The sequence below is a fragment of the Eublepharis macularius genome, chromosome 1, assembly GCF_028583425.1.
Source record: "Eublepharis macularius isolate TG4126 chromosome 1, MPM_Emac_v1.0, whole genome shotgun sequence".
Classification (NCBI taxonomy): Eukaryota; Metazoa; Chordata; class Lepidosauria; order Squamata; family Eublepharidae; genus Eublepharis; species Eublepharis macularius.
Window position 1 is genome coordinate 111,428,593 of NC_072790.1, and position 1,023,804 is coordinate 112,452,396.

Genomic DNA, 1,023,804 nt, shown 5'->3' on the forward strand with positions numbered 1-1,023,804 from the left:
CTGAAAAACACCAGGCTAACAAAACACTCTATACCCGACAATAGCCCTGCAGAGAAGGTTAGCACATCAAGCACCAATCCATATGCAAAAGAACCTCCTCAGAATACAGTGAAGCCTCCCGCCATTAGCATTCCACACCCTGGGAAACTCTTACAGGATGACTCAGCTCAACCCCACCCCTCCTGAGTAGATACAAATGACCTGACAACATTTTTTCCACACTGTGACACTGAGAGATCTCTGTCTTTTGGTGCTACACCTCTGAAGATGCCAGCCACAGCTGCTGGCGAAACGTCAGGAACTACAATGCCAAGACCACGGCAATACAGCCCGGAAAACCCACAACAACCATCGTTCTCTGGCCGTGAAAGCCTTTGACAATACGACAATACAACCAATGGAGTGACTGCAAAATGGGAGTGAGAGGCATGCTTCGTCTAGCTCCTGAGAGTAAATGAGCTGCAGAATTCTGTACCAGCTGGAGTCTCCAAGTCAACTGTGAGGGGAGACACATGTAGAGTGCATTATAGTAGTCTAATATTGATGTTACTGTGGCATGAATCCAGGCAGCCAGATCATCCATATCAAGGTAGGGGGTCATCTTCCAGGCTAGTCTGAGTTGTGAGAAGGTCTTTTTAGCAGCTGCATTTACTTGTTTCTTTAGCAATAGTGCTGGGTCTAGTATAACCCTAAGCTCTTAACTGAATGAGCCAGGGTCAACTGAACCCCATCAAATGTCAGAAGTATCATGTATTTCAAGATCTCTAGTTTACCAACTGCCATCACTTCCACCTTGTCTGGGCTCATTTTCAATCTGTTTGCTTTCAGCCAATTGACAACAGCTGTCAAGCAGCAATTCAGTATCTCTACTGCATCACCAAGGGATTTGAAATGATGTGATATTATGAATTGTCACTCAGTTGGTCTAATTGGTTTGGACCATCAGAAATCAATTTTCAAATAATGGTTGTAACTGGTCTACATTTCTTTAAAAGTCAGATCATGAAAATTCTTAGTCAAACAGCATATAAAGCCACTTGAAGGAATTAAAATGCAATTAGAAGACATTGTGAACAAACTTCATATGCAAGGTATGGTGAATTACAAAGGCAGAAGTCAATGCAGTAACAGCATTGCATTTGCAGTGGACTACTATCCTATTTCATTATAAATTGCTCTCTTAAACGGTTTCATTTTACTACAGTATAAAAATGTCCTATTGAACATTTCTGTTTTGCACATTCTGCAGAATGATACAAGTGCATGAGCCTTCCTGGCCTCCTCAAGCAGGCCATTCCCCAAGATGGGAGCTATCTCAGAGAATGCATGTGAACAGGCAAGCCTATGTTCAGGCAAGCCTATCTTACCCATTTGCAGGCTTTGCTCAGAGGCTGTTGTGACATACTTTACAGGGCTTCAGGGCAACTGAACTGAAGAGTCATTATCCCTACCTATGGATAATCACCTGAAAAAATCAGTAAGAAATTTGAAACTATCAAGCTTGCCTAATATTGTTACAGATGGGGAACCTTGGGTGGAGATAGGCCAAGATTTCCCAGTGAATCTTCTCGACTAGCTGCTCAATTCCACTTGTCTGTGTTTTAGTTACTACACAAATCTTCTTGTTCAGAAGCAGAATATCGCTGCATGCTGGTTGCTAGGAGACAATACTAGGAGACTTTAGCTTTTCTGAGGCCTGCAGCATTTGCTGCCACTCAGACTAGCATTGCCAGCTCCAAGTTGGGAAATTGCTGGAGAGTGGGGGGGTGGAGGCTGGAGAGAACAGAGTTTGGGGATGGGAGGGACCTCACCAAGCTTCCATGCCATAGAGTTAGGAATCTCAGACCCCCAGTGGGGGTGGGGGATCTCCCACCCCTGCTCCTCACCCCCCTGAGCAGTGGGGGGCACTCACCTTCCTTGCGTGCTCTCCTGCGGCACGGTGCGCTCCTGTGCGCCGCAGCCACCAGGATTGGGCTCATTTTGGCCTGGATCAGGGCCACTGTGGAGCGCAGGAGCGCTCCTGTGCTCTGCAGCGCTCAAACTGGGCCCAATCCACGGCAAAACGGGCCCATTTTCAGCAGCTGCTGAGCGCAGGAATGCTCCTGCGCTCCGTAGCACCACAAAATGGGCCCATTTCGGTGTGGATTGGGCCCATTTTGAGGCGCTCCGCAGTACCCCAAATGGACCCATTCTGCCACGGATTGGGCCCATTTTGAGGTGCTGCAGAGCACAGGAACGCTCCTGCCCTCCACAGCACCTCAAAAATGGGCCGATCCATGTCAGAACGGCCCGTTTCCAGCGCTGCAGAGCGCAGAAGCGCTCCACAGCACCTGAAAATGGGCCTGCCCAGGGGCCGCATGATGACGTCACTCCTGAAGTGATGTCATCATACCTGTGGGGGCACGTGTGCACTCTACGCGTGCTCACCCCCCTCTGTCCAAAGGTAAGTGCCAGGCCCGTCCCCCACTGGGAGGTTGAGGGGGCCTGGCAACCCTACGTAGAGTTCACCCTCCAAAGCAGCCATTTTCTCCTGAATAGCAGTTGTAATTCCAAGTACTTGTAATTGTAAGTTGGCAACCTTAAGTCAGAATAGACATTACAGAGCTAAATGTGTGGATGGTCTGACAGCATAAGGCAGCTTCCTTTTCTCATAAATGTACATTATTGCCCTTCTTATTTAAGTACTGTTTAAGTTCTGCTTTCTTAACTGTATGCCTTTCGGCCATCCTCAGAAAGGATAGTTTCTAGATGAGTTCTACTGTTGCAACATTGGGCACCTATCCAGTATAATCAGGACCATGCCTGTTACATTTTAGCAGATTTTTTAAATGGCTCAGCTACATGGTCTGCTCTTTATTTCCCAATACTGACCCTTGTCTGTGACAAAAAGGCTGTTTGGGAAGCGCAGCTGCACTGTGCAAGTTGTATGATAGAAGCACTGAGTTTTCTCTCCCAGGACAGTAATCATAACATTTATATCCCTTTATAAAGAAGACTTTGTTCTTCCCATATATAGTAATGCTGAGAAAGAACAGGAGCACAAGAACGTTAATTCCAATGGCAGGTTTATGTAGTGAAGGCAGAAGGTAAGTCTCAGAGCAGTGAAGGAAAGGAACAAAGGGCAATGACTTCAGCACTTGAGTGGCTTGCCTGAAGCTGGCAAAAATAGGCATTCAGATCTCTTCTTTTGAAATCCACTTGATCTATGATCGGCCTGGAAGCACAGCAACAAAACTGAATGAATAGAGGGGCAGCCGTGTGCATTTCAAGCTTGAATTCTACACACGATCTGTGTTGGGTGGAATATTATGGGCCCAAAACAGATACAATTAATCAGGACTAAATCCCATTTAAGTCAGAGAAACTTGCAATTAAGTCATAAGTGACTGATTTGTTCCATTTATATCAATGGAGCTAAAATCACGATCTGTTGTACCTGGCCTGGCCTGTGTGACAACTCAGCCAGCCACAGCTTCTCAATAATGATAAAGCAATGAACATCTTATACCACAGTCTGAGGTAAGCAGTGTATGCTCAGTTGATCTTGAGCTGAGTACAGGAAATTTTAATGAAACCTAATTGTGGGAACAATTTGAACTTATTTATCATCTAGAAGCATTGTTAGATAATTAACATCTCTCTTGAGAGATGTCAAAACATACCTTTGTTTTTTACAGTGTACCAAGTCGGTGTTAAATTCAATACAACAGTAAAAACAAATAGTTCTTATAGTACCACCCCACCCTTCCTCTTGTCTATAGTACTTGGCAGTTAATCCAACCATGGATTCAAAAGTGTGTATAAAAAGTCAACTTCTATGTTTGGGTCATCTTTGGTGCGTATCAGTACATACTGGATGCCCCTATTGTGTCCCTTTCTCATAGTTACCCAACACACATGCTGTTGTGAGAAGGTCACTAAAGCGTCATTGAGAACTGCTCCTGTGGCAGGCCATGAAACCTGGACAGGAAGGGGGGGGCATCCAAGATGAATTGCTGCAACGTGACACAAGAACATTCCCTCCTTGCTCCAGAAAGTCTGTTTCCCTTTAGATCAACCAGCTGAAAAAAGGCAGGCCTGATACAAAAGTGATATGATGTGAAGCTGGAGCCTGTGTTAAATCACATGGAGACAAGGGAAAGTATAAGCTGGCTTTGTGGCACAGATTTCTGAATTCTGTACACAGTCTGAACCTTTGGTATTTAAGCTTTTTCTGAGGAAAATGTCATTCTGAGGAAAATGTCATTAAATTACGATACTAAAAACTTGTCTATGCACAAAGTTTATGCCACTTGAACATTTTCTTAAAGACAATCAGCTTTTATGCTGGGGGGGCAGGGGGGAGAAAATGTAGAACCAAGAAATGGTGGGAGGGGTAAAGGTAGGTGTTTCAGCTCTTAAACTAGTCCCTATAGCTGTCCCTTTAATATCAGTTTGAACTGCAAGCAAACAGGAGGTAATGTTTTTAAACTTCATGCCATGAAAGACTTCAGCTAACCATTTCCACTCATTAAACCTGTATTAATAAAGGAACAGGGTGGTTCTTTCCCAGCCAACTGGCAACCAAATCTTCCCAAATAGTTCCCCTCCTCCAATTCAAAATACATGTTTTGAATGCCAAAGGAGGAGCTGTGGGTTGGAATGAGTTAATCAGAGCTGCTTGTGTACTTCATACTATCCATTACTGCCTCATGTAATTATGACATCATGCCTCCTAAATGTTCCAAATACTGTTAAAATGCCTCACTAGCAGAGAGAGGGGCATATCTCTGTAATGAGAGAGTATGTTTTTATGACAAGGCCTTCTTGCACTATAATCTTAAGCATGCTCACTTCCTTCCAAGTATATGGAAACAAGACTGTGAACAATACCAATGTGTTTAGTGTCTGTTATCTTTGCTGTATGTATTATCCTACTCTCTCTTCATTGTTTTCTACTCATGTAACAAGGTGTTGTCATTATGTAACTATATCATGCTAATACTTTATACTTTGTTTTAGATATCTGCAATCAAACCCTCCTACATTGCTTATTAGATATCTGATTCTGTTGCTTGTATTGAGTATCAGTAACAAGGTGAAATAAAGTAAAATAAGAAATATATGTGCTTAGGTTGATTCCTAACCAAAGCAAGATGTATAGGCAGAGAATTTCAACATTCCATGTTGCTCACTTCTTGTGTAGTACTCAGCCACAGGACACTGGGAACAAGATCTGTGGCACACAAGACTAAATGGCTTGGAAGCCTTCCATGGGTAGTAGTTTATGATGCAACTTCCCCCAGTTTCTTCATGTGCTTTTGTCCTAGGAGCATTCCACTTGGGAGCTGCTAGGAGAAGAACTTGGATTTGGACCAAGAAACAGCATAGGTCTACTTGGAGGGCAGAGTCCCCTGAACATGTGTATGATATGTAGTGACCCAAACTTTATTTGGGGTGCAGCTTTTAAATTATCTTGAATATTTGTGGTTTGTTTTGCAAATAGGAAATTAAAAATAAAGAACTGGGAACCAACTTAAGCCTTCTGGTAACTGGGGGCCAAGCTACAAGTGATGAATGACACTTGAACGGCAAGTATATTTCTCCCTGTTCACTTGCCGTCCACTCAATCCACTTGCCATTCAAGTGTCATTCGTCATTTGTAGCTTGGCCCTGAGTTGACTTGTAACAGGCATTATGCTTGTCTTTTCATTTAGCTGTGTAAAACTGTTCCAGAATCCAGACAGTTATTTCTGTCATCTTCCTCTTGTAGAAAGCAAGGAGTGGTGAGTATTCCCATTTTAAAAGAAACACGCATGTGTGAGAGAGGTTTGGAGTCCTCCCTTCTACTGAGGCTTATCTGCCCACAGTTCCCCTTGCTGATTTTTCTCTGTTAGGCTTTAATACTAGAAATTTAAAAATATCTAAACCAAACCTTAAACAGTATTTAAAAGACGAGTAATCAGGATTTATGTCAGATTTGTAATAGAGTGCTTTAAAAGTTTTCATTTGATAATAGTTTTTACTGCTTTATACAGCCTCTGAAGTCCTGTTTTTACTGAAATTAACAGTGCAATCCTAAGAATACTTTCATAAGAGCAAGCCCTACACTTGAGTAAGATTTTGAGTAGAGCTTCTTAGAATGACACTGCAAAAATTCATTGATGTACCATGTAACCTAGCTTCAATTCAAGCTTTTTTTAAAAAAACTCAGTTGACTTAAAAACCTATTTCTGAAATCTTCCTTTTAGTGCCTACAGTAAACAGATGCTGTATAAAACAAAATGAAAAATATTGCTATAAAATTCATACATTTAGTGAGAAAATCTCATTTTTTCCACCTTTTACCTGCCCTGTAGAGAAACCCACTCCACTTTGGGCCATATCACATTATTGAGAGTTTTGGGCCTACAAAACCTCTACATTCATTTTAAGAAATATCTCTGCTGGATAAGGACAAGAAACATAAGAGGGGTTAAATGGTCTCAAGCAGCACCATTCCATTGATGGCTCTTACCAAGCACTTTAATGCTTGATTATGCAAATACTTTTAGCTAGCACAGAACAAACAAAGAGCATCTCACTCCCTGGCTGGCATGTGATACCTAGAAGGCAACATAGACTTGGGGATGCCAAATGCTAGATTGTATCTCTTCTGGGAAGGACATGAAGAGAAGGGCTGACCTGGGGGGAGGGGGTGTAGGCAAACAGATGAGTTAAATTCCTTGGACACAAGGGGAACATGGACCATTTTTGCAGGTTCCTTGTGCAAGGTCCATCTTGGCTACATCCACTACATCCATCTTGATGGCCACCATTACTACATGGAGCTAACAAAGGGCAGCCAGCCCAGACAAAGACTCATGATAATAGATGACTGATAGAAAGCTGTAACTTTAAAACCCTGGGATACCCTGGAATGTTAAAGAAGGGACAGAGGATTGCACCTTTACTTTGTAATGTTGCTCAATCCATTGCTATGCAAAGTATGTGTGTGGACATTTTCTTTTTAATAAATTTCTTATTACTTTAAATGCTGGAAGTTTGTTCTCTGTAACCAGAATAAGCCTCACTCAAACACTTTACTAAAAGGGTACCAGGGGAAGGGAGGTGGTTGGTCAATAGATTGCTACATCCCAAGAGCTCACAAGTGCAGTAAGTGATCTCTGCAAAGGCTAATTGAAGTGAAAGCAGGAGATGCAGACAATAAGCAGGGCCTGCAAATAGCAACACCAATGGGGTGCTAGAAGTGCCTCCTCTAATACTCTACTTGACTGGCTGGTGGCAGTTTAAATACCCAGAGAGAATGACAAAACCCTCTAGGAGTCGGGTGAGCTAGAGAGAGCCGTGTTCCACTGTCAGAAGACCCGGGAGGCTGTTGAGTTTCTCAGCCCCTTGGAGGGTCCAAAGAGGAGCAGGGCTCATGAGTTAGTGGGGCATTCTGGAAAATCACCATTTCAAAATGCCCCATTTTGCAATGTTCTCCAAAATGGGATCATTTGAGATTTTCAGTATGCCTTTTTTGAAGTACTTTTCAGAGGCAGAATAACCAAGATCTCTGGCATGGCTCACATTTAAAAGCATGACCCAGGATATTCTTGATTCAAACCTTACACAGTGATAAAATTGCTGTGTAACATTATCTATCATTATCTGTCATTATCTATCACATGGAATCTGATTTATGGTTTATTAATTATAGATAGATACACACAAATACAAACATATATATTTCAGTCTGTGATTGTCTTTCTTTTTAATTTAAATGTTCAGCCAACATAGATTAGGACACTGAGAGCGGAACTACAAGTGACAAAAGGCACAGGTTGGACACTTGTCAGCTTCCCTCAAGTTTTGATGGGAAATGTAGGCAGCTTGGCGGAATGTTGGACAAGTTGAAAAGTCCATTGGACAGCAGTCAGAGAGCCAAGCTGCAAGACTAGGATGCCTACATTTCCCATCAAAACTTGAGGGAAGCTGACAAGTGTCCAACCTGTGCCTTTTGTCACTTGTAGTTCTTCTCTAAGATGCTTTTTATAAAGTTATTGCTAAGTGGCATTTAACATCATTACTAGTTGTAGAATAATGCCATATCAAGTACAATTTCATAGAAATAGAGTTGATTACTATTGTCGAAGGCTTTCACGGCCGGAGAACGATGGTTGTTGGGGGTTTTCCGGGCTGTATTGCCGTGGTCTTGGCATTGTAGTTCCTGACGTTTCGCCAGCAGCTGTGGCTGGCATCTTCAGAGGTGTAGCACCAAAAGACAGAGATCTCTCAGTGTCTCTCATAATGATTAGAGACACTGAGAGATCTCTGTCTTTTGGTGCTACACCTCTGAAGATGCCAGCCACAGCTGCTGGCGAAACGTCAGGAACTACAATGCCAAGACCACGGCAATACAGCCCGGAAAACCCCCAACAACCAGAGTTGATTACCTTTGAATATTAGTTAAATCATAAGAATTTAAGAAAAAAACTCAGTTCTATTTGCATAATACTGATGCAGTAGACACAAAGAATTGGTACCGATAGCAATTTGACAAAAATTATTTCATTTGCATAAGTAGTCTGTGCTGTTATTTTGCAGCCTTTCAGCAGGGGATAGCACAGGCTATAGTAGGGTCTTGGCCTTAAGTGAAAGGACAACACATAAATAGGGTTGTCAACTTCCTGGATGGAAGAATGTCAAGACCCTTAATATAAGCTTAATGGGATGTTATTTACCAGGTGATGTTATTTGCCTGTATGCCATGAAAAGTTGCAGCTGCGCATATCTATGTCTTAAGCTTCCCTTAAAGGACTTCTCTCTGGACCTGTGGGCAATCCTACAAACAAAGAATATTTCCGGAAGGGCAAGAGAAAAATAGGAAACAAAATTTATATTCCATGATCATTCTCTATACTGCCCTCACCTTGTATTAAGTGACCTATGTCACAGAAATAGGGTTGCCAGGCCCCCTCAACCTCCGGGCGGGGGATAGGGGCCTGGCACTTACCTTGGGGGGGGGGAGGGGGTGTGCGCATGCAAAGCGTGCACGTGCCCCTCCCACAGGCACGATGACGTCACTTCAAAAGTGACATCATTGCGCAGCCTCTGGAAGCATGTCCAGGCTCCACAGAGGCTCAAAACAGGCCCAATCCGTGCTGAAACAGGCCTGTTTTTGAGGTGCTGCAGAGTGCAGGAGCACTTCTGCATTCTGCAGCGCCTGAAAATGGGCCTGTTCTGCTGCGGATTGGGCCCATTTTGAGGGGCTGTGGAGTGCTCCTGCTCTCCGCAGCGCCTCAAAATGGGTCAGTTTCAGCGCAGATCAGGCCTGTTTTTGAGGTGCTGCGGAGCGCTAGAGTGCTCATGCGCTCCGCAGTGCTTCAAAACAGGCCTGATCCATGGCAGAACGGGCCCATTTTTGGGTGCTGCAGAGAGCAGGAGCACTCCTGCGCACCGCAGCACCTCAAAACAGGCCCAATTCGCGCCAAAATGGGCCTGTTTGGGGGCTCTGCGGAGTGCAGGAGCTCTCCTGTGCTCTGCAGTGCCCGAAAACAAGCCTGTTTTGCCACAGATGTTTTCAGGTGCTGCAAAGTGCAGGAGCACTCCCATGCTCTGCAGTGGCCCTGATCCAGGCCAAAATGGGCCCGATCCTACTGGCTGCTGTTCATGGGAGCAAGCAGCGCTGCGGGGGAGCCCACAGGGAAGGTGCACACACCCCTGCCAGTTAGGTAAGTGGGGGCGGGGTGGGGGAATGGGGGCGGGGAATCCCCCACCCCCACTGGAGGCCTGGGATCCCTACACAGAAATGACTTAGCATAGCACCACATTGGCAAATATAACTTCCTAAAATCAAGTTTGTTAAAATAGTGCAAATACAAAGGCAGAAGATATATGTAGGGGAGAATAAGCAGGCAAGACTTGGAGAGGTGCTTGGCCCTTTTGTATTAGCAAATTTTGTCCTGAAAATGCCTTCCTCGGCTGTTTTTTCACCAGTCAAGCATATTTCTGGTCTCAGATCTTTTCCCACACAGGAGGCAGGTTTTTTTTAAACTGCTTCTATTTACAGGGAAGAATAAGTGAATAGGGGAAATGTTGAGCACATCTCCAACAATTCTCCCCTGCAAATACCTTCCCTACATCAGCCTTGAAAGGTAAACACAGGACTGAGAATATGGAAGTTTGCCGTTACTCGACAAAGCATTCCCTTTTACCATGCAACTTGCAAATTACAAGCAGCGGTTCTGCACTATTCAAGTAGACAAATGTTCCACCCATGTGAATTGTGGAGATTCCTAGCATCAGTTCAGAGGTATAAAAGTGCTCTTAAATCAATGAATGGGATTAAAACAAAAGGTTTTAGGTGGATGAAATAGCACACAAATAGCCTCTGAATCCCTCCTCTGTTGTATCTTCTCTTTTCCCAAGGTGATGCCTATTTTTATATATTTAACACACAACCCCAATATCACTTTACAAAACCTCATACTTCAGAATAGGCCTTTCTGCCAAGGTCACTCTCTTTATACAACCTAAATGTCAATGGCTGGTTGCCGTAAATACACTTATTTATATAGCACTCTCAGTAGGGAGGCTGCAGTCTTATTGGCCAAGCTCTGTGAAGAAAAGTCAGCATAACCTTCAAAGAAGCAGCCAGCTCAAGACAAGCTTCTCTGCATTCCCAGCAACTTCAAAGAAGGCTGTCAAAGGCCCTTTTCCTATTTCCCCAGGAGGCTGGAGCTGTTATGTTGTGTCCCTGTGTATGGCCTTGATTTAGTTCTAATCATGCTTTCTTGCATGCAACACACTGCAGTAGCTGGAAATGGGTGCCCTGCCCACATTCATGTCATGCACTGTGATGCACATGGAGATCCATATCAATGGCATGCACCTCCTTTTCTGGGTTGTCACAGTTGTCTATTTGAGGACTACAGAACTGATACAGGAAACTGCCTTTTAAAAGAAGAGGGAAAATACTTGAATAAATGTCTCATGATCAATGAGTATGCTTCATGCACCATAAATAACACATTACTGCAATGAGTAAAAAGAGTTGGCTTGGCTCCGCTCCATCTTCTGTTTTGTATGAAAACTACTGAAAGAACATGTCAATAGAAGATGAATAACTCATATTCTTTTGTAATTAGAACACTGTATCTGGCCTCATATGGATGGGTGGTCCATATGAAGCCATTACTTCATCAGTTGATGGTCGAATTTATATTTAATAAACTAAAGCTGATTTATTTATTGAAGCAAAAGATGTTTACATGAGTCAAGTAAATCACATTATTTCACATCACGAACATGTCAGAATTTGGAAGTCAGAGCTAATATCTCTGACTTCCAATGGCCTCCTATTACAGAATACACTGCCACAAACCAGTGGCCAACTATAGCCCCTTATGGTCCATTGGTTCTTCACAGATGAAAGGAAAATAATGAACCCATTCCTCTTATCTTTGATGGCTACAGACTACACAAACACTGTTTTTGCATCCACTTATGTAGTATGTTGGTTCAGCCCATATGCGTAATAATAAAAAGGTATCATAAGAACTGGTTATAGGAACATCTGAGAGCTGATCCAGGCAATAGGACTACTGTGTGAATCGCTCTTTTTTATCTGGCCTTTTCTCAACAGCAAATAGGTAATTATGGAGCACAGTAGGAAACCTGGTTGGATTGATAGATGCATAATGATTAGAGATGGGCATGAACCACAAAAAAACCCAAACCATGAGGTTCATGGTCTGTGGGTTTTCACAAACCAGGAACCACAAACTGGCATGAACCAGTTCGTGGTTCATGGGGTTTAAATACCCCTTTCCAGATGCTTAGCAGTGGCAGCAGTGTCCACATGCTATGCATTTTCGGTGAGAAATGCCAGTCAGAAACTGCTTTGAGTAGCCTACACAGTCAGTGGTAAAACCTGAATATCTCAAGTTGTCAATAGTAAAACAAAAAAACAGCCCAGGCTGCTCTGACACACCATCTTGATTTGAAATGTTCAGGAAGCAAAGCTTTTCATGACATGATCCCAAAAACCACTTCCTAAAGATCCAAACTTGTTAAAGGCCAAGCTACAGAGGTCTGCTCAATTGCTGGCAACTTCATTGAGATCTTTGACAACCAAGACCACACAGCTTCTCTTCATTCCCTACATTGTGTTTACATGTGTGCATGTACTAGAAAAAGCAGCTGCCTCATTAGGTGATAGCATGTGTGCACAGTAGTTTATTTACTATCCGTTTATAGGGAGTCATGTTTTTATTTTTAATGTAGCACTGTAACCTAACTTGCTTTTTAAACATTGCTGACATAGTTAAGGAAAGACCTACGAGCTTGGGATGGCCCGCGAGGTGAGTCAATTTTAAGAACTAATAACCTTGGCAGCACAGCTATTAAGTAAACAAGGTTATTTTGAGCCAATAAAATGTGCTAATTAAGAGGAACTACAGGCTTTATGATTAACAAGAAAAGTTCCACTTTTCTTTGACCTTTATAATTAAAGCTTAACCTTTTCCTGCTGTCACACTTAAAACATTTATTTCAGCCGCATTTCACACACAATGCACTCCTATTATACTGAACGTTTTAAGGAACTTCATCTAACAGTCAATGTGATGACCGAAAAAATCCACTTTAGCAGCAGAAGAAAATAACACTTCTGTTTTCCTTGTAAAGGCTGTTAGCAGGTGCAGAAAAATAACAGATGATGTTGTTGAATCATAGGGAGACAATCCCATATTAGCATGTAGCAGCAAAACAAAACATGCATCCAGTGGCACCTTAAAGATTAACAACATTTATTCCAGCATGAGCTTCCATGACTCAGAGTTCAGACAGATGAAGTGTTCATCCGTTAGGCATCTGCATCCACACTAAGAGCTGTCCTTCTATAAATGTTTCTGCCTAATAAATGAACTCTTCATGCATCTGTTGAAGTGAGCTCTTGAAAGCTTATGCTGAAATCAATTTGACCTGGGACGTTCTGCATGCAAAGATTCTTGATGCAATAAACGAACTAGTTAGGGTTAGTGGGTAGAAAGTTAGTCTAATGTTAGTTCAAAAACCTCAGCCATGAAGCAACTTGGATGACCTTGGAACAGTTACCATCTTTCAGCCTGATCTACTGCACAGGGTAGGACCTGCAAAGGGAAGGACCGTGCATGATGCCCCAAATTCCTAGGGGGAACATCAGGATAATAAGAAGATATAAAAACAATAAAACTTGTATTCTACAAGTGAGCCACACCCCTATTGTCCTTGACCCTAAAGAATCGAAGAGAATTGTTGCAGGGTTCAGTGTTTAGAATCCACAAAATCTGAGTGAGCACCTGGTACGCTTTAATTCTGGGCAGTGTCTGATAGATAGCTGCCTGGGCTAAAATAAAGGCTAATTGGGGGGGGGGGGTATATTTTGTGTGTGCAGCCCTATTAACTTCTGTTGTGAACATTTGGAGCTTGCATGAAAACAACACTGTATGTTGCAGCTGCTGCATGAAGTAAACCACATATTCTAAATCGTAAGCAGGGCTTTTTTTCTGGGGAAAGAGGTGGTGGAACTCAGTGGGTTGCCAGCACAGGGGACAACTCTTGGCGAGAGGTGGTACCCCTGGTACCACATGTGCGTGCGCAAAGTGCACACATGCTCGTAGGGCCAATGACGTCACTTTGGGTCAGCTGGAACAGGGGGGGAGTTTTTAAAAGTTTAAATTGCCCTTGGTGAAAATGGTCACATGGCTGGTGGCCCTGCCCCCAGATCTCCAGACACAGGGGAGTTTAGATTGCCCTCCCCTCTGTCTGGAGATCAGGGGGCGGGGCCACCAGCCATGTGATCCTTTCCAAGAGGTTCCGGAACTCGGTTCCAACGCGTTCCCACTGAAAAAAAGCCCTGATCGTAAGGAATAACTAACAGTTAAATTTATGAATGTATTTGAAGTTCTCACTTCCACACACTGCAAATATGCCACAGTACCATGGCAAGGGCAGGAGCCCATTGGCCTGATGCCGTTTAGTATTTGTTCCATGGAGTGTAGATCAGCAGACATTTACTCAGGGTATCGTCAACTGTCTGAGCTCAAGGACTCTGAAATGTTTTGAATGCCATTAGCAATGTATCTGCATTTCTTTGATAGCCATTAATAAAAAGTGTCAGACAGTAGTTATAGGAAACAGTCCTGATAAAAGCGTCTTAACAGAATAAGAAAATATTTTTTCATTCTATTATATATACAAGTAAGATCTCTTACATGGACCCAATCTCTCCTTTTCTTCCTGATATGACAGGAGGACCAAAGATTTACAGTGGAATGAGCTTAGAAGGGTGTAACTGTTAAGGAGACTGCCCTGTTGATCCAGTAATTTCAGAGCATGATCCAGCCAAATTAAAATGACTTCTAAGTGCCATTGATTTATGTTTGAGACAGTAAAGCGCATGTTTATTTCTTCAACTTGGTGCTTAGTTTTGGCTGGAACATACACTTGGCTTGCATTTTTGTCCTCATGCTCTCATACTCCACCCCCATCACTAATAATAACTTTAAATCCTATTATCCTCATTCCATTTTGCAATGCTGTAAACCAAGGTTTTATTGCAAACTGAACGATTCTAATGTAGTACCATGGGAAATTATTGCTGCAGTCTTCAAATCATGGAGTACTGAAACAACATGGCATTTTGTCTTCTTTAATTTCTACCACATTATACAAAAAGTTTTGTCTTTTCAGGGCCAGGAGGCAAAGAACAATCATACAGTTTTACTGGAACTATTTTGCTTATAATGAAAACAGCATTGTCAAATGAAGGGAAGTCATCTTTTCTAACAAATGTATCAAATTTAATAGCAGATTTCTGGAACAATGCTAAAACATAATCCACTTTTACTTTTTTGCATTAGAAATATATTGTACAATGCAATCCTATGCATGTTGACTGAGAAACAAGCCCATTGAGTTCAATAGGACTCTCCAGTAAAAATGCATAGGAGCTAGTTTTTTGTAATATAGTTTTTTCCTAGATCTGAGTTTAACTATCATTTTATCTGCCACGTAATTGTTAGCAGCATTCTAAAGCAAAACTATTTACTTACTTAATTTATACCCCACTTTTCTCCCTAATGAGAACCCTGAATAATTTACAACATTCTTCCTTTCTTCATTTTATCTTCACAATAGCCTTGTGAGGTAGGTTAGGCTAAGTGTGTGTGACTGGCCTAAGGCCACTCAGCAAGCTTCCATGATAGAGTGGGCATTTGAACCTGGGTCTCCCAGATCCTAATCCAACAATGTGACCACTATACCATACTGGCTTTACTTATACATACTAATTAAACTGCCAATATGAAGTCAGAACTTTATGACTCCGGTTCCAACCTGAACCACGTCCAGGCTTTAATATCCAAAATGCTCTAAATCAGAACAGAATTATTTCAGACATCTGTCAGTGGCTGGAAACCTTCCAACCTTATCATTGTTCTCATGCTTCAGTATCTGATTTCAGTTTCCAGGCAGTGAGTAATGAGTGACTTAGCAGATATTTGTATGTGGGACTCTCTCTCTCTCTCTCTCTGTTTGGTGATGGTATGCACCAGTATTGAACAGCTTTTTTCTGGGCTCTCCCAAATCCTGAGGGGGGGAATTAGTAGAAATGGGCAGAACATTTTTAAAAACTAAAAAGCACCTTTTTAAAAAACAAAAAAGCATTGTTTTTGTTAAAGAGACCATATTCATCCACAATAGTTGTTTTCACTAAATGGGATCGCCTTTGTTGGGAATATATATTTGGTTTGGCTTAGTTTAGTAACATAGCAGAGTAACGTAGCAGAGTTATTTCGGCAGAAGCATTTAAACCCCTAAAACGTGCATTAATTAATCTTCAGACAAAATCATAGTAAGATACAACTTACAGTTTTATTATAGCAGATTTCTTCCATACCAATACCTTGTAGTAAAAGGGGAAAGATCCTAATCTAAAGAGTTACATTCCTATTCTGCGACCAAGGCCTGAAAAGTAGGCAGCAAGACTGGAAGTGTGGGTCTGTGGACAAAAGAAGGGCTCCATGTGGAATGTCAAGGATTTACAATTACATCCTTCTTGGAAAGTCACGAGGGAAGAGGGATTTCTCAAAAGGCACAGAGGTAAGAAGGAGGAGTCAGGAGGCATTCCCACCATAGACAAAAGAGTGGCAGATTGCTAGACTTATACGTTACATTCAGAGAGACATGCAGTGCCCCCCAGTGTCCAAGGGCGTGCTGAGTCGCCTATTCCAACAGCCTTGACTAGTGTTTCTCTTCATATTGTTTCTACTTCCCTTGCACAATTTCAAGCTTTGGGAAGTCTTTCTGATTCTCTGTAAGCCTGATGCTGTTTCCATGGGTTATTTGTGTAATTTGGGCCTGTAATTGCTGGCAGCAGGTAAAGACTTTGCTTATACTTGCTGGCAGGCAAGTAGGTCTACATAATTGAAGGAGAACAGAAGCAGAGGCTTTCCTCACCCAGTATGCAGTTCACTTGTTTTGCAGACTGGGTGGGGGCAGTAAAAGTACAGACTCTCTCCGTATGTATGTTTGTTTGTATATATGTATGTATATATAGAGACATGGGAGAATGGCAGAGTAGCTGAAGGGGAATTGAGCAGGTGGGGGTGAAGACAGAGTCAAGACATGATATATACCTTTTCCTGTTATTAACAGTGGGGATGACAGTATGCATGGAGGGGACAGAAATCAAGATGCTACTGGCTCTTTTTCCAGCAGGTAGGACCAGCATGCAGCCGATGTAAGTCTCAGACAAGAGCTTCTCCCTGCACAGAAAGGGAGGGCCAAACAGGAGAGTGCAGTACATGAAAGTTAGGGTTACAAGATACATGTCCCTTGGTGGGGGCAAGAGATCCCCCATTCCCATCCTCTGCCCTCCCACCTCTCACCTGGCCAGTGGGAGGGCATGGGAATGGGCCTGGGAGCCCCACAGCATGCTCTCATGCTCTCTGGAGCACTTCAGTGTCGCACCAGGAATGGTATCATTCCCAGCACAATGCAGAAGTGATGGGTCATGTGGGGCTGATTTGATAAACATCACCCCCCCCCCAATTTAGTGTTTTGGGCCAATTTTTATCAAATCTGCTCCACACGTGACCTGTTGCTTCCATGGTGCACCAGGAATGTTGTCGCACTGGGAATGACGACACAGAAGTGTTCTGGAGAGCCTTGACTAGTCTTACATCATTGTGCGCGTGACATAAGGCCTCCCAGTGCCCCCCCCATCTCCTGCTTTCTAGACTGAGGAACCTGACAAACCTACATGAAGAAGGATCTTAGCATGACAGTGGGGTCAGTGATGAAGATCAGATTTCTGTGAACTCATTCCTGACATCTCATTAATTTCATGCAAGTCCATTAAAGTAAGAAGCGGCATCACTTCCCTATTCAGTGTCTCCCTACTGCTATTATTACGAGGGAGAGAGGCAAGTTCCCATTCACATAACACCACATGCACACCACTTACCTTGGAAATACAGCAATGCTGTAATGCCTTCCCATGTTGTAATTTCTCCCATTTTTCTGCAATTTGTTGGGGAAGATTCCTTCCTAAAAATTTGATACTAATTGGATAGTTGAGGGAAAGATACACCCAGAAATATGTTTATAAATGAAACTAGTGGATGTTGTACTTGTGAAGTGATACAACTTGCTTCAAAAGAGATTTTTAAGGAACCCAATGACAACAAAACAACAAATGAATTCTGAACACAAATATTTGTTGCACACCCTTAATCTGCATCGCTACATTTCTCACCATTCTGAATATCTGCATGATCCGTTCATCTACCCTGATATCCCTAAGATTGCAAGTTCAGGGCCAGCTGCAGGCTTAGTTCATAACAGGGATAAAAAGAAAACTCTTGGACATCTGCCCTGGAACTCCTGGGTATTATCTCATACATTCTGATCTAAAGGAACTCTAGGCAGCATGTATATTTCTCCTTTCCTGTTAGCTTTCTGAAGATTGCCAAACTTCATATGAAATAACAGGCTTAAAAACGACAGCTCTGCATCCCTTAGTTTTTTTCAATAGTTCAGTCAACTTATGGAATGCAAAAGTAAGAAACCTGGCTCAGGTGGTCTCTCTGCAGGCTCATTTACACAGACAACTTATAAGTGTTGTGCTTGCATGATCAGTGTACCATTACAAAAGAATGTCCATAACAGTATCCATGGCACCTTCAGTTGTACACGTCTATGTGCATCAGTATGTATATCCCATAGAATCTGTAATAATAAAAGAATCCATCCGGCCATCTGTGGCATGCATTCCTCAGAAAATGAATCTGCAAGGTTCAATATTTGGCCTGACTTCTGGATGGTCATGGGAGTTGCAGTGCAAGACATGAAGGGAATTCAAACATCCTTGTCCATGTAAACGCCAGAAACCCCCACCCACCTCATTTTGCCTTGGAAGACATTGTTGTCTGTGGAAGGCATAATTCATCAGAAAATAAAGCTAGGTGTATGAAAATTGGACTCCCAGTTCAAGATGATGATAGGAGTTGCAGTGCCAAAAATGAAGGGAACTGGGACATCCTGGCCCAGGTAAACTGCAGAAGCACCCCAGTGCTATTTGCAAAAGAAGCTAAAAATGACTGTGGCAGGCATAACTCATCGGAAAATAAAGTTGGGGGCCTCAAAATTGATGATCAAGGGATTTGGGAGAGGCAAAAATCAGGGCTGGATTTAGGGGGGGCGGTGTGTGTGTGCTTGCACCGGGTGCTACCAAAGAGAGGGCACTGGGCGTGGCTACTGGCTGGGAGTGTGTGGAGCTGGCGGCGGCAGTGCAGGCAGCCACCAGGCACAGCAACACTCCACGTGGAGGCCAGGCCAGGCAGGAGGCAGTGCGGCCCCACAGTGCTTCCCAGCCCTCCCCACCACGGCCCCAGCACAGGCGCCAGCAGAGCCAGGCAGGGAGAACCTTATGCACAAGTGTGGCCCAGGCAGGACACTCCGCATTTGACAAAGAGAACTGTGGTTCTCGAGAGCTTATGCTGCAGTAAAGTTGGTTAGTCTTAAAGGTGCTACTGGACTCATTTCTATTTTGCTACTACAGACTAACATGGCTAACTCCTCTGAGTCTTTTGGGAGGGGCTTAAGGAAACAAGGCTCTGGGGCAGTTATTTTTGCTCTTAACCAAAAGATGCATTGGCCATTAGTCCCCCTCCCTCTAAACCATCAGTCCATCAAGTTTTTTCCTCAGTTAACAGTACACACACACAAACAACAGATCCTGAAAAAGGTAACTGTCAGGTACACACTATGGTGGGAAACTGGCTGGCAAAGCAGAAGCGGGGTAGGGGGCAGTGAAGTGGTACCTGAACTGAAGAGCGCTCCATCCAGTGCAGTGCAGCACCATTTAAAAAAATCCTGCTTCTTGTTCATTTTTTCTTTTTCAATAGTGACACTAAATGATTACCTTTGCATCCTCTGCTTGTTGCTGACATATTTCCTTGTGCTTTGCAATTTTGTTCCCACTATGAAGGGCAAATCCAAATCCTTCCATTTGACACTTAGCATTCCACTGCAAGATGAGGTGTTCTCATATTAATCACCATCAACCTTCTCCATCGGCCCACTTATATGCACCAAACTGAATGTATAGAAGAGTTAAAACGACTGACTATGTGATGAGTTATATAGAAATACTATAAAAAGAAGAAATGATTAATATATAGAGAACAAATCAAATTGTTTGATTTAAATGTGGGAATTTTTATGGTTTATGACATACAGAAATATTCAAAACTGGAAAATGGGATAAATTGTTTATCTAAAGAAGTATAGTTTGGATGTATAGTAAGTAAAAGAGTTAAAGATGTACTGCTTAATATAATGGAGAATATATATTTGTTTTAGATAGAGGAAATTAATAGAAGTAAGGGAAAAGGGACAGAGGGTGGGAAAGCTGTTGGAAGTCAACAAAAGGGGGGGAAAGGGAGGGGGTTAGAAACAAAAAATTAGGGGAAAATTGAATGTAATGTAATGTAAAAATATTAATGTTCTAACCCAATAAAAAAATTTTTTTTAAAAAAAAACCTTCTCCATCGGCCCAAGTGCAGGCAAGCAGAATGATTGAATTCCCCCTCCCAAAGAGATCTATATTTATTTCCATAATTTTTTCTTTTGCTATGGGGGAAGACAGGATTGTTTTTGAAAGGGTGGAGTAGGCAAATGGCTTGCAGGGGCTTGAATTAAGCTTGATATGGAGAATTTTTTTAAAAATAAACTATCTGGATGATGATAGGAGTTGCAGTATCAAAAATGAAGGTAATCATATCATCTACTACACATTCCTCTTATATTTTCAATGGACACAAAGGTTTATTCATTAGAAGCCAGCAATCAGCAGACAGGGAAGGGGAAATATTCCTTCTCTGACAAAATGGAGTTTTTATTATTTCTCTGACCTATTAAAGGCCTTGTGGTGTAGTGGTTAGAATGTCAGTCTAGGATTAAGGAAATCCAGGTTCAAATCACTGTTCTGCTGTAGAAAGCTGCTGGCTGAGTCACATCTCTCAGCCAGACCTACCTTATAGGGTTGTTGTTGTAAGGATGAAATGGTTGCCAGGTAAGCGATATAAACCACTTTGGGTGCCTAAAGGGGATAAAGGTGGAGTATGACATTTATTATAAAGTCTGTGGTAGCCCCCACTTTATGTAATGACCTGCCTGAGGAGGTCAGGAAAGCTCCTACTCTCCTGGTTTTCCACAAGCTGTGCAAAACTGAATTATTCAGAAGGGCTTCTACCCAGATTATAGGGATGTGTTGAAAGAAGCAACTCAGAGAGTTGCCTTGGTAGGAACTATGTGCTACTCTGTTGGGTACTGTCTGCTGATGTAGACATGCACCTTCTAGGTAGCTTCCATGCTGCTAAACCTACCATGTAAATTAGTCTTGCTTTATTTCAGAAAGATTTAATCTGTGTGCTTGGCTTTATGCTTGTTTTTCAGATTTCTGCTATCATAATTGTGTTTTATCTCTTTCACTGAATCTCCTAACAGAATGCCCTAGCTGTTGATTATAGTGTCACTTACACTGTGTAATCCACCTTGTATCTAAGTGAGAAAAGTGGACTATAAACAAATAAAATAAATTTAGACTACAGAACACCAACAAAAGATTATCACTCTTGCCTTTGCATTATCTAGAACTGCTTCAGCTCTTTTGGCACAAGGCAAAACTGCTCATCAGTATTCAGATTGTTGGAATAGAGGTGACTCAGCATGCCTGGACTCTGAAGGCACTATCTTCCCCTTTTGCGCTAGAACCAGAATATGTTAATGTGTGAGCTAGAAGCTTCTTTTTAACTCTTCTTTCTCTTTCTGTGTCCTTGTTCTCTCTCTCCTTGTAGTCTTCCAAGAAGCAAGATGCTTCTGTAGAGTTCTCCTGAGCAAGCATGCCAGAGACACACCCATGCTTTCATACTCCCAATCACATGACCACTTATAATAGAAATAGTGTTATTTAGGTTAGATTTCTATTTTTCTTCTGTTAGTATAAAAATGCAAGTGAATGTGACTTACCTTCAATAAAAGTATGTTTTATCTGTTGCAATATACTGTCTTGAAGAGTGTTTCACCACATCTGATTCCACACATTCCTGACTGTGAAAATTTCCTACATTAACCATCAAATATTCTCAATACAAACTACCATTAAATAGCACAACTGCAATAAGCTACACGGCTGGCAAATGGAACAAGCAGGGGCAGAGCCCTTAGTACAGAATATACTTCATTTCCAAGGTGTGTAGGAAGAGACAAGTTCAAAATCCCACTGGTATTTTAAAAGGCCTGGTCTCTCTCTCTCCTATCGTCTTGACAGGAAGAGGCCAGGCCTTCCTCACAGCATGAACTTAACCAGCAACAACAAATATACCCAACAAATCTACAACAAATCTACATGAACTTAACCAGCAACAACAAATCTACCGTCTCATCAATCATGGAAAAATTTGTTCTTGGAGAGTTTTCCTACACTGGCTGCAGTTTAGAGCCTCGTTTGGTAGGTGTGCTTTGAGAAAGAAATTTGAGAATTGCTAGAATAACACACATTAGGTTGGAGCCTATGACTCCATTCCACTGAGGACTCTTATTCTGGAGAACTTAGATTTCTTGCTTGGAGAAGATTGGGATCTCTGGGTTCAAGCCATGACTTTTCATGCATTTTCACAGCTCTTCTATGAGCAAGTTTTCCATCTCATTCAGTAAAGTCAATAGGAAAATCCATGTTGGGACAATGGAGATTAGAGCTCTGTAAGTGCCCTGAATCCTTTGTGTTCACAAATCACTGCATCAGACCAAAAATGTATAGGTAAATAATCACAAGCCATATATCGTTTAGGCAGGTTGATAGAAAGTATCTGCACATAAGTACATGAGGGTTTTCTTTTCCTAAAAGTGCAACAGAACTCTGTCTACTCAGAATTTATTGGACAAACTGGCATGTACTTCTTATTTTTGTCCTAATTTGGCACTGCACTCATCTGTTCGTGACTCTGTTGAATTTTCCTTCTAGTGATCCAACACTGGGGACCACCCTTTAACTCCATATGGGATATGTCTGGCATCTGCAGGAAACAAAACACCAAGTGGAATATGTTTTTTGGGGGCGGCAGCTGAAACTGTGTCTGTGCTTTTGGCAGCCTTCCTGTGTGATCTTTTACTTATTCCGCTGCTGGATGCTGTGGGCTGGTGCCTGTGATTCCATCTACGGGTTATTCCATGCCTGAGAAACTCTACTCTCCTGACTTCATAAAAACTAACAATAATTCTGTCAGCAACAAAGGTTTTGCTGTTAGGCAAGAGATCAATGGCCATCCAATATACATTTTAACATTGTGACTACCAATGGGAACCAGCCAAGATCCAAACTGTTAAAAGAACATTCTATATTGTATTTAGAAGAATTCATCTTCAAATGATGTTCTTATGAGAAAAATTCAGTGGCATTCCAGATAGCCAAGAATGAAAACATATCCCTATCTTATTTTTTTATTTATCCTGAAAATAATTATATATATTAAAGGGTTTTTTTTTTAGAAACTTGGCATTCTTTCTGTTAGATGTCCTTGTGATCCAATAACTAACTACTATGCCTGGCCTTGTAATATGAAAAGTAACCAAGGGAACCCAACATTTCCTCTCCAGTCATATATAGAACAAGAGATACAATTTGTATTCTATTTCATCATGTTACTCATTAAGAATAATATTTTTCTAAATAATTCATTTATACTCCCACCTGACCTGCAATATTTTTTTAAAGTATTATGGAGTTTTAATGAGTAGAAATGTCACAAACCAACATAATTGGAAACATGTGGTCATAATTTCTTTCAGTGAGGCTACAAGAAGACAGCACTTTAGGGATGCAAGTGCCACACTCATACATCTTAACTACACTGAAGGCCGTTTTGTTGGGAAAACATAAAGACTGCCAAATAACTACAGACAGTTTGATAAACTGATTAACAGTGGTGTGAATGAGCAAAATAATGTTAGGAACTGAACAGTGTGCTATTAAAGTAACAAAGAATGTCTGAGAGGTAAGCGTTTGAGTCTGGGAGTGAAAATGACTTGAGATTGCTCCCATTTCTGAGTGTATCAAGCTATACGTGTAGGTTTTTAAAAGAGTTGACCCAACGCAGGTTCCCTGAGGCCACACAGGAGGTGTGAGGATTGGCTGTTAAAAAATAAAGAACCCAAATGGCTGCAGAATGAGGGGCTCCCTTTCCTCCCTCAAGCCATTTCCGTATCAGAATAGCACAGGAGGGAGTCCCCCCCCCCCTGTTGTTTTTGTTCCACATGGAGTATTTTGTGCACATAGAACAGTAAAAACAAGGGGGGGGGACTTCCCTTGTGCTACTTTGACAGGGGGGAACACCTTGAGGAGGGAGAGAGGAGCCCCTCCTTCCGCTGTGGAGACATTCTAAGGCGATTTGGGTTCTCTTTGTTTTTTAACAGCCATCTCAACAGCCGCTGTGTGGCTCCAGAGAACCTGAGTTATGCCTAGGGAACCCAGACCCATTTAAAAACCAGCATGTATAGCTTGACCCATCTGAGAGTTTGATGTATTTTTTTCTTAAGTCTTCTTATATAAAATAGGCTAAATCACGCTTCTCTGTTACAGTGGTGCTGAAAAGTAGGATTTTTCTTTTGTTAATTATTCTGATGCTAGTATGTTCAGTTTTAGTCATGAGAGGTTTTGACACCATATAGATAACATTGTGAAAAGACTTTCACTCATGAGCAAACTTTTCCGCAGCTGATTAAACTTACTAAGAATTACAAAAGAATTAAAAGTAGGGAATTGGGTTTTTAACACTTGCTAGCAAAAGCAGGCTGTTTATTTTGCCTTGCTAGTAGGATTGCCAAAGGCCTAAAGAAAAAATGTCCTGTACCTTTAATAGAGACTTAATGTGTGGAAATGGGCAGCTAAAGCTTTTCTTGGCATGGTGGTAAATAACATCTCATTAAGCCTCTATTAAAGGGACAGCACATTTTTTTCTCCAGGCCAGTTGGTGACATTACTTGCTAGAAACATGTAATACAGGCGTATGTACTCATTAAAATAAACACTGGTTTTATATCACCTGGCCTCCTCAAAGAATTCTGGGAATTCAAGTGCATAGGTGAAGTAGATGGCTTCCAGAGATGAGTGAAAATGGGAGTGATCAGAGTCAGGCTTTTTCAGTGGTAGCGGTTCACCTTTGGAATGTTTTCCCACTTGACTTTTGCCTAGCACCTACCTTAGTCTTTTCTGTTCATGTCTTTCTACCCTGACTTTTAACGAAGGGGTTCCATTTTTTATGATCTACTTCTAGTCTGTGGATCATTATATGGTTTTTATTTTTAGACTGAATATTGTTTTATGGTTTGTTTTTAGGCTTTGTTTTATTATTGAAAAACTTCATGTTGCTGTTGTATGATCTTGTTGCTGTTTTTACTTTGTGAACTGGTTCATTCAGCTCTCTAGAGAGGCAGCATATATATTTTCTATTTATTTAGAGACTAGTTTGATATGTAAAATTATATTTAGAGATATAGCCTCATAACAATTCTCAGGGTTTTCTGAGGAGAAATGAATGGTTAATAATCCATTTAAAGATATATCCCTTTGTTATGACCCTTACTTTCTCTTGGGTAGATTTTTTTTTAATCTTTCCCTTAACACCCTCTGGGTAGTTTGCTGCCACCAGGAATATTATATTCCAATATATTTTATTTAAGTTTTCCCTTTGGTAACATTCCTAAGCATCCAGCTCCTTCGTGGTTCTATGGGGCCCTGAGGATAGGAATGGGATATAGCAATGGCAGCTACTCTGGGATATAACAAAACGAAATAAACTTTTATTTAGTCAAGAAGCGTATCGGTTTCATAAACGTAGTTCTTGGTTCTTAAAGTTACTTCCTATAAACTCATTCACACAGATCTCTTCTAAGGCTTCACACACAGTTAGCCTCTTTCTCTAACTCAATATTTCTCTCACAGAAATGCTTAAAACTCCTCAGGCAGCACACAGCCAGCCTCTCTGACTCTCAGGGCCAAGCTACAAGTGACGAATGACACTTGAACAGCAAGTGTATTTCTCCCTGTTCACTTGCCCTCCACTCAATCCACTTGCCGTTCAAGTGTCATTCGTCATGTGTAGCTTGGCCCTGAGTGTTCTTTCACAAACATGCTCAGTTCAGGTTCCACACAGGTTATATTTCTTTCATAAATACTTCAATATACTCAGACAGCACACAGCTAGCCTGCTTTCTTCTGACTGAAACTTTTGCTCTCCACTCTCAGTCTAAACTGCATTCACTCCACCCACACTCTCAGTCATAAGCCAATCATATCACTCACTCATCCCTCTCTTTCACCCCCACTCTTCACCTATCTCACCAAGCATTTAAAGATACATGCACACATTTACTTGAAATCATTACACCCCTTGTCGACAACTATTACATATTCACATATACCTCTAGCCTCTTTAAGGATGATCTCTCTTGCCATAACAACTCCTATATCCTGGTCCCTCACATTCCAGGAAAAAACCTGCTTTGACTAATCATGAAGAAAAAGCACAAGAGAGAAACTGGTATACAAAATAGAAAGAGAAGAAAATAGAGGAAGCTGCTGTTCTCAGTTTGCTGGCTTCCATTTTTCTCCCTTTTCTCCCTTTCACCCTATATGTCTGCTATATTGGTTTCTAAAAATTGATAGTCCCTCCCCGCAAATTGATAGCCATCTGACAGAGAAGAAGTATACAAAATACTTAAGTTGCAGAAACAGGGGAGGTTCCACATACACATGGTTCCAACCCATCCCATTCCAATTAGAGTGCTTAAGCTAAAATTGCTTCTTTAATGCTAATCTGGATAGCAAAGACCATGTTTGCAGGGTCATCTATCCTGGATCTTGTACAGGGTGAGTAGGCCAAAGGACACTGGGAATGTTTCTGGTTTATTTTTTTTTAAAAAAAGATATTAGCCATCTCTCTGTTTAAACAATACTAAAAATGTTCATTGTGCCCTAAAAACATAAAATAAAACCAGGTGAATAAAAACAGCAATTAAAGCAGCACTAAAACAGTAACAGCAAGCTAAAAAGGACAAGGACACAAAACTCTAAACAAAATCCCATGGCAAATAAAAACAAGAAGCAAGGGGCACAAAAAGTTCTAAACATCCCCTTACCAGCCATGCCTTTGTTATATAGCCTTAAATTAGTCTCTAATATGCCATGACTGTGCAAAGCTGGCAGATTCCAGTAAAAAGAAAAGCTTATCACTGCTTATGTTTTGAGAGTCCAGTTTATTTCTCTACCTTTTCAAAGAAGAGCTTAGGTCCTTACAGGAATATGCATTTAAGACTTGATCACAGCTAAGGAACTGCATGGGAAAGCTTTTAAAAGCATTGCAGAACAGACACTGTAAATAGAGTCTTATACAAAACAGGAAGTTGGCTAATGTAATGAGTTCCAGTGACATCAGTGACTTCAACATGTATGACACAGAATATCTATTTACATTTAGAATTAGTTGTCTTCCTAATAGTACTGTAGTTAGGATTCAATTGAAATTAGTGGGACTTCCAAGCAAATACAGTTAGGAACAGGCAGTGGCTTTCATTTATTAGGAATAGGGGTGGGCACGGACCGTAAAATGGACCAAAATTTTACATGGACTGTGTGGGACAGTGGGGCAGTGAGCCGGTTCAGCATTTGTGAGCCGGCAGGTCATGGGGCGCACCTTTTTCATGGATGCGACAAACTTTGGCCAGTCCATCGGTCTGTTGGTCTGTGAAACCAGACATCCCGGTGCTGAGCAATCAGTTCCCTAGGCAATGTAGGAACCACCTGCAGACCTTCTGCTGCCCTCAAAACACACCAGTCTTAGCCTGAAAACCTTGATAGGCAGCTCTGGCTGCCAACTAGAGAGCTCCCATGATTCTCAATGTGAGCGTTTAGTATATAAGACAAAGCGCAGAGCTGTGGTTTCACTTTCCAGCCCGCACTTACCAAGTTAAGAACTGCTTACTGGGGAGGGGGGGGTTGCATTACGTATCGTAAGAGGGAGGCTTGGGGCTTGTGCTGCAGCAAGGCTCTGGGTGAGAGCAAGCATATTGGGTTTGCTTGGCTGAGGGCTCATTCTTGTTTCTTCTTTTTTTCTTTCCATTATTTGCTTGTGGGGCAGTGGGCTAGCCTAGGGCTGTGCCCCAACCCAGTCTCAGAGCTGCAGTCAGGCTCTGGGTGCAAGCTTATTGGGCTCTTTGAGAGCTCACTCTTCTATCTCCTTTTTTTCTTTCAATTCTTATTGGTTTGTGGGGTGGTGGGCAATGGAGACCTGCCGATGCCTGGCTGTCCACATCTGCCTCCTCTCAATTTTGGTCTGTCCCCCACAAAATCTTGACTTTCATCCTCCTTTCCATGTGCATCCTTTCAAGAAGTCTGCCCCCTAAGAACCCTCCTGTCTGTTAGTCTCCCCGTGCCCAAGTCTGCCTCCTCATGATGATTGTTCTCCCTCCCAGAGTTGGCGCTTCCAGCCTCCCCACAGTCAGCTTGATGGGGAGATTTCTATTCCCCCAAGGAGACTCTCCTTCCCCCTAGGATCACCTCTGTCCTGTCCTGTACAGGGATATTCTTGTCTCCCCAAAGATATCCACTCCGTCCAAATTTTCACGGACCTCATCTCATAGATTTCATGGACAATCTCATAGATTGTCTTTCCTCATGTCCTTTAAAAGAATATTCCTGCTGTCTCCCCAAAAACATCTCCCTGACTGTCCCTCAAAGAGTACTTCTCTCCTTCCCCATTCCAGCCTCAGAACAGGTTTTCTGCTTGCAGGAATTGTCATTCCACTCTGGGAGCCATCATTCTGTACTCAGCAGAAGATTCTCCAACTCCATCCCACATTTTCATTCCAACTTTTTGGTACTGCAAGCCAATGCAAGTTGTGGCTCTTATTCTATGTACTGGAAGTTTCCTGGGGGCAGCTGCTTTGGGGGTCTGTAACTTGGACATCCAAACTGCAATCTTGGGCAAACTTGGAGGGTGCCTGGAGGAGAGCCTGCTGAAGACTCGCTGTGAGGTTGGCATCTGTGAGGGAGAGGCCCCATGACCCCCAGAAGTGATGGACCACAGACCGATGAACTGGTCCATGAACTGGGGCAGGTCCATCAATGGTTCATGGTCTGTGAAAATCAACGAACCATGGACCAATTGTCTGTGGGGTTTTCCTGATCTGTGCCCACCTCTAATTAGGAGTATAGTATCAGATGTTGCAACTACCATGTTTTAGTCCCTCTTTCAGCAGTAATGTTTTATAGTAGAATGCTTCATTCCAGCATGGCTACACATAAGTTGTTTTCCTGCTATTTTCAGCATGTAGAGTCAGTGTATATCATCAGGCTTCCAGACAAGAATTATTTGCTGATGCTTATTATTGACAGAGGAATCTAACCTAGTTCCAAAGAATAGCTGAGACAGAAAGACCTTCTGAGTGTTTTGTACCAAATGTATGAGTTTTGTCTTGGACCCTTCCAGAGAGTTACTCCTTCAATCTCACTGAAGCTATTACATCTGCATATAGTCTAAGTGATGGGCTTGAATATAATCAGACAGTAGACAACTGTGAAGCAAACCCACATTTGTCTTTTATTGAGTTGGTGAACTGATTGTAGAACATATGTGGGAGCTTACAGCTCTGTTTTTGATGATTGTCTGGAGATGTTATCAAAGCTCAGAAACTTCTTTTTTTTTTTACAGAAAGGGTGTGCAACTGTAACCACTGAACAGAAGCTAAAGAGACTGCTTTGTAAAAATATGTCCTGAGAGCACAGGATGCTGTTTTGGAATAGTGAGTCAGTCTGCTTCCACAAGAGGCATTTTCCTCTCATGTAGACAGCTAGATGCCCCCAGATTTGGGGGGAAGCTTCCTCATGCTGCCTTGCTTCAAGCAGAACTCATCGGGCTCTCAAGGCTTTATGCCAAATGAAAGGAACACCTCCTTTGATCCAGCTCAAAAGAGAAACTGTGAGGTTGCTGTTGGCAGATCTGGAAGTGGACACTCCATGTGGACCTCCACTTGCAGCAATGTGGGGAGAGGGCAGAGTTGAGTGCAATCCTCAGAATTGCACAACAGAGCTCTATATTATCCCATCTTCTTATAACTGTTTCCCCATTCACAGCTGAGCTATGGTGACCTCTTAACTATGAATGGGAAAAGGGGGAGTGGCTGGTCTACAACAACAGAACTGCCAGTGCACAAGAGTGCCTTGGGGTGGTGGTTATTGCTGCTTCCACAGCAGGGTTGCCTTTTCCCACCCCAGTGTCATTTTGAGTCACCCATCAAAAGTTCAATTCACAAATATTTGCTGTGTGAGTGAGAGCTACTTCCTAGGAGATGAGAGTTTTAAAGGTATGCATGCAATACAAAAGTGAATGTATTTCACAAATAGTGCAGCACAAAAGTATTTGTAATCTGAGACTTCATCCAAGAACAAAAACAGTCCTGCATGAACAGGTCTTTTTACCACCTCTGCACTTCATTAGCTGCAACACATTGTAATCTCACTGCCCTTCCTGTTTCATGGACTGTTAATCCTGCCAGGTACTATGTTACTTGGAATATATTTCCCTTTCTTGCTGTACTTTCCTTTGCTGCATAGATCTTTGCTGACTGTACCTCCTTCCTTCCTCCTCTCCTGCTGAAGCTAAAAAAGTGGAAAGAGGACATCCTCCCCCTTCTCTAACCAATCAGAGTTTCCCTTCTCGGCTGCCTCCCTCCCCTCCTTTCCTCCATCAATCAGAGAGAAGGAAGGGAATTCAGAGTTGGTTCCTAGCATGGGATCAAATTGCCAAATGGTTTAATTCTAAAGATACTGAATAACTGATGTAATCTGCTTGTTAGATGAACTTTAAAAACAAAATCGAAAAGCTAAATGGCTTGGAAAGAGACTTACTGTAAGGAAAGCATCTTTCACTGCTGCCAGGCTTAAAAGGGCAGAGTAACAGGACTGCCCAGGAGCTGATAATGCACTCAGTAAGGGCTCGAATAAATCAGAGGAAGGGTGAAAGCAGTTAACTGCCTAACATCTGAACTCTCATACCGGATAGTTCTTTGTGTTGCCATTGAAGTGATAGGGCAAACACATGGTATACATACACACACACCACAAATGCTTCACAGTATGAGTCGCTGATATTTTCTGACTTTCAGCTATGTCTTTACTTTACACTACTCCCATCAACACATGCAACACCTTCCAGTCTAAAGCAACTCAGGGTATAACTAGTGTTGGTGCATAATTAGTAGTGGTGACAGGATCTAATCCAGATTCTCTAGATATCATATCAAGTGGTTGGACGGGGGAACAGAACTCCTAGGTTTTCTGTGCTTCTTTCTACCCAATAGACCATTTCTGAGCTATCATTTCTCCTCTGATGGGTCATGAGACAATCATGCTATTTCAAGAAGAGGATAAAGAAGGCAGCATGGGCCAGCTCAAGCAGTGGGAAGAGGAATGCAAGATCCACTCATGTCACTGTGGCCTGCTTCCGAGAGAGCATGCACTCCCACTGCAAGGGGCAGTATGGCACATGTGGGGAAGGAACACTGTAGCACAGTGGTTAAGTGGGTGAGTTGCCAATCAGCAGTCTGCTGATTTGAATCTCCTACTGCCATGAGCTCAGCTGGTGGTCTTGGATAAGTCACTCATCTCAGCCTCAGCTCCCCAGTTGCATTGTGGGGATAATAATAACACTGACTATGGGCCAAGCTACAAGTGACGAATGGCACTTGAATGGCAAGTGGATTGAGTGGAGAGCAAGTGGAGGACAAGTGAACAGGGAGGAATACACTTGCCATTCAAGTGTCATTCATCACTTGTAGTTTGTCCCTAAGTTCACCATTCTGAGTGGGCACTAATCTGTCTAGAAGAGTGGTATATAAGCATACTGTTGTTGTTGTTGTTATCCCTCCCCACTCATGCCCCCTTTGGGGGAAAAGTGGGGCATAAATGAATAAAATTAAAACAGATGTTTTAAATAAGTAAGTACAAACTTGTCAACTACCCTTTTCAGGACAGGTCAATCAATTTGCTTAGTCAACCCATAACTCCTTAGTTTTCCATTGGGTTGGGAAAGGGAATCAATACATGCACACAACACAGCAATAGGCTCTGATCCACCCATGGCTGCTGAGCTGTCATTTAAAATCTCTTCCATGTGGCTGACTAAAAGTGGAAATGCTGGAGGAAAACAGTAAAATAAATATACCAGTGAGCAATTGATGTGGAGAGAAGCATGTTGGATCACTGTATTCTTTTTTGCTAGTATATCACACAGCAGAGATCAACTATTTTCATTACATCAGTGGGTTTCTCCTGGGGTTACTTGAGTATGTCTCCTATCTAAAAATGGAAGTCTAGACCAAACCAACCAAAAAGAAATCTACTCCACTCATATGCAACAATCAAGCTTATCTCCTAGGAACAAGAAATTCAAATGCCTGGTTTTTAAATGGGTAATATGGAACAATAGACAGGCTTCTGTCAATCATAATGCTTATTGTTGTCAGTATTAGAGGATTTAAATGTTTTCTTTATACAATAAGAAGACCTCACATATTTCTCAAAACTTTTGAAAAGATTGCAGGCTTACAAGCTGATGGAAGTGGGAAAACCTCCTGTCTGGGAAAACTTGCCCACTAGGGATGATGGAGTGGAAATTTGTCAGCTCATCAGTGGGCATCAAGCAGACATTGGGAATAAGTGTTTAATAATGTTCCCATATCTACAGGAGGCAAACAGAGATCAAGGAAAAATTCTTCCACCGGTCCTCCTTTCCCTCCCTCTTGCTCAGCCCCCTAGTCTCCAGTCACTATCTCCTTTCTCCAGTTCTCCTGCTGTCACCATCTGTTTTCTGACTCTAAAGGAAAGCTCTATGATCCTTTTGACCATCCTAATCCATGGATAGAAGACCATTATCCTAGTAAAGGCCTCCAGAAAGAGGGAGTTTCAGGTGAGTAGCCAAGGTGGTCTGCAGTAGAAGAGCAAGATTTTAGTCCAGTAGCAACTTAAATATGAAGTAGTTTTCCAGAGTATAAGCTTTTGAGAATAAAGCTCCCTGTCAGATATGAGTAGGAAAGGAGATCTCTGAGCCTACGTATCCCCAGAAAGAGGGAGGTATTGAAGAGGAAACAGATGCCACAGGCTAACCTGATGGTCAGAGAAGGGAAGGCTGTTACAGATATAGGGACTAGGTTAACAAAAGGTACAGAAATGCATAGCAAGACCAGAGAGAATGAAGAGTAAATGAGTTTGATTTTTTGTCTCTGTTTTATTCAGGGCAGGATCTGTGTGAACTCTGCTTGTTCTCTTTCCCTCCTGCCCTCTCCCTCAATTCTTAATTGTAGTAAAAGCATACAGCTAATTCCATTTCTTAGCTTATAGTTACTCTTGGAAAAGCACTTTCCCACTCTCCTTTCACTCAAGGATGCTTGGTATGTGGGTAGCTCCTAAGTAAGCTAACCTGAAGGAGCCATCTTCATCCCAATTGTTGACACATTCCCTGTCCAAATTTCAAGTCACTCTTCCAAAATACAAATGTGCTAGAACATTTCACCAAAGCAAACAGAAAAAAATTAAGTGTGGGCAAAATAACAACAACACTTGATTTATATAAATAATAATAACAGCAATAACAACAATAACATTTGATTTATATAAAATAATGCTTCCTTGCCACACCTCTTAGAAAAAGAGAAAATCAAAAAGCAGCACCGCCTTAAATGTCTTTTTTGCCATTTTCCACAGGCAGCCTCAGGGGATTTTTCCCATGCAAAATTAATTAGCTTTCATCCTTCAGGGTTTTATTGTTTTTGTCTTTTGCTATTTGTCTTGGCCATGAAAATGAGCAGTTATATCTGTGAAACATTGCTTCAGAGGAGGAAATGTTAAAAATATTTGGTGAAATAGTCATAGAACAATCTATAGCTGGCCATGTGTGTAAAAATATTTCAGGTCTACCTCTAATTCTAAAAACACAGACTTAAAACAAAGCTAGAAGTAGTAATAAAAATCAGGAGTAAACAACAGGTGCACAATCATAGAAGAACACACAGGACCCATGGGATAGGCAACCCCTGGCACACATGCCAACAGTGGCATGCCAGGCCGTTTTGCTTGGCAAAAAAGGCCTGATATCTGCCCACACAACCAGAAGGTGGTAAGCATGGCTTATCGCTGTCATCTACTCTCAAACCTGACCAGTCACCACCTGAATCCAAGGTGACTCCTGGAGATGCTGGCAGTGCTGCTGAGGCTTGGCTTGCTTCCAAGCATGTTTCCCTAGGCCCAAGAAGACTTCACATTTTTTTTCCAGCTTATCCCTGCTCTATGTGGAGAGATGAGCCAGAAATGTAAATAAATTCTGGTTGTGAGAAAAAAAGGTTACTGGCTTCATTACTACTACTACTACTACTACTACTACTACTACTACTACTACTACTACTACTACTACTACTACTACTACTACTACTACTGTTTATAAACCACCCATCCTCAGGGGCTCTGGGTGGTGAACATCAGTTAAAATCAATAAAAACAAAAAAAATAATTCTAAAATCAACATACAATAAACAATAATAAAATAAATTAACCAAATACATTAAGGCGCAATGGTGGGGAGAACCCCGCCCACCCCAAAGATGGGAGGCCGACATGGCACTGCCTCCTTCAACCACTGAATGCCTGGTGGAACAGCTCTGTCTTACTGGCCCCTGCGGAATGATATGTTCCACTGGGCCTGGATCTCCATTGACAGAGTGTTCCACCAGGCTGGGGCCAAGACTGAAAAGGCCCTGGCCCTGGTAGGGCTTCCTTAGGGCCGGGGACCACCAGTAAACATTTATCCACTGATCAAAGCGGTCTCCGGGGAACATACAGGGAGAGGCAATCCCGAAGATATGCTGGTCCCAACCCGCTCAGGGATTTAAAGGTAAGAACCAATACCTTGAACCTGATTCAGAATTCAACCGGAAGCCAGTGCAGTTGGCGCAGGACAGGTGTGATATGTGACTGGTAAGATATACCAGTCAGGACCCACGCCACCACATTCTGGACCAGTTGTAGTTTCCGGATCAGGCCCAGGGGTAGCCCAGCATAGAGTGAGTTACAGTAATCTAGCCTGGAGGTGACCGTTGCATGAGTCACTGTAGCCAGTTCCTGGGACATCAGGTAAGGGGCAAGTTGCCTGATCTGACAGAGATGGAAAAATGCAGACTTGGCAACCGCTGTGACCTGGGCCTCCATCGACAGGGAGGCATCCAGGAGCACACCCAGACTCTTCACCACTGGCAAAGTTGCCAATGGTGTCCGATCCAGGGTAGGGAGCTGGATCCCAACATCTGGCAGCCTCCGTCCCAGCTGCAGGACATCTGTCTTCACCGGGTTCAGTTTCAGCCTGCTCTGTTTCAACCATGCCATCACAGCCTACAGAGCTCTGGCCAGATTGTCTGGGGCCGTGTCTGGCCGGTCATCAACAGAAAAAGCTGGGTGTCATCCGCGTATTGATGACAACCCAGCCCAAACCTCCGCACCAACTGGGCGAGGGGGCGTATGTAGATGTTAAATAACATTGGGGAGAGTATCGCCCCTTGCGGAACCCCTCATACCAAGGGGTGACGGGGTGATAGATCTCCCCCAAGCGCCACCCTCTGTCCCCGACTCTGGAGAAAGGAGACCAGCCACTGTAAGGCTGTCCCCCTAATCCCCATGTCGGCGAGCTGGCTGGCCAACAAGTTATAGTCAATCGTGTCAAAAGCTGCTGTGAGATCGAGTAACACAAGCAGTGCCGACCTGCCTTGATCCAGATGCCTGTGAAGGTCATCTGTGAGGGCAACCAAGGCTGTCTCCATCCCATGGCCAGGATGGAAGCTGGACTGGAATGGGTCCAGGACTACAGCATCATTCAGGAATTCTTGCAGTTGTACAGTCACCGCCCGCTCAATCACCTTGCCCAGGAACGGGAGGTTCGACACTGGGCAGTAACTGGATGGGTCGGTGGGGCCCAAAGATGGTTTTTTCAGAAGGGGCCGTACCACCTGATTCATCACATCTGAATCATAGCCTCCTTTGCCCTGTCCCCTAAATGGCACCCTGTCCTGATAAGAAATATTTCTTGTGATGACTGCTAATAAGTTTGTACCATAAAATGGAGGAGCTGATTTTGCATAATCCTGACATGAGTTTAATAGTTGGATAAATGGTAAATGGTTCCTTTACACCCGGGGAGATGGCATATGTTGATGGTTAGACAATCTACTTTGTATTCACGCAGGTTTGTAAACCATGTTGGACTTGTTTCAATGGCAATGCAAAATATAACAGCACAGTTCAAAACCAAGGCAGCCTGGAAAAGCTCCAATATACCTTGTGGGGCTGAATAAAAACACATACATACAAACTGAGATATAGTTAGAAGAATGGGAAGGGGTGCAAATTTTGTCAGGAAGGTCTGAAGCAAAAGAAAGCCACTGAGAAAATATGTAGGACTCATGAATAGAGATGGGCACGATCCGCATTACGATAAAAAAATCGTGAATCGGCGGATCGTGCTCGTCCATGGCCAATGATGCAGCGGCCGGGAGGGGCCCAGATCGGGGCTTGATTGGGGTGATCATGCTCGGATCAGGAAGCCAGACACTCCGGCGCCTGCAATCTATTCCCCTGGCAACGGAGCCAGGGGAATGCCTGAGCTGTGTTTGCCCTCCTTCTGTCGTCCTGGAAACCCGAATGGAATCCCAGCTTTCCTTGATCAGCAGGGCTTCCTTCCAACCACTGAGCAGCAAAGCAGACACCAGTTGGGAGAAGCCACCCAAGGGAGGGAGGGGGAAGGGAGTGTTCTGTAGCCATGGGCATTCCAATCTCATCCCTGCAAATCCTGATAGGCAGCTCTGATGGCCAAACACAGACGAACGGCCAGACCCCCCCGCCCCCTGAGGGGAGGCAGCTCGTCGGCGTCTCCCCGTGCCCACCGTGCCCGGCGGCCACCACCACCACGCACCTTCCCACATCTCTAGGAATAGCAGTGCGGCCCGCTTTGGCCTCCACGATCCATGATCTATGGATCGGACACAGGAGATGATCGGTGTGGATCGTTAATTCGGTATCGTCGCCAGCGTCAATCCACGATCAGCTGGATCAGTAATTTTTTGGGGATCGTGCCCACCTCTACTCATGAATATACATGAACTTAGTGCCTGCCTACTTTATAAAATACATATGTATAGCCAGGGCTTTTTTTCTGGGAAAAGAGGTGGTGGATCTCTCTATTATCACATATGTGCATGGCAAAGCACATGCTGCCGGAAACACACAATGACGTCACTTCTGGGAAGTGACATCGTTTCCAGACATCACTTCCGGAAGTGACCTCGTTTCCTGGAAGTGACCTCGATTCTAAGTGAGGTCATCACACAGGGTGCAGCCCCCCCCCCTGGAGCTTTCCCTCAATTCAGGCCCACTCGCCTCCCTGCCCCTTACAATGTTCCCTCTAAGCGATGCAGTGTTGTGAGCCAGAAATATACTTTGTGAGCAGCAAATTGCCTTTTCCAAAACCAGAATCCATTTGATTAAAAGACTTTTGAATTAGATTGTCTGAGGTATTGGTATTGGGTGCCATTCATATTTTGATGACACCCACTTGTGCACGTGGTTCTCAAAAGCTTATGCCTCAATACAGTTGATTAGTCTTAAAGGTGCTACTGGATTCTACTATTTTGCAACTACAGACTAACACAGCTAACTCTGGATATTAAAGAGTGCATCTGTAATATATGGAGTTCACTGCCACATGAAGTGGCAACTGCTAGAGGGTATTAAGGATTACAGAAATGTGTGGATGAAAGATCTATTCACAGTTATTTTAGCATAAGAGTTGACTGGGGCAGTATAGCCAGGCTAGCTTGATCTTAGATCTTGGAAGCTAAGTAGGTTTTGCTTGTGATTGCTTTTACTGTGCTGCAGTTTTGCTGGTACATAAACGAGAGTGATAATTAAAGTATTGCAAGCTACCCTGCCTTTGGGATGGGGTGGGATAGAGGTCCAATAAGGGAATAAATAAAGACAAAGCTATGGTGCTTTGTATTATTGCACTTTTTAAAAGTAAAATAATAATGCTTTGCATTTCGATAGCAATTTCATTGTTCAGAGAGCATTGCAGATATTACCGGTAACCCTTACAATGGCCCTGTAAGGTAGGCCAGTGTTGTCCTCATATTGCAGATGGATGGTTGAGAGTACCTAAGGCCACCGTGTGAGCTCCTGGCAGAAGTGAGATTTGAACCAGAGGCCTCCTGGATCACAGCCCATAGCCATTATGTTACTTCATCTTAATAGGAAACCCTAGAGCAACGATATCTCTTGGTTTAGATTGGCTTGTCCAGATACCATAAAGGATATAGCCACCCATCACTAGTTTATGACTTTCCACCTAAATCTGACAGAAAGCAGTGGCATTAAACAGTCTTAAATCCAGATTATTCTATTTTCCTAGGTTGTGGGACTAGGTCATGTCCAATTTATTTACTTATTTATGTTATTTATGGTCTGCTTTTCTCACTGAGACTCAAGGCGGATTACAGTGTAAGTCAATATGATCTATGGCTGGGACATTCAATAATACAATAGGGTATGGACTGCATAAATTTGAAAACAAGCAGAAAGCTGATACACAGCCAAAACAAAACAGAAGCAATTTAACATGACCTACTGTTAAGTCTCTTGACCGTTTAAAGTCATGCTATGCAAAAGACTGCAGAATCAGCAGAATGCAAAAAAAAAAATAAGAAAAGGCTGGGAATTACAGATCCCTTATAAGCATCTCCTTCCCGTTTCCCCATTGGCTGAACACAGACTCCACTCGACCAATGAAGCTCCCCACTTAGAGTGGTTGACACCAGCTCATGAACTGATCTCTGCTGAAACATTTCATCCTTTTACATTCCAGGTTTCTGAGTGTTTTCACTTTTAATGTCTCATTCATGACCGTTAGTTCTCTTACATCCTCTCTCCTGAAGACCCCCGACCCCAGGGGGGGGGGACTCATAGAACAACCCCCTCTACCAGGAAGAGGGGGGCTCATAGATCTCTTCAGAAGGGGGGCTTATAGAACAACCCCCTTTCCCCTGTGAGACCGGCTGGATGGACAAACAAGAGCCGGCCACAAGCTGTAGCGCTGTGGCTCACCACCAGCGTCCATGGGTGAGTCTTCGCTCCATGCTGCCACTCGCAGCTCTCTCCTAAAGAGCCCCCACCCCAAGACTGGGGCTCATAGAACAACTCCCTCTACCAGGAAGAGGGGGGCTCATAGATCTCTTTGGAAGAAGGGGGCTCATAGAACAACCCTTTTATTCCCGTGGGACCAGCTGGCTGGACAAACAAGAGCCAGCCATGAGCTGCAGCACCATGGCTCACCACTGGCCTCTGTAGGGGAGACTTCTGAGAGGTTCCTTTGCTCCCAAAGACCGGGGCAGGGAGGGGGAGAGAAGTGGCTACCTGCCCCGTTAACCCCACCAAGGGCCGGCCCAGGTGGCTGCCGTAGAGAAGAAGACCCAAGACTCACCTTCACCCCTGCTTCGCTCCATATGGCTGCTCTCAGCTTGCTGCCGCTGGGTGCTGCCACCTTGCCTGCTATGGCTCCTGCTGCTGGGCTCTTCACCTGGCTCCGCCGGGGGTAGCAGTGGCAGTTGTCCTTCTCTGGGTGCTTCTCCTTCTCTCCCTCAGTGGACGCCTCCACCAGCACCACCATGAAGTTGGTAGGCAGGACAGGGGCCCTTTCCCTGTGAGGCGTCTGAGGGGGAAGCGCCCCACCAAGATGCTCCTTTGCTGCCACCTCCAGCCAGCCACACACCTCCTTCCTTCTCTTGCCCCTTGCTTGGTGCGGCAGCAGCAGCGGGAAGAGTAACAGGAGAGCGGCTTTCTCTTCCTTTCTTTTCCCTCCCAGCCTGCCTCTCACCCAACCACGTGGTGGCAGCGCCTCAGGAAGGAAGGTAAAGAAAGGGAAGGAGAAAAGATATTGAAAGAGAAAGGGAGGGAAGGAAAGAAAGAAGGAAGCAAGGACAAAAGGAAAGGGAGGGAGGGAAATGCCAGGGAAGAGGCCGGGGAAGCAGGTGGCCTGAGAGAAACTCCACCAGGGGACAGCCCACAGGTCTTTGGGCGCTGGGGGCGGGGCCATCAGTCATGTGATCTTTTTTAGAGGTGCCAGATCTCAGATCCGGGGAAATGCCGCTGAAAAAAAGCCCTGTTTATAGCACTGCAAGTGTCATATATGCCTCCTGCATATCTGTCATGAATGCATATTGGCTCTGCCTCTGGTCTCTGAGAGTATGGGAAGTTCTTTATTGCTGTATGTCCAGCACGTTATCTCACAAATGTTTACTTTCTCGTTCTCGCTTCGCTGAGCCAGTGTCCTTGACTGCCAGCTGAAACTGGCTCAAAATGTATCCTTCTTGAGAACCAAAGGTAAGTTCATCTTTCTCACTGTCTACTCTAAAACAATGTCTCACCCAACCCCCTTAATGGTCCTCTTTCCCAAAGGCGGGAATATTCCCTATAACTAACATTGCTAGCCCCACATACGTCACTTCTGCCAATTCCACTGTCTGAGCACCTTGTACTGAATGGATCTCTAATAAAGTTACTTCAACTGGAACACCTGTGTGTTAACTGTGGAGAACTTGGGGATCTAACTGCCAGGGACTGACAGGAAGCTTAAATTAACTGTTTTGCTAGATTTTCAAGAGGAGAGAAAACCCTGAACTAGGATATCAAAGCATCTTCTGGCTCACTTCATCAGCTAACATGAAATCTTATGCTGTAATAAAATTAAGAATTTAAGATGCCTTGATATCTCTTTGTTATTTTGGCTGCTGTGGACTAACATGACTACTCCTCTGGAATACACCTTTATGGCCTGTATCACAAGCTATCATTTCACACAGTGTTTCCCATCCTGTGTGTCATGCCCCAGAAGTGGCTCTCAAAGCCTGTGAAAATAGGTCCTGGGCGTTTGTACATTTACTGATTTGAGCATGTGCTTAACCAGTTTGATATACTGGTTAAGAGCAGCGGGACTCTAATCTGGAGAACTGAGTTTGATTCCCCAATCCTCCACTTGAAGCCAGCTGGGTGACCTTGGGTCAGTCACAGGTATAGTTTTCCAAATAAGGTTTAGCATCTATCACACAAGCAACAATACATCCTACTGTCAGGTATTCTATCTGTAAACACATTTTCATTAATAACTACTAACCAAATAACTGGACTTATGGAAGTGTTTTACACAGAAACCAATTATTGATCCATCCATTCCAGTATGGCAGCTACTATGTCTGACAGTGACACTCCAGAGCCTCAGACAAAAGCCTTATTTCATCTTGATCCAGCAACTGAACCTGGGACCCTTCTGCATACAAAACATGTATTTGGGTAATAATCTTTGGTACTTCTATCACTATGCAGCGTGGGACTACAGAGGGCTGAATTACATCTACAAATTGTTTAAATATTATTTTAGTATTCTTCCTGATCTTCTAGACGTGTTCCTGTACCAGTAAAAGATTGCTGAGTGTGGAGTTTGACATATAGAGGATACAACCAGGAAGCCAGAGATAACCAGATGGATAACACTGGTTCTACTCTCTACTCTTTCTGATCAAATGAATGCCTACAGCTATTTTTGTTACATTGCTACAGTAAGCTGTAATCAAACAAAATTTGAGAGTAAAGTATAATGGAATAGAATTTTCTGCCCAGAGCTGTGAGTATTCTGCAACTGCACCATGTGACTGCAGAATGATTGCAAGATCAACATCCTACGAATCTTAGCTGTCATGGAAGGGGGACCTTTTAGGTTTCTGGCTCTTAAACTGCAACAGTAGCAAAAAGGCAGTGCTGGATAAAATATTGAAGTAGGAGCTTAGGGAAGGATACATGGGCAAAGCAACTCTTTGTTCCTTCCCATGACGAATAGAAGCAGACTACAATATGCAAATTAACTTAATTCACATTTTATACATATTGCAGAATTCAGCTTTCATTGGCACAGATGTGGGTTACTGTGGCACAGAATTTTTATATATGTATATATTAGCACAGTATATACACAGACCTATTCCCTGGCTCCTTTCATGACAAGACAGGGGTAATATAATTACTACCTAAATCAACTCAACCATTTTCCCAAGAGTGTTACAATCACCTTACAAGACGACAAAAGGCTAACTCTCATTTTGCAATTTTATGAAATGTGCATTAGACAAGTATGTTAAAGAATATATTGGAAGCTGGCTTATAATGCTTGCAAACATGTCACCTGTCCTAAAATGCAGTAGGCAGAGAAAAGTAGGAACACAATTGCCTCTTTGTTCCTTGAGAGCCAGGTGGTTCACTAGTTTCCCAGCACAGTGTGAAAAGGGATGAAAATTCAGAAAGAGGAAGGTGACATTCTTCAAGACACTTGAAAGAGAATCCTTGGCAGGAGCTACATTTCATTCGGACTGTTGGAAAAGGGAAATAAACCTGGCAACACACATAGCATACTAACAGCCGACAACACAGAGACAGACGATGGCACATACATATTTCTAATGCCATCAGTCTAGGATTTCTGGCACCACTGCAATCCTATCTTGATGCAATATTTATGTACTGTATGTCAAGCTTGTGCCAGAATGCAAGCAAACCTCATAACTGAGAGGTACTTGAATCATTTATGGGAGCAGAATGCATGCCTTGGCCATCTAAAATCTAGTCATGGGTTAAAGAAGTACAGATTAGCTGCAGACTCCTATATTTTAATGGTTGCTTATTTCTGCTTTCATGGAAAAGAAACTTGCCAGATCCCAACCCTTATCTTTGGTTTATGGTTTTTCACAGGTATAAAACTGGACCAAACCCAAACAGTTTAGGTCAAGTTCTGACACCTGGCAAGTCCTAACATTAACTCTGTATGATTTAGCTATACCGCTGGAATACAGTATTTTTAGAGAAAAAATGCTTAAGGGTAGAAGTGACATTAGAAGAAATATGGAGCCAAAATGGTCATGTTGTCCCATCCCCTCAGAGCCATGAGGTTCATCTTCCCTCATGTCCTGAAATCCTGATGCTGTACATTCCCCCATCCCACTTCATTTGTCAGCTGCCACTCACAATGACATGAGAATCCATTATCGTAATGATGTCAGGACACAAGGTACATAGTGCTAGAAGTTCTGTTCTTCTTTTAATCGTTAATTCTACCCTAGGGCGTTATGTGGCTTTGCTTTTTTCTCTCTGTACAATTCGTATTTCTGGTTAAATAAAGCATGTAGAATTCAGTCTCTGAGCTATGTTACAGTGAATAGCAGGCCCTAGCATTTTAAGACAGACGACCATTTTTAGGAATGTCTGTGTGCTGAAAAAGGCTAATACAGTTATAAATAGTAGAGCACTTTAATTCAGAAAAAAATGTCCATGGTGACCTTGCATTGTAAAGGTTAGACAAGTAAAGAAGGAAAAGAGTAGCATCCAGCATGGCTGAGGGATCAATTCATTGAGCTAATCTGTATCAGGTACACGTTGTACAATTGCCTTTTTGCTGCTATCATAGTTACAAAAAATGTGTCTGTTAGTTTTTGTATATCAAATACCAGACCTGTGAAACCTGTAAGGATATACAAAAGAGACTATATATTTTAAAATAAGTGTGTATGTGTGTGTATAGGCATGTACTTTGTAATTACACTGTCAGTACTGGTATTGAGTTTGTCTCTTCTAAATACAGACCAGTATACTTCCTAATCCAACACATGCACCTACAAACACATGATCATGCATACAGCATTTTTCCTGCTGTTTGTGGGGAAAGTCAGAATATACAGAACTTTACATTATTTAAATTTAAAAAAAGTCATAGGATAGATGAATATCAGTGGATATCATTCAAAGGAAAAGTTACTATGAGCTATAAAAATATATATGCATACAAGATGGACATTGTTATCTAATCAATAAAAACACTGAAGACTGTAAGGATGATCTAAGAATCAAAACCACTTCTCCAGCAAGTCAAGAGATGGGTAACTATTGACCAACGGATGACTGTACAGAACTGGTTGCGGTCAGGAACATGGAAAACAGAGTCCAAAAGGGCATGGAGCTTTCACAACAGCAACAAATCCATTCTTGAGCTTACACCACTTAAGACCATTTGACAAAGGTCAAGAGCATTAATTCAGAGCTGTCCCCCTCACGGCAGGTGGTGCTGACGGTGACCTGGAGGCCCACCTGGAAGGTAAGCGCCTGTTTGCTGGTCGTGCTGGCCGAGAGAAGCCTTTCCCAGTGGACTGTTTAACTGGCACAGATACCTACAATACAAACAAGACTATTAAGAAGTCAGAACAGGGAGGAGGGAGGGAGGAGTCAGCCCTGAAATGCTAAGAGAATGCTATGATGTACATTGGACAATCTTACAACAGGTGGCCTCAGTTTATTAAAAGGCACAGAGAATGAAGTATTTACCATTTACATAGTAATGTAAAGATGTAATAGCAGAGGAACTCTTGCATGTGTTCAAGAAATATGTAGAGTACAAGAAAGGCACAAAATACTTGAGAGTTGAGTCACATGACCACTGGCATACAGCCAAAGGTGGACTAAATCAATACTTATGAACAGGCTACAGCATGTGGGTTTTTTGATGGCTCCATTACTCATTCAAGTCACTTGTCAGTATGAAGTCAGATATGAAACACTTTAAACAGACTCCACTGTGTGTTAATTGCAAACTGAGTGACAAACTGATCAAATGGTGATGTATGGCCAGTAAATAACAGCAGATTTAGCCCACACTGTTAAAGATAGGTGAAAGGCCTTCAATTTCAGTTTCAGATCTGCTTAAACCTAATTTGAATGAGATCTCCTGAACATATGAAATTAATTTTCATATGTTCAGTAGGTCTCATCCCTTTAGAACTGTGAGGCATTTAGGTCCCATCATATTCCTAATAACATCAAGAACATGACTGGGCATAGAGAACTCCCTGCAACCTGTGACTACTTAAAGCCCTGTTTATCCACTCCTGTTTCTTAACATATCATGGTGGGGGACAGTGTTACCTGCTCTGAGAAACCACTAAAGTAATGTTTCAGTATTCAAAACTGTGACAGGGTTACCCCCAAATTATGATTTGATTATTTTTATTTTAAAATTTATGTTATTTAGTCTGCCTTTCTCACTAAGACTCAAGGTGGATTACACAATGATCAACAGCTGGACAATTCCTTGATATCCAGTCTACAGAGATCAGGACCCATTCCACATTGCACACTTCAAGCCAGCTATGCTGAGCTGATCTTATAATAATAATAACATTCATTTTATATACTGCCCTTCAGGATGACTTAATGCCCACTCAGAGTGGTTTACAAAGTATGCTATTATTATCCCCACAACAAAACACCCTGTGAGGTGGGTGGGGCTGAGAGAGCTCCTAGAAGCTGTGACTGGCCCAAGGTGACCCAGCTGGCATGAAGTGGAGGAGCGGGGAATCAAACCCAGTTCTCCAGATTACAGTCCCGCACTCTTAACCACTACACCAAACTGATCTTGGGGTCCATCATTCTGCACTGCACAACCTCGAGGTGATTTGGTGTCTGCTGATGAGTTAAGATACGTCTGTTTGGAGCCACATATTGTGGGAGCCACACTGGAGCCACATATTGTGGGAGCTGGAGCTGACATCATTTTTTAAATTATTTTTTCACATGCGTGGTAACATTGCAATGTTGGGACCCATCCCCCCCATATCTGCTGAATGGGCTGTCCCACTGATGAGGCAATTGGTGGTGGAGTTCTGGGGGAAAGCATCCTTTTCATGCTTGTGCCATTCTACTTTTTTTTTTTTTAAAGCCAAGCCAGGAAACCGTTAAAATGCTGCTGCTTCACAGCTTTGCTTTGCAACTTACAACTCATTCCTGTCTTTGGGAAAAAATGAGAATGTATGCATACCCCTGAGGAAGGGAACAGCAGCCCCTTTTCTGGCTTTTAAAGCCAGCAAGGAATAAGCAGCAACGTTAGGAATAATTCCTAGCTTTGAAAGAAAAAAAAAGTGTGTGCATACCTGGGAGGAAGGAAGTGAATGGAGAAACAACCTTATCTCGCTTTACTGATAAAAATGGTGGGAAAGGAGTTCAGAGAAGGGTGGGCATGGTTACCGGCAGACAGACCAATCAGCTCCCGGTGAAAGGAGGGTGGGGGGAGAGAACCAGAACGGGAGTTTTTGATTCTTCATGGACAGAATGCATGCCAGCAGTGACTGGGAAGCAGCTTAAAATCGTGGAATGTGCGCAGGGGAAAAAATGGGGAAAAGATGGACAAACATCATTTCTGCTTCCCATGACTCCCTTGCAGATGCAGAACTTGGGAGAACATGGGAAGCAGAATAGATTCTGAAATGTTGTAAAGTCAGCATGTTGAAAATACCCAGTTTCCCTGGAGGAATCAGCAACTTTGGAAGAGCCAGTTTGGTGTGGTGGTTAAGAATGTCAGGACTCTAATCTGGAGAACTGGGTTTGATTCCCCACTCCTCCATTTGAAGCCAGCTGGGTGACCTTGGGTCAGTCACAGCTCTTCCAGAGCTCTTTCAGCCCCACCCACCTCACAGGGTGATTGTCATGAGGATAATGACACACTTTGAAAACTGCTCTGAGTGAACCTTAAGTTCTTCTGAAGGGCAGTGTATAAATTGAATGGTTATTGTTGTTGTTGTTAACTTCTGTGGCATTACACATCCACTAAGCTTCCCTCCCTCCTCAAATTCTGCTTTCTCCAGACACTGCTTGAGGAAGGGCAGCCCCCCCCCTTTCCTTGTTGCTGCTTCACATACCAGCAGGAAATGAAGTGGGCTTCTCAATGTCACATCACTTCTAGAGAATCTGGAAGTGACATCATTGCTTCAGCCCATCACTACAGGATTCATCTAAAACTTTTATGATGTAACTATATGGTTCTGCAAATCTTAGTGTCACCCCAACACAATCACATCACATCCAATTTTGCACCAAAAGTGATGTTAAGCACCAGTGTGACACCAAAGAAACAATCTCCTTCCCCCATGCTCTTGCTTGCCTGCCATCTATGACTGATAGCCCTACACTTCTCCAAACTTCCAGGAATTTGCCATGTCAGATTTGGCAACTGTAATCTTGGAAGCTGCTGTGATCATGGCTAAGAACACTTCAAACTACATTTCCCAGAGCTCCTAATCACAACCTTGCTGCAGAATTCAGGACTTGAAGTCTGAGGTCATTATACCATAGCATTTCTCAGGAGCTCCTCCCACCAGAGCAGGGAGGATCCTAAGAACATCTGTGTATTGAATGTACACATGGAAGACCATTGTATGGCAAAGAGGCAATAGTGAATCTTCACCAATGCCATGTTTGCCCTTTATTTATCTTTTTTTTTTTACTCTGTGACAGGCTGCAGCAGGCCAAGGCCAATTCCCAGTTAGCTATGCCTAGTATTGTGATGCATTGCTGAGCTCAGATAAGGAGTGGCATAGGCAGGCAGACTGCCTGGGCAAGACAGCTCCTCCAGACAGGGGCCTGACTCCCTGTTTCATAGGTATTAGCCTGTATAGAATCCTTGAACCTCTGCCCGCTTAGCCCATCAGACTCTGCTGATGGATCTGGATGTGTGGAGAGACGTCTCAGCACACATATCTGGAGCTAGGCTTACCATCCACTCACTGACAGTGTGGATCCCCTGTTGCCAGCAAGTGTTTCCCACCACTGCTCAGCTGGCTAGGAGGGGAGAAAATAATAGGAAATGGGGGGGGGGTGTCAGCAGTATCCCAATGTGCTGACATCACTTCCCATGCCCCCAGAAGTGACATCAATGTGTCACCAGGGGATGCTCAGGTATTTGGGCAAACTCAATAGTTAAACCATAGAATGATGTCAGCCAGCAAGTACCCCCCTGAACCAATAACCAATGAACCAACCCTGCCAGTTGCCAGGAGACCTGGCAACCTTACCCAGAGCACATTTGCCTCTGTTAGGAGTCTCTGGAGAGCTGAATGGATGCTGTAACGCCTTTCTTTGATTTTGCCGTATTTTGTAACAATCATCTAGCCTGTAGCATCTAAGTAATCTTTAAAAAACACCATCAGCAGCACACTCCATGAACTGAAATGTATCCATTTTGGAGAAGTCTGAGTCTAATTTGAAATAGATCCAAGAATGAAGACTACAAAAATCCAGTGTTTTGAACCTTCTCTTTTTGGTCGTCTTCATCCCTATTCATAGTGTCAATAAGCCCACAAAGCTGAACATGTGAAGTGCATAACCAAAATTATGTGTACTATTTCCTTTACCATTCACTTGAGATTCATTTGAGTGATCCTGTTGCAGTGCTCTAATTGATATGTGGACCTGCTATTTGCTAAATTTAACACCACTTGCATAAATAGCTTTACTTATAAAAATGGACTGCCAATATTAATAAAGATTCAGTTAAATATACCTAGGCCTTGCCCAATTGCATGTTACACTAATGCACAGGATGGAAGACCCACCTTCCACTGTTTATTTGAGTAGGCACTTAAGGAAGGTTCTTTGGGCTCTCAAGCTACCACTGCATACCTTTGCACACCATGTGCAATTTGCTGTTCACTTCTCTTCTTCACTTGTGGCCTGTGGATTTAATGGGCAAGAGTGTGCTTCACAATAGCAAACATTCATTGTCGTAGCATTTTACTGTAGAGTAATGTTGGTGCAACTTAGAGGTGGTAGGTGGGAAGCTTATGCTGGAGAGAAACAGAGCTTTTGCATGCATTTTTGTGCTATCTTTTTAGAATACACAGAGGGTCAAACTACACAGTACATATTTTTCAGGTGTTAATTGAAGTTTGTTTTCCTCTACAAAGGTGTTACTGAGCAGCCCCCCCTCCCGCCAGAGGCCAGCCACAAACTGGGGTCTGAGTTCTATACTAAAAGATTGCCGTGCATGTGTGCCTCTAATACACGTGTCAGTTTCATATCTGATGCTGCAACAGACTGACAGTTCCCGGACAATTGCTCTCAGAACCCTTACGTGGCACTGCCCTGCTCAAGCTTATATCTGGACTCTCCTGTGTGATGCTGCCCTGTTGCCAACCACGGACTGTGTCTTAAACGTTGCTCCCTTGCCTGCCATGAGAGCTTGCCTTACCCTGGGCTCCAGCCACGCTGCCAGCAGCCAGATGCCAGCCAGGGGAAACCTTCCGCGAGAATGCTCCTGCCGGGAGCCTCCCGTGGGCTGGTTGCCCTCACTGCCAGACAGTCTGCTGGTAAGCCCTAGCCGTGCCCAGATGACAGCCATGTTCTCAGAACAGCCAAGAAGCCGAGGGGAACAGCCTGCTTTGGGAAGCCATTTCGAAGAAGCGAGCGGACCACGTACGCAGCGAGAGAATCCCGCTCTCCTCTGCATTTCTTAACACCTATCCAGAATGGAGATTGATCATCAGTCAGCCAGGGCAATCAACAAGCGCACATCAAAGCAACCTTCGCACTCCAGACTTGAAGACACCAGGATGACCCTGGGAACGAGCAAACGGCCCAGTTCCCCTTCCTCCTCCCCATCCCCTCTCCCAAAAGGGTGTCATTACAGATCAATCAGATTTCAAACATTGTCCAAACAAGGCTGTTCCGATGGCCCCAAATCCTTTTGATTTAAGTCGTGAGAACCACTGACAGGGGCGCCAACCCTGGGTGCTTTGAAGGTATATAAGCTAGCCCCTCGAATCCGAGGGGGCGCCCGTCATTCTTATCCTAACTTCCGTGTTACCCCTCTACCCGAGGTCTTGGTGCAGGCACTGGACCCCCTCTTCGCTGCAGAGATCTCTATTCCACTCCAGGAAGGTGAGCATGTCCCAATTCATCGTGATATCTGGCTCATGCATAAGTCTCTAATTGTCCTACTCTGTATTTCTTAGCTCTTGTATGCAATCTTGTATGTGTGTGTAAGTTCAGGCATATGCCACACTATTAGAAAATACACATTATTGATTGAATAATTGTAGTCTGCCTCTTTGTCACAGAGATTTCTGGAGGGCAGGACCTTGGTAGACATTGGCTAGATCCGCGCTGTTTTAGTTCTGGACTGCTAAGCTAACTCCCCATCCTATTAACAGAGCAGTTCCAGTAACAAAGGTAGCTGCTGAACTTGCTTTTTCAAGGGTGGCATGAGGAGAGGGGACCTTGAAACCTTTCCTTTCCTTTTCTTACTAAAAAAGCCACCGTGTGAAGCTGTTTCTATTCTCTCTGAGAAAAACAAATGGGTACCAACATAGATGAAAACAACTTTGAGGAGGAAAGCAGCAGGGGAGAAAAAATTTAACCCCCCCTTTTTTTTCTCCCACACAGCTTCATTTCTAAAAGAAAGCAAATGTAGCGTAAAATGAGCATGAAAAAAGTACCAGATGGATTTACTTGCAGAAGGCCCATAAGCTCAAGAGTCAAACTTCTAGGCAACCCATCTACTGATGGGTGATGCGTTAAGTCTACCTATTGAAGAAAGCAGAGCAGCTGGTGCCTTCTATCCTACACCACCAATCTACTTGTCACACAAGTTGTATGTCTTGTCTCCAAGAACAGCTGATGAAGGGTATAACTCTTCTTAGGATTGCAATGCAATGCAAGTTAGAAGTCACACTGAAATCAACAGGCCTCACTTCAGAATCTACATGCATAGAACTGGACTTTCCAGACTTTACTGCCTGGGCTAAGATGACTGATACAACTTTAGACCACCACCACCCTGCCCCTCCCAAATATATATATATTCTGAACATGGACCCTGAAGGCAGATATTAAAAATCCATATTTACAGGCAAATATAAATGTTAAAAACCCAATATCGTAGAAGCAATGTCTGCTTTTTTAAAAAAAATAATAATAAATGATGTCACTGACACCTCATGAGACTATGTTTGAGATCTCAGGAGCCATTTTGGGAGTTACTAGAAAATCTTCCCCAACAATGTTACGGAGGTTTCCAAGCCTCAGTTAATCTCATTGGTGTGGGGAGAAACAGATCTTAAGTGGGTAAAAGATAGGAAGGAGTGAAGGTAAAGATGAAGCAAGGAGATGCAAAAAAAAGAGGGGGGAAGGGTAAGCTGAAGACTGAAAGCTGGAAAGAAAAAGGGGTTGGGTGACAGAGAAGAAAGGCTGCTGGTGCTGCCAGAGTGAAGGAGAGAGCGTACGGGGAAATAATGTCTACCTACTTGTTATTTCTATTCTAAACATCACACTGCCAGAGTGAAGGAGAGAAATAATGCCCGCCCACCTCTAAACATCTATAACTGAGGGATAATTTAAATGCTACAGCTCAACATGAAGACAAGCAAAATGGCACTTTCCTAAGGGAATACTCAGCAGGGCAGCCATAGCATTCAAAGTCTTTTACCTCATGCATTGATACAATGCTGGCAGGAGATCGCAGGTTATAGAAACTCTGCATGAGTTTTGTTGATGACTAGAGTAAGATGCTTTTAACCATTACACCCGCCACATGAGGTGCCATGATGGGTAAGTACTTTCTGGCAGTTTTCACATCGAAACCTTAAAACTGAAGCTGGAGAATGCAAAGGGTATCCTAAATTTCTACAATTTCCAAAATATGTATAATCAAGGTGGGACATTAATAACTTATCCAGTAGTTCTCAAACTTTGATGTGAGACCCACTTCTAAACTTACTGTACTTGTTTGGGAGCCACTTCTACAACTGCAGTAATTTTTGGGACCCTCTTGCAAAGTAACTCCACACAACTCTCTTCTTCCACAATGTAAAATAACAGGAATCTCACATCAGTTACCACTGAATATGTATATATTTTTACTGAGTCCTCTCTCAGCTCTCCTACTTCCTCTCTCTTGGCTTTACAACCAAATTGTGAAAAGTCACAACCAACTTTTAGGCCCTGACCCATACTTTGAAAACCACTGCCTCATATATACCCATAATCAGTTTCTTCATTTATACCCCTCATTTCTCTGGGGACCCAAAGTGGCTTACAACATTCTCCCTTTCTCCATTTTATCCTCATAACAACACTGTGAGATTAAGTCAAGCTAAGTGTGTATGACTGGTCAAAGGTCACTCAGTGGGCTTCCATGGCAGAGTGGGGAATTCAAACCTGGGTCTCCCAGACCCTAGTCCAACAAGTAAAAGTACTAAATCACACTGATTCTCATCTTATTTTTAAAAAATAATAAACTTGTTAAAATAGTAATTGTGTGCTGTCAAGTTGCAACCCCTTTAATTTTAAAATCTTACCTCAGGAAATTTCTGCTTCTCTCTTCCTTGCTTGGTATAAAGTCCAACATGCCTGGCCGAATTCTTTTGCAGCTCCTGCTTTCCTAGGTCTGCCTGGAGCATTTCAAAATAATGACCCACAGCCTCACAGTTGCCACCAGCAAATGCAGAATTTGATTGTGCCCACTTCTCTTTATGAAACTTTGAATTACACAAAGAAGCTGATTTTTCATAGTTCTTCAAAAGCTTTTCAACAACACCATAGTTTGACCTTGAATCAGCTGACCGTGGGCGACCAGACAAATTACTTGGCCTCCAATCATGCTCATGAAGCATATGTTGGTAGCTACTTAAAAGCCCATTTACTTGCTTTTGCTGTCCTATCACTTTGATGTTTTTGCTGGGATTACTGGGTTTCTCTTCCTTTCTCAAAGAGAGTTTGGGATTCAAAACATCTGTAAGATCTGCATTTTTTTCAGTTCTGTTTTTCATACGTTCCTGCAGTATGCTAGTGGAGTTAGAATCTCCAGATTGTCTTGGTAGCATTTGGTTGTTTGGTGGACACTTTTGGCCTTTATCTGTATGAAATACAGTTCTGTTAAATTCATCAATCTTTGCTTCCAATGTTTCATTCCGTTGAGTCTTTCCAGTTCCATATCCAGAATCACCCAGTGTGCCACATACAGGTGTATAAAAGTCACTGGTGTAACACACAATGCTTTGTGATTCAGGATGTTCTTTCTGAGACATCATATTTCCATCAGAACTACTCTTTTGGACAGAGTGTTTGACAGAGTCATTCTTAGCGAAATTCCCAATTTTGCTTGCTTTGCAGGTCCATGTGTTATGACAAAATCCCACTGATAGTTTGCATTCAGTGGACAGATCCTTTTTTTCTGTGGGCACTGTCGTAGCCACTGCGGGACCACTAACAGATTTCCATTCACTTGCTGGTGGCCCTGGAGCATCACATAGTTTTGAAACAGATGGATTAATAGATGTATTGCTATTTTGACACTCCTTGGTTTTACAATGGTTTCTATGTCCTGAATCTTTTGCTAATACCTCAGAAACGTGGACAGCTGCAGAAAGAGAGCTTGTCAGATGCCGAGAAGTGCTTCTTGGAGGCACAGGAGGAGCTTCATTCCTTTGCCAGGGCAAAACGTCTGTTTGCTCAACACCACAAGCACTCTCCTTCAAACACCTGTTGATGCCCATCAAGTTCTTCCTGTTATTTTGTTTTTCTGTTTCGAATGCAATTAAAGCAGTTTGTGGGTCACTGTTGCACATATGGTTCATCTCCAGCATAATCAGTGTGGTTTTATCTTCTGCAGATTCCTCCGTGGAAGGAAGAAACTTTTTTCTGCACACACAAGAAAACAATTCTGATTGGTAAGTAGGAATCAGGCCTGCAAGGGTGTCAAAACCAGTTCAGCTCAAAGTAAAATGTGAAATTGAGGCTCATTCTTTTTAAGTGTAATCCCAAACTTCTCTAAAGCCCTTTGACATCATAGGAGTCCACAAGAGGTGTAACATGATTGAAGACAATTGTCCTTAAACCCCCTCTTTCAAGAAAGGTATCAAGATGTATCATGAGCGCTTGAGCAATATCATGACATAATTATACATAACGTTGCTCCTCAAATCTTGTAAGCCTAATTCTGATTATGGTAGGGATTCACCTGCATCTCCCAGGACAGCTAGCTAGCCTGTACAACAGGGGCTGCCAACCTTTTCTTTAATGAGAGCTACTTTCAGAACTATGCAAAGTATCCTGAGCTACTCCCCAACCCAGGGCATGTTGCCAAGTTTTGTTCTGTCCTCTGCAGAAACAGAACATGGACTAGGAAAAGCACCAAAAAGTAGTACAGGGAAAACCTTGTTCAATGTGTTTGGTTTTTTAAAATCCTAGAGCAGATCTTTTTTGCAGTCTTTTCCTGGGTCTTCTAGGGGATAGTGTTAAACAGTCAGTGAGTGCCTATCTGCTGGAGACCCCTGTTCTATAATGTGTGATGATTACATTTCTCATAAAATATCCCTACAGGGAAGGAATTTTAGTTAAACAGCTACAATATTTGTTGGACTAATGAAGAACAAATCACTTTCATGAGAGCCAAAACCTGAGCCCCAATCAATGAGGCTGAAGCTCCAGTGAAAGCACATAGGACTGGTGAGCTACAGTAATCTTGACTTTTAATTTCTATAGTCTTGAGGTGAGGGTAACTTTCCCTGAATGGGTGGCAAAAAGGTGAAACCAGCGCTTCTTCCTGCTCTGGCTGCCCTTAAGCCAAATGTCTGTTCAGAAAAGTATGTCACACTTTTAATAATGCTTTTACAGTGACAGAGGTTCCCTTGAAAGGATGATGGAGTGGTTTCACTGCTACTTATAAAATGTGAGAATTCTCAGCTGTCTTAAGTGAAGACAAGCTTGAACAGGAGCTTCGGCTGGTGTTTCACTTGCCAGAGCTAATGTGCCACCTGGGTAAATCTATTACGATGCAATTCCTATTCATATGTAGTTGTCTGCTGAACTTTTAATTTTTTAGCCCTATAAATTTCACTTAAGCACATTTATGGTTCTAAGCTGTAACATGTTAAAAACACCTAAAGATTAATGAATATTGCTAATTTCTCTAACCCCCATCCAGTGTTTCTTTTACTTGTCCTTTGCATATGTAAACAAAAAAAAATGACAATTTTACCTTCTGTGGTTGGACTTCTTGCGGATTTCCTCTTGGTAGCTGCACAAGTCTTCACTTACTTTGGCAAGTTCTTTAAGAGCCTTTACAAATGCAAATTGCATTGGTTTAATGTGATAGGGTTTTGTAACATTTCCAAAATAACTCTAAATAACCACATCCCTAGGCAGCCAATTCCACTGCTGAATTACTCTTAAGATGAAGTTTTTCCTAATGTCCAGCCGGTACCTTCCCTCCTGTAGTTTAAACTCATTGTTTCAAGTCCTATCCTCTGTTGCCAACAGAAACAGCTCCCTCCCCTCCCCTAAGTGACAGCCTTTTAAATACTTAAAGAGAGCAGTCACGTCTCCCCTCAGCCTCCTCTTCTCTAAACTCAACATTCCCAGGTCCCTCAGTCTTTCCTTGCAGGGCTTGGTCTCCAGGCCCCTGATCATCCTGGTTGCTCTCCTCTGCATCCATTGCAATTTGTCCTCATCCTTTTTGAAGTGAGGCCTCCAGAACTGCACACAATACTTCAGGAGGGGCCTGAACAATGCGGTATATAGTGGGACAATGACATTCTGTGATTTGGATGTTATGCCTTTATTAATATATCCCAAGACTGTGTTTGCCTTTTTTGTTGCTGCATCACATTAACTGCTCATATTTAGCTTCCTATCCCCCTGTATCCCAAGACCTTGTTCACATACACTGCTAGCCAGAAGTATATCCCTCATCCAGTAAGCATGCTTTGCATTTTTGTTACTCAGGTGGAGAATCCGGCACTTATCCAAGTTCAATCGCATCTTATTCAAATCTGCCCACTTTCCATTGTGTTCAGATCTCACTGAATTCTATCCCCATCTTTAAGGATGTTTGCTACTCCTCCCAGTTTGGTGTCATCTGCAGATTTAATTAGTAATCCCTTCACACCCTTGTACAGATAATTTATAAAAATACTGAAAAGTACTGGGCCCAGGACAGAGCCCTGTGGCACTCCACTGCACACCTCCTTCGATCAGACGTGATGCCACTGACAATTACTCTTTGGGTGCAGTTCTGCAGCCAGTTCCCTATCCATCTAACCATCCTAGAGTCCAGTACACTGTCCACCAGTCTACCCATCAGAACATCATTTGTAGGGAGCCAAGATTATATTCACAATGGTGGCTGATAAAAATGTTGTGTCATTTTAAAAAATGAAATAAAATATAAGATGAAGGAGGAAGAGGAGAATCTTTTGGATGACAAGTTACTATATCCTTGGTGCTATGAGGTGGATATTTTAGGCTTGGGTCGGGGGAGGTAAATCAAATCAGGATGATCTTTCCCATATATCTGTATTTACTGTGTTTTCACACTTAGCAGCTTCAGCTCAGGTCAAGCTGTCTTGATCTTGTTACCATCCAGCTGACTCACAACATTCCCACATGAAGACCAACCACTGAACAGCAATTTATAAGAACATATGACTGAGGTGTTACAGGTTGCAGCTGAGGATACATTTGTTCTTAGTGAAACACCCCTTTCCCATTTACTCACAATACTGAGATCCTGAGTGTAATTCTTGGTTGTTTTCAAGTCTGGGCAATCTTCAGCTTCCTTGTAATTCTCAAAGACCAGATTATCCTTCACAAAAACACGGTTTTTCCTCTTGTTTTTTGTGTCCTTGCTTTCATTTTCTGCCTTGGTGAGCAAACTTTCTTTGTCTTGTGAACAACAGTTCAGTCCTGGCGTGTCACTCCATTCTGAAGTGGGGGAATGTACAAACTGCTGCCGTGTCTTGCTATGAATGGCCTTATTATCAAAGGCGTTCATGTTGCTCTCACGCCTTAATTTTACCTCCTGGTAAAGCTGGAAAGGAAACAAAAAGCCCTGTATTAGACTACAGTGATCTTACATGGCTGATGAACAAAGGATTGCATTTATGCTCTCTTTGAGCTTGTGTCAGGCTTCTAAGTTTGGAATCACTTTTGGATTGATAGCTCTGAAACTTATTTTTAGAAAGAGATGTCAAGTCACACATTATAATGGCTATGGGGTCATTCTTTTCACAGAATATAAAAGAAGTACTGCAGTTCCAGAAATGCTGACTGTGTTTTGAATGTGTAGCTCAGTGTTTTGGGACCAGGCCAGAGAACAATTCCACAGAAGTCCTAACGCTGGATCATACTGGTTCTCAAATGAAGTATGCCTGGTTGGTCAGCTCTGTTATACCTGCAAATCATCAGGGAAAATGCTTTGGATCAGTATGTAAAACTGCCACACATGAAGCTGTCTTAAACTGAGCCAGAATACTAATCTGTCATGGTCAGTATTTTTGTTCTGTCATCAGCTCTTGGAAAATGAGAAGCCTTATTACCTGAGACTGAATTCTCTGGCTGCTTTTCTGATCTACTGAGTGGATTGACTCTGACTTTATTGGTTTTACTTTTTATTTATATTTTATGCTTTGTAGACAAAAAAGCAGAATAAAAAAATCACTAAATAAATGTATAAATAAATAGAACTAAGCACACAATATTGCAACTAAAATTAAACTCTGTACATCATATGCTGAATTACAATGAGAGCACCATAAATAATGATGCTAAACCTGCCCCTGACAGGAATAGCACAAAGACTTGCAGAGACCGAGCAGCATTAACACAATTTGTGCCTAAGCTCTGGCATGTTGTTTTCTACTGACTGTCATCAAAATAGCAGGAATGTCAAAATAGCAGGGCCAAACCAGTCCTTGGGCCATGGGCATTCTTTTTAATGTTAACAAACAAAATAGCTGTCATTTATCTCAGGGCTAATGTGGGAACCTGATGTCTAGAGAGGTCCATCTACACTATGTGCTCAAGAAACCTTTAGTTTTAAGACACTTTATATAAACAAACCACATCGAGAATTTAATCAACAGTCCAAGGGCAAATTTTTGTTGATGTAAGTATCACATTAGTATTGACCATAACACCATCTTTCACAAACAACTTTTCAAGAGTTCCTGTTTTCCTATCCAGTGTTGTGCAATAAAGTGTCCTGTCACTGTCCTTATCTATCCATATTGCGTGTTTAGTAAAGATTTAGTGAATATTGAGAGGTGGAAAGGACACTAAGTGGATGGGGAAAAGGGAAAGAGCTGTGTTCAAACAGTTTACATTATATCAGAAAGAAGAAGAAAGGAGAGGTAACTTGTTACCAGATGTACCAAGAACAGGGCAACAAGCAATGGATTTACATGTCTAGAAACACGTACATAACTGTACATACTAACAAATATGGTAACAGCACTTTAGAAATGGAACAAGCCACCTAGGAAGGCTGAGTATGTTGTTTCCTTGGAGGCTCCAACAGAATATTGAAGAGCATTCATGAGGAATACTCTAAGAATAAAACAAAAGGAGGGCATGAAGCTATAGAGAGCCACAGGGCATCTGAGGTAGCTACTCTGGGCCCCTCACCTGGAGGAATTGCCTCTGCAGCCAGCTACCCCAGCAAGGATGCAGTGGCCATCCATCCAAACTCTGAAGCCACCCACACAGTACAGAGGCACTTGGCAGCCAGCCAAGCCCTGAAGCCACCCACATGGGAGGGGAAGAGGCACCTAGCCAGGCCAGCTCTTTCTCATTCTCTTGCTCCTTTGGCAGAAGGCAATGGATGGGCCACTCCACAGTGACTCTTGGGCCCCATCCACTAGTTCTTCCTAGGCCCCTGAAATCACTAAGACCACCCATGAGCACAGTACATATTTTCCCCACAGAATATACCCAGTACAGCCCCTGAGATCTCCTATAGTATTTCAGATTCTAGTGCTTAGGAAGACTTCTGCTCAAGACCTAACAGAATTGTTGCCAGACACTCTGCTAGGCTGGATGAACCAATAGTATGACTCAATATGGCAGCTTCATACATTCATTCTGCAACTTGGCAAGGGTCGGTCATGATGGCTGATATCTGCCCACACTATGAGGGTTTTTTTTTTTTGCAGCACTTGGCTTTTGCTTAATGTTGTTCAGCAAGATTGCATAGAACTGTTGACATCCAAAATAAGTCAGAATACCTCTTCTATTTTCTTCTGCATGACTTTCCATTGACATTCCCACTCCTTCCTTTCATTGTCAAAACGCTCCAGCAGTTCCATTTTCTCTTTATTCCAGTTCCTCTCAGTTCTGGACTCCAGTTGGGCCTGTAGGTCCATAGCTATAGTGGTCCAATTAAGAAATGTCTTCACTCCTCTTTTACTCTCTAACTGGAATGTGGGTGTTATTAAGTCAGAACAAGTCTTACTAGTTGTCTTGGGTTCCAGCTATAGAAACAGCAAGGAAGAAAACAAAAAATAAGAAACAAATAAACACGTCCAGCTATATTCCAGTATTTTTTTTAAATCACCAAGGAAATAAATCTGTAGGAGAAAATGACAACATAAAAATAGAAGGAATTCAAAATCTATGGAAAAATAGATTTGTATATTAGGCCCTGCAATCTTAACAAACATGGCAATTAAGGAAACTTGAAATTTGTTGCAATATGGCCCAAATATGAAACTGGGATGATAACTCTTTATAGATGATTGGTGGAGAAAGACATGAAAAGTGAAGATAATATCTTAACTACTTCGTGATACAGTTTGGTAATGACAGCTGTGATGAATTTTTGTAAACAATTGGAAAAATATGTATTACATTGGAATACAAAAACAAAAAGAGTCCAGTAGCACCTTTAAGACTAACCAACTTTATTGTAGCATAAGCTTTCGAGAATCACAGTTCTCTTCATCAGAAGCATGGAGGGCAAGAAGAAACTGGTCAGATATAGAGGAGGAGAGGGGAGGGAGGAGTAGATGCAAACAGTAGCTTCTGATATGGAGATCAGTTTGCTTCTGTTAAGGAAGTCAGTTACTTCTGATAATGAGATAACCATTCATAGTCCCTATTCAGTCCAAGCTTGACTGAGTCAAATTTACATATGAATTCCAATTCAGCAGCTTCCCAATGGATTTTGTTTTTGAAAGGTTTCTGTTGAACTACAGTGACCTTTAAGTCCTTGACAGAATGTCCTAGTAGATTGAAGTATTCTCCCACTGGTTTCTGGATGCAGCACTGTAGTTGCAGGTCACTGTAGTTCAACGAAACCTTTCAAAAACAAAATCCAACGGGAAGCTGCTGAATTGGAATTCATATGTAAATTTGACTCAGTCAAGCAGGGACTGAATAGGCACTATGAATGGTTATCTCATTATCAGAAGTAACTGACTTCCTTAACAGAAGCAAACTGATCTCCATTTCAGAAGCTACTGTTTGCATCTACTCCTCCCTCCCCTCTCCTCCTCTATATCTGACCAGTTTCTTCTTGCCCTCCATGCTTCTGATGAAGAGAACTGTGATTCTCGAAAGCTTATGCTACAATAAAGTTGGTTAGTCTTAAAGGTGCTACTGGACTCTTTTTGTTTTTGTATTCCAATGTAATACATAAAAATAGATTAATCTATTTAGTCCTCCCTCCCCTCTCCTCCTCTATATCTGACCAGTTTCTTCTTGCCCTCCATGCATCTGACGAAGAGAACTGTGATTCTCGAAAGCTTATGCTACAATAAAGTTGGTTAGTCTTAAAGGTGCTACTGGACTCTTTTTGTTTTTGCTACTACAGACTAACACGGCTAACTCCTCTGCATCTATTGAAATACAATAATTTCCATAAAAGTACCCATATACTGATGATCAAAGTTGTAAGATTAAATATTTGGTTTTTAATAATCCAATGGCAATTTATTTATTCTAATACATTTTCATTTTCTTTTATAATGTTGGAATTGTTATATTTAAACATCTTTTTAAAAAATAAAAATGTATCTTAAAAACTATAAAAAGAAAGATACCTACAGTGCCACTCTAACAATGAAATTCTAAGCAGAGTCACTCCACTGGTGAGTCTTTTTCTGTTGCCTTCCTTAACTACTGCGAGAAATTAACTGAGGTTACCGTGTGGGAGGAGAGTGTTTGGGGGAGGGGTGAGTGCATACAGCCTGCTGCAAAGTGGTGCCAGTTGAAGTAAGGGTTTTTTTTTTCTGTTTGTCTATTTTGCCTGGGTTGGAACTAATTGAGGAGGGCGATTGTTGCTAACTGGAGAGTGTCTGTTTTGCCTGGGGCTGACTGCTTGCCCCGGCCTCTGCTGGGTGAGCCTTGAATTGAATTAGGCTCCTCCTCACTCTTCCCTTTGGCTCTTAGCCTGTAGGTCTGGCCTGTGGGCCCTGTTAGAAGCTCTCATACATCTTATAGGTGTTAGGATTTTTCTTCTCCTTCTGCCAACCTTTCACAAGTTGTCTTCTGAGGCAGTTTGGCAGGGGAATTATCAGGGAAGTACCATAAAACCTAAACTACCTCTGAAATGAATTGCAACAGCATAGCTGGTGAAAGAGCTGATGCAGTGACATGTACAGTCTGTAGCATGTTTGTATTCTTACCTGAGGGTAACAGTAACTACACTTGCAGCAAGTGTAAGTTGGTAGCCCTACTAGAGAAGAAGATACAGGGACTTGAGGCATGCTTGTCCACACTCAGTTCAATAAGGGAAGGAGCACATGGACAGAACACATGAAGCGCTTTTCAGAGGGCAACATGAGGAGGAAAGAAAGGTATCTCAGGATTTGGAGGAGCATCCAATACAAGAGGTGGGCACATGGAAGAAAGTAACCCACAGGAGCAGGATAATCAGGAGACATTCTAAGCCTCTGATGCTAAGCAATCGGTTCCAGGATCTCCCCATAGATACTTGATTCTGGGCTACTGGATCAAGAGCTACTCCCCCATACTTCTTGAACCTTGAAAGAAATTAATCAGCCCCTGCGGATGAGAAGAGTCGAGCTTCCATTCCTCAATATAGAAGAAGGTGTGCCCTGGTAATTGGGGACTCCCTACTGAGAGGGGTAGAGGGTAAAGTGTGCCGACCAGACATGTCACCTTGAGAGGTATGCTGTCTACGAGGTGTATGCATCCAGAATACGAGAGAAAGGGTAGGAAGATTTATCAAACCCACAGATTATTATCCCTTCCTCCTGATACATGTGGGAACAAATTATACTGCCTGGCACAGTCCAGAACACATTAAAAGAGACTTTGTGGCTCTGGGTAAAAAGGTTGAGGACCTGGGAGCACAGGTTGTGTTTTCGTCAGTTCTTTTGTCATAGGCTGTGGTTTAGGAAGGGAAAGAAGAATCCTGCAAAGAAATGACTGGCTACATAGATGGTGTCATTAGGAGCGGTTTGGTTTTTTGGACCATGGCTTACACTTTCAAGATGAAGCTTTTCTATCAGGAGATGGTTTGCACTTCACAAGGGCAGGAAAAAATGTGTTTGGTAAGAGCCTTGCAAACTTGATAAGGAGGGCTTTAAACTAAATCCTGTGGGGGAGAGAGACAAAAATTCAAAGCCTGTAACTGGAGAAGGGAACATTGATGACCTGCAGGGAGTAGAACATATGCGAGGAAACATTAACTCGCAGGTGAGCACAGAAACAAAAAACTCAGGGCATATAAGTCATGGCTTCTGGTGTCTGTACACTAATGCATACAGTATGGGAAATAAGCAGGAGGAACTTGAAGTCCTAATACAGGAAGGGGACTATGACATAATAGGCATTACTGAAACTTGGTGGAATGACACTCACAATTGGAATACTAGGATTGAGGGATGCAACTTGTTCAAAAGAGATAGACAAGTAAGGAAGGGGGAAGAGTAGCAATATATGTAAAGAATGTATGCACTTGTGAGGAAATACATGTATCTAAGCGTGAAAATTCAGTTGAGAGTCTCTGGGTAAAAATAAAAGGAATAAGAAACAATAGTGATACTATGGTGGGGGTCTGCTATAGACCACCAAGCCAAGCAGAATTGGATGAGAAACTCGTAGAACAAACTAAAAAGTTCACAAAGAGACGAGACACAGCGGTCACGAGAGATTTCAATTACCCAGATGTTAGAAGTCTAACTCTGCTAAAAATGAACGGTCAAATAAATTCCTGACTTGTCTTGCTGACAATTTCATTTTTCAGAAAGTAGAGAGGGAAACAAGGGGCTATGCTATCTTGGACTTGATACGCACCAACAGGGAAGAACGAGTTGATGAGATGAAAGTAGTGGGCACCCTGAGTAGCAGTGACCATGTAGTTTTGGAATTTACAGTCTTGGGGAAGGGAAAAGCTGTACGTAGTCAGACATATAGGCTGAGCTTCAGGAAAGCAAATTTTAACAACCTGAAAACCATGCTGGGTAGAATCACATGGTCATTAATACTTAAGGAGAAGGGAGTTCAAGAGGGGTGGGAGTTTCTTAAAAGTGAAATACTGAAAGCACAATCACAAACAATTCCTATGAGAAGGAAAAACAGGAGAAGCTTAAAGAAGACACAGTGGCTTCATAAACAGCTTTCTAATGAATTGAGAAATAAAAAAGACTTATTTAGGAAATGGAAGGAGGGCCTTATAACCAAGGATGAATATAAACAAATAACCAATGCTTGGAGGGAGAGTGTTAGAAAAGCTAAAGCTCAGTATGAGCTTAGGCTAGCAAGAGATGCTAAAAACAACAAAAAGTATTCCTTGCTTCTTTTGGTAACAAAAAGAGCAAGAACATGGTAGGCCCATTGCAGGGACAGGGAAGTGAAATTGTAACAGAAGATGAAGAGAGGGGCAGAACTGCTCAGTTCCTATTTTTCCTCAGTCTTCTCCTGCAGGGGAAATGGTGCTCAACATAGCAATAACAAAACACATGATGGGGGAAGCGAGTTACAGCCTAGGATTGGCATAGAGGTAGTACATAAACATCTAGTTTCTTTAAATGGAACTATGTCCTCAGGGCCAGATGAATTGCACCCAAGGGTACTTAAAGAACTTGCAGATGTAATTTCTGAGCCTCTGTCCATTATTTTTGAGGATTCTTGAAGATCAGGTGAGGTGCCAGAATATTGTTGTTCCCATCTTCGAGAAGGGGAAAAGGAGGATCCAGGTAACTACCAACCTGTCAGCTTGGCATCTATACCTGGAAGTCTTAGAGCAAATCATCAAACAGTAAGTCCATGAGCATTTAGAAAGGATGGCTGCGATTACTAAGTGCCAGCATGGGTTTCTCAAGAACAAGTCATGTCAGACTAACCTCTTTTTCTGAGGAAGTTACTACCTTGCTGGTTCAGGGGAATGCCATAGACATCATTTATCTCAAATTCAGTAAGGCTTTTGATAAGGTTCCACATAATATCCTTGTCGACAAGTTGGTAAAATGTGGTTTGAATCCTATTATCAATAAGTGGATCTGTAACTGGTTGACAGATCGTACCCAAAGAGTGCTAGTTAATGGTTCCTCATTCTCTTGGAGAAGAGTGACAGGTGGAGTTCCTCAGGGATCAGTCCTGGGACCTGTTCTGTTCAACATTTTTATAAATGATTTGAATGAAGGAATGGAGGGAATGCTTATTAAATTTGCTGATGATACTAAATTGGGAGAGGTAGCAAATATGGTCAAAGACAGAATAAGGATACAGAATGATCCTGAAAGGCTGGAAAACTGAGCTAAAACAAATAAAATGACTTTGAACAGAGATAAATGCAAAGTTCTGCATTTAGGAAGGAAAAATCAAATGCATAATTATAGGATGGGGGAGACTTGTATTGCGAAAAGAATATAGGGGTCTTAGTAGACCACAGACTGAACATGAGTCAGCAGTGTGATATAGTAGCTAAAAAGGCAAATGTGGCTTTGGGCTGTATCAACAGAAGCATAGTGTCCAGATCACGCAAAGTGATGGTATCGCTCTACTCTGCTCTGGTTAGACCTCACCTAGAGTATTGTGTTCAGTTTTAGGCACCTCAATTTAAGAAGGATATAGATAAGCTGGAACATGTTCAGAAGATGGCAATGAAGATAGTGAGGGGTCTGGAGACCAAGTTCTATGAGGAAAGGCTGAAGGAGCTCAGAATGTTTAGCCTGGAGAGGAGACGACTGAGAGGTGATATGATAACCATATTCAAGTACTTGAAGGGCTGTCATATAGAGGATGACACAGAGTTGTTTTCTTCTGCCCCAGAAGATCAGACAAGAACCAATGGGTTGAAATTAAATCAAAACAGTTTTCAGCTAAACATTAGGAAGAACTTCCTGACAGTTAGAGCAGTCCCTCAGTAGAACAGGCTTCCTCAGGAGATGGTGAGCTTTTCTTCTTTGGAGGTTTTTAAGCAGAGGATAGATGGCCATCTGACAGCAATGATGATTCTGTGAACCTGGGCAGATCATGAGGGGGATGGCAGAATGAGTTACATCAGTGCTTAGTTCTCGTGACCTTCTTACATGCCCAGGATAATGCTGATTGCCACCTTGGAGTCAGGTAGCAATTTTCCACAGGCTGGTTTGGCTAGGGATCCTGGAGGTATTTTGCCATCTTCTGAGCATTGAGCAGGGGTTACTGAGGCAGTTGGGGGTGGGGGGTGGAGTAGTTGTGAATTTCCTGCATTGTGCAGGAGGTTGGACTAGATGACCCTAGAGGTCCCTTCCAATCCTATGATTCTAAACCCACTGATTAGTTAATTCACACTCTTCTGAGTTAGGATGACACTGTAACTGACTATTCTTCCATCAATATATCTAATTCTCAAGGTGGCCCCATCTGTGGATACTTTATCCTAGTGACTGGAGCCTTGAACAGATAAGACAAATGTTTCTATGAACCTGAAAAAAGCCCCAGGTTTGCAGAAAAATCTAAGATTAAAAAAAAAAAATTGGAGGGATAATCCCCAGACTAATAGAACCAGCACCGTACCTTTGAAAAAAGATATCTCAGTGGCCATTATGATGGTTGCTAGTAAACTACAATATTGCCAGCCTTCAAATCTTGAATACTGTCAGTAAAAGGCAGGGGTGAGTGTTGGCATTCCTCAGGGTGTGGGGTGTGTGTGTGTTGGCATTCCAGAGACAATGTGCTGCAACAGAAAATGCCCTGTGCTTACTAGCCCCACCTAGATCACCTCTGAAGGTGGGGGCAGAGAGAACAGGGCTTGAGAGGCAGATTTTAACCGGCAGACTGGATAGGAAAGGAAGAGACAATTCTGCAGGTATCCTGGCCCTAAGCCATTTAGAGCCTTAAAGAAAAGAATCAGCATTTTGAATTGTGCCTGGAAACAGAAAGGTAACCAGTGCAGCTCTTTCAGCACAGGTATCATACGATCCCTGTAATCAGCCCCTGACAATAGCCTCACCTCCACATTTTGGATCAATAGAAGTTCAGACAGTTTTCAAAGGTGGCCTCACATAGAGCTCATTACTGTAATCTAACTTGAATGTGATTGGAGCATGGATCACTATAATCACAATTGTTTAAATAATAAACAAAGCTTAATACTGGGAGGAGCAGATGAAAGAAAGGTTGGCTGATGAGAAGGAAGGAGAGAATGGGGAAAGAATATGGGGCTGCCAGAAGGAGAGAAAGAGGAAATAGTGTAGATACAGGGCAAAGAAGATACAGGGCAAAATGAAGTAAGCCCTGCAAGCCCTTGTGTGTTGCCTGCTTGTCAATATATCTCATTCTCAATTTCACAGATGAGTCTTGGCTTAAACTGCATATGAAGATTAGAAATCTATCTGTAAATATAGGCATTAAAGAGCATGTTATCAAAATGATGTACAGATGGCCCTATACCACATCAAAATTTGTAAAAATGCCAACTTCAGACTACACATTTTGTTGTGTGTTTGTGGGGGTGTTATGTGCCATCAAGTCACTTCTGATGTATGGTGACCTTATTAATTAATTACCTCCAAAATGTCCTATCACTGTCAGTCTTGCTTAGGTTTTGCAAACTGAAGGCTGTGGGTTCCTTTATTGAGTCAATCCATCTCATGTTGGGTCTTCCTCTTTTCTAATGGCCTTTAACATTTCCTAGCATTATTTTCTTTTCCAGTGAGTCTTGCCTTCCTTTGATGGTAGTAATAAGTAAGGTACATTATTCTATATTTTGTGGCTATGCTCCAAAATCAAGCCTTTTGGTCACAATACCTTCAAAGTCATGGAAAATAGGCTATAAGTTTCCATGTGATCCAAGAATAACTTTATTGGAATATTTTTCCTCAGGAAATGTGGACAAGGCATAAACTCAGATAGAAACTTAGCAGTGGCAAGGCAACAAAAAAATTAGTAGTCCAGAACTGGACTAAGAAATCAATTGCACAAAAGAAAGGACTGAATCTGGCAGTGGCTCCCAAACAATTTGATGCTTTGCAATTCATCTGGGCCCAGCAGTAACCACTGCACAACTTGCATGACTTGGCTGGGTCCAGTGGTGGCGGCCACCACAAAACTCACTTGAGTGACTTGCTACTGCATGACTTCTGCTACTTGGCTGAACTTTCCCTGGAGAGCAGTTGCCAGGGAGAGACAGGGAGAAAGTTGAGAGCCAAATCCATACACTACTATGGAAGCTTGCCAGGTGACCTTGAGCTACTCACTCTCTCTTTGTGGCTAATCTAACTCACCGGATTGTTGCACGGATAAAATGGAGGACAAAAGAGCAATGTAAGCTACTTTGGGTCCTCCCTGAAGAGAAAGATGGGGTAGAAATGAAGTAAATAAATATAAGTAAAGCTGAAGACAGAAAGGAGCAGATACCAGGTAAATTAGCTGGTGACTGGGAAGAGCGCATCAAAAGGGGGAAAGATAGGGACTGCCAAGTGAAGGAAATAGTGTGGGCAGGGGGATGTAGGGTGAAATGAGGTGCCCCCTGCAAGTCTTTGTTAGTTCCCCTCGTCTAAAATTGTAATACACTACGAAAGTGTTTATTGTTTTCAGTGCTGTTAAATCTGGCGCAATATCCAGATTTGCTGAAAATCCCCAATACCAAGACTTTATTAAGATGGTTCAAATCCAAGTATAAATTTTCTTTTGTTTTCTATGAACTGTACACTGTCTATTTCCATCTTTTATTTTATCCTTCTTTTCAGACAGTAAAAAGTAAGATCTGAGCACAATGTGTAGCCATTTCAGCACTCTGCCACTCAAGCATACTGGCAATTTTGTTTGAAGAAAGCAAAGGCATTTGTACTTTTAGAAACCATAATATAATATAAGCTAATGAAGTTTCGAATGATCATTTTATGTTCTTAAAAGAGTAAAAAGAAGTCTAGGTAAATATTGCATATTTTTCAATTACTCTCAAAATTTCCATTTTGTCCCCTGAGAAAATGGAGAAAAATACCATTTTGTCCCCATAGCTTCAAATTTGGAAAACATTTTCCACCCTGGTAGTTGTTAGCGGCCACCAAACTGATTACAACTTTGCTAGGCCTGAAAAAGCCAAAGCACGGACTATGTCTTACTTGTTTGTTGACAAGACAGTTTGGAATCTAAACATAGCAAGTTTGCTACATCTAATAAAGATGATTTTACACTGACACACAAACACATCCTGCTCCACAGCAGCAGTGATCTGACTCTACTCTTTCACGCTCTGCATTTTTTTACTAGAATGTCTGCGGTCTGTCAATTTGTTTTAAATTTACAAAACAAAAGTGCACATATATTCTGAATTGTTTAACAGTGAAAAAATAACTAATTTATGTTAAATGATCTTGAATACTGTATACTAACCTAATAACAAGAGATTAAGAAGTGTTCTGCTGGGTCTGCCTGATCCAACATTTTTTCACAAAAATCCCAAGAAGGAGCTGGCAGTAGGTAGCCCACTGCAAACTGGCTAATGGTATGCTGGTAGATTGCGGGCTGCCAAACCCCAAAACGAAGTCACCAGACAAAATGCAATGGTGAACCAGGCTTTATTCATTACAATGTGAACGCTGTACTTAGTGCAGGCTCCCTGAGAGGCTGCCCAATGGATTTCCCAGTGTTTGAGCAACCCACCCTCACTCCAAGCTTGATATGGTCACCGGCCATGCCTTATTTTCCTCATCTGCACCAAATCTGTACAAAGAGATGTTGCCCATCAACTCCATCTGCCCACACTGGGCAGTGAAAAACGTCAAGTTTTGATGTGCAGCACAGAAGGCTCTCTGAGCACGTGCCTCTCTCCCATCAGCTCTCTGAGCACGTGCCTTAGCTGCCTCCCCCCATCCTTGTATGCCCCAGGGTGCTTGCCAATTTAATTAAGCAACAAGCAATGCACCCGCACAAATCCTGCCAATACTAGTTAGGGCCTTATCAACCACTCAGGGTCAGGACTAATTATATAACCCAGCCACACAACAACACATGTAAAAAGAGGTTAAAAAATGTCTCTTATACCAGCCAATTAGGAACCCAAAAAAATCCTACCCAGTCCCAAAGCGACCAGCTAAGACCATATTGTTGCCACAGTGAAGAAAGGGTAGGATCTCATGTAGCAAAAAAGTACATCAAGCTTTAATTAGACTTCTGCTCTCAGCACTCTCAAACACTGCACTGAATGAGGCAATCTTCCCTCTCTCTCCACGCTCCCAATATCTGGTGCCTCCAGTTCTCTGAAGGGGACAGGTACAAAACTGCTCCTGTCACTATTTGGGCAGAAATGTACTTCTAACCCTTACTACTCAAGAAGGATGCTCTCCATGTTAAAAAAAAAATAGCATCTGATGTCATTTTTAAAAATTCAGACAAATACATCATCTTCAAGATTGAAAATGATATACTGAAATGTGATCCATTTTCTGTCTTATTGTGGCTAAACAACATTACAGCACACTTTTGTTATACCATCCCCAAGTGCACACAACTATGATACTGCCCTTCATAAAACATATTCATTTCTACAGATGATGGTTCACGACCACAAACTATGATTGAAAGGACTTCCCAAAGGAGGCAGGGCCTCAGCTCTCAAATATCTTTAAGCAATATTTTCTGTTCCTCTTTACAGACTACAGGTGAAGGCTCACATGCCTCATCCATAAAGAATACTAACCTTTCCTGATATCCATTTTCCTATGGGCAGAGGTTTATTTTTGAACAGTGGTGGATTCAGTCATGTGAGCCTGCAGTGTACCAGTTCTGAAAGAGTTTCATGGGGTGCTCATTTGCAACTGGAATGAATGCAGATTTTACTTTCAGAGTGCTTCACGTCCTGGGACCTACATACTTAGACCGTCTCTCCCTGTATAAACCTGAGTGCCACCACAAGTCAGATATGCGCATATCTGATGAAGGAGCTACTAATTTTTCAAATTCCCTGAAATGGTTCAGATTTGGATTGCCCCACCTGAGACTTGTTTTTGGTTTGAAAGACATAATTTTCACTCTGTTCTCTGGGTCGCTGGCTGGGCACTGGCAAATGAATGACTTGTTTTATTATATTGTGTACTGTGATTGGTTTTTTAATGTGATATATTATAAACTGCTCTGAACATATGGATGGATGAGAGCATATTTTAAAATAAATAAATAAGTGAAACAGCTCTGACACATGTTTACTACACATGCTCCATCTCATGCAACCAAGCTACATAAAATGGTGGGAAACAGGGATTTCCGGGAGTATTTTTTTAAGGCACTGTCATGGGGGTAAGACAGCAATAAGGTTGAAAATATGATACTCAAGAAGGTGAAAGGAGTATAATTTCCTTGAAAACTTCTGATCTTGTCTTAAATAGGGGGTAGACTATCTTATTTAATGTTTCCTTCCTATTCTGTACTGATGATAAAAATATTTAGAATGTTTGATTGTCCATCTACAATTGTAGTTCTCGTTGGTAAAACCTGTTTTCTAATTGTTCAATAAACTTTTGCATGAAGTCTAAAGAGATGAGGATACTGCTCTATCATTGGAGGCTGCTTCAATTTGACTGAAAATTTACGTCAACAGTTCATTGCACTGGATACATTCTTTTATCAGTGCTCACTGTCTGTGATTCACTGTTTATTTCTGTGCCTTGAATATGGTTCCCCTTATTCTTCATGCTTCACTGGGCTGAAACCAATTAATACAACCCTGACAATTTCTTGACCATTACATGATTTATTTCAACCAAGCACCGTTCCCTAAGGCCAAAGTACAAGTTACCTGTGATTTCAGCGTCATTGGTAACATGTAGTTTGGCCCGAAGTCAGCTTCTTTTCTCAACAAGATTAGGTTCATAAAAAATAAAACTCCCTCTAGTACAATGGATTCAGCTAAAAGTTGGATTCAGCTCCCTATGTGGTTGAGGCCAGAGTTGATATTGGCTTCATTGGCATTTAGCCTGCGCCCTAAGAAGGGGTGAAGTTTTGAATGTCCTTGTCGGTCCTTCTCAAAATTACATGAATGCCATTCGTTTCCTTACCTGTTAAATAAAGCATTTAGTCTCGTCTCTTTCCAGCTTTCATCCAGACCTGTCATTGGACTTTGAAGCTTCAGATAGCTTCTTTTCTCCTCTCTCAGCTTTGCTTCCAATGCTTTCCAAAACTGACGTTGGATCTAGCAAATTCTCTTCTGTTTATACCTGCCTGGAAAAATTCAGGACAGCTTTATAACAAATCAGGATTACTGTGAGTAACAGAGCTCTACAAAGGCAACATGGGATTCTCATAAAAGGTCAGGTAGGATTGATTGTTTAAGCAAAGGTCTTGGTTTCACATAGTAAGCAGTCAGCATATGAAGCTTTCACCTTTTCTAGTGCCAAAGTTTCAGTTCTGTGCCAGGGACCGTTGCTCACAAACAACTTCTTTCCACTGCACTGAAACTTCTTTTTTAGACTAATGTTATTAAAATCAAGAAAAGCATTTGCAACTACTTAAACATTTTAAAAGCGTATAACTGTGCACGCTGATTGGGTTTGTTTTTGGAACAGTTGTTACATTTAGTTTTTGAGTAAATTTAACTGAAAACAGATGTCAAAAGGAATTGTACAGAGTAATTCCTTTTTGCCCATCTGCTTTGAATCGTATAAAGATTAGTCACTTTGCAAATCCCTGTACAAAGGGATAAAATATGGAAGGTAAAATAACTGTTTAATGTAGACATTTGATTAGAAGCATCAAATGCAGAAATATTTTAGTGAAAGCATGAGAAAGTACATTCCAGTCTAATGTGTATTGATTGTTCTCTTGTCATGTAAATTTACAGAACAGCTTAGTGTGAAAAACAAAGAGAAACTCTTGAGTTCCTAAAATGATTATTTGTTTGCTTAAATCAATCTTTGCAATATATGATCCGTTTCTGACTAAACTGCATTTCCATAACCATACTGGAAACAATCCAAATGCAATCAAGTTCTGGAAGAGCCTAGCAGGCATCTTTATATGTAATCTAGAATCAAATGGCTGGAAGGGAGCTGGGTGTATGTGTGTCACATAATTATGATAGGTTCCTCCTGATCCAAACACTCCTAACCAATTCATGTCAGGGGGCACATAGCAGAACATTAGTGTAGTCTAGCAGGTAAAGAATGTGCTTAGACCCAGAAAACCAGGTTAAAAGTCCCTCCTTTATATGGGATTTATTGTGTCGCAAGTCAGTCTGTGAACTTGGCTTCTTCTCTACAATATGGGAACAATGGTGACTTCTCGACACTTCAGCAACACAGTTATTCTGCATGTCATCCAAATAAAAAAACTGCAAAACACTTTGCATTTTCAGTACTAACAGGTTTGAACAAAGTATACAATGCCCAGAAGTGCCTGCAGGACAATGATGCAACTTGGAGAAATGCATCCAGGTGGCATTGCCTAGCAACGTCCTGGCTTCTCTGAAGAGGTCCCCCCCGCATGCACGCACACACACGCACACATGAGCCTTGGTTTGCTCGTGTTGCTGCTTATGGTTTTGCCATATTTTCTAGTAAATTGCTAGCACAGATACTGTAAGCCAAGCATAATATTTACATACAGAGAATTAGGTCAGTGTTTAAGTCTATCCCAAATAACTGCTGGTATTATGGTGGATAAATTCCTGATTGAATCACAGCTCCTGTCTTTTATCTCTGTCTCTCTTTCTGTGATTGTCCTTTTCCCCTAGGAGACCAGAAGAAACTTCTGTATATTTGTACACATACTGATTTTGCAAAAAAAAAGAAAAGAAAAAAAGAAAGAAGGAATGAAAAGTGAAAAAATCCTTGACTGAAAAACCCAGGCAGACATATATTTAAAAGGTTACTTCTGAAATCATAAATTGATCTTTACATTTTACAATTATTTTATTTTATTAATATATAACTATCACCCATAGCAATGCACTTTTTGTCTACATTGGAGACAGGCAACGTGTCTTTCACTGTTCCGACACTTTTCAATACGTCCTAGACAAGGTCAGAAGTTCAATACAGCAGTACGCTTGAGGCAAATAATCAATGTCTTTTGCATCAATTGTACATTTGTCATTCTCCCTTCTTAAAAACAACTTTAATTTCCCTATCATTTTAAAAAAATGTATAGGGTATCTCACATATGCTACTTGCTGTCCCTAAATACAAATAGCATAATTTTATATAAAAACTTTCTGAGGTATGAAAGGCAGCTTCTAAAAATAACACACAGTGACTCTGGTATTATGTTTTAACAGAGCTGAACAAAAGTGGGATAGCCAAGGCAGCTTCAACAGGCAGTGCCCTCCTTGGTTTTCAAGGCGCCAGAGTATAAACAGGCACAACAAAATGGTGAGTGTTGACTCTTTCACAACAGCGACAAGCTTCTGTATTATTGTGTATACCCATCCAAGACTGTCTCATAGTAAGGAAATTTCGAGTCAAATACTTAGTTAAAATCTATTTCATTCACTGTATAGGTTCCTCTGTCCTTAACTAAAGAGCCTTTCTGAGCAGCATTCAAATGACAGGGGGGGAAACCCAGAATGATGTTTAAATAACACTTTGGACACAATTTCAACTTCATCTAGTTGTGTTCTTGTATTTAAATAAGGCTCAAGCAACAGTTTTAAATGTTTATTTAAAAAGAAAATAAACGTACCTTTTGTAGAAGAAATATCCCTTCAGAAGGATTTCAATCCACATGTAAATTAGAAGTGAAAGCTGTGAGGTGAGGAAAGGGCTTCCAGTTCTGAAAATACTGATCCTTAAAAGAGAGGAGAACACTCAGTTTCTCTGCCAGGGCAGCCCATAGAAGTCTAGAGGATCAGCTCTGCAAGTTTTTGCAAACTGAAAAACAGTTCCCTTTAGCATCATCCCAGCAGCTGGTTTTTGCATGACGTCAGCACATGGAGGACGGTTTCAAAGCCTCTTCCAATCCCCAGCCTTGTAACCTTATATCTTCTCATATTTTGTGTAAACAACCTTGTGTCCAAGACATTTTTAGGTTTTATAGTGGAGCCCAGTATTTAAACCTTGCCAAAACAGCCTGTGTAAATACTACAGCTATGACAATAGCCAATTTTAGATTTTCTTTCAAAAAGGCAGTTGTCAAGTTTCTAAACCAGTATTCTTTTACTGGGTCGTACTTTATGCAAATAGTAAGTTAGTCACATAAAAAGCGGCACTTCTCTTCAATAAGGCTTCTTTGTACAGAACAATATTATACAGTACTATATACATAAACCATATCACAAACTCCATTAAACAAGAAGTCTAACATCTTCATTAAATGGAGGTCATGGGTGCTAGACCGTTTAATGACCTCTATGTGCAGCTGTCTTTGAAAACTTCAACAGCTGCAGCTGGTATGGAATGCAGTGAGCCCACCTTATGGTGGGTGGAGGTCACTTGGAGCACACAGGAACAATATTCCAGAGTCTTCATTGGCTGCCTATATCAGCAGAATTTACGGTGCTGGCTTAAAGTTTTACACCAGAATTTTATTTATTAATTATAATATTTTTATCCCTCATTTCCTCTACAAAGATTCAAGGCTGCTTACAACAACATACCTCATGGCCACTTTATATATTTAATTTCTGACATGTTATTCTATAACACACAGTACAATAACAGTCTTAAATACGTGTGCTTGCCATATATACATGTTACAGAGAGCGGTGTTTATCCATCCTGGAAGCCTTCCTATCATGGAATCCTTGAGCACTGTAGAAAATTCTGGGGCACGTTCTAGAGTGCATGTTCAAGTGAACATTAGACCTTGGCTACTGCCCTATATAGCAGTTTGCAAGCAAGTTTTCCCACTAAGCTTGATCCTTTCACTGAGAAACCCTTCTTACGATTCTGAGGAATCTCAGTATTTTACAGAACTCATAGCTGAATAGTTTTGATTTGTATTTCAGCATATAAAATATTATATTTTAACTTAACTCAAACAAAGGTTTGAGGCAGGTTGGCCACTTTAAATATAAATCATTTTATAAATAATTAATACATGTTATATAACAGGCTAAAATTGATGCTATTTATCAGCTGGGGCCCAGTAGAAATAATTTGCTCAAAATATAAACCAACATAGTCTGCTCATTTTTAGAGTTATTCATGTTTCCAGCCTGTTGAATTTCCAGATGTGACACATCAGCCTGGTGGTGCAAAATGACTTTAAGCTGACTGGAAATAATTAGGGTAGAAGCCTGTTTGTCTCCACCAAGAGAAATCCATTGTTAGGGATTTTTTTTTTAACTCCATGCTACAGGGAAAGCGGGGGTGTATCTGTTCAGCTATGAACATCGCTTTGTCAGTACAAAGTATATAAAGTATGTAAAAATAAAAGTTAATTTTCACAGTAATTTCCTGCACTCCTGGTTCAGTGGAAATGTAACATGCAAATGTTTAAATAAATACATACATGCAGACAGTAATGTGAACAGTCTTCAGCTTTTGCAATCTGTAGAAATAATCCAAATAGGGCAAATGCATGTATATGCTTCCCTTTAAATAATTTCAGTGTCAAAATGTTGACAAGGGAGCATTGTGCCAAATAAGTATGTAAGCCTGTGAGAAGGTAAAAGGGAGTGTTTCAGAATGTTGGCAGTACATCAAAGCAAACAAAAAGAGCCCTATGTAATCAGACCAAAAATCAATCTAGTCTAGTGTCTCATTTCTCACAGTGGTCAATCTGATGTGTTCAGGAAGCCCACAAAATGCAGCTTGACCCCCTCTAAAGTGCTCCTATCTCTGTCCTGGAGAGTCTGTTTAGTTATCATGGCTACTAACTACTGCTGGACCTGTCCTCCAGAAATTTGCTTAATCCCCTTTTAAAGCCAACTAAGTAGTTGCCATCCATGATGGACTGCATTTAATACCAGGTTTCTGCAGTGCAGCAAAATAAGAGAGCTGGGAGGGGAAGGGTTAACTGTTCCCTAGAATGGAGAGCTTGAGTGACAGGCTGCTCCCTCTTCTCTGATTGGTCATCACCAGCTGAAAAAAAATCCATATGATCAACTGAGCGCTGAGGCGTGTTTTTTTTTTTTAAAAAAATATTCTATTCTGGAGCTACTGTCAGAACCAGTCTGTAGTCAGTTGGTTTCTGACAGGATTTGGAGTCAGGGATCTGACAAGAAAAGTCAGATAGCTCACCTTTAGAGTGAAGAGAGAAGACTCATTTGCCTTAACTGTAATATTATTGTCCAGAGGAAGACTTCTATCTAAGAATTCAAAGTCTTAAGTGTCAGCATAAGCTGAAGTATGCTTTACACAGACACCAGAGAACTGGGAGTGTATTTTGGGTGAGATTGATTGGATAGTGGATTGAGACTCCTGTTCAAGCCAAGAAGAACAGGGGTTATATCTTCTGAGGAGAAGATTAATTCTTGCCCATTTTTGAAGGGGGTTGGCTCTGAGTAGGAACCCAGGTCTGTTGTGAAGGGAAAGTGGTTTTAGACTACTCAGGAGATAGACTGCTCAAGAGAAGAGCGAGTTTGGTACACAAAGATAGTGACTAACCCCATAAAACCTGAACTGTCATAGGAAACTTCCTGAAGAAACATTGTTGCTTTAACTAAATTACTAAATAAAATACCTCTCACTGTTAAGAATCAAGAATATATGAAAATAAGCTTCAAGGATACTATTTTGACTGTTACACATAGCGTATTCTGTAATACCAACAAAATTTTACATTCACATTTCCATCCTCTGACTACACTTACTCAATCCTTGCCTATTAAATAAAGTTATTTCTTTTTTAATGTTATATAGTCTCTAGTGCCATTTCCAAGCAAAAAAAGAAGAGTGCTCCTGCATTTCCCCATCAAGTTCCTGGCCTAGGCCGTTCTGCATTATCTATTAATCACAATCCAATTAGTAAATGTAACTAAAATCTTAAGGAAAACAATCGTAATAGGTCTAAAGCTACAGCAGGTATGGAACTTGCCATATAGAATCTTCTATAATAACACTTCAGACATATTGCTGTCAAACTACTTCTTAACTGCTTCACCAGCATGAGCCAAAGAGATATTAAAAAGCTGAAAGGAATGGAAAAGGGACAGACTTAGTTTGAAGAGCCTATGGCTGTTCATTTGGATCACAGTCCCAGAGATGAACTGGAAGGAAAAAACAGCCCTGGAAAAGTGACCCTGATCCCACACCCCAAAGGCAGACAAGACAGAGAGAGGGAGAAAAATCCAGTCAGCTTGCTGAGCCAGCCAGCCGCTTTCCTGACAATATGCATAGCTCAGCTGGGCCAGGTGCCATTCTTCTTTCCACTGGCCATCCTGGCCCAGGTGGGGGCAGGCCACCCACTCAGCAGTAGTCCAGTAGCTATAATAGCCAATCCACCCCTGCACAGCCCACCAAGGCAAGCAGAAGGCAAAATGCTGAACTGGCCAAAGCATAACTCAATCTCAAATGCAGAACCATATTTAGATTTAGAACATTCTTCTAAAGGTTAGATTATATGCCACAGGACTATCATTTTAATGTACGGTGTTTATTTTTACAGTCAACAGAATTTACTCTTTGTCTCTACAAACAGAATTCAATCCTGCATTTAGTTTTCACATGTCACAGTAGCTGCATAAAGTTAATCCAATCTATTCCAAGCCAAGCAAAGGAACTGGAGTGTGATGTTCCTAAGGTTCTGTATAGGTTGTAAACAACTCTTGAAGGTCATCTGCAGTTCAGTTTCTTTATTTTTTTAATGACACATTTAGGCGGTGCTTCTTTTCTGTTTTCCAATAGCTGGTTATATTCGTGTCTCAAAGAGGAACCTGCTTACTTCTGCTTCTTATTCCAAACTGTTGGTAACAGATGTCACCAGATCCTTGTCTTATTATATCTGTGATCAGGAAATCCTGGCACAGATATTTTCAGAGGAAAGAAATATCCCTTCCCTTGAAAAAGAACCAGTAAATTGCCATGTACCTGCAGTAGTACCATGCCAATGTGATCTGCTAACTGTTTCAGAGGTGTATTTGATCTTAAGGCTGCTCAGTTTTGTTACTTTTATAGGTCAAAGAAGGATGTAATTGTAGGAGAAATGAAGAGCAAGCAGACATATCTGTTGAGGCAACAACCTACTTAAGAGAAATGAATTCTCTACCTGAAGTAAGAACTAAGTTCTCAGACATTTAAGGGAATCATATGACACAGATACCTTTGAAGATGGGACACATAGAGCTGGGTGAGACAAAGTAATTTTTAAAAATTACACAAATGCTCCTAATTGTCTCCATATGTGCATTGTCACGTGTAACATATGGTCAACATGGCTGAGTACTTTCAAGGTCCAGAGTGTTTAAGAAGCTCATGAGTGCTCCCATGTTTGTCTTGGCCAGACCTATAGCCAGTCTCTTCCTAACAGTTTCACAATGGGAAGGAGGGAAACGATAATACTAGGTACATACACAGGCTTCCTGTCGTAGATCAGCCACTTGCCATTTGCACTACCCTGTAGCAACTCTTTAGGGAGCATGTGCTCAAGCAGATGCCAGTTGCCATCGCTGAAGTGCTCCCAGTAGTGCCACTGGCAGATTTTAATTTACTTAATTTAATTAAAATTATTGCATTTTTAATATGCCCTCCCCACAAATGGGCTCAGGGCAGGTAACAATATTGTTAAACTATAATAACAGTAAATACAGTATAAAATTAATAATACAGTACAAAGTACAGAATACAATTTAGAATCGTAAAATCATACACAGTAGCTGCGGGAAGAGATTAAAAAACAATACACCTCTGCACCAAATCGCAAAGAGTAGGTCAGGCAGGTCACTGATGTTTCAAATAAACAGTGGACCAAGGCCACAGCAGAGAGGCCAACCAGATAACTCTCCCAGACCTCAATCACTGCCATAGGCATAGCAGAATATCTCCATCTTACAGACCCAGCAGAACCGTAATAAGTCCTGCAGGGCCCTGGTCTCAGTGGAGAGGCTAGTCGAATGTCCTTGGGGACAGGGACCACCAGAAGATGTTGATTGGCCAAACGAAGAGCCCTCCGAGGAGGTGGGCCACCAAGAGGTGGTCCAGCAGGTATGCAGATCTCAGTCTGTTTAGGGCTTTGAACATCATAGTCAGTACCTTAAACTTGACCCAGAACTCAATTGCAGCTTGCACAGAACAAGTCTAATGTGTGTCCTAACTGGAGTCCTAGTGAGGATACATGCTGCTGTAACTTCTGAATCAACTTCAAGGGCAGCCCTGCATAGAGTGAATTACAAGTAGTCCAATCTGGAGATGACCATTGCTTGGATCACTGTTGCCAGGTTGAGAGGTAAGGAACAAGCTGGCTGATCTCCTGAAGATAATACCACACAGACCTGGCAACTGCTGTGATCTGGGCCTCCACTGACAGGGAAGCATCCAGGACACCACCCAGGCTCCTCACCATCGGCATAGATGCCAACAGTTTCCCATCCAGGGCTGGGAGCCATATTCCTAAACTTGTCAACCCACAGTCTAAATACAGGACTTCTGTCTTCACAGGAATCTTCAATCGACTCTGCTTCAACCATCCAATCACAGCCTCCAAAGCCCTGGCCAGGGTATCTGGTGCGACATCTGGTCGACCATCTAACAGTAGATATAATAGGGTGTCATCTACATATTGTTGACTCCCTAAACTGAAACGCTGAGCAAGGGGGCACATATAAATGTTAAATAACATTGGAGAGAGTATCACCCCCTGAGGGACACTGTATACCAATGGGTAGCATGGTGATGTCTGCTCCCTGAGTGTCACCCTCTGTCCCCAACCATGGAGAAAGGAGATCAGCCAATTCAAGGCCGTCCCACGTATTCCCACATTGGCGAGGGAGTGGGTCAACAGCGTATAGTTGACTATGTCAAATGCCAGTGTGAGATCTAACAACAGCAGCATCAACCCGCCCCAATCCTAAGGTCTACAGAGACTGTCAGGGTTACTAATGTTGTCTGCATCCCATGACCTGGGCAGAAACCAGACTGAAAGAGATCCAGGACAGAGGCATTCTCCAGGAATACCTGCAGCTGTTCCTGCACCACCCTCAGTCACCTTACCTAGGAACGGGAGGTTCAACACTGGGCAGTAACTGGACAGGTTGGTGGGGTCCAAAGGTGTTTTTTTCAGAGGAGATCACTCCACTGCCTCCTTTAAGGCCCCAGGAAAAACCCTGGAGCTCAGAGACAGATTGATTCTGTCAGGCCTCCAATGGGGCCTGAAGTCTGTCAGCGCTGGCTTTCACCAGCCATGATGTACTCAGGTCCAGGGGGCAAGTGAAGGGCCTCACAGCCCACAGAAGTCTGTCCATCTCCTCCTGGGTGAGTCGACTGAAGTGATCTAAAACAGGTCCAGAAGATGGCCAAGGGATCTCCAGTTCCTTCACTGTATCAACCATGGCAGGCGGGTGATGTAATTAACTGCTCCTGATGTAATTAGTTTGTGTCTCCATCAGTCATTGCTGGCCACAGCACTCAAAATACATTGCAACCTTTTTAAAGAAGCATGTCATGCTTGAACTCCTTCATTTTTTTTTAAAAAAAAAACAGTGCTGAAGGAAGAAAAGTAGGCCAAGGCCAAATGGTGCAGACTTCAGTAGCTTCTATAAGCTGCTGGTGATGTAATTAGCTTGTGTCTCCATCAGTCATTGCTGGGCACAGCACTGAAAATACATTGCAACCTTTGCCATATGAAGTCTAGGCCAATGAAATGCACTCTTCCTCCACTATTACCAGTGCCTCTGAGAACAGGATGAAAATGGCAGCAACCACAGCCAACAACAACTGAGAATATACAAGAAAGCATCCTCCTCACCATGGAAACCTCTAGGTAGACACAGGCCCATACAGAATCCACCTCCCATACTTCATAATATTTTTAATAAGGGGGCAGGCATTGCCACCTGCTCTGCTCCTGATCCCAGTTGGGTGAAGGCGAGGTGGGGGGTGGGGGCAGGCATTGCCACCTGCTCTGCTCCTGATCCCAGCTGGGTGAAGGCGGGGGGGGGGGGCAGGCATTGCCACCTGCTCTGCTCCTGATCCCAGCTGGGTGAAGGCAGGGGGGCGGGCATTTCCCTCTGCTCTGCTCCTGATCCCAGCTGGGTGAAGGGGGGGTGGGCATTGCCACCTGCTCCACACCTGATCCTGGCCTGGGCTTCCCACCACGGCATTCTCTTGGAGAGACAGGCTGCCTCTTCTGGGCTTCCCTCCAAAGCAGCACCCTCTGGAGACGCACCAGGGTAGGAAGTGAGTTGTCTGGAACATGCTTAGCCTTTTATATAGTAGGATTCTCTCCAGTAAGAAAAAGGATAAGTGGCTGTTCAGCTGAATGACCTGTTGCCATAGCCAAGAGTGGAGCAGTCTGACTGGTGTTATTGTACAGGGGGGAGCGTTCAACCCTTCTCCCTGCTCTGTTTTCCTAATCTCAGTCCATATTCCCCAAGCTACTACTTGCTCTGAGTAACAGCTTTGGGAAGAAGGGGTTATTTAGGCCAGGAAAAACAACAAAGTCAGGAATGAACTTCTTATGTTGCAGTCCTTTCACAGTGTTTGGAATTATCTAACAAATACAGGGCACTGTAGCTACATTTACAAGTGATAATATAGTGCCTTTTCTCACTAATATGCCTACTTCTGAATACAAGTGATGAAGTAAAATACAGGAAACAGTCCTCTTACATTTGAACAGAAGGATCCTATTTATCTGAATTACTTGATAACACATATCCTGCTCTTTCTGTGAGTAGATCTGTTCACATAGAGTAGAACTGGCATCACCATTGAAAATGAAGTATCTGGGATCACTTCCCAGAGTCATGGCTTCTCCCAATCAAAAACTTATTAAGGTTGAAGGCTGGTAGAATTAAGATATTTGTGATGTTACTCACTGTGGAACAGAGTGCAGAGTATGTGAGCCAGCAAGGCAAATACAGCCCCAAATCCAAACTGAAGCCTCCAGGGTCTGCTGTCTGCCTCAGCTGTGAAGCCAAGGGTGCTGTCAAGCACCTGGCTGGCCAAAACACGAGTGGGGATTTGCCGATGACTTTGTGAGTTACAAATAGTGTAGGTTTCATATGGAAACACACAAAATTTAAAAAGCAATTTCTGTGACTACTGTGAAAGGCATGCATATATTGCTCCAAACTGATCTCCAGATGTGTTTTAGCTGCAGATGCCATTACTCTTCCCCCCCTCCCATTTCAGAAGAAGAAAGGAATTGATGTAACATTCTTGGGCAGAATGAAGAATGGCTAGAGACAGGCAAGATACTGCTTCAAGGGCTTAAGGAATACAGATTGCAAAGCATATGATCCTATCTGATCTATGATGGCTTGCTACCATCTTGCATAATTTTTTTCCTATTCCAGAAACAGTCAATACAAACTACAGCTATTTTGATATTCATAGCATGTGGAAACGTGCAACTACTTCATACCATTCTGCTAAATACAAACCCTAAAGTTTGTTGTAGTGGTTACGAGCAGCAGGACTCTAGTTCGGAGAACTGGGTTTGATTCCCCACTCCTCCGCTTAAAGCCAGCTGGGTGACCTTCGGTTAGCCACAGCTCTTTCAGAGCTCTCTCAGCCCAACCCACCTCACAGGGTGATTGTTGTGAGGATAATAATAACACACTTTGTAAACTGTTCTGATTGTGACATTAAGTTGTCTTGAAGGATGGTATATAAATCAAATGTTGTTGTTGTTATTAAACATGCTAGAGAAATGCTCCAAATTAGAGATCTATACATGCTCCAAATTAGGAGTCTATATATTTACAACTCCCAAATGATGTCAGCAGATGGTCTCTATGTTTATTAATTGTCAATACCTGAAGTGAGGCAATATCCATAAAGAATTCTTTTTTTCCACTGCCCTATTCTGAACAACATATTGGTTGCATTTGCACATCACACCAAACCTGTATGTTCATGACAGACATAATCTCAGCTTGTTTTGATGCTCATGTACTTCCCTTCCTCCTCATCTCAGTCACGAGCAGTACAATTCTAAGTAGTTACTCCTTTAAGTCTACTTGCAAGAGGTGCTTCCTCTCTACAAACCATGGGGAAGTTTCTAAACTCCTTTAACTCTGGATTGTAATTCCAGGTCCTTGGAAAGAATTTTAGCCCAGAAAAATGAATTTGGCATCACAGCTGATTGTGATGAAAAACAGAATTCAATCTCCCTCAAAGCATACATGGAGAAGAATGAAGGTGGCATCAAGCCAGGTTCGTGCCCATTCCTGCTCAAACCATTGTTTCTTCATGACTTGTGACTTGTGGTTGTGAATAGAGTTTCTCTTTTGAGTCCCTAACCATACAAATAAAGTATCTGTATAAATAAAAATACAGATATCTATGTACAACACATATGGCACTGGGTTTTGGGTCATGGCCCTCACTCAAGTAATTCTTTCAAAAAGACACATGCAAAATTTCCCATCTCCTTTTTTTGCCTCTAGTTCAGTAAAAACAGCGATTACGACAAGATTTTCAACTATATGTTCTCCCAAAATTACTTTTTTTAAAATGGTCATACAATATTTGTTTTTCTCATGCTTACCTGGCATTTCTCAGCGAGCACTGTTTGGGTTCAGTTAAATGGAGGAGGATTTTACTTGCTTTTGTCTCTTTTTGGCATGTAAGATTGGGTTCTCCTTCTTTCAAACAAGTAGTCTTCAGTGTTTTTACAGCAGTGATTACTACAGAAACTATAGCTCTTGCACTTCTTATCTTGGAGGATGGACAAAATAAAACAAACTGAAAACAATACTACAATGAATGGTACAAATGATGAAAAAAAGTCTACAGCACAAAGAACAGTGTGAAAAGGAAGACAAGCTTAAATATTGTTGTGTAAGAAAGGGAGGAAAATAATACAAGGATGAGAATAAGTAAAATGATAGGCTGGAACATCTGGGAAGGTAAATACAAAGACAAGATAATGCTCTATTAATGACATAGTAAAAATATAATTTCAAGAGAAAATCAGAAATATGGAGTCAGGTCCAGCAAAGATTCTGTAAGCCAGGTCCTACTGGCTTCAAGATATTGGGCTCTCAAATAAGTCATGTTAACTTATTGCAGATTTTGTCTTAGCAGAGACCAATATTCATTAATAAGTATGCACTAACTAGATTTGCTTATGCCTAAAATGACTGCAACATTTAATAATAAAATGCTGTCATTGAAGCTATGATTTCACTGGCACCCACATGATTAGTGGGAGCTAAATAGCATTATATGCAATTTACTGATAGAAGGATATACAAATCTGCTCATTCATCATGTAACTGTGGGTGGATCACTCAGCCGCCAGCTGGAAACAGTGTTGATGTGACTGGAATGTTCACCCTCCCATCAAGTATATGATGTAAACTCACTGAGGAATGCATGCAAAACCCAATATCCATGACCCTTTAACACTATTTTGAGGGAAAATATTGTGTAAATGGGGCACATATGCAAACACCTCTTGCTTTGCCCTGCTGCCCCAGAACACACATGAGAATTCCTGCTGATGACTATGTGACTTAAATTAAAGATTAAACATTTTTAACGTGTTGTTGGGCTTTTACATTTGACAAAACAAAAAACAGGCAACCTAACGGGATTATTCTATAAAGGGGTGATACTTCCGCCTAATCTTGGTTCACTCACACAGGTTCACTCACTGCAGTAGAATTTTTGGCTAATCCTTTTTTTAACGCATTGCTGGCCTTTTCAGTTGCCAGTTTCTCTTCTAAGTATTGTGCAAATTAGATTTGTTTTTTTCTTTTAAATAGCATTTTAAAAAGCACATTTTGCTTCTGTAGTCCAAAGAGTCTGTAGACTCTTTTAAAATTAACAGTGTTATCCTAAGCAGAGGAATACCCTTTGAAGCCCATGGACTTTGCTTAGGATAGCTCTGCCAGTCACAGAAAGTTAAGAGATGTCCCCATATCATAAAAGAATGTGAAGAAAAAGATGACGGAATATCCATGCCACATTTTTGGTTGAAACTTTTTTTACCTATATGGCTTATTAAGTAAAAATCTACCTGACTCACTGACAATGGTTCATCTGTACTTTGATCATCTGAAGTCTTTGGAACTTCTAGTCTGTCAATGAAGGCCTGAAGTTCTTTTCTAAACGCCTTCATCTGGGCATTTATCCGATAAAGAAGTTCATGCTCCCGTATCCTACTGCCATCATCTTCATCATCCATAAGTCTAAACAGGTCCCCATTTGCCACATAAATTCTTGCCTCCGTAATGATAGTGCTTGTGTCAGAAATCAGGCGGTCTATCGTCTTGCCAAGGCGTTCTGCTTCACAGCGGATGTCCTTCATTTGTTGCCGGTCTGTGAAATTTTTCTGCCACCCTGATGGGGTTGGATAGAATGATCTTGTAGGGGTCAGGCAACGAATGTTGCGAACTTCCTCTGAGTCACTTTCCCCACCAATGGGCCCTTCTCTTTTGCGATGTGGGGGACGAGAGTCATCATCACTTTCTTTTTTCCCTGCATCACTTTCAGCATCACTGTCTCTGGGACTGCCCCGGATCCCTAGGTGAGATGCTAGATCATATCGCTGCATGTTGGACATCAGGACTCTGTTTTCATACTGAAGTTGCATGACTTTACCACTAAGTTCATTGATCTGCATGCGAGCAGCTTTGAGTTCTTCTTGTAGTGCTTCTGTCTTGGCACTATCATGGTGCCTTGAACTATCATGTGCCCCAGACTTGTATTTATATTTGTTTAACTCTGTTGTGATCCGTTTATTTTGTTCTTCCATATCAGCCAAGTTTCTCCTTAGCAGTTCAGTTTCATCTTCGACTAGCTGCAGATGCTGCCGCAATTCTGACAGAGATTCGTTCTGTTCCCCCATGAGGGGATTGGCTGTCCCTGAAAAATCGTCTCCTCTTAAGTCATCAAGCTCTGCTTTCAGCCCTCTGTTTTCGACTTCCAGTTCCACTATTTTCCTTCCCAGAATATTGGCTTCTTCTTCTACTAACCTCAAGCGAAGCTTAAGCTCTGCTTCTCTTGTGGTAGGTGGACCTCCAGCTTCCCCTTTCGGCAAGGGACTGTCTAGATCTCCATAAAATGATCTATACTTTTGAAGGTCATGCTCAAATCTGTCCTTTTCCTTGTCTATTTTAGCCAGTTTTTTCCTCATGAGGGCAGCCTCCTCTTTGACAAACTGCAACTGGCATTTCAAATCTTCATTGTCCTCCTCATAAAAAAAAAACAAAACACATACACATATTCACTATTTACTTCTCACATAAGCAAGACCATCAACTGGCAATTCAAACCACCTAAAAATACCATAGTGTAAAATCCTAGTTGTGATGAATGATCTTGTTTTAAATATTAGAAATTTAACTGCTATGAACTTCTCTACACTTGATTACCAAATGTGCATGACTATCCAAAATTAAATGTATGCATGATATTATAAATTTTCTTAAATAAATATACAATAATGTGTTTCTTGACAGATATTTTAAGTTTTAGGCTATGGTCCTGTAAACGAGTACCATAAAAACAGCTAATATTGTTTATTATGGAAAAGTCTGTACTTGTATATGAGAGAATGATACCTTATGCCAAGTCAAATTACTGGTCCTGCTAGCACAATACTGTTTAGTCTTACTGGTAACAACCCTCCAGGTTTCAAGCAGAGAGGCCTTTTCCAAGATTCCTTTCATTGCTATCAGGATTCCTTTAATTGGAAGCGGCATGACCAACCCACACTCATGGAGTTCTACGTTCCACATCCCAAAGGGGCACACAGTTTTTTCAGACTGTACCATGGGCTAGTCAGAATTATTTTCAGCCTACCTCAGTAGGTGTCTGCTGTGACTTTTTTTCTGATTTCTGCAAGTCTTTGCTTCCTCTTCTTTTCATGGACTGCTATACAAGAAAGAACAGTTGTAAATATTTTTCTCAATATGTATACAATCCAAATCTATTTTCTAAACTACTATACAAAACAGATGAATATGGAAAAATAACACTATTTATATATAAAATAACATGAATAGTTAGGAACACTAACAGTGCCATCCTAAACAGTTACACCCCATGTTCATTGAAATCAAAGGCTTTCTAGGGGTGTGATTTTGCACATGGCAACAGTATTAGCCGATTTGGTGCAGTAGTTAAGAGCTGCAGGATTCTAATCTGGAGAACCAGGTTTGACTCCTCACTCCAGTCACAGCTTCTAGGAGCTCCCTCAGGCCCACCCACCTCACAGGGTGATTGTTGTTGTAGAGATAATAATGACACATGTTGTAAATCGCTCTGAGTGGGTATTAAGTTGTCCTGAAGGGCAGTATATAAATCAAATGTTGTTGCTGTTGTTATTAAAAACATATCCCAAACTCCTGTAGGTTTATAGTATTTTCTACAAAATGACACTTTTTTAATCAGAACTCCACAGGTAGAACATGTAATTGTCCCAAGAGCAAAGAGGATTTGAAACAGATTTACCAAGTTTTAGTGACAAATAGACTTTCAAAAGCACAGAAGGGTGCAGTGTAAACCTAAATAAATGAACTTGTGAAAGAAAGTTCTTAGTAGGTAGGGCCTTTTGTGACTGGCACTGATCTTGAGGTTAATTTAATGTCCTTTTAATTGTACTGAGATTTGGAGGGGCATTTCTGATATTTTATAATACTATGTTCATTTGGTTTTAAAGTAACCATCCCAGTCACAAGAAATCTCAAACATTCAAAAGGAGGCAGGAATATAAATCCCGTAAGCAAAGCAAAAGCAACTTGTTGGTCCTTCTGGTTGAGTTGCTTTGTTATGGTTCTATTGGCTAGAAAAATATGGAGATGAAACATTATGCTCTGTTGCAACAGAGGGCCGAACCAGATGACTTTTGGATACTGTCAGTCCCTATACTTCAACATTTTCCAACTTATAATGGTCACACCTCAGCTTTTGTATGTCTAACAGCTTTCTGAAAAACATTTCATGCCAATCTTCTCTTTCCTGATGCTTAAATTTATGAAAAGCAAAACATTATTATCAGAGAACCAGATCATTATGCCTTCTCAGATTGGATTTAAAAGACGTTCCTCTGTTTTGGACCATTGTGCCGTTCTTGCGCACCTGACTGAGAAATATTGTAAACCACCCAGAAGTAAATTGTATGCAGCTTTTATTGACCTAAAAATGCCTTTGATTGCATACCACGAGCCAGATTATGGGAAAAATTAGCAAAGACTTCTATTGATCGCTGGCTTCTCTGGTTAATCTACAAATTGTATCAGAATAACACAGCTCAAGTAAAATGTGGAAATAGTGGTCAATTAACAAAAGAAATTCAAGTGAACAGAGGTGTTCACCAAGGATGCCTTTTGTCCCCCTTTCTTTTTAATTTATATATTGATATTGAAAGCAAACTTTCTGGTGAACACTTCCATCCCCCTCACCTATTCCAGACTCCTATCTCCAATCTGTTTTATGCAGATGATGCTGTGTTGATCTCACGAACTCACGTGAGGTTAAAACGTTTACTAGATGAATTTGTGCTTTATTGCTCTCAGGAGTCTTTAGATATTAACTATTAAAAGACCAAAGTTATGATATTCTGTAAAGGTGTCCCACCTCGTCACTTATGGAGCATGGATGACCACTTAATTGAGCAGGTCAATACATTTCAGTCATGGACAAGCCATATGACTGCTGTCATGAAGTTGGCATCCATACACTCAGCAGCCCTCCTGAGATTTTTCCGGACATCATTAGAAGCCAAACCACAAAAGGAAGCCTGGATCTTGCCCAGAATTTCAGCTGATCTCCATACTACACAAATCTGTTTCCCTACAGAATACAGCAATTTTGGAGGGTGGACTCTAGTCTATAGTATACCATAAGGTATAGGAGAAAGAGAAGTCCTAAAATAACATCACATCCTCTATGAGCTACCTACCCCCCCCCAAATTCTACCCTCCTCAGGAAACAATCCAAGAATTTGCCAAGCCAGAGTTGGCAATCTTAGTTAAGTATCATGAAGAGACACACATACAGCAGGTACATAACCAGCTGGAAATATTATAACCTTAAAAGGATCATCAGGAGAAAATCTTGAATTACTTGGCTGCTAGCAAGAGTAAAACTGAACTACAAGTGCAAAGTGAAGCCTTCTTGTTAATTCAAGAACCTTCTAGTATAGCAAGCTGGGAGAAGCACACCCCTTCTCCTACCATCTGGTAGATACCATGGGACTGGCTCTAATGTGAGATCACTGACCCAGATCATTCACCGTGGTTGACGTTGTGACACCTGATGCCTTAGTAAGCTCTGGCTCATTTTAGCCTTATCAGGGTACTCATCAACATGGGTGGGTTCTAGAGGCAATGCTGACTCAATACCCCTGCTGCTGGAGCATCACGGGCATTTACAGAAGAAGGAGGGAACCCAAGTACATGTCTTCTTATCTTGTCTACATATCATCATAGCAAACGGCCATTTATTGTCTCAGCCTGATAGGACAATGGTTCTGTAAGATGAGCCACAGTAACAGGGATCCTTTCTGAGCCAGATCCAGACTTCCTGACATAATGAGGATCACCTGGAGCAAATACACACAAGGGTCTTTAAATTCCACCTGTGAAAGTGGCAGTAGCTTTTGTCTCTCATCTTCAGTCAGGTCAGGTTGCACATGATCTAGTAGAATTATCAGCCAACTGATCATTAACAGTTTAGCAGGAATCCTGCATGAATGATACATGGTATGAGATGTTGTGTCAGGAGGACACTTGTAAGACAACTATGCCAACCATCCTCAACAACTGGTTCTAATGTCTATTTTGTTGTTCTGATAATCTACATAGCCTGTTTGTTGCTGGATGTGACATGATGTGATGGATCAAGCCATCAGGTCAAAGAATGTGCAAAACTCTTTTGATACGAACTGGGGCCTGTTATCTAAGATAACAGCATCTGGGAGTCCATGTGCTTGAAGACTCAATGTATGGCTTTGACCTGGGATATCATTAATGAAAAAATCACTTCCATCCATTTGGAAAATGAGTTAAACACCATCAAGTGTCTTTCGTGGGAATAGGCTATCAAAGTCAATAAAAAACATGATTATGGGGTAGGTATAGGTTGACTCTTGCTGCAGTGGGACATGGCCTAAAGGGCTGCCAGGGATATTGCCATGGCTCAATGGTAGAGGCTCTGGTTTGCAGAATAAAGCTCACCTGTTAAATCTCTGGCATTTCTAGTTAACAGGATCAGGTCTTTGGTGACCTCTAACTGAGCTCCTGGAGAGCCACTGCCAGTCAATACGGCCCTTGTTACACTAATGCTCTGATTCAGTGTAAGACCTCAACTGGACCTCAGAAAATGGTGAACAACTTGCCCAAAAGAATTTCAAGGACATTTGCTACTGTTGTCTCAGCAGCCAGTCATTCCTCTTGTTTATTTTGGAATGCAAGATATTTTTATTTTTATTTTGCAAACAGGCACCTCTGCTGGGATTCATCATGAGACTATGGGCAAAGGATCAGATGATTTGGGGATATTGCAGTGTTGTGCCAAGTGCTATAATTAGGCAATATATGTAGAAAACAGTTCCAACACCGAGTATGACAGCACATAGTCTGTTTGGGTCAATAATGCCAGTGGCTGCCACTGTTTAATTGCTTTGGTCCTTTTCACACTGGGACTTTAAAGCATTTCAGCACCTTTTCTGCTTGTCATGTTTACAGGACTTTCACACTTGCAAGGTAGTCATGGGGCACAGAACCGATGTTTGATTGTGGCATCCCCAATCCCCCCCCCCCGTGGACATACTGCATTTTGAAGCCACTGCCGAGTCACAGCTGGCGCGATCAATGTCAGTGAGAGCACTTATACTCCCCTTCTGCTTCTCTTCTCCCACCTCTCCTTTCCCCAGGAGCTGACTGGTCTGTGCAGAATTAACCACTCCCACCCTCCTCAGCTCTCTGAACTCTTGTCTGCCATTTTTTTTAGTAATGCAAGGTAAGGGTCATAAGGCTGCTTCTCTCTTGACTTCCTTCCTCCCAGGTATGCATGCTCTCTCTTTTTTTTCCCCAATGCCAGGAACAATTCCTAAGCTTGCTGCTAATTCCCTGCCGGCTTTAAAAGCCAGGAAAGGGTTAAATGGCTTTTCCCCTTTCTCCCTTGAGGGTATGTGCACATTCTCTTTTTTTAAAAAAAGAGGGAATGGTTTGTAAAGTTGAAATGTTACTGCTTATTCTCTCCTGGCTTTAAAAGCCAGGAAAAGGTTAAATGGTTGCTTTCCCCTTCCTCCCTCAGTGGTATGAACAAACTCTTTTACTTTTTTTTCAAAGTTAGGAACCTGTTGTAACCTTACTCCTAATTTCTCCGGCTTTAAAAGCAAGGTAAGGGTTAAATAGCTGCTTTCCCCTGCCTCCCAAGATCTTCTGACAATGACAAAAAAATGTGTTGGCATGGAGGGAAAGAAGCAGCAGCATTTTACCCTTTTCTGGCTTGGCTTTTAAAAAAATAAATGAGAGTGATACATGTTTTCTCCCAGAACTCTGCCACCAATTGCCTCTCCAGTGGGCAGGGGACAGCACAATCAGTAAAAGCGGGGGGGGGGGGGGAGGAGGCGGTTCTAATTGCAACCTTACTACACATGCTCAAAGTTAAAAAAAAAGTTACATGAATTGCAAAGCCCTGAAAGCCTGAAACTGCACCGAGGCTTCAAAGTGGGTCTGAAATGAAGCACCGTTGCCAATTCCAAACTGCAGTGGACAGTGTGAAATGAACGGGTGCAATGCCAAAGCCACTGCGGGAGAATGCTCATAAATGGCGGTTTAAACCGTAAGTGTGAAAAGGGCCTTAGTTTAATCACTTCCCAGGCCTTCAGGGCTGGATCGAGGGGGGCAGGGGGGGTAGTCTGCCCCCAGCGCCCCCAGGGAGGGGACGCCGGGAGCAGCTGCCAGCAGGCGCAGGCAGCCTCGCAGCCCCCCTGCGCTGCCTTTTGCCTGCCCCGCAGGACAGGGGGCTTGCCGCGACCCCGTCCTGCAGAGCAGGCAAAAGGCAGCGCAGGGGGCTGCGGGGCCGCCCGCGCCGCGCTGCCTTTTGCCTGCCCTGCAGGGAAGGGGGTGCGCGGCAAGCCGGCCACCCCCTGTCCCACGGTGCAGGCGAATGGCGCGGACGGCCTCGCAGCCCCCCGCGCTGCTTTTGCCTGCCCTGCAGGGCAAGGGGGTGCACGGCAAACCGGCCGCCCCCTGTCCTGCGGGGCAGGTGAAAGCAGCGCGGAGGGCTGGGAAGCCGCCCGCGCCATTCGCCGGGAGGCTAATGGCGCGAGCAGCTTCCCAGCCTCGCATGCTGCCTCTGTTACTCCCTGTGTGATGACATCAGCTGAGTGACGTCATCACGCAGCGCAGGGAGCGCACGGGCAACCCTAGATCCAGCGCTGCAGGCCTTGAATGGTTAAATTCTTCAGTTTGCCCCTGGGTAGCCAAATCACACAAAATTGCTTATTCACCTGAAATTTTTTGAAGTGATTTCCACGCCGCTCACAAAACTGCTTAGGCTAAGTTCCTGGAATGTGTTCACTTTGTTTGTCTGTCTATCTCTGGGTGCTCAGAAGAATCTCCCTTTCATTGCCAATGTTAAATATCATGAAAAAGAGGCCAGACAGAGAGTTGTCTGGGAGTGGGCAACACACCTCATTCTGGTTGATGTCCCCACTTACCACAGTGAGGCCCCATGGTGGTCCACCACCAGAGGGGTCTATTGGGCCAGAGTGGCAGGCACAGAGAACAATGACAGCCAGAGGCTGACACCTTTCCCATGGATGAACAAGTCAGTGGTGGCTTGACTTGGAAGTGGGTCTGTGTTAATTACATCCCTGCAGCCCAGCTGGCCCACAGGATTGCACAGGTGGAGCAGAATGAGGGCTTAACCCAGCCAAGGGGAGGAGACCTAACTAGGAAGCTGATTGGCCAAGAAGAAATGAGGGAGTGGTGTCCCAGGTGGTGGGAGAGGAAGCCTCCAAGTGCCAATTGGCCCAAACAATAGTGGATGGAGCATGAAAAGGCTGTGAGGCCTATTTAAAAAACTGTCTGCCTCAGGGCAAGGAGGAGCTAGTTGTGGCTCCTCCTGTTTCACAACCGGCATAGAGAGAAGAACAGAAGGGAGAAGCAGCGAGCACCCTGATTTTGGGGGGGGGGAACCTAAGTGAGCACAACCCCTTCCAATTCTGAGGCCTGAGGGACCTGGACCCCAATGCTACCTCCAACTGAGACCCTGGAGGAGGCTGCAGCTGTTCAGCTGAACCCCTCCCTTCTCCATTCCAGTACCTTACTTGGCTGCACCAAGCCACATTTCTATTGCCTGTAGCAGTCCAGTGCAGCCCAAGCCTCTCACAAGCATATACTTCCAATCAGCAAAATCATCATATACACGAAAAGGAAAATAGGAGCGTAGCTTTGACCTGAACTGGCTGCCAGCAACAGTCAAACTGAAAAGGAAAGTGAAACTGTTCTTGCTAAGACAGTGAATCCCAGAATTTTCTAGTATGGCAAGCTGAATTTTCTAGGATGGCAAGCTATTACATCATTACCAGAACTAAGATCATACTTCCTTTGGAAAAAAACAATATAGTAATCAATCCACAACCAAATTTAGCCAAAGTATTTAAATTTACAACAGCAGAAACTGTCTCTCTTGCACAGCAGTTAGGGTTGCCATTCTTCTGGGACAGCAGGGGAAATTCCTGCCCTCAGTCACCCCCACTGCCCGACCTCTCTTTGGCAAACAGTGGGGGAAAATGGGAGGGGGGTGACTTGGAGTTGCAGTAACACTGTGACATTGTTCCTGGGGTGAACTGAAAGTGACATCATCACATCAGTGCAATGCTCCAGGATTCACACAAACTTCTATGGTTAAACTGTAGAATTTCAGCTGAATTCTAGCGCACTGTGCTAATGTGATGATGTCACTTCTAGTTCATGCCGGAAGTGATGTTGCAGCAGTTCAACCCTTATAAGGTAGGTCCCTGCTCCTAGCAATCTCCTGCTGGGTGCCAGTGCTCGACTGGCAACTCCACTGGCAGTGGCTCAGTTGCCTGAACAATAATTAATGGGAATGGAGAGGCCAACATTCTGAAGGATAGCCAAATTCAAGACATACTAAAAAACTCAGTTTAAAGAATATTATTTTTAGCACCAGTAGTGATCCTAGAGTTGCATAAATCTTCTCCTGACTTTCACCAGAGAAGCGCTATATTCACTAAGAGTAGATTTTGTTTGACAAAAAAATAGAACAGCAACAAACTCATTCTGCATTGCACTGAACAGGAAAGATCATTAAATGTCATCTCATGAATGAGGCCCAACTGCTCTTTCCCTTGTTTTCCTTTTGATCTCTGTGTTCCCAGCTTGCTTTACTCATCTTTGTATTTTGAACAAAAAAGCAATTTGCCCATGTTAAGGTAAAGAAGAACTAATTTATATCAGGTGACCTCGAAAACTTTCCCTTTCAAATCTTCCATCTTCCAGTTATAAGTCAATTATCTGCTTAAAAGGACAGATAGATCTATAAATTCCATCCAACTCTAGTATCAAGTAGTTTCCAGTGTGCAAATGATTTAGCATTCTATCTTTGAATTGTCATTACAGGAAAAGACCCTGGTGTCCGGTCACTGTTGGAATAATCTTATTAGCATACATCCAAATTACTGGTATCTATTCAAATTAAAGGTTTAGTCAAATCTCTAGCATCATATGTTTCTAGTAATTAGGTTTCCAAGACAGTCACTATCAATCATGCTTTAAATTAATGTAAATGTCCTTATATTAAACAATAAAATTACAGTTGCATATGCACAGCAAATATTCCCTAAGTGATCAGTCTTCAGAGACTTAAAACAATTTAGTTATTTTCTACAGATTTCAATAAAAAGATACATCAAAATATTCTGACAAGAGTGATAAAATATTTTATTCTGATTCAACCCCAGGGAAAAGTGAAATTCTAAAGGCTGGTTCAGCAATAAATCACTCCATGCAAGAAAGCCCAAGCAAATCTGGGGATGCAGATTCATAGAGGATGTGATCATTTGATTTCACGCTGGCCAGCGATTTCCATTTTGCATGAACAAAGGAAGACACATTTTCTAGCTGCCTACTCACATCAAGACAGCCAAGGTGGTTGCTGAATCTGTACATGTGTCTATCCTATTCATCCCATCCCTCAGAAATGTTGCCAACCTCCAGGTGGTGCCTGGAAACCTCCCAGAATCACAGTTGATCTCCAGGTGACAAATATCAGTTCCCCTCGAGAAAATGGCTGCTTTGGAGGGTGGACTCTATGACATTATACCACACTGAAGTCCCTCCCCTCCTCAAACCCTGCCCTCCCCAGGCTCCAATCTCAAGGAACTTCCAAACCTTGAGCTGCTCAGAAAAGATACAAATTATGAATATTTTATAATTGTTATCATTATTATTAATCACAAGAAATCACAAAGTATTCATAATTAGGAGTTAGTATTTATAGGCCCATCTCTGGATAATCATTTAAAACAAAACATACATCACCTGACCCAGCTTGAATACTTAACAATTATTGTGATATGAACTGACCCTGCAGATACTGTATTCCTGATCACAAAAGAAAGACTAAGGCTTGGATCCTGAGCAGCAAAAACACAGTCATGCTAGAGGAAGGCAGCTTCCATGCCTCCCATCTCTCACCCTCACCTCAGGTAGAGGGGTGCGACATGGGACTTACCAGGAGTTTTCTCACACTTGTGCAGTCCTGGAAGGGCACCACGATGTCACTTCTGAGAAGTGACATCATCACGCTGGCCACAGGCATGCTCTTGCACTTTGCCCAGAAGCATGCCCTTAGCTGGTGCAGTGACATTACTTTGGGAAGTGATGTTCTCATGCCCCGCCAGGAGTGAGCACAATGTGAACTTTTCCCAGGGGGGCTGCCACTTCCCACCAATCGCCAGCAATTAGCAGGCAATGGGGCAAACTCCCCAGGCAACTGCCCGCCACTGGTGGGCAACCGGGAAGCCTACCTCTACCTTTCTCCTGCAGTTTGTTACCAACACAGATATGGCACTTCTTAACCCACTGCAGGGACTACACAATACCTTCTCCTGTTATGAAAACACTGACCTATTCTATAAACAGATACCTGATAAATGTTTTCTAAAACAGCTTACAAAGTCCTTTAGAGAGTGTGCCCTAAGGTAAATAATAAATCAATCTATAAACATGTCAAAGGGAAAACAATAAAAAGTTTAACATTTATTTTTGCAAAATAATATAAGAAAAATAATATTAAAAAGTCAAGAAATGAAAGGCAACACTTTTTAAACAAAATGGAGGTAAGAATAACGGTTGTGCACTGAGAAAAAATGTTTAAGTTCAGAACTGGGTTTCAGGGGAGAAATTTTGACCATGATTGCTTATTTCAGGGTAGGACGTTACCAGTACCTGTGTGCATCAAGAAAATTTGTCTCAGTTTTGGTTCCACGGGTTCCAGAATATTTCCGGTCCATTATTTGTTTGTTCCAGGTAGGCCAGTTCACATCTGATCTGTTTGGGCTTTTTGGTTTTCTTGAGTTTTGGCCCATTGCATGTGAGTTGGTCACACGCATGCAAACACACACTGTTCTTTTCAGGGGGGGGGGAATGAGGCTGTGGGGCATCTGTTTTTGTGCTTAACCAAAACCCACATCAACCATTAGTCCCCTTCCTAATCTAAACCACTGATCCACCAAGCTTTTCCTTAAGGAAAATCTACACACACACACACAACGAAATTGTAGAAGACAAGTATCAGTGGGCAAGGCAGCAGGGTGCTCCCAAGTAGGAGAGTGCTCCAACCAGTACAGTTCTGCTTCATGTTCACTTTTTTCTTTTTCAGTAGGCCCAATAACTTATTACCTTTGCATTCTGCTATTTCCTGTTGCCACTGTTTCCTCGTGCTTTGTAGTTTTGTTCCCACAATAAGGGATGAATCCGAATCCTTCTTTTTGATGCTCAGCATTCTGCTGCAAAACAGCATGTTCTCACTGCCAATCTTCTCCATCGCCCAAGTGCAGGCAGGCAGGCAGGCAAGCAGAATGATTGGCTGAATTCTCCTCTCTACCCAAAGAGACCTATGTTTTTTCTATAAGTTTTCCTTTTGCTGTGGGGGCAGGCAAGATTGTTTTTGAAAGGGAGGAGTCTGTACATGTTTGCCATTTGACTCAGAAAAAGACAGCCCTGAAAAACTATGGAAGCAATCCTAAACAGATCTATTCAGAGGCAAGTTTCATGTTATTCAATTGTGCTTACTCCCATAGAAGTGTCTTTCAAATTGCGGCTGATGATTGAAGTCTCCTTTCCAACATTTCCAAAGCTGATAGGAGGGGAGGGGTGTCTCCCCTTGCAGGAGCCCAATTGGCAGAAAGGCAGAGAATGCCATTTCCTTGATAGCAACAAGGTGGTGGGGGGAGGAAGATGCACTCACTGCACATAGGTCTCATTTCCCATTCCTGCCAAAAGAGTTAATAACGTCTCTCTCCTTTTGCGATCCGATTCGTGCTGTTCAGGAAAACAAGTTGCTGCCCTGTGAGGCAAGCCCAGTTGCCTGCCTGCTGCTTGAAGGTACAAAATTAAATGCACAAACTTTTTGGTGGGAGGGACTCAATACAATTTAGTTTCCTGGATTTGGAACCACTGATTTCTGTGTGTATTTTTGGTTCATTTTTTCCATTATGCGAACCCGTAACTACCAGATCGGATTCAAATCCATGTATTTTTTCGTTCTGTGACCATTATTTTTAATGGAGAATGTACACAAAGTCTAGGGCAGTTGTTTATAAAATAATGGTCCCAAATTTGCACAAAAGACAGCCCCCCCTAATCTAAAGCCCCTCTAAGTTTCAAGCCGATTGAACAAATAGAGTTGATTTTACAGACCCTCAAAGCACTCTCTCTGCACAGCCACACTAAGTTCTCTCTACTAAGTCCTAAAATGGCCATCAAGCAGCAGCCAGGCAGCAGGAGAGTGCAGCTGGCCACCAGCATTTACAATGGCAAAGCCTTGTCTGCATTCATTGCATTTCCCTATTCTTACACTGACTGACAATTTTTGTTACCTTTCCACTGAAAACTTTACATTTGCCATCCTTCCTTGTTTTAGTTTCCCATTTGTTTCCTTTCAGAAAGTGAGGAAGGCTTTCATTGCAGAACTCCCTCCACCCACTGGTCTGCCATTATTCCCTATGGGGAAGATTTTAAGGGGGGGGTCACTGTTCTTCTACCAAATAACAGCAAAATTGCAGCTGAGCTTCTTCTGTCTATCCAAGAATGCCAAAGTTTCAAGCAAATTGGATAAAGGGGAGCAATTTCACAGATCCCAGAATTAAGTCCCTCTCTACTCAGCTACACGAAGTTCTCTCTACTGATTCCTAAAATGGCCATCAAGTAGCTGCCAGCAGGGGAGCTCCATTTCATTTTCATTTCATTTTCCCACTTTTAAAGTGACCGACATCATTTTGCCTTTCGGCTGAAAATTATGCATTTGCCATCCTTCCTTGTTGTGGTCATCCATTTGTTTTCTTTCACACAGCGAGGAAGGCTTCCTTTGCAGAACCCTGCATCACATCAGTCTTTCATTACTGCCTGTGGCGGACTATCGGGGAGGGGCTGGAGTCATTTTTTAAACAAATGCCATCAAAATTGCAACAGAGCTTCTTCTGCCCACCCATCAAAGAACCCTCATGTATCAAGCAAATTGGACAATTCATTTAAATTCTACAGGTCCCTGAATAAGCCCCCCACCCCAGCCATTATAACTGCACTTCCATTATTCTCTGTAGGGGACTTTTTCCTAGTGGAGGGGCTAGAGTCATTGGTTTTTAACTAAATGTCACTAAAATTGCAACAGAGCTTCTGCCTGTCTATCAAAGAATCTCCAATTTTTAAGCAAATTGGATAAAGAGTTCCAATTCTACAGGCTCCTGAACAAGCCCCGGCTTTCTATTTTCAGAGGGTGGGGGACTCTCTCCACCCCAAAGGTCGGGGGAAGGAAAATGGCAGCTCTCTGCAGCTTGGAATTGGTTGGGAGTGCTCTGTGCTTCACCCTTGCAAGGGTCTGTTTGGAAGGGAGAAACTCCATCACCCAGGAAATCAATAGAATAAAAAAAAATCTCATGCTGCACGGCTGGTAATCATCGGAACTTGAAAAAAATGAATATTTTGGGAGAGTGTGTTTTGTTACTCCCTAGCATCTTGGATTTTTGTTACTGTTCTGGAAAATCAAGGTAATTCGAAACAGTGATTTCTGTGTATATTTTCAGCTATGGAATTCCGTTATGAGCACCTCTAATAACAGTCCTATGTTGACTTTTAAAGTAGAGGATTATATTTAATTCCTGTAATTAAAACAGATTAATAAATTTGTAGTGTGGTATCCAATGGGCTGGATCTAGCACAAAATTTATGCTCCCACTAGATCTCTTGCATAAGTGGAAATCCAAGAAAATGGCCACAGTAACTACTTGTGCTAAATCAGACTTATTGTGTCCTCACTTGCTTTCCCACTTGCCCAAGACTTGTACAACCAATTTCTGCACACTGTAATATATAGGGAGGAAAGCACTAGGTTTGCACAAAATCTTGTACAAATAGAGCTGTGTTAAATCCATAAATGTTTCCACTTACTCATTGCTGGATCCAAACCAGGGCTTTTTTTCTCCAGGCAATACAAGCCAATACAAAGTACTGGTACCTCTTTGTGGAGTACCAGCACCCCTAGGGAATTCAAGATTTGAGCTGAGAGGGGAATACTGGCACCTAATTTTTTAGGGAAAGATACTAATCCAAACAATTGTTTGGTCCTATGCTGCTCTGTTACAATATGTGACAAAGTACACTGATGAGTGGACCTGGATGCTGTCATGATGCTGATGACATCTGGATCTCTGGATCTCTCTCACCAAATCACTGCAGATGCAGCCCAGGTCTTGATCACTGCCTGATTAGTGCAATTCAGTGGCTGAAGGCAAGCAAATTGGACTAGAATCCTGACAAGAGGCAGGGCATGCTTGTTGGAGCTGCTGAGGCCTTGAAGGTTGTTGTGTATCCCCCTTCGATGGGGTTTGGCCGGGGTTTATACCATACATGGCACTGCTGCTGGGAAAACAAGTGAATGTAGCTGCAAAAACCTCATTCTTCAAACTTTGTCATGCCCGCAAGAGAGTCCCCTCCCTTGGCTTGGCTGGTCTGGCCACCTGGCTCCATGCCACACTAATGCTACTGTAATGCAGTCCATATGGGATGGCCCTTGAGGTCAAGTCAGAGACCCCAGTTGGTTCAGCTCATCCCAACACTGTCCAAATTTTAGGAGGAAATCAAGGATTAAGCAGATTACTCCTGAACCATTTGTTTAAACACAGCAGGAATTCTTCACCTGCCCTTGAATTAATGGTTGCAGGACTGAGGTTTTATTCTGTTTTGAGGGAAGATGGACATTGAAGCAAGTGATTGTTTAAGTATTCAGGGACCAGGCTATTTAGGGCTTTAAAGGTAAATTTGAACTATGCTTGGAGAAGATGAGTAATCAGTGATTTTTTTAAAAAATACTGGTACAACATGACTATAGTAACTAGTGACTACTGATAGTCATGTTGCTGGATTTTGTACTGTCTCAAGCTTCCAAACTGTTTTCAAATGCAGTTCCAAATCAAGCTCACCTGAAGTAATCATGTATGGATGCTAAGTTTAGGTAATGTGGCCAGATCTGGAAAAGGCTCCAATCCTGAGTTCAGCAGACCAGATCAGAAGAATATCATTTCTAATGGTACTGAATTCTGCTGAGAGATCCAGGAGTATCAATAGTACTGCACTTTTCTCATCACTTTCTCAGCTGTGATGGCCCATTTGATTTTTTCTGGATGGGCTTTCCAACTGCCTCCTTCAAAGAAAATGGAACCATTTTCCTCCCTTAATGAAATGTTAACGAATCCTAGGACCCAGCTGGTCATCTCTCTTCAATTACACCAGACCAACTAAGATGGGCAATGGTTTGGTATCAACATGACTGGAGGTACTTCTCCTAGCAATCTGACCCATGTCCTCACTGTCACATGTCAACCAGGCAACTAAATTTAGACAAGATTCATTTAATAAAAAGAGACAAAAGGAAAGCACCTCAAGAACTAAATCAGGTAATTTTATCTTTTTTTCCACCTCATCATACTAAATTACTCTTAGTAATAGCATTTCAGATATGCTGTGTACATATATATTAAGAAGCATTTCTGACTATTGCAGGAGATAATTTCAAAATGTTGGTCCTGCTGTCTAGTATATATGTAAGGTGACATTAAATTAACCCAGTATCCCCTGCAGCCACTGAGGATTTCTCAGGGAAGGGGTAGTTTGGGACAAAAACACAAGCATTCTACTTTTAAAGCCCAGGCTGAGATCCAATACACTGTTGCTAATCCATACAGGAAATCCATGACTGAATTCCCACAAAAACATGACGTATGAACAGGCTTGTGGACACGCATGATCACTGTGCTTCTCTGCAATTGTTGTCTGTATGCTGAAGTTATTACGCATTATCAACTTCAGAATGGTTAGTGCTTTCATTAGTACACTGCAGTGTACAAAGAGCCAAAAGAACCCAAATATTGGAATCACTGGAGAGGAATGAGTGTATGAATAGGGGAAATTACCATGAATTTGTCAAAGGGCTTTATGCACAGAACATATTTTGAAGGTGAAAGAAAAAGTTGAATTTCTCTGATCTTTTCTAGAAACAAAATTGCCAGTTCTGTTCCTCTTGTCCTTGTTCCCAGAGTACATCTTGAGTCAAGGTAAAGCCCTTTAATTTTCAGTATGGGAAGCAATCCAAGCATCAGCTATCATAACTGCAACTTATTCAGAAGCTATCTATTTATTTAGAGAGATGCCGATGGGTTTCTTGTTTCTTTTCATTTCCCTGGGTTGCACAGACCCTTGGGGTCTGGGCCCTCGACTGATGCTATGCAATGCAAGGTCCGCGGTAAATAAAGCCCCCCTCATTCATGATCTTGTTCAGGAGGGGGGAGTGGACCTGGCGGGTATTACGGAGACCTGGCTGGGCCGGGAGGGGGGGGCTCCCCTAGTTGAAATGTGCCCGCCAGGCTTCCGCGCATTCCATCAGCCGAGGGCTCAGGGTAGGGGCGGGGAGTGGCGGTTGTTATAAGGGAAAGTCTTTGTTTGTCCAAGGGAGACCGATGTGTCTCAGATAGCCGGATGTGAGTCCCTACTTGTGAAGTGGGGCCGTGGGGTGCAGATGGGCCTGCTAACTGTGTACCTGGCTCCCTGCTGCCATGCCTGAGCTGCTTGATGTGATAGCCGGGGTGGCGGTTGATACCCCTAGGCTACTGGTCATGGGGGATTAAAACCTGCCATCTGTTGGCGAAGCATCGGAAGCGGCTTGGGAGTTCATGGCCTCTATGACGGCCATGGACCTGACCCAATTAGTTCAGGGCCCTACGCACACCGGGGGGGCACACTCTGGATTTGATTTTTGTCTCTGGCCAGTGGTTGAATGACCTAGGAACAGGGGAGTTAGTCACTGAACCGTTGTCATGGTCAGATCATTCACTCCTTCGACTGGACTGCCGTTCAGCTACCCCCCGCCACAGGGTGGCGGAGCCGACCAGGTGGTTCCGCCCCAGGCGCCTGATGGACCCGGATAGGTTCCTGACAGAGCTTGGGCCATTACCCGAGGCGCTGGCTGACGCCCCGGCTGAAGAGCTGGTGGCTGCCTGGGATAGGGCGGCCGCTGGAGCTTTGGACCGTGTCGTGCCTTTGCGGCCTCTGACCTGGTGCCGATCCCAAGTGGCCCCCTGGTTCTCTGAGGAGCTGAGGGAGATGAAACACCGGAAAAGACGCCTAGAGAGTGGTTGGAGGGCCAGCCGTTCCGATTCTGACCGAATACTGGTACGGTCTTATATCAAGACCTACCTAGGGGTGATAAAGGCGGCGAAATCCAATTATTTTTCCGCTTTGATCGCGTCTGCAGATAATCGCCCGGCTGCCCTGTTTAGGGTGACCCGCTCCCTACTTCACCAGGGAACGCGGGAAGACCCTTTGCAGGGCAGGGCTGAGGATTTTGTCCAATATCTGCACAACAAGATTGCTCAGATTCGGGAGGGTCTGGGCTCTGACTGGGTGGGTATAGATGGGGGGACAGAGACGGGTCTTGTGAATGTCATCTGGGAAGAGTTTGACCCTGTGACTCCTGAGGACATGGACAGGATACTGGGTAGGCTTAGCGCTGCTACTTGTTTATTGGACCCGTGTCCCTCCTGGCTGGTGGTGGCCTCCCGGGAGGTCACACGAGGCTGGCTCCAGGGAATTATTAATGCTTCTTTGCAAGAGGGTTTCTTTCCAACGGCCCTAAAAGAGGCGTTGGTGAGGCCCCTCCTCAAGAGGCCTTCCCTGGATCTGGCTGTATTAGCGAACTATCGTCCAGTCTCCAACCGTTTTGTGGCGAAGGTTGTTGAGAGTGTGGTGGCGCAACAACTTCCCCAGCACCTGGAGGAAGATGTCTATCTGGATCCGTATCAGTCGGGCTTCAGGTCTGGGCACAGTACGGAAACGGCACTGGTCGCATTGGTTGATGATCTCTGGAGGGCTTGGGACAGGGGTTGCTCCTCTGTCCTGGTCCTATTAGACCTCTCAGCAGCTTTTGACACCATTGACCATGGTATCATGCTGCAGTGGTTGGAGGGGTTGGGAGTGGGGGGCACTGTGTTGCAATGGTTCTCCTCCTTCCTCTACGACCGCTCGCAGTTTGTGCTGACAGGGGGGCAGAGGTCGACCCGGAGGCACCTCACTTGTGGGGTGCTGCGGGGGCTGGTCCTCTTGCCCCTTCTGTTTAACATCTATGTGAAGCCGCTGGGTGAGATCATCCATGGTTTTGGGGTAAAGTACCATCAGTATGCTGATGACACTCAGTTGTACATCTCTACCCTGGATCACCCCAATGATGCCCTTAACGTGATGTCCCGGTGCCTGGAGGCCGTACGGATCTGGATGGGGAGAAGCAGGCTCAGACTCAACCCTTCCAAGACCGAGTGGCTGTGGTTTCCGGCGCCCCGTTATAGCCAGCTGGTTCCATCGCTGACTATTGGGGGCGAGATTTTGGCCCCCACAGAGAGGGCTCGCAACTTGGCTGTCCTCCTGGATGCGCGGCTGTCGTTAGAAGATCATGTGTCAGCCATGGCCAGGGGGGCTTTTTATCAGGTTTGCCTGGTTCACCAGTTACATCCCTTTCTGGATCGGGATGCCTTGCGCACAGTCACCCATGCCCTCGTTTCCTCCCGTCTGGACTACTGTAACGCTCTCTACATGGGGCTCCCCTTGAGGACCACCCGGAGGCTACAATTAGTTCAGAATGCGGCCGCGTGGGCGATTATGGGAGCGACACGGCGCACCCATGTAACACCTCTCCTGTGCGAGCTACACTGGCTTCCGGTGGTCTTCTGGGTGCGCTTCAAGGTGCTGGTTACCATCTTTAGAGCGTTCCATGGCTTAGGGCCTAGGTATTTACAAGACCGCCTGCTGCTACCGACAGCCTCCCACAGGCCGGTACGCTCCCACAGAGAGGGCCTCCTCAGGGTGCCGTCGGTCAAACAATGTTGGCTGGTGACCCCCAGGGGGAGAGCCTTCTCTGTTGGGGCACCTGCCCTCTGGAATGAATTGCCCCCGGAGATACGTATGGTCCCTGACCTACACACCTTTCGCCGTGCCCTTAAGACGTTATTATTCCAACAAGTGGGGCTGGCCTATATGTGTTTTAATTGAGTTGTCCTGTTCTGAGTTAAATTATCCAATATGTTTATATTTTATATCCTTACTGTTTTATATTTGTATGTTTTATTTTGGCTGTACACCGCCCTGAGTCCTTCGGGAGATGGGCGGTATAAAAATTCAATTAAAGTTAAAGTTCTCCAACAGCTGTATGCCTCAAAATCCAATGCAAAGAGGTGGAAAGATAACATAAGAAGCTCAAGCACTATCTGTGGACAAGAAGACAATGAGCCTACTTCTATATGCCACTCTATCACAATCAAACCCCCAAAGAAATAAAAAGATGAAAAAAATGGGCATTTTGTCCTAGCATGAGAAAAGAACTGAAATAACACCAGTCATTGGTCTGGCATGAGAAAAGAACTGAAATAACACCAGTCATGATCTGCAACAAATGACACAAGCTGTTGACCATTTTGGATTGCATGAATTAATACTGCAAAACAGACAGATCACTTACAGAAGCAAGATCATTCAAGTGAGTCAAGAGTGATGAAGAAGCTCAAAGCCAACAAATTTCTTTGCTTATGGTTAAAGTAAGAAAAAGAGCAAGGACATGGCAGGCCCATTGCAGGGGCAGGAAAGTGAAATTGTATCAGGCAATGAAGAGAGCAGAACTGATCAATTCCTACTTTTCCTCAGTCTTCTCCTGCAAAGGAAATGGTGCTCAACATGGCAATAACAGAACACATGATGGGGGAAGGGATTTATAGCCTAGGATCGACATAGGGCTAGTATATAAACACCTAGTGTTTTTAAATGACAAAAGTCCTCAGAGTCAGATGAAATGCATCCAAGGGTACTAAAAGAAGTCACAGGTGTAATTTCTGAGTCTCTTTCCATTATTTTTGAGAATTCTTGGAGAACAGTGCGGAGTCAGAACATTGGAGGTGGGCAAATGTAGTCCCTATCTTCAAGAAGGGGAAAAAGGAGAATCCAGGTAACTACCGACCTGTCAGCTTGACATCTATACCTGGAAAAGTCTTAGAACAAATCATCAAACAATCAGTCCTTGAGCATTTAGAAAGGATGACTGCGATTACTAAGAGCCAGCATGGGTTTCTCAAGAACAAGTCATATCAGACTAACCTTATCTCTTTTTTTGAGAAAGTTACTACCTTGCCATCAAGGGAATGCTGTAGATGTAGTTTATCTCGATTTCAGTAAGGCTTCAGTAATGTTCCAGATAATATCCTTGTCAACAAGTTGGCAAGATGTGGTTTGGATCCTATTACTGTTAGGTGGATCTGTAACTGGTTGACAGATCACACCCAAAGAGTGCTTGTTAATGGTTCCTCATCCTCTTGGAAAAGAGTGACAAGTTGAGTTCCTCAGGGATTAGTCCTGGGACCTGTTCTGTTCAACATTTTTATAAATGATTTGGATGAAGGAACAGAGGGAATGCTTATTAAATTTGCAGATGATACTAAACTGGGAGGGGTAGCAAATATGGTTGAAGACAGAGTCAGGATACAGGATGATCTTGACAGGCTGGAAAATTGGGGTAAAACAAACAAAATGGATTTCAACAGAGATAAATGTAAAGTTCTGCATTTAGGAAGGAAAAATCAAATGCATAATTATAGGATGGGGGAGACTTGTCTTGGCAGCAGTATGTGCAAAAAGGATCTAGGTGTCTTAGTAGACCATAGACTGAACAAGACTCAGTAGTGTGATGGGGTACCTAAAAAGGCAAATGTGGTTTTGGGTTGTATTAACAGAAGCACAGTTTCCAGATCACAAGAAATGATGGTATCGCTCTACTCTGCTCTGGTTAGACCTCATCTAGAGTACTGTGTTCAGTTTGGGGCACCACATTTTCAGAAGGATATAGACAAGATGGAATGTGTCCAGAGGAGGGCAACAAAGTTGGTGAAGGGTCTGGAGACCAAGTCCTATGAGGAAAGGTTGAAGGAGCTTGGTATGTTTAGCTTGGAGAGTCGATGACTGAGAGATGATATGATAACTATCTTCAAGTACTCAAAGGGCTATCATATTGTGTGGCTATCAGATTGTGTGGAGTTGTTTTCTGCTGCCCCAGAAGGTTGGACCAGAACCACTGGGTTTAAATTAAATCAAAACAGTTTTGGGCTAAACATCAGGAAGAACTTTCTGACAGTTAGAGCAGTCCCTCAGTGGAACAGGCTTCCTCGGGAGGTGGTGGGCTCTCCTTCTTTGGAGGTTTTTAAGCAGAGGATAGATGGCCATCTGACAGCAATGCTTATTTTGTGAACCTAGACAGATCATGATAGGGAGGGCAGGAAGGGTTACATCATTGCTTAGTTCTTGTGGCCCCTTCTTACATGCCCAAGATAAGGCTGATTGCAACCTTGGGGTCAGGTAGCAATTTTCCCCAGGCCAGTTTGCCTAGAGATCCTGATGGAGTTTTGCCATTTTCTGGGCATGGAGTAAGGGTCACTGTGTCGGGGGGGGGGGGGGCAGGGGGGGATAATTGGGAATTTCCTGCCTTTTGCAGTGGGTTAGACTGGATGACCCTAGAGGTCCTTTCCAACCCTGTGATTCTATGAACTGAGCTGGACAAAAAACTTTGAACTCCAAAATGCAAACTATCAGTAGTTAAATTTTTGTTCTAAATTATAGGATTTTAAAAATTGTAACTTTTCTTCTTCACCATGGATTTGAGACTACTGGAGTTTTTAAGTAAAAGTATCAAGAAGGTAATTATGTATGCTACAGACGTTAAAATGTCCACACAGAAAGAATTCTCATGTACTAAAATGCATGAAAGCCATGTGTAGGTTGTTTTGATGGTACATATACTGGATTTTTTAAAAATTGCATTTGTTAAGGAATCTGTTCAAAAATTTGTCAATATGTATGCATGCCAGTGGACATAATCCCCTGATCTGTCACGATCACTTTATATTTCATTGTGTAAAGCAGACACCTCATCTAAAAACCAGATGGCTTTTTACATGGCAACATATCTGTACTGTAAATGCTGCAGAATTTTATCTCAACATCAAACTAAATGCAGTAAAACAACAATATAATGAACAAAAGAGGTCACCTTCTGTACAGACATCTCCAAAGATAAAGAACTAGAACAATATTGGACTATCTAGACACTGAAAAATAAAACAGCAACAAAATTGCTCTTCCCTTCCCACACTTCTGATGTCATGAGAAAAACCATAACCAAAATAAGCCTGTACGGTTTCAATGTACAAGAAGCTTCCCTAATCATAACTTGCACAGTTAAGATTCAGACGCAGCCTGGAGTTTGACTGCACCAAAACCATTAAAAAATGCACAATAACTAACTTGGCTTCTACTTCCCTGAGTCAACAAAGCCATAGTTGTTAATCTTCTCTGGAACCCATGTCAACATACAAAGTGATCCGATGGAAGTAGATGTGGCTTATTATCCAAATGCCAGAAACAGTGGGAAAAGGTGCAGTCGGAAATCATGGATTTCATTAGCTGATTTGGTATGAAGAATACTGCTTCATCTCAATGTTAAAGATAATTCCCAATCCCCTTCACAGGTCGGCCACAATCCAGAAATACAGCTTTGGAATTCTCAGATCAAAATTCAATTATCTCCCTGTATTTCTATACATCTGTGGCTACACTAATATGAACTCTTTGGATCGCAATCTATAATTGTATGTTTTGCTAACAGTCCATGGGAGTGCCACTAGTTGGGCTGATTGTTTTGTTTAGCCTCAATTGTTCTGAAAATTTGAAAGCAACAAGCAATGTTTTCTTTTTAAAAAATCAGCATAATTATTGGAACCTTGTCCAGGAAACAAGTGCATAATAACAGGCATTCATGATCAATTCACAGTAGAAAACAAAGAGTAATCTGGGAAATTATTGTTTTTCAAATGTATATCCTCCTTTCCAATAAACAAACTACTTTATCTACTTAAAGACTCTCAAGGTTTCAGTCTTGCATTCTGGGAATTCTTAATCTTCTTTCCTTCATTAAACCCACTAATTAGTATTTCAACAATCATGAAATTCACAGCAGAATAAAAACTATTGATGTCATGCAGTTCCCAAAAGTAAATATTGAACATTAACCTCTTTCATCTTGTCAAGTTCATTCTGTAGAGCCTGCTTCGCAATCTCCACTTCTATCAACTGCTGTCTTAACTTGTCATTTTCATCTTCTGTAGTGGTGCGTTTTTCTTCCACGTTTTCCAATTCATGATGAAGTCTTACTGAAACATCTTTTGCAACCTAAATAAAATAGTTTAGAAACAGAAACGTTTTAGTTTGCAAGCAACAATATAAATCTATCTCAAATGCTGCAGCTTTGGTAACATATAGATTTATTTAAATTTAATCCACTAATTTATGGCAGAATCAGGTTCAGGTAGGTAGCCATGTTGGTCTGTAGTAGAAGAGCAAGATTTGGGTCAGTAGCACCTTAAAGACTAACTAGATTCCAAGGTATGAGCTTTCCAGAGTCAGACCTCTCTTTGTCAGACACGAGGAGTGGAAAAAGAAGGGGGTCTTTATAATCCAGGCAGAGGATGGGAGAGCTATGGTAAATTAGAGTGTCAGGACAGCTAAGGAGAGATGATTAGTCAGCTAAAAATCTTTTATTAATGTTTATTATGCTCCTTCATTAACAATGCAATACTAAACAGAGTTAGGTAAAGGTAGTCCCCTGTGCAAGCACTGAGTCATTACTGATCCATGGGGGGATGTCATATTACGACATTTTCTTGGCAGACTTTTTGTTACAGGGTGGTATGCCATTGCCTTCCCCAGTCATCTACATTTTACCCCCAGGAAACTGGGTACTCATTTTACCAACCTCGGAAGGATGGAAGGCTGAGTCAACCTTGAGCTGGCTACCTGAACCTGGCTTCCACCATGATTGAACTCAGGTTGTGAGCAGAGCTTGGACTGCAGTACTGCAGCTTACCACTCTGTGCCACGAAGCAGAGTTGTAGAGTGGTTAGTTACCTTAATAGAGTTAAGGTGACTCTGTCCCTCCATGCATCTGACTAAGAGAACTGTGATTCTCAAAAGCTTATGTTACAGTAACGTTGGTTAGTCTTAAAGGTGCTACTGGACTCTTTTCTATTCTGTTATCTTAAACAGAGTTACACCTTTCTAAACCCATTAACTTCAATGGACTTAGAAGGGTGTAACTGTTAAGCGCTTCACTTTATATTTCTTATAAATATGCTGTAACCCATCCTAACATTTTAAGGTAAAATTTTATTTCTGAAAAATTGATATTAATCTTAACCAACCAACCCCACCCCCCACCCCCAATATGCCATTGTAGAGTGGTAAAAGCACATCTCAGATGAACACAGGTTTGGTTTATCTCTTTGTTGAAAAAAATGAACTGCTGTAAAACTGGATGCCTATGTTATTCTCCTTTTATACATGTGTTAATGTATCTAGACAGAGGCAGTTACATATTAATGTAAAGCTGGCAATTCTAATATTTAAAAATTGTCTGTAACATCCATTGTCTGATGACATGCACCTTTACTTAAAACTAAACCCCACTGAGTTTAACAAAGTTTAATCCCGACTGTGTGCACAGAGCTGGAGTCAAAATGCTGTTCTCCCTAGTTACAACCCAAACGAAAAATAATTGGCTGCAAACAACCCCCAAACCTCTTATTTACCAAAATGCACAAGTAGTGCGTGACTCACTCACCCTTTACTGGAAATTCAATTTTCTCTGAAGTATTGATACAATAGATTTTTTTTAAAAAGTCAGCCTCATTACTGTCTCTCTCTCCCTTACATACGTGATAGATACAGAGAATTCTGGGTATCTAGTCTAAACAGTGGGAAAATATCACATATCATGTCGGAGGCCTACACATTGTCTTCTTGCATTGTGATTAGTTCATCATACCAGCATTCTCCATGCATACTGAAGCATGGAGAGGAATGTGAGCAAATTAAGCACAATCATTAAAATAATAATCTGGAAGTTCTCCAGTTCAAAATTTACTTCTGCCACAAACTCAGTAGGTAGCCTTAGGCAAGCCCGGTATCTGCAATATGAGAGTAATAACAATAACTTACCTTACAGAGCTGTTGTAAGAATCACAACAGAAAGTACGTGAAATATTTTGAATAGTGAAAGCACTATATAATGACAAAGTAGCACTCAATGCTAAATATGTATCTAAAGTAGAATACAGATTTGGAATACAGCCCAGAAAGGTCAGCCATTTGACTGGCCTTTTTTTGTTCTGCATTTGTTTGTTCATATATGTAAATGTCAGTTCAACGAATAGCAAAGCAAGAGATGTACTCTCCAATGATCTGAAAAGGATAAATATTGGGATAAAAATTATTTAAAAATTGAAGATCCAGGTCATCAAATTTCTGCTTGCAGAACCAAAGGAGAAACCAGGCCCCAAGCCACCTCAGCTTTACGTTAAAAAGCTTCACATCTACCTGATCCCCAAACGACAACCATTCTTTCATAGTCCCCCTCCTATTACCCACTAAACAATTTAACAACTTCTCATCTTGCTGTACCTTCAAGTCCTGTTCCAAACTACGCAAAAGTTCTCCATCAATCTCCCCAGTTTGTGCATAGCGGAGCCTCTTTCGTTCTGCCTTACGAAGGCGATATTGAAGGATCCTGCAATTTTTGTTAGCCCTCTCCAACTCATGGCGCATTTCCTGAAGCTGGCAGGCATCCTCTTCAAAGAAGCTGTCCCTCATCTCATCCATCTCAGTCCTCATTTCATCTATTTCATTCTGGCATTCATTCAGAAACAACAGATAGAAGGGGAAATGCACCATATTGCATGAATTCATTTAAATCACATTGGACTAAGAGCAGTCTGTCCATAATTTTTAGACAGCTATCCATATGTCTTTTTCTACCTGTCCACTTATTAATCTTTAATAATGCCACATGAATAGTAGTAGACAATCAATGAAAAAAATCAAAGGAAAGTGACAGAGAGCCAGCATGGTATAGCAATTAGATTGTCAAACTAGCATCTGGGAGACCCAGGTTTGAATCCCCACTCTGCTTTGCTTGGGTGACCTTGGCCCAGACTCACACACTAACCTACCTCATAGGGTGTGAGGATAAAATGGAGAAGAGAATGATATAAGCTGCTTTGGATACTCACTGGGGAGAAAGGCAGGGTATCAGTGAAGTAAATAAATAAATAATCCACTGTAATTTGAAAAGGGGACTTCATCGTGTCCCCTCCATTTGTAGGTTATTAGTTCTACATAGGAACATAATGTGTGTTAGCTCTTCCTCTTTTGTACATGTGTTGGCTCTTCCTCTTCATATGACTAAATGGCCAACTGAATGATGGTATGAAACTCTTGACTAATTAACCGTTAACATTAACGTAAGTATAGAAGATCACAACACCTTTCCTCAGAGGTGAGACAAGCTGGAGGGGAGAACATCATAATATGAATATAATTTTAAATTCATTATATTTTTATAGAATTGCCTTTAAAAGATTATAAAAATGCATGTAAAGAATGCACAGATACATGCATAATACAGGGCTGCTTCTAGCGCTATCATCTGATTAAAATCTTAGTCAATTTATCACATGAATGTTAATGGATCTGCAGAAATTTGCATATGAAAAACAATTATTTTGAAGAAAAATACAAATCCTTGTTCTTTTAGGTAAAGCAGGTATGAGCTGCAGAAACTGCCATTGAAAAGATGCATTCCCTCCTGTATGAGAGTGAAAGGAGAATGCATCTTCTAAAATGGCACCTTCCATCAACCATTTTTATAATAAACAGAAATTGATGTTTTTCGATTGATGAGGGAAGACATTTTAGACAATCAGAAAGTTTTTTAATGTTTAAAAGTTGAAGCCTAGATGCTTAATATACTTCTGGTGAGAGAGGACTTTCACTTCCACGGCATATCAAATCATACCTTTCCTGTAATGTTTAAAGGGGAAATACACATATGTTAAACAGGAGTTGGGTGGTACATTAAAACAACAAATTTTTGTTCTAACACAAGCTTTTATAGACTACAGCCCACTTCAAAAATGTGTTTTGTCTTTAAGGCTACAAGACTGTTTATGGTGCAACACAGCAGCGTTTAGCTTCTTCTCAACATGCATGTTAACATGTGAAAAGCTAGGAGATAATGGCAGAGCTTTTCCAAGCCATGTGTTGCTATGCATAGTTTTTCCTTATCAAGGAATTGGTCACCATGATCTTCCAAATAATATCTTAAACAGCACAACTATTCTAACTGTTCTCCCATCATCCCACATCTACAACTGGGAAGAGCACGGAACCTCACTCCCAGAAATATAATAGCCTATTTCCCTCCCTCTCTGTAGCATCTTTTAGTAACTGTGACAAGGGGATAGGATGAGGTTGGTTTTCTTACACTAGGAGGCGGAGGCGTAATAATCATCTTCTGTTTTGCTTCACTCCTCTTCAAGGAAGGACAGACATTTCCTTCCTCTCTCTCCTCCTCTTCCCCTGGGAGAGCATAAAGGACTGGCCCATCCCCGCCCTTGGCTGAACCACACCCGACGGATTCTCCCCCCTCCCCTCCTCCTCACCTTGAGGGTCTCGTTCTCCTCCCGCAGCTTCTCCACCTCCTCTTGCAGCTCCTGCTGCTGCCGAGGGTTTAAGCTGGAGGCGCCTTCGGGGGCTCCGCTGCGGCCATTGCCCTCTTCTGCCCCAACCGGCGCCATTGGCGAAGGGCTGGAGGAAGAGGAGGAGGAGGCAGGCTCGGGCCGCTCGGCCGCCGAGGCGCTGCCGTTGTTCTGGTTACCGCCTTTGCCTTGCATCTGGGCCGCCGCAAGCCCTTTCCTGAGGTGGAACTGGATGAGCTCACTTTGCAGGCATCCTTCTTTCCAGTAGCCGCCGCCGCCCCCCGCCAGCGCCCGGCCCTTCCCTGCGCCACAAGAAGATGGAGGAGCCGGAGCCGCCTCCCCCCCGCCCTTCTGCAGAGGCCTGCCCGCTTTAGCCCGGCTCCAGCTCTTGGGCGGCGGTGGCTGAGGAGGTGAAAACGCTGCTTCCCTTTCCCCCTCGCCCCCAGCCGGAGGCGGCTGCCGCTGCTCGCCGGCTCCCGCCGCGGAGTCTTTCGCAGGCCCCTCCCGCTCGTCAGCAGCAGGCCCTGCGCTTCTCCTCGGGATCCCGCCCGCCGGCGCCAAGGGCGAGGCGAGTTGCGCTTCAGCACCACCCCCGGCCTGGACAGCTCCCAGCGGCAGGGCGCTCCGGAGCGGCGGCGCAGCCTGCGCGGGCGGCTTGTCCCCACCCACTCCCCCGCCTCCGCCCGCTTTAGCCCGGCTGGGCTTCTGCCCCGGCGGCTGCGGCTGCGGCTGACGGGCGGAGCTTGCTTTGGAGGTAGCGACTGCAGCAGCCGCCGTGGAGCGGGCAGAGTTAGCAGCTGGGGAGGGCTGGCGGGCGGGAGAGTCCCTGGGCCTGCCCGGAGAGGATGCTCGCTGCTGCTGCTGCTGCTGCTGCTTGCTTCTGCTGCTGCCCTCTGGATGCAGGCGAGGCGAGGCTGTCGCAGCAGCGCCCCCGATAGGTGGCTGACTCATGGCGGATGCTACCTACGGGGAGTCGCCGAGATGTCCGGTCCTCCCAGGTGCATCCTCTTCCTCTGACTTGTGAGTTTCTCTTAGAGCTGGCGGGAGAGAGGCACAGAGAGTGCTTGTGTGAGCCACTAGCAGAAACAGCACAAAGCAAGCCAGTTTCTCACAATGGGAACAATGTGCCTACAAAAAAGAGGGCGGAGTTGGAAACTGCTCTGGGAGGTTTGTATGCCACAGTACTGTGCTTTCCCAAGACACAGACGTTACCTCGGGACTTGGGCTGGAATCACTGCGGTGACAAACAAAGCTTCACAGAAGCAGATTTTCTACCCCAAGCCAAAACCTGATCTCATCTTCCACCACTGCCACCAGAGAAATTTGACCTGAAGCCAACTTAATTTTTGTTTCCCTCAAAATACTGTCTGGGTCTTTTTCAGAGGGCAGTTCTTCCAATGTGAATGTTGTAATTCCAAATGCTCAAACTTCTTCATCCTAAACAGTTCCTCAGGCCTCTCGCCATCTCATTACTTCTGTAGGTCAATGCTGGTGAATGTACACAGTCGTAGTAGTAAATCTAGGGCTCATCCATGATGCCCTCTTGCACATATTCCCCTAGCAGTTTGCACACCCCCAAGTGGCATTTATAAGGCCTACCCAGTAATTTCACCAACTCCCATTAGTGCCAAATGAAAGAGTGTAGAAAGCTGCCCTGTAGATGACTCTTGGACCATTTTAAAATCCCCTTATCCATTCAACAGTTAACCTGAACAGTTGACTTGAGACATCTCATCCTTTCATTGTAACAGTAGCATGAGCTATAAGAGGAATAGTGGATGAAACTTTGGATTTATGTCCTTAACTCTCATCCTCAACTAAACCTTACAATTGGGGGTTGCTGATTTTGCTCAATGCCTTGCAAGCATTGGCTAGCTCTCTCTTCCTTTTTTACCATCCTCATCATTACAGCAGAGGGCTATTGTTGGTTATAAGATTATTTACAGTGCAACTAAATAACATAACATAAAACCCCAACAATAATCTTGAAAATCATCCGGATGTACATGATGCAGTTTTACTACTGAAGCTAAGTATGGCCCTGCAATGTGAGACTACATATTAATCATATCAAAGATGCTCCTCAGAGAAAGAGTCACGTAAATGTATAAACAATACAGTTTTAGCAGCTCTCACAATATAAGAAGAAAAACATTTTCTGAATCAGAATGGGAGGTTGTTATACAAAGCCACAAATAAATTGCCTGTCTTGAATCAAACTACTTGTATCCCTTCCCCCACCTAATCCAGATGGCTACAGAGTGGAATGAGGATGGATTTCCACCTCCCTTATCTGCACTCAGTGTGGGCTTGCTAATCGAGTGCAATTCGTGATATTGTTTAGAGGGAACGAGGGGATGACAGATATTCAGGACTAGATTAACTAATCCTGTGAGTAGAAGTATCATCTTGAATATAACCTGAACAGTGATATTTCTCAATGAGGATTATTAGTAAGAGAGGGAAACAGGGATCAATACATTCCTAATTTGAAATCTATACCATTTGGCAGAACCATTACCCAGGTTACAACCGTCCCAACCCAATCCTGTGCTGCACCCCAAAATAAATCCTACTGAAATTAATGACACTGCCGAAGTACTGTGAATTACATTACTGCTTTACAATTCATTTTTCAGATGCTGTGTATTTTGATAAGAATGCTTTGCCAGGTCTCTGCAAAACTGGCAAAAAATACTACTTCAGGAACTCTTCCAGTTCTTGACAAGAACTAAAAGCATTTTCACACATGAAGCCAGCAGTGATTCTGGGGCTCTGAGCAAAAAGTCTAAGATGGGGCCGGGAATCACTACCACTCCACCGCTACCATCCCAGTGTGGCAGGGCAAGGGTGGTCCTTGCCTTGTGTGAGGTGTTGGGAGGTGCCATTGCCACTGGAAGCCAGCTGCCAAAGCCCCAGACAGGGCAGGTGTGAAAGGTGTCAGGAAACTGTTCTTCCTTTCCCTTCTCCTTTGGAGAGCTGTGCCATGGGTGGAAAGGACCCAGGACAGCTGCCCCTTTGCCCATTGGCTAAGACCACCCCTGCATGGGGCTTAAAATCAGTTTGTGTGTAAATCAGCTTATAAAGCAATAGCTAGAATACAATTCAGTGTTGATTTAACACAAATAGCATTCATGCATAAATAATATAATGGACCAATATACTTTTTTTTTCAGTATCTCATAAGGAAATGGTCCAGTTGATTGCCAATCACCTAGCAGATTTCTTCCTTCTGCATTTGCAGGCAGCTAAATTACATGGTCAATGGCTCAGTGGGATGTCACAAAGGGGCTATAGGTTGGATCTAGATTAAATTTTCCAGTGGCAGAATGGAACTTTCCTGTCTCCCCTCTCTCACTGCTGCCCACAAAATTCTCAACAAAATGCTGCTCCTAAGGGATAGGGGACTCTGCAATGGCAAGGAGAAATCAGTGGGGATTGCCTATTTAGTCTGGACCAAACCCTATGGTTGACTAGGGTGAGGGTTTCCTCCCCAAAGAAGCTTGATCATCCATAAAGCCTTCTAGTGATAAGCAAATGCACATCTGGTGCAAACATGCAGTAGAATGTGTGATTAAGTTATCACCTCTATCTATCAAAAGCCTATGCAAAACAATTATACACAAGCAAATTTAATTTTTTACAAGCCAAAGCTTTAAACAATATTATACTCGACAGAGAGAGAGAGATGGGAATATAAACATGAAAAGGTCAACTGAAATATTCTAGCAGCCTATAATGACCCTTAAGCTACACCACATAAAACACTAGATCGAGACTTTGTCCACTTGGATGCCAATGCTGCAGCTATTTGGTAATTAAACTGTAAACATGAAAACAATTATGTGAAGTGAATTGGAAAAAGCAAATACAATCATTCTACAGTAATGTGGGCTGGATGCGCCCAACGAGAGCCAGTTTGGTGTAGTGGTTAACAGCGTGGGACTCTACTCTGGAGAACCGGGTTTGATTCCCTACTCCTCCACTTGAAGCCAGCTGGGTGACCTTGGGTCATTCACAGCTTCTAGGAGCTCTCTCAGCCCCACCCTCCTCATAGGGTTTTGTTGTTGTGGGGATAATAATAAGCATACTTTGTAAACCGCTCTGAGTGGGTGTTAAGTCCTGAAAAGCAGTATATAAATCGAACGTTAATATAATGTTATTATAATGTTGTTAAAAGAGGTAAGTAACTGCCCCAATTTTCTGCTCTCTTGTTCAGAAGCAAGTCCTTCGGAGTTCATTTGTGATAGTGGGATGTGCAGGGGAGTCCAGGCCACATTATTTAAATGCTTTGCATCCTTTTTCAATCTTGACTGAGAAAAAAGGGCATTTTAAAAAATATCTATTTTCAATCTGAAATTCAACATTGTTTTGAAAGAAATTCCAGCCCCTCATAAACAAATAAAAAAGATTTTCGAACTCCTTGCCAACTCTCCCTAGAATTGCCTTCCCGGCACGTTACCTGCTTTCCTTCGGGAAGCTTCTCCGCAGCCCAGTCTCCAGCTTCACCGAAGAACTGCCAAGGACATTTGCCAGCTTTCAGTCCTAGCACAGACCTACATTTGCCTATACAAACTTCAGAATCCCTTTAAAAACTAATGCAACGACAGCAAGAATCGCTGCGGGCCCGTCGTCACATAGCACAGGAAAAGAGGCAGGACGTCGCGCCTCTGCAGGTTTCCCTGCTAAATCCGCTGGGCGGGCGGAGAAACAAAAGAGAAATCCCAGCCACTGGCACGGGACTAACCGAGCCTGCCCGTCAAAGAGCGCGCGGTGTCAGGCCCCCCTCGCCCCCGCCACTTTCTTTCCCACGGCTCGCGAACTGCAAGCGCGCCGAGAAGCCCTCGGGGGCTTTCATCCAGAATGTGGCATCCAGACGGGAGAGAGCATTGCCCGCTATTCGTCGAAAGGCTCGAGAACTTGTCCCGTTTCCCGAGCGCTCAAGAGCCCCTTTCTTTGGAAACAATGGCCCCGGCAGCAGAAGGACTTACCCCCCACTTGGTTTCCGGCAGGGCTGCTTACAGGCGCACAGACGCACGAGGTACCAAGCAGCGCCGGAGCCTGCCGGGGAAATGCAGCAATATTCATGGGCTGACCTCACCGGGCCTGGGAGCGGGAGGGGAGGGGAGGCAGCCGGCAGCAAAGGAAAGATTAAAAGACCCGAGCCACGCCCAGGCCGGCCGGCTCCGGCAGCTCTTACTACGAGTGCTGAGTGGCATGAGATTGGGGAGGCAACAGACTCGGCCCATTTCCCTTCGCAATTCAATCCCGGGGAAACAATCGATTCTGATCAATTATTTATTCTTCTTTGAAGTCCAGGCGAGGCGCTCGCTGGTGGCTCCCCTTTGTTCTTGGACTTTAGTTCGCTGCTTGAATTGCCTTCCAGTCCCCTGGAAAACTAGAGGAAGGGAGACAAAGACTAAGACCTCCTGAGGCTTCATTGATTGATTCCTTACTCGCTCTGGAGAATTCGAAAGCAGATCTCGTCCTTAGCAAAACCCTAATATTTTATTTATTTCTGAAATCACTTTTTAGAATAACCATGACTGTGTTACAATTGGGTGGTATCGTTTATAGTAACAGATTGTATCCTGCAGCCCTTAAACAACAGTTCCTCTTATTTCCCTTCCTTCTACCTTCTGTACTGTCTACCCATATTACTGGGATGACATCAGCAACATTCATCTCTTTATATAATGTCATGTACAAGGCAGAGAGGCAAGGCACACAGCGGCACAGCACCTCCCCTCCATCCACCTGCAAACAGGGACCTGTTTCAGGAAGGGGGAAGCGAATGGTGAGCTGCTGCTTCATTCTCTTATATGAATCGAACTGGTGGTCATCATGAACAGTGCTGTCCTAAACAGCCTATTGACTTCAGTGGATTTAGAAGGTGTAATTCTATTTAGGATTTCACGGTCTGTAGCTTTGTGTGGTTTTTGATTTGTGTTTGTAGCAATTGCTTGTGAGAAGCCAAAATGATAAGAGGTTTTTGTACTTCGTTTTGAGAAGTTTTCACTGTGGATAGAGATTTTTCTTTCTTCATAGTAAAAGCTGTGCTGCTGCCCCCTCCACATATACCACCCTCTCAATATTAGCAATGCAATTATTTCTGTGAATTAAAAAGGCTGACATTTTATATTTAGGGAACACTGAGTTAGACCATTTCTTGCTTTTGAAAACTTAAAAGTGAAAATAAAAGCTTAAAATGTTTGTGATAAATAAGATACATTGACAAATTATGGATATACAAATTATAGCAATATATTACTATTTGTAAAGAGCTGTGATCTGTAATCTTTACAACAATGTTGTAAGGTAGGCCACCACTAATTTCAGCAATACAACCATAATGAAACAAACCACAAAATGTACTTAGAAGCATGACATGACTAACAGTTCTCTCAACAGCTGAAAAGTCAGATATAACAAACTTTTCTGGACTGCTGAAACAAAGATCATGGCCATTAGATGAGTGAGCTGAGAGTGGAAGCCATCAGTCATAGCTGGTCACTTAACTGTTATATTGCATACTGAAGGCCAAACACATGCATTGTAGTTTGTATGTGATAAATGGCACAATACAAAAGAAAATACAGAACAGAACTAGAAATAAAAAGAAACAATGGCTTGCAGCACAATTTAATGCAAACTTAGTCTACGTTCTTGGAAATCAGTGGACCTAGACTGCAGTAATTCTGCATAGGATTGTCTTGTGAACTAGTTCACTCTCAGACAAAAGCATGAAAGCAGAGCAAAAACTTTTAAAAATGTATACAGGGAAATAAGCTGCTATTCATTACTATACAATTTTACAGATATTTCCATAACTCACTCCAGCTCTTGGATTTTAGTTTTCCCTTGCTATAAAAGTTAAACACACACACAAACCATTGCACAAAATGGGGAGGAGGAAGGGGGAGAGAAAAGAGGATGGATGGCACTTGATTCTCCCCAGTGCTTCTGCAAGGAACCTAGGCAAATGTTATACTTGCACATGTTAATATTTTATTATCCTTCTATTTAGTTCAATGTGTACCCAAGCCAAATATTAATATATTTAATAAAACAAAAACAAACAGTAAAACAAAAATACTAAAAGGAGCAAATAAAAAGTAACAATTGGTACTCCAAAGCAGAAGACTAAAATATAGTTTAAATTCAATTAAAAACAGCCAGGTAGCATAAAAACATCATAGCAGCAGCATTCCATGGAACTTCAAAAAGACCTCAGTGTACAAAAACATTAGTTGGTTTCCAAGGTTCTCCCAAAAATACAAGTATTCAAATGGCAATAGAAAGTTAGCCAATTAGGAGATAACCACAGTTCCAAAGAGAGCTTGGGGGCATCACTGCCATGAAATAACAATGATAATAGTAGATAGAAATGAATGAACTAATTAAAGAACAATCCAAACAGAAATGAAATTGCCACAATGCCTGTTTACATCCCGAGATTACGTATGTATTTGTATAGGAAGAAAAGCATGGTCCTTATTTCCATTGCCATCCTAATCTTCTCCCATAAGCCATTAAACTACATTTTTCGCTATTCTTTTGTTTAGCTAATAGCTGGAAACACTTTCTCAGTTGATCCTAATGGCTAGAAGGTGCTTTTTAAATGAGCGCTGGTTGCTTCTTAGGGCTGGTGACTGTTAGCTGTAAGGCATACTTACCACCTTGCATGGAAGTTGGAGAGGAAGTTGGGGCAGTTGGAATGTAAGGGACAGACGGCTGTTTTGTAAGTGGCTGGCAAGAAAATGCTGGGAGAGGGAGGGGTGTCCAACCATCTCATATCATTTTTAATTTGGAAGAACCGATATTGCTTTAAAATGGGTGCTTATCTGAGCCTCCCTCTCCTCTCCATGGACAGCATCTATATTACAAAAAGTCTGTGGCACTCATAAGTATTTTGTTAAAAGCTGTCCCTTACTCTTTAAAGAAATGGGAAACGTGGCGTGAGTGTGTGGAATTGGGGGAGGGGATCTTAAACAGCCAAGGAAAGGCTTGCTCAGCAGGAGAACCTGAAGAATAGAGCAAGAAGCCCTACCACACAAGATCAGAAGTGGCACTGTAGCCAGCAGCAACCTAGCTCAGCATCCAGAAAGGACGTGCCTAACCGGTAGGCTACAAAACCACATGGTGCGAAAACTGTTATTGGACTTTTCACTACAGACTGCAGGTAGAAAATCAAACAACTGAATGTCCTTCCAAATGATAAAAGCTCCCTGAACACAGAAAAAATGCTAAGAAAGGGGGGCATAGCCTAGTCCGCTCCCTGATATGTTCATCTTCTTTGCATAGAGGTATTTTTTCAGACACCACCTCCACCTCTGGGGTTAGATGGTTCAGGACCAATTTTGCTGTAAGCTCTGCTGTTCATGTCAAGTGGGCATAAGTCTATCTTGCCAGAAATCCATGCAGGATCCAGAAGCCAAATATAAAGAAATATATAGTTGAGATTGTTGGAACGAGCAATGTCTTGTGTACAAAGAGAAGAAGACTCTGCGGAGGCAACAAGGGGTAGTCAGGTAGGAACGTGAGGCCAGTACCTCTCTTTCTATTGAGTGTCATTTCCTTGTCTCCAGATTGGTACTCTCAGGGCAATATCTGGTTTTCTTGGAACCTCTATCAGTCAGATAGATAGATATCTAGAAGTCTCTCTCTCTCTCTCTCTCTCTCTCTCTCTCTCTCTCTCTCTCTCTCTCTCCACTTTATTATCAAGTATGTTAGTTCCTAAACAAACTTTCATTACTCTTTAATCAGTCTGCATTACTATTGTTGTGTAGATACTCTGCCAACAGAGATCAAGCCTGTGAAGGCCAAGTTCTTAATCCATTCACCCATTCTGAATAGGCAACCAACTTAAGAACTGACCATATAGCAGACACAATGAACGAGTATAATGGGAAACCTATTAATAATTGGTGTAAGAGGAGAGGTTATACCTCCCCATAAATTGTGCTTTGCCTTGCAGGCTCATGACAGGTTTTCTGATGAACTCTTCATAAAGTTTACCTACACAGACAATATCCCAGTTCCTTTTTACAGTTAAAACAGAACACAAAAGTGATCTTGTTTATAAACTGGAAACCCACCCTATTTCATCCATCAGAGGTATAGACTATCCAAGCTATTGATTTTAATACGATAGCAAATACTAGAAGTTCCACTGAGGGAAACAGTTTGATAAGCAGGTCTCAGCAGTGCTTTCTTCAAAAGAGTTCCCAGGTCATTTACTCAACAGAGCAAGATAGAGCAACAGAAAGAGAAACCTTAAAGTGCCATCAATTTTTAATATCATAAAATCAAATATTATATAGTGAGCAGGATAGTTATAGATGAAAGACAGCTGAGGAAAGAAATGACAAACAGCAGTCCATCAGCAACTAGACCCAGTAGATGCCTTTGTTCAAGGTGGATCCATGGATTGTGTGATGACTTGCAAAAGCTTGGAGCAGATGGCAAATGGAAGAGAGAAACCAAAGACAGAGAGGAGTAGCAAGAGGTTGTGTGACTGTCCTTATAGAGAGTCACATTGTTTGTGCGACATTGCAAGCCACTTACTATTTCATGCTGACCATTGAAGGGAGAAGGACTTTGTTTTGCTCCATAAATGCAAGAACAATCTGTATATACACAAGAGGGAAGCAAAACCATGGTGTGACTAATGCATTTAATAAAGTGAGTTGCCCAGTGTCCTCAGTAGCCCATTCCATCACTTGATATACAGTGATAATACAGTAATCACCATCTATCTGCCCCCAACCGTGGGCCAAACTACAAGTGCTGCCTGACACTAGTTGGACACTTGTCAGATTCCCTCAAGTTTTGATGGGAAATGTAGGCAGCTTGGCAGAAAGTTGGACAAGTAACAGTTGAAAAGTCCATTGGACAGCAGTCGGAGAGCCAAGCTGCAAAGCCAGGATGCCTACATTTCCCATCAAAACTTGAGGGGAGCTGACAAGTGTCCAACCTGTGTCAAGCGTCACTTGTAGTTTGGCCCACAGTACTTCCTAAGGAAGTAAGATAATCATGACCCAGGCGTGTGCCCCTGCTTCAACTTTTGTCCATTGTAGGATTTGGGAGATAATCTTCAATTTTAAGTGTGTTGATACATTGCAGAGCTATATTCGTGACATCTTATGAAGAACATAATTAAGAGAAGGATTCGGTTTTGCCTCCCAAATTTTAATCTGGGAATTATATGATTAATTTCATTCGTTTTCGGAGGCAAGCCCAAAGTCTTGAAATTCATTGAGTTATAATAATTGCTGATTGATTTATAATAACTGCTCAGTATAATGGTCATAAATTGGATTTCAGTGATTTTAAAATATGATCATATTTACTTTACACAGTTATAAAGTTTGTGTCAAGTAGGAAGTTGGGAAGTAGAAGTTTTGTTGAAGATGAAGTGGAATCCTAAACAAAATATACCCTTCTAAATCCATTAAGGACCATAGGCCAGTCACACGCCGTCAACCTAACCTAACAGAGTTGGGTGGGGTGTTTTTTTGCTTAAAATGGAGAGGAGGCAGAAGCAAACTGCTTAGGTCCCCACAGGGTAGAAAGGCGGAGTATAAATGAATGAATTAAATAAATAAAATGTAGAATATACCATGGATAAGATTATTATATTTTTTCTAAAGTTGTTCATGTACTATCTGAGAAGAATTTTAAAATTTGTACCAAGTTTCTTTGTAGTCAATTTTAATATTTTTTATTTGTTCTTTCTGATTAGTTCTTTCTCTGAATATCAGCTTCTTGTTGAGGTGACCTCTGTGTTGCTGCTGCTGAAACCAGGCTATGAAAATGGGGAACAAAGGACCTTGGTCCTTGAAATCCCTGACAGATCAGAGCACATAGTCATCCTATAAGCTCTGTCTCTAGTCCACACTACGGTTGCCTACTCCAGGTTGGAAATTCCTAGAGATTTGGGGGATGGAGCCTGGAGAGGGAGGGGTTTGGGGAGTTCATCAGTGTGTAATGCCATAGAGTCCACCTTCCAAAGCCTCCATATTCTTCATGGAAACTGATCTCTATGGTTAATTCTGGGAGATCTCCAGCCACCACCTGGAGGCTGGCAACCCTAGTCCACACCCATCGCACATCTGTGAGGGGTGGCACAAAAAGCAGGGCATCTGGCAAATATCTCTACCAGTCCTTCAAGTACACTGGCCGAGACTCATTGTTCAGATAAGACCACATAAGACCACATAAAGACCACTTTATGATTTAACAAATCATCTCCCTATGCTCATATACTTCTAGAACTACTGTCTTGGGCATAATCAAGCAGGAAGCTTTTATACAGAATTATTGAAATGAATGTGCTATCCCAATCTAGCATAGATTCAATTGATTTCAATGTCGCTTTTACAGCAGAATTTCCTAGAAGATTCTATCCCAGTTCTAAGAATCAATTCACAGGGCCCGATTAAAGGAATTAGGGCCTTTTCCAGAGCATACAAATCATTCCCATAAACAATGCCATAGGGTAAACACAAGTTTACAAAGACATAGCATTAGCAAGAATCCAGTACAGAATTGAAGAAATGCTGAAACAGAACATAAGCAATTCTAGGGCTGACATTAGACTACATGAAGCGCAGGTAGCTCATAGGAGCACATATTTAAAACAACAGATAGTACATAAGGCAACATAGTGGTGAAGTCCGTGGTCCTTAACTCATTAGTGAAACACCCCCCTGCAATACAGAAGCCTTTTTGTATGTGATTTCCAATATTTTATTTGTTTGTTTATTGTCTGCCTTTCTCACTGAGATCCAAGGTGGATAACACAGTGCAAGTGAAATACAATATAATCAGCCCTAAGACATTTGCTGAGCAAAGTACAACAATGAACCACAGTTAGAACAGTCAGTGAAATGGATCCAATAGGGTATGGTAGCAGAACATTTGAAAAACAAGCATAAAGCTGAGCACAGAGATGAAAGCTTTATGAAACAAAGCATAACTAATATGCATGATATGTTTAGCAACACGGAAACTCCCTTTATGTTCAGATAATTTCCATTTGTGTGAGTGTAGTTGTGCATGTTCATCCTGAAAAAGCCAAGGGCATTTTACAGATAAGCTTTAAATCAGTTTTTGTTTAAATAGGTGTGCATTGCAAATGTAAAATGGATGTTGGAAATTCCTCTTTCATTTAAAAATTGTCCCTAGTTATTCCTGCTTTTAGATTTACGTGACACAAACAGCATGAGAAATGCTCCATTCTGCTTTTTAATGTCATGCATGAAAACAGTCTCAATGAAAGATTTTGCTTCTAAATATTTTCCAAATGCTCAGTCAGCTCTACTAAATATTTGAAGATTTCCCCCCCTCCCTCATTCATTGTTTGAGGGTTTGATTATGGTGGATGCAATAGCCGTGTAGTCTTTTTACTTCATTGACTGAGAGTTTTTCCTCTTCTTAAATTAATTTTTATTGGTAGTCCAATATACTAGAAAAGTATCAGTGCCTCAGAAGCATTGGGTTGGATCTGGTCAACAATAAACACAGTGAGCTCTGAGAGATCTTAACTGTTACCCACTACCACTCTCTCTAATCCCCCTCCCCCCTCCAAAAAAACACTCCAAACCTGGCTCCTGAGGGCTCAGAGATCCCTAGAAATGGTGAGGGAGATGGTACAGGGGCACAATGCCGAAGGTGAATCATCAGAAGTTACAACCGTACACTCATGTGCAACTCTTGGACTGCTTGCAGGAGAAAGACTAGTAGGGTGATTTTCTTGCTGCACATAATTCCTGAGGATCCGCCAATATTCAGGGTTGGATTTTGGAAGGGATTCCATTCCTAGTTGGTTGGATCCAGCTGACTGATCATAAGGAAAATAATAATTCATTGTTAGAATATTAATTTAGAGGGTATTTTGCAAAACCACTGTAACAAAATACTAACCAGATGTTTTATTCATGTGATGCCTTTGGCAGACTATTACCTACCTCTCTTTTTTACATTGATACTTAAGGAGAGAGAAACTGAATGGGATCTTTACCAGCACACATATACCATGGCTTCCGTTGGCTCTCACACACAGACACACGTACTGGACTGCTTGAGAAGCAGTTTTTATGTGAATGAAGCTGGAGTCCTGGTTTCCATGGATACCTCTGTGGCATGTCAGTACATCAACTTAGTCCAGCCTCTGCCTGGCTGGCTTTCATTTTTCCCATTATTATGGAGGAGGGAAAGAGGCTGAGAAAGAGAGAGGTTTTTATTTTCCTTTAAGTAGTATGAGGATTAAATTTGGTATTCTTTAATGTATCTTTAATCATTTATATTTAAGGGGGAAATGCCAGGAGATTCATTTTTTTCAGGCCAGAAAGAAATGTTCCATCACTTCACTGTGATGCTTTAATTCTCTGCTTTAGTTGTTCTCTGTTTGATGTATGCTGCATCTAGCTGTATTTGGTTACATTGTTGATTATATGTGAGTTTTTATGATCTTTTACTGATTTTAATTACAAGTTGCTTCAACTTTGAGATGAAAGGGAAGTATGCTTTTTAATTAAGTGTATTCCCTCTGCTGTACAGAATTATACTGAAAATGAAGCTAATTGGAAACAGAGCTAGAGTAAACCTAAAGTACTGAAATAAGCAAAATGCTAAACTAACAGTGGAATTTTAAGCAGTTACTCCAGTCTAAGCCCATTGATTTCAATGCTCTTAGACTGGAGTAACTCTGTTTAGGATTGCAATCTAAGTGTTTGAAAGAATCTGATCCTGTACTTGTTTATTTAAAAGTAAATCGCACTGAAATTAATGGGGCTGATCCCAACATGTTTTTGTACTAATGGAAAGTTCTGGAGAACTTGGAGCAATCCTAAACAGGTCTGCTCAGAATCCTATTCAGATCTGTACAGTGGGGCTTATATGAAATAATCCTGCCTCTTGTATTCAGGAGCTCCCAGGGTCACAACAGAAGACAATCTGCCCCTAAGAACCCACACTTTGTTTTTAACATTTAACACAGCAATGTGTATAAATGTTTTTTTTTTTACAATATCTAACATACAAAACTACTACATACATACATAACCTACAAGACAGTAACTACAAAAGACTACAATAGCACAAGGGATGGGAAAGAAGGGAGAAAAAAGAGAAAGGGAAGGAGGGGTGGAAAAAAGGGGAAGGTGACCTACAAACACTAAACACTACATTTCAATGCTTTCCCTTCATACTGCCATAGTAAAAAATAGCTTAATAAAATAGTGACGGAGTGGTTGATCATACAAATTACAAATTACACTTCAAATTAACTTTTTCCCTCCCCTGGGCCTCGGGCGCAATTCCCTCTGCGCAGCTACCGCCGGAGCACTCATTGCCTCCCCCCTCCCTTCAGGCTTCGGATCCTCTTCTCTTTGCTTGGTGTCTGGTCCAAATTCTGAATTTTTATCCACAAAATCCCTTAGCTGATCTTCCGAATTAATCTTGTAAGCTTTATCTTTATAACTAAACCCGATTCCTTCCGGGAGTAGCCATTTGTACTTTATATCCCGTTCCCTCAAAAGAGCTGCCAACATCTTGTACTTAAATCTTTTCTTCCGCACTAAAAATGGAACGTCCTTCAATATCTTGACTTTATTTCCCAGAAAGTCCAATTCCGCATTGTATGAATTATATAGGATACTGTCCCGGACCCTCCTAGATGAAAACTCGATAACAATCTCGCGAGGCAGCTGCCGCTTCGTTGCATATTTTGAAGATGCCCGATGGACTCCCAAAATGGCACTTTTCACTTCTTCTTTAGTTGCCCTCGCGGGTGTCGCTAAAAGTTCCGAGGCGAGATCCCATAAATCCTCTTTTTCCTCCTCTTTAACATTCTGGAGACGCAAAATGGTTTGTGTTCGCTCCACTTGCAATCCGATCAGCTGATTTCCCACCAACTTTAATTCCCTGTTCGCTGCTCTCGTAAGTGACGCACTTTCCCGGGCAGACTTCTCTGCCCCCCCCGCTGCTTCTTTAATGGCTTTCACATCGCTTTCAATTAAGCCCACCCTTTGATCTGTTTCATTCAGCTTGTCAACAAGGGGTTTTCCATAACCGCTCTTTTAACCAGTTCCTCAAGCGTCTTGCCCCTCTGCAAGGCCGCCGTAACTGACTTGCCAAGAGAAGGACTCTGCTTTTTCGCTGCCATTTTAGGGGGGGGGAAACCGCCAATCTTCCGAGACTCTATGAGGGGGGGGGAAATCCGAGTCTTCTAACCTTCAGACCCCACCACTCCTCACATGCGCTTGTAGTAACAGAAGGGATTCGCTTAATTGCAGGCTTTCGCCTAATCCTGCTCCTTGCTGTTTTCCATAGCCCGGCAGCACACTGGGTGCCGTGCTCGTCTGCCGGCCTCCATAGGGACAAACGGGCGATTTACCCCCTGCCTCGATCTGTCAGAGGGCTCTTCCCGCCGCGTCCCGGACTCAGACTCCCTGCCTGAGAGTCTGGGGGCTAACCTTTGCAGATCAGCCACCCGGCCAGGCGGCTCGGCCGCTTCCTCTCGGACCTGCCGAGAGGAGCGTCCGACATGGCTGCGAAAACGAAAACGAATCAATGTGTATAAATGTTGTTGCACCACACAGATGAGTGTGGGATGAGGGACAGATTCCTTCACTTGACAGTAAGGGCTTCTCAAACCTATCTGAGCTATGAGAACATGAAACCTGTCACAACAGGGATCTATTCTACCACAGGGGAGTAGGAATTAGAGGTGCCAGGAATGTCATGGCTATCGTGTTGGACAGACAAACAGACCGTTTTCAACAGCTGCTATCACTCATGAGCTGATCTCGAAACTCCTTGACTTACCACCTCCTGACTTGAGCAGCTTTGCCTTGTGGCCTTTTTTGTGTCCATGCAAGAAATGAAATTGATTCATACTTGAGGTTATGGATGATTGGGACAGGTAATTAAATAATTGGGGTGGGGACTGTGCCTCCCATGTGTCAGGATCAGAATGCTCTTTTGTATACCTATGCTTAACCGACTCCATATTTAATCCTTTCAGTGTTCAGTGCTCTCTTCCCCAGGTGCAGAGGTTCCCAGGCAGCTATCTCACAGACCAGCATTGTTTTGGCTACCGACGTTCCACCAAGAACCGGCCTTGGGGAAGCTTTCGCTTTTGCAGCTTCAAAGGGAATATTTTGAGAACTGTGGGGGGAGGATGGGTCAGCTATGATATTTAATATGTATCTCTTGCTTTGCCTGGCATTGGTAACAATGCATATGTACCAACCTGGATATTGCATTCAGGCCAGTGGACTATAATAATCTTTTTCTTCATTAAATGCTTTTTGGAAACAATGGACTTTTGTCTAATTGCAGAAGGCAGACTGGAGTAAGGATTTTATCTAGCCACAGTTCTGACACCATGAGGTAGTACAAAAATGCTGCTGCATGGAATAACATTTCTAAAATAGGCTTGGCTGAACACCAACCATTAAGACATTTTTAAAATCATTGTTTATAAGTAGCTGACTGACTTGCTTGCTCAGTCCTTATCTAAACAAAAGGGTATGTACTTGTGTTTCAGAGTGTGTGTATTTATATGTATATATCTAGCAGATTGTGAGAGGGAGGGAAGGAATGGATGAACCAGTGCTCAACTCTTGTAACCCTTTTCTTTGTGCCCAGGGTAATGCTGATTTCCCATCTGGTCAGATTGGTTGTGGATCCAGATTTTCCTCTCCTCCTCTTGTCACTGGGGGCGGGGGGGGGGGTAGCTGTGAATTTCCTATATTGCACAGTGGGTTGGACTAGATGACCCTTGGCATACTTTCCAGCTCTGTTTCTATGTATATATTGGGGGACTAGGACTTCCATCTGGGTGGGTGAGAACATGAATGTGTGAAATGCTGCTCATTGCATTGTACTGTACAGTCTCAGTTCTCAAACATCTTTGCTCTACAAAATTATTCAATCAATCAGATCACCTCTCTGTTCATGACTGGTAAGCAGAACATGAGCTGAACCAGTGGGTATTTGAGATTCCCTAGTGAGAATTAACCTGCTAAAGTTGTCATGTGCAGAATAAGAATAACTGTGAGAATTAGTTCAGATTTACACATTATATATTTGAATGTAGCTTTTAATGAGTTTTCATATTACTTTCAGCATATGGAAATTTGTGAAACCTGTGGGAAACTTTGCATACAATCAAATACGCAGAAGCCCCATTCAGATATATTTTCCTTCTGGGATTGTACCTTAGTATTGCACGCTCCCTCAAATATGCTTGTGCTGCCCACTTGTTATTCAAATGGGGGTCTCCTTGTGAGGTGGAGTAATTAGTGTGCAAGGAGAGGCTGCAAGAGGAGGGGTAACTGGGATCTTCTGTACCAATGTATACTAGGTCCCTTCCCCCAGAAGACTCTTAAAATTACCAAGCAGGTGTTTAAAGAATGATTTTTTATTAAAGGGGATATCAAAAGTAATCATACAAGAACATACACCACACACATACAGAATTTCCTAGGAAAAGCAGAGAAGAGGTTGGATAGAATTTCAGGGTTTGAGGGATATAGTTACCAGTCCAGAAGGGAAGTAGCTCCAGCATCCAGCGCTTTGCAGCAAGAAGAGAGAGGGGCTCAGACATGCAATCCAAGGGTGCACGGGTGGGTGGTCCCAGGACACACTGAGCACATGGCAGGACAGCCTAATTGCAGAGCAAAACATATCCTGAGGCAAAACTGACATCTTGCTCTCAAAGACAATAGCTTGATGGCTGTCTCCAGGGGTGAGACGCAGAACTGGAAAGCTGTTTCTGGGGTGAGACAAAGAGCTAGAGAGCTGTCTCCAGGGTGAGACAAAGAAACTAGGAGGGTTTGATAAAGCCTTCCTGGGAATTACTAAAGTTATCAGTGATGATTGATGACCCATGTTGGCTAGATGGATAAGGCTACCAGAGCCCCGATTAGCTTTGAATAGGGAAAGGGAGGGAGGAAGATTGACAGGGTGGGTAATGAGATTAATTCAGGAATTCCTGAAAGAGTCTATTATCTTAGGATCTTGTCACATCTCCAGGGTGTGGAGAGATGAAAACTGGTCTCACTTGGTGACTCACACATCAGTAATCTTCCAGCGCCCAGCCAGGATCTGGCAGGCATCTTGCTAGGCAGAATTTTGTGTTTAAAACACATACAGAGGGGGCTTATGTTAGGGGTGTGCAACCCCAAAAGATTCGGGTTTCCAGCTTCTTGTTTACCCAGAGCAGGGGAAAAAATCAGGTAAACTCAAAGTGGCAAGCTGCTTCTGGTTCGAATATTTAAGCCAATCCAGGATTATTAGGGAAGATTCTGCCATTGTTTCCAATAAGAAATGCTGCTCCCAGCAATCCGAGGGGTCTGGGGGGGTCATTTTCTTCCCTAATAACACAAAATTTGCAGCCTCCTCTCACGGCCACCCAAGTTTCAGGGAGATTGAACTTCGGGGGCCATCTTATGGCCCCCCTAAGAAGGCCCCCCAGCAGCCGCCTATCTCCATTGTTTTCTATGGGGAATATCGAGGGGAAGGTTCCCAGAAGGCTGGATGGCATTTTGCAAACAAAATGCACCAAACATGCAAGGGACCCTCTCCCAACTCTCCCCCCATGGCCACCCGAGTTTCAGGGATATTGGACTTCGGGGGGCATGTTATGGCCCCCCAAAGAAAGTCCCCCCAGCCGCATTATTCCCTATGAGGACTAACTTCACACCAGAGAATCACAATAAGAAAAATTTGATTAAAAATACACAACAAAACCATATGAAGCAAGTGAGTGAGCAACTAGAAGTGAACTAATGAACAAACTGGTGCCTATGAAGGGTGAGAACACAAGGGCTGTGGGCTGCTGGCCTGTGGCTCACAGCAGGATGTTTGATGAATGGGCTATTTCAGTGGACATGGGAGAGACGGGGGTGAGATTTTTCAAAGATGCCCAGTATCTGGCAAGAATTCTCTCTGCCTGTCTAATTTCTGTAGCACCTGGAGAGGTGACAATGCAAGGCCCCTCTTCCCCTCACCTTTTTTCTATACCTGATCAGTGAGGCACAAAACTGCATGACTCTCCAGGATGTTACAGAAAGAGGAAATTGATCTGGCTTGCATAAGAGAGAGACAGTTAGAAATCAATGACGTAGTGTGTCTGTCCCAACTAACTCGGCCTGATTATGCAGACCTCCACCAACCCCACACAGGTGGCTGGGCAGGAAGGGCTGTCATTATCCTCCTTGAGTCCTTCAACTTCTGCAGACTCCAGGTACAAACTGTAGGTGGCATTAACTGTATGCTTCTTTTGTTGGGGGCTAAGGATAGATTATGCCTTCTGCTTGTTTATTGGCCATCTAGTTCCTCATTGGGCACCCTCTTGCGACAGAGGTGCTCTCGGATCCAGTGCTGGAGACATGTAGATTGAGATTCTGCAGGGGCAACATTCATGCCCAGGATTTTATAGTCTCTGGGCCTCTCTCAAATAATGATGGGCCCAGCATGTTTAAGAAGCTACACCTTAGAATTAATCTTTTCCACCAAGTCTTTGAAGGGGGAGCTTGTTTCAGGCTTGGAGATTCAACCCGAACCATTATCTACTGAAGGCAAGGGTGAATTTGGCACTGACACCCCACAAAGAGGTAGGACAGTTAAAATGATCTGCCCATTGAAAAGCATAGATCCTTGTGGATTCCAATACCAGAGAATCACAACAAGAAAAATTTGATTAAAAATACACAACAAAACCATATGAAGCAAGTGAGTGAGCAACTAGAAGTGAACTAATGAACAACCTCCCTCAGTGCAGCCAAATGGATGAAAGGGGATCAACTTCACTCCAGAGAATCATCCATTGAATTCAACCCAAACCAAACTGAACCATGTGTTGAAAACTAGTGAGCTGTTCTAAGAGGTTGGGGGTGGCATTTTGCAAGAAAAATGCACCAAACTTGCAGGGGACCTACTCCTACCTGCCCTCTGGAGATCACCCAAGCATCAGGAAGATTGGACTTTGAGGGACCATGTAATGGTTGACCACCACCCCAGCCACACCACTTTCTATTGTGGGAAAATCTAGACTCCCACAATAGAAACACATGGAATGTGGCATCCATGGCCACAGGCAGAAACCCCTCAATAAACCCCCCAACAGCCCAACAAAACCAAAGACAAAGTCTTCAAAATTCCCCAGCACCCTCAGAGCTGGCTGGCCAGCCACTCTCCAGGCTTCCCTATGGGGCCAACCATCGCAACAGAGATTCACACACACACAAAAATCATTTTTTTAAAAAACTATTTCTTGGTAACAGCAATAAATTAAAAACATCACATCACAGTTAAATCACAATGTATAGTCCTAGATTAAATCAACCCCCACCATCACACCAGAGAATCAAAAACACTCCAAAAACAGAACCAAAAACACACCAAAAATATTTTTTTTAAAATTTCATTTCTTGGATTTCTGGGGAAAGCATTAATAGCACATTCAAATCACAACATACAATCCCCTACCTTGAAACAACTTCTAACATCACACCAGAGAACCACACACCAATTTTTTTTTAAAAAATTCATTTCTTGGATTTCTGGGAACAGCATTAATAGTCCATTCAGAGGTTCAAAGGTTTATTATGGTCACAAGACCAGCCAAGTAAAGTACAGATAAAAAGAGCGGTTTTTAAATACTTAAAATGGGTAAATACATAAAAGATAAAATCATATATATATATATATATATATATATAACAGTAAAACTCACTCACTTTGTTAATTCACTTCCCAGCAATTGACATTTCCTTCGTCAAGTGATTGCACTTTCTGAGTACTATCACACATAATTTTGCAACTGCATAAGATACAGTTCTCTGGCTATCCTCTAAAAGATATACCTGAAGGGTTTCAGGACTAAAATCCATATAACACTCTAATGGTTTAAATCTATAGAGTAGTGGGATGATTAATTGTATCCTTTCTTCTTGATAGAATTCACAGTGCAAAAGTATGTTTGTGATATTTTTGACCACTTTATTTGAACAGGGACAACAACGCTGCTGCAAAGGCAGGCGGGAGAATCTCCCATACAAAACTGCAGAGGGGAATGCATCAAATCGTGCTCTAGAGAAGGCCCATCTACATCTTTCGATTGTAATGTCCAAGAGATATGGGGATGTGGTGTAATTCAGTCCTTTTTAAAAGCTCTTATAGCTTAGAGGGAGCATTGCCTCATCATTTTGGGACTCTATATTAATTAGTCTTAGGGTGATTAAAGCTTTTGCTTTGTTGAATCCCATATCAAACAGGGCTACCGGGTTCAAGCCAATCAATTTAATTTTATCAGCTGTCTTTGAGCACCATGTAGGATAAGGTTCAGAAGCTAACAACAAGGGAATTATACCCTTTGGCTCAAGATGAATTCTTAGCCAGTAATAGATGACATGTTCCCAGATTTTTATTGCAACTCTGGGCAAACCAGCTTCTTGCCTAAGAATGACATTAGGAGTACATCTAGGTGCACCAAATAGAGATCTGAGAAATCTAGATTGAACCATTTCTAATATCTTAACATTAGCAGTTAGTCTCATTTGTGATCCATTCAAATCACAGCCCCACCTTGAAACAATTTTTTTTTAAAAAAAAATACTGTCCTCCCAGAGAATCCCCCAATGAGGAAGGGAAGATCTGCTTGCTGCTGCAGCGACTGGCTCTTTCTCTCAGCCAATCTCCCTTACATGATCACCCCCTTCTCCCCCTCCCTCTCCTGCCTCTCTCACTCCCCTCTTCCCCCTCCCATCAACTGAAAGCCACGGGAAGAGAGCTCTTTGAAGCTTTTTTCCTCTTGCCGCGGCAAGGGAAAAAAGCTTCATAGAGCAACCCGAATTGCTTCAGGTTGCTCTACTTCGAGTTTTCCAAATCACGCCAGCTCTACTGGGGCCAATTCAGGAATCACAGATCAACCTGAATCAGGGTTGATTCGGGTTTGCTTCGGGTTTCTGAAACCTGAAGCGCACATCCCTACTTATGATATTGCCGTATTCATAAGCCTTCTTAATAACATGAGGGCAGGTCTTACCACTAACACACCGTGGATAGAATTAAATAACTGAACTGGGAGAGCCTATACTTAGATCAACCTGTAGTGGAAAGTTAGTTTCATTTACAAGGATCATAGAAATCCTGGCTTAAAATATAGGTGGATTTTATGGTTCAGAGAACTTATTTTCTTTCTGCTGCAGTGGAGTGTTGTCCAGGTAAGGAATTGGGTGCATGAGTCCTTCTGCTGTTCCTTGTATCTTCCCAGGAACAATGCTAATGGAGGAATTAATGCCACCTGAACCAAGATGTGCGCCTGCAGACAAGAATGAACAGGTTCATCTCTGTACATGGCTACAGCAACGGTTTTCTTAAAATCTGTTCATCAGCTATATGAGCACAGAAGTGTGAAGTTTATTTATTTATTATCCATCTTTCTCACTGAGATCCAAGGCAGATTACACAGTGCAAGTGAAATACAATATAATCAAGAAGTAGGACATTCACTGAGCACAGTTAGGTCATTCAATTGAACTGATACAATAGGGTACAGCAGCAAAAAAAAATATAATAAGTATGAAGCCAAGTATAAAATCTTTCTGAAACAACACATAAATGATTTACATGGCTTGTTAAGCAATGTGGAAGCTCACTAGTGGCACATATCTGCATCAGCATAGAGGATCCAATAGCATAGCATACAGTCTCTGCCCCTACCTATGCACCTCTCTGAGCTACTTCTTATAACACAGCTCTATAATCTGGGTAGAAAGCCCTCCTGAATAATTCAGTTTTGCATACTTTGCAGAAATTGGGAGAATGGGAGGTTTCCTGACCTCCTCAGGCAAGCCATTCATAAAGTGGGGGCCATGACAGAGAAAGTACATGTGTGGGCAGCTGTTGATTTTGCTTAACTTCAGGGCGGTATCTGCTGTAGGCCTTGTTCAAATAAGCAAAGATGCTGTGGTGGAGCATAGGAGGAGAGGCAGTCACACAGATATGAGGGACCAAGCACCAAAGGGCTTTGAATCTGGTAGTCATGAATAGAGCCTGGTAATGAGTGGGAAGCCAATGGAGTGACTGCAAAATGGGAGTGATATGCATGCTCTGTCTAGTTCCTGAGAGTAAATGAGATGCAGAGTTCTATGAAGGCCACTACTTGTACTCTAGATCCTTGCCCGTCTTGGCTACTAAAATCTTGAAGGACCACATAAAGGAGCCTTGATATCTATCACAAATCAGTCACTAACTCAAGGCATCTTCCCTCAGTCTCTCAAAGAGGCAGTCATCTGTCCACTACTTAATAAAACCATCCTTAGACAAAAATTACATCATTGATCAATTATCACCCAGTCTCAAATCTGTGCTTCCTGGGTAAAATGGTTGAGAGATCAGTAGCTGACCAACTCCAGGCCTTCTTGGACAACTCTCATGCCTTGGACTTTTTTCAATCTGGTTTTAGGCCAGACTATAGGGCAGAGGCACAGGTCACAGCGGTTGTCAGGTCTTCTTTTTTCCACCTGCGGCAGACCAGGCAACTTGTCCCTTACCTGTCTACTTGTGACTTAACTACAGTGATCCAAGCAACGGTCATCTCTAGGTTAGATTACTGTAACTCGCTGTACGCGGGCCTACCCTTGAGCCTGACCAAAAGATTACAGCTGGTGCAAAATGCAGCGGTGCGCATCATTATGAAAGCACCAAATAGGGCACATATTACACCAATATTGTGCGAGCTGCTTTGGTTGCCAGTGGAGTATCGGATCAGGTTCAAGGTCTTGGTATTGACCTATAAGGCCCTGTGTGGACTGGGGCCAGCATACCTGAGGGACTGTCTCTCCCTGTATATTCCTCAGAGGACCCTCCGATGAGGAGAAAAGAAATTGTTATCAGTCTCTGGCTCCAAGGAGGCCTGCCTGGCCTCGACTAGAGCCAGAGCTTTCTCAGTCCTGGCTCCTACCTGGTGGAACGCTCTGTCTACCGAGACCAGGGCCTGGCAGGATCTACTATCTTTCCGCCGGGCCTGTAAGACAGAGTTGTTCTGCCAGGCTTATGGCTGAGGCTGGGCCTCCACTGGCTGGAGGATACATCTACCCCCCTCCCTATGAGAGCTGCCCACCACTGTTCTTAAGCTGCTGCTATGTTCAACTGTACTGTTGCACTATTTGTAATTAACTGTATTGCTGCCATCTAGAAAAAGAGTGCTGCTATTTGTTTATAGTTTTGTACGATGCTTTTAAATGTTTTAATTGCTGTTATCCGCCCTAAGCCTGCTTGCGGGGAGGGCAGAATACAAATACGATAAAATAAAATAAATAAAATAAGAGACAGCTGTGGTGGCTGTAGTGGCTAACTTCTGTCTGAAAGTAGATAAAGCCCATGCTTCATTGTTGCTCCTCTTGGATCTGTCTGCAGCCTTTGATACAGTAGACCATGTCATCCTGCTGAGGCATTTGGAGGCAGAAGCAGGCATCAGGAGATGTGTCTTGGACTGGTTTAAATTGGTTTAAATTGTTCCTCCTGGGGCAGACTCAAAGGGCTGCTATTTGAGACCAGCTGTCTAGAGTGTGGAAATTATCTTTCACAACCTCTTTCCTCTGGTCGTTTTCCTTCTTGAGTCTGTTTAACATCTCAAAATTCCACTTGTTTTTTTTAAAATGGGGAAAACAGGAGTATTTGCAAGGGAAGAGCAGGAAGCAGGAAAGAGATTCCTCTCTTGCAAATGCCCCCAGTAGTTTTCATAAGTAGCTCTCAGCAGTGCAGTCATCAAAAAAATCCCCATCTACCTAATAGTGGAGGATAGTGCAACAGAAAGAGAAACCATCAAGTGCCATCAATATTTAATATCATAAAAGATAATATTATATAGTGTGCAGAATATTGCTATAGAGAAAACAGAACTGTGTGCACTAAGCCAATCATGACAGGATGCTACTGAGTTTTGCAATCCAAAAATCCTTATTTGAAGTTTGACTTGAACACCATGTTGGGCATCTGCACAATAGACATTGATACAACAGGGTCGTGGTGACCAGGTTGTGTCTTGATAAATAAGTTACATTCATAACTTTTATCATTGCACCTATGTCGCTTACTGGCCAAATGTTTTTTGATCACGAGGCCTAAGTCATGAATCATTGAAGTAGCCTACTTATCGAGCACAGAATCACTTATAGTCTCCCCCTTTGCAGTCATAACTGGACATTCATTTAAGTGACTGCAGTTTGTGTGATGCTTTTTGCACCTGCACAGTCAGTCTCATTTAGCATGCAAGAGCATGCTAGGAAACTACATAAACTACAATTCTTCCTCCATGGTTGGGGATGTAAAGTGGGACTTTTCAGTTGTGGTGGTTTGGTCATGAAATGCCCTGTCAGGGAACATCCACCTGACCTTGCTGGCAGTGGCCAAATGTGGCCAAATGTGAACGAAGACAGAGCTCCTGACCTTGGCGAATTGAATGGAAGAATGCCTCTCAGACTGTGCTGTTTGTCATGGTGAAAAGCTACACTTGCTGAAATTCTGCACAGTTATGAACATTAAGGGAGCCCTCAATTGCATCACTCCACAGAGAAGCCAGAACAAAGGAGGTCAAGGCATAGCGGTAGTCAAGAACATTCCACAAGGCTGCTGTTCTTTAATCAATGGGGAAGAAATGACATTTTAAACAAAGAAGAATGCAGACAAAGCAAATAGTAATTGTTATTAACCTCATGAGAAGAACAGACATTTGTGTTGTATGTCAAATTTAGATACATGTCATAATTTAACGGAAGAACAGAAATGTATTTCTCCCATGTAACCATTGCTACAGAACAGTACATTCCTAAAATACCATAAGGCACATACAACCATAGCTACTCACAGGAGCAGGTGCTTTTCTCACGTGCTATGGCCTGAGGTCTGCTCTACCATCACCACTCAAATGCTCCTCTAATGACAAACATACCTAGTTCCATTTCCTGTACTAATTTCCTCTTTCTTGGTCTCTTTACCCATCTCCTATGTTTCAAGCTGGCTTTTCTGCATTTTTTTAAAGATCAGGCACATGTCATACTAAGTTAGATAAATGTGTATTCAGTACCTTTTAAAAATAGAGGTGTTTTTTTTTTTAAAAAATGGAGAGGTGTGGTTTTGCACACACTAGGTAATCTTCACTCTACACACCCAGCTGGGGAAAGGGGAGGGAAATAGCTTCAAGATTTTCACAAAGCTCAACCAATCAGTACTTTGCACAGCCATCTTGAGAAGATATTATGAAGCACTACTTATTATTGACTTCAAAAGCAGTACATCAAATAAGGGGTAAGTGAGGATAGACAGTGGATCCGCCCCTCAAGCTACATACATTTAGTTGCAGAGCATGGGAGTGCTCCCACATGCCACAGAGTCTGTTCCAGGCTGATTCAGGCCCAATTCAGGCCACTGTGAAGCACTGGAGCATTCCCACGCTCTGCAGTGGCCTCTTCCAGGCCAATTTGGGCCGGATCTGGGCTAATTCAGGCCACTGAGGAGCGTAGGAGCAGATTGGGCTGCTAGAGAGTACAGGAGTGCTCCTGCGCTTCTCAGTGGCCCAATCTGGGCTGAATCAGCCCAAGTCCAGCTCGATTTGGGCCATATTGCACCCTCCCCCACCCCCACAGAGTGTGGGAATGCTCCCTGGGCAGCTGCAGCCTGCACAATGACATCACTTCCTAGAACTGATGTCATTGTGCGAGCCCAGGAGGAAGTGCGGGAACAGAAGATAAGGTAGGTGCCGAGTCCCCCACCTCCTGCTGGGAGGACACGGCAACCCTAGTTTGTGACTGTGAGTGAGTGAGCCTGCAAATATTACCGGAAGCAGCAGCAGCACTGCTTCCCACTGTCTTCCCTCCCTCCTGACTCTGTTAAAGGAATTCTGGGCACGGAATTGTTCCAGCTGACCCAAAATGACGTCATTCTGTGGTCCTGAGTTCCACCACTGAGTTCCACCACCTCTTTTCCCAGAAAAAAAGCCCTGCATACAATATAACAGCTTGATGTATAGAAACAATGCAATAGAGTTATCTTTGAAAACTGCAGAACACTGCTATAAAAACAGTGTTCTATATACAAAGAAGAAAGCAATGAAAATTGTTTAAAAGTTCTCAGTTGTTGACTACAACCTCATTCCCTGTTATAAAAATACCGTTCTGAATTCCCCCAAAGATATTTCTCTAGCTAAGGCCTATGTGAAACTGTAGCAATGCAGACTGTTCTCTGTTTCATCATTCTTAGTGAAGCTTACTCTACCAGACAGCAATCAGCCTGGACATGTATCAAAAATGTATTGTTTTTAGTCTCAGTTCCAAAACTTTAAAATCTGAAACCAATATTCCTTTTCCCTCCCCAAGTAAAATTTGGGATATTCATAGTAATGTGATCTTCCCTTGGAAGAGTTTTATGGCATCTTTGCTGCTGTTTTCAAATCATGATTTTAAAACAATTAGTGTAATAAAATGAAATTCCATTCAGTTATAGCATCTTCATTTTTGCCAGCAAAAAGAATCCAGACAGGGTGCCTCTCTAGCACCCTCACGTGGTAAGAGAGGGAAAACATTCTGTGATTCCTCAATTGATTCATATTGTTTGAAATTTAACACCAGTCTCAGTGGTGGAGAAATGCTGACACGGCAAATCCCTATATGATACAAGCCATTACCAGCTGTGAACAGAAACCTGCCAAGAATTATTATAATGACAAATATAACTTCATATACAAACTGTATTTGCCGGCCTGTGGGCTGTAGGAAGTGATGCAGCTTTGTCAGCGGTGCAGTAGGTGCAGAATGTAGGAAGGCAATTCACTACACAGCTGTAGTCCCATTGTGACCCAGTCCAAAAGTGAAACATGAACAAGAGGATGCCTTTCTGAAGAGGAGGCAGCCTTGCTTGTGTGCCCTGTTTTGGGGCCTAAATTTTGTAAATTTCGCATGGAATAACAAAAGAGAAGTTTGATGGTTGTTGTGGGTTTTCCGGGCTGTATTGCCGTGGTCTTGGCATTGTAGTTCCTGACGTTTCGCCAGCAGCTGTGGCTGGCATCTTCAGAGGTGCAGCACCAAAAGACAGAGATCTCTCAGTGTCACAGTGTGGAAAAGATGTTGGCAGGTCATTTATATCTACTCAGGAGGGGTGGGGTTGAGCTGAGTCATCCTGTAAGAGTTTCCCAGGGTATGGAATGCTAATGGCGGGAGACTTCACTGTATCCTGAGGAGGTTCTTTTGCATATGGATTGGTGCTTAATGTGCTAATCTTCTCTGCAGGGCTATTGTCGGGTACAGAGTGTTTTGTTAGCCTGGTGTTTTTCAGAACTGGAAAAACAGTTCTGAACTGGAAAAACTGGTGTTTTCCAGTTCTGAAAAACACCAGGCTAACAAAACACTCTGTACCCGACAATAGCCCTGCAGAGAAGATTAGCGCATCAAGCACCAATCCATATGCAAAAGAACCTCCTCAGGATACAGTGAAGCCTCCCGCCATTAGCATTCCACACCCTGGGAAACTCTTACAGGATGACTCAGCTCAACCCCACCCCTCCTGAGTAGATATAAATGACCTGCCAACATCTTTTCCACACTGTGACACTGAGAGATCTCTGTCTTTTGGTGCTGCACCTCTGAAGATGCCAGCCACAGCTGCTGGCGAAACGTCAGGAACTACAATGCCAAGACCACGGCAATACAGCCTGGAAAACCCACAACAACCATCGTTCTCCGGCCGTGAAAGCCTTTGACAATACATCAAAAGAGAAGTTTAACCAAATAGATTTAACACACCACTGATCAAGGGAGTTGCAGACCGCAGACCCTGGAGAAGGGATGTGCACAGCCTTAAAAATGCTGAGTTAAAATTTTTAGAAGGAAACCCATCTCGCTTTGGCAGCATTTTCAAAGATGGTGGCTGAATGCAAACTTCCCCTGGCCCACATCATTTCTCCTCCTCAACCACAGTAATTAATCCTTATTTATGTAAAAAAGCCCTCCGGATTAATTGAAGTTTGCATGGTTTGCAGACAGCCAGGAAAGCAGGAACTTTCTTGGCCTCTTCAGGCAGGCCATTCCATAAGCTCAGGGCCACCATAAAGAATGCCCATGTCTGGGCAGCTGTTGATTTTGCCCATGTGACGCCTGTAGAAGGCCCTGATCAGATGAGCGAAGCTGCCATGGTGGAATAGAGGGAGAGAGGTGGTCCTGCAGATACGAAGGATCAAGGCCATGAAGGGCTTTGTATGTGATGGCCAAAACTTTATCAGAGCCTGGTAACTATTAGGCAGCCAGAGGAATGACTACAGAATGGGAGCAATATGCATAGTCTATCCTCCTTCTGACAATAACCAAGCTGCAGTGTTCTGCACCAACTGGAATCTTCAAGAGGACTTTGAGGGGAAACCTATGCAGAGTAAATTACAGTAGTCTAGTCTTGATGTTACCGTGCTGGTGATCAAGGTGGCCAGATCAGTCATGTCAAGATAGGGAGCCATCTTCCACTCCAGACTGAGTTTGTAGAAGGCATTTCTTTTGCAGCTGCTTCTCTAGCAGCAATGCTGTATCCAGTATAACCACTTTGCTCTTAACCAAGTGTGCAAGGATCAACTGAACCCCATTGAAAGTGGAGAAAACAATGTCCTTCAAGATCTCTGCCTTTCCATTCAGCATCAGTTTCACCTCGTCTGAATTCAGTTTCAATTTCCCCCCCCCCTTTTCTTTCCTTTTTGCTTTCAGCCATTTGGCCACAGCTGTCAGGCAGCTACTCCAGCAGGACTTCTAATGCATCACCAGGAGATCCAGATAGCAAGGTACAAAGCTAGGTGTCATCCGCATATGGATCAATAAATCAGACATAGTATTTTGCCTAATTATCCTAGCACTCCTAGGGCATTACAGTGACACAAAGTATAGGGAAAATAGCGTTGGAAAGACTCATGAAGCCTCCCAAAAGAGGGAGGAGAAAACATTATACTGTGTTATACTGAACCAAACCATTGAGGGGACTGAACCTTAAATCTTCTGCATGCCAAGCAGATGCTCTACCTCTGAGCCACAGTAGCGCCCCCCCTCCACTTGTAAGTGTAAATCCTAAAAGCAACAAATATTCCATCTAAGATCAGGCCCAGAGGCTGCAAGCTCCCTATAAAGGAATTAAAATCAGATAAATGCCATCTCAAGGTTAGGCAATTAGGTGTTCCATAGGGGTCTGTACAATTCATCCATGAGATCAGAGCTTTTTTTCTGGGAAAAGAGGTGGTGGAACTCAGTGGGTTGCCCTCGGAGAAAATGATCACATGGCTGGTGCCCCCCCCCCCGATCTCCAGACAGGAGTTTAAACTCCCTTCTGTCTGGAGATCAGGGGGTGGGGCCACCAGCCATGTGACCATTTTCAAGAGGTTCTGGAACTCCGTTCCACTGCGTTCCCGCTGAAAAAAAGCCCTGCATGAGATCATTCCAAACTCTGCTCCCATAAGTACAAGCCAGTGCTTGTGAAACTCTAGCAATCATTTCAAATAGATGTCCAAGGTAGCACTTTGCCCCATCAGACTGGGCAATCTAACCTCCTTCATGATGTAATCACAAAGTGTATCCTATTTCCTTTCTAAATTAATATTTCCTCAGAGCATCCTTTGCTTTAGCAATGTTTGTACACACACACACACACACACACACACACACCCCTAAAGACAGGAATCAGGGGATAAATATTCCAACTTCTAGCCAGGTTAGCGTTAGGTTGGCTTTCTCCCCCAGACCTCGCCTCCATCATCTACACAATGCAAACACTTCAGAACATGCAGAATGTGCCTAATTTTTCTTGTTTCTTTTCTATTGTTTTTTAAAGTGACTCAGTCCATTTGTGCATACCCAAAAAGTGCTCTTAGTGCTCAGGGACAATCCTCTACTCATCAATAAATATTACTCATTAATAAATACACTAATAATTTACAATGAAGAACAATAAATAATTTACAATGAAGAACATACACTAAAAATTGATAGTCACATTCATTATACAACCCCCTGCCCCCAACTGTTCAATTCCATACAATATTTCAAAGTGGAAAATGTCCTTCTAAATCCCTTTTGTAGGTGCTGGGGATAGAAGCTCTGGGGAAGACAGCAGGACTGGTAAGTAGTTGTTCCAATCAAATTGCAATGTTGTTAAATGCTGCCTCTATCTCTTCTCAGGTAAATCCATGGACAATATTGAAGGCAAAAGTCCAAGCCCATTAGAGCCCTAACTGGGGCCGTCTACTATCACATAGTTTTCATCCAGGGACTTCTTCAGGGGCAAGGAATCTGTCCACTATCTACGACAAATAAATCCAAGTTCTGACAAGAAATTCTCAATAAAACATCCAATTAAATGCCTTATGGTCCTCTGAGTAACGTATTTTAACTCACCATCATATAGTATTGCTGGTACACCCCGAGAAAGCAGCATCATGTAATCTACAGCTGTGCGCAACTCCATCAATGTGCATGCCTCATTTATTTCACCCTATCACTTTCACAACATATCTCTTAAAGGGACCAGTTACTCTTCTATGAAAAGCTTATATTAAAAAAATGTACTCCCAAAGAATCTCTTTAAATAATGACTACAGAAAGCAAGACAATATTAATTCATGATTCAGACCTAACAGCTTTAAAGTGCTCAAAGAATGAATCCATTCAGCTTCCTTACATAGTAAATCCTTATGGATGACCTGCATAGGACCCCTTCTAGCTACATGCAGTACTGTGAACACAAACTTGTCCTCTTTATGATGTTTATTCATGAAGTGTTCTACTAGTGGGGATTCTGGTACCCTATTTCTTATTCTGGACATGTGTTCCAGAATATGTGTCTGGAGGGGGCGAATGGTACTTCCCACATACAATTTCTGACATTGACATGATATATTAATAAATAAATAAACAACCCCTGGAGTTTGGCAAGTTGAAAAATGCCCAAGCTTCACCACTCTATGTCGCTGCCCTATTGCTATTGCTCTGTGATTAAATTACTTCATCACACAGTCTTATATGTTTTATATGTTTTCAATGCATATAAGAAGAGTAATTGTGTTTTACAGAAAATGAGCATTTAATCAAATTAATAGATATTATCTTATTTCATGATACCATAATACCATGATACCATAATCTGCTTCCCATAGAATAACTTTTAAATGTGTAAACTATATAGCACCACCTTGTGGCACTGATCACAAAAAACTTTATTTTTACAAATAAAAAAATAGACAAGTGAACTGTGCGGCTATGAACCAAACATGATTAGCTTCTCTGTGAAAAAGATACACATATAGTATGAATGATTCCTTACTTTCGTGGACAATGTAATGGTTTATTATTAATCTCACTGGCAACAGTAGATTCAGTGCTTAGACTGATATCCCATTGTAGAGATCCATATAAGTTCTGTAGATTTTATTGATAATTGCTTGAAGATGGGTTAAAGCAGTTGTATAGCACTCTGTACTGTTGATACCTAATTTGATGATTGGCCTATCTCTAGTTCAAATGCTAAACTTTTTGAAATTGAAAATTGGTAAAGTACATAAATGCTGTATTGTAATAAAAATGAATTATTATTAACCAGTTTCCCCCTTTAAATTGATAATATAACCTGAAGATCATTGGAAATAATAGATTCAGTGGGAATCTATATATGACTTCTACGTAGTATGATAGATTTTTTTCTAACTTATTGCTTGAAAGACAACTGTAGGCTTCCTTTGTCCTGGGTAGCCTTAAAAAAAGGCATCGCAAAAGCAAGCTCCTTTGCCCACTGCCATTCAGAGTAGCATCAGGAGAAAAAAAATTAAAAATTGAACAACATCACCAATGTGACTATGACTGTGTCACTTCCATGTACAACCCAGAAGTGACAAAGGGTAGCTGTAGGAAACGTCAAAAACTTTATGGTTCTGCCATAGTGTTCCAGTGATTCTTAAAGCTACCCTTTGTCACTTCCAGGTTGTGCCCAAAAGTGATATGGCAACTTTAGCAACATCACTGATGTCACCCCACCCCATGTCCCCACCCAGAGCTGCAAAGACTCAACTCTCTCACTCTCAACTTAAGTTTGTTATGATGTTCTGACCTAAAGTTGGTCTATAGAAGGTGGGGAAGGAGAACATGAAGCAAGTAAGCAGTGGGAGATCGTAGTTTGTGTCCGGGTCAGAAAGAGCCTAGACCCCATGCAAATGAGAAAAAGGTTGATCAGGTCTCTGACCCAATCTACTCTGAGTTGACCCAGTAGGATTTCTCTCCAGAGGTATGCATGGGAGACAGAGAGAAAGCCAGGCAAGAAGTTCTTGAATACAGAAATAATGTTTATTAAGCTCACACCAAAGAAATTCAAACGCATCTCATTTTATCCCAGTCATACACAGGCTCACCTCCATACAGACCGAGACTCGCTTTAGATGCAGCTGATACAATTCAAATTGGAGCATCCCAACAGGAGGTAAAGTAGAATCTGCCCCTCACTTGCCCTTTGATGGTTACATATTTCTTTGGGTCTCAGGCTCCTGCTTTGTTTCTGCTCTCCCCCTTTCTAGGAATGGGGTGGGAATCAGACAGATCTGGGATGGGTGGTACCACAGTTCCTTAGAAAAGTGGCCTTCTGTTTCAGGCAGCCTGATGGAAATCTCTCCTTTCCTTCTTATCACAAGGTTGCATTGGGCTGATTCTGGAGACTTGGTGGGGCCTGATCCAGGAGCATCTTTGGTATCTTGGCCAGAGGTTACTTAGAATAGTAGCCAAGATACCACTATAGAAGGACTGGGGGGGGGGGAGGCAGTCACACACATCATGTCCCTTTGAGTTCCCAGCAAATTGAGAAAGTATCTTCTGCTTTTATAGCTTGTGATCACTGCAAAACATGGGCCAGACTCTTCTGTTTGTTGTGGCTTCTTTTCATGAGGTCTTCAAGTAGACACAAACACTCCCAGTGACACTCACCCACATGTTTATGCCTTCAGCCTAGCATTCCATGAAACAAAAATCATTTATACTACGTGATTTCTCTGTGGAAGCCCCTGCCTTATGGAATGGCTTGCCTGAGGAGGCCAGGAAAGCTCCCACTCTCCTGGCTTTCCACAAACTATGCAAAACTGAACAATTCAGGAGGGCTTCGCACCCAGTTTACAGGGCTGTGTCATAAGAAATAGCTGAGAGATGCATTGGTAAGGACTGGAAAGTTTCCTTATTACTAAACATAGCATCTAAATTAGCTATGCTTTGTTTCAGAAAGATTTCATCTCTGTGCTTGACTTTATGCTTGTTTTAAAAACTTTCTGCCACCATGCCCTATTCATTTCCCTGAATGTCCAAACTGTGTTTCATTATTGTACTTTGCTTGGTGAATGTCCTACCTATTGATTATATTGTATTTCTTTTGCACTGTGTAATTGGCCTTGGATCTCAGTAAGAAAGGAGGATTGATTATGGTGGTGGTGGTGGTGGTGGTGATGGCTAAAAGAAAACATAATTAAATCAAGCAAGGATAACTTTAAACTGGCATAAATTCGGAAAGCTATCGGTTCAAAAATCCTAGTTTCTAACAGTTTGCTTTTAGAGAGAAATGCCATCTAAACACGCACAGAGGAACTCTCTTCTTTTTGGAGGCCAAACGTGGTTCTCCCAAGGCATCTAAAATATGCTCCCTTTGTCTTTAACCTGGTAGAAAAGAGGGAATTGAGCTTGATCACATCACACATACTCAAAACCTTCAGGACTAGATGGAATATTACTTTCATGTTACTGAATCTTTAGTGTAGAATTTGCCGCCATTTTTGTTTCTTGCTGCTTGATTCAGAGAATGAGGCTCTTTAGGTGGGCATTTCTTGATTCTGTTGATGTTTTTAAAAAGTTACCTTTCTGGGATGTTTAGTAGTCTGGGATGTTTAGTAGTTTTTCAGTATCATTGAACTATCTTACTACTAACAGCAGACTACTACAAAAGTACATGTACATGTCTTTAGTATCATGATAATTTACCTACCCTATAAGGATGTAAATAAGTCTGCTGCAGTTATTCTCAAAATACAAAAGCCATTTACCCAAACTTGCACTTAATTTATTCTGCAGCCATATAAGTTTTCATCTCTGTCTTGTGAGGCACCTACATGAAATGACAGGATGTCCACAATGCATATGCGATATTGCTTAGGCTTATGGGTTGACGAACACTTCATGTGGACATATTCAAATACATGGTATCATGGGTTTAGGGATGCCAACTGGCCTCTTCATTCTAGGAGGAGCAAAACTGGAGCAATGTCACACGATGTTGTGACCCGCTTTGCAAGGAAATATATACGAAGAGAGAAACTCCCTATCCAATCCTATGTACCAATTAGCATTTATAAAGCAATGATTTAATAATGTAAATATACAATATTAAAGTGTTCAAAGTGTTATACCAAGTAGAATGTTAACAAATAGGTACAATAAATACAGTAGTCATTCCAGAGACAATGGACAGAGAAATATACCCTGAAATATAATTACAATCATATACAAATTCATAACGGCCGTGAGGGACCCATTCCCCAAATAAACAAATCTTACAACACCACCAGAATGTTTGAGCGTACTCTCTCAGTCCCAAGATTCTCCTGCCTGCAATAAAGCACAAATGCTACCTGATGGCCATTTCCCATGTAACTGACCAATTTAAAAATCAAGCCTAGTTCAGATGCTGAATCTTAAAGAAATATAACATGAACCATTACAAATAACAAGAAAGTTCCCATTCATTGTATTGTCGAAGGCTTTCACGGCCGGAGAACAATGGTTGTTGTGGATTTTCCGGGCTGTATAGCCGTGGTCTTGGCATTGTAGTTCCTGACGTTTCGCCAGCAGCTGTGACTGGAATCTTCAGAGGTGTAGCACCAAAAGACAGAGATCTCTCAGTGTCACAGTGTGGAAAAGATGTTGGCAGGTCATTTATATCTACTCAGGAAGGTGGGGTTGGGCTGAGTCATCCTGTAAGAGTTTCCCAGGGTGTGGAATGCTAATGGCGGGAGACTTCACTGTATCCTGAGGAGGTTCTTTTGCATATGGATTGGTGCTTGGTATGCGAATCTTCTCTGCAGGGCTATTGTCGAGTATAGAGTATTTTGTTAGCCTGGTGTTTTTCAGGACTGGAAACCATGCTCTATTCATTCTTAAAGTCTCTTCTTTCCTGTTGAAATTGTGCTTATGCTTATGAATTTCAATGGCTTCCCTGTGCAATCTGACGAAGTAGTTGGAAGTGTTGTCCAGTATTTTAGTGTCCTGGAATAGGATACTGTGTCCTGTTTGAGTTAGGCTATGTTCAGCCACTGCTGATTTTTCCGGATGGCCAAGTCTGTAGTGTCTTTCATGTTCTTTTATTCTTGTCTGGATGCTATGCTGTGTGGTCCCGATGTAAACTTGTCCACAGCTGCAGGGTATGTGGTATACTTCTGCAGAGGTGAGGGGGTCTCTACTGTCTTTTGCTGATTGTAGCATCTGTTGTATTTTTCTGGTGGGTCTGAATACTGCTTGAAGGTTGTGCTTTTTCATAAGTTTTCCCAACTGATCAGTGATTCCTTTGATATATGGCAAAAACACTTTTTCTGTGGGAGACTGTTTTTCCTTGGTTGTTTGATTTATCCTTGGTTTAATTGCTCTTCTGATTTCATTTCTGGAGTAGCCATTTACTTGGAGTGCATGGTTTAGATGATTAGTTCCTTGTTGAGAAAGTGCGGTTCCCATATCCGTCTTGCACGGTCTACTAATGTTTTTATTATGCCTCTTTTCTGTCGAGGGTGGTGATTGGAGTTTTTGTGTAAGTACTGATCCGTGTGAGTTGGTTTCCTGTAGACCTTGTGACCTAACTGAAAGTTTGCTTTGCGGATGACCAAGTTATCTAGAAATGGAAGTTTCCCCCCGATTTCTTTCTCCATGGTGAATTGTATGTTCAGGTGGATATTGTTGAGGTGGTTTAAAAACTCCATCAATTCTTCCTCACCGTGGCTCCAAATGATAAAGGTATCATCTACGAACCGGAACCAGACTGTAGGTTTGTGGGGTGCTGATTCTAGAGCTGTTTTTTCTAAATGTTCCATGTAGAAGTTTGCTATAACTGGGCTGAGAGGGCTTCCCATGGCCACCCCATCCATCTGTTCATAGAATTCGTTATCCCATTGGAAGTAACTGGTTGTCAGACAATGGTGGAATAAGGCTGTTACATCCTCTGGAAAAATCTGATTAATAAGTGTGATTGTGTCTTTTACTGGAACCTTAGTAAACAGGGATACAACATCAAAACTGAGGAGTATGTCCTGCGGATTGAGTTTCAGAGAACCGATTTTGTTGATGAAATGTGCTGAATCTTTGATGTAAGACATGGTTTTTCCGATGTGGTCCTGTAGAAGATTGGCCAGATGTTTAGCTAATTCATATGTTGGTGAACTAATGGCACTCACGATGGGTTGGAGTGGGACCCACAATATCCATTGTCTCTGGAATGACTACTGTATTTATTGTACCTATTTGTTAACATTCTACTTGGTATAACACTTTGAACACTTTAATATTGTATATTTACATTATTAAATCATTGCTTTATGAATGCTAATTGGTACATAGGATTGGATAGGGAGTTTCTCTCTTCGTATATATTTCCTTGCAAAGCGGGTCACAACATCATGTGACATTGCTCCAGTTTTGCTCCTCCTAGAATGAAGAGGCCAGTTGGCATCCCTAAACCCATGATACCATGTATTTGAATATGTCCACATGAAGTGTTTGTCAGCCCATAAGCCTAAGCAATATTGCATATGCATTGTGGACATCCTGTCATTTCATGTAGGTGCCTCACAAGACAGAGTTGAAAACTTATGTGGCTGCAGAATAAATTAAGTGCAAGTTTGGGTAAATGGCTTTTGTATTTTGAGAATAACTGCAGCAGACTTATTTACATCCTTATAGGGTAGGTAAATTATCATGATACTAAAGACATGTACATGTACTTTTGTAGTAGTCTGCTGTTAGTACTAAGATAGTTCAACGATACTGAAAAACTACTAAACATCCCAGACTACTAAACATCCCAGAAAGGTAACTTTTTAAAAACATCAACAGAATCAAGAAATGCCCACCTAAAGAGCCTCATTCTCTGAATCAAGCAGCAAGAAACAAAAATGGCGGCAAATTCTACACTAAAGATTCAGTAACATGAAAGTAATATTCCATCTAGTCCTGAAGGTTTTGAGTATGTGTGATGTGATCAGGCTCAATTCCCTCTTTTCTACCAGGTTAAAGACAAAGGGAGCATATTTTAGATGCCTTGGGAGAACCACGTTTGGCCTCCAAAAAGAAGAGAGTTCCTCTGTGCGTGTTTAGATGGCATTTCTCTCTAAAAGCAAACTGTTAGAAACTAGGATTTTTGAACCGATAGCTTTCTGAATTTATGCTAGTTTAAAGTTATCCTTGCAAACTTCTGTCACAGAGTGAAGATTCAACCCTGGTTCTCCTAATGCTAGTCCAACACTCTAACCACTATACCACATAGACTTTTTGAACAGAGTTGCAAATCTTCTCAGAGAGAGAAGGAATTGCCTCATCCCAGGGCCAGTGCGCCCATTGAGGCCAGGTAGGCAGTTGCCTCAGGGTATGACTCGCTGGAGGGGGCACCGGAGGAGGCTCTGGGGGCGGGAGTGCACTCCATGGAGCTGCAGCCTCCTAGCCCTCCCACCCTGCGCTGCTGCCACCACCAGCACATGCCCCCGGCCGGGCACAGCAGCTGCGGGCAGGTGTCTGGGGCGGTGCAGGGCAACTGAGCAGGAGAGCTGGGAGGCCACCCACGTGCTGTCCCAGCTTCCCGCTGCAGCAATCAGGCTGGCTCGTGCACACGCCTGTGATGATGTCATGTGTGACATCATCACGCAGGCTGGTGTGTGTGTATGTGCGCACGTGCACGCACTCGCCTGGCTGGCTGGTCGGCTGGCCGTGGGCACCAGAAACCCTGGCACCACTCCTGCATCATCCCTAGTTCCAGCCCATTATTGTCCATGAAAGTTGCAGAAACAGATCTTCTGGGCTCAGTTGTAGAAGGAGTATATAATTAATGTGAAGTTGTGGAGTGGTCTCTCTACCCAAATAATTCTGTCTCTTTTTGTAAAAAAAAAAGAGAGAGAGAGATCCTTACATAAAACAAATTGCATATTGAAGGGAAAATAAGTAGCATAAAAGGGAAAAAAACTTGAAAAGAGGAGCAGTTTTGTTTAGAGGGAAATGGGAATTTAACCAAATGGCTTTTCAACTTCATAAAAGTATAGTTTGCTACCTCCATCAGCTTGAACAAGTTTGCTATTAAGCACCTGTGTGTTCTATGACACCATCTTGTGGCACTCATCAGAATTTCCTCTCAAAACCACTTTAGTAAGAACTCCAACTTTTATTTTTCTTCTACTTAAATCTCCTTAATCCTGTAGAAAAGTAAAATTAAACTAGATGAAGGAAAATCTATAGATACTGTGAGCAGTATACTGTATTATTATATTCTGCAGCTTCTGAAAACGCTGCAAAAGAAGACTCAGTGCCAAACTAGGGACTAACCTCAGATTAAATGACACGTCTAGCATGAATTCCCAACATGGCTTTAGATAAGTCTCTCTCTCTCTCTCTCTCTCTCTCTCTCTCTCTCTCTCTCTCTCTCTCTCTCTCTCTCTCTCTCTCTCTACATTATGCCAAACAACATATGTGGTTAATTATAGCATCTTACTTTACAGGGTTCTTCTAAGAATTATAGCAAAAAAATATATGAGTGCGATTCAATTTGTAAGTATTATTACAATTAATGAATAACACCATTCAATTTACATATCGCTCTTCAGAACAATTTAACACCCACTCAGAGCAGTTTTACAAAATGTGTTATTATTATCATCCCCACAACAAAACACCCTGTGAGGTGGGTGGGGCTGAGAGAGCTCTGGGAGAGCTGTGACTGACCCAAGGTCACCCAGCTGGCTTGAAGTGGAGGAGTGGGGAATCAAACCCAGTTCTCCAGATGAGAGTCCTGCCACTCTTAACCACTACACATATATACTAACTCAGATCATTAGTCAGTCAAGGTCAGCATTGTCTGCTCTGACTGGCAGTGGCTCTCCAGGGACTTCATATGGCGCCATTCACATCACCTTGTCATGGATATGGCCAGGAACAGTTGTGGACTTGGCCAAAAAGATCATACGAGGGCCAAGCTACAAGTGACGAATGACACTTGAATGGCAAGTGAGCAGACTCACATGTATTCCTCCTTGGAGCACAAGTGAACAGGGAGGAATACACATGAGTCTGTTCACTTGCCGTTCAAGTGTCATTCGTCACTTGTAGCTTGGCTCTCAGTAACAGAGCTGACCTAGCCTCTCAGCTAAACATGCCAAAAGGGGAGTTTAGAGACCCAGAAGAGAATGGCCTTGGAGAAGGATAAGGGGGGGGGGGAAGTAGCACAACAATATGGCCTTTTTGTAGACTAGAAACCATCTAACCTATATCAATGTGTTGAGGCCCAGCTGCAGAAGCATCTGAGAATGGCAAGAATATCCAGCTTCACAGAAGTGAAGTTATAGTTCAAAGATGGGTTGATATTCATATATATGAGAAACTGGTAATCACTATTTTTAAATTTGCAAGCATTTGACGAAGAGAGCTGTGGTTCTCAAATGCTTATGCCACAATAAAGTTGGTTAGTCTTAAAGATGCCACTGGACTCTTCTATTTTGCAACTACAGACTAACATGGCTAACTCTTTTGGATCTGTATATAGTTAGTCACTGTTAAAAGATGCAAAATAATTATAGTAGTAAAGGGTACGATGAAAGCAAATAATCTGTAATAACATCACTTGCATATTGTACCCAGAATGAACTAGAAACATTGAGGTGTACCTCTGGCAAGTAATTAAATGATCTGATATATGAAAAGCTAACTGGATGCCTAGGGTGTCTTAAGTGCGCCCTGAAACAAACCTGACCAGAGTCATCCAAAACAACCTACTCTCTGATCCTTTTAAATGGGGATTCTAAGGATTAAAAATGGGGCCTTCTGCGTGTAAAGCAGGGGCTCTACTGCTGAGCTGTAATTATGTTTATCTCTTATTCTTGCTATCCAAATTGGCATGTATGAGGTGCTTTCATTTGGGTCATTCAGGGCCATTCCTCTATAATGCAGATAGTTCCACATAGTTGAGAAAATCACCAACTGGATACTGCTACATTTGTTTGCTTTCTGAACACGTTCTGAATGTTTGTTTTCTGAATGTAACCAAAGAAGAGAAGGGTAAGCAGGGTAATCAATCCCGGGAAGCAACTGAATAGACAGGTACAAGCTGTTCTTAGGTCACATCAAATATTTCACTCTTTTTCTTTTTAAGAGTGGGAAGGGCTGAGTGAGCATCAGAGGTCTTTAAAAGTCCGATATACATAGTATGTCCCATCATAGTATTCTGCTCTGAATTTTTTCTCTAGTTGTAATTTTAAAATAATGAAGAATCCCTTACATCCCTCAACAGGTTTCACCTAAATTATTATCTCCGTCAATAAAATTTGGCTAGTTCTCTATTTGCTTATCATCAGTTGGAACTCTAATGGTTATGCTTTAATGATATATGTATTTTAAAGCAACGAGGAAGGAAAAATTGGCTTTGTAGTCAACTTTCTGGTTGACATACTGTAGTGATTGTTGTAATTTACAGACACATCCTTATAGGAACACAGGGACTAGAAGTTTACAGAAGATCAGAGTTTGGGCAGCAGGACTCAGACAGCATTCAGGGAAGCTAGGAGACTCCTGCATTTTTTGACAAAATATTGCATTTACTTTTACTTTGGTGTGTTTCACGTATGACTGAGGCCATCTGACAAGACTGTTCATGCACGAAGCAAGCAGGAATATGGCCAGCAAAAGTTAACCCAGAAACTGCAACAGCCATTTAGAGAAGCTGCTGGGAGCGGATGCAGAGACTTGAAAAGTGTGTAGAAACTGTGGTGTGCACCATATCACAAACCATATGCTGTGCATGGGGAAACAGCTGTGGGAAACATATCTATTCTGCAAAATACTGCAAGCCAAAAGTATTGAAACTTCATGTGCGTGCACCCAAGAAGATGTAGGAAGAAGAGTTTTATGTGGACATAGTGGATGCAGACAGCAGAAATGAGGAGTTGAGTCTACCACTGGAAGTATAAACTGGCATTTATTAAACAAGTGATCCCAAACTTGGGTCTGGCAGCACGTGAGAAGCACAATTCAGTCAAAGGGTGCTGCCTGTGCAAGACCAAGGGAATCAGAACTAGGAGACAATGGGTGGTCCCCAGCTCAGTTACCCATGGGATGAAGGATACGTTCTGCATTGCTCATTGCTGAAGACTCACTCACTGGAGCTGACAACAGCAATGTACAAAGGAAGAAAGAAGTGATGAACCCCCCCCCCCCAAAAGCACTTTGGTTAAAGGGCTCTGGAACTTCCAAAGCTGCAACCAGGTGATAGAATGCGCATTAGAAACTACAGTTCCAGTGTGTGGCATCAGAGTACAACTGAAAAAATGGTACCGCCTCTGAGTTATCTAGATGGCTAGCCGTGTTAGTCTGTCTGTAGCAGTAGAAAAGAGCACAAGCCCAGTAGCACCTATAAGACTAACAAAATTTATGTAGGGTATGATTGGAAAGGCCAGAATGACACCCAGGGACAGCATGCTACAAGACAAGCCCAAAGAAAATAACAACAGAACACCATTGGTGGTCACCTACAGCCCGCAACTCAAGCCAGTCCAATGCATTATTAATAATCCATAACCCATGCTGGATTGTGACACTTTCCTCACACAGGCACTGGGGGAGGGGTGACCTTTTCTTGCTTACAGACTGCCTGCTAACCTGAAACAACTACTCACCCACAATGATAAACTATGGACTCTGATACCAAGGCCTACAACAAACTAAGATGCCAACTTTGCTCTCATATCAATCCAAGCAACACCATCAGTGGACACAACAACATCCGCCATACCATCTCAGGTTCATACTCCTGCTCATCCTCCAATGTGATTTACGCCATCATGTGTCAGCAATGCCCCTCCACTCTCTACATTGGACAAACTGGCCAGTCCCCATGATAAAGAAATAATGGACTTAAGTCTGTCATCAGAAACCAACACATTCAAAAACCAGTGGGGGGACATTTCAACCTTCCAAGACTTTCTGTTGCTGATGTAAAAGTAGAGGTTATCCTGCAGAGGAATTCCAAAGGGAGATTAGAAGGAGAGACTACTAAATTATTTATTTATTATATTAGATTTTTAGTCCACCCTCCCCACCAAGCAACTGATAACAAAGATGAAGACAATGCACCCACCTGGACTTAATTGAGACAAAGGCTTCCTGGCTCATTACCAATGCTGATTTTTCCACACCCGCGCTACCTCTCTGCATACCCCACTCTCTTGAATCATGCCTGCCATTGTCATTCACCAGCGATTATCATTTGGATTCTGCAATCACTCCACTCTCCAAGATATAAAGACAGATAGACTCACATTCTAGATGTATCTGTGGCTCACAAAAGCTCATAACCTACCACAAATTTTGATAGTCTAATAGGTGCTACTGGACTCTTGCTCTTTTCTGAGCTACTTAGTTCAGACAGACCAGAGAAGTGACCTTTCTGCATAACTGTAGGGACCTAAGAGTACTCCCAAACAAACGGCAAGATGTGTTGATACATAAGGACAATGTGTATTCCCAAGGAACACCACTGATACCTTTGCAGGAGCAAAGAGGACACCAAATTAAATGTCAACAAGGCCCATCTGAGGATTATGGGGATCAACAGCTGCCCCAGTGGTTAGGAAGGAAAAGATTCATAGAAACTTGTTGAGCTGCTTGAAATAGAACAGGGAAGTAAGTGGTAAAGACTCATATCACAGTAATGGAGTGAATAAACTTTCTTCTGCAGAAATTTAGTATAAAATGTTAACTATGGTTTTATGTTGAATGTTTGATGTTGCTTTGTTTTAAAAAAGAGGTGTAGTGATAATTGTAATTTAGAGTCTTATAGAAACGTAGAGGATGGCAGGTTACACAGACGATCCCTGTTGAATAGGAGCTGCAGGCAATAGGATTGAGAGAGCATTCAGGGAAGCTCTCTCTTGGCAACAAGCTATTACATTTACTTTTACTTTGGTGTGTCCCTCATATGATCGAACCCTAACTTATTAAACATACTTCTCCTTAAAAATGTGCTCTACAGTTTCCTTTATGTATTTTACCAATAATCTCAGTTCTATTTTTAACCTCTCTCTCATCTCTAAGTCGCTTATAATTAAAGATTCCATACATTTTGGGACAGCATTAAAATACTGTATATCAGAACACAATCAACAGCTAATTCCTTCACATAAAGGTGCTGCTTGAGGCAATTTCAAAAACTGGTAATTGAGTAATATAGATTACTGAGCTGTAAACCTCTAAGTTATTCACTGCTGGTGCATTATTACTCTTAAATCTGACTGCACAGACTTAATGCAGAAGTAGTATCAGAGTTCTTGCAAGTGTATCATCAGTATTATAGAATCATTGAGTTGGAAGGGGCCATATAGACCATCTAGTCCAACCCCCTACACAGCCTTTTTTGCCACCGCATCACACTGACTGTTCGTATTTAGTTTACAGTCCACTCTTACCCCAAGATCCCTTTCACATATACTACTGCCCAGAAATGTATCCCCCATCCAGTATTTGTGCTTCCCATTTTTGTGGCCCAGATGTAATACTGTGCACTTGTCTTTGTTGAATTGCATCCTATTCACAGCTGCCCACTTCTCCAGAGTATTCAGGTCTTGTTGAATTTTAATTCTATCTTCTTGGGTGTTTGCTACTCCTCCCAATTTGGTATCATCAGCAAATTTAATGAGCGGCCCTTCCACTCCTTCATCCAGATCATTGATAAAAATATTGGAAAGTACCGGGTCCAAAACCGAGCCCTGTGGCACCCCACTGGACACCTCCCTCCAATCTGATGAAATGCCATTGACCACCACTCTTTGAGTGCGGTCCTCTAACCAGTTCCCTATCCACCAAACTGTCCTATAGTCCAGTCCACAGTCTTCCAGTTTGCCCATCAGAATGTCATGGGGGACCTTATCAAAAGCTTTACTGAAATCCAGATAAATCACGTCAACAGAGTTCCCCCGATCTAGTAAGCTAGTCACGCAATCAAAGAAGGAAACCAGGTTGGTCTGGCAAGATCTATTAGGAACAAAACCATGCTGACTTCCCCAGATCACTGAGCGGTCCTTCAGATGCTTACAGATTGATCCCTTTAAAATCTGTTCTAATATCTTCCCAGCAACAGAAGCCAGACTGACCAGCCTGTAGTTTCCCGGGTCATCCTTCTTCCCTTTCTTAAAGATTGGGATAACATTCGCTCTTCTCCAATCTTGTGGCACATCCCCAGTCCTCCAGGAGGCCTTGAAGATGATGGACAAGGGTTCTGCAAGTTCTCTGGAAAGTTCTTTCAGCACTCTTGGGTGCACCCCATCCGGCCCAGGGGATTTGTATTCGTCCAGTGCAGCCAGATGCCTCTCCACAACCTCTCTGTCAATGTCAATTAGCCACTCAGGTGTCCTGCCACATTTTCTACTATCTCTAGATGTGCCTGAGTTCTTCAGGGAGAAAACAGAGGCAAAAAAGTCATTAAGCCTGTCTGCTTTTTCAATGTCCCGCATCAGAGTTTCTCCATCTACTCCCAACAGCGGTCCAATTGCCTCTTTTACCTTGCATTTGTTTCTCACATATCTGTAGAAGTTTTTTCTTATTGTAGCGAGCCCTCCTGGCCAGATCCAGCTCGTACTGAGATTTGGCCTCTCTGATGGCTGATCTGCAGTACCTAGTAACCCTCATATACTCCTCTTTAGAGGTCTGCCCTTCTCTCCATTTCCTGAACATTTCCTTTTTCTCCCTTAGCTTATTCTGGAGCTCTCTGTACATCCACATCGGATTCTTGGAGCCCTTACCATGTTTCCGTCTTGCTGGGATAGTGAGGGCTTGAGCTTGCAAAAGCTCATGTTTGAAAAGGGCCCACCCTTCACTTGCTCCTTTCCCTTCCAGCACACTCCCCCACGGAATGACTCTCATCAAGCCTCTGAGTTCATCGAAGCTGGCCCTACGAAAATCTAACCTACGAGTCTGGCTATGAAATCCTTGGCCCCCCACAGCAACTGGAATTCAAGGAGGACATGGTCACTTCCCCCTAAGGTCCCCACCACCTTCATCTCATCTACCAATTCTTCCCTGTTGGTTAATATCAAGTCTAGCATGGCCGAGCCCCTTGTAGCTTCCTCCACCTTTTGAAAAAGGAAGTTATCGGCCAGGCAGGTCAGGAAATTGCGTGATTCATGACGCTTTGCTGAGCCTGTCTCCCAGCACACATCGGGGAAGTTGAAGTCACCCATAATTACAAGGTTCTGATGTCTGGATACTCTGCCAATCTGTTCAAAGAGGGCAGCATCCATTTCTTCTCGCTGGTCAGGTGGTCTGTAGCAGACTTCAACAATAATACTCTTTGTCCTTCCTCCCCTTATTTCTACCCATATGCTTTCCACCGGGCTGTTCACCCCTTTCTCCATAACTTCTTGACAATCGAGCCTCTCCTCACATACAATGCCACTCCACCTCCTCTTCTACCCTTCCAGTTTTTCTTGAACAACTCATACCCATCCACTAGCACATTCCAGTCATGGGAATCATCCCACCACGTCTCAGTACTTTCTACTATATCGTAGCCCTCTGTTTGCAATAGAAGCTCAAGCTCTTCTTTCTTATTGCCCATACTTTGAGCATTGGTATATAGACACTTGTAGCCTTGTACCTTTGTTTGACCTGTCCTACTCAGGTGAGTCCCCACTGTTTTCACTTCATCATTGAAATTACCATGTGGTTCATCCCCTTCCCCTTGCGGCATCAGTTTAAAGCTCTCCTGATGAAGTTCTCCAGGTTCGTTCCAAATGTTTTCTTCCCTGCCCTTGAGAGGTGAAGCCCATCATGTGCTAGAAGGCCTTCTCTAAGAAAACCTATCCCATCGTCCCGGAACCCAAAGCGCTCCTGCCGGCACCACCATCTCAGCCAACGATTCACCTCAAGTATGGTCCGCTCCCTGCGCATTTCTCTTCCTATGACTGGAAGGATAGAAGAGAATACCACCTGAGCCCCCAATGTCTTCAACTGCCTTCCAAGAGCTTCATAATCCTTTTTAATTCTTGCGACAGTATTCGCAGCCGTGTCGCTCGTTCCCACATGAATCAGCACAAATGGGTACTTATCAGCGGGCTTGAGGAGTTTCGGCAGCCAGTCGGTAATATCCTGAATTCTGGCCCCCGGCAAGCAACACATCTCTCGAAATAGGGGATCTGGCCTAGAGACATGGCATTCTATACCCCTGAGCAAAGAGTCCCCGATGACTACCACCTTCCATTTTTTTCCACTTCCGTGTGGCCCCATGTCCTCTGAACACCCTCTTCCAGATCTTTGCGGTTCTCCTTCCACTCTCATCTCCATCACCATCTCTAGCACTTCAAAACGATTCTTGAGCTCAAGTGGACCAGAGTATCTTCTTCGTTGACGTCTTCGGGTTTGTACCGTAGATCTGAGAGGAGATCTTATAGGCCTTGTCTCAATTACTGCTGTTTGACTAATACAAGAAATCTCAGTAATGTAACACTATTTTGACATATCACTTGGGATTACTACATTAATGACCATTAGAACTTTAGTAAGCACATGATGGGTACGGATAAAGCAAATAATTGTCCTTGATTCTGCTGTGGCTCCAGTTAAGGCTATGATTCTATGCAAATAACTTGGTGTAAGAAGCCTCATTGGAGTCAGTAGCACTCCTCAGTAAACCCAGAATCAGGACAAGTTATTTAGACAGTTGACAAAGCCAGTTCATTAATACCATGGTGGTGGTGAAGAGTGCCTCAAGTCATAGTGGATGTCATGTCTATACCCCTACATCCATGTCATTGTTCTAGGTGGTGAACGATTGCTAATGTTGTACCTTAATTTCATTTTGCAAATGCTCTAACCATCACTTTCATTTCTCAAGCAGCCTGAGAACACAGCTGTCTTATCTCTTTTCTTTGAAGCTCACAGAAGTGACCTTGTACTGTCTGAAATGTTACAGTTTACTCTTCTGCCTTTTGTCCTGTCTAGGCTGGTGTATAAAATCCAGAATAAATTCCCAGACGCTTTCTTGCACAAACCTGTGGTCTAAGTGGGAGGGGGGAAATGATTGAGTATTTAGAGCTGTACTCTCTTCAAGTTTCTATTCCTATCAAGGAAGCATGTACTGCTTAAATGCTTTCCTGCCTCTGAGTAATTCTATGGACATACATATGGAAATGATAGGATTTCTGAATAAAGCCATTTAACCAAGAGCTTGAACTTCTTGTTGCAATTGTACAGGGACCTGTCTACCATATCCTGTCACCCATAGCCTGACTTTTTGATAGGAAATCCTCTATTTTCCTCTACACCTGCAACCCTTGGAGAATGGCTACTGGCTTTACATCATCAGAGCCTGACCTGGGATCAACAGAGCCAGAGGATTCTACTATTCACCCGGACTTGTTGCTGAGACCAGGGACAACTCCTGAAGGGACTTCCAGCGCGAGGGTACCTGAGACCCAGAAAAGAACAGACACTCTTGAACCTAAAGAATATACGGTCGACCTGGAGGAGGTGACCCGTCGAGAGGAACTAAAAGTGTTGGAGAGCATATATGTTGGATATGTCGAGCATCGGTTCCAAAGTGTGTTGAACAGATTACAGAGGCTCGGGGACCCTGGATTACCCCCTGCCAACACTGTGGAATATCATGGAGTTACAATTCAGACAGGAATCGATCCTTTGGACAGCTGTGAATTGGGAGCCGTGGCTGGGCCAAACAACCAGGATTGGGGCCAGATGCCGCGACTACCCATGCTACGGGATGAGGCAACACAATCGGTATTGTTGGATTTACAAATGGGGGGGCTGTGGATTAACCTCTGGTAAAGAACCCGCTTTGGTGGATTATACTGTTGAGGACGAAACGAACTCCATGGGATCAAGTGACTCAAAGGCTGCAGCCAGGCCAGCAATCCCCATTGGAGGCCAGACACGGCAAACCATAAGATACAGGACAAATTTTTCCCAGGAGGAACTAGCCCATGCATGGAGGATACAACAAAAATGAGAATGAGACCTCCTCAGAGGGCAAGAGAACCCCGATTCACTGGAGGCACTGGTGAAGGAAGTGATGGGAACATGTGAGGAACCAAGAAATCTCCTTACCCTGCCCCGGGGGGGGGGGAGCTTCACCTATTGGACAAGAGCTAATAAATTTTATAGGTATAGCACCACTGGGAAGGGAAAGAGCGCATTCAACAACTCTCGCACAGTACGGGGACAACCAAGTAGTCCCCTCAATTACACAGGTTCCAATAGTAGCAACAGGGACAGGGGGAAAGGGTCTTATCCCACCTTCCCCCAGAATGACTGCACTGAATATACCCTCCCGGGGAGTAGGGATGGGTCAGTATGGAAGAGTACAACCATTGACCATTCCTCAGACCATGCCTGGTGCTGGGGCACTCATTGCCACAATGGGGATGAGAGTGCCAACGAACTTTCAGACTCAAACTCCCTTACCAGTAGTGACAATTCCCACGTTACCATCCCAGAGGGGAGTGGGGCTCCAACAAGGGGGAACACAGGCAGTCATGTTCCTACCTGCTACAGCAAGCACTGGGGTATTGGTTGCCGCCGTAGGGATGAGGGTGCCCCAAACCGGCCAACCACAAGGAACCCCTGTCATCATTCCAACGGGAACAAGAGTGCAAATGAGTCATTTGCAATTGGAGCATCTCATGGTATACCCCGTTGAAGAATATTGGGTCAACCACAAGGGACTCCTATCATTGTCCCAATGGGGGTTGGAGTCCAAATGGGCCACCTGCAAATGGGGGGGGTCCTCCATTATACCCCCCTCAAGGAGCCCCAAGGGTTCAAGCGCAAGCCTTTCACCTGCAGTACAGAGGAATACTACAGGCTGCTCCAAGGGGTTACAGAGCAGATGGAGCCCATCAAGTACCCTTCGCAGCGCAGGGACACATTCACCCCCCCCCTTGGGAGGGGTCTCTATCTACCAGCTGGTGGAGTACCAGGGAGCAGGAGCTCCCGCAGTGGGATTACCACAAGGATGGTTCAAATTGGAAGCCACATTCAATGGGAACCCCAGGAACTTGGGATTTTTTTATAGTACATGCCATGGCGTTTTTCCAACATTGGGGACATTAGTTTCCCTCGGAACGCAGTCGAGTGAACCACGTAGGCTCGCGACTGGAAGGGGCGGCAGCTGAATGGTATGTAACTTTGCATGACATGGGAGCACCTGAGCTGTATGACTTAAATGCTTTTGTATATGCACTAAGAACCCAATTTGAAGACCCACTGAAGGGAGAGAGGGCTCGCACAAAGCTCAGAACCAATAGACAAGGGTCCAGATCTGTAAGAGAATATGCTGCCGAATTCAGGCAACTAGCCACCAAATGTCCAATCATGAAGGAGTTAAAATCGAACAGTTTCGAAATGGATTGAATGCTGACCTGCTGGATTGAGCAGTAATGCAAGACGACCCACAAACCCTGTTAGGATGGATCCAATTGGCACGTGAGGTCAAAAATAGAACCCAACTAGTAAAACTTGTCAGAATGCAGAAAAATGCTGGGGCAAGGAAACCAACCAGTGCAGATAGGGGCCATACCTCACTAGATCCAAGAGCTCCTATCCCCCTAGTTGGGAGAGAACTGAGATGGAGACAAGGGCTGTGTTTAAAATGTGGGGGCACTGGACATTTTGCAGCACGATGCCCTGTAAAACCAGCATGGGGGGGGGGAGAGGCCAAAGTGTACCCAAACCCATGAGGCCCCCGAAACCCCCTAGTTGAAAAGTGCCTCAGAAGTGTGGGAGGCCAGAAACCAGCTTGGACACTGATGAGAGTCCCGGAAATACTAAGGAACCCACGCTAAAAGACGCAGAGGAGGATTTTACCCCACTGTCGGGAAATGAGACAGACTTGCCATGAAAAGGCCTCAATGGCAGGTCACTAAAGAACCTGAACCACCGAAGATGAAAGAAAGAGGGGCCATACTGTTTATGCCCATGATGTTATTGAATCCAAAAAAGGGAACTCATGTGCGGGTGAAAGCTTTAATGGATTGGGCTTGGAACGAATAGAATTCAAAGACCCTATAGTATTTGAGCAAATGGACAGGTCTAACATGCATCTGGCACCCTACAAAACTGCACCTACCCCTACAGGCATAGGAGATCGTTGGGAGAATCGAACATATATAGTCAGCGATGTGGCTAAATATCCCTTGGTACTGGGAAGTCACTGGCTATGGGACCATGACCTGTACATCAAATGGTCCACTGGGATGGTGGTCTTTAAGGGAGATCGCTATGCAAAACATGCATGGACTAAAGTATAGAGCAGGAAGGCACCCTCCCCATTAGAAACTGTGTTATTGACCGCAGAGGAAGAGAAAGCCATTCCCTTCGAATATCAAGATTTAAAACAAGTGCTTGATGAAAAAGAAGCTGATGAGCTTCCCCCTCATAGAGGCATGGACTGTACTATAGAACTCATTCCAGGGGGAAAGTTGCCCAAGGGAAAATTATACTCTATGAGCCCAGCCGAAAGAAAGGAACTGAGAAGTTTCATTGACAAAAACTTAGAGCGAGGATTCCTCTGCCCTGCTAGTTCCCCCCATGCTGTGCCCGTATTGTTCTGCAAAAAGAAGGACGGGAGGCTGAGATTGTGTACTGACTATCAGGGAATAAATGCTGTATCCATGTCAAATGCATACCCCCTCCCTTTAATTAGAGACTTGCTCAGTGGGGTGGCGCAAGGCAAAATCTTTTAAAAACTGGACTTAAAAGATGCTTATTTCCGAGTAAGCATAAGGGAGGGGGATGAATGGAAGACCGCATTCAACACCCCTTTGCGGCAATTTGAATACCTCATAATGCCTTTCGGCCTACAGGGGGTGCCAGGTGTGTTTATGAACTTGATCAATGAAATACTGCATGAATACCTGTACAAAGGTGTGGTTGTTTATCTAGATGATGTGTTGATTTATTTTGCTGATAAAGAATCCCATGTGAAGTTGGTCAGAAAGGTGCTGACCGCATTAAAGAAACACAAACTGCCAGTAAAATTGTCTAAATGTGAATTCCATAAGGAGCTGGATTTTTTGGGGTACTGAGTCTCTCACCAAGGACTGAAAATGGACCAGGCAAAAATCCAAGATGTAATGGGGTGGGAGGCCCCCAAAACAAGAAGGCAATTGCAGTCATTTCTAGGGTTCGCTAACTTTTACCAACCCTTCATAAAAAAACTTTGCTCAAATTGCCCTCCCCTTAATGGACTTGTTAAAAACGAAGGGAAGGGACTGCAAGGGGGAAAGCCAAAAGAGGTGGTTTGTCATTGCCTGCCTCTGCAACCCTGATCTTTGTTGGAGGTCTCCCATCCAATTACTAATCAAGGCTGACCCTGCTTAGCTTCTGAGATAGCAATTTGATTTTTAAAAATTATTAATACAGTGTGGTACAATGACATTTTAGCAAATCACAACTATCATCAGAGATGAGTAAATGTATCCATTTTCATAATTTAAAAACAAACAAAAATGGGTAATGCTCTTGCCTAGAGTTGAGTTTCAAAACTAACAATGCGAGGGCTTCTTCCTTAATATTGTAGTGTTGACTTATTGTAATATTGCAACACTGATTGTATGTGATGACAGGAAGGATTGTTACATAATCTTGTCATATAAGGTTACATTATTATATTTATAGGTATTCCTGTTCATTGATTATTACATTGCACATTTCAGCACTTTGCACTTTGCATAACAAGAAATATTTAAAATATATACAAAAATATTTATTAATGTACTATTGAAGAATCTCAATGATTTTTTTCCCTTTGGAGAAGGGTCTTTTCCCTTAATTGTTACTTGAGCTGAGTTTCAACAAGTTTTGTTTCTGCTCACTTTGCATCTTTGGGAAGATTTGGGGATTCTTCTCTTGATTATGGACATTTGTGGACATTAATGACAACTGAGAATACATGAGCAACCAACAGAAGGACTTAACCAGATTGCATGCAGTAAGCTTTATGTGCAAGTGGAGCACACTACTATTTAGCGCCATTAATGTTCTCCCACTTCGAGAACATTCCACTGCTGACCAAAGAGTGGCAGTCCTCAAACAAAGAAGCTTCAAGAGGAAATTACAATGTGAAATTGCTAAATGAGTTCATTCACAAATTCAAAACAATTTGAATTGGTTGAACTGGGACATAGGATTCTCATCTCACTACAGGTTTTAATTTTCTGCATTTCCTACCCTCAAGCATTTCTCCCCTGATCTAATCAAGCTGATTGCATTTTGCAGTATACCTTTGCACCCTGATTCCCTTTTTTGTAATACCCCTTTGACCTTGTGACCATAAGGGCTCAGAAATCTTCATTTCTATTTGTATCTGATGAAAGGAGCTTGCCTCTTGAAAACTTATACCCTAAAAATCTTGTAGATCATTAAGGTACTGCAGAACACAAATCTTGCTGCTCTACTGAAGACCAATATGGCTACCCACCTGAAACCGTCTTCATGGAATTTCTGAATGTCTAGAACTCCATTAAAATTAATAGGAATAGCCATTTTCCTAAAAAACAAAACCACTTTTTAAAAAGTTTCCCTCAGCTTTTTGCCAATTCCTCAGTGCTTGTACCAACAGCAATAGGCATGACTTAGAGGCTGTCACGGCTACAGGCCCTCAGTGCCTCAACCCAGCTTAGGGGAAGAGCCAGCAAAGGTCTATCAGCCGGGCTAAACAAAATTAGCAAATTGGCAAGAGAAGGAAAGTCCCTCAAATGCCCTCAATTCTGCCACCAGTCCCTCAGGGTTCCCAAAAGCTTTAGGAGGAGAGGGACACCCTCCAAGCCTATTAGGGAGCTAAAAGGAGCAAAGTCTACCTAGCAAGGTTGTGCTTGCAGGTAGAGTGCACAGCAAAATGTTATCAGGTAGGTGGTTCACGAGAACTAGCAAAAATGGGTTCGGCAAAGTACCTTGAGTTTTGAGACCCCAAAGTCACACACCCAAACACAAAATATAATATAATTATTTATTAAGGTTCAAGGTCACATGTACAAGACAGACTGTGAGGAGTAAAACAAAAATACCTATAGCTTTATTTGCTCTAACTTATACATACCAATATCATAGTAGAAGTAGATTGTCAAAGTTGTCAAGAAGGCAAAAGGCAAAATCTCTGGTCACAGAGGCAAATTCAGTCAGGCTTCATAGCACAGCAAAATGGATGGGTTCAGGAACGTCCATCCCCAGACAGAGCCAGTTTGAGAGACTGACCGAGTTACAATAGTGGTTACTGCAACCCAGACAGAATCTGAGGTCCATTATTGGTAATGGTTTTTTTATGCCATTCTTGCCACCCGAGAAGGGAGGGCTGGTCCACCAATCGGTTAGCAAGAATGTGATCTCATAGTCAAAAGTGACTGTGTGCAAAAAAGGAGTTAGGTGTATGGCTGCAGTCCAAGACACCCCCTCCCATCTTGCAGGTGCAATTAGTTTCATGAAGCAAGAATGTTAATTGGTTTACTGTCTGGCCATGGAGGTTCTCTCTCTGAGTGTCTTATCTAATCTGCAAGGTCAGAGTGTTCGAGAAGTGAGAGGCATCTCCGTTCTCAAGAGAAACGGCTAGAAGCAGAAAAGGGGGAGTTTGTGGGCTAGAAAATGTCTTAGAATAACAAGGCCTCTTGACCAAAGTTTTAGGCAGCCATTCTACCTCAGAAAGGCTAAATACAAAAGAAAGTTAAGCATTTTTCTCTACAGAGGCAACTGTGCCAGACATCAGGAAATTATTGCAATCTGGGTATGAACCCTGAACAGTGCAAATGCCACCAGGGTGGCATTGGGTATGGCACAATGGAGCACAGGAGAGCTGTGTGCTAGGAAGTAGGCAAATACCCTGGGCAGCACGGACAAGAAAACTGGAGCAGCAAACAGGCAGAGGTGAGTGGGTGGGCACTGAGTGATTGAGATCAGTCCTAGAAAAGCAGTTGGAAGAAGAGAAGAGCCATTAGGAGGATGCAGCTGATTGAAGCATGGTATGTCTTGAACTGTGGACTGACAGTGAGCCATTCTCTCTTTTTCAAAGTTAACTAAGGTAAGACCAGTAATAGAAGGTTAGCATTAAGGAAAACCAGTAGTGATGCATTCTCAAGGGCTCAGAGGCAGGACACTCGGTCTTGAGTTGCCAGGTGTCTCTGAGTTCTCATCCCTGGCCCTTCCCAAGAGTGCGTGCATTCCTTACACCAACCAGGTTGCGCTCCACTATGTCATGGTTCTCCTTATTGACTGCCATGGGGGGGGCAGAATCTCTGGCTGCTCCTCTCATGTCCTTGTCACAGTGACTGAGTAGAGGCTTCCTTGTGAGCTTTCTCAGCATCTCTGCACCCTTCCACAGGTCTTGGTCTCCCGGAGAAGCTGACGCCTGTTAGGCATCTGCCTGTCTTTGACTCTCACTCTCCCTGACCTCCTGCTGTCCCACTCTTGTCTTATTCTGCACTCCCATGCCTTCTCTCTTCTAGCTGACTTTACCCCAAGCCTCTCCTCTGTTTCTCTTTTTAAACCTCCTGCCTCCCAGGCTAGTTTCCACCTCGCTGGTGGCATCCTCCCACCTCTTTCAGCCCAGCTGCATTCCTATTCGACTGAGCCACTGGAGGCACAGTGACTCCATTTGGACCCTCTGGGTTTGGCCCTGGCTGCAGGGCCTGCCACTGCCCTCTGGGGCTTGCTGTCAATAGCCAACTAGCTGCCTCTTCCTTCAAGAATGAGGAAATAGAAGAATCAGGCTCTGTGCTTAAGGAATCCCTGCCTGAGCAGCAGAGCCAGCTGAAGAAGCTTCAGAAAACAAGGGCTGCTCATTCTGGCAGGACACGAAATAAATGAAACAGAGACTAGGTCAGTCATTACCAGCATCTCCTGAACTAGGTGAGTACAGGAGATGCCAGGAGCATTTGGCAGCTCAGGTGAGGCGAAGAAGTACCCAGTTAATTGCACAATGGCATTCAGTGCTAGCTCCCGAAGCAGAGTAATTACAGGATAAGGAATGAGGAGCCAGTGAGAAGCATCACTTGTGCTTCAGGGATGAGTCAGCTAATTAGACAGATAAAAGGAACATGCTGGACAGGGTGTGTTGTGGAAGCAACCTTGCTCACCACCCCCTCTTTGAGCTGATTCACTCAGCAAACAGAGGATTCCCTCACTTGCTGCCTTGTATTTTGTCTTGCTAACATGTGCTTGTTTTTCAGCTAGAAATCCAGTCTCCGTCTCTTGTCCTGGCTCCCTAGCTTTGGACTCTGAACTCCAGACCCTCTTGCCCCCCCCTGCCTTTTTGGACAGAACCCTCTACTACCTGGCTCTGTACAGGTTTGTGATTTTGCTCTGATCTATTGCTCTGCCCTGGACGTGACATTTGTTTTGATTGCTTATGATTGCTTATTTTTGTGTTGTGCATTCTGGAGGCTCGTGAGCAGTAAACACCAGACTCACCCTTGAGCATGACACTTGCCCCTGGCAAAAGCTGCAGCACATCTTGTTGTGCCACAGACCGCCGCACGGAGGGCTGCACCACCCAGAGCCCCAGTGTTGTGATGTGAGTCATCACACCAGTTTTTCCAGGTAGATAGCTATGTTGGTCTGCAGTATAACAGCAGGATTTGAATCCAATGACATCTTAGAGGCCAACAATATTTTCAGGATATAAATTTTCTAGAGTCAAAACTCCTTTTTTCATATACAGCTTCCAAGTTTTAGGTTTGAGAGGCATGGACTGAAAGTGTTACTCCAGTATTTATTATATGTTTTAGCCTGCTCTTACTTTTGTATTTTACATTTTTAATTCCATTTTCTGCATTGTTTATGATAAATAATTTCTGATTGCATTTTCTTTGGCATTCCCCTAATTTTGTAATCCTAATCTTATTGCATTGTTTATCAGATGCCTTATGCTAATGATTACATTGTTTATATTGTGTGATCTGTCTTGAGCCTCAGAGAGAAGGTGCACTATAAATAAATTTATTTTTATTTTATTTATTTGGTTACTTATAGTCCTTTCTCACTGAGACTCAAGGCAGATTACACAGTGTGAGTTAGTACAGTCAATTTCAAGGATATTTTATTAAACAATGTAATAGAGTATATAATGCAAATTTGCAAAGATTTAAAACCAGCAGAAATCCAATACAGAGTTGAAGAAATGCTGAAACTAGGTATAATCAGTTCTAAGACTGATATATTAAACAATATAGAACTACCCAATAGTACTATACTTCAAACAACAGATAGGGACCGTAGACTTTATTACTATGTACTATCTCTTTACTGTCGCATCTCTTTGAGACCACTTCCTTACAGTATAGCTCTCCTAGCTGAGTAAAGAGCCCTTTAGAATAAATCAGTTTTGCATCATTTGCAGAAGACTGAGAATGGGAGCTTTCCTGACATCTTCAGGTAGGCCATTTCATAAGGTGGGTGGCACCACAGATAATGTAGGTGTATGAGCAACTGTTGATTTTGCCCATGTGCAAGCTGGTATCTGCAGAAGGCCCTGTTCAGATGAGCAAAGCTGTCATGGTAGAACATAAGGAGAGAGGTGGTCCAGTAAATAAGCTGGACCAAGGCCATGAAGAGCTTTGTACGTGATAGCCAATACCTTGAATTGAGCACAGTAATTGATAGGTTACCAATGGAGAGACTGCAGCATGAGAGTAATATTTGTTCATCTCCTAGCTCCTGATAATAACTGAGCCACAGAGTTCAGCAGCACCAAATTAGCTTAGAGGTGAGACCTATGTACAGTGTATTACAATAGTCAAGTCTCAATGTGACCATGGCACGGATCCAGGTGACTGTGTTGAGGTAGGGGGGCATCTTCTAGGCTAGATTGAGGTTGTAGAAACCATTTTTGCAGCTGTTTTAACTTGTTTTTCTAGCAGTATATCCAAAATAACCCCATGGCCCTTAACTGAGTCTGCAAGGGTCAGATGAAACTGGTGAGTACAACAGCCTTGAAGATCTCTGCCTTCCTAACCAGCATCACTTTCATCTTGTCTGGGTTCAGTTTCAATTTGTTTGCTTTCAGATATTTGACCACAGCTGTTAGGCAGAAACCAGGATCTCTACTGCATCCCAAAGTGATTTGTACAGCTGTTAGGCAGCAACCAGGATCTCTACTGCATCCAGCAGAGATTTGCACAGTGAGATATAGAGCTAGGTGTCACCAGCATATTGAAGGCATCCAGTTCCATAGATATGAATGCATTCTCCTAAAGGCTTTACATAAAGGTTGAATAACATAGGGGATAAGATAGTGCCCTGTGAAGCCCCCCAGGATAATTTCCTCACTGGAGACAGAAATAAAAGTACTCTCAGGCCCTTTCAGCAATGAAACCTATTGTGATGGATAGGTTCAGTTCTGCCTCTCCCAATAACAAATAGGCAACAACAATAAACTGCATTTATATATAACTTTTCTAGACAAATTAGTGCCCTACTCAGAGCAGTGAATAAAATCAGTATGTTATTATTCCCACAATGTATCTGGGGAGCTGGGGATGAGAGGAGTGCCACCTACTAAGCAAATGGCAGTAGTGGGATTTGAACCAACAGAGTGCTGATTCAAGCCCAGCCACGATGGGAATGAACAGAATGCTGGGGCTTGGGGCACTTGAGATCCATTAAAGCAATTAGAGGAGGAGAAGGATTTTAGGCTGCTGAAGGAAGCAGGAGGGATAGCTGGCTGTTGACAGCAGTTGTATTGAATTGTAGCCATCCACTGTTCTGAGGAAGTGCGGTTAAAAGTTTACATCTTAAGAACAATATAGCCAGGCAGGGCTCATTTCGAGGGGGAATGTGCAGGAACGCAGTTCCAGTAGTTCCCCAAAGAGGTCACATGTCAGGTGGCCCTGCCCACCTGACTCTTGGCCATTTGGGGCCCGTTTCGGCCTGGATTGGTCCCAAAACAGCCAGGATTGGGCCTCTGACAGGTGGTGGATCACTCTCCTGCTCAGCAGCAGCCTGATCCTGATCATTTTGGGCCCCTTTTCAGCCCCTTTTTGCCATTTTGGGCCCAATTTCGGCCCAAAGCAGCCAGGATAGGTGATGTCAGGGGGTGTGGCATATGCAAATCAGTTATGCTAATGACACACTTCCAGTGATGTCAAGAGAAAAGGCATATGCTAATGAGTTATGCTAATGAGTTCCTCCAGCTCTTTTTCTACGAAATGACCCCTGTAGCCAGGTATTTAAATCACTCACTCCTATGTTGTTCATCCTGCAAACAGAAGTTATTTGCTTACTTTTTTAACCCTGGGCAGCTGAAAATTGTTGACTTAAAGAAACAACACACACACAAAACCACAATTCAGTCTGGTCATGACCAAGGAACTAAATGGTGGCAGCGTATATGAGAAATTGGATGGGATCCCTCCAACGAAGCCCAGGGATGCACAGACAGGCAATGCCAAGCCACCTCTGTTAGTCTCTTGCCATGAAAACCCCACCAGGGGTCACCATAAGTCAACTCTGACTTGAGGGCACTCTCCATCACATACGGGAAATACATATTGAGTTCTGTAACTCCACCAGCCCTGGGCATTCATCTAGGTGAGAGGTAGTGAAGTTAGGGAACTGCTGCCTGTCTGGTGAAGCCCTGGGAACAAGAGAGAAGGGACATTGTGTATATTTAGGTCAGCGCTCTCTGCTTGATAAATAGGGACTTAACAGGTGGCAAATTGTGACTGCCCTGAACTGCCTTTGTAGCCAGAATCTGAGAAGGGAGGTTTAAAGCTGGCGGCTTTGGAACAAAGGGTCACATCTATTCCTGTAAAAGTCAGACTGGTGGTGCCCCTTCCTAGTTTTCAGATGTTGCAAGGCTCAGATATACTTACTTTAATGATACTGCTCGTACAGCCTATTCGGCTCTGAGCAGTGCCACACTAGAATTAGAGTTAAAATAGGAAAAAAGTCTTTTAATATATAATCTGTATAGTATTAAAAATCTAACAAGGTTTTCCCCTTAACCGATTGGGAAAGGAACTTGGCTACTGCAAAAGTGGTGTTAAAATCCACCCCTGCTAAAAGAAGCCTCAAATTGTCCCCTATACTTCCTGGGTCCTGGATATAGGGCTTAATCCATCTGTCTCTTGCCATGTTCAGAATATTACATTCAAATAGACAGTGTTGAAGAGTGTCTATTTGGCCAGAGCCACATTGGCAGAGTCGCTCAGAGTAGGGAACCCTATTCAAGTGTCCCAGCAACTCTCCTGATGGAATGGCATTCAATCTGGCTAACATAAATAATAGTCGATAACGTGGAACTGTCAAGAAATCAAAATAAGATGGAAGAGATTGTGGTAATGTTAAACCCAAGTATATTGGTGAGCATGCTCTACGTGCTCTTATCATAGTACTTCTGTAATCCAGTTTACTCAGACAACCTAAGATCGAGGAAAGAGCTGCTGAAGACCCTTGTTCTTTCAGATTATGAGGGTTTACCCAAGGCTTGGACACAGTTTTCGATCAATTTACTCCAAGGGCTTTGATAAGAATTGGTTTGTAGCAAATGCAAATAGCCGAATGCAAAAAAAGAGGCTCAGATATTCAAGAGAGCTTTTTGAGGGCAGGTAGAGGCAACTATTATTTATTTATACCCTACTTTTCAAAGTGACCCAAAGTGACTTACAACATTTCATCCTCCCTTTTATCCTCACATCAACAACCCTGTTAAGGATGAGAGCAAGAGTGACTGTCCCAAGGTCACCCGGTGAGATTCCATAGCATAGTCTGGATTAACACCCAGGTATGCCAAGTCCTAGCCCAACACTGTAACCAAGTACACTTGTTAGCCAAGAGGGCTTGCATCAAGTGAACAAGTTGTGTTGTTGAATCGAATGTGACAGACAGCATCCAGTTCCACCCTCCAAGCATCACCACCAATCCATGATCCCCTGTGTGTATACAAACTCCTAAAGACTCCAGCTAATGAGAAGATATTGTTTTATTAATTAGTCATGTCTCAACTGTTTTGTTTTATTGATTTTTGTTGGTTTTAATATTGTATTAGATGCTGCTTTGGGTCCTTTTGTTAAAAATAAATTCTAATGGTGGGTGGGAGACTGCTGAAAGACGATCAAATTCTGCCTGTTATCACACTGTGGGTTCATTTTGAGCTCAAGTACCAAGGAAGAGACAGAACTTCAGTGTGCTTCAAAAACAAGGCTGCAGCTTTATTGATTACAAAATATGCCCTAGAATCAAGTAGGCACCACACCCACATTCCAGCACCTTCCCATCCACAGTCACATTCACCCCAAATGCTGGCCAGGCCATGATGCTTGGTGCTGCTCAATCAGGGAAGGTCTACAAGGGAAGGGCTCTGATAAAAATCCAAATGGCTGGCCAAGCCTTTCAGTGCTGACTGATCAGAAGATAGCTTCAAGGAAGGATCTCCATGCCTTCCTTTAGGCAGATTTCATAGGTCATTCTGCTTTCTTTCTGCATTTGCCTTCCTGACAGGAGGTTGGCCATGTAAGGTCACACCAGCACCTAGCGGACTTCTGTTCTAAATGGACATCCTGGCATCTAATGACTCAGGGTCAAACTATGTATGCAAGTTTTAAAAGAGTTCCCCGCAGTCCAAACAGCCTCAGAACTCCACCATGGGTGAAGGAAGAGCTCCCCCAAAGCTGTTCCCCTGTGTCAAAATAGCATGGGGGAGGGTATTTACTGTTCTACACGCACAGAATACTCCACATGGAGCAGCAAAAACAGATACCCTTCCCTGTTCATTATTTTGAAAAACGGCTTCCTCCCGCCGTGGTGGCATTCTGAGGCTGTTTGGGTGCTCTATTTTTAATAGCTATTCCCCATAGCTTCTGTGCAGCTGTAGGGAACTCTAGTTGGATCTGGGGAACTCAGACCTAACTCTTTAAAAACCTGCATGTCTAGTTTGAACCTCAGAACTGTGGTTTGCTGGGGTGATCTTGCCTCAGCATCCTGTATACTGATGGGATCTGGAACTTCAGTGAAACGTATGTTTGTCCATGGCCTCTCTGACTTCCTCTTTTCTCATGGCAAGGAGATTACAATCTCACATTCCGTCATCCCCAAAAATTGGAGATCTTCTTTGGTTCTCTTCCGTGGATGTCTTTAATTGCCAGTCTTCTCCTGGCCTGGATTCAGAGTCTCCTCACTCATGCTCTCATTCTGTCTGCATTCATTGGTTGTCTATACCTGGATGTTACTGGAAGTGGTCTCCTTGCAAAAATATGATTTATGGGGGAATTAGCAAGCAAGGAAGACGGCTATATGAGAGGCGGTAACTGGGATCTGTCACCTTTGTATACCAGGTCCCTTCTGATAATAGAACAGCGAGTCTGGTGCTTAATATCAAACAATAACTTTTATTGAACACACGAACTTCATGCACATACACACAAATTACTGGGGAAAATAATTATACACACACACACACACACACACACACACACACACACACACACACAGAGTCCTAGGAAATGTAGCCAGAGATTGGGAATAGAGAGAGGGGGGGGAGTAAGTATATCTACCTATCCTGGAGAAGGGGTCCAGTCTGCAGTGAGGAGAGAGAAAAGCTTCAAACGTCCAGCATCCTTGGCCAAGAGAGCAAGAGGCTCAGAGCAAACCTCAAGGGAACAGCGCTTGTGGATCCGGAAACGTGTTCGATTTGAATGGGGCTAAGACTCTGCTTATATAGGTAAAATGTGCTCCGAGGTGGAGGAGAGTCCTCCTAGCAGTTAGGACAAAGACTCCAATGGTCAGTTCCTGGGTTAGACAAAAGGCTTGATTGCCTTGATGGATAGCTGCCAGGGTGTGTGAATGCAGATGCAAAACTAGTTCTAGCGCTGCACAAAAAGAACAGTTTTCTGATGAAGTCCACCGGAGCTAGGTTAAGTACTTTTAGGGCGGGAACGCATTGTGCCAGGAATGACTGTCTATACTTATGAATGTCATTTGATTAGCTCCTCAATCATGGACAGATTTCATCACGGAAGGAGGGAAAGGAATGTGCTAAGTGGGGATGACTCTGCGAGACCTTTGTTGCACTGGACCCTTCCAGGGCTGGGATGGCAGTAAATCCAATCAAGCCACAATCACTCTGCATTCCTTACATACCTGGTCCTCCCGGGCAGGATGTAGCAACGGCAGAGGCTCTCTGGTGGCTATACGGTAGCCATTTTAAAGTCCAGAGGCTTGTACCATTTTAATATTACATGCAGCTATATGAAAACTGCTGTACAACTGGCGAAGGCCGGGCTGACTGCTTACATGGATGGGTGAGATTGAAATCATTTCTTCAGCTGCTTGTGCATTTTATTAATTGCAAAATTTTCTGCCCTATCGATTTTAACAGGAAGCTGAAGCAAACACCAGCCTGTGCCATCTGCTACAGGATGAAAGTTTTTTTAACTTCTGCTGTCACATGGTCTGTGCTTATTTGACCTAAAAAACACAAGTTTTAACAATTGTTAGCTAAAAGTCATAGAATCCCAGGATCCAAAATTTTATATATAACACCCTTCCAGGAGAAATGCTGGGTAGAAGCATTTTAAACAGATATATCACATCTCATGTATGGTAGCACTTAGCAAATCATATGTTTACACACACAGAGCATGCAGCTAACTAATGACAATGTCAGAAATTATTATTAGAGTACAAACTGATTACTGCAAATGTGTTTACTTGTGCAGGCCACCCCAATAGCTCCATAATGGCAAATAAAGTGAGGAAATATCACAGTGGTTACTGTTGTGCTGAAGTCCCACCCCCACCCCCACCCCCGCACGTGATTGCCAATTACCACGCAGAGGGCAGGAGTAGGCAGAATGATATAAAACTCTGTTGCAACAAAGGAGAGGAGCTCTTAAAAGCAAGCCACCATGCTCCTCTGATTTGGGTTAGAATATTCAGACCTTTTATAATGCTACTACAGCAAGGCATACGTGTCTTTTGTGGTTGGGTGTCATGCTCTAAACCCATGACTTCCCCTTTTCTCATGCATATCTCCCCATGTACAGCTGGTGGGTTTTGTCATGTCTTATTGCAAAGTCTATTACCATCATCAACCGTTAGCTAAACTAAGGCTGTTTGTTACTACATATTAACGTTAGCTATGTTGCAAAGCAAAGCTGGTTACTATTGTTAAGGAAAAATTTCTTAAAGATACTCTGCGTTCAGATTATGTTTCCCAATAGCCATCACCCACGAGTAATCAAGACACCATGTTCCGACACATGCATAAATATCAGCCATAGCAGAGAATCTTATATACTTTCCAAAGTTAATTGTTTACAGAAAAGAGAAATGTTATACAAACTAGATACAATTATTTGGGATCAAATTCTTCAGGAGACATGACACAAAACAAGTCTGATTGACAAGCTAGTAAACTCTCTCTGTAATATAAACATGCTCCATGTCTGGTGCCACAAAGGAATTTTAGGTGTCTTCCTGAGAGAGTGTTTATCCAAGCTAAATTCTTGAGTACAAAGTGCAATAGGGCTCTCTAACCACAGTCTCATAAGGAATCTGCTTACATAGAAATAACTTTTGCCTTCTGTGCAAACAGTCAACTCCAATAAATGCTCATACATAGTTCTTTTAGAATAGGGGTCATAGAAATTCCCTAACAACTATCACATACCGTAATTATTGCCACAGGATTAACTGTAACTATTGCTTCACAAGGTAACTGTTTCTACACAGTATTGACTAGTGGGTGATGGGCTATCGAGCCTATCATTCCTGCCCTGAAAATGAATTTTCAGTTTCCTGAGTGGCTACTTCATGTGAATTTATTTCATATTCGCCCTGAGCCTGCTTGCGGGGAGGGTGGAATACAAATACGATAAAATAAAATACAATAAAATAAATAGCTAATTATTATTAACCCAGAATTTGTCTGATCTACTTCTCAGCTTTTATCCAAGATAGCAGTAGCATGAAAATTATCCAAGATGTCTGTTTTGGAATGCCAATTTCACTTCCATCTAAAGGGAGGAGAAAAGAAAGTCTATCATGCCTGATTTACATAAGCAACATGTCTCACATTCTAATTGGCCACTCCCTGCTAAAAGCTTCTTCTGTTTCACTCTAGGTGCCCCATACACAGGATGGCTCTCTTAGGCAAGGCATCTGTTGGCCTGAGACCATCTCTTTGCCATCTCATTCTTCTCCTTTTTGTTGCACCTTTGCTCAGCTCAGCAACTGCAGAAACGTGGACTCCAGAAAGTTACCACGATGATGCTTTTCCTCCACTTTGGCATCTTGCTCCTGGAAACTTGGAAGATTATCCAATACAAGGCAATAAAGTAGTGGTTGCTGCCTGGAATTACAAAGAAAGAATGGGACTGTACAAACTAATGCTAAATCATTCAGCTAAATATTTTGCAGCTCTGGGGGCCAATAATGAGGGCAATATTCTCTGGGGTTTGCCACTGCAACATGGTTGGCAATACCGGTCAGGTATGTAAGCATGAAAACTTGGAGCTTTTAAAATAACAGTAATATTAATAATTCTAATGGCTGGAGAAACAGTTTTTATTTACATAGTACATTTCCAAATCCCGTATATGTTTTGTATATAGCAATGAGTAACTAGTCTCTATTTTGTTTCTTTTTAAATTTGTTTAGGTCTATGCCTCTGTTTTTATACTCCATTTTTTGTTGTTGCTTTTATAGATTTGTTTTTGTTTGCATTATGTATATATACTAGATAGTTTTTTATGCAATTTATATGATATTTATATGTGCAAAGAGCCAGTCTAGTGTACTGTTTAGAGTGTTGGACGAGGATCTTGGAAAGCCAGGTCCAGATTCCCACTCTGCCATGGAAGCTTGCTGGGTAACCTTGGACCTGTCACATGCACTCAGCCTAACCTACCTCATAAGGTTGTCGTGAGGATAAAATGGAGGAGAACAATGTAAACCATATTGGTCCCCATTGGAAAGAAAGCCAGAGTATAAATGAAGTAAAATAAATAAAAATAAATAAAGCATATCATTGATCTATTTAATATATAATTTGTAAAGTCAACACATAAATAACGTTGAAAAACTAATAGATTTACAGGGAAATTCAGGAAACAGAAAGTGGCATGAAAATTAAAGAATTGTGAGTTTGATTTACACTAAACAGCAGCAAGGCTGAAACAGATTGTGGAATTGAAATAGCAGGGATGGGACATTTGAAACCATCCCAAATGAGGGAAAAGTTTTAGAGGAGAATCCACATAAATGTTGGTGATTAACTTACCCCTACTTTTATCCCACACTCTTATTTTCTCCCTTACAAATGTCATTTTGAAACTTTTTAAAAACTCAGCCAGCTTTCAAGAACTGCACATAAGTCTGGCAGTAGGGAAAACAATATGAAGAGCGTTTTCAGGATATTTATGGCAAACAGAAGAAGGTTTAAGCACTAATACTCTGGAACTCCCTCACCAGGGAGATTCATCTGTCTTACTCTATTATTGTCTTCTGCCAGTGGGTGAAGAGCTTTCTGTTTTGTTTGGCATACCCCCAGTAAACTCTTTGTGCTCCCCTTATTTGTGTTACATGTGTTTGTCTATGTGTTTTATTGAATTATATGTTTCAGATATGCTTTATTTTAAATGCTGTTTTAATGTTTGGTGTTCACTGCCTCAGGGACCCTCTTTGGGTAGAAAGGCAGCATAGAAAAGTTAACAACAATATCCCATTTGAAACAATATCCATGCTGAGAAGCAGATAGGGTTGTGCACCAAGAAGGTTTCCATTTCAGTTTCGGTTCGGGAAGGTTCAGGAATAATTCCGTTCCATTACTAATTTGTTCTGGTTTAGTCAGAGCCAGCTTAGAACTGACCAATTTGTTTGTTTTTTTCATTTCGATCCATTGCATATGTGTTGACCACAGGTGCACAAACACACACTGTTTTTTTTTAAGTGTGTGTGTGGGGAAACAAGTCTCTGGGGCAGCTGTTTTCACACTGAACGAAAACCAGCATCAACTATTAATCTTCCTCCTAGTCTAAACCATTGATCCACTGAGTTTTTCCTCAAGCACTATAGAACACACACACACTCAACGATGGACCCATAGAAGGCAAGTGTCAGTTGGTGGAGCAGTGGGGTGTTCCCATGTAGGAGAGTGCCTCCCTGCTGCTGGAAGGTATGAACCGAAATGAAACACTCAAACTTTTTGGCAGGAGTTACAATTTAGTTTTTCACAGTGTTCTGGAAGCTGCTTTTACGAGCCAAACCTGCAAGTTCTGTGTGTAATTTTGGTTCATTTTTTCCCATTATGCACACACCTAGAAGCAGACCATAAGTATGTCAGTACACAGATCAGAGACACTACCAGAGAAACACAGAGTCAGATTAGAGGCATTAGTTTCTACTTTGACCATAATCATCTGTCTGCTCCCAAACAAGCAACACTGACACTTGGTTTCTGGGTGGCCATAATTCAAAGAACTGATTCTTACTTTTATGCTAAACAGTCCAGTCTAAAAGATTATCAGCACAGCACCTGAATTCTCCTAGAAGCTAGAATGACAAAACTGAGGCTATCATACTTTGGTCACATCATGAGAAGACAAGATTCTCTGGAAAAGTCAATAATGCTAGGAAAAGTGGAAGGCAGCAGGAAAAGAGGAAGGCCTAAAATGAGGTGGCTTGACTCAATAAAAGAATTCAAAATGAATTCTTCATTCCTTTTTTTGCCAGCAGATAATCTGATTGGATCCAACACAATTAATTTTGAAATATATCACTGTTCATCATAAATGTTATTCAATGCAAAGAACAATTATTCATGCCTTAGCAAAGTCCTGTGCCTTGTGTGAAAATCATTGCCATTTATATGCTTTTTAATGAAATGCTCTACTTAATTGTCTTGCAGGCAGACTAGCAGATCCTCTTCATTTTACATCCTGTGGCCACAAAGATGGAGATAATCTGTGCTTATCTGTACACAACTGGTGGGCTTGTAAGTATACATGAGGGGTGTGCACCAAGAAAGTTTCCTCACCTTAATCTGCTTTGCAGCAACCTGGGACTGCCTGTTTAGATACACCTCCAGCCTCTCTTTGCATTGTGCATAAAAGAATGCAGAAAGGAAGTGCTAGAGGTTGGTTTTTCCTTTGCAGGAAGGGAAGTAGAGGGAGGATGGCCCTCTTTTTTTTCAACCAGTAAAATATGGAGACTGGACAGGTTGCTGGCTGCTAGTCTTCCTTTCTGACTAAAACCGTTAACCCAGAGTTGAATTAAAATAAAGAAGCAACATTGGTGGGCATTGCTAAATAAGATGGTCCTGTTGCTGTACTGGAAAATTAAAAATTTGACCAGATTGGTCTTTCCATGTGGAATACTTATCTGAAAAGATTTGGGGGGGGGAGTGAGTGTGCAATGTACACACCTGCTACCTCGCCATCATTTAACACTGGGTTAACAGTTTCAATCAGAGAAGCCCCAAAAGCCCACCAGAAGGCTATCTGAGCAAGAGGAGATTCCTCCTGGTGCTCCTTGACCTTCTATCTTTGGTGGACTTCATAAATCACAGTGACTGGCCCTGGAGCACCATGGCACCTAAGTGAAGGATAGCAGCAGCAGAAGTCTACTGAATGGGCATCAACCAGCTCCACATGCCTGGGACCTCCTGGCTGTCCTTTCATAATTGCTTTTTCTTTCCAATTTTCACCCTAATCAGCATAACATGAGCCTTTGCAGTAGCTGGGGGCTCAGAGAGTAAAGAAGACCCCCCTCCCTCCTCAAACCCACACATTCACACCTGTATGGATGTTGCCAGGCCAGCCTTTCCTTGCATTGTTTGTAAAAGCACACAGAAAGGAATGGTGCTGGAAACGCTGGCACTGATGGCACCATGCCATCTGCTGCTCCTCTCCCTGGAGCAAAGCAAACCTTTAATGCCAACAAGCCACCCAGTGCCACTGTCATAACCTCATCGCCCAGGAAGTGCTGAAAAAAATGCAGTCCTGCACCATGTACATCCTGTTCCCATCCTGTTAACACTAAGGACTCAGTCTCTCCTTTTGGAACCAATTGGTTGTATGTGCAGACAGACCTGCCATTAAGGAAACAAGATGCTGCCGGATGGCCCTCAGCTGCCTGGCTTGCCTGGGCAGCCTCAACACGGTAAATACTGAAATGAAATACACAAACTTTTCAATGGGGGGAGTTGTTACAGCCTCTTTTCCCAGATTTAATTAAACTTCTGGGAGCTGCTTTAACAAACTGAACCACTGAATTCTGTGTGTAATTTTTTCTGTTATGCACACCCCTAGTGTACGTTATATTAAAAAAAACATTGAAGTGTTTACAAAGTAATTGAGAACTTATTGGCCATTAAGTGTTCAATCCTTCAATATTCTCCACAGCTCCCACTTCAGCATACATTCAATAGCAATAAATTAATCCCTGTCACTCTAATTAAAGGCAGAGAAGAATTAACATTAGGTAGCCTGGTCTTGGAAGGCCTGGAATAAATGACCAATTGGTGGGCAGGCTTCGACTGAATCTCTCTCAAAGAGATTGTCAGAGGGATGTTCCATGGAAAGGACTAGCTGAGGAAGCTCCATCTACTGTTTTCACATGGCCACTCAGCACTGGAGTTTCCCAAGACAAAATGACCTTGAAACATAATTGGTACCAACTCCTAGGTCCTTTGGTAAGCTGACACAATAGTGGTATGTATCCTACCTTAGGCTGGAAGAGGTTCCTGTAATTCAAATTAAGTGTCTCTTCCACACGGGCTTTCATGGGGTGGCTGCTGTTGAGCAGTATCAAGCAACTGGACCTAGGTGAGGCATGCAAGGTGGGTGGTAGTAAGTTGCCTGGTGGCTGCTGGAGGACTTGTTCCAAGTGAGTCCTTCCTCAAAGGCCCAAACAGCCCTTAAAAATGACCCACCCCTTCCCTTGCCTTTTACTGACTGAAACCAAGACAGGAATGTGCGCAAGACTGGTGTTTTTCACACGGTTACTTTACAGTGTTTCAGAATCTATTCTGCTTCCCATGTTCTCCAGAATTCCACATAAATGGTTTTTTTCCATCTTTCCCCCCTGTGCACAATCCATGACTTTTAAAAAAACACTGCCCAGTTGCTGCTGGCGCGTGTTATGTCCATGCAGAATCAAAAACTCCCATTCTACTTCTTGTGCATGCCCCCTCTCTTCCTTTCCCCCAGGAGCTGATTGGTCTATCCACTGGTAACCACTCCACTGGTAACCACTCCCATCTCCCTCAGCTCTCTGAACTATTTTTTTGCCATTTTTATCAGTGAAGTGAGATAAGGGTCATAAGGCTGCTCCTCCATTCACTTTCTTCCTCTTACTCACTCACTCCCATGCCGGGGCTAAGAGGACTTTGCTACAAATTGCTAGCCACAAATTACAAACTATGGTATTTGCCACCAATCCTTTTATCAATTACAACAGGTAAAAGGACAAATCATCCAGTTTTCAAGGGATTAACAAAAAAGCCTACCTTGCAAGGATGTGAGGGTGATCTGGCTGCAACATCTGTCATCCTATTGATCGCCAGGGTTGATTCGGCCTGCCTTGCAAGAAGGGTTTTCACTAAATGATTATCTGATAGGTGGTCTCTAGTCAAGACACTGTTTAGGCTTTAGAGGTAAAAAGGCAAGGGCCACACCAAAATAAAAGGAATATAATTATATATTAGGTGCAAAAGATATTAGAAAAAAGCCAAACAGACTGTGAAGAAAAACATCAATCCTTAGCAAATAGCTCTAGCTAAACAATTTCAGTTACCAATAATCCAGGCAGCTGATCATTCAATCAGACAAAAATTCAAGTTGCATCAGGCTCTCCTTCTCAAAAGAAATTAAACCCCTGTCCAGGCAGTCCTCTGCCAAGGAAGGTCACAGCACCATGCCCCATTCTGTTACAGTTAGAAAACTAACTTTTCAAATAAGAGACTTAATTGGCTCAGGCCTGTACAGCCAATCAGACTCCCCAAAAATGATGTAACTATTTCTAATGGAATACATGAGCAGGGAAGAAACGGAAAACTTCCTGATGTTATGGTCCACCTCCCTCCCACAGGTGCAAAAAATAAGTCCTGCTCTCAAGAATGTTAATTAGTGCTAAGCCCTAAAAGAAACCTTCCCTGCAAGCAATCTTTTAGCTGCAAGGAAACTACATACTAATACTCTAGAAACCACGTCTTTTCCCTCCCAAACCAAGAATAATCAAGGTTGGAAAAAAAGAAAAGAAAAGCCATTTTCTTCACATCTGCTGACTTTAAAAGCCAGGAAAGGGTTAAATGGCCGTTTTTTCCCTTTCCTCTTGGGGGGGGGTGTATGCCCCCACACTCTCATATTTTTTTTTAAAGCCAGGAATGAGTTGTTTCTACTTATTCCACTTGGCTTTAAAAGCCAGGAAAGGGTTAAATTACTGCTTTGGAAAAAAAACCAAACATTTTGCACAGCTGGAGGGAATGAAGCAGCAGCATTTTAACACTTTAATTTTTTTTTTAAGATTTAAGATTTTTATGTAAACCTGAGAAGTTTTTTCAAGTTCATAGAAAGATCTGTCTTGTCTGTTCATGGATCCAGCCTCTGGATTTAAATATCAACAGATTTGGCATCATTGAGAATTCAATATATTGATTTCTATTTACTCTTCCAGGTGCAAATTATGCCCTATCGATTATCCCATTTCTGGCAGCTGTAGAAAGTGGTTTCTTTGGAAACTTACCATATGAAATAGAAATGCTACCACCAGATAAGCAAAAAACTGACTTTTGTCACAACATTGTGGAATGCAACAATCAAGCACCAAAAGTCATGGCTGGGTGGAGGGAATACTTCAAGGTAAGCTGTTTTTCTTCTTACAGATTATATCAGAAATCAGATTTTTAACCTTAATTAAAGGAAAGCTCTTTACCACTTCTTACATACATTCACATGGAGCAGTCTGTTTTTCGCCATCCTAAAAAAGTAAAATACTTATTTTTGTTCCCTCTAAAATAGACCATTAGCTGCCTAGGGGCTTTTTTCAAATGATAAAATAAAGTAGATTTAATTTTAGCTGTATACTTGTTCTCACCCCAATAGCCAGCAGCACAATATTCCATCAACATGCAACTGATGCTTGGTACATTCGTAGACAAAGAAAGAATAACTAATATTTATTGTGGGAATGGGTGGGAGTCTGGCTCAGCAATTATTGCTGAAGTAGTCCAAGGCGGACTTCTTAGCCAACAAGGTGTGTGGATGAGAAACATCAGGTGGGTAGCTTTGCCTGAAGCAGCTCCAGAAAGACAGTGCAGGCACTTTGAGCTGGGCAAACTTTGACCTAGTTGAATGTACCTTGAAACAGAGGATGTGTCTCTGAGGAAATCATGTGGTCTGCCACATAGGAGGAATTGTTTACCTCCACTTATGGTTTACACATTTATTTGTAAACAGAGCAAATGTTACAAAAAAAGAGCCATAATTCTCCAGTGCTCTGTCGTCAACAGGAAACCAGATGAACCCAGGAACTTCTTCTCACCACTCAGGGAAATACATGATATGAGGAACCCGAGAAACAGTTTTGCTCTGTAGCTAGAATTGGAAAGAAAATCAGTACCTTGGGTTGTAACATTTTTATATTTGTTGCCATGCTTTCTGGGCAGACACCACAAGTATAATCATATTCTTCAAACTTACCAGTTAGATTGGAAAACTAGAGCATTTTTCTGGGAATAAATAAACCAAAATGAATTACTGATCATCATCCTAACACAGCCTTATAAATGTTTCTCAATTAGTATCTCTTATTTACTGCACGAAACCCTGAGGCATTTTCCTTCTCAAAAGATGAAGCACTGAAATATATGTGGAAAGCTCATGTTGCCTCCCTCTCTTATGGACTTCCCAAGTGTCAAAATCGGTAAGATAAAGATCCAACATGTAATTATATATATTCCTGAATCAGATATAGGGATGCCATCCCACTTTTCAGTATACTGGAATAAATTTTGTTACACTTTAAGGTGCCACTGAACTCCTTTTCTACTTTGTTTCTCTTTGTAACCCTTTGTGTACACCTTAAGCCAGAAATCATTGTCCGATTGGTAGAAGATAAAAAATCACAGCAGACTGAATGCTCTTGAAACAGATTATATGACCTTCCATTTTATTTTTCATTTTTTCAGACTGAAATTCCTCAGTGGCCCAGAAAGTGCTTTTGGAGAAGACTGGGGTAGTGCAGTGGACTTCATTGCAGCCACACATTTTTCTACAGACCAGAAGACCACAAACCATTTCCAAACTCGATTACCACCACGAAAACTCATTGAAGAAGACAGAGCCCCACTGATTGCCGACTTTACCTCTGAGCAGAATAAAGTGTTGGCTATGCTTTCTTCTCTTCGCAAGACAAATGAGAGAATGGGTATGGTTTTAACCAATTTCGAAGTCTGTATTTATTGCATAATATTAATTCAGGATACATACAAATGTAACACTAGAAGAAGAGTTGAAGGTGAAGTAATCAATGCTTCATTGATAAAAGAAATGGTTCTTGAGGAGATAGTCATGAAATCATACCTGGACCTGAATTTCCCTGGACCTAAACAATGTCTTGTCTGATGGCAAATATCCCCCCTTTTTGGTCACAGTGCTCAAATGACTGGAGGGTAGAAAACTCCAGGCCTTTTGGATGAGGTTGTCCGGCTATGATTCTGGCCTAGATCTGGGACTGAAACTGTTTTAGGGACACGACGACCTTTGTCTGGAGAATAATGGGAAAGTGTAACTCTGTTGATTTTTCTGCATCTCTTGGCAGTTTTTGACACTTTGGCCATATTATCAATTTGAACCAGTGATGGGTTTTAAGTGCACAACATTCTGGTAGTCCCATCCCTGTCTTGCTGACCAATACTAGTAGGTGATACTGGAATATAGTGCTTTTGATGTAGGGGCCTACAGGGTTCTGTTATGTACTTTGCACTATTAAATATCTACAGGAACCTGCTAGGAGACATTGTCGAGGTGTTTACAGAGAAGTACTATCTGTGTGCTGATGATACACAATCGTGTTAGTCCTTTTCATCTGATAAGTGAGAGAGTGCATATTCTAAACAAGGGCCTGGAGGCAGTAATGGGCCAGATGAAGGCAAATGAGCTGAAGCTGAGTCCTGATAACACTGACATGATTGAGACTGCTTGGGATGGTGCTGTGTTCTTTGATGGATCTGGTTTGCCGATAAATGTCCTAGAGGCATTGTGACAACATTTTACAGCAGCTGATACAGTACACTGTATTACAGAAACTTAATCTGATGTCTGCTCAATCTTTAATGCAGATCAGACATCACCTAAAACTTGAAGAAAGTATAGGATGTTAACAGAGATTACCTCTATACAGCAGCAGAAAAAGGATATATGCTGGGATTGTTCCTTAAATTGCTTTCCCCCTAAAGATGACACAGTAGACATGAAGAGAGATATCTAAGCTGTTTAATATAGCTGCTTTGAATGGTAAAGTCTCCTGCGCAGCATGCTAGGTTTTCTTCCTTTCTTTCAGTGTTGCATGGAAAGATTGGCTGTAGGGAGGTTGTTTGGTGAGTTTGCTTTCTTCTGTTCCAGAGTTGCAGTGGTGCAGCTCTCTTGCCCTCTGCTTCTGACTGATGCCCTGGCATATTGCAGTGCTACAGCACATGGCAAGGGCAATAGGGACCTAAAAGGTTTTGCAGTCCCAGAACAAGGAAGTTAAGTCTACACCTTCCTACACTTAAAATAATTTCAGCACAGACCTTGGGAGACAGTGAGATGCAATTCTAACATGAGTGAAATTCATGTTTAAAATTGGCTATTTCCTATGTTTATTTTATTTGCAATTGGATTATTTCTTACCCTAATTTTCTGCAAAATATGTGCTCACAAAAATGATTTTAAAACTGTAATATGATAACAACCAGTATGGATAAAATACATAAAATAGTGAAATAAAAATAGCAGCATAAAAAGCACAAGGGAAAAAAAGAACAAACTAAATTAATTTCAATTAGGGAAATCCAAAAATTAAACTAAATACAATATAATAATGCCTGAACAAAGAGATTTTCATGTGATGACTCAGCCTTACAGGACTAGGGCACTAAGGAACAACCCTAAGCAGGTCTACTTAGAAATAAGTCTGATGTTATTCAGTGGGGCTTAGTTCTGGAAAAGTTCCCTTAAGATTGCAGCCTGAATGCAGGTAAGTTAAATAGGTAAGTTATTCCACAGGAAAAACACTCCACAATCTATTTTTTTAATGTGTAAACTGCTATGTATACATAGAGACTCGCAGGAAAGTTAAAAGCAGTAAGCTGCTACAGCACAGTGGTTAAGTGGTTTGGTTTGAATCAGCAGTCTACTGGTTCGAATCCCACTACTACCACGAGCTCAGTAGGTGGCCTTGGATAAGCCACTCCTCTCAGCCCCAGCTGCACAGTTGTATTGTGGGGATAATAATAACACTAACTTGTTCACCGCTTTGGGTGTGGCACTAATCTGTCTAGAAGAGTGGTATATAAGCGCAGTTATTTATTATTAAGCCTAGCAATAGTTCAGAGCAGATCAACTACACTCCATTATTCCGTTTTAAGGAAAGATTCCCTCCATGGATCTAGCGTGAGAGCAATTCTGTTTCAACTCCGATATTTGGAGGTAGATTTTACCTTCTCTGTGGAGAGGAGTTAAGGGAAATTAGTACAGTTGGAAGCACTATCGTCTTAATATTACTTTACATAATAGGTTCCATGCACAAGCTGTAGAGTTGTCTCAAATGAAATCTGTTTGGTGGTGTTTCTGATAAACACTCTATTTATTTCCTAGGAGGAACTTTGTTGGGGCTATGGAAAATGGCAATGTCCACAGAAGCTGGAAGGAAAGCAGGACGTGCCTTTATTGAAAATTTTTTGTAAGAACAATTACCCATCTCTGGACAATGCTTAGTTTCTACACAAGTCTGCTTGTCTTAACTATGTAACAGTTTGTCAATGTTTATCCAATTGATTATCCAAATAGTCTCTAATGATGTAACAATCTAAATCTGTATGTGGAAATGTTGGTCTTTGAATTTCTGATTTGATTTGCTCATTGCTTTGGATACTTTTTACACACAGAAGTACATCCATAAATAAAAGAAGAATAAAGTGACACTTATCTTTATAGATCCAGAGGAGTTAGCCATGTTAGTCTGTAGTAGCAAAATAGTAGAGTCCAGTAGCACCTTTAAGACTAACCAACTTTACTGTAGCATAAGCTTTCGAGAACCACAGCTCTTTTTGTCAGATGCATGGAGGGTATGAAGAAACTGACCAGATATATATAGGTGGTGAGGGGAGGGGGGAGTAGATGCAATCAGTTGCAAAAGTCATGAAAGAGGGGGAGCGCACACTCCAGGCTGGCTGTGACCCTTCCCCTCTGGAATTATAATGGAATGCTGAAAATATAAATGAATCACATTTATTTCCTTTGCTTAATTTATAATAAATTAAATAAAGCTAAAAACGAAGCCTGGTTTTCTTCTGTATCAATATTTTTCAAAATATCTGTCTTCTGTACGGTCTGAAGGAATTGGTTTCTTGGAAATTTTATCTGATTACCTACCTAAAAACTAAGTTCAGGGGGTGAAAAGTCTGCCTTATTGAACTTTCAGTGGCTCATTCACTTTTATACCACACAATCAGTTCGAACCATAGCACCAAATCGTGAGTAGACATGAGCACGAACAGGAAAAAAAAATACTAACAGGCTGTTCATTGTTCATTGCCGATGACAAACATGAACAGCCAACCGGAACCGAACATGTCCTGTTAACTAACGTGTTCAGGGGCAACAGTAGGTGCCCATGGATGGGGGCGCACCTTACCTTTCCGCAAACCGTATCTGCAAAAGCTTTTGAGCCGCCCCTTGTGCCAAGAAGCAGCGGCAGTAATATGGCACCCACCTTCCTGCCTTCACAGAAAGGGTGGGAGGGACCCATTACCCCCCACACCCAGAGGGGTCAGCAGGCGCCCATAGATAGGGGCCCCCATGCGGTGTTGCCCTACCACCACCATCAGCAGCAGCAGAGCTGGGTAGCAGCAGCAGCTGGCATCACCCACCTTCCTGCCTTTGCGGAAAGGATGTGGTGGGCAGGAAAGAGGTTGGGAGGGGTCGGAGCGGTTCCAGAGAGGGAGAGGTTGAAAGAGGGTACGTCCAGGACATTGCCAGGGAGAGGAGGACAATGGGTTGCCGCCGGCTGCGTCATGGTGCAGGACTGGGAATACCCCTTCGTTGGAGAGCCATGTGTTGCCAAGTCGGCCCCCTCCCCTGCTTTAAAGCCTGCCATGGACTGTGTTAAAGTTTCCTGCATTGCTGTTTTACTGCTACACCAAAGATTGCTTTACACGTGTGTGTGTGTGTGTGTGTTAATACACGTGTCAGTTTCCTGCCTGCGTGTCAATTACCCTGCTGCTGTAATAGACTGTATAGTTTACTGACTCCATGTTTGGATAACTGCACAAAGGACTCTCTTTCTGGGCAGCCCTGCCCTGACCTGTATCTGGACTTCCTAGTGTGCGTTTGGACTTTATTACAAGTGTGCCCCGTGCCTGCATTGCCATCTGCCACGGACCGTGCCTGTTCCCTGCCTTGGACTGTGTTTTAAAAGTGCTGTTCCCCCCTGCCTCCATGGAAGCCTGCCTCATATGGGCCCAAGCCGCTGCTAGCAGCCGGGCGCCTGCCGGGGAAACCTCCAGCGAGCCTGGCTAGGCGCTCCCTGGTCAGTTCCCGCCTGGAGCCTCCCGCAGGCCGGTCCCCAAGCTTGCCCTCGCTACCGGGCAGCCTGCAAACCAGCCTCAGCTATGCCCAGCCGGCATTCATGTTCTCAGGCAGCCAGAAGACCTGAGGAAAAGACTGCTTTGGGAAGCCATTTCGGCGAAGCGGGCACACCACGTCCGCAGCGAGAGTACCTCGCTCCGCTCTGCATATCTTAGGAGCCGCCCCGGAGAAGAACTAAGTGCTGACCATCCCAAGCACTTAGAGAATGCATCTCAAAGAAACCTCCGCATTCCAGAAGCTGATGACATCAGGACAAGCCCTGTCCGCTGGAACATCCTTTCAGCCCACTTGGATTTCCCCCTCCCTCTTTTGTCCCCTCTTCCTGAGGTGTCACTTATCACAATCTGATTACCAAAGTGGCCCATCTAAGCCATTCAGTAACCCATTAGAACCTTTGTTTTAGACTGTGAGAACCACCAAGTACAGCACCAGCCCCAGGGTACGTTTTGGGGTATTTAAACTGGTCTCCCAGACCACTCGGTGCTTAGGCCATTCCTATCCAGACTTCCTTGCCGTCCGTCTGTGGTCCCAGTGCTGGCATTGGGCCACCCTCGCTGCTGTGTCTCTGCTTCGCTCCAGGATAAGTGAGTATTCCCCCTATCATCGTTGGGAACCAGCTAATGCGAACGTCTCTGTATTTCCTACTCTGTATTTCCTAGATCTTGTATGTTCTCTTGTATGCTTGTGCAAGTTTAGGCTTACGCCACACTGAATACACGTGTTTGGAACCTATTTGTAGTCTGCCTCTTTTTCACTAGAGTGTCTGGGATCGGGACCTCCGTATACATAGGTTATGATCCGCGCTTAATTTTAAGTTACAGACTGCTATAGCTAATTCCCCATTATAATAAAGAGCAGTTCTGGTAACAGTTTACTGGTGGAGAATATGCGGGCATAACCCAGTTCGTGTGAATGCACGTGAGTCGACACGCGTGTTTTCAACGAACTGACTTAGAGGAAAATTTTCCAGACCTCAGTGTAAAGAGCGCAATTTAGCTCAGGGAATTAAAAGTGTGAGTGTGTGTGGCTCTAGCGAGCAATTCTATCTTGTGGGTTGGCTTTTCCCCATTTCCTCCTTCAGCCAGCTTTGGACTACTTGCCTTTTGTGGTGCACCGCGAGGCCCTCCAGCCGTTATAACCGGTGTACTGTGGGTGAGGACCTCTGAACTGGTGAAGTTCCTGGCCCCCTTCCGGGCCGCCTAAACGCGTCTATGTGGGTGGGATCCCAGAAGTAGGCTCTAGATATATACGCATATATACTTCCTGAAGCAGCACATATAAAACTCTCTTCCGCCCTCCCCCGTCTCTCCTAAGCCCGTCCAAACCCCGTTCCTGCCAGCACTTAGGCTTCAATCCCCGCTCCGGAGGAAACGTGAAGGGATCAATAGTCCGTTTGGTCAGTTTAGCTTTGGGAATCTAAAGCCAGGTTCCTGAAGCTCCGCGGCAGCCGGCCGCACCGTGCTTAAGAGTTTTAAGTTAGACTCTTGGGCGCCTTTCCGCTTGCGAGTTTTAAGTCAGACTCGTGGGCGCACCCTGCTTGGGAGTTGTTTGAACTCTTGAGCGCTTTTTCCGCTTGGGAGTACCGTAGTTTTACTCCTGGGCGCTTTTGCTTGGGGACTTGCAGAGGCAGTCCTTGAGCGCTTTTGGTCTTTTGGTCTTGGCTTGGAGACAGTTTAACCGTTTGTCTCTGAGCACGAGGCCTGGGGACACTTTGAGTTTAGTTCTTGGGCTTAGAGAGCTTGAGAGCACCATCTGAGCCAGTAAACTTTTCCTGGTCCCGTGGCTTGTAGGCAAGCTTGAAACGGGAATAGGAACTTTTCTTTCTCCCCCGGTGGAGAAGAACCGAGTGTAGGACCCTTAAAAAGAATACCCTTGCAAACCCAAAGGTAGGACCTTTCAAACCACCCCTGGTAAAAACCCTGTGTAGTACCCAGTTTAAAAATCCTTGAGAACCAGAGGGAAGGATAAACCTCCCAAAGGAACATAGAGAGGAGAAAGTTGTTAAAAAAAACCCCTAAGAATCCAGTGTAAGAATCCCCGAGGACCCGAAGGGAAGTAACCTCTGAACGGCCCCTAGACGGGAAAACTTATAGGGAGCTTTAATCGCCCCACCCCTGGTGTCGCTGATCCACTCTTTAACCTCCCCCGAGATCAGCCTTAAACGAAGTAAAATGTACCGGGCAGCCCCCACCGTGCCCCGCCTGGAGAAGTGGCTAGTGAAAAAGGGAGATTGCCCTTGGGAAGCCGGTTCCTTCAAGGGACCCGACCCACTCCAGATAGTCAGAAGTGCCTTCCAGGATTTCTGTGAAAAGGAGAAACCTAGGTCCAGTAAGAAAGACAGATACGGAGCTTGGGCACTTTTCACCGCCCTACAGGACAGCGTGTCCCTAATTAATAAGCTACAGGTAGCTCAGGAAGAACAGGAACAGGAGATAGAAAAGCTAAGGAAAGAAAAGAAGGAACATGAGGAGAAAGCAGCCGAGTGGCGTTCAGAACGCGTTAACTTCATGCTGGAGAAGCAGGGACTAACCACTGCCCTCCAAGACGCCCAGCACAAGGCTGAAGTAGCCGCCGCTCGTGCCGATATGGCTGAGCACGCAGTAATTGAAGGACAGGAGAAAATTGCCAAATTAACCCATGCTGCCCAGTTCATGGCAGAGCAGAAAGTTGCAAAGGTAGCCGCAGCAGACCACTCCGCTTGTAAGAGGGAGCTAGAGGCCCTAAAGCAGCACCTGGGAATGCAGCAGGCCGTAATTTCCGCCGTGCATCCCGCAGCCCTCTTGGCCCTCCCCGAAGGTAGTACCGACAGTTGGTCACCCCCTTCGTCCCAGCCCGAGGAAGCTCCACAGCCCCTCCATCCGATAGCTACCAAAGAAATTGTCTCCACAGACGAGGATGGCAGGAAGACAGACCGAATAGTTAAAGAGACCCGCAATTGGAGGCCCGATGAGCTCCAAGCCATAGCGGACCGCATGGGACCCCTGAACCGAGACTCGGCTATACAATGGTTCGCACACGTGACCATGTCCCAGCCCTCTGCCAGTGGCTCCGATGTAGCTCAGCTGGCTCGCCACTGTGCCAGCCCCGAAATAGTCACCTCCCTCAACGCATATATTTCTAACCGGAGATTAGCCACTCGCAGTCAGTATGGTGCCATGAAGGAGTTGTGCGCCTTCCTCTGGCCTACCAAGAGCTTGAAGGCCTTATACATAGCAGAATCTCAAAAACCCGGAGAGGACCCAGAGGCATATTTAGCCAGAAAGCAGCTCCTAGCCGAACTAGCAGACGAGGTAGACTTAGACTTGAGCGACATGCCTGACTTTGATGACTTAGAGTTTAGGAGAGCAGTCATAGATGGGCTCAACAGCACCACGCGCCTGGCCCTGGCAGGAGTAGAACCCGGGAGCATCTCATGGGGAGACCTGGAAGCTCGCATCAGGAGCATTGCTGGCCTGTTGCGAGAGACCGGCGCCATCCACCATGTGAGGTCCCCGGCCTCCCATAGGAAAGAGAGTGAGCCCATCAACACAGTCACGTATGCCAACCATGGTCCCCACTCCCAATATCGCCCCCAAGGGCATAGCTCGTACTCGGAGCCTAGAGGTGGCATCTTGCGTGGGAGAAGTGGTAGCTTCACTCGGGGCCGCAGCCAGAGGGACTCCCATCCGGGAGTTTCCTTTGCACCCACCCCGAGTTACGGTTCCTCCTCCCCACAGGGACTCTCTGAGCCCTGGAGAACTGCGCTGCCCTCGGCACCCCCGCCCCCTCGGGCACCGCACCCCTACAATCACCAGGTCTACCCTCCCCCAAGTCAGGCTGACTCGTGGAGACTGCAGCCAAAGGACCACGAGGAGCCCTCTGACCTAGGAGAGCCGCCACCAGCTGGGAACCCCTTTTTCCAATTGGGATGCCCGGGGGTCACACATTATTCTCCCCACTTAACTGCCTGTGGGAGAAAACCAAAGGTTGAGGCTAGCCTTCGACCTCCGGGAACTAAAAATAGCTTGGGACTTAAAAGAGAGGAGGAAAGATTCCAAAGGGTGATTCGCACCCAGAACCCAGCACCAACTTTGCCAGACACCTCTGAAAGAAACCTGGCAGAGCTGCAAAATAAAATTCAGGAGCTCATAAGTGTAAATAGGGAACAGAATTTAAAAATAAATGAGCTTAATAAAGAGAATGAGGAATTAAAAGAAAAATTAAATGCTTGCACAATAGAGAAAGAGCAGCTCCACAATAAATTCCTTAGCATGCAGACTTTGCTGGAGGACCAGAATAATGAAACTGCCACTTTAAAAACCCTGATGCAAAATCTCCTGGAATCCCAGAGACTCACTGAGGCCAGATTAAAGACTTTAGAGGAACAATCAGTGATTGAATCAGCACCCCGCCCCGCCAAAGGTAGTGAAACAGGTAGTCAGTCACCTTTGCCTCCAATTTCTGCCTCAGCCCCCATGCCCAAGAAGCCAGAATTCACTTTAGCCTCTGAGCATGTGCAGAGTTTAAAAGTCATTCCCCAAGAAATTGTCTTGGCTCCCATAGACTGCCCCCAGCCAAGCTATACACAGCCCACCGTGACTGTGCCCTCTTGCAATGACCCTGAAAACCAAACAGACGAGAGTAAAAATGCAGTTCCTTTAAAAGAATTAAATCGCTTTGAGAATCCAGTGCTTGCAACTACACACCAAATAGCTTTCTCTCAGCCTTCCCTGACTAACACCCCTGAAGAAAACCTCATGTTGGGCCTGTGTGGTTTAGTAGTGCTCGAGCTAATTCAAAGACATTTGTGTATCTGTTTCCTCATTTTAAAATGCTCAAGCCCAAAACTTAATGAAAAGGTAGAGCCTCCAGCAGTAAGTGCAGTCAGGAATGTAATAATGCAAGTGAGCAAACTCCAGAAAGAATTCCAGTTGCTAGCAGCATCTAAAACAGACAGTTTCCACTCAGCGGTACACCCCCACCCCCCATTGAAATGGAAAAACTGGCCAGACCAGGATTCTGACCTCCTCCCAGTTCTTCCTTTTGTCCTCTCCCAGGCTGAAGTAAGCCCAAATAAATGTGATCACTGGTTCCCTGTCAGAATTTGGAAGGGATTGGAACCAGGAGTGGAAAAGCCACCTTAAGGAGACTTGAGTTCAAGTCCCCGCAGCCCCCGTCCCTTTTCGTTGTGCAGTCTTAACTTTATGTGTGTGTGAACCTGAAGCCCAATTCCCTTTTGAATTTAGATGTAAAAGGCCAACTTGGCTTCATATAATCATTTAATGTTTTTGTTATTTCTTGTCAGTTCTATTCTTTAACTTCATTAGGCGGGCCCCACAGTTGGGACCCTAGGAGGAAACACGGCAATCAAAGCCAAATAGGACCACCACCGAGAGTGATTATTAATTGGATTGTAAGCCGCATGTTCGGAAAAAAATTGCACAGGCAAAAGAGATTTGCTGTGTGTGAAAGTGTTTGGAGAGGCTTTAGCCCAAAAGTGAATACAGTCTTCCAACGTTGAAACCACCAAAAAAGGTGATTTCTTTGTTTGGAGGCATTTCACCCGCCGTGCTGGTGAAGATCCCGCATCTGCGTGGATTCGGGGTCTCGCCTGCCGGACCCACGCTTTCGCATGATGGTCGGCTTTGGCTTTGAGGGCCGTGCCTCCCCTGGAAAAGGACCCCCAGATAGCCCAACATCCCTCTTTTACTAATGTTCATATTCGTCATGGTGAGTTGCTATACGGCGCCACCAGCTAGTACGCTTTAGTGCAAAGGTAAAAGACCCGCCAGTATTTTGTAAATATGTGCCCTCTGGAATATGTTATTGAGGTGCATTCGCTACGCACAAGGGGCAGCGTGCCTCATTTACATAGCCAGGATCCCCCGCGCCAAGATGACCCCCGAACAACCCAGACACAGTGGCGCCGGCAGATCTCGGCTGTCTCCGCCGCTTTTCGATAAACGCCGCCGAGCACCTTCGGCTCCACTTCGGCCCTTTCCGCCAGCAACCACCAACCCCGTCTAAGGTAATCTTTTCCCTTGCCCGTACCGTACAAGGGAAAAGAAGGGGGGGAGACATATTGAAGTTATAATAAAGCCATGCCAGGCACCCCAAGTAAGGGCAACCTAAAAGCATCCCACACCCGGGAGCTTCTGCTCTGTGTATTTTTCTTTTGCTCAGTGTATTTTCCTTTTTGGTGTATCTTTTTTTTTAACCAGAAAATGGGGCCTCCCGAGGGAGTCCCTCCAAAAATTGCTTGTCCTGCAAACATATGACGAAGGCCTATTTTTGAAAATTAAAGCGAGGGCCCCCGTCTGCAGCAACCCTTATAGTTAATGGAAACCGCTCTCTAGTTTTTTCTTTTTAAAACGGCAAGGCCAGGCCGAGCCGGACCGACAGCTCTCAGCCCGCAAAATAAGAGCAGCTCGCCGCCGAGCAAGGGGCACCTGAAGGCCACATAGTCTAGGCACCCAGGGACCCCTGGGGCGAGTTTGCATAATCCCGCCTAACGCACAGCCGACCCTTGCTCGACGTAAAGACGTTACCCTCTGAAATATACATGCTATAGGAAGAAGCCCCCGCACAGGAGTTCCCCAGAGCAACAAGCTGGAAGGCTCGCTTAGTGCCCCTGGGACTTCTCGTTCGAACCCCGCTTAATAGACAGTGCTGGCAGAAAAATGCCCTCCCTCTTTTTCCCTGCTTCACTTTATTTTATTTTGCTGCAACAAACTCAGGGAACCTGTACTTATATCCGCAGGTCTCCCCAGGATATTTTCACCAAAAGGAAAAGGAAGGCCAGGAGATGAGGCACCTGGTTACTCTGTGTTTGCTCGTGCTGGCAGGCACCCTAATAGAGGGACGCCCGTCCAAATTAATGCCCTACCCCCACTGGAGATGTATCAATACACTGGCAGGAAATGAAATGATGGTCTGCAAAGTTGTGCAGCAGATTAATATGACCACCCCTACGGATCGCACAAACTTCCGCAGCTGTGAAGAGCAGTGGATCCGACCCCCAGAGCTTGTTATTTTATGTGTGGGAGTCAAAACTATGTCCCAAGAGCTAGTGTGCTATTCACCTACTGACACAGTGTCACCACTTGCTCCGATCCCATGTATGTTTCTTCCCCGCATCAGGCCAGCCCCCACCGCAGTCCCGGTGGTAGACAAATATACCACCCCTGCCAATTTCAAAACCTCGCCATTTGTCACTGAGGCTTTCGGACCATACTGTGAAGTTATTCTAGTGTCGGCCGCAGTATGGAAGGCAGGAGACCCCTTTAGAATGACCATCCTACTAGGCACTACTACCACTGAATCTGCAGCAGTCACTATCACGCCCCCTTCAGGCACAGTTCTCTCCTTTGCTATAGAACGCTGGGAGAACCTGACCTGGATTGTAAAGGAGGAAGACCTAGCCAAACATGGCCCACCCGATTGGATACTGGTTCAGCAGACGCCCGAATGCCAAACCAAGCCCCTAGTAGAGAAATTTCACCGGCTTGGGCTGCTCTTTGTAAATTTGACTCACGAACCAGGCAATTATTCCCTGCTGATCCAGACCCAGGAGACCCACACCATCCAAATTGACCCTTTGATTGCCAGCAATGAACAATTGAGCCAAGGTGGCACGCATATAGTGGGCTCCCATGTTTTGAAAACTGACATTCGAGAGAGAGTTCTAGTCCGCCCGCAAATGTCTTTAAAAGAGATCCGCATAGACTTAGCTGAGCTAAATGTAACCCAGAGGCTGCCGCAGTGCGCTCCCTATCTGGAGGCCGGTAGCAAGGGTTGGAATGCATGGCTACAACTGTGGATCGATCCCTCCCCCTCTCTCTCGCGTGCCAGACGAAGCATTGCCGACTGGACTGCTCCTGCAGCCGGAGGCTTAGCAATCATGGATTCGGTCAACATTGAGACTCTCGCTAATAAGTTCGCCCATGTCACGACTAGCATCTCCGACTTAGGTAAACCGGTGGTGCAGTCCCTAAATTCCATTTCAAATGGGCAACACGAGATCAGCTCCATTTTAGTTAACTGGGAGAGTCAAATTGAAAGAGATTTTTCTCTGCTGCTCAAAGGAACACAGTCTGTGGAACGCAACGTGTCAATAGCCATGGCATGTATGCAAGCCCAACAATTAAACCAGGCTGTGGCCATGGGGCTAATTCGGCAAGCCACGGATGGGCATTTGCCCCTGGAAATTAAAAGATTGATTATGCCCAAATTGTCACCCATTGAACTGGAGCTTGAATCCTGGTGGTCCCTTGTAAATTCCTCATTCTCACCGGCCACCCAGGAGCTTAAATTGTTTTTGTTAACGGCCAGTGCGCACGAGTCATTCCATGTGTATCCAGTCGTGCCTCTGGGACTCCAAGTCAGCGACACCGAAGTCCTCTACGCCCGCCACCCCGACCATTGGGCCCGCTTCACCCCGACCGGATGGCAGCTCGTCAGCCTCCAAGGGTGCCAGCATCGAGACCAGACCGGCTTCATTTGCCAAGACCAAGCCTTTGCACCGCACCACCCCTGTGTAGCCCCGCAAGTCGACGCCCTCAATGAGTGCCCTTTCGAGGTCGTCCAGGAGAACAGCTCCGCTGTCGTCTACCTTGGGAAAGGATGTGCCTGCGTGCGAACTGCCTGCGACTTTGTGGTCCTGAACTCGTTCCAGCTTAAGCCCGTGATCCCGGGAGTCAACCGCTGCTTCTGCAACCTGTCTTCGGTGGCAGCCTGCGACTTCACCTACACGGTACAGGTCTGGACCCAAGAAGAGATCCTGGTGGCACCCTCCATCTATCGTTATGTGAAGCCAGTCTCCCTTGGCATCGGTCTGGAGCTAATCCACGAGCTCCTGGCCCACCCGCAGCTCCACCACACCCTCCAGAGCATCCAGAGGGACGGGGACACCACTGCTTTGGTTGTGTCCCACAACGGAAAGGAGATTTTGGATCTTGCCCAGCGGATTAAGACCACCGGCGAGCATTCGTGGTGGGAGACCCTCTTTGGCTGGAGCCCCACTGCCACTGGAATTTACAATTTGGCTTTGCACCCGATCGTTGTTATTTTGGCCTTTCAAGTTTTGTTATGTGCCTCACTACTTTATTTGGGCTGTTGGAGCCGCCGACAGCTCCAGCAACTCCAGCTGTCTTACCGCTTGGATCACTATAACCCCGACCTTCTTCTGCCTTAATGGTTGTTCTTGGCGCCCCGTTTTCAGCCCTTGTTTGTTTTATTGCTTGTGCTGGTATGAACTATGCTTGTATTTTACTATGTGTACGGATCCTGAGCCAGCCCCATGGACGCTTTGCTGCCGGACACCGCTCCGAGGCCCTCTTGTGGACTAGGGGGGGACCTGTTTCTCTGCCTCCCAGCACACGGCCCGCCTACGAACAAACGCCAGCAGCGCTTCTTCCATGAGGACTAGAACTGTGTGCCTGAAATCCTTCTCGCCACCCACCGACCCTGCTCTGCGGATTGCCGCAGACAGCAAGGGGGGGTGGAAGTGTGTTTTGGAACACATGGACTAAGTTTGCTTGTTTCTGTAAATATGCCACCCAGTCCAGCGGCTATACTGCGGACTGAGCCATCTGTGATCTTTGCTGCTCTATGGTCTTATGAATTTCTTGCCATTACTTTTATGAATTTTACTCCCATGAATTTAGCCCCGAACTAGTCCCTCCCTCTATCTACTGCAAGTGCGCCCATGATCTTCCCATGAACTGGGACCCTTTTATCACCCCCTATTAACTTCATCCCTATGAATTTGATTTTAACCTTATGAATTGCCTTTTTTTACCTGACTCCCTCCGCCGAGGTAATTCTAGCCTATTTATCATTTTATGAATTTGGTTTTAACCGGGACCACTCCTGAACGGTCCCTTTTTAAAGGTTATTTTATTCCTAATTTTAAACTCTATGAATTTGGTTTTAATCTGGCTGCATGAGTTAGCCTTTTAATGGCAAAGTTTATTTTTCTGCCCCCTATGAGCCTCTCCGCCGCTTACCCTCATGAATTATTTCCTCGCACTTGCTTTTATCATTGCTGCTTTTATCTATGAGTTGGTTTTAACTTCCTGGTTTATTGCTTTTAATCATATATATATATGTATTTATGATTTTAACCATTTATGAATTGCTCTACCCTCTATGAATTGGTCTATGCTTGACTTGCACTTTCCTATATGAATTATTCCCTCACCTATGAATTCTGCTTTTAACTTCCTATGAAGTAGCCTGCTTTTATTCTTACATTCATGAACTGTATCCATGAATTGCCTTTGCTTTTAATTCTATGCCTATGAATTAATCCATGTATATGAATTGCTCCTAGTTTTTAGTACTTTTAACCTATCATGAATTGCGTATGAAGTATTCCCATGTATGAACTGATCAATGTACACAGATATGAATTACTGCCGCTTGTATACATGAATTGCTCATTGCTGCCTATATCACTATGAATTACTATTGCTATGAATTATTACTATTTATTCTGACGATTGCACTTAGCACACCCCCTGGTGTGAACCCAGAGACCTGCAGCCCATTGGCTGATCTAAATTGCACTTATTCGGTTAGGTGGTTCTCCAAACTAAATTTTTGAGTGACGCCTCCTCTCCCTTCCCTTCCCACTCCTTTTCCGCTCGAAGCTCGACCACCGGACATTGCCGACCACCTCGCCTTTGAAGTCAAGTTCGGAGACCCGCGCGCCTGACGTCACGGGGTCTCCGAGGGGGGGGAATTGTTGCCAAGTAGGCCCCCTCCCCTGCTTTAAAGCCTGCCATGGACTGTGTTAAAGTTTCCTGCATTGCTGTTTTACTGCTACACCAAAGATTGCTTTACACGTGTGTGTGTGTGTGTTAATACACGTGTCAGTTTCCTGCCTGCGTGTCAATTACCCTGCTGCTGTAATAGACTGTGTAGTTTACTGACTCCATGTTTGGATAACTGCACAAAGGACTCTCTTTCTGGGCAGCCCTGCCCTGACCTGTATCTGGACTTCCTAGTGTGCGTTTGGACTTTATTACAAGTGTGCCCCGTGCCTGCATTGCCATCTGCCACGGACCGTGCCTGTTCCCTGCCTTGGACTGTGTTTTAAAAGTGCTGTTCCCCCCTGCCTCCATGGAAGCCTGCCTCATATGGGCCCAAGCCGCTGCTAGCAGCCGGGCGCCTGCCGGGGAAACCTCCAGCGAGCCTGGCTAGGTGCTCCCTGGTCAGTTCCCGCCTGGAGCCTCCCGCAGGCCGGTCCCCAAGCTTGCCCTCGCTACCGGGCAGCCTGCAAACCAGCCTCAGCTATGCCCAGCCGGCATCCATGTTCTCAGGCAGCCAGAAGACCTGAGGAAAAGACTGCTTTGGGAAGCCATTTCGGCGAAGCGGGCACACCACGTCCGCAGCGAGAGTACCTCGCCCCGCTCTGCATATCTTAGGAGCCGCCCCGGAGAAGAACTAAGTGCTGACCATCCCAAGCACTTAGAGAATGCATCTCAAAGAAACCTCCGCATTCCAGAAGCTGATGACATCAGGACAAGCCCTGTCCGCTGGAACATCCTTTCAGCCCACTTGGATTTCCCCCTCCCTCTTTTGTCCCCTCTTCCTGAGGTGTCACTTATCACAATCTGATTACCAAAGTGGCCCATCTAAGCCATTCAGTAACCCATTAGAACCTTTGTTTTAGACTGTGAGAACCACCAAGTACAGCACCAGCCCCAGGGTACGTTTTGGGGTACTTAAACTGGTCTCCCAGACCACTCGGTGCTTAGGCCATTCCTATCCAGACTTCCTTGCCGTCCGTCTGTGGTCCCAGTGCTGGCATTGGGCCACCCTCGCTGCTGTGTCTCTGCTTCGCTCCAGGATAAGTGAGTATTCCCCCTATCATTGTTGGGAACCAGCTAATGCGAACGTCTCTGTATTTCCTACTCTGTATTTCCTAGATCTTGTATGTTCTCTTGTATGCTTGTGCAAGTTTAGGCTTACGCCACACTGAATACACGTGTTTGGAACCTATTTGTTGTCTGCCTCTTTTTCACTAGAGTGTCTGGGATCGGGACCTCCGTATACATAGGTTATGATCCGCGCTTAATTTTAAGTTACAGACTGCTATAGCTAATTCCCCATTATAATAAAGAGCAGTTCTGGTACCACATGAGCCAAGAAACCCATTGAGTTGTGGGCTGGTAGTAGCAGCGGACATTTCCCACCTTCCTGCCTTCGCGGAAAGGATGGGATGGTCACAGGAATAGAGGAGAGGTCAATGGGTAGGATCTGGGTGGTTCCAGAGAGGGCAAGGTTCAAAGAGGGACCTTGAGCTCGACAAGGAAAGGATGACCATAACGGCCGCATTGTGCAGCAGGACCAGGAAGGCCACAACATCTACCGTGTTGTATTGTGCACACTGCTTTGGGAGAGGCTTGTCCGCCCCTCTTGTATCGAACTGGAGGCTGCCGCCAGCATCACCCACCTTCCTGCCTTTGCGGAAAGGACATGACTGATTGTGGCAGTACCCATTCCCCCCTGCCCAGAGGGGACAGCTGCTGCTGTTGACAGGGGCAACTGCAAGGTACAATTTTATGTGCAACAGCAGCAGAGCTGTCCCTCATGGCCAAAAGCGGGTGCAGCGAACCTCATCCACTTTCCTGCCTTTGCGGAAAGGAAGGGATGGACAGGACAGGAGAGGTTGTAGGGAAGGGTTGGAGTGGTTCCAGAGAGGGATAGGTCAAAAGAGGGACTGGGAAGAACCAGACAGTTGTGAGGCCTCCTCCAAGCAACCCTCTGATGTGCTCAGCAGCAGCAGCTCACATCATTCACCCTCCTGCCTTCGTGGAAAGGACGAGAGGGAGAGGAGATGTCCTTTGGAGGGGTTGGAGCAGTTCAAGAGCGGGTGAGGTTCAAAGAGGGATGGTGAACTTGTCAGGGAGACAGGGACAGAGTGTTGCCACTTCCTGGCCGCCTTGCAGAGCAGGACTGGGAAACACCCACAGCCTTTGTCTTCGAAACCCACTGATCTTGCCAGCAGCAGAAGCAGCCATTACCCGCCCTCCGGCCTTCATGGAAAGGACAGTATGCCAGGTCAGGAGAGGTTGTTGGGGAGGGTTGGAGTGGTTCCAGAGAGGGTCGGTTTCATAGAGGGAGGGGGAGCTTGACGGGGAGAGGAGGACGAAGAGGACCCCAACAACTGCCGTGTTGGATTGCACAGACTGCTGCGGCATAGGCTTGTCCGTCCCTCCTGTGTCGCAGTGGAGGCTGTCACCGGCATCACCCACCTGCCTGCCTTCACGGAAAGAATGGGGTGGGCAGGAAAGGAGGTGGTAGAGCCCTAGCCCAGCACTCTCAGAAGCCTGATCAGATCTGGCACTGATAGTAATGTGATCCCTCAGCTGAGGTGCCCACTGAGCTTGGCCCCAAGGCCTGACAGCAGCCCTGGAACCAGAAGCTGGGGCTAGAGCCCTAGCCCAGCAGCACTCCCAGAAGCCTGATCAAATCAGGAAGTAATCATCAAGGTGAGCCCTCAGCTGAGGTGCCCACTGAGCTTGGCCCCAAGGCCTGACAGCAGCCCTGGAACCAGAGGCTGGGGCTAGAGCCCTAGCCCAGCAGCACTCCCAGAAGCCTGATCAGATCAGGAAGTAATCATCAAGGTGAGCCCTCAGCTGAGGTGCCCACTAAGGCCCCAGAGCCTGGCAGCAGCCCTGGAACCAGTGGAGAGAGAAATCCCTATTTAACCACATAGAAAAAATCCCAGCTCCAATGCACTCTCCCTGTCTCTCTCCCACTCCACTGCTTGCTGAAAGTGAAAGCCAGAACTGGGAGCGCAGTGCCCTTTTATAAACAGAGGTCTCATTGAGAAATGCAGGAGGTCTGTGGTTGGCAGTCAGAACTGCCTAACAGAGTTTGCAGGGATGAGATTGGAGTTCCCATGGCCACAGAACACCCCCTCCTCCCTCCCTCCCCCCCTGGTGTCTGCTCCCCCATTACCGATTGTTACCAATTTGCAGCTCCACACTTGGAAGGAAGACCTGCCCATCAAGCTAAGTTGGGCTTTGATTGGGGTGTCTGGGGAGACAGAGGGAATGCAGACAGAGTTCAGGCAGTCCCTCCCTCCGTTACCGAGCAATGATTGAAGGCGCCTGAGTGTCTGGCTTCCTGAACAGTGGCCGAGCGCAATGAACGAGGCTTGCAACGGCCACCTGTTCGGCTAGAATGGCGCCCCCCGAACAGCCCATTCACAAGCAGCCGAGTGGCCTGTTCGTTTGTTTTTTCCATTCGTAATGCTGTCCGTGCCCATGTCTAATCGTGAGTAGTGTTTAGGTGCAACCAATCTGATGAAGTTATTTCATTGTCACAATAAATAGACTATTAGTGGTGTGTGATTTGGGTTTGGAATTTGGTAAAAAAAAATAGCAAATTTTCCTTAATTCAGTAAAATTTGGTGTTACCAAACTTAATTCTGTGTTATTGAATAAGCTACCAAATAAATATCAAATTTAAGTTTACTGAATTTATTCAGTAAAATTTGACAAACTTTGGAAACCACAGTGGGGCTGTTCCTTGCTGTTCCTTTGCTAAGGAACAGCTTAATTTATAGAAACAGAAACCTCAGTGGGGCTGTTCCTTGCTCTTCCTTTGCTAAGGAACAGCAAAGAAACACTGTTTCCTGCCTCTTTTAACCAGATGGGAGGGGGACAAGAGAGGGGAGTAGTGAGGCACAGGCACAGGCAGAAGGGAGAAGAGGAAGGGAGGGGGAGTGTGAGTGACCAATCCTTACAGCAGCTCTACTTCTCTGGCCAATGGTTCTCAAGAAGGAGAGTGCCTTTTAAAGTTTGCAATTTTTTTTGCTGTGTGTGAGGAGTGCTTTGGTTGGGATTTGGGGGGGGTGCTTTGATTTCTATCCTTGTATTTATTTACTGCTTTATATTTGCTCCTTGATCTTCTGGGGGCAGTATTTTATCCTGTTGTGTGGGTAATTTGTTGTTTGGAGTTTTATAGTTCCTGTTCATTTTATTAAATTCACTTCTTCTTCAGGGATCAGGGGCTGTTTTTCTCTGTTGGGTGATCTTGACAGAAGTTCGGTTGGTGATTTTTGCAGGGTTATTTTTTCTGTTGGTTTGGTCAAGTGTTCAATTGTTGTTGGTTGTTGTTCTTCTTTGGGAGGGTGTTTGTTGGGGTGTTTGTTAACTTAAATTACTTGCTGGTGTTTGAGTGTATGTTTTGGATACAGGGTATGTAAACTTTAAAAAGGTTTTTAAGACAGGCTAGTTGTAGGTTTTGTAAAGAAAAACTGAATTGCTAGCTTTTAGGGACCAAAGAGAGGGCTTTTTTACCTTTAATAGGCTTGCGTAGGGAATTAAAAAGAGTTCAAGTTCTAGTCAAATGCTATAGATAAATAGGCCGCCCATTAGTACATTTAGCTAGGTTTCCCTGCCCACTTCTGGTTCCCTTGGAGCCAGGCCAGGCATATTAGAAGTAGTTTTTTTGTCATATTAGGTTTACCTGAAGATTGTGGTTCAGGGGTAACTTCATTCCTGAAGAAGAATTCACCTGCTTGCTAGTGCAGTACTATCATATACTTAAATAGGGCCTTAAAAAAAGAGATTTGTGCATCCATGTGTGGTTAGACCCACAAAAAACAAGCTTTTAGAGTAGGTAGGTAGCTTTTAAAATAAATTCTTTTTTGGCTAAGTACTTAGGGTGGGTTGGTAATTTAACTGTTTAATAAAGTTAGTTACTAGTTAGTGTAGAGTCCAGGGGTCAGAAAAATTTAATATGGCTACTTATGATATTATATGTCACCAGGCCCCTGGATTTAAAATGGCAGTTTGGATTGCAGCCAGGGGAATTCCAGCTAACAGTTGCTGAGTCCTGCCCGGGAGACCCAAGCATGAATGGAATGCTGCATAGGAATGCAGAGAGATTCACGGTGATTAGTTTTGTAGTCCCCCCAGCCCCTAAGGAATCCAGTGCAACAAAGGTCTTGCAGAGTCATCCCCACTTAACACATTCCTTTCCCTCCTTCCATGATGAGATCTCCTGCCCTTGACTGAGGAGCTAATCAAATGATATTCATAAGTATTTATAATTCATTCCTGGGAAGGTACATTCCCCAACTAAATTCATTGACTCAGCTCCAGTGGACTTCATTAACAAACTGCCCTTTTGGCCAGTGCCAGAACAAATTTTGCATTCTATTTCACGCACCCCAGCAGCTGCCAATCAAGGTAATCGAACCTTTTGTTAATCCCAAGAACTGACCACTGGAGTCTTTGTTCTAGCAGCTAGGTGGGCTATCCCACCTCAGGGCACATTTTACACTATAAAAGTAGTACCCTGGCCCTATTCAAATCATGCATGCTTCCTGGCTACTCCCGTCGGATTGCTTCCCTAAGCCTCTCTCTCTCCTTACATGCTTACCAGATCCAAAGCGCTGTTCCCTTGAGGTTTGCCCTAAGCCTCTTGCTCTCCTGGCCGAGAACACTGGCGTTTGAAGCTGCTATCTTCTCCTGCAGACTGGACTACTCTTCAGGATAGGTTGATATACTTATTCCCCTAACTCTATTCCAACTTCTGACTAGCTTCCTAGTCACAACTCATGAGTTCCAGTGTCTCCTCCAGAAATGCTGATGATTCATGAGTCACTTGTGCAGTGTGAAAGCAACTCACCAATTGCGACAAAAGCAGGCCAGGCCAGGCATTCTGGAGCATTGCCTGATCACGGATGTTATCACTTGCTGGAACTCCACCTACTTGAGCATTTGGTGGCACAACAGGCCACCTTCATGGAGTGGCTCTTGGAGAGTGACACTTGAAAGGGGAGGTGCACATTTGCCAAGCAGACCAACTGCCTCACCAGCCTGAGAGATGCCCTCTCTGCTGGTCCCCCTCCTGCCCCTTCTCAGGAGCTTTCCCCCCCCCCCCAGAGCCTGTGCCAGGATGCCATGGAGATGGAGATTCTCTGGTGTGCCCTCAACCGCTTTGGGAACATGAGGCATGTGAGCTAGGATGCGGCGAAGGCAATAGTCAGGGCACGCAATATACAAAACCTTGCAGAACCCTGCAACATGCTTTCTACTGATCCACTGAGCTACTGTGCCAAGAAGGAGATGATTTGGCTGGATTTCTCTCTCAAGGCTCAGAAGCTCCTCTCATGCCAGCCAATGAGTGTGGAGAGCAAGTGTGACTTTTCCCATGCAGGTGACATTGTTGGCTTGCATCTTACTTGCCTGCTCCCCTAATTGAATTGAGCAGTTGATCTTCCTGAAGGTCAACATGGGGCTCTTCAATTTCCAAACTTTGGACTTCCAGAGAGAATGAGGTTAGCCTACCTTGTGGCCTGCATCCTCTGAGGGTCTTTGAGGTGGGGGAAAATGCTCTTCCCAAGACTTAAAACTTAGGTAGGAAACCAACAGGAGAAGGACAGTTGATTCAGTTGGCACAACAAATGCACACTGCAGTCTGAGCATTCCTCCCACCCATACACGCACCCTGCAAAATTACCGGCCTGTGTTAGCACAAATTTCTGCAGATAATTAAGAAAAGAGGCCACAGAAATGTTGTTGTCTTGTCCCATTTGTTCCAAAAGATAATGGCATGCACTGTGCTCAGTGCATGCCATTGTCTTGTGCTTGTGGCTGGATATTGCTTGGTTCTGTTTTGTGGTGTTCCCTCACTGGCTGAACTCAGTGTCTGGCTGCTGTGGATGACACTGGTTCTGTTGGGCTAAGTTGCAAGAGGGTCCTTTGGTTCAGTTTGGTTTAGGTGGAATGGATGTGATGATCTGGTGTGGGCTAAATTGCAAGAGTGCTCCTTGCTTCAGTTTGGTTCAGGGGGGAGGGGTCCATTCCCTTGCTTCAGTTGCTTCTAGTTGCAAGGCTGTCCCTTGCTTCATTTTGGTTTGCGCGATTCTCTGGTGTGATGTTGGGTCTCATAGAGAACAATAGAGAGTGGCTGGCCACACTGCTCAGGGAGTGCTGAAGTTTTGGGGACATCAGTTTGGTTCTACTGGGCTTCCCCAGGGATGAGCTTGCATTTGGGAGTGCACCTTGTCTGTAGCATCCTTGAACTGTGCATATGCAACTCTGAGAAAGAACTTACAAAAATTCTCATCTTTGGGGAAAATGGAGGCTGGCTGATTAGCCTGCTCAGGGGGTGCTGGAGTTCTGGAGGGGGGAGGCTCAGTTTGGTTCTGTTGGACTGTCTAGTGTGGAGCTTGTATTTGGGAGTGTGTCTCTGGCCATGGCAGCCTTGGTCCATGTGTTTCTGCAATGGGAACTAGCTTGGAGTTTTTTACCACAATAGAAACAGAGAGGCTGGAGGCACCTTATTTGGTGGGCCATAAAGTGTCTCCCTGGGGTCCAGGGTCCCTGAAACTTGGGCAGTCTTTAGAAGACAGTACAGAGTAGGACCTCTGAACATTTGGTAAATTTTGCTTGCAAAATGCCTCTCCCAGCCCCTTGGATATCCCCCATAGTTTCCAGCATAGGGAATAATGGAGATTGGAGGTGGCTGGGGGCACATTCTTTGGGGAGGCCATAAAAGCCCCCCCCCCCGGATCCAATCTTTATGAAAATTGGGGAGTCATTAGAGGACAGTTGGGAGTATGTCCCTTCCAAATTTGCTGAAATTTGTTCCAAAAATGACCCCCCCCTTCCCTTCCAGGCCACCAGATATACCAGAATTGAGTTTCCTATAGGAAACAATGCCCAGATATCACTGAATTTTATTGAACTTCCCATTTTACCAAAATGAACTAGAAAATGAATCCAATATTACCAAACTCAAATCTACCAGATTTTTTTCCTGTGCACACCCCTATCTACCCATTGGTTTTCCAAACTAGGCATTACTGAGCAGGCCTCAGATTATTTCCCTTTGGGACACAGCACTTACTAAGCAGAACTACATATGATGGGGAAAGAAGTGACTGCCCCCCCTCCCAAACAGCAGCCCTGTACTTTTTCCTACTTTCTTCTTCTTTTGTGAAGGAGGGTTGGTAGAAAACCTTCACCTACTTAATTTTGGTGGGTTTGATACAAAACACATCTAGTAGACCAAATCTGGAAGAGATGGACTTCCAGTCCACCTTTGAGCTCCCAAAAATTCTACTCTTGGGATCAAGGAGCCATCAGGAATAGGTTGGGGACAATAGACAAAAATCACTCACCTTTCTTCCAGCTCTGTAATTGCCATTATACCAATGAAAAAGCACCTTTGGATCACTACTGATAAAATTTTACCTGTCTATGTTTTATTTTGTTTATACTGCATCATCAGTTTATGCAGCTTACATAGAATTATTTAGGCAGAAGAAGATAGGTCCAGCCCCCACCCCCACCCCCCACCCAGGTAACCTACCTTTAAAACAGAACAGTGGGGCAAAGGTAGGGAAAAATGAATGTGAGCAAACACATTTAAAGCTTGGTTGTTTGTTAAAGTTAGTAATGGGGGTTTAGGGGAGACTCAAAGACTGCATGGAAAAAGGGGTCCAGAGAATGACTTTGAAGGAAGAGCAAGAATACATGCCCATACATGTATGGCTGGATAGAAACACCTATGAAGTGATGTTGGGAGTAATTTAAGGGAGCAGGAGCTTTTACTCAGCAGTCAGAACAAACTAACACACAAGATCATGGATATCTGTTCATATGTAACAGGCAGAAGGCATACACATGTGGTCCTTGTTCATATTGAGCTTCTGGGCGAGGGGCGAAGAGATTTAACCTTTCATACCCACTACCTCTTCCTAGTTTATTATTACCACTTTAAGGGGAAAAAGTTAGGTCCCATCTTTCTTTCTGAAGTGATAATAAGAGCATGAGGGAGGGAGTAGCTAGTGAAACCAAGCAAGGACAGATGTGTCCAACCCCTGTACAGTTCAAATCAGGCCTGTGTGTCCTTTGCCTTGCACAGATGAATAGCAATCTCTATTCTTCATCCCATCTGTCAGTGTTCCAAGGTGTGTGTGGGGGGTCTGCCTTTGGAACATTTTCCCCCATGAGGCTTCACTGGTGCCTTATACACATAATGGCACACAACAGGCTAAAATATTTCTTTTTACCCTGGCTTTCAACCAGCAGCTATTTTTTATCTCTTTTAGATGTTTTCTGACTTGAGGATGATTTTATCTATATCATTTTAAGTTGTTTTTTATATACTGTTTTTATATGCCTTTTTAATTGTTTTAATATCAAACCACCAACAACAAAAGAGATAATCATGGTAATGAGCTAAGGTAAACAAGGAAATCCATTGCAGCCTACTAATTAGTCACATAATCAAGTCCACATCAAATCATTCCCAATATATTGTTAAAAGCAATGTTTAAGATAAACCATAGATTTACATATTCATAATTCCATACAATATGATGTAATAAAGTGTTTCAGTGTAACGTGCCATCAATAAATAAGTAAACCAAGATCAAAATCCACATATAAAATATCCAAACATTAAATACAGTTCATACAAAATATGCCTTTGAATGTTTCATTTCTCCACTCCTTCTTAACTCAGAATATAACACAAGTTATAACATCCTTACCCCATAAGTTTCTCTACTTCAAGCACTGGAAGTTAGTTGTGTAAAATAGAGGGAAAGTGCAGCACAATGGAAGGTGTACCTTCAAATGATGTATTGTATAGGGTTACTAAGTCCCCTTACCCTCCTGGCAGGAGGGGGGGAACTGGTACTTGAGGATCTTCAGTTTGATCCCCTTTAAAATGAAGGAGCATGCCCAGCACCAGGCACAATGACATCACTTCTGGAAGTGATGTCATTGCACCCCGCAGGAACTTGCCCATTAAGCACAGGTCCAGGAGGCTTTTTGCCTCCCAGGCCCATTTCCTAGGCCTTTTCCTCTTGCTGGCCAGGTGAGTGGCAGTGGGGGGCTGAGGCTGGGAGTGGGGAACCCCCACCAGGGGACTGGCAGCACAATAGGCTATCAGGAAGAGTGGAGAAAGAAACATGGTTTGAACTTCTTCTCACATGTAGTTCTGTCCTCAGGCAATTCAAATCAACTGTCTTCCTGTTTTGTATGCAGAAATCAAAATGCTGGCCATTTCCACACATCTTACCCTTGCGGAAAATCACACAAAACTTACAGAACGACGGCATCTTCATAGCACTATTTCACAAAGTTTTGCATGATTTTCTGTGAGGTGGAAAGACATGTGGAAATGGCTGCTTTCTCGAAGAACCTGTCTGGACCTGTGCTACTCTCAGTCCAAGTAATTGCTACCTTCTGTTTGATGCTGTAACCTTATTGTTATCAAAAAAAACCTTGCAGACATTAAGATATTCATAATATTTGGTAGTTTTTATGCCAATATTTTCATTGGACCATGCAAACAAGCTGAAAAGAGGGATGAATAACACTTTGAATAACCCATTTCTGGTTTTATGTTTCATTTTCCCTCAAAATAAACACACCCTTTCCTGATATCTACAGGATATCATTGAACACTGAAGTGCTATTCTGTCCTTTAATGTCCCAGGACAAGGGTTCCCAATTATTCAGTGTCATTTTATGTATAAACTTTTAATGTACCCTCATTATCTAGCAATTTTCAAAGGAAATAAGTTAATGAGGTCTAAGAAAATGTGGGAGTTTTTACCTTAATTACCTGGTTCATAGATCAAACTAATTATTTTCTACAGATTTTCATGTATAATCTAAAAGTAATTACTGCAGCTGCCAGCTGTTAAAATATTAAGCTAATTGTACTCAAGAAAAGTTGGAAAACAAGTTTTTGACCTTTTCTGTGTTTAATTTAGATTATATCTCACAGAGCCTCAGAGGAAAACCCAAATGCTGACAAAACAAATAACCAAACTAATCAATGAAGGGCACAGGTGTTTTTCTTCCCTCCAAGAAGGTAAATCGAAATACAAAAAAATTATGAATGTGTTTTTTAAGAAACTTGTTATTTGGTTAATTCAATTATTATGTTATTATGCCTCCCTTTTATACCATTTCTAACTTTTCACCTCTACTATGTAAGAAAATGAATAATGAAGGAAGTAATTGTGAAACTCTTTGTTAGAATCCCGGGTCTCTTCATTTTCTGTTAGAACTCCCCCTTGAGTAGCATCAATAAACCTCACCAGCATTAGGGTCATCTCTTACCTGATTCCGGTGGGCAACCTCCTCTCAACACCCCTGTCCTCCACCCTCATTCAGTGGAGCTGCAGAGGGAAAATGTGGGGGTAACAGCACTGATCAATGCAGGGTTGCCAATGTCTAAATATTACAACTGATCTCCAGGCCACAGACATCAGTTCCCCTGGAAAAAATGACTACTTTGGAGGGTGAACTTTATGGCATTATACCTCAAGGTCCCAACCCTCCCCAAATCCTACCCTCTTCAGGCTCCATCTGCAAAACCTCCCGGATTTCCCAAACTGGAGCTGGCAACCCTACAGGCATGTGACCTCCAGTTTTGAAACAGGAAATGGTATAATGACTAGGGTCGGGCACGAACCTGAATGCGAACCCACCAGCCCGGTTCGTGGTTCCTGAACCAGTGGTTCGTGGAAGCTCATTTCCACAAACTTCCATGAACTGGTCTACTGGTTCGTTTGGTCCTTATTAAAGGGCAGTTTAAATGGCCATTTCCCCGGGTAAATGGCCATTTAAAGTTTTCCTGCCACTTACAAATGGCAGGTCCCTTTAAACTATCAGCTGGCAGGTGGCAGGGGGGATCCCAGCCCCCCACTTCCACCCTCACCCCCACCCCCTCCTTTGCTACTCTGCGGGCCCGCGCAGTGGCAAACAAGGCCAAAAACGGCCTTCTGCAAAATCTCCAGAATTTCCCAAACTGGAGCTGGCAACCTTACAGAAGTGTGACCTCCAGTTTTGAAACAGGAAGTGATATAATGACTAGAGATGGGCACAAATGTGGCAGCCATTTGAGGGGCAGGAAGGCCATTTTTTGCCTCCTCCGCTGCCAAGCGGGCCCACAGGGCAGCGAAGGAGGCCAAAAATGGCCTTCCTAGCCATCAAATGGCTGCCGCGGTGGCCATTTGAGGGGCAGGAAGGCCATTTTCGGCCTCCTCTGCTGCTCTGCAGGCCCGTGCAATGGTGAAGGAGGCTGAAAATGGCCTTCCCGCCCCTCACGGGAGGAGGAGGAGGAGGCTGCAGCTGCAAAGAAGACAAGGTAAGTGTGGGGCTGGGGGACTGGGGGTGGGGGCTGGGGTGGGGGCCGGGATTTGTGGGGTTTGGGCCTTTTAAATGGCCCTGCTGCTTGCAAGCAGCTGGAAAGGACCCTTTAAATGATTACATGCTCCTTTCCCCGCTGCTAAGCAGCAGGAAAGGGGCATTTAAACCCCATGAGCCACAAACCCCGAACTAGTTTGGGAACTTGCCCCAGTTCGCAGGAGTTCATGGTTCCTGGAAACCCATGAACCACAAACCACATATTTCAGGTTTTTTGTGGTTTGTGCCCATGTCTAATAATGACACTCTAGAATTTTCATTCTGTAGTGAGTAGATGGAGCCCCTGCCATAATAAACTGGTGAGCAACCAGGTAGGAGGAGCTGCTGGAGTGGGTGGGAGGAATCTCACAGCTGCCTAGAATGCCCAGCTGCATTCACCCCCCAGCACCACTCAAGTCCTTCTGTCCCATTGATGCTCAACCCATTCCCTGCCCCAGGTGAAAGAGAACTAGGTACCCTAGTTCAGTCTATCAAGGTTTGGCTGAGGCTCTGACACTCTTCCCCAGCTTTGAAGGCAGAGATGCACAGACACCCACAGCTTCCCTTTTTTGACAAAGCTTAACAAACTTACCAATGATAGACTGCTCTCACATTAGCCTAGTACGCTGCCACCAATCCCTTTGGTTATCCCCAGGCACTGAAATAAAAGGATAACACTCCAAGCCTGTAGGGGAACTAAAACAGAAAGTCTACCTTGTATGGTCGACTTACAAGCAGAGTTTATAATACAGAAATTTATCTTGGTAGGTGGTCCAGGGCCAAAGCATGGGGTTGTTAGGTCTCTTGAGGTTTCTGAGTCAAGAACCACAAAAGATTTTTTAAAAAAAAAATTTTAAGGTACAAAGATATTCAAAATTAGACAAGACAGATTGTGGGGATAAAATAACAAAATCCTAAAGCATTCAAGCACTAACTATACATACCACAGAATTTCAAAAGATAAAAAAAGTTAGGCAGAATACAGAGTCTCTTTCCAGAAGCACGCAGGTCTTCAGTTGTTCAGCATGAGAAGACACAAAGATAGTTTCAGCAAAGCTTCCATCCTACAGAATCAGGGCCAGACTGAAGCCATAGCTGGGTCACAGCTTAAGTTGCTATGATGTGACTAAAGCCCATTGCTTTATGTTGGTTAGTTAATGTATTAGTCTTGGAGTCTCAAGTGATCCAGGCCTGCTGACCAATCAAGAGTCCAAGAACTGATGTCAGCATTGCTAGGTGCATATGTGCAGAAGGAGGAGTAAGACCACATGTGCAGCTTTTGGTGCCACCACTTTTTCCCACAGCTGCGAAATGGTGTAATCAGACAAGAATGTTAATTGGCAGGAAACTGTACCTTGGAAGTTCTTCTGTGCTAGCACAGTATCTTATCTACGAGGTCACTGTGTACCAAGTGCTCTTGTAAGCTCTGCAAGTTTCTCAGTAAGATTCCAGGAATGCCTGAAAGCCTTAACCAAAGTTTCAAGAACAGCTTGAATAAAAAAATACAAGCATTTTCTTCACACAGTCCCTTGCAATCTGTTCACATATTGCACTGGCAACAGGCTTTTCCGTGCACCCCACACTGCACTGCACAGTTGATTATTGTCTCCTACTGAGCTGGCTGTGCAGCTCCTGAAGTGGCTTACTTGATACTTGCCCTCCTCACTAGAGCAGAGAGTGATAGATGGTGCTGTGAGACAGCTGGATGGTCAGGGGCCCTGTGGGCCCCCTCAGCACAGGGCTCAAGGCAGCTGCTCCTGATTAGAGATGGGCACAAACAGGAAAAAAAAAACTGAACATGATGTTCGTTGTTCATTGCCATCCACAAACAGGGACTCATGAACAACCATGAACACGGCCCTGTTCATGAACATGTTTGTGGTTGGCTGTTCGTGGGGGCCAGCAGGCTCTCTTCCCGCCATCATCCAAGTCAAGATCCCTACCGCACCACTCCCAGAAACCTTACCTGAGCAGGCAGAAGGAAAGGTACCAATAATAAATAATACCTTGGTCCAGAGCCTGGCAGCGGCCCTGGAACTTGAAGGGGTAGATCCCTATCCCACCACAAACAAAGAAAATTCAATCTCCAATGCACTCTCTCTATCAAAATGCCAACAGCAACTCTCTTCCTCTCCACTGTCTGCAAACTAAGCCAGAGCTGGGAGCCCCCCTCCCCCCTGCTCTTTGCTCCCTTGTAACAAATTTGGAGCTCCACACTTGAAAGGAAGACCTGCCTATCAAGCTAAATTGGGCTTAGATGGGAGTTTCCAGGGCAACAGCAGGAGTTCAGAAAGAGTTTAGACAATCCCTGCCTAAATTGCCAAGTGAATTGATTGCATGTGCCTGACTGTCTGGCTTAATGAACAGCAACGAACAAGGCTTGCAATGACCACCTATTTGTTTAGAATTGGGCCTCACGAACAGCTTGTTTGCAAACAGCATATTGGCTTGTTTGTGGACTTTTTTTGTTCATATTGCTGTTCATGCCCATCTCTACTCCTAATGCCCTGTGGTCAAGACCTTACTTGCCCAGCAGTGCATCTGAAGTCTTGGTCAAATTTCATTTGCTGCTTATCATGGGGTTCTTAAAAGCCCAGGAGTCTGAATGATTTCTCAGCTGAATTATTAGATGTAACAGATGATGGTGATGGAGATTGCCACCAAGTTATAATTGACTTATGGCAATCCCCAGTGGAGTTTTCAAGGCAAGTGACTGACTAAGGTGGTTTGCCATTGCCTGCCTCTGCAATCCTGGTCTTCATTGGAGGCCTCCCATCAAATTACTATCCAAGGCCAACCCTGCTTATCTTCAGAGATCTGAAGAGATTGGGTTTGCCTGGGCTATCAAGGTCAGGGCATAACAGATTATAGGATTCTATTAATAGAAGAGAATACGTTCGCAAGCTGGCTGAGAAGTCTTGTAATAGATGGGAGGACTCAGGCCTCCGTTACGTCTATAGGTTGTTGTTGCCCAGAAAGGGAGAAAATTGTGACAAAGGTTGGACTGGACCAGGATTCCTCCTCATGTTGCCATCCTCCCTCAATAGATACAATACCTAAAATTCTATCTCTGTGGAGAAATGTGTATTCTTGTTTATTTTTGTACTATTCCCTTTAATAACATCAGTTATTTAATAATATCCGTTAGTCAGCATATATGAAGTTCTTTCTTTTCACTTTATAATATGCAGAAATGTGTTCTTTCCATCATCACTGGAACATATTATTATGCTTGGCTGCTTTACCATCTCCATAGTAAATGGTAGGGCAACGACTCCATTTTCATAGCATTCTGAAAAATAAAAGGAACAAAGAAATTGAATTATTTTGTAAAATGATCAGAATATTTCATCTGATGTTTGAATTGCCATATAAAATATTATTATTTTATAATAAAAGAAAACCACCACTGACTTCAGACACTATTCAATACCTTCTAATTAATGCAGAATTGCAGAGGTTTGGTTTTACTATCTCTCCAAATAAAGGCTTTAACCATGTGGTTTCCAATATAACGTTTTTTGTGTTCACTTATTCAGTATATGCCAAATTGAGCTACATTTATTTATTTAAAAGATTTATATTTCACCTTTCAGTCTAATCAGGGCTAACAAGGCAGCTAGCAACTAAAAACAGAGTAGTACAAAAACATATCCTAAAACAAGTTAAAACCAAAATCAAAGTTCATGTATTTAAAAACACAGAAACATCAATTAAAACATAAGGCAGGAAGAATGGATTATTGAGGGAACACCACACACAAAAATAGTAAGCGGTAAACACAGATCCGTGGAGAGGGAGTTCCACCATCCTGGCACCATGACTGAGAATGGCCTCCCTTGAGTTGCCATTTGTCTAATCTTAGAAGACAGGGGCAGTTGAAACAGGGACTCAGAAGATGATCATAGTGGTTGGCAGACCAAAGAGGGCTTTAAAGGTCAACAGATTGAATTGGGCTCAGAAACAAATCGTGCAGATAGACCAGGACTGGAGTGATATAGTCCCTACAAGTCACTCCAGTCAACATCCTGGCTACAACATTCTGCACCAACATTCCAAAAATTTTCAAGGGCGGCCCCATACAGAGTGCATTAGAGCAAAATAATCCAGATGTAACCAGGTTATGCACCACAGTGGCCATATCTTTTCTGCCCAGGCAAGGTCACAGCTGGCTAACTTGTCAAAGCTGCTAAAAGACACTGCTGGCCGCAGCTACCACCTGCTTATCCAGCAGTAGGGCCAGGAACAGCAGTACCCTCGAGCTATAGTTCTGTTCCTTCAGAACAGGAGACATCTCTGTTTCTAGATAAGCCCTTGTGCTCACCATTAGTACTTTAATATTATATATAACTGTGGACTGAGTCCAGAGATTTGTTCACGAAGTCACTGGCAGATTTGCAATTTTCCCTTGTTTGCCACCCCCTCAGCAGTCCTCTCCATCCCTGGAAAAGTTTATTCTTGAGGTAGGGAACTAGTTATTAGGGTTGCTGGGGCTGCACTAAGGAGAGGGAAAGAGGAGAAATCCCCTCCCCAACTTTTCCATGAATGGAGTTGCAGCAACAGGAGGAAGAGTGGGTAATTTACCCCCTTGACACTCTTTAGTGGAACCCCTGCTGGGTGCTTTCTGGAGTCTGACTGCAGGGAAAGATCCTTCTGCCAAAGATCTCAGGATCAAACCCACGGGGATTCAGACATTTGGAGACGTTTTTTAAGTACAGAAGAAAACTCTAAATCCAACTGAGTATAGGTTTTTCCATTTTTCAACTGGGAATATGTTTTGAACCTACATCCACTATCCCAACAGTTAACAGAGTACAAGGGGGGGAAATGGTGCGCTTAGAAAATAACAGCACTGAAAAGCAGCGCCAATTAATGACTTGTATTATATTGCACAAAATGTTCTGCCATTAAAGTCTGGCCTTAAAATTTCATTAAATCCTCACAGCCATGTAAGTTTTGTTCTCAGAAGAGAATAGATGCATGTGGATTCCCTGGATCATCACCAGGAAAGCCAAAATTGTCCAGTGGTTTGCCCTGCCTGTACAACTTTGACATCACTTATAAGGCCATTTTCAGATCCTTTTAATGTTTTCCATTTGCATTTCTCTGAATTTTCTTTTTCTCTTATCCATCTTAGCAATGTTTTTGCATACTAGATATTAGATCTCAGAGAACTAGGATGCTTCCTCAGCAATGAAAATGATAATTTATGAAATGGTTTCATATCTGGAACACTGACAGGATCTCCCAAGAGACAGACTAGATCTTTGATTTTGTGTTTTGCTAAAGCCATCAAAGAATGGCAGACCACAACCCCTCTTTCTACCACCTGTCTCTTTCTCCTTTGTCCATCAGAGGAGCAAGGCTGAGGTAGACCAAATGTGGGGCATTTTTTTAGGACCATTTGGTACTCCCAGTCTACCGCAGTACCGAAACCAGTGATATTAGCATGTTCTGATCATAATTGCACTTCCATTGCAACAAAGGAACATAGTTTGAGGGTGCTACTAGAGCTGTTTATAATGACCACCAAATCTCCTCTGCGGTACATCACACATTTGGCCTACTTTAGTTAATTTACCACCTGTGCCCATTCCTGATCAGAGGTCATTCAGTCATAGTTCTAATCACATTCCAATTAGACTATTGCAATGCACTGTAAATGCAGCTGGCTTTGAAGACAGTTCAAACAATTTACTTTTTAATGAGTTAAAACATTGCAGCAGGATTATTACCTGGTGTAAATGACAGAGTATATATTTTACCTCTACTAAAATATTCACATATTTTTGAGTAATGACAATACCTGTTGTTTTCACTATTAACACAAGCACCTGCATAGTATTACTGGGAAGTGGGTAGGTGGGGATAATTAAATAAAGGAACACCAAAAAGGGAAGAAATAGAGAGCTAGAGAATAGAAGAATAACAAGTAACTACTTAATAATGATGGGAGGGGAAATGCTTTTGAAAAGGCATTCTAAATACAGTGAAGATTAAGGGATGACAGAACACCAGAAAGCAGGTCAGTGAGAATGTAATTGATCTACTGTAATCTAGGTGAGAGATGAACACCACCTTATCTTATCCTACCTTTATCCTACTTGAGACCCAGTTTGGAGTAGAGGTTAAGAGCGGTAGGACTCTAATCTGGAGAACCAGGTTTGATTCCCCACTCCTCTGCCTGAAGCCAGCTGGGTGACCTTGGGTCAGTCACAGCTCTCTCAAAGCTCTCTCAGCCCCACCCACCTCACAGGGCGATTGTCATGAGGATAATAATAACACACTTTGTAAACCACTCTGAGTGGGCTTTAAGTTGTCCTGAAGGGTGCTATATAAATTGAATATTGTTGCTGTTGTTATAGCCTGACTCAGAAATCTCTGTCTAGGCAAATCTGCACTTGATTTTGTGATTACACACACTTCAAACAAACTAGAACTGATGCTTTAAATACAATTAAATAATGTAGAACCAACTCTTTAAAAAAGTGATAACTACAATACAATACAATAAAAATACAATACAAAATAGTAAAAAAAAACCAGTGAAATTGATTCAGGAATTGCATCAAGAATTGCATTGGAGGCTAAAAAGCTGCATACTGTTCTTTCTGGTTTACATTTAAAGCTAATCATGATTCATAATAAGGCACTCACATTTTTCTTTCATCTTCTTTAGTGGTTCTGCTTTATTACTAAATGGGCTTTCTGGAATTTTTTTTTTTGTAATGCCTTCAGTCACATTTTCATCTTCATCATCAAAGTCATGATTCACTTTGAGCTTATTTTCTACCCTGCATTTCACAAGCATATTCCTTGCTGAATCTATAAAGAATGTAGGAAAGACAAGGCGTAAGTTATCTACTGTTCACGAATAGCCCCATTTTTATTGGCCTTCAGATTGCTGATACAGGTCACAGTTGTGAGAAACACAACTAAAACTGCACCAAATAGGAATTCTGACCTTTTCTTTCTTCAGATAGCCGCTTCCTCTATCACAAGGCAACCACTTTTGAAACAGAGTGTGGGATATACAACTTGGGACTGGTGTTGAAAGAGAGTCCCACTGTGCACGCCCACTAAACCACGCCAATCTATTCCACAGACTGAATTTGACATTTTCTATGGCTATTCATTTCAGCACAGTTTGACAGAGCTTAAATCACCTTGCAGCCCAGAAATCAAATGCTACATGACGGCACACGCTGTGCAGCTGACAGCCCCACAAGGCTAGAGTAAAAAGTGTATTTTATAGTATAATTTTGCAATTGCAGGCAGGCACTCCAGAGCATGGCATGTTGTATTAATTCACAGCTAGGCACTCAGGCTTCGGCCTCCTGCCTCTAAGCAATATAATTGTGAATTACTACAACCCCCTCCCCCATGCCATTTTTGTTGGGAAGGAAATAAGACTTGACTGCTTACTTATTTATGAATAAACATCTCAGCAGACATTCTCAACAAACCTGAGAAGGCTTAAATATGCAAAAGACCAGTAATGGTTTATTCACCAGCAGTGAATTAACAGTCCAGTCAAAGCCAAACTACTTTTATTCAGACTTACATTCTCCCATAAAAGTAAACCAGATGAATGCTTGGACCCAGCTAGGGTTACCAGTTTTATGTTAGGGCCTGGAATTATCCTGGAATTACAAGTGATCAGTTCCCCTGGAGGAAATAGCAGCTTTTCAGAATGGAAATGTGCTGCATTCCCTCCCCTCCCCCAAACTCTACCCACCTCCAGGTACCACCCTCAAATCCACTGGCTCTTCCCCAACTCTATTTACCAGTCTACCTGGACAGTGTATAATGTCCAGAACTTTTGCTCCAGTTTAGCAAGTCTATTTGTTGTCAAACACCCATGACAGACCCCATTTCTCTACATTACTAAGGACTGGACTTCCCAGTAGTAACAGAGTTGTTAGCAGCAATTTCAGTCCCAAAGTAAACCTCCCCCCAAAGAAAACAATCCAGACACCAAAGAAATTAGGAGCAAAATGGTATGTATAAGGATAAGTATATAGTAATTCTGATATTTAACACTTGTCATTTTCTGTTGGCTTTATTGGGATTTATATAATTACCATTTGACTAGTTGATATTCTTTGTATTCCAGAAGGTACAGTGTAACTGAGAACAATCTCAATCTTGTATTAACACATGTAGGCGTGGTAAGAAGTTTTTGGATTTAATTTATGTTTACCTTTTTATATGATATTACTGAACATTGTTACTGTGTCTGCACATTGTATTTTGTTGTAGAATTGCCTTTGTATTTTTGCAACAATTAATGACTGAAGATTTTTACATGCGAGAAAGTGAATGTATCCTGCTGAAGATTTCTTTATACTTTACCTGATGAAGAAATTGATTCCAAAAACAGGATTAATACCAGAAGCCCTTTGTACTGTTACCTGTCTGCATAAGACCGTTGTTAATATACTGTAATTTAATTTGTTGAACTGTTGCTGACACCACTTTTAATTTAAAAGGACATTGATGTTACTTGAGTAGTTATGTTTTACTACCACACGGTGGCTCTGTTGTGTTGTTGGAAGCATTACACCCTGGTCCATTGTTTGTATTCTGGGGGTATTGAATATGACAGGTGATCCTGAGCACCTGACAGCATTTGTCAGAATTTGAATAACAGTTGCCATGCCTGTGAATGTGTATGTACACACACAAACACAGCTCTAGCTACCACATCCAACTGACCTCTTACGATGCCGACTTCTGAAAATGTAGCTGTTCCAGCCATGTCTTCCTTGGCTTCCAAATCACTTTGGCAACTAAGCTGCAATCTCGAAACCACAGTAGTTTGGTTCAAGAGCCATTTCTTGTTGACTTCTACATAAGGATTCTGAAATTACAAAGGACAACATGATTGATTTATGCATGAATTGTAAATCAAAACATGTTGCTTCTCAACAAGATAAGGAGGGACAATGACTATTTTTAGGCCGTTTACTGAAAAATTGACAGGCGAATCTCCTGTTTTTCATAGAAATTAATAATATTTTTTCAATACATGCCTCTGAGGTGTACACAGATACACTGCTAGCACATGAGAAAAAGCACAGCAAAGGCCAAGCGATTTCTCTTCCATTATATGGGTATTCACTATATAATAACACACTTTGTAAACCGCTCTGAATGTTTGTTAAATTGTCCTGAAGGGCGGTATATAAATCAAATGCTATCATCATCATCATCATCTGGAAATATAGGCAGGCAGGCAGTCACTCACACACACACACACATTTCAGCAATAATAGTTCTAACTGGACTCAAGTAGAATTGTTGATCTAACAGTATTTTACTAGTGTGACTGATAAAAATGCTGTTTAAAGTTGCTGATGTCCAGGTTTTAAAATCCAGTCAGTGTGATCTGCCAGGTTCTTCAGTATGTCACTTCTGATTCGATTGGGTGAATCAGGTTCTGCCTCTGGCCACCAAGTTGTACTAGGATTACCAACCTCCAGGTGAGGCCTGGCGGTAGAAATTACAACATCTTCAGACTGCAGGGATCAGTTTCCCTGGAGAAAATAGGAGCTTTAAAAGGTGGACTGTATGGCATAGACTGCTGAGGTCCCTCTCCTCCCCAATCTCCACCCACCCCAGGCTTCACCCCCAAACCTGGAGGAACTGAGAATTTACTTTGCAGGGTTATATCATTCAGCCTGTATACAAAGCCCTTAGGAGAAATCTGTAGATATGGAATTGGATGCCATTAATATGTGGATGACATCTAGTACCTCATTATCCAAATCACCGGGTAATGCAGTAGAGATCTTGGGTTGCTGCCTGACAGCTGTGGCCAAATGGCTGAAAGCAAAACACATTAACAGAAGTTATGCTGGTTGGGAAGATGGAGGTCTTGAAGGACATTGGGGTTCAGCTGACCCTTTCAGACTCAGTTAAAAGCTTAGGAGTTATAATGGATCCAGCACTGCTGCTAGAAAAGCAAGTTAACGCAGCTGCAAAAAAAGGCTTTCTTCCAACCCAGTCGTGTCCAGAAGATGGCCCCCTACCTTGACACAGCCAATCTAGCCTCCTGGATTCATGCCACAGTAATGTCAACACTAGACTACTGTAATGCACTCTATACATCTCCCCTCAAAGTCAACTCAAAGACCCCAGTTGGTGCATAGAGCTGAAGCTTGGTTATTATCAGGAGCTAAGCAGAGCATGCATACTATTCCCATCCCGCAGTGGTTCCATTGGCTACCTAATAGCTACTGGGCTCAGTTTGGCTATCACATACAAAACCCTTCATAGCCTTGGTCCTTCTTAACTGTAGGGCCATCTCTCACTCTATGCTTCACCACTGCAGCTGTACTCATCAGAACAGGGCCTTTTGCAGGAGCCAACCTGCAATTGGGTAAAATCAACAAGTTCTCATACACTTGCATTCTCTATCATCCAGAGGAGTTAGCCGTGTTAGTCTGTAGTAGCAAAATCAAAAAGAGTCCAATAGCACCTTTAAGACAACAGGAGGTTCTGGGGAAGCAGTTCTTGCACTTAACAAAACCAAAATCACACAGTACACAATCCTCCATCTAATTTAAAGAATTTTCAAATTCTAAGCAGATTTAACAAAGGTGGGAGATTTTACAGACCCCCCCCCCCAAAGTAGGTCCCTCTCTGGGCACATGCACTAAATTCTCTCTACTAATTTCTAAAATGGCTGTCGAGCAGCAGCCAGCCAGACAACTCCAGCCGGCCACCAACACTTAAAACAGCAAAGCCCTTTCAGCATTCATTTCATTGCCCTACTCTCACAATGATTAACAATATGTTAGTCATTTCTGTCTGCATTTTTCTTCCATCTTTGTTGTTTGTTTCAGAAACACACACAGGATACATGCAAACCCATTCATCATTGCACTTTCATTATTCCATTCTGGGAGGGCCAGAGTCATTGGTCTCCCTTCCAGGTAGAGACCAAAAAAATTTGAATTCGGCCATAAGCTGTGAGGCTTTTGCAAGCTTTTTTGCTGATAAAATCTTGTCTCTCCGCCGCGATTTACCGGCCACAATTGACACAGTATGTGAACTAGAGGCCCCTTGGCCATCTTTGGGGGCAATATTTGATCACTTCAGCCCTCTTTCTGCGGGGAATCCTGCGGGGAATGAGGCCTACCACATGCCTCCTGGACCCGTGTCCGTCATGGCTGGTGAAAGCCAGTGTTGACAGATTACGGGACTCCTTGGAGGCCATTGTCAACTTGGCCCTAGGCTCTGGGATTTTTCCCAGAGCACTTAAGGAGGCTGTGGTGAGGCCTCTTTTAAAGAAGCCATCATTGGATCCAGCTGACCCCCTCAGTTACCGCCCGGTCTCGAACCTCCCGTTTCTGGGTAAGGTGATTGAGCGGGCAGTGGAGAACCAACTGCAGAATTTCCTGAAGGAGACCTTCACCCTAGATCCCTTCCAGTCTGAGTTCCGCCCAGGATACGGGGTGGAGACACTGCTGGTCACCCTCACAGACGTTCTCTGCAGACACCTGGATCAAGGTGGATTGGCCCTGCTGATTTTATTAGACCTTTCAGCGGCGTTCGCTACGGTCAATTATGATCTTTTGACCCACCGCCTCGCCGATGTGAGAATTCAGGGGACAGCACTACAGTGGCTTGTCTCCTTTCTTCACAGTTGGGGACAGAGGGTGGCGCTAGGAGAGAAGTTATCATCCTGCCGGCCACTAGTATGTGGTGCGCCACAGGGGGCGATACTCTCCCCTTTGCTGTTTAACATCTATATGCGCCCCCTTGCCCAGTTGGTGCGGAGTTTCGGGCTTGGGTGCCACCAATATGAGGATGACACTCAGCTATATCTGCTGATGGATGGATGGCCTGAATCTACCCCAGATGTCCTGGAGCAGGCTTTTGAAGCCGTGCTGAATGGTTGTGACAAAGTCAGCTTAAACTAAACCCTGTGAAGACAGAGATCCTGTACTTGAGTCACAGAAATGTGGATTTGGGGCCCCAGTTTCCTGCACTCAATGGGGCGGTGCTTACGCCAGCCCCGAGAGTCAAGAGCCTGGGGGTGATCTTGGATGCCTCATTGACAATGGAGGTTCAGATCACGGTGGTCGTCAGGTCCTCGTTCTTCTATCTTCAACAGGCCGGGCAGCTTGCTCCCTATCTTTCATCCCGCGACTTGACTACAGTGGTCCAGGCAACGGTCACCTCTAGGTTAGACTACTGTAATGCACTCTACGCAGGGCTTCCCTTGAACCTGATCTGGAGGTAACAGCTGGTGCAGAATGCAGCAGCATGTGTTATCAGGGGCTTGCTGATGCATGAGCATATAACACCGGCACTGCGTCAACTGCACTGGCTACCAGTGGGGTACCGAATCAGGTTCAAGGTTTTAGTATTAACTTATAAAGCCCTATGTGGACTGGGACCGACGTATCTGCGGGACCGCCTCTCCCCATATGAACCCCAGTGGACTCTCCATTCTAGTGAGAAACATCTGTTAAAGGTCCCTGGCCCTAGGGAGGCCCGCTTGGCATTAACCAGGGCCAGGGCCTTTTCGGTCCTGGCCCCAGCCTGGTGGAACGCTCTGTCTGAAGAAACTAAGGTCCAGCAATATTTGTTATCCTTTCGCCGGGCCTGCAAGATGGAGCTGTTCCATCAGGCATATGGGCAGTGCTAGGCGGAGCCCCCCTGGCCAGTTGATGAGGGATTGTGCCCTCCCCACCACCAATACCCCCATTTTAAAAAAAACTCTTGAATGCAGAGATACTCTGAAGTTGTTTTAAATTTGATCAGTGGGATTCTGTGCCACTATGTTGATATATATAATTGTATTTTAACTGTATAAATTGGATGTTTTTAGAATTGTTAATTATAACGACTGTTTTATATATTTTAACCTTTATGTATTTTGTAATCCGCCCTGAGCCTGCTGGAAATGTGGGGAGGGCGGAATAAAAATAAAAAATAAATAAAATAAATAAATTGCTTTTCAACCAAACATCTCCAAAATTGCAGTGGAGTTTCAAGCAAATTGGACAAAGGGATCTGGGCAGCCATCAAATTCTCTCTCCTAGAGTGGTTGTAATTTTTTTTCTGGAGTATTGGGTATAATAAATTATAGGCATCCTGTTTGCTCAGCCACTGTTATAAGACTAAGGTTTGTTCCACCTGGAAGTATTTTTTAAAATCTCTGATCCATTGGGCCACCAAAATGAAAGGCATCCTCAGAGAGCACATAAATAATAATCCTCTACATTTCACAACATGTTACATGCTGCCTACTTCCCTGTGTTAGCAGTCAGACGCCTCCTCCCACTGAGAGGCAGTTTAAAGATATAAAATCATAAACATCCTCCCTCATATGTCAAAAACACAAGGCACTGCCTGGCCTGAAATAAAACAAAATGGATGCCAGCCAGGTAAGAGCCTGGAAAAATATTTCAAAGGAGAGTCAGAGAGGCTGGCTGACTAAACACCCCCTCTTTGCCCTGGAGAGATGTATAACTTAGGACAGCAAGGCTCCCAGAAAGCTCCCGTCAACACCTTGCTTTACTCTCCCCCACCCATTTACCCTGATTAAGCACCACCTAACGCTACTCAGCAAACCTGGTAGCTTTTCTCATCTAGTACTCAAAGAGTCATCAAGCACCGTGTACACCTATATTCCACCTCAGGAAGCCTCTCCCAACTTATTATCCACCTCAGAAAACCAATCAAGTTATTTTGGGGGAGAGGGAAGACATCAGCTTGCCCCCGGGAACATTTTACCCTATATCTGAACTCCCTAGCCACCAGTGAGTGTGTGTATGTTCTTGGATCCATCCACATGCCCCCAAATCCATTTGGGCCTCTTCTCTTCTTTGTGAAACACTGGTTATTTTGCTGCTGCCTTCACATACCTTTATCTTCAAGACTGGTAACCATGGCCTTCCCTGAAACTACTTTCTCCCCCTTTCCCCTCTGATTTTCTCTTAGTTATCCTCATATATGTGCTGTGTATTTTTTTTTATTTTAATTTTAAAACATTTTTGTGTGTGGTTTCTATACATTTGCCCTTTTATTTCTCTTTTAATTAAAAAAAACCCTTTCCAGTTGAACATCTGCCTGGCTTATTTAGAGAGTTCTCTGAAGAGAATAATCCATGTAAACATACATGGAGAATCCCAGTTACCCCTTCTGGCTTGTCTCCTTTAAGGTAATTCCCCCAGCTGATTAGGAGACTGTCTATTTGGGTAACACCTGAACTGTGAGAAGTTCCACGGGCATTACTACCAGGATTGGATACCTTTTGAGGATGGAGCTCTAGAGATGTCTGGTGTCTTTGTAATATTTGCTTTATAAATATAGAAACAGTGTACAGCCAAAGACAAAAAGGCACTACAATACAGCATATCTCGTACCCCACATCAGACCCAGAGAGAGAGAGAGAGTATTCTGGAAGCAGCTGGGAAAGATGCTGGCTTCCAGATAGTTCAACGCGCTGCCTTTCTCAACCCAGATCATAAAAGGGATCCTTACTCACAGTTTTAGCCAGTGAACGAGGCATGGTTCACACATAAGCAAGATACATCTTTATTGGTCCAGATTTGTTGCAGACAAGTGGTAAATTCATTATGCATCCTTGCTTGAGGAGAAGCGTCCCAACAAAGGGAGGAAGAGGACCATCAAGTTTTAACACCTTCACAGGAAGCCTACAATAAACTTCTATATTGGAGGGGGGACTACAATTCCCATGAGTACCAATTGTTAAAGGGGCAGTACATAGTTCTGACTACCCAGATACTGAGGCTTTCTAAGCTGTGGTTACAGTACACTCCCCGCCTGGGATCCTATGGATTCCACCCCAACATGCAAGCTAGTGGAGTATCCTAACAAGTCTAAGCATATATGTCATGCTACACTATTCTCATAACTAGGCAATAAAGGCTAAATATAGCATATAAGCAACAAATGGCATGCAAAGCTTGAGCTTCAGTCTTCAAGATCAGTCTTCCGAACAAGCAGGATCGCTTCGGTGACTGGTCTGGTGAAAATCTTCGGGCCGTCGTGTCTGGCTACACGAACGTCAATCTTGCAGACCAACCCGTCAGCGCTGGGTAGAACTCGATCTATAAGTCCCATGGAGCGTCCTTGTCTTTCAGGAGGACGACATCACCTTCTCGTAGGTTGGGCTCAGACTTCTCCCACTTGTGTCGGCATTGCAGAGTTGGGAGGTACTCTTGCTTCCATCGCTTCCAAAAGGTGTTAGCGAAGAGTTGAACTTGCCTCCATTGCTGCTTGAACATATCCTTAGAGATGAAGTCTCCCTGAGGTGCAGGCCAGGCGCCTGTCTTCTGTGTCGGCAAGGTGGCTGGTGTTAAGCAAGGTCGCTAACACCTTTTGGAAGCGATGGAAGCAAGAGTACCTCCCAACTCTGCACAAGTGGGAGAAGTCTGAGCCCAACCTACGAGAAGAATGAAACTTTCTGAAAAGTCTCTGTCCTCTCCTAAATGGAACATTTTTTCTTTCATTTTAAACTGTTGCTCTTTTTTTTTTTTCATCTTTATCACAAATGCAACGTGAAGCATAATCCTTATTTTGAATTGCATTCAACTTGGAAATAAAACGTTATTTTAATAAAGATACCAACTGGGAAATTCCTCTACTTTAAAAATGTGTATAAAGACTGTGATAATATTATCAATCTAGCCAATCATTTTATTCGTTTACAGTCTGTTTCATAAACAATTTCCCAGAGGCATTTTGGAAATAAATTGAGATCTACAGCACTTCAATATTTCAGAGTAAGCCACATTTCAAAAATTAGATTTCCAATTCATCTTAAACTGAAATCAGATGTTCTTCTGGCATACCTAATGCACTGCATATGCAGTTAGTAGCCTACAGTATGCCTTTAAAATGCTAAAAACTGGGGTCATAACACAACAAAGATGCTTAAACCTAATGATGCAATTGAATAAAGGATGCCTAGTGTTTTGAGGGGTTGGGGCCTATAAGTCCAGTTTGTTGTTCAATATCTTCTTAGAATCATTAGAAATGAGTAGCATACAGGAAATGCCTGCAGAGTATGCGAAAATATTGTCTTGGATCCAGTTGTAATTTCCACCAACAGAAGAGATTTCTGTTAGCAGAGTCAAATTTCTTTACCTTCTCCCTTCCACTGTGACCCCAAATGACAACTGAAATGCTGCTTGGCATACCTAATAATAGCATGGGTGAGGCCTAAGGGCCTACAGTGAGATGGGGGCGAGGTGTCAGCAAAAATCACCTTCACCTCATTTACAGAAATTCTCTCCTAAACCTTACCTGTAAATTGGTTACGTGGGTCTGTTTTGCTGCCAGTTTCATGTAAATTTGTGTTGTATCAATCTGTTGGTGACAGCAAGCCATGTTCTACCAATTCACTCCAGAGATGTGTGTGTGCTCACAGACTTTCTTTCACATGCAGATTATAAATTCACTTCAATTTGGGAGCACATCTATGTGCAAAAGGCTATGCACACAAAATAATGTTACTTCTATGTTGAAGTAAATAAGGTCGGCTTTGTAGGCACATCAAAGCCATTGTGCCTGCAGAAACAAAACTTAACACAAAAGAGTATAAGAAGAGCCCTGCTGGAGCTGGAGCTGCCTAGGAGTCCATCAGAATCCTGTTTCTCACAATGACCAACCAGTTGCCCTGGAGGGCCAACAAATGGGACACAGAAGCCAAGCCATCCAATGCAGTCTGTTTTCTTTTAAAGTAGAAATGTTGAATTCATAATGCATAGACAGAGCACTCTGGAGCAACTTTAAAGTGTATGAGAGGAAAACATGCATGCAATACACCCGTCAAAACAACAGGCACAAAGGGAGTATATTTACTGTGCATTAAGGCATAGGAATAATATATCCCAGTTTTTTTCAGAGATGAAAATAGTTCTTGGCCTCTGGGAAGATTGCATCAGCAAAAGGCAAAAAATTCACAATTGTGAATCTGTGGTTTTATATCCTACAGGACTGCAGTGCATTAAAGAGCAGGGATTCTGAGATGAAATCAAGCTAACAAAAATTGAATCAAAGCAGTTTTACCTTCAAAAGTTCTATCATTTATTTTTTAATCCCCATACCATTACTAAATCTGCAGAGATAACCCAGAAGACAAAGCACAAGGCTATAAAGATAAGGCTGCTTTAGACCATATAGCACTTTAGGAAGTCAGTGATGATAAATTAAATAAAACAGAACATTTTATTGGATACTAAGGAAAGAACAACATTTAGTAAATACAAAAGTTGCAGCTTGTTAGAAGGACTGGTGATGTCTCTTGCTCAGGCCTTTAGGACTGCCAGCAGAGAAGGAAGGAAGGCAACAACCATAGAGTCAGTTAGATGGATAGGCTGCTATCAGTCTCCTTCCTGCCAGGGGAACTTCCTTCCTTCCCTTCTCTCCCCCGCCTCTCTCTCTTCTTCCCTGCATGAACCAGGAGAGGCAGCATGATGTCTCCTCCTAAGAGAGATGGCCTACTTTCAATCTAAAACCATCCTAGCTAGTTAGATCAGTTACTAGTTCTTTCTCTCCACTAAACTTATTTAAATATATTTCTTTAGATAAATAAACAGTTACTGGTTCTCTAACTTGGATAAGAGCTTTCTGCATGCAATTTGTTTTGTTAATGTGCCTTAACTAAAACCCAATACATCTTTCTGCAGAAGTCTGTTGAACTAATCTGAGACATGTAATACTTCTATTTAAAGAGAGCCAGTGAGGTATAGTGGATTAATGTGCCAGACCATAATTGGAGTATACAGAGTACACATGGGCAAATGGCGGGGGGGGGGGAATGAACAGGCCATTCGGTGTTTGTTCCCTACGACGAACATGAACAGCTGACCAGAACCCAACATGTCCTGTTAACTAACATGTTCGGTGTTTGGTGTTCGGTGTTCGGTGTTCGACGCCAGAGCAGCCCCCTTAGCACTTAGAGAGCCCATATTCACAGGGAATGTGCAGCAGGCTGTTCTCCAGCCATCATCCAAGTTTGGTCAAGATTGCAGTATGGATCTCGGAGTTATACATTCCCAAATTTGACACTCCCAGGAAACTCCCATTCAATACAAATGGAGCCACCCTCCCTCTCCAGTTCACTTTGGCCTCGTGCAGTGGACCTGAAGGTGGGCTGCATCCCCTCTCATGAGCCGGGGGTCTGGCCGCTGGCCAGTGGCACCCCCCCCCCATGTGCCTGCCTGCCAGGCCTCCCCGACGATACTTTCCGCCAATGCAGTATGCCTGCAGCCACCACATAACCAAATGACCTAGCAACAGTCTGCAAAGAAAACCCTCCAGCAAGACATGATGTTGTGCGCAGAGGCCTTGCACACACAAACACACACCCTGGTGGGTCAGAGACACCGACACACGTCGACCAGATGGGAACATTATGGCATTGGAGCCAATGCTCTTGTCCATGCCGCACGTGGTGCAGAGGCTGTCACTGCACAAATGCACCAGCTGGACATGGAGCACTGGATGTTTAGGTGCATGAGATAGATAGGTTTCTCAATAGACAGTTGCAGAGCTGTATGAGATAGGCATATAGCATAGAGGGATGCATGGATACATGGAATACCTCTATTGGATTGACAGGAGAGACTGATACAGTGTTCAGGGATATTGGGGAGACAGGTAGATCTCATTACTGTTTGCGTTATCCTGTCATTGGAAAGTTGGAAGGAAAGAACCAAGGGTGGGAGGTGGGGCCCGCCCCTAACGTGTAGAAGCAGAGGCTCACATGCTGGCCGTCAAGGCAGTGGAGGATGCCCTCCCCCCCTCATGAGGGAGGCACTGTTTCCCCTAGGAAAGGGGATTGTGGGCAGACAGGTAGGTGCCCACATGTGCAGCTGTAGGCTACCCCCCGCATCACCCACCTTCCTGCCTTTGCGGAAAGGATGGGAGTCGCGGGACCTATTCTCCCCTGCTCAGAACATACAGCAACTGCTTCAGAGCTGCCCCTCATGGCCAGAACCAGCAGCACCAGGCAGCATCCACCTTCCTGCCTTGACTGAAAGGGCTGGATGTGCAGGACAGGAGAGGTTGGGAAAGGTCAGAGTGGTTCCGGACAGGGAGGGGTTGAAAGAGGGACCAGCAGCCCCATGAGCTGGTGATAGAGCAATCCTCACCAGTCTGAGACACCTTTCCTGCACGAGCAGGAGAACAGGCACTTCAAATGAGTGGCCTAGGCTCCCATCAGCATCACCCACCTTCCTGCCTATGCGGAAAGGATGGGATGGACAGGAGAGGAAAGGTGGTTGGGAGGGGTCAGAGTGGTTCCAGAGAGGGGGGGTCAAAAGAGGGAATGTGGGAGTTGACATGGAGAAAAGGACAAAGGCTTCCTGGGCGCATTGCGCAGCATGACCAGGTCGGACAACCCCAACATCCACCCTGATGGATTGCGCAGACTTCTACTGGAGAGGCTTGTCCACCCCTCCTGTTTCACAGTGGAGGCTGTTGCCAGCATCACTCACCTTCCTGCCTTCGTGGAAAGGAAGTGAGTTGTGGGACCCATTCCCCCATGCACAGGGGCAACAACAGGTGCCCATGGATGGGGGCACACCTTACCTTTCTGCAAACCGTTTCTGCAAAAGCTTTTGAGCCGCCTCTCATGCCAAGAAGCAACGGCAGCAGTACAGCACCCACCTTCCCACCTTCATGGAAAGGGTGGGAGGGACCCATTCCCCCCATGCCCAGAGGGGTCAGCAGGAACCCATAGATAGGGGCCCTCATGCTGTGTTGCCCTAACACCACCAGCAGCAGCAGAGTTGGGTAGCGGCGGCAGCTGGCATCACCCACCTTCCTGCCTTCACGGAAAGGATGGGGTGGGCAGGAGAGGAGAGGCCATTGGGAAGGGTTGGAGCGGTTCCAGAGAGGGAGAGGTTGAAAGAGGGAACGTTCAGGACCTTGCTGGGGAGAGGACAATGGGTTGCCACCGGCTGCATCATGGTGCAGGAGTGCGAATACCCTTTTGTTGGAGAGCCACGAGCCAAGAAAGCCATTGAGTTGTGGGCTGGCAGCGGCAGTGGACATGTCCCACCTTCCTGCCTTCACGGAAAGGATGGAAGTCACGGCACGGAACCCGTTCCCCCCTGTTCAGTAGGGACAGTAACTGCTTCTGAGCTGCCCCCTATGGCCAAAACCAGCAGCACCGGGCAGCAGTGCAGTACACCTTCCTGCCTTCATGGAATGGGTGGGATGTGCAGGACAGGAGAGGTTGGGAAGGGTCAGAGTGGTTCTGGACAGGGAGAGATTGAAAGATGGACCAACAGCCCCAAGAACTGAGTGGTGATAGAGCAGTCCACACCACTCAGAGACACCTTTCCTACGCAGGCAGGACAGGAACTTCAAATAAGTGGTGTAGGCTCCCACCGGCATCACCCACCATCCTGCCTATGCGGAAAGGATGGGATGGTCACAGGACTAGAGGAGAGGTCGATGGGAAGAGTCGGGGTGGTTCCAGAGAGGGTGAGGTTCAAAGTGGGACCTTGAGCTCGACAAGGACAGAATGACTTTAACAGCCGCATTGTGCAGCAGGACCAGGAGGACCAGACTTCTGCTGGAGAGGCTTGTCTGCCCCTCCTGTGTTGCAGTGGAGCCTGTCACCAGCATCACCCACCTTCCTGCCTTTGCAGAAAGGACATGATTGGTCGTGGCAGTACCCATTCCCCCCTGCCCAGAGGGAACAGCCACTGCCGTTTACAGGGACCACTGCAATGTACAATTATATGTGCAACAGCAGCAGAGCTGTGCCTCATGGCCAAAAGTGAGTGCAGTGAACCTCATTCACCTTCCCACCTTCACGGAAAGGATGGGATGGCGATGGGCAAGACAGGAGAGGTTGTTGGGGAGGGTCGGAGTGGTTCCAGAGAGGGTTGTTTTCATCAAGGGACGGGGAGCTTGATGGGGAAAGGAAGATGAGGAGGACCCCAACATCCCATGTTGGATTGTGCAGACTGCTGCAGCATAGGCTTGTCCACCCCTCCTGTGTCGCAGTGGAGGCTGTCGCCGGCAGCACCCACCTTCCTGCCTTCATGGAAAAGGTGGGATTGACCCATTCCCCCCCACGCCCAGAGAGGTCAGCAGGAGACCATAGATAGGGCAACACAGGGCAGCAGCAGCAGCAGCAGAGCTGTCCCTCGTGGCCAAAAGTGGCGGCAGCTGACATCACCCACCATCCTGCCTTCACGGAAAGGACGGGAGGGACAGGACAGGAGAGGTCATTGGGAAGGGTTGGACTGGTTCCAGAGAGGGAAGGATCGAAAGAGCGACTGGGAGCTGGGAGATCCCGACAGTTGCAAGGCCTCCTCCAAGCAACACACTGATGCGCTCAGAGGCAGCAGCTCACATCACCCACCTTCCTGCTTTTATGGAGAGGACGGGAGAGGAGATGTCCTTTGGAGGGGTTGGAGCGGTTCATGAGTGGGCAAAGTTTGAAGACAGATGGTGAACTTTTCAGGAAGACAGGGAAAGAGGATTACCACTTCCTGGCCGCCTTGCAGAGCAGGACTGGGAAACACCCAAAGATTTGGAAGCCTTCATCTTTGAAACCCACTGATTTTGTCAGCGGTGGAAGCAGCCATCACCTGCCCTCCGGCCTTCATGGAAAGGACGGTATGGACAGGTCAGGAGAGGTTGTTGTGGAGAGTCAGAGTGGTTCCAGAGAGGGTTGTTTTCATAGAGGGAGGGGGAGCTTGATGGGGAAAGGAGGACCCCAACATCCAATGTGTCAGATTGCTCAGACTGCTCTTGCATAGGCTTGTCCGCCCCTCCTGTGTCGTAGTGGAGGCTGTCGCCGGCATCACCCCTTCCTGCCTTCGCAGAGAGAAGAGTGTGGGCAGGAAAGGAGAGGTTGGGAGGGGCCAGAGGGTTCCAGAGAGGGAGAGGTCAAAAGAGGGAACGTCCAGGACCTTGCCGGGCAGAGGAGCACAACGGGTTGCTTGTCACAGCCGCATCGCAGAGCAGGACCAGGAAGGTCCAAAGATGGTGGCCACAGCATGGTATTCCCCCATGCCCAAGGGTGGAGACAGCTGACATCACCCACCTTCATGCCTTCATGGAAAGAACGGGGTGGCAGGAAAGGAGAGGTTGGGAAGGGCCGGAGGGTTCCAGAGAGGGAGAGGTCAAAATAGGGAACGTCCAGGACCTTGCTGGGCAAAGGAGCACAACAGGTTGCTTGTCACAGCCGCATCGCAGAGTGAGACCGGGAAGGCCCAAAGGCGGTGGCAGTGCCATGGTAGTCCCCCATGTCCAAAGGTGGAGGCAGCTGACATCACCCACACTCCTGCTGTCGCAGACAGGACGGGATGGGCAAGGCAAGTTGTGGGGTGCGGTAGTATTGGTACTATACAGAGAGGGAGAAGTTGAGAGAGGGACGGAGAACAGTTTCCTCAACAGAGGACTGCAGTTCCACAGAATCTGCTCCAATCAGAGACAGCTTACCTGTCAAGGCAGTTCAGGCAGGCTGCTGACAGCATAACCAACCTTTCTACCTTTGCAGAAAGGACGGGTATTGCGGCCGGGACCCAGCCGCCCCTGCTCAGAAGGGAGGGGACAGCAGGTGCCCATGGATGGGGGGGCCGTGCTCTGCAACTACATGTGCAACAGTTCCTGATCTGCCCCTCATGGCCAAGAGCAGCAGCAGCAGACAGCACATATCCTCCTGCCTTGCGGAAAGGGTAGGTGGGAGGGCCCCATCCCCCCCATGCCCAGAGGGGTCAGCGGGAGCCCATAGATAGGGGCCTCTGGGCTGTGTTTCCCTACCACCACCACCAGCAGCAGCAGAGCTGTCTCCAGTGGCTAAAAGCATTGCAGCTGACATCACCCACCGTCTGGCCTTTGCAGAAAGGATGGGGTGGGCAGGAGAGGAGAAGTCGTTGGAAGCGGTTGGAGCAGTTGCAACCACAGATGGCAAAGATGAAAGAGGGACTGTCCAGGGAATTGTCAGCTAGAGGACAGGATGGGTAGGACAGGATTTGGAGAGAGGTCGTACAGTTGCCATCAAGAGAGGGAGAGGTAGACAGGGGGACTGTCAGGGAACTTGTCTAGGAGAGGAGGACCAGACGTTGCCAGCCATGGAGGCAGCCCCGAGAACTGAGGAGTGCTGGAGCCCGCTGCACAGCACCTTGGCCGAGAGCCACAGTAGACTTGGGGAGGCTCAAAGAGCCAATAGGTCCAGGTTCAAGGAGGGATGCCCTAGGAGGTTGAGGTTGACCTTCACGAAGGTCAACATGTCCACCAGGTCTGGGTGCAGACGTGTGCGGTGGGGACAGAGGAGGTCTCTCAGGTGGAAGAACACCTGCTCGCTCTGCACGCTGGTGGGAGGGCAAGACAGGATGTTGGTTGCCACGATGGACAGGTCCGGCCAGATGGAAGATTTTCTTGCCCAGTACTCCAAGGGATTAGAGTGTGGGAGCTCGGTGGGCTCCGCCAGGTACTCTCACACCATAACCCCAGCTGAGTTCTCCACTGTGAGCAATGTGCCCACTGTGCTGCGGCCAACCACGCAGCCCACCGATGAGGCCCAGAGATCAAATTGGGCCGTCTGGGCGGGTCTCTCCTGGCATGGCTCTCTTCCCAACTCCCCCGCCCCTCCTCCTCCTGCTGCTCCTCCTCCTGCTCCTCCTTCTCCGCTGCCCAACCCTCGCCCCTGCCCAGTTCCCTCAGGCCAGCCTTCTCTTTCTAGTAATGGAGCACTGCTTTGCAGAGCTCTTTTTTCCAGCAAAGCATCTGACCCGCCCGCATGGTGATGCTGTCCTTGATCCGAGGGTCACAGAGGGAAGCCATTTGGTACGGCACTTCATGGAGCAGAGGATGCAAGTGCTTGGCCACGCACACCTGGATCCTCCTCACAAAGTCCTGGACCCTGGGGAGCAGCTCTTTCTTGTGCTCGAGCTCCTTGGCCATGGGATGACCTGACCCAGGCTGGCCTCATAGGAGCACAGGAGCTTGGTGGCCTCTTTAAAGGGGTTCAGCATCCAGGACATCTGGCCAAGGACTCTCCATTCCATGGAGCTGAGGCTCAGCTCCCCTCCCCTCCTCAGAACGTCCCTGGATGACAGGATGTCCTGCAAAGGGCCCCTCTGCTCCACCAGACAACATATCATGTCGTAGGTGGAGTTCCAGCGGGTGGGAACGTCCTGAAACAGATGGTGCTTGGGGTCCCCCTCCCCCTGCCTCTGGAACAGCTCGTGAGAAGAATTGATGCTGTGGGAGAAGTGGGAAGTGATGCAGCAGCAGCTCTCCAGCAGATTGCTCATCCACAAGGTTCCCTCATCCCAGCTGTCACTTGGCTTGCTCCCCAGCCCGAGCACATCCCTCATCACCAGGTGCAACTTGTGCGCCATGCACGCCAGGCCAGGAAGGGATGCCTCTTTCAGGGCTGCCAACATGTTGCTTCCCGCATCCGTCACCATGAAGCCACAGACAAACCCTTCCGCCCCCGCCATCCACTCCCTCAGAGCTGCCTCCATGGTGGTGGCGATGTTCTTCCTAGTATGGACCTCATCCATCCCCTGGGCCTGTAAAAGAACCACCCTGTAGCCCAGTGTCAGTTTTTGGCCTGGGGCGGCGGAGGTCCTCTGGTTGAAACTAGTGGCTGTGATGGTAAGGTACCCATGATGGCAGCTGTGCCAGAGGTTGGCCATGAAGTGGACGGTACAGCCTTTGGTGGCCAACAGCTCCATGAGCACCATGACTCACACGGACTAGTAGAGGGCAGGCAGGACTCGATGCCCAACGGTGCACTGCACAGAGAACCACAGGGCACAGTGCTGAAGCAGCCTTTGGAAGCCATGTCCTCCACGATGGATAGAGGGAATCTTTGCAGGGCAATTGTCTCCGCCACCACATGAACACCCGCCTCCTGAGCCCTTGACCTCACCCTTTTCAAAGGCACTATCCCCGACCCCAATGGAACAACCTCCCCAAGGGAGGCCTGCCTGACCGTTCTGCTACCACCACCAGCACCCTCGAGGCAAGGCTTCTTGCTTGGGGTGGATTCCGGTGACCATACCACTGATCCCTGCTCAGAGGAGCTGGAAGCCCTCTGTCTCCCCCTGCCGGATGCTTCACTGGCTGAGGAGGGAGACAACAGGCTCAGGTGGTGCGTCTTCAGGTGCCTGGTCAGGACCATCGATGACAGGTGCTTCGGGTCATTGTTGCTGCGTGCCAGCCCATCACAGACACAGCACCGCACCACATGGAGGTCATTTGGAAGGGCCTGGAAGTACCTCCATGCAGCCGATTTGAACTGTGGCCTGCTTACTCTTCCGGGGGAGGGAGGACGTAGGCAATGGAAGACGGAGTGAGGGGTGGACTGCAGGCAGGGACAGCACCAGGAGATTGGGATGGGGACAGGATGGATGTTTCATCGAACCCAAACTGTTCCTCCATGGATCCCTCAGCCTCCTCCTCCTCAAACATTTTAAAGAGTTCCTCTTCCCCCAGCAGCAAGAGCTCTTTGGCCTCCTCCAGAGCCCCCACAGGTTATTTTTGGGGAACGGGAGTCTCTGCTGCTGAGCCCTGCCCTGTACTGCTTCCCACAGGGCAACCAGGACACTCTTTGCACTTCCCCCCACAACCACCCTTTGCCCCCACCCAAAAGCCTCATTGTGCCAGCAAACAAGGAGGAAAGAAAAGGGGACAACACTGTGAGCCCTCAGCCCAGGTGCCCACTGAGCTTGGCCCCAGGACCTGGAAGCAGCCCTGGAACCAGAGGGAGGGGGTAGAGCCAGGGCCAGGGCCAATGGCCAGGGCCCAGCACTACCAGAGACCTGACCAGATCAGGCACTAATAATCAGGGTGAGCCCTCAGCCAAGGTGCCCATTGGGCTTGGCCCCAGGGCCTGGCAGCAGCCCTGGAACCAGAGGCTGGGGCTAGAGCCCTAGCCCAGCAGCACTCCCAGAAGCCTGATCAGATCAGGCACTGATAATAATGTGAGCCCTCAGCTGAGGTGCCCACTGAGCTTGGCCCCAGAGCCTGGCAGCAGCCCTGGAACCAGGGAGAGATAGATCCCTATCTAACCACACAGAAAAAAATCCCAGCTCTAATGCACTCTCCCTGTCTTTCTCCCAAAACGCTATTAACAGCTCTCTCCCACTCCACTGCTTGCTGAAAGTGAAAGCCAGAACTGGGAGCGCAGTACCCTTTTATAAGCAGAGGTCTCATGGAGAAACGCAGGAGGTCTGTGGTTGGCAGTCAGAACTGCCTAACATGGTTTGCAGGGATGAGATGGGAGTTCCCATGGCCATAGAACACCCCCTCCCCGCCCGTGTCTGCTCCCATGTTACCGATGGTTACCAATTCGCAGCTCCACGCTTGGAAGGAAGACCTGCCCATCAAGCTAAGTTGGGCTTTGATTGGGGTGTCCGGGGAGACAGAGGGAGTGCAGACAGAGTTCAGACAGTCCTTCCCTCTGTTGCCGAGGCAATTGATTGAAGGCGCCTGAGTGCCTGGCTTCCCAAACAGTGGCCGAGCACAATGAATGATGCTTGCAACAGCCACCTGTTCGGCTGGAACGCCGCCTCCCGAACAGCCCATTTGCAAGCAGCCGAACGGCCTGTTCATTGGTTTTGTCTGTTTGTAATGCTGTTCTTGCTCATGTCTAATATAGAGTTCCACTCCCCAATTAGTCATGAAGCTCAATGGGCAACCTCAGGCTAGTCTCTCTCTCTCAGCCTCATCTTTCCCACAGGGAGGCATGGGAAACCATGTAAAATGCCCCAAAACCCATGGAAGAAGGGTGAGATACATATGTGCTAGATAGACATACAAATACGCAAACAATGTATCAAACATCTATCAGTGAAGCAGTGGCCAGAATCCACCATGAACTAGAAACCTAACCACAAGGACCATGTATTGTGGTCTGACCTTCCATCGAGTCACTCAAATGTGCAAGCTGTAAAATGTCTATTCAGTCAAGGAACAACAGATGAATGATCTCCACAGTGCACTTTTTCATCCAAGACCATCGGTGAATCTGAAAAACATTCATTTTTGCTTGTAAGTATTTCTAGAATATGAGTATGCACTATCTCATGTATTTTTCTCATGAGAAAACTCAAATGATGGCTTACTCCTACATAGTAAATCTGTAATACATTTAGATGCAACACAATTGTTTTTATCTGAAATCCACAGCGAGATCCCAAATTTCTTTTACTTATGTTTGCTTTCTTATTTTTATTTATTAATTTCCCTTAAGGATTTCAATGAGTACAAACTATAGTGTTACATCACTAATATCACATCAGGATTTGTCCCATATGAATGGCCATCACATTAAAGCTCTCCTGAAAGAAATTGTCTTATAAATTATTGAAGGCACTGGATCTTTTCTGGATTCAGAGCAGAGACAGTTTCTCAGAGAATGAATGGTTGCAGCTACACATATTAAGTTGTGTACAGCTTCAGTGACGCTGCTTAGAAAGCTAGACATCTCCATCTATTGCTTGTATTATATTGCAAAGACAATGTGTCACATCCAAGATCTACTGAAAGGGCAACTGTGACAATGCAAGGAACTAGAGAGCAGGGAGGAGATATACTGCAGTAGTTTCTACTTCGCTTCTGTGAGCTAAGATACAACCTTTCAGGTTATGATGAATCTATTGCAACACTCATAAATGTTACTGCAGCTAATGAATCAGGTAGTTAAATTAGTATAAATACTTGATAAAATGTAGTTGTGACTAGACATGGGCACGATCCAAAAAATAATCCCGATTTAGCTGATCGTGATTCCGCGGCGGCGCCGAACCCAGGTACCCGAACCTCACTGATCAAGTCCCATTTCCGATACAGAATCGGGAATCGGGAAGGCCGATGCGGGAGGGCGCCCCGTGTTTTCCAGCGCTAAAGGAATGGTGGGTGAGGAGGATGGCGGCCGCCGGGCCCAGCAGGCCCGTGGAGGCTGCTGCGAGCCACCTCCCCTCAGGGGGTGGGGGGGTCTGTCCCCACGGGAGTGTGCCGGTACTGTCACGGGGGAGGAACCAGAGGAGATAGCTCCCTATTCCCTAATTCCCTATCCGCTGAAGCCCAAAGCTAAAGCTCCCTCTCTCTCTCTCTTGCGCTTTCTCTCTCCAAAAGCAGCAAGCGAGAGCTCGCCTCTGTCCCACTCCACCCGCGAGCGGAAAGTGAAACTTTGTTGCGCAGCACATGGCTATTTATAAAACCTGGGTCTGCTACGCAGGAGGGCTGTGTTTGGCCGTAAGAGCTGCCTCTCAGGCTTTGCAGGGATGAGATTCGAGTGCCCATGGCTACAGAAGAACACCCCCTTCCCCCGCCCTCCCCTCTCTTCTCCCAAATGGACAAGACGGGCACGCGCTTTTCTGGCTGCTCCGTGGTTGGAAGGAAGCCCTGCTGATCAAGGAAAACTGGGCTTCCATTCGCGTTTCCAGGGCGACAGAAGGAGGGCAAACAGCTCCGGCATTCCCCAGGCTCCATTTCCATGGGGCTCTGTTCCCTCGGGAACAGAGGGCTGGCGCCAGACTGTCTGCAGACTGCAATCCTGAATGTAAACCGATCGATCCAATCGAGACCCGATAGAGTGCCCCACCCGAGTGCTGAACCGGGAGCCGTGGACGGAACAGATCAGCCCGGTCCCGATGGCGCAAACGCCAAAATCAGGGCAGTTTTCAGTCCGTAATTCCGATCGTGCCCATGTCTAGTTGTGACCATTAAAAATAACAGCGTGATTCATGCTGACTGGATTTAAATTTGTTTTAAATTTAGGAATTATAAAAAGATTTATTAAAACAAAATGAACAGCTATGATAACTCTTTATGAACTGTGGAAACAAATATTTTGCACAGCAGTAGATGTACCGTATTGTGCAATCAATTAAATATACAGGATTAAATGTAAAATAACTTTTCTTTGCACAAAAAAAAAAAACAAGGCAAGAGAGGTAAAGTCGCTCTGAAAAAGCAGGACATTGCTGCACATTGTTATATAGTTGCAAACTGCTCTAGTGGAGTGAGAATGGCCCATTTATTGAAGTGCTGAACATCACACTGCAACTTTTGAAGTACATTTATTATGAGTTATCTATGCCACAAAACAGAGGTCATAAATTTTTAACTGCAGCCATTAAAGAGATCCCAATGAGGCCCTGTCATCAAGATGTCTTCAGAAATTCTGGGCAAAAACTAGCATTTAAGCGCTGCCTCTATTTGCCTGGTTGCTATAGATAACCTTTTCTGTAGCAGATACACGTTCAGAAGACCAACAACTCATTACTATCATGGGACTAACACTCTGACTATCACCTCCACCAACAGGTAGCACCAACATTTATTCTCGCTGTCCAAAATATCATAGGACCCCTCCTTTGGGAGGAAATAAAATCGACCCATAAATCTTAGGGTAACTTCAGACATTCGTTTTCTCTACTTGTATCTTGAAAAAGCTAGTAGCTGTGGGTGGGCGTGGGGTTGGGGGCTGTCTTCGTAACATTTGACACACAGCTATGACAGACTGCCAGACCACAAGGGCTTAATTCATATCTGACATCCCAAATTATGATGCATGTGTTCCACATTTTGCTTCACCATTGTCTATGCATCCATCCCTTAAAATGAGCGCAATTATCACACAGGAAGAGTTTTATTATTTCTTCTTTCATAGTAGAAGTGAAAGCTCAAAGTTTCCAGAATTTTGCTCAAATTTTGCTTAGGTATAAATTGGACACATGTATGGCAATTCAAAATTCACTTTCATTCATCTTTATATCTTTAAAATATAACATGGGAAGCAATTGAGAATGTGTGAGACTTCATGGGAAAATACTACTATCATAGCAGCAAGTTAAGGCTGATTTATTCCACTCTTGGAAATATAATTATCTTCTGATAGTTACTCATTTTATGCCACAATAGGCTTTCTGCCTAAGCTGTCAACAAGCTGCACTACGTTGCATATCGGAGTAATATTTTGCAAGGCCACTCATTATATAACTACAGGGGCCATACTTTTTATAGCTAGAAATTTTAAATGAATTCCCCCAATGAACAGATTCCAACTTAGGACATCAAACCTTCATTTTCTAGTCTACTAGGCGGTGTGAACAAGAAGTTATTGGTAGCTAAAACTCTCCAAAAAGGCCAGGGACAATAAAATGGATCTTCCTGCAGCCTTATTAACATACAAGACAGCAGTAGCACTTTAGATTTTTTATTTTCCTATAGGACCTGGAAGGTACAATAAAAAGTACATGAATATTTTCAGCATCAAGTGTGCATTAGTCATGCCTAAATAGAAGGTTCAACAGGAGTTCAAGGAGATAATCCTAGAGAATGTAACCATGTTATTATGACAATGCCACAGCCCCATTAGTCTAAATAGTAAATGACACGATGTGGTGTACTTCATATCTTTTCATTTGTGAAGACTTTAGTAAACACGATCTGGAAGTCAGGTGGGGATATTTTGACCTTGGCTGTTATAAGAATATATACTCTTCAACCTAGAACATTTGTTATTCGAAGTAGCGTTGAAAGAAGAGAATCAAGAAAAAATCAATAATCAAGATAACATGGTAAACATTTCCTTTGAGATTAAAAAACCATTGAGAGCTAACAGGCTGCAGTGATAAGGACTGGAAAACCTAAGTTCAGATCCTGATTCTGCCATGATACTCACAGGGCAACTGTTCGGCCTGTCATACTATCCCACCTACAGGATTGTGAGGATAAAATGGAGGAAATAAAAATATATGCCATCCTGAGCTCCATGGATTAAGGGCAGGATAAACATGTGTAGACAGGTGGACATTCTTTTTAATATCTATCATGAGTCTATTTTTATTTATTCATTATATCATAGTCCCAGGCATTCCAGGACCCAAGTAGCTAAGTAACTAAGCACCAAATAATTTAGTCTCAAACAAGGACAGATTGGTGATTAAGGCCACCAAGAAAAGTCCAGAGAGGGGCCAATGACCTGAGTTCACCAGGTTGCCCCAGGGCAATCCACCCAAGGTGAGTTGGAGCCACAAGTTAGTTGGTGGCCCTGCCACAAGCAAGGAGAGCAGGAACAGTGGCTGCCGCCACCACAAGGAGAGTAAGCAGGAACAGCTGCCTCCACTGTGAACACAGTGAGTGGGAGCAATCACCATCACCATGAAGAAGGAGACTGGGAGCAGCTGCCCCAAACTGGCAGTTCCTGCCATGAACCAGTGGAAGCTGTCTCTGCAAGCCAGAAGGAACCAGAGATCCCTGCCTCATGGAAGACAGGAGGTGCTGCCATAACCATGCTCCTTCCTTCCCTCTGCCCCTCCATCAGAGAGTGAGGCAGGGCAAGGGCAGAGTGGGGCCCTTTCCAGGGTCTCTTTCACTCCTATTCAAACACAGTTTTTGATTTTCCAGTGGTGGAAAGTCAGGGGAACAAGACAGAAGCCTAGCTATTGGAACACAAAACTTCAACCCAAGGGTTTGTGGGAAAGGGCTTTCCCATAGGAGTTTAGAAGGTGAAACAGGAGGGTAGACATGCGTATGACTGAAAGACAGAGAGAAGGATGGAGCCAGGTCTTCCCCTCCTTCTGCTTTAATAGGTGTCCCAGTAAGACTATTCATGTTTTCTTTTTCTTTTCTTTGAGGGGCAGCTGGGATGTTTAAAATGCAGCCTGAGGTAGAGCACTCTGTTACCCTGGGAACACCACCTCACATTATCCCACTGTGTCAATATAGTTGTATGTGCTCAAGAAAAAAATACTGCCACATAGCTGCCTCTATGGTGTCAAAGAGCTGCTGTAGCATAGTGATTAAGTGGCTGAGATATGAATCTGCACTCTGCTGGTTCAACTCCCACTATTTTCACAAGCTCAGCAGGTGGTGTTGGGTAAGCCACTCCCTCAGCCCCAGCTCCCCAGCTGTATTGTGAGGATAATAATAAAACTGACTTTGTTTACCGTTCTGAGTGTGGCAATAATCTGTTCATAAGGGCGGTAAATATGCACACTGTTGTAGTTGTTGTTAACTAAAATGTAATCCTTCACAGGTTCCCATGTGTGCAGGAAAGCCTGACTTGCAACTTAGAAACAATACCCAAAAAATGCAGAGAAAAGCAACCAATCTGGAAGCAACTTTTGATAGCAATTCAACTGGAAATGCAGAAGCCACTGAGATAATGCAGAACAAGTTATTCGTACAGAAGCAGCCATTGTCTTGAACAGATAAAAAAACAGGAAGATATGCTAGTGTATTTTTCTTCACCAAGATACACCTTGCGGACAATGTTAAAGAAACCACTAGATGTCACCCTTTCCTGTTTTATATAAAATATTTGAAAACAGCACAGCTAAGAATTTCCACTTTAAACTCCTCATTTCAAGGATCCATAACTCAAAATAAGAAATCACAGCAGGCAAAAAGCATCATAAAAAAGATCCAATCTAGGAAGGGAATTTATTTTCTCCTCCTCCTCTTCCTCCTCTGTATACTTGAAAATATAGAGATGTGCATAACAGCAGTTCCAAGTTGTTAACTGCATTTAAGTTTGTTTCTGAGCATTGGTTCATAAAACAGCATACAAATAATATGAAAAAGCTAATCCTATTTAAGGGGATAATATAAAGAAAGATGTAGAAAAGGAATCACAACAAAATAATGCTGGAGAAAGAATGATATTGTGTTTTAATTTCCAGAATGGTTCTGAGTGCATGATTAAGTATCTGTTTCTGGTTTCTCAAGGCAGAGCTTCCAAGGGGTGGGGACAAGGGGAGAACATGTGGGGGTCCTGGTCACCCTTGAAGCCTATCATGGAGCCAGGGAAACCATGGTGATTGGCTTTTATGTGAAAATTAAGTTGGTTCTCAGAGAGTGTGAGAGAGGAGCAGGGAAGGGTATGGTAGGTAGCCTTGTGTCCCCCCCCCCATGGTAAATCAGAAACATGAAGAAAAATGCATGTCAATATGCTTCACATAATCACTGTTCTGTGTGAAACTATACTATACTATACTATAAATGTCCCGCAAGGATTCACAGTGAGGCATCTCATTTCTCCTCTTCACCTATTTTCTCCTTTCCTTCCCTTACAGCTCCCAATAGCCTTTCCACTTTTCTTGCTTCTTTCTCTGCTTCCCACCCTCTATCCAACCTACCTTTGGTCCTTTTCACACTGGGACTTTAAAGCATTTCAGTATCTGTTCTGCTTCCCATGTTTGCAGGAGTTTCACATTTGCAAGGTAGTCATGGGACACAGTACCGATGTTTGTCTTCAGTATACCCGATTTTTCCTCCTGCTGACATACTGCGATTTTATTTTGAAGCTGCTGCCAAGTCACATCTGGCCTGATTAATGTCAGTGTGAACTCTATATTCTCCTTCTGCTTCTCTTCTCCCTCCTCTCCATTTCCCCAGGAGCTGATTGGTCTGTGTGGAATAAAGCACTCCCAATCTCCTCAGCTCTCTGAACTCCTTTTCTGCCATTTTTATCAGTAAAGTGAGGTAAGGGTCATAAGTCTGCTTCTCCATTGGCTTCCTTCTTCCTGGATATGCATGCACTCTCTTATCTTTTTTTCAAAGCCAGGGACAATTCCTAACATTGCTGCTTATTCTTTGCTGGCTTTTAAAGCCAGGAAAGGGTTAAATGGCTATTTTTCCTTCCTCCCTCAAGAGTATGTGCACATTCTCTCTTTTTATTTTTTATAGACAGGAATGAGTTGTAAAGTTGCTGTGTTGGAATGTTAATGCTAATTTTTCCTGGCTTTAAAAGCCAGGAAAGGGTTAAATGGCTGCTTTTCTTTCCTAGTATCTTCTGCTAATGCCAAAAACAAAACAAGCATTTTGCACAGCCCTTGGCAAAACAAAGGATGTTTCCACACACTGTTAAAGAGACAGCCCACTCACTGAACAGGAAAGTGTGGGAGATTCCGTTCGCAGAAAAGATGCCAAAGAAATGGAAGCCAAACTGCCTGCTTCCGCTTTGAAACTGGAGATGTATGGAGTGAGTGAAAAAAATGCCAGAGTTCAGTGAGTGGGCCATCTCTTTAACAGCGTGTGGAACCAACCAAAGTGACAGGGAAGCAGGGAATGAAGCAGCAACATTTTAACCCTTTCCTGGCTTGGCTTTAAAAAAATGAGAGTGGAACAAACACAAAAAGTACATGGTTTTGCCCAGAACTCCACCACCAATTGCCTCTCCGGTGGGCCTGGGACAGCCCAATCAGCAAATACAAGGGGTGGAGGTGGGGATGGGTTCCAACATTGCAATGTTACTATGTCTGCTCAAAGTAAAAAAAAACAAAAGTGTGACATGAATTGCAAAGCCCTCAAAGCCCAAAACTGCACTGAGGCTTCAAAGCGTGTCTAAAATGAAAAACAAGATGCCAAATTGAAACTGCCTTGGACAGTGTGGAACATGGGAGTGCCATGCCGAAGCCATTGCGATCGTGGTGAATGCTCATAAATGGCAGTTTAAACCGTGAGTGCAGGGGGCTTTTTCTGTCCCCATCTTCAGCTTTCCCCTCCTTCTCTCCTCATGGAAAATTCTGTCTTGAGTTGCAGAGTGCCAGCTGGGCTGGGCCCAATTATGAGGATCCAGGTGGCCTGGGCGCAGTTGCACAGTGGGGAACTTGCAAAGACATGTGGGGAGGGGGTTCTCAATTTCCCATGTATCCCTTTCCCCACATCATTTCCTCTTCCATACTTCTTGGCAATCTCCATATCATCTTTCCCTACTTCCTTCTCTCCTGCCCACCCACCCATCTCATTCTCTTCTTCTCCATTTCATCCTCACAACCACCCTGTGAGGTAAGTCTGGCTGTGACTGTGTAACTGGCTCAAGGTCATGCAGCAACTCCATGGCAGAGGCAGGATTTGAACCTGGGTGTCCTAGATTCTAATCAGACACTAACCACTACATCATGCTGGCTGTAATAGCAAAAGGAGGTTCTTAAACCCCTTTTGTTTTGTAAAGAAGGGAGTTTGTTTCATCCTCCCTTCCTGTGGCAACTTTGTTTATAATGGGAATCCTTCTCACCTCCATTTTATCTTCACAACAGGATTGCCAACCTCAAGTGGAGCATAGAGATCTCCTGGACTAATCTCCAAATGACAGAGATCACTTCCCCTGGAAAAAATTGCTACTTTGGAGGGTAGACTCTATGGTATTATATCCAGTTGATGTCCCTCCCCTCTCAAACCAAGCCCTTCCTAGGCTCCATGCCCCTAATTTCCAGGCACTTCCCGACTTGCAGTTGGCAACCCTAACTATGAGATGAGTTAGGCTGAGTGTGTGTTGCTGGCTAAAGGTCACCCAGCAAGCTTCCACAGCAGAGTAAAGATTCAAACCTGGGTGTCTCAGATCCTAGTCTGAAACTTCTACCACTACACCACATTAGCTTCCCGCAGTGGCTGATGTTGAAAAGTAGTGAGCAGCTGATCCTGCTAGAGATTGCTGCAGGGAGCCTGGTTCTGTTGACACTTCCTTCAAAGCTGAAAGAGGCCTGGAAAGAGCCCTGCCCTCTTCCTCTGCCTTTTACTGACAAACCAAGGCCAGAAGGCTAGCAGTATTGCTGTGGTTGCCTACCAACGCCTTCAATAACCACATTCGTTTCTTAAAAGTGCTGGTCCTATCAGTGGGATGTGTAACCCCACCTCCACCCCACTTCCCTTTTTTTAAGGTTTCAGATTTTTCTGCCAACCTGGGGCTTTTCTCAGGTTTGTAGAAAGATCTGTCTTATTTGATCATGGCTCCATTCTCTGGATTTATGATTAAGGATTAGATGTTGAGAGATATTTGTACACACATATATTCAAGAGGCCATTGCAAAGGGAACAGGATGTACATGTTCAGTTTGGCCTAGAAACTTCTGTAGCTACTAATAAATCTAAACCCTTACTCACCGAGACCCTTATCCTCAGTCTATCTAGATGGCCATATGTGTTGAATAGAGATGGGCGTGAACAGCAATACGATCTTTAAAAAGCCATGAACAGCCAAATCAGCTGTTCGCAAACAAGCTGTTCATGAGGCCCCATTCTGAATGAACAGGTGGTCGTTGCAAGCCTCTTTCATTTCTGTTCATTGCTGTTCGTCAAGCCAGACAGTCTGGCACCTGCAATCAATTCCCTTGGCAACTGGAGACAGGGACTGCCTGAACTCTGTCTGAACTCCTGCTGTTGCCCAGGAAACCCCAATCTAAGCCCAATTTAGCTTGGTAGGCAGGTCTTCCTTTCAAGTGTGGAGCTCCTCATTTGTTATAAGGAAGCAAAGAGCAGCGGGGAGGTGGGCTCCCAGCTCTGGCTTTGCACAGAGTGAGGGAGAGACAGTTGCTGTTGGCATTTTGAGAGAGAGAGAGGGAGAGTGCATTGGAGCTTGAATTTTCTTTGTGTGTGGTGGGATAGGGATCTACCCCTTCAAGTTCCAGGGCTGCTGCCAGGCTCTGGGGCCAAGCTATTATTTATTATTGGTATATTTCCTGCTGTCTGCTCAGGTAGGGTTTCTAGGAGTGGTGTGGTAGGGATCTTGATGACTGGAGGAGAGCCTGCTGGCCCCCACAAACAACAAACAACAAACATGTTCATGAACAGGTCATGTTCGTCAATGTTCATTGTTCATGGATGGCAACGAACAACGAACACCATGTTCATTTTTTTCTCTGTTCATGCCCATGTCTAGTGTTGAACAGATATCAGTTCTGAGAACACTATCTTCAGGTGCCAGATTTTAACTTTCTGCGTAGTTATTTTTTCTTCCTATTGACATTTCTGAATGTCAATAGTGTAGACTCTGGTATATTTTAGGAATAATCTTGAGTCTGATTAAGGAGTGAATGAAGAGACTTTATTCAGGAACTACAACTTTGATAGAAAGCAGAGAAACAGAATAGATACTAACTACCTCACTAAACAGGGAGAGAGGGACATCTGGGAAGAATTAAGAACTAACCTAAGAATACCAATCTCTGGAGACATGCAAGAAGGACAGAAGACAGGAAGAGTGAAGGATCTTGTTTTGCTATCTAACTGTCAGATTTGCTGCCCCCTGCAAGTATTCTATGTCTTCTGCCTTCTCTGTACACAAGACATTGTATTTCCAACAAATATTACCAACATACATCATGACCACTAATTCCCCACTAGCTAATCAACTTATCCAGAGAACCTGTCATGTCCACATCCCTCACACCAGGCAGGGAAAACGCCCATCACAGACCCCACTACCAAAAGCCATTGGTACAAGAAGATATCGAATGCCTTCTTAAGGGATCATTTGTCTTCTTACCCTCAATCTCCACAACAGCAGAGGGATTGTAAGTATGGAAACAAGACAGTTCTAGTATGTCCCTGAAGATCTCACCTGCATACCTCTCTGTCTCTCTTAGTTTCCCCCATTTCCTCCCATTGACAACACTAGCCTTTAGGAAACTGGTTTGTGTTCCCAGAACTAAGTCTTCCTATGTTTTGATAGCTTTTTAAATCTGATTGTTCAACAAGTTACAATATTAAAGAGAAAATATTTAGTATTTTAACATAGCTTCTTTTAGTGTTGCTCATTATTTTACCAGATTTACATTTTCTCACTTCAAAAATACAATCTAACTCATATAACCCTTTCTAATGTTTCTATTTTTATGTGTATAGTTTTAAAAAATCCAACACTGATAAGAAAAAATGATTAAAAAAATAAGTTTATTTTCAAAATTAACCATCTTTGAATAGGTCAAGAATGTGGTTGTTTATAATTTCTTTCTTGTACTATTTCATATGATAATGAGTCTTAATTAGATAACCCCTGCAAGCCCCCCCCCCCCATTTTGTTCTGTGCTAAACTAAACTAAATGTGCTAGGTAGATGTTGTTATCTGGACATGCTAGTTTCTTATTTCTAGAAAAGGTTTTTTCATATCATATCAACTGAGTGCCACATCTGTGGTTATTAAAAGGATTCCAAACATTATAAGATCAAAGATTAGTACCACACCTGAATTCATTCCACAGTTCTGCATGTTCCTATTATGAGCATAATGCCCATTTTAATCGAAGATGAAACCAACCCTGTATAGTTAGATCTTTTATGCCATAAGTAATATGTAGATTAGGGTGATTTATACAATTTAGTTGAGATATTTGTGAGCTCTGTTTATAAAAGAGAAAGTGAAAACTAGTGCCTGTATGGTTTGAAGTTCCATGTGTGCATCTTTGGCCCAGATTACCATTGCCAGTTCTCTGATCTACAGTCCACAAAAGGCTTTCCCCTCTTATGTTGCAAACAATGATGGCTTCTCTTGATTGCAGCCATCACTTGGAAGCTATTGCTTATCTCTGGAACTCTTCTCTATGCAGGAGTGATGGGGAGGTATAAGCACTTGTATTTGAACTAGATTAATGATTTCTCATGTGTCATTATGAATTCAGGAGGATACATTTTTATTCCTTTTTACCTTTAGATCCAAGTGAATTGATGGGTAACTATAAAGTAGTTAAAGTAACTATTGCTGCACAAGTAAAAATACACTTAATAGGCTCTCCTATAAACTTTAACGAATACACTAACTTTTCTCCATTCACGTTCATTTCTTTTGCTCCTTAGGTATAACCAAGCTATGCAAGTATGTTTTCTTTGATAATGAGATACATGTTTTATACATTTTATTATACATTTTTATGGCTGACTGATACTTAACTGCACCATGTTTTACATTTTTCTAACCACTGTTCCAGGTTGTTACTTACCAAGAGAAACAGCACTGATTAACTGGAAAAGATAATCAAATGTCTGACACAGTTCAATTGGGAAACATAATTTGGTTCCTTTTAATGATAATTTCTGTTTCTATCAATTTCTATTTCTATCCATTGCAAAACCTGCTATACTTTCCATGCAAGAGAGTACAATTAGGGTTATCACACTGATCAAGGGCACATAGCAATGGAACAGATAATATCAGATTCTGAAAGGTTACCAGAGTGCAGCCTACAAACTTCTTTTCTGACTTGAGAGCCCAAAATCATAGCTAGGCAGTTTTATCTACCATGATTCTGTTAACCACATGACTACTTTCCACCCATTGTGGTTCAAGGAATGCCTCTGCCTGCCATCCATAAAAGACTCTGCACTGTAGGGCAGGGCCAGCCTGGAGTTTAGTTGTCCCAGCTTGTTAGAGGTCACAGTTGGCATTTATAAATGTATCCTTCCTCCAATGTGCTTATTAGCTGCTCTGAATGAAGAAGGTGGTTGAAGGAGAGTTTTGGAGAACATGGCTTTCCTTCTTTGGGGGGGCAGTAAAGATGTGTTTTATTTTTACTTTAGTAGCAGAGCACAGGGTGAGGCCTTGACCAGGCATCTTTGTCCCTTTGTGGCTTTAGGCCACTGCTTGGGATGCACTTGACATACAGATAGATTTTGGAGCCAAGAGCCAAGAGCCAAGAGCCAATCAACAGTTAGGTTACCTGGTTTTAGGGGGAAGTGGAGGTTTGAAGTGCTGTGACTGATTCCTTTCACACAGATTCCCCTCTGTTTTTTACTTGGAGCGAGAGCAAGGCGGTTTTTTGGTCATAATTTTGTCTTCTGGAATAAGGTTCTAGTTAAACTTTGTGATAAGATTGGTGTTTGAGGGGGGAAGTGATGGTATTTATTTATCCCACAAACACCTTCTAGTTTCTTTAATAAAGTTTATTAATTATATTTCTGTGGTGTTATTTGAGTTTTGGAGCCTCAGTCTACATCCAGTAACTTGGTCTGTTTTGGCTACAGCTACCAAGTAATTGTTTTGAGGAACTCAATCTGCAGGCATCCTACCTTGCAAGACTGACTTTTTTATTAACACTCAGTAGGGCTGGAGACTTAGTTCCTCAGTCTGTCAGCTAATGGGACCAGTAGTGGCTCCTGTAACCTTGAGAGGTGAGGATTCACCCCCACCCCACCCCCAGCTTTGAGTGTTTTGCTCGGGACAACCACTCTAGTCTTCTTGTAGGACAAGGGGGCCACGACATGATGGCATTGCATTGGAATAGGAATTGAAGCCTTAAATTTCAAAACACCCTGTTAGCTGTTTGTGCTTGGAACAGAGCTGTGCAACAGGCTGTTGATTATTTTGATTTGATGAGGCAGGATGAACTTTGTGTTGAGTAGCAGCCAGAGTGCCAGAAAAAGAGGCTGAGTACTTCCCACAGCCAGGAGAACCTGCTTCATTGAGACGAGCTGCTGCTCATTCAGCTTTTACAGACATTGAATGGAAAATGCCTACTGATTCTGTATTGGCCCAAGAGCCAGATTTGGATTTGCAAGCTCAGGAATTGGCTCCAGCTGATGCTGAGGAATACAGCTTGTTAGAGCCAGAGCTAAAGCCTTTGAAATGAGTGCTGAGACTTCTGTACCTCATCTGACAAATATAGCTATGCTTATACTTTAGTCAAGGCCTTCAGCAGGAAGCGGTTCTATGAGCCAGGAAGGAACCTCTGCTGAAACTTCTCCTGGAAGTGGCTATTAGAGATGGGCATGGACCAGCATTTGCCTACGGACCGCCGGTTCGGGGTTCGTGGGCTTCCACGGACCACGGTCCATGAACTTTTAACGGACCAGGCCCGATTCGAGAACCGGTTCGAGAACCGGTTTGAGTCAGAAAAGGCCTTAGTTTTCCCACAGATTTTCACTTCAGTCGACTTTCCCCACCACAGGTTCTCATGTAATGCTCCTCGATTATCACTTTTCCAAAGAGACAAACAACAACTTCCCCTCCCCTATCCTGACTGACCCTTACCCACCCTTGGGGGAAGGAGAGAGACTTGTGCTCCTGTCCAGGAGAGGTGGCTGCCCACAAAACCCACCTACATGGGGCTGCATCAACAAGAGATGCCCTCCCTGGGGGCGGGGAGACCAACTCTCCATGATGGGAAATGAATGGATGTACTTGAGTGAAAGCCAACTCCGCAACAGGATCATGTAGCAATTCAAAGGCCCCTTGCTGGAATGGAAGGCACGAGAGGGATGGAAAGGATGTCTTCCACACCTTGAGGGAAGGAAACTTATGCTACCCTGTTCAGAGGGAGCCTCTTTGGGCAGTGGACAACGAGTCCCACCTTAGTGATGTGGTGTGTCAGCTTGCTTGCTATCAAGCAAGCTGACCTGGGCCACTGTCCTACTTCTCACTGGACTTTGGGGATTGACCCTCAGAGGGGCCCTTGCGCTCACAAGAGCAGGACGGTCGCCGACAAAACCCACTTCACCAAACGTGATGCAGTCCATCAAGGAAGCTCATCATGTGCCTTAGACTGTTTTGTCAGCATACAAATCATATCAAGAAAAAGAGGAGGTACTTAGAAGGTGCCAGGGACAGGGCTTGTCGTCGGGAGGAGGATAATATATGTTTGTAAAGCTCAGTCATCATGTGCCTTACACTGTTTCATCAATATACAAATACAAATCCACTGTTTAGGGAGTGAAAAAGGCTTAGAAAGAAGTGAAGCAGACAGAGCCCCCCAAAACATGCTGCCAGTGGTTCAAGGGTGGGTGTTTCACAGAGGCCAGTAGCAGTCTTCCCCCTGCACCTCAAAAGCCAGGCTGGAAATGCTCCCCAAGTCACCCACTATTTAGGGAGTGAAAAAGGCTTAGAAAGAAGTGAAGCAGACAGAGCCCCCCAAAACCTGCTGCCAGTGGTCCTAAGGTGGGTGTTTCACAGAGGCCAATAGCAGTCTTCCCCCTGCACCTCAAAAGCCAGGCTGGAAATATCCCCCCAAGTCACCCACTATTTAGGGAGTGAAAAAGGCTTAGAAAGAAGTGAAGCAGACAGAGCCCCCCAAAACCTGCTGCCAGTGGTTCTAGGGTGGATGTTTCACAGAGGCCAGTAGCAGTTTTCCCCCTGCACCTCAAAAGCCAGGCTGGAAATATCCCCCCAAGTCACCCACTATTTAGGGAGTGAAAGGCTTTGAAAGGAGTGAAGCAGAGAGCCCCCCCAAAGCGAGCTGCCGGTCACCAGAGAGTAGGTGTTTCACAGAGGCCAGTAGCAGTCTTCCCACTGCACCTCAAAAGCCAGGCTAGAAATGTCCCCCCCAGTGACCCACTAAAAAGGCTTTGAAAGGACTGAAGCAGAGAGAGCCCCCCAAAACGTGCTGCTGGTCATCAGAGAGTAGGTGTTTCACAGAGCCTAATAGCAGTCTTCCTCCCCTTGCATCTCATCAGCAGCCAAAAAAAACCATGGGGGAACGAAGGCAAGAACTCAAGCAGACAACACCCAAAGCTGCCTTGCACCCACTGTGGGTCTGTGAGTGGGGTGGCATCACAGCACAATAGAACCCACCGGCAACCCAGAAAAAACGAAGAGATTTGGGGGGGGGGATTAAGTCCGAGAAGAACCCAAGGGCTCAAAACGCAGAAAGAAATCAGAGTAACCCAATAGTGCAGTAAAAGGATTTTTTAAAAAGTGCTCTAGAATAGAAACGAGGAGAAAAAAATTAAATAGGAATGGAGAAAAGAGAAAGCTCTCTTGCACCAGAAGCCCCAAAGCCCAAAGGCACAAGCCGCGCTCTCACAAAAAAAAAAAACCTTCCCCACAGCAAGCAGTTGCTAAGCTAACTCGCGTCCCTGCGCCAGCAAAATGGAGCGGAGTTTCGCGCGCTTTGTCTTTTAAGCAGAAAGGCTGGTGATCTCTGTTTGGCTGACAGAGCTGCCAATCAAGGTTTCCTGGGCTAAGATTGGTGTGTTCCAAAAGGGAAGGTGGCTCCACACCGCTGCTGAGGAAATTATTTGAGCGGGAATCCTGGCATGACGGGCCAATGGACACACGGACAGAAAGCCCCAATGTTCGGCAGTTTCGTGAGAAAAAAACACTCCCACGGGCCACGTGTTCGCGAAGGACGAACTGGGTAAGTTCGTGACAAAATTAGGTCCGTTATGCGGACCGTGCCCATATTGTTTACCCCATCCTCAACAGCAGCATGAGTCCTATGATGACCAGGATGGTGGCAAGGAGCAATGTATTTTAACACTCTGTGGGCTTATGGCAAATGACCTTTTCCCACTTTTAAAGACCGTCAGATTGTTTTGGTATTCTTCTCAGTCTTTGAACTTGCTTGTGCTGACCAGAGAGTGCCATGTGCAAGCTGGATGTCTATTGAGTCATCATGATTAGGATTTTTTCATGTGGCTGTTGGCACTTTAAAATCTGTGCTGCTAAGTGCATATATAAGTGGCACTGGCACAATTTTTTTTCACCCTGGCCTCTTTACTACTTCAGTAATCCAGGGTCTCGGCTTTGGTGTCCCCTGCTCAGGCAAAAGGGGTCTCCAGTGAAGGAACTCTGCCTGGCCACTACCAGCAACCTCAGCTCCTCCATGAAGACACAAGCAATGCCAGTATGGAGAATCACGTGAAATTCATTGCTCAGACAGTGATGGTCCCTGATGGGAATGTGGAGGCTGCCTACAGAGTGCTTGACAAAATCTTAACAATGTATGGGATTGTTGCCCAGTGACATTGGTATTATGATGAAGAGCAAGGGTCATTTCATAGACAAAGAACTGCAGGAATTCATTTGCATAACTCATTAACATATGCCACACCCCTTGACTGGGCCAAAATGGCCAGGATTCGGCTGCTGCCAGATGGGGAAGTGTTCCCCCACGTGCCAATGGCCCGATCAGGGCCATTTTGCCCACAATCCAGGCCAAAACAGGCCCAAAATGGCTATTTTGGGCACGTTTTGGCCTGGATCAGGCTCAAAATGGCCCGGATTGGGTTGGTGCTGGGCAGGAGAGGGGTCCCCCACCAGGCACTGGCCCAATGTGGCAGTTTTGGTCCTGACGCCGTCTGAAAAGGGCCCCAAAGGGAGGGAAATGGCCATTTGGGCCCTGTTTGGGCCCGGATCACGGCCGAAACAGCCTGGATCAGATCAGTGCCAGGCAGGGGAGGGTTTCTCCACCTGGCACTGACCATATCCTGGCAGTTCTGGTCCCGATCCCGGCAGAAAATAGCCTAAATGGCCGAAAATGGCCATTTGGGGCCTTTTGGACCAGGATCAAGGCCGAAAAGGACCAAATCTGGTTAGAACCAAGAGGGGGAACCCTCCCCTGCCCAGCACTGACCCAGTCCAGGCCCTTTGGCCCCAATCCGGGGGCAAAACAGGCCCAAAACAGCCCAAAATGGCCATTTGGGGCCCATTTTGGTCAGGTCTGGGGCCGAAAGGGCCAGGACCGTGTCCATGCTCAGTGTAGGAAGCTTCCCCCACTGGGCAACAACCTGATCCGGGCCATTTCGGCCCTCATCTAGGCTGTTTTGGCCCCAATCCTGGCCAAAACTACCCCAAATGGCCAACAATTGCCATTTTGTGCCCATTTCAGCCCGTTTCGGGACTGAAACGACTGGGACTGGGTCAGTGGCGGTGGGGGAGGCTTTCCCCACCCAGCACGAACCCAATTTGGGCCATTTCGGCCCCAATACGAGCCAAAACGGGCCCAATCCAGGCCAAACTGCCCCAAATGGTCGACAATGGCCATTTTGGGCCCGTTTTGGCCCGGATTGGGGCCAAAACAGCTGGAACCAGGTCGGTGCCAGGCAGGGAAGGCTTCCCCCACCTAGCACCTACCCAATCCTGGCCGTTTCAGCCCCAATCTGGGCTGAAACAGGCCCCAAATGGCCCAAAATGGCCCAAAATGGCCATTTTTGACCCATTCTGGCCCGGATCGGGGCTGAAACAGCCAGAACCGGGTTGGTGCCAGATGGGGGAGGCTTCCCCCACCTGGCACAAACCAAATCCCATCTGTTTTGGCCCTGATCCAGGCCGTTTCAGCCCCAATCCAGGCAGAAACATTTCCAAAATGGCTAAAAATGGCCATTTTAGACCCATTGCGGCCTGGATCAGGGACGAAACGGCCAGGATCGGGTCGGTGCTGGGTGGGGGATGCTTCCCTGCTTCTCAGAGACATTCCTTTAAATACTCATCCAGACCCAGAGGAAAGCAGACCCACCCTCAATCTCCCAAAGCATCTGCTCAGGGACAGAAATCGTTGTTCTGACTAGGACATACTAACGTCCTGTCGGTCCCTTCCTGGACAGGCTACATCCTTATTTACCCATCTGGAAGTCTATTATTAATTACTCTTGGGTTCTTTCCATTGTTGCTAATGGTTACAAGTTGTTCTTTGTGGATGTTCCTCCACTTTCTCCTCCCCCTCGTTCACTCCCCTGTTTTTCAGATGTTCTTAAGCTTAATATTGATGATTTGTTTAAAAAAGGTGCAGTTCGCAAAGTTCATCTCCTGGCATCTCCTTACGGATTCTACTCCAGTTTGACTCCTTCCAAGGCAGGGTGTTTCTGCCCCAGGATAGGTTGCAAAGGTTGTGTTCTTTGGCGCGTTTTTTCATATCAGTCGGCCCTTATGATCCAGACCTTATCGGGGCTGATGGCTTCAACTACCGCTATAGTGTTCCTTGCATGGCTCCCCATGACGCCTTTGCAGAACTGGTTTGTCTGTAAATATAACCCGCTGACTATGAGTCAACAGCGGCGATTCTCTATTCCTGGGATGGTTGTAAAGTCCCTTTTTTGGTGGACTGCCTGTGACAATTTGGGCAGTGGATGTGCATTTGGTCCCTTTTTGGCAGAGGTGACAGTCTCTTCTGATGCCTCTAATTTGGGGTGGGGTGGACATTGCGGTGCAGTGTCAGTTCAGAATACATGGTCCCCTGCAGAAGCTACCCTTCATATCAGTGTTCTGGAACTTAGAGCAATCTGTTACTTCCTTGCTTCTCTTGCAGGTATCCTTCGCAACAGATGGGTGCAGGTATTAATATTTGAATAAGCAAGGGGGAATGGCATCGCTCAAGCTCTGTGCCAAAGCCACCACCCTATGGGAGTGAGCTATACGCAACAACGTGAATCCCCAGGCCGTGCACATTGCCAGGACGATAAACACCACAGCTGATCTGCTCAGCAGGGTGTTTCTAGAGCAGCACAAATGGTCTCTGCAGTCAAAACATCTCACCCGGGTCTTCCTCAAGTGGGGTTTTCCCTCGATAGATCTCTTTGCCACAATCTTTGCTCCAGGGCGGGTGTGGACCCTCTTTCATTGGGAGATGCGTTTCAAATCCCTTGGTCCCCGGGGTTTTTCTACGCCTTCCCTCCCACCGCCGTTCTGCGCAAGGTGCTCTGCAGGATTCGAGCCTTCAAAACCCACTGTATTCTGGTTGCCACATACTGGCCCCATCAGGAGTGGTTCCCCCTTCTCTCCCTGTCCAAGAGTCATCTCATACACTTCCTGCTGGTCCCAGATCTGTTGCTCTGGGACACTGTATGGCACCACAACCTTGCGGCCCTGAATTTAACAGCTTGGCTGCTCCACCAACCAACTTAGCTCTGTCTGCAGAAGTTACTAAGTTCATTCTAAATGCCAGAAAGCTGTCTACCAGGGTGTCCTATTGGAGTAAATGGTCCCATTTTTCAAACTGGTTGGACCCAACTGGAATTTCTCCTTTTTCCTGCCCGTTACCTTTAGTGCTGGATTACCTTTTACACCTGCACACAAAGGGGCTCTCCGTGAATAGTATTAAGGTCCACATGGCAGCTATCTCAGCGTTCCACGAGCAGATTGACAGCAAGACTGTCTTTGCTCATTACCTTTCCAAGCAATTTCTGAAGGGGTTGTTTAAGACCTACCGCCCCTAGGCATCCTCCCGTTCCCCAATGGAGCTTGCCCTTGGTGCTCTCCCAGCTGATGCTCCCACCCTTTGAGCCACTTGCGTCTTGTTCTTTGTCCTTGTTGACGCTGAAGGTGGCATTTTTGGTAGCCATCATGTCTTCTAGGCGGGTGGGTGAGCTTACTGCTCTACGCATTGACCCTCCATTTTTGCAATTCCCCCCCCCAAAAGGTAATATTGCACACTAGTATTGAGTTCCAGCCCAAAGTGGTATCATGGTTTCACTTACAACAGAAGGTAGTTCTGCCAGTTTTCTTTCCAAACCCCACCTCGCCTGCAGAACAAGCACTACACACCCTGGATCTCAAACGGGTTTTATTGTATTATTTACATAGAACAAAGGGCTTTAGGAAATCACCTGCCCTGTTTGTATGTTATGCTGGCATACGTAAAGGGTTGGCGGTGTCCTGTCTCGTTGGATTGTCTCTGCGATTAAACTGTGTTAGTGACAGACTGGCACTCAGTATCCTTTTTTGGTGAGAGCCCACTCCACTGAAGCCCTGGCTGTTTCCACTGCCTTTCTGCGAGGAATTCCTCTTTGAGACGTCTGCCAAGCTGTGACCTGGTCGTCTCCTGATACTTTTATCAAGCATTATTCTGTGGATGTGAATGCAAGAAGAGAATCAGCGGTTGGAACAGCTGTATTACAGTCCTTGTTCAATTGATCGCTCATACCCGCCCCCGTTGGTGAGTAGCTTGCTATACTCCCAATGTGGGGCTGCGCAGTGTTAGAGCGAGTGTTAAACTATGCTGCGGAATTAAACGCCGAGCTGGTCAGAGAGGCAAAAGCTTTATTTGAGGAAGTTACATACTTGAGGGAAAGGGGGAGAGATAGATCCTAGCTATCTGACTACATCTTGCAGAGATGGAGAAGAAGTAGGGCAGAAGAGAGAAGAAGCAGGATATTGCCCTGTTTAGCCCAATAGGAGACAAGACAAGGAAATGACCCCCAGGAAACAAGAGAGGTGCTACTCTCACTGTCCTAACTAAGTGATCCTTGCTGCCCCCTGCATGGTAGGCTCTTCTTACTTCTTGCTGCTGCAGTACACCAGACATTGTTATTTCTAACACCCCTTCTCAATGTCTAGTGTACAAAGTCCACAAAGTTCAGTCTTTCACGTAGACTTTGAAATTTCTCTTTGGCAAGTGGCTTGGTGAGGATGTCTGCTGTCATTTCTTCTGTAGGGCAGTACTGTAGCTCAACAAGTCCATCTTCTTGCATATTTCTCACAATGTGATTCTTTATGTCAATGTGCTTGGTTCTTGATCCAATTCTTTCTGTATTTGCAAGCTTTATGCAAGATTGATTATCTTCAAGGAGTTGTATAGGCTTGGGTTCATTTATCCCAAAGTCTTCTAATAGTTGTAGAATCCACTTGAGTTCTTGGCATGCTTCTGCTGCTGATATGTATTCAGCTTCTGTAGTTGATGCCGCTACTAGGTCTTGCTTTCTGCTTGTCCAACTGATTGCTCCTCCACCATAAAAGAATACTCGTCCACTGGTAGACTTTCTGTCTGTGATGTCTTCTGCCCAGTCAGCATCCGTGAATCCCACTAGTCTGGGATTGTCGCTTGCTGGTAGCTTGAGCTTCAGTTGTGCAGTACCTCTCAGGTATCTTGCCAGTCTTTTGACTGCTTGCCAGTCATTCACACTTGGTGATGCACTTTTCCTGCACAGTATTCCAACTGCTGCTGCTATGTCAGGTCTGGTCACTGTACTTATGTAGAGCAGTTTTCCAATTGCTTCTCTGTACACTTTGATGTTTCTCAGAGGTTCATTGTTTCCATTTTGTTTCAGGAAATGTTTCCATTGGAGTACATGTTGGTTTTCCATCTTTCATGTCCATGTAGTCTAGGAAATCCATGATCTTTTGCTTTTGATTGAGAAGATAGCTTCCATCTTCCTCTCGCTCTATTTGAACTCCAAGGTAAAAGCTGACATTTCCAAGACGCTTTACTTCAACCTCTTGGTTCAGGTGCTGAATTATTTCATCACAATCTTGTTGATCCTCATAACAAAGAAGAATATCATCTACATAAATCAGGATAAAAGTCCATTTGTTGTCTTTCTTTCTTGAGTACAGGCAGCGTTCTGCCCCGCCTTGCTTGAATCCTTCTTTGATGAGCATTTGGTTCAGTTTCTGATTCCAGGCCCTTGCAGCCTGTTTCAGTCCATAAATGCTCTTCTGCAGTTTGCATACAAGTCCTCTGTCTTTGGACTGTTCAAATCCAGGAGGCTGTGTCATATACACATCTTCTTCCAGCTCTCCATGAAGAAAAGCAGTTTTCACATCCAGATGCTCCACATGCATCTTCCTTGCGGCTGCTATGCTCAGTAGTGTTCTTACTGAAGTGTGTTTCACTACTGGCGCAAAGGTTTCATCATAGTCTTCTCCATACTTCAGGGAATATCCCTTTGCAACTAGTCTTGCTTTGTACTTTTGTACTTCTCCATCTGCATCAAGTTTGGTTTTGAAAATCCATTTGCATCCTACTGTCCTTTTTCCAGGTGGTAGTTCTGTGAGAATCCATGTCTTGTTCTGGATCAGAGAATCAATTTCTTCTTTTGCAGCTTTTCTCCATTTCTCTGCTTCTCTTGCTGGCATTCCTTCTATGTCTTCCCAGCTAGAAGGTTCTGGTACAGCTTCTGTTTTTGCCAGGTAAGAGAATTTCAGTGGTGGAACTCCTTTGTTTGTTCTGTCTGAGCGTCTGACACTTGGCTCTGCTTCCCCTTCTCTTTCTGTGGGCTCTGCAGGTGTCTCTTGCGTCTCAGTCAGGTCCCAGAGTTGCACAATTTCTGGCTGCTGTGCTGCATCAGCTTCCTTTGGTGTAGACTCTCTGGTGTCAGGCTTGCTTGCCTTCTCTTTTTCATCAATGTACACCACATGGCGGATCTTCACCGTGTCTGTCTCTGGGTTGAGGATTCGATATCCCTTGCATCCCAGTGCATATCCAACAAATATGCCTGCTTCTGTTCTGAGATCCATCTTAGACCTCTTTTTCTTCGGAACATAAGTGTAGGCCTTTGATCCAAACACTCTCAGATGCCTTACATTGGGCTTGCGGTTATACCACAGTTCAAATGGTGTGCTGCTTGCACCCTTTGTAGGTAGCATGTTCTGCAGATAGGCAGCAGTGTTGATAGCTTCTCCCCAATATTTTTGAGGTAGCTGTGCTTCTTGCAGCATGCTCCTGCACATTTCTGTGAGAGAACGATTTTTCCTCTCTGCTATCCCGTTGAGTTCGGGGGTGTATGGCACGGTCAGGTGATGCTCTATTCCTTCTGCTGCTAGGAAGCTTGTCATCTCCTTCCCCACGTACTCGCCTCCATTGTCTGTGTGGATAGCCATTGGTTTTCTCTGGAATCTGTTCTGCACCATTGCTAGGTACATCTTGAATTTTTCCAGTACTTGGCTCTTTTCTTTGAGCAGGTAAATCACAGTAAATCTTGAAAAATCATCAGTAAAAGTCAGAAAGTACTTACTTCCACTGGGTGTTTCTGTTCCCATGGGTCCACAGACATCACTGTGAATCAGCTCCAGTGGTCTTGTCGTCTGCTTCTCACTCTGTTTGGTGAAAGAAGGTCTTGTGCCTTTGGCTTGAATACAGCAAACACATTTCTCTGCATCAGGACATTTTCTCATTTGCAAATCATTAGTCAGATTCTGCCTTTCAAGCTGATATATATAATCCATATTAGCATGTCCAAGCCTTCTATGGATAAGACTAGTACAATTCTTGTGAGTGCATTTTTCAATTAAATTCACTGCGCCTTCAGAGCAATCCAGCATATACAGGCCATCCTCTAATGTGCCTTGTGCAATTAATTCACCTTCATTGCTAATAAAACATTTCTCTCCTTTGAATACAGTCTCAATTCCTCTTTTGGCCATCGCAGAAACCGATATTAAATTAGATTTAAGTTCAGGTACGTATAGACAATCAGTGATCTGCACTTCTCTAGTTTGGCCACTGGGTAGTGCACAACATGCAGATACGGTCCCTTGTCCCCGAGCCGTTAAAGCCTCTCCATTTGCTGTATACAATTTATCGTGGCTTTCATTCATCTCATTAAAAAACTTCTCGTTGTTGCAAAGATGGTTAGTACATGCACTGTCAATTGCCCATTTGCATATGCTTTGATCATTTTTACCAACATTTAAACAATTCTTATCAGATCTGCTTTTCCTTTGACCATCGGCATTAGGTGACTTAATGGCTGCATTAGCATTCCTAAAGCCCTTTGTTCCCATCCCTCGTGGCGGTGGGTTGCTCACTCTCTGTGAATCACGAAACCAACAGTCTTCCTTTAAATATCCTTTCTTTCTGCAGACGCTGCAGGAGAAATCCCTTCTTGAACTGACTCTTAAAGCTAGCTCTCTTGGCTCACTTATATGATCCAGTTTGCTAAAACTTTCCTCTTGCAGTCTTGCAAGTACATAGTTTAAGCTTAAATTTTCTCTCATTTCCAACACATGTACAATGCTTGCATAAGATTGAGGAAGACTAGACAGCAAAATTATAGCTAGATCCTCATCCTGGATCTCCTTTCCAAGGGATCTTAATTTCTGTGTTAATTCCATGAAATTTGCAATATGATCTTTCAGTTTTTCCTGAGGCTTCATCTCAATCCGATACAATTGCCTCATTAGCAAAATTTTAGTTTTAATTGATTCTTGACAGTTTATTTCTAGAAGAGACATCCACATTTGTCTAGAAGTGGGCTCATGAATTACTCTTATCAATTGTTTATCACTTAAAGCATTAATGATAATAGATCTTGCCTTATTGTCGTGCTTGACCCATTTGGCTTCCTTCTGAGGATCTCCAGTCGGTTTTTCATCTGTTACTGCAGACCAGACGTCCAGTTGAATAAGATGGGCTTTTATTCTTTCTGCCCAAAGATCATAGTTCCTCCCGTCGCCTAGTCGGTCGATCTGGAACCCCTGCTGTGCACTGTAGGAGTCAGCCATCTTTCCTCTATTGTCTGTCCTCTGTGCTTTAGCCTGCGGCTACAGCAGAACTTTTATTGCTCTCTCTTAACTTCAGCTTGCGTTAATTGCCTCTGTGGCCCATTACCCTGTTAGAGCGAGTGTTAAACTACGCTGCGGAATTAAACGCCGAGCTGGTCAGAGAGGCAAAAGCTTTATTTGAGGAAGTTACATACTTGAGGGAAAGGGGGAGAGATAGATCCTAGCTATCTGACTACATCTTGCAGAGATGGAGAAGAAGTAGGGCAGAAGAGAGAAGAAGCAGGATATTGCCCTGTTTAGCCCAATAGGAGACAAGACAAGGAAATGACCCCCAGGAAACAAGAGAGGTGCTACTCTCACTGTCCTAACTAAGTGATCCTTGCTGCCCCCTGCATGGTAGGCTCTTCTTACTTCTTGCTGCTGCAGTACACCAGACATTGTTATTTCTAACACGCAGAAGGACGAAGACGAAAAGCAGTGTTTCTTACCCGTAACTGTTGTTCGTCGAGTGTCTTCTGTGCAGACACACATTCCCTCCTCCCTGCCCCTCTGTGAGTGTTATTTAATTATCCTGTTTTTTGCTCTCCGGCGGCTCACGTGAACTGAAGGAATGTTGGGGATGCTCTCCCTAGCAACCGCGTTTTGGCAGGAACGCTACTCTGCAGGCGCAGTATGGGCGAGTGTCCCCTTTAACAGATTTTAAGCTAGAAAAATCTCTCCACGGCCGGCCTGCGCGTGCGCAGTCCCCAATGTGTGTCTGCACAGAAGACACTCGATGAACAACAGTTACAGGTAAGAAACACTGTTTTTCTCTAAAGCTTATGCTAGAGTAAAGTTAGTTAGTCTTAAAGGTGCTACTGGACTCTTTTCTATTTTGCATACCAAAAGAGGCAGTGGGAAACCTATGAAATATGCCAGAGGGTTTATTGGCCAGAAATGGCCTGGAAGATCAACTTCCTCATTCAGAAGAATCACCCAGACTCTTGGCCCAGTTGCTAAGCTGGAAGGTATCTTGTGCAAAACCAAAATACCTTTTGGTGATTTTCGGAACACTACTGACTGATCAGCTGAGGAGATCAGGCCCTGAATGCTTCCAGACTTCTTGTTTGGATTAGGACAATTGCAGACACAAATAAAACATTAAGCTTGTTCTGTCAAGAAAAAAACCCCTACTTCAGTAATTGTAAAACTTTCTGGATTCTTACCGTGAGGTTTTTTTTCTCTTTGGGTATTGTAATTTTCTCTTTTTATTATACTTAATAATTAATACATGTATGTTTTATTTGTTGCATATTTGGACTGTATAACTAATTGTTGGCGTAATGGACCACATGGCTGTTTTTCTGACTATATAGTTCTTTGTTTAATGTACATCACTGCTCTGTGTGTAGTATATATATGGTTAATTAGTTGCTTTTTGGTTTGCATTTTTCTGACTACAACATTAATAATAATAATAATAACATTTGATTTATATACCGCCCTTCAGGACAACTTAATGCCCACTCAGAGCGGTTTACAAAGTGTTATTATTACCCCACAACAATCACCCTGTGAGGTGGGTGGGGCTGAGAGAGATCCAGAGAACTGTGACTCGCCCAAGGTCACCCAGCTGGCTTCGTGGAGGAGTGGGGAATCAAACCCGGCTCTCCAGATTAGAGTCCCGTGCTCTTAACCACTACACCAAACATTATTTGTATAATGTTTATTATAATCTTTGTATCTATTTTGTTCATTTCACTTACTTTTTAAGTCACTCCTGGTGATTAATAATATTTATTTTCACACAATTCAGGACTTTTTTTCATTCATTGTTACCTCTGATACTGAGTACTTTCTGCCCTTTTACTTTTTCGCTGATACTGTCAGCTCATAGAATATTGTAGTTAAATGTTCAGAATAGGCCTATAAAAATCCATACAGATATGTCCCAAGGAAAAAAAGCTGTTTTTATTTTAACCTCACCAAGTCATGGAGGCTTCCTATATGCTGTACCTTCCAAGTTTTCAACTCCATCAACCACTTTTGACCTTAAGGTGTGGTATGGCTTCAATGCAAGTCCCCCCTCCCTTTATCTATTATTCTTCCACTTTCTTTTTAAAAATGGTAAAGAAATAAATGAATAAACACAAAAAAGCTAGTGATGAAGATGCCTCCATAGGTTCTGGGCTGTTCTTGATGCAGCTAATAAAGCCTTGGCTTTTCTCCCCAACTGTGGCTTGCTTCATCTGGCTTTTTCTTGATATATGGCACTAGACGGTGATTAAAAATCATGGAACATGCAGACTTCGATCTTTGGTCACAACAAGACTTCATTATAGAAAACATAATACTGTAAAAGTCTAATATTGTGTGTATGTTGCTTTGGCCAGTTACTATGTCACAACTGAGTAGAGATATTCTGTAGCAGAACAAACAACTAATAAAGGTTCTCTTTTTACCTAAGAGAAAACAACAGAACACATCTTCCCCTTTTGCTCTTGGCAGTTATACCAGCAAGTTCAATCATTTTCCAGTTGAATACACAATCCCTTTCCAGTACTAGGAAACACATATTCTTCTTTGTTTTAATACCTCCCTTGTGCATTTCTGACAAGCAGAGTTCTTTTATTCAAAAGGTGGACTGTAGTAGACGCTTTTATATCTAGTTTTAAAGGAACACCCAAACTGCCAATTTACACATCTGTGGAATCCCCTGCTGTTTCAAAGAGGAGCTTCTGACTCTTATGCCAGGAAATATTTTATTGCTTGAAAATAGTCTGTTGGAGATGCTGAAAAATGATTTTCATGCTATTTAGAAATTCTATGCAGTTACCTATGTATCATTTGAAATAATTATTAGTGGTACTATTGAAACATATGCTGAATGCTACAATAATATTATCAGCTGATTGCCAGTGGAGACAAGGAGTCCAACTGAAATAAGTCTGACTAAAAGAACTGTTCCATTTTCTTTTGAGGGCATAGAATTTCTCTCATTTTAGCAACTTGGAGTTACAGTCTTACCTTGGGAGGGCACTCTCTATCTGGTACTCTCTAACCTATATTTTGTTTACAGGGAAATATTATGCTTGATTTCTAAGTCAGCATATGCAGAGGAACTTTGCTTTTTCCAGCAAAGTACTTTTGGTGCAAAATTGAAAGAAAGGATGTGTTTTGCTGAGGAAATAAAAGCCAAGTATGATGTGAGAAAATGAAGACATTCCACATGAAGTTAAGTGAACAGTGACACCCCTCATGGACCATTTCAATCTACTACACAGGAAGCCGTGAAGGGGGGATACATTCTCAGCTGAAGGATGGTGGATAACTTTCAGGGGCTTATAATTAAATTACTCTAAAAATGTTATACAGCAATACTGTAAAAGTATTCCCTGAACCTACTGTGTGGCTGAAGGGTACACGGTACAGCAATCACCTAAGCTAAGCAGGCACATGTGATGACCATATGATGACTGCATAGTCTATGGGCCAAGCTACAAGTGACGAATGACACTTGAACGGCAAGTGGATTGAGTGGAGCGCAAGTGGACAGGGAGAAATACACTTGCCGTTCAAGTGTCATTCGTCACTTGTAGCTTGGCCCTATGACAACCATGTGGAAGGCCTCACAACAGAGTTTCTTGATGGATGAAAGGTGGATTATAAACGCAATAATAAATAAATGCTTTCAGTTCCTACCTATGATAATGATATGATATGAGAGCCAGTGTGATATAATAGTGTCGGACTAGGATCTAGAAGACCCAGGTTCAAATCCCTACATTTCAGTGGAGCTTGCTGGGTGGCCCTGGGCCAGTCACAACCTAACCTACCTTGCAGGGTTGCTGTGATGACAGAATCGAGGAGAATAGAATCATGAAAGTCACCTGAGTCCCCACTGGGAGAGAGGTGGGGTATAAATGAAGTAAATAAATAAGTAATAAAAAGATCCAGCCAATCTTATTGTCAGTCTGATTCGGGAATGTGAATGTATGCATACATAACTTCTGGGACAGCTGAAGTAACAAAATCTAGGATTGGGTGCTTTTGAATGACTGTAAACAGACTGATATGTCTGGCTGCTAAGTTTTTGGGCCCAATACACTATTTGTGTCCTATAAGTACCAGGAGCATGTGTTTGTGGGAAATTCAATTCAATTCAATTATAGCTAAGCAGAACCAACATCCATTTGCTTCTGTGTCTCATTTAAAATGATACAGGTAATAAAATCAAATACTAATGGAAGACTAAAAATTGATCTACATGTAACATTATCCATGTAGAGACCACAGTCTTCCTCTGAGTGATAAGTGATTCACACCCTGGGTCTCCATGCTTCCTCTGGACATTCTTGGCAGCAGCTGGTTGTGGAAGCAGCCAATGTGGTAAGCTGCTCTGCAGTGTAAATACTTACGTTGGCTACGCCCCTGGATTAATCATATTTGAAGGATGTTTGCAGATGCCAGAACATTCCAAGACATTTTTAGTCTGATAGAAAATCCAAATGATGTTGTTCTTGATGGTAAAAAATATAATAAACTAAGTAACTGATAACCTGCCAGCTGAAGTAGACTACCTCCAACTAGCCCTGGAACAGTGATCCCAAATATGAAGAATATAATATGTGGATCTAACTGTTTAATTACCAAGCACTGTATTGGTTTAGTACATGTATAATAAATGGCACCAGCTAAAAAACCACAGCTCCACACAGTGCCTCCTGATGCTGAAAATAGCTTTACAAACTCATGAGGGAGAATCGGCAGAAATATTCATGAAATTCACCAGAACTGCTCTCCTAAATGCTATACAGCAGAGGGAGGATGGCATCGAGCTGCCAGGCATAAGAGAATTGCCAGCATAAAATTAAAGAGATACAAGTTTTCTGTAGGGAATTAATAACAGATGTAAAAAGAGCTGATAATAGAATGAATGTGACTCAGGGAGGCTTAAATGATCATTTAGATAATGTTAACTGATGCAGCTATGTGTCTTGAGACATTTGACAGCCTGGAGTTAATTTGAATAGCAAAATTAAAAGGATGCCTGGAAGGGATACAAAAAGAGTACTATTGAAAAATATCAAAAATAGTTAGAAAGAGCACTTGAAGAAGCAGCAGTAAATGTCTGTAGTGAACTTAGGCATGTGGCTCACTATATCAAACGATAGCCGAGGAACGTTGCATTAAGGGTACAATTGAGCAGCAGCTCTAGTGTCAAGGCAATGAGGATTTAATGAGGGTTACAGAAGAATAAGCAGGAGATATTTTCAAGATTAGAGAGAATGAAGTATTAAAGACATAGACAATATATACTGTCTTTCAGAAATACAGCAAATGTCTGGCTATAAATACTAATGTTTAACCTTAACTTCAAATAATTCTGTAGAGGTTATCGATCCAGGGCACAACCGACTTCATTTTTTTTCAGCAGACACCAGGCATCAGTATGAAACATCTGCCACACAGCTTAGTCCTTCTCTGCAGTTACAAACTGAGATAATAGAGCTCAAGATAGCATTTTATGTGTGGGGAGGGGAAAGGAAATGAGCAAGACAGTAAATGCTATGTGCATACCCCTGACATCTTTACTCATTTATGGACCTTCTTTCTATAGCTAACTGTCTTGAGGACAGGGACAGATTAAGATATGCTGAAGCCCTAAACTATGTCAAATTTAAAATGACTTATGGTATTAAAAATGGTAATGAAATACTTTTGAGGAACCCCCTCCCCTTTTTTATAGCACTCTCATACTCTAAGGTCTTAAAATGAAGCTAACTTAGCTTGTGTATTAATCCATCTCTGTTTGAAATGATAACCTTCTCCCCAGTTTTGTTCTTTGAAAATATAGAAAGTCAGTGAGTTTTAATTTTTAAGAAAGTGCCAATACTTGTATAAAAAGTTGCACCAAACTCCCCCTTCAGGACTTGGGAGAGCCTGCACAAAAATTTCCCACAGAAAAAAAACCCTGCAGAAAATTTTCCCTGGAAACTTACCAATATTAATGTAAGAAGCTATATATATCAAGCCAGACCCATGGCCTGTCTTGTGTAGTACTTACTCCTTTGGTCCTGAAGCCAGCACTCAGAGTACTAAGCAAAGGTTTGTGCACTGCCAGACCCACACAGTGGTGAACTGACTGGAATCTGTTGAGATCAGCAGCTATTTGGGTGCTAGCAGTAGGGAAAGGTGCCCACAGCTACTCAAGAGCTGGATATTCTTATTGAGTTGCTCCCAAACAGAGAACTCAAATTTTTCTACTTGTCAGGGATCTGGTCACAGCAGGCAATTCTGATATGAAGATCCTCATATTCCTCTGACTGGGTAAACCAATTTGTGCTGGCTGCAGCAGGTTCTGACAACCTTTTGGGCCTCAGGTCAGAACAATGTAACCACTTATGCAGGACTATATGTACTAGAAATCCTGACCTCAACAACTGTTTTTGTAGCAGCCCGAAAGGTGCCGAACAAGACAAGTGGGGACCAGGGGAAGGAATACAGAAGAAACACATCAGTCAGCTGCCTTAACTGTAGAATTAAGATCAAACTTTTCAGTGACAGACAATTCAGAAACCTCTCTCATTTTGTGGTCACCACAAAAGATTTCCTGTGAAAGCATGTTCTAATCTTCTAAATGGGTCAGGAGGGGAAAGAACGGTGCAAGGTTATGATATGAACAACTCAAACTGATTAAGAATGAAACTTACAATCTGCGACAGAAGAAAATGACAATGTGTTAAGTTATTGACAAATAATCTGGGTTTTTGATTGTTAAGTCTTATGTGAGAAATCTTATTAATCAAGGATATGCCTTTAATTTATAATAAACATCTCCTGTCAATTCAAGCATTCATTATAATTGGATCTAACTTCAGAAGCAGGAGTTTTCAGCCTGAATATGTTATAATACGTGCTTGAAAGCGTCCACATAAAAAAAAAAAATCTAATTTTTGTGCTTTTGCCACACATCTAACAAATAGGCTGCAGGACTCCCATTATAACTGTAAATATTGCATGATGCATAAAAAAAATAAGAACCCACAGCTTTTTAAAACAATGTCTCCACCTGCTGTATTTGATGGTAAAATGTAAGCCAATTTTAAAGGTCTGAATTACTCTGACCTTATTCCGAGAAATAGGTCTTTTTCTGAAACTGATGGCAGCTATGTTAAAACCACAGTAATGTTCAAAATAACAGTGAAGGGGCTTTTTTCAGTTATTGTCTCCATTCAGAATAAGCATAGAGTCGTTACACAAGACAGAAACAGACCTTGTAAAACCAATATAGTCCTCCTGATAGAGCCATTTGGTGGGTACAAGTCATGATGACTAGAAACTCTGCACTTGGGGACCCATTTTGAGAGCCAACTATATTTTGGCTGTTGTGGGTTTTCCGGGCTGTATTGCCGTGGTCTTGGCATTGTAGTTCCTGACGTTTCGCCAGCAGCTGTGGCTGGCATCTTCAGAGGTGTAGCACCAAAAGACAGAGATCTCTCAGTGTCACAGTGTGGAAAAGATGTAGGTCATTTGTATCTACTCAGGAGGGGTGGGGTTGAGCTGAGTCATCCTGTCAGAGTTTCCCAGGGTGTGGAATGCTAATAGCGGGAGGCTTCACTGTATCCTGAGGAGGTTCTTTTGCATATGGATTGGTACTTGATGTGCTAATCTTCTCTGCAGGGCTATTGTCGGGGATAGAATGTTTTGTTAGCCTGGTGTTTTTCAGAACTGGAAACCATGCTCTGTTCATTCTTAAGGTTTCTTCTTTCCTGTTGAAACTCTTACAGGATGACTCAGCTCAACCCCACCCCTCCTGAGTAGATACAAATGACCTACATCTTTTCCACACTGTGACACTGAGAGATCTCTGTCTTTTGGTGCTACACCTCTGAAGATGCCAGCCACAGCTGCTGGCAAAACGTCAGGAACTACAATGCCAAGACCACGGCAATACAGCCCGGAAAACCCACAACAGCCATCGTTCTCCGGCTGTGAAAGCCTTCGACAATACAACTATATTTTCTTCCCCAGTTCTATCTTGTCAAGGTTCCTTTGTCCCTGATTGCTCTTTGTACTTCTATGCCTCATTTTAGAAAGGATAATTATTTGCACAGGTACTTAGGTAATTAGTAATTTCAGTGGAAGATCACAGCCCCAGCCTAACTTTTCTTCAGTGGGACTTACACCTAAGCATGCATAGAATTACATCTTCAAAGTTAACATATAGCAACATTTGCTATAAGATAAAAATTACGTTTGATTCAACCACATCTTTTTAGATTCTCTTAAGTTTAGAATGCGAATAAAATTAGAAACACCGGAATCTAGGACATTTCTAGATTGTTGAGCATGCAGCACAGTAAGGAACTATTTCACTGTTGAAAAATGAACTTGATGCAGATTTGAAAAATAAATACATTTGAAAGTTGAAATTAAGCACTGGTAAAAATTTAATGCCTTGATCCATTTTCCTGTTCTCTTTTCAATGTCTTCTTGTGCAGGTGAGTTACTGTCCATTTACTGCCGTTACCAGAAAGTACCAGGAATGCTTGGTATGTTTTCCAGCTAGTGGTGTTCCAATTTCCAGTAGCAAGTTAGAATTTGTCACAATGTTTGTATGTAAAAATCATTTACTATTTCATTGGTAGCTTTTTGGCAGTTTTCATTGGCTGAATTTTGTCAGCAACAATTTGTTCACCCTTATTTCACATACCAGTTGTGATTTGGGTGGTTTATACAAGCTCACTATAAGCTAAATTTAACTCTGTGAAGGCATTTGCCATAAGGCATTGGCACCACTTAATTCCCATTTAGGTTCTCAAAATAACTCATTGCAGAATTTGTTCTCCCTTCTGGGTGCTGCAGCTCATGGATGGTGAATGTATACTTTCAAGTAAGAATAATATGTTCTTCACTGCACAGAGCTGTGACACTTTTGAATAAATCCACTGACAATTCAATCTCTTTTAAGATTAAAAAAGGGAGAGAGATAATCTGGCTTTGCTGAATTCTTTGCCACTCTCACAGTTCAGGAGGATGATGGAAGGATACTCAGTAAGCTATCGCATCTGGTAAGAAAAGCCTCCCTTTCAGCTATCAGTTTGCTATTGCAGATTCTTTTATAGGGGAGAAAGGATAATGATGAGAGGGCAAGAGGGGCTCCTTTTTTTGTAAAGGAGTCAATAAGATTGCACAGAGATAATTTTATCTTCTGTTTATGTTCACTTAAAGCCAGTCAAAGTTTTCTTAAGAAATTAATAGTCTGCTCCTATGTCTGGCTTTAGTTGTCATATTGCAAACAAGTTTGCAATGGGGACCTATCCTAAACTTTAGCTTGTACAGCACAAGCACAGAAGGCAGAGCTATAGAGCTTCATTTGTGCCTCGAGTGGGGACCCCCATGGGGAGATGTGAGATGACACAAACACACTGTGTTGGGGAGAATCAGGCCACAACATTAGTGATTACAGGTTCCACAGCTCTTGGCTCAGCATAGACTGGGGACAGTGAGCACAGCTGAGAGCCTAACTGCTGTTAGCACCTTCCCAGCATCCTGTTGGGATAACCATGGGGAGAGGGCTGGTATTAGGGCAGATGCAACAGAAACCAATATTCTTTACCCATTACTATCCTCCTGGGGCTGTAGTCAATGTGTCAGCCCCAAGGTTGGCTGTGGTGCATTGCACCCCCCAGGACCTTGCAAGGGGATCCCCCCCCTTTTATGGGAGCCTACCTCTGCACAACCTGTACTGTCTTCCCCAGCCAATGCCTACCTATCACAAGAGGTAGGCAGCATAACTTGCCTGGAACCACCACAATATTTCTCAAATGCCACACATACGTGCCATGAGTCATAGACCAGGTTGAAACCTGAAACTCTCAGGTCTGATGACCCCCTTCCCCCTTCCCAGCCTTCCCAAGGGGGCCTGGCTGTTGGAAACTGCTTTAAGGTTACCTGGCTGACAAGACAGCCAGTGCTGGGTAGAAAATGCTCAGCTTCATCTTGTTCCCCTCTCCTCATTTCAACCTAGGCACACATGATGCTCCAGCTTATGGCTGGAACTAGATACAGAACAGTCTAAGATCCTCTGGCTTTTGGACAATGCCATTTAATACAATTGCTAGGAGGGATAGGTCAATCTTGAGAAGTACAATAAGATATCAATAGCAGCCCCCACTTCCATTCAAACTTCTCCCTATGTTGGAAAAAATGTCTTGACATGCCTCATAGAGATTTCTTTCAACCAAACAGAACCTGGAATAAGGATGCAAGCAGAGGGGGAAGCAAGCAGATAGGGAAGCTGGCAGAGAAGAGAACAAGGGATCTCAACCTTGTTGAGACTTTGGGCACTTCTGGAATTTTGGGAAAGGGTAATGCATGCCTCCAGTGGCTGCTGTGGGGAGGGGGCAATTACTAAATATTCAGAGGTTCCAAGACAGACATCTTCCTATGATGGAGGCAGCGGCTTACAAATCTGTGCTTCCCATGACTAGAGATGGGCATGAACAGCAATATGAACAAAAAAAAGCCACGAACAGCCCAATATGCTGTTTACGAACAAGCCATTCGTGAGGCCCCATTCTAAATGAACAGGTGGTCATTGCGAGCCTTGTTTGTTGCTGTCTGTCAAGCTAGATAGTCTGACACCTGCAATCAATTCCCTTGGCAACTTAGGCAGGGATTTTTCTGAACTCTGTCTGAACTCCTGCTATTGCCCTGGAAACCCCAATCTAAGCCCAATTTAGCTTGATAGACAAGTTTTCCTTTCAAGTGTGGAGCTCCAAATTTGTTACACAAGAGCAAGGACCAGGGGAGAGGGGGGCTCCCAGCTCTGGCTAGTCTTTGCAGACAGTGGAGAGGGAGAGACAGCTGCTGTTGGCATTTTGATAGAGAGATAGGGAGAGTGCATTGGAGCTTGAATTTTCTTTGTGTGTGGTGGGATATGGATCTACCCCTTCAGGTTCCAGGGCTGCTGCCAGGCTCTGGGGCCAAGCTATTATTTGCTATTGGTACCTTTCCTGCTGCCTGCTCAGGTAGGGTTTCTGGGAGTGGTGCAGTAGGGATCTTGACCAAACTTGGATGATGGCTGGAGGAGAGCCTGCTGGCCCCTACGAACAGCCAACCATGACCATGTTCGTGAACAGGGTCATGTTCGTGGTTGTTCGTGCGTCCCTGTTAGTGGATGGCAATGAACAACAAACATCATGTTCGGGTTTTTTTCTGTTTGTGCCCATCTGTACCCATGACTCAAAGGTGATGCATCTTAGGGTGGAGGAAAGCCAGGATTAGCTCTTTGATTTGGAGAAAAGGTATCCCTGGAGTAGAAGATAGGCTACAAAAGAGAGACACTTGCAGCAAAACTAGCAAATAGCACACACCAGGCAGAATCTGGCTGCTGTCCAGACAACAAGGACCAAGCCAAGAAATATTTATAACCAGGTAAGATAAGGAAGAATCAACAGGTTGCCAGTTATAGAGTGAAGATCTATTCTGAGTTCTGGAAAGATATTTCCCTTTCTTTCAGCACAGTATGTCCTCGACTCATCCTAAGTAACAGACTGGAGCAGAGGCAGAGCCAGTTCCTATAATGTGAAGAAGAGGAAGGAGTGGTTTCTCTCGCACTGACACCAACACTCCTGTGCCTCAATTTGTCCTCTGTAGCACAGAAGATCTTTTGAAGATTTTCTTTTCCCCAGCAGGAATGAAAAATAAGGTCAAGCACTACACAGTATATTTTAAAAGAATGTAATGTGCAAGGATGCAAATTCTTTCTCAAAACATTTGACAGAAATACTGATATTTCTTATTTTAGAGAAAATGTGTAAACAAATTATTGCTAATGAAACTGAAGCATGATTTGAAAGCTTTCCTTAGACTTTCATATTCCTTAGAATACACGTTAAAAATAACTAGATAATTAGGAAGTGAAACTATGGAGCTCTGAGCTTTACTGCTGGTAAACATGTTCAATTCCAAAATAATATCACTGTCAGGGAATGTTCTTGTTGTGTCAAAGCAAACTTTAATTGCTTCATTAACACTTAGGGAAAACATAGCACTCCTGCTATGGTTTTGATTTATCCTTGTTGAAAGCTTGCATGAAAACCTCAGAAGGAGGTCAATACAAGTTTCATTTGAATATAAAAGACTGATTTTTATTATTGTTCTGCATTCTTTACCAATCCTTGCATTCTCACAATTAACCCCGCTAATTCTCCATCATTCATGGCATAGAGCAATTTGACCAGTTTTAGTTCTCCTGTAAAGAACTCTCAGAATTCATCTACATGTTCAAAAGAATTGCATAATACATCTTCCCTTACCACCACAGAAAGTAAGAGGAGAGTTGTATAAGTGAATGATCCACCATATCTGGGCCCTACAGACATCATGGTTATACTTATACTGTAGTAAGCAGGCATGGTGTAAGCAAACAACATGCAACATTACCAACTCTTTCTAAACCAAAGATCATTTATTCCTAGCCACTGTTCAATTTTTTTAAAAAACTTCAATAACTAATTGCTGTCATTTAAATTTTCAATAATCTATAGCCACAGATATTTACTGAAGTGATTTTCTTCTAATTTCAGGATACCTCAGAACTTTAGTTTTAATATTATCTTCTTGTCTGAAATTTGTTTGAGTCATGAATTCCAGAGCTTTCATTTAAAAAATACCTACACAAAATGCAAAAATTAAGAACAAAACCAGTAAAGATCATTTATGTTCCCCCCTCCACTTTTTTGCTTTAAAAAACATTTGTGGATTGAATTGCCCATTATAATACCATACAATATATTCAATATTACTACCATTTGAATCTGGAATTCCATTTCCAACTCACTGAAAAAGTACTTGCATTTATTCTTAAAATTATTTACCCATGTGTTAAAAATGTATTTTCCATTTTGCATTACCATACTCCATAACACTTCAAGATGTTTCCCATTATTTTCTATTACAAGAGAGGATGCAAACAGAACTTGTGGGGACGGGACACCCCATTCTCCTAGTCTTTCTTGCCTTTCCTGTCCCCCACCCCTTCTCTGTCACTCATGCCCCTTTCTGAGTTTTATGAAGAAATACCAAGTTTAGTCCCTAGCATTTCCATTTGAAAACACCTCATGTTGCAGGGCTGGGAAGAACCTCTTCTTTATACTTCGGAGACCCGTCTGAGTCTGAGTCTGAAGTTCTTCCAACCTTTACAAGTCTTGGGGTACCTGAAGAATTTTGAGCTGGTCTAGTGAAAAAAGATGTCTTCGGTTCTTCTGTTATATGAGCTTTAGGAGGTCTGGGTGGTGGGTTTTTGGCTTGATTTTCATATCTTCTCATCATGCAGTACTGTTCTTCTGTAATCTCTTCCACAATGTTATACACTGGGGAAAGCACAATATTTTCAGCATCTTTTCTGAGAAACTGGACAGACACATTTAAACGATGCACAGGAACTTCCCAAATTTCTGTGGGTTTATTGAAATTACTGATTAACAAATAAGAATCTGTGATTTCTTCTTCAAGCTGCAGGCATTGTATACCAGCCAAAACATCCTCTTGGATAGAAAGATCTCTTATGGAGACTTTGACGTTGCATGGCATGCAGAAATCTTTGCAAATCTCCAAAAGTTCATACTGTCTCTTATCATGGACAATTTCAACAAAGCCCCCTTCCATGCACACTGGAAGAAGCACTTTCTTGGATGTTTTATTTTGCAACAGAATTTGTTCACAGGCCAGAGTATTCTCCACTTGCTTCCTTTTTTGATCAATTTCACTTAGCTGTGGAACTAAAAACTGGTCTCCAATAGAAACAGAACACTGTTCTTTATGAGGAGACTCAAAAGCTTTGGTAGCTATAACATGAATTTGCTCCTTTTTACTCCGTGCTACTTCTAGGTCATAGGCAGTTGGAAATTCCCGGGGTTTTCTTTTGAACTTCCCTTTGTAGCTGGTAGGAATTAAAAAATGTCTTTTAAGGAAATCACTCTTTATCTCTGAAGCTAAGATTCTTACTGCCTGATGCTTTTTGTAAATGATTATTTCTCTACCAGGACACAACAAATTATATGGTTGCCTGTTTCCACCAGGCCCTTCAATTATTGCAACAACAATAGGAAAATCATTGCTTGTTCTTTCTAATATATCTTCTGTTGACAGTGGCTGAAGAAAAGTGTTCATATTGTAACAATCTGTTACATCCTTGACTTCAACGTCTAAATCAGAAAGGAAGCAAACAATTTCTTTTTGAACTGAAAAAGAAGGGGGGAAATTCAGTTAATAATATAGAGGACAGTGCTAAAATTATGAAGGACTTAAAATATAAATGGTTTCTGTATTTACTATATTATTATTACTGGTCATCAAATGAAGAACCACTCAAACTATTTTCCACTGAAAAAATTATATTACTGTTAATAATGTTACTGTCACTCTGCTGGCGGAAGATTGGGACACTGGCTCTTACTTCCTCTCCTTCCCCTTTTCTTCTTCTCACATGCACGTGCTCCCAGCTGGTGTGATGATGTCACTTCCGGGAAGTGATGTCATCACATGGGTCAAAGGGCAGCCTGGGAGCACTCCCATGCTCTCCAAAGAGCTGAATCACCTGTTTGGGGCCTGATTCAGCCCAAAACAGGCTCACTGTGGGGCACTGGAGCACGGCGCTGTGGGGCACAGGAGTGCACTGCGCTGCCCGGGGGTGCACTGCACCACCAAGTGGGTGCTCCAGGGGGGTGCTCACCCCCACTGGCCAGGTAAGTGGGGAAGGTTGGGAAGGTGGAAGCAGGGGATCCCCCACCCTGGGCGGGGGAATGGCAAGCCTAGCACACACCCATTACTTGTGTAAAAAAGCCCTCCTGAATAATTCAGTTTTGCATAGTTTGCTGAAAGCCAGGCGGGTGGGAGCTTTCCTGACCATCTTGCTAAAATGGCTCAGTCAGGTTTAGTAGATATCTGAAGAAGTGAGTTGTGACTCACAAAAGCACATATTCTACCTCAATTTTGGGGGGGGGGGGTGCTACTGGACTCTTACTCTTTTCTACTGCTACAGATAGACTAACATGGCTACCCACCTTGATCTATCTGTCAGGTTTAAATTCCCAAACTACTCACTACAGAAGAACTGCAGAAAGCAAAAGGGCTGAAGGGTAAAAGATCCAGGCAGTAATAATCCGAATTGCTTCTCACTGCCGGAAAACAGTATTATTTCTTGCAATGTCTCTTGAGAGAAGAATACACTAAGTAAGTCATGAAAGCAGGAGCAACCTGTGAAGCGAAAGTTGCCCTGGAATAAGCCAAGCTGAATGGCCTCTCCTGCACTGCTAGCCACCACTGAGCTTACTCAACACAGCAGTACAATCAATGGGTATTAATGCTCCCCTTGCAGCAGTATGATGAAAGACAATTGATGAACTGAAACCAGTTACCATTGCCAAGGAAAGGTCTAAGCCAAATGGCCCCTGAAGCTCTGGCAAAGTTGGTTATCCTTGCTCCTGGCTACCAGCAGCCCTCCAGGGCAGTGAGTGGACCACTGGGAAATTTCCCTATAGGTTAGATGGCCAGTCTGCCCCAGAGTGCTTGCATACAAAAGACAACTAAGCAGGTCGGTGCCAGGTCCCCCACCTCCCACTGGGAGGACAGGGGAACCTGGCAATCCTATCCTAAGGGCAGGTACAGTTAATGATTAGGAAATGTGCATTGCTGTGAACATTCTACATAGCAGGGGCAGAATAAGAAGAAATTGTTAATTTGAATCACTGCTTCCTTGTTAGGGTGTCAGATCTGAGTTTGGAAATCGCTGGAGATTTGGGGATGGAGCCTGTGAGAGCAGGTTTTGGGGAGGGAAGGGAACTCATCAGGGTTTAATGGCATAGAGTCCACCTTCCAAAGCAGCCATTTTCTCCAGGGGAACTGATTTCTGATTTCCAGATTTTCAATAAGCACACAGAAGTGAGGAGCGGGGACAGTGCTAACAATTCTCTTCTCCCTATTTCACATGTTGAACATGGGCATACAACATAGCACCCATGCCCAAGGTACAGAGACCTGGCTCTGGTAGGTGCTTGGACAAGGGAAATCCTGTGTATGCTACCGTGAATTCCATGATGAAATAAATGTGGAATATAAATGTAATCAAATAAATACAAGTATAAGTAAAATAAAAATGCACAGAGCATTTACCAGCTGATCTATACTTTGTGAGAAATAGGCTTCCATTTTGTAAATTCTCTCAAGCTTTGCAGAAGATGAGGCAAAAATAATAGTCACAGTAAGAGTAAGTTGTACATAAAAAAATGTTTCCAGTTTGTTATAGTTCATTTATATCCTACCTTTCACCCTAATGGGAACCCAAATCTGCTTACAGTGGCTGTTTCCATACAGTCTTAAAGGGGCAGCCCACTCACCAAATGCTGGTGGCTTTTCCCTTTCACTCCAGACATCTCCATTTTCAAAATGGTTGCAGGCTGTTTGGCTTTCGTTTTTTTGGCTCCATTTTGGGGACCATGGGAAAGTGTGTTCCCAGAAAAGCTGCTGAAAAAATGGATGTCTAGAGTGAAGGGGAGAAGCCACCAGCGTTCAGTGAGCGGGCCATCCCTTTAAGGATGTGTGGAAATGGCCATTGTTCTCCTTTCCTCTATTTTATTTTCACAAACCTGTCACACATTCTCAGCCTAACCTACCTCACATTTGGGAGAAAGGTGGGATAAGAATGAAGTAAAATAAATAAATACAAAAACGGATATGGGATACTTTTCTCATAACTGCTCTGTCCAAGTATTATTTGCAGCAGGCACACTAACATGTTTGCATCCATTTTGAATGGATTACTAATTAGGCACAGTTATTTGACACTGATATTTACTTACATTTCATCATTGCTTGTACTTCATATATTGGTGCTAGAACAACACAGCCATCAAAATCCAAAGGAAACTCATCAGTATGATTCTGAATATTGCAAATATTAGTAAATATGACATGTCTGCATCTGCTCTTTGGGATTTTCCATTCAGCAATCTCTTTCAGGGAATAAATCTGGTTATCTTCTGATTCATAGAAGTCACCTTTTTGTGACATTGGCAGAAGAAAGGCATGAAATTGGTCATTCCTCTTTATTCTACAACTGACAGTCAATGTCCCATTGTTGTCTTCCACAGAACTGAAAATGATCTTCTCACCCTGTTTGATGCTGAGATTTTCTACTTCTAGATCCACGGAACAGTAGAAGCAAGGATGTTGTAGTTGTGTTGGCCCAATCCAAACCTTTTTCACAATTTCTTCAACGTTAACGTAGGGAATTTTATCAGCAACTATCCTGCAAAGTCCTTCAAGGGAAACGTTTGATTCAGGACAGATATTTTCTAATTATGCAAATATTGAACAGCGTATAAACTATAATTATTCATTTATTATTAATTTGATTTATCATGTAACTGAAGTTACGAGTAGACATGGCACAAACAGGGGAAAAAATGAACATGGTGTTCGTTGTTCGTTGCCATCCATGAACAATGAACAACGAACATTGACGAACATGACCTGTTCATGAACATGTTCGTTGTTCATTGTTCGTGGGGGCCAGCAAGCTCTCCTCTTGCCATTAAGATCCCTACCGCACCACTCCAAGAAACCCTACCTGAGCACACACCAGGAAATGTACCAATAATAAATAATAGCTTGGCCCCAGAGCCTGGCAGCAGCCCTGGAACTTGAAGAGGTAGATTCCTATCCCACTACTCACAAAGAAAATTCAAGCTCCAATGTACTCTCCCTGTCTGTCTCTCAAAATGCCAACAGCAACTGTCTCTCCCTCACTCTCTACAAAACCAGAGCTGGGAGCCCCCCTCCACCTTGCTCTTTGCTCCCTTGTAACAAATTTGGAGCTCCACACTTGAAGTAAGACCTGCCTATCAAGCTAAGTTGGGCTTAGATTGGGGTTTCCAGGGCAACAGCAGGAGTTCAGACAGAGTTCAGGCAGTCCCTGCCTCCGGTTGCCAAGAGAATTGATTGCAGGTGCCAGACTGTCTGGCTTGACGAACAGCAATGAACTAGACTTGCAATGACCACCTGTTAGTTTAGAATGGGGCCCCATGAACAGCTTGTTCGCGAACAGCTGATTGGGCTGTTCATGGCTTTTTAAAGGTCTTATTGCTGTTTGTGCCCATCTCTAGTTATGAGCTTGGGCCTGGTAACAATTTCAAAGAAACATATCAGGCAAATATATGCTTAATATCATATTAAAATTGATAATCCCTTACATATTCAGATAAAGGTAGTAGTAGGTGACATGAAAGACCTCTCTCTGCAAAGATCCTGGAGAGTTGCTGCCAGTCTAAATAAACAATTGTGACCAAGATGGAAAAATATTTTTAAAATACCCTAAGTCCAGTTCTCTTTTTTTTCAAACGGAAACCAAAACTGGACGCTCTGCACTTGTAGTGCTCACTGATTGAGGGAAAAGGGTTGCATAAAATATTTGTAAGATAGACTTGTTATGCCTTAGGATGTTGTAGGGAAAAAAATTCTAGTCAATTAGTGCATATCTCACACAAGGTAGAATGTTACATACTAAATGAACACTTCAAATAATCTTTAGTATCCACCCCTCCTTTTTTTTTTTAAGTTCTTCTTAGGTAGCTGATTTAAGCAGGAAATACACAGTACCTGGAAAATTTAGAGGTAGCTCAACAGCAGTAGGAGAACACAGGTTCTCATCTTCAAATTCACTTTTCCTCACAATGAGTTTTTTAACTTTCAGTTCAACAATTTTAATCACATCTCCTGTTGACAAACAGCTTTCATGGCCAAACTTCTCATAAATTGAACCTGAAGGAGAAAACAAATGTTAAGAAAGTTGTCTTGCAGATTCAAAGTGGTAGTTTAAAATTATCCTTTGTTATTCTTAATAGAGGTTATTCTTAATAGAGCATTCTCTCTCTCTCTCTCTCTCTCTCTCTCTCTCTCTCTCTCTCTCTCTCTCTCTGAAGAACCCATTTTCTCCAAATGCCTGGACTACTGCCCCATTTGCTTTTTTTCATTAATCTCAATATTAAGGCAAGTGTCAGTTTAGAAACAATATTTTGAACATATAGGAAGGCACTGGACTAGTAGTAGGTAGAAAACAAAAATGTTTATGGTGCAATACTTGTCAGCAACTAATCTTTTGTAAGAATGGCTTCTTTGGATGGTGGTTAGAAGAACAAACCCTTTCCTGTCAGTAAGTACAGCCTTAGTTGCCTCCATTTTCTGCATCCCTTTATGTTAAAACATTATATTAAAACAATGTATTAGGAGACTAGAGGTTTGGTCTTTGTTTTCCTGCTATCCTGCTCACCTTCCTTGGAAGTCAAACAGAAGGACTGGGATGTCTTTTGTTCAAAAACTCACATTCAGGTCTCTTTCCCTGAATGTGAGTAATTCTTTCCTACCCCATTTACTCTTCAATTAGTGCCTGTTGAAGCATCTTGACATTATGCTTTGAAAATGTGCAGAAGAAAATTGTAACATATTTAGAATTGGTTGTTTTGGAAAATGGTAGGTTTTAGTTTATCTGTCATGTAAAATAAATGTTTGTACTGATCTTACTACCCCTGACCGGAATTTCCTAATATAGCACTTATTGCTCATTGACTCTACTGAAGGGTTTTTAACGTGATTTACATGTTTTGTATAAAGCACTGACTGTTCCATTTCTGTGTGATTGAACTCTTCATTACTTATGGTTGTTTTTATATCCTGTAACAGCTGTGGGAGTATCTATTTGCTATTTTATATCATGCAATCTTCAATCAAACAAAGGGTTATATCCAAAATATCAGAAGCAGAGTAGTGCATGGAAAGTGTATTATCCGATGATGTGTGAAAGCAGCCTTGACTTTTACTAATCCTGAGGGTTAAAAGCTTGTAGTGTTATATGGGAATCTGCAGTGGGAAGAGGTAATAAGTGACCTTTGGACCAACAGAAGATGGACATTGGATCTAACTCATGTCCACATGAACAGTGCACATTTTACTGTGGTCAGACAGCACTAAAATCAAGCACAATACAATACAATAAAGCAATAATAAATTCTCAAAATTAAGTATTGGTCTTAGAAAACAGCTGTATCATTGATATTTGCAGAGGAAGGGTACACAAGCAACATAATTTTACCACAAAGCATTTGCTTCAGTTTAGGATGTTGATTTCACGCAAGAAGAAAGTATACAACATACAATATAATGCAGTTCTGCACTCAATATTTTCTCTTTTAAAGGCCAGGTTCCCATAGTACATATTTGAGTCAGAGGCACCTTGCTGAAAATAGTTATGCTGTGCACTGAAAATTCACATATATTACATAATATTTGCATACAAAAAAGACATTATTCTTTGTTGTTAGGCAAATTCTCTGTTTTTTTCCACAAAGGAAGCATGAAATCCATCAAAGACATAAACACAATTAAGCAGAAGGACAGATTCTTCCTTTCAGCAAAAGAAAGATGTTGCAAACTCATCTGGAGGAAACATGAGTATTTACTAGATCAAACAATATCCCTGAAGGCTGGAATTAAAGAACTAGATGCCTTTGAAACTATCTTTTTGAGACTGTGACTTTGTTCAATAAAACTCCATTTAAAACCCTTTTTAAGTTCTTCCCTAGTTTTATAAATTCACATTAGCCATGTCTGTGATCACATCAAAGTAGCAAACAATTGGTGCAACAGTATTTTCCTGATTCTTCTAAAATGTTAAATACGGAGCGTGGAGACTGTCCTATGATTTTTAAAATGTGATTTAAGATTTTATTTTACCTTAAAGAGAACACTGTAAATGATAGATGCAGTGTGTGTATTAGAAGAAACAATCTATGAGAGGAATGAGAGGAGGAATACCTGAGGCTATCCCCAGCTGGACTACACCTAGCCCTACCCTGCAAGAAAGGATAGGTGAGCAGGGAGACCCTGGGACAAGAGAGGGAACACCTGAGGGCATACCCAGCTGGAGGGCATCAAGAATAGGACAGAGCCTGGGGGGAAGGGAGGGGGAGGTTGGAAGAAGCCCTATAAAGGCAGGTTCAGTAGAGAGGTCATGGGGGGTTGTGTAGGAGTTATAATAAGTAGATGGCAAATTTAATGCTGGTTTTACCTTGATGAGAGTTTTGAAGAACTTTCTTTTAAAAAAGTGAAGATACTCACAGAGAGAGGAAACACTCTAAGCAATTCTACAGCTATACAGACACAAAAAACTTGAATTAGCCACCAATGTATAGGTTCAAGCCAACCAAGTTAGGCACACTTTAGCATACCTAATTAATTAGGTTTAAACATGCCCCCATGCTGGATAGTGGCTAAGGGTTCTACTAGAATGATATTCTCCTGTGCCTGATTATTCATGCAATTTCATTAATTCCAGTCACATAAAACTTCAGCAACAAAGACTACACAATTCTTAGGCTGTAAAAATTTCTTCACGTTTGAGAGGGTTTTTAAAAAAAATTGTGTAGTACCACTTGCTAACATGCTATAATTTTATGTATTTGTTAAATTTATAGTCTACTCTCCCCACAAGAGGAGGAAGAGCACAGAAGGTTTTTGATTGTACAAGACTGCATTGTTATATCCTGCTGAAGCCTCACCAGTGCTGATGAAGATAGTTTCAAGTGGGTAGCTGTGTTGGTCTGCAATAGAAGGGCAAGATCCAGGTCTGGTCCTTAAGGTACTATTGGACTCAGATTTTATCATTCTAACGAGGCTCCCATCACTGTACTCTGAACTGCTGCCAGCATCAGTAGCTTTGCCACACTGGTGCTCCCCTAACAGCAACAGGTGGCAGGTGTACGGCTCAAAAGTACTCATCTCACCTCACACACACACCCCCCCCAGAACCTTTCCCAAAAGCTCATGCCAACTATACATCGTGGGCTTCATGAACCCCAGAGGTAGGTACTCCTATGCTACCCTTCCCTTTTCTTTCATCCATATTTTATCTCTCCCTTCTTTTAAAGAGCTCAAGATCTCACACATAATAATAATAACAACAGTGTGCTGACATACTGCTCTTCTAGACAGATTAGTGCCTACTCAGAGTGGTGAACAAGGTCAGTGTTACTATTACTCTCACAATACAGCTGGAGAGCTGGCAGGGCCGGTAGCAGGGTTTCTGGCACCTGAGGGATACCTAATTGCACCCCCCCCCCCCGCTAACCAACTTGATATTGTAGGCTTAAAAATGATGAATTTTAAATATATCTCAAATTATACCTTTTCCAGCTTTTCCAGCCTGCTTTCAGTATTCTTGGTGACTGGGAGGGGTAGCGGTGTAGCGTGGTCATGGGGCTTCGGGGGCAGGAGGTGGCAACTCTTGCCCTGTGCACACACACAAAGCGCACGTGCGCTTCAGCCCTGCACAATGACATCACTTGTGACATCATCGCGCAGGAGCATCCCCCTCACCTGAAGCAGGCAGCAGCTGTGAAGGGGCAGGGGAAGTGGCCTGCTTCCCCGCTTGCTTCCCTGCTCGCTGTCATGCTGCCTGGGTGCCCAGCTCGCCGGGAGCCTCAGAGCCAAGCTACAAGTGATGCTTTACACAGGTTGGACACCTGTCAGCTTCCCTCCAGTTTTGACGGGAAATGTAGGCATCCTGGTTTTACAGCTTGGCTCTCCATTACAGCTGCAAAACCAGGATGCCTACATTTCCCATCAAAACTGGAAGGAAGCTGACAAGTGTCCAATCTGTGTCAGGCGTCACTTGTAGCTTGGCTCTCAGCCGGCAAGGCACCTCCTTCAGAGTTCAGCTCTCGAGGTGGCTGCTGGAACCACCTCCATGGACATGCCGGACCTGGGAGTTGGGGCTGAGAGGAGTGGCATACCCAGGGCTACCTGCTGAGCTCATGGAAGTAGAGGGATTCAAATCAGCAGAGTGCTGATTCACAGCTCAACCATTTAACCACTATGCTACAGTGGCTAGTAATAGTATCGCATAGTTTTCCTTCCTCCATTTTATCCTCAAAACAATACTGAAAGGAAGGTTAGGCTGAGTAAGTGTGAGTTAAACTAGTCCAGTGTCTCCTGTGACTGTTATGACAGAGTGGTGATTTGAACCTAGTTATCTGCCATTTCAAGCCAGTGTTCTAACCACTACATTACACCAGCTGTACTTTTGAATTTATGAAAATCTGTGGCACAAATCTTGCTTTTTCATCAGCCCTGAAGATATTCCTTACCCCCCACTCCCCGCCCCATAGAAATTTTTCTCCTTGTATTTCATTGTGTTGATTGTGGTAAACATCTCAGATCAGCCATAGACAGTGGGGGCAGCTTCCAAGAAAGTCAGGATTCAACAATCCAAGTCCCTTGGATTTGGCTTCCTGTTCTATTGAATGCCAGAGGGAGCTCTGTTACGGAACAGACCCACAAGCTGTACATTTCCTGTAGTTAATGCAGCCTGATTCATAGCACCCAAGTTTTGCAAATGTCAACCAATCATTAGGAAAGTCCTGTATATAGATGCATCTTTCCGCTTACAAATGTAAAACTTAAAATATCAAGAGCTTCAAGCCATTTATTTCTGTTCTAGGTGAATCCTTTAAAAATTACTTCTGTTCCTGATTTATTCCTTCCCCAATGGGTTAATGACACTATCTGATCTCTCTCATTTACCTTGCAGGTTTGAACTTTACATGCAGAGACTGAGCTTTGATGCAGGCTGTATCATCTCACAGGGAAAAGTTCCTTAATACAAAGCCATTATGTGCCTTACATTTCAGAGTCGTCATTAACTGGCTTTAATTCACCCTCTTCTTTCCACCACCTTCCAACTCAGATATGTTCTGTGTTATCAAGAGGGATGGCATTATTGTGGCGCTCTGAACTAGTAAATAGATGGTCAGACACATGTGAAAACTATAACCAGACGCTGAAATTAATTGTGATGTTAAGTTGTCCTGCCACCTGATCCTAAGAGCCTCATTTGCATCAAATTTTATTTAAATGCAGGTATATTTCTAGACAGTTTGGTGTAGTGGTTAAGAGTGGCAGGACTCTAATCTGAAGAACCGGGTTTGATTCCCCACTCCTCCACTTGAAGCCAGCTAGGTGACCTTAGGTCAGTCGCAGCTCTTCCAGGGGTCTCTCAGCCTCAACCGCCTCACACGGTGATTGTTGTGAGGATAATAATAACACACTTTGTAAATTGCTCTGAGTGGGCATTAAGTTGTCCTGAAGGACAATATATAAATTGAATGTTGTTGTTAATTGCTGATTCACTAGCACTCAGGCTTAATAAAGAGGAAGATGAAAAAAGCTTGTGCAACTTAATTTGAAACCACAGAAACTTTTCTCTACGTGAGACATCTTATACGTAGTTTAAAAAAAATATCTCTACAGGATAGTAGTTTACAAAGACAGAGAGGCAGAGATCACTCCTCACAGGGTTTGTTAATTTCATCTTCACCTCCCTGAAGGAGAGGTGAAATTAACAGAGCCTTTGGGGAGGTAAAGATGAAATTAACAAACCCTCTGAGGTGAGATCTCTGCTGACTCTGTCTTTTTAAACTACGCTTCCCTGTTAACATTGCGTCTCCCTTCACTTGACTGTCCTCGTGTAAGATGTCTGGTGCAGAGAGACTCTTAATGGTATATTGCTGAAAGAAACTACACCAGTGGCAGGCAGAGCTGAGTGTATGCTGCACTCCTCTGAAAATGCATCTCAGAATCTCAGTTCTCTCTCTTTTGTTTAAGCCAGTTTCAAGTTTTTGTAGTCATAAAGATTTGTTTTAAAATGCAGCAGCTTGGCAATCTTAGGTATCAAAGATTTTAACTAGTAGAAACGTACTGTATTTTTTAAAATGATAGAAATGCAGCATAATGGACAGGAAATTCAGCCTTTCTTGGTCCAGAAGTTTTATTTTTTCAGTGCAAAATAATACACACTAGCAAAATGTCATTATTAAGTCCTCTTAGTCCTAATTAGCAACACATCTGGTAAACTCAGTCTAATTGGTTTTGACTCAGGCAAGTCAGGCTAACAATCTAGGTTTTTTCCAGTCTAAAATAATAATATAAGGAGAGAAAGCGTACTTTGTAGAAGTAAAAAGGGAGCTATAAAAATATTTTAAATAAATAAACATGCTGAGCGGAATTTCCTAAATCTTGCTGGTGCGAGCAAAATGTGTAATTTGCTTAACCCATAGAATGTACATGAATTACCAAGTAACAACTAGACAGCATTTCTCAAACTGGAGTCCAGAGACAGTGGAAACCCACAAGAGCACACCAGAGGTAATGAGCCTTTCTCACATTCATCTGACTAATACGCCCTCTCTATTTTCTAGGAATAGTGTTAGTCAACGCTGGGAGAAGGAATAGATTTGTGTGAGTTTTTAGAGCCACCCCCCTCCCCACAGTCTCCTAGGTTTTACATCACCAGAATGTGTGCTGATTGCTTGCTGTGAATAAATAGCTAAAGCCTAGGAATTCAAATTCATATAGTGGCACCAAGGAGATCTAAAGTGGTTAACATAGTTAATTAAGCTATTAAAATTAACTACTACCTATATATCTCATTCTGAACCTGACCAAAATATCCAAACAATAGAACCAGGAACAGACAGGGAAGGTACTTCTGAAAATCTGAGGGAGCCTCCAGTTTCATGGGGAAAAAATCTTAGTTTTTTTTAAAGGAGGCTATAAAAGAAAAATTTTGAAATTTTGGCAGACATCTTGAGTTGCCTAGGCAACTGTGGATACCTAGATAATGGTGATGATGATGATGATGATGATGATAGGTAGCCATTGTGGGTGACTTGGGCAACTGTGGATGCCTAGATAATCAAAAATAGCCATACTTCACAAACTGGATATGAGCAGGGGTATTGGCAGGCAAGAAAGACAAGGAGGATAGGAGTGCAGCTAGAGTGGAGGAAGAGGTGAAAGGAAAGTGGTGTAAATGGGGAAGAAATGTGGAAATCAGGGCTATGAGTGGGAGGGAGAGCAAGATAGTGTGGGGTTGCCAACTCTGGGAAATTCCTAGAAATTGTGGGTGGAGCCTGGGAATGGTGGATTTTGGGAAGGGAAGGACCCCTGTAGGGTATAATGCCATAAAGTCCACCCTCCAAAGCAGCCATTTCCTCCAGGTAACCCTAAGATAGAGTGGGGCAAAGGATTTGCAGGAGGGGTAACGATATCCCCCCCCCTGTGATTCCTTGTGCTTGTTCAGTCTATTTTACAACTCAGATGATCTCATCATATGGAAATAGATCCAGATCAGTTAGCTGTGTTAGTCTGTAGTTGCAAAAAAAGTAAAAAACCCAGTAGCACCTTTAAGACTAACCAACTTTATTGAGGCATAAGCTTTCAAGAACCACAGCTCTCTTCATCAGATGCATCTCAAAAGCTTATGCCTCAATAAAGTTGGCTAGTCTTAAAGGTGCTACTGGACTTGGTACCATATGGAAAGAAACTGACCCACCACTCTGTATGTCAGAAGTTCAGGTATTTTGTGACACAATCTTTTTGTTTCTACAAGCGCCAAACATTTGTCTAGGTCCCTTCCCACTCCCTTTCAGCTGATTTTTATCTAGTTTTTAATCAATAATGAAGTAATTTGCTCTCTCGGTTGCAGCCCTTTCCAATCAAAGGTGAGATTGATTACTGTAACCCAGGTGTTGGAACCAATCTTCTCTCTAGTTCAGTGTCTCTCAGCCTTAGTAACCCAAGGACTTCCCTTTTGATTGCAACATTTTCAGATTCCCAAGCTCTCTGTTCATCCTAACACATTCCAAATCTGCACATACCTGTGAAGCGTCTGGCCTGAGAAAAATACATTCAGATCATCATTTTCATTTTAAAAGCAAGTTCATGAAAAATGTTTTTATTGTCTGCACGTGGCCCTCAAGGTCAGACTCAGAGGGTAGTTGATTCTGTAGCACCACAACTCAAAAGGTTTTGACCCAAGTTCTGATGTAGATTGTGGAATGTATCCTATTGGGTGGAGCAATGCAACTACTAAATTTCCATGTAAGTAGCTACTGGGTAATAATTTTGAACATAACAATAATAATAATTGATAGGATTTTCTTGAAACATGTAAAATTTTCTCTACATTTATTAACAGGCCTCAATCCTATAGAACAATTTTTTCAAATTTCAAGAATATCATATGCATTATTATTAGTCAATCTCAAAATTTCCTGATTCTTTAATAATTATCCAGTAAGTGAGGTGCAGTTATCTCGAAACATCATTTCTCCCTCATTTTCTTGTTCCCTCTCATCTCTGTCCCCCACAACAAGCATATATTTAAGTATATGTCTTTTTAGCATATGCTTGGGATAGGTCCAGTTATTTGATTTTGAGGGAGGAAGTAATTATTCATATTAATTTTGTATTAAAATATCAATTGATTTTGAGGATGTTTGTGTACTTTTAAACTATCTGCTTTATCCTGAAACCTAATGAATGATCAACACAAATGGACCCTTTGTGCTCTTACTGTACTTTAAAGGCTTATGTTACAGCATTAGAATGACAAATGTCCACCTCCCATAGTTCAATGGATTGAGGATCTCACAACTCTATCAATATCCATACATATGGCATATAAACAACAACTGCGGATGGACATATTTTTAGATATTTGAAACCTTTTATGGATTCTTATGTGTAGATCTCTCACTATAATTAACATTTTTAAAAATTTCTATTCTGGATGAATCTTGTTTTAACTTTCTTTTTTCTAATATTTTTTAAAAGATTATTTTCTACGGTGGTTAGTTCCTTTCTGAGCAGTGCAGATGACCTAAGATAGTGCAAACAAGCACTTTCATTTTTAATAGATTCCTCATCCCATTTTCAACACACATATAATGAAGCTAACAATGCCATTGTAAAAATATTTACACAGAAGTAAGTCCTACTGAGCTCAGTGGGGCTTATTTCCTAGTAAGTATACTCAGGATTATAGCCCAAGTCTAGGGAAATGAACCATAAGTTTGTTGGCTAGGCGTGGTCATTCATCAATACTTCTCTTGTATTGCAGTGCTGGCTTAGGTTTTTTTGGTCATCTGGGCAGTGGTAGCAATAGCTGCAGCTGCCACAGCCAGCCCTATACACTTCACCACCGTTTCCATCCTGTCCACCCAACAGTTAGAAGAGAGAACCCCAGATCTTTTCAAATGAACCTGTAAAAGAACAGGTGGTACAACTAGAGCACTAACCTAAGGTACTCATCTCACCTGGTTGTATTTAAATACATTTTCTTTGTTGTTGAATGTAAAATTGTTCTGAATGCCTTGTGTAAAATGACCACAAAACCACACTGAAATAAATGAAAAGCCTCATGAAAGATAACAGGGCTGACCTCTTTCACAAAGTATTTTCTCACCCTTTCTGGTGATAGCCCTACAGGAAGCCCATGTTAGAAACACCAATATGCTAGGTTAGCAAGAATCCTACTTAGGTTTGTACAATAGGGCTTACTCCCAGGAAACTGTTCTTAGGATTGCACTGAAAATATGGCAAAATAATAGGCTAAGATCAAATCCAAATGGCATATAGAAATATTGCCCTTCTAATCTAGAGCTGCCAGATCTCCCACTCTGGTGGAGGATCTCCCACCCCACAGCCCTGGTCCCTTGCAGAAGCTTTGAAGAGCAGCAGGGTACCCACTTCTGGTGCAACACTGAAAGTGACATCATTACATCTGTGCAAGGCTCTTGGATGCCCCTCAAATTCTGGACAGTGAGACTGACATGATATAACTTCTGGGTTTGCTCCAGAAGAAGTGATGTTGTGCCATCTGTGCAATGCTCATTCGTATTTCCTTGTTAACAACAACAACAACAACAACAACAACAACAACAACAACAACAACAACAACAACAACAACATTCAATTTATATACTGTCCTTCAGGACAACTTAATGCCCACTCAGAGCAGTTTGCAGTTATTATTATCCCCACAACAATCACCCTGTGAAGTGGGTGGGGCTGAGAGAGCTCTGGAGAGCTGTGACTAACCCAAGGTCGCCCAGCTAGTTCCAAGAGAAAGAGGGGGGAATCAAACCCGTTTTTCCAGATTAGAGTCGTGCTGCTCTTATCACTACACCAAACTGGCTCTCAGTGTTCCATAAAGCTCCCAGCAGATGCCAGAGCTGGGCTGGCAACCACATTCTACACAGACAATTTGGCACAGGCTATTTGTCCTGGGTTTAATGCTATTGGGAAACAGGTGTTCATTTGCTTGCTTAAACATTTGTATGCTGCCGTTCCACCCATAACAGGGTCCCCAAGGCAGTGAATATTAAAACATTAATAAACAATGTAAAACAGCATTTTAAAATAATTTAAATTTAAAACATTTAAAATAATATTAAAACAATTCAATAAATATGACCACTAGGGGTGTGCACCAGAAAAATATTCAAGTTTCCCGCTTCAGGTTTACCCGTGAAAGATTTGGAACACACCAAAGCTCAAAGCCACCCTTCTCGTGCTGCTTGCGTGCAGCAGGAGACGAGAGGCTTTCAAACACTCCACACCAGCTTCACCCAATGTGCATCAGGTGAAGCCAGGCGCAGGGCATTTGCAACTGACAGTGCCCCTTCTTCTGTTGCACTAGCAGCAGAAGACAAGGGCACTTTCAAATGCCCCGCACCTGGCTTCACCCGATATGTATTGAGTGAAGCTGAGTGTGGGGTGTTTGCAACTGACAGCACCCCTTCTCCTGTTGCTCGCCAGCAGCTGGAGAAGGGGTGCTTTCAAATGCCCTGTGCCCGGCTTAACCCAATGTGCACCGGGTGAAGCAGGGCATGGGGTGTTTGAAACTGACAGCACCCCTTCTCCTGTCACTTTCAAACTTTCCACTCCACCACTTTTTTGCCCCCATTGAGGAAGAAAAGCAGTGGAGTGGGAAGTTTGAAAGCAAGCAGCAGTTTTCTTGCTGTTTGCAATGCAAACAGCTAGAAAAGTGCTGCGGGAGCAGCAGCTGCTGCTTTGCCAGAAGCTTCCTGAAGTGATACAAATCGCTTTGGAAAGCTTTGATTCAGTATTTTTCTGAATCAGGCCAGCAATGCTGGGCCCAGTTTGGGAATCCCAAATCTTTCCAATTTGGGCCTGATTCCGGGGGAGGTTCTGAATCGGAATCCCAAATCACATACCCCTAATGGCCACAAAAACACACAACACAAAGATCAGGGAGGAAGGCCAGTAACAGTTATTGGGGGCATGCCAGACAAAAAAAAGTTTTCACCCACTGGAGGAAGACAACAATGGAGGGGAACAGATGAATCTCTCTGGAGAGGGAATTCCAAAGTTTTGGTGCCATGACTGAGAAGTCCCTTTCTCAGGTTGCCACATAAAGCAAGGCCCCCAAAGATGACCAGAGTAAACTGGTGGGAGAAGGTGGTCATTAAAATATGCTGGTTCCAAGGTATAGTGCTTAAAGGTCAATACCAGCATCTTGAATTAGGCCCAGAAACAAATCTGAAGCCAGTGCAGATGAAATCCTTACAACCTGCTCCTTCTTTCCTCTGTTTCCCAACAGTATCATGGTACGTTTCTGGGGTTTCCCCCAATCTTTCCCAAAACCTGCTTTACTGCAAAGTTTTGGTAGAGGTAGTAGCAAAACAGGAATGGATGCCAAGTGGGCAGGAAAATTTAGATTTTTCTGATCTTGCCTTACATGGCAGCTATTTTCCATGTCCCTGTCCCTGCCGGGGCTATTTCTTCCCACTTCCTTAGCAGGGCTTTTAAAAATTGGTAACTGATTATCATTATAGTGACCTATAACAATGTGTATAACAAGTTCTCTTAATTCTCAACTTTTATTTTTTGTAAAGTCATTCTCTAGCACATTTCACTTGCAGAGATAAAAGGGGAATGTTTATTTCTGCAACAAAAGAGGCTAGATACTTATTTTTTAAAAAACCTGGGAATTAACAGGATCTGGTACTCATACTATTTTTTTAAAAAATGGGGAAAGTCCTGGTGGTGCAGGGGGGGGGGATTGCCACTGCTGGGGGGACTGAAGAAGGAAAACTATGGGGGAAACTGACATATGGAAGCACCATGTCACTGTGCTAAACTGGCAGCCACAGCAGCAATAGGGAAACTACACATGCCTGGTCATATATTTTAACCAAGCTGTGAATCGCATATATTCTTTTGAATTCCAGTATATTTTATTTTTAATTGGCCACCTTTTATAAGATGTGTGTGTGTGTGTGTGTATAAAATGCCATCAAGTCACAACTGACTTATGGCGACCCCAGCAAGGGACTTTCAAGGCAAGTGAGATGTGGAGGTGGTTTGCCATTCCTTCCTCTGCAGTGTCTTCCTTGGTGGTCACCCATTCAAGTACTGATCTTGCTTAGCTTCCAAGATCTAACAAGATCAGGTTATATCATGCCACATTCCCTCCCACCTTTTATAAGATATCAGAATAAAATTAAACCCAACAAAAATATCAGAAAAAAAATTCTAAAAGTACCTACAAAATATTCAGTCATGCTGTTTATTGTGACGTTATCATTCCCCTACTGTTTTTGCTGTTTATGATTCTTCTTGTTTCCTCCTTTTTGTATATTTATATACAATTATCACAATAACAATTAAAAATAATTTAATGTGTGATATTACATATTAGATAACTAATCTTAGTTCAGTTAACTAATCTTTTCTCTGCTTTTGCAGGTGCTCAAACTGTTCTGCAGCTTGATCAAAACACAATGACTAGCGTTTGTTGCACATCTGTTAACTTCTCTCAATAACCAAGTTATCCCCGTCTTGCTTAACTTCCATAGTGAGCAGAAAGAGTTGTGTGCCTGGACTAAAATGAAGGCAGTGACAGTAATTCAATGACACCTGCACACTTACTCCTAAGTTTAGCAGGCAGAGAAGAATCAGAATCAGAAATCCCCAAAGAGTTGATACACAGGATATTGCGTATGCTGCTGCTGATATTGAGGCTTATGTGCTTATGTTCTTTATGGAAGTGACAAAGCCTCCTAACTTGTTCTTGGCTTCCCCATCCCTCCTCTGCCCACATTAAAAACACTATATATAAGATCTTCCTTGCCCCATCAGTTGCTGCTTTTGTACAGGAGATGGGCCTATTTGCCAAAGCCAAGGGTTCTCCATTTTGCTGGTACTGAAAACTCTAACAACAACAACATCAATAACAACATTTGATTTATTTATCACTTAAACGAAGCACTGATTTTTCGTCACACTTTAAAGACATTCAGCTTTGATGTCAGTCCAATATCGTAGTTTCTATTTGGAAACTATAATCCAATTATTAAAGTCCATCAGTCAAATTTTGAAATATCGTATTGCAATTCCTCTAAAAGAAGCCCAAGAGCTACTACAATGTTTCAGAAGTCTGCATTCAGCTCTCTAGATGCTGTATGTGTATAGCTTTATATGCCCTGGTTTCCCCAAAACTGTGTGGATGAATATGCAGAATTCTGCTTCTGTGTGCATTTTGCTTTGATTGTAGGACAAAAACATTTTAAGACTTAATATTTAATATTGATGGAACACTGTGCCAAAAATATGCTCTGCATTATTCCTGTTCCTAACAACCACTTGCCTATAGAAGTTCCCTTGTCATTCCAAACAGCAATTATATGTGCGTTTTCTGCTCACCATCACCTTCTCCCATGCAGACATTTAGCTAATAATGACATGCTAGTATGCTCACCCCATCCAGCTCTACACAACACTTCTTCCCAGACAGAAATCTGATGCTCCAGTTCTTTTACACATAGTGACATTATTGTAAAACTCACCTTCATCATAATAACCAGACTGGATTTGCAGAATCCTAGGGAGGGATTGTGGATCCAAGGAATGGATGAAATTCTGCAGACTAGAGGCCATGATCTGCAGTGTAGTAGGGAGGCAGAAAGTTGAAACAAAAACACCTCATAAGATTCTCTCTATTACCTTCTACACTGGAAAAAAAACATGTGAAATCTGAAAGAACATTTCAATCAAAAGAGGGGGGAAAAACCTTTAGCCTTTTCACACAGGTCACTTCCACTGTCTTTCCTTTGCGTTGGTGGGATGCAAGGTAGGAGCCAGGCATAAAAATGTAAGAAAGCTACACCGACACCTGCGTCCATACTACTCTGAGCTTGTGTCAGTTTGAGCTACAGGAAATTCAGCACATTTTAGGTTGTTCCAGTACATAGAGGAGGAGGAGAGACTTTGTTAACTAGGGTGTGGTTTGAAGCCAAACAAATTCACACAAAAAGATCTTGTCTTAAGCTTTTGAGAGTCTGAAAGTGCTGCCTTTTCCTTTCTCTTAAAATAAGCTACAAGGGTCTTTGAAATGATGAACATCAACTGGCTCAGGTTTTGCAGCTGTTGTTTTAGATAATGTAGAAAGGAAGAAGGGGGGGGGCAGATAAAACTGCTAATGTTAGCCAAACTGCCTTAAAGATGGGGAATTAATAAGCAGTAGGCTAGTATTAAGGGATCAAGACCAGTGTATACCAAGATCAGTAATCCTGGATTTCGCCCAATAAGAGAGAGGAGACTAATATTTCAATGAATTAAGGCTTTTACTTAATAATCTTGAGTATACAGAGTACAAGAGACACACACATATTCATTACAAGACTAGGAAATAAAAGGTGGGAAATGAGACTGTTGCATTAGCAGGAAGGTTGTTGTTTGGGCGACACTGACTTATCCATTGAGAAACAGCGATTCTAGCGGCGAGGGTGCTTAGTGTAGTGGCCACTGGCCAGCACTACACTAGGTTAAGCATAGTAGGAGTGAGACAGAGGGAGAGATGTGGGTAGGTCGGGGAGTGGTCTGAGCAGCTCCCTTATATAGCCAATTTCAGCCCTTGGGCTACACCTAGGGTGGGCTTATGCCCTGTCAAATGGTTCTCAGGAAATTTAACAAAAGGAGATAATGTGCCACTCAGGTGGGATAAAGGAGATCCGGACTGGGTACATTAGAGTCTTAATATATTTGTGTTTGTGACACCTCAAGAATAAATAAAGGGACAGGAGGAAAAGAGGATGTGGGGTGATTGGTTTTATGATGGTCCATGGTGACACTTCCAGAGGGAAGAAAGGGCAGAGGGGAAGAGCGGATGAAAAGTGATCTGCATTTTATGATTGTCCATTACTTGATGGGTGGAAGCGATTATCTTGATTGTGGGATTACCAGGAGATCCTGAAGTGCCTTTTGTTCTTGGCATCTCCATATTGTTACCAGAACTGCTCTTATTAAAGGGGGAAATTAGCTTTAGCAGTCTGTAACTTAAAATTAGCGTGGATCTTAACCTATGTTTACGGAGGTCCCGATTCCAGACACTCTAGTGAGAAAGAGGCAGACTACAAATAGGTTCCAAACACGTGTATTTGATAACAATGTGGCGTAAGCCTAAACTTGCACAAGCATACAAGAGAACATACAAGATCGAAGAAATACAGAGTAGGAAATACAGAGACTTTCGCATTAGCAGGTTCCCAACGATGGTAAGGGAAATACTCACAATCCTGGAGCGAAGCAGAGACACAACAGCGAGGTGGCCCAATGCCAGCACTGGGACCACAGACGGACAGCAAGGGGTTCTGGATAGGATGGCCTGAGCACCGTGTGGTCTGAGAGACCAGCTTAAATACCCCAAAACGTACCCTGGGGCTGGTGCTGTACTTGGTGGTTCTCACAGTTTAAAACAAAGGTTCTAATGGGTTACTGAATGGCTTGGATGGGCCACTTTGGTAATCAGATCATGATAAGTGACACCTCAGGGGACAAAAGAGGGAGGGGGAAATCCAAGTGGGCTGAAAGGATGTTCCAGCGGACAGGGCTTGTCCTGATGTCATCAGCTCTGGAATGCGGAGGTTTCTTTGAGATGCATTCTCTAAGTGCTTGGGATGGTCGGCACTTAGTTCCTTCTCCTGGGCGGCTCCTAAGATATGCAGAGCGGGGCGAGGTACTCTCGCTGCGGACGTGGTGTGCCCGCTTCGCCGAAATGGCTTCCCAAAGCAGTCTTCTTCCCTGGGTCTTCTGGCTGCCTGAGAACATGGATGCCGGCTGGGCATAGCTGGGGCTGGATAGCAGGCTGCCCGGTAGCGAGGGCAAGCTCGGCGACTGGCCCGTGGGAGGCTCCAGGCGGGAACTGACCAGGGAGCGCCTAGCCAGGCTCGCTGGAGGTTTCCCCGGCAGGCGCCCGGCTGCTAGCAGCAGCTTGGGCCCATATGAGGCAGGCTTCCACGGAGGCAGGGGGAACAGCACTTTAAAACACAGTCCAAAGCAGGGAACAGGCACGGTCCGTGGCAGATGGCAATGCAGGCACGGGGCACGCTTGTAATAAAGTCCAAACATACACTGGAAATCCAGATACAGGTCAGGGCAGGGCTGCCCAGAAAAAGAGTCCTTTGTGCAGTTATCCAAACATGGAGTCAGGGAACTACACAGTCTATTGCAGCAGCACGGTACTTAACACGCAGGCAGGAAACTGACACGTGTACCAGAACACACACGTGCAAGGCAGTCTTTGGTGTAGCAGTAAAACAGCAACGCAGGAAACTTTAACACAGTCCATGTCAGGCCTTAAAGCAGGAGAGGGGACCTACTTGGCAACAATATCAAGAGGCCCATTTGGAAAATGGTTCATGATGAGAAGCAGACATGCCAGGGCTTCCACAGGAAAAATAGTTGTTGTTTTTAAAACTGTCTCTGGGAAAATGGCTTCTCTCTCTTTCACTGCTAGTCCTGGTTCCTGCAGGAATCTCAGCAGGGGCTGGCATCTTGGCAAGCAGGCCCATTTATCTGGGTGCAGTGTGGCCATTTCAGCACTTTTGCAGAGGGGGGCTGCTTGTGGCTGCTGGCTCAGGAGCTGCTCTGCCAGTTCCTTGGCTCTCCCTTTATGCATTGCATTGGCCTCACCAACCAGTTATGCACCGTTCCCACATAAAGTCCATGCCCAAATTATAATGAAGGGGGCTCTGGGCAACATTTCCCCTCCTTGGGACCACACTGCTGCACAGGGGTGTGGTCCCAAACATCGGTACAGTCCATGTGCAGGTATCATCTTCAGGCAGTAGTTCATATGGAGGATGGTAGGCGGGGGAATGAGGGGGAAAGTGAAGAGAGGGTAGAGGTGTCACATCAAACTATACAAGAGAACCATAGAGCCTTAAAAAAAAGATTTTGGAAAGAGCCAATAGGCTGCAAATCTCTTTCCTCTCTTGGGAAAAGGGGGTTGCGCCCTGCAGGCAAACAACAATATACATTTAAATGATTCAACATGCAATTGTCATAGTTCACAGGTGAGACTGAAGTAGCAGGAATATTTGCTTACAGGACACAAAGGAGTGAGGAGGGAATATTTCTTTTTCGTATTGTCCCTTCAAGGGGTCAAAAGTGTTTTGGTAACAGTAGTCTACCAGGAACAGAAATAACTGATGCCCATTGGCAACACTATAATGTGGAGACCTTACTGACAGGACCTGAGGGAAGGATGAGACCAAGGCCTATAAAGTTATGCATAGCATGAAGAAAGTGGTATAAATTGGGAGAGTACAACCCCATCCAGAACAGGAGATAACCCCTTTTCTGGGACAGACCTTACCCCCACCAGTTCCACCTCTATTTTGTTGGGATTAAGTTTCAGTTTGTTAGCTCCATCCATTCTAAAACTGCCTTCAGCACCTGCTGACAGTTTCTACTGCCTCCTTGGGATCATCTGGAAATGTGAGATAGAACTAAATGTCATCTGCATATCGGTGGCACCTCAGGCCATATCTCTGGATGACTTCTTCCAGAAGCTTTACATAGATGTTGAAAAGCATGGGAGACAAGATGGAACTCCATAGGCCAGAGGCCAAGAGGCAGAGCAGCAGTCTCCAAGCATCACACTCTGAAACATACCTTCAAGACCAGAGCCACCACAGATCAGTGCCTCTGAATCCCAATCCTGAAAGGCAATCAGGAAGGATATCAAAGGTTGCCAATAGGTCCAGGAGAATTATCAGGGTCACACTCCTCCTGTCCATTTTCTAACATATGTCATCCACCAGAGTTACCAAAGCTCTTGTAGTCCCATAATCAGGCCTGAAACCAGACTAGAATGTATCCAAACAGTACACTTCATTCAGGAATCCCTGGCCAGCCACCACTCATTCAATCACCTTGCTCATGTATTGCACATTTGAGACTAGACAATAGTTGGTCATCTCTCCAGTGTCCAGAGTAGGTTTCTTTAGGAGTAGATGCACCACTGCCTGCTTCAAGGCAAGAGCAACCACCCTCTATCTCAGGGAGGTATTTACTGTCTCCTGGATCCAGTCTGCCAGCCCTCCTCCTCCCCAGCATATTTAAGCAGCCAGGAGGGGCAAAGGTCATAAGGTGGGAGGTTTCAAACTTCCAGGAATCCTTTCCACATCCCCACACTGGATAAGCCAAATGATATCCCATACAACTGGACAATTCATCACCTTGGGACCATGCAATCCTGTCACTGTTAATATAGAGGCCAAGTCAGAACAGATACAAGAGATTTTACCAACAAAGAGTTTAGCAAAATGATTGCAGTGAGCTGCAGAGCAGTTCACCACCTCCTGTAGGCTAGAGCCAAATAAGCCCTGACCATGTGGAAGGATTCTTTAGGATTTCACTGTGTGGGTGGAATGTGGTGAAGAAATATTGTTTCTTTGCTGCTGTCACTACCGTGGATTAGGGTTTAAAATGTGCTGTAGCCTGTGCCTTGTCAGATTCATCTCGAGTCTTTCTCCACTGTCACAGTAGCTGTCTCCCTTGTCCTTTAATTATCCATAGCCTCTCAGTAAATTAAGGGGCTGCCTGGGGTCTTAGACTTAAGAGAGGGCATCTAGGTGCAATTATGTCAATTGCCCAGGTAATTTACTGATTCCAGAGGTCAACCAGGGCATCAACAGGAGTGCCAAGCACTGACCACATCAGCAGGAAAATCTCTTAATGCCATCCAAAAACCAATCAGATCCATACGGCTATGGGACCAGATCAGTTTAATTGATCCCCCACTCCTGTGGAGTCTTGGTTTCCCTGTACCTCTGGATACAGTTGCTTGAATCAATAACAGGGGGAGACTTTAGTTCCTATGCTCTGGAAGGCTACTGGGCATACTAAACTATCAATCTTATACAATGCTTTTTTAAAAAAAAATGTTCTGGTACTCATGATAATTTCCCCTCTCAGCCCCAAGCCCCAAATGCCCAAGAGGTGCCAGTACTCCATAAATAGGTGCTGGTACTCCATAAAGAAGTGATGATACTCTGTACTGGCGCATACCTTCTGAAAAAAATCCCTGGTCTTATCCAGCAGGGTTCTTCTTATTGCTTCAGCAATTACATCTTCAGGTCATAGGTTGAGTCAATTATTTCATTGGGCTTCATTTCACTGGGTTGTACACAAACGTCAAGTTGTTTCCATTCTGAAAGATCATAGTATTTACAAGCCTCTCAGTTCTTATCCACTATCATTCATATGAGAATTTAGTCCTAGAGTTTTCTGAGAGAAAGGCAGATTTAGAAATATTCTAAATAATGTAATAAATTCACTGACAAGTACAGATGATATGCATGATCGATGACTGGAACGTTTTGTGTACAAGGAAAGTGTGCTTTAGAATGCTATGGCTTCTTTATTTGAGCAATAAAAAATGTCCAGGGATCTGACAGAGATTGATCCAATCTTGGCAGAGTAAAAAGGCTTGGACATAGGCCTGCTTCCAGATTAGATTTATTGTCTGGGGGAAATGTACATGCCTTATCCGTGTCCACATGCATTTTTGCCTGTTGAACTAGGTTGATTGAATGTGATAGATTCCCTCGACATACTTGGAGAAAATTTATGATTTCTGTTTTTGACCAAAACCAAAATGATACTGAAAACTTTTGAATAAATTGAAAAAGGTACTACTGGATTCAGTCTTGGACTTTGCATATGTACTACTAGTTGTTACATCCTAAGAAACAATTGGCATTTGGTGTTTATTGCATGTTAATTAAAAATTTATGATAGCTGAGCAGTGAGCAGAAGATGAAGAGATAATTTACAGAGAGAATGCATACACATCCCCAGGCCATGACCCTGTCTGACCTCTCCGACTGCCATGCTTGTCTGCCAAAGGATATTAATGTTCCCTGTGTCTGCATAGTAGGTGTGCATCTCCAGATAACAGCTCAAGAAACCAAGACTTGATTTATGGAATCAGCCTTCCCTAAGCCAGTGAAGTGGTACAGTGATTGGTAGAAAGTGGAAATGCTGAGTATGAAAACACCAATTGGACAATGTGATCAGAGCATACTCTGTCAAGAATATATCAGCTGATGCTAGGCCATTTTCTCTTCTTGCTGCCCCAGCTTCTTTCCTGGTCAGACCAATGAACCTTTCAGAAGTCTTACCACTAAGTAAATCAGAGTTTTTTTAGAGTAATGGTAAAAGCATTGTGAAGCCTCTAATCCATCAAGATCATTCCATTGATCTGAAGAAACATCAATCAGTTATTATAGAGTATAATAGTTTACTGGGCAATTCAGACATTAGCTTGACAGCTGCTTGCATATGCAATTCAGAACTGGTTTGCTAAATTAGAATAATTTGAATTGGGGCTTTGAAGAAACAGGTCCATGTCTTACACTGAGATCAACAATGCCTCAAGCTCCTGAGTTACAGTTTGGAAGAGATTAAAGTCTTGTGTTTAAAATGATTGCATGGGCCAAACCTCCATGTGATGCATCCCAATTCAGATCTTGAAACCACAGTTGGAGCTTGCCCCAATTCCTCAAATCCTGTTCAATTTGATGAGATGTTTAGGACAAGTTTCATTATGTTAAACTATTAACTTACATAACTCTTTTTAGGTCCAAATACAATTTCTACTAAAAGTGAATGGAACCCTTGGAAACCTTTTATCAGATATGTCAGTAGTCATTATGCTGATCAGATATGTGAATGGATTCTTCTTTTAAAAAGAGGAATGCAAGGAAAATTTCATCTGGGCTTTTAAACAGCTACAAGGGAACTATCTGACGTTTCTGTTAAGTTCAACTTTTGGCCTATGATTCCATGGAAGCATAATTCAATGAAGATTATGTAGCCAAGTACAACCTGTTAATGATCTTTAGGTAGTTTCAAGTGGGTAGCCACGTTGGTCTACAGTGGAACAGGAAGACTTGAGTGCAGTGGCACTTTAAATACCAACAAGATTTTCAGGGTATAAGCTTTCGAGAGTCAAAGCTCACTTCATCAGACATATGTGACAAAGGGACCTTTAATTCTCAAAAGCTTATACCTTGGAAATCTTGTCAGTCTTTAACGTGCCACTGGATTCAAATATTGCTGATTTCTAGTGGGGGGGAGTTAATGTTGATTTTTCTAGGAACCAAGCATTGTTTAGAGCTTTAAGATAATCTGGACTTGTTAAAAGTCAGTTGTAAAATAAATATTTTCTCTTGTCAAAGATATTGTGGGATGGGGAGAGAAGGTATTCACTGAGAAAATATTGCAAGTCCAGTGAAGGTTCACTGTTGTAGGAAAATAACTCAAGATCCTCAAATTACAAAAAAGGTGTTTTGAAATGTGTTTGACATATCTTTGGTAAACATGACAGCTGGAGGCACACTGGAGACTCTTTCTGAATTAATTTTACAAATTAGTCCTCCTGTGGTATCTGATGTTGCACACTGTAATTTATTTTTTAAAGAGGCCACGGTGATTCTAGGGTGTCATGAAAGAAATCTCCTAAAGTGTTTACCCCCAAATCATTCCTGAAAGGAAAGAATAATGAATTCATTTGAATACATTTATGCAAGATTGATCTTCCCAATAGAATTTCCACAATCAGTTTCTCTAATTATTCCTGAAGTTTTGCCTATCAACTTGCCTATCAAATTGACAATCCTCTACACTTGGGAAAGCAAAACATCTTGATTTTTCCCGACAACCAAATGCTTTTACATTGTTGTATAATAAAGAAAACTAAGTCTGTTATTTTGCTTGTCTTTTCTAATATCTGAGGGCCAATTCTGATAAGGTGGCTTAAATGCCAATGAGATGCTTACTGCATGGATCACAGTCACTGTGTACGCAGCCTCTATACTAGTCAGCCACCACCATTTAAAACATTTCTATCTCACTTCACTTTCTTAGGCTCAAGGCAAACATGTAGGTTGTTAACTGAAAACAATCATTTATAGGATTGATGTGCAACACTCAGGGCTGATCCATGGAGGTTCATCTAGAACTTAGTATTTTGTCCATTAAGTGATAAATAAAAATATTTTTATTAGATTGGGCTTTTTGTTGGGATCTTGTGGCCTTGCTGAGATTCATTTCACAAAACTGCTTAGTTTTTTTTTTGTATTCCCCTCTCCCAGTGGTTAATATGCTCTATGTTGAAATGAAATGATCATTATTTTCACGCTGTGCACTAATCACTTGTAATAATTGTATAAATAATAATGAATAACTAATTGTCTATGACTGTCTCCCTGGGGATTTCCCCCTTCTAATCTTCTTGTCTTTGTACAGAGACCCCTCCCCTTTTTGTTGTATGTTTATACTATGGCATTATATGGATTTTATTTTATATTTCCTATTGTTTAGCTGGGTCACTTACTTGCCATCCTAAGCAGAGTTACACCATTCTAAATCTATTGACTTCAATATCATAGTCAATATGAGATATGGAGAAAACAAGGACAAACCTTGGGATGTGCAATGGCGACAGACACACAGAACTGAAGTTTCTGAGCCCTTTCCTCTCCTTACAAGCATTCTGAAGTGTCTGCCAACCAAACAACAGTAATGATGGGAAAGACCACTGGAACCAAAAGTAAGCAAAATGCGACAGAATCTCCATCAGTGAAGGCTTTCTTCCCTCCTGGTGAGTCAAATGCCAAGCAGGGCCCTGGGAAGCATAGGGAAGACAAAATGGCAGCCACACAGACAGAAAGCCCCAAACAGCACACTGCTGAAACAAAGCATGACCTAGCTAAGTTTATGGCAATTCTGGAACAAAAAATAACCAGCAACCTTACCCAGTTAATTAACCCACTATCTCAGCAGCTAAAAGACACCCTAACTGAAGCTGTCAAGGCTGCAGATACTGCTTTGGAACTAGCACTCACTCAGCAAGAAGATATAAAAAATCTGTAATCCTCAGAGGAAACTATGCAAAACAAAATTTTGGATTTCAAAATAAAACTGAGGTAAAATAATTGGAAACTGAGGTAAAATAATCTGAAATTCAAGGGGATTGAAGAGGCTGCAGAAGAAAACATAGACCTCTTGACTTTTATCTCCTCATGGCTAGCAGCAGTCCTAGAACTAGAAGGAGTAGCACCAGTACTAATAAGATCCTTTTGCCAAGGCCCTCCATCATCATCTAAAAGCAAACCTAGATTCCCACAGGACATTAATGTGCAATTTCTCCATTCAAGAACAAAGGGTAATCCTCAACGTAGCAAGACGTTAAGATGGACTTGAAATTAATCAGAAAAAAATTGATGTCTTTCAAGATCTTCCACCTGACATTTTGCAAAAACACAGAGAACTAAAAGCAATTACCAAAACCATGACAGAGGCAAACATTAGATATAAGTGGAGCCGTACCTCAGAGCTACTAGTTCACCACAAAGGAACTCTACATCAAGCTCATGACGAGGAATCAGGAAAAGACCTTCTGCATCAGCAGAATCTGCATTCTCCAGTAAAATAAGAGACATTTTCCTCCTACTGCCTTCATTTATAGACCACTGAACAAGAATAGACCTTCAGTCTAGTTTCACACAACCGGATCAAGCAAAGTGAAATTAAGAACATAAACTCAATCTGTACAAGTACTGTAATAGTAGTGGTCTGTGTACAGACCTAAGGCTTAAACCTTTCTGAACTACTGTTCAGACCTCCACAGAAATACCTCTGTTAGAGGTGTAGTTTAGATAGTTTTATTGTAAAGGTAGTGGTAGGAGGGTAATGGAATTTTTATTTTATTTTAATACAGCCTTAGAGTTTACAGTTCAGATATTGATTCCTAACAAAAATTACTTTTTATTATCTTGTAATATTGCACTCCTAGAAACATACAGGTATGGAAGCAAGGTACAACATAATTTCAGATAACCCCAATAAAATGCATAATCTGGAATTGCAGGGGTTTAAACATTCCCACTAAATTAAGATGAATCTCAAATTCATTATCTACGGAACGCCCTAACTTTTTATTTTTACAAGATATTCATTTCTGAACTGCAGTAATGCAGGTAATAAAATCTAATTGGTTTACCCAATATTTCCAGGCGCCTGGCACTTCAAAAGTCAAGGGTGTTGCTATTTTAGTTTCCCTATCTATGCTTAGAGACACCCAAGCAGACCCAAAAGGTCACTTTATTTTTGTTAAAGGGGAATTGGATGGCACTTCTCTAACCCTTGCTTCCATATATACCCCAAACATGAATCAACTGCCTTTTATAGAAGAAACACTTGCACAGTTAGCTTCATTTCAGAAGGGAGAAGTGCTCATAGTCTGTGATCTGAATCATATTGTTAACCCACACGTGGACAAAACATACAAACCGCACAAACAAAAGCACAATCCTCAAACAAACTCAAACCTAAGCAATCTTTTAGATTGCTACAACCTGGGGGATGTATGTTGGGTTTTTAATCCAGGAGTTAAAGAATACACATATTATTACAATATCCGTGACATATATACTAGAATAGATTTTATCCTGGCTTCAAAACCATTGATTACATGAACTCAGAAATAGGCAATAGAATTATTTCTGATCATTCATGGGTAGCATGTTATTTGGAAAACAGAATTCTTGATGGTAAAGGCCTAAATTGGACCTTAATATTACTGTTGAATGATACTATAAGTCAAGAAATAGCTAAGGAAATAAATTGTTATTTCGATATTAATGCAAACTGCTAGGTTACACCTGATGTGGTTTGGGATGCTTTTAAGGCTGCCACATAGAGGTAAACTGATCTCCATTGCTACTGCTAACAAAATATCTAAAAACATGACACTAGAATTAAAACAAAAATTGATCAACTGTAAAAAAACATGAAATATGGAGGGGGGAAATTCTTACAAAATTGAATATAAAATGTAAAAAAGTAAACTTGCTTGAATCTTCCAAAATTTAAAAAAATAGCTTATGTAAAACAGGGCTATTTAGTAAAAAAAAAATCCTATAAGTTTGAGGTGGCTTAACCGCAGAGTATCCAAGAAAAAGTCATCCAATTTAATTTATTTATTAAAATCTGCTCAGGGCAAATCAGACAGTAACTAAAACTAAGGATATGGTTCAATCATTTACTGATGATTATCAAAAACAATATACTTCAGAAAATCCTTCAAAACCTCAAATTCTCAACTATTTAAGTTCAATTAAATTTAATATCAAAATTACCCTTGAACATGCAAAATACAGCTTATAACTTCAGAGGAAATATTAGGGGCTATACAAAAACTAAAAGCCAATAAGACACCAAGAAGAGATGATATACCCATTGAATTTTATAAAACATTTAAAAATAAAATATCCCCATAACTGTTAACTGTTTTCAACTATTTAAGGCTAGAGGGGGAAATGCCACCTTCATGGAAGGATGCAAGGATAATAGTTATCCCAAAAGAAGGAAAAGACTGCACGAAAAATGAAGAATATCTGCCAATATCCATCTTAAACCACGATTTAAAATTTTTTCCAACTATAATAGCACAGAGAATGAACAAAATTATGCCCAGCTACATTCACATGTTATCCCTTTCAGATAACATTAGGAAGTCATTGAACATTATCAACTATTGCCAAAATTCTAAAATTGACTAATCAGTCCTGGCTATTGACACTGAAAAGGCTTTTGATAAAGTGGAAATCCCCTTCTTAAAAATCATTTTGGTAACAATGGGATTTGGAGCACACTTTCTTAGAATTATAGATACAGTATATTACCAGCCAAAAGAGCACAACTTTATGTTAACAACTACTGAACAGACAAAATAATATTAACCAGAGGCACCAGACAGGGTTGTCCACTATCGCCCATTTTATTTGCCATTTCTATTGAACCATTAGTGCATGCCATCCATCTAGACCCAGGTAACAAGGGGATCACAATTAACTCAATTACTCATAAATTGAGCCCCTTTCAGATGATTTGGTTCTATACATCAGCAACCCCAAACACTCTTTTCAGAACCTGATAAGAAATATCCAATCATTCACAGCACTATCAGGCTTTACCATAAACTATACTAAATTGGAAATATACCCTATATTTATCAACATAACAATAAAACAGCAACTATTGGACTCATACAAATTAAAATGGGTAGACAAATTTTGCAGACACCTGGGAATAAACATCCTTCTTAATTTGATAGAATTGTTTGAAGTCAACTTTAAACCCCTTAGCTCATATGTACAGAACACAGGGAAAGATTGGTCTAAGATACAGTTGAATTGGCTGGAAAAAATAGAATGAATCAAATCAGTAATACTACCTAAATTTCTTTTTTTATTTCAAAACCTTACGATCAAACTTAACCAAAATTATTTTAAAAACTGGCAAGCTAAATTAAGTTTGTTTCTTTGGTCAAATAAGAGACCAAGAATAATTTTTTACTCATTAACCAGACCAATAAAACTTGGAGGACTAGGCTTTCCATTCTTTCCAAATACTACAAGGCTGCCCAGCTTAAAAATCTCTGTGAAACACCCACTCTCTGACGACCGGCAGCTAGCTTTGAGGGCTCTCTGAGTTCTTCCAAAGCTCTTCTCTCCCTAAATAGTGGGTGACTTTGGGGATGCTTTCCTTCCTGGCTGTTGAGGTGCAAGGGGGGCTGCTACTGGGCTCTATGAAACACCCACTCTCTGACGACCGGCAGCATGCTTTAGGGGCTCTCTGCTTGAGTTCTTTCAAAGCCTTTCTCTCTCCAAATACTGAGTGCCTCTCGGGGTGCTTTCCTTCCTGGCTGACACCAGAGAAACCATACGTGGGAGATTTCTTTGTGGTGGTGCAACCAAAGCTCTTCTCCATTTTATTCTCACAAGAACCCTTTGAAGTGGGACACTGTGGTGGAGCCTTCTGCTCCACCAGTTGATCGCCCCCCCCCTAAAATAACTGAACTTGGATTGGAGGGAAACCAGATCTTCAGTCCCCAAGGTCCAGTGACAAGTAGGACAGCGGCCCAGGTCAGAGCCCTGCCCCTAACCCAAGCAAGCAGACACGCCACATCACTGAGGTGGGATTCGATGGCCACTGCCCAAAAAGGCTCCCTCTGAATAGGGTAGCATAAGTCTCCTTCCCATCCCTCCCGTGCCTTCCATTCCAGCAAGGGGCTTTTGAATCGTTACACGGTCTCCTGTTGCAGAGTTGGCTTTCACTCAAGTACATCCATTCATTCCATATCATGGGTAGTTGGTCTCCCCAGCCCCGGGGAGGGCATCTGTTGTTGATGCAGTCCCATTTAAGTAGGTTTTGTGGGCAGCCACCTCTCCTGGACAGGAGCATAAGTCTCCCTCCTTCCACCAAGGGCAGCTAAGGGTCAGTCAGATTAGGGGAGGGGAAGTTGTTGTTTGTCTAAGTCTTTGGAAAAGTGATAATTGAAGAGTGTTATATGAAAACCTTTGGGGGGGGGAAGTCTACTATAGTGAAAATCTGTGGGGGAAACAAGGCCTACTGAATCAAACCGGTTCTCGAACCAGGCCGGTCCATTTAAAAGTTTGTGGTCTGTGGTCCGTGAAAGTCCATGAACCACAAACCAGCAGTCTGTGGCCAACTCCCAGTCCGTGCCCATCTCTACTGATGATGATTTTTAACAAGAAGAGTTAAAAGAACGGAAACAAGAGAGAAGAGAGTTTATGAAACAATTACAGGAGATAAATTTAAGATTTGTCAAAGTAGTCTTTAAATTCAATATTAAGGTAGCCTCTAAATTCAATATTAATTATCACAGAGTGATAGAATTAAATCTGTCAATTACTTCTGAATATCATTCTCAAATGTTTGTTACTAGAATGCAAGGCAATAATTTGGACAAGTACTTCCAATCTGTACAGGAATCCATGGTGTGCTTGGAAAGACACCCTTGATTCCAGGGCTCACTGAAAGTAAACAGATATGAGTTTGATCAGTGCCTGAAAGGGAGACATCTCTGTGCACCAGCCCTCTGTGCACCAGCCATTTACAAGCAGTATTTTAGGTCTTCTGCACATTTTCATTTTTTTAGCAGTATTCTCTGCTTGCTTTTCTTATGTCCATATTTCTGATACAATAATTAGGGATCTTATTTGTAGTAGGAACACAAAGATAAGTTCATTTTCAAATATTTGGTCTTGTTATAAAACCCTTTGGCATGTTTAAAATGCACACACAGGCAGAAGGAAACTCTTCCTTTCCTTTTGGGGAAAAAGCCAAACTTAAAAAAAAACCCACCTACAAGGGCTCAGGGATTCTTCATATGGAACAAGATCTAGTAACTTTTGAACTCATATTTGTAGACATGCAAAGAATGTCAGGCCTGGGATGCACCAACCATAAGTCTCCTCCTATGGATCTTAGGTATTTTGCTGTCCCAGGTATTTTGCTCTAAAATCTCTTTGAAAAGTATGATGCTATTTGAAACAACTTTTTCTTTGAGTTCCCAATGAGACTTGATCCATCTATTTGCTGAATCCATCAATTTGCTGAATTACACACAGGGAGAAAAGTAATATTTTCCCCTTCTTTTGATTAAGTAAGTTTAGTACAATGATATTTAAGAATCTCTCATTTTAAAAACTTAATTTATACCCCACCTTTCTCCTAGCCAAGGACCCAAAGTGGCTGCATTAGAAGACTGTTAAAAACATGCTCCAATGAAAACCCTTTTGGCGTTGCTTGCAATTTCCTGTATGTGTGTGTTTGTGTACTAGCAACTTCCTGTTGAAATATAGAATTTTCTGCTGCTCTTCCTTTTTTTTTTGCTGCTACTGCTGCTTCTTTAAGCTGGTCTGATAAATGCTCTCTCCTGAAAGAACAAAGGTACCACACCCAAGGACTTCACTGTTAGGTAACAGTAGCAGCCTTTAAAAGAACACCCCTTTAAAAAAAGAAAAGAAAGAAAAGATATAAGTTTGTGTTTGGGTTATTTTAAAAAATGGTTCTAAAAGACAGAATATGATTTGATAAATTTTAATTGCTTCATTCAGAAAGAAATATTTTGTGTTTGAAAGCCCATCATAAGGCAAATACAACAGCATTAATGGTTTGGGTCTAACATGCTTAAAGGAAGAGATCAGCATCTCTTTATGTAAATTCATCTGTACTAAGTTTGCTATCTGACAAAAGGGTACAAATGATTGATTGGAGGAGGGAATTTCTATATCTTGAAGAATGGTTAAAATCTAAAATTTACCTCTGTGAGTGTTGGCACTGCAGCCCACAGCACTTGTTAGGTAGGGCTGCTCAGCAGACTGGAGGGGTACGCGTGATCAGGACTCCATGCCAACCTTTGTGCTGGCACTGCGGCCATCTTTCCTGCCCTGTTTTCTCTTCCCTGCTGCAACCTTCTTTCAGGACAAAAAAATGTAATTTTTGTAATTTCAGGTGCTAGGGCTAAATCAATACAGAGATGGGCATTGTTTTGGTGTCTGCCATGTCAATTGGACTTGTTTTTCTTCCAGCCTACCCAAGTCATTTCTTTAGGTCAGGACAGGGGTTGAACTACAAAGCAAGAAAAAATGGTTTGGCCAGTGGAGCTACATTAGTGGTAGCAGTGATGTTTCAGAAGAGCAACTTACATAAGGGCCTCTGTCCAAAGCCTTCCACCTCTGTTCCCCCACCCCCCTCTTTTTGGCAACTCCATTTAAATCATGTAAGGTCTGAGACAGTTTCATCCGGACATATCCTAAGGCTGTAACTTCAAAGTTGAAGACCTTCTGCTGACTCTTCATATTGCTTTCAGTTTGATACATCTGCATTGCTTTGACATCTGAGAACATTTGTGACCCTGAGGCAGGACACTCACTGTGTGCTTAGCTCACATGCTCATACATTGTCACAGTGGGATGTGGCCTTCATGTCCCTAACCAAAAGTGTCACACACATTCACCCAGAAGATACAGATATTTCCTTTGAGATGTTGCTCAGCATTGTAGCTTTCAAAAGGAAACGATCGATGCTGAGCATGTGACTAAATTTACTCCTTTACAAAAAGCTGGCTAAACGTTAGGGGAAAGTGGCAGTGAAGGAAATATACTGCGTGTATATATTATAAGCACAATTTTGTACAGAGAAGCCTTGTCAACAAATAAACTCAACTGGTTAAACTATCAATTGGAATATATGGTTGTATATTCACAGATGCCTAATTTATTACGATATATATTTATTCTTTTCAGTACACACAGCCTGTATACCTGACACAACATACTTGTATATCCAAAATCTTTTGAATATACAATGAAAATAAACAGCAGAGGTTGAAATGTGCTGTAGTGTTATATGCTTTTGTAGGCAACTAGTCATTACAGGTGAACAGACGCTTTAACACACCTTCTGATAGGCTGAGAAGCTCTTGCTACCTCCCTGCCTGGGATTCAGTTTTTCACACACACCTACCCATGTTGGCAACCACTCATCTCAAGAAATTACACTGGAAAAGATAATTAAACTGTAATGAATGCTTCTCCATTGTAGCAAACTGCCTTTGTGATGTGGGCCATTTTCACACGCCTGTAACCTCCAGAAAATCAGGCAAAACTCACGGCACGACAGTGTCTTCATACTGCAATTTCCCATCATGATTCCATTTAATGGTACAATTTCTGATGTAGTTGTGCCATTAAATGGGATCATGATGGGAAATTGCGCTATTAAGACGCTGCTGTGCCATGAGTTTTGTGTGATTTTCTGGAGGGTTTACAAGTGTGTGAAAATGGCCTTAATTTCCATACATGTCTACGTTCCAAAATTCAGAAAGTGTAAAAAAAAAAAAGACATAGTGGTGAACTGAAATTTCAAGAACTATGTGGACTTTCCTTTTTACAAATTCCTTGTTGTGTGCAGCAATTCCCACAAAGTTGCATTCCAAATAACCACCCACGCAACGCCTTACATGTGAATCAGACCACTGCTGAGTTATTCCTGGCAGATGGTTCTGAAATTTGTTCTTCTTTCCACGCCCTATAACAGTCTATTCATCCTTCACATTGGCATCCATTTATGATTAAATTACACATGGTGTGGTGTCTACATGCATAAGCATCCCCGTGTGCACAGATCTCAGACCCTGTCTCCAGGGATCTTAGCCTGTGTATACACAGGTGCAACCTTGATGGAGCATTATTTCAGGTGGAACTGTAAAGCTGACAGAGAAATATGGCAACTTTGAGTTGAGCTAGATTTGATCTTTATTGGGCATACATAAATAAAGGGGAAAAGTGAGAATGCAGATTAGATAAAAGGCAACACAATAAAATATATTGAGACTGGGGCATGTACCAAAGAGAATAAATCACAAATGAAACGAATAATCCGTGTGTGGTGACTGCAAAGGAGAAGGAAATAGAGGGATAAAGAAAAGGGTTGCTGGTGAAACAATGGGGAGTTTGGAGGTCTGTCAAGTAGGACTTGGGAGAAAAGGCTGTCAGAACAGAGCAGATGGGAAGCCAGGCTTGAGTGAGGGAGGCTGGAAATGGAAGGGAGAGCTGAGACAAGGGAGGTGTCAGGTCTTGCCAGGTATTTCCCCCCACACTTCACTGCATCACTCAGGTGTATGAGTTAGAGTTGTTTTTATTAAAGAAAAATACCAGTATCAAGATGCTAGGACAGGAGTATTGGCTGGAATGGCCCAAGGTAGCAAAGCAAGGTTAATTATAGGTCACAGTCGTCCCCCCCCAACCTGGAAAAGAAAGTCCGTTAGGATTTTGGCGTGCAGAGCCTGGAATGAGGGGAGGAGGGGAGGGATAAGCTCTACTCAGTCTGTTAGAAGTTTGGTGCAGTCTCTGCTGTAACTTCAAGGCCGAGTTCCCAGGCCTGCCAGGAAGTTGTAATCAAAACACCTGCAAGATAAGCAGCTAGCAACCATTCAGCAAAACAGGTTTTACTCTGCATGTTCTCAGAGGCATATTAATTACTCTAGCAAGAAACTCATAACACATGACAGATATGCTGGAGGCTTATCTGACAGGAGATGAGCTTAAAGTAGAAAAAACTAACACATTGCTTGATCCTGCAGTGCATGCCTGGAATTCCAGGCAGTTGATGCAGTCAAAAGAAATCTTATTTAGTCATAGTGGCAGAGGGACAGCCAGTTGGATGTGACCATGCCTCCGGATTAGCTTCCAAGAGTCTAAGAGACATACGATCTTGAGATTTTGGGGCGCATGGTTCTTGGCAGAGGGGGTAAATAATGTTTTTCATCTTAAGTTTTCCACAATACATGAAGTCAGCCCCTTTTCTCATTAGCAAAAATGCCTCCAAGCATCTATTTCTCCACCATGGGATACAAAGAGAATCTAAAATTATTTCTGAAAGCTAGATATTTAGCTCTCTATACAATATTTGCACCAGTGCCAAAGCAAAAAGAATAAAAAGGGATGGTTGTTGTGGGTTTTCCGGGCTGTATTGCCGTGGTCTTGGCATTGTAGTTCCTGACGTTTCGCAGCAGCTGTGGCTGGCATCTTCAGAGGTGAAGCACCAAAAGACAGAGACAGACAGAGACAGAGACAGTGTCAACTGAGAGATCTCTGTCTTTTGGTGCTACACCTCTGAAGATGCCAGCCACAGCTGCTGGTGAAACGTCAGGAACTACAATGCCAAGACCACAGCAATACAGCCCGGAAAACCCACAACAACCATCACTATCATGTTTGATTCTGTCTATATAGGAGGCAAAGTTCCTTGTTCCAAAATTAGGTTACAAACTATAGTTAGAGTTGGGGCTAATAAATTTATTTCTTGTAAAATTCTCCTGAAAGTCCATCCATTCCTGGAGTTTTATTATTCTTTAGATATTTTATTACTTCAAGTTTCTTGAAGAGTTATAGATTGATCCATAAATGCCCTTTTAAGTCTATTAACTATTATTTAACAGATTCTTACCTGGCCCTCAACACTCCCTTATTCACTGTTATTTCCTAACGTTCTCCTCCATATCTCTTATTTGTCTAAATAACATAATAGTGAGAGGTTTCTTGTCCAACCTGGACTATACATCAAGATTCAAGTCCAGTAGCACCTTGAAGAACAACAAGATTTCCAGGGTATAAACTTTCAAGAGTCAAAGCTCTATTTGTCAGATTGAAGTAGGAATGGAAATACATGAGCCTTTATATCCCAGACAACGGATTGTTTGATGTGTTTGCCAGAAACCTACTGATGGACAAACATATCTACATGTGTCCACTCACCACCCTAAACATGTCAAACAATCCATCATCTACAGTCAAGCTCTGCACTACAGCTACATCTGTTCCAATCCATCTGACAGAGATTCTCACCTGTGGGAACTGCAACAGACATTTTTGGAATTACCATAACCACTCAATGTAGTAGAGAAACAGACTGACAAAGCCAGAATGACACCAAGGGATAACCTGCTACAAGATAGACACAAACAAAACAACAGTAGAACACCACACACAATTCTCAGTTCAAATCAGTTAAACACATTATTAATTCAACCTATGCTGGAATTTGTGCAAAACTTTTCTTGCTCACATACATACCCCTAACTTTAAACAACTTTTCATTCACAATAATGTACCTCCTAGCACTGACTATGGGTCCAGGGCCTGCAAGAAACCAAGATGCCAACTCTGTCCCCATATTCACTGCAATAAGCAACTGCTCCCAGACTCACCTGGGGGACTGGATTGCAGGCGATGCTGGGGAGGCGAGTGGGGAGATGGCATGGTCACTGCCATGTTGTGGAGGGGCAGGGAAAGACCGGGGGCCAGGGGTCATGCCCAGCCCCCCGCCCTTTGGTACTTGGCCCATGGCGGCATCATAGAAGGACATGCCGAGCCAAGCGGAGGGCAGCCAGTGAGCTGTGTGGGACCCTGGTGGTGGCCTGTGGGCTGCGGGAGCCTGTCAGTCTGCCTCACTCCCAGTTGGCAAGGGATGGTTCACACAGGGGTGTGGCATCCCACTGACTGTCATCCCAAGGTTCCCCCCCCTCAGCAGGGGTCTGAGGGGGTGTGTGGGTCATCAGCTTGGCAGACGGGTCAGCTGATGCTTAGATCTGTGCCTTTGCTCCCTGTAATCTCAATAAAGTTGTGGCCTCTTTACCTCCAGCACTGTGTCTGTATGTTTTGTTGCTGTGCCCCCTCCCCATTCTCCTCCCCCACTTAGCACCCGCCTGCAACATAATCACTGGACTGAACAACACGTTATATCATCTCAAGTTAAATGACTTGTTCATCTTCCTATGTTATATATGCTATAAAATGTCAGCAATGACCTTCCACGTTGGACAAATTGGTCAGTCCCTGACATTAAACATCACAACAATCAAAAACTAATAAGAGAACAATCTTCCAGGACATTCCATTGGTAATTTCAGTGGCAGTTCTCAATCTGAGAAACTTCAAGAGAAGATTATGTGGGATTGCTAAATGTGAGTTTATTCACAAATTCAGAACAATAGGGCTGAACAGAGGCATAGGATTCTCTCTACAAATGCTAATCCTGCTCTAATCAGACTGCATTGTACCATTGTACATTTGCATCCGAACAGCATTCCTTGTAACACCCCTCCCACCTTCTGGCTTGCTGAAATATAAAAGCCCAGGGATCTCCGTTCCTACTTGTATCTGATGAAGAGAGTTTTAACTATTGAATGCTTATACTCTGAAAATCTTGATGGTCATCAAGTTGCTACTGGACTTGAATCTTGCAGTTCTACTGCAGATCAACACAGCTGCCCACTTGAAACTGGTTAATATATGTAAGAGAACAATGTGGTAGAATCTAAGAGGAACAAGCATAGACTGTACCACTTCAGATTACCAGTGGAAGATGTCTTTTTGAATGCTTCTCCTATACATAAAAATACTAGTATACGGGCAGTGCAATCCTAAACAGTTATACCCTTCTACTTGATTGAGTTCAGTGACTTAGAAAGGTCTAACACTGTTTTTAGTATGGCACCATGGAAGTGATTCTACTCCAGTCTTCTTCCTTTTTTTCTAATCAAAGGATTTTTTAAAGAGGGAGGTATTAAAAATGTGATCTTCCCACTTGCATTCTGAAATGATATACTCCATTCTTGGCGTGTGCATTTAATATTCATAGTAGGTTCTTTCCTTCCCTCTCTTTTGCTTTATTTCCAAGCTTTTATTTTATTCTAAGTAGAAAATTTCCATCTTTGCAGATACCAGAGGAATAATGAACATTATAGAACCCCATCAATCAGGACTGAAGTGATTGGTTCAGTGCAGTATTGATTGTATATTATGATACACAATCAGCAGTTAATCATGCTTTATATATCGTTATTTAGATACAAAAATTTATTCTCTTAAGTATGGAAAAGCTGGTGTATGCACTGTATATATAACTTATTACAGTAAAACATCTAAAGCAGTTCTTAAATTCTGTTAATCTTACTTTCAGATTGCATATCCCTAGGCAGAAAGACAGCACTCAAGTGACATAATCCATCTTTTATCTGTCTATGGCAGCTGCCAATGAACATTAAGAAAAATGCCTTAGCCACATTGTGATGTATCCCAGAAAGCACTTCACATTCCCGCAAGGACAACAGAGGGTGTATCTGAACTGCACGGTGTGTTTTTTATCTGTTTAATTTTCAGTATTTTGCCTTAAGCATTCTAGTCTGGAGAGGGTACTGAGAATTCTCTGTTTCAGATCTCTGGCCCATTTCACAGCACTATTTATTTTTACATGCTGATTTCAAGAAATGCAGTATTTTAAAAATCAAGTCTAACCTGGAAAGCAACAATAAGAACAGCAGCAAAGTCAGTAAAACAGTAAGAGCTTAGTTTGAATACTTTTTATTGTCTGAAAAATCTTAAGGGAGTTAACCTCACAAGTTTCCTTAGGGGAGGAGCTTTACAGAATAAACGCCCAACCAAAAAAGTCTCTCTCCTTGTAGATTTCACCCCAGTTTGAGAAGTCTAGGCCAAGGACATCTAACTTAAAGCATGGTGCTAATATATTTTTTTTAGGGCGGGGGGGGGGGGGGCTGGTGCAGACCAGAGAAGAAAGCAGTCATGTTCAGAAACCTTATAGACAGCGCCCGAAAGAGCCGCAGCTTGGCCAGCCAAGTCTCAGTACCATATACCATTTCAGTTTGCTAATCCAAAAGTAGCTGCTTTCTGAGCTGAACATTCTACAGTAGGATATAAACTGAATAGTTTTCTGATATTACAACCAGGCCACCCATGTCAGGAAGAAGACCAGAAGGGAGACAAGCATGCAATTGCCTAGATTCCCTTCTCCTATTCCAGCATAGTCCAGTGCCTATCCCCATACTACTTTCTACTACTAGTATTTTACTTTCACTATTTTACTTTACACCCTCCCATATAAATATAATGTGTGCTGCAAACTTCTTTTCTGAGCATATGTATATAACAGGGGCGTAACCATCACAGTGAGCAAAAGTGATGATTCAAGGCACCAGAAAGACAAGAGTCATTTTGTCATATGAGATCACTGGAACACCTTTCACACAGGTTCACCATTTGCTTAGAGATATACCTGCTACGGTACAGTCAGAAGTAAGGTATTTGATAGTTCAAGAAGCAGAGTACTAATTCTTTGCCATTTTTAGCATTTCTTAAGCTTTCAAAGTGCTCTAGAATTCAAAATGAGCACCTGCTGCAGTTTGAGTAGCTGGTTATACATTATCAAAATGCCAGGGAAATGCCATTAATTTCAAAAATTAAATGGAATTTTCTCATTATTGCTGTATGTAAATGATGCAAAGCAAACTAAATAGTCAAGGCTTTAGTTTATATGAGATGAAAACTTGGTGTTTTCCACCAAGAAACATGTCTGTTTTATCATGGTGCAGGGATAATCCAGGTTTGCCAGATGCCATTTGCTGCATGTGACCAAAAATTTGCATGCTATTTCAAAGTTTGAGGAAGAAATAGTTCTGTTGAATAGGAGCAATAAATCTTTGTAAGAAACAATTTTAAACTATTCTTATTTTTGTGCATACTTAAGGTGAAAAATTTGCTGCATAACTATTTGCAAATAAAGTTTTCAATATTTGTGTTTTGAAGATTATATTTTTGAGGCAATTGAAACAAAGGAAGTCCCGAAATGTTTCTGAAAGCATTGATCCTGATTTGAGCAGAAAGAGAAAGTCATATATTAGCAAGTATCTTGTATGTTTGTTAATGAATACTCCTCACTGCAGACAATACAATTATTGGTAAAATAATTTCTGTTTATAACACCAAGTGGTTCTTTTTGTTGGTCAGAAACAATAGAACAAAATCTTGGCATTTCAATTGAAGCTGCAGATTTGGAGGCCCTTGCCAAAGCAAAACATCTAAGAAAAGGATAATCGGCGGTTTAATGGATTAATGAATAGAACTAACAAAATTTTCCAGGAAGGTTTTGCACATCCTCAAGTTCCCATATTTGGCAGTTCCTGCTTGAGTAAAGAACTTTCCGTGGAAACTAACAATGTGTGAGAATGTTGTTCTCACACATTCCAAAGCCAGCCCGAGATGATGAGTAGTCAGATGACGAGTTATTTCCTCAACAACAATAACATCTTGTTCTCTTTGATTGTGGGTTGGGACAGATTGCTTCCATTGACCAATGAAAGATGGAATTGACATTATTAACAAAGGATATCTTAAGGCTGTGCTTTTTGAGCTGACATAATATTTTGCTTGATAGGGCACCCATGAGCACTGTGAAGCCCCATTTTTTGGTTATAGCTAGGAAATATGTGGATTGTAGGTAGATTAGACTGGGCCACAGCTCTGAGAAATCTGTGAGTGTAGGGCTGTGATGAAATTGAATTTCATCTCCTGGAGCCCAGGATACTACTATGTTGCCACTTAACTCTTGAGTGTGATAGTAATTACTCCTTTGAACAGCCATTTCAGTAGCAATCATTAGCCTCCTCTGTTACCTGATATTTGTTCCTTTCTCCTCAGTCTCTTTAATCCAATTCCTCCCTCACCAATCTACTCTCTCCTCCTGTCAAGTTTCCACTGCGCCATTTCAACCCACTTTTCCTCTTATTGTTCTGCTCAAGCATTTTGTTTTCCCCATCAATAGTCCAATACTGCCTTGATGAAGCATGGCTTCACTAATCTCTTCAACTACCTGTTTTAGCCTATGCCTACTCCCTCATCTTGCAAGTTTCAATCACTTACAGACTCTTTTTTCCCTTCCCCCAAATCATCCTATTCCTTTTCTCCATTTTCCAACCTCTGCCCCCACTCTCAACATGTAACCACACTCTTGTCGGGTTGCTGTAAATTTCATACACAATGACAACTGTTGTAATGTTCCTTTTACAAGGAAGTAAATTAAAACCACTTTATTTTCCCTATTATCTACTTTTTAAAGTAAATAAAACTGACTTCTTGATTAAGGAACTGCCTCCTTTTTTCTTGACATTACCTTCAATCTGGTTTGTTTATACATAGACTATATGGACCAGAGCTCTAAAACTTTTGCATCCATTATCATTTTAACAGAACTCTCAAAGTCCGTAAATTCTTTTTGCTTCATGGTACCCTTGCATGAATGCTTGCTTGAGCAAGGACCATTCTGAGCTCTCAATGGCCATCCTGTGGTCCTGTTGGCCACCTCATAGATGATTTGTCAAAAGGGAATTTAGGCTCTTCTTTTACTGCCAAATCACTTTAATTTGACACGAACTTGCCTGTTGCCACTTCCTTGAGTCTAACTTTTCAGGTTTTTATTTGTCCCCAACACCCACTGGCCTTTATGCATAAACCATCATTGAAAAAGTGCATTTAAAAACATCAGTATAGCAGGCAAGTATATATAAGACCTTCAGGAAATAAAAAAGTTAGGCTGATCAAATCCTAACTGTTCAACAAAAAAGAATTACATACAGGTTTTTTCCTTCACAAGAGTAATTTACTAGTTTCCTTTCAATTGCAGTAGGAATTTAGGTATTTTACCATGCAGAGTAAGGCAAGACTAACATACAAGAAACTTTCACATTTAATTTCCGATTACCTGGCAGAAAGAGAAAAGAAGAAGGTTGTGAAAGGTCATTGTGTTATTTGCCAGTCCAGGTAATCATGGCCTTCCATGTGACTCAGTAACAAATGATTCTCTCAGACTGTCCCTTCCTTGCTAGTTAGCATTTCCATTCATTAAGGAGAGCTGAAAAGCTAAGTGAAAGTATCCATTATTGAATCTACATCAGGGTTTTTTTTTGTAACTCTCGCTTTTTTTGAAATACCATCTGTAATACAAACTGGACGGATTTTTGAATACCATTTACACTCACAAGTTTTACTGAAAACCCTTTTGTTTGTTTTCACAATGCTTTGGGTTAAATGAGGACACACCATTAGCCAATACCATTATCTGAATGTTCTCTCTAATATAATAAATCTGAGAATGTGCTAGAGTTTCCTACAAAACACTGAGGGGATAAAGTGAGCACTCAAGCATTCCATTATACAAAAATTGAACAACCAATTCTTGTTCTTAAATTTGTGATGAGAGAACCATTATGGTTAAAGTTTTCTTCCCAGTTTCTAGAGCAGAAAGTTAATTGTGGCTTACAGCTCCATTTCCACTGCACTATGTCGGGCACATTTCAATCTCAGTGCAGAATACACCATTTAAATCAGCTCAATGAACTGTATATTCCTGCCATATCTTTAATATGTTTTCATAATTTTTAAATCAGCTTTCTCTTTAACTATGGAACAGGAAAAAACTGCTCCAGAGAGTTTTGACCTACAATCAATGAACTGCTAGGCTGTGCCAAAATGCCTTAAACTCATTCACTATTAATCTTCCCATAGTCAAAAACACCTTCACAGGATGGGAAGCTTAGCAACACCCAACCTTTTTATATTAGTGATTAAAACTATTCTTGATAAAATGGTTGTAGATGCAAAGGATTTTTTTTACTACAAAGTTGATTGGGAAATGGAGGAAATAAACCCTTGCGGTATTTGGAGACTGCGGCTTGGTTCAGAAGTCATGCAAATCCATGGTTGATTAAATAAAGGTTAATTGACCATCTGAATGCAGATTATTCACTAACTATGCCAAGTTAGGATTCCTTAAACCTGGATCTGAAGGTTTACTAACCACAGGGTCTTAATTATGGTTTTACATGGTATATAAATACAAATGTCCTGGTTCAGTCCTGACATTCCCTGATTCCACTTTTCACATTTCCTGAGCTACAGAGATAACTGGCATAATTGAAAGCTTTCTCTCCTATCACTGCTTCTTTCCAGCTGCCTCACTTATCCTTGTTTTTGGTTGCTAATCTACCTTGCTGCAGGCTTGTCTTTCCTCCCTGACTATGCTTGCTTAGAAGCAGAGATGCTGCAAATTTCAGTGAATATGTTTCATACTTTGACAGTCACAATCACCTGTGAGCTGAATGTCGGATCTGTTTGCCGTTCCATTTGCCGCCGTGAACAATAGTCAAACAGCTTGGTAGCTGTGCAGTAGCTATGGTGGTAGTTTCCTTGCAGTGGTGCAGTTTAATTTCTTTGCTTCACAGAGCTTTGAAGATCTGTGCAGTAGGCAAGATTAATTCTACCCAAAGTCATGGATGGTCTGGTCAGGCCATTAAAATACATGAGATGGGAACTACCCCTCTCATAATTGTGCATGACAATGTGCATGCACAAATAAAGGAGGAGTGCACTTACTTGTAATAGTTGTTCATTGAGTGCATTCTGTGCAGGTAAACATTGGACTGTGCAGGCACAGACTAGATGCAGAGAGGAACTTCTAGTTCCAGGACCCTGTGAGGGGGCACTCCCCCTCACACCACGTCCTGCTGAAACAGCATGCATCATGAGGTGGGGCATTTCTCCTGAGCCACTGGAGTCAAGCATAAGTGAAAGAAAAACAGAGCTCATAGCAGGGCAGGAGGGAGGGAATGTGTCACTGCACAGAAGATACTTGATGAACAACAGTTACAGGTAAGTGCAACTGCTTTTATCATCGTAGCTAACTGTGCAGTCTCACATTGGGAATATGAAGAGCTACTCACTAATGGAGGAGGGGCGAGCCTGTCAGTTAAATGAGAAAGGCAACACCGCTGTTCCAACTGCTCATTCTCTTCTTGAATTTGTATCTACAGAGCAGTGTCTGACAAAGGTGTTGGCTGTAGACCGCATTGCAGCCCGACACATGTCATGGAGAGGAACACTCCAAAGGAAAGCAGCAGATGAAACTTGAGCCCTGGTGAAGGCAAGGCAAGAAACACCAGCTTGTGCCTAACACAGTTTGATGGTTGTAGTGTCCATCTCAATAGAGACTGGGCTAAAACTATTTGGCTGTGGCTAGGTACAGCATAACAAATAAATAGTCCCCGAACTTACTGAACTGTTTTGTTCTATTCATATAAAACAATAAAGCCGCCCTGAGCCCACTTGTGGGGAGGGCAGGGTATAAATCAAAACAAATACAAATTAAATAAATAAAAATCTTTGAATGTCTAATTTGTGTAATGTACACTCACAGGCCAAGCATGGTGAGGGAAAAACATAAGTAGAATGGTGTATGGAGACAGGCGGAACTTTGAAACAATCTTCAGGAGAAACTCCATGCTTGTGTGTAAATCCAGTTTCTAAAGATAAAACTGAGTCAAGGGAGGGTCCCTTCTGAGTGAGGTCAATTCCCCAATGACATGATGGCAATTAGCAAGCTCACCTTCCATGAGAACAGGGATAGTGTGCAGGAGGACATGGGTTCAAAAGGAGGAAATGTAGGTTTCGTTAACAGCAAAGAGAAGCTTTACTGTGTGACCGGGATGGGTTTAGGGGGGAGAGTTTTGAAGAGCCCTTTCACAAACTGTTTAGATATGTAGTGGGAAAAACCACTTCTACTTTTAGTTCGTGGAATGCTGATACAGTCACTAGGTGAACCTTGACAGATGTGACAGATAGACCTTCATTGGGGAGAGTTAGTAGGTAGTGGAGAATCATGTCTAGAGGGCAGGAATAAGGGCAGGAAGCATATGTATTCAATTTGTGATGGTATAAGGTGCATGTAGAAACCTTGTAGGCATTGAGAATGACCTGTGTCAGTTCCTTGGAGAAATGAGTCATGGTGGGTTGAGTAGCCAGGCTGTCAATCTGAGGGCCTCTGCTTTTGAGTTGTCTATGCCCATTATGTGGATGGCATGGAGGGACATGTTGTTTTGTATTGTCATTCCCAAATGGCTGCTGCCTCGGCATAGAACTTGAAAGAAACCATTCCCCCTTGTTTGTTCAAGTAGTAGATGGTCATGGTATTGTCTATGCAGACCTGTACCCTCAGACCTGCAAAGGTGTCAAGGTCAAAATGAATGGCTCTCAGCTCTAAGATACTGATATGTAACCTAGATTCAGAGGGATCCCTTGCCTCTGGGATCCCTCTGAATCTAGGTTACTCATTCTTGGAGCAAAGCATCAGTGGTGATATCTATCTTGGAGAGCAGAATACTGAAGGGAACATTTGTATCTAGATTATCTCTAATCCATCAAATCAGAGATCTTGGGATAGAGGATTTGATGTCCTGGGAGTGTTGAAATGGGTTTTCAATTGAACCAATTCTGGAGAGATCTCATATGTAGGTATGCAAAGGACACCACAGCTGTCATAGAAGTGATAAGTACCAATAGTTTCTGTATCGTTAAGACCAACTGGAATTGTACTGAAAGGAAAACCTGGTCCCGGGAATGTAATGTTCAAATACGGTCATCTTGAAGAAAAGCCCTACCTGATAGGAAGTCTAGTTTTGCACCTATAAAATAGGTACACTACAAAGATATGAGGTTAGACTTTTTCAAATTCCTGAGAGACCATGTGAATGGTGTAGATTTGTATTTGCAATTGGGACTCAGAATGGGGCACCAAGAGTCAATTGTCCAGGTATGGGTCGATAGAGCATCCTTGGGATCTGAGGAATGCAACTACCACGGAGATACATTTGGTGAACATTCATTGGGCTGAGGCCAACCCAAAGGGTAGTTCTGTATACCAGTAGCAGGTGTCCCTGCACTTGAAATGCAAGTACTTCCTGTTTGCTGGGTGGATCAAAATGTGGAAGCATGTGACCTTAAGTTCTAGGACTGCAAACCACGAACATGATTGTAATAGCTGCATGACTTTATACAACGTTAACTTTCAAAACTTTTCAACTTTAATACATTTGTTTAACTGGCAGAAGTCCAAAATGGGCCTCACTCCCCCATCTTTCTTAGATGCCATAATATTCCTGGATTAAAAGCCTAACAGAGAATCAAACTTCTGAACTTTCTCAATGGCCCCTTTAGAAAGGAAGTCATCTAGAGCCTGGTCGAGTCCTTTCAGGCAAGCTGTAGGCACAGCAGGTGGGAAGTCCAACTGTGGAAGCTTTTTGTAGCCAATACCCCCATGTAACGATGGAGAGGACTCTGATATTGTTGATGATACTCTGCCAAACTGGGTAGAAAGGACTCAGCCTGTCTTTGAAACAGATGGAGGAGGGCTGTTCTGACTCAGTTAATCAGAAGAGGGACTTTTGTCCATGCTGTGAAGACTTGGGAGATTAAGGTCAAGGTTGTTTAGGCCTCTTTCTACTCTGGGCATAGTAAGGTTGTGTTGAGTATCTCAAAGAATGGTACTGGTATTGCTTTTGTCACTGCTGGTGACCTTGGTAGCTGTATCTGTAAGATGGTTGCTAAGGTGGTTCAGTGACTACTAAAGACCTGGCTGTTTTTTGGTTATTTTTTTCAGTTGCATTCGAGAGTCATCTGTCTTTTCTGAGAATAAGAAGTGTTCTTTGAATGGAAAATCCTCAATCGTTGTCGGTTTTTCCTGTGGAATATAACCAAGTGTGACAGTGCAACACAACTGTAGAAGCCATGGATTTCACTGAGCAATCCAGGACACATCTGCTGGAGTTCATCTGTTGCTTGACTAGGCAATTAGCCTCACCTTGCAATACCTTAGCGAGGGCCTGGTGGTCCTCTGGGAGATCCTACAGGTAAGTGAGAAAAAGTTCCCAGAGAAAGAGGTTGTATGACCCTATAATTGCTTGGTGCAATAGGGAGGTTTAGGGCTGCTACACTTTGCAGCCCAAAGCATCCAGTTTCTGGACTACTCTGCTGCTGCTAAGTGGGTGTCATGCTGGTAGTAGCTTCAGAACTTTTTCATGGCCAGAGAGGAAGCGGCAATGGGTAAATAAAAAATCACAATCCTGTTGCTTTAGTTTATAGAGACTCTCAGTCACTCTTGATGTGGCTGATATTGAGGTGGGCTTTTCCCAGACTCCATGGGCTATGTCCAGCATGTTTTCTACCTCAGGAAAAGCCACGGATGCAGGGGAATTTGAATAAAGTGCTTGCTGTTCTTTATTCAGATGTCCAACTCCAGTGCCCTGGTAATTGGGATCATTTGCTCTGCAAACAACTGGAAGTCATCATTCAGGATGACAAAGCTATTTCCTTGGGCAATGGATCCGATGCGAGTTCCAAAGTTATATCAGAATGTGAGTGATCTCTTCTTCCTCTGAATTGGAGAACATCAAATGGAGCTTGGTACTGAGGAGTTGGAACTGACAGTACTGATGGCATGAGGGGATGTCCCTGAGTCGAGAGTGAGGCTGCATGCTGAGACAATTTAAAGATCTCTTGCCAACTGCCCATCTGTGGAGTTTGGGACATAGGATAGGCCAATGCAAATTGAGCTGGCCAAGCCTTGACACAAGTGTCGCTTGTGATAATGTAGCCGTGGCAGGTATTGGTATCAGAACCAATGATGGGACTAGTGCTGGATCTTAAATTAGGTTGTTGATAATGCACTGCTCATCTTCTCCCCCATGGTGAGATGGGGTTAGAGGCGGAGACGGTGTATGAGGGAGGATGGAGGTGTCCTCAGACCAATGGAGCTAAGCTGATAGTGTCAGGTGTTTAGTTTTATTTTTAACCTTTAATCTTCTTTGCAGGAGGCTTGAATGTGGAATGCTCAGTGGCCAGATGGTCTGGGGAGTGGCGGTGCTGCTGCTTCAGGGTCAGATGCCTCAGAACCAGAGAGCAGATCCTATCTGAAATCCAAGGTTGGAACCAACAGAGCTCGAGAGTGATACCTTATATGTGTATGGTGTTGGAACTGATGGAACTTCAGATCTGCAGGTGGGCTCTCACATTGCAGGCGTCTTTGCTGCTAGGGTTTCTGAGACAGAAATAATTTTCTCCTATAGGGCAGCCTTAAGGAGGGAAGCCCTGTCCCTCCTAGCCTTGGGTATGAACAGTTGGCAATGTTGACACTCAGATACATTATGGGCCACTCCCAAGCAGAGCAGACATACCTTGTGCTTCTCTCTGTGTGAAATTTATTCTTGTACTTGGAGCACTTTTTAAAGTCTGGGATGTCCTGATCATACTCCTTGAAAAAGATCAGAGGCAACCAACTCACAGCAGGGAAAGATGAAGAAATGCAGGGAAGAGAAGAATCTCTCTTGATGGCACCAAAAAACTGAATGGGGGTGCCGTGCCTCAAGACACATGCTGTTTCAGCAGCAAACGAGCTGTGTATGCACTGTGAGGGGGAAAGCCACCTCACTGGTCCCTAATGCTTGGAATACCTCTCTGCAGCTGGCCGGTACCTCTGCAGTCCCAACATGAGATGGCACAGTTAGATATGATGACAAACAGTGATAACATGGACCTAATGAACATCAAATGACTTTTTAAAATACTTTTTAGAAATGGAGCCTTTACATATAAGCATTGGCTGATGGATTTGCTCACTATTTATACCATTGGTTGTCAAGAGAAATGCAGCTACAACAGGTCTGTGGGAAAGGAGGCACAGGAGAGCATAGGATTGCGCTCAGCTCTGTGAGACTGTGTGGGCATGGAACTCTGCCAGTTGCTATGTGCTGTGTAGATACTTGAAAAGTAACCCAGTGAATCAGCATAAACTATTTGTGAATAATGAACTGACTGATGGCCGATCGGTTCCTTGTTTACGATGGGCAAACAACTGGTGAACCAAACCAGTGGGTTTTCAAACATCCCTACTTAGAAGCCTGGGAATTCTGTCATTGCCCTTTCTTACATGGTTCAGGAAAAATAAAGCAGTGAGAGGTAAAGCTGTGTATGTTTAATCTCGTGTACACTTGGCTATACACAGGGCTCATTTCGAGGGGGAACGCGCAGGAACGCAGTTCCGGCAGTTCCCCAAAGAGGTCACATGTCAGATGGCCCCACCTACCTGACTCTTGGCCATTTGGGGCCTGTTTTGACCTGGATTGGGGCCGAAACGGCCTGGATTGGGCCTCTAATGGGTGGTGGATCACTTTCCCACTCATCAGCAGCCTGATCCTGACCATTTTGGGCCCCTTTTCAGCCCCTTTTTGCCATTTTGGGCCCAATTTTGGCCCTGAATGGCCAGGATTGGGTCCAAAACAGCCAGGATAGGTGATGTCAGGGGGTGTGGCATATGCAAATCAGTTATGCTAATGACACACTTCCGGTGATGGCAAGAGGCATGGCATATGCTAATGAGTTATGCTAATGAGTTCCTCCAGCTCTTTTTCTATGAAATGACCCCTGGCTATACAGTTATTCACACAAGTATTCTGTTTGCATTTAGTCTTGGTACTTTGTGGATCACTTTTTAAGGCTTGATTGTGAGAATGCTCCTGGTATGGGATTGGTAGGTGGTATTTGTGTAGAGAAAAAAAGCTGTAGAATATGAGAAACCCAGAGAAGGGGAGTGTGTTAGGTACACAGTAGCTGGTGCAAGACTCCACTCTGCTAAAGGCATGTTTGGGTGCAATAATGTTGCTAGTTGTGGGATGAAACTTGAGGAAGGGAAGGTTCTATTGGATCCTTGCACCAATTTGCATGGGCCTGGGTAGGGATGCAGTGAAATCAGCAAGAGGATTTGGAATCCTCAGATTTGATGTGAAGAAAGAATGTGAAAAGCCACGCAGCCAAGTACCTGAGAAAGAGGAATGGCTCTGTCAGCTAGTGCTAAACCAATTGGAGAGGCAGTGAATCTTTGGTTTTTGCACTCAAATGATGCATGTTATGCAAATCAAGTATCTACAGAAGAGATAGGGGAAGAGCGAAGTTGCTGAAACCAGAAGTTGTTCAGGTAAACCAGGACTGAGAGATTGTCTGGAAGCAGAATACTAGTTTGGCAAAATAACCATAGTTAAAATATGGTTTTTGTGAAATCAAGCCTGTTTTTGCTACTTGCCATGCATTAGACCAGTCTTGGATCCTGATTTGTCAAGAGAAAGATGGGCTTATAAAGTATTTTTTTAAAATGCAGATAACTTTGCTGCTCAGTCATAGTACTACTCATAGTGGATGAGCTGAACATTTCAGTTTAAGGATGTCGTATGACTTCCAAACCCTACAACTTCTAAACAGATCTTTTTTTCCTTCAAAGTTGGGTAGGAGGGGGTTCCCTAAAAATGGCAGGGAATGGGAACTTGGATTTTGTTTACATTGCAAACAATTTCTCGCACAGAAATAGGGCTAGTTGTTTTTACGGTTCATAACCAGCACATATCTATCAAGCAAATTATACCAAAGAAAAACACAAGGGCAGACCCTCTCTGCCATTGGGACCTTTTTATAACATCCCTCAACAACTGCAGAGGGGAAAATGTTCCATCTGTTAATGGAGAAAGCCCTGTGATGGGACAGAATCTCTAATAATGACAAATAAGCTGCTGAGGTTACAACATATCTCACTTTCATAGGGGCCAGAAAGTGAGGAACTATATCTCCTTGCCGTTTGATATCTAGCGTCCTTTGTTTAATTAGGGCCCCAGCTTGATCTAGAGATCTTGATAAAAGAAACTTGGGGGAAAGACCTAGCAAATTCAGCTTTTGATAAACTGACTTGAGCCAGATAGAAGAGAAGCTGTCCCTAAAAATTAGCAATGTAAGACTGAGGGGAATGGTTTAGCTTAATCCACATATTTATAGAAGCAAGGCTAACCTTAGCCTCCAATCTTATCAGGCCAGATTCAAGGAGTAGGCTGGTATTGGAGATACAACTGGGGAATTGAAATATTGCTCTTAAAAATTTCGCTTGTTTTTTTTCCAGGTGGGCGAAACTTGAAGGCAGACCTAACATAGCGCCATACAGAAATTAGGAAACCATTTTAGATTGGTACAATTTGAGGGCCACTGGAATATATTACCCACCTTTAGTAAAGAAGAATCTTAAGATGCCCTGTGCAGATTTATGACCAATGTTGGCAACATACTCATGGTGAGCATTTCTTGCCCCAGAGGATTGAATCATCACCTCCAGATATTTGAAATTTGATACCTGTTCTAAACTATGACTACTGATGTTCCACAATCTGAATCTGGGTCTTATACCAAACACTGTAACTTTGTTCTTTTGGTAATCTTCTGATCAGCTAAAATAGGGGACAGGTATCAGCCCTTCCACAGCAGCTGATCAAATAATTGATGTCGAAAGAAAAAAGGGGGGAGGCCAAAATGGAGCCTTGCTTAATGCCTTTCATAGTTATGGGTTAGTTCCGATCTTAGTCATCATGTTTATTGTCACATAGGATACACTGACTCAGTTGACACAAGTATTGAAAATCTATTTTTGTTGTTCACGTAATCATGTCTTAACCTACCTGTGATGGCATTTGCAGCAATCAGTTTTAAAAAATGAAGAGGAAGTTGATTGTGTGATAAGTCTAATGCGCCAAAATTGGATTCTTTTCCAGCCCTCATATTTTTGACAGTAACCACCAGATGATAGGCATGTTTCTAAGATCATTAAGCATGACTGAGCGGGACATGGATAAAATGATAATGTATTTCATGTTCTTGTTTGCTAAGTGAATTTTAGCAATGGTGATAGAAATTTGCCAAAAGTAAATATTAGCTTATATCTTTCAAGATTTTCTGAAGCCAACCAACAGCATTTTCTGCTATGGAGCCACTGCCTATGTCATAAGAAATGATGAATTCTGAGTTGGATATCATGTAACAAGGATGAATTGCTATATTTTCTACACCATCCAGATCAATCTGAAATGCAGTAAAAATTATGTCTGTGAACAGAGATCATATTTCTGAAAATTTTGCTTTTATTTGCTAATGGAATTCTGCAATATTGTTGGCCTGTGCAATTCTGTTTGGCATATAAAAGTGGAAATGGAACTGCAAAGTATACATCATAATTTTTTGATGCATTTGGCAGTAGTCTGGTTAATAAAAATAATGAATATTGCTCTTATTTGGGCAAATATAGGACTATAGAGAGCAATAATCTTTCCCCCTGGCTTTCCAAGAGAGTAATGTTTAGAGGAAATGACTTGCTGGGCACAGATGGGTAGGCAGCAGTATACAAAGTAGTGGTGACACAAGTGTTCTAAATCTTTTATCTACCTCAAAATGATAAAGTACCACCATCACATATGGATGATGGTAATGCAAATGAATGAAACACATCTATGCAGAATGATTGCTATATAGAATGTAATATATTGAGAAGGCCTTTGGACGTATTCAATAAAATTGATGTTCCTTTCCTGAACTCAGTCCACAAATATGCTCTGGTATATATTTCTCAAGATCACTGGATATTATCTTCACACACTAAATAGAAGGAAATTGATTAAAGCTATTTCTATCACGTTTGCCATGCGGCTGTAATTTCCCTGAACCATGTTTTCAATTATAGTGAGCTCAATTCAAACAGAAAACAATAGGATATCAAGATTTTACTTAAAAAAAACTTCTTTAATTCACTCTTATTTTACATGAGTATTTATAAGCACCTTGTCATTTACTCTTGATCATAAAAATCAACAGGATAAAGGAATGAATGATTTTCATTAGCAAAATAGGTCCAGGCATATGAATGTGAATATGAAGAATTGAATAAAAACATGGATATTTTGTCCTACAGCTTGATTCTGGCATTGATCAGTTCAATGGTGGCGTTGTTACAGGGCAATGTTTCCCATCACTTCGAGCCTAACCTACCATTTTGTGGGTGGGAAGAAAGTTCATATGCAGCTGAAAGTTTCCAAAAGTTTTTACTGCAGCTGAACAATCAAGTGGCTTCTTCAAATAGAGAAGGGGCTTTGCTGTTGAGCCATGTGGTCAACTGGAGTAAAATCTTTCACAGTATCTCCAAACATGGGCACGGGAGAAGGCTGCATGGGCTTCTATGCCACCAGTGCTAAGATGGCAGCTTCCATCTGTTAATAGTATAAGAAATGTGTTGGTTCCCTTCTATTATTTCTCTAAAATACATCTCTTGCTTTGAAAGGATGTATTTCCATCCTTTTTTTGTCCTGTACTTCAAGCATTCGTTGTTAAACTATTTGTTTCCTTAAAAACGATAATGAAATTACTTCCCACATTGTGCAAGGCCATAAGCAAGGCAGTTTCCATTTGATCTATATTAAAAACTATACATTTTGAGAAAGAGGTTTTGATTTTGGTCCTATATAGACCTTCGGTAACCAAGTTGTTGACATAAATTTCATTCACAAACATGTATACACACACAAAAATCACTATGCCAATGTTTCCTGGCCTACTCATAAAAATTCTCTTTCTACTTACACAAAAACATACAAAAAATAATCTACAAAAATCGTTTACACTTGATTTCAGCAAAAAAAAAAAAAAAAAAAAGCTTTCCAAGAGGGAAAAATGTTTTTGTTTAGCCATCATAGAAGGAATGTCAGTAAACAATAAATACAATGTGCTTTCTTTTTCATATAGACATATTTACACTTGAGTCTTTGGCTTATGTTTAGATTTCTTTATAAAGAACTTTGTGATCAGGCCATCATTGCACATTAAAAACAAAATAAGCCAGTTATCATACATCTCTCCCTCCCTATATATTTTTTCTTGCAACACGTGGAACCTAGAGACTATCAATTTGCAGGGTTTTTTTACTTTTAACAATTTATCAAATTAAGAACAAAGAGAAATAAAATGCCATATAGAAATAGATACATGCAACGGATGGTGACTCTAGTGTAACTGAGAGACAGCTGAACATACAACAGTGGAAAGTCCTACCTAGAGCCTCAGACATGGCTCTGCCTCAGCTCCTCTTTATTTATGTGGCACTAAATCTTCATACTGTATACAAGCATAGAAACAAATAGTCCTCTTTTTCTTTAATAAGGTACACCATTTATTAAGAAAAATACTTCTGCATTTAAAAATTAAGTCTTCCCTTCACTAAAATCTTTCTTCACAGGTTCAACAGCTGATGCCAAAATACAGTTCATTAAGTTTCATATTATTTGGTTCACATGATTGCACCTCTCCTTTCACACTAAGACGATTCAAGGTACTCCAAAGCGACATCGTAGCAGAAACGATATTGCTCCTAGGAGAGGGGAAAATTAGATAGTCATTAATTTTAAAAAATATTTTCCTTATTTTTTTAAAAAAATGAGTCACTGGTATCTTTTAAAATTGCATTACAATTTATTTCTCTGCTGTTCTATTTTAGCTACACATGATTTTTGGTAATTCTTACGAATTTACTGCCAGCTATGGCTGGAGATCTAATCATATTGTAAAACAGCTAGCCTGGTAGATAATAAATGTATTGGCTTCCCTATTATTTGTTGTTCTGTTCCATCAGTTACAAAACACAGCTTTCATTATCAGCAGAGAATTTATACTCTGGACAAAGACAACATACATTTTACACAGTCAAACAGTATTCAGTACTTAGCACTAACATCTTAATACTACAGCAAGGCACTAATCTAAAGGAAATTTAGATCCAGCTTTGGCAATTGTGACAAACTCAGACAGAAATTTGAATTTCAATGAACTAGTAAGATGGAAGGTGCAGCTTTGCAGCTTGATTGTGCAAAGATATGAATTCTAAAATATAGCTTTTACTCCAAGGCCTTCCGTCTGAGAGGAAAAGATAATCAGATCCTTTCTAAGATGAGTGATAAGATACTGTCTCTCTGTAATTGTCTTTATTCTGAAAAAAGGATAAAATCCCCTCTCCCTCATAATCTAAAATATCCTAGAAACTATGCATTACTAGCAGGAAGTGGGGAAAATGTTCTGAAAGGTTTTACTGTTCTGCTCAGTATAGTTATCTGATTGTCTTGGTGAATAGAGGGCAGGTGACAATGCTACATTGGTTTTCTTAGCTTGCTTCCTTACCTGGCTAAAGAGCTGCTGGGAAAGAGATCAAGTCAGGACACCTACATAATACATGAGACCCAAAACTCCGAACTCCAGTCATTCAACAACTGCAGACTAAAACTATAAATAACATCATGTATGCTCTGAATACCAAAAAGACCTGAAGTGAATACTGATAGGGAACTGTGAATTAAATTTGGCCCACAGACAATTTGAATTTGTTGTAGAGATGCAAAGAGCTGAGTAAGAGTTTCTGTAGCCATAATAACCAACAATACAAGACAAGCATTATTAGACCCCCCTCCCCAATTTTTTTCTGGGTCAGAATCCATCTGCACATCTCTAATTGCCAATAAAATTACAACTCCAATTATACCTTGGAGTGTATTGCATATTTGTTAATCCATCATTTCCTGCATATACTAATGGCCAAAAATAGGCTTTTAGCTCTACCAAACTCTTCAGTTGACTACTGTGAACCACCACAGCTCCTGGAAAGGCAGAATCACCTGGAAGGAAGTGGCTGTGCTTCTTGCTCCTGTGCTCTTTCCCCAAGAGCGGCCTATCTGTTCTCCATACACCTTTTCAGCCACCTCCTTTTCCCCAGTGGCTATGATTACATTCATGGATAGCCAAGAGTAACCTTTTGACAGTGTCTATCATGCAAATGCAACAAGAAACAACAAACAGCTGTCTCGATGAGTGTTTTGAAATCTGCAAAGGTTGCCAAAGCCTTGCAGATTTCATATACAATGAAATACCTTGCTTTTCTTAAGGCATTTGTTGGATAGGGAAAAGTATAGGGTTACTTAGATTTACTATATATTAATATATATATTACAATTATTTTATTGGGCTTTTTACATGCTGATGTTAACTGTAATTATGGAAGAATGTTTCCACCTAAGTTACTCTTTTCATAAGATAAATATTTTCTAATTTCATTGGTCGCACACTCAAAACAGCATTCCAAATCCATGAACTTACCGGTGTTTCTACCATGTTTGGCTTACTGTTCCGTAAAGTTTTTACTGCATGGAAAACATCAACAACATTCTGTCTTTTAAGCATTTCTACTACAATGCCTATGGCACAGAACATTCCACTCCGTCCACCACCATTCCTAAGCGCAAACACAACAATAATGTGTTGTAAAAAACTGTTCATTTAATATACAACATATGACAGAGCAGAGACAGACCTCAGGTACAGGGGAACCCAAGTCAGCTAATAAAATATAAAGCATATACAACAGAATATGAAACCTATTGGCTTAGATCCAACCTAGAATTTCTATACAATACAATACAAATGGGGCAACTTTTGTTGATCCCCCCGCCGTCCACCAAAAAATGTCTCTGAAATGCTGCTCTTGGGGGATAGGAGAACCCCCATGAATAGCTTGGGGGGAATCAGAGATCAGAGCTATATACAGGAGCTACACTCCTTCCCGTGCAGGTTTTTGCTGCCATGGGTGAGGAACAGACATAGAGCTTAGCCTGCTGAATCACTTGACTCTTCACTTTGATTGGATAAGTTGTTCCTTGTTTGCCAGGGGTGTTGAAGGGAGTGTGGTGTAATCTGAGTGCATGTGTGGCATCCGTGAACTAGTGTTCATTTCAGGGGGTTTCTGGTGGGAGTTACCCCTGCCTTTTTGACCTGCCCCTCCTTATAGTCTTCTTACATAGAGCTATTTCTAACCAGCTTTTAATATCGACTTTAAGGGAGTCTTATGGCAGTAACAGGTTTTGCTTCAGCAGGGGTGTCACCATTTGAAGCCATTACACATGTGTTGTATATGTATATGGAAACTCCTCCATTCAGCCCAACCTCTTGTCTGTTTTTAGTTTTTGGTAGCAGTGGCAGCCATTACCTGTGGGAATTTTTCTGCACAGTGGCTGCCAGGACAAGCACCAGCATTTTGGTAGGAGTCTCTCTGGGACAGCTTGTAGGTCTTTGGAGTTAAAGGCAGCTGGCCAAACTGTTAATCTCAACATAATTAATTAAAAATTGTTATTAATAATAAACAAATATATGAACTGTGTGGGTTTAGTAAGTTAGTGTTTGCAGAGTGAGCAATAACATTTGGAATTATTGGTTAAAGGTTCTGGTTAAAGATTTTGTAAAGTTCATTGTGCTTTTTTGCTTAGAAAAAAAGGAGTTCTTATATCATTAAAGATCTCTTGTATAGTTGATTAGGGTTTTTTCTTCATAGTTGATCAAGGATTTTTTCAATATAACTTCGGGGTTTTTTTTAGTAGAGTTAATTAAGAAGTTTTTTTCTGCTTAGGGATTTGTTCTGCATAAGCTAATTGATCAAGGGTTTTAGGTGTAGTTGATTCAAGATTTTCTATATAGTTGTGTTAAAACAAACACACAAATTAAGGGGTTTGGGCATGGATTATTATTATAGATGAACTGAAGTGTTTGTATAATTGATTATAGGTTGCATTTTTAACAGTTTGGGCACAGTTGATAAAGAACTTTGCATAGTTAATAGTTCTTAGACATTAACCTACAGTAAAATAATAATAATAATAATAATAGTAGTAGTAGTAGTAGTAGTAGTATAGATCCCCCCTCCCCCCAGGTAGCTTCTGCTTTAGTAGAACTTTAAGTGGAGCAGAGAGGGTGGTGTTCGAGTGCAGCTCCTCAGGCTACTAATCAAGTAGTTTCTTTCTAGAAGGATGGAGTCTTAGAAAGCACTGCAGAAGACAGGAGAACTCACCAAAAGGCAGCCACCAAGAGACCTCCCAAACAGCTATCTTCCAATGAAGAAAAGGAGTCTAACACGGTGGTGTGAACTGGGGCCCTTGAGTGGGCTGCCTGGCAGCCTCATTTTTCTATGGGACAGTCAACATCTATGGCACAACCACCAAAAAGGTGACTAGGTGGGTTTCTAACACTTCTTCCTTGGTGGCCAGGAATGTAGCACTGGAGTCAGAACCTCTGGGTGAAGCAGCCAGTTTTTCAGAAGGGGGAGGGGCAGCTCCCTTGATCATGACTGAAGCGGCAGGACAATGTACACAAGCAAATTTTGTGGCTGGGGTTTCTGCAATGTTTTCTACACAGGCTGGAAGGGCTGACCTGGGCCGTGCATCAGTGGCCAGTGGGCCAGCTTATGGTGAGTGCCAATTGTCAGACACACCTACACAGGACGCTCCTGCAGCTGTTAGTGAGAAGGGAACATAAGAGTGGGTGGCAGGTCCATGGGGAGGTATGGGGCAAACACTACCATGGTCGCAGTCTTCTTGGCTCCTTTCACAGGATGAGGTTTTACACCTTGCAGCACATAGCGCAAGAACAGGTGAGGATAAACAAGGCTAGCAGAATCACTGGCCAAGTCTGGACCCAAGGTAGACCTGCCTATAAAAGGCAGCCACAGTGAGATTATATTAATAAGCAATGATGTAGATCAACCATTTAAATAAGTAAAACTAGTCGAATCCATATAGTTGTTTTGTGTCCTAATTTGGGGATGCTGGGGCAATAATAAATTCCAGCTTATTGTTCATACTTTGGTCGTTTAAAGAAAAAAGTTCAATTTTGGCAGGAAGATGTATACAGACATTCCTTTTCCTTTGATTAATGTAAATGATAACTCTTTGTGCATCCCGTTCCAGCAAGTTAGATCCAAAGAACCAAGAGCTCAATGGACCTCGTAGACTATCCTGTGTTTTCTGCATCCAATGCAGCATCACACTTAAAGATACTCCTGAGGGTTAGGGGATGATGTGGGATACAGTGTGAGAGAAAAGCTTGAGCAGGACATCTGTGGAGATCATGCAAGAGCGTCACTGAACACAGTTACTATTAAACATATTTAAGAGTAGCCATTTGTGTTGGAATTGGTTCACCCCTACATGGTATTCATGTTCTTCAATTAGGACTGTTCATTTACTGCAGCACATATATCCATCATCTATATATTTATACTTTATAGTGAGTATATATGTTTTATTGTTACTGATGGATTCTCCTTATGTATAAGGCTCTGAATTTCAACCTTCTGTATTTTTAATGGCAGAGAAAGAAGGCCCACTGTCAAACATATTGTAGACCAGATAAACAAAAAGCAGCATATTTTTTGCAAGTTATATATACTATAATTCTAAAGCCCAATACAGCTCCACACATTCACTGAATGTGCGGAGAGAGAGAGGGGATAGGAGAGCACTGGCCCTGCCTCCTGCACTCTGCACAATCACCTAATCATCTGCAGGGGTGGCCACATGGAGGAAGTGACCACATGAACTCTCCCTCCCCATGATCAGCAACATCTGGAAAGCAGTGTTGCTGATCAAGGAGAGGGGCACATGCACTGCCACTTCATCTGCATGGATACAGAAGGTAGATCCAGCATGCTTGTGTGAACTCTCCCTCCCTGAACACTCAGTGAACATTTAGGTCTATACTGGGCTAGAGAGGCAAATGTCTTTGCCACATTTAACTCTACAAGTGGCAAGCTTGATCCAAGACCAATTACCACTTACGAGTTTTTGAAAGTGGAGTTCAACCACACATATCTGCAATCTTTGTACGCAACAAAGTACACACATACATTTTGTGCAAGGGTATCCATACGCTGGTATAAAATGCCAAGTGAGAATCAGCCAAAATCATGTTCATATACCCCTGCTACTTTCAGCCAAGAGAAAAGAACCTTTTGTTGTAGATCGCTAAGAATCACTAGAGAACAGACTTTGGAAAATCTTATAAAAATAAACTTTGATTATAAAAATAATCATTTCTCCTCAAAGGGCTCCTCCTCAAAGGGCTCAAGTTGTGCTGCAATGTCCGTTAACAATACAAGATCAAGAGGACATAAATAATACAAATCATTTAGCACAACTCTAAAATTCTGGGTTCAGCTACAAGTGCATTGTACATCATAACTAGCACCTTGAACTGAACTTGGAAACAAGTCAGGCAGACAGTGCAATGCTCTTAAAACTGGCCTGATATGCCCATTCCACCGGCCTTCTGATAATTAATGAGCTGCACCAGTCTGCCCAGCCGAAGGATCTGGGTTATCTTCAGAGGCAGCCTTGAATAAAGCACATCACTATAGTCCAACTTGAAGCTATTGCAGTATGGATGAGCATGATCAGACTGGTTGAGTCCAGGAGAGGGGGCAATAACTGTGTCAAACAGAAATGGTAGAATATGCTTTTGACCAACACATTACTGTTTTTTTCCCAAGCAGGAGGGTAGGATTCAACATCACCCCCAGACTTCTAACAAACAATTTTGCCCCCTCAAAAGCTGGAAGCACTCCACTGTCCAGGTCTTCCACCATATTTAGAACGTTGATCTTGATAAAATCTAAGTCACAATATGGAGATAATTAAGCATAAGGCAGAAAATACTAAATCACACTTACAGGCAGTGAATAATAGTTCTACCTTCCCCTTCTTCACATTCTTCTTGCCACTTTTCAACCTGAAGAATTAACTTCAAGAATGACCGTTTGGAACCTGGCACATCCCTGTGAGGCACCCATCCCAGGTACTGGAACTGCTGTACCATCAAATAGCCTTCTTGAGGCTGAGGAAAATAAACAAGCTCACACTAGTGCAATGTATCTAAAGCAAAGGAATGATTAAAACAAACTAAACAAAAAAGAATCCCTTTCCAGATACGAACAAGAAAAGATGATGAGTTAGAATTAAACTTCCACAAATGGAACCAGCAATCTTTGTTCCTCAAAAAGCTGCTACAGACAGTTGGAGGACTCACCTGAACAAAATGCAGCAAACAGGGAGATGAATGGGTTTTCTAGGGAAAGGGGACAGCAGGGAAGGTTTGCTTCTATTAATTCCTTCCTTCACAGAAGTTAGCAACAAATCTAGTAACAATGTCAAGGAGGAACAAAGCTACAATAAATTACTTGGTGTTTCCAATTCATGATTATTAACCTGCGCTATCTGGGGGGAAAAGGTTTCACTATGAAACACAAAGACCTGAAAGAAAGCTGAATTAGAAACTGATGGCTTGGCAAATATGCTGAAAGAATGTTAAAAATAACCATCATGGTACACAATAAAACAATGGCTTGGATCCAAATATGATCATGAACTTTTCACACAAAGTTGGGTCCCTGATTTTTGTCAAATCCTCCTTTCTGCTACAGTCCCCTGTATTACATTATTTTGGGGCATCCCTGATACTCAGTAAAAGCATCTTGTTGTGTTTTAATAGCAGCTTTGCAAGTTAACACATTTTTTAAATGTGTTGCTAGGTGGACTAGGCCCTCTAGACCTGAGGGAGAGAAGCGGGAGGAGAAAGATGGAGGAGAAAGTAAAACAGGGGATATAACTGAAGAATAAAACCACTTTTTAGGTATCCTGCCTGATGTCTACTTGCCTGCATTTAGCCACAAAACATCTGCAATGGAGAGATGGAGTTTAGAATGCCCATTTTCACAAATGAAACACTGCCTGTAGTTTGTTGAGACCAACAAGCTACAGTTAACATAAGTACAAGTCAGATTACAGTAGTGGTGCAAAAAAAGCTACAGTAATTTAGACACTGACTATTTTTCCAATATTTAAAGTAAAAATGCACCAACTCACATCTTAAGGGGGATGATGTTCCATCTATGAAAATCACAAAGGCTCTTTATGCATACCATGCAGTATGTCTTATGAATACTAAATTGCGTACTCCATAAATGTTTCCATTCATTTGCTTTCATCATTTGGGAAAGGCCGAATTTATAAAAACATCCATTACTTGGAGACCTGTATTTTAACCTATTATGAAAATCTGTATCTAGTCTCAAAAACATGTTTTGATTAATGTTACTTAAATCACACCACTTTAACAATCCAGTGACAGGGATTTTCTAGTAGTCAGAAATTTAGTCCTTACCCTTGTTAAATTGCATATCCTGAAAATTCTGTTTATTACATCACAATCCATTGAACAAGACATGCATTCCACCTGAATGGGCCCATATCTCAGCATCCCTTCTTCTGGCCAATACTGGGGACAGCCCTGAAAAACATATGAAATTACTGTATTTAAACTGCAGGTATTACAAACTACATTATTGTTCTTATTGTTGTTAATAATATTGAATTAACATAGCAGGTACACTGAACCATTTTTGGGGTCAGGTAATCATCAAAATCATAATAGCTCAATTATTATTAAATTGCAAAAGGCTGCAGGATAGGAATTTACTGTGCTGTTCTATGTATGTTAGAGTAAAATAGGTCAAACGATCTCATACCTTTGTTGAAGTGTTGAAAGAGCTGGAAAAGTTCTGGTGAAAAGGTTTCCCATTATAATTAACACAAGTGGGGGAGCCACATGGAGTTGTGGGGGCATCTCATTTTCCCCTCCCCTGCTAATTCCTCTTTCTGTTCCCTGAAAGCCCCATGAACTTCTCCCCTTTTCCTTCCTTCTCTACTTTCTGCCCCACCCAAACTATCTTTATAAAGCTCCACATCTTCAGCTTTCCCTCCCCCTCCCCTCAGCCTCTCTCTGTGAAAATTCTTTATGGTTCCAATCATGGAATAATGGCCCGGCCCAGTTGCATGGTGCCAGCTTCCAGGCTAGGGCCCAGTTGCGCTGCTGGAAACCTGCAAAGATTTTTTGGGGACACTTCACTTTCCTCTGTATCTCACTCTCCATACTCTTCTCTTTCCTGGCAACTCCCATATCCTCACCTCTTGCTTCTTCCTTCTCATCTTCACACCAACCAACCAACCTACCTACCTTTTACCTGCCATGCCATGCAAGTTGCACTGTATCAAGGTACCCAGTGGTTGCTGTTGGCCCTGGCCCTGAAGAGTTCCTCCCTAAAAGGCCAAAGTAGCCCTAGAAAGGACCCTTCCTCCCGTAACTTTTACTGACAGAAAGTTAGGGTTTCCAGTCCCTTGGTGGGGTTGGGGGATACCCCGCCCCAACCTCTTCCTCCTCCACCTCTTACCTGGCTGGTGGGGGGAAGATGTGGGGAACAGGTCTGGAAGCTCTAGAGTATACTCCTGCACACTCCAGAGCCTTTGTTGTCATGCTGGGAATAACATCATTAGCCAATTTTAAGCAAAAAACCCCCACAAGGGGGCCTCCCCCCCCACAACACACCCCATCCCCCCAGTTTGGACCCCAGGAGACCTGGCAACCCTACTTACAGACAGGCTGGAAGACTGGCAATTCTGTTGTAGTTCTGTTCAATTCAAGACCAATTCTGTGGTCTTGAATTGAACAGAAAACAAGTGATACACTTCAGATTGCTCATCACCAGCCGACAGCTCAAAAAGTGCTGAACTCATCCCAAGCAAACACATCACAGACCTTGGTTTGGCCATAGACACAAACTTCCGTATGTTTCTGGGCTTGGAAATCTCTATCAGTGGCCTCAGGGAGAAAAACCTCCCTTTGTTGTGAAACTGAAACCAAACACAGAAAAGAACTAATTTCACCTAGCTACTCCAGTAGCTGTTCTGTGATTGGCCTATCTCCCAGCAGCCATTTTGTCCTCTACCGTTTCCCAAAATTCCAAACATACATGTATTCTTAACAGATCTGATGACCCTGCTGTAGATACATAAACCCCAATTCTTATGTGGTAACTATTTCTAGATTGCTTTTCCGGCTATATATGCTTGAAGATTTTTCCAGAAAAAATTCCTTTTACATAGAAAGCTTCATGTCAGTGAGAACCTTTTCATCTTCCTGTCAAGCTAGTCTTCTTTCTATAGGCCTTTTTCATGCGGACACACCCTTCATCTTCATGAAGTGGTAATGCCCAGGAACAATGTCACCATTAACCGCTTTAGAAAAACTGCATTGATTTTAATGTGTAAAAAAAAATCCCTGTAAACATTCAGAACTAACCTGTGTTAAATCAGCTTCATTTAACATCACAACAGAAGTACAACCATAGTCATAAACTAATCTCCAGAAATCCTTCACAGTGTTTGGTAGAGGGTGCTGTGTAACAATGAAAGCTGCAGGTTGTCGATAGCTCTGGATTAAAAAAAAAATTGTGATCAAAAATAAATATATAGTCTTCTCTGACACTGCCCCCTAGCACAAATTCAATACTGCAATGATAGAATATGTTTATTTTAAATTCAGATTAAGAATTCTATATATAACAAATTACAAAAACAAAGCTTTTGATACTTGATACCTCTAGACCCTCTTAAAAAACAAAGACCTCTAGACGCTCTTATAAAACAAAGCTTTTAATACTAGACCCTCTTAAAAACCAGTCTCAGTGCATTCATTGAAACTTATTCCCAAGCAAATGTATTGGAGATCATACTATGGCTAAACGTTTATGAGTTATACTTCCACACCACCCAACCCCAGAACACTTAACAATGCTGAATTATGGAGACTTTTGTTATACATCTTTTATGTCATTCAGAAGACAATGCAATTATCTGGCCTCTTTTTAAGAACACTAACGTCACCTAATAGTATAGATATGATTCATATTTCTATTATTAATAAAGTACAGATAACCAGGACTAGATCTGGTCACTAGTTTAGGTGTCCTACCATATTCATAAGAAAATGCTTAGAAAATTTTTGAAAGTTATGGCCACTTCTATATATGTAAAAGATGTTAACAATACATCCACTTCTAGAGCATGCAAAATAGCTAACAAAAAAGATTAAAAAATTCTGCTACAGGAGGCAATTTTCGCAACTTCCCCCTTCTGTTGCAGACCACTGACTCCCTCCCACATGCTGTTCTTGGGGATCTCTGTCCCCCCAGAACAGTATTTTGGGCTGCGGGGGGTGGGAGGAGGTTTTTCATGGGATCCAAGTCAAAGTAGATAAACCAATATAAAAACTCGTAAAACTATATATTTCTCAAAAGTGTTTGCCTCTACATGGAATTAAAAGCATGGAACAGACTTACAATGCAATCCTATGGAGAGTTACTCCAGTCTTAGGCCATTGACTTCAATGGGCATAGACTAGAGTAACTCTCCATAGGATTGCACTGTAAATCTGATGACTAAACAATGTTTATGCAGGCAGTAGATAAATCTGCATAGGAAGGGAGCGCAATAATGAATGCAACCGCACACAAAAGGGCCTCTCTCAAACATCCAAGAAACTTCAGCTAATCCAGAATCTGGCAGCTCAACTGTTGTCAGGGGCTAGCTGATGGGAACATTTTGCTTAAGACAACTAGACTGGCTGCCAGTTTGTTCCAGAGGTCAGTTCAAACTGCTGATAATAACCTTCAAGGCCCTTCATGACCACAAGGCTGCACTCACCTGTAACTGTTATTTACCAAGTTGTCTTCTGTGTGATCCAACATGAGGTGGCAAGCCACAGAGGCTGAAAAAGCTCATAAAAGTGCAAGACACTCGCCCAACCACTTTCTCATGCTTTTCTTCTAGGTGCAGCCATAAACGGGCCAGGTGAGTGGCTTCCTTCCTCAATTCATAGACTGCTACTGTAGGAGGAGTGAGAAGAACTCATGGCAGTTGGAGGGAGGGACATGCACCTGCACAGAAGACCACTCAATGAACAACAGCTACAGGTAAATGCAACCTTGTTTTCATTGCTGTGATTTCTGTGCAGTCCCACATGGGAGATTAGCAAGCTAACTTACCCTGGAGGAAGGCATGATGTTCTTCAGAAAAAAAAGACACTTGGGGACAAGTTCTGCCCACTGCAGTCTCATCTCGAATCTACATTGATCGTACAGTGCTTGATAAACATCATGGGATAGACCATATGCCTGCCTTGCATAACAAAATGAGGGAGTTCCTTGCTTGAAGGCAGAGGAGATAGCCTGGGACCGTGTGGAGTGAGCCTGAAGATCTAACAGGCAAGGCCTGTACTGGCTTTTAAACGGAGCCGAGGAAAACACTGATGGGACTAGCGTGTCTTTAGAACTCAGGTCAGCCAGTGGAGCTGGGTAGAACTGAAAAGGCATGTTTGGGGTGTTCTGGCTCCTTGCTGATGGCCGTAGGAACCATCCAAGTGGAACTTTTGAGGGCTACTTCCCATAGTGCCAGTTTGGGCTGTGACAGCCTTTCATGACATGCTTTCAGAGTAAATTTGGTTTGGCTAGAGCAGTGGAGTCCTTCTGACCCCCTGAGTTAATGTCTAGAGATGGAGGAAGTAGTGAGATGGCAGCAAAAGCCTCTACAAGTTCTGGAATTTCTCCCTCTGATGGGAGAGATTCCATGGAATGATGTTTGGCAGTTGGAGATGGTGTCCTTGAAACCCTATCAGGAAGCAATGGTTCAGAAGGAGCTGATTTGGAGGTAGAAAGCATCTTTTTCTTAAGCGATGATGTCAGAACCGAGAACTTAAGGCTTTTCAAGGTGTTTTATTTTTATTTTAGTCTTCTTGGCAGGTGGCTTGTACTGGCGTCTAAATGGAACCGAGGAAGACACTGATCTTTAGAACTTACATTGGCCAGTGGAGCTGGGCAGAACTGTAAAGGCACATTCAGGGTGTTCTGGTTCCTGGCTGATGGCTGTAGGAACCATCCAAGTGGCACTTTTGAGGGCTGATTCCCATAGTGCAGCTTTGCGCTGTGACATTCTTTCATGACATGCTTTCAGAGTAAATTGTTTTCAGACCATACACTGAATGGTGTTGTGTTCTTTGCTTAAACAGAAGAGGCATTTATCATGGTCATCAGACAGGGCCATCTTCACATCCTGCAGTTCAATCGTTTCTTAAAGAGTGCCTTTGATCCCATGAAGGCCACAGTTCACATTCAGGAGATGGAACTGAAGAGCAGAGCAGAGAAATGCCCCTTTTCAGCAGTGGCAAAATAAGAACTGAGGGTGGGAGCGACTTGCTTGGCCTTTTTATAGCCAAGCTTGGGGGAAAAGTGCAGGAAAGTTGTTGGGTGAGTGTCTCATGCTTTTAGGAGCTTTTTCAGCATCTGCAACTGGCCTGCACAATTCCCATGTAGGACTGCACAGAAGCTACAATGATGAATATCGTTTCCTATAAGTCCTCATGAGGGATCTATGACCCTCAGGCTACTGTGGCTGTTCCCCACTAAAGGTAACCCATCTAAAGTCATCCAGACCCTGTTCCTTTTCTACTGCAGCTCTCACTCTGTGGAATGTGCTCCCTGAGGAGATGAGCATAGCATTGTTGCTGGAAATCTTCAGGCAGCTTTTGTAAGATCACTTAATTCACTAGGACTTTTAATGGTGTCTACTTTCATTTACAGGTATCCATATACACCTCCCCTCCCCAGGACAGATAGCAGCATTCATATTATATTCTGTTTAAGTGAATATTATTTCTCTACTGTTCTGCTCACTAGTCCACTATTTCTCCTGGCACTGCCATCCACTGTAAAAATAAATTATTAGAACTGGCTGTAAATTAACATTCAATTCATATACAATTCTGCTAGAGTTTCAAACATCTGAATGTTTGAAACACTGGTCTGACAATGTCAAAGAATTATCAGTAAATAATTTTACTAACTTATTTTTACTTATTAACTTGTTTGTCTTTTACAATCATTTCACTGAATGCTACAGGAGAAGCAACTTTCATTTTCTTTAATCAACAAGTGTTCCTGCACAGCACACATCTTTTCAAGGCATGTTACATGAACAAAGAAAATAGTCTCTTACATCCATAAGGGCAGCATTGATGTAGTTGCTACTCTCGCCATCAATAGTAATTAAGAAAGGAAGACATCTGTCAGGTGGCAGCATATCCATAAAGCGGTTCTTGTCATGGTTCCTTGGCAGGCATGCTATACTGCAGTCTTCAGCTTGCAGACGAGGGGTCACAGAATTCAGGGTCTAAAGGACAGAGGAAATCTCTGCTATGAGGTAGCACCTCTTACACTTGGATGGATTTGGACATTAAATAATTTTGTATGGAAGAGATGTTGAAAAGTGAGGTGCGTATCCCACTTGAGTTGCCTTTGTAGTTCGATCGTGACAGAAGGTGAAAACAGATACTCTGTGTATACTGAATTAGTTCTCAGCCTGCAGTCCAACACTAATCTACCCCCACTCCCTGGAGAAATACGTTCATGCATGCTGTTCCCTTATTTAAAATGCAAAATCACCTCTGGCTGACAAAAGGTCACTGCTATTCAAATGAACTGGCAGGCTATGGTAATTACAATCAGAGAATGGTAGGCCATATTTACAGAAGACTTCACAAGATACAAAGTGGAAGAAATGGGTGAGATATTAGGCTTGCCATACAGAGGAGAGGAGGGCAAAGGTTATAAATCTGATATAAAGACGGTGTTCTTTGGAAGGAATTACATGCAATGAAGTTGATGTAATCTAAAAGAGCTACCAGTAAGTGAAAATACCTGAAATTCATCTTTGAGATGAGAAGAGTTCGTCTGAGAGTCTATTTTAATCATATCAAAATATGCAGCTTTGAATTCGCAGACAGGGATGGCAGTTTCTCCACATAAGCAAGCTTCCAGAATGGCATCATGAATAAAGATATACTGCTCCTGCCAGATAAGGATCAGAAGATTATTCTAGCAATATGTTTAACAAAGAAATAACATTTCTTTTCCTACTAGGATTCGTATTCAAGGCAACTTAACTCAATCAGATTTTATATTCCTTCAGTACCTTAAGCACTTAATTGAGATTAATATAATCAGGTTGATTTACCTAATCAGGGTGAATTCCTGTGAATGGTAATTGAAGTCTAATGATACTTAATAACATAGGCAGTAATTTGTTTATAATGGAAATTTAATTTTTTTGGTGTTTCCCCCGTTAAGATTTCTTTTTATTGTTCCTTTTCTATATTTATATTTCAGGGCAATTTGCTTCTTAATTGCAGTATCTTTCAGTGTAAAAATCTGGACAATGGCTCTGAATATTTCATGTCTGAAAACATTTTTATTAACATAGATACTTGTGGGATACATTTTTATGCAAAGCTGTACTTAAATTTTGAAGACTCACTTTCATTTTGTAAAAGTGAATGTCTATTCCTCATGATTAATTGCACTGGAAAGTTTTGAACACGTGAAGACAAAAATTAATGATGAGTTCCTTGATCTTTGCCACAACTCTTCATTTGTTGTATATCTATATACAGTGGTTTGATGTATTTACAGTGAATCCCTACGCAAAATTACTCAGAAGGAAGTTCCACTATGTTCAGTGAGTCCTTCTACCTTGCAAATATGTTTAGGACTGCAACCTAGGGCTGGGGTCCCCCACATGGTATCTGTGGGCACCATGGCACCTGCAGACAGTTTTCCTGGTGCCCTCCAAGTGTTTTCAGAAAGTGGCCAAGGCCATATGGGGCTTTGGCCCAGCAAAGCCTCAGATTGGCCATAGGTTATTTGGTTGGCTGTGCAATTTTTTTTTAAAAAAAAACTGCTTTGGCAGCAGCTGCCACAGCAGCAGAAGGATCTTCACTGTGTGACTGAAGGTCAGCTGCAGCAGCCATTTTGTGGCTGGCTCCATCTCCTGTGGCAGCCATTTCGTGTCTTCACCCACTATACTTTTTCAAAATTCTAAATGGGCCTGCTGGCTCAAAAAGACTGGGTACCCCTACCTTAGAGCCTCAATAGACCTAGGCAGCCAAGGCAAGGTGTATTCACTTGTGACAGTGTAGTTCAGAGTAGCACATAAATGACTGGAGAAATTGGCCTCAAGTCCCTACTCAGCATATAAATCTTTGAATGACCACGGGCCAGACACTACTACTTTCCGTTTAAACTACTGTAACAAGGTTTGTGACTGTAAATGGGAGATGGGGGGGGGGCATATATGGCGTCTTTGCTCCTAATAAATAAATCAAATCCCTAAAAGGTGGATTGTAAACTCTTTGTCTTTGATTATTTTTCAAAATGAAATAACTATCATCTCCATATAAATTAAAAATGTGTATATATCTGGAATAAAGTCAGTGGAAATGTGTATGCTGTTACAATGAAGAGTTTATTTTGCTGTTAAATGTGAAGCAGTTCAATTCATTGCTAAGTTTGCTTTTTCAACAACAAATTTTGAACTCGTCAGTTGGCCAGTTGCCTGGATAGCCTCTTTTGACCATTATTATAATGCACCTGCAAAATAATGGCTACTTTATAAATACTATGCCAGACAAATAATCTGTGACCTGATCGTTTAAAAGCAGATGTTAAAGGCTAACATGGAGCACATGGGATGGGAAAAATCAGGGTGAAACAAAGTGCACTTTTAGATGCTATATTTACTAGATGGTTCTGGCAACCATCAAGTTATAAATGAGATGTCTACATCAGATGCCCACTCCTGTTTTATTTACAAAAAGCATGCACATCCTTTCCAGACTTTTTTCTGTTCTCCGACAGCCACTGATAGCATGGTGAAGCCAAATAGGTATTTTTACTATACACCTTACTTCTAGGTGTCCAACAGTGTAATCCTATGTTGAGTTAGTCCAATCTAAGCCCACTGAAGTCAATGAACTTAGACTGGAGTAACTCTCCATAGGATTGCACTGCAAGAGATATAAGAAATGTAAATTGAAGTATTAAGGTATATAGTCTCTCCCAGTCTAATATGTCATCTACAGCATTCCAAGCTTGAGCTATTAGCTAAAAATCTATGCACAGTAAAAGTTTTACAGAGTTTCCAACATTAGTACTTGAGGATATCTAAACGGATGACATCTGAGTAGTATACTAAGCAGGATATATGATATATATTTTGTGTGTATATATGTGTGTGCTTTATGTATGTTATTAATGGAATAAATCACTGTATTATTGATGGAATAAATCACTGTAGCCTAATTTGAATAGAAAGAGTGAAGAGTACTTGCAGAGGGAAAGGGGGTTTGATACTTTATATAGTGTCAGTTTGTTTATCTGTTGCTATTGAACTGGCCCCTCCCTGCTGTGAATGAACATTCCTTTTGTGTCAGTTAAAAAAAGGTCAGTTACTGTAACTGTCTATCTTATGCACAAATCATGAACTAGTTTTCTCTCATAGCTTGCTGATATTACTTTTCATCAGGGCTTATTTTGAGGGGGAACACTCCAGAACGGCGTTCTGGCAGCTCTAGAATCTGCCCACGTGATTCCTTTCTCCTTTGGCCCCACGAGCTCTGCAGAGGAAGCTAAGCTGCTCTGAGTTCATTCTGCTTTCTTGAGTGAATGAGAGAGAGAGAGAGGGAGAGAGCAAGCAGACACTGCTTGAGCCTAGCCTGTGCTCTGCAGAGGAGGCTAAGCCGCTTTGAGTTCGTTCTGCTTTCTTTTCATTCCTCTGTGAGTGCGTGAGTGCGTGAGAGAGAGAGAGAGAGAGGGAGAGAGAGAGAGAGAGAGAGCAAGCTGGGGCCCGGTGTGGGCTCTGCAGAGGAGGGGTAAGCTGCTTTGAGTTCATTCTGTTTTATTTTCATTGGTGGAGTAGGTGGGTGGGGCTTACTACCAAGCTTACTAATATTTATCTTGTCATAATGCATTGTGCTGGGTTCCGGGAAGTGGCATCATTTCTGGGAGTGATGTCACTTCCAGAAGTGACGCCATCACACATTTCCGGGAGTTCCACCACCTCTTTTCCCAGAAAAAAAGCCCTGCTTCTGAGGATTGACTGGCATATTTATACATATCTCCCTCACAATTAGAACATTTTTTGGAAAATTACTATTGAACGAGTTAAGTGAAAGGTATTTCAGTACCCTGTTCAAAAGCTGTACTTTCCCAATAGTGGCCAGATCAGTGTTCTCTTGAAAGCTGCATTCATGAGCTGAAGGCAACAGCTATTCCCCACTTGTATTAACAGCTCGTTTTTGTGAAGGATTGTCTTCATAAAGCAAGATTCTGTGATTCAAGCAGTTCTGGCTAAATGTGTCAAGAAGAATGCTGGGACTACTGACTATTAAATGCAGATAATGAAGTATAATACCTCTGTTTGTACCATATTGATGCGGCGTGAACGTAATGCTTTGACACAGTTGTAAATGTCCACAACACCTTCTCTTTCTGCCATGTCTAGCATGATGTCAATTACAATGTAACAGCCAGTTCGTCCAGCTCCAGCACTTAAAGGAATTAGAAAATGATTTACAGAGTATTCCTCTCAATAACCCCCCCTGCCCCAAACTGCTAACTCTTCTTGTTCTTTACAGTAAAATTATGAAATAGAGAGTAATATAAAATTAAATGACCAATATTAGCATAAATAATGCAGATAATGGGATTCATTGGGTTAGATCCTACTTCTTCTACTAAGCTACATTCACAGAAACAAACACCTGAACCAGTCCTAATCTTTAACATGATTGAAGCACACAAGAATACATAAAAGTAAAATACTTGTGTCATACCCTTTGAATAGCATACCTAGAAAAGATGCTTTACAATCTAATAATGGCCTGACATTCAAGTCAAAAACTGATTCAAGACACTTGATCAGCAAACAAAAAAACACAATGTCACATTTAGATGACATCACAAGAGACTACAGGTCATGCTCACATGAAGAAGTTATAGAAAATGCATCTACCTCTTCTCTACACACCTGCAATGCACAACAATAGGCCCAGCACTAGGAGGGTTAGATAGTTTCACACGCCGTATAAATGAAAGAAGGCCTGTTGCATTGTATGGTACTCCATGATCCGGCCAGCCAGTAAAGTGGAACTGTTTAACTTCTCGGATCTCATTATATGCTCTCTGTTAAAATTGAGGGGGGGGGGGGGACACATACCAACAAAATGTTTTTTTCATTTGATAAGCTATGATGGGCAAAAACATTAATATCAAATACTGAATTCTCAAGAAAACACAGCAGTTGCCAGAATTGATACATTTTGTTGTCGTTAAAGCTCTATGCCAAACATATGACAATTGGTTCTTAAAATAGGATTGCTACAGTTGAATTTATGTATGGTATACAAAATGTCACTTGATATTTATCAGCTTCTTTCATAAACCAAATACAACACTGAATGTGATACTATTTTCTCATAATATATTGAAAACTGTACTTTTACATGGCCAAAACATATTAATTATAAAATTTATACTCACATGAAGAAAAGAGGAACATGTGAATCAACCTCTAAGGAAAACATCCCTAAGAGTTATGGGCTAAACTAAGGCCATTTCCATACAAGTTATTTGCCCTGGGTTTGATGCTGGCTTCCACGCAGCCTTGTGGTGCATTTGTGCACCTCCAGGGCATTCTCTGGCTTTTCCCCAATCTTTCCCAAACCTGCTTTGCTCTGAAGGTGAAAGATCACAGCAAAACCTGGATGGTTGCTGTATGGGTGGTCTCACCCAATATTTTAAAACCTGGTGGTACTGGGAGAGGGGAGCAGTGGGAAATGACGACTACCAGGGAACTGGGCCTGGTAAATTATGGGAATCCTGTCACATGTAAGCACTGGGGAAGATCTTACCTGCATCGTACCAATCCACTCAGCAAAGTTCATTTATTTATGCATTAATTAATTAAAATATTTATACACCGCCTACCCTCTTGGCTCAAGTCTGAGGCCTTTATCTAATCTAAGGAGTCTTCCTCCAAATTAAGTGGCTGTTCCATTGTAGGAAGAGCTGCTTAAGTTGGAGGAAGCCTCCTTGAAAGATGGTTGGATCCACCCCCCATACTGGCAGTTGCAGTGGCAATAGAGAAGCTACACACACCTGTCCCAGGGCGGGGGTCAGCTAAAACAGTACACAAAGGAAATGTCTATACTACAAGCGTATACCAGTTTTACAATATAGCAAATGTCATAGCTTCCTGTTAAACTCTGTTGCATTGCTGAAAATCATCTTTTAAACGATTCCTAAGCATCCCTCACCACAAGAATATACAGGCGCTAGAGAAGAGGTACCAGCAATTAACCAATTTAAGTCTTTAATGTAGGTATGCCCCCAGAAAGGAAAAAAGTTGACAGTGATTAGAACACAACTGATTAATGCAACTATCCTGCACAGGTGACTATGAAGAATGAGAAGTATTGAATAGTAGAGTGAAAAGTAGAGATATAGCAAGAAACACAACATCAATGATTAAAGAGAGACAGATGAATAAAAGGCTCATGCACCTTGGAACTGACCTGGTTTGATCAGTGCAGCAATATGTAAAAGAACTAAAAATAACCAAGGTGCTAACTGGTTAGTGGGAACATTTTTCTTAATGAAATTATTGGGAGATAACTCCATGACATTCAACTTGTGAGTAGGAAAATCTTAAGTAATAAGGCAGAAAAAAAATTCTGTGAAGAAACTGGTTTTGTATGTGTGTATATATTTATGTGAAACTGAAGAGGCATACATAACAATTATTCAAAGTCAATCTTAAAATATTGTGAATAAAAATAAAAAGGGCAGCAAGAATGATTTCAAATGCAGGCTAGTTACTATAACATTTAAATTTATTTTAAAAATATTCAAACCTTGATTATTATGGAAATAAAACATAGGAAAGCCACAAGAATGGTGACAGAATTTTAAGTGGTAAAGGAGAAAGGTGTAAAAAATTAAGTAGGGGGTACATGATTTTGAAGATCTGTGGGGCAGAGAAAGCTGTTTCTCATTAACAGACATAATGCCAGTATAACCAAAACAGACAGATGTCTCCTTGGACACTGTGGAGAGGCAGGATGTAAATACTGTAATATAGATATTTTAATATTTTAAATACAGATATAAATTAGGTATTTATGAAATTCAAAGAGAGAATATTTCCAAATTAACAGAACAGGGATTATGTCAATGTGGCAAGTAATTTTATTTGATGTTCAGCACATGTAGATGGAAGAACAGTGCCACATATATGGAATATATAACAACTACTTTTAAAAATACGTACTCTTTCAAGGGTGAATGTCCTGACTACATACTCTGCAAGTGGCTCCACTTCTACACAAGTAACTTTGAAGTCCCCATAAACTTCAGTGTCATCAGGCCAATACTTGTAACACTTGACCTACAGTAAAATTCAAGAAATAAAAAGGGATAAAAGAGGGTGGATGGGTCCAACACGTTATTAATTCTATGCAGTAATACAATCACGCAGATGCTAATTCAAAAGTGACACAGCAGGTGAAGTTCTCATCTTGGTTCTACTTGAATATTCCCTGTTAAGCTTAGAGATATATTTGTTCCCTGTTAAGCTTAGAGATATATTTGTTTCCTATTTAAAAAACTGACTTACACTATATTTAAGATCATCCAATCATTTTAAATGTCAGAATTAAGAGGGAGAAACCTACCAACACATCCCAAGTGTTTAGCTGATACTGACAAGTGAAGGGGGAACTGCTGTCTGGGGCCTTACACAAAAGTATGAGAATAATGATATAAACAAAAAGGGGCTAGTAAGCCAGAAAACAGTATCATATGTTGAGCTGTTCTGAACTGGCTTCATTAAAACAACACTGCATTCTCTTGTATGTTCTAAGTGCTCTATGATAGCTGATCTATGTTGGGCTGATTTATACAGTTTCACTACTATGCACAACAGTGAACACAGGGTCTTTGCATCTCATTGCTTGGTTTACACATCTTACTTCTGGGCCCTCCAAACGTCCATGTGTAGATGTAATGTGCACAAAGCCAACTTACATAAAATACAGCTGGCATGGACCTGAATCATGTGACTGCTATTTCACATACACTCCAGACACTGATAATGCAATTTGGGATTATTAATATTGGATTTTAAGTAAGCGGGCCCTATTCACATGTTGCACCTGGCAGGCCCAGAATTGCGGTAAGTTCAATCTTGCTCTGGAGGGAGAAGATCACCTGAACAGTCCATTTACATTTCAAATAATTCTGGCACATTTATTTCATAATCTTTGGTTTTATCAGCAAAAAATATACATTTTAAACAACATTTTATGAGATTTTAGTATTTTCTATAGTAATACTTACCCGTCCCACTTCAACTAAATTTGTAACCATAACAATGCAAGCTGATTGTTCCTGCCATATCATTCGCCAGAAATCATATACTGTTTCATGGACAGGTCCTGTAACAGAAAACATTCTAAAATAAATGTAAAGTTCCTACAAATCTTCTGATCTACAAAATAGCTTTCAGTTATTTTCTTAAATATCAAGGACTCTAGTAACTCTTATAAAGCTGCTGCATGCTAAAAACGTAGACATCAGTCACACTGAAGTATTTCATCGTTACCTGATTTTTAGTTATAAAAAATTAAATCAGGAATTAGACTCTTTGACATGCAGAATGCCAGAATAAGTCAATAACTAAGAACTAACTTTTTTCTGGTAGGTTCATCATTACTACATTAAAAATCATCACAGTTTCTTTAGAAATTGCAAAACAGGCTGGGCATCCTTTTCCTCACTATTTATTGTGGAAAATTTACAAACAAACTGCAGCATAACAACATGGTGTGTCCCTGGTCGAAAATCTAAAATATTTTTGACATACAGGAGTTTGAGTTCAAACTCTCAGCTAAGGCACTATTTGAAAAAAAACTTGGAAGAAACAATACCTACAATTCTTATTTTCAATCCCAATAAATGAGAGGGATTCATATAGATACCCTCCTATATGAAGCAGCTGCCTATCAATTTTATTATTTGTAACTGCAAATTATTGTAATTGAAACTTGCAGTTGCAAAATTAATAGAAGCAATAATTATATCTATATAAAAATACACATCAGCAAAAAGTATTAAATGGTATATATCTATAAATATAATTTAAGATGTTAAATGATATAAGGCCTCAGGTGATGTCTAACTCAAGTGAATAATTAGTTTCAAGAATGTCATGCTACACAATCTGCTCCATTGATTGAGCAAAGAATTTCACTAGATATATCTCTTTAGCTTTTGTCACCTGACTTTATTGGGCAACAATTTGTACCACAACACTCTACGGCTTTCTTTATAAATGTGAATCTTAATTACATCCTGTATTATACATGGTTTCAAAATAATGCTGGAAACTTGTTCCTTTCAACCTAAATAGTTTTATTTTTATTTTTGTTTACTTTATTTATAGCCTGTTTTTCTCGCTGAGACTCAAGGAAGATTGCAGGATAAAGCATTACTACCAGACAATACAAAACAACAATGAACAATGAAAGAGGACTAGGAATTGCAGTAAGCATTATATTCTTCAGTTACAAAGGGTTTCCACAAATGGAAAGTGAGGATTTTTGCTGATTTTCCGCCTCTTGCTGCATATTTCTGATTCCTCCTATCACCCAGAACCAGCAGTTTAGAACACATTTTAGGTTGCAGCGAGAGGGGAGGGGAGAAAGTCTGCTCTGGTGTTTGAAATTCCTTCTGTCAGCAGGAACATTCAATGGGATCCAAGTCATATTTTGATTCTATTGAAGAGAGAAAACTCTAAAATTAACTGTCCCATTTCAGATCCCCCGCATTCATTACAACACTTGCACAGAATAGATTGTGTACTGATGTCTCAATAAACAATACCTCAGGGGCAATGCACTGTGCATATTATTTCTATATTCATACAAGGTTGTCTTCAAATGGTGAAACCCTTCCAGGCTGGGTAGCTCTAAGGGATGGGCAGAATGGAGTCACATATACACCGTGAAAATTTTGGTCAAGCATGCCCAAACTGGGCAACCTATGTAAAACATACAGTTAAGGCTTGCAACCAGCAGGAGGACTGGGGGTAGGGACAAGGAGGTATATGTGTAATGTTGCTAACATCACTATGTCACTTCCAGGTACAACCCAGAAGTGACAAAGGTATCACTGGAAACTATATGGTAAAATGAGAAAAAAGTAACAGCAGCATGTGTTGACTGCACCATGCTAAGCAACATTACCCTTTTTTGAGCCAATGAAATACAATTTAGAAAACTGTAACTCTGTTTAGGATTACACTGTGAATAATGCACAATATCTACTTCTTCATTACATGTTGTGTATTAATGCAGAAAGCTGTTACCATGTGACTTTATTTACCATACTATACTTTACTCTCGCAAACTCTTACCTTGGGTTGCAATATAGTGACTTGGCCTCTGGTATCCCTGAAAGAAAACAAAAATGAATTGATTTCTACAATGGAACATCAATCTGATGAAAAAGTAGAAATGAAGGCATATCAACAAAATTTGTTGGTAGGAACCTTTTTAAAAATATGCTAGTGGTAGCTGGAAAGGCTAATGAGCCACTCTAATTCAGTTGCCTGTTATAGTTTCAACCAAATATTCTAATCACAACCTTCTAAATGGAAATCAATCCTTTTGATTTCAACAGATCTTTTCAGAAAATATGCTCAAGACTGGAATGAAAATTCTATATTACCTAATGTAATGTGTACTTTAAGGAACTTCAAAAGATCAATTCTTAATATGTTGGTGAAGTCTACAACTAAAAATATTTAACATAGCTTTGTGCCAGGAACAATTTCTGTGAAACTATAATTTTACCTTCAGATTTTATTATTCACATAAGCTGTATTTGCTAGCACATTTAATAAACCGAGGAACAACTGGACTTCATTAGTAGGGATGCCAGAAGCCATGGAGGGGAATCTCCTGGCAATCCCTGCCTCTGCCTGTCAATCATAAACTGATCGACAAGAGGAGGCAGGAAATAGGGGAGTGCATGCCCTGCAATGAGGTCATTCCCAATGCAACCTGGAAGTGATGGCATCGCACTGAGGCCAATTTCTAAATAATTGGCCCCCAACATAATGAAAATATGTTGTACCAGAAGTGACATCGCAGACCACACACATTTTGTGCAGGACAAAATAAATCACTGGCACCTCCCACCCCCTCAGCACCCACCATTTGTTAGGGATTACCTGCAACCCTATTCATCAGCAAAAACTAACTTTCACTATGAGTGCATAACAAATGTTAGAGCTGTAAATAATATGCAGAATAGCTGTAGGTTAAAACTGAACCATGTGTACGTGTGTGTAGGTTTAGAATCTAGATGTTGTGCAATTACATAAAATAAATTTAAGAGCACAAATAGTATAAATCTATATAGCACTTTGTGTAAAGACATGTATATACATGCACATACACATATGTGCAACTGAAGTTTCTCTGTAATACATGGAAGGACTCTACTGTTTTAAGTGCTTCTGAACTATAATAACCTCATTTTAATTGTCCCCATTAGGGAGAAAGGCAGGACATAAATAAAGTTAATAATAATAGTAGTACTAGTAATAATAATATGTGGCAATCCCAGGTGACAGCAGAATTCAGAAAAAAGAGATTGAGAAGATGATAAAATATCAAGATCAAAGATTTGAAGTTTAGCATCTCTAGGAGAAACATACAATGGTTATTTCAGTAGTGAAAGGTGCAAATCCAAAAGGACTAACCGCTGAAGTGCTATTGGCATAGATAGTATAACAACCGGCCAGTTGCAAACAGCTGCATTACTTGGAACATGCCACATACTAAGGTGATATTTCACTAACTCCTAGATTTTTGAATAAAATCCAACTTGGTGATGGACCAAAAATTCCAGCCCAAACATCTGGTAGACTGTGTGAAATAGAGGTAATAATTCAAACTAATTGGATCCCATGTGAAACTATTTCATTATCAATAGCCTAAATTATTGCTAGCAATATGATATAGAATTGTAAAAAATTATTTAGTGGTGCTCATTTGTGTGTCACTTTGTGCACAAATATGAGATACTACCTTCATAAACAGTACTTAAACTCTAGTAATTTACTGCTTCTATGATCTTTACCTTTACAGATCAGTTCAGTTCTTAAAGTGCCTCTGGAAGTAGCAGGATTTTATTTTTTCCCTTCTCTTACCAGTCAGATTTTATCTTATTAGTTGACTTTGGAAATAATTACTATAAAAATAAACACCCAACATGAATGTCACAGTAATTTATTTATTGAGAAACAGCACTATTGATTTGTGACCTTGTTGAAAATAATGCAGAAATATTCTTATCTAAAATTCAGTGATTTACTTCAGGTTTCAAGGACCTGTGTGTGAAATCATCTTGTTAAAATGATCAGTGAATCTGTCTTAAACGCTGAGGGGCATCATTATGTAAATGTATTTGAAACTTTACAAACTAGGCCTGCCTGAAAAAATTATTATACAAGCCTAGGCATATGGTTACTGACCAGTGCATTATCACAGGTTAAAAGTTGTGCATTAAACCAAGTCATTAAAAATGTATGTCCTTTGACTATAGAGTGTTCTATCAAAGCATGACCGATTTATAGGGCTAATTTATTTTATACTCCTTTTCATCAGTTTCAGTAAAATCATCTTCAGTTGATTACTTCTATATATAACTTTCCTTCAGTTACTTGGGAAAATGTTCCATTAGATCATATTCAGCATATTTACCAAGATCACATGGACTTACTCCTTTCAAAAAAAGGAGCCAAATCTCCCCCCCCATACCCATTCCAGTATAATAAGCAAGACATTCAGATGTTTCTTTCAAGAACAACACTATACATTATACTATCCAGCTTCTCACATGAAAATGAAGTGCAAAATAACAGCTACTAACCAAAGCAATAAAAAATAATAGTCAAGCAAAATGAGACTTTTCTTAAAAAGACGAATTTAGCTGGGTTAGCTAATGGTTTTCATGACTACGCTAAAGGACCAAGCTATCTTCAAAAACAGTTACAAACATAAAATATTAGCACAAAGGAACATTTAAAAGACCAGATATATAAATGAGAATTAATGAGGCATGCATATATATCTAGTAATCAAAATTAGAACAGGAATGCAACAGAGAATGTTTGCTATATTAAATAGTCATAACAGGATGCTGTTATTCACATATAGTGGTACTTACATCCCTGTACAGCCAAATCTACAGCCCAAATCAAAGTCAGATGTGAAAGAAAGCACAACAATGTCAGTGAGTACTAGGACGGAGAACAAGGAAAAGTGTACATTTTGTTCTTAATTAAAAAAAACCTGTTGTTCAAATTTGTAGCCATTACATGCAAAAAACGGTTTCACAGAGAGAAGCTGGCAAGAAAGGAAAACTTGCTATATAAATCTACTTACATCAATGTAATTAGCATTAATGTAGTCTGAAGAAGGATCATCCTCAACAGGTTGTAGTATTACCCTCGAGTGGTCATCTGTAAACACAATGGATTAGTCAAATTTATCTTTAAAACAGATATGCAATACAACATAGGTGAGTATAAGTTGAAACACAACATTATGAAGAAAGAATCTAGCAGCCAGTCATTGCTGAGTCTGTAAAGGGGCAGACCACTATGTGGGGAATGAATGTAGCACAATGGGGCCACCCAGAGACATGGGCTTGGATCTAGCAACGAGCAAGAAGAAACACAAATGGACTTAGCACAATTCCACTTGCACAAGATCTTGTGCAATACCTAGCATGTTCCTCCCTATGGCCATTTTCACTCGTCTTCAAAATAGTACTATACTCACGGAAGGCTGCCGGCTTCCTTGTGCGATTTTTGACACCATCCATGATGATGGCGTTTTCATGGCTGCCTGCCTACAATTTGTAAATAGATGGTCAAAAATCATGTGAGGAAGCCGGCAGCCTTCCATGAGAATCGCGCTATTTTAAAGTTGTGTGAAAATGACCTATATATTATAGTGTCCAGAAATTAGCTGAACAGGGTCTTATACAAGCAGAAACAAGGAGATACCGTAAGTATGACTTAAATTTATGCTTGTGCAAGGGCTCTAGCAAAGATGGAAATTTTATGCTAGATCCAACTCAAGGCCTCAGTCTACTCAGTAAACTCCCCAGGTATATAGGAAAGAATTTTCAAAAGAGTTTGAAGAGGACTAAAAATGCTTCAGAGAGAGAAGAACATTGGCAATAGTGCCAGTGCAAGGGAAAGGGGTGGAGGGTGATTAACCTCTCCGTGAGAGCTCAGAGAAGGTGCATGGGATAGGGTTTCCCATTTGTTCCACCACCACAGCACTGCCCCCACACTTCGGGTCTCCCTCCAGCTTTTATCCTTCAATTGTAAGTGGCTGGCCACCATTCTGATCATGAAAGTAATGGGGCCAGTCACAAAGGGGGGGAGGGATTAATGCATATCTATTGAAAGCCTGGGCAGGCCCAACTTTGCAGCAAAATACTAAGTTTCTTGAGCCATATATAGATGGAAACTATCCAAAAAAAGAGCTGCTCATGATGCTACCACAGAAATTGGACAGCATGAGGGGGAAATGAAGGTAACAGTCTTCTGTAGAGGCTTCACTTACAAGGGGAAAGATTAAACAACTCCTGCCTCCAAAATATACGTATGTGTACACATGAGCAGCTTAAACCTTTTCAACTTCTAGCCCCTTCCCATGATTCAAAAAGGTTAAAATTATCAGATGGCAGCCTGACAGGAGGTTGTGTATAGAGCTCCTGGATCTCACTCCCTAGAGGCCATCTTATCCGCAACACCAGTGGGGGAGAGGAGATCAGTCACTCTCTCTTGCCCCTTTAACTGAAGGCACATTTGAAAGGTGACCTGTTACAGCAGCTTCATCTCAAATTTGGCCAGATTCCATCAAGACTGTGTGAGTTTTGAGATTAGCTGCTGCCAAAATAAATCCACTTCCCCCACTACCTTCTTTTTCTTTTCCTATCTGTGGACTCTATGCTTTTTTCATTATCTTTTAGTCATCATAAGAATACCAGGAAATAATAAGGAAGACTGTTCTAAAGGAAAGTGAAACTAATGAGGAAGTATTACCCTTCTCCCTGCTACTTTTACTCACTATACATGGGAGACTGATAAAGTTCGCTGATAGGGTAAAAGGGATAAAAAGGGCACAGAATTTTGTTTGGCACTGATTATCTTAAACTTTAAAGATAGAGAAGATACTACACTTTTTTATGCACTACACTTCTTTATGCAGCAAGTCACTCCAGTCCAACAGCTTATGTGATGCAGTTCTCCTCTTCATTGGAATAATTGCTTCACCAATTAACTATACAAGGTCAATGAATCTTTTGGCGCCTCAATCACTTTCAAAGTGAAGATGAGCATTGGACTTTGAAGACATAAGAATCTGGCCCACAAAACTGCTTAGCTCACGAAAAAAGCTCCAATAAGAATAGTTGAAAAATATTGTTTTATTCATTTTTATATGATTGGTAGCCAAAACTGTCAGCTGTTTTCCTCATAGCACTGTTATTGTAGGTTCTGTTACTGTGGAAAAATTGTGATCAAATTTGGTTGTGTTCTGGTCTTAGCTATCATGGCAGGATTCTCAGATGGTAATCACTGCAGTGCATTACTAATAGCCAGCTGAAAATCAGACATAAGGTAGCCACATGAAAGAAAACAGGTTAATTTAAAATGGGGGGGGAAGGGTAGCATTTAAGAGACTATGAATAACCAGAGGACACAGGGTAGCATTTAAGAGACTATGAATGGACCATACAATGGAATTTTTCCTGCCCTCCCTTCTCTCTGTAGCAACCAAGAAGCTGCTCCTGAGTATCAGGAAACCTCCTGAACATAAGTGTGATGCGGCCAAGGGGAGGGGAGATGCAACTTGAGAAGAAATAAGCAGAAATCCGCATTTCTCCCTTGACTGAATTCTTGTACAGATGCAGCAAAAGCTTGCACAAGTGATTCAAGCCAGGTTTTTCTTTCTTTTCTTTTTTTGCTGCAGCCCCCTAAACCACATCCTGCTTGGTTGAGCAGCTTTTGGGAGGCTCCAGGAAGCTGTAGGGGGAAGGGAAAGAGATTTGTTTTGTGAACATGTACTATTTACAGTTCACTGTTTCAATTCTAAATCAACCTAACATGCAGTAGTAAAACAAAATCTAATAACTCAAATCAACTATAAGCAACTTTCAGAGGGTGTTCCTTGGATGAGTATTGTGTAAGACATCAGATTCTATGTTATGTAAAATTAGCACAATAAACTAGAAATTTTGCACTGGCAAAATGGATGAAAAACTTTATACACAGTATTATTAATATACATTATATATATATTAATATATTATATATATATAATGCTGATATATATATATATATATATATATATATATATAATATTTATCAGCATGATTAAATATCCACTACTATAAACTTACATGCTATAATGTTTCCATATCTATTCTTTGTTCTGTTTTGATCTTTTTTTGCCACATCCCAAGAAGCTGATTGTCCTTCGAAGAAGCTCTTTTTTAAAGGAAAAGAAATACGTATCATTTAATCTGAATTCCATTTTTTGAATTCTAATTTTTATAGAAAAATACAAAGTAAGACCGTAAGAGTTAAAAAAACAGTAAACGTGTGTATAAAATCCTCCTCAGTAAACATTACTTGTATGATTTGTATATGATCGGGCAACAATGACTTTGCACATTTTCTTTGCATGGAAACAGCCAGAAAATTAGATGAAGTGTAAAAAGAGGATTATTTTACCCACAATTTCAAATCCTTGGTCAAAGAAAGTGCTTGTTATCCATAGTCATAGATAATACTGGAGCCGACTGCTGCACAGGGCTATGGGTGCAGTTTGCTCCAGGGTGGGAAAGGGGGGGGGGTTCTGGCTCCTAAGGATGGCTCCTTGCATGCTGATCACAGTAAACAAGCAGGCAGGCAGTGCTATGTCTGCAATGGCCTCCTCCGTCTTTTTTGTCCTTTAAAATACAGTCTGAAGCAATGTGAGTTCAATTTGGGATCATTTCATTAACTAATGTCTTAGTGAGACGTGATCCTTTAAAAAATTTAATCCCATTAAACATTCATTTTAATCTCCTTGTAATTAAGAACCCTCAATGCAAACAAGAATCTGCACTCTCAAAGGGGCTCTCTGTCTTAAGTCACTTAAAAGAGGAACTTCTGACATTTTTACCTCATATTCTTCTTTAAATCCATAGCTGTCAGATGTTTTCATGAGGTTAATATGCTGTAGCAAATCAGCTACTCTGATAGCAGGATGCAGTTGGCCTGTCTGGTAAGGGGACTCTGTTCCTTCACAGAGGTAGCGAGGCACATCTAACAGACGACTTGACTCTGCTGTTGCACTGTGGTTTTCATCTGTGGTTATAAGATCCCAGAGAATAAAGCAAAATTCAATAATAGTGAAACTTTCAATGCATGAGCTACAATCTGGTTTTAAATTAGCTTGTTGTATAACTTTGCAAAGGTCTGGGTGCTGTCATTTTCAATTTAATCTGTGGGCAACAATTGTATTCTAGCTACATATTTTTTAAAAAGACTGTACAAACGTGTGGTTTGACAATTCAACTGTATTACTCTATAGCATATGGCACACAGTTGAAAACTCCCCATTTTCCATTTGAGGTAAGCTTCCTTAGTCAACATGAATAGCCTGGAAAAGCTCACACTCCAACCTGATTTTGAACATAGGTTGATTGGTTCTGCAGACAGTATTACATTATGACAATCTCTACAGGAACCATTGTGTTTAATGATTATGTAACAGCCTTCCATTATCTGTGAGCTTTGGAGGCAAATGGCTGCTTCAGGGTTTTCAAAGTATTCTATAGGTTCACTGATCACTCATGAACATTAAATGCTTCCAGCAAAGCTGTCAATCCTTGTTTTGGCCTAGGACCATTTTATACATTACAGCCGTCAAAACCAATGATGTACCTTTGGAGGTATGTGGTGGAAATTCTATGAACATCTGTAGAACCACTGCATACAAACAGTCACCCTGAGCATGGAAAAAACTTAAACTGGCCTCTCCTTGGGATGACATAAATTGATAGATCACAGATTCCATTAGAGCGGTTCCTCAGTGGAACAGGCTTCCTTGGGAGGTGGTTGGCTCTCCTTCTTTGGAGGTTTTTAAGCAGAGGCTAGATAGCCATCTAACAGCAATGCTGATTCTGTGACCCTGGGCAGATTGTGAGGGGAAGGGCAGAAGGGGTTGCATCAGTGCTTTGTTTTGTGGCCCTTCTTACATGCCCAGGGTGGTGCCGATTGCCACCTTGGGATCAGGTGGCAGTTTTCCACAGGCTGGTTTGACTAGAGATCCAAGAGGTCTTTCGCCATCTTCTGGGCATGGAGCAGGGGTCACTGGGGCAGTTGGGGGGAGGGATTTGTGAATTTCCTGCATTGTGCAGGAGGTTGGACTAGATGACCCTAGAGGTACCTTCCAACCCCATGATTCTAAGAAGTACCATTGTATCATTTTCCAAGCGCAACTACTCATTTTACTTCTAAGGAAGTCCTCCTCTGTTTAGATAAGCACGTGTTTCAAAATAATAATTAGCCAAATTGATGTTTTCAGAGTGAATACTAGACTATACCTTACTATTATGATGGAGATAAAACTCAGTTGTTTTCTGGCTAGTTACCCTGACCAACACCATTTTATGAGAGCAGAAATGAAGAGAAATATGGATAGCTGTATTGCATGGGGTAGACCTCTGAAGGCAAACCTTTTATATACCTAAAGTCCCCAACTCCCTCTACAGCTTCACAGTTATCTAACACTAATATTTTGCTAACCAATGAAAGGAACATAGAAATGACACAGTCTGTAAGTAGGCAACTTTCATTCTGTTACAGTTTCAAAAACGTACGTCTTCCACTCTGATCTGCCCTCCATCAACCAAAGAGATTTGTTTCTGGCTGTGATAACATTATAACACTGAGCTCTCCAGTCTTACTTATCAAATGCTCTCAGTCATCTAATTGATTAGTTTGTATTGAAAAGAAAATCAATGCCATTGGTTATCTATGGATTCACTACTTATGCTTTCCCAATTGGATGCATTCCACAGGATTAAACACAGAATTCTGGACACTGAATCACAAAACTTCTGTAGTGCATCCAATAAAACGTGTGCCCCTTTCAAGTTTGGAGATTCCATTAAAAGCAGGCCATATGGCTTCATATCTCTACTCTTTGCAAATTCCCCAACGTTGAGATTTTTCTTTGGTCAGGTTCAATGTTATGCCATCTGCAATCCTATATGGAAGATTTCAAAAGGTACCATACTCAGCCAGATACTGTCCTTGTAAGTTAAGTTGTATTGAAACTATTTCACATATTATTTTTTATTGTCTTCTCTATGTAAAAATTTGTACTAAATATTTAGATCCTCTTTTGGTAAACAAGATGGGACTCCCTGATTGTATTAAGATTCATTTTTTTTTAATGACTCCTCTCTGGGCATAACAGAAGGTGGCTATATTTTTGCAATGTGCCATACAGTTGCGTGGTGATAAGATATAAAGAATTAATTTGATGGTATATTCATCCAACTGTAATCTCAAAGCAATCTTTGTATCTTATGTTCCATCTTATCTATTCTTATGCTAATAAAGGACTACTATACTACAAAGATTTGTACTTAACTGCACTGAACTGATACTAAAACAGTTTGCGACATGGAATGCTAGCAACAAAGTCAAACTGGTATGTTGGAAGGGCAAACATGTTTTTACAATAAAGCAAATAAGCCAGCTCCTTAAATCAGCACAGGAGTTTTTAATTTCAATGTGAGTGTGCCTCATTAAACCAACTAAGTATGAATATAACATGACAAAGTCACTTAAAATATCACGCTTTCCTCATTAAGCCATACATACTGCAACAAAAATAGTTTCACTGGCAGCTTCACACAGCTCCTTTTCAAATACTCACCAGTTATAGGGACTGTACTCATTGAAGCATAAAAAAGAAAATGAAACAAATATTTTTGAAGTCTGCCTTATACTATAAAACAGTTAAAGTAAAACTGCAGAAGCTTCAGAGCAGTGGCAACTAAAAAAGCGTCTATAATTCTAGAGCCACACGGAAATTACTGTGATGTTTAAAACACCACACAAAAGCGCACACACTTCAAAAGGTAATATGTAGACAAAGTACTCTGTCAGCACAATCCTGGTGTGTGTGTGTGGGGGGGCGAAAGCGCCCTGGGAGCTAACAAGGAGTAACGCTGGTGTATCCCAGACTTATGCCAGCATAACCACCCCTATGCTGGTGCAGCTGCCCAGCCCCACTCTGCTTAGGTCCCCTGATGGTGCCTGGTGACAGCAGCTGGGTGCAAGTGTAACTGGGGCATAAGTCCATGTGCCAGCAGGCCAGGGGGCAGGACAGAGGGTGGGGCGTGACTTAGTCTACTCCCTAAGCTGTTTCGGGCATGGGAACACCCCCAGCAGCAGCAGAAAGTTATGCCACGAAAAACAACAGCGTAGCCCATAGGTGACCATTGTATGGGCTGGAGGAGCATAGCATACCGACTACTGGAGGGACCGAACTGCTTGTGCCCCCATGGCGGCTGAACCCTCTTCCCCATGCCCAATCAGCTCTCTGGGCACCCTACATATCCTCTGGCTGGGATGCTCATGACTCTAGGTAAGTAGGGAGGCAGCTGGAGGCTATGCCCAAGAACCCCCCATCGTTGAGACTGAGAGCACAAGGCGGGAGAGAGTGCTAATGGTGGTGGGGCAAGAGTGCATAGAGGGAACTGTTCGAAGTATGGAGAGTGCCTCACACTCACATATGGGAGGACAGACACGTCCAGGATGTCTAACTAACAATTACCACCTGAGTTCCCTTGCAGGTTACCTGTCTCCTGAGCTCTGGCTCTGGGAGGGGCAAGGGCGCACCGACAGGCAAGAAGGAGCTGCCCTGACTTGCTCATCCACACTGGCCTCACCCATGCCCTGCCAAATGTCGGCTTCTGTGACTGAGGCTTGCTGGGGGGAGATGCAGCCCTTGTCTGTGAGCCAGCGCAGTCCATGCGTGTCATAGTCACCCAGGGAGCCATGCTCAACTCACATGTTTCGGGGAGGGCTTCCAGCAGTCTATGTCAGGGCTTTGTTCACACTCCCTCAGTCAGGCTCCCCCCTCAGGCAGAGGAGACATTGTGGCTACAGGCAAGGATGACTGGGTGCTTGCTTTCATAACTCCCCTGCGATGGCCATGGACACCCTTCCAGGACGTGGCAGATGCGGCTGTGACCTGCGCGAGGCCTGGCCCCTTGCCACACATGTAAGTTTCCCTTTCAGGCAGGTTGCAACTTGTCAGAGAGGCCAGGGAGTGTGGCTGTTACAGCCCCTGGTGATACTTCCTGGCTGCCATCCGAGCCCTGCCCATGGAGCTGTTCCCTAGGCAGCCTGTGACTTGACTCTGCTCCTGAGAAGGCAGCATGACCACTGCACAAAGAAGTGCAGCTCCCATCCTGGCCAAGGGAAATTGGCAACATGTGGCCAGATATCCTCTTCGTTGTTGACAGTTCAATAAAGTCTGTATTGAACAACTAATGCCTCCCTGCCTCTTTGCTCACCTGCAGCTGATAGCAGGTCCCTCCCACCCCCCACTGGGGCATCCCCAAGACTCATTCCTGGGGATGGTTCCTGGCCCTGGGTAGCCAGGGAGGCAACAGGCCCAAGGATCCATCAGATGCCTCCGCCTTGTTGGGAGGCTTTGCCCCTGAATAGAATGGGGAGCCACTGATCCCATGTGAGCTGCTGCCACACACTACCCCACCCTGCCTTGTCTCTCCTCTCATGGCAGGAAGGCAAATGGGGTGGGACATGGAGTGAGGATAGGGTCAACAGACCCCCTCAGCACTGCTGGGGCCTGAGACACCAGGCAGATGGCCATGGCAGCCTGGGATGCAGGAATCATCTGGGGGGGGGGGAGGTTGACCAGTCCACGTGCTGCTCGCACACACCCACGGCGGGGGTGGGGGGGGAACTCCCTGCCCCTGGGGGTTCTTTTCTTCATCAGTGAAAGTGGGAGTCTGGACTGGTGGCTGCCTGTCATTCCCCTATTCTGACTAGGACGGTTAACCCAGGGAGTACTGAAAAAAAGTGATGTAAGGGGGGCATCATGGTGGAACATTGGTCCAGGCAGGAGGGTGCATGCATGTGGTAGTGCAAGCACATGCCAGCTCTCTAGCTGTATTCACAAAGTTAACAGTCTCAATCAGACCAGCCCAGGTAGCCTGAATGCTGCCGAAGCTAGATGAGCCTCCCACTCATGATCTCCCTGCTCACCATCTCCAGAGAGTCCTTTTGGTCATGGCAAGCAGGCCTCTCTCTCCAGCAACTATGGGGGAACATGAGGTGGCCATGGCAACTGCTGCAGTGGGATCCCAGTGGGCACCATCCTGGCAGGGCATGACAGAGATCAGTCATTGTTGGGATGGATCCTGCATACGGAGATCCTTTGTGGCAGCCGGGTGATCGGGGCTGGAGAGTGGATCACCCCCTTGCACCCACATGTACATGCTGAGAGAGGGAGACTGGACCTGTCCAGCAGGCCATGTGATGCCAGCATGGGAGTGTTGCAAGGCTGCAGGTGATGGGACACGGCCCCACCCCACAGTAAGGGTTCAGCTACCTAGGCTGCATGGGTAGCCTGTAATGGGGCATGGCCATTGGGGGATGCTGGGGGGGATGTGAGGGGAATGGCAGGGCAGGGACTCCTAGCAGCAGCCTCACTGTGCCTTCCTGGGCTTGGCTGCTGGCGTAGCTCTCCTGTGAAAGTCCTTAGAACAAGTGGTGTCGAGGGTGCATGGGCACCAGTGGCATGGTGGGCCTCAGGATTGCGCTGCTGAATACAAACTTACGAAAACTGTTTTCTATTAGAGATTTCAATGGAAGGAAACACCAAATATGTATTAAAAACAAAAATGAAGAATGAGCATTATCAATTATCTGATACATCTATAGGCTAAGGTGAACTGCAGCTAGGACCCTGACTTCTTTTGCCTCACATAAATAATATTTGTCAATGAGCAACAAAATGGATAACTATACTATGATGTGAATACATGCAGAAACTGTCTGGCTGCCTTTCAGTTTGCCCTGGGGCTCCTTTTCACAGCTGCTGTCTCACTGAAGTTCTAACAGATTAACCTTTGCATGTCAAAAGATTTGTTTCACCTAACCAAGCTGGAGGTTTTTGATAGCTCTAACATCAAATCAAATAGGCTTATTTAGAGACTATATGGCAGTATGAGACTCTTGATGAAAAACATTAGGAAATAGCACTACTTAAACACAGTTATCATTATCAGCAAGCTTGGTTTTAATGCTTATTTAAAGATGGGTATTGCAATTTAAGATTTTAAATATTAATTTATTATTAAATACCTGGAGCCAGAGTGTGCATTTGATACAGGATAGATTTTGAACATCAATAAATGGCAAACTCTCACATCCCGGGAGATGTTCTATCAGGTACCAGTGCTTCCTGACAATTTCACTGATGGCTGGCTGCCATTTATTGGTTACAGAAGAACCAAAAACATGAGAGACATCCTGGTGCACTCAGACATAAGGGAGAACAGGGCCACTGGCATATTACCTACGGAGCATTTCCAGTGCGGCCATTGCAACGTCTGCAAATTGGTGATTGCAGGACAGGTGCTAACAGTGTCTAGAAATAATATGATCAAATTAAGGCACTTTTCCACCTGCAGCACGGCAGGGGTAGTTTATATCATCAAGTGCCCCTGCTCTCTGTGGTATATTGGCAGCATGATATGACCGGTTAGGATTCGAATTCAAGAACACGTCTAAAATCAAGAGGGGAGTTGCAGAGGCCCCACTGGTTTCACATTGGCAAGCCACGAAACACGCTGTGGAGGATCTTAATTTTTCTGTCTTGGAAGTGATGAGCACACAGGGGAGTCATTCGTCCCAAAGGATGCTGCTGCAGAGGGAGGCAAAATGGATCTTTGATCTGAAAACAATGAGCCCTTTGGGCTTAAACAATAAATGAGACCTATCATGTTTCTTGTGAACAGGTCCCTTTAAGAACACAGATTCCAATTGAAATGAATAGGTCACTTTAAGAACACAGATTCCAATTGAAATAATAGGATTTAAGCCAGAGAACTGGCAGATGTGATTACGTTTACCTCAATGAATTGGTGGAGCTGAAGTGGAGTAATGCAATGGGGTAATACAGTGGCATAATTGATTGTAACCTGTACTGTAAGTAAGAGTGACTGTTATCAAGCCAAGTGTGGGAGGGGAAGGTGTCGATATTTGTGTATCTGGATGCTTGTTCTTTCTCATTTAGAACTAGATTTTGCCCCTGAGGAAGCACGGCGTGAGAGCATCATGTGCGAAACGAAAGCGGCCGATTGTCCGTAGAGCAGGACCATCATTTGTAGACAGCACGGACAGAAGCCCTGGCTTTTGTTTTTTGCTATTTGCACAGCACCTCTTGCACTTTAGTGCTTATGTTTACAGTGGGACATTGACTTTGTACTTATTGCTCCAAATTATATCAGACGGCGCTAATGGTTCACACGCGTCTGTGAGCTTGTGAATTGTTATTGTGATGTTATTGTATTAGTAGTAATGAATTGCAATTAATTGGTGTGGATGTAACGTTTGCACACTTTGCACTTTGAGTCTAAAAAGAACTTGTTGAGACCAATTTATAATTTAAATTTGTTTATAGAGGAGCTTTGCTAGTTATTACTTATATATATCCCCTATTCTTTGGCCTTTTTTCTATTTGACTATTTGGTGCTAGCCTCGTAAGGTAGTACTGAATATACCTGAATATCTTTTTAAAAAAACCAAAACAAGCCTCTTCAACAGGCAAGAAAATATATTTGTTTATAAGAGTATGAATCATGCAAGGAGTGATATCCCCATAAAGGAACAGATGATGAAGGACGAGGTCCTCACCTAACACAGCAGTCGGCACAAGTGGATCATTTGGCACTGCAGGAAAACAAAGCTCATGAAGAAATACATTACCTTCAACTGGTGTATATGTTTTTTAAAATACAAAGAGTTTTTTCAAAAATAAAATAATAATAACTATACATCCTGTTAACACAGAAAGAAAATATACAGTACACTTTACTGGAAACAATATTTGCATATGGAAATATATAAAAAATTGCCTAATTGAGTTAATTTGAACATCTGAAAACATTTGCTGTTTAATAGCCACAGAAAAACTCACAGGTAGATTTGCCATTGCAGCTGCCAAAGTCCTAATTGGAACAGTTAGAAAGCAATTGCTACTGCTTTCAGAAACATAGTACTACGCCAAGTGCACACTGAATTTTTCACAGGACATAGCTAAAATGAACTCCTTTGAGTATATAGAGAGGTTAAAGTGAAATTATATTAACTGAGACACTCCTCATCAAGTTTCCTTGATGAAAGTCAAACATCAACAAGCATTTAAATTAACAACTGAGGTTTTCAATCTTCAGCTGCAGAGTTTAGTTCTCATTTCAGTAAATTATGTGTTGGATAGTGACAACTTTTATGTATTACTTCTATCAGTGCAGTTGTCTCAAGTAAGACATTATGTCCACCACATGGCTGCTCCACATGGAACAATATCTAAATTAAGAGTATCTGAATTTATCTGGGCTTGCAGCTATCACTAGGCCAGTGTACTACCTAGAGACACCACAGCACCGAGAAAATTACAACTGTTAAATTGCATATCTTGGTCCAGACAGAAATTGGCAACATGTAACACATACATACACTTGCATTTAGAATGCAGTCACACTAGCTATATAAATGGCATGCACTTTAGTATCTACCAAATTGTAACTGACGGAAATAACCATACTAGGTGAAAAAAAAAGGCTCCAGATTCTTCAGATTCCATCCATTTCTTCTGAAGAGGATTGAAAAGAGCAGCACATGGCAGCCACCAAGTCAGGAACTCCTAAGGGGTCACTGAGGGCAACCATGTATTGCTTTTGGACTTCTGCTTTTGTACAGCTATTATATTTTACATTTTAAAATAAACAGCTGTTTTCTAGAATTAAGCTACAGGTTACACCAGGCAGAAAATGCTAAGATACAGTATAAACATAATATATTGACCTTTAGTCAGCACATCTTCTCAAAGATAGTTTCAGAATGGTAACAGTTACCCAAAATGGGTGGAATAAAAGATGTCTTAATAAACAGATTTTCTAATACAGAAGCACTAGGTTGCAGCCAGACATCCTGCTCACCTAACAGTGGTTAATCAGCACAAAATACATCTTTTGGGGGGATAACCTTTGTATCAACAAAATGCACCACTCACTAACAGAATATGCTGCTCTGAGCAGAACAACTTGCTATATTTAAAAATCATCCCATTAAACCATCCTTATAGTTGTTGAAATTAACCAACGATGAAAGCTCTCCAACGAGTACTGAATTTCTATAGCACTCTGTTTTGTACGCATAAATGTGTAGGTTTTCAAAACTCCGCGTTATTGATTAATGTTATGGATGTTTCTTGCAATGTATATATACATAGAGTGATTCTATCAATCTATCTACAAAGTGTTTAATGATGAAATAATTGATGTGTGTTTTCTTCTGTAAGCCTACTAATTAAGAAAATATGCTGACGAATCTGATCCTTCATTTCCTAAGACAGAAATTGCTGTGAGGGCATTTCCTGCTATTTACAAGCAAACTTTAAAAATTTAATTGCAACTTTGCTACAGAGTTATAACATTTCCTAATGGCTTATTTAAGTTTCCCATGGCTTATTTACACACTATTTTTAAAAATATGCTTGTTTTCTTGTCTTTTGTTGCCAGTAAACATCAGACAAAGACAGGCATTTTGTGGGAAGAAATTAAAAGACAGTCAATACATAGAGGCTGAGGGGAAAGTAAGTTCTTGCACCATAGTCCAACTCAGGAATGTTAGCATTTTTCAGGTGTCTACCCCAACTTTGCCTTACAAGGGAGCACCTATGGGACAAAAAAGGAAAAAGGACGCCAGCTTTGGTTCCACCGAGCATTTAAAACTCTGCCACTAGTGAACTTACATCTGGGGTTGAAGTTATGGGAATCCATAAAGGTGACTGAGAGAGGATCCTCTGCGTGAAGAGTGCTCTGATCAGCATAGCTCCTATCCATCGCATTCACCATGTGGGTCATTTCTTGCCTGGTGTTTCCCATGGCATCTTTGCGTTTCTTAGCAAGTTTGCTGCCCAGCCAAAAACATAAAAAAGGGGGGAAAAAACAGAAGCCATCAGAAATCAGAAGTCAAACTATGGAGTAAGCAGTAATGAACAGCAACTTAAGAATGGCCACGGAATTAATCTGTCACACTCAGGGTCAAACCACATGAGACAAAATACACTGGAATTACATGGGTAATTCCAGTGTATTTTGTAATTCCAGTGTATTTGAGTGTAATTCGAGTGTAATTCAAGTGTATTTTGTCTTGTGTGGTTTGACCCTTAGGGACAACTGGAGATGTTACAGCATTCCAAGTCACAAAGATGTGCAAATGACCTGTGCTACCAATTGATGTAGTAATGCTGTGATGTTCAAAGAAGTAATAATAGAAAGCTTCAGATTAATGCATTACTTGAGGATTTTAGGGCCTGATTATAGCCACTCTTAATCAGAAATTAACTCCCAATAATTTCTGGAAGAGCCACTTTGAAGGAGACGGGGCCTGAGGTTGCAGTTTTTGTTGTATTCTACCTAAGTTGCAGCCTCTGGGTGGCTGTCTGAGCTGTAACAGCTACTCTTAGCTGTTGCCAACAAAGTTTTTTTCATATCACTGAGCAAAGCTCAGATTTGTGTCATTATTTTTATCTTCTGTTAAATATATTCTACAGAAATCTTGTCATTTCCAAATTTCTACTCTTCTCTCCAATATTGTTTTCCCACAGAATTGTAGCAGCTTATACAAATTGGGGAAAACCCTGCATTTTAACAGACTTTATAAATAAGTATCACCTGCACATGTAATCATATCCTTCATACCAAGTTGCATCTACATTTTTATTTGGCATCAGATAATTCATTTCTTTAATCCTCAGGGTGGTGAGGAAATCTATCATTTTTACTGCTTAGACTGCCAAAAGAAAACAAATAGCAGCAACAAAACAAATATAGTTCTCTGCCTATTAAGATTACTTTTTCATACTCTCTGATCATCCTTCGTTTCTTTGCAAGATATATGATAAATGGTAATGAGAAAGGAATTCTCACATCTGTGCTAATATTGCTCTTTACATATAGAAAATTCTGTCCTGTTCTCACAATACAGACTTAATGCAAAACCATGCTTTAAATACTATGTGAAAAAGCCTTGGGTTCATTAACAACTTTCATTTCAACATATGTCTATTTTGCTGTTTAATCTAACAATAACGGTTCGGCAAACTAAGTAGCTTTTAAAATAACTGACTGCTTCAATAAAACAATTGACTGGGTTTATGTGAAGGGAGGGGCCAAAGATCACATAGTACAAAAACGTAGCTTGGCATTATGATTCCAACTCATGAATTTACCAAACCTTTTCAAGTAAAGTAATGTAAAGGCACGAGCCAGTCTCTCATTGCATTGATCCCATTGCAAATGCCAAACTGTACACATAGTGATTCCCAGATGTCTGGCATTTAGTTGAATTGTGCCTACACAATGCCCTACACAGGGTAAAGACTAGATCATGCCCTTCCTTGAACTGGAAATGATTTATTTGTCTGTTGTGTAGCCAAATATTTGTAAAGCACAATGGTACTATTTCCTATATAAGAAAGCAATAGAGAATGCCACCTGCATTACATTGTAGTGTAAGAGAGTACACAATAGTATCACTTGGATACTGTTGCTTCTAGACCAAGTGTGTATTTCTACTATATGAAACCAGTTGTGCCATTATCATTTATCATAATGTATTGTGTAACAACTACAGGTTTGCATACTAATATATTAATAAAAACTATGCATAAGCTAAACATTAAAAACATTCCTGGAAACACCTCTCGCTGTAACATAAAGGAGAATTTCAATTTTATAATGAACATGTAAACAATATTGTACAATTTAAAAATGAGCACATATTTATTTCATAAACATATGAAGATACCTACATAATCATGTTTCACCTTTGCAGGAAAGGAACTATGCCTTGTTGCCCAGAAGACATGGCCTCTTAGAGAAATGGTGTGCCCATAACCTTAAGAGCATGCAAGTTGACTAGGAAGCAACTAGTTCCACACCTGTTCAGAAAATTTCTTTTAGCTACCAAGATATGGGATCATTCTGGTCTCAAAACTGAGAGCTGATCTAAATAAATATTGTATTAACCTTGTGTTTGTTCAAAGGGATTAGGGATAGAATTCAAAGCACACTTATTAATAAGTTTCACTGAAAGTGGGATTCATTTAAAGGTATACAGGTTTAGGATTGCCCACCAAGTCACATAAACCTTTCTGAGAAACTTTTCTTGCTTTTACCAGGAAGAAGCTATACTTTATTACTCCAATAATACAATAGGCACTGTTGAAGCTAAACAGATATGGTCCAGATCTGTGCTTGAACTAGAAAACTCCACTTAAGCCATTCTGAGCTTTCTAATGAAATAGATGGCTGAGCGTATCAATAAAAGTGGCAAGAAACTCTCAATCAACACAACATGAAAATTGTCCTGGACTAAATTTATGATATGTGAATACAGTAGATAAGGCATGTGAGGGGAGCTAAATTTCTTATCAGATATTTTAGAAGCAAATGCTAAGCAATACCGCCCCCTTCCTATGCATTTAGGTACATGACATGAAATTAGTTATGTGATGGCACTTTTCAGGTTTCAGGGATGTGTAGATCCTAAATCAGGGGTTCCCAAAATTTTAAGCCTTTAGGCATCTTTGGAATTCTGACACAGGAAGGTAGCTGCAACAACAAAACGGCTGCCATAAGAGGCAGAGCGGACCTCCAAATGCTGAAACAATGATATTTTAATCTGCACAGCCTATCAGATCTTCAGTGGCCAATCAGAAGCCCGGCTAGGCAAGGCTCCCATGTGGCCCCATCCACTTTTTAGAAACACCTAGTGGGCACCAGGTAGGGTTGCCAGGCAGGGTCTGGCAACCAGTGGGAGACCCAAGGGGGTGACATTGGTGCTGGTGTGATGTCACTTCTGGGAAAACCTGGAAGTGACTTCATTTCTTTGTAAGAATTGTTGGAAATGCTGTGGTAACGGCACAAAATTTCCAGAGATTCCTAGAGAGGACTGACATGAGTCCCAGTTTTCCTCAGAAGCCATTTTTTTTAAAAAAAATTATCCTGCTGGCACTCTGTCCTAAATGAGCCTCTATTTACACAGTTCTTATCTTAATGTATGATTTATTTTAAAATTAGCTGTCACTTTAGAGTTGTAGCTGCCAAGAATATTTTCAGTATATAAAATGGAATAACAAGAGCTCAAAATACAAATTTATTATTGCTTTTTAATCCTGTCACAGTGTGTAAGCATTTATAGCGCCACTGACTTCTTTTTCCTTCTTGATAGAATATTTTACTTATTTTCTATACACTACAGCTCGCATTTATATTGCTTCCAATCTTAAAGTTCATTGATGGAAGGAAGGAAAGGGAAAAATAACAAGGGATAATATACTTACTAACCCAATCTCTTTATTTCACCAAGCCCTCTTTTGATATACCACTTTTATAATATTTCATAAAAATAATTTAAATTTTTAAGTGGAGTAAAGATTGTAACCACATGTCTAGGTAAAACCAGCTTTTAAAAAAGGTCAACAGCTACTTAACTGTGAAGAAGTTAATTTCCTTGAAAAGGGCTTCTTGTAGTGCCGTAATCTATAGAAAACTTCTACACATTACTAGGGGTGTGCAAAGGCACCTTGGTTCGTGTTTCCCGAATCTGGCAAACCCGAATCGAGCAGCCGGCTGGGCGATTCGGGTATGCCGATTTAGGTTGATTTGGGTTAGCTTTTTCAATGGGAAAAAGCCTCCCCAGGCTTCTCTGAAGCCTGGTGGAGGCATTTTCCCACCGAATCAACCCAAAATTGGTGGGGTCCTTCCTCTAACTCCCCTCTAACAACCCCCCAAGTTTCAGACCGATTCCCCCTATCAGGTCCCCCTATCCTCGCCTTAAAAAAGGGCATAGCTTTAGGTTGCTGCTGCTGATCTTCATTCATTTTTTCCTATGGGGAAAAAATGAAGAGGCAGGCTTCCTTTGCCAGGGGTGGCATTTCGCATGCAAAATGCCCCCCAACCCTCAGGGGCCCTTCTCCCACCTTTCCTCCCACCCCCCACCAAGGCTCAGCCTGCTCCCACTTGGGGGGGCATTTCATGGCCTCCCCAAGTAGGTGCTCTTTTCTCTACTACAGCTGGGGTAGGCTTGTCTTGCAAGGGGTGGCATTTTGCATGCAAAATGCCCCCCTACCCTCAGGGTCCCTTCTCCCACCTTTCCTCCCACCCCCCACCAAGGCTCAGGCAGCTCCCACTTGGGGGGGCATTTCATGGCCTCCCCAAGTAGGTGCTCTCAGCCCCCAAAGTCCACCCCTTACAGCCCCACACAAACCCAGTTCCCCCCCAGCTGCCCCTCACAGACCCAAATCCACCCCCAGCAGCCCCACACCCATAACCCCAGGAACAGGCTGGCAAAGTCCAGCCCTCTCCCTTTGCTCCCTATGCTGGGAACTTCTAAACTCTCTTTCCCTGGGCTATTCTGCACAGCCCAGGGGTGCCACAATGGTGGGCACACTTCTGAGTGCCAGCTGGTCCCTGTGAAAGAGCACCTGAACCACAGACACCCTCCCTCAAATTCCCCCACCACCTACAGAGATGGCTGGCCAGCCAGCCCCATTGTTCCCTATGATGGGAACCAACTGCACAACAAAGAATAAAACACGAACAACACAAAATAAAGTTTTTAAAAAATTATTTTCTCCCTTTCAAAGTACAAGTAGGCAAAGCATTATGACACATTACACCAGCAGTCCCCCACACAGAAAAATTACACAACTCTCACTTAACATCAGAGAATCACAAAAGCACAATTCCTGTCAAAAACACTTTATTTCTTGAACAGCTTTAGGTTACACAGTAGGAGGGCACAACAGGGCATGATAGCAGTGTACTACACAAAATAAGACAACCCACTTCACCGTTTTTGACAGCAATTGTGTTTGGGTGATTCTCTGATGTGAAGTGAGTTGTGTTATTTTTGTGTAGTACACTGCTTTCATGCCCTGTTGTGCCTTCCTACTGTGTAACCTAAAGCAGTTAAAGAAATAAAGTGCTTTTGACAGCAATATTTTTGGGGTGATTCTTTAATGTAAAGTGAGTTGTGTTATTTTTGTGTAAGATACTGCTGCCATGCCCTTTGGTGTGCCCCCCTGCTGTGTAACCTAAAGCTGTTCAAGAAATAAAGTGTTTTTGACAGGAATTGTGTTTTTGTGATTCTCTGATGTTAAGTGAGTTGTGTTATTTTTGTGAGGTGGAATGCTGGAATGCCCTTTGGTGAGCCCCCCCCCCTGCTGTGTATCCTAAAGCTGTTCAAGAAATAAAGTGTTTTTGACAGGAATTGCGTTTTTGTGATTCTCTGATGTTAAGTGAGTTGTGTTATTTTTGTGTAAGATACTGCTGCCATGCCCTTTGGTGTGCCCCCCTGCTGTGTAACCTAAAGCTGTTCAAGAAATAAAGTGTTTTTGACAGGAATTGTGTTTTTGTGATTCTCTGATGTTAAGTGAGTTGTGTTATTTTTGTGAGGTGGAATGCTGGAATGCCCTTTGGTGAGCCCCCCCCTGCTGTGTATCCTAAAGCTGTTCAAGAAATAAAGTGTTTTTGACAGGAATTGCGTTTTTGTGATTCTCTGATGTTAAGTGAGTTGTGTAATTTTTGTGTAAGATACTGCTGCCATGCCCTTTGGTGTGCCCCCCTGCTGTGTAACCTAAAGCTGTTCAAGAAATAAAGTGTTTTTGACAGGAATTGTGCTTTTGTGATTCTCTGATGTTAAGTGAGAGTTGTGTTATTTTTCTGTGTGGGGGACTGCTGGTGTAATGTGTCATAATGCTTTGCCTACATAATGCTTACAGCCTCCCCCAGCTGTAAGTAGTAGAGAAAAGAGCACCTACCTGGGGAGGCCATGAAATGGCCCCCCCCAAGTGGGAGCAGGCTGAGCCTTGGTGGGGGGTGGGAGTAGAGGTGGGAGAAGGGCCCCTGAGGGTTGGGGGGGGGCATTTTGCATGCAAAATGCCACCCCTGGCAAAGGAAGCCTGCTTCTTCATTTTTTCCCCATAGGAAATAATGAAGAAGATTAGCAGCAGCAAGCTAAAAAGACGCTCACTTTTCCCTTTCTTAGGCGAGGATGGGGGGACCTGGTTTGGGGGGCCATAACATGGCCCCCCAATGTCCAATCGGTCTGAAACCTGGGGGGTTGTTAGAGAGGAGTTAGAGGAAGGTCCCCACCAATTGTGGCTTGATTTGGTGGGAAAATGCCTCCCCCAGGTGTCCGGGAAGATGGAGGCATTTTCCCATTGAAAAACCCGAATCAACCCGAATCGATTCAGGTTATGGTGATTCGGAAAACCCGAATTGATTCGGGTTTCCCGAATCAACCCAAATTGGGGTGATTTGGGTTTTTTTCGGGTTTCCAAAACCCGAACTGCACACCCCTACACATTACGTCAATGAGAATGGCTAGCTAGAAAACTGAAAGTACAACAGGACAACACTGTTGTATAGGTATGAGAGCCAGTTTGGTAGTAGTTCAGAGTGCGCGACTCTAATCTGGAGAACCGGGTTTGATTCCCTACTCCTTCATCACTTGAAGCCAGCTGGGTGACCTTGGGTCAGTCACAGCTTCTAGGAGCTCTCTCAGCCCCACCCATGTCACAGGTGTTTTGTTGTGGGGATAATCATGACATACTTTGTAAATTGCTCTGAGTGGGCATTAAGTTGCTCTGAAGGGAGGTATATAAATCGAATGTTATTATTATTATTTCCTTGTGGGAGTTTAATGTTATCAGCACTGTGCGATGTAACAGTATTCTACCTTCCCTGTGTCAATCCTGGTAGTTTAGCAACCATCAGTTCCTTGTAGCTTTGAAACTCTATGTCAGCATATTTAATCTGTTTTTTAGGCAATGTATGCAATTTGTATCAGAAGATGACAAGTATAGATGGTCATCATTATCCATCAAACAATTTACCTGCATAAGCCAATGCAGCTGGCTCTTCCAGGAAGAGCTGGAGTGATGTGGAGAGGCAAATGAGGGAGAGATGTTCTACCTATTTATGAAATTGCTTAGTTTAATTACTTCTGGCTGCACTAATTGTTGTTTAACAAGGGAATTGCAATTCATCATAAGCCAAGAGAGTTTACAACAACTGAGGTTTTTTTTTTTAATGCAAAGGGAAAAGAAGAAATTCTTTCTGTTTTAACTAATCATTACTGATTCAGTTCTACTGAAGTGAAACTCAAGCAACTCAGGCCAATATATGCATTATGTTACAATATATTTTGATCAGGTTGTTTACCATTCCCTGTTCTAGGCTGCGGTTACCACTGATACAAACACTCCATGTTCCAAGCACACACAAACTACATTTACAGACAGCTGAAGACCCTATCTGGATGTTCTCCCAACTACTACCCATACTGTCCCAACAAAAACCGGAAGGTTTCATATCTAAGAGGAAAGAGGCTGATGCCAGTCCTCATTAATGTGGCCACAACAGATCAGAGGGAACCCTTCTTTCCCTGTGTCTGGCCTAATCACCTTCATCTCCCACCATGCTCTCAGCCAGCACCTGGAGTACAAATGATGGTAGTGGAACTGACAAAGGCTCCTGACATGGCTCCACCTTAGTATTCTTTCCACTACCACCGCTGGCAGCAATGAGATGTCCCACTGAAGGTGGCAGGTAGGGTTGCCAGGTCCCTTCACTTTCCTGGCAGGAGACTAGGATGCTAGCTCTTACCTCCCCTCCTTCTGCTGTGCTGTTTTTTGCGCGCATGTGTGCTCCCAGCTGGCATGATCACATCACGTCCAGGAAGTGACATCATCACACGGATCAAAGGGCAGCACAGGAGCATACCCGCACTTGCCAAAGGTCTGTATTGCCCCCCCCCATGGGGCCTGATTCAGCCTGAAATGGGCCCGCTGCAGAGTGTGGAAGTGTGCTGCTGCAAGGCTCAGGGGTGCGCCACGCCACCTGGGGGTGCACGGCACCACTGGGGGGGCATGCCTCCTGCTGGCCGGGTAAGTGGGGGTGGGGGAGGAGGTGGGAGCAGGGGATCCCCCACCCTAGGTGGGGGAATGGCAAGCCTAGTGGCAAGCCACAAGTTCTGCTAGCCATTAAATCCAGTCACACATTCAATTCCATAGAATTCTACTGCAGTAGTCAGAAACATGGCAAATTAAGTCTGCATGAGACCAATGACTGTATTGCTGAAGGGTGAAACTCAAGGAATTTCTAGGAGGAGCATATTGGTTTTTGGAAACATAACGAGGTACACAGAGATTGGCAATTTAGTGTGATATAGAAATAACTAGCTGGATCTTTGTGTAAGATAAGACTTATTTTAAAATCAAATCTGCATTTTTAAATTGTTTTCTTCAGGATGACCCATTCCTTTTCACTATGAGGCAGTAAAGCTACCACAGCCACTGTTTCTCTTGGTGTGCAGGGGTAAATACAGTATGTTACATAAACAATTCTTTTATTTTACAATGTAAGGAAATTCAAAAGGATGTTTTCTTCCTTCCCAGGAAAACACAGAATTGTAACATCCTATCTCATAAAACACTCAGGGGAGAAGAGAAGAGGCCAATCCTTTCACTGCACACAGGACTCCTGAGAAGGGAGGAACTGGAACAGTTTATCTCCCTGGAACAGTTTCACTCAGAGCCAAGCTACAAGTGATGCTTGACACAGGTTGGACACTTGTCAGCTTCCCTCAAGTTTTGATGGGAAATGTAGGCATCTTGGGCTTGCAACTTGGCTCTCCATTTAATTGAAGTTTACAGAGCGGCAGTCTATGGAAGGGAGAACATGCGGTCGGGAGGGAATTGCAGGTGTCGGGCTCTCGCTGGGCACCCCCCCTCCCCTCCACTGTGTGTGTGTGTGGGGGGGGGGGGGGTTCTGTAAACTTCAATTTACAGGTGTCCAACCTGTGTCAGGCGTCGCTTGTAGCTTGGCTCTCAATTGCAGCAGAAAGGAAATGATCAGTGCTGCTTCTATTTTATTAGTGGCGGAAACCCAGGCACACCATTGTTCAACATTGAGGATTCTACCAAAAGAGGCTGATTCTATCAACTAAAACAAAAAGAAACAAACGAACAAAAAACCCCAAACCTAAGCCAGCTGTTCTTTCCGTCTTGGGAAGAGGTGTAGATTCCCTTTCAATTTAACTCCAGCCAGAGTGGGGAGGACTCTATCCAGTCACATGATAGGACTGAGTCTGTTGTTTTTTGCTTATTAAAATGGGTTTAACTGCTACAGGCAGTATCTTTTTAGAATGAAAGCCAAATTTGATTTTAAAATGCTAATTAAACTGGAGTGATATCAAAAGAAACAAAATATATGTAAAAGATAATTTTTAAAAATTCAATTAGAATACAATATCCCTTTAAAAATAAAAGCAAAAACCACAATAAAATGTTAAGCACCCTAAAAATTATTTTAAAATATGGAAAATTTCTGCACAATACTTTTTCATTCTTTTTTTTGAAAAGGGATACTGCATCTTGAAAACATGTAAAGTAGTAAGTCACCCATTTCTACTTACAGATAGTAGGAGTAAGAATAGTAGCTCCTCCTGGCAAGCAAATCACAGACAGTGGAAAAAGAGAAGCAATGGTGAATGAAAAGCATGACTCTGTCACATTCAGTAAAGCAGAGAAATGTGCGTTTAAAAAAATTAAAAATTCATGTTTTCTTGGTTAGCATTATAACTTGCTCATGCACTAATTAGCCTTACAGTGCCATGCAATTAAAAAAAATAGGCTAGCATAGAAAAATGATTTTGGTATCAGAAGGAGATCACAAGAAAAATGACATGCTGACACTTCATCTATTGCAAAAAAGTTGGAAATTAAATGAGCTATGTATTTTCAACATGCAGTTCAGCATAAATGTAATGACTGAGAACCACCTAAATGTCATGGCATAAAGAACAGCTGTGTACAGGTCTTGTGCTCTCTCTTTTTTTTTAAGGCTCTGAGTTACAAACTCAAAAGTTTGTAATGGTAGAACTAGGTTATTAAACAGCAACTAACAGTACAATCCTAAACAAGGTTACTTGTTTGGCTATTTGGTTATTTGGCTTTCATTCATCCAGCCTAAACCCATTGTTTTCAAAGGGCTTAGACTGGAGTTACTCTGCTTAGGATTGCTTTGTAAGGTGGCTACTTACAGTATATAGGTGTAAGCATGACTAGCAATATCCTATATACATAACGTATCAAATTTTATACTCTGTGCTCGCTGCAGAAGATGTGTGTGTATTCTGCCCCTGTGTTTACACACAACTGCTTAATCCAAACCTAATTTTCTGTTTTTAAATCTAAAGACTGAAAATGCTGATATATGCATGCTTTTCATTAAAAATATGGAAAGTAAACAAATGGAAGGAAATGATGTACAGTTAGAAATATTTCAACAATGGTTAAAAAATAAAAACAGCCTCTGCTATTCAAGAGATGCAGTATCCCTTTTCTTAAGTAGTTCAATTATTTTGTAAAACTCTACAACAGCTAATAGAGTTTCATCCACTTCAGCTTTAAATCAGTTTGTAGAAAATGATCAAGCAAACCACAGGACACATCTTATTTGTAAAATAATACAAAGTTGCTTACCACTCTGATTTCCCCCATTATAAATCAAATTTGGAAATCGGTGTCAATGCATAAGAATAATTAAACGCATGTAAAATTAGTAAATGTTTTCCTGATCTTCCTAAAAAGGTTATCAGGCTTGAGCGTCAAAAGGGATACCACATGATGGAATCATCAGTATGTATGTATAAAAATGATTATCAATCATTATTTATATAGTGCCTAGAAGTATACTTAGGGTTGCTGGTCCCCTTATGGGGAAAAGGTAGAGAAATGGGCCTCCCAGGGCCTGCTTCTGGTACAGCACAATAACGTCACTTCCAAGAGTGATGTCACTGCGCAGGCTGTGGGAGCCCTCCTGCGCTTTGCGCCCAGCCAATTTGGGCCCCAAATAAAATAATTCTTTAAGAATTGATGTGGTGTAAAGCACAGGAGCGCTCCTGCAGCCTGCACAGTGACATCACTCCTAGAAGTGACATCATTGAGCCGCACTGGGAACTCACATGCAGAGGGTAAGGGGACCTGGCAACTAGGGGTGTGCAGGGACAGGTCACATCAGGTTTCCTGCTTTGGGTTTACCCGAAGCAGGAAAAAAATCCAGAAATACCTTAATTCCAATTAAGGTATTTTACTCGCTTTGGTATGCTCCATAAATATTTGGAGCATACTGAAGTGAGGGGGGGGGGAAACTCCCCCACCCCCACCTCCCCTGGGGCAACCCCTCCACCCCCCGGGGAAAACCCTCCACCCCCACCCACTTACTTGGCGGGAGGGTCTTTTACAGCTGTGTGGCAGGCCTCGGAGGCAGCAACATGAGGCTGCGATGGCCTGGAGCCAGCCGGTTCGGCTTCTCTGCCGCCGCGCCGCTGCCTGAGCCTGCGGGGCGGTGGGGAAGGCTGAAGCCGCCGCCGCTGCCATCTCCAACCCTTCCTGCCCCTCAATTAGCTGTGGCACGGTGGTGCCATGGCAGCCATTTAAAGGGCAGGAAGGGCTTTCTCCGCCTCCTCCGGCCCTTCCTGCCCCTCAAATGGCCGCCAGTGCACCACGGCCAATTGAGGGGCAGGAAGGGCTGGAATTGGTGGGGGTGGCTCCAGCCTTCCCCACCGCCCCGCAGGCGGTGCAGCGGCGGTGCGGCGGCAGAGGAGCTGGAGCCACCGCTGCCGCCAACAAGGTAGGTGGGGGTGGGAGGGCTGGGATGATGTTTAAAGGGCCCCGCTGCTGCTTGCAAGCAGTGGCAGGGCCCTTTAAACTCAGACCCGAAGCTTTCCAAAGCATTCCGAATGCTTTGGAAAGCTTTGATTAGGGATTTCCGAATCGGGGCAGCATGCTGGCCCCGATTCAGATATCCCCAATCTTTACGGATCGGGTCCGATTCGGGTAATTTACCCAAATCGGAAACCCAAAGCGCACATCCCTACTGGCAACCACAAGTAAACTAAGCACTTAGGATAAAAACTTCAGTCTTCACTTTAATTAATTTAGGTCTACATGCTGGTGTAGGGAAAAGGTGGCATGTAGGAAAAAGATGGCATCTTTCTTTAATTCACAGGTAGACAGATTAATTTAGAATTCTAACCCCAATTAAGGCCAAAGACTTGCAGTGAAATAAATCTGGTTTTGAATTCAGCTTTAGGCCCTGGTAAGTTCCTATCTTGATGCATGCTGAGAGCCAGTCTACATATTATCATATGAAAGCAGCCTGGTTCTGCCTGTTAGGAATTTAGTAGATTCTCATGCTGCTACATGATTCATTCTCTACCTCCTCTTGACTTTGCAATTTGTCCATCACAGCCCTGTTCACAAGGTATAGTGATGGCATGTACAATTCAACACATGTTAGGGTTGCCAACCTTCAGGTGGAGCCTGGAAATCTTCCGGACTTACAAGTGAACTCCAGACAACAGAGATGTATTCCCCTGGAGAAAATGGCTGCTTGGGAGGGTGGACTCAATGGCATTATACCCCACCAAGGTCTCTCTCCTCCCCAATCACTGCCCTCCCTAGGTTCTACTCCCAAATGCTCATGATTTTCTCAACCTGGTGTTGGCAACCCTAATAAATGTACAGTTGAATGTCTGAGTAAACTCCATATTTAATAAGGAACAGGTCCCTGGTTTCTTTTATAAAGTGAACATCTATTGGTGCTTTCTTACGAACAGGTTTACATGTGTACATGTAGGCTGTATGTGTGGCCACTGCAACAAGTGAACAGAGCTCTAGAACTGGGAGGGGGAAGATCAAGAAAATTTAGCTAAGGAAAAAATAACTAAAGATAATTGAATGGGTCAGTGACTCCTCCTTTCCTGCAGGTTTGATCTCTTTCAGCTTTCTCTGTCTTTTGACAGGAGAACCTGGAGAGTTTTTAACAGACATCTTAGTGTAATGTGGCATTTGTCATATGGACATGCTTTTTAATAAGCTTTAATTCAGCTATTAGTTGTACTTTCGGCTCTTGTGTAGTTAACTATGTAGGATTAGAAAAATATCCTAAATTATTTTATCCGGTTGTTGTATAAATTTGTCCATATTTGGTAGGGGTAAAAATATGTGAAAGGACTTAAACATTATACATTGTAACAAATAATAAGTTAACCTATCATCATGAAAAAAAAAAGGTAAAGGTAGTCCCCTGTGCAAACACCGAGTCATTACTGACCCATGGGGGACGTCGCATCACGACATTTTCTTGGCAGACTTTTTGTTATGGGAGTGGTTTGCCATTACCTTCCCCAGTCATCTGCATTTTATCCCCAGGAAACTGGGTACTCGTTTTACCAACCTCGGAAAGATGGAAGGCTGAGTCAACCTTGAGCTGGCTACTTGAACCCGGCTTCCACCAGGTTGAAAACATACCAATAATTAAAGTTTCATTAACAAGATTGACTTTGAATATGGAATGTGATACAAGTTTAAAACATTATGCATTCGTGGCTAAATTACATCCTTTGCAATAGCTACTAGTGGTTTCAGGTTTTAGTTTTAAAAAAAGGTTAAATATTGATATGGCTGATTTATCAAGCAACTGAAAGTATACCTTTGTTAATATATCAATGGAAGGAAAGCTTTGGATTCAATACTAGATAAATCTGAATTCAATGAATCTAGAGATGTAAGATTTACATCCAGCAGCTTTTTCTGTAGTTCCCTATAGACAATTTCAGGAAAGGATGAGAACCATATGATAAATTCAGTATGCAGGTAAGATTTATATCTGTTGCCTTTTTAACTAAATTAATATTGCACATCAGAAATTTTATCTATATACTTTGTAGGCTTCATATGTTCATACAGAAAGAACACAGACATGAAACTTATTCATGAGTTGACAAATTAGGTGAGAGGTTGCATGTCTGAAAATATCATATAAATAAGGTTAAATATGAAATGCTGATCTGGATCAAGTTTAGGTTGGAGTAGACTTTTGCTACAGTATTCTTATTCCAAAACTGTAACTCTCAAACATGAAAAGCTTGAATATTAAAGAAAGGGAGGTGAGGGAATCATGAGAGAGGAAATTATAGTCACCAATAAATTCTAATTTGGGCAAGTAGAGATATCTTCTAACAAATTTTCAATGGATAACTGCAGATTCTAGCCTATGACAACAGTGCCACAGATGCTCCCCAAACTCAGGCAAAAGTTGCTAGGTAGCCTCTTAACCAGCGCTTTTTTTCAGCTGGAACGTGGTGGAACGGAGTTCCGGCACCTCTTGAAAATGGTCACATGGCTGATGGACCCACCCCGATCTCCAGACAGAGGGGAGTTTAGATTGCCCTCCATGCCACTGGCACAGAGGGCAATCTAAACTCCCATCTGTCTGAAGATCAGGGGTCGGGGCTGCTGGCCATGTGACCACTTTCACTGAGGGTGATTTAAACTTTAAAAATCTCTGTCCTTGTTCCAGCTGACCCAAAGTGACGTCATTGCGCGGTCCTGAGTTCCACCACCTCTTTTCCCAGAAAAAAAGCCCTGCTCTTAACAAAGTCCATTTTTACATAATTCTAACAACAGCCTTGTAAAAATATACTATATAAAAATAACTATTAATGTTAACAACTCAGGGTTGGGAAATTCCAGGAGATTTGGGGGATATAGCCTGTCCTGGGCAGGGTTTGAAGAGGGGAGGGATCATAGCAGGATATAATGCCATGGAGTCCACACACTAAAGCAGCCATTTTCTCCAGGGGAACTGGGGCTGCCAAGCCCCTGGTAGGGGTGGTGGCTCTCTGCCCCAAGATCCCATTGCAAGCTGCTGCTTCAAGTGGCAGTGGGGGAAAACTTTTTTTAAATCAGCGATGATGCACTGGTATAACAACATGACTTCTGGAGAAAACCTGGAAGGAACAGCAAGTAGCTCTTTCTGGCAATTCCTAGAGCTACCCACCATCACTTCTGGATTTTCCCCAGAACTGACTCTGTCATGTCTGTGATGTCACCTTGGCTCCATGTCCCTGCCCCAAACTGCTGGTTGCTATGCGTGGCCTGACAACCCTAAAGTGAACTGATACCTGTAACCTGGAGATCAGTTATAATTCCAGGAGATCTCCAGGACTCACCTGGAGATTAGCAACTCTAACCAACTATATACTACAGGACATTTCCCAATGAAGTATCCTTGCAATCCTAATGATTTATTATGTTTAGATGAAAGGCGAATCAACTCGGAAGCTTGTTCTGCACCTCAATTTGCTTGAATTTCTAATCCAGTTGAACTTCCTGTTATTTCAATATGAATTAGCCTATTGCATATATGTTTATTCTTAAGCACAGAGGTACACAAACAGGAAAAAAAAGTGAAAACACTTGGGAAAAATCACATATGTATCTAACTAACACGGAACACTGTAAGCATACCTAATATTTCTAATGCAGATGTTTCTTCTCCAAGTTATATATCTCCAGGGGGTAATTGTAAAGAGGCAATAAATTAAAAAAAAAAGTTCTAATGGAAACCATTAAGACAGAGATATGACTTTCAGGCACAACAATAATGTGTTTCTGATTTGGCAAAATTAAATGAAAAAAAATTCATTTTAACAGAAGACAGTTACAAATATATCCTTATTTTTTTAGATTTCTTTTAAAAACTTGCAATGCACAAAACTTTGAAGCAACAGCTCTGTGGCAGAGAATGTACTTGGATGCATGTGCAAAGCCTCAAGTTTAATCCCTGGCATTTCCGATGAAAGATGCATGGCTGGCAGGGCTTGAAAAGATCTCTGCCTGAGATCCTGGTGAACTGCTGCTGATTTGTGTAGACAGTACATGGCTAGAGGGACTGACACAGTATAGTCAGCTTCATATGTCCACACAGTCCTAAAAGCAATCAAGTTTGTGCATCATCAAAGGGTGGAAGGAAAAGATACAGAGGAAGATGCAGGGAATCTTTTTATTAGTGCTGGATTCTCAGTTTTTAAATGTTGATTATGAAAGTTTATGCCACATTAACAAAGTTAATGATATTTATAAGTTAAATGTTAATAAAACAACACTTAAGCAATTCAACAGGTGTGTTTAAAATTATTCTTTACTCTTGAGTTATTATTCCAGAAGATGGCGCTATTGATTTTTGTCAGGCTTGTGGAAATGTCTAAGAAAAAAGCTGATTCTTGTTCAGGTATCAGTTAATACACTGTTGCAGTCTTTTAGATTTCCATGCTTATAACTCAAAGGAACATTTATTGTGATGTAATGCGATTTTAAAATATTACTTTCTAATAATGTCGAAGATGCAGATGAAGGTAACAAAATCCATAAAATACTTTTCCAGATACTGTATGGCTACAGCTAATTTAGGCTGTTTAAAGCAGAAAAATTGTCCTAAGTTTTACAAAACAGATGGGAAAGTAAAGTAATATTATTTCAATAACAAATGTACTGTACATGCCTCTATACTTAAACACAATTATGATTTTACACTTTTATTTTGTTTCCCCTCTCTACAACTAGGCTTACCAACTCCGGGTTGGGAAATTCCTGGAGATTTGGGGAGGACTCTAGGCAAGATGGAGTTGGAGGAATGGAGGGAGCTCAGCAGGGATGTGATGTCAGCCATCCAAAGCTGCCATTTTCTCCAGGGGACTTGATCCTTGAAGTCTGTGATTATGGAATAACTCCAGGCCCCACCAGGAGGTTGGCAACCCTATATACAATATAACTTACTTGCCATAGGCCTCATAATTCAGAATAAGAATGCTCCACCCAACATTTTTCTAGAATAACTTGTGAAATAATTTATTTTAAATTACTTGATGAGATTGAAAGAAGTGCCAAATCTAAAATACTTACCTTTTTTTGACAATTAATATTACAAGAAGAAGGAGAAGAATAAAGACTAGAATTCCCGCACTTATTCCTGCTATTTTGACAACACGGTCTGTTTGCTTGGCTGGGTCTGGAATTACTTCTGGTTCTTCTGTTGCTGCTGCTGAAGGAAACAAAAGCAAAGTTATTCAAAGTGTCTTGATAAGAACAGATCATTGTCCCAATCTAAAGGAATGTGTAAGGAACAGCCAGGTCTGCACACACAGAGCCCTTTCAAAAAGGCTGAATATCACATTGATCAATGGTTTGGCAGGAGAAAGAGCCTGGGAGACTAACTCCAGTCCTCTCTCTGCAAATGCTGATTGGCATTCCTTTGAAGGGACTTCATGCTGTGACTGATAGGAGGCTGCCCTGCCCCTGAAAGGTAAAACAGCCAACCAGCTGTTTTGTATTTGATCCTATAGGAGTGCTGCTTCAGCATCCCATCATTTTTCAGAGGGAGGACAGAATGTTGGAGGGAAGCACAGCAGCAAAACGGCAGACAGTATCCAGGGTAGCTCTGCCTGGTCGTGTGGCAAAGTGATTTAGTTCTGCCTCTGAGAGAGGACAGAGTACCCAGTTGTGGGGCCTGTCTTGAATGGTGAGCAGACTTGGTACCATTTAGTCTGACTCTTGGGAAAGTGCAGAATGGTGTGGGTGGGATCCTGTGTGTGAGAGGATCCAACTGCAAGTATTAAAAGGTATTTAAATCACAACCTGAAACCAAAACTTAATTAAGTTTAAGTGCCTCAGCCAGGCTTCTCCTGTGGCTGTCTGAAGATCTGCGCTGCTGTTGTTCTTTCAAGACTAGCTGTACATAAATAAATCTTTGTCGGTTTGTTGAACCTCCTGTTTCATTGTTCTCTGTCCTCTTCAGGTGCAATACAAAGGTGACCTTACAACAGTGAACCCAAAGCATTTGCTACCATCAGAACATTTAGTAACTGAAGGGAAGGTTTCAATTTCAGAACAAACCTAGTTCCCCCAAATTATAGGAGGCAGTGTGGATCCCCTTAATGCCTGTTACACATACAAGCAGCTATTGGATTGGAAAGGGACCCATGTAGGCAGTACACATTTGCTTCATGTGCAAGGGCTCCCTGGGCAAAAGCCTGTCTCACGGCATGTAATGCCAATAACAGGTTTCGGGTGCATTACTGTTTTAAATTTGAACTAATGTGAGCGAGGAAATGATGCATGCTTTTAGACTGCAGAGGAATAAAAATAACATTCATTAATAGTTAATGCTTTGGTTGAAGGAACAGTACACACTAAGAGTGTGCACCAAAAAATCTGGGAAATATATTTCTGACTTTCAAGGATCTCAAAAAAATCCAGGATCCTGAAATCTAGGAAAAATTCTCTGATCCATTTAAGACAGAGAATCCCAGATTTATTTGGCCATTATTCCCTATGGGAAAAACTATCTGGGAGCTATCCATGGGGTTGAAGGGGAGGTCATTTTTCAAGCATACTCCACCAAATTTGCAAGGTACCTACTCCTGATTGTCTTCTAAAGTTCCTCCAAGTTACAGGGAGATTCGACCCTGGGGTCCAATTCTATGGGCCCCTGAATAAGGTGCACTCAGCCACTCTCCATTGTTTCCTACAGGGGAAACATTTCCAAGCAGGCTCTCAGGCAGAAACACACAGAGGCAAGACTGCCAGTGGCCAAAAGCACACTCCCAAACACAACCTCAACCCAGATAAAGCACAACAGAACCAAAAGTCTCCCCCAAACCCAAGTGCCCCCTGGACAAACTGCTCAGCCAATCTCGATCGTTGCTTATGGAGGAAACATTTCCAAGCAGGTTCTTAGGCAGAAACACATGGGACAAGGCTTCCTAGTGGCCTAAGGCACACTCTGAAATGCAAGAGGAAGTCCAACAGAACCAACCTGAAGCAAGAGAATGGATGGAATCCCTCCAGAACCAAAGTGAATCAAGAAGACCAACATCAAAACAGAGGATGTCAAAACAGGGAATTCCACCCAAACCAAACTGAAGCAAGGGACACTGATGCAACTTAGGCCAACAGAACTAGTATCGCTCACTAAATCTAGGCAGATAAAGAAAACTCCTTCATAGATTGGCCATTCATCCCCCTCCCTGCCTTCCTCCCCCTCCCTTCTGCCTCTGGCTTACACGCCCTCCTTCCTCCATCTTGGAAAAAAAGTGGGATAAATCCAGGAAGAAGCCAGCAAGAGGCTAAAGCCACATTTTCTGGATTTATCTGGGGTCTGGATACCAGTTCCTGGATCGGATCCTGGACTCTCTGATTTGATTTGGGAAAGCTGGATTTAGCTGGATCAAAAAGATCTGACTTTCTTCCTAAATCCTGGATCCGGATTGCATACCCCTAGTACACACTATGCCTGATATCATGAGAGCATATACTAACTGTTACAAATCTATACTTAGTTTTGCAATGGCCAGTATTCTTTAACACAGATTTTTCTTTACCAAAACCCTGGTGATGATAATAATAGCAATGTTTGCTAATTATGTATATTCTCATTAATATGAATTCTGAAATCACAATTTATATATATATATTATCAAAATTAACAAGGTGATGAAATTAGTAGATGAACAACCCAGTGAAACCAGCAGTGAGCCTGCGAAAGCGGGGAGGGCGGAATATAAATATAATACATTAAATTAAATTAAAAAAATTGTAAGACAATCTTTTTTAAAAAGGAGAGAGTTAATTGTGCTGCAGGTAACATTTTATGTTGAAAAATACAATGTACCTTGGAAAGTACAATAATAAGATGAAAATAAGTACTGTCCAATATCATAAATTAGCTGTTGTACAAAACTGCACAGGATTGAATTGGTGGAGTGCAAGAGAGATCTTGTTCCAAATTCCATCTCTACTATGAAGCTCACTGAGTCACACACTTCTTTGAGCCTAACCTTCCAAGGTAGTTATGAAGATATGTAGAAGATATGGATGTGGAAAATAAAAAAAAAACAAAGAAAATGGACTGAACATCTTTGTCTACACTGCTATCAGATGTCTGGGATCTCCTGTCTGCCACAGTGGGAGAGGACCTTGGTGTGGAGTGAAGAGTATCCAGCATGATGACACCATGGATACACAGAATAGCATGGAACTAAACAAGTGGTTAGGTAAACTGAGAAAGGAGTGAGAGAGGATCATGCTTATATGATGAACTTCCAATGCTGATGGTACATTTCCTACTGGTGCCTAAGAAGGTACTGGTAGTATTTATGTTCATAATCATGTTCTTTATCCTAAAGAGGCACTGGTTTATGACATAGGCCACAATGGGACCTTCTTTATAAATATGATATAAAATCTGTCTTTTGCCTAGGTATCCATATGACTTCAATCTCCTAAGGTTTGTATTTGGATAAAAATTTTCTAATGGATTAGTCTATTTTATGTACAGAGTTTGAGAAGCTTGCATTGAATTTGCAATAGACTTAAAGGGTAAGTCTAACAATGGGGCAACTTTTAACTTGCACATTAGGAGGGTCATGTAGTGATACAGTTAAGTAAATCAGTAAGGATACTAAGAACGTCTTGTCCTGCTAAGTTCTCAGTACACTGTATATATGTGCCAGGGATGAATATAAGAAGCGCCAAGTGATTTATCTATTATACCATCTGGTCTCGCACAGTGGCCAACCAGTTGCCCCAAAGGGCCAGCAAACATAGAGGCCGTGACATGGCATGGTGGTCAAGTTGCTGATGCGAGTGTGTTATCAAATCACCCTTGCCACAGAGATTCTAGATAGCAAAGGGTACTCTGCTTTCTTTCCACTGTTAGCTATGGTTTCCCTTTCACACCTGATGTGCTTTGCAGCCAATCCTAGGATCTTAACTCAGTCTGCAAGGGGTCCTTTGAACTCCTTTGAAAGTGGGGCATATGATGTTCTTCAAGATCTCTGCCTTCCCACCTAGCATCACTTCCATCTTGTCCGGGTTCTGTTTCAATCTGTTCAGTTTCAGCCATTTGACTACAGCTGTCTGGCAACAACCCAAGATCTCTACTGCATCACACAGTGATTTGAATAGTGAGATATAGAGCTGGGTGTCATCTGCATATTGATGGCATCCAATTCCATAGCTATGAATGAGTTCTCTTAAAGGACTTACATAGACTTACATAGACTTACATAGAACCCCATAAGATAATTCTTACTCTGGGGATATCGTGTGGAGTGGAATTTTGGAAAAATCTCTACCAAGTTGTATGAGCTTCTGTTTCTCTCCCAGTTACAGGTACTTAAGGCTGGGAGTGGCCAGAGGCATGAATTTTTTGACAAGAGACAAAGGTTCTTGGATTTCAGCTCATATGAAAAGCCCTTCTGAATCAGACCAATGGTATGTTAAGTCCAGCATCCTGTTCACACAGTGGCCAACCAGCTGTCCTGGAAGACTGACAAATCAGACTTCCCATGATGTTGTCTGCCAGTACTTGTGTTCAGAGGGTGGCTGCCTCTGTCTATGGAGGTTCCCTTTAGCCACTATGGCTGGTAGCTATTGAGGAACCTATCCTCCATGAATCCATCTAACCCCATTTTAAATTCATGACAATGATTTCTACAATTTAATCACTCACTGAGCAAAGTACAATTTCCTTTTGTCTGTCCTGAACCTATTAGCCATCAACTTCACAGTATTATGGGCAAGGAAATTCATGTAATATGGGTAAGAAAGAAAATTCTCTACCTACTTTCTCCATCTTGCATGTATAATTTAATAAACCTCTTACCATATCCTCCTTTAGTCCTCTTTTTTTTCTCTTCTGAAGAGTCTCAGGCTCTTCTGCTTTTCCTTGGAGGAAAAACCCTCCAGATCCTTAATCATCTTGGAAGCACTGAGTAAGCCAGCATGGCAGGCCCAGGACCAGCCCAGGATGTTGGTATAGTACAGTTGTTTGTTCGTTAGAGTTATATTTTCATGTTTGTTGGTCACTTTAAGTCCCCAGTGTGGTGAAAAGAGGGATGGAAATAAATAAATAAATGTAATATTATTACATAAACTTTGGTCATGCAAAACTGAACAGGGGGACCCAGGAAATAATTTTATTTCAAGCACAGCTTGATCAGCTATGTGCCTTATTAATCTGCAATTAGGCAGGTTGCTTGTGATTTCTTGTTGGTCCGCAAGTCTGGCCCCAAGGATGCCCTTTAATAGGACACCCAAGCTATTTCCTCCTGTATAGCCACAGGGAGGTAGGAATATAAGTGACCACACAACTAGGAGGCGACAACCACCTTCCTCCCTTCATGGAGGATGTCAGATGGTGCCTGCTCTCCTCCTCCTCTCCCAGTGAGGTGGTGCCCATCCTCATTGTCCTATGCACAGTAGCAAGGCATAAGAACATAAAAAGAGCCCTGCTAGATAGGATCAGTGGTCCATCTAGTTAATCATCCTCTCTCACACAATGGCCAACAAGTTGCTAAGGAGAGCCAACAACAGGGCTGAGGTCTTCCCCTGAAATTGTACTGGTATTCCAAGGTTCATTGGTACTGAATATGGAGGTTCCCCTTAGTCACCATGACTAATGGCATAGAGGTAAGGCACAGAAGTGGTGAGGCAGCATCATCTCTCACCACCCTCTGACACAACAAGGCAGTGAGAGGAGGGACAGCGCACAGTAGGGCCTCATATTGGGTGCCAGTGGCAGCTACTGAGTAGCCCCCAGATGACTATTTTTAACTGGGTAGTGCTAGCTGAAGCAGATATAGTTTTGTCTCTTGTGACTATTCAATACATTGGAAGGTGGGATTCAAGGACTTCTTAGAAGTAGGGACAACTCAAACCTGAATCAGATAGTCCCCACTCCCTTGACTGATAACAGGATTGAATCGAATTCCAAGAGACTGCCAATTAATAATCTGCCAATTGTTTTGAGTATGAGATGATCCTGGTACTTAGAGATGGTTCTGTAGGAATGGGATAACATCTCTAAGCCATGTGCACACTTCTGGGCTCCTGAAAGCAATTAAGGCACTTACAGAACCATCTCCAATGATCGGGATCACTGTTTTCAGTCTCTGTAGGACTAGAAAGGGATCAAATAGAACTTAGGAAATATACTTGTCCCTACTTAAAACTCCAGTTGTCCTTTAGAGATGGGGAATGTATTGAATTCCAAAAGCTGTTTTTTTTAGGATTAAATGGGTATGGTTAGATTAGATATACCTGACAGTGGGTAGTTGTTATTAATGTGGAAAGCACACAGGGATGTTGGCAGTGTATTTTAAAATGTAGGTAGGAAACAGTTATGATGCAACCTGGAATTTCTTATTTGAAATAATTTCTCTTCAGATAACAACAAAGGAAGGTAGGACTTTTACAGTGCAATCCTAAGCAAGAGTTACTCCAGACTGGAGGAACTCTTTTTAGGATTGCACTGTTATTTTGGTAAGAGAACTGATGATCATAGGTTGGAGGAAGTAAGGGTATCTAGCTATACTGCACTTCAAAAGGGTGGCAGGGTGTTAACAAATACGAGATAGCTATGATAAAACTTCCCTGGCTTTGGAAACTGGGGTTAACCAATACATATTTCTGGGGCTTCCAAAGACAACCCAGTGTCATATCACCTTGTCTTTGGGACAAACTGAGGATAACTTGGACAGGCAAAGCAGTGGCAAAATGACTCCACTCAGGTTATCTACAGCCATAATTACTATGAACCCTTTCACACTTGCTGGGAAATGATATTTATGTAATTATGGCAATCATACTCCTTTCAGAAAAGTTTGGCCTTGTAGTCTCATATTTCTGTCTCTTTTTCTGTTGCTGCTTCTAATGTAAATTTCTAGTTCAGTTATATTACCAAGAATAATGTGAGCAATTTAACTTTGTGCTGCTTTTGTTCAACCGCACTTTACAACTCCAACAATGAAATAATAGTGTACTTTAATTATGTCATTAAGACTACGGAAGCTGCATTATCATCAAATTCTACAATGGTTAGCATAACCTTTGAATTAAAAGTCCAGGGTTCACAGTGAGTGTAAACATCTGGTATGACTATAGAATTATTTGGCAGAAATAGTATGCACAATGTAAAATTGTTTAAACAAAAGAAGGCTGTATTAATAGAAAATAGGTCACAGCTTGATATACTGAGCTTTGAGAAAATCAGGAGAAAATCTCTACTCAGGGGAGTTTTAGGTAGGCAGCCATGTTGGTCTGCAGTAGAACAGCAAGATTTTAGTTCAGTGGCATCTTAAAGAGCAACAAGATTTTCAGGATGTTAAGTTTTCAAGAGTCAGAGCTCTTCAGACATAAGTAAGAATGGAGATTTTTTTATAGGTGTGTGGGGTGTTAAAAGAGAGGGCATCAGGATGTAAATGTACAGTGCAGCTTGATTACATGGGAGGGGTATAGCAAAGGAAAATGTCAGTATGTAAAGGCATAGTGGTACAATGCCGTTTAAACAGAGCAGAAATTAGCATCTGTAGTGAGAAAAGAATCCTAAGTCTCTATGCAGCTCCAAGGGATCCAAAGTTCTGAAATTGTGAAGTAACTCCATTTCAGTATTTTTTTTGTTAATTTACGAAGTATGTCTGCCAGGGTTCCCAGTTTGACAGTGCTGTGTTCTTGTAACTTTAGCGTTTTCTTCCTTCTCTCGCCTCTTTTCTTCCCCCACCTCCACCTCCCTTGGGAGCATATCTCCATATCATGTGGGAGATATTGCATCACCCTTCTACTTTTTCATATTGCTGAACTTCATGAGGTTAAAATGCCGTATTTGTTTGAGATTGGAGAGCTCAGGGGGTGGGGGGGACTAAAGGGTTTAGCATGGAATAATTAGTTCATTTGTAACATTTTTTCTATAGAATACAATATCAAATGAAGAGCATTGTGTAAGTGCAGTCTTTGGTCTGCAGCAACATTTGTATTATACCACACAATACAAGAGGTTAGCGTGTTTTTCTAAAAAATATTCCTAAAGCATAGTGGTTGCCAATACTAAATACGATTTTTTCTACCCCTTTTTCTCTTTTCGCAATTTTAGACAAAGCATTGGGACCATTTCTATATTGGTTTCTGAATGTGTGGGTGTGTCTGATTATAAATATTGTCCAACTGACCACTGAGGAAGGCCTTCGGCCAAAACACATATGGTCTGTTTTTGTGTTGGTCACTGGAATGTATCATCATCTGTGTATGGAGAACATTTTAGCAATTTTTAACATATGCATGTAGCCTGCCATTCAGTCCTTATGTTTTTAACTTGTTTTTAACCTATATTTTGTGCATATTTGTAATAAATACCTTCTTGAAATATATTTTACATTTTAGGTTGTAACTTGACCCCTCTATTTCTTTCCTTTGCATCCCACTTACATCAGCGCAACCTCCCACAATGCCACCCTGCCTTGGTCCTCCACAGGTGCAGGCATAAGTGTGGCGTAATTCCCTGCACTGGTGTGTAGGGGGAGCATGCCAGGAGGCAGGACATGAGTAAGTCAGCTCCCTAAGCTGTTTTGGGCCTGGGAATGCCCCCCCTCCCCACAGCAGCAGAAAGTTACACCACGAAAAATGACAGTGTAGCCCATAGTCATCCATTTTATGGGGAAAATTTCCCCCCCAGCCAAGCCCCACCCAGAGCACAGGATACTGATACCCTCAGGGACCAATCTGCTCACATCCTTGGAGTGGCTGAGCCCCGCTCCTCATGCCCAATAGCTCCCCGGACACCCTACATAATTGTTGATCAGAGTGTCCGCCGTGACACCAAGTAAGTAGGGAGGCAGTCAGAGGCTGTGTCTGGAAGCCCCCTGCCGCGGGGACTTAGAGCACAAGATGGGAAAGAGTGCTTACAATAGCAGGGCAAGAGTGTGCAGGGAGAACTTTGTGAAATTCAGGGCTTGCCACACACTCACATATGGGAGGAGAGCAAAGTCCAGGGTGTCTGATTAACAACTACCACCCAAGTTCCCTTGCAGGTTACCCATCCCCTCAGTTCTGGCTTAGGGAGGGGTGAGGCTGTGCCAACAGGTAAGAAGGAGCTGGGAATGTGGCTACCCTGGCTTGCTCGTTCACACCGGCCTCCCCTCTCTCCTCACCTGCAACTCCACAGAAGGTGGCCTCCGTGGTTGCTGGGGGGAGGGGCTGTGGCCCCTGCCCACAAGCCAGCACAGCACAACACATGCCTGCCACAGAGGCAGTTGCCCAGGGGGCCACATTCAACACAGCTTTGGGGTGTGTGTGTCTTCTTGCAACCCATGTTGGGGTTCTGTTCAGACTCCCTTGACTGCCCTCCCTCAGGCAGAGGAGAGAGTGCAGCTGCAGTCATGGTGACTGGGTGCTTGCTCTTTTAACTCTTGTGTGATGGTAGGCACACAACCCCATGACTTCACAGGATCAGAACTCCAAGCTGTCACGGGAACAACCAGATAAGCACAAGCAGCACTTTCCTGCTGGGAGGGCATCCTTCATATGGTTGCTAGCAGCACCTGTGATGACAGAGTCACTGCTTCCAACCCTGGTTGTGGACACCCTCCCAGGACATGGCAGACTCGGTTATGGTTGCACAAGGCCAGGCCCGTTGCCACATATGCATGTATTCCTTTCAGGGTGATCACGACCCGTCAGGGAGATCGAGGTGCATGGCTGTTCCAGCCCCTAGTAATCCTTCTCGACTGCCATCTGAACTAGTCCCAGGAGTAGTTCCCCAGTTAGCCCATGAGTCAATCCCGTTCCTAAGAAGGCAGCATGAGGAACAGCTCTTGTGGCTCCAACTGCTGCATTAATAGACAGCTCCTTTCTCGGGCGAGGGAAGTTGGTAACATGCATCCAGACATCACTTGCGGCTGTTATTAAAATCTGTGTCAAACAACATGTCCCTCCCTGTTGGTTTGCTTGTCTGTATATGACAGTGGCCCCCTCCACTTCCCTGAAGGGCTGCCCTTTCACACACCACAACAAATGATCTCTAGCCTGGGATGGATGGGGTGGCCCCCAAAAGGCTCCAGGTACCTCTGTGCCTTGACATCACTCTGCTGCCAAAAGGAGCAGGTGTTCAGTGGTGCCTTGGAGGCTCCAGCCCCGCCCAGCTTCCCTTCCCCCCCTCAGTTTCACTGCAGGTAGTTGGGTGGGACTTAGAGTGTTGTCCATGAGTGTCTGGAGGGGGTGAGTGCCACTGAGGATTCTCATTCTCCGACAGACAGAACTGCTGATATCTTATAAGCCAGGGAGAAGACTGCTGCATGTGGGGAGTGAGGCTGATGCTGGGGTTGGTGGTGGAGCAACATCCTGGGATCCTTCCACATGAGGCCAGATGACCCTCTCTTTTGCTGTTTGTGGAGGCAGGGATGGACTTCAGGGGATCTGGTGCAGAGGATGGGATGACGGTCCCCTAAAGCAATTTTTCTGGTCTTGCAGGTCATCAATCCACTCTGGGGGGTGTCATCCCAGGACCAGGGAATGGGTCTCTGGCTCCATCTCACATTCTCTTTGCATCTTTGCAATGCAGTGATGTATTTCAATGGATCCACCACTCGTTGCTCTCATCACATCCAGTGGGCCATCCAGCCTTTCCTGTGGTTTCCAATGGGCATTCCCATCATTTGTTTTGGAACCTACCCCCCACTCACCTCTAAGTAGCTGCCTCTCTGAGACTTGGGTGGGGGGTGCTGATTCTGACTGTCAGGGGCTGCGGGTGCAACCCTCACTGGCTCCTACTGCCTTTCTGGTCTAACTTTTCAAGGAGAAGTGCAAGTTTCTTGAAGTGGCGGTGGTGGTGGTGGTGGTGGGGAGTTTGTAAGCGAGAGATGCTTCAGCCATCAGCCTGACCCTTGTCAGAAATGGAGGTTGGGAGAGCAGATGACCTTTCTGCACCTTCAGCGTTCCCCTCACGAGGCAGGGCTCCTTTCAGGGAAGATACCTTTGCAGGAAGCCTGATCGCGGGGGTCTTCCTACCCTGCACCTGCTTTCTGCAGGGTGGGGGAACGGCATTAGCAGCTGGTGACGGTAAACGTGGTCTGGGCCACGGACTGGCTACGTTTTTCCCTGTTGCTGCAGTTACACGGGCGCCAGTTCTTAAGACACTTGATCAGGACTTGACTGTGCTCTTAGAGACTTGATCAAGAAAAGAACTATACAAAGTATAATTATGTATTTATGTACAGTAGCACATGAATACATAATTATACTTAATAATAATCCGCCCTGAGCCTGCTGGTGTGGGAAGGGCGGAATATAAATCTAAATTAAATTAAATTAAATTAAAAAAAATTCTTTTCACAATTCAAAGCACAAATGTTAAAAGTGTATTTTTGTCATTACACCAAGATCCAATATGCTTCATCATGACCCATGTGTAGTCACCGACTTTTGAAAATGTTCAGGTCTGGCAATTCTTCATTGTGACAGCATTTTGAGTGAAGTCCTTGCATATTAGAACCTTGTCCAGAGATCACTGACATATTTGATCTAACACCATGTGCAACATCTTCAAGAATTTCTGTTCCAACAGAGATACATATATACTACTTAAAGAGAAACGTCACCATCAGTTTACATTGTAAATTCACACATTAAAATCCAGACACCTGAACCCAATATTTAATTAATATACATATCACTAAATGAGTCAAGGGGGCCTCTGTGTTGATCTGAGTATTGTGCAGATTCTAGAGGAGTGGTAAAGAGAAAGTTTGTTTTCAAAACTAAAGATGTGATTTGCCCACTCTATATACAGTAATAATCTGTGTCTAGCAATATTTTCTACTTTTAAATTATAGACATTCCCTTCTTTAAAACTTTTAATAGTTTATATTTGATGGTCATATAAAGCTAACTATATTTAATACAAACTATAAAATAATTCACAGACTAGTTCCCATGTAAAGCTGATTATTTAAAAAATGCTTTTTATGGTTTAAATCTAGATTTAAATCTAGATTTAAGGATTCTTGTGATCTGATTAAAATGAGAGAACAACATGCTTTCATTGATGGCATGAAAGTAGGCAGGCATCATCTTTTGAATGAGTATTATCTTTTAAAATGTAAACATCTAAAAATACAATACGATAGCAAAGTAATTTCCATGAAGTTCAAACACTCATTTCATGTTACGCCCACTATGATGTTTGAAACTTGCAAGCAAATCCACAGCTGGAACTCAGCAAATACCTATTTATCAGATTTTTTAAAAAAATTATCAGATCCCTTCTGCTATACATGTAAAGACACACACACACACACACAAATTATGCCTTGAATTGATATTGATCTGCATGGTTACTCAATCAATCAATGGTGGATGCTTATTTCACAAACAACATAGCTTACAACATATGTCATTTTTTCAAGCGCCATAGCAAAAATACAAATACTAGATTATAAGAGAATCTATGTAACTTTCCACATAAAATAGAAAAATTCAGTGCCTTTAACTGTGGTCCTAAAACCACTTAGGCTTAGAGCCAAACTAGATGTTACATTTTTTAGAAGAGTTGAGTCCATGTTTCTTATAATTTGACTCTCTCTCCTTATAGCTTCACAAGCAGGTTACAGAATACTGTATGTGGAGCAACGTAAAAGGAGGAAATAGCTCCCTCCAATATTATTTCTGGTTGGGAAAACGGATCAGAGGGGAATGCAAGAGCTTTTCCTCCCCGCATGTGGCAATTCCCAGCTCAACTGGGCACCCCGGCCCAATTTTTAAAGGGACACTCCCTGCAGTTTCTGTGTGGCTGCAGGGACAGAGTTAAGTTCAGGGAAATTGTATTTGCCTCTTTAAAAAATGTAACATCTAGTTTGGCCCATAGATCTCATGGAAAAATCTGTACTGATAGAAGCATTTTTCTTCTCCTGCCCTGCTGCATACCAAAACAGTTCCTCAAATGCTGCTCACAGGGATGCAAGTGACCATCAGAAATAGCAGGAGTGTAGAACTGTTAAAAATTTGAACCACTTCTGTTAGTGGACATTTTCCACTTGAAGTTTCACTAAAAATGAGATGATTGTTCGTGATCTGTTTCAAATATACAAAGAAAAACAAGTTCCTGCTTGCTTGCCAGTGTGGCTTTAAGGTGACAACCATAATCCATGGAGAGGATTCCTGCAGCAGACATGTCTTTGCCTGTCCAGATTTCAGGGATGTTTTTACTGCATCCTTTAAGATATGTCTCTACAATACTAGGTGTCAACCACAGATAAACTTGCTTTTCTGTACTTTCACATGACATAAATAACCTATTAAGTAACATATTCATTTTAAGGGGATCTGCTAAGAACTAGGGTGGTTTTAAAAAGATTGATCTGTTGTTTGTAATTCCTGTTGTTCTGTCCTCCATATACTTTGCTAGGAATTGCATCATATCCAAGCAGCGTTTCTTCCATAGTACCAGACTTCCCTCCTTTTGGCGGCCCATATATCCTCACCTTTCTCTGCTTCCTCCTCACCTTCTGACCCACCAATCAACATGCCTTTCATCTGCCCGCAATCTTTTATGTACGTATGTCTTTTATAGTCCAATTTTCTCACGGAAACTCAAGGTAGATTACATAGTGTGAAATTTTATCTAACTCATTTATATCCTGCCTTTCTCCACAATGGGGACCCAAAGCAACTTACATCATTCTCCTCTTCTCCATTTTATCCTCACAACAACCCTGGTGAGGCAGGTTAGGATGAGTGTGTGTGACTGGCCCTAAGTCACCAAGTGAGCTTCCACAGCAGAGTGGGGAGTCAAACCTGAGTCTCCCAGATGCTAGTCTGAAATGCAAACTACATCACAGTGGCTTCCATGTGGTGGCTGTTGTTGAACAGCAGCAAGAAACCTGGCCTAGGTTAGTCATGCAAGTCACATAGTAGTAAGTCACCCTATGGTTACTGCCAGGCCTGGCCACAATAAGTCCGCCATCAAAGGCCAAAACAGCCATAGAAAGCCTCCTCCCCACCTTTTACTGACGGAAACCAAGACTTGAAGGCTGGTATTACTATTGTGGGCGCTTAGCAACAGTCATTGAGGCATTAATTTCTTAAAGCTTTTATGTATTCCCGTTATCATTTTCAAGGTTTTAAATGTGTGTGTGTTAGATTTTGGATTTTTCTGCAAACCTGTGCTTTTTCTTAGGTTTGTAGGAAGATCTGTCTTATCTGTCCATCTCCTCATTCTCTGAATTTAAGTATCCACGGGTGGAGTCACATTAAGTATTATCTATGTTGATTTAACAAATTACTCTGTAATATTCAAACCAAGTTCCTTAAGATTTGATTGTCAAAACACACATAACTGTGCCTACCTCATCACTGTTAACCATCCCATGTAATCTCATATATCTCTTCAATTTCTACACTAATTAAAGCTCTCTGTTGACAGAGACCTGGTTATCAGTTTGTTTTGCTATCAGATCAAGGAAATCCTGTCAAAATTATTGCTGTGCACAAACTCTGCTCCTCTTATACATTTCTTCTTGGAACATTGCTGCAGTGAACTAGTCACTAATATTAGAGTTGGGAATTGATTTATCCTGTCCTGGCTTTTCAGTTTACAGCACAGGAAAATGGTGCTGCAGATGTTTGATGCTTAAAGAAGCATTTCTGCACTCTATAAAGCAGTGATCAGTAACTATATTTTAAATATATAAGCCAAATACATTATACAAAAACATTTCATGTCTATTAGATAAGAAAGTTCTTATATGCTCACGTCTCCTTTAGTTGTCTGCTCAGCCTCAATTAACATAAACTCCCAGTGGTCTACATAGTAGATCAGTTACTGTTCATTTAAAAATGGCTAGAAGAAAGACTGTATCTGGAAAATGCTGGTGTAAAGATGCTGGTGTAAAAAACAGTAAAGACATGGATGTTAAAGAATGCTGGTGAAAAGTAAGGTGACACAAGGATGGAGGAGACCTGTCAGACAAAGCTGATGAGATTTTAAAGTGACACTGCTTGTGGCAACATTTTGAAGTTAAAAGACATGCCATATGAAGGAGGAAGTGTGCCACAAAGCAAGAAACAAGGGGTGGTGAGAAAATTACTGATTCCCTGGCCAAAATTATAGTTTAATTACAATATAATGGGGATATGATGAAGGATTAGAGTTCTGCTTACTGGACAGAGTACTGCTTATTGGATAAAGAACTGAAAAGGAGTAATTAGTAGAAACAAATAGGAAAAACAGTAAAGATATGGATGTTAAATAACGTTTCACGGTAGAAGAGTGTTAGAAGGAATTTGAAGGAAAACAAGAAGGCAGGTTGATGAATAGAGATAGAAAATCTGATCAGATTTATATAAGCAATTAGGAAGTCATCCATTAGTTTTTCCACAGAAGATTGATTTGTTGCAGAGGGGATACAGTCATTTCCACATGATAGTGGAAAGCCTGAATGTTATAGGTACAAAAAATCTAATTTTCATCCTATTTACTAGAGCCAGTGCAAGGAGAAAATAGTTTGTTCTCAGAGGGAACTAATGAAGTGTGATAAATTATGTGAAGATGAAAGATTAAATTAAGAAAGAAAATAGAAAAATGGGAGAACATGAAGAAAATAAATCGAACTATTACTTCAGGTTCTGCAAAATACTTTCAAAACGGAAATTTAGTTACTGCACATCTAACATCCACTATGTAAATAACAGTGGGAAGTTTCTCTTGGGGAGTATTGTAAAAGCCAAAAATAACTAATATTTTCTCTATAGTTCCAAACTTTACTTGTTCTTATTTTAGGTAATCAAATAAATCATTCTTATTCAAAGGTCTTCAAAGTAAGATAGATGTTGGTATGTGCAATAATAAATATAATACTATCATAGTTCAATATTAACTTAAATCAACTTCAGACTATATTTCCAATGATGACTTTCCCATAAATTATAGTTTTTTGTGCATATTAAAGAATGTATAAAAATGGATGTGACAAAGAGATTTGCAAATATGGACACTAGTACAGAGTGGATCTATTAGTGAATAAACTGGTGGAAAGCATTATTACACATACAGAAGAGCAAGCTTTGAGGAAGTCAGCATGGCTTCTGCAAAGCAAAGTTCTGCCTTCCCAATCATTTCAATTTCTTTGATTGTCAGCAAGCTTATTATATACATAGCTAATAGAGCAGACATTTTATATAAAGATTTTCAAAAAGGCTTCAGACATTGATCTGCATTAACTGTACCTGAACAAACTTATGATGATGGTACGGGTGTGCAATCCAGATTAGGGGGAAAAGCTAGATCTTTGCAGATCCAGCTAAATCCAGCTTTCCCAAATCAAATAAGAGAATCCCAGTTCTGATCTAGGAACCCTGATCCAGACTCCTAGCTAAATCTGGGTACATTTGGGAAACATGGCTTCAGCCTCTAGCTGGCTCCTTCCTGGGCTTCTCCCATTTTTTTTCCAAGAGAAGAGGGAAAGAGGAAGGTGGGAGTAAGGGAGAGGGAGTGAGGCAGGGGAGAGGAAGTTAATGGCCAATCCATGAAGGAGCTCTCCCTGTCTGCCTGGCTTCTGTGAGTGACACTGGTTTAGTTGGGCTAAGCTGCAAGTGTCCCCTGCTTCAGTTTGGTTTGGTTGGAATTCTCTGTTTTGACATTAAAAGTTTCAATTCCATTAAATTAAGTTTTATCAGAGGTATTGATGGTCCACACATGCCAATCTTCTAGATTTATGAGGCTTAGAAGCACATATGATATGTTAGGCTAGTAGATAGATTAGTATTTGCAACTATCTATACACAAGAAGCCTAACTGGTAATGTTAAGTATCCATCAATTGATGAATTGATTACCGGCATTTATTCCTACTGCACTGATAAAATTGCTATAGATATTTAAAAATGTAGTTCTGAGCAAATTCAGCATCACTTTACAACTCATATTAGGATGTATATTCCATAAGAGGAGCACTAAAATATTTTTGAACTGAAGCTTGTGGGTAAGGATAATATATTGAAGAAATGAGGACACTTGTGGTGGTCCTAAATGACTTCCAGTTGTCCATATGCCCAGAAGCATAAATCTAAGTAAAAGCTCTGCTGAATATAGCACATAAGGAGAGCACTTGGGGCAAAAGCACAGATGCCACAGTTATACTTTCAATTTAGGAGCCTGGGGGAAAGAAAGAAGGAAACAGTTGGTAAAATGATTTAAGATACCCTGATATAATGGGATGAGCTGTAGAAGCCAACATTTGTTATGTTAGAGGAGTATTAGGATTGTGGTTGACAAATCTTTAGCTGCTAGAATGGTTTAGGACTGTATTCAGCTTCCTAAGCCTATTAGTACTGTCTTGATTCCCAGTTTTGCAGATTTCTGTGGATTTCTACACAGCATATGGGTAGCATTAAGCGCATTAAAGATTTATACATGTTATCATTACAATAAAAACACATGAAGAAGTGAAATATACACATGGTTGTATGTAATCCTCACACAGCTCAGGTTTGAATTAAACCAGAGACCCCTTAAGAGTCTAATACTATTAAACAGAAATCAGAAAAAGAAATATAATTTAACTTTAATCTTATAACCTTCAAGCGTTAGTATAACAATCCGGGCTTTCAAACAGTTTACATGCAGTCCCAGTTCACACACTATATGCATGTATATACAAATACACACAATTTGACCTTTTTAAAAAGGTTTAATTCATTATTTAGTGAACTGATTTGTTTTAAATCTGCTGTTCTCTGGTGAGCATTTCAAGGAAGCTGATAATGATAATTAAAAATAATGACCTTTAACAACAGCTTTTAAAAACATTAAGTTAGCATTATATATATTAAAAAAGCATCATCTACAGCCATAACAGAGCAAAACACACCAATCTGCCAAAAACCCTCTGAATAACTGACTGAAGGTGTCAGTAAGATACCTGAATCCCTGCCTGTTAGGGTTATATCCTGCTCAACATTTGCAAGCACTTTGCAAGCACTGTAGACCATACACATGTTCAGTGTATGGTCTACTAAGACCTCTAGATGCTTTTTGCATATGTTACTATCAAGACAACTCTCCCCCATTCTATAATTATGCCTTTGATTTTTCCTACCTAAATGCAGAACTTTACATTTATCACGGCTGAAATTCATTTTGCTGGTTTTAGCCCAGTTTTACAGCCTAATCAAGATCACCTTGAAACTTGATTCTGTCTTCTACTGTATTTCTACCCCTCCCTATTCAGAATAATCAGCACATTTAATCAGCATCCTCTCTATTCCTTCATCCAAATCATTTATAAAGATGTTGAACAACACAGGGCCCAGGACTGATCCCCGAGGCACTCCACTTGTCACTCATTTCCAAGAGGATGAAGAACCATTTACAAGCACTCTTTGGGTGTGATCTGTCAACCAGTTACAAATCCACCTGCCCTCCATAGGCTTCCGCCAGTCGCTCTGCCCACTGGCCTGCTTCTTGAAGGGTAGAATGACTCTTGTCCACAAGTGGGCACCGGATGTGCTTGGGAAGATGATTCAGGAACCGGTCAATGCACATAAGGGCCTTGACATCAGCCAGGATCTTGGCTTCTGCAATTTCCACCCACAAGTCGTAGGCTTTTCCCAGTCAGTGTATTAACTGAGAGTAGGACTCTTTACCTTCAAGCCTGATCTCTCTGAAGCGCTTTCGGGCCCCTTCCTTGGTGAATCCCACTCTCTCTCTCACTCTTTGCTTGAACAGCTTGTAACCTGTTCTCTCTTCACCTTCCATCTGGCAGGACACTGAAGCCAGGACACCACTCAAGTGCGGTCTCAGCTTTTCCATGTACTGCTCTGGGGGGACCTTGTAGTCAATGCAGACTTCTTCAAAATTCTGCAGGAAGGCCTCGATGTCCTTGCCTTCCTTGTACAAGGGGTACTTCCGATGGTCTTCTTTCACCGTGGCATCTGGAGGAGGCAGACCGTTTGTGAGCTTAGCCGTCTCAAGTTCATGCCTCATTCTCTCTTTTTCATTCTCAAGCTTCGTTTTCTCTTTTTCCAGCTCTAAGCGAGCTTGGTTCTCAAGCTTCATTTTCTCTAGCTCAAGGTCTGCCTGCTTAAGTTGTAGCTGGAGACGCAAGACCTCTTCACTCGAGGAATCCATTGTTCTGGCTGTCTCTTCCTTCTCAGACATGGGCCCAACAGCCCTTGCTTGGATCTTGCTTCTAGGAACAGGTGCGTCCTCTTATTTGTGTCTTTCCAGTTCGGAGGAGCATGCACTACCTATTCTAGCCTCACTATCCGGTTGACCCGACAGCTAAAACATAAACAAAAACCCCTTTCACCACACCTTTATCAGACCTTTACTTGGTCTTGCAAGCACCTTCAGCAAATGTGGCTTCCTTAAACCAAAAGAAAAAAGACGTTTTTTCCCCCCAAAGCCAAATGTCACTCTGCCTTACCAGGGTCCAAAATTAGTCCATCGCACCGCTACAGCCACCACGTCATGCCTCAGGTGGGGTGAGCCACCTTACGCTGCCACCACTCTGGGATTTAGGGTCCCTTGGGAAGGCCCAGAGTACCCTCCCAACCCTTCTGACCTCCATAGCTTGGCCAGTAAACAGGTGTGAGGACCCGGCAGAGTAACAACAAACAAAAGCGTTTATTTACAGGGAGGACGGTTAATCAAACAAACAAGCAAACAAGGTGCATTAGCAACAATAGATGGGTGAAAGTAAAATAAACAAAAGGCCCTAGCGCGACTGAACTCACCGGACCTCTGTCTGCCAGGCCTGTCTTCTCACCCTACCTGGATGAGGGCCTCTCTCCCTAGCAGAAACCTCCTCTGGCCTGCTCCCTGGGAGAACGAACACAGGCTTTTCCCCTCCCGGACTTATATAGCACCAGCCCCCTGTGTTCTGATTGGCCAGAAAGGGTGCTAAAACGGCCCAGGAGCTCCTGGAAGTTGTAGGCAGGCCTACTCCCATTGCTAACAGGCTTCTGAGGCCTTGCTAGGCCTTCCTGGCACAGCCAGATCATGACAGGCTCTCAAAGGACCTTCTGTGCTTAGATTCAGGTATTTCCTTACAAGTATATACATCCTTGACATACAATGCTACTCCTCCACCCTTCCTTATTCGTCTATTCCTTTTAAACAAGCTGTATCTCTCAGTCTTAATATTCTAACTGTGTGTCTTATCCCACCAAGTTTCAGTAATGCCTTTTATGTCATAGTTCCCTTCCTGCATTAAGACTTCAAGTTCTTCTAGTTTGTTTCCCATACTCTGAGCATTAGTGTAGAGACATCTGAATCCATGGTTTATGTGCCTGGAGTGTTTCATATTCATCCTTACCTGCAAATTAATGGGTCTCCGCACTTATGTTGCTCCTCTACTCATCATTAGCATTCTTTTTACCAGTAACTGGTATCATACTAGTTTTGGGGGGTTTATCTCCTTCCCCCACAGGATTTAATTTAAATCCCTTATCAGATTTGCAAGGCTCCTGCCAATCACATTTTTTCTTACCTTTGTGAAGTGCAAACCATGATCATGGCTGTCAAAAATGGTACATTCATTGCAAAGTTGTCATCAGATTTTTCATCATGCATTGCTCTTCAGTCACTTCAGTGAAGGAAGTCAATCACTCCACTGAAATGAGTGAGGAAGCCATTCTAAGCAGAGAACACCGTGTGCTATAAATGCCACTTCGGGTCTCCTGCTGCACCATATCCCACAGTGTCTGCTCAGCTGTACCTCTCATCCACCCAATACTGGGACCTTTTATCCATTAAATTCAGGACTTTCTAGATAGCTAACTGAGATAAAAACTAATGGAGGACAGATTAAAAGCAAGACTTCCTATTTGTTTATTTTTAATAAACAATTCCCACTAGGCAGCCTTAAAAAAATTGGTTTCAAGTAGATGTTGTTTGAATAAAAACAAGCCCACAAATAATGCAATACTGCAGAGAAATACACTTAGAAGGAATGTCACAACATACATAAAACTATGCATTAACATTTTATATATTCCGTGAGGAAAAAGACACTAGCCTTCAAAGATTTTTAACTGCATTGAAAATAAGTACTGAATAGTGCACATCACCCAACATCTAAGACACCAGATATTTTGACAGACATCTTATCCCTTTCCTCTAACGTTTCTTTTGTTTAGTGTATTGAGAAGTATGAAGTTATGCCATCAATTAGCAGATAATAAAGACCCCATAATTTTAGAATTAGCACTAACTTCATAATGCATTTTTGATAAATAGGAAACTATGGAATGACTAGAAACATCATTATGCCAATTTTTCAAGAAAATGATAAAGTTCAAAATTATTATAAAGAGAAAATACTAAATTGTAAGGTATCATGTCTTAGAGAATTTTATTATGTCGGCAGAGTAGAATCCCATTGTAGAGAGTAAATGCCTTTGTTTTTTTAGCAAAAGACAACAAAAGTGAAGAGGAAAAGATCTCCATGACATTCATCAGCAAATGACTCAGAGAGTTCCCATTGTGCTCTGAGAACAGAAAATGTACTGCAAAGATTTAGCAATCTAATGTGGAGCACTCCACATCAACCACTAGATCAGTGTTTCCCAACGTGTGGGTCAGGATCCAGAAATGGGTCACAGAGCCTTTGAAAGTTGATTGTAAGACAGCCCTTCCCGTCCTTTGCATTTCTCTCTTTCTCTTCTCTTCCTCCTTGCCAGTCTTTTCACATTTTTGCCTCTCCCTTCCTTTGCAATAATAATGAGGGGGGAAAGCCATCTGGCGACTAGTAACTTGATGGTATTAATGGGAAGAAGGGTGGAGGGAGGCTAGGGAGCTGGCAGGAGCTGTACAGAGCATCGAAAAGTGAAAGGTGTCTGTGTGTATGGGCTTCATGTTGTGGCTGCTCCTTCAGCAAACCAACCTCTTGTTCATCCCCCTGCAATACCTAATATGAGAGATGTACTGCACTGAGCCCCTCTCAGTTAATCTCTTTGCTGCCATCTTTGTGCATCTTCGCAACTTAATGCCTCTAGGCTTGAAGGTCTCCCAAGAGCCAAAGCACACACACATTCTCATGCTCCCTTGTCACACTGGAAAGTGACAAAGGGGAATGTGCATTTCTCCCCCGTGTGCCTTTGTTCTCTGCTGGCCAAGTGAGTGGGGTCAGAGGATGGCAGGTGGGGGTTCCTTGCCCCAGGCGGGGGGCTGGCAACCCTAGTGCCCCCTAAGCATACCTCCTAACACTCTGGCTGCAGCTGGCAGAAGGGAGACGAGAGACGCCCTTGTTCTCAGTTACTTGACCTCAGTGGGAGCCTTGTAAACTCATCACTTGGAAGAACAGTTTTTGTTATAATCCCTTCTCCCTCATATGACATGGTTTATGGACGGACTTGGTTGCTGTAACAGAGACCTCTTGATTTTCCTACTGAGCTAACCCAATGTGTGGGTTAAACCTTTCTTCTTATCAGAATACAAACACTGATGAAAGTCTACATTTCAACCAGTCTGAAGGTGGTTAAAAGTGGTATAATGCTCAGCATTAAGCAGTTTTGAGCAAACAGCTGTTAAGCAGCTTCTATTCCTCTTATGCATGGCATTGCTAAAAGAACCATATCTGTATCCTAAGATTAGCTAGACACTAGAGGTGCTTTCACAGCTTGTACCACACTAACTCCCTTGCACCATAGTGAGATTGAAAACTAAACCATTTTTATGTGATTTACCTGCAGAAATGCTCTGTAACAAAAAGAACAAAAAGAGCATGCTGTCACATGTGATGAATGCAACTGATTGTGCTATCTCAGTAAGCAAAACATGACACCTGACTACAAATGATAGTTATACACATTTTTCTCCATAGAATAATATCTCTGTAGGAAAAACATCAAGTGATAAGTGGCCCCTATAAGAAAAACGGTGTTGCACTTACCTGTAACTGTTGTTCATCTAGGTCATCCGTGCAGGACACATGGGACTGCGCATGTGCAGGCCTGCCAATTTCGGAGATTTTCTAGCTAAAAACCACTGTGGGGCGTTCCCGCCTCTCAGCGTGCATGCACAGCTGCTTTCCTGCCTAAAGTTGTGCCTTAAGTAAGCGGAGCGCCCCCACCACCCTCAGTCCTCTTTTGCCGCCGTGCCCACAGGTAAGTCAAAGTATCAGCGGGGAAGGAGGGAGGGCATGTGTGCCTGCATGGAAGATCTAGATGAACGACAGTTACAGGTAAGTGCAACACTGTTTTTCATCTTCGGTCTTCCTGTGCAGTCCCACATGGGAGATTAACAAGCTTAATTACCTGGGAGGTGGAAGATATCGCTTTACAGGAAAATAGACTGGAGGACTGGATGCCCACCATTGTCTCCTTCCTGTCCAGGATGTCCAGGGTATAATGCTTGACGAACGTGTCAGCGGAGTCCCATGTCGCAGCTTTGCAGATGTTGTGGAGCAGGACACCCTTCAACAGCGCAGCAGACGAGGCTTGTGACTTTGTGGAATGAGCATGAATCTCCAAAGGACACGGTAAGTCAGCTGCTTTGTAACATAATAATATTGCCTGAACCACCCATCTAGGCAGGGTTTGACGAATGGCCTTATGCCCTTTTTGGGGGCCTGAGAAACAAACAAAGAGCTGGGAATCTGAACGAAAGGGTTTAACTCTATCTAAGTAGAACAAAAATGCCCACCTCACATCTAAGGTATGAAGGGCTTTCTCAGGCTCTGTTGAGGGACCCCTGAAAAAAATGGGTAACACAATGTCTTGTGCCAAATGAAACCTTGACACCACTTTGGGCAAGAAACCAACTTTAGGCCTAAGGACTAACTTTTCAGAATGGACCTTCAAATAAGGGGGATCCGTACAAAGAGCGGCCAATTCTCCCACACTCCTTGCGGATGTAATTGCAACTAGAAAAACCACCTTCATGGATAAATAGCGTAGGCAGCACGTGGCCAGAAGTTCAAATGGTTTAGACATCAGTTTGGCCAGGACTAAAGGTAGGGACCATTGTGATACTATGGAGGTCACTGGAGAAAATAGGTTATTCAAACCTTTTAGAAAAAGCTTTGACGCTGGGTGAGAGAAAACTGTCTTCTCATCAATGTGAGAATGAAAGGCTGAAATAGCAGCCAAGTAAACTTTAACTAATGAGTTAGAGAGTCTGCTATGTTTGAGGCCCAAAAGGAATTCCAAAACTTCTGAAAGGGGGCAATCTATAGGATCCAAACCCTTATCTCGGGCCCACTTGCTAAACCTATCCCATTTTATACTGTAGGATTGATGGGTGGACAGCCTATGTGCATTCTGGAGGACATTAGTCACAACCTCTGAGAAGGAGCCTCCCCGAGGATCAACCATGCAGTCAGTTCGAGTGTGTCTATGCTGTGGTGATACACTCCCTTCCACGACAGAAGGTCTGGATTGCTCGGTAGGTGCAGAAATTGTGTCTGTAGCCGCATTAACCCATGAAACCATGGTTGTCTTGGCCAAAAGGGGGCTATTACTATGGCTGAGGTCTTGTCCGCTTGGATCTTGCTGATCACCCTTATCAAGAGAGGGATGGTTGGGAAGATGTAGAACAGACGATCGGACCATTGAAACTGGAAGGCATCTCCTAACGATTCTTGGTCTGAACCACCTATGGAGCAGAATTGGTTTAGTTTTCAATTGTCCACAGAAGCAAACAAATCTATGTCCGGAAGACCCCACTTTACAAAGATAGGGTCTAAATAAGAGTCTTTTATAGAACACTCATGATTGTCTCCTCCTATTCTGCTCAGCTGATCCGCTAGGATATTGTTCACACCTGGGATGTGAACTGCTTGCAGCCAGGTGGAATGCTCTAGGGCCCATGTCCATATCTTTATTGCCTCTCTACACAGCATCTCTGAAGTGGTGCCCCCGTTTTTTTCAGATAAAACAGTGTTGTTGTTGTCTGTGAGCAGCAACACTGTCCTTCCTCCCACAGCATCTGCAAATGAAGCCAGGGCATATAGAACAGCCTTCAATTCTAGTAAATTGATGTGACAGTCCCTTTCCATATGGTCCCACAACCCATGTGCATAGGACTCCTCACAATGCGCTTCCCAGCCACTCGTGGAGGCGCCTGTAGTTGAAGTGACGCCTGCTTTTCGATGCCCAAAGAGTATGCCCATGAGGAGATTGGCATCCTCAAGCTATCATTCAAGGGTTCTGAGGAGGCCCCTGGGAATACTAAACTTTCTGTCCGAACTATCATACTCAGCTCTAAACTTAGAGATGAACCAGAGTTGCAAGGGGCACATCTTCAACCTGGCCAGGGGTACAATGGCGGTGGTAGAAGCCATATACCCCAATAGGGTTTGCAAACTCTTGGCTAATTGAAACTTATATTGTTTGAAGTGTGTGACCAGCCCTTGTATCTTTTGTGCCCTGTCCCGGGGCAAGAAACCCCTATCTAGAGCACCATCCAGCACCGCACCAATAAACTGTATTGATTTACCAGGTGTCAGCTTTGATTTGCTCTGATTCACAAAGAGGCCCAAGTCTAGACAGGTAGAGAGAGTTAAAGATACCTGTCTGGATACATCATCTGCTGAGTGGCCAGTGATAAGCCAACCAGCCAAATATGGGTAAATACTACAATTTCTTGTCCTTGGATACGCCACCAGTACTGCTACACACTTCGTGAACACCCTCAGTGCTGTAGATAGGCCACAGGGAAGGACGCGGTACTGAAAAATGTGGTTGTTATTGGTAAACCTCAGATACTTCTTGTGTTGTGGAAAAATTTAAATATGGAAATAAGCATCTTTGAGGTCTATAACCACAAACCACGACTGTGGGGGAATGAGTTTCATTACTGTTTGCAGCACGGTCATTCTAAATTTACGCGTCATCACAAACGTATTTAGACCACGTAGGTCTACTATAGGACATAAGCTACCATCTTTCTTTTCCATCACAAAGTAGAGTAGAACCCCCATCTTGATATAGATTCCTTAACCTCTTCAATAGCCCCCTTAGCCAAAAGGGCATCCAACTCAGTTTTAATCTCCAAATGAGACACAGACTCAGAGGAAGGAGGGAGTCTCAGACTAGGTAAGGCTAAAAACTCAACTTTATAACCAAAACGTATAATATTTAACACCCAAGCATCAGAGGTGATTCTGCACCAACTCGAATAAAAGGAACTCAGCATCTCCCCAAACATGGGGGCTGAGCCCTGTAATAGTCAGAACTTCTTCTTGATGGCTTGCTGATCCCTAGGGGGCTGTTGTTGTGAGCCCTGCTTACTCCTGTGTTTCTGCCTCCTCCTGGAGAAGGAAGGTTGCACGTTTTGAAAAGGGCATTGCGACTGTTGGGCATACCCTTGGTACGGCTGGAAAAGGTGGTACCGGTTCTGGGAGTAGAATCTATAAGGCTGTTTCCCATAAGACTGCTGCTGTTGGGGAAAGACCCCATAAGACTTGGCAGTAAGCCTATTCTTTCTCTTTTGTGACAGGTAATCATCGGTTTTCTCTAAGAACAGTGTCTTTCCTTCGAAAGGGAAATCCTCCACCTTATTACGAGTTTCAGTGGGTAACGCTGTAGCACAGAGCCAAGCATGGCGTCGAAGGACCACCGCAGACAGGCGACTCCTAGTGGAGGTATCAGCCACATTGCGGCTCGTGTTTATTTGGTGGCCGGAAAGTAGAGTCGCTTCCTCCTGAATAACCTTCAAGAGAGCAAGTTGATCCTCTAGCAATATGGGAACAAAGGTAGCCACTTTAGTCCAAAGCAGCAACTGATAGGCCACCATCATTGCTGAATAGTTAGAGATCTTTATGTTCAGCTCTGCAGAAGCACAAAGTTTCCTCCCCATAGCAGCTATCTTCTTACCCTCTTTGTCCGAAGGAGTGGAGTGTGATCCTTGCTTGGGGCACGTTTGCATCTCCGTAACCAGTGAGGAAGGCGGAGGATGCATCAAGAGGTATGGGCATAATTCGTCCCTGGTCTTGTATAAGCCTTCACACTTTCTGTTAGTAGGCGGAGCAGAGGCCGGTTTGAGAACCAAGGTATTTAAAAGGTCAACGAAACCTTCTTTCATTGGCATGGACACGTTGGCATGGACAGCATATATGTGCTTTAGGATTTTATCCTTGGATCTTGGTTCCGAGGAAGAGACATCCATCTCCAAAGCTTTTGTCATACAACACAACAGCTCTGTATAAGCGTGGAAATCCTCTGTTGGGGAAGTATCCTCTAACAGCCTCGTCAGGTGATGGATCCGAAGGCGGGCTAGGGTTCCTCCTCATTAGGTGTGGGTCTGTCTCTAAGCCCCCCTCAGACAGTGGTTAGGCCATTCGGGTGCATGAGAAAGAGTGTCTGCTCCTACATTGAGAAGGAGAATGGCTCCGCAGGAGAATATCAGTATAGAAAGAGCAGCCCAGGTCAACTTCATAAGGAGACTCCTCCCTGTGATGGTGGCTCCTCGAGTAATGTTCCCCCCATGAATGGGTGGAAGGGTCTACCCTTCTGCTAGGGAGCTCGCCCTCCTCTGTGGATGAATGAGTCACCCAAGATGTAAAGGAAGGGGATCTCAAACCCCTCGACATCAGAAGTTTGTCTAGTACGATAACTTCTTCCTCAATCCAGTCCCTAGAGGATCGAGAGGCGCTCCGATCCGAAGACCAATGGCCAGAGTCCTTATGCCTCTTCGGTTCTGGGCCAGTATCGGCATGGACAACGACCATTTCCAATGTTGCTCTATTTTCCTTAGTCTTGCGCTTTTTCTTCTTCTTAGGGTCAGAGTCAGATTTCTGTACCAGGGACTTCGAGGGAGCACCCAACTGCGAAGATGACCTCGCTCGGACCTGAGGTGACGAGCCCGATCAACTCCGAGGTGACTGGGAAGTCATCGTCAGTAAAGGTGCCAGAGTCGCAGAAGTTGAAGGTGTGCGACTCCGTGGGTCTGGACAGCATTGGATCCGGTAGAGTTATCGGATCTGAGAGGTTACAGTCACTGCTGGGTCTCGGTTCCAAAGATGGTTCCGACGGTGCTCTCGACACCGAGTGCATCAGGGAAGAGCGGGAACGCGATGTTTTAGACCCAGTGGGCTTTGGGTCTAGCTGACTAGGTGTGCCGGCTGCAGCGGGCACCTTCGCCTTAGGTGTAGGGTCAGTGGTAGACATAGCCTTCTTCCACAACCAGGCGTGCAATCTATACACCCTTTTGGCCCTCGCCTTGGGGGTAAATGTGTGGCAATCCTTGTACGTTTGGGTGTTGTGAGTCTCACCCAAGCAAAAAAGGCACACCGAATGTCCACCTGACCACGTCATTTTACCCTTGCAGGAATCACACTTTTTGAACAAGGCTTTTTCCGACATTGTGACGATAAGATAAGACAAAACACCAAAGGAAAGTACAATCACCGTTGCGAGAACCTCCTACACTGGCAGCAAAAGAGAAACTGAGGGTGGTGGGGGCGCTCCGCTTACTTAAGGCGCCGCTTTAGGCGGGAAAGCGGCTGCACATGCGTGCTGAGAGGCGGGAGCACCCCCAGTGGCTTTTAGCTAGAAAATCTCCGAAATCAGCAGGCCTGCACGTGCGCAGTCCCATGTGGGACTGCACAGGAAGACCGAAGATGAACCAACTTTAGTTCTTAATTTGTGACAAGGCTCTAACCTGTATTTTGGGCACTAAGACCTGACCCTGGAAGCTGTATCTTCCATGATATACATTAGTTGGTATTTTTTTCCTTACTGCATATACATGTTGATTTATGAAGAATAAAATAAAACATGTCCTGATGGATACTACAGTGAGTTTCTTAGAATCTTAGGGAGGATTAATAATAATAATAACATTCAATTTATGTACCGCCCTTCAAGACAACTTAATGCCCACTCAGAGCAGTTTATAAAGTATGTTATTATTATCTCCACAACAAAACACTCTGTGAGATGGGTGGGGCTGAGAGAGCTCCTAGAAGCTGTCACTGACTCAAGGTCACCCAGCTGGGGAATCAACCCAGTTCTCCAGATTAGAGTCCTGTGTTCTTAACTATTACACCAAACTGGTTCTGGATTAGAGGGAGCAATGGAGAAGGAGGGGGTGGTCAAATGTAGAAATATAACCACTATATTCAAATAGAAGTTACATTCAAAAGAGGTACTTCAGAATGCCACTTGCTTGGGGATCATATTGTATGATGTTAGTTGATTTCTCAAAAACATCTTTCTGGCCACTATAGAAAATGGAATCCTAGACTAGATGGGCACTGTCATAATTTCCCCAGGGTGTCAAAAAACCTTGGACCAGCCCTGAATGGATAGGTTGCCTAGGCCCCTGGGGGTGAAAGCGGGGGAAAGCCCCCAGTGCAACCCACTGCTTCTGTGTTGTACCAGGAAAGATGTCATTCCCAGTGTGATGTGAAGTGTGCTCCAGAGTGTTCAGAAGCGCACTTTGTCTGTCCTCACACCAGCCAGGTGAGAGGTGGTCAGGGGTGGAGGCTAGGGGATTCCCCACCAGGTGACTGGCAAGACTATGGATGGGTCACCATACCCAAGTAAGCTGAACTTGTAGGTCACCTTACAAAAAACATTGGGAACCGCTGCACTAGATTCTGATATGGAGGTAGCATGGCTTTCTTCCTTAAAAGTAGCTATGGTGGCAATTCTTACGTTAATCTAGGTGTGCATCCAGGTGGTGTAGAAAATTACAATTAAAATGATACTGGAAACTGCTGAAGTTTTTAGATCGGTCATTAACATTGCACATCACCAAACCTCTTTCTTTTGATTAATTATTTCAATTTATTTGGATAGAAGAAATATATAAAACAATTAAAATAAACAATGGTACTGTTTCAATAACTCCTCTCTTTCACTCTCTCCTACAAAAATAAGCACCCACAAATCATCTGTCAATAACACCTATATGTGCATCTATAGTGTCTATATGTTCAGGTAATTCATCTTCAATTACTGCTTCTTCTTACAGCTGGCATCACTGGCATATGCCTTTTTTAAAAAGAAAAAAGGCAAGGATTTGTACACAAGGCCAGAAAGAATTATAGAGCATTTTAGTGGCTGTGCAAGTATACTAACAGTCAAGTGTTCAATCAAACCATTTGATTAATTAATGCACAGGAAGATGGGAAATAGGGCAGCATTACCAAGTAACGGCTATGGTGTACATAACAGTTATTTATTAATTGGGACACTATTATTAAGATGCTGTGTTCCATAAGATTACCAATTCTGAAAGGAAAATATCTGAATTAACAGACGCAAAAGAGATCACGTGTACAAATAAGATACTGGGGAACAATTCAAACATCCTTCAAGAAACTTTTCTCCATCCCAAGGGCCCTCACTTCAACTTAAGCGGTTCTTCCTCCAATGGAAGAACCGCTTAAGCTGCAGGAAAGCTCCTTAGGCTGTTAAAAATTTGTTTTTTTCGACCTATATATCAAAAATAAGGTGATAAATCATAGTTATGTGCCTTGAACAGTTGAGTTTGAAAATTATTTTAAAAATGATTTCTAACTAAAGTTTCTATGAAAGTAGTGTCATTCAGTAAAAATATAATCTGTCTTATGAAAAAAGCTGTATAGTTTGAATCTTGCTTACATAAGAGCGAATAAAATATTTGGGGAAGGGCCCAAAAACATAAAATTATTTCTATGTTTATATATGTAACCGCCCTTAAACTGTAATGCAATTAGAGATATCTGGAAACATTAAGGGGCTCAACGTTGGCTGATGAACAGGCTTATAAACTGTATTAGAGAAGGGGGGAAATGGTTGTGGAGTTTAGGATGGTTGCCAAAGTAGCCTGCAAAGTGATTTCTGGCCCTTGCTCTTTATTGCTTGTGATTATGCGACGTGTTTGTCAGAATAATTTGATTTCATATTTTTCATACTGGGCAATGCTCCAGATCTCAAAGGCATTAAACAATTTAAAATTTGCTGTAGGTGTTCATGGAAGGAGTCTCAGAATTGCCAAGAGCAGCACACTCCCACCCCAGCACTCCCTAAGTTTAAGTAGATGCCAAAATCCATTGCAATAAACAACAATATAACAAGAAAGCTTTCATTTCCACTTCCATGTATTTCACAGATAATGATGATGAAAGATCCCAGACTTGTAAATGAATATATAAAAGTTGTATTGTTAGTCTTTAAGATAGTGCTGCTGCAAAACTGAAAAGCATGAGCCAGTGTTAACTTGTATTTTGACTGAAATCATTGCTATTTTACATTGATCAAAGTGGCCATCTGAGAGTTGTTCAGAGAAGAATTATATGTCTGCCACTGATATTTTTGTCTTATTTGTAAAACCCTAAATTCAGGAAGAGAAACCAGATGCATGTTTCCAGATCATTTATGTGCCTAGACAACACACACTCTTCAGCAAAGCTTTCTTTTTTGTTAAGACAGCAGGATCTGAGGCTAGTGGCACCTTAGAGACAAAGCTCCCTTCATTAGATACAGGCATACAAGAAGGGAGCTTTGACTCTCAAAAGCTTATACCCTGAAAATCTTGTTGGTCTCTATAATGATTTTAAGTGTGTGTGTGTCTTTAAATGCTTGGTGTGGTACAGATGAAGAGTGGGGGGTGAAAGAGCAGGATGAATAAGTGAGATGATTGGTTGATGACTGATAGTGTGGGTGGAATGAACTTCAGTTTTTAGTTACTGAGCAGAGAAAGAACATTCAATCTGGGCAACGCAAGCAAGCTGTGTGCAGCCTGAGGGTGTCACTGTCTATGCATTTCTGAGAGAAATATTGAGTCTGGGAAGAGCAGGCTACCTGTGTGTAAGCCTGAGGGAATCCTCATTCTAGTTCATTTAGGCAACCTGTGTGGGAGCCTGAACTGTGTGTGTCTGTGAGAGAACATTCATCCTGCTTTGTGGTTTTGACAGGCAAACTGTGTGTGTGCCTGAGAGAAAGTCTATGTGTATTTGAGTGAGAGATTAATTTATCTGAAGCAGGCAAACTGTATGTGCACCTGAGAGAGAAAGTTAATGAAGATCTGTGAGACTGAGCCTATGTGAGGAAACTTTAAGAACTGAGGACTATCATCAAGCTTAAATACTAGAGTGACACAGATATGCTTCTTGTAAAAATAATTTTTTTTTTAAATCTCAGGGTATCTATCATTCCTATATATCCTATTCCTATCCTTAGGGCCAAATAGTCCCACGAAGGAGCCTGATGCTTGGGAATGTTATTAAAGGGGAAATTTAAATTTACTATTTTGGAATATAATTCCTTGTGGCAGCAATCTACCTGGTGGGTGTAAGAAGAGGGTTAAATAAAAAAATTAACAGAGAAAGAAGGGAGTGGTAACAGTCCCTAAGTGACACTGGATTCAAACCCTGCTCTTCTACTGCAGACCAACATGGCTACCTACCTGAAACTATCTTTTTGTAAGATTAATCTGAAACTCAGTTCCAATATGTTAAATTCACTTTTGTTTAAAAGATGCTTTTGACCACAGATACTCCACACTAGGTTTGCCAGTCTCCAGGTTCTCTCAGAATAACAGAATAACAACTGATCTCCAGGCTACAGAGATCAGTTCTCCTGGTGGAAATGGCAGCTTTGGAGAATGGACTCCTTGGCATTACATCCCTGCTGAGTTCCCTCCCCTCTTAACTCTACACCAGGAACCACTCCCTAATCTCCAGGAATTTCTCAAGCCAGAGTTGATAATCCTTTAACACTAACATTTACAGTAAATTACAACAAATTGGAAAAGAAACTGTATATGGATAAAGAAGTTTACTTTCCCTAAAGCATTTCTTCTACAAATCTTAATCTGAAATGGTCTTCAAGGAAACATGCAGAGTACTAGCTTTCCCTATTTGAACTGGTATCCTGGCAAAGTCCATAAAAATGCACAGTGTGTGCAGAGTGCAGACCCAGATTTAACAAGTATTGTTTGATCATTTATTGTGCCTTCCCTTGTTTATTTTGCTTGAGCCTACTTCTAATTCTCTCTATTGACACTGTAAATTGAATTTCCTAATAAGTGACTGTAAACATTGCGAAGGATACTGATATTACAAGTGCCAAGTTCTTACCTGGAGATGCAACTTTTTAAATTATGCAGCTTTATGAGAGAAATATAATTTAATAAGACACCTATTCATTCTCCTAGCTGACACTAATGCAAACTGAAATGCAAAATGCAACTCTTTCCCAAATCAATCTCCCTTATGGTTATTCACGTTTTATCTACAGTGTGGTCCTAAGCAGGGTTACATCCTTCTAATGCCACTGAAGTTAGTTAGGATTGCATTGTTAGCTTGCAAGTTCTAAGTTTCAAGCAATGACTTCATCATGGTCCATGACAAAAGATAAGCTTAACTGATGCTGATAATTGCTTGGGGTGGGGACATACTAACAAGAAAGGAGTGAAAAAATGCTCCATAAATGCACCACAAACTATAATTTTTTAACAAATATTTGGTCAGGTTATTTTTCTGGTACTCTAAGTAGATATGCAACTTAAAAGAACTGGTACTTTTCTATCCTGGAGACTGTATCCGCCTAGCTCGCCTTCATTCATCAACTGATCATAAAAACAAGTCCCTGCCAATTCCTCCAAAAGTGAAATTAATTTTCTTATTTTCTCAAAAGCTTGCTTAATCATGCAATAGTTATCTTCTAACCAATAAGTGGAAAAAGAACCTCCACACTCAAAACAGAATACAGAAGGTTGCACCCTGTCACATTTTACAACAGGAAGGGAAAGCCAAGCATTTTACTGGCACTTTAAACAAGTTCTAAATACAAATTCCCAGCAATAGAAATGCCACATTTAATTAGTTCTGAAAGCAAGCTATAAAAATCCTCCTATTGAGAGAGGAAAAGCTCTTACCTTTGGTAGCTATTCGAACACACTGAGTTTTGGTTTCCTATTAAGAAAGGAAATAGGAGGGAAAAAACAATTAGTTTACTGCTCAAGTAGCATCATCAGCAGTTCACATCAGCTTGAGGAGAGCTTAGAAAATTCAACAAAAGCTAATTTGATTAAACCTGCAAATCCATACATACTATGTAATATGTGTATTATAAGTCCCAAACAATGCTCTGTGAGGAACACATGGCTGTCACTTAAAGCAGCTGCCACACTTCTTCTGTCTGGTAATATGACATCACCCAACCCATGTTCCTTGCTGGCCCCCACTTTATAATAAATTGGAGCAGAAATTCTAAGTGTGATGTCATATCTAATGATTTCAATAACTAAAGGCTAAGAGAGAGATGAAGGGAGGAGAGCGCCACCAACAGTCACATGCCTCCCTACAGGAAGACTGGGGCGGGGGGGGCAGGAATAGGGGGAGGGGTGACTTAGCAAGTACAGGTTGATGTCATTTATGGGGTGAACGTAGAAGTGTTCTAGGAGTCTATGGAAAATCTATGGCTTTATGTCATGCCACTGATACAACAGCAATTTTTGGTTTATTTTTTCTCCTGCTGACCTACTAGGTGGCAGCAGCAAGGGGAGAGTGGCTGCTGCAGGCAGGAGATCTCCTGCCATAGAGGGAGAGCTAGGAAGCCTATTCTACTATCATGTAAAAATTCAATGTAAAAATGCAGATGCCACTTGTCATGGCGGATGCTGTTTGCAAAGTTTTTCACTTAATCAGTGTGATTCATAGAACTGAAAATTGGATTTTATCATAGCATACTGGTGTTGACTTCTACTCAGAGAATCTCTGTATGGACTTTGTAAAATGGGCACAATAGTGCCATGCATTGGATGCAAAATCAAAAAGAGTCCAGTAGCACCTTTAAGACTAACCAATTTTATTTTAGCCTACAATAAAATTGGTTAGTCTTAAAGGTGCTACTGGACTCTTTTTGATTTTGCTACCACAGACTAACACGGCTAACTCCTCTGCATCTATGCATTGGATGATCACTGTGAGAGATCAGAAGGCTTTGTTAATTTCCCCTGTCTACAGAGTCAGGGAGATCGCTGCTCAGAGGGTTTGTTAATTTCCAATTTGCCTCTGGAAGGCTCTGTCACTTCCACTTCTAAGAGCGGAACTACAAGTGACAAAAGGCACAGGTTGGACACTTGTCAGCTTCCCTCAAGTTTTGATGGGAAATGTAGGCAGCTTGGCGGAATGTTGGACAAGTGACAGTTGAAAAGTCCATTGGACAGCAGTCGGAGAGCCAAGCTGCAAGACCAGGATGTCTACATTTCCCATCAAAACTTGAGGGAAGCTGACAAGTGTCCAACCTGTGCCTTTTGTCACTTGTAGTTCCGCTCTAAGAGGTGAAGAGGAAATAAACATCCTGAGCAGGGATCCCTGGCTCTGTAGAGAGGAGAAATTGACAAAGCCTTCCAATCTCTTTTAAAACTCAGCTTCCCAGCTAACATTGTGACTCCCTTCACATGCTCCTCCTCGTGTAATTCATCACTTGTAGCTTGGCTCTCAGTGTTACAGTGTTTCCATCAGTACCAATGTAAGAATAAAACATGGTTAAGGTCAATGGGAGAAATAGATGATAGGGCAGGATGTATGCAATCTGTTCTCAATTCCTTCACCACAGTTAAATGACCAGGAGCATTGTATCTACACAAGCCCAATGAATCCTTGACATCTGTATTAATGCCTGTATAAATTCAACAGCCATGCATTAAAAAAAAATACTATAGAAATCTTCAGGAAAACCATCCAGCTTCACAGTGATACTGGCATACAGTTTCACTAGCTATGACATTTCCCCTATTTTGCTATGATCAACAGCTAATTTTTTTATAATTATAGACATTAGGCAAGAGTTCATTCTAAAGATTCAATGGTAGAGCCATCAGTAGCTGTGATGTCTTCATTATTAGCTGCAGCAGAAATCCAAATGGCGGGGTAGAAGTAGTTTTGGTTTCTTTTGAAAGCAGATTAACCTTCCTGGAGCCTATCAATCTAGTAGCAATCTCCCAGAAATCCCCCCCCTCTCCCCTTTTCTTGCCCCAACCATCTGCTACTAGGACACAATTACTAGAAGACAAGAGATTTCATGCAAGACTATACTTAATTCCTAAATGGAAGTTTTAAATATCTCAGCTACTATTTTGAATGCCATTTCCCTTTCCCATTACATTTATTTCCATTTACAAAAGAAATGATTCAGTGGCAGCAGCATGAGGTTTATCAAATCTTGTTGCTTTTCACACCTAGAGCTGCCTGCAGTATTTAACTTCCTGTTGCTTTGTTCTCCATCAGTATGCATACCAAAATAGAAACGGTACTCAACAGAGTCAAAATATCAAACAGTGAGGAAATAGCAATGGCGGTCTGCAGCCATACCTTTAGTACCTTCACAGCAGTCAAGCAATTTTGAAGCAAACTTGTATACTGAGAATTCTTACAAACATAGCGTGAGCATGGGGATTCCTTTACAATCAAGGGCTGATTTAGAAAACTTTTTTTATTTGAGGTTTGGTGTGCACCACCCTGAAAAGTTGGTAATGTTTTATTAACCTGCTGAGCAACCTGGATTTTGTTTATCCCGCAGCAATTTCATCTTCTGAACTGCATGAGCACTGAGAACAATAGGATGATGGCTATTTTCCTGGAAATGCAGAACCACAGATGGCTTAAATTATTTCACTGAAACTACTGCTCAAAGACTGATTAAATTTTCAAGCTGTAATGGCTACTATTACAATTATGTGGAATATGAATTACAGACGACTACACTGAATGAGAATAGAGGCAAAGGCAAGGATTCATATAGTACCAAAAGCAACGATTTTGGCCAAAATCCAGAGTCACATAAAGATATCAGCCAAGACAATGTGCCACAGGTGGGAAATTTTGGGATACAATTAATTTTTTCCGCCCTGCAATGTCTTTGGACATCTTTGGGCATGATGCAAGCACCACAAGCATAATTGTTTTTACTAATTACTTACCTGCAGCCTCTCTTTGACTAAAGGACTACAATGATGCTAGATAAACCTCTTTGAAAATGGAACTGTTGTTAAAAGATGTTTGCTATGTATCATTTGGAAGGGGATAGTATGTGTGTGCTGCTGCCTGAAGTTAAAAAGTTCAGGGATGCATACATGCAAGCAATGACTAAGGGGAAACATGGCAGAGATTTACAAAATTAGACAAAGGGTCAAGTAAAGTTGGTAGAAATGACTTTTTATCTGTGTCCTATAATAATACAACTTGGGGACACTCAATGAAGTTTATGGGAAGAACATTCAGGATAGACAACAGGAAATATGTTTTATCTTAGCAAGTAATTAAGTTGTTAAGTTCTCTATCATAGGATGTGGTGATGGCCACTAGTTTCAGTGATTTAAAACAGAATGGATAGGGCCATCAATTACTATTAGCCATGATGACTAAATAAAATCTCCAAGTTCAGAGGCAGCATCTCTAGAGGGCAACTGCATTGGACACCAAGGCTTGTATCCAGCTTGAGGATCTTTTAAGGGCATCTGGTTGGCCACTGTGTGAAACAGGTTCCTGGACCAGAAGCAGACCATTGCTTTGATCCACCATAGCAGCACTTATATTCTTTGTAAGGTGTCTTCTATCTAGATCAGAGCTATAAGCAAGCAGTACAGGTTTTTACCAGATATACATCTGACTTGATCCATAAGGAAATCGACTTACCTTCTCAACACTGCTCATTGCTTGGAAATAGATGTTATACCCTTTACGAGGAGTCAAAGGTGGATTCCAGAAGCCTTGATAAGTTCTGTTATCACCAACTGTGAAAGGGGCTGGTTCAGGAAGGTTACCAGGTGGCAGTTCCGCAGCAAAATAATATGGTGAGCCACCATTCAAAGCATTATGATATGTGACAGGAATCTGGTAGCAATCCATTGCTCCAGTTTCTCGTTTGGTTCGATGAGGATGCAACTCTTCAACAACAATCTGGTAGGCACTATTCAAACCAACAGACAAACATTACTTATAAGATGGTGTCAAAACTATAACACACAAAGGTATATTACACCAAATGGTAATACATTCAGATCAAGCAAACAGACTAAGAGATAAAACACTCTTGGAAAAAACAGGTTTGCACTTAGCTGTAACTGATGTTCATTAAGTAGCCACCAGTGCTGTCACAAATGGGCTCTGCACATGAGCACAGGCCTGCCACAGGAGAAACTCCACAGAACAGTGAGGTGCTCTTTGGCCCTGTCACACACCATCCCCCCCCCCCGCCTTTTCTGAGGTAGAATGTCCTTCCCTCCATTCTCTCTGCTGCCAGTGGAGAGCTCAATCAAGTTGCACTATGAAAAAGTAAGCTCAAACCGGGGCAGTGCAGTGTGTGACTGCACTGGTGAACATCAGTTCATTTTCATTGTTGTGGTCACAGTGCAGTCTTACATGGCATAAAAAGATGGTGGGTTTAAGGCTCTTACCAGAATAATGACTGCTACACTACTTTTCCTACAGCTGTATCCCTTGATGACCTGACATGCATGACGTAGTGTGTAACAAAGGTTGTAGAGGAAGAACAAGTAGCAGCCCTGCAGATGAATTTGATGGAGAATTCAGCTCGGAATGCTGCAGAAGTAGCATGTGATCACGCTCATGAAAAATGTTAAAAATTTTGTTTCTGAGATGCTGGAGTGGTTGTAGGTGAATGGGCTCTTTGACTCTTTGACTCTGATAACACCTACGGCCTTGACTGTTACTGCTCTGATGACTTCTGTACCCTGACTGTAGGGTATAAGGTCCAAAATGTTGGTTTCTGTATTTATAAGAGTACAGCCTGAAATAGGACTAAGGCTTAAAAATGGTTGGAACTGAGCAACCCCCAATTTACAAGCTGTAAAAATGTTCTTGCAAATTCTGTCCAGTGCATCATCCATTTTAGAGCTAAAGAACTCTGTCTACAAAGGGTAAGTCTTCAATCCAGGCCATGGTTTCACTGGACAGAGGTTGATCTGAATCATGAGTGTCTTCTCAGTGCTATGGCTGTGGCCAGATGGCATGCGGCACAGTCTGCTATGTGGTTTGAAGAGTTTATTTGATTCTTAGCTAGTTTGGACGTTTTTTACTGAAGCACCTTAGCTAGTTTCTTTTTATCCTGTGGGAGCAACTCTAAATATGGCCAGTTGATTTCAGGCCATAATCGATTGATGGTTGGCAACCTTAAAGAGCAGCACAAAGGATGCGTAACATTCCTACCATAACTATGTAGTTTACAGCATTCTCTGTCCACAGGGGCTATGTGTTGTTGGCCCCATTGTTAATCTTGCAAGGCTAACACTATAATGGAATTTGATATAGGATGCATAAACAAGTAGGGATGCATATCCTGGCCGGCGTGGTACATGTTTTCTATCTATTTAGAAGATGTGGAACTGATGCAGGATGTTGCCATGGTTCTGTAGTCCAAGAGCTAGGTGCTGGTGTGCCATGGAGTGCCAGCTCCCATTGTTATGGGGCCTATATCATCATTCTGAGGATCCTTAACTCCCCATCTGATAACAAGACCATAGCTAGCTAGGTGATGGGGCCAGAATTAGCTGAAATCATCACCCTAAAAACAGGGTCCTGGGTCCTAGGGTGGAGCCACATAGATCTCAGTTTCTAGGGAACTGGCCATTCTTATCAGTTGTATGCTGTACAGCCTATGATTTTCAATTGGAGATTGCTTGGAGTCATCGTGATGGATCTAATGCCACATCCACTTCCAAATCTGAGTGATCTGATGAAACTGATTGTGCAGAATGCTCTCTGACTGCTAGAATTGATGGTCCTGGAACTGACTCCCCTTGTGTAGAGTGCCCTTGGGAGGAGACAAGTGGATGGTTTTCCAAAGATGAATGATTCCTTCTACAGAAGTCTACATCACAATTGAAAGGTGGCACCCATGGGTACGCAAAAGCATAAAAACCCTCCATGTATGGTGCGGATGGAGGATACAGCTCTGCATATAAGGAAGAGGTGGAGCTGTGTTAGAACAGGAGGTGAGTTAATGCACCTGCATTAACACCTGTAATTTGGAGATCAGCTCCAGTGTGATGTGGGCACAGATGGTCTAGGATATGGAGTGCCAGCTCCCATTGTTATAGGGCCCATATCATCATTCTGAGGATCCTCAACTCCCCATCTGATAACAAAACCATAGAGGGAGGCTGTGACAATAGTTGCAGATGCAGAGAGAGGGTTCTTGGGATTGCCAGAACCAGGCCAGGTAGTCTTTTAGATGCTGTATGAGTAAAACACAACCTCTTCTCCCCTGAATGTACTTAATTCTGAGTGCTTTGTCTTCTTCTTGGTCAGTGGCTCCGAACTACTGTGTCTGGCTGATAGGGACAATGGTGTCAACTGTATTAGTTCAGACACTGCTCTTGGAACCAATGGAAGATTGGGTGGAACCGAGGCTGCTTGCTACCAAGACTTCGAAGAGGCCAGCAATATGGTCAAAGTGGCCTGCTTTTAGATAGGAGTCATTAAAGGTTTCTCCCAATCTAGATGCTTTATTATGCTCACCTTAGGTGTGAACTTGCAGAAAACTTTACACTTTCCCATATCTTGCTCTTCATTAACTCAAAACAGACAGCACTGATGACCATTTGTCTGCGACATCTTTGTGCCACATTTGGTAAACTTTTTAAAGACGGCCCTCTGAGACATGGTTAATATATTCAGCTGATATTTGGAGTGCTGAGGAAATCATGGTCAAAGAGCATCCCAGTCAATCAAGGCTAGTTTTGACAAAAGAGAGCCTGTGAGGGGACCAACTCCAGAAGAGCAAGAAAATATAAGTCAGAAAATGAGAAGCCAAAAAAATATCTACAGACTACAGAAAATAGGAGCATCAGAGAGAGAGAGAGAGAACTGAGAGAAGGGTGCTCCCCTTCCCCTTCAGTGTGCCAGAAAAAAGTGGGGGGAAATGACACAAAATGCCATCAGGGAATGCCTCATGGTTTCATGGAGCTCTAAAAGTTTCTCCCATGGCAGGACTGAATGCATGCACAGCACCCACATGGAACTGCACTGTGACCACAACAGTGCAGTTCCTGATAACTATTTTCATCATAACTAGTGGGTGGATTGTTTAATTTTCTATCTTTCCCCCCTTATTCATCCAATACTAATCACCCAGAATACCTAATTAAACACTGGAAAAACCCTTCTGAACATTAAAGAAAAATTTGAAGCATTATGCTATAAAGCAGTCCAAGATGGGACTGATGTTATACACAAACATTTGTATTAGATTAAGCCTTCTACAGAATCTGAAATAAGCACAAGCCTTTGGAATGATATTATAGAAAGTTCAGCATCAAGGCCTAACAAGACTGCCTCCAAGCAGTGCCCAAAGCCCCAAATTGCAGTTGTCATATTATTAAGAGACAGAATGTGCTGACAGGCATTTCCACCTCTTGACCTTGCTACGCTATCTAGCTTGGCTCACAGCTACGAAGATCTAAAGTATAAGCGACATTCAATAATACAAGCACAGATGGACAGAAATCTGTCCACTCCCTCCAAATAGTTTGCCTCCTTTCCCGATAGCTACCACTGTCAAAAACATTGCAAACTGCTGATGCAGATGGCGTTCAGCCTATTTTAAAAAAATAACCACCAACTTCAACTTAAACTTGCCAATACCTTCCTTGAAATGACAGCTTTTGGTCATTTCTCATAAAAATCTCATTTTAGCAGATAGTGTAATTATAATTCTTCTTTTCCCTATAGGGGAAAGAAGCAAAAAACTGAAACATTAGACTAATTGATAATTCAGGACTCAGATGTTCTGATAGAAGGTGCCATAAAGGACAAAGGCAAATTTAACTCTTTTAAGATACGTAACAGCAAAGAACATATTTCAAGTATTTTAAAATGTCCCTGTACAGTAAGCCCTCCACATATACGATTTATATACCAAAAGCTGGGTGAAAAATACTTACAGTAGGCAGGCAACTTGCAGACATAAACAACACATGAATAAGCAATATTTTCTGCTATTTTTGATTTGTAACCACAAATGCTCCCTCCTGTAAAGCCCTACACTTCTTACTTCTACTACCTATGGAACACATCTCTTGTGGTTAAAAAGATCAGACTGCAGATTTCATTCTTTTATGTATCCCCTGCATACATTACCTCTCACTTCCCTTTTCAGACCACATCAGCATTATGACTGTAACTGATGAAGATCTGAAGTCAGTTTCCAAGCCCAGTTGCATCAAAACAACTCAGGATTAAATCAGCAGGCTTCTAATTTGGGGACTGTGACAGATTCGTCTAAAAAATGCTGGGATTCCCAGGTACTGCATCCAGCGGGAGGCTGGCGAATGCTTGAAACAGCAGCAAGGAGGGAAGGATGATTGACAGGTCCCTTCCCCCTCCTGTGGCTAGCCTGAAAGGGCAGCTGGTATTAGACTGATGAGCTGACAGTTGGTGTTAAGAGAAGGAGAGGGTTAGAGTTGCAGCAAATAGAAGAGTAGCGGGTGGCAGCCTGACATCTGACCAGAGAGTGTCAGCCAGAGAGTCCTCTGGGTGAGGAAGGAAGGGAAAAGTGTACCTTTACAGAAAAAAAAACCATTGTTTATGAAGCACTTTTAGTCCTTGGACTGACACAGGACAGACAGCACTAACTTTTGCTGAGATCTAGGAACCTGTATTGGGCCAAGGAAGTAGATAGAAAGGAGTCTCCCCTTTGGCCAAAGGAACAGGGTTATAGCTTTGGTATAACTATAACTCCTGCCCCATATCTGTAAAGGGTTTGGACTCGGTGGAGTACCCTGAGGTCTGCAGAAAAAGGGATGATGTGCTGTGTGTGTGTGTAGAATTGTAGCACCTAACTTGTGAAGGAGTGTCAAAGAAAGAACTCATTGTAGAGGTTTTAGGTTTGATAGCACCAACCTCTCATATCCAAGTCAGCAACTTAATAAACCATACCAAGTGTTTTGTGCCCCACACTAGTGAAGTAATCTGTGCAAAACCCTCTTTGTTACTTCAGTTTTTAAGTACCAGCCTACATTCCTACCTATCCAACCTACCTCTAAATAAACCTTCTGTTTCCTTTTAAAACTCCATAAGCCTCGTGTGGCAGTTTCTTTCTTTTTTCTAAGGGAAAGGCAAGCCCCTGATCTCCTCGCTCTACTTAGACTTGGCTGGGTAACATCACAACCTATACGTTGAGGGTGGGACAATAAAGAAAGCTGAAGCTACAAAAACAACCACGCTACTAAAGGCTCCTGAACCCAGTAAACAGCTTCATATGCCTTAGGAGGAGAATTTTACCTCAGAGTAAGGGAAGGTCGGCCCAAGCTTGAGTTAACCAAGAGTTTGCAACAGGGATACTTTGTAACACTACAGGACTTTGTTAACAAGTATTTATTATAAACATGTAGAGCCTGTTTATGGTAGGGAGAATCATATGAGTGCAACCTTGGATCCATTTGGATCCATATGACCTGGGTCAGATGCAAACAAATGTGCACACTAAAAGTGTAAGTTATCACATAAACAAGAAAACCAAAGATAATCTTGAACTGCCCTTATCTCCAGAACTAAGCAAATTACAATCCTACAAGTTTGCGACAATACAAAATATTAGAAAAAAATTTAAAAATGCCTCTATATTTCATATGTTAAAACTTCATGTCATCTCTAGGGATGTTCATTCTGACATATCTGGTCTGAATATATACTTGAAAAATGCAGTTGGTGTTAACAGAAGGTGTATGCTTGTGTCTGTGTCAGTGTCTTGCCAGGTCTGGCTGGCTGACTTAGCTTGGATTCTCTGGTTGTGCTGAGTTTGCCACATTGGCCCTGCGTTCTGCTTGACTTGTGTGGTATGACATTGGTTCTTTTGGGCTTACGACAGTGTCCCTTGCTTCAGTTGGTTTGACTTGGATTCTTTGGTTTGCCAGTGATGTATTGGGCTTGTCACATTAACATGTGGTTCTGCTGAGATTTTCTGGTTTGACATTGGTTTGGTTTGACTTCTTGGTTCTCTTTGCATTTGGAGACTTTGGGCCAGTGGTTGCTTACTCTTGTGCATTTGCTATTAGCTCTCCCCAGGAGAAAGCATGCATTCCCTCCCCCCCATAGGAAACAATGGAGACAACTGGATGGCTGTGAAGCACCTTGTTCAAGGGCCCATAAAATTGGACTCCTTGGTTCAATTCGCTTGAATCTTGGGTGTTCTTTAGCAGTCAGGCAGCACTAGGCCCCCTTTCCATTTTGGTATCTTTTGGCTGAAAAACAGCCATTGCATTCCCATAGTCCCCTGTACGGAAACTGAATAATTCTGGAAACCCACCTCCCATCTGAAACAGTATGAGACCTGAATCCCCCCAAATACTGGTATTTATGCCCTTCCCAAAATTTGAATCTGAAAAATGCCAGTGTTTTTCAGTTGCACATCCCTAGTTATGACTGCTTTGCAGAGCTTTTGTTTTAAGATTTTGCTTTGGACCAACATGGCTATCTGGGACTGTCTGTAGAAATAATATGTGTTTGCTTCATTTTCTATCTTATGGATCAAGACAATAATAATAGGTCAGGATCAAAGTTTTGTACAAGCAACTGGATTACCCTTTTGGGAACACAGACATTTCATGCTTGCCTTTGCAGACACTCTCATAGCATTCTTGCAGGCTGCCAAGATAAAATAATTGACAAGATTTCTGCTCCCCTAAGTGCCAGAAGATCAGTAAATGTGTCAATTTCAATATCCAGCCAATTTAGAAGAATAAGGGTCAGGGGAGAGTGAAAATAGAGTGCAATATATGTAAGCATGAGGGGAGTGAGCACTGTTTAATGTTTTATTTATTTATCATTCAGTTCAGAATCTATGTTTCAACATAAAACTAAGATCTCATTCAGGAATGCAGTAATTCAAGATGGCAATAGAGGGATAACTTGAGTTTTTCTATTTCGAGGCAGCTAAAGTTTAACTGCCAAAAATTATCCTGTACTGGTCAACTTCATACTGCAGAGTGAACACCTGGATAATGAACAATCGCTGCATTTAGAAAACTAGCATATTAGAACAACGGCTAGATTCCCATAAAAAGTGAGCTTTTTATATGACCCCCCCCCCCCCAACAGCAGTTTGAAGCAATATAGCCTAGGAAAGTTTTACCTTACCTATTCTTTGTGTGAATTAGTGAGACAGGAGTAAGCCTATGAGAATTAACCAGCTCCTTGTTATATTATGCTTGAAAATGAACCAATATAGTTTACAGCTTGAAAAGCCCCCCAGCACACATACACAGATTAATATAATCAACCAATATCCATCATAACTCTTTAGCAATATTATGGCATATTCATAAATCATAAAAACATAGTTCAGTATTGAGACTTAACCAGTACCTGTCTGTGATAAGCAAATAGCTTTTTACATGGCTCACTGACAAATTAAATGTTTATTCCCTTACTGGCTGAGCCAAGAACCTCCGGCTCAGTAAAAGTAAGCCTTAATATCTGATTCTAAATACTGATTCATCTGGTCTCCTTTGTATTTCGTGTCTGCTGTTTGGCTTACAACTTCAGGAGGTCATAAAGAATACTAGAGATTATGAGATAACACTTGGCAGGCAAGACATGATTATATCATGATTAGAACTGTGACTACCCACGGCATGTTGCATGTTAAGGAATGATTGATAGCATCCACAGACTGGAATTGGATTATAGAACATCTGTTTCAATAGACATCTCCATAGAACAGGCAAGGAAAACAAGGGAGCATTTATATAATAAAAGCAGATTTCTGAATTATGAGTGAGGATATATTTTAATCAGGTAACTGTTTAGCATCCAAATTTTCCTGAGAGAGAGAGAGAGAATACACACACAGGCAAAAAATGTATCCTAAAATGTTCTAATTTAATTATGGTAGCGAAAGTTATTGTATCAGAAATGAAGAACTTTCGGTTAAATAAAACTAGTGGATTTTGATAATCCTTGAATCCTTCGGGTGGTTTGGTTGTAACATATTGTTCCATGTACACGATGATAACTTAACAGAGGTGGACCTGGCGTTCTGACCATGCCACCACATCTGCTCTCCTCTCACCTTTGAAATTCCACATTCTAAACGTAAAGTAAATAAAATGACATAGTAGAAATAATGAAGAAAAACATCAATTCAATTAGTGAGCCTTTGGATCAATCTGGTTCTGAATAAAGCATCCTACTATATAAAAGGCAAGCCATATTGGCGATGACTCACTTTTTATCCTCGTGCAGGCACACTCTGGCCTTGAGGCCACCACAAAGGACCTGCTTGCTGCTGTAAGGGGGCCCGGTGAATCAACAGCACTCCTCCTGGCAGCAAGTGGAAACTTCGCAGCAACCTGGAGGTCAGAGCGTGAGGGTGCTGAGGGGAATTGTAATTACGCTATCAGTTTGGCAGCCAGAGCGGGAGAGTGCTGAGGGGAAGATGAGCAGAATACAAATTAATCTTCGCTCAGATGCATTGTCGGGAGGGGGCCCACCAAATCAACAGCCTAAGCACTCCCCCCCACACACACACCTCACCTGAGGGTTGCTGAGGAGAAGGTGGAAACCCCAGCAGCTCTGGGCACCTGGCTGTGCTAGCCTGAGCAAGGGCCCTGATGGATCGTGTGGAGCTTATTCTCCCCTCCCTAAAAAAGCCTGGCTGCAATATTGAAGGCAGTTTCTTCGGAGTAAGCTCTATTGTTTGTTATGTTTCATGAAAAATCTTAAAAATGACCAACAGTTTTCTAGAGACGGTTGTATTTTTTCACACAACAGGCTTTGTTGCTAGTCTGAAGAATAATTGGATTATATAAAGATTTATACACATATTTTTCTCAAAAAAATGTGTGGAACCCTCCCCCCTAACTTTTTTTTTTACCTGATAGGAGCACCTTTGGCCTGTGCTGGTCTCAAGAGTACTGTTATGGTTGTGGCAGTTTCGTTGAGAATGAATTCAATCCCCTCATAGTCTGGTAAAGTGGGAGCTGGTTAAGAGAAAAGTAAAATCAAACACCACGTTCAATTTTTACATGCATTTGCACCACTGCCTACAATTTACATAACGTTAAGACATTTCTGAAGTCTTTATGTGAAAGGCAACTAAGCAGTCGGCTCGGCCTCCACCATGTTTAATAGTTATTTACTAAGTTACCTGTGATATAAGAATCACAAACCCCCTGGATTAAATACAGTTTGATTTGCAAACAGGGGAATTCTAACTGGCAGTTGGTGAGTCCCACCCGAGAGATCCAGGCATGAATGGAATGCCGCATGTAAATGCAGAGTGACCAGCGGCGATTAGTTTACAGATCTCTCAGCTTCAGGTGGAATCTAGAGCAAGAAATGTCTCACAGTGTCATCCCACTTGGCACATTCCTTTCCCCTCCTTCTGTGATGAGATCCCCAGTCCCTGATTGTGGAGAAATCAATTAGCATTCATAAGTTCTTATAATTCATTCCTGGGAAATGTACATTCCCCAACTAAATTCATCAACTCAGCTCTAGTGGAGCTGAGTCTTTGTTCCAAAGGCTGGGAGGACTCTCCTACCTCAGGGCATGCTTTGCCCTATAAGAGTATGGATCCTTGCCTCATTCAAATCAAGCACGCTTATTGGATCTGAAGCGCTGTTCCCTTGAGGTTGCCCTAAGCCTCTTGCTCTCTTGGCCGAGGACGCTGGACATTTGAAACTACTCTTTTCCTCCGTGGACTGGACTACTCTTCAGGATAGATAGATATACTTCCCCTCCCTCATTCTATTCCAACTTCTGACTAGCTTCCTAGGACTCTGTATGTGCGTAACCATTTTTATTTTTACTCCTGTGTGTGCATGTATTTTTCCTTTTTAATAGAAGATTGCTCTTTGAACTTAAAGCACCAGTCTTGTCTGCTATCTGGGAAGGGACTCCAAAAAAATTGGTGAAAAGATCCCATTGTTACCCCCTCGCATAGCCGTCTTCCTTGCCGCTAATTTCCCCCACAATTCTGTTATTTGCAAGAAGACCAATTCAGGTAACACCACTGCCTCCTGATGTGTTCCTTAAAAGCATACCTAGCCATAATTCTAACAGCTGTAACACCAATAACACAAAAATGAATACACACAACACCAACTGCAACATTTATTTATTTATATCATTTATAGTTCACCAAGTTTCAAGATGAATTATTCAGTGTAAGTCTAAATTGTTTGTATTTACTATACCCCTGTTTTTTGGTTATGGCCACATGAAATCACAGGAACTATGTGTATTTGGAATGCATGTTCCCTGGGATGCACACCAATATGTGCAGGTCACTGTTTCATTTGAATTGGACAGCCTGTGGATTCTGGGTTTTGATTTGCAGATACAGAAGCAGTATATGCATGGAAAAGAGCAACATGATAAGAGGACCCATGAGCTGACTGGAGAGAAAGGTTGCCCTGCAACTACAAAAGACATGCCAAAAGAGAAAGAGGCATGCTTGCACAGCTGCTAGAGCAGATGTGCTTCTGTCCCATTTTCCCTATAAGTACATTGGCTGAGGCCAACTGGGCACGACAAGCCAGCAGCTAAGTATCCTATTCCCCCGGTGAGGGCAAGGGATCTTCCGCTTTCACCCTTTACCCCCTGCCACCACTTACCTAGCTGGCAGGGGAGAAGGGAACGGGAACAGGCCTCCTGGGTGCGTTCTTGAGGGTGGCACGAAAACATCAGTCCTGGGAGTGATGTCATTGTGCTGACCCGAGAGCACGCCTGTAATTTGCAGTGGGCCAATTTGGCCCCCAAATGGCCAGATTCAGGCCATTTGAAGCCCAAATCGCCCGTTGCAAAGTGCGCATGTGCTCCTGCAGCCCTGCAATTACGTCACCTGGAAGTGATGTCACTGGAATGGATGTCATCACATGGACACGGGGCCGTGTGTGCAAAGGTTGCGTGTTGGGGCCATAAGGAAGGTAAACACCAGGTCCCCAGCCTCCCACCAGGACTGTAAGGGGACCTGGCAACCCTACCAGCAGCAGTATTTTTGCAGCAAAACCAGTTGCTGTGGCTGCTGCTGCCTGCTTCCCTCAACTTGTCCTTCTCCAGCTGGCCCCAGGGACCTAGCTGATGGGCTTCCTACCAGTTGAGGGCAATTGCTAATGGGGCTGGTTGGGCAAAGACAAGCTGAGGGAGGCAGACAGGCAGCAACTGCAGCATCTGGCTTCAGTGTGGCATCACCATTGCTGGCTTGTTCTTGTCTGGCCAGTCTTATTGCTGGTGTCAGGAGGATATGTGTGTATGCATGTGCATGGTTCAGGATAGAAGCAGCTGTCTCTCAGACTACTGAAGCACCAGAAATTTATCAAGTTGCTGTAATGGCCAGTCTACCCCTGCCATTGCCTGACTGTTGCAATCTGGACTATCCAAGGCTTCTAAGCATTCTTCAAACGTTAGCACAAAATTAAGTACCATGCAATAGTCCAATCTGGTTATCACCAAATCATGCACCTCTGGAGAGATTACAATAATCAATTAAAATAAGCTGCCACAGCAAATTTTCAATCAAGTCAGCCATTACTGACCAATAAATGAAGAAATCTTCCTGCAAAATTGCAACCACCCATGTCCAAGCCTGCAACAAACTACAATCTCCTTCTTAACCACATTCCAGAGAAAAATCAAGAATTTTTGTTTGTTAACATAAAATAACAGTAATGAATAACAGGAATTACAGAGAAATAGAATAACTAACTGGATCTTTCACTAGAGAAGGAAATTGAAACTGAAGGTTAGTCTTTGAAGTAGCTAGAACTCATGCATTATTGTCTGGTAAATGTGGTTGATTTTATGTAGGAAAAGCACATGAGATGATATTCAACTTGAATGTTCATGTGCAAAATCTCAAACATAACGCATGTAAGGTATTACTGTGCACGTGCTTTTTCCAACCCAGAAAGATGTTTGGGGAAAAACCCTGAAGCATATGAAGTGCCCCTGACTACTTCTTGTGTTTTAAATACAATTGCTACTATTTCCAGGCAACATTTGAGCAGCAAAATGGCTTGGCAGTTTTATAATGGCATTTTATTGTATTGTGCATTCTTTAAGGGTCATATTTCCAGGTATCTAAATACAACCATTTGAAGTCAACCCTCACTCCACACCTTCAATTTTTTTTTTAGGTCAAGAGTAGAGGAAAAGAATAACTGAGCTGTGAGGCAAGCAACTAGGAAAATAAAATGCACTATTTCAAAGATGAAGAACGGTTACATTTTAGAAAACATGAGAATATACAGATCTTATTTCTGACTATGCAATGCTCTAAAGCACTGGTGATAGTGAACCTGCTGTAGGGCTGTACCAATTGGACTTCCAGGAATGAGTGCAAAATGGTTCTTCCACACAGAAACCTACAAGTCAGAGTTCTCGAGTTTGTGAGATGAAACCCAATCAAGGTTTCTTGATTTGAAGATAAGTCACATCAGACAATCTTCCGATAACATGGGCAGTATTACTGGCCTCTCCCCGTGAAACATACAGCTTCATGATATGTTCTTGGAAGCTCTCAGTTCATGCAAGATGACAGTGAAGCTCAACAAGACTTAACAGCACCCTGCATTAAATCAATTGGAAACTCTAAAATATAGTCCAGAATCTTCTATAGGAGTTCTGCAGTAAAGGTGCAGGGGCTCTTTGGAGGACTAAATGATGAAGGTTGAAGGTAGCATATGTGAAGAAAAAACCTGCTCTCACACATGCATGAAAAATGTTTATTTGTCCATAATAAACAAATCTCCACAGCCTTGGCTGTATATAAACTACCCCACTTTGCTAGATCAAGGTCATAGTGTTTCAGATATTTCTTTCAAAAAGCAGAATAGTTCAGTTTCTGATCATCAGAAATCTCATGAATTAAGGAAACTGACAAAGAAGGTCACCAAGTAATTAAATAACTTCATTTTGTCAGTAAACAAGCATGAAATGTGCATTATCAATTTGAATGGTTTAGAATTAATAAGAGGCTTCATTTAAAATCTGTTTTCACGAAGTAATTTGATATCTAGTAAGAGCTTGTAACACTGCATATACAACACTGTACACAAAGTAAACTTATCATTTCAGGAGAAAAGGAAGGAAAATAAGGAACTGTTTCTTAGTAAGATCCAGGGCTCATTTGAAGGGAGAATGCGCCGGAACAGTGTTCCGGTAGCTCTGAAAAGATATCACGTGGGTTTTGGCCCTGCCCACGTGATTCCTTTTCCTCAGCGCTGCCTCCCTGCTGCCCGCCTCTTTAGCAGCAGGAAGCAGAGGCAGCAGCCAGGCTGCTGGGACTACCTTTGTAAAGGAGGGTAACCTGCTTTGATTTCACTTGCTTTATTTTCATTCGTGACGAGTGAGTGACTGACTGACTGCCTGTAAGCTGGGCTGCTGGGGCTGGCTTTCTAAAGGAGGGTACGCTGCTTTGATTTAATTTACTTTATTTTCATTTTTGACTCCTGAGTGTGTGAGAGTGTGTGTACTGGAGGGGGGGAGAGAAGGACAGAGGGGGGGGGGGGTCATAGAGGAGAGAAAGTGTGTGTGTGTGTGTGTGTGTGTGTGTGTGTGTGTGTGTGTGGGTGGACTGGAGGGAGAGAGTGGGGGGTGGTATAAAGACAGAGAGAAAAACATCAATTCACAGATCATGAATACACATATCCACAGATCTCGAATTCATTTCATCTGAGGCTCAGCTCTACTGCTTCGGTTATCTGCCTAGCATGCTATTTTCCTTCTTGAGTTGTCAGGAGATGCAGTTGAGGTCTGAACTGTGTTAGAAAGTTCTGTGCTGGCCTAGCAAGTACACAAGGTGGCCACTTAGAGAGGATTGTAGAGTTAAGTGACTTACAGTGCAATTTTAAGCAGCGTTACTACAGTCTAAGCCCATTGAAGGGACCTCTCCCTCAGTTTGATCTTTGCCACTGCAAGGACAGGGTTGTTCCTTAGTGTGTACTACACTGTGTAGTGACTTTTTTCCTCTGAGGTTATTTTTTGTCATCTTTTGATTGTTATCTTTTGATTGTCATCTTCCAGAAGGGTCCTAGGAATACATATCTGTATTCCTCTGGAGGGAGAAAAAGGGCACTCTGGAGGGTGATAAAGCTTCCCCCAGTGATGCCAGGAGGTGTGGCATATTCAAATCAGTTTGCTAATGAGTTCCTGCAGTTCTTTTTCTATGACCCCTGGTAAGATCATCAAATATTCTGTCCTTAACAGGAAGTTCCTGGAGCTTTACATATTAGCTAGAAGTTGCATTTCTATCCTGTCACAAAGCCTACAAAACAAGCAATAAACCCATAAACAAAATACCTATTAACACCACTAGAAAATTAGCCAGTATAAAATTGTCTCATAATTATCCACAGCCATTAAAAGCACCCTCCTCACCATACAGATTTAAAATAAATGTTCTGGTTCAGTACATGCTGTACTTCCAAAAGAAAAAGTGTTTCATAGCTGCTGAATGACTACTGGGAATGACTCCCACCTTTCACTTCATGTATAGGTGTGTGTAAACATACACACTCAGGGCCACCAAGAGAGAGAGGGACTCAGTAGACAAAATTTCTGGGGCTGAGTCAACTCTTGTGGATCTCTGAAGCCGAATTAATCATGCATTCAGCAAATGTATTTCAGTTTTTTTAATTTTTGGTGCAGTTCTGCCTGCAGCCACCTTGTAGAGTCTTTGCTGCTCTTTTTTTGGCAGCGATTTTGTTTAAAGAAAACCATCCGTGGCTGCAACGAGGCCGAGGCAAGTATGTGTCCATCAAACAACCCTCTTCTAATTGTCCCTGTGTTTGTCTCTCCCATTATCCCTACCCTGGCTGGGAAGTTAAAACATATTTAATTGCAATGGGTTATTATTCTTGTTGTTATATTGGTGAAACATCTGTTACTTGGACTTTTGTAAATGCAATTTTGCTACTGTATTAAGCTTCAAAGGGAGTCCACTTCATCATATGTAAGAAATGTATCCTATATCGGTAGATTTATGTTTGTGTGTGTATGGATACATAAAATCACAAAATTAGACACATGGCTATATGGAAAATTAGAACTGTGCAAAATGAGTAGTTCATATAGGGAGTTGTGCAACCACACAATGATCATGTACTTAAGAAGTACATGTGTAGACTCCCTCCTTGTGATCGGAAATGCTGCTGTTTTTAAACGTTCCCAATAATGGGGAGAGGGGCTATACATGTGCCCTTTCTATGTGCAAAGAGGCTGGGTTCATAAGCCAGTAATTGCATGTAGGTATGGGGGAGGGTAGCACACTTGTTTGAGTCTGATGAATGACAAAGGAATAATTATTCAAACTAAAGGATAAAATACACTTCAACTGTAGAGAACTGCTGTCTGTCATCTAACATACATGGGCTTTGTAGGTCAGTTTATCTTCCCTCTCTATTGGCATCATGACTCTACAATTATCTTCTAAAAAAACAAGACAGTATTATAACTGGGGCCACCAAATGGCAGCCTAACATGGTCCTTTTTCAAATTCTGTGTCACTGGATTCATGACAGTACTGGCCTCAGGGTATTCTGATATCATATATCGTTCTTAATAAGGTATAAAGTGCTTCCCACTTCCTGTTGTAGTGAATCGATAAGCAATGGAAGTGAAGACAAGGTCTGTGTATCCGAGATTACTCCTACATATATTGTTACAAAATAGAGAAATCAAGGCAGACCTTTAATGTAATAAAACAGCACTGTCAATACTTATAGCAAGAAGCAGGAGCAGAAGAAGCAGGCACATTTTATGAACGTTGAATTCACTCCCTATAAACATTATCATAACTTGAGCTACCAAGAATAAAATAACTTCTTTTAATTAGTCAAGTAGGAGCCTGTTCCACATTCAAAATGCTCTAAGAGAGCAAAAAGGCTACTACTTAGTAGTTCTGCAGATGACAGAGTTGTATCAACTGATGTGGTCAAGAAAACAGTGAATTCATTTCCTCCTACACCGGGAAACATTTCTGACTGCTGAAGAAAGTTGGGTTTTCAAAAAGGCCCAGAATCTGCTGCTACATTATTAAATAACTACGAGTGAATCAGCCTTCTGTTTGAATTTACACATGTACATGACAAGTTTACATACTCTATATGGCCTAAAGGATAGCTAACACAGTGTTTATTTTAAAATAACAAGTATTCTGAAATTCATGGTGCATGTTTTTTAGTTTTATGCATTAGTTTCCACAGAATCATTTATAAGCTTAAATCCAACCATGCTATATAACCACAAGTGCATATAACTGTACAAAACAACTGGGCAACATTGCACAAGCCTGTAGAATAATCCAGCTCATCCAACATGGGCTTCAGATGGTTTATCTATATGAGTGTATATATCCATTAGTAAAACACTGTGAATCGTCCCCTCTGCTCATGTAAACTTGTCCCAATGCACTTAATGTCCTCTCTTTATTAAGCCAGGATGTTTTGTTGTCTTGAATGACTAGAAGGAGAAACAGTCTACGCAAAAACAAGTTTAGCACATTAAAACTTTTATGTACTTTACTGTTCGCCATTACCTGAGATGTTGGTGGTAACGTTAATTGCTGTAGCCAGTCCAAACCCTTTGATTGTGCTAGCCCTTATGTAAAACTGGTAGGTCGTCCCAGGATGTAGATGGGAAAAGACATGATGTGTACTATTCCAGGGCTTTGCTACAGTTTGAGCAGGTCCAGCCACTGGAACTGCCGGATCAAATGATCTTATACTGCTGTAACTGACCTGTGGAAATAATTTCAGAAATTTAGTAGAATTCTTCAAAATGGCTATATTGGCAAACTGGATGCTGATAGAGAGTCCTGATTTTAAATTCCAGTTTAAGCTTTGACTGGCCAGGGATACACCATTATTTATTAATTTGTTTGTTTAAAGTATTTATTAGCTGCCTTTCCTCCATAGGTGCTCAAGGTGGCTTACAGTATAAACAAATATATCAAAAACCTCAGTTAAAAACAAAGTTAAAACACAGTTAAAACAGAGTTAACACAGTGTTAAAAACCAGCCCACATTTAAAAGGCTGTCCTAAATAAAACTATATTCAGCTGCTTCCTGAAGCTAGAGAGTGAGGGGGCCAGGCACATCTCCTTTGGGAGACTGTTCCACAATTGTGGGACTGCCACTGAAAAGGCTCTCTCTCGTGTTCCCACCGAGTTCCTTGGTTGATGGGACAGTCAGGAGGGCCTCTCCCTGTGATCTCAACTCATGGGCAAGATACAGGAGAATACTGTCATTCAGATACCCTGGTCCCAAGCCATACAGGAATTTAAAGATTGAACCATCACTTTGAACTGAGTTTGGGAATGGACTGGTAGCTAGTGTAGTTGCTGTAATAATGGGGTCACATGTTCCTGATAGCTGGCCTTGACCAGCAGTCAAGCCACAGATTCTGCTCTAACTGCAGCTTCTGAATTCTCTTCAAGGGTTGCCCCAAGTAAACCACATCTGCAGTAGTACAGTTGAGATGTGACTAAGGCATGGATCACTGTGGCTAGATCTGACTGAACCAGGAATGGAAACAGCTGACACATCTGCCAAATCTGAGCAAATGCTCTCCAAGCCACCATAGCCACCTGGCTTTCTAAAGTGACCACAGTATCAAACAATACTCCTAGAACTATGCAGAGCTGGGTATCATCTGCATATTCATGACACTTCAGCTCAAACCTCCTGATGACCTCTCCCAGTGGCTTCATGTAAATATGAAATAACACAGGAGATAAAATTGAGTCCCGTGGGACCTTATAAGTCAATGTCCATCAAGTACAACAGCAGTACCTCAGTACTACTTTCAGAGACTGATCACTCAGACAGGACTCGAACCACCTAACACAGTGCCCTTTAGTCCCAGCACTGAGAGGTGACTCAGAAGGATACCATGGTCGATGGTTTCAAAGGCTGCTGAGAGATCTAGCAGGACTAGTTGAGTCATACACCCCCTGTCTAGTTCTTGGTCCAAGTTACCAATCAAGATGACCAATCCAAATCTTTGTTCCAAATCCTTGTCTGAAGTCATAGAATCACAGAGTTGGAAGGGGCCTTCCAGGCCAACTAGTCCAACCCCCTGCCCAATACAGGAACAGCCTAATGCATCTCCAACAAGTATTCATCTTTAAAGACTCCCGATGAGGGGGAACCCACGACTTCCTAGGCAGCTGATTATACTGCTGAATTACTCTTAACATGAAGAAATTTTTCCTAATGTCCAGCAGGTACCTTTCCTTCTGTAGTTTAAAACAATTTTTTCAAGTCCTGTCCCTCTGTTGCCAACAGGAACAGCTTCCTTCCCTCCCCTAAGTGGCATTCTTTTAAATACTTAAGGAGAGCAATCATGTTTTCCATCAACCTCCTCTTCTCCAAACTGAACATTCCCAAGTCCCTCAGTCTTTCCTCATGGGGCTTGGTCTCCAGGCCCCTGATCATCCTGGTTGCTCTCCTCAGCACCCGTTCCAATTTTTCCACATCCTTTTTGAAGTGATGTCTCCAGAACTGCACACAATACTCCAGCTGGGGCCTGACCAATGCAGTATATAGTGGGACAATGACATCCTGTGATTAGAGATGGGCACGAACAGAAAAAAACCCGAACATGATGTTCGGTGTTTATTGCCATCTACAAACAGGGACTCATGAACATTTAATTTTAATTTAATTTAATTTATTATATTTATATTCCGCCCTCCCCGCTTTCGCAGGCTCAGGGCGGATAACAAATACAAACATGTTTAAAAACATTTAAAAACATTAAATATAACAATTCATGCTGCATAGTGGTTCATACATGCCTCTGTGTTTGCATAGGGGTGATGGTTTAACCCCCCCTTCACGGGGGGGGGGCACTGCCCGGCGTTAGCCATATGCCTGGCGGAATAGCTCTGTCTTACAGGCCCGGCGAAATGCAAGCAAATCCTGCCGGGCCCTTGTCTCGCAAGACAGAGCATTCTACCAGGTCGGGGCCAGGACTGAAAAGGCCCTGGCCCTGGTCGATGCCAGGCGGGCCTCCCTAGGGCCAGGGACACTTAAAAGATGTTTTCCACCAGAGCGGAGAGTCCTCCAGGGCTCATATGGTGAGAGACGGTCCCTCAGATACGTCGGTCCCAGTCCGCGTAGGGCTTTGTAGGTTAACACCAAAACCTTGAACCTGATTCGGTACTCCACTGGCAGCCAATGCAGCTGGCGTAGCACCGGTGTAATATGCTCCCACACCAGTGCTCCAGCAATGACCCGCGCTGCTGCATTCTGTACCAGCTGTAACCGCCGGATCAGGCCCATGGGAAGCCCAGCGTAGAGCGCGTTACAGTAATCCAACCTAGAGGTGACCATTGCTTGGACCACTGTAGTCATGTCACGGGGAGACAAATAAGGGGCAAGCTGCCTGGCCTGCCGAAGATAATAAAAGGAAGACCTGGCAACTGCAGTGATCTGGTCCTCCATCTTCAAGGAGGAATCCAGAATCACCCCCAGGCTCCTAACCCTCGGGGCCAGTGTAAGTGCTGCCCCATCAAGTGTAGGTAGCCGAGGTCCCAAAGCCATCTCCCCACGACCCACATACAGGACCTCCGTCTTCGTGGGATTCAATTTCAGCTGACTTTGTCTCAACCAACCAGCCACAGCCTCAAAAGCACGCTCCAGGGCATCAGGGGCCGATCCAGGCTGCCCGTCCAACAACAGATAAAGCTGGGTGTCATCCGCGTATTGGTGACACCCAAGCCCGAAAGTCCGCACCAGCTGGGCGAGGGGGCGCATATAGATATTAAATAATAATGGAGAGAGTATCGCTCCCTGTGGCACACCACAAACCAGTGGCCTACGAGATGACACCCTCTCCCCGAGCACCACCCTCTGTCCCCGATCATGGAGAAAGGAGACCAGCCACTGCAGTGCTGTCCCCTGAATCCCCACATCGGCAAGGCGGTGGGTCAAAAGCTCATGATCGACCGTATCAAATGCTGCTGACAGATCCAGCAAAATCAGCAGTGCTGATCCGCCCTGATCCAGATGTCTGCGGAGATCATCTGTGAGGGTGACCAACAATGTCTCGACCCCATGTCCCGGGCGGAAACCAGACTGGAAGGGGTCTAGGGCTGAGGTCTCCTTCAGGAAATTCTGCAGTTGCTTCTCTGCCGCCCGCTCAATCACCTTCCCCAAAAACGGAAGGTTGGAAACTGGTCGGTAATTGAGCAGGTCAGCAGGATCTAATGATGATTTCTTCAGAAGAGGCCGTACCACAGCTTCCTTCAGCGCCTTGGGAAAAACCCCAGAGCTCAAGGACAGGTTTATAATCGCCTCCAAGGAATCGCGAAGCCCGTCAACACTGGCTTTCACCAGCCATGACGGGCACGGGTCCAAGGGGCACGTGGTAGGCCGTACCACATGGCCCTGTTCATGAATATGTTCGTGGCTGGCTGTTTGTGGAGGCCAGCAGGCTCTCCTCCAGCCATCATCCAAGTCAAGATCCCTACTGCACCACTCCCAGAAACCTGACCTGAGCAGGCACCAGGAAAGGTACCAATAATAAATAATAGCTTGGCCCCAGAGCCTGGCAGCAGCCCTGGAACTTGAAGGGGTAGATCCCTACCGCACCACTCCCAGAAACCTTACCTGAGCAGGCAGCAGGAAAGGTACCAGTAACAAATAATAGCTTGGCCCAGAGCCTGGCAGCAGCCCTGGAACTTGAAGGGGTAGATCCCTATCGCACCACAAACAAAGAAAATTCAAGCTCCAATGCACTCTATCAAAATGCCAACAGCAACTGTCTCTCTCCCTCTCCACTGTCTGTAAAGTCAGAGCTGGGAGCCCCCCTCCCCTCTGCTCTTTGCTCCCTTGTAACAAATTTGGAGCTCCACACCTGAAAGGAAGACCTGCCTATCAAGCTAAATTGGGCTTAGATTGGGGTTTCCAGGGCAACAGCAGGAGTTCAGACAGAGTTCAGATGGGCTGTTCGTGGTTTTTTTTTGTTCGTATTGCTGTTCGTGCCCATCTCTACCTGTGATTTGAATGTTATGCCAGATTGAAGTCAGATTGAAATGGATCTAGCCTCTTCCAAGAGCCTCTGGAGCTGAGAAACAACCACATGCTCTAAAACCTTGCTCAAAAATGGAAGACTGGAGATTGGTCAAAAGTTCTTCAACATAGTAGGGCTCAGGGGAGGGCTTTTTTAACACAGGTTGAATTACAATTGTTCTTTATTTTCTATGAAATCAGTAACAGTAACTTTTTTCACACATAATTGTTCTGAGATTAATATAAATACAGAATTCTCTAAACTTGGTCTACACAACTGGTGACCCATAAAGCTGAATGCAGTGAACTAAACTGTATCCCCCCCCCTGCTGTGTGTGTTGGGAGGGGGGAGTTCGTATTTGTACACATGGTATAGTTCCAAGAAGAAAGCATAACAGGAGACTATGAGTCTTTGTCACCATCCAGGGCTGGCGAGTTTATGTTCAGATGAATGGGTCACAAACTGTGCAGTTCTGCTCCAGCCTCTCTACAAGGCCTGAAGTTTACTTACCATGTACCAAGCATCTTACTTGCTTTGTTAATGGCAAGAGGCAATTTATTGTATATTTCCTTAATTCCTCTATTTCAGTTAAAAAGTATTCTATCTATATAAAATGGTAATATATTTATGAATGTTCAAGCCCAGTCATGATATATTGAGCTTTTCCATTACTATCACATAGTCCATATCTGATGGAAACAGCAGCATTTAAAGCACTAATGCGATAAGCAAAAGTTAGTATATGCTAAGTCGTGTGCACATGATGACTGAAGCATTTAAGTGACTCCCTTAGACATTTAATTTGTTTCTTAAGCAGAAAAGTAGTATTGTCAAGGCTACCCAGATCTGAAAATGATAGATGCACAGGAAATTGGGTGCAAAATTATTGTTTTTCCTTCCTTCCCCAAGAGCTAATGCATCAAGCCAATGCATTTTTTTTAAAATTAAACTCTCAGAATTTGCATCCAGAGTTTCTTGAAAGAAAAAGGAAGTGTTCCCTTGAAGCCTAGAAATGTCAGATTTCTATTAATAAATTCCTACATATATCACCTGTAGCCTTCACTGGACAGGGCTCCATTAAATCATGATATTGGAAGGAAATATATTAATGATACTAGATTTCAATCAGAACTGTACAATTGAGCCTCAGATTTCATCATTTATTAAACGCACGCAGTAGCACTGCCTAGGCAAGAGCAAGGCTGTATCATGACTCAATTACACTGCATTCTTAATTTTTAATCATTAATAAGATTCAGAAGTCAGATCAAGATGGGTAGTCAAGTTAGTCTGTCTGTAGCAGTAGAAGAGGAAGAGCAGAGTATGAGCTTTCATGAGCCACAGCTCACTTCTTCAGATACAGTTCATACCCTACTACAAATTTTTGTTAGTCTTATTCAGAAGACTACATCCATGCAAAGATTACTGGCACAGAAATGTCATGCTCACAAGGCAACCACTGGTTAGGAAGGGGTTCATAGGGCAAAGACTTCTTGATAAATCAACACTGTACTTCCACCAATCGGGTCATTATTACATACTGTGTTTGTAGATTTAGCAGAACTTTAATTTTAATTAATTTAATTTATTATATTTATATTCCGCCCTCCCTGCTTTCGCAGGCTCAGGGCGGATAACAAATACAAACACCATTAAAAACATTAAATAATACATTTAAAAACATTTAAAAACATTAAATATTACAGTTCATGCTGCATAGTGGTTCATACATGCCTCTGTGTTCGCATAGGGGCGATGGTTTAACCCCCCCTTCACGGGGGGGGGCACTGCCCAGCGTCAGCCATATGCCTGGCGGAATAGCTCTGTCTTACAGGCCCGGCGAAATGCAAGCAAATCTTGCCAGGCCCTTGTCTTGCAAGACAGAGCATTCCACCAGGTCGGGGCCAGGACCGAAAAGGCCCTGGCCCTGGTCGACGCCAGGCGGGCCTCCCTAGGGCCAGGGACACTTAAAAGATGTTTTCCACCAGAGCGGAGAGTCCTCTGGGGCTCGTATGGTGAGAGACAGTCCCTCAGATACATCGGTCCCAGTTTGTGTAGGGCTTTGTAGGTTAACACCAAAACCTTGAACCTGATTCGGTACTCCACTAGCAGCCAATGCAGCTGGCATAGCACTGGTGTAATATGCTCCCACACCGGTGCTCCAGCAATGACCCGCGCTGCTGCATTCTGTACCAGCTGCAACCGCTGGATCAGGCCCGTGGGAAGCCCAGCGTAGAGCGTGTTACAGTAATCCAACCTAGAGGTGACCATTGCTTGGACCACTGTAGTCAAGTCACGGGGAGACAAATAAGGGGCAAGCTGCCTGGCCTGCCAAAGATAATAAAAGGAAGACCTGGCAACTGCAGTGATCTGGTCCTCCATCTTCAGGGAGGAATCCAGAATCAACCCCCAGGCTCCTAACTCTCGGGGCCAGTGTAAGTGCTGCCCCATCAAGTGTAGGAAGCCGGGGTCCCAAAGCCATCTCCTCACGACCCACATACAGGACCTCCGTCTTCATGGGATTGAATTTCAGCCGACTTTGTCTCAACCAACCAGCCACAGCCTCAAAAGCATGCTCCAGGGCATCAGGGGCTGATCCAGGCCGCCCGTCCAACAACAGATAAAGCTGGGTGTCATCCGCGTATTGGTGACACCCAAGCCCGAAACTCCGCACCAGCCGGGCAAGGGGGGCGCATATAGATATTAAATAATAATGGAGAGAGTATCGCTCCCTGTGGCACACCACATACCAGTGGCGTACAAGATGACACTCTCTCCCCAAGCGCCACCCTCTGTCCCCAATCATGGAGAAAGGAGACCAGCCACTGCAGTGCTGTCCCCTGAATCCCCACATCGGCAAGGCGGTGGGTCAAAAGCTCATGATCGACCGTATCAAACGCTGCTGACAGATCCAGCAAAATCAGCAGTGCTGATCCGCCCTGATCCAGATGTCTGCGGAGATCGTCTGTGAGGGCGACCAGCAATGTCTCGACCCCACGTCCCAGGCAGAAACCAGACTGGAAGGGGTCTAGGGCTGAGGTCTCCTTCAGGAAATTCTGCAGTTGCTTCTCTGCCGCCCGCTCAATCACCTTCCCCAAAAATGGAAGGTTGGAAACCGGTCGGTAATTGAGCAGGTCAGCAGGATCTAATGATGATTTCTTCAGAAGAAGCCATACCACAGCTTCCTTCAGCGCCTTGGGAAAAACCCCAGAGCTCAAGGACAGGTTTATAATCGCCTCCAAGGAATCGCGAAGCCCGTCAACACTGGCTTTCACCAGCCATGACGGGCACGGGTCCAAGGGGCATGTGGTAGGCCGTATCACCTGCAGAAACCTGTCCACCTCTTCCCCAAAAAGAGGGCTGAAATGATCTAATACGGGTCCCGAAGACGGCCAAGGGGCCTCTAGTTCATTTACTGTATCAACTGTGGCTGGTAAGTCGCGGTGGAGAAGCAAGATCTTATCAGTAAAAAAGCTCGCAAAAGCCTCACAGCTGATCTCCAAATTCAACTTTTGATGGTCTCCACCTGATTGGGAGACCAATGAACGGACCACATTAAATAATTTAGCTGGGCGTGAGCTAGCTGATGCGATGGAAGCTGTATAATACTCTTTCTTCACAGCTTTCACCGCCATCTCATAGGACTTCATAAACAGCCTATAAGATGTTCTTGCTTCCTCGTCACGAGACCGCCGCCACACGCGTTCAAGTCGTCTTAGCTCCTGTTTCTGTTGCCGCAGCTCCTCCGTATACCAAGGAGCCCGGCAATTCCGGCAGCGAAGAGGATGATGGGGGGCGATTTCATCGATGGCCTCAGAGAGCCGGACTTGCCAGCCCTCCACTAGCTCATCTAATGAACCACCGTGGAGCATTGGTTCCCACAGAGCATTCTGGAACCCAATTGGGTCCATAAGTCTCTGCGGGCAAGCATAAATTTGCTCACCGCCCTTGCGGGGGGGGGGGGTGGCACGCCCAGCCGGGACTTCACAACCGCGTGGTCTGACCATGGCACCAACTCTACTTTATCCAGAACCACATCCAATCCCATCCCGAAGATCAGATCTAGCATGTGGCCTGCTTCATGTGTGGGTGCCGATACAAACTGGGAGAGTCCCAGTGTTGCCATGGCTGACACCAGGTCTGTAGCCTGTATCGAGGTGGCATCATCTACATGGACACTGAAATCCCCCAGCACCATCAACCTGGGGTACTCCAAGGCCCACCCAGCAACCACCTCTAGCAGGCACGGTAAGGCGTCTGCTGGTGCGCTGGGCGGTCAGTACACCAAGCAGACGGCCAAACTCTCCTCGGCATTCCACACCAGGCCCACACAATCAATGCCAGAGATCTTCGGGACGAGAAGCGGCTTGAAGGAGAAACCCTCCCGGACAAGGATTGCCACCCCTCCCCCTCGACCCTCAGTTCGTGACTGATGAAGGACCGCATAACCCGGGGGGGGGGGTCAGCTCACCAAGAGCAACTGTTTCTCCTTCCCTCACCCAACTCTCGGTCACGCATACCAGGTCCATATTAGCTGCCATAAAAGTATCATGCAGCATACTGGTCTTATTATTTATGGACCTGGCATTGCACAACATCAGTGTCGAAGGAGGATTTTTCCTAGCTCCAACACCAGCGTGCCTCGGGATGGGGAGTAGGTTAGAAGGGCACCGAGCCTTTCCACATCTCCGTGACCTTCTCCCTTTAAACCAGGCCCCACCGCCATACCTCCCCCGTCCCCAGAGGACTGGTATCCCTGGCCCTATCTCAGATGCCTTCCTCATATCCATCCCCTTATCACAGCATACAAACATCCTAAGCAACAATAAACAGCACCAGTTCTTCAGCAGCAGCAGTCCCCGGCAGCAGCTCCTTTGAGCCAGAGCACCCAGGGGGCGGGGCTGAGCAGGTGGAAAAGCTCAGCCCTCGATGGAGTAGCCTCCCTGGTCAGCAGAGCGCAGGCAGCTTCAGCAGCAGCAGGTCCTGGCAGCAGCTCCTTTAAGGCCAGAGCACCCAGGGGGCGGGGCTGAGCATATAGTGTTACATATTATATTATAAAGTCATATAGTGTTACATATTATATTGAGACTCAACCTAATCTCATATTTGAATTCTGTATTAATAAAACTAAACAAGAGTGACATGGAATGTTCAGATCTCATTTGGGGTATGGCCTTATACAATTTTAACTAGGGACATTTTCCAGACTATGATGGTGTACCAGAACAAGTTGAGTATCGATATTTGCTAGTCAAGACTGTAGTAAAGCAGAAAGCTTCTGGGTAGCGCTACAATCATAGCCTATCCCGAACATACTACAGTCCACACACACTCCACACACACACACTAGTCACAATATGAAAATCAAAATGCCACGAACAGGGTCCTCAGTCAAAAATAATGAAACCATGATATCTTATTTTGCTTAATTGTTCTTTCCAGTACCTCATATTGTGTGATGATGCCATTTGGATCCATAGGTTCTTTCCAGTTAAGGAAGATCTTGTCTTCAAAGGGAGTTCCCTTTAATGATTTTGTAGGTACAGGACCAGGCACTGCAATGAACAGGATTATATATGTGAGAAAACAACCCCTAGCCAAAAATCAACACCGCCTATTACCACTTTAACACTCACTGGCTTAGAAGTAGATCAAAAGAAAAAGGATAGCCACCTTAGCCAACAGCACGGCTTAGGAATTTAGTGGGAAATACTCTAGGCAAGCCAAAATATTTACCATAAGTAGAACCTCACTATGTAGATATTATTGTCTATAATCAGAAGAGAGAATAAACCTTTCAGCCTTTTTATTGCATGAATTGCAATTGTATGGTGGTAGTTTGACAGTAGCTGCATTGAAGTCAAGCAGCACCAGCTGGTTGATCACAAGCAACTGGTAGATCACTATAATCTAGGCAGTTGTTCATGGTGGTGGTGGTGGTGAAGAGATGAGTACCAGATGGCCTCCATATCGGCTGTTCTCTGCCTGGCATGTCTTCACCCACTTGTATTACCCACCAGACATGTCGGGTTGCCCCCTGCTTAGGGTGGGGAATCTCCACTTCCACCCTCCACCCTTCACCTCCGCTTACGTGGCCAGCAGGGAATGGGCGTCAAGGGTGTGCTCCCAGGCGGCACGCCGTGCTCCCATGGGCCTGAATCAGGCCAGCTCGGGCCATTGTGGCATGGGGAGTGCTCCTACGCCAGCAGTGGCCTGTTCCAGGCCACTTTGGGCCCAATCTAGGCTGTTTCAGGCCCAATTTGGCCCTGAAATGGCCTGGTTTGGGCCACTGTCGGGTGCGGGAGTGCACCCCTGTGCCGCAGTGGCCGGTTTCAGGCCGATTCAGGCTAAATTCAGGCCAATTCGGGGGGGGGGGGGCCTGTGGAACACGGGAGCGCTCCCAGGACGGCCACGGCCTGCGTGATGACATCACTTCCCGGAAGTCATTGTGCAGGTCCAGGGGCGTGTGCGTGCAACTGAGCAACCCAAAATGTAGGTGCCAGGGCCCCTACCCCCCATCGGGAGTACAGGGGGACCTGGCAACCCTACAGACATGCCCTGAGCCAATGTAGTAGCAAGGTGCCAGCACGAGCCTTTGCAAATCCCAGCCACCACGGGTAGGGTGAAGAAGTAGAGTTACTCTACTTGACCTCTCCCCCTCAGCTCTGGGTGGGCAGAAGGTAGAAAGGCATGAAGTTTGGACCTATGGTGGGCTGCCATAAGCCTGCCTCTTGATTGCCTCCTTCCTCCTTGTTGGGGGTGGAGGTGGCAAGGAGTGGACGTGTATCCAGCTTTATAAAACCTCAATCCTGGCACTGCAGGGCTTGGATGGATGATGCAGCAGTGCTGGTGCTCAGTGTACCAGTGTGCAATGTTGAGGAGCAAAGCATGCAAGAAGGAGGACCCATGCTATCTTCCCCCACTCCCAGGAAGCATCTCTTAGGCCCTGATTTCCCTCAAGAATAACTCTTGCTGACTAAAATGTTGGCTTCTCTTGATCTGGATACATTGGCAAAGTTCAAAGAGTATCTTACATTATTTACTGACTTCATTGGCAACCATCTTTATCCCCCAGAAATTGTAATCTACAATCAACAATTTCAGTAATAAAACTATTAGCTGCACCCAAAACTGTATTTTAATATGGCTTAATCGAGTCATTAAGTATATCAAAACAATGGTCCCCCTAATACCAACAACCTTTATGAAAGTCTCTTTATGTTACTTACATGTTACATTGTCCTATTAAAATTCATTACTGTACGTAATGAAAGAATGGACTATTTTAATGGAATTAGACATTACACATTCACATTTTTTCATGTTTGTGGTTTAAAATTCAGAAAGGAGAAGAAGAAAATCTCAAATGAACTAGAGTTCCGTCTCTATTTCTAGAAGGGTAACTTCATTTTTTTTTCAGGACTAACAAGCAAATAGAGGGGGTAGTTTTAATAGGCAAAAGTATTCAGGGATGGAAGGATTACACCCTCTACTTCCCTTGATGTCCCTACTCCAAACCGTGCCTGACTTTCAGCTTTAAAAGACTCTCAGAAATCCATGATCTCCATCTCAACCTTAAGAAGATTAAAGGGGGGGGGGAGAATCTCTGATAAACAAACAAGTTACTTCTATTTAAGCACTGAAACTTATATTTCCTCAGCCTTTTAAATTAGTTTTTCCCCACACTTCAATCCAACATGCAACGAGCTTCACACATGACATTTTCTGAAGATTTATTTTGAAAACATATTACAATTCTGTAATGGATAGAAATAAATTAAAATTACTGCATCAAAGGAAAAACCATACACTGCACTAGTGGCACTGGGAAGGAGCAAGATTTATTTTAGACTGTACAAAACCATAAATAATAAGCTGCCCCTGGGGAAAATAACTTAATTTGATGAATTAGAAACACATTTATAATGTAAAAAGTATACAGATAAACAGATGAGATTCAAACTCTCAGTTTCCATACAATATATTCAACTGAAGTCTGCTGTTCTTTGCTTCATAACACCGACAAAACCTCTAGAACAGACTGAGGCTGGTGTGCCTTGACAGCCTCTTTGCAGTGGTTTGTGGAACTTATTGATGTGCTGTAGGCATCATTGTGTCTTCTATGGGAATACTCTGTGGTTTTATTTTGTATACTGCTCAAATGAAGAATACATTGCACAGAGTAGGATCCAGGTGACTGACTTCCTTTGGTAGCTGAACGTGGAAGATGTAATGCAATAAACTGTGTCTTACAAGTGAGCAAGGCTATGTACGATGCAGATTACACACAGTCATTTAAAGGCTGTAAGCTTCTATCCAACTGAAGAGCTTTGGGACTCCTGGGGTGGGCAGCCTTCATAAACTAATGGGAAATAGAATGCTAAAATATAATTGGTTGGATAGTTCAGGTTAATATATGAAATTCAGCCATGCTGTACTACTTATCACCTGTTTGCCTGTGGAAATTTACCCTTGACTGCCTTGGAGATTTGCCTTACCTTCCAGAATTTGACCAGGATCTACACGTAGCAATTTTATGCACCAGTTAGCTCCCTTCCTACCAACCGTACACAACCCCTTCTATACCTCGGCCCTATCCCCTGTGTCACTACCTATCAGGTCCATGCTTTTGTATCACTTTCTGGAGCCAATCCAACATGTCTCTTTTCCACTCGCCCCCACTGAGCTCAAGTGGTATGAGTTGTTAGAGTTCCCTCTCTAAGTAGCTCTTTTTTGCCTTACTAATCATTACTAATCTATCCTTTTCTCGGGTTCCTCTTTCCAACTGCCCATTCTTCCTCCAGCCTACCCGTCCCTAAGATTTTAAGCTTCCTATGGAACCCATAACCTCATCTCAATTTCAGCATGTCTTGTGCGAGGTTTTAATATTAAAAACTGCAAACTTTCCCTCCCTCAAAGAAAGTAGATCATAAACATTCCTGTTCTCTGAAAAACTGAACTTTTAAAACTATCACAACATGCCATCCAGATCATCACCAGAGCTTTCATTGCTACAGCACAATATGATATTATGGGCTGGATTCTGTTGAAAAGATCCCTGGGTACAAGAACAGTGGCAAGTTTCAACAATCCCCCTGTCCCTGCAGCTGCCTTCCTATTCCCTTTATGTTTCTCCAGGGTGTTCCCCATCCCATAGCAGCAGCAATTTCGGCTGTAGCAGGAAAGTTGCACTTCTATGCACTGAAGTTTTGGATTAGGGACCAACTCATAGAAATGAGTTTATGAGATTTTTAGATACAATTTAGCTCTTTAGTCTCAGTTTAAACAAACACATATAAACTATGGGGAGTCTTCAAGTCTGCTGTTTATTTTGACATGGTTTAATAGGCAACAATCTGTTTTATTAGGCAAAGTGCACTGGGAAGACAGTTAAACATAAATTTAAGATTTTTCAACTTAAAGTGGGAGTTAACAACAAAAACCACTGTGACAGATTAAGCTATGACAAAATACAAAGTAAATATCAAAGCACAGGCCTTTTTAGAAGGGGTTCACTGAGGGCAATAGAGCCTGACCTCATGTGGGGGGAGCACATCAACTCTAACAATACTAGCCCTGCTCACAAGTGAACACATCTACTATCTGTATATCCTGTACACCTGACTTTTTAAATTACATACATTGAGTAATTCTCATGTTACACTCAGTACAGGTACCGATGAATGTGTGATAATAACCGAGGGATGTGCAATTTGGGTTTGGCATTTGGTAAAAGTTATTGAACTTAAATCTGTATTATCGAATCAATTCCATAATACTAAATTTAAGTTTACTGAATTTCTTCAGTAAAATGCAGGAAGCGTGGCAGCGCTATTCCTTGCTGTTTTTTTTCTAGTTTGCATTTTAAAAAATTGGTTTTTTGCCTTGTGTGTGGGGGCTCTGGCTGGGCTTTTGTGTAGGGAGGGCTTTGATTTCTGACTTTTGAAGTTGGTTATATTTACTGTTCATTTTACTGCTTGTTCTTCTGAGGGGTTGTTTTATCCTGTTGTGGGTAATTTGTTTGGACTTACATAGTTCCTGTTAATTTTATTAAATCCATTTGTTCTTATGCCCCCCCCCCCAATAACAGGGTTATTTTCCCCTGTTACTGATCTTTCTTTACAGATGGTTAGTGTTTTTTCCTGGGTACTGTTTTCTGTTGGCATAGAAGTTTGGTTTGGTCAGGTGTCCAATTGTTGTTGGGTCTCCTTCTTTTGGGGGCAGTGTGTTTGCTGGAGTGCTTGGTTCAGTTTGTTAACTTAACCTAGTAGTGTTTTGGTGTACTTTTTGGGTATCCTGAGAGAGTTGTGAAGTGTGAACTTTTATAGAGCGTTTTTAAGATAGGCTAGGTGTAGGTTTTCCCCATAGGGAATAACAGAGATTGGAGGTGGCTGGGAGCACCTTCTTTGGGGGAGCATAAAATGCCCCCTCGGGTCCAACTTTTATGAAACTTGTGGTGTTGTTAGAGGACAGTTAGGAGTAGGACCTCTGCAAATTTGGTGAAATTTGGTCAAAAATGACCCCCCAGGCCACTGGAAATTTCAGAATTGAGTTTCCCATTGGAAACAATGGCTGAATTTTACTGAATTTGCTCTGTATTACTGAACCGAACTGGATAATGAATTCACTATTCCCCAAATTCCAATTTCCCCCCCTTGTTCAGTATTACTGAATTGAATCAACCAGATGTTTTTTCTGTGCACATCCCTATACCAACCACATATTTATCCACATACTGGTCTCTGGTTTCAACTGCAAAGTGAATGTGAATTGGCACTATAAAATAAACAGACCTGTTTGGCCAGCTGCTGTATGAATTGTGGGTGAGTGATGCCATTGTGAGAATAAATCCCAGAAACTTGTTTTGCAGCACAAATGTTATTGCTGCTGCTGCTGATGATGATGATGAAGACAATGATAATGATGAGGATGAGGATGATGATATCATTCGATTTATATACTGTCCTTCAGGATGACAACACTCACTCAGAGAGGTTTACAAAGTATGTCATTATTATACCTACAACAACAATCACCCTGTGAGATGGTTGGGGCTGAGAGAGCTCCTAGAAGCTGTGACTGACCCAAGGTCACCCAGTTGGCTTCAAGTGGAGGAGTGGGAAATCAAACCCGGTTCTCCAGATTAGAGTCCCACGCTCTTAACCACTACACCAAACTGATGTCTCCAAGGTTAGAGGCAAGGCGGAGAGTTCCAACCAATTAAGCTTATCTGACCCTGCTGTAGTTCCCAGGAGAAGATGGTACGTGCTCATCGTCATACTATGTGGGCTTGGCATAACTGCAGAGCACCATAATGTATAATTCAAGGAAATTTAGGCGAGTACCTGGGTTTAATTTAAATAAACGTTATCATTGGTAACATGAAACACTAAACATGGAGAAAGAGGGTATTGGACTTCATAAGCAAGACAGGAAGTGTTTGGGGATGTAATGGGAAAGGGAAAATGCATTTGTGCGTATTATTCCTGAGCCATTAAATCCGATTCCTTTTGTTCCTGATCTAGGTCTTTGTCCCTTCTGGCTGGTTTTACAAATAACAGGTTTTAAAAATCACGTTCCAGGTATTTTTGATGTGTTGACATGTCCCACCATTTCTTTTTGTCCACTTCAGAATGCCAAACAATGCCTTTAAAAGTATAGTCATTCACAGACTAGTGTAAATACCCAACTAAAAATATCATCAAGCTGAAAAAATCAGCATAATAAACAATTCCCTTCACCATCCTTTTTTATCCAGCCAAGCAACACTGTACAGTAAAGAAGAGCTTGAACTTACCATCTTCATCCGTTTGGATAATTGTCTCTTCACTTTCTTTTCTTCCTTCAGGATTAGTAAGGATCATTTTAAGGCTTACATTTGTGTAAGGAGGCAGATGATTCACAACATGCTGGGGTGCTTTGGGATCCATATCCAAGCAGTCTGCCTTGCTTTCATTATGGCCACGGAAGTAATGGTAGCAAATTGTGACATTAAACGTGTGACAGCGAGTAATGTTGTAACCCAAGGACTCCCAATCCACGGCAATACGTCGGGCCTGGATCTCAGCAATCTTCAGTGTTTTTGGTGTTCTCATTGGCTCTGAAAAAAAGAACATAACCATACTCTAAATAGTGATTCATTCAGAAATGTTCTGCCCCATGACACTTCCATTCTTTACCTTTATCACTTTTGTGTACATTCAAAAACACATTTACAAATACTGAAATAAATATGTTAATTAACTGATGGTTTTGATTGATTCAAAGTGTTTGAGAATGCAGCCAGCACATGCAACACAAGCAACCAAAGACCACCACAGCTGTTGCTATGCTTCCCTCTGTTTAGTAGTTGCCTTGTATGCACATTAAATTCGAGAAAATTGGATAATATATCACCCTGGTGAGGAGTCAACATGCTCTGCACTGTGATTTATCATGCCACCAGGCAATGCTGTTTACTAATTACACTAATTGCTCTACTAAACTAGCAGTAACCAAAATGATACAGATATTAATTAAAATTTATTATTTGAGCAATGAAGTTATTCATCCACAACAGAAAGCCAAGAAATATTACAAAATCAGCTAGAAATATCTAACCATCGTATTATTTCCTTGAGCCCCAAATAAACCATTAGAGATACCTCAGCTGGCAAAGGAGTACACGGTCTTCCAATCTTATCTGATAACATGTGCACTGATCTCCATTCAGCCAGAAAACACCAGTGTAACTTGTTTTACTCCCAGGACAGGCATCAATCTATCACTTGTCTCCCCAGTGCATTCATCCCTCATGCAAGACTAACTTCACAGTCTGACTTAATTAAAATGACTGCACAATGAAAGTCATTACCATGACCACATATTCTGGAAATTCCTTAGAAATACCCCCAAGTCAAGCTTTCTATACTCTCTTATATTTATTTATTTATCTATCACAGCAGGTTACAGTTTATATCCTTTAAAATAACGCTCAGATTTAATACATTAATAAATGAGATAAATGCTCCTTTACATTCATGAAGTTTCATTGTCTTGAGATCACTCCTTTCCCAAGCTAAAAATCTTAACTAAGCAAACATTACAGGGCACAGATGGCTCCACCAAATGGGGAATCTATTAAATGTGCTCAAGCATACAGTTTGTAAAACCGTGCAAACACTGAACCCACCCCCATACTTAATCTGTGCCATACACTGATAGATTGAAAAGTACAAGTGTTCTTCTGAATTAAAGTGCTATCTAGGGATTAATGTTCTAACTGCTTATAATGACCAGTTTTCCACATGTATCTTTTATGTTGTACAGGAGCTATCACCTTGGCAATTAAATTGAGGCAGTTTTTATATCTTGGAGGGATTCTTCTGCTATGAGATGGTTAAACATTGCACTCAGCAGTAATAAATTTGTTTTGATAAACATGAAAGAACCTCTGCGAACATTTGACTTTACAATGCACCTCGCAATACATCTATAATTGAGCCAATATTCTGAAGTCCCTATATAGCTTTGGGGAAGTAAAGAAGGGTGAGGATGAGTACAGTCCACCTGTTGCCTTATGACTCATCATTGTTACCCGTAGAAGGAACAACAAGTGGAGCCTCTCACCTCATGTAGCAAACGGGGGGCCTGCAAGAAATCACTGGAGTGAGGAACAATTTGGAAATTCACTCCCTCCCAACAACCATGGTTATATGGGGTGGTCTCTTTGTTCTACTTCTATAATCAGCACAGGAGCGAATCAGTTTACTTTTAGATATAGTGAATGATGCAAGGCTTCAGCTTGTCACTATTTAAAAAAACATTTGTAACTACCCACGTGTCAGAACATTATTAAGGATTCTACTTGCATTACACCTGATATTAAAGGCCACTGCTGACTCTTATGGCAAAACTGCTTACAAATTCATTGAAATATAACGAATGTGCCTTCTTATTGATAGGCATATTAAGGCATTGTATTGTCGAAGGCTTTCACGGCCGGAGAACGATGGTTGTTGGGGGTTTTCCGGGCTGTATTGCCGTGGTCTTGGCATTGTAGTTCCTGACGTTTCGCCAGCATTGTAGTTCCTGACGTATGCCAGCCACAGCTGCTGGCGAAACGTCAGGAACTACAATGCCAAGACCACGGCAATACAGCCCGGAAAACCCCCAACAACCATATTAAGGCATTCTTTATGCAACTGCCAGAAATGAAAAAGAAAGGTCTAGATTTCTCCTCACAATGCTCACTATTGGCAGAGATTAACCAGTTTCTGTTAAGACTGAACTGGTAATTAAAATCTGCAGTGCTTTTCAACTGCTTTGGTAAATTCTGCCAACTGTCCCACTGCTGCTGAAAATGACGCTTTAAAATGCAATTTTGCAGTCTTCTCAGAGCAACATTCATAACAAAGTCTCTAGAGATCAGGTTCAATTGTTTTAAACTGCTGCACCACAAAGCCTCCATCTGTAAAGACTCAGTAGAAAGTAATCTCCTAATAATTATGTTTCCAGATAAGAGGCCACTAGATTGTTTAGTAAATTCCAAAAACCTAATTGCATCACATTAAGAATAATTTCATTCGACACAGGCGGAGAAAGAACATGCCCCAGTTATTACTCATTAGGGCTTCACTGCCCAACAGAACACTAGATAAACCCTCTAGTGACTCAATTCTAGCTGAAGGGATCTCCTAGATGCAAGCTGTATTTCCACAGTGCATCAAGGTATTCTTTTTATTATTCTCATCTTCAGAGACTCAAATTTCCCTCCCTCCAAATCAGAATTTATAATTAAATTTAAAGAATGCCTGTTCCATCATCTGTGCACTAGGAACTGAAAAAGAAGTCAGCATATTATCAGCTCAGAAAGCGTCTATAATTTGTGCATCAGTTTACAAAGCCTAGGGGTTCACATTGTAATTCAGCATGATTCATATCTTCTGTACATGGCAAGTAAGTTTATTATTTGAAAATATGTTATACAATCAAGACCAAGTCCTGATCTGTAGTCCATTAACAGGAAGAAAGCAGGCCTGTAGCCACGAATTTTATGATAAAGGTTCAGGAATGCACTGTGTGGGAGGTACAGTTGCAAAGGTCAGTCATTCTAAACTCTGCAGGGATGGGGGAATCTATTAAAATGACCAGCCTCCAGAGCCAGATGGATCCAAATGGCTTTCAGATAGCTCTAGGGGATTTTCCTGTTGATACTGGTTGAGCTGCAGCCAATGCCCTGGTTGACCTCTAGAATGAGGAAATGACCCAGGACATTGACATATCACTCCTAGGCACCCTCTCCCAAGTGTTAAAGCTCAGGTAGTCCCCTGGTTTACTGAGGGGCTGCAGGTCATGAAAGGACAAAGGAGACAGCTAGAGCGACAACAGAGGAAGACTTGGGATGAATCTGTTAAGACATGGGCAAAAGCTCATTTTGAATTGTACTCTGAGGTGGTGATGGTGGCACAGAAACAACACTTTCCAACCACTGTTGCATCTGCACAGTGTTGACCAGCGGAGCTACTGTGTGTGTGGGGGTGGGGTGGGGATCAGAGGTCTGTTGGGCTCTGGCTTGAAAGAGAGGTGAACTGCTTGGTGGCCCACTATGACCACTTCAGCAATTTCTGGTAAGCCTGCCTGGGTCTCCAGGGGGAGCAAATAGAGAGGCCCCTCTGGAACAGAAACAAGTAATGCAAAGGAACAACCTGCCAGAGAGTAGAAAACAATATTACTATATCTAATGCTGAAATATATATTATTGGATATATTTTTTGAAATATACATTATTGGATTTATACATTTGAAATATTGTCCGGCGATGCCGGCCTTTTGTCCACCCTCACCACCAGCCCGGCAGCAGCAGGCACCCCCTTTAGGCCCTGCAGCACAGCCTCTGGCAGTACCTCAGTTGCAGGAGCCCCTACAGGCCTCCAGGCCTCTCCCACCCTTAGGCCAGTTGCAGCCGACGCCTAGGCACAACTCTGGGGAACAGCCTGCAGCCACTCAGCAGACTCACCTGTCTCCTGCAGTTGCCCAGATGGCTCCACTTCATCCAGGCTCACAGGAGGTTGCCATCAGCACAAGTCAGGCAGGCACAGGCCCCAAGATGCCAAGGGAGCCACTGGGGAAGGTTCAGAAGCAGCAGGGGCAAGCCAGGCAGAGAGCAGACCAAATGCCCCACCCTAGGTGGGGACGGAGTGGGTGGGGCCAGGAGACTACAGAGTCTACCCAGCCCTCCTATCAGATAGGCTGGGAGCAGGGCCAGTCAGGGAGACAGGGTGACGATTGGGGCCAGAGCCAGGAAGGTGGGGCCAGGGGAGGCCTTTAAATTCAGGTTCCTGTGAAGGCCGAGGAGGATTTTGGAGGGAGAGACAGCTGGAGCGTGCTGCTACTCCCAGGGCAGGAGAAGGAACAAGGTGGTGCAACCCCCTTCCCTGCCCTCTGAGGCTGGAGGACACCTGCCTGGAGAGCTGGTTGGATGGCAGGCCATCAGAAGAGGGCGCCAGTGAGGGAGGATCCTCACAAATATACATTATTGGATTTCTTTTTTCTTTTTATATATTGCTTTCTTATATGAAAAGCATTAAGTGCTGAAAGTGCAATCAAAGAACAATAAATATCATAAATACTATGAATACAAACTATTACAAAGGTCCTCATCAACAATAAATACACTACTTAGAACCACAACTGGATGTAATAATCCTATAAAGACCAATTTTTGAAATCCAACTAGTGAACACACAATCCAAAGAAACTTATAAAGGTAAGTCACTATTTCAAAATCTTTATTCATTTTTTTCCTTCTTTTTCAGGTATATATATGGATGTTGCTCAAACCACCAGGAAAACTTCCCAGGGATTCTCCAAGATGAAAAAATCTCATGAAAAAGTCATAGTTACAGATGGGCACAAGTCAGGCATTGTCTACTTCCCGTTTCACGATCAAACTCTATCAAAGGCTCACAAAATAACAGAACATCCAATACAACTTTTAACCAGTCAGTCTCGTGTCACCAAGTTGGTGACAAGCTTCTCTTAGCTAGACCTTCAACTGTGAAACTGAGAGGCAAGTTCCCAGCCCTACCATGTTTTAAACAGGAAGTCAGCCCTACAAGGTAGGCACTCCGCAGGTTGAGTCTAGAAAAAAACAAACAGGGTAGCATGTGGCAAAAAGGCCAAAGAACTAGATTTAGATTAAAGCCACAACTCTCAATAACTCTGCACCAAATTAAGAAAAGGAATTTATTAAAGAAAACTGCAAAAGCAAACAAAATAAACAGAGAAGTATATGGAGAAGCACAAAACAGACAATTTAAGCTAGGCTATATTCACTATGTGCTAACATGCCAGGAAGCCAGTATCAGCCTCCATCAAGCTGTCCTTGAAAGCTGTTTCAGGTTTGCACCTGTGGCTCAAGGCCTCTTATCTCGCCGGAATAGACAGCACCGACCAGCCCCAATCTCCTAAAAAGGAAAAAAAGTCTCCAAAGTCTAACCCAAAATATGTTAACTTAAAAAGAAATGAATTGAGTAAGTGAATTGCACTACAGCCATTTTGCTCAGCCCTTTGCATACAAAATCTCTTGTATCTGTTCTGACTTGGACTTTACAATAGTAGTGACAGGCTTGAATGGTGCCAGGGTGCCAACGTATCTGTTTGGGATACTTCTCAGTTTGTTCAGTTTGAGGATGTGGGCAGGATCCTTGGAAGTTTGAGGTGTACCACCTACTTGTATGATCTTTACCCTGGTCACTTAAAATTGCTGCGGGTGGGGCTGGTTCACTGGGTCTGAGTGGTTAATGCCTCCTTGAGACAGGAGGTGGTCATCCCAGCCTTGAAACAAGCTGTGGTACATCCGCTTCTAAAGAAAGCTTACCTTGGACCTAGGAGATCTTAATAACTATCAACCAGTCTCAAATGTTCCATTCCTGAGTAAGGTGATTGAATGGGTGGTGGCTGAACAGCTTCAAGCTTTCCTGGATGAGGTAAATTGTTTAGATCCCTTCCAATCTGGTTTTAGGTCTGGTTATGGGACCAAAACAACCTTGATCATCCTAGTGCTAGGAGATGGGCAGAGAGTGTTGGTTCTTTTGGTCCTTTCAGCAGCTTTGGATACTGTCAATCATGGTATCCTTTTGGACTGCCTTTCCTGGCTGGGATTATGAGGCATTCTTCTGCAATGGTTTTGATCTTACACCTGGAAAGTAAGTTTCAGAAGGTGGTGCTGGGAGACTGCCACTCAGCCCTTTAGCCTTAGGGAGGGATTTTACATGAAACTTTTGGATGAGATCAGCTGGAAATTTAGGCTGGGTTGTTACCAATATGTAGATGACATTTAGGGTTGCCAGGTGTGGGCTGGAAATTTTTGGGAGATTTGGGGGTTGGGGCCTGGGAAGGGAAAGAAAGGATCTGGGAGGGGAGGGACATCTGCAAGATATAATGCCACAGAGTCCAGCCTCCAGAGCATCCATTTTCTCCAGGGGAACTGATCTCCGTCATCTGGAGATTAGTTGTAACTCCCAGAGATCTCCAGGTCCCACCTGGATGTTGGCAAACCTGATGACTCTCAGCTCTCTCTCACACTTCTCGCTGGTCTGGTTACTGGAGGTAGTTTTGGAGTGGATGCAGTGAAAGCTTCATCTCAACAAGATGGAAATGCTACTGGTGAGTGGAAGTTCTGACCTGGGATTTATGATGTCACCTGTTTTGGATGGGGTTGCACTCCAGTTGAGGGAACAGATCCATGGTTTGGGGATACTCTTGGACCCAGGCCTACTGCTGGATATGCAGGTGACAGCTGTGGCCAGGAGCACCTTTTACCAGTTGCAGCATTTCCTGGGCAGAAAAGATCTAGCTACTGTGGTGCAATGTCCTGAACCAGGTTACATCTAGATTATATTTCTGCAATGCCATATACAGCTTGGGATCAGCATACCTTAAGGACTGCCTTCTCCCATATGAACCTATCTGTTCACTCCAGTTATCTTTGGAGCTTCAGAGTGTCTATATTGTGGTAAAGAACCACATTGTCCTGAAGAAGGGTTGGTGACTGCGGAAACCGATACATCCTTCCCCGTGACATTCTGGACAAGGTGGAGAACCAAGCCTGTCTTGGCCAATAAGGGGAGATTACAATCGCTGATGACTTCTCTTTCATCATTTTGCTGTTAGTCATGACAGGGAGAGGAAGGAAGGCATACAGCAGACTGCCTGACCAGGATATTCGGAAAGTGTCTTCTAGTGAGGACTTCCCTTTGCCTGCTCAAGAGTAGAATTGGGGAAGTCCAATTGTTTTGGAATAAGGGTTGAAGGAAATCCATATGGATGGACCATTCGTAATTGAGATCCCTGGACTGACTCGAGGCATCTGTCAGAATGTTGTCCTCCCAGTGATGAGGATGGCTGTGAGGGAAACCTGATGTTGGATCGCCCATTCCCAAATCCAGGCAGATTCCTGGGAGAGGGACAGAGAGACTGTGGCCCCCTGCTTGTTCAGATAATGTTGTGTTGTCTGTGCATATCTGAACATTCTTGCCCTTGACGAGGTGGAGGAAGGCTTTTAGGGCAAATGGGATAGCCCTTAGTTTCAGAAGTTGATGTGAAACTTTGACTCGTGTTGATACGAAAGGCTGTTCACCTGACTGTCTCCAGAGTAAGCCCCCCACCCCGACAGGGAAGTGTCCGTGTAGATGGAGAGGTGAATGGGGATGGAACCGAACAGGGTCCCTAACATTAGGTTCTGTTTGTCATTCAACCATGACAGGGTTTTGTGAATAATCCTTGGAACAGAGAACCGCTTGTATGGGTTTTGGTAATGTGGATGAAATACCCTGAGAAACCAACTTTGTAATGGCTGGAGCCAGAGTCTGACAAATGGGACTATCAATGTCAGAGAGCCATAAAACTTAAAAGTTTTTGGATTTCCCTTGCGCTTTGATGTCTGAAAGAGCGCCCCTCGTTCAGCGTGACTTGGAACTGAGCTATCCGTTCCTTGATAGGAAAAACCCGAGCAAGTTTGGAGTGCACCACTGCTCCTACAAATAATACCTTCTGTTGTGGAACCAAGGAAAACTACTCCAAATTGACCCTGAGACCCAGTTGTTGGAGGGTTGACAGTACTAACGAGGTGTGATAAGAGACATACTCTTTGTCCCACGATAAGCCAGTTGTCCAGATAGGGAAATACGGTGCAACCCTTCTTCCTGAGATGGCCGACCACTATTGCCATAACCTTGGTGAACACCTGAGGGGCAGAGGAGAGGCTGAAAGGAAGGACCTTGTATTGATATCCTTAAGAGCCACATTGAAACCAAAGGTTTTTTCTGTAAGAAACATGTATTGGGACATGGAAATATGCATCCTTTAGATCTACAGAAACAAACCAACAGTGTTAACATCGTGAACTTTTCGGAACAACAAACTTGTTAACAAAACAGAGATCTAAGATTGGGCGGGAGCCCTCTGACTTTTTGTCCATGATGAAATAGTGGGAATAAATCTGATCGGAATCAGAGCATGGAACCAGTTCTATGGCATGTTTCAGAGTAGGCTCTGTACTTCCTTTAACAAAAATGCTTGAGGAAGGGTTTGACCGACAGGGAGGAGGAAAGACAGCTTGACGTCAAAAACATTGTTTGGCGAACAATTTGAAAAATGGCAGAGGAAAATATCAGATTTTGTTTGGGCAGGCAAGAAGCCTCGAGTGAAAGTGAAAGTTTTACAAGATGCAAAGGAAAGAGGCGGAATGCAACTGCCCAATCTGAGACTTTATCATGATGCAATCTGCCTAGTTTGGTTGAAAGAATGGATGACATTAAAGAACAAGAAACTATTAGCCCTAGAGGGATATAAAAAAATATTTGGATGGCACGCATATTTATGGCATGACAAAGTAAAGGTCAACTCGATGTTCCTGCATCACTTTGTTCGGAGAAGTCTATACATAATCTGGAAGAAGTACAGAATTTATCTACAAGAAGGAACCCCTTTGTGGGTGGTTCCATATGAGGTGATAGACCCGAGAGCTGTTGATAATGAACAACAATGTTTAACGTATAAAGAAATAACTAAAACTGAAGCATCCAAACTTAGAATAAAGACACAAGAGGAACTATCACCTAACTACGATTGGTTCCAGTATAGACAGATCAGAGACTTATATAATTCGGACTCTGTAAAGGGAGGTATACGAATAGAGAATTCGGAACTAGAGCAGACCCTTCTTAAAGAAGATAAGAAAAGAATATCCAAGGTATACCAAGTACTGTTGAAGTGGTATACCGAGGATGAGATAGTTAAAACACAAATGGTGAAATGGGCTATAAACTTTAATAAAGAAATAACAATGGAGGCATGGGAATACTTGTGGAAAACTACAATGAAGACAACGACATGTATTAATATCAAAGAGAACATTCATAAAATGATCTATCGTTGGTACATGACACCAAAGAAGATTGCGCTAGGGAATTTGAATACTTCTAATAAATGCTGGAAATGTAAGAAGCATGAGGGCTCCCTCTATCATATGTGGTGGTCGTGTGAGGTAGCCAGGCAGTACTGGGGGGAAATAATAAGAGAAATGAGTGAAATTTTACAATTTCAAATTAATAAGAACCCAGAACTCCTGCTACTGAACTTGGGAATGGAGGGAATTCCAGCCCAACACAGGACGTTGATATTTTATATGACAGCAGCAGCTAGACTTTTGTATGCGCAAAAATGGAAAGTACAAGAAGTGCCAACTATGGAAGATTGGACTTACAAATTGCTGTATATGGCTGAAATGGACAAGATGACAAGAAAATTGAGAGATCTGGACTCAGGGCAGTTCAACACAGACTGGGAGAAGCTGAAACAATACCTGAAGAAGAAATGGGAGGTGGGAGGAAAACTGTGGCAGTTTGAGAACTACTGAAGTATTGAAGTAGAGGGGGGAGACTTTACCGGGGGGAGAAGAGATAAATGTGAATTAATAAGCAGTCAGATTAATAGATTGACATATATATAGATATATGTAGGTTAACAAACAGAACATAGAGAAAATAATTAATTATAAGGACTAAATATAAGGAGCGATTAATTAACAATATTTTCTTTTTTTTCTGACAAGTTTTGTACCAAACTGAATGTCTGAAGATATAGATGGGTCAAATTGATTGACTACGTGAGGAGAGATATATAGAACTATTATAAAAAGATAGAATGAGTAATATATATAGAGAATAAGTCAAATTGTTTGATATAAACGAATGTATGATCTATATGGTTTATGATATATAGAAATACCTGAAATTGAAAAATTGGGATAAATTGTTTATCTAAGATAGAAACAAAGGCTTACAGTTTGGGCATATAATGTTAAAAATAGTTAAGGATGTACTGCTTAGAATAATGGAGAATATATATTTGTTTTAGATAGAGGAAGCTAATAAAAGTAAGGGAAAGGGGACAAAGGGTTGGAAAGCTGTTGGAAGTCAACAAAAAGGGGGGGGAAAGGGAGGGGGTTAGAGATGAAAAAATTGGGGAAAATTGAATGTAAATGTGGAAATAATGGATTCTAACCCAATAAAAATTTTTCAAAAAAAAAAAAAAACATTGTTTGGCGGAGCCTGACTGCTCTCTGGGGAATTGGAACCGTCCTTAGACTTATGATGGTAATACCTCCATCAAGGCTGGCTGCCTGGAACCATGGAAGTAGTAAGTTGCTGGTTCTGAGGTAAATGTTGGTTGGGTTGAGATGGAAATGGATTGTATATGGGGTTATAATGTGGATAGGGCTTAGGAGTGAACCGGTGCTTGTAAGGTATGACCGTGTTAATGCCTAGGGATCTAGCAGCCACCTTATCATCTTTTATTTTCTTAAGTTCATTGTCAGTGGTAGACGAGAAAAGATCATTTCCCTCGAAGGGTAGCTCTTCAATCCTTAACCTATTGTGTGGGGCTAAAGCGGTGGATCTAAGCCACGCATGTCTCTGAATTACAATGGCAGCTGCCATAGCTTGTGTGAAGCAATCCCCAATATGTCTCACAGTGGGAATTTGTTGTTTCGAGAGCCAAAGGGCTTTACCTTGGAATATTTTTGCAAGACGTTACTTCTCATCAGGGATGAGACTTAAGTAGGCCCGATCTTGTCCCACAAGAACAGTTGGTACCTGGCCATAATAGCTTCGTAATTGCCAATGTGGAAATTTAGGGCTGAAGAGGCATAAACTTTTCTCCCTAGAATATCAAGCTTTCTGCCCTCTTTATCTGTGGGGGAAGAATGACCCACACCTCATGGAAGGCCCTTGCTGTCTAGGGTCTCCGTAACAATGGGGTTAGCAGGAAGGTGATTGAACAGAAACCCAGCCCCATCTTGCTTGGTTCTATATAGGTTATCTAACTTCTTTGAGGTTGCCAGTGCAGATGTCGGAGTTGACCAAACGTATTTCGTGACATCTCTCTTTCTCTGCATAATTGCCACCAGGCCTGTTGCCTCAGAGTGGAGAACTTTGAAGACTGGATCTGACAAAGTCGAAGCTGAACAAGTCACCTCAATCTCCAATGACCTTGTCATTCTGACTAGCTGTAGTAAATGTGAAGGTCCTCAGTAGGAGAGGCAGCAGAGTCCCCTGTGATACACTCGGGAGGTGATGGCTCGCATGCCAAGTTGGAATTGTCATTAGGATGTGTTGATGGATCAAGTGTTGGCTCTGCAGACTCGGTGTCTTCAGGAACCGTTGGAGGAACCGAGGGGGAGCCTCATCTTCATGACCAAGGAGTGAGCTTCCAGAGGGTAGTAATCATCATGTAGGAAGTAGTGAGGCAGCGGGTAAAGACCCGGCGATCCTTCCATGCCATAGGTATAATAATGATATGGAGTCTCATAAGGGCATGGAACCCAGAGATGTCTGTGCCTTTTCACAACCTCTAGACAACTCTCGGTGTCAGCTGGAGCCAAAGAAACCACTTCTTTCTGTGCAATTTGCACTGGAGAAGGTGCTAGCAGAGATAATGGCACTCACAGATTTGAGCGGTCTGGAACTTCGCCATATAACATGGCAGGAACCAAAGCTGAATGTCTTCATGTAGTTGATGAAGGAGTTCTCGGAACTGCGGGTGGGCTGGATGCCACAGAGGTGGAAGTAACCAAAGCTGAAGACCGCTTCTTCTTATGCAGCTTCGGAGTTGGGTACTTTTCAGTATGCTTTGACTTCAGCTTGGCCTTTTTCAAGAGCGGCTCAGTTGAAGACAGATATGGGTTGGAATTTTTATGAATCAACTGGTTCATATTGTCAGCGTTTGGAGACCAAGTAGGAGGAACTGACTGGTTCTTATTCTTGGCCCTTTTAGCCAAAAGTGGAAGTACTGAGGAGGTCCATTCTGGCTGCTGTGGTCCTTTATTAGCAGCCTTTGAGACCTCAGAGTTGGATATGCCATGGATAGCTGACTCCCATAGTGCCACTTTTAGGCACGATGCCCGTTCATGCCTAACTTTCGGAATGAATTGCTTGCACATGCTACAGCGCAAGGTATAATGTGCCTCTCCTAGGCACATTAGGCATTTACTGTGCCCATCAGATTGGGCAATCTTGGAACCACACTTGAGATATTTCTTGAAGAGTGCCTTGGAAGTCATCTTCTCACTTTCTAACTCCTTGCTTGGATTTGAGGAGGAGCTGGAAGTCTGTCCTTGTTCAGCAGTGGCTAAAGAAGAACTGAGGAAGGGATCTGCTTGCCCCGCTTTTATAGCCGTGCCCACTCAAAAAGCACACAAAAAGGCCGGGTGAGCATCTCACACCTTTTGAAGCTTTGCTAAGTCTGTGGTTGACCTGTGCATATGCAGTTCCCATGTGGGACTGCACAGAAAACACAACGATGAACTTTGGAACTCCTTCCCCAAAGAGATTTACCTATCTCCCTCTGTCACTGTCTTCTACTAGTGCATGAAGACTTTTATTTCATTTGGAGTACCCCTAGAAAACTCTATCAGTCCTCCTCTCTGGTTGTGTGTGTGTTTGTTGTCTGTAAGCTTATATTTTTATTGTATTTATGCATACATTTTAATGTTTTAATATCTGATATTTGTTGCCTTGGGGACTCTATTTGGGTGGAAAGACAGCATATAAATGTTTTAAAGAAAATAAAGTAAATGTGCTTTACATGGGGTAGCCCTTGAGAAGTATTTGGAAACTTCAGTTAGTGCAGAATCGTTTAGCCAAGGTGTTCAATGGAATAGGTCATCGAGATCATATCACACCAATCCTGGTCCATCAACACTGGCTCACAATTTGTTTCTGGGTAAAATTCAAGATGCTGGTGCTGACCTTTACAGCCCTATATGGTTTGGAATCAACATACCTGAAGAACTGTCTACTCCCTTAGAAACCTACCCAACCACTTAGATGCTCCTGCTTTCTGAGATTAGGCAGGTGGCAATTCTGCAGAGGGCCTTCTCAGTAGTCGCATCAAAATTATGGAACTCCTTCCCCAGGGAGATTCATCTGTCCCTTCTGTTGCTATCTTCTGCCACTAGCGGAAGACTTCTTCGTTTTGTTTGCTGTTCCCTCAGTGATCCCTCCTTTGTGCCCAATGTTTGAATTATTTTAAATGTTTTGTTTTTTTCTTATGTTTCTGTATGTTTTTTATCTCTGGTGTTGTTTTAATGATTTGTTGCTGTTGTTATTTTGGTTGGTTTTAATAGTTTTAAAATATAATTTTATCATTTATGTTTAAATTTATTAGCTGCTGTGGTGGCATTTATGAGGCAGGATATAAATTTTGTTAAATAAAGATTAAAAAAATGAATCCCAAGACTCACTGCACAGGATATGAGATTATAGCATGGGTCCTGATGATGCTATTAATAACAAGACTTCCACATACCACCAGGTATGTACCACAACCCAGTGAATTTGAAGAGAAGGGCTCTTCATGACAACAACTATGTAGTAACTACAGTTAGGGCCAGATTATTGCCTCCCATTTCCAGTTTACATGTACAATATTTACTGCAAGCAGGCATAAATAGAAGTAATAGAAAAAGCCATATATCAGCAAAATACCATCATCTATCCACAGAAAAGTGATTTGGTTATCATACTATGAGTCATTTGTTAATGTAATTAGTGTGTCTTCTCTCAAGAGACGTTGCAGGGCATAAACCTGCGGTACAGAATTGAAAACTGTGCTGCACAGAATTGAAAACTGTGCTGGGAGAGGTGTGTTTGTGTGGGTGGGTGGGAGTTAGCAATTAAAGCCTTCTGAATGTGCCACTCTGGAAATGGGTAAGATCAATAACTACTCTTTGCATTCACTGATTCAGTCCTTGAGTGGAAATTCTTCAATAACCCTGACTTCTAAGCAAGCATGCAAGAGACCTCAACCTACACAATGCTTCAGGGCAACCTGGGGGACAAGACAGCGATTTTAGTGAGTCCAAACACAGGTTCTTTAAGCTGCTATAGAAGTACAATCACCTTGGCTTAGATCCAGTTGAACACTTCTGCTGGCAAAAAGTTATTCACTTGCAGAGTACAGTTCTCGTCTCCTCTCCGAAGTCCCAAATGCCTCCTGAAACTATGCTCCTGGGATAGGGAATCCCTAGGAAAAGCATGAATGGTGGCATTTGGGGCTGCTGCAGAAGGGAGGAGATGAGAGAGTCACACTCTGCAGGTGGAAATACTCCAGCCTGTGAAAAAGTTTGTTCACACATGCCATTTTATCATCAGGATCAAGTTCAAGGAAAACTGTTCCTCTCTATTTGGAACTTTAATCAAGAGGAGGGAACAAGGGAAAAGGTGAGTCATAAACATTTTAATGAAAACATTTTAACAAATCAGCTGCTCATTAGCTGGGGCTTGAAACATTATACACTCTTGAGTTTCTATATAAATAAACTCATTCTCTCCTCCCTGGCAGCAGTTTTCTACTCTTCAGACAGTGATACTGTGGTTATGTTTGTTTGTTATAGACACTGAACAAACATTACATCAGATAAACTTGTGAGGGAAGCACTGAAACATAAAAAGGCATTCATGTCACCTCAAGCGTGGTGGGGGGGGGGGAGTAAGTCAACAGCTCAACAGATATCGAATTAGCTAGTAAGTATGCCTGTCAAAAGAATTGCAAAAGGTGGAGGGAAGCCACATTCCTGCCACATGAGAAAACACACACAACACAATCTCCTCTTTATCTTTTTTACTTATTCACCTAACTAGTTGTCATTCATCTGCCATCATAAATATCTAAATGGACTACACCAGTATAATGTATTATGTAGATGACACTGATAAACTATTTATTTTCAGGAGTAACAAGATTCTCATATCTGTGGAAATCTCAGACCTGTAGTCTGACTTCTACGCACCAAAGAACAATATACACCGAATCCACGAATCTCCTGGGACTTCAGCCCAACATTCCTCATTCAGCCTTTGGTGAGTACTTATTATCCAGTGCTTACTAAAGCTCTTAATTTTAATATCTTTCCCAGCAACAGATACAGTTCAAATTAAAACAAGAAATATTTTAAAATAAAACATCTATTTTTTCTGCCTGTCCTGCAGCTATACATGAAAGGAAAAGAACAACCACGGGGCTCAACTGGTTCTAGACAGGCCCTCAGTTGGCTCACTGCAATACAGTGGTCAATATTCAAAACGGGAGATGCATTCACACCTCCTCTATACTTGCCGTGCCAACCATGTTCTTACTGGGGCCCCAGACTGTAGCGGTTTTTAGCTCGCCTGCCTGGGTCCTTAGGGAAGGTGCCGGTCACCTGCTGATGTCAAATGGCAAACGTCTAAAGGACTGGCAACTGAAGCCTCACTGCCAGGGTAGAAAGCCGCCATCAACCTCTCTTAGCTAAACCTTCAGCTATAGAACTGAGAGGCAGGCTCCCAGCCCCATTAGGTTTTAAAAAGGAAGTCAGCCCTGTGAGGTAGACACTTGGCAGGTTGAGTCCAGAAACAAACTAATAAAGTAACATGTGGCCAAATGGCCAAAGAACTGGATTTGGATTGAAACCACAACTTTCAATAACTCGACACCAAATTAAGAAAAGGAATTTATTAAAGAAAACTGCAAAAAGCAAACAAAATAAACATAGAAGTATGTGGAGAAGCACACACAAAAAACCCAGATCACTTAAGCTAGGCTATATTCACTAGAAGTTCCTGAACTTGTTCCAGATTCTACCTTCAGCAAGTTTCAGAGACCAAAATGGAGCTTTAGCTCTTAAGTCCAGAGGTCCCAAGGACAAAAGTGCAAAGGGTGCTAGCACAGGAATCCACCAGTGGCGCAGCATTCAAGAACAGGAGCAAAAGCAGGTATAGATACAAGAACAGGAACAGAACCTCCTCTTCTTCTTGCATCCTTGCTTGTTCCCCGATTCTTCCCTGACAATCCTTAACTCAATCCTAAAGCCTGATCCAGCGTCTCCATCTGCGTGGTGACATAAAAGTGGAGTTGCTCCACCACTCTCTATGGACTTTTACAGGAGAACTATGCTGGCACCAGAGCTCAGCAAAGTGAGGCGTGGCCACTGCCAAGAGCACCTAGCAGCCGTTACCCTGAGAACCCCACCCACACCAACCAATGGCTGCACTGCTTCTTTGATAGGTGGGTGAGGAGTGAGCAGCGGTGCAGCCAATGGGGAGGCCACAATCCCCGCTGCCTGCCAAACCCCTCCCCATCAGGAAGCAGGCATCCTTGTAAGGGGGGAGCACAGGTAACACTGAAGGTGCAGATAGGGCACTCACCCTCTCGCCCGTCCAACCCCTATTTCTGATGAGGGCCAGGCTGGTGGCTGCAGCTCTGTGTGCCTGCAAATCCCCGCCGCAGCCACTGCCACCGTGAGGAACAAGTTCTCCCTCCCTGTAAAGTGGGACCAGAAAGGCAGCAGGAATTGGCAAGGGTCACACTTGCAGCATGCAGCACTTGGGATCAGCCCCCAGGTTCTGGAGAGCAGATGGGGGGTGGTCTTCAATGAGTGACAGAAATGCCCACTGGAAACCACACAACTGCCAGAAGGCCCATTGGAGGTGATGGGAGTGAAAAGCGTCCACAGACTTGCTGTCAGAACTGTGGCTAGATAATGTCCTTACTCCAGACTACCTTCTGCAATCAGACAACAGTCCATTGTTTCCAAAAGGTTTTTACTGAAGAATTAGTTCATTATAGTCCACTAGCCTGAATACAATATTCAGGATGGTACATATGCATTGTTACCAATGACAGGCAAAGCATGAGGTACAAAGTAACAGATCACAGCAGGCCCAACCTCCCCCCACAGTTCTCAAAACAACCCCTTTGAAGTTAGGAAAGCGAAAGTTCTTCAAGGCCGATTCATGGTGGAACGTCGGTAGCCAAAACAATCCTTTTCTGTGAGATAGCTGCCTGGGAACCTTGGCACCTGTGAAGAGAGCACTTAAACACTGAAAGGATTAAAAATGGAGTCGGTCAAGCAAAGGTATACAAGGACCTGACATTCTGCCCCCTCTAAGATGCTCCCCCCCGGGTTTATGTGGGTAGCGAGAGTGGAATGCTTTAACTAATCTAGGAGCATGAACATGTACAGAATTCACCCACTCATCAAACCCAGAATCAAAGTCCTTCCATCTGATGAGGTAAAACAGCTGATTTCTTTTTATTTTAGAGTCCAATATTTGTTGAACTTCATAGTGGGTTTGATCATCAATTAAAGTTGGGATTGGAGGGGCATGGGTGTGCCACTGGTCTGCAGAGGGAGCTTTTTTCAATAAACTGACATGGAAAGTATCATGCACGTGACGTAGGTTCTTTGGTAAATCCAAGGCAACAGTCACTTTGTTGATTACTTTGCGAACAGGAAAAGGTCCTAAGAACTTTAACGCAAGCTTGCGGCTGGTTTGGGATACTTTCAGATTTTTTGTAGAAAGATAGACAAGATCACCAGGTTGTAAATCCCATTCCGCCGCACGATGGCGGTCGGCGTACTTTTTGTAATCCTGTTTGGCTTTGATGAGATGTTTTCTAATTTGAGTCCATTGTTGAGCTGCTTCCCCCCACCATTCGGTGACGTCCTTGGAAAATGTAGTAGGAGGGGGGAGCGCTTCAAACGGGAATGGTTTGAAGTGGAAGCCATAGACGACTTTGAAGGGAGTTTCTCCCGTGGAGGCGTGTACGCTGTTATTGTACGAGAACTCTGCTAAGGGGAGCAAATCAAACCAATCATCCTGTTGGAATTTAATGTAACAGCGCAGAAATTGTTCTAATATCTGATTAGTTTTTTCTGACTGTCCGTCGGTTTCCGGATGATGGCTTGAACTTAAACCTTGTTCAATGCCCAGCAGTTGTAAAAGCTCCCGCCAGAAGTTGGCAACGAATTGTCCGCCGCAATCCGAAATCACCTTTGATGGAAAAGAATGTATTTTTACAATGTTTTTTATGAATATGTCGGCTAGTTTCCTAGCAGAAGGAATTGTAGTGCAAGGTATAAAATGAGCTTGCTTTGAAAACAACTCAACCACGACTAAAATACAGTTGTGCCCCTTTGAGGGGGGTAAGTCAGTGATAAAGTCCATAGAAATTATTTCCCACGGTCGACTTGGCGTTTCTAAAGGCTGTAATAGTCCTGGAGGTTTGCCCTTACGGGATTTGGCGCTGAGACAAACGGGGCAAGACGCTACATATTGGGAAATGTCTTTGCTCATGCCCGGCCACCAAAATTGACGTTGCACTAAGTGAAGCATTTTTAAGTACTCATAGTGTCCTGCCGTGGGAGCATCGTGACAGCGTTGTAAAACTTCTTTTCTTAAACTTTTGGGTACATAGAAGCGATCTCCCCAAAGCCATTCCCCTTGATCGGATTGTTGCAGTTTATCTTTGGGCACGTCCCCCCCCTCCTTTTCCACTTCAGCTTTCAGTTTTTGTCTCCACCCCTGATCGGGTTGAGGGGATAGGGTTGTACGGCTGCGTGTAGTTACCACGCCCCCTAATTGCGTAGGCGAAAAGACTGTGTCAATTGTCTCCTCCCGTTTGCTTTTGTGCTGGGGCATGCGTGATAGAGCGTCAGCCAAAAAGTTAGTTTTGCCCGGTAGAAAGTTTAATGTGAAATTGAACTTGGAGAAGTATTCCGCCCATCTCAGTTGCTTGGCGTTTAGCCTGCGGGGGCTGCGTAGGGCTTCTAAATTTTTATGGTCCGTCCAGACCTCGAAAGGATGACGGGCTCCTTCCAACCAATGTCTCCAGGTAGTGAGGGCCGCTTTTACAGCAAAGGCCTCCTTTTCCCAAACATTCCAATTCCTTTCCGCCTCCGAAAACTTTCTGGAAAGGAAGGCGCAGGGTTTGAGCTTCCCATCCTCCCCCCGCTGCAGCAGTACGCCCCCAATTGCAGTGTTGCTGGCGTCGACCTGCACTATGAAGGGGCGGTTTTCATCGGGGTGTTGTAGAACGGGTTCCGAAACAAACTGCGTTTTAAGGTGATTGAACGCTGTTTGGCATTCTGGTGTCCAAGACAATTTTGCACTTGGTTTTTTGGCTTGGTCCCCCTTGTCTTTGGTTTTTAACAGTTCGGTTAGGGGGAGTGTAATTTGAGCAAAATTTGCGATGAATTCTCTGTAAAAGTTGGCAAAGCCCAAAAAGGATTGTAATTCTTTGCGAGTCGCGGGGGTTTGCCAATTTAGTACTGCTTGTATTTTGCCTGGATCCACTCTCAAGCCCTCTTGGGAAATGCAGTAGCCTAAGTAAGTGAATTCTGTTTTGTGGAACTCACATTTAGAGAGCTTAATGGGCAGTTTGTTATTCATGAGAGTGGTTAAGGCTTTTTACAAGATCCACGTGTTCCTCTTCAGTTTCCGAATAGATTAAAACATCATCTAGGTACACCACAACACCTTTGTATAGGAATTCATGCAGTACTTCATTGATCATGGACATGAAAACCGAGGGGGCCCCAGCCAGGCCAAATGGCATAACAAGATATTCATACTGGCCGAGGGGCGTATTAAAAGCGGTTTTCCATTCATCCCCCTCTCTGATACGAACATGGAAGTAAGCGTCTTTTAAATCTAATTTCGTAAAGACCTTACCTTGAGCCACGACGTTGAGTAGATCTCTGATGAGCGGGATGGGGTAGGCGTTGCTGGAAGAGACAGCGTTAAGTCCCCAAAAATCCGTGCACAGTCTTAAGCCCCCGTCCTTCTTTTTGACAAATGCACTGGCACGGCATGGGGGCTGTTCGCCGGGCGAATGAATCCTCTTTGAAGATTGAGGTCAATGAACTTGCGGAGCTCTTCCCTCTCATTAGGACTCATGGGATATAGACGGCCCTTGGGCAGCGAGGCGCCCGGTAAAATTTCCACGGCACAGTCCGTCCTCCTGTGAGGAGGTAAAGTATTAGCTTCTTCCTCTGTGAAGGCTTGGGTGTATGCTCTGTATTGCTTGGGTATTTGGTTGATTTCTTCCTGGGTGAGGAGAGCAGGCTCAGTTATAGTAGGGTTATTACCCCAGTTTTGATTCCAACGATGATTTTTGCAAGACTCATGGGTGAATGTGATGCTTCTCTCTGCCCAGTTGATGTAGGGGTTATGATCGCACAACCACCGGCTTCCCAGGATCAAGGGGTATTTCGCAGTGGCACTAATGACGAATGATCTTACTTCCCAATGCTGTCCCATGCCTGTTATGACCGGAGTGGTTTCAGTGGTGACTGGATTCATGTTAGTGCCATCCATTTGCTCAAAAATGACTGGTATTTCCAATTCTTTCATAGGAAGTACTAGCCCGTTTACTAGGGCTGGTGCAATAATGTCTCTGGAGCAGCCCGAGTCTATTAGGGCTTGCACACGAATGTGCATTTTCTTGTCAGGATTCACCAAAGTTACTGGTATGAAGAGTATGGACCCGTGAGGTCGGTTCGAAATCGGAACTGACTGAGGTTTGATCTGCCGTTTGGGTCCTTTTACGACAGATCCATTTTGTTTCCCGAGGAGGGACTCTCTGGGTTCTCCCCCCCCCCCGTTAGGGCTGTTGGATCATATTCCATAACTTCTTCCAATTCTAGTCCCCTTTCGGGAGGGTTTCTCCGAGAATCTCCTCTACCTCTCGCTGTTCTGGGAGCTGGAGTAGGGCGCGGTGACGCCGGGTAGGCTGTGGGGGCTGGGCGTCTTAGTTGGAGTAGAGGTCTTTGCACAGGCCGATATGGGCATTGCGCCGCAAAATGACCACTTTGGCCACACTGCAGACACAACCCTTGTTGCCATCTAGCATCTCTTGCTCCACGAGTAGCATATCCAGCCCCTCGGCTTCCTCGGACGAGAATGGAGGAGCGCCTTTGGCCTGTAGGCTGTTGGTGTTGTTCTACCAAACGAACTTCTAGCATGCGGTTCTCTACTTCGCAAGTTAATTGGATCCAACCTAACAGCGTAGGAGGGTTATCTTGCATGAGAGCTCTGTCCAACAATTTAGGGTTTAAACCCTGTTTGAATAAAATGATTTTGGTGGATTCTTCGCACCTTGGGCATTTGGCAGCAAGTTGTCGGAATTTTGTGGCATAGTCTCTAGCCGACATGCTGCCTTGCCTAATAGACTGCATTTCAGTCCGGGCTCTAGTTTCTTCCAGGGGATCTTCATATTGGGCTCGAAGTGCATCCACTAGCCCTTGAAGTGTATCCAACTCGGGGGCCCCAATCTCATAAAGTCCTACATACCAGTCAGCCGCTTTGCCTTGGAGTCTTGATCCCAGGTGCTCGATTTGACTGACTTCACTTCCGAATAAATGTCCCCAACGATTGAAAAATTGTACTACTTGAACCAGAAAAAATCCCAATTTGGAAGGATCTCCATCAAATGTAGCGTCCAGCTTAACCCAACCCATAGGAAGTTCTTGCCTGGGGGCTGGTGCTGGCATCGGGTAGACGTCGAGCGGGGCGAGTTGTAAAGGAGGCTGTTGCGGTGTTGGCGGTAGCTGCGGCGGGGGCTGCTGAGGATAAGGTTGAGGTTGTTGCGGGAGAGGCGCTCCCGGAATCGGCTGGGGAGGCCCTCTAGGCGCAGGTTGTAGCGGCGCTGGCCATAAGGGTGCCGGCCGCGCCGGCGGTGGGCCTCAAGGTGGTGGCACAAGAGGGGCGGGAATCGGCCCTTGGGGTGCCGGTTGCAATGGGGATGGGTGAGGAGAGATGGGTTGGAGAGGTGCCGTAGCCCCCCGCGGCCCCGGCATTTGATGAGGTCTGGGGACAGTACCTCTTCCGATTCTGCTCGTCCCGGGGATGGTTCGCGGTGTGTCTCCTCTCGGGAGGCTTGGAGGCTGATTTGCTTGGGTCGTGGGTGGAGGCACTATGGGGGAAGCGGGTCCCAGCGGTTGTCCTGGTTCCCCACCTCCTCCGTTTCCACTGTCAGCGGGAATAATTGGACGATCGGGGCGGGGGTCTTCTGGACTCGGTTCTCCTCCTCCTGCGCCGGCTCCGTTGGCATCTGGTATGGTTGGTTGTTCAGGAAGGGGCTCTCCTGGGCACGGGTCTTCGGGGCAGGGACCTTCCCCGGTTACAGAATCAGAATCCCCTGTTTCTGGTGGCTGTTGCGGCCACGGTTGGATAGGGCCCTCCGGACGTGGCAAAAGACCTTGCAGGTTAGCCAGACTTTGGCTGATGTCTGGTTGACCAGCTGGCGATTCACGACCCCCGTCTCCCGTCACAAGTACGGATAGCAGGTGGATTGCATGGGCTAAGCTTTCTTCCATGCTTGCTAATCTGGTCTCCAAAACTTGCACTCTGTCAGAACTTTCCTCCTCTTGTTCCGTATAACCAGTAGCTTGCGAAGTGGGCACATTTTCAGTATGTGGCCTCGGTAGACCAGGTATGATTTCTTCTACTCCTTGTTCTTCTTGAGATCTCGCGGCTAAGATCCCTTTTGCCAAACCCGTGATTGCCGATATTCCAGAGTCAATTGCAATCGTTCGGCTTTGAAGCTGCACCCATTGATGCTCACTTACTTCTTGTTGCCCCGACCACGGGGTGACTTCCGCATAATCCCAGCTTAGGGCGCCACGGCGGGACGTCTCCCATTCCGTTTGTTCGGTCGTCCTGTTCCAGTAAAGCCACGGTCGGCTACTGGCGTGCTCGGGTATAGACTCCAAACTATGCCGACTATCCAGCTGCGTTTGCGTGAACATTGTACTGGCCCTTCGTTCCCTCGTCTCCCTTGGTCTCGCGCCCCACTGCGTCGGGGTGGGCAAGGTGAACAGTGGTTCGGCTGTAGCTCTGGGCCGGGTATCTGCACTGCTGGGAGCGAGGGTATAAAGCGTAGTAACCGAGGAGTTGTTTCCTCGCGGTACAGGTCCTTGAGGTTCCAAACCTTGAGAGCCGGGAGAGGCATACGGGTCAAACAAAGGATCCCTGACTGGGACAGCTTTGGAGTCCGTCTGATCCGGCTTAGGCATTGGAAAAGGTGATTGGTAACAAAATGTCAGAACTGTGGCTAGATAATGTCCTTACTCCAGACTACCTTCTGCAATCAGACAACAGTCCATTGTTTCCAAAAGGTTTTTACTGAAGAATTAGTTCATTATAGTCCACTAGCCTGAATACAATATTCAGGATGGTACATATGCATTGTTACCAATGACAGGCAAAGCATGAGGTACAAAGTAACAGATCACAGCAGGCCCAACCTCCCCCCACAGTTCTCAAAACAACCCCTTTGAAGTTAGGAAAGCGAAAGTTCTTCAAGGCCGATTCATGGTGGAACGTCGGTAGCCAAAACAATCCTTTTCTGTGAGATAGCTGCCTGGGAACCTTGGCACCTGTGAAGAGAGCACTTAAACACTGAAAGGATTAAAAATGGAGTCGGTCAAGCAAAGGTATACAAGGACCTGACACTTGCAACGGTGCCATTTGAACACATAACTGCATCAAAAAGATGAGAGGAGAATGCAGGTTGGACCTCAAGAGCCGTGCTGTGGTCCTGGGTTGGCGCTCCCCTTGAGTGGACTTACAGCCTGCAGGAGCAAAGAAACTGCTCTAGGGGCTGTCATCCACCCCCTCCCCACGCCAGTTTTCCCAAGTCCATCCCTGCCTCCGCAAACAGTGAAAAGGAGGGTGGTCCATCCTCCAGAAGGAGAAGCCCTGGAGATTCCAAGATGTTGCTCCACATCCCCCACCTCCTGGCAGCAACCTCCCCCTTCCCTTGCATGCAGCAGTCATCTGCCTGGCTTATCAAATGCCAGCAGCTCTGTCTGTCAGAGAATGAAAGTCCTCAGTACTCCCTCCCCTCCCCTAAGATGGCGACAAAAAAGCAGAGCCCCGCGGTGGGCAAATTGGTTTCGGCTGCGTTGCTGGGGAAGGGAGAGACTCTTGAAGAGGTGGTTAAACGGTCGGTCGTTGAAGCTATGAAGCCCTTTATTGACAAGCTAAATGAAATCGGACAAAGGGTTGGCTCAGTTGAAAATGAAGTGAAAACCATTAAAGAGGTAGCGCTCGAAGCAGAGAAATCTGCCGGGGAAAATGCAACACTCATGAGAGCTACAAATAAAGAAGTAAAGCTTCTGGAGAATCAATTGATAGGATTACAAGTGGATCGTGCTCAGACAGTATTGCGTTTACAGAATGTGAAGGAGGGGGAAAGTGAAAATTTAAAGGATTTGGTGTCGGAACTTTTGGCGTCATCTGCAAAGGCAACTAAAGAAGAGGTAAAAAGCGATATTCTGGAAGTCTGTCGGACATCTTCAAAATATGCAACGAAGCGTCAGCTGCCTCGCGAGATTATTATTGATTTTTCATCTAAGAAGACTCAGGACACCATCTTACACAATTCGATTAATGTAGACTTGGACTTTCTGGGCAACAAGGTTAAGATACTGAAGGACGTTCCATTTTTAGCTCGGAAAAGAAGATTCAAATACAAAAGGTTTGCAGCTCTTCTGAGAAAGCATGACATAAAATATAAATGGTTATTTCCGAAAGGCATCTGGTTTAGATATAAAGACCAAGCCTACAAGATAACATCGGAAGTACAGCTGAGGGATTTTGTGCTTAATCATCAAGAGTTCCAGCAAGAAGAAGATTCAGAATCTGGAGGGGGGAGTGGGGAGGAGGGAGTGAGCGCAGCTAGTGTAGCTGTTCAGAGAGAATTGAGACCGAGACGCGGGGGGGGGGGGGGGAAGAAGACCTGATCCTGACTGTAGTTTGTATTTTATAGATCTGCCAATCTAATAGCATATGAGAAAGTTTAACTTTAAAGAATTGTATTATGAAGGGAATTCAATACTTGTAGTTGTAGTTTATGTTCTTATGTTTTTTTTACCTTTCCCCTTGTTTCCTTTTTCCTTTTTATGTTTGTAGTTTGGTTGTAGTCTGAATGTTAGTAATTAAAAATAAAAAATATTATATATATATAAAAAAAGAGAACGAAAGTCCTCAGTGGTGCTTCCCCGCCCTGCCAGACATTAATGGGCCACACTTCAATTCCCACCCCACTGTCTGAAATTACATTGGGAGGGGGAGGGGGCAGAGAAGCTGGACAGGGCCCCAAGGCACTACTTGACACCAGCTCCTTCTGGCAGCAGAGCCTACCCCATCCATCCCAGCCATGAGCCAAAAAACATTTGCAGGAATGTGTGCAAAGACATCCCGATGGGGAGCTGGGGGAGGGGGCTACTGTTATTGTTAGGCAAGCAAGCAAACAGACAGGCAGTTTGTTGTTTTTCAACACATTTTATTATACTGAAAAAGGTGAAGAGGTTCTCTGGACATGTGTCTTGCCAATGTCCCTCGGCTGGAAAGGGAGTAAAGGCAGTTTGTGCAGCAGTCAGAGCCACAAAATCCATCCCTCGTCCTGCCCTCACAGGGGCAAGGTTGAGATGCGGGCTCCCTTGGGAAACTAGTCCTTCAGCTGGACCTGAATGGCACTTGAGGAGGATCACCAGGGGCTGGAATAGCCATACTCCTTGGTCTCCCGGACGAATTGTGACCTGCCTGCAAGGGAAATAGAAGCATGTGTTGCAAGTGACCCAGCCCAGTCCAAGGCCACGCCCAATATGCAATATTCTTGGAGGGTGTCCATGGTTGGGAGCAGCGGAGGCAGCTCCACAGGTGCAGCTTGCAACCAGATGATGCATGACTCTCTGATAAGAAAATGCTTTGCATCGGGATGGTTTTATCCTGTGAGGGAGAAAGTCAAGGGTCTGAACACCCTCCAGCAACAGGGAGTTACAAACACCCAGTCAACCTGACCTGCGGCCGCACTTCATCTTCTGCGGGGAGGCACCCCGGCTGAGGGAGTCTGAACAGAGTCCCCAAATGGGTAGCTGGAGCCCCCCCCCCCACCAATGGCTGCATCAAGAGCAGTTTTCTGGGCAACTGTCTCGGTGTTGCTGCTTCCCCACCCCCTCTGCGAGCCTCATCTGCAGAAGCTGGCATTCAGGAGGGTTTATGTGAGGGAGCAGCTGGAACAGATCAGCAAGCTGGAGTAGCCACCGCCCCAGCTCCTCCTTATCTGTCAGTGCTTCCTCAACCCTTCTCGAGCTGAGTCTCCAGACTCAGATAACCTGCAAGTGGACTTGGGTGGTTGTTGTTAGTCAGACATTCTTGACTTTGCTCTTCTTCCATTGAGCGAGTGCAAAATGATCCCAATTTTCCGCTAAGCCCCCAGTGCACTCATGGCCCACCACCATGAGTACCCACTCTTTCGCCTTCCAATTTTCCGCTAAGCCCCCAGTGCACTCATGGCCCACCACCATGAGTACCCACTCTTTCGCCTTGTGCACATAGTCCCCATGGCAGGGGGCTGCTGGGCAGAGCCCCCTGCCTGGGCTCTTACCTGAGTATTGGCGACACAGTCGGAGGTTATGTAGGGTGCCTGGGCAGTTGATTGGGTGCAGGGAGGGGGCTTGCCCACCCTAGAAGCACACATGAATTGGTCCCCGTAATAGTTGCCATACTATACCCCGTCCTGGCCACTTGGGCAGGGCTGGGTGCTGGGAAGTGGCCCGAGTTTTCCTGTTCAATGGGTACCTTTGGGCTACGCCACCTTTTTCATAGTGTAACTTGCCACCACTGCAGAGGGCATTCCTGTGTCTGGGGCAGCTTTGAATGCTGACTAACTTGCTGCCCGCCCCCACTCCACCCTCTCCGGCATGGGAACTTGCACTGCTCTTCTGCCTTTGGCTGGCTGCCAAGCGTGCCTGCAGGTGGCAACCCGGCCGTGATAGTATGCCTCGGGTGGCCACTGGCAAAAGAGGGGTTACATCCATGTAAGTGCCATTTACGCCCACACAAGCCTTAGTTCTTTCCCTGTGTGCTTTCCACTCCCCCACGTAGGACTGCACAGTTAGAGACTGAAGAAACAACTCTTTTAAAGATTAGCCACAAGCAGCCAACCCAAACTCTTAGCCAATCAGAAGGGCCAAAAAAACTTCTCATGACAGACTCAGCCATGGCCTGTCTTCATAGGTAAGGGAGGGGAGAAAGAATTCATCACTCCACTCCTCGTATGGCTATGTGCTAACATGCCAGGAGGCCAGTATCAGCCTCCTGAAAGCTGTTTCAGGTTTGCACCTGTGGCTCAAGGCCTCTTATCTCACCAGAATAGACAGCGTCGACCAGCCCCAATCTCCTAAAAAGGAAAAAGAGTCTCTCAAATGGTAGCCTTCATATCAGAAATTAAACTGGCACGTTTTCACGAATAGTGAAATTAAAAACCAAACAAATGAACAGAGAGAGAGAAATTCCACTATGTGGAAACGGCATGCGTATACATTTAAAAAGGACAGATTATACGCATAACGTGTTTGCTTACAACTTCATGGATCAAGAAGATTGAATACAACTTTATATGATAAAATGAATAACAGCTTTAGTAATTTTCTAAAGGTTAATGATAGAGAGGTAGATAGAAGAAGGACACAGAACCTGTTGACCTCTCAGCCACCTTTCAACAGCAGAAAGATTTAATAAGTTGCTCAAGATAATGGCTAAAATGAAATTCAATTTCTTTAGCACTTGATAAGCAACACATGATATGACAGGTCAATATCAGTGCCTCTTTGTACAGATTATCTCCATTTATTCAGAGCTTGTTTTGCAAACAAAGCCTTCTACAGTTAGGAAAGAAACAAGGCGAGAAACATGCATCTCCTCAGAGCCAATTTTAATGATAACACATTACCCACTGTCAATCAAAGAGAAACACAACATGTCCCAAAGCCTGTGACAAAAAGGCTATTTCTCAAAGATGTACACAAGGATAGGACACTAGAGCATGACAAGTGCTTTGCTGTTGCTGCTTTCCAAGAGAAAGCCTGTAAGTTGATCAGAATGCGCAATTTCAATTCCATTTATCTAAAATAAAAGGATGTGGCTTTTCTGGTCTGAAGATAACACACACATTTGTCAGTGTGAAATTGAAAAACAATGAGACAAATTTTACAGCAAAGCCAAAGGCCTATGATAAAACGAACAGTGACAAAATATCTGATGCCTTCAGCAGTTTTTCTTTCTTTGTTTCCTGGTTGCAAGACATAATTAAGAGCCAGCCTAGAGATTCCAGAACAAATCCCTCAGGATGGAGCATGGACATTCACTGCTCACCCAAAACTAGTTAGAATGCACAGTACAGCTCACATTAAAATAAAAACCTTCTTATATTCCATGATGGCTACGAACACATCCGCAAGATAGCAAGTCCTCAGTTTGAATCCTATTTCAGCCATCAACTTAATTTATACAAACCAGTCTCTGAAATACAGGGATTATAATTAGACATGGGCACAATAAAAAAAAATACCGATCAAGCTGTTCGTGGATCCACACTGGTGACAAGTCCAGATCACCGATTCACTCCGATCAAGTCCCATTTCCAATCTGGGATCAGAGGAGCGCCCCCCCCCCCCACACAGAGCAGATGGGGAAAAAAGTTTTTAACCCAGTGACGAGCCGCCTCCCCTCAGTGAGGGGACGTTTTCTCTCACACACACATGCACGCACTTAGCGCAGGGGGGGGGAGTTTTTAACCCGGCGTTTTCTCACACACACGCATGCACTTAGAGCAGAGGGGGGGAAAGTTTTTAACCCATCCCTGCCTCCAAATAGAGAGAGAGAGAGACACCCCATCAACAAGTTTCAGCCAGCTTTAAAAAAAAAGCAGGGATAGAATCCTCCATCCCACCCAATTTTAAAAGCAAGCAGCCAGTCTTCCAAAAGCATATTTTAAACAGGAAGAAAGTAAAACCAGGATCCACACGGATCCTATGGTTTTTTAAATAGGAAAAACACAAATGAAACATCAAATCACATACCAACTTCTTGCAAAAAGCAGGCACTGGGCTGAGAAGTCAGGAGAAGAGAGATATCTCTTTTCAGTTAACTCTTTCAGCACTGAACAAACTCAGGAGAGGAGCGCAAAACAGCTTGATAGCTGCTCTCAAAGCAAGGGTTTTTTGAAAGAGTTAACACTGAGAAGAGCTTTTCCTCGCTAGGGGAAATATTATCAAGTTTCAAACAGAGCTCAGGCATTCCCCTGCCTCCGTTGCCAGGGGAACTAAAGAGAACCCTCACGGGAAGGAACAACAATTACAAATTAATAAACAACTCTATTATAAATGCCCAAAGGGCCATATGTATTTCTTATATAAATCAATCAATCAATGAGATGACCAATTACAATTTATACAATGATTCTTCCTTAAACTTGAAAAATACAAAGGTCCAAACAAAATGTGTCCTGTATCTTCTTTAAATAAAGTAGCATTCATGCACAGCTATGTCCACACATGGTAAGGGAATCCACGGCTGCACACCCAATCTGGGGCCGGCTGAAAAGCTCAGATTTTGTACAGAATCTTCCTCAGGGGCGTGGCCAAACACTGCAAAACAAACATCTTACATACTATACCATAAGCAATTTTACATGACATCCAATTTATACAAATTCATCATAATATACAATTGTCAGCAGATATCAACAACAAACCTGTGTGGTAGACCCTTAAACGCTGTAACAATTATTCACTCCCGGACCTGAGCAGCTGTATCTTCTTTAGCAGGGCGGCTGTATCTTCTAAAGCACGCCATTGCAATAAGTAAGGAACGTTTATATTGAGCTACCCCCAATGGCTTGACTTTGTCTTAAAGGGACACTCGAACTACACATCAAAGGAAACAACTCAAAGTAATCAGTATTAAGCCCTAATGGTTATAAAGTTCTCAACGTATGGATTCAACAGGCTTCCTTCTGCAGTAAATCACTCTGTTTATTGCCCTGTGTAACACAAAGAATTACTACACGAGAGTCAGTCTCCGAGTGCTGCTAACTCTGAAATGCTGGATAAGAGGAACCTCTACAATGTTGTTTTTAATTCAAAATATGTATTTTTTACAATCCTAGTCCTGAGTGGCCTTAATGCGCATCCCACATACAAAGACTGCCATGCCCGTCATTTTATAAAGTATGCAAAACTGTGCGCTCCGGGCAGGAGAAGTTATGCCACACACAAATTGGTTCTCTTTCCAAGTCTGCAATTTTTTTAGTATGATATACTCATAAGTGTTAATCCAATGGTCATTGATAGGTGGATAAAATTGTGAGCATCCCTTTAATCATTTGGATAATGTTTAAACTGAACCAAAGGCCTCTGTAGGTCTATCCTTAAAAAATGCACACAGTTTAATCTAAAGATCTATAGCATGTCCTTGGGATAAAGCCCAGTCCTTGATTGAGAACTGAACCCTCTACATACGTTGAATCCATACGTTGAGAACTTTATAACCATTAGGGCTTAATACTGATTACTTTGAGTTGTTTCCTTTGATGTGTAGTTTGAGTGTCCCTTTAAGACAAAGTCAAGCCATTGGGGGTAGCTCAATATAAACGTTCCTTACTTATTGCAATGGCGTGCTTTAGAAGATACAGCCGCCCTGCTAAAGAAGATACAGCTGCTCAGGTCCGGGAGTGAATAATTGTTACAGCGTTTAAGGGTCTACCACACAGGTTTGTTGTTGATATCTGCTGACAATTGTATATTATGATGAATTTGTATAAATTGGATGTCATGTAAAATTGCTTATGGTATAGTATGTAAGATGTTTGTTTTGCAGTGTTTGGCCACGCCCCTGAGGAAGATTCTGTACGAAATCTGAGCTTTTCAGCCGGCCCCAGATTGGGTGTGCAGCCGTGGATTCCCTTACCATGTGTGGACATAGCTGTGCATGAATGCTACTTTATTTAAAGAAGATACAGGACACATTTTGTTTGGACCTTTGTATTTTTCAAGTTTAAGGAAGAATCATTGTATAAATTGTAATTGGTCATCTCACTGATTGATTGATTTATATAAGAAATACATATGGCCCTTTGGGCACTTATAATAGAGTTGTTTATTAATTTGTAATTGTTGTTCCTTCCCGTGAGGGTTCTCTTTAGTTTCACTGTTACAGTACGGGAAGTGCCATTGTTTTGTTGCTCCGTTGCCAGGGGAACAGATTGTTGGCGCCTGAATGTCTAGCTTCCCGGTCCTATCACGATCGCCCCGGAGTCCCGACTGCTGGATCGTTTGCCGTGGAAGACAACGATCCACCAGGTCACGATTGGGAGATTGCCATTATTGTGGGTTTTTTTTTATCATAATCCAGATCGTGCCCATCTCTAATTATAATACTGGCCTACCTTATACAAGCTACTAAGTATGTTGTGGGGATAATAATGACATACTTTGTAAACCGCTCTGAGTGGGTGTTAAATCATCCTGAAGGGCGGTATATAAATTGAATGTTGTTGTTATTATTATGATGATTATGACTCATTAGAGTGCTGAGACTCCAACTGAATTCTTCTCTCTTGTCTTCTTAGACTTATCTCTACTTCAGACTGCAGATAGACAATTACATTTTTCAATGCCATCCTAAGAGTCTCAGGCAGAGGTCTTTCATATCACTTCCCACCTGTTCCTTTTGAAAGGAGATGCCTCATGCCACACAAGTGCTCTACCACTGAACCCTTCCTCAAAGATTCCAAGTCCTTGTTCTCCAGGAATATAGAACAGGGACAGCAAACCCAAAGTAGAGTAAGAAAGGTTCACATGGTAACCAGTTCTATATTTTGTGGTAAGAATAGGAACTGCTCACTATTGGAATACAACTGTTGCCTCACTAGTGGTGAATTGCCCCTTAAAGAAGAGATCTGTTATAATAACCATTGTGTAAGCATGGACCTCAAGTCTATATGCATATAGAATCTGGACTCACTGTACATACACATTCACTTGGGTAAAACACCAACTAATGTGTGCGTGTGTGTGTGTGCATACATGCATGTAATGGCCCTATGCCTTTATTTTGTTTCAAGTGAAGGTTAGAGTTTGTCACAGTTTTTCCTCCCACCAGGGAACTGACACCATTTGTGCACACATTTGTTAGTGACTGTCCTATAGGGAACTGAAGAAAACATTTGAATTATTACACAGATAATCAGCAGTACTACTGTTGCTTCAACAGCAGCTAAGGGACTGCCAATATATTTTAATATATATTTTTACATGTGCAAAATGTACCTATCCCTGCTGCAGAGGCATAGCGAAGAGACAAAGATATAACTGCACTGTTGGCAATTACTCCTCTGCTTATCTGATGGCCATGTTTATTCTACTGCCTCCATGCATGATTAACAGTTTGTGTATCCTTCACCTGTAATCAATAGCTGTGAAGCCTTATATTCGCTGTAAAGATTAGACATCCCTTGATAATAAATTCCATTGATTTTGCAGCCTAGCTGGAGTAATCCCAGAACATTTTTCAGTATTTAAATTAAAAAGAAATATATAGCATTCAATGAGTGGAAATACTAGCACGATTATAAGATGTGACCTTTTTAAACTCATTCCTCCAGATGAATAAAATCCATCAGGTATAATAAAATGTGAATGGGTACATCAACAAGCATGAAAGTGAAACAGGCAAGACAGATAAAAAGCCAACTCCAACCCCAAAGAAGCTTTGCCAGGATTGTAAATAGAACAGATGCGGTTTAAGAGATTGTTTTTCTAAATTCTTTTTATTTGTTTTCAACACTAGGAAAAAAACTGACTCAAGCAGTTTGGGGTAGTGGGATAGAGAAACACCAGGTTTTTGCTACTTTTAAATAAACACCTTTTGGAATAGCCAAATACGCCCTTCTGACACAGTTGCAGATCCCTGGCTGTATGAGGAAAAACTACACAGCTGCTAATAAGGAGTGTCAGCAGTCTTGGTGCATGGCATATCTTTTAGAAGAAGAAACAAAATAAAAGTAATGCCTTTTATTAGGGCCAACTGAAATGAGACAAAAGATTGAGCAAGCTTTTGAGCTCATCTGATCTTTTCATCAAGCTAGATGTTACAAATATTTTTAAAAATGAAGAAAAAATGCAGATTATCCAGGTCAAGATCTTGAGAACTTGTCAGCAGGGCCGGATCTAGAAGGGGGGCAAGGGGGTAGTCTGCCCCCAGCGCCGCCAGGGAGGGGGCGCCGGAAGCAGCTCCCAGAGCGTGCAGGCGGCAGCATGGGCAGCCGCGCTGCCTTTTGCTTGCCCCGCGGGACAGGGGGCGGCTGGCTTGCCATGCACCCCCTGTGCTGTAGGGCAAGAAAAGGGCAGCGCGGCCGCCCACACCATTCACTTGCCCTGCAGGAGAGGAAGCAGCCGACCGCCCCCTGTCCCGTGGGGCAGGTGCATGGCTCAGGCAGCCTCACAGGCTCCCGCGCTGTCTTTTGCTTGCCCCGCAGGACAGGGGGTGGCTGGCTTGCAGCGCACCCCCTGTCCTGCAGGGCAGGCAAAGGGCAGCGCGGCCGCCCACGCCACTCGCTTGCCCCGCAAGAGAGGGGGCAGCCAGCCGTCCCGTCCTGCGTTGCAGGCGCATGGCACGGGCAGCCTCGCAGCCCCCCGCACTGCCTTTTGCTTGCTCCGCAGGACAGAGGGCACGTGGCAAGCCAGTCGCCCCCTGTCCCACATGGCAGGCAAAAGACAGCGTGGGGGGCTGCAAAGCCGACTGCGCCATTCGCTTCTGAAGCGAATGGCCCCCCGCGCTGCCTCCAGCGCGCAGCGTGATGACATCATCGAAATGACATCATCACGCCGCGTCAGGAGCGTGCGTGCGCGCGAGGGCCGGCAAGCGTTGCCCCGGGCGTGCTAGATCCGGCCCTGCTTGTCAGCCTTTGGCATTAGATATTGACATACAGTTTAACTGCTGTAGGTGTTAAGATGTCAGCATTTATATCCTGGAAGCAGCAGCAAGCAATGGCTCGTCATTTCATTTGCTGAATAAAACAGTCCAGCAAAGTCCTAACTAATTTACTTAATGTATACCTTGCCTTTCTCTCCAGTGGGGACTCAAAGAAGCTTATATTGTTTTCCTCTCTGCCATTTTATCACCACAACATTGATGTGAAGTAGGTGAAACTGAGAGAGTGGGATTACCCAGCAAAATCCCATGGCAGAGTGGGGATTCAAACCTGGGCCTCCCAGATCTGCATCTGACACTTAACCAGTACATCATTTTAAAAGCACCATGCAAGAAGTACAGTTCTCTTTGCAGGCTGAGAGCAGATGGGAAGTGTTTGATAATATGTATTTTAATGAGTGAGATGAATTTACGGGGATTCATAAACTGGGCCATTGTTACCTTGTGTAAGCAGTCTTTTTCTAGATTATTGTCATCTTGTTAACAAATACCTCTTTTTCTCAGCTGAAATCAGGTATCCATAAAGTAGAAAAAAGTTGCAAACAGCCATATTAGCCCATGGAATGTGGCTGTTTACAAATCCTTCATGAATCAAGAGATGAGCTCCGCACTTTGATGCAGTTGGATTGGTACAAATTATCATGTGAATCAGACCTAAGTCATCTTGATCCCTATTTTTGTTTAATATTGCAATGCTTTTTACAAAAATATACTGAATATTCTTTGTTCAAGAAGGTGGATTACATTGTCATCAAAGTGAGAAAATGGGTCATGCTGTCTTCCAGTGTAAACTCAACAGAACAAAGTCATGCTTCAATGCAAAACATCAATTGTTCCCTCTTTTTTCGTTCTTTTTTGCTTGAAAAATAGCTTCTTTCAGTGAGAAACATAAACCTCCTCAGGGACAATTCAAATTAGAGTCACAGGGCAAACATAAAGACACGTCTGTGAAATCTGATACATTTGCTCATTTAACATGCATCTGTGATTTTTGGTGGAAAAAATGACACAAAGATATTGCTAGCAGCTTTCTGCTGTTGTTTCTCTTGTTTTTCAAAGCCAGGAATCTCAAATATCAGGGGGGGGGGGGAAGGATTCAATTAATGTAATTAAAACAAAGAGTAGTAGATTCAGCTCAAGTTAAGTTCCTTCTGTTAGCAACCCCAGCATTGCTCTCAACTGTCTTCCATTTCCATTAAGAACTTGCAGTGATACTTGCATGTTTTCTCAGTAACTGCTTAGATGAGCAAACTGTAGAAGAAAACCTGAATTGAACTATAGGCTGGCATTTTTCTCTTCAGTGATGGAACCGAGGTAAGTTCTCTATCATGACTTCAGATGGGATGCACAAAAGCCAGGGTCCTAAGACCCAGAGAATTATTTCCACCAGCCTAATGGGGTTCTGAATGTATGTGTGTGCATGTTCCACACAACATTCCTTCATCTTGCAAAAACAAACAGTTCTGGAAATATAGAAGAGCTTAAAAAGGAATCTGTGATGTGGTGAGAGGGATCTCAAGATTTAAAAAAGCATTTTAAAATGCTGCTGGGTGTAGAAGAGGTGCTTTGACCAGGTATGTCTAAACAGAGTTCTGCATCTGGCACACCAACCAGTTTTAAACATAATTTTCAGGCCTGTGGGGGTCCAGTTTGGATTGCAACAATGTGGATGGGAATTTTAAGTCAAATAGTGCTGGGGGGGGCCTTAAACACTTTCACCACAGTCCTAATATGAATTGGGCCACCTGACCTTCCAAATGAAGTTTAAAAAATTCTGGGTGCTCCAAACAAAAAATTTGCAGTGAACATCTGGTATGAATTTACAGAATGTATGTGCAGTCATAGTTCGCCCCTTGGTTTCAAAGGACAATAAAATTTTGAACAAGGGTTTTCTTCTGTCAAAGTGTCAGTCATTCAAGGTAAGTAAATACAAGACATAACTTTCAACCTACCTATAAATATTTTTGCACTATCAAATCATAGTTAAAAATCACATTGCCCTTTAGACCTTAAATGCCCACTGAACTGACACAAAAAGGAGAAAATGAACAAGAATATATCTTCCTGTCATACAAATTAATCTTCAGATTTTCAAAACTTAGAGGAGGAAAAAGACAGCTTTATACATGTTCTCCTGACTTGAAAAGTAATGCACAAACATAGCAAATTGATTCTGTGCTGAAAGGAGTAATGCCTGAGTATTCCAATGGAACATGCACAGCTTTCACAAGAAAAAAATTATACCAGCTTCTTATAAGGCTACTTTCTATATAACTGAGAAAAGCTTTTGCACGGTTTCATTTTTACATTCTATCGAGAAACACAAATATATCAAACCTGAAATTCAACACCTTTCACAATAATTTAGTAATTTATAGCAAGAGAATCTCAGAGCTTCCATATTTAAATTCTATGTATCATGTTCATTTCAGGCAAAAGCAGCTGATATCATTATGCTGATATTATTTTATTAATAGAATGCATTATTTATTACCCATTCAGCCATGTCTAACAGACTCAGACAGCATTTAGCTGTTTTTAAAGCTGTGTTCTTAACTCCCTAGAGTTTTATGTTTGTATGAGCAGCACAACATGAGTAATGACAGCAATGGTTTTCAACCACAGCATCTTTTCACTTTATAGTACATTTTTATGCCTTAAAAATCATGACAGTTGTCATAGCTAAAATTTGTGAGCCACAACGTATGTTACATTGTATTAACAAACAGAGTAAATTTGTGCATTAAGAAATGTCCCCATGTAAAATTTGCCGAATTGCTTTGGTAAAACTAGTTTCAGTTGGTAAAACTAATTCATTTTGAATAGATAATTCGGATAATACTATTGAACCATTACAGTAGTTGATAGAAATCAAGGAGTCATCTCGTTCTACAATATATTTCCTTCCTTTTTTTCAAGCAGTCATAACAGATGTTGTTGTATGGTTGGTAAAATACTTTGAAAAACTTGTATAGCTAGTGAGATGCTTTATAAAACTTAAAATTAAGGCTGCCTGTTTTAATTCACTGTCAAGACACTTTGTAATGAAATGTTATATACAGAGTTGCTCCAATCTAAGCTACTGGTTTCAATTGGCTTAGACTGTAGTAGCTGTTCACAGGATTGCACTGTTTATTATCTAAAGATTTCCTTAATTAGTAAATTAATGAATGAATGAATAGTACTATCATTTAGTTCTGTGGCCGATTTGATTGAAGACTGTCTTCTACCTGGGAGTAGAACTTTTTCTTAAATAAACTTCTAGTAAACATGCCCTTCAACTGATTAGATCCACCTCTTCTGCAAATAGATTGATTTCATGGGAAGTTGCTACTTTTTTTACAACAGAGTCCCTGTACCCTCCAAAAAGTCACCCATGAAGGCTGGGGAGCCTTTAGGGGCAGTGTAGCAAGAACTGTAGCAAGAGGGTATCAAAGCAGGAAAAGAGAATCGACAAAATCTATACATCTCCATTCTTGCTTCTGAATTTTTGCTTCATTTGCACAAAATGCTGTTTGTGGAAGGATCCAATTCCCTATCTCTCAAATGTACCTATACTGGTATTCTCTCTCTTATTCTCAACCATTCTTGCTCTCTGTCTGGTTCCCCCATGTCCCTGTCCCCACTTTTCCAGCTCATACACTTCCCCATCTCTCCTTCCACTCTTTGAGTCTGGTTCCAGAGACACTCTTTCTGCCCCTCCCTTCTTTTTTTCAGTTCCCAAAAGTTCCTGGTCACTGTGCCACTTCTCTCCTCCTCCTCCTTCTCTTATCCTCATTCTGCTTACCCCTGAAATTTCATTCTGCACCTTTCCTCCCTTTCATCTGCAACATCTCCTCTTCCATCTATTCCCAGTCACTCTTTTTTTTTTTGCTGTTGTTGGGGTCACTATATATACAGTCACTGTGGATTCTGTTTGGACTAGTGGGTAGACATATCTAACTTACTGCTTCTACTATTATGTGATTGCATTTCTGACTGCCTTCTTTTTTATCACTATATTTAAGAAAAACAGTTAAATTAAAAATCTCCTCTCTTCCTTTTCAGTACACATGAATAGCTATCCCAATATTTTAGTAACAGTGCACTGTTCCAGTGCAGGTAGAAGACAGAGATTGTGATTGTAGAAAGGTTAAATGTAGAGGCATTCTGATTTAACAGTGTTTCCATTTCCTCTTTCTTTCTTTTATTCTCTCTGCTCTTGCAACTACAGTCTTGAGCAATAACTGTAGAAAAGAGCAAGAGTCCAGTAGCATCTATAAGACTAACAAAATTTGTGGTAGAGTATGAGTTTTCGTGAGCCACAGCTCACTTCTTCAGAGCTGTGACTCACAAAAGCTCATACCCTACCACAAATGTTGTTAAGTCTTATAGGTGCTACTGGACTCTTGCTCTTTTTTGCTGCTACAGACAAACTAACATGGCTACCCATCTTGACCTTGGGCATCAACAGTTCAACAACAAATAAACAAAAGCAATAATAACAGCAACAAATAATAATAGCAAAAAATATAACCATTACAGCTAAAACAACATATTGTCCAGGTCTGGCTATTTGTTAGCCATTTGAAAAAAAATTGGCTATTGTCAAAGTAATGTTATAATCACTTCCATCCAATAAAATCTTTTAACTTATAGTGAGCTGGGACACAAATCAGAGCCTTTAAAAAGTAAGAAATAAACATGATTCCATACCTCTGGAATTTTGGACAGTCCAACAGACAATGGAGCAAGGTGCCAAGGCTCCCTGTGCCGCAGTTACACCATTTAGCTGCCAATGGAATCCTTCCAAAATGGTCAAATAGTTCTATAATTGGGACTGAATTAAAATGAGCCAGCGTAAAGGTTCATCGATATTTAGGAGCGGTCAGGTAGTTGATATATACTGGGCTAGTTTTTTGGATATGCCAGTCCCAGGTAGAGAGGAGAACAAACTCGACAGGGCCGAATTCAAGTACTGAGCTCATCTAAATCATAAAGGTGTCCCAAAATCAAATTTCTAGTAAAAGTCAGACTGGGGCAATCAATATTGTTAGGGGAAATCTCCAGCCAATTCAGGCTGGAGGTTACCAATTTCTGTCAGGTTGATTTAATGTCATCCATCCTTAGTAAAAACAGCCACCCAATCCTGGAGAGGCATGAATTAGCTTGAGCCAGAATTGGAAAGTAGATGCTCAGGGCCTTGCCTCTAGGGAGCACACATCTAATTCAGCCATCAGTACAGTTCCTGCCACACAGGGTGGAACTCCCATGATTCTTTGAAGGAATCTAGAAGAAAAAATATCAAGCTGATTGTGGCAACTAGAAACCCAAATGGGGGCACCATATAATAACTGAACTCCCAACCTTAAGAGTGCCACAGGTTGGCCTCCTTTAGGAAAAAAAATGAGTTATTGCATTGGTTGTTCGGACAGCCAACTTTTGGGCCTCCTCAATATGCTGTTTCCAAGACAAAAATAAAGTATTCCAATGTATCATAATTGTTTAACTTGTTCTAACTTTTGCCTGTTGATTTCCCAATTATAAATACGAAGTCACTGTTGCTTAATAAAAATCATAACCTTAGACTTATTATGATTGATTTCCAATTTTCCCCTGGTACAGGATTTCAGCAAACACTGGAGACCAACAGGGCTGTGGGAAAGGAGGAGAGTATCATCAGGATATAACAATACAGGAATTTTGACATTGGTTAGGGAGAGAGAGTGATGATCAGGTGATTTTAACTTTACAAACAAATCACTCATATATAAATTGAATAATAAAGGAGCCAAAAAACATCCCTGATGGATTCTTCTCCACAGAGGAAAAGATCTAGACAAGTGTCCAAGATTGCTTCAGTGGACATGTGCATAGGAGGGCTCATATAAATTAGCCACAGCAGTTTGCAGTCAATGGAAGTGGTTCTCAACTTGATCCATAGCTGGCTTCTTAGTACAGAGTCAAAAGCTGCTTGTAGATCAACAAAACCAATGTATAGGGAACCATTTGAGATCATATATTTTTCCATCAGATGGTAGAGAATTGTACGCTGATCCAACATAGAGTGGCCATGCATAACCTTGCCTGCTTGGGGCCAATACCATGTTCTGATTGAAGCCAGTGTTCAAGTTTCTGATGTAAATATGAAGCATATAATTCTCCCAGCCTGGATTTCCTTTTAAGCTAGTTCAACTCCATGTATTTTTGGGAATTATGAGTTTTCCTCAGCTTACAGCAAACTTGAGTTATTTGACATTTAAGAGATCAAACCAGTTATTACTGCCTCACAAAAGCTGTTTCTTGTTCATCCTCAGGACTCTAGAAAGGACTGATTTCAATAATCCCACAACCTTGTCCAGCATTCTCAGAAGGAATTCTGGGGGAGCTTCCTGGTGTATGATAAATTTTTTGAAAGATCTTTTTTGAAAGATCTAAGGAACTTTTGAAAGATCTAAGGAACTTTTCTTAAGGAAAGATCTAAGGAAATTTTCCTTCCACATCTGCATTCCATCAAACTGGTCTGAGTGTAGTCTGGGCCCTCAGGAGGGGAGCTTGATGTTCTGGAAAAGATTCCTCTGACAAACTCACCAAGAAAAGTGTAACCAGCAGGTGGTTGCTGCCGAGATAAGGCCCCACCTGTAAATTAGCAGCAAAAGTGAGTAGTGCAGGGGAAATAAGAAAATGATCAATCAGGCTATATCCTCGACGGCAGAAAAACGTGTCATCTTCAAATTTATCCACTCCCCTTCTACCTTTGAGCACTACTAGATCATGTTCGAATATTAAATTCAGCATTCTCAGTCCTGACTGGTTGATTTTATTGTCCTTAGAGCTTCTGTCATAGAAAAAAGGATAACCTATCTCCAAGAGATCTAGATTTTCCATCTCTCCTTTCAGCAGCCAATCCTTATCTCGAGCACCAATATGTGAGTTAAAATCCCCAGCAATTATTAATTTAAGTCTTGGTGAAACATTGACTTAAGAAACTTAAAAAGTTCCCCAGTCTAATCCAACTATTTTTGACCTATCATTACTTGAAAAAGTGGGGAGGTAAACTGACACAACAACAAAGTGCAGTTTTGGGAGCTCAAGGTGAACTGCAAGTGCTAGAGGTAGAAGTTCAAAAACCTGGGTGTCTCCTGGGGCAATGTGGTCCCATGTCTGTTAATCTAAGTAAAAGTATAAATAAGGAGGCTCCTCCACACAAACTACTGCAACAGAAAAGCAGAGTAAACAGCAAGTGGAGTGGTGGTGGGGGAGGGGAAAACCAATAATCAACTCAGAAATACAAAAATCAAAACTCAAGTAAATAAATACAAAGTCACAATCAACAAGTATCATAACCAGATATAGACATTCAATAAAGATGTAAATGTTTGCAATAAATAATCAATCATATGCAGGCAAGCCGCTCAATGAAATATATTTAACTATAGTCCAACAGGTACAGTCAGTCCTCCATGATGTTGAATCACAAGGTGAATAGAAACAGGTAAGTCCACCAGATAGATGTTCACAAAGAGTCCCAAAGACACAAGATAGTAAACTCTCTTTCCTTTTGACGGGTATGTTGCAAAAGATGAATAATCATGGAGTACACACTCCCCGCCCAACAACCTGGGCTGTTGCCAGTTGTTTTGTGTACAACACCTTGTATATACAATCACCAATATACATATACAGTCAAGCTTGACCGCTGCCTTGACTTCATGTTGACTTCATTATCAATTGACTGTGCTTGTGACTACATGTCACAAGACGCGGGCAGGCGTCTGGGGCGGTGCAGGGCAATCAAGCGGGAGAGCTGGGAGGCCACCTGCACACCATCCCAGCCGCCCGTCGCAGCAATTGGGCCGGCTTGTGCGCATGCCTGTGATGTCACACACGACGTCATCACGCAGGCTGGAATGCACGCATGCCCGGTCCGCCAGCCGGCCACAACCGCCGAAAACCCTGGTGCCGCTCCTGTTGATTCTGACTATGTATTTATTTATTTGAGTTCTGATTTTTGTATTTCTGAGTTGATTATTGGTTTTCTCCCCACCACTCCACTTGCGGTTTACTCTGTTAAATTAAGTAGGCTAGCCCTCCTGCTCCTTTTTTTCAGTCATCACCATAAAGATCCATAAAACCACTGATTGTACCTGCTGCTATTCAGTAACAAACCAAATTGAGAGCATCTTACAAATCATGGGAGCCTTTCTCAGCTGCCAGTGAGGAAATAATTTAAACCCTTAGTTTATTGTATTAGATCAGGAAGACTGACATCAGCCTTGAGCTTTGCATAAAAAGGATAGCCATGAAAAATATTATTTGCAAATCTATAAGTGGTTGTCTTTCCCAAGCAGCTACAGTGCTATAGATATACTCAGTAACTTGATAGGAAGGCAGATAACACCTGTAAAATAATTTTATCTACCAAATGTTGCTGGCCAAAAATATGAATATATTATTGTCCCTGCCATCTGTTAATTATGTTATTTGAATTGCTTACTTAATCATACACAGGAGTTCTATAAACTTTTAAACAGCTTTCACAAATTGAGTATTAACTCTCTGACAGAAATAAGACTGTTCACCCAAAGAAAGAACACAACTCTACAGAAAACAATCAAACACTTCCCCAGTTTTTAAAGCCAGTTAGTACCTCCTTGTTCCTTGGTTCTGGACACTCTGTATAAGATCAATAAAGATAAATGGGAATCAGCCATTTTGGGTAACAACATCATTTGTCAAAGTCATGAACAGCTGGCATATAAATATGATGAGAAGTGAAGCAGATTGTCAGGCTGGATACTAAATTCAAGTCTTCTAATTGAGAGAGCTACTTAAACAGCAGGAAACTAAATGATGTTCAAACCACAGATTAGTAAATGCTTATTATGAGAAACTGCACTTTAGGAATTCAAGTGAATACCTAAAGTGGGTACCCTAAATGAACTCTGAAAAACAAAATGAAAGTGGCGACTGTTTTCTACCATCAGGAAGAAGCTTTCAGTGTCAGAGTGCTTTGTGATTTCCCCTAAGTCCCCCTCCACTGCAGACCACCATATTTTGCCTAACACTTTTGTTAGAAGTCCCTTGAATGCTGGGGTCAGCATCTGTGTGTGTATATGAACACAGGTGGTGGTGGGGGGGCGGTAAAATAGACTATATCAGGCAGGGAAAAAGCTGTTCTTTGAATTCTTCTCTGTTTGCAGTTCTCATTGAGTACAAGCCCAGGTAGTTTCCAATGCATATAACTTAAAAAGATTATTCAGATGTTATATATAACCTGTACACTAAACATGTTTGGGGAAAGCAAGACTTTGTCTGCTCGCTTAGGGTCTCTTACATACATATGAAGCATGCATGAGTAGGCCCTGTATGAGGGAAAGTAGAATCCTTGATCACATATACAGTAAGAATGAGTAAACTTTGTGTGTCTGTGTACGACAGAGAACGGGTACAATCACATTTCCCCACCAAAATGTCACATTCTTACTATAATAGCTGCTGACTGATTTTGAGCAGAAATGACACTTTAGCCTCTTTAGGGGTTATTTCCCTACTGTTATAGTATGCATAAATCACAGTTATAGCAGGGGTACCCAATCATGTTAAAGATTTCTTTAATATTTGCTACATTTTTTCTTCTACTTTTTCCTCAAGGAGCTCATGCTGATGTCCACAGTTCTCCATCCTTATTGTATCCTCACAACAACCCTGCAAGATAGATCAGGCTAAGACAGTGATGGAGGTCTCCTAAACCCTAACTCTATACTCTGACCTAGGGTTCCCATTTTCCAGGTAATGGCTGGAGATCTCCCAGAATTACAATTGATCCTCAGGTGACAGAGGTCAGTTATCCTGAAGAAAATAGGTACCCTGGAAGGTAGACTCTATGGCATTAAACTCTGCTGAGGTCCCTCCCCTCCCCAAACCATTCCCTCTCCATGCTCCACCCCCAAAATCTTCAGGAATTTCCCTGTCCAGAATTGACAATTCTTCTCTAACTAGACGAAGGAATGCAAATGCTAACAATAATAACACATAGCAAGTGAAATACACAGATCACAGCACCATCTTCTTTAGCAAAAAAATTGCCTCGAGTCCAATTCCAGTATTTTTTTGAATCAGTCAACAGCGTCTAATATTGTTCAGAACTCTGCCAGGCAACTCTTTCAGAATATTCATATTCGTGCAGCTATTTTGGGGTTGCTGGAACTTGGGTGAGTGTTTATGTCCTAGCTGAAAAAAGATTCAAAGCATTGAAAGCACATATCCAGCATTAGAACTAACCTACATTCTAGATTCAACTCTTCTTTAATACTGTTCACAAACTGTTCTGCAACTAGATAAGCAAACCTCCAGAAATAACACCTACAAAACCTCCATATAGTAAAACTATTAAATATAATAAAAACGAACTCTTGCTAAAGTTAATAAACCAGGAAGTTAATAGTTTAGCAAAAGGAGAAGCCACTGGATTTTGTTAATGCTTGATAAAACTCAAGTGCATTAGCCTTGCACTGTGAAAAAGAAAAAGCTCAAGAAAATCAAAGCATAATTTCTTGTAATCTTTTATATAGGAAAGTCTGAGAGTCATCAGATAACGTCACACTAAGACAACCATCATCTTGCTAATCCTGAGCATCCAGGGCTGCTACAAGAGCCCAGCAAGAGGTGTTAACAATGCAACTCCAACTGTGAGAAACTCTTCAGTATCAACAGTATTGAAATTAAATTGCTTCTTAGGTCAAAAGCTTCAAGATAGCTTAGTGACAGAATATTACCTTCTTAATTAATTCTGCTGAATCTAATTTTATCATCTTGGATACCTGGCTCCCCACCACCCAATTCAACACTTTCTGCTTTCTATTTCTGGGATTTGCCTTAGATTCATATTCTGATAAAAAGTTACAGATATTTAATTTTCTAAATTTAATTAATCAGGCTAAAATATCTTCCAATAGACACACACAAGTAGCGCATGCACAGGACAGAATATTTTCATACAAACATATGTTCTCAAAAGTAGCTTGAGAACAGTGAAAACTATGCACTTGACCATTTAGTTAGGTAAAGGTAGTTCCCTGTGCAAGCACCGAGTCATTACTGACCGTGGGGGGACATCACATCACGATGTTTTCTTGGTAGACTTTTTCTGGGGGGTGGGGGTTGCCACTGCCTTCCCCAGTCATCTACATTTTACCCCCAGGAAACTGGGTACTCATTTTACCAACCGCTGAAGGATGGAAGGCTGAGAGCAGAACCACAAGTGACAAAAGGCACAGATTGGACACTTGTCTGCTTCCCTCAAGTTTTGATGGGAAATGTAGGTGTCCTGGTCTTCCAGCTTGGCTCTCCGACTGCTGTCCAATGGACTTTTCAACTGTCACTTGTCCAACATTCCGCCAAGCTGCCTACATTTCCCATCAAAACTTGAGGGAAGCAGACAAGTGTCCAATCTGTGCCTTTTGTCACTTGTGGTTCTGCTCTTAGTCAACCTTGAGCTGGCTACCTGAACCAGGCTTCCACCAGGATCAAAATCAGGTTATGAGCAGAGATTGGGCTGCAGTACTGCTGCTTACCATGTTGCATCACGGGGCTCTTGACCATTTAGTTATCATACTATTTATGGCTCTCTTTTCCACATAAAACTATCAAAGAAAGAAAACTAATTGTATGTTACCCATGAGTCATGAGCCACCCCAGCCAGCAACCAGGTCCAGAACCTGCCTACTCCAGGGGGAAGGGGCGAAAGGCGAAAGCCTCAGAGGGCTGGAGGGAGCAGGGAGAGACCAGCTAGTCCCACCCTCCAGGGGGAGGAGAGAGGGCTAAGCAGGCCAGAGGAAAAGGGCCAAGGCAGGGGGAATAGGGACCCAGCAGCAGCCCAAACAGAGCCCTTACCAGCCAAGTAGGAGAAGCAGCCACTACAGCCCAGATCCACACCCTGGCTAGAGGACAGTAGCCTGGCTCAGGAGTTGCTAGGAACCAAGCCCCTCCAGGTGGAGCTGCCCCAGGCATTCTGGGGGAGGAGATGGGTAGCCCCGCCCAGCATCAATGAGCAGGCAGCCCAGAAGCTGGCCAGGGCAATTCCTCGCGAGCAAGGCCAGGAAAGCTCAGCAGCACAGAAGCCAGCTGGGGCAGCTCCTCACAAGCAAGGCCAGGCAAGCTCAGCAGCTCAAAGGCCTACTGGGACAGCTCCTCGTGAGCAAGGCCAAGGAGACCTCAGCTGGGGATGGCTCGCATTCAACCCCACCCTGCCAGCAAGGCAAGGAAGCCTAGAAGGGGTTAGTGATAGGAGGGAAACACCTGAGGGAAGGCACAGCTGGGCCAGGTCAGGAGAGGGAACAAGCCTGGAAGGAGGGTGGGGCGGAGAAAGGAAACCCTATAAAGGGTGGCTAGGAAGAGCTCTGAGGTGGTGGGTGTGAGTAAGGAGTGATGGTGAGCAGAGCAGAGCAGAGCAGAGCAGAGCAGAGCAGAGCAGAGCAGAGCAGAGCAGAGCAGAGCAGAGCAGAGCAGAGCAGAGCAGAGCAGAGCAGAGCAGAGCAGAGCAGAGCAGAGCAGAGCAGAGTGGAGGCTTGGAGGAGAGTTCTGGGAAGAGGAGATGATGGAGGATGCAGGGGGTGAGCAGGCCAGGTTGAGCAGGCCAGCGAGTGGACTGAGAGGGAGTCTGGGTGATGTATACCGCCCCTCCTTCCACAGAGCAGGGTTCTGCAGCATCCCTGGCGCCCCTCTGATGTCAGGGCTGGTCCAGCTGGCGCCCCGCCCAGCAGCGGCAGCAACAAGCCCTGACAATAGTTTTAAAAATAAATCACATATAGTAAATGAATATAAGAGCCCTGTGGCGCAGAACGGTAAGCTGCAGCACTGCAGCCCAAGCTCTGCTCATGACCTGAGTTTGATCCTGGCGGACGCTGGGTTCAAGAAGCCAGCTCAAGGTTGACTCAGGCTTCCATACTTCCAAGGTGATGTGATATCCCCCCATGGGTCAGTAATGAGTCGGTGCTTGAACAGGGGACTACCTTTACCTTTTTACCTAATCGATTATATGCTTTACAGATGGTGTTTCAATTATTAGGCAAAATCATTAACATGTTCTCTTTTTCTGTCCTTCCATTCAATCTTTCTGCCCACAACAGGGAAAAATCCTTCAATTTAAATCCAGAAAACTGGCATGTAAAACTGCCTTATATTGAATCAGACACTGTCATAGCGTGCTAAAGACCAAATTTTTGCTCTATTATGGCTGGCACAAAACTCAGTTATCCATTCAAGCAACAAATACTTCTCTCCCCAACTCAAGATGTTTTTCTTGAAGACAGTATCAAGTGGGTAACTGTGTTAGACTGCAGTGGAAGAGCAAGATTCAAGACTAGTAGCACCTTAAAGACCAATAAGATTTTCAGAGTATAAGCTTTTGAGAGTCATCAGATACAAGGAGGAATGGAGATTCTGGGTCCTTATATCCCAGACAGAAGGTGGGAGGTATTATGACTTGTGGGGGGGACCTCACCCCCTCCTAGCCATAGTCCATTTCCTGCCACCACCAAATATACAGGTTGCCATTCTCACCAGGTGTTTGGACACTAGAGAACCTCTGATCATGCGCAAAGTACTAGCAAGTTGCTGAGCAGTAGGTGGGTGGGTACGGACCCTTTCGACATAGTTTTTTTCTTAACCAAAGAAAGATCTTTATTAGATTACATTGGAATATAAAAATTAGAGAGCACACAGTATATAGGAAGATATAACACACTAAGGCTAACAGCTAATATGAAAAGGAAAATGACTAATGTCTTGCTACAGCACTTGAGAATTACAAAGACATCTTGGCATTTGTTAGGATGGGCATACACCACATAAAAGACTGCAGAGCTTTTAAAACACTTTTATCAGAGAAGAGGGATTTTGAAGGAAACTCTCTGGGCCCAGATAGACTGTTCTGGGACTGGATTGACAGGCCCCTGAGTGCATTGACGGCCCCTGGGTGTCTCAGAAGGGCTCTGGGACTGGAATGACAGGCCCCTGGCAGGAATGACAACCCCTAAGTGTGACAGAAGGGGTCTGGGACTGGAATGACAGGCCCCACGCTGGAATGATGGCCCCTGGGTCTGCCAGAAGGGCTCTGGGACTGGAATGACAGGCCCCTGACTGTCACCCAGGGACCATCATTCCAGTCTCAGAGCCCTTCTGACAGACCCAGGGGCCGTCATTCCAGCGTGGGGCCTGTCATTCCAGTCCCAGACCCCTTCTGTCACACCCAGGGGCCGTCATTGCACTCAGGAGCATAAGCAACTCTAGGACTGACATTAGACAACATGAAGCACAGGTAGCTCAGAGGAGCACATATTTAAAGCAACAGATAGTACATAAGGCAACAGGTATGAATCTTTTGGCAGCATCTTATACTGTGGGAGGGAGATTATTCAAAAGTACACCATAAATAGAACTTTAAAGAACCTACAAGCTGCCTTCTACTGAGTCACACTGTTTATCTAATTCACTATTTTATAGTCTAACTACAGCTCCAAATTCTTAAGAGGAGCTCTTTCAGTTCTGCTACCAAGAATCCTTTTATCTGTAAATGTCAGGGATGGAACCTGGGAGATTATGCATGATATGCAGAGTTGCTAGGCCCCCTTATCCTCCTGGCAGGGGTGGGAGGAGACAATAACTGACAATCACTTTTAATAATTTTTCTTTGCAGTCGTGAAATGTGTGCACTCCCACCATGACATGATGACATCACTTCTGGGAGTGAAATCAGCCCAGCACAAAATGTGGAAGCACTCCCACAGCATTTGTTTTATTTTATATGTTGGATTTATATCTCACCCGCCCCGTAAGCGGGCTCAGGGTGGGTCATGACATCATAAAACCACAGCTTAAAATACAATAAATAGTTAAAATAATCAACAGATCTCATTGGACAGTGGAGGGAACAAAACAAAACAAGCAAGGGACAAGGAAAACAGGCCTTAGAACCAAGAATTCAGAGCTAGAAGAAGTACTGTTGGGAGATAATAGTAAAATAATTTCTAAAATGTACAAATTGTTATTGAAGTGGTTTACAGAAGATGAAACAGTCAAGGTGCAAATGGTAAAGTGGGCTATAAATTGTAATAATGAAATAATGATGGAAGTATGGGAACAATTATGGAAAAATACTTTAAAAATATCAACATGTACCAGTATTAGAGAGAATGGATATAAAATGCTATATAGAAGGTACTTAACACCGAAAAAATTAGCCATAGCCAACAAACAGCTATCTAATAAGTGTTGGAAATGTAAGGAGCATGAAGGTTCTCTATTTCATATGTGGTGGACTTGTCGTAAGGCTAGAGACTTTTGGACCAAAATATGTACTGAGATGTCTTTGATACTTCGTTATAATGTTGCAAAAAATCCAGAAATGTTGTTATTATCATTGCATTTGGAAGATGTTAATAGAAATGATCAGATATCATTATATTATATGATATCAGCAGCTAGAATAATATATGCTCAGTACTGGAAGAGAGAAGAAATACCTGAAATTGACGAATGGACAAAGAAATTGTTGTACATGGCTGAAATGGACAAACTAACAAGAAATTTAAAGGAGCAAGATCCAGAAGCATTTTTGGAAGATTGGAAAAAGCTGAAAAAATACATGGAAAAGAAATGGGATGTTAAGGGACAATTATGGTCTTTCGAGGGGTTTTAAAGAAATTAAGTAAGATAAGATATAATTAAGATCATTACTAATAATAAGAACAACTTTAGTATAGAAATAAGGCATTATTAATAACGGGGGGTTGGAGTGCTGTTGAAAGTCATTATTGAAAAGGGGGGGAGGGGTGGGGAAATATACACAGGGGAATTGAAATGGAATGTATTTGTATTTGAAATTGATTATATATTGACCCATCCAATAAAAATCTATTTAAAAAAAAAACAAGCAAGGGACCACAGGATAGTTTACCACCTCCTCAACCACCCTCATAGGCCCGGCAGAACTGTAATAAGTCCTGGAGGGCCCGGGTCTCAACTGGGAGAGCGTTCCATCAGGCTGAAAAGGCTCTGGCCCTGGTTGAGCCCAAGGCCGAATCCACACTGCCTATTTGATTCCGCAGCATTTTCGCAAGCGGCACGCTATTCACGCAGATACTCACACGCTTTCCCGTTCTGTGTGTGCCCCGCCATCACCGCACCACTATTACGCCTTCCCTCCAAACCACGTGATATTTGTGGAAATCCGTTTTCTTCCCTTTTTTTTAAACAGTGCATAATGGTCGGTATACTGGTAAACCAACCGTAGTGAGCAGTGGTTTGCGTGGGAAAATAAACGGTCACAGGAGCATGCGCATGTCGCACGGGGACCGTTTCCCTATTGAGTTCCCCAATTTTCAAGAGTGTGAGGTGCTAAGCTGAGCAATCCTGTATTTCCAACAACGGTCATCTCCAGTGAATGGCAGGTGCGGGAAACAAATTCAAGATATCCATATACCGGATAACTGACCCCTTTTTTTTTAAAAAAAGGGAAGTGACGTGTGCCGTCAATTCTGACAGCAGAGGATGGAACTGCCCACGGTAATGCTGTACTCAGTGGCGTGTGGAGAACTGACTGCGCCATGAAGACGCACCAGAAGGGTGGATGTGAGGATGCACAGCCTGGTAGTGGAATAAAGGCGATTGCCACGACAGCGCAAGATAAGCGGAAGATGAGTGAGTGTGGATTTGCCCCAAGTGAACATCCTTGAGGCCAGGGACCACTAGCAGATGTTGATCTACAGGTGTAACTCCCTCCAGGAAACAAACAGGGAGAGATGGTCCTGAAGATATGCAGGTCCCCGACCATTAAGGGCCTTAAAGGTTAACATTAACACCTTCAACTTGACCTGGAATTCAAATTGGAGCCAGAGCAGCTGGTGCAGTACAGGTCAAATATGTGTCCTAAATGGAGTTCCCATGAGGACACATGCCACCACATTCTGGACCAGTTGCAATTTCTGGGTCAGTTTCAAGGGTAGACCTGTGTAGAGTGAGTTACAGTAGTTCAATCTGGAGGTGACTGTTATCTGGATCACTGTAGCTAGGTCATGGGTGCAGAAGTAGGGAGCAAATTGTCTGACCTGTCAAATATGTAGATCTGGTGACCGACAAGACTTGGGGCTCCATTGATAAGGAGGCATCCAGAATCACACCCAGGCTCCTCACCATCGATGCAGGTCTCAAAGGCACCCTGTCTAAGGTTGGGAGCTGGATTCCTGAGCTCAACAACCCCTGACCCAGATATAGGAACTCTGTCTTCACAGGTTTCAAGTTCAGCAGACTGTGCTTCATCTACACAGGCCCTGGCCAAAACATCCGGGGTGGCATCGGGCCAGTCGTCAATCAACAGATACAACTGGGTGTCATCAGCATATTGATGGCATCCTGGTCCGAAACTTTGGGCTAACTGGGCAAGGCGGCCCATATAGATATTAAACACCATTGGAGAGAGAATCGCTCCTTGAGGAGCACCACATACCAGTGGGCACCTTGGCGACATCTGCTCCCCATGCTCCTGGAAGTGATGTCATTGCGCTGCACTGGGAATGCGTCCTGGGAAGCCCATTCCCGCTCTTACCCCTGCCAGCCAGGTGAGTTGCAGGGGGGGGGGGGCAGAGGCTGGGAGCAGGGGATCTCCTGCCCTCACCAGGGTACTGTCAACCCTAATGATAAGCGGTATTTACATTTATGTCTCTAATAGAAAAGAGTATTCTCTTTAGTTATAGAAGAAACTCTCTACTTTAGTTCACTTTTTTTCTCAGGAACTGAAAATATGGTAAGGGTGTTACATAACCGAATACACTGGCACACACATAGTACAAGGTGCTTATCAGACCAAAGAAAACAAAACTACATCAAAGCTTTGGGAGCCTAATTTTTCCTCCCCGTTCAAAAAATTAAGTACAATTAACCATTTAAAAATGAAAAAAGAATTCTCTTTACCTAAATTTAATAATACCAAATTAGAGCCCACTAATGCTGTGATAATGCTTTATAATGGAATTCTGAAGCTGCAAGCTGTGTCATTAACTGTTCCCTTTCACTACAATCTTTTCCCCAAAGTAAAATATTATCCTGCTTAATAGTTTGTGTATAAAATATTTAAATAAATTAGTGCCATTTATGCATTTCTATTCTTTTCTTAAAGGTCATGGCAGTTTGGCAGCCAAATAATTACAAAGCCCAACACACAGTAAAAACTTATTTTAGTAATTTAAAAGAAAGCACTAAAAAGCTTACCCAGGAAGCTATAATATTAAAGGGCAAGGCTAACAGTGTTTGTCAAATTTAAATGAATTAGTTCCATGCTGTAGCTCATCCCTGTGAGTTCTGTTAGTTTCAACCGTATCTTAAATGTTGACTGGCCCCCTATCACAGCTACTGTGCTGCTCAATAGGCACTTTATCCTGCAAAATAACACTGCAGAATATATTTCTCAAAACTGCCATTAAGGTAGGTTGGAGTTAGGTGTAAATGTGTGTGTGGGGGGGGGGGGTAGGGTTGCCAGCTCTCCCTAGCCCTCTGGTGGGAGATGTGGGACCCAGCTCCTACCTTGTACTTTTCCTGGCTTGTGCAATGACATCACTTCCAGAAGTGATGCAATTGCGTGGGTCACGGGCTGCCCTGGGAGTGCTCCTGTACTCCCAAGGGGGCCAAATTGGGCTGCTGCAGAGTACAGCAGCACTCCTGTGCTACAACACAGTGGCCCGATTCAGGCCAAATTTGGCCCGAATCAGGCTTCTGTGGAGCTCCCACATTCCTGCACCCCACAGAGGCCAAATTTGGGCTGAGTCGGGCCTGAATCAAGCCCGATTTGGGCTGCTGTGGTGCGTGGGAATGAGCTGTACTGTCTGGGGTGCACTCCGGGAAGTGGATTCCCCCTACTGGCCAGGTAAGCAAGGGAGAAGGGGGGTGAGGGATCCCTCGCCCCCAGTGGGGAACTGGTATCCCTAGGGGAGAGTGAATCATGAACGTGTGTCTTATGTTTCATGAGTACATGTAATTTTAGCCTGCACACCAGTTGTACATGCTAAATCGATGAAAGGACCTCTCGAGACACAATTCTGAAATATTAAATGACACCCCTGAGGCTTCCCTTTTGGAGAAAGCCTCTCTCACTTTATATACCTATTAAGAAAAATGTATGAGCTGCTTTACAGCCTTCACTATTCTAAGGCCTGCTAAAACAGTTTTTAGATTTTTAAAACAGTTTTTAGATTTTTATCTCCAGTGTGGCAAGTAGTTGGAAACCAAATGAAACTTATGTGCTGAAGGCTGGTCTACATGTTGTGAACTCTACATGGAAGCTGCTTGCAAGTGCAGCTTGATGCCTAGAGGGCTAATCACATGAATCCCAGAAATCACCTGAAAGATTCTTTGCTCAGGCACAGAATCTTGACATCTAGTGAAAGTGCATATGGCAAGTGGCCTTACAATAACAGCTACCACATGGGACAAAAGCTAAATAAAGATTGCTTTAAGTGTCCAATCTATCTGCCATACTCTGTTAGGGTAATACATAGTTTTAGAGTGAATATTAAGTTCCATACCCTGAAATTGATTATGAAAGAACTGATTAAATAGGTAGTCCTGTAACAAAGCAGGTCAATTCCTTTTAGAATCCTGGTTCAAAATCCAGCCCCCTCAACCTATTATTTATTTACTGTACTTATAGTTCACCTTTCTCACTAAGACTCAAAGAGGAATATACAATATAAATCAATAGCATTCCATACAAAGTCCATAATCAGTGCAGCATATGTCAATGCAATCAATATGAGATGTCTTATGAGCAATGTACTAGGACTAGGATTACTGCAATCTGAATGAGTATAGCATATTAGGTATGATACAGGGTATGGATATAATGGAGAAAATGGCATTACATTAGTAGAAATCAATAAATGACAATAGGGTACATGCTGCAAACTGATAATATGTCCTGTACACATGGTATAATCCACAGACCCTTTTCCTTTATGAAACGCCTTTCTCAACAATACTACAGCACAGCCCTATTACCTTTAAATAGTTTGCAGAATGACAGGACTGTCAGAGCCCTCCGTCCTGGTCCCCTCAAGCAGGACATTTTATAAGATAGAGGCCACAACAGAGAAAGAAGGCATGTGTATTAGTAATCTATTTTCTCTCTCCATAAACCTCTGGCATCATATGCAAAAGCAAGGGAGGTAGCAGATATGTTTTAATGGTTATTATTAACTGTCATGGCTCAAAGGAAAACCCAACAACATCCAAAATTTGTATCGCTAAAAACAGATTCTTACATGCATAATATTGTTGTAAAAGGAGAACATCTTCACTCAAAAGATTTAAGATATACTCCTACCCTATTTCTCAAATCCCTCCATTAAAATGGAGAAAATAATGAGATAAGTAACTGGCAATCAAAATGGAATCTAGAACTCTTCAGTCATTGTAAACAACAATCTTCAAGCTTGCTCTCCATTCTTGGTTATCACTCCAATAGGAAAGGAATTCTGCAAATGAACCAAAAAAAATGCAACACAAATTCATTCATTTCCAGTTTTAAAATTCAAATTGAGCAGTCTGCAGAGATGCTGATAAGATCCCTAGTAGAGTATGAAGTCTACACAGGCCTTTAAGATCTAGCACAGGCGGATTATGTATAATGAAGTATAAGGAATAAATATCATCTAGGTTGAACAAATCCATCACTACTCTCACCCAAGCAAGCAAAACAAAGCTAAAAATATAGAGTTATGAATACAAATCGCTCAAAACTATACATAAACATTACATTTCCCACACAAAGTTGCCTCAGATCTAGATATGTGGTTATTTAAAAACACAATATAAAGCAGACTAGTGTGGCTGTGATTTGTCTGAAAAGGTGAGTAGGAGATGAGCCACCCTCCTTCTTTTACCTCCCTCTTGTTAAAGACTTTTTTATTTCCTTCAATTAAAAACAACAACAACAACGTGTAATAACAAAGCTGAACAGAATGTTACCCATACCCATACCTTGTTTCAAGCTTACAGTCAATTTTGGAAAGAAAAATTATAAGAAATTCTTCTTAACAGATGATCTTTAAACTTTTTGTATTCCTTCTACTTGTTGTTACATCCCTACATCAAAACAATGTTCCTGATGGAATATTACTCAATTTAGCTTCCTCGGATTCATTTATCTACTGCTATACTTTAAATTAAACTACACATTCATTAAAATAAGGAATTCAGTGTTTTTCTATGCCTCTCAAGAGATCTGGGTTTCTCAATTAGTGCTAGAGATATGTCTGTATAGTTGCTGCCTTCCATATTCTCAAAGGGAAAATGCCAGTTTTTTCCTCATTTGTCCCAGCATCTTGTAAGCCTGTGTTGTGTGCAACACCATATATAATATAGGCAGGCAACCCTTGGTATGCATGCCAAGCGGAGACATCCCAGACCAGTATGCCCAGCAAAGGTTTGGTTCTCCAGCAAAATAAGCCTCTGAGGTACTGGCACAGCATTGCTGGTGGCACTGAAGAAACTGATGGATATGGCTTATGCCTGTCATCAGTTCCTAAGCCCTTGGAGCACCAACCAGGTCTAAGATGACCTCCTGAAGAACTAGCAGCACCGCTGGGACATGGCTTGCTCCTAGAGTGTCTGGCCAAGTACGACTGTATTTCCTTGCCCTTTGTTTGCCTGCACACCAACATGTTCACATGTAGATGCTGTTCCCCCCACCTCCCCCTGTCCAAGATGGTTGCCTACTCCTCAAAGGACCAAATCCAATTTACTTTACAAAGCATCCTGTTTTCCATTTTAAGATTACATCTGTGGACTATGGGTTTTGTCTGCATGTCCTGAACAACTTAACCCTCTTTTTTGTTGTGACCATCCAGCCTTAATCAAGCTATGGAGCCACATGGGAGCAGAGACCACTTGGAAATATACTCAGTTCTTCTCTGAATTTCCAGCTTTCATTGAATATACAGCTATGGACTTCTGGCACATGAACTCCCCCAGCCCCTGCAATTTTAACTACTAAAGCATGATTTAACAGCTCTTCCACCTCAGTAAACAAACAAATATGGTTTTGAATCCAAACCATATGCTTCCCAGGATTAATGCTCTCCAAAAGCACAGAAGTGAAATTGCTAAAGGGCTCAGTAAACGTTTATTTAAAAAACACTCTACAATAGATAGTTGATGATATGCCACGATTAAAATTGCTTTATCTTCATGTCTTTGATAACAACACTTCATTTGGGAATTTGATGCCTAAAGGACCAGTGCTGAACATAATTTTATTGTTTTGGATGGCATATCTATCAGTGGACACATCCTTGAATCAAGGGTCTAGATGAGCAATTGGATATCCGGCACTTAAAATATCATTCAATTCAAATTTACAAACAAACTCAAAATTTTGACATATTTTGGTTTTTGTTCCTTTTACATTAATTTACAATTCATCATAAAATTTCTGACTTAATTCATCACTGTCTTAGAGCCGTTCTAACATTATCTCCATGGTTTGGGTAACACCACAACATAGCTTCTTCATTCACTATCAGAGCAACATTGGGAGCACTAAGGCATAAGAAATTAACCTACACTACAGCTCTTCTCCATACTAGTATTACTACGAGCTTTTAGGGTTCTGATGCTGCTCTCGGGGTATAAAACTCTACTGCTGTACACTCATCGCACCCTGTTTATCAGTGGCAGTCTTCTTTGCTCTCTGAACATAACTACTGTCTCCTAAGTGAACAGATGGGTACTCTTTCTTCTAGTCTTTTTCAGAGGTAACCAGGAAAATTTTCCTTGAAAGTCACTAAGTTATAGTGGTTAGTATCATATCAGCACTTGGGAGACTCGAGTTCACAGTTTTCTTATGCCATTATAGGAATATGGGTAACATTGGACTAGTCACATGCTCTCAGGTAACATTAACTCACAGGGTTGTTTGATGAAAAAATGGAGGAGAGGAAAATTATGCACAGCACCTTGTGATCCTTGGCTGAAGTACAAGATGAATATAAAGGGGTAAAAGCAAAAGGTGAACACTAGAAAGGAATTAACCAGATTCCACAGGTTGTAGAGGTAGCCAGAAGATGAGAACATACTCCTTTCTTTCCCAGGCTAGCATAGATGAATGCTTAATTCCTTCTATTCATTAATTGACAGAATAATGTATGAACTGACCCTATACACTCACAAATGCTCCATAAAAGAGAAACTCACTCATAGAAGCTTCTGTTAAGTAGGTCACCTTTCAATCAATAGCAGAGATGAGGGCAGAACATCAGCCAATTATGTGGCACTATAGAAAACTTCTGGTTTCAAATAAATGAGTTTATGCTGAATCCAGAGGGATGGGAGGAGGGGATAAAATCTCTTGTTACTCAACAGAAAAGCTGCCTGCTGCTTGAAAGCAGTCCCTGCTGAGCTAGGAAGCATGGCAGTAAAGAATACATGCTCATATGTGTTTTTCAATAACTTTGTCCTGGTACACACTGCAGGAATCCAATATACAGAAAGGGTGAATCAGTTCTAACACCAACCAAGGTTTGGTGCTGTGTGAAGGAGTCCACAGTATTATTGCTCCCTTTGTTCTCTCCGAGTCAATTAGAGACTTCTGTTTTTGTTCAAACCATATTTGGGCAATATATCTGGACCAGAAACCACAGTATGCACTGCTCTTCTAAACCAGGGTTTTAAACTGTTACCAGTTCTGCAATCTCGGTAGGAGGGTAAATACAAACTATAATTTGATAGTTCAGATTTAACAGCAATTATGATCTGCCCTATACTGGAAATCATCAATTGATTCCAATTGTGAGAGGAAAGGAAACAAGAGGAGTAAATGAGCATATAACACCAAATCATAAATCCCATAAATTTCGTAATATGTATCAGGACAGGGACAACCTACATTGCCATACACATCCCTAGTTTGCAAAATCCAAATTCCTTGTAACTGAATACAAAGCATATTCTGAAATATAATGTGAACCAGCCATTAGTAATTTCCTTGAAAACACTGGAAAAGGAGAGAAAGAAAATGAAGAGAAAGAAAAGTCAATGAACTTGCTACTTGGATTGGCTAGCCCTTGGATAACAGATGTAGCAAACCAGGAATGGAGGTTGATTAGGAATGAAAAAAATGAGTATGTGCAATTTTGTCCCAGTTTATATCATTAGCAGAACCAAAGGGTAAAGCTTTTCCTAGACTGTACAACTTTCCCTTGACTGAAGAATGGTACACCCCTTCTATCCGGGATGGTCATCCTCTTCTACCTTTACGAGGGATGCACATGGAGCAGTGAGGGAGGAAAGGAACACGCACCTAGCCTGCCAGATTACCCTAATCAACCTTGACGATTAATGGGATGATAGATGTTGCAGTCAGATTGCCCTCACATCTGATTGCACCATTTTTAGGGAAGTTGCAGGTTTTCCTATGGAAGCAAGGGGAGGGAAAGACCAAAAACTCTCTGTATATATGGTAGTGAAAGATTTTAAGCGTTGACTATTAAACACAGTTTGATGGATGGAATTAGTCTTTTGAAAGCCTGGTAGTTATCTTACTAAAGAAACTTCTCTACCTACTAATTTACCTGCAAATATCAAAGTGGTTCCGTGAGGAGGAAAACAGAAAAATGAAATGTTATCAAGAAATTTATGAGGAACAAGTCGGGGAAAGCTTTTGAATCATTAACAAAGCACTGGAAATAATGCTCAAGAAGACTGCCTTTGTGAACCTATTTTCCGCAACTACCGTTCAGCCATCATAAAGTCAAAAACTGGTTGAAGGCAGGTAGGACTCGACGCCAATGTTTTTATTTTAATGTATTTATTTATTTAGAAATATTTGCTGGCATTCTTTAAACTTCCTTGGTGGCATGTAGTTAGGTATCCCATTCCCCTGGTGAGAGAAGAAATCTCCCGCTCCCAGCCTCTGGCCTCCTGCCACCTCTCACCTAGCCAGTGTGTTTGTGGGAGGGGAAGGTGTAGGATTGGGGCAAGAACACTCAAAACACACTCCTGAATGCTTCTGCATTGTGCCAGGAATGACATCATTCCTGGTGTAATGCAGAAGAGTGGGGTTGTGCCAGGGGTAATTTTATCCAATTGGCCCCTGGTGCAACCTGTCGCTTCCGTGTCAAGCTGGAAATGATGTCATTCCTGGTGCGATGCACTAGTTCTCCAGAGTGCAAGTGCATGCACACATGGTAAGTCTCTAGATTGGGCCCCCATCCCACACCTACCTTCCCCCACTTTCGTTCCTGAGGGACCTTTACATGTAGTATAAACCTAACAATTTTATAAACTTCTTAGCACTTTTACTAGCGCTCTCTTCAGGAACAGAAATATGTACTCACAATTTAAAGTTTAGGCAAAGATCAAACAGAAATTCTATAGCTCTTAAATTTTGTTTGTTTATTTAAAACATTTTTATGCCTCCTTTTTACTCAAATAGGGTCCCCAAGGCAACGAATATGAAACATGAAAACATTTGAATATGAAAACAGCATTTTAAATAACATATAAAGTAATTAAATAAAAACATATAAACACACAAACACACAAATACCAAAACGAGGAAAGAGGGCCAGTAATAGGTATGCCAAAGGGGAGGCGATGCTGAAACACACTGTTGTTAATTATTTATCACAATCTAAGAGGCAGTACATCTCATAGAGAATGGCTAGTATATTTTAAAGAAGAAACTTGAGCTTATAATCGTGGTAAGTATCATGTACTAGAGTGGTCAGACTGGGTCAGATGTTAGTACTTCCACCCAAATGCATGCATAAGAATGCAGTGTATGAACTGCATCTACAGTGGTCTATATAACTGCTTTGCATATAGCTAGGATATTGCTTTGAAGAAGACTAGAAGAGATACATAGGAAATGAGTCCTGAACACCTTAGCTTGGGGGGGGGGGGTGCACACTGTCGGTAAAGATAGCTTTTTCTTTTTAAAAAGCTAGAATAAAGCTCTAAAAAGAAATTCAGCTGTTATGTCTGCCAATATTTTGCAACTTTTGAATTCTACATACATTTTTTATCTTCTTGTCCCACATTCATTTCCCCATTCAACTGCAGATGGTCTATGCTGTTCTGTTCCTTATGTAATAATGCATCCATGGAAGACTGGGACAGAATAGGATTTGGGCTACAGAAATGATTTATTGTTCTATGGTGAGATGGAAGAGTGATTTAGCCAGGGTGACTTGCACAGGGATAACTGTTGGATTTGAGGATGTTAGAACTATCACATATTTTTAATATAAAATATATATTTCCACCTTGACTCTGCCTACTCTGTATTTCCACATTTCTAAGAAGTGTGAATAAAGAGACAGCATTCACTCTCTCTGACAATTCTATTATATACTTTGAAACCTTCACATTATAGTGTACTTTCACATTATAGTGCATTTTGAATCCTTCCTAGTCATGGAAAACCAGTGTAAGTGGTGTCTGAATATCAAATACAGTATTATATTGTAAAAATACATATTGAGTTTTACTTGTGATCTTACTGCTCAAAAAAAATACTGTATTAAAACTCTTAGCTCCCTTGAAAACAGGTGCTAGATATTCATCTGAAAGTGAAAAATTGTGTCCTGAACACGCACACTAACGTTCATTCCAGTTTTTCACTTTTCAAGGCAGGTATCACATTTCAAGGGAAATAACATACAGGAATTAACCCAAAAGCTTCACATGCTCATCCATTTACTTATTTATTTTTTTAGTCTAAGTATTTATTTGTCCTGACCTGGATGGGCCAAGTTATCCTGATCTTGTCAGATCTTGGAAGCTAAGCAGAGTTGGCCCTGAGTAGTATTTTGATGGAAGACCACCAAGAAAGGGTTGCAACGCAGAGGCAGACAATGGCAAACCACATCTGAATGTCTCTTGCCTTGAAAACATGTTGCAGTATAATTTGAAATTACAACAACAGATTGATAAACTATTTCATTTATTTAATATAAACATCTTCGGGGTAAGCAATTTTTAAACATAAATTACTATAGGGCTAAAACAACTTTTATAAATGACAACAAATATAGCACACCTAGAGGAAATAGCAAAAATCAACCTTCACTGCCTCTTCCTCAAAAAATAACTTAAATCTGGCACAGTCTAAGTATTAAAATGTCCAGTTGGAAAGTCTGCATCTATGGATACAATTCCCTTGCCTTTGATCATGGCTTAAATATTAACCAGGTTGATCTCCTGCCCTTCCCTTCAGAAAGATTTGTAAATAAACCAGGTTAAAAAAGATTTTATCCAGGAAATAAACTTTGTTTGGCCCATCCAATCCCACAGCAGCAACACTGGAGTTCTGTAGTCAATTCCAAAAGTAGCTGGCACTGCTTCAAAGCAGCTGCCCCAACAGAAAGGTACTGCGTACATTCCTTTACTCTTTCATGCTAAATGACAGGAGATTGGCAGGAGTTGCAAAGTATAGTAAACAGGAGAGTTTCATCACAAAGGCACGGAGACTCCACTCTTTCCCCCACATCAGGGGATCTCACCCAAGTTAATCGTATTATTGTTCTACATGCACATGCTCTCATCTAATTACTTTACAAAGCAAGTACAGGCTGCAAATTAGCATTCTGCTGGTTTAAATCCTACAACTGCCATAAGATCAACAGACATCCTTGGGTAAGTCACTCCTCTCAGTCTCAGTTCCCTAGCTGTATTGTGGGGATGGTAGTAACACTGACTTAATTCACTGCTCTGTGTGGGGAACTAATCTGTCTAGAAGAGTGGTATATAAGCACAGTTATTATACTAATACAGCCATAGTATCTATAAAGCATTTCCCCATGCTCATATTCTTTTAGATTATAAAGGCCATTTCTGTGGAAGGAATATCTGCAGATATATAACAGATACATAACAAAGCAAGTTCATGTCAGGGATAAGTCTGCCTACTCCATCCCCTAACAGCCCTTGAAAATGTGCTCATGAGGGTCAAGTGGCTGTAGCTCAATAGCAGAGCATCTGCTAGACAGTCAGAAGGTCCCAGGTTCAATCCCTGGCATCTCTAGTCAAATGGATCAGAAAGCAGGTGATGTGAAAGACTTCTACCCGAGACCCTTGGGAAACTGCTGCTCGTCTGAGTAGATAAGACTAGACATGGGCACGAACAGCATTACGAACGCAAAAAAGCCACGAACAGCCCGATTGGCGGTTTGCGAACAAGTTGTTCGTGAGATTCCATTCTAGACGAACAAGTGGTCGTCGCAAGCCTCGTTCATTGCATTCATCTGTTGTTCATGAAGCCAGACAGTCAGACGCCTTCAATCAACCTTGGGAATGGAGGCAGGGACTGCCTGAACTCTGTCTGAACTCCTTCTGTCGCCCTGGAAACCCCAATCTAAGTCCAATTTAGCATGATGGGCAGGTCTTCCTTCCAAGTGTGGAGCTCCAAATTGGTTACAATTGGTTACATGGGAGCAGACACCAGGGGGGAGGGAGGGGGATTGTTCTGTGGCCATGGGAACTCCAGTCTCATCCCTGCAAACCCTGTTAGGCAGGTCCAACTACCAACCACAGACATCCTGTGTTGCTCTATGGGACCTCTGGTTATAAAAGCCACTGTGCTCCCAGGCTGGCTTTCAGTTTCAGCAGGCAGTGGAGTGAGACAGAGCTGTTGCTAGCCTTTTTGGGAGAGAGACTGGGAGAGTGCATTGGAGCTGGGATTTTTTCTGTGTGTAGTGGGATAGGGATCTATCCCTTCTGGTTCCAGGGCTACTGCAAGGCCCTGGGGACAAGCTCAGTGGGCGAGGGCTCACATTATTATTAGTGCCTGATCTGGTCAGGTTTCTGGGAGTGCTGGGCTAGGGCTCTACCCCATCCCTCTGCTTCCAGGGCTGCTGCCAGGCTCTGGGGCCAAGCTCAGTGGGCGCCTTGGCTGTGGGCTCACAGTGTTCTCCTTTTTTTCCTCCTGAATTCTTGTTTGCTGGCACAATGAGGATCGGGCGGGGCCCAAGGGTGGTCGTGGGGGGAAATGCAATGATTGTCCTGGTTGTGGTGCGGGAAGCTGTACTGGGCAGGGCTCTGGGGCAGCAGAGACTCCCGCTCCCCAAAATTCACCTGTGGGGGCTGTGGAGGAGGCTGAAGAGCTCTTGCCGCTGAGGGAAGAGGAACTCTTTAAACTGTCTGAGGAAGAGGAAGGCGAGGGATCTATGGAGGAATGGTTGGGGTTCAATAAAACATCCGTCCCATCCCCATCCCAAACTCCCGGTGCTGTCCCTGCCTGCAGTCCACCCCCACTCTGTTTTCCGTTGCCAGCTCCACAGCGTGGCCAGTAACCCATCATCTTCTTTCCCCTGGAACAGTTAGTGGGCCACGGTTCAAACTCTCTGTATGGAGGCACTTTCGGGCCCTTCTGAATGACCCCCGTGTGGTTCGGTGCTGTGTCTCTGATGGCCTGGTGCACAGGGGCAATGACCAAAAGCACCTGTCATTGACGGTCCTGACTAGGCACCTGAAGACGCTCCACCCGAGCCTGTGGTCTCCATCCTCGGCCAGCAAAACATCCAGCGTGGGGAAACAGAGGGCTACTAGCTCCTCTGAGCCGGCATCAATGGGAGGGTCACTGGAATCAATTCCAAGCAAGAAGGTTTGCCCCGAGGGTATTGCTGGTGGGAGCAGAATGGTGAGGTAGGCCACCCTTGGTGAGGTTGGTCCATCGGGATCGGGAATAGTGCCCTTGAAAAGGGTGAGGTCAAGGGAAAAGGGTGAGGTCAAGGAGGCGGGCATTCGTGTGGTGGAGAGATTGCCCTGCAAGGATTCCCCCTATCCGTCATAGAGGGCGTGGGCTTCCAAAGGCTGCTTCAGCATTTTGGCCCATCGTTTTCCATGCCGTCACAGTGCACCATTGGGTGTCGAGTCTTGCCTGCCCTCTACCAGTCTATACGAGACATGGTGCTCAGGGAGCTGTCAGCTGCCAAAGGCTGTATAGTATACTTCATGGCTGACCTCTGAAGCGGCTGCCATCATGGCTACTTTGCCATCACTGCTCATTGGTGGCAACCAGAGGACCTCTGCCGCCCCAGGCCAAGAACTGGCACCTGGAAAAAGATGTCATGCTTGACACTGGGCTACAGGATAGTTCTTCTCCAGGCCCAGGGGATGGACGATGTCCATACTGGGAAGAACATTGTGACCATGTAAAGATGGCACTGAGGGAGTGTACTTCTGGCAGGTTAGAGTTTGTCCATGGCTTCTTGGTGATGGATGTGGGAAGCAACATGTTGGCAGCCGAAAGAGGCATCCCTCCCGGACCCAGTGTGCATGGCACACAAGCTGCACCTGGTGATGAGGGACATGCTCGGGCTGGGGTGCAAGCCAAGGGACAACTGAGACGTGGGAACATTGTGGATGTGCAACCTGATGGACAGCTGCTGCCGCATCGCTTCCCACTTCTCCCACAGCATCAACTCTTCCCACAAGTTGTTCCAGATGCAGGGGGAGGGGGAGACCCCGAGCACCAACTCTTTCAGGACCTGCCCACCCGCTGGAACTCTACCTACGATATATGTCATCTGGTGGAGCAGAACGGCCCGTTGCAGGACATCCTGTCATCTATGGATGTTCTGAGGAGGGGAGAGGAGCTGAGCCTCAGCTTCATGGAATGGAGAGTCCTTGCCCAGATGTCCCGGATGCTGAAACCCTTTAAGGAGGCCACCAAGCTCTTGTGCACGTACAAGGCCAGCCTGGGTCAGGTCATCCCCCTGATCCATGAGCTCAACCAGTTCCTGGCCAAGGAGCTCGAGCATGAGAAAGAGCTGCTCCCCAGGGTTAGGGACTTTGTGAGGAGGATGCAGGCATGCATGGCAGAGCGCTTGCATCCTCTGTACCACGAGGTACTGTACCAAAAGGCCTCCCTCTGTGACCCCCGGATCATGGGCACCATTGCCATGCGGGTGGGTCAGATGCAGCGCTGGAAAAAGGAGTTCTGCACAGCGGTGCTCCGTTTCCAGAAAGAGAAGGCAGGATGGAGGGAACCAGGCAGGGGCGAGGGGCAGGTGGTGGAGGAGGAGGAGGAGGAGGTGGAAGAGGAGGGGGGAAGAGAGCCACGCCAGGAGAGACCCACCCAAATGGCTCCACTTGATCTCTGAGCCTCATTGGTGGGCTGTGTGGTTGGCCACAGCACAGTGGGCATGTCTCTTGCAGTGGAGGACTTGGCGGGGGATATGGTGCGAGAGTACTTTCCGGAGCCCACTAACCCCCCCCCCATTCCAACCGCTTGGAGTACTGGGCGAGTAAATCTGTCGTATGGCCGGACCTGTCCATCATGGCAACCAACATCCTGTCCTGTCCTCCCACCAGCGTGCAGTGAGAGTGGGTGTTCTCCCACTGGGGAGACCTCTGTCCCCGCCGCGCACGTCTGCACCTGGACCTCGGGGACATGCTGACCTTCGTCAAGGACAACCTTAATCTACTTGGGTATCCTTCCGTGGACCTGGACCTACCTGGGCTCTGAGCCACCCCAAGTCTACTGTGGTTCTAGGCCAAGCTCCTCTGCAGCAGGCTCTAGCCCCCCTCAGTTCTCGGGGCTGCTTCCACGGCTGGTAACCTGTTGTCCTCCTCTCCCAGACAAGTTCCCGTTCCCTCTTTCAACCTCTCCCTCTCTGGATGGCACCAATACGACCCTTCCCCATAACTTGTCCTACCGATTGCGTCCTCTCCCTGATAAGTTCCCGGTCCCTCTTTCAACCTCGCCCCCTATGGATGGAACCACTACAACCTGTCCTCCCATCTTGTTCTTTCCGTGAAGGCAGGAAGGTGGGCGATGTCAGCTGCCACTGCCTTTGGACATGAGGGATTACCATGGCACTGCCGCCGCCTTTGGGCCTTCTCAGTCCAGCTCCAAAATGTGGCTGGTAATAACCTTTTGTCCTCCTCTCCCTGAAAAGGTCCTGGACGTTCCCTCTTTCACCCTCTCCCTCTCTGAATGGAACAAATACGACCCTTCCCAATGACTTCTCCTGTCCTGTCCATCCTGTCCTTTCCGCGAAGGTAGGAAGGTGGGTGCTGTCAGCTGCCGCCACTTTTGGCCACAAGGGACAGCCCAGCTGCTGTTGCGCATGTGATTGTATGGTACCGCACGGTGCCCTCTATCTATGGCGCCTTCTGTCCCCTCTGAGCAGGGGGGAATGGGTCCCGCACCGCGACTCACGTCCTTTCCGTGAAGGCAGGAAGACGAGTCACATTGTCTGCTGCTGATGCCCCACAACTCAGTGGGTTTCTCGGTTCATGGCTTGCCAATGAAGGCGTCTTCCCGGTCCTGCTTTGCGATGCGGCCGGTAACCCTTTGTCCCCCTCTCCCTGAGAAGTTCCCTAATAGTCCCTTTTTCAACCTCTCCCACTCTGGAACTGCTCAGATGCCCCCCCCACCTCTCCTGTCCTGCCCATCCCATCCTTTTTGCAAAGGTGGGAAGGTGGGTCATGTCATCTGCTGCCGCTGCCCCACAACTCAGTGGATTTCTCAGCTTATGGTTCGCCAATGAAGGGGTCTTCTCGGTCTTGCCCCTCGATGTGGCTGGTAACCCTTTGTCCCCCTCTCCCTGACAAGCATTGACCCCGATGCCATGATGTCCCCATCTGGTGGATGTATGTTGGTGTCTTTGACCCACCAGGGTGTGTTTGTGTATGCAAGGCCTCCACGTACGCCATCATGTCTTGCTGGAGGGTTTTCTTTGTAGACTGCTGCTGCTGGGTCATTTGGGAGCCAGTTTGGTGTAGTGGATAAGAGCGCGGGACTCTAATCTGGAGAGCCGGGTTTGATTCCCCACTCCTCCACTTCAAGCCAGCTGGGTGACCTTGGGCTAGTCACAGTTCTCTGGAGCTCTCTCAGCCCCACCCACCTCACAGAGTGTTTTGTTGTGGGGATAATAATGACATACTTTGTAAACTGCTCTGAGTGGGCATTAAGTTGTCCTGAAGGGCAGTATATAAACCTAATGTTGTTGTTGTTGTTGTTGTTGTTGTTGTTGTTGTTGTTGTTGTTGTTGTTGTTGTTGTTGTTATGTGGCGGCTACTGAAATGACCCACCTTCCGGACTTGGCGGAAAGTGGCTTTTGGGAGGCCTGGCGGGCGGACACATAGGGGGTGCGGCCGGTGAGTGGCCACACACCCCGTCCCTAGAGGGAAGGTGGCTCACCACCACCTCCCCCAGCCCGCCAGGCCCGGCAGCCGCCGACCTGACCCACCTTCCGGTCTTGGCGAAAAGTAGCCTCTGAGAGGCCTGGCGGGCTGACACATGGGGGGTGCTGCTGGGGAGTTGCCACACACCCCACCCCCTAGAGGGGAGACAGCCCACCACTTCCTCCCCAAGCCCAGTATGCCCAGGACCTGCCAACCTGTCCCACCTTCAAGCCTTGGCAGAAAGTAGCCTCTGGAAGGCCTGGCGGGTGGGCACATGGGGGGTGCTGCCAGCGAGTTGCCACACACCCCGCTCCCTAGAGGGGAGGCAGCCCGCCACCGCCACTGCCTCCCCCACCCCACCAGGCCCGGCACCCACAGACCTGACCTACCTTCCGGCCTTGGCAGAAAGTAGCCTCTGGGATGCCTAGCGGGCGGGCACATGGAGGGTGCTGCCAGTGAGCGGCCAACCCCCCCGCCCCTAGAGAGGAGGCAGCCTGCCTCCATGTCTCCCAGCCCGCCAGGCCCGGTGGCTGCCAACATGACCCATATTAATGCCTTGGCGGAAAGTAGCCTCTGGGAGGCCTGGCGGGCAGGCACATGGGGGGTGCAGCCAGTGAGTTGCTAACCACCCCACTTCCTAGAGGGGAGGCAGCCCACCTTCGAGTCCACCACTTGTACACAGGGCCAAAGTCAACTGGTGGCTCCAATTGTATCGAGTGGGAGTTTCCCGAGGGCGTCAGATTTTGGAATGTATAACTCCAAGATCCATATTACAATCTTGACCAAACCTGGGTGATGGCTGGAGGAGAGCCTGCTGAACACTCCCTGTGAATATGGGCTCTCTAAATCCAACAGAGGCCGTTCTGGCCCCTACGAACAACGAACAACGAAGATGTTCATTAACGGGACATGTTCGTTACTGTTCGTATGTTCGTGTTCGTCGACAGCAATGAACAACAAACAGCGTTCGGGGTTTTTTCCCCGTTTGTGCCCATGTCTAGATTAGATTGACCTTGATGGACCAAGGGTCTGATTCAGTAGGTCAGATGCATGTGTTCAGGAACAGAATGAGAACCTGCAGCTTGAGAGAATATCTACAGAAAGCATAGCTCCCCCTTGCAGAATCCAAAGGACCTCCAACTTCTGCCACTCTGGATCTAAACCATACTTTGAGACCCATTTGAATTTCTTTCTTCCTTACATTTCAGTTTGGGATGCTTAGAAATTCTCCTTTCAGTTTACACCTGATTGTGATTTTCCTGCTCAGCTCTTGGGGATAGCAAATACTGGCAAACTTTCAGAAATTAGTTTTAGTTATAACCTTTACTTTAATTAAGAGAATGTGGATAGAATGGTGCAGAAATGCCAAAATACAAGAAAAAGCTGCAAGTGTCTGCAAAGATCTTGACAATATTTGGCATCAATGACATTTCTTTTTGAAGCTTTTTAATCAAGTTTGAAAATTAATTTCTTGACTTTTAAGTAATTTTTTTTTACATTTCCCCCCCAAATTGTCTAAATAAAAGGTGATGAATTGTTCATTTATACCATGATCCCGAAAATCTGCACCAAGAAAATTGTCGCTAACAGGCAATATACCATGAGTTCAAGGCACTGTCTTGGCAGAACAGGTAGAACACTACATTCAAAGCAGTTGTGCTGGCACAGCTAGTTCTGCCTTGCAGCCATTAACGGGATAGCTGTACATTGTGAGCAAAATTTCTTCATTTTCAAATTTTCCTGGTTTAAATGACAGAGAATTAAGCAAGTGTGAAAGTTGCTTAATTTTAGCTGCCTGTTATAATAACCTTTGTTAAGAAGGCAGCAATTCATTTTGCTTTACTTTAATGCTCTGCAGAGGACTGCAGGCCCAATCCTCACTTCCTGCTCCACCATTTAAGCTACAATTGTTGGCGCAGGACAGAATACAGTAGCAAAAAGTATTCAGGTGGATCCAACCAGCTTTTCTACAGATGAACAAGGGAGGAAAGGTCCTCTTAAAGCACCCAAAATGTTATGCTGGTGGATAATGGGACATCTATGGACAACAGTTATGTGAGACAGAGGCCACAATATGGAGGGGAGCTGGGTGAGACTGAGTGAAAAAGTTGGTTTGGGCATCCATTAGGAGTAAATGCTACAAGAGTTCACCATTCCCAGAGACCTAGGTCATTCTTGTGAACTTTTAAAACATGATTAACGCATTGTTTTGTCAAAATCTTTACAGTCCTAAGAGAATGAGCTTTTCCTGTCCTTTTCCATTACAGGAATAAAGTGCTTCCGTAGCCCTCTAAAATTGCAGATATCCATTTCGGAAGTATTTTGTGGTTTTAAAATACACACGTCGGGTTGCAAAGTTGTTGTACCCAAATTATGTGTGTCTGGTTATCTTAGCCAATTAAGAGAAATTAATACACACAGATAATGAAGTCTAATGAAGGATGTTGTAAAGAAAAGCCAGATATATTTGCAAATATAGGACACACTACTAGGTGAGCTCTGAGTGTGTCACCAGAACAAAGGAGTACATGCTATTTTAAAGGTACATTACATCACATTGGAGAAACGAAAGTCACACTCAAGGCAAAGCATCTGACTTCTTTCACATCTTTGGATTGGCTATTGTCTGTTTTTCAAACTTAGTCTCGCGACAGAACATCTGCAGTTTTATCCCTGTTCATACCTTCTTCTTATCAGCTGCCCCATATATGGTCATTCTACTCTCACTTTTTCTTATCTCTGTTTCTGCAGATGGGTCTAAGGAATGTCCATTTATCTATACTTCCTGAAGGCCAAAAGTTCTCCTTTTCCAGTGTGCAGCCAGACAGGCCCAAGAAGCTAGAGGGGCCCAGGCAGGGACCAGTTACTTTAAAACATGCACAAAGAACATATTGCATGCCCCTTTTCTATACTAGTGTGATTTCATGACTGATCTAAAGTCAGTACTAAAATTTGCTAATCTCACAAAATCTAGGTTAGGAAATTCCTGGAGATTTGGGGGGTGGAGCCTGTTAGAAGAAGGGACTGGCAATGTCTCTTGTTCAGGCCTTTCGGACTGCCAGCAGAGAAGAAGGACGGCAACAACCATAGAGTCAGTTAGATAGATAGGCTGCTATCAGTCTCCTTCCTGCCAGAAGAACTTCTTTCCTTCCCTTCTCTCCCTGTCCTCTCTCTCTTCTTCCCTGCATGCACCGGCGGGGGGGGGGGGGGCAGCATGGTGTCTCCTCCTGAGATGGCCTACTTTCAATCTAAACCCATCCTAGCTAGTTAGATCTGTTACTAGTTCTTTCTCTCCACTAAACTTACGTAAATATATTTCTTTAGATAAATAGTTATTGGTTCTCTAACTTGGATGAGAGCTTTCTGCATACAGTTTGTTTAGTCAACGTGCCTTAACTAAAACCCAATAGAGCCTGGAGAAGGTGGGGTTTGTGGAGAGGAGGGGCCTCAGTGGGGTATAATGGCATAGAGTTCACCCTTCAGAGCAGCCATTTTCTCCAGGGGAACTGGTTTCTGTTGCCTGGAGATCAGCTGTAATTCCGGGAGATCTCCGGCTGGAGATCTGGAGGCTGGCAACCCTATAACACATGGTGCTACAGCATGCAATTTTATTATTTGATCATTAGTTTTTGTATCTTCTGTAACACACAGGAAATAATAAACAAATACACTATAGGAGAGGCTGAAGCTCACTCACAGTGGAGGATTAGTCTGGTAATAGCTTAAGTATTACTTGGTGAAGTAACCTCTCTGCTTATGAAGCCAGGCATAAAGCCACACTGTTAAGACCTGAAGCTACATCAGCAACAAAATACAGCATTTTCACCAAAGCCCCACACAGCTCACACCTTCCCATATTTTCTGTCTTTCACACATTAAAGGACAATGGCATTTTTCTCTCCACCCTTTCAAAGTAGATTTTCTCCCCAGTAGAATATTTTGAAGGCAGGACAAGTCTGATTGTGTTTAATGCAAGCCTAACTTACATGCAATGTGCCAGCTGCATAGCAAAGATTTATTTATGTTCAGCAGGAAAAAGAACGGAAAACACGTTCAAACAATACCAGATGCATTTCCTGGTAAGGAAGCTGCCAGCACTGAAAAAGGACCAATTGTCTCAAGCTGCAGCAGCCTGTCTGCTAGATAGCATGGACAGTTGTAAACTCATCATTCAGGAGCCTGCTTTTACAAGCTGGGTTCCTTGCTGTCACTGGCTCTTTCATTTAACATTTTAATGGTTATATTCTGAGTGGTGATAAACCTTCACAGAATTGCACAATACTTTTCTCTGAATGCATATTTCAAATATCACACCATACCATAACCTGCAGCCATATGAAAGAAGTATGCACCCATGCATTGCCCAGTTTCCCTCCCTCTCTCCTCACACTGATTTAGTGCCAAAGCCTGGTTGCCATAATTTGCCAATGTCAAATAATGGGTTTTGGGGGGAAGTAATTAACTGATTCTGACCTCAAGGATAGACAGGAACAGAAGGAGGAAACACGCAAGCATATGGTTTATTTACGTAACAACAAACTAGAGTTTCACACTTCTTTGGCATAATACAATCATGAACCAGCGGACAGTAATCTCCTACACTCTCTAGATGGGCTGCCCTCAGTCTTGCACAGTCTGCTTTTTTCTCCCTTTAAAGAAAACCAGAATATTTGTAGTCCACAAACACCTTTTAAGTTTGTAAAGCAGGAGTGCATGCTTAGCATCTCAGCACTTCACAATGTCAGTGCCTTGCAAGACCAGATCAAGATCCACTTAGTATTCTTTGCAAGAATTCTAGCAACAAGAGCCACCAGAGGGTCCACCAGAAACTGGCCACTACGGAATTCCCTTCTACACATCCTAGGTTTGCCATCCTCCAGGCAGGGCCTGGAGATCTCCTGAAATTACAGCTTATCTCCAGCCTACAGAGATCAGTTCTCCTGGAGGAAATAGCAGCTTCGTAGGCTGTACCCAATGGCATTATATTCTGCTGTGGTCACTCCCCCAAACCTAGCCCTCCCAAAGCTCTGTCCCCAAACTGGAGCTGGCAACCCTATGTGGAGCAGTTAACCTCCATGATCAGTGTAGCCTTCTATCAGCTTGCCTTGGCTGTGTTAAAAACAGAGCCAAGAGCAAAATGGTCAAAGAGTACACAATTAAGAATAAAATGGCAATAATTTTGGTAGCAACCATCAGTGAGGGAAGGAATAAGCAAATGGAAATCCCTTCCCTGACTCACATCTCTGACTCCAGATGTCATAATCTCTTACGAGTTTTAGGAGAAAATTTCACAGGAGCCAGATCCTTAGCTTTAATCTTGAAACCTAGCAGATACCACCATTACCCATTACTCGTTCAACTGCTTGAATATCATTAGAGGAGAGTCGTCTTAGAGGTAGGAGAAAACAAGGAATCTTAACCTATCCCAGGAAATCAGCTAACTGTAACATACAATTATGCAATAAATCAGAAAAACGGAACATTTCAAGTCACATAATACTTAGCATAATACTAAAGATGTTTAGAGTAACAGTGCTCTGGAACAGTAGTCTTCTTCAACCTTTCCAGTCCAAGAACCAGCTAAGTATGGGACTCATTGAGCTGCAAACACATGACAGGAAGTTAATATGACAAGACAACAAGAATAAAAGTTGGATCCTTAAAGACTATGAGACCAAATGAGTCGGTGCAGGAAATACACCAGGAATTATATTATAGTGAGTAACAATCTTAGAGTCAGAAAGGCATGAGAGAATCCTCATGCTTCACTATCTTGTTGCTCCTTTGAATGTAATCTCTGATAAACATAATGCTGATTAATCACTGATAAAACAATTGGATCTATAGACAGATATGACGTCTGATGTGGTCTTGTAAGAGTTTTTGAATTTTGACTAAAGGGGAAGTTTGTATCTACTCCTTGGGGAAGACTAATTTCAAAGTACACATAATTTTTATACCATCTTTCTCAAAAGCCTAAAAAACCACATACTTACAATAAAAAGTTTCATTTCCAAAGTAATTTAAATACAGTATAAGCTACTCACTACCACCTGGTTCTCAGTAACAGGTGTCATGGACACCGCTGCAGAACAATTAATATTTCAAGAACACCAATCCTCTCAGAAAAATAGTCTAATGAAATAATGCTGGTGAAGTCATCCTTCACATTAACTTTCAAATGCTGATTCATGGCAACCAGACCATTTCATAGTTCATCTTTACCTTTCACAGTACATTGGAAATAGGATCTCCCAAGTGCATTGACTGATAATTGGTAACTTGAATCTAACCACTCAGTAAGTGATTTTTTGAGTCATGTACAAATTCAGCTTGCTAAAGTGACCAGTCAAAATACAATCCAATACTCCATTAGTTATAGCCTGATTCAACTGGTTGCAAAATCTAGTGTTACCTAGGAAAGCACACAAAGATTAGAGGTTTTAAGGCAATCTTTTATGATGCCTCCGTGCTGTTCTTGGGGGGAGGGAATACAACAAGTATTAAAATGGGAGTGATACTCATGCTCCTGCTTGCTCCTGATAACAGTCGAGCTGCATTATTCTGCACCAACTGGAGTCTCCTAGTTGACTTAGATGGGAGACCTATGTATAAGTGCATTACAATAGTCAAATCTTGACATTAATATAGCATGGATCCAAGTGACCAGGATGGCCATTTTGAGATAGGAAGCCAGCTTCCAAGCGATAGTAAGGTTGCAGAAAGCATTTTTTGCAGCTGTCTTAATTTGCTTTTCTAGCAGTAATGCTGGATCCAATATAACCCCTAGGATCTTAACTGAGTCTGCAAGGGTCAGATGAACTCCAGCAAACATGGGGAGTGCAATGTCCTTCATAATCTCTGTCTTCCCAACAAGCATCACTTCTGTCTTGTCTGGGTTCAATTTCAATTTGTTCATTTTCAGCCATTTGACCACAGGCAGCAACCCAAGATTTCTACTGCATCCTGTGTTGATGTGGATAGTGAGATGTAGAGTTGGGTGTCATCTGTATATTGATGGCATCCCACTCCATAGCTGCAAATGAGTTCTCCAAAAGGCTTTACACAGAGGTTGAATAACATGGGAGATAAGATTGTGCCCTTTGGAATCTCTCAAGATAATTTCCATTCTGGAGATCGTTGATCTCTGATGGCAACCCTTTGAGTCCATTCCATAAGAAATGATTTAAACTAGTCCAAGGCATATCCTTTGATGCCCACTTCGGTCTCCAAATGCCTCAACAGGATGGCATGGTCTAATGTGTCAAAGTCTGCAGATAGATACAAAAGAAACAATAATAAGGCATGGCCCTTGTCTATATTCAAACGGAGACCATCCACTAAAGTTATTAGAGCTGTTTTTATCCCATGACCTGGTCTGAATCCAGACTGAAAAGGTTTCTGAGCACTAGAGTAATCCAAGAAGACCTGGAGTTGGTCAGCTACTGCTCTCAGTTACTTTGCCCAGAAAGGGCAGATTAGAGACTAGCTATGCCATTTTTGTCTAGGCTTTTAAGTAGCAGCCAGATAACTACCTGTTTGAGTGGCAAAGGAGAAAGTGCCCTGAGTTAGCGATTAATTTCCAATAGACCTCAGTGGTTCATTTGCAAGGATCCAGTGCACAAGTAGTGGCTTTAACAGATGTCAGGATCCTGTTATGTAGCCTAACTACAGATTTAAACACCTACAGAATCTCTTACAAATTAAAAATAATTTTTTTTAAAAAATGATGTCTAGATAAACAGAAAGCTGAGTGAAGATGTGATGTTACTAAATTCAGACAAGGACTGAGTAAAATACAAACTCTGAAGAAGTGAGCAGTGAGATTATTACAGGAAAAGTAGCAGAGCTAAGGAATTTCAGGGGCAATCTTCAGCAAAATTCCAAACCAAATTACTTTGTTTTAAAAGGTTAAACCCTTGATTCAAATCCACATAATTGTATTCAAATCCGCCAAGACTGATTTGGTTTGCTCCATGAGCCTTTTAGAACCACAAAACTTTGAAGAATGTGTTTGTGAGATTCGAAGTATTTGGAGCACTATATAGAGTGCCAAGTACGTTACACTTCCAGTATCTCATTATGATTTATTTTCATCTGTGAGAAGCTAAAACTAGCAGTCTTCAATTACTTTGTTTCCTATATACCAGAAAAAAGTCACTATTACCACAGGGGATGAATAACAATGTTTGAGGTAAAGAAAGTAATCTACTGTCTCTGATATTCACTGCCTGAAAGTCATTCACATTAACACATACAAACGTGTTTAGTGCAAAACAATTGCTTTTATTTCTCTCTTACTGGTAACGTTAACTTTAATTCAAACTTAAAATTCACCAATGCATGATAAGATATGTAAAAATTTATACTGTTTCTGGATTTAATTGTACAGTCTAACTCAAACCTGAATTACATGTACTTAGAAATGTCACATTAATTTGGAAGCAAGCTGCGCATTTCAAGAAAATAAAACTTTTATTGGAAATTGTTAAAACTGATTAGTTGCCCAGATCAGATACTCAGAAAACCCAATATACTCTCTATCAATCCATATCAATATTGTTGTTAAGCAGCAATGGTTTGATGGTATGCTATCACCATGTCTTAACTAAGATTTTCAATAGTTGACACAGAACAGTGCAAAAGTGGATTATTTGTAATATATTTATTCACTGTTCGGAGATATTCACTAAACTGTCCAAATTGTTTAATTTTAAAAAGCAACACATGGCTTCTTTAGCATTTAAGATTTTGATTTAATATTGATCCAAACATTTTTTCTTGCAGCTATTAAAATTTAAGATACCACAATTAAAGCTTTATGTTATTTTTTAAGATGGCAAATAAGTGTACACAAGCAGGGACCTATGAGACTCACTCATCTTCAGCTCTGCCACCTCTCTGCTCATTGTTTCCTCCCTCTATCTCTCCATGCTGCTCTGAGTGGGCAAAAGCAGTGGCTCCTATCCTCCGTCTCATGCCTAGTGCCATCTCTGATTATCTGGCAGTATTGGTGGCCCTAGGTTTGACAGGCTAGCAACCAACAAGAGATGGGGGCAGGGGAGGTTGGGGCATGGGGGAATCAGCTGATAGTGTGACGCTCATGCTTCGAATTGGCCAAAACTCCATGGTAAAAAACCAAAGAGTTTCAGCAAATCCTATAGAGGCCTGATGTTACTTTTGGGTATTCCCAGAACTGACATCATATCATCGGCTTGTGGCCATTTTTTATTTTAGTTGTCTCCCTCTGCCACTAAAAGTAGTGGTGGAAAATGCCAATGAGGAGGGGGGTTCCTCACTCTCACTGGGGGGTCCTAGCAACCCTAGGTGACTCACCTTCCTCCATTGCCTCCTAAATGATGCAAGGAGGATGGATGCTAGCAGAAGGGAATGCCCTTCTGTTAGCATAGTCAGCACAAGCACAAATGATGTTCCTCTGTTTGCCCCCTCCCCTTTCATATTTTCAAAGTTTTCATATTTTTCTGCAAACTGGGGAAGGGGGGCAAGTTTGAAGGAAAATCTTCATTCAATCTACATGGCCCTGGTCAGCAGATGGGGCCATCCTGAGAATTAAATATATTGATGCTGCTTTATAGAGCAACAACAGTAAGAAGACAGATCCTTTCCCTAAATTGTAAAAGTGGAGAAAACAGAAAAGAGAGGAAATGAAGCAGCAAAAGTAACAAAGTATTCATGCTGGAACATATATTGCTGCAACGTTTAGTCAATTGATCACAAAGGTGCCTTCAATCAACTAGGAATCAGATTTTTCTAATGTTAGTATTGACAAATCCATGCATAGAAAGCATCTACTTAAAGAAGAGGCATTCCTCCTCTCTCACAGTGGTATGCATGGTAACACATGAATCTAAAACCAAATTTTTCATAATGCTTGTTTTATTTATATACAGATACAACAATCAATGAAGACACATAATTATTTCTTTAACAGAGCAAGGTCCAAACAAGGGATAAGTGTGAAGATGTTCAGGTATTGTTTAGGATTTATTTTAGGTAGGGATAAGGACTGAGGGATGAAGCCAGCATTACAGAATTCCTACGGACTTCCACATGTGAAAGTCCTGTTCTTTCCTTTACAACTGTTTCCTTATTTAAGTCATATGATGTAGAAGTAGCAGTGTTTTTTTAAAAAGGTGTCAATAGTATTGCCATAAGGAAGAGTATGTGTACAGGAGAGAGAAGCACTAACTAGTGGTACCAAGATTATAATAAAATGGTAGCAGAATGAAGAAACGAGAAGCTCAAAACGTGTTAATTTACAATAGAGAGTAATTTACAATGGAGAGTAAATTCCCAAGAACTGGTTCATCAAATGTGGGAAACAATATTATATATTAAAGTCAACTCACTATTTCTGGTTAAGTATTCAGAGGGAAAAATTGGTAGCAAACAGTGAATTCACTTATGAAATGAATATGTTCATTACATGTTTATTTTATTTACATTCCCAATGGGGATCCAAAGCATTTTACATAGGTTCTCCTCTCCTCCAGTTTATCCTTATAACAACCTGGTGTAGTGTAACAGCAGGATTTAAGTCCAGTGACACCTTAGAAACCAACAAGATTTTCAGAGTGTAAGAGCTCCCTTTTCCAGAAACCTGTGTAATGTAAAGATCTAAAAAAAGCAAACAGAGAAATAAAAGTATACTGCAGACCAGCAGCTGAAGGTTTGGTTACTTGTATGTAAAAATCTCTATTTTGAATGCAGACAAACATAGTGTATGTTAAACCACCCCTACCTCTGCATTTTCGTTCTATAAACCTTACTAACCCTTTCTGTTCACCAGCACCCATGCAATTTGGTCTCCAGCCTCTTTCCCCACTGCTTCCTGCAACACTCTAATTCCTCCAACCCATCTGTATACCAATCCTTTCTATTCAGCCATTTGTCTCCCCCTCCCCCACTTCCATAAGCCCTGACTATGGGTATCTTATTGTATCTACTTCTCTTTCTTCCTATTCTGCATTCAGGCCATCAGTCCCTACTTTTTTGCCTTTTTCTTTATTTCAGCACAGCAGCATAGCCTCCGTGTCACTTGGTAGCACTGAGGCAAGACAAAAAAAAAGAGAATCAAAGTGACTATGCTAGAAAGGAAAGCACAGAATATATATTATTCAGAGCTAGTTGAAAAACAAAACAAATGAAATAGTGATAATCGTGAATACTTCAGTAACTGATGCAACTCTTCAATAACTGCCACATCTGTTTTTGTATATATTTTAGCTCAGGCTTTATTAGTTTTAATGATGTGTTTCTGCTGGTTTTAATGGTTTTTAATATGTGAATTTACTTTAGTTTTAATCTGTTACCTGCCTTGGTGGCCCTTATGAGGGTAGTACTCCAGGGCCGTCGTCACACGGGCTTAAAATTAGCGCGAAAATTGCGCAATCTACCGCAAAATTCCCACCTTATTCTGGCACTGTTGCGAGTCTGAGATTTCTCCTCTGGTCTCAATTTTCGCGCTATAATCTGCTTCCGTGTGACCATCCGGCATCGATTTCTATCCCATAATGGCGGAATTTTCCCTTTCTTATCTTGACCCGTTATCCCAGACGCCCTTTCGCGCTCTCCTGCAGCGAGCTCCTTTTTTTTTTTTTTTAAAAACGTCCTTATATCGCTATAACGTCATAATATTATAAAAATACAAAGCAATGAAAGAGTGTTCTTTCTATGCTGCTCGAGCAGCATAGACCGAAAAAGTCTTTCCGCTGCCCTTCGCCTCCAACGGAGGGATCGCAGGTGTGCATGGCACAGAGTGAACGTGCTCTGAACCATCAAAACAACCAGTTGGGCCACCAGAACTACAAGTTCACTCGGTGGAGCCATGGTTGAGTCTTCGGCGATGGGGATCACGTCAGACAGGGGTTTTTCTCAGAACAAGAGTATATTTATGGATGTTCAAATTAGGAAGAAAAACAATCTTAGCCAATGTTCAAGCTGCTTCCAGGGCGGGAAAACTTGGCCAACCTATCCTGCTCTTTTGGGGTTGGGCTAACGTTTGGTTATAACGATGTAATGTCGTTATAACGCAATAAAGCGGAAAAAAAATTTTTAAAAAAGGGGGGAGGAGTTTTTTCTGTGCCCGTTCAAAATGACGGCACAGAGCGCTACAGTGTGAACAACTCGAAGCGGGAGGAGACGGTATTTGACAAAAGATTGCGTCATGGCGCCGATAGGAACAATAGCGCCACATAATGGAAATTTGACGGAATAAACGCCCGTGTGACGACGGCCCAGGTATAATTTTTTTTAAAAAATATAATAGATATGAATAGGGCAGCATACAAGAGCATCCAATCATTACAATTACAAATTTCTGCAGAGTTCTTTTCGCCCAGGGTATGCATTATTATTATACAAATTATATTATTATTATTATTATACAAATACAACTCTTCATTTATATATTTTGCAAACACAATTTAAGTACTATATAGAAATGAAAGTTAACGTTACCTAATTATGCAAAACTATAATCCAAAACTGATGTCTAGTTTTCTGTATTAGTTTTATTGTAAAACATTTTTGTATTGCTACTGCTACCTTAAATTAGATTTTTAATGAATCTGTTTCCCTAGGAAAAATAATTACATTAATTATACTCAATGTAAATATGGTATTCTGTACATGTATTTTTCAAACATAATATGAAACACAACTAAATAAATTTGCAAACTTCAGTCAATGGTTATATTTTATTATGCAATACAAAACGGACAAGGATTATAAGTAGTAATAATTCAAAAATAATAACAAACAAGTGTCAAATCCACATAGCTATGAATAAAGGGGTGAAATATGAAAACAATACTCTCTACATCACTCTCAAGATTCACTGCTTTTGTGACAGCTACCTGGATTAATTTATTCCATGCACACTGGCAGAGCACGCTATGTATTACAATCTAAGAAAATCAATACTGCATAAGCTTTGAGGTTATGAACTAACAGTGAGTTCATTCAGCCTTTTTAAATGTAGTGATTGTAGCAATCTGGTGGTTTGAATTATCTGTTCTGTATTTCACTCAATGAAGGCTTTTTCAGGAAATACAATTAAGAAGGAAAATCAAAAAGAGTCCAGTAGCACCTTTAAGACTAACCAATTTTATTGTAGCATAAGCTTTCGAGAATCACAGTTCTCTTCGTCAGATGCATGGAGGGCAAAAAGAAACTGGTCAGATATAGAGGAGGAGAGGGGAGGGCGGAGTAGATGCAAACAGCCCGTTCTGATATGGAGATGCAAACAGCTCCTTCTGATATGGACATCAGTTTGCTTCTGTAAAGGAAATCAGTTACTTTTGATAATGAGATAACCATTCATAGTCCCTATTCAGTCCCAGCTTGACAGAGTCAAATTTGCATATGAATTCCAGTTCAGCAGCCTCCCGTTGGATTTTGTTTTTGAAAGGTTTCTGTTGAACTACAGTGACCTTTACGTCTTTGATGGAATGTCCTGGTAGATTGAAGTGTTCTCCCACTGGTTTCTGTAAGAAGGAAGTATGGCATGAAGCTCTACTCACTCCCCTACAGCGAGGCAGATTTTCGTCCAAAACAGTCAGGACTGCTTGCTGTGACTGAGCAGCCTCTGGTAGCGTGTCTCTGGGTATAATTTTAAGGTCTTTTTGTCCCACCCTTAACACATAAATAATTAGAGTCCTGTCACTCTTAACCACTACACCAGAGTACACCTGTACTCTGGCAGGTTTCAAAATAAATGAACAGAAAACAAAAATGTTAACAAAAAATATGGATACTAAAAACTAGGAAGAATTGATGAAAATAATAGGTTTTAAGGTTGAAAAAATGTAAAATATTTAGGTATCATGCTGATGGGGAGGAATTGTATGCTATTTCAAAATAATTACATTAAGACATGGAAAGCAATTTTAAAAGATATGTTAAGATGGGATAAAGTACAATTGTCCTTGTTGGAGAGAATATCAGCTATCCAGATGAATGTTTTACCTAGAAAGTTATTCTTCTTCCAGACAATACCTGTGTTAACTTCAGATGTACCATTTAAAAAGTGACAAAAGGATATTTCAACATTCATATGGCTAGAGAAAAAACCAAGAGTTAAATATAAAATTTTACAAGATGTGCAGGAGAGAGGTGGCCTAAGTTTACCAGATTTGAAGGTGTATTATGCTGCCACATGTCTAATGTGGATGAAGGAATGGATGCTTCCGAGGAATGAGAGGCTCTTGACACTGGAAGGTCTTCATGATGACCTGAGATTTGGATGGCATGCTTTTTTGTGGTATGATAAAGTAAAGGTCAAGGTAGACTTCAAAAATCATTATATTAGGAGAGCCATCTTGAGAATTTGGAATAAATACAAACTGAGATTATCACAGAAGTCACCGCTTTGGATTTCATCACAGAAGTGTTTTATAGAAGTGAAATGATTACTAAACAGGGATGGCTGACTTAAGGAAACTTACTAGAGTTCTCACAAGGAGATTGTAAATTGAAGACAAAGAAATATTTAATAGCTAAAGGTTATAAATGTCAATGGTTTTTCTATGCCCAACTTCTGGAAAGGTTTAAATCAGATAAAAAATTATGGGGCTTTGGTTACGAAAAGACAGAGTTTGAAAAAGAGCTTTGTACAAATGATGAACACATTATTTCCAAAATATACAAACTTTTGTTGAAATTTGAAATGGAAGAAGAATATGTGAAAGAGTGTATGGTAAAATGTGCTTAAAATTTTGGGTATAATATACAAATGGACCAGTGGGAAAATACGTGGGTAAAGGCGCTCAAATTCGTTTTGAGTTCCACATTTAAATTTCTATAAAATGATGTATTGGTGGTATATCTCTCCTGATAAATTAGCAAAAATTAGTAAAATTACTAATTAGTAAAATTAGTATTTCAATAAATTGAAATATGACCAACATGGAGGAACATTTTATCATCTTTGGTGAACTTGTCCTAAAGCAAAAAAAATTGGTACAAGTTTATATGATAATACAAAAAATGTTGAAGATCAATATGCAATTTAAACCAGAAGTCTTTTTGTTGGACTAATGGACAAGAAACAGGGTGGAGGAACCACAACCCGCCCTGTTTCCTCTAATCTGTTTCTTGGTCTTGACACTGGGGTGCTTCTTTTGTTTGTCTTTGGGACTAATGGACACAGTTGGAAAATAAACATGGTATCTCGTTTCTATATGTGATCACAGCAGGTAGGCTTTTATATGTGCAAAAATGGAAAGGTACAGTATTGCCTTCAATCAAGGACTGGATTGTGAAAATGATGGAGTTAGCAAAGATGGCTAAACTTACAGTTATGATTAGAGATAAAGCATTGTCTAATTGTTAACTGGAAACCCCTTATTGACTTTCTGCGTGAGAAGAGGAAAAATGAACTGATGATCTGTGGTTTTGATTTCTAAGAAGATAAATTTGGGAAAAATAAATAGAAGGGGAGCAGTACTGAAAAGGTAAATTTTGGAGATATTAAAACTAAAAGTATAATATTTGTTAAAATAGGATAGGTGTTGTAGAGAAAAATGGAAAATGAAATATGTATTATTCTAATTTTTATCTTTTTTCTCTTTTTGTATTTTTTCTTTACTTTCTTTTTCTATTTCTCTGCCCTTTTAATTGGGCTTTTAATCTTATTAATAAAATAAAAAGTTAAAAAACCAACAGCATTATTTTCCTTTTACAGCGGATCCCAGGTCCTCCTAAGAGCCAATCTCCCCTTTTTAGAAATGGGGCAGGAATTATTCTCCAAAAGACACAACCCTGTTCACTTGGCTGAAGGGGAGTCTCTTTTCACTTCCCACTTCCTCTACCAACAACACACTCCCAGTTCTATCTTGTCTGTGTAATTAGTGCTGGCATCCACATTTAAATACTTTAACTAAAAGTCTTCTATCATCTTAAAGCTGTCCCAGTTAGGGCTAACTTTCCTTTTTTCCTCACACAGAGGGTTACTAGTCTGACCTCCCTTGTTAGACTCCAGATTTCAACTGCTTCCACAATTCTGTCAGCACCAAATGTTACCTTCTCACCCACCAACACAGAGAGAGCAGCTTGTCAATTATTCTCCCCTCAAGCAGTATTTTTTAACCCTTTAACTTCCACTCTCTGGATGCTGCACTTACTAAACCTTTCTGTTGAGAGCCTATTCCGTCACAGAAGCTTTGATAGAAAAGACACCAGTAAATTTCAGTGATGAGTCAATCCCACAATTTTTCCAAGGGGCAGCTTTAGCTTTACCAGCTCTGTCCATTACTGGGGCCCAAGTGTCTCCCTAGTGAGCTAGAAGCTTGTTTTTTACTTCTCTCTGGGCTGCTCCAAATCAACTTTTAATAAATAGGCACAAAGACCTAAAGACCCAGCAACAGATTTCCAGTCACAACATTCACCACAATATTCCCTCTGATATTATTTTGAGCACACACAAAATGTGAATATCCTTCCCCTAGTTATTCTAATTCATAAAGTATATGTATCTTTCATTAGCTAAGAGCTGGCTTTTATGTTTCAGGATGAAATAACTTTCACCATTGTGGGGCTATAACACTATTCAGGCCGGCATGCAGAAACTGTATGAGAAGTTGTCAGTGCATAAAACCCCACACGACCTGGATTCTGACATAAGCCCTGTTCTCCCCATGTGATCTCCTTACATTCTTTTGCACCAGACTCTGGCTCTATACCTTTAAATGCCGTTTCATCTTCAAAAACTATCAGGTAAAGGTGCATTTCCAGGCTGCCAGTCATTTTACCACCTAAAACTACAGATCAAGTAGACTTTTAAAGACAGGTTAAGTTTTTTCAGCTGCTAACTCTAGGTCCCACCTTTTCAGGCACCGTTTGCATTACTATAGGTTTACCACTCTAAGACTGACTACAACTGCTACTGAGTATTGCCTCGCCCCTTGCTATTTAAATCTTAATGAGTACTATATAAAAGTCCCAACATGTATTCGGTTTACAAAGGTTAGCATCTTGCAGTTTACAGCTCATTTATTCCAGGACAGTCCTTCTGAGATCAAGGAAATGGTCCACTCAGAGGAGTGAGTTTCTAACCTAAGGATAATTATGTACCCTTAACATCAGCACACTAGAGAGACTGATGGGAGGAATGTATTAGTCTCTCAGGTCAATTAGGCTTAGCTTTGAAGTTAATGGTGAGGATGACCCTAAATTGTACCTTGAGAACTATTACAGTACTGACAGAAAGATAAAGTAGAAAGGACTGACACTGAATTATTAACATGTCACATTACAGAAAACAGAAAAGGCTAGAATATCAGCAATTTTCTCTTTTGATGTACCATTAGCAGCAAGACTAACTTACTATATTTAAGTACTTGGTTGCTTTTACCAGAAAATAATAATATTGCCAGATATTTGTATAACTACTAGCATCTCATACTGTTGATAAAAATGTTTATTTTGTCAATTTGTAATTGAATATATACTTTTCTCCATGAAATGGAAAGTGCTAGAAAACAGTCTGTGCAGCCCGACAGAAAACCAAACTCCAGAATGGGCGGCTTCCTACAACAGCAAAGAATCTACTGATTCCATACTAAGAGCATCATGCCATCAAAACAGTAAAATAAATGAAAATTATCTCAATTTAGCCTTTTCTTAGGTCCTATGTCACTTACTTCACAGGTGATGGTAATTATTCTCCCAGACCATTCAACATACATTAGTTGAGTTTCTACTAAAACAAAAAAGTCTCTTTGAAAAGCTAGAAGCTGAAGAAGTATGTGTCAAAGAGACTGACTGCCATTTTCATATTAACAAAGAAGACGCCAGTAAGTGATTATTGCTTGGAGTGTGAGGTTCTTTGGAGGATAATGTTAGCACCTTAGCACTGGAGGGGAATGGAAAATGCCTGTCTCATTCTCATTCTTTTTGAGACATTAAGTAGTGATATGTCTTGTTACACTGCCAGGTCATTTCTCTCTTCTTTAAGCATCACCTGTCTTAAGTTTATATTTTTACAGCAATGACATGATTTGCCAACTGTCTAGATAAATGGCCCAAAATTTCAGATATTACTTAGCTATCAGCACAGAGACAATCAGCCACAGGCAAAGTATTGGGTTTTGATGGCAATTAAAATTCATTCCAACCATTTATACTTTGTGGCTTATACCAGCCTTCAGCCTTTGTTGCAAAACTAGAATACCACCCACCACACAGGATATAGCGACACTGCACTATTTTAAAAACGGCTTAAAATGACAAATTACATGCTACATGCTAGAATTAACTCTTGCAGTATTATGCCATTTTATCTGGAGGGAACAGAGTATGTGCTTCCCAACCTCAGCTTTCCAGGTGGGGCAGCATACCAGAGAAAGAGGGTCTCATTGGAGTGATACAGCAAGGAAAACCATGACAGAGCTAAACTAGACATGATAGCCTCTCAGTGTCAATCACAGGCATGCCTACAGTTGCAAAGTCCCCTTACCCTCCCAGCAAGAGTGGGGCGGGGGGAGACCTGGATCTTACTTCTTTCTTCCCCATCTTAATGTTCCCTGTCACTTCCAGTGACGTCTCTGTGCAGGCATGGGAGTCCTGCTGCCCTTTTCATCAGGCCAATTCGGGCCTCAAACGGGCCCAATTTGGCCCGTTTGGGGCCCAAATCAGCCTGCGATGAAGCATAGGAGTGCTCTTGAGACTGCGTGATGATGTCAGCAATGTCACTGTTCCATCCTGGAAGTGTGCCCAGGATGCCCATTCCCATGCCTTCCTCCCCTGCTGACCAGGTAAGTGGGTGAAAGTGGAGAATCTCCCACCCCCACTGGGGGAATGGGATCCCTAGGCATGCCTCTGGCATTTTAGGGGTAAAATTCCCCGTTTTAAAATGCTGTGGGGGCCCAATCCTGATCGGAAATGTTGTGTGGAAGCTGTTTTCCCTACCTGTACAATATTTTCAAGAGCCTAAACACCAGGGGAATTTTATCCCTAAAATGGCAGAGTTGTTCCAGTGGTGGAACCAGGGACACTGTCATATCTAGCTAGGCTCTAGATGTGCCTAGTAAAAGAAAACAGATTCTCAGATGGCTGCCCTTCAGATTTTACCCATAGTGAGTTTTTCCCAGAAAAAACTGTGGAGGTGGCAGCTCCCCCTCAATGACTGAGTCAGTATTTCCATAGGGGATAATTTATGAGAGCCTCATGTAGCAGCTGATATTGCCAGCAATCATTAGTCCAAAGTTGACCTCGTAACATTTGAGAACAAAAAAGAGTTCCTAAGGGAGATGAGTAATGGTCATCTCGCTGCATTTGTATTTATCTACTAAAAACCTTTGATTTTTATGTCGCTTTTATGTCTGTTCTTATGAGAATCTGATCTGTTTCTCAGCTACCTAGGCACTGATTGGACAGCCGAAGTCACAGTATCTGAATCATTTACTAGCTCCTTCACCAGACTTTGCATCCAATTCATAAAGTAGAGGTGGGCCTGTTCTACAAGACGAAGAAAGAGCCTGATTTCTCCAGCCTTCTCATGTGGTGGCATCTGCTTTTGGTCCAAGATTCTGTATGACAAAGCTTACACCTTTATTATCCCCCCACCCTCCCAAAAAGCCACTCCATGGCTTTTTTCTATCTGGCTTGCTATTACGTTGCCAGTCCAGCTAAAGGAAAAAGGCTTCAGTAAGAAGGGGGGGGGGGGGCTACACATGATGCATACTCAGTTCAACTGTGGAGACAAAGGGGTCCATTTAATACCTTACCCATCAGCATGGTTCTGAGGAGTAGATTCCTGTAGGCAAGGTGCTGAATCCGAAGCCTTTCAGTGGTGTCAAGTGGTAGCTACTATTCCTAAGTTCTGATCCAGAAAAGGATGGATGAGGGGGGTAGAAAGCTCCACACAGCAGGCAGAGAAGCTTTATTGTACTCCTAGTGGGAGATCCATGAACCTTAACAGAGGAAGGAGGGTAGGGAAAAAAATCTGTTCTAGACTCTGAGGTTGTCAGTTCACATGGCTGAGCTCTTAGGAGTCTATGTGCTTTTGTGTCACATGGTAGGGCCAATCAGTGAAGAAGGAGCCCCCAGTAAATGAAATGCACTCATAAACAAAATGCATTACAGTACACAGAATAGTAGAGGTGTAGAGAAACCAGATAGAAGCTTTCTCTCACCTTCCTGCTAGCAATCACCAACAGAAGAGGTTATTTTACCCAGTTCATCTTCATCCCTGCAGTTTTTCATATAACAATGCATTTTATTTAATGGGAAAGTAACTCCTAACCCTCAGCAAAGAATGATCACTGTTGGTCACTGCCAGCAGGACTCCAGCTCTGCAAGCTCCTTCCACTCATGTTTCCACAGAATTGAACTCCATGTATTATATAATGAGAATTAAGGTAAGCACTGACTCAATTCAGATACATTGAATTATGGTAAATGAAGCCTACCAATGGCTTAGTGCGATGTCTGTCTAATGAATTATAATTCAGACCTTGCTCTGTCTGAAGGGTGTTGCATCAATAAACAGAAATAGACGTATTAGCAGGTAGCTGATAATGCAATTCTAAATAACAACAACTGTTATTATATACTACTCTTCTAGACAGATTAGTGCCCCACTTAGAATGGTGAATAAAGTCAGTATTATTATTATCCACACTGTTGAACAACTGAATCAGACTAGCTGGATTCTAAACCACGGTTAGTACAAGCCATAGTTTGGCTTGAGACCCACTCTTTAAAAAAAATTAATATGAATAGGGGTGTGCATTCTGGAAATCCCAAGCTGAAAATATACATGAAAATCATTGTTTTGGATTGTTACTGTGATTTGCTCCTCCTTTCAAATATATTTCCCTATGCCCTCCCCAAAACACTCTTCCCCTTTGCCTTTCTCCTCCCAAACATCCTTCCCCTTTGCTCCGAAGACCCTCTGCCCTGTTCCCTTCTTTTCTCCCCATCCCAAGACAGTTCCTTGTTCCTCCCTCTCCTTCCAAGACACTTCCCAAGCCCCTCCCCCTGTTGCTTCTCACTTTGACCTGGGAAGGTTCAGTGCCTTCACACCCAGCCACAGAGCAGCTCACTCAGAGCACTTCTCACTCAGGCCTCTGGCAACTTGCTGCCTTGTTGGCTAGGCCTCAGGCTGCTTGCTGTCCCTGCAACTAGGCTTGGGACAGCTCGTCACTGCCTTGCCCGGGTGTCAAGTGGCTGATTGTTGCCACCGTGCCAGGCCTTAGAGCGTCTCGTTGTACTCAGCCTGTCCTCAGAGTAGTTCACTGTTTCCATGGCAGGCAAGTGGTGGCTCGCCACCTGGCCTGGCCTCTGGCAAATTACCACCTCATTGCCCAGACAGCTCGTTACCCCCATACCTGGGCATGGATTGGCTCGCTTCCTCCTTGCCCGGTTGTCAAGTGGCTCACTGCTACCACTATTAGGCCTGGGGATGGCTTGCTAGTGCTGCGCCTGGCCTCAGAGTGGCTTGCTGGGCAGCTCAACAGTGCCACACTTAGCTTTGAAGCAGCTTGCAGCTTCCTCAGCTGGGGCCTTGGGCATCGCAATACCACCTTGAAGAAGCTTGGGTTGGTTCATCAACATCCCGTTGCAGCTGCAGTTGGGGCTAGGGTCGTCAGCCTCCAGGCAGTGGCTGGAGATCTCCCGGAATTACAACTGGTCTCCAGGCCACAGAGATCAGTTCACCTGGAGAAAATGGCTACTTTGGGGGGTGGACTCTATGGAATTCTGCCATGCCAAAGTCCTTTCCCTCCCCAAACCCCACTTTCTCTAGGCTTCTCCAGGTTTCACCCCCTAGATCTCCAGGAATTTCCCAACTTGGAGCTGGCAACCCTAGTTGGGGCACATATGCAGGCCTCAGGTAAGTGTTTTGAGGGAGACTGAAACCCCTCAATTTTTAAATCTCAGGTTTCAGATTTTTCTGCAACCGTGGGGAATCTCCTAAGGTTGCTGAAATATCTGTTTTATTCTCAAGTGGCCCCACTTCATGGGTTTAAGATGTTCATGTTCAGGTGGTGCTTATCATCATCATCATCAGGCATCATTTTTCTCTGATCTTCCGAATTTTCCAGGCAGTGGTATTTCTCCCTTCTCATCAGATCCAATTGGATGAACATCACCTGGTCTGAGGAAGGCAGCCTTCAGCCAGTACAAATCTCACCTGGCCTGAGGAGGGCACCTTCCAGCCAACTAGGGTTGTCAGGTCCCTATACCCTCTTGGTGAAGGAGGGGAGACCTGGCACTTAACAGGAGTCTCCTTCCTCTGCATGCGCAAAGCACACAAACGCTCCTGGCGCCAAAGTAACTTCCGAGAAGTGACATCATCATGCTCGCAGTGAGAGTGCTCCTGTGCTTCAGGAGAGTGCTCCTGTGCTGGGCCAGTTCCGGGCGATGGGATCCCTACAGCCAGAAAAAGCCAGGTGCAGAGCCTGGTAGAGCTGTGAGTCTGGCTGGCTCTTTTTATTTCCCTTCTTGTTTTCTGGGGGATGGGGCCATTTCCAGGACCATTTTTTCCTCCCAGTCCACAGCTATGCAAGTAGGATGGCTGGGAACACCCTGTTCCAGAGTCCACTTAAAATTTGGGTCTTTAGTGGACAGGCAGCACTAAGTTCCCCACAATTTTGGTGTCATTTGGTTGAAAAACAGTCACTCCCCCCCCGCCTCCCACCCCCAAAGTCCCTCCCATAATGAAATATGAAACATACTGGAATCCCAGAAAAACCGATACCACTAATGGGGGACCCAAATACCACTGCATTTATGCCCTTCCCAAAATAAGAATTAAAAGAAATTAGTTTTTTTCAGGTGCACATTCCTAAATAGAAATGGATGGAAACTCGTTAATCTGAGTGAAAAATGTCTTTGAAGCAAAACTTCTTTTATTTATTCTCAACATGTTCTTTTGGTAAAGGAGAGGGAACTTAGAGGAATGTGAATGTGTAAAAGCTGTACTGAAAACACAGAAGAGGGCAGCACTTTTCCTCTTCAGTATGAAGAGTTGGAGATTTCATCCTCAGCAAATCTGGTTAATTGGCAGTATATCCTGAATTGTTAATTTATGTCTGGAAATGATCTATGACGTTCTTCATGTCCTTCAGATAAAAGGTACTGTGTTTCCTTCTTCAGAAAAGAGTCAGAAAAGAGCAACAGCTATTTATTTTGCTCTTTTCCAAATTAGAAACGTTTGAAAACCTTCTGAGAAAAGTTGCTAATCTTATAAAATAGTTTTAGGTTCCTTTGTGATTTCTAAAACTATTTTCTCTGGATACCACACTCAATGTTTGTTTTGAATTCTGATTCAGGCAAAATTTGGTGACAACATTTAGGCAAAAAAAAGAAGAAGCTAGAATGGCCTAAAAGGTAATAAAGGCAAGGCTGCTCCTCTAGATGATGTCAAGTTCAGGGTAAGTAAACAGGCTGTACACTTCATGAAGCTCGGTTGACTGTTATTAAACATAAATTGCATTTGTTTTCATTTTCTTGTTGATGCTGTGTATTTAACAGGGCGCAAACAATAAATCTTGAATGTGCATATTTTGAAAGAGTACTTATATCAATAACAACAGCACTGATGAAAAATTAATACACATCTTGTCATCTTTCTTTTGACTACTCATCTTTGATAAATTATAGCCAAGGAAATAACCTGTTCAGATATATTTCTTGAAGATCTATGAAAATGTTAATAGTGTAATCAGTAAAACTGAGACATTATTTTTAAAATGCACTGCATCAACAAGGATTGCCAATACTGTTAGCTTGTACTGTACATGCAAATGGAAAAACTCAGAGAGTTCAGGATCTCCTTCATTCTGAACACCAGTCCCTGAAAAAACGACTGCACAGGTAATAGGAAAAAAACAAATGTCCACCCTGAAGGGTTTATAGTCTAAAGTCCCTAAGTGATCCTTCCTCTCTCCCCAGTGTTTTAACTGTTGCTTTTATCTTTTGCATTCATTTTAGATTTGAGATTTCAATAGTTTTAATGATGCATTTATCTGTTGGTTTTAAAGGCATTTAAAATAATATTTTAATTTATCTCATGGCTACTTTTCTTCTATTTTAAAGAACTATTGAGAATAATATATTGATTTAGAAGCTCCAGGTTACAAGTGACAAATTAAACACATTTATAACGTTCTATCCCATTATGTTTTGCCATAATCACTTTGTGTAGCATACCTGGAAGCATGTGATAATGGAGGACAAAACATAATTTTATAGAACAAAATAATGCTTCAAGAGGGAGACTGCTTCACTGGATCAGCCTCTTTCCCTTTTGCGGTTTTTATTAATGGGAACAAGGAAGAATGGTTATGTTGTCTAACGCTGGCCTTCAGCCATTAAATGCACACTGAATTTCAACTGTAATGATTTTCTCCTCTATCCTGCTAGGGGTAGCAAAGTTAAAGACCAAAAGGTTCTGCTGATTAATGCAGGGTTGTGGTCACTGGATCATGCAAATGATTACTATATAGCACTTTGTTTCTTTTTCTGCAGTGAAAATGGAAGGAGAAATCTTCAATCTGATGCAGGCAGCTTTGGCATTACTCCAGATGTGCCAAACTTGTTTCTTGCACTTGACACTGAAGTTACTAGTTATGCCCACATCCTTCTATTAGTAAGGAAGTGTCTCATGCTTTCTTCTTAAATAGGTCATGAAGTAGCTGGCATCAGTGAGCTTCCCTGCATTGGCAATTTTATACTAGTACAATGCAGCACTTCAATTCTAGACATCTAAGCCTATATATCTATCCTATATCACAAAAATAGCATCCGTGGGATGGCTTTATATATCCAAAAACATATTGGCAGAGGTAGTAAATCTTACAAGCAGGATACTAGTATTAATATTTCTACTGAATCACAATTCTACTTTTTCTACCTAATCATGTTTGAGGTTCCTCACAAGCCAACCGTACAGTGAAAAGGAGTGGGGAAAGCCTAACTTTTGAATAATAAATCTTTCAAATACTTTTCTCATTATTTTTGTCATAATAAAACGAATCAAAAGTAATTTGATGAAATAGGATACATAAAAATGAGAATATTCCACACACCCAGCCTTACATATAATCCAATCTATAACAACAATTGTGTACTTATATACCACTCTTCTGGATAGATTAGTACCACACACAGAGTGGTTAACAAAGTCAGTGTTATATATAGCTGGGGAGCTAGGGCTGACCCGAGTGGCTTACCGAGGCCACCTGCAGACTTCACGGCAGTTGTGACAGTTGAACCAGCAGAGTGCTGGCTTGAAGCCCAGCCACTTAACCACTATGCTGCAACTTAAATAATTAAAACCTTATTTTAGGCCCTAATTGAGAATTTAAAAATCACTTTTAAAATCTGCATAACCAGTTTATATGGTAACTGAAATGTAGCAAAATAGTGAATCTCAAAGTCTGCAGATATACTACAAGGATTATAATTAGGACTGGAACTTCAAGGCAGGAGTCTGCCTCTAAACTGTTACAAAGCAGTAGCAGAATGAATGATTATCTGTGCCCTTTCTTTTACTGCTGGAATAGATGCTTTGGATTAATGCACTCAATACATTTTCTTGCCATAGATACTGCTGCTCTCAGAAATTTGATCTACTGACTAGATACATGTACGTCTGATAAATCATGGGGGTATAAATGCAGCTGGTGCACTCTCCTCTGGAAGAAAGCCAAAACCTAGGGAGAGAATACAGTAACTGTTTATAAGATACAGTGACAGACATCTCTCCAGCGCTATAAATAGCTTTCCGATAATGTGCAGTGTTAATTAGCCCATTTTTATCTACAAAATACAGATAACAATAACAGTGTGCTTATACACCTCTCTTCTAGACAGATTAGTGCCCTACTCAGAGCAGTGAACAAAGTCAGTGTTATTATTATCCCCACGATACAGCTGGGGAGCTGGAGCTGGGAGGAGTGGCTTTCCCAAGGCCACTTACTCAACTTATGACAGTAGTGGGATTTGAAACAGCGGAGTGCTGATTTGCAGCTCAGGCACTTAACTACTATGCTACAGCAGCTCAGGATATGTTATAGCAGAAGAGGATCTATCATTCTATCCTACAGACCTTTAACTGAAGTTTTAAAGAAAGCTTTCGCTGCATCGAGCTACCACCCAAAGGTTTTTAAAGATTTTTGCATCTGTTTCTTCTCACAACATCATCTTACTTTGGCAATTCCAGATTTAAAGTCAATATATATTCCAAAGTTTTTTTCTCTATGCTGCCCTCTAAATCAATAATACACAGCCAAATTATATGCTAAAAGCCAAATGGATTTGATTTGTGGATGTTTAAATCTGGAGACTAGAGCCATGAATGGAGAACATGGATTTTTCTACACACCTGAAAATTGCCCCAGGTTTCAGAAAAATCTGAAATCTAAAATAAATACATTAAGTTTTTTTTTAAAAAAAGATAAAAGGAACACCTGTAGCATTAAGTAGATGCCTTTAATGGTTGGCTGCTGCTAGGCAATCATATGTTTAGGCAGCATTCCAGGCTTGGTTTTGGTCAGGAAAAGGCAGGGAGAGGGTCAGGGCCCTTTACAAGGTTGTTTAGGCCTTTGAGGGAGGATTCATTGGGGTCACTCAGGACCACCAGCAACCACCAGGTGACTTGATACCACATTAAGGCCCCAGCTGGAGTATTGCATGCAGTTCTGGAAGCCTCATTTCAAAAAGGATGTGGACGAATTGGATCGGGTGCAGAGGAGAGGAGGAGTCTGGAGACCAAGCCCTATGAGGAAAGACTGAGGGACCTGGGAATGTTCAGTTTAGAGGAGGCTGAGGGGAGACAAGATTGCTCTCTTTAAGTATTTAAAAGGCTGTCATTTAAAGGAGGGAAGGGAGCTTTTTCCTGTTGGCAACAGAGGATAGAACTTGAAACACGGGTTAAACTACAGAAGGGAAGGTACCAGCTGGACATTAGGAAAAATGTCTTCACCTTAAGAGTAATCCAGCAGTGGAATCGACTGTCTAGGGAAGTGGTGGGTTCCCCCTAAGCACCAGTCTTCAAAGAACGGCTGGACAAATACTTGTCACGAATGCTTTAGGCTGTTTCTTCATTGGACAGGGGGTTGAACTAGATGGTCTGTAAGGCCGCTTCCAACTCTAGGATTCTATGATGCTAAGATTCTATGACTTGCATGGCCCATCTACTTGCTATTGCTCAACTGCAGCCCCCCACACAAAGCCAGTCTACTTTAGTGGTTAAAGTTTCAGAGTAGGATCCAGGAATAATGGCAAAGCTTGCAGACTCTATTAAGCAGTCTGAACTACCTGACTACAGCTCGAACTTTATTGAACATTGGTATCCAATCTTAGATATCTTAATGACAGATGATTATGTTAACAAGTTAGTTAAACCTAAAGACTATTTTGATGTATTGCTTACCTTGTAAGATAACTATGCGCAAAATAACAAATCTTGTTTATTCTTTCTTTATTAAGTAAGTCTCCACAAAACTAATATATACAACTGAATGGATGTTGAATATTAAGTTTGTTAATGTATTTTTGTTATTATTATGCTTAAAAAACTAAAATACTTTTTTAAAAAGAGTAGGATCCAGGAGATGCGGATTCAAAGAACCACTATACTCTGGACACTCACTAGGTGACTTTGATCCAGTCACATGATCTCAGCTTAACCTCTCTCTCAGGATTGTTGTGAGAGCCAGTTTGGTGTAGTGGTTACGAATGGTAGGTCTTAATCTGGAGAACTGGGTTTGATTCCCTACTCATCTGTTTGAAGCCAGCTGGGTGACCTGGGGTCAGTCACAGCTTCTTGGAGCTCCTTCTGCCCCACCCACCTCATAGGGTGATTATTGTGAGGATAATTATAACACACTTTGTAAACTGCTCTGAGCGGGCATTAAATTGTTCTGAAGGGCGGTATATAAATTGAATGTTGTTGTTGTCAGAATTATTGTTGTTGTTGTTAATAATACAGAGACAAGGAGAATGATGTAAGCTGCTTTGGGTCTCCGTTGTGGATAGGGCTGCCAGACTCCCCTGCCTCCACCTTCCCACCCCCGCCCCCACCTACCTGGCCAGCGGGGGGCGCACACCTTCAATGAGTGCCCCCCTGCGGTGCTGCACGTCCGCGCACACAGCAGCAGCCAGGATCAGGCCTGTTTGGGCCTGGATCGGGGCCCCTGTGGAGCGCGGGAGCGTTCCTGTGCTCTGCAAGGGCCCACAATGGACCCAATCCACGCCAAAATGGGCCCGATCCATGCCAAAATGGGTGCAGATCGGGCCTGTTGTGGGCCCCTGCGGAGCGCAGGAACGCTCCCATGCTCCACAGGGGCCTTAAACGGGCCCGATCCGCGCCAAAATGGACCCGATCTGTGCCAGAATGGGCAGGGATTGGCCCCGTTGTGGGCCCCTGCAGAGTGCAGGAATGCTCCTGTGCTACGCAGGGACCCACAACGGGCCTGATCCGCGCCCAAACGGGCTGCGTGGTGACATCACTAAGTGACATCATTGCGCTTGCAGGAGCGCTCGCGCTCTGCATGCGTGCACACGCCCCCCCCCCCAGGTAAGAGCCAGGCCCCAATCTCCTGATGGGAGATCGAGGGGGCCTGGCAACCCTAGTTGTGGAGAAAGGCAGTATGTAAATTAAGTAAAGTAATAAATATAGGTGAAGATGGGGGACGGAGAAAAGGTAAGATGTTTAATGGCACCATGCAAAGGAGCAATAGGGGAGAGGCTGTTGTGCAGGGAGGGGAAAAGTGAAGGCAGGGGGGCAGACAAAGGTGGATGGCAAGGAGAGAAGGAAGCAGGAAAAGTGAGAGGCTATAGAGGGCAGAGAAGGAAAAGAGAACATGGTGGGGGAAGGGAAGATGGGATGCCTCCTGCAAGTCTTTGTGGGTCCCCGCCTGTAGTTCATATTTAAAGCATTTTGATCTAGTGGCATTCCTACCTTTTTAGTCATCTCCTAATTCTCTGACATTTTGTCCTATTCTCTTGAAACTCAGAAGATATCAGCAGAATCATCTGCTGAATGTAGTCTTCTACTACAAGGAATCACAATGACAAATGCAAATGAAGTCTGTTGAACCTTCTGACCAGTAACTTATGGATAATATAGTTTCTGGCCTTGCCTGCCTTTGTAAGCACCAATAAAGTTAGTAACGTTTCAGGGGGAAATAGCTGAGAATTTGAGGCTGTACCTAGAACACATTAACTTAAACCTACTCCCAAAATAATGGAAGTAACATTAGCAACCCAATTCCAAGCTGTGCGCCCTTTGGTTGACTATAGATTCATCTATATAAGGGCACTAAATGGCTGTCTTAAGAAAAACTTGGGATGGGACTGTTTCTCAAATGTGGGTATCTATTTTTGCCTGGTATATATTTTTATATACAGCTAAAAGCTTTTAAAGAGAGAAACAATCAGTGCCACACATTGGAAACAGCTTTAACATGTCATGGGAGTATATGGAGTCACCTGCAATGACCTCTGCCCATTATAAACTTGTTGGAATTGGATAAACAAGAAGCTATTTTTAACCAAACCATCTAACTTAAAGGAAAATGAATTACATCAGCGCTGTTAAAGAATAAAAGAAATTATTCCAGCATAAACATTCATGAATCAGAGTTCATTTGATCAGGTGCATTAACTGTACAGTAACAGGCAGATTTACATATAATAAAGGTTATAAACAAAAAGATGCTTTGCAGCTTTTAGCAGAAATGCATCTGCCGACTTATGTATATTGTGTACATCTTACCAAGTGAGCTCCAATTCAGGAATGCTGGAATGGGGCTCCTGTTTTCCCTTGCTGCTATAAATTAAAACAATCCTATCTGGGACTGTCATCAGTGTTCACTTCTCTACATTCTGAAATCTTCACTTCCAGCTATTCATTGATACTGCTGTGGGTTAGTGGTCTCAGCCTGTACACATTCAGCTGAAATGAAAATCAATAACATGCCATTTTCTTTCTGTCCCACTTTCAGGTTTAGCAACTATATATTCTCACTAGATACAATGAGAGGAAGTAAGATTTCTCCGCATCTGAGCTCTTTAGTGAAAATATACCACATCGACAACGGCCAAATACCCGAAGCAGCTTTTGTGCCTCAAAACTTAAGATCACATAGTTATTTTACTCACCAAATTGCGTGTGCCCTGCCTGAAGAGGTGACGTGAGCAGCAACCAGACACAGGACTTTTGCCTTTGGAATGTCTGATGCTTACTTTGCCTTTTCGGCACCTGGGCAAAATGTTTCTCTTTACCCAGGATTAAAGTAAATCCTTTTTATTTGGCTGCCAGCCTGAACATATAATACTATTTTATGGTAATAAATATTGGTTTTATGCTGCTTTTTGAGTCCAAGCAGACTCTTTGCTCATTTTACTGCTGGTTTTTTACTTTGATAAATTTGGGGGGGGGGGGGAGAGGTTACAATTTTATTGTTGTTTCTCCCTTGTCAACCACTTACAGCAGGTTTCTGGAGAGGCAGAAGATAAGATACACTACATAAGTAAAAAAAATGTTAAGTACAGTTTCAATAGTGCATAGTAAGTGCAGTTGTTTTCCAAATAGGAGGTCTCCTTAATTGGTTGAGGGAATTAGCATTAAGGAGGCAAGTGAGAGGGATAACTAGGCATTTCCAATATTTATGGGGACTATTCCCTTAGAGAACTCTCCAATAAGTCATGCAGATGTTCAACGAGAAAGGTTTTTTATTAAAAGAGAAATAAAAAGGCAAACTTACAGAGAATCACACACAGCACACATACAAGGTTAACTAAGAAAATCAGAGAGGAAAGGGGAAGAAAGCAGTTTCGGGAGGGCAATAGTTACAACTTACTAATCTTGAAGACAGAGGTTCATGGAGGTAACTGATGACCCAGCAAGTTCTGGATGGGAAAAGCTCCAAGGTTTGGGGTGCTTAATCAGGGCAAGTAATTGAGGGAACAGGAAGCTGGGTGTGGACGAGATAAGTTCAACATTCCTCCTAGGAGACCTCATTGTTCTAAGTTGTGTGTCTTTCTCAGGAGCATGGAGGAGTATCAGTTAATCAGCCATTGTTACTCACACTGGTATTTTCCAGGCTCCTACTGGCTGACATTTGCTCTGGGCCAGGCAGTGCTTTGGACTGATATGAGGAAGGGGTGTTTACGGTATCCCATCCATAAAGTGCACTCTTAGCATGAGGAAGGGGTCTGACTACTAACTATTCCCCCCAACAAAGGAAATAAGACTTATGCTTATGACTTCATTCCATTTAACTGGAGAGGTGAATTGGACAGAGGTCACAAGGGAGGAAAGAGGAGGAGGAGGAAACAAGGAGGGTAAGAGACAGGAATAGGGAAAGGGTCATCAACTAAAAAAATATTCTGGGCAAAAACTGAAAATGATCCAGATTAAAAGCAAAAATCTCCCCCCCCCCTTTTCTGAAGATAAGCTGCTTTCTCCAGGGCAATGGAGGCAGAAGGGTTTCCCTATCTCTTATAAGTACCAAATAATCAAATCAATTCAAGTAATAAATTAATACAGTCAAATATTAAAGCAAAAAGGCAAAATCAAAAGTAAATGTAACATCAAACAATTAAATAATAAAATGATTAGATAGAGCATAATTGAATCAGCATGAAACAATCAAATTTAATGCACAACAACTAAATAATAAAGCATCTACATAGAGTAACACAGGAAGCAAGTAAATGGAAGAGAAATAAATTTAAAGGCTGGCGAGGAATGGAGGGTTTGGCATCCCCCCCCCAAGTCTGACTAAACGATAGCATAATTTGTGCCAAAAGTCTCTCCCCCCCACCCTCAAGTCCTTTGCAAACAGTGGCATGCTGGAATCTTGAGTTAACTGCCCTAAAGTCCAAGACAGCATCTGGAGGGCAGAGGAGAGGCACTGGCGGCTGGCTGCGGAGAACCGGGTGCTGGCAGGTGGGGATCTTCAGAGGCAGAAGTAACAGCTTTGAGATGGGAGTGAACATGATCTGCAGGCTCGGGGACCTGCAGTTCAGGATGGAGCTTAAAGAGTTAGCTATGAGGTGCTCACAGCCAGGGCTGTGAGGCTGGATGAAAGAAGCCTTCGGAGAAATGGCAGAGACAGCCAAGTTGTCAGGTTTCTCTGGGGTTAAAAAGACAGCAGCTGCAAGGCTCAGCTAAAAAGGCCAAAGCTGTGGGGGCGCTGCTGAGTCTGGACAGCTCTGGGGCTCGGTGCCATTGCAAAGCATTGTGGCTATCCGGATTAAGTGATGTGCTCCAAAAACGTGGAAGAAAAAGGCAAAAGAGCTAAAAAGGAAAAGTTTTTCCAAAAGAATGAAAGCAGATTAGGGTACTTCAGTGCAAAAACTGTTCAAAAAGTTGATTGCAGACATTGAGAACCAGTTTGGTATAATAGTTAAGAGTTGCAGAACTCTAAACTGGAGAATGTGTTTGATTCCCCACTCCTCTGACTGAAGCCAGATGGGTGACCTTGGGTCAGTCTCAGCTCTCTCAGAGCTCTCTCAGTCCTACTCATCTCATAGGGTGATTGTTGTGAGGATAATAATGACACACTTTGTAAACCGCTCTGAGTGTGGCATTAAGTTGTCCTGAAGGGCAGTATATAAATCAAATGTTGATTGATTAATTATATTTTTAGCCCGCCCTCCCTGCAAGCAGGTTTAGGGCGTGTTATAATCATAAATATATTACAATGGCTTACAATGGATAAAAACAATAAAATAACATCTCAGTACAAACATGAACTTCAGTATTCCAGATGAGGCACCCTTCCCCATTTCCCTGCCCACCATACACCAAGGAAGAAAAAGGTTGGAGGTGTGGGTTGGTGAAACTCCAACTCCCCAAGAATAGCATGGGGGGTAGATGAACCATACGCCCCCCACACTGGAGACCGGCAGGGAGGCTAATTAGATGGATCCCGTGCTGGCCTCAACCATATGCCTGGCGGAACATCTCTGTCCTACAGGCCCACTGAAAAGATGTAAGATCTTGGTGGGCCCGAGTGTCTTCCGACAGAGAGTTCTACCAGGTTGGGGCCAGGACAGAAAATGCCCTGGCCCTGGTCGAGGCCAGCCATGCCTCCTTGGGGCCAGGGACCGCCAGTAGGTGTTTACCTGCAGACCTAAGAGCTCTCTGAGGTACAGATGGGGAGAGGTGGTCCCTCAGGTATGCTAGTCCCAGTCCATTTAGGGCTTTATAGGTCGTTGTCGTTGTTACTATGGATCACTACGACTGCTCAAGTGATGGACAAAATAGAGGACCCCTGGGAAAAATGGGTTTCCTTACCCAGGGGAGGGGTCAGGCCTTCAGAACCAAGAATCGCAGTATGGCTAGCATTTGTGGGAATTCCGGATCCACACTGTTGTGGAATTCACACAAGGGGCTTTGTCCCTTTGGAGACAAAGGCGGATAGGTTCCAAGAGGATTCGCTTCCTGTTCCACTTAGTTTTGAAGTACCAATCTCTATCTTGGCAGGGCTCCTCTATGCTGGGCCTGGGTGATTCATGGACGTTGTATGGTATGAAGTCACTTAGTGGTTGCTTGTCTCTGATGAGCCCTCCCTTAAAGGCGAACACAGTCCTTGGAAGGGCCCTGGTCCTGCCTGCTTTTACTGACAGAAATCAAACCGTGAAAGCTGGCAATAGTGTTGTGGTTACCTAGCAAAAGCTACTGAGGGCATTCACTTCTTAAAGCTATAGGTGTTGCTTCTTTGCCTGTATTAATTGGGAGGGGGTATGTTAATTCTCACCAATGTCCTTTATTTTTAAGATTACCCATTTTCTACAAATCTTGGGCTTTTTTCAGGTTTGTAGAAAGATTTGTCTTGTTTGTTCATGATCCCAGTTTTTGGATTTAAGTATCCACAAAGGGGGTTATGCTGGGAATTAGATAAGTTACAGTAACAGCTTGGTTAGACTGCCTATGTTGAGGGCCAACTGAACGACTGACTTTCTTGGCCCCTGAAATCTCTTTGGTAAATATAAACATGAGCCAGCAAGCTATTTAGAAACAACAGCATAATAAAGCAGATGCTCAATCACTGAGCCATGTGTCCCCTACCCCAAATACAGGACACAAGAACATAAGGAAGAGGCTGCTGGATCAGACTAGCATTCTAGTCCAGCATTCTGTTTTGCACACCAGACAACCAGTTGCCCTGGAGGGCAAACGGGCTATGGAGGCTGAGGCCTTCCTCTGCTGCTGTCTTCCAGCAATGGTATTCATATTTGAGTTCTTTAAGAATGTTTGAGTTGGTACCATCTGGCCCTGCAGACTTGCCAGTTTTCAGTCTGCCTAGTAGTCTTAAAACTTCATCTTTTATCATCTCTTTTTGACTCTTCAGACACCCTTCCCAAAAACATCAGCTCTGGCTTGGGTATGTGCCCCATATTTTCCACAGTGAAAAAAGATACAAAACATTCATTTAATTTTCCTGCCATTTACTCCTTTGTCATCCAAAGGATCAATTACCTCTCTAGCCAGTGTCCTGCCCCTGATATATCTGAAGAAATGCTTATTGTTTGTCTTATTGTTTTTGGCTATCCACTCCTCAAACTCTATTTTTGTTTGCCTTATTGACAACTTATGCTTGTTTTGCCAAAACTTGCTCCTTTCTATTCACCTCAATCTGTTCACCTCAATCAGGGAAATCTTCCACTTTTTAAATGTGGCTTTTTTGCCTTTTATGGCTTCCTTGACTGGACTTGTTAAATATGCAGGCATACTTCTAGATCTGTTGGTACATTTCCTGATTTGAGGTATGTATTCCATCTTGGCCTCAATCGGCGTAATTTTTAAAAGTTTCCAGGCATCCTAGAGGGATATGACTCTCCAAGACACAGCTTAGCTGAAAATGGCGTCATGAGAAGGTCAAGAAAAGCACGACAAAAAAAGATGGGAATGGAACTAATTTGGTAACCTATCCCTTTTTAATTTTGACATCACAGAAGATGTATTTAGACTTGGGAAAACAGAATTGCGTTTCAGGTGAGTAGCTGGGTTGGCCTGTAGTAAGAACAGCAAGATTCGGGTCCATTAGCAACTTAAAGACCAACTAGATTTCCAGGGTATAAGTTTTAGAGAGTTAAAGCTCATTTGACAAAGAGATCTTTGACCCTCAAAAGCTCATAGCCTGGAAATCTAATTGGTCTTTAAGGTGCTACTGGACCTGAGGACTGAGTTTATCATTTATGTTATTTTTTTTTCTTTGCCATGCAACTTATATATAATATTGCTCAGCTATATATGCTTTCCCTTTTTTGACCAATGGCATTAATTCCAAGTATAGTTAAACATTGCCTTTTCTAAATTTTGTGTTATTGAGGTCAGTCTGTATGCACATAAAGTCTAACTGGGCAAACACATATTGAAGCACAAAGAAAAGGCCTTGAGTTCAAGAATGTTTATATGAAAGAGAGAACTGTTCTTACAGGGGCAAGTTTCACTGGCTGAGACCCTCCCGACCTTAGAGGGAAGCATCTGTGGTGAGAGTAATTTCTGGGAGAGAAATGCCAAAGGAAACCCCTTACAAAAGGTTGGTTCTCTGAGACCACAACAGGAGAGATGGAGAACAACCCCAGGATGGTCTGAGCTTCTTGCACTGTCGGTAGTGGAGAGACCTAAAGTGCTTTATGAAGCAAAGCTGTAGTGTTCACATGTTTGCAAAACGTGGTCTTGCCAAAAAGGACCACAACTATGGGAGAAGCCACTAGGCCAAATAATTTTTGGAAAGAGATGGCAGAATGAAGCCTGCAACACTGGAAATGAACAACCTAAAAATGGATGGCAATGATCCTTTCTGTGTGAGGGAATACCTGTTGCTAAGGAAGAGTCTAAGATATTCGTATGAAAGTTACTTTCTGTATGGCTTCCAATGTGGGCTTGTTGAAGTTCATTTTTGAGCATAAAGTTTCTAGAATACGTAGAATTAAATGAACATGTGACACCAGAGTTTTTCTGGTGTATGTAGCCAGTAACCAGTCATCAAAGTATATACATATCTCACATTCCTGTCTATGAAGGTAAGCCATGATGACCTGATAAAGACTATGGGGTTGTCACTAGTTTGAAAACAGAGATACTTTCTGAAGTTGAGACTGATGTTGACATGGAAGTAGGCATTAAGTAGGTCTATAGTTACAAACTAGATGCTGGAGGGCAAATGAGGAAGAACATCAGAGATTGATAACCTTCTGAATCTCTTTATTAGCAGGAACTTGTTTAACTTTCTCAAGTTGTGGATGGGCCTGACTTCTCCCTTTTGTCCACCAGGAAATATATGAAGTCAGTGCCTTGCTGCTTCATCACACGTATCTTTTCTATGGTCCCATTTTGTAACAGAATCTTAATTTCTGACAATAACTAAAGGGAGGGTGATGACAGACAGCTGGGGTGGGGGATAGTGAGTTCTATGGTATAAACTTCTGAGATTACTGTGGAACCCATCAGTCTTGAGTAATGTCCTTCCACTGTTGGAAGTCCCAGATTTGGACTAGTGTTGGCAAATCCATTTGGTTGAATGAGGAGGGTTAAGTGATTGAGTCCTTCCCCTGTTGGAAGAAAACTGTCTTCATGACTGGGAAGGGGGAGATTATTAACTGCTGAGATGACAGTTCCCACCTGACAGCTGGAACCAAGGACCCGCAGGATTCTCTTCTTAGGAGATTCAAACGACCAGGACTAACATGACCCTCAGAAACTGAACTGGAGAGGGCTTTTTCTCACAGAGCAGCCTTAAGGCAGAAAGTCCTATCATGCCTCACATTTGGTGTTAATTGTTTGACGATGAAGTATCTGGAAACTTCATTTTCCTCTCCAAGGCAAAAAAATGCACATTAAGTGGCACTGGAGTGGAGGGATTTTAGTTCTGCAGAGTGTGCATTTTTTAAAGAAGGCTTTATGGACCATATTTGCAAGGCTGAAAACTCAGGCTTCTCAATGCTTCTTATCATAGCAGTTGCTGCAAGTGTAGATATTGTCTTGTTTGCTTCTCAAAGTAAAAAAAAAAGGAAAAGGACAAGAAAAATTGCAAGAAAAAGTATTTAAGTCTGATAACTTTTCTCTTCACAGGAAAAAAAAAAAGTGCTGCCTATAGCAGGCCAATGCATGTACACAACCCTTGTGGGACTGCAATGGTGATGAACTACAAGTATCACAAACTACTGTAATGAAGCACTACAGTCACTTGAGGTTAGTTATAAGGAGCACTGTCCTATCTGTGGTGGTATTCTTTCTGTGGAATTCTGTGGAAAGCCCTTCAAGCTTACTTGTGTTTGTTTTTCAAATGTGAACCATGCAGACATGGGACACAGCAAATGGTATTCATTTAGCAACCAAGCTAGAAGAATTCAGGCATGATTAATGCCTTCAAGCAGGAATTCTGTGCTACAAAGAATTAGGAAAAAAAGGTTACATTTACTATTCTAATAATGTCCCTATAGGACTAATCTTCGGTAGTTATGGAAAACTGAAGATCATCCTAAAGACAAATTAGCTGGGCTGCTCTGCCATGTCCGATGCCTGAAATTGTATTTCTATATCACAGATATGCTTCTAAACTTAAATTCAGCATAAGAAATCACTTTAACACCCTTTTAAAATGTCACAACATTTAACTGCTACATCAACATTGCATAAAAATCATGTTCAGTTTCTTTCCAAATAAAAACAGTGTTTGTTCTTAAAGTAAAACAGCCTGCAGCAGTTTTCTAACATATCCTCACTAATAATTCAGTGTGTTCCATATCATCTATACACCAAAAATAAACCTTCAATGCCCATACAAATATTGTTTTGTAAAATGTACTTATCTAGAAAATAAAACATGCCAACTTTCCAGTAAAATTTCATTTGTTTTCATTTGAAGTTATATGCATAATAATTTATGTAGTTTGGTGTAGTGGTTAAGAGCGGCAGGACTCTAATCTGGAGAGCCGGGTTTGATTCCCCACTCCTCCACTTGAAGCCAGCTGGGTGACCTTGGGTCAGTCACAGCTTCTTGGAGCTCTCTCAGTCTCACAGGGTGATTGTCAAGAGAATATAATAACACACTTTGGAAACCAATTGAATATATCAATTGAATGTTGTTGTTGTTGTTATCATCATAATCAGAGCCAGAGTTAATTTCACAAAACTACTATGCTGTACCATAGCGGCTGAGCAGCAAATCAGCACTCTGCTGGTTTGCATCTTACTACTCCCACGAGCTCAGTAGGTGGCCTTGGGTAAGCCAGTCCTCTCAGTCCCAGCTCCTCAGCTGTATTGTGAGAATAATAATAAATTTACTTTGTTCACTGCTCTGAGTGGGACACTAATCTGTTTAGAGGAGCAATATACAAGCACAGTTATTAACATATAGTAAAGACTAAATTGTTAATGCCATGGCAAGAGTGTCTTGATAAGGGTATATTCATGATTCAAACTACCTGACTTTTCTCCTTGTTTTACATTTTTTATTTTACTAATTTAGATTTTAAAGATTTTTTTTTAAAGTATTTCATTATCTGTACACATGGATATGAATACCAACAGGGCTTATTTTCTGGGCAACAGGGCTTTTTTTCTGGGAAAAGAGGTGGTGGAACTCAGTGGGTTGCCCGCAGAGAAAATGGTCACATGGCTAGTGGCCCTGCCCCCTGATCTCCAGACAGAGGGGAGTTTAGATTGCTGTCTAAACTCCCCTCTGTCTGGAGATCAGGGGGCGGGGCCACCAGCCATGTGACCATTTTGAAGAGGTTCCGGAACTCTGTTCTACTGCGTTCCAGGTGAAAAAAAAGCCCTGAATACCAATAAGTTTACATTAAAAGAAGTTCAGATAGCGTTTTCATATCTATTTTTCTGCTCCAAGTCAACTTGGGAATTCCAGTTGGTACAGAATGCTGCAGCTTGATTATTACCAGGAGCTATGCATATTACTCCCATTCTGTAGTCACTCCATTGGCTACTCATCATTTATCATGATTAATTCAAGTGTTTGGTTATCACATACAAAGCCTTTCACAGCCTTGGCACCCTATATCTACAGGACTGCCTCACTTCCTATGTTCTGTCACAACAGCTTCACTCATCTAAACAGGGCCTTCTGCAGGAGCCATGTTAATGGATAAAATCAACAGCAGCCCATACACATGCATTTTCTGCATGTGGCCCCCATCTTATGAAGTGGACTGCCCGAACAGGTCAAGAAAACTCCACTATCCTTACTTTCTGCAAACTGTGCAAAACTAAATTATTCAGGAGGACTGTTTCACACAGGTAAGAGGGCTGTGCTGTAAAGAATGATGCAGAGAGATACTTGGTAAATGAATAGGGACTGTAAACTATACTACTAGGTACTGTCTGTTGCTGCGAGTATGCCCCTACTGAGTAATTTCCACATCATTTAATATGTCATGTTATACTGCTTATGTTTCGTTTTAGCACTCTTTCAGTTCTGTATGAGATTTCTGCTTATTTTCATATTTCTTCAATCCATACCCTTTTGTATTATTTATTGAAAATGCCAGCCATTGATGGCATTGACTTAAAACCAGGGCTTTTCTTTACCCCGAATGCGCCGGAACACTGTTCCGACACCTCCAACAAACAGCCACGTGACTGGTGGCCCCGACCCCAGTGCCCAAAGACTCCTACTCCCCTGCTGCCTGCTTTCCCAGCCTCTTCCCTGTCCTCTCTCCTCCTCTCTCCGTTTTTCTTTGCTTCTTTCCTTGCTTCTTTCTTTCTGTCCCCCCACTCCATGTCTCTCCTTCATTGGTTCCTTTCACTTTCTTCCTGCTCTGCCGGGTCAGCAGCGGGTCTGTTCTGCCTGCCTGCCTTCCCAGCCTCTTCCCTGACCTTTCTCTCCCTCCCTCCGTCTTTCTTTGCTTCTTTCCTTTCTTCATTTTTTCTGTCCCCCCCCCCCCTCCATGTCTCTCCTTGCTTCATTCTTCTCACTTTCTTCCTGCTCCGCCAGGGCAGCAGTGGGTCTGTTCTGGCTGCCTGCTTTCCCAGCCTCTTCCCTGTTCTTTCTCTCCCTCCTTCCCTCCCTCTGTCTTTCTTTGCTTCTTTCCTTGCTTCCTTCTTTCTGTCCCCCCTTTTCCATGTCTCTCCTTCCATTGTTCCTTTCTTTCACTTCCTGCTCCTTGGTGAGCTTTCTGTGGCCCCTCCCTCTATCCATGACTTTACCTTCCTTCCTGCTGCCATAGTTGCATGCCCCGGCCAGCTGATCTGCTGGCCAGCCTTCTGCTCCATGCTGCCTGGGAGGGCTGCTGGACTTACTTGAAGGTAGGGTGTGGGGGAATGCCTTGAAGGTAGGGTGGGGAGGAATGCCTTGAAGGTAGGGTGGGGAGGAATGCCTTGAAGGTAGGATGGGAAGGAGTGCCTTGAAGGTAGTTTGGGGAGGAATGCCTTGAAGGGAGGGTTGGGGGGAGTGCCTTGAAGGTAGCGTGGGCTGCTGAAAATCTCCCTTTGCTGGAAGGTGGAGAGATTATACAGCATTAGGCCGTTATACATGCAGGGATGTGTGCCTTGTGTATACCTGTGAAAAAGCAGCCTTGATAGTTTTTCTGGATCTAACACTTCCCTCCAAGGCAGATCTCTCTTCTCTGTTAGTACAGGTAATGTCTTGGATAGCTTGGCTGCAGTGTGAATGAAATAACTTCTGATGACTGAGAAACTTCTCTGCTTTACCTATTCCTGCATGTGTGTAAACTTCCTGTGCACTTTTAAGCCTCATGTGTGTGGATGCAATTCCCATGCAACATCAGCTCTTGAGGTACATACATGAGTATGTGATTTGCAGTACCCAAGTGTATTGCATGTTCACTTTCATCAAAGTTAAAATAGCTTTTGACAAAGTATAGTAGACTTTATTTGGATCTGCAACGTCCTTTGTTTTGCTGCAGCCTGACTCTGTGTGTGTGTGTGTGTGTGTGTGTGTGTGTGTGTGTGTGTGTGTGTGTGTGTGTGTGTGGTAAATTGCTCTGTGCATTGTTAGTTGTTGATTGTTTTGTATATACATAATTTCCTGTGCAATCTCAGCCCCTGCTGTTTGGGGAGTGTGTAAAGTTTACTTTGCAGTGTCACCTCCTGGGGCTTGGTTTATTTTCATGTGTAAAATATCCTGGGCAACTTTTTTTGGGGGGGGGGGGGGGAGATGTGTTGCCAAAATGTTTTACTTTAATTCAACATGAAAACAGCAATTAGGAGACTCAGCTGTATATACTATAGCAATATGCCTGTGTTGTTGTTGTTGTTAAGCTGTGTTGTTGTTGTTAAGACATATTAAACAATGCACAAACTACCCAGTAGGATCACAGATAGTATACAGTAGTGTAGACTACAATCCCTACTGTGATCATAGACAGTACGCAGTAGTGTAGTATACAATCCCTACTGTGAATTCCATACACAGTATTTATTTATGGATGAATAGCAGAGGAAATTTTCTGCTTTTCTGCTTTGTCATGTGGAAGCTACATTGTGGGAATGATTCTCCACTGCCTGGTATTCTGCGAGTTCGTTATCACTGGAGCAATTTCAGAGGAAAGTCAATGAGAAATTCTCCTTGGGCAATGTTACACACCAAGCTTTCTGGCTATAATTTGCTGACCAAAACATGCTACAGCCCAATGAGCTCCAAAAAAATCATAGTGGCAGGGTTATACCTTCTGACAGTGCACTGTTGCTAACAAGTGGGTGTCAACAACATATTGATGGCACCAAATGCCTCAGACAATCTAACTCAAAAGTCTGTTAATCAAATGGATTCTAGTTTTGGAAAAGGCGTGCTCAACACTTGCAAGTTGCTTCTCACAACGTGGATTTCTGGCTCACGACACTGCATTGCTTAGAGGAAACATTGCTGCCAGGTAAGGGGCGGGGAAGCTAGCAGGTCCGAATTGAGGGAGCGCTCTTGAGGGCGGCCGCAGCCTGTGCAATGACATTACTTCCAGGAGTGGCAGCACTTCCGGAGTTTTCAGGAGCGAGAGTTAACAGACAGTTCCATCACCTCTTTTCACAGAAAAAAAAGCCCTGCTTATAACTGTGTAATCCACCTCAAGTCTCAGTGAAAAAGGCAAGCAACAGACAGGCAGGCAGGCAAGCAGACATATAAATACATACAATGCAGTGAAAAGGCTGTTAACTAGGAATGCAATCACAGTGTTGAAAGATCTTCAGTGACTTCCAGTCTGTTCCAAAGCAGAATTCAAAGTGTCACTATTGACTCTATGAGCCCTAAATGGTCTATAACCAGGGTGTACAAAATACTACTTCTGCTATGGTCTCCCCATTTACTAAGATAATTGTCAGTGGCCTTTCTTTGGCAGCCCCCACCTTTGGAGATAAGATTCCTGTTCCCAGTTTTGGAGATTAGCTTCTAGTAATGGTACCCAGAGTGTGGAATTCCTCAAGATATTTGCTTGCTACCTTTTTGATTTTGATATTACCACAATTTTATGTGAAAGATGCTTTGAAATATGATAGTTTGGTAAAGTTGTCAACCTCCAGGTGGGGCTAGAAGACCTCCAGACTACAGAGATCAGTTCCTCTCACAAAAATGGCTACTTCAGAGGATAGACTCTATGGAATTATATCCTGACAAGGTCTCTCCCAAAACCTTGCTTTCCTCATACTCCAACCTCAAATCTCTAGGAATTTCCCAACCTGCAGCTTCCCATCCTGTAGTGTAGTGGTTACTGTTGTTATTTTTCCACAATCCTGTTGCTCTATTATTTGTACTATATTTTATTATTAATTGTATTTTATATATTTATGTTAGCTTCTTCCAGCAGACATCAATCAAATAAAAACTGCGCTTAACAAACTGGAGACTTCAGGGCTGGAAATATACAAGTGTAAAATTTTAAATGATAAATAAATATGCAGATTTTACTGAAAGATTTTGAAACATTTTTACTTGCTCTGTAAACTTATAAGCATCAAATTTTGGATAAATTAAATAACCACAGCATTTTTTAAAAAAAATTGCCAACTTTTAGAAATCAACAATTCAGTACATGCAACCCTTTGAGCTGTCATTGCTGTTCTATGTTCTGTACAGGGCCTACAGTATTGCTGGTATTAAATGAATGGGAAATAATAAGAGGAGGAATGCTCCACACTAAGAATGAAAAACTAGTTTTAGTTTTATGTTTACAAATCTTATTTCATAAAAGAAACACTGGTAAATCAAAACAGCAAATAGCCAACTGCCTGGTCATCCAATCATTTATTTGATTGTAACAGCTACCATACCAATGACAGTTGAAATATAAAAATCATAACATTCCAGTTATAAATAAAGAAAACCTTACCTTGATCTCCAAAAGCCAACTTGAATCAAGGTATTTTGCACTTGGTGGCTAATGATTACAATAAGTAAATAAGTGCTAATATACTACTGTCCTCTCTCTTGGATACAGACCTTAACATGGTGAGGAGATTTGAGTGTGTCAGTGAGCGTGTCAGTGAAGCAAAGAGGCTTATGATGCCTCTTTGACTTCCTTGGCATTTCCAAATGATTTTCACTGCCATCAAAGGCTCTTGCCTTAGATCTCTTAGTTTAAGCTGATGTACAGAATGGCTTAGCTATATTTACTAAAATGACAGAACGGTCAGTGACAAATAAAATAAATAAATAAAATAAAAATGGCTACTTTTATTTTCTTAAAGAGAAAAATAGTCTATTAAGAACTATAACACTTTGAAGGTTTCAGTGTGGTTCAAAACCAAAATGGTTTCTTTTAGACTATTAGCCTCCTGGTTGCAAGACAGATGCAGATGGTCTTCTCTTTTTTCTATGAAGATTTAGTCCGAAAGACTTATTTTCCTAATTTGCCATTTACATCAATACCTTCCACAAAAAAGAATACAGACTTTTCTCAGCCTCCAGCATCTCATTTAACCTTTCTCTTTCTCTCTTAACCTCTGAACAAACTGGTCAACTCCACTCCCTCGGAAACAGCTACCGTACAATCATAACACACTTCACTCATCACCTAGACCCCCTTACCTGAGTGGCCTACATTTTATAACAAAACATTATAATGAATATTAGAGAATATCCATTTAGTGTCAAGGGGCATGGTACTGGAAAAGAACGCTCTTTGATAAAGATGTTTTCAGTTGTGCCAATAAGCAAACCGCGGTACTATTTTAACTTAAGACTTGAACAACTATTTCCAGCCTCAGCAGAATGTAAGATGGAAAATGGGTACCAATAAGCACCATATGACGCATTTCTGGGGTCAGTTCAGCATCAACTTTACTCCTTAATTTTGCATATTCCAATAATTACTTTAAGCACCTCATTCATCAATAATACATCTTAATTCTAAAATTGCAAGATCTTTGCCCTCCTAACTGGCTAGGTCAAATAAGAATAAGCAATCCTTCTACATTAAGTAGCTTCGTTCTTATGCATTTTAGGAAAGGGAAGAGGGAAAAGATACATCTAGTGTAGCTGTAATTGCTTTAACAAAAAAAGTCACTTCCAGTTTCACCTTATTTTTGCATCAATGTATAAAACATTCAAGGGAATAGAGAACACTAACAGAAGCTGGGTTTCAACAAGTGTTATATGATCCAAGAATGACATACAAGTACCTTCACTTGTAGGATATGAATAACATCATGTATTTCAAAGTGGTTGGTATTTGGGAAATTATTCATAGCTGAGGATTTGCTTGTCTAATGTTACTGAATAGGCAGAGTAAAGAAAATGGGAATAAAAAAAACCCTATTACATCTTCAAAATAAATAACTTCAGCAAAAGATGTCTCATTTGACTGAAATTTAAACTTAGTTTAGCAATATGTTCAACAATTGCCACCAGACTTTTATAATGACCTTCAGACAAAATGAATTGTAGCACATAGGTCTAGGGAACCACTTGTTCAAAATGAGTAATTTTTAGTTTTTAGGCTTTTAGACGCATGTGCCTAGTGCTTCTAATTCCCTGCAATTAAAATAACATTTGAAATGAAGGCTGCAGTGACATACAAAAGCTTCAGGATAGCAATAAGGCATGCACATATTTGCAAATTTCACTATTAAAATGTCCTATGAATATAAGGTTGCCAGGTCCCCTGACCCCCAGGCAGAAGGTTGGAGGCCCAACACCTACCTTTTTCCTTCCACCTCACGGGAGGTGCATCCCCCGGCCAAGTAAACAGGGGCGGGGGGTGGGAGCAGGGGATCTCCCACCCCCAGCAGGGACTAGCAACCCTATATGAATAGCCTCTGACTTCAATGACACTGCTGCTTTCAGATATCTAGATTTCTTCTACTGCACGGTGAACTAAAATGCAACTTCTAATAAGCACTGACATATGACACCTCTGACACTGGGTCTTTGTACTTTCACATCAGCTCAAGAACTGCAATGGCACTGTTCATTCTTGCACCACTGCATAATATGAGAAATCCTGTACAAGCTGGAAAAGCTCAAACTGCAGCTGTCCCCATACTAGTGTTCACCCTGGCTCCTAAGGGCTAATGCTGGTATGGAAGGAGTCAGAGCCTGGGCTAGTCCTGCAAAGTCTGGGGCTTTCCACACTATTACATGTAGGGAATAGCACTAGCATGGCTTTCGCAAGGCAATATATTTAGGCCTAGCCTAAATATCATATTTCTCAATATTTTCTATATAGTTGGAGAAGACCTGGAAAAGGAAAAACTGGCTTGAAAAGGTAGCTATATTTTCCAAGATCAGAAACTGAGTAATGTGAAAATAAATACTGATAATACACCCTTGATCCTCACCCATTTCCCCCCCAAAATACAGGAAAATGCTAATTTTCCCCCATGATTTTCCTTTTAAAATGGGAGGCCCATACCAATGCCCAGCTAGTTCACCGAGGAGATGAAATCTGCACTGACTTTCATAAACATATTGACTCAAAACAGCTCTCAACTGGAGGGAAACATCTAGTCATAGATTTCGTTATGATGAAAGAAAGTTGCCATAAGCTTTGAGAAATTATAACCATCTAATTTAGGATTTTAAAGCCTAGGATGATGTATATACACGTTACGCAAATATATAGCAAATCATACCTGCACATTTGGTTCGGGTGATAAGTGGTGGACCTGGCTGACCGGTGCCACCTTCTCCAGGTCTGGTGAGAAGAACACGGATCTCGTATTCTGTATCCGGATCCAAATGCCACAGCTTGTATGTTGGTGCATTTACAGCATGGGTTTCTGTCCAGGTCCCTGTTGTCATATGGTATTCCACTTCTTTTAGGATAATGGGCCCATCTCCAATAATGGAATTAGCATTCAACTGAATCAGCAAATAAGTTGGTCCAACTCCAAGCAGCTGTGGGGGTGCTATTGGTCGAGGTGGTTCTGTAAGACACAACAGAAGACTGAAGTAAGAAACATCATAAAAAAGAATGCAAGTGTAGTTCAAGACCTCAGAACCTGCTAACAGCAATATAAGAAAAGACGTGTTACTTCAACACATAACTCACAAAAATAATAACATGAAAAATGACTAAATATATTTTAATACTTCTGCAAAATTGAATTTAGCATTAGGGAACTGAAATAGAGGACAAAATATAGCTGTGGAGTTTTTGCCTACAGTGGTATTGCCTAGAAGTGATTTATTTTCAGAAGCAATTAAAGCAACACATACTTTCCCAAATAAAATGAATCCACTAATAAACATGGAGGCTTCATTTTCATTCCAGATGGCTCATATTTTGGCTAATTTGTTTCAGTTAATTAGGCAACAATGCTAAATTCAAGACACACAGGGATTTTACAGCCAGCAGAAATGCAACATAACAAATCCAAAAGCTAGATAGGATCGAAAATATCCAACACAGATAGGCTTTTAGAATTTGTCATATTTAAAGCTGGGTTCTGTATTTTGGAAACACCTCTACAGAAGGAACAACAGTAACACAGTTCTTTAACCCACTTTTACCAAATCTGTGTAGACTTATTTATTTATTATTTACTATTTAAAACAATTCTATGCTGCCTTTCCACACAAATATGGTCCCCAGGGTGGTGAACATCCAAGCATTAAAACATTTAAAATATTAAAATGGTATTTAAAATATTTATACAATTCGATATGTAATATATTTATACAATATTTGCAGTATCTATTTATAAAATATTTATACAATTCAATAAAAATATGTAAAGATACAATCGCTGCACAACTGGGGAGGATGGCCAAGAAGAGTCACTGAAGGTATGCCAAATGACACAAAAACGTCATCACCCACAGGCAGAAGACAGCAACAGAGGGAGACAGGTGAACCTCCCTGCAGAGGGAGTTCTAAAATATCTGTGCCATGATTGAGAAAGTCCTTTCTGCCACCTATTTAGCCTTAGTTAGTGGAGGCACCTGAAGTAGTGCTCGGAAGTGGAGTGGATAGGTAGGTTCATATGGGAGAAAGCAATCCTTAAAGAATGCTGGCCCCAAACAATATAGGGCATTAAATGTTAATCCCAGCGCTCTGAATTGGGCCCAGAAGCAAATTGGAAGCCAGTGTAGACTGGCCAAAGCATTCTTATTTTATTTATTTATTTATTTGATTTATACCCCGCCCTCCCCACAAATGGGCTCAGGGCAGCACCCATAATACAAGAAATTAATCATAAAACTATAAAATCAGTAACAATCTTAAAACAATCATTACAATAGTCCAGGCGCCTTATCCATAGGCTACTTAAATAAAGAATCAGGAGTCCGTATATAGGCATACATATGGGCAGAGCACATGGACAAGGGTAGTCCCAGAAAAGTGGTAGTCTTAAATGGAAAAGGGGGGACACCTACTGGTCCTCAGCCAAAGGCCCAGTGAAACATCTCTGTTTTACAGGCCTTGTGGAACTGTAACAGATCCCGCAGGGCCCAGATCTCCAGCGCGAGAGCGTTCCACCAGGCCAGGGCCAGGGCAGAAAAAGCCCTGGCCCTGGTCGAGACCAGACAGATATCCTCCGTGCCGGGGACCACCAGGAGTTGCTTGTCTGCAGAGCGCAACGCCTTGCAGGGGACGTAATGGGAGAGACAGTCCCACAGGTATGCAGGTTCCAATCCGTGAAGGGCTTTAAACACCAAGGTTAACACCCTGAATCAGATCCGGAACTCCACTGGGAGCCAGTGCATCTGGCACAGCACAGGATGAATGTGCACAGGATGAAAGTGCACTCAAATTCTGTACCAACTGTAGCTTCTGGACAGTCTTCAAGGGCAACCAAACATAGAGCACACTGCAGTAATCTAATCTAGATGTTACCAGGGCATGCATTATAGTGGTATGATCTTTTCATGCCAGTATGGCGTTCTAGATGCCTCTGGTCAGGCCTAATTCAGATACAGGTAGGGTTTCACTTCCACCACCGCTTACCCGGTTGGCGGAGGAGGGGGAGTTGAAGATCGGGTCTCCCGGGCACTCCTGTGAGTGACATCATTGCACCACCCTGAGAATGCATGTGTTTGAGGACCAATTCGAAGTGAGCACATGCTCCCACGACCCACTGAGAGGGTAAGGGGATCTGGCAACCCTAGATACAAGCATCCACTTAAGAAGCCCTGAGCATCTAGTTCAGGGGGCCTCAACCTTTTGGGGCCTGTGGGCACATCTGAAATCGTGACAGAGGGTGGTGGGTGCAAACACATAATTGCTGCTGGAAAAAGTAGATCCAACCACAAGATGGATTCCAGAAAAGGCTTCTTCTAAATCTAATCCAGCTTTCCTTATGATATGTTCTGCGAAGAGATAGGGAGATAATATACATCCTTGTTTGACACCTTCGCTAACTGGAAACTATTCTCTTTCCCTATATTCTGTGCTAACAGTAGCCTCTTGTCCAGAGTACAGGTTGCTCAACAAAACAATCAGGTGTTTCATTTAACACCATCCACAGCTTTTCATGATCCACCCAGTCAAAAGCCAGGCTAATTTTCTTCTGAAATTCTCTGTTATGTTTCATTAACATTATAAATTTGCAATGTGATATTTAGTGCTTATTCCTTTTCTGAATCTAGCTTGCAGATCTGGCATTTCATGTTCCATGTATGGCAAGAGTCTTTGCTGTAGAATTTTGAGCATTAGTTTGCATGCGTGGGCAGTTAATGCAATGGTCCGATAGTTGCTGCACTCTTTGGCATCCCCTTTCTTTCAGAACTAGAATGTAGACTGAGAGTTTCCAGTCTTTGGGCCATTGTTTCACTTTCCATATTTGTTGACATATTCTTGTTAAAATTTTGATGGTCTCAGTTTCCATAGCTTGAATAGCTCTATTGGTTTCTCCCAAATGCTTTGAGTGCAACTTTCACTTCTCTAAGATTTCAGGTTCTTCATCAAAAGATTCTGCATTGTAGGCATCTGTCCTTCTTCCATTTCTGTATAGTTCAGTTTCCAACTTTCTTGTATTTTGTCCTCATTGAATACTGTATTTCCATGTTTGTGGCTTCACAAAATTCTCTAAGTTGCTCTCCTGCTTTATTTTGTGATCCTAGTCCAACAACATTTGATTCTGCTTGGTCTTGTACTGTGGATTCCAGTCACCAATTAGTATCAACATATCTTGTTTATATTTATGATCAATCTCTTCTTGGACACTTGCATAAAAGTTTTTGATTTCTTCCTCTTCAGTATCTATAGTTGGGACATAAACTTGAATAATGGCTGTGTTAACTGGCCTTCTAGGAAGTTTGACTGATATTTATCAGACTTTGCATTAGCTCTTGACTGCTTGTGCCACATCTTATCTCACTATTAGAGCAACACCGTTTCTTTTGAGTTTGTAATTTCAATAGCAAAACACTTTGCAATTTTCTAATTGAAAATGTCCCAATCCAGTCCATATTAGTTCACTCACAGCCAGGATTTCAACACTCCATTTCTTGTTTAATGATTTCTAGCTTAATTGGCTTCATACTTCTTACATTCCATGTTCCTATTACATGTGTTGCACACCTTTGGATGTTCTTTTTGCATCTATTCAAATCAGCAAGTGGTCGTCCTTTCTGCTTCAATTCAATTTTATCATTAAGAACAAAACTATTCGTACTTGTCCTCTGCTCTTCCCTAGTAGCTAATTAAGTGCCATCAGACCTGGGGGTCCTTTCTTCAAGCACTGTATCTTCTTTCATTTTGGATTGTCTCAATATAGGGTTTTCAAGGTAAGAAATTATCAGAAGTGGTTTACCACAGCCTTCTTCTGCACAACAACAACAACAACATTACATTTATATACAGCCCTTCAGGACAACTTAACACCTACTCAGAGCAGTTTACAAAGTGTGTTATTATTAAGGTCACCCAGATGGCTTCAAGCGGAGGAATGGGAAATTAAATCCAGTTCTCCAGATTAGAGTCCTGCCACTCCTAACCACTGTACAAAACTGACATTAACCAGGTAAAAGCTCAGTGTTTGAGCTCTCTCAAAGCTTCCTTATGTTCACAGCCAAATGGAAAAGCTCAAATTAAAATGTATCACAATTTTGGAAAACAGGGTAATTCTAGCCCCCTGAAAGCAAAGCCTGGGAATGTTTGTAGGCATCTTCATTTTGACCCCAATTCCAAAGTAGTGTAATCATTTTTTGTTTAACTTGGGAGGGTTAAAGTTATCTGTCACTATCCTTTCAATTATTATTACATCAACCACAGTTTTTTAGTCAATAAGCATATTTTCAAGTGCATTTAAGAATGTAACATGCCTGTGGTTATCATTCTTCATGATTAAAATTCAATCATCATGCTTATTTTTTCTTTTTCTTTCTGTGATCCATTGCAGAAATTAACAGTAAAAGCTGTGGGAATAAATGCTTAAAGAACAGGGATGAAGCCAATCCCACCAAACCAAAGCAGCTAATCAAACACTGTAGTATGGAAAAAAAGAAAAAGAAAAGCAGATGAAGTTGAAGAACTTTTACACTGAGAACGAGACAATGCAATTAATTCAGAAGTCTTCCGAGAGCCTGGACCACACTCCAGATGTCTCATTAAGAAAATCTCTAGTGAAAAGGGAAGAGTCTGTCCCTGTTAATGAGAACCTGGAGACAGTCAGAGGGTTCAGCTGCACTTGCAAATCATCCAAATCTGCACTCTTAGGTACCTATATTCCCTGTCCATACTAATGATGGAAATCATAACACAGCAAAGATGCAGAGTGAGTATAAACCAACAGCTTCCAAGCAAAGATTGCTTCTTGAAAAGGACATTACTGCAGGCTCAAATTAAGACATACTGAGACCCATAGCATTATCAAAAATTTGTACTAATCTCTGAAATTTAGGGTTTCAAAAATATTTAGAAGTCTATGTAATCTGAAACTCTTCAATTGTAGGTTATTTTAACTTGTGCATAAATCAAGGTCTGCACTGATGGCAGTGAAAAAGTTACTGTATAGGGGGAGAATGACATTCTCAATACCCATTTTGGATCCCTCATTTCCACTGACACCCCCCCCCCCAACACACACACACCTCAAACAACAAAATTCGTGTTGGGTGGATCATTGTATATATAACAGAACTTTAAAAAATCTCAACAGTTATATGTGGAGATATGTAACATGTACCTTACAAGGGTGGGTAGAGATTGTAAAAAGGTGAGTCCAGCCAAACTGCACAAACATATTCAGAATCACCATGAATTGCCTATTCCACTACCCGTTACAAAATCAAGGGCAGTGACTGCTGTAAGCATATCTTCAATTTTCAAATGCAATTTATCAATGGTGTCACCACATCTGCTTCACCCTGTTGCAAAGCTTCACCTACTCAACAGCTTACTGTTATGGCAACAATGGGAAACACAGGTTTTGACACTCAGAAACACCAATCATTTATTATGGTCACAGTCCAGCAAAATAAAACATACAGTATCAAAAATATTTACATGAACTCATTAAACAGAAAATACAAAAATAGCAACTATAATTATAACATCAGCACTGAACTATGGCAGACTCTAGCAGCTGCACAGAAACTAGTGTCTCTATCTATAGTTCCAGGCTCAAGGTCCACTAGAAGAAGGAAGATATACCATTCCTCCAATCTACCACAGATTTTTTGGAAGGAGAGGAGTGATATATGTATATTTGAGATCATCATAGAAGGGGCAAACAGCAACACCCATCGGCATGCCATAATGTCTTTATTCCACAGTAGCGCACATACTATTTCTCTCCTAACAGTTGAAATGTCCGCCCCAAAACATACACACACATACACATTTTGATGAAGACTGGATAATCAACTTCTGAATCTTTTCCAGTAATGTTTGTAAAATATTGGAAAGAAGTATACTCTTACTTCTTGGTCAGTCACTTTCCAGAAGTTCCTCCATTATTATTTTTTAAAAAAAATACTGATTCTGAGCCCCATTTGCAATACTATTATATAAATAAATAAATACAATTAATATGATAAATAGCTGGAACAGTCAACCAACAGTACAATAGGGAATGGCTTACAGAAATATGAAATCAAGCAGAAATTCAGTACAGAGCTGAAACAATGCTGAAACAGTATGAACAATTTAACACTACATATTAAACAACATGGAATATTCAGTAGGAGCATACAACCACAACAGATAGTATACAGTACTATAGCTTATATTCACTATCCCTGTACCGATGCTTCTCTTTGAACCATTTTTTTATAGTACAGCCCTGTTACCTGTGTTAAAAAAACCCTGAATAATTCAGTTTTGCAAATTTTGCAAGAAGCCTTCCTGAATTCTTTGGGCTGGCCATTCCATAAGGTAGAGATCACAACAGAGAACACACATATATGGACAGTGGCTGATTTTACCAATTTGCATGGTGGCACCTGCAGAAGGCCCTGTTCAGATGCGTGAAGCTGCCAGGGAGAAAGGTGGTCCCATATATATAAGAGACCAAGGCCATGCAGGGCTTTGTATGTGATAGCCAAAAACTTAAATTGAGCCTGTTAACTGATTAGAAGCCAATGGGGTGACTGTAGTATGAGAGTAATGCATGCTCCATCTAGCTCCTGATAATAATAGAGCTGCAGTGTTCTGCACTTACTGGAGTTTCCGAGTTTACTTCAAGGAGAGATCAAGGTACACTGCATTACAGTAGTCTAGTCTTGATATTACCATGATGTGGAGATTGGCTGTATCATGGTAGGGGGCCGTTTTCCAGGCTACCCTGAGTTAGGAGAAGGCCTTTTTTGGAACTGCATTGATTTGCTTCTCTAGCAGCAGTTCTGATCCAGTATAACCCCTAGACTCTTAATCGATTCTGCAAGGGTCAACTGAACTCCATCAAAAGTGGTGAATCTAATGTGTTTTATGATCTCTGCCCTCCCAACCAGCATCATTTTTTTTTGTCTGGATTCAGTTTCAATTTGTTCACTTTCAGACACCTGACCACAGCCGTTAGGCAGCAACTAAAGACCTCTACTGCATCACCAGGGGATTTAGATAGAGAAATACAGAGCTGGGTGTTGTCTGCACATTGATGAAATCCAATTCTATAGCTATGAATTATTTCTCTTAAAGGCTTTTCAAAGAAGTTGAATAACATCCAAGAAGACTTAAAGTAGGTTTGCTACTGTTTTGTCAACCATTTTGGATAAAAAGAGCAGATTGGCCTCATCATTTTTTTCAGGGATTATTTTTAAAGTAGGGGCTAGATAACTGCCTCTTTGAGTAGCCTAGGGAAGGTACCTTGAATTAGTAACTGATGTATGATATAGATATATAGATTTATGTAGTCTTTACAAATTTTAGCAGCCAAGACAGGCAATGATCCAGTGCAGAGTTTTCAAAGTTTGACTGTGTAGAAGTCTCAGGGTTGCACTGTAATTTCAACTTGTATGTATTTGTAAATAAAATTACTTCATTTAGTACAGCAGGGTAGGATGAGACTAACTTGTTGAACATTCATTCTACCTTTTGCTTCTGAAGTAAGTGATCCACATTACCATCTAAAGGGGAAGGGTATAAGTGCTTTAAGTCCCAAGTCTAAAATTACCATATCACCTGTGGTCATGACATACCTTCAGCATTCTAAATTCCTCAAAATGGATGCTCTTTCAGAAATGCATATTTTGAATAATGGCATGATTACTATGAGTAAAACTACATTCATAAATTTAATGTATCACTGTACATTAAATTATTCTTGTATCAAAAGGAAAGCAAATTCTTGTATTAATATATGCATTTTGTTTTCAGGACCTTGAAGACAAAGATACATTTATAAAGTCTGTTCATGTTGCAGCAAATTATGCATGAATTTTAATCAGTTATTAAACAAACTAGTAATTGTTCTTCAGCTTTATTAGTATTCTTCAGAACACAGTATTCTATCAAAGCCAGAGGTATGGCACACCCCAAAATCCCAAATGTACACTAAGTGACAACTGAAGCATGCAATCCCTATACACCGGGGGAGAAAAGTTTTGAAGTTACCTAATTAACTTTTCTTTTAATGGTTCTCATTCCTCATTCCAAAACTTGAGCTATCACATATTTCTCAATTATAATTTCAAAATTACAGTTTATTTTCATATTGAAAGTAATCTGAAAGTTTTTGTATTTTAAAATAGAAGTTAATTGTTCAAAGCTGAATTTATGTTACACTGTTTTCATATGTAACACAATTTGAGACAAGTAGCACCTTAGAGAGCAACAAAAAGCTCACTTTGTCAGATACAAATAAGAATGAAAATCCATCAGCCCTTTCATTAAGGTCAGAAGATAGGAGAGGTGTTACCAAGAAGAGTCAGGATGCTGAAGTACAATGCAGAATGTAAGCAGCTTGATTACATTTGCATATGTAGATATGCATAGAGGTAAGAAAGGGAGAAAATTAGCATCCATAATGGACAGCTTGGTGTAGTGGTTAAGAGCGTGGGACTCTAATCTGGAGAACTGGGTTTGATTTCTCACTCCTCCATTTGAAGCCAGCTGGGTGACCTTGGGTCATTCACAGCTTCTAGGAGCTCTCTCAGCCCCACCCACCTCACAGGGTGATTGTTGTTGTAGGGATAATAATGACATACTTTGTAAACCGCTCTGAGTGGGCATTAAGTTGTCGTGAAGGGTGGTATATAAATCGAATGTTGTTGTTGTTATTAAAAAAGAATCCTATGCCCTAATTCAGCTTGTGGGTGGGGGGGCATTGTCCAAGAATTTGTTAATGATTTCTACTTCTGTAGTCTCATACTATAATCTCTCTTCGAAGCTTCTCTGTAGAACTATCACTTTTATGTCAGGAATAGAATGTTCTGGAAGATCCCTCAGGTGAGACTCTGAGCCAAAACACACATTAAGAAATACCTAGGTTCAGCACGTGTTCTCTTACCTCAAGGTTTGCCGGGATCTGTAGGCGTCCTGGAAGCTTAAAGTTTAGCATTTACAGAGCAGCAGAAAGGGGAAGGGAAATACAGGCGCCTGTATTTCCCTTCCCCTTCCTGCTGCTCTGTAAATGCTAAACTTTAAGCTTCCAGGACGCCTACAGATCCCGGCAAACCTTGAGGTAAGAGAACACGTGCTGAACCTAGGTATTTCTTAACGTGTGTTTTGGCTCTCTGTCAGAGGTTTGAAGCATATATGGCTGTAGTGTATAGCTTGGATGTAGACAATGGATCATTTAGTGTGTTTAAGATGGCAGCTGGAGTCATATCTATATCTTTGGTGATCAGTAGGTTTCCATCATAAGGGAGTAAACCCATCAATCATGTATTCGTACAGTACTGTCTGGAAATGTGCAGACTGTTTCATAGCGAGGTTAATCGTGGCATGAGAGTTACTGAAGTTGTGGACTGAAACAGCTACCTTTATACGGTTACCCATTTGAAACTGTTTCAAGTATATGTAACTTAAATACTACAGGGTGGGCAAGGTAGATTGGGTTAAATTATGGGGACTGGATGTACCACAAGCCCCCTAAGATAAAGTATGTCTTGCTAGCTCTAAGGAGGCTCTCTTCAAATTGTCAACAAGGAGCTCTCCATCTCCCTCCCCATCTAACCATCTCTGGGATTGAGAAGCACCACTTCTGGGTGATTAGAAAGTTATAGGCCAGGCCAAGCCAAGGTCTGCATTTTAAAAACATTCTAGGTATCATCTAAAAGGGTGGGAAACCTGTGGACATCGGTTACAGCTTTCCAAGTAGAAAAAATGGCAGTTAGTGGCATTCTTTCCATTCTGACACACACACACACACTTCACCTCAATGGGAAATTAAAAGTGCTTATATAATTTTCCTCTCTTCTATTTTATTCTAGGAACAACCCTGTGAGCAGGGGCAGGCTGAGAGTGAAAACCCCTCAAAAAAGCCACTCCTCAGTGCTTTCTGCCCCCCACCCTGAAGGAGAGAGAGGAAAATGCAGTCTACCTGACCCCTAACCCTCCCTCCCAAATGGAGGAGCATAGATGGAAGAGAAGAAGAGGCAGCCTGACTAATCAACTGGCTGGGCAACTTGGGTAGGTTGAGCTGGGCATCACCTCCTTCACTTTGGTTTGTGACTATGGGTAGGCCACACCAGGTGTCAGCTCCATCACCTTTGGCAGGTCAAGCCCAGTGCTGTCTCCCTCGCCTCGTGTGTTCCTCAGAAGAACATCAATACAAGGCAGGTTCCCCTCCAACCCGAAGAGACCCCAAGGAACCTGGTTGTTACCAGTGTCATGAGGTGGGGCAATTAAGATATAGCTGCTCCAATTTAAGAACACCCAACACCTCAGGACCAAGGGGAAGGTTTTGCCTTGTACAACTTCTGGCTAGGGCAGAGATGAGTAATCCCTCTGGACTTAGACATAATCGGTCACTTTTGATCTTTTTAGAGCCATACAGGAAATGGTGGTGAAAAGCTGATTACCCTCAAAAGGTAAATCCTCTATCCTTGGTCTATGATGAAGTGTTGTTGACCTTAGTCATGCATATCTCCTCAACGTGATGGCGGAAGCCAAGGACCTTGCGGTACAATCCATATTGATCTGTTACTTTGAGAGCCTAATAGCTTCTCCTTGCAGTTAATTGCTTTTTGTCATCCAGGATAAGTTGGAGGTAAGAGCCTCTGTTTTCCCAAAAGAAAAACTGGAAGCTTCCCATTATGGCTCCAAGATTGGCAATTCTAAAAGATACGGCAGAGGAGGTGTTTACCTCATGGCCCAAAATACGCAGTTTTCTACCTTCCTTGTCTAAAGGGCCAGTATGGGATGAATCCTTCTGGCTACCTTTTCCCTGTAAAGCCTCATTAATCAGAGTTGGCACTGGGTGAGAATAAAAAGGCTGCACCTGCCTGCCTTGTACTTATACATATCCTCAAATTTCTTGGAAGTAGCTGGAATGGAGAGAGATTTGGCCCAGACATCTGACTTCCAACATGCCCTGAATTACTGGGAAGGCCAGAAGCTAAGAGAATGAAGAGTGTTAAACACTGGGTCAGTTGTAGGAGGAATGGAATAAGTCACTTCAATTTCACAAGACTTTGCCATATGGACCAGGTGTTCCATATCTAAGTGGAGGTCTTGCACTCACAGAAGAGGTGGAAGTATCTGCTACTACATCAGGAGGTGGTGGTTCCAATGTGATTTTGGAGTCAGAGCTGGATTCATGGGCCGATTCCACACTACCTTAGCTCCCGCTTTTCTTGAGCAATGATTGCACCATCTGTTATTGCGCAGTCTTCGTTCGCTTGTCCACATTACCCTTAGAACAGCGCTTCTCCTGCGCAATCAGATGATCACATCCCCTTTAAAAAAGACGGATCAAGGGTTGGGAAAAACCCGAACGGCCCCGGGTTTTTTTTTTTTAAAGTACAAATTGACGCTATATCAACGAGTAATCATCCTGCATCAACGAAACCGCGTTCCCTCCCTTTCCTGTCATTCGTTCATTTTCGGACCAGCATCAGAAATGCTCAGCGATTGGATCCCCGTGGAGGCGGCAAAATTTGAACAGTTTTAAAATGGGACGGGTGATCATTTCTGTCTCTGTGGGAGTTAGAGGTCACTTGGAGAGGGTAGGATGGCACCCAAGGAAACGATCATTTTCCTGATGGCACATGTCCTGTTGATAAAGTTCCGCTGCTCGACATTCATGTGCCTGTCGTATAAAAGGTACATATGCAGGAGGAGACGTGCAGCTGCCAAATTTTTTTTTTCAAACCGGCACTTCACGTTCCGCCGTTTTCTTCGCGCACCACCTTGAAACAGGATTCGGCGATGGTATGCCTTGGCAGAACTGGAAGAGCCAAGGGAGCACTGGGTCTACCCAAGAAGCCTCCACTGGTGGGATGCCATCGTCTTGGGACTACTGGGATGACCAGTGTTGGATGGAGAGATTCCGCATGTCCAAACAAACACAGTCCATGTCGTAAGTCACAAGAGCCATGAAAACAGTATCACGAGGATGACTAGACAAATATCAATTGAATAAACGGATGATAACGTTCCTCTGATATTTGAGGTCTGGCCACTAGCTTAAAATGAGATTAATATGATGAGATGTTGCCATATTGACACGGTACTCTTTTATTTTTTAAAAAAAGGGGTGGGGACAAAGGCGGGGAATTACTCCTTAATTGGGAGGCAGGTCAAGAGAGGCTCAGAAATCAACGGAGGGCAGTTATTCGTCAAAAGATAACCCACGGCGAAAGTGCAGTGGGCTGTGGCGATGCCATGCTGAATTAATGACGGCTTCGGAGACGATGCCTGTGAACAGATGAAGGGATGGCGCTGCGGAAGTGAAAAACTGCTGCAAGAAGGACAGTAGTGTGGATTCAGCCATGGTTCCAAGGGCATGGTTCCAAATCTGTGTCTTGTCCTCCTGCTTGGTTGTCAGGCTTGCTTTGGGAGCCAGCCATAATCTGTTTATAATCTGAAGGACCTGTATTTGAATGTTATGTCCCATAAGGATGGTATGCATAGTCAGAAAAGCAGTTTGGGGGGCAGTGCTGAGGGAAGCCCTTGTACTCATAGAAAAAGCGATAGCTCTGATGATAAAGCCTGGCAGCTTTGTGGATATGGGTCGGATAGATCTGAACCTGACCTAGCCCTCAAGTCCAGTTATGGAGCTGTTTGGAAAACTGACAATGGAGGCAATGACTGTGGAGGGCTCTTTTCAATGCAGAATCTCACTTTTAGAGACTGACTGAGTGGATTGATGGCCTGAGCAAGGAGTGGGAGAAGGAGTCTTCAGAACTGGTGTTAGATCCAATACTTTGTTTGGAATCAAAGGCAACAGAGACTTCAATTTGGATTTATGTGAAGACTTGGAATTAATTGACAATAAATAAGATGGTTTGTCTAAGTTTGTTGTGTTAACTAGGTCTGCATTGGCCATTTAACTTACAGGGAAACTCCCTGATAAGCCACTGTTTTAGAGGGCCACTTGTGGAAAGGAGCAAACAGAGCCAGGCACCAGCAACTCTTCCCAAGCCTCAAGCACCATTTTGCCCAGACCGCTCATCAGCCACAGATGTGACTTCCTGCACTACATTTGTCATGCCTGTGTACAGTCATGCCATGATTGTCTGTATGTTGTAACTACAATGCTCATTACTAACCTGATGTATTCTCTCCTTATTGCAAAGTGTTACTTTTTGAGACCCAGAATGGACCTCTCCTGTTATCTTATAGAAATATGCATCTCTAAGCTAGCACTGACCTTGGAGTGTCCAGATGCCAGCTTTTGCTACTTTGCCCAGACGCTGGGAATGTATTATTGTGTACTGAATATCTAGCCGTAACTAAAAAGGGTTCTCACAGGACCCATGTAGACTTGCGTGCCAAAACCTTAACAGTTATTTGAGCGGGGGGGGGGGGGGAACCAAGTATAACATAGATTGCTTGTCTTGCCTTGCCACTTCTACGAAGCTCCGTGATGGAGTGCAGACTTGAACTGTAAAATCCTAAATAAAGATTTTCTACTGGAACCAATGTGTGCTCACTGGAGAGGGGCTGAGGTATCTACCTAGCAGGAGCTGACAGCATCCAATTGTCAGCCCCACTAAGCTGAGTGGCCCAGCAGTGTTGGCTTGTAGCACAGCAGTGGCTACTCAGTTTGACTTGTTCAGGGTTTTTTCGCTTGTCAATCTGCTCCTGGTCTTAACCTTTGCTTTTTTGGTGGGAGGTCTCAATTAACTCCAAGATGATAAATGTAGTTTCAGAGCTGAACTCAAGAGCCAATGGAATTGACTGATACAAGTATCAGTGTGAGAAGGATTGAGGAAGCCCTAGCCAGTCTTTCAGAATCTTTCTCCAAAGCATGCAGAAACAAGTTGTGCTACCTTCAATGTAACCAGTTGTGCTACCACAATGTAAATTTCAGGCACAAAGCCCATTTACTGTGGGCCTTTGGGGTGAACTGTTTACCTATAACAAGTGTCATGGCATTTTCCATAGCTGAGCAGGCTCAAGTCATGGCCATCTATCTGCACCGTATTGATTCCACAATGGGAACATTTCTTGAAGAGGGCCTCTGTAGCCATCAGTTTGAAGCTGGAGACTGAGCAATGTCACTTTGCAAACAGAACTCTTCTTATCTTCCACAGGAGATGAGAGAGAGAGAAACCAACGTGTCCTACTTCAGTGGCAGCAAAGAACAAACTGGGGGAGGGTGTCACTGACAAGAACCATGCTGATGGGTAGGGAAATACCTCACAGTGTCTGTGGTAGGCCTGAGGGTGTGCAGTTCCCATATGAGACTGCACAAAGGACATGACGATGAAGAGGGAATAATTGACAATAAACCCACAACCTTCCCAGAGTTTGCACAACTATCAGGAGGTGATTTCTGACAATTCCTGTTTCCCGTGGCAAACCATGCTATTACAGGAACCCTTGAGAAGAGTTTTCTAAAGGGGTAATGGGAGCTGCAGTGGAAAGGTGGACTTGGCTCTGGGTTACAATTAATGGAACTCCATTTTAAATAGCATTGTGCAGTTTACTGTTATAAATGACTTGTATACATACACAACACAGTCTTTAACAACAGAATCAAGTTATATCCTCAAGAGAACCAGTATAGTTTTGTTAGTACTATGGGATGCCAGGCAATTACACTAGTCTACCCCAAAGGTGGGTTGAAATGAGTGTTTTCTGATCACCTCTTCATTCATTTAGGCCTTTACAAGTAGATCCCATTATTTATTAATGCGAGGACAGCACACTAATGACCATAATGAAGTCTGGTTAATCAACAGCCAGTTCTGCCAATTTTCAAGTCATCAAGTGGCTTCATGATCCTAGCAGCTCAGCAAAAAATAAAACACTGGAACAATATGGATTTTTGCCTTTAGCTCTTTTTTTCTCAGAGAGCAGAGCAGTATTGGGTAATCCCCTCCACAAATAACACTGAACTTTCACTCCACAAATTAGCACATTTCCTAAAATGAGAAGTTTAGAAGACTGCCTTTCACAGTAACCTGGGAAATTTCCCTCATCTTAATGGCAACCAAGAATTTTCTTTTGAGGTATGGGACTGCTGTTTTTTTGCCTTTGCAGGTATTATTTAAAGGAGGGATTCCTTAATCTTGTCCCTCAGTTGTACAGATTTTACTGACCTTTTGAAAAAGAACCAATAAGACAATGTAATGCATTTCATTCCTATTATGATTTAACAGGTTTTCATTATAAAGCATAGCAAAGGTGAGCAGTACCAAGTCTGCTATTCCATCTGTTAACAGCAAAGTGATGCAACTTACCACCTGGGGTACAATATGGAACTGAAAAATGTAAAGCCTGCTGTGCCACACATGTAGAACATTTAAACTAGGGACAGATGCAAGAGACTCAAGGCATTTCTCAGCCACCTTTGGAAATGAACTGTGACAATAGGTCCAATTTTCTCCTTCCCCACTTGTGCCTGTACTTGTCCACTACTTTTCTCAGTGGCTGCAACTGGGGAAATTTTATCAAAGTGCCCCATAGTTGTGTGCTGCATACTGAAGGAACACAGACTTCTTCCATCTCAAGCATCTGGATTCACTAACTTCCCACAGCTGGAGGTGTTGTCATTAATTGGCAAGCGAGAAAGTAAATAGGCAAGCAAGAACACAACTGATGGGCTAGAGGCGCATCTGACAGTTCAGTCATGAAAATGGACTAGTAGCATTAACGTGTTTCTGTCTATACCTTAGATGCCTCTGTTCCTTAGATGGCAACATCAGGAAACACAGAACCCCCTGGACACTGAGATTGATTTTCTGGAACTGAGTGCATGGTAAGTACACGGCCTGACTAAGTGGGCATGAAAAGACAGAGGGACACACTGAAGGGGGGGGGGGGGCCCTCTCCTTCAAAATGCAGCAAGTCCATTTATGGTCCAAAGCAGGAGTTAAGTTTATTTCTGACCTTACTTTTTGGCTTAAGGACAAAACTAACTTAATTCTATATTTGATTGATCCACAGAATGCCCCAATACATGCACCACACACCTAACTGCTTGCATTTCAAAAGTTAAAAGCAAAGATTGGTACTTAATGTCTATTACCCAACAATGGGAAAACACAGCACAATTCATTTAGATGATCTCCAGCTATAAAGGGAAACAATTCAAACGCTGTCACTTTTCTGCTTCCTGCAGTTGCAATATATAAATCCTGCCAAGCATTTTGGTTTGTTACATTTTGACCTCATCTTTCAGTCATTCCTAGTACTCAGAGTGACTCAGAATATAATAAAAACAATATTACCATGTTTGTGTACAACCAGGAGCATCAGTAAATGCACAAACATTCGCTTAAGTACCACCCTTAAAGCTGTCCATTCTATGCAGTCTTCAAGAAGAGAAACAAGAAGAGTTAACTAGCATTCTAAAAACCTGTGAGTAGAGATGGGCACGATCCACATTACGAACGAAAAAAACCCCACGATAATGGCGATCGTGCAATCGTGACCCGGCGGATCGTGATCGGCCACGGCCAATGATCCAGCGGTTGGGAGAGGCCTGGATTGGGGTGTTCGGGCTCGGTTTGGGGATCCAGACACTCAGGCGCCAGCAATCTATTCCGCTGGCAACAGAGGGAATGCCTGAGCCAGGCGAATGCCTGAACTCTGTTTGCCCTCCTGTCGCCCTGGAAACCCAAATGGAAGCCCAGCTTTCCTTGATCAGCAGGGCTTCCTTCCAACCACGGAGCAGCAAAGCAGTCACAAGTTGGGAGAAGACACCCAGAGGAGGGAGGGGGAAGGGGGTGTTCTGTAGCCATGGGCACTCCAATCTCACCCCTGCAAACCCTGATAGGCAGCTCTGATGGCCAAACACAGACCTCCTGTGTTGCTGAATGGGACCCATGCTTATAAATAGCCGTGGTCTCCCAGGCTGGGTTTCACTTTCTGTTAGCAGTGGAGTGGGACAGAGCTCTTGCTTGCCACTTGTTAGCCTTTGGGGAGAGAGACTGAGAGTACAATTGAGCTTGGCATCAGCCACCGTTCCTGTATCGCTGGGAACAGCAGGGAGCCCCTCTGCTGTGGCCTCCACGATCCAGTTCGGGAAGGGGAGATGATAGTTGTGGATCGTTTATTCGGGATTGTGGTCTGCACCGAACCTCGATCCTCTGGATCGGTGAATTTTTTTGGTTTGTGCCCATGTCTACCTGTGAGTAGCCTGGTGGCATTCCCATACAGGAAAAGAACAAGAGTCCAGTAGCACCTATAAGATTAACAAAATTAGTGGTAGGGTATGAGCTTTTGTGAGCCACAGCTCACTTCTTCAGATACTTTTGTGAGCTGTGACTCACGAAAGCTCATACCCTACCACTAGTTTTGTTAGTCTTATAGGTGCTACTGGATTCTTGCTCTCTGCCACTGCTACAAACAGACTAACATGGCTATCCATCTTGATCTATCTTCATATAGGAAAGAAACTCACTTTTCAAATAAAAAAACAAACAAAAATTCTCAGATTATATCTACTGCTAAGCTTCTGCAGAAGATTTAAGGGAGCCTGGTATATGAGAAGAAGTGTTCTGTATGTACCTAGACTGAAAAATAACACCCATATAGAGCCAGGGCCAGTAGATTGTCCTACTAGATACTTTATGTTGGTGGAGATACGCTCCTACTGGGAGTTTCTGTGTCATTTAATATGTTTGTTTTGTTTCCATAGTATTTCATATCTGTATTTGGTTCTGTATGCAGGTGCCCTGCTTGTTTCAGGTATAATCTATCTTGTAACAAAATGACATACACAGTAATTCTTGTTCCAAGCCTGTGTATTTCTGTTTAGACTAGAGAGAGGGCCCCAGTCCAGTAACAGAGCCAATCCTTGCCCTGGGACTGTCTGAGGGGAAATTAAGTAGATGTTAGGGGCCTCATTTTTGAGGCAAAAGTTGGAATGTATGGTTTAGTTCTGAACTGAGTAAAATTCCACTAGGGGAACTATTATTTATTTTATTTATTTATTTATTTATCTTATAGTTGCTCTCCCTGCAAGCAGGCTCAGAGCGGATAACAACATAATTTGAATCTACATTAAAATTACCATTTGAAACCATAAAAACTTACAATTCAGTAGCCCATATTTCCCATTTCAAAACATTTCTATGGGTGAGAGGTGAGGGACAGCAATGGTCCAAAAGATGGAAGAGCAGGGTTATATTCCTCCTCCCCAGGTGGCTGGCTGGAAGTTGTTTTGTTTTGTTTTTGAAGTTGAAATAATTTTCTTACTATGTTTTATGGTATGTTCATTCTAAGTTTCATAATGTATATGAACATATTAAGACAGAGCTGAAGTAGCATCAGAGTTATCAGTTTGAAGTCTTGTATTTATAACTAACGTTTTATATCAGTTGAAGGACTGCCTAATTTTAAGTGCATATATTACACTGGGCTGGTTCACATGTACTGCTAGCTCAGGGTGGGTTTTTTCCTGCAAACTCCCACCCCTTTCCCTGAGGAGTTGCCTTTGAGCAATGCCAGAGAATGAGATACTCTTGTGGCTGGTTCCATCAACATTTCTTTGGCACTAGAGGCTCTGAAAAGGCAAACAGCCATAGTTTTGATCACATTACCGCCATCCCCGCAAGGCAGCCACTTGTGTTTATGGCTTTTCATTTATATGGGTTCTCTAAACCTTGATATTACCATTTTGCCTCAACAATATCTTCCATTAGTGCTGCATAGGATCGAGCCCATTATGTACCAGAACCTCATCTACTGTTTACATTAACTACCATTTACATTTTTGGAGAAGGGTGGGAATGTCAGAGAATCTACACATTGGTTGCAATTACATAAAAACACAATAACCTCTGCTAAACTATCTGCTGGGCAAAAGCCCTTGGTGAGTGTGGGAGTGCTCCCGGCCGGACTCTGACCACCACGTGATGACATCACTTCCGGAAGTGACATCATCGTGCAAGCAGGGAGCGCGTGCTAAATAAACCCCCTGAGCAGCAAGGTGAGTGCCAGGCTCCCAATCTCCTGCCGGGGGAGTAAACCCCCGGTTTGGGCTCCTGGGGACCTGGAAACCCTAGCTACTTCCATAGCAAAAATATTTATTGGTAATTATTAACTCTTATTAACGTCAAAGGAAATAGTGCAACAACATACATGAGCCCAAGTAATAGCTATGGTACTGATTCCAATGTTGTCTAACTATGCAGGTAATTTTTTGAAGAGACAGAAATATATTAACAAGTATCTGGTGGGGAAAAACCTATATTCTAGTACAATCTGAATCAGAGTTACACATTTCTAAGCCCACTGAAGTCAATGGGCTTAGAAGGGTGAAATTGTTTAGTACTGCACTGTTCATGAGATATTTCTCCAAGCAACTATTTAGTGACCCATCAAATGAGCTGAGCAGGGTAAGGTACAAATGTGACAGCAATTCTGAAATTCTTAGAAGCATCAGTAATAACTGAAGTAAAAACAAAACAACAGAAATTCATGTAGCTTAAATGTAAATTTAAAACTGACAAATCCCAAACTAGTCACATTGGCACAAGGCAGTTTTGGAAAAGCTATAACCACAGTTTCACAAACTGAATGTCACAAAATAGACTACCAGACTATGTAATGGCCATTTCCAGGTTAATAAATGGCAACAAATGTTTAGGAACAGAACATTCTGGAATAAAGTAGTTGACCAGTATGAAACCTATTTACCCATACAAATGACAGGCTGTATTCATTGTCATTCACAGATCTTTCTTCAATGGAAGCCATTGACTTACAGGACAGAAAGGTCTGCCAATCAGGGAACAATCTGGCAATACAGAAAAACTTCTTATACATCCCCCGATATAATCAATGTCACAGAAGCAGGGGCCAAGTGCTTCATGACTAAGCTAAATGTGATGGCACTAATATTTCATGATTGTTTCATTCACATCTAACACGGAAGATTTGCTTTTAAATAAAGAGTGTTCAAATGTGAAGGTAAATGACCCACCCCAAACTCCCTTTTCTTCATACCCAGTTCTTATTATAGAAGCCATCTGGGAGAACAGAAAGGGGAATGTCTGCCAGCCCTTTTCTTATATGCACCCCACTAGATATTTCCCAGATGGTCATTAAAAAACAAACATGGTTGCTACATAAAAATTCGGTCCTTATTTTGGTCCTTACTTGGGGGCAGGTCCTCCACCCTGCCCCCAAGTAATAATGATAGCAATTCACTTCTATAGAAAAATGTAACTGGCAATGTGTGTGCACCTTTTAGAAGATGGGAGTTTCCTATGAATCAGAAGCATAGCATGACCAACCACAGAAGTCAATGCACTTGCTTTAATATCTGGAATGAACCACCAAGTGACAAAATAAATAGAAATTCATTTTACTGCATATGCAGAACTTCAGGTAGGTCACCACAGTGACCTAAACTCAGGTTTCTGGGTCTTTGAAAATAATTATAATAATATATCATGTTTCAGTTCAGTCACAATTTTGACATGGGAGCAACCTCATAACATATCAGCATCATATATAATACACCCACACGTACAAGACTGTACAGATTTAATCTTAGTAACTCAATGACTAGCTGCCTGCAAGTGCAGAAATATGAAGAATGATTTCACAACAGAAGTTGCTAACTCCTGCATACAGAATTTCACAACCTGTACATCACGATGGCATTTTATTCACCTCAATTTGAAACACCACTGCAATCATTTTACAATCTGCCCTTAAATAAAAAGGAACAGTGCTTTAGCTGTAGCACTGTCAGCAGAAGCTAAAACAGAGTTCACTTTATGTTCATTGAGTGTGTGGCCTTTTTATTTTTTAAATCTAATACTCACCCTCTTCATCCCATAACATCCCTTACTTCCATTTTGTAAATTCATCTTAAACTTTTTAATGGCAAAATTATTGATATAAAAACTGAACAGGCATTTATATAGTAGCTTGCAAAATGTAATTACCCACTACAGTTGATATATACAAAGCTAGTCATGATTTTTCCAGACCATGAATACATATTTTAAAAGTTAGCAATGTGCTGGAATCAGCTATAAAAATACTCTTACAGTGAAATCCTAAACAGAGCAAATGGGCTTAGACTGGAATAACTATGCTCAGGATTTCACTGTAAGATTACTTCCATATTATACCTTGCAAACCTAACTGCTGAATGTATACATGTATTAAATTCTAACATCAGTATCACCTTGGTCCAATTATTCATGGTTAAGGCATGTATTACAAAGGTATTTAAAGATGGATGTAAGACAGCTCCACTTCTAAGGATTTGCTGTAGTTAACACTGGCACAACACTGGTGCACATGCTGCAATTAAGTCTGCTGAACAGTCGCAGGCAGCCTAACACAATAGATTAAAAAGTGCCCCAAGTCTGCTTTTCAGAAGTACTGTTGACTTTCATGAGTGTATAACTCAAAGCCAACATGCCACGGTATCAGGAATTATGCACCTTTTATTATCTTCCCACATCAATCTGCACATGACCAGTACTGTATAAAGTTCAGTAGCATGGAATATGGGTGGATTGGGGAATGAAGGGCTGCAGTCATATCCTGCTAATGTTAATGCATTACCTTTGAGAGTTCCTATTCCTTCTCCAGAATGGACCTGAATAACCCAAGCAAAAGCAACTATGGTAGCGCAAAGCAATCTCTTTGCAGTCCCTACCCTGCTTATATATCACCTGTTTCATGCCTTCCAGCAGCTAAATGAACCTATCAAGAATTCTAAAGGAAGATGGCAAAATGTATTTTATTTAACAAAATAAATAATAATATAAATATCCCACCCTTCTGCTCTCACAAGAGCCACCAATGGGGCTAACAAGTTAAAACACACATAATAAATGCACATTTTAGACCATTAAAACAATAACAACAGCAGCAAAATAATTAAAACAACTAAAACCAGGGCTTAAAAACCTACAAAGGCATAAAAATTACATTTAAAATTTAAAAACAATTTAAACATTGGACATGAGAAGGGATCACTGACGGAATGCCAAACAAAACAAAAAAGCACCCGGTGGTGGAAGATGGCAACAGAAGAGAACTGACAAATCTCCCTGAGGAGAGAATTCCAGAGATTTGGTGCCATGACCAAGATGACCCTCTCCTGAATTGCCACCTTCCTAATCTCATTCAAATCCCAGCCAACATCACCCTTGCCTTGTCTGGATTCAGTTTCAGCAAATCTGCTTGCTCCCTCTCAACTGGTTTACCAGAGCAGACCTGTAGTCATATTTCACACGATGTAAAAGGTAAAGGTAGTCCCCTGTGCAAGCACCAAGTCATTACTGACCCATGGGAGGACGTCGCATCACGACATTTTCTTAGCAGACTTTTTACAGGGTGGTTTGCCATTGCCTTCCCCAGTCATCTACACTTTACCCCCAGGAAACTGGGTACTCATTTTACCGACCATGGAAGGATAGAAGGCTGAGTCATCCTTGAGCCGGCTACTTGAACCCGGCTTCCGCCAGGATTGAACTCAGGTCATGAGCAGAGCTTAGGCTGCAGTACTGCATCTTACCACTCTGCACCACGGGGAATGATGATAAGTCTCATTTTGAACTTTTCCATAATGGATTGTAGGATATATATGTTGCTATAATGGATCTTTAACACGGAATTTCTTGGCTTTTAAAATTATACAAGACAAGTTTCTGCATACTGCAAATGAATATCCCAGGCAGTGACAGCGAGGGATGCTTCAAATTTCGCCATGAATGTGTTCAGCGTGTTCTAAGATGTCAGTCAGATGTAAGCCAATCACTTCGCATATTCAGTTCATGCCAAACCAACATACAGTCCTGTTGAAGAGGTTAGCACTGGGTTTTTGTGCAAACATGCTGTCAATTTAAACCAATCAGAAGCTATTAGCATCACTAGGGAATAGAGATGGGCACGAACAGCAATACGAACAAAAAAAAGCCACGAACAGCCCAATATGCTGTTCGCGAACAAGCTGTTCATGAGGCCCCATTCTAAACGAACAGGTGGTCGTTGCAAGCCTCGTTCCTTGCTGTTCGTCAAGCCAGACAGTCTGGCACCTGTAATCAATTCCCTTGGCAACTTAGGCAGGAATTGTCTGAACTCTGTCTGAACTCCTGCTGTTGCCCTGGAAACCCTAATCTAAGCCCAATTTAGCTTGATAGGCAGGTCTTCCTTTCAAGTGTGGAGCTCCAAATTTGTTACAAAGGAGCAAAGAGCGGGGGGGGGGGAGGGGGCTCCCAGCTCTGGGTTTGTAGAGGGAGAGACAGCTGTTGTTGGCATTTTGATAGAGAGAGTGCATTGGAGCTTGAATTTTCTTTGTGTGTGGTGTGATAGGGATTTACCCCTTCAGGTTCAAGGGCTGCTGCCAGATTCTGGGCCAAGCTATTATTTATTATTGGTACCTTTCCTGGTGCCTGCTCAGGTCAGGTTCCTGTGAATGGTGCAGTAGGGATCTTGACCAAACTTGGATGATGGTTGGAGGAGAGCCTGCTGGCCCCCACGAACATCCAACCATGAACATGTTCGTGAACAAGTCATGCTCGTAAGTGTTCGTGAGTCCTTGTTCGTGGATGGCAATGAACAACTAACATCATGTTAGGTTTTTTTTCTGTTTGTGCCCATCTCTACCAGGGACTAATTAGGCAAACTGAAATTTATGGTGTTATTAAAACACAGTTTTATTATGGTGTTATTAAAACACATATATTTATGATTAATTTATATGATTTGTGACTGATTTAATTGTCTCTTTGAGAATGTAACACATGCTGACAATGGATACTGAAATTTTCCACGTGCTTGCCCTGTTATTCTGGGTCAATTACCTGAAATTAGCTTTTTAAGTAAAACATATCCTGAATTCCTTCAACAGATTACAATCAAACAAAGTTACTTATTTTCTCCAACAAAAGACTTTTGGAGTATGACTATGGTATACAGTTATCAATCTTAGGTAATATTTAATTCTAAAATTATGCAGAAAGAATACTTTTTAATGACTGTAGTCAAGATAGTAAACAGAGGGGACTTACATTTATGCATTCGGATTCCAGCAGTAACCAACCATTACTAGGCAAGTGGATTAAATGACTACATATATCACAAGGCTTTTCTTCAAAGAGCCGCTATAAGCAGAAGATATTTACTCAATGCTAAATTTTTATATTAGTGAAAACTGGCCAACTGACAGTTTTGGGGGATCTTTTATTCTCTGATGGAAGGGATATCCTTTAACTAAACGATAAGTAGCTCATTTGAAATAAAAAGTTGTTTTCCTTGGCACTGGGGTGTCTGATTTTTCTGATCTGATGCAGGGTGTCTTGCAAGGGCTGTTTTACCTGAAGATCTACTTAACCTTTGTAAGAAAGAAATATCCAGTTTCAGCAGGAACAAATGTCCTTATATTTTAAACATTATCATTAATATTTTCTACATTTTCCTTAATAGAATTGAAAGTACCTACTTCGATGCAATGGTTGGTGATCAATCAGAACTATTAATTTGTTTTTTCACAATCATATGGTCGCATTTTTTTCATATTCCAAACTACTTCATGCATTTCTAGAACTTGTTTTACAATTTTGCACTCTGGAAGATTCAGAAACATGCAGGTATGTAATATACAAGCATACTGCTGTATATATATTATACAAACAAAAGTGGGGAGGAGAAGGCTGCAAGAATCACAGGGGGGATAGCAGGGAGCTATGTCGTGCTTCTTTCACCCCCTGGTCAACTGACCCCCATTTTCTGTAGCCTTCTCAAGGCTCTTAGCAGTGCCTGGGGTGTCTTTTTCTCTATCCTGCCCTCCCAATCTCACTGGGATGGCTCCACTGGCTTCCCTCCCCTCAAGCCCATCCACGCCAGCCTTGGTGCAGCTGCATGAACTTTTCCTCCAGCCAACCCCCATTGTGGTGCTCTCCCGTAGCAGCTATGGCTGCTTCCCTTCTCAATTCCCCTCCTCGCCTTCTGGTTGCAGCTGTTGTCATTATCCCCCTCACTTCATTAGATCTCTGATTTTGCACTGTGGTGGTGGCTCAGCCTGCTGACTTTTGACTGAAAATCTCCCCCAGACTCTATTTTTTTTACTTTTACTTTTTCTCCTTGCCATCTCCACTGGGAGCTTCCTGCAGTACACAATGACAGCAACAGTTAAAGTGGTTAGTGTGTATCGTGTGCATATGTAGAACATGCTGTTTGTTTTTTTGGAGGGAGGGTTAACTCTTAATTTTTTTAGTATGTTCAGATTCTTCTGCAACCCAGGCGGGGTGAGGGAGGGGGGATTTCTCAAGGCTGCAGAAGCATCTACTTTGTTGCCAAGTGGCCCCAATGCTTGCAAAATACAATCTATTACTGAGCCATGACACCTTCCTAAAGAGGCTATATATTTGACATCTCCCAGTATTAGGACGCTAACTCACATGTTGCGGTTCCCAATGTAGCCCTCTTTTCAACAAAGCTGTCAGAATCAACATCTGTTCTACTACTTCTTAAAGTAGTATAGTTCCCCACCAAATCCTAGAATTATTGCGTTACAGTTGCCAAATTGCTTCAAAACTACATCATTTCCCACCTTAAACAATAATATTACTATTATGTTCTACTGTCAATCTGTTTCTCATTCAGCATAAATGGGTTTCCTGAGAAAGTATTCTCTTTGATTTTCACAATACATTTGATTTGGATTATTGGCTTCTTTTTCAGAAAAAAACCACAATGCTAAATTAAACTAATCCTTTCTTTAAATTTAGTTATATAAGTGATAAATTATACATACTGATATATTCAAACACAATATACAATTCTTATACTAACTGCATTTCACTTTAAAATGGTGAACAGTATTCATAAATGCTATAATTAGTAAACTAAAGAATTCATGGCTTTGATCCTGCCAAGTCTCCACTGACAGAAGGATTTCCATCAATTAAGTGCAAAGGATTGGGTCCAGACTAAATTCACAATTTACACTGACGCCTCCTTCTTGCTGCAGGCCATCTTCATTGTTATTCCTCAGGATCCCCTATCCTCCAGGAGCAGCATTTGCATCTCAGCAAAGCATTTATTTATATCCTGCTTTCTTCCTGCATTAGGAACCCAAAGAGGCTTGGGACACTGTTCTCTCCTCCTTCATTTCCCCACAACCTTATGAGCTAGGCCAGGCTGAGAGTGTGTGATGGGCTCAAGGTCACCCAGTGAGCTTCCATGGTATAAGTGAGGATTTGAACTCAGTTTCCTAGTCTGACACTCTATCTACTATGCTATGCTTGTCACGGACACTAGGTGGGATACAGTGGAGGGCAGAGGCAAGCAGGTTGCATTTGCCATTAGAAAATTTAGTCTGGATACTATCCAAATTGTATTGTCGAAGGCTTTCACGGCCGGAGAACGATGGCTGTTGTGGGTTTTCCGGGCTGTATTGCCATGGTCTTGGCATTGTAGTTCCTGACGTTTCGCCAGCAGCTGTGGCTGGCATCTTCAGAGGTGCAGCACCAAAAGACTTTTGGTGCTACACCTCTGAAGATGCCCGCCACAGCTGCTGGCGAAACGTCAGGAACTACAATGCCAAGACCACGGCAATACAGCCCGGAAAACCCACAACAGCCAACTATCCAAATTATCTGCCTCTCCCATCCTGCTGATGCCCAAAGTTTCCCCAAAATATAGCATGGGGGAAATTGGAAATATGCCATGGAAAAGGAGAATTGGCAAAATCCACACCTCCTTTGGTAAGCAGAACTGATCAGTGGATCCAACTCTCATGTCCTTCTGAGGTCTGGTATGCAGATGTAATGCTATCCAACCATTCATCATTTTTAAAGGATTAGGAATGGTTTGTAAAGTTGTTAAAAGTTAAAGAAGGAGATAACCTTTTCCATCAGCCTGCCCGGCACAGCTATTACTTGGCCCCTCTATCTGCATCTATCCTTCAGAAGGACAACAAGACTGAGGCTCTTTCTTCCTGGTCCAATTAATATCAGTCCTGAAATGCTAGTTGTTGTACAGAAGAGGAAACAAGCTACAACAAGGTCCCTTCTGTAGTGCCTGGGTTTACTAAATTTATGCACAAATGTATAAATTTGCCACTTTGAGTTTCCTTTCTTTCTTTAGTTTAATGGTAGAGTATAAATGTAATAAATACATATGATTTAGCATTAGGCCTCCTACTACATGGTAAAACTTAACTCACATGTGTTTTATGGTAATTAGGTACCACATTATCACTTTCCTTCTGGAGCATGCAAAAGCCACTGTATGCCTGGGCCACAATACTGTGATTATCACTGTATTCTACTTTGTCTAACTGTCAGAGTGATCATCACACATATCTCTAGATAACACAGGTAGCGCTGTACTTGTGAACTCAGAATCCTCTAGCATCTTGCACTAACTGCAACCTAAGCACAGTTAAGACCAGGACTGCCCCAAAGAGCTCATAATACACTTTTTTTAAAAAGCTATGTTTGGAAAATTATGATTAGTCTTTTCTTGTGAATTATTAAACAATCAAATATTTGAAGTTGTTTGAGAAGGACTTAGGTGAACTATTCTGTGTGAGCCTTTTGCCATCACTTTCAAATTACTTCCAAACAATACAGGAGCCAAGATGATTAAAGGTTACTGATACATAGCAAAGCACCTTACTTTAAATCACGGAAAAAAATTAATTATAATTACAAAAACTATTCCAGCTACATTTTAAACATATAGTATCCAATTATCCATTTCATTTTCATTTACACCTCATGGATGAGATCATTTATCATGTTTCATGATAATGACCAGAAGGCACACAGAGAGCGATTTTTAGAGGTAACAAATTACCAACCATATTAGCATAAGCTTACACAATCCCATCAACAAGTATTATGCATAAATATGAGGTAATTACATTTACAACAAGCAGGAATGTTTGATATGCTACCTTCTTCATTAGCAGCTGCCAAAAAACCTTGGGTTCCTAATTGAACAACCTGGTTTGCTTGCTTAAGTAGTGTAATTTAGATCCTCATAACAAACTAGGAATCACTGTGCTGCTAGAGCACCAGCAGGTAAACGGGGCATAAGCAGCTCAGGGTCTGCAGATGAATCTTTCATCTCCAAGTATTATTGCTTCTTACCCCCAAACCATCCATCATGTTGCTGAGACAGCTTGGAATGATAGCGCTGGACCCTCACATTACTGCTCCTTGAACTCTGTCTCATCCATCTTTTGCATCTTGCCTGATTTGCAGCTAAGTATCATCTCCCTGCTGCAAAACCAAGTGTGAACCCCATAATGCTTCTAACCCAGAGTGCCACTCTAATAGTAATTGATTTCTTTTTATTGTCGTGCTTAGGGATTGGAAAGCACATCTATGGCAACTGAGAGATGATCAAAAATGTCACTGCTGTGCAGAATTCAAATGTTGTTACTGGGAGGGGGAGTTGTTTTTACTTTCTATTATGTACTTAAAACATGTATGATTATAATGAGGCACACACAGGTACCACCAATATATAAGTTGCAAACATATTGCACACAGGTAGCATTGTTTAAAGGAAATAACTTTAGATGCAATACACACAAAATAATGTTTTAAGATTCTTTCAATGTAAGTGATCCAGTTAGTGACTGCTATATACTTGAATAGATGCTTACATAGTCAAGCATTGAAGTACACACACCTTATGCATGGGAAAGGGGGAACTTCTTATTAACCCCAGATTTATCATCATTCAGACAATCTCTGTTTCAAAACCTCAACAGACTATAAACTAGTCCAGATTAAGTATTTTAATTCAGCTTCACCTGAATGCTGCTATAAAAGTTTAATAAATCAAAATGATCAAAATGCCTCCAGTGGCAGGTTGGGATTCTATTTTCAATTCACATCCTCTTTAATATATAGCTCCTTTGACATCTTGCATTTCTTGCTATCTAAGCTGAATTCTAAACTGCTTCCTTCTTTATCAGTACTGTGCACTGGCCAGCCAATCCAGTCATCAGATCAGCTCTCAACAATCCAGCACAACACAGAAACGTCTAACTTCTCCAGTGGTCCTAGGAGTGGGGCAGTCCTTACTCTTGGGATATAGCTCCTCCTCTCCGAAGGCAGGGTTAGTCAGCTGGTTTTGATCCCAAAGGGGAAGGGCTTATCCCTGGAATCGCCAGTCTTTCTGGCCCTGCCTTCCGAGCCACGCTCTGTAGAGCGCAGCGATCCCAGTGAAGAAGAAACTGCCAGATACAGGCAGTGCAGAGCTCGCTCGGGAAGGGAAAGGCCCTACCACCCTACACCACCCCCGTATCACTTTGGAGTGACTGCGAGCATTAGAGCCGACAGCCCTCGGTCCTCCTAGGTTCCACAGCTGCAACCGCAAAGGTGAGCGAAGAGCTGATGGCCCCTAGGTTCTCCTAGGTTCCACGGCTGCAACCACAAACTCCACTGAGGTTCCCCACCTACAGGCTGGGAGGAACCCTCCCCTCAGATGACCAGAGGGTGAGGTGTTTGAGTCCGCGGTAGCCTGTTGTGGAGACTCATATTGCAGGGAACTCCCTCAGGCTTGGTAGGAGCAGCCTCCAGCAGCAGCAGAGGTACTGCTCCAATCCCGGCAGCCCCAACTGAACCGCAGTAAGACTGATCCAGCGGGGAATGGGGGCTGTGAAAGGAAGGGGGGAGGAGAAAAGAGTAGCAGAAGCCTCCGAGCCAGCTTGCCCCAAATAAAAGGGAGCCTTTTATTTCTCCCTCTTTCAGCTGGGTTTTTCTGAGGTGCACCTTTCACTTTCGTTTTCTCCCTTCGGTGAAAAAAAAAATTCTATTGGCAGGAATGTCAGTAATGGCATGCCTCAGCCATTTCCCAGGCTCCAGAGAACCCAAATCTGCAGCCTAGATTTACCAAACTCCCAGGCCTCAGCTCCCTTCTGAGCCTCTCAACAGGCCAGTGAAAGAGAGAAGGCCCAAGGGCCTGCTTGAAAATTCCTTTTGGGTGGAATGCCAACAAAGGGTAGGCCTAGCCACCTCCCAGGCCTCACAAAGAGTACAAATCTGCGGCCTAGATGTGCCAAACTCCCAGGCCTTGGCCCCCTCCTGGGCCTCTCAACAGGCGAGTAAAAGAGAGAAGGACCAAGGGCCTGGAACAGTCAGGCAAGGATGCCTGAAAAAATTTTCTGTGGGCAGAATTGCCAGCAAAGGCAGGCCTAGCCACCTCCCAGGCCACAGAGAGTGCAAGCCCGTGACCTAGACTAGCCAAACTCCCAGGCTTTGGCCTACTCCGGGGCCTCTTAACAGAAGTGAGCTGCTGCAACATTGTAGTTAAGTGACTGGGCCACGAATTCAGCACTCTGCTGGTTCAAATTCCATAATTGCATGAGCTCAGTAGCTGGCCTTGGGTAAACTTCCCTTCTCAGCCTCAGCTACATAGTAGTATTGGGGGAGGATAATGATAATTCTGACCTTATCACAGCTTTGATTGGTACTGATCTGCCTAGAAGTGTGGTACATAAGCACAGTTGTTATTATTTAACAAACCTACTGGCATGGCTCAAGATAGAAATAAAGAATCCTAAGAGGTCCTGAAGGAGTACCAACAAGTAGCCTAGTGCCTGGACCCTTAGATGGGTGAGAGGATCAACCTGAGGGGTCCAACTCCAAGATAGGAAAAGGAGTGGGATCCCCCCCCCAGCTTAAAGAGACAAGTGCCATTGAGAACTCAGCCCTCTGTTAAGCCTCCAACCAGAGGATTCTTGAGCTACCAGGTTCTACCTCAGCCAAGGCAAAAAAGGGGAACTGTTAAAAGAAGGGAATTTTCCCTAGTACACATAGTCATCTTGAGGCAAACAAGATATTTCTCCAGGAGCTGTATTCTAGATTTCTCCCTAAGGTATGAGAACCCAGAGTTCCCAGAAAGGTCAGAGAGGATCCTCCCCAAAATTGGGAGCAACTCTGCCAGGGATTCCCCTTTCCAGTAGCCTTTGATACCTGAAGAAGGCTAAGAGGGAAACTCCAGCAAAACCCTAAAAGCTAACCACTCTATTTCCTTTTTCCCAAGTCTTATACACTGATTCCAGAGACTACTAAGAGGATTGAGTTGCCAGCAGTGGATGATCCAGTAACCAGCCTGCTGTCCAATCCTGTTCTGCCCACTGACATGAATAGCCATACCTAAGCATTCCTGTGTCAGGTGGTTTGAACTGGCTCCGCGCAGAAACTTGGAAGCTTCTACTACATTTCTCAGAGCATAGGCAACAGCTTCGCTCTTGTCTAGAGTCACATTTTCTTGGGCCTCAGACCTGGCTGCAGTGAGCAGGAAGATCCTCAAAGAGCTGAAGAACAGAACTAAGAAAATAGCCCTGGAAATAGTCCTTGCACTTTCTTAGATGCGCAGCTATGGTCAACAACAACCATAGGTTCAACATGGCAGCCAGGCACAACGTTTGGCTTAGGAACTAGAACATCGACTCTTACACCCAAGCCAAAGTAACTGTAGTTCCCTTCAAAGACATCTCCCTTTTTAGAGAAGCTCTGGATAAAGAAAAGCAGAAAGTCCTTCCCTCGAAGAAGAAGGAAGGGAATTTGAGGAAGAGGCTCTACGTTCTTTCGAGAGCCTAAGTATCCTTTCCACTTGGGATGTGCTAGACCATTCAAGGAAGGTCACAGACCAAACACTGAGAGGAGGGTAGTCCGTTCTCAACAAATCTGGTTGGAATACCAAGGGACCTGAGATGGGAACTCAGCGCGATTACACTAAGGCAGCAGACACGAGTATGATTGGAGGGTGCTTACAATGCTTTGCAAAACCTTAGCAGCAAACAGTAAGTGACAGGTGGGTTCCAGATACAGTGATTAATGGATATTCATTGGAAATTCAACTCTGTACCACCTGCCAGTCTTGTCTGCCATTCAGAAGGAAGATTGTCTGGCTTCCATCGATCTCTCAGAGGCACTTCCGATAGAGGGCTCTGCCTTTTGACCTGAAAGCACCACCTTGGGTGTTCACCAGAATCCTAGTAGAACTGGTAGCATGGCTAGACTGCAGAGAATGCCTCCTTTCCTGTATCTGGACCACATCTTTGTCATGGTTCCATCCCTGCTACAGCAGGCAAAAGCAATGCAATTGACAGTAACCTGTCTACAGGATCATGGATTCACAATCAATGAAGTAAAGACCAGTTTTATTTCCAACCCAGTAAATATTGCACCTGGGGATAGTGATAGACAGGGCTTAAGACAGAGTTTTTGTGTCACAGGAAAGGTAACAAAGATCTGGATGATGGCGGCAGAGATCTTAAGGAGTCAGAAGGTGGAAGTGATGCTACTGGCTCAGCTGCTGGGGATGAGGGTATCCTATCAGAATATCCTCCAAGTGGGAAGGTTCTAGGTCCATGCACTCCACAGAGTCATATTATCATACCAAGAGGTGTTAGAACAAGAGGTTCACGTTAGTTTGCTGCCAGAGGTAATCAAACAGGAGACCAACCAGTGGCTGGACCTCATCAGATACCATGATGGCATCCCACTCAGGGAACTCAAAAGAATGGTGATGACCATGGACATGAGCCCAAGGGGCTGGGGAACTCACACCCAGCGAAGAATGACATAAGGCATCTGGTTGAAGAAGAGACGATCAACAATGTAAACCCTTTTAGAACTCAGAGCTATCAGACTGGGCCTGGTGGAATTCCAGGATCTTCCCACAGATCACCACATGTGGATAGTGATGAAGGTTCAACTCAAATCTCTAAAAGCAGCACATGTAGCAGACCAGGACAATTCCCTGGTGGTCTAGCTAAGCCAGAGATGGAGCCATTAGAATGTATGCTATCTGGAGCGATATTTCAACGAATCTCCCAGTGTTTGGCTAGACTCAAGAAGAAACCCTTAAGCCATAGGGGTAGAGGCCGTAATCTGTAAGCCGCCTCCACAACTTCTATACGCTTTCCCCAGTACAGCTACTGTACAGTGTTGTTCAGAAGAATACACAGCAATGTGCAGAAGTGATTCTAATAGCATCCTTCTAGTCCAGATGGACGTGGTCTCATGACCTGAAGAGACTATCAAGTATGGATCCCTGGCACTTCCCAATGAAGAAGGGCCTGTTGACGCAGGGAACAATACCACATCCTCGACCAGCTCTGCCAAGCCTCATAGCCAAGAGGTTGAATGATACAACCAATATGGTTGTATCATGCACAAGGCGTAGTTGGTACTTATGTTAGCCTCCAGAAAGAGTTCCACAAAGTCTATAACAATACCTACCAAGTTCCCAGATGGGTGCATGGATAGAGGCATGGAACCCCTTAAGGGGCCAATTAGAGAGATACTATCCTTCCTTCAAGGGTTGAATAAAAATTTTAATGCCAGCACCTTTAGACAGCAGGTAGCAAATCTCAACAATTAGGGGTTCTAGGGACATTCCCTTATACATCACCATTATATCAACAGATTTCAAAGGGAGACCTCATTGTTGAATCCTCCAAGGATTCACCAGTTTTCCCAAGTAGAATCTTAATTTGGTACTGGAAACATTATCCAAAAACCCCTTTGAGCCTGTGTCCTCATGTCCTCTAAAGGAGTTGGCCTTTAAGAACATCTTTCTGATGGGAATCACATCTGCTAGACAAGTGTCAGAACTGTAGGCACGAGCAGTAGATAGGGAGCTCTGCTCTTTCCTTCAAGATGACAGTAGAGATAGTATTATCCTCCTTCTATCCTAATTCAAAGCACAGGAAGGAAAGGGAATCTCACTACCGTGATATACGTAGAACCATGAGCTTCTACTTGAGCAGGACTAAAACAGTTTTCAAAAGTCTGAGACACTAGTTGTGTTTTTCTTCTTTTTCAGGAGGTCCTCCTTGGGACAGAGTGTCCTTTTCCATGTTAAGTAGGTAGAGCAGAGGGTACATAATTCTAGCATATCAAGCCAGAGGTTTGGAGATGCCTCAAGACAACATGGTGCATTCACTAAGGGGGGCAGAGACATCAGCAACCTATAAATTATTTAGTCATTAGAGACAATCAATAAGACGGAAACATGGATATCAGTACAATCACTCATTAGGTACTACAGGATAGATAAGTTGGCCGCCATTGACGCAGCTTTTGACAGGAGGGTTCTACAACACACTCTCTAGACCTGGAAGCCGGATGACCCACCCTGGGGAACACTGCTTTTGTATGTCCCAAGAGTAACTACTGCCCTACTCCTAGGACCACTGGAGAATGGAAGATTTGTTTTCACTTGCCATGAAGCTTCCTTTCTCAGTGGTCCAGTAGTGGGGCGGTCCTACCCACCCGAGTTTCTTGGGGGCAGCTTCTAGGATTGGATAGAGAGTTACGGCAGTGGTCTTCCTTCCACAGGTGTCAGGGGAGGGACCTTACTATTTTAAAAAAAGATGAGGGAAATAGTTTTCTCTCATAGTATCATGATGGGGAGTCAGGGCTTGGGAACAGACTGGCAATTCCAGGGATAAGCCCTTCCCCTCCGGGATCAAAATCAGCTGACTGACCCTGCCTTTGGATAGGAGGAGCTATATCCCAAGAGTAAGGACTGCCCCACTCCTGGACCACTGAGAAAGGAAGCGTCACGGTAAGTGAAAACAAATCTTCCATTTTTGTGCCCATTAGTGAATGGCAGGTAAAAATCATTTAAATAAATATCATAAAAACTTCCACAATGAACTAGCTAGGACAGAATGTTTTTTAATCCATTCTTTTTCAAGCATTTGTCTTTAAACACAACAATGGAGACAAGGGGACATTTTTTAAGACAGCAAAATTAGCATGGAATAAAAGCAACAGATCTGGGATTTAATTTTAGTTCAGTACATTCATAAAATCTCTTGATTTGTTGTCAAATACATACTTGTCTGAGTAAAATTTAGATGGTTACAAATTTCTGGTTAGCAGTCAGATTTCAATTGAACTAATAGTTTTTTTACCCATTTTTATTCATTTAGGGACCCACTCTAACACGTATTTTTACACCTGCAGCCATGCTGTATTGCTTACTCAAAAACAGAAGCAACATTATCCTCAGTACTTGAGTACTTCAATAATTCTACTATGTTGCCTTGAGCAGCCCGTAGAGGCATGGTTTCTGCTGCTGCAACTTATCTCCAAAGCCACTCCTGCAGTTTCATATACTCTGCCTCCAGCCTGCTCAGTGGGAAGTTCTTTAGCAAGGAGGAGAGTTGAAGAGTGTTGCATCAAACAGGACGTGCCAAATGAGAACCCTAGTAGATCTCAGCCACTGAGCCCAGAGGGAAAAGATACAAATGGCGAGGAGCAAGTCACTATATTCAGTAAGGAGCAGGACTGTTTCTCCCAATACTGCTCCAGAAGTATATATTCCTGTGCACTGAACTCCATTCACCATAATTTTTCTGGATACAGGCACCAGACATTCTATAGAATTAGTTTCTATAACATTAGAGCATCCATACATCATTCCCCAGCTATATGCCCAAATCAATTTGCATTGGTGCAGACACGGGATGAGTAGTCATTTCTACCGAGAAATGCTTCTTGTAACAAAAGGATCCCCGTCAACCTTTCTGAACATCACTAATTTATATATTGACATATCTGAGCTGACAAATGTTTCTTTATAGCAGTATTCCTTAAGGAATACAAATTTATATCACTAATTTAAAAGAAGCTTTCAGTTCTGTACATGGAGACACCCCAATTCAAATCCTTTAGCACTCCAGAAAGAATGGAAATGTAGGCCTGGGATGTGAAATGTCAAAGAGCTGTTGGCACAATGAGGGTTGCCTTGGCAACAGCACTACTTTAATCATAATGTGAACACACTAACCTCCTGCACTCCCACAATGAGCACTAACAGACTCTGAGAAAACATTTTTTTTGTTTACCATCACACACTATGTAATGTTGAAGGAGTAGAAGAAACCTTTTTGACAGCTTTGTTGTCTCACTGAATCTCATCTGCTTTGTTAAGGGACTGAGGTAACCTCTCTCCTGGACATCTTTCAGCATTAGTTTTCCCATAATGAAATCTTAGGGATGTGGTAAAAAGTAATGTTTATATTGTCAAAATGGTTAGACGCAAGTCTGAAAGACACATGCAAACTAGCATACAGTTTTATAAGTGTCTTATATCAGGTTCAACATGGCCATTCTAACATTATGGACATTCTGATATTATGGAGACTCAGGTCTTCAAACCTAATAGGAACCCAAAGTGGCTTACATAATTCTGCTCTCCTCCATGTTGTCCTCACAACAACCTGGTGAGGTAGGTTAGTGTGACTGGTCCCAAGGTCACCCAATAAGCTTCTACAGCAGAGTGAGGATTCAAACATGGGCCTACCAGATTGTAGTCAAACACTCTAACCACGGCACTGTGCTGGCACAATCTTAGAAGTTCTGTGTCTCTGGCCTCCTGGGGAAAGGGGCCCCCTAGTGATAGATGAGAACCCCCCTGTAGTTGGTGCTTTCCTCAGCTTCGGTATTCTGTGCAATATGGATCTGGCTAGTGGAGGGATGCCAATATGCCTATGCCGTGCAAGCGGCTGTTCCTTGTGGGGAAGGCTGCTCTTGAGGTTTCCTGGAAGCTGACTAGGCTAAATGGTAGAAAATGTCTTTGGGCATGCACCCCCACCCCGCTGGTAACACCACTAATAAACTAGCAAAGAAGGAAGCACCAGCAGATCCTACTGTCTCGGTAGAAGCAGAACTAACACTGGCAGAGCTTCCTCTTGGGGGCTTTAAAAAAGTTTGTTCCTGAGTCCAAGGTGGATAGGAAAAGCAGCCCCATTCCAGGATCTTTTCCTCCAATGACGGAGAATCTGTGGTTTGTATTTTCTTCATAATGCTGTTTCTAACTCTGTTGCTTGAGTGTGTGCGGGCATGAGTAAAAAAGCATGAGTAAAAATCAACTAACTTTCCTCTTAACCATTATAAGGCAAGGATTTCTTTCAATTACTGCCCTGGCAGCTGCTTTCCAAGTCTCCAAGCAGTGAAAATATTAGCTGTTTTCACAGAGTGGCAGAGCATGTACACAGTTCCAAAATTTGCCACCATAGATGTGCATCCAGATAATGTAATGGCCTCTAGTATAAAAATATTTATTATAATAAAAATAAATAAAAGTGAGGAGGTGACACGTATCTTGCCGTTATGATCTCCCAAAGTATAACTATCATTTTGAGAGATCATTTAACCTTTGGCTTCCAGTTGCAAGGCATTAAGGTATCTATCAAGTACATTTTAATATTACCTCTTCTCCAAGGAAAGCAATAAAAATACAAAAAGGTAAGGATACCACTATCATTTCTTGTGAATCTTGCTGGACAATGCTAGGTGGCATAATGCTGAGCTAAACTGCCCACTGGTCTGATCCAACACAGAAAATTTGGCTTTTAGAATATTAACTGTTCTGAGTTAATTTCCAAATACTTAACTAAAGAGCTGCAGTCAGATAAGAGGTAGGACCCAGACTAAAGTGAATTGCCACTGATTTCCCCCTCCCTGCTGCAGGTCTCATATAATTTCTCAGGGTCACTGTAACTCATTACCACTACCACACACTATAAACCTTCCTGCACAGGTCTGGGGCAGTTCAAGGCAGTAACCATTCACTATTTGTCTAGTCCCTAATTATCAGGCAGAGAGCCCTGATCCAACTCCACAAAGTCCACTCTCCTTGTTCCAGGGATTTCACTAGATAGGCATCCAGTTCTCTATATTCACTTCTCATCATCCAGCTACTGCCCAGGGCTACTGGAGTAAAGGAGCTCAGTGTTTACTTCTTCTGTACACTGCCACCATTTAGTTAATTAGGACTATTGGTTGTGACCAGAATGATTTGTATGTGTGTTATTTCCTCTCAGCCAACAACTTCCAGTCAGCCAAGGTTAATACAGAAAAAAACACTTTTATTTACAAGATGTATAACACTAGAGTGAATTATTCAAACACATGGATACACTGTTTAGAGCTGAATTTATAATCCTCACACTCTTATAACAGTGAATGGTCACAGTATAATATAAGAGGTGACCACAGGCCTAAAATCCTTTCCCTCTCATTAACTGTCCAAACAGATTTCCAAGTGTTACTAGTCCAAGCATTCTGTTAGCTATCATTGGCTGTACCTCAGGAGAGGTAGAGCTGGAGCTGAAACTGGTCCTGTCCATCACGCACCCCTATCCCCCAGGAGCAGCATTTTATAGAGACCAGTGGGTTCCAGCAGGACAGGGAGGCTGGAAAGTTCCACTGCCACTGGAAAATTTAGTCAGGAGCCAACACAAGGTAGACTGTATTCAACATTTCCCCCTCTCTTATAAATCAGCTAAGGATATGGAATGTAACTCTGCACCTGATTTGAGATTTCACACTACTTTCAGTGTAGATGGAGTAAAATAAACACTACTTGTGTAATTCAATCATTATAGTTTCCATACTTTCAAAAAAAAAGTGGTGTTAATTTTACTATGAAGCAGAACCAAGAAGCAGTGCAGCGTAGTGATTAGTGTTGAACTGGAGGCTAAGGTTTAAATTCCCACTTAGCCATGAAGCTCATTGGTGGCCACGGGGCAGTCTTGTTTTTTCAGTCTAGCTTATTTGACAAGATTGAGGTAAGGATAAAATGCAAAATAATCATGTATGCTACCCTGAACTCCTTGGAGGAAGAGTGGGATAAGAGTAATTGACGGTGAGATAACACTTTTTTAAAAAAAGGATCCTTATAGTACTATATAACATTTGAAGAATATTTGTCAATATCTGCCACACATTTCAAAAATTGAAAATTGATTTATCAATCAGATTATTTTTTTGTCTGAATCTACATAAAACTAGTCACATTGTTCAGGAAGCAAAAATGGGATCAGGCACTATTTACCCAAATGCCTAACAATGACAGTTGCACCATGGAAACCAATTTAAATTAGTCCTGCTCAGTTCAAGCCACAGGTTTCCTGCACTGCATTACTGGCACACTATATCTTTGGTAAACATAACTATGAATGCTGCATAGGATCTTCTATCTCAGGAAGGGAAAAGAGGGGAAATATCTCTTCTAAAGCCTGTAAAACAACACTAAGAAACCTTACTTTCACTAAGAACATTATCTGAAACTCCTCATTCAAGTCACAAAGAAATATTTACCAATGGGAATTTTATTTGGACAGTGCAATATTTTTACTTTAAAATTCTAGGCTTCCTTCTCACTATCCTCAGGGAGATTGACCAATTATAACTGTTAACTGTTTGCCTTACACAGGCAATCAAATATACTTTTTTAATACTTTTCAGCAACAGCTGCTGTTATTCATCTCTCATTCAATAATAACCAGTATTGTCAAAGTTTGTCTCCTACAAGCTGAAGATAGTCTCATTACTCAAAATGTTATGGAAGAAATACTCAAGACATGACAAAGTAAATTGCGTTTCACCGTATCTTTTTTTCATCTTCCTGCGGCTGTGGGAACACACAGATCGATACTCTTCAGCATGAGCACTCCATACTGAAATTTTCATTTGCTCCAAACAGCAACAAAAAGACCTTAAGCATGCCCTGTCACTTTTGGTTTAGAAGGAAATGCACTAATAAACTGTTACCCCTGGGTCATCTTTGACAACGGGCGATACTATGCCAGCTCTTATTAAAGGCAATTCATATCAGTGGCCCAAAAATTTCCTTTAAAATTACCATCTTTTGTATCCATGTAGCAGGATGTCAGCTTTAAAGTGCCACTGAGATATAGGACCTGTCACTATAGTTAATTTTCAGCACAGTTTTAACACCAGGGTAGTTCATCCCCCAGGGTACCTTTTTGACTAACAAGGTTTATTTGGTAGTTATCCAGACAAACAAGAAAACATTAGTACCACATATTGCTTTTCAAATAGAACAAGGAGCAATGAACTCTATGTGCACAAGCTTTACAATGATATCCAAAGCACAACATAGGAATTCAGTACAGTAGTTAAAGCTATCAAATGGGAGGGGTGCAGAGGGAGAACCCAAATGCCTTTGGAAAGCATTTCCTGCCAGTGACTATGCTCCCCTCCAACTTTAATCTAAAACAACGAGTCCAAGAATTGATTGTAACCATGATTCATTACAGCACAGAAGCCCAGCATCAAACATTCATCTCAATCTAGTATTTCAACATTGTATGCTCTAAGATAAAAAGGGCATTATTTCTCATCAGTCTCAATTGGTAATTCCTCCTTTTCACACATGTGCACAAATCACAAACAACGTTTGAGGGAGGGGCTTTACAATGAACAGCCTGTTATAATCCTTGTAAAAATCACAGAGCTCTTCAAATTCCTTTTTCTACTAATTCAGGAGTAGGATGCAAGGGCTGCTTAAAGCTGCTGGGCAAACACAATTTCAGCTTCCTAAGGGAGGTCCCCTTCCAGGTCTCTTTGAAGTCCTCCAAGGATCCTGGACAATCAGACAACTTGAAACTTTTAATTTATCCAAATTTGATTATTGCAAAGAAATCATTTTTCACAGTAACAAAGAAACTTCTAAAACAACAACAACAACAACAACATTCGATTTATATACCGCCCTTCAGGACAACTTAATGCCCACTCAGAGCGGTTTACAAAGTGTTATTATTATAAAGGAAAACATAGAAGTAAATGATTAAATTTTAAAAAGTAAACAAGACATTCATCTGTATGAATGAAAAGAAAATGAAAAATGAAACAGAAGAATCCTTCAGAATGTCAACTTTTGTAGAAACCAGTTGCACAGCTTCATTCTTATAAGGATTTCTGCTCTATTATAGCGGGTTCACTTCTATACCATTTCTGTTCAAAGGTTTCATGAAATAAGCTGAAAGTATGGTCAAGTATCATAAGAATATATGGTTTTAGGAATAAAAAGCAAAAATCTTGTAACGTTACCTCGAACAATAAGCTGAGCAAAGTTAGAGACTCCAGATCCTCTCTCAGACTGTGTAACACACCGATATAAATCCTGATCCATTTTGGTCACTTCTTGAAGTTTAAAAGTAGCTGCAAATCGTCTGTGATTTATATTTTTAGTTTGAGCCACTGGAATATCTTCACCATTTCGTCTCTGGAAAGAAAGGAAAGCAAAAGATACAATGATTTTAAAAATGTACTTTTGGTCATACAACTTTCAGCAGGTTATCGGCATTAAGCACATTTCAAAATCCGATCCTCCCATTTTACCAAGCCTTTGTTAGTGAACAGTGGCATAGACCCCCACCCCCATGTTCTCCTTCTTCCAACAGTCTCCAATATACGGATGATACCCAACTCTGTATCTCGCTATCCAGGTCCCCACGGGATGCAGTAGAAATCTTGGAGTGCTGCCTGACAGCTACGGTGAAATGGCTGAAAAAGAACAAATTGAAATTGAACCCAGACAAGATGGAAGTGATGCTTACTGGGAAGGCAGAAATCTTAAAGGGCATCATACTCCCCACTTTTGATGGAGTTCGTTTGACCTTTGCAGACTTGGTTAAGAGCCTAGGGGTTATACTGGATCCAATGCTACTACTAGAAAAACAAGCTAAGGCAGCTGCAAAAAATGCTTTCTATAACCTCACTCTAGCCTAGAATATGGCTTCTTACTCAACACGGCCAACCTGGCCACCTGGAGCCATGCTATGGTAACATCAACTACTATAATACACTATACTATAATGCACTATACTTAGATCTCCCATCTAACTAGAAGACTCCAATTGGTGCAAAATGCTGCAGCGTGACTGTTATCAGGAGCGAGCAGGAGCATGAACATCACCCCCATTCTGCAGTCACTCTATTGGCTACCTATCAGTTACCGTGCTCAGTTCAAGGTATTGGTTATCGCATACAAAGCTCTTCATGGACTTGGTATGGCATACCTACGGGACCACCTCCCTCCCTATGTTCCTCAATGGCAACTTCACTCATATGAACAGGGTTTTCTGTAGGTGCCACCCTACACATGGACGAAATCAACAGCAGCCTGCACATGGGCTTTCTCTGTGGTGGCCCCTACCCTATAGAACAGCCTGCCTGAGAAGGTCAGAAGAGCCCCACTCTCCTAGCTTTCCACAAACTATGCAAAACCAAATTATTCAAAAAGGCTTTTGTATTGTAGGGAGGGGTCTCAGATGCTCCACCAATGAGTTAGGGACCATAGACTTCACCCATAGACTTCACCACTATATTTCCTTATGTACTGTCTGTTGTTTTAAATATGTGTTCCTATGACAGCTCTGGTCAACAGAGTGACCATTTTAAATTCTGACACTATGAGGTATAGGTTTAGATCCCTAAGATCTAGTATAGGGCAAAAATCTCCATCTTTCTTAGGAGCTAAGAAAAATCTGGAGAAGAAACCGTATTTAGTGTCAGTGCTCTGAATTTCTTGAATGGCCCCCTTTTCCAGGAGGGACTGTATCTCCTCAGCTAATTTTCACAAGAAATTATTTACAGCAGCAGTGGGCAGTATACATCCAGGCAATTCAATGAACTTTAACCCATAGTCATTTCTCACTATGGCTAACACCCAAGAATCAGATGTTATTGATTTCTATTCAAGAGAAATAATTTGCCAATCTGTCTCTGCACCAACAATTAGGGTTAGAGATGTTAGAATTTAGTCAGAACTGCCTGGCAGGACCACGAGGGTCCTTGTGTTATTCCGAATGCTGTGAGGGCTTGGGTCTGTACAGAGTCCGTCTTCTTGACTGGGACTGAGGTGGAGAGCTCAAAGGATGTTGTAATGTCTACTGGCTCTGTCGGAACTGTCAATGAGGACTTTCATATTGTTGATAAGGTAGTGTGGAAAGTAACTGGACTTATAAGCATGCTTCTCAACAGGAGTCATGCCCAAAGATTCTGCTGTTTGTCTATTCTTTTTCTGTTGGGATAGTCTTTCTTCTGTCTTCGAGAAGAGAGATGAACCCTCAAAAAGAAGTTCCTTGACCCTGGGTCTTGTTTCAGGAGGGAGAGCCACGGATCTGAACCAAGAATGGCATCTCATAAGCACTCTCCTGCCATGCCTCTTGCTTAGGTGTTGACAGTGTGTCCACCCATATTCATTTGCTACTTTGACAGTCTGATGGCTTTTCTGTGCAGCAGGTTGACCGTAGTCTTCTGGGAGGTCAGGAATATAAGATAACAGTTGCTTCTAGAGCTATAATTGGTAACTTCCCATGATAGTCTGGTAGTTGGCATCACATAGGTTTAAGGCTGAGACAGAGTACTGCCTTCTGCCCAAACCATCTAGTTTCCAGCCCTCTCTGTCAGGTGGACCCAAGCGTAGTCCTGGATGATGATGTTGCTGCGCCTCTTCCATATACAGTTATGATGATGGTTGGTGCTTCATTAGGTATGGCCATGTGTTATATCTGATCTTATATATGTGCTCAATCTTTTTAGATATAGTGGGGAGCACTGCAGGTCTTTTCCATATGTTGGTGATCAACTCTTCTAAACCTTGAAGGATAGGGAGGGCTATGACAGAAGGCGAAACTGCATAGCGGTGGCTGAGGAGTTTATCCTTCATCTTCAGATCAAACAAGGATACATCCAATTCCAGTGCCCTTGTCATCCTGGACATCTTCTCTGAGAAGATCCAAAACTCTGACCCACATTATCGTCAGATGACGGATCTGAAGCTGTCTCCGATCTGACCTCAGAGGAAGGCGCCACAGGCTCACCCTCTTCTTCCAAGTCACATTGAGAGTGTAGCTCAGAAGGGTAGCCATCTCCAATCCAATAATGTAGATGGTCTTGGATCTGATGAAGTATGACTACTTAGCCCTTTAGGCAATTCACAACGGTAAGGCAGGAGAATGCAGCATGCATTGTGATGCTGGTGAGCATACAATAGTGATACCAGTTCCAAAGAAGGACATGGATTCCAATCGGTGATTACCTTGATCCGTAGGATCAGCTCCGATGAGCACTATACTTGGAGCCTAGATTTGCTGTGAGCCCCAGACCTAGAGTGAAATCTCTGTTCTGAAAAGTACCTCTGATCCGAGAGGGTCCTCAGAGAATGGGATTTTCTACCCATTGGATCTGATCTCAATGTCAACCTTGAAGATTAAACGGATACACTTCTTTGTGGCAGATAACTTAGCTGCCAGAGGGTTGAAGCCAGATAATATTTTCTCCCAAAGTACAGTCTGTAAACGGATACCCTTCTTGTTTCTAGTCTTAGGGGGGAAATGCTGGCAAACTTTACAGGCTGTGACATTATGGGTTTCTCCCAAACAGAGCAAGCAAAGATTGTGTTCATCTGTGTGGGTCATCTTAGTAGCACATCTATTGCATTTTTTGAAAAGTGTCCTGTGAGACATTCTGAGGGACAGCAATAGTATCAAAAGTGAAGTCAGATGAGCCTGGTCAAAACCTTCTGAAACATACAAGCTGAATCACAAACCATAAGAGGAATGAAGACAGTCTGGAAGTTAATGTAAGCCAGAAAACAAAACAAAAAAACAGTCGATGACAGAAACAACGGAGTTCACGAGCAAGTTCTTTTCATCATGGTGGCTAAGAGAGAACTGAGGGGGAGGGGTCGCTCCTCCCGGGTAGTCACATGCTCATTTAGGTGGGAAAATGAGAGGGAGAAGCAGCTCCCTGATGGAGCTCTATGGAAGTGATAGAAACTTCTCTGGTTGGCAGGCCTATGCATGTGCAGTCCTAATGTGTGCCTGCACAGAGGAATGGAGATGAACAGTTAGAAATCACTAATGGTAATGTATCACTAATTGTATATGACAATGGCAGCAAAACTGTTATAGGCTCAAAAATGGAAAACTGACACTCCTAAAATAGAGGAAAGGCGGGTGAAGATGTTGGAGCTTGTAGAGATGGTCAAACTTCCTTTCTTCATAACTGTGGGGTTCTTTAATTTTGTTCAAAAATTCTTAATAAAATTTATTATAAAAGAAACAAAAAGTGTATTCTCCCAGGATAACTTTGATATTTAACCCAACATTTTCTATTTGAGTATACCGTTTTGGTAAGCAAGAGTGATAACAACATTTGAGAGTACCATTTAAAATGCTTCATCATCGTGAGATTTTTGAAAAAGAAAATGATTCTTTCATTATCCTATGAGCGTAATTTAAGCAACACAATGGAGCAAGTAGGGGAGGGAGTCCCAAGAGGACATTTTCAGTGAACCAGACCAATGTTCGATTCAACTGATTGACGTAAGGCTAGAATAATAAAACAATACAGGGAACTAATGAATATGCCACTGAATAGAGTAACTGAAATACTTGCTTTAAAAGTCATGAAAAAGCAACAGTCACTGCAGTTACTACAAAACTACAAACTGGCAGAATAAAGGAATCATAACATATTACACATGGTCAGTGATATGACCTACAGCTTGTAAACACTGAATAATTTGACAATAGAAGTTTCTAACCAGTAGTGTAATATTACAATTTTAGTAGGAGTTAGGCATCCCTAGAGAGAATACACAGCTAACAACCACCAAGGCTACAGAATGAAGCTTTTTTGACTCTTGGCTATTGTCTACAGGAGGACTTAGCCTACTGAGGTAGAACGACATTCAGATCAGGAGGAACTTCTCATTTGCTGCTGTACAAGGTAAAGCAACAAGAAATTGCAAATGAAGGAACCAGGGGAAATGATCACATTTGTCTGAGAAGGAAAAGCTCCCTGCAAACCTATATGACAGAGATGTCTTCAAAGACTGAATGCAGAGTGACAAGAAAGACTTGACACACAAACAACAGGACATCTCAGTAAAACAAGAAGTTAGAAAATCACAATCTATGTCTAGTGTTATTAGCAGAGTTTCTAAAACATTCTTAATATGACTATGATGTTCCATCCTCCTTTCTCCCTCTTCTTTGTCCTTAAGCAGCAGAAATGGCACCAGAGACATTTTTAAAATTCAAAAGTAACTATTTTATTTATTTTAGAGGGGAAAGGTCAGGTGAAATAAGGGGTTGAAAATTTCTGAGGTAATTCAACATAGAAATCTCTGAAGTAAAATCAGTACACAGACTTTAGTTCTTTTGCTATTCAGATACTTAAATTCTTATGTTTAGAGGCTTTTGTTCCCGTGCTTTCCCCAAACACTGTAGTATACTTCCTTTTAGTATTCTCTTTCTCTTTGGGGTTTAAGAAAGCTGGTACCCACCTTCTAGTACCCTAAACCCCTTCTCTTCCAACACCAGTGCTTTCCTTCAGTTTTTACAGAATCTTAAGGTCTCAAAAAGGCAGTTTCCAACCACAGCAACCAGGGATCTCTTCACTTTCCAAAGCAAACTCCCTGTTTAGCTCTCCAGAGCTATCTCCATTTCCTTAGAAGATCGATCCCCTTTCTTCAGCTCAAATGGGTGTCTGCACCTATGTACCAAACTTTCTTGCCAACTTTTCCCCAGTTCTCCTGTCAGTGTTAAACTGTTCTCTGTTAGGAATCCATCTCCCAATTGTTCATACTGGATTCCACGCAGCTATGGCTGAAAAAAGACCATCCTCTTTCCAACTCAGGCTACCCAATCAGATGCATTGGTGTGGCCTATTACTCAAAGCTCTCTGTGTCTGCGAGGAATTAACTTTTAACAATCCTTCAGCTGTTTGTACAGCACTTCCAGGTTTTTAAAAAGTGCAGTCCGTCACAATGACACAGGATTCTCAAACAATATATAGATGTACTCTTTTTGGACAAGTTTGGGGCAAAATAGAGAAGGTTTTCATATAGACGGTTAAAGAATATTTGAAGGCAATTAAAATAAAACATTGGGATAATCCACAATAACAAACAATGGCAGGCAAAGAACTTTCACCATGAAAACCCTAGTTTATTTTATACAACCAATTATTATCTTATTAAGATGCCTCATTTCTGAATTCAAGCAGGAACATTAAAACACAAAGCAGCATACAACTACCCAATATGTCCCACTATTATTTAAGCATACTTATAGCCTTCCCTTCCCTTCAAGAATACAGAACAATATGCATGAGTGTATTATCCAGAAATGTAGCAAAGAGCACATCAGCATTTTCAACAGTATTACTGTGAAGTCTACCAACTAGTGGTCTTTTGTGAGAACTGCACCTTAAATTAATGGAAGCTTGTAGTTCATTGAACAATTAACTCAATGGCAAGTCATTAGAGTGTACATAGTTAATTGTCAACACCATCATTCACATATATTGAAAATAAGTCTTTATTTTACAGGGAAGTTTATGTTACTTTGCATCACCTCCATTTGGCTCAGTTCTTACTGAGAAATCTTTAAATGAAGCCTCAACACTCAAATACACAATCAGGTACACAGGGAGGCTCCTTGAATCCCTTTGACTGTGGGCAGGATCCCATTCGCTGTTACAAGTTATAGATTTATGGGGTGGTTTACTTCAATTGAATGCATCTTATCTAAAAACTGGAAATTACTAAGAACGGAAAGGGAATACTGTTAGGTAGCTTCTCTTAAACATGCTAAAGGTATCTTAAAATACAAGATTACTTGTGTCAAGGAGCTCCAGACCCCTGGGGCCCAGCCCAGCTCAGGGGAAGGGACACAGGCTGCCTGGAAGGTCCTGTTGCAAATAGCAAACCAAGTAAGCTGCCACCAGCTCCCCAGTCTATCCCTAGGCTAAGGAGTTAGGGAGCAAAGCTCCAGAGCCTATTAGGGAATTTAGCCAAAGCAAAGTCTACCTTGCAAGGATAAACTTACAGGCAGAGTTCACAGCAAAAGAATAGTTGTTTGGTAGGTGGATCTCAAGCACACATAGGGTGGTGAGTTCAACAAAGGTTTTATAGCAGTGAGGCTTCAGAGTCTTAATAACCCACACAAGATAAAAATATAAAGGTTTATTAATTCCAGGTGCAGGGTTATCACACACAAGACAAAAAGTGAGTACAAACAAACAAAAACCTACAGCAGTAAGCTCTACATACCACAGTAAATTCTTAGGAGGCAAAGCAAGTTGGTTTCTCAGTTGTAGCAAGCAAAAGTCCCACAAAACAGCAAGGCAAAAGATGGAGCTTCAGTCCTTCTCAACAAATAGAGCCAGAAACAAAGCAAAAGAGCATAGGCAGAGGTCTAAGGTAGACGCTCAACAAAAGCTTCTCCATGTTGGTTAACAGCCAGTTTATATTGGTTCAAGCTGGAACCAAAGTGAGGCAGGCCTAACCACACCCGCTCCCAACCTGACCACATCACCTGACAAGTACACAAAGGGACGTGTGGAAGGTCTGCAGCTCTTGGCACACGACCCCAAACTACAGGTGTGAAGTTAATTACCAATTAGCTAGTAAGAACAGCTTATCTTGACTCAAGGACAGAGCATACATAACTTACTGCTAGCAAAAGTGAAAAGCCTCTCCAAAAGGGGGAATTTCTCCAGCCAAGGAAGCCTCCAACCTAGCTCTCAAAAGGGCTTCCTATACTCTTAAACATTTTTTCTTTACAACTTGTTCATTGCTTTTTAAAAAGTGACTAGTAACATCTACTAATCTAAAAACAGTAAACACTAATAACAACAACATTCGATTTATATATCGCCCTTCAGGATGACTTAACACCCACTCAGAGTGGTTTACAAAGCATGTCATTATTTTACCCACAACAAAACACCCTGTGAGGTCGGGGGGGGGGGGGGCGCTAAGAGAGCTAGAGGCTGTGACTGACCCAAGGTCACCCAGCTGGCTTCAAGTGGAGGAGTGAGGAATCAAACTCGGTTCTCCATATTAGAATCCCGCGCTCTTAACCACTACACAAAACTGGCTCTAATACTATTCTTTCTGGTCAGTCCAGTTTTGGCAGAACCATTAAAACAAAAGAAATATATTTGATGGGAGATGTGGGTGTTCAGCAGCATATGCCCACAGCAGGTAGTTTTTAATACCTGGAAACTATTACTGAAATCCAACCAAATATGGGGCATGCCTTATATCTAAGTAAGGTTGCACCAATGGTACAATTTCTTTTAAGTATCTAAAATATTTATTAGTTGCTTTTCCTCCAAAGGTGATCAAGACAGCTTCTTTCATTTTTATTTTTAAGATATTGAAAAAGAATGAGATATATACAAAAGTAGTAAATAATGGGAAAGGAAGACAGGGAAAAGATGACAGATGCAGACATGTTATTAAAAAGTTACAAATGCTATGCATTTGTGGTAGGGAGGGGTTGTCTAAAAATGTTGCAGTCTAGTTATCTAATATCTAATATATTAACTATATCAGATAACTATGTTATAATTAGCTAATATATAAAGTTTCATAGATGCAGTTTCCCCTATCACAGAACTGTAGACAAGAAACATTGTTAATCTGCTAACTGTACCCCAATAACAGCGTTCTTCAAAGGAAAAGAATTGAATGATCTTACTACATAAATCCATGTTATCAAGTGTTATCACGGACTCAAATTGCTTATAAAATGTTCTGAAATAAACATACTGAAATACACACGGGAATTGCAAGAAATCTAGTTTAAGATTAGAGTGTACATACCAGGTACAGAGAAATGAGAAAAACAGCAGACTTCTGTTAGTTGTGATTAGAGATGGGCACGAACCGAAATATAAACCAAAGTTCACGATGAACCAGGCCAGTTCGTGGTTCATGAACCAGCGGTTCATCAGAGCTCATTTCTGACGAACCGCCCTGAACTTTAGGCTGGTTCATTTGGTTGTAATCAAAGAAAAAAAAGGCTCTTTTAGGGAACTCTATCAAGAGCCATTGGAAAGACGCTTTTCTGGCAAGATATGTAGAAAAGGAAGACACCTCCTGAAGAATGATGTAACGCTGGATATGTTGTAAGCTTGAGCTAATTTGCAGAACTGAGTCTAGAGGGACAGGACCTGCAGCAATACTCTGAATCATGTGTCACCACTGTTGCAGCATAGTAATGAGACAGAACAAGATGAAGCATAAAGTGCTTACAAGACAGTAGCAGTGAAAGGAAAAGGAAACCCAAGGAGATCTTTCTGAATTAGTTGTGCAGTAAGGAGGAAAAGTAAAGAAGTGTGAAGCAAGAAATCTTTAAAAGCAATGTTGTCTAAAAGCAGTACACAGGAGGATCCAGAAAGAATTGATTTAGAAAGCAGTAGCTTAGAATCTAAACAAAGAGCTACACTACAACAGCCATTTCAATAGCCAGGAAGGAGAACAAGCTTTAAAAGAATAGGAAGAACTCAATATCCCAGACCCTTCAGCACTTTCACTATGGGAGAAATAACTGGTTTTCATTGATATTTCCTTCCCCTTCAATTTGAATAGCCACACCCGTGCTATAACCCTCGCCAGTATCCAATTCTCAGCTAATTTTACAGTGAAACTGTTTCTAAGCATTCATACTATTTACAATGGCAAAGGCATGTAAACAAACTATAAAAAGATGCCCCCTCATTAGAGGTACTTAGTGGTGAAAGTGTCCTAAAAAAATAAGAACATCTTCATAATTTATACGGGGCACGCAAATCCTAATGGATATCTTCACTGGCAGAGAAGGATTTCAGTAAGCAGAGCATGACTTCTGCATCTATCCCTACCTGCTGTAGTCCAAAATGCCTCCCCATGCTGCTCTTGGGAAACAGGCTCTCCCTGCTCTCCCCCTGCCCCCTTGGGGCATCATGAAGGGAGAATCTGAAAAAATCACAACTTTTTCAACAGTCTGCAGGTGTGAAACTACAGTCAATCGTCTAGAGCATGTATCTTCAACATACTTCTGAGGGAGAATCCCTGTTTATGGCATGTACATATCACAATTATGAGCAGACGTATTCAACACATGGTGAATAAAATACCCGTAGGATTAAATTTATATTTCACCTTTCCAAAGGAATGACTCAGACTGTTGCAAATTATAAGTAATCACAAATAATGTTCCTATTGAAAAAACAATGTTCTACCAGTAGAGTCAGAGAACAGCAAAGAAAAGCAGAGGAGCAGTTATAACAGGGAGGGAAAGAGGCAAGATATGGTTAATGCAAAAGGCCCATCAGATATTATGTGCAACCCACCACAGAGTGTCTATAGAAAGCTAGTATAGGATAGTAGTTAGAGTGTTGGCAAAGACTTTGGAGACCTGAGTTCAAATCCACACATATATCTTAATATGAAGCAAGTGTAAATACACTGGACATATCCACCATCTTGGCTTGGGGACAGGAAAGAGTCAAACTAATGTTCAAGACTTCACCAGATAAACAGGATTATTCCATTGCCCCAGAGATCTCCGACTACCTGCCTAACTCAGGGGTGCATTTGCTTGCTACGCTATTCAGATTTTAAAGTCTTCATTTCAGCAAAAGTCTAGGTATTTTCAAGGTGTGTGTGCAAAATCACATAATGCAGTCCTAACTCCTAATACAAAGTTGTGAGCATAAAACAAAAAAATCTCATGCATGCTGCCATAATCTTTTTGGGGAAAGGCAAGGTATAAACATGGAATTTGGGGAGAACATTCCTTTCATGATGTAAACACCCACTAAGAAGGGATTTTAAGAAATTTGCCCCCTAAGGGGGTAAAAAGGGGTCAAATGTGTTTTCCCATAGGGATACAGCTTCCCTGTGTGGCTGGCAGGCTGCTGCCTGCTTGCACTCCCTGCCCACTGCCAGCTCGGCCGCTCTTCCCTCATTGGGCCAGCCTTTCAAGGTCGTTGCATACGTGGGCTGATTGGGGTTCACAACATTCCACACCTCATCCCCACCCCAGAAACAGTTGGAACGCAGAGGTCATTTGCATATGCAACCTGTTTGGTCCTCACCTCCCACATTCTAAACAGTATGCAATTGCTATTTAATGTTAGTTAAATACTGTAGTGAAGCATGGGTATCAAGCTAGTATCTCATCTCTGAAAAAAAAATCAATGATCATATCAACGTGTATGTTTTTGCTCATCTTCTAAATATTAGCAGGATTTCAAACATTAGAGAGTTTCAAAGGCCATGCTGACACAATTAAGAAGAGGTCTCAGGCTTAGGGTTGCCAGGTCCCCTTACCAACCCAGACTTGGGTCGGTAAGGGGGGTAGACTTGGCTCTTACTCCTTCTTCCATTCTTTATTCTTGACATGCTCAGGTGCAGGGGTGCACACCTGCTTCACAGCAGGCTGATTTTGTCCTCAAACGGGCCCAATTCGCCCCGTTTGGGGCCCTAATTGGCACACGGCAAAGTGCAGAAGTGCTCCCAGGACAGCGTGATGATGCCAGTGACATTGTTGTGCCACCCCAGAAGTGTTCCCAAGAGGCCTGTTTCCAGGGGAATGGGATCCCTACTCAGCCTAATGCTCATATATTTTATTTCATGGACAAACAGAACAAAATCCTGGCCTCATATATATATAGTTACACAAGGGTGACAGTGATTTATACAGGGGAAGACCTGTATACATGTGGGCCTTATGTAGGCCTTATTAGCTGTGCCATTCTTCTGAATGGAAACAATGCTGGAGCAGTGTGTTGGCAAACAATGTCCACCAGAGCTGTTTTGGGTTGGGAAAAACGAGATACGGAGGAGGAAGGACCCCCTTGTCCCCTCACATCATGGCAGTCCTGACCAGAACTGGGCCTCTACTATGCTCGTAAAAGGGGTTCCTACATGATAGATCCAAATGCTCAGAGCAAACCAAGAGATAGCATCTTACCTAGTTCTATGTAGATTATTTTGCAAACTTTTAATATTACTACAGTTCAAAATATTTTATATTTTTGCTCTTATAAACTAGACCTCTTAAGCTATCACTTTAAGGGGCACATTTTCCAATTTGTTAGCATTTCCCACCATTTTAACATGAAACACAGTATGTGTCGCGCTCAGGGCTGGCCACGACAGGCAAGTGGCTCACTGGTACTGCAGATGGTCCCAAGGTTTGTTGCCAGGAAGTCAGTAGCCAAGGAGCCAGCAAACGAGAGTCGAGAAGTCAGGCCAAGTGTCAGAGTCAATATGTCAATCAGAGAGAGGAGCAGGCAGAAGGGAAGTCAGAAGGCAGGCTGAGGTCAGAGTCCGATCAATCAAGAAGCAAAGCAGGGCACAAGGCAAGGGCAGGTCAGGAACTTCCAGGCACAGAGCTCTGGTCACAGGAAGTGGTAAGCTAAGTTGCTTCCACACTTGGCTTCTTCAGCTTCTCGCTTATACTGTCCTAATGAGGAGCAGGTGTTGTCTCTTTCCCTAATAGCCCCAGCCAGTGCTGTGCCTGCAAACGAGCCCTTTTTTCCTCTCCAACAGAGCTGTCTTTGCTTTATTTTTCCTCTTCTCAGCTGGCCCAGGGCGCTCAGGTTTCTCTTTTGCTCTGGGGGAGTCTTTGTCTCCAACAGCCTCTGCAGAGGTTTCTGGCTGCTCCTTGTCTCCAACAGTCTCTGCCAGTCCCAGCGCCAGGGTTTCTGGAGCCAGAGGCCAGCCTTGCGCATGCTCTCTGCATGTGCACTCCAGACTGTGTGATGACATCATCATGTGATGACATCATCACGCAGTGCCACTGGCGGGTGGCTGAGGCAGAGCAAGGAGGCCGCCCGCGCACCGCCCCGGCTGCCTGTTGTCCCTGGCCCGTGGCTGCTGCGCCTGCCTGGGGGTGGGCGGCGGTGCGGGGCTGGCAGGTGGCTGCGCAGGGCTGGCTGGCGGTGGTGCGGGATGTGCGCCTCCACCCCCGGCACCCCCTCTGGCCCCGTGGCCCCCGCCTCACCACCTCAATGGTGGCACCGGCCCTTGCCTCTGCAGAGGTTTCTGGCTGCTCCTGCTGAGTTTCCTTCGGGGCAGCAGCTGTCACGGCTGGCTCGGGCTCCAGAGTAGATCCTGCTGGCTCTTCCACGGCTGGCTCTGGCTCTAGAGTAGCCCCTGCTGGCTCTTCCTGCTCATCCTCTCAGGAGGACTCTGGGACAAGAGGTAAGGTGGCCAGTCGAGGCTGAGGCTGACTCATGACAGCAAGTTTCTTGTGCTACAACTTGTTTATCCTCTATAGATAAGACTGCAGACATGTCGTGCAGTTTCTTTAGCAGAATCTCGCACTTTCTAGAAAGTACTAGGAGACTGAATACTACTGTTTTAAAACATCCTCATTTGATGGCTTTCCATAGCTTCATAAAATTTCTGAAGATTATTTGTACTCTATGTTTCACTACGTCTTTTGATTGTTTATGTAGTATATCTGTAATTTGGGGAAGCATCATTTGCTCTTGCCACAATTTTCCATTCTTTTCATTCATCCACATGATTTTTTTTACTTGGCTGATAAACAGTGTCCTTGTAAAATGCTCCCATCAAAGTCATATTTTTTTAAAAAACGGTTTTTATTGTACTCATATGAAGATACAAATAGAGTTACAAATAGAAACATTAAACTTTTCCAAACCCTTTGGTATGGTTTTGGAGTCTTTTTTCTTCAAAAGGCTATGCTTATGTAGCAGTTCTGTAACCAGTGTATGCATAAAGAATGCAATCCAGATAATATTAACAACAATAACGACATTCAATTTATATACCACCTTTCAGGACAACTTAACGCCCACTCAGAGCAGTTTAAAAAGCATGTTATTATTATCCCCACATCAATCACCCTGTGAGGTGGATGGGGCTGAGAGAGCTCCTAGAAGCTGTGACTGACCAAAGTTCACCCAGTTGGCTTCAAGTGGAGGAGTGGGGAATCAAACCTGGTTCTCCAGATTAGAGTTCCACCACTCTTAACCACTACACCAAACTGGCCTTAAACTAATTTTGTGGTCCTGAAAGGGGCTAAGGGTACAGAATGCAGATGCAATTGCATGGTCACTGGGAAGGGATTATTTTATTTAAGTCATTTATAGTCCTCCTATCGCACTGAGACTCAATACAAATTACATACTGTGAAAATAGTACAGTCAGTATCAAAGACATTTCAATCAACAATGCCTTAGGGTTTATAAATGCAAATTTGCAAAGATATAACATCACCAAAATCCAATACGGAGTTGAAGAAAGGCGGAAATAGAGCATAAGCAATTCTAAAACTAACATTAAACAACATATTTAAAGCAACAGAGAGGACATAAGGCAATAGATAATACAGCGCAGCACACAGTAGTGAAGTCTATGCTCCCTATCTCTTTAGTGAAGCATCTCTTTGAGAACACCTCCTTATAGTTCAGCTCGCCTATCGGAGTAAAACAGCCTTTTTGAATAATTCAGTTTTGCATCATTTGCAGAAAGCCAGGAGAGTGGGACCTTTCCTGGTCTCTTCAGGTAGGCCATTGCATAGGGTGGGCACCACCACAGAGAATGCCTCTGCACAGGCAGTTGTTGATTTTATCTATGTGCAGGGTTGTACCGGCAGGAGACCCTGTTCAGATGAGTGAAGCTGCCATGGTGAAACAGAGAAAGTGAGGCTGTCCCATAGGTAGGCTGGACCAAGGCTGTGAAGAGCTTTGAATGTGATAGCCAACACCTTGAATTGTCCAGTAACTGATAAGTAGCCAATGGAGTGACTACAGAATGAGAGTAATATTCATGCTCCTGCTCACTTCCAATAACAGCCAAGCTGCAGCATTCTGCACAAACTGAACTCTCCTAGTTGACTTAGATGGGAGACCTATGTACAGTGCATTACAATAGTGCAGCCTCAGTCATTTCAGTCTAAACCCAGAAAAATCAATGCTTTTAGGCTGGACTAACTCAGCATGGCCCTGATCTGGATAGTCCAGGCAAGCCTGATCTTGTTAGATCCTGAAAGCACTGGTTAGTAACTGGCTAGGAGATCATCAGTGAAGACCAGGGTCGCCATGCAGTGGCAGACAATAGCAAACCACCTCTATTAGTCCCTTGCCTTGAAAACCACAGCTGGGATTGCCATAAATCAGCTATGACTTGACTGCACTTGACTCCACCATCAATTCAACATAAGATTGCACTGATATTTAAGAGTACGGATAGTGTCAAGTTGTCAACTGGGTAGACTGAAAAGGCCAAGCAAATTCACCACTGGCTTCTTTCTAAAGGCAGAAGAGATCAGTCAGTCAAACCATCTGGTCAGCTTTAGCCAGAACACTATTTAACTTCAGCTTTCTTTTTGTTGCAATTGCTGTTTTAAAATGTATATTGTAAATGGTAGTATTTTTTTAAAGTTACTAACAGCAGTGAAATCAACTCTTATATTTTTTGTAAAAAATTGTATCCAAATCAAAAATTGTACAGACAGGCATGCTATTAGAAAGAATTCTACTGCATCCTAATCCCAGTTATGAAAGGGCAGGAAAGGAAAACAGGTACATTATTAAATTTAAATACTAAAAACCTGTAAAAGTTACTGAGATATATGTTGCAAGAAAATTACTTTTAAAGTTGAAGAAAAAGGGATACTAATACATTTTTATCCTGAAAAGCACACCATCCTGAATTCCTTGAATGAAAAGATGTGTACAAATGTAATGAACAAATAAGGTAAGAAACAGAGGGGAAGTATGTTGCACTTTTGACAGGTCCAATTCTCAAAAGTCTGAACACTGAAAATTACTGATTAAATCAGTGGCCGTAAAGGAATAGCAATAACACTCCACACTTCATAGCAATAATAAGTACAGCTTGTATTGGCATGTTCTCAACAAGATTTATAATGTGTAGTCAACTTGCTGAACTTTAGCAGATCAACAGCATAGCCAGCTAATGAACTGAAAACTGCTGGTGTGCATAAAACCCTGAGCCAGTGCCTTTCCACATGACCAGTCAAAGCACATCCAAACCACATTGTTGCCTTTGACATATATTTCTGAACATTCCTTCTCAATGCCAGGTTCCTAATACTTTATCCACACACAGCACCATGGCAAGAGACTACTTCTAGGTTTAAAAGACTTTTCCTTATTTGCACCCCTTCATTTTAAACATCTGCTACAACACAGGAGCTAGAGAACTATTCAGCCTCATACTTGTTCTTCATAGATAGGGAGTGAGAATTTTTGTATTTTACCCAGATTGATCATGCCACAAATATGTAACAGAATGTTTCAAAGATTTTTTTTAAAAAAAAATGACATCTGATTGTAGGGGAAAATATAATGCTTCTCAAGAAAATATGCACAGAGCAGACAATGCACAGTGGAAGAAAAATGAATTGCAGCAAACCGTACAACTGTAGAAAGCCCTCAAGTTGTTTTTGCAGCAAGTTGCATTCAGATTTTATATTCTAGTTTCTATCTGTCCTCCAATTATTATTTTCAGGCAATTGCCTTAATTATCTGTATGTCCATAAGGAATGGCATTTTCATCTGGCTGGGGGAAGAAAGGCATCACGCTGTATTAATGCTGATGAGCCTCTTCAAGAGTGAAACCATGGCTCCCTGTTCCAGCTTTGGCAGGCCAAATGAGGAGGCATTTAGCCAGCACCTAAAGCCATCACTGACACATTGGCTCGCTTGCATTGTTCTTTGATCACAATCAACATAGGGTTGCCAGTCATGCTTTAAGACTTTTTAAGTACAGGAGAAAGGAGATTCACCAAAAACAACAGTAGTACCAAGGCCTGTGTGGTAAAGGACAAACTAAATTGTAAAGTAAGGCCAAGTCTCTGTGCACAAGCCAAATGATATCACAAGGCACATCAATGATGGATAGCTTCATTAGCGGTTTCAGTTATCAGTAGCTGAACCTGAAGCCAAGGCATATGGTTTAGCAGATGCTCCATGCAAAAAGATTTTATTGAGGGGAGCATGTAGATATCTTCTTATACTTGATACTGATAAGAAATCTAAAACTTTCATTTCTATTCCATGATTTCAAAGCAGATGAAGATCATTATATTTAGAACAGGTAGGGAAGAAAATCCTAAGGTAGATACTCACTCTGGACCAACAGAAACATGACTGATCACATGCTCATGATTATGAACATGTAGTAAGCCAGGGTTCACCAGCAAAAAGTTTACTTGTTTAAATGTATCTATTTACACCTTTAAACTCATCAAGTTTGAGAGTCTGCACAATGTTGAGGGAATAGAATATATATGCATGTCTTAAGTAAGACAGCTTTCTCAAGTAAGTAAGGCTGCAATTCCATTCAACTAAGAGATTTATTTCTAAACCATTTATATTTATTTACTTCATTTATACCCCACCCTTCTCTCCAATGGAGATCCAAGTGGTTTACATCATTCCTCTTTCCTCCATTTTATCCTCACAACAATCCAGTGAAGTAGGTTAAGCTGAGCGTGTGTGGCTGCCTCAAGGTCATAAAACAAGCTTCTATAGCAACGTGGTTATTTGAATCTCAGATTCTAGTCTATCACTGTACCACATTGACTCTCGCACTATACTGGCATATATACAGTCAGGATGCATCAATTTTAATCCTGTCAGTGGATTAAACTTCCAATTAGACCTTTGCAAGAGAGGAGTAAGAGCACTCCCAGCCAATCAACTGATTTCCTGGTCAAAGAGTACTCCCAGCCAATCCCAAGCTGCAGAGAGCAGCCATTCTCCTTTGTGAGTTGGAGACAGAGCTTCCCCCCTGCCCCGAAAGTAAAAAAGCCTGGGCTTGTTCAGGAGCCTGTAGAATTTAAATCCTTTGACCAATTTACTGAAACATGGCGTTCTTTGAAGGACAGGCAGAAGATATTCTGCAGCAATTTTGGTGATGTTTGGTTGAAAAACAATTACTCCACCACCCAGAGTCAAGCTACGTGAAGCAGTTCACTTGGGAAGTGTAGTTGGAGACTCCTTCCAATAGTAATGGTGGCGGCGGTGAAGCTCCAGCTGCTCAACTCCTCTCCTCTCCCCTGCCTGCTCCTGGGCACTGGGGGGGACTCCGTGAGGAGGCTGAGCTGTGGCGCGGAGGCCTGGCGGGCTGGTGGCTGGGCTGCTGTGGCGGTGGGTCTGCTTCTTCCTTCCTGCCTGCCTTCCCTCCTTGCTTGCAGGAGCTGGGGCTCTTGTGCACTCATGTGGACAGAAGCACCTGCCATGGGGTGGGGAGAGTGGCGGTGCGGTGGGGTGAGGATGGAGCCGGGCAGGTGCAGTGCTCCGCTCCGCTTCTGGGCCATGGGAGGAGGCGCACGCGCCACCCTCCACTGCTTCTCCCTCGCTGCTGCCCATCCAGAAGGTGCTACTGCTTTAAAGTCCAGATGGTGAAGTGGGCTATAAATTGTCAAAGAGACATAACAATGGAGTCATGGGAGTATTTGTGGAAAAATACAATGAAGATCTCAACTTGTACCAGTATTAAAGAAAATGTTTTTAAGATGATATATAGGTGGTATTTGACACCAAAAAAAATAGCTTATGGAAATGCTAAAATGTCTGATAAATGTTGGAAATGTAAGTCATGAAGGATCACTGTATCATATGTGGTGGACTTGTGAGGTAGCTAGGCAGTACGGGGGAGGTATTTTAGAAATGATAAATGAGATTTTGCAGACTTCAATAATAAAGAACCCAGAACTCCTGCTACTGAACTTAAATATGGAAGATGTTCCTATACAACACAGAACATTGTTATTTTACATGACAACAGCGGCAAGAATACTATATGCGCAGAAATGGAAAGTGCAAGAAATACCATCTATTGGAGATTGGATACAAAAGTTGCTGTACATGGCGGAAATGGACAAAATGACAAGAAGACTAAGAGACCAGAATGCTGAAGAATTTTTTAAGGATTGGGGTAGATTGAAGGAGTATTTGGAAAAAAAGTGGGACGTGAAGGGGAAACTGTGGCAATTTGAAAGTTATTAGGGAAATATAGTGGGGACAGTAATCTTTACCATTTAAAGAAAAGTTTTAATTATAGTAAAGTTTAAATTTTAAATAGACTTGAGTTTGATGGAAATTATTTAGTTTATTAATGTATTAAGAGTTAATTATATAGAGAGAGAATAGAAAAATAAGTTATAGATTAAGATATGGGTTGGAAAACTGTTGGAAGTCACCAGAAAAGGGGGGAGGGAAAGGGTGGGGGGAAAATTGATATTTAGGTTTAATATTTGAAATAATGTTTGTAAATTTGTACTCACCTAATAAAAATTTCTTTTTTTAAAAAAAACAGAAGGTGCTACTGCTCACTGCAGCCGCCTTCTCAGCCAGACTGTGCGAGCAAGCCACCACAAGCAGGCACTGGGCATATAAAGGGCGGCTGAAGCTTTGCTGCTGCAGTAGCTGCTACGGGAAGGTGGGAATCTCTGATTACACTTCCCAGCTAACCTTGCAAGGCCAATCAAGTGTGCTTCAAGTGAACTTGTAACTTGACTACCCATGGCATAGCATAGGTTGCCAGCGCCCAGGACAAGGCAAGTATTGCACCCCCTAACCCGTGGACCATTAGCAGTCCCTGAGTCACTTTGGTCACCTGGAACCAGGATCTCTGGCTGGCCTATCCTTTCCCCTGCCCTTTTAGGGTTACCAGCCTCCATTTTCAAGAGGAAAAACACAGGGAAAGTGCCTTTAAGGTAATTGTTTTGGAGGTAATTAGAAGAAGTGGTCGGGAATCCAAACAAACGTTGCTCTTCCGCTGTGAAGCGTTTTGGATTCATAGGCTTGATACTGTAAAGCCGAAGGTTCTGAACAGCGAGCTTTCATTAAATTGCTTTCTGTGAGTGATGTTTATACTCTTGGGGACTGCTGTATTTATTAGTATATATTTGTAGATGCGGAGAGCAAATTAGGCTCCTTTAAGTTTTGTGTTATCAATTAGCCAGCATAGAATTTAAAGGGAATCATTGGATGTGAACGGCGCGCGCGAGAAAACACTGCCGCCTTGTTCTGAGTGCTAAGATCGTTGTCCATTCCTCTTGATTGACGGTATGTGAGTAAAAAATTGTATGAAGTGAAGAGTTGAGGATATAATTATTGCTATATGTAAATGTATTGATAAATTTATGTTTGTAACAGACTACACGCCCCTGATGAAGTAGGGATGAAATCTGCATTGTGCAGCCGGCCCCGGATTGGGCGTGGCACTGAATTCTTCTCTTCGGTTTCACGGATGACTGCTTATTTACGTTCAGAGGACTGTGGAAGATTATAAAGAAAGGACTGTGGAAGATTATAAAGAAAGACACTAGGAAAAAGAGAAAAAGAGACGAAAAATGTGGAAAGAGGACTCTTTATTATACTCGGATATTTGTTGAGTTGAATCAGGAATGATTTCCCTGTTATTTATTTATTGATGCATGTGGATTCAAGCAATATGAAATAGTCAATCAATATGAAATAGTTATAGCACTTGCACTTTAATACACTTTGTAATTAATTGATGCTGTGCTTATTTCATTTTTGTTTCCCGGGAGGTCTCTCTTTTTTGCTTACTGGTTACGGGAACAGCCATTTTGTTTGCTCAGCCTCCGGGTAGTGGCTGGAGATCTGGAATTACAACTGATCTCCAGGCTGTAAAGATCTGTTCCCTTTGAGTAAATGGCTTCTTTGGAGAGAGGGCTCTATGGAATTATCTTACACTGAGGTCCTTTCCTTCACAAAGCCTGCCTTATCCAGGCCTTATCCCTCAAATCTCCAGGAATTTCTCAACCTGGAGCTGACAACCCTACCTTTCATGCATATTTTTTCACCTCCTATCCATCCCTCCCTGCAAGGTCCAGTAAATGGTCATATCCCCTGCACACACACACACATGCATGAGGGGAGCAGTGCATGCTTTCAGCTTGAGGCAGGTCAATGAGTGCCCCAGCCCAGCCACAGAGCTTCTGCTTGGCCAAGAGCTGCAGCACTTCCCCTTGGCTGTCTCAGCTCCTTCCCCTGCAATGAGGTGTCCATCTGATCCTGAACTGGGCATCCATCACTGCTGTTGAGCACTCCTGCAACAATAGTACCTGCAGGACTACATCTCCCGGCATGCTCCTGGCCCAGCGAGCCCTCCAGCCAATGGGAGTGAGCAGCCCCGTGTGGGGTCCAATGGGGAGGCCGCAGTAAGGAGGAGGGCGGGTGCGCAGCTGTTTGGTGCTGAGGCGTAGAAATCCAGTACGATTGGCCACTTGGGGAGGGGAGGCTGGATTGCTGTAAGGACTCACATCGGCTGCTCCAGGGAGGGTCTAGAGGTAGAACTGGAGAAATTTTGTGCCTCTAAGAATTTTGCGCCCAGGGCAATGGCCCCTCTTGCCACGCCCATTCTACGCCACTGCCGCCACTACCACCACTCCAGAAAATATCGCCACTAGGGAATAATGGAAAAACTGCCAACTTCATTCCTTATTTTGTTAAAAAGACCACAACAAGGAAGCATGGCAAACAGGCAGTTTTCAGCAGAAAGTATAGGAAAATAAAATGAATGCATGCAGGGGATATACCTGTGCCCAGTTTGCAGCTTTCCTGTTAGGCTGCTGCAATTTTAGAAATCAGTGTAGCCGTGTAGAGAGGGACCTACTTTGGGGATCTGTAAAATCACTCTCCTTTGATCAATGTGCTTCAAACTTAAAGAGATGCTTAGATGAGAGGGAAAAATGATAAAAATACACAGTTAACTTTTTAAATATATGGTGATGGCAGCGAGAGTAGTATATGCAGTGAAATGGAAGGCAGAATCTTGCCCACATGTGACTGAATGGATGAACAAATTGTATAAATATGGGTCTATGGCCAAATTAACGTCTTATATACATAATAGATCTATCTAAGAATTTCAGAAAAAATGGAAAGACTTTTTAGATTACATAGCTGAAAATTAAGAAAAATTAAGAATAGCTATTACTAAAATCGACCCACTGTAAAATTAATATTTTAAATGATGAGTGTATGTAAATAAGGGAAGGGAGAGGAGAACTAGTTTTGTAGTATAATAGGCTGTTATATATTCTGTGTTTATTATTTTTGTGCATTGTTATATTATTTTATCCATTGTTTATTGTCTTTGTTATTTATTGTTTTTCTTTACTTTCAAATAAAAGTTTTTTTAAAGAAATTATAACAAAAATCTTCTCAGAGAAGACCCCTAGTTTTCACTAAGCTTAAAAGATGAAGTAAATAGGTGCTCTTTTAGAGAGAAGATGACCCTAGTCCAGTGGTTGTGAACTTTTTTATTATGGTGACCAATAAGTCCAAATTTAGCTGGTATGGGGATCCACTTGAAAAAGCAGAACATTCACAAATCATTAAAACTGCAAAAGCCCAGGACTTGGTTTCACAGGCTTTTGTGAGCCACTTTTGGGTTCCTTTTGTTTGAGAATGAGGAGATCATCCTGTTATTATAAAGGAGTACTCAAGATGACAAATGTCAGCTTGGAGGCCCAAGTAGCCTGCTCTGCATATATCCTCCACTGAGGCATTCATATGAACAGGGCTGGTGCCCGGGTTTCTGGCGCCTGAGGCTGGGGGCAGTTTCAGGTCTGTTGCTGCTCCCATACGCGTACGTGCTACTGAACTGTGTGATGACATCACTACATGTGACGTCATCACGTAACATGCCGCTGGAGCTGATCCCATTGGCACGGCTGGCAGCTGGGACGGCGCACGAGTGGCTTCCTAGCCCTTGGTTGCCGCACACCACCCTGGCCGCCTGCCGTGCCTGGCCTGCAGCTGTGTACTGATGGCGGTGCGGGGCAGCTGGGCAGGAGGGCTGGGAGGCTGCCTGCTCAGACTGCACCATGCTGCCGCCACTGGCTCGCACTCCCAGCCAGGCACGGCAGGTGGCTGGGGAGGCGCGCATGCGTCCTCCCAGCCCTCCCACTCCGTTGCTCCGTGAGCCACCCCAGATGCCTGCTGCGCCTGGCCCGCAGCTGCTGCACACAGCCGGGGGCGCGTGCTGGCGGCAGCACGGGGCGGGAGGGCTGGAAGGCTGCAGCAATTGTGGGCCAGGCGTGGCAGGTGGCCGAGGCAGCGTGCAGGTGACTTCCCATCCCCCCCGCTCAGCCGGCAGCACTGCCACCGCCAGCTCCACGGCACGTGCCTCCACCTCTGATGCCTCCTCCAGCGCCTCAGCACTCGAGGCGGCTGCTGGACCTGCCTCAATGAACGCGCCAGCCCTGCATATGAAAGGCTGTCCTGGTAGATGCATTTCTGGTAGAATGTGCCATGATTTATTCAGGCAAGATGATGTCTTGCAATGAGTAGGCTATTGATATACACTTTTTCATCTACCTACTAAGAATAACTCTAGAATTTTTTTCCTTCACACTACTGGGTGATATGCTAAAACAATGCCTCTGACTTTCTGGTTAGCTTAGTCCATCTACTGTATATGCAAGACCCTGAGTAAATCCAGTGAATGCCAGGGTTTTTTTCCCCCTTGGATGTGATGGATTAGGACAGAAGGACAGTAAGAATCGCAGGAAATCAAGGAGGAGTGGGCTGCCCCCCATATAAGCACTGGCATGTGGGACAATCTAAAAGAATGTGTGCTTTCTCTTCTAGAGTATCTAACCTTCTAAAATTCCAACAATGAATGCGCCCGTGGCTAGCTTGGCATTTGGAAACGAGGGCTGCCAGATTCACCTGGTGGCCAGGTTGCGGCCATCGGGCATGGACAGGGGCGAAACATGGCGGCTGCCATGTTGGCTGGGTGGGCCAACAAGCCAATCAGTTCAAATTCCCTGACCGTTCTATCAGGAATGGCCAGGGAAGAGCAGGCAGGGGGCAGGGCCTGGTGACGGATCTCAGGGAGGCAGTTCTCCCTCAGGTCTGGCTGCTGGGTATAAGTTGCTTTTGGGGATCCAACCCATATGCATTGCCAATGCTCCTCTATGCTGTATTCAATAAAGTTGTGGCCTTTTTGTTCTCCAGCTTGGTGAGGGTTTCAGTTTGTTGCCTGCCGCCCCCTTTCCTTGCCCTCAGCATAGGCCACAATAATGCTTCCTGAATAAGAGGAAGGCAAACTAAAGGATGCCACTGACAGGAGGAATGACTCTGTTCTAATCAAATCGCATGAAGCCATGGCTCTGTCTATAAGAGCAGTGGCTGCAAATTCTTTTATGGCCAGAGCATCTATCATGTGGCTCTGAAAATTACAAAGAGGGTTCCCAGACTTTAACAAGAAATCCCTAGCCTACTTTTATAGCTGATGCCAGCATGGACTCCATGAAGTTCTCAGCAAGGGCTATGTCGTATGTGGGCACCTCTGGCTGAAGCACCAACAGCGGATATGCTCTCTAAATCAAATATGGCCATGTAGTCATTCCTTGGAGGCAAGCTCTGTGCGGACAGCCTAGATGACATCCTCATAGAAACAAATCATTGTCTGAGTTACTGCAAGGGTATCTTTCAAGTTCCTGACACTTAAAGTACTGTTCCTGGTGGCTATCACTTCAGGACGAAGAATATATGAATTTGGAGCTATCTGTTTCTAAAGGACTATGCATCTTCCATGTCAACAGACAAAACTTTTTTTTAAAAGTACAAAGACAAGGAAGGTTAGGCACACGAAAGGGAAAGATTCTGCAATCCAGCTGCTCTGTGAGAAATCAGGACCTTAAAGAATTCAGGCAGGAAATGAACTGAGAAGGGTGGGAACTCCCTTCCCCATCAGGGATGGAAAGAGCAATCTAATTCCTGCCTTCTAGGATGATGATGCATATCCAAGCGTGACAGAATGCCCTCCTCATCTCAAATGAAAAACTGCCTAGGCTAGTTAACACACACATGAATATTTCCCATTTGTCCAAGGGACAAAATGCCTCTCTTCCAAAGGCACAAGTTTTAGATTTGTATCAAGTTTAAGAGAAAGGTGAAAATGTTACACTCTTGAAAATAATATCCTTTTTAAAAATAGCAGGTCCAATATAATTTTTTTAAAAACTCAATCCGAATTTTGTAGAAAGCAGAGCACCATACGGAGATGGTTTTGGAGCTTCAACTTCTCCTCTTCCAGGTGGGGAAGGATGGAGATGCTAGTAGTAAGTATAGTTTGCCTTCTACCAGCCAGGCCTCCCCAACAAAGCCATATGGTATGATTTCTTGCTTTGTGCCTTTATTTTTCACATCGTTTCGAAACTGTTGAGCTCCCCACCACCACCAAACTATATATCTCTGGAACTGCCTGTTCCTTTGAACTCTTAATTAGAAAATAGTGCCCATTTCTCAATTTTTACCCCAGACTGGAAGCCCACATACCAGACTCTCCAGTCTAAAACTGGACATCTGACAACACTACTTGAGAATAAAATCTCAGATCCTAATTCCACCCCCCCCCCCAGGCCACTAAAACAGTGGGATGCAAATACAGGAAACAGAGAACAACACCCCCTCCTTGCTTCTGGAAAGAAAACAACAGTGTGGAATATGCTGATAAATCTTTCAGGTAAGCCAATGAGATCTGTGCCTGACAATCCTTGCCACCAGATGAAATCTGAAATAATACTGACTCTGGATTACTTGACAGAACTTTCATCAAGAACTATAAGGCAGATAGATAACTACTGCTACAAGTCAAAGGTTTTTCCAGATCTACGGAATCTGAAGGGCTTTTTTTTTTTAGTTTTCATATCTAATTTGCTTTCTAAAAGGTCACATTTGCATGTTACATACCATGCCCTAGGGGACCACATAAAATTCCCAGCCACACTGATTGAATAATGATTCAGGAGCCATGGTGGTGGTCTGTACACTACATACTCATTTTTAAAAGTTCAAATCAATTTTAGCAATCAACAAATAGGTACCAACACAGAGGCCATCTTTTAAAGCACCACAAACACAGACTGCATAGATACAAAACTGGCACAAAAGTTCATAACGTTCTTGATTTATGATATAAGATCATGTACAGGGGTGGTGGGACTCACCTGGAAATAGTGTTATAAGCAAAGTAAACATACAACCCATTATTTCGTGACTTTGCTGGCATCTCCAGTGAAAATGTAATGTGCAGTTTTATGCAATGAAGCTGACAAGCAGTAGATTTAGGATGAACAAAAGAAAATACAAAACGTATTTAACTTGCGGAACTCATAGCCGTAGTATGTAGAGATAGTCACTAGTATATGTGCCTTTGACAAGAGATAAGAAAAAAATCACAGAACAGAGCTATCATGAATAATACCACTGATGGAACTTAATAGAAACTCCACATTCAGTAAAAATATCCTATAGTGACTGGGGGAGGTTCTCACTCTCTTCTAGCCATTAGTCCATTTCCATGCCACTACCAAATGTATAGGCTTAACCCCTCACAAGCTGTTTGGACACTGGTGAACCTCTGAACCTGTGCAAATACTAGCATGGCTGTTATCTTTATTGGATAACAGTAGAATATAAAATACAAAGAGCACACAATATGTAGGAAGATGATATCACACAAGGCTAGCAACTAATGAAAAGATACAGAGTGCTAGACACATGACTCCACCTGACAGCAGATACTCCTGAAAGTCACTGGTGGCAGGTGATGGTTACCCAGTTTGGAAATGGAACCCTGGAGTTCCTCTAATCCAAACTCAAGAGGAAGGAAAGGGCTTGCAAACCCATTCTTTCACATACTTCATTACAGTCTATCTTTCTCACCAAAACTCAAGGTGAAATATGTAGTTATACAATCCACTTAGTTTCCTGAATATACAATTTCATTAGTTCCAATACAGGGTCGACCAGCTGCAATCAAGAGAATTTATCACTTTATTAGCTCATTTTTCTTTTACCAAGCTGATAACGTAGATGTAGCTATTCTAACGGTTGTCTTCTCCTGTGCTTCTGTCCTTCCTTTCAAACTCCCTCCCCACCAGCAGCAGTATGCAGGGCTCCCACCTACATTCTACTACTGCTGAGGAAAGGAGGGCAGATTAAAAGATTTGTGAAGGAAATTATAGGAACAGACTAAATTTTCATTTTCTGAGTTGCCATTGGAATTTTTTTTTAATAGAAACTTTTTTGGGTTTTTTGTTAAGATGTTTTGTCCAGCAGAATATTTTGCTTTCACAAGATGTATGTCTGCAAACAGATCAGAATGAGTGAGCCTTACCTGCAGCCATAACTTGTTATTCACAGCATCCCTCCCTGTAGCAATGCACTGAAATGTAGCATTCTGGCCTGCATTGACCTCCACATCCCCAAGCCTCAAGAAATGAGGAGATTTATCTGTGTGGGAGGAGGAGAAATGTTTCAAGAAATGCTCACAGACACAAAAGCCCAAATATTCTCCCCAAAGATACACATTACCGCTAACTTTAGGTAGAACTAATTTTTACATGAAAGAAAATAATTGTTTCAATTCAACAAGGGGGGGGGGCACTCTTGATCTTTCTTTTCTTTCCATGCAAACTGCTAAAGCTTGTTATGTGAACCGAAAAAGTGTTTTATAATACGTCAAAGCATTTAAAGATATAAAACAGAAAGGTTTAAACACAGAGAGAACTGTCATTACATTCTAGTCAGTGTAAGAGAAACTGAATCATGAATATAGTCAGATTGGATTAGTTGTACATAGCACTATCCAGTATAAGTTAGAAGGCCCTGTCAGTAAATATCGCCTGCTCCACTAAATACAGTAACATTCAACCTACTGACAAACCTATTTCATATTACTGTAGTGCCTCAAGGAAAACACAGCAACAAAACCATCCATGTAAAATATTAGGTTTGAGAAAGGCAATAGCAGCAGTTGAGAGATACGTATTCTATGTAGTGCTCAAACATTACTTAAATTTCTTAGGAATAGATTAATCATCAAGGGAAACTTTAATTCATGCCGTAATGTATGATTAATTCATGCCGTAATGTATGATTAACAATTATAATAAAATTGTACTTTAGGGCTTTTGGTAGTGAACTGGAACCAGGGCCATCCTAGCTGAAGAAGGCCATATAAGAGAAGGTGAGTATTCCTCTAGCGGTAGCAATCAATTTATCAGTGCAAGAAAGATGGAGTTGTTGCATCACATCAGGACTGCATTCTTTCACTCCACGGTTAGCAAAATAAAATCCTGATGCTCATTCCTCAGCCAGTAATCAGTCTGTCTTCTGTTTGCAGAAGATCATTAAGTGAAAGATCATTGTGCATTTTTAAGCACACTTGAATAAAACTGTCTGGGCCACTACTGCCAATCTGGCTTTAGACTAGAGCATGGAACTGACACTGGACTTGTTTCTTTGGTGAACTCACTTCCCTGCAAATTGAAATGGGCAACTACATCCCACTGATCCCATGAGGCTTTTCTTTGGCATTTCACACCATTGATCAAAAGACATCAGTGGAGCTTAGATGCTGTTTGTGAAATTTCCTTCTAGGCAGCTGTTCATTACCTTCCCAGAACAGGATTGCCTATGTTGGATTGGGAAATTTCTGGAGATTTGGGGGCACAGCCTGGGAAGGGCAGTTTGGCAAGTAGAGGGAGCTCAGCAAAGATGCAATGCCATAGAAGCTATGCCTCCAAAGGTAATATTTTCTCCAAGAGAGCTGATCTCTGTAGTTTGAAGATCAGTTGTAATCCTAGGAGAACTCCAATTCCAGCTGGAACTGGCAATCCTATTCCAGAACCTCTCCTAAGGAGACCCACAGGGTTTCTTTCCACGTCCCTCATCCTAACCAAAATTTTGTTAAGATGAGGCCACTAGGTGAAAATGATCAAACGTATGACATTATTTACCACCAGTGTGCTAATAATGCATAGGTTCTGGTCTTGCAATACTGTTCCCCACCCACTGTCTAGCCAAGGTGAGACATGGCAAGAGCCAACTGGAAGTTCACTATGGGCAAGTAATGAAGGCCTTTTCTTTATACCTGGCTTCAGTTCTCGGATGTTCAGGAGAAAGGTAGATATATAAATGCTTCTGTTGCGGAAATCAGAAGGCTTCAGCTGAGACAGAAGGTGGCAGTAAGTGTTCTGACATGTAGACTGGTCCCACAAAGCATATTACCCACAGTGCTTCACCTGCATTCCTACTTTATAATATTCCACAGACAATCTCTTGCTGCTTTTGACGGATAAATACACTAACAGTAGAATTCTATGCAAAGTTACTGCAGTCTAAATCTATTGATTTCAATTGAATTAGACTGGAAAAACTCTTTACACAACTGTACAGTAAATAGTTTGGTACAATTTCACCCTACTGGCTATACCTTCTCTCAGAAAGGTATGAAGAAAGAAATTCTTAATGGTATCTCAACAGTTCCTAAATCCCCTCTCTCCTGGCCACAAATGTGAAATTTCTCCTGTCAAAGGAACACAACGCTATAAAGTATTCTAAAATTTGTCAAAGCTTGAGTTAAGTGGGTTTAGAGTAATGTTAGTATTTTGATACATTCTTTCAAGGTTAGATAGAATGCAGATTCTTAAGTTACATATCCTGAATTACAAGAGATGGGCTAGAGATAAATGACTAGAAATCTATATTTAACTATGAACTAAAAGTCTATAAACAGAAACAATAAATTAAGATAATACTTCCTTTAAAACCATCAAGCATTAACACCACCATTTCCTTTCTTCAATATGATATAAAAACCCACAGAAAGTAAAAGGTTGGAAAGACATCAATGCTAAGATGATGAAAACAACAGTCAGAAAATATCGAGCCAGTCTTGAAATGAGAGGGGAAAATGTGTACTCACCACAAGGGTAACTCAGAACCTGGATGTCATCAATGGCAATGTAGCCATTTCTCCCATCTGAAACTTCAGCCTCAAATATTACCTGTCAAGAAAAAAGAAAAAAAATGTTTACAACATTCACTGAAACAGAATTCCCATTAGTGCAGCATGAAGATACATGACATTTTTTCATAGAAGCTGAACCTTTTGCTAGATTTCATTATTGGATTTCAAAATGTCTATAGTTCACTATTTATGTGAAGATCAGTTCTTAATTAATGCTATTCCATTTCTCATGTGCTCTCCTATTTGGGCTATTACATATAGAATCTTATATGCAGAATTATTATTTTTTGGGGAGTACGGGGGAAATGCTATTATTCTCAAAAATAGCCTGATTCTTCAGGAAGAAGCATCAACATTTATTTTCGCTATTTCATGTTCCTGTCTTCAGGGTGTCCCCTATATTATATATGAAAATAGAGAGATGGACTCTAGTCCACAACAGCTTATGCTGAAATAAATCTACTAGGCTTTAACATGTTCAAAGACTCTTTACAGCTTTGCAACAATTTATCAGTGTTACATGATATTGGTTTGATGACATGAACCCCACATTTTCTGCCTCAGCAATTCAATTGAACACCACCATGGACAGTGAAACTGAAAGTATAAGATTAATTTGCTTGAGGGTATCTTCCTTCTTTGCTTCTGTTAAGCAAGAGATAAAAAAATATCTCACAAGGAATACAAAATGCATCATACACTCTCCTATCCCTTGAACAAATATGGCCACTACTAAACATGAATTATATGCGAACAACAGCAACAGCAATATTACTACGATGACGACGACTACTACTACCCCCACCCCACCCCCACCAATGATGATGACGATGATGATGATATTCTACTATTGAATAAAGCTTCTTCAAAGCTGAGCATAAACTGGACGGTAATGCCTAGGTCAGGAACAGGCACCTTCCAACATGGGCGCCAACCAGTGGTGTGCCAGATCATTTTGCTCAGAACACAAGGCTGGTTCTATGAACAATGGATCAAGGTGAGCCCCTAAAGTGAAGCTCAGCTTGCTCCTAGTGTATCTGTCCAAGGGCAACCTCTTATCTTTTACCCACACAGAGACCACTTCACTAGCACACCAGCATCTTCACCAATAGTAGAGTTGCCAACTCTGGATTGGGAAATTCCTGGTGATCTGGGGGGAGAAGGCTAGGAATGGCAGTTTTGAAAGGGGGGAGCTCAGCAGGGATGTGATGTCTTAGACCAGTGGTCTCCAGCCTTTTTGAGCCTGCAGGTACATTTGGAACTCTGACACAGTGTGGTGGGTGCAGCACCAATATGGCTTCCCCAAAATGGGTGCTGCATGAGACAAACTGGCTGCTCCAGCTTACTGTGACAGAATGAACTTTAAAGAAAGTTTCCTAAGTGCAGCACTCAGAGAGCTGGAAGGGAAGGAATTAACAATTACCTGGAATGAGAACTTGATTAACAGGCTGCTCCTTCCTCCCTGAATGGTTAGACCAGCCTTCAGGATGACAGTTGCTGACAGTATTTTGAGGAAATGTGTGAGAGTCTGACAGGGAAGGTCAGACAGGTTCTCCTCTGGAGTGAGGGACAAGAAATCTTTCACCCTAACTGTAACATCATTGTCTTGAAGAGGAATTCTAGTTAAGAATTCCAAGTATAAAAGCCAGCACATGCTGAAACCTGTTAACACAGCGATGACAGAACTGGGGCTGTGTTTTTAGCAAAGAGTGATTAAGTTGTAAGTGGAGACTCCCGTTCAAGCCAAGTGAAGATGGGTTAATTCTTCTTAGGAGAAGATTAATTCCTGCCCAGTGTCTAAAGGGAGTATGGCTGTGAGGAGGACTCCGGGTCCCTTGTAATGGGAAAACAATTTTGATCTAATGTCAGGAAACCGGAGTTGTGAAAGAGAACTCTGTGAAGAAACAGTGTTGCTGTAACCAAAGTATTAAACCAAATACCTCTCACTGTTTAAGAGCTAAGAGTAAGAAACTAAGCTTCAAGAATTTTTTTTGACTGTGTCTTAAAGAGTATTCTGTTTTATTAACAAATTTTACCTTACCACTTTCATTCCCTGACTGTCCTTATTCCATCCCTGCCTGTTCAATAACGTTGTTGTTTCTTTTGAACGTTATATAGTCTCTGCCATTTTCTCCAAGGGAACTGATCTCTGTTATCTGGAGGTCAGTTGTAATTCCAGAAGGACTCCAAGCCCTAGCTGGAGATTGGTAATCCTAATGGGTAGATAGCCCAGGAACTTCTGCAGAAGAGTAAAAGGCATAGATTTGCTGGGACTATGAGAGCATTCAGATTCTATGAGAAGCATGGGCACTCTGTTTAGTGTTTACCTTTCTCTCAGATTCTGAACAGAAATTCTGAAAGCTTTAGCTGGAAGTAGCAGCCGGGGGCGGGGGGGGGGTACTGTTATGCAAGGTAGCAGGGGCTAACAAGCATGAGGGGACTTGTATACCCAATAACAGGATGCTAAAGGATCTGTTTGCATTCATCCTTCCAAAAAAGAAATTTGCCAGTTTAGAGAGTTAGGGCACTGCCACTTTAGCTGGGGATTTCTCAGTTCTGCAAAATTCCACTGACAGTTCTCCAGAAAGAAGCCATTTAGTGCTATTTTTCTACTTTTCTTTGGAAAGTTATTAAACAAACAGGATAACTTAAGGCGTTGAGAGCATTCTGGAGAACAAAAGCTTATACTATCACAAATCAGCTTATCTGCTCTATACCTTCTTTCAGATTTCTATTTACTTTGCCTGTATTAATTTAGAAGTAGAACATATTATTTTCAACCTCAGAAGTTACATTCTGAACATTCCAGCTAAGGCAAAAAACACATAAGGGGATGTGAGCTTATAAAGATTAAATTTTCTCTCAAGAGACTATGAATGTGACTGGAGAAAAATATCATGGCAGACTCTGTCCCACCCCCTGCCCCCATACATTCAATTAGATGTATATAGAGATCATACAAACTACTACAAATAAGATGCACCTCTTCACAAACGGGAATCTGCAGGCTTCCCCTAGGGTTGCCAGCTACCAGGTGGTGCCTGGAGATCTCCTAGAATAACTGATCTCTGGACTACAGAGATCAGATTCCCTGGAGGAAATGGTAGCTTTGAAGGGTAGACTCTATGGCATTATGCCCTGATGAGCTTCCTCCCCAAACCCCGCCCTCCTCAACTCCTATCCCCCACATCATTATGAATTTCCTAATCCATACTTGCAAACAAACACTTTTCAATGAAAGCAAGTAGCTTGGAGGCAGAGTTTGCTAGTGAAACAGACAATTACTCTCTCAGCTGTATTGCTTGAAAACACATTTAACCACTTAGCCAGCAGAATCACTTCCTCACTGACCAAATAGCACATCTTAACAGGTTAAAGGCAAATCAGCAGTACCTTTTAAATATTTCGACATATAGTTCAGTAGCCTGGGGAAGAGGACAAATACAATGGTCTTTAGAACATTTTGCGATCACGTCAGGCACTCTCCCCAAAGAGTCAATGTAACCCTTTGATTTTTTTTAAGCCTATGATGGCACTGGATCTTCTATGCTGGTTTTTGTTTTCAAAGATGGGGAAAATGTATTAGGTACACACTAGAAAATAAAGATGATTCATACTGAGACTTTTTTGAAAGACAGGTCTTAGTTTATACAAAGGTATTAATGTTACAGGGAACAATTGCTCTAAGATTCACTCATCCTGGAAAAAGGAAAATAATGTGACAGTGCAAAATAATGTTAGTGAATAAACAAGTTTTTAAATTGAGAATCTCAGTTTATGCAGTAAAAATCTTTTATGTGCTGGGCCGTCGTCACATGGGCATCTGTTCCGTTAAATTTACAGCATATAGCGTCATCGCTGATATCGGCACAGTAACGTTTCTTTGGGTCACCTCGCGTTTCTTTGCGCCCCCAGCTGTCCACACCTAAGCGCTCTGTTCCGTTCTCTCTAATGGGCGCAGAAGCAGCTCCCCCCCCCCTTTTTAAATTTTTTTTGGTGCTTAATTCCACTATAACGGAATAACATTAGCTTCCTAATCTACTGCTGTTTCCTGAATAATATGAAATCCGTGTGCACAACTGAAGTTGTTGTCAGCTGGATGAGGCTGCAGTCTTTCGCGCCTAAGATCCTCTCGGTAACGCAAAACTGAAAGCGGAAGTTGGATAGAACGGTTGCGGAGTTTAAAATTAAAGGCATTATATAGCTATAACATCATAATTAAAAAAAAAACCCAGAAAATGACTGAACACGGCCATTTTTAGCGAGGTGTGGTTTTGGGTTAAAATAAAAATTTCTCTAATGGCAATTCAGTCATTTTTACTTCTTTTCTTCAGCAGAAAATTTTCATTGTGTGATGTTGTTATAGCGATATAAGGACATTATTACAAAAAAAAGGGGGAGTCGTGAGAGAAATGGATTCTGGGATTGAGGAGAGAAAAAAGGGTGGGCCTATGGCGTGGCGAGGCAAAAAACACTGATGTGAGGCATTCACACTGAGGTGCAAAATATCGCGACTATAAAGCACAAAGCAGAAGAGAGAAAATCACATCAGTGTTGGAATAAGGTGGGAGTTTGCTGGGAAATTGTGCCATTTTCGTGCTAAATAGAAGCCCGTGTGACAATGGCCCTGGTCTGGACATCATGGAACAATTATATAAAGCTTGGGACAAGCACCTCAGATGTGTTTTCTTCTCCCCTACAATGCAGGCCTCCTATTGTGAAATTATATAGATTTTATTCTTTATTTAATTTTTGTATAAAGAAGGTTGACCATTTTGTCATGGTAAGGATGACAAAGAATTGCTTGCAACTTTCATGGGATGCAGTAAACTTCAGAAAAATTAAGCAAGGAGGCTGTGAATCACACTTAATATGGGGAATGATCTCAGCAGAGAAAACTCAAGAGGTCTCACAAATTTTGGTTTTGTTTATAGCCAAATTCTATGTGTGGAGAAATGCTTTTATTTGTAGGTTTGGAATGCATCAAAACCTTCACTCCCAAATTTAAAAGTTGTCTCTTAACTGAGAAAAGTAGAAGGGGGAGGGGAAAGCCAAATGAGTCCAAACCATACCCAGGGTATTTTGGGGCTGCAAATTAGCACACCACGGATTTAAATCCCACTCAGTAGTCAGCCCTCAGTAGATGAGCTCAGTAGACAGCCTTGGGTAAGCCACTCCTCTCAGCCCCCGTTCTCCAGCTGTACTGTGGGGCTGAGAAGAGTGCAAGATTGACATTGCAAGATTGACTTTATTTACTGCTCTGAGTGGGTGCTACTCCGTCTAGAGGGGCAGTATGTAAGTGCAGTTATTACTGTTGCAGCTGTTGTTATTATTACATGTTCTACCTGGCTGAAGATAAAGGAGTGACATGAAGATTTTCTGTTAAAAGTTTACCTTTCCAGGTGTGTGTGTAAGGGTGGGTAGGGGTGGGACAAAGACTTGGGAGGACTAAAATCACAGAAAGGTTTCTTCCTGGAACCTCCCGGAAAAAGCCCCTCTAACCTACTCCTTTGAGCTGCCCATGAGGTGGGCAGAAGGAAAAATAAAATTTTCTGTCACAGGGAAGAGAGTTTTTCCTTGGCTGATTTCAGCTGAAACCTGAAGGAGTTGATAGCTGGTTCCTTACAGGCAGCTGCCATTGGCCCTGTGGAGGCCTGAACCATGAAAAGTATGAGGACTTCTCAGTAAGCTGGGACTTTCTAAGATAAAGAGCTTGCCTTAACATACAAATTAAGTTAGGCATGTACAAGAGGGACAGAGGAATTATGTTTGAACCTATTTATTTTGAGTTGCTTTGGTGCTGTGCTTAGAAGTATAAATGTGGACATTTTTGTTTTTTAATAAATACTTTTCAAATTCTTAAATGTTGGTAGCTGTTCTCTGTATCATATATACTCCCACTGGTCAACCATGCTACCTACAATAGGTGCCATGGGAAGGTGGTGGTTTGTTGGCAATTGGCTGATTCCCCAGTGGTGCACAAGTGCAGTAAACAGTCCTTGCAGTAACCAGGTGCTGGGTAGCAGGCAACTGGGCACCAGGCAGGGCTTAGAGTGGCAAGCCTGCACAGAGGAGCAGGAAATCTTGGCACTCCCTGTGGGCAGTTCCCACAAAGGCCAAGTGGTGGCAGCAGGCACAAAAGGGAATCAGCAAAAGTCCCTCTGAGGATTGGAGGGGGCACATTGTGGTGGCAAGTGCCAGGCAGAGACATGAACTGCCATTGGTTAACCCTAGATAGTCCAGAAGGCAAGAAGAGGTTGTGCTCATAGGTCACTGGGACTGTTCCACCACACTATACTTTCCACAAGACTGCTCCCCAAGAAGGAGGCAAAAGATCTTGCTGAGCTTCTAATAGTCGAGGTTCTATGAGGTATAGCAAGGTTGCACAGGCAAGACTGTCTCTGTCAACCTGGGTGACACTCAGAAAGCAACAGTCTCTAGGTGTCTCTAAGGCTCAGCACAATGTCAAAGGAAGCAGTCACACTTCTCCATCACCTGGCTAAAGGTAGTGCTCCATGATTTTGAGACACACAAAAAGGTGCAAGAACTCTTGCTATTCTGCATGTCTCTAAGTCTTAGCATGGCATCAGGAAGAGTCCTTGTACTTCTACCAGGGTCAATTATGTACATATTGTCAGACACTTCATTAAACAGGTTGAGATCCCAACAGAATTGAAAAGGACTATTTTAGTAGCTCACCTAAAAAGTGATAAAAAGTGATATTGGGGTAAATAGATAATTGGTAATTTCGTTGGATCGTGTAACGAATTAGTGAAGAAAATATGAATTCTATAGGCACCATGTGAAAAGTCTAGTTAACCATGGACTGGTTTTCTTGCAAAGAGCTATAACATGGAGCAGAATTACCAGCTAAAAGATGCCACCTTTGATTTGGTTTAAGAAGAAATTAGGAAACTAACTTCTTGGGGACTCTACCTGTTCCATTTAAAATACATGTTCAATACCACACAAAGTAGCATATTTTGCTGTCTCTTTTCTTGGACTTAATTCTCCCCTGCCAGGCACTGGCATATATCTTTAAAATGATCAGGCTGTGAGAGTCTACAACTGGCTAAGAAAGATCTAATTGTCCTTATCATGTCAGCAGAGCATTCAACCGGCAATCTTTTATCTCTGTCTACAGAAAAAGATGGACGCTTATGGGCTTAATTATCCAAAACTTGAGCTGAGATGCAGGTCAGTTCTAATGCTTGGTGTCAAGAATTGTGTTAAGGGACCAGACACAGAAGTACTGTAGTCGTGACAATATGAAAGCCAACTTGTGCTTCAGTTTGGGAATGAAACACATTTTACCCTTCATGTTGTTTTCTCTCTAATCCATGTACCTAAAAGCCTGACCTATTCTAATTATTTCAATGCCAAGACCATTTCTAGGCTACTGATTTGAACTACTAAGTCTTGTGTAGAGATGGGCACGAACTGAAATATGAATCAAAGATCGTCACGAACTGGGCTGGTTTGTGGTTTGCGAACCAGCCGTTCATAAGAGCCCATTTCTGACCAACCTAGACCAACTTTAGACTGGTTCGTTTGGATCATTTTTGGTTCGTCACTGCAGACAGCCTGGCACTGATAAATCAGTTTCCAAGGCAATCGGAGATCCCCGACAAGCAGCTGATTCGGGGTTTAAATGCCCCTTCCCTGCTGCTGCATGCTGACTGTTCTGCTTCCCCTGTTTGCAGGAGTTTGCTTATTCTCTGCTTGCTTTAAAAGCCAGGAAAGGATAAATGGCTGGTTTTCCCTTCCTCCTTTGTGGTATGCACACACACACACACTCTTTTTTTTAAAGGCAAGAAAGTGTTGCAAAATTGTAGCATTGTAACATTACTGCGCTTTACTCCTGGCTTTAAGAGCCAGTAAAGAATTAAATAGCTGCTTTTCCCTCCCTCCCAGGCATGTTTCAGGCTTTGCCAAAGGGAATAAAAACCAAGCGTTTTGCACAGCCCTTTGGAAACAAAGTAGCAGGGAAGCCATTCCTCTCTCTCTCTCTCTCTCTCTCTCTCTCACACACACACACACACACACACACACACACACACACACACACAGAGAGAACTAAAAAGACAGACTTTTCTTGCTTAAACACATACGTAAGAAATTAAAATAATTGCCATCCTCAGGAAAGTGTTTACAGTCAGATGGTTGTTGTGGGTTTTCCGGGCTGTATTGCCATGGTCTTGGCATTGTAGTTCCTGACACTGTGACACTGAGAGATATCTGTCTTTTGGTGCTACACCTCTGAAGATGCCAGCCACAGCTGCTGGCGAAACGTCAGGAACTACAATGCCAAGACCACAGCAAAACAGCCCAGAAAACCTACAACAACCATCGTTCTCCAGCCGTGAAAGCCTTCAACAATACATGTTTACAGTCTGTTTCAATGTGACTGATTTCAGAGAGTTGCAGGTATGTCACTGCGTGGCTGCATCTTTAACTGTTTGCAACTAATTAGCTAACCCCGTGAGTCACTATTGAGACACGCAAACCATTAGGATCAAGCTTCAGAATACCACTCTGCAGGTCAAACTATATATATTGTGTTGGATTTTCAGATGCTGATCCCTTATTTCCAGTGCTCTTTCCCCAGTCTAAGTCCCTCCTCCAAAAAAACCCCCAAAGAACCATCACATAAAACTGATGCTAACCCCGCAAGGAAATCCCCATCAAACTAAGAACATCTGGAGAGGAGTAATTTGGATCAGAAAAACAGAAAAGAGTGTTATTATTTTATTTTTATTTAAAATAAAAAATGTTATGCTGCCTCTCCAGAGAACCTGCCCAAGGAGGCTTACAAAATAAAACACGATAAAACCACAAAACATGAAAAGTTATTAAATAAGATCCAGAATTAAAAATCCCAGTCAGAGAATAAAAACAGATAGTTGAGCAGATTAATATAACAATGTTCAGACAAGAACAACATCATAAAGTGTTAAAGATATTAACACTTTCATTAAAAGCCTGGGTGAACAGATCTTTCATTAAAAGCCTGGGTGAACAGAAACGTTTTGGCCTGGCACTTAAAAGAGGGTAACAATAACACCAGGTGAGCCTCATAAATGAAGTGCCACTACTGAAAAAGTCCTGTCTCTGGACATCGCCTGCCTCACCTCTGAAGGCAGGAATACAGAGAGCAGAGCTTATGATGCAAATGCGCTAGACAATATGGGTTGACAGAGTCTTTCAAGTACTCTGGTCCTTTGTCATTTAGGGCCTTAAAGGTCAGAACCAGTATAAAGGATTTTGCCTGGAAACAAATGGGTAGTTAATGCAGACAGTTCAGCATTAGCATGATATCATCCCTGTGTCTCTGTTACAGCATCGACCAGAGCCAGGGCCTTTTTGGTCCTGGCTCCAACCTGGTGGAACGCTTTGTCTAAGGAGACCAGGGCCCGGCAGGATCTGTTATCGTTCCGCCAGGACTGTAAGATGGAGCAGTTCCGCCAGGTGTATGGTTGATGCTGGGTCGGGCCCCTGCTGGCCGAATAGGGTAGAACGGTGCCCTCCCTACCATAACATCCACCTTCAAAGAAACTTTTAAATGCTTAATTATCTTTAGTGACAGTGGAAATGTTTTAACTGAATTACTTAGTGCTGCGCTGTATTTGTACTTTTAAATATTTATATTGTATTTATTGTGTTTTAACTGTAAATTTTAATGTGCATAAATGTAATCTGTCCTGAGCCTGCCAATGTGGGGAGAACAGAACAGGAATCAAAACAAATAAAATAAATAAATGTGCTAAGATGTATGGTATAGATGAGGCCACAACTCCAGCTGTTCTCAACATTCCAGTGTGAGAGCCAGTGTGGTGTAGTAGCTAAAGTGACAGACAAGGATCTGGGTGGCCCAGGTTCAGTTCCCCACTCTGCCACGGAAGCTCGCTGTTTGACCATGGACCAGTCACACAAACTGAGCCTAATCTACCTTGCAGGGTTTGTTATGAGGAAAAAAAAGGAAGAGAGGAGAATGATGTAAGTCACTTGGGATGCCCACTGGGGAGAAAGACAGGGTATAAAAGAAGTAAAGAAATGCAATAAAAATAATAAATAAATTCCCTACTTTCTGTAGTATATATTTATTGAAGTCCTCAAAAGGCTTTAAAAAAAAAGCTTTCAACACTCTTTTTTGGGTTAATCTGCCATGCCAGATTTTCCCTGCATACCTTCAGAATACCCTCAGCAAGCTCTTACCTTGTCTGATGGTGGCCTAGTTTTGTAGTTTTCATCATTCAAACAGGAACAACTAATTTTCTATTAAATATTAAATATTGGTCTTTTTGAGAAATGTGAACTATGAACGCTATAAAACCAATACAATTATGATAATTTGAAGGCATTCAGTACTGGAGATGTTATATATTCTCTTTTAGTTTGGCTAGACATTTGATCATGCCTGGGTACAAAGTGACTGGTGGAAAAATGTATACAAGATTTCCTTGCAAAACACACTGCTGACAATGGGTGAAGAATGAGTACTAGAAATTCCATTCATGTTCAAGTGTTTGACACTTCAAACAATTTAAGAAAGATTAATGCCATAATCCTAAATATATTTTCTTGAAAGCAAGTCCCTTTTTAATCAATTAAAAACCCTTGAGTCTTATCTAGACAATATTGTGTTTCTACATGGAGAAATCCTTCCAAAATACTGTGTTGTGGGTATGGTTTCCAAGTGTTTGGTTTTGAACTGGACAGTGCTATATTTGTGCTTTCTGTCCAGAAAATAAATTGAGAAAAGATTGGCCATATAAATGTCTGTATTTCCTAATTAAGTCAGTTTTGTTATTGCTTTCCATAGGCCAGGGGTCCCAAACATGGTACCTGTGTGGGCACCACAGCACCTGCCAATACCTTTCCTGGTACCTGCCAAGTGTTTTTTAGAAGGTGAGCACAGCTAGGTGGGTTTTTTCGAGTTTCTGATGTTTATGGTATAAAGCTGACAGAGGATTTATATAAAGTACTTTACCTGAGCAAACAGCAGAGTGATATTCTAAAAACAAGTGGAACTTGCTTCTGTCTAAACACAATAGGACCGCATAGCTAAAATGCTTAATGACCCTAAACTGGAACTTCTACTGAAGTAATTAGATCTTCCCAATTTGAATGTATTTTTATAATTCAAGTGAAAAGTTGATAACATCACTGTATCAAGTTTGGTTCACCTTTCAAAAATCATTTATGTTCTTACCAAAATCTGTCCAGAATATCTCTCTTGCTGTATGCATATGTAAGGGAGCTCTCATCAGCCCTTCTGAACTGACATTGTTAAGGTTAAAAATGGCTGGGTTCATGAGAGAAAGGCTCATGTAAAGGGAGCAGCAGTTTTCCTTTTCCTTTTGTATAAGGAAATAGATGCCTGAAAAATGAAGTCAGAAACTGCCATATGAGGGTTTCTTAGTTAGCTCAGTATGCATACTCTGGCTAGGAGCTGTCCAAATTTATCAAACTATTTCGCATCATACTTAACAACAATAACAACAACAACAACATTCGATTTATATACTGCCCTTCAGGATGACTTAACACCCACTCTGAGCGGTTTACAAAGTATGTTATATTATCCCCACAACAACACACCCTGTGAGGTGGGTGGGGCTGGGAGAGCAAGAAGCTATGACTGACCCAAGGTCACCCAGCTGGCTACAAGTGGATGAGTGGGGAATCTTCGACAACTTCCTGTTGTTGTTCTTGCCCATTGTTCATCTTTTCACTGGTATTCATAGGAATAGTTATTAGGTTTCACTTTATACTTTCCCTTCAACTTCAGTATGAGGGTAATTATTCAGTCTTACTTTAAAGGGCTGATATACTGGTTATATCAATAATGCATGCAAAGCATTTTGAGCCCTCAAGGTCAAGGGACCTGCGCTCTTTGTGACAGTCATGCTGCTGGTGTTACACAGTAAACACCAACTGGGAAGTACAGATGTTCATCCCTAAATTCTGTGGGATCATGTGCCAGGGAGCTTCAGCCAATTAGTCCCCATCTCACCCCTCCAAGCATGGATCGCCAAACATTTGGGAAGGTGCACTTGTCTCTTCTGAAGAGCACTGAAGTTGCTGACTGTAGACACCATCACTGTCTGGACTGTCAAGTACACATACATTATTTTAGTAATCCTTAGTACAGTCGTGAAATGTAGCCCAATATTTTTCATTCTGAAAATACATTTAAAAGCAATCTTGCTCATGTGATTTGATCCTTAACCCAACATAAACATCATACTATGTATATATGGGGGGCTGTCAACAAATGGTTATCAAGTGTGTCCAGTATTTTTGTTGAAATCATCTGGCAACCCTACCTGTGAGTCATGAATAAGCTGCTGTATATAGTAAAGGGAAGTTATCTCGCAGCGAACCTCTGACTATCAGTGCTAGAAGGCAACATCAAGAGAAGGGTTTGGCCTCTGTGCTTTTCTTGTTGGCCCTTCAGGGCAACTAGTTGGCTGTTGTGTAAAACAGGAAGCTGGACAGGATGTACCCCTGGTCTGGTCTTACATGATGTTTACAGCATTTAATGTTCTCAAAAGCCAGAAAATCATAGGGACGGAGAGGAGATACAGACAATGTTATAAAGCAAAATGTAAGAAGACGTCACTCAAGTCCAAATCCCAACAATCAGTACCAGTGAGTCAGTCAAATGAACAATGGTATGTTTTTCAGCTCCCCAAACACAGACAAAAACTGAAATCTGTGCAGACAGATAATATATATAAAATACATGTTTGTGGGGGGCGGGGGATTAAGGCAATGCTAGTTTCTCCTTGAGGCAGAGAGATGGGAATGGATGTTTCAACATGTACTTTTACCTAACCCACAAAAAACTGTTGCCATAATAAAATGAATCTCCCTTCTGATAAATTTTGCTTAGCTAATTTAGAAACCATGAAAACATAATTACTTCCATCTGAATGCTTAAGTAATGCTGTGAAGCAGGGTTTTCTGCTGACAAAGCCCCAGAGGACTTTTTTGTTAAATGCAGTAAATCAAACACTTGGGTAGAAAATTTGTAATCTAGCCTTTTAAAGATTTGCTAGTTAAGGAACACTCCTGAGATTTGAGGATCAAGTTAAGTAGCCGCGTTCTTGTTCTTAAACCAGTATTGTTATTCATAAGACTGATCAGCATGTGTGCCTGGATAAATAATCAATCAGGTGAACTTGCTATATTTTCAGAAAGGACTTAAATCTGACAACTGACTGCATAAATGTTTTACTGCGTTTCATCTCAGCCACTGGATTCTCCTGTGACATTACAGACTGATATTGATAGTTCTCCTGAACATTTGGCAAGTGATTCTACCAGGAAGCATAACATTAAAAAAAAAATAGCCAAGTTTATTATTTATTTATTTAATTTTCTCAGACCAACAAGTTGCAAGGGAATAAGAACAAAGGCTCAATTATCAATCATGAACAATTTTTAAAAGAACACACTGAGATTTAAAATGCAGCCAAACCTTCATTACCTTCCACTAAATGCTTTCTGATACAGAACAATTTTGTCATGCCTTGCGAAAAGCAGTCAATGAAGGCACCTTCCACACCCACTGTGGTAGGCTATTCCAGAGAACTGGACCTATCACAGAGAAAGCCTATGACCTAGCTGTTGTGCAGACAATTCTAAGAAATTGTCCACTATGAGAAGGCTTTCAAACAAACGTAACTGGAACATGCCTAGAAGCAAAAAGGCAACCAGCACAAATTGCTCTGGAGGTATATATTCTGATCATCTGACATCCAGCAGAAGCCTTGCTGCTGCATTTTATGCCAATTGAGGCTTCTGAGATGTACAGCATGTTATAGTAGCTCAATCCAGAGGCTATGGTAGCGTGGATAATTAGGTCTACAGAGTCTTAATAAAGGGCTAGCTTACAAGCCATATGTGATTGAAAGAATGCACTTCTTGCAGTAGTGCCAAACTGTTTATTCATCAACAAGGCCCAGTCCAAGAGTACCCCCAAGTTCTTAATATGATCTATTAAGGAAAGTTTAACCCCCTTGATTTCTGGTAAATCAATACCAGATAAACATTTTGCCTTTCCAAGCAGCATTGCAGCCATCTTGTGGTTTAAGCTTAGGTCTGTTTATGGTTTTTTAAATAGGAAAAACACAAATGAAACATCAAATCACATACCAACTTCTTGCAAAAAGCAGGCACTGGGCTGAGAAGCCAGGAGGAGAGAGATGTCTCTTTTCAGTTAACTCTTTCAACTCACTGAAAATCAGGTGAGGAGTGCAAAACAGCTTGATAGCTTGATAGCTCCTGGCTGAGAAGCCAGGAGGAGAGAGAGATCTCTTTTCAGTTAACTTTTTCAATGCACTGAAAGTCAGGAGAGGAGCGCAAAACAGCTTGATAGCTGCTCTCAAAGCAAGGGGTTTTTGAAAGAGTTAACACTGAGAAGAGATCTCTTCTTCACTCTTTCAACGCACTGAATGAAGCGCAAAACAGCTTCTGATAGCCGCACTCAAAGTTTTCTCTCTTTCTTAACCCAATCACTTTGCTTATATTTTTCTCAGGAAGCCACCTTTTCACTCACAACTGTTTGCTTTTCCTCGCTAGGGAAAATATTATCAAGTTGCAAACAGAGCTCAGGCATTCCCCTGCCTCCATTACCAGGGGAATAGATTGTTGGTGCCTGAATGTCTAGCCTCCCAGTCCTATCACGATCGCCCCGGTCCAGCCCCCTCCCCCGACTGCTGGATCATTTGCCGTGGAAGACAACGATCCACCAGGTCACGATTGGGAGATTGCCATGATCGTGGGTTTTTTTTTATTGTAATGGAGATCGTGCCAATCTCTAGTGACAACCAACTCTAAATAATAATGTTGAATAGTAAATCAGGCAAGCTACCAGGGAAGAGACAAGATGAATGAATACTTTCTGACTGAACACTGTAGTATGAATTAAGAGACTGGACGAAGTCTGATGTAAAACCAAGGCTATACTTTATTTGCATCTTGCAATATATTTAAATATTAATTTTTGAAACTTTACTCTACTGGACTGAGATGACATAGTCTGGGTTATCCACACTTTCTCCTGGTCGAGACGGCCGAAGCTCACAGCTCACCTGCATTAGCTTGTTGTCTAAGACATTGCCTTGTACCCAAGTCTCCTGCTATCCAGAGTCTGTTTGCTGCAGGGTAGTTACTACTAGAGATGGGCACGAACCACAAAAAAAAATGAACCATGAGGTTCGTGGTTTGTGGATTTTCAGCAGGGAAAGTGGTATTTGACAGTTTAAAGGGCCCTTTCCGGCTTTGCAAGGGGCAGGTCCCTTTAAACTATCAGTTGGCAGGCGGCAGGGGGGGAATCCCCCTCGCCACCTGCCAGCTGACAGTTTAAAGGGACCTGCCACTTGCAAGCAGCAGGGCCCTTTAAACTGCCGAAACCCCAGCCCCAACAACCCTGGGGCCCGCGGCATCCTGCTGCTCCTCCCGCAAGGGGCGGGAAGGCCGTTTTTGGCTTCTTCCACTACCACGTAGGCCCGCAGGGCAGCAGAGGAGGCCGAAAACGGTCTTCTCGCCCCTCAAATGGCCGCCGTGGCCATTTGAGGGGTGGGAAGGCCGTTTTCGGCCTCCTCTGCTGCCCTGTGGGCCTGCAGGCTCCTCCTGCCGCCTGCCAGCTGATAGTTTAAAGGGACCTGCCACTTGCAAGCGGCAGGAAAAGTTTATATGGCCATTTCCCTAGGTAAATGGCCATTTAAACATCCCCTTTAATACAACCCAAACATGTTTGTGGAAACGAGCTTCCATGAACCAGCCTGGTTTGTGCATTTTGGGGGGTTGTAATTCGATTCGTGCCCATCTCTAGTTGCTACTGATGGGTGTACAATTAGTTTCAGCGATCTATTGCAAGATTTATCACTGAGGGCCACTATCAGGTCATACCACTGTCAGTGCCATACTAGTGCCTGGAGGATTTTTTTTCATCCTGGTCTGTGCATTTTAAGGCAAAGGAATTTGCTGCACTGGGCCTTTAAGAATTACACAGCCTGAAATTCCCAGTTGACTTTTACTTTCATTTTCAGCCAATATCCTGAGTTTGAGAACTAGTTTTCTTTGACTGCCTTTAAGATTCCTTTTCTTATGCTGATATCTCTTGAGATTTGCTACTGTTTTGTACTAAAAACCTTTACTAAACTCAGTCAGGGTGTTTCAGTGATCTTCAATCTGATCATATGTACATTTGCTGAGAAATAAGTCCCACTGTCTTCCAGATAGGCATATGTGCTTAGAATTGCAGACTTGAACATAGGAAAGTAACTTGTACTGAGTCAGACCATTGATCCATCCAGCCTAGCACACTCTGTCAGATTTCAGGGTCTCAAGTCAGATTTTTCCAGCCATAAAACCAAGGATTCTTTACCTGAACATGCCAGAATCTGAACTTAGGGAGCCACATGTAAAACATGTTCTCCAGGACAAGCTATGGCCCTTTTGCTTCTGAAAAAAGCTATGTTAAGCCTTTCAGGGTCCACAATACACATTGGTCCTGGAAAACCTTGCCAAACTTCTTCAGTTCTATAATAAATTCCCCACTCTGCATGGAAACTCAGTCAGTCACAAACTCTCAGCCTAACCTACCTCACAGGTGTTTGTTGTGAGGGAAAAAAATAGAGGACAGGAGAATTATGTAAGCCGCTTTGGTCCCCATTGGGGAGAAAGGCAGAGTATAAATGAAGTAAAAATAAATAATTAAATAAACATATAAATATATTCCTAGTGCTCATCAGAGATTTACTAAACACTTGAATATGTACAGCTATTGTACAAACCCTCCTCTCTCTGGTTTTTGATAGCTGAACATTATAAGACAGTGCAGAATATATTCCTATTTATTTATTAATAAATCTAGGGTAAGATTCAACATATAAAAATTAGTGAAAAATAAATTCACTTACAACATGAAAAGTAAAAAAATGTCTACACATGCCAATTTCGTTATGTTTTACTTACTGGATGTTGGCAGGCAAAGTACCATCTCACTAACAATTTCAGAAGCATGACTAGCATTATGGGTATTCACAATAGGTTTTTTTTTTTAAAAAAAGCTCTAATGTCAGGAAACCCAAGCCTGCATGACAATCTGGCCTCTCTCTTTTATTGAACAAAGAGTAAACTTCAAAATGTGACCCAAGTGAACATTAAACAGCAAGACAAAAAAAGCAAATACACATTCTACCAAATTGAAGTAGAAAACATAAAAATTGGCTTGGGATTTTTTCCTAAAGCTTTTGGATAATTACATGCATGGCTCAAATGAAGTCACATTAGCATAGGGCTTGAATTCAGTCTAATCAACATCTACCAATAATCTAAATGGAGATAATGGGGTAACCTTGAGTACATATGCATGGGTTTTGCATGTGCTTCATTTTATCAGGTCTGATTCATCAGATTTAACTGCTTGGAGGAAGCAATATTAAAAAGTAGACTTGGAAAAATATTAACATTCCCAAAGGTAGCAATTATATTTTACTTGGGCCAGGCAAAGCTTTTATCCCCCCACAATGAAGTCTTCTGGGTGTTTTGTGTCTTTCTCTTTTTGCTTTACTTTAGTAGGCAAATCAGGCTTCCATGTATCAGTAGCCTGGAGAAACAGTGAACATTGAATTGGGGAGAAACAGGTATTACACAGAGAGGTATAAAACACAACAGTGACATCCAATGCTCACAATATGGCAAAATCTGACTGTTATAAAAATAAGTGATATAAGATACCTAGAGAGACTATAGAACCCAGAGAACAGACTCCCACTCAGCTAGAAATCAGCTTCTGCACCTCCAACTCAAGTTCTTGTCCCATCCTAGCAAGGATACAACAATAAGGGGAGAAATCAAACATCAACTTCCAAATGATCCTCCTATTCAGCTAAGAGTTGGCTTCTGATTCTCATGTAGAGTTGCCAACTCTGGGTTAGGTAATTCCTGGATGCCTGAGAGAAAAGCGGGGGGGGGCAGGGTGTGGGGAGAGGAGGGACCTCGGTGGAATATAATGCTACAGAGTCCTCCAAACCACTATTTTGTCCTCCAAATAGGGTTGCCAGTCCCCCAGTAGGGTGGGGGACCACTGGCCAATCGGGGAAAGACGTGGGAATGGGCCTCTGAGGCATGCTCCCAGCGTGGTGTGACAACATCACTCCCAGGAATGACGTCCTCACACAGGTCCTGGAAGTGCTTCCAGGCTTCATGATAGCCCAATTCAGCCCATTTGGGGAATAAAATCAGCCCGACACGAAGCCTGAGTGTACTCCCAGGAGCATGCACACACACGAGGATGCCATATAGGTAAGCGCTGTGTCTTCCCACTTCCATCAAGAGGGTAAGAGGATCTAGCAACCTGATTTCCAAAGCAGCCATTCTCTCCAGGGCAATCTATCTCTGTAGTTTCTTATCTGCTTTGTGAGAAGGTGAGAGATGTCTCTCACACACACATACTTAAGAGACGATTCGGGGTGTGTGTGTGACCTCCCCCTCAGATCTCTCTAAGTTGGTTTTTCCCACCCAAAATGGTCACATGATAGAGGAGGTCGCCCCCTCCTTCAATCAGTTCTCCTGTGCCGCCATGAGTTCCTTATTATTAACCCATAAAGAGCTCACAGCGGCGCAGAAGGGAAGGAATGTCTGCCCGCACGAAGACCTAGATACACAGCAGTTACAGGTAACTGCAACTCTGTTTTCATAGATGGTCTTCAGTGCAGTCACACATTGGGAGAATAGCAAGCTGCTCACCAAGGGGGTGGGGAGATGCTCTCATGCAAAGAGAGACTGTAACACCACTTGTCCAACTGCAGACTCTCATCTAGTGTTAACATCTACTGCATAATGTCTTACGAATGTCTCCTCTGATGACCATGTCGCTGTCTTACAGATGTCTTCCAATGGCACTCCATGTAAGAATGCTGCTAACCGTGTTTGACCACGTGTCGAGTAAGCTTTCACAGTGAATGGACATGGGACCTTTGCCACTTTATATCTCAATCTAACAGCTGACACCACCCACCGTGAAATGGTTTGTGATGATGCAGCCTTGCCTTTCCTCAGGCCTGAGTGACAAATAAAGAACGTTTGACTTTGCCTAAATGATTTTGTCCTATCCATATAGAATAAAACTGCCCTTCTGACATCTAAAGTGTGGAGTGTTTGTTCTTGTTGCGATTTCAGGTTGGGGAAGAACACTGGAAGAGTTATACTTTGTGAGATGTGAAATCTAGATACCACTTTCGGAATGGGGGGTACGAAGGGTACCACGGCAGACAAAAGTAGCGCTGTCTGGGTCTGTTTTCTCCAAACTCAAGTAGCCTTTCTTGGGCCCCTGTCACATGCCTGCCCCTGTTGTCTGACATGGGAGAAATCAAACTCGATCTCTTTGTTGATCGAGGAGTTGGAAGTGGCTGTTCTTCTGGGTCCAACACCCTGTTTGGTTCTGATGGCATATCAAGCTGCCAGGCTCTGTTCTTGCTCTTGTCTTTGTGTTTGCATTTGTGAACCTTGATTGGATCCGTTTCAATTCCAGCTGGAGCTGGCGACCTCAACACGCTGCTCCGGGAAGCAGGCTGATCATTTTCTGTCAGAATAACACCAGGCAGTGATCATGCCAAAGTCAAGATCTCATGGGATCGAGAGTGTGGTCAGCTCCGAGTCTTCGGTGCTGATGGCTCCATCATCGATTCTGAGGGTCTTGGGACCGGAGCTCCCACCAACTCAGATCCAGTCTCGGGGATCAGATGTAGTGAACGCTCTGTCAGGACAGATTTCTTTGCTGCCAGGCTTGTGGAGCTAGTCATGGCCTTTTCCCAGAGCATGGACAGTCCAAGGGGGAGGTTCCTTCACCCCAAATAGCCTGAGAGCTAAAAAAAAATCCTGTTCCGAGTAGCTGGCCTGTGCAAGCGCAGTCCCAATGTAGGACTGCACTGAAGACCGTTGATGAATAATCAAGTTTTCTTTTGGATTTAATAGTTGCCACTGGTGAATGGGATTTGGATTGAACTGGCAGGTGATAGACTTTCCCTAATCTGCACTTTAGTAGCTTTCAGGTAGAGTTTCACAAAGGTTTGTGCTTGTTTTAAACGATGGGAAAACGCATTTTCTTTTTATTTTACTTTGTCTCTCAGGGGAAATATGGACATTTTGCGGAGTGGTCATCTGCAACAAAGTCATAGCCAATAACCATATAAATAAGGGCAAAAAGCCAATATAGTGAGAAAAAGAATATTTATTAGACAATTGTGATGAAAAGTGTATTATATTTATAGGGATTGTAATATTTTTAAACATTGTTTCCTACAACTGTCTAATAAATATTGTCTTTCTTACACCCTTGGCTTTTTGCCCATATTTTTTTTACTCATATTAGTTCCTCCCACACACTATCATTAGTACATCAGAGACCTGAGCATGCAGTTGATCTGCTCACATTCCAATTGAAAGTGGAGTGTCACCTAGACTGAACAGACACTTAATTTTCCATTATATATTATTCTAAAATATGTATACCTCGCTTTTCTCCTAATCATTGGGATTCAAAACAGTTTACATATTAATTGAGCCTAAGCTGAAGCAGCAAATACAAAATGAGAAAGCGATTTTCCTAATGTACCCGCTAAACCTAACTGGCCCTTAGTCAAAGACCATTAAAAGCAAACACCTGAATGCAGCAAAGATTCCAGAACCACTGAAGAATTGGTATCTTTCTCATCTCTTCAGCGTGCCAGCTTTGTAAAACAGCAGCAACTACCAAACTACAGAGTCCAGCAGAAACCATCTTAACTGCAATACATGACAGTAGGGGTTACTTTTTGTGGGGGGGTGGGGGGTGGGATCAGATACTGATTCCAAGATAATCAAAGAGATCAGATAGGGGTCATTTTTTGTTTTCCTACACCTGCAAATGTCAGGATTTTCCAGCAAAGTTTCTCATGAGAGGGAGAATCAGGAATAGAACAGTGTTACCCAACCTTGTTTCCATGGAGGAACCTATAAATTAAGTTTTCAAATCCTGAGTACCTATGAAAATGTTTACAGGCCACAAAAAGTTGATGGCAGGGAGTACAATTCAAATACTGCTAAACAATTGTCAAGAAAATTCCATTTTTTAAAAAAATTATATATATTTATTTATTCCTCAGAAAACCCCTGACAACATCTTGCAGAACTCCAGAGTGTGGAACCCTGGTTGGGAAACACTAGAATATACTAATCCCTTAATAAGTTGTGAGCTGGTTTCTGATCTCTCACCAGGAACATGACAACTACAACAACAACAACAGGGCAACTGCTGCAGCTGTGTAGTTCTCAAGGAAACAGATCAGAAATTTAACCCATCTCTGACCATGACGGTTGAAAATGGTATGTTTGGCTGTCAAACCTGTTTGCTGTATCCCTACTGAGAGTAAGTGTGGTGTCGTGGTTGGACTAGGACCTGGGAGAACCGGATTCAAATCCCCACTCTGCCATGAAATATTGCTGGGTGACCTTGGGCCAGTCATACACACACAGCCTAGCCGACCTCACAGGGTTGTTTGGGGGTAAAATGGAGGAAAGAAGAATTAGGTAAGCCACCTTGGCTCACCATTTTGGGAGAAAGGTAGGGTATATATAAAAATAAATATACATGAATACTACAAAATCCTCATCAGCAAAGGACACATTCTGCACACAATCAGGCGGAGAAGACCAACAGCACTTTAGTGCCACATTGTAATACCAACATCCTATCCAAGGGTTTCAGTAGAACTGCATGGCCAACTGTATCAAAAACAGACAAAAAATCTCATGAGGCACAGATTGTGAACGAATATTATTCTTGGTTGTTGTGGGTTTTCCGGGCTGTATTGCCGTGGTCTTGGCATTGTAGTTCCTGACGTTTCGCCAGCAGCTGTGGCTGGCATCTTCAGAGGTGTAGCACCAAAAGACAGAGATCTCTCAGTGTCACAGTGTGGAAAAGATGTAGGTCATTTGTATCTACTCAGGAGGGGTGGGGTTGAGCTGAGTCATCCTGTAAGAGTTTCCCAGGGTGTGGAATGCTAATGGCGGGAGGCTTCACTGTGTCCTGAGGAGGTTCTTTTGCATATGGATTGGTGCTTGATGTGCTAATCTTCTCTGCAGGGCTATTGTCGGGTGTGGAGTGTTTTGTTAGCCTGGTGTTTTTCAGAACTGGAAACCATGCTCTGTTCATTCTTAAGGTTTCTTCTTTCCTGTTGAAGTTTTGCTTATGCTTGTGAATTTCAATGGCTTCCCTGTGCAGTCTGACAAAGTAGTTGGAAGTGTTGTCCAGTATTTTGGTGTCCTGGAATAAGATACTGTGCCCTGTTTGCGTTAGGCTATGTTCAGCCACTGCTGATTTTTCAGGTTGTCCAAGTCTGCAGTGTCTTTCATGTTCTTTTATTCTTGTCTGGATGCTACGCTTTGTGGTCCCGATGTAAACTTGTCCACAGCTGCAGGGTATACGGTATACTCCTGCAGAGGTGAGGGGGTCTCTACTGTCTTTTGCTGATCGTAGCATCTGTTGTATTTTTCGGGTGGGTCTGAATACTGCTTGAAGGTTATGCTTTTTCATAAGCTTTCCCATCTGATCAGTAATTCCTTTGATATATGGCAAAACCACTTTTCCTGTAGGAGACTGTTTTTCCTTGGTTGTTTGATTCATCCTGGGTTTGATTGCTCTTCGGATTTCATTTCTGGAGTAGCCATTTGCCTGAAGTGCGTGGTTTAGATGATTAATTTCCTCATTGAGAAAGTGCGGCTCACATATCCGTCTTGCACGATCCATTAATGTTTTCATTATGCCTCTTTTCTGTCGGGGGTGGTGATTGGAGTTTTTGTGTAAGTACCGATCAGTGTGAGTTGGTTTCCTGTAGACCTTGTGACCTAACTGAAAGTTTGCTTTGCGGATGACCAAGGTATCCAGGAATGGGAGTTTTCCCTCGATTTCTTTCTCCATTGTGAATTGTATGTTCAGGTGGATGTTGTTGAGATGATTCAAAAACCCCATCAATTCTTCCTCCCCATGGCTCCAAATGATAAATGTATCATCCACAAACCGGAACCATACACTAGGCTTGTGGGGTGCTGATTCTAGAGCTGTTTTTTCAAAATGTTCCATGTAGAAGTTTGCTATAACTGGGCTGAGTGGGCTCCCCATGGCCACCCCATCCATCTGTTCATAGAATTCGTTGTCCCATTGGAAGTAACTGGTTGTCAGACAATGGTGGAATAAGGCTGTTACATCCTCTGGGAAAATCCGATTAATAAGTGCAATAGTGTCTTTTACTGGAACCTTGGTAAACAGGGATACAACATCAAAACTCACAAGTATATCTTGTGGATTGAGTTTCAGAGAACTGATTTTGTTGATATTATTCTTGTAAAATCAAGATTTACAAGAATATTATTCTTGTAAAATCATGCATTATCAGGTATCTCTGATAATGTAGCATGTGACCATGTATCATCCTCATTTCAGAACACTGTCCTGATAACTCACACCATCATATCTTATATACTAATAGCTAAGTGGCCCTGATCTGTAGATACTTAAATCTGGAGACTAGAGCCATGAATGGACAAGAGATATTTTCCTACACACCTACAAAAATGCCCAGATTTCAGAACAAAACTGAAATCTTAGAAAAAAAATGGGGGGAGGGTAAAAAAACCCAAAATGATAAAGGGGGTGCCTGTAGCTTTAATCAGATGTTCTCAGTACCTATTGGTAGGCAACAATAACAGCTCAGCCAGGCTTGATTTCTGTAAGGAAAAAGCAGGAGGAAGGAACAGGGCCCATTCCAGGGCTGTTTTGGCCTTTGAGGGAGCACTCATTGGGACCAGGCCCAGAGACAACCACTGGATGACTGAATGCCACATGACTTGCATGACTCACCCAGGACCAGCTGCTTGCTACTGTTCAACAGCAACTTCCCCTATCAGTATTGTGTAGTGGTTAGAGTTTCAGAACAGGAACTGGGAGACCCAGGTTCAAATCACCATTCTGCTGTGAAAGCTCACTGAGTGACTTTGATCCTGTCACACATTCTCAGCCATTCTCTCGGTTATTGTGAGGATAATACGGAAGCAATTAGAATGATGAAAGCTGCTCTGAGTCTCTGCTGTGGAAAAAGGCAGTATATAAATGAAGTAAACAGGATGGTGAATTTGGAGGTGTGTGCTTGCGGGAATACTCACCGTGCATACATGCAAAGCGCATGCTCTGAACCCTTCGTTGTCGTGCCACGAATGATATCATTCCTGGCACAACAATAAAGGGTCTGAAGTGAGCAGGAATGCACTTTAGAGCTCCTGGGCCCCATTACCTGCACCTTTCCCCCCAGTCGGCCAGGTGAGAGGCGGCAAGGGACAGTGGCCAGGAGCAGGGAATCCCCCACTCCCACCAGGGCAATGGGAACTCTATAAATAAATAAATAAATGAACGAACGAACGAACGAACGAACGAACGAACGAACGAACGAACGAACGAACGAACGAACGAACGAACGAACGAACGAACGAACGAACGAAAGAAAGAAAGAAAGAAAGAAAGAAAGAAAGAAAGAAAGAAAGAAAGAAAGAAAGAAAGATGAAGATAGGTGTCAAATAAGAGATAAATTGTTTAGAGGGTTTGAAGGAGAGAATGACGTAGTGAAAAGTGAGCATTTGGAGGTTGTTGGGATGAGGAAAACAGGAAATAGTGTAGGGAAGGTCCATCACTTGTCAGTGTACCTAATTCTCAAACTGTCCAAATCTGAGGATACTAAAATACAGTGATTGGAGCCATGAACTTACAAGAAAGATCATTCTAGAAAACCTTTAAAAAAGGGTCTGCAGAAAAAAATATGCAATTAAAAAAAAACATGGAGGGGATTAAATAACACCAAATGCTAAAAGGAGCACCTGTAGCTTTAAGAAACAGATGCCATAAGTGAATGTTGCTAGGCAACCACAATAATTTTGTAAACCTTCCAGGCTTGGTTACTATCAGTAAAATATTGTGTGTGGGGGGGGGGGGGCGGTGTTACGACATTGTTTTGGCTTTTGAGGGAGGACTCATCAAGGCCAGGCCTGGCAGCAACTAATTGGTGTCTTGCTACCATGTGACTTGCATGATTCACCCAGGTCCAGCTGATTGCTACTATTTAACAAAAAGCCAATGTGGTATAGCGGTTAGATATTCTGACTAGGATCTGGAATACCCTTTCTGCTGTGGAAACTCACTGGGTGACCTTGGGTGAGTTATATGTTCTCAACTTAATTTACCTCACAGGTAGGGGTAAACTGTCCATGAAGGGCCCAGGCTGCCTTGCAGTGGGCTAATGGCCGTTTGTTACCTCGACTAGGACTGCAAGGTCACCGGGTAGGGATGGGGGATCCCTCACTCCCAGCCTCTGTCCCCTGCCACCATTTACCCGGCCAGCGGCGAGAAAAGGCAGGGGAACAGGCTTCCCGGATGCACTCCTGGCACAGCACATCACTCTCAGGAGTGATGTCATTGCACAGACCCCAGGAATGCTCCCGCAGGCCAATTTGGGCCCCAAATGGCCAATTCTTTAAGAATCAGCTATTCAGGAGACAAATTGGCCCAGTGCAAAGCATGGGTGCACTCCCGGGGCCAGCATGATGATGTCATTCTTGGAAATGACATCATTGTGCTGTGCTGGGAGTGCGCCCACATGCAGAGAAAAAAACAAGGTGAGTACCAGGTCCCCCCGGTGGACTATGGGAAGGGGCCCATTTCCGTGGTTCTTCTCTCCCCATCCACCTCTGCTCACAGGGTTGTTCTGTGGATAAAATGGAGGAAAGGAGAATGATGTTAGCTACTCTGATTCCCTCTGTGGAGAAAGGTGTGAACAGATAAAAGTTAGGTTGGTTGGTAGATAGGAAGGAAGAAGGAAGCAGAGAAGGGTGAGGATATGGGGAAACAGAAAATAGCAAGGAGAAAGGAAACAGAAAATAGCAAGGAAAGAGGATACAGAGAAAAATGAGATGCCCTCACAAGTCCTTACAGTTTCCCACTCGTACAATATGAAAGAAGTACAAAATAGCTTTCCAGCAACAACCAGCAGTTTAAAAAGCCACACAATGGCAGAGTTGCATTTAATTAAATGCAGGATGCTCACTTGTATCTCAATAGGAACAATATTAAGTAGCCTGAAAATTATAGAATGGAAAAAAAATCAGTGTCTCCAACTTTTGAGGTGTAGACAAATTCAATCTCCAGGTATTAACTGAGAGTTATGTTATCTCTTGCATTCTCTCTCAGACATACCGCACACAAAACAGTTTAGCTTTTTAAACAATATGTATTCAAGAATTTCTTGTTATCAACCTACTAAACTGAATAAAATATTCCACATGTAAGACACATTGGGGAGATGTATACCATTAAGGAGAAAGTTCAAAAATCAAGGTGACAATTTTTGATCAATTTAGGTCAGTATATTAGTATTAATCAAACAAAACTTTACTTCCATCTTACCACCCACAAGTATCCATTAATTAGCGGACTAACATTAAAAACTCATCTTGCCTCAATTGCTGTGCAGATGGCACCAACTCCTTTTGCCCGACAAAAAAAATGACAGTAAAAATGTGATGATGGTTTTCGTTTTCAGCTGATGTAGGAAGACATTAAATTTCCTGAATCATACAATGAAGCCATTATAGATTTTCACTCAGCAACAGCAAGCAATAATGGAAGCCAGTACTGTTCAGTTAAAATCAACTTTGTGAGCAAAGCATGAGGAAATTATTTTTTTCTTCTTTTCCATAGCATTCTGCATTGGTTCAGGGACTCTCCAGAAAAATATGCTATGTGGCACAGAGGACTCCATCAAGGAGGAGGAATCAGTCAAAATCACAACCTAATTCTTGTGCAACTTTTTGCTTCATTAACAGAGCATGTTCAGTCCCTCCTTCCAGAAACACCCAGTACTGCATAGCAAATTGTTCTGAAGATAGCTGTAACCTTCAACCGGGCCTTGAGGAGAAGCACAGGAAGCTGCTGGCAGAATGAAAAGTGGTAAAAATTATTCTGCAAACTCAGTCTGATCACAGAAGCTTGGATCCAACCCAATGTTAATACATCTTTTTAAAATTTCTTCCACAGTACTGATTGTATTTAAACTTGGTCATTTTTAAAGGCATTTTGATGTGTTGCTATATTAAGAAATACTTAAAAATCCCAAATTGTCAAAATGAGGATATTTGAGCAATGATTTGCAACTTTTCAAGTTGTCACACCTTAAGAGAAACTAGGAGTGGGTCAGTCCGTACGAATGGGAACGTAGCTCCTCTCCTCTGAAGCAGGGTCAGCCAACTCTTTTGATCCCTGAGGGGAGGGGCTCGTTCCTGGCATCTCCAGTTTGTTCCCAAGCCGTGAGTCCTCAACTAACTGTATAAACTTCTAACAACATAACAGCCTCTCCCCTTATAACATTACATTAACTTCTTCAACCAAATGTTAAACAAATATGTACCCTTAGATGGCTAGATTTTTTCCTCCCCCCCCCCTTTCCTTTCCTTTTTTTTTTTTTGCTGCTATAGTACAATGAAACGTTACAATCTCTAGATCCACTCTCCCTTTTTTTTTCTGGGTGAGTTGGACTGACCCACTCCTGAACCACTGAGAAGGAAGCTTCACGGTAAGTGAGACAAATCTTCCATTCTCCGGTGGTCAGGAGTGGGTCAGTCCAAACGAATGGGACATATTAAAGCAGTGTGCCCCAGGGAGGGTTATTTGGATTCTGAGATTAGAGGGTGTGTTGTAGAACCCTTCTCCCAAATGCAGCCTCAGCCAAGGCTATCTTGTCTATTCTATAATGTTTAGTGAATGAATGCACTGACCTCCATGTTGCAGCCTTACATATAATTTCCAATGAGGGGAAGAACCTATAAGCTGCAGATGTTGCCGCACCCCTGAGTTAGTGAGCTGTAATACCCTGGGTGGTTCCAAGTTCCGGGTCCTATACACCAAGATTATACACCCCCTAATCCACCTGCTCAGTGTGGAACCAGATATGCTATTACCTAGGGATGAATTTGTGAATGATACAAAGAATGCCTTCATGAATACCCTGAGTCAAGATTTGAGACCAAAGGGCAACGTATGATAATGGTAGTGATTCCCATCATAGGCAAACCATAGGAACTTGTGATGGGACTCTCTTATAGAAACATGTAAGTAGGCCTCCAATAGATCAATGGATGCTAAGAAGTCCTTTTCCTGAATGCTTGCCACTTGATTTGAGGGTTTCCATTTTGAATTTTTGTTTCTTGATGAACTGGTTCAGCCATTTTAAATCTAAAATGGCCCTCACATCCCCATTCTTCTTCGGGACTATGAAGACCAAATATGCTCCCCGAGCTATGTGTTTGTCTGGAACTGGTTCTATGACTCCTATCTCTAACAAGTGACAGACAGCCTTTTGTATCAGGAGGTGTTTGGAGTTTGATATGTTCTTTGGAATCTGTATGAGGCAATTGGGGAGCACAGACTCTAATTTGAGTGCAGCTGTTGGTTACTATGTCCAGTACCCTTCTGTCCATTACAGTTCTTTCCCACACTCACGAGAACCTCTGTAAGCGCCCCCTGGTCCCCTGTAATGTTGTTATCTCCAGATAGTCATGCTGATTGGCCCTTTTTTGGACCTTTAGCGTATTGGTTGGACTTGGTGAAAGAGTAGGATTTGTTCTCACTTCGTGGTTTGGATTGCCAACGATCCTTGAACAATCTTGTATTAACAGCGCGCAAGGATCGCCTGGAGTCTCGAAAGAGCTGGTATCTTTTCTTGGATTTTCCTTCTCTCTTTTTTGATGTAAGAACCTTTTTCTTTTCTCTGTCTTCCACTAGGTACTTATCCAGGGCGTCTCTGAATAGTCTGATCCCTTTAAATGGAATTCCTGCAACCTTGGCTCGGGCAGAGGGGTCAACATCTCAGTTCCGTAACCATGTGTTCCATTTGGTTGTCACATTGAAGCCCATTGCTCTGGAAGACAACTGCATGGCATCCAACAAGGCATCTGCTGCAAAGGCCAAAGCAATTTTCTTGACCATATCCTTTACCTCTCTAGGCACATTACTCTCTGCTGCAGCTAAACTAGAAGCCCAGGTAAAGGCTGCCCTTGTGAATAGTGAGCTTGCCACTGATGATCTAAGGGAGTAGGCCAAAGCTTCAAAGCCCCTGCAGAGAGATTGCTCTATCTTTCTATCACAGGGGTCCTTGGGCAGACCTTCAGCATCCATAGGAAGTACTGAGTTGGAAGCGAGGCTATTCACCAGGTCATCCACTAGGGGGAGTTTGAAACTATTAGCAGCCTCTGGTACTAAGGAACAGCACTTATTGCATGGGTGGCTTCAGGTTTGGCTGGAGCCTCCCATTCTGCTTCCATCAGATTGTAAAATGTTGCTGGAAGAAGAATCCCCGAGGGTGCCACACACACACACCCCTTAGGAAGAACCCTCTCTGATCCCTCTGGGAAAACTGAGTGGGATTCCTCTTTCCCCTTAAGCTTGTGAGTTATCTCCAGTGCCCTTAAAACTTTTGGAAGCAGTCTGGCATACAGCTCTAGTGGAAAGAGCCTTGTGTGCCCTGTGCCAACTGCTCCCACCTCCTACTCTCTGATAATACACCTTCTTCCCTATCTGAGGAGGAATCTGACTCTTCAGAGTCCTCAGATTGAGTATCTAACAGGGGCCTACGCTGTTTGTGAGATTTGCTTTTCTCCAATTTCTTTCTCTTAGGTCTTGGGAGGGAGAGTGACACATCTGCCCTTCTTTCTCCTTTAGACCTCAGCCTCCCTCTAGAGGTTTTTCTCTGTCTATCTGAGGGTTCATAGGCTGCACTGCTCTGGGTTTGTGCTCTTAATTTTTTAATTTCTGCTTTAATCCCTGCAAGCAGATTTGATTTAGCATCTTCACTTGCAAGATCCAAGTCCTGTGATTTCTCTTCCCCAGCCCTCAGAGATGTTTGAGAACAAGCAGAAGCTGGTGAGTCGGGGAGTTCCAGATCACACAGCATGCCCCCCTCTTCCATGGAAGCCATGAGGCCTGCTTTAGCTGCCATGTCCGGTGGGGGAGGCCTTCTCACCAAGAATTAGGCATGCAAGTGAAAGCAAAACTGGTGGGAATTCCCCTCTTTCAGGCCTCTCCTCCCCCGTTAAGAATAGGATAGCCTTACCAGGTTCAGATGGCCCAGCATGGTCATGATTAGCAGACTGTTCCGGCAGAGCTCAGGGGGAAAGGATGTGGTTTATTCACCTATTCCCCACTCCATGCCAGGTCACCGCAGGCTCAACCGCTTCTCCCAACTGTCCAAAGGTGAGAAAAAGGAGTATTACAGCCTCCTGGCTGGTGCCCTCCTCAGGAGCTTGTGTTGGACTGAGGGTCTAGTACGCACTAGCACCATCGGTTCCATCCACCGTCCAATGTTTCGTTGGAGGGCTGGTCTGACAACCATGGATCTAGGCGGTGCCTAGCGTCGTGGGCTCAGATGCTCCACACCGCTTTTCCAGAGACTCAGGAAGAGAGAGGGGAGGGACCACCAACCCCATTTTTCCCTCGAGCCAGTTTCCAATTCTTCTTCCCCAATCTTCTGTTGTCATCTGTCGCCGGGATCGCTGCTCTGTTAAGAGCACCAGTCAGAGCCGTCCTGCTGAGCAGCAGGACCAGAAAAACTGGAGACTCCCCTCCAGGATCAAAAGAGTCGGCTGGTCCTGCTTCAGAGGGGAGGAGCTACGTTCCCATTTGTACGGACTGACCCACTCCTGACCACCGGACAATACATCATCAAGTAATGTCAAGTCATGAACCAACTTTGTGCTATCCTTATATATTTTTTAAAAATATATATTTTATTGAAAAGAATTTTTCAAATTGATATAAAAGAAAAAAGAAATGAAATGGAAAAAAAATAGATAACTTGAATCCAAATTAATCTTAAATAACTGCAACTTTTTCTCCACCTTCTAATCTTCAAACACACAGACCATCAGTCCATTTCTCCCTATTTCCAGAAAAAAAGTATATAAGGGGCTTCTAGGTAACAATATATTTTATCCAATGACTTTCCTAATCTAATACATAAGTTTGGCCATCTCAGCATATTCCATCATCTTCTCCAGCCAGTCCTTTTTGTAGGTAATGTTATAACTTTTCATTTTTGAGCATATAACAGTCTCGCTGCTGTTTCGTATACAAAAAAACCTGTACCATGAGTAACCTCCAATTGTTTGTCCATTAGTTCCAACAAGAAAGCCTTTGGTTTCATTTGTATATTAGTTTTTAGAATCCTCTGAATAATTTAATGCATTTGTATCATTTTTTTTTGCTTTGTTACATGTCCTCCCTAAATGATAAAATGTCCCCTCCTGCTGTTCACATTTCCAACATCTATTCAAGACATTTTTATAGATTTCTGCTATTTTTTCCAGTGCCATACACCATTTGTACATTATTTTATGAGTTTTCTTTCAGACTAGAATTTAATGTAAATTTAAGGCCCTTCAACCACATATTCTCCCACTGTTCAAGTTATATATTATATTCAAGCAGTGACATATTCATCATTCATACATAATTCTGTTTCAAATACCATCATAATTTGAACCCATACATTCTTTGCTGTCCTTAAGCTAACATGAACACGTGGAAAAGAGTAAATTCACTGACACTGGTTTTTTTAATCTTCATATTAACAGAGACCTAACACGAAGAGAAACAACACTTAGAAGAATACATGAAGTTGTCAAATACTTGAGAGAAAGCAGAAAACTGCTGCATATGGCCAATTGATAATTCATTTATTCAGTTTGGGGGAACCCAAACTGGAGTTATTGATAACTCATTATTACACAACAGTCATCATACACAGGCAGCTACCAAGAATTGCAGGAATTGCCCTGAGACCAAAAGGGCTGCGACAACCAAAGTTTCTATTCAACTCCAGGCATCTCTGGAGACTATCCAATATCATTTATAGTTCCAGGCACAAGCCCAGTACTGAAATATGGCCACTTACATAGAACTCACTTGCCAAGCAAGACTTAGAGAAATAGTTGATGAGCCTTTTGAAATCATAATGAGCCTATTCAGTCATTGTCAGTAGCTGGTCTGCCTTTTACACAAAACCTGTGAGCCATCTCGTTTTTCCTGCTCTCCAACCACAAAACTTCAGTTCAGGAAATTATGATGATCATAAAAGACTGAATTATGATCCGTTAGGGAAAGTATCTGAGCAAGCATAACATACATGTTTTCCAAAGAAGAAATGTCAATTAGCAAGAAGTTTACAGTTCTGTTAGAAGTTATCCCCTAAAAATCTGTTCCCATGTACAGATTCATATTTGAAAAGCCTTTTGCTTCCAAGTTTGAATTCTATAAACCACTCTACATTAAATTACAAACAGCATTTTCAAAATCTATGGTTTTACAGAATTGTTAAAGTATGTCATTTAACACTTCCATCCCACTGCCACAGGGACTTCATTTAACCATACTACCCACCAGCTTGGCTCATGGTGTGTTTCTCAGTTCTAATCACCAGAGTTTTATGTTTGACTGTTCACTGATGTTCAATCAGTTCAAACATGTTTATTTTGCTAAAGAATCAACTGCACAATCATATAATGCTTCTCCCCAGGCTCAGCCCCTCCGGGTTTCATCTACTCCTCCATGGATGCCCCTTCCAGCAGTTCACCACACTGAACAAAAGCTTGTGTTTCACAGTAATTTACAGATGTGAGTTGTATATGTGTCCTTTAAAGCTACCTGATTAGCATTCATTTATGCCAAAGAAAAGCAAATTGTCTATATGTGGATAAATTTGGGCATGGATATTCTCACACTACCACATGGGAATAAGTTATATTTCAGGAAAGGACTTATTGTTCCCTAGGCAACCATAAGACTCTTTTACTGCTTCACAACAAAGAGCTGCTCTAATCGGCTTTTTTCATAAACTCATGACTTTGTGAGCATGTGAAGCAACTCAGGCTGGAAACCTATAAAAACAGCCATTCAACAGGCATTGTCAGACTATGGAATCCCAGTTATCTAGAGTTCGACTAGAGTTATCTAGAGTTCAGCATAAGATGTTCAACATGGAATGTAATCTGAACTCTAAACAAGACATCCAAGTAATCCAGTGAGAGTATAATCTAACAAAAGGGTGTCAAACATAGGCCCCACAGGTCAGATCCTGCCCCTCCAGGGCTCTTACCCAGCCCACAAGCAACTGGGGAAAAACTTGGAAACTTTCTTGTCATAGGGAACAATGGAGAGTTACTGTGCAGCTTGCTCAGGGGGCACTTTGTGTTTTTTGCGGGGGGAAGGCTTCAGTTTGTTTCTGCTGGGCTTTCCTTGAGTTGAGCTTGCATTGCCCCTGGCATCCTTGCCCTTGTGTGTTTGTGTCCCAAGAACCAGCTAGGAAATTTTGTCATCATAGGGGAACAATAGAGAGTGGCTCTGGGCATCTTGTTGAGGGCACTTGAACAGTAGGAAGAGCGTCCTTCAGACTGGTTCAATTGGGCTTTCTGTGTGTGAAGCTTCCATTTGGGAGTGAGCCTTTGGCTATGGCAGCCTTGCCTCAGTGTGTTTCTGCAGCGGGAGTCTGCTTTGACTTTTTTTGCCATAGGAAACAATAGAGTAGCGGGGGGGGGGGCTTTGTTTAGGGGTGCACAGAATTGAACTGCAGGGACCATTTTTTAAAAAACTTGGGGGGGGGGTCTTTAGAGGACAGTAATGAAAAGATTCCCTGCAAATTTGGTGAAGTTTGCTTGAAAAATTACCACACACACACACACCCAGCTCCCTGGATACTGCCAGTTTTTACCATAAGGAATAATGGCTGAATTAACCTGAATTCCTCTGATTTGTCCAAGATGGATCACTGAATCTTTCCTGGATTTGGGGAATCCAGGATGGGGGGGGGGGATCCCCAAATCTGAGGTGCAGATTTCCAGGGGGGGGGGATTGGTACACACCCGTAGTTGATACAGCCTAAAATTGCATTTATCTTTTCAGGCACCACATCACACTGCTAACTCATGTTCAGTATATGATCTATTAAGAGCCCTAGATCCTTTTCACATGTACTACTGCCAAGACAAGTCTTCCCCATCCTATGCCTTTGATTTTTCCTACCTAAATGCAGAACTTTACATTTATCTCTGTTGAAATTCATTTTATTAGCTTTAGTCCAGTTTTCCAGCCTGTCAAGATCAGCCTAAATCTTGATTCTTTTTTCTACTGTATTTGCTACTCCTTCCAATTTAACCTCATCGGCAGATTTAATAAGCATCTCCTCTATTTCCTCATTCCTCATTTATAAAGATGTTGAATAGATCCCTGAAGCACTCCATTTGTCACTCCTCTCCAAGAGGATGAGGAAACATTTACAAGCACTCTTTGAGTATGATCTGTTAACCAGCTACAAATCCACCTAACACTAGTAGGATCCAAATCACATTTTACCAACTTGTCAACAAGAACATCACGTGGAACCTCATCAAAAGCCTTACTGAAATCAAGATAACTATGAGTGCAGCATTTCTCTTATCCAACAAAGTAGTAACTATCACAAAAAAGGGAGATAAGATTAATCTGACATGAATTGTTCTTGAGGAACCTGTGCTAGCTCTTAGTAATTACATTTGTCTTTTCTAAATTGCTCAAGGACTGACTATTTGATTGAAAAATGAAATCCCGCCCTCAAGTCATAATTGACTTATGGCAACCCCTGGTGGGGTTTTCATGGTAAGAGATTAAAAGGTGGTTTGCCGTTGCCTGCCTCTGCAACTCTGGTCTTCATTAGAGGTCTCCCATTCAAATACTAACCAAGATTGACCCTGCTTAGTTACTGAAATCTGACAAGATCAGGCTTATTTGTTCCAAAACCTTTCCAGATATGGATAAGCAAGCTGATAGTCATCTGGCAGTTACCTGGTTCCTTCTTAATGGTGCTGGTCTCTAAACAATGAAGATCAAAAATGCTGCAAAATCTGGGACTGGTTCACCCCAGTGTCTTTTTAAAAGCACCATTACTGTTGAACAGAAGACCAATTCAGATCAAAGTCATCTCTGAAGGAGAGAGGAGACCTAATTTTTTGACCAATGTATAGATTCACCAGGCAAAAGCCATGCTATTCCATGCTATTATATTTTTGAAAAAAAAGAGACAAAATGTAAATACCTATCTTTAAATACACACACATGAACGCACACATGTCTATAACTGAGATTGCTACTTAGTATGACCCTGAGACTGGCACTGGGGAGGAAGGAGTCACCTGAACATACAACCACGGCCATCAATCAGGCTTCTCACTTTTACAATGATCATGATCAAGAGACAAATAATTGGCTTTTATACAGATGTCCATGTATATACATGTCACATACAGAATTTTATGCACATTTAATTGTTCATAGGCAAATAATGTGCTTGATGAGAATTACTGTGAACAGAATCAAAAAGAGTCCAGTAGCACCTTTAAGACTAACCAATTTTATTTTATTGTAGCATAAGCTTTCGAGAATCAAGTTCAGAACTTGATTCTCGAAAGCTTATGCTACAATAAAATAAAATTGGTTAGTCTTAAAGGTGCTACTGGACTCTTTTTGATTTTGCTACTAGACTAACACGGCTAACTCCTCTGGAACTGTGAACAGAATTTGTACATGATGAATAGTGTTGGCCTCTTTCCTCCCTATCCTGCCTCCAGTTACTATTAATTAATAACACAACAAACAATACTGAACAACACAATAGATGGCACTAAATAATGACAATTTTGGCACAATGGTAGCACATCTTTGGCTTTTACTTAGTTTTTCCTGCTCTCAAAATACCTGTGTCAACAGTCATTGTGCTGACAAAAGTAAATGACAAACAAAGGCAATGTAAATGAAAAGCAAGAAAAATTTCATAAGCCATCTCCTTGCTGTAAAACAACTCTTTGGACATGTAAAAATGCAAGGCTTCTTGTTAAACAATAAATTTCATCTATGTCAGAATATCTAGGCAACTCAGGTACAATTCATCTTGTGCTGGAAAGCTATGTAGAACAATCCTTTACTAACAGCTGTGATATTTCTTCCTCTCCTTCCAGTTTATCTTTTATTTACTGCTTTACAGGGTACTATTGAATACCTCAATTTCTAAATCCAATGTACACTGTTGGGGAGGGGGGGGCATAAAACTCAGCAGTATATATTGGTTTTGCAATGACAGTTTCATCACTCTGCTCTACACAACAGAAACCATCAAGGTACTATTAAATACTTAGCTGCAATTTATGTTCCCAAGTACATACTAAAAGATATATTGGAATTTCAGAGGAAAGAATGATAATTTTTGGAAGTTCAGAAGGAAGGAATGATAAAGGAGGTAGAGAAATTGAACTATAGTTCTGACTTCCCCTTCCTCTATCCCACTATGTGCCTATCTGTAAATATTAAATTGTAGAAGACTGCATACTATCACCTTAATCTCCAAGTTATTGCTTCCTTTAGCCAAAGATAAGTCTTTCTGTTCTTTCCCATGCAATATCTAAGGAACTTTTCAAGTGCAATCTCAGACTTGATCAGCATGGCACTCAACCATGCCTTGACAATTAAATTTGATTGGGTCAGTGGATCAATCACACTGACACCTTGCTATTATGGTTAAACTGTGAGCCAGTCTCAGTCAGTACTCAGGGACTCCTTCCCTGAAGTCATACTGTAGACCCAATATAAGCATTTTCTACTTCTCCTCCCCCCCCCCACCCCCACCCCCCACACAACAGTTAAGCAATCCACTAGTACCAACACTCATCATGGTACAAAGTAAACTGAGGGTAATCCACACTTTATATTGCATACCTGATTGTGTGCAACTGATACTTCACAGCACTATTTCCAACAACAAATATGTGAAGCATGAACAGCACAAATTTAAACTCCAACATAAATACTTCTGGAAACCTCAGTTGAGAGTTTCCAGACATGAGTACAGTAGTGTTTACATCTGTCATCTATGCTTACATGTTTGCAATGTGAAACAATACTCAAATATCATGTTCAGTATGATAGCCTGGACAGCCTATGTAAATCTGGCCCTAGGCTAGGGTAGCTTTCAAGTTCCATGTGCGTGCTGATGACCTACTAGATTGTGGTCAAGTGAGGTGGGGGAATGTGAATTCCTTGGTAGATATTTAATAGTAAGAGCATTATTCCAAGAAGTTAATTTGCAAATAGGATTGACAGTAATCACCAGTGAGTGAATATTAATGAACTCATAGTTGATATCAATGAAATAAACCAGAGTATTAAAAAAATGAATCACTTATTTAAGTAGAATACTTTCCAACTCTATCAATGGTCAGAATTGATGTATTTCCCCCTTTTATTAGGGAAAAATAGTGGAAGAAAGATAATAAAATAACTATCTTTAGATAAAATTTGGCTAATTTAATAAATAAACAACCATAACAGTTGAGAAATCCAACAGACATTAACTTTGCAAAAACACCTAATAAGACTATGGCAACACCAAACACAAGTAAAGAAGCAAAATAGAATAAAACATCCTTTTACACGTGTTAATAAGCTGACCCAAAGCCTCTTGACTATCTGATAAACAGAGTAGTTCTTGACTAATCTACTACAAAAAGGGAAACCTAACAGACAGCATGCGAGAACTAAAGAAAGGAAATCCTGTGGGGTCAAGCCTCCAGTAGAAAATCCAGAAAGAAAATCCCCTACCTGAGGCTTCCAACCTAAAGTTGTAGCTAGCACAAATTATACTCTATAGCCTCCCCAGTCCGCCTTAAATTACCTAAGATGGAACTGACATTAAGAGTAAATCTTCAAGAACAGTCAGTGCCACACTCACTATACAGAGCCATTGACTCTAAACTAGATCAAGGACTGTGGGCCCAGAACAAATTGGGAACATAATGAAAGACTCCTGCTGCATAGGGCATTGATATGTCTCTTCAGAACCACTGTAGAGTTTCATGTACTGTTGGAGAATCTGATGCAGTTGGAGTGTAGTCAATCCATAGACTACAGCATGACCTTCTCTCTTCTCTTCACTGCCTATCTCTCACTACTCTGATCTAATTTGCCTTGATGATTAATGAAATCCACTGTTATTTAAGATGAGCAAGATTGAAAGGATGGTTCAGGATCAGGATATGATGTGAAGGCTTAAAAACAAAACATTAGAAAGTTACAGAATCTTTTTATTTTGGAGTGGTCATGGTGCTGTCTAGCTTATGTTTCTTTGACTTGTTAGAGATTTCCAATGATATATCCAAATTCAGAGATTGTAGCAAGCCATAACCCGTGTCCATATTAGACATATGAGGGTTTTCTGCTGGATATTTACCACTACATTGCTTGAAGGAGACCACTTGTACCTGATATTAGCTGCTATAAGAGTGTTTGTAACAAATTTCAGGTCTCTGCACTTTGAAAGAGACTCTGCAGAAAGATCAGGGAATACATAGATCTTAGATTCTTTAAAATGGAAGTAATTCATGGGATTGCTCATCCTGCCAATCCGATAAGCTTTGTTGATTCATGGAGCAACCCCTTTCTCTAGATCCAGAATAGTGACAAGCCACGATGCTAGCTTTATAGACGTCAGTTTTTCTTCCTCCCCCTCATTAAACCCTCTGAATTTCAAATTAGAATCTTTTATTTTCTAGTCATCACTTTTTCAGACAGACTTAGTTCTCTCTCCTGTAATTGCCTGATTTCTTCCTGCATCGTAATACTCATTTTCAGCTGCTTGACTGACTTGCTTTAAGTTTATTTTAATTTCTTTGATCTACTCCAGTTGATCAGAAAGAGGTTTTAAAAATGCGGAGAACTTGTCAAAAATCCCAGTCTCAAAGACTCTTAAAGCCTCAGAAAGATGTGTTTTCTTGTAATGGCTGTGGTGTCCAGCGAAGGAACAACGTTAACAGCAGTTGCTGCGGCCATGTTAGAATTCTGCTGACTCTGGCTCCATTGTCAAACCCCCTGCCTTAATATAAGACCTAATCATTTGAGATCTTGCCATATTACCCGAAAACATCCTGTTTTCTTCATTTCTAGTGAACGGATGCAGTCAGAACTTCTTAAGATAAGCGAATTACATCCAAAGGTGGTGAGGGGAAGTGGTGCTCAGACTTCAAATGTCCATCACTGTCAGTGTTGATGCCGGAATTTCTTCTAACGTCGCAACAATATATGCTGTTATAGTTATTCCCATTTCATCTAATGGATATGAATATGTGAAAGGTCTAATGTGAGAACAATCCCTTCTCCTTCAATGGATGTACCGGGAGTGGTGCATCCAAATGTTTCTCCCTTACAATTTAGGAATAATCTTAAGTGATTTAACCAAAAATTCCAATAACCAATCAATTTCTACTTTTGGATCATTACTAACACGGTTTAAATTTTTGATTCCTGTTCTCATTAATGAATTTAACAATGGCTTAAAAAGTTAAACTTTTATCTTTGATTTGTAGAGGACTGAATAATAAAATTAAACTTAAAAGAATTCAAACCAAACTCACTAAATTAAGACCAGACATCCCATTCCTCCAAGAATCATATCTTAAACTCAGCTCTAGCCAGATCTTTGAGACTTCATTGTTTGTCCAGCAATATCATGCAGAGGGTTCCACAAAATCACATGGGGTGGCAATCCTACTTTACAAAAATTGTAGATTCTCTCTTAAAGAAACGGTATTTGACCCCCAAAGTCGTTACCTCTTTCTTACAGTTTCTTTGGAGGAAAGACAAATTACTCTTGCATCAATATATGCCCCAAACTGTAAACAAATTTCCTTTTTTGAGTGAGACCTTCTCTAAATTGATCTCTTTTGGTACAGGTGATTTCTAAATAAGCGGAGACATAGCTGACAACACAATAGATAGGTTCAGACCGAGAACACACACAACAAATATTGTTAAAGGCCCTTCCGAACTAAAATCTCTGTTTGATAACTTTAGATTGGAAGATATATGGTGAGTTCAACATCCTCATGAGCAGGACTATTCTTATTACTCTGTATGCTGTGATGTTCATGCCAGAATAGATTATATCTTAAATTCTAGAAAATTAGTAAACCTGGTTCATTTTACATCCATTAGTTAAAGAATTTGGTCTAGCCATTCCTGGTTAGATTGTGTATTAAAAATGGGTAAGGATGATACTAATTCTGCAGGATGGAGATTTAACACCTTATTCTGATAAAACAAAACTATAAGCTTAGAAATTGCCTCCTCTCTACAGAACTATTTTAAAGATAATGCTAACTGTGGTGTCAGTCAAGCAATAATATGGGAGCCAATGAAGGCGGTGATTAGGAAGGAAATCATTTCATTGGCCTCTTCCTATAAAAGGGAGAGAGGAAAGGCAAGAGGGGAAATCATCGCAAAAATAACCTATTTGGAACAAAACCATAAATGGACAGGAAGTAAAAAAAATTATAAAAAGTTGCAAGCTGAGAAGGAAATCTGGGAAACACGAAGCCTCTAAGATCCAAAAGACCTTTTATTCCTAAAACAGATATATTGGTACTCTCACTCCAGGTCCTTGCACCTTTTTGCCAGGAAAGTCAAACATAAGAAATCATCAAGTTTTATCCAGGGAGACCACGGATGCATCCTCCCTGATGCTAGCTTGATATTGCCCATGTAAGCAAGACATAGAAGTCACACCACAGCTGCTGCAGTCATAGGAAAGTGAGCATCACGCAGTGCTTCAGCAGATCTTGTGAGCGCCCTCCCTGAGGCTGGGGGAGAGATGCTCTAAGGAAGTGGGGGCATGGGGAGGGCCAGGGCCAGCCATGTGGGAAAGGCCACAGCCAACCCCTGAGCCAGGTAAGGCTTTGACAAATGGCAGAACCAGGCCCCTGGGAAGTGATGCAGCTGCCCAATTGTCCCCCCTTTACCTTTCTGGAGAGGGTGGCTACCTGAGAAGAGTGGTGGGTGGAGCCTAGGGAGAGCCCACACCTGGTAAAGCCATTAAAAAGCCAGGCTGGTGATGCCGAGGAGGAAGGGTGAGGCAGCTCCCACATTGTAGATGGGAGGGTCAACCACCATGGGGAGAGGGAGGCATGGGTGATGTGGGAAGCCCTCCCCCATTTCTGAGGTTCAACTCTTACCCAAGGCTGGAAAAGGCAACCCAGGAGGGGACAGTCGCCCTGGACTCCAACCTCGATAAGGGAGAGGCAGATAGTGGGGAATAAATACATAAATAAATACAGTGGAAGGCTGAGAGATTACCTCACCTCTTGCATTTCCCCCCACTAAAAACTGTCTTCCAAACAATTACCAGCAAAAAAAAAAAGGACGCATTTCCCCTTTTGAAACAAAACTGGTTAATGGAAAAAGTAGGACAAGAAGAAAGGGTTAGAAGAACTCCCTCCTCTTCCATATCACTTTAAACTTACAGACATCATGAATGCATATAGTAAAACAAAAATATACTAGGGACAAATTATTTACATTTAGTTTAGCCCTGTCTACTGGACATCGCTGGTTGCAACTTTTCTTCATCTCATGTATCATCTCAGCAATTTTGTTCCCAGAAAACAAAGTCTTTAAACAAAATTCATAAATGTTAACCACCTTGGGTAGCACATACAGACAACATATATTAAAGACTGCATTTTATACCACAATTCTAATAATTTGATTTTTATGCTCTATCATCAATTTGAGCCACAGCATTCCAAATTGAAAACTGTTGCTGTCTTCATAAAGTGTTATTTCAATAGTGAATTCCTTTAATAATCATCATTACCGGCAAACTCAAACAATGATGACCTTTACTGTACTGATTAAACTAAATGACTCATGCAAAAGTGATTTGACAAAGTAATCAAGAAAACCACATTAGTGAGAGGCTAGAGTTACATTTAACATATTTACAGATTTACAGTCATTTCAAATTAAATCAAGCTGAAATTTATATTAAGAGACACTATGAACTTCTGTTTCTTCATAAGTTGTAAAAACAGAAATCAAACGATTGCACTGGATACAGTAGGAGACCTGCTGTTCTAAAAATTAAAATTCTGAAATCCAAATCCACAAAGGCTTCTTTAGGTATGGATGAGACACTGCCCTCATGTGATACTAACTTTTCAATGCAGCCATTTAGCCCTGGATATGCTATTCATATATATTTACCCATTAATAAAATTTTACACCATTGACATAATGTTCTTATATTCTACAATGAATCTTACCAGACCGCAAAATAACAGATGAGATTTTAAGGGTAAATAATGTGGTTCAAAATTACCGGGATAGGTTTTGCATGCTTAGGATACAGAAATAAATCACTTCCCAAGAACCTTGTCTTGCAGCATTCAATAGGATGAGGGGTGTTTTTTCCCCCCTTTGGGGCTGCCAAACGTAAGAAGGGTACATTGCTGTAGAATCACAAATCTGTGATAAAGGATCCCATCTTTTATATTTGTGGTGAACACAGTTTGTCTTTTGTTCTTGGGAGAAAGATGATATTGCCTACCAGCCTGGAGATACAAAAATATAAGCTTTCCCAATAGCAGGCATTTAGCAGCAAAAGAATCCCCATTTCTGTTAAAATGCTAGCCAATAACAAAAGTCGCTGCTCCCACTTGGGCTTCAGATGTTTGCTGCGCTCTAAGTGACAAGTACTTCCTTTGTCAACAGAGAATTGGGATAGAAAAGTCTCAGCAAATTTACAGTGGACCTGCAGAAGAACAAGCTGCTTTGTCTCTCTATTCAAACCAGTATTTATTCAAACCATCTTATCAGTATCAAGTACACAGCAAGGAAATATTTCCATGACCAAACAATTTGTGGTATCCCAGAAATAACTATGCTATGTTTTAGCATAGTCAATTTAGATTATGTCTAAATAAATAGGAATGTTGATAGCATTGTCACAAGCTAACAACAAATACCCCAGTGTTACCACTTTATCATAGGAAATATATCACATAGTCTGCATCTGAAATTGGTGAATACTGAAAATCCCAATTAAAATTTATCAATGAGAGAGATACTAGTGAATAATGACAGTTACTGAAATGTGATCATTCTCTGGTAAGATCAGAAAAGTGAGGGAAAGGACAAATACATAATAATTCCCAAAATCTCAGATTTTCAGTATCATAAGGGAGAGATAATTTTCTCTAGATTTCTCACATTCACTGTAAATGCACACATGAGATGTAGAAATATATTCTATATAAATATATAAATCTACTCCTACTTAATCAATTTAAGCAGCAGGTTAACAAATAAAATGTTATACTATTCTTAACAGAGCTTGCACTATGAGATTAGTTCCCTCCTAGCAAACCTACTGAGCCTGTATTTCAAAACCATCACTGGCATTGTGGCTAAGGGAATACAAAGCTTTGTCAATAATGGACCTGATATAGTTTTCCATCTTTAATCAAACACAAAAGTGTTTTCCATGATTGTGTCTGTTCGAATCCAAGCTGCTACATGGGGCAAAGACTAAAATACAAAGGAAAATATTAAGCAGTGCCAGATGGATTTCATACACCAATAAACAAACTGACAGTACAATTTCCTTAACTTGCCCTATTTAATTATAGAAAACCACCAGCATTTGTCAGTGTGAAAGAACCAATTAATTACTGCACATAAAGCAGAACTTTATATACAGTTTTATAGATGTCTAGTGCTCACAGAAAGCTATTCCAGTGACTACAAATAATAGCACATTTAAGCATCTTTGTATAAAAGCCATATAATTCTTTGTGCTTCAGTCTACATTTGTCTTATTAAAACTAAAGTTTATACATATTTTGTGGGTTGAAAAGTTTGATAATGTTTTGCCTTCTACTTACTACAATTCATAAAGGCATCAAGAGTATTAGCCTGTCAGGTTTCTTCTCTTTCTTAAAACATTCTTATTCCACCTTTCCACTCAGCTTTGGATCAAGATGGTTACCCCCCGCCCTCAAATACATAGTATTTTAAAATACATAGATTTGAAAATATATTTTTAAAATACACAGTATAAAATACATAGTATTTTTTTAAAAATACATAGATTTTAAAATACATAATATAAAATACACAGTATTTTAAAATATATAGTATAAAACCTATTAAAAACAATGATTAAATAGACTTCTTACACAGTTAAAACACATATATAGGGAGGGTCAGTGAGGGATGCCTGATGAAACAGATAAGTTTTCATCCACTGGTGGAAGACAAGGAAGAGGGGCACAGAGGAGGAATTCCTAGAGAGGGAATTCCATAATTCCTGTGCCATGACTGAGAAAGCCCTTTCTCAGGTTGTAACTCATCTAGCCTCAGACAGTGGGAGAACTCAAAGAAACACCTCTGAATATGACAACAGTGGTTGAGTGAGTTCATATGGGAGTGGTCTCAAGCAATATGGGGCTTTACCAGTATCTTAGATGAGACCTGGAAGCAAAATGCAGCAAGTTTAGGTAGAACAAGACTGGAATGATGTGGACCCTATGACCCAATTCATCAAGCATTCTCTAACAACTGTAACTTTCAAATACTCTTAAAGGGCAGCCTCACAAACATCGCATTACAGTAGCCTAATCTTTTTTTTAAAAAAGCTCATAACCAATCCTGACTCATAAGTATTATAATAAAAACACTTGCCTGTTCATAGACACACCTCACATGGCTTATCTGTATAAAACAGTACCCAGAAAGATTTTCCTAAATATTGATTCAGCAGCAAAGTTCCTTCTGTCCTAAAGATTTCTGAGGATCTATTTTGAGCATTTCATCATTTATTCAATTTTCTAGACAGTTCATGAATATGTTAAATACATAATCTCCTGCATGCATCTCTCCATTAAGGAATATCTCTGTCTGTTCTCTGCTTCCAATACATTAACCAAGGGTTATTCCATAAAGAAACACCTCTACATGTATGGCTGCTTAAGCTTTCTGAGAATCTTTGTGGGAGGATCTTGTGAAAGGCTTTCTTAAAGTTTTTTTAAAAAAAATTATTGAAACTTTATAATGCTCAAAATTACAATAAGATACTGATATGTAACAATAAACAATACATAACGAAATATAACAATAGCACAATTTGTAACTTTCTAAAGTACAAGTACAAGTAAAGTAAAGTAAAGTACAAGAATTCATGTCTGGTTATTTAAGTACAATTTCAAGGAAAGTATGTTTACAATATTTAGCATGATGGTTCAATAAATAAATATACAGCAATAACATGAAGATAATTTATACATTTATATGCATAGTTTTGGTCCAGGTAAAGAACTGTTACTTTCTATAAAATCAAAGAATGGGAACCATTTCTCTATAAAATTTGTGGTTTTCGGGAAGTGTTCTACTTGATAGATTTTATCGTATAATTTTTCAGAAATGAAATAATTCCAAATTTTTTTATAACAATGATCAATTGAGGGAGTGGATTTTTATTTCCAAAGTGTAGCTATTGCACTTTTTGCAGCTACAAATAGTGTGGCAATGAGATCCTTTCTTATCTGGGGAATAGAGACCTGATATTTGTCCCATTGATCCAGAAGAAGAATCTCTGTCAAGAGCGGAATCTCATATCCTATTATGCGTTTGATTTCTTTTAGGACTTCCTTCCAAAGATTTTCAATAAAGCTTTAAAGGAGGGGGTATAAACTTGTTCTAATCCACTTTTGTACTGGAGCTCTCCCCAAAAGTCAACAGATTTCTAAGGCTTGTTTTCCTTTTACAGCCTAGGTAGTATCTTCCCCAACAGGACAGACATACCCATATCCACTGTTCAGACAGTTTTGTTAAGCATTCAAAGGATTTTCCAGCTTTTCTTGGAAATTATAGCTCTCACACCCCAACCTGACCTTAGGACTTAAAGATTCTTTGGGGAAAAGAGGCATGAGGGATGAATTTGTTTTGTTGGATTTTAAAGGTTTTTTTCCAGGCCTTTACATCTCTAGCTACAGCACAAGGAAATTTAACATCATTACTATATCATTAATGAGATTTAGAAGAAGGTAGAAAATGTTATTCAAGGCAGCAATCTCACATATAGAAGCAATACTATCATTTATGCCTCGATTGAGGAATACTTACACTTTTTTCAGCAATTGTTAATTATGTGTTAACTGTTAACTTTTAAGAACTGCCTTACATAGAATCTGTCAGAGATCACAGACGGGATCAGCTGATGATACAAAATTATCAAATGCTGAAAGTCTGAAACACTCCACAGATCCTGACAGAGTCTGCTCAAAATGTTCACGCTGACCCACATTGAAAAAGATTGCTATTAGACACAGTGTATCAGTCCCTCCTCTTCTGAATCACTGATCACAGGGAGACCATTTTTTAATGTATTTATTATTAATCCTGGATATGCCAGACTGATGTGCAAGGAGGGTGGGATGCCCTCCCTAATTAACAGTCAGCCTCTTCTTCGAGAGAAGAGTCACATGCAGACCAGAGCTCTGAATAAAAGGCAAATACACTAATTGTTAGATAGCACACACCGGTCTTCTACTGTTAAATTATGGCTGTATTACATGCTACACGTTTATGTAAGGATGCAGATCATGTCCCAAGGGTACAAACTTTCAACATCTGAAAAGATCTAGACATTAGCAATAATAACAACATGATAGCAGTAAAAGAATATGTTTATACTTAAAACTCCAATGTTGCCCACTACAACTCTTTGTTTATATACCAGATCACATACTTATTTTAGACTATTTCCAATAAATTACATAAATCACACTAAAATTATCTAATAAAACAAGGCATCTTAAAGTAACATAACATGGCATACACTCACAAAAATACTTTTAAAATCTTGATTTTTGATTTTTCAAGCTATTCCACTTAGCAGATACAATTTTTGAACAAGACAAAATAAAAAGCTCGGGGACTGTTGTTTCTAGCTTCCCAGTTTTCAATATTCAGTCTTTCTAATGTGCTTGGAAATAAAGATAAGCTTTGATAACGAAATTAATATAGCAGTCTAAGAAGACAGTATGAAAGAAAAAAAATACAGTAAGTGAAAATATGAGTTATAGAAAAGATCCACAAATAAAACCAAGAGTGTTCTAAATAGCAGTTATTTCTACATACTGACAACTAGCGTGAGGGTCAATAGGTTTATGCATCCAGATAGACAAAACTGCATTTTAAAAAGCATTCTACTGTAACACATCATATAGCAGGAATTATTTTCATTATATATGTGTGTGTGTATGTGCGCACACGTATCAACCTGGCATTATGTCAGCCCAGCAAATGCAAACAACCTAAGTGAAATTTCCCAAGAACAAAATCAATCAGAAGCACTCAAGAGCACATTTCAATACATACTAAAGCAAAGGGCTTTTTGTATCTTTTATTCACACGTGGGATTTAGCACAAAATAATCATTGTCAGTGAAATTAAGGCCTTCAGCTTCAGACAAGGCCTCAATAATATGCTGCAGTGAAGATTTTTTTAAAGGTCTTAATGGTTTTTTTTTCCCAATCTGATTTCAGCTGTTAAAGTAAAAGTGGAATTAGTGCTGCATTTAACATTTTTTAAAAATACTTTGCTGTCCAGAAACTGGAAACATTGAATCATCATACTTGAGTACAATGTAAAGAAGCTCTTCTGTTTTTACCTAGAATCTTCAGCAACGTATTGTGCGCTTTGAACAGCAGTGGGTATCATTGGTATTATAGGCTAGAAAAGTAGTCCACGGTCTTATTTTGTGTGTGTATGTTATTTATAGGCCTCCTTTCTCACTGGGACTCAAGGCAAATTGTACAGCCTTGCTGAACACATGGGCACTTTTGAAATTAAACAAATGCCACCACAAAATGACTGCCATGGGAGTTTCCTACGATGGTTCACCTGAAAAAGGTCACTTGGGAGTGTCCTACGATGGTTCACCTGAAAAAGGTCACTTGGAACAGGATGTGCTTGATGACTTCTCTACTTTGGGCACGAAAAAAGAGGGAATCGCTGAGTTGCTACAGAACTACCTTTCAGACCTGCTGGTACTGCACATTCAAAGACAGCAAGGACCCCATATCTCCTGGTGCTCTTGGCACATATACTGAAAAGAGCAGGGCAGCAAGGTGAGGCCATTCAGCAGCAGAGAGTATTTCTTTCTAACATATGCAGGCTTCTTTTTCTGTTTCCCTGATCCAGAACAACCCATCTACACATCACCTTAACAGTCAGTACTCCAATGTTCTGTCCAGATGCTCTGGGACTCGAATGACAGGCTCCAGAGTGGAATGACAGCCCCTGGGAGTATCAGAAGGACTCTGAGACTGGAATGACAGGTCTCTGATTGGAATCACAGCCCCTAGGAGTAGCAGAAGTTTTAGGGGGACTGGAATGAGAGCCCCCCGAGTGGAATGACAGCTCCTAGAAGAGATAGTGGTCTGCAACTGGAGTCACAAACAATAGAGTAGAATTAAATACTTTATCTGTTAACTGTTATTTCTGGAAGATGTGTAGCTAGCACCAAATCAGTTTCATTTCTATATTAATCCTTCCTATCAGCTCCTCAGTTTATTTACGTTTTCATGAGGTCGATATCAGCCACCTCCTCTATTTTCATGCATAAGTCCTGTCCTTGTACCCCCCTTCCTGTTCCCCTGTCCAATTCTGCAGCCTTCCAGACCTCCATGTTCCCATTATGTGTGCCTGAGTTCCTTGTTCACTTTTGCTCACTCTGTTGACCACTGACCCAGAGCACCCCTCCATAGTCTCTCTGTGAAAAATCTCATCTCATACTCTAGTTAACAAACAGTTAACAAACTGTATTGATATTTTACCTTGTTTTGTGCTATTAGTGTTTTAACCCTTTACGTACTTAATTTATTTTTATCAGCGCTGCAGGGAAAGTGGACTATAAATCCAATAAAATAAACTAATACATAGTTCAGGGATCCACAACCTTTTGAGACTGCAGGCCCATTTGTAATTCTGACATATCATGGTGGTTGCAGACACAAAATGCTGCAGCAGGTGATCCAGCCAGGAAAGAATAGCCACAGTGTACCTTCAGTCACACAGTGAAGATTCTTGTAATGTGGTGGATGTTTCTGCCAATGGAATGATTTTAAAAATCTGCACAGCCCATCAGTAGCCTTGTTGGGCGAAAGTCACACCTGGCCCCCGTCTTTCTTAAAACACTTAGCGGGGCACCAGGACCCATTTCGCACTTACGGTTTAAAGCGCTATTTCTGAGCAGTCGCAGCGATCGCAATGGCTTCGGCTTCGCACCTGCTCTTTTCACAATGTTCACGGCAGTTTTGATCTGGCGTCTTGTGATTCCTTTCAGACCTGCTTGGAAGCCTCCATTGAACGGGCTTTCGGGGCTTCGCAGTGCACGTCACCAGATTTTTTTAAAAAAACTTTGAGCATATGTAGTACCAGGGAACTTGCTAGGCCACCAACCCCAGCCTGGGCACCCACTAGTCCTGCTGGGCTGCAGCCCACCCACCCCCACTACATGTCAGCCTCTCACCCTCATCTACAGGGGGCTGCAGGGCAGGTGTCTGTTTGTGCCAGCCAGGTCATGGCTCCCCTCCGCAGTGTCAGTCCCCACATCCCACCCAGCCAGGGAGGGGCAGCAGGCGGGTGCACTTCCACTCCCCCGCCTAGTCCGGGAGGGTCAAGGAGGAAGGTGCGCCATAACTGACCAGCCCTCTGCTCCGCACGGCAGGGGTGTGTGGAGCAGATGCGCACCCATCCCTGTCTCAGCTGAGATGTGGACTAAGCCACGGATCAGCTGCCCTGGACACTCGCCTGCTTCAGTCATGGCGCCAGGCCAACCCCTGCTCTGCTCACTTGGGAGGGCTACAGAGCAGGAGAGTGCCCAACCCCAGCTCAGCTGAGACACTGGCCAAGCCATAGCTCAGCGGGCTGGGCACTCAGCTGCTTTGGAGCCGCTGCATCAGGACAACCCCCACTCCACTCACCCGGGAGGGCTGCAGAGCAAGAGAGCACCTGGCCCAGCTGACCCGTGTGGCATTGGGCCAACCCCTACTCTACTGTCCATGGAGGGCTGCAGAGCAGGTGAATGCCCAGCCCTGGCTCAGTTGAGATGCTGGTCGAGCCACAGCTCAGCTGGGCTGTGTGCTTGCCAGTTTCGCAGCTGCAGCGTCAAGACAACCCCCGTTCTGCTCGCCTGGGAGGGCTGCGGAGCAGCGCCCACTCAGCCACAACCGAGCCCAGTCAAGAGGCACAGGGAGGTGGGGCAGCATCCAAGGGGGCCCTGAATTCCTCCCCCCCCCAACCCGAGACAGAAGTAAGATTGGAGGATCTTACCTAGAAACTCAACAAATCGTCCTGCTCTGGCCGATGCACTTAACTCTCTCTCTCTTTTTTTAAAGCCAGGACCGATTCCTAACCTCACCTTACTGCTTATTCCCTGCTTATTCTGTACTGGCTTTGGGGGAAAAAAAGAGGAGAGTATGTGCATATCTGGGAGAAAGGAAGCCAATGGAGAAGCAGCCTTATGACTTCTGTGTCACTTCACTGAAAAAAAATGGCAGAAAAGGAGTTCAGAGAGCTGAGTTGGGTGGGAGTGGTTAATTCCACATAGACCAATCAGTTCCCAGGGGGAAAGGAGAGGGAGGAGAAGAGAAGCAAAAGTGTTCGCACTGTCATTAATTGGGCCAATCGGCAGTGGCTTGAAAATAAAATCGCAGTATGTCCGCAGGGGAAAAATCGGAGATAACATGGACAAAGAGCGGCACTGCATCCCATGACTTGCATGTAAGTGTGAAACCCCGTAAACATGGGACGCAGAACAGGTACAAAAACGCTTTAAAGACCAAGTGTGAAAAAGTACCCAGGAAAATGTTGCCTGGTGCCATAGTGCCCATTAGAGTTGCCATGGTGGGGGATTGGGATCCAGTATTTACCCTGTCATCCTCTTTCTGCGCATGCAGCACGCGCACGCGTGCTCCTGGCTCACATAATGACATCACTTCCATGAATGACGTCATCACGTGGGGTCAAAGGGCGCCCCAGGTCAAAGGGGGCCCTTGTTGCCACCACCAGCTATCACTGCCGCTGCCACCACCACTGCCACCCATTCTCTCACTCTCAGGGGCCACGGCAGCAAGAGGCGAGAGCCGGTACTGGCAGCAGCAGTGGCAACAAGAGCGGCCTGCTTTTGCCACTGCTGCTGCCGCTGCCTGCTGTAGCAGAGCAGGAACATGCCCCATGCTTTCCTCCCATGCCCCGAGCCGCGTGCCCCGAGCTAAGCTGCACCACGCCCCCCAAGCTGAGCTGCACCACACACTCTGAACCAAGCTGCACCTCGTATCCTGAGCCAAGCTGCGCTGCGCGCCTCAAGCTGAGCCGCACAGCTTGGCTCGGGGAGTGGAGCGGCTGAGCTCGGGGGGCGCCCCGGGGGAGTGCACCCCCCAACACCCAAGTAAGTGGGCACGGGGGCGGAAGGGTGAGAGCAGGGGATCCCCTGCCCCCGGCAGGGGAATAGTAATCCTAGTGCCCATGAGCATTGTAGCCCATTCCACACGCCACACTTTAAACTGTCGATGCTAAGTATTCACGCCAATTACTTCTGCTACTCCAAGCCTGTTATTAGAGTCCCAGAACACTTCTGCTGCTCCCAGGGGCTGACATTCCATTTGGGGGCCTGTCATTCCAGTCCCTGAGCTGCTATTCCTTGGAGCTGTCATTCCACTCAAGGGTCTGTTATTTCAGTCCCAGAGCGCCACCTGGAGGCTGGCAGCCCTAGGCCAGTCTTTCCAGTCCCAGAGCCTTTCTGATTCTCCTAGGGTCTGTCAATCCAGTTTGGTGCCTGTTCTTCGAGTTCCAGAGTGTTTCTGCTACTCCCATTGCACTCTGGGGCCTGTCATTCCAGTCGCTAACTAGTCTATCTGGGCCCAGAGACCTTCCTGCAAAATCCATTCCACATTTTCTGTGCAACTTTTTTTTTTTTTGCTGTAATGTGTTTCAATGGAGTCCATGCAAGTAAATTGGCATTCATGGCTCCCATTATCTCCAATGGGTCTTCAAGCCTCTCCCATTGTTTCCAATGGGCAATCCTGTCCTTCCTTTTAGTACACCATGATCACCCGCCCGTCCACCGCTGTCTTCTCCTGCAGCTCCTGGTGCCGTGGCAGAGTCTTGCCACTCAGCTGGCCACCCACCATCACCACCTCCTCCTCCGGCTCTTAGAGCTGCAGCAGAGAGGCTTGTCTGCATGAGGTCTGCCTGGCCTTGGCACCAACATCACCTGGCCCCTCTCCTCTCTGCCCCATCCTACCTAGTTCCTCCTTTCACTGGCGCCTGCCAGGGATGAAGCTCTCCCACTCAGGCGGAGGACCTTTCCTGCCTCCTGGCCTAGTGCCCATCCCTTGCCCAGCAGAACTGATCTCTGTCTGGAGATCAGAGGTTGGAGACATGGCCACAAGACATGTGACTATTTTCAAGAGCTGCCAGAATGCCATTCCACGGCATTCTGGCTGAAAAAAAAGCTCTGCTTGTAATGCAGAATTGCACTCCCCATGAAAGACCTTCTTTTCCTTCTCTCTCTTCCCCTCCACCCAGACCAGCACCACACTCATCACTCAGATGCCCCATACAAGTTCTTCCAGTGCAGGCTCCTCTCTCAGAAAAAAAGCAGATCTTTTCTCAGTAGGAGGGCTCTGCACAGCAAACAAAAGCAAGGAGCATAGGATGGCTGAGGAGGGGATGATGTGCCAGGAGGGGGCAGCAGCAAGAAGGGAAGGGTATGCTCGTCTTGTTCTTCACTACAGTACACCTCTTCAGTTAGTTTCCTGGTTTTTCACCCTGCTGTCCAGAGACTCAGCTTCAACACTGATAATACTGTGATTTTGCAATTTTGGTTCTTTTTCCTGTCATGTGGTTGTGGTGTTACATAACTATCTGTCATGTTGTTGTAGCTCAATGAATCCCAACCCTATGAGCTAAAGAAGGGTCCTTGGTGTGGAAAGAATAAAGACCACTGCACCAATTTATTCTCAAACTTCAGCATAGTTTGCTCCTTTCCTTCAAATTGTCCCTATGTCACAAGGACTGTCACTTAAAAAAAAACCTATGCCATGATTAAATGATTGCCTCAAAATTTTACAGGGTGTTCTTCTTGTAAGGCTTTAACTTGGAAAAAAAAGTGAGAGAGCAAGCAAGAGTGGGAGAGAATTAAATTGCATAATATTAGTGCAGTCTGGTGCCAACATGCAATTCAGAGTTTAACAAAGGTTACACAGTTCAAAACTGTGGAAAATGTAAATGCTGATACTTAAGTTAACCATTTTTTATTTGTCAGTGATGAATGCTGAACAAGGGATACTTCTATCTGTGCCTAAAAATTTGCTGCTATGAGTTTCCTGACCTCAACAAAACGCATCTGTAAAACGTGATACATTGTAACGCCCAAATATTAAGTTTATGACTATCCTTGGACAAGATGTATGTCTCTTGAACCTCAATGTCTCTCATCTGTAAATTGAATGTATCTGCATTCTGTATTCAGTGTCTCACTCATACCTGTAAAATTTAAGGCAGGGGTGTCAAACTCATTTGTTATGAGGGCCAGATCAGACATAAATGTCATTTTGTCATGTGTACCATAAAATGTAATGCCAAGTACTGGAGATATAAACTTTATAAAGGACACAGGCAAATCCAATTAATGATATTTTTTTACTCAAAATACAAACATGCTTAAAACATTAACATTCCTACAGTGTTTCCTTTATTTAACATTTGATAACTGATGCCTCTTGCTCTGAACTATAGCATCCAAATCTGGAGTTAAAGCTATTACATATTTCCAGTGCTTTTTTTCTGGGGGTACGCAGGGGTACGCATACCCCTAAACATTTTGTGAATCTAACGGGAGAAAGTAAAACTTTTAAAATGTTGGAATTCCTGCTAAACCAACTCCAAACGTATTATTATGATATTTATGTGATTTGTTAAGTTTTATGTAGCGGATGTTGGCAACAAAGATGTTTAGCTATATTTAAACTCACTAGGAGTGCTGTTCGTCTTACAAAAAATGGAACGTCTTTGAGCATTGAACACGCCACCGAGATCGCTGGCATAACTGGTGATCGTTAGTGTGCAGACAAATATAAACATGTCTTCTCTAAGCCACTTGGAGCTCTGGTAGTTGGAATCTAGCACGGTGATTGGTCTGTCTTGTTGCTACCCCTGATGGCGGCGACCAATTTGTGTATTTGTGTATGTTTCGCGCAAAGAGTTTGTCCATACCAAAACTCTTGGGTTGTGCACACGTGTCACTATAGAGGGGCTTGGTTGGCAATACCCATAATTCTCATCACCGACAGTCTTCTGACGTCATTTTCTTTCACGGTGTTTCCTGAGTCTCAGATAGAAGCGAGTGTTTTATCTGTGAAGTAGTGTGGTGTTTTACTGATGAAAGTTTGGCCTATATCCTCATTGAGTGGCAGTATTTCAATATGAGTAGGAAAATTACTAACTATTTTACATCATCACAGCCAGCAAAGAAGTGTAAAGTGAATGATGACTCTGTAAAAACAAAAGATGTGACAACGGTGTTGTGTGATACAGCGTCTGCTGTAGACCATGTGGAGAGTGGGCACACGGCCCCGTCTTCTGTTGACCACGTGAAGAGTGAGCATGTTCTTGATAATTTTGTCCATTGACTGCATTTATTTTTACCGATTTGAACTATAAAATGGTGATTTTCTTGAGTCAAACTGAGAGTACCCCTAAACATTTTTTTTTAGAAAAAAAGCACTGCATATTTCCTTGGGTAAGCTACTCTTCTCAGGCCCAGCTGCCCAGATGAATTGTGGGGATAATACTACCACTGACTTTTTTCACTGCTGAGTAGGCATTGACCTGTCTAGAAGAACAGTATAAGCACTGCTGTTGTTGTTGTTACCATTGTTATTATTTTTATTAACTGGGGCTTAAAAGTGCTTAATATAGGCTTTCTGATACTGGATTTTCAGCCAAGTGAATGCTCCTTTTCAGTTAAATATGCAGGATAGTTAAGTACACCTAATAAGAAAAAGGAAAGAGTTCTTGTTCCCTAAAATACTGCCCACTAGTGACAAAAATATGAAAACACTCTAGCAGATTGCAGCCATATGTAGTCTAATTCTTGTCGTCCATTTCCAATTCCCCGCCTTTATAGATTCTGAGATTGCTTAGGCTATGCTATGCAACTGAGAACGGACAGATACTTGACTTGTTAGAATACATTAAAATACATGGGGCATAGGAAAGAATATCACTCATAACCCAAAGTGATACGTCAGGTTTAAAAAGTTATGTTATTTTTTTTTAACTTAAATATAGACGATAGCTCAGTGGCTGAGCAGATACTTTACCTGTTCAAAATTAACTCTACTTAAATATCTCAGGGACAAGGCTGAGAAATTTCTCTGCTTCAAACATTGAGAATTATTGCAGGTCAGAATTATTGCAAGTCAGAATACACAATATACTGGACTAAAGAACCAATGGTCTGACAGACTGACAGTATAAGGCACCTTCATATCTTGACAGGCTTGTTTTTCAAAATTCTTCCTGTTATAGCCATGTTGAGTCTGTGGGTAGCTTTGGAATTTTGAGGAAGGGTAGTGAAAAACCACTGCAAAATGGTTTGGGAGGGGGGTGTTGCTAGAAGGTTCCACACTAAGCAACTTCCTATGATGGCACCAACTATTTCTAAACGGATGTTTCCTGCAGACTCAAAGGAGATGTTTACTGAGGCCCTCTAAAGCAGTTCCTGCACCGCAGAAATGGGATAAATCTTCAGGGAAAAGATGTCTTGGAGAAGAGACAACCGGTGCCAAGGAATATCTTATCCTGGAGCCTAATTGGAGATCACTGACCTTAGGGAAATATTATTTTTAAAAGGATGGTTAACTTGCAGACTGCTTTCTGTTTTCTCATTTGCCCACTATAAATTAAACTGTGACACTTTAAATATCATAAATAGTCATTGTTACACTATTTGACCTTGCCACATGTTGTGACAGTCCATGCCCTGCCCTTTTTGCTCCTTTGCTGTCAGGGACCACAATATTGGGGAAAGCCCTTCTAAATGTTATGATTAGGAAAGGAAGGTGGTGGTGGCTGTCCTTGCTAAGAACTCCCTTAGACCAAGGTTTTCCTGGAAAGCATCCTAGTAGTTGCTCGCCACCACTCAGGGAACTCCTGAGAACATCTAGACTGAGCTACCAAGAAGTTACCCTTCCAGCTCAGTCCTAGTAAAATAACAAAGTAACCTTATTGCAAACTATGCAGCAGAGAAATATCTTTATATTTCTTTATAAAAATGTCTTTATAAAAATGTTGGGTGGATTCAAAAGAGCGTAGGAAAGAGAACAAAGGTACAAAACACAGGTAAGAGCACACTGTCACACAGTACACAGTCTCTCAAATAAAACAATACTATTGAGCTAACTCAGCTAAGTACACTTTAGCAAGTTCCTCACAGCATGAACAGAGTTCCTTAAAGTACCAAGATAGTGGAGGAGTCCTTAACCCCTAGCCCACTGATCTTAGGGTCTCCATATATGAGACTGTTCCAGAGCACCCAGATATTTATGGGCAATGGAGTCTGGCGTAAGCCAGCATCCTCAGTGAGATTGATTAGCAGGTCTAACCAATCCCATGCATTGGTAGCAGTGGTCTCTAATATCACAGACTACTGATACCAATCAGGGAATTATTTCAGGATGGTACTGCCATTTTAATAGTTCTGCACTTCCATGATAAAAAGGGAATCTGGCCCAAACTGGTTGTCCTTTTGTCAAAAAATGATTAAGTTGGCTAGGAAGCCCCGATGTGGAATGGAGGATAAAGCATTAGTCTCATGTAAGCCCAGGGGAGGAGGGTCCAAGAACCCAGATGCTCTAGGTGGCCCTCCTGAACCATACTGAATAGCAGGGTTCTGTCACAGTCATCTAACAGAACTGTTCAGGTTTGGTAGGAACTTAGATTTAATCTTCTAGGAACTATCAAGTTATCCATACTCTGGTGTGACTCTTCTGCAAAGAATTTTGCACATAAAATGATCTGCATTTGCTGTGACCTAAGAATCTCATTGTCAATAAGTTCTGTAAGTGTGGTTATTATTATTTCGTGTTCATGCCTATTTTGGGCTATTTTTTTGCATTAATAATTAAAATAAATATTTTCTTTTTAATTTAAAGCACTGGTAGCTGTCCAAATAGTTCATTCCATCCTACCATATTTTCTTCTGCATGTTTAATTTTGATACTTCAAGAACAATTTTCTAGGCCTTACTGAAATGTTCTGTCTTCTAACTATTTTTTAAAGCAAGGAATTGGAGGGAGATGCCTCATAGTAACACTGAAATATGTCTTTTCCAACAATAAGAGCATCACATGACTGGAATGAAAAACCAATATTTCTTCACTGATCCTCTCTGAAAGCTCTAGTAACATTCAGCACTTGGAAGCCTCCACAACTTTCCCTTCCAAGCTTTCTGTCTCATATCCCGATATATCTGTATCTATGATCTTTACTCCATCTCAAGTATCCTAGACATCAAAAGGAAGAGCCATGTCAGAAGTTCACCTGCAAACATTTTAAGTGCAAAAGAAGGTTTTTAATTAGGGATAAGATGTTTGCTAAACTCTACTGACCCAAACACCTCTTTTTGCAGCAATTTGTTGGCTGTCCCATTGGCACCATTTTCTTTACATAAAATTGAAATTATATTCCTGCAAACAGTGATGTGATCACACATCCAGTGAGATTCAATTCTGCAACAAAATTATTGAAGTCAAAAGGAACTGAAAGCATTCTGCCAAAACAGTGCCTCCATCCCAGTATTGCCAAAATATATTTGATAATGGGGAAATCCAGTATGTCTGAAAGTGGGTGTAACACACTATGCTGAAGTTTGAAATATGACACACTACTGCTTAGCAACACCACACATCATTGAAATCAAACAAGACACTCAATAAATATTCTTTTAAAAATAATTATAGTCAAATCAATATTTTTTCAAAATGTGTTACGCCACAGCTGCTGGCGAAACGTCAGGAACTACAATGCCAAGACCATGGCAATACAGCCCGGAAAACCCACAACAGCCATCGTTCTCCGGCCGTGAAAGCCTTCGACAATACATTGAAATAGAGTCATTTCTTCTCATAGCAAGAGTACCATATATTCTTTTATTTTTCTAGAAAAATGGGGGGGGGAGAAAATTGGAAAATATCACTTGATTCTCACTAACAATATGCCTGGATTATTGCTTTTGTATTAGGTAGGTTTAGGGCTTCTCGAAATGTGGTTGCCACATGTAGCCTACTCACATACATCCCATCTCTGCATAGCAGCTGATAGTGAGCCATTTATGCATATTAACTTGCTCTGCATATCAATCTCTACCATGAGATTTGTCATCAAACCACCACAAATATTCTTCATAATGGTTAGGAAACAACAGATATAGGCCAATCTAGGTAGTAGGCTCCACAGAACAGCTTATTACAGCAAGCAGCTGCCATTCAGAAGACAATTCCAAGCAGCTTTTATGTGGGCCAAGTTAGAAGCCCCAATCTTAAAATTCAAGTTTGGATGGAAATTCTGATTTTGCCACTACAGACCACGAGCAATTCACTTACAGAAGAAAGGTTTAAAAGCCATCAGCAAGTTAATTTCTCCCCTTTTGCCACGGTGAATCAGGTACTCATTTTCTCTATGGATATTTGATCACCTTTATGGCGAAAGTGACTAACAGTGCAATCCTAAATTGAGGTGCTCCAGCCTAAGTCCATTACCATCAATAAGATTAGACTGGAGTAACGGTTCTTAAGATTGCACTGTTAGTCACTTTAACAACATTGGTGACCAAATCTGTTGCACAAGCAGAGGGAGTCACTGTTCATCTGCACCGGTGTAGAACAAGTTGTGGCCCCTAATGTCTGATCTGGACTAACAGAGAGGTCTTGCCTAATCACCACATTGCTCTGGCTTTTACGAATCCCTGAAGAACTCAAGGACCAGCTTTATCTGCTTGAACCTGTGAACAGACAAGAGTCTTCAAGATGAAAATTTTTTAAAAGAAACATGATGTTAATTTGAAGCAGGCACAATACTGACAACTGCGCAGTGAGATACTACTGCTTAAGTAAAAATTAAAAGGGATGGAGGAAAATATTAATATGGAAGCCAAATGATCCCATGCAATGTAGGAAAGGCTAGTTCTGCCCTAGTAAGTGTGTGTATGTGTGTGCCCAATTAACATAAAGAAACTAGCACAGAGCTCTAATAAAACCATTCTCTCTGTGTGTGAAACTGCCCTTGTATTCAAATGAATGAGAATAAGCCCAAGATGCAGGTAAACCAAGTATACATCGGTGTTTACTAGAGTTTTTAGTCAGGAGAATTTCAGGGGCAGGAACAGCTAAAGTGTAGAAGGAGATACCACAAAACATTGTGATGTCAGTTCTGGGCGAGTACCAAGAAGTGACATCAAGGCATCACACAACACTAGAGATTTCCATCAAACTATATAGAAAATAGCACAGAGATTTGAGAATATTGAAGTTAATACAGAAGATTTTTTTTAAAAATCAGATTACCCTACTCAAAAAAATTGAACAGTAAGGAAACAAGTTTATTTGCAAGGCACCCAATGCCACTGCAAGTTTAGCCAAGAAAATAATACATACACAGAGCTTCGAAGAGTTTTATTTATTCATTCATTCATTCATTCATTCATTCATTCATTCATTCATTCATTCATTCATTCGATTTTTAGCCCTCCCTCCCCACAAACAGGCTCAGGGCGGGGCACAGTAAAATGCTCAATGAGCATTTAAAATATATAAACATATATAAATAAGATTTAAAATACAAAAAACATAAATACATAAATACCTAAAACAGGATATATCAGATGGTGGCCCCCGCCAATTTCCCCAGTCTGAACATAACAAACCAAGAGGAGTTGGTGGGGTCCATAGTTTGATCATATTCTGGTAACAGCATTTATGTGGGGCAGATGACTTTGTTGCCCCCCCCCCCCGGCAGGAGACTGGTAGGGAGGCACCTAAGCAATCAGAAAGTCAAAGACTGGCCTCAGCCATATGTCTGGTAGAACAACTCCATCTTACAGGTCTGCAGAAAGACATAAGGTCTTGGCGGGCCCAGGTGTCCTCCGACAGAGAGTTCCACCAGGTTGGGGCCAGGACTGAAAAAGCCCTGGCCCTGGTCGAGGCCAGCTGGGCCTCCCTGGGGTCGGGGACCACCAGTAAGTTCTTATTTGCAGATCTTAATGCTCTCCGGGGTACATATGGAGAGAGACTGTCCCCAGAAGGAATTTGCTGCATTCTAGGTTTGATTGAAAACATCTAACATATATGAATCTCTTGCCATCTCTTTACTGATTGTACAGCAAGCCTGAATTTATAAATGACATTAAACAGCTTTAAGAAATTGCTTAATATTCACAACAAGCCAGATTCAAGCCCCACAATGCTATTCACTAACAAATTGCTTCCAATTAGAGTGCAATTAAAAATATATTGCTTAGCCTGGGAATCAGAGAGGATACTCCTTGACGTATCCTCTGTGCAGTGGAAAAGCTGTAGTTGTCTCACAATCCATTCAGTTGTAACTTGGCCTAAAACTGCTTGTGGGGAGAGTGGACTAATTATCAAATGAATGAATGAATAAATAAAATATAACATATCAAACATATCAAACACAGGCCAGTGTGCATGTTGGCCCAAGCTGCACAATTTTCCATCTCAAAAAACTGAGTAAAGTCTATGCATGAAATACCCATGATACATGTTACTTTTTCTAGAGTGCCCCCTTCATCACACAGAGAGGATCACTAATCATGTGTTAAGTCACCAGCTGAAAGGCATATAACACATAGGTAATGCCAAACAGTAAACTATACTTGTAAGTCACTTTAACACTCTGGAGTTACCAAATTTCACTGCTAACTGCACTAAACATACATGCATTCTTAATTTATTATTTAATTAATTATTAATTATTTAATTTATTAGTTTATTTCATGTATTTGGGTTACATGGATTTTTTTTAAAAAAATCAATAATTTTGTTTCAAAAATTACTGTAATTTCTCCATGGGATATATTTTTCTAATGACTAATGCACCTGTTATCCATACAATATTCAGTCTCAACAAGCATTTATATTATGACAACATACTTCCCAAAGGCAGTATTATTCAGTTGTTTTAAAATTCCATTTTTTCTTAATATATACTTAACCTCAGGATATTTGTTCCTTAATACAAGAATAGAAGCAACAAGATGGAGAAAAAATAACAAACTGGGTGTTAAAAAAGTTGTGCTAGGCTGTTAACAAAGAAGTCTGGTTAGCTAACCAACTACATTATTGTCCAAATTAAAATGGAAGGACTATACAAGTTCAACAATTGGAAATTCCTCATATTATCCATTTTTGGACTGTGCTTCAGCATCAACTTCTTTGTAGTTTATTGCTAGAAAAATGATTTTAAGAAAACCCTAACAAAATCTATATTGCCATAACTTGAAGGGCTATTATTCAACAGGATTTCTTGGTCTCCTACCAATAAAAATGACCAGAAAGGACACAGTCACTATGGAGAATGTGGGTCTGGGGTAAGCCTAAACGTCTAAATCCTGCAACATCTGCATTGTGCTTGCAAACAAAATGGGGGAAGACAATGCATGTGATGAACGTGCTTGGAGGAAGCTTAGCCCCAGTTTTGCTGCCACGTCCTCTGCGGTTTACCTCGATTCTGTGGACAGAGAACTGACTTCACTTGCCAAACAAAACAGTCTGGCAAACCACTTTCAGTACATGTGCTGGGATTCCTAACCTTGATACTTCAGTGGGAAACACAGTTATGCTTCCAGGCTTGAAAAGGCCATTTTTCAATTTAGAGTAAAATCTAATCATACTATAGCAAATCCCTATTTATTTATTTATTTGTTTGTTTGTTTGTTTACTTACTTACTTACTTATTTCAGTAGAAAAAAGCAAGAGTCCAGTAGCACCTATAAGACGAAATTTGTAGTAGGGTATGAGCTTTCGTGAATCACAGTCCATCCTCCAACGAAGATCAGGGTTGCAGAGGCAGGCAATGGTAAAAAACAGGTTTCGCTTACCGTAACTGTTGTTCATCTAGGTCTTCCATGCAGGCACACATGGGACTGCGCACGCGCAGGCCTGCCGATATCGGAGATTTTTATAGCTCAAGCCCACCAGGGGGCGCTCTCGCCTTCCACCGCGCATGCGCGGCCATTTTCCCGCCTAAATGGACTATAGAAGGCGGAGCGCCCCACACATACCCTCAGTTCCCCTTTCGCCGCCGTACATCCATCAAATTTCACCATACAGCGGGGAAGGAGGGAGGGCATGTGTGCCTGCACGGAAGACCTACATGAACAACAGTTACGGTAAGCGAAACCTGTTTTTCATCCACGGTCTTCCTGTGCAGTCCCACATGGGAGATTATAAAGCTTAATACCTGGGCGGAGGTACCACAGTCAAGTCACTCAAAAATAGAATGCAACACTGCGGTGCCCACTGCAGTCTCCTTCTGGTCTAGGACGTCCAGCGCATAATGCTTGATAAAGGTATCCGCTGAAGCCCACGTCGCCGCTCTACAGATGTCATGCAGAGGAACACCTCTCAGCAAAGCCGCAGACGACGCCAAGGACCTAGTGGAATGGACATGCACCTCGAAAGGACAAGGTAAATGGGCAGAATCATAACATGTTAAAACTGTTTGAACAACCCATCTCGCAATGGACTGAGATGTCGCTTTCTTTCCCCTCTTTTGTCCTGCAAAACAGACAAACAAATTAGAATCCAAACGAAAAGGCTTGGTACGATCCAAATAAAAGAGAAGGGCCCTGCGCACGTCCAATGAATGGAGGGCCCTCTCCGCATCAGAAGACTGCATCGGGAAAAATACAGGTAAGGTAATGTCCTGAGACAAATGAAACTGAGACACCACTTTAGGTAAAAAGTCAACTTTAGTCCGCAAGACCACCTTGTCTGCATGAAACTTCAAATAGAGGAGTTCTGACGAAAGCGCAGCCAGTTCCCCCACCCACCTGGCTGAAGTGACCGCCACCAAGAAGGCCACCTTCAAAGAAAGGTAGCGTAAAGGACAGGTAGCCATAGGTTCAAAAGGTTTAGACATCAATCTAGTCAAGACTAGCGGTAAAGACCACTGAGGGACAATAGCTCGAACAGGGGGGTACAAATTATTCAGTCCCCGGAGAAACAATTTTGAAGTGTAGTGGGAGAAAACCGATTTCTTGTCTATAGGAGGATGGAACGCCGAAATCGCTGCCAAATATACCTTAACAGAACTATTGGCCAAACCCCCTAATTTAACCTCCCAAAGGAATTCCAAAATCTCAGGCAAGGAGGAAGAGAAAGGGTCCAGATTCCGGCTTTGACACCACCCAGAAAAATGCTCCCATTTGAACGCATAGGACTGCCTCGTAGAAAGGCGTCTAGCATTCAACAAAACACGAGCTACAGCTTCAGAAAACCCCGATTGTGAGTTATCAGCCACGCTGTCAGTTTGAGTCGTTGAATGTCGTGATGCCAAACCCCTTCCCAGGACAGAAGGTCTGGAACGAGTGGCAACCTGACCGACTGCGTTTGCAATCGAAGGAGAGTGTGAAACCAAGGTTGTCTCGGCCAAAAAGGGGCTATCAGTATGACCGTCGCCCTCTCCCCTTGGATCTTGCTCAGAACCCTGGCCAACAGGGGGAATGGGGGAAATGCATAGCACAGAGGACCCGACCACTCGACTTGAAATGCATCCCCATCGGACCCGGGGCCTAGACCCCCCCTGGAGCAATAGCGATGGGCCTTGCGATTGTCCAGTGTGGCAAAGAGGTCCAGTTCCGGAAAACCCCACATCGAGAAGATCGGAACGAGGTACTTGTCCCGAAGAGACCACTCGTGAACATCCCGGTGTAGTCTGCTCAGCTGATCTGCCTGGAGATTCTCCACCCCTGGGATGTGTACCACTCTCAGCCATACCGAGTTCTGTATGGCCCAAGTCCACAGCTTCATCGCCTCGGTACAAAGGGCCGCCGATGCCGTGCCACCCTGTTTGTTGACATAAAACATTGCAGTCGTGTTGTCCGTCAACACTTGCACAGACTTGTTGCGCACGGTATCTGAAAAGGAGATCAGTGCATTTGAAATAGCCCTGAGCTCAAGGAGATTAATATGTTCCGAGCGTTCGGCCTGAGACCATGTGCCATGAGCATAAGCACCCTCACAATGAGCTCCCCAACCCAACAGGGAAGCATCAGTGGTTACAGACAAGTGAGTTTGGCGGTAGCCAAACTCTACACCCCTAAATAGATTCGCATCTGCAAGCCACCATTCTAACGAGGTCACCACCCGTCTAGGAACTGACAATCGTTTGTTCTGGGAATCAGAGTTAGGCGAAAAACTGGTATTAAACCACATCTGCAATTGCCGCATGAACAGTCTGGCGAACGGAACCACGGCCGTAGTAGAGGCCAAACATCCCAATAGAATCTGGATAAAATGAGCAGACTGAAAACGGCAGCGCTTCAGCCTAAGGACCATGCCCTTAATCCTGGCCGCCCTGTCTGAGGGCAGGAAGCCAGCATTCCTGATCCCATCTAAGACTACCCCTATAAATTGTACAGACCGTACTGGGGTCAATTTTGACTTCTTCTGATTAACGAAAAGACCTAGCCTAAGGCATAAATCTAACGTCAGGGATACTTGGGTAGACACGTCATCGGCAGAACTACCAATCAGGAGCCAGTCATCCAGGTACGGGAAGATTCGACAGCCCTGTAACCTCAGATGGGCCACCACCACAGCTATACATTTCGTAAAGACCCTAGGAGCAGTAGCCAAACCAAAGGGTAAAACCCGATACTGGTAAATTTTACCATCATAAGTAAAACGTAAGTACTTCTTGTGTTCGGGAAAAATGGAGATATGGAAATAAGCGTCCTTCAAATCAAGGACCGCAAACCAGGAGTGCCTAGGTAAAAGGGTCAGAACCATTTGCAAAGTGACCATTTTGAATTTTCGAACTTTTATCAGTTTATTAAGGGCCCGTAGATCCAAGATGGGTCTAAGACCACAATCTTTCTTTTCCACCAGAAATAGGTTAGAGTAAAACCCGAAGGGGGCAGAACCATGGGGCACCTCTTCAATTGCATCCTTCTGAATCAAGGTTGCCAATTCAGTTAAGATCTCCGCATGCGGAGGCCCTGAAGAAAAGACAGGGAGACGCAGGTAAGGTAAACTCACGAATTCAATTTTATAACCATACTGAACAATATCAGAAACCCAAACATCGGAACCGATGGACAGCCACTCCCTCCAGTAAGCACAAAGCCTGAACCCAAACATAGGCTCAGGTCCCTGTAATTGTCAGAATTGCTTCTGGGAGTGGGGGGCATCCTTAGCCTGTTGTTGCTGAGAACCAGGCTTAGGACGGTGACCTTGTCTGCGCCTGGAAAAGGACTGTTGAGGGCTCTGGTAACTCTTCTGAGACTGATACGAATACCCCTGATAAGGCTGGTACCGATATGATCTGCCCCGCTGAGAAGACCTGAAGTAAGGTCTGGCAGGATGCTGAGGAGCCTGGTGCAGAACGCCATAGGACCGTGCTGTGAGACGATCCGTTCTCTTTTTCGACAGATATTCATCTGTCTTCTCAGAAAAAAGGAGTGTCCCTTCAAAAGGCAAGTCCTCTACTTTGTTCCTCATCTCAAGCGGGAGAGCAGTCGTGCGGAGCCACGCAAATCGCCGCAAAACCACTGAAGAGAGCAAGGAACGTGCAGATGTATCAGACAAGCTCCTGCTCGTATTAATCTGGTGTCTCGAGAGGCGGGTGGCCTCCTCTTGGATGACACGCAGGAGGGTCCGCTGATCTTCAGGGAGTTTGGGAAGGAAAGCTGCCACTTTCTTCCACAGGAAGAGCTGGTAAGCCGACATCATAGCCGCATAGTTAGCCACTTTGATGGCGAAAGCAGCAGAGGTGTACAATTTCCTCCCCAGGGTATCGATTTTTCTACTGTCCTTGTCAGTAGGAGCCGACATAGAACCTTGTTTGCCTCTTGCCTGCATCTCCTCAGTGACTGGAGGAAGGAGGCGGATGGATCGTCAAGAAGGGGTGGTTTTCGTCCTTCGTACGATAAAGGCCTTCCACTTTCCGGTTAGTGGCGGGGATAGAAGCAGGCTTGACATTGAGCTTCTTCCACAACTCCACAAAGCCGTCGATCAGCAGAAAGGCTACTGAAGGGGTGGAACCCGAGTAGATATGCTAGTAGATCTTATCAGTAAATTTCGACTCCGTAGAAGTCGTTTCCAAATCCAGTGCCTTAGCCATTCGCTGAAGCAATTCATTATAGGCCCTGAAGTCGTCCGTCGGCGAAGGTTCTTCCGCTGGGCCAAGTTCAGCATCGGGTGAATCCGAAGGAGGGGACTCATAACTCCTTGGTCGGTTCCGATGGTATCCAACCTTGGAAAGGTGTGGGGTTCCACGAGAGTCGTCATAGGATCGGATCCGAAAGGAAGGAGACACCGAGTCCCTCCGAAAAGAGCGGTCCGATCGGAGCGGGCTATCCCCCAAGTAGTACGAGGCTGCCCGGCCCCCACTGCTGTATCGCTCCCTCGATCGGCTCCAAGTCGGGTACGGACTGTATCGACGGTCCGATCCACTCCGATAACTCCGACCCGATCTGATGGACCCAGATTCATGGGAGGTCGATCGCGGACGTCCCGTAGGGGTCGGGGGCTTTTCCATCGGAACCGGGTCCTCCTGGGAAGAGGTCAGGTCAGGAACCGGGTCGGGATCCTTACGCCTCTTTTCTGGTGGGTCGGAACCGAGCGCATCCGAAGGGGTCGGTAATGGAGAGGAGAGTAACTGTTCCAGAACCGCCTTGTCCCTCTTGGAAGAGTGTTTTCTCTTTTTCTTCTTCTTGTCAGAGTCGGACGGAGCGGACGGGTCTCCAGTTATCTCCGAAGCGACCGCACCTTGAGACGGTGGAGGCGTCGGTCTCGACACCGAGGGCGTTCGACTCCGGGACGCAGCTCGATCCAAGGCTGGCGCAGCAGATGAAGTCGAGGGTGGTCGGCTCCGAGGGACCTTCGGAACCGATGGCGCTGGTTCCGACGCGCTCCGAACCGAAGAGGACGAGCGATCTCTCGGTCTCGACTCCGAATGACTCGGGGAAAGTAGGGCGCGAGGGGTCCTCGAGCTTACGGATTCGATCGGTCGAGGAGTAGATCCGGGCGCAGCAGGTGGGGGTGCCTTCGCCAGAGGATCCACAACAGACATAGCACGTTGCCAAAGTGAAGCGTGCAAACGGTCCGCCCTCTCCGCCCTAGCCTTCGAAGTGAAGGCACGGCAATGTTTGCAGGCCTGGGTATTATGGGTTTCCCCGAGGCAATAAAGGCAATTAGAATGGCCGTCTGACCTGGTCATCTTTCGATTACAGGAGACGCATCGTTTGAAGAGAGCAGTATCCGACATCGCGAACGAGTAGAAGAGCCAAACCTCATCTATCGGCGGCGAAAAGGAAACTGAGGGTATGTGTGGGGCGCTCCGCCTTCTATAGTCCATTTAGGCGGGAAAATGGCCGCGCATGCGCGGTGGAAGGCGAGAGCGCCCCCTGGTGGGCTTGAGCTATAAAAATCTCTGATATCGGCAGGCCTGCGCGTGCGCAGTCCCATCTGGGACTGCACAGGAAGACCGTGGATGAACCACCTGTTAGTCGCTTGCCATGAAAGCCCCACCAGGAGTCGCCATAAGTCAGCTATGACTTGAGGGCACTCTCCACCACCACTGTCCTTATATCTAGGAGAGTAGAGTGATTATAGAAGCTGAATGACAATAGCAGGAAGCTCAAGACAATGTATCCACCTGGACTGAATTAAGACTGTGTCTTGCTGTCTAATTACCAATGCTGATTCCTCTACACCCACTAGTCCTCTGCATACCCCATCCTATCCAATCATGCCTGCCATTGTCATTCACCGGCTATTATCATTGGGCTTCTGTAATCACTCCACTCTCCAAGATATAAGAACAGATGGACTTACATTCTAGCTGTGTCTGAAGAAGTGAGCTGTGACTTAGGGAAGCTCATACCCTACCACAAATTTTGTTCATCTTATAGGTGCTATTGGACTCTTGCTCTTTTCTATTGCTACAGATTAACATGGCTACCCATCTTAATCAATCAATCAATCAATCAATCAATCTATCTATCTATCTATCTACCTCCCTCCATCTCTGAAGCTACAGAAATTAAAGTCACTGGGAAAAATTAGTTGTGTATGACATTCTGAGAGTGAGAAGGGTTTCAACATTACACATTTTACTGTTAATTTCACAACTCTCTCAAATTTGAATATAACTTATGAAGTCTAACATAACACTGTTTCCCAGAAGAAATTAGGAATCTCTTCTGTTCCTACCTTAACCCAGTTTACCCCACTGAACCTTCAGTGTACTCTTGCAGTCCACTTGATACATCTAACAAATTAGCTAGTTGTCTGCAAAACTCATGAAATACTAACAAGAAGGGGCGTGCAATTCAGTATTATTATAACGAATATATACCTGGATATATGCGAAATCAGCATTATCTGGCTATATCAAATCATATTAGAGAATTCTGAATATATTGGTATTACAGATAACCAGATCCAAATAAAACAGATTCACTTTACCAGGAGTAAATGCAATGATTACGTGGGGGGAAACCCCCAGGATTGATATTATTCAGAAGGTTTAATTCATACACTCCTGAATGGTGTTTGGAAGTGTGTTCCACACAGCTATGGATGTGCAATCATGACCTCTGCTTAAGATGCTACAGCACTTCTAAGCTTTTTGTGGCCACTGACTAAATATGTCTATACTTCTAGAATTAAACTGTTCCAAAAGAGAATACGTAACAGTGAAAAAGACAAGTGTGCCCAAGGTATATCTGGTGAGATTACAGCTACTTATGACTTTTTTGATGGAACAGTAACCAGCACAGCTTGCGCCTGACCTGTTAAGACTGTTTGATCTCAAGGCACAGCTGCAGGTAATTAGTTGGCCTGTAAGGTCTAATCGAATGAACAAGTGCACCAGAGGAGAAACCTGGAGGCTGTTCACATCTGAGCAGCAGGCTAATTAGTTACACAGTTAGGGACAAGCCCGAAGACATTTAATGGGCCAAGACAAATCCTGTCACACCACAGTGGCTTCATAAATCCCTTGGCAATATTCTTCAAAGACAAGCAGAGAAAGAGGATAATGGATCCCACCCTGTCCTGTTTCCACAGTACAGAGACCAGCACAATGATGCATGAGAGTGCGGCCCAAAGATACGAATAAATTACTTGTTCTGTTCAACATTATCAAATGCTCTATGTCTGTGTCCTACTGGCTTAAGACTAGCCAACAGGTAGTGGCCAATTCCATGACAATTATACTCAGTGTACTGAGTACTTTAAAGGAAGATAACTTCAGAAAAAGTTATATTCAGTCAATTCTGGGAAATGGGCAGCAAGATCAGATATATTATAGTTAGGAAAATAGAAGGGGAGATTATCCTAAGTACAAGCATCTTAATAGAAAAGATAGACCTTGGACAATGGAGACTCCTTGGTCAGAAATCTCCATTGTCCAAGGTCTATCTTTTCTATTAAGATGCTTGTACTTAGGATAATCTCCCCTTCTATTTATGCTAGCATGCATCACTACAGCCGTTTTTACATGTCTTTCCGGCTCCGGTACATCACACAAAACTCCCGAAAGGATAGCGTCTTCCTGGCATGATTTCGCGTGAGAACCGGGAAATCACGCCAGGAAGACGCTGTCCTTGCAGGAGCTTTGAGCAATGTACCAGAGCCAGTAAGACATGTGAAAATGGCCTACCTCTAGGCAGCATGAGCTATCTGTAATTTTAAGAAATGTTTTTGTTTATGTACCCCAAATGTACTGTCCATAAACTTTACCAAGTGCCTATGAGTCATAATATTTTGGTAAGAGAGGAGTTCCCTCTGCACTATGCATAATTTTATAAATCTTAAGCATAGTTCCCCACCCCTAGATTTTGAAAATGGGCTAGTTTCTCTGGATTCCTGGTTGCAGCCACCGATCAGGCTTTTCTGCACATTTCCAGATCTCTCCCACTAGGACCCCATTAAAATCTTCAATGGGGTTTGTAGCCAGATACAGTCAGCCCTGAAAGTTATCCAACTTATCTGGCATCAGATTGGTTAGGCTATATCCAAGACAATCAAAGGCTTCCAAGAACAACTCCCAGATATATTAACATTGCGAATTTTGGGGAATATAATGGGGTCTGCCTTCCTGCCTCCCATTCTCCAGGAAACAGCATTACTCCCAGCTAGTCTTAGCCTTGGGACGGAGCTCTGCCTTGGCCAATCACAGTCTTTATTGCAGGAGAGGGAAATGTAAATGGCAGCCACCTGTTTATGTCAGCTGTTTTGCACCACATGCACTGCACTACTCTTCATGCCTTGAGAGAGGTATGTTGCTTGGATCATGCCTGGAATGCACTGGACTCTTTTGTTGAGAGATTGGTTTGATTAATTTTAATTACTAATTTATTACTACTAGCTAGAATTTTCTCATTCCTTCTTCCCCAGAAGTCTATGCAAGGGTTGTGCTTCCCAACATTTCTGAACTGAAAGGATACAGGAAAATCACTATTTTAAATCATTACCATGATTTACTACTGCCAGTCTCATCCAGGTGCAGTCATCAGGTCCAGTAAAGTCCAGGTCCATTTTGCTTGCAAAATGCCACCCCCAACCACCTAGAAAGCCCCCCTACTTTTCCCCATAGGAAACAATGGAGACTGGTTTGAAAGTAATTTTTTTCTCTTTGGGGGGAAGGGGGGATTTTTCTTAGTGTGATTCTCTGGTGTGAAGTTGTTCCCCTTGCATCAGTTTGGTTATACAGGAAGAGGTACTTCAGTTTACTTCTAGTTGCAAGAGTGTCCCTTGTTTCATACTGTTTTGTATATTTTAAATTAATTTTTTTCTTAGTGAGATTCTCTGATGCGAAGGTTACTCATAGTGGACAATGGAGACCAGCGGTGAATAGGGGCATATTTGGGGGGGGGGCAATAACATGCCCTCCTAAGTCCAACCTTTCTGAAACTTGGGTGGTTGTGGGAGGAGGGTTAGGAGAGGGCCCCCTGTAGATTTGGTGCAACCACCTAGGGACCCCCCCACACACACACACATATTCCCCATAGGGGATAATGGAGATCAGTGGTGGATAGGGGCATCTCTTTGGGGGGGAGGGGCATAACATGGCTCCTGAAATCAAATCTTCATGAAACTTGAGGGTTCTTGAGAGGACAGGTAGGAGTAGATCCCCCACACATTTGGTGCATTTTGCTTGCAAAATACCACCCCCATTCACCTAGAAAGTCCCATTAGCAGTGGAAGCCCTGTTTCCACTTGGTGTTCTTTAGGAATGGCAAGGGAAAGACTGCTTCCGTGATACCCAAAGCTTAATGAAGCATTCTGAACTGCTTCAGTAAGCTTTGCTTTGGCATTCCCGAATCACTTCAGGAATGCAGAGGCTGATTTGGGAATGCCAAAACATCCCAAATTGGGCTCGAATTACACATCCCTAACTATAACTACACTGAGGACAAGAAAAGAAAAAAGACATGTCTATGCAGCTAGTAAAATAATTAATTATAATTAATCACTAGTTCTTAAAATGAATACATTCCCATCTACAATGTATCAATAGCATTAGGCATTCAAGTTGAGTTAGGCATGCTTTTTTATTTTTACCAGGGTTGCTTTCAGATGTACATTTTCCCTGTTTCTCTACACCTTTTATTCCTTTCTCAAAGACAGCATACAACAACAGTTCAATGTGTTAGTACATTTTCCCATCATTGCAACATTTGCATGAGCCAACAGAAGGAATAAATACAACAGTGATTCCCCACTGACTCACCAAATATTACTATGGAAGACAGTAATCTGCCAAACAACAAGGAATAAAGCATTAACAGAATAAAGATCTTCTACATAAGTGTGCCACTAATACCCCTAAGGCAGACCTACAAGGGATCTTTCAGTGAAACCCTTTAGCAGAACCCAAACCAAACCTCTGTCTGCAGCAAGAGTCAGTCACAAAATAATGAGCAGAACTGAATCAATATATTCTCAACATGGCCTTATCTGCAGATACTTAATTCCATATAGAGAGAAATCAGATATTTATGCAACTTTGAGGAATCCCCCAGGTTTGTAAAAAAAACCTGAAAACAAAAAATGGAAAAAGGCGTAAATCCTTTCAAAACAAAGGAACATTTGGGCTTTATGAACAATTTTCTCATAGCAATCAAATCTATTTACTCCCACTCCTTTGCTATTATCAAGGTAAATGGCATGCTCTCAGAATCCATCCCAATAAAGAGAGGAACTAAACAGGGATGTCCTCTATCCCCTGTTCTGTTTGCACTAGCTATAGAACCATTAGCTATAGCAAGCAGGAATCATCAGCTTATAAGAGATATTGATATTGGGGCCTTCTCATTTAAAGTCAGCTTGTTCGCTGATGACATGTTACTTTATCTTGCGGAGCCACAGTTATCTCTCAGCCATCTACAGCAACTTCTAACAGAATTTGGAAATATCCCTGGCCTAAAAATCAAATATAACAAAAGCCCATATTCTCCCAATCAACTTGGATAAAATAACTTGTAAACAAATCTCACAAGACTACAAATATCAAATAGCCTTGAAGCAAATTCACTACTTAGGGGTAAATATTCCATCCAACAACATCTCATTTATTAAACTAAATCATATGGAAACAATGATGCAAATTAAATCACTTTTCAACGACTGGACTAATCTGCATCTATCATGGTATGACAGATTTCATCTAGTAAAGTCGTTTGCTTTCCCTAAAATAATCTACCTTTTTAGAACCATCCCAATCGATACTTCAAGTAATCAATTACACCAATGGCAAGGAATGCTTAACAAGTTTCACTGGGAAAATAAAAGGCCAAGAATCGTCTTTGAAATGCTGTGCCAGAAAAGTTCGAATGGAGGTCTTAAATACTCAGACCTATATGTTTATCATATTGCAGCTAGATTGATTAATAGATTCAGAGGAGTTAGCTGTGTTAGTCTGTAGTAGCAAAATCAAAAAGAGTCCAGATAACTATGAATGGTTATCTCATTATCAGAAGTAACTGACTTCCTTAACAGAAGCAAACTGATCTCCATTTCAGAAGCTACTGTTTGCATCTACTCCTCCCTCCCCTCTCCACCTATATATCTGACCAGTTTCTTCTTGCCCTCCATGCATCTGACGAAGAGAACTGTGATTCTCGAAAGCTTATGCTACAAGAAAGTTGGTTAGTCTTAAAGGTGCTACTGAACTCTTTTTGAGATTGGTTAATGTACTCCATCTTCTTCATCAAACAAATCCCCCAATCTGGGCAAACATATTTCAACCAATCCTGGGAAAATATTCTATAAGTGATAGAATTTGGAAGCGTTCAATGGATTGTCTTAAAAAAATTCAAACTTATTTGGCCTCCCTATTGAAAATATGAGACAAAAATAGAAAGCATTTAGTCCCGAAGATATCCACGTATTCTACATTCACATTTCAACACTGGTTACCTCAGGGTCATGATAAATCTTTTTCTGAATTTTGGTATTGGGAAAAAATAACTAGATTAATAGATATAATAACCACTCATAAAGATTAATTAGAAAAATCAGAACTAGAAAAAATCATGGAACATAAAATTCATTGGTTTAGGTATCTCCAATTACAAAATCTGGCTGATCAAATCAATTTAACAAAAATTCTTACTTCCCCTAAAACAGAATTTGAATGCCTATTAGACTCTCCTCTTCATAAAAAAGGCTTGTTGTCCAAAATCTACAATATAATGTTGTCTACATAAAAACCTAAAATGTGGAAATTCCAAGGCCAATGGAATAAGGATTGTCAAATAGAACAGACTACGGAAAGATGGAAAAGAATTTGGTCTTCCGACATCTATACCTCAAAGACAATTGTCACCAAGTTGCAAACCTACAAAATAATCAACAGATGGTACATAACCCCCCCCCCCCAAAAAAAAACTATCCCAGATCTCTTCCTCATCTTCACCTAATTGCTGGGAAAACTGGGGAGAGGAAGGGAACTTTGCCCATTGCTGGTGGAAATGTAAGTATATAGAATTATTCTGGAAAGAGGTGCTAAAGGAAATCCGAATAATAACAGGGTATGAGATCCTGCTGTCACCAGAAATTGTCCTGTTGGATCAATGGGATAACTTTCAGGCCCATATTCCCACATTAAGGAGAGACCTAATAGCCACCTTATTGGTAGCCGCAAAGAGAGCGATAGCTACTCTTTGGAAATCTAAGGCAACCCCCTCAATTGACAGCTGGCATACCAAAATTTGGGACCATTTTATATCGGAAAAAATTATACGATAAAATTTATCAAGTAGAAAACTTCCCTAGAACAACCAATTTTATAGAGAAATGGTTTCCCTTTTTTGAATACCTTGAAAATAACAGCTCTTTACCTGGCCTAATTTTTTTCATATATATGCAAATATATAAGTCATATGTAAGTTCCACAGTATGTATGATGGACTTAATAAGTACTCTCTCCCAGTACTTGATCAGATATAATCCCTTATACTGTAATAAGCTGTATTTTGTTTAATTGTTAATTGTTATTAGTATTAACTTCTTGTGTGTTTGTAAATTTTTGTGTTTGTTACTTGTTACTAGCATTGACTTCTTATATGTTTGTAAAATTTTGTGTGTTTACAGTTTTATAGTTTACAGTTGTGTTTTACAGTATTAGTTTTAATAAAATTTATTTTAAAAAAACCAAAAAACCCCACAAAGGAACATTGTTTGAGCTTGTCGGTGGGGAAGAGAGAGCAGGATCTGAGGAAGTGACATATTGGTTAGGTGGGTGAGGAGGACCAGCAGCTGTCTCTCCACCATCTGAGCTAGGTGGGTGGGGATTTCCCTTAGCCTCACCTCCTGGCACCATAGAAACCATGCAGGTAAAAGCAGCAGTTGCATTAATAGGCAGGATGGCTGGCAAGAGGCTGGGCTGCTGAGCAACAGGTGGAAGAAGGTATCCCGCTTAGAAGTGTTGCACATCCCCCACTTGTCCATCTCTAATTCCTGCTGTTTCATAACTGGTTTATTTACAAGAATTCGTGACAAAAAAAATTGCCGAATTACTCAAAAGTAGCAGGAGTGCTACCACATGTCAACACAAGAAGGTCTTTAACAGGAAAAAGTATTTGTCACCAACTATGATAGCCTTATCTACAACTAGGTGAGTCCTCTCATTATGAAAACTAGGTTATCTCTAGCTATTCTGCAGCTCGCAGCAGAAACCTGTCAAGCTATTTAAAAATTATTTGTAATGATCCTAAGGAATGGATAAATTCCCTTGTGGAACAAATCATTGAAAGGTGACCTTATGAATGAAGTCACCTCTGTTTGAAGCCATCTGATTTTCAATATGAAGGCAAGATAAAACATCATGATCAGAACAAAATGAAGACAGGGTATTTTTAAAAGGGGGCAAAGAGACCAAATGATTGACAAGAAACATAGAAAAAAACACTCTCAATGCACTCAGGAATGAAAACCACTTCATAATTATCATGTAAATCTTTCAGAGAAACAGAAGTGGTTATTAGATGGGATTTTTTGAAAGTCTTTTCAATTTTAACCTCAATGCTCTATATTTAAATACATGGACTAGAGAAATCCAGAAAGTATTTATTGAATGAATTAAGAAGCATTTAAAATTCATGTAGTAGTACTCAGAACTTTTTAAACACTTGTTACATTTTGTTACGATTCTTATAGCAATGCTGTTAAGATGAAGTTAGCCACTTGTCTAGCCTTTCCGCCCTTTCCAGCTATTAAAACCTGACAGAGAAGGACTGGTTAGTTGGGAGTATGAAGCACTTATTGCTTCATTGATGGATGGGGTGGTATCCACAATCTTGAAGAAAATTGTGATGAACCACTCCACAGGAAAGTAACTCAGCTGATATATAGCTGAAAAAAATATCCATCAGTTACTTGATCATGTATTTGGGCATGGTGTTTTGAGCAGTAACAATTATTCAAAAATACTTGGATTTTGCTCATTACCTGGATTATTCTCAAAATGGCTTCACAGCCGGTTTTAGAACTACTTTCATCACTCTAGAATATGTATCAAACGAGGACATGGATAAGGGAGCATATCTGTCAGTTCTCCCATGTTTCTCAGCAACTTTTGTTTCAATTGACCAGTGTTCTTCCTTCCTAGAGAGCAGCCTGTAATATTGGAAAACTGATAGTTCTCTCTATGGCCACCAGGCATGGTATCTCAAGTAGAGATGGGCACAATCCGCATTACGATCGGAAAAAACCCACGATAATGGTGATCATGCAATCGGGACCCAGCGGATAGTGCTCAGGCATGGCCAACGATCCAGCGGTCGGGAGGGGGGCTGGATCGGGGCTTGATCGGGGTGATCGTGCTCAGATCGGGAAGCCAGACACTCAGGCACCAGCAGTCTATTCCCCTGGCAATGGAACCAGGGGAATGCCTGAGCTGTGTTTGCCCTCCTTCTGTCACCCTGGAAACCTGAATGGAAGCCCAGCTTGCCTTGATCAGCAGGGCTTCCTTCCAACCATGGAGCAGCAAAGCAGTCACCAGCTGGGAGAAGACACCCAAGGGAGGGAGGGGGAAGGGGGTGTTCTGTAGCCATGGGCACTCCAATCTCATCCCTGCAAACCCTGATAGGCAGCTCTGATGGCCAAACACAGACAGTCAAACACAAACACAGATGCCGCTGGCATCAGCCACCGTTCCTGTATCGCTGGGAACAGCGGGGTGCCCCTCCTCTTTTGCCTCCACGATCCACGATCCACGGATCGGAAACGGGAGATGACTGGTGTGGATCGTTAATTCGGGATCGTCACCGGCGCCGATCCACGATCAGCTTGATCGTTATTTTTGGGGGGGGGATCGTGCCCACCTCTAATCTCGAGGTCTATCTTCTGTCCTAAGGTATTCCACAATGTCTATAAAACTTCTAAGTAGGGTCAGGTAGAGATTTGGAATGATATGCAGATTACATGCAGTTCTCTCTCTTTTTGCCATCTGAATCTGGTCAGTTTTAATACAATTATTATATGGTTTTCATTCTTGTTGTCAGAAAAGTAACCCTGGCATCTGAGCCCTACTTGCAGGACTTCGGATAGGCTACTATGTGGATCAGAATCTTTGTCTAGAAATGAACCCTTGAACTGTTCTTATGTTTCCTTTGAACAACAAGATCTCTCATCCTGTCTCTAAAGCTGGGAATCTGTTATACTAAAGACCAACAAAGATGAAATCAAAAGTCAACAAAAAAGAAATCAAGCTTGGCTGCTCTTGATTCAACTCCCCACTGGCTTCCATCTCATACCCCAGATAATCCGTTGCCAAGACAGACATTCCAAGCTTGGCTACCTTCAAGTAGGGTAGCAAATTCCCAGAACTTACATCAATCTTTCCCAGCAGGATCAATGTCTACGAAGTAAGGATGATAACAGAAAACACTGCCAGACAATTACAAGGAATTCACATATGTGCCAATTTCAGAGCAATTATTTTCAAGCAAAAAATACTTCCCTCTCCTTTTTCCTGGCACCTACCTACCAGCCACAAGTTAAACATTCTATTGTTAAAGTTAATCATTTTGAGAGTGTGCAAGGGGGAGCAAATGACTCTATAACCTTGGTGTCACATCGTAAGTGTGTGAAATATAATAAAAGCAGATGATTATCATACAAGTCTGGCTTACCTAGGTAGGTCTCAGGGACGTGACTGAGAAGGCATGCATGGAAGTTTGCATGATATCTCAGACTACAACTCTTTATAATATGGGTCTTAATATGGTTCTATGTTTCATTTTATAATACAGCTCTTAAAGCAAACACAGTTAGTTGTCAATCCTGTCTGCCATTCCTTGATTATTTGCTAAACTCTCTACAGGCTAACATGCAATCAGAAAAGCTGGTGAACTGGAGCAATGTCACAAAGAACTGCAGCTGAACAAAGGCAACATTCATACCATGCTATGTACTGTAACACAACATTAAAACTAGCATTGTAAAGAAACAACTACCTCTCCCCCCATCAGTGCTTTTTAAGGAGCTGTGTTGACCTCATGTTCTTAAATGAAGCACTTAAAAAAAGGATTCAAAATAGCCACACTGTTCAAAGAGCAAAACAAGCCACACTGACAGACTCTTTCCCCCTATGAAACTGTGCAAGATTATATGGCTTCCAACTGCAGTCCGTTAGGTAGTATTTAAGAGTTGGCATATCTCACTATAATAGGACACACATAAATATATGACCTACCTCTCATTTGAAATAGAAAAATGGAAGAGAAGACATTTAATTTTATCTTAGTATTACCTTTAACAAGCTCTTAAACAAAGCATTACATCACAGGGGATACAAAAAGTAAAGTTCTTGTATGCAATTGCATTTAAAAAATACTACTAATAAAATATTGCAGGGACAAAGCAAAGCTTCCGAACCAACATATAATAATTTAATACACCATTCTCTGCCTCTTCCCAATGTTTCCTACTCTTAAACATAGTGGTATATGGGGTCACATTAGATGCTAATACAAACTACATGGTAGGAGCCCAGTAGGCTTACAAGATAAGCAGTGAAGACATTCATTCATATAGTTAAAGGAAAATAAGTTGCTGGGGGAGAGAGGAAAGTAGATGGGGAAAGTGCTGAACACCACCCGCCCCCCCCCCCACTAATAAGTGATGCGTTTCCTACTTCTGAAGCAGCCCATTTTCTGCTTGAAAAACACATTTGTATAACATGTACTTTGGTGTCCAGTTTTTGAAAAACCATAGCACTGACTATTTATTTATCACAGAGTATATATATATCTTTGATATTAAGGTGAGTTTTAAAGCACAAGACAAAATAAGTTTACCAGATAAGGAAGAAGGCTGTTACAGGGACAGTGATAGGTCCTAAAACAGAAGTGAAATAGGGTTGCCAGGTACCTATACCATCACAGCAGGAGGCGGGGGACCTGGCAGTTACCTCATGACAGCCGCACAGTGAGTCTTTGGTGCTCCAGCACCTGCATGATGACATTACACAGCCCATTTGGAACCAAAATTAGCCCCAAACGAAGTACGGCAGCACTCCTGCAGCCAGTGTGACGACATCACTTCCAGGAGTGACATCATCGTGCCCCCTGGGAGTGCGATCTCTGCACATGTTTCTAAGGTGACTTCCAGTGGCAGGCGACCTCTGGGGGCTTGCCAACTCCCTCTGATCGCTGGTGGATTGGCAAGCAATGGTGCAAACCTCCAGGAGTCTGCCCACTACCAGAAGGCACCTGGGAACCTTAAAGTGCAAAAATACAACAGAAGTGGCTGAACAAAATCAGTTGAGCTCATTTAGAACAGTAAGAAAGAGCAAAGTAAAAGAAAATATAGTAGAGGCAAAATAACATACAGCCTTTCCTGTAAACGATAATGCTGAAGAATTAGAGGTCCCAAAGTTCAAGGGACTGTAGTGGGTAAAGAATGCTTGACTCCCTTCACTTATTATCCCCCCCCCCGCCGCCCCAAGCAAGGCCCCTTTGTGTCCACAAGCAGGCCTGAGAGGAAAGGCAAAAGCAAAACACACAAAACTGGGGGATGAATCCTCACTTCCCAGATAACATCACCACCACCAGTCTCTCTTATTTTCAGCTGGTGGAACCAAGAGACAAGTTCCCAGTCCTACCAGATGTTAACAAGAAGTCATCCCTGCCAAGTGGACCACTTTGCAGAGTGAGTTTCACAAAACAATTACATAGGTGGCTGTAGCCAACATGGGCTAAATAAGATTGATGACCCCAAACTCAAACAATACCACAGACATATAATTAACAGGGTTTATTAAAAGAGTGCAAAACAATAAAAACAGAAGTTGTGCATACAGGAAAGAAAATAACAAAAGCTAAATAACTATCCTAAAACGCTATACAGGCTTTAATCCTCTCTGACACTAATATTATCTTGTCACACTGGAAGCACAAGTTCCGGTTAGAACTCCAAAGTCCAAAAGTAAACTCCTGCTCTGACACCTTTTCTGGTAGTCAAATCCAAAGCACAGCAGAGCATGCAGCAACAGGCATTCCACCAGCAGCTACACAAAGTAGAGGACAAGACTAGAATAAAGACCCTTGTTTTACTGTCAAGCTAGTAACACGGCCTGATCCTACTTGACTATCAGGGATGGACACGTTCCTTTGCAGTTTAACACCTACTGACACCCCAAATCCCTTGCTCTAAATGATGCAGCGCAGATGCAAAAAAACTCTTTTGTCTTGGCCTTGAAGCTATGATATCATTTCACACTCATGAGCTTCAGTTCCACCTCTGAAAACTATGAAGTCATGCTGACTGTACTTTTTCAGATTGTACTTTTTCAGGTCTAGAAACCTGAATCAAAGATTTAGAAAGCCAAGAAACAGACTAGGCAAAGCCAGTTTCTTGACACAGATTAATTTGGGAAGACAGAAAATAAGTGATAAACTCTGATGCAGCATTCCGCTTTCCAAACTTAACTTTCAGAATGGGATACATGCAATGTTCCTGAAATGTATCACCCAGTACTTCCACATGCTTTCTGCTCTCCTAGAGCTCAGGATGATAAACAAAAGCAGTGTCCTACAAATTCTGATTACTGAAAATTCACAATATGATCCCCATTCTTCAGCAATCCTTTCAGATGTTATGTTGACAGGAAGTGAAGGAATGAGCAATACCAAACAGCAGAATTCAAAATAAAAATTATATTCTTGGCTCACCTGGTACTCATTTGGCCAAAAGGTGCTCACAGCCAGCTCCGCGCGTAGCCAATCTTTGCCAGTGGAGCCTGTCACATTCCAAATGGGATTCGCCAGAGGTCCTTTGTTTACCCTTACCAAGATGTTCAGAGTTCCAGGACTTGCTCCTTTCTTACTGTACAAAAGGTAGCTGAAATCAATACAGTGAGTATCATTTTCTTTCATTGTAGGAAGCTGGAGTCGAGCCTTTTCTCCATGGCTGTGGTGTGAAGACTCCACTATCATGTATGAGCCTGACAAAAGATAAAAAGGTAAATGTACAGCTGCAAGTCAACTCATTCAGGGAAACAATGGCATGTTTTTGCCAGAATTTGTAATATTGTTAGGAACAACTATAAAATATTATGGTCTACAAGGAATACAATTAACTTCCTAAATAACGCACTTTCCATGTTATCATAAAAAGCCATCTAGACTTTTAAAATTTTAGGTGGGTAGCTGTGTTGGTCTGCAGTAGAACAATAGCATTTCAGTCCAGTGGCTCCTCAGAGACCCCAACAAGATTTTCAGTGAATGAGCTTTCGAGAGTCAGAGCTACTGCAGAAGGGAGCTGTGACTCTCAAAAACTCATACCCTGAAAATCTTGTCACTGGACTCAAATCCCATTGTAGACTTTAAAAAGTATTTATTTATTATAACTCATTTCAAGTAAATTAATATTAAGCTATAGACATGTTTAAATAATGCATGCAGTAGGTATTGATCACAGATCTATTACCTCAGTTAAAGGACAGTTCATGTTGGAAAGGCTTTTCTCATGTTGGAAATGTCTGGAGAGGTGATGCCAGACGGAACAAACAATATGAAACTAGACAGACCAATGTTCACATCAGAACTAAAGCAAAATGTAACATTACTTATACAACATTACATTATACAAGGTTTGGCCTTGTATAATGAATCCCACTCTCAATTTTCAGAAAAGTCAAAGCAAGAACCTCTTCTTTCATATTACCATCCCAAATAAGTAACATTTGCCAACCATTATCCTTACATAAGCATTTCAGTGCTGGCCCATTAACTTCTATATGCCTGATTATGTGAGAAAGTGATGTTTGTATTATGTAACTGAGTAAACCGGACATCCTAGGTCTAGCATAGCACTGTACAAGGAAGATCATGAAGCGACAGTTTCATATTTAGACATGTGCTTTAAAGAAAATGGTTTGTAACTGATTACAGAAACGTAAACTTCCTAAAGAGTTCCTCTAAATTTATATGCAATGAGGCTAGTCAGCATGCCAGCTAGCTTTCTAGAGAGGTTTATTAACCACTCTTGAAAATGCACTTGAGGTAACGCAAGATAGATTGCTGAGAGGCTATTGTTCAATGAAAATAAAAAATAGGTCAGTCAGAGGCAGAAAAATCAACATTTATTTTGTTTGTTTACAAACCTTTTAATTGCCCTTCAAGCAATTCAGCGCAGCTAAGGTAGCATCTAATAGCACAGACAGCAACAGCTTACAGCTTCAAAGCACCTTTCAAACGTTTTATTATTGACAATGATCTTTTATTTGTGCATCTAAGTGCAAAAAGTTTTTTTAAAAGAAAAGCTGTGAAAGGTCAGGAGCCTGGTTTACACACACATTTGATTAACCAGACAGTACCAACCAAAGTAATGAAGAGAAAAAAAATGGCAAGACGATATTGTCTAATTGCCAACTTTATTTTTACAGCTTGTTCCTTAAATCTGAAAATAAATTGGTACAAGTTATTTATGTTCATAATTATTAGCAATCTCTCCAGAAGGGGGATTACAAATGGCTCAACGTGGTGCATTTGCAGTTCCTAAAATAATTTCTACAGAGAATGCTACAATCACCACATAAAAGGCTCTGTAGCACAATTCTGTCACCAAACCAACCTCTCATTCCCTCACTGTATATAGAAGATAATTTTGAGGACTCATCAGTAGACATGGGCACGATCCAAAAAATAATCCCGATTTAGCTGATTGTGATTCCGTGGCAGCGCTGAACCCAGGTACCCGAACCTCACCGATCAAGTCCCGTTTCCGATACAGAATCGGGAATCGGGAAGGCCGACGCGGGAGGGCACCCCGCGGTTTCCAGCGCTAAAGGAATGGTAGGTGAGGAGGATGGCGGCCGCCGGGCCTGGCAGGCCCGTGGAGGTGGCGGCGAGCTGCCTCCCCTCAGGGGGCGGGGGGGGTATGTCCCCACGGAAGTGTGCCAGTACTGTTACGGGGGGGGGGCAGATGAGATAGCTCCCTATTCCCTAATTCCCTATCCGCTGAAGCCCAAAGCTAAAGCTCTCTCTCTCTCTCTCTCTCTCTCTCTCTCTCTCTTGCGCTTTCTCTCTCCAAAAGCAGCAAGCGAGAGCTCGCCTCTGTCCCACTCCACTCGCGAGCGGAAAGTGAAACTTTGTTGCGCAGCACATGGCTATTTATAAAGCCTGGGTCTGCTACGCAGGAGCGCTGTGTTTGGCCGTAAGAGCTGCCTCTCAGGCTTTGCAGGGATGAAACTCGAGTGCCCATGGCTACAGAAGAACATCCCCTTCCCCCGCCCTCCCCTCTCTTCTCCCAAATGGATGAGACAGGCGCGCGCTTTTCTGGCTGCTCCGTGGTTGGAAGGAAGCCCTGCTCATCAAGGAAAGCTGGGATTTCATTCGCGTTTTCAGAGCGACAGAAGGAGGGCAAACAGCTCCGGCATTCCCCAGGCTCCATTTCCACGGAGCTCCTTTCCCTCGGGAACAGATGGCTGGCGCCAGACTGTCTGCAGACTGCAATCCCGAACATAAACCAATCGATCCAATCGAGACCCGACAGAGCGCCCCACCCGAGCGCTGAACCGGGAGCCGTGGACAGAACCGATCAGTCCGGTCTGGATGGCACAAACGCCAAATTCAGGGCAATTTTCAGTCCGTAATTCCGATCGTGCCCATGTCTACTCATCAGCAAATAATCCTGTAATTATTTGATCATGGGTCTTCTTCAGCCCAGATACTGAAACAGATTGTACCCAGATTGTACCCAATATTAGGCAGCACCTCCATGGTCAAGTGCACCCTACTCAGCCATGAAGCGACAGTCAGCATCACTCTGTCTAGCTTCACACAAAGGACGATTATTAGGATAAAATGAATGTTCTTGCATGCATGGACTTTTCTCGTTCATTGAGTTAAATGGAGCAGATGCATGCTCAAATACAAATACGTATCTGCTTCTTCAACTAAAGTAAATGGTGCTTGGAGGTACAGTGTTCACTGTGTGCATTCCTCTTGTGTGCATTGGAGTTCCTCCTGTCAAGTTAATAGAAATCACTAGATCAATTTAACCATACGCATGATACGTCATATCAGAGAGCCAGTTTGGTGTAGTGGTTAAGAGTGTGGGACTCTAATCTGGAGAACCGGGTTTGATTCTCCACTCCTCCACTTGTAGCCAGCTGGGTGACCTTGGGTCAGTCACAGCTTCTAGAAGCTCTCTCAGCCCCACCCACCTCACAGGGTGATTGTTGTTGGAGGGGATAATAATAACATACTTTGTAAACCGCTCTGAGTGGGTGTTAAGTTATCCTGAAGGGTGGTATATAAATCGAATGTTGTTGTTGTTATATCTTTGACTGTTCTTCAAACTGATTTCTCTCACACCTAAAAAATGAATTTACAAATGTATACTTCGTATTGCACATCATTGTGCTAGTATGGTATGAAAAAAATTACAGTTTTAGCAAAGATGCAACGGATTTGTCAAGTTTTCACTGCCCTTTACAACTGCTTCCACATGGGGATTTTTCCTTGTATGGAAAGCAGAAAGCCCCCACATTAAAGGGGAATGTCCACATGATGTCATGCCCATTCAGAGTGTAATTTATGCAATTTCTTGGACTTTTCCCTTTGAGCTGAAGAAAACATAAACCTGTTTCTCTTTGCCTCAAAGGGGAATAGGTGGAATGACAGTAGAGAGAATCCATGTGAATGTAGCCTCTGTTGTCATGGGGAGGGGAAAGAGATAAGCTCTGCTTTCAAAATGGCACATGGCAGCTTATTGCCATGTCCCCTTCCCTTTTTAGCCCTCTACAGGGCTTTTTTCTCCTTTCCTGATCAAACGGCATAGTAAGAAAAGGGAGGAGAAAGGAAGGGTTTGGGAGCAATGGGGCTGGGTTCAACATGATGTAGGTGCAGAGTGACAGCAGCAGCACAAGAGAGGTGATGGACTCCATTCCCAAAGCATCTGCTACTATGGTAGGGGTGCATTTTTTGTCCTCTCAAAAAGCCTGGGTTGCTAATTTATCTTAAGAGGGGAAAGCCCTAAAAGTGTAAAACAAAACCTGCCTCATTAGTATTATGGACCAGAGTTCGGATTCCTCCTTGCCAAGAAGAAAGGCAAAAGACTAGGATAAGGGGACTGGGCAGTTGACACAATCACAGAAGAAGGCAAGTTGCACACCTCCAGGAACCCCCTCTGACATGACAGAGGAGCCCCCAGAAGTCTGAGCCAACCCTCTCACCCTGGGATAAAACCTTAAATTTTGACATGAATCTCCCATCCCGGAAGCCCACTGCAGCTTCACAAAGCCCTGAGCCATCCAAATTCCACTACAGTACTTACTGCCACAATCAGGCATGGAATCTTTAAGAACTCCTGGCTGGGTAGTGCTTGCAACTCCAGCTCCTTGCAGGAGTATTTAATGCCCCAGTTAAGTCTCGGCCTTTGATGGAACAACATCTACGCTTGAGTATTGTTGTCTCCAGCTCCTTGACTCTGCCTCAAGCAGGTACCAATTATTAAATTAACTGTTCCTCTATAACACTTCAAAATTTAGATTCACAAGACGAAGATAAACCATGTCAAGGTGCTTCTCTGAAAGAGCAGCTCATAGTCACAGTTTTTACTAAAACCTGGTGTAGCCCAGTTTCACGGGATGAAACTAGACTATTAATTTAGAGTGCAAAGGAAAAATTACAGAATGTTGCTCTGAGTCACGTCCAGTTAAAGTGGAGTGTAGCTAATAAAATGGCATTCTGCCCCCTTCCCTTTCTGGTTTCAGCCCACTGAACCTCTTGTATTCCAAAGGCCAGGGACATCTCACCCACAGAATGGGAAGTCTTCCAGTGAGGGAAGCATTAGAGAAAAAAACGCTACTGAAGTATCTTTACATTAGTGTCAAGTTGGTTATGCTAGAGGGGCATCTTCTTAAGAGCCAGTTCTGCAAATCCAGCGCTTCTTTTACAGTCATCTATGCAAGGGTTCAGTATCATAATTCATGACAACCATTTACAAACCAGGTATTTTTTGTGTGCTTTCTTGTCTCTCCTAAATCTGCTGCCCGTTTTACCCAGAGCTGTAGTATTCTGAAAGAAGACGGAAATGTCTTTCTATCCACTTTCTCCATATCTGTAAAGGAGCATTCAGACCACGTTTGAGGAATTATTACTTTAGACATGGTATAGAACAGCTGATTTATTGACCGTGAAGGTTTGTATTCAGAAGATACAGACATGCAACTTTTTTTAAATCATAAATTTATAATGAGTTTACATATATTATGCAAGATATTTTCTAGAAAAATCATAAAACACACCTCATCGAGAGCAATTTTAAACCAAACCATTTATTCAACATCCTGAAACAATGCATTTACCGCCATCACTACCACCACTTAATAAAATGCACCCCACAAAGTTTTCTTGCTTCTTCTCCCTCTACTATTCCCATGAAATCAAAGGAGGAATGCCATCGATCATCAGCAAATTACGGGTCATCTTAGGTACATTAAAAGCTGGATTAAAGACTGGTTAATTTCCCCTGGATACAGAATTCCTTCCACTTCATATTCTATTTAAAATTTAAAGCTATTACATTTGTTTAGTGTTCGAAAGCCAATACAGATGTTATAAAGCAGCAGTTATATAGAAAAAAACATGCCCCCCTTATACTGCTACTGCAGGGGCTCAGGGGGGTATATATGAGAGAGAGTTGAAGTCGTTAAAATGTCAGACTAGGATCGGGGAGACACAGGTTCAAGTCCCCACTCTGCCATGGAAGTTTGCTAGATGACCGTGGGCCACATACATTCTCAACCTCACCTCCATTTGTGAGGATAAAAATGGAGACGAGGAAAATAATGCAAGCCACTATGCTTCCCTATTACAAAGGAAAAATGAGGTATAAATGAAATAAAAATGAATAACTAAATAAATAAATGCAGAAGCAATTTGCAAGGCAGGCTGATATCCCTTCCTCTAGCCTCTGGATTCTCCTCTACAAATGTCGACAATAACTGGCCTTTGGAAGCAATCAGCTTGGAGAAAAACAACCTAAATGGGGACATGTGAAGGGAGAACCAAGAAGTGTGAAGCCTACAAGTAACCAATCCTTTCCTGTAATTTGCTCCATATTCCTTGTTAAATTAAAGGACTGCATATTTACCAGGATAAACTCTATTTTAGTCCTAAGAACAACAACAGAGGGGTTTTTTAAACTCAAATATGAGCAGAGGACATGCTCTAATTATTTAGAATCATATCTTTTAAAAACGATTTGTACTACTCTGTCATAGCTGATAGTCTGGAAATTCAGTTGTTTTCTTTTCAACAATATCATACAGAATTTCCTTTGGAGAAGACACGGAATAAACTGAAATCTTCCACATAAGCATGATACAGCAACAAAAATTTTATCTTATGTTGACATCTCTGTTGTTTCCTACCAGGAATATTTTGCTTGTTGGTTGGTTGGTTTGGTTTGGTTGTTTGTATATTTTTATGCTACCTCTTCAGAGTCCTGCTAGAGAATACTTAAAATGAACATCACCACAAAGTTAAAAACAAGCCATTGGACACAGGCAGCATAAAAATTATCCATAAAACAGTCAGGCACTTAAGATAAAGTAAAACAGGTCACAAGCTGTTAGGATCGGGAGGGGGGCTTCCCCCCCCTCAATCCTGTGGTACTCCCGGTAGCACCAATTAAATAGACTTTTCCATTTACCAGCTGTTGGGGAGATGATGATTCTCTAAGTATGTGCAGAGTTCTAGCATGTGACTGAGCAGTAGGCATGCAGGTAAGGCTTCACATAGTTTGTCTTAACCAAGAAAAGCCTTTATTGAACTACAGCAGATTAAAGAATATAGAGAACACACAAGTTTTAGAAAGTATGCCTTGCAGTCTTGAACAAATTTGCAGCTATGTAAAAGATGGGAAAAGAAACGACTATTTAGCAATCCCACATAGTACCTTGATCATCCTCCTTCTTGGGATGGCCATCCGATGTGTGGGAGAGGGGGCAAGCCAGTCATCCCAACCCTCCATCCCCTAGTTCCATAGGAACAGCAGACACCAAAGTCTGCATGATCTTTTATACTTCTTTCCCCAAGCCGGGGGGGCTCCGGCTTGGGGGAGGAGTTCAGCCTCTCTCTCAGCCATTGCGGCTAGCTGGTTTTCAAGCCACGTAGGCACACGTAGGCCACAGAGTCAGTTTTATGATGGTACCAAAAGGCTAGAACAACACTACCATTATTTATCCCAAGTAGTCAGTCACACAAACATCTCCAGGAATCTCTCCAGAAAGGTGACCAGCTCAGCAAATGGCATTTATCAGCCCTTTTGCTCTTCTTCTTGCTCTGTTCCTCAGATTTAAGATTTAAAAAGGAGAATCAGAAGATTCAGAGGCCAGTTTGATAGAAAAAGACCTATGCCTGAAAAGGCCTATGCCTAACTCAGGCAAACATCACTGTTTAGGGTATTCCAAAGGAAAGGCACCATCATAGCAAATGCCCTGTCTCTATTCGTCACCTGCCTCACCTATGAAAGTGAAGCACAGAGAACAGGGCTTGAGAGGCGGGTCTTAACCGGTGGGATGGATAGTATAGGAAGAAAGCTGTTTAGGGCCATAAAGACTACTTCGTACTGTGCCCAGAAACACATGTGTAATCAGTCTCACATGGGTAGTTGTGTTGGTCTGTAGTAGCAGAGCAAGATTCTGGTCCAGTAGCACCTTAGAGACCAAAGCTCCCTTCGTCAGACACATGAAGTAGAAAAGGGCAGGAGTCTTTAACATCCAGGTAGAGGGTGGGAGGGGTATTGTAAATTAAGATTGTCAGGAAGCTAGCTATAATACATGTTCAACTGTATAACCAGTGCAGATCTCATAGCACAAGCATGATATCATCCCTGTAACCAATCTCAGACAGTAACCTAGCCACTGCATTTTGGACCAATCGAAGCATCTGAACCATTTTCAAAGGCATCCCCACACAGACTGTGATACAGTAATCTAACCTGGATGTGATCAGAGCATGAATCACTGTGGTTCTCTTTTCAAGGAAAAAGGCTCTCTCTTCCTTCTCCTCCTCCTCAACTCTGTAAAAGCGTTTACAGGCTCAGAGTCACTGCAGCTTTAGGCACTGCAAGCAAACCTCAGGCCTTTCACTGTTAAAAACAAACTGCACAAACATTCTGCAAAGACCTATATATATTTTTTAAAACATCCACAAATATTAACTCCAGCGAACTATTTATGAAAGAATCTACAAGTATTAGGAAAGAATACTTTGACAGTGCTTTACAACATACTCAAGGGAAATTAAAAGATGACAAATACACAAAGCTTTAAATCCTTGCAGATGATACTGCATTTTGCAAGAAAAAATTGAGACTACCTACAAATCTATCAAAGCAAGATGTATTTACAACATCCCAAGTTACCAGATGTAAGTATGAACTTGTAGAAACAGTTCAACTAGCCTTAAATTCCAATACTATGAATGCTAGCGGGAATAGTTTTGAAACAGATGAATGTATGTATCCATTACACAACCCCGTTTGAACAGAACACTTATTGGTACTTTGCTGAAAAATAACCATATGCTCTGCACAGTTTGGGGTAGGGTTGCTGGATGAGACTCCAGGTGGGGCCTAGAAATCTCCCAGCATTACAACTCATTTCCAGATGACAGAGATCTGTTCCCTTGCATGTCCTCTGGGACTTTGAAAGCTTGTCTTAATCCAGTACTTTGGCCCATTTGGCTACAGCTACCTAAATAACTCAGTTTATACATGTCCCACACTTCAGGACTGACTGCTTGGTTAAAACCTGGCACGGCTGGGACCTTGTCTCTTGGTTCCACAGCTAAGGGTTTAGTCAGAGAGGCTGTTTGTAGTGAACCATTACTCTGAAAGTAAGGACTCACCCCCAGTTTTGAGTGTTTTGTTCTAGACCTGTCAATCAGGGCAGGTGGTAAAGACAGCCATTTATGACAAGGGTTGCTCCCTCAAACTGGTCATCGTTGACAAGGATTGCTTGTCAAACTTGATTTGTTCTTTTCTGAATTATGGGATTCAGTCTGCTTCACTGATACAGTGACTAGGACAAGGGAGACTCAAATTTATATTCCCACTTTGCCATGAAGCTCACTGGGTGAATTTTGGCCAGTCACTCCCTACCTCAGGAAGGCACAAGGTATGAGCTCACTGGAAGAAGATAAACTATTCAGTTTGGATAGGGTTGCCAGGTGTCCAGTTTTCACCCAGACAGCCCAGTATTTTGGAAGACTGTCCGTGAAAAATATTCCTCAAGTACTGGAACACCTAGACAGCCCCTCCCCTGATTACCCAGCCCGGCCGCCCAGCCTCCTGTGGCTGTATGGCACCACCAGGCTAGGGAAGTAGCCTGCCAGCCTGGGTGCCCAGTCAACCTCCTATAACTGTTCAGCACTGCCCAGGAGTGGCTGGCCAGCCAGCTCAGGCACCTGGCTGGCCTCCTGCAGCTGTATGTAGCTGCCACCAGGCCGGGGAAGTGGCCTACCAGCTCAGACACCCAGCTGGCCTCCTGTAGCTGCATGTTGCCACCACTGGGCCAGAGAAGTGGTCTGCCAGTCTGGGAGCCTGGCTGCCTTCCTGCAGTTATGCAGCACTTCCCAGGAGTACCTAGTCAGCCTGGGATGCCCGGAAGTGGATCAGCGGATGACATCACTTCCAGCAGTGTTGTCATTGCATACATGCCTGGAAAATAAAAAAAGGTTTGTGCCACTCCCCCCCCCCCATCTCCCCAGGGTCCGGTATCATTCTGGACCCCATCTGGCAACTGTAAGTTTGGACTAAAGGAAGGAGGAACACATATCAGCAACATACGAGGTTAGCCAAGTACAGGTAATGGAAGAAATAGGGGAGTTAGTTGATCAGATGTTTCATCTGATTAACTATACAGCCTGCTATTCATCCCAGACTGCCTGCTATTCATCCCAGATCTCCATTCTGAGTGTCCACAGATACAAACAAATACTCCACAGTATACACACTGCAGTGGCCATCAGGAATTGGGTAAAATCCACAGCTTGAGCCATTATGTTACATGCCCTGACATGTGGCTGCATAGGTAAATGAGAGAAGGGACATGTATGTCATGATTTTGTAACAGAGAAGTCACCATTTTGTTGTGACTATGTGCAATATTAATTTCCAGAGTAATTCTCTCTTTGTGAGCTTGAGTACTTCTCCACAGGTTCCTCTAGTTGTCCATAACCAGTGTCAGCACTCCATCACGTACAAAATGAGGAAATATGTTCTAGAATGGCTCATAAATGCTTAATAATATGGTGCAACTGTGCATGCACAGCTAGCCTCACTTGTTTATGTTCTGTTCCGCATACGCTTTTAGTTTGTTTTTGACTCGTTAACAGTTACAGTCCTCATTGTATTTACTCTATAATAGTGTTTCTTGATGACAGAAGACTTGCCCAAGACTCAATACTATTAATAAAAGCAGCATTTTCTGAAGCTCAGTTCCCTGGCTTGCCAGGCTCTGTCCTTGACCTACTGTTCTTTCTGAAGTAGTATCACAATATTACTCTGTATTCATACATCAAACACAAAACATAAAGACAGTAAGCCTGGCTTATCTAGGATTCCCAGGATTCTACCCCGTGAACAGAGGTGAGACAAGTTGCCTGTTCTAAGAAGTCTTTGCTCTAACCTCAATGTGTTGCAATGTCTAAATCTGGGTGCTGTAACAAATTGAGATTTATAAGTTGCCCACAACTGGGAATTCTGAATCACAGTTTAATCCTGGTTTAGTATTCTGGTTTGACAGTAAGAAACAAGCTCCAGTTAGCAGAAGCACTCACATTCACATATCACAACAAATTGAGGTTAAAGCAAAACTTCCTAAACTTGTAAGTCTTGGTCTCAACAAAATGTGTGAAAGAAAGACTTTCACACTCAAAATAAACCAGGTTCTGGCCATAAACCAACTGTGGCCCATTTGGGATATCTGAATAGAACTCTTATGTTAGTATAAGTTATGTCCAGGGGTTAGCATTTACATATTCTTTCGTCCCCAGTGGGAACCTAAATCAGTTTACAACATGGTTTTCCTCTCCTCCATTTTGCAGGACTTCCATTATTGTGTTAATTTGAAATGATGTGAACTGATAGAACAGTGATCAACTATAACAAAAGGTGACACAGAAAGAAAAATCGTGACTAAAATAACCTCATGAGATGGAGTTTTTATATGTTGGGGGAAGCATGGAATTGAATTCCATGCTGCAGAGTTTTCGGTAGATTCTATGCTACCACAAGTAATTGGGAACATAGCTCCTCTTCTCTGAAGCAGGGTCAGCCAACTCTTTTGATCTCGGAAGGGGGAGGGGCTCATTCCTGGTGTCTCCAGTTCATTCTCAAGACATGAGTCTTCAAATAACTATAAACTGTCAACAACATAATTGCCTCTCCCCTTTCATTATCTCTTAATGGCAACTTCCTTAACACTATGTTAACCTACTATGTACCCTTAGCAATTTTTTTTTAATGAAAAGGTTATTTTCTGCCTAATATCTGTACAATGAACCCTCCAATCTCCGGATTCACCCTTCCTTTTTTCTTGGTTGGGTTGGACTGCCCCACTCCTGGACCACCGACAAGGAAGCTTCACAGTAAGTGAAAACAAATCTTCTATTCTCCGGTGGTTTGAGGAGTGGGGCAGTCCATACTATTGAGGGATAACAAAGCAGAGTGCCCCAGGGAGGGTTGGTTGGACTTCAAGATTGGAGGGTGTGTTGTAAAACCCTTCTTCTGAAGGCTGCCTCAGCCGAGGCTATCTTGTCTATCCTATAATGTTTGGTGAAAGAATGTACCGACCTCCATATTGCAGCTTTATATATCATTTCTAGTGATGAGAAGGATCTATACACTGCAGAGGTTGCAGCTCCCCTAAGTGAGTGAGCTGTAATACCATAGAGTAGTTCCAACTTTCTGGCTCTATATCCCAAGATTATACACCCCCTAATCCACCTACTCAATGTGGAGGTAGACACACTGTCACCCAGGGGTGACTTCCTGAATGACACAAACAGTGCCTCTGACTTCTTCAACTGTTTTGTCCTGTCCATATAAAAGCTTAGTGCCCTTCGGATATCGAGGCAATGCCACTCCCTGTCCTTCTCATGCATGGGATTTGGACAGAATGAAGGTCGAACTATTTCCTCACTCCTATGAAACACTGAATTCACTTTAGGAATGAAAGTCGGGTCTGGTCTTAAGTCCATTTTGTCTTTGTGGAATACACACAGTTCCCTGTCCACTAATAGGGCTCTATGTTCCGATACTTGCCTGGCTGAGGTAATATCTATTAGAAAAATAGTTTTGAATGTTAACTCCTTCAAGGGGCATGACGCCATGGGCTCAAAGGGCTCCTTTGTTAGTGCGTTCAAAACTATATTGAGATTTCAGGTGGGGAATCTATATACTATTGGGGGATCAGAGTGGTGCCCCGCAGGAATCTCTTAACATGCGGGTATTGGGAGAGAAGTCTACCTGTCTTAGAATTCCTAATCGCTGCAATAGCTGATATCTGCCTTTTAAGGGTGCCTTATCCAGACCTTCCTGTAGGAATGAGAGAAGTAGGAATGAGTCCCTAACCAGGACTTTTAGAGGATCTTTTCCTCTATCTGCACACCAAAGTGTGCAAGTGTTATTGTAGCTCCATTCTCTCAATTGCTTGCGCTCAATCTTCAGGCTGTGACATGTAATCGAGCTGGTTGAGGGTGTAGGATCGTTCCTTGTGTCAGCAGGTCCTCTCATGGAGGAAGATGCCATCAGTCCGTGACTGATAGTCTCACCAGCTCCTGGAACTATGCCCTCATCAGCCAATAGGGTGCAAGCAGTATTATTTCCACCCGTTGCTCGACAATTTTTTGCACCACTCTTTGCATTATTTGTATCGGTAGGAAGGCATACAGCAGCAAGTGGGGCCAATCGCAGCTCAAAGTGTCTATTTCCCAAGCCTGAGGGTCTCTCTTTCTTGATATGTAATTCTGAATTTGGTGGTTCTGATTGCTTGCAAACAAGTCTATTTTTTCCTTTCTGAATCTCTGGCAGATTTTCTGGAATATCTCCTTGCATAAGATCCACTCGATTGATCCATTTTGTTCCTGCTTAGTCAATCGGCCACCGAGTTGACCTATCCAGGCACATGAATAGCCTTTATTGATCTAAGGTGTCTCTCCGCCCACTTCATGTTAACAGTGGCTTCTCTGTGGAGTGATTTGTATCTAGTTCCTCCCAGTCTGTTGACATAAGCCTTGGCAGTCATGTCTGTTTTCACTAATACATGTCTTCCTCTTCCTTCCAGGTGCCCTGGGACATCCTTCCCTGGGTATGTGCTCCCCAGCACTACAGGCTGGCATCTGTAGTCCTGACCACCCTTTTCGGTTCCCCGAGCAGAACACCTTCCTGGAATCTTGTTGGGTCCTGCCACCAGGTGAGCTCCTGCACTAAGTTCATTGGTAGTCTCACTAGTTTGTGTCTTTTGTGGGCTATAAAATCTTGGAACTGTAATAGGAACCTCTGAAGAGGGTGAGCATGAAATCTCGACCATTGTACCACCTCCTGGCATGACACCATGGTCCCCAGCAATTGGGCTAATTTCATCACTTCTACTTCCGGTTCCTTTTGGATCATGTTTAGGATAGATCAAAACTTCTGCTGTCTCTCTTGTGACAGGAACACTCTGTGACTATACCGATATGGGTGATCTGAGTGGGGAGTAGTGAGCTCTTCTCTTCGTTTATCATGAACTCGTGGTCCCTCAGACAATCCATTGTGGACTTCACTGCTTCCAGTCCAGCCTCTAATGACTGGACTTTGATAAGGATGTTGTTGAGGTATGGAAACAACGATATGCCCTGAAGCCTCAGGTGCAGCACTAGGGCTACCAATACCTTTGTGAACACCCTGCGTGACAATTTTCAGCCAAAGGGTAACGCACAATACTGATAGTGATTTCCATCGTAGGTAAACCACATAAATTTGCAATGAGACTCTCTTATCAGAACATGTAAGGAGACCTCCAATAGATCAATGGTTGCCAAGAAGTCCTTTACTTTAATAATTGCCACCACTGATTTGAGGATTTCTATTTTGAATGTGCATGTCTTGATGAATTTGTTCAGCCATTTTAGATCTAAAATGGCCCTCACATCCCCGTTCTTCTTCAGGACCATGAAGAACACGGAATACACTCCCCAAGCTATGTGTTCTTGTAGGACTGGTTCTATGGCTCCTATTTCTATCAGGTGACAGATGGCCTTTTTTATAAGGAGGTGTTTCGTGTTCAGTCAGTTCTTTGGAATCTGTATAAGATGATTGAGGGCATAGACTCTAACCCCAGAGTATAGCCATTGGTTACTATGTCCAGGACACATCTGAACATTACAGTTCTTTCTCACACCTGAGAGAACCTCTGTAACCGCCACCTCAATCCCCTGTTCTGTTGGCATCTCCAGACAGTCATGCTGATTGGCCCTTTTTGGGTACTTTAGCATACTGGTTTGACTTGGTGAATGTGTAGGATTTGTTCTCACTTTGTGGCTTCGATTGCCAGCGACCCTTGAATGGTTTTGTATTGCCAGTGTGCAAGGATTGTCTGGGATCTCGAAAGGACTGAAATCTTTTCATAGATTTCCCTTCCTTCTTTTTAATGGAAGAACCTTTTTCTTCTCTCTGTCTTCCACTAAGTACCTATCCAGGGCTTCTCTGAATAGGCTGAACCACTTAAATGGAATTCCTGTCACCTTGGTCCAGGCCGATAGATTGATATCCCAGTTCCGAAGCCATGTGTTCTGTCTGGCTGTTACGTTGAAGGTCATTGCTCTGGAGGACAGCTGCATGGTATCCAAAGAGGCATCTGCTGCAAAGGTTGCCAATAGGACAATCTTCTTAATGTTATCCTTCACTTCTGTAGGCACACTACTCTCTGCTGCAGCTAAATCAAAAACTCAAGTAAATGCTGCCCTCATGAACAGTGAGCTTGCCACTGAAGCTCTAAGAGAGTAGGCCGATGCTTCGAAGTCCTTGCATAGGGCTTGTTCTATCTTTCTGTCACAGGAGTCCTTGGGCAGCCCTTCAGCATCCATAGGTAGTACCAAATTGGAAGAAAGGCTATTCACTGGGTCATCCACTAGAGGGAGTTTGAATTTACTAGGCACCTCTGGTACTAAGGAATAGCACTTATTAAAGATTGCATGGGTAGATTTGGGTTTTGCTGGAGCCTCCCAATCTGCTTCTATTAGATTGTAAAATGCTACTGGAAGCGGAATCCCAGAGAGTGCCACCCCCGCCTTGGGAAGAGCCCTCTCTGATCCCTCTGGGGAAACTAGAAGTGGATCCTCTTTTCCCTTGGGCTTGTAAGTTATCTCCAGTGCCCTTAACACTTTTGGAAGCAGTCTGGCATACAGATCTTGTGGGAAGAGCCTTGTGTGCCCTGTAATGTCTCCTCTGATGAAACCCCTCCTTCATCTGGAATGACCAGCCTTTTCGAGGCTCTGAGGCATGCTGATTGGCATCTGGCCAGTAAGCCTCCTCTATACCTTCATCGTCGTTGCTCTTGTGAGTCTACAGATACTTGGGGAGATAAGGCAACTGGCTGAACCTGAACTGTCAGCTCTGGGAGGGGAGGGGAAGCCTCCTGGTCTTCTGGCTGCTCCACAGTTATCTGGCTGCTCTTCATCAGAGGTTTCAGAGCTATCTGCAAGCCATGGCTGTTACATGACACTCCCCCTCAAGCCCTGCCCTTGGGTCTCCCTCCCAATCGGAGTTTCACCAAGCTACCTGTGCCCCATCCTGGCCAGGCCTTTACCTCCCACCCTCCATCCCAGCTATTCTCGGCCCAACAGTGTCCAAGGGGTCTTTTTTCTCCCTGTTCACCAGCTCCTGGGACTGGAAATGCCTGGGATGGTGTGAGGATTGAGTGCCAGCCTCTGACCCCCCCACCAAACAGGTTGGGGGTAGTGCTGGCATCAGCGTTGCCAGCCCACACACTGGTGGTGTTGGGAGCAGCCTTGCCGATGTGGGCTTGGGCCTGCTCTGGATGCCCTCCCGCTTCCTCAGGCTTCTTCCTGGAGGTCTCCCCACCAACGTCTGTGGCCGCCATGTGGTTGCAGGTCTCCACAGGTCACCAGCTTCCTTCTACATCTCGGCTTTGAGTGGCATCCTCTAGTCTCTCCTGTCATGCTCTCACCTCCGTTGCAGTCATGGGGTCCACTGGACCGTGTGAGTAGGTCAAAGTAGGTTGGGCCACAGGAGCTGGAGACCTCCTCAGGCTGTCTCCCAGCCAGGAGGTTGGCTACTGTAGTGAGCCCAGAGCAGGTTGCACCGGACACATCCTCTCCCTGGGGCGAGTGTTGTCATGAGGGAATCCTTGGGGATCCAAGACATATAATACACATTCACATGGGCTCTGAGGCAGTGTTGGAGGATGAAACTGAAAGGAGGAAGAGTGAGGTACAAACGCAAGATGTGGGGGTTGTACTCCTTCATCTGGACCACCTACAGGAGAGGGGCATGATCAGTGATGTAGGTAAAGTGGTTGCTCGCCAGATAAAATTGTAAGGCCCCCACTGCCCATTTAACCGCTAAAGCTTCTTTTTCCATAGTGGCATATTTGGTTGTAGCTCCACTAATTGTAGCTTCCTGCTGATAAAGAGGACTGGGTATTCTTGTCCATCTGTCAACTGGGACAAGATAGCTCATAACCCATCTGAGGAAGCATCAGTATGTATCAGGAAGGGTTTTTCAAAATCCAGGTTATGCAATAGCAGGGACCTGGATAGGTCCATCTGGAGAGCCTCAAAGTCTCTCTCACGTTGAGGGGTCCACCGAATGATCGGGAGCTGGTAAGCAGTCAGACAAAGATCTGGCTTAGATGACAAAGTGGAGGATAAACTGACTCTAATAGCCAACCAAGACCAGGAATCACTACATCTACTGCTTGGTTTGTGGCTGTGGGCTCTGCTGCAAGATGGTCACTTTTCCCAGGACTGGTCTGAGTTTGCCCCGTCTGACCTGGTAACCAAGATACATCGGCTCTCAAAAGCTGACCCAACTTTTCTGCGGGTTGGCATGTAGGCCTGCTTCTTCCAATGCCTTGAGTGCCATTGACAAGTGTTGAAGATCTGAGGTCCAGTCTGGGCTGAATATGATTATGTTGTTGATTAATACGAGGGTGAATCTCTGATAGTGGGCTAATACCTGGTCAACCAGGCATTGGAAGGTGGCTGCAACCCCATATAGCCCTAAAAGTATCACCTTAAACTGCTAAAGTCATGGGTTGGGGGTCACAAAAGCAGTCTTTTCTTTATCGGCTGGGGCCAATGGAACCTGCAAGTAGCCTTTCGTTAGGTCCAACACTAACAGAAACTGGGTGGTGCCCAGTTGGTTGATGAGAACACAGTTGGTTGATCAAACACACATTTGGTGACACCATACATAAGCAGAGAGTTCAAGTCTCTCAATTTCAGCAAATTACCCAAGGGGTATGGTTGCTTCTAGAGTTCACTGGCTTCTCTAAAATATGGACTTCGCAGAATGAAAAAATTCTACAAAAATAAGCAAGATTGTGTTTTAATGTTCCCTCAAAATCAGTAGACTAACAGTGCAATCCTATGGAGAGTTACTCCAGTCTAAGCCTATTAAAGTCAATGGGCTTAGACTGGAGTAACTCACCGCAGGATTGCACTGTAAGTGTATACAAGTCCGTTGGTCCACAGAGCTACACTAACTGCCCTAGCACATAAGTTATACACTAGAAATTACCTGAATAAGTTGCTCCATTAATTGGTCAAGACAATGAGACTGTGTTTGCAATTTTCTTCCTTGTTCAATGAAAGCAAGAACAAACTAGACCTGGGATCCAAAACAGGAGAAAGGGGTTTCCCAACTTTCCACTTTAAACTATATAGGAAGGCCTGACTAGCACTTCTCAGTCACCAATCTTTTCAGCTCAGGGCCATTTCACACTTCATCTAGAGGCAAACTTTAATTTGCAGACCCAGTGTGAAGGGGAGAAGAGGGACTAGGGGAAGCCAGCAGAAGATTAACTTGCTGGGTTTTAAAAGGCCACAACTTTATTGGTTACAGCTTAAGAAGCCTTGGCGTGCATAGGGCACGGATCCAAGTATCGACCGACCTGCCTGCTGGTCAATAACCCCCTCACTCCTTCAGTTCTCCGGCTGAAAGGGAGCACTGTGGGATGGTAGGCTGTGGGATTCAACCTTCACATTCCTATTTAACCATGATGGCATCTTCCTTCACCTCTTCTCTAGTCTGTGACTTACATTGATTTATATTTTATCTCAGCATCTACTGTGGTGGTTTTGAATAACCTCTAAGCTTCCTGAGGGGATGTGATATACCTAACTCCCATTTCAATGTCATTTGAAGTTTCAGAAGGTTTACTTTGTGTCAAAGTCACGTCAAAAACTGTGTTTGTGTGGAGGGGGAGATGTCCTCTCCATAACTCAAACCTTGATGCCTTTCAGCTGACATTTTGAAAGGGTTCTTCAGATGCAAATGCCAACAGTTTTAGAAGGCTAAAAAAAAAGTCTTCACTTCCCATCTTAATTTCTCTGTTGTCTATTCCTGGAGCTGAAAGCAGAGACAGTAATTCGCATTGCTTTTTTACCCAGACACAAATGAGGCTGTCTGGTGAGATGCAGCAGATTGGTATGCAGCAGAATATGCTAATTCCTGTGCATGCTTCTGCATGGATCACCTGCCACATGGAACTGAGCATGCCCCGACAGCCCATGCCTGGGCTTATTCCTACGATGCCTACCCTCAAGATCCTTTAAGAAGATCCCCAAGTATTGGGAAACTGAGCTCATAGCCTTGTCCCCCCCCCCCCAAGGATCCGTGCCCAATGCCAAAATTGCCACAAGTGTGACCCACTGCTCCACCATCCAGCACTCCGGAGCTGGGTCACTTCCTCCTGTGAGGGCCACGCTGTGCAACTGCCATCATCTCTGCATGCATCCCCCAGCTCTCCCCAGCCTCCTGCTCTGTCACCTTCCGCGTTGAGGCCACCCCTACCAGCCTAAGGAGGCACGTTGCAATCAATGACAAACCAGTATTTAAAGTGCACCATCCAATAGTATCCAATCATGTCTTTCTTTAATTAAAGAGCCATTGGCTCACCATCAACACCTTCTAAAGTGCACAATACTGAGATGTCTTTGATACTTGGTTATAATGTTGCAAAAAATCCAGAAATGTTGTTATTATCATTGCATTTGGAAGATGTTAATAGAAATGATAAGATATTGTTATATTATATGATATCAGCAGCTAGAATAATATATGCTCAGTACTGGAAGAGAGAAGAAATACCTGAAATTGAAGAATGGACAAGGAAATTGTTGTACATGGCTGAAATGGACAAACTAACAGGAAATTTGAAGGAGCAAGATCCAGAAATATTTTTGGAAGATTGGAAAAAGTTGAAAAAATACATGGAAAAGAAATGTGATGTTAAGGGACAATTATAGTCTTTCAAGGGGTTTTAAAGAAATTAAGTAAGATAAGATATAATTAAGATCTTTACTAATAATAAGAACAACTTTAGTATAGAAATAAGGTATTATTAATAACGGGGGGTTGGAGTGCTGTTGAAAGTCATTATCGAAAAGGGGGGGAGGGGTGGGGAAATATACACAGGGGAATTGAAATGGAATGTATTTGTATTTGAAATTGACTATATATTGACCCATCCAATAAAAATCTATTAAAAAAAATAAAGTGCACAGTGCAACTCACATAACAATTTACAATTTCAAAAATTCATATGCAATCACAATATCAATTTCATATACAATCTTGCTTTGAAAGTCTGATGTTAGTAGATGCTTGACACACCACTTCCTCTTCTTTTATATTTCGTGTTGGAGGCTGGGAATACTCAGTCTTTATGCAATAGTCTTTTAATTCTTTCCCAAGCAAATACCCACAAGCGGAAGTGGCTCACGTGGATGCCGTCTCCCAGGCGGGGGAGCCACCAGGACTCCCAGTCTCCAAGAAGGAGGAGAATTCATAGCCGTCCAGAAACCCTCGACAGGACGCCAGCACCTCTCCTGTTTCGTGCTTCCTTTGTCAAGAGGGTTCTTTTAGCAGTTATCTCAGATCCAAGTACTCCGTATATCTTATGACTAGTCACTTCTCTTAATCCATCTGGAATCGTAGGAGGCAGGCAAGCCAATTGATGAGCCAAGTGCTGAGCCTAGCTGACTCCGCATCCTCAGCTTCTGCTGGCAGACCAGAAGGAAGCTGCGTCTGCCTGTCTGGAAGTGAGCTGCTGGGCCTACACAATGGTGGCAGCCTTTTCCTGCACCTCTATGCCCCCCACAGGCCACAAACTGGGCTGCAGGTGAGTCTGCAGCCATAACCTCCTATTGATTGTACATTCAAAGATGAACTAAAGTATAGTTCCCTGACCAATGTCTTTGTATGGTATGCGCATTTGCAAGTGTGTTTATTGAATTTACACATTACAGTTCTAGGCATTGTCAATTATTTAATGTGTAAAGTGACCTCCAGATACACAATGACAAAATAGCAGTTAGGAACAAGTATTTGTGAACTCTCTCTCTACTTCTGACCAGAAAAACAGAAATGTTTTAAAAGTGCACATGCAGATAAAAACCAAGATAGGCATAATGATATCAGACAGGAATTTGTATTTCTGAATGACTATGCTACTGTAACAGGAAGTCAGATCACTAGTCAAGCCAGCCCTGATACGTCTTAGATACATCATTAACTATAGGACACTGATGCAATACTTTAAGGAATGGTGCCCCACAAGACATGGCTCACAGTCTAGACAGTAATATGAGGTTCAGAGTTGTGATTACATGCATGTGGTCAAGAGGAAAAGAACTGTTTTAATCATTGACTGCACTACTTGCTCTTAATTCATGATTCACTATATATATTACACTTTCTGTAATTGAATAGTTAGTGACTAATTACTTGATGTATGTTCTTAACAAGCTCCACTAATTAAAGAGAAAACCACAGTCATCTTCAAGAAACTAACGATTTTACTATAAGTGTATCTGCAATCAAGTGTAATAAAAAATTGTGTGTTCAAAAAGTCTAGCACCACAGAAGCAAAACACTGGAGGCAGTGCCAGTTACTGCTTTTTCTGAATAGCAGGACACACACAAACACAAAATCCTTTATTTTTCTGCACCTGTTATCAGGTTGGCACTCACCCTACAAGCAATCCCTGCAACTAGTCACAAGGACAAAAACACTGTTCATGATAGTAAAGGACAAAAACACTACTTGTGATCCTCCCAATATGTATATGACTGCCATTTCTCCTGAAATGGGAAGGCACATTTGTTTCAACTTCAGAGCACACATACCAGATTAATCTGATCTGGTATGTATGTACCAAGGTGGATACATCCATGTATTGTCCTTTTCCAAATAAACAATAGTTATTTATATCAGGAGGATCGTACGTAACATGTCCATTCCATATATGTGGTCACAGCACCAGGAATGGGTAAAGTTGCAGTAAAATTATAGTTCCTTTAAATTGCTGTTGAAAAATATATACAAAGAGTTGAGTTGCTTAGTGCTATGTTAAACACTTCAAGTTAAGAAGTACAGTGTAGTAAGGGAATATTACTACACCATTTACTGAGTAGCCAACCATTATCACAAGAATGTAAGAAGAGGCCTGCTGGATCAGACCGGCAGTCCATCTAGTCCACCAGCCTGTTTCACACAGTGGCCAACCAGTTATCCTGGAAGGTCAGCAAGAGGGCACGGATGTCAAGGCTTTCCCTAATGTTAATTCCCAAGATTGGTATTTAGACGTTTATTGATTCTGAATGTGGAGGTTCCCTTTAGTAACTATGGCTAGTAACCACTGATAGATCTCTCCTCTATTAATCTGTCTAACCTACCAATGCACTCCCAGCTTTAAAGAAATCTATGCTAGTGGCCAACACTATATCCTCTGGCAGCAAACTTTTCTCTCCCCTGAACTGTCTGCCCATCAGCTTCATGGAATCCGCCCCAATTCTAGTATCATGGGAGAAGGAGAAAGAGCTTCTTCTTTCCACTTTATCTGCCCCTTGCATCATTTTATAAACCTCATATTTCCCCTTCTTTTTCTAAACTGTAAACTCCCAGATTCTTTAGCCTTTGTGCTTATAGGAAAGGTGCTCCAATCCCTTAATCATCTTCGTTATCCTATTCTGTAATTTTTCCTGGTCTGCAATATAATTTTTGAAATATGGTGATCAGAACATCACAGAATATTTTAAATGAGGCCACACCATAGATCTATATAGGGATTTTATAATATTGCCCGTTTTATTTTCAATCTCTATCTTAAAAAGCCCTAACATGGAGTTTGCCTTTTTCACTAATGCTGCACACTGAGTTTTCAAGCTATCCACTGCAATCACAAGATCTTTTCCCATTTCAGTGTCAGCCAATTCAGATTGCATCAGCATATATTTAAACTCAGATTTTTGTGTGTGTGTATCACCTTACACTAACATTGATTTTCATTTGCCTTATCGTTGCCCACACACAGATTTCCTACTCAAGGTGCACACACATACTGCAAAGATCCAGAGGAGTTAGCTGTGTTAGTCTGTAGTAGCAAAATCAGAAAGAGTCCAGTAGCACCTTTAAGACTAACCAATTTTATTGTAGCATAAGCTTTCGAGAATCAAGTTCTCTTCGTCAGATGCATGATACAAACTGGTCAAATACAGAAGAGGAGGGTGGAGATGGGAGAGAAGGGGACATATATCAGAAGGGGAGGGACAGGATGCAATTAGCGGGGAGGCAACCAAAACATTCCTTTGCTAGTAAACGTAAACATCTACTTTTGGTGTGGAGTCAGTTTGCCGTGTTAGTTTGCAGCAGTAAAAGCATCCCATTCCCATGTAGTATAAGCCTTCGATAACCACAGCTCTCCCTGCCAGATGCATCTGACAAAGAGAACTGTGGTCCCCGAAAGTCCACACCAGGCGCCACTGGGCTCCCCCAGACCACGCCGCTGTAAAGGAAATCTGTTACCTGTGATAATGTGATAACCACATACTGCAATTCACTGTTTCCCAGACCCCACCAATTACTCTTTGCTGTTCCTGACGACCACTCCCATCAAAACAAATGGCAAAAATGGCAAAAATGATCAATAATTTTGTATGGGGATGAAAGAAGCCGAGAATAAAAGTATTACAGAATGGAAAAAAGAGAGACGGCTTAGCTGTATCAAATATCAAATTATATCGCCAAGCAGCCGCACTAGTCTGGATATCATAATGGATTAATAACTTAAATCAATCAATATTACAATCATTATTAAAGAAGAAATGTATAATTACTTGCAGATTAAGAGATCACTAAAAACAATTCAAAAACAAGATGGTAATTATATCTTGAGAGATGGTCTATTAAGAATAAGGTTTCAATGGAGAAACAGAGTAAGTCCTCCAACCTCAACACAGGCATCTCCAGTAGATATTAATAATAATACATTTTTGTTTGTTTTTTGGTTTACGGTTGTTACATCATCAAATGGTATCTGAATTAAAAGAACAAACAGCCAAAGGGGGCAGGGCTAAGAAAGAAAACAACTTTGGAACAAATAATCACCAGAGATTTAAGACATCTATTAGGAAAAATTTGTAAAATATTATTGCAATATGACACTGAAACAGAACAAGTAAAAAATTGTACGTCAAAATGGATGCATAATTTTGGAGACAAAATCTTGAGTCAGAAAATGTATGGACTAAAGGAATTTAGTTTACTGAATGTCAAATATTGAGAGAGAACTGGCATAAAAACTATTTACAAGGTTTTTTACCCCTAAAGACTAGCAAAAACAAAGACTATAATCAGAAGTGTTGGAAATGTCAAAATACTGACGCAACAGTTTATCACATGTGGTGGACATGCAAGGAAGCAAGAATAAACATGAAGGAATGCAAAAGATATTAAAATTTAAGTTTCTGATGGATCTGAAAAATATGTTATTAAATACTTTACCAAGTAAGATTATGAAAATACACAGTGAACTACTTAAGTATAAGGTGACAGCAACAAGAGCAATATTTGCAGAAAAATGGAAAGTGGTGAAATGCCCAGAACTGAATGAATGGAAGAATAAATTAAACAAATATGTGACAATGGCAAAATTAACCCTTTTTATACATATTAAACTGACTTCAGAATTTCAAGATAAATGGAATTTTTTAAAATTATATAGCTGAAAATTAAGAACAAAATTAATTTAACATGGAGAATTAAAGAAGGAAAGAATTAGGCAATATATGCTTATGACAAAAATGTTATTTGTTGATAAAAATGTTATTAGATATAAAGACAGATGGTAAAAACAGATTAAAATATTTAAATAAAAGTGAAACACTAAAAGTAAGTTCCATATAAATGTATCCATATTTTATTTTAGATTTGTATGATCATAGTTTGTATGTATGTAGACTGGAATAAAAATATATATTAAAAAACAGCAGGTAGAGGAGGGGAGGGAAAATGTTGGAGAAGACACCAAGAGCTCAGTGCCACTCCTGATGACAACACAAGGTGTGCCTTGGTGTCTCCAACACTCAAAGGCACTCATAATAATAACAATTAAAAATACATAGGAGAACCTGGGCAAAATATTAGCCTAGTGAGATAAACACCAGAAAGCAGCGTGTTCAAATTTGCTTTATGTTTTTGTCTTCCAAATAATCAAAAACGGCAAATAACCAAAAACGGCATCTAGTCATAGATTTTAAGATTTCATTGACCATTCTTTGCCCCCATCAAATTTCAAATAGAAACAGGTTTGAGAAGTCTCTAACTTTTACCAAGGGAAAACAATTTGGAAGCTGTTACTTTTAAGGAGAATTGCAAGCATTTTTTCCTTCTCTTGCACACCACACACTGTTTGGTGGTAAGCTTTTATTTGCTGACAGGCTACTGTGTTGCTGTGTTTTAAAGAAAAATTCAGAAGTAAAAAAACCTGCAAGCACTGCATATTAAAACAGGGGTTTAAACAGAATACAGAATGTGTTGCTACCAAGACCGCTGAGCTGTTCAGTGCAGCACTGTTGCGTACTGTCTTGTGTATCATAGCTCTTCTTAAATGAATAATATTAGATATACTACAAAGGTTTTTAAGGCTTGTTTTGAGGGCACTGAAGGTTCCGACTCTAGAGGGGCCAGGGTTAAAGTATGATTTTCCATCATATCAATGGGACTGAAGCTTGTGACTATTCTTTGAACTGTTCAGAGGACTGACTTGTGTGACAAGGTGGGATGTAATGTAATTATTATGAATTATTCAGTTTGTGATTTTTACTTCTAGCTATATATTGGGCATAAAAGTCTGCCCTCCTTCTCACCCCCTTTCCCCTAATGATACCACCTGTGTTCTTTCTAAACCCATTAAAAACTCTTCATATTTGTTGTACAGGCTTATTTTTTAAATGTCCCACTCTACTCTAAGGAGCAGCAAGACACAAGGAAAGTGTCTCTTTAAGGTATTCTACCTGCATTTTAAAATAACTCTGTTAGCCGACCTCTTGGGTTTGTGTGGCACAAATTAAGTCTAAAGTAAGCTACAGTGTCATTCTAATTCATATATAAGTAGATCTGAAAGACCTTTTACCATTCTTGTGGTGATTTTATCACTAGCGTATTGGGCAGAAGAACCACTGGGTAGCAGATACTAAATTCTATGCATAAAAGCTTTTCTAAGGCCAATCAAGTGCCATCTGAGATGACATGGTATTCAATATACCCCTAGCTCTCAAAGAGCTCTTTTCCCTAACTAATCTGTGTTGTGGGTTTTACAGAAAAATAATTGGAAATTTTTCTGAAGAATTATCTAACACTAAATATAGCACAAACCTTCCATTTCCTGAAAAGAATATGGTCAGAAAATTTTCTTGAAAATTCCAGCACCTTGTTGCTTAGATTTCACCATTGCAAGATGCAAAGACAGGGCATAATTCTGATTTACACAGACTAACAAATACTTAACAAATATTACTGTACAATCTCCATAGCTAATCTTTAAATTTTTCTACAGATAAAAACTTTTTTTTTCTAAATCTATCAGAGATTCCCAGTACTCATTCTCATAAGCTTCAGAAAAGAATTTGGTAGTGAAAGAGCTCTTTTTCTCTCTCTTTAAAATAAGTGAACATATTTGTATATGAGATGTACCACAACATTCCATTTTATGCACTGTAAAAATTAGCCAAGTTAAATCCTTTTCTCATCTGATCTCTATATACATACACTCAACATTCACTTGATTTTGCGTTGTTTTTGTCAAATTTGATTTTAATTCTCTGGCAGGAAGAAAGCTGCTGTCAGATGCGCCCTACTTATCTGCCATGTGTGTCTATTAGACATACTGTATTATATTCTGGGCCTCTGAAAATCTATAAAGAAATATCTGTGTAGCTGTGTAACTGTGTAGCTGTGAATCGCTATCTTGCAGGTGGCTACTTTCACTTTATCGACTGGCATAGGAAAGTGTTGTTGAAGTGCCGGTCGGAGCCGTATCTCCCCGAGACATGAAATGAGCTCATCCTTGTCTTCCCCTCCCCCTCCCCTTCTAGGCCCTGCGCGCCTAAATTCTAACGGTCCTCATCCCAGGGTGGGAACCTTGCCCTATAACTAAACATTGCTTTCCCCCTTTACGTCACTTCTGCCAATGCTGTAGTCTGAGTGCACTGATACTGATGGATCTCTAATAAAGAAACTTTAACTGGACTCTTGAAGTGTCTGCAGTGAAGTAACTGGGGATATAACTGGCAAATGCAGAGCCTGACAGCTGCATTTATTGGCTGACTAGTAAAAGGCGCCCAGTGTTTGGTATCCACTTGACAGGCACTAAACGCCAATAAGGAAAAAGCCAAAAATTGTAGTCCTTGAAACATATTCTAACCCAGGTTTGGGGTGGGGGGAAATGCTAATTATTTAGCACCACAGTGATTGATCTGTAGAAATAACATTTTAATAAAACTAGGAGAACATGTCCTACTTAAAGGAAAGCTTTATTTAAAAAAAAGGTGCTTTGCTGTAAGACTTACAGAACACTGTAAGGCTCCTTCTTCCCCACAAGTTCAGAACGAACTATAATTGGTTTTACTATCTCTATTAAATGAACAGTACTCTTTCTCCCAGTAGGGGCTGCCATCGTAATGATAGAGCACTGTACTTAACAGCAGGAGGCCAAGTCTCATGAGGTAGACTGGGCTTGAGAACATTATAGTCCCATTATCAGCCATTAAAAAGAAATCAGGCAGTGAGTGTCAAAACAGAGTTAAGATAAATTCAGTTTCAAAGCATTAGACATGTATATGGAATGCACAGAGCAGCTTATACACGACAGGTATTTTAAGAAGCATATCTGGGATATGACACGTCCTCTTCTTGATATAAACCACCACAAGTGGGGAGAGGGGGAGCAAAATTTCAGGTATTATCATAGGAGAGCATGTATTTATCTGAAAAGAAGAACAAAGCCTTTTAAAACTGCCAATGTCTCATGTGCTCTATATATTGGGGCAAGGTTTCTGTGGTCAGTTATAAGATTACTTTGTCAGGTTATACAGATATCATGCCCCCCCTTTTTTATTTAAATAACTTAAATGGCACTAGAGGTGTTTCTAAATTTAAAAAATGACAAAATATTTAACATAGATGGGAAAGGTCAAGTGAAATTTCTGAGTTAACTCAATATAAATAACTCTGAGGTAAAATCAGTAAATGTACAAACTTATGGTCTAATGTTTCAGATTAATAAGAGTTTCTTAAATTCTTCAGTTACTTAAATCTTTTATTCCAGTGTTTTCTCAAATACTCTAGTACATCTTGAGTATTCTCTTATTCTTTTTGGTTTCCAGAAGGTTGGCACCTTCTTTCCAGTATCCAAACTCCTTCTCTTGAAACACCAGTACTTGTCTTGAGTTTTTAATTGACCATTAAGGTCACCAGACCAGGGATCTTTTCACTTGTTCAACTGAGTAGGGAAATTCTCCTCTCACTAGAACATCTATCCCATTTATTTTGCCCAAATGGGAGTCTGCTCCTACTTCCCAAACTTCCTTGCCAACTTTCCCTGTTCTCTCGTCTGTGTTCAATTGCTCTCAGTTAAAGCTAAATTTCAGAGCTGTCAAGACTTGACTCCTCTCAGCTAGGGCTGAAACCAGACATCGTCTCCCCAGCATCCAGTTCAGAAGTCTTTCTCTGTTCAGCTCATGCTACCCAATCAGATCCCTTGGAGTAGCCTGTCACACAAGGCTCTCCGTTTCTGTGAAGTATTAACCCTTCACATACCTTCAGCTGTTTATACAGCACTTCTAACCTTTAAAAAAGTGCAGTCTGTAACAGATACTATGCCACACACATACCCTAAATTTCCTGAATCCTAGTCGTAGCCCCCTCCTATAAAGTGAGAACAATAGTGACAAACAAGTCTCAGGTGGGTAGCTGTGTTGTTCTGTAGTAAAGGAGCAAGATTCAGGTCCAGTAATAACTTAAAAAACAGCTAGATTTCAAGGATAAGGGCTTTTCAAAGTCAAAGCTTCCTTTGTCAGATATATGGACTAGAAAAAGGAAGAAGTCTTTATAATCCAGAAAACAAGTTATATGTACTTAAGAATTCTCTATTTGATAACAAGAAGTTTTGAGTATGTTTGCCTCAAAAGTTGACATCACAATGCAATTCTAAAGATAGTTACATCCTTTTCAGTACTTTGGAGTTAATGGGCTGATAAGGGTGTAATTCTGTTTAGGATTGCACCAAAAACTATTGAAGTAGGACTTTTTTAAATTGACGGGATTTCTGGATGCAGGAAACCTTGGACCAGGATCTTTTGCAGAATTGAAAATATTGCCCAACTTTTGAACTCTTGTGTGCCTTCTGGTGCCAAAAAAACTGTAACAGACATCGTTTTCTTCCTCTGTGGACTTAACCTCTCTTTGTCCCATTAGCTCTTCAACATTCCAGAAAACAAACAAACAAAGGATTGGATCCTATGATTCCCTTCTGCTAAGTGAAGCGTTTGCTCATCAAGCAAAATGTACTCACAGGATCCAGCCCCCTGAACATTACTGCCATATCCCATGTATGATTTTCCATTCCTACTTCCTGTGTCCTGCCCTGCATGACGAAGCTCTGCATCCTTACTATTTTCCCCCTTTTAATTACTGGTCTGGACATCCCAAAATTTTCCACCTTGTAGGCCTATGTGTGTTCCCAGTTGCCCAACTCTTCCATCAAGGCCGTGTCTGAACAGGCAATTTATTAAACTGCTCTGTAACACTCTATGCAAATAACTGACCTGTAATGATTCCAAGTAAATGTGTGCATGTGTCTTTAAATGTCTGGTTTGAGCTAGGTGAAGAGTGGGGGTGAGAGAGGGCAGAGTGAGTGATGTGATTGGTTGATGACTGAGAGTGTGGGCGGAGTGAATGCAGTTTAGACTGACAGTGCAGGGAGAAAGGTTGGAGTCAGAAGAAAGCAGGCTAGCTGTGTGCTGCCTGAGTATACTGAAGTATTTATGACAGAAATATAACCTGTGTGGAACCTGAACTGAGCATGTTTGTGAAAGGACACTCAGTCAGGGAAAGAGAGGCCAGCTGTGTGCTGCCTGAGCAGGTTTAATATTTCTGTGAAAGAGTCAGAGAAAGAGAGGCTAGCTGTGTGCTGCCTATATTTGAAGTATTTGTGAGAGAACTATTGAGTCTAGTGAAGGAGGCTAACTGTGTGTGAAGACTTAGAAGAGATCTGTGTGAATGAGTTTATAGGAAGTAACTTTAAGAACTAAGAACTACTTTTATGAAACCAATACGCTTCTTGAAAAATAAACATTTTGTTTTGTTATATCCCAGTGTAGCTGTCATTGCTATATCCCATTCCTATCCTCGGGCCACATAGAACCACGAAGGAGCCTGACGCTTAAACACGTTACCAAAGGGGAAATTCGAATAAAATATTTTGGAATAATATATTCCTGGTGGCAGCAAACTACCCAGAGGGTGTAAGGGGAAGATTAAAAGAAAAATCTACCCCAAAGAAAGTACAGGTCATAACAAGACCATGTAATAATTTCTAACCTGTTTCAGGCCTTAACAGCAAGGTTCAAAGGGAAGGAGGCAAGTATAGCTCATGTGAATGCTACTCTTTCCAATGTTATGGCTACAGTTACATGCACCAAAATTACCTGACATGGAGCCAATCACATCTCTTTTGTGGCCTGTAACACTGTCTTGCAACTTCCCAGTTTTGAATACGAAGCAAAATCTCTTTTAAGCACTGTCACCTCTATACCATGTCCAGAATACGGCTTAGCAGCATTCAAGTGAGGACAGTTTGGCATCTATCAATGCAAATAACTAATCAGCACACCAGTATTGGTGAACGGACAGTGTTTCAAACAGTGTGGAACAGTCTTGAAAAGTATCTAGCCATATTTAACATGAAGTCAAGAGAGATAGCTTTCTATCCGCTTATTGTTTTACCTATTTCATTTTAGCTAAAAGCTTAGCAAAATATATAACTATTTCTTCTACTAATATAATATTCTTTTGAACTTTTAATTTTCCTAAGCAGTAGGATGTTTCAGGATATCTTTTTACGGACATTAGAATGTTTTCAGGACTAACTTGCGGAGAAAGAGCAGAGCTGGGATTGAAATAATACATAGACAGAAGGTGAAGTTAAAAAGGCCACAAACTTATTGCTTACAACTTACAGGAGCCTTGGCACCACATGGGGCATGGATCCACCAATTGGCTGGTCTGCTTGCCAGCTGAAGACCTCCTTGCCACCTCAGATCACCAACTAAAGGGGGGCACCCTCAATTGTGAGCAGTCAGCCTGGCCTCCGCCATTTTAATAGCAGTTTTTATATGACTGCTCATGATATTAAAAGTGTACAAGCCTCTGGAGTTTAAAATGGCTGCAGCACAGCCACCAGAGAGCCCCTGTCATTGCCAGATCCTGCCCTGGAGAACCAGGCATGTAAGGAATGCCGCATTGGAATGCAGAGGTATTGTGATGAGACTGGCCTCTCTATCCACCCAAGCTCTGGAAGGCCCAGGGCAATAAAGGTCTCACTGAGTCACCTCTACTTAGCACATTCCTGTCCCTCCTCCCGTTATGAGATCCCTGTCCATGATCGAGGAATTAATCAATTGGCATTCATAAGTATGTACAGGCATTCCTGGCACATTGTACTCCCTCCCTAAAAACACTTAATGTAGCTCCGGTGTACTTCATCAGGAAAACTGTCCCTTTTGTGCAGCACTGGAACTAGTTTTGCATTTGCTTTCACACACCCTGGCAGCCATTAACCAGAGCCATCAAACCTTTTGTCCAACCCAGGAACTAACCATTGGAGTCTTAGTCCTAACTGCTAGGAGGACTCTCCTCAGAGCACATTTTACCTATAAAGGTAGGCCCTGGCCTCAATCAAATGGTGCAAGCTTCCTGGCTTCTCCCTTAGGGTCACTTCCCTGAGTCTCTCTCTCTCTGTTCATGCTTGCTTGCTTTCCTGGATCCACAAGCGCTGTTCCACATCTCTCTCTTTGGGCTGACGACGCGGGACGTTTGAAGCTTCTCTCCTACGGACTAGACCCCTTCTCCAGGATAGGTAGATATAATTACTCCCTCTTGCTCTATTCCCATGCCTCTAGCTATATTTCCTAGGTAAGTGTGTGTGTGTGCACACGATTATTTCCCCCACAGTAATTGGTGTGTACGTGCATAAAGTTCTGTTCTTTAATAAAAGTTACTGATTGATTTGAAGCACTAGACTCACTTGGCTCATTGGGATTGGGACCCCATAGACACAGGTGATTCAATTCCAGTTATAGCTGTCTTCCTTGTGAGCTAATTCTTCCCTCCCATAAATCATATTTTATTGCAAGGAGACCACTTCAGGTAACACAGTGAGTGGGTAATGACAGTGAGTGGAGTTCTACTCAGGCATACGCCTCTGTGTGGTTCCCCTATCACCTAGGAGTAAGCATGCCCAACACCGCCCCCCCGAACTGGGCTTCTTCCTGTCCTGCATTACTCCAAGATTCCTTAAGGGGATCCCCAGCTATAGGAAACAGTGCGTACCAGCCATGTTTCCCCCAAACAGGATCCTTGCCCAGTGCCAAAACCACCACCCCAAGTTGTGACAAAGTGAACATAAAGGAACACCTATAACAGCATGAATGAAAGTGCCTCCCCAAAAACAGGCCATCCCATCAGACAAAAGAGAGTGGGCAGAGCTGAGAATGACTGTGCACAGTGCCCAGGCAGCCTCCACCTTTAAATCCACAAGGCAGACCTGGGTAGAGACTGCAGGTCTGCCAGCTAGGCCCCACCCTGGCACCTGGCCAGCCAGCCCCAGATTGGCCAGCCAGGCATTTTGAAGCCATTGGCCAGCACAACCATGTGGGGCCTAATGGAGCTGCCTGACTGGAGCAAGGCTGCCAACGTCCCAGCCCTGCCTACTCTCCTTGCAGTCCGCAAACCAGGCGCCCATTAAATCAGTGGGCCAAGGTTTCTGTAGAATCCATTTACAAATATACAAGTTGACCAATGTGAGATGAAGGGGGGGGGGTTCAGTCATATAAAAAGACAAGCCATGTTAAATCCTCACATAACCATTAATCCCTCAAAAGTCACAACATACCCTTGCAAGGTTGTTTCTTGCCAGAAAGCTGAAACAAACTAATGAGATTGGCCAGATATAAACTCCTCTCTTTTTTTCCTCCTGGTATATCCATGGTTAGAGTATTATTGTTGTATGCATTAAAATAGCTAGATCCTGTATATTGGTATAAACAGACGCTGATGTCATTCTCATAGGGAACCCAATATGTTCTTCTCAACAGCTATGGTGACCAAATAGTACCAAGTGAGTGGGGCCAAAGTTATGGAGCCGTAAAATATATTCTTTACATAACCTAGATCAGTAGTACAGGCAGAGTGGAGCTGAAGTTGTCTCAATTATTTCTCAAATCTTCAGTGTGATCTTGTTGTCCCTACTCCATCTGCAGCATCGCTGCTCCTCTTCCTTACATTCAGCAACCATATTGTTCATCTCTCAACACTATCTCCTCTGAAATATGAAGCTGCCTTATACAAAGTCAGATCATTGATCTATCAAGCCCCGGACTGTCTATCCTGACAGGATCTCCAAGGTTTCAGGCACTACTTTCAGCACCAGTTTCCTCAGAACATTTAACTGGGGATGCTAAGGTTTAAATCCAGGACTTTTTACATTTAAAGCACCACTGAACCAGTGCCCCTCTTCTCCTTCTCGACAACAGCACCCTAAATATCATGTAAGGATATCTCCTCCTATTCTGTAATGTATCCTCTTTCCCTTCCTCAGTTCTCAGTCTTCTGTCATCCACTTCTCAGGTCCCTGATTTTCAGTCACTTTTTCTGCCATCCTTCTAATCCTGTTTTTTAGGTCTTCTTTCCACTCAGCTTGCAATTCCCACCCTATCTTCTTTTCAGTGGGACAGAAATAACGTAATTTATGTTTATTATTATTATTTATTATTCATTTTTGATTTTGTACTTGATAAAGCCCATTTGGGGTAGGTAAACACAATGGTTTCTATTTAAGCACATACACACATCTAAAACATAGCAAGCTAAAATGTAAACTCACATTTCCTTCAAGGCATGGAAAAATTAAACTAGTCATGCTACATGGGAAGCTATAGAATCACAGTATCATCACAGCCTGATCTTTGATATTTTAATAACTGAAAAAGCCACGTACAGCCTTTCCTTCATACATATATTGATTTCCCCTCTCCTAGACATACTGTTACTAGGTAAACTCATTAGCTAAACTCTTGTTCTATCACACTGGATAGCCTAACTGCAAGGGAGGAAGAATTGTACACAAGTGAGCTGCCAGATGTGCTATAAATTATATGAACTCAAAATACAGTGGTCTCTTTATTCTTTTCCTCTATAGACACCATAAGCAATTTGAGACCCTCTAGTAAGCTCCACACCAAGCAGTGCATAAACTTCCTGAGACAGGTAAACAATTCTAGGACACTTTCTCACAAGAGAAAACTTTGATCAGCTCGATGCTGCACTCACATGCACATATGTACAGCAGCAAATACATGAAGATTTTGTACAGTAGAATCACTCCTCACAGGATTATGCAACACTGGAATACATGGAGTGAGAGACGTTCATTATACTTTTATCTTATTGGTCCTCATGGCTCTTCCCTTTTCATTCTTCACTCATTTATGTAAGTATTAGCACAAGAGCTTCCATTTGAGAGCAAAATCTAAATTGGCACTATCATACATGGTGGTACAAAGACAAGGACAAGATTTAAGAATTAAATACTGCTTCAATGTGCAGAAAAGGTGTCACCACATGACACAAAGCTGTATAATTTTCGTATGTAGTTTGTTGCCTTGTCAAATGGACCGTTCAGTCTTCTACATCATGGACACACTGGATTTTGTGCTCTGAAAGCCATTCCATACTCTAGCAGTTTTTGGTGCCTGGGTATTTTCAGAACTAAACACCATAATGTGCAAAGGAGAGATACACATCTCGAACTGCTTAAGTTCATACATTGGGGAAATGTGTCAGTTCATGGCTCCCTGGCATGTGTTCATCAAATGCTTGGAGATACACCTCCACCTTTCACAAACGTACCTGTGAACAAGCCTACTTGACACAAAATCCAAATCTGATTTAAGGCTGATGGACTTGGAACCATAATATGCATTTCTCTCTTTTATTAATGGAGCGCACAAATCTTGTATTTGTTTGGTTTTAACAACAACAACATTCGATTTATATACCTCCCTTCAGGACAACTTAATGCCCACTCAGAGCGGTTTACAAAGTATGTCATTATTATCCCCACAACAAACACCCTGTGAGGTGGGTGGGGCTGAGAGAGCTCCAGAGAACTGTGACTAGCCCAACTGATGGGTAGCCAATGGAATTACTGCAGGATGAGAGAGATATGCATACTGATAGTAAATGAGCTGTGGCGTTCTGTACCAGCTGGAGCCCCCAAGTTGATCCTGAGGAGAGACCTATGTAGTCTAGACTTGATGAATCCAGCTGGCCAGATGGGCCATGTCAAGAAAAGAGGCCATGTTCCAGGCTAGTCTGAGTTGAGAGAAAGCCTTTTTTGCAGCTCTATTTGCTTGTTCTTAATTGAATCAGCCAAGATAAACTGAACCCCATCAAAGGTGTGAAAGCCTTTCAAGATCTCTACCTTTCCAACCAGCAGCACTTCTGTTTTATCTCGGTTATATTTCAGTTTGTTTTCTTTCAGCCATTTGACCACTGCAGTCAAGTAACAACTCAGGACCTCTACTGCATCACCAGGGGATTTGGATAATGAGATACAGAGCTGGATGTCATCTGCATACTGATGGCATGCAATTCCTTAGTTCTGAATTTCTCCTAAAGGCTTTACATAGTGGTCAAATAACATGAAGGATAAGATTGTGCCCTGAAGAACCCTGCAAGATAATTCCCATCCTGAAGATAGCTGGTCTCCAACAGCCACCCTTTGAGTCCATCCCATGTGGAACAACTTAAACCAGTACAAGGCATTTCCCCTGATACCTACTTCTGCCTCCATATCTCTCAACAGAATATGATGGTTCACTGGATGAAAGGCTACAGATAAATCCAATAGAAGTGACAAAGATGTATGGCTTTTGTCTATATTCAGAAGGAGGTCATCAACTAAAGCCACCAGAGCCATCACTGTCCCATTGCCCAGTCTGAAACCAGACTGAAAAGGATCTAGAGCACATGAATCATTTAAGAGTTATGTTATACATATAAGTGCAGAGACAAAAGCAGTGATGCTACTTACTTACCGTGCCAAAAATTGTTTCAGACTGAAGGTCAGTTTATGTTCTATTGCTATTTAACACAGTAGAAAGAGTGTACAGATACTACCAGGGCTTTTTTTCTGGGAAAAGAGGTGGTGGAACTCAGTGGGTTGCCAGCACAGGGGGCAACTTTTGGCGGGAGCTGGTGCCCCTGGTACCACACGTGAGCGCGCAAAGTGCACGCATGCTCCCAAGGCTAATTACAACACTTTGGGTCAGCTGGAACAAGGAGGGAGTTTTTAAAACTTTAAAGCACCCTCAGCGAAAATGGTCACATGGCTGGTGGCCCCACCCCCTGATCTCCAGACAGAGGGAAGTTTAGATTGCCCTCCACGCCGCTCCAGCGCCACTCCAGCGGTGTGGAGGGCAACCTAAACTCCCCTCTGTCTGGAGATCAGGGGGTGGGGCCACCAGCCATGTGACCATTTTCAAGAGCTTCCAGAACTCCGTTCCACCGCGTTCCAGCTGAAAAAAAGCCCGGGATACTACCATTATGATTATTTAAGAATGAGAATAGCAGAGCTTTCCCCCCCACAAATTTGCCTCTGCTTTTGACAATTCCCACAAAGCACAATTGGAACAACCTGCTTTTCTTGCTGCCTCCTCACAACCTCCATGTTCATCATGCATCAGTATGCTCTAAAATGTTGTTAGAATTGTAAAGTTATACAATCAAAGATTTCAAAACAGAATTATCTAGAAAGTATGGATAAAAACCTATATCCTTTACATGCACGCATAGCTTTGTCACCTTCTGACCTTTTACATACAAACATACACACTGTGCATGATACATGGGAGCACAGAAATATATTTTCATTACCAAAAAAACCCCAAATTAAAAAAAAAATAGAAACTGACTAATATATACTAGAATCCTAAGAGACACTCAAGGCCTCTTACAAAAAGTATCATTCTGAACCTGGATCCCATTCACAACGGGCGTTCTTTGCCACATTAGTCTTCTGGTCATGAGTGACCCATTCAGCGTCATGATAAACAAGCTGCCTTAAATACATTACTATATTTGTCACATATGGACTAAACTGCCGTTGCATTCCTATTGCATAAGAAACGAAACAGGCAATGGGAACTGTGCTGAATATGATAAAGTGCTGTATGGCACCATCTTGCAAGCCATAAGTCAAATCATATATCCCATGTTTACATGCGTCTTCTCACTCTGACCTGCTGATGGAGACTTTGACCTTCAATGTAGCTTTCCACAGTAATTAAATTGGACAACTAACTCCTTGATTTATATTTCAAAGGTCAATTAAACATGCTGCAATGTCTGGCATGTAATCAAATTGGGAGAAGATTAAAACTCGAGCCATTAATTTTTTTGATAAGTGATACAAATATATATATGAAAAATGCTTGGTAATCTATCACCTTGAGCTCTTTTTCCTGTCCTTTTTTGCTATCAGTATTAGTTCTTTCCTTTCTCATGGAAATGCAGTGCTTGCAGTTAATGATTTTAATTTAACCCTGCATTATACAATTTTACATCTAAAGTCAAAATCACTGATATTTTTAAAAGTTGAAGTTCCAAAAAGTTGGAAAACATAACTATTTTGCTTAAGTTAAACAATGTACAGCATCCTTTTTATGGGCCATAAGAACTAGAAGGAGTTTGCATTTTCCTTGCACACTTCAAAATCACAATGATACAAAATATGTTTTCAAAATATACAAAAAGTAGATGACACATTACAGAACTAAGCCTCTGTAGCAGCAAATCATTAATTTGAAGCAAGCTTAGACAGGGCCGGATCTAGGGTTGCCGGCGTCCGGGGCAACCCTAGCCCAACCGCGCGCACAGTGAGTGCACGCTCCCGGCACAGCGTGATGACGTCATTTTAGTGAAGTCATCACGCAGGGCGGCGGAAGCAGCGTGCGGGGCTGGGAAGCCGCCTGCGCCATTTGCCTGCGGGGAGGCGAATGGCGTGGGTGGTCTTGCAGCCCCCCACGCTGCCTTTCGCCTGCCCCACAGGACAGGGGGCGGCCGGCTGCCCCCTCTCCTGCGGGGCAGGCAAATGGTGTGGGCAGCCGTGCTGCCCTTTGCCTGCTCTGCAGGACAGGGGGTGCACGGCAAGCTGGCCGCCCCCTGTCCCATGGGGCAGGTGAAAGGCAGTGCGGGGGGCTGCGAGGCTGCCCACATGCTCCGGCAGCTGCTCCTGGCACCCCCTCCCTGGCGGCGCCGGGGGCAGACTACTGCCCTGCCCCCCCTCGATCCGGCCCTGAGCTTAGATCAGGTTTAGCATAAAATATTCTTTTCAGGGAAGGGAGAAACTGTACACAGTGTGGCAGAGAACAAATTTTTTTCACCAACTTTCAGTGCATAAAAAACCCCACAAAGCTTCAGCACTGTAAAGAAACTCATTTATTTAATTTGTTTCTTGTTCAACATTCTGGTTCAAGCTTTTTGAGACCCCCACCCCCCCCCCACCCTTTTGGGGAGAAACTAAGGCTTGGTTGGCCTTCTCAGTTTCCATAATCTTAACAAAGGACAGAGGCTTGAGGGAAGCTAGCACCAGCCTTCCAACATGTTAATGCATAGTATTATGGGAGTGGAGTAATTAAAATACTTTTCACCTATGAAGATGAGTTATGACAGGACTTTCTGTCATAGGTTAAGTTCCTTTTGATTGGCTACGTTACCTGAACCTGCTGCAGGCGGCTGGTGTTTAAAAAGTTTTAGTCTATCTTCTCCTCCCCCTCCTTGGGAACACATTTTTCTGGAAGAACCTTTTGCTCTGAATGCTATGCCACTGGTGGGTTCCTGTTGAAAGCAACCTTTGCATTTTTGTTCTCTGGATCTCTGGACTCCAGAGCTAAAGAACAGGTTTGCAAGTTAATGTTAATCTAGCTAAAATAGCCTGGGGATGTGTGGGGGTTTGCTTCTCTTGCTTATACACATCTAAGCTTCTTTATTTGCCTTTTGATTAAGTGTTGTAGCATCAATATGAATCCAGTACTTTAACCCAATTTGGTCACAGCTACCCAAATAGTTGTTTGGTAGAACTCAATCTGAAACATGCTCTATCTTGCAGGGTTGATTTCCAGTTAAAATCTGGTAGTGCTGGGAACTTGTGCCTCTGTTCCACAGCTTAGCCGAGAGAGGCTGGTGGCAGCTCACTATCCTGGCTAGTGAGGCTTCACTTAGCAGTGGGTTTTTCAGTTTTTTGGTGGTGAGGGGGGATTTTTCTCTCTGACACCACTAAGGGTGACCAGCAGCCTCTGGAGATCCAGGCAGGCTTGCTGGGAAACTTTACAAGAACAGAAGCTACTTCTGCGTTCTTTATGAGTTAAGTACAGCAGGGCTATGCTGTTAAAAAAAGTGGGTTTGATCTTCACTGGTTCCTGTTAAATTTGGAAGCTACATTTGGCACATAATGCTGCAGCCAGAATACTGGTCATAGGGACCCCAATCTTGTTTCAGCTACACAAGCTCAGAATTTGCTTCTGGGCCCAATTCAAGGTGCTGGTTTCAACTTTTAAAGATAATGGCTTAGAACAGGCTTATCTTAAGGACAGCGTACTCCCATATTAATTTATTTATGTTATTTATAGCCCACTGAGAATCATGGTGGATTACATAGTGTAGGTCAATGGCTGGAACATTCAATAAACAATACAATGGGATAAAATTACATTATCCTCAACATTATGGGGAACTACTGCTGTAGAAGCCAAACATGCCTTCTGCAATGGTCAGAGAAAAGTGTGAGTGGGGGGAAATGTTATAGGATCCAAGCAACAGTTTCCACTAGGCTTCCCAGTTGCCCACCAGTGGCAGACAATCTCCCAGGGGTTTGCCTCGTTGCCTGCCGATTGCTGGCAATCAGCAGGAGGTGGCAGGCCCCCCGAAGATCACACACCAACAACATACAACCCAGAAAAGCACACACCAGGCGTGCTCCCAGTGGGGCACGACGACATCACTTCCTGAAGAGACATTGTCGTGTCAGCTGCAGATGTGTTCCTGCGCTTCACTGGGGCCAACTTTGGCCCCAAACGAGCAGAATTAGTCCTGTGCAAAGCACAGGAGCATGCCTGTTGTGAGCATAATGATGTCACTTCCTGGAAGTGATGTCATCGTGCAAGCATCAGGAGTGTATGCATATAGCCAAATACACAGAAGGCATTGAGATAAGTGATAGGTTTGCCGCTTCACTAGGAGGATATAGGGACTTGGCAATCCTAGTTTCCACAGAGGAGATAGCAAGAATGGGAATACAAAATGCCACGACTGTCATTTGGCAGAGATGGTGTACTCCCTCCCTTTTGAAACCATAGTCACTACACATTACTTGCCTGTGCAGTTTTCAGCAACAGGACTAATTCTTGAAACACACTATTTTCCCAGTCTACACAATTTCTTCTGTAACTGTTTTAACAAGTTTATAGCATGCACCTCTGGGTAATTCTACAACCATGTGACAATCCCTAATAATATTTTGAAAGCAGGAGCAGCCTGGGCCAATTGGGATAGACAATTCAAGTGGACTCCTAAATGTAAACTAGCAAAAATAACTATAAATTGAGTACAAAACATTAAACTATTGCCATAATAGTTTTAGTACACACACAGGCATATTGTAATAGAGATGGTCTACAAGAGTTTTTGTTTTTGATAACAGAGCTTATGCAGATGAGTATTTGGTTGTAGATACACGATTCATTCAACGGTAGTGTTAAATTATCTTAACAGTGTACTTTCTGAGCTTGTTAGTTTTTAGATGGAGTATATGTAACACTGACAAATGACAGTGGTTTCAAGGTAATTTTATAGAGAAACTCAGATTAACTGTTTTTCAGAGAGAGACAGTCATTTTGTATTCTAAGGGTACAAGTTAGAAAACATCTACTGATTAAAATAAATGTTTCCAGGGATTTGATGGTAGTAGCTTTAAACAGCAGTCCTAAAAGCTGCAGTCTGCATATATTTCACCAGAACTTGTTTAGAATAGGGGTTTCCAAAAAGAGGTGGAAGATTACATTTGTCACTTTAACTGTACAGACTACTTTTCTTTAACTTCAAAAGAAGCTATGAATATTATTACTTACATTTTGAAGTGTTTCCTAGCTTGAATAGCTCTTGGATCCTGGCCACTTCCTGGAATCCCAAATTGCTGCAACGTCCAACAGCTTGCCTTATCAGCTTTATACACCACAAGTATCTTTGCTTTGGTGACTATAGATTATGGAAGCAACGGGTTGGACCCTATGACATTCTTCCACTAAATCTTCCTTCAACAGAGCATTATTTTCTTCATTGGAGAATGGCCTTCTGCTAAATAATGATGGAGAAAAGTATCTGTTGAAGGGAGCTTCTCCCCGTTAGAGGAAGCTCTGTTGGAAGGGTGCCATAAGATCCAACCTATTGTGAATTCACTGAATCCAGGACCCTGGTGCCTTACGAAGCAGACTCATGTATTCACACCACTGGTGATTAAGTTTTAGACTGCCACAGTTTTGTCACTACCGTTTTACTCACATGTTACTCTTTAAGTGATTCCATTATATTATGGTGTTATGAACCTTGTGCAGTCTGCTCCCTACTGTTAAACAGGATCACAAGTTAAAGATCACAACTATACCAATCCTAAGCAAATGAGATAACTGCCTGAGTACCTATGTAAATCCAGCAATTTCATCACTTTTATCACTCAAATGCTTCCTTTCTGCATTTAAAGGGAAAAAATGTCAACTCAATCGGATGGAGTGATGTCAATGTACAGTCATGTGTATTTGAGTTTCAGTCAGAAGATTAGTTTAAAGGTTTTATTATTCAGAAGAACAGTCACTCTGATGGACAAATGGGCAAATCTGAGCTGACATTAATTTAAAAAGTAAAAACAACAAAGAGACAGTGATGCAGAAAAACATTATATTGTAAACTTAATACAATTAGGTTGTAAAAGGCACTGCCATTTTCCACTGCACATTCTTACTTCTGCCAATTCAGACATCTGGGTGCATCTTGACTCCAAAAGCAAACATGAACACTTCTGGTAATAGTATGTAAAGAATCATTTTTTCACTTGGAAACTCCTTGTCACTTCCATTTTCTTTAGCAGTTCAGAGAGATGTGAAGGCATGGGGGAAATGGGGGTGGTGGTGGTTATGTTCCCTTTGAGGACATCTTTCCAATGCAAAAATGGAAGAATTAGGGGGAACACTGAAAAACACTCTGATCAAATAGTTTTTCTTTTGGAATGAATGAAATGCTTTTTAAGGTAAAGTTTTACTGCCAAAATTAGTATCACATATTTGGTAATAATGATAAAAAGAGTTCAGATAAAGTTTAATTTGATATTGAAATATGATGGCAGCCCTATCTGCTGTAACTCTATGAGAGTTTCTGTCCTTTACTAAGGACATAAAATTTGTTTGTTATTGTCAAAAATTAAGATACATATGCTTAGGTAGTACAGAATGCAGTAGTTAGTGGCATTCTCTCTCTCTCTCTTGTATTGGGTTTATTTACAAATTTGAGCAAAGAAGATTAAAGCATATGCACTTTGAAATCGCATAAATAGTACAATTTTACATGCTACATTATAATTATGTAATTTATGTTGTTAAAGCAGCAAAAAAAGTTTTAGGCATTTGAAGAAAGTTAGCACTGCATATACTTCAATTTCAAATTTTACATCCCTAGTCCAGGGAAGAAAAACAATTGTCTACAATAAAATTTCAAGTTATTCTACTGAGGTTGTTGCTATTCTAATCTACAGTCAGGCTCAATACAAAGTTCAGTGCTCTGGGTCAAAACAATTTTCTATTCAAGTAATGGGCATAGATCCTGTGCAGATGGGCCATGCTTTATCTTTTACCCCTACTTGGGATTTTGAGTGAGCTGTGCTCTGTTCAATCAAAAAAAGATTCTGTTCAACCTGTTCTGCGTTCAATCAAAAAAAGATTACCTCAGCTCTGACCTTTCTCTTTTAACCTCCACTGGCTCTTACCCCAAAATGTGAAACCATTGTGTGACATTTATATTAAATCTTTAAGAGTAAACCCTAATTAACTTTAACCATGTCTAACTGTGGTCACATATAACAACTGACCATGATATGGTCAGCTTAGCAGAAGCATAGAGAACACAAAAACACATACAGGACCATTCCTGTTTCCTTGATTATATTAGAGGACAAAGACCACGAATGTGTGCTCTTTCAACAAATTAGAGATTATTCTCGCCCATAAACTGAGATTTTAAACCATGATTAACACATAGTATAAAAACAAGAGCCACTTAAAACTCATTCTTATAAGGTCCACCTGACCTTCCACACACCTATTCATGAAAGATTTCATAGGTGCCAAATTTCTAACAATGATCATCCAGCACCTCTGAAAAAAATAGCATGCAGCCATCAATGTATCCATCTTTAGAGGCAACTGATGAATGCACATTGGATTACTCTGCTTTGTTTCTCACAGACAAAATTACTTGTGTAGTAAATCTACCAGTTTCTATACATTAGTGTTAGAATTTAGCTAGAATATATTGTTGCTATATTTATCACTGTAAAACATCGATGAATGCTATCTCAGCAGCAAAACATAAGAAGAGAAGCTCCCGGCCCCGACTTACCAGGCCCGGTGTTTGCAGGGCTCACGAGGGAGGGGACGAGCAGGAGCATCTCCTTCCCTTTCCCGGACCTGGCTTGCTTCACACGGCTGTATCAAGCCACGTGAAATACAGCACCCAGCCAGCCAATCAGTGGCTGGCTGGGTGTTTCAAAGTGGGAAGCCGTTGCTGGACCTGAGGGAAGAGGTTTTCCCTCAGGTTCTCCCACTGGCTACTCTGCCGGGGCCGGGCACGCGAGCCTTCAGTCGGCTCTGGAGCAGCGATCCCCACCCACCCTCCACTTTTTTCAGTTTTCTGGTTCCTCGTTTGTGTTCTATTTCCAGTTAGGATCGATTTCTGTATTAGTATAGGGTTAGCAGACATTGTTAGTTGCCAGCATATGATTGTATACCATTTGTTCTAAATGAGACTCCTTGGAACAGTCTCTTTTTTCTAAGGTTTAACTGTCACAACTTGGGGTTGGCGGTTCACGCATTGGGCACCGATCCCTTGGGAGGAAACTGGGCCTACGGGCACTGTTTCCCATAGATGGGGATCTCCATAAGGGATCTTGGACCAGGCATGGCAGCGGCAAGCCCAGCTTGGGGGCTGCCAGGGCATGTCTGCTTCCAGGTGATGGAGGACTCACACAGAGGCTTCCGCCCAGTGTGGATCCTTCAACCATCATCCCGCAGTGTCCCCCCTTCAGCAGGCATGCTGAGGGGATGAATGGGTCATCGGCTGGCAGGCAGGCCACCTGATGCTGGGATCCGTGCCCTACGCAGCCAATGCTTCTTTTCATTCTGTAATCAATAAAGTTGTGGCCTGTTTTTCTCCAACAAAGTTGTTTGTGTATTTGTTCTCCTGCGCTGTAACCCTTGCCTTTAAGCTAGCCCTGCAATACAAATTACATACTGAACAGCCAAAAGAGAAAGAGTTTCAAATATTAGTATTTATGTAGACAGACCTTCAGATTCTGTGGGATATTACATGAGAAAAATGTGAAATGATTTCACTATTTCCTTCAACTATCTGCTATGATGTTGCCTTCATTATTTTTTTAATCTGATACTGCCTTCATAATGCCCTCTACCTCAGCACTCCTATAACTGACATATTTACACAACACTCATTGTCTCAAAATAGATTTCAAGGCCTGTAGGTCATCACAGTGACTAAAAAAGATGTTAAAAGTCTCAGTCAAGACCAACACAACTTTTGTGTCACATTCCTGGTATCATCTTCAAAAACAAATATTTGCATAAATTAAACATGAAAGTTAAGTACTCAAAGGTTATTTAAAGGTAAACGATAAGCATAGCAGCTTATTCTGTATGCAAAATGATAACACTGTTATCATCTTTGGTGAGACTTCCTATACCATTTTGTAAGCGTTCCATAACATAAAGGGATGCAGGACTAAAACATTTGTGTGCTGCATTTCTACCCAAATAGGGTCCCCACTGACAAAGATAACCTTGCATCTCCAGTGAATGAAAACAGGGTTGCACTTACCTGTAACTGTTGTCCATTGAGGTCTTCTACGCAGAAACACATGGGACTGTGCATGCACAGGCCTGGTGACCGGATGGATGTTACAGCTTTTTTCTCCTCTAGAAGGTGCGCCCTCCTCCCAGAGTGCCTACGCAGCAATTTCTTGCCAAAGACACCCGCACTCTGGGGGAGTGCACCCCCCTGACTCTCAGTTTCTCCTCTGCCACCAGACTCTCCATATGAGAAGTGAAGAGTACATAGCAGGGCAAGAGAGAGGGTGTGTGCGCCTGTACAGAAGACCTCAATGAACAACAGTTACAGGTATGTGCAACCCTGTTTTCATTGTCAGTCTTCCAAACTTCCACATGGAAGTTTAGCAAGCTATAATCAGGAGGAGGGTTGACTCTTCACTGACACGCTTGCCAAACTGCTTATTTTGATGAATATCCAGGGCATAGTGCTTTACAACAGCATCAGTGGATGCCCTATTGCACCTTGCAGATCTTCAGTGCAACTTGCAACATTTTCAGTGGACATTTGGCTGAAGGCTCAAAAAGGTTTCTCTATCTGTTAGCTAGTACCAACTGTAGTGGCCACTGTGGTACTATTGAAGTGACTGATAAGACATGCTACTCAATTCCTACAGGGACAGTGTGCATGTAATGCAAAAATACAGTTTCCTGTCCACTGTGCAGAATTCAGAAATAGCTGCGCTGTGAACCTAACAGAAGAGTTGGAACTGACTAGCATTAAATTGCTGTTTTGGAGGTCTGATCACCTCCTCTTGGGATAACTTTAGTGAGTACCCTCAGATTCTTGGGTAACTGCTCAGTGTAAGCAGCCCCTTCTATTCCATAGGAATATCAAGAAGACTCTCATAATAGTGGTGTAATTCACTATGTTAAAGTCAATGAAGCATACAGTTTCCTGCCCAGTGTATTAATCATCTTTGCCCTCTCTGTCAGTGGGTACAGAATAAGATCCTTGCCCTTACCCAGTATGTACTTCCTCCATAACTCATGAGGAAACCAGAGGATGCATAGAATGAGAGCGTAAATGTACTCCTCTGTCTCATACAGTCCCTCTGTCTTATTAAGGTAAATGGGACCGGAGCTGGTTTCTTTAGTAAGATGGTCACTATATCCAGAAAAAAAACCCTTCAATGTTAGCTGGGTTGTCAGAGTAGAAGTATTATAAGATACGTTGACATTTAAAGATTTAGATCCGGAGGAATTAGCCATGTTAGTCTGTAGTAACCATATAGAAAAGAGTCCAGTAGCACCTTTAAGACTAACCAACATTACTGAAGCATAAGCTTTCGAGAACTACAGTTCTCTTCTTCAGACGCATGGAGGGTATGAAGAAACTGGTCAGATATATATAGGTGGTGAAGGGAGGGGGGAGTAGATGCAATCAGTAGCCTCTGATAATGGGATCAGTTTGCTTCTAATAATGAAATCAGTTACTTCTGATAATGAGATAACCATTCATAGTCTCTATTCAATCCCAGTCTGACTGAGTCAAATTTACATATGAATTCCAATTCAGCAGCTTCCCATTGGATTTTGTTTTTGAACGGTTTCTGTTGAACTATGGTGACCTTTAAGTCCTTGATGGAATGTCCTGGTAGATTGAAGTTTTCTCCCACTGGTTTCTGGATGTTGCCATTTTTAATGTCAGCATAAAATAGATAAATGTCCCACCCAGAGGGGAAACCGTGTTTGCGCTGGCAGAAGAAATTGTTTTACAATGTACAAATACCCAGAGCATGAAAAGACTCTTTCACATGAGGCAGAAAATGTCCAACATTATTGTTATCATGATTTATGAGTTACTTTTTATTACTCAAATATCATATCTCTCTGAAATAAGGTAAATGTTCTTCAGGTTATCAAGAAAGATTGTATCGTTCTAGAATAGACATGGGAACAGAATGGGGGGGAAATGAACCACATGGTTTGTGGTTCGTTCATTTTCATGGAACATGAACCACGAATTAGCCAAACTTGAGCCAGTTCCGAACTGGTTCGAGGGAGCTCAGAACAGGCACCTTCACATGCACAGCCAAACTTAACAAGGCTTTCCCAATGTCCAATACCCACCAAATTGCAGGGGACATAGTCCTCACTGTCCTCTAAAGATCCTCCGAGTTTCAGAGAGATTGAACCCCGGGAAAGGCATGATCCATGGTTCCCCCCACCTTTCCTGCCATTTTCTCTTCACAGTGGCAAAAACTGGAGTGTCTGCTGGCAGCTACTTTGAGGGGCTGGCCCTTTTCCTGGCTGGATGGGCCAGAGTGGGAGCTCTCTAGATCGCAGGGACAGCTGTCAATCAAGCATGAAGGCCTCAGATTGGGGGCAACCAAAAGACTGCCACCTTTGCCTGGGTGATGGATTGAATGGCGCAAAGTGTCTGGCTTCCCGAACCAGCAACGGAATGGAACAGAACAGTAGGAAAAGTCGTTTGTTCCGTAAAAACGCGGACCCACGGAATGCGTCTCTTTGAAAACAAACCAGTCGTTCCATTCGGAATTTTGTTCCGTGGTTCATTTCGTGCCCATCTCTACTCTAGAACACTCAAAACTGCTTCCATGCGACACAGATATGGCTAGAATTATAGGGGAACAGCTGCTGGATATGACCAAGAAAGTTGTTCAGCACACCTATGCACACAAAACCAGGGCTAGCCGAGCCCCATAATTAGACCACAAAGGGAGTCTAGAGGCCTAGAATAAAACAACCTTGGAGTGTGGCATAAAAAAATAGTGTTACACAGTTGTATTGCCATGTGTAGATTAGAGGTCATCTAACTCATACTAATGCATACAATATACAAAGACTCAGATGCAGGTAATATCTTAGAATAGCAAGAATGTCCAATTTCATAGAATCTGGCAATATTATAGATGTACTGGTGGAAGGCCAAAAGATATTCAAAGGCATGAAAAATCTGTAATCATTAATTACACTAATCTACATAGATGTAGAGGAGTTAGCCGTGTTAGTCTGTGGTAGCAAAATCAAAAAGAGTCCAGTAGCACCTTTAAGACTAACCAATTTTATTGTAGCATAAGCTTTCGAGAATCAAGTTCTCTTCGTCAGATGCCTGCTCTTCTGTGTTTGACCAGTCTCTGTATCAGGCATCTGACGAAGAGAACTTGATTCTCGAAAGCTTATGCTACAATAAAATTGGTTAGTCTTAAAGGTGCTACTGGACTCTTTTTGATTTTACTAATCTACATAGCCTCTGTTAATGCAAAAAGTAGCAAGAATGAACTAACTATTCTTATATGTATTGTCGAAGGCTTTCATGGCCGGAGAACGATGGTTGTTGTGGGTTTTCCGGGCTGTATTGCCGTGGTCACGGCAATACAGCCCGGAAAACCCACACAACCATTATTCTTATATGTTTCAAGAAGATGTTTCAAATATGGATAATCTTTTTTGCTGTATTTCTGCTGAAAAATCAGCAGTGGCTGAACATAGCCTAACTCAAACAGGGCACAGTATCTTATTCCAGGACACCAAAATACTGGACAACACTTCCAACTACTTTGTCAGACTGCACAGGGAAGCCATTGAAATTCACAAGCATAAGCAAAACTTCAACAGGAAAGAAGAAACCTTAAGAATGAACAGAGCATGGTTTCCAGTTCTGAAAAACACCAGGCTAACAAAACACTCTATACTCGACAATAGCCCTGCAGAGAAGATTAGCATATCAAGCACCAATCCATATGCAAAAGAACCTCCTCAGGATACAGTGAAGTCTCCCGCCATTAGCATGCCACACCCTGGGAAACTCTTACAGGATGACTCAGCTCAACCCCACCCCTCCTGAGTAGATACAAATGACCTGCCAACGTCTTTTCCACACTGTGACACTGAGAGGTCTCTGTCTTTTGGTGCTACACATCTAAAGATGCCAGCCACAGCTGCTGGCGAAACGTCAGGAACTACAATGCCAAGACCACGGCAATACAGCCCGGAAAACCCACAACAACCAAAAATAGAAGTAGTAAGTAGCTGTGCTTTGAAGACATTGGAATGGATCCAGCAATGTGCAAGTGGAAAATGAATGGATTTAATGCACTTCTGCTTGCGCTTGTACAACACCTAAAGATAAATATAATGGTGCAGCAAAGCTAGTAGCATAAAGGGAAACAGGAGAGATGACTGCAGCATATATGACCAAGTAGGAGGAGGATTAGACTATGTTCAGGGCTAACTTGTATGTTTTATCCTACCTGATTGCATTGGATTTGTTATATTATGGCTTTGTTGTTTTAATGGTATTTTTGAACTGTTCTTTTCTTTGAGAAATTATATAAAGTTAAATATAATGGATGAAGATGAAGAAAGATACGGGATTGCAAGTTTGTGTAGATGCCACCTGGCATCAAGGTTTGGTCGACAGTTCTAGAGTGTATGTGGTGTATGCTGATACATGTAGGTGATGGTAACAAAGTGGGAGTACTGAATGTTCCTACCTGTGTCTGATTGGTTGGTCCACAGTACTGAAGTTACTATATGAGTTGTTGCTTTGTTTCATAAAGACAACTAGTGCACCGTTAGTTTGAGTGATTTTTTTAAAAAAACCTGGCCATTCATGAAAGCATTCACATTTTACAGGCTACCATAGCTGTAACAATGGACAAGTTTATCTTTGTTCAATTTGTAGACAGAATTCCCCAAAGCCTTTTAAAAATTAACCTTCCTCTCCCCCAGTATTTTTGTTTTTCTGAACCTTGAGGTGTTATAAATGCCTGGCCTTGCTATTCTTTAATCTAGCGGTGTATCTTTTAATAACCCATTTGGTTTTAGTTCAAGATGATGGATGGTATCACCTTGTGCATTATTTGTACTGTAATCACACGTTTGATACTAAATGCCTTATTAGTAGAAGAAATTGAGAGTCTATCAAAATAAATCCCTAGGGCTGACAAAGTTTCTTCTCTCTATCCATTTTAAAACCTGTTTAATACATCTTGTTAATCAATGTGTTGTTCAGTCATTAGCACCAATCTTGTTAACATCTTCTAGATTCATAGACTGTGATATTCTGGTGTAACTAAATTGCTGCTATTCTCCTGAACTTAAATGAGCCAGAAAATAATAAAAGTTAAAGAGAAGGAGAGAATGCCTTTACAGGTAAATTTGATGAATTTAGGTCTTAGACTGGAGATTATATGCATCTTCTTGACAGAAGATGTAATGAAACCTCTCAAACCACAAAATCTTTAAATCTTCCTCAGTTACAGAGATCTTTGAGAGAAACAAGCCAGCCCTCCCTGTCTCTAAGTCAAGCACCTGCACAGGAATTTTTGAGGATAAAATTATGTAGTAGTGACTTGAGCTTCTTGGAAGAAATCTAATGGAAAAATTAAAGACTTTTGATCTCTGCACATCAGCATATATATATAGTATGGCCACTGATGAAACAGTTACTTTTAAAATTATACAACAACCACATATCCAAGTAGTCAAAATCGTATCACTAAAGCTCTTGAAAATCTTTTCCTTTTACTAGTTTAACCAAGTAAAGCTGTATCTGTATAATGGTCTCTGCAGAGCAACTTGTTTTCCCAGTTCAATAAAATGACAAATTATTATTTGTTTTTTGATAACAAATCAGAGCTTCATTATGGTTTGGAAGCAAGCAAATAAACACTGATCTGTACTTTTGCTGCATTTGAATTTCACAAAAAATTGTGGTTGGTTCTTCAATTTCAGCAGGCTGTGTGAGGACGGAGTAAAGAGTGCTTAAGCCTGGGAATTTCTTGGTTCATTTTCATGTTCTCAAAATATAGATGGTTCATGAAATTGAAATTTAACCATAGTGTGCACACTGCTTGTCAACTTTGACACACTGGACCTGTAGGCAAATTCTATTCAGTGGAATGTATAATTAAGGCAAAGGTTTAGGGGACGTACAGATCCAGAAACACAGAAATGAAAAATCATGCAAGTATCTCCATCTCTCTCTTGCCATTCGTGTTGCCTGAAAATTGATTTCGTTTTAAAATTCTATCTCAGCTGGTCTACTTCTACATCAGAAAATCACACAACCAACTGCTTCCTACCTTTGCATTCTGTTACCAAAACAGAGCAAGAAGAAAGAGGGAGCTTGCTTGCAGGGCTGGCTTCAGCATCGCTGGCACCTGAGGCATCTTAAGGGCTGGCTCTGTGCGAGCGCACATGCATGCACGCGCCGGACTGCATAATGATGCCGGACAGCATAATGACGTCACTCCGCCCTGGCCACCGGCTGCGCCTGGCCCGCAAAGCTACTGAACAGGAGGCTGCCCGCTAAGCTGCCCCACGCTGCCGCCGCCGCCAGCACACATTCCTGGCCACCGCCAGCAGCGGCAGCTCCGTGGCATGCACCCCTGCCCCCGGGTCGGCACCCCCTCCGGCACCTTAGCACCCTGAGGCAGCTGCCAGGCCAGCCTCAATGGATGGGCCGGCCCTGCTTGCTTGATGGATCACAATTAAAGTTTCCAGGTCCCCCAAACCCCCAGGTGGAAGGTTGGGAGGCCCGGCACCTATCTTTGGTGTTCCTTTCTCCCACAGAGCGTACACGTGCTCCCACAGCCTGTATGATGATGTCACTTCTGGGAAGTGACATCATTGCATAGCCCATGTGCAGCCCTGGGAGCGCTCCTGTGCTCCACAGGGGAGGGCGGGGGAATCATGCCTGATTCAGGCTCAAGTCAGCCGGAATCGGGCTACTGCAAAGCCCGTGAGTACTACTGTGCCCCACAGTAGACTGATTCAGGTCTGAATCAGGCTGCTTTGGAACACGAGAGCACTCCTGGTCTGCACAGCCACCTACTTTGGGCTCAATTTGGCCTGAATCCAGCCCAATTCGTGCTAAATCGGGCTTGAATCAGGCTGCCGTGCCACCCAGGAGCTTGTGCAATGATTGCTTTGTTACTGTATTATGAATGGAGTGTGGACCAAGGGCTTAAGTGCTAGTGAGTAATTATGGGATTTGTATAATGAATGTTTTGTTACTGTATTATGAATGGATTGTGTACTAAGTTTAATTATCTATAACCTTGCACAAGGTCAAAAGTGGATGAAGGATACGTCGGAGTGCACATATACCATCTTTGAGAAAGGGATTCCAGAAACGGAACTCTGCACTGGTTTCCCGTCCGATGGATATTTATATATGATTTATGACCTATAGTGCTTTCCTGGCCATCTATATTGTTGCATTGAATTGCATTGGACTGAGTTATTCTGTTTATGGATTTATGTATAGAGCTATATAGCTGTGGTTATGGACTATTTGCTATACCAGCACTGAGCACTTTATGGGTCTTGTCACGAAGACTGTATGTATTAATATAACTTTGCATTGTGAATGGATTTTGAATATTGTATGAACTGCATGTAATCTGGCAAATTGTAATTGTGTTGAATATATGAGTGTTCACTTTTGAAGTAGGTGTCGTTAGGTGGTCCTGAATTCTTCTGTTAGTTTACCCTGTCAGGACTCTCCAGTTTGTGTTACCTTGTGCCACCCAGGAGAGCATCCCGGGAGGCGTGTTCCTCCCCATCAGCCAGTTAAGCAGGGACAAAGTGTGGAGGGTAGGTGTCAGAGACGCATGTCGGCTGGGCTCGCTACCTGCTGGCGATTCCTCCAAGGAGAAGGAGCTGCATGAGCCAGCGGGAGACTCGCCTGCAGTCCCTGAAGAGCCATCCAGCGACCAGCAACCCGGTCCCTCAGCACAAGAGAGCGAAAGGGAGGGGTCGCGCACACAGGAAGAGCAACCAGCACTTCAGAGAACCAAGCCTTGCGAGCCGGCAGCAAGGCGGAAGGCTCAAGCAAGAGAGGCGGTTTGGGAACGGTGGAAGAGTGCGCGCCTGTAAGCGCAGCAACGGGTGGAGCTGAATGCCGAGGACGAGGCGGGGCAATCAAGTGAAGGAGAAACACCTGGCCCTCGTCCTCTTATGCTGCCCTGAGCTCATAAGGGGGACGTCGTTCACCACTCCTTGCGCCCGGCAGCTCAGCTCCTAGAAGCTTCATCTCTGCCTTGTACCCTGCCCTCGCTCGGATAGAACTCCTGTGTCCTGACCTTGGCTTTCTCCTCGACCACCCCTTGCTTGTCTCTGCATTGGAATGATGATTCAGCTTACAGACCTCGGCTCGGCTTTCCGACTCTCCTCTGCTTGCTCCCCTGACGAACGGACTTTCTGGCTCTCGACCCTGACATGCTTTGGACTCTTGCTCTCCTCCCTCCCGCTCACCCCGGCGCCCAAGCCAGAACCCCAGCCCAGACCGTGACAGTGGGGGCAGAGAAATCCCTGTCCCCAGCTGGGGATTGGCAACCCTAATCACAATGGAGATAGTTGTTTGGCCTTCTACTTCTCACTGAGTATCTTTTAAGTTTCACCAGAAAAATCTCTTTAATACCAGTGTAAAGAAACATATTTCTGGAATTCGAACTCCCCTGTATGAATCAAAAACTAAAACAGGGGCTCACATTTTGTGTTCCTACTTTGCATTTTTCGTAACTCCCCCCCAAGCTCTGATTATGCCTATATATCTTAATACCCCTCCACCCATATACACACACAGCATGCCAATTTTACCAGATATTTGGAACTGTAAAGCAAATCTCAACAAGAAAATAAGTTTTAAGTTACTTGTAAGATTACTTAATTATAAACACATAGGACTAGAGAGAACTACACACTCTCGAGTACCTCTCATTATTTTTAGTAGACTTAAAGAATCTAGGGGAGAGGGCATGCTACAGTCATTAAGGTACAAACATTCTCTCCTGCAACAACATAAACAGTTATGTAGGGTAACCATGTTTCTAATGTTGTTGCATTTTATTCAGTTTTCTATTTCAACTTTATTTTGGCTAGCTCACTAGTTTTAACAGTGGTTTTATTTATTTACTTACAACATTTATTAGCCCCCTTTCTATATTGCAGGAACTCAGGGCAGCTTACAATATAAATAAAATAACAGTCAGAAAATGAATTAAACAAAGTTTAAAAACACAGTTTAGGACTGCCAATAAACATCTGAAAAGTTAATTAAAAGCAGTCCTCAACAAATCCATCTTCAGTTGCCTCCTGAAGATCAGCAAAAAGGGGTCAAGTGCATCTCCCTGGGGATGCTGGTCCATAATTGTGGGACTGCCACCAAAAAGGCCCTCTCTTGTGTACCCATCAGATGAGTTTTTCTAGTTTAAAGGACAGCCAGGAGGGTCTCTCTCTGTGATCTTAATTCCCAGGTAAGAATTCATGGCCAAACCCAACACCATGAATTGTGCTTGGGAGCAGATTGGTAGCCAATGTAACTGCTGTAATATCAGGGCAACATGCTCCTAATAGCTGGTCTTGACCAGCAGTCTAGCTGCAACTTCTAAAGATAGCCCCAAGTAGAGCTCACTGCAGCAGATCAATTTAGACGTAACTAAGGCATGGATTACTGTAGCTAGATCTGACTGAGCCAGGAACAGATACAGTTGACATACCAACCAAAGCTAGGCAAAAGTACTCCAAACCACACAGCCGCCTGGCTTTCTGGACTGACTGTTGTGTCAAGTAGCACTTCCAAGATGCAAACCTGGCTTTTCAAGGGAAGTATAGCCCTGTCCAAGACAGGAGAGATCTCAAATTCCTGGTCTGCCTTCCTACTAACCCATAGAACCTCTGTCTCGTCAGGATTCACTTCCGGCGAGACTTCCGGTTTGGGATTCATGGAGGTCTAACGCAGCTCCATTTGCGGAGCTGACCGGACTGCCGTTTTAAGCGGCCGGCGAGGTGAAAATAGCCCGCGGCCGACTGCTCTCAGGCGGAGAGCAGGCAAAGAACGCTCAAGACCCTAGGGTGAGTTAGATCTCGGACGTGGGGGGGCTCTATGCAACGGGCCCCCTCCCGATCCTTGAGGTCCCACCTTGCGACGGGTCGGCTACAATCTCTGCGGCAGTTTTGGGGCCAATTCGGCTGGCATAAGACCTACATACCCAAGCTTCGATTGGGGGAAGAAGTGGAAAGGAGAATTTGAAATCGAAACAGCGATTACAACCCGTGGAAAGCGAAGGGAAGGTAAAGATCACTATCTTCCAATACGGGACAGATTGATAAAAATAGAGAGGAAAAAAAGTAGACTTTTAAACTGCAACAGGCTAGCGAGAAGGAGGGGAAGCTCCGGCGGGAGTTTTACTTGAAAAGAGACTAAGTTTAAAGAAGTTATTAAAGAAATCGGATTATTGTTTTGAATACCTGTGGCTTTGGAGCTGTGAGAAAAAGATACCATCGCGAGATCTGCTGTGGGAAGACGGGAGACAGGAAGTGCGTAACAACAATAGAGCGGCTGGAGAGAAGCGGCCCTTGCTGGAGGGCAGGAAGAAGGGAACCGCCATCTTTGAGAGGGGAAGGGTCGCGGCCTCAGCGGAAAAGGAAGTAGGCCATATTGGATTATAAAATTATAGAGAGACCATAGAGAAAAGACGCCCGACATTTTGGACCCTTTAAAATTAATTTATGCAAGAAGACCGGGACATTTGAAATAAAAAAGGTACCAAATTTAACGCCACGGAGTTAAGGAAGAGAGCGGACTCGTGGGAGCGAGCCAAAGCAAGCCCCACGATGTCAAAGAAAGAGTGGCAATCGGCAATAGAAAACTTGGATAAAAAACTTTTGGAGGTGATTAAAGAATTTAAAGACATGAAATTGGAGCTGATCAAAGAGGTCAAACAGACAGTAAAATCGGAGCTGTCTGAAGTAAAATCGGAGCTGTCAGAAGTGAAGAAAGGTATGGAAACAATACAAAGTGAATTACAAGGGACGCAGCAGAGAGTTAAAACAGTAGAAGGAGCGATGGAGAACCTAGCAGATACGCAACAAACAGAGATGAGGCTGATGAGGGGAAGGATGGCTGTTGCGGAAAGTAGACATATGGAGAAGCAGCTGAGATTTCGCGGTCTGCCGGAATTGGAAGGAAAGACAGCGCAAGAACAGATGACGGAGGTGTTAGCTGAATACCTGGGGAAGGAGGAGGAGGAAGTTGTGGCTATCCTAGATGTGGCATATCGTGTGAATTCGAGAATTGCAACCCAGAGGAAAGTACCAAGGGACGTGATTGTACAATTTACAACAAGAAACATGAAAGAGAAGATTGTGACTAAACAATTTCAAGATCCATTGGAGATCGATGGCAAGACAATCATTATAATGAAGGAACTACCCAGATCAGTGTTACTAGATCGGAAAAAATATAAAGCGCTAATCCAGATGTTGAAGGACATGAAAATCAGGTACAGATGGGAGCTTCCAGAAGGTTTGTCCTTTGAATTTGGAGGTGCCAAAAAGCGCATTAGATCTGAGCGGGAGATGGAGCGATTTATAAGGGACAATGAAAAAGACTTACCAACAAGATTATGAATATGGAGTGTAAAGTATTATCTTGGAATGTAAATGGACTAAACTCACCGAATAAGAGAAAAAATATTTTTCACTGGCTATTAAAACAAAAATGTGATATTGTTTGTTTGCAAGAGACTCATATTCGAAAACAGGATGTAAAATATTTAAAACTGGGAAAATTGGGCAAGGACTTTGTAGCGGCCTCAAGTAAGAAAAAAAGAGGAGTGGTGTTGTATGTAAAAGAGGAGCTACAACCAAAATTCATAATGAAAGATGTGGAAGCCAGATTTGTAGCAGTGGAATGTACTTGGAACTTAAAGAGAGTGTTGGTAGTCGGAATCTATGCACCTAACGGTGCAAAAGAGAGCTTCTTTGAAGATTTGAGGAAGCATTTAGACGATCTTTCATATGATCAGATAATTCTTGCTGGAGACTTCAATGGAGTGACAGACTTGGAACTGGATAAAAAGACTACAATGGCACAAAAGAAAAGAGGACTATTACCAAAGCTCTTTTTTGAGTTGATTCAACAAGAGACTCTTGAAGATGTATGGAGGAGAGAATATCCTAAAAGTAGACAGTTTACTTTTTATTCTGCAAGGCACTCCACACTATCAAGAATTGACATGATCTGGGCCTCAAAAGATTTGGCGTTATGGACTAAGGATGTAGAAATAATGCCGATGGTAGGCTCAGATCACAACCCAATTATGTGGAAATTAGGGAAAAGGAGAAAAAGGAAAGCATGGAGAATAAATGAGGACTTGCTACAGGAAAAAGAGAATATGGAAATATTGAGAAGAGAGACAAAGTTTTTCATACAATACAACGTGAATAAAGAAGTACCAACTGATAAAGTTTGGGATGCTTACAAGGCGGTTATAAGGGGCACACTAATGGACTTAAATGGTAGAGCAAGAAAGAAGAAAGAGGAGAAGAGACAAGAGATTGAGGAGAAAATAAAAGCTAAGGAAACACAGTTAAAAAAGAGACCAGGGAAAAAGAAATTATATCAGGAAATTAAAATATTGCAAGAACAGCTAACAGCAATGAGTAACAAAGAACTGGAGTGGAATCTTAAAAGGCTGAATCAGAAAGCGTTTGAGGGTGCAAATAAACCTGGGAAGTACCTGGCATGGCAACTGAAGAAGAGAAGGGAAAAGAAAACAATAAATAGAATTTGTGAAGATGACAAAACGTATCTGGAACAGACTACCATTAGTAGAGCCTTTTATAAATTCTACGCTAAATTGTACAACAAGAGAGAAGTAAATAAAGACTCAATAGCGTCATATCTGGAGAAAATGACACTTCCAGAAATTTCGGACGCTTGGAGAAGTAAATTGAACAGTGAGGTAACGGATGAGGAAATAAGTAAGGCAATACAATCTGCAAATCTAGGAAAGGCGCCAGGGCCAGATGGACTTACAGCTAAATTTTATAAGACTATGGCCAATGAGCTGGCACCATTCCTAAAGGAGGTGATCAATGGAGTTCTAAGGGACCAAAGGATCCCAGACACTTGGTCTGAAGCGAACATATCATTGATCCCAAAAGAGGGCCAAGATTTGACAAATGTGAAAAATTACAGACCTATATCGTTACTTAACAATGACTATAAAATTTTTGCGAAGATACTGGCGGAGAGACTGAAGGGGTGGCTTTCGGAAGTTATAGAGGAGGAACAAGCAGGCTTTCTGCCAGACAGACAAATAAGAGACAATTTAAGGACAGTGATTGATGCTATTGAATATTATGATAAGCGTTGTGATAAAGAGGTTGGTTTCTTCTTTGTGGACGCTGAAAAGGCATTTGACAATTTAAACTGGGACTTTATGTTTGCCACTATGGAAAAGCTACAATTAGGAGAAAGATTCATCAGAGCAATTAAGGAAATTTACAGAGACCAGACTGCAGCAATTGTGGTGAACGATGAACTGACTAAGAAACTGATTATAAGTAAAGGAACAAGACAAGGTTGCCCGTTGTCTCCACTGTTGTTCATTTTAGTATTGGAGATCCTGATGATACAAATACGACAGGACGAGGAAATTCGAGGAATAAAAATAAAGGACTATTCATACAAGGTCAGAGCATTTGCGGACGATATAATGTTAATTGTAGAGGACCCATTGGAGAACATGCCAAAAGTGATAGACAAGATCAAGGAGTTTGGAGATTTGGCAGGTTTCTACATTAACAAAAAGAAGTCAAAGATATTATGTAAAAATATGACTAAGCAGAAACAACAATTGTTAATGGAAACAACGGACTGTGAAGTAACAAGTAAGGTGAAATACTTGGGAATTGAACTGACTGCTAAGAATATTGATTTATTCAAGAATAATTATGAAAAACTATGGACTCAGATAGAGAGAGACTTGATTAAATGGAATAGGCTCAATCTGTCATGGTTGGGTAGGATTGCAGCAGTTAAAATGAATGTGTTACCAAGAGTGATGTTTTTGCTACAGACAATACCAATCATCAGAGACTCTAAACAATTTGAAAAATGGCAGAGGAAAATTTCAGACTTTGTATGGGCAGGCAAGAAGCCTCGAGTGAAAATGAAAGTTTTACAAGATGCAAAGGAAAGAGGCGGAATGCAACTGCCCAATCTGAGACTTTACCACGATGCAATCTGCCTAGTTTGGTTGAAAGAGTGGATGACACTAAGGAACAAGAAATTACTAGCCCTAGAGGGATACAAGAAAATATTTGGATGGCATGCATACCTATGGTACGACAAAGTAAAGGTCAACTCGATGTTCCTGCACCATTTTTTACGGAGAAGTCTATACATAATCTGGAAGAAGTATAGAAATTATCTACAAGATGGAACTCCTTGGTGGGTGGTTCCATATGAGGTGATAGACCCGAGAGCTGTTGACAACGAACGACAATGTTTAACTTACAAAGAAATAACTAAAACTGAAGCAGCTAAACTTAAAATAAAGACGCAAGAGGAACTATCACCTAACTATGATTGGTTCCAGTATAGACAGGTTAGAGACTTGTATAACTCGGACTCTGTAAAGGGAGGTATACGAACAGAGAATTCGGAACTAGAGCAGACCCTTCTTAAAGAGGACAAGAAAAGAATATCCAAGGTATACCAGGTACTGTTGAAATGGTATACCGAGGATGAGACAGTTAAAACACAAATGGTGAAATGGGCTATACATTTTAATAAAGAAATAACAATGGAGGCATGGGAATACTTGTGGAAGACTACAATGAAGACAACGACATGTACAAATATCAAAGAGAACATCTACAAAATGATCTATCGTTGGTACATGACACCAAAGAAGATTGCGCTAGGGAATTTGAACACTTCTAATAAATGCTGGAAATGTAGGAAGCATGAGGGCTCCCTCTATCATATGTGGTGGTCGTGTGAGGTAGCTAGGCAGTACTGGGGGGTAATAATAAGAGAAATGAGTGAAATTCTACAATTTCAAATCAATAAGAACCCAGAACTCCTGCTACTGAACTTGGGAATGGAGGGAATTCCAGCTCATCACAGGACATTGATATTTTACATGACGGCAGCAGCTAGACTTTTGTATGCGCAAAAATGGAAAGTACAAGAAGTGCCAACTATCGAAGATTGGATCTACAAATTGCTGTATATGGCGGAAATGGACAAGATGACAAGAAAACTGAGAAATCTGGACTCAGGGCAGTTTAACACAGACTGGGAGAAGCTGAAACAATATCTGGAGAAGAAATGGGAGGTGGGAGGAAAACTGTGGCAGTTTGAGAACTACTGAAGTATAATAAAATGTAGAGGGGGGTGACTTTACCGGGGGGGAGAAGAGATAAATGTGAATTTATAAGCAGTTAGATTAACAGATTGACATATATATAGATATATATAGGCTAATAAACAGAATATTGATAGAAAATAATTAACTATAAGGATTAAAGTAAAGGATTGAGTAACCAATAATATTTTCTTTCTTTGATAAGATTTGTACAATGCACCAAACTGAATGTCTGAAGGTATAGACGAGTCAAATTGATTGACTATGTGATGAGAGCTACAGAGAATTATTATAAAAAGACAGAATGAGTAATATATAGAGAATAAGTCAAATTGTTTGATTTAAATGAATGTAAGATTTACATGGTTTATGATATATAGAAATACTTAAAAAATGGAAAATGGGACAAATTGTTTATTTAAGATGGAAACAAAGACTTACAGTTTGGGTATATAATATTAAAAATAGTTAAGATGTACTGCTTAAAATAATGGAAAATATATATTTGTTTTAGATAGAGGAATTTAATAGAAGTAAGGGAAAAGGGACAAAGGGTTGGAAAACTGTTGGAAGTCAAAAAAGGGGGGGGAAGGGAGGGGGTTAGAAATTGAAAATTGGGGAAAATTGAATGTAAATGTAAAAATAATGGACTCTAACCCAATAAAAAAATTTTCAAAAAAAAAAAAAAAAAAAAAGGATTCACTTCCGGCTTTTTCATCCTCATCCAGCCCATTTTATGTTTATTGGTTTTACGATTTTACATTTAATTATTGCACTATGTTTCCACTCCAGTATACTGCCTTCTGGTGGAATATGCAACTCTAATAAAGAGAACATAGATTTGTACTGTAAAAATATCAACGCTTGAAAAATGTAACTACCCCTTTAAGGTAAAGGTAGACCCCTGTGCAAGCACCAAGAGATGTCGCATCACGACGTTTTCTTGGCAGAGTTTTTACGGGGTGGTTTGCCATTGCCTTCCCAAGTCATCTACACTTTACCCCCAGGAAACTGGGTACTCATTTTACCAACCTCGGAAGGATGGAAGGCTGAGTCAACCTTGAGCCAGATACCTGAACCTGGCTTCTGCTGGGATCGAACTCAGGTTGTGAACAGAGCTTGGGCTGCAGTACTGCAGCTTACCACTCTGCGCCATCGCTCTTCTGAACTACCCCTTTACACAACCACTTTACCATGTATTCTACCACAAAGCCTTCCTTACAGATTGGCACAACATAAACAAGTTTACCTAAACAAACAAACAAGTGTCAAGATTTCATAGCCTCATGATTTATTATATTGAGAATGGACCACTGGATACTCACCGTGAAGGGTCCTTCTCCTCTGAGGAACGGAGGACATCTTGATGGGTGATTCCCACCCTCTGTTCAGGGAGACAGGAACAAATCTTCATACTTCCTGTCTTCCTGGTGGGTGTCACCCTGTTTCTCAGTTCTGGCAACTCCCCGAGCAGATAACATTCCATAAACTTTAACACATAACGCTCTAACAGGTGATAACAAAAGAAAGATAAGTGCAACAGATCAGGCAACTTGCCCCCTACCTGACGCCCCAGGACCTGGCTACAGTGATCCATGCAACGGTCACCTCCAGGCTAGATTACTGTAACTCACTCTACGCTGGGCTACCCCTGGGCCTGATCCGGAAACTACAACTGGTCCAGAATGCGGCGGCACGGGTCCTGACTGGTATACCTTACCAGTCACACATCACACCTGTCCTGCGCCAGCTGCACTGGCTTCCGGTTGAATTCCGAATCAGGTTCAAAGTGTTGGTTCTTACCTTTAAAGCCCTGAGTGGGTTGGGACCGGCATATCTTCGGGACCGCCTCTCCCTGTACATTCCCCGGAGATCGCTTCGATCAGCGAATAAATATTTACTTGTGGTCCCCGGCCCTAAGGAAGCCCGCCTCGCTTCAACCAGGGCCAGGGCCTTTTCAGTCCTGGCCCCAGCCTGGTGGAATGCTCTGTCAATGGAAACCCGGGCCCAGCGGGACATATTATCGTTCCGCCGGGCCTGTAAGACAGAGCTGTTCTGCCAGGCGTTTGGTGATTGAAGGGGGCGGTGCCATGTCGGCCTCCCACCTTTGGGGTGGGGAATGTTCTCCCCACCACTGCACCTTGTTAATTTGTTTTATTATTTGTATATTGATTTTAGTTTTTGTTTTTATCGATTTTAACTGTTCACCGCCCAGAGCCCCTGGGGATGGGCAGTATATAAATTGAAAAAATAAATAAAATAAATAAATATCAAAACAAGAATAACAACATCACAGGAAGTGAATCTAAGAATATGGCAGAAGGAGGAAGAGAGGCAATGTCTTCAGGAGGGAGAAGATGTCCTCCGTTCCTCAGAGGAGAAGGACCCTTCACGGTGAGTATCCAATGGTCCATTCTCCCTCTGAGGCAGAGGACATCTTGATGGGACCTCCCATAGCAGAGTCCTTAGTTACTGGGTGGGGCATCGCCTTCAGTTTGCAATATATGCTGCAGCACCCTTCTGCCGAATGCTGCATCTGCTGAATCATACGTGTTGAGCTTATAATATCGAATAAAGGTTGAAATGGTCGACCAGGTGGATGCCCTGCAGACTTCTTCAACCGTGGCGTGTCTGGTGAAGGCTGCATTAGTTGCGGAGCTCCAAATTGAATGGGCTGTAATCCAGGTTGGTACGTTTAGCTTCTGAGCTTTGTATGCCTCTATAATACACGCTTTGAGTGTATTGCTGATAGCTGGTTTCAACATCTTCAATCCCTTGTTCGGTGCAGAGATGGAGATAAACAAGGAGTTGGTTTTCCTGATATGCTCAGTTCTGCATATAAACGTCTTCAGCGCACGTCTTACATCCAGGGTATGCCACATTCGTTCCTTAGAATGGGAGGGATTTGGACAGAAGGACGGCAAATAGATTTCTTGAGATCTGTGGAACTGGGAGTTCACTTTGGGAATGAATGTTGGATCTGTCCTCAGGACCACTTTATCCTTGTGAAACTCACACAACTCAGGGCTGACTGAGAGGGCCCCGATTTCAGAAATTCTTCTTGCTGATGTGACTGCAGTCAGGAATAAGGCCTTCATCCTCAGCCATTTGAGCAGAATCTCTCTGATACGTTCGAAGGGAGCCCTGGTTAGGGCAGATAGAACCGTATGTAGTTTCCAAGTTGGGAGTCTGTGCGAACATGGTGGGTCCTTTAGGGCAGCACCCTTAAGAAAACAATGAATGTGTGGGTGTCTGGATATATTTACACCCTGAAAATGTGGTGGCACTGTTGCCAGGGCTGCAACCTGTCGTTTCAGAGTCGCAGATTTGAGACCACTTGCATGACCATCTTGCAGAAATGGTAAGATGGACCCAATCTTGGGTTTCAGGACATTAACTGCCTTTCTTCTGCACCATCTAGCGAAAGCTTTCCATGTCGTATTGTATATCCTTGTGGTGGACTGTCTCCTGGAAGCTAATAGTGTATTGGTCACTTCCTCTATCCCAATCTTAAGAAGCGTTCCCGCTTAATCTCCACACGGTTAAATGTAGCCACTCTGGGTGTGGGTGCCAGACTGGGCCTTGCTGAAGCATGTCTGGAGATATTGGTAGAGTCAGTGGTGGATGCGTTGCTAGTTGTTGCAGGGCAGAGAATCATGGTCTCCGGGGCCAGTAAGGAGCAACTACTATTATGTCTGTGTTTTGTTCTTTGATCTTCCTGATTAATTTGGGAAGAACTGGTAAGGGGGTGTAGGCGAACAGGAGATCGTCTGGCCATTGTGATGTCAGCGCGTCTGTCGCTTCAGCCTCTGGATGATGGAAACTGGAGAAGAACCTGTTCACTTGGTGGTTGGTTGAGGATGCGAACAGATCGACCTGGGGAAGTCCTAGGTGAGACGTGATGAATCGGAACAGATCTTTCTTCAGAGACCATTCGCCTTCCTGGATGGTTTGTCTGCTGAGCCAATCTGCCTGTGTGTTCATTGATCCCTTGATGTGCTCCGCCGTGATGGATGCCAGGTTTCGCTCTGCCCACGCTAGGATCTTGGATGCCTCCTTGTGTAGGACTGTAGATCTGGATCCCCCTTGTTTGTTGAGGTATGCTTTTGCTGAAACATTGTCTGTCCTGATTAAGACATGATGTTGTGATATCTGTGGGCTGAAGTGTAGTAGGGCCAGATGTATTGCCCTTAGTTTCAGAAGATTGATAGGTAGCAACCTCTCTCTGTTGGACCATTGACCTTGCACTGGGGAGTCTTCCAATATTGCTCCCCATCCAGACAGGCTGCTGTCCGTGAAAATCTGCTTTAGATTCAAACTGAGGTATTGCTTCCCTTGGCAGAGATGGGAGATTTTGGTCCACCATATGAGGCTGGACTTTACCTTTGGAGGAACCTGAACAAGGAAGTCCACTTTATTCATAATTTTTAACTGGAAGGGTCTCGGGAGTTGTTGAAGAGGTCTGGTATGGAGCCGACCCCACTGAATAGTGTCGATACTCGAGATTAAGAGTCCCATCAGTTAGGCAAGGGTCATCAAGGAAGAGAACCTAGCTTTGAGGACAGAAAGAGACATTTCTTTTATCTTTTTTGCTCTTGTTTCCATTAGGAAGGTGCAATTGCTTGTTGTGTTTATCAGGAATCCCAGGTGTTCCAATTTTTGACTGGGGTGAAGAGAGCTTTTCTGAAGATTGAAGTCCTGTAGGCATTGTACGGTTTTTTCTGTATCTATCTGTGCTTTGGACTTGGGAGTTTGATCTGATTAGCAGGTCGTCAGGATATGGATAAATGTGAATTCCTTGTTTTCTTTTTTTTATATAATAATTTATCCAAATTTAATACAAGAAATGATAAAACCGTACTGTACAAACAAGAAAGGGATTAAAACTAAGCCATAAAAGACATTATCAAAACCACTCTTGGCAAATGGTTAAAAACCCAAGAATTACAATAAATGAGCATTTTAACATTGTTGCATTGGGGGAATTAAATTCCTTGTTTTCTTAATTGTACAATTGGGTGAATCAGAATCTTGGTGAAGACCCTGGGTGCTGTGGAGAGGCCGAATGGAAGGGCTCTGAACTGCAGGTGTAGATTTCTCAGCTTCCGAAACAGAAGCTGAGAAATCTTCTGTGTCCAAGGAAGATTGGGATGTGAAGATAAGCTTCCTGCAGGTCCAGGGAGGTGAGGAACTCCCCTTGTGCTAGGGATTCTGTGATTGATCTCAGCGACTCCATTCTGAAGTGTCTCAGCCTGATAAATTTGTTGACGAATTTCAGATCCAGAATTGCTCTCCAGTCTCCATTCCTTTTGGGCACCGTAAAAAAGATGGAGTACACTCCCTGCCCCTGCTCTGGGATGGGGACGGGTTCTATAGCCCAGATGCTGAGAAGGTGTTGGATGGCAACGTATGTCCTGTGAAGTTTGTCTGGGTTCTTGTGAAGAGGGGAAGAGATGAAACAGTCCGGTGGGGGTTGCATAAATTCTAGGGAGTATCCTCTGGTGACTATTTCCAGAGACCAAGCATCCGCTTGAGAGTTGATCCACTTCTCCTGGAAGTGCCAGAGGCGTCCCCCTACCGGTAGCTGTTCGTAGTCATGCTTTGTTCTGCTTGTTATCACACATTGGTTTGTCGCTTCTGTTTGGAAATTGCTTGTTGAATCTGTTGTAAGGATGTCCTCGTCTGAAGCCTTGTTTGGAAGGGGCCCAGGATAATCCTCTGGTGTCCTTATTAAATTTTGGTAGTACTCTGTGGGAGTGAAAGGAGTAATTGCTGGAGGGTCTCCTGTCACTGCAATTCAATGTTTTGGGCATCGCCTTTTTCTTGTCCCTGGTCTCAATGAGTATCTTGTCGAGGGCATCTCCAAACAGTCTGTCTCCTTGGAAGAGGAAGGCTGCGACTATTGATTTAGAGTGAGGGTTGGCTTGCCAGGTTCTCAGCCATAGAGATCTTCTGGCAGCTGCTGCAGACACCATGGCCCTGGAGGAAAAGATCAAGGACTCCAAAGTTGCATCTGCTATGAGGGAGCTAGCCTTAAGGACTCTGCTAGTCCCCTCCACTAAGCGGTGGTTACTTGGAGGAATGAGCTGTACGATTTTCCTGGTCGATACCATGGTGGCTCTGGACACTGCTGAGGCTATGGCAGATGCCTTGATGGCCAATGAGGTGTCTTCATGTGCCTTTCTCAGAGCAAAGTCAGCCTTCCTGTCAAGATTGTCCTGGATCATACCCTCGCCATCAGTAGATAGTAGGCCAGAGGATTGTAATGCTGCCACAGAGGCGTCCACTAAAGGCACCTGAAAAAACTGGTCAGTGAAAGATGGTAAGGCATACAATTTCTTAACAGATGCTGGAAAATTTCTATTGGCCATAGGTTTAGCCCATTCAGCCTTTAGTTGCTTTTCAAAAAAGTCAAGGAATGGAAAGACCCTCTCAGTTGTGCCAGACCTGGGGAAGAATTCTTTATTTCCCTTGGGTCTGCTTTTAGACTGAGATGGGGTGGAACCTGTATCATCACCTGATGGGGTTTCCTGTAACTCCAAGGCTGCCATGGTCTTGGAAAGGAGGTATTGATAGTCCTCTGATTTGAAAAATTGTGCAGACTGTTCGAGTATTTCTACATCCTCCCTCATCTGAGAGGAATTCTCCCTCTTAATTCTCACTGTAAAAGTTCAAAAGCAATGCAGTGTCCAGAAGTAAGCTGCTCTCCCTATCGAGTTAGGAAAGGAACTGAGAAACAGGGTGACACCCACCAGGAAGACAAGAAGTATGAAGATTTGTTCCTGCCTCCCTGAACAGAGGGTGGGAATCACCCATCAAGATGTCCTCCGCCCCAGAGGGAGAATCTCCTTTTCTATCAGCATGTACTAAAAGCCACGTTCATCTGTTAAAAATATAAGCTAAGGAAACTTGGTAGTTTGATCATTTATACAAGATCATTGTCTGTGTAAAATGTTAAATACCACTTGCTAATTACTTGAGTGAAGAGTTCAAAATTTTCTAATACTTAAATGCATATCACAGCTCTTACCTCATCTTCCTATCATGCATATTTTCAATTAGTTGTTTAGACAGAAAACAAAATTTGAGAGATTAATAGTGAAAGAATTGAGCAACTTTTGCAGAAGAGGACAAAGAAGACCTCAAACAACTTCAAATGTCTTGAAAAGGATAAAAAGTTTTTTTTAAAATCTGATTCTCACCCTTGCCTTATATACCCTGCAGCAGGAACTCTGCCTCCTTTCTTCTGTCAGCCACTGAAAGGCAGACAAGTAAGATTCCAGAAACAAGTATGTTTTTTTGTGGAGAGGGGGGCATCAGTAAAGGGCAGGATTACCAGGAGGCAAACAGAAAGTCTGAAGTCAGCACACCCATGAAAAGCATGATAACTAACTAAATGCAACAAATTAGTCTGTGCGGAAGGGGACAATGATTTCTTCATTTTACTTATAAATTAGTTGCAACATAGGCCTATGATTCATAATATCAACACTTTAAAAGCATGTAACAGCAGAAGTACTTGGATGATAAGTGGGGCTAGCATGTATGCTAACAGGATTATCCCATTGCCCAAGACCTCTCTACATGTGTCCTACTACCCATCTTCACCCTCTCTCTAAATTTGAAGGGGAATTTAGACGTTGCACAGCAATAAAAACATGATCAAAATTCATATCTAACTGTAAGAAGAGTGCTCTCAGTATTTTAGGGATAGGTATACTTCTGATATAAGAATGAATCCCTTACATGCTTATCTATAAAGACAGTTATTTCCTTTGTTAAATTTGGGGGCTGGGTGTGGAAACTATTCAGGCATTTTCCAAGAGATGTGGAGTGGTATAAATGCATTACTAATATGTTATTGTTTAACAAGAAAGGTGCACTGCAGCATTCAACCATTATCAACTGCAACCACATAATAGTTCTAAACCTAACCGCTAATTACCAAAATGAAAGTGCACCCTCTTTTTAAATAAAACTAATTATGGAAAATGGATAACAAGAAAAAGGACTCATCATGAACAGGTTGGTCTAATTTTACAATAAAAAGATCTCGTTTTCCCTTCTTGAAACAGACACAAGCTGTTCAAAGGTGCAAACAAAGTAGCCTCAAACTTATTTCCTTCCTTCGTATGATTAATTATTTAATGCTATATTAATTGAAATATGTTCTTGAATTTCAGAAGCATTCATTTTACTTGGCAGATCATTCTGTCTAGAAAGCACCGATTAAGCTGTTCATCAAAGGTGAGCAGGCAAGGTCATCTAGGCTGCACCTCTTCAGTTATTCATTATCTTGTCCAAAGTAGTAATTAACAATGGAAACATTTCCATAAATCAGAACGCTTCAAATATTCCCAGGTGATGAAAAATCAGAAGATACTTTATTTTACCAGTATCTTATACACAGTATAGAGGAATTTTAACCTGGTTCTTTAAAGCAGGAAACCATCAGCTGAACCTTATTTTCACAACCAACTGCTTATAAAAGAACTACTGCAGAACAGATTTATTGACGTCTAAGAACATAAATATTTATTCAAACGTTTTACATTGCCAGATCCACAGTTCTTACGGAATTCTTAATTGCTTGCTGAGATGAACGATTTAATGTTCCAGGTTTAAAATTTAAAAATGATGGCATGTGTAGATCGTTTGAATAAACAGCTGCACTTAATACTGCACAGGTACAGCATAGATCTATTATTATGCATTAAATATTAGCTTATTTTGTTACTTGACTCACACCTATAATTCAGCATGTACTTATCATCAACTAAAGCTAATTCATATGGAAAGGAGCAATGAAAAAAACATACCAGGAAATGAAATAAATGAGGTGCAACAGAAAGGTAAATAATTAGTATGCTATTCTCATTCATCACTTATTCTTAGATTAAAAGATTTTGTCACTACTACTAACACTTTAAATACTTGTGTTTTTCTTGCAAACACAACTTCAATATGTATCCACCGGGAATATTTTCAGGAACCACATGAACAGTACAAAGGGCTTAGACTGGAATAACACAGCACACAACTGCATAGAAAAGCATAAACTAAGTTGTCCGATATTTTTATTCCCTCATTCTAAAATAAGAGATTTTAGGCCAAGCCACCAATCCAAAGGACAGGTGCTCAACTTCCTTTTGATTCAATCAAGTTTGTTCAGAGGAATCTTGGTGGGGCAACTGTATATATTTATTCATAAAAGACTGTTACTTTACTAAAGGCTAACAGGTCATTAGGCGGCGGGGGAAGACACTGTTCTCCTGGGACTTGTCCCATTAGAATGCAGGGGGATCACATAACCAAATGTTTTTCTGTGTCCAAAGCTCTTGGCAACAAAGGCAGGGAGATTCTGAAACATGCAACCTTACAGCTTCATTCACACCACTTTATATTTTTAAAATTTTACATACATTAACCTTACTGGCAAAACAGTTCTGAGGATAGCTATAGAGCAATTTCTTTGATTAGTACTGCACTCCATCATGCAAGATAGCCCATTCACACACAGAATCAGCATGTCACAGGTGGATTTGCATCTGGAATGCAAACTCGGCACACTGTTATACTGACTCATGGACAAAGCATTTAAGCATGACGAGCTGTATATGAAAACTTACACTGGCAGGCATGTTGACTGTGATGGCATCATGCCTTTTTGGCCTTTTGTTATCCTTTCAACAACCATATGGGTTGTTCTGGCCCTTCGGTATCATTTCAACAATCCATGTATTACCATACTAGAATATAGGGAAACTGAGGGTGACAAATATGGTGGCTTGCCCAATGTCATAAAGCAAGGTCACGCCTGAAGATAAAATCAATATTTTAACATGTTTTAAAAAGGAGAAGAGGAGAACAATTTAAGCCACTTTGGATCCCCTTTGGGGAGAACCATGGAGCATAAATGAAGTCAAATAAAAATAAACATAAAAATTAAAAAATTAAACTCTGTATAAAAGTTATAAACATTCATAGTGATTATGTGCCCAGCCTTGCCATAATTTTTAAGAAGTATCCAAGTGTTTTCTTTGCTCCAATGATATCAATAAAGAATACACACGTTCCCAGATTATAACAGATTACATCCCTCAATTTTCTTCTTTTTTAAAAAAGTAAATTATTCTCCTCTCGAGGAAGTAATTTCCTTCTGATTGATCAGCTACCTTAGCAATTCTTACCTGGAGGCATCTCAGGTGGCAGGTAGTGAGGCTCTTGAGCACTAATATGAACCCAGTCAAAATCATCATATGGGTCTTGATGGTAATCACAGGGCCCTGGACCATCATCAAAAGTGCAACCCCCTAAAAGAAGAAGGAAAAACCAACTTTTATCATTGTCTTAAATTCTAAGCTGCATTACTGAATACCAAAAATTTACTTTTCATCCACATTTTTCCTTAATATCGCAACTACTGTGCACACAGTCCATGCGTTTCCCCTCCCATGTCTCCCCCCACAGCTCAATAACCTCATCTATCATTATTTGCTTACTGTTTGTCTGATTCACACAAATTCCCTTAAGGGAATTCTATCCAACTCAGAAATCACAGGCCAAGCAACTCAGTCAAAAGCAGAATGTAGCTTGGTACTTACTTAAAGGAACACATCTGAGGCGAACTGAATTTGAGTAGAAGTTCTTTATTGATAAGATAAGATGCCAGTATCATATACTTATGCCATCTTTCCTAGGACTACAGACAAGTATCACGCAGATATAGGGCCTCCGAGGCTACTCCTAATTCCCCCCTTCCTCTTAATAGTTCTCTAACTTTGTTTTCAGGAAAACAGGTTGTGGATTCATGGACTGCTCAAGGTCAAGCAGGCTCCCAGGCTCGGGAGAGATTACAACAGGAACAAACACCATTTGTTCTCAGTTTGTCACCCCCGGTTCAAATAACAGAAACACCCAAACAGCATCAGCTTCAGCAGCGGGGTACTGAATGTGACACGTGATCCTGAGCACCTGACAAGTGATACTATAATCCATAAAGACAGAATCCACTTTCGTGCTCAAACAACAGAATAAATTGCTGCTGTCCTTGTTTGGGAGAAACACGAAGATAATTTCTTCCCAAATTAAGATCACAAGAATAATGAATGAATGTACTAATGGTAAGTTGCACCTTTTCACCAAAAGTTACATTTTAAATTATTTCATCCAGATAGAAAAAACAAGACTAATGATTAACAGCAATAATCTTACTGCTATAAAGACAATTACTGCTACTACACAAAATTGGGAGGGGGGACCTCCAAGACTCCACTGATTTAGTTAAAAATACTCACTGCTTATAAACAGCATAACTGCCATTATCCACATATGGAAAAGAAATGAGAAGGCTTATTTTCATTTTTTGTGGACTTCCGGTTTGGGATTAATGGCGATCTGAAGGAGCCTAGGGATCTGGGATATCCGAGGCACTGTTTTTTTGGAAAGTGAGGCACCAGAATGCCTGCTACCGACCCAACTTCAGGGAGAAGTTGGGCTTGAATGCTACACAACCCTGAGAGAGTGTGATCTCGGTGAGGGGGGGTTCTGAATCAAGGATTCTTCCCACCACCTTGAGGTCCCCTCGGAGAAGGGCGAGCTACAAACTCTGCAGTACCTCAGGAGTCATTTAATTGGCATAAGATCGTCAGAAACCAAGCTTCAGTAACAGCTTTGACCAACTATAAGCGAAGGAAACAACACAGACAACCCGCAAAATCACCATAAGGTAAAGATTGCTATCGGACTTTGTAATTTAAAACGGGAGCGAAAAGACCAAGATAAAAACGTTAAAAGGACTTAATCTAATAGTGTAAACAACAAGGAACAATTATTGAGCAAAAATTTTGACGCTGGTGTAATTTTAAGGACTAAAAAAGCAATAAGAAGCATTGTTTATACATACTTGCGGTCAGAAGAGAGATAACCAGCATGAGAGAGGAGGTGTGAGCTAGGGGAAATATTGCGAGACGGGAAGTAAACAAGGGAGGAGACAACTTGGTGCCTAGAGAGGACAGCAGAGGGCAGGAAATAAGAAGACCGACTAGAAGAAAGAAGACCCGGAAGCAAAACAAAGGAAGTATTGAGAGACTACAAAGACTGCAGCAACAGGAACAGGAAGCACGCCATTTTAAGTGAGGCTTGAAGTGAAGCCAGTAATCATAGAGAAGCTGCAAACAAACTATAGAGAAAAAACATCCGACATTTTGGAGCTAAGGAAAATTATTTTTAATTGCTAAATCAGAGACAATGAAGCCAAAACGGATCTAAGGAAAAGAGCATATACGTGGGGAGGCACTAAGCCGAGTCCTACAATGGCGGGAAAAAAAGTAGATAAGGAATGGCAAGCCTCAGTAGATGCAACGATTGAAGGATTGGGAAAAAAAGTTACGGAGAGTCATAAAGAACTGAAATCAAAAAGAGTCCAGTAGCACCTTTAAGACTAACCAATTTTATTGTAGCATAAGCTTTCGAGAATCAAGTTCTCTTCGTCAGATGCCTGATACAGAGACTGGTCTCTGTATCAGGCATCTGACGAAGAGAACTTGATTCTCGAAAGCTTATGCTACGATAAAATTGGTTAGTCTTAAAGGTGCTACTGGACTCTTTTTGATTTTGCTACCACAGACTAACACGGCTAACTCCTCTGCATAAAGAACTGAGTCAATCATTGCAGAAAATGCATGAAACGCTGGCAAAGGATTTAAAAGATATGAAAGACACAATTAGGGTGGAGGTAGCGGGACTGGCAAAAAATTTGGAAGGAATAAAATTTCAAGCAACTAACAATAAAGTCCAAGAGGTAGAGCAGAAGACCAGGGATTTATCAGCGAATATAAAGCAGGAAAACCAAGTGATGCAAGAAAGAATGGCACTGATGGAATGTAAGGCGACAGAGAGGCAATTAAGATTTAGGGGCGTGAAAGAATCGGATACGCAAAGTGTACAGGAACAAATGACAGAAATTTTAGCAGAATTTTTAAACAAAGAACCAGAAGAAATAACAGCAAACATGGATCTAGTATATAGAATCAATTCAGCTTATGCACAACAAAAGAAGATACCAAGAGATATTATTGTGCAATTAATAACAAAAATAATGAAAGAGGAAATTATCAAAAGGCATTTTGAAGATTCCTTATCAGTGGAGGGAAACAGAATTAAGATAATGAAGGAGATGCCAAAAAGGATTCTCCAAGAAAGGAAAATATACAGGGAACTGACCCCAAAAACTAAGAGAAAAGAATATCAGATATAGATGGGAGCTACCAGAAGGATTAAGCTTCTGTTTTAATGGCCTAAGAGTCATAATCAAGACAAGAGAACAGATGGAAAGGTTTTTTGAAGAAAATTTGGAGGACTTTCCTAGTTCATTAAGAATGTAACGTAATGGAGTACAAACTACTATCATGGAATGTAAATGGACTAAACTCACCCCAAAAGAGAAAAACAATTTTTCATTGGCTAAAAAAACAAAACTGTAATATAATTTGTCTACAAGAAACACATATCAAGGATCAAGATATTAAATATTTAAAAAATAAACAATTGGGAAAAGAATATGTAGCATCGTCAAAACAAAAGAAAAAAGGAATAGTAATTTATATTAAAGAAGACATAGACTCTAAATTAATTTTTCAAGATCAGAATGAAGGTATTTGGCTGTGGAAATCAATGTAAATGCAAAAAAACCCCACTGATAATAGGTCTATATGCACCCAATGGTGCAAAGGACCTGTTTTATAGGGAAATATTAGATAAATTGGATCAAGACTCATATAACCAGATGATAATGGCTGGAGACTTCAACGGTGTTGCGGATTTACAAATGGACAGGAAGTTAAAGGGAGGTAAACAGAGATCTGGAAAACTACCAAAAGTATTTTTTGAACTAGTACAGCAAGAAAAGCTGGAGGATGTGTGGAGAAAAGAAAACCCTAAAGGTAAAGACTTTACATACTACTCCGTGAGACATTTATCTTTTTCAAGAATAGACATGATTTGGACAAGCTTTATGGACAAAAAAAGTGGAAATTTTGCCAAGGGTGAGTTCAGACCATAATCCAATATTATGGAAAGCTATAATGGGCCGGAAAAAACTACAATGGAGAATAAATGAGGATTTATTGCAAAATCAGGAAAATATAAAATATTTAAAAGAGGAGATAAAGCAGTTTTTTCGAATAAATAACAACAATGAAGTTTCAACCCAGATGGTATGGGATTCATATAAGACAGTAATAAGAGGAAATTTAATTTCATTAAACAATAAGGATAAGAAAAGAAAGCCAGAGAAGTGGCAAGAGATACAGCAGAAATTGGATAAAGAAGAACAGGAATTAAAGAAAAAAACCTGGGAAAAAATCAGTAAGACAAGAGATCAAAATACTGCAAGAACAAGTAAGAGCCATTAGTAACAAGGAATTGGAATGGAAATTAAAGACACTTCAGCAGAAGTCATTTGAAAGAGCAAACAAACCAGAAAAGTACCTAGCCTCGCAACTGAAAAAGAAAAAAGAGAAGAAAATTATTAATAGGATAATAGAGGAAGGAAAAGAATTGAAAGACCCAAACAATTAAACATGCCTTTTATAAATATTATGCGAAACTATTTCAAAGGAAGGCAGTAAACTTGGAAGAAATAGATCGATATTTACAAAAAACAGATTTACCAAAGATACCAGAAAATATGAAGCAGAGACTGAATGCTCCAGTAACAGAGGAAGAAATTATACAAGCAATAGAAGCAGCAAAGACTGGAAAAGCACCAGGACCGTACGGGATCACAGCTAAATTTTATAAAGTAATGAAGGAAGACCTTGTACCGATATTAAAAAATATAATGAATGATATACTTCAAGGAAAAGGACTTCCAGATACATGGAATGAAGCGAGCATTGCTTTGATCCCGAAAGAATTACAAGACTTGACAGATGTGAAAAATTATAGACCAATTTCGCTTATAAATAACGACTATAAAATATTGGCAAGAATATTAGCAGACAGACTTAAAATATGGTTAATGGACTTTATAGGAGAGGACCAGGCTGGATTCCTACCTAACAGACAACTAAAATATAACTTGAGAGTTGTTATAAATGCCATTGAATATTTTGACAAACGACCAGATAAAGAAGTTGGCTTTTTCTTTGCAGATGCAGAGAAGGCCTTTGACAATTTGAACTGGGACTTTATGTTCGCATCAATGAAGAAGATGGACTTAGGTAAAGAGTTTATAGAAGCAGTAAGAACAATATATAAGGAACAAAGAGCAACAATCTGTGTCAATGATGACCTGACAGAGAAGTTTGAAATAAGGAAAGGTACAAGACAAGGATGTCCACTATCACCATTGTTATTTGTTATGGTCTTAGAAATATTACTAAGGCAGATTAGAGATGATGACAACATAAAAGGAATAAAAATAAAGGGATCTTCTTATAAGTTGAGAGCTTCTGCAGATGATGTGATGTTTATAGCAGAAGATCCATTACAAACTTTGCCAAGATTACTTGATAAAATTAAGGAATTTGGAGATCTGGCAGGATTTTTTATAAATAAAAAGAAGTCAAAAATAATAACCAAGAATATGACCAAGAAGAAGCAACAGGAACCGAGTGAACTAACAAATTGTGAAGTGGTACATAAGACTAAATATTTGGGAATAGAGCTGACAGCCAAAAATACTGATTTATTCAAGAATAACTGTGAAAAGCTCTGGACACAAATTGAAAGAGCTATGTTAAAATGGAATAAATTAAACTTATCATGGTTTGGTCGGATTGCCACAGTTAAAATGAACGTGCTGCCCAGAATTATGTTCCTAATGCAAACAATACCAATTATTAAAGACAAAAAACAATTTGAAAAATGGCAGAAGAAAATATTGGAATTTGTGTGGGCAGGAAAAAAACCAAGAGTAAATATGAAAGTACTTTGTGATGCTAAGGAAAGAGGTGGAATGCAGTTACCTGATCTTCGACTTTACCACGAAGAGATATGTCTAGTCTGGTTAAAAGAATGGGTGTCCTTAACCAATCATAAATTATTAACTTTGGAAGGCTATAATAAACTTTTTGGATGGCATGCATATATGTGGTACGATAAATACAAAATGGATGCAATGTTCCAACACCACTATGAGGAACATTATTTTTTTTCCTCTTTAAAAAAAAAAGGTACTTTGGCTTCATATTCAAATTGGCAGAATTCAAAGAACTGGTTATTTCCTGTAAAGCTCCTAAACAAGTGGAGACCAGGATTTTCTGCTTTAGTATGAGCCTGCCCAATAATTAACTTCTACTACAGAAGCAGTTTTGTCTGTGGCCCCACTGGAATAGTGTCTGCTGTGTTATGATTGCTTTGAATATGGTAGTCCACTGCTGCACATCTGCCTGACAGAAAAAACTTAAACTTAGTGCTATGTAAGTGCTTCCTTTTCCTCTGTTTTTTCTCCTTTGGAATGTGATTCAGATAAAACAGCCAGTTACTCATGCTCTGCGCTGATTTTAACACTGGTGTTAATACCTCAAATTTTTAATTATTGCTGATTCTATGGATACTATCATGACCTATCTGATCATGCTGCTTTATTTAAATTGTTTTACTACATTTATTACTACCACTAGTTTTTCTTTTATTTTCCATACTTCTTTGTTGTTGTCTGTTTAATAAAGTAAGGAAGAAGATTGGCAGCTTTTCAATTACTCTCGGGGGCAGCTTTTTTGGGAGGGCGAGGGTCATTGTTTTTCAACCAAATGTTACCAAAATTGCAGCAGAGCTTCTTCTGGCTGTCCACTATAGACCCCCCTCCCCCAGTTTTCAAGCAAATGTACAAAGAGTCTGAATTGTACAAGCCCCTGAACAAGCCCAAACTTCCTACTTTTGGTGGGGGGTGAGTGGGAGACAGACTCTCTACCCCACAAAACAAAGAGGAAGGAAAATAGCAGCTTTTTGCAGCTTGGGATTGGCTAGGATTGGTGGGAAGTGTTCTGTGCTCCTCCAGTGCAAGGATCTGATTGAAAGAGAGAAATGTCATTGTCCAGGAAATCAGCAGAATCAAAGAAGACCAAGTGCTCATGCTGCATGGCTGGTAAGCATCAGAACTGGGGGGTGGGGGGATGGATTGGGGGAGGGGCTTTCGTGATTCCCAAAAATTTTAGATTTGAGTTACTGTTCTGGAAAATCAAGGCAATGACTCAATACAGCAATTTCCATGTATATTTTTAGCTTGGGAACTTTGTTATGCATACCCCTAATGGCTTTATAACATGTTTTCTCTACATAATCTATAAACCAGAATTAAGTTCCACTAAATGCCTCTGGCTTACCCTTATTTAATGTTTGATAGCTCAGTTTTTACTTTTTAAAAAAATCCTAAACTTTAGCTTTTACACTGAGAGACAGTGTGGTGTGGCGATTACTGCATGCTAGACTAGGGAGACCTGGGTTCAAATTCCTACTTGCTACTTATGGCTTTTACTTGATGGCCTTGGACTTTCTCTCAGCCCAACCTACCTTATAGGATAGTTGTGAGGATAAATATTCATGCTGTTCTAAGCTCTTCAGAGTAAATGTACAATACAAATCCAACAAAATGATTTGGGGACAAAGAGCAAGCAACTTAAAGAGAAAAGAAGAATGAAGACAAACAAAAAAGGTATCTTAAGGAAGATGGACAGCAGAACATGGATGAATAAAAAATCCTTCTTACAAGGCCGAAGATGGCCCTTCTTATTACCATGACAAAAGAGGGCTGAATTAGTACAGATCTCTTTATTAAAAAGCAACAGTTCTTAATCATATTACAAACTCGGTGGCAGCTGATTTCTCACTCTATACTTGGATTTAGAAATCCTTGGATTTGTTGCTTGGCTTTGAAAATGAAAAGCAAGATCAGGAATGATCATCTCTGATTATCTCTAAGACAACGTCTGGCTGTAAATGTAGAGTATGATCATCTGTATAAAATGAACATCCTAATCATGAATACAAGACAATCACCACACTACAGAAGGGTGTGTGGTTGGGAAAAATCTGCCTAGGTAAAAATCAACAGTTTGTTCTATTCCACTAACATAGCAAGGCTACTTTTTCATGGTTTGAAAAGGGAGCTACTTTGCTTGTCATTTAATTGCCACGACCAGTTTATTGAATTCTGCACTATAAAGGCCAGGATAACCACCTCTTTTAAACCCTAATGAAAAGAGTATGCCCAGGGGATGCTGATATGATACCCAAGTGGGATGAAGAGAGTTTATAATCCAGGTTTGGAGGGAACAGTATAATAAACTGTGGTTCAGACAAAATGAGAACCATATTTGTTGTGGAACTGTTTAATTATCAAGGCTTGGATCTACCAGAAGACTGTGTGAAAGACTGCATGCAAGCTATACCCGACTTCCTGATTTTCTAGGTTGTATGCAGATACAACATTCAGCAATTTACTGGAATCTCCCACTTTTTTATGTTTAAACTATACACCGTGGATGGGCTCATATATCACGCTAAAGCCTACCCTGATATATTGTCGAAGGCTTTCACGGCCGGAGAACGATGGTTGTTGTGGGTTTTCCGGGCTGTATTGCCGTGGTCCAAGACCACGGCAATACAGCCCGGAAAACCCACAACAACCATCGTTCTCCGGCCGTGAAACCCTTCGACAATACATCGAACACCTCTACGGGGAGGAAACATTCCAACAGACCCGGAGACTGGAAACACTTCGGAACAAGAAAGCACATCTACTCTGTTCTTTAACCTTTCTCCTACGCTGCAGGGACACAAGAACCATTCCATCTTTTCTCACAACTAAAAGCATCTTCAAAACCACACAGGCGAACCGCATTTATGACCGTCTAGAACAGGCCCTCTTACGTGAGAGAATCCACACTACCCGCAGAGAACTTGCTGCCACAGACAAGGAGCTATTTTGCTTGCATATCACCAAGACCACGGCAATACAGCCCGGAAAACCCACAACAACCATCCTACCCTGATAATTAACAAAAAGTCCAAAGGATACCCTTTAAGAACAAACATTTGACATGTCAGGAACATATATGATTTCTGAGCGCATGCCTACTAGAAACTAAGAAATCCAAGGGGAATGTGGGTGTTACAAAGGGGTGAGGAATCTCACAAACCTCTATTGGCTAACCATGTCCGAGAGGTGTGTTAGTGTGCTGCAGCAAGAACAAAACAGGAGTCTTGTGGCACCTTACAAAGTGATTAACTGTAAAGTACTTTCATGGTTTAGAGATCACCATCTGATGCTAAGTCATCTGATCAAGTAGGTCTAGTCCATGGACATTCATGTCACAATATCTGTTAGTATTTAAGGTGCCAATACGCTGTCTTTAATTTTAGCCCAGCTTGATATTTTTCATCTATATTAATCAAAACAGGTGGCACATAGTTAGCATCAACTCACAGTAGGAAAAATGTTTGGGAGGAATCAGGAGAGTGAAATTCTTCATACAGGAAAGAGAGAAGAGAGTGTCCAAGATGAAACAGGGTTGCATTTACCTGTAACTGTTGTTTCTTCTGTGCAGGTAGGTACACGCTGGGGCTGTGCACATACAGGCCAGCTGCAGAAAAGATTTCCAAAGCTCCTCCCCCTGGGATCTTTCCAGCCAAAAACATCACACAACCAGGGGAAGGGACGCTATGCTCTCAGTTCTCTCCATGCTGCCACTAGAGACCTCCTAGAAACTAAGGTTCCAGAGAATTCGTGTCAGGGAAGGAGAGTGGGATGTGTGCCTGCACAGAAGACCTCTCAAGGAACAACAGCTACAGGTAAGTGCAACCCTGCTTTCATTGTCATCGCTTCTGTGAAGTTCCACATTTGGAGACTAGCAAGCTCACTGGCTGAAGGAGGAGGGTGTGAAGCTCTCAAAGTAAGAGATCCTTCCCAACAGATGCTTTGCATCTCATTGAAATTCACCCAGAGGTGCTTATAAAGAAGCAGTGAGCTTCCTACAAGTGTTCCTCCTAAAGTACAAGCAGGAATGCAGCAAGGAAAACAGTGCTCTGCTGGAGAGGGCACTGAACATTCATGCACTTAAGACACAGCGTGATAGCTTCTACCAACCTGCAGGAAAGGATGCTTGAGGTTAGTGCCAGGTTCCTCCTGCAGCCTGAATGACTAACATGAATGATAGCATTGTGACATATGAGGCATGAAAACCAATCCTGGGTAAGGCATGGACACAGTAACACTAAAAATGTTATTAATGGGGAGGGAGGATGTACTGTACACTAAAAAGTAGCACCAGGAAGGTGAAAATGTTATCAAGGAGTTATACCCTACTTGAAATGTATTGGGAAATCTAGTAAGGAAAAGGAATGTTTAGAGTGTTTGAGTCTCAAACATAATCAACAGCACAAGAAGCAGGGCCTACGTTCTGCCATAGCCTCGGAAGAGACTCTTACTCACTTAGAGGTGCAAGATACAGTTAGTCAAGTAGCAGCTCAGAAAAAACTGAGACTACTGCTACAGGGCAGGAAAAAGAGCTTACCAATGTCATGTGAAAAGCATAGCAGATCTGCACCAGAATTTTGAAAATAGTAAAGCGGGCTTGATGGTGCCAAAGAAAGGATGGACAGTATGCACTATAAATGTGCACAGCAACATAAGCATAAAAACAACTTACTTTGATCCCCTGCTCCCAGCCTCTGCCCCTCCCCCACCAGCACTAACCTGGCCAGAAGTGGGCGGAAGTCCCAGAGAATGGGCCCAGGAGGCAAAAAACTTCTCATGCCAGTGCACTCTCCATGGGTGCAACAGCATCACTTCCTCAAGTGATGTCATCAACTGGTTTGAATTCCACTGCTGGAATTCTATTGGTTTGAATTCCACTACTGCCATATTCTCAGTAGGTGGCCTTGGGTAAGCCACTCCTTTCAGCCCCAGCTCCTCAGCTGTATTGTGGGGATAATAACAACACTAACTTGTTCACTGCTCTGGGTGAGGCACTAATCTCTCTAGAAGAGTGGTATATAGCACAGTTGTTGTTGTTGTTATTATTTAACAGCCATTTAACAAAAAGAAAATAAGCACCAAGTCCTAGCACAGCCTAGAGCAATCCAAAACACTGGCCTAGATTAAAGGAAAAGACTTGTCACACACACCACAGTTAAAGTGTTATCACCAATGATGGACTGCTTTTCAAAAATGCCTGAAATCAGTTCTGTGTTCACCTGAGTGAGACATTTTTATATAGAAAGTATTTATGCATTAGCTTTGACGATCTAAACAAAAAGAGCAACATTTTATGATCTCTACTGAGCTGAGCTGAATATCAGACCAACTGTCAATGATAGCAGGTTTTAGAGTGAAGGGGGGTGGGGGTGAGAAACACTGAAGCCTTTGAAAGTTTCAATGTTACTGGCACCAAAAAGCCATTTTAATCTGCATCTGTCATGACGAATCTTAATACTCAAAATCTTCTCTTCTTTCGGATTACAGTAATACTATAATCATGCCACAGCAAAACCTTATATTTCTATTGATACTAAACTGATAAATGAATAGCTGATTTACTTTAAGTGATTGTTATCACTGTCTACAAACATGTCTCTAGGGCAAGCAGCCAAATGGCCTAAATGCCCTAAGTATCTAAATAAAAAGTATCAATGGATCTCACATTGACTCATTTGGAAGACGAATGCTAGTACTATTAACTGCTGTTCTTCAAAGCCTGATTGATAATTATTCTGATGAGTGCTAGCTAGTGGTGATAGTATACAAGTAAATTCAAACTTTGTGGTCTTTGCAAAACCTGCACAGCCAGTAAGGGAGTATTTATACTGTACGCAATAAATTGAATTTACTTGACTAACACTTCCTATCTGTTCCTATCTCCTCAGTACCATAGCTCAGTGACTTAAGTGTATAAAAAAAGGAAAAGGCTATGCATATATCTAGTCAGAAGCAGCAATTGCTATCTATGCAAATCCATCAGACTCTTCAAACATGTTATTACCAAATAAAATACTTTCACGTTAATTAAGATATGGATATTTAAACAAATTACAAGAAAAATTTATATATAGTGGGCAACCATATCCCATGAACTGAATGGGTTTTACAAGTACAGAACAGAATTGATTAATGCACGGGGGAAATTTCACCACATGGGAATTGTGGTGCACAGTGGTTTTTTGTTTTTGTTTTTTAAAGGGGAGCTCCATCAGCAGTTTTTCAATTATATTTAACTTCCATTGAACTCTAAGCTTCCTGGTGGGGGCACAAAATTTAACAGTGTAATGCTAAAGTTTTGATTCCTATTTTTTTCATCTAGGTGATTGCACAATTCAAAATAAATTGAGTTAAAGAGATCTGGGTGTCTTGAAAAGGCCACACTGGCCATTTAACTTACACCAAAATTTTCCAGCACGCCACTTGTCTAGAGAGCCACTGGTAGTGAGCCTAACCAAGCTCTAGCAGCACTGTGTTCACTTAAGTGGTCCTCAGGGACCACCTGGGTCAGACCTTTCATTGGCAATCTTAATCAATTGTCTTTTTCTAGTCTGCTTCCAGTTTTCAGGAAGGAGTAATGGGTAGGCTAACACTCACTGATTGCACTGCTGACCTGAGCTGAGTGAGTCCTGCAGTTCTGGCTTGTAATGCAAGGAGGGCCATTCAGCTTGGCTTACTCCAGGGACATTTCCTTTTCCCAGTCCACTGACAAAGGGAGCTTTGACTCTCGAAAGCTCATACCTTGGAAATTTAGTTGGCCTTTATTATTGTTGTTGTTGTTATTGTTGTTGTTATACATTTCCTTTTCCCAGTCCAAAGGGAGCTTTAACTCTTGAAAGCTCATACCTTGGAAATCTAGTTGCCCTTGAAGGTGCAACTGGACCCAGATCTTGCTCTCAGCCCACTCCTCTGTCTGATGCATGTTCTGACACAGGTTTAGACTGAAGGTAATTACTACTAAGGTTCATTTTTAGTTCAAAATTTTATTTTATAGTAGTTCACATTAAAAAAAAAATATCTTTCACAACACCATGCTAAGCTTGCATGTAAAACTACTATGTAATAAAGAAAAGAAAGAGGGTCTGCTCTAACAAAAGTCACTGAAAATGTAATAATGGGTGAGACAGTTGAAAGAAAAGTGATATTTGGGGCACACCAGACATTCTCTGAAGGTGTGCATGTAGCATTAACCTCTGTTGCATAGACTAGGTCTAAGAGGAAGAATAATTTTGTTCATGTTAACTGTCTTTTCCAAAAATAATCTACCGTATATGTTATATTCATCCTGACAGAACTTGGATAAATTCATCAGATTGTTAAGCATGGCTCTCTTTCCCCAAAACAAACAGCCAATAGCAAGCAGATGTTGGTCTTGTTCACCAAGTAAAGAAAGTTTTTTACCAGGTGACTTTTATGATGCTCTGTGTGAGTCTCGAGATGATTATACTGAGTTTATGTTGCATCATAAATGTTAGAGAAAGGGGAAAAAATCACTTGGGGAAAACTGAACATGGCTGAACGTTACTGCAAGCAGCCACTGAACTACAATACTAGTTTCACTTGCCCAAGGGGGCTTTGCTCCTTTAAAGGCAACCTGTATATGCAGCCACATATACATCTCTACCTGAAACTGTTCCTGAAACAGACACAAATCTCTTAAAACAGTTTCTGACACAACAAGAGAAAGGTCTGTTGTTCAGAGAAGTAAGATTTTGAAAATTGCGCTGGCCAAGTTGCAAGCCCTTGGGCATACCTTAAGCCACTGATCTCAAACAACAGCAGTCTGTATCTCACTTTAAGAGAAAGATTTGTGCAGAAACATAATGACATAACTAAGTCGAAAGTATACGATACAATTAATTGTCAGAGAAGCTCTCTCTGCCTCATTCTAGACAGTGATACTTTGCTCTTTCTAGTAGTTCCTCTGCTGTTCAATTAATGTTCAATACAGCAACTCATAAGAAACATGAATGAACAATTGCATGGTCTAAAACTGAAATGTGGATTAGCTGAGTACATTGACCATTGGTGATTCAACATTTATCTATCAATCACATGTCCCCAAGAGCCCAACAGATGAGAGGCTATCAAGCATGAATAAGTCTGTATCTAATTATCCAAAACGTATTTTACCCATCAAAATGCTTAAATTTCCAATTTCAAAATGTGGAAAAATTAAATGCCTTTCTTTATATATACCAATTCTATTTTTTCTAAAAGAGTGATATAAGGATGCAGGGTTAGATCTGGACTAGGAACACTTAGTCAACTCATCCTTTACCTTAGCCATGAAAGCTCACTTGGCCAATCTATGACCCTAAATTACTTCAGAGGATTAGCTGGCAATTTTATCCTCACAACAACTCCTCAGAGAAAGAATGGGATATAGGTGAAATAATCTTTCCACACATACACACTGAATAGTTGCCCAAACTTCATTTGACAATCTCATGAAATATAAGAATACATTTTAAAAGACATTTTATTTTAAAGTATTTGTGTCAATATTTTCTCCATTTTATTCACTGGGAACATTTTTTATTCTAACCACTCCATGAGATAGGGAGACTATGGAAAAGTGACTTGACCAGTGCTTCAACAGGGATGTCCCATAACCATTCCTGCTAGTTCAAATGACAGAAGTCCTCTTAAATTTAGGAACAGCAATCCACACTATCCCAAGTAAACAAAGAAGAGGCAACAACCAAAGAGTAATTCAAGCTTTCAGCTCAGGAACATTAAAGTACTACCTTGTTTCTTCAAAGGCGGTAATAAAAAATAACATAGCACATAAAACAATACTAACTACAGCGAAAAGCACTCAAAGCAACATCCAAAAAAACTACCTACAGGATTGCCTTGCCTATAACTTCTCATTTGATCTCTTCACCAGCACGTATGAGGAAATTCTTATTTCTTTAGTGTCAATTACCTAAATAAGCAATTCATCTGAATATCCAGGCAGAATGCCAGCTAATCAGGAATTAACATGACAAATTAGATATGACATGGCATATCTGATGTATATTTCATTTCAAGCCAGAGCCACGTCTTCACTCATAGCTGAGGCTAAAAATAACTCTGCAATTTATGAAAAGTTGATACAAGCACTGATACCAAGCAATGAGAAATGAAGTGACTTTATATAGCACTCCCCATAAGTAAATGTAAAGTTATTTACATTTTTAGGCCACTACATTCCAAATGCTTGATATATGTAAAAATATTTCAAAATAAATGGTAAATAATTTCCAGGCACTCAGAGAGAGGCTAAAAGGTTGTGCAATAATTTGCAAAGTTCACTCTGACTTTAAAAAGTTGCTTAGAAAAGCTGAAGCTATCATACTAGCAAGCTAGGAGCAGCAACTGATTACCATGTGGGCTGAATGAACTTGCTTTCAGGTATGTAGCCAGAGCCAGGAGCTAAAGGGCAAGAGCCCTTAAATAAGACCGCCTACAAAGACTTTTCTTATGATTTTTCTCACTGAACAGGGGACAGGGGCACTCATAGCATTACAGAAAAATCTAAAGAGTAAATTTTAAAATGCGAGGACCTTAAAAGTTGCCAAAACCAGAGCGAACGGACCATTGGACACTGACCGTGAAGGGTCCTTCTCCTTTGAGGAATGGAGGACATCTTGGGTGATTCCCACCATCCAATCAGGGAGGCAGGAACTCAATTATTTCTTCCTCTTCTTGTTGGTGTGTGGGTCACCCCTCCTTTCAGTTCGGATGACTCCACGAAGCAGTAACTCAACATGGAGAACTTAACTTTAACTATTTAACTCTGAAATGCAAGAGGAAGACAGATATTAAAAAGGAAGCATAATACTTAAGGGAGAAGTAAGGAGAGACCAGCATACGAAGACCCTGGGAGGGCAAGATGTCCTCTGTTCCTCAGAGGAGAAGGACCCTTCACGGTAAGCGTCCAATGGTCCTTTCTCCCTCTGAGGTGGAGGACATCTTGGGTGCTCCCAAAGCAGTCAGTTTCCCTCAGGTGGGTTATGGTCTTTGTTCTGGATTACATGTTGAAGAACTCTTCTCCCAAAGGCGGCATCTGCTGAGTCATACGCGTTTAGCCTATAGTGTTTTACAAATGTGGAAACTTGACGACCACGTGGCAGCCTTGCACACTTCTTCTACCAATGTTTGGTTGTTGAACACCACATTGGTAGCTGCTCTCCTTATAGAGTGAGCTGTAATGCCTTCGGGCACCTCTGTTTGATACTATGTATGCCTCTGCGATGCAGGATCTGATACACTGCCCTATAGCTACCAAAGACATTTTTCTCCCCACATTAGGAGGACTGATGTTAATGAAAATGGACTCTGACTGTCTGATGCCCTCTGTCCTGGTGCTATAGGCTTTGAGGGCCCTTCTCACATCCTGACAATGTCACCCCCTCCCCTTAGGGTGTCTTGGCGATGGACAGAAGGAAGGTAGGTTAATCTCTTGGCTTCTGTGAAAGGTGGAACTTGCTTTTGGAATGAAGGTAGGGTCCATATGCAAGATCACCTTGTCTTTATGGAATATGCATAGCTGGGGTTTCAGTGAGTGTGTGCTGAGTTCCAATATTCTTCTAGCGGAAGTGATAGCAACTAGAAAAATAGTTTTTAACCTCAGCCACTTAAGCAGAATTTCTTTCAGTGGCTCGAATGGTGGTTTGGTCAGAGCCTGGAGAACGATCTTAAATCTCCAAGTTGGGAATCGATGGACTGTCAGTGGGTTTGGCAAGGTTGCCCCTTTAACAAAGCACTGAACATGTGGTTGGCTAGACAACTTTAGTTCCTCTGTAAGCAGTAAGATTGAGTCCAGGGCTGCGATCTGTCTCTTGATAGTGGCCGGATTTAAGCCTGAGTCCAGGTCATCTTGTAAGAATGTCAACGCCTCACTCAGTGATGGGTGTAGAGGGTCTACCTTCTTCCTCCTTGCCCACCTGGTGAAAGCCTTCCAAGTGGTGTTATATATTATAGTCAAACCCTTACTTGAGGCCAGTATCATACTGACTACCTTCAGTTGGAAGCCTAGGCTAGTTAGGGAGCCCCTCTCAATTTCCAGGTGGTCAGGCACAATTGCTCTAGATGGGTGTTCCAGATTGGATCCTGATGCGGCAGGTCTAGGGTCGTCTGAAGTGGTAGAGAGGATGCCTCCACCATTTTCTGCAGTGATGAGGACCATGGACGTCTCGGCCACCAAGGGGCTATCACTATGACTTGAGCGCCCTGTTCTCCTATCTTCCTCAAGAGCTTTGAAAGGATCGGTATCGGCGGGAAGACATACAGTAATCCCTGAGGCCATTGAGAGGTGAGTGCATCTATGTCCTCTGCACGTGGGTGCTGAAATCTGGACATGAATCGAGGCACCTAGTGGTTCAGATGGGATGTGAACAAGTTCATTATGTGCATTCCAAAATGAGTCATTATTGTCTGAAAGGTTTCTCTCTTGAGGGTCCACTCCCTTGGCTGAATGGTTTGTCTGCTCAACCAGTCTACTTGGACGTTGTCCAGTCCCCTTATGCGTTCTCCCGAATCAACTTCAGGTGGGATTCTGCCCAAACCAGGATCTTGGTCACTTCCTTGAGGAGTGCTGATGAGCGGGTCCCCCCTTGTTGACTGATGTAAGATTTCGCTGACATGTTGTTAGTGCAGATCAGGATGTCTCAGCCCGCAGTCTTGTCGGATAATCTGATTAGGGCTAGTCTGATGGCTCTCAATTCTAGTATGTTGATTGGGAGCTGTAACTCCTCTGGAGACCATTGCCCCTGGGTCGGGATTCCTTCCAAGGATGCTCCCCATCCTGTGAGTCTCACATGCGTGAATAACTGGGTTACTTGGGGAGTCAGGAAATACTTTCCTTGTCTCAGGTTTTGGTCCTTGGTCCACCACAGAAGGCTTTCTTTTACTTTACAAGGTACGTCTACTGACATATGCGACTTTGTCATTATGAGAAATTGATAAGGATGTAATAGAGACATCAGAGCTCGAGAGTGCAGTCACCCCCAGTAAATGGCCTTGCAGTTTGCTGTAAGTGAACCCATGAGTTTGGATATTGTCAACAGGGGTACCGACCTGCTCTGGCGGACAGAGCTGATTAGATGCTTGGTCTTCTGTATTTTCTCCTGAGGAAGAAAGAAACCGCACCTTTTCGTGTCAATCATCAAACCCACATGTTGGATAGCTTGAGTGGGCTGAAGGGAGCATTTTTCCAGGTTTATCAGGAAACCATGATGCTGCAAGAGATGTATTGTTGTCCAGGGGTCCTGTAGAGCTTTTTCTCGGGAGTTGGCCCGGATGAGGATGTCATCCAGATATGGATGAACATGGATGCCTTTCTCCCTGAGTCAGACTATTAGGTTGATAAGTACCTTGGTGAAGACCCTTGGTGATTTGGCCAGTCTGAACAGTAAGGAACGAAACTGGTAGTGGTTGTGGTTGACGTGGAAGTGCAGGTAACAGCGATGGGATGCATCGATGGGAATATGAAGGTAAGCTTCCGTCAAGTCTATTGACGTCATAAACTCTCCTGGTTAGAGGGCCTCTGATATTGAGTGGAGCATCTCCATCTGGAGTCTTCTTACCCATAGGAATTTGTTCACGAATTTTAGATCTAATATCACTCTCCAATCTCCGTTCGTTTTTGGAACTGTAAAAAAGATAAGAGTAGACTCCTTTGCCTCGCTCCTGGGGAGGGACAGGTTCTATTGCTTGAATCCTCAGTAGATGGTTGATCGCCTGATGAGTAATATGGTTTCTCTGTGTGCTTTTCCATAGGGGGGATGAGATGAACCTGTCTGGAGGATGGCTTTCGAACTCTATCGAGTAGCCTCTGGAGACAACTTCTAGGGTCCATTTTGTCAGGGTCTGTTTGTATGTTGTCTGAAAGGAAGCAACCTGAGTAATGCCATGTTTAATTCTTTAGTTGTTTAGTATTCTTTTCCCTCTAGGCCCCACCTGCAAGGAGCCGCTTCCATGGGAGAAGACACTGTCTTATCTTTTCTTTGAGCCGAATCGACCTTGGCTAGTGTTCCCACAGAGAACTCTCCTGCTATGTGAACTCTGGGGGGAGAATGGGCTGAGAGTGTGAAATGTAACAACTTCTGTTCTGTATCTCATTCCTAACAATGCCTTGTTCAGCTAGGATCTCAAATCCTGGAATATGGACGTCTGAGCCTGAATGCTGTCTTTCAAAATAAAACCTTTTGAAATCAAAAGACCTTGTCTTCTTGCAGAAGGGAGTAAGACAGACTATCGTGTCTGGAATGCCACAGTCTGACACATTTGTCTGCTCTAGAGTCGATCCATGCTTGATGGAATTGAAGCAGTCTCCTCCCTACCGGTTCCTGACAGGAGTCATGATTTAAATGTCTTGTTTTCAAAATCCTGTCTGTCCCCTCTGGGTTGGTAATGCCTGTTGGATTTGGTTCCAAATGGTCCACGCCTGAAGTTCTGTTTGGAGTTGTTCCAGGATGGATGTTTTAAATCCTGTCTTGGTCTAGCCAAGGTATGGTAATTTCAAAAGGACTATGTGCCAAACAGGTGTCTGTTTGTTCTGCACAGGATCCTGGGTAACACTTTTTTATTGTCTTCTGTTTCCACCAGAATCTTGTCTAGTCAGTCCCCAAACAGTTAATTGCCTTGAACGGGGTATGCTACTAGGAGGAACTGTGATTGAATGTCAGCTTTCCAGGCTCAAAGCCAGAGGAGCCTTCTAGCCACTGTAGCCAATGCCAGGGATCATGAGGAAAAAGATATGGCGTCCAGGGTCACGTCTGCCACGAAGGTGCTTGCTTTGAGAATTCTGTTTGCTCCCTCAAGCAAGCAAATATTACCGCTGGGAATTACTAATGCCCTTGACACTATGGATGCTGTGGTTGATGCCTCGATGGCCATTGCCGCCTCCTTGTGTGCCCTTCTGAGAGAAATTTCCGCTTTTCTGTCTAGGCTGTCCTTGACAGACCCTTGATCATCTTCGGATAGAAGGCCTGATGACTGTAGAGGTGCTACTGGAGCATCTATCCTCAGAACCTGCAATAACTCATTTGCATAAGAGGGTAAGGCATATAACTTTTTGGCTGTGTTAGAACACTGTTTATTGGCAGCAGGCATTTCCCATTCAGCTTTTATTTGTCTTTCAAAATATTCAGGAAATGGGAACATTTTCTCAGCTGTATTAGCCTTGGAAAAGAACTCACTACACCCTTTGGGCCTGATCTTGCCCGCTTTAGGGTTCTTATCTTCCTCCTCCTCCCCCCCCCACTCTTTTCCTGCAAGTCCAAAGCTGCTAGAGACTTGGGAAGGAGGTACTGGTAATCCTCCATCTTAAATAGCCTATCAGGCCATTCTGGAGTGGCGATAGCATCCTCCTCCTCCTCTGGCAGAAATTCACCCTCCTCCCGGTTATCACTGTTGGAGGATGATCCTTCTCCCCAGTGAGACCCTGCGGTGGTGTGATTACTCAGAGTGGCCTTGTGGGCAGCCTTAGTGGGCTAGGAAGTGGGCTTTCTAGGCTTTTCCCTTGAGCTGCCCCGAATAGGGGAGGGAGGAGGGAAGACAGTTCACTGATGGCCCTGGAAGGAAGCTGGCAAAGTCTTGCAAACTCGTCCCTCATGGTCTGCTGGATGAGGGCGAGGAGCTCAGCAGAGGAGGAAGGGGAAGTCCCAACATTGCTCTGTACATTACCCCTCTCCGTTGCAGCACTTCACAGATGCTGGGTTGCGCTTGTGGGCTCTGGAGGGCTTTCTCCCAGCGGAAGGTTCGCCAGCACATCCTCTTTGCCCGTTCGTGTTTTTGCGCGTTTTCCGCTGCTCTTTCCCCACCATTTGTGTTGAGTTCCACGAGGCGCCATGCTCAGCCTGGGAACAGAGCTGCACCGAGCATTGAGCCTCCACTGTCTGCCGTCTGGGCTTCTTGGCAGGAATGCATGGCACCAGAGCCACATCGGTGCCGGGAGCACACTCCAGCCACAAAGGCAGGATGGCACTGGTTAGTTGCGAATCGACCGTGACCGCAGTGTTCGCAGGGAGGACAGTTTGCTGTCCGTCCTCCCCCATGAAGCCTATATTGGAGTCCATCTCCGACTGGTGGTCAAGCTTGCTCTCAGAGATAGAATAAGGCAGAGAAGAGAGAGGGAACAGATGTGAAGTCAGTCTAGATAAAAGTAGAAGCATAAATAGGAGTGAAGAGAAATTGAAAGTGAAAGGCTTCTGCTCCCCCTGGAGGCAGGAAAGAACTGAAAGGAGGGGTGACCCACACACCAACAAGAAGAGGAAGAAATAATTGAGTTCCTGCCTCCCTAATTGGATGATGGGAATCACCCAAGATATTCAGCCTCAGAGGGAGAAGAAGTGTACTCACGGACACACACACAAAGTGCAACTTAAAAATCTTATGAGTTCAGTATAGCCAGACAGTTTAAAAGAAAAATAAAGAACATCTGAGGGGAGAGGAAGAGAATGATGGCAGGAGGTTTGTGGGGAGAGAACAAGGCAGTGGTGAAGGTGAGGGGAAGGAGTGAGCAGTGACAGTGATGCAAGATGTCTGTTGTGATATTCTTTATACATTTGTTGTAATTTTATTTACATACTGTGTCATCTTCCTTTGAGAGTCATACTTGTCTGCATTTAACTATTACAGGAACAGCAGTGCAATTCTAATATCACTTTCCTGAAAATAAGCCCTTCTGAACAGACCTGAGTAGTCTGAGTAAACCTGCCTAGTACTGGTCTCCAGAGCAGTGGTCTCCAACCTTTTTGGTATGGTGTCCAACAAGTCCAAACATGCTTGGTGTATTTGTACCAAGGGAGTTTTGACTCTCGAAAGCTTATACCCTGGAAATATTGTTGGGCTTTAAGATGCTACTGGATTTCAATCTTGCTTTTCTACTTGAAGACTGACATGGCTACCCGCCTGCAACTCCCCCCCCCCTTTCTACTAATTCACTGAAGACAAGCATAATATCAAATACACTGTGAACATAATGAACTGATTTTGCATTCAGCAACACCTTCAGTGGTCTAGTGCAACACCGGAGTACTGGAACTCCCTCCCCAGGGAGATTCAACTGTCTCCCTCTGTTGCTGTCTTCAACCAGCTGGTAAAGACTTTGTTGCATTTGGCATGCCTCCCATGCCTCTTCTCTGTTCTTTGCTGTTACATCAGTTTATATATTTATATCAAATTATTGTATACATAATTTGTTTTAAGTGTTTTTAATGTTAAAATGTTTTAACGGTTGACGTTTGCCACATTGGGGACCCTATTTGGGTGGGAAAGTGGCAGCAAAATGTTTATGAATAAACAGCGTTGGGGGCTGTTGAAAGTGTTTTAGGTAGGTTTTGCAAAACTTGTTACTGTTGAAAAATCTGTCCATATTCTCATTAGTGATGGCAGAAAAAAAAATTAGTGCTTGACTCTTCCTCAGTGTACTTTTCATTTGCAAGTCACATCTTCATGAAAACTGTACTGAGGATGAAAGGAATCAGTATTTCACACAACATAAGTATGCAACAGGTTCTCAGCTTTACTGCACAGTTTGCAAAGCCCATTTAATCTACGTCTACTTGTTTCTGTTTCAAGATGATTAGTAGAGAATGTCAGATTGTGTTATAGGAAACTGATTACATCGGTGCCAACATTAACTCCCTTTTCGGATCAAAAGCTAGCCTCTCCTCACCAGCAATTTGAAACTAGCATTAAAAATCTGTAGCAATGAATTATTCTGTGTGTCACGCTTTGATGAGGGGGTCAGCCGTAATCCCCTTCAGTTGCATTGCCTTTTTATAAATAGGTTATTTCTCTTATCTCAGCATGATTAAATAATCGTTTCTTTTTAAGATTAGAAAACACATTAAGCTTTAAAAATGAAAATATGTTGTCTGGAATCCAAAAAAGCACATACACAAAGCATATTCCCATACATTCACGGATGGACAGATACTTGCAAATTTTTCCTTTGGATGGGCAGCCTTATATCTCCTGAATTGTTGCTCTGTAGGACCACTGATCAATCAATTGCTATTGATCTACTGATCGATCGATCTTCCTTCCTTCATTTATATGCCACCTTCTCCCCCAATGATGTCCCAAAGCAGCTTACAAAATTTTCCTTTCCTCCATTTTATTCTTACGACCACCATGTGAAACAGATTAGGATCAGCAACAGCAACAGGTGCAACATTATCCAGCATGCTTCTACATCAGAGGGAGGAAATGAATCTGGATCTCTCCTTTCCTAGTCTGACATTCTTACCATTATATCATGTTGACTTTCAGAAGGCCTTGAAAGGCGGTTATGTTAGAGCAGGGATCCCCAACCTGCAGCCCACAGCGGCCCCCAAGCTCTTTCTGTGTGGCCCTCCAACATGCTTGTTTGCTGCTATCACCCTCAAGGCATTTTCCCTCAGACCCACACTATTCTTCCTGCTTCAAGAGGCAATCACCTACTGCTGTTCTTCATGTTCCTTTCTTGCAAAAAACACAATAGCAACATTGTTTCTTCTGCATGGTTCCTTCTGCCAGCCACCTCTCAGTTTTATCCTCCATACTAGCATTTTGGCCACTTTGGGTGCTTTGCTAACTACCCATCCTGCTCAGCTTTTGCACTCCCCCTCTCCATGTATTACCATATTAAAGGCTATATATGCATATAAAGCAGTGGTGTGAAAGGCAGAAAAAGAACAGTAAAAGGGCGGGTATTTTTGGAACAACAAAAAAAGGATACAAAGTGTTTTGCATACTGAACATTTCTAGAGGCTCCACCCATCAAGGCTCTTGCAAGTGGGTTCCAAGGTTACTGGTGAGGTTGCTGCTGCAGGCAAAAGCATTTTTCCTTCAACAAGAGCTGGTTGCTCTTTTTGCCTTGCTTGCTTCTACCTCGCCTCCCCAACCCACTCAAGCTAGGAGTTTTCTCATCCATCTGTGATTGCAGGAGATAGTGAGTGGCCCCTTGGGTTGAGTGGGAAGGAGTACTCTTCCCAATCCCTTCCTCCAGCCAAGTTCCCTCTGCCCAGCTGCCATTTTGCTTCTCATGATTGAGGCTTGGCTGGCAGGCAGTGATGTATATGTGCACTTTGCATATTATTTGAAGCCAACGTAATGGCATATCTTCTGCTCCAGGTGGGAGGCTGCCCTTTCATTTGCTCTTTCTCTCTATCTGCCCTTTTTTGGAGGACCCCCAAAATATTAGCATGTGTAGATTTAAACCTTAAAGCAGTGTGTTTATTAAGAAACAACTCTCATAGTACTCAATGTACTTAGGATTGCAACTCTGCCATCTGTTAGGTCAGATTCATAATCCATTTTTAAAAAATTCTTCCTAGTCTGTGCATATGGCCCAATGCTCCTGAGAACTGCAGAGGCAGGGGTCTCTTATCTTCTTTACCATGGTCGAAATGAAAACCCCCAGCTAATACCAGCTAGAGTAGGGTGAGGAAAGGGAAGAATTAGACCCCTAAAACTATACTTTTCATGTTTTTATTTATTCAAGGGTAATATTGAACTCTGCAACTGCTGCTCTGCTAAAAATTCTGTAAGAAGATGTCTGCAAAAGAAAGTGCTGTTTCAAAGAAACAAAAAATTGCAAATAAGCACTGTGTCTTTAATGACAAATGTACTACTGAGTACTTCTTTATTTTAAACAAAGATAAAGCAGTTTTCCTGATATGTCTTGGAACTGTCTCAGTATTAAAGGAGTACAATGTTATAAGGGACTTTGAATCCTGTCACAAGAACTACTCAATATAGCAAGGAGCGGTGCAAGTGAACAAGATAAATTCTCTTAAAAATCAATGTTTTTGTAGCAAAATAGTTTTAGAAAACACGTTGAGGGGAACCTATCTACTGTGAGGACCAGCTATGATGTTGCTAAATGTATTCCTGAGAGTGGTAGGCCATTCAATGATGGTGAATTTGTTAAAAAGTATATGGTTAAAGTAATGGAGGAAATGTGCCCCAATAAGGTATCTTGTGTTAGTTGTGTCAGTTTATCTGCATCTACAATCACCAGGTGTGTTGAAGAACTAGGGGAAGTGCTGCATATGTCACTGATTGCCAAGGCAAAAAGTTTTAATTTGTTTTATTTGGCATTAGATGAGAACAATGACATTATAGACACTGCTAAACTACTAATATTTATCAGGGGGATAGATTCCAACTTCAGAATTACAGAAGAGCTGTGTGCACTGCAGAGTTTGAAAGGCACTACAACTGCAGAAAACATATTTTTGAAGGTGTGTGAATCAGTAGAAAATCTTGGTCTGAGTTGGGATAAATTGAAAAGAATCACAACTGATGGTGCAAGAAATATGGTGGGAGGTGAAACTGGTGTAGTTGTAAGAATCAATGAAGAGATACTGAAATTAAATGGTACACTTTCCATGCAATTTCACTCCATCATCCATCAGCAAGCCTTGTGTAGTAAGATTCTTCAGTAGGAAAGTGTGATGCACATTGTTGTATCCAGCATTAATTACATCAGGCATCATGGCCTTACTCATTATCAGGTTCAAAATTTTCTCTCAGAGATAGATGCAGAATATGGAGACATTTTATGCCACGCGGAAGTCAGGTGGCTTAGCAGAGGTAAAGTCCTCAACAGTTTTTTCAGTCTTCGTCATGAAGTTGATGTCTTTCTCAAGGAGAAAGGAAAAGGTCAAGAAGTACTTTCTGACCCAAGATGGATTTTTGATTTGGCTTTCTTAACTGATGTCACAGAGCATCTGAACACACTGAATTTAAGGTTGCAAGGGAAAAGAAAGCTTGTGTGTGATATGTATTCTGAACTAAAAGCTTTTGGAGCAAAACTAAACATTTTTGTGAAGCAAGTTAATGAAAGTAACTTTTCAAACTTCTCATGCTGCAATAAACTAAAATTTGAGAATGATGAGAACTTACAATTCCATGTTGAAGATGAGAGCCAAGCTAGAAGTGACGCCTGACATGAGGAGGATACGTGTCATTTTCTCAAAAGGTATGACAGGAAACGTAGGTGAAATGCTGGCAGCTGGGACTGTAGGGAGCATTCCACCATGGCAGTGGACAAGCTTCCTGAGCTGCGCCATGGCTTGCCTGCCTGATGCCTGCTCTGCCCCTGCCGCAGCCTGCCCGGCCTTTGTGGACTCCAAAGCAGGCATGGGGTAAGCGGGGTGTAGGAATGATGAGGCGGCAGCAGGCAGGACCCGTAAAGGCCAGGCAAGCTTATGCCTGCCGCCTTATCGTCCCTGTGCCTTAGTCGCACCATGCCTGCTTTGGATCCCACAAAGGTCAAGCAGGTTGTGGAGGGGTGGAGCAGGTGTGGGGCGGGTGAGACGCAGCATGGCTGAGGAAGGTTTACTGCCGCCGCCAGCAGAGCACTCCCTACAGTTCCGGCTGCTGGCAGCTTTGCCTGCCGGCGGCAAAACAGCATAAGAGGGCATGGACCGGCAGCAACTGCTGAGGAATCCCTTGGGCCGGCAAAAGGTGAGTTCACTGCACACACCCCTGCCGCCACTAGCTCAGCTCCTGGCAAAGATGCCCCCTGAAGACTCCCTCAAAAACCTGAGAATTTATGTAGCGGTATATGGCACATGAATTGAGAGATTCACTGATGGGGATACCTACACTTCTGACAAACCTTTCAGGAAACTAACACGTGTCCTCCTTGTGTCAGGCGTCACTTCTAGCTTGGCTCTCACTAAACCGATTGCAAGTGGAATTCCAAAATAGATTCACTGATTGTCATAAGCACACAAAGGAAATAAGAATGTTTCAAAATCCATTTGAAGTAGCACCAGAAGATGCAAGTAACTTTTTTCAGCTTGAACTAATTGATTTGCAAGCCAGTAATCATCGCAGGGACATTTACAAAGAAAACAGTCTGTTCAATTTCTACTGTGGTCTACCTGATACATTTATCTGCCTAAAGAAATTTGCTGCAGGCATGTTCACAGTCATTGGCATCACATACATCTGTTAACAAACTTTTTACCAAGATGAAAATTGTGAAATCCAAGTGTAGGTCAAGACTTACAGATGAACATTTGCATGCCATTTTAAGGGTGTCTGTCACAAACCTTGGCTTGGACATTAATGCCTTGGCTAACAGAAAACAGCCACAAAACCCACACTGATTCGATAAGCATGTGTAGCTAAATAAAAGGATTTGACAGTAAAATACTGTTCCAAAATGGATTGCATTCAAGATAACATTTCTTCATTGACCTCTGAATGTTTACTGTTGATCTAAACAGGTAGGTTAATATTTTTGTTACATTTTGATATAAGCTGTGGCCCTCTTTAGGCATTGGGTACTGTAATGTGGCCCCCATGTGCCAAAAGATTGGGGACCCCTGTGTTAGAGTATGTGGGAGATTGAAGATGGGAGAGGATAAAAAAAACATTTTCTTTTGCGGTATGATATTGCATGGTCCTTCAGATTCCAGCCATTTAAAAATATGCTATTAATTGAGCTGAATGACATCTGTGCATTTTGATCTAGCAATAAACAGCTGTTAACGATCCCTGGCCCCAAGGAGGCCCACCTGGCGTCAACCAGAGCCAGGGCCTTCTTAGTCCTGGCTCCAGCCTGGTGGAACGCTCTGTCACAAGAGACTAGGGCCTGGCCAGATACGTTATCTTTCCGACAGGCCTGTAAGAAGGAGCTGTTCCACCGGGCATATGGTTGACGCTGGCTAGGCCCTCCCTGCCAGCTGAATAGAGGAAAATCTGCCCTCTCTATCAGAGGTATTCTCCGTCCAGCCTCTCTGTTAAACATCTGTAGAGAGGACTGGGTGGTGGAACCCATTTTTGAGAACTGCTGCCACATTGTTCTAAATATTTATAATACTTATGTGATTTTATTTCTGTTTTACAGTGTATATATATATATTCATGTTTCATATTTTATGTAATCCGCCCTGAGCCTTCTATTACGGGGAGGGCAGAATATAAATCGAATTAAATAAACAAACAAACAAAAATAAAATCATTCACTGCATGGGGGGAAATTCCAACTCTATTCATTTTATTCCCACAAGACCCCCACCCCTTGAGGGAGGTTAAGTTGAGAGAAAGTGCTAGATGCTACTGGACTCGAACCTTGCTCATCTGACTGACACAATGTCACCCAGCTAACTTCATTGCTGAGTGTAGATTTAACCCTGGATCTTCCTCATTCTAGTTCAACACACTAACCACTGCACCACTGACTCTCTTTCATTGCCTCACCAGCTTTAGCAGAAAAAGATAAATAACTAAGAGACACACCGACATACTAATGATACTAAATTTCAAATACTCCCTTAACCTCCCCAAGAGGTTTGTACTTCTCCCCAGCCTTGCCAGATGGACCTCAAAAATATATTGTTCAATGTCACTGAAAGGACCAGAGATTAAACAGAGAAAAATTCCCTCATATCTCTTCAGTGGCAAAACTAAGCCTGAAGGCCAGTCACAATAGTTTCAGAAACACATCAAAGATTAGCTGCAGATTTTTATTTTTGATTTGGGAAATAACAAACAGTGGTAACTGGAAAGCAACTTGGTTTACTGAAGCTACTGCCAAAAGTTTTTTAAAAACCTTGAAGGAAGGAAGGAAGGAAGGAAGGAAGGAAGGAAGGAAGGAAGGAAGGAAGGAAGGAAGGAAGGAAGGAAGGAAGGAAGGAAGGAAGGATTTTTCAGTTTATATTCATCAAAGAAAAATGCAAATTATTTCAGTTGTCAGCAAGGGGCTTGGAGTTTGTATTCCCTATCACTACTCATGCACAAGAAATACTTCTCTATGCAATTGTAGATAGCCTGAGATCACAGATCTACAACACTAAGCTATTTTCTTAGCTTTACTAATCTGAACAGTAGTGTGATGAATCATACTGATAAAATAGAGAGAAATATAATAAGGGGAAAATATTTCATAAACTGCAGTAACCCCTGAACAATAAACACTATTTAAGACTATATAAAAATCAATATTTAATAAACTGCCACATAATGCATTGGAAATAGGGCATAGAAGAGAATATTTTTTAAAAGGATTAAATCCATACTTCAGCTTTCAAAGGTCACTATTCATTACATTAAATGTTCCCTGCCAACCCAAGATCCCCATCTCCCGCCTATGGAGATTTTCACAAGCATGGGCTGAGCACCATAAGTGTACAAAAATGTACACAGGCTCCCTGTGATTTAGAATGCTGCTCTTAGGGGGAACATATATCACAGGGTACAGGCATAGTGTACTCAGTTGTAAGCCAGAAGTTGCTCTCAGTATGTTTGGACTCCTTCTAATTATGCTGGTTGGTTCCATATGTTGCCTAGTCCACACAGAACTAACACTGATTTTCCATTTTGATGGTCTTACTAAACTGCACTAATACTAATCTGTTAACTGAACCTATTTTAAGTAAAATTCAGTCTCTGCTTCAGCCAAAATAGGATCTCTCTCTCTCTCTCTCTCTCTCTCTCACACACACACACACACACACAATGTGTAGAAAGTATTTCACAAAACTCTGCAATTATTTTATAAATGGATTTTTTTAAAGTTATGACAATAATAAATACTTATTAAGAGTTTGTAATACAATAATACAGAGTTATTCCAAATATTTAGACTAACAGTCGCATGGGGTAAAGGAAGAGAGAACATCTTAACTGGGATTTCCCAGTGCATTTCCTTAGTTCTCTCAGAACTTTGCTAAATATTTGGAGAGTTAAACTTTAAAAAAAATCATATTTATGTAATCACAATATGCAGTGGTCTGTCTGGTAAAGAAAAAGAAAAGCAAACCATTCCTGCCAAACCTGTCATAACTACAATTCTATAAACCTAATTTCACATAACTCACCTATTTTCCTTATTCAAATATCAGCTATATGTAAGCGATGAAAACGAACACTTGACATGGTCTCTGAGCTTGAGGTCAACAGTGCTAAATAGCTACACTTTTGTTGTTTTTTTACTGTGACACAGTTGGTTTAACTCAAAGCAAAGACATGCCATAATTAGTAGCATTAGAAATTAAAATCCCCTATATGGCAAACTTCTAGGTTCAGAATCTTCCATACACACTGTACACTACATTATCAATATTGCCAGACAGTATTGATTATTCATAACTGAAGCTCTTCAGCATTTTTATATACCTTAAAGCCGTGTTTCTGAAGTCATTAATCACTAAGTGTCAAAAGAACAAATAAATTTTAAGACCAAAATAACGCAAGAGGGACCTGGCTAGGGATTGGTGACCCCCCCCCCCTGCACTTTAGCCTTAAACTGCTTGAGAGTTAAGCATAAAACATTCTGTTTGGTGTCTACTGTACTTTCCTGGCTAAGGATACAAATATATGAGCAATATGTCTATTTTCATGTACAACAGAAGCAAATAAGCTTCATTAATGAATGTGTCACTGTTATTACCGTATTTCTGATACTTAAAACAATACTTAATATTTGACTGTTTCCATTCAATAAGGTTATAAGTGAGAGTGTAGAGAAACACAAAACAGACTTTTTGTATCTGGAGCCAAAGACATTTTATGCAATGCGGGGTGGGGTGGGGGGAGAGTGCTGAAAAATATAGATAGGCAGAATCAGTCACTTGGATCAAGAGGTCTGATAAAGGGTAGTTATTCACATAACTCGGCTCATTCTCATGGAAAGCTGTGAAGGCACACTCAACTCAGTAAGATTCTTGGAAAGAGAATTTGAGAATTTCCAAGACCCATCCTTCCAAGTGAGATTATGGTATTTCAGAGTTTATCTACAATCATGAATATAAAAGATTGCCCCAATAATTCTGAATGATGCTAAATTTTGCCCCAAACCAGCCCCCCAAAATTTGCCTTTATGCCACAGAACCAGAAACAGGTTGCAAGGTAAGACTGGGTAGTTTCTGTGTTGTTTCAGATGTCAGTCTAAGAATTTGCTTGTGCTCTGTTTCAACATTAGCTCTCTACTGAATTTCTGCTTGTTTTTAAATCTTTGCAAATTAGCATTTATATACTCTGATTACATTGATTATTGAAATGTCTCTGCAATTGACTGTACTGACTCACACCATATAATCTGCCCTGAGTTTCAGAGAGAAAAGCAGATTATAAAAAATGTAAATAAATAAGGTGGGTTGCTGAGAAAAGACTGGCTCATAGCTAAGGAATGAAAGTAGAGACAAACAGGTGCTGCTTTTCTTGCTACTTCAAATTTCTCTAATCTTGATTTTAAGGCTACCAAAGATGCAAAAATTGCAAAGGCTTTAAGTTAGCACCAGCCCCTGCACCCGACATATGCTTGCAATGTAAAAGAATAGAGATAAGAATCTCTCAACAGCGGCCTCCAGTGATTAGCTAAGAAAAAAAAGTGTCATTCCAATTTTGGAAACAATGTCTCTTGGCCTTGGGGTTAGAACTATCAAGAAGCTGCTGAAGTATAGAATACTAAAAAGTAAAATGTCAGCTAAAATGCAATGAGTAAAAAGCCAAGGGATCCAACTCAGACAACCTCATAAACTTACCTCTGCCTTGGGGCAGTTATAGATTTTCAACATTCATCTCTGGTTAAAAGGGATGAAGATGACACAAATTTAAAAGGTGTTTGCTGCTATAAGCTAGATTTGTTTAAAGTTGAGTTTTGAGTGGATTCTTCAAGGACTGAGGAGGCTATTTTTTAAATAGTCATTGGGTGTTGGCACAGAAACATATGGCTCTCCTACAAATATATACACAGATTGACTAGTATGTTTTGCTGCAGACCGTCAAAGAGAAAAACATAAAGAATATTTGCCAATGATACCACGTTAACCATCCAACTGTAAATGGCACATAGCCATATGTATTACATATCAACAGATTTGTATTTAATGCTTCCTTCCAAGAGCAACACAACCATATTCTTTATCAATAATGTAAGCACTCATACAAACACAAACAGCTCCAAGGGAAGAAATTCCATCCCATCTTGCATAAACTGTCATAAAAGGCCACAGAGTGTGGTTTACAAGAGAGGATAAATACCTGTATCTATGTAGTTATACAATCTCTCTTTCTCCCCTTTCACACTGAGAATTAAATTGCAACTGTTGTACAAAAGTAAGGTTTTTAAATACGATTTGAAGAAAGCAGTGATTAAACAACTTATAGTAAATTCAGGGGGGTTTTCTCAATAAAGTGAACCATTTATTAAAACCAGCCAAAGCCTTAGACAAGTGATACTGTGACTTTCTGTGCCCAATGTTCTAATGCATATAACATAATTCTCACATTATGTGTTGGCAGTGAACTGAAGACACCTGTAGATCTTCCCAGTATACTGCATCTCTCACACCAGTACCTTTTTATTCACAAAAAAACAGCTCCAGGAGTTAAAGGAACTGCACAGTCAAAAACCATTCAACCTGGATGACTGTTGAGGATGGACATCTCAACAAGAGATACTTGGATTCACAGTTCAGTGTCGTAGTTGTATCAGTTATCTCAAGTACAAAGTATATCCAAATGTTGGAAAATACATGGAAAATGTATCTCTGGGAGCTGTACAGTTATCCCAGGATGTTCACTATTTTTAATATATCGCATGCATTTATGAGCATCCAACACCCAAAACAGTAAAAATACGGAATAAAAATATAAATCCTAATAACGGTAATAGGTATGTCATTTGGGGAAGGATTTTCATTACTTAATGTTATTAATTCTCCCAAGTAATGACAATTTTAAAGATACCCATCCACTCCATATTATTAGACATCCTGATTACAAAGTGTGCTTAAAGACTGGCAATTTTAGATTGTATGAAGAGATGAAGTTTGGGTGCTACTGTGACTTAATTTATAACAACAGTTATAACTCACAATGCTATTCTGAGTAAAAATACATTATTCCAGTTTTATAGTACTTACAAGTTAAAGGCTTTCTATTATCAGGTCTGAGGAGAGGCATATTTATAAGAGAGTTACAAGATTTAGAAAATCTGTTGCAGAAGGATGGCAAAGATATGAACCAAAAAATTGTATTACATGTTCTTAAAACTGTAGTGAAAAAAATACTATAGTTTAGTCTAGATGAGACTGTCATTACAGGAAGATGTCTGTTTTCATATGAAATATTTGTAAGGGTTACCTCACGCATCTGGTGTCTTCAGCTGGCAGCTTACCACTTCAGGAATCTCCATCAACAATTCTGTGATGATCTGATGTGATCACTTTGGCTCAATTGCATTATGTGCCCAGGGAACCAGTATTCTAGGATTTTACCATCACTGAATTCTGATTCCAAGCCTCCTTCGTATCTAACCATGTTTATGTCTATGTGTCTCCTTGAAAGTGCTAACACCTCTACAACTTCCATGAAAAAGTGAATAATGACTTATGGGATAAGAAACTTCTAGAGCTCTCAGAGAAGGGAAGAGGGAAAACTTCTTTTTAAAAAATCCTCTGTACTGAAGGAAATGTAGATTAATGTTCACTTGTGGGAAGTATTCATGCCAGAAATCCCATCAGCCAGGAACACAGGACATACATCATGTAGATTAAGCCACAGAGTTACTTGAACAAATTGAGACCTTACTTGATTCAGATGTCTGTCAATTTATCTTCTTTAGAGGCTAAACTTATCCAGTTAGTCTACAGTAGGGGTCCCCAGCCTTATTAAGTCCGTGGGTACTTTTGAAATTCTGGTACAGGGTGATGGGCACAACCAGTCACCATGGGAGGAGGAGCCAATCACAAAATGGCCACCATGGGAGGCAGAACCACACAGAGAGAGAGAGACAGACAGACAGACAGACAGACAGACTAACTGCAGGGGGCAAGAGGAATAATTTTAAAAATACAATGGGAAAGAAGTTGGGAGAATAAAAACAACACTGTTGTGGCACTTTCTAAAAGCATTAGGTGGGTGCCAGAAGAGGTGTTGGCAGGTGCCATGGCACCCATGGGAACCACACTGGATCTATATACGGGGCATATAATATGTGGACCACAAGCAAAATACTGCCCACCTGGCCCCTGAAATTTTTAGCAAAAAAACCCCTGAGCTATGAAAAGTTTGATTCGATTACATTTACATCATTACTGACAAGAAAAACGGATTATTTTATTTACATTGTTCATAGTTTGCCTTTCTCACTGAGACTCAAGACAGATTACACAGTGTAAGTAAAAATAATCAACAGGGGATATTTAACAAACAATGTATGAAAGTTTGTGTGCAAATACAAATCTGTAGAGATTTGAAAACAAGCAAAAATCCAATACAGAGCTGAAACATTATCCTAAGATATAAAAGGCAAAGCATGTTGCCAATGACTCACTTTTTATACGGAAGCAGGCACAGTGAATCATCCTCAACACTGTGCCTGTGCCAGGATAAGCCCAGAGAAGCAGTGGCCAAGGCCTCTGTGGCGCAGCCTTCCCAAGGAGGCCTCTGGAGGGTCACAACAGCACGGCAGCCTTCTCCATCACTGCGGGGCCTTGAGAGGAGTCCAGTGTGGTGCCAGTCATTGCCGCCTCCATGGCCATGGAGCCAGCGAAGATATCTGGCATGCCACTGTGGCCCTCTGGAGGCCCAGGAAGGCCTGGTGTGGTGGTAGGAAGGCCTGGTAAGGCAGCACGGCTTTCCGGAGGCCCAGGAAGGCCTGGCATGCTGTAAGGAAAGCCTGGTGCGGCAGCCCAGCCCTCCAGAGGCCATTTTCTAGAGTCCATTGTTTTGACAATGGGCCTGGTTGCTAGTGAATAAATGATGAATAAAGTCTCCACTGCACTTAATTCTTTTTTGAGTTACATCCAATACCTCCAATGCCAAGAATGGGCACTCTCAAATCTGACATTCAGTTGCCACATTGGAGTCACAGAATCATAGTACTGGATGGTACTCCAAGTGTTATCTAGTCCAACCACCTGCATAACACAGGAAATTCACAGTTACCTTCCCCTATTCCCCCAGTCACCCCTGCTCAATGCCCAGAGGAAGGTAAAAAATCTCCAGGATCCCTGAAGTAATTTGTGACCACAGAAGTCCAGCTTCTTTCATGTAAGGTGGTATTGTTCAGAACTCAAAGGTTTTGGAAAATGGTGGTTAATATCTATGTATAAAGACAAGTGTCCTGACTGACATATCAATGCCCAGCTCAAACCCCTAGACCTAGAAACATGAAATTTAGGCAGAACATTCCTTTTGTGATATAAACACCCATTAAGAAAGGATCTTAAGAAATTCGCCCACTAAGGTGGTAAAAATGGGTAAAATGTGTTTTTCCAAAGGGATACAGCTTTGCTGTGTGGCTGGCAGGCTGCTGCCTGATTTCACCCCCACCCACTGCCAGCTTAGCCACTCTTCCCTGATTGGGCCAGTCTTTCAAGGCCATTTGCATATGTGGGCTGATTGGGGCTTACAACATTCCACACCTCATCCCCCACCCCTCCCGAGACAGTTGGAACACAGAGGTCATTGGCATATGTGGTCTGATTGGTCTTCACCCCCCACATTCTAAGCAGTACGCAGTTGCTATTGGGAGTCCTTGAATGTGTCCTGAGGTAAAACGCACCTCCCAGTCTTCCCCTAAAAGTTCACTAGGGTTGCCAATCTCCCTGTGGGGCTCCTGCCTGCTTGCACCTGCCTCTCTCTGATTGGTGAGCTGTGGAACTCTGTGTTCTGAGGTAAAAATCAGGTAATGGAAACTGCAGACAGTTGAAGAAAGATGGTACAAGACTCCTGAATAGGAATTTTATATAAAATTCAAAGGTGTTATTCAAACACCTTTGTCAAGCTCAGGTACTATGCTATTATACTACAAAACCAACTTTAAAAATAAAAGGAAAAATGTTACATACTCGTAAGTATTATAACTGGATTTAAAGTAGTTAAATACTGTAGCTAAGTATGGATACCAAGCTAGTGAAATATATAGTAGCCTTAATATATACCTGCCTTGTGTTTTGGAAATATTTCTTTATACTATGTGATAATGGTTTCAACTTCTTTTTCAGTTCTGGATATTAATATAACTACTACAATCTGGATAGATTTTCAGAGGCATTAAGATTAAGGTGGAACCTAACCACGCAATTAACCATTGCCACGCAATTAAGCAAAGTTTGAAGTCTTCCTCTAACATTAGAAGGAAGAAAGAAGAATCAGATAGATACTGGAATTCTATAATCTGAAGTGTGGGATGAAATGATCTACAGGTTTGAGATTTGCCCTGTTTAATGTTGTATCAGTGTATTTCTAAATGTATTTGTAATTTCCTTATTCAAATAAAAAACCCTAACAACATTACAAACAACAGTAGTATTACAGAGCAGCAGAAAACTCAGACTAATAAAAAGAACTGTCTTAAATGACTTTCTATGCTTCGAGAAGCAGTCCCTTGGTAGATGACAAAGGCACCCTGCGAGGAACAACTTTAGTTTTTGAAATAAGCATTTTTGTATGCGGCGCTACAAAGTGTCTTACCAGTTACCTATGCTATTCTTTTCAGCCAAACAAAATAGAGGTGCCATGTATCAATTTGTCTGTGTGCATCAAGATGCATATTCAAAAGAACTAAGTTCTGCCCATGCACTAAGACAAACCCTGGAATACCAAGTTGTTGCTGAATATTTTGTATGGCATGATAATACTGCACCCAAAAAAGGAGGGGAAGAGGACCTAGTAAGAGGAGTTGGTTTTCTACACCACCCTTCACTACCCAAAGGAGTCTTGGAGCAGCTTACAATCATCTTCCTTTCCTCTCCCCACAACAGACACCCTGTGAGATAGGTGGGGCTGAGAGAGTTCTAAGAGAGCTGTGACTGACCCACGGTCACCCAGCTGGCTTCAAGCAGAGGATGGGGAATCAAACCCGGTTCTCCAGATTAAAGTCCTGCCGCTCTTAATCATTACACCAAACTCTTATATTCCATTTTGATGTATTACCAATGTATGAAATAATTTGTTTCATATAATACATATTTTATTGCTGTAATTTTGTGAACAGTGTTTCCTGTATTCAAAATGTGTGTGTCATTAAGTTTTGTTTGCTTTTTTTGTAAGCCATGAGTGTGCTGCTTATACGTCCCATCCCAGCTACAGTTTTAACTACTGGGTTGCCTTGCAAGAGTATGACTTCAGATTTGGTGCAGAAAAAGATCCCCAAGTAACAAAAAAACACTAACTCACAGCTGGACTTCAAAAGGAAATATGAACAGTGGTCATCTGGAGAGACTTGCAATGTGACAAAGAAATAAAACTAACTCCAAACCTGCATTTATACAACATTCCCTCTCCCTGCACAGAATATTAAACAGTCTGGATTCAATTACTCTTCTGACAGGCTTGTAAAAACACCCTGCCCATATAAGTTAATAGTTCATAATTCATACTGATAGCTCTGTGCAAACAATAGACATGTATGTTGCTTAGCAATGCTCAAGAGCTTAACCACCTTAAATCACTGAGCCTGTGAGTGAAAAATGAATGGGGTTGTTTTATAGCCAGATCTGCAGTTTCAAGATTTAAAATAGAACATTTACTAGAGACATTAGAAGTAAATGAAGGTTTTAATCTTACAACACTGTCACTTTCAGTTCAAGTAAAGAACCAAGGAAACCATTCAGACACACATTTCTGATTTGGTATGGAGTATTTAATCTTTTTAAATGTACAACATGGTTTCTACTGGCCAAGAGAAATGCTTTTGCTAGGAGTGTAAAATGGATCTATGCTAATTCTAACTTTACTCTTAGTTCTTATTTTAAAGAGCAAACAAACAGCTGCATGAAAAGCAAGGATGTATTGTTTTACAGAAATGTTGCATTCTAAGAGCAAGAAAAATTGACCTCTGGCTCATGGAAAATATCCCTGCTGTCTCCTCAATGAATATTGTAAACCCTTCAAAAAGCTGCTACTGAAAATATGGGCTCTAACTCACAAACTATCACAAAGCCACTACTGAGGGTCAGGGAAACCTCAGGAACATTATGTGATGCAGTCAGTACAGGAGAAGGGAAGGAAGATGTTATGTATGCCAGCATACCTGCCATGATTGTATTTTACCTTTTATAATGGTCAATGCTGTTTTGGACTATTTGCCAGAATTATATGCTATAACTCTGGGTGATCTTAACTTCTCATATTAATTGCAGGAGAGCCAGTGGGCTCCTTCATTATCTGTTGAAAATATGTACTTTCACTTTTCTAGCAAGTGTCCTTGGAGAGAGCTGCTATAGCAGCAAACATTGTAACTTTCCCAGAGACAGATTTCCTTTGTACTTCATGTAGTCTAAACTACTTGGTTCCCATGCAACCTCTTTGGGGTTTTGCGCCAGAATGTCAAAGGACCTGGGAGGGTGGGAAGTTTTCCTATAATAGCCAGACCTTTGTTTGAATTGTCACTTCTGCCAATTTCTGCACCTTTGGGTGAACACCTGTACAGTATGGATCTCAATAAAGCTACTTTAACTGGAACACATGTGTGTTAACTGTGGAGAGCTTGAGAGACCTAACTGCCAGGGAATGACATTTTGGCATAAGTCCTTTTCCCCTCTGGACCCCAAATCTCTGGAGTTAGGCTACCGCCATCATGCCGTACAAGGTGGACCCAGGGACAACGGAGCTGGAGGAATCACAACCCATCCTTGAACCCCAGCTGATTCCAATGCTGGGAGACAGGACAGCTGGGGATTTTACTGCTGGACTGGTACCCAGACTTCAACATGAAGTGGAGTACCTGATGAGCCAAAACCCCGCAGAGACATATGGGCTCGAGGCAGCAGGCGCTGCTCTGATATACAAGGAGCTTGGAGCGATCCGGGGGGGGGTATTACTTGTCTAAGCTGGACTCTGCCTGAGACTCCTCATGTCAAGTGTGTGAGAACCTGGAGGATAACACACACCAAGACTCTGCCAACCGGAGTGGGCTCGATGTGACAGCATCAATGGAAAACAGACTGGAACTGTGGTGGGGCTCCAGCCTAGAATAGTATTTCAGCTCCCCACTGAGGAAAGAAAGCTACCTACCCTGGGGAACCAATACCCCTCCGGAAACATGCTTAACGGGGGGGACCCATGGAAGGGAAATGCAAATGCGGGCGATGGAAAAGCCTTTGTCAAGGGAGTTTATTCCTCGATCGGGGTCAGCGGGGGATAGGGACACAGAACCCCATGGAACAAGGGAAGATTCCCTAACTTATCTCCGTAAGGAGATGCATGTAATGAAGTGTGACCTGCTAGCCCTAACAGGACTCACTTGTGGCTGGATGAGAGTAGTCGCACAGAATCCTCCCCACCAGGATAGGACAGGACCTGCTCGGGATGGGATACCCGATGCAAGTGGACTGGTGTCAGGGCCGCAACAAGCAGTGCCTGTGCAACAATCCTCAGGACTGGCCACTCCCACACGGAACAGGATGGTCAGGGGTTCAGCCTCCCAGAATACCTGTCAAGCGTTGCCACAATATGGACAGGCAATGGGATTACAATTGATCTGAGATGGCCAACAACAGGCCACTGCACCGCACCCAAGAGGATCGACTCTTCAAAATGGCACAGGGACGTCGCCACAAGTCAGGTTGACAACAGGATTACAATGAACTCCTGCTACTTCACGGCAGGTTGGATTACAGTTAAGTCCCGCTACCTTGCAGCGGGCTATTACATAACCCCAGACCGGGATGTCACTGATACACGGACAGGCGACAGGATTACAAATACCTCCAGCTATTGTGCCGCAGATTGCTCTGCAGCCCTGATCAGGGCTGGGAGCATCAGTATTCCCACAGCAGCGGCCAACGGCACTTGCACCCCTTAGGGCCACCACGGCACCGCGGCCACCTTCGTTCATGAGGCCACTTGAGGGAGTATCAGTTGGAACACAAGTCAGCCCCCGAAGACAAGATGCACCGAGGGGTCCACCGCCTCAGGGGGCACCATTCATGCAACCATGTCAAGGAACCGTGGCAGGGCTGCCACAGCTTCCACCCAAGGGGGCCACCGCCACAATGTCCCCCTGTTCCCCCGCCCCAAGTACCGCTAACAGGGATACAGGTGGCACAGACAGGGTATGGAATACCGTGGGGTCTGCTTCCTCAAGGGATCCCTCCCCCACAACCCTTCATTGGAGTACCAAGACGGCAGCTGCCAATGCTCCAGACACAGGTGATCCCTCAACCATATAAAGGCCCTGCACTACCACCATCCCCGGGAGGGTGGGGAGTGCCTCTACCACCACATCCCCCTGCAGCCCCGATTTTCGGAATGCAAGCAGTGTCAGGGTAAGGTCCCCACGCCAGGGGCATACACCAAGGTTGGCCCAAGCTTGATGCAAGGTTCGATGGGAACCCTGAAGAGTTGGGATTCTTCATTGTGCAAACCCTAGAATTTTTCCAGGACTGGGGTCACCTCTTCCCAAATGAACACAGCTGGGTGAGCTACTTAGGATCGCACTTAGGTGGACCCGCAGCCACATGGTATGTGACCCTATATGAAGCTAACGCGCCTGAGCTATGGACCCTCAATGAGTTCGTACGAGTGCTGAAAGCCCAATTTGAAGACCCTCTGGAGGAGGAAAGAGCTAGAACAACACTAAAAGCGATCCGGCAAGGGCACAAACCAGTACAGGAATATGCTGCAGAATTCATACATTATGCAACCAAAATACGTGATTGGACTGAAGGGATCAAGATTGAATTCTTTTGAACTGGGCTAAATGTGGACTTAGTAGCAAAAGCCCTAGTACAAGACGACACCGGAACCCTGCTGGGATGGATCCAGCTGGCGTGTGAGATTGAAAACCGAGATCAAGTGGTGAAGCTCCTGAGAATGCAGCAGCAAGGTGGTGTTAAGAAATCACACTCGGAACCGTGAAGTAGAGACAAGAAAGTGTCCCAACCTTACTCCCCAGAAACAGAAAGAGCCATGCACTGAAGAAAAGGCCTATGCATACTGTGCAGAGGAGCGGAGGAGTCTTCAAATCCTCTTGCCCAATCACAGCAGCCAAAGGGAACCTGGGAAATGTAGGCTCTGCAGTCACTTTAGTGCAGGTTTCCCTAGAGCCACCAGGCCTCACTAGGCTCAGGTTCATAATACCCCACCCCCGTGAGTTCAAATCATGGGGTCTGGCTATCTAGATCCCCATCAATGAAGTCTACAGCTAAGCTGTGGGTTGCTCTTTTAACCATCTAAAACTTAATACATTAGCTCTGTAACTCATTAAAATAGAACCAAGTGGAAAACATGGATAAACACTAGTGGTGAAACAATGGAAAATATCTATATACAGCAAGATAACTAATCATCACAGGCTCTGCAGGATAGAGCAACAGCTACTTTATTCCCAGATCCTGCAATGTGCACAATCTTGAAATTGAAGTCCTGCATGGCTAGGCTCCATCGCAGGAGCTTCGAGTTGGTAAGCTTAGTGTTCTGGAGCCACTGGAGAGGGAATAATCTGTTCAGAAAAGGAAATGTCAACCCCAAAGGTAGGGCCAGAATTTTCCCAAAGCAAATACAATAGCATAACATTCCTTTTCAGGAATTCCCCAATCTGCTTCCTGCTCAGTAAGTTTCTTGCTAAGGAAAGCAACAGGGTGTTGCTCCTGATCTGCCCCCTCCTGAGATTACACTGCCCCCACCTCAAGGTCAGAAGTGAAGGTTGTGAGGACAAAGGGTCTACTGAAATCTGGAACCCTTAGAACTTGATAGGTGATGAGTTTTTTAGCTCATTGAAACCCTGTTAATATTGTGCTATCCATTGTAACTTCTCAGGCCTTTTCCTCTCAATGAGATCTGTTAGCGGCAACACGGACTGTAGTTATGCACAAACTTCTGGTAATATCCAGCAAACCCCAGGAATGACTGGACTTGTGCCTTTGTTTGGGGCATGGGACAGTCCTGAATGGCCTTGACTTTGGCTTGTTCAGGAGAAATGGTCTTTGTCCTACTTTGTGTCCAAGGTATGTAACTTGGTTGAGGCCAATTTGCCATTTCTTGGCCCTCAAGATAAATCCAGCTTCTTTGATCTTTTCCAACACCATTCGCAGGTGCACCAAATGTTGTTCCCACATCAAGGAAAATATAACAATATCATCCAAATATGCAATGGCAAAATCCTCCCCATTCAGGAGCTTGTTATTGGCCCTCTGGAAGGTGGTGGGTGCATTCTGAAGCCCAAACAACAAAACATTAAATTCATAAAGTTCTATGTCACAAAGGAAGAACATTATTTAGACTGTCAAGCTCTAGCTGCCAATAGCCTCTGGTGAGGACAAAGGTGGAGATGTACCTAGCTGGGGCTAATTGATCCAACAAATCGTCTATGCAGGGATGGGGTATCGGTCCAGTCGGGTTATCTTGTTGAGACGCCTATAATCCACGCAAAAACGGACCTCTCCATTGGGTTTCTTGACCAGCACAACCAGGGACACCCAAGCACTCTCAGAGGGTCTGATTATTCCCATCACCAACATCTCAGTTAACTCTTTCTCAATGACCTGCTGCTGGGTATGTGGAATACTACAAGCCCGTTCTGTCACAGGGGCCTCATCCCCTACGAAAATAGAGTGTATTGCAATTTGGGAGTGACCAGGCAGGGCAGAGAACTGTTCAGCAAATTCAATACACAGCTGCCTCACTTCTTCCTACTGATCCCTAGACAATAAGGGGGAGAAGGTAATCTCCTCTACCCCACCTTCACCACAGCTTCCTGCACACATTTCTTCGGGGTTCTCAAAACTCTCAGCCAATTCTAGGATGAGGTGGCAAAAATGGTTTCTCAACCGTCTTCCAGTTTTTCTTTCTCAGAACAGAGGAACATACACTCCTATTCCTAGCCTGGCTATCCCATCAACCCGACAACTAAAATACAAAATTTCACCAGTTCCTTTACTAAGCTCTTGCATGCTCTGGCAAGCAATTTAGAAAAAGTGCCAAACGGTAAAGTTTGTAAGGCCAAATAGTACTCTGCCTCTCACTGGGACCAAATTTAGCCCATCCCACCCCTGCCACCATGTCACACCTAGATGAGGCCCAGGGAAACTCTCTATAGGCTGCCACCACTCTGGTACAGGTTTCCTTGGAACAGCCCAGAGCACCCAACTAACCCCTTCTGTTTACTCTTTCCCAGTAGGTTTGATTCATTATGTGACCGAATGAGGTGTGATGACCCAGGCAGAATAATAAAGAACTTTATTTAAAATGTTTATTAATAACTGGTGTTCAAAACTTTGGAAAATAAATTGTATAGTAAAGTTTGGTGAATAAACAAACGAACACACCCTAACATGTATATCTAGACTGTTCTTAACTGTCTCCTGGAAACTGGCTTCCAACTGTCTCACCCCTTCTGGATTAGGGATCACTCCATCTGAAGCAGCCTCTCCTCAGCTCTGCACCCTAGGAGTGAACATCCTCCCCCTGTAATGAGGCCTTTTATCCCTTCTCTCAGGCATCATACTCCTATTTTCCTATTGGTGCAATTTTCCCTCAGAATCTCCTCTGAGTAAGAGAATCACAGAGAACCAAGGGAACCTGGGAAATATAGTCACTGCAGTCACTTTAGTGCAGCCTTCCCCAGAGTCACTAGGCCTCACATAACAGAGAAATTTACTGTATTCGTTTTCATTTTTTAAAAAATTCAAGGAAGATCCTGCCGTTCCAAGACAAAAGTCAAACAGAAGAACTGTTTGGTAAAATATTCACATTTGTGAAGTCAGAGAGGGTTCTTGAAAAGATATCTTCATCATCTTTGACGTGTCAGGGACACAAGAGACTGAAAAAGCCTTTAGAATCTTCATAATAAAATTATGTAATTCTTGATGCAGGATGGTTTCCTGTACCCATAAGGAAAGGAAGTAGAGGCAAGCAATTTATAACAACAGTTGTCCACTTAGACCTATACTGAGATTTCAGACACTTATAGCAAGTATGACAGAAAGGATTAAAACGTATCTGGCAGAGAGGTAAGAAGTTAAGAGTTTCTTCAGATTAATCTTTAAGAGGAATATCCTTTAAGAGAACATACATTTGCAGAGATGCTTATTAATAAAAAAATACAGCCAGTTGGGACTACCAGTCAGTGTGTTGGAGATGGTATATGTGAGTCCAGGCAGGAAAAATGCTTATCAGTCCTGTTCAGAACTTCTAGGAAGGAGTGCCTTGTTTCTCTGCTCTTAATTATATGGGTTAATCTGTAAAGAAAAAGAGTTTTAAGTATGGGGTTTAGATTTATTTGGAGGATCTTACCTTTGGGCAAGGGAATGGACTATATTTTGGACTCCCTTCCAGAACTAGTAAATGACTTAAAGAAAACAATGGATAACTATTCCTGCATGAATAAAACCTTCAAAATGCTGTACAGTAAAATCTAAAATAGTGGATGGAATAACAGCCCTTCTGAAAAGTGAATTCAATTAGAAGACTAATGGTAACCCCCTCCCCACCACCAGCAATTTGTATATGGGGATGAAGCAAGTATATAATTTTTGGACTTGCTGCCTTCTGCTGCAATTTCTTAAGTACTGTACTGGGGCTTCTTTACTTAAAAGTGGTTATTAAAGTGTATTCTTGGAACTGACAGTATGCAATTTTGTCCAAAGTGCTAGTCTGTGAAGCAAGTTTACCTCCATTAAACAGTTAACCATGGAGTATGAGGGGAGTCAATCAAAGAATTTTTACTGAAGTTTCTTTTAAAACTTATTTTTAAATGAAACTCTGCTGGTCCTTATAGTGCATTGCACTAACAATATGCTTTGTTATAACATTCCAAATAATTCAAGTGTATATATGTATGGGTAGATCTTCCTCAGTCAAATAAAAATCTGTACTTTATTCTTTAGTATATTATTAAGTTTTGAATTCCAGAAGGGTTGCCATAGTAGTACGTTCAAAAAAACACAACAAAGAACTTTGTAGCACCTTACAGACTAATATTGTAACATAAGCTTTCATGGGTCACAGCCAATTTAACCAGATGCGTGAACTTGATGGAACAGAGTTACCTGAAAACATGGGCTCTGATTCACAAAACTTTGTATCACGATGCATTGTTAGATTCTAAACTGCAACATCACTTTGGTTTTTTAACAGGTGTTTCAGATTTTTTGTTTCTAATGCAAAGATAAATATGAATCCTGTGCACTAAAGAACTATCTTCCAAATTTTCTGAACTGCTCTCCACTTCCTGACATCTTAAGAGGCTTTTAGAAATCATCCGTTTTTAACTAGACTCTTCCAATATTTTACTGTGGAAATCAGAACAGAAATATGAAATTTCTTGAAATTTTGAAGCAGGGTGGTGGGGCTTCCTCTCTGTTTGGAAAAAAATGGGAAGGATTTGGGAAAATGGAATATATGAAAAAACTTTTCTATCAAACAGAAACCCATTCTGGTGCTTTAACATCATAAAATGCATCATTTATAACTTAGTTAGCATATAGATTGGTATAAAGTAGCATATTCATAGAATTTAAAAGTATAAATGCCTTAATTTTCTACAAGCAAAAATGCAAATGCAGTCAATACTAAAGCAAGAGGACTATAAACTGCTACTGAACCCTATACTATCTTAGCACATTTTCCTCATTGCAATACACACACACGTATGCATCTCATAGAAGTTGCTCAGTGATCCTCAAAGTTTCCCAGTTATTCAATTGGAGAATTTTTTAAAAAAAATCTTGTGAAAAGTATTTTTCCAGTTCTTCTAGGCTTTCATTTGTGACAAGGCTTGCCATCCTCCTAACTAAGGTGGGGCAACTCTTGCCCCTACCTGTCACCACCCAGCCCTGCTTATGAGGCCAGCAGGGGGAGGCACAAGGGTAGGAAGAAGTTAAAATTATATTCATAACTCACAGCAACTTTAAACTTATTTTAAAGTTCTTCAGTTACTTCACTATATGGGCCATACTAGCCTTATAATAATTATTTAACTACTCTGGTATTCTTAACACTGTCAAACCCCACCTTCTGTTACCTAATTCCACATTTCTGGTGATAAAGATAGATAGATAGATAGATAGATAGATAGATAGATAGATAGATAGATAGATAGATAGATAGATAGATAGACAGACAGACAGACAGACAGACAGACAGACAGACAGACAGACAGACAGACAGACAGACAGACAGACAGACAGATTTCTTTATTACAGCACTTAGCCAATACATTTATCATAAAAATTAAAATACATATTTTACGACCATTAAAATATGGATATGTACAATTTAAAAACATAATTTCCTAAATTCTTTCAAAATTTATAAAAACCAGAAATTCAGCATAGTTCTAGACTAGCAGCCAGAGTGGCCTACACTCTAATGGACTTTAACAACCAGGGCACAAAATTTCGCTATCTGGTGTAATGCTGTAAAATCTGCATTTGACAGCAGTTTCTCTAATTTGTTTTTATCCAGATGCTCTGAGATACCTTCCAGAAAGGGATTTATAAGTCTCATACGTGCTTCCTTAAAGAAAGGGCACCTCAGGAACACATGTTCCTGGGTTTCAACCTCCCCAAGTATACATGGTGATAAAGACTTTTTAGCCCCCATGCATTGTGAGTTATAAGTACTTTGTACACATTAGTATAAGTATAGTGGATATTAAGAAATACTATGTTTGTGGTAGAAAATCAAAAAATTCAGCCACATTTTTATCCACCCTACATACCTATTCTATTACAGCCTCCCCCTTTACAGATGCAGTCTAGCAGGAATTTCAAGTACTTGAAATAAAACAATAGAGAGAGGTGAAGAAAAGGGCAACAGGAGTACCAGCATAAGGTACAAATTTCAAAAGAAGGAAAGACACAAACGCCTGGTTTCATAAAGGAACACATCCAGCACTGGTCATTCAGAGGCTTTATATGTGCCAACACTCTGGAACACATATTTAAAAATTCCAGCTTCACAATTTTTTGCTATCAGGATTTGTTACCAAAACAAAGACAACTTTTTTCACTTTAAAAAGAAATATTTATTTGTATGGGAGACATTACTTCCTTCTTCATACAGCTGTTTCCCTGATTGCCTACGTACACAGAAACATAAAACTTATTACACACACATACCATCCACACAGGGCCTGTGCAGGCTTCATCTTAAATCAAACCATGGAATCATTGTTTGGGTTAAAGGCAATAAAATGCCATTCAATCATGAGAAAGCCAGAATGACATGAGAAACTCTCACACATCCCTTCAAGATTCAGATCAAGAAGCAACTTAAAAGACCAACTAGGCTTAGAGGGTATGAGCTTTCGAGAGTCAGAACTCCCCTGAACCTTCCTCTTCTACTACAGGCAAACATCCTTCCAGAAACATCCAATCAAGAGCTTGTTTTGTGACTTCATGGGACACCTCCCTTCTAGGCTTTCCAGTTGCCTGCCAATGGTGGGCAATCTTCCAGGGCTTTGTCCCATTGCCCGCCTATCATTGGCAATCAGCAGGATGTGACAAGCCCCCTGGAGAATGCCTTCCAGGAAGACAACTTGGGAAAGCGCACACTGAGTGCACTCCCAGCAGAGTGCAGCAATGTCACTTCCTGAAGTGACTTTGTGCTGGCTGCGTGCGTGCTCCCGTACTTCACTGGGGCCAAATTTTGGCCCCAAATGGGCCAGAATTAGTCCCGTACAAAGTGCAGGAGCATGCTCATAGCTGCCATGATGGTGTCACTTTCCAGTAGTAACATCATCAGGCAAACACTGGGAGCACAAACACAAATACAAACATGCAGGAGGCACAAGGTGACAGATTCCCCTCCCACTGGGAGGGTATAAGGATCTGGCAATCCTACTCCCTTCATCTAGTCCAAAGAGAACAAACAATAATTGCAACTTTACATTCCAATCCCACCTTGAATGTTCCTTTATAATACAGACCTGCCTGATCAAGTCCATCTTCATAGGTTTATAAAATTATGCATGGGGTGGAGAAAATGGATGAAGTGAGCTTTTTCTCCCTCTCTCATAGTACTAGAATTTGAGGACACCCAATGAGATTATTTGGGAAATAGGTTCAGGACAAAAGGAAGTATTTCTTTACTCGATGAGTAATTAAACTGTGGGATTCATTGCCCAGGGAAGTAATGATGGCCATGAGCATAAACAGCTTTAAAGGGGAATTAGACAGATCCATGGAGGAGAGGTCCATCAATGGCTACTAGCCATGGTGTTGTGGGCCAGGATGGCACAGACCGTGTTGCTAGAGCATGGAGCAAGCAAGGCAAAGGTACTACCTTAAGCAGTGTAGTCAAGGTCCACTCCTAGATCAAAGCACAGAGACCAAAGGTCATAAGTAGTCTGGTTTGAGGGTCAATCCAAATAGCAAGGTCTGGAGTCCTGGGTGGGTTCCAGGGCTAGATGAAGGAGGAGTCAGGGGACAGCCCAAAGAGTCACAGGAACAAGGCAGAATCTGATGCAGTGGTTGCAGAGGGATTTTTGCCTTGTTGCTTCCATGCCTGACAGGTATTGCAGGATCATGCTTGCAGCCAGCTGCTTGGAAATTATCTTGTGGCTACTCATTGTTGCTATCAGAAAGCAGCTGGCATCGCGCCAAGAGGCGTGCGCTTTGTTGCCTCTTCTGTAGCTCCACTCTTAGCTTTGGTCTATGGCACTCCAAGAGTGTGGGCAACACTGGAGGGCTAGAAAAAAACAACTGAGTTTCACTTGGTGCATCGGGGCCGGAGGGCATCGGTGGCTCTGCACCAGCTGCTGGCTATGAACCCTGAGAGGTCTGCAGCTCATCATTCTGTTTCCCAGTTCCTGCTAATTCAGGGTTGGATACACCAGGCTCCTCTTCACCTGAGGAGACCTCTTCTCCTGAGTAGCCCTCGCTATTGCTGAGCCCTGGCTGACCCATGACACCTGATGACTGAAGGGAGCTTCCATATCCAAAGGCAGCAAATCTCTGAATACCAGTGCTGGGAAGTAACATCAGGAGAAGACCTCAACTTCTATGCCCTGTTTGTCCTCCAGGACCACTGGTCTATTCCAGAAGGGTTATGTTCTTTCAGAATAACCTAATCTGTTGCCCTACTGGCAACCCCTCAAAGTAAGTACATTGAAAATCTCTCTCTATAACTGCCAGAAAAGGGTGCAGATCTTAAGTATGTAAGACCACCCCCCTTTAGTTTTACCCTGAAACTGTCACTGCACCATTCTGAAAAGACAAGGCACAGTCCTTCTCCCAGACAACTGCATTATTACAACTCTGGACTTCACTCATGCTACAGGAATCAGGCAACTTCTGGATCTTTCTCTCTTCCCTAATTCTGTTTATTAGGCTCATGCACACCCTTAAGCTTGGCCCCCTCATGTTCCCATCTTAGTTCTCTCAGCCCTTCCACTTCATTTGCTCAGAATCCTGATCCAGAGATCCTCTTCTCACCAACAATTCTCTCCCTTTAGCTCCTGGGTAGAGATGGGCACAAAACGAATCACAGAACAAAATTCCGTACGAAACGGCTGGCTCATTTGCAGAGAAACACACGTTCTGTGGGACTGCATTTTTACGGAACGAATTTTTCCAGCAATTCTGTGGCTGGTTCGGAGTTTCACAGACCCCACGCCGGTTTCAGCCAATCGGCTGAACCCAACGCAGTGTCTGTGAAACTGACTACCCCTTTCTCCTGCTGCTCTGGCAGCAGGAGAAAGAGGCTGTCAATTTCATAGACACCACGCTGGAACCGGAGTGGGGTCTGTGAAACTGACAACCCGGGCAGCAGAAGAAAGGGGCTGTCAGTTTCACAGACCCTGCGTTGGGTTCAGCCGACGGGTTGAAACCAGTGCGGGATCTGTGAAACTGATAGCCCCGGTCTCCTGTTGCCCGGGCAGCAGGAGGGGCTGTCTGTTTCAAACGCCCCGCACTGGCTTCAGCAGCCAGTGTGGGGTGGTTGAAATATCACGAACCACAAACCAATTCCCGAACTGGGAAAAGGTCAAAAGTTTGTGGTTTGTGGTATGCTACGAACCACAAATCACGTGGTTCTTTTTTTGTTCGTTCGTGCCCATGTCTACTCCTAGGCGACATCCACTAGGACAGCATCCACTAGGAACTCTTTAATTGCTTGTAGACTGCTTACTTCTGATTCACAGTATTTACTTGCTTATTCCCGTTTACCTAATTTTCTAGCTTTTACTACATTCTCCAATATTGGTGTATAGTATTGCTTGTCTTCCAATCTTTCTTCCTTTTTCATATATCTTCCTGTCTATGTTCAATAAGTCTCATTCTGTTCTTTCTCCTCCACCCGTTCTTTGTCCAGAAATATCAACTGTAATATTACGCATATATGCACACAAATTTTAAATCTCATATCAGGGTCGGGAGGCACATGTGTATCTCCTACTTTTGTTGGTAACATAGTCTGTATCAGCACAGATAGCATCTCAATTTAAGACACATTAACAGACATTAAAAGGCCACACATAAATGAGCTATTATAAAAACAAGAATTGTTTGACTGCCATTTTTTAAAAATCCAAGCACCCAAAAGGAGAGAGAACTATGACTGCCATTTTTTAAAAAAATCCAAGTACCCAAAAGGAGAGAGACCCATGACTAATATACATATAAGTGCAGCAGCCAGACTTATGGTACAGATAAAATATTTATATGCCTGCTCATATAGTCAGTATACTCCACGAACATGCTTATGGACTACAGTGCAACTCATGGAAGTATAAGAAAAATGCGGATGTTTCCCCAAATCCATTCCTATTATGTTTTGATATAATGACCAGGGAGAGTAACCACTGTTAGGATTTTTGTTGTGAAGCTCAGCTGAGGTTTCTTCAACCTTCCAAAAGAAAGCATGGAATTCAGGTCAAGAGAAGTCTACCCAAAATATTCTGCATTCCCATTCATTTGTTAAAATTACAGTTGCATTTACATAAATGTGATATAAAATATGCAAGTATTTGTAACAAACATTGGTCTTAATAGTTAGATGTGCAGTTGAGACCTGTAAATACTGTAACGAAGGCATTTTCCCTTAAGAGAGAAGACTGAGTTCAGTAGACACACTGAAATTTCTGAGGCAGATTAAAAAGGGGAGAACGAGGGAATAGAGAAGTGCAAGATCCAGCATTCTAATTCATTAATAATTGTGACATTTGGTGGACACCATGTTTTTAGTAACTGGGACAAAAGTCCATTATCATACCATTCATTAAATGATCAGTAACCTTACTGGGTTAACTAGAGGGGGGAAATTATTGTGCAAAGCAGTCGGCAATGAGTTTAAGAAGTTGGGTTGTTAAATACTTTAACTAGGGGAACAATCAAAATTCTAACCCTTCACCACAAAAATGTAAACTATAGTTACGTTCCTTGGTCACTATATCACAAATAATAATTGGAATGAGTTGGGAAAACGTTGTAATGTTTCATATATTTCAATGAGTTGCACTACAGTCAGTAAGTATGTGAGTGGAGTATATAGCCTATACAAAGTGGAGTATGTAGCCTATTTTATAAAGTCCACTTTAGCTGATGTCATGTTTCACAAAAAATGTTGCTTACTAAAAGAATTCATTGCCAATCATATGAATTTTTTAGAATGTTATACACAAAACAAGAAAGGTGTTCTATAGTTATTGGAATGACTAATATTGTTGTGCAACAGAAGCTAACTTTTCCAGTAAGTTTCCATACCTTAAAGACAGGAGTAGTCTTTTCACATGACCTTTGCCTCCTTTTAAAGCCACAGATCCAAGCCTTCTCCATATGTGCAAAAACAAACCTAGTTCACTTTATGCAGCTCAGACATGGAAAATTTTAATTGTATCAGCACATGCACTAAGTATGACTAAAATAATACTAGAATACATTCAATAATTAAAGATACCCTATATTTAGATGAGCAAATGAATACCTGTCTGGCTACTTCATACCACAAGGAGCATGCTGAGACCAATATTCTCAGCTTCCTTCTTTCCCACGTCCCTGATAAGATTTTAAGGGTCATAGATGCTGCTGGTGAAGTGTCAGGGTTCTGTCTCCATGGATTCCATGTGTTTATTATGTGTACAATCCAATCCAACAAATTATTCCAAATTTTGTGTACTATAAATGGAGAAGGAATTAAATAGTTTATCAATTCCAGTAAAATCAACAATGAATATTTTCCACCATATTTCAGGTCACCACGAACCATACTTGCCCATTTGATTGTCTGTTTCATTTAATTTGCTCATGCTTTTTCTTATTCTTAGTCATGCCTGCATCATACATACAAAACCAAAACAGAGCTAAACCATGTCAATCCCAAGAAGCGTCAACTTCTTAAGTAGAGAGGGAGGATTCTGCTTGGATTTGGAAGAATGAGTACACTTCCCTTTATGTTTAAACTAAATTTTAAAATATTGCTTTCAGGAAGCCTCTTTATTGCTGTGATGGACAGGACAGGTTCTGGCTCCACCTTTCCGGGGAAACAGCCAATGAGAGCTGGCAGAATTGTGAACTAATGACAGTTTAAAAACCATTGGAAAGCAGTTGATGAGAAAGGAGGTTATGAGAAGCTGCTGAGGAGAAGCAGCAGAGATATAGCTGGCTGTTAATATCTGTTCTGATAGTTAGAAATCATTCCCTGTTCAGCCACAGCATATTTATGAGTTTTAAAATCATTCACTCCAGTGTTCTATCTTGTAAACAAAAATTTCATTTTTGTTTCTGTTTTAAGCTTGAAGTTGTTGGCTAAGAGGGATTAAAAATACACACAAGCTTCAAACACTCTGATCATGACCAATGGTGCAAAATATTTAAACTAAATGGTGGCAGCATATAGTAGGGAAAGCACACATGGAGTTCTCCCATGGAAAATTTCCCCAGCCAATCAGTTTCCTGTGATGATGTAGGTTAGTGTTCTTTACTAAATTTCTCTTTGAAGAAGTTTCCATTGTGCTGCGAGACTCTTTCAGTGTCAAGGATCCTCATCTACAGTACGTTCTGTGCAGTGGAAGTAGTAGGTTTGTGTTGTTGAAGCGTTGCCAATTCCAGAACTTGCATAGATGGACTGCAAGTGTCATTATCCAGCCTGTAGATGTCACCTTCCTTTTAATGTCTGGATATATAGAGATGTTGTAGCAATCATCCTTAAAGCCCCGCCTATCTTCCCCGGCTCCGAACCAATCTTTGTGATTTAAACCTTATGCAAATCCAAATGATTGCCAGCCAATCAGAGGCCATGGAAATCCACTGGATGCCAGGGTTGGGGGTGAGGCAGCCTCAAGTTAAGACAGGCTGTAGATAACAGTGTAAACTTAGACAGGCTTTTATTTTGGCTTTTAGTTAGAATTTGGCATCTGGTTAAGGATGGAAACTTTTAAGTGAAATAAAGCACCCTGTTAAAGGCACTATCAAATCTAACTTTCTGTGTACAGGTTCAATGACCAGCATCTCGGGCCTGGATCCTGAGTAGTAAGCCTGCCAGCTGTGGTAAAAAGATTACAATTGAGCTTTGAATGCTGAGGAACACTGTCTGGAGAAAAGGGAATCAAATCTTCCCTCAGTGGTTTTGTACTTGGTAACGAAGGCTCAGCAAAATGTGTTTACTCATAGTGGGAAGTAAAGCTGATATTCAATTGTACATTCCATACTGATTATTCCAACTGAAACTTTTAACTTGATATGTATCTTATTTTTTGTAAATAAATGTTTGTTCAGTTTTATCTGCATTTTGTCTGTCGAGTCAAAATAGCTGTGAAAAGGGGGTTTATACTTACCTCACAGATAAGTACAATATTATTCTTTTTGGGTCACAAATAAGAACCCTTTGGGGGAACACAAAGCTTACATGTTACCAACTAGTTAAATAAAGCTTTTGTTTCCCCTTTTTACTGACTGTGGGGATTTAAACAAATAAAAGGAGAAGCTTGAGCGATTTGGTCAGCCATAAGTCCAGAGGGCCATTATCTCAGAAATTTATCTCCCCCCCTCTTTCTCCCCCTTCTCCAAGCCCCAGCTCATGCATGCTATGCCACAATATAAAAGTGGTGACAATGCAGCTGCAACTGATGTCTTCAATCTGTGAATTTTCTGATGGTAGGCAGACTAGGGGTACATAGAAAATTTCTGAAAACCAAATCCACTCTGCACTACCCACGATGGATCTCAGTTAAGGAGGGCTGTGTGTGGGGTGTGTATCACATCACATCCAGCCTTCTTTCCACAGAGCTCAGGGTGGGAGGAATGAGCTTAGCTTATTTTAAACTGTAACTGCTCTTTGAGGTAGGTAGATGGTGAGTGTGTGACCAGTTAAAGATCATCTAATGAGGCTGTCTCTGGGGAGTTATACTCAAATCTCATGTGTTCAGTACTCAGCATGGAGAATCTTTGCAGGAGGACATTCTTACAACCTTCCAGCATTCTGCTGGGTCACAGAGACTCTGCCCCTTCAGACGCTGGGGGACTGATCATCATCTTGCATGGTGTATTGGACAATAAGTGATTTGAAGGATTGTATTTGTGAATTATAGTGGAAGATAAAATCATTATTTTTGCATTATTCCTTGCATTTAGAATTAATCATTATTATATGAAAAAGTATTTAAAAAATATTGTTTCCCTTGTGTGGGTTCCACATGGTTTGCTATTTGCTTCTGGGGAAAGCCTCTTTACATTTGTACTTCATTGGTTTTCACTATGGCAGTGGTGGGAATGCTGTATCAACCATAACCTCCAAGACTGATCAAGAGATACACTGGCCTGACTTGCCAAATGTGCCTAGTGAGGGAGTTGTCAGGGGCCAGGGCATACACTACAATTTATTTATTTAAAGCATTGTTAGAATTCCTTCCAGTTGCTGAAGCTCACTCCTGGACCTGTAAGTTTTACTCTTTAAGACAGCTGGCTTTCTATACACAGCTGTAAACTAACATTACCTTGAGGAATTTAATCGAGACTTCATCTTGATACAAGTAATTTGACTCACATCACAGTTACAGCTTAAAGTGTGAATTATCTCATCATGGGGCTGGATAGCCAAGAGGACACAATACAGAGGCAACTTAGTTTGAATTCATCTAGCCTAGAAAAAGCACATGATGGCCCACATAATTAATGATTCCTTGAAAGTAAAGGATTTACCTGGAAAAGCTTGTTCTATTATTGTAAAAAAAGCTGGAATGAAGTAATGTGACTTTGGAAATGCTCTCTTTTAGCAGATACACTCCTATAAGTTGGCTCCAGCTAGGGTTAATGGTTTTTACCCACCTTCCTTGCTGTTTGTTTGTTACAATAGCTGATTGAACAGGAAACAGAAACACTGCCGCAACTCTATGACTTTAGGACAGAAGCTGTGATCAGCAAAAATTAATATTTGAGTTTATGAGCAGATTAGAAAAATGTATTGTCGAAGGCTTTCACGGCCGGAGAACGATGGTTGTTGTGGGTTTTCCGGGCTGTATTGCCGTGGTCTTGGTCCAAGACGACGGCAATACAGCCCAGAAAACCCACAACAACCATCAGATTAGAAAAATGTTTCAAAGAAAATCAAAGACAGAAAGGAGCAAATAGCTTTCATCAGAATAAAAGAAATTGATACTGTTCAGTTACTGTGTAATACCAAAAATTACTGCACTATTAAGAGTTTAAAGCTTTCACCCCGAGTTCCTTTCCTACTTCAATGACAACTGAATGTAATCATGGAGTTAACCGAAGAAGGAATTAAGTATTTGTGTACTGCACTTTTATGCACTATACTTACCTTGTACCTGTCAGAGAAAAGGGGTAGAAGTAATGATATTACGAATTGAAACTGAAAACTCTGTGATCAGTCAGGGGCCCTTGTTCCATTTCTATCTCATCTTACAAAAGCACCCAAGGGAAGAGATCAGCAATCCTATATGGTCATCTAAGCTATGCATATCAGATCAAGCTGAAATTCAAAGCTGTTCCGACTAATGGTTAGGAAGTTATTGGCAAGAAGATGGAGTTACAGCATCACTCTTTTGCTAGTTCAGGACTGGACAAAAGCAGTGTGTGTTAGCTACCTGATTCCTTTTGCCACCACTGCTCAGGCTTTACTTTGGTAATGTTAAAAGATTATCTCAGCATGGTTGCTGTGGCATTTCCGGGCTGTATAGCCGTGGTCTTGGCATTGTAGTTCCTGATGTTTCGCCAGCAGCTGTGGCTGGCATCTTCAGAGGTGTGGCACCAAAAGACAGAGATCTCTCAGTGTCACAGGATTATCTCAGCATGTTTAGATTCTTTAGCAGGGGGTAGATCCAGTGTGTTAGTCTGTAGTAGCAAAATAGTAAAGAATCCAGTAGTACCTGTAAGACTAACCAATTTTATTGTAGCATAAGCTTTCGAGAGCCACAGCTCTCTTCGTCAGATGCATACTAAAGACTACTGGCTACTGGACTCTTTATTATGTAGCAGGAGGTTGGACTAGATGACCCTTGGACTTCTTCCAGCTTTATGTTTCTATAGACCATTATAAAATCTGCCTTTTGAAGCGATATAACTGAGAATGGTGGTGGAGCAACTTACAGGTTTTATAACATGTGCCTTGACTTGTTTCAGGCTTGCTTCAGGATAAAGACTACATCTGTGGCTGGTGGGGGGCAGAGGAGGAATCTCCAATTACAGCTGAATAGAGGAAATGTCTCTCCTGAGATCTTTCAATAGTATGCTTTAAAATATCCTGGGGCACATGATACTGTAAAGATGCTTCAAGAACATGCGACTAAAGTGGTTCTATTCATTTTGTCTAGACATATTCAGAAAGTCATCTTGGGAGACTTAGGAGTCAGAGGCTTGTGTTTCCCAACTTTCTTTCCATGAAGGAGAGAGAGTGCTCTCAAGTCAGAGTTGACTTATGGCGACTCCTGGTGGGGTTTTCATGGCAAGAGACTAACAGAGGTGGTTTGCCATTGCCTGCCTCTGCAGCCCTGGTTTTCGCAGGAGGTCTCCCATCCAATTACTAACCAAGGCCGACCCTGCTTAGCTTCTGAGATCTGATGAGATCAGGCTCACCAGGGCTATCCAGGTCAAGGCTTCCATGTAGGAACCACTACATTAATTTCCTTTTTCTTTAAATTTGTTTTTAAATTAGCAAATTAGAAGAAATAACAGAAATGTAGCAGTAAAGAATTGTACAATTGGTTCCTTGTAATGGGGGTAAAGATTTCTGTTCCTAATATGAAAAATACAAGTGGGGACCCGCAAGTTCTTGTGGGGGGCATCTCATTTTCCCCTCCCTCACCATATCCTCTCTCCCGTACTTGCCCCCCATAGCCTCTCCCCCTTTCCTTCTTCTTTCTCTCCTTCCCACCCATCTTTGTCTTTCCCCTGCCCTTGCCTTCCTCCCACCCCCTAGCAGCCTCTCCCCTACGGCCCAGTTCTGTGGAACTGGCTGAGCCAGGCTCAGCTGCTGGGTAGGGATCCTGCAAGGACTTGCAGGGGTACTTCACTTTTCTCTGTATCCCTTTACACATTATTTATGTTTTCCCTCTTCCTGGCAGCCTCCATATGCTCACTTTTCCCTACGTGCTCCTCTCCTTCAAACCCACTAAACATCTTTCCTTCTATCTGCCCTCCTTCATGTATATTTCTTAATTTACATCATTTTATAGGGTATTTCTCTACAATGTGGACCCAAAGCAGCTTACATCATTCTCCTTGCCTCCATATTATCCTCAGAACAACACTGAGAGGTAGGTTAGGGTGAGAGTGTGTAACTGGCCCAAGGTCATGCAATCATGATTCATACCTGGGTCTCCCACTACACTGCACTGTGGGGAGGGAAAACTGCTGTTGAACAGTAACAAGGAGCCAGGCCAGGATGAGTCATGCCAGTCACGTGCAATCAAATCATCTGGTGGTTGCTTCTGGGTCTGGCCACAATGAACACTTTCTCAAAGGCCAAAACAGCACTGGAAAGGGCTGTCCTTTCCCCTTGCTGTTTACTGATAGAAACTGAGCCTGGAATACCTACTGAACTGTTGTGGTTGCCTAGCAATAGCCACTGAGGGCATCTGGTTAAAGCTACACGTGCTCCTTTTATCATTTTGGGTTTTTTAAAAAAACCCACCACCCAATGTATTTTTTTAAATCCAGATTTTTCTGCAAACCTGGGGCATTTTTGAGGCGCATAAGAAGATCTGTCTTCTTTGTTTATAGCTCCAACCTCCAAATTTAAGTACACTCAGATCGGAGCCACTTGGCTATTAGTATATAAGATCTTATATGTCACAATCAACTAAATTAGACAACAGTTAGTAAGTGAAACCAATGAAGATTTCTTTCAGACAAAATCAGCTTGTGTTAGAAGAATACCTCTTGATTATATTCTGTGATTATAGAAGCAAAGTATAGAGTTAGACCATTTTATTGGACATAACTTTGTAATTTCTTCTCTAGTGAAGGCCTGGAATAAGACAAGGCCACAAGCTATCGCCAAGAAAACATCCATTTATCACTGTTTAGAAAATTATTCCATCCCATTAGGGATTTAAGCTCTTTTAAAAACCCAGACAGAACAAAATCATGCATAGTATGAAATCTAAAGGCCAGAAAAGGTTTTTTTTCTCTTACAAGAGCACTGTCTATCATGTTGAGAATAAAGGCCTTTTTAAAAAATACTACCACCAAACTAAATGGTATCTAAATATTAAGAGGTAACAGAAACCAGAATATCTCCATGTGAAAATCTCAAGTCCCCTTTATAGGTGTTGGGAAAGGGTTATGTATGTCATGGATAAAATGTTAACTCTTGTATAAGATGCCCCACAAGTCTCTCTTTCAGATTACCTAAATGACAATTTGCCAGATCAAGCGGAACTGGTGATTAATTATTGTCATAAAATTAATCATAGATACTGGCAAGGAACATTAAGAATTTAACTGGATGAATAACTCTGGAAGACAGTAGAATGGGGAAGAGGGATTAAAATGGCATTATAGAAGATGATTTTTACATAGGGATGACCATTTTGAACTTGTATCTTGTACTGTAAGCCCTACCGTGGGCATCTGGTACTGAACTGCTCTTTTATGTGCAACTGGCATAAAGGAGAGAGAATATCTCATTGAAGTTACTGAAGTATTTACATCAAGGAGCAATTGATACCTCTGCCAAGTGAGAAGACAAATAGGTTGCTGTATAAGCTACATGTTAAGGATAAACAAACATTTCAGAGGTTTTTTTTAAAAAACTGCCTTCTAAAAGACATTTGTCAACGTGAGATAAATATATTTTTGAAAACTCATTTTCATGCTAAACTGACTTTTGACTTTAACATTTTTAGCAGAGTGCTCTTTTGAGGAACTTACACTGTGATGGTTGAGTGTAGTTTTATAAGATTATCATTCAAGATGTAAAAGTGCTAAAATTAAAAAAAAATCCCATTATCTTAACCTTCAAGCACACCAAGCACAACTCAAGACACCAAATTTTTGCTTCCTCAGCCAGATTTAAAACAGACATCTTAGGGCCAGACTAGAAAGCTCTTGGTCTCCATAGGGATAAAGTTGCCATTTTAAAAGTGATTTAAAAATTCCGCGAGTGCCCAATCCTGATTAGATGCAAAATGCTGAGCTCTTTCCTCTGTACCTGGGTGTTGGCTGTTGAAGTGCTGGCACTTGAAAAAGCGCAGTTGGGGGGAAAGAGCTCCACACCACAGGTCCAGGCCCTTGTGGTATTTTAAAATCACTTTAAAATGCTGACTATGTCCCCATGCCAGCCACGGGTGCGCCGTCACATTTAGTTTGGCCCTAATATGCAGCAAAGAGCTTTCTCTCTACCACCAATGCAGCAAGCCTCTTCATTTGCCAACTCTGCACTTATCGAAGTACCAATCTAGTAAAGAAGATCCATATCCAGCAACACAGAGCACATCTATCATTTGCAAAAAGATTTGGGAGGGCAGTTCAAGGAGGAAATTAGTTCTTATTATGTATGGATGTGATAGTTGGACAATGAAGAAAGCTGACAGGAAGAAAATTCATTCATTTGAAATGTGGTGCTGGAGGAGAGTTTGGAGGATACCACGGACAGCCGCCCAAAAATAATAGTAATAGTAAGTGGGTTCAAATCAAGCCTGAATTCTCCCTAGAAGCTAAAATGACAAAACTGAAGCTATTTTACTTTGGTCACATCATGAGAAGACAAGATTCTCAGGAAAAGTCAATAATGCTAGGAAAGTGAAAGGTGGTAGGAAAAGAGGAAGACTTAAATTGAGATGGCTTGACTCAATAAAAGTAGTTACATCTTCCAGTTTGCAAGATCTGAGGAAGTCTGTTAATGATAGGACATTCTGGAGGACTTTCATTCATGGGGTCGCCATAGGTCGGAGATGACTTGATTGCACATAACACACACACAACACATAGAAAAGAGAAATATAAGTCAATGTATGTTGGATTGGCCAATATGGAAAAGTGAAGTCAGACAATTAATACCTATTCCCATCTCTAGAACTAGACTCAACATTAGGAAGATCAGATCAAGTAACATTTCCAACTTCTCCATGGTTGATCATCTTTAGGATCTGGTCAGTTCTTAATCAAACATCAACAGACTTGACTTGACCAGCTAGAGTGGATCCAGCCATCCTCCCAGGAGCCTTCCTCCAAAGGAAGAGCCACTTAAAGTTGGAGGAAGATTCCTTAGGAAGGAAAGCTTTGCTCAGTGAAGTGGCAGGATCCTCCCCTGTGTGTATCTGCGACCCCTGTCCCTCACTGCAGGTTCTGACCAAGTACTCAATGCAGCATCTACAGGAGATGGGACAGGAAATATCATGGTTCATGAAAATTCCCTCTTGGTTACCTGGTGCCCAATGCCACAAACCATTTATACAGAGTATCTCTACCTGGTACCGGGGGCCCCAAGACAAGTTAGGAATTCTGTTAATGTATGTTGGGGCTTTGGGTACTGTTTCTTTACACTGTTTTTGATTCTTTTTTTTGATAGGTTATGTTTTCTGTTGCCATAAATTTGGTTTGATGTTCAGCTGTTGCTGGTTGTTGTTCTTCTGGGGGAGGAGGTGTTTGCAGGAGTGCTTAGTTCAGTTTAGCTTAAATTACCTAGCAGTGTTTGGGTGTACTTTTTGGGTATCCGGAGAGGGTTGTGAACTTTTAAAAAGTGTTTTTAAGATAGGTTAGTTGTAGGTCTTGCAATGCAAAACTTAATTGGTAGCTTTTAGGGATCAAACAGAGGTTTTCCCCCCTTTAATAGGCTTGTGTAGGAATTAATAAGAGTTCAGGTTCTGGTCAAATTCTATAGAGAAATCTGCCCATCAGTGACATTTAACTAGGTTTTCCCTGCCCATCTCTAGCTCCGCTGGAGCCAGGCCATGCACATTAGAAGTAGGTTTTTTGTCATAGGCTTACCTAGAGATTGGGGTTCAGGGATAGCTTGATTCCTTAAGAAGAATTAAGCTGCTTGCTAATGTACTGCCATGTACCTAAATAGTCAGTTATGAAAGAATATTCAACACGTTATGTGCAAAATTACAAAATTTACTCACACAACATAAATATCAGAAAGTCATTCTAGTCACTTCTGTTTGAATGACTCTAACAGTATGTATATTTCCAATCCAGTAAGCAACCTCAAAGGGGCGGTACAACATTCAAAATAAGCCCCTGTTGTTTGCAGAAACATCCAAGCTTATCAAAGAGCTGCAAGAGCCTCTGTACAGTTTCATACAGTTTCATACAGAATTCACTATATACAAAGCACATATATGTTGCCAAGTCAACTTTTTACACAAAATCAACTGCTAAATTCAAAAAGACATTTTTCAAAATTGTAACTGAACGGGTCAGCCAGCAAGAGGTCCCGTTTCCAGTATCCCCTTCTTCAGAGCAGTTACAAATACAGCATGTCAAACAACACTTCTATCACAATTACAGCTCGCTCACCGGCTTATCAAAGAGCTCTTGCAGCTCTTTGATAAGCTTGGATGTTTCTGCAAACAACAGGGGCTTATTTTGAATGTTGTACCGCCCCTTTGAGGTTGCTTACTGGATTGGAAATATACATACTGTTAGAGTCATTCAAACAGAAGTGACTAGAATGACTTTCTGATATTTATGTTGCGTGAGTAAATTTTGTAATTTTGCACATAACGTGTTGAATATTCTTTCATAACTGATTAGTTAGTCGGTAACGGTTATTTTGGTGATATTGCGGTCTGTACCGTTACTCTCTCTACTGTATTTTGTGGTTTTATGTACCTAAATAGGACAGGAGAAAGACAGGATGAGTGTAGCCCTATTATTTCTTCTAGATTTCTTTGATTCCATAAAAGCGCAGCTGGATGAACTGTTGGGTTGAGGCAGTGTTTTGCAATGAGTGTATTCTTTTCTGAGGGGTAATTTGGAAAAATGTCTATTCTTCCTGATGCAAATTGTCATGTAGGATATCTTAAGGATCAGTTTGATCCCATGTTATTTAACATCTATTTGAAGCCACTGAGTGAGGTCATCCATAGTTTTCTCTACCTCCCTCCAGCTGGGGCCCCTCATCCCTCTCAGAAAACCAGTTCCCTGGCTGGGTCTCCATTCCTTGGTGGACTGGCCCCTTGTTGTGCCCCATCTGTGAATTTCTGCCAGCCAAATGAGCCAGAGGGGTATGAATGACACAGCCCACCTTCCAGCAAAATCCGTGCCAACCAGCAAAGCCACTTGACTGTCCCTGGTCTGTATCCCTGACACTCTGGGGTGGCTCACTGCAGTAGCCTCAGCACGATAAATATGAGAATCGACCAGGCTGGGGCATGGTGCCCTGCTCACTCCCAGACAAACTATTTCTCTATTCAGTGCTTTAATAAAAAATAGTAAACATTTTGAAAACAAATGCACACAATAAAAGTTTGGATACAAGTCCTCCAAATCCCCAAAGGGCTAGCAATCCCTCTGAATTCCTCCATTGCCATTAGTTCTCCAAAGAAGTGCTTTATATGTTACTTCCGTCCCCATTAACTGAACACTGCTAGGTCCCCATATCATAACCTAGCTCTTCTTGCCCCAGTTAAGGATATATAATCCCATTCCCAGAAACCCTAACACTAGTATCTCACATTTTACAACCATTTTACAATTCTGTTCCACCTAATCTACCATCCTACTCAACTTCAACTGGATCATGTCATCTGAACCAGGAGAAGTAACCTGCTTAACAGGAAACAACCTGATTCTAAATTGAGCCCTACATCAGAAACCTATCAAAATAGAGAATGGGATTATATTGAGTCTTAGTTTGGAGTTGTGATCACGTCAGCCATTTGAGAGATTCCAGGGGAGGTAGTTGAAAAATTGTTCACCAAACTGCACTGTTTAGAGACTGATGTAATTGTAAACCATCATTTAGGATAAACACTGCCCTTTTAAAAAATCTAATAGTATGACACGACTAACATATTTTGAACAATTTTCGTAGTGAGTATTTGTCTCTGACCTAGGCCACTTGCAACTAATCACTGTTTACTCAAATGTAATAATTCCTTCTTTTAACAGCAAAAGTATAAAAATGCTAATGCCCTCAGTTGTTCCTGTTCCCTTATTCCCACAATGCATTGCCTTTACATACACACACACCCCGTGTCTCCCTCTGTTCAAAACTGCTAGGCTTTTCAAGTGTGTGCATCACAGCCTTTACATTTATTATTATAAAGTAGACTCTCAATGCTTTACTCTAGTCATTTTGAAAAGCGTGAGACAGAAAGCAAAACAGTATTTTTAAGAGGAGCAATCAGATTTTTTAAACATATGTAGTTTAATTTTGTTTCTGAACCTTGTTAAAAATATTCACACTGTACTAGGCTGCCATGAATTACCACCAGCCTCAATTCAAGGTATGGTCTATCACAGGGATGGCCAAACTTGCTTAATATAAGAGCCACATTGAATAAACATCAGATGTTTGAGAGCCGCAAGACATGATGCATTGAAGTGACTTCAGAGGAAGAGGCGAGTTTGAGGGGTGTCTTGAAAGTGGCATCACAGGAAGGGGTGGGGTTTTGGTGCAGTATGCTGGAAGTGACATCATCGGAAGGGGTGAAGCTTGGGAAGAGCCATCACCTGACCTTTGACAAAAGTGATATCACATCTTTGAAAGGCTTCACTCTCAAAGGGGTGTCCCCAAGTATTTTCTGAGTTGAACCTGGCAACACCAACATTTTTATTGAAAATATGAAAGACATGGAAAGAAACAAGGAAGGAAAGAAAGGGAGGGAGGGAAAGACGGAAAGAAGGGAAAGTAGGGAAGGCAATAAACTAAACTAAAATAAGCTGTATGGCCACAGTGATACTCAGATACCTCCAGGAGCCGCACGATAAGTCTAGAAGAGCCACATGTGGCTCCCGAGCCACAGTTTGGCCACCTCTGGTCTATCATACATAAAGTCCTTCCTGGCTGTGGTCCCTCATATCTGTAGTATCATCTATTCCCCTATTCCCCTCCACAACAGCTACACTCCTCTGAACAGGGGCTTCTGCAGGTACTTGCAAATGGGTGAGATCAACAAGTGTCTGTACATTCACATGCTCTGTAGTGGCCCCTACCTTGTGGTATGGCCTGCCTAAAAAGTTGAGGAAGGCTTCACGCTTTTGTTACTCTGAAAACTACATAAAACAGAATTGTTTAAGAGGACATTTTTATAAAGGCAATACGACTATATTATGATGCAATGGCTCAAGAAAGCGCTTATATAAAGGGAACCGGATTAGTGGGCTACATGACTGTGTAGAGTATATATTAGACATTTGCCATATGTATTATCTGGCTCTCACTATATTATCTACCTATGTAATTTCACCTTCTGGCATTGTTAACATATGATATCTAATGCTTACACTTCGTTTTCATATCTCTGTAATCCTATTCCTGTTTTAGCAAAATTCAAATCCAGTAGTACATTAAAGACCAACAAGATTTTCTGGGTAGAAGCTTTCAAAAGTCAGAGCTCCTTCATCACAGAGCTTTGACTCTCAAATGTTTTCATCTTGAAAAGCTTGTTGGTCTTTTAAGGTGCTACTGGACTTCACAATCTTGCTCTGTGTGTGTGTGTGTGTGTGTGTGTGTGTGTGAGAGAGAGAGAGAGAGAGAGAGAGAGAGAGAGAGAGAGAGAGAGAGAGAGAGAGAGAGAGAGAGAGTGAGAGAGAGAGAGAGAGAGAGAGAGAGAGAGAGAGAGAGAGAAATATCCCAGTCAGTCCTCATTATGGGGCAATATGCCCTCACTCACCAGGTGCAGGATTCCACCTTCTTTATACATACATATATATCAGACTCAATAGTTGAATCCAGTGAGAAGTAATATCATTCTTCAGATGTATTTGTTGAGATAATATTGAACTTCATTTAATAACTATATACAGTAAAGCAAACAGCAAACTATGAGAGACAACATGTTCATGACTTGTACATAAGAGAGAGACAGTTAAAGTAACAGACCTTTTTTAACTGACACAAAGGGAATGTTCATTCACAGCAGGGAGGGGCCAATTCAATAGCAACAGATAAACAAACTGACACTATACGAAGTATCAAGCCCCCCTTTCCATCTGTAAGTACTCTTCACTCTTTTTATTCAAATTAGGCTACAGTGATTTATTCCAACATGCTCTTCTACTGCAGACCAACTTGACTGAAACGGCTATCTGGAACTCTAGTTCTCCTATCTGGAACTCTAGTTTTCCCCTAAACCATTCAGTGTGTTTTTTTTAAAAAAAGAATTCCTATTTTCATTCTATGGGGGAGGGAGATGGGGAATTAGTTATTTAACAGATTAAGCAAGGGTGTTATTTTAATATGACATCTGCATTGTTTGAAAAAACAACAGCAATGAAACCCACAGATGGCCAAATCTAAGAAGCAAGTAAACTGTAAAGTTTTGTTAACCCATGTCTAGAAGCTATATCTATATTACGGATTTTTTGGCATTATGACAGCAGTGGTGTCAAACTTTCCCTTAACCTCTAGAGACAGTGCTGTGATGTCAGCAAACATTCTTTAACTTTGAAACTGTTAAGAGAACAAACAGGACTCTTGTGGCATCTTGAAGACTAACAAAATTTATTTATTTATTTAATTGCATTTATATTCTGCTCTCCCCGAGAACCAGACTCAGAGTAGATCACAGAAAAAGTATAAAACAGCAGTATAATAATAAAAAACACATACAATAACTAAAACACATACAATAAAAGAATTGCGGCATTCATATTGCACAGTCCCTCTATATACACAAAACCCATGGGGGTGGGTAGCAAGCTGTTTGATGTTTCAGCAGAGCAGGAGGGATCATATCCCCCTGCTGGGAGGCCAATTGACTTTATTCCAGCATAAGTTTTTATTCCAGCATAAGCTTTCATGAACAGAGCCCATTTCCTCAGATGCTTATAAGTGGATCCTCACCATAAAATCATTTTAATGAGGTGGTTTGAAATAAAACAAGCAGCAAGGGGTCAAGGGGTCATGAAATGCAATTATATAACATTAACATTTGACCAGAAAAAGAACAGGAATCATTAACGTAGTTATGCTAAACTAGGTAACACCTGTAATGGGTAGGGAGTCACCAATTATAACAGTTACTGTGAAATAAAACTCCTAAGCCCCAGGTCAACCGAGGTGGGATGGGTGGTATAAAACTTTTGAATTAATCTCAGCCCAGCTGCTTCTCTTTGACATTCTTTTGCTGAAGGAAATATCTTGATATTTGCTGAAGGAAATATCTTGATACTTGCTTTGGTTTTTTAAAAAATATTTCAAATTGTGTGTCTCTTTGAACGTTTGGCAGACAATTACTGTACACATGCCGCCAAGAAAATACTTAATAAGATGAAAGCACACTCACTGTATGTCTTTGGAACCCTAAATGTCAACAAATTTATTGTGGCACAAGTTTTCATGGGCCAAATGTACAGAAAAAAATATGCCAGAATAAATTAATTTATCATTTGAAGAGCCACGTTTTCACTGCTGCTACAACAGACTAAAATGGGTTATCACTGTGGAATTTGTCACTTGAACTCATGTCACTGTGTATATATCCCCAGCCATTTTGCCGATTGGTCTGTGTGCACACACTTTACATATTAAAAAGAACCAGAAAAATCAGAAAGCCACAAGTTCCCAGAAAAGATGGGGTAATCGATTCCCATTTTGCTGCTATCTCTTTCTGGGCCTTCTTTCAAAGCATATTAACAAGTGTTTCTGTGTGATGACAGGAAGAGATGGATAAGTATAATAGTCTAACTGATTCTGTTACTTCTCAGAAAGTCAGAGCTATATAGTCCCGGCATATTTTTATTATACTACCTGATCAAAATAGGAAGGAGGGTCTGTACAGTTCACTAGAATGTCATCAATCTTTCAACCCAAGTTTTCCAGGAAAACATATTTCAAGATGTTTATTCAACTATGACAGTCAGACACATGCTTGCCTGTTTTAGATTTATTAAACTCCAAACATTTCAAAATGAAGTTTTCCAGATGCTTTTGCCCAGTCATCCAGTTCTTAGATATTTCTCTGTCTCACATATCACTCATGGGACCCCAGAACATATTTCCTTCATGAAATGAAAATCCATATTCAATTGTAATATATGAGAGTTTGCTATCAATGTTTCAGGAAAAAACATTAAGAGTGCCTCCTTTTACTTTATTTAAGTTTCATTAAAATGTTGCACATGTGCTGGAAATCAGCATCTTATTAGATTCAACACCTTTTCTTCACCCTCTGGCAAGCTAAATTTTTGCTGATAAAAACCAGTGGGCACAGATGGAAGTGAAACTAAGGCCAGAAGAAGGTAAAAAACAAAGGTTTTAAAGTCAAAGATTGCAAATTCAAAATAAGCTTTGAATAGTTCTTTAAAACATCACCCCAGCTTGAAAAATCTATCTAAAAGGTACTCTTTAAAATGCATTCCTTAGCTTCTAAAGCATCGTTTCTCTGGTCATCTGTGATATGTAAAGATTTATGAGGGCTGTGGAATTGGAAGCCATCTTGATCTTGTGAAAAAAATGAGAACTTCTCTGCTTTTGAGTTATGAACAACTGTGATTTTGGATCAGTCAAAACATTTGTTCGTTTTCTGCTTCCACATACTATACTTTGTTCATTACACATTGCAGACAATAGCTAAACATAGCCAATCACAGTCCTGTAAGGAATAATGTTCAGGCTTAAAACGTCCCTTTCAATTATTTCCAGCCTCTATTCTTAATAACAGATAGATTTTATAGTAAAGCTATGACTCACGAACATTATCAGAAACATGACTGTGATTTAAAAAGACATGTATAATTAGAGTTGCTCTCTTATCACATTTCTATGACTCCCATCTCTATGGCCTATTTTTTATATATATATTAAAAACTTGTCTTTTGGCTCATTTCTTGCTCCACAATCTCTTTTACAACCTCCCAATCCTAACCACTTGCAGTTAAATTCAAGTTAATGTGAGGTCTAAAGAACCACTAGATCAATTCTGGAGGTCTATGACAGAGAACAAAAACACTGGGCAAACAAGTACATCAGGAAATTCAGGAACTGACACATTCTCCATAGCCAAGCCCACCCGCTTGGTCAATCAATGCATTTCTACAACTTTACGTGCCGAAGGATATACTAGATAATGGTAGATGGACTGTAGACAAAGGATATTAAAATATTTTAAAGTGATCTTATCTATATACATCTGAATTTACCCCCCAAGCAAGGTATGCACTCTCTTCAAAGCACTTCATACATATATCCCTATGAAATTCTGAACTAGATAAAAACTGGTTGCAAAATCCATCAGAAGTATTTGATTTTGTGAATATATTATTTCAGGCAGACAATGCCTCCACCAACCACTGTACATAAGATCAGACCCTATGGTTGTATACTTCATGTCTCTGAAGTGAGCTGTGCCTCACAAAGGCTTACACTGAAATAAACTTTGTTAGTCAGTAAGACGCTACTTGACTCCTATGTAGTATTTCTGATAAAAAAACCATACATCAAGAATGAAGATTCTGCTTTACATGTATGCCCAAACTATCTGCAATTAACAATGTTGCTCCCTCTTAACTAATTACAAGGTTTCTGGGAACCTTGTTGGAGTAAACCATGATTTTAGTATAGGTGCCATTGTTATGCTAAGACAAGAAAGAAAAGAATTTGCAGGGGGGGAAATCTGAGGAGATGTGAGAGTGTAAAATCTGAAGGCAAAAGTGAACACGATACCAACACCCTGCAAAAGGGGGAGGGGCAGTTAAAATGTCCCACCCACAGAGGCTTTAGGATCCTTCTGGATTCCAAAATGCTTTGGGGGATTTTAGGATTAACACATGCTCTGTTGAAGCTATGTAAAGCGAAATTCCTCATAGCCTATTCCTATCCTTGGGGTGGAAACCAGCACCGTCCTTTAACACATAGCTGGGTGACCTAAAGAGGGCTGGAAGATTTCTAGAAAGACACTGGCAGAAAACTTGCACAGAATCCAAGGCAGCACATTATACAGCCTACTAGAACACACATTTACTGGTGGTGATAACAGCAAATAAATGTCACTTTTCTGCAACCATTGCTTCAGCTAGTTCACAACCATTCCAATTATTCAAGGTATCTTAACATCTGCTGACTCCTTGATCTGAATCTTTACTGTCTCTGGAACATAAAATTAGATGACAGGCCTTCGCAAAGTTTTTTGCTGATAAAACAACACAAATATGCTCTGATTTGGATGCCGGACGTAATACAGGCCAGAAAAAATGCCAAATACATCTTCCAGTTTGCTTGTGGATCATATAGACTCAGAACAAAAACAGACAAGACGCCTGACACGTGGAGGACACGTATCAGTTTCCTGCAAGGTTCCACAGGAAGTGTAGTGAGAAAGAACCTCTGCCAGGGAGAAGAGGGAGAGAATTCCTTTTTCCCTTGGCAGAAGTTCTTTCTCTAGGCATCTTGTCTAGTCCGTTCGGCTCCCTCTTGCCACTGCCAATTCCCCTTGCTCCCCTAAAAGCACTCTGCAGCCAGAGGGAGCTGAGTGTGCAGGCAGTGGCAAGAGGGAGCCAAATGTGCCAACAGGGGTCAGAGGGAGCTGGCAATGGTGATCGGCTCCTTGTCCCTCTCTCTCCCACCAGCACGCTCCCCTTGCTTCCCTAAATGCACTCAGCAGCCAGAGAGAGCTGAGCGAGTGCGGACAAGGAGCCTATCACCGCTGCCAGCTCCCTCTGCCTGCCACTGGCGCAATCGCCTCCCTCTCTCTGCCACCCGCACACTCAGCTCCCTCCGGCTGCAGAGTGGAGCATCAGGCCTCTCATCTGTTTTGGCTCTCAGTTACCAATTTGGATATTCACAGGATTCTGAGAAGTGTGAAGCCTACCACTTGTACACTGGCCCTTGACTCATCCTGGCTGTTAAAATCATGTAGGACCACATCACCACATTAATGAACCTATCATAAATCAGTCACTAACTCAGAGCACCTTCCCTGGGTCACTCAAAGAGGCAATTGTTATCAGGAGCTAGACAAAGCATGCTTATTATTTCCATTCTGCAGTCACTCCACTGGTTCCCCATCAGTTACTGGGCTCAATTCAAGGAATTGGCTATCACACACAAAGCCCTGCAATAGCCTTGGTTACTCATATCTGTAGGATTGCCTCTGTCTTTATGTTCCAACACAACAGCTTTGCTTACCAGAGCAGTCTTCTGCAGGCGTCACCTAGCAAATGTGCAAAATCAACAACTGCCTGCACATGCACAGTCTCTGTTGTAGCCCCCACCTTATAGAATGACCAGCCTGATGAGGTTAGGAAGGCTCCCGCTCTCCTGCCTTTCTGCAAACTATACACGACTGAATTATTCAGGGCTGTAACAAGGCTGTACTGTACTGTCATGAAATAGTTCCAGAAGATGCTTTGGCAAAGGGATAGAGATTGTGGACTATGTTATTGTATACACGTCGTACTGTCTGTTGTTGTAAGTATGCTCTTACTATATAACTTCTGCATTGTTTAACATGTCCTGTTTAAATGCTTATGTTTTGTTTTAGCTCTGTTTCAGATTTCTGCAATCCAAATCCTAATGCACTGTTTATTGGATGTCATATCCTGTTGAACTATTTACTCACACTGTGTAATCTGCCCTGAGTCTCAGAGAGAAAGGTGGACTATAAAACGCATTAAACAAACAAACAAACAAAAATTAAATCATATGCTAACATGACCTACTCAGAATCTCTTAACTATGGATGAAGTTTAACAGTGTTATGTCTGCTCTAGGGCAATGAAAATAAAGTCAGCTATACTGAGGCTTCTGTGCTCCCAGAGATTCTATTCCAAGTTATTGTCATTGTCACTGTAATGTAACTGAGAGGTGGGGGGAATATATTTTTTTAATTAAAAGAGGCTTTAGTCCTCTACTTGTTTCTCTTATTTATTTAAGGCTGACAAAACAAAAAGCAATGTGTCTGTTCTTACAGGTTACTCTTTGAGACTTCTGTACCTTTTGAGCAGAGATAAAATTAAAGTAGCACTGAGGTTGAAAGCAAACTATTGTAAGCATATGTTGAACATGCTTTTATAAACATATTTAGGATCCATCAATTTAGAAATGCTTGTTCACCACCCACAGCTCCTTCCTCTTACCCTAGCAGAGAAACAGCACTTCACTGCTGCAGGCTAATTACACCATCTGCTTAGGCACCATACAGCAAAGCTAAGACATAGCACATTAACTCCTTAACATTCCCAAATGGAGCTGCCTTGGGTTGCCCTTGTACTACTTCAGGCTGTCAAAGACACAGTCAGGGTGAAGGCAATGGAACTCAAGCTTCCCGTTATTTGTATTCCTTGCTTCCTTCAATACAGCTGCAGTGGCAAGTCTCCATAGGGATTTCAACAATCTGACAATTTGCCTCCACCTTACCCCAATGCTATAGTTGCCAGTTGTCAGGATTGGCAATAAAAACCATCAATCTTCCCCCCTCTCCCCACACACTCAGTCCCCAACATGCAAGCACACTCACCTCATAAAGGAGGGAGGATATCTATGAAAGGCAGCCTGTCAGGAAGCAGGCTGTTCTAGCCATAATATGCAAAGTAATACAATGCCAGAAACACAGTTCAATGTATACCTTCATAAAAGCCTAGGGACTAATGAGCCAGTGCTTAGGAACATGGGTGTCCACAAGGGTATTACCATATCTTTTACACTTGGAGGTTCCCTTCACACATTTAAATGCACACCGTTGTATAGCTTAGCTCAGCATTTCTGAAATTTTATGTATAGTGCCTCCCTCACTAAACCATTACATCAGCTGCATCCAAGGGTTTTTTTTTCCTTTACTGGTTTACCCATCTAGTTTCTATACCACCATCCTCTTCCCTAGCTGTCTGGTGTGTCCCCCAATCCTTATGGCTTCCACATACTCTTATCTTTCAGCAATCCAATGAGGGCAAATGATTTCAGCTTTTTAAGAAGCCTACCATAGACATGATATGCATACATGATGAAACCTTCAGACCAAAATAAGGTGTAATTGCTGCAATCAGTATGTGAGTCTTACATCAGCAAAACCCCTTTTGCCTCCAAAGATCTATTCTCAAGCCTGATCAGTGCCAACAAAGTTTCTGTATATATAAGTGATGCTCAAACAATGCTGGCCTACTCAATATTAACCATTTTCAGGTCTGCATAAGTGTTAGGGCTGAGCTAAAATTACCTTTAAAAAAGAAAAACATCTTCCAGCAGTGCAGACAATCTCTTCCCTTCTTTTCCATTTTTCAGCAGTCCTTGTTCACTTGTTCATTTAAATCGTGCTCATTTTCAACTGCCCTCACTTAGTTAAGTCGCTGGCAAAGCAGTATCATCATGACGTCAACCTATTCACTACATGATCCCTGATTGCTCATGCAACTCATCCAGGAAAGGGTAAGACGCAGAAACCAAACAGAAAAATGATTTTGAGGGGGAGCAACACCCCAGAAAACCAATAGCACCAAGAAAAATAAGGTTAAACAGTGTAGCTGAACATCTAGGGTAATCCAAGAACAATTTCCAAACCGTTGAAATTGAAATAAAAGCAGAAAATATTCGGTACAATTTAAAACTTTCTTGCTTTATTTTTGGAAAATGAGAAAGGATATAATATAATTTGAGCATCTCTAGGCCACCAACAGGTTTTAATAATCATTTTTACAAGATCAACAAAAACATCTTAGCTTCTCCCTGGCCTTCTGAAAGATACGCAGGTTATCAGAGAAAGAAGCAAGCTATCAAGAGGACACACGGACCATTCCACTCCACTTGAAGACAAGTTTTTCTAGTATCACAGCAGCCAATTTGAAAATGAAATTGAATAGGAAGGATGCAGTGAGCTGAACGGAGAAGGAAAATTTTAGTCAAACCTAATTATGTTGTTCACATAAACGAAAGAGACAAAAATACAAAAAAAAATATACAGCATGTATGTATGTGCTCAAAACATTCCTTGAAATACTGGTTTTAGAAGGAAAAATCCTGTCAATTTCAGAAGAAAAAAATCAACAGCATATATTTATATTTCAAGAGTGAGAACTGCCTTAAGGTTTTCAAAAGTTTATCTGCAAATAAAGTGAGATGTAAGCACACTCTAATTTTCCCTGGTGTAATGTTACAAATCTATAGTATTATTTAATTTCATTTATAGCTCACCTTTCTCACTAAGACTCAAGGCACATTACAAAATATAGAAAATAAATTAGACAGTCCAAGACACCCAGTAACAATGAAATAGGCCTAGGATTACTAAAACTAGGAAACAATACAAACAAAGGCACAACATAAATAATTAGGGTTGTCAACTCTGGGCTGGGAAATTCCTGGCCATTTGGGGGTTGATCTTGGGAAGGGAGGAGTTTGGGGAAGGAAGGGTACTCAGCAGGATATCATGCCATGGAGTCTACCCTCCACAGCAGACAGCGTGGTGCAGTGGCTATAGTGACATACTAGGCTCTGGACAAGGTGGGTTCAATAGCTCACTCTGCAATGGAAGCTTGCTTAGGTGACCTTGGGTCAATCACATACTTTGAACCTAACCTACCTCACAGGGTTCTTATGAGAAAAAAATGGAGGAGAAGTGAATGATATAACCTGCTTTGAATCCTCACTAGGGAGAAAGGAAGGGTATAAATGAAGTAAGATTAATATAAAAACATTTTCTCCAGGTAATCTGATATCTATCATCTGGAAACTAGGCGTAATTCCAGGATCTCCAGGCCCCACCAGGAGGCTAGCAACCCTAAAAACAAGGCAGAGAGTGGATTACAACAGGGCAAGAAGATACACAAAATCCCACATTTTAAGAGACTATAATGCTATTCCCTTACCGCCTTCCTGGACTGCAACTCTTATCTCATAAAAATGCCCCCCTGAACATTTCTTTTGCGCATTTTGCAGAATGTAAGTCTCTACCAGTGGAAGACCAAATATTTTCTACACACTGCAAGAAATAAAACCTGCTATTTTCATTATTCCTCTTGTAGTCAAATCTTCTAATTAGTTTTTCCTTGTTCCAACATTTTAAACTACTAACGAAGCCCTAATTTTTTTTAAAAAATGAAACGAGATCTGCTTGTGTAACTTATTTCAACTGAATTCAACTACCAGTGGAGCATTACTAAATGGACTAAGCGACAGTACATGTGGTCAATGCTATTTAGCAAACAGCCAACTATTCATTAGTGCTGCACACTAGTCCAGTGTATATATAGCTATAATATGGCTACATCTCAAAATTACTTCAAATATGCATTGGCACAGGCTCAATACTAGAGACAGGCTAGTAAGAGCAATGTATGCTATGGGGGATACATTTAGCCTCACAGAATGAAAGCAAGTCTCTGTACATTCCATTACATTTTAGGTAGCAAAACAAAGTAAAACCAAGTATTTGGCCCAGAGATAGAAGCCCATTCCATCTGCTGTTTCAGGTAATGGAAAAATACTGAGTTAGCCAGCAGCCTTGTTCTGTACAGATAAAGATCAATGACTGTATTGCAACAACCATTTTTTCTCCTAAAGTAGGGGGGGTGGGACCTGTAGCATATCTACAAACAATGGGAATCTAGCAAAACTCCTGGTCTCTGGTAGTGCTATAGCTTTAAGCTAGCCAGATGCTGACAGTTTTCCCAAGACAGCACAGCACACCATGCACAAATACGGCTGCAATACTCAAAAGCACAACTCCCAGAAAGTCCTTCCCCAGCACTTTTCAGTTCACATTGACTGTATAGTTAGACAAAGAGCTCAATTAAACGATAAGCGTTGTTAGCAGTCATACCCCTTCTCCTCAATGAAAGGGCAGTTTATGAATATGGACTGTCATTAACCCCTTTTCCTCTTATGCCTTGAGCACAGCACACTGCCTGGCCAGGCAGAACAGATGCTTACCCCGGCTGGAGTTGGAAAATTGCCTGAAGGTGTGTCAGACTGACTACCTGCCCCTCTACGCCGCGGAGAAGCTCTTAATTGAAAAAAAAAAGTCTTCCAGGAGTTCCTCTTTGATCTCATCAACACCCCTCAGTACCTTCCCTCACCCACCTTCCCAATTAGGGCTATTCAGGGACCTGATGTCCTTCCCATCCGGCAACTGCAGGACATCAAGTACCCTTCTCACCTATAGTTCCTCCCAGGTATGTATAATCAACCTTTTCCCAATTTAATGTTTCACCTACAGACAAGCCAACAAGCTATTGTTTCAAGGGCAGAAGGTGTAATTCTGCACCAGGATACATTTTGCTCTAACTCAGCTGCCCCCAGCTATGGGCTGTGTGTGTGTTCCTTGGATCCATATGCACACCCTCAGACACATGTCTGAACCTCTTTCTTCTTGCCACAAAGTGCTGGCCGCTCACGCTGCTGTCTCTACGGACATTCTCTTTCTCTCCCCCGCCCCGCACCGGACTGGTAAATATCACCCTACTCTGAACCTCTTTCCCTCTTCCTCCCTGATTTTCTAGGTAACCCTACATGGATGCTGTGTGTGATTTTCTGTGTGTTTGTTTTTACTGCTCCTTTAATAAAAAACATTCCCGTTGAGCACCCGCCTAGTTCATTCAGAGAGTTCTCCAAGGGAAGAATCCTGGTATACATTGGAGGAAATATCTTGGGTACCCCCTCTCACTGTGTCTCCTTGAATGTTAATTCCCCCATCTCACAAGGAGACTCCCTCTTTAGAGTAACAGATTAATGGTGGAGAACTGGATGCTTTGAGTGAAGTGGCCTGATACAGCAAGCATGAGTCAGTATAGGCTGCTCCAGGGCTTTTTTTTTCAGGGAAAAGAGGTGGTGGAACTCTGTGGGTTGCCAACACAGGGGGCAACTCCTGGTGGGAGGTGGTGCCCCTGGTACCACGTGCGCACGTGCAAAGTGCGTGCACGCTTCTGGGACTGCACAATGACATCACTTTGGGACAGCTGGAATAAGGGGGGGAGGTTTTTAGAGTTTGAATCGCCCTCAGCAAAAATGGTCACATGGCCAGCGGCCCTGCTCCCTGATCTCCAGACAGAGGGGCGATCTAAACTCCCCTCTGTCTGGAGATCAGGGGACAGTGCCACTGGCTATGTGACCATTTTCAAGAGATGCCAGAACTGTGTTCTGGCTGAAAAAAAGCCCTGGGGTGCTCATCCTCACTGCTCCCAGCGCTCTTTTCCTTTTGCTTTTTCTATTTTGCAACTTTATTTGAGAGGGGGGACAAAGACCCCTCCCCAGGACTCCATAGAGGAACTGCTTAGGGGTGGGAGCCGGCATCCAGAACCAAATGAGGCAGAAGGCTGAAAAGCGCAGCTTGGTGTCACGCTGCATGCCCTATTTTCCATGGGGAAGTAAGGATGAGAACCTTAGCACTCTTGGCTGAGGAAGGACCGTCTGTCATAGTTCCCAGCGTGGAATTCCATATTCATGCAAATCCAGAGTTCTCACTAGGGGATGCTACTAGTCATACCTCCTTGCTTGGTTCTGAAGGTCTGACTCTTCCTCGGGTGAAAATGCCCGACTTTTTAAAAGGATCTTTTTACTCGGACGGCCATGATGATCCATGACCACGGCACACTTTTTGGATATTTACATTTTACAATCCGCTCTTGTCACTTTGGCAAAAACTTTTCTTTTTAAACTTTGCTTTTTTCCTTTTACATCTTTTGGGGCCAAGAAAATTCCATCCTTCGCCTGTATTTTTTATTGACCTATTGAATCTCTGCCTGCTGCAGTTAATTGGACAAAATGGTCATCTCCCTTTTGCAAGGTGGCAAGATCTAGGCAAGGCCCGGTGAGGAGGCGATGTTGCCCGGTGACTATAGGGTTAACTGGCTGGGAGGGACAGAGCGGTGTTCGTTCCACTGTCCTCTAGGGTGACTTTTCTCATTTCGGAGACACATATAACATTGGGGAACTAATGTTCCCAAGCTCTCTAGGATCCAATTCAGCTCAGTGGCATGGCGTGGAGAAGCTCCTCCTCCCTCCACACCACACTTCCAATCCAAATCAGGGCCTGGACCACTTGGGAACATCAGTTTCCCAATGTTAAATGTGTCTTTAAGTTACGTCAGGAGACTCTCCACCTCGATTGTATCAGGTGATTGAGTCCAAAGAGATACGTTGTGGTGTGTCAGAGTAAAATCTGGGACACCCAGGATCAAATCCCCACTCTGCAATGAAACTTGCTGGATGAACCTCTGGGTAGTCATCCTCAGCCTAAGCTACCACATAGGGATGTTTTGAGAATGACAACTTAAACGGTACTTTGCTCAGTGGAAAATCTATCCTGAGTTCCTTGAAGTAATGGGATAAAACTATGGAAGTATGTCACAGCTTTCAGTTCCTTCTATTCAATCACATTTTTATCGGGGTTAACAACGCACGGAAGCACTTATGCATATTACGGCAACCGTGCAGAAGCTAAACTTTATTCAGTGGTGTATACAAATACATCACTGATACATCAAATACAAATACAGAGAGCAGAGTCACCTGGGCTCAGGAGCACATGGTCTGCAGCTGCTAGAGGAGGTAAGGGCTTTTTGCCTTTCTTGGCTGTGGTGGGTTAAGCTGAGAAGCTAAGGGTGGTCCTCTCTAGCTTTGGGGCTTTTTGTGTGTAGTTTTGTGTTGATTTGAGTGTAGTTTTGAGGCTGAGTGTGTTTGGGCTTGATTGTGTTTGAGGGTGAGTGTGTTTGTAAGGCTGCTGGGGGTTGCTGGAGTACAAGCCACACACCCCCTTTGTGCTCACCTCCTGTGCTTAGCAGGAAGTGACCTTTTGCATTGAAAAGGCAACTGCTGGGCAGGGGCAGGGCAGAGCAGAGTCACCTGGGCTCAGGAGCACATGGTCTGCAGCTGCTAGAGGAGGTAAGGGCTTTTTGCCTTTCTTGGCTGTGGTGGGTTAAGCTGAGAAGCTAAGGGTGGTCCTCTCTAGCTTTGGGGCTTTTTGTGTGTAGTTTTGTGTTGATTTGAGTGTAGTTTTGAGGCTGAGTGTGTTTGGGCTTGATTGTGTTTGAGGGTGAGTGTGTTTGTAAGGCTGCTGGGGGTTGCTGGAGTACAAGCCACACACCCCCTTTGTGCTCACCTCCTGTGCTTAGCAGGAAGTGACCTTTTGTATTGAAAAGGCAACTGCTGGGCAGGGGCGCGAGCCTTTGGCGCGAGCCGAAGGGCGAGAGCTAAAGGGCTCTTGGCCTGTGGCTCTTAGCCGGGGGATCATAGCCGTTTTCTTTCCTCTTAGTGTGTTATTCCTAAAACAGAATAATGAAGTCAGAATGCCAGCAGGGGGTTGGGGGCTTTCCAGTGTATTGCACTGAGTGTCACATGTATGACTATCTGCCTTCTGGTCAGAAGTCCTGGATGTGTGCTCGCTGCAAGGAGCTCCTGGTTCTCAGGGAACGAGTACGTACCCTTGAGGCCAAGGTGGCTGACCTGGAGAAGCGGAGACAGTTAGATAGGCACGAGGACAAGATTCTCAGGGACAGGACAGATGTGTCCCACTCTAAAAATGGCAGCGTTCTTGTTGTCAAGGAGAATGAGGATCTTGTGGAATCAGGGCACCGTATTGAGGATAAGGGGAACATGCCCTCAGAAGGGACCTCTTCTTCAGTTGGTGAGCAGGTTTCCTTTCGCATCAAGGAACCATCCCTGGGTGGGGCGGGAGGGAGGCTCTTGGTAGTTGGTGATTCGATCCTTAGACAAGTAGATAGCTGGGTGGCACAACCGCGTTCTGACCGTATGGTGACTTGCCTGCCTGGTGCGAAGGTAGCGGACATTACGCGTGTTATAGATAGGCTGGTAGATAGTGCTGGGGAAGAGTCAGCGGTCGTGGTCCATGTTGGAACCAACGATGTTGGGAAATGCAGTCGTGAGGTCTTGGAACAAAAATTTAGGCTGTTAGGCAGGAGACTCAAGGCCAGGGCCTCCAAGGTAGCCTTCTCAGAAGTGCTACCTGTTCCACGCGCAGGGCCAGAGAGACAAACGCAGATCAGGAGTCTCAATGCGTGGATGAGACGATGGTGTAGGGAGGAAGGGTTCAAGTTTGTTAGGCACTGGGATTCTTTTTGGGACAAGCGGGAGCTGTACAAGAGAGACGGTCTCCACTTGTCCCGAGAAGGAACCCGGCTGCTGGCACTTAAAATCAAAAAGGTGGCAGAGCAGTTTTTAAACTAAATGCTAGGGGAAAGCCGACAAGAGATAAAGTGTCTCTGGTTCAGGATGGTTCATCTCAGAGAGATGAAGGGCTAGGTATAACACTTCTACAGGGAGATAGATTAGAGTTGTCAACTGAGATGGAGACAAACAGTGCAGATGACCTAACTACGTCTCGAGGCAAAGTGTGCCGGGGAAGTTACAGGTGTTTATATACAAATGCTAGAAGTGTCCGAGGTAAAATTGGGGAGCTGGAATGTTTAGTGTTGGGCGAATCCATAGACATTGTGGGCATATCAGAAACTTGGTGGGATGAGGAAAATCAGTGGGACACGGTGATTCCTGGATATAAATTATATCGGAAGGATAGGGAGGGATGGGTTGGTGGTGGGGTGGCTCTATATGTCAGAGAAGGTATACATTCCAGTAAGATTGAGAAGGTAACTGAATTAGATTCGCTTCTGGAAATGCTATGGGTTGAAATTACGGGCCCAAATGGAAACTTAACTGTGGGAGTTTGTTATCGCCCTCCAGATCAGAAAATAGAGGAGGATTATAAAATGATGACAGGATTAAAGATGGCTGCTAAACAAAAAAACTGTGTTGTAATGGGTGATTTTAACTACCCACACATTGACTGGGCCAATGGGTGTTCGAATCGGGGGAGAGAAAGTGAGTTTCTAGACTGTCTCAATGACTGTGCTATGGAACAGATGGTTACAGAACCTACTAGGGGAGAGGTGATCCTGGATTTGGTCCTCAGTAATGCTGAAGACCTGGTGAGAGATGTAAATGTGATTGCACCACTTGGGAACAGTGACCATAATGTTATTGAGTACAACATATGTATAAATAGGAAATTGCCAAATAAGACCAACACAGCCATGTTTAACTTCAAAAGGGGTAACTTTTCTGAGATGAGGGGGTACGTGAAGAAGAAACTGAAAGGGAAAGTAAAAAAGGTCAAAACACTTGGGGAATCTTGGAGACTATTTAAAACTACAATCCTGGAAGCTCAAATTAAATATATACCGCTGGTTAGGAAAGGCACAAATAGGTTTAGGAAAAGGCCAGCATGGTTAACAAGCAATGTAATAGAAGCTGTAAAAGGTAAAAAGGATTCTTTTAGGCAGTGGAAAACTAGTCGGAGTGAGGTTGATAAAAAGGAGCATAAGCTGTGGCAAAAAAAGTGCAAGTCTGTGATCAGACAGGCAAAAAGGGAATATGAGGAGCATATTGCAAAGAACATAAAGAAAAACAATAAACAATTCTTTAAATATATTAGAAGTAGGAAACCAGCTAGGGAGGCCGTGGGGCCCTTGGATGACCAAGGCGTAAAAGGATTACTAAAGGGTGATAGGGAAATGGCCGAGAAGCTGAATGCGTTCTTTGCTTCTGTCTTCACTGTGGAAGATAAGAAGTGCATGCCCACTCCGGAAGCACTGACTTTGGGAGGGGTTTTGAAAGACCTGAGTCACATTGAGGTGACGAGAGAGGAGGTTATGCGACTGCTAGATAATTTAAAAACTGATAAATCACCGGGCCCAGATGGCATACATCCAAGAGTTCTGAAAGAACTCAAGTGTGAACTTGTAGATCTCCTCACAAAAATATGTAATCTGTCATTAAACTCTGCATCTGTTCCTGAGGACTGGAAGGTAGCTAATGTTGTCCCCATCTTTAAAAAAGGTTCCAGGGGAGATCCGGGAAATTACAGGCCAGTCAGCCTGACGTCAATACCAGGTAAGTTGGTGGAAACTATTATCAAAAATAAAATTAGTGGGCACATTGATGACCAAAAGCTGATGAGGAAAACTCAGCATGGGTTCTGTAAGGGAAGATCTTGTCTCACCAATCTGTTAGAGTTCTTTGAGGGAGTGAACAAACAAGTGGACAAGGGAGACCCGATAGATATTGTTTATCTTGACTTCCAGAAAGCTTTTGACAAAGTTCCTCATCAAAGGCTCCTAAGTAAGCTCAGTAGCTATGGGATAAAGGGCCAAGTCCTCTTGTGGATCGAAAACTGGCTAATTAATAGGAAACAGAGAGTGAGCATAAACGGGCACTTCTCACAGTGGAGGGTGGTGAGCAGTGGGGTGCCACAGGGGTCGGTATTGGGTCCAATGCTTTTTAACTTGTTTATTAATGATTTGGAATTGGGATTAAGCAGTGAAGTGGCTAAATTTGCAGATGACACGAAATTGTTCAGGGTGGTGAAAGCCAGAGAGGATTGTGAGGCACTCCAAAGGGATCTGTCGAGGCTAGAAGAGTGGGCATCCATGTGGCAAATGAGGTTCAATGTAGCCAAGTGCAAAGTAATGCACATTGGAACCAAAAATCCAAAATATAAATACAAGTTGATGGGGTCTGAACTGGCGGAGACTGACCAAGAGAGAGATCTTGGAGTCATGATAGATAACTCACTAAAAACGTCAGCACAGTGTGCGACTGCCATAAAAAAAGCTAATGCTATGCTAGGGGTTATTAGGAAAGGGATTGAAAACAAATCAGCCGGTATCATAATGCCTCTGTATAAATCGATGGTGAGGCCTCATTTGGAGTACTGTGTACAGTTCTGGTCGCCACACCTTAAAAAAGATATCATAGCACTGGAAAAAGTACAGAGAAGGGCAACTAAAATGATTAAAGGGTTGGAACACTTTCCCTATGAGGAAAGATTGAGGCGCTTGGGGCTCTTTAGCCTGGAGAAAAGACGACTGAGGGGAGACATGATAGAGGTTTACAAGATAATGCACGGGTTAGAGAAGGTCGAGAAAGATGTGTTTTTCTCCCTTTCTCACAATACAAGAACTCGTGGGCACTCTATGAAATTATTGAGCAGTCGGGTTAGAACAGATAGAAGAAAATACTACTTTACACAAAGGGTGATAAACACATGGAATTCGTTGCCACAGGAGGTGGTGGCAGCTACAAGCATTGCCAGCTTCAAGAGGGGACTGGACAAATATATGGAGCAGAGGTCCATCAGTGGCTATTAGCCACAGGAGATAGATGGTATTCTCTTTGTGGGGAGGTGGTGCTCTGTTGTCTTGGTGCTGGAAGGAAGGCAGTGGGAGGGCTTCTGGTGTCCTGGCCTCACTGACAGTCCTTTAGATGGCACTGGATTTCTAGCCACTGTGTGTGACAGAATGTTGGACTGGATGGGCCACTGGCCTGATCCAACATGGCTTTGCTTATGTTCTTATGTTCTTATTGAAGTTTCTCTTTGTTTCGTTTTTGCTTTACACATTTCACCAGTGTGCACAAGAGCTTAATCATACTAGTAGTGTAAGAAGGTTTCAGCAAATTGTGATGCATTAGGCACAGAATATTTGTTAAATCCAAAGGAAGAAAGAACAGAATAAAAAACAAAGCAAACACATATAATAATAATGGAAGAGGATGAAAAAAGCCACTCCCAAAAAAGTAGGTATGTGAGAACATATGATCTAGCTTTTTCACTACATGTTTTCTCATCTAAAACTGAATTCCTTTCACTAAAGGGAGATATACAAGCCTTGACACCAGCATAAATTACTCTTTCATTTCTCCTATATTTTCCTTCTTTTATAAAGAAGTGTGGCAAAATCCAGCCATTTTGACACCAAGATACATTCAAGCTTGCTGAAATCAAAATAACGATACATTTTGTTTTCTAATGACATACAACAATCCTAACCATGATTGCTTGGAGCTTGGAGCTTGTGGCTTAGCTCTTATATTGTTATGACTTCCCCCCCTTACAGCTGGACTTGGGAACAGATTTAGGGTTGCCAGGGACCTGGAGTCCCCCATCGGGAGATGCCCAGGTCCCCAGACTCTCCCAGCGGGGGACTGTGGGCCGGCACTTACCCCAACTTCTTTCTTTGTGTGTGCACACTCCCAGCTCGCATGATGTTACCACTTCCGGGAGTGACATCATGCAGAGGGGGGGTCCAAAGGGCGCCCCATGGGTCAAAGGGGGCCCTTTCCTCGCCAGAGCGGACTGTTCTCACTGCAGCCATGGCCCGTTCTCATTTGGCACAAAGGGACAGTGATAAGAGTGGGCGGCAACAGCAGTGGTGAGAGCGGGCGGCCAGGGATGCACCTCACCTCCTGGGGAGGGGGCAACCCAGGGAGCATGCCCCCCCCCTCCAGGGGAATGGAAACCCTAAACAGATTCCTCAGAAGGTAACTGGGATTAGCCAGAGACCTCCTGGGGAAGACAGGAGGCTCAATGGACACTCAGCAACACTGATCCCCTCCAGATCCAGAGTTTTTGGATTCCAAGGCCACAGTCAAAGCACATGCCCCTGAAAGCTTAGCTCCAGATGACACTGCCAACACGCCAGACTCCAGGACAGCCATTCCCCTGTCTTGAAGGGGAAGAGATAACGGGCCCATGAGAAAACAATGAAGAAGCACCAGGTTGGCAGCCTGTGTTGCAGCTACTGAGCCAGATCACTGTTCATGCACATATTGCACTTCACAGGATTGGTTCTCAATCAGATGAAGCCTGGGAACAGATGGAGCCTCTTGCTTACCAGGATATTTAAGCCCCAGGCAGAGAGCTTTGCTAGTTCAATAATTTTGTTCTGGCTACCTTCCTTCAGTGTCACCTATGAGCTGGACCTAGCACCAAGCTACGAAGACTGCTTCAAGCCTTGCTAATGAAGCCAGAACAGATGATATGTGAAATCAGGGTATAATTATAGTTAGCATGATAGTCTGGGTATGGACCCCTCCATTTAACTATGGTTACTTAGAGTCCATCAGATCAGGACATGGAGTTTCTTTATTAACCACAGTCTTAACTACTTTTTTGTGATGTATGGATGCAGATATCCTGATTTAATCTTGCCTCGTTCTCTGATGACATTCTCCTAGGTTACAGAGATGGCAATTAAACCAGCATTTGTTAAGACAAACCAAGATTTGAATGATTGTCCATGAGCTGATTCTTGGTTTCACAAGCTGACCATATTGAAAATATATTAAAAATTAAGCATGGTTTCATGTTATACCTGAACAAAGCCATTGATTTCTATAGAAATACCTGCAAATCTTGGAGGGGGGGAGGAAACTGGGAACATGCAGACCACTGACTATGGCCTGGGAAGAGTGTCAGCCCCTACTTTTTTTTGCAGGTAGCTTTAACCTGAGCTTGGCCAGAGGCATGGGCCAAACAGGACATCCTTGTGGTTCATCACCTGTTGTAAATTTGTACTGGGGGCTACCTATCAGTTACTATGCTCAATTCAAGGTATTGGTTATTATATACAAAGCTCTTCATGGCCTTGGCCCAGCATACCCCCAGGACCACCTCCCTCCCTATGTTCCTCCATAGCAGCTTCACTCATCTGAAAAGGGTCTCCTGCAGGTGCCAGCCTGCACATGGGTGAAATCAACAGCAGCCCATACATGGGCTTTCTATGTGGTGGCCCCTGTCCTATGGAAAGGCCTGCCTGAGGTCAGGAGAGACTCACTCTCTTGGCTTTCCACAAATGATGCAAAACCAAATTATTCAAAAAGGTTTTTACTCAGATAGGAGGACTGTATTGTAGGGAGGGGTCTCAGATGCTTTGCTAATGAGTTAGGGACCACAGACTTCACGACTACATTGCCTTACATATTATCTGTTGCTTTTAATATGTACTCCTATATACTACCTGTGCTTCATGTTCTCTAAAGTCAGTCCTAGAATCGATTATGTTTTGTTTCAGCATTTCTTCAACTCTGTATTGGATCCTTGCTAATGCTATGTCTTTGTAAATTTGTATTTATTTACCCTATGGCATTGTCTAAGAAAATGTCCTTGACACTGTATGGAAATGTCCTCGATACTGATTGTACTAATCTCACACTATGTAATCCACCTTGAGTCTCAGTAAGAAAGGCGGACTATAAGTAAGTAAGTAAGTCAGTCAGTCAGTCAGTCAGTCAGTCAGTCAGTAAGTAGGAGAGTTTTATATTTGTATATAAATATACAATTTATATTGTTTGTGTGCCTTTTACTTTGTAAGCAGGTTTGAGTGTGAGGGAAAATATTAAGTATAATAAATATTAAGACTTAGAACAAAATTCACAGCATTTATGGACACAGCAATAAGGATATACTTGTTCCTTCTCCAACATACAATACAGTTTATCAATGCAAAAATATTTCTTCATTTTCAAGTGTAGCACATGTCCATACCACAACATCTATTTCTAGACAGCTTACTAGCCCAGCTGAACTTCTTAAATAATTTGCTTGAATGTGTGCCAAAGATACACCAGAAAGATTAGACAGGTGAAGGAGGCATGCATTTGTTGTTATGCAAATCAGTTTGGCAAATGGACTGATTCCAACAGCAGTTAAACTGTACTATCACCTGGGGGGGGGCGGATCCCGCAATTACTGACAGTATAAATCAAGCCTGCTCCTTCTATTTCAGCCCAATCTAGCTCAGTGAGGGATGATTCTAGCACCCATTTTCCAAAGCTTTAAGCAAGTAGCAGCCTACCAACAGTCAACAGAGTAAATTAAACAGCACATCTAACCAAACTCTAATATCTATACAGAACACCATTGTGATATAATGATCTCATTATCCGACCAGGACCCTAAGTCCAAATCACCACTGGATCATGATGCTACCTTGTGGAATGACCTCAGTCTCCCTGAAGTGGTCAGAAAGGCTCTTATGCTTCCATTATTCCACAAACGGTACGAAACAGAATGGTTCAGGAGTGCATTTTTAGGAAGGTAATAGGGCTATATTGTAACAAAATGGAACAGGCAAGAGTTTTTAGAAAAGGAATGGGACTATGCACTATGTCACTATGTATAGTATGAATCATCTGTTTGCAGTATGTATTATCCTACTCTCATGGCTTTGTTTTGATATTTATGTAATACTGTTTTCTACATTAACATATGTCTAATCATCTTCTGTTTCATCTTCAATAGGCCAGGCAACTGGCGCCCTATCTTTCGCCCTGGGACCTGGCCACAGTAATCCATGCAATGGTCACCTCCAGGCTAGACTACTGCAACTCACTCTATGCTGGGCTGCCCTTGGGCCTGACCCAGAAGTTATAGCTGGTCCAGAATGCAGCGGCATGCGTCCTTACCGGAACGCCAATCTGAGCGCACATTCATCCTGTGCTGTGCCAGCTGCACTGGCTCCCAGTGGACTTCCGGATATGGTTCAAGGTGTTAACCTTGGTGTTTAAAGCCCTTCACAGACTGGGACCTGCATACCTGCAGGATCGCCTCCTTCATTACATCCTCTGCAGGGCATTGCACTCTGCAGACAAGCAACTCCTGGTGGTCCCCGGCCCGAAGGAAATCTGTCTGGCCTCAACCAGGGCCAGGGCCTTTTCTGCCCTGGCCCCAGCCTGGTGGAATGCTCTCCCGCTGGAGACATGGGCCCTGCGGGACCTGTTACAGTTCTGCAGGGCCTGTAAAACGGAGATGTTACGGCGGGCCTTTGGCTGAGTGCCAGCGGGTGTCTTCCTTCTTCCACCTAAGACTGCCACTTTTTCTGGGGCTGCTCTCGGCCATCTGCTATGCCTGTATACAGACCCCCAAATATTTATTTAAATAGCCTGTGCCTAGACTATTTTAATGTTTGTTTAGAGATTATTATTGATTTTATGGTTTTATGATTGACTCACTGTGTTTTATGAATATTAGCTGCCCTGAGCCCATTTGTGGGGAGGGCAGGGTATCAATCAATCAATCAATCAATCAATCAATCAATCAATCAATCAATCAATCAATCAAATAAATAAATAAATAAATAATACTCTATGCTTTGTTTCAGATTGCTGCAGTCCTATTACTTTACTTACTAGGTATCTCAGATTATATATACTGTGTAACCCACCTTGAGTCTCAGTGAGAAAGGCAGACCACACATGAAGTAAATAAATACAAACTGAGCCACTGTGCTTTTTTTTCCAACCTAGGGAACCCATCCAGCCTCCTATACTTTTGGGGAACTAGGGTCATTTTGAAATGAGGATCTTCCCCTCATTTACTAGATGTTACTATGGTAGTGAACGTAAAGGCTTTTGTTTGCTATTGTGAGATAATTTTTCTACTGCACCTGAAGAATACAGAGAACAGTGAAGCAGGAGGTTCAGCATAATAATAATCAGCAAATTAATAAGGTTTATTTATGTACAAGAGGTTCTGAAAGAACAGAACAGCAGCCCAGGTCTCCAAAAAGTTACAGGAGAAGCCTGGACTAAGGCACTTGAGCTAGATATGGCTTCAGTTGTAATTTAAATTGCTTTTAATGCTTGTGTTTATGTCCCGATTGCAGACTCACACAGGCAGCAGGCAAGGGAAATCTCCCAAGCTGTCTGAGCAAGACAAATCACGGTTCTAAGGTTCAGGCACCAATTAGGCGACACTCATACCTTCAAGTCCAAAGGGGTATTCCAGAAACAAGTTCACAAGAACAGGCCAAGGTCAGAGACAAGAGAATCAGTTCCAAACACAGCATCAAGGTCAGTAGTGAGCAGACACATTGCTTCCACACAGCCACTCCCTTTTTGGCTGCTTTTAACCCTCACAGTGCTCAGCTGCTTTTTGGCTGCTTTTAACCCTCACAGTGCTCAGCTGCTTGTGCTATAGCATGTATCTGCCAGCTGTCTCAGTCCTGCTCCTGCAAGCACTTGTCATCACTAATGATGCTGGGCCGGTGCTGTGCTGCTAGCCTGGCACTACACCTTCTGGCTTGGAGGGCATTCCTAGCCCTCCTCTGACGGCGCTCCCGAGGCTCTGATGATGAAGGGGGAGAGCTGGCCTGCGCCTGGCTTTCTGTCGCCAGCCCAGGGCTGGGAAGCTGAGGAACTGATGTGCTGAGACCTGGCTGTGGATCTATGTCTGAGCCTTCAGAGACTGCATTCTCCTGCAGTGCCTCTGCCACTGGCAGTGGATCTGGGTCAGGTTCGCCACCTACCCCTTCCTCAGAAGAGTCCTCTGTGTCTCTCTGCTCTGCTGGGCTGGGTTGGTCCATGACAGTTTACAAGCAGGCTTGCCTAATCACCAGGTTGGATCCTCTCACACGCAGGATTCCACCCACACCAGCTTTTCTTTTCCCAAGAGTCAGACTAAATGGTACTAATATATTGTCGAAGGCTTTCACGGCCAGAAAACGATGGTTGTTGTGGATTTTCTGGGCTGTATAGCCGTGGTCTTGGCATTGTAGTTCCTGACGTTTCGCCAGCAGCTGTGGCTGGCATCTTCAGAGGTGTAGCACCAAAAGACAGAGATCTCTCAGTGTCACAGTCATACTAATGGTACTAAGTCTGCTCACCATTGAAGACAGGCCTCACAACAGGGTACTCTGTCCTCTTGCAGAGGCAGAGCTAAACCACTCTGCAACACTACCCAGCAGAGTTACCCTTGATACTGCCTGCTCTTTTGCTGAACTGAACTGCTGCTGTGCTTCCCTCCAGTATTCTATCCCCCCTTCTGAAAGGTAACTGGATGCTGGAATAGCACTTCCATGGGCTCAGGGGTGAAGCAGCTGAGCAGCTGTTCTACCTTTCAAGAGCAGGACAAACTCCTGTCCATCACAGTCACCTTGGAATAGCCACACAATTTAACATTCCTCAGAGCTGTTCTGAGGCCAAAAAGGAGTAATGCATGCCACCTTGAGTTCTCAAAGAAAGGGCAGGATAAAGATGTGCTATAATGCACTGTATCATTTTTGTAAAGCAAGATAATGACTAAAATCTTTGAGCTATTTAACATATTCAGTATGAAAGCTTTTAAAAAAGAATATACAGTAATATTTGAAGTGCAGCAGAAAATGGCACCTTCTGTACACCTCTTACGCCTTGCATAGAATTCAAAGCTTGTTCCCCCACAGCCACCTTCAATTTTGTTTTCATTTTTGCTTCCTAACAGAAGAATAACTGTAAGTTATGGCAGAAAACTGCACAAATTCATAGTGTATGTTCTGTAAATGACTGTAGATTGCTGGAGAGGGGAAAGAACACAGGTTACACACGCAAAAAATCGAAAGATTAAATTCAATTTGCTGTTTCTCTTTCCTCTGTTAGGTTTCTACAACCAAAACTTTCCCCCAAGCTTTTGTTATATGCAGAAGTAATATGCTCATTTTTTTAAAAAGGCTATTGAAAACAAACATGACCTTTACCCAAAGTAATTAAGTTAAATATAATACACACACACACACTTCAGCAGACTCCCATCCCCCTCTGCCCACAACAAGACCCTTTGGTAGCTAAGATCTATTGAGCAATGTCTTCTCGCTGGGAAAGGGCAAAGCAAATGGTTCAAATAAATAAACAGCCTTTAACTATTGCTTTGAAAAGTCAGGTATTTGGCAAACGATACTGACAGCAATGCTCAGAGGCAAAGGAACAGAAAATACTGTTGAAAATAGAAGAATAACGCAAACAATTCTCAGGAAGTATATTCGTCATCGTTAGACCATCTATAATTCTAAATCACAGTCCATTAAAACAAGATTATTTTATCATGGCATTTCAAAGAGGTTGCTTTTAATGGCACACTATGGGATCTGACCCTTCCAAAGTACTTCATGTATTCAGCTGCCAGTCATTAACATATTTGATGCATATACAAATATGAATGCACCCCTATAATAAGCATTAAGTCTCCCTACGAAAGACTAACAAATATGATAGAAGAATGTTAGGATATTCCTCGAACCTTTGTAACACCTATCCTTGGTTCAGCCAAGAAACGTTTTTTTTTAATTACTAGTACTACAAAAGGGAAAAAATAGGGACAGGGAGAAGGGGAAGAAACAACACATAACAACACAAACACTACATCTACAAGTAATGCATTCCCTTCATACTGCAATTATTTAACATTAGAACTTTGTAAAATGCTGTTAGATTGGTAGATCTTATAAAATACAAACTACAATCAGGATTAGGTCTTCTTCCCCCCTCTGGGTCTCGGTCGCAATTCTCTCTGAACAGCTACAGTCATTGTGCTCGTTCCCTCCTCCCCTCCCCCTTCAGGCTTAAAGTCCTCTTCTTCTTGCTGGAAATCTTGATGTTTACACACAAAGTCCCTTAGCTGATCTTCTGATGTTATCTTGTGAGCTTGATCTTTGTAGCTAAACCAAATACCTTCTGGAAATAACCATTTGTACTTTATTTCACATTTCCTCAGAAGAGCTGCAAACCTTTTATATTTAAATCTTCTTTTCCGAGCTAAAAATGGAACGTCCTTCAATATCTTAACCTTATTGCCCAGAAAGTCCAAGTCCTCATTGTATGAATTATATAGGATGGTGTCCCAGATCTTCTTAGATGAGAAGTCAATAATAATCTCACGCGGCAGCTGACGCTTCGTTGCATATTTTGAAGAAGCCCGACGGACTTCCAAAATGGCGCTTTTTAACTCTTCTTTAGTTGCCTTCGCGGGTATCGCCAAAAGTTCCGACACCAAATCCTTTAAATTCCCATTTTCCTCCTCCTTCACATTCTGGAGACGCAATATTGTCTGAGCACGGTCCACTTGCACCCGATCAGTTGGTTCTCCAACAGCTTTAAATCTTTGTTTGTTGCCCTCATGAGTGCTGCGTTTTCCCGAGCAGACTTTTCCGCCCCCCCCGCTACTTCCTTAATGGTTTTCACTTCACTCTCAATTAAGCCAACTCTTTGATCAGTTTCGTTTAACTTGTCAACAAAGGGCTTTATTGCTTCAACGACAGACCACTTTACTAGCTCCTCCAGAGACTCTCCTTTCCCCTGCAAAGCAGCCGAGATAGATTTGCCCATAGCGGGGCTCTGCTTTTTCGTCGCCATCATGGGGGGGGGGAATCCGCCAGCCAAGTTTCGATACTCAGTGAGGGGGAAGAAATCCGAGCCTTCTTAGCTTCAAATCCCACCAATCCTTCGCATACGCTTGTAGTAACAGAAGGGATTCGCTACTTACAGGTTTTCACCTTAGATCTGCTTTTTGCCGTTCTCCATGGCCCGGCAGCACACGAAGTGCTGCGCAAGTCTGCCGGCCTCCATAGGAGCAAACGGGCAATTTACCCCCCCATCGATTTCGGGGGGGGGTTCTTCCCGTCGCGCTCCAGACCCTGACACCCTCACTGGGAGTCTTGGGGGCTAACCTTTGCAGGTCAGCCGCCTGGTCAGGCTGCTCGGGCGCTTCCTCCCGGACCTGCGGAGAGGAGCGTCCGACATGGCCGAGACAACGAAACCGAATCCAGCCAAGAAACGTATTATCAACCACTAATCTCGTCCTCAACCGCTGCAGTGCTTCATATCACATTTTTGATATGGCCAATTTGCAAAAACATTCTGTAAGAAAGAAAAACACATCTTCACAACATGGCTTGTGTTCTAACAACATCAAATGGCTCAGCACAGCCAGGACTTTGTTTTCAATATCCTTAATTTTAACATCCTTAATATTGGAAGGAAGTGGCAATTTCAGTAGGATCCTATTCTTACATAAAACAAAAAATACTGAAACAATTTTTTTCTTCTTTTCTACCCACCTATCTTTTTCTTTTCTCCCCCATTTCAGCTTCTCCTTCACTTCCCTTTCCCCGCTTCCTTCTCTTGCTTTCAACTTTTACTTTTTCAGACTCTCCCCACCCAAGGGATGAATTGGTTTGTTATGACCACAGGAAAAGTCACATGAGGTCCACAGTAATCGTGCATGGTAGCAAATCACCCAGCCAAGTTCTGCAGTGGCTGCCTCTGGTTCTGGGAGATTCACACATCACATGACTAGCACATCACTGCAAGTAGGGCTGCTGGATCCAGGAAGGGAAATACCTGGAGGTTTGTGAGGTGGAGGGTTTGTGAGGGCAGGGTTTATGAGAGGGGCTAGAGCTCAGCAGGTTATACAATCCCATAGTCCACTCTCCAAAGCAGCCATTTTCTCCAAGGGAACTGATCTCTGCCATCTAGGGATCACTTTTAATTCTAGGAGATCTCTAGTCACCACCTGGAGGTTGACAGCCCTATTTGCCAGGCATGGCCTGGGTTAATACTCCCTAAAGGGACATAGCACAAACAAGGCTTGGAAGGCTGTGCAATATTGCTGTGGTTGCCATGCAGCCCCCAAAATGACCACCAAGGTCTCAGGGCATAGTACTCTAATCTCTTACTGGACATTCATGCCCTAAAGCTATAGGCATTACCTGTATTGTTTTGGAGATTTTTTTTTTTAAAAAAATGCATTATTTTTTAATTTGGGTTTTTTATAGAAAGCCGAGACTTCATTCAGGTTTGTAGAAAAATATTCCCCATCTGTCCCATCTCCACTGTATATCTTTTAAAATCCACATTATAGGGCTTGGTTCAGAATTAGATACACCACCACCTTAGGAGTTTTTTAATGTACCTACACAAGTACCTGTAATTCCTGTTTGATTAACCCAGCTCCTTTTTTAAATTCACCTTTAAGAAAAATTTAAATTAAATGGAAATGTATCTGGCATTTAACAATAATGTTGAATCTATATATTTTTTTAAAAAAAAATCTCTAAACATCACGTGCAGTAAACAGTTTTAGATGGATGAACTCAAGTTCATCCATAAGACTTCCACAGTTTGTTAGCACATGCTTCCTTGTAAGAACAGGCACACGTGGACTAATAGTTCCAAAGCCCAAATTAGATACATTAGTAGACAGGCAATATAATACAGCTGTGTTTGTGAAACTTTATATAAACTTAATACAAGTGCTAATAGTCTTATACAAAGTTTTATACATAAATATATCACGGCAAAAAGTGCTAAAGTATCTTGCAATGTTTTTAACACATCTTTTCTTATACCAAGTAACTAGGATAATAACAGTTCAAGCAGTTAGAAATACATCTATGTGTACAATGGCTCTAGGCAAACATATATGTTCCTACTGATGCACAATTTCATCATATTAAAAACTAGACATATGGGCCACAGCCATCAGTGCAATCCAGATGTAGGAGAAAAACTACAAAAATGCCATACAAGAACATAAGTTGAAAGCACCTAAGGGTTCCTTCATTAGTTTACTCAAGATCAGACTTTATACAGGAAAGCCTGCACTCACTGCTCCAATTAGTAATTCTACATTAGCACAAAAGGACAATTCTAGATATGAAGAAACTGCAAGATAAGGGCCAAATCTAATTTTGAATGTAACAGAGAATGGCACACTATAAATGTAGGATTCCTTAATGTGGTAACAGCAAGATGGCCTAGTGGACAAGGACTTCAATAATTATACAGTGGCAATCGAGAGGCATGGCTGGATCTTGCCATGGCACAATCCCCCATTGTGATTTGTGTTTTTTGAGAATTTAAAATCTCTGAAATGTAACTACGAAGTAATAATCATGCACATTCCACCAAGTACTGATGGCACACAAAAGACCACAACTTCCCCACCCCTGAAAGAATTCAAGGAATTCAGTCAGAGTCATAAAGTTGTATTTCACATATTTGAATAAATCTGCAGCTGATGTTGATTCCTGTATAAAGAGGACATCAAATATTTGGTGCTTACTGATTATGGAATCCTAACTAATTTTGCTTCAAAACACATTAACCAATCTGTGGTTTATAATTATAATTGTAATGAGTTTACAATTAACTGTTTATCATATAGAATTATCATTCGCCTATTTCCTATAAGAAAACTTGGAAGTTAACTGTAGATTTCCCTGCCTCCTCAAAGTGGGAAAAAATGAACACAGATGAGATTTATTCAGAGCTACCATACAGTTCTACTTTCTCTATGAAACCGCTAAATATCTCGGCTTTGTTTTAAAATGATCATATCCAATCTTTAATATATTCAAAAGAGCTAGTGGTACTAAAGTAAAATCTATTGTGGGCACTTGGGTTGTATCCCATTCCCCCCTTTGCCCTTAAAAAAGACTACAATCATAGCTGATAGCAGAGTGCTTTCACCCTTGCCAAGCTTCCCCACAGCAGAATGTACAAAACCACACACATTAGTCATTAGTCTGTCTAAAAGAAAAGCAACAGTATCAAATGAAATGCTGGACATTCAACAGTCCTTGTTTACAGGAACTGTATTTAGAGGCAGGTATATTAACTCCTTCACATGTAAACTTGCCTGTATTGTAATGGCTTTGAGCTACCGGCAAAGAATATTCTTGTTAAAATGCGCTTGCATCTCAGGGGAACACCATGAAATTACAAGCCAAAATAGGTAAGCAGAGCCATCTCTCTGATCTACTTCTTGTATGCTGGGTTACACCATGTTGCCTCAAGGACTCTTTAGCAAGGGCAGGTCTCCTCTCGTTATCACTTCTCAAAAGCATATCCAGCTCATGCCTTCATTCTTGCCCCCATGTGAGAATTAAGAGTTGCCCTGACAGATGAAGCCAAAGATTCATTTAGCCCAGCATCCAGCCATGAGAAGCCCATACATGTGGAACATTCAGGATTCCCAGCTAAGATAAAAGGCAACACAGGAACTGAACGGGGGTGCCCCCAGATTCTGTATGAATTTTAATAGTCCCTAACTAATTCAAAAAAACCTGACTCACATCCATTCTGAGACAGTGCACCTCTCTCAAACCTTTCAACACAAAACTATGAACTAGTAAGTTGGTGATCTGCCAGGACTTGTGGGGAATCTCATTTTCTTCTCTATCCCCAGCCCCACTATTTCCTTTTTCCCTCCCTCTTGGAAGTCCCCATATTATCGCAGAATTCCCTGCCTCCTTCTCTCCTTTCCACCCACCAGGGAATCTATTTTTTATCAGCCCCCATCTTCAGCTATAAACACACACATACACACTTCATTTATACCCCAACATGCAAGCTGCTTTGAGCCATGGGGATTCAAAGCAGCTTGCATTATTCTTATGTCCTCCATTCTATCCTCATAACAACCCCATGAAGGCTGAGAGTGTATAATTAGGCCAAAGACGCCTGGGGATCTTCCACAGAAGAGTAAGGATTCAAACCTAGTGTAAGGTTCGGCCAGGTAGATCTCAATGACTTTATTACATGATGAATTAAAGCTTTATTGATAATCTAATAGTTCAGCAATCTATTACAGGTTCATTGCCAGGAATGAAGTTCTGCACCAAGCACTAAGCCTACATTGAATTCTAAGTACAGCCCAGTTTCCACCCCCTAGCTGCCAGCCTAGCCTACGTTCTCACTTCCCATCCCCAAATAGCTATGGTGTATGTGTAAAGCAAAAAGCAAAGCAAAGCACAACGACTAGGAATGAAAGAGGAGAGGATGTTTTAGAAAGTTCTGAAGTTCCAAGGTTATGTATCCATAACAATTGTTGTTCTTCTCAGGCTGAAAGTTGGAGACAGGCAGATAAGCTCAGGAGCCCCCCACCTCGGCTGCACGCTTTCACAGGACAGAGACAGAGGAGGCAGCCACAGCTCCTATCATCAGAGTTCTAACATGTACAATATCCATTACAGTCCAGTCCTTTTCCCAGGCTCTTCTCAATCAGGTCAGAGGTTGTCAAGCCCCTGAAGTGTGGCAGGGGATGCCAAGACCCTGACATCTAGGTCTCTCCAATCCCAGCCTTTAAACTCTAACCACAACACCACACAGAAATGAGCAATCAGGCCTGCTAGTGGTTGCTGCTAGCCCTGGCCCTGATGACACCTCCCTCAAAGACCTTTCTTTATTGACAAACCAAGGCTGGAAGGCTGGCAACACTATTGTGGTTGTCTAGCAGTGGCCACTGAAGGGATTAATTTCTAAAAGTTACAAGTACTGCTTCTATTATGGGGGAGGGGGGTTAACGGCTTTTTTTTTATTTCAGGTTTTTCTGCATACCAGGGGTGTTTCTCAAGTTTTTAGAAAGATCTTTCTTGTTCGTTTATGGCTTCAGTCTCCAGATTTATGTATGCTCAGATTTGGCCATGTTAAAAATTAGATATTTTGATAAAATGAGGGGAACTGCTGGGTAACTACTATCCTCAGTAATCTGGGTCATTCATTCTCAGGCTAAGAGCCCATTCATATTATTACCTTGAACCACAATTATTCATCAACCCAATTTCAGCTAGCAATGCTGAGATAATCATATGACTGCCTATGCAAATTTGACACATGATTTTATAAGCCTACGCAAATTTGGCTCACATACTCAGTATCAGTGACCAACTACAACAGCATAAAACCAACAAGCACTGAAGTCCGTCAGCCAACATACAAAATCCTCAACTAATTAAAGCATAGCTAAAAAAAATTACTGTCAAAAGATTAAATCACAGCTACTACAGTTGGTCATGTGTCTTGAGTTTTTGGATGATGCATAAGAAGCATGTTTAGGAGCCAAGATAGTACCGTAAACTCAGCATGGAGCAAGACTGCCTACATGAGCAGAAGTTCTTGTTCATTAAACCAGAATCATCAGACAATACACACCATTTTTCTTTCAGAAATTTTTATGCAAAATGTTCCTTGTGATCACCCTGCTCAAGAAGAGAGATATATCTTCTCAAGCAGCTTTATGGGAGATGTGCAATGTTAGAAGGAAATCTGAATTATTTATATTAATGAGTACTGCAAAGGGAGTTGTATACTTTATAAACTGTGCACAATTAGAACATAGTCAATATGAAAAATATAACCAAGCTGTATGTGATTTCTACTGCCATCTGCTGGTCACAGTCTCATCTTTTAAAATATTAAATACTTCAAGATCTATTCATTTTTATTTTAACATAAGATCCAAAGATGCAAAGCTTACCAGGTACCATTAAAAATAAACCTCTGGGACCAAAAAGGGAAAAATCAACCATACAAATTATGTGATGTCCCCCCGCAATTCGGAAGAATGAGACAGACACAAGGCATTTGGAACTAAGGGCCGCTTTATTAAAGACAACAGCTCTAAACTGTGGCAAAGGCAAACTGGCAGTACAGGTCATGCCACAGGGTCACTCCTGGACTTCTACCCTGACTTGTCTGGGCGAGCCCCACTGCCTCAGGCATGAGCCATTCTTGAAATGGTCTCGACCCGGCCAGCCAGGCAAAGGGTTCCCCCCCACCAAGCTCCTAAAGCCTCAGCTGCACAGCATGAGGGAAGGACTTGCACCTGGGGTTCCCTGGAGGTGGTCTGCGCAAGTGGTGGTAGCCATGAAGCATACCATCCTTCCTGCCAGACCCCATTTCCCCACCGATGGGGAATTGCCAAAGGGGGTGCTCACCGGCCCGCTCCCTATTCCCCAACTTTCTCCTTCCGGGACAACCTACAAGGCTCCACTCCCATAATTGCCTCGACCCCCCGCTGCAGCACAAGGTAGGCAAAAAACCCCTTCCCCTCCTTGCCAATCAGGGGAATGGGAAAAACTTCCTACCTGGCTCTAAAACAGCAGCCGGCTAATCCTGTGCTGAAATAGGGCGAGGAGGGTGGGCCAAACATGTGGAACAACTGAAGGCTCGGGGGCGAAGACACCTTCTAAGGCACATGTCTCCGCCCCTGGCTTGTACCCAGATGGCTGGGAAAACAGTCTGCCTCCTCCTCCTTCTGAGGAGGCAAACTTCAGCCCCCAGCATAAGCCGCTATATGGCTGCCTGAATAGAGCCATATCGTCCCCCCAGTTGGAAGAATGAGACAGACACAATGCATTTGGAACTAAGGGCCGCTTTATTAAATACAACATCAACTCTAAACTGCAGCAAAGGCAAACTGGCGATACAGGTCAAGCCACAGAGTCACTCCTGGACCTCCGCCTTGACCTGTCTGGGCAAGCCCCACTGCCCCGGGTGTGAGCCATTCTTGGAATGGCCTTGACCCAGCCAGCCAGGCAAAGGGTTCCCCCCATCAAGCTCCTAAAGCCTAGCTTTTGAAGGATGTAACAACACTCGAAACTAGTTATCCCAAGGAACAGAGTTCTGCTCTCTTTCAAACATCTTAAAGCTGCCAACCTGTGAGTTGGATCATACAGTTGTTGTTGTTCTTGTTCTTGTAGCCCTTATTCCCAAAGCCCTTAAAGACCCAGCTACTTTAAGAGCAGCTGTTTTTCTTTCTAAGTCAGAAGAAAAGTTGTGTCATGGCCCAGTCTGGGATCAGTGAGAGTGGGGACTCCTCTGGAAGAGAGGAGCCTCGTGTAGACAGCCATGACTCCTCAGGAGAAGGGGAGCTCCCTGTAGCCAGCCCTAGCCATGATTCAGCAGAAGCCAGGGATCAGGAACCACAGCTTCTGGCTAATCAGAGTTCACAACCAGCAGCTGAGACATGGCCACTGGCACTCTCCAGCCCTAATACCACAAGGGAAGCTCAGTAAGGGACTTCCTACACCACTGGGGAAGCCCAGCCAGGGGCTTCCACCACCACCCCAGGTTTGCCCACACCTAAAAAGCACCACAGACATAAGCAGAGGTTAGAGCTGCAGGAAAGACGATGCAGTGCTCGCCTTCTGAACCGACACCAGCTGCTGGACAGCGATGATGGGTAGCATCCAGGGTGGATTTGATTTAAATCAAACTGATTTAAATCACGATTTAAATCACGATTTAAATCACTAGTCATTAAGGCTTGATTTAAATCATAGTCTTCTACATAAAGACTAATTCTTGCTGGTATAACGTTAATATGCAAGTAGATGCCTGCCTTACCAATAGGTAAAGGAACTTCATTAAAGTATTCCCAAACTGGGCCTCTTTTACGGCCTGCTGCCATTATAGGTTTTTTCCTCCAAGGAAAGAATGTGATAAACCTCAGGTCATACACACAAAAGATCCAAAGACTTGTGCAGTATTGTGCTCAAAAAGTTTCACTTTCATTTTGTACTGCTTTCCCCTCCCTCCTCACACTTGGTTTCTTCTTCTGCAGATCTATTCCACTCCAAACAATCAGAAAAATATTGTTTCTATTCACTGAACTTCTTGAAACTTAGCACTGGAGGGGTTGATTCTGTCTTCATAGGTTTGTAGAACAATAGGATTAAGGTCTTTTTCTCAACTCTGTTCATGTTATAACATTTTTGCTGTGAAGAAGAGGCATGTGATCTCTGCTGAGCTGACACAAATTCAGTTTTGAGAACTGCAAAACCAAGCATCTGTGATAATATCTTGTAGGCAGAGAAACTGCCCAATAATCTTACAAAAACCTCTGGAAGAGCATGACATTGTGAATGGATTAATGGAATTTATTTACCAAAAAAATTAAACATATACAGCCTCATTCTACATAATTAAAAACTAATCTTTATTTCATGATGGAATAACCTTTGGATGGTAATATATTTTCCTCAAAAAGCATTTTATTTAAAAAAATCCGATTTAAATTTAAAAAATCCGATTTTTTTGATTTCTTTAAAAAAAATCATTGATTTTTTCCACCCTGGTAGCATCGGGATGGAGCCCCAGCAGCTAGCTGCAAGCCATGCATGGCTATAAAAACCAGTCTGGAGGAACTGCCAGGTGTGGAAGCAACGTGTTGAATGCCTGCAACCACTTCCATGAACCTCGTCCCCTACCCTTGCCTGCACCTGATGCTATCGGAAACTGACCTCGGACTGGACTTGACTTTTTTGGATTCTGGAGACACACTAGGCGTTGCATTTGTGCTCTGATTTCGGACTGGACTGGGCTTTGGGGTTCTCCCCTGGCTTTGAACTAGTGCGTTTACTGTGGACTGGACTTGGACTACTATGCTTGTGCTAGCTGAGCCCACAACAAGTTGACCCAATAATCAAAATTCTTTTTGGGAACCTCCACTAACTGTGTTGGCAATACCAGCAAGTCTTACCTTCTTGTTCTGCTCTTCTGCATGCATCAAATAGCATAGAATAAGCAACAGACTGTGATGATAACTGAACTGTTAAAGTAACAGAATAAATTACGGAGGGGGGGGTGTTACAGCAATGAAACAAACCATACGGCATGATGTAGTAAAAACAAAAAGAAAGCCACTGATCTAAAGATAATCCTGTTTACTTAAAGCTGTATGTATATTCTGTTCACCTTTTTTCTATCAGGACAGGCCATCATACATTAATTACCTCCCTACACTACAATCAACTCTATTTTTAATCTATAAGTATCAGATATGTGCCAAAAATAATTCAGTATGATTACATTTCAATATATCAAAAAATGCCATGGTTTTATACCAAACTAACAAGGGCAACCCTAGTACAAATAAGCTGGAGCAACAAACCAGGGCTACAATATAGTCAAAAATGAGTGTAATCTAATTACTCATAGTACAAAGTGCAAAAGTGCCATAAATACATACATAAATACAAGCCAATTTATACAGAGTCAACTTCAAGTGCATAAATACAAAATTCAAGTAAGTAGCAAATATATAATAGTTATGACTGTCCGGAGCAAATCTTATCAATTAAAGTGTTCACGGACATATATATGTCCGTGAATCACGTGTTGTAGGAACGGTGGGAAAGTTTGTTGTGCGACCTTCATGCTTATGCACAGTCCGAATTGTTACACGCCCAGGAGGAAGTGAGGAGTGATCCTCACGAAACGGGTTATTGTTATTTGCCTGCAAGTCCCCGTCGGCGTTTTCTTCTATATATGTTTTGACTCCATGGACTGTTAATGTATCATTGGCACAAGCTCCCACCTACCGATTCTTCTTTGTCAATTTCAGCATTTGCACTTTAATTGATAAGATTTGCTCCGGACAGTCATAACTATTATATATTTGCTACTTACTTGAATTTTGTATTTATGCACTTGAAGTTGACTCTGTATAAATTGGCTTGTATTTATGTATGTATTTATGGCACTTTTGCACTTTGTACTATGAGTAATTAGATTACACTCATTTTTGACTATATTGTAGCCCTGGTTTGTTGCTCCATGGTTTTATACCAGCCAATATCAACTTTTATCACCATATAAAAGCAAACATGTCAAGTGTGACTATCCAGACTTTCCAATATGATAAGATGTGGTTCAACTAGCCATGTCATAATGTACTACATGATTTTATGAGGTAAAGCCTCTGTTATAGGTCGACTAAGATGTTGCAGTGTCAGAGTGTTCAATATTTTAACTGTAGAAGGAATAAAAAAAGGAATGCTCATAAGCAGTCTAGCATCTGTAAGAGAATTAAAAGGACTTGCAAGGTTGGGTTTGGGAATAAAGATTTACAGACTGAGTCACAAGAAACATACTACCGGTGTTTCATGTTGTCTAATGTCAGTCCTAGAATTGATTATGTACTGTTTCAGCAATTCTTCAACTCTGTATTGGATCCATGCTAAAGCTATGTCTTTATAAATTTATATTTATTTATCCCATGGCATTGTTTATGGAAACATCCTTGACACTGTATGTAAATATCCTTGATACTGATTGTACTAATCTCACACTATGTAATTCACCTTGAGTGTCAGTGAGAAAGGTGGACTATAAATGACATAAACAAACATACTCAGCTGTAGGAAAGCTAAGGGACCACTATAGGCAGAAGGTGAACAAATGGGATCACAAAGAAATAGTTAATTGACACATAGAGAAAAGCAGGACAAAAAAACCAGAAAGAAGTATGAATCAGAATCACAATAGGCTTTTAAAAATGCTGGCAAGAGGAAAAGTGAAGGAGATACCGGAGTGTTGGGCATGTGGTGCAAGGAAGCAGGACAGAAGGTGCAACAGAGTAAAAGCGGGGCCTTTGGGTCAAGATAAAGCATGCTCTGATCACAACCCAACTAGACTATCACAATATGATAGTGAAGCTACCCTGTGAAGCTACTATTTGGAAGCTTCAGTCAGTAACAGAATACATATCATTCCTGTGTTGAAAGGGCCTCATCAGCTGCCAATTCATTTCCTATTAACCCCTATAAAGGTCAGGGTATTTAATGGGCCTCTTTCTCCTTATCATCTTGCCTATCAGTGTGCTTTTCAGCCAGGCTTTTTTGTGAGGCCCCATCTTTGGACCCATCATAGGCAACAATCAGATACAGAGCTGTGGCAGTGGCAGTGGCAGTGGCCCTCCTGGAGGTCTATCTGGTACCTACTTTGTTGCCTTTTAGATGTCAGATTAGTCCATTTTATTTGCATAGGCTTTTAACTGATTTTTTTATCCTACCATTTTGTTCATAAATGTGGTGATTTTACTATTATGTCAAAGCCATTGTTGGATGCTTATTCTTTGTGGGGTTTGGTTTGTTATTTTGGCGTTAAGTATGTTGTCTGTGTTTGCTTATGCTGAGTTGAACCTATGATTTTGCTTACTTTGGGTATATTTCTATCCCTTATCTTCGAGGTGTCAAATTGGATTATGCTGTGTCTTTTTAATTTTATTAATAGTGGTCTGAATTCTTTGTAGTTGTGGAGACAGGAGGAGCTACCAGAAATTTAAGACTGGATTCAGAAATTGTTGCACATGGCAGAAATGGACAAATTAACAAGGACATTGAGAGAACGAGATCCAAGGGAATTTGTGGAAGATTGGGGTAAACTTAAAAAATATTTAGAAAAGAAATGGGATGTGAAAGATCAGTTGTGGTCTCTTGATAACTATTGAGAGATTTAGAAATATAAGATAAATAACAGGGGGAAAGCAACTTAGACTAGAGATAGTTATTAGGGGGAAAGGGGTTAGAGTGCTGTTGGGAGTCAATAAGGGAAAAGGGGAGGGGGTAGGATAACATATATTAAGAAAAGGGGTATATTTGTTGTAAAATGTTTGTGAAATGTGAACCCATCCAATAAAAAATTATTTTTTAAAAAATGAATTCTTTGTAGTTGTATACTTTGTTATTGTTTTAATAGGTATTCTGAATTTATTCCCTATTTGTCTTTGAGTCTTCTGACAGAACTATTGCCATAATTTGTTTACAGCTGCATAAACCGGTAAGGCCGGGGGGGGGTGCATTTAGCAAAACAGCAGTTGGCCTGGGAGATAAGAGAGACGGCAGGCTTAGTTGTTAAAGGATTTCACTGGATCTCTTCTGATTCAGAGGGATTTGTTACAGAAACACATTTTATTCTAAATAAAGTCCTGTTAGATACCCACAAGTAAGGGGTCTAAGCAGGAAGGTGACTGTGGTCTCAAAGTATAGTATAGATTTCTGAGGACCCTCTCCTCAAGCACATCACAATACTGTTGAAAGCCACCTCAGGGAAGTGTTTTTCTAAGCCCTTTTCACACAACCTTGCACATGGTTTTGGTTGCTGGTTGCTAGTGGATTGTTTTGTGCCATTTCAGATACAATTACTTTGACTTATCATCTTGGGGAGGAGGGAAGGGAACCCAACACTCACCTTCGTTCTTCTCTTTAAGCATATGCAAAGCACACAAGCACTCCTGGGGCAGCGCAACAACATCATTCCCAGGAGTGACATGATCAAGGAGGTACCTGGAGCACTCCCGCACTTTGAAGCGGGCTGATTTGGGACCCAAATGGACGACCTGGGACGCCTGTTCTCCCGCTTTCCTCCCCTGCCAGCCAGGTGAGTGGTGGCAGGGGGTGGGAGCAGGGGATCCCCCACCCCCACCAGGGGCCCCTGGATCCCTAGATTGACTGCCAGTTGCTAAAGGGTTTTTTAAAAACCTTTTCAGACAAAGCTGCTGGAGTTCCATTTGCAATGCAGTGCTGAGCTTTTTTTAAAAAAGCTGTTTTTCCTATTCTCAAGTTTTCAATGTCCTTCTCATTCACAGAATAATGTCATTTGAATGGTCCATAGCGCTTCTGACAGTAACAGGTTTTATTTTCCTGCCAAATTCCAGCATGTTCTTTTTTGAACATAAATTACTGCTATGGCATGGTAATGATAGGTGTATCAGGTTCTCTAATTCCCAGCTTTCATTTTTTTTAAAGTTAAGCCTTTTGTTGTAGAGATATGCCTTTTTCTTCATATCTCTACAATGGAAGACACTAAAGACATTTTTTAAATGAAAGCTGGAAATCTGGAGAATCATTACAACACTATAGCAAGTAGGATCCATGGAAAACTGGACTTAGAGCCAAGCTACAAGTGACGCCTTACATAGGCTGGACACTTGTCAGCTTCCCTCACATTTTGATGGGAAATGTAGGCATCCTGGTCTTTCAGCTGTAATGGAGAGCCAAGCTGTGAAACCAGGACGCCTACATTTCCCATCAAAACTTGAAGTAAGCTGACCAGTGTCCAACCTGTGTAAGGCGTCACTTGTAGCTTGGCTCTTAGTTCTTTAAAAAACTGTCACATCTCATGTAGCCCTCAGGTAGTATAAGTATGGAGCAATTTTGGCTTAGACCAGGTCTCATGTTCCTCAAACAGAATACAATAGTTCCCATAGGACTTTAGTAAAGCTATACTTGATCTAAATTAAAGCTCTTAAGAACACATACATTGTAAGGGGTTTTATTTTGTCTCTAAGAAAATGCCTTAGATATGCCATCTTTACATGGCTGATCTGGATAAATACCTCTTGCTCAGATTAGCACTACAGTTCCAGATTAATCAACCCCACAGTGTATTGCATGTGTCTGCTCGTGGGGTTTCGTACTGTAATAAATACTGGAGCCATTAAGCCTCATTTTTCCATTTCCGATCATAAATTACCTGTATAATGTGTACTTATATCTGGATAAAAGTTTGCTTGCTTTGACTGGCATGCTAGTAAGATATCTGAACACAGTGTCTTAAGCCTCGAAACATGTAAACATGACAGGAGAACAGGAGTACAAGACAGGCTCACTTCCTGAACCTGTCTCTCTGTGTTTAACTTGTTTTTTTTACATCTATTAACTAAAATGTTATCAGATAAAAGTGGATAAATTAGTTAATTAAGAGCACATGGGGGGGAGGTTTAATGTCACTTCCAGTGCATTTCTCATAATACAAAATTTTATTTATTTCATGTATACACTGCCTTTCTTCCCATTTTATCATCACATCCAGCCCATGATGTTGGTTAGCCTGTGTGTGTTACTGGCCAAAGGCCACCCAGTAAGCTTCCGTGACCAAGTGGGGACATGAACCTGGGTTTCCCAAATCCCAGTTCAACATACCCTAACCACTGTACCACAATGAGTCAACACTGAAGATGACACTTCCTTCTATCTATCTAGTAGGTTTGGTTTCTTAAACCTCTGCACATTTCCCTCAGTATCTGTTTCGCTAAGAAATCAGGTGTCAGGCAGCAACACATTGTGGCTTCAGTATCCTGGAATTTTTTGCCCATGCAGACAAGGACTGTTTTGTCAGTATAACAACCAAGAAATAACACACTCCAACCTCTCAGATTCTGTAAGCAGAACCTTTTGAAGAGTCTCCAAAACTCATAGAGTTTCAAAGAAACTGGCCAGTGTTATCTTAAATTCATGTCACCAGCTTGCAAAGCTTCAGTAACACAGGAACATCTTCAGGTCAGATTCATATTTTGTGATTTATGTACAGATTTACATATGTTAATTCTTAGCTTAAGCGTTAAGAAAACAGTAAGAAACAGATATATAGATTTTTTTAAAGTTGGTACCATTTCAGTGGGTATTAGTACAAATTTAAACCAATATGATCAAGCCAGCACAAATGGAAATGCATGTTCTTTATCATAAAGACAGAATCTCTTAATTTTAGTAGTGTATGCTAAGCAAAATGAACTACACCTGCATATAAGAGGTCTTATTCTTACTTGTGTTCCCACCTTAGACATTTGAGCCAAAGTAATAATTACCACTAGAAAAGTATCCTTAGTAATGGCATTGACTGGCATGGTGTAACATGGTACAAGAATTTGGAACTGGTACAGTATAGTGGTTAGTGTGTTGGATTAGGATCTGGGACAACTCACTTCAAATCTCAGCTCTGCCTTGAAAGCTCACCAGATGACTTAGGGCCTGTTGTAATATCTCAGCCTAACCTATCTCAAAAGGTAGTTGTTGTGAGGATACAGTAGAAGAGAGACAAACAGTTTGATAAGCTACTTTCGGGCCTGATTAAGGAACAAAGTAGGATATAAATAAAAATAAAATGTAACACATACCCCTAACTTTTCTTTTTGACATAAAAAGGACAGGTCCATGAACAGATTTTTTAAAATCAGATTTATCCATATAATCTCATCCTTTAAGTTAGGCCAATTGAAGGACGACATGATTGATACTATATGTTGCTAGTTATAGTTGTAGTTAACTTTATAAATCCGCATAATTTGTAAGCAAAATCATCCTATTTACAACTGTGCAAGGGAAGAAATTGATAGAAATGTGGATGTAATGCAGGCATAGTGAAGGGGTGGCCAGTTAGGCTGGCATTCTACCATCCTTCAGTACTTGGCCTTATGGGCAAAAACTACATGCAATGTTTTGCATGTAAATAGGTTTGAGCATTTTGCTGGTTAATGTAGGGTTTTTAGTATTTGTTACTGTTGAGTTTAAATGTAGGCCTCTAAGGAAAAAAAGAATGGGGCTGAATGGGTGAGTGGAGTGTGCTGTGACTGGATAGCAGCTGTACCCTAGGGGGAAGAGTGAACTGCAGATTTTAGGCAGAGTGCTGAGAGAAAAATACTCATTCTGGCTCAGAGTCTCCCTATACAAGACATCTGACACATGTTCTTCATATATAGGGAGACACAATGTTAGCTGGGAAGTGTAGTTTTGAAAGACAGAGCTGGCAGAGATTGCTCTAGAGAGGACAGATTCTCTCACAGCCCTCTGCTGCCTTTAGCATCTCCCCTTCTGGAGCCTTTGCCCTGCCAAGGCTTAGTTAATTCAAAGTTTTAAGCAGCAAAGGCAGTAGGGTAAAAGCTCTGGAGAGGGAGACAATCCAGCTCACCAGAGGCAGCGGGGGGGGGCTGTGAGAGAATATGTCCCCTCCAGAGTGACCTCCGCTGGCTCCGTCTTTCAAAACAACGCTTACCGGTTAACATTGTATCTCCTGACACCTGAAGAACAAGCACCCAGGCATCTCGTATAGAGACTCTAAGAGCGGAACTACAAGTGACAAAAGGCACAGGTTGGACACTTGTCAGCTTCCCTCAAGTTTTGATGGGAAATGTAGGCATCCTAGTCTTGCAGCTTGGCTCTCTGACTGCTGTCCAATGGACTTTTCAACTGTCACTTGTCCAACATTCCGCCAAGCTGCCTACATTTCCCATCAAAACTTGAGGGAAGCTGACAAGTGTCCAACCTGTGCCTTTTGTCACTTGTAGTTCCGCTCTCAGTGAGACAAACTGTGCGGAGTTCTGAGAAATTCTAAGTCAGGCTAACTGTCTGTGAGCCTGGGTTCAGTCTATGTTATTCTAACTAGGTAAGGCAAGCTGAGTGGAAAAACCTGAATGAATCTCTGTCAGTGTGGATGAGAGGAGTGTTTATTCTGTTAGAGAAGACCTGTGTGGAAAATTAGTCTTTGTGACTGGGTCTGTGAATATAACTAGTTTTGAAAACACCAAGCTTAAGAACCTCTTCTGAAACTAATATGTTTATCAATTACTCTTCAACCATCACATTTATTTATGTATTTACAAATAAATACATTCTATGTACTTAAAATAGTATTATGTATTATTCTATGTACTTAAAATAAATACAATCTACTTCTGGTTAAGCAAAAAAGATCCCCTTTTTTACCCCACAGCCACCCCCATGAGCTGACTGTTCTGTCATACTACCATCTATGACAACCTTTCTTATAGTACCAGTTAAACAGAAGAAGGTGAAAGCCTTTTGTGGCATCACAACCTTTTTTGGAATGCAGCAATATATAGGGCACAGAAACAGAACAAAACCACAGAAGGTGTTAGCAATGGAATTAAAACTCCAAAGGGAATGTGTTCCTGAGATAAAATCCTGGATAAAGTAGAAAACACCTGAAGTTTTGTGTGTGTGGAGGAAAAAAAGCAGTGTTGGTTGAGGCCACGTCCTTTCTGAGGTAAAAGTTTAAGGTAACATAAGGAGAAGCAGTAATAAAAGTCCAAGGCAAAGTGTGAAACGCAAATGTTGCACTACATATAGACTGCATCTCCAGCAAAGTTTCACTGAAAACCATGTCAACTGGACCACAGGATTTCCCTGCCTAATTAATAGAAGCAATAAAAATACCATTCTGTATAGAAATGACAGCTTATTTGAGAACATCATCTCTGAAATTTGTTGCAGGACAGTAAACTTTGTTGTAAGGGTTGTGGCCAAACTGGAATTTTACTGAATTTGTGATGGGAGTTACCTGACCATATGGCAGCATTTGGGGTACAAGTTGTAGATTTTTGTCAGGAACTCATCCATCCCTAAAATGTAAACCTCTACTCTAGACTAGAGACATGCTTCTTAAATATTTTGAATAAAATAACCTAGTCTCCTTCATAAAGACTTGGTAAAAATTACACATTGTAGCAGGACCCTGTATTCTCAAGAATTTGAAATCCTCGTCTCCAGACTACAAAAAAAGGCAACGAGTAGACAAGTACTAGAATGAAGTGGTTATGCATAAACAGGATTGGTGGGCTAGAAATCCTGCCCAGAAAAATAATGGTGGCTTAGCTTTCTTTCATCATGTATGTAAGGAGAATCTTAAAAGCTGAGCATCATGTTTCTGCCAAATACTAGCATGCTTACTTATTTTTTTAGCTATCGTATGCCATTACTCTCTTCCTCACCCATCTTCTATTATAATGACACAGCCTTAAAAAGAAAATCTTTTTCTCAAAATTCAACCATTATCTGTGGATTTGTTTTTGCTTGTTTCTTTACTACTATGCTGTATATTTTCCATTAATTTTCAAGTATTTAAAACTATTTAGCTTCTTTAAAGAAGTGCAATAAACCTAGCATTACAAACGTGTTTCCAACATGCATGCTTTACTTTATCACAGAAATATTTATAAAGCATGAAGTGGGATGTGCATGTACACACACAGGACATGAACAACAACAAAAAAGGAGACTGCATATTTTAAAAGACTTGAAATCATTACTTTCTCAGACTTACCATATTAGCAATTATTTCTACAATATATTTACCAAAGGAGAATTTAAATTTAAGCAGGTGACAAAATATACTTTCTAGAAAGATCTACTATTTTAGTCAGCTTTTATGTAATAAAAGTAAATGTAAAGTACTCACTAGAACCGATTCTTAATGTGATTTGCTTTCTCATTCAACTGTTGGTTATTCTGTAAAAATGCCACTTTGTGTACATTAACATCCTTTTAAGACAACATTGCCTGAAACTAAATGTCTTCACACTTTCCAATTCTTTCCTTCATATCTGCTAACAGTATGTAATGCACATAATACTAAATAGAAAACTGTGAATTCTATGTACAACTTGACAATGAAGAAAACCCTAAGGCTTTTGTTTGTAATACTAAGCCAAACTCCACGCATTTGGCTCCAGGAATTTAAATATTGGTATCATATTGCAACTTGCTACACACTTAAAAACATAAATTCAGTCCTTGAGGTCCTCCTCCCTCCCCGCTCCCCATGTTGTTCTGCCAGTAGCATTAATCAGTTCATTCAAGCAACCTGTGCAGCTGTTCTTCCACTTGGGGGGGGGGGAGAGACGGGGGGGCACTGCAAACCACAAAGGCATAAATAAAATAATATGAGCTTGACTCACAATTCAAAACCAGCTATGAGGAGATATGAAAGTTTCAAATATTTTACACAAAGGCTTGTATCGATATATTTTCAGCCAAGAATGAGGGAGATTTCCTGAGGAATGCAGAGAGACGTTTTAACAAGGAACCACAAAATATATCCCTATCCACTAGCCAAACCATTTTATTTAAAATAAGTCAGAGCTAAACTAAGCACAGAAGGGAAACATTCATTAAAGAAAAAGCATTTCTTCTACATTTCAAGAAGATTGGATGTTAGGTCAACACAGAAACACACACACACACACACACCCCTCTTAACCAAAGCATACCTGGTTCAGCTACAAAGTTTAATAACATTGAACATAGTAACTACCAGTAACTCTAGCAAGACAACAGCGGCAAAGGCTTCCAACTTTGGGGCAGGGTGGGGTGGACGGGTGAAGCAATTAAAGGAATAAAGACAACCTCTGTTGTGCCACAGCTCAGCATTACATAGTTGTGAATGAAGCCCACAGTGAAGACTAATTCAGCCTTACAAAGAGGCTCCATAGCCTGATATGGAAAGGTGCTAGACATTCTTAATATTATTACAGGGTATGCTGTTATAATAGACTCTGTTTTTCTGCCTTCGGAATAGTGTCATTTTAAAAAGTATTTAAAATCTTAACTGGAGAGGCTATCATTGCAATCCTATGCAGATCATTCCAAAGGAGTAGTTAAGCTAGTCTGTTGCAGTGAAATTAAAGTCTTTTGATACCTTAAAGCAGAAGTTCCCAAACTTTTTGAGTCTGTGGGCACCTTTGGAATTTTAACACAGGGTGGAGGGCTCAACAACAAAATGGCCGCAGCAGGAGGCAGAGCCAAACAAAAAATGTTAGGAGTACGGTTATGCATAACTCTAATAGCAACTGTTCAACATTTCAGACAGAAGCTCTGCTTAGCAGGATGCTTTATAAAAGGAATGTATTGTTTAAAAATACTTTTTTGCATACATACATCTTACCTTCACTCATACAATGAAGATCCCTGTACTGTAGTGGCAGCTGCTGAGAATCAACTTTTTAAAAATCTGCACAACCAATCAGATCTCCAGTGGTAAATAAGAAGCCCTGATGGGCAAAAATCATGCCTGGCCCCATCCACTTTCTAAAAAACACTTGGCGCCAGGAAAGGTGTCCATGGGAGCCATGCCATTCATGGGCACTATGCTGGGGGCCCCTGCCTTAAAGCTTAACAATATTTTATTCTACTGTAAGCTTTTATGAACTAGGGAGCTCCCCTTCAGATATATGTGAAGAAATGTTCTCATGTTGGAGTAAATTTTGTTCATTTTAAGGTCCTCCAAGACTCCTGTTTAGTTTTCCTATCCTAAATAGAGTTACTCTAGTTTAACATAATAATGAGCTTAGACAAAAAATGGCTGTACATTCGATGTGCCAAAAGCACCCTGTCAGAAAAATCATGACTTTTTCAGTTTCAGAATTATCCAGGCATATTAAATTGGGTGTGCTAAAGAAGAATTTCTTTATGGATTAAAAAAAATATAGTTTAAACATATATGCTGAACATACTCTAGCTATCCCAAATATCAGAGACCTAAAAAACTGAAAGGCAAGAGTGCAATAAGACCCTTTGGGGCTCATATATTCTGAGGAAAATTCCAGAAACCAAGACTTACTAACTTATAGAAGCAAAAGGACAAACACACCCTAGAGGCCAGCCAATTTACTGTGGCCCAAGCTCCTTGTGCAAGAGCCTACTTCAGGGATAGCAATTTAGACAGTTTAGGCAATCCCCGTCTGCCAAACTTTCCCCTGGAATTATCATCATTTGCAGGAATGTGGCCAGACCAGGCTGTAGAAAAAGGTCTGTGTGGTTACATATGGCCTGCAGTTCAGGAGTAAGCAGCATTAGACACACAGTGCCCTGCCTACCCTTAGTCTACTCGATCAGGTGTTATTTGGAAGATAGTCCTGGAGTTCACCAGTGAGAAAAACCAAAAATGTGGTATGCTTGTGTGAATACCTAATGCTAAGTGCCCCACAGGAAACAGTGGCTCCCCAATCTTTGGAAGGCAACTGGCAAGAATTCATGCTTTCAAAAATTTTCTACTCCAAGCCTCAACTAATCAATGAACCTCTTTCTTTCAAGGCTAATTTTGATTTAATCGTTAGCGATTCACATTTCTTCAACCACAGGGCATTTTCTATCAATACCCCAATGGCCTTTAAATCGGAAGACCCATCCATCATTAAACACTGAGTCCTAACTAATTTTAATGTTTGTTTCTTTTACTTCTGTACTGAATACACTGGAAGGGGATGATGAAGAGGGTAAAAAAACAACTATGAAACTGGAAATGTCATATATATCAGCAGAGCTCCTGAGGACTGAACTGTGACTTGCCTGGGCATTATCATTTGTAACTATTCCAAAATGAGAAAAGCTTTAATGTTCAGCCACTATCTGTGATATACCTTGCTCTTTAAAGGCATATAAAGAGGAAATGGAGTTGAAGGGGCTTTTCTGAACCCACATAAGATCATCACGCACAAATGAACGTGCACTACTAATTAGTAAGTAGCAATCACACAACTAATACATGATATTCTCACAATCATGATTTGTAGCAAACTACCCCTGGTGACTTTACATGTTCTAAAATGTTTCTCTCAAAAACAGCTCTTCAAGAAGTCTTGCTATGTGATAACCGAGGAAGCGGTAAAGAAGTGAAGATGGGCATCTATTGACTTATGAAATATTTTTTGGGGGGGTGCTATTTTTTGGACTCATCCTTGCAACCTCAAGGGCTAAAATGAATCCTAAATGAGGCAAGTTGACCTAGCATTTAACCTGCCATGCCAGCTCAAGCACAGATAGACCCAACAGCAAGTTTAAAGATAAATGGCACAAGAGACAGTTAAAAGTCAAAGGTCAATGGTCCGGCTAGCACTTGTCACTTGCAGGATCATAAGGTCAGCACTGCAAGCTAGTACATTCATACCTTGCCCCAGAACTGGATGACAGCCAATTTGCCAACAAGCAGCAGCACACTTATAAAATACTAGACTGAGTATTTTCTGTAAAAGGTAATAAAATGAGACCCACCAGAGAATTCATTTGTTTCATTTCTGATCTAAGATATTTCATCCCTCCTTAAGAAGGCTGTGTGATCTGACTTCCTCAAACAAGTTTTATTACTAGATTTATGCTGATTTGACTAAATCTGGCTTTGCCAGTTCAGATGAGAGAATCCCAGATCTGATCCAAGAAGCAGGATCAAAAGGGCCAAATTAATCCATTTAATTTGGCAGACCCAGTTTCATCCTGTGGGCTGACTGCTACCCAGGCTTCTCTCACTTATTTTCTAAAAGGGGGAGGGGAGGAGCACAACACAGGGGGGAGTGAGGCAGAGGCAGGATGCAGTGAAGCAGGGAGGGGGAGTGAGTAGCCAATCTGTGTAAGACCTCTCCTTGTCTGGACAATAGGATTCCTGGATAAGGAGCCTTTTCCAAACTGCCTTTAAGGAGTTAAAAAAGCTGCCTTAGCTCAGAGCAGCCTTCATTTTGGGGCTGGTCTTCTGGAGACTGTGAAGACAGACTGTGCTGCTGAGTGCTACTGATGCTTGTGGCCTGTTCTCTTTGCCTTTGGATTAGCAAAACCACCAGTGGATTTGCTGCCTGCCATTATTGCTGTTGCACTGCTGTAACTCTCTCTACCTGAAGGAAGACCTGCACTGCCTGCTGGAGGACTTTTATCTGGTTTGAGAGTCACAGACTCACTGTTCCCCCCCCGCCCTATCTTTAGGGGGAAGGGGGTTGGCCTGATGTCTGGAAGGGAAGAGACTTTTTTCCCCTTACAGTTTACCTTTTAAAGCTGCCTTTGCTGTCATAAATTTGTTTGTTTACAGTTAGTTGTTCATTTATTTGCTGATGTTCTTATGGGGGGGGGGGACTCTTTCTTCTCGTTACCTTGTCTTGCATGCTAGTTTACAAGCAAGAAAAAGTTGCTGCTGCTACTGAGAAACTTGCTATTCTTACATGTGAGGAAATAGCTTTTCTCTTGTTGCTTAACTTTGCCCTCTCCATCTGGTTTAAGGCAAGAGTTGCTGCTTACTATTCTGTAGTTGGGAGTTCCTGTTCCCTAGGGAGGGGGAATTGCTTTTCACCAAGAGGTGCACTGGTCTGAACAGCAGTTGTTAATATTACATTTGTTCTTGTCACTAGCAGAGTTTGGGTGCTCTTGTTGGGTTGTTCAGAGAACCAAGTGAACTTTGCAAATGGCTTTTTAATTTAGACTAGCTGTAGGCCTTGTTAAACAAGCACAAATTAAGTTTTAGCTTATAGGTACCAACAGAGTTTTCTCCTTAAGAGGCTTGTGTAGGATTTAAGAAGGTTCAGGTGCTGCGTTCTGGTCAAACAGAAACATACCTTAGTAAAAAAAAACTTAACTAGGTTGCTGCTGCCCTGCTCTGGGTTTCTTTGCTTCAGTGAAGCCAGGCCAGGTGCTTTAGAACTAGTGTTCGCATTGCCATAATCTGACCCTGTAGTCTGGGTTTCAGGGAGTTGTTTGATTCCTGAAGAGGAATTAAACTTCTTACTAGTGTAGTTATGTAATAGTACCTGCCTAAATAAGGCTTTTTAAAGAGAGCTTTTCCTGTCTGGTTTGTCAGGTGACAGCAAGAAGGCTCGCAAGATCCTGTCTGCTGAGACAGCTGCTGTAGCACCATCCCCACAGGTGCCTGAGGGCAGGAGCTGGCACTGAGCAGGGGCCTGCTGCTGAAGTTCCCCCTCCTCCAAATGTTGAGAACCAGCAGCCAGAGGAGGAGCAGCATGAGGTGCCCTTTGGAATGGACTTGGGGGATGTGAGTTTTCGAGTCCTCAAGCTCATCCTAGGGACCCTAAGCTGGTCTTCCATTGCCCAGCTCTGGACTTTCAGAGTGTGTGATGAGCACAGTTGTGCCTGCATCCTTTGTCAGTCTGTGTTGGGGAGCTGGAGAAAAGTGCTCATCTCAAAACTTAAAAGTTAGGTTGAAAACCAGCAGGAGGAGCAGTTGATCCACCTGGCACACCATAAAGTGTATGCTCAATTTGGAACCCCTACCCTCAAAACACCAGCCCAACCAGGATTGGACACTCTTGGACCCTGTCAGAAATCTATGCAAAAATTTAAGAGAAATAGCACCAGAAGTGTCCTTTTACTTACCAGTGTAACAGGAAGTTTCAGAGAGATGTTAGGGAAAGCAGAGAATGTGACACACCATGAGAGTGCCACAAACAACGAGAAGCAAATGTGCAGAAACACCCAAAATGAGCTAGAGAATGCTATGTTGTTCTTGTGTGAAATGCTAACTTTCTTCATTGTAGGTGTGGGTGGGAACAGGATGGTCAGTGACAAAGGGATGCTGCAGTCTGTAGCTTTGTCTCAAAGTTCCCCTGAGCAGTGAAAGTGGTGGTGTAGGCTGCAGAGCATATGGAATTAGAGAAGGAAGAACTTGGGTTTCCCCAAAATCACTCCTCCATCTCACCTTCTGAGGCAAAGAGGGATCCATCTTATACTAAGTTAGAACCGTGTTTGCTTGCCATTGCCTTGTGCTTGGTGGTTCTGGTGCTGTGCAGCTGAATACTTGCTTGGTTCTGTTCTGTGGTGTTCTCCCCACTGGCCCTGAGTTCTGCTTGGCTTCTGTGAATGACACTGTTTCTGTTCGGCTAAGCTGCAACAGTGTCCCTTCCTTCAGTTTGGTTTGATGATTTGGCATGATTCTCTGGTTTGATGTTGGTCCCCTTGCTTCACTTTGGTTCGGGGGAATTCAATTCCCTTGCTTTAGTTTGTTTCTGCCAGACTTTCTCTGTGTTGAACTTGCATTTGGGAGTGTGTTTCTGCCTGAGAGCCAGCTTACCATTTTTCCCACCACAGGAAACAATAATAATAATAGCATTTGATTTATATACTATCCTTCAGGACAACTTAACATGCACTTAGAGCAGTTTACAAAGTGTGTTATTATTAGAGAATCTTACCTGGATTTCAGAGATACCAAATTCTTTTTGTATCCCTGAAATCTGGATCCAGATCAACTGAAATTTTTGGGAAGGGGGAACACCCCTACCCCATACACCTTAGACATATTAGTGGTCCTCATCTGCCTAGGAGCTCCCAAAATGATTCTAAACTAAACATCTGACCAGTAAACTCTGTGCCTAGTTTTCTCAAAACCAAGAGATCCCTGAAAACAGTGGAAATGTCAGGCATGTATCAATCATGTTCTCAAACTGGAATTACATCCATACAAAAAAGCGCACAATTTGAATATGAATAGAGTTGTATTTGACAAATCACTAGAACTTTTCCATGCTGATGCTACAGGTCAACATCTTTATGTTTTCTTCGAAAATGTTTCTGAAGACATAAGCTAATCCTGACTAGGTAACACAATATGGTATAACAGCAGATGTGCTTGAGCAGGCTATAGCTTGAACAGATTGTACAAAGCAATCATTAATATCTTTAGTCATGGAGGCTAAATGTAAAAAAACCTCTTCCTTTGTGTGTGTGTGTGTGTGTGTGTGTATGCACACACACACTCACAATGAACATTCTTACTTAATCCAACACTAGTTATGAATCATTTTCTTCTGAATCAAGATGCAGTAATTTATTAACTAAAAAAGGGGGTTTTTTTAGGCAGCATGATCTTGTTATTAGCAATCGAGACAAAGTAATGAATATGCACAAGCACTATCCAAAGGCACAGAAAGGGGAAGCCTGCCTTTAACAGCTTCCAGTTCTTCAAGCCAGTGTACAGAGACAGCAACTTAAAAGTTTTCAGGACAGTGCTCCCAGCATTATTGCAGTGGGACCAATTAGATCCTCGTGAGTACACAAACTTTGACATCCAGCTATCCAGTACAGTGCACCCAGCAGTCTCTTTTTCCTGCATGAATCAGCTATACCTTACCAAAAGGCTTCTTCAGGACGAGGCAGAGCATAAGCAAGGAGCCAGCAGTGGACCATAGCCAGTATAGTGGCTTCAAGTAGTAAAAGACTTAGCAAGATGCCTCCATCCCATTCACCAAGTTCTTCCAGTTTGTCCTCACCCACAACTACTTCAGGTTTGGTGATGATTTATTTCTTCAAATCAATGGCATAGCCATGGGCACCCGCCGCATAACACCACAATATGCCAACATATTCATGGATTACTTAGGGCAGCACTTCCTCAGCTCCCACCCGCTCCTACCCCTCTTACACTTGAAATTCACTGATAACATTTTTATCATCTGGACACATAGGAAAGCACTGGAAGAATTCCACCAGGCCTCCAGCAGCTTCCACCCTACCATCAACCTGACCATGAGTCAATTCACATAGGAAGTACATTTTCTAGACACCTCCATACAAATACATGACAGAAACTTAAGAACCACCTTATACCAAAATCCCACTGATCGCCAAACATATTTACATGCATCCAATCATCCTCTGAAACACACTAAACAATCCATTGTCTACAGCCAAATTCTATGTTTCAACCGCATCTGCGCCAATCCCTCTGACAGAGATTCTCACATGCATGATCTACAACAGAGATTTCTGAAATCACAGTACCCACTGGATGTGGTAAGAAAACAAATCAACAAGGCCAGAATGATACCAACAGATGACCTGCTACAAGATAAGCCCAAATGGAACAACGACAAGACACAACTGGTAGTCACATACAGTTCCCAGCTCATTAGTGATCTGTGACTCACGTTCGAACAATGATACTGCTATCTCAAAGGCATTGGGAGGCAAATCTTTTCCCACAGACAGCTCCCCAACCTAAAACAACTCCTCACTCACACCAATACACTTTTCAACACAGACATGAACTCTGGGACAGGGCCTGTAATAAACCATGATGCCAACTGTGTCCCATATCCACTTCGACAACACACTCACTGGACCTAACAGCACCAGCTATACCACCTTAGGCTCATTCACTTGTTCATCTGCCAACATTATATATGCCATCAAGTCTCAGCAATGCCTTTCGGGGGCATGGCACAGGCACTGTACGGAATGGACGCTTAAAAGTAAGTTCCCTCTCTCCTTGACCCAAAAACCACAAATAAAATCATCATAATATTCAAAATTGATCCAAAACTATCAGGATATGGGAAAACAAGACACAAACAGCAAAAAAAACCCTGAAATTAAAAGCAGTCAAGAACTAACAGGATTTTTTTCCTGTAAGAAAACAGAAAGCAGAAAAGACACACTTAGAATGGCTGCTGAGGGAAGCCACGTGAGTTTACCATTGACTCCCCCCCCACCCCGATCCTGCTCTAGCAGCTCTATTGGTTTCCATGAAGCAAAACATTCTTGAAAAAATGTCCCTACTTAAACCATTAACAGATCAATTTGCAGATCTTAAAATAAGCATAAACAATGCCACACAGAAAGCAGACTTTGCCTTAGAAAGGGGTCAGACAATACAGGAAGAGGGCTGGGAACTTCAAAGGGATAAGAGGCAAATGCAAGAGAAAAATATTGTACTTAAAATTCTAATCAAGACAATCAAACCTGAAATTTAAGAACATCTGACTGCCTCAGACAACCTACCTTCCTTTCTGGCAAACTGACTAGCTAATATTTTAAACTTAGAAGATGATATTGCCCCCTTAATAACCAGAGTTTATAGGATTGAACCTCAGAATTACCCAGCCAGAAAGGGCCCCAGGGATATCATGTCAATCTTTCCTGACAGGAAAACAAGAAAAAAAATACTTGACACTGCCAGAATTCAATCTGCACTTACATTTAAAGAAATCCAAATTTGGTTTTCACTAATCTTCCAAGTGAAATATTAAATAAAAAGAAAGAACTTAAAACAACAACAGAAGCATTGAGACGAGCTCATATCAGATACAAATGTGTACATTACACAAAAATACAAGTGAGTCACAAAGATAAACTTCTCTATGCCACAGACTGATTCCGGACTAATGCTGTTACAAGATGTAAATCTGGCTACACCTATGAATCCTGATAAAACATGCCAAAAAAGGAAACTAGCACAGCCATTGACTCCTCACAAAGAAAGTAAAATTACTGTTCGTCACAACTAACGAAAAATGCAAATGGATTCTAAATACAAAACATTTATCAATTTATTATTCATAATACCTTATAATTCTGTGGAAAGTTATGACTGTAGTTTTATAATTAAATATAAAAAGCTTTATGGGGTTTGTGGGGGAGGGTTCTATGTTTACTTAAAGTAGCTTTCAATTTTTTATTTTTTTATTTGTGGCCCTTCTAATTGGTGATTACACCAATAAAAAGAGTGAGAAGTTATTCTCACCTCTTTATACAGGGCTTTAAAGTTGTTAGGTTCTACTCTTCATTCTGATCATATTGCTCTTCTCTCTAAAATTCTACATTGCTTTATGCTAATCTAGATAGAAAAATCTACAACCTAGGTGATTCCTTAATTAATTTTGAACGTAGTACTCGTACTCTTATAATAAATTATTATTTAAATAATTGTTTTGATAGATAAATATATAAACACAAATAGAGAAGATGAGCTAATTTTAAATTGATTATAAATATGCTTTTTATAATAGTTCTACTTTTAAGGGGGAAATAGGAGGAGGGAAACTAATACATTCATTATAACTATTAATTGACTGAGGTTGGGAAACTGCTGTTTTGATTTAAAAGAGGTGCAATCTGTTTTAATAATCTGTGGAAGGAGGAGAAATGTTTGATTCAGCTAATTAATTATCTTATCTAATTATTGACTAGCAAGTCTTTTTAATGTCATTATAAAAATCAATTGATATCTATTTGTTTTGAAGTTAATCGTTACTGTGTGTTGCTTATTCAATATACATACTTAAACAAAAATTTAAAATTAACAGTTGGATATTGATAAGTTATTACCCTGTATTAAGTTACTGTTGGTTATTTTTCACTACTGATACTGGATTGCTGTATATCTTATCTATTGTAGTTCAAAACACTGTTTGTAATATTAGTGGTATTATTTTGCATCAAGTTATATAACCAAGCTGCTGTCAGGGTACATTCTTAAAGTTCTGCAATAAGGCATTTGAACCTTAACATAACCTCTCTTAATGTGCAAGGTCTTAATAATCCAGTCAAAAGAAAATGACTCTTAATGTATTTGGCTAAGCTAAAGACAGATGTTACACTTCTTCAGGAAACTCCCTTACACTCCACAAATAGTGACAAACTGAAAGCTAATTGGTAGTTTCAATACCATTCCAAAGGGTCCTCAAAAGCCTATGATGTATCAATTCTAATCTCAAAACAAGTATGTTTTCAGCACAAAGCAACATTAAAGGATCTACAAGGTAGATTTCTATTCATAAAAGGACCAACAGAAAACCAAATTTTAACATTTGCTGCAATACACACTCCTAATAACAATCAGCTACAATTTATAGAGGAGGCTCTTCAAACACTGACAAAATTCCAAGAAGTAAAAGTGATCGTAGGAGGCTACTTTAACTTTATACTGAACCATGTCACTGACCATACATATTTCAACAAGCTGAAAGGGAAAAATCAATTCACTCGTTAGCTGAAATGATCAACAACCATCAACTGGTGGACATACGGCACCTGATGCATATCCTTGGAAAAAAATTACACCTATTTTTCAGCAAGGCATAACATTTACACCAGAATTGACTTCATTCTGATCTCAGACTCATTTTTTTTGAAGTTCAAAACGTAACTGAAGTAGGTTAAAGTCAAAAGGCAGGTAGGTAGATATTTGAACTTAAGTAACAGGAAGGTTTTTATACAGCAACTTCACTAGTGTGAGGCACAAAACATTTGGTTTAACACTAGGTTGCTGGCTTCTTTCAGCGGTTGACACTACTTCACAAATGCTCTACTTTCAAAGCACAGACACAGCACAACTTCCCCTCCTCTCCAGACTTAAGGGTGCTCCACTGAGTAGAGATGGGCACGATCTGAATTACGATTTCAAACCCCACCCCCGATTTTGGCGTTTTTGCCATCGTGACTCAGCTAATCGGTTCTGTCCATGGCAACCGATCCAGCCGTCGGGAGTTTGCTAGTTCGGGACTTGATCGGATGGGTCAGTTTCTGTTCAGAATTGCAGACACTCTGGCACTAGTAATTAATTCCCGGGGCAACGGAGTCAGGAAATGAGCTGTGTCTGCCCTCCTTCTGTCGCCCTCAAAACACGAATGGAAGCCCAGCTTTCCTTGATTAGCAGACTTCCTTCCAAACACGGAGCAGCAACCCAGGGGAGGGAGGGGGAAGGGGGTGGGCACAAAGGAAAGGCAAAAGGCAGCACGGGAGGCTGGGAGGCCGCCTGCGCCGTTTGCCTTTCCCCAGGACAAGGGGCGTGAGGACAAGCCAGCCGCCCCTTGTCTTGCAGGGCAGGTGAACGGCGCAGGCAGCATCCGAGCCACTCGTGCTGCTGCCAGCTCCGCAGCACACTGGGACAGCCGGCTTGCTGTGTGGGCAGGGGCGACTCAGGACTCGGAGCGCGCGCACGCAACAGCCTGACTACAGTTGCTCTGGGCGCTGGCCTCCCCGATTCCCGATTTCAGACCGGAAACAAGACTTAATCGGTTAGAACCGGGAACCTGCATTCGGCGGCAGCCCAGATCCACGAACGGCTAGATCAGAAATTTTTTTGGGATCGTGCCCATGTCTACCACTGAGACAAACCCTTACTAGATACTGGGCAGGTGTTATAGTTATGAGCTATAACCCTGTTCCTGGCACTGAAGGGGAGACTCCTTTCTACCCACTTCCTTGGCCCTCTATAATTCCCAGATCTCTCAAGCCTAAGCAGGAGTTAGTGCTGGTTTCCCCCACTTTAGTCCTAGGACTAACAGTGCTTCACAAACATTTCTTCCTCATGCAAAGGATTCTCTGGCTGACCCTCTCTGGTCAAAAGCCAGGCTCCAACTCCCTTTCACTCTCTTGTTTACTCTCCAACTCCAACTGACTGCTTCCCCAACATTCCATCCCCAACTGCCATTTCAGGCTAGTCCCATGTGGGTGGTGGGGAGTAGGAGAAGGAAACATGTCAATCATACTTTCACTTTTGGAAATTTCAGTATCTGAAGCTGAGTCCGTCACATATCCCACCCTTAAAGACTCATTGACAAACCAAGTCCTAACTTTGGATATTGGAAATATTACATGGTCTGACGATGCCTGGGTCAGTTGTATTCTAGAATTAGGTCCTAAACATCAACTGAAAAGAGATGGACTTTAGATAGAGCACTTCTATTTACTGAAAAGAATACTCAAGAAATAGAACACGCTATCTTAACAACATGAGAGAAGACACCTCACTGCATATAGTATGGGACACCTCGAAGTGTTATTAAGAGGTCAATTAATATCAATATCCACACACTTGAATAAAAGTAAGAGAGCCACTACTGCACAAAGCAAGAGGAAGCAAAAAGATATACCGTCAACTTCTTGCTGACCGCAAACTATTAGATTCTATGGAAGATAACAACATACAAAAAAATCTTACATATCTGAAACAAACATTGGTTCAACACTCCAAAATCACTTCAGCTTCTATCATGGAGGACAAAAAACAAACAGATGTCCAGAACAGTTAAAGTAATCCAAGATACTAAAGGTTACTGTTACTCAAAGACTAAAGATATAACTCAAATTTTAAATGACTTCTACAAGCAGCTGTACTCAACAATGAACCCAAAGCCTCAATCTATCACTGGCTATCCACTGCGACATTCAAAAATAAAAAAAACTAGAATCTCACCATTTACTATTAGAAGAACCTATCAATATACAGGAAATTACAGATACCATTAAGAACTTGAAAAATAATAAGATAGCGGGCCCTGATGGCTATTCATTGGAGTTTTACAAGAAATATGTTTCTGTTCTTGCTCATCCACTAATGGAATAACATTCTTAAAACAAGAAATCTTCCCCCATCAAGGGACACAGCATCAATAATAGTTTTACCAAAACAAGGCAAGAACCTTCTAAATGCAGCTTCATACAGATGGATCTTCCTGTTAAACATAGTTTAAAAACATTTATCTCCATTATTGCCAAATGTATCAATCTTACTACATAATTCTGTAAGCGAGTTTCCGACGATTCACCTCGATTCCACAGTGCAGGCACAATTGTGTGCCCCAGTGGGGATGAAGTCCTCATGGCTGGCCTGCTGCCTGCCCTCCTCCCTGTCCCGCTCCTTGTGCCTCTGGGTACCCGGTACAGGAGCGCCTTGTCGAGCCCCCACCACCCTCCCCTGCCCGCTTGAGCCGGGCAAGAAACGGGAAGGGCAAATTGCCTGCCGCCCTCCCCTGCCCTCTTGAGCCGGGCAAGGGACGGGAAGAGTGAGCCGTCCGCTGCTCTCCCCTGCCCGCTTGAACCAGGCAAGGGACGAGCAAGAAGGACAAGGCACCCATTGCCCTCCAAAGCCCTGCCTGAGCCGGGGAGGGGAGGGCGAGCCCCCTGCCAACCTCCAAAGCCCCAATCCCCAGCTCCCCCCATCAGCCCTCTCCAGCCCCACTTGAGCTGAGCAAGGGGTGGGAGGGGCGAGCCACTGGCCACCCTCAGCAGCCCTGTTTGAGCCAGCGAGAGGAGAGGGCAAGCCACCTGCTGACCTCCAAAGCTGTGGTCCTCAGCTCCCCCTCCGTCAGCCCTCCCCTGCCCCCATCTCTCAGCCCCTCCAGCTCCCCCTCTGTCAGTCCTCCTCAGCCCCCACCTCTGAGCCCTCCCCAGCCTGCCTTGCCTGCCAGCCCTCCCCTGCCTGCCAGCCAGCCCTCCTCAGCCTGTCCCACCTGCCAGCCCTCCCCTGCCTGCCAGCCCTCCTCAGCCTGTCCCACCTGCCAGCCCTCCCCTGTCTGTCAGCCCTCCCCAGCTTTCTAGAGCCCATTGTATTTTTTCCTACAACAGGCTTTTTTGCTGCTACCTTCATAATAGAGTATATTCACCAAGATCAATCTGGCTTTATCCCAGGGAGAGATCTAATAAACAATACATATAAAACCTTGAGCATAGTTGAATTGTGTAATCGCAGCAAATCAGAAGCTCTTTTTCCATCACTGGATATTGAAAAGTCACTTGACTCCTTGGAAAACCCGTATCTATACGCCTTGCTACAACATATGGGTTTTGGAGATAACTTCCTTTGAACCATCAAGTCAATCTACTCTAAACACACAGCACAAATCAAAGTGAATGAGTTAACCTCGAAATATATGCTCTTGGAAAGAGGGACCAGTCTATACCTCCTTAGCCGGACCCCGCACAACAATAAATGACATGCATAAACAACTTATTCAATTGTTTGGTTCATTATGATACATCTTATCCTCCTGTACAATCGGCAAGCTTTCAATCTCATGTAACATCAAAAGAATCCACACAGATAACCTGAGTTATTGACTGAACAGACACATAACATAGGAATGTCAATATTGTACCTTGCAGCAGCTGATTTTATTGTTATCTTTAATGTTATTGTTGCTTATCTTTAATGTTATCATTGTTTATAAGAAGTTAAAATAAATTTTAACACATGTTTTAAACAATTTTTAAAAAGCAATGCCCTTCAACTCTATATTGGACAAACATTATTTGCAAAAGAATGAATGGACATAAATCTGATAACAAAAATCACAACATTCAAAACCCAGTGGGAGAACATTTCAATCTGCCAGGACGCTCCATCGCTGACCTTGGAGAAGCAGAAACTTCAAAGGAAAATTACAATGTGAGATTGCTGGAATTATTTGGAACAAAGGATCTCCCAAGGGCAGAACATAGGATTTTTCTCGTACTACAGATGTTAATTTTCTGCATATCACACCTAGGCTCTTATCAAGCTAACTACAATACAGCTGGCTTCCTGACACTCTGATCCCACCGTCTGCCTGGATTATAAGGACCCCTTACTTTTTCCACTCCTCATATCTGACAAAGGGAGCTCTGGAAACTCATACTGGAAATCTGGTTGGTCTTTAAGGTGCTATCTTAGCATCTTCAGCCACATGTAATAAGCAAACAGTGATCTAACTTGTAAGGAATCCTGACATCAGAAGAGCTTTAAAAACTATTAATTATTGTAATTATGAATAATGGTTATTAAGCCCATATTAAGCCCATACTTTTAATGCTCCAGTTAGAACAGAAGATATATGTAGCTTGGGAGAATTTGCATACAAACGGTTCTAAATTAGTACTGAACATCTAACGGTAGTTGTGCATTACTCTCAAAATGTTTGTAAGGTAGGAAAACTTTACAGATGTTATACGGCTATAAAAGTACATATAACAAAGATAATTATTTACTTATTTTGAAATATTTACATACAGGATGCAAGGCAGGTAACAACATAAACAATTCAATAAAACAAACATTCAAAAAAGTACAATAAAAACAAAAACAACTTAGGCCTCAACTGTCACCCATGCCCAGGCTCAGGCTACCTCCAAAGCTTCATTTTACAGCCTTGCTAGAAAGCCATGATGGTAGGAGCTTTTCTGACCTCTTCCAGAAGGTTGTTTCAGAGACATGGGGCCAGCCACTGAAAAAAACCATACCGAGGTTGTAAAAGATGTGCTTTAGACTATGAGGACTGGTAACAAACCTCAATGAAATATTAAGGTTTCTGCACAGGAACATGCAGAGAGATGCGGGGCCTATGCAAGCCCCATGTCATGAAGGGCTCTATCTTAAGAGCAAGACCTTTTAAGATCTATATTCTGTATCTATCTTGAAACCATCGTGTTTATGATCTATTCTGAAACCAATACACTGAAGAATTACTCAGAAACAATAATACATATGTACTTATAAATAAACTCTATTTCTGGTTATGTAAAACACCTGTTTCATCTAGAATAAAGGATTATTTTTTCAACTCAGTTACCTCCACACTCTAACTGTTCTGTCATTCCACCAGCTATAACAAAACCTTCCTATACTATAAGTCAAATAGAAAAAGAATTAAGGTGAAAGCATTTTGTGGCTGAGAAAGTCTAAGAGAACACTAAAAAAAGGGATGGGGGCAGTATAATATATGGGGGGGGATTGCCACAACAACCTACTCCACAACTGTGGACAATCGCATTAAGGATCTTTACACAGATATTAAACAACACAGGAGTTAACAGAGCCTTGTGGCTCATCCCAAGGGGATAATTCAACATCTCGCACTGCAACCATTTTTGAGTTATCTGAGAGGAAAGACCAAAACCATCTCAACACTGCTCCACTCAGGTTCATCTCCCCTTCCTGGCACCTTAGTAGTAGTGCACAGTCTGCAGTATCCAAGGCTGCTGACAGGTCTAGCAATAGCAGATGCATTCCCATTGTCCACCTGAAGACAGAGACAGTTCACAAGTGCCACTAAAGCCATCCCTGCCCCAAATCCAGGCCTTCGTTAAATCCATTTGTTAAAAAACAAATGGAAACTCATCAGTTCCACAATTCAGCATCTTATAAATTGAATACTAAATCTAGCAACACGGTCAACATGTTGCACAAGTGCTACAAATTTATTTGCTTCCAATAAAAGATAAGTTTAAACTGGCAAAATCAACCAGTAACTAATTAATAAGCCCAGTAATGCCTCCAAGAGATCCATACAAGGATCAAATAAAGAGGTTCTCTTTTACATGAACAATCCAGAGATGAAAAATATTTCTTCTTATATTACATATATATATATTTATATATATATTACATACACTGTAACAGCAGCAGTGTTTTACTGCCAACTCCATCATCCAAAGTCAAAGTAAACTAAAGACCTTAATAAATAAACTCTGATTCACAGAAGCTTATGCTAGAATAAATTTTGTTATTTAGTTATTTATATTATTTACAATCTGCCTTTCTCACTGAGACTCAAGGTGGATTACACAGTGCAAGTCAATAAATATCTAAAAACAAGCAGAAAGATGACATAGCTGAAACAAAGCAGGAGCAATTAAAACATTTATTTATTTATTTATTTAATTTGATTTATGCCCAGCCCTCCCCACAGATGGGCTCAGGGCGGCTAACAACATTAAAAAATAAATTAAAATCACAAAAACATAAAATTAATAATAATTTTTTAAAAATCATTAAAATAATCCAGGAGCAGGCTATTTAACAAATATTGGGAGTCCGTATACGGGCATAGCAGATGGCCAAGGGCAGCCCCAGAAGAAGTGGTGGTCTTAGATGGAAGAAGGAGACACTCGCTGGCACTCAGCTGAAGGCCCGGCGGAACATCTCCATTTTACAGGCCCTGCGAAACTGTAACAGGTCCCGCAGGGCCCGGATCTCCAGCGAGAGAGCGTTCCAGACGGATGTCTATTTTGCCGCCACAAAATAGTTTCCAAAAGCCTCACAGCTTATTACCAAATTTACATTTTTATTTGTCCCGTGTCTGAGGGACGTTAAAGACTGAATCACTCTGGAAAGTTGTGCTTGACGAGAACTAGCAGCCGCAATGGAAGTTGCATAGTAGTCTCTCTTTGCAGCTTTCACTGCCCTCTCACAGGCATTCATAAACGTCCTATAAGAAGTTTTTGTCACCTCGTCACGGAGTTGCCGCCACACTCGCTCTAGCCGTCTCAGCTCCCATTTCATTTGTCGTAGCTCATCAGTATACCAAGGAGCTACTCTAGTTCAGGGGCGGAGATGGCGACGGGGAGCAATCTCGTCGATAGTTTCAGAGAGATGGGCATTCCAGTCCTCTATCAGCTCATCCAATGAGCCACCAGGGGGCATCTGATCCTGCAGAGCGTTCTGCAATTCAATTGGATCTATTTGACTCCACAGGCAAGCATAAATCAGCTCGTCACCCAAGCGGGGGGTGGGGGTCATAGTGCCCAGACAAGCCCTCAGGATGAGGTGGTCTGACCATGGCACTGCTACAGGTTCATCCAGATCCACCTGTATCCCCAACCCAAAGATCAAATCCAGTGTGTGTCCTGCTCGATGTGTGGGCATTGATACAAACTGGGAGAGTCCTAATGCCGCCATGGAGGCTATCAGGTCCATGGCCCGTGAGGAGGTAGCATCATCAGCATGGACACTGAAGTCCCCCAAGACCAGAAGCCTGGGGTACTCCAAGGCTGAGCCAGTCACCGCCTCCAACAGGCCAGGCACAACATCTGCTGGTGCGCTGGGCGATCAGTACACCAGACAGATGGCTATACTCTCCTCGGCATCCCACACTAGGCCCACCCAATCAATGCTGGAAATCTTTGGCATGGGGAATGACCTGATGGAGAAAGACTCTCGAATGAGCACTGCCACCCCACCCCACCTCCCAGCCACTGTCCCATGACTGGTGAAGGACCGAGAAACCTGGGGGGGCCAGCTCTTTCAGGCTGACAGTTTCACCTTCCTGTACCCAGCTCTTGGTCATGCATGCCAAGTCTACTTCTTCCATTGCAAAATATTGCTGAAGAGTTGCGGTCTTGTTATTAATGGACCTGGTGTTGCACAGCAGCAGTGACGGGAGAGGGCATTGAGTCCTAGCCCCATGTTAAATGATGTAAAAATTACCTAGTAGGAGCATACTTACAGTGGCAGACAGTATACAGGAGGGTAGTGTACAGTTCCAATCCCTTTAACAAACCATCTTTCTTAGCCATTGCCTTTCAATACAGCCATCTTACCTGAGTGACGTGCCATTAGACTCCTATTTTAAATTTAAAAGATATTCTAAGTGGTGATCAGTTTGTTTTATTTACCCTGATGTAAACAAACGGTTTGCACATCCCCGCATCTGTAATATTATCAGAGTGAGAAATAAAGTAATAGTCTAAAAGCAGCCAGCTAGATAGTCATAGCTTAATCAAAGTATAGTGGAACTGTAGTGGAACCCACAGCTAGATACAAGTTGTCACATATAAATCAGGCGTATGCCAGATACATACCATCTTCCCTTGGAAAAGGTTTAGAAAGATCATGTGTCAATGTACACATATTTATAGATTAAGATGTGTATGCACATGTGGAGGATGCAAGGAGACATAATCCATCTGCCATTTCAGTATGCTGACTTTGGTAAAACGTGCTAATCTTTAGAAAGAACAAGGGCAGTGTTTGTTTGTTTGTTTGTTTTAAAAAAACTTGATCTTTTCTCAAAAGAGCTGAAATTTCTCAGCATCATTAACTTGGCATTTTGTTTCTTTATATAGGAATGCTTAAGAAGCCAAGAAACCACCCTCAATAATCCTGCTAGAACATACCTTATAAGCCTGTGCACTATGCATGTGGGTTTGTCTCCTTGTCTGGTTAATATCTGTTTATCACCTTTCTAAATCAGATTTTCCCTATCCCATACAATATTAATCTCCTTGAGGGTGGACACATCAGTGAAGTTTCTATCACTCTTCCCTCTCTTATGGTCATTTCTTCTTTTAATCTCATTTTCAGATCAGACAGTATGTGAAATTCATTTATGCAGGGGTGGACATTTCTATAGGCGTCACAGATCAACCACTTTTTCCTTTCTGGTCATTTTTGACAATCCGCTGTATTACATAGAGATTAATTTTAATGCTTGTGATCATTACATAAACTTCTCCAATCTTTAACAGATTACTAAAATCTGACATGATAAACATATTCTCAGGCTGAACCACTTGAGACTCACACTATGCTATGTTCACACTATTTAATGTTCGCTCACACTATTTAATGTTCCTCTGTATAAAGAATTTAGTTAATACCACAAAATTCAGAGGGTGGAAGTGGTAGAAGGAATAATAAACAGGCTCTGTTAGGTCCTACGGGATTGCTGTACATATGGCAGGCTGGCTTGGACCTCTGGCTTTCTATATCCAGGTAATTTTATTGAATGGAGGATTATTTCAATATGTGATCTCCCCTTGCCCCATCCAGTGACAAAAGGTTCAGCCTTGAGGCATTTACTACTTCAGTCAAAATCAGGTTTAACTTCAAGCATGAAGTCAATGAGTAATTTGCATAAAATAGATAATCTCTTAAATGAGATTACTAATTTTATGCAAATTGCTCACTGACTTCATGAAGCCAAAGCAGGGGACTCAAGATTTTCTCTGCCCCCTCCCCAAAAAGTTACAGCAGTGTTTACAACAAGTTAGACTAAATAACGTTTGGAAACATCAGCTTAGAAATCTGGGAGCAAATCCAATTCAGACCAATTCTGCCAACTTTGAAGCTTCCCAATAGGTTTTATAGCAGCAACCAGAATCTAAATTATGGATCTTACTAATCAAGTCTCATCAACATTCTGTAAGTTCAGAACACCCCAACCACAGTAGAAGTGGCCAAACACTTCGGAAAGCATAACAACACTGGACTTAGAAAAGTGAGTATCAGCCAGCAAAAGAATTTATTTGCCCAATGAAACGTTATTATTATTATTGTCTCTTTTATAGATCAATACTACAACAGAATTCAAGTTGTTAGAAAGATGCTCTTACATGTGCAGTCATGTTTATCAAACCATACATTTTCTGTAAGTTCATCCAGGTTTTAAATGTGGATCTGGGTTTTTGGGGGAAAGCCAGATTTTTACTAATCCAGCCAAATCTGGCTTTCTGGATAAAAATCAGAGAATCCAGGATCTAATTCAAGACCCCCAGATAAAACCAAATCCAGGAAATGTGGCTTCAGCTTCTAACTGGCTCCTTTCTGAGGTTCTCCAGCTTTTTCTTCCCATGAGCAGGCCTTGTGCCTCTGTGCTTCTGCTCAAGAGCCTGCTTGGAAATGTTTCCCCCATAGGAAACAATGGAGAGTGGCTAGCGGCACCTTCTTCAGGGGTCTGTATTATTAGACCCTGGGGTTCAACCTTCCTGTAACTTGGGTAGTCTTTAGACAACAGTCAAGAGTAGGGTGCCTGCATGTTTTGTGGGGTTTGCTTGAATAATGCCACCTCCAGCCCCCAGATAGTTTTCCCCATAGGGAATAATGGCCAAATAAATCCAGGATTCTGTCATCTGTCTTAAAAAGATCAGAGTATCTTTTCCAAATTTCAGGAATTCCAATTTTTTTTTGAGATCCCTGAAACCTGGATCTAGATTGCCTGGGATTTTTGGGGGGAGGAGGGGGGTACACACCCCTACCTGGAAACAAAAAATAAACTTCTAAACTACCCTTAATTCATTGGAAAGGGTCCTGTAAAAATGATTAGAGGGTTTATTTGTTTACCATGCAGTAATGTAAATGGTTGTAAGCCTCAATTGTTGTAACTTAGCATCAACAGTCTTCATCAAAGCAGAATAGTAAAATCTTGTTTAAGAAAAAACAGCAAATCTTCCATTTCTGTAGCAAAGATGTTCTTTATTCTTAACTTAAAAGAACTCAGCCTTTCTCTAGCTTCCAGCAACTTTTCAGGCTAATTCAGCCCTAACAGATTGAGACACACCTTATATATAAATTGGCAATTCCCAAATAACAAAACCTCTTAACATGCTCTATATAAAAATTGGCTGCAGTCCATTTAGAGAGGCCTAAGTTGCTATTTTTGGAGAAAACCAATATTTTAGATTTGTTGTAATTTATTTGCAAGTCCTCATCTAAGTAATAATCTGCCTGTCTTCCATTCCTGCCTCTCTGCCAACCTTCCCATATCCCTTATCTCAACTCAGATCACAGGCTAGTGTCCAGCTCTGTTTGTGATGGCACTGTCTACACAATGCATTGAAACTCCCAGCCATGATCTTCTAGATACTGTCTAAATCTGCTTTAATTACCTACTGTGCGAATACTTACTGCAGCTAAACATTATAAACTGTCAATAAACCAAAACCTACCATTACCCAAATAGGAGGTCTCCTTATTTTGTTGGGGGAATTAGCGTTAAAGGAGACACAGCAAGAGGGGGTAACTATGTATACCAGGATTGTTTCCTTAGAGAACTCAAATAAATCAGGCAAATGTTCAACAGGAAAGGTTTTTTAAATTAACTGAGGAATAAAAGGCAAGCATACAGAAAACACACATACAGCATATACGCAGAGCTAACTAAAGAAAACAGTGATGAAATGGGAGAGAGTAATTCAGAATAGGGTGATAATTACCAGTCCTGAAGAAGGAGGGATCTGTGGGAGCAGCAGCAAAATGACCAGCATTTCAAGAGGAGAAGGAGAGGACTCATATATACCTGAGGGAGCATGTACGGATCCAAAACACACACACAGCACATGGCTAGGCAGCCCAGTTATACAGCAAAATGTATCCTGGGGCAAAATTGATCTCTTTGCCCCAAAACAATGGATCAATGACTTGTTCAAAGGTAGAACAGTAACCTGGGAAAAGTCTGATGTGACTATCATGGATGGTCTATAGGAAAAAATATTGCTTGGTGACCTGGTAAGTATCGGACAGGAAGGCTATTAGATGTGCAGAATAACCTGATTAAGTAAGTGGGAGAGGAAAGGTGGAGGAAGGCATTGATAAGATTAGATGGGAAGTTTCTCTCTGAAAGCTCATTATTTCTGCTACTCTCTGGGTCATGGAGGGCCGTCAGTCACTCATTCCCTCCTTGACTCATGGTTTGGTAACTTTCCAGGCTCCAGGCCAACTGATATCCTCTCTGTCTGAAACTTATTGCAAGGAGTTTATGATATTCCGTATCTAAAAACTGTCCTTTTAGCATGAGGAGTGGGACTGACTGCTAACACTAAAGTGTTATAATTGTGTTACAATTATGTGCATATGAACCCCATTGAAAATGACACAAAGGCTACAGCCTGTTAGCAAAGAGAAGAGTTATGTCAGCTTGTCTAGCTAGTGAATTCCTGCTGTGGTCTCAACTACCAGAACAATGAGTGGGTGATAAAAAAAAAATGTTTGCACAGGTTTTACAGAACACCTCAAAAGAGCTCTGAAAAGCAGTTTAGTTACATTTGGCCATTATAATTTTTAGCACAGGGAGGCTGCTCTCAAATCACAATTATATATTAGAGACCAATTATGGAATCAGCACCAGGATTCCCATAAAGTCTCAAAAACATCAGAATATATTCTAGCAGAAGAACTGACTAAACTTTTCACCAATTTTAATCTCATATTAGAGTATCCTCCAGGGACTGCCTAGTGTACAAGCTTAATTATATGCAAGTTTTTGTGGAGCTTTCCTGAATTCTTGATTGCTTACCAGCCTCTCTCTCCTGGTGGCTGAGTTCAACCTTATTCAGACTGCTTTATGGACCACATGGAATGCATTATTTCATTTGACAGATTGCAATAATGTTTGCTTCAACTACTCTTCTGGAACTGTTAAAACCAGTACCATTGTCTTAAGTAACTGGCTAAGAAAGTGACAAGACAATGATAAAGACTGCCCTCCTAAGAAACTTTTTGGAACATTAATAACATTTTTGCTTCCATAATGGGAAAAGCCAAGATGTTTATATTTAGCATCTGGATGCTATTATCGTACACTGCCATCTATCCAATTGCCTTGCAATATATCCAAGGTCTGCAAATGCCATTAATGATTACATATGGTATTCTTCCAAATCTGCAGGATTGCCATGTAGACAGTATAACCTCAGTCTGAAGATTTTAAAGCACATAGTTTGTCAATTTAAAAAGAAGCAACCACTACTACCACCTGAGTGCTTTCACAAACATCTGTGCGCTCTCTCTACTTCAGCCTATTATCCTGATCTAAGACAGATTGTTCAGTCCAACGCCGTACTCAAATTTTTGCCAGAAAAGAAACTGGCCTCCTTGTTCAGGATCTGACCAAGAATTCAGACTAGTCATAAATTCGAAGAAGAGTATGGTGGGAATGTTGTTTGCTTCTGAGCTTAAGGGAAACTAATTCTGGCGTCTTGGACAGTATTACGCTTTTCAAAGAACCTCCTTTTACAAAGAAAATACAAGACAACAGATACTGGAAACCAGGTATCACATGACAGACAAGCTGAAGGATAGATTACTATTATGCCACAGTTCCTGACCAAGCACATGTTAATATTCTCTGGCCATTTATGTAACGTTTTCCTGACCAACTCGGATTTTATTCCAGACATTTACATATCGCATAGAAGTCATCCTGTGTTTGTAACCACAAAGCATACTTAGAAGATTTCAGTTAACCCCAGCTCTTTCAATTAACAAGTTTAATACATTTGTTCCCAGACATCTGTAATGTTCACACCTCACATGTTCAATGTGCACTTTAAAAAGTCAGGCACATATTCAAAAATATGTGAACAGTCCCCAAATTCAGTTTTTCTAATTCTTAATACAGATGAAAATTTGTTTCATGTAAAAAGGCATTCAGTAAAAATCCATTCCTTTAACATTTTTAAGCAGTCCTGACTGTGGGGACAGTACAGAAAGCTCATACTCTTTTCTTTCCACAAATTATCCAAAACTATTGATGAGAGTTTTTTACTCAGGTAATAGGCCTGTGCTGTAAGAAATGGCTCAGAAAGATGTCAGTCAAGAGACAGGGATGGTAGACTATACTTTCTGTTGGTGTAGATAGGCTCCTACTGGGAGTGTCCACATTCAAATTTCATTCTACAATGCTTTATATCTGTATTCAGATCTATGCTTGTTTCAAATTCTGCAATCCATACTCTATAGCATTGTTTACTGAACATCCCAACCATTGATCATATTGACTTACACTGTGTGATCTGACTAGACTCAATGAGAAAGGCAGACTAAATAAAAACTGTCAATGAGGAATATCCATGTTGATTTTAAGAGCCATCTCCTCTTGCTGCCTAAACAAAAAAACAGCAATTGCTTGTACAGATCATTTGAAAAATCACTGCAAAGTAGGACTACAAAATCTAGTTACTGAGAAAACTAAAGAGGCCCTGTACTTTTTAGACCTTATGCATGAAAATAACTAGTATTGTCGAGACATATACTCTTACTTTGCAATGCAATGACAGCTCTACAATACAATGAAAGAGAGCATACAGATCCACTGACTATCCTCTTCCTGAGATATGATCATCTGAATGAGCACCAAAAACACACATAACTGGAAGTGTCTGCTACATATGAAGAGACGTAAATGGATTCTCTGAACAGACACCTAAGTTATGGTTGTTGGAATTACAATCTATACATGTGGTGGACCTACAAGGATTGCTGGGCACATTGTTATCAGTCAGACCCCTCCTCAGTGGAGGGGCAGTTTATAAATATGAAATCATAAACTCCCTCATATAGCATAAGCACAAGACACTGCCTGGCCTGAAATAAAACAAAATGGCTGCCAGCCAGGTAAGAGCCTGGGGAATATTTAAGAAGGAAAGTCCGAGCAGCAGACTGACTAAAGATCCCCTCCATGCCCCAGAGAAATGCATAATTTAGGACAATGAGTCTTCCAAGAACTCCTGATTAATCTCATTCATACTCAGCTTCACTTCTATCACCCATTTACCCTGATTAAGCACCACCTAACACGATTCACCAAACCTGGTAGTTTTTCCCATCTGGTACTCACAGGATCATCAAGCCTTTCCCCACCCATTATCCACCTTTTAAAACCCATCAAGTTATTGTTTGGGGGGCAAAAACGTCAGCTTGCCCCAGGGAGCATTTTGCCCTATATCTGGAGTCCCTAGCCACCAGAATGTGTTTGTGCATTTTTAGATCCATACATACAACCCCAAATCCATTTAGGCCTTTTCTTCCTGAAACGCTGCTCATTTTGCTGCTGCCTCCATGGACCTCTATCCTCGAAACTAGTAGTAACTATAGCCTTCCCCAAAACCGCTTTCTCCCTTTTTCCTCCCTGATTTTCCCTTAGTTTACATTGCATGTGTGTTGTGTGTGATTTTTGTACATTTGCCCTTTTATTTATCTTTGAATAAAAACCTTTTCAGTTGAACATCTGGCTGGTTCATTTCAAGAGTTCTCTTAAGTGAATAATCCCTGTAAACATAGGTGGAGAATCCCAGTTGCCCCCTCTCGTTTATCTCCTTTAAGCTAATTCCCCCAACAAATTAGGAGATCACATATTTGGGTAACAACATCTCATTTCCCCTATATCTCCCTTCCCCTATTATTTTCTCTTTCCTTTCCTTGGCAGCCCCCATAACCTCTCCCCTTTTCCTGCTTCCTTCTCTCATCCATCCTGTATCTGATCCCCTGTTTTCACCTCTTCCTCCTTCCTCTGGCTGCCTCTGCTTGAGAAAAAGTTCGGCTAGTTGTGCAGAGGCCACCCACTGTGGTGTGGGTACTGAGTCTCTAGTGGTCACCACCAGGCCTGTCGGTGATGGAGGAGGATGTGGTGTGGACATGACAGGAAGGAGAGGACCCTTCTGAGGGCTGTTTTGGCCTCCAAATCCACCTGTGCTCCCCCTCCCCATGGCTTTGCTCTACAGAAACCAAATAAGACTCAGCAATATTGAGTGGCTGCCTAGCAACCTTCAAAAAGGCCAATAAGAGCTCATTGCATTTCTACTATTTTAGGGAGTTTTAATCCACTGATGTATTATTTTATTTTAGGTTTAAATTTTTCCCCCAAAGCTAGGACTTCCTTCAGGTTTGTAGAAAAATCCTCCCTATCTGTCCCTAGCTCCATTTGCATTCCCCCTGCCCAAATTATCATTGCCGAGGGTTAGGAGATCCTTTAGAAAACAAAGGCATACTGCAGGGAGGGAGGGAGGATTCTTGCAGAATCCATCTCCTTGCAGCAGCCTCCTATGCAGCATGATATCCTGCTCCAGAAGATCTTCCAACCTGCCAGCAGTAGCATTTCAGAGTACTCAGGAAGTTGTATGGGGAAGGGGAAGCAATGAGAACTCTGTATGTGAACTTGAACGTCTGACCTACATTTAGGTTCTAACCATATGTATTAGCATCCCCACCCCCCCAAAACCAGGGTTTCAGACCCTAAATGGAAAATCCAGTCTCTTTTGTTCCAATGTGTTGGACATATTTTGAAGAATGACAAAAAATATTTCACTGATGTTAAGTACCATGAGATGATGCAAATTAGTTCATAGGATATACAAGTTATAAAAAAATTATATAGACTAGAAAGCTGCCTACCTCAAAACCAAAGATAGCAAGATTCCTCCTAATACAAAGGCTTTAATCGGTTAGAAAGAGAGCAATTAACCACTAAGGCTGCAAACCTTGCTACCAATTATATCTGCTGATATATGATGAGTACAGTGGATCTAGGCACATTAATGGGCTCAGATAATTACCAAGATCTTAAGATGTCCAACACCTTTTACAATACATGTATTGACTAATGGTTATAATATGCACTACCCTCATGCCTAAGCAATTATTGCCACTGATTCTCAAGCTTCTAGACATATTTCAAGGTATACATTTTTCTTAATGAGGTGAAGCACCATTCAATTAATAAGTGAGTCATTTGAGTTGCTGATGAAATGTACTTCAGCAACTGTTTCCATAGCAAAATCCATGACTGAGTCGCAATTTTGTTTTTGTTTGAACAGCTCCTTAATAGTTTTTTAAGAAGTCATAAATGCAGTAGCACTTATCTTACAATGACAAAGAAAAATAAGATACATTTAGAAAAACCTGTAAATGTAATTGAGTCATCCGTGTGGGCCAATAAGAGAACATGATCTTATTAGGGATCACTAGAGAAGTTACAAAGCAGATTGTGAGGGCATCTGGCAACCAAGGAACAACTTAACATAGTATATACATGGATCTGCTATTTAAGCCAGTTGTCTGCATCAGTCTGCCAAGTGGCAGGGAAAATTGTACCACACAGCAAGTGCCAATATGTGAGGAAATGTTGCCCCCCCACACACACACACACTGCCACCCCAATCTACTTATTCTGTAACATTTCCAAAGTAAGCACACATGCAATGACTAGTGAGCAATGGGTCTACAAAAACAGTGACATCGCCAAAATGGCTGCATTGATAAATTATCCACACTTTAACAAGTCAGCTGTACACCAATTGCACTCCTCTTTGCTTGTAATATACAAGCATGAAAGCTTGTGTTTTATGAGGCTCCACCTTCCATTTCCTCAGTGCCAAAGTGTAGCTCAATAAGGCAAGCACTGTCTCATTACCGCTTTCTACTACCCTTTCAGTTAAATATCTTTTACTTTTAACTACTGATTTTAAAATATTGTCCAAAAGACCACATATTATTGACATCGTTTCTATAAGACTTTCAGCATCATGGACTAATTCAGTTATTGGATGTGATATTAACTAAATTATATTAAACACTGTACTACTATAGCACAATTTTACTAGTAAAGTAGGGAATTTGTTCATGGCTCATTGATATTATATTAGAACTTCTTCAGGTAAAAAGTAATGAATGAATTGCTCACACTCATAAAGAAGACAGAATTATCCATGATAGTTCATTGCTAGTGTTCGCTTGCTTCAGGAAATCTTAAAAATAGACATTCCTATTTCACAGCAAAGATGGTCTTTCCTCTAATTTAGAAATTAGCAAAGACATTTCTAACTTCCAGATATCTACACAACCGTATCAATATTTTTGAATGCTTCAGATGTCATGACTAAAATAGGTGCAAGCCCTTATTTCCATCAACATGTACGAGATACCAAGAAGCGGAGTATATCATCCAACTGTACCCAATTTAACCAGTAGATACTAGTTTCCTTTCGTATCAAATATAAACACACTGCTAGTTTTTGAAATTCTGAAAAAAAAAATTCTCAAAAGCTAATGTTACAGTGGCATACATGGACCAGGGCAACCTGGCTTCCAATTCCTACTCTGCTGTTAAACTCATTGGGTGACCTTGGGCCAATTATTATTTCGATTTACCATACCTCAGAATGCTATTATGAGGATAAAACGGGCACGAGAAGAACCATATGTACATGGTATGTAACTATGTATATTAATAAATCATTGGTAACATGACGTCTTGGCAAGGTATGGAAGTGTGGGTTTTCTATATGGCTTCTGAAAATGTTTTGAGAAGTTTTCTGGAAAGCCTGTGAATGCTACCCATATAGGGTTACCAATGTCCAGGTGTGGCCTGGAGTTCTCCCAGAACTGAAACTGATCTCAACTACACAGATCAGTTCCCTTAGAGGAAACAGCTGGCATCACATCCCCACTGAGACCCCCGCCCCACTCAATCTTTCCTGGGCAGCATCCCTAAATCACTTGGAATTTTCCAAAACAAGTTAGCAGTCCTATAAGCCTTTTAAGTGCTTTCATGTAACGTAACAGGAGTTTCTATTGTTAAATGACAAGCGGTTGGTTGAGTGCTGTATGAAAATTTTAATGTCCCTGTTATGACAATTGCTACTGAAGTAAAAAGATCCGTCACATTCACAGAACTGCAGAGAGCATGGCTATGGCACGGTTTTCTGACATGCTGTACTTCAATCCCACAATACAGTCTTTACAGGATCTTTGCTGAAGTGACAGCAAAGCTACCTTTTGGCATTCAGACAAACATCTGGCAACTGAAATCATATAAACAAGGGTGGTCCCAATTACAGTATTCTCCAACAGCTTCTTCTGCAGGGTTGTACACTGTGCGCTATGTACCATCAAGTCACCTCCAACCTATGCCGACTCTATGAATGAAAGACCTCCAAAACGTTTGGACATTTTGGAGGTTTGCAGGGTTAGTACATTTTTAATTGTGGTGCCTGGCTAAGTGGCAATTCGGTTAAGTATTTGATTCTTTAAGTAGCAAGTCTTAAGATGATTCCTGACATTAAAAGCAAAAAGCACAAAACCCTTAGTTCTTTTTCTTTCAGCTGGGTGGTCAAGTGAAATTTACAAGGCTGCCCTCTGTTTCATTCTGGGCCTCTTAAGGCTAGCAAGGTTAAATCTTGTGCAAAGGTATCCCACTGTTTAAAAAAATTCACAAAAGAACCCATCCAGGTCGGTTCAAAAGATTAGTTTTCCATGCAAAACTAGAGATACCTTAACCAGCTTATTAACAACTGTTTCAACACCATTCCTTGTATTCACATTTTAATTTAGTATTCTTTAGCTCAATCACCCCATTGTAAGGATTTGGAGTTAGTCACATGACCCCCTCACAACTGCAATCGGTTTTTGGCTGGGACATGAAATGTTTATAAAAGATGGTCTGTAAAGGGAAAGTTATCAGCTAAAAGCATGCCTCTTCAGTTGAGGCAAGTAAACCCCATGATAGTAGATATGCAGTGCTAAGATTATCTCCAGCAATTGTGTGAAATGGACCTTAAATCAAATACAAGAGTAAGAATGGAGAGAGTAAAGAGGGTTATGACCCAGGAATAAAGTGATCATGTTAATAAACCCTTCCCCCAGAACTGCAAAGAGCCACCACTCATGCAGGCCATTTGTGCTTACCAAGTTTTCAAGTCTGTTGCTTGGAATGATTTATCATGGATTTCGATTTTTGTGGATTTGCACTTCTACAATTAACAACTATTTTTTGCTTATGAAACTTGCACCAGAGTTTGTAACAAAAAGTTCTGAACCTACCAAGCTATATACTTCATATAATACACTTCTAGAAAAAGTGATGGGAAAAATTGCTTTAGATGGTAGTTGTTAAATTCAATCCACAAGCCCATTTGTGTCTGGTTAAATTTAAGATTTACTGACTTTAAAAATGACAGAATATTCTTGGCTTTAAATCCTACTTTATTCATTGCTGCTATAGTAAAAATAATATGATTACGTAACTGGTAGAAAATGGTGACTTCTTAAGAAGTTTTTATTTACAACTTCTTATCATCACCCATTTCACAAAAATTCTAATACTTAAATAGCACAACTTGAGAAAGTCAAGGAGAACATTATTAACCTAAATTTTTCCAGAAAAATCAAGTGTGTGACAGAGAATGAAATTTGACTTTTGAAACATAAGTGGAATATTTTGACCCCAAGTCTGCTAAAACACTTATATTTAAATAAAGATTCTTCTTCTGTCCCCACCGTGAAATATCTTACAAATATCTGCTTTTCTGTCTCTCAAGGGTTCTGGCCTGATGTAATAAAAGTGGAAGATGAATTCCAAAGAAACACCTCTAGGCTACTACTCATCATGACTCCTTTCTTCTCATTACCTCCTCCTATCTTTGACTCCCATATCATTTCAGCATACATACTCTGGGGAATCTGCTAGCCTATCTCCAAAAGTGAAATCTATACACAATATAAACTGAAGTGCCATGTGACATTCATCTTTATTTAAAAGATTTTTTTAGCAAGAAGAAAGGCAGAAAACAGCAATCCCACACACAGAGCCAAGAATTATTCTCTCCCCACCTCCCCCCCCCCACATACCTCTAACTATATCCTCATACAAACATTAAAAGATACCTAGCAATTTTCAGCTATATGCAGAAAATGGAAACTACTTGTGTAAAAAAAAAAAGTCTGTCTTCACTTTTTTGCCCCACATATCACAATCCCAAGCATTAGCTTAACTTATTCCATATCCACCTCCTTTTTAATTCCCTAATCTAAACATTTGGAAGAAAGAATAAAGGCATCATAAAGCCACTTGGACTACAGCCATTTTCATTCAGGTTTGCAAAGCATATTTTGCCCAGATGTTAATATAGCAAACTGCATAATAAGACACAAAGAAGTCAGCACTGTTTATCTTATATATAACCACCCTTACAATATCAAAAGCGGACAACTAACTCAAGAAATAATCTACATAATACATATAATTTCAATTAATGTGCCGATGATGCCAATCAACAAGATACTAAAATCACAACTAGTATTGTTAAAAAACATTGATTGAATGATGATCAGGACAGTCAACATTTACACTCAATCTGTTAACTTTAACACAGAACACTAGACAAGAATTACAATGAACATTTTATAATTGGTGAAAGAAATAGATATAGAAACACTTCTGTCGTTGAAAAAAATTAGGGTGATTTTTGATGTAAAATAAATTAGGGTGAACAATGTATGCAATGTGGCGTTTTACAAACATAAGCATGCATGCAGAGAGTTACGCACCTACACAAAACATAGCTGTGTGTGTACTCACATAGTGCCATACATAATACTGTACACCATTATATACAGTAAAGCTATTTTGTGTTTGGTGATCTTTATTTATTTACCAGTAGAAAAATACCAGTTTGCTATATTTCAAATTACTTGAGTCCTTCAACCACAGCAAATTAAAGAGAAAGCGATGAAAAGAATTAATAGAACAAAAATCATAAAAGGTTACAAGGGATTGATTACATGGGATTTCTGTAAACAAATATTTGGGCATCACAAAATTCTAGATTCTTGTTAGCAGTGTTGAAAAAAGGTGGTTTTTCTCTTCCAAATTAAAATATGAACTAGCAAGCATCCAATTAACGGAGCTCCAATTTCATTATCATATATCTGGAGCCAAGAAACAATTAGAACTTTAGAACACAGTGAATAAAATATCTCACACATCATAGGAAATAGTTCCAACCCACAAGAGATCACCTACTAAGTAACAGGAAAAATCACAAGCCTTGGAGATCTTTAATGTAGGAAGTCTTAAAGATTGCCCCTTTAAGAGGCATGGTTGGTTTTGTTTTGTTTTTTTCTAGCAACACATCTAGTACTAGCATGTTCTTGCTCTTTTTCTCAACAGGTAATTGCTCTACATTCTAAGTCATGAAGCACTATGGAAATTTTAAAATACACAGGTATTACTTCTTTTCTTGGGGGAATGAGGAGGCAAGTCCTAACAAGTGTAAAAGCCATATATAGAGACCACAGATTTAGCAACATTTGATTGTTACAGCCAAGTCACATATTTATCTTTGTATGAGACATAAATGAAGTGCTTAGTCCATACACTGTAGTGTATATGATGTATGAAACATGTAAATACGTGGAATGCTACCACTTTACCAACAGGTATATATTATAAATATTTTAGATACGTAACAGTTTTGCATCCTTTGATTAATAAGGACAATAGCTGTACTGCTTTGGACAAACTTTCTTTGTGTGTATTGATATTGATATTTGAATGTATTGATTTATTTTATCAATTCTATACACCATCTTAAACTCTGGAAAGGCAATATGTTCATGAAGAACATAGGCCATATGGACCAACGTGTATTTAAAATTTTTAAATATACTACCTACAACAACAAATGATATTGCCAATTTTGGTAATTAGGAGCAATTCTAATCCCAGCAGTGTTCCAATTCAAACATCAATTTGCAGAAAATTCCTGCTAAGATGGAAAAATAGCGTGTCTTTCAAAGTTAAGCTTGTAAATTCTGCTTAACACCCTGTGGTCTTGGAAGGGAAACATTCCATGCAGTCTGACTGGAGCTGCTACAGTACAGTAGAATGGCATATAGTGCCGTTAGAAGGGGACTGCTTCAAGTTTCATCTAATCTTATGTAGAACACACAACAATGCCAATCTCGAAATCAATCCATGACCAGTGGAGGTGCAAATATGCTAAACTGAGAATGGTGTTTAGCTTTTACACGAGTGTGCACTCTGCTAGGAGATGAACCTACAGGAAATGGTTAAATCCTTTACTTTATTTGGGATTTGAGTGCATGGCCCTTGAACTGGGTAAGCAGGTTTGTTGGGAGTTTCTGCATTTCGTTTTGTCAACTTGCTTTTTTAAATAAAAAACCAGGGCTCTGCTTAATCACTACCTTTGTAAAAGCAAAGTCTAGGCTGAAAGGAGAGTAAAGGCAGCTTGCACAGAAAGAGGCGGTCACAAAGACAAAAGTTCTTGACGTCCAGGCAGGGGAGCCTGCGCTTCCTCTGCAGCTCCGCCCTGCTCTTCACCCAGGTACAGCCGCTGCCTCTGAGGTTAGCCAGCTCAGATCAGACCCGCTGCCAAAAGTTTAACCCAGCGCAAAGTAAATAAAAGAAAGCAGGAATTGGCCTCTCGCGTCTGGGCGCAGCTTGTTTGCTTTAGAAAACCCAGATCACAGCTCAATTCATTAACTCTTTCGCGACTGCCTCCCCTTTTCGGGAAGGGACTACAAAGCTTGCTGAGGGAGGGGGAACAAAACGATCGGAATTTAAGAAAATCCCCCCCCCCCCATCCCCGAATCCGATCTTTCGTTAATCGTAGCCGGGTTTTTGCCCTCAAGGGGCCTGTCTCCTTAAACCTTAACTCCTGCTTTGAGAAAACTCGAGTCCCTGTTCCGTTAGTGTCCAAAAATAATTCGAACACGGTATAAGCCTGCCCTCAAACCCAGCCTGGCGGACTTCAACCAACAAAAGGAAAAGACAGGCAGAACTTCTCCAATGGAAGCGGCTAAGGCTATGCAAACACCACCTGCGAAGCTGACCCAGAAGAGAGGCCGAGGCTTGGCAGGAGACCCTGCAAAACGTGCAGCGGGCAAATCGGTTTAAGATCTCCCCCTTCAGAAAGGTCCAACGGCAAGAGTCGAGTTTTTCCTCCTTTTCCAGAAAGCGCCTCCGCCCCTTCTCTCACCACCCACCGGGAAACGAAGGGAGGACCCCAGACTTGGGGAAGGGGGAGTGATTCCGAGCGATCTGCTTCCCGCCTCCCTACCTTTGCACGACCCAAAGACCCGCCGAGCCCGAAGCCCCTCCAGCCTCCCAAAGCTTCAGAGCGGAACGCCGAGCCCTCCGGGGCCCCTGGAGGAGGCACTTCCCTCCGCAGGGACGCCTCAGGCTCTGAGGGAAGAGGCCGGTCCACGAGCACGCCTGAGCTGAGCCCGGCGGGGCAGGAAAGGCAATCGCCTCCCAAGTTGCGAGCCTGGCGTGGGACCCCCGAGCGCAGCCTGCTTTCCCTCTAGGCCGCCCCCTCTCCAGCGGCAGCTCTCGAAGCCCCCGCCCGAGTCAAGAGAGGGAGAGAGGGGGGGCGAGAGCGGGCTCGCTCCTCAGCAGAAAGGGACGCCTCCCTCCCGCGAAGCCGCCGCTTACCTGCCGAGAACTGGCCACGGGCTGCTCCCAGAAGGGCAGCCGCGGGGGTGACGAAGGAGGCGAGCGCCGCAAGCAACCCGACCGCTCCAGCCCCCGGAGCCATGGGGGCGAGTTTGGAGAACTTTTGCAAGGAGCTCCGGCTCTCCGCCACCGCCGCGGGAAAAAACTCGCCTCCCTGGCTGCTCCGGCTCCCGCAGTTGCCCCGAGAAACCCTCGTCGCGACAGTTCGCTTTCCGTCGTCCTCCTCCGCGGTGGCGGCTGCGCCGGGGCGCTTCCCCGAGGGGCAAAGGCGAGGCTGTCCCGAGCTGGGCGCTCCCGCACTCGGCGCTGGGCGCTCCTCTTACTCCAGAGTTACTTTGCTAATCAGCAGGCGGCGAAGGGAGGAGCCGAACACGCGCGTCAAGCCCTCCGGTGCTCAGGGCTCCGGCAGAAGGAATGAGGGACTCATTTCGGCCGGGAGCCCGAGACTGGGCAGAGCTGTGCCCGCCAGCGCCTCCTGCTGCTCGCGCGCGGGAAGGCGGCCCGCTTGTGGGCAGGGGGGCTGCTCGCTGGCGGCAGGAAAGGCTGAAGCCGCATCTCTCCCTCCGGCGCTCTCGGCGGGGGTCCTTTGGCAGCCGGCTCGGCCAGAGAGCGAGAGAGTGGAGGTGTGGAGCCTCGCAAGGAGAAAGGGAAACAGCTGGGACTGCTGGAGGGAGGGTGGGGGTTTCACGGTTTAATTTTTACGCGAGGAAACAGACCGAGAGGGCGAAGGAAATCCCACAGGCGCTTTATTATTATTATTATTTTTTAAAAAGACAAAACCGCTGGGATGGAGTATGTACGCTACATTGGTTCCTTCCGCAAGTGTTTGTGATTTTACGAAGTGTTTTCTTGACACACTAAGAGCCGCTTGTAAAAAGAAATTTCCTAGAGAGAGGCAGGTTCGGGGTGCATCGCGAGTTCTAGTAACACAGCTCAACCCTAGGCAAGTTTACTCTGGAGTAAGTCCTGCTTGTTCAGAAATAAGCCACGTTCAACGTGGCACGCTCTTAAGGATGTGCACGCTGGCGGGCTGCATTGACAGATGACGTCTTGAGCCTAAGGTGCGATCCACAAAATCCTTCCCCTTGTCACGTCTCCCCGCGAGCGCTGTCGCTTTAGCAGCTACCCGCTGGGCAGAAGCTAGCCGGTGCTTTGCCTCCCGCGCGGGCAAAGGGGCACTTGTTGCATTGCTGCCTCCCCCGTGGCTAGGCAAGGCGGCTGACCCCGGAGACCAATGCCGTTAGGCGCGCTAGTCAGTTTTGCGGTGGTTCGCGTTGCAGCGTTAGCCCTGGGCCAGGAAAGCTCTCCAGTCTCCAAGGGCTGCTGAAGACTTGGTTCTTGCCAGTGTCGCAGGCGCAGCCTTTTAAAGCTAAAATCCAAGAACAGCAGACTCGCCCCCTGTTAACCTGTAGGGTCGCTGCAGTGTAAGTCGTTTATTAAATAAGAATGCCAGGAAGAAAGTAAAACCAGGATCCTCACGGATCCTATGGTTTTTTAAATAGGAAAAACACAAATGAAACATCAAATCACTTATCACAGCCAGGTCCACAGACTGAAATATAAAAAACACTGATCCAAAAATATTTGGCCCTGCCACGGTGAAAAAACATGAATCTGAGACATGGATCCTCATGAATTCATATGATTTTTACATTGAAACAAAACAAAAAGGCTGTCATATTTTAGATCCTGTCCCAGGCTACAGAGAGCAACAAAACAATCACACATTCACGAATTCGTGGTGCTGCCACAGCACAAAAACAAGCTCAAAAAGCATGGATCCTCATGGATCCATTTTTAAATGGGCCCACGCAAAATCCACCATACAATACTAGACCATGTCCATTGCCACAAATGGGACCAAAAATTCAGCCATCCACTGCTTTGTGGCACTGCCACAGGGCAAAAATATGGTTCAAAAGTACGGATCCTGACGGATCCTCTTGATTTTTACGTGGGGTCATCCAAAATCCACCATACAATACTAGATCATGTCCATTGCAACAAATGGGACCCAAAGATTATGCTGTCTACCCTTTCGTGGCACCACGGGGCAAAAACATGGTTCAAAAGCACGGATCCTCACAGATCATCTTGATTTTTACGTGGAGCCACCAAAAATCCACCATACAATACTAGATCATGTCCATTGCCATAAATGGGACCAAAAATTCAGCCATCCACCGCTTCGTGACACTGCCACGGGGCAAAAACATGGTTCAAAAGTACGGATCCTCACAGATCCTCTTGATTTTTATGTGGGGTCATCCAAAATCCACTATACAATACTTGATCATGTCCATTGCCAAAAATGGGACCCAAAGATTAAGCTGTCCACCCCTTCGTGGCACCACCACGGGGCAAAAACATGGTTCAAAAGCACGGATCTTCACGGATCCTCTTGATTTTTAAATGGGGCCACACAAAATCCACCATACAATACTAGATCAGGTCCATTGCCACGAATGGGACCCAAAAATTCAGCCATCCACCACTTCGTGGCACCACCACGGGGCAAAAACGTGGCTCAAAAGCACGGATCCTCAAGGATTCTCTTGATTTTTACATGGGGCCACCCAAAATCCACCATACAATACTAGATCAGGTCCACTGACACAAATGGGACCCAAAAATTCAGCCGTGCACTGCTTCGTGGCACCGCCACAGGGCAAAAACATGCTAAAAAGCACGGATTCTCAAGGATTTGCTTGATTTTTACATGGGGCCACCCAAAATACACCATACACTCCCAGATCATATCCACTGCCACAAATGGCAACCCAAAATTCAGCCATTCACTGCTTCGTGGCACTGTCACGGCACAAAAACAAGCTCAAAAAGCACGGATCCCCATGAATTTTACATGAGGACACACAAAATTGACCATAAAATTCCAAATCATGTCCATTGCCTCAAATGGCATGAAAAAAATCAGCAATCCACTGCTTCATGGAACCACCACAGAGCAAAAACTTGTTTCAAAAACATGAATCCTGATGCATCCCCTTGATTTTTACATGGGGCCTCCCAAAATCCACCATATAATCCCAGATCATGTCCATTGCCACACATGGCACCAAAAAATTGAGCCACCAACCACTTCGTGGCATGGCCATGGAGCAAAAACAAGCATAAAAAGCACGGATCCCCGTGGATCCTCCTGATTTTTACATGGAGCCAACCAAAATCCACCATACAATCCCAGATGTCGATTGCCACAACTGGCAGCAAAAAATTGAGCCATCCACTGCTTTGTAGCACTGCCACAGTACAAAACATGATTCAAAAGGATGGATCTTCTTGAATTTTACATGAGACCACCCAAAATCCACCATACAGTCCAAGATCATTATCATTGCCACAAATGGCACCAAAAAATCAAGCTATTTAACTCCTTTGTGGCACCGCCACGGTGCAAAAAGTTAGTTCAAAAGCACGGATCCTCACGGATCCTCTTGATTTTTACATGGGGCCACCCAAAATCCACCATACACTCCCAGATTATGTCCATTGCCACAAATGGAACCCAAAAATTCAGCCATCTATCCTTTTGTGGCACCGCCACGGCAGAAAAAGTTAATTCAAAAGCACGGATCTTCATGGATCCTCTTGATTTTTACATGGGGCAAGACAAAATCCATCATACAATCCCAGATCATGTCCATGGCGCTGTGGCAAAAAAGTGGGTCAGTGATTTTTGTGGTTCAGTCTGTGGCTATAAACATAATATGTATTGAATGGTGAACTTTTGCTGACTCCACAAAATTCATGAGGCTCACTGCTGATATCCACAAAATTCATGAGGCTCACTGCTTTCAAACCATGTTTTTGTGGCATGGTAGCGCCACGAAGTGGTGAATGGATGATGTTTGTGGTTTAGTCTGAGGCTACAGGCATGATATGGTATTGTATGCTCAATTTTGGGTAACCCAGTGTAAAATTCAGAGGATCCATGGCTGGGAACCACCTTTTGCAGTGTGGTGGTGCCCTCAAATAGGGAGTGGGAGATTTTTGTGGTTCAGTTTGTGGGTATGGATATGGTATTAGATTGTATGGTGAGTTTGGGGGATCTCATGTAAAAATCCAGAGGCTCCATGAGGATCCATCCTTTCCAACCACGTTTTTGCAATGTGGCACAGCCAAAAAGTAATGGGTTAGTACTTCTGGGGTTCAGTCTGTAGCTCTGAACATGTTATGTGATTGGGTGACCCCATATAAAAATCCACAATATCCATGAGGATACATGCATTCCAACATGGGTTTTGAGGCACAATGGTGCAATCAAGAGGTGGATGGATTATTTTTGAGGTTCAGTCTGTGGCTACGGACATGTTTTGGGATTGCATGCTGAGTTTTGGGTGAGCTCGTATAAAAAGGCATAGGATGCATAAGGATCTGTGCTTTTGGAACAGGTTTTTGTGCCATAGCGGTGCCACGAAGCAATGGGTGTCTGATTCTTTTGTGCCATTTGTGTCCATGGACATGATCTGGGATTGTACGGTGGATTGTGGGTGGCCCCATGTAAAAATCAAGAAGATCCATGAGGATCCATAGGTTTTATGTTTTTGCACCGTGGCGGTGCTACAAAGCAGTGGGTGGCTGAATTTTGGTCCCATTTGGGCATTAGACATGATCTGGGATTGTATGGTAGATCTTGAATGACTCCATGTAAAAACCAAGAGAAGTGTAAAAACTAGAGTTCATATTGCAAATTACAACGGTGAACGGTGCACCAGAGAATTTCATACGGAAAAAAGCTTATACTTTATAGATAACAGTGAAACTTTCGACTGTGTTACTCATGAAAAACTATGGGCGGTGTTAAAAAGGAAAAGGGTATATGCAACCAGTACTCCACACAAGAGAGTACTGTTAGGACAGAATATGGTGAAACAGAATGACTTCCAATTTGGAAAGGGGTCAGACAAGGGTGTATATAAAATCTCCCTAATCTGTACAACCTATATGCAAAAGATACCATAAGAAAAACCGGATTATTACCAAAGGTTAAATTTTCTGTTTCAAAAGCTACTAATCCATATAGACGAAAGATAGGGAATTTCTATGACCCCTATTCTAAAAGACCTATGTATGAGCATTTAATGGAATTGACCTTTCGCAAAGAAGGGAAAAGCTTTTTCTTGTAAGCAAATTCCTTCTAACACAGTTTCAAACACTGTAGTTAAGTTAGAAAGCCCTATTGCAAGGACAGTATCTCTCGTTTTGACTTTGTATTCAAGAATTTACCTTGGATAAGCGCTGTAATGATTTCAAGTAAATGTGTACATGTATCTTTAAATGCTTGGTGTGAGATAGGTGAAGAGTAGAGATGAAAGAGAGGGATATGATTGGTTGATGACTGAGAGTGTGGGCGGAGTGAATGCAGTTTAGACTGGGAGTAGGGACACAAGTTTTAGTCAGAAGAAACCAGGCTAGCAGTGTGCTCCCTGAGTATGTTGAAGTATTTATGAGAGAAATATGCATGTTTGTGGAAGAACATTCAGTCAGGGAAAGAGAGGCCAGCTGCGTGCTGCCTGAGCTGGTTTAATATTTCTGTGAATAATAGTTAAAAGAAAGCAGGCTAGCTGCGTGCTGCCTGAGTAACTTTAAGCACGTCTGTGAGAGAACTATTGAGTCAGAGAAAGAGGCTAACTGTGCTGCCTGAGTAGCTAAGCAAATCTGTGAGAGAAATACTGAGTCAGAGAAAGAGGCTGTATGTGAAGCCTTAGAAGAGATCTGTGTGAATGAGTTTAAATGAAGTAACTTTAGGAACCAAGATCTACTTTATGACACTGATACGCTTCTTGAAAAAATAAGAGTTTATTTTGTTTTTATTATATCCCAGAGTAGCTGTCATTGCTATATCCCATTCCTATCCTCAGGGCCCCATAGAACCATGAAGGAGCCTGACGCTTAGGCACGTTACCAAAGGGAAAATTTTAATAAAGTATCTTGGAATATAATATTCCTGGTGGCAGCAAATTACCCAAAGGGTGTTAAGGGAAAGATAAAAGGCAAAATCTACCCAAGAGAAAGTAAGGATCATAACAAGCACCCTCTCTGGAAGACACTCAAAATTCCTATGTGGCACCAGGCATGTAGCATGTTTATATTACAGAGAGAGTTTATTGTCTTGTCAGTCAGGCCTGTTTTGTGCTATGTCTCCTGAAGAATTTGATTCTGAAGGTTCGCATCTAGTTTTGTATAACAATTTTATCTCTTTTCTGTAAACAATTAACTTTGGAAAGGATGTTAAGATTCTCTGCTATGGTTGATCTTTATGTATATGTCACAACGAAAGCATGAGAGCACTGCTGCTGCCAAGGCAGCTTCTTCCATCAAGGGCTGGGCTTTTCCACCTGTCCAGCCCCGCCCCTTGCCTGCTCCAGCCTACAAAGGCTGCTGCCAGAGGTCTGCCTGCACTATTGCTGCTGCTGCCAAGGCAGCTTCTTCCATCAAGGGCTGGGCTTTTCCACCTGTCCAGCCCTGCCCCTTGCCTGCTCCAGCCTACAAAAGCTGCTGCCAGAGGTCTGCCTGCACTGCTGCTGCCGCTGCCAAGGGAGCTTCTTCCATCAAGGGCTGGGCTTTTCCATCTGCCCGGCCCCGCCCCTTGCCTGCTCCAGCCTACAAGGCTGCTGCCAGGGGTCTGCTTGCACTGCTTGCCTTCGTTTTGTTATTTTTATACCAAGTGTGTTAGTTTTTGTAGTCTATATGTATTGTTCATGTTTGTGTTTTAATTATGATGTGAGCCACCCTGAGCCCATTTGTGGGGAGGGCAGGATATAAATCAAATTAAATTTTAAAAAAATTGCATCTGAGCTTTATTATTAAATAAATGTAATAAAACTCATACTTTTTCATTGATCACAGTTTGGTGTCTTGAATAATGGGAGAGTAATGGCTGTTATGGAAAACAAAATTAAAGCAGAGTACTTTTGAAAGAATTTTCCCTAACAATGAAAAATGATAAATAATTTTGTATGGAGTGGGAAGAAACAAAAAATAAGACTTAAAGTACTACAGGATGAGAAAAAAGAGGTTTAGCTGTACCAAATATTAAATTATACTGCCAAGCAATCACTTGTATGGATATCAGATTGGATTATAAACCCAAATAGAAAAAAATATCAAGTTGGAAATAAGTGATACTAAAGGAATTATGTAATTAATTATAATTAAAAAAACATCAAAAACTATTCAAAAAGAAGATGGCACTCATATACTGAGGAATTATTAAGAATATGGTTTCAATGTAAAAATACAATAAGTCTGCCAACCGAGTTGTGGGTATCTCCAATTGATGCCTACTACATTAGTATAAAAACCAAAATTGTTTGTATAAATTATACATATATGATGGCTAAGCAAAAAAAAAATCATGGCAAGAAATCCAAGATAGAAAAAACATTCCATATTTTCTGTATTATCAAATGGTGTCTAAATTTAAAGAATAGCCAATGGAGGAGGCCAGTTAAGAGAGAAACCCGTTTTTGAACAATTAATCATTGGGAGGTTCAAAGCACCTATTAGGAAAAATATATAAAACATTGTAACACAATACACAATAGAGGAAATAAAAAAATTGCATGATAAAAAGGATGTAAACTTTGGAGAAAATATTGGCATGAGCCAATGGGAAAACCTATGGCTAAAGAAATTAAATTTACAGTATGTCAAATGTTAAGGAAGAACTGGTATAAAATATTTTTCAGATGGTATATTACTCCCCAAAACATTGTGAAAACTAATAAAGAGCATAACAGAAAGTGGTGGAAATGTCAGAATAAAGAAACCACATTTTACCACATGTAGCAGACATACAAGAAAGCAAGAAAATATTGGATAAAATATATGAAACGCAAAAGACATTGTGATGAATCTCCAAACTAAAGTCGTATTACAAAAACGCATTGTGAATTATTTAAGAGCATGGCGACAGCAGCAAGAGTAGTATTTGCAACAAAATGTAAGGCAGAATGATGTCTGGATCTGAAGATATGGAAGAATAAATTATCCAAATATGTGACAATAGCAAAAGTATCATCCTATATACGCAATAGGACAATCTCAGAATTTCAAAAAAAAATTGAGGGTATTTTGATTCTATAGCTGAAAATTACGAATTTAAATTTAAAGCAAAAAGTATTACAAGAGACAAAGGGGGGAAAGTAAAAAAAGATTGGCAATGCATATTTCTAATAAAATTATTAGATGTAAAAATAGGCAAAAAAGGTAGAATAAAGACAAATAAAAGTGCCTATATTATTTAAATTGTTTGTTTTGTTTCTTTTGTATGATTTAGAGATCTAAACAATGCTATAAGTGATAGGATGTTTTGGAGATCATTAATTCATGAGGTCGCCATGAATCAGAAACTACTTGATAGGATATAAAACACACACACACAAGACCTCAGCTGCAAAATCAGACAAGATGGGATCTTTCTAAAATTCAGGCTTGCAGTGCCTCCTCTATCATCTAGAAGAAAAGGCAGAGATTTATAGAAGCATGAGGGTCTAGCTTCAAGTTACAAAGCCTCATTATTAAAAAATTGAAGAAAAAAAGCTGATTTGGGAACAGGGAATTTGGCATGGAGAAATTATTCGGGTGTGTAATTTGCTACCTACCTACACTTTTCCTTCTAAAACTCCTTCCCATTCTGCCCCTCCAAGCTCCAAACACTTTCTGCTCTTCTTAACCTAAGATTGGGACAGGGTAAAAGCCGGAACGAGATGGAACAGGCCGGAACGGGCACTAAAGAAATGCCAGTGCCACAAAAAAGAGGGGGATGTGTTAGAGACACTCCAGAACAATATTTTAGAAATGAAAACTCTGGACTGGCACCCTTTAATTAACCTATTCCATGCCAAAAAGCTCCCGGAACAGCACAAAACAGCCCGGAACGGGCACTAAAGAAATGCCAATGCCACAAAAAACAGTGGGATGTGTTAGAGACACTCCAGAACAATATTTTAGAAATGAAAACTCTGGACTGCCCCGCTTTTATTAACCCGTTCCATGCCAAAAAGCTCCCGGAACAGCACAAAACAGCCCGGAACGGGCACTAAAGAAATGCCAGTGCCACAAAAAACAGTGGGATGTGTTAGAGACACTCCAGAACAATATTTTAGAAATGAAAACTCTGGACTGCCCCGCTTTTATTAACCCGTTCCATGCCAAAAAGCTCCCAGAACAGCACAAAACAGCCCGGAACGGGCACTAAAGAAATGCCAGTGCCACGAAAAGCAGTGGCATGTGTTAGAGACACTCCAGAACAATATTTTAGAAATGAAAACTCTGGACTGGCACCCTTCAATTAACCCTTTCCATGCCAAAAAGCTCCCGGAACAGCACAAAACAGCCCGGAACGGGCACTAAAGAAATGCCAGTGCCACAAAAAGCAGTGGCATGTGTTAGAGACACTCCAGAACAATATTTTAGAAATGAAAACTCTGGACTGGCACCCTTCAATTAACCCTTTCTATGCCAATATGCTCACGGAACAGCACAAAACAGACTGCCGTTTTCTGCAGACTCGGGACTGAAAGCACACCGAGACCATGTTTTTCACTTCCCTCCACCCCAACAATTATCTGTTGGTAGCCTGGGACTTAGCCTCAGGCGAAGAGGAGTTACCTGGCTGGATGCTCCAAGTAACAATAAAAAATTATGTCCTATTTTTTCAGTTATTTATTTGTTTATTTATTTGAAAAAAAAAATTAAGAGATGTCCGATTAATATATATAATAAACCAAAACAAGGAATCCACTTTAAGGATTGCTTCCCATAGACCAATTCAGTTAGAGGGTCAAAATGAAGGTGAGTGCAAAAATGATGCGAAGGGTGTGTGTGTTTGTACAGTGAACAGTGGATTAATGTGAACAAAATCAGTGATGCAAAAATTCGTGACAGCTTGGTTGGAAAGCTGCACGAAGTATTGGTATCTGAAGAGGGTTTTGACTAAAGTGATCCTACACTGATCCTCTTATTTGGAAACTGCATCCTTGTTTGTTTTCCTGTACTTCTTAGTGCCTTTTGATATCGTTGACAATGCCATCCTGTGACAGCACAGCATTCATATTTGCTAACGCTGTGACCTGGAACCAGGTATTTGGGACACAGGGAAGTTTATATCCCAAACATCTGTCTGCCATGCAGCCACAAAGAGGTAGGTAGATAACATGCACAAATGATGTCTTCTTCACCCACTGGTTTGTAAAGTGTGGGTTGGTAAACCCCCCAAAATGGAGCCAGGGCATCCATTGTAGATGTCAACACTCAAAAGGCAAGGATTGGTGGGGGGGTTTTACCTCCCCCTGTCACATATGTGGAAGAGAACAGCTTCTCACATATGTGAAGGACAAAGGCTTTACATTCAGTAGACAAATGGCAGCTTTCTCCCTCCCTCCTCGACGCTATCTGAAGACAGCCCTGATCAGGTGAGCAAAGCTGCTGTGGTGGAACATAGAGGAAGAGGTTGTCCTACCGATATGCCAGGCCAAGGCCATGTCACAGTCAAGACCTTGAACTGAGTTTGATAACTGATGCCGGAGGCGGGGCGGGGGGCGTCGGGGGGAGCGGCGCAGCCGCGACCCCCGGGGGCCCGGCTGTCTTGGTCTTCGTCTTGGTCTTCGTCTTGGTCTTCGGGTGGGGGTGGGGGTGGGGGTGGGGGTGGGGGTGTTTTATTTTTGGCAACCTCTTCTACATGCAAAACTTTATTGGTACAAAGTTGTAATGTTATAAAATGGTAAAAATTTCATAAAATTGTAATTTTACTAACAATCCAACTCAAATAAGTTTATAGATAATTCAAACAGTATTGCTTCTATAATCATATTAGGCAGAAATATTAAACATAACTTTTAAACATTAAGTAAAAAGTATTAAATACTCGGTAGAGATGGGTTGAAGGTTTTATCTTAAATCCTGAGCAGCTTGAAACCTTCAAGTGAGAACTGAAAACATGTTTCTCTGTTTTAGAGAAACTGCTTTTCAGTACAAAATAAACGGGATGTATGTTTTTGTTGCGCTCTCCCAACCAGGAGACAGACTCCTCCTAAGAGTTTAATGGCTTCTTTCATTAACAAACGCTAGTCGTTTTCATTACGTGAGGTATCAAAATATAAATGTTTATTTAAATAAAACATAGAAAAATAGAACAGATGAACACAACAAGAATTAAGTTTCCTAACATTTCTTAATGAAATCTTACTCAGTCAGATTAACGATGAAATGCATTCAAGTTACCGTAGCACATATTACAAGGGTAAGTTTCCTGCCTAGATCTTCATGAGATTTCTTTTGGCCAAAACCCTGATCTGCTATTTGGATTACCATTTTTATATATTATCTTATGCAGAAATCTAAGATCTTTTCATATGATAACAAAGATAAATATCAAACCAATCATAATTTAATTCTTTTTTACTATTTCCAATCATGTGACATTCTACCTAGCCAAAAGTACCACTATGCCCAGCTGCAAGATAAGAGATATGGATAGTAAAAATGACAAGAAAAGTTACATGACCAGATCATCCTTGGTCTCTGCTAACAATTACAGAACATGTATCTGATACTGTTCACTATTTTTAATTGGCTGTCAAAGATAAAGCACCAGTTATACACCATACTAGAAAAAGAACTACAGTGATGTTCATACAGCGTTATTTAGAATGCATATGTTTCACGAAGTATGTGTTCTAAACCATAATCAGCAGTCTACTGGTTTGAATCCCACTACTGACATGAGCTCAGTAGGTGGCCTTGGGTCAGCTACTCCTCTCAGCCCCAGTTCCATTGTGGGGATAAGAATAACACTAACTTGTTCACTGCTCTGGGTGAGGCACTAATATGTGTAGAAGAGCGGTATATAAGCACAGTTATTATTATTATTTATATTTCCATGACACCATCCCTTGACCTGTGAAATTAAGTATTTTGATAAATATGAAAGTGATACAAAATATAAATGCATTGCATAATGTGTGAGTGTACATATACAAACTTTAAAAATTGTATTGGATAATACCGCAAAGCATGATTACTGAGAAAGCTGCTTTCACTGCTTTCAGTGTGGAGAGCTGCTTGTAGATCAAAACAACCTGACGAGCTGTCTTCATGCAGAGTACACTTGATTCTCTTGGCTTTCAATTCTGCTTTCGTTCAGCATGGGTAAATCAATGTGTCAGCAGTAAACATTTGTATCACTCCTCTCTGAATGACCTTTTAAATTTTACTGCCTATCGTGTCAAAGCAATTAAAATTAACAATACAGTTACTAAGCTGCTAAGATCAATTAATGGCTCTTAGGCTTTATCTATTGATCTAGTGACATCTTCAAAACCCACTGGTAACAGACTATACATACTTCTCTTCTATCCACAATATATACACAAGGATTGATTACATATTCTTATCTTCTAAATTACATATTTAAATGACATATTCTTATCTCCTAAATTAATTAGTCAAACTCTTACATCAAGGACTGGTGACAAGTTGTGGACAGACTATGCTTGGACAGAATGTACACTGAGAATAAATGACATCAAACAAATTGGAAACTAAATAAATCACTTTTATTTAACAAATAAATTTCTTCTGAAGTCTCTTTAGAAATTAAACAATAGAAACAAACTATGTGGCATTCCTCAAATCCACGTGTAGGATGCTATGGAAGTGGTACTTAGAGGGAAATTAATCTCCGTTGCCTCCTGTCAAGAAGAGCAAAAAGAAAACATTAGAAATGAAATGATATCTAGAATAAGAAAACTAGAAGATGAACACAAAAAAGGCCACCCAATCTATAAACTTGCTTGCATGAAAATTAGAGGGGAAAACCTCCTCACATTCTATACAAGCTATTAAAGGCACCCAGGAAAAACTCAAACTAATTCTGTAAAATTAGCCGATGTATTTGCTGAATACTACCAAACCATTTGTACATCAGACAATCCTGACACTAATCATATTTTAAATTATTTATCATCACAGGAAATTTGGGGAAAAAACCTCACAAGAACATAAACAATGGCCGATTCCAGACGGGCACAAATAAAGCGAGTGCTTTCACTTTTCCAGCGACCTCACTCGTAAAAACCCGTAATGTCCCGTCCCTGCTTACCTCCGGTTCATGGCACTGTGTTGCGCTCCAGAAGCGGACGGTGTGAACGCCGTATTGCGGGTTTGCACACTTCTGGACGCTTCGTCGCCGTGGAGAGGCCCTCCCCTTTCCTTCCTTCCTTTGCCGGCCGGCCGGCAACAATATTCCCTTAATTTTTTTTAAAAAACCGGGCGCCATTTGCGCAGTTGCACATTTGCGCACATCTAACTGCGCAAATGCACACAAATGCACAAATGCACAAATGCACAAAAGTTGACACTGCGTATTCACATACCTGCACATTTGCGCATTTGCGCATTTGCGCAAAACACGTAAAAATTTTTTTTTAAAAAAACTGAAATGCTAACCAATGAAGGCCCCCGATGTCAACTGTGATGGGGAGGAAACAACCAATCCCGGGTACCTCAGTTGGCCGTGCAAACATCCGGAAGCGGGATGGCACGACACGCTGCGAGACAAAGCGGATGGAGACGAAAGTGAACGTGTGGCCGGTAAGCGATTATTTCCACAGAAAAACCGCAATTTCTGGCCATCTGGAATCGGCCAATATCTGGACCAACCAGTCACAACAGAAGATGTTACAGTCACTATCAAATCCTTGAAAAAAATAACAAAGCTTCAGACAGGGATGGATTCCCTGCCAAATTTTTACAAAAAAATACATTCACCAACTCCACTAACTGCCACATGCAACTCTGTTATGTTAGGAGGTAGCATCCCTCTATCTTGGTCAGAGGCTGAAATAGTAGTTACTCCAAAAAAGGACAACCATATTACAAATACTAAATCTTCTCAACCAATACCCTTACTGAATCAAGACCAAAAGATCTTTACAAGCATATTTGCCAAAACATTGTCTAAATTTAAATAACCAACTACATTCACCTTGACCAGACAATACACGTAACACTTTAACTATAATTAATTTCTGTGAAGCATACAAAACCCCTGCATTACTTCTGGCCTTTGATATAGAGAAGGCATTTGATTAAGTGGAAATACCATATCTAAAACTTTTACTTCAAAAAATGGGTTTTGACGACCAATTCTAAAATGCCATTAATGCTCTTTATCTTTCTCCAAAAGCTACAGTTAGGACTAACAATGTACATTCAATAGATATCCATATAGCAAGAGGAACTAGACAAGGCTGTCCCCTTTCCCCATTTCTGTTTGCTATAACTATAGACAGGGCCAATGCTACCATTAGACCAACTAGGCAGCCGCCTTGGGCACAGACCTCAAGAGGGGCATAGTTTTAAACAGATTACTTCCTTGAAAAAAATGCAACTGAGAAAACCTATTGAGCACCCCCTAAATGGTCCTGTCCACAGACATCAAGCAGCTCAAAAGCTCACCGTAACTTTTTTATTTATTTATTTATTTATTTATTTATTTATTTATTTATTTATTTATTTATTTGATGTATACCCTGCCCTCCTCACAGATGGGCTAAGGGTGGCTAACAACATTAAAAAATACATTAAAATCACAGAAACATAAAATCAATAATATTTTTTTAAAAATAATTAAAATAGTCCAGGAGCAGGCTATTAAAACAAATATTGGGAGTCCGTATACAGGCATGGCAGATGGCTGAGGGCAGCTCCGGAAGAAATGGTGGTCTTAGATGGAAGAAGAAGGACACTCGCTGGCACTCAGCCAAAGGCCCAGCAGAACATCTCCGTTTTACAAGCCCTGCAAAACTGTAACAGGTCCCACAGGGCCCAGATCTCCAGCGGGAGAGCATTCCACCAGGCCAGGGCCAGGGCAGAAAAAGCCCTCACCCTGGTTGAGGCCAGATGGATGTCCTTTGGGCCAGGGACCACCAGGAGTTGCTTGTCTGCAGAGCGCAACACCCTGCAGGGGACGTAATGGAAGAGGCGGTCCCGCAGGTATGGAGGTCCCAGTCCATGAAGGGCTTTAAATACCAAGGTTAACACCTTGAACCAGATCTGGAACTCCACTGGAAGCCAGTGCAGCTGGCACAGCACATGATGAATGTGCGCTTGGATGGGCGTTCCGGTAAGGATGCGTGCCGCTGCATTCTGGATCAGCTGTAACTTCCGGGTCAGACCCAAGGGCAGTCCAGGATAGAGTGAGTTGCAGTAGTCTAGCCTGGAGGTGACCGTTGCATGGATTACTGTGGCCAGGTCCTGTGGTGAAAGATAGGGCGCCAGTTGCCTGCCCTGTCGAAGATGAAAAAAGGCAGACCTGGCAACAGTCATGACCTGGGCCTCCATTGAAAGTGTAGCATCCAAGGTCACACCCAGACTCCTCACCATCAGGGAAGGTTTCAGTTGTACCCCATCAACAGCTGGGAGCCGGTTCCCAGCTCGATTGCCCCATGATCCAGACACAGAACCTCTGTCTTCAGGGGATTCAATTTCAGGCGACTCTGATGTAACCATACCGTCACAGCCTCAAGACCCTTGACCAAGGAATCCAAAGCAAGATCGGACTGGCCATCTGTAATGATTCCAAGTAAATGTGTGCATGTATCTTTAAATGCTTGATGAGATAGGTGAAGAGTGGGGGGTGAAGGAGATGGATGAGTGAGTGATATGTGTCAGGCTATGGCATTCCAGACTTGATAGTCTGTTTCACTCCCTTCTGCAAGAAGACGAGGTCTTTTGATTTCAAAAGGTTTATTGTGAAAGACAGCATTCAAGCCCAGATGTACATATTCCAGGATTAGAGATCCTGGCCGAGCAAAGCGTTGCTAGGAATGAATCATAGAGCAAAGGTTGTTACATTTCACACTCCCAGAGCCCAGCCTCCCCCCCGAGTTCATACAGCAAAACTTCTCAGAGGTGCGCTGAGCTGGCCAAGGTCGAAACAGCAGATAAGACAGGATCCTTTCCCATGGAATCGGCTCCTTGCAGGTGTTGCCTGGAGGGAAAGAAGTCTAAACACTACACGATTAAATATGCCGTTACTTAGGTTAAAACAGTTTCTGACAATATGATTGGTTGAGGACTGAGAGGGTGGGTGGAGTGAATGCAGTTTGAGACTGAGAGTAGAGAGAAAATGTTTAGTCAGACGAAAGCAGGCTAGCTGTGTGCTGCCTGAATATGTTGAAGTGTTTATGAGAGAAATATAACCTGTGTGGAACCTGAACTGAGCATGTTTGTGAAAGGACACTCAGTCAGGGAAAGAGAGGCCAGCTGTGTGAATGAGAGTAAATGAAGTAACTTTAAGAACCGAGAACTACGTTTATGAAACCGATACGCTTCTTGAATAAATAAAAGCTTATTTTTGTTTTGCTATATCCCAGTGTAGCTGTCATTGCTATATCCCATTCCTATCTTCAGGGCCACATAGAACCACGAAGGAGCCTGACGCTTAGGAACGTTACCAAAGGGAAAATTTAAATAAAATATCTTGGAATAAAATATTCCGGGTGGCAGCAGACTACCCAGAGGGTTAAGGGATAGATTAAAAGAAAAATCTACCCTAAAGAAAGTAAAGGTCATAACACCATCCATCAGCAGATAGAGCAGAGTGTCATCCGCATACCAGTGACAACCTAGCCCAAAGCTGCGGGCTAACGGGGCAGGGGGGCACATATAGATGTTAAATAGCATCGGGGAAAGAATCGCCCCCTGAGGGATGCCACATACCAAAGAATGGTAAGCAGACATCTGTTCCCTGAGTGCCACCCTCTGTCCTAGATTGTGAAGGAAGGAGTTCAGCCATTGCAGGGCTGTTCCACGAATCCCCACATCGGCAAGGCAATGGGTCAGAAGATTATGATTGACCATGTCAAATGCTGCTGTAAGATCTAAAAGTATCAGCAGTGCCGACCCACTCCGGTCCAGGTGTCGCCGCAGATCATCTGTGAGGGCAACCAGAGCCGTCTCTGTACCATGGCCAGGCCTGAAGCTGGACTGGAATGGATCCAGGATAGAGGCATCACCCAGGTATACCTGCAGCTGTTCTGCTACCGCCCTCTCAATTACTCAAAGTTATCTCAGAAGTCTCAGTCAACTTGAGAGGAACAATCCTTAGTGAAACTACTCCTTTTTAGCTCTCCAGAGAGCCAGCTAAAAAGAAGAAAGCAAACAAATTAAGTAACTGCAGACAAAAGTATCTCCTTTTCAAGTACAACACAATTCTCTCTCTCATTGTCTCACAGCAAACATGAGAAGGGGGTGGGAGTAGAAGACACACTGTTGTGCCAGCCAGGGAAAAGGTGGGGAAATAGCTTCCAATGCTAGAAAAAGAAACTTTTCAGCAACTTGAGGAAGCCAAACAAGAAGTGAGAAGGAAAACAAAAGGGAAAAGGTGGGAAACTGCCTCCAGAGCTAAGAAAAAAACCCACTTCTTAGAGCAAACTGTATCCCAGCAACACCAAGAGAAGAGGCAGAGTGGAAAACACTAAAATCTTCACAGCTATTCTGCTGTGTCTGGAAAGAAATGGGCAGAAAGTCAGCTTCATGGCTGCAATAAAAGGGAGGAAAGTAGGGAAATTCTGCTGTAGCAATGCGCATAGCATACTTGCTGCAGAGGAACAAGTGCAGGGAAAAAATACCTCTGCACTAGAACCTACAACTATATAGCCAAGCTTTTAAGGTTTCCTCAAAATCTGAAAATCCTTTAAAGAGTTATGATGACCTCGTCCAATCCTTAAGGCCACTTTTGGTAGGTGCTCCAGAGGGAAAACTGGTCAAGACCAATTTGTCATCGACTTCCGGTTTGGGATCCATGGAGGTCTAACGCAGCTCTAAAAGCTGAGCTGTCCGGGCTGCTGTTTTGATGGCTGGAGGGGCTAAAACCGCCCGCAGCCGACTGCTCTCAGGCGGAGAGCAGGCTTAGAACGCTCAAGAACCTCAGGGCGCGTTGATCTCGGGCGAGGGGGGGTCCTACGCAACGGACTCTCTCCCGTCCCTTGAGGTCCCACCCGAAGACAGGTTTTGCCAAGATCTCTACAGCAGCTTTGGAGCCAATTCAGTTGGCATATGACCTACATGCCCAAGCTTCAAACAGGGACAAGGGGAATTGATGTGAATTGAAGATTGAAACAGTGATTACAACCCGAGAAATCGACTAAGAAGGTAAAGATCACTATCTCTTGAAACAGGACAGATTACTTTAAGAAACGAAGTATTAAAGTTAATTTTAAAACTGCGACAGACTGAATATAAGGAGGGGAAATCCCGGCAAGAAAATTTTTTAAAGAAGGACTAAGCATAACGGAGTTATTAAAGAAATTTGATTATTGTTTTACATACCTGTGGTGACAAAGAGATAGCGGACTGTGAGAAAGTTTTAACATCGCGAGAGCGGCTGCGTGTGGCTGAGGAACAGGAAGTACGTCATAACGATAGAGAAGCTGGAGAGAAGCGGCCTTCTTCACGTTACAGGAAGTAGAAAAACGTCATCTTGGAAAGGGGAAGGGTCGTGGCTTCAGCGGAAGAGGAAGTGGGCCATCTTGGATTACAAGTAAAGGGGAAACAACCATAGAGAAACCATAGAGAAAAGACGCCCGACATTTTGGATTTTGTAATTGGTTTTTTTTAAGAAATAAAGTGAATTCGGGACTTTTAAAAGTAAAAGTACTTAAAGCTAAACGCCACGGAGTTAAGAAAAAGGGCGGACACGTGGGAGCGAGGCAAAGCTAGCCCCACGATGTCGAAAAAGGAGTGGCAAGCGGCAATTGAAAGTTTGGATAAAAAAGTTTCAGAAGGAATTAAAGAACTTAAAGACATGATACCAGAGATGGCGAAAGAGTTTAAAGAGACACTTAGAAAAGAACTGGCGGAAGTGACGAAAGGTATGGAAAAGATACAAAATGACTTGCAAGCCACACAGCAAAGAGTTAATGTAGTAGAAAGTGCGGTGGACACTTTGGCAGACTCGCAACGAACTGAGATGAGGGTGATGAGAGGTAGAATGGCCGTTGCGGAAAGTAAACATATGGAGAAGCAGTTAAGGTTTCGTGGCTTGCCGGAAATTGAAGGAAAGACTGCCCAAGAACAGATCACAGAAGTGCTGGCTGAATACCTGGGGAAAGAGGAGGGGGAAATTGCGGCTATTCTAGATGTGGTATACAGAATAAACTCAAGATTTGCGACCCAGAGGAAATTACCAAGAGATATGATTGTGCAGTTTACGACTAGAAATACAAGAGAAATGATTGTGAGTAAACAGTTCCAGGACCCATTGGAGGTTGACGGCAAGACTGTTATTATCATGAAGGAATTGCCCAGATCGGTGCTGCTGGATCGGAAAAAATACAAAGATCTAGTCCAGATTCTGAAGGATATGAAAATAAGATACAGATGGGAAATGCCTGAAGGCGTGTCCTTTGAATTTGGTGGTGTTAAAAAGCGCATCAGATCTGAATTGGAGATGGAAAAGTTTATCAGGGACAATGAAAAGGACTTACCAACAGCAAGATCATGAATATGGAGTGTAAAATCTTATCTTGGAATGTAAATGGACTTAATTCGCCGAACAAGAGAAAAAATATTTTCCATTGGTTATTAAAACAAAAATGCGACATTGTTTGTTTGCAAGAAACTCATATTAAAAAGCAAGATGTAAAATATTTAAAATTTGCAAAATTGGGAAGTGAATTTGTGGCTGCTTCAAAAAAAAAGAAAAAAGGTGTGGTGCTGTATATAAAAGAGGAATTACAGCCAAAATTAGTGGTGTGTGATGTTGAAGCCAGATACTTAGCAGTGGAAATTATGTGGAATTTAAAGAAACTGTTGGTGTTTGGAATATATGCACCCAATGGAGCAAAAGAAAGTTTTTTTGAGGACTTGGGAAAACAACTTGATGAGCTATCTTATGACCAGATAATTTTAGCTGGAGACTTCAATGGAGTTACTAACTTGGATGAAGATAAGAAATCTGTAACTGCACAAAAGAAAAGAGGACTATTACCAAAGTCTTTTTTTGCAATAAAAGAACAAGAAACTTTAGAAGACGTATGGAGGAGACAGAATCCTAAAAGTAGACAATATACATTTTATTCTGCAAGACACTCCACTCTGTCACGAACTGATATGATCTGGGCCTCAAAAGACTTAGTGCTTTGGACTAAGGACGTGGAAATAATGCCTATGGTAAGCTCAGATCATAATCCAATCATGTGGAGGTTTGGGAAAAGAATAAAAAGGAGAGGATGGAGAATAAATGAAGATCTATTGCAAGAAGAGGCAAATATTGAATTGTTGCGAAGAGAGACTAAGTTCTTTATACAGCATAATATGAATAATGAAGTATCAACAAATAAGGTATGGGATACTTACAAGGCAGTGACTAGAGGCATACTAATGGACTTAAATTCAAGAGTTAGGAGGAAAAGAGAGGAGAAGAGCTTGGAGATTATGGAAAAAATAAAAGCCAAAGAGATACAACTAAAGAAGAGACCAGGGAAAAAGAAGATATATCAGGATATTAAAATCCTTCAAGAACAGTTGACGGCAATGAATAATAAAGAAATGGAATGGAATCTTAAGAGAATGAATCAAAAGTCGTTTGAGGGTGCAAATAAACCTGGGAAATATTTGGCATGGCAATTGAAGAAAAGAAAGGAGAAAAGAACCATAAATAAAATTTGTGAGGAGAACAAAATTCATTTGGAGCAGACAGCCATTAGTAGAGCCTTTTTCAAATTTTATGCAAAGTTGTACCAAAAAAAAAGAAGTGAATAAAGACTTAATAATGAGTTATTTGGAAAAGATGAGGCTCCCTGCAATTTCGGAAAGATGGAGAGACAAATTGAATAGGGAAGTGACGGAAGAAGAAATAAAAGAGGCAATATGGTCAACAAAACTAGGAAAGGCACCAGGTCCGGATGGACTTACAGCTAAATTTTATAAAGTACTGGCAAATGAACTGGCGCCTTTTCTGAAAGAAGTGATTAACGGAGTCATGCGAGACCAAAGGACTCCAGATACTTGGAGTGAAGCTAATATATCATTGATTCCCAAAGAGGGACAGGACTTGACTAGTGTTAAAAACTATAGACCAATTTCGTTGCTGAACAATGACTACAAAATCTTTGCGAAGATTTTGGCTGAGAGAATAAAAGGATGGATGTCCGAATTTATTGCAGAGGAGCAAGCTGGATTTTTGCCAAATAGACAAATCAAAGACAACTTAAGGACACTTATAAATGCTATCGAATATTACGACAAGCGTTGTGATAGAGAAGTTGGTTTCTTCTTCGTGGATGCTGAGAAAGCATTTGACAGTTTGAACTGGGACTTTATGTTTGCCACTATGGAGAAGCTGCAAATGGGAGAAAAGTTCATACGTGCTGTGAAAGAAATTTATAGGGACCAGAGTGCGGCAATTGTGGTGAATGAAGATGTGACTAAGAAATTGACAATAGGTAAAGGTACTAGACAGGGTTGCCCGTTGTCACCATTGTTGTTCATTTTAGTTTTGGAAATATTGATGATCCAAATTCGAGAGGATGATGCAATCCGAGGAATAAAAATAAGAGAGTTTTCCTACAAGGTCAGAGCGTTTGCGGATGATATAATGTTAATTGTGGACGACCCAATTGAGAATATGCCAAAGGTAATGGAGAAAATTAGGGAATTTGGAGATTTGGCTGGATTCTATGTAAACAAAAAGAAGTCAAAGATACTATGTAAGAATATGACCAAACAGAAACAGCAGGAACTAATGGAAATAACAGATTGTGAAGTAACGAATAAGGTAAAATATTTGGGAATTGAACTGACTGCGAAGAATATAGACCTATTCAAGAATAATTATGAGAAATTGTGGACTCAAATAGAGCAAGATTTGATTAAATGGAATTGGCTGAATTTGTCATGGTTGGGAAGAATTGCAGCAGTAAAGATGAATGTATTGCCGAGAGTGATGTTCCTGTTACAAACAATTCCAATTATCCGTGACTCTAAACAATTTGAAAAATGGCAAAGGAAAATATCGGACTTTGTGTGGGCAGGCAAGAAGCCTCGGGTGAAAATGAAAGTATTACAGGATGCTAAAGAGGGAGGTGGGATGCAACTGCCCAATTTAAGATTATACCATGAAGCAATTTGCCTGACTTGGATAAAAGAGTGGATGACGTTGAAGGATTGCAAGCTACTGGCTTTGGAGGGATATAAAAAAACATTTGGATGGCACGCATACCTGTGGTATGATAAAGTAAAAGCAGACTCTATGTTCCTACACCATTATATTCGGAGAAGCCTTTTTACAGTTTGGAAGAAGTATAAAAATTACCTGAAGGACGGAATTCCCCTGTGGGTGGTTCCGTATGAAGTAATAGATCCAAGAACTGTTGAAAATGAACAACAGTGTTTAGCATACAAGGAGATAACACGATTGGAATTCTCTAAATTAAGAATAAAGACGGAAGAGGAGTTGTCCTCAAGTTACGGATGGTTTCAACATAGACAGATAAGAGATCTTTATAATTCGGACTGTGTGAAAGGAGGAATAAGAACAGAATTCAGAATTAGAAGAGGTAATTTTTCAAGAGGGTAAAAAGGAAATTTCAAAGATTTATAAAGTACTTTTAAAATGGTTTACAGAAGATGAAACAGTTAAAGTCCAAATGGTGAAGTGGGCGATAAATTTTCATAAAGAGATAACAATGGAGGCGTGGGAATACCTGTGGAAAACGACTTTGAAGATCACGACATGTACAAATATTAAAGAGAATGTTTATAAAATGATATATCGTTGGTACCTGACACCAAAGAAAATTGCGTTGGGAAATACTAATATGTCGAACAAATGCTGGAAATGCAAAAAGCATGAAGCATCTTTGTATCACATGTGGTGGACTTGTGAGGTAGCTAAGCAATACTGGGGAGGAATAATAGAAGCAATTAATGAGATTTTACAATTTCAAGTTAATAAAAACCCAGAATTGCTGCTACTGAACTTGGGAATGGAAGATGTTCCAGCGCAATATAGAACATTGTTATTTTATATGACAACAGCGGCTAGACTTTTATATGCGCAGAAATGGAAACTGCAAGAAGTACCAACTATTGAAGATTGGATTTATAAATTGCTGTACATGGCTGAGATGGACAAAATGACAAGGAAACTTAGAGACCTTGATCCAGGACAGTTTAACATGGATTGGGAGAAACTGAAGCAATATTTGGAGAAAAAATGGGATGTGGAAGGAAAACTGTGGCAGTTTGAGAATTACTGAAATTTTATAAAAGAAGAGAGAAGTGGCCTTACCGGGAAAGGGGGATTTAATTAATAAATTCTAAGCTATTACTAGGGTTAAGATAATTTTTTTTTACTATACATAGTATTAAACAACAGATGTATTATTATGAATATATATTATGAATATATAAGAGCATGCTAGCTAGATATTTTTTATTGTAGTTAAGTTTTTAGTATAACAGATATGTTATATATTTAAAATAGATTGAGAATAAGAAATGTTCAAAGAAATATATAGAATATAAGTTAAATTGATTAACTTATATTGGGGAGAGTATAGAGATTAAGTAAGGGAACAGAAAACGGATAAAATGTTATACTATTAATATAAGACCATTAATATATGCTAGCAATGTATTATTTAGAATATAAGAATTAGTAAAGGAGGGGTTAAAGGAAATTCTGTGTTATAAAAAATAATAAGCTTAGAAGAGAGTTTAAGTGTATGCTTAATAGACTATATGAGGCATTAAGTAAGTAAGTAATAAGATAGACAAAGGGTTGGAAAACAGTTGGAGGTCAAATAAAAGGGGGGAGGAAAGGGAAGGGGTTAGAAGCAGATATATATATAAAGGGGGAATGTTTGTATTGAATGATTATATATTCTAATCCAATAAAATTTCTTTTAAAAAAAAAGAGACCAATTTGTCATCTAAACCTTGGTTTGATCAAAGCTGTATTTGTGCTAAAAATGCTTTAATCTATGCCTATAAGCTAGCACTGAGAGCTGATGAAAAGACCAGACAAGATGCATATCATTCTCTTTCATTTTTAAAAAAGAAGTATAAATCACTGGTTGCCCGCTGTAAGAAAGAACATACCAGAAAACTGTGGGCCAATATAACTGAAGCAGCTACGAGCAAAAACTCAGTGGTTTTCTGGAAACTAGTGTCAAACCGCGCCTCCACAGCCGCCTCCCCCTTGGCTTCCGCCATCCCCCCAGATAAATGGACTTCTTTTTTCCAAAAAATGTATGATGATCCTATTCAACCCCCTCCTGCCCTAACAATAGAAAATCTGGCCAAATGCCCCCCAGTTCATGCCGAAGAGGTAAAAGCTTATATTAGCCAGTTAAAGAATGCAAAAGCCCCTGGGCTTGATGGAATATCTCCAGAATTACTAAAAACAAATAAGGACTGGTGGGAAACTTTCCTAGCCTCCCTATTTACTTATATTGATGAAACCGGCTACATCCCCAATGATTGGGGAATGGCTATAGTAGTCCCCTTCCATAAGAAGGGAAAGAAGGAGGATCCATCCAATTATAGACCAATCAGCTTACTAAGCATTGTAAGCAAGTTGTCTACAAAACATCTGCTGAAGAAATTTTTAGACTGGCTAGAACAGGAGGATATAATTGCTGATGAGCAAGCTGGGTTTAGAGCTGGCAGGTCAACAATAGATCACTGCCTAGTAATGCAACACCTTGTAGAGAAATACGCTACAGGAGACCAAGCATCACTTTACCGGGCATTTGTTGATTTAAAAGCAGCTTTTGACACAGTCTCTAGAAATAGACTTTGGAGGAAACTGCAGGCCTCCTCTATTGATAGGCGACTGCTGTCCCTTTTGGGGGCTATGCACAAGCAAACTGCCCTGAGTAAGGTGCAGCCGAATTGGGCATTTGACTGACCCCATTCAAACTTACAGGCAGGTGTGCCTTCTAGCCCCCTTTCTGTTTATCTTCTACATCAACAATTTGGTAAACCTTTTGAATGACCCTGGATTGCACCCTCCCAAATTAGCAAATAGGCACATTCACGTACTGCTCTATGCAGATGATGCTGTATTACTTTCCAGGACCCCCATAGGGCTGAAACGAGCCCTAAAAAAATTCTCCCAATTCTGTGATACTGAACACCTTCTAACTAATTACCAAAAAACTAAGATCCTGGCTTTCGGTAAAAATCCAAAGATCAGACGATGGGAGCTTCAGGGGCATCAGTTAGAACAACTTACCAGCTTCAAATATTTGGGTGTAGTTTTGCAAGCCTCAGGTACCAAAACAACACATAGCAGCTTCATTGCTGATGTGGGAGAAAAAACAGCACACGGTATACTGAAATTCTATCGATCACAAGGGGGGCAGTATGTATCAGCTGCACTCAGATTGTTTAAAGCCAAACCATTGGCCCAATTAGTATACGGATCATTCTTGGGGCTGCCATCCTCCTCTTTCTCTCAACTTGAGAGAGTACAGTCCAAATTCCTTAGAGCCCTATTACAAGTGCCCAAATGCATGCCTAACTCATGGGTTAGACTGGAAACAGGAATGTTAAGGGTAGAGGCCAGAATCACCATCCTTTCAATTTTCAAATGGCTGTCAGGACGTCTAAATCCGCAAGGTCTGCTCCCTCTGTTATTCCAAGACAAATTTCAATCTAATTGGCAAAAGGCGACTCTGAAATCCCTGGGAAAATTTGGGTATTTCCCCTCAAAGTTTGCTAGTCATGGGGTTAGACCGAGCAAAATCACTCATTAAGCAGAGAGTGACAGACATTGAAAGACAAACATTTTCTTAGAGCACCAGGTTTTATTTCTTCAGATACTACTAAATATATTGCCGCTCCTGCAGCCTATTTTTACTTTCTTGAATCCAGTAACTCCAGAAGGGCATTTGCTTTAGCTAGAAGTTCAACTCTACCCTCTGCCGTTCTGGAAGGAAAGTTTAAAGCTGTCCATTACTCTCTTAGGCTTTGCTCCTATCCCCTAAGAGAAATTGACTCAATGGAGCACATCTTCTTCAACTGCCCAAGTCATAGTAAAATTAGAGCGGAAACCATCAGTCCATTAGTAGAAAGATTCCCTGGAAGTTCAAATAAAATCAAACTTGATTATCTTTTGTCTGATCGGAATCACCAGACACCATGTCAAGTAGCAAGATTCTGTGCCCAGGTCTACAAGCAACGTAAATCACATAAGGCAGCTTAAACAACTAATTTATGATGATCTTATTTTTTTACTCTTATATTTATTCACCGTTCTTCCCCGGTATCCAGTCTCAACTGTTTTTAAACTGATATGCAAATGGTTTTATATGTACTGGTCGCAGACTGTAATAATAAACTTGACTTGACTACCTCTGCACTAAGAACAGCAGGAATACCTGAACCTACTTCATGGGGTGAAATATCCTAGCTACCACCAGAAGAAGCTGAGAAATGGAGAAAAGCGGAGGGTGTGGTGTCGGTGTTGAAGAGAATGATAGCACATTGAAAGAGCTCTGTCTCTCCCATGCCTGAAATTTAAAATTTATGTTGAAAAGGTAAAGTAAAAATATTTACCCTTCCAACGTAAAGATACGCTAAGAGATCCAAAAGGCAGATTCATATTTATTAAAGGCACTATAGAAAACCAAACTTACACATTTGGCTCAATTTATGTCCCAAACCAAGACAGCCTAATGAAATTCTAAAACAAAGTTCACATGTATCACTTAGTATAATTTGCTCTAAACCATATTTTCATGACAAACCCACAGAAACAGCAGCAACATAATCTAAGAGTATAATGGAGAGCAACAAATAGAAACAGAAGGATTAAAAGTATCCTGCTCACTAGGTTGGAGGCAAGTTCTGACAACAACAGGGCCAACAACAAAGATTCTCAGGTCAAACTCCATGGTCAAGTAACAGATTCCAAAATCAAAGACTATGACCCACCAAGGCTCAGGCAGCCAGAGCCGAAGAGCTCACCAACAGCCAAGCCCAGAATACCACAATTGTGACTAGCTAATCCCATGCTAGCGGCGGCCTTATAAAGGGAGTTTCTCCTACAGGTGAGGCTGGGTTCATTAAGCTTCTTTCTCCAAGCTGGCTCATCTCTGCTACTCAGGAGGAGTAGATCAGTTCCTGTGCTGGCTCTCCTGACATTTCCTCAGCAGGGGGAAGGCCGTGGGCTGCCAGGCATGCGCTCCTGTGCTTGGTCCATGCCTCTGCCCTTACCCTCAGCCTTCGCTGCTCCTGGGGTTCTTTGGGAGACAGTGGCAGTTCTGGCAGCAGGCAGGTCCATGCTAAGGCCGCCTGGCTTGATGACACTGTGGTTGTCCACCCTCCTGGAGATCCCCTGGGTGTCTGAAGCACCTCCTTACAGTAGTTGCCAACTTGGGGTTTCAGGGAGCTTATATTTTCACCACTTCCTTATTCAAAGCCAAGTCTAATATAGGGTGCTTGGAGGGAGGCCACATTCGAGGCCTTAGGTCCAGAACCAGAGACTGGATCAGCACCAGCACATGTCCTCTTTTAGGGGACAATCTCTGGAGTTCAGGGGTGTGTGATTTGGGGTGATCCTAAGATTATTTGGGTTTCAGGGAGCTTATATTTTCACCACTTGCTTATTCAAAGCCATGTCTCATACTGGGTGCTTGGAGACAGGCCACATTCGAGGAGACAGGCCATGTTTCGGAGAATGTTAAAACCTGTCATTTGGAGATCAGTTGTAATTTGTGGCTTGATGACACTGTGGTTGTCAACCCTCCTGGAGATCCCCACAAATTACAACTGATCTCCAAATGACAGGTTTTAACATTCTCCGGAACATGGAGGCGTCTTAGGCTGGCCTATGTGGAATTATACCCCACATAGGTACTACCTGACAATTGATGCCAACCCACCTAGAGAACTCCAAGAGTTACAAATTATACCCCACTGAGGACCCTCCATATTATGATTGCCGTACCTGGAGATCTCCTTCCATTTTGTCACGGGCTGGGCCAGCCCAAGCAGGGTGGTGCAGGTCCAAACCTTGATACCAAGTCCAGAGGGAGTTTCAGGAGCCAAAAGCCAAGTCAAAGCAGTGGTCAGAGCACAAGCTAATGCCAGAGTTGAGTCCAGAGTCCAAGAGCAAGGTCAGGCACAGTCCAAGGTCAGTTACCGGTAGTGTCAGGTCCAACAGTAGGCACGGGCAGTTCAAACTGTCAAATGCTTTCTCAGCATCCACGAAGAAGAAACCAACTTCTCTATCACAACGCTTGTCGTAATATTCGATAGCATTTATAAGTGTCCTTAAGTTGTCTTTGATTTGTCTATTTGGCAAAAATCCAGCTTGCTCCTCTGCAATAAATTCGGACATCCATCCTTTTATTCTCTCAGCCAAAATCTTCGCAAAGATTTTGTAGTCATTGTTCAGCAACGAAATTGGTCTATAGTTTTTAACACTAGTCAAGTCCTGTCCCTCTTTGGGAATCAATGATATATTAGCTTCACTCCAAGTATCTGGAGTCCTTTGGTCTCGCATGACTCCGTTAATCACTTCTTTCAGAAAAGGCGCCAGTTCATTTGCCAGTACTTTATAAAATTTAGCTGTAAGTCCATCCGGACCTGGTGCCTTTCCTAGTTTTGTTGACCATATTGCCTCTTTTATTTCTTCTTCCGTCACTTCCCTATTCAATTTGTCTCTCCATCTTTCCGAAATTGCAGGGAGCCTCATCTTTTCCAAATAACTCATTATTAAGTCTTTATTCACTTCTTTTTTTTTGGTACAACTTTGCATAAAATTTGAAAAAGGCTCTACTAATGGCTGTCTGCTCCAAATGAATTTTGTTCTCCTCACAAATTTTATTTATGGTTCTTTTCTCCTTTCTTTTCTTCAATTGCCATGCCAAATATTTCCCAGGTTTATTTGCACCCTCAAACGACTTTTGATTCATTCTCTTAAGATTCCATTCCATTTCTTTATTATTCATTGCCGTCAACTGTTCTTGAAGGATTTTAATATCCTGATATATCTTCTTTTTCCCTGGTCTCTTCTTTAGTTGTATCTCTTTGGCTTTTATTTTTTCCATAATCTCCAAGCTCTTCTCCTCTCTTTTCCTCCTAACTCTTGAATTTAAGTCCATTAGTATGCCTCTAGTCACTGCCTTGTAAGTATCCCATACCTTATTTGTTGATACTTCATTATTCATATTATGCTGTATAAAGAACTTAGTCTCTCTTCGCAACAATTCAATATTTGCCTCTTCTTGCAATAGATCTTCATTTATTCTCCATCCTCTCCTTTTTATTCTTTTCCCAAACCTCCACATGATTGGATTATGATCTGAGCTTACCATAGGCATTATTTCCACGTCCTTAGTCCAAAGCACTAAGTCTTTTGAGGCCCAGATCATATCAGTTCGTGACAGAGTGGAGTGTCTTGCAGAATAAAATGTATATTGTCTACTTTTAGGATTCTGTCTCCTCCATACGTCTTCTAAAGTTTCTTGTTCTTTTATTGCAAAAAAAGACTTTGGTAATAGTCCTCTTTTCTTTTGTGCAGTTACAGATTTCTTATCTTCATCCAAGTTAGTAACTCCATTGAAGTCTCCAGCTAAAATTATCTGGTCATAAGATAGCTCATCAAGTTGTTTTCCCAAGTCCTCAAAAAAACTTTCTTTTGCTCCATTGGGTGCATATATTCCAAACACCAACAGTTTCTTTAAATTCCACATAATTTCCACTGCTAAGTATCTGGCTTCAACATCACACACCACTAATTTTGGCTGTAATTCCTCTTTTATATACAGCACCACACCTTTTTTCTTTTTTTTTGAAGCAGCCACAAATTCACTTCCCAATTTTGCAAATTTTAAATATTTTACATCTTGCTTTTTAATATGAGTTTCTTGCAAACAAACAATGTCGCATTTTTGTTTTAATAACCAATGGAAAATATTTTTTCTCTTGTTCGGCGAATTAAGTCCATTTACATTCCAAGATAAGATTTTACACTCCATATTCATGATCTTGCTGTTGGTAAGTCCTTTTCATTGTCCCTGATAAACTTTTCCATCTCCAATTCAGATCTGATGCGCTTTTTAACACCACCAAATTCAAAGGACACGCCTTCAGGCATTTCCCATCTGTATCTTATTTTCATATCCTTCAGAATCTGGACTAGATCTTTGTATTTTTTCCGATCCAGCAGCACCGATCTGGGCAATTCCTTCATGATAATAACAGTCTTGCCGTCAACCTCCAATGGGTCCTGGAACTGTTTACTCACAATCATTTCTCTTGTATTTCTAGTCGTAAACTGCACAATCATATCTCTTGGTAATTTCCTCTGGGTCGCAAATCTTGAGTTTATTCTGTATACCACATCTAGAATAGCCGCAATTTCCCCCTCCTCTTTCCCCAGGTATTCAGCCAGCACTTCTGTGATCTGTTCTTGGGCAGTCTTTCCTTCAATTTCCGGCAAGCCACGAAACCTTAACTGCTTCTCCATATGTTTACTTTCCGCAACGGCCATTCTACCTCTCATCACCCTCATCTCAGTTCGTTGCGAGTCTGCCAAAGTGTCCACCGCACTTTCTACTACATTAACTCTTTGCTGTGTGGCTTGCAAGTCATTTTGTATCTTTTCCATACCTTTCGTCACTTCCGCCAGTTCTTTTCTAAGTGTCTCTTTAAACTCTTTCGCCATCTCTGGTATCATGTCTTTAAGTTCTTTAATTCCTTCTGAAACTTTTTTATCCAAACTTTCAATTGCCGCTTGCCACTCCTTTTTCGACATCGTGGGGCTAGCTTTGCCTCGCTCCCACGTGTCCGCCCTTTTTCTTAACTCCGTGGCGTTTAGCTTTAAGTACTTTTACTTTTAAAAGTCCCGAATTCACTTTATTTCTTAAAAAAAACCAATTACAAAATCCAAAATGTCGGGCGTCTTTTCTCTATGGTTTCTCTATGGTTGTTTCCCCTTTACTTGTAATCCAAGATGGCCCACTTCCTCTTCCGCTGAAGCCACGACCCTTCCCCTTTCCAAGATGACGTTTTTCTACTTCCTGTAACGTGAAGAAGGCCGCTTCTCTCCAGCTTCTCTATCGTTATGACGTACTTCCTGTTCCTCAGCCACACGCAGCCGCTCTCGCGATGTTAAAACTTTCTCACAGTCCGCTATCTCTTTGTCACCACAGGTATGTAAAACAATAATCAAATTTCTTTAATAACTCCGTTATGCTTAGTCCTTCTTTAAAAAATTTTCTTGCCGGGATTTCCCCTCCTTATATTCAGTCTGTCGCAGTTTTAAAATTAACTTTAATACTTCGTTTCTTAAAGTAATCTGTCCTGTTTCAAGAGATAGTGATCTTTACCTTCTTAGTCGATTTCTCGGGTTGTAATCACTGTTTCAATCTTCAATTCACATCAATTCCCCTTGTCCCTGTTTGAAGCTTGGGCATGTAGGTCATATGCCAACTGAATTGGCTCCAAAGCTGCTGTAGAGATCTTGGCAAAACCTGTCTTCGGGTGGGACCTCAAGGGACGGGAGAGAGTCCGTTGCGTAGGACCCCCCCTCGCCCGAGATCAACGCGCCCTGAGGTTCTTGAGCGTTCTAAGCCTGCTCTCCGCCTGAGAGCAGTCGGCTGCGGGCGGTTTTAGCCCCTCCAGCCATCAAAACAGCAGCCCGGACAGCTCAGCTTTTAGAGCTGCGTTAGACCTCCATGGATCCCAAACCGGAAGTCGATGACAAATTGGTCTTGACCAGTTTTCCCTCTGGAGCACCTACCAAAAGTGGCCTTAAGGATTGGACGAGGTCATCATAACTCTTTAAAGGATTTTCAGATTTTGAGGAAACCTTAAAAGCTTGGCTATATAGTTGTAGGTTCTAGTGCAGAGGTATTTTTTCCCTGCACTTGTTCCTCTGCAGCAAGTATGCTATGCGCATTGCTACAGCAGAATTTCCCTACTTTCCTCCCTTTTATTGCAGCCATGAAGCTGACTTTCTGCCCATTTCTTTCCAGACACAGCAGAATAGCTGTGAAGATTTTAGTGTTTTCCACTCTGCCTCTTCTCTTGGTGTTGCTGGGATACAGTTTGCTCTAAGAAGTGGGTTTTTTTCTTAGCTCTGGAGGCAGTTTCCCACCTTTTCCCTTTTGTTTTCCTTCTCACTTCTTGTTTGGCTTCCTCAAGTTGCTGAAAAGTTTCTTTTTCTAGCATTGGAAGCTATTTCCCCACCTTTTCCCTGGCTGGCACAACAGTGTGTCTTCTACTCCCACCCCCTTCTCATGTTTGCTGTGAGACAATGAGAGAGAGAATTGTGTTGTACTTGAAAGGGAGATACTTTTGTCTGCAGTTACTTAATTTGTTTGCTTTCTTCTTTTTAGCTGGCTCTCTGGAGAGCTAAAAAGGAGTAGTTTCACTAAGGATTGTTCCTCTCAAGTTGACTGAGACTTCTGAGATAACTTTGAGTAATTGAGAGGGCGGTAGCAGAACAGCTGCAGGTATACCTGGGTGATGCCTCTATCCTGGATCCATTCCAGTCCGACTAGCGTTTGTTAATGAAAGAAGCCATTAAACTCTTAGGAGGAGTCTGTCTCCTGGTTGGGAGAGTGCAACAAAAACATACATCCCGTTTATTTTGTACTGAAAAGCAGTTTCTCTAAAACAGAGAAACATGTTTTCAGTTCTCACTTGAAGGTTTCAAGCTGCTCAGGATTTAAGATAAAACCTTCAACCCATCTCTACCGAGTATTTAATACTTTTTACTTAATGTTTAAAAGTTATGTTTAATATTTCTGCCTAATATGATTATAGAAGCAATACTGTTTGAATTATCTATAAACTTATTTGAGTTGGATTGTTAGTAAAATTACAATTTTATGAAATTTTTACCATTTTATAACATTACAACTTTGTACCAATAAAGTTTTGCATGTAGAAGAGGTTGCCAAAAATAAAACACCCCCACCCCCACCCCCACCCCCACCCCCACCCCCACCCGAAGACGAAGACGAAGACGAAGACGAAGACGACGACGACGACGACAAAGACAAAGACGACGACAAAGACAAAGACGACGACAAAGACGACGACAAAGACGACGACAAAGACAAAGACAAAGACAAAGACAAAGACAAAGACAAAGACAAAGACAAAGACAAAGACAAAGACAGCCAGGCCCCCGGGGGTCGCGGCTGCGCCGCTCCCCCCGACGACCCCCGCCCCGCCTCCGGCGGGCCGGGGGCCCCCCGGGGGTCGCGGCTGCGCCGCTCCCCCCGACGCCCCCCGCCCCGCCTCCTACTTAAGAAGGTACTATGGGCAGCCTATTTATATGTGTGTGTTTGTGTGTGTGTGTGTATATATATGTGTGTATATATATATGAAACCTAACTCTACCTAAGTCTTTCTACTTAACCCTATTCAATGGGGAGAACTAACCTTGATTCCCTAACACATGATTAAGGAGGTCAAAATTTTACAATCAGAGAAGCCTACTACAATGCCTACCTAACTACAGTCAACTATTTAAATCTTAAAGTTATACAGAAACTCTGCTTTACAACCTACAACAACACAAACAATAAAACTCCCTCAACCCCCAAGCAAGCCCCCAATACCCTTTACCTACCCTACACACAGACACACACAATCTCACACATAAATAGAGAAAGCTAAGAAGCAAATTAAAATAATGAAACTGAAATTAACTCAGACCCAGCCCCAGTAAAGCAGCAAAGTAAATTAGAACCCAGAACCCTTAAACAACCCAACACACAGACACACACAATCACACACACAAACAGAGAGAGCTAAGAAGCAAGACAGATAATGAAACTGAAATCAACTCAGGCCCAGCCCCAGAAACAACAGCAAAGTAAATTAGAACCGAGACCCCACAGCCCCCTGCCTGACCCTACACTAAAACTCTTTCACACACACACAGACCAGGAAACACTCGTCTCCCCCCCCCAAACCCTTTAAAATCTTAGCTTGGGACAGACACACAGACACTCACACACACACACCTGGAAACACTCCTCCTCCCCCCCCTAACCCTTTAAAATCTTAGTTTGGGGCAGACACACAGACACACAAACCCACACCAGGAAACACTCCTCCCCCCCTCTAACCACACACACACACCAAATGTAGAAAAAATTAACTTTAAAAAAAAAAATTCACTCCCACCCAGTCAAGCCCCTAATCCTCCCCTCCCCTCCCCACACCCACCAAGACAACCCCCCCCAAGAAAACTTAAAATACTTTAAACAGGTATAAACCCCCTCCCCCAACCAACAACAGTAAAAATGAATCAAGAAAAAATTCTGAAAAAATGTAGAAATTTTTTTTTTAAAAAAATTCACTCCCACCCAGTCAAGCCCGTAATCCTCCCCTCCCCTCCCCACACCCACCAAGACAACCCCCCTGAGAAAACCCTGTGAGTCACTGACTCGCTCACCACTCCTGCAGTCCAGCGATGGTCAGGCGACACGCAGGAATTCAACGGGGGAAGTCCTCCTCCACAGCAAGACTGCAGAGACGAGATGCTCGACCAGCCACAGCAGCAGCGGGAGTCTCTCAAGTCTCTCAGTCTAGGAAAGAGCAGAATGGAAACTGGTTATTAAATAAGTATATTAACTCTTTAAAAACTACTTCTAAATTTTAACCCCTCAGTCCCAAAGTGTGGAAGCCAGAGTAAAAAACTAGGGCAAAGCCTTGGCACGCACCAGGGAAGCCACCCACTGTAGAAATGAAAGGCAGGCACAGTAAAAAAAACCTTTAAACAGAGCAGCAGTGGGCCAGCTTCAAGTTAACCTCCCCCCCGCACCACCACCTAGGCCAAAGCCTTGGCACACACCAGGACTTGGCATGAGTCTGCCCCTGGGAAGCCACTGTTAAATTTAAAAAATAAAAATAAAATGCAAACTTAAAACAAATCCTTTCCCAACCCCTTTGCCCCCCAACCACCCCCTCCCCCAAAGATCAAAGAATCTTGTGAGTCAGTGGGACTCACTTACCAGTGAGATGCAGGGCCAGTCAGCAGCGCTCCGCAACAGGGTCCTCCTCTTCCAATTTCTGTCCAGGCAAGCCGCTCTGTCAATGTCAGGGTAAACTGGAAGATTCCTAAAGGGAAGTCTCCAATTTATAGCCCTCCACTGCATCATTTTAAAAAAGGCACTCTACTTCCAGAGAATCCCCATTGGCTGGGCTGGAAGGAGAATACTACTGCAGGATTGGCCACTCCTAACCCCTCCTCCCCCTTGCACTCATTGCAAAGTCTGCAAACAGTGCAAAGAATCTCTCCAAATGTGCAGGTTTGCACTGTTTGCAGACTTTGCTTGCTGCTTGCACTGGCAATGGAGATCAAGCAGCAAGCAAAACCTCCCGCCACTTTTTCAGGGATGGGAGGGGGAAGGAGGAGGTTAGAGTGAGTCACTCACTACTCCTCCCCCTCCCCTCTCCAAAGCCAGAGCTGGAAGCCTTGAATAGGCTTCAAAAGGTTGCCTTTTTAAAAAAAAAAAGCAGGGGAAGGGTTTTGCTTGCTGCTGCTGATCTCCATTGCCGGCTGCTTGCAAAGCAGCCGGCAATGGAGATCAGCAGCAGCAAGCAAAACCCTTTCCCTACAAAAAAAAAATAACGGCGCTGGGATCCCAAGTGACACGAATCGCTTCGGGTTGCTTAGCTTTGGTATTTCCGAAGTGCGGCCATCTTCCTGCCCCCACTTCGGGAAATTCCGAAGCTACACGAAGCAGGTCACTTTGGGTAACTTTACCCAAAGCGAAACCCGAAGCGACCAGCCCGTCACCTATAGTTCTCCCCTCAAACCCATCCAACATGTTATCAGTGATCTACGGCCCATTCTGGAAAACAATGCCTCTCTCTCACACAAGCCCTGGGTGGAAGACCTCTCCTTGCCTACAGACAGCCCCCCAACCTTAAACGACTTCTCACTTACAACCATGAATCAGCTAGAAGAGTCACCAACACAGGTACCAGATCCTGCAACAGACCTGTATGCCAACTCTGCCCTCATATCTACTCAGGAAATATGATTACAGGACCCAGTGCCGTCAACTACACTATTTCTGGCTCTTACAGCTGCTCATCCTCCAACATGGTATATGCCCTCATGTGCCAACCACGTCCATCTGCTCTGTACATTGAACAAACCAGCCAACCTCTGCGCAAAAGAATAAATGGACACAAATCTGACATTAAAAATGGCAACATCGGGAAACCAGTGGGAGAACACTTTAATCTACCAGGAATGGAAGAAAGTAAAACCAGGATCCACATGGATCCTCACAGATCCTATGGTCCTATTAAATAGGAAAAACACAAATGAAACATCAAATCACATATCACAGCCAGGTACACAGACTGAAATATAAAAAACACTGATCCAAAAATATTTGGCCCTGCCACGGTGAAAAAACATGAATCTGAGACACGGATCCTCATGAATTCATATGATTTTTACATTGAAACAAAACAAAAAGGCTGTCATATTTTAGATCATATCCCAGGCTACAGAGAGCAACAAAACAATCACACATTCACGAATTCGTGGTGCTGCCACGGCACAAAAACAAGTTAAAAAAGCACGGATCCTCAAGGATCCTCTTGATTTTTAGATGAGGCCACCCAAAATACACCATACAATACTAGATCATGTCCAATGACTCAAATGGGACCAGAAAAACCAGCCGTCCACCGCTTCGTGGCACCACCACGGGGCAAAAACATGGCTCAAAAGCACGGCTCCTCTCAGACCGTCTTGATTTTCACGTGGGGTCACCCAAAATCCACCATACAATACTAGATCATGTCCATTGCCACAAATGGGACCCAAAGATTAAGCTGTCCACCCCTTCGTGGCATAGCCACGGGGCAAAAACATGGTTCAAAAGCACGGATCCCCACGGATCCTCTTGATATTTAAATGAGGCCATGCAAAATCCACCATACAATACTAGATCAGATCTTTTTTTTTTTATAAATAATTTTATTGGATTAGATATCATTAAATTGTACATTACAATCAGTTTCCTTTAATTTTTCCAATTCTAACCCCCTCCCTTTCCCCCCCTTTTGTTGACTTCCAACAGTTTTCCAACCCCTTGTCCCTTTTCCCTTACTCATTTTAAATTTATTCTATCTGTCAAACATAATCTTTCACTTTCTTCTAAGCTTATCTATATAACACAGTGCTCCTTCTGTCTTCCTACTTACTTTAACAACTAAATAATACATAACTAAATAATACATTCTTGGCATATTTTCTTTTGATAATAATCATTTAGCTAATTTTGGTACTCTATACTCTATTTTATAATCTCATCTTCAATATGGGGCAAACAATTTATCCCTCATTTAGCATATTTTTAGATACTTCTATAAACAGTACATTCAATATAAGTCAACCAATTTAACTTATACTCTATATATTTCTTTTTCTACATATCTCATCTTCATACTGTTTTAATTATATAATTGTATTATTCTTTCATTATGCAACTATCCACCAAAAATAGTCAACCAATTTGACCCATATATACCTCCAAACCAATTCAATCAATTTAATACATAATCTATACATTAATATATATTTTCCCACCTTACTTAAATTCCTTCATTGCAATTATAAAATTATCTCCATTATACAATTATTGCCAGAAATGAAATTAATTAGTTTCTATCCTTATAATTGGTTAATTTCTATCATTATAATTCTTGTAATAACACCTATAATACTTAATGCTATATATAATAGTTCTAATAAAATAGTTGCTTAGAAATTCTCATTTACCTCTCCACCCCCCGGTAAAGTCACCTCCCTCTACTTTTATTGTATTTCAGTAATTTTCAAACTGCCACAGTTCTCCTCCCACCTCCCATTTCGTCACTAAATATTGTTTCAGCTTCTCCCAATCCATGTTGAACTGTCCTGGATCAAGGTCTCTCAGTTTCCTTGTCATTTTGTCCATTTCCGCCATGTACAGCAATTTATATATCCAGTCCTCAATAGTTGGCACTTCTTGCACTTTCCACTTTTGCGCGTACAAAAGTCTAGCCGCTGCTGTCATGTAAAATAACAATGTCCTATATTGTGCTGGAATATCCTCCATTCCCAAGTTCAGTAGCAGGAGTTCTGGGTTCTTATTAATTTGAAATTGTAAAATCTCACTTATTACTCTTATTATTTCCCCCCAGTACTGCCTAGCTACCTCACAAGTCCACCACATGTGATACAAAGATCCCTCATGCTTTTTACATTTCCAGCATTTGTTAGACATATTCAAATTCCCTAGCGCAATTTTCTTTGGTGTCAAATACCAACGATAAATCATTTTATAGACATTCTCTTTAATATTGGTGCATGTTGTGATCTTCAACGTATTTTTCCACAAGTATTCCCACGCCTCCATTGTTATTTCTTTATTAAAGTTTATAGCCCACTTCACCATTTGCACTTTAACTGTTTCATCTTCAGTATACCATTTCAGCAGCACTTTATATACCTTAGAGATTTCCTTTTTATCCTCTTGTAAAAGTGCCTGTTCTAATTCCGAATTCTCCATTCTTATCCCTCCCTTCACACAGTCCGAATTGTAAAGATCTCTGATCTGTCTATACTGAAACCAATCGTAACTTGGAGACAACTCGTCCTGCGTCTTTATTTTGGGTTTAGAAAATTCCATTCGGGTTATCTCCTTATATGTTAAACACTGTTGTTCATTATCGACAGTTCTCGGATCTATTACTTCATATGGAACCACCCATGAGGGGATTCCATCTTGTAGGTAATTTCTGTACTTCTTCCAAGTTGTGAATAGGCTTCTCCGAATATAATGATGTAAGAACATAGAGTCCGCTTTTACTTTATCATACCATAAATATGCATGCCATCCGAATATTTTTTTATATCCTTCTAAGGCCAGTAATTTCCGGTTTTTCAGCATCATCCAGTCTTTCAACCACACTAAACAAATTGCGTCATAATAAAGTCTTAGGTTGGGCAGTTGCATTCTGCCTCTTTCTTTTGCATCTTGTAACACTTTCATTTTCACTCGAGGCTTTTTGCCTGCCCAAACAAAATCTGATATTTTCCTCTGCCATTTTTCAAACTGCTTAGAGTCTCGGATAATTGGTATTGTCTGTAACAGAAACATCACTCTTGGCAACACATTCATCTTAATTACTGCAATTCTTCCCCACCATGACAAATTCAGTCTGTTCCATTTAATCAAGTCTTGCTCTATCTGAGTCCATAGTTTCTCATAGTTGTTTTTAAATAAATCTATATTCTTTGCAGTCAATTCAATTCCCAGATATTTCACCTTACTTGTTACTTCGCAGTCTGTTATTTCCATTAATAATTGTTGTTTTTGTTTAGTCATATTTTTACATAATATCTTTGACTTCTTTTTGTTTACATAAAATCCTGCCAAATCTCCAAACTCCTTAATCTTCTCTATTTCTTTTGGCATATTCTCCATTATATCTTCCACAATTAGCATTATATCATCCGCAAATGCTCTGACCTTATAGGAAAAGTCCTTTATTTTTATTCCACTGATTGCATTGACTTCTCGTATCTGTATCATCAGTATTTCCAAAACCAAAATAAACAACAGTGGAGACAACGGGCAACCTTGTCTCGTTCCTTTACCTATAGTCAATTTCTTGGTCACCTCGTCATTCACCACAATTGCTGCACTCTGGTCTCTGTAAATTTCCTTTACTGCTCTTATGAATCTTTCTCCCATTTGTAGCTTTTCCATGGTGGCAAACATAAAGTCCCAGTTCAAATTGTCAAACGCTTTTTCAGCGTCCGCAAAGAAGAAGCCAACCTCCTTGTCACAACGTTTGTCATAGTATTCAATAGCATTTATAACTGTCCTTAAATTGTCTTTGATTTGTCTATTTGGCAAAAAACCAGCTTGCTCCTCCTCAATAACTTCAGAAAGCCATCCCTTCACTCTTTCCGCCAGTATCTTCGCAAAAATTTTATAATCATTATTAAGTAACGATATAGGTCTATAGTTTTTCACGTTAGTCAGATCTTGCCCCTCTTTGGGGATCAGTGGTATATTAGCTTCACTCCAAGTGTCTGGGATCCGTTGATCCTTTAAAACACCATTAATCACATCTTTTAGGAATGGTGCCAGTTCATTAGCCATTACCTTATAAAATTTGGCTGTAAGTCCATCAGGTCCTGGCGCCTTTCCCAAGTTTGTTGACTGTATTGCCTTTCTTATTTCTTCCTCCGTTACTTCATTGTTCAATTTGTCTCTCCAAGCTTCCGAAATTACTGGGAGCTTCATTTTCTCCAAGTATGTCGCTATTGAGTCTTTATTTACCTCTTTTTTATTATACAATTTGGCATAAAATTTATAAAAGGCTCTGCTAATAGCTCTGTTCCAGGTACACTTTATTGTCCTCACAGATTTTATTTATTATTTTCTTCTCCTTTCTCTTCTTCAATTGCCATGCCAAATATTTTCCAGGTTTATTTGCGCCTTCAAACGCCTTTTGATTCATTCTCTTAAGATTCCATTCCAATTCTTTATTATTCATTGCTGTCAGCTGTTCTTGAAGAATTTTAATATCCTGGTAGATTTTCTTTTTCCCTGGTCTTTTCTTTAACTATTTCTTTGGCTTTTATTTTCTCCGTGATCTCCTGTCTCTTCTCCTCTTTTTTTTTCCTGGCTCTTCCATTTAAGTCCATTAATATGCCCCTAATTACTGCCTTGTAGGTGTCCCATACCTTGTTGGTTGGTACTTCTCTATTCATGTTATATTGCATGAAAAACTTTGTTTCTCTTCTCAACATCTCCATATTTTCTCCCTCTTGCAGCAAATCTTCATTTATTCTCCATCCTTTCCTTTTACTCCTTTTCCCCAACTTCCACATAATTGGATTATGATCTGAGCCTACCATAGGCATTATTTCCACATCCTTAGTCCAAAGCGCTAAGTCTTTTGAGGCCCAGATCATATCAATTCTTGATAGCGTAGAGTGTCTCGCGGAGAAAAACGTATATTGTCTGCATTTGGGATTTTGTCTTCTCCATACATCTTCTAAAGTTTCCTGTTGCGTCAATACAAAAAACGTCTTTGGTAATAGTCCTCTTTTCTTTTGTGCAGTTGCTGACTTTTTATCTAGTTCCAAGTTTGTCACTCCATTGAAGTCTCCTGCAAGAATTATCTGGTCATAAGAAAGTTCATCTAATTGCTTCCTCAAGTCCTCAAAGAAGCTTTCTTTTGCTCCGTTAGGTGCATAGATTCCAATCACCAATACTCTCTTTAAATTCCATATGCATTCCACTGCTAAAAATCTGGCTTCCGCATCTTTCATCACTAACTTTGGCTGTAGCTCCTCTTTTATATACAATACCACTCCCCTTTTTTTCTTATTCGAGGCCGCTACAAAATCACTGCCCAATTTAATCAATTTTAAATACTTTGCATCCTGTTTTCTAATATGAGTCTCTTGCAAACATACGATATCACATTTTTGTTTTAATAGCCAGTGGAAAATACCTTTTCTCTTATTCGGTGAATTAAGTCCATTTACATTCCAAGATAAAACTTTGCACTCCATATTCATAATCTTGTTGCTGGTAAGTCCTTTTCATTGTCCCTTATAAACTGCTCCATCTCTGATTCAGATCTAATGCGCTTTTTCGCTCCTCCAAATTCAAAGGACACTCCTTCTGGTAGTTCCCATCTGTACCTTATTTTCATGTCCTTCAGAATCTGAATTAGAGCTTTATATTTTTTTCGATCTAGCAACACCGATCTGGGTAATTCCTTCATGATAATAATCGTCTTGCCATCAATCTCCAATGGATCTTGAAACTGTTTAGTCACAATCTTCTCTTTTATATTTCTGGTTGTGAATTGCACAATCACATCTCTTGGTAGTTTCCTCTGGGTCGCGATTCTTGAATTTACACGATATACCACATCTAGGATAGCCACAACTTCCTCCTCCTCCTTCCCCAGGTATTCAGCTAACACCTCAGTGATCTGTTCTCGAGCTGTCTTTCCTTCCACTTCCGGCAAGCCGCGAAACCTCAGCTGCTTCTCCATATGTTTACTTTCCGCAACCGCCGTTCTCCCCCTCATCACCCTCATCTCTGTTGGTTGCGTATCTGCTAAGTTCTCCACCGCGCTTTCCACTACCTTGACTCTTTGCTGTGTTCCCTGCAGGTCATTTTGCATTGTTTCCATACCTTTCTTCACTTCTGCCAGCTCATTTTTCACTGTCTCTTTAACCTCTTTAACCTCTTTCACCAACTCCGGTTTCATGTCCTTGAGCTCTTTAATCACTTCTAAAAGTTTTTTATCCAAATTCTCTATCGCCAATTGCCACTCTTTTTTCGACATCGTGGGGCTTGCTTTGGCTCGCTCCCACGAGTCCGCTCTCTTCCTTAGCTCCGTGGCGTTTAATTTAATGTCCTTTTAGTTTAAATGTCCCGGTCTTTCAAAAAAAAACTTTTAAAGAGTCCAAAATGTCGGGCGTCTTTTCTCTATGGTTCCTCTATGATTTTTGTAATCCAATATGGCTTACTTCCTCTTTCGCTGAAGCCGCGGCTCTTCCCCTTTCAAAAATGGCGATTCCCTACTTCCTGCCCTCCGGCAAGGGCCGCCTCTCTCCAACAACTCTATTGTTGTTACGTACTTCCTGTTTCCCGACTTCCCACAGCAGTTCTCGCGATGGTGAAACTTTCTCACAGCCTGATATCTCCTTATAGCCACAGGTATTCAAAACAATAGTCCAATTTCTTTAATAACTTCGTTTAACTTAGTCCTTTTTCTAATATAATTCTTGCCGGGTCCTCCCCTCCTTATACTTAGTCTGTTGCAGTTTAAAAATCTACTTTAATTCTTCTTTACTTTAAGTAATCTGTCCCGTTTCAAGAGATAGTGATCTCTTTACCTTCTCATTCACTTTTCTTGGGTTGTAATCGCTGTTTCAATCTTAGATTCCCATCCACTCTTCCTTCCCCTGTTGAAGCTTGGGCATGTAGGTCTTATGCCAACCGCATTGGCACCAGGACTGCCGCAGAGATTATAGCCGACCTGTCTTAGGGTGGGACCTCAAGGGTCGGGAGAGGATCCGTTGTGTAGGACCCCCCCTCACCCAAGATCGATGCGCCCTGAGGTGCTTGAGCGTTCTATGCCTGTTCTCCGCCTGAGAACAGTCGGCCGCGGGCTTGATTTTGCCCCGCCGGCCGCTTAAACGGCAGCCCGGTCAGCTCCACGATTAGAGCTGCGTAAGACCTTCATGAATCCCAATACTAGATCAGATCCATTGCCACAAATGGGACCCAAAAATTCACCCATCCACCTCTTCGTGGCACCGCCATAAAGCAAAAACATGCTAAAAAGCCACGGATCCTCATAGATCCTCTTGATTTTTACAGGGGATCATCCAAAATACACCATAGAATACACAATAATGTCCATTGCCAAAAATGGGACCCAAACATTAAGCCGTCCACCACTTCGTGGCACCACCACAGGGCAAAAACATGGATCAAAAGCATGGATCCTCAAGGATACTCTTGATTTTTACATGGGGCCACCCAAAATACACCATACAATACTAGATCATGCCCAATGACACAAAAGGGACAAGAAAAACCAGCCGTCCACCGCTTTGTGGAACCGCCATGGGGCAAAAACATGGTTCAAAAGCACGGATCCTTTCGGATTGTCTTGATTTTTACGAGGGATCATCCACAATACACCATAGAATACTTGATCATGTCCATTGCCACAAATGGGACCCAAAGATTAAGCCGTCCACCACTTCGTGGCACCTCCAGAGGGCAAAAACATGGCTCAAAAGCACAGATCCTCAAGAATTTTCTTGATTTTTACATGGGACCATGCAAAATCCATGATACAATACTAGATCTGGTCCATTGCCACAAATGAGACCCAAAATTTCAGCCATCCACAGCTCCGTGGCACTGCCCCTGGGCAAAAACTTGGTTCAAAAGCACAGATCCTGACGGATCCTCTTGATTTTTAAATTGGGCCACCCAAAATCCACCATACAATACTAGATCAGGTCCAGTGCCACAAATGGGGCCCAAAAATTCAGCCGTTGACCTCTTCGTGGCACTGCCATGAAGCAAAACCATTCTAAGAAGCAACGGATCCCCATGGATCCTCTTGATTTTTAAAAGGGATCACCCAAAATCCACCACACAATACTCAATCATGACCATTGCCAAAAATGGGACCCAAAAAACTAGCCGCCCACCACTTCATGGAACCGCCACAGGGCAAAAACATGGTTCAAAAGCATGGATCCTCTCGGATCGTCTTGATTTTTCAGAGGGGTCATCCAAAATCCACCATAGAATACTATATCATGTCCATTGCTACAAATGGGACCCAATGATTAAGCTTTCCACCCCTTCGTGGCACTTCCACAGGGCAAAAACATGGCTCAAAAGCACGGATCCTCAAGGATCATCTTGATTTTTACATGGGGCCACCCAAAACACACCATACAATACTAGATCATGTCCAATGACACAAATGGGACTAGAAAAACCAGCCGTCCACCGCTTCGTGGCACCGCCACGGGGCAAAAACATGGTTCAAAAGCACAGATCCTCTCAAATCATCTTGATTTTTACGTGGGGTCATCCAAAATCCACCATAGAATACTCGATCATCTCCATTGCCAAAAATGGGACCCAAAGATTAAGCTGTCCACCCCTTCGTGGCACCGCCATGGGGCAAAAACATGGTTCAAAAGCATGGATCCTCATGTATCCTCTTGATTTTTAAATGAGGCCATGCAAAATCCACCATACAATACTAGGTCAGGTCCATTGCAACAAATGAGACCCAAAAATTCAGCCATCCAACACTTCGTGGCACCACCATGGGGCAAAAACATGGCTCAAAAGCACAGATCCTCAAGGATCGTCTTGATTTTTACATGGGGCCACCCAAAACACACCATACAATACTAGATCATTTCCAATGACACAAATGGGACCAGAAAAACCAGCCGTCCACCACTTCATGGCACCGCCACGGGGCAAAAACATGGTTCAAAAGCACGGATCCTCTCAGATCGTCTTGATTTTTTCGTGAGGTCATCCAAAATCCACCATAGAATACTCGATCATCTCCATTGCCAAAAATGGGACCCAAAGATTAAGCATTCCACCCCTTCATGGCACTGCCATGGGGCAAAAACATGGTTCAAAAGCACGGATCCTCACGAATCCTCTTGATTTCTAAATGAGGCCATGCATAATCCACCATACAATACTAGAGCAGGTCCATTGCCACAAATGAGACCCAAAAATTCAGCCATCCACGTCTTTGTGGCACCGCCATGAAGCAAAAACATGGCTCAAAAGCACGGATCCTCATGAATCCTCTTGATTTTTACATGGGTTCACCCGAAATCCACCATACAATACTAGATCATGTCCAATGACACAAATGGGACCAGAAAAACCAGCTGTCCACCGCTCCGTGGCACCGCCACGGGGCAAAAACTTGGTTCAAAAGCACAGATCCTCATGGATCCTCTTGATTTTTAAATCGGGCCTCCCAAAATCCACCATACAATACTAGATCAGGTCCAGTGCCACAAATGGGACCCAAAAATTCAGCCGTCGACCTCTTCGTGGCACCGCCATAAAGCAAAACCATGCTAAGAAGCCACGGATCCCCATGGATCCTCTTGATTTTTACAATCGGTTGCCCAAAATCCACCACACAGTAATCATTACCATTGCCACAAATGGGACCCAAAAATTCAGCTGTCCACCCCTTCATGGCACCACCAAGGTGCAAAAACATGCTAAAAAGCCACGGATCCTCATGGATCCTCTTGATTTTTACATGGAGTCACCCAAAATCCACCATACAATCCCAGACCATCTCTGTTGCCATAAAGGGCACCAATAATTCAGCCATCCACTGCTACATGGAACTTCCACGGCACAAAAATACAGTTCAAAAGCACGGATCCTCATGGATCCTCTAGATTTTTTAATGGGACTGCCCAAAATCCACCATGCAATCCCAGATCATGTCCATTGCCACAAATGGCACCATAAAATCACGCCATCCACCGCTTCATGGCACCACCACGGCACAAACAGTTGGTTCAAAAGCACGGATCCTCATGGATCCTCTTCATTTTTACATGGGGCCACCCAAAATACACCATACCATCCCAGATCATATCCATTGCCACAAATGGGACCTAAAAATTCAGCCACCCACTGCTTCGTGGCAGTGCCACGGTGCAAAAACATGGTTCAAAAGCACGGATCCTCATGGATCCTCTTGAATTTCACATGGGGCCACCCAAAATCCACCATACAGTCCAAGATCATAATCACTGCCACAAATGGCACCAAAAAATCCAGCCATCTAGCTCTTTGTGCCACTGCCACAGCAGAAAAACTTGGTTCAAAAGCACACATCCTCATGGATCCTCTTGATTTTTACATGAGTCTACCCAAAACCCACCATACAGTCCAAGATCATGTCCATTGCCAAAAACGGAACCAAAAATTTCAGCCATCCACCGCCACAGCACAAAACATGATTCAATGGCACGGATCCTCATGGATCCTCTTGATTTTCACATGGGGCCATTCAAAATGCACCACAAACTCCCAGATCATGTCCATTGTATTTCTATGTCCAGAAATAGAACCAGAAAATTAAGCCATCCATTGCTTTGTGGCACCGCCACAGTGCAAAACATGAATCAAAAGCATGGATCCTCATGGATCCTCTTGATTTTTCCATGGGGCCACCCAAAATCTACCATATAGTCCAAGATCATGTTCATTGCCACAAATGGAAGCAAAAAATCGAGCCATCCGCCCCTTTGTTGCACCGCCATGGCAGAAAAACTTGGTTCAAAAATACGGATCCTCATGGATCCTCTTGGTTTTTACATGGGGTCACCCAAAGTCCAGCATACAAACCAAAACCATAACCATTGCCACAAATGGAACCAATTCAGCCTTCCACAGATTTACAGCACCGTCACGGCAGAAAAAACTTGGTTCAAAAGCACGGGTACTCATGGTTCCTCTTGATTTTTATATGGGGTGACCTAAAATCTACCATGCAGTCCCACTGGAGCCCAAGAATTGTTTTGAGGTGCTTGAGATGGTGATGGAGATGAGAGTAGAATTAGAACCACAAAAACCTGGAGGAGGGAGTGAAGAAGGCATGGGGCCACACGGAAATGGAAGAAAATGGAAGGTGGTGGTCATCAGGGACTCTCTGCTCAGGGGTATAGAACATCATGTGTCCAGGCCAGATCCCCTACGCTGAGAGATGTATTGCTTGCTGGGAGCCAGAATTCAGGATATTACAGACCAACTGCCAAAACTGATCAGACTGACTGATCAGTACCCATTTGTGCTGGTTCACGTGGGAACTAATAACACGGCCACAAATACCATTGCAAGAATTAAAGAGGACTACGAAGCTCTTAGAAGGCAGTTGAGGACAGTGGGGGCACAGGTAGTATTCTCTTCTATCCTTCCTGTCAAAGGAAGAGGAATGCAAAGGGAGCAGACCGTACTCAAGGTGAATCCAACTCTCCTATTTCAGTAAAAAGCCATTTTGAATAATTAGATTTTGCATTGTTTGCGGAAATCCAGGAGGGTGGTGGATCTTCTGACCTCATGGGGGGCCATTCCACAGGGTTGGGGCCACCACAGAGAAAGCCCTTGTAAAGGTAGATGATGATTTCACCCATGTACAGGCTGGCACCTGCACGAGACCCTGTTCGTATGAGCAAAGCTGCATGGGGAGTGAAGTTGTCCCATAGATATGTTGGGACAGGGCTGTGAAGAGCTTTGTATTTGATAACCAATACCTTGAACTGAGCATGGTAGCTGATAGGTAGCCAATGGAGTGACTGAAGAATGGGGGTGATGTTCATACTCCTGCTCACTCAATCCTGATAGCCATCACACCGCAGCGTTTTGCACCAATCAGTCTCCTAGATAATTTGGATGGGAGACCTATATATAGTGTATCACAATAGTCAACTCTTGATGTTACCATAGCATGGATCCGGGTGGCCATGTCGGCCATGTCAAGGATCCTCTGGATCCATGTCAGAGTACGAAACCCTCTTCCAGGCTACATTGAAGTTGAAAAGGAAGGTTTTTTGCAACTGTCTTGACTTCTTGTTTTAGTAGTAGCACTGGATCCTAGGATCTTAACCATGTCTTCAAGGGTCAGATGAACAGCATCAAAGGTGGGTTTTACAACATGCTTCAAGATCTCTGCCTTCCCTACAAGCACCACTTCTGTCTTGTCAGAGTTCAATGCCAATTTGTTCGTTTTTAGCCATTTTACTAAAACTGTCAGGCAGTGATCCCAGATTCCCAGATCTCAATTGAACCATGCGGGGACCTGGATTCCAAGATATAGAGTCAGGTGTCATCTGCATATTGGTGACATCCAACTCCATAGCTGTGAACGAGTTCTCCTAAAGGCTTTAAACAGAGGTTGAATAACATGGGAGTAACAATTGCTTCCAGCCGAACCCTGGAAGATAGCTCCCATTCTGAAAATAGCTGGTCTTCCACAGCAACCCTTTGGGTCTGTCCCATGATAATCGATTTAAACCACTCCAAGGGACCTCTCACTTCTGTCTCCAGATACCTCAACAAGATGGCATAGCCTACTGTGACCAAAGATGCAAATAGATTCAGAAGGAGCAATCAGGAGGCATGGCCTTTGTCTATATGTAGCCAGAGAGATAATCCACCAACGTTACTAAGTGCTGTCTCTGTCCCATGCCCTAATATGAATCCATATTGGAAAGTGTCTAGAGTGCTCAAGATTTCCAAGAACATCTGTAGTTGGTCAGCTACTGCTCTCTCAATCACTTTTTCCAGAAAGGGCAGATCAGAGACTGGTTAACAATTGGCCACATCATTTTTGGTCTAGGGATGGTTTTTTAATTGGTGGACAGATAACTGCCTGTTCGAGTGGTTGGGGAAAGATGCCCTGAGTTAATGATTGATTTGCAATACACTCCAGTGATTCATTTATGTGGTCATTACTTGATTTTAACAGCCAAGATGGGCAAGGATTGATAACACAAGTAGTGGCTTTCAAAGATGTCTTGATCCTGTTGATATCTGTCATTGCAATTGGTTCAAGGCAGTCCAAATGCAAGCGAGATGGTGCATTAAACATTTCTTCCATTGCATCTGCATTGCCGCCAGCATCTAGATAAGAATGTATTCGTGCTATTTTATCTGCAAAAAGGTTTGCAAAGGCTTTGCAGCTGATTGTGTGATCTTGGGTCTGTTAATTTACAGATTGAGTTAGGAGGTGTCTGGATATCTTAAATAACAGGGACGGCCATGAACCTACTGAATAGCTGACCAATTGCCCTAGAGGTCTGCCCAAGCAGAGCTTAGAGGCCAATATCTGAAACCAATCATTGCCTCGCAGCACTGATATGTGGATATCTGCTGCCAATGAATGTGGAGGCTCCATCCAGTCACCACGGCTAGTAGCTTCTCCTCCTTGAATCAGTCTAAGCCCCTTTGAAGCAATCTGTGCTCATGGCCATCACAACCTCCATTGAGAGGGATTCCTAGCATGTAATCATTATTGAATATACTGGGCCTCCGTAAACCAGTAGGAGGGAAGCAGAGTATCCTTGTTTTACAGAGAAGAATGTGATGGTTGCACCAGCTTTACTGGTTGATGTGCGTGCGAGGGAAAAAAGATTTGGCGTTGGTTTAGATGTTAGGCTTCGGTTTAGAAAGGAATTAGAGTTCTTAATTATAAGACCTTCATACTTGGATAAGAAGGAGGAGAAATAGATTGCTGTCAATCTGTATAGTTTACAGATATCGCTGGATTGCAGGACAAACGCTGCATCCATGGGGCAAGATGTAAAGGATCATGAAACCATTACAAAAATCAGATGAAGAAGGATGTCACGAGGAGGAAGTGCTTAGATTAGCAACGGACACATCAAAGATACTTCAGGCCAGTCTAGAGTTGCGAAGTGAGGGGAAAAGATGGCTGATTAGGTTCATTAAAGTCAAACAGGGGAAAAGATTTGGCATTCCTCGAATGCAGAACTCATTCCTCACTTTGGCTTGGCAACAAAATACATATTTTGAAAAATTCAGCCATCGTTTCCCAAGAGAAATACTATCCAGGGCTTTCCAGGGGACCAGTGTAGTCATTTTAAGGCTTAATTTCAACAAATGTGTGGGTTTACTACTCCTGTCTTTCCTCTAACTACACACCAAGATTCAGCGAGATTTGACTTTGGGGAGCCATCTTATGTCCCCCCAAAGAAGCTACCCTCAGCCACCTCCTATCCCCATTGTTTCCAATGGAAAAAAAACTAGGTGGGCTTTCAAGAGGGCTGGACATGGCCATAGGCACACCTCCATAAAGAACCTCTGCATCAGACACAACAGAACCAAAGCTAAGTCCCCTCAAAAAGCAAATCACCCCTTGAGCAGGTTCACAAGCCACTCTCCATTGATTCCAATGATGGGAAGTTTTCCAAGTGCTTCTCGAGGGTCACATGTACACAGAGCAAGGATGCTGTAGTTCAGGCACACTCACAAAGGCCAGATCATCCCTGGGGAAGCCCAAAAGAACCTAACAGAGTCAGTTTGGTGTATTGGTTGAGAGTGCGGGACTCTAATCTTGAGAACTGGGTTTGATTCCCCACTCCTCCACTTGAAGCCAGCTGGGTGACCTTGGGCTAGTCACAGTTCTCTGGAGCTCTCTCAGCCCCATCCGCCTCACAGGGAGATTATTGCTGTGGGGATAATAATGACACTTTGCAAACCGCTCTGAGTGGGCGTTAACTTGTCTTGAAGGGTGGTATATAAATCTAATGTAGTTGTTGTTGTCATTATAAACTGATGACCACCACCCAACCCCAGCACCCCTTGACAAGGCTGAGCAGCCACTCCCGACCTTTCCTATCAGGAACAACATCACTTGAAAGAATCAACTAACTCTAAGCAAGGCACAGTCCTGTAACTTGAAGCAAACTTAACCTAGGGAATGGACCTTCCCACAGCCTTCCCTGGAGAAAGGGAAATAACTTCACACCAGAGAATCACTCAAAGGAGAGTCAAGCCGGGGCAATCTCGCAACCAGAGGCATACCCAGGAAAGGTTATTGAACCCACCCAATGACAGAACCAAACTAGGGAAATGGATCCATCTAGAAGTTAACCAGAGCAAGGGGTGTGACTTCACAACAGAGAATCACCCAAACAAAACTGATGCGAGGGGGGGGGATCTTGCAACAAGAGGCACACCCAAGCAAGGGAACGGAACCCACTCCACAGCACATATGAACCAGGAGAATGGACCCACCCATAAACCAACCACAGCAAGTGCAACAATCTCACATCTGAGAAACACCAGAAAAAAATTATACCAGTGGATCAACTTTCATCCCTTCCTCACAAACTTAACTGAAGCAAGGGACAGAGAATCCCACTATGTAATCACAAGCAAATACACTACGGTGGTGTCAATATGTGTTGGGTGCAGGATTTTTGGGAATGAAATCTGTGGCAATGGACACAATATAGGAATGTATGCTGTATTTTGGGTGGCCACATATAAAAATCCAAAGGATGCATGAGGATCCGTGCTATTCCAGTGAGTTTTTGGGGAATAGCGGTGCTCAGAAGCAGTAGGCACATGATTTTTTGATTGAAATCTGTGGCAATGGACATGATATGGGTCTGTAGGGCAAGTATTATGTGATCCCATATAAAAATTTACAGGAACCAAGAGCATCTGTGATTTTACAGACTTTTTTTTCCAACGATGGTGTCAGGAAGCTGGGGACATGTTTTTGGTGCAATCCGAGTCAATGGACACAGTATGCCACTGTATGGTGAGTTTTGAGTGATCCCCAAAAAATAATCAGAGGATCCAGGAGTATCTGTGACTTTGAACCATGTTTTTGCACCGTGGCAGTGCCACAAAGCAGAGGATGGTGGAATTTTTTGGTCCTATATGTGGCAATGTACATGATCTGGGACAGTATACTGGACTTTGGGTGGCCCCCTGTAAAAAACAAGAGGATCCATGAGGATCTGAGCTTCTGAACCAAGTTTTTGCTCCCAGGCAGTGCCACGAAGCAGTGAATGGCTTAATTTTTTGGTCCTATTTGTTGAAATGGACAAGATCTGATAGTGTATGGTGGATTTTGGGATGCCCCACGTAAACATCAAGAGGATCCATGAGGATCCGTGATTTTAAACCATGTTTTAGCACCGTTGCGGTGCCACGAACTGGTGGATGGCTGAATTGTTGCTGACATTCATTGTCAATTGACATGATCTGGTTTTTTACAGTGGATTTTGGGTGGTCCACATAAAAATAAAGGGGATCCATGAGGATCTGTGCTTTTGAACCATGTTTTTGCACCATTGGGATGCCACGAAGCGTTGGATGGCTGATTTTTTTTGTCCCTTTTGTGACAATGGACATGATCTGGGATTGTAGGGTGGATTTTGGGTGGCCCCATGTAAAAATCAAGAGGATCCGTGCGGATCTGTGCTTTCGAACCATGTTTTTGCCCCATGGCGGTGCCACGAAGAAGTGGACGGTTGGTTCTTCTGGTCCCATTTGTGTCAATGGACATGATCTAGTATTGTATGGTGGAGTATGTGTGTCCCCCATATAAAAATCAAGAGGATCCTTGAGGATCTGTGCTTTTGAGCCATTTTTTTGCACGGTGGCGGTGCCACAAAGGGGTGGATGGCTGATTTTTTTGGTCCCATTTGCGGCAACGCAAAGGTCTGGGTCTGTATAGTATATTTTGGGTGGCCCCACATAAAAATCAAGAGGATCCCTGAGGATCCGTGCTTTTGAACTTTGTTTTTGCTCCTTGGCAGTGCCACAAAACGGTGGATGGCTGCATTTGTTGCTCCCCTTTGTGGCAATGGACATGATCTGGGATTGTGTGGTGGGTTTTCAGTGGCCCCATGTAAAAATCAAGAGGATACATGAGTATCTGTGCTTTTGAACCATGTTTTTGTGCTATGGTGGTGCCACAAAGTGGTGGATGGCTGAATTTGTTGGTGCAATTTGTGGCAATGGATATGATCTGGGATTGTATTGTGGACTTTGGATAGCCCAGTGTAAAAATCAAGAGGATCTAGGCGGATCCGTGCTTTTGAAACCACGTTTTTTCACCGTGGAGGTGGCACGAAGTGATGGATGGCTTAAATTTTTCTTCCCATTTGTGGCAATGGGCCTGATTTGGTATTGTAAGGTGGATTTTGGGCGGCTCGAAATAAAAAAAAGAGGATCCTTGAGAATCCGTGCCTCTAGCCATGTGGTTTTTTGTCCCTTTTGTGTCAATGGACATGATCTGGGATTGTAGGGTGGATTTTGGGAAGCACCGTGTAAAAATCAAGAGGTTCCATGAGGATCCGTGCCTTTTTAGCATGTTTTTGCTTTGTGGCGGTGCCATGAAGCAATGGACGGCTGAAGTTTTGGGTCCCATTTGTGGCAATGGACATGATCTTGTATTATATGGTGGATTTTGGGTGGTCCCAGGTAAAAATCAAGTGAATCCTTGAGGATCTGTGGTTTTTAGCATGCTCTTGCCCTATGGCAGTGCCACGAAGCAGTGGACAGCTGAATTTTTGGGTCCCATTTGTGGCAATGGTCATGATTGAGTATTGTGTGCTGGATTTTTGGTGACCCCATGTAAAAATCAAGAGGATCCATGAGGATCCATGGCTTTTTAGCATGTTTTTGCTTCATGGCAGTGCCACTAAGAGGTGGACGGCTGAATTTTGGGTCCCATTTGTGGCAATGGATCTGATATAGTATTGTATGGTGGATTTTGCATGGCCCTATTTAAAAATCAAGAGGATCCATGAGGATCCGTGCTTTTGAACCATGTTTTTGCCCCATGGTTATGCCACGAAGGGGTGGACAGCTTAATTTCTGAGTCCCATTTGTGGCAATGGACATGATTGAGTATTCTATGGTGGATTTTGGATGAACCCATGTAAAAATCAGGAGGATCTGTGAGGATCTGTACTTTTGAACCATGTTTTTGACCCGTGGCAGTGCCATGAAGCTTTTGAAACGTTTTTTCCCCGTGGTGGTGCCATGAAGTGGTGGACGGCTGGTTTTTTTGGTCCCATTTGTGTCAGTGAACATGATCTAGTATTGCATGGTGTATTTTGGATGATCCCACGTAAAAATCAAGAGGATCCATGAGGATCCGTACTTTTGAACCAAGTTTTTGCCCCTGGCAGTGCCATGAAGCAGTGGATGACTGAATTTTTGGTTCCATTTGTGGCAATGGACATGAACATGGACATTTGTGGCAATGGACATGAATGGCTATATTTAAGCCATTGGGTATGAGAGTGTTGAGTTTATGTATCCAAAATGTCTCTTTCTGATGAAGCTCTCAAAACAGCCAGTTCAGAAGAGCCTCATAGGATCCCTCTGGATCTCCAGGAAGGTGGCAACGAGCCCGCCAGCTTAAAGTTGCTCGTTTCGGTTTCCCTTCATCTTGGCCTCCTCTATGCACATAACAGTCCAAGTCACACTTTCCAAATTGATACTTTCCATTTCCAATCAATGCTAATTCGCAATCTGTTTTGAGTACTTACTGTTGGTTCCTACTATTTTGAATTGACCATCTTGTTGTTGTCCCCACATATACGGATTGTGTGGAGAAGACGAAGATTTATTCCAAGAACTATCATCCCTCCAGTGATTTGTATAGGAGGCTACATAAAAGAACTGCCATTGGCTTCTTGCAGCAACTTTGGGACACGTGTGTATTTATATATATGTATGTATTGTAAGAATTTTGAATGATTGTATATCTTTTGTATTCACATGGTGAGCAAGACACAAATAACAAAATATTTTGATATAACAATTGAAGTTTTATTGGGTTCCTAGGGTGTTTGCCCTTAGCGGAGTTAGGATTTTGGATGACCCCACATAAAAATCAAGAGGCTACATGAGGCTCCGTGCTTTTGAGCCAAGTTTTTGCCCCATGGCGGTGCCACGAAGCAGTGGACGGCTGGTATTTTTGGTCCCATTTGTGTCAGTGGACATGATCTAGTAATCTATGGTGTATTTTGGGTGGGCCCATGTAAAAATCAAGGGGATCCTTGAGGATCTGTGCTTTTGAGCCATGTTTTTGCCCCATGGTGGTGCCACGAAGCGGTGGATGGCTGAATTTTTGGGTCCCATTTGTGCCAATGGACCTGATCTAGTATTGTATGGTGGATTTTGCATGGCTCCATTTCAAAATCAAGAGGATCCTTGAGGATCCGTGCTTTTGAACCATATTCTTGCTTCATGGCAGTGTCCCGAAGGGGTCCCATTTGTGGCAATGGACCTGATCTAGTATTGTATGGTGGATTTTTCATGGCTCCATTTAAAAATCAAGAGGATCCCTGAGGATCCGTGCTTTTGAACCATGATTTTGCCCTGTGGTAGTACCATGAAGGGGTGGACAGCTTAATCTTTGGGTCCCATTTGTGATAATGGACATGATCGAGTATTCTATGGTGGATTTTGAATGACACATCATAAAAATCAAGAGGATCCGTGCTTTTGAACCATGTTTTTGCCCCATGGCAGTGCCACGAAACAGTGGACGGCTGGTTTTTTTGGTCCCATTTGTGTCAGTGGATATGACCTAGTATTGTATGGTGGATTTGGGGTGACTCCACATAAAAATCAAGAGGATCTATGAGGATCCGTGCTTTTGAAACGTTTTTTCCCCGTGGTGGTGCCATGAAGTGGTGGACGGCTGGTTTTTTTGGTCCCATTTGTGTCAGTGAACATGATCTAGTATTGCATGGTGTATTTTGGATGATCCCACGTAAAAATCAAGAGGATCCATGAGGATCCGTACTTTTGAACCAAGTTTTTGCCCCTGGCAGTGCCATGAAGCAGTGGATGACTGAATTTTTGGTTCCATTTGTGGCAATGGACATGATTCAGTATTGTATGGTGGGTTTGGGGTGACCCAATGCAAAAATCAAGAGGATCCATGAGGATCCGTGGCTTTTTGGTATGTTTTTGCTTCATGACGGTACCACGAAGAGGTGGACGACTGAATTTTTGGGTCCCATTTGTGTAAGTGGTCCTGATCTAGTATTGTATGGTGGATTTTGGATGATCCCACGTAAAAATCAAGAGGATTCGTGAGGATCTCTACTTTTGAACCATGTTTTTGCCCCGTGGCAGTGCCATGAAGCTGTGGATGGCTGAATTTTTGGTCCCATTTGTGGCAATACACATGATCTAGTATTGAGCGGTGGATTTTGAGTGACCCCACGTAAAAATCAAGAGGATCCGTGAGGATCCGTGCTTTTGAACCCTGTTTTGCCCCGTGGTGGTGCCACAAAGAGGTGGACGGCTGTTTTTTTGGGTCCAATTTGTGTCAATGGACATCATCTAGTATTTTATAGTGTATTTTGGGTGGCCCCATGTGAAAATTAAGAGGCTCCTTGAGGATCCGTGCTTTTGAGCCATGTTTTTGCCCCGTGCTTGTGCCACAAAGAGATGAATGGCTGATTTTTTGGGTCCCATTTGTGACAACAGACATGATCTTGTACTGTATGGTGTATTTTGGGTGGCTCCATGTAAAAATCAAGTGAATCCTAGCGGATCCGTGCTTTTTAGCATGTTTTTGCCCCATGGCAGTGCCACGAAGCAGTGGACAGCTTAATCTTTGGGTCCCATTTTTGGCAATGGACATTATTGAGTATTGTATGGTGTATTTTGGATGGCCTCATGTAAAAATCAAGGGGATCTATGAGGATCCGTGCTTTTGAGCCATGTTTTTGCCCCATGGTGGTGCCACGAAGCGGTGGATGGCTGAATCTTTGGGTGCCATTTGTGCCAATAGACCTGATCTAGTATTGTATGGTGGATTTTGCATGGCCCCATTTCAAAATCAAGAGGATCCGTGGGGATCTGTACTTTTGAACCATGTCTTTGCCAGTGGTGGTGCCATGAAGGGGTGGACAGCGTAATCTTTGGGTCCCATTTGTGGCAATGGACATGATCTAGTATTGTATGGTTGATTTTGGGTAACCCCACGTAAAAATCAAGAGGATCCATGAGGATCCGTGCTTTTGAGCCATGTTTTTGCCCCGTGGCGGTGCCACGAAGTGGTGGACGGCTGGTTTTTCTGGTCCCATTTGTGTCATTGGACATGATCTAGTATTGTATGGTGGATTTTGTATGGCCACATTTATAAATCAAGAGGATCCGTGAGGATCCATACTTTTGAACCACGTTTTTGCCCTGAGGCGGTGCCATGCAGCCGTGAACAGCTGATTTTTTGGGTCTCTTTTGTGGCAGTGGGCATGACTGAGTAGTAAATGATGGATTTTGGGTGACCCCATGTAAAAATCAAGATGATCCATGAGGACCCGTGGCTTTTTACCATGTTTTTGCTTCATGGTGGTGCCACGAAGAGTTGGATGGCCGAATCTTTGGGTCTCATTTGTGGTAATGGACCTGTCATAGTACAGCCTGAGCTTGACAAGTCCTCAGAGGAGGAGGAGCTGGAACAGCTGACGCTTGCTGACAGCCTTGCTCCTCCTGAGGAGGAGGAGCCTGCCTCCCAGCAGCCAACCACAGCTGAACGGTCAGATGCTGAATCCCAGCCAGAAGCTCCCCTTCCCCACCCAGAGCCACCAGCCCAGACGCAGCCAGCTTCCTTATCCCCTCCAACATCTCCAGACTATGGAGAGCAACGTAGGCGTAGCAGGGACAGAAGAGACTTACAGACCCGACCTCAATCTGCACGCCTCTGGGCTCTGAACAGGCCAGCCTTCTCAGAGGAAGGAGGGGCTTCAGAGGAGGAGACTTGAAGCAGCTGTGCGAGCTGACTGAATGCTCTCAGAGTATAAAAGCCAGAGGGAGGGCTCCTTTCAGCTGGCTTCGAGTTCCCTGAGCTGCTACTGTGCTGCCTGTGTTTGCTCCTTAGAACTGTCTCTCTGCCCTCAGACCCGGCTTGTCCTTGACTACTCCCTTGATTTATGGACTTTGCACATTTCTTGCCTGGCCAGCTGGACCTTGTTACCTGTCAGCAGCACTCTGCAGACCCGGCAGCTGCTTGAAGCAGGACAGGACCTGATCTAGTATTGTATGGTGGATTTTTCATGGCCCCATTTAAAAATCAAGAGTATCCGTGAGGATCTGTGCTTTTGAACCATGTTTTTGCCCCGTGGTGGTGCCACAAAGAGGTGGACGGCTGAATTTTTGGGTCCCATTTGTGACAATGGACATGATCTAGTATTGTATGGTGGATTTTGAATGACCCCACGTAAAAATCAAGAGGATCCGTGAGGATCCGTGCTGTTGAAGCATGTTTTTGCCCCGTGGCGGTGCCACAAAGCGGTGGACGGCTGGTTTTTTTGGTCCAATTTGTGTCAATGGATATGATCTAGAATTGTATGGTGTGTTTTGGGTGGCCCCATGTAAAAATCAAGAGGATCCGTGCCTTTTTAGCATGTTTTTGTGACGTGGTGGCACCACGAATTGGTGGATGCATGATTGTTTTGTTGCTGTTTGTAGACTAGGACATGATATATAATATGACAGCCTTTTTGTTTTGTTTCAACATAAAAATCATATGAATTCATGAGGATCCGTTTTACCCACTCCTGGAATACCAAGACTTAAACAGAGGTGGGGGAAACGGGACAGAAACAAAGATATCCAAGGAAGCTTTTGTGACAGATTGGATTTATGAATAATACCTGCGACTCCAAAAGAATCACACTAGCTTCTTATTTCAGACTGTTAAACCTATAGGCTGCTCTTATGCATGTTTACTCAGAAGTACAGCCCTCTGGATATAATACATAGTTTAGGACTATGGACAACCCTGTCCTATTGGTGCTCCTTTTGCTTGTGTGCCCTGTTGTGCAAACATTGTACTTGAACAACTGTATTTATTTAGTTAATCTGCCACCTTTTTGGTCATAATTTCAGTGGTATCCCCACATAGGATTGTAGCCCAGTCCCTCATGCATGTTTGCCTAAAAAGTGAAGTGTTCAGATGGGCTTATTCCCAACTCATTGTGCTTTGGAATGAAGCCCTGGACTTCTAACGTACTTCAAAGGATCCTGACAGGTGTTGCACAGTGGCTAGATTGCTGGGTGTAGACGGTGCCCAGTCAGGCTGAAAATAAATGTTCACTTCTATGTGAAGTCAGTCAGTTTATGTCAAATTAAATGCATTAAGGCTTATATACTTCATATGCGGAGAAGTACAATATAAATTAATTGGGCTCTAGCATTTTTGTAATTGGAACTGATAACATCAGTATGGTCAGAATCTGGCCTCTGCCAATGCCCATTCAGAAAACCGGTTATGAATGCTGACTTTAAAGACTAATCTATATGAGAAATGAACCCTGATTCTGCCAAATATGGCCAGACCCCCTTATGAGTCACTGGACCATGGATAAAGGCTAAAATCCTTTATATATAAGAGTATGTCTCTTTGAACTCAATGGGGCTGATGTCTCAATAAACATGTTAAGATGGTACCTTAAAGCTGCAGTCCTGAATGTACTTCCTAGGGTGCATGTCCCAATGAACTCAGTAGGGTTTCATTCCAAATAAACACGCATTCATTGCGCTGCATCATCCCAATGTTGAAAGCAATTTCCACGTCAATAATCCTTTATCACTGTCCTGTTAGATTCACTTAGTTTCAATATTACTTAGTAGGTGTTCCACCATTTTCCGTGAGTGTGACTTTTAATGTGCCATAAAGAGTGACCTCTACCTGCTATTACTCAGTGGATGCCTTGCCACTTACTCTAATGGGGCTATGTGCAGCCCTTAAAATGATGCATAAAAGGAACAAACTTTGGCAATTGATTTAAAGATAAATGCAATTATTTTGTGTCCCCTTAATAGAATTTTCTATGACCAGTTATTTTGTTTTTTTAGGGTGGGGGGGGGGTCCTTAAAGTTAAACTTTGTTTTTCTTTCCCTTGCAAAGGAAGATGGGGCTCTTATATCTGAAACAGATGTGTGTAGCAGAAGGAATTGCTACCGGTACAGCCTCCTATTTAATTGTACTTAATTGTGTTTGTTTATCTATTTATTTACACCCTGTCTTTCTCCCCAGGGGAAGTTCAAAGTGGTTTATATCATTCTCCTCCATTTTCTCCTCACAACAACCATGTGCAGTAGGTTAGATTGAGAGTATGTGACTAGCCCAAGTTCACCCAGCAAGATTCTGTGCCAATGTAAGGATTCAAACTTAGGTCTCCCAATCCTAATCTGACACACTAGCTGCTACGCTCCACAGACTCTCAAAATTAAAACATTTTGGTTTTCTAAATGTAAAAAATAGTTGACCACAGCTTGTCGGTCTTCCCGGTGTCTTTGCATTCATTGGTCAAAATACTGGGATATGGAGCAAGTTTAGTTTATAGTGAACAATTGGATAGAACTTATTTTTTTACTTAAGTAATATGACTCTACACATCATTTTAAAAAATGAACACAGAAAACTGATGAAAGGGGCTAGAATATTGGAGGGGGAAAATTCCTGTGTGGCCACAGCCCTTAGAATAGGTTCTTCAAATTTGAGGAAGGAGTAGATCATCTATAAGCAAAGTCAGATCTTCTACCAAAAAGCAAATGGCAATTATTCCAGATAGGTTGTAGATTTTTGGTTGTGCAAAAGAGACAGTCTGGGAGCTTTGGTGATGATCAGGCATTGTGGTCCCTTGATGGGCATGTTGGGAATTTAGAGAAAGGGTAGTAGTTGTTATCTTGACATTACAGCCATGGATGTGGAGCCAATCACAACCTTTTAGAGCCAACTGTCCTCCTGAGAAGGAGGAAAATGGTTTAAAATGAATATCTCCTACAGATGCCAAAGTGATACTTGTGAGCCCTTCTGAATGAACTCCTGTAGTAAGAAGGGGAAGGAAAGCCAGGACTGGATCTTTACATTGAGGAAAAGGCACTGGTTGGTTTCAGTTTCCAAAGAAAACAGAGGATGTGCATATGGCTTACATACTAAAGGATTTCTGATTCCTGAGCAGCTATTGTTGTTATGACATCTGAATTGGCTGAAATGACATAATGTGATGTGTTCTCTTGCTCACAAACCAGGATTCCAGGTTTATAAGCAAGAAAACAAACCACAGTCAGTTTTATATTCAGTTTAGTGAGAAGTCTATAACTTGGAGACATAACTCCTCTGTATCCCAGAAGTCAAGCCGAAAGGCACGGAATCGGATTCTCTGGGCTATTTTGTACCTCCCATGTTTGGTCAGTGTGCTGCCATTTTGTTTAGTCTGCACTGTGTCAAAATGTGTCAGGATTGATGAGTGCTGGTGCTTTTGTCACTGATGCCATCATTAATGATGTCACAATGCTAGCCCTTTTTTTTCTTTTTTTTCTTTTTTTTTTGCGCATGCAGTGAATTGATGCATTGCTGGAATGCTGGATCAGCCTATTTCCTGGATTTCTCCCGCTGCTCCCTTTGTTGATCCTGACTGGTGGGGGGGGGGGGGAATCATCAAAAAGAGGGGGAGAGACCTAAGCCAGAATTTCTGGTAGCCCCCCTGTTAGCAGTCAAGCCATACCCTCACCCTAATAGGGAAGTTTATGAATATGGCTATATCATAAATCCCTCTCGTATGCTTCAAGTACATGGCATGTTGCCTTACTAGGCACAAACAGTTCCCAGTCCATCTGGAAGAGAAAATTACTGGAACATGAATCATGAAGCAGGACTGACTAGCAGCCCCACACCCGGGAAATGTGCATAGGTGTAAAGACAAAAGAATTTCCAGGAGTTCTTGCATTAATCTCTGCCACAACCTGCCAATCTTCCCTCTCTCTCCTTCCTAATCAGAGTTAATCAGGGACCTGATAACTCTTCCCTTCGTCTAATTGCAGCTCATTAATAACTTTTCTTACCTTTAGTAACACCCTGGAAAGTTTAATCAAACCTTTCCCATTTTATTGTCTCACCTCCAGAGATAGCCACTAAACCATTGTTTTGGGGCAGAAGATGTGATTCTGCCCCAGGATACGTTCCCCAGTACAATTGGACTGCTCAGCCATAGCTGTGTGTGTATGTTCTTGAGACCCTATCCACACCTGCAGACATGTATCTATGCCTTTCCCTTCTTCTTATTGCCTCAAAGCGCTGGTCGCTCAGCCACTACTTTCCACAGACGTCCTCTGCTCTTCCTAGACTGGTAACCTGACCCTGTACTCCTCTCCTTTTTCGTCCCTATTTTCTAGCTAGCTCTATGTTGAGTGTGATTTCATTTGTATTTGCTTTTGTTGCCCCTTTAATAAAACCATTCCTGTTGAACACCCGCCTGGTTCTTTCAGAGAGTTCTTTAAGGGAACAATCCTGGTATACATTAGTGGAGATCCTGCTAGTTACTTCCTCTCGCTGCTTCTCCTTGTGTGCTAATTCCCCCAACCCACAACAAGAGCCCCCATTTAAGGGAACACTCCTCCAGCCTCCCCTTGGCACAGACAAGCTGCCAGTCTATGGAAGACAGGATACGTTGAAGGTGACTCCCGACCCTTGCAGAAAGAAATCCAAGCTCTCTTGAGTAAATAGGACTTTATTGAGATATCACAGGCTTCTCGGTACATATGTCCATAGGTTATACAGAAGCAATTAAAGGCATCCGGCTGTACGCAGGTCTCTTGTTAAGAATGACACAGTAAGCATAGGTTACATTATATCAACCCTTTCACATGTTCTCCCCCACCGGCCGTCCCAGCCGAACACAATCAGTAGCGGGACGGAAGGAGCTGTCCCAAGGCCACTGCGGCGAGCCATCCGAGATAAGGGCTCGCTCGTCTTGGGATCTGGAAAGCAACAGGGAGCAGGTGCAAGAAGCTATTGCAACATATCATACACGGAATAACAATATGGAAGGACAGTGGGCAACAGACCTGATGGAAGCCTTTCTGCCATTGTTTTTTTAAAACAAAAAATCAACCCATCAGTGGTTTTAAACACAAATATGGATGAGCAGGATTTGCTTTCCCAAGTATGGACCCTTCAAGGTTGTGTCTGGAGGGGTGGGGAATGGACAAGGCAGACTCTTTTATAAAATTGCTCTAAGAAGCTTGCAAAGTGCCTCAAACAGCTTCCTCATACTTTTGCTTTCTCTCCCTGCAGCACCTTTGGCGTGGATAATGGGAGGGGGAGGGCCTGACAAACTGAAATGGTTGTGCTGAAAAGCACAAAACACCTCGGGTGCAGAAATAAGCAGTGAAAAAGCAATGGGGAATCACTCTAGTTTGGCGCACTTTCAAACCACTGACACATTGACACAACACTAGATTTTAAAATATATATATAAAAATCAGTGGGAGAGGAAAGAGGGAAGGGATGGAAAGGGAGGGAGAAGGAGGGGGAGAGGGTGGCTGAATAGACAACGGTGGCCAATCACAATGAAGTGTGCTGGCAGAGAGAGGGGGCGGAAGAGGGTGGAACACTAAAAGATGGAATAAAGAGTGTGCATGGGGAAACAGCTGATTAGGAAATGGATTTTTTTAAAAAAAGTCAGCATATAAGCGCTCCCAGGAAAGCCATGGAAAAGCTGCATAATAGCCAGAGTGACTACTCATGGCAGCAAATAGGGCGCAGATGGTCACGAAAAAAAATGCTGCAATATGGGAACTGAATTGGCCATGCAGAATGGGTTCATGGTTGGTCTTTTCCTTCTGAACTGAGCCATTGTCACTTTGCTTTTGCTCTTCCTTGAATCAAAAGTGCTGTACTTCTTAAAATGATGGATATTATTAATGCTGCTGGTGTTTGTTTCCATCTAAAGAGCTGGAGCAAGAGAGGTTATAACATTGACCTTGACTGCAGACAATGAATCATGAATCTGAATGACTGTTCAAAGAATAAAGATTCCCACTATAAGAGAGTGTTTACATGTCCAATTCATATGTCAAGTCTACTCTGTAATAGAAACTTGTTTCTGCAAAATAAGTTTTGGACTCCAGCCTGCAGCTGCTGAGTTGGAATTCATTTGCAGATTTGCTGCTATCGGACTCAATGCAAAATGCAAATGAATAGCTTGCTATAGAAAGTCCCTGTTCTTCTTTAGGCATGTGTATACTCTTTTCATCTTGATTTGACAGTTTCTTACAGTTTGGAGTTGGCCGTGCCTGCTGTACTGGAACTTTTGCTGCTTTTGAATAGATTGAATTTACATTTAGTGTTGCTGTGTCACACCATATCTCTTGCATTTCTGGGCCTTTTGGCGTCACTTTGAAAAAAACCACCCTACTTGCCCTACGCAGTTTTTACCTGTACCCAGTGTGTGAACGTGCACTGACACTACTTGCACTCAATGAAACAGGCTCAACAAAATATGGTTACAATAAATTTGTCCGTCTTTAAGATGCCTCCAGAGTCTTTGTTATTTTGGCAACAACAGACTATAATGATTTCCTCTCTGGATTTCGTCGTACAGCAGTTCTCATTCAACTATACATTAGTTTTAAATGAAGCACATACAAAAAACTTGATTATGTAGGCTCATGTTGTACAACTGTTCTCACAAGAAATGTTAGCAGTAGTATTTAACTGTTGCTTTATTGCCAATGCCATAGAGAAAGTGGTCCTGTTGTAATAGAGTTTCTGCTTTGCAAGGTATCGTTCGTTGTCAAATCTGATTGACATCTTAAGCCTGCTGCAGACATGTAGCTCTGACAACAATGCATAGTTTGCATTGACATGACTAGGTCAGTATCCTACTCTGCCATGTCTTATTGGTCTTATCCTGCCATACATAAGAGATGATGCTGTTTTTGTTCAGGGAATGTCCGCTCATTGTTACTTTATTCTGAAGGATCCAGACAATATTCTCCTAGGTAGTACATCCATTTGTGGAAAATAACATTTTCTTTGCATTTAAACCTTATTTGCTGAGAAACTATAATTCCATTTCCCCCTTCCAAACAACCACAATCAATGAAGATCATAGTAAACACTGATTCCGGATTATGGTTGCACTAGCATAGTAGGTACATATTTGGAGGATTTTAAAACAACTACCACTTAAACTTAATTTAAGAATTAACATTTAATATTAGGCAGCTATATTTGTTTTCTCTCCATTGTTAGACCAAGAGAAAAACCACACGAGATGCCTAGGCACGTGTCATGTCCCGCAAGGTTTCCTGGGTAGTATAGTCTTACAAAGAACAGCCACTCAATGCAATTCTCCCCCGGCGGAAGAACAATGGGAGGGATTCTCTCTCTTGCAAAAAGCCTCTACTCGGGATTTCCTTTGGGAGCTCGAGGGTGGCGGCTTTTTCTATTTTTTAAAAAGTTCTTTGAATTTGACCTTACCAAAATGTCGGGCGCAATTTCTCTATGGTAAAATCCGTTCCTTGCCCTTCCTAAAATGGTGTCCAAGCACTTCCTCTTCTTTCTTCACCTTTGCCCTCTCACGATGTTTCCTGTGTTTCACTTCTATGTCTTCTATGGCCTCCACTCTTCCGTCAACCACGTCTGTTGTTATTTCCTCTCTAGCAACAGCAAAGTCACTCTTTATGTCTATCCCAATATCGCGATATTTGCTCCGTTTTCTTTTAATGCTCCTCCCTTTTCTCACCATCGCTATCAATTCCAAAACCGCAGGTATGTATAAACAATTCTAAAATCCTCCCGTTTTTGCCTTAACTGTCCTCTGTCTTTCTTTCTGCAACCAGCTTGATAATTTAATTTCGTCTTTTGACTGGCTTTTTCTTTCAATTTAGTCCGTAAAAATAGATTACAATCTTTACCTTCTTTCTTTCCGTTTGGGTTGTTCACGCTGCTTCTTATATTCAAAGTTGCTCAAATTCAGCTATAGAAGCCTGGATTGTGGCGTCCTTATGACTCAAAGAGCTCTGTAGAGATTTTAGCTCGCCCTTCTCTGAGGGGACCTCAAGGCACCAGAAGAAATCCTTTATTCAGAACCTCCCCTGGTGCCGAGATCACTCACTCTCAGGGTCTCATAGCGTTCCTGCCCCTTTCCTACCTGGAAGGGGGTGGCAGCCGACAATTGGTGTGCCTGGCCTGCCCAAACAATAGCTCTCGATCACCCAGCTCCCTGGGCAACGTCAGGTCGCCATCACACCAGACCGGAAGTCGAGGGTGGCGGCTTTTTACAAGAGAGAGAGAGAGAGATAATCCACCCCACTCTTCTCCCTGGTGGATTCTCTCTCTCTCTCTTTAAAAAAAGTCATCAACTGGGACTATCATTTTGTTTCCTTACCTGTAACTAGCATTTTCATTAGGAAAGGCTGTACTGATATTATAGCCATGAATATTAATTTTAATTAAGATTAATTTTAATTAAGATTAATTTTAATTAAGATTAATTAATCTTTAATTGTTTGTGTCAGCACTCAGTTAGGTGTATGAAGTAGTAATAGATTACATCTAAGCATGCACAGAATGCTTTTGCTCATTAATAGTTGTACATCTAGAAGTAGAGGAGGGTATTGTTCCCAGTCAGACTTTATCCTTGACTCTTCTTATTCTAGGAAATACCCACCAGCTGGCTTCACTTTGCCCAAATGCCTGTAGGTTTCTTTGATGTACTTGTTTTGTACTTCCTTCACGTGTTCCTTTAACAACAGAGTGACATACACAAATATAGGAAAGAAGTTTTGCTCATCTTGATGTTAGGAAAAGCTTTGCCTGCTGACCTACAGTATCAAGATGGCATTAAAGGCACAGGAATAGGAGCAATTAAAAACAATGATCCTCATAAAATACAGTACGGTAGCAAAAGGTTTGCTAATGTGCCTCCCCCATCTCTTTTTGAGTTCTTCTAATAGTAGAGTGATTGATGTTGACTGGGATATGGTAACTGAATAGATTCGCTTTTATTTTACATACCAGTGTAAGGCCTTCCCCTCCAAAAAACCAGATCTACTAGCTCACAGTAACAAATATACAAAAACAACACAGAATCTATTACTGGTGGTAGAAATGTTAACATTCTGCAAAGATCTTTGATGTGAAAAGAGCATTCATTGTTGTCCTGAAAGGTTTTACTTGAATGGAGTAACTGAAAACTAACCCCAATATATCTGTAAAATGTAAGCAGCTGTGGTTGGAAAAACACTGATTCTTTATCTGACAGATTCAAGGAAATGCCAAGTTATATTTGGTTAGCATGTGAACTCCTGATCTCAATACGCTTCCGGTTCATGCTCTTCAATTGCTCGTATACTGATCTCAAGATAAAATATTGTAGTTCAAACAGTCAATGAAAATTTTTATTATTACCTGTTCTGAATTATTCCTATTCCCAACTCCATGTCCCCCCATCCATGCAAGTTACAATATGAAGTTATTGTTTGCAGGTCTAGCTATGTCCCCTGCATAGATCCACAGAGTAAGTAATTAGGCTTTCATTTTTATGTGGCTATTATTCTTTGACACAGGGGTCATTTTGTAGAAAAAGAACTGCAGGAACTCATTAGCATAACTCATTAGCATATCTTATTAGCATTTTCCACCACCACCCCTGACACATCACCGGAAGTGTGTCAGAAGGCAACACCCACCCCTCAGGCCCCTTTCCCCAAAAATCTCCAGGTATTTCCTGAAAATAAAGCAAAATGAACTCAAAGCAGCTTACCCTCCTCTGGAGAGCCAGCCCCAGCAGCCCTACTTGCACTCACTCACTCACTCACTCACTCACTCACTCACTCACTCACTCACTCACTCACTCACTCACTCACTCACTCTCATTCTCTCTCTCACACACAAATGAAAATAAAGCAGCATAATGAATTGAAGCAGCCTACCCTCCTTTGGATATCCAGGACCAGTAGCCCAGCTTGCACTCACTCACTCATTCTCTCACTCTCTCTCACTCTCACTGACTGAAAATAAAGCAGCAGAATGAATTGAAGCAGCTTACCCTCTTTTGGATATCCAGGCCCAGCAGCCCAGCTTGCACTCTCTCTCTCTCTTTCTCTCTCTCTCATTCTCTCTCACACAAATGAAAGTAAAGCAGCAGAATGAATTGAAGCAGCTTACCCTCCTTTCAAGGGGAGGCAGAGGGGAGGAAATCATGTGAGCGAGGCCAAAACCCACATGACTACTTTTCAGCTCTACCAGAGCGCTGTTCCTGCGTGTTCCCCCTCCAAATGAGCCCTGCTTTGACATAATGTTGACAGTAAAGGAATACATACATTTTCATATAAATGTGATTTTCACACTGTTTCCTTAGACCTCAGAAAATGCTCAGGGATTTCTCAATAAGTTTTGTTAATGGGGGGTAAGCTACTGGATAGATCATTTTCTTTTGTGGTTTACTGTCAAGTCACTCAGAGTTGGGTAAAGAAGCAGGCCATAATAGCCTGATGGGTGGTCCACACAAAAAATGTGGTCTAGAAAGTATAGAGATTCTGTATTGATGGTTCCTTGGCAGAAAAGTGTGTATGGAAAGGTTTCTTAAAGGGAAGAAGTTTGGATCATAGTGTCCAACAGGATTGATCTCTTCCTAGACTACCACTAGTCCTGTTTATGTTACAGTTCACGTTACATACAGCCTGCCTGTATGTGTGTACATTTGTTCGTAAGAAAGAGCCAATGTACGTTCACTTTACAAATGAAACCAGGGACCAGTACCTAGATAAATGTATCACATGTTCAGCTGTACATGCATTGACTTGTACCATGAGAATTACTCAGTGCACATACAAGAGTAATCAAGCGTACACTGTACATGAATTGAATGTGCATTCATTGTAACTTGTGAAAAAGGCTACTGAGTTGAGGTTTGGGTGAAAGAAATCTGGAAAGTAGTTTTCCTGAAGCACTTTCAACTATGCAATCTGATTTTATGGCTATTTACTTGGAAGTAAGTCTTGTTGAGTGGATTGGTTCTTAGTTACAGGGCTTCAGTCTTCTCAAGAAAACAGTTCAAGATGTCACAGTGAGAGTCTTCATTAGTTCTTATTTTGACTTGATAAAATCCAGTATGTGGATCAGAGAAGCAACAGGTTCCTGCATCACTGTGCTCCTGTGTACCATTGGGCAGTGCAACTTTGAAGAATGCACTCTTGTTTATTTCTCTAGGGCACACACATTACAAAAAATGCCAAAATCAGCAAGGTTGTTTTGAAAATGACAATCAGTGACTTTTAAAGAAGCTTCATTAATAAGTTTGTTGATTATAAACAGAATTCATATGCTGTTCTTTTTCTGCTTTCCGTTTTTCAGCGCTTGAGATTTTAGCTATTTTAAGATAGAAGAATAGTTCAAGAATCAATTCCAATTATGTATAATATTTAAAAATCTCTTTTGGGTGAAGAGCTCATATGTTGAGTAGGAGCTTGAAAAGAATTAAAACAGCAGAGAGAGAAACCCTTGTATGACTATTTTGGTTTTTTTCACCTTGCAGGGAGAGTCTCCAGTGCATATGAAGCCTACCTAAGGAAACTACCATTTTTATTCCCAGATGGATAAGTTCCAAATGGAATAAAAAATAAATTTCCCTCAAACTAAAAAAAGAAAGAAAAGCACAATGCTTTCTCATCTCTGTAGGATCTCCCACTGGAACCTTTCCAGAGCACTGCTGGGGTCTGTCAAATCAATCATAAACTAGATTTCAACACAACAAAACCAAAAGGGGGAAACTGTCACCTGTTACTTTCCATTTAAAAGTATCTGTTTCATCATATCAGTGCTTGGATACTATTTTTCACTGTATAAAAGGACAGAATTTCCTTACTGACTGCATAAACCTTGGTTTATCATTGGATTGCTGGTTTGCAATAGCATTGTAGCATAGCAGTGTGTGTGTGTGTGTGGGGGGGGGGGTGCTTAGTGAGATACTTTGAAGTCCAAACTGTTCAGTTGGTACTCAAGAGTTCTTAAATGAAAAGCTGGCTGCAAAAGCGTTTGTGTTCAAATCCAAATAACTGAGCTTCAAAATATATAGAAAGAGAACTTGCTTCTCTAAATTGGCAGCAATAGCAATTCTTTTTCCTTAGTATTGTTTGATAACTGTGATTAGAACACAGTTAATTTGTCAAAATTCACCTTTATGACCACTTCCTCTCATCAGCCCAAACCCATGGTTTAATTCCTCAGACTCAGTTCCAGTGCTATGGAATCTATTTTTGTCACTATGTGATACATTACCATAATCAAAATTAAGACATAGTTGATTATCCTGCTACTGATGGGGCCACTTACTGTATCCATACTCACATCTCTGTTGATGCTTGGAAATGTTGGCCATAGCTATGTCTGTATCATGACAAAAGAGAGAGATTTCATCACAGGTTAGCAATCTTTGCAAGTGCAAGAGATCCTTTCTCTAAGCATTTAAATGAACTTTCAATAGAAGATATTGTATTAGGAACAGAGTAAGTATGGCCCCAGTTGTCTTTTGGACATTCAAGAAGATAAATGAAACAGCTGTGCTAAAACTATTCCCCCAAAGCTGTTTCTTTTTAAATACAATGTATATCAAAATGTATTACTGCATTAAATCATAATGCAAGATTAACAATGGTAGAAGTGTGAAAAGTACACAGAGACATTGCCAAAAAATTCCTGTAAGACAAAACAAAAACTCAAGAGGTGTATATGGCACTCGGCAACAATAGACAGCAAGGTTTAAAGTCAAAGGGTTATGTGAGACTGTGAAGCAAGTTTAGAGGTAGAGGTTGTACAAGGAAGGAAAGAGAAGAATGGGATTATCACCTTCTAACTGTCCTTGCTTTTGTACTTTTAACAGCAGCTTGAGAAACAAAAATTATCTGCTGTAGCCTTATCACTATGCCAGAATAATATTCATATACTAAATTCTGTGTGTCAGACTACATGGGGCAGAGCAAGGAGTTTGGAAGTGAACAGTTGTGTGTTACATAGTTGTCCTGATGTCATCCTGGATGTCTTTGTATGCCAGTGTTATTCACATAACAATAGCAATTCTAACATGAAGCCTTGTATCTTATGATGGATCTTCATGTGGTGATTTGTATCCATGATTTCAAGCAGTACTATCAATTTTTGAACAGAAGCATCTAGCCACGACAACCCTGCCAGATGTCACCCTATGTCAGCTATGACTTGAGAGCACTCTCCACCACCATGCTTGTAATAAGATTAGAAATGCAGTCTGTAGATGGCTTGACTGCTGGATTTGAATCAAGCTTGTAAAGTTCTTTCCCCTACCAGTACCATCATCAACTCAAGTCACTGGTCACGTTTTGCTCACTTCACATGTTGTTAGACCACCATGGGATTAGATCATATGAAACAACTGTACCACTGATTAGATGCTCTTGGGCAAATTACAGAATGTCTACCTATCTTACTGTATTATTATAAAAATAAAAGGCATTTCATTCATTCTAAAGCCCTTGAAATAGGAATGAAAGAAATGTAAATAAAACCATTATCATACTGTAAACTGTGGAGTACAGAATCTGTAGTAGGAAACAGAGAGGGTATCAAGTATAACAAAGATCTGCAATAGGTGAACCAGGGTTTGCCTTGAAGGGCGGATAGAAAGTGTGACGTGTTGTGGTAGGGTTGCTAGAGATGCTCCTGAACATTTGTAAGGAATCCAGGCTATATAAGCAATCTGCTATTAAGGCATTAAACATCTTTAATATATTATAGACAATCACTGCCGGTGCCAGGGTTTCTGGTGCCTGTGGCAATGCCCCCACGCACGTGCGCGCAGCGTGCGCATGCGCGCAGCTTGTGTGTGCCATGAACTGCGTGATGAAGTCGTCACACTATGACAGCATTACGCAGTGCAAGCCAGGGGCATTGGCCGGCGGATGGCTGGGGTGGTGGGCGGAGGTTGCTCCACGCTCTGCACGCTGCCCCAGCAGCGGCCCGTGGCTGCTGCACCCAGCTGGGGGCATGTGGCAGTGGCACAGGGCTGGCTGACTGCAGCAGCAGTGGCCCAGCCATGGCAGCTCCACAGCACGCGCCTCCACCCCGACACCCCCTCTGGCGCCTCTCCAGTGCCCTCGCGCCCTGAGGCCACCGCCTACCTGGCCTCAATGGATGCGCTGGCCCTGTAGACAATTTAGATGTCAAGAATTTTCCAGAGTGAAAAGATTTTTTCAACTGAGAGCCAGTTTGGTGTAATGGTTAAGAGCACAGGACTCTAATCTGGAGAACTGGGTTTGATTCCCCCCTCCTCCACTTGTAGCCAGCTGGATGACCTTGGGTTGGTCACAGCTTCTAGCTCTCTCAGCCCCATCCACCTCACAGGGTGTTTTGTTGTGGGGATAATAACGACATACTTTGTAAACTGCTCTGAGTGGGTATTAAGTCATCCTGAAGGGTGGTATATAAATCGAATCTTGTTGTTGTTGTTATTGCTATTAGAATACACTGCAGCCATAGATACACTGCAGCCAGTGTATCAATGGATGGTCATTACTGAATAACCATCTTAGAAATGTGTTCATAATTCTAATAGGGTTTCTGTGGATTCTCCAAATACTCAATCATCAAGTGCTGCTAGCTTCAGCAGGAAGACCTTGGGATAAGAATGTGATCAATGTTTTCAGCAATGGTTGTACTCCATATCTTCGTAGTTGACCTCTCTCATGATTATGAATATATAATTTTACAGATTTAGAGTTTGGGGTTGGGGAAGGTTCTATTTCAATCATGTCTATCAATGTTCAAAAGCTCCCTTCTCCCATTGAGGGCCAAGCTACAAGTGACGAATGACACAGGTTGGGCACTTGTCAGCTTCCCTCAAGTTTTGATGGGAAATGTAGGCATCCTGGACTTGCAGCTTGGCTCTCCAACTGCTGTTCAATGGACTTTCCAACTGTCACTTGTCCAACATTCCGCCAAGCTGTCTACATTTCCCATCAAAACTTGAGGGAAGCTGACAAGTGTCCAACTAGTGTCAGGCATCACTTGTAGTTTGGCCCTGAATCACCTAAATGAAGTAGTGAATTTCTCACAAAGTCAGAGCAGCTGCCACAAACACTTTTACAAATTAAAGAATGCACTCAGGGTTTGCAAATGTCTGGAAGATCTAATACACTTAACAGATATCATTATCTATTTATGGTCATTCTGAAAACTGCAGGTGTTTAAACAACACTTTTGAAAATCTGGGCACTTCTTTAAAGCTGCAGAATGGGGAGAGATCTGAGCTATTTAGAAGAACCCTGAAATGCCATTTTTCAGTGGGCTTTACTATTCATACTGGAGATGACAGATCATTATAGTGGTCCAAGGTTTTCTTGACAGCATCTAATTTAAAGGAAGCTCTACTATCATTACTTTGTTTTACAAAAATATTGTTTCACACTCCCCACTCTCGAATAATATGGTAGCCTTCATGGAATCGCAGTGCATTCCTAAGCAGAGTTACATTCTCCTAAGCCCATTGGCATCAATAGATTTAGGAAGAGGTAACTCTGTTTAGAATTGTACTGTCAGCCTCATTTGGAGCATAGAGAACTGGAGAGTTATAATATGTTTGCTTTAATCTGTTTACATATGCATTATTTTTTTTTAAAAAAAAATTCATTATTTTGTATATATTGGACATCGTTAGTTTTTTAAATTATTCCTTAAGGAAAATCAAGTTACAGATGTATAAATAATTGCAATAATCTTATGCAATAGGGACTGCAATAGGGGGGAGGATGGGGTGATACTGCTCTAACATCCATCAATTCATTGCATGATTTCCATCTTATTTGGTTTTGATTTGTAATCTTTTAATTGTTACTCGTAAGCTGCCTTGAGCAAATAAGAAAGGCAAGGTATAAATATCTAAATAAATAAATAAGGCTGCAGTCTTAATCCTAAGCACCCATATTTAGGAATGTCACATTCTTACTTAGGCTCCCAAGTAAATGTGCTTGAGATCACACTACCAGAGGTCCTCCAAAAATGTCTACCAGATGTCCTCCAAAAGCCAGCTTTCTGTATAGATTGCCTCAGTATGTCTGTTGGGAACTGGGGGTTACTCTTCCTTGTATTGAGAATCCAGGTGGGATTTCATTGAGACTTTGTAAGTAAGTGAGAATATTCCCCCAGTTATAGTCCAAACAACTATGTGGTAACCTTGACTGGTTCTCTAGCCTGGAGCTGGAGAAGTCTTTGTAATTCCTTGCCTGGGGTGTGTAATATTATCCTTAGGACAATTGTGTAAGAGTCCCTGTCCAAGTATCCCATGTTCATTTTCTCACAATACTTTTAGCAAAGGACAGTAATTTTCCATGCTTAACTTTTTGACCTAAGAAACTTCTCCACCCTCATTTTTAAATGCTTAAGCAAAAATAGTTCTGATAAATTTTAAGCAACCAAAGAAGTGGAAAAACAGCAATCCTTTCCTTCTTTAAATGAGGCTTTCCCCCCAATATTTCCTCGAATAATCAAAAGCTCATCATTGACAGTTGAGATATGGCTTTGAAATCAGCCTCTCAAAGGGACTGTTGCACAACCTTATTCTAGCAAAATGAAATGTCATTCTTTTTTAATAAGGTAGATTTTGAATTGCTGTTTAAGTCTTAAACACTCATCTTGATGTGCTCCAGTAAAACTGTTCCTCATGTTCTTCACTTCGACCATGCCAGCATTACAACCAAACAAGTGCATGCCAGTAGTTTCAACAGTGACTATATTGCTTTGAAGCCAACAGAAAGAAACTTGTAGCAGGGTTCATTCTATACACTGCAAAGCAAATGGAGGCTCAGGCTGCAGTTGAGAACTGAATTTTGAATATTCCTTGCATACAAAATATAGCATGCCAGAAAAGGCTAGCCTAAAACTTTCTTCATGGCATTGTTTGTATTTGTATGAGTAGAGAGTATTCCAAAGAGATCATTCAAATGTTTAATTTCTCATGCAAATGCCGCAAGGCACAAGTAGGAAGGGTGCAACATAATGTATAAAATGGAATTGTCCAGGAGGACATTTTTATAAAGGGAATATGGTTGTTGTTTGAATTTTGAGTGATGAACATTTAGAGTAGAACTGGAAGGCCGAATGTGGCCATGCTTGAGGGATAATTGGGTCACCTGAGAGGCCAGCCAGCTTGGAGTGGTAAGCAGCAGATTGATGACAATCCCTGGCTTTGTGACTGAATTCCTGCAGAAGGCTTCATTGTGAGGGGGGCTGTGGGTTCTCAGTTTATTGTCCAAAAAAATGAGTTAATTGCTTGTGGCCATGGGTGTGAGGGAACTAGGCTTTAGGAAAAGGCCTTTAATCAGGGTGCTCCTTGGAGCATTCCAGCAGTTGTGCTATTCCCATGTAGAGTGTTTAAGGGAACTCCTACCAGTTTCAGGAGCCCTGGCTTTGATATCAAACTGGTATCTTTATCCAAGCCTCTGGTAGCTGAGTCAGAAGATCTTTTGGCCAGAGCAAATTCAGGGGTCCTTATGGGGTGACCTTGTAGGTAACAGCATATTGTATGGATTACTTTTGCATGACTTCATTAGCCCTGACTGCTTAACATCCACTTTCTTTCGGAGACTAGACTGCTTGCTAAATTTATAACTTGTATTCTATTTTCTAGCAAGCTCTATTCTATTGTACACCTAAGTCAACTGCTTTGGCTAATAAGGTCAGATGTGGATGATCATAGATGGCATACAATGGAAAAGTATTCCACAGGGCAGAATGTGAAAAGATTGATTTGATATTTTATGTTGGTTTTATGTGCATCTCCTCCTCTGCCCTTAAGGAGATAAAATCTCAAATATCTGTGATAAATAAATTGTCTGTAGGGCCCAGAAACTTAATTAAAGGATTCCATGTTTGGGCCGTTAGCAGAGTCTATAGTTGGCATAGGAAGCGTGATATAGGTGGTTGTGAGCTGGTTCTGCTGGCTGGTGTGTGTGCAGGAGAGAAAGTAGTAAATCATACACTTGCTTTATATTTAGAAAAGAAATAAGAGTTCTTTATTGTAGGAACTCCATACTCTGATAGGAAAGGAAGAGAGATAGAGCCTAACTACCTCTTCTAAGGATGGGCATGGATGCCAGGACAACAACTGCATCCATGCTTCCAAGATGGAGGGAGGAGAAGGAGAAAGGTGTTGCCTGGAACAATGCCAGAAAGAGAAGAAGTGAGAGGGAGGAAGTCAGGAGGAGGAAATCCTGATAATAGCAATCTACATATCAAAGGATAGTCAGAGCAGTAAACAGTAAAGAGAGTACCTCTCTATCTTTCTAACTCTTTGGTTTGTCCCCCTCTGAAACCTGAGGAAAGGGACAGCACTGAATCCTCCTCTTCCAACAATCTGAATATGCACGTTGAAAGTAAGCATTGTTAAAAATCTGCAGATAACTGAGGTTTACAGTACTAAAGCCTGTTGCTTTAACATAAGCCCCACTGAACTCGGTGAATTTGGTTCCAAATAAATTTGAGTAACAGTGACATTTGTTAAATCAGTATTTCAAATTGTAATAGCAAAGGATAATTTTTCATTGTTCAAAAGATGACCAGTGAGTGTTTTTAGGCTTTTTCAAAACTATTATCCATTTTTCAACAACCTTGTACAAAGTTTGGGAGGAAAGTTAGTAAGTTGTAATATATGTATGTACATTTATGAATCTCTGAAATATTCATGGTAAGACTGACTGCTAGTGGACGGCAATTATTATATGACAGTTTGAAGAATGAACCTGACAAAAAATGGAAGTTTAAAGCATGTGCTATTGGATGTTCTTGTAAAGCTCTTTGTGCATAATAATCTGTTCCATGAGTATCTTATCCTTACTATATAGTTCCTAAAGAAGCAAAATAGTAACTATGAACAAGCAACCTTCCTAAGAATTTTTCTTAGTAATTCTGATTTAAATGGGCATGGGGTTTCTGCTTAAAAGTAAAATTATATCACCTTACACATATGAAAGAGGATTTCTGCACATTCTTCAATTACAGATTCATGTGCAATTAGCCCTATGCTAGGTTTCTGTGACTGTTTTCAAAATACACCCCATGGATCTTTTAAAAGAATGAACACAGATAAAAAACAAACACTTGATTAATTACCAACCAGTTGGAGAAACAGAAGAGCTTTCAGTCTTTGATCCAAATGAGTATTGCTTTCAATAAGTTCCTGTCTGTCAACCTTAGTCACACAGTCGCTCTCTTACTAGCTTCTAGCATGCTTAAAGTGAGTCTTTCTTGCTGATTTGTAGGGGACCAACAGTGCAATCCTAAGGAGTTACTCCAGTCTAATCCCATTGGTGTAACTCTTCTTAGGATTGCACTGTTAGTCTATGATACACAGGTGGGGCTTGAATTTCTAATCTATTTATCTGGAGGCTTAGACCAAAGATGGATGGATACACAGACAGACAGACAGCCCTTGCTGAATTCCAAACCCAAAGCTTGAGGCAATCTCTCTCAATGGTCTTTCATACAACATAACGGAAAGAACATATTCCTTGGATAACTTAGATGTTTACACCCCAAAAGAAGAGTCCATATCTTCCCTTATTATTGTCTGTGTTTTATCACTCTAAAAGTCAAACACAACATAGTATAGTTCTTCTTACACCAATCTGAGGTTCAAAATGGCAGAACAGAATGGCATGATCTACTGTGTCAAACTAAGTACATAAATCAAGAAGGATCATTTCCTCCATAGAGCTGTAACCTGAGGTCATCCACTAGAGCTATCAACACTGTACTGGCCTCACAGCCCAGCCTGAAATCAGACTTAATTGGGTCAATGACAGATGTGTGATCCAGGAATAACTGAAGTTGTTCTGTCAAGTGGAAATTACATAGTAGTCTATAACTTGCAAGATCGTCTGCAGGCAGTTTGTAAAGTGAATGCCCTGTAAAGCCACGGAGACAGTGAACAAATGCTGGGAGGCAGTTTTGGGATACATGTTGGCTAATAAGATGAAACTTAATCCCGACAAAATGGAAGTGCTACTGGGAGGGGGGAAGGTTTGACTCAGAAACAGGGATGTCTCCTGTTCTGGATGGGGTTGTAGTCCCCCTAAAGGAGCAGGTTCGTAGCTTGTGGGTACTGCTGGGTCCGAGACTCCAGTTGGATAAACAGGTGGCAGCAGAGGCCAGGGGCACCTTTCAACAGGTTTGGTTCATGAGCAAGCTGTCAGCCTGCTTGGGTAGGAGAGATACTGCCACTGTGGGACATGCCCTGGTAACATCCAGATTAGGTTATGGCAATGTGCTTTATATACGGCTGCCCTTGATGATTGTCCAGAAGCTGCAATTGGAAGCAAATGCTGCTTCCAGATGGTTGAATGGAGTGGGTCGTAGGGACCATATCACTACAATCTTGTTCCATCTTCACTGGCTCCCTATACAG

At 42.3% G+C, this 1,023,804-nt stretch overlaps 5 protein-coding genes across 8 annotated transcripts; 1 reads left to right on the forward strand and 4 right to left on the reverse strand.

Annotated features, from left to right (window-relative positions):
* Positions 1-41,564: 41,564 nt before the first annotated feature.
* KIAA0408 (KIAA0408 ortholog) lies at positions 41,565-73,582 on the reverse strand. Its single transcript, XM_055001969.1, has 7 exons — positions 73,418-73,582; positions 70,798-70,960; positions 58,576-58,821; positions 56,070-56,381; positions 54,552-54,631; positions 51,871-53,212; positions 41,565-43,917 (listed from the first exon to the last, which is right to left on the reverse strand). The coding sequence occupies exons 3-7, from the start codon at positions 58,711-58,713 to the stop codon at positions 43,780-43,782; spliced, it is 2,010 nt and encodes a 669-aa protein (XP_054857944.1). The 5' UTR covers positions 58,714-58,821; positions 70,798-70,960; positions 73,418-73,582; the 3' UTR covers positions 41,565-43,779.
* Positions 73,583-83,568: 9,986 nt separating this feature from the next.
* SOGA3 (SOGA family member 3) lies at positions 83,569-114,106 on the reverse strand. Its single transcript, XM_055001958.1, has 6 exons — positions 113,120-114,106; positions 111,081-111,305; positions 108,636-108,794; positions 86,590-86,661; positions 84,803-85,978; positions 83,569-83,679 (listed from the first exon to the last, which is right to left on the reverse strand). Exons 1-6 carry the CDS (start codon positions 114,104-114,106, stop codon positions 83,569-83,571), a joined length of 2,730 nt encoding a protein of 909 aa, XP_054857933.1.
* A 55,567-nt stretch (positions 114,107-169,673) lies between these two features.
* C1H6orf58 (chromosome 1 C6orf58 homolog) lies at positions 169,674-189,954 on the forward strand. Its single transcript, XM_054993911.1, has 7 exons — positions 169,674-169,788; positions 178,562-178,929; positions 181,346-181,432; positions 185,113-185,297; positions 186,239-186,360; positions 186,626-186,864; positions 189,294-189,954. The coding sequence occupies exons 2-7, from the start codon at positions 178,578-178,580 to the stop codon at positions 189,380-189,382; spliced, it is 1,074 nt and encodes a 357-aa protein (XP_054849886.1). The 5' UTR covers positions 169,674-169,788; positions 178,562-178,577; the 3' UTR covers positions 189,383-189,954.
* Positions 189,955-279,176: 89,222 nt separating this feature from the next.
* THEMIS (thymocyte selection associated) lies at positions 279,177-298,913 on the reverse strand. Its single transcript, XM_054971794.1, has 4 exons — positions 298,823-298,913; positions 284,715-284,876; positions 282,917-283,375; positions 279,177-280,300 (listed from the first exon to the last, which is right to left on the reverse strand). The coding sequence occupies exons 1-4, from the start codon at positions 298,911-298,913 to the stop codon at positions 279,177-279,179; spliced, it is 1,836 nt and encodes a 611-aa protein (XP_054827769.1).
* A 36,630-nt stretch (positions 298,914-335,543) lies between these two features.
* On the reverse strand, positions 335,544-945,766 carry PTPRK (protein tyrosine phosphatase receptor type K). Of its 4 annotated transcripts, XM_054970430.1 has the most exons (31): positions 945,390-945,766; positions 800,712-800,834; positions 730,030-730,301; positions 648,989-649,070; positions 646,397-646,512; positions 619,483-619,657; positions 578,289-578,582; positions 464,749-465,051; positions 458,397-458,506; positions 448,471-448,672; positions 440,806-440,911; positions 431,607-431,880; positions 427,844-427,880; positions 394,109-394,247; positions 377,036-377,196; positions 374,917-374,952; positions 367,130-367,314; positions 366,363-366,450; positions 363,329-363,405; positions 360,289-360,325; positions 358,212-358,309; positions 357,145-357,261; positions 354,844-354,998; positions 354,229-354,364; positions 350,679-350,828; positions 349,978-350,151; positions 346,229-346,360; positions 344,255-344,380; positions 342,765-342,928; positions 338,369-338,504; positions 335,544-336,596 (listed from the first exon to the last, which is right to left on the reverse strand). In XM_054970430.1, exons 1-31 carry the CDS (start codon positions 945,490-945,492, stop codon positions 336,543-336,545), a joined length of 4,362 nt encoding a protein of 1,453 aa, XP_054826405.1. In that variant the 5' UTR covers positions 945,493-945,766; the 3' UTR covers positions 335,544-336,542. The 4 variants fall into 4 exon arrangements, with proteins under 4 accessions (XP_054826405.1, XP_054826432.1, XP_054826424.1 ...); XM_054970457.1 differs by lacking the exon at positions 374,917-374,952 and having other exon boundaries at positions 394,109-394,244; XM_054970449.1 differs by lacking the exon at positions 374,917-374,952.
* Positions 945,767-1,023,804: the final 78,038 nt, after the last annotated feature.

What these genes read in the sequence shown, in the direction of transcription:
- KIAA0408 (XM_055001969.1), bottom strand. Translation starts at nt 58,713, where the DNA reads ATGGACCTACAGGCCCAACTGGAGTCCAGAACTGAGAGGAACTGGAAT. An exon ending in TGCAGAAGAAAATAGAAGAG is followed by an intron (nt 56,382 to 58,575) that starts GTATTCTGACTT and finishes TTTCCTTTCCAG; the next exon opens with CTTTACCAGGAGGTAAAATT. An exon ending in AGAAGCAGAAATTTCCTGAG is followed by an intron (nt 43,918 to 51,870) that starts GTAAGATTTTAA and finishes TTTGTATTGTAG; the next exon opens with GTATCTGTGCCAGTTAAACA.
- SOGA3 (XM_055001958.1), bottom strand. Translation starts at nt 114,106, where the DNA reads ATGAGTCAGCCACCTATCGGGGGCGCTGCTGCGACAGCCTCGCCTCGC. An exon ending in AGGAGAACGAGACCCTCAAG is followed by an intron (nt 111,306 to 113,119) that starts GTGAGGAGGAGG and finishes AATGAATGCCAG; the next exon opens with AATGAAATAGATGAAATGAG. An exon ending in GTTTGGAACAGGACTTGAAG is followed by an intron (nt 108,795 to 111,080) that starts GTACAGCAAGAT and finishes TATTTTATTTAG; the next exon opens with GTTGCAAAAGATGTTTCAGT.
- C1H6orf58 (XM_054993911.1), top strand. Translation starts at nt 178,578, where the DNA reads ATGGCTCTCTTAGGCAAGGCATCTGTTGGCCTGAGACCATCTCTTTGC. An exon ending in CTTCCCAAGTGTCAAAATCG is followed by an intron (nt 186,361 to 186,625) that starts GTAAGATAAAGA and finishes TCATTTTTTCAG; the next exon opens with ACTGAAATTCCTCAGTGGCC. An exon ending in CAAGACAAATGAGAGAATGG is followed by an intron (nt 186,865 to 189,293) that starts GTATGGTTTTAA and finishes TTTATTTCCTAG; the next exon opens with GAGGAACTTTGTTGGGGCTA.
- THEMIS (XM_054971794.1), bottom strand. Translation starts at nt 298,913, where the DNA reads ATGGCCTCTAGTCTGCAGAATTTCATCCATTCCTTGGATCCACAATCC. An exon ending in GCTACCTCTAAATTTTCCAG is followed by an intron (nt 283,376 to 284,714) that starts GTACTGTGTATT and finishes TTTCCCTTGAAG; the next exon opens with GACTTTGCAGGATAGTTGCT. An exon ending in AGTACAAGCAATGATGAAAT is followed by an intron (nt 280,301 to 282,916) that starts GTAAGTAAATAT and finishes CTTCTTTTTCAG; the next exon opens with TTCAAAAAGAAATTGTTTGC.
- PTPRK (XM_054970430.1), bottom strand. Translation starts at nt 945,492, where the DNA reads ATGGCTCCGGGGGCTGGAGCGGTCGGGTTGCTTGCGGCGCTCGCCTCC. An exon ending in TCAATATGGTACAAACAGAG is followed by an intron (nt 350,829 to 354,228) that starts GTATTATACTTC and finishes CTTATCTGGCAG; the next exon opens with GAGCAGTATATCTTTATTCA. An exon ending in CAAACATGGTAGAAACACCG is followed by an intron (nt 336,597 to 338,368) that starts GTAAGTTCATGG and finishes CCCCTCTCCTAG; the next exon opens with GAGCAATATCGTTTCTGCTA.